This window comes from Canis lupus, chromosome 25 (assembly GCF_003254725.2).
Source record: "Canis lupus dingo isolate Sandy chromosome 25, ASM325472v2, whole genome shotgun sequence".
In the NCBI taxonomy this organism is placed as follows: domain Eukaryota; kingdom Metazoa; phylum Chordata; class Mammalia; order Carnivora; family Canidae; genus Canis; species Canis lupus.
This window is the reverse complement of record NC_064267.1, coordinates 9967136-11091154: the sequence shown is the minus strand read 5'-3', so window position 1 is coordinate 11091154 and position 1124019 is coordinate 9967136. Positions and strand designations below refer to the sequence as shown.

At 40.5% G+C, this 1124019-nt stretch overlaps 6 protein-coding genes, 4 long non-coding RNA genes and 3 pseudogenes across 44 annotated transcripts; 7 read left to right on the top strand and 6 right to left on the bottom strand.

The window, feature by feature from the left end:
* The first annotated feature begins 34873 nt into the window (after positions 1 to 34873).
* Positions 34874 to 51739, top strand: LOC112669482 (proteasome maturation protein). Of its 2 annotated transcripts, none has more exons than XM_049101466.1 (6): positions 34874 to 35857; positions 38731 to 38828; positions 40817 to 40877; positions 44198 to 44299; positions 47807 to 47894; positions 51569 to 51739. In XM_049101466.1, exons 1-6 carry the CDS (start codon positions 35855 to 35857, stop codon positions 51634 to 51636), a joined length of 420 nt encoding a protein of 139 aa, XP_048957423.1. In that variant the 5' UTR covers positions 34874 to 35854; the 3' UTR covers positions 51637 to 51739. The 2 variants fall into 2 exon arrangements, with proteins under 2 accessions (XP_048957423.1, XP_025318401.1); XM_025462616.3 differs by having other exon boundaries at positions 47801 to 47894.
* A 14443-nt stretch (positions 51740 to 66182) lies between these two features.
* On the bottom strand, positions 66183 to 85443 carry SLC46A3 (solute carrier family 46 member 3). The gene is made up of 6 exons (XM_025462608.3): positions 85099 to 85443; positions 84305 to 84658; positions 77108 to 77978; positions 75449 to 75532; positions 70013 to 70169; positions 66183 to 67426 (listed from the first exon to the last, which is right to left on the bottom strand). Exons 2-6 carry the CDS (start codon positions 84491 to 84493, stop codon positions 67342 to 67344), a joined length of 1386 nt encoding a protein of 461 aa, XP_025318393.1. The 5' UTR covers positions 84494 to 84658; positions 85099 to 85443; the 3' UTR covers positions 66183 to 67341.
* A 38309-nt stretch (positions 85444 to 123752) lies between these two features.
* LOC112669478 (uncharacterized) lies at positions 123753 to 150160 on the top strand. Of its 5 annotated transcripts, XR_003142291.3 has the most exons (6): positions 123753 to 123891; positions 124906 to 125011; positions 142591 to 142921; positions 143006 to 143086; positions 144621 to 144761; positions 149996 to 150160. It is a non-coding gene; the product is annotated as an uncharacterized LOC112669478 (long non-coding RNA). The 5 variants fall into 5 exon arrangements; XR_003142292.3 differs by lacking the exon at positions 143006 to 143086; XR_007406052.1 differs by lacking the exon at positions 149996 to 150160 and having other exon boundaries at positions 144621 to 146781.
* Positions 150161 to 153875: 3715 nt separating this feature from the next.
* Positions 153876 to 742360, top strand: MTUS2 (microtubule associated scaffold protein 2). 11 transcript variants are annotated; one of them, XM_025462604.3, is made up of 18 exons: positions 153876 to 154142; positions 171667 to 171740; positions 250754 to 250836; positions 316283 to 316419; positions 344898 to 347376; positions 353495 to 353735; positions 408101 to 408295; positions 551933 to 552094; positions 583230 to 583331; positions 602441 to 602652; positions 686058 to 686124; positions 719644 to 719858; positions 727127 to 727232; positions 730523 to 730596; positions 734006 to 734104; positions 735176 to 735295; positions 737423 to 737520; positions 741789 to 742360. In XM_025462604.3, exons 5-18 carry the CDS (start codon positions 345139 to 345141, stop codon positions 742000 to 742002), a joined length of 4143 nt encoding a protein of 1380 aa, XP_025318389.3. In that variant the 5' UTR covers positions 153876 to 154142; positions 171667 to 171740; positions 250754 to 250836; positions 316283 to 316419; positions 344898 to 345138; the 3' UTR covers positions 742003 to 742360. The 11 variants fall into 11 exon arrangements, with proteins under 11 accessions (XP_025318389.3, XP_025318381.3, XP_025318385.3 ...); XM_025462596.3 differs by having other exon boundaries at positions 408098 to 408295; XM_025462600.3 differs by lacking the exon at positions 250754 to 250836 and having other exon boundaries at positions 408098 to 408295.
* LOC118355553 (uncharacterized) lies at positions 449197 to 464310 on the top strand. Its single transcript, XR_004818246.2, has 3 exons — positions 449197 to 449417; positions 461195 to 461310; positions 462040 to 464310. It is a non-coding gene; the product is annotated as an uncharacterized LOC118355553 (long non-coding RNA).
* Positions 683864 to 683964, top strand: LOC112670253 (U6 spliceosomal RNA; annotated as a pseudogene).
* Positions 731317 to 732604, bottom strand: LOC118355552 (uncharacterized). The gene is made up of 2 exons (XR_004818245.2): positions 731967 to 732604; positions 731317 to 731619 (listed from the first exon to the last, which is right to left on the bottom strand). It is a non-coding gene; the product is annotated as an uncharacterized LOC118355552 (long non-coding RNA).
* A 5581-nt stretch (positions 742361 to 747941) lies between the features above and the next one.
* On the bottom strand, positions 747942 to 887727 carry SLC7A1 (solute carrier family 7 member 1). Of its 7 annotated transcripts, none has more exons than XM_025462594.3 (14): positions 887640 to 887727; positions 838613 to 838796; positions 789929 to 790028; positions 773333 to 773719; positions 770234 to 770392; positions 768248 to 768422; positions 761846 to 761967; positions 760982 to 761204; positions 760067 to 760206; positions 757364 to 757466; positions 755587 to 755804; positions 755152 to 755318; positions 754550 to 754658; positions 747942 to 752945 (listed from the first exon to the last, which is right to left on the bottom strand). In XM_025462594.3, exons 4-14 carry the CDS (start codon positions 773700 to 773702, stop codon positions 752842 to 752844), a joined length of 1890 nt encoding a protein of 629 aa, XP_025318379.1. In that variant the 5' UTR covers positions 773703 to 773719; positions 789929 to 790028; positions 838613 to 838796; positions 887640 to 887727; the 3' UTR covers positions 747942 to 752841. The 7 variants fall into 7 exon arrangements, with proteins under 7 accessions (XP_025318379.1, XP_025318376.1, XP_048957421.1 ...); XM_025462591.3 differs by having other exon boundaries at positions 773333 to 773716; XM_049101464.1 differs by lacking the exons at positions 838613 to 838796; positions 887640 to 887727 and adding an exon at positions 827557 to 827763 and having other exon boundaries at positions 773333 to 773716.
* LOC112670185 (transmembrane protein 126A-like) lies at positions 835210 to 835806 on the top strand (annotated as a pseudogene).
* LOC112669476 (RNA-binding motif protein, X chromosome-like) lies at positions 852687 to 887686 on the bottom strand (annotated as a pseudogene).
* Positions 887728 to 913484: 25757 nt separating the features above from the next.
* Positions 913485 to 927830, bottom strand: LOC112669474 (uncharacterized). Of its 14 annotated transcripts, none has more exons than XR_004818183.2 (5): positions 927658 to 927830; positions 926085 to 926251; positions 920925 to 921031; positions 918906 to 920211; positions 913485 to 918403 (listed from the first exon to the last, which is right to left on the bottom strand). XR_004818183.2 is itself a non-coding variant. In XM_035720043.2 (4 exons), exons 1-4 carry the CDS (start codon positions 927775 to 927777, stop codon positions 918249 to 918251), a joined length of 549 nt encoding a protein of 182 aa, XP_035575936.2. In that variant the 5' UTR covers positions 927778 to 927830; the 3' UTR covers positions 913485 to 918248. The 14 variants fall into 14 exon arrangements, 9 of the variants coding, with proteins under 9 accessions (XP_035575936.2, XP_035575938.2, XP_035575932.2 ...); XR_004818210.2 differs by lacking the exon at positions 913485 to 918403 and adding an exon at positions 923886 to 924503 and having other exon boundaries at positions 918448 to 920237; positions 920925 to 921028; XR_004818208.2 differs by lacking the exon at positions 913485 to 918403 and adding an exon at positions 923886 to 924503 and having other exon boundaries at positions 918448 to 920211; positions 920925 to 921028.
* Positions 927831 to 942810: 14980 nt separating this feature from the next.
* Positions 942811 to 1012230, bottom strand: UBL3 (ubiquitin like 3). Its single transcript, XM_025462587.3, has 5 exons — positions 1011141 to 1012230; positions 956053 to 956161; positions 951999 to 952085; positions 946087 to 946164; positions 942811 to 945771 (listed from the first exon to the last, which is right to left on the bottom strand). Exons 1-5 carry the CDS (start codon positions 1011165 to 1011167, stop codon positions 945719 to 945721), a joined length of 354 nt encoding a protein of 117 aa, XP_025318372.1. The 5' UTR covers positions 1011168 to 1012230; the 3' UTR covers positions 942811 to 945718.
* Positions 1012231 to 1063153: 50923 nt separating this feature from the next.
* On the top strand, positions 1063154 to 1065688 carry LOC112670096 (uncharacterized). Its single transcript, XR_003142757.3, has 2 exons — positions 1063154 to 1063291; positions 1065398 to 1065688. It is a non-coding gene; the product is annotated as an uncharacterized LOC112670096 (long non-coding RNA).
* The last annotated feature ends 58331 nt before the right edge of the window (positions 1065689 to 1124019 follow it).

Below are 1124019 nucleotides of genomic sequence, written 5' to 3'. Positions count from 1 at the left end.
TTTTCTCATGAGGAAACCATGTTACCTTGTCAGCACCAAAAGTTAAAGAGAATTGCAAACCTCACCTTATACATAAAATGAAAGTGAAATGAGGTAATGACTACCTAGCTATTGTTCTTAGCTTTCCAAGCTCAGAGATGGAGGGACAGACGGCTCACAGGCCCTTGGCTGACACACTCCTTTCCAAGTGGAACCTCATCTTTCTCACCAGAGAGAGCCCCAGGTCTCCACTCCTCTGCCCACCTCGCACCATGCATTACTCCCACCACCCTCCTACCCACCACACACCCTGGCCTTTCCTCCTCTCTAAGTCACGTACCCAGGGCTCCAGGACATCTCCAGCTGAATGTAAACAACTCTGAGACCTCAAACTCCCCGCCCTTCCCCTGCCCGCCTTCCCTGTTGCCCAATGTGTCCCATGGGCTGTGTCAGTGTCCCTGGCTGCTCCTGCAAGCCGAGCACTTTAGTCATCTTGGTCTTGGCCACCTCTGCAGTCTCCACACTCACTGCAGCTGCCAAGGATAGCAGCTTCCTTGTCCGCAGCCCACCTCATGTCCCCTCGGATCTTTGCCTTCTCCACCATCCCATCCGAATCCCTGGACGGGGCCCTGCTAGCTCTGCAGTTGCCAACATCGCTCTTTGTATCTACTCCCAGCACAGTCCACCCCCCTCAACCCACCCCTTGGTTCCTCCCCCCTCCACTTCCCACCCTCACCTATCGATCTGGAACTACCTCCAGTCATTCCCCCCTCCCCCTGCTTGGCCATGTTGATAGACCGCACTGGCCTCCTCCATAGATTCTAGCCAAATCAGACTCAACACCATCCTGTCCTGCTCAAACATTTCCCCCACTGCTTGCCCACTTCCTCCATCTCCACCGAGGATCTCCTTGTTGGCTTTGTTTGGATCAAGAGTATTTTTTGCCCCCATCTCCACCCCAATCTGGGGTACTTCACATTTGCCTCCAACCTATGGATACTCACTGGAACCATCTCCAGATGTAGGGCTTCTTCTTCTTTTTTTTTTTTTTTTTAAAGAGTTTATTTATTTATTAATGAGAGACACAGAGAGAGACAGAGACACAGGCAGAAGGAGAAGCAGGCTCCATACAGGGAGCCCGGTGTGGGACTTGATTCCAGGACCCTGGGATCACACCCTGAGCCAAAGGTAGATGCTCAACCAGAGCCACCCAGGTGCCCCTCCTTTCTCTTCCATTGCTGAAGTGAACTCCTCCTCTCTTCTCTCTCCTTCTCTTTGGATTGCCATTTGCAATTCAGATGAATTCCACCCCATTGTGTCATTTGTCATTTCTGACCTTTCTTACACTTCAATCTATTTAATGTTTCTTCGTAAAAATCTTAAAAACCCTAAGTGGATATATATATATCTAAAACTATATAGGGATCTATATCTTTTCACAGAAGTTCCTTTGAGAATTAGCCAGGCCTGCCCTTCATAGACTCAAATCGGTTTCCTCACTCTCACAACATATATTATACCATAAATAAACTATGCCATAAACATCAGGAGGGTGATTCAAGATCACACAAAAGCTGTTTTTCCAGCCGAGATGAGTTTAATGGGGTCAGTGATGGAGAAGTGGAGGAAATGGGGCTTGGGCCCAGCAGTGGATAAGCTCCTAAGAAAGGGTCTACATTTTTTATTCTTTTAAAGATTTTTAATTTATTTATACATGAGAGACACAGATAGAGAGACAGAGACACAGGCAGAGGGAGGAGCAGGTTCCCTGCGGGAAGCCTGATATGGGACTTGATCCCAGGACTGAGCTGAAGGCAGATACTCAACCACTGAGCCATCCAGGCTTCCCTGGGACAGTATAGATTTAAATGAAAGGATTCAACAATCTCAAATATCATATTGTCCGTGTATATACTAGGCATGTGGAATTTGAGAGTGAAGAGATCCTGTTTTTCTCTTTTCTTTTTTTAGACCAGAATCAAGGCGGTGCAGAGTGGGGCTTTAGGGGTGGGACAGCTAAGGCAGCTTTCTGTCCTTGCCAGGCCCTGGGCCCCAGTGATTTGGGGTTGGAGGTGAGGTATGTAGAGCCACCATCCTGAGAGGCTCCCGGTGGCAGGTTGGCTTGCTGGGCATACCTGCAGCTTGGGAGTTAACTTCCCATCATTCCTCACTCAACACAATTTGTCTTAGCTTTTGTAGGGAGGGTGCTTTCCAAAAATGTATCCCCACTTTCACAATTATCTGGTACTTTTTCATAGTTAGAGAAGATGCGAACCCAACTTGTTCTTAACTTATGTGAGAGCACAGATCCATCCCAACTCCCTCTCAGCTTCTAAGCCAAGAATAGAATATGTGGTTAGTGTTGAAATTAAGGAGTCACGGATCATCATTTTCTGATGATTAAGAATTCATCTTCCATGTGCTAATGCTTCATTTCCCCCATGGAATCAGCTATGTGTAGCACAGAGGCAGAGAAATGTATTTAAAAGCTTATTATGAGTAATCTCATAAGCTTATTATGAGTACACTTATTCCAAGTTAGTGAAAGCAAATACATCTTTATATGGTGTCTAGATAGGCACGATGATGTTTTAAGAAACACTGGTTGAATGAAAAGTGTCTCAGTGATTACAGATAAATGTCATTATCAATTTCATTGGATAGAATAAGTCACGGCTTATTATGTTAATCACATCTGACATTTCTATCCAGTGTATTACTGTTCTTACATTATAAGGCAATTTTTCAAGTTTGTGAATCTCATTCACCCAGTCAAACTGTTTCTTGCTGACCTTTTAGGGGTAATGGTGGGGGTGGGGAGAAAAGAAGGAAGGAGATGGAGGCTTTTGGCTGTGGGGTGACTATTAGCCTATGCTTATGTTCATCTGCAATAAACAATTAAAAATGAAACTTGAACAGTGAGGCCCTGGGAGCATGGAAGGGGCACACCACTCAGTGGTACTATAGCCTCATGCATGAGGCTGAGGACAAAAGAGCCAAGGCGGAAGTTAGCTGTCCTTTATGCTTTCAACCATCACCCCCTTCCCCGCACCAGGTGATGTGACATTTAAGAAAATGAGGGTACCCAGAATCATATCCTTGCATTGCATGTTAAAGAATAGCTGATCATTCTCCAAGATTTTTCTGTGCATGAGTCAACGGTAACAGTAATGTAATGACCTTGTGAATGTCACAGCTGTGCTTAGCCCTTCACACACACTAATTCAATGCTTCTAAATACCATAGGAAGGAGGTATGATGGACCACTGCTGCAGACTGAATGTTGGTATCCCTCCCAAATTCAAATATTGAAACCCAATCCCCAGGATGATTGAGTTGAAGGTGGGGCCTTTGGGAGGGTAATTAAGTCATTGGGATAGAGCCCCCATAAATGAGATTGTTGCCCTGATAAAAAAAAACCCCAGAGAGCTCCTTCCCTTCTTCCATCATGTGAGGACACAGTAAGAAGGTACTGTCTATAAACTAGGAGACAGGCTCCCACCACACGCTGAATCTGTTGGTGCCTTGGACTCCTAGCCCCTAGAACTGTGAGAAATAAGTTTTTACTGCTTAAGCCACCAGTCCTGTGGCAATTTGCTACTCTAGCAGCCTGAATGGATAAGACAACCCCTTTTCACAGATGAGAGGCCTTTGCGTGTGTTGTACAAAAATGGAAATGGGGAGCTGAACTATTAAGGATATATACTTGCTTTGTTTTATTTATAATACCAACACAATACTTACTATGTACCAGGCACTTTTCTAAATGCTTGACTCAGGCTAACTTGTTTGCCCCTCATGACAATCCTGAGGCTGGTCACTTGCCCAGGGAGGTGGAGCTGGGATCATAGACCCTTGGTGGTTGGTGCCAGTCTGTGCTCCGTGCTCTGGGCCATGCTGCTTCTCCAAGGATCAGCAGTTTGAGGTCATATCTGACGCTGTGCTTCCTCCCCTTCCTAGCCCCGATCACCTTGACAACCATGTGATTCATTTTTAAAGATTTTATTTATTTATTTGACAGAGAGAGAGCACAAGGAAGGGGAGCAGCAGGAAGAGGGAGAGGGAGGAGCAGGTTCCCTGCTGAGCCCCCAATGGGGGGGTAGGGGGAGGTGAGGTGGGGGGGTGGGGTTTGATCCCAGGACCCTGGATCATGACCTGAGCCAAAGGCAGATGCTTATTTGACTAAGTCACCCAGGTGCCCTGACAACCATGTGATTATATGTTTTCTCCTTCACCACTCTGTGCACTCACAATGGCGAAGACTAGGTCTTCTATGCTCACCAGTCTTTAGGACCTGAAACAATACCTAGCACATTGTAAGCCCTGCAAAGAGAATGGCTGAATGCCAGCATCTGTTCTATTCCTCTGTGTTAGTCATGTAGAACTGAGCTGACAACACGGTGTTATAGTTAATCTTGTTTGTTTGACATTGATTTATGCTAAATACATGAGACATTTCTAAAGTCTGAAAGAATCTAAAAACTATGGTTTTGCAAAAGAGCAACTTGAGACATCTTCTACTAAAGATGCGCTAGTTTCTGGGCAATCCATTAAGCATTTGACATGCATTTTCTCATTTGCCTATCATAATAACCCTATGAAGTAGGTACTATTTTGTCAATTTTGCTTTTTTCAATTTCAGATGCACTGGCATAACATGGGGTTAAGGGTTAATCGTATGTAATCCTTAGTTCAGAACACACTGTCATTGCCCCAGGTATGCCCTCTTTTCATTCATCTTTTCTTCATTTATTCGTGTATTTTTTGAATAAGTTGACACACATACATTACTTTCAGGCGTACAACATGGTGATTCAATAAGTTTGAACATTATGCTGTGTCCACTGCAAGTGGAGCTCCCGTGTGTCACCAAACAACATACTTATGGAATCATTGACTCTATTCCCTGTGCTGTGCCTTTCATCCTCGTGACTTCCTTCCTTCTGTAACTGGAAGCTCCTGCTCCCCTTTGCCCATTTTGACCAGCTCCCCATGCCCTTCCCCTCTGGCAACCATCAGTTTGTTCTCTGTATTTTTGGATCTGATTCTGCTGTGCGTGCATGTGTTTTAGATTCCATTTATGAGTGAACTCAGATGGTATTTGTCTTTCTCAGTCTGACTTATTTTATTTAGCATAATACCCTCAAAGAACTTCCATGTTCTCTCAAGAGATTTTAGGTAATAAAATGAATTTGCTAATGAACTTCCCAGCTAGCCCAAGAATGAGAACATTAACAGTAACCTACATCCATCTCTGTGCTCTTCCCATCCCATTCTCTTGCTCTCTCCACACATAGCCATGATCCAGAATTCTGTATTTCTTCTTCTATTGTTTGCTTAATACTTTACTGCTGAGTTTTCATTATTTTTGGACTTTATCAAAAGAGTGGCACACTTTTGTTCACTCAGCATTGAATTCCTTACATTCATTGATGTTTTCATGAGGCGCAACCATTCTTTTGTTTTCTCTGCTGTGTCATTTTTCCGTACATTCTTCTATTGATGGGCATTGCAATTACTTTCTGGTTTTGTTATAATGAAAGGCTGTCTCTGTTGGGTGTAATGTAGTTTTTAAAGAGGAAAAGACCGAGGCACTGAGAAGTTAAGAAACTTGCCCAAGGTCTCCCAGTCAATAAGTGGCTGAATCAGGATTTGAACCTTTATCTCCCCAGCTCTAAAACATGTGGTCTTTCATCACTACCTTACACAGCCTTTATTGGTCTCCCCATGAGATAAAGATAATAAGAGGTAAAGAGCACATTTTCCTTCCTTATTTTACTGGTAGTAGGTTACCTCACCCTCTCTTTGTCTGTAGAAGAAAAACTTGTAAGTTGGGTTAATTAGCCATTCAAATAAAATCACTTACCCTCTTGGTTGCAGTAGCTATCCACTCCTTTCCATTTCAAAGTGATACTGTTGGGTACAATATTTTCTCAGAGACCATACGTCCAAATCTTTGGCTTTGCACCTGTAATCTGTTTAGCTCTTGGTTTGGGACCTAAATTCCCCTTGCAATAGAATCAATTGTGTGTGTGTGTGTGTGTGTGTGTGTGTGTGTGTGTGTATTTTTAAATCAAATGTTCTAAAGAAGAAAATGATGAAAAAAGTTAAGCAATATGTTAGTTTCTACAGTCTGTTTTAATCCTTGTAGAAGTAAGATAACTAAATTTACCTGTTCAGATTAAAAATAGGTTTTGCATGGAAAATAGCTCAGTAAAATGAAAGAAGCTCTGATCATATAAACTGTAGATTGCAATTTTTTATTATTTTTTTATTTTTATTATTTTTTAAATCTTTTTTTTTAAAGATTTTATTTATCTATTCATGACACACACACACACACACAAACACACAGAGAGAGAGAGAGAGAGGCAGAGACACAGGCAGAGGGAGAAGCAGGTCCCATGCAGGGAGCCTGATGTGGGACTCGATCCCCTGACTCCAGGATCACGCCCTGGGCCACAGGCAGGCGCTAAACTGCTGGGCCACCCAGGGATCCCCGCATTTTTTTTTTTAGATTGCAATTTTAAAACAAATGATTTCACTTATCTATGAATGATTTCCCCCCCCCCCCAAAAAAAAGCTTAGTTATTTAGAATTTAGAAAAAAATAGGAATGAATGCAATACATGTTTGTATTTATAGTTTATTCTTTGGAAAAAAAGAGACATTTCTGTACTTTGAGTGCTAAACAATGTAAACTCTGAGTTTATGTAGATGTTAAATGTGGACCAGATTGAGGTCTGGTTTCTCTAAGGTTATGTCCTTCCACCCTCGACCTTCTCTCAAAACTCCAGTGCCTCCTGTGCTCTCACCTGTTCTCCTTACAAGCAGACCATTCTGGGGCAGCCCACCTCTTCCATAGCTATATCTCACGTCTGTTTCCAGCCTTCTGGCCAAGCTGATTTGGAGCATACAGATGTTTTCATTGCTGCCTAAAAACAGAAAGCAAAAAAACATTTTAAAACTCAAACAACAACTTCACTGAAAGTTTAGAAAGTAGAGGGGGATAAATCTAATGTGCTCTGATCATCCCCATTCGATGTCCACCATGATATATTTCCTTTTCACCCTGGCCTGCCACACATCGACTATAGTGGCAGAGAGGGTTAAACTTCACTTCTCTTGGTTTGGATTTTCTCAGCAGCAGACCCTGAGAAACAGTAATTTCTGTGGGAAGTATAGGCAATGCTGATAGGGTAGTGGGGAAGTGATGCAGGGAAAGGAAACACCAATGAAAAGTGTACTTGTGAAGTGATAGAAGCTTATTCCCCAAGAAAATCTGGGGACATGATGCAAAACATATACCTCCAAATAATTCTACTCTAGAGTGAGGGAGTTGGCCCCTTTGTACATCAACTCCTCACAGGCATTATTTGAGGACTGCTGGGGTGGAGGGTGGAGAAGGAGAGCTAATTCCTCAGGTGTGTGTGCGTGTCCCCAGGTGGGGTAATCAGGAAGTCAGGAAAGAGCCCGCAGTTTTCAAAGATGCTCAGTCTGCAGTTGGAACTTGGCTGGAACAACCGAGAGCTCTAAGTAACATGGGTGGACCCAAAGTGTTTGCTATACTGCCTTGTTTACTTAACATTAATTACAACACCAATACTTCCTTGTTACTACAGTCTTTATATTGATGAGATGAATTTCCGCATAATATTTCATAATGGAATCAGAATTTTAACTATCCCCCTAATATTGGATATTTAAATTGCTTCAAAATGGAATGAATGGGTTGGCAAAAAATAACAAACTCATTTCTGTTTAACCTCTAAAAGCAGGGGGTATATGACCAGGAATGCAAGTGTCATATGTTCTTAAAGATATTGGAAGATCTCTCGGCAAATGAGGCAAGCAGAACATCTCAGATGAAGATGCCCTGAGAATCATGACTAAGTAGCCTCTGCAGGATATGCTCCAAATTGGATACACTATTATTTTGAATAACACTTAAGTCGCTGGTGTATGTTCATGTGATAGCTATACTTTGTTCTTCAGAATTTCTGAGATCTATACATGTGTATCTCAAAACTCCATACTAGGGCCATGATAGTTAGGAAGCATGTAGGTATCAAATAATTTTGTACCAAAAGGTAATAGTGAAACAAGAGATGGGGATTTTGCAATGGTTAACTTCCAAGTAGCTGTGCCATCTTGGGGAGGCTTCATGCTTCTCCATGCTTTACCTGTAAATCGAAGTGTGTAGCAAACACAGTCTGCAGCTCCTCCAACTACCATTACCACCTTCTTTCTTTTTCTTTGCTGACACAACTCAGATTTTATATAGCTGCCGGGGGGGGGGGGGAATCCCTGTTCTCAGAGAAATCACTCCTGTGACAACACCCAGGAAGAGTCATGATTTGGTATACATCACCTGCAGTAATTCCTTTTTCCTTAGCCACATATCCACTTTCCCAGCTTCCTTTACAGGGAAGGCCAAGGTAAAATAATAATTCTTACACATTTTAACAGTTTCCATGGGCTACTCTTTAAGTACTTCACATATACATTAACTCATTTCATTGTCTCAACAACCCTGTAAGCTAAGTATATTATTATCATCCTATTTTACCAAGGATCAAATGTGCAACAGAGAAGTTGAGTTAATTTGCTAAGGTCACAAGGCTAGTAATTGGTGGAGCAAGGACTCTTTTTTTTTTTTTTTTTTTTTTAAAGATTTTATTTATTTATTCATGATAGTCACACAGAGAGAGAGAGAGAGGCAGAGACATAGGCAGAGGGAGAAGCAGGCTCCATATAGGGAGCTTGACGTGGGATTCGATCCCGGGTCTCCAGGATCGCGCCCTGGGCCAAAGGCAGGCGCTAAACCGCTGTGCCACCCAGGGATCCCTGGAGCAAGGACTCTTATGCAGCCTTGTCCATCTTCACGATCTACACTCTTCTGTTACATGCAGAATACCCAGGCTTGTCTTTATGGAACCAGGAGTAATGTCCAAGCATAATACCTAAATTAACAAAGATTGGACTTGGGACACATTGGCTTTCTATACAGCCTTTCTCATCATCACTGATTCCAATAGGAGTTATCTCCTGTCTTTGAATGATCAAAATTTGTAGTTTCCTCCCAAAGATCCCATAATTAAGTACAAACATTAATCAAAATCACATTACTGAGAGGTAGCAGGTAAGAATGCTCTTTCTTTCTCCTATTAAGGTTAGTTTATATAGGTTAGACTGCTTGCAAAATCGCCTTCCCTCCAGCTCTGGTGTGTGTCACACACATGTGCAAACACACACATACCCTTCTTCCTATGGGCATCCATATATACGGTACTTTAGGATAGGCTCTCCTATGTGTTCATTCTTTAACTTCCCATTTGAGGAAAACTTTCCTCACACCTCACGCCAACCTGCTCTCAACTCTTGAGGTCACTGACTACTATTTTTTGTTTTTCTCTGTTGACTCTCTTTTTTGGCCTGAAACACATCATCATCTCTCATGCTAGAAGAAGAATGGATTCTTGTCATAGAGTCCTTATTTTGTTTTAGCAACCAGCTAACACCTCTCCCAATTCCACAGAACCTTTAGGTCCTGCCCCCCTTGACCCGAACCCCAAAGTCACAACTTCAACTAGATCTTCAAAGACTCCAGGCAGAGCTTCTTACCACTTTTAGTTGTCAGTGATGCAGTATTTTCCAGCGAGCTCTGCTCATCCTTTGTTCCAGGAAATTATAACTGCAGTAAGTGGGAAAAAGTAATGTGAGGTTTTGCTTGGAGAACCACTCCCAGTTCTCTTTGGGAAATCATATAGGATGAGAGTTTACAGAATACTGGTTATAGGAAAACATTGTCCCAGTTTAAAAATGGGAGAAGGCTGGGCAGGCCAGGTGGCTCAGCAGTTTAGCGCTGCCTTCAGCCCAGGGCATGATCCTGGAGACCCCGGATCGAGTCCCATGTCGGGCTCCTTGCATGGAGCCTGCTTCTGCCTCTCTCTCTCTCTTTCTCTCTCTCTCTCTCTCTCTCTGTGTCTCATGAATAAATAAATAAATAAATAAATAAATAAATAAATAAATAGAAATAAAAATGGTAGAAGGCTGTATTACAGAAACTAAAACCTCCAGTCTAATCCATCCTGAACATGACCATGAGCATTCAGAAAGGGAAGTGCCCCAAGAGTTGATATGAACTTATTTAGAACAAATCAGGCCAGGCTGAGCTTGTTTTCACTTTTGAGAGAGCTGATAAATGATAGAAGCAGATCTTAGCCTCAGCTCTAATAGCCTGGTGTTTGACAATCAGTGGAAAGGGGTGGAATAGTGGAATAACATGCCTTCCTGGAATGCTACATATATTCAATCTATACTAATCTGTTGCAGCCCCTTAAACTATAGAAGAGAAAGCTACAAACTGAGCAGTTGTTCCACTTAAATACTTAGAGGGCTGTGTGGAGGAAGCATTAGATTTCAGGGGGCAGAACCAGGATAAGTGTGTGCAGATCACAGGGAGGCAGCTCTGCACTCCATATAGGGAAAAACTCACGCTTAAAATAGGGTTTCTTAAACCTGAGTCATGTTTCTCTATCTTCTGATAGAGAAAAAGTACTCTTTCAAAGCCCCAAGATTTACAAATATTATTCTGTGATGTTTCTTAATTATGGGCATACAGCTAGGTATAAAGTCCTTATGCTTATAGTTAAACAAATTTACAAATTCAAGTTACAAACTACATCTGCCAGTGCATAAATTAAGCGCAAACAAAGCAATGGCAACAATATTTGAATAACTTTATTTTAACGTGACAGATTTTTTTTTTGTTTTGCTGAAACAAAATCACCATTCAGAACATGACTATGGTACCAGTGGCTTTTGTCTTGGGTAGGTGTAGAACACCACAAAAACACCACCGAAACCTAACATAATTCTTTTTCTGAACCACAGAGAAACCTTCATTTAGGAGGCATGCTGTCATGTCACTTTCTTTCACTAAAACTGACACCATTTGTGGCCTATAGAGTCCAATACTGTTCTTATTTATTCCAAGCAATTAAAGTAGAACTACTCTCATAATGCATAAACAAAGGTAAGTGCTGACGTCTATCCTGGTAATCCTCACTACATTTGTCAAAGCCCATAGAATGTACAACACAAAGAGTGAACCTTAATGGAAAGTATGAACTATAATTAATAGTAATATATAGAGGGGTGCCTGGTTGGCTCAGTCAGTAGAGGCCACAGCTCTTGATCTTGGGTTGTGAGTTCAAGCCCCTCACTGAATGTAGAGATTACTTAGATAGATGATAGATACATAAATAAATAAGCAAACAAACTTTTAAAATGTAGCAATAATTTATTGATTGTGGTTCCTCAATTGTTAACAAAAGCACTACAATAATAGAAGGCATTAATAATAGGGAAATTAGAGGCAGAGTAATCAGCTGTATATGGGAATTCTATTCTTTTCACTCAGTTTCTCTGTAAACCTGTAACTGCTCAAAAAACAAAAAAGTCTAATAAAAAATAGGGGGTCACCATAACGTGCTTACGTATTAGTTCTTTCTAGCTCATTGTCCCAATGAAAAGGCAAAATGTATTGGTCTTGTATACAACTCTTAGACCTCCAACAGTATGTCTGTGTGTTTTGGGTTCCCCACCTTCATTCAAGAAACACTGAAATCAGGGGTTCAACAATAGAATGGGGCATTTTGAAAAGTTGTTAGAGTTCTTTCCTCAAAATGTTCCAGAAAATGTCTGGAAGGTCATCTTTCAGAGCTGTTCTTCTGGAGACTTTTGCTTTTGGAAGGAGGTTGGAACACATACTCTCTAATCCCAAGATTCTGTAATTCCAGTTTTTATGAAGATTTTTCTACTACTTTTTAAAAGTTCCCACAACTCTGTCCAAAGAGTGACAATTTCATTTAGGCTAACCAATTGTCAATTTTTGGTCCTGGGAAAAAGTAACTAATAAATCCCACTCCATTCCAGGGAGCACAAATAGCATTCCTTCCCGATGGCCCATCACATTCCATTCTGAGCTAAGTACCATAGTTACAGTTCCATTTTTACATCTTTGGGCAGCCCATTTTCTAACTGTTCTCTTCGAGAAACCCTAGAAAATCTATTTCATTATTCCCTATGGAAAAGATTTCCTTCCAGGAACCTGAGGCTAGGATAGAATCTGTAAAGGGACACTTATAATTGTAAACTTAAAAAACAAAACAAAACAAAACAAAACAAAAAACCCTTTTTAATGCTTTATTGAATTCACATGTGTACATCTTTGCTCACTTTTAGCAAATAACACTGGCACATTAGATGCTGTAATATCATTGGCATGGAGTACATAAAATCCTTATGCAAAGTGTCAGTTAAGTCTAAAATACTGAATTTCTTCAACTGGGGTAGAATTCCTAAATTGGGGTAGAATCATTTTCCATTGAAGAGTAAGGAAGCTGGGTCCGATTCATAAACGTTGGTACCTGAGGCAGGAGGAGACAGTCATATGTTCTGGTTCCAGACTGTGCCCCCCTCTCTCCTGAGCAGCCTCTTCTCCTCATCCCAGTGCATCAGACTTTTCACACTTTGACTTAGGACTTCCAGAAATGAAGGCTGGCTGGGAGGCATGGCTTTTCAACTCCACCTACTGTCTGTTCCAAGAACTGCATTAGGTTTTTTGTTTTCGTTTTTTTAAGATTTATTTATTTATTGAGAGAGAGAGAGAGAAAGCAGGGGGAGGAGCAAGGGGCGAGGGGGAGAGAGAATCTCAAGCAGACTCCCCACTGGGCTCAATCCCACAACCCTGAGATCATGACCTGAGCTGAAATCAAGAGTGGGGTGCTCAACCCACTGAGCTACCCAGGAGGCCCTCTAAGAACTTCATCAGTACTTCAGACATCCCAGTCCCAAATTCAAGAGGGGAGACGGCTCTCCCAATGGCAGAAAGAAGAAATGTATTACAATAGAAAGAAAGGATAAAGTGGAAGAGCAAGTGAACGTTCACAGATTCTGATGAATAAGCCTGAAAAATAAGACACAAAAGGAAACCTGTTTCTAACTCTCTTTCGATATTTCCAAAACGGAACACTCATTTCTACAAGATTACAACCAAAATCGATAGGTTGAAGAGAGATGATATTTTCCATGTAGTAATATATGATCCACAGCTATTTGCAAGTTGAATTACTAGCAGTCATTTGCTAACATTTCTATTGAGAAATATGAATCTATTTCTTTTTGTAATAATTATACCAGTGTGTTCTCTGTTTGAAGGCTATGACAGAGTTAGCATCAATGCATTTTTGAACATGGTTAACAGTCTAAAAAGAGACAAAACATGCCTCTCTGGAGCCCCTGGGTGTCTCAGTAGGTTAAGTGTCTGCCTTCGACTCAGGTCATAGTCCTAGGCTCCTGGGATTGAGCCCCATGTCTGGCTCCCTGCTCAGTAGGAAGTCTGCTTCTCCCTCTCCCTCTGTTCTCCTCCCTTACCCTTGCCCATGCTTTCCCTCTTGCTCTCTCTCTCAAATAAATAAATAAAATCTTTTTTAAAAAACAACCCAACATGTGTCCCTGATGTGTTGAAATTCTGCTTTTTTTTTTCACTTCAGTGGTAATTTTTTTTTTTTTTTATACTTTCACCAGTTTCAGGAAAGGGTGGGTTGGAGTCAGGGGCTTCCTGAAGCTTTTCAGAACAAGAATTCTAATGAAGCACTGTGTTTAGAGGGGCCCCCTGAGAATCGTGTTTTGGAACATACCGACCCCACGTGGTATTATCTTTGTCACATTTTGCAGGTTTGTGTGAAATTTATTTTTAATCTTTAACAAAGCCTGCCCATGTTTATCTTAAGTTATGAAAAAGTGTAATGATTTAAAACAAAACTTTTTAAAATAATTAAGTATACAATGAATGCTGAAACATAAAAGTCAGACCGAATGTTACCTTAACAAGAAAGAGCTTCCTAAGAATCAAAGGATTGTTGTTTGTTTTATTTGCTAAAGACAAATAACAAGTACTTTCACTTTAAGGGATTCTGGTGGCTACGGAGAAACTTGTACGCCCTACCCCCACTGAGACAAAGGCTTCCTACCCCTCACATTCACAGAGCTGGATAATTTACCTATTGACACCAAAAAGATTTATTTTGCGTTTAGAATTCAATGCTGAGATTTGATTGAAGACAGCACATGAATCAAGCCAATAGCTTTCTTTCTTTTTTTTTTTTTAATTATTTGAGAGAGAGCGCAAACGAGAGCACAAGCAGGAGGGCAGGGCAGAGGGAGAAGGAAAAGGTTTCCTAGGAGGAGGAAGGGGAGGAGGAGGATGCAGAGCTCTATTCCAGGACCCTAGGATCAGGACCTGAGCCCAAGGCAGACTCCTAACTGACTGAGTCACCCAGGTGCTCCATGTCAGTGGCTTTCTTGAGCATGTTTTCAATCATATTTAAAAGTTTGTTTGCTTAAATCATATTTCTCCCATATTTAAAATTATGGAGAGAGAGACAATAGCTTTGGCTTGCCTTATTTGTGTATGGGAAGTAAATAATCAGTGCAGCACTGAGTGGGAACCAGTTGTATGGGCTGCTATCTCATCAAATCTAAGTGCTTCTGAGTTTATCCACTTTTCATGTTGAGCTCATTTCAGTGCTACTTTTCATAAAGAAGGGAAGAAATGGGATTTTCAAGAAGGAAAGCCTTTTTTCTCTAAGGAACTACAGATTTGGGATTTCTTTAAGTTGGTGATTAGTTAAGTCACTTATTGGCTAACATGTCAGAATAAGACAAGATGGAAATACATTCTCAGTTTAGTTTGTGGTGGTCTATAAGACTGAGTTTGAATGGTGGTGTCCGTTTCTTTATGGGATCATTGCAACCAGCCAAAGCACCTTTGGATGGCGTAGTATCTGGTCTCTTGCAATCTGCAATTATTTTAGGGACCCTATCAAATCCTGCAAAAATGTTGTTCAAGGAGAAACAGTGGTTCTTTTTCTTTATCTTGTGTATGTTGCCTGCAAACAGCTTCAAAATATGTTTGCTAATTTTCATGAAATCTCTTAACAAATAATTATTTTGCACGTGGCTAGATAATGATTTCTGTGTTTTTATGGAATTGTTGCTGAATTTCCTACCCAGTTAGCATAGCCAAATGGCTAAGAGCTTGAGCTCTAGAATTCAACAAACCGATTACAGAATCTGCCCAGATTGCAGGATCTGGGCAAGTCAGTGGAGACCAAACTTGCTCATTTGCAAAATGGCAAGTAGTAGTTGTATTTAACTTCAAAGGCTGTGAGGATTGAGCACATGTAATGAGCTCAGTACAGGACCTGGCATTAAGTGACAACTCTTCTTATGATAAGTGAGGATATATATCCAAGACCTTAAGTCAGTTACAAGAAACCTGGTAGATGTGAGGCAGTAGTTGAGGGAAGTCTAACACTACCTCTCTTTTGAACTCAGGTCCTTTCTGTGATAGTCTCATGGAATGATATGGAAGTTCCTAGCAGAAGGCTCATCTGTAGACAGTCCAGGCTCAAGCTGTGAGGAGGAAGATCACAAAGCAAGGAGTGACCCTGACAAATAGAGACATGACAGAAGTCATGCTTTAAAGGGTTTTATTCAACTAGTCATCCTTTAAAATTCCATGTGGGACTGGATTTAATTGCAGTGTATGATAAATGATAAACCGCGACTTCAGGATATCTTACAGAAAACAAAAACAAAATCTTTTGTGGTCAGGAGAACAGTAATCCAAATATTCCAAACGCCAGGTACAACCCAAATCATGGCTTTGGAATGCATTGAATCAGGAAATTTGCTCTGTTTTGCTTAGTTTATTTTCATGGGAGGCAGTAGGGCAGAGTGGTGAAATGAGGCATCCTTGACTGTTACTGCTATTTTACAAACTATTTCATAATACTGCTATCAATAATTGCTTGTGACTGTTGATTGACATTTTATAATTATGTACTGATTAGAAAGGCTGGAAAGGTACTTCCTATGTATTAGAGATAATAAAAGTAGTTTAAAAGTTTCAAAGACTGATAGGGGACTAGTTTTATAAGAAAGGATTCGAGATATAGGACTAATTATTTTGGGTAGACTAATTCTGCTATTTCAGGCATCTAAGAGAGTTGTTTTGATTTGCAGAAAGACTAGTGTTTGGATTATATATGTTTGATATATTTTACATATACCTTTAAATCTTTTAAAAAAGATTTTACTTATTTCTTTGAGAGAGAGAGCGTACACAATCGGGGAGGAGGAGGGGCAGAGGGAGAGGGAGAACAGACTCCCCACTGAGTGCAGAGCTGAATCTCTGGGCTCAATCCCAGGACTTTGAGATCATGACCTGAGCCAAAGTCAGACACTTAACCAACAGAGCCACCCAGGTGCCTCTCATCCACGGTTTTTTTTTTTTTTTTCTTCTTTTTTTTACTTTTCAGTTGACTGAATAAGTGAGTTAATATTAGTATTAGGACTGAGTCTACAATGCTTTTCCCAATGTTAATTTCATAGTTGTTTTCAGTACTGGATGTGAAGAAACTTAGACCTGACAATGGCTGATTCTGAATGAAAGTAGGTTGTAGTATAAGATGGCCCTACAATATCACTATTGGAAGGTTCTTTATGACAACATCCTGACCTGCAAAATTGTTAGTGAGTAGACAGTTGTAGCTTCAATCCCATAACTCTACCACAAAAATAGATTCTCAGATTCTTTTAATATGAACGTTATCTAGATAAGACTATATGTAGGTCCTCTTTGACAAGTTAACATGATTCACTGCTTTGTTTCTATAAACTAAAGTTAGAAGCTCAGAGTGACTCACTTTTCTTTTTTGTATGCATCTAAGTGTACAAGGAAATCAGACTGCTGCTTCTGCTGTTGCTTTCTTTAAAAGAAAAAAAAAAAAGACCTGCTCCTTCTTAAGTATCCTTTTTAGGCCAGCAATTTTGAAGTGCAAGACTTATTGGTATCCGAGCGGAAAGGGCTGATGCTCTGCTTTATCACGACTCCCTGTGAGTAGAGTTCTTCCATAGCTGGAGAAAGGAAAACATTTGTTGTACTAATACTGAATGTGCTTCCTGTGTAAAATAACCTTTAACTCTGTGGAGATCCCCCATTTTAATGATCAGGGACATAGTGGAAATAGAAGGAAATCCAAACACCCCACTGCAGCCATTCTCCTCACCAGCAGGTCAAGCTGCAATCTTCCTCATGACAGAAATGGCTGCTAGGGGAATGTTCAACTGGGCTCCTGTTTCTCCTATTTTAAGATATGACTACTTTAATTGTTTTAAAATGTGTGTGACATTTTGACCCTGTAAGAAGGCTGGGCTACATCAATCAAGGGTCAGGAGGTAGGTGGACCAGTGGAATCCTTACTCATGTGTCTGCTGCAGGGATTGCAGGAATCTGGTCAACTATTGAGTTGGCTTTTAAACCCCAAGCAAGACTGCATGTTTCTCTATCTCTGTATGACTGTTATTGAAACACTGCTGAGTTTACAGTGACTTCCCAGGCCATTAGCACATTTCTTTTTATGCAGAAACTTGAAGTGGGATTTCCTACACTGAACAAGGGAAAAATCCAGCAGTGTTCAACTAGAGAAACAAACTTCTCAAGTATATTTTGGCTTTAGAAACCTCCTACTCCTTAAGTTCTGTGAAAGTATGTCTATATGTTATGGAAAGAAGGAGCTTCCCTGGCACGTGGGCACTATGTGTCCCCCAGCAAGACACAGTCACATTCTGTCTCAGCAAACTCGCCTTTGGAACTGCATTTGGTATTCTCAGAATGCAGTTTGCATTTGGTGAACATGAGAGCTGCCTCCAAGCTCACTTGCAGATTGCTCCTTCTTAAAAAGATATGCCTACTTTCGAAAAGACATCAGAGCTGATTGGAAGAGAGAAGAAAAAGATAATGGGGCCTGATTATTTTAATCTCTTCCTCATTCTGTATTTTCTTTCTTTTTCTGTCTCTCTCTGTCTTTCTCTCTCTATCCCACTCTCTCCTTCTCCTTCCTACTTACATCTGCAACCCCCTTAAGCCAGAGCCTCTGATTAATCTTGATTTTAATCTGTTTTGTCTCCTTCCTTCTAAGAATGAGTGATTGGTCTTGGAGTACAGATCAAATCTAATGATGCAAGAGTCATGTATTTCACGTGCCTTAGACTGCATTGCCGGGTCCTAAAACTCTGGTGAAGTCTGACATGCTCATGGTGTACTGGAAAGACCACTACCTGGTATCTTAGTAGGTGTTTAATAACTATTTACATTTGTTTGACATTTGATGTTTGTAGATGGGTTGAGCACTTGTTAGGAATCATGAGATCCAGGCTCTGTCAGCATTCTGCTACTAATTTGATGCATAACTTTTGACAGGCTCCCATCCTTTCTGGGATTACAATTTCCTGGCTTTCTAAAAAGGAATTATACTTTCATGATTCTTGAAATGGGGCATCCATGCTCCTAGACAAAAAAGTTTAGGATTGTATCAGGGAGTGTACATAGCCAGAAGAGAAATACTTCTCTAGAGTTATCAATTTCACCTGAGGGTAAATCCCGAAAATTTGGTTTTCTGTTATATGAAATCAAATAGGGATATATTAGGTACTCCTGAAACATAAAGTGTGCCCAAATTTCATGCCTGCAGCCAACAGATTTGGCTCTTGACCACAGATTGCTTTTTATTCATATTCACTTTCCTCAGCTTTTAGAAGTTCTTTAGTGGTGAACTCTAAGAAGTACTCTCCTTTTTAGCACCTATTTTTTTTCCTAGTCTTAAAGTGCTGTCTTTGAAGGATTTACCCTGTGCCCTGGGCTTAGACTATCACTTACAGGCAGCTATCTCTTTCATTTAGATGTCTCTTCTGGGTACCAAAGCCTGCATATCCAGTTGCCTACTTGGGATTTCCTTCTGGATATCTCAAACCCAACATGTCTAATGCAGAACTCATGGCTTTCCCCCCAAACCTGGTATCCTTCCAATGTTCCATAACTGAGTAAATGCTATTATATCCATTTAATTGCGCAAGTTGGAAAGTTGTATCATCCTTGACATCTTCTGCAACCTTATTCCCTACAACCAATCCATCACCCAAACTTGTAATTATTGACTTCTAAATAGCTCTCAAATCCATTTCTCTCCATCTTCAAACTGCTCTCATTCCTCGTGTTAGCCTCCTTACTGTTCTATGCCACATCCTATAGTGGCCCCCCTATGTGTGAGACCCTGCATTTCCCCATCTGTACCGACCTGTACCAGCCTCATTTCCTGCACCAGCCACACTGTCCTTCTTCTGTTCCCTCATATACACCAGGCTACCTCTTATCACAGTACCTTGCCTATGTCTATTTTCACTTCTGCTTCCTTCACTCAGTTAACTTCTACTCACCAGGCCTGAAAAGCCTTTTCTGACCTAGCTGACTAGTTCAAATCTCTTTTATTAGGACCACTTATTTCTCTTTTGTGCTACTTGCTGGAGCCATAATTCTTTGTTTATTTATTTGATTGATAGGTGCTTCTCTCTGAGGCTGAAAGTCTATGAGGACAGGAATCATATCTGGCAGGCATTATGACCCCATAGCCAATAGTTACTTTAATAGTAGACACTTTAATAAATAAATATTTGGTGAATGAATGAATAAAATAGTTATTGTATAGCAAAGGAATGGGAAGTATTGATAAGTGCCATCAATAACAATGAGTTAGTACACACAGAAGAATTTTGGGATTCTAAATTGCTCAACTAGTCAATTCTGTTTGCAGTGATTAGTTGGGATGTTATTTTTCAAAAGTCAAGTACTAGGGTGTCTGGGTGGCTCATTCGGTTAGGCATCTGCCTTCGGCTCAGGTCATGATCCCAGGGTCCTGGGATCAAGTCCTGCATCAGGTTCCCTGCTCAGGGGGAGTCTGCTTCTCTCTCTGCCCCTCTTCCCTTCCCCTTCTCTCTGCTCATGCTCTTTTGTGCTTGCACTCTCTCTCTCAAATAAATAAAATCTTTTAAAAAAATCAAGTGCTGCTGATAACTTGAAATATATTGTGCAGCTTTATAGAGGCAAAATTCAAATAAGCATTTGGAGTCAGGCACTTAGATCTTTTAACAGGATTTCCAATCTTTTAATAGTTGCTATACCAGGGCATTCAAACAAAAGAACAGTTTTTATACATATCCATAAACCAGATTCTTCATTGCTCTTAACTAATAAAATTAATTATTTTCCTGCACTTGCTTGACTTTTGTCCTAATGAGACAAATACATTTTCACAGTGTTCTCCACTTAAAACAAATCTTCTTAAGAATTAATGGCATGACACAGAAGTCAAAAACAGAAATAACTTTAAAATGATACTCCTTTTACTTGTAAGACCTAAGACTTTTGTTTAAATGACAACATAACGGGTGTCTGGGTGGCTCAGTCAGTTAAATATCTGACTCCTACATGATCCCGGGGTCCTAGGATCGAGCCCCACATTGGGGTCCAGGGAAGCCTACTTCTCCCTCTCCCTCTGCCCCTGCTTGTGTGCTCTCTCTCACTAACCCTGTCTCTCTCTCTCTCTCTCTCTTTTTTAAAATACTTTATTTATTCATGACAGAGAGAGAGAGAGAGAGAGAGAGAGAGGCAGAGACACAGGCAGAGGGAGAAGCAGGCTCCATGCAGGGAGCCCGATGTGGTACTCGATCCCAGGTCTCCAGGATCAGGCCCTGGCTGAAGGTGGCGCTAAACCGCTGAGCCACCGGGGTGCCCCAACCCTGTCTCTCAAATAAATAAATAAATCTTTAAAAAAAAATGATAACATGAGTCATAACACTAAGTTTAAAAAGTAATCTCAATATATACAGATTTCCAAATAAATTTTCAATGGAAGGAGAAATTCTACTAATTGTCTTTAATAAGTGATTAATATTTTCTTACTAGTCATTAATTTAGGCATATGCATAAAAATAAAACAGATTTCTACATGTACATGATACAAAACGATTAGTAGTCATTTAAAAATCAATTTTTGAGCAGTGTTACAATGTTCTGTTGCATTTCACAGGAAAAAATAAAGTATTATGTTTTAAGATTATTTTGGAGTCACAGAATATCTGACAAAAGAGTATACATTAAGCAAAAAAGGCAATTATTTTTTTCCTATAGCATGAAGTCTAGAGGTAGACAATCTGTTTTCAGTGAGGTTATGAAGGATATGGGTTCCATTTCTCCATTCTTGTTTTTGTCACCTCTTGATCCCACAGTAGCCTTCAAAGGAGGTGGAAGTGTTAGGGGGTAAGGATAGGCAAGAGTAAAATTTGACTGTTTTGGAGTGGCTCCTGTTTTATCATGAAAGTTATCATGTGCCACAAAAATTCAAGTCAGGAGAAATAAAAGGGTATTCACATCAAGACATGTTGTGGTCAAATGCAGACAAAAAGAAAATCTTAAAGCAGTCAGGGAAAAAATACAGATTACCCACAAAGGAAAAACAGACTATGGTAATATTTATTAACAACAATGATGGATGCCAGAAGGCAGTAACAATATCTTCGAAATGAAGAGAGAAAATAATTGACAGCCTAGATTTCTATACCCAGCAAAACTATCTTTCAGGATGGAAAAATAACATTTTCTGACGAACATAAAAAATGAAAGTTTACTATTACTCACTAGAGGAATTTCTACAGGATATAGTCCCAGGATGAAGAAAACTCATCCTAGAAAGAAGGTCTCAGATCCAAAGCAGATAGCAAAGAAAATAATAAACACATGGGTAAATCTAGACAATCACTGTGGTAAACAACAGTTGTAATATCTTAATAATAAGGTTAAAAATGATATACAACTAGAATGCTGGTAAAAATGGCATATAAGTTGGGAGTTGATAATTAGGAATAAGGCATTTGAAAGTCTATACTTTGTTCAGGAAGGTAAAACACTAACTAACTTCAAGACTTACTAAACTACACACTTTATTAGTTATATATTTTATTAAATTACACAGACACATATATATGTTAAAATTATAGGACACCTAGTAAAATATTAAAAAATAAGGTATAAGCTCCAGAGATAAACAGATTAAGAAAAAAAAACCCACAAAACAATAAAAAAGTCAAGAAGGTAAAAAAAAGAATTTAAAAAAGCAGAACAAAAAAAAAATTTAAAAAAGCAGAACAATAGAATAAATAAAATAAAATAGTAGAAGTTAAATTCAAATAATTAAAATAACAATAAGGGTAAGTGAGTCAAACTTTTTATCAGATTAGATAGAAAGCAAAATCTTGTTACATGTTGTTTACATGAGACACGTGTAAAACAAGTTCACAGAAGAGTTACAAGCAAAAGCAAACAGCAATGAAAAGAAAAAAGCAAACAGCATTACTAGAGATAGAGGTTTATTACCTACTAAGGAAGGTCCAATTCATTAGAAAGATGTAAGCAATTGTAAACTTGCATACTTCTAATAAGATAGCTTCAAAAAATGTCAACCAAAAAAATGATAAAACAAGAAAAGGAAATTGACAATACACTATTATTGAGGTAGACTTTAATAAATCGTTGCCAGAAATTGACAAGATAATAGGGATGTAATAATAGGGATGATTATTATATTATATATATTATAATGATTATGATTATTATATTATATTATATTATAATAGTAATAATAGGGATGATTTGACCATCACAATAAATAAACCATGTCTAATAAGCATATATAGATGCCTATATCTAAGAACTAGAATACACTTTCTGTTCCCAGGAACAGTTATAAAAATTGACAATGTATCAGCCGATAAAGTAAGTCTTACCAGAGGCCAAAGAATCATTATCATGGAACACGTTCTCTGATCACAATACAATTAATAACAAAAACATAGCCCCCCTCCCCCCAAAAAAAAAAACCTTGGAAATTTAAAAGCATAATTCTAAATTGTTCATGGGTCAGAAAGAAAGCAAAAGCAAATAAGAAAATTAGAACCAACAATAACAATTCTATAGGAAAGTTTATGAAATACAGCTAAAGTGGTAGATGGAGGAAGTGATAGCCTTATAATATTTATATTAATAAAAAAAGAAAAGTTGAGATTACAAAAAGAACAAAAAATCTAAATAGAATAGAATAAAGGAAATAATTAAAAGAGCAAAAATTAATGAAATACATTCAGTAAAAAGGATTAACAATGAAAATGTTGATTCATTGAAAAGAAATTAATAAAATTGACAAACCCTTAGCAAATTGATGGAGAGAGCAGATACAATTTTAAGAATGGAAAAAGAAATCATAAATACAACAGCAACTACAAAGATAAAATATTACAAGAAACTTATCAATAACTTTAAAAACAAGTAAAATTGGCAAATTTCTGAAAATACAAATTTACAAAACTCACCTAAGAAATTTAAAATCATAAATAAGCCTTATATTTGGCTTATATGCAATTCTACATCTATACTGTTCATGTAGGGCCATGGTCAGTTTTGATTGATTAGTGTAACCATTCTAATAGATTGTTAAATAATTTGATTACCATCTAGCCTATAATCATTAGTAAAAATTTTCCCACAAAGAAAACACTAGGTCCAACAGTTTTATAAGCAAGTTTGCCAAGATACAAGGAAGAGATCATTCCAATTGTAAACTCTTTTAGGGAGTATAAAAGGAGGAACATCCCCTGACTTTATAAAGCTAGTATAACGTTATACATAAAACCAGACAAGAAAAAATTACAACTTCAATCTTCATCATGGAGGCAAAAATCTTTTTTTTTTTTTTTTAAATTTTTATTTATTTATGATAGTCACAGAGAGAGAGAGAGAGAGAGGCAGAGACATAGGCAGAGGGAGAAACAGGCTCCATGCACCGGGAGCCCGATGTGGGATTCGATCCCGGGTCTCCAGGATCGCGCCCTGGGCCAAAGGCAGGCGCCAAACCGCTGCGCCACCCAGGGATCCCCGGAGGCAAAAATCTTAAACAAAATAAAAGCAACTGTATCAAATGATATATATACAAAGATAATGACCAACTGAGTCTACAAGGAGTCGAGATTGTTGTACCATTAGAGATTTATTAATGCAATTTATCCCATTAACAGATTAAAAGAGAAAAATCATATGGTCATTTCAAAAGAGGTAGAAAAACATTCAAAAAAATTTCACAAGCCATTTATAATAAAAACAAACAAAAAATTGTAGCCAAAAAGAAATAGAAAAGAACATCCTTAGCCTACCTAATAAAGGATATCTGCAAAAATATCTCCAGCAAATGTAATACTCCATAGCTTCAAAGTTAAAAGCATTTCTTTTAAAAAAAAGACTAAGGCTAGGAGATAAACTGTTTTCATTCCTAATTACTTTATGCTGGAGTTTTAGCTATTGCAGGACATCGAAAAAAATAGTAAAGGAGTATACGGATTGGAAGGAAGAGACTAAATTGTCATTATTTATAAATTAAATAAATGTCTATATAAAAAAACTCAAAGATTCTACCACAAATTATAATAAAAAATTATCAAAAAATGATTGCTAGTCATAGGATCAATAAATCAGAGTTAATTGCATTTCCATATCCCATCAAAAAAACAGTTGCAAATTTTAATTTTAAAGGATACCAGTTACAATAGTACAAAAATAATATATCTAGTAATAAATCCAACAAAAATATTTAAGAAACTTCATGTAGAATGCTATAAATATTTACTGAATCAAGAAAAAGATGGACAGACCCACTATCATCATTATTTATCCAACATTATTTTGCAAGTGCAGTGAGATAAGGAAATAATTAATATAAATTTGTTAAAGAAGAAATTAAATTATCTGTTTGTTGATAATATGATTACATATTTATAACCCCCAAGATAATGCTTTCAAAAAGGGCCTACTAGAATTAGCATGATAATTGAATAATGTAACTGGACACAAGATAAATACAACAGAGACACATATACATATACCAATATACATACAGATGTATGTGTGTGTGCACATTGTTCTTTATATGGTAGAAGCTCTTTCAATTTACTTCTACATAAGTGCAAGATTTACACAAGTTCTCATTTTCATCTGCAGTACTTACAGACTATTACCTATGGCAGGATAGATGCCCTCACCTTGTGAGATAACAATCTATCCCACTTTCACTGGTTGTTCTATGCTTACTAATACCCAGTTGTGTTTTCTCTGAAACGTTTTTTTTCTCCAAAACTTTTTTATGACAGTTGTACTGCTATCAAAACTAAGTAATTTAAATAAATATTACTGAATTCAAAAAACAATAATGTGAAAAGAATGAATTGTTGTTTTTATGAAAACTAAGTTGTCTGCTTTAAAAAGATTCAAGGTGTACCTGGGTGGTATAGTCAGTTAAGCATCCAAATCTAGTTTTGGCTCTTGTCCTGATCTCAGGGTTGTGAGATCCAGGACCACATCAGGCTCTGCACTCAGCATCGCACTTACTTAAGACTCTCTCACTCTCAGTCTGCCCCTTCCTCTCTCCCCCACCCCTGCACTCTCTCTCTAATAAATCTTTTAAAAAATTGTTTGGAAAGATTCAGTGAAGGCAAGTTATAAGCAATGCTGTTGGTTTTGGTGTGACAATTATAGAACAGGAGGGGGAAGTTGTAAGATTCTGCATTTACATTTTACTGCTAGTATAGTTCTTGATCCATGGTAAAGAAATCTAAACTGCAAATTGTATAGTATGCATTATGAATGTGGTTTATGCAGGAAAAATATCATTGTACTCCAAATCATGGTACTCCAAATACTTAAAGAACTTTGTCCCAGATAGCAATATGCATAAGTGAATATATATATCTATATAAACATTCATACACACACATATATACACACACATTTATTAAAATATTTAAAATATGTAGGCTGTATTAAGATAGGCTAGGTTATACTGCAGTAAAACCAAAAAGAGGCCTCCAAACCCCTTAACTCTCAGTTATTTAAAACCACAAAGAGCCTCCACCTGGAAAGCATCCAGGGCAACTATCTTCTGCATTATGGCCCAGCATTGTAGCTGCTTTGGTCTTTTGGTACTTCCATATCAACATACACAACCATAATCACCAGGACAGCGAAGATATTATAAAGACACATGCTCTAACTCCTCAATGCTTACATGCAGAAGTGAAAAATATCACTTCCACTCATATTTTCATTTGCCAGGGTTAGTCACACAGCTATACCTAATTTTAAGAGATTAAAAATAATCTTGTTACATGCTTAGAAGTAGAGGAAATAGGTATTGTTGAACAGTGAGGTCTATTACATACATATTATTTTCTAGGATTTCTCAATCTTGCCAACTAAAAAACCAAACACTGTGATAGTTTGTACTACTGATCAGAATATTTGCTGTCCTTCATGTTGGAGTACTATTTCCATCCCATTGGCATTGTGACCTGAAGGGCCCCTTCCTGTAAAAGGATTGTGGATTTCTGACACTTCAATATCAGATATGAGCATATATCTTTCTTTGGCTTATGAAATGTGAGGGTATGGGACGAGGGACACTTCTTTATAGAAAGTTTTTTTTTTAAAAGATTTTATTTATTTATTCATGAGAGACACACAGAGAGAGGAGGAGAGACATAGGCAGAGGGAGATCCCAGGACCCTGGGATCATGCCCTGAGCCAAGGGTAGATGCTCAACCACTAAGCCACTCAGGCATCCTTCTTTGTAGAAACTTTATGAGCCAGGAGATGCAGTGCCTTGATTTCCTTCCCTCTACTACAAGGGTGCAACGTGCTTAGCAATTACTCTGTTAGCCTGGGTCTCAAAGTGAAGATAGTGTGAAGCTGAGCTGCTGGCAGCTTGTGATGGACACATAGTATGAAGAGATTGTCGTTACAAACCACTGAGAGCTTCAGGTTGCCACTGCAGCATAATTTACCCTAACCCAACTATTATTCACATCATACGGCAAGAATGCTGATAGGAATAGTCAGATAGAAATATGCCTGGGTGGCTCCGTCAGTTAAGCATCTGCCTTTGGCTCAGGTCATGATCCCCGGGTCCTGGGATGCAGTGCTGTGTTGGGCTCCCTGCTTACAGGGAGAATGCTTTTCATCTCCTCCCTGCTTGTGCTCTCTCTCACTATCTCTCTCTCTCAAATAAATAAATAAAGTCTTTAAAAAGAAATAAAAATGGAAAGACATTCCATTTGTAACAGTGATAAAAGTACAAAATATTTAAGGCTAAATTCAACAAGACAGCTTTAAGACATATGGAAAAAATTATAAAATATTATTGATGGATATATATAGCATGTAAATTTTCCCAAAATCAATGTATAAATTTTATGTAATTCCAACCATAATCCTAATGGATTCTTTTTAATTTGATAAAAGCATTTTAAAGTTCATGTGGAATAACAGAATTGACCTATAATGTTGCTGCCAGGATTAAATGGGCCAAAATATGTAAAATGCTTAGGACAGTATTTGGCACATACAGGCATAATAAATGTTAGCTAGTTTTGCTGTTCGGAAAACTATTTAGATCATTAGAATGGAGAGTCTCAAAATGTATCTTAGTGTAAATGGGATTTTAACATAGCCCCTAGAAGAAAATAAAACTAGACTCCTCTCTTAATCCATATTGAAAAATAAATTCCATATGAATTAAAAACAAAGTATTAAAAATAGCATTTTAGAATAAAATTTTAGAATAAATTCATATACTAGGGGCTAGGGAAACACTTTCAACTGAAATAGCCAGGGTGTTGTAAAGGAAAAGAGACATTTATTTAAAACTGTATGAAGCACCTGGGTGGAACAGTAGGTTAAGCATCCAACTCTTGGTGTCAGCTCAGGTCGTGATCTCAGGGTCATGAGATCAAGCCCCACATCAGGCTCCACACTCAGCAGGGAGTCTGCTTGAGATTCTCTCTCTCCCTCTGCCCTTCCTGCTCATGCTTGTGTGTATTCTCTCTCTCTCTCAAATAAATAATCTTTTTAAAAAATGTATAGCTTGAAGATACCAAAAGAAAAATATTACAGCAGATTATGAGAAACATTTGTAATGCATAAGACAAAGGTTAACATTTTTAGTACATGAGCACGTACAAATTTATAGGAAGAAGATGAAAAACTCCATAGAAAAATGAGCAAAGGATGTGTGAATAGGCATTTCCAGGAAAGCAAATCTAAACAATAAATAAATATGAAAACCTGCTTTATCTTACCAGCAATCAGGAAGAATTACACTGAAGTAACAATAAGCCATCACTTCTCACTCATCAGGTCAACAAAAATTTTAATTGTGGGCAGAAAGATGAATTTACACATTCTGAATCACTTTTTACATCTATTTTAAAAAAAGGATGTCTCAGAACAATCATTTAATGAATATAGTGGTAAAGGAAGAAATTATTTTGTATTGCAATTAGTCATACACAAACTATTTTAAAATTTTAGGTTCCCATGGAATGTATTTTGACCAGATTTTGACTTCTGTTGCTCTTTCTATCTTCCACACTGTAGGTCCTTCTCTGCTTTGAAGAATTTTTCAACTACTTTTGGACACTGGACAGTATTTTTTGTTTTTTTAAATTCCAGTTAGTTAACATACAGGGTTATATTCATTTTAGTTGTACAATATAGTAATACAACACTTCTATACATCACTCTGTGCTCATCACGACAAGTGCACTCCTTAATCCCCATACCTGACTTAACCCATCCCTCCACCCCTGGGACAGTGTTCTCTTGACTTCAGTACCACTCTGACCCAGGGCCACAGAGAAGCCCTAGTAACACACTCCTGAGTGCCTTACCCATGCAAGTTCTGGCCGCCCTGGTGGAATCCTGGCTAACTATACCCTTTTGTATCTGTGACTTGTATGATTCTTCATCTAGTTTCTCACAGCCCATTCATTTCCTAGTTAACTCCTCATTCTCCACCTTCCCACATTCTAGAATCTCTCAGCAGGGTGCTAGGGCCAAGGCAGTCTTAAATACTTACTGTAGGAAATAAATTAGACTCAGTGCTAATTGTGCCTTGGGGCTCATTTCATCCAGTCTGGACTACCAGACTTTTTCTTGAAAGATGCAGTCATTGTTTCTTGAGTCTACTGTGGTGAGAATGTGGAGAAGGATCAGGGAACAGGTGAGTGAGGAGAGGAGAAAGGCAGGCAGGCCAGCTGAAAGGCTATGACTATGTTCCTAATGAAGGGTGAGAGCTATAAAAGGACACAACTAGCTCCAAAACAGATGGGGAATATGGAGTTTACAGGCCAACAAGGAGAGGCATGTGAAAAAAACAAGAAGTGCAACAATGTGTTACAGACCCTGTGACACTTCCTGTATGCATATGCAGTGGGGCACAGATCTGTCCTCTCTGGAAGGGGGAAAGCACAACAGTAGAGCAAGTCAAGAAAGGCTGCATCAGAGGAGTGATGCTTGCCCCGAGACAGTGCAACAGAGCCTTCCAGGAAAAGGGGAGGACAGGAGTCAAAGTACAGGGGCATGAAACTTCATGACATTTTCAAAGAATTCCAAGTAATTTAACGTGACCAGAGTAAAGGATTTAAGAATGAGATGACATTCTTAAAAGTCAGGTGACAAAAGGCCTGTTTGCCATTCTAAAGAGTCTGGAATTAATCCTGTGGGGCAGGGAACAAGGAGCTGAAATAATAGATTTGAATTTGAGGGGACAAACGTCTTTGGCAGTACTATGGAAGATGGTTTGGAATAAGGCAGGGAGCTCTTCTAAAGACCCAGGCATGAGGCAATTATTCTGTTAACCATTGTCAGGCAATTTCACTGAGGTATTTGAGAAATAATGCTTTCTTTTCTTGCTGATGTAAAAACACCTAACTAAAACAATAAACAAACAGGTCTTCTTTTTTTTCTTCTATGCTCTATTGTAAACTTAGTTGTACACTCTAATTTAATAAATGGAGTGAGGCTGAATAGCCTTTGGCATCAATCCCAGATGCTAAAACAGTGAGAAAACAACAAAACATGGAACATAATATCTATCCATAGATCCAATTGTATGGTTAGGGTTATGGAGCACTTTAAGAGTTATGATTTCCCTGGCAAAGTATCAAAAAAACATACCTTTGAAAATTATTCAGAACAGCCATTTGGCATCCTACCATGCTGACAGAAATGAAAAATGCGAGTAAATAGCCTACGTGTAATTCGCCACTCCTGAAGTAAAGGAAGGATGTTTCCTAAGGCTTCAGCATGACATATTTTATGAAATAAAAACACGGTCATGAAAAAAGCCAAGAGAAAAATGTCCCAACTTACTTAGAAAACAGCGTCAATCTATTTTTTTAAAATAGATATATTTTGTCATATAAAAGAATACCTGCAAGGCAATTCATTTCCAGTGACTCTTTGTGCTCTGGATTCCATTCTTTTTGCCCTTTTGTGTTTTCTAATTTTCTATACTGCGCATGCATTGCTTCCATGAGGAAAAAACAAAAAAACTCAAACCGTACAATCAGAATGACTTAGGCTGTCTTTCTCAGCTTTTAGATTCTAAATCAGCCTCCTAGTTCTGAAGATGATTAGCATAAACTGCTTTTGCAGTAACCTCCTAGTAGTAGCTTTGAATAAAGGCAAATTTTCTCTCCTCCAGTTTTTTAAAAAAATTTTATTTATTTATTAGAGAGAGACAGAGAGAAAGAGAGACAGAGACACAGGCAGAGGGAGAAGCAGGGTCCATGCGGGGAGCCCGACATGGGACTTGATCCTGGGGCTGAAGGCGGTGCTAAACCGCTGGGCCACCAGGGCTGCCCTCTCCTCCAGTTTTTAATGGTCTTCAAGGAACAAATTTTTGAATTTTCAAAAATACAAAAGCTTCCCCTCAATTATTCTTGCCAGTGGAGGAAAATATTGACCCTACTATCCAAAAATGGCATCTGAATAAAAAATATCAGGTATATACATATATTATTTTAGGCTCTATATGCAACTATATGATGGTTTGGGTAGATCTGCCTTCTGAACTAAATTTCTCTTTAGCTAGTATTTTTTTTTTAATTAATTAATTTATTTATTTATGATAGTCACAGAGAGAGAGAGAGAGAGGCAGAGACACAGGCAGAGGGAGAAGCAGGCTCCATGCACCGGGAGCCCGACGTGGGATTCGATCCCGGGTCTCCAGGATCGCGCCCTGGGCCAAAGGCAGGCGCCAAACCACTGCACCACCCAGGGATCCCTCTTTAGCTAGTATTAACGTGACTCTATGCTTCTTACATGTTGGCTGGTAAATGAAGGGTAATAGAAATGGGGCTAGAATTTAAATTTTGTTGTGTGTAATCTACAATTGTATGCTCCACAAATATTCTTCATGATGAAAATATAAACCACTTTTTCAAATTTACAGACCTGGAATAGGACTATGAAAGCAGAAAAAACGGAATGCTAACCTCTGCTGTGTCTGATGCAACGCAGATGTAAAATACTAAAACAAAACACCTGGATTCAAGAGTCCACTTTAGTACTTACTCTCAAAATCCAGCTTGTCATATTCAGAGGACACTCTTTTAAAAGTAGCTCCATCTGAGATCATAGTCAGCAAGTATTTCAGAAGAAATATGAAACACTCATCTCATAGGGTTAAAGAAAAGTGTCTGTCAAATAAACTGGGTGTAAAGTATTTCTCCATCCCTTAACACTTAGGAAGGGACTTGCAAAGAGAGATGCGTAAATATGATTTATCTGAAATTAAGTACATTGAACCTTCCCCAACACGACAAGAATTTAGATCACTTAAAGAAGTGTTGGATGTACTATTTATAATTTATAGATTCTTTTCAGGTGTTCTGAGACATAGTAACTTCCTTATGTTGAGATTTGTACCATCCCCTCATAAAAGCTCCCTCCCCAACCTCACAGGGGAGCACAGTATCTGAAACTTACACAGCCATACAATGTTTTAGGTAATAGGTACTTAGATTATGTTTTACAAAATTTTTACACTAATTATTTCTCCCTCCCCTCTCTCAAAAAATGGAGCTCTCATGCTTCTCCTACCTTAAGCTCTGAGGGAAAACCATTGCCACCAACCCTTGTTGCCAGACCCTCTCCAAATTCCCCCATTCTGCTTTCAGAGCTCAAAAGAATCTATCTGGCTAAGAACTGTCAGAGACCAGGAGGAAAAAAAAAGACCAAGCAGGACTGGCCAGAATTTGTAGCTGGATGGGGGAGGAGGAAGGTTGGGCACATCACACACACACACACACACACACACACACACACACACACACATCTATGGCTCCTTACATTAGCGGATGTCAGAATTGTAGACTTTTTGGTGAGGTGCCAGTTTTTGTTGAGTCTAGCCCTGGGGGAAAGGGGATAATTGGAACCAGACGAGGATTTAGGGCCTCAGCTTATAGTGCTGAGTTGTAAGGTTGGGCTTCAGGCCCAGGAAGGTGCTTCCGGAAACTTCTTCAAGTAAGTTTTCTTGGATCACCCATATCCACCTCCACCTTTTTCCCAACCATATTAGCCTAGCCTTGCCGATTAGCCACAACTCTCCATTCATCTGTTCTTTCCCACACTCCTCATTCAATAAATACTTATTGGTGCTTTCTGTGTGCCAGGTACAGATACAATAACGTGTAAGGTAGAGCCCTGGAAGGTTGTTGAAAAGAAATAGATGTGGAAACAGATGAACACAACTAAGTACTAAAGGTTATGGTAGTGTATTGATTGCATCAGGTGCGTAAAGGAGAGAACCTTGACTTCTTTATCCCACACACTCCTCTGGTACCATTAAATGCCCCTGAACCTGCTACTCACTGGTCTGCCCATCACAAATCCTGCTACTAAGTCCCTCGGAACATTCAATTAGACTTCCCTAGCTTATTGCAGCTAGATTTCCCAGTATTTTTTTACTTTTCCACAAGCTCTCTTCCCTCATCTTAGCCCTTACTGAAACCCAACTTTCTCCTAAATGATGCCACTTTCCTCAAAAGCCTGTGCAATGGTGACTACTCTTTCTCCCACATTCCCTAACTCACAGGGTAAGAAAAATGTCAACACAACTTCTTGCTCCCAACTTTACTGCTGGATCATTTATCACTCAACTACCTCTTTGAAATGCATACATTTGCTTTATACCATACTTGCTTTACTTTTGAAAGGATGAGGACTCAACCAAAGCCGTGGGCATTTTTCAACTCATCAAGTTTTTACACCAACCTGGGCTGTAACCTCTCTGTATTCATTCATCCACTCTCACCCACGTTTCAATAGCAGCCTACATTCTAGATGGGTTTCTTCTGATGTTCAACAACATGCATTCAACAATTATTTCTGCCAGAGACGTTTAAGAGTAAAGTCAAGGAAGGCAACAAAAAATAAAGTAAAATAGAGTACTTGTGCTACAATGCACATGAGCCTGTTTCTCATGTGAAATGTGGATAATAGTAGTACCAACCTCATAGAATAATTGAGGATTAACTGAAACAAAAAATGGTAAGAACTAAGAATAGGGCATGACATACACAGATGTTAACAATTACTAGTAGTCTATCCTCTGAACTGTATTACATAAAGCCTAAGTAAACATATTAAACCATTCTAATATCAAATCTAACTTAAATCTTTAAACTACTTTAGCATATTCAACATGACTTGTTTTAGTTAATGCTGTAACAAATCTTTTTTAAAAGGATATAAATATGGGTGTGTGTATGGCTCAAAATAAGGCATTTTTTTCCTCCTTGCCGCTCTCCTGAAATTAAATCATGTCAGTCACCAAAGATCTATTTCCAAGACTTCATGATCTTTTTAAAGCTTTTAAAAAATTACTTTCTAACCTTTCTTTTGAATTATTTTCAATTTCTCAAAACTCTCTTTCCTTTTGGATTCTATGATAGCACTTTGATTGATTTTCCTTCTGCCTCTCTGATATCTCTTTGTCTCCACAGCAGGCTCTCCTTCCAATGGTTGCCTTGTGAATGGTTGCCTAGTATCCTAAGGTCCATCCCTACTTTTCACTGCTTCTCAGTCTCTCCAATATGCTATGCTACCTTTCTACCCTTGTCATCTCTACTGTGGACTACTGCAACACTCTAAATGGTGTGCTGGTTCCTAGTTTCTCCCAATTCCAGTAATATTCTTCATGCTGCCACCAGAATAAAAATTTTTTTAATGTCAAGTGTTTTTGAAAATAATTCCATTATTGCCTATTTTCTTAAAAAAAAAAAAAAAGCCTCAAACCTCAGTACACCTTACGGGCCCCCTTTGTTTTACCCCCAAGCAATTTCTCCAATCTCATTTCATCTCGTTCCACCTACCCCCCCAGAACTTCAACCACAAGGAAATATTCATTGTTCATATTACAACATGCCCTTTTTGCAAATCTCTGCCTTTCCACATTTCCTCTTCTTCAAAAGCCTCTTTTCCCCCCGTTCCCAACCATTTCCTGATCCAACTCCTTTCTCTAATAAGCATTTACCACGTCTATCCCCCCAGGAAAAGAAAAGCATCTCAAGCATAGGGAACCTGCCTTTTCTTCTCTTTAGCTCTAGAATCAAATGATCAACAAAAATTTAATGACTAAACTGTAAGGAATCAACATCAAAGTGATTTCTTTCTAAGAGTTGCAGTTTTAAAATTTCTCCTTAGGTGGAACTGAGTGAAAGGAAAAATGCAAATGAAGCATGCAAACTCAAATCTCAAGGTGAATATGGAAGAGCCAGAGAAGATAAGGATAGCAGTGCAAAATATTCAAAATTTGGACTCTCCTGAAACTTTAAGGTTGTAGGACCATGGCTGTAGATACACATAACATGTCTGACCTTATCACCTCCCTCCTTAGAAATCCTTCAATGACTTTTTAAGGTAAACCGTCATCCTTAATTGGGTAAGGGGCCTCCATAATAAACTTGCCTCCATCAACTTACAGCGTTATCTCCCACTCTCTATCTTACTTAACTTTAGCCACACAGACCTCCTTTCCCACTTTTTTTTTTTTACCTAAGCAAATTTGCCAGTAATCTTCTTTCATATATTCTATCTCAAATGACCTCAGTCTATGCTTTCACTATCAGCCCAAGGATTCCTTAAGTTACCTCCATTATATGGTGAAAACGAGTCCATTTTATCACATTTTATTTGGAAGGCAACACAGTATAATGTGGACAATGAATTATGGGGTCTTGGGCATATTTAACCTCTTTTGTCTTGCTGCCTGACCGTAAAATTGAGACAACAGTAGTACCTACTTCATAAGATGATCGAAGGGATTAAAGGATAGTTCAGGTAAAGCACTTAGGATTGTGTTGCTGTACACAAGAGCCCAATATGCGTGGGTAATTATCACCTGTCCTCCATTCCATGCCCCCCTCCTCCCCACCCCAACAGCTCCACTGCTCCTCCAGCCCAGGAACCACATCGGCCTGTCATTGCTGCATTCTTAGCCTGGGCACAGGGCTCTGGACATAGCAGGCCTTCGACATATTTATTTAAAAAAATAAACTGGCAGAGCTTCGTGCTCTACTTCTGCCTTACTAGCTGAGAGACTGTGAAGTATGCTTCGTTTACCCTCACGAAAAATGCAGTATCTACCTCAAGGAGGTTTTGTAGTAAATAACGGGATACACCCACCAAAGCACATGGCACACCTTCAAATACGGTACCAACGGCAGATGTTTGTTATTAATCAGGCGGAGGTCGGCGTCCTCCCTCCCCTCCGGCACGTCTCGTCCCGACCCCAACCTCCTTCCAGCCCACACCCTTACTGCGCCCTTGGCCCCCGGTCCCTCGGGACTCGAGGCGTGGGAGCTCCGGCCCCGCGCGGCTCCCTCCCCGCGCCCCGCGCCCTCCTTCCTTCCTCGCCCGGACGGACGCACTTCCGGCGGATGTGGGGGGGCAACCCCGGAAACGGAAGTGAGCGGCGGGGCCGGCTGACGGTAATAGGGCCGAGCGGCTGTTCACAGAGCAAGTGAAGATGGTGAGTGAGAGACCCTGGGCGACCCGTGTTCCGGGCGGGCTCGGGACCCTGGCCCGGGAGGAATGGACCGCCTACCCCTAGCTCGTCCCGGGGTAGCGGCGGCGGCGGGAGGATGAGGTCGGCCTCGGGCGCCATGATCTGTCGAGTCACGGGGTTAGGGGGTTTCGTGGCTTGTGGCCCGAGCAGGGCTGCCCGGCGCGGCTCCCGCGACTAGCGCTTGGGCTTCGTTCCCTTCACTTGTCTCTCTCGATTTGCGCCGTCTGATCCCCAAGCTCCGCAGCACGCCGCTACCCGCTTCCCCGTAGGTGGCACCGAGCTGGCCAGGACAAAGGGAAAGCGCAGCGTTGTTCTGAGGTGCGGCGCTGCTGGCTGTCCTTCGCAGGAGGTTGCGAACCTCGGGGGCCCAGAGCCCTCGAACCCTCGAACTCCTCACTCACCCCTGACCTCGGAACTGCTTTGCTAACAAATCCGACTGTAAAGCCGCCTTTTTAACTCCCACGTTTACACACATTTTGGGGGAACTTGTAGTATGCCAGAAGTTGGAGAGGGGGAAAATCAGATGCTACTCCCTGTTTGTCAGTGTTTTTAAGTGCATCCCTCCCTCCCCCTTTCTCTCTTTTTAACTTAAAAGTTGTGATGCTTGGGAAAGACTCCTGAACGGCCGTGGCCCCTGACTCTGATATGAGGCCATCTAACTCTAGAAAGCCTCTAGAGGTGGTAGTGCTGATTTTTGGGAAGAGGTTTTATAAGCACTGAGGTCTAACTAGTGAGACTTAAAACTTTTCAGAGATTTGTTTTCCTCTGCTGGTTTAATAGAAGCATCAGGTACCAATCCTGACATTTTACAGAAGGAAATTAGGAGAAATAACGGTGAAGCCCAGAAATCAGAATTCTCCTTTTCTTTGTGCATAGAAGAAACTTTTTTTCTGTTACTTTATAATAAAGCAGTCTGGGAGGAGGAGAATGTTGATGTGGGGAAGTACTAGGAGATGCATTTGGAAAGGTACAGCCCTGTAACTCTAGACCTGGAAAGAGTTCAGGTACCTGGAAGGATGAGTAAAGGGGGCCAGAGAGATTGTATGCCTTGATCATAGTCGCATGGTAGGTTAGAAGCAGGCCACCCTAGATTCCAGATTCTTTTCTGGATCAACCTTGACTTCTGTGTAGGGGAACCTGTTTTGTAGGTTCTTGAGTTTCAGGTTAATGACGTTGGACTTTATTTTTCAAGACATTGATGAGTCCGTAAATGGTTTTTTAACAGTTTGGTGAGGGAGATTATATGTTTTAGGAAAACCTTGATATGCAAAATTGTAAAATGGAAAAGTCTAGACACAGCAAGACCCAGTCAAGTGCTGTAAAAGTTATCTAGGTGTGAGATCCCGAAGTAGAGTGGTAGATTGAAGAAACCCTGAAAAGATTAAACCCTGAAAAGTCTAGACACAGCAAGACCGAGTCAAGTGCTGTAAAAGTTATCTAGGTGTGAGATCCTGAAGTAGTGGTAGATTGAAGAAACCCTGAAAAGATTAAAGATTAAAAGAAACCCTGAAAAGTACCTGACCTAATAAAATACAGATATATTAAGAAATCTATTTATTTATTTATTTATTTATTTATTTATTTATTTATTTATTTATTATTATTTATTTATTTATGATAGGCACACACACAGAGAGAGAGAGAGAGAGAGAGAGGCAGAGACACAGGCAGAGGGAGAAGCAGGCTCCATGTACCAGGAGCCCGACGTGGGATTCAATCCCAGGTCTCCAGGATTGCGCCCTGGGCCAAAGGCAGGCGCTAAACCGCTGCGCCACCCAGGGATCCCAAGAAATCAATTTAAGTGTTGGTTTCTCAGAATAGTTTCCTCTAGAGTAGTGTAAGGGTGGATACCAAACTACCAAACTTTATGTTTTTCTGCAGAATTAAGGGATATTGTACTTGAACAAATGATTAAAAATTAGCTTTTGTGTTTTAATCTGTTGTAACATTTATTGCATTTTATTTGCTTATTTATCTTCATTAGACTAAACCCTGAGAGGTAGATGTGTGTCTTCAGCATCTACCAGCATAGTAGATGTTTAATAAATATTTGGTAATTAAATGTTTTATAGTAGAGATGTGTAGGGTGATAATACACTAGTGTCAGATATACTGTGAGTCTTTGTTTTTGTTCTGCTATGATGATTAATCATCATAGGGAGTACCTTGTTATAGAAACCAAATACTTTCTGAATGTCCTTTTTTTTTTTTTTTTTTAAGCTTCTTTCCCATATTCTTCTAGCTGTTCTGTTCATTCTTAATCCCATTTCCTTATTCTTCCTTAAGGGATAGTATTCCCCAGGATTGTGTCTTCAACTTTTTTCATTTTGTGCTAATCATTACAACCTAAAGGGAGGGATCTTTCCAATGAAAGTAAATCTGATCATGCCATAACCTTCAGAGGCTCTCTATCAGTCTCAGAATAAAACCTGAATTTCTTTGCATTTTAAGCCTTTTTGTTTTTTTCATTTTGCCAACCTTTCCTTTGCCTCACTGAGACCTCTAGTTAGCTGGTCATGTCAAACTACTTGTAGCTTGTTCATTTATATCTTTGTACCTTTAACCGTGTTTTTTTTTCTTGGATTGCCTTTCAACATGACAATATTCAGCGATCAACTCAGGAATGCTTCCTACTCCCAAATTTGATATTATTTAGTGTACCATGTATAATTAGTCTATCATAATGCTAAGGCTCATCATAATTGTCTAGACTGTGGGCTCTTTGAGGGCAGAGACGGCTTTATTTTTTTGTCTAATGTTTAAACAGTGTTTTTTATATAGATGTTTAGTGTGTTTAGTGTGTTTAGTATTTAATAGTGTTTTTATTTGTGTTGTAGAATGCCAGAGGACTTGGATCTCAGCTGAAGGACAGTATTCCAGTTACTGAACTTTCAGCAAGTGGACCTTTTGAACAGCATGATCTTCTTCGAAAAGGGTATATGGGAGAATTGTGACTTTGAGTTGGTTATAATAAAATATTTCTGTGAATTCTTTTTCACAATATTTAAAAAATGTTTTGATAGGCCATAAATATATATTTAATTTGGGACATAGCAAGTAACATACCTTAGACTGAGGGAGGATGGGAGTGGATATTTTCTATAATGGAAGACATGTCTTAGCAGTAGTGGGGTTCCAGGAATAGGACATCCTTCTAGGAGGTGTTAGCTAGTAGCATGATTTGGTAGGCTTCTTTTTACTACTGCTAACTTGGAGAGCCATTTGTTTCCTTATCTTATTGACTACTGGAGTAACTCTCTGGGAGACAGTAGAACGCAGCAGTTAAGAGCACACTCAGGAGTAGGCTGCCTGGGTTTTGATCCTGGCTCTGCTTTTACTAGATATATGACTTTGGTCAGGTTACTTAATTCCTCTACGTCTCAATGTCTGTATCTGTGAAATGGAGCTGTTAATAGTGTAAATCTTATTTTGAGAAATAAGTGAGTTAATACACGAAAAATACTTACAATAAATAGTACCTGACATTGAAAAGCTCTCAGTAAGTGTTAGCTACTGTTACTTTACTTTTCTAGCTTCAGTACCAGTTGTACCCCTTCCTTGGTTTCCTCCATGTTTCTATATATTGAGGTCTCAATTTCTGGTACTTCTTCTTGGCAAGTGGCTTTTCTGCTTAATCAGATAAGGGTAGTGCCTACCCCTGTAAACATCTGTTTTGAATTTTTGAATTTTATATGTAACTTTAAGTACTTTGGTCTCACTTTAATAAAATGTCATTCTAATATTGGTGTCTAGGGACAGACATAATGCCTCATTATTGTCTTTCCATTTTCTGGTGAAAGATACAGTTTATAGTCTTTGGAATTGGAGATATAATTTGATTTATGGTATAGTATAATCAAATTTGTAAAGCTAGTCAGGTTCTGGTGATTTGTTATTTATTTATCTTTTTCTAAACAAAATGCTCCTTTTTCTTCTCAGGTAGACTTTTAGATTGCTGTAAACAGAACCATTTTCTTTTTTTTTTTTTTTTCAGAACCATTTTCAGATTCTGCTTTTCTGCTTTTAGGATAATATTCTGTACAAAGATAATATTCAATAAATGATTATTGCAGGATTTCTGTGGTTCCTCTCAGCTCTCCAATCTTATTTTGGCAATAAGGATAGTCCTCTTTATATATTTAGAGTGATAAAGATCAGTGGTCTGGTTCTAGCAATGTATGACCTTATATAGTAGCTGTTCAGTAAATGTCAAACCTGTTGTTCAGCATGTGTTTATTAAAGGTATATTGAATATGTATAGACCTGAACAGAAGAGGCATAGATTTTTTTTTTAAGATTTATTTATTTATTATTTATTTATTTTTATTTTATGAGAGCGAGAGGGTGGATGTGCGAGTAGGAGATTGGGGGGGGAGAGTATCCTCAAGTCAGCTCCTTACTGAGTGCAGAGCCTGATGTGGGGCTCGATACCCAGATGCAGAGGTCCATGGACCTGAGCCAGAACCAAGAGTTGGACATTTAATCGACTGAGCCATCCAGGTGCCCCTAGATTTTTTCTATATAATACAGGAAGCATGTCCTCAAATAATAGTAGTTTTAAACATACTTTTTAAAATTTTTTCTAGATATAGGGTATCATTTAATACTTTTTTTTGAAGGGTTCACCCTAATGAATTGACCACTAGTATCTATAATCGGTCCATTTTAAAAGTTAACCATATATAGTAAATTTGAACCTTTCTTTAGTGTTACATAATGCATTATGTTATAATTCATAGTTATATGAATTTTGATACATATGTCAATTGCTGCAACCATTTCCCCAATCAGGATACAGAAGTGTCATTGTTCCTAAAAGCTTCCTTGTGCCATTCCTTTATAGTTACACCTATTGATGGATGCAATTTTGAGCTTTAGGTATTGAGTGGTTTATAATCTCCCTTTTAAATTTTTTTTTTCCAGTCTGCCTTGTGTGAAAAATGAACTTTTGCCCAGTCATCCTCTTGAATTATCAGAAAAAAATGTAAGTACATTACCCATGTTTTTATTTTTATCCTCTCCTAGAAGTATACTTTTAGTAATACTTAATGTGATTTCATTTATTAAGATAATTTTGATGTTGAGCATTTGACTGTGAAGAATACAAGGACTTATTTTCAATATCCTTGTAGAGTAGGCTTTGAATTATCATTATAAGCTTCCCTAAAGCTCCTTTTCTACACTTTTCTTTTGTCTTTTTTATGGACTTTTTTTTCTTTTAATTTTAACTAGACTCCACTCCCAGCATAGGGCTTGAACTCAAAACCCTGAGATTAAGAGTCACATGCTCTAACAACTCTTAGCCAGGTCCCCCTTTATGGACATTTCTAAAGGCCAGTCTCCTTTTTCATTCCTCTCATAATACTTCCTCATTTGATGAGCCTGTTTTCTTTTATATCTGCCCTCTGCCGTGTTAGCTGTTGACCTCCAAGTCCATATCTCTAGCCTTGACCTCTTTCTCAAGCTCTGCATTTCCCAAGTTACTGAGGGACATATCTTCTTGGTAGGCACAGTAGGTACACAGATAAACGTGACATAATCCACAACCTGGAGGGGCTGAAAATTTAATGGGAGGACAAGCTGTGGATAGGTACTTATAAAATGCTATAGAGGACCTATGCAACCACCTGTGCATAGGGCTAGTGGAAGGCTTTGTAGAGGAACAGACATTTGAATTGTTTCAGATCAGTATTAACTAGATTGATAGGGAAGGGTCACCCCCAAAGAGAGTATATAGCCTATACGTAGGAGAAGATCCCTCCCAAAGAGGGTATAGCCTGTGTACATGCTATAAATACAACTTAAAGAGTTTCTAAATACATTCAGAGCAAGAAGAAAAAGGTATCTTACTGCTTCAGGAAGATGGTACAGTGTTGTTATTGATAAGTTGGGGCTCAAATTAAGGGAGATTATAGTCTCACTTTTCCAATTATTAGCCTGGCCATTAGATTTGGAATATTGGTTCAGTTCTGAGCAATACATGTTAAAGAGAAACTGACAAATCTGAGTGAGACTGACCCAAATGGTGAAGAGTTTAAAAATTGCATAAATCATTTGAGACTCCGTTTACATCAGCTGCTTCTCTGTAGTCTCCTTAATCACTTCACCAGCCAATGGCAGTCTCTCAAAATTCTGTGGCTTATTATCTATTGTAAGTCCTGTAGCGTGGGTTGTATAATTGAACTATATAGATTTAGATTCTTTTTTTTTTTTTTAAGATTTTATTTATTTATTCATGAGAGACACACACAGAATGAGAGAGAGACAGAGACAGAGACACAGGCAGAGGGAGAAGCAGGCTCCATGCAGGGAGCCCGATGTGGGACTTGATCCTGGGTCTCCAGGATCATGCCCTGGGCTGAAGGTGGCATTAAACCGCTGAGCCACCCGGGCTGCCCTAGATTTAGATTCTTGACACCATACTTAGTAGCTAAGTGAATTTGGGCAAGTTCCTTAATCTCTCTTTAAGTCTTAGTTTCCTCATTTGTGAAATGGAGTTAGTAATAGCCCATACCTTGCATATGCTGGCTTATAGTAGCTCTCCATGATTGGGAGCTGTAGTGGTGATGGTGATGGAAGATGACCATCATTATTTATACCAGTGGTTCTCAACTAGAGATGATTTTACCTCTTCCAGGGGACATTTGGCAATGTCTGATTGTCACAAGTGGTATTGGGAGAGAAGGGTCTTTGGTACTGGCATTAATTGGATGGAGGCCAGCGATGCTGCTAAATGTCCTACAATATATAGGACAGTACTCATCCACCACCACAATTATGTAGTCCAAGGTGTCAGTACTGCCAAGGGTTGAGAAGCCCTGGTCTAGTTGTAATATCTTCCCAACTAGATTATATAACCTCCTCCATAGTAGACTGCTTTCTGGTATATTACCACAGAGCTTAATTGTAATTTTGCATGTGGTCGTTAATAATTTATGTGTTGATTGATAATTCCAGTTTGACATCATATTATAAGGTAGATATATATATTCATCAAAGTTTATAAAATTGAATTTTTTATGTAACTTTATGAGGATAATTCAATATTTATTTATTATTATTTTTTAAGATTTTATTTATTTATTAATGAGAGACACACAGAGAGAGTGAGAGAGAGAGAGAGAGAGAGAGAGAAAAGCAGGCTCCATGCAGGGAGCCTGATGTGGGACTTGATCCTGGGACCCCAGGATCACACCCTGAGCCAAAGGCAGACGCACAACCGCTGAGCCACCTAGGCATCCCATAATTCAATATTTAAAGGAAACCCTTCAATAAGAATTTCAGATTATATATATCCATAATAAAATATTGCATATTTTCCCTAAGAACCGTTTGTTAAAATTTTATACTCAACCTAAGTAATTGAAAATCATATTGTTTCGTATCTTACCTCAGACTTAGTGTATATGGGCCCAGGTCATGTCTAAACTGAGCACTAATCTCTCATGTTTTTGATTGAACCCCCCCTCCCGCCCTGACCTAAAATCTTATCAAGAGATTGTAGTTTAATAAAAAATGATCACAAAAGTCACTTTACCTTACTATAATTAATGTTAACTCAGACAGACCTTTGTAGCAGTCTGCAAATCCTATCCACTACCCATTTTGGGAAACTGTATGATTAGAATTCATGAGTCAAATTGATTCATTGTGCCTGAATTACATTAAATTGCAGTAAAAGTTTTTTAGAAGTAATATTAGTGTTTAGTAAAAGTATGATTCTAGAAAAAACAGCTTATTAAGACCCACAAACTGGACAGGTATTAGAGTTTTGGGTCCCCCTGCCACCTGGTGAACCTCTTATCCCAAAAAGTGGAGTTTAAACATTGTAGCTTAATTAACAGGGTGGTATAATGAGTTTGACTATTTTTTTAATGAAGTCTTTTGAATTAATATACTTTCATATTTAGAAATTCACTATTTTTATCACTTGTATATAGCTTTCTGGATCTCATTTTATTTATGTCTTTTCTTTGTTTTATCAGTTTTGTGGTAATTTCAATCCAAAACACTAAAATATTTTGTAAATGTACTTTTGCAATGTGAAAAACATTCCTTAATTTAGCAGTTTTGTAAATCCAATTTTAGGTGTTAATTTCACGTTGGGGAAGTACAACTGTGTGCCTGATAAAACAAAGACATATATATTCTAAAATTTATTGAAATTAATAAAAGTACTTTGTTTTTATTTCAGTTATGTATACTAAAATTCTTTAAGTGTTGTTGTGTTACATATGTATCAGTGCTGTTTTGAAAGCAGAATGTTGAGTGTAACATTTGAAATTATATTGTTTGCCTTTGTAGTTCCAGCTCAACCAAGATAAAATGAATTTTTCTACACTAAGAAACATCCAGGGTCTGTTTGCTCCACTAAAATTACAAATGGAATTCAAGGCAGTGCAGCAGGTGAGCTTATGGATGTCAGTTATGATATGTTCCACATGTGGGTTGCTATGAGTTAGAAGGAGTCTTCTGCAGTACCTAAAGCCTTACCTTCTCTTCTCCTCCATAGCCTATTCTACTTTGTCCCTTTTCAGGGTATGACCTGGATTCCTACTTTAAAGAGAAAAAAGAAGGCCTTAAGTGGTAAACTTCAAATTATGAGCTTAGTGCCAAAGCTTATCTGTATCTACTTTCATGTTTTTCTGTCTTTAGGGGGTTACATTGAAATACCTCTAGGAATATTCAGGTTGTGGTATGTTTGTATATAGGCAGTTTGTATATAGCTATGTATACCTGTTGCTCAGGAAAAGATCTTCAGAAATGTCCTTGAAGGTGTTTAAGAACTGTCCTCGACCTGTGCTCTAGATTCTATCATGTCACACTATGTCAGGGAGTAAGATCTTTTCATGGATCCTTTCTATAACCGATATCTTCATCCTCTCTCTGCACTTGGACAGACTCAGCAGTGTTTACATACATTCTAACTTTTTTTGTCTTTTAAAACAAAAATTGTGTCAGTCTCTTTATTGTACCTTCTTTACAAGTGTGCTTTTGCAGGTTGAGTGTCTTAAAGTTGCCTCCATTTGCTATATGCCCCTTTACCTTCTATTCATTCAACCCACTGTTCTCTGGCTCTCATCACACCAGTGAAACTGCTCCTGTGGTTATCTGTATGTATGCCTTCCTTTTGTTTGATCTCCCTGTGGTGTGTAACACCAGTAACTCCTTTTTTCCTTGGCTTTTAGAATACCACACTTTCCTGTTATCCCTGTTTCTGAGACCTTATTCTCAAGTGTTTGTGTATAGGTTCCTTTTGCTTTTTTCATAACTTTGAAATAACAGTTTTGTAGGTCCCATTTCCAGTCCTCATCCTGTTATTTCCTGTTTATTCCTATAACTTTTGGTATCATTTGTATGTTGATGACTTCCAAGTTTTAATTGTCATGAGCTGTAAACCTGTAGACTTCTTCAGTTGGACACTGTGAAGTTCCACAGGCACTTCACATTTCACCTTTGTAAGTACAGGGTAACTCATTATTCCTCACATACTCCGCATCCTGTGTGAATAGGTTGCTTCCTAAGGGCAGAGATTGGAACATGCATGAGCCTTGGTTGTCTCACACCGCACCTCATCTGTACCTCCACCATCTAGTCAATTACATGTTTTCACCAGTGCTACTACATTGGTTTTGATCACCTACTATGCAACGTCCAGATCACTAATGCCGAGCTTTGTTGCCCTCTGATCCATTGTACGTGTTCTAGCCACAGGAACCTTTGTAAAATACAGATTTGATCATACCTCTCTCCTTACTTTGCCCTCAAATTAAAACTCAACTCTGTAACATGGCTGTTTATGAATTGACCTCTCCTTCTTCTCCACCATACTTCATAGCCTCCTAAAACTGCTTGCATATCCCGGCTGAGTTTTTTCTCACCTTTTGGCTTTTGCACGTGTTCTTCCTACTACTGTGTCTTTTTCAGTAAATTCTATTAATACCCTCAACTGTATTGTCTAAGTCCTCCTGGAATCTATGTCAGAACTTTTTCTAAGGATCAAGCTCTAAAAGAGCATGTGTGGCTCTTAAGTCAGAATAACCTGGATGTGAATCTTGGTTCCACCATCTACTAATCTTAAGAACTTACAAGTTAGAGACCTTTCTGAGCCTCAGATCATTTGTTTGTTTTTAATGTGAAATGGAGTTAACCATAACAACAGTGTAGGGTTATTAGGGTTATTCTGAAGATTAAATGAAATAATGTGTTTGGCACAGAATCGTTAGCTTCCCTTTTATTTTCCTCCCCACATTCCAGCTACATATGGCTCATATTTCAGGCCTAGTTTTAATCCCGTGTAATTCACACATCCTTGCCCGGGATTCTGCCTCCTCCCTTGTCCCTGTGCTGTCGCAGCTCTTGCTTTTGGGTGTGTAACAGCTGCCTGCTCATCACTGTTCATCACGGGTGCTTTCACAGTACCTACCAGGTACCTACCAGGTATCTACCAGGCCCCGTGCTCTCTGGTTTAACTTATAAGCTCTGTTTTTGTTTCTTCCACTCCTCCTTACTTTCTTTTTAAAGGAAAAAAATATATATATGTGTGTGTATAATACATATGTATATATTTTATATAATTTTTGACAACTTGGAGAAATTTTTTCATCCTAAACTCTATAGGCCATTACTAATTAAAAATATTATTAGTCTAGATATTTTTCTTGGTGGAAATTATTCTAACAGCATCCTTAGATTTCAAAGTTATGATAACTTTAAAATACTAGTATCCTGTAGTTATTGACTAGCTATTACTCTTAGCATTCTTTTGTCAGTATCCAAAATAACCTGCGTTGTTTCTGATTATCATTGCTAGACAACTAACAGAGAACACAGAAACTGAAAATTTGGTTTGGCTGTATGAAAGTTTATTGAATACTAAATATATGCCAACGACTATACTATATACATACTTCACACCACACCATCCTGTTTGTTTGAGAGGAAGGTGATACTCTCTTGTTTCACAGACAAGGAAAATGAGAGTGAGAAGATCAGGTAACTTAAACAGCCATAGTATTGTTAAGTAGTAAAACAGTTTGACTCCCGGTCTCTGACTCCACAACCCATGCTTGCTCCACTACATACTTATATACCAGTCTGCGGTATATATATTTAATACTTAAAAAAGGTAGATACTACTAGTTCAGAATGGTTTGTGTAGGAACACCTGGTTGGCTCAGCGGCTGAGTGTCTGCTTTCGGCTCAGAGCATGATCCCAAGGTTCTGGGATCGAGTCTCACGTTGGGCTCCCTGCACGGAGCCTGCTTCTCCCTCTGCCTGTGTCTCTGCCTCTCTCTCTGTCTCACACAAATAAATAAATGAAATATTAGAAAAAAAAAAGAATGGTATTGTGTATTTTGAAGGCCCTACAAGTGACTTTGGTCTTTCTTTCTGGTTACCAGTACTGTTTGAAATGGTCATAACTTAAGCATTTACGATGAGCAATACAAAACAACATAACAAAGTGAAGTAAACAGTTTACTAAGTAGAATAATGCTCTTATTGAGTTGGAATATCTTCAGGAATTTGATCATCCCACCTTTATTAGGAACTAGATATGACATTAGGCTCTGAGATTTTTGCATTTCATCATATGTATTGATGTGGTATGCCTGGGAGCAGAAGCAAAGCCCCCAAATATGTACAAAGCTGATGGGATTATTATGTGTTAATAAAAGCCATACTTTTCAGTGTCTTTATATATTTTGAATAAAGCTTCGAGGAATTTTAAAGTTTGGTTTGGGTCTAAAATAGGAACTGGTGTTTTTTTCCACTGGTTATTATCGTTTTATTTAGTTTTGTGAATTTTACAAATAAAGAATAAAGAGCATGAAATTAGATTATGTATTGGTTTCTTTTTTCCCCCTTGGTTTTCACTAATCTTACCCTTTCATATTTTTCCTGAAGGTTCAGCGTCTTCCATTTCTTCCAAGCTCAAACCTTTCATTGGATATTTTAAGGGGTAATGATGAGACTATTGGATTTGAAGATATTCTTAATGGTGAGTGTCATTCAGCACCTTTTTATGGAGACCTAATAATGAAAAGGCAACAGAAGCAAACAAAACCGACAGCATCCTCATCCTTATGGAGTTTATAGCTCATTGGGTTTACTTGTGTTTATTGCAATAAGACAAAATTTAATCATAACAACTGTTGTTTAACTGATTTTAAAGGTGGAAGTTAGTTATGGAATTCTGAGGTGATAGTCACTCAGTAAAGGATGGTCCTTCCCATTTCACGTCCTGTGGTTATAGTCTAAGATATGAATAAGTCTAAGGTGTGAATCTAATAGAGTATATAAGGGTAGCTTAAACAGCAGTTGTTGTTTCAGTATTCAAAATATTTGTGGGATATGACTAGTTTTTTTAAATGACTAGGAAAAAAAGTTTTCTTAAAAAAAAAAAAAAAAAAAGCTCCCACCCCTGAAGAAATTTTGTGATTCTATAGGTAGTGACTAGAAAAGAAGAATCTGTAATTTTTAATAAAATTCCTTGGATACTTTTATTATGTATGAGATAAATAACTTTTAAGTAAGAACAATACATGCAGCAGCCTCTATTTTTTCTGATCTGAGAAAGATAAACAAATAGAATTCTGTTTAGCATTGCTTCTGCTCATTATGCCCCAGCAGTTTAGGAGAAACAGAAAAACCCAACAGGATTAAATTCTATTAGTTTTGCTTGGCTGCTGATGTCTGGTAAGGAAATGCTATGGACACAACAGAAGTCTAGTGAGCCTCCCCTTTGAGAATCTTCCCTGAGGGAGTTTTTTCAATGCAAGAAAATCTGGAATTCTAAACTTTTTATGTTGCACTTATACCTCGTTGTAAATTAGCGAAGTGATAGTTCATGTGTCTTTATTTTTATCTTTATGTTAGTTACAAAAATACATTTATTTAAAAATCAACTCCTGCTTTTTTTTTTTTTTTTTTTTTTTTTTTTAACTCCTGCTTTTTTGTAAAGAAAATGAGTGGTGCTTGTTAAGCATTTACTCAGTCAAGTATTTATTATGTGTCCGGCACTGGGCAAGCTCTGAATATACAGCAGTGAAAAAGCTTTTCTACGTGGGGTGATAAACAGATAAAAGCAAACATAAAATTACAAATTGTGATAAATTCTAGGAATAAAAAGGGAGTGATACAGTTTGTTGTTGAGTGGGAGAGACAGGCACTTCTGGGAATATGACATAACTTGATTGCTAAAAGATGTGTGAATTAGTTAATCAAAAGTAGAGGGAAGGGATCCCTGGGTGGCGCAGCGGTTTGGCGCCTGCCTTTGGCCCAGGGCGCGATCCTGGAGACCTGGGATCGAATCCCACGTCGGGCTCCTGGTGCATGGAGCCTGCTTCTCCCTCTGCCTATGTCTCTGCCTCTCTCTCTCTCTCTCTCTCTCTCTCTGTGTGACTATCATAAAAAAAAACAAAAAAAAAAACAAAAAAAGGAGAGGGAAGAATATTTTAGGCAGAAGAAGCAATATGTTGGGGAGTTTAACCTGAGAGACAGCTGAAGAACTCTGAAGGGGTTTTAAGAGGTTTTCTTTACTTTTTTTTTTTTCTTTTAGAAGATTTTATTTATTTATTCATGAAAGACACACACACACACACACAGAGAGAGAGAGAGAGAGGCAGAGACATAGGCAGAGAGAGAAGCAGGCTCCATGCAGGGAAGCCCGATGTGGTACTTGATCCCGGGACTCCAGGATCACGCCCTGAGCTGAAGGCAGATGCTTAACTGTTGAGCCACCCAGGCATCCCTAAGAGGTTTTCTTAATCTATAAGCTAAGAGGTTAGCTTGCTGTGGTTTTATGGACCCCGGCAGAAGACACGACTCCAAGAGTCAAAGAACAGTTGATTACCCACAGCAGTAGAGGGGCTGGAGTATCAGCTTTCCTGTTGGTTTCCTGAACCCTAGCTCTCACAGAGCAGCAAGAAGAAGGTCAGATGATGCCACATATATAGTTTGAGGAACACCCCCTCCCCCCACCGCCCCGATCAGGACATCTGAATCTTCTATAATAGTAAAGAAGCCTTCCTGTTCTGTGCTCTAGAAGAGTCATGATCTTGGTCTTAGGCTGTTCACTTTAGAAACAGCTTTGGAAAGAGAGTCTAGAACAAAGGCAGGCAGTGTATCCAAGACTTACAGAATTGTAAAAGACTTATATAGAGAATTGTCTCCCAACACACATGAGTGTGTTAAGAAGGCCCATGTGGCTACAGGGTTTTGAGTTAAGAGTTGGAAGTGATACGGTTTTCCTTCTCATCAGGGAAGTACTTGGTCAAGAAAAATCTGTGCATTTTACAAGGAAGGGAAGGGACTGAGGAGGGCAATAGTAAAATCAAAACTAGACTTTCAGTGCTAAAAGAGATCTTCTGTTTACTCCAGTTACCTCACTCTAAGGTGGTTAAACAGACTGATGGAGAGAGAGGCTTAGTCCTCCCTCTTGGTCTCACAGGAAGGTAGCGGCAGAGCAGAATCATAAAGGCCATTGCCTTGCTGATGTGGTGTGTGTTTTTCTGGTATAAGTGACTTATTTAATAAGCATGTACTTTATTAAAGTTAGAGCTTAAAGCAGAGTTTAAAAGGTATATATAAAAGTTATATAAATTAATATATTCTTTGTTTAACAATTTAAAACATGACAGCTGAAACTCAAGCCCTCCATGATTATCCTCAAACCCATTTCTCTCCCTTATTCTTCAGTTACTTGCTTTTTACATTTATTGTATTTCCTTTCAAACTTTTTTTCTGTGTGTCTTTATACTGAGTCAGAAATTTGGCATTGCTTAGTGGTTTGTTTTTTTAAAAAACACAACTGGGATACTGTGTATATCTTACAGTATGTGTGATACATCAGTGCATTTATTGCTGGATGCTTTTTTCACTTTTTTAAAATTTAATTTTTGAGAATATCTGTGTACGTGTGGATGGCTATTTTTACAAACTGATTTTACGGTTCATTGTTTTTTTTATTTTTTTTAATTTTTTATTTTGGTTCATTGGTTTTTTAATCCTATTTGAGGAATAGAGGGCAGAAATGGAAAAAGGCTTTAGCTTACTATTAGCAGTAATTTTAAAAAGCTATTCTAAAAAAAAAGTTATTCTATGTGTATTGTACAGTTAAAATAAGACTTGTCTATTTGCTATCTAAAAATAAGATAGTAAAGATTTTAAAGATTTTCTTGGTCTCAAATTCTGATTTATGTTTGTGTATGTAACAGCACAAAGTAGAAATAAAATGTTTTTGTAAACTAGATTAAGAGACTGCTCAATCTTTTAATTAGAAATTGTTTCCTAGAGTCATCTGGGAAGCTTACTGGAAAACCTGAGTTTTGAAAAAGGAGAACTTTTTCAATCTGTTGTCTTTTTTTTTTTTTCCAGTCAACTGTATTGAGATATAGTTGACATACAATAGAATGTACTCATTTTAAGTGTACAGTTCTGTGAATGTTAGCAAATGTGTACTACTGTGTAATATCCCCCCAGTCAAGGTATTTATCACCCTATAAAGCTTCCTTGAACCCTTTGTAGTCAGTTCCCCACCTTTGGCCTCAGGCAGCCACCAGTCTGTTTTCTGTCACTTTTAGTTTTGCTTGTTCTAGATTTTTATGTTAGTGGAATAATTGATTTTATCTTTTTTTGAGAATCTTTAATATGTTTGTTTTTGTTTGTTTTCAGACCCGTCACAAAGTGAACTAATGGGAGAACCACACTTGATGGTGGAATATAAACTTGGTTTACTGTAATCTGTTGTGCTGTTCATGAAAATAGAGGGGCTGCATGTTGTTTATAGTCATCTTTTTACTATAATTTGATGTATACAACATTAAAAGTACTGACACATGAGAATTTTTGCCTAAATAGTATTTGTGATCATTTGAAATGATTTAGTCTTTGGTTTATGGCCATGTGACAGTTGAAGCACTAAAGGAAGATGATTTTAAAACTCCCAATTTATATGAAAACAATAGCCTTCTATATGTCTTTCAAAAATTGTTGTTAATGAGTATTTTAAAATTGTACAGGTTTCAATCCAGCCTGTTTTCTGGGTATCCCATAAATTTAATTTTGATTACCATTATCAGCATTTGAGTCTACAACCTTCATAGTAGCATCTCAGAATAAATATCTGTAATTGATTTCAGTGGTAACACTTCAAATTAAGTACAGAGTAGGGTATTTATATTTTACCTTGTTTCACTATAGCCTGTTGATACTTATAAGAAAAATACTGGGTTTATTGATGCTATTTTAGAATTGTAGCTATTTGATTCTTTCAATTTGAAAAGTATAAGTTCAAAGGTTTTGATTTTGGTCTTGTCTTTAAAATGAAAAATCAACCAGCATATGTTGATTACCTTGTTGTAATGGATAGATTTATATATCACAAGATGATTAAATAGAAATAAATTACAATATTCATGTACACACACTATGTATCCCTGAACAGATTCCATAATTATTTAAAAATAAATCTTCATTATAGTTGTTCTTTCTTATGTTCCTTATGAACTTGGTATACAAAAATTCATGAATTTTAGATTTAATCAGTAAATGGGTCATCTTTCACTAATTAAAAAATATTTTTTGATTATCAATTTTTCAGGAACATCTTAATTGGTTAGGTCACTGATTTGCAACTGAAGGCTTTATTGCTTCTCCCCTTTTAGGGGCCAGGGAGGAGGGCATCTAATAATATGTAGAGATGTTTTTGGTTTTCACAACTTTGAGGAAGGGCTGCTACTAGCATCTAGTAGAGGACAGAGATGCTGAAAAATTCCTACAACAGAAAAGACAGAGTAACAAAAATACTAAAGGAATATAATTTTTAAAACTCATAATTTATGTTGAAACAGCCTTCTATGTCAAAGTTATTACTGAATATTGTAAAACTGTTTACATTCAGAGTTTGCTCCCTGCAACCAAAAATCATTTGATTTAAAATCTCAATAGTGGAACGCTTGGGTGGCTCAGTGGTTGAATGTCTGCTTTTGGCTCAGGGCATGATCCCAGGGTCCTGGGATCAAGTCCCACATCGGGCTCCCCACATGGAGCCTGCTTCTCCCTCTGCCTGTGTCTCTGCCTCTCTCTCTGTGTCTCTCATGAATAAATAAATAAAATCTTTAATAAAATAAAAAGTAGTGTCAAGGATGACAAACTGAAATAAAACCATATGACACATTTTTAAAAATTACTGTTGAGATTAAGTTGAAAACATTTTTGCCATTATAGTATTTGCCAAATCGTTTTACACTTAGGTTATGAAAAAAAAACAGAGAAATAATGAAGGTTTGCTAATTGCTTCTAGATATAGTCTCTTTCAACTAATTAAGAAAACAGGAAATTTCTTGTGACCATAGTTCTAAGAATATTTCATACCCTTCCTGACCAGTAGAGGGTACTGTGAAATTAATAAGCATGATTTAATTGGAAAAGCAGATGCTTTAAACAGAAATTGGTAATTGTGATTAATACTTTCTGAAGGTCTTTGCTTCCTCTCTTCCTCTTTTAACTTCTTTGTATTTATACTAGTGATCCTCATTGCTAGATTCACAAATCACCTGGGAATCTTGTGAAAAAATTTTGGTATTGGATCTGAATCTCAGAAATTCCAAAAGGACTGGTCTGGGGTGGATCCCAGGAAGTGTACTTTTGAAAAGCTCTCCAGCTTTGAGAACCTTTGTTTTGTCTTTGCTTGCTTTTGCCCGAGTATTAGCAAAAGTCATTAGCATCACTTAGTTCTGGCCTGTATCTGTGCTGCATAGTTTGCTGTTTCTTAATCTCTGCAGTCTTTAGTGTGTGCTTGAAGTTGGCATTAGTTGGATTTCTTCATAAGACTCGGTTGCAGATATGTCTGAGTTGCTTGCCTAGGTGTCAAACTAGGCATTTTTCCTTCAGATGCTGTGGCCTTATTGAAGAATTAGTTTAGTATTTTCCTTGTTTCTGTTTGCTTTTGAAAATAGCTTTGGGTTCAAGAGGAACTTTGTAGGTTGGTGGCTGATTAAAATATATTTTATTAAAATTAAAATGATAAAATTCACAATAAAGGATAGAAACATCCTTGTGTAGAAACATACCAAATGAGGGTGCAGTCTAATTCTATATTAAGCCTTTTGGTAGGTATGAGAATAAAGGAATTTGTGGATTTTATTGTCTGGAAGTGCTGAGGGATTGGCAAAAAAGTAAGCACATATTTGACACACACACCATGGGGTGGCTTTTGCTATAAACAACACCGTTTCACTCTTACCCTCAATACAAAATATAACTGAAAGGTTTACCATTTTTCATAATTTTGTCCTTTGCAATGAGTGTTATCCCTCTTTCAGGAGTACATATAAATATAACCCAGAGCTCCTCTGTACTTTGTTATTCTTTTGAGTGTAGACATTCAAAAATATAAAAGATCTGAACAAGTAGATTATTTTTGAAAAACAGACTGTTTATGATCTTCCACTAAAATTTATAATTGGTTTAATTTTTTTAAATCAAATACATAGAATCTAAGTATATATTAACTAAGTTTGACTTGCTTTTCAGTAAAGCAAAACCAAAAGTGATGTGACACTTCATGGGATTTCTTATTTAGCTCATGATTTCAAAACAGATTTAGATTACTTCATGTACAATAAATGCTTACATAAGAACTTATACTTTTAGTTTGTTATATTGTAGACCCTTAAGTCATATTAAAGAATAAGAAATAAGCATTCATTGGTTTTTAAATCAAATTTCATCAGGGATTGTTTAGTTTCCTGATTGAAAAAGTAAAGGACTTTTTAACATGTTTTTTTCTTTTAAAAATAAATCAAGTCTTGAAAATTTAGTTTGCTTCCAGATCTCAGATTTATTTCTGGAGTCAGTAGACGTGCCTTGTCAGTTGTACTTTGTCTTTTTGCTTCTCTTCAGTGTCTTGACCTAGTGGAGACAGGAAGAAGCTATATTGTTCATCTCTGTGACCAAATAGAGGTCACAGAGGATATGGCTTTGGGTCAGTAAAAGACCAGGCTGAATGCTGCTGCAGTTTTGCCTGGGCTTTTTTACTTTTGGAGAGTGGATTGATTTTAACCCATGACCTAAACCACCATTTTTATTTGTTTTCTGTGTTATATAGAAATCATACAAAACGTAAGTTATGTTTTCACCAACTTTTTATTTTGAAAACGTTCAAACTTAGAGAAAAACTGAACAAACGATTTAGAAACACCCAACATAACATAACCTTCACGTAGATTCACCAATTATCAGATTGCTTCATATTCTCCTGGGTAGATTCAGGACGAATTTTGGCAAGAAGTCTACAAATATAGTGATATGTACTTAACTGCATCACATCAGGAGCCGTAAAATATTAGGTTGTCTCATTTATTGGTGTTGCTAAGTGTGATCTCTTGGTTAACAGGTGGCAGCTGCCAGAATTCTCCATTGTAAGAGTATAGCTTTCCTTTGTAATTAATCTGTGAAGTAGTAATTTGAGACCTCATGTATGTCTTGTTCCCCAAGAACCCTTCGTCCAGGGATTTTTTTTTTAAATGTATTTATTCATGAGAGACAGAGAGAGAGAGAGAGAATGGGGCAGAGACACAGGCAGAGGGAGAAGCAGGCTCCACACAGGGAGCCTGATGTGGGGACTCGATCCCGCGTCTCCAGGATCAGGCCCTGGACTGAAGGTAGTGCTAAACCGCTGAGCCACCTGGGCTGCCCAGCCTAATCTTTTTTGTTGTTGTTGTTTTGTTTTGTTTTTTTAAAGATTCTATTTATTTTAGAGAGAGAGGGTTAAAAAAACTTTAGCAGACTCCATGCTCAGCACGGGCCCCATGAGGGCTCGATCTCAGGACCCCAAGATCATAACCTGAGCTGAAACCAAGTTGGACACCTAACCAACTATGCCACCCAGGTGCCCCTAAACCTAACCATTTTAGTGAATAGATAGACCTTTAATTTGAAAAGAGAATTACATGGTGGTTAAAGTACTAGATTTAAATTTTAGCATTCCTAATGTTATTTCACAGAGTATTGAATATACTTACAGTACTTTAGTTGTCATAGTCACCATAAACAGTTATCAAAGAAGTTATGACCAAAGAAATATGTTAGTCATAGGCTGAACGCTGCTGAACTTAATACTAATGATGTCTTGCCTGATCATGTGAGAAAGTCACAAGATCCAGAAAGGTTAGGGCGGCCATGGCCTTGCTCTGTTATGTGCCTTGCCTTCCAAGTAGTATATTAGCAGTATATTAGAGAAATTGAGAAGATAAAAGGACCTGGTAAAGCACAAGAAATGGTGTATTCTTCTTTTTAAACTGTTTATTATGGAAATTTTCAAATATCCAAAGGTAGGTAGAAAAATACAGTATAATCTCATAGTCCTATCATCTAGCTTCCATAATATACTTATGCCCAGTCTAATTTCATCTAAGTTTTTCATTAATTTTCCCCCTCAATATTATCTTGAAAAACTTAAGACATCATTTCTGTGCTGAAATATTTCAGTTTATAATGCTGACCATAACCACAATATTACTATATCTAAGTGAATGATAATTCCTTGTAATTGAATGTCCAGTCAGTATTCAAATTCCTGATGGTTCAATGAATGTAAGAATTTTTTTTTTTTTGCAGCTGTTTTGTTTGAATCAGGATCCAAGTAACTCATATTATGATTGGTTTTTGTGCCATTTGTCTTTTTTTTTTTTTTTTTAAAGATTTTATTTATTTATTAGAGAGTGCACACAAGTGTAGGGTAGTGGGAGAAGGAGAAGCAGGCTCCTCGCTGAGCAGGGATTCCCATGCAGGACTTGATCCTAGGATCCTAAGATCATGACCTGAGCCAAAGACATTTAACCGACTGAGTTGCCCAGGTACCTGTACCATTTGTCTCTATTTATGGGTTCTATTTCCATCTCTTGTTTTTTCTTGCTATTTGTTAAAGAAACAAAGTTCTGTAGAATTTCTCACAGATTAGATTTTGCTGTTTGCATCTTTGTAATGTAGTTTCACATGTTCTCACCTACATTTTCTATAAATTGCTAGTTGAATCTACAAATTTGATCATGTTTAGGTTTATTATTTTTGAAAAGATCACTTCATAGCTGGTGTGTTGTCTCAAAAAGATACCTAATGCTTAATGGGCTCTCATTTTCTTTCCTTTTTTTTTTTTTTTAAAGATTTATTTATTTATGATAGACAGAGAGAGGCAGAGACACAGGAGGAGGGAGAAGCAGGCTCCATGCTGGGAGCCCGACGCGGGACTCGATCCCGGGACTCCAGGATCGCGCCCTGGACCAAAGGCAGGCGCTAAACCGCTGAGCCACCCAGGGATCCCCGATGGGCTCTCATTTTCTATTATAAGTGGCCACTGATGCATTAATACATATCTTTATTAGGGGTTGCAAAATGGCAATTCTAAATCTGTCATTCCCTCTTCACTTTTTTAGCTAAAATATTTCCTTAGAAGGAAACTTAATACAATCTACAATTTGGTTACATCCAGGAGTAGAGTTGATATAGGACAGACGAGGAAAATAACGGTTTGTTTTTAGCCATTTTGAAAATAAGGTGATTCTTCTGTTTGTTTCTTAAATATTCCATAACAGGGTTTAGCTTTGGGGAAAGATAGGCAAGGTTAGCTTTATTTCACATTCCATTGCCCTTTATTTCATCTTCCACTTTGTAGAATTCATTTGTCTGATTTTGGCTGTCTGGCATCCATTCACACTTTCTGATCTCTCTGAGTTCCTGAGGTGAATCACCTTTCCTCATTGTGTGTTGTCTTGGGGGAAGATCGTGCATGCCTCCCTCTCTAGACTTCTAAGAGGGCATGCCTCACTGCTCCTTGTTCCCTTGTGGGCCAGGTATGTGTCCTGAGTAAGCCAATCAGACTTCTTTCCTGGACCTGGACTCCATTTCACAAGGGCTTGATGAAGACAGGTGAGTCATCATCACTGGCAGAAGCAATGCCCTTTGTGCTGCATGATTATTGCTGCTTTATCTCTGTGGCTGCCTTTGGCTAACGATTGTCTTCTTACCTATTCTTTGGTTTTTATTGAAGCTGTGAGCCTCTACTAGCATCCCAGTAAATCCAGTGTGTTTAAGACAAGCAATACAGGGATCCCTGGGTGGCGCAGCGGTTTAGCGCCTGCCTTTGGAGTCATGGAGCCTGCTTCTCCCTCTGCCTGTGTCTCTGCCTCTCTCTCTCTCTCTGTGTGTGACTATCATAAATAAATAAAAAAAAAATGACAAGCAGTACATTTTGTTGCTTCCAGTCAGGATCTCTGAATGCTGCCATAATTGGCATCAGATAGTTGGTGTTATGGGGAACACATGGCCAGAAAATTGTGGAAGTAGAAATTAGTTATCTGATTGAGATAGATTAGGCAGTGGCTCTAGGTAGGAAATCTAGCTGTTTTCGGCTGGCAGTTGTGAAATAGCTATCCTGTCTGGTCACATGAAATCATATGCCCAATTTACAGCAAGGTTCTGGACAACACAATGTGAAAAAATCAGGATTGTGGAGTGGTTGCTTCTGGGTGTATTGGAGAGTTTAAAGTAAGTAAGTAACAATTTCAAATCCACAAACCAACCTACAGAATCCTGAAGAATGCCATTTCTTCCAGGTGTAATACTTAGCAAAAACAAATCTTGAGTCTCCAGAATTGGCACAGCTGTTGAATTCACTGCCTTACAGGATCTAATGTATGAAAATCGGAGCACTGATAGGACCCTGAGAATTAAGTGAGAATATGATTGAGGAAGGAAGCAACTTCTTCACTTAGAAGGAGGATGTTTCTTTCTTTCCTTTTTTTTTTTTTTTTTTTTAAGATTTTATTTATTTATTCATGAGAGAGAGAGGCAGAGACACAGGCAGAGGGAGAAGCAGGGTCCATGCAGGGAGCCCAACTTGGGATTCAATCCTGGGTCCCCAGGATCAGGCCCTGGGCTGAAGGCGGCGCTAAACCGCCGAGCCACCCAGGCTGCCCAGATGTTTCTTTCCTAAGACATTTTTCACTTGAGGGGGTCTGTTTACCAGAAAAAACTAATTACTCTTTTGCCACTGCACTCTATTCCCAAACCCATGGCTAGTGTTAAGACTCCAGCATGCCCTCTGGAGGCCAAATCCAAAGAAATCTAGCTTGTAGGAAGAATTTAGGGACTGCTAATTTATATCTTCAAGAATTTCAGGAACATGTGAAAGAATGGATTTTGAATGTGCTTTTCAAATATCAGTATGATCCCCTTATACAAGGTAATTCTAGATACATTTAATTCAAAAAGATGGATGTGTGTGTGTTTTTAAGATTTTATTTATTTATTTATTTATTTATTTATTTTTTTATTTTTTTAAGATTTTATTTATTTATTCATGAGAGACACACAGAGAGAGAGGCAGAGACATAGGCAGAGGGAGAAGCAGGCTCCCTGCAGGGATTCCAATGTGGGACTATCCCCAGACTCCAGAATCACGCCCTGAGCCAAAGGCAGACACTCAACCACTGAGCCACCCAGGCACCCCAGTGGATGTGGTTTTAATAGTTTGCAAAATTGGATTCAACACAGGCCCACACTAAATGAAGCTGAGATGCTAGAGGTCCTTAGTATTGTGTAAAGCCGTGATTCTCGGGGATCCCTGGGTGGCTCAGCGGTTTAGCGCCTGCCTTTGACCCAGGGTGTGATCCTGGAGTCCCGGCATCGAGTCCCGGCATCGAGTCCCGCATCAGGCTCCCTGCATGGAGCCTGCTTCTCCCTCTGCCTGTGTCTCTCCCTCTCTCTCTCTATGTCTATCATGAATAAATAAAAAATCTTAAAAAAAAAAAGGCCGTGATTCTCAAACTTTTTCTGTGCATCAGGATTATGAGAGGGCTTTTAAAAACACAGACTGCAGGGCCTCACCCCTAGAATTTGTGATTCAGGAGGTTGGAGTTTAAGTCTGAGAATTTGCATTTCTAATAAGTTCTTAGGTGATGGTGATGCTACTAATCCAGGGACCACACTGAGAACAGCTGGTATAAAAGGAGGAAGTCATACTATGAGAGACAGGAATTTTGGATTTTTTGGTTTCCTTATGTAAATCACCGGCCACCTAATTGGCCTTACCTACCTCAATAGGTTAGGTAATGATACTTTTACCAAGGGCCTCAAACATATATTAGTGCTGGCTTTAGAGCATCAGTTTAGGCTTTTGATTTAAGGTTATTGAGATCTAATTTACATAAAATGATGGATATCCTTGACTTATTCCCAATCTTACAGGCAAAGTGTCTAGTCTTTTACTGTTAATGCCTTTTATCAGCTTGATCCTAGTTTCTTGAGAATTTTTTTTTTAAGATTTTATTTATTTATTCATGAGAGAGACAGAGAGGCAGAGACATAGGCAGAGGGAGAAGCAGGCTCCATGCAGGGAGCCCAGCATGGGATTCGACCCCAGGACCCTGGGATCACACCCTGGACCGAAGGTGGTGCTAAACCGCTGAGCCACCCGGGCTGCCCCGAGAATTTTTATCATGGATGGGATTTTGAATTTTGTTAAATTTTTCTTTTGCGTCTATTGATATAGTCATGTGTTTAAAAAATTTTTTTAAATTTCCTTTAGTCTGTTAGTATGGTGGATTAAGTGATTTTCAAATGTTGAGCCAGCCTTGAATTCTCTGAATAAATTCCACTTGGACAGATGTGTTATCTTTTTCATATGTTGCTTGATCTGTTAACATTTTGTTGTGAATTTTTTGTTTATGTTTATGGGAGATGTTAGTCTGTAGTGTTGAAATGTACCTCTGTAAATGCTCTACTTATCCAGAAACTCAGTATATCCAGGCAGCCAATCTCTGAGCCAACCCTGGGCTCTTTATTTACTTCCTTCTTCCCTACTCTTTTTTCTATAGAAACTTTCTGCCTTCCACCCCATTTTGCCACTCTCCAGATATAGACCCATCTTCATGAGGTGTTAAGGGTGTGTCACCTAACTTTACCTCTTTGTTTTTTTAAGATTTCATTTATCTATTCATGAGAGACATACAGAGAAAGGCAGAGACACAGGCAGAGGGAGAAGCAGGCTCCATGCAGGGAGCCTGACACGGGACTCGATCCCAGGTCTCCAGGATCACACTGGGCGGAAGGCGGCACTAAACCACTAAGCCACCAGGGCTACCCTGACTTCTTTATTTATAAACAGTAGTTCACTTTTCATGTACAGACAGTCACCAGCTTAGGATGTTAGACTTAGGATTTTTTGACCTTATGATCACGTGAAAGGGATACACATCCAGTAGAAATTGCACTTGGAATTTTGGATTTTGAATTTTTATCTTTTCCCAGGCTAGCATTATACAGTATGATCCTGTTGATGCTGGGCAACAGCTCCCAGTCAGCCACATGACTATGAGAATAAACAACCAGCACACTGATAACCATTCTTGTTTTTCACTTTCAGTACAGTATTCAGTACATGATATATTCAGCACTTTATTATACAGTAGACTTTGTGTAAGATGATTTTGCCCAACTGTAGGCTTATAGAAGAGTTCTGAGGAACAGTTAAGTGGGTTAGGCTAAGCTATAAGGTTAGGTGTATTAAATGCATTTTTGACTTAGGGTATTTTCAACTTATGATGCTTTCTTGGGATATAACTCCATCATAAGTCGAGGAAGATCTGTAATTTCTTTGGCTTTGCATCAGGATGATGCTGACCTCATAAGATGGGTTGGGAAGTGTTCCGTGCATCTATTTTCTGGAAATTCTTGTGTAGAATTGCATTGTTTATTCCTTAAATGTTGGCAATGAAGCCACTTGGGCTAAGTCCCATCTGGATCATATTTTAGCTGTATATCATCCCCAAGAAAGCAGTCCCTAAGTAACAATTTGAGGCTATGTACATCCACAAACTTCTGTCCGCACAACCAGAATCCATCTGGTTCACAGGACTGTCTTGTGCTAATCAAATGAGACTGCTTTTCAAGCCCCCACTGAGTCAGGAATTGTACTAAGAATTATATATTTACATTATTTTATTCATTTTGTGATTTGAAATGCCAATATTTACAATGAAGGACATAGTTCTCCAGTTTCCAGTAACCAGAGTACGTGTGTTCTCCATCTAGAACTTGGATTCTGCAAACTACGGCCAAATTCAGCTGGCTGCTTGTTTTGTTTATTGGAGTACAGCTATGCACAACTCACTAATGTATGGCCTGTGGTTGCTTTGTGCTACAATGGCAGGAAGGTAACTGTGACAGACAGCACAGCCTAAAATACTTATTCTCTGGCCATTTACAGGAAAAGTTTGCTGACACTTCATCCAGGGCAGTGATTCTAAACCCTGTCCATGTCTTGGAATCATCTGGATAACATTTGAAAAAATACCGATGCCTTCCCAACCATCCTAGAAATTCCAGTTTAATTGCTCTGGACTGAGACCTGGGCACTGGCAGTATTAAAAGCTTCCTAGGTGATTCTCCATGGCAGCCAAGACTGAAAACCACTGGCCCATGAAGAGACTTGTTATTTGTGTTTATTTTACTGCCTATGCCACGATGATTATTCTAATGTGCAGGAGGGCTGAGAAGCACTCATCAAGGGCAGTAGTTTCCAAATCTAGATGTGTATCAGTCACCTGGGAAGTTTTAAAAAAGGATTCTAAGACCCCACTCTAGACTGACTGGATCAGAATTTCTAGGGATTAAAAAAAATTCCTTGGGTGATTCTGTTGTATAGGCATTTCATTAAAAGAGAACTGAACTTAGGATACCCTATTATCATCAGAGGATTTTTGGACATTGAATGAGTAATCAGAGGTTTATTTAGTGAGCATAGGAGTGGAGAAAAGGGATTTTTTAAAGAATTTAAATTCAGCTACAACACATAGTACATCATTAGTTTCAGATGTATAGTAAGTCATCCATTCCATGTAACAGCCAGTGCTCATCACCTCATGTGCCCTCCTTAATGCCAGTCACCCAGTTACCCCATCCCCCTACCCAACTCCCCTCCAACAACCTCCATTTTGTTTCTTCTGGTTAAGAGGCTCTCATGGTTTGTCTTCCTCTCTGATTTCTTTCTATTCAGTTTCCCCCCTCTTCCCCTTTGATTCTCTACACTATTTCTTATATTCCACGTAAGATAATGGTCTTTCTCTGACTTATTTCGCTCAGCATAATACCCTCCAGTTCCATCCTTTTTGATGACTAATATTCCATTGTGTGAATATTACTGGAATGTGTGTGTGTGTGTGTGTGTGTGTGTGTGTGTGTTATACACACACACACCCCAATCTTCTGTATCTATTCATCTTTCAATGGATATCTCAACTCTTTCCATAGTTTGGTTATTGTGGACATTTCTAATATAAACATTGGAGTGCAGGTGCCCCTTCAGATCACTGCGTTTGTATCTTTGGAGTAAATACTTAGTAGTGCAGTTGCTGGGTCGTAGGGTAGTTGTATTTTTAACTTATTGAGGAATCTCTATACTGTTTTCCAGGGTAGCTGTACCAGCTTGCATTCCTACCAATAGTGTAAGAGGGTTCTCCTTTCTCCACATTCTTGCCAACGTTTGTTGTTTCCTGACTTGTTAATTTTAGCCATTCTCACTAGTATAAAGTGGTGTCTCATTGTGGTTTTGATTTGTATTTCCCTGATGCCAGGTGATGTGGAGCATTTTTTATGTGTCTGTTGGCCAGTTGTATGTTGTCTTTGGAGAAATGTCTGTACATGTCTTCTGCCCATTTCTTGACTGGATTATTCATTTTTTGGGTGTTGAGTTTGATAAGTGCTTTATAGATCTTGGATACTAGCCCTTTATCTGATATGTCATTTGCAAATATCTTCTCCTATTCTGTAGGTTGCCTTTGAGTTTTGATTACTGTTTCCTTTGCTGTGCAGAAGCTTTTTATCTTGAAGTCCTAATAGTTCATTTTTTCTTTGGTTTCCCTTGCCTTTGGAGACATGTCTCGTGAGAAGTTGCTGCGACTGAGGTCGAAGAGCTTGCTGCCTGTGTTCTCATCTGGGATTTTATTGGATTCCTGTCTCACATTTAGGTCTTTCATCCATTTTGAGTTTATCTTTGTGTATGGTGTAAGAAAATGGTCCAGTTTCATTCTTCTACATGTGGCTGTCCAATCTTCCTAACACCATTTGTTGAAGCAACTGTCTTTTTTCCATTGGGTAGTCTTTCCTACCTTGTCGAAGATTAGTTGACCATAGAGTCAAGGGTCCATTTCTGGGTTCTCTGTTCTGTTCCATTGATCTATGTCTGTTTTTGTGCCAGTACCATACTGTATTGATGATCACAGCTTTGTAATACAGCTTGAAGTCAGGCATTATAATGCCACCTGCTTTGGTTTTCTTTTTCAACATTCCTCTGTCTCCTTGGGGTCTTTTGTGGTTCCATACAAATTTTAGGATTATTTGTTCCAGCTCTGTGAAAAATGTTGATGGTATTTTGATAGGGATTGCATTGAATGTGTACATTACTCTGGGTAGCACAGACATTTTCACAATATTTGTTCTTCCAATCCATGAGCATGGAATACTTTTTCATCTCTTTGTGTCTTCCTCAATTTCTTTCACAAGTATTCTGTAGTTTTTGGAGTACAGATCCTTTACGTTTTAGTTGGGTAAATTACTAGGTATCTTACAGTTTTTGGTACAATTGTAAATGAGATCGACTCCTAAAGAGAAAGGGAATTTCTTGAAGCTGTGCAATGCAGGCTATAAATGATCCTATTGAATAGTCCAGCTTCTTAGAAATATCCCCTCTGTAGTGATAAGAGTATTCATTACTATTCGATATGGTTATGTGTAACCCTTCTTGTACAGTGCTAGATAAAAAGGAACATGACTTTCCTCTTTGTTCTCTTTATATGGACTCCACGGAGACATCATTTCATTATTCTTCCTTCAGATAATCAGATAATTAGGTCACATTATGGGAAATTAGGTGGCATCGTTTCTTTCTTTTTCATTTCTGTAGACTATACCCCCATTGGCTTTGTTTCTCTAGTCTCATTACTTTCACTAATCATATCTTAGGCTAGGTACTTTGGAGATGGCTAAACTACTTCATGCTCTATTTTTACCCTGGACAGTCTCAATCCAGAGCCCTGATATACTGCATCTCAAATAGTTCTTCCTCAAATATGAAACCATCTATTTATCTCTTAGCTGTATGAAACAATATCATCTGTGCTATCTTCAGTTTAGATGAATAGTGTAAAATCATGGAAGGTGGAGGTGAAAGGTACTTTAGACCATCATATCTAACCTTAAAAAAGGCAATATTGTAGGCAGTCTGGTTGGGTACGGTAGTACTAATGTATACAAAACACACTAATGTGTTTTGCTGGGCAGGTCACTTCATACTCTTACCTTATACAATTATTATTATCAGATTTACAATCTGGGGATCCCTGGGTGGCGCAGCGGTTTGGCGCCTGCCTTTGGCCCAGGGCGTGATCCTGGAGACCCGGGATCGAATCCCACATCAGGCTCGCGGTGCATGGAGCCTGCTTCTCCCTCTGCCTGTGTCTCTGCCTCTCTCTCTCTCTCTGTGACTATCATAAATAAATAAAAATTTAAAAAAAACATTATTTCTTAAAAAAAAAAAGATTTACAATCTGTAATGTGTATACCTTACCTATGAAGAATCTCAGCAGTGCAAAGACCATCTCTGTGTAATGCTACTGCTTAGTGGTAATTGAATAACCATGGTGAGTGAGGTCTCTCTGATACTTGTCTGTAAAATGAGGAAAATAAATATCCACTTTGCCAGGATTATTAAGAGAGTATATGATAAATTGATATAGAGGAACACTTTGTAAACCATAAAGTACTTTTTTGGTGGAAAGAGCATTGAATAGGAAGAAAAATAAATAAATATAGAAATCACTCAGTTCTTACACAAGCTTCCAGCCCAGAAGACATTAGGTAGACTTAAAAGTAGTAGTCTTGGAAATAAAAATTTATAGTATTTTACATTGAGTGTTCTTGGCTAGTCCAGTGATCATTGATTACCCTACAGGAAAAAGTTGTAAGCAGTGTTGTCAAATGGAAAACTCTGCGTTTAAGAGATTACAAAGAATCATCTAGTTGTACTTAAAGACATTTGCGTTATTACATATGGTAACTTAGAAAATCGAAGATATTCAAAGACCGGTAAAAATACCATGAACCAATTTAAAAAGTGTATGAGCTAGCATATCTTTTAAAGCTGGCTGTGGCATGCTATCAGTGGTTATATTCATGACGCATGAAATATGTAGCTTTAAATTATTTTCACAAGTAAAAACAAATTTATATATTCAGTTCAACAAACATTTATTGAGGATAAAATGAATCAAAGACTGTCCCGTCCTCATTGTCAGGTAATATTAATAAAATAAATATTATGAGACAATGGAATCTGCTTGGATGGAAGTATACACAAAGTGCTGTGGGTGCCCTGCAGAAGTTGGGGGATTACAAGAGTAGGCAAGAAATGTCAAGAAGGCTATTCAGAGAAAGCAGTGTTTTGGCTGAGATTCTAAAGTTTCATGGTCCGAAGGGAGGAAGGGGAAATGGGACAATGTATAGAAAGATAGGAGGCATGAGAGAATGTGTTTTCAGGGACCAGGGTGGGTTTCAAGATAAGTTTAAGGCTGTAAGAAGTGGCTATCCCTTGATAAAAATAATGAATGAATATTGTACTGTCACTTCCTGACTGGCTGCTTACTCCGTTTTTGCATTGCTTTGTAAACAATTTCTTAATGATATTTTTTTCCAATCACTCCTGTGTTACCTATATAAATATTATCATGCTTATCACTGATGAAACATGTTAGAAATAGTGAAAATATGCATCCTTTAAAGTGATTCCATTTCAAAGTTTTTGCATCTATTAAAAGCTTTCCCTGTCATACCACCTTGATGGGATCTCTAAAACAAACTATTTTCTAAGCAGAGGTACGACTGCACTTTAAATATTTGAAAGTTTTATCATTGTTTTCCTATCAGTGAATAATTCATCATAATTTTGAATAGTTATGCCTTCAAAATCTTCCAGAGGTCAGAAACCCATTTGCAGATGAAAAAACTGAGGTATAGTGTTCTCCTTGGTCCCAAAAGGAAACTGAGTATGTCAGGGAAATTATTGCTTTTGATTGTGTCAGGTTTCTCAATCTCTTTATACTGTGAAGTTTCAGTTTCATTCCTAAATCCCAAGGTGAGAAGTGTTTTGAGATTTGTTTTTCTATCTATGGAAATCTATCACATGATGTTCATAAAGTGCTCAAAGTGCAAAATACTTTAAGAAGCTAGAACCAGGAGCTAGTTCTCTCCTGTTCAGTTTAGAAGAAAGAAACTATGACATTGATTATTGATGAAATATTGATTATGGAACTCATTTACAGTCCTCAGAAGTCAAAGCATAGGATACATGTGTTTAGCTGTTTGTTGTTTTTTTTTTTTAAAATCACAATTAATCATCTATCTGAAGTGTCTTCACTGGATTCCTCTTGTGTAAGAAGTGCATAGCTGCCTTCATTCCAGCTGGTGCACTTGACCACACTGCAAAAGCAAACAAGACATTTTAAAATTGCAAATAAGGCAACCCATAAATAAATAACCTGTCTTTCCCCTGGTACATGGCTTCTGATAAATTATGCAAATTATACATAGAAGGAACATAATAGCATTTTGAGTCCAACTGACTTATTCTGAAAATAATAAATCTACAGTTTTTTCCTCTTCCAGATACCTAAAATGTCCATCCATCCTACTGTTTATTCTGTAGTCCACAAAAAGTAGTATGACTGTGGATATGGCTGAAGTTCATGTTCAATATCTGTAACTGAAACTGGGACAAGAAGATATCTGGAATTAAAAAAGCATGTAATGGGAGGCACTTGGGGGGCTCAGTTGGTTAAGCAACCAACTCATCTCAGGGGTGTGAGATGGAGCCCCACACCTGGGGCTCAGAGCGGAGTCTGTTTAGGACTCTCTCTTCCTGTTCTGCCCCTCATCCCCCCCTCCCCCCCTCCAATAAATAAATAATCTTGGGGAGAAAAGCATATAATTTTATTTTAAAGATTTTATTTTTTCCAATCACCCCAGTGTTACCTATATAAATATCATGCCTGTCACTGATTAAACGTGTTAGGAAAAGTGAAAATATACATCCTTTAAAGTGATTCCATTTTAAGGTTTTTGCATCTATTAAAAGCTTTTCCTGTCAATATGACCTTGATGGGCTCTATGAAACAAAGCATTATCCAAGCAGAGGAACAATTTTATTTATTTGACAGAGAGAGAGCATGAGCAGGGGGTGAGAAGGATAAAAGGACAAGAAGACTTCCCACTGAGCAGGGAGCATAAGATGGGGCTTGATGTGGCACCTTGGGACCTGGAGATCATGGCCCAAGCTAAAGTCAGACACTCAATGGGCTGAGCCATCCACATACCCTGCGTATAATTTTATTTTTTAAAAGTATTGAACAGGGGCACTTGGGTGGCTCAGTCATTGAGCATTTGCCTTAAGCTAAGGTCATGATCCCAAGGTCCTGGGATTGAGTCCTGCATCAGGCTCCCTGCAGAGAGCCTGCTTCTCCCTCTGCCTGTGTCTCTGCCTCTCTGTGCTGCTCATGAATAAATAAATAAAATCTCAAAAAAAACTGAATATAGGGTTAAAAATGTCTTAGAAGACCATCTACATTACATTAGCAGCATTTCTTTTAAAGATTTTATTTATTTATTCATAAGAGACACACAGAGAGAGAGAGAAGCAGAGACACAGGCAGAGGGAGAAGCAGGCTCCACGCAGGGAGTCCAATGTGGAACTCAATCCCAGGACTCCAGGATTGTGCTCTGGGCCAAAGGCAGGTGCTAAATCACCACCCAGGGATCCCACATTAGCAGCATTTTTAAAAGGATAATTGTCCTAGCTAGCTGCATGTGTGTTCATAACAGGTATGTATAAATATATGAAGAATAAAATTAAAATTGCCCATTATCCTACTTCCCAATTCTAATTAATGTTATTTTTCATGATATGGATGCACCATCACTTATTTAGCCATTCTTCTAGTGACCATTTGGTCATTTAAAGATTTTTTTTGTCTTTATAAATTGCTTTCCAAAAATGATAGTGCCAAATAATACTATCAGCAATGTATACGACTGTCTCATCATGTACCCATTAGCGCAGCATGTATTTTTAATTTTGCCAGTTCAATAGTCTTTTTAAAAAAGATATCTAGTACAAATAACTTTTCATCAAAATTATAGAGGAACTGTCAATACTTGCATAGATCTAGGTATCAAAATTCCAAATTCCTCTTAGGAATTATCAATAGATGTTTTCATGTCTAAAAGTTATTGAGAAAAGTACATTCTGAGGCAAAACTTTGTTAACACAGAACCATAGGCCCAAAATGGCGTCAGGTAGGCCAAGTTGTCAAACCTGGACTGATGTAAGTTAACTGCAGTTCCAGCCTCCCTCAGAGACAGTCTTCACCAGTCAGGCAGGCGTTTTCTGATCAGCACCAGTGAGCCTACCAAATGGGTCCTCTCCATCCCCCAAAGGAAGATGGGGTCATCTACCTGATAAGACTCCCTGCCCTTCCCCTTAGGGGAAGGTGACTCTGCCTGAAATAATTATTTCTTCTCTTTTGCTAATAACTTCTTGACCCCACCCTCCATTCTGTGAAAACCTTTCACTCAGCACAGCTCCTCAGAGTTCCCCTCTACTTGTTAGATGGGATGCTGCCTGATTCATGAATCAATTAGTAGAGCCAATTAGATCTTTAAAAGTTATTCAGTTAAGGGGGGGCCTGGGTGGTTCAGTCGGTTAGGCATCCAATTCTTGATTCCAGCTCAGGTCATGATCTCACAGTTATGAGATCAAGCCCCACATCCGGCTCCTCGCTGAGCTCAGTCAGCATGGAGCCTACTTGAGATTCTCTTTCTCTTTGCCTCTCCCTCTGCCCCTCCCCACCATTCACTCTCTCTCTAGAAAAAATTAATTAATTAAAAAAATTACTCAGTTGCATTTTGGTTTTTAACTACTTTAACAGTCTATGTAATTTTACTGGTAAGATTAGGGAATTCATTTAATCCCGCTATCCTTTGATAAAATGCTTAAAAATAATGACATACCATAGACTGACGGCTGGAATTAGTAATAGAACAGCAGACAGCAGAAAGGTGAAGCCTGGGTACCAAGCAACGGTGGCTGAATAAATTCCGTTAAAAGTAGAAACTGCAGTGACTCCACCAAGTGTTTCCAAGAAAGCAATGCAAGCAAATAGGGTGCCTGTTTGGGGTCAAGGTATGGAGAGAGAAAATGAAATGGCTGTATAATAAAACAAAGGGAGAAAATCGTTCCTTATTATTAAAAGCAAACATAGGGCACTGCTTGGTGAATGAAAGCTATTCCCTCTAAATCCCTGAGAAGCCAGTAACCGATTTTGTAGGTGAAGAAACTCGGCCATTAATTCTTGACCTGATGTGAGGGAAGTTGAAAACACAATACTTTGTATGTCAGTAGGGCAAATGTAAGAGGCAACAGCAGCTGACACATTTGAAATCCAGTCTTCTCTCCTGCACAGACACACACATAGCCACAATTACTATTGTCCTTCAAGATTAAGAAAGAAAAGGCAAGCTTGAGGGTCACCTTTCATAGCTGGATTACGGTTTATGCGTCTACGTTCTAATTTTCCCCATGGTTTTGGTCTAGTAGACAGTGTTATATGTTCATTTTTATCTCTTTAAGCTTTTTACCCTAGTATACATACTCTCATATGTTGCTTCTAAGTCTTCACTGAATGACAGGTCACATGTTCATAAAACATAAACATATCTGAAAAATATTGTATTTTCACATGTGTCTTCTTTTAACTAAAATGAAAGCTCTGTTCATGCCAGGTGTACATCTACTTTGTTTACTGCTGTGTTCCAGAGCCTATCTGCCCTGGCACATGGTAGATATGTTTAATCTATACTTGTCAAACGAATAATTCAAGAGCCTAGTTATCAATCAGCAAGTAGCATAAAGACCTACTGCCTCCATGTTTTATGATAATTCTTGAAGTCAGTTTAATTGGGAAGTAGTACTCCTCCCTCCCTCCCTAAGCTACTATCTTCTTTTACTTCTGATCTCTTGCTACAGCTAGGCACAGTGCCGTGGAAGATAGACTGGATTGTTCTAGTTCTATTATGCAATGGCTTAAATCCATTCTTGATGGAAAGTTGGTCAGGCAGTATGTCTGTCTGGCATAAACAACCATACGGCTACAAAATAGGGTTCTCACAACAAATGTTGGAGAGGATGCGGAGAAAAGGGAACCCTCTTACACTGTTGGTGGGAATGTGAACTGGTGCAGCCACTCTGGAAAACTGTGTGGAGGTTCCTCAAACAGTTAAAAATATACCTGCCCTACGACCCAGCAATTGCACTGTTGGGGATTTACCCCAAAGATACAAATGCAATGAAACGCCGGGACACCTGCACCCCGATGTTTATAGCAGCAATGGCCACGATAGCCAAACTGTGGAAGGAGCCTCGGTGTCCAACGAAAGATGAATGGATAAAGAAGATGTGGTTTATGTATACAATGGAATATTACTCAGCTATTAGAAATGACAAATACCCACCATTTGCTTCAACGTGGATGGAACTGGAGGGTATTATGCTGAGTGAAGTAAGTCAGTCGGAGAAGGACAAACATTATATGTTCTCATTCATTTGGGGAATATAAATAATAGTGAAAGGGAATATAAGGGAAGGGAGAAGAAATGTGTGGGAAATATCAGAAAGGGAGACAGAACGTAAAGACTGCTAACTCTGGGAAACGAACTAGGGGTGGTAGAAGGGGAGGAGGGCGGGGGGTGGGAGTGAATGGGTGACGGGCACTGGGTGTTATTCTGTATGTTAGTAAATTGAACACCAATAAAAAATAAATTAAAAAAAATAGGGTTCTCCTGTTGTTTAACTTCCCCTAGCAGTTCAACTTGTTTAATAGTTACCAGAGAAAACTGGACTAAATAGTAAGTACAGTTTAGTTTCTTTTCTATACCTTTTTCCAATTCAATAGACCTCAAAAGTCAAGTCTGTCCTTATGATGTTCCAATTTGTAATCATAAGGAGTGTGCAGGTAGTGACAAGGTAAGAGGCAGTCCAGGGTGGCTTTAGCTGTGAGTTTCACAGCTGTACAAAGCACAGAAATTCCAAAATAATTACCCGAATTTATTTTCTCTCCTTTCACTGAGAGTCTAGTGGAAACCAATGCAGTATTTCCCCTTCTCTCATTACTTTAAAGTGCGTAACATTTTCATAAAAAGATTCCATTTTTAAAAAGTAATGAAGGGGGATCCCTGTGTGGTGCAGCGGTTTGGCGCCCACCTTTGGCCCGGGGCGTGATTCTGGAGACCCGGGATCGAATCCCACATCGGGCTCCCAGTGCATGGAGCCTGCTTCTCCCTCTGCCTGTGTCTCTGCCTCTCTCTCTCTCTCTCTGTGACTATCATAAATAAATAAAAATTAAAAAAAAATAAAAAAAATAAAAAGTAATGAAGGATGGGAATATATTCAGTATGGAAATTCTGACATCACCAAAAGGATTCCGTAGTTTGCAGTTAAAAACAAAGTAATTATACTATCCTAGAACAATAGAAAAACAATTCACGATGTTACAATTCAGAATATGAAATGCCAAAAGGTAAACAAAACATTTTGAAATGTCACTATATTTAACAGTATGAAATGACTTTAAAAAAGCCTTTATAAATAAACTAAACCAAATATAAACAGAAGCAAATTATATACTCTGAGAAGTCTATATTAGTTCCAAGTTAAAGCAGGTATAGATTTTTTTTTTTTTTTGCTGAACAGCTTTATTGAGATAAAATTTGTAGACCTTAAAAGCCACCTCCTTTAAATTGCACAGTTCACAGAGCTGTACAGTCATCACCTCAGAACTGTACCCATTCCCAGTCACCCACTAACTCCCCAGCCCTGGACAGTGCTTCTTTGATTTCTGTCTCTATGGGTTTGCCTTTTCTGAACATTTCTTCTAGATGGAACCATATTCATATATAGCCTTTTGTGTCTGGTTTTTTTTCATTTAGCATTATGTTTTTAAGGATCCCCCTCTGTGTAGCAGGTACCATCAGGACTTTATTTTTATTGCTAAATAACATTCCATTGGGCAGATACACCAAAATGTGTCTATCCGTTCATTAGTTCATGGACATTTCCATTTGTTTATACTTTTTGACTATTATAAATAATGCTGCTGTGAACATTTGTGTATGAGATCTTTGTGTGGGCATATGTTTTCATTTCTATTTTAATTTCAATTCCATTCTATTGCTACAAATGGAATTGCTGAGTCATAAGATAACTCTAACTTTCTGAGGAGCTACCAAACTGATTTTGCAAAATAGGTGGATCATTTTATGTTCTCACTTGCAGTGTAGGGGGGTTCCAGTTTCTCCACACCTTTTTCATTTTAGCCATCCTTAGTGGGTCCCATTATGGTTTTGATTCGTATTTCCCTGATGGCTAATGACATTGAACATTTCTTCATGTGCTTATTATTGGCCATCCATATACCTTTTTGGAGAGATGTCTCTTCAGATCCTTGGGTTGTCCTTTTGTTGTTGAGCTTTTTTTTTTTTTTTAATTCCAGTGCAGTTAACATACATATATTAGTTTCAGGTGTACACTATAGTAATTCAACACTTCCATATATTACTCAGTGCTCATCATGGTAAGTGTATTCTTGATGCCCTTCACTTACTTCATCCATCTCCCTGCTCACCTCCCAAGTTCCTTATTAAGCATATTATTTACAAATATATTCTGATATTCTTTCGGTTGTCTTTTCACTCTCTTGATGGTGTCCTTTGAAGCACAGAAGTTTTTAATTTGCATAAGATCTAATTTATCTATTTCTTCTTTTATGTTGTGCCTTTGGTGTCATATCTAAAAACCATTGCATAACCCAAGGAAGCAGGTAGGTTTTTACATACTATAGTTATACATTTTTATATTCCTAAGTCATTTTCCAGTTAATCATCATTTCATAATCTATAAACAGCTGTGTGAATATATAACTGCATCTAACGAGTGGAAGAGAACCAAGAAATACGTTTTTAAATGTATTGATTTGTGCAGTCTTCCCCAATGTTAACTAAGCTGCCATAAATAAAATAGCATAATTATGAATGATCCATCAACATATGAATATGTTAATATGAATATTGAATTAATATGAATGTTGGCACCGGGCTGAGACATGAAACAAAAGAAAGCTCCAAAGTCTAACAATATTTATATGATACAGAGAGGAAGGAGGACAATCCCATATGCCGGATATCTAACTGGTAACGAGTTCTAACCAGAAATTTAATTGTTTTGTCCTTCTGTGTTGCTCATTCTTTGCCTTCCCCTTCACTGTTTAATCTCCTGTGTTTGGCTCTGTGCTTGGGAGGCTGACCCTTCAGATCATATGACTTGGATTTCCTTGCTAACCTGACTTTCTATTGTGCTTGGTCAATGGGATGAAGGTGGAAAGAAAGGTTGTGGTGTTTCATCTCTGCTCCCTCCTTATTTGGGTCATCTTCTCCGGGTGCCTTTGCCACTGCCCACTCTGCCACATTGCTGCCCTTCATTAAAGTTTCTATTGAGCCAGCTGAGTGGGATCCTGTTTTTGCTAGGACTCTAATTTAAGCCCAGCTCTAACATTTGTGGGGGCCAGTGTAAGAATACAATTAAAGGCCTATATATATTATATTGTAAGTATTTAAATGTTACAGTTCTATGAACAAACTGTTCATAAAGATACATTCTCTCTCCCTGCTCTGAAAAAATATACCTTATATATCTTCATGATGTTTGGAAGGTCAGACAGAAACTTAGAATTTTCAGACTTTTTGGAGTTCTATGTAGGCACATGACAGCACTGGCAGAGCTAACTAGCTCTTGGCCCTCAGTTCCCAGCTGCAGGACATAGCCCACGCAAGTTCTGTTCTACCTCTTCCTCCATCCAGTTCAGAAAGAATCATTTACACATGGCTGTAGACACCCCACTCTGCAATGCCAAGGTTGGGCCACGTCTCCCATAAAGAGTCATGGCTTGGCTACTCCTTTGGTCTAGAGGGGAGCACACTTGGGTCACAGTACACTCTCAGGCCAAAGGGTCTAAGGAACAGGACCGACCAGGCGCTCATGGACATGAACCCAGGGCTGTTTGGCTAGGAATTATGGGGATCCAGGTACCCAGAGTGTAGTCTAGAAGAGGCAGGTGTGGTGGGCTCCCAGTGGGCATCTGCCTAACTCTGAGCATTCCCCTCCTCTTGGGGCTGGCCCTGGCTAGAGCAAGCCTTTGAAAGCAAGAGACCGTGGGCAGGGGCACCTCTATCTGAAGTAGGCCTCTTTCTAACACAGAACTTACCAATTAAATCAAAAGGAGTTCTGAGCAGAAAAAAGTTTGTAGAATATTCTGAAGAATGAAACATTGGTCATACATAGATTTGAGTTGGTATAGATTGTAGATTCATTATTTTCCTTAAGCAAATGAAACTCACCTTGTTCAGTGGAACGAACCGCTTTTGATATCATGGAGCGTAGAACAGAGAGTGGCACAATAGTGAAAAGGAAAGGCAGCCTGACTGTAAGAGAAATGGTGAGAAATCAGAAAACCAGTGGTCAATTTTAGATGTGAAATATGTTCTCTCTAAATATATTCATTTTCTATAAGTGCCCTAACTCATTGCATCAAAGGACTGAATTAATTGTAGACTTCTGTTTAAGGAATGAAGATGCACTGCAGACAGTTCAGTTCTAGGTTTGCTTACTCTTGAATTGCAGTGCTAAGAACAAGAGTTCAGGGAGGTGTTAGGGTCAGATCTGTATAATCTGCCAATTGGGACTCATCTGCTTTTTCCCAGATTATTATAGTAACCTCTCATTTAGCAAAGTTGGGACTTAGGTTTTTCATTTGTTTTTTGTGTTTACTTTTTTAGACTTAGCATTTTAGTGTCAGCATTCTTTTATTATACTGATACACTTATTGATAAATTGGTTCTTTATCTTTCTGCTTGTCCATCTTTGGAATAATTTCATGAACACCGATTGCCTCTCCTCTTAAATTATGACCCCTAATAGGCACTAGCATTTCCAATTATATGATAAAATAATAATATATTAATTTTGCAGAGGACTTTAAAGTTTTCAAGGTGCTTTCATGTATATCAACTTACTTGGCCCTGGCAACTCTAGGGGAAACTAACATTAACCCAGCGTGAGGCATTGTGCTAAGTGCTTTAGAGTGATCATTATAACCTGGTGAATTAGGTGCTACTGTGCCCATTTTACAGATGAGTAAATGAGGACCCAGAGTAGTTAAGTAACTTTCCCAAGATCATCTGGCACTATAGATGGACATTAAGCCCAATTCTCTTTGGTCACCCTACTTCCCTGCAAGGTAGCAACAGGCTGACAGTACCTTAAAAAAATGAAATTGGACCTTTCTCAAGGTCCCACTTTACAGATCCCTTAGCTTTTTCAAATGCAGCATCTCACTCAAGCCCTACAGAAACTACTTATGGGGTAGGTAGTTAAGGAAGCAGTCTGTTAGGCAAAAATTGATTTATCAAAAACCAATTCGTGAAATGACCAATTTGCAAAATCTTGTCTTAAAGAATTTTTTTCTTGAATATATTCAATAAATATGAATTTTATAAATCTTTTGAGTCTACTTTATATAATGCTGTTTAAAATGTTTATGCAAAGTAGTCTTCTTAGCAGCATTTTTTAGGGGGGCAGAGGGAAAAGAGGACACAGGCTCCATCTCACAACCCTGAGATCATGACCTGAGCCAAAATAAAGAGTTGGACACTCATCTGACTGAGCCACCCAAGCGCTCCAACCTTCTTAGCATTTTAAGAAATATTCAAGTTGGTGAAAGCTCTACTGAAGAACTGACTCACAAGAAGAATGTTCCTGAAATCAAATCTTTTGGCAAGTATGCAAATTTGGAAACTGTGATTATTCTGTGAATTACTGTTTTAAAGCAACTTGGCTTTCAGTTTCTGGCAAACTAGCTTTTAACAAAGTGCCTTAATTGAACTCGAATGCATTAAATAGAGAATATTATATTAAAAGTTTCTCAACCAACAGACTAAATTCATTTGCTTATAAACATCAAATACATGGTTAGTTCTAAGGCTACATTTGTAATTTACCTAAAAACATCATCGGTGTTGTTCTGGCAAAAGCAGTCATAACCATCCCTGCCATGGTGGTAACGATTCCAATGAAGGCCATGTGAATGTCTTCCATACAGTAAGAAAAAAGCCATATTCCTAGGAAACTACTAAAAAAAGTGACGCTACCCAGAGCTGATCCATAACCTATAAAAACTTCATTCCAGCAGAGTGGTGAATCCAATTCATAAAGGATAAAAATGGGGGAAACACCAATTATCACAAAAAAGTAAGCGATCATTGTAAAAAGTAACAAACAGAGAAAATACCGTTGCCTACCAGAAGCATTTTTAAAAAGCATGTAAGTTCGGTAAAATAGGTTTTTAAAGCCTTCACTGCAGGATATGGAAACATTCTGAGATGAAGTTTCTTTCAATGAATCACCAAGAAAAAATGAAATATAAATCAAGTTAATAGCATGAGCCATAGCAATAATAAAAAATGACCACATGAAACCTAATCCTCTGATAAAATAGCCAGAAGACAGTCCCGTGAGTCCAGTGACAAGTCCAAGTATGAAGTCGATTATAGCTATTCGAATTGTTCTTTGTTTCTGTTCTGTACATTGATCAACTATGTAGGCAAAACAAGCTCCTAAGAAAGTGGTGGAATTGCCACAAAGTGCACCAATGAAGGTAGATGCAATCAAAAGCTGGAATGGAAAAGCAAAATAGGAAAGCAAACAGAGCCAAACACTGGTTGCAAGAGAACCAACAGAAGACAAAATCAAAGGGAATTTTCGTCCTCGATGATCACTATGAGACAGAAGTATGAAAGTAGACACTAGACCAGGAATTAAACCACTTATGTCCATCTGCAGATTGAAAAGAGATACTTTCTTCTGAACTTCCTGCAAATAAACAAAAAGAAGATAATGTGTTTACAGAGATATAGGCAACATGCACAGAAATATCACAGAGCATACTTTTCTTTACATTTCTAGTAGGTCACCAATAAGGAATCTCTGGTGCATGGATTTGATACAGCCTGAATCTTCCGCCGGTTCACAAAGCAAACATCAAGAGGCGATATAGTAATGAAAGCTCATGCATGATATGCAAGCACTGTGGTGGGGACTTGAACACACCACTGTGTATTGGTGTGTGTCTGTTTTATATAGAAGATCCACAGACTCCAAGATATCTGGGACTGGTCATGTAATAATTTTGCTTTCTTCTCTCAACAGCTTAGCACTGAGCTCATGACCACTGTTGTAAAGCAAGAGTAATATCTTTTCCTGTGATAGATCTTTCTGTCTACTTAAAGGGGAATGAGTATCACATGTAAATGACATATTTGATAGTCCCCCAAGGATCAAAACCAGCAGGTACACACACAAACTGGAAGATGTTACAATCCTTATGCTAGTTATTTGATGGGAAGGATTTTGGGTGATTTAAAAGCATTTTCTATTTGCTACTTCTCTCTGTATTTTCCAAATTTTATATAAAGAGTGTAATTTTTATAATAAGGATTGCCAAACTAATTTTTAAAAATAGATTTATTCATGTGATATTTAGAAAGCATCCTAAAACAAGTGATGAACCACAAAAATATCAACTACTGAAATTGATGAATTTTTTAGAGTGAGCCTATGTTTATTTTTATATATTCAAATAATGCAAGCACTTTCATCAGAAAATGTTCTAGTCACTCAGACTCAAAACTCAAGCCATCTTTGTTTCTGGACTTTCCCTTCACCCATGCCCACCAACACCCAGTGCTTCTCATGTCTTTTAGCTCTTTTCTGTCCCAGAGCTGCCACTGGAAGGATAAGGCTCATAGTTTTCACCTGGGCTGGCCTGGCATCTACTTAGCTCTGTCCTCAATGCCGTCTGTGATGCCAGCCTCCTCGCTTTGCAGATCATAGACACTAATGGTGGCAGTGTCTTACAAAACACACTAGTGGCATGTCTTTCACCTGCTCAGCCCATTGCTTGTTAGAGAAAGTTCACACTCCTCATCTGTTACATAAGGACACCAAGATGCGATCCAACCCAACTCTTTAGCATTAGCTCAACTCACTCCCCTAATACTCTATGTTACATTCACAGCCCACAGTCAAGCCCAACTTGGATTTCCCTGAAATGCCCAAACAGATGTAATCTCTCCTTCTGCTGAACCTTCTCATATGGCAAGTATCATTCCCCAGGTGTGCTCTTTGGTATAATGATTAAGAGCTCTGGAGTTAGGTCAATCTAGATTCAGATGTAGTCAGTTCTTTACACAGCAATTAGAGTGATTTTTTTTTTTTTAAAGATTTTATTTATTTGAAAGAGAGAGAGGAACACAATTGGGGGTGGGGCGGTTCAGAGGGAGAAGGACAAGCAGACTCCCCGCTAAGCAGGGAGCCCCATGTGGGACTCAATCCTAGGACCCTGGGATCATGACCTGAGCTGAAGGCAGACACTTAACTCACTGAGCCACACAGGCGCTCCTAGAGTGATCTTAAAAGCATTTGGCTCATGTCATGTTACCCCGCTGCTCAAAATCCCCCTGTGGTTTTCCTTATAGGGAAATAAATCCAAATTCCTTGCCATAGTGTGGGTGGCCAGACACCATGACTTCTCGGATTTCATCTCCACTTCCTTGTTCCCCTCAGCCGCATGCCATTCCTCAAACACTCCATGCTCATTCGCTTTTGTATTTGCTGTTCCCTCTGCCTGACAGTCACAGAGCTCACTTCCTCAATTCAGATGTCACCTCCTCAGAAGCCTTCTGTGACTAATCACACAATCACTAATCACACAATCCAAAGCAACCCCACTAATCCTCACCCAGTGCTCTATGACTGTAGCTGAGTATACTTTCTTTAGAGACTTGTCACTCCTCGACAGGATGAGTTACTTTAATTGAGCTGCTTATTGTGTGCCCTCTCCACTACAACCTAACCTTCAGGAAAGCTGGAACCCTGTTTTCTTCCCTACAGTGTCACCAGTTCCAACAACAGTGCTTCACAGGGCATGTCATAGATAGTGGTTACATGAATGAATAAGAAAGTAAAATAGGCCCTGTAACTGGCTAGCTGTGTGTGACCCTGACCAAATTATGTATCCCTGTGGTTTCATCTGACAGGAGGTGGGTAACAAGAGTCCCTGTCTTGCAAGCTTTTGTAAGAGTTACATTTAAAGTCCCTATGTCCATTTAAGGTATATGGCACAGATCCTATTATGTATTAGCGCTTCATCAACTTTGGCTGTTTTCATTTTTACTAGGTTAGGCTTCTTGAGCACATCTTTGTATCTCTACAGATAAAAAAGCCATCAAGTAAATACTTATTCAGTCTGGGATTCCTCCTCCTAATCCCCCCTCCCCTCCACATCCTGTCTTTTATCTAGTGTCATTCCTAATTCAACCTTTTACACAGACTCCTCTCCTCATATGTAACCTATACCTTTAACTCTGGAAAATTACAATTATATACTAGATAAGGGTTGATGGGAGAAATCAGAGTAAAGTGTGCTATTTCCTACACAAGATTGACAGAATAACAGTATACTGAGACAGGAATAAATTAAGGAAAGGAATATCAATTTTTAAAAAGTCACAATTTCATAGGCTAAAATGTATAATTACAATTGGGTAGAAATATTCCCTTATTAAAAGGTTTATAAATAAATTATTGAACAACAACAACTTCATGATCTGGTTAATGCCAACTTGTTTCCCCAAATAGCAGTGATGTGGGAAACAAAAGCAGAAGAAAAATTATTAAATTAAAACTTATTAAATTTCCTTACTATCTACAGCCTATTGACAAGTCCTTGCAAAAGGCAGAGTGACATTCCCTTAGGGACTCAGCTGCCTCGATGTTAATACTTTGCTAAGGTCAAAAAGCAATCTTAACTTAGCCCAACCCCCAGCTTTAACGTATAAAAATGCTTTGGAAATTTCTTCTATCTCTAAACCGCCAAGATACATGTTGGCAATCTTCCCCCAAGCATATGGTCCACTATTACACATTTGAGGAGCCTCATGACTAAGGTTTTATTAGACGGTAATAAATGACCTTTTCCCAACAATAGCTGAAACTTTGCTTCCAAAATCCCTTAGAGACTTTCATTATCCCTAACCCCCTCCCAACTTGAAAGTATATAATGGGCCACTCCACATGACCCCAGGGAAGCTCTTCTGCCCATGGGTCCTGTCCTTGGTGCTTTAATAAAACCACCTTTTTGCACCAAAGACAGGTCGAGAATTCTTTCTGGGCCTTCAGCTTCAAACCCTAACATCTTTTCTTACATCAGCAGGGTCCTATCTTGAAAGTACCTGAAGAGAACAGACCACAGGGGCCAGTGTAATACTTCAAAACAAGTCCTTTAACCTGGGAAGGGGGATGGGGTGGGAAAGAGAGGGTGGCAAGGGGTTTAAAAAGCCCTTCCTCTGCAGAAGCCAACAGACATGCCTAGAATTCCCTACCTCTTCTCCCTCACCCAATAATTTCCTGCCCACAGGCTTGCCATTTTGTTAAGACATCCTTTAGAGACTAATTTTGCTGGAGAGAAGTATGTAAGTATATCTTAAGAGTCACAAGACTCAGAAAACTCAAAAGGTTTGAAAATCAGGTTAGATGGATATTTATTTATATGGACATATGTATTAACCCCAATGGGTTGAAAAATAAGACTTTCAAAATGTCAAGTATAAGTGAAATAGCTCAGTTAATTCTTATACCTGAACCCTGAAATTCATATTATGATCTTGCATTGCAATGCAGCTGTCCATGTATTTGTTTTATAAAAGGATAAATAATATAGTATAATAGCAAGAAGTTTAATACACTATTTTGTTATGCACTCTTATATAAATAATTGGTCTTTTGGGGGAGTGGCAAAGAAAAATCTGAACTGAAAAAAAATTATTTATTTTATTAGGGACTGACCCTGTGCTCTGACATTTATTTTTAGGGTTATAAAAACAGTTCTCAAACTCCTAAATTTTTAGTGAGCAAGTAGTCAGCACCCACCAACAGCTGGGAATTGAGAAGGAAGCTCATAAAACAGGGAATATTTATTTGTCCTTGGATTGAAAGGTAAGAGAATGTTCTTTCCTCTTTCTCTTTCTCTCTCTTTCTTTTCTTTTCTTTCTTTCTTACATTTTATTTATTTGAGAGAGCAAGAGCATGAGCACAGGTTAGGGGCAGAGGCAGAGGGAAAGGGAGAAACAGGCTCCCCTCTGAGCATGGAGCCCAGTGCAGGGCTGGATCCCAAGACTTTGAGATCACAATGTGAGCCAAAGGCAGACACTTAAGTGACTGAGCATGGCACCCCAGGTAAGAGAGTATTTTTATACTGAGCGGGAACACTGTCCAGAAAAGCGGACAGATGGAAGTACTGAAGGTGATGCTGGTGCATCCAGGGAAGCAAAAGTGTTCCTCTTTCCTAAGGAGCAAAAGGTGAGTGGCCCACCTGACCTGTCCCAGTTGTGGGTGGTGACAGTGGTGCTTTCTAGCTTCCCAGTCCGAGAAAAAGCACCTGTAGCTCTAGAGCACCACCTTTAAGGGAAGGGATTGAATATTAATCTAATTAATCTTGAATATTAATCTAATAAAAAACAATTAATGAAACAATAATCAACTTAGACATTTGGCAAAAATCTTCAAAATGAGACCACTGCTCTGGGCAGTGAAGGGCTCTCAGCAACTACATAAGACCAGAGGGGGCCAATACTCATCACCTGCACAGTCACAGAGGCTACCACAGTGACTGAACCCCAGCCTATCTCCTCTCAGGGAGGTCAAGGGCAGCCAACTTTTCCAGACATTCCATTGTCTCCCCCTCTGTCCCTCCCATTGCTCCCAGGTGTCTGGTGAGGGAAAGCAGAGAATCCAATATAGAAACTAATGAGCCTATTGAACCTTGTCACTCACTGGGAATGACATTATATATCATAGGAAACATTCTTGTAGTCAGGAGACACAACCACGAGGTGAATCCCTTGGCCCTTCTATTTTTATGACCTCACCTGAGGCCAGAACCTGGATGCCTGCATAGCTTGCCAGTAATTATGAGTTCCAAGGAAATTTCTCCCATGGAAATGAGGAACAGCAGAAACTGTGCCAAACAGCCAGGCCTCAGCCCAGCAAGGTTATACCTGACACCTCAGGAAACACCTCCGGAAATGCTAGAGCTTTCCTTCTGGGCCCTTTGCCATTTCTTCCAGGCCTCAGACTCATCTCCCCAGTGATACCTGAATTCTCTTCCACTGAGGAGAAAATTTTAGAACCAGCTGGCAGGTGATTCGAATTCCCTTAAGCTCTTCTTGTCCTTTGACTATGGTGGCAGTGCCACTCTTTTGCCATCACTAAATATCCTCTAGGGGAATAGTTCAAAGTTTATAAGTGTGGTCTGTTTTTAAGGCTTTTTTTGGAGCGGGGGGGATTGCAAATCTGAATGCATCTCCTTTGCATCTGGACATTGGCAGATTTTGATACAAACTGAGGGAGCAGGGGAATGGCGATGTATCACCAGTTTTAAACAAAAAATTGGGGGAGGAGGCCGGAGAGGCAGAAGGAAAGGTCCTGTAATATCTGGCTAAACATTCTCAGTGTCCTCAGCGCCAAAATAGATCTCCTCCTCAGATAATCTCACATAGCTCCTCAACATTTGGGAGTCAAAGCTGACCTGATAACAGCAAATGAGGAACGCCAAATGCTGCCCCCTAGCAGCCCATGATGGACACTGGCCCCAGGGCCCATAGTGTTCAGTAATGGGCTCCTTTGGGGAGGGGGGGGGTGTCCATGAAAACTGGGTCATGTATGTGAAGCAGAAGGGGGGTTGGGAGGAAGCAAGCAAGGGAAGGGCAGAAACACCCTGTTTCACCCCCATTGAGGCCACCCAGTACTCATTCCAGCTAGCCTCGGTCCAACCTTCAGGTTTTTGGGGGGAAGCAGGAAGGGGACAGCCATTGGGGAGATGAGACTAGGCTGAAACTTTCTGAGAAAAGAGAACAACCAGTGTCACAGAAAAAGAAGGGGGTTTTACTTAGAAGAAGCAGATTAAAGGTGTCAGGAAACTTCAAACAAGAGAACTGAATAAAGGCTCTTGTCTTGGGATTTAAGAGTTTTCAGGTGACCCTTGAGAGACCAAAGTACAATGAGTGCAATGCCCTGTTTCATTGAAAACCTCATGACACATTCTCCTTCTATTACCTTTTAGGGATATGTTAATTTCTTACCTCCTGGAATGCAAAAATCGGACTGCTTTTGTTTTTTCCACACTCAGAAATATTGCTATCAGATACAAAACTGTAGTTGCTGGTTTCTTCCCATATTCTCCTGTACACATACTGTGTGGTCAGTGGAGAAGTCAAAGTCATAGCAAATGCACTAAGGCAAATGGCAGGTTCTACAAAGAAGATCTTCATACTGCCTGGGTAGGTAGCTGACTTCTATTAAAAAGGACGAGGGGGAATCCCTGGGTGCCTCGGCGGTTTAGCGCCGCCTTCGGCCCAGGGCGCAATCCTGGAGTCCCGGGGTCGAGTCCCGCGTCGGGCTCCCGGCGTGGAGCCTGCCTCTCCTTCTGCCTGTGTCTATCGTGAATAAATAAATAAAATTAAAAAAAAAAAAAAAGAACGAGGAAGTGAGAGGGCTTCGGTGGAGAAAACAGGCACACTGGGGAGGAGAAGGCAGCAAGCACTTCCCAAGAGATTGTTTTTTTACTTTGGGTTGGGGTATGCAGTAAGCCGGAGACTGTCCTACTTTCTATTTTTAAGAAACAGAAAGGGCTCAAGCCGCCTTAAAATAGCTCTAATAAGTTGTCACCCATTTTCGTCGGGAATAATCGCACTAGAGTCCCCACACTGTGCCGCCAGCCGGTTTCAGAAGGGAAACCGAGAGGCTCCCCGCGGGGACGCGGCGGTTACGCAACTGTTTGTCATGGTTATTTTGCTGCTTGTTAACGGGACAGGAAGGAGGACGTTCACAAGCGGCTCCCAGTCGGAGGGATTTGTTTCTTCTCGTTTAGACTCACCCCGCGGTTACAGTCCTCCTGCCGGGCTAGGCGCGGGTCCGAGCATTTTCGGGGCCCCGAGTCCCTGGGGGCGCCTGCGCTCCCGGGCACCTGCCCGGCGAGTGTCCCCGAGGCCGGGCGGCCGCGGCGGTCGGGCCGGGAGGGAATTTCCGTTGAATCCGACCGATGCACCTGTCGGGGAACCTCAAGGTCTCCTCCCACAGCAAACCCCTGAAAGCTCACTCCTGCGTCCGAGTGACGACGGCGACGTCCCCGCGCAGCCCTCGCTCGGCGCCCGGTGGCCCTGCGGACGCGGCCCGGGGAGCTGCGGCGGGCCCGGCGCGGGCCGCGGTCTGTCCGCCGGGCGGGGGGCGCGTCCGTGGGTCCTCGGCGCTCGCGGCCCCCGTCGCCGGGGGGGCGGGGCCGCTGGGGGCGGGGGGGGGCCGCGGCGCTGTCGCCCGCCCGCGCGGCTCTCCTGCCATTGGGCCCCGTGGCTGGCGCCCGCGCGGGGATTGGTCCGCTCGGCGCCACTCTCGTGAGCCCGCCCCCGAGGCCCGGGCACCCCGCGGCGCCCCGGCTGCGGGTGCTCGGCGGCCGGCTCCTGGCTCTGCAGCAGGGAAGCGTGTCCGAGTCTTGCGTCCCCGTTCACGGAAGCACACCGAGATCACTGGCAGAAGTAACGTGCGTGGGACGCAGCTCCCCGTAGCATCCGGGTCGCAGGGCAAGAGCCCTAAGAAACGCAGACTTGGGGGAACAGGGTAGGGACCTCCCCAGGAGGGTGCGGGAAAGAGGGTGCCCCTGACGGAAGGTCTGAAATGCGGTCCCTGGCTCTTCCTGGCGGTGTGACCTGGGGCAAATGATTTCGTCTCTCTGAACCTCCATTTGTTTGTCAAGTGGACCTAACAGTCACACCAAATTTCATTAGAAACCCTCAACATGTGCATATACAGAATAGCCCTGGAGCAAAGGAGACCCTGTACATGCCTAGCAACAAGCCCATCAGGAACACACCTGAAGTGGGGTTTATTCATTCTGGTAAGGAGGAGGGATGCATAAATGGGGAACAATGGGGTATCTCAGTAGAAGTGCTAGAATTTATTATGGGATTTGGGCTTATGCGCTTGTGGGGAGAGTTCAAAAAGGCAAGGCCTGGCACTGTACTGGATGCTTTCAGGAAGTAGGGGTAATCCTATGATTGGGTATCTTAATTCTTAGTAAGAAGAAATGAACACTAGATGGAGGGTAAAGTCATAACTGATAAGGAAGCAGCTTATAGCAGACATTTTTTTTTGGTCATTTTTGTGGTTTAAACAATGTTCCTGATCTGTCTGTGTTTAGACAAGATTGTGGAGTGGTCTTGTTTTTGTCTTGACCATGATTATAGAATGGCTTTGTCTGATATTATTCGGTGAAATTGCTTTTAGTCCCCAGAATATGGTCCAGACAAGCTTATAGCAACGTCAAGGTCAGTACCTAGATGTCAGAGCTGCTTTCTCTTCCTTGGTATTCAGTAAATAATAGTTAAATCACTGAAATGTTGAGTTGGAAGGCTTAGATTTCAATCCTGATTGCTACTTGTAACTTTGGACTTGCCACTTAACATCTCAGTTTCTTCAAATGAGTGTTTATGAAGCACTTGTTTTGAGTCTGAAACAGTGGGGCATGGATGTTGGTTGGAAAGAAGGTATACAAAAATGAGGAGGACACAGTTTCCTAGGAAGACAGATCATATTTTAAAACTGCAGTACACTGCACTAAGTGCTAATTTAGGGGCACATTAGAAGTGGGCTGGGCAGTGAGAGCAGTGCACTGACCAGGGAATGTTGGTCTGGAAGGGAGAGGTAGAGATCTGATGACTTCCCAAGAACACAAGGGAGAAGAGATGAAGTAAGCTATGCAAAAATGCTCTTGAGGATTGTAAAGCACTACATAATTTTATTCTCACAAAAAATACTTATTTTCTAACTGCATTCATTTTCTGTTTTAGCCAGCTTAGATCCTTTTGATGAGATAGGAGTAAAATGACCACTTCCAGTGCTTGGTCCCTGTAAAATCAAGCAGGCCGAGGTCATGCCCCAAATCTCAGTATCTTAAAACAGCAAAAGTTTATTTATCTCTCGGTCTACTTGCCCATCTGGGGTCACTGTAGAGCTTTACCCCCCAACATTTTTATTCACAGACACAAATGGATGGATTCATCATCCTAATATTATCACTAGCATCAAGGCAGAGAAAACAGAATATGGTGAATCTGATACCAGCTTTGAAAGGTTTCTCCCTAGAAATGATATATATCACTTCTGCTCACATTTTGATTGGTCCAAACAAGCCACAGGGCCATGTGAAAAAGTGAAATCCTGTCACGCGCTCAGAAAAAAGAAGTAATGTTAGCAAATAGCTCTAATGACATCCTTGTCCCCAGTGCTGTGATTTCTCATGAAAATCAAGAGAAAGGAAAAGGCGTTTAAGAGATGTTCTGTCTTGTGGGAGGAACAACTAGTGGCCAATTAGTTCCATGCATTGCTGTCCCTTCCCTTCCACATGGAGAGAGCCAGGCCTTCTTAATTTACTCTCTGATGCGTATCTTTATGTGATAATAATTGCTATGCAAACTTTTTCTTTTTTTTGGAATAATATTAAGTGCTTGCGTATATATTAAGCTAAAGAAGCTTTAACCAACTGTTAACTGGAATCTGTCACTCTCTACTAGGCACTGTGGATGAAACAAAAAGTTAACATACCACAGTTAATTATTAAAGACATGCCTATTTATTTTTTAGGAAAACATGAAAACATGAAAGGAGTAAAATGATTCTAGAACGAAGTCTATGAATATAATCACAGGCCAGTAATTGTGATTCACCTTCTGCTGTTGTTGTTCCTCACGGAACTCAAGCCCACTTGCCTTAAAGACAGAAATCAAAACTAAAGTCTAGGCACAAAAGGAGGGGTGCCTGTCCATTGAACATAATCTCCCTGGCACGTTTCTGAAACATGAATCACCAGATCTCTGGAGGGTTTTGGTTTTTTATATTTTCAGTTCAGTGAACCTAGAAATTTTATTTTATTTATTTTATTTTATTTTATTTTAAAGATTTATTTATGATAGACAGAGAGAGAGAGAGAGAGAGAGAGTAGAGACACAGGCAGAGGAGAAGCAGGCTCCATGCCGGGAGCCCGACGCGGGACTCGATCCCGGGACTCCAGGATGGCGCCAAACCGTTGAGCCACCCGGGGATCCCCGAACCTAGAAATTTTAATATAAACATATTCTGAAATTGTATTGATGCTTGATTATCACCTGTATTTTTGTTTCTGCTTATGATCATACTGGTTCCAAGTAGAAGTACTTCAATAATGTCACACTAAAGAGAAAAGATGTGAACTAAATATATAAATGATACACTCAAGCTAAATGGAGACCAGACGATGTCCTATCAATGTTTTCATAGTATTCCAGGAAAAAGTGTGGGAGAATTGAGTCATCACCCAAATATCATGTGAGGAGATACACTGAACTCAGAAGAACCCATGTTTTACAGGGAAGTGCCATAGTCCAGTGGCAAAGCCAAAACAGAATATAGTAGTTATTAGATTTTGTTGATTTCAAGATCAAAGTGGCTTTTTCACTTCTGATAAAATTAGCAGAGTAAGAAGATGTGATGAAATGACCTTCCTTATACCAGTTACCACTTAGCAAGTGATTATAAGTACTTGCTGATGAGTCTAATTTTATAACTTTGAGCACAAATTGTTGAAAGGAACTGTAATCCGATGATATGACTTGATCAATAATACACCAAAACAGACCCGAATTAGTTTTATCTATCCAAGAGAGTCATAACCTGACTTCAATCAGTGGCTTTCTCTTCCTCTGTTACTTTGGATGCTGTTGAACAAATTCCTTCTTGAAATATTTTCTCCCTTCAGGGTCTATGACATGACTGTATCTTTCTACTACCCTAAGAGCTCCTTCTCAGCTTCCTTGGAGGGCTTACTTCTGAACTGTACTATTTCCCTGGTTCCATTTCAGCTGTCTTCTCTGCAATCACATCCTCACTTGTCACTCAACTACCAATACAGCCATCACTCCCAAATCTCAAGCTCCCTGCTACTTTTGAACTTGACACCCAGAGCTTCCACTTGAGTATTTTTAAAAACTACTGCATAGTTATAAATGTCCAAAACAGGTACTCTCTTTTTGTAAATCTTGCAAAGGGACTAAAGATTTCCCTAGTAAATCAGAAATCCTGGCTTTTCCGCTTTGGAGTTTCAAGTTACTGTAACCCTTCTGTTGTGCTGCGATGGTCCTAAATAAACTAAGTGGTCTGAAGTGTCCAATAATAGCCCTCAAGAAGAAATCCACCATAATGGTGGTGGTGGTGGTGGTGGTGGATGTGGAGGTGGAGGGAAAAGGCTGGGCTGGTAAGCCAGGTCAATGCCAGAGCCTGTCTGGTCTTAGGGGAAGGTCAGTTGGGAACCAAGTAATGATGTTGCATCCTGTCCTGACCACTATCTTGGACCTTGGGGTTCCAAGGCCCAGAAGCGGTTGATTTTCTGTACGTGAAAATACTTGTCACTGGAGTTGTAACTGGGTCTGCGCAGTGGTTAGGCCTCTAACCCTTAGACATGAGAGCTGGATGTACTGTTTTCTGTACCAGTCTCACAAAAGCAGAAGTAAGAAACTTAGGCAGTCAGATCAGACTTCTCAATTTTTTTTTGCCTGCATAACAGAAGTAAACAGGACTGACTCGTTTGGACAAAGTACACCTGAGGGGTCTTACTTTCCAAGGAAGAGCTCAGGGAATGATGAATAGACTTTTCAAAAATCAAATTTGCTTTATTTATGTAGTAACTTAAGTATGGTTTTATTTTCAACCACGGCAAGTGAAATAGGATATATGTGAAAGCTTCTAGAACAAGTCTGACACTTGGTGTGTACTCAATGATATTTGGATTTGAATCTAAATCTTCTTTATTTATTTTAAAAAATGTTTTATTTATTTATTCATGCGAGACACAGTGACAGGGACAGAGACATAGGCAGAGGGAGAAGCAGGCTCCATGCCGGGAGCTGGATGTGGGACTCAATCCCAGGACCCTGGGATCACACCCTGAGCCAAAGGCAGATGCTCAACCACTGAGCCACCCAGGCATCCATCCTCTAAATCTTGTTTAATAAGACATACATACTACTGTGTTTGAGAAATTGTAGGGCCTGGCTTCAAGTTGGCATTTCCTTCTGTGACCCCAGAGAGCAACTGTCCTCTTTCTCTCTTAAGAGGAATCAATCCCATTTTAAATAGGATTGGATTTGGGAAGGATTTGGAGTCAGCAGAGCCCGTGAAATTCATGCACGTGTGATTCCACAATATAGACCATGTTTATAGGATTAGTTCTTCTTCTGTGTCTATCTCCTTACCCCAGGCCTCCATAGTCTCTCATCTGCATTGCTGCGATAGTTTACTTGGGCACTCCACCTCTACTCTTTATTCTACACGCAGCAACAAAGCATGATCGTCTTTACATAGGCGTAGGATCACATCATTCTCTTGCCTGATACCCATCAATGGCTTCCCCCATTGAATTCTGAATAAAACTCATCATTCTTGCTGTGGCTTGAAAGGCCCCAAATGATCTGGCCACTATCCATCCCTGCACCCCTTCCCTTTATCCTACCATCAAGGTTATCACACTTCTTTCGGTGTTAACTTGAATGTCACCTGCGAAGTCTTCTCTGAACATCCTGTCAAACTAGCAAAGTGTGTTCTCTTCTGCTATTCTGTAGCTCAACAGCCTCTTGTTTAAGACTTCATATTCTATATTATTTTATCAATTTGTATGTTTCCCTTTTTTGTTCATCTATTCCTTGCACTAGAATTGTAAGCACAGAATCACGACTGACCCATGCAAAACTATCCATATCTACAGCAGCCATTGGAACTCAGTAAGTCTTTGTCAAATGAAGGAAATGAGATGATTTTGTTGAGTGCTCCCAAGTTATGGAATTGTACATAAAATCTGCCCCCATGAACCACAGAGAATAACTATCTGATATATTTATTTTTCCAAGGGACTGAGTTTCTGACTATATACATTCATGCTGAATACTTAAATACATACCAGAGTATTCAGCAAACTGTGGTTACAAACAATATCCAAATATATTATGTAATAATGACATAAATGAAGAGGTTCTATTCATAAAACCAGGCTAATATGTGTAACTTCAAAACTAATTGTAATTCGATCTGAAATGCTATTCTTTACCAAAAAAAGAGGGGGAAAATGTTCACTCTCACTAGTAATCAAATGAACTCACCTTAGGAAAACAAAGTGTCATCTTCCACATTCAAAATAGGCAGTCTTTATTTTTAAGGTAAACTTTATTTGGCCTGTCTGAGGCAAAATGAACAGATTATCCTACACTGCTGGTGAAAAGTCAATTGGTAAATGTTTTTTTCAGAAAAATAATTTAATAGTATGCACTAAAATAATTAATGTTTTGGATCTACATTGTCTGCCTGGCAAGTCCTTATTGGTAAAATACTAATGAATTGATAGAGAAATTTAGCTACCTGGATTTTTACAAGGTTGCTTGTAATTTGAAAAGTCCTAAATATATAACGCTATGTAACTATAACTATGTTGTATGAATAAAATAATAGAGGAATAGTGCATATATATAATGGTGTATTTAGAAAGATTATTATACTATATATATTAATTACATGGAAAAATTTTCCAACTATGGCATTGAGACAAAAAGGAAATTAAAAGTAGTAATTTTAAAATTAAAAGTTGTAATTTTGTTTATTTTTAAAAAAGATTTTATTTATTTATTCATGAGAGACACAGAGAGAGAGAGAGGCAAAGACACAGGCAGAGTGAGAAGCAGGCTCCATGAAGGGAGCCTCAAGTGGGACTCGATCTGGGAGCTCCAGGACCACACCCTGGGCCGAAGGCAGGCACTAAACCACTAAGCCATCCAGGGATTCCCTGTAATTTTGTTTAAAAAGCACAAGTGTTTTTTTTTTTTTTTTAAAGCACAAGTGTTAATAGCAATTATTTCTGAGTAATGGGATTACTTACAATTTTTATTGTATACTAAAATTATATAGACAGCATAATTTTCTGTATTCTCCACATTTTCAACAATGAACATTTATTAATTTACAATCAAAAAAGGAGCTTATTTTTATTTTTTAAAGAGTTTACTTAAAAAGAAAAGAAAAAAACAACCATGCAAAGTCACTTACATTTGTTACAAAGCTTTAGAAAAAGAAAACCCTCAGGACTTTTCAAAGTTTGATTCTTTTCCAAGCGGTGCTACATGCTTCAGAGTTGAATCAGTGACCACATGGCCAGCTGACATCCTTGGCCTGTCACAGGTATAAGACAGGATGCCCAAGATAAGACAGGATGGAAGCCAATTCCTAACAATTAAGAGTTCTTTCTCCAGAAAAATTCCTTGAGAATGAGATATAAGTGTTCTGAAATGAATGGAGGAGCCAGGGTGAACTTCTGGGTTGCCTGGGCCCACCTCTTGAAATCCCGACTCACTCAACAGTGGAGAATCAAAGAACATAGAGACCCTCCAGTCCAAGCTGTTAACCCTACCCATAAGACAACTGAAGCCAAAGTGAATGACTGTGTTATTCTTCCCACACTGATTTCCAGTTTGATAGTACAGTGTTCATAGAGGGATGGAAAGGATCTTCCTGGGATTTCCCACACCGCTGCTGCCAGTCCTTCCTCCATTATTTTTTTAAACAGAAAATGAACAGAGTTTTAAAGAAAGAGTATAAGAAGGCAGTTAAGAGGTTTAAGAAGGAGCTCTCAGCAGGAGAGGGTCCTGCCCATGCTTGTGCCCCAGGAAGGTCAAGTGTACTGTCTTATCTTTCCACTCCGAGGCCACTCCCATGTCTTTCAGTTTCACTACTGTGACCACCAGGCCACTGCACTCCCTGAAGTTACGAAAACAGCAGTCACACCACCTTGGCTGACACTGATGGGGAACCACCCCCATGAGTATCTTCAAGCAAAAGGAGAGATAACTTGTCTTGCCAGCCTTCACACCTGTCCTAAACCACTGGATTATAGTTTATGTTATTTCTTCCCTCCTATGACTCTGATAATAGATTTGTAAAATGCAGAAAACCTTCAGGTAATCAGAGCAAAATTTGCAAGTATGCAGAACATAACTAAGCACAAGTCTCTGTTAAGGTTTTTTTGGTTTTGTTTTATTTTTAAATTTTCTTTCCCTAAATATCTGCTATCCCACTGTATTCCCTAGTTTTCCACTTCTCACCCCAGCCAGACCTTGGCTTAATCCTTGCCTCCTTCACTCCACAAGTGTTCATTCAGACCTATTTACTATGCCTTATTCATTCAGCAGAAATGTACTGAGGGAGTTTGGGTTTCAGCTCCAATATGTAAAGAGTTTGCAAGGCATTGCTCACATCCTTAGAGCAAAAACTGCTGAACAAGCTGAAAATCAAAACCTTCTCTTGAACCTATCAGAGACTGAGGTCACAGGGCAGAGCTACATTCCACGCTCTGGAGAGACAGGCCAACCCAGAGTCACAGTCAGGATTTCTGCTCCTGTATAGAAGACACTAGAGCCATACACTGATGGGAGCACTTAGATGACAGTTTTCATAAATTGCTGGAGGCCCACTGTGGATTAGCCTGAGAGTAAGAAATTCCTGGTGTCTGCCATCTTTTTTACAGGGTGGGTGGTTATTTCTAGGAACCTCACCAGGTTCAGGATGAAGAGCCAAGAGTGATCCCTATATGGTTCTGGCAAAGGAAGGGGAATATTTACCATTTAAAAATATGTGTAGCCACAGCATCTTCTTGCAAGATACATCTATGAAGGCAAGGGAAACAAAAGCAAAAATGAATTATTGGGACTTCATCAAGATAAAACGCTTCTGCACAGCAAAAGAAACAGTCAACAAAACTACAAGACAACCTACAGAATGGGAGAAGATATTTGCAAATGACCTATCAGATAAAGGGCAAGTATCCAAGATCTATAAAGAACTTATTAAACTCAACAGCAAAGAAACAAACAATCCCATCATGAAATGGGCAAAAGACATGAACAGAAATTTCACCAAAGAAGACATACACATGGCCAACAAGCACATGAGAAAATGCTTCGCATCACTGGCCATCAGGGAAATACAAATCAAAACCACAATGAGATACCACCTCACACCAGTGAGAATGGGGAAAATTAACAAGGCAGGAAACAACAAATGTTGGAGAGGATGTGGAGAAGGGGAACCCTCTTGCTCTGTTGGTGGGAATGTGAACTGGTGCAGCCACTCTGGAAAACTGTGTGGAGGTTCCTCAAAGAGTTAAAAATAGACCTGCCCTATGACCAGGCAATTGCACTGCTGGGAATTTACCCCAAAGATACAGATGCAGTGAAAGACCGAGACACCTGCATCCCAATGTTTTTATTTAATTAATTAATTAAAAATTTTATTTATTTATTCATGAGAGACACAGAGGCAGAGACACAGGCAGAGGGAGAAGCAGGCTCCCTGCAGGGAGCCCAACACGGGACTAGATCCCAGGTCTCCAGGATCAGGCCCTGGGCAGAAGGCGGCACTAAACCGCTGAGCCACCGGGGCTGCCCCATCCCAATGTTTCTAGCAGCAATGTCCACAATAGCCAAACTGTGGAAGGAGCCTCGGTGTCCATCGAAAGATGAATGGATAAAGAAGATGTGGTTTATGTATACAATGGAATATTCCTCAGCCATTAGAAATGACAAATACCCACCATTTGCTTCAATGTGGATGGAACTGGAGGGTATTGTGCTGAGTGAAGTAAGTCAATCGGAGAAGGACAAACATTATATGGTCTCATTCATTTGGGGAATATAAATAATAGTGAAAGGGAATAAAAGGGAAAGGAGAGAAAATGAGTGGGAAATATCGGAGAGGGGGACAGAACATGAGAGACTCCTAACTCTGGGAAAGGAACAAGGGGTGGTGGAAAGGGAGGTGGGCGGGGGGATGGGGTGACTAGGTGACGGGCACTGAGGGGGGCACTTGATGGGATGAGCACTGGGTGATATGCTGTATGTTGGCAAATCGAACTCCAATAAAAAAAATACCAAAATAAACAAACAAACAAATAAATAATTTAATTAATTAAAAAAATATATATGCATAGGGACACCTGGGTGGCTCAGTCGTGTTAAACGTCTGACTTCTGCTCAGGTCATGATCTCTGGGTCCTGGGATGGAGTCCGAGTCTGGAACCCTGCACGGTGGGGAATCTGCTTCTTCCTCTCCATCTGTCCCTCCCCCAACTCATTTGCACAAGTGCTCACTTTCTCTCTCTCTCTCTCAAATAAATAAAAAATAAAATAAAATATGCCTAGAGCATTCAAATAACAAAAGCCACCTTTATAAGGGAAAGGACTATCCTATCTGGGAGGGCATTTCCCTGCCTCCAGCCCCCTCTAGCCTTCCTGTCTCACCTGAAGGAAGGAAAAAAAAAAAGGTAATAAATGCTAGTGAGGGTCACATCTCAGGAACACAGGTCCACTGGAAGACTGATATTTAATTATAAGATTACATATGAACACTTACCCTTGCCCACACTTTATCAGCACCAACAGAGCTCCAGTAAAATAGCAGTGGATTATTACTAGAAGAGCTTTAAGACACAGACTCTATTTACTTTGAAAACTCTGGCATTCGCAACTACAACAGAGATTAAGACAGCCTAAAAAAAAAAAAAAAAAAAAGACAGCCTAAAACCTGAGCTAGATTAACAGAAAAGCACATACTAAAGGCATGTTCACATCAGTTCCCTATTACCTGACCCATCATGTATGATTTTCAGAAAGCAAAAAAAGCATGCTAAAACACAAGCAAAAAACACATGCTAAAGAGCATCAGAACCAAATGAAAATATGGTAGAGATTTTGGAATGACTGGGTGGGCCATTTAAAAGAGCTATGATAAATATTTTAAGAGCTGTTTTGGGAAAACTTGCAAGAATAGTTGAGACTGGTAAGCGGCAAGATGGAAGCTCTAACAAAGCTTATTAAAAGGAAATCCTAGTGCAGCCCAGGTGGCTCAGTGGTTTAGCGCCGCCTTCAGCCCAGGGCCTGATCCTGGAGTCAGGCTCCCTGCAGGGACTACCTCTGCCTGTGTCTCTGCCTGTGTCTCTGCCTGTGTCTCTGCCTCTCTCTCTCTCTCTCTCTCTCTCTGAGTGAGTCTATCATGAATAAATAAATAAAATCTTAAAAAAAAAAAAAAGGAAATCCTAGAAATCAAAAACACTGTAACAGAAATGAAGAGTGCCTTTGATGAGCTCCACAATGGATTGGACATGGCCAGGAGAAGAACTATTGCACTTGAAGACAGACCAAAATGTACTGAGTGCCTCTGTATGCCAGACACAAGGGGCAGTGGTGAACCAGACAAGGGGCCTGTGTCTTTCTAGAGGTGCCTCACTTACTGCAAACAGAGAATTCAGAATACATCCATTCATCTCAAGTCTACCCTATCCTTCCCATTTTTGCCTTCTACTACCATCTCCGTCCTGGCCTTTGCCTTTTTGAAATGTCCCAGATGACTCTCATACTTTTACATCTGGTCCTCTTACCTTTAGTTCTGCCCCATTCCAATTAATTATTGGCCCTGCTGCTGGGAAAATCAATCTCAAATATAAAACTGGCACTTTCTCTCTACTCTAGTGGCTATAGGTTGCTGTTGGGGTAAAGTCCAAATATAGCTTCAACTTTTACCACACCATTCCTAGAATTTTATGTACAGACACACTGAAGTGATTTAATGTTCTGATCTGCTAACTTCCCTCCACTTGATGAAACGTCCCTCTTCTTCCCTTATCTGCCTTCCCTTATCTGCCTGATTTACCCTTCAAGTCACAGTTCTGGAATTAGTGGCCACAGAAAGCTTTCCTTCCTCTCCCAACATATCAGTTAGAACCCTTTTCTGTTTATCAAAAAATAACCACTCTGTATCATAATCATCTGTTTTCTTGACTGTTCTGCCCTGGATGAGGCTGTGTTTTTTAAGGGTAGGGGTCATGTCTTAATAGACCATGTTTTCCAATCACCTAGTACTTTGGGATATAAAAGCAACCAGTAAATGTTTGATGAATGATGAATGAATGAATGATGAATGAATGAACAGACGAATGCAGAAGGTTTACAGCAGGGAAGAAATAGGTAAATATAAAAAACCAAACTACAGTAGGCATGTGGCTTAAAAACCAACTTCCAGGGTGCGTCAGTCAGGATTCATGATTACAAAGAACACAAGTCGACTTTGATTTACTTAAGCAGAGATGGAATTTTCCAGAGCGGTATTAGTTTACAGAGTTAATAGGAAGGCCAGAAAGTCATGGAAAAGACGTAGCCATGAATGTGGCGCAGGAATGATCCACTGAGGACTGAGGCTGGCGTAGCTGACCTGGCATATTTGCTGTGGTGCTTCTGCCAAGGCCACTGCTGAGAATCACAAATTGGTGACTTAGTTCTCTTTCAAGATTCAAAATCTCAGAGAGAGAACCTGTCTTGCCACACTTGGGTGAGGTGTCCATGATGTAGTTGTTACGGGTGGGAAAATGGAATAGCTTCTCTTCAGTTTCATAGGAATAGTGTCCACGTGCTAAGTAGCCAAAATGGTGACCTTGCAGATTTTCCTGGAGAGCTACGTGTGATAACAAAGCTACAGCTGTCATAACAAAGGACTACAACTGGATGACTTACAACAACAGAAATTTACTTCCTCACAATTTTAGAGTCTAGAAGTCTGAAATCAAGGTGTTGTCAGGTTTGGTTCCTTCCAGAGAATGCCCTTCTCTTAGCTTCTGGTGGTTACTGGCAATTCTTGACATCTTTTGGCCTCCAGATGCATCACTGCAAGAACATCAAGTAGTGTTCTCCCAGTGTGTCTGTGTTTCTGTGTCTCTTCTTCTTCTTCCTTCTCCTTCTCCTCCTTCTCCTCCTTCTCCTCCTTCTCCTCCTCCTCCTTCTCCTTCCTTCTCCTTCTCCTTCTCCTTCTCCTTCTCCTTCTTCTTCTTCTTCTTCTTCTTCTTCTTCTTCTTCTTCTTTTCTTCTTCTTCTTCTTCTTCCTTTTTTAAAGATTTGATTTACTTATTCATGAGTCTGTGTCTCCTCTTCTTAAAAGGACTCTAGTCATTTTGGATTAGGGGGCCACCTACTGCAACATGACCTCATCTTAACTAATTACCTCTACAATGACCCTATTTCCAAATAAGGTTACACTCTGAGGTACTGCGCATTAGGAATTCAACATGTCCTTTTGGAGGACACAGTTCAACCCATAACATCCTACGTCTTCTACATTGATGTTTCCCTTCTATATTCCATGGTTTACAAGATCATTGAAGGGGGAGTCTTCTGCCCCAAGTATAGACAAGGGGTACATTGTGAAGGATGTGAAGACATTAAAAATAACTAAAGGATGGTTGCCTTTTGTTGTCAACTTGGGTCAGCAACAGCTCTAAACAACATCAGTGGCAAAATCATTCTCTCCCCGAAATCTGTGCATGGGCTCTAAATAATTTCCATATGTGGCAAAGATATGTCCACGAATTCTTCAATATTCCTCCCTTCGATACGTGGAGCCCACTTTCTTTTTCTTGAATGTGGGCTGGACTTAATGTTCTTGTTTGGTTCATACGTGATGTATTTATAGAGTTTGAATTCTATCTTTAAATGGAAATTTCTTCTTTTTTTTTTTTGGTTAGTTGTTTTAAAACTAAAGAAGGAATCAAGCAGACAAACACAAAATTGAGTATTAACATAAAATTAGTTTTGGTAATTATCGAAAATAATTTTGTTTACAGTTAAGGGAACATAATAAAAATGACTCCTCTTAGTTGTCAAATAAGCTAGGTATTATGGCACTGCTTTTATGGCATTTGACCTTGAGACTCAGAATTTTCTGAGGCAGCATAAGGTTTGCACTGTGTAAAGGAGACAACATTTTCTTCATCATGGCTTTTTCTGATATGTTAGGGAGTTAGATCTTATGAAGAGTGAAGTCCTATCCATACTTTAGCTGATGAGAAACTTATCAGACAAATTCAACAGAGGTTTATTGTGTACCCACTGTGTGCTTGGCACACATCTGTGAACAAAACAGACTCTTGCCTTGCTAGTGGAGGGAGACAGCAAACATGAAAAGTATAGTGTAGGTTAGAAGTGGGTGTTTTTTTGGGAAGACAATAGGGTGGGAAGGAGAGCCAAGTGCATTGGGGCGAAGTAGAGCGGGGCAGGTTGTAGGATCATGTAAGTGGATGGGGCCAGGTCTCACTGAGAAGAGAGATAGGAGCCGAGACTTGGAGAAAGGGAGGAATTTTGCTATGCAGGGAGCTGGAGAACATTCCCAGAAAGGGACCAGCTAAGGTGAGGTCCTGCATGGATGTGTCCCTAGCCTGTTGCAGGGGAGATGTGAAGGCTGTGGGAGCAGAAGGAGAAGACAGCAGAGGCTGTCCCTGGGGATGGGGTATACTTCGAGTGAGGCAGCTCTCTTCTGAAGGAGAAAGCCAGAACTGCCAATTTGCCAGCAGCTGGGGAACCAAGGCTTCAGGCCTGCAAGTGGTCTGGGCAGGACTCTCGGCAGCCCCCACAGAGTGGGGTTTACGGAGCTTGAGTGGTTTCCTGTGGAGAGGGAATTAAAGGGGAATCCTAGGTTAGCGCACTGGGACCTGTCCATGTAATCCCAAGGCCCTTAGTTGACCAATCTCAACAGTTGCAAAGACACAAAATTGACATACAACAGTTTTGCATATGTCAGACCAAGATAGGGACTAAAGATGACTTTAAAGAGGGTGGAGGGGATCCCTGGGTGGCGCAGCGGTTTGGCGCCTGCCTTTGGCCCAGGGCGCGATCCTGGAGACCCGGGATCGGATCCCACATCAGGCTCCCGGTGCATGGAGCCTGCTTCTCCCTCTGCCTGTGTCTCTGCCTCTCTCTCTCTCTCTGTGACTATCATAAATAAATAAAAATTTATAAAAAAAAAAAAAATAAACTGGAAAGAAGAACTTAAATCAGTTAGAAAGTACAGGACAGAGTCAAAATGGAGATAGTTGAAGTCCTCTTCCAGTTTTGTAATGAATATGTTTTTTTAAATTGGAATATATATATATATTTTTTAATTAAGTAAGCTCCAAGCCCAAAGTGGGGCTTGAACTCATGACTCTGAGTTGCATGTTCTACCATCTGAGCCAGCCAGGTGCCCCATGGAGCATAATTGACATACAACATCCTATTAATTTCAGGTGAATATCATAGTGATTTGATATTTTTATACATTATAAAATGATCCCCACAATAAGTCTAGTCTTATTAGTCTATCTAACAAAGTTATTATAATATTCTTGAGTATGTTCTCCATACTTATTTTGTAACTGGAAGTTTCTATTTCTTTATCTGTTTCATTTATTTTGCCTGTCCCCAACCACTACCCCTTCTGTAATCAATAGTTTTTTTTCTGTAGCTATGAATCTGCTTCTGTTTTTTGTTTATTCTTTTGTTTTGTTTTTTAGACTCTATATAAGCAAAATCATATGGTATTTGTCTTTATTGAACTTAGCATAATGCCATCTAGGTCCATCCATGTTGTTGCAAATGACAAGATTTCATTTATTTTAATGGCTGAGTAATATTCCATTATATATATATATCATATGTAGACATATTAAATAAGTAAGTAAGTAAATAAATAAATAAATAAATATCACATTTTCTTTATCCATTAGCCTATTGATAGACACTTAGATTGCTTCCAAATCTTGGCTATAAATCTTGTAAATAATGCTGTAACAAACATAGATGTGCATAGATGTCTTCAAAATGGCATTTTTGTTTTCTTTGTATAATTACCCAGAAGTGAAATTGCTGATCATTCTATTTTTTTATTTTATTTTTTTAATATATATATATATATATATATATATTATGATAGGCACACAGTGAGAGAGAGAGGCAAAGACACAGGCAGAAGGAGAAGCAGGCTCCATGCACTGGGAGCCTGACATGGGATTCGATCCCGGGTCCCCAGGATCGCGCCCTGGGCCAAAGGCAGGCGCCAAACCGCTGCGCCACCCAGGGATCCCCTATTTTTTTATTTTTATTTTTTTTAAAGATTTTATTTATTTATTCATGATAGACACAGAGAGAGAGAGGCAGAGCACAGGCAGAGGGAGAAGCAGGCTCCATGCAGGGAGCCCGACATGGGACTCGATCCTGGGACTCCAGGATCACGCCCTGGGCAGAAGGCAGGGGCTAAACTGCTGAGCCACCCAGGGATCCCCTATTTTTTTATTTTTTGAGGAACCTTCATACTCTTTTCCACAGTGGCTGCGCCAATTTCCTTTTCCACCAATAGTGCACAACAGTTTCCTTTTCTCTTCATACTTACCAACACTTGCTTTTTTTTTTTTTTTTTTTTTTTTTTTTAATACTAGCCAACCTGAAGGGTGTGAGGTGATACCTCATTGTGGTTTTGATGTACTCTTCTATGAGTGATGTTGAGCATCTTTTCACTTGCCTGTTGCTGATCTGTATGCCTTCTTTGGAAAAACATTTCTATTCAGATTTGCTGCCCATTTTATAATCAGCTTGTTTGCTTTTTTGATGTTAGGTTGTATACGTTTTTTTGGTCAGAATTATTTTTGCTTGTTTTGTGTCAATTTGAAAATCCCAGATATATTTGCCTTAGTTTTGTTTGATTTTACAAATTGATAGCATTTTTAGTCAGTTGGTATAATTTAATTCTAATATGGTAGCGTGGCTATATTAGAATTTAGAATTCTTTCCATCTAGGTGCTCATTCATTCTCTTAGTCACCTGGTTAGTTGGCTTAAAAGAAATGTCACAAAAATTGGCCATGGATTTCTTAGCTTACTGGGATTTTTTTCAAGTTTTTTTTTTTAATTTTTTAAATTTATTTATGATAGTCAGAGAGAGAGAGAGAGAGAGAGAGAGGCAGAGACATAGGCAGAGGGAGAAGCAGGCTCCATGCACTGGGAGCACGACGTGGGATTCGATCCCGGGTCTCCAGGATCGCACCCTGGGCCAAAGGCAGGCGCCAAACCGCTGCACCACCCAGGGATCCCTTTTTTCAAGTTTTCAACTTTAATTCCAGTATGATTAATATACAGTGTTATATTTGTTTCAGGTGTACGATAGAATGATTCAACAACTCTACATTACTCAATGTTCATTATGATAAGAGTTGTTTAGGTTTTTTAATATATTCTCAACATTAACCTTTATCAGATGCGTAATTTGCAAATACCTTCTCCCATTTAGTAGTGTGATTTTCACTTTGTTGATAGTTTCCTCTACTGTGCAAAACTTTTTAGTTTGATGTAATGTTATTCATTTATTTTGCTTTTGTTGCCCTTGCCCAAGGAGAGATTGGTTCAAGAAAATATTTCTAAGCTGATGTCAAAGAGCTTATGTTTTCTTCTACGAGTTCTATGGTTTCAGGTCTTACATCAAGTCTTTAATCCATTTTGAATTTATTTTTATATATTGTGTGAGATGTTGGTTCCGTTTCATTCTTTTGCATTTAACTGTCCAGTTTTCCCCCACACCATTTACTGAAAAGACTGTCTTTTCTCCATTGTATATTCTTGCCTTTTGTTATAGATTAATTGCCCATATGTATGTAGGCTCTCTATTCTGTTCCATTGATCTATATGTCTATTTTCATGCCAGGAACATATAGTCTTTACTACTATGACTCTGTAGTATAGTTTGAAATCAGGGAATGTGATACCTCCAGCTTTGTTCTTCTTTTTCAAGATTGTTTTGACTATTTGGAGTCTTTTGTTTCCATACAAATTTTAGGATTCTTTGTTCTAGTTCTGTAAAAAATGCCACTGAAAAAAATTTTGATTGGGGATTGCATTGAATCTGTACATTTCTTAGGGTAGTATGGACACTTTAACAATCTTAATTCTTCCAATCCATGAGTATGGAATATCTTTCCATTTATTTATGTTGTCTTTAATTTCTTTCATCAATGTGTTATAGTTTTCAGAGCACAGGTCTTTCATCTTGGCTAACTTTATTCCTAGGTATTTTATTCTTTTGATGTAATTATGAATGTGATTATTGCTTTGATTTTTCTTCCTAACAGCTCATTTTAAGTTTAGAAAAATGAATATTTCTGTATGTTAATTTTGTATCTTGTGACTTCATTGAATTCATTTATTAGCTCTAGCAGTTTTTTAGTGAAGTTCCAAAGGTTTTCTCTATATAATATTATGCTATCTGCAACCAGTGACTTCTTCCTTTCCAATTCGAATGACTTTTTTTTCTTGCCTAATTGCTGTGGCTAGGACTTCCAATACTATGTTAAATAAAAATGCTGCTGATCTTAGAGGAAAGGAATTCAGCTTTTTACTACTGAGTATGATGTTAGCTGTGGGTTTGTCACATATGGCCTTAATTATGTTGAGGTATGTTTCTTCTATACCTACTTTGTTGAGAGTTTTTATCATAAATCGATGTTGAATTTTGTCAGAAGCTTTTTCTGCATCTATTGAGGTGATCATATTATTTTTATCTTTCCTTTTGTTATTGTGGTTTATCATGTTGATTGATTTGCAGATGTTGAACCATTTTTGCTTCCCTAGAACAAATCCTATTTTATCATGGTGTATGATCCTTTAAATGTATTGTTGGATTTGGTTCACAAATATTTTTGTGAGAACTTTTGCATCTCTGTTTATCAACAATATCGGCCTATAATTTTTTTCTTTGTGATGTATGTCTAGTTTTGGTATCAGGGTAATGCTGGCCATTTTATAAGATGTGTTTTCTCCAGTTTTCTTCTTATAATTAATTTCTAGTTTCATACTATTGTGGTCAGAAAAGATACTTGATATGATTTTAATCTTCTTGAATTTATTGACTTGTTTTGTGGCCTAATATGTGATCTTTAGTAAAATTTTCTCAAAATGCATAGATTGCTACAATTAACAGTGACTAATACTGGAGGGGATTCAGTGGAGGTAAATGGTCTCACTAGATGGTCTCTATGGTCCCTTTTGTAGACTTGCCTGTTCTAATTCATTGTCACCTGACAGCTCTTCCTTAAATAGTCAAAGGGTGCAGGACTCAAATAAAAGTGAAAGTTAGACATCATGTGCCTGATCTTGCTGTTCCTAGGCCAAAGTTAGTTTCTTTCCCTAGCTCCCAGAGACCCAAAACAGTTTCACTTTCTCTCTGCCTACCCTTCTTGTACAGACTAAGAAAGGATTTCAGGTCATCAAAATAAGAGAAATGAAAAATTACAGGGGAGTGAATTTAACTGAGAATTTACTCTTTATAGAGCATCTATTCTAAGCAAAGCACCTCATCCCAGGGAATAGGAAAGAAGTAAAGGGGAAAAAATCTGGCTCTAAAGTCATCACAAAGCAGATGGAGAGGTGAGTTACATTCAGACTGAAACTTATCATTATCATGGCAGTTGTGTCTAGAAAAGAGGCAATTGGTTAAATGAGGGAGGACCTGATGATGGAGGCCTTGCTTCTGGAAATCAAAGCAAAATCTAAGCCCTACTACCAAGGGTGACCCCAGCAATGGGAATCGATTTATCTCTCTTTATCTTGTCATTAAATGCAGCATGCCCTCCAAGAGGCACCAATTAAAGACTTAACGCTTAATTGCCCTGATTTTGCAAGTCAGTAACTTTGGAGGAAGATGTAGGGGAAGAAAAAATCTCCAGCTGCCCTAGACCAAGGTTTCCCAAACTGATCTTGGTACAACCAGTGGGTTGAGAACTCCTTACAAATTATCTGAAGTCTTTTGAACTCTTTGGAAACAGATACAGAGTAGACATAACGATTATGTTTGTAATATTAATACAAAAAGAGTAACATTTGTCAGTTGTTCTGTTCATACTGGTAGTTGCTATTGTTCACAGAACCTATAGCCTCAACAAGAAGTTAGTATATTTATGTCTGTCCTGTTTCCTCTAGGATCCTACATATGTGCCTAAGAAAAAAATATCACATTGAGCCAAAAACGTAACCTACGAAACAGGCACAGGAAACTCTCAAAGATTTAGAAGAAAACCTTTTCAGAATTAAGGAGAAAGCCGCAGGATTTCACTATTAGATCCATCCCCTGCCTTCTGTCGCCTCACAGTGGAGCCCCAGAAGAACAGTGTGCATTTTCCCCACCCTCCCTGGGAGTCTTATCTGCAGTAAGATGTCATGGAAGAATGAAGCAACCTGCAGAGCTTGGTACTAAGTCCAGCGAAAGACCACAGGGAGCCTGAATAGCACATGAATAGCTCTGAAGCTAATGCTTTGGAACTCTCACTAGGCAAGACCAGGCTGCCTAACATATTCTCTGGTCAAGGCTCAAGGCTCAGTGGCAGGGAGGGTTCTAGAAGTCCAGTGGGGGCTTCTTAAGGGGACCAAAGCAGATTTGGGCTGAGTTTGGATTTATGCTCAGAAGTGAGTTTAAAAACTTAAAAAGATTACACAGAAACTAAATTACCCTCTCTCGAGGATTCTCTAAAGCAACTCCAATCCTGGGTTAGGATTCAAAGTCTGAACTAGATTTGTCCTGCAAATCTAAGACTGGCTGATTTGTCAGATATTACCAGGTTCAGAATCCTCCTTGCACATGTAGAACGTACCTAGAGCCTTTTGATCCATGTACACTACTAGAGCATTCCCTAGGTGGTCACTATGTAGTGTTTGGATCTTTACTTGAACTGTACTTACCCCAGACCTTTGACAATTTAATACTCAGTTGAAGATGACGTCCAATGTCAAAATACATTCAGTTCTTTTTCATGACTTACATTTGTCTCTAAGTCTTCTGTTATTAGGAATTATTTTCTTTCACTTTTTTTTTTGTAAAGTAAACCTTTTTTTTTTTAACCTCTAGGGGGAAGTGGACCCTTTTCTGCATTTTCCAGTAAGTTCTGTGAGGAAGAATGAGTGCAAACTATTTACCTAATGATGTGTAATGATAATATATTGTGTTCCTATGTCAGATTTTCTTCCAAAGACTACCCCCAACCATCATCTGCTTGATTTTGTAGACATAAATAGACACGTGTGTAGATACACATGAGACCAGATTAATATGCACATATAAAGATATAGTTATTAAATATGTGTTCATTAATATGTGAATATGTAATATTAATATTGTGTATGTGGATGTATATATGTACATCAGTGGGTATACATAAGGGTGTTTGTATGTGTGTTATATGTAATCATAAAGTTTAAGCAAAGTGTAGTATAGGAACATAAATGTCAATTTTGTCCAAGACCAAAAAAAATGTGTTTGTGACAGACTATGGAAATCTTCTAGTGATGAATTTAAAATGCTCAGTTACTATTTTAAGCTATATTTGAGGAAATGGACTGCTATTTGTGTGAGCTTCCTGGGACAAATGCTTCCCTGGGATCCACTTCTCCCCCTAGTCCTTGAGATTATTTTTAACCATCCTGGAATATGGATCTCTGGCCTGTTTGAGAGGAGAAGCTATTTTGCACTTCTCAAAGCCTTCTACACTCTGTTCTTCAAGTAAAAGGGGGAGAAGTGACAGAGAAAACCTGGCATGCTAGGGGCAGATGCCTGGGATCCCTGGTAGCTATAGGCCCTCCTGCCTAGGGGTTGGGGAGGTCTCTGCAGGCTGCACAGAGGAGTAGAGGGGAAAAGGGTGGAGCGTGACAGTTGCCTCCACCTTTCGGTTCAACCAGACATCCGCCCGCCCCGCCCCTCAGGTCCTCAGGGCGTGGGCTCGGAGGTGGACAGCAGGGGAATGGGTAGGGTGGGAAAGCAGTGTTCCCATCTAGCTTGGGCAAGTGCAGCAGTGTAGACTATTTGACACCAACAGTGGTGTCCTCTACAAGACAAAACTTTCTACCACTCCTGGTCAGTCATTATTCTCTCTATTAAAAAGAATACATTTTTAATTTTAAAAATATGATCCAAATTTAGTGAGCTTTTCAGGTTATGAACTAAACTTTGTACATATCGGACAAAAATATTGCACTTCACTGCACAGCATAATTCTTACATTTCAAACACACATGTACAAAATTCTGTGTGCTTGTACAAAATAACAATATTGCAGTAACGCAGGTTCTGTTTTTTCATTTGTATGACCACTGGTCTATCATTGTTTATTGTGAATCTGTTGTTGAAACACAGGAACAGGGGCAGCACGGGTGGCTCAGCGGTTTAGCACCACCTTCGACCCAGGGCCTGATCCTGGAGAACCAGGATCAAGTCCCACGTCGGGCTCCCTGCTTCTCCTCTGCCTCTCTCTCTCTCTCTGTGACTATCATAAATAAATAAAAAAAAATCTTTAAAGATTTCATTTATTTATTCATGAGAGACACAGAGAGAGAGAGAGAGGCAGAGACATAGGCAGAGGGAGAAGCAGGCTCCATGCACCGGGAGCCCGATGTGGGATTCGATCCCGGGTCTCCAGGATCGCGCCCTGGGCCAAAGGCAGGCGCCAAACCGCTGCGCCACCCAGGGATCCCAAATGAAATCTTTAAAAAAAAAAAAAAAAAAAAGAAAAGAAAAAGAAACACAGGAACAAGCCATTTTATAGAGTTGAAGACAAAAAAAAAAAAAAAGGACCCAAAGCCAACCTAAGTGAGGCCACACTATTATCAATTTATTGTCAAAGGCTGCTTGTAGATGAGTCCATATAAGTCAGAATAATTGGGTATTCTCCAAATTAACCTCCATATAGAATACAGTGATTGTGGAAGGGTAAGTAATGCAAGTGTGCACATGCAAAGCTTACCTATATTAGTAAAATTCACCATTAACTGCAGCAGTTGTGTGGAGCCTATCACATGGGAAGATCTTTTATGGAGGTGCATCATGTGTAGAAATTTTGGTGCGTGTTGAGATAAAAAGCAGATTGACGTTAAGTTTGTTTTATTTATTAACATTTTTTGTTCCTACCAATGACACTTCCCTTTATTACCAGCACCTGGCTGTTGTTCACCCACCCCTTTGGTAATGGGAAGAAAGAGGGTGTCTGAACTTAGAAGATTTGGACTTGAGTATTCGTGTATGTCTTTGAGAAACTGGCCAATATTGTTGTGGTTCACTTTGCTTGTCTATAAAATGAAAACACCATTTCTCTACTTGACGTCACATTGTTTTTATGAAGATTCATACATGTGGAGCTGTGATATCTGTACAAATATAAATCTGCATGACTGGCCTCAGAAGCTGTGGTTTGCCATAGAAGGGCCTGGCTGTGAAGCTCCCCCTACCTTTTTTTCTCTCCCCATCACTGGACCTGCTTCCTTGTCTGCTTCCTAAACAGAGTAAGCATTTCCACAGGTTCTTTTTTTTTTTTTTAATTTTATTTATTTGTTCATGAGAGACACACAGAGAGAGGCAGAGACACAGGCAGAGGGAGAAGCAGGCTCCATGCAGGGAGCCCGATGTGGGACTCGATCCCAGGACTCCAGGTTCACGCCCTGAGCCAAAAGCAGACGCCCAACTGCTGAGCCACCCAGGTGTCCCAAACCCCGAGATTCCTAAGTAGAGTACTTGGAATCAAATTTTTCTTCATGTGGCAGAAACTCATGAGCACTATTGTTTTAATTTCAAAGTCAACCAACAATGGAGACCATCTATGATACAGTAATACCTTTGGGGGCTATTTGACATGTAGGTCTGTATGTTCCTAAAATAACTGGCATTGCAAACAATTCTATGAATACAAGTGTACAAATATCTCTCGGAGACCCTGCTTTCAATTCTTTGGGTGTATACCCAGAAGTGGGGCGGCTGGATCATATGGTGATTTTATTTCACTTTTTGAGGAACCATCATACTGTTTTCCATAGCAGTTGTACTATTTTGCATGTTCACCAGCAGTGAGCAAGGGTTCCAATTTTTCTACATTCTCATCAATAATTATTTTCTGTTTTTAAATATACATTGTTTTTTACAGCTGAGGAATTAGCTAGATTTTAGCCTGTGTTTCTCTGAACTTATGGGAGGATCACCTCAGAACCATCCAGAATGTTTGTATAAAAATTCAGACTCCTCACCCCACTCAAAGTGGGCCCTCTGAATGTGACTTTTTAAGTGAACTGCTGTGTATGCGCTACCACCTTCACTCATAGGAATGCTTCCTGCAAGTGAGGTCATAGGCCAGCTGACAAGCCTTTGAGGAGTTTTGAGAGGGAGATCACTCTCTACCCCCTGAAAAACCGCAGTGCGTGGGAGAACTCAAGCTACACTCGTCAAGATCATCTCATCATGAGGATTCAAATGGCAGCACAAGTTAAAGGATTACAGTCATTTGTACTTTTTTTTTTTTTTTTTCAAGTTTTCAGTCTTCTCAATCATGGTCCGCTAAAAAAAAAAAAAAAATCAAATTAAGGTCTGGAAACAGGACATTTTTAGCTAAGGAAATGGTCTTGATCAAAAACCAGATTTTGACTGGTGATCCTCGATGAAGTACCTATTATCAGCTTCCTACAGATCTCGTCAGAGCCATTCTCAGGCATTAGGGAAGCAATCTTCACAAGGGCCACTTCCCTGGCTGTAATGCCTACTGTGATATGAGTCATGCCTTTTGTCTTGTGCCTGGAATTTGGGGATGTTTACGAAAAGTTGTTGTAAATACGAGTCATAATTCCTCTTTTCACAAGATTCTTTATTTCAGAAAAATGAGTAGCTCATCACGTACAAACGTCATATCACTTCCAGTCCTATTGTCACCTGGAAGTAGTCTCTCAGTTTTACTAGTGATTATTTAAAGGCTTTTGAGAACAGTATGTCATGGAAATCCTCCAAAGAACATACCCTGGGTTGCCACCAATAATGTCGAAATACACATCTGCATCGACTGTACCAGCTTCATCTTTTGAAGGCAGAAATAGAGTCTTGCATTTAGAAGCAAATGCCAATGAAATGAAAACATCTTTTTAAGTGCAGGCTTCTTGAGTTTAAGTACAACATCTATTTACTTACTTCATTTAAATTCCCAAAGCAGGTGGAGTTGTAATTGATGCATCATGATAACATTTTCTGTAGCACAATAAAACCTTATTTTCAACTTAAACTGCTTGGACATGAGCATTAATATTTTAAGGTAAAGTGTGACAGTTCATAACTTTTTAGAAATGGAGAATAGATTACCTGAGCTTTCTTCCCCAGTGGCGTCTCTCAGTGTTCAGACATGGACATGAGACCAGACCAGATGGGCACAGTAAAGCAGGACATAGTCCAGACTGTCCAGCTAGTCTCAAGCAAAACAAACAAAGCAATAATAATAATAAAAAAAGACATTCCATTGAATCCTTGTCGAGAGAAATACATGTTATGTAAACTGTCACTTATCCTTGTTTGTACTTGGCAAATGTTGGTGGAGGGACAGAATAACGTTAGAAATAAGCCAGTCAGATGTGTGTGCCTCATGAATAGTCTGGGGCCAGTAAGTGTACTGGTAATGGAGGCAAATATTTAAGACTGATGTTTTTTTTGTAAGAAAAAAAAATTGTACTTTTAGTTTCCGCAGGGACATACTGAAATGGATTGTCTTTAGTGAGTATAATTCCATTCATGCAAATACAGACTTTAAAAAAAAAATTGAGGGATCCCTGGGTGGCTCAGTGGTTGAGCATCTGCCTTTGGCTCAGGGCGTGATCCTGGAGTCCCGGGATCAAGTCCCGCATCAGGCTCCCTGCATGGAGCCTGCTTCTCCCTCTGCCTGTGTCTCTGCCTCTCTCTCTCTCTGTGTCTTTCATGAATAAATAAGTAAAATCTTAAAAAAAAATTGATTATAGTTGGCACATAATGTTATATAGGTTTCAGGGGTACAATATAGGGATTCAACAACTGTGTACATTATGCTGTGTTCACAAGTATAGCTCCCGTCTGTCACCATGTAGTGCTGTTATTGTATCCTTAACTATATTCACTGTGCTGTACCTTTCATCTCCATGACTTATTCATTCCATAACTGGAAGCCTCTATCACTCCCTTTTGCCCATTTTGCCCATCCCCCTCTCCCTCTGGCAGCCATGTGTTTGTTCTCTGTATTTATAGGTCTGATTTTGCTTCTTGTTTATTTATTCATTTGTTTTGTTCTTTAGATTCCACATAGAAGCAAAATCATATGGTATTTGTCTTTCACTGTTTTTTAAAGGCTCTGAGGCAGGAGAATTATTCACTTGGGGTTTGGTGTTAATTTGACTGTTTGACAACAAGATGGGAAAGAAGTCAGGCCAAGAAAAGTTGGTCCCTCTTCTTTATTCTGTTCAACAGAGAATGGTAGCAAAGGCTTCCTTCAGGAGTGGCTTACAACTGGAGAAGACAGCTTCTCAAACTTCAGAGTGCTTACATATCACCTAGGGACTTTGTTAAAATGCAGATTGTGGTTTAGCTGGTCTGGGGTGGAGCTTGAGACTCTATTTTGAAGAAAGTCAGAGGTTATGCTAATCCTGCTAAAGTCAGAGGTGGAGGGGTGCAGAGATTAGAGCACGATATGCAAACAGGCTGCAGAGCAGAAAGCCCTGAAGACAGCCCAAGCTGATAACCTTCCCCTCTCAGCTGTCCATCTGTTTGGCTCCGTTATCAGACTGAATCCTTGTTTTGAGACTTAAAAGTGTGCTCTATACTTTCTGGTGTGGTTGTAGAAAGCAAATGAGATTGGCATAGATGGTGGATAGCTCAACAGCTTCATCTAAGACAGTAGCATTCCTGCTTTACTGAGAAATCCAGGCCTCACATCCTCCTTTTGGAGGGGATGGATGGTGCCATGAATATGTCCCTCTCATGACGAGCCCTCAGTTTTCTTTCCATATTCCTGGTCCTGCCAGGGATTTTGTATTTCACAGAAAGTGTTAGTTGAATTTTATCAGTAATGAAATTTCATTCTGGCCCAGTATTCTGGCATAGAAAGCATGAGTGATTTTGGAAATTCAGTGAGTGATCAAGTGATCAAGGCCAAAGTCATAAAGTCCTGGTTGTAGAGGTTTTAGCCAAATGCCAAATTCTGCCAGCACAGAGTTTTTGCCTTTTTACCGGATTGCTTTAAGAATCATGAGTTATTATTTATTTTTATTTTTAATTTTTTTAAAGAATCTTATTTTATTAAGTGTCATAGGGCTGTTTACAAGATAGATTCGAATGTCTCCTCTACCTAAAATCCGCATATGCTTTTCCCTCTGAGACCTGAGGCCCCACATGCATCTGGCAACATCAGGATTCTATTACAGATTCTTCAACAGTGGGTTTCTGTTGTTCTCACCTCTCTCTAGTCACTGGCAACTACCAGCTCCCTTGCGTCTGTTCCCTGTGTAGACATCAACCTACTAAAACATTGCCTATCATCATCTCAAATTACTCTAAATATGAGGCCTTTAGTTTGAGATCCACAAAGTTAAAGGGGCCCTTTTTGATAATCACAAGGTCCTGATTTTGACATCAAGTTGCCTTTACTCAATGTCCTAGACATTTGGGCTCTACTTAAATAAACAGTCCACACAGTCCACACAGTTCTGTTCTCATCCTTTTAGTATCATGGAAGTATTTCCCTAGAGGGATCCTCCAGCAGCCAGCAGCCTGGGCCCCTGGATGGTGACAGTAAGAGCATCCCCATCGCCACATCCTGTAAACCACATTGCACATGTAGTATGAGCTACAAATAAATCTTTGTTGTGTTAAGTCATTGAGGGATATGTGTGTGTGTGTGTGTGTGTGTGTACGTGTGTGTGTGTGTGTGTTGGTGGGGGTGGGGAGTGATTGCTTCAGCAGTCTAACCTATTCTATCTTGACTGGTCCCCTGGCATTCAGCTGCTGGTGTCATCCATCACCTGCAAGTACAGAACTGCTAGGAAACAACTTTTTTGGTATGGTCTTCGTTTTCTGTTATAAGGTAGGTGGTGGGTGGGAGGAGCAAGTTCTTTCAAGTTGAAGGAAACAGTTATTATAACCACCACCAGGAATCACTTCCTCATCTCAAACAGCTGGCTCATAGTTCAGTTAAGAGCTGAAATTAGTTCTTGTTGTTTTTTTTTTTAACATTTTATTTATTTATTTATGAGAAACACAGAGAGGAGAGAGAGAGGTGGAGACACAGGCAGAGGGAGAAGCAGGCTCCATGCAGGGAGCCTGACATGGGACTTGATCCCAGGTCTCCAGGATCATGCCCTGGGCTGAAGGTGGTGCTAAACTGCTGAGCCACCCGGGCTGCCCTGAAGTTAGTTCTTGTACATTGTAAGGACTTTATAAATATTTGTTTATTAAAAATTTATCTTTATTATTTTTTTAAGATTTTATTTATTTATTCATGAGAGACACACACAGAGAGAGGCAGAGACACAGGCAGAGGGAGAAGCAGGCTCCATGCAGGAGCCCGATGTGGGACTCGATCCTGGGTCTCCAGATCAGGCCCTGGGCCAAAGGCGGCGCTAAACCGCTGGGCCACCCGGGCTGCCCTAAAAATTTATCTTTAAATGTCTAAAATGCATTCCTATTCATACTTCCTCTCTCAAGGCCACATCCATAATGGATGCAGCTATTAAAAGATAAATACATGTAGTAAATCATAGGGTCAGATACACTCTTCCTTAGAAGGAGGATTAACTCAAGTGCACTGAAGTAAGCATTTTTTTTCTTTTGTGGTTGGAGGAATTAGTATTACAACAATTTGGTTAATTTATTGTTTCTGTCCCGCTTAGTGAATTTTGAAGCTGTGGTCTGCATAGAAGCTCAGGTTGTGCTTTGCTTCTTTCTTGTAGTGGCCTGCCACTTCTTTGACTCCATGACCAAACCCCCACTCCAAAATCTTCCACTCACCATGTCATTTCTGCTGACATCACCAGTAGCTGATAATGGAAAACCTGGCTATCTTGTGGGCATTCCCTGCCAAGTTTTCCTCCAGTCCTTCCTGGGTTTGAAATTAATGTGAATAAAGAAAACTTTCTTCTTGTTGCTTTTTCAATTGTTGACTTATTTCTGTAGGATACAGTTCAGAAACCAAATGGGTAACACTGAAAACAATTTCTTTTTCTACATGAGAGTTAGTATTAGGAAGTGATTAAGATTTTGGCTTCTGAGCTCAGGTTGCCTGGGTCTGAATTCCACTGTGGTGCTTAACTAGCAGGGTGGTCTTGGACAGCTTCCTGGGCCTCTCTGTGCCCTAATGTCCCCTCTGTAATACGAGGTTGCAACGCTTTGTCTTTCATTGGCTCTTGTGAGCATTCAGTGATTCAGTGAGTTAAACCTGGAAAATACTAGGAAGAGTGCTTCTTTGCAAGTGCTTAGAAGTGTCAGCATCCTCAACAGCCCAGAAAGGAGGCAGCATAGCCAGCAGACCTCCTCTGTGGTCTTCTTCACCTGTCATGTGGGGCTGACATTAGTACCTCCCGTATGAGACTTTTTGTGAAACAAACATGAAATAGTACATGTAAAGGTCTGAGCTGGTAGTGCTGGGACATCCAAAATGCTCAATAAATACTAATTTATTACTATTATGGTGGTTAATTAAAATCTCTTTTTAATTCTTAGCATTAGAAACAAATTTGCCACCTCCTTCCCAGACATCCTATGCTTGCCTCTTCTTTTGGTGGAATTTATCTAATCGCTTGAATGATTGAATTCCTGGTGTTGCCTAATTTTTCTTTGATGGGGTAATTGCTTTGATCCAGGGGGATGCAGTGTTTATGCTGGCTGTCAACAGGGTAACGCCCAGGGATTATTTTTTAGAATGATCTAATGCAGTTTCCCAGAAATTCTCCATAAAATAAACATTATTCGGGGCAAAAGAAATTTGAGGCTTGCATTAGTTCTTTAACACACCTCATAACCCAACTCTCAGATGCTAACATTTTCCTTTGCACCCTGACCTTCTGCCAGAAGTTGCATGGCTCTGATACCTAAAATGAAAATTGTTTGGGTTAATTCAGTATATTTTCTTTTGTCTTTTGGTTTGAGGTATATTTTACCCTGGATGTTTAAAAAGAATTACCTTGTATTTTATATTTAGACTTCAGTGACTTGTTTTTCTCTCCTATATATTTATTCAAGTCTGTTTCCTTCTTTCTTTTCCAATTACCAAAAGAACATCACAAAGCTTCTTTTGTGAGATCTCCAAATATTTCAGGATTCAGCAGACATTATTAACTGTTCCTTCACACTTTTGAGAAACTCCACATTTGTCTCAGTTCCTCTATGAAAAACGTCTCTAAAAATATCTATATGTATGGAAATAAAATTACTACAAGGAAGGTAGCATTCTCTTTTTATCTCTTAACCCTTACAAATGTAAAATCAAATTTTTTGGTTTAAGACAAGTACTAATTTTGCTTCTCTTAAAATACTAGTACTAAGTTTATTCAGGAATAATGCTGACTCTCACATGTATTCAGAAACAAACAGCCTACATGGGATCCTGTTTGCTCCATTATTCTCATTAGGTCCTTTCCACTTTTAGCAAAGGGGTGGTGGGTCATTGCTTGGCTGTAGGCATATGTCTCACTTATAAGCAAGCCATGTGCTACAAAAGATCATCTATTTATTCATGACCTCACTTGTGGCTGGCCAGGGCTCCTCTGCAATACCAGCAATGTATTTGAAGCTTTTGACCAATATAAAAATCACCGAGAAAGCTTGATGGGCTCCCCATGGGACAATGCCGCTGCATTAGGTCTGGCAGGAGTCATCAGCAGGGGGCCAGGGAAGAGGATGTACCTCGAGCTGGGTTTATATCCGGATCAGAATAGGAGAGCCATGCTGGGGATTCAAGAGAAAGATGAAGCTGGGGAAGGGGTATCTAAGGAGCATAAGAGTAAAATATAGAGAAAGAGAGACATCTGCGTCTAGGGGAAGGGTGGAGCCAGTTAAATGCCATGGGAAGTCCGCTTTAGCTGAACATGAGGGAGTGGGGGAAGTATTCTTTAAAAGGAAGCATAGTGTATATATAGTAGCAGCGAGCATATTTTAACTAAGTAATTTGTCATTTGGGAAGATGGAGAAATGGTACGTGTAGAGGAAGTCGCATCTCTTTGCAACCACCTTGGGCTTGTACGCCCCCTTGCCCGCCCACCAAAGGGTTGCCTTTCAAGCACACGTCCACCAGGGGACACTGTGGTCCACGCAAAAATCGCTGCACTCTGGCCGGGGTCTTTCCGGTGCAGCTAGGAGCTAGATGGGGTTATGAGAGAATGACTTAATTTCAAGGGCTCAGTCCCACAGTGCCCAGTGTCTTAACTGGATGTCCCGTCCCCTGCCCCGAATTGTCCTGTCCCTTTTCCTACAGTGTCTGCAGGGCCCAGGTAGGCTCTTCCCAGGAGAGTGGAGCCCAGCCCTGAATCCAGTGCACACATGCTTCAGTAAATACCCTAAAGCTACCTGCCCCATTTCTTCCATCTGCTTCTGTGGTCCCCGAAGGGCTGGCCTACACTCCCACCTTCCTCAGGTCGCCCTTCTCTCCCCATGTCCTTCCTTCAAAGTCGTCCATCCCCGTCCCCTTCCTTTGTGCTGATAACATCTAGGGGGACAAAAATCTCTTTCAGCTTTTTTACTGACTGGCTGATCCTCCACACTGTGGCAAGGAGAGGTTATTTATTTTTTCTCAGGAAACCTTAGCATCTAGGTGGGAAAGGACTGGTTTCCTGGAAGAGGGCTTCTAGAAAGACCACCCCCCTAGGAAATGTCACAAACTTTTTATCTAGGTACTTCCTGTTTCCTCAGTTTAAAATACTCCTTCCCCTGGCCACAGTCTTGTAAAAAGAACTTCAAAGGCTCTGGCCTTCCAGGTTAGGCTCATCAGCTTTTCTCTTTGAACTCTTTTTACTTTAGTTTGGGCATTTAGTTATCCTACAGAATGGTCTGTGGCTATTAAAGGAACATAATTATTAAATTCTGTTCAACCAATTTCTGTTAATACTCTCTTGAGTGTATCCAACCAAACATATATATTATGTTATTCTTGGGGTCTGGAGCTTCCGAGGAGGACACGTGCCTTGTTCAGATGTCATTGTAAGATGACAGGTACACAGTGGACGATATGTCACTTTTAAGTGTAAATATTTAGTGAATTATTTAAATTCGCAAAACTATACCCATGACACTTATCTTTGCAAATTTATGATCGTTTCTATTTCTTCATGGCTCAGCCTCAGTTGTCTTTGTAGTTATTCTCTTGGAGAGGCACAAAGTGCAAGAGTCTTAAGATTAGAGAGTTATTTCTTAGACACAAATGTTGGTTTTTTTAAAAACTCCCTTTTATAGGGCTAATGCATGTTCTTGGAAGGAATATGTAAAGGAGTTGTCCATCATCGAAAACTCCTTATAAATTAGTCTACTAGAGATTGGAAGGATCTTAAGGAAAGGAGACCCAAGAAAGATGAGCTATAAGAACTTGGGCAAATGACCACCTCAGAGTCTTATTTTCCTTGTGGAAAGTTGGAATGAGAAACTATTTCACCAAGTAGTCTGAAGATCAAAATCCAAAGGAGATGAAAAAAAAAAAAAGTTAACTCCCCTGGAATTCAAATAAAAACGCTTAATAAAATTTTAAAAAATTCAAAGGAGATGATAAATGAGAACGTGCTTTATAAAACTCACATGCAGTGAAATCCATGGCAGGCACTATTATGTTATTGATGGAGGCTGCAGGAGAGGAGAATGGAGATGGCGGAGGGATGGGGCAAATGTCTGGTTGGGGGAGCACCCCTGGTGTCAAGAAAGGTGGGAAAAGAACCGAAGAGGCCCTGAGACAGACTGGCTTACTTCGCAATCTTGCACCGTGTATGGCTCTGAGGGATAAGTGAGAGGTGGTGAGAGGTGGTGAGAGGTGATGTTTCCTAGGGAAAATGTGTGGGATTTTGTGTCAGAAGAGCTGGCACTACCAGTTGATAACCTTGAAGACTTTGGGGGCAGTTTCTCAAGCTCTATATCCCTGATCTGTTCATGATGAATAATGATAAGTATCATGGTCAGAATTAAATGGGAGTCATCGAAAAACTGACTTTGAAAAATGGCTATGGTTATGCCATTGTAGAACAAGAATAATTAACTAGCTCACTCTCTGAAGGAGGCAGTGGCACCTGGCACCAAACCATACTAGTAGCCATTGTAGTCTTTGCTACCATATACTCCTGGTACATAAAAACGCCTGTTTCACTTAAGAATGTCCTTGATGGAGAAGTAAAGATAAAGTTTACTAAAAACCAGCCCTTGACCCCCTGTGTTTTTAATAGTTTTGGTGCTGAAATGGAAGTATATTTAAAGCACTTCTGCTGTACACTGAAGCATGATGGTTAAGTGCTTCAGTTGTTCGAGATGTGAGTTCAACTAGCCACTTTTCTTTCCCCTGTGTAACACCAGTTTTATTTAAAGAATGCTTAAGAGCCAAATTGAATACCAGAATATTTCATATTCTTGAAAAGGAATGAAGTGAGCCTCTCATTTCAAAGCAAACAACTGACAGTATTTGTAGTGTGAATGGAGTTGCAATGAACATATACCTTTCAAAATCTTGTTTTCAATTCTTCTGGATATATACCTAGAAATGAAATGTTAGGTCACATGGTAATTTTATTTTTGACTTCTTGAGGGACTATTTTTAACAGTTAACTATTTTAGCAGTTGCACCATTTTGCATTCCTGTCAGAGTCCATGAGTGTACCAGTGTTTTTACTTTCTTGCCAACATTTACTTGTCATTTATTTTTTTGATAGTAGGGATCCTAATGGATATGAGACAACATCTCATTGTGGTTTTGATTTGCATCTCCCTAGTGATTAGTGATTTTGAGTATTTTTTCATATGCTTGTTGGCTATTTGTCTTTGGAGAAATGTCTACTCGAGTCCTTTGTGCATTTGAAAATTCAGTTTTTTGTTTTTCTGTTCCTTTTGTAGGCGTTCTTTATTCTGGATGTTAACCCCTTATCAGGTATATGGTTTGCAAATATTTTCTTCCCACTCAATAGGTTATTTCCACTCTTTTGATATTTTTTCAAGATTCCATTATTTATTCATGAGAGAGGCAGAGGGAGAAGCAGGCACCATGCAGGAATACCGATGTGGGACTTGATCCTGGAACTCCGGGATCACACCCTGAGCCAAAGGCAGATAGATGCTCAACCGCTGAGCCACCTAGGCATCCCAGCCTCTTTAATTATTGATTGTTACCTTGGACACAAAGAAGTTTTAAGGTTTGATGTAGTCCTGTTTACCTATTTTTTGCTTTTATTGCCTATGTCTATGCTTTTGTTTTCCGTTTCAAGTCCAATGTCATGAAGTTTTTCTCCTATGTTTTCTTCTAGGAGTTTTATAGTTTCAGTCTTATATTTAGCTCTAATCAATCTTGAGTTAATTTTTGTGGATGGTATAAGGTAAGGATCCAACTTCCTTTTTTTTTTTTTTTTTGCATGTGGCTGTCCAGTTTTCTCAATACCTCTTGCTGAAGAAACTACTCTTTCCCTATTGTTGAAGACCAGATAGGTGAGGGTTTGTTTTTGGGCTCTCTATTTTATTCTGTTGGCCTATATGTCTGTCTTTATGTCAATACCATATTCGTTTGATTATCATATCTTTGTAATATTTTGAAATCAGGAAGTGTGAGGCCTCCTGCTCTTTTTTCCTCTCAAGATTGTTTTTACTATTTGGGGTCCCTTGAGATTCCATATGAATTTTAGGATTTTTCCTATTTCTGCAAAAAATACTCTTTAGATTTTGATAAGGATTGCAGTGAACTATAGATTGCTTTGAATAGCAGAGGCATTTTAACAATATTAAGTTGTCCAATTCAGGAACATGGACTGTCCTTCCATTTATTTATGTTTTTAAAAATTTCTTCTTAAATTTAAATTTCAGTATTTTGTTTTCAGTTTTTAGTGTGCAAGTCTTTTACTTCCTTGGTTAAATTTACTCCTAAATATTTAATTTTTTTGATGCAACTATAAATGGGATGTTTTCTTAATTTCCTTTTGAGCTGTTTAATAGTGTATACAAATATATAGAAATGCAACTGATTTTTGCATGTTGATTTTGTATGCTGCAACTTTGCTGAATCTGTTTTATTAGTTTTAACAGGTGTGTGTGTATGTGTGTGTGTGTGTGTGTGTGTGTGAGAGATCTTTTTTTTTATTTTTTTATTTTTTTTTATTTATGATAGTCACAGAGAGAGAGAGGCAGAGACACAGGCAGAGGGAGAAGCAGGCTCCATCCACCGGGAGCCCGACGTGGGATTCGATCCCGGGTCTCCAGGATCGCGCCCTGGGCCAAAGGCAGGCGCCAAACCGCTGCGTCACCCAGGGATCCCTGTGTGTGAGATCTTTAGGGTTTCCTAAGATCATGTTATCTGCAAAGACAGATTTCTTTTTTTTTTTTTAATTTTTTTATTTATTTATGATAGTCACAGAGAGAGAGAGAGGCAGAGACACAGGCAGAGGGAGAAGCAGGCCCCATGCACCGGGAGCCCGACATGGGATTCGATCCTGGGTCTCCAGGATCATGCCCTGGGCCAAAGGCAGGCGCCAAACCTCTGCGCCACCCAGGGATCCCAAAGACAGATTTCTAATTTAGATTACTTTACTTCTTTTTCTTGTCTAATTGCTCTGGAAAGGACATCTAGTATTGTGTTGAATAGAAGAGGCAAGAGTGGGCATCCTTGCTTTGTTTCTGATCTTCGAGAGAAAGATTTCAGTTTTTCACTATTGAGTATGACATTACCTATGGGATTTTATACATGGACTTCATTATGTTGGAGTAGTTTCCTCTCTTCCTAGTTTGTTGAGTGTTTTTATAATAAAAGGCTGTTGAATTTTGCATATGCTTTTTCTGCATCAATTGAGATGATTATGTGGTTTTGTCCTTCATCCTGTTAATGTGGTATGTGATAGTGATTGATTTTACTATTTTTTGCATTCCAGGAATAAATACCATTTGGTCATGGTGTATGATTTTTTGAATGTGTGTTGAATTTGCTTTGCTGTATTTTGTTGAGGATTTTTGCATCAATATTCATCATAGATATTGATCTGTAGTTTCCTTTTATTATAGTATCTTTGTTAGATCTTGTTATCATGGTGATAGCTGGCCTCATAAAATTAATTTCAGAAGTATTCTCTCCTGTTGCATTTTTTTTCTGGAAGAGTTTGAGAAGGATTGGTGTTAATTTTTCTTTAAATGTTTGATAGAGGGCGGCCTGAGTGGCTCAGTGGTTTAGCGCCACCTTCGGCCCAGGGCCTGATCCTGGAGCCCTGGGATCGAGTCCCACGTTGGGCTCCCTGCATGAAGCCTGCTTCTCTCTCTGCCTGTGTCTCTGCCTCTCTCTCTCATGAATAAATAAATGGGATCTTAAAAAAATAAAAATAAATGCTTGATAGAATTCTCCGTGAAGCCATCTCTTCTTGGGCCAATGTGATTTTTAAATTATATATGTCTATGTATATTGAAGAATCTCTTATTACTAGTGAACCAAATTTTCCAACTGACATATGCATAATGTTACAAAATCATGCTTGAGTAAAAGTGCCAAAGTGCATGACAGACCAATTAATTTTAATGTAACAGAGTATGAAAATTTCACTGATATAATTTCAAACTCTACATTGCACCTAATCATTTGTCATGATTTGGTGTAGTATCAAAGAAAACACCAACAATTGAGTGAAAAGATGATTAAAATACTTATATTTTTATAACTACATATTTGTGTGAGTTTAGATTTTCTTCAATATATTTCAATCAATCACAATAGATTGTGACAACAAAAAATTGTAATGAAAAAGGCATCTTTGCATTCTCTGGAGAGCTGGTCTAAATGACCTTTTAAAAATCTTCAATTCCAATCCTTAAATTCTAAGACCTCAATTTTTTTTTTTAAGTAGTCTCCATACCCAACATGGAGCTCAGCACAGGGCTTGAACCCACAACCCTGAGATCAAGACCTGAACTGAGATCAAGATTTGGAAGCTCAATTGAGTGAGCCACCCAGGCACTCCTAAGGCCTCAACTTTTTAATTATTTTATTAAAATTTTTTATTTAAATTAAATTTAGTTAATAGTATATTGCTAGTTTCAGTATATTATATACTATATAGTATATTACTTGTTTCAGAGGTAGAATTTAATGATTCATCAGTTGCATATAACATTCATTTCTCATTACATCATGTGCCCTCCTTAATGCCCATCATCCAGTTACACCATTTCCCCATTCACTTACCATCCAGCAGCCCTCAATTTGTTTCCTATAGTTAAGAGTCTCATGGTTTTCCTCCCTCTCTGTTTTTATCTTATTTTATTTTTCCTTTCCTTCTCTTAGGTTAATCTGTTTTGTTTCTTAAATTCTTGTAAATTTCAAATACAAGTGAAATCATCTTTCCCTGACTGACTTATTTCGTATAGTATAATACCCTCTAGTTCTACCCAGGTTGTTACAAATGGTCTATTCTATAGACCTGGATTTTGCAATTAATGAGAATTACACGTCACTTGTAATTTGTGATTTCAGTGGTGATTATATATAGAAAAATCTTTCTGGTTCTGGTAAGAAAATGCAAAGGTTTAAGTTATTTTTTCCCGTTAAATCACTGACAGAAGCACAAAGTTTTCCATATGGTTTGGTCTCATAATTGGCAAAATTAATACTTGTTCAAGATGTAAATTAATTTTCAGAGGCATAAAACTTCCTTTCCTCTTAGCACATAATTATATCCTTTGGGGTTAGAGAGAAATCAAGCTGAACCTATACCCCCAGCTCTATATTCTCTATATCCCCATCTCACAGCCACTGTTTTCTTTCTTTCTTTCTTTCTTTCTTTCTTTCTTTCTTTCTTTCTTTCTTTCTCTTTCTTTCTTTCTTTCTTTCTTTCTTTCTTTTTCTTTCTTTCTTTCTTCTTTCTGATTTTTTTCATTTATTTGAGAGAGAATGAGCAAGAGAGAGAGCCTGAGCAGGAGGAGAAGCAGAGGGAGAGGGAGAAGCAGACTCCTGGCTGACCAGGGATCCCAATGTGGAACTCGATTCCAGGATCCTAAGATCATGATCCGAGCCAAAGGCAGACGCTTAACTGACTGAGCCACCCAGGCACCCCTCACAGCCACTGTTTTCTTTTTCTTTTTTTTTTTTTTTTGCCACTGTTTTCAAATGCCATTTTCCTTGAAACTCTGTGTCTATTATTACACAAGATAGCTCAAACCAAGGGAAAAAAATCTTTCAGTTAGAAATTTGGACTCTCTCCAAAATGCTGATTAATCCCAAATCATGATATTTGGAGGAAGCAGTTTCAAGTTTTCTGGCTCCAGGGAACACTGGTCAGACACCTGAAATACAGGTACCGCAGAGAGGGTGAGGGCAAGAGGAGGTGGAGCCTGGATGTAATGAGTCACCAACACCCCTGTGAAGTCCTTGGCATATTGGGGTGCCCCCTTCAGGACTGGCAGCACCAGCTAATGGGGACCTCCCAGGGGTGTGGTATTGTAACTCACTGGGAAGGGCTGTGATGCAAGCAGGTCAGCAGGGGGCCAGGCTGTCAGAAGCAAACTGACAAGTCCGAGAGCTGATCTCAGTGCCCAGCACTCACAAACTCTTCATGCCATCACAGATACCTAGGCCTTCTATGGGGCAATGTCTCTGGTTCTAGAACCTGGAACTCTGCAGCCTGGGGTTCAAAGCTTCTGCTCAAAGAGCTGGAGGGGGCTGATCTGTGTGTGTCAGATGTGGTGCTCCTGGGCACAAGGAACCCAGTGAGGAGGCCAAGCACTGGCTGAGAGAAGTTCCAGAGTGGACACAGCAGGTACATCCTGCCGGGGCTGGGTAGAGGTTTGCAGCAGGTTGAGCAGCAGCCTGAAAGCCTGGCAATAAAGTCCCAACAGGGGACATAGAGCCAGATGCAGCACCCAGATGAGATGAGCTCTGGGACAGAGGGGGAGGGCAGCTTCTCTGTCAAGGCGGTTCAAATAAATTACATGTCCTAGAGGGGTGTCTGGGTTGACTCAGTCGTTTGAGCACCCAACTTTTGATTTTGGCTCAGGTCATGATCTCAGGGTCCTCGGATGGAGCCCCATGCTGGGCTCCATGTTCAGTGCTGAGTCTGCTTGAGATTTTCTCTCTCCCTCTCCCTCTGGCCCTCCCTTTGCATATGCTCTCTCTCTCTCTAAAATAAATAAATAAAATCTTAAAAAAAAATTCCAAGTCCAAGAGACTGACCCACATAATTCCAGCTGCAGTGTCCAAGCATGTCTCCTGAAGATATGTAAGGCAGTGTTCCTCAAAGGATAGGTCCCAGATGCAAATATCAGAGGCACCATCAGGTGACATCCTTGGTAAAAATGTAGACTTAGATTTGGAGATGGGCTGGGGCTTGGAGTTGTGTTTTTTTATTTTTTTAAGATTTAATTTGTTTATTCATGAGAGACACAGAGAGATAGAGAGGCAGAGACACAGGCAGAGGGAGAAGCAGGCTCCATGCAGGAAGCCCGATGCAGGACTTGATCCCAGGATCCTGGGATCAGGCCCTGAGCCAAAGGCAAACGCTTTAACTGCTGAGCCACTCAGGAGTCCTGAGGCTTGTGCATTTAAATAAGGACTCCAAATGCTTCCGACTTCATAAAGACTCCCTCCCTTTGAGGATGCGTATCTTAGATGTCAGGATAGGTAGGTAGGGGCAAAAATATTTAGACTGAGAGCTTAGTTGTGTTCCTCAAATTATCCTATTCTGGCTATTTACCACATTAAACCTTGAGAGGAAAGCATATTTTGGGGTGGTAGGGAGTTGCATTATGCATCTCATTCCCCTTCCTCCTCTCAGGCTCGACTCGATCCCTGAATTTCCAATGAACACCCCTAGCATGGAGTCATATGGCTATCACCTGCTCCCCATCTCCCCTACCAGGAAATGGAAATCTCATCATCAGGTACCTATTCTTTTTCTATGCTGCATAATAAATTACCACAAACTTAGCAACTTAAAGTAACACATATTTATTTCTTTTTAAAAATTATTTATTTATTTGGGAGAATGAGTGTGTGTGAGCAAAGGGAAGGGCAGCGGGAGGGGATAGAGAGAATCTCTAGCAGACTCCCTACTGATTGTGGAACCTCATGGGGGGTTCGATCTCACGACCCTGAGATCATGACCTGAGCTGAAATCAAGAGTTGGACGCTTAGCCAACTGAGCCACCCAGGTGCCCCCTAAGTAACACTCATTTATCATCTTACCTTCTTCATAGGTCAGGAGTCCAGGCATGGCTTAGCAGAGTCTTCTGTTCCCCAAGGCTGTAATCAAGGAATCAGCCCGGCATTGTCCTCATCTGGAGCTCAAAATTCTATTCCAGGCTTTCTGGTGGTAGAATTTACTTCCTTGTGGTAATAGAGCTGAGGCGCCCGGCTCCTTACTTGCTTTTGGTTGAAGGCCACCTGCTGCTCCTAGAGCCGCTCGTCGTCCCCTGCCTCATTGTTTTCTCCATAGGCAGTCCACACCATGGCTGTCTGTGTCTTAGAGGCCAGGAGACTCTCTCTGTGTGGTTCAGATTGAGTCTTACTAACATAACCTAATCAAGGCAGTGATGTCCCATCACTTTGGCCATATTGGCCAGTGTATTAGTTTACTAGGGTAGCCATAATGAAGTATCATAGACTGGGTGGTTTATACAACAAAAATTAATTTCCTCCCCATTCTGGATTTTGAAGTCCAAGATCAAGGTGTCAGCAGGGTTGATTTCTTCTGCAGCCTTTTCCTTGGCTTGTAGCTCACCAGTTTCTTAAGGCATTTCACCACCTCCTTTCTCTTTTCTGTGTCTGTGTCCACATTTTTCCATCTTTAAGGATATCATAAGTCATATCAGATCAGGGCCTAGCCACACGGTTTCACATGATATTGGATCAGGGCCCATCCACATGATTTTACTTAATTACATTTTTAAAGGCTCCATCTCCAAGTACAGTCACATTCCAAGGCCTTAAGAGTTAGGATTTCAACATAAGATTTTGGGGTGGGGGAAAGACAAAATTCAGGCCATAACAAAGTGGGATGTGGGATTCACTAAAAAAAGAAAAAAATATGATAAATGCTAAAGCAAGGGAAATACAAGATGTTGTGGGGGAAGTTCCTGGAACTGTGATTAGGTGTTGGCTCAGACAGTCAGGGAAGCTTCCCTGAAGGAGCTTAGACCTAGGCTTGGACAGGAAGCATCCAGAGGACACAGAGGGGAGGGGCAGAGTGTCCAGGCAGAAGGAATCACATGGTGTCTGTTAAGAGATGATTTTGGTTTCAAGGAAGAGGTGCTGATTAAGGCTGACTTGAAGCAGCAGGAGTTTATTTCTTGTCACATCACACAAGGAGTTGGAGTAGGCAGCTGCTGGCATTGGTTCTGCAACTTGAGGATCTCTGGGAGTCTCTGCCGTTCTCTTGGCATTTCCTCACAGTCACAAGATCACTGTTGCCACCCTAGCATCATTTCTGTGTTGAAGGCACAACAAATGAGAAAGTGTTGTTAGCAATGTCTATCCTTTCAGTCAGGAAAGCAAAAGCTTTCCTAGAAGCTCCCTGCAGACTACGGCTCATCTTCCATGAGTCAGACAAGGTCACAAACAACCACCTCTGGCTGCAAAGAAGGCTGGGTGAAGGTGTTTTCTACTCTGGCTTCTGTAGTGGAAGACGAAGATAGATGGAGGCTGCAAGGGGATGTGTCAGCCAAACAGGGTGGCCATAAGCATACAAAGCTCAGAAGTTGGGGAATGTGGCTTGTTCAGAGAATTCGGGTAGCCAGTAGAGTTGGAGGGTGCACCGCAGTGAGGAAATGGCAAGACCTGGAGCTGGAGCAGGATGGGAGTCATTAAGGACAGATTAATAAGTTTGGATTTTACCTTGGAGACATTGGAAGATGTCCCCAGTTATCTATTGCTATGTAATAAAGCACTCTAAATTTAGTTGCTTAAAACAATGACCATTTTGTTATGTGCACAGAGTCTGTGAGTCAGGAGTTCTGACAGGCACAATGGTTGCAAGTTCCTTCTACCCTAACTTTGGGGCATCACTTCTGCCGCATTCTATGGGTTACAAGCAAGTCACTCAGACCAGCCCAGTTCCAAGTGGAGGGGAGCTAGCCTCTGCCTCTTGATGAGGAAGAGGCAAGGTGACATTACTAATGACCATGCGGTATGGAACATATTGTTGTAGCCATCTTTGAAAGATACAGTCTGCCCTGGGGGATCACTGAAAGCTTTTAAGCAAGGGGAGTAATAGGATCAGACTATTGGTTTAGAAAGATCATTGTGGCTGTAGTGAGAGAATTGGTTGGAACAGGCTAAGACTAGAACCAGAGAGATTGGTAGGAGTTTGTCTGTAGTGAAGATGGTAGTGTGGAATCTAGACAGACTAGAAAGATATTTTATAGGTGCAATTACCAAGAGTTAGGACTGATTGTTTGACAGTGAGGGGACATCAAGGTTCAGGCTTAAATAATTGGTAACTGGTTCCATTAACTGACAGGCACACAGGAGCAGGATAGATTTGGGGGAAGACAATGGGCTCATTTTTGGATGTTTGCATTTGGGGTTTCTGAAAAGCATTCAAGATCAAAGCAGAATTTTCTAATTGGTGACATGGGCTTATTTTCAGGAAAAAGAGATACTGATTTAAAAATCATCAATGTGAAGTTGGTAATAGAGATTTTTTTTTGGGGGGGATGAGATTTACGAGAAAGAATACATGGAATGAGAAAAAATGGGGCTCAACAGAATTCTGGGGAGAATCAGAATTTTAGGTTCAGAGAAAGGAGCTTATAAACAAGGCTGAGGAATGGCCAAAGAGGTAGGAGGGTGTTAGGGATTTTGAGCTGAGGAGATTATAATGGACTTTCTATATGAGTGCAAAATGCCATTGCAAGTGTCCTTACAAGAAAGAGGCAGAAGGAGATTACATGCATGTAGAGAAGATGATGTGAAGATGGGGACAGAGAAGAGAGTGATGTGGCCACAAACCAAGAAGTGCCTGGAGCCACCAGAAGCTGGAAGAAGCCAGAAATAGATTCTTCCTTAGAGCCCAGAGGGAGCATGGCCCTGCTGATATCTTTATTTCAGATTTCTGGCTTCCAGACTGTGAGAGAATAAATTTCTGTTGTTTAAAGTCAGCTAGTTTGTGGTAATTTGTTACATCAGTCTCAGGAGACTCACAGGGAAAAGTCAGGAAAGCATGATATCATGGAAGCCAAGGGAGAAAGGCTTTCAAGAGGATGAGGGTCAACACTTAACAAATTGTTATTAAGTGCATTCTATATAGTAAGTCCTTTCCAAGATACTGGAGATACTTTCCTATAGAGCTCACATTCGAATTTCCTAAACACAACACGCACTATTCACTACTGCAAAGATGTTAATTTAAAAAGCTTAAAAATAGTTGTAGTGGACATTTGTTTTTTGTTTTTGCCATCCAGTATCCTTTCACCTTTATTTTTATTATAGCACCTTCATTTCTTTTTAGAGAACTTCCTCCACCATTATGTGCATTCTGGGTAGTCTCCTGGGACTTGGATCTTAAGCAGAGGTACAAGAATGGGAAATTCGGCCAAAGTTTGTTCACTTCAAAAGTGGAGCTGTGACCAGGCTGTTGAATTGTTGCTACTCTCAAATCCCTAGGGCTTTCCTGGTGTCTGCATTTCTTTTGGTCCTGGTCATCCAGGTTCCTGATGATTCCTGCTCTATTTCTTTTTTAATGATTCCTTGCCTGCCTAAGTCAGTTAGGTTTCTCTTACTTGAACATAAAGACTTGTAATTGATATAGACATCTGTTGGCTTTAAGCCAGATTATGATTTATTGAAGAGTATAGTATAAAGGAGGAGAAGGAGTACAGACAAGTGACAAAGAAAAAGATGGTATAATGGCTGGAGGAGGATGTGGCTTAGGAAAGTTTCCTTTCTCTTTATTTTCAGATACTGAGGAGATTTATGTGTTGGTGGAGGTAGAAGTTGAAGATACAGCACAGAGAGGGGGTGACTGATGGAGATGTGTCTGTGAGGAAAGAAGAGATGGGATTTCAAACAATAGAAGATCTTCTCTAACCGAGGGAAGGAGGTGGATATGATTGAAACTAAGTCTGTGGGAGAGGTGCAGAAAATTTATGAGAATCCTTTCTAGTATCTCTTATCTTCTCTGAAAAGTGAGAGGCCAGGTCATCATCCAGGAGTGAAGAGGACACTGGTGGAGTTAGTGGTTTAAGGAAAGTGGAGGGGACTTAAATTAACCAGTGTGGAAGATAAGAAGGAGAATCGACTAAAGCAACTTGGCAGAAAAGGCTAGAAAGGCTGTGAGCCCTGTTTGGGTCAGACACCATGAATTTATCTAATACAATCTGTAAAGTTGTGTGGTTTTCTTCCTCAGCACTTAAGAGCATCAAGAAAGCCAATAGTTGGACTAATCCTGGGTTTGGGTTTTATCAGGTGGGTGTGATGGAAAGACGATGAGGTGAGCTTATTGAGAATGCCAAGAGAAGTTTGACAGGGTGAAACGTTGAATCTAAGCTAGGAAGGGTGTGTTGACAGGAGAGATAGAGAGGGGTGAGGGAGAAGTGTGAAGGGGCTAGAAGTCTGGACAAGGGGAAAAAACTGATGCAGAGGAAGTAACTGGGTGATCCAATTGGGAGAATGAGGGTGTGGTCATAACATGGATGCTGGAGCTAGGATTCCAGGGGATGGGTAGGTCCGGGTGACAGGAAGGTCCAGGTCATGGCTGAGGGAAGGAGTGGAAGGGCCACTGAGGAGAAAGTTGATACAGAGACGGGGTCAAGGCAATAGAAGACTTAGGTTTTTGTACCCATGGTGCCCAGTGGGCCTCTCCACTGATGGCTGTTCAACCACAGCAGACCCTCACTGGTGATCCTGAGCCTTGTGGATTTAGACTCCAGCCTCCACAGACATCCACTCATCCTGATGTGGGTCCAGCCATATCCAGGACATGTGGAAGCAGGGTTCAGGCTTCTAAAACTCCTGGAATTCACCACATGTGCTTTACAGGTTATTGAGCACTCCAAAGAGCTTTTGTGTGTGAAGATTATAGTGATCAGTATTCACTATACCAGAAATTAAAACTGAGAAATGTTCAAAATCTTTAGTAATTTATTAAAAATATTAATAAGCCCATTATACATTGAACCAAATAACATTTTTTGCGTAAAATTAATATTTTCCAAACCAAAATAGCTTAAAAGAAGAATGCTTTTTTTTTCACATTTTTGTAAATCACTTTAAAATCTAGATTCTCATATCTGCCTCTGTATTTGATCTGTTGTGATATCACACATGAGGTAGCCTCTGGACAACTCCATGAATGTTGTTGAGAGCATGAAAGTGAAAAAGTCAAAGAATGTCATATAATTATGAAAATTGTTTTGACCTCCTATGAAAGTGTCTTGGGGACTTCCAGGGGACAGCATTTTGAGACCCTCTCTTTAGAGGATCCGGCTCTTCCTGGGGCTGGAGGGGTCATGCCCCCTCTTCCTCAAAATTAGGGTTCCCCCAAAGACCTGTTGTTGACTCTGGGTCAAGAGTAAGTCAAGTTTCCAAGACTCAAAGGCATCATTGCTTACTGAGAACAGGTTGAAGTAAACACTTTTTGTTCTTTTTTAGGAGACACCTGCAGAAATCATGGCAGTGAGTTTCTTAGAGTAATCCACTAAAGAGGGATGGCAGGTGTTATTGGTGAGGGTGGATGGAGGAATCGTTTGGAGGCAACCAACAGAGAGGGTGTGGAGTGGTAAATGAGCAGCAGCCCCTTACGAGGGCCCAGGACACATCCATGTCCCCACTAAACCTAGGCAGTTTGAATCCTGTTAAGCTGTACTCTGGTTTTCTCCTTGCCTAATCTTCTCCAAAAATTTCTCCTTCGTACTCATGATGTGGGCTGATACATGGATTTACTAGCCTCTCCCCTTTATCTCTTGCTCCAGACTAACCTCTCTTGCTATCTAGTTGAAATCTTGCTAGCTGTGTGGTCTTGAGCATCACTCTAAACCCCACTTTCCCAACTTGTAAAATGGGAGATTGTGGTGGTATCCATCCCAGAAGATTGTGCAGTCACGTAAGAAAATGCACACAAATTACCCAGAGCAGTCCAAGTCTGGTACATGACAGACATTCACTTCCCATTGGCCATTATCAATGGGCATCTCTGATAAGGCCTCTGTGAGGTGTAAGAGACCATTGACCCTCCTTCTTTGATATAGGGCTTTAACTCTATATCCTCTCTATGGTTCTTTAAAGGCCTCCAACTGCACTACTAATTCCCATTTTGTGTGTATCAGGGGGTGGAAGTTTGTAAGCAGGTCCTTACTGTGCCTGTGCCTTCTGTATTTATCTAATTATCTTTGCAAACACCGGCCACAATAATCCTGTCAGCATATCTCTTTCCTTTCTTACTGTTTCTCCTCATTTGTCTTAAGCTAAAACTGGCTCTAGGCCCACAGTAAATTCACTGTGGCTTACAAAGGAAGTTCAGAAATGCAAAGCCATTTCTATATGGATCATTTCTGCTGAGCCACTTTCACCCTCACTTGCCAGGCTGGGGTGGGGGTGCTTGTGGCCACAACAGCTGCAGCCCACCTCAGGGCTCAGTTCCTCCATGGCACAGTGAGCTGAACCATTCACTTGGTCCTAAGGTCTGTTTCACCTTTGCCCAACTGCTCAATTCTGAGGCTAATTTGGCAGAAAACAGGACTTGGATTAAGACCAGGTCTTAAATACTCTTTTAAAGACTCTTAAATACTCTTTCCCCCCCTTTATTTTATGAGTTCATGTTTGTAAAGAAATAGACTATCTAAAAAATCCTGTTTCTTTAGTTTCTTATCCCATACTTGGATTTGACAACCAGATTATTTAGGGAATTGTATACCAATCCATGCATCCAATCTATTTCTTGAGAGCTTCCCATGTTATGGACTCAATTCTTGGTTCTGGAGATCCAGCAGTGAGCAAGGCGGACACAGTCCCTTCTCTGATAGAAGAGGATCAGGGGCAGAAAACGCATGAGGAAATAAAGCAGAAAGTAGTCCAGAGGCCCGGTGTACCAGGTAGAAATTTTGGGTCATTGCAATAGAAACTGACTTTGTTTTAACCAAAGGCAAAAGAAATATTCTACTGGGAACACATGGGAGTACGCATAGCATAGAAGGAAAGCCTGAAGAACCAAGGTTTGGGAGCTCCCAAACCAGAGTCACTTGGAGGATCTAGGAAACTAGAAGTGTCTTTTCAGGATCCCTACTCAACTTTGTCAGCTCCTGCTGGTGTCTCCTTCTGGGTCAAAATACCAGAGACAAGGTGGATGGCTGGTCCAGCTTGAATCATATGCCCACATCTTGGCCAGGCAAGGACGGGCCATCTGGATTGACAGTCCCCTCAAGGTTCTGTCCAATGAAGAGAGCGGTAATTCCCCAAAGGAAAGCACTGAGGTGCTGTTGCAGAAGTAGGAGAGATGGATACTGAGCAGACAAGAAGAATAGATGCTTCTGGTTGTAAAGCAGTTTACCTAGGCAAGGCCTGGGATGTTAGCTTATGCAGGTGTTCCAAAAATGGATGTACTTTTGTTTTACATTAATTAGATCCACCTAGGTTTCAAGGGTTTGCAAACCCCACAATCTCTATAGTGGTGAAAATGGGACTGAGGATATTGGATTTTGAGAAGGATACTGACAGTCAAAAATTTATTAGGGGCAATCAGGATGGCAAAGGATCTGGAAAGCCAGATCTATGAAAAATCTATGCTGTAATAGCCTGGAGCTCCTAAAAAAGATGTTAGTTGTCTTACCCTGTGATGTGCTCTAAATGAGTTAAATAGCAAGTTTCATTCTCTCTTTAATGATAATTTATTATAAAATCTTAGTCTATTTGGAATGCAAACTGGTGCAGCCACTATGGAAAACAGTACAGAGGGTCCTCAAAAGGTTAGAAATATAAGTAGTCTATGACCTAGCAATTGCACTACTATCTATTTATCCAAAGGATACAAAAATATTGATCCAAAGGGACATATGCACTCTGAAGTTTATGGTGATACTATCAACAATAGCCAAACTATGGAAAGAGCCCAACTGTCCATCGACTGATGAATGGATAAAGAAGTTGTGGAATACATACATAATAAGCATTTAGGGAGGGCACTTGTTGGGATGAGCACTGAGGGTTGTGTGTAAGTGATGAATTGCTAAATCCTATACCTGAAACTAATATTACACTATACATTGACTAACTAGAATTTAAATAAAACTTGAAACACAAAAAAGCAACAAAACCAAAAATCTTAGTCTATCAAAGGAAAACTTTAAAATAAGTGTAATCTCTATTCTTGCACTTTTGCTTATCCCTCTATTAAATGAATTTGAGTCAGATCACCTTTGGGGTCTTCTTAACTTTTAAAATTCTACATTCTACAAATGTCATCATCTTTATTGATCCATTATAAGACAGCTCCATTGTAAATAATAATATTATTAATATAATTCCTTTACTTTCCAATATTTTTCTTACAATACTTTTGCTTATTCCAGGAGTGTTAAATTAACTTTCATCATCTTCCTTTAAGTAGAGAAGAGTAGATGAAATTTCTTCCATTTTAAGGATTAGGAAACAAGAAACAGCAGTTCATAGATAAGGGTATGGTACATTTCATTTTGTCTACTTATGCTGAAGTGTCTTGTCCCTTTTATAATAATCAAACATCAAACACTATTAGACAACCATGTTGTGAGGATTATTGTCAAACAGGAAATTTTATGTTTATCTAAAGTATGTCTATGGTGTAAGGTCTATTTGGTTACTTAGTTGTGCCAAAGTTTTAAAAATATTTAAGATAAAGTGTGAGCATAGGAACTCAATAATGAAATCTAAGATGTGTTCAAGAGTGAGAAGCAATTACTATTTGCAATTTAATTAGGAAAACACAATTAAAGGAATAAAGAGTGTCTATTCTCCTGCTAAATATTAAAGTTTGCCTCAAAGGAAACCCCCATGTGAAATGTAGTTGTGGCTAATTAGCTGGAGTACCTGGGTCTGGGACAAGTGCACTGCTCAGGGCTAGACAATGAACTCCTCAGAGACCAGAGACCAGTGATCATTTAAAAAGCAAACACTTAGAATCACAAAACTGAGACTGTGCCTGTCTATTTCACAACATGTAATGCCCTCCCCTGTATTTTCTCTTGACATCCGATTTGTAATTGCTTAGAAACATCACACACTTGGGCTTATTAATAAAGGATTGTTGATATGTTGACCCTGAACTGAATCCAAGGCAAAGATGACCACTCTCCGCAAATAAGCTAAGTAAGCTCCCAAGGTGCTGTGGGCCATAAGTTGAGTCCTTGGGGGCAGAAGGTCTAGCCTCCTGACCCTGGGATAGGATGACAAGCTCAGGTTGAGGATCACATGTTCAGAACAGCTTGATGTTGGGAAAGAGCCCAAGGATAAAAGTCAAGTGTCTTGGGTTCTAGTCTTCTAGATTTGGCTCTGCCACTTTGAACTGTGTGACTGTAAGATTCTTTACTTCTCTGGGCCATGTTTATTTCATCTGTAAATAGAATGAAGCAGTCACTCTCCAAGGGTGTTGTAGAGATGTCACAGATTTGGCATTGGGAGAATATAAAGGTACAACGTAAAGTTGGCATTCTTCATTCAGAGCAAATCTGCATCCAGGGAAAGGGATTTTCTTTCCCATTCCATCTGCCGATCTGACAAGTACGTTCTATAGGATCTGCCTGGGTTGCTGTTTGGTCTTTACTTGGTCTTTTTGGTGGGCATTGCTACCATCAGAGAGTGGGTTGTCAAATCATTTATTCTCATTTTAGTATTGAGTGTTTACATGTGCTAGGCAATGTGCTGGGAGCTGGAGATACAGTCATGGACCAAAACCCCCACAAAAATCCTGCCTCTGTGGACATTCTAGTCAGACAATATATAATACATCAGGTGTTGGTAATAGTGGTCTGAAGAAAAATAAATATGGTTAAAAGATTGGACCCACGTGGGGAGGGGTGGTTGCTCTTCTAGTTGGGGAAGGCTTCCTTGATAAAGTGACATCTGATCTGAGTTCTAAATGAAGAGTAGAGGGTATCCCCAGTCTGGGGCAAAAGCAGTCCAGAGGGGTGGAAGTGAAAGACAAAGGTCCTGAGGGGAGAGTAAGCTTGGGTGTTTAAGAAACATTAGGAGTCCAATGTGGCTGGAATGAGGAGGCAAAGAGATTGGGCAGTGGAGGTGGTTTCTGTTCTGATGGTGGAAGGATCATGGGGGAGTTGTTGCCCCTTTACTGGAGAGCACACAGGTAATGGCACAGTCTGGATTTAGGGGTCCCTATGTTAGCACTGGCTGGACTCAGAGAGTAGGACTCCAGAATAGCCCTGGACAGGTATGTGACTAGCACAGTCCCACAGGGCCGCACACTCCAAAGGGGTCCCCACTTGGCTTTAAGGCTCCGTTGTAGTCATTTTGAAATGCTACTTTTATCTTTGCATTTGTGGTCTTCGAGTAAAGTTCTGTAGGCCAGTGGTACCTGTACCAGGGGCTTGGAGCCTCTGTTCATGCAGAGTTCTGCCCCTTGCTGCCTCTTGCCACCCTAGGTTGGGTGCTGGGTAATCCAGCTATCCTCCCCGAGGCTGGAGCTTGGTTGTGGGAGGGCCAGCAGGGGCCAGGCTGCACCCTCTGCCTGTCACAGGTTGGGGCAAGGATGGTCTACACCCACCCCACAGTATTACTTGGCCTGAGGGAGCTGATCCTAAATAACAAAACATAAGGTGACAGAGAGACTGCAGAAGAATGAAAAAGCTTTCTTCTTGGTCTTTGAACAAAGAATCCCTATTTCTATTTTGCAACGGCCCCTGTTAGGCTTCTTGGTCAGGACTAGTGTCATCCCTCTGGGCTAGGACCTTGTTCTAAAACTCAGTAAACATCTTGGTGCAGTCCTGTGGGTTCTATTGCCCTCTGCTGGGCAAACTGGGCATTAGCTCTCCCTCAATTTGTGTGAAGAAAATGCTTCCAAATAAATTCAAAACCCTTTTGAGAAAATAGTTTATTTTTATTTTTATTTTTTTTAGAGAAAATAGTTTAAATAATCATTGATGTTCTCCCTCTGGGCTTTTGAAGGCTGTTGCAGGTTTGAACAGCCAATTCCCAAGTGAATTGCCTTGTAGGTAGGTAAGTCTTGTTTTAAAATGAGCTGTTGTGGCAGCCTGGGTGGCTCAGCAGTTTAGTGCCGTCTTCGGCCCAGGGCAGGATCCTGGAGACCCAGGATTGAGTCCCACCTCGGGCTCCCCGCATGGAGCCTGCTTCTCCCTCTGTGTCTCTGCCTCTCTCCTCTCTCTCTCTCTCTGTGTGTGTGTCATGAATAAATAGATAAAATCTTTAAAAAAAAAATAAAACAAGCTATCATAAAACCTTAGTATCCAGGTGTAAGATGTGAAATGCAGCAGAGACCACATTTTGAACAGTGGGTGATTCTGTTTTATTGGGGCATCATGTAATATTAATATGTATGAAATATTCCTTACAATAAAAAATTATTGTAATGGACCTATATGTTAATAGTAACTTTGTTCAGAATTTAAAGAACCCTAATTACTCCCATTTCCAAGTTCTGCATTCTGCATATCTGGAAATTTCTCATTTCATTGGACATAGGGAGACTATTTCCTTAGTGTTTGTAATACATCAATAATTTAATATTTAGCCATTAAGTTAGTGCTTCTAAGATAGACTCTCTTTTTGGCAAAGATGGTACCAAAACCATAAGAAAGAACACAGTTAAAATTGGTGGACCTCTGTTGTCTTTAGCTATTTCACTGTGTGTGTGTGTGTGTGTGTGTGTGTGTGTGTGTGTGTGAGAGAGAGAGAGAGAGAGAGAAAGAGAGATGTATGTGGAGCATAAGTGAAAGGTGATCATCCTCTGTGTCCTATTGTGTAAGGCCAGGTGTCATTAACACAATTAAAGGCCCCGTCTACATGGTACCATGTGTGGATTATGGCACAAACGTCATCTGACTCATCTCATTCAAATTTCACAGCAACTTTGCAAGAGAGGTATTATACTTCCCACAGAAAACCGAGCCTCACTAAGTTAAATAACTTACCCACGATCGTTAACCTAGTAACTGACAATTTGGACTCAGTGCCAGAGCTGTCTGACTCCAAAGCCCCATATCCTTCACTGTGCAATGTGACTGCCTCAGAAATGACTCTAATCCTGACTATATTTGCAGAGAATTACTAGTAGGGACATAGCAGATTGTGCAGTGGGAGGACAGGTTACAAGTTACAAATGGCAAAATTCCAGCCCCAAGGAATGAAGTGACCTGGCCCAAGGCTGGATATTAAGGAGGAGAGCTGGACTTAGACCCCAGATCCCCTTAGCTCTAGTTCAGCACACTTTCTGATATGTTGCATTGCCAGAATAGCTTAGTTTAGAAACTGGAGATAATGTATTTTATTTTCACTTTCCTATCTCTTAGGTGGCGGCATTTGGGTCCTCTAGTAACTACCTAGAGATATAGGTAGATATAGTGAGATATATAAAAGAATGACCTATACAAGATTTTGAATGAATGAAATATTGGTCAGGTCTAACTGAGAAAAGAAAGAGAAAAGAAGTTGACAAGATAGGCAACCCATTGTCATGTTAGTGTCACTCAATGCAACCTTCCAGTCAGTTGATCAATCAATCAACATTTACTGAGCATCTATGAGCCAAATACCAAAGGAGGTGCTAGAAAAACTAGAAGTAACTGCCAATGGGGGATTCACATTCAAATGGGATGAACAAACATGTAAAGAAAGTACATAGCAGTGCAAGTCCTCCAGGCATGCTGCCATGGGATTAGAGAGAGAAGAGCACCAAATCCCACGTGGGAGAATCAGAATCATTAAGGGACAGGCATCCACTCACACCAGGGTACCTTCAATATAGCAATGCTATTCACACAACATTTTTCTGGTTTTTTGAACAATGAAATGAGCATCCTTCAATTCCAACTTGGGCAAACAAGAGGATCTAAAATAATCCAGGAACTGGAAGGAGCAAGAACTTTTTGGAAGACATTAAATTATTTTGGTTAATAAGATACAGAAATGTGGATTATTAGGAAAATTGTGGTGAATTTAAATTGTCTAGCGGGATTGAACAGCAAACGAAAGCTCAATTTCAGCTTGGTTAAACACAGAGTAATTGGAGTCGTTAAATTGGTATGCTAATTTAATTAAAAATTTAAAGCAAAAACAAACATGTTAGCTAAAAGTGTGACTATTATGTAATCTTAATAAGTTTTCGGTTTAAACATTTTTTCCAATTAGAAATAGGATTAATTTTAGGGCTCTCAGATACATTACACTGAACTCAGGAAAAAAAGCAAGAAGATCTAGGAATGATTAATATATCTCACTCATTCCAGATTGATTACAGAATTACCTATCTTTTAAGTCTTAGGAAAACAGAAAATGAAATTGATTATTAAATCTCAGAATTGGGAAAGATTGTTTAGATTCAAAAGTAGTATACGTTAACAGAGGAAAAAAATGTACACATTTAATAAAAAATGAGAGTTTCCTTATGTAAAGTAAACACTATCAAAATACCAGACAAACATGGGGGGGAAATAGTCACAGCAATACACTAATAATTATATAAAATTAATTATAATTGTATATAAAGATTATATAAGTTAGTAATTACAAGAAATTGATCAGAAATTCTCTAACACCCTGATAAATAGATGTGTCAGTCAGCAGATACTACAATAACACTGCAAAACAAATCTCCTTAAAACTCAGTGGCTAACGATAGCATTTATTCTCTCGTAAGTCTGCTAGCCAACTCTGGTTTGATGGGTTTAGGTTGGACTGGGCTAGGTGACCCAGTTTCAGGGTGCAAGTTCATGGGGCTTGGCTCCAGGATGCAAATTGGGTACAGGTCTATTCCAAGTGTCTGTCATCACTCTATGACCAATATGATTTCTCAGGCTGGTTCTGATGGTGATGACAAAAGTGCAAAATATAAGCCAATCTGAGCAAGCACAGTTAAAAGCCTTTTGAAATCGAGTCCCTTCTTAAAAAAATGTCTTTATTAACACCAAACCCCTTTTTAGTTTTATGTTTCTCTGTCTTTACTTTTTATTTTTTGAAAGTTTATTTAATTATTTTAGTAATCTCTACACCCAGCATAGGGCTCATGATCCTGAGATCAAGAATTGCATACTCTTTCAACTGAGCCGTAAAGCCTTTTGCTTTATGTCATTGTCCGCTAAGACTCTGTTGGGCAAAGCAAGTCAATGTGGCCAAGTGTAATACCATTGGGGAGGGAATGGTATTCTATCCACAGTGAGAGGGAAAGTAAAATTAATCTAAGTGATTACAATGGGCAAAGGAAATAAACTGGTGAATCAAAAAATAGGAAACCCACAATTAAGATCTGGAAAGATGATCAACTTCTTCAGGAACATAAAAAATGGAAATTAAAATTGCAATGGAATAGCACTCATTACTTATTAACAAGAAAAATATTAAAGAAATCCAATTGCTCAATAGTAAAAATTCTTCCCAACAAGAATAACATGAGATCCAGATCGTTTTGCAGATGAGTTCAACTAAATTTCCCAGAAACCAGATCATTCTATCTGATGTAAATTCTTCCAGAGGATGGGAAGAGTGGAAATATTCTTAATGCATGTTATGGCATCAAAACAAGAAAAGAACACTAGAAGGGAAGTTACAGTTCATTGTCATTTTTAAACATGGATGTAAGAATCCTAAACAAAGTGTTCTAAACAGAATCTAACAGTGTATAAGAAAGATAGCACACCATAATAAATACCTCCAAGTAGCATGGCTTAAATAAGAAAGGTTTTAAAGTGTGGCTCATCTAGGCTGGTGGGACAGCTCTGCTTCTGTAGGTCACCTAGAGATCTAGGGTCCTCCCAGTTTGTTGCCAGGTGTCATTCCAGAGAGCCCTGTGGATCAATGTTGGGCCACTCCCACATCAATGTTATAGTCAATACAATGTGAGGAAAAGTTGAGTCCAGGGTAAGCAGCGTTTCCTTAAGTAGGAGCTACCTGGAAGCTGCACCATTACTCCTGGGGTGAATAGAATCATTGGACAGCTCTATGCCCAGGAAGAGGAGGATGCAATATTTGGGAGGCAATTGGCAACCTGTCACATGAGGAATAACTCTAACAAAAGGTGTTTGAGATCCATATTCAGAATATCATAAGATATTTTTGGAGGATATTAACACCCAAGAAAATGAAATGATGTTCATTGATGTTTTTAGGAGTACTCAATATCATGAAGTTGCTTATTCCCTCCAAATTCTCAAGAGACTCATATGCATTAAAAATTCAAATAGCATTAAGAGGATTGCAGCCATTTTCATTTTATTGCTGTTTTAGCTGTTCCTAATATAATTGCCTGGGGGAATTTATCTTGGGTCTAGCGACAGAAATTATTATTTTTGTGCCATTTATGTCATTTAAACAGTTCCATTTGAGGACAAACAGACTTTCAGGGAAAACACAAGAAGAGAAGGTACAACACTGGGGCAAAACCCAGGCAATCCAGGGGTGCCAGGGTCTTTTAGGGTATTAACTGCGGGAGTGTGTGGTTTAGTCAAATTATAGAAGATAGAAGTCTTTAAACTCTTGGATGTTACAGCCAAGTGCCAGTCATAGCAAGTTTCAAGAACAGCAGTCCACTAGGTAATCTGTCCTGAAGGGAGGTGGTGTTGATAGTGCTTAAAAACTGTGCATAGTGTTCAATGAACCATGCTGAGAGAGAGAAAGATGGATAATAAGGGCCAATTCCAGGAGATTCTGTCAGAAGACAGAGAAGTCTGCTTCTAGTCTCTAGCTCTGCTTTCCCTGCTCCGGATGAAAGCCTTTCCATTCTTCCCAGAGCCAGGTTGGAATTGCAAAGCACGTGGCAGAGGGATGAGGAGCAACTGGGAGGTCCAATCTTGTGTGAGGAGTAGGAGTAGTGTGAGGACCTCCTGGCCTGGGAAGGAGGCAGGGAGGATCCCACTGATCCTTGATGCAGTGGGTGCTTTTGTTATGAAACCATCCCTTTGCTTCTATTATTATTTTGATCATTGGTTACATTTAAAAAATTGTAGTGAAATATACATAATGTAAAATTTACCATCTTAACCATTTTTAAGTGTACAGTTTTATGGCATTAAGTACATTCATATTGTTATGCAACCATCACTACCATCCACCCCCAGAATTCTTTTCATCTTGCAAAACTGAAACTCTGTCCCCATTAAATAACAACGTCTCATTTCCCCTTCCTCCAGCCCCTGGCCACCACCATTCTAATGAATTTGATTCCTCTAGGTCCCTCCTATAAGTGGAACCATACAGTATTTGTCTTTTGTGACTGGCTGATTTCACTTATAATGCTTTCCAGACTTTTCCATGTTATAGCTTGTGTCAGAATTTCCTCCCTTTTAAAGTCCTGAATAATATTCTATTATATATATGTAGTACATTTGGTTTATCTATTCATCTATCAATTCATACTTACTGTTTTTTCTATCTTTTTGCTATTTGAATATTGTTGCTATGAACAGGGATGTACAAATATCTCTGAGTCCTTGCTTTCAATTCTTTGGGTCTACACCTGGAAATAGAATTGCTAAATCATATGGTAATTCTGGTTTTTGTTTGTTTGTTTGTTTTTAGGAACTGCTATACTGTTTTCTATAGCAACTACCCCATTTTACATTCCCACCAACAGTGCACAGGCTTCCAATTTTTCCACATCCTTGCCTCTGGTTACATTTTATGTGACAAAGTATACCACTGCAACATATCTGCTTCATTTTAAAGACCATCATAGCTGGTTTATTATTTTTTCTTTCCTTCTCTCAAGCATTTATCCTATGTCACGTTTTTCGTATCAAAAACCCAGGACTCAGCAGAGTTATGGTTTTGGGGGATGGGTGCAGAGATCAGCCAGCCAGGCCACCAAGAATAAGCCTTAATATTTATTCTCATCATGAATTATATTGTTATGGCATTTTGCAAAGTATAAAATGCTTTTTATATTCATAATCTCTTTGATTCCTGTCCTACAAGGGGGATTATGCATTTGTTATTATTCCCCTTTATAGATAGAAAAACAGGGCTCCCAGAAGCTAAGTAAATAAGTGGGAAATATCAGAAAGGGAGACAGAACATGGAAGACTGGAAGACTCCTAATTCTGGGAAACGAACTAGGGGTGGTGGAAGGGGAGGTGGGTGGGGGGTGGGGGTGACTGGGTGGCCAGCACTGAGGTGGGCACTTGACAGGATGAGCACTGGGTGTTATTCTGTATGTTGGCAAATTGAACACCAATAAAAAATAAATTTATTATTAAAAAAAACCTGCTTAGGTTGTATAGCCAATGTCGAACTGGAAACAATACCTTCTGATTTTTGAGACTTTCAGTGCTTTTCCTATTACACTATGAGAATCCTCTGGTTTCCTCCACAGACACATGTACAGGGACCAATGTCATTGTTCTCCTTCCAGATATGTGGGAGGACTGGCCCAAACACTTAAAACTGCTGTGAAATATAGAATTAACATCTGTTTGTGGACCTCCGTCGATCCTCTTGGTCTCACCATTTGCTTCAGCTGCTGTTGCAGCCACCAATTTCACAAGGCTTAGACCAGCTTTACTTCAATTTAACCAGAAACCAACTCATCTTTATTCTTCCCTGAGCATCTCTTGTTTTCCTCCCTGAAGGAACTTCTTGCATTATGGCCTGAGGTACCTGTAAGGACATTGCATCTCTCACACATGCACACTCTGGAAGAGCAGGTGAGTTAAAACTCATAGGATCAACTTTGGCCAAAAAGGAAATGGAAGCCAGCAAATAAAGAGAATCTCTGTTTCTTTTTCCAGGAGGACATATCTGAGATGCATTCCATAAAAGGTTGTTCTGGCAAGATCTAGTACCACTGACCCTTAGCAGTGGCCAACCCAGTAATGCATTCATTATTAGTTTTCTTTCCTTTCTTGTTCTATAATTCTTTTCCATATAATTGCTTCTGAGGATCACTTGCCCAATAAACTCTCAGGACACAGGCTCCCCACCGCCCCCCGCCCCCCGCCACTGGCTCTGGTTTCAGGGGATTCCATGCAATTCTGGAAGTGAGCAGATCCTCAGGATGGGATTGGGCTGGGTCACTTTTTTTCATCAGACAGCGATAAGGACACCATTGCTAGTCTAAATTGAGAATGACAATCTTGACATGCAGTCAGTAGTCTGACTTGCAGTAGAAACAAGCATGGGAAATGTGGTATATTTAGTGCTTACCAGTTTGGAGCAAAAATAATTATGAATATTGTGGCAGAAAAACAGGAGAGATTGAGGGGCACCTGGTGGCTCAGTGGTTGAGCTTCTGCCTTTGACTCAGGTAGTGATCCCAGGGCCCTGGGATCGAGTCCCGCATCAGGCTTCTCGTGGGGAGCCTGCTTCTTCCTCTGCCTATGTCTCTGCCTCTCTCTTTCTGTCTCTCATGAATAAATAAGTAAAATCTTAAAAAAAAAATCCCACAAAAAACAAAGGAGATTTAAAGCACAGCTTCACCTGATTTCTTATGTCAGACCCTAGTGAGAAACAGGTGGGGTCTGGGATTTGAGATAGAGATATTTGCATGGGCAAGAGGGAATCTTTTGAACCTCCAGACTTTCTGGAACTATCTGGACTGCTAGGAGGAGCCCCCTCCTTCTTGCTAGAGGGCAGAAGTTTCTGCTTGCTTGATTGCCAGTAAAAATTTCACCTAAGGCAAATGGCTCACAGAATTCTGCTATACTCCTTAAGATCCACTGACACCATCTCTGCAGTGCCCCCAAGCTGGTTTCCAAAGTCAACCCTCAGTTTAACCTGAGCAGAAAAATAGCACACAAACACATGTTGTTTTTCACAGTGGTATATGTGCTAAATGATTGGTTTATGTGTGATCAATAGCCAGAGTGTATTGGTCCAGGAACCATGTGGTAGAACCAGATCCTCTTACCAACACTCCTAGTGACCCACTCGTAATTTGTGCTTCCTGTGAAACCTTGATCTTTGCAGGATTAGAGGCCCTTATTCACTGTAATAGTTCTATTGACCTTGAAGCTACAACTATTATATGGTCACTTTGAGATGCCCTTGGCAATAGGCCAGCAGGGGAAGGAGTTACTGTTCTGGCAGGAGGTCCTAATAATCATGGTTATCACCAGGAGCTGGCACTGTTGCTGTGAGTGCAAAAGGGATTATGTCTGGGATGTGGGAGAATCACTGGGCATCTTTTGGTGCATCCATGCCCAGCAATAGCAACAAGTGGGCAAGTCTAGCAGTCATGGCTTCACACAGGCAAAAGCAACAAAGGGGCAGGCCCCTTAGGGAGGAGGAAGGTCGGGGTTACCTCATTGTGTAACCAACCTAGCCCAGTCAAAGTCCCAGCAAAGGTAAAGAAAATCTGGAATGGTAATTAGAGGAAGAAGATGCTAATTATCAGTGACCTTCTAGGAAATGCGTGCAACCAAAGAGACCGTACTTTGTTCCACTAATCGACTTGTCTGAAGTCTTCCTAGAGATTGCTGCTGGCCACCACTGTGAAGGGAAAGGGAATGCTGTGATCGACTGGACTTCATGGAAAGCATAAGAGATGTGAGTGGTGCCATGAGACATAGCTCAGATGCATTTTATAAGAACCCAGAAAGATTGAGCATAAGTCCTCTGGAGTCGTGACTAACTCTATAATGAGTCTAAAATTCAATATTGGTATATATTGTGAAATCACCACAATAAGTCTAGTTAACATCCATCACCACACACAGAGTTACAAAACTCATTTTTCTTGTGATAAGAACTTTTCAGATCTAGTCTCTTAGCAGCTTTCAGATATGCAATACAGCATGATTGACTGTAGTCACCATGCTGTACATGATATGCCCAGGACTTATTTATTTTATGACTGGAAGTTTGTACCTCTTGATTCCCTTTCCCCAATTCCCCTACCCTTGGCAACCACAATCTGTTCTATGAGCAATTTTGTTGTTGTTGATGTTGTTCAACAATGGGCTTTAATGTTGGTTTTCTTCCTTCCTTGGTCTCTTTGTTGCTGTCCCTTGGGATCACCTCCCGAATAAACTACCTGTGCATAAGACTCTCATGTCTTGCATTTAGGAGAACCTGGGCCATTATAACATAACTTAGTGCATAGTTAATCTCAAAAAAAAAAATAAGAGAAATAGACCAGGGACTAAAGGAAAAAGACCACCAGAGCCAGAATGGTAAGCAAGTACTCAATGATAAGCAAATGAGTAGGCTGCCCACAAACTAGGGTTTACACTCTTTTGGAAGTGGTAGGTTAGGTTTGTGGTAAGTAGGTAGGTTAGGTTAGTGGTAGGCAGTAGGTAGGTTTGTTTAGACAGGAAGAGATATTGTAACTAAGACCTCTGCATAAGGCCTCTAAGGTCTACCTCGTTGTTAAAAGGCCCACCCATCCATAAAAGAAATCCAGAAGGAAACCAAATACAATTTCTAAATGAAAAATTATCAAATGTAGGAGGAAATCACTAACAGTCAGAGTAAGCAGAAAAAGCAAATAATATTATTAGATCCCTGAGGAGCTTCAGGTATTAGAATATAGTCAAATATATAAAACATTGAAGTATCCTTGACAGGTTTACCAAAAATAGGCAGATAATTGAAAATATGAGATAAGATTATAAAATAAACATACATTTGAAAAGGATCTGACTAGAATTTGAAGAAATGAAAATAGAAACATTAAGAAATGAAAAAGAATCAAAAAGAACATTAAGAAAAGTTTAAAGAATGAAACTGATGAACAGATGCTACTGATGAGAGTGGGTCAGCTGGAGTAGAGGTGTGAAGAAATGTAAAGGATCAGGACAGAGAGGAGAGAGCAAAGAGGAAAAGAAATGGTTAGTCAGAAAAACAGACTAAGAGACACCAGAAAAAGAAAGCATAACATGCATTCAATTGGAATTCCATAAGGATAGAATAGGGAAAATCAATATTAGAATATAGTATTGCAGAATATTCCAAAATTAGTAAAGGACAAGAATTCTTACATGCAGGAGATACAATAAATCACAAGCAAGAGGAATAAAACAAAAGCCACACCTAGACATAAAGAAGCAAACTGCAAAACAACAAAGATGATGGGAAGATGTTAATGGGATGAGCACTGGGTGTTATTCTATATGTTGGCAAATTGAACACCAATAAAAAATAAATTTATATATATATATAAAAAAGTAGATGGAGAGGAGATAGGTCATGTTCAAAGGAGTAACAACTGGAGTGGTAGCTGGCTTCACCGTAGCAGCAATGGAAGCCTAGAGAGAAAGTAACTGATAACCTAGAATCATAGGTGTGAATAACAACTGTGCAAGGATGGGAATGAAATAAAGAGTCTTTAGGAGGGGTGCCTGGGTGGCTCAATCTGTTAAGCATCTGCTTTCAGCTCAGGTCATGATCCCAGGGTCCTGGGATAGAGCCCCGCATAGGGCTCCCTGCTCAGCGGGAGCCTGCTTCTCCCTCTCCCTTTGTTGCTCCCCCTGCTTGTACTTGTTCTCTCTCTGTCAAATAAATAAATAAATAAATAAATAAATAAATAAATAAATAAATAAAATCTAAAAAAAAAAAAAAAAAAAAAGATGTCTTTAGGAAACCAGACTGCGAAGTGTTTATTGCCAATAAGCATTCACAAAGGAATTTGTGGTGATGTACTCCAGAAAGACGGAAATTGATCCCAGAAGGAAGATCTCAGATTCAAGAAGGACTGGTAAGCAAACATTGACTATAAAATAATAATAACACTGTCTAATTTGCATTGTAAAAACTCCACTGAAATATTGCAGGGTATCATATGGGTAGGGAATAGAGTTGAAGTACTCAAAAGTCCTTTATTATTCAGGAGAAGCATGGAGACATAAAAAATTAGAATTTCTAGTTACCTGTACATAATAAGGTTTAAGGATAACTACTGGAAGAGAAAAAAATAGAGTGTACTACTTCTGTAGCAGGAATAATAATAAACAAGGAAAAATTTCCCTCCATCAATCTAAGGGAGACAGAAAAAAGAAGATGCCAAAAAAAAAAAAAGAAAAAAGAAAAAAGGCCAAGACAGATAGAAAGCACAAATTTTTGGCAGAAATATGTTCGACTCTATAAATAATGATAAAATTACATAATAATTGAGGATGCCTGGGTGGCTCAGCGGTTGAGTGTCTGCCTTTGGCTCAGGGCATGATCCTGGGGGCCTGGGATTGAGTCCCACATTGGGGTCCCCATGGGGAGTCTGCCTCTCCCTCTGCCTATGTTTCTGCCTCTCTCTCTGTGTCTCTCTGAATGAATAAGTAAAATCTTTAAAAAAATAATTACATAATAATTAAGTAAGTACTTAAATGAGGTGTATTTACAAATGAAAAGATAAATGTCAGAATGACTAGAAATAATCAGAAATTGCAAATTTATAGGGAACATATCCAAGACAACACAGAAAGGTTAACAGACAGAAAAAAGATACATGATTGTTATTAACCCAGAGGAAGTTTCTATAGCAATATTTATATCAGAAGAAAATATATTTTAAGGTAAAAAGTATTAGTGAGAAAGATAGCCACTATTTACTTAAAATATATGATTTAGTAGGGCTATCTAATGTTTTGAAACTTGTTTGCACCTAATAACATAGCTTCAGAATATATAAAGCAGTAACTGATGGGATTGTAAAGGGAAATGGACAAATTCAGTATCATAGCAGGGAATTTTAATGCTCCCCTTCAATAATTGAGAGCTCTTTGGAGACACAATATTGGAAAAGATGCAAAACATTTGGACTCAAAATTTAAAAGCTTGACCTAGTGAACACACATAGAACCCTGAACCTACAGAAGATCGGCATTCTTCTGAAGAACATTGTGTATTTATGGAAAGGTTACAAACCAGATCTACATCAGTTTCAGAGTTGGTATCAAACAGACCGTGTTTTCTGGCCACAATGTAAGTAAATTAGAAATGAACAACAAAAAGGTATCTAGGAAAGCTTCATCTATCTGGAAAGTAAAAAGACATACCTCAATAACTCATGGGTCAAGAAAGTGATCCAAACGGAAATTAAGAACTTATGCGATTTAATGGTCTCAAAAGTACTGCATATGAGAATGTGTGGGGAATTTATTCGAAGAAAGAAAGACTGAAAATATCAATGAGCTAAGCGTTGAACTTGAGAAGTTAGGGAAAGGGCAAGAGAATAAACCCAAGGAACACAGAGGAGAGGAAATAATAATCAGAGCAGAAATTAATATAATTTTAAAATAAAATACAATAGAATCAACAAAGTGAAAGACAAAAGGGAGACAGATCTTAGGCAGGCTGAACTATAGAAAAAAAGGCACATCTACCCAATATTGGAAACAAAACAGATAAGACTACAGAAGTAGCAAGTGTTTAAAATTAATAAGAAAATACGTTAACTGACCTATGCTAGTTGTGGAGGACACAGAGATGGGTGGCCCTGGCTCCCCTTCAATGAAGGGTCTGGTGCCCCAGCTGCTGGGGATGCTGTGAGCGGCTGCCTCCAGCTGGCTCCTTCAGTGCCAGCAGAGAGCCCTCTGACCCAAGAGCACACCTTCTTCTGTGAGTGATATGGGTGCAGACATGGAGATCTGGCCACTTAGCCTACTCTGGGACAACAGTGACCATGTCATATACACATTGGTTGCTCTTAAATAATTAACACCAGGTTACTTGGGTGGGAGGTAGGAAACCCTGGTTTGCAGTGTTTGCCGATTTCTGTGGTGTGAACATCACCCTCGATGATTGCAAACTTCCAAAGGCATACATGTGGAGTTGGAGAGAGATCTCCGGTAGCCCACTATCATATATATATATATCATATAGCATTGCCACCCTGCAGATATGCTAGCTGCAAATACATACATACATACATACATGCATACAGGTGGCAAAGTAATGAGCATTTATTAACTTTATTTTTAATATCATGTATATAGAATTGTAAGTTTATACAAATTTTTTAGACTTTTTTTTTTAAAGATTTTATTTATTTGCTTTAGAGATAGAGAGAGAGTGAGTAAGCAGGGTGGGAGGGAGCAGAGGGAGAAGGATAAGCAGACTTCCCCCTGAGTACAGAGGCTGGTGTGGGACTCAATCTCATAACCCTGAGATCATGACCTGAGCTGAAATCAAGAGGTGGACACTTAACTGATTCAGCCACTCAGGTGCCCCTGTAAGTTTATATAATTTAATCTTTTTTCTTTTTGAGAGAGACAGGGAGAAGGAGAGAGAGAGAGAGAGAGAGTGTGAGTGGGGTAGGGAGGGGGAGGGGGAGATTTTTAAGCAGGCTCCACGCTCAGGCTCCATGCCCCAGTGTGGGGCCTGATCTCAGGACCCTGAAATCATGACCCTATAATTAAATCTTTCATAATAGCCGTGTTTAAAAACTGGTTCACAGAATTCCTAGAAATGGAACAATTCATGCTTGCAAGCTGGTACGAGCAGGCTCCAGTGCATCTCTGTAGGTGCTCCAGAGCTCTGCCAGGGTTTGGCTGAGGTATTGGGCTTGAGTTACAATCTGATTATTCTCTCAGTCCAATCCTGGTTCCTTTCCTTTTTCACAGGCACTGACCCCTTGTAATGCCCTGCTATATGGTGAACTGGTTACTGTGCTCTGAATGTTTACAGCCCCCCACATTCAAGTGTTGAAAGCTACCACCCCAATATCGTATTTGGAGGTGGGCCCTTGGGAGATGATTAGGTCACGAGGGTGGAGCTCTGGAGCACATACAGAGGTGTGCTGGAGCCTGCTTGTGCCACCTCACAAGTGCAAATTGTTCCATTTTTAGGAATTGTGTGAGACCTTAGGAAAGAGACTCCAGAGCGCTCCCTTACCTTTCCCATCCTGCGAGGTGACAGCAAAAGGACAGCTATCTAGGAAACAGGTCCTTACCAGACATCAAATCTGTACCCTGATCTTGAGCTTTCTAGCCTCCAGAATTGTGCGAAATAAATGTGTGTTGTATATAAGCTGCTCGGCATACGGTATTTTTGTTATAGCAGCCTGAATAGACGAAGACACTAGTCTCCTGCCAAGCATCCCTGTGACTTCATCCTTCAAACATCACTCTACCCTTTCGTCCTCTGTCTTTTTCCACTGGCATTTCAGCAATTTGGACTTGTACAAGGCAGATGCCTTTGGCCTATCTACATGCTCCCCAGTCTGGTCAGGTAATGGGAAAACACTCCTGAAACCCACTACAGCAGACACTTATGATGCCCTGCACTGCATCTCCCTGCCCCATAGCTCTGATGGACTGGGACTCAGTGTCCCACCTCAAAGATGTTGCAGTGAGTCACTCTGTGTTTCTGCCTCAAAGCCTCTTCTAAGGTCCTGGGTGCCTGGTAGTGTGTGCGAGTTAAAGCCCCTAAAACAGTTCAGTTCACAGAGAACAGGAGCCAGATGGTAAATGCTCAGCCCCATGCCCTTGCAGTAGACAATTCTGGGAGACCTTTGTGAGCTTTTCAGGGATCTCACTGGTGTTGAGGGCTATTGCGTAGAGCAGTAACCTTGATGACACACCTCTACATCGACTCTTCATACTTCCCTATCTCAGTATTTCAATATCAACACTGCTGCTTCCCGACTCACCTACTGGAATAATCTCCCTGCATCCAAGTCCTTCTATCAGGTTCTTCTTTGGGGGAGGGATGGAGGAAACCTATACAAAGATACATGCTGATAATTTTTTTCCTCAAAAGAACTCTCTACTCTTCTGTTCACAATTTTTAAAAAAGATTTATTATTTATTTATTTGATAGAGGGAGAGAGAAGAGCAGGCAGAGGGAGAGGGAGAAGCAGGCTCCCCACTTAGCAGGGAGCCCCTTGCAGGACCCCATCCCAAAACCCAGAGCTGAAACCAAAAGTCAGCTGCCCAACTGACTGAGCCACCCAGGTGCCCCTTCACAATTTCTAAATCTAAGCATAACTAAATGTTAAAATGGGATTTGTTCGGAATAGACTGTTGGGAACTGTCCCAGCTTGGGACCTCTGAGGGGCAGATGCCAAGAAGGATTAGATGTGCAAAGGGATGTTGAGGAGACACCTGTGTAAGGTGGTGCAGAAGGGAGGAGGATGTTGGCATGTAAGTGAGGACAGTCTTTAGACTGTGATGCAGGGCTGATGCCTGTGAAAAGATAGAAGGGGGAAGATTAGGTGGGAAAAGCTTTAGGAGTGTAGCAGTATCCTGAGAGAGCCTTGGCAGGGTGATGGGGACTTCTGGAACAGAGGCGGAGCATTAAGATCATTCTCCATTAGGCAGAAATGGCTCAGTGCTAGAGCTCCCACTGTGCTCGGCCATGCAGGGGGACGGATGTATGACCTTGGTGCGAGTGCTGTGGTAGATCAGAAGGTGTAATAGCCAGAGGCTGTCAGCTATACTCTGGAGATATGAATGTCATGCCTCCATGGCTGACACAGAGATACCGCCACATTTTAAAGATTTAACAAAAATTTTATTTGAGAGAGACAATGCTCACAAATGGGGGGGGGAGGGGCAGAGAGAGAGGGAGAGGGAGAAGCCAGCTCTCTGCTGAGATCATGAGTTGATGTGGGACTCCATCCCAGGACCCTGGGATCATGACCTGAGCCAAAGGCAGATGCTCAACTGACTGAGCCACCCAGGCACTCTCCACATTTTAAATAGGGGCATTGCATCATCCTCATGGGATTTACTGAGTAAAGGATCTGCTGTTTAAAGAAAGGGGACAGTGATCCAGAGAGAAAGTTGGCAATGAGAATTATAGGGAGCTGTGAGGGAGCGTGGTGGGGGGAGTAGTCAGCTACTCTATGCAAAGAAAGGCAGCTTCTGGAGAACTGCGGGGAGAACTTGGCAGGTTGGGGACGTGCTTGAACCCAGAGATGGCTGCTTGAACCCTACATTAGAAGCTTCAAGGAGAGAGACTCATCAGAGCCTACGACCAGCGAAAGGCGGGGAGGTGTGTACTACATGGCAAGCGACCTGTGCTTGTAGTTCGACGGCGAAGTTGTCAAGTGATTTCTGTGGATCAGCACGGAAGCTAGCTAGGTCAGCCTGCCAGAGCACAGTGACCCCACAGGAGGTCTGGGTAAGACCATCAGAGAAGAGGCTGAGCTGGAAGCCAGGGCCAGCGCGTGGTTCGGGAGAGCTTCCCGGCCTTGCTGTCCTGGCGGAACCAGCCTGCACAGAGCTGCCTGGGAGGACGCAGAACCAAGGAGGCGAAGAGGTTTCCCTCTCCCATGCAGACTTCTCGGTTTGGGTGGTACCCAGCTGGCAGGTGCTGGGCGGGGAATGGGGAAGGTTTCAGTGGAATGAGACTAAAGTTTTGATTTGGGTTGGGCTGGACTTTTTAACACTGGAGAATCAGCCTGTTTACTAACACTCTTAACAGCGGCAAGGCAAAGCTGTGAAAACTGTCCTAGATTCTTCCAAAGGGGAAGGGAGAGCTGACAGAATGATTTCAAAAGACAGTGTGGAAAAAAGGTGCTACTTCGCGATCCCCGGTCACCAAGTCGTTCAGCTTGTTTAAAAAGCTAACTTGTATAGAACACTATAGGTAACATGGTAGTTTGGAAAAAGACACCCTTAGAAAGAAAAGAAAAGAAAAGAAAAGAAAAGAAAAGAAAAGAAAAGAAAAGAAAAGAAAAGAAAAGAAAAGAAAAGAAAAACAAGCCCTAAATGGCACAAGGGGCAACATCACGGTTTCATTTTTTTTAATAGTAAACATTTGTTCCACTGCGGCTGAGCCAGAGGAGGAAGTTCTCTGATCTCAGTTGCCTTTTCAAACCTTCCAGGTGCGTTCCTAGGGAAGCCGGGGGCAGTTCGGGTAGGGCTGGAAAGGTCTTGGAGAAGTCCATGCGTCTATTTATGAGAGTGGCCAAGCTCTCTGCAGGCCCGCAGTATCAGGCACAGAAGCACCGGCTTCTAGGACACGCCTGCCTTTTCTGCAGCCATTACCAGAGATTAGCTTTGGGTCCTTGTGAATCAGGAATCCTACTGCCCCCCCCCCCCGACCCCCCAAGTTTTTCCCACTTCGGATCCCAGATTCCTCCTGCTGCCCGGAATTCGAATCTTGTCTCTCTCTTCCGTCCCAAGAGGAAAAACAGCGGATCCCGTTCTCGGACGCCGCCTCGGTCCTACTCCGTCCTTCCCCGGGGCCGCGGGGACCCTCGCGGCCCCGCGCCCCCGCCCGCCCCCGCCGCCGCCGGCCCGGAGCCCAACGCGGCGCGCACGGAGGCCCCGCGGCCCGCAGAGGGCGCTGCGGCTCCCCGGCGGCGCGGCTGCGGTCGGCGGGGCCGGGGCCGGGAGGAGGCGCCCGGGCCCCGGCGTGTGCGTCTCGGGGCGGCCGGGAGGGGGTGCGCGCCTCTGCCGCCCCGCGCCGCCCTCCCGCGCCCGCCCGCTCGCCGCCCCGCGCTGTCCCCCCGCCCGCCCCCGCCCCCGCCAGCGCCGCGCGCTCCGAGCCTCGGGCTTCGCCGCCGCCCGCCCCGCCGCCCGTCTTTGTCCGGGAGAGGCGGCCGGAGCAGCGGTGGCCGCGGCGGCCGAGCCGGGCGTGCTGTCGGCGGGCGCCGGCCGCGGGCCCCGGGGGCCGGGAAGCGCCCGCCGCGGGGGCGGAGGCGGAGGCCTGGGCGGTGCCCGCGCGAGGTGCGTGCGGGGGCGGGGGCGGGGCGCGGGCGGGGGCGGGGCCGGGGCGACGGTGCGGGCGAGCGCGCTGCAGGTGCGGGGGCGTCCCCGGCCGCGCCGCCTCCGCGGGCCTCTGGGGCAAGTTTGCCGCGCCCCTCCCCGCGGCCGACCTCCGTGGCCCGCCCGCCGCGTCCGGACCTGTCGCTAAATAGAAAACTCGAGCTGGAAGAGGCGGCGGAGGGAGCGGAGGAGGCAGCGCGTCGGCCGCGGGCCGGGACGGAGCCCCGTTGAGGGCAGCGGCGGCCTCTTGGACGGCTGCCCCCGCTCTTCCCACCAGGTGAGCGAGTCGGGCCGGGGCCACGCCCGCCGGCAGGTGGCCGAGTCGGGGTGACGGCAGCCGGGCTCGGAGCCGCGCCGCGCCGCGTTTACCTGGCTTTTCTGTGCTCGCGGCACTTCTTCCTTCCTGCCCGCACCACCTGCTCGGGCTGAGGTCTGGCAGCTCATTTGGCGCCTTCGCTGCTGCCAGGTCAAGCGTCCTGTTTCGGGAGGGGGTAGGTGAGCGGACCCGAGTCCTTCCCTCCGCCTCCAGCTTCGGGTAATTTGTTCTGTGCCTTCGTCTTAATTTAGTATGAATGTGTTATTTCCTTTGAGCTTTAGGATGATAAAGCAGTGAAGCGGTTTGCTACATCCATTTTTTTCCCCTTCTCATTCTGAGCCTGTGCACAGAGGAATTTCAGGCACAGAAGTGATGTTACTACCGTTCTATTTTAAATACAAACATGGAAAGAAGTACTCTTGGCAGGGTACCAAAGGCGCCTGTACTCTCTGTTATATAAGTACTTCAAAAAATAGTTGCTCATTGGTAAAGTTATAATAGTGATTACCAGAGCACCTGAGGAGAAGGGTTGAAGAGAAGTCAAAACTATTTTCAACCCCAACTTTACTTGAAGAGAAGCATGGTCTTAGCTTGAGGGATCCTTTAAGATGATCTAGGGAGGGCGCGTCCTTTGAACTCATTAGACAGATTTGCAAAACATTAAAAAGTAAAAGAGGTTCTGTAAAGGCTATTGAGAAACTTCGTGAAAAATTTTGACTACTTATTGATAGAAATAAAAACAGAAGATCCCACAGATCTCTCTTATGGCTTTCAAACTACTGAATGATTTTCTTTTTATATCTGGTAGAGACTTAGTAATTTTGAGCTATCGGTTATTAAAGATCCCTCCTCACTAAAACTTCTTGTATCCATGGTTATTTTCTTTTCAGGTAAGAAGAAGACAAAAATAGAAAACGTCGGAAATTCTGATGTCTAGGCACCCCCTCTTGTGCCCCCACCTTAGTATTCCTATCTGTTTTTAATTTATATTATCATGGTTTGGGGCGATGCTGAGGCATTTGAAATGTTAAAAGCTCTCTTGCTGATTCTTGTGCAGCCAGGGCTGAGACCCATTGGGGAGCACTGCTCCTTTTAGTTTTATCACCTTTTAGCCCAACATGTGGCTTCAGTGGTGTAAGGTAAATAAAAAAAAAAAGTGGTTAAAATTTGGGGGAGGTTATGCCTAGATGGCTCAGTTAGTTAAGCATCTGCCTTTTCTCAGGTCATGATCTCGGGGTGTTGGAATTGAGGCCCACATCAGGTTCCCTGCCCAGCGGGGATTCTGCTTCTCCCTCTTTCTGCTCCTGCTCTCTCTCTCCATCTCCCTCAAATAAATAAAATCTTTTAAAAAATGGGAAAGAAAAACAGTATTGGGAAGATGTGTCGAAGAATTATAGTATGTGCACTTTTGTATTGTATCCAGAGGTCTTCCTTGATTATTTTTTAAGCCTGCAGAAGTCCTTGTTGTTTCTCAGAGACCCATAATTCCAAGTAAAATATGTAGAGGAGTCCTAAGTGGGACATTTCTTTGTGCCGAGGTAATAGTGAAGTTGAGTATAGTGTCAGGGTTTTGCTTCTGGGTGCACGAAAAGATAATCCAGCCTTATTAAAAAAATCTAATTAAAAACTTAATGTAGACTAGTAAATTAAGTGTGAAAAGCTTTTTATTATTTTTAAGGTTGGAAATAGACCTGGCTGCTGACTCAGGGTTTTCTGTCTACCTTATGTAATTTCAAATATTCAGCTCTTATGGGTGGTTTATGAAGGCTTATGTAAGAACTATGCTTTTTCATACTCTGTTCAACTCTGTGTTTTGGCTATTACATAATTGACACAGTACTAGATTGTTAGAGCCCAAATAGGGGAAGGATGCACAACCCCAGGCCGGCACATGGACTTTTATAATGAATTGTGGCTGCCAAATTAGAGGGAACGGCAGGGATGGAGGTTTGTGAAAGAGAGATAAGAATAGCATCTAGAGGATTGATGTAATAGAATGCTGTTAAGCTTAGCGGTTTTCTAGAGATTTTAATGCTGCGGTATAAACCGCTCTAGTCTTTTATTTCTCCCAGCAGAGGCGGATTTACTGGGAAGCTAATGAATCTTAAACTTCAGGGCCCCTCACACAGGTTTCTTCTGAGCCCCTGGAAAGCCACTAGCAATGAGTTCACATGGTCATACCTAATTTTGTGTTTGCATTTTAGATTTTTTAAAAATAAGGATGACACTCTCTCCACCCCCCTGCCTCCCATCATATAAATGTAATGCTCTGCAAACTTGGAATCTCTTCTGGCTCTCAATTATTTTTGAATGTTAAGTTAACTTGTAAAAATGCTTTTTCTCCTTTTAACATCCCCAGTCTTCTGAAAAGACAAAATTTGAAATCTGGCCAATGGTGTAGTTGACCTACTGAAAAAGAGCAAAGTGCTATAACCTAGGGCTGTGTGGAGCTACTGAGATCAGGTGGTTACCTGGAGAACCAACTCTTTGCCTTGTGATTTTGCACAAATGGGGCTTTTTTTGGACCTGGGTGTAAGTCGGAGGTGGAGAAAAGCCAGGGGGAGGGGAAGGGAGGAAAGTGGGTTAAAGCCCTTCCACATCTCAGAGGCGGGCTGCTGAGGGGGAGAGAAGAAAAAATTAACTACCAAAGGAGGCTTCGTTAATAAAAAGTTAATAAGAACAGATAACATCAGCTCCATTAGGAGATCTTTTTGTAAACTCGTTAGGATCTGTCTCTAATATGAATTTTAAACAGAGGGCAAACTTAGGGCTGGAAAATATTCTGTGACAAACAAGTGCATGTCAGGAGGGACTCTGTTATGAACTGTTGACTTGACCTGTTAGCCTGATTGTGTCCACTGCAGGAATGTTCGAAAGGGGCTTGTTGAGAGGAGGGGAGGATTGTCCCTTTTCCTTCGACACGATTTCTACTTCCTATCTGAATTCAGATGCCTTCAGATCTTATCATCTTCATCCCTTTCTCACCAACCCTTATACCCATCCATCCAACCATCCCTCACTCCCCCAAACGGACTCTCTCTCCTTGACCAAACCTTAGTGGTTTGGGAGGACTGGGAGGACTCCTCTTGACCTCAGCCTCAGCCTGTAAGAACTGCAACTTTTACTACACTTTTCCCTACCACACCCCCCCACCCCCAATACATACACTAAGACACTTGACAAAGTCTAAAATGGCTTCTAGCAGCCTCAGGCATGTTTCTGGGATGACCCAGCCCTCCTTGAGTTCCTGTCTGGAAAAGCCCAAGGCTGCCAAAAGGATTTACCCTTTGTATCGGGCAACACTTGATTGTGGGCCCCTGACTTCCCTTTCATTGAGTGGTTATTAGAAAAACTTAAAATCATCCTTTCTCTGTCCCTCTGAGATGGGGATGTATCTCCTACAGGTCAGGAGTGTCTTTCCCAAAGATCTGAAAGCCTTTCCTTTGAATCGATCGTAATCATTAGGGGAGGATAGGGCCTTGGTCTCCCAGTCTCTGGGGGAGCCTGACTTTGGCAGTGCCAGTTAGCAGGCTCAGATGGCCTAATTGTCCTGACATTGAGCAGCCACCCTACCCACCTCCTTGACTTGTTCCCCCTCCTTTTTCCCCCATTCTTTTTTTAAGACACCAGTTACCTCTACATGGATTGAAGGTAAGTTCTATACTGAAGTCTCTTTCCTCTTTTGCAGGGTGTACTGAATAAATTCTGTCTCTACTACTCTTAGTGTCCAGCTTTGTTTTTCTTTAAGCCTCCACTACATGCTCTAGAGTCTAGTCTATTTGTGCCAGAAGCTGTTCTAGGCATTAGGTATTACAGAGCAGTGAACAAAACAGGAAAACTGTGCCCCTGAGGAACTCAGAGTACAATGGATAAATTTAAATAAATATTCAGTATATCAGGTAGGGATAGTGCTGCAGAGAAAAGTAGATCCTAGAAGGAATATATGGCAAGAAATTGCTGTGTCAAGAAGGGTGGTCAGGAAAAAAAGAAAAAAAAAAAAAAAGGAAGGGTGGTCAGGGAAGGTGTTTCTGAGAGGGGACATTGAGTGGAACCCTAAAGGAGATGGAAGAATGAGCCATATGGATGGATATCTGGGGAGGAGCATTTTGCTCATTGGGGAACAGGTAGCGTAGGGCCCTTAGACCAAAGCTCTACTGGCACATGGGAGGAGCAGCAGGGAGTCTGGTGGTGCAGGCAGTTGTGAGGGATGCTAATCCTGATGGCCAGCGCTTCCCCACGACAGCAGCCTACCTCTGTAATTATGCAGTGGTGGTTTCTTGGGCCTACCCTAGGTCATTCCTCTGTAGCAACCTGAGGCTGTGTCAGGCAAGTGATGGTGTTGCTCTTGGGACTCTGGGTGGTGTGGTGGCTTGGGACTGGTTGCAGCTGAGCCTCTTAGGGACATGGAATCCAGTCTACACCATTACATGAACTGGGAGTTGGAGGGACATTGTTTGTCTTCATTGATGGTTCCTATTGCTTTTGTTATAAGAAAGGGGCCAGTAGGAAAGTTGCTTTTCTGCCTAGGTTCCCTGCAGTCCCCTAGGAACAAATAGAACTGCGCTAAGGATATTGACAATGGGAACCATACTACTGTTTCTTAGGGAATGTGGAAATGTTGAGAATCTAGAGCAACTTCTGAGGTGAAACTGAGCTGGAGAGAACCCTGTGGCTTAAAGGCATCTGGATTTAGTTAGGTTTTGAGGAGGGAGAATTGCTCTTTGGCTGATGAGGCTCCCATATGCCCAGAAGCTGCCCTATAGCTAGTAACCAAAACATACACTGTTTACATACGGCCATTAAAGGTAAGTCAGTGGTGTATGTGGTTAGGGCTAAGCCAGCATTAATGACAAGTGGATATTGACTTTGGGAACTTTGACTCACCAGCAGAAATGAAAAGCCAACATGGTGTATTAGCTTCTATAAAGACTATAATAAGGGAAATAAATTTGTGCAGAAACAGGCTAATATTGGTACAGTGATTTTAAATGCGTTACAGAAGTGCAGTGGTAAAAGCATGGAGTATAGAGCTGTGGATTACAAAAAATGACAATAAAACAGCAGAAGCAAATAATGAACACTTAATAGGGAAGTTAAATTTCCACACTTCACCAGACAATTACTGTAGAGTACTAATCCAAAAACCTAATATGAATACTATCTTTGTTTGATCCCAGTATAGGAGAAGTAATTTCAAATCATCTAGAATTATCTTTGTATTAAGCTCTTTGAAACTACTCACTCAAAATAGCTTCTCAAGACAGGTAGTCTTTCTCCACAACAGTTGTCTTAGGTTGGAAATGTTGCCACGTACTAAACCAAACACATTTTTTTTTTTGGTACCTAATTCTTATATTTCTATCAATTCTTTTCTGGAGATGACAATTTAAGAACTGAAATCATGTAAAAGAATACTTCGGTTGAAATTAATATTTGTAAGCCTGATGCTTTTCTGTTAGTGTTGCATTAATATCTTAGGAAATTTGTATGGCAGACATACCAAACTTTACATATAAATTCTACAGACTCCAACAAGTATTTCTTTTTAAAAAATCCACGTTGTTTTAGTTTAACTGGCAACTACTAATGAGCTTTATGCTGAGAGCTAATATGCCTCTACTAGAAGACTTAAGTTAGTTTAAAATAACTACTTTGTGCTCTACCCCTAAACTTCACACTGAAATTTTTCTGCGGATTTTGGGATTATCATTTTGACAACAGACCAAGATATTGTAATGAAATATAAAAGTGAATTAGAGCTAATATCTCAGTTTGGACAATGTGATCTGGAAATGACCTTTCTTTATGGTTGAGATTAGAGAGAGGCTAGTCAGACACTTGCCTCAGGTGTGGAATGTAAAGGAGTATCAGAAAACTGAGCAATAAAAATAAATGATATTTTAATGAAATTTAAAAAATAATAAGTGCAAAAATTCATGAGCAAAATACCAAATTTTTAAAAAGACAGGATCGGTGTTATTGATTTTTCCTTTGGTGACAGTCTCTAGTATGGCATGGCACAGCATTGTTACTGATCATGTCTTACTTTAAAATTTTGACATTCATATATTTTTTTAAAAAAATATTTATCTTAGAACCACATCTGGAATGTTAGAGTAAGGACTTTCTATAAATCTTCTCCAAAATAACAGTGAGTACAAAATTTCACTGAGGCAAATACTGTCAAAATAAACTATTTTAGAACTTCGGAATTGAATCCAAGAGTTTTGGCAATTCAAGAAGCATTTATTCAAGAAAAAACACTGACTTTCAGAATAGTGAACTTTGTGGCATTTACTTTTGTCACTCTTTTTTTTAAGTTCAATTAGCCAACATATAGTACATCATGGGTTTCAGATGTAGCATTCAATAATTTATCAGTTGCGTATAACACCCAGTGCTCGTCACATCATGTGCCCTCTTTAACACTCATCACCCAATTACCCCATCCCCCCACCAACTTCCCCTCCGGCAACCCTTAGTTTGTTTCCCAGAGTTAAGAGGCTCTCATGGTTTGTCTCCCTCTCTAATTTCTTGCCATTCTGTTTTCCCTCCCTTCCCCTATGATTCTCTGTGCTGTTTTTTTATACTCCACATATGAGTGAAACCATATGATAATTGTCTTTCTCTGATTGACTTATTTCACTCAGCGTAATACTCTTCAGTTCCACCCATGTCAATGTAAATGGTAAGTACTCATCCTTTCTGATGGTTGAGTAATATTCCATTATGTATATGTACTACATCTTCTTTATCCATTCATCTGTTGATGGATATCTTGAGTCTTTCCACAGTTTGGTTATTATGGACATTGCTGCTATGAACATTGGGGTGCAGGTGCCCCTTTGGATCACTACATTTGTGTCTTTTGGATAAATACCTAATAGTGCAATTGCTGGGTTGTAGGGTAGCTCTATTTTTAACTTCTTAAGGAACCTCCACACTGTTTTCCAGAGTGGCTGTACCAGCTTGCATTTCCATGAATAGTGTAAGAGGGTTCCCCTTTCTCCTCATCCTTGCCAACAATTGTGGTTTTCTGACTTGTTAATTTTAGCCATTCTCACTGGTGTAGTGGTATCTCATTGTGGTTTTGATTTGTATTTCCCTGATGGCAGGTGATGTGGAGCATTTTTTATGTGTCTGTTGGCCAGTTGTATGTTGTCTTTGGAGAAATGTCTGTTTATGTCTTCTGCCCATTTCTTGACTGAATTATTCATTTTTTGGGTGTTGAGTTTGATAAGTGCTTTATAGATCTTGGATACTAGCCCTTTATCTGATATGTCATTTGCAAATATCTTCTCCCATTCTGTAGGTTGCCTTTCAGTTTTGTTGACTTTTCTAAAAGCTTTTCATCTTGATGAAGTTGCAAGTTCATTTTTGCTTTTGTTTCCCTTGCCTTTAGAGATATGTCTAACAAGAAGTTGCTTCTCTCCTCTAGGATTTTGATGGATTCCTGTCTCACATTTAGGTTTTTTGTCCATTTTGAGTTTATCTTTGTGTATGGTGTAAAAAAAATAGCCCAGTTTCTTCTGCATGTGGCTGTCTGATTTTCCCAACACCATTTATTGAAGAGGCTGTCCTTTTTGCATTGGATATTCTTTCCTGCTTTGTCAAAAATTAGTTGGCTATAGAGTTGAGGGTCCATTTCTAGGTTCTCTATCCTGTTCCAGTGATCTGTGTGTCTCTTTTTGTGCCAGTACCATACTATCTTGATGATTACAGCTTTGTAATATAGCTTGAAATCTGGCATTGTAATGCCACCAGCTTTTGTTTTCTTTTTCAACATTCCTCTATTTGGGGTCTTTTGTGGTTCCATACAAATTTTAGGATTATTTGTTTCAGCTCTATGAAAAGTGTCAATGGTATTTGATAAGGATTGCATTGAATGTGTAGAATGCTCTGGGTAGCATAGACATTTTCACAATATTTATTCTTCCAATCCATGAGCATGGAATGGTTTTCCTTTTTCTTTGTGTCTTCCTCAATTTCCTTCATAAGTATTCTGTAGTTTTTAGATTATAGATCCTTTACCTTTTTGGTTATGTTTATTCCTAGGCATCTAATGGTTTCGGGTGCAATTGTAAATGGGATCCATTCCTTAACTTTTCTTTCTTTCTTTTTTTTTAAATTTTTATTTATTTATGATAGTCACACACACAGAGAGAGAGAGAGAGAGAGGCAGAGACATAGGCAGAGGGAGAAGCAGGCTCCATGCACCGGGAGCCCGACGTGGGATTCGATCCCGGGTCTCCAGGATCGCGCCCTGGGCCAAAGGCAGGCGCTAAACCGCTGCGCCACCCAGGGATCCCTTAACTTTTCTTTGTTAAGTCTCATTGTTAGTGTATAGAAATTCACATGATTTCTGTGCATTGATTTTGGTATCCTGCCAATTTGCTGAATTCCTGTATGAGTTCTAACAATTTTGGGGTGGAATCTTTTGAATTTTCCACATAAAGTATCATGTCATCTGTGAAGAGTGAAAGTTTGACTTCTCCTTTGTCAATTTAAATGCTTTTTATTTCTTTTTGTTGTCTGATTGCTGAGGCTAGGACTTCTAGTATTGTGTTGAACAACAGTGGTGAGAGTGGGCATCCCTGTCGTGTTCCTGACCTTAGCGGGAAAAACTCTCAATTTTTCCCACTGAGAATGATATTCACTGTGGGCTTTTCACAGATAGCTTTTATGATGTTCAGGTATGTTCCCTCTATCCCTACACTGTGGAGGGTTTTAATCAAGTAAAGATGCTACATTTTGTCAAAGGCTTTTACTGTATCAATTGAAAGGATCATATGGTTCTTATCCTTTCTTTTATTGATATGATGTATGATGCTGATTGATTTGCGAATGTTGAACCATTCTTGCAGTCCAGCAATAAATCCCACTTGGCCATGGTGAATAATCCTTTTAATATACCGTTGGATCCTATTGGCTAGCATCTTGGTGAGAATTTTGGCATCATGTTCATAAGGGATATTGGTTTGTAATTCTCTTTTTTGATGAGGTCTTTGTCTGGTTTTGGAACTTTGTGGCAGTAACTTTTTGTGGCATTTTGTGGCATTTAAACTTACTCTCATTACCTCTTTCTAGGCATAAGCCTTGAAAACTAAAAGCTAGTGGAAGGGTCAGAATGGAATCTGAAGTTTTCAAAATACCCATTTTCAGAAAACTGTCATTTTAGGACCTGTCTGGCAGCTACTGAAAACCTCCATTCTCAGAGCTTGTTTTTATTTTACCTGACTCAGAACTCATTCTGTGTGAACAGCCTTAGGCTATTTGTTAAAAAACAATCAGCAGCAGTTGTTTAACATTGCAGGTGCCTGAGGTGACTAAACCAGTTAGGATTAACAAGGGCTTGACCAAAAAACTTAAAGGAATAATTGGGATAGGAGATATCCATGGGATTTGAAAAGCTTTGATGTATCTTTTGGAATGTGTACATGTGCAGTTTTATACATGTGGCCAAGAAAGACTTGAAAAAGCCAAATATATCCCTCTGGATGACACTGAAGCTCTACAAAAACAGGAAGAAAAGGCTAAGGCAGAGTTGTAAACTGCATATCAGAGCATAGAAAGCATGTGTGAACACACACAAACAGCTCCTCAGCAAAAGTTGTGAAACATACTGGTTCAAAGCATTTAAGAACATTTCTGTTTTATCATCAGCTGACCGCTAAAGCAAACTGAGCAGAGACTTAAGCAGCTATATATGATAAACAGACTTTATAGAATTATTCCAAGGAATAGTCAAAGAGCATTATCATTAACAAAAACAACAAACAGTAACAACCTTTATGGAGAGTAGAATATGATTTTCATAGTTGCCATGTTATTTGAAATCTAGTTTTCAACACACAATGCAACAAAACAGGAAAATGTAGTCCATACACAGGGAAAAAAGCAAAATGTGTCCCTGAGAAAGTCCACATATTGGATTTATTAGATAAACATTTTAAATCAGTGATTTTCAATGTGTTTAAGGAGTGAAAGGAATTCATACCTAAAGAATTAAAGGAAAGAATGAAAATGATGTCTTACCTAATAGGGAATATCAATAAAGAGAGAGAAATTACAACAAAGGAAAAAACAGAAATTCTAGAGTTGGAAAGTACAATGATTGAAATGAATAAAAAATGACTAGATGGGTTCAACAATAGACTTAAACTGGCAGAACAAAGAATTAGTGAGCTTGGAAGTTAATCAATTGAAATTCTAGAATTTTTTTTTTTTTTTTTGCATAATGGAAGTCCCAGAAGGAAGAGAGAGAAAGAAACAGAATACTTGAAGAAACAATGTCCCAAAACTTGCCAAATTTCATTTAAAACATTACCCTGCATATCCATGAATGTCAGTGCATTCCAAATAGGATAGACACAGAGATCTACACTCAGTCAAGCTGTCAGAAAAAATAAAGTAGCTAGAGAGAAGTGAATAATGGCGTATAAGGGATCCTCAATAAGATTAACAACTAGCTTTTCTTCTGAAATCATGGAAGCAGAAGGTAGTAGGATGACATCTTCAAAGTGCTGAAAAAAAAAAGACCAATCAAGAATTCTATATACAGCAAAACTATCCATCAAAGAAAAATTAAGACCTCTCAGTAAAAACAGATAATTTGTCACTAGCAGACTTCCTTACCCAAAAAAAAAAGCAAAGGGAATCTTTTTAGTTGTAACAAAAAGAAATGTAAACAATAGCTCAACTACATAGAAGAAATAAAAAGTATCATTAAAGGTAATTACATAGGTAAATATAAAAGATAGCATAAACCACTAAGAAAATAACTTAAAAAATATATAGTGAAAGAGACAATAGGGGGAGTAAGATGTTATAATAAAATATTTAACATAAAAGAAGGCAGTAATGGAGGAATATAGGAACAAAAAGGTATAAGATATTTAGAAAACATAATCAAATGGCAGATTTAAATTTTACCAGTAATTAGGTATAAATGGACTAAACACTCCAATAAAAAGGCAGAGATTTGCAGAATGAATAATCATGATTACAGACCCACTTTATATTTAAACACAAATAGTTTGAAAGTAAAAGGATAATAAGCCTGAAAGAACTGGAGTGGCTATCCCAATGTTGGAGAAATTGACTTGAGGTAAAACATTATTATAAAGGATAAAGAAAGTCATTATGTATGGATAGAAAGGTCAGTTTACCAGGAAGACATTACAATTACAGATATATACACACATAACATCTGATTCCAAAATATATGAAGCAAAAACTGACAGAATTGAAGGGAGAAATAGAAAATTCAATAATAACAGTTGGAAATTTTAATATCCCACTTTGAATAATGGATTGAAACCAGGCAGAAGTTCAGCAAGGAAGTAGAAGATTTGAACAACACTAAAAACAAACTAGAACTAACAGACGTTCAGAGAACTCTGTACTTAACCAGAGCAGAATACACATTTTTCTTTTTTTTTTTTTTTAGAATACACATTTTTCTTAATTGCATTTAGAAATTCTTCAGAACAGACTATATTAGACCATAAATGTATAATAGGCCATGGAATAAGTTTCAGTGGTTTTATTTATTTTAATTTTAAGTTTTTAAAAGATTTTATTTATTCATGAGAGACACAAGAGGCAGAGACATAGGCAGAGGGAGAAGCAGGCTCCCTGATGTGGGGACTCGATTGCAGGACCCCAGGATCACTAGTTGAGCCAAAGGCAGACACTCAACCACTGAACCAGCCAGGCACCCCAATGATTTTAAAAGTATAGAAATCATACAAAGTAGAATGATCACAGTGGAATGATATAGAAATCAATAGTAGAAGGAAATTCAGAAATTCACAAAATGTGGAAATTAACACACTTTTAAATAGCCAGTGAGTCAAAGAAGAAACAAGGAAAATTAGAACATATTTTGAGGTGAATGAAAGCAAAAACATAACATACTAAAACTTATGTGATGAACGAAATTGGTACTTAGAAATTTATGTGCATGCCTGTATTAACCAAAGAAAAAAGCCAGTAAAATGAAAAGACAACCCATGGAATGGAAAAAATATATTTACAAACCATATATCTGAGAAGAGGTTAATATCCAAAATATATAGAGAACTCATACAACTCAATAGGAAAAGCAAACAATCCAATTTTAAAAATAGGCAAAGGATCTGAATAAACATTTTGCCAAAGAAGATGTGAGTGGCCAACAGACACATGAAAAGGTGCTTAGCATAACAAATCATTAGGGAAGTGCAAATCAAATATCACAAAAGTCTGTTAGAATGGCTGACATTAAAAAAAAAGATAAATGCAAGAATGTGGAGAAAAGGAAATGTACACTGTTGGTGAGAATGTATATTGGTACAGTCATTATGGAAAACAGTTTGGAGATTCCCCCAAAATTAAAATAGAACTACCATATGATCCAGCAATTCCACTTCTGTGAATATATCCAAAGGAAACAATTCCAAAGAAAATAAAACACTATATTGAAGGAATAGGATGTTCATAGCATCATTATATGCAATATCTAAGACATGGAAACAACCTAAGTGCCTGTGAGTCAGGATAAATGGATAAAGAAGTTATGATACATAGGAAAATTATTCAGCCATAAAAAGAAAGATGTTCTGCCATTTGCAACAACATGGATGGACCTTGAGGGGTTAAGCTGCATGAAATAAATCAGAGAAAGACAAATACTGTATGCTCTCACTTATATGTGGAACCTAGGAAAAAAACAATAAACCAAACCCAAACACCCAAGCTCATAGAAACAGAGATTAAGTTTGTGATTATTGGAGGTGGGGAGGTGGGAAGGGGTTAGGGAATTGGATGAAGGTGGTCAAAATGTACAAAATATACAAACTTCCAGTTATAAGTATTGCAGGTACATTGTACACTATGACCATAGTTAACACTGCTGTATGGTATATGAAAATTGTTAAGAGTAAATATTAAGAGTCTTATCAGAAGGAAAAAATCCTTTTTCTATATCTATCTGAGATGATGGAAGTTAACATAATCAATTCACAATATGTGTAGGTTAAATCATTATGTTGTACACCTTAAACTAACACAATGCTATATGTCAGTTGTAACACAAACTGGGAAAGATCCCCCAAAACAAAGGAGAGATCACAAATCAATAACTTAACCCTCCACTTTAAGGAAATAGAAAAAGAAGAGCAAATAAAACCCAAAACAAGTAGAAGGAGGAAATATAAAGATTAGAGCAGAAGGAAATAAAACAGAGAATAGAAAACAGAGAATATCAATGAACCCCAAATTAGTCCCTTGAAAAAAGTCAACTAAATTGACAAACCATTAGCTGTCTGACCAGTAGAAAAAGAGAAAAGACTCAGTTACTGAAATCAGGAATTAAACGAGCATCACTAGCCACCTTGGAGAAATAAAAAGGATCATATTATGAATAATTTTATGTCAACAAATTATGATAACCTAGATGAAATGCACAAATTCCTATGAAGACATAGAGTACCAAACTACTCAAGAAGAAATAGAAACTTTGAAGTGACCCATTATTTAAAAAATTCCCACGAGGCAAAGCCCAGACACAGATGGCTCCACTGGCAAATTCCACCAAATGTATAAAGAAGCCTTAACAATCTCTTAAGAAAATGGAAAAGGAAGGACATTTCCCAACTCATTCTTTGAGGCCAGTATTGCTTTGTTTGTGTAACACTTGGTTACATCAGTTATAAATTGGACAAAATAGGTTTTTCTAAGTATACTGTTCTCATGCTAAAACAAATTTGTAGGTACCTGTCTGCTAATAGAGATGCACATTGACTCTCTGACTTTATGTCCTCTTGTTTAAAAATACTATCTGTACCTCAAAAATCAAGATCAGATTGATGTAATTTCTAAATTTGAAAATTTTCTAAATTTGAAAATTATGCTTTAGGGTTTTTTGCTCACTCCAAAACTGAACCATTCTGTGTGGGGAAGATGGTTGCTTGCAACTTCTCTGTTCATTTTGTCCTTTTATAGGAATTCAAAAAATATTTCTCTATTAATTTTATGACTATTCTAACTAAATTTCACTTTCTCTCTAAAAAATTATTATTCAAATATAGTTAGCACATAGTGTTATATTAGTTTCAGGTATACAATATATTGATTCAACAATTCTATACATTTCTCAGTACTAATCAAGATGAATGTCCTCTTACTCTCCTTCACCTGTTTCACCTATCTCTCTACCTGCTTCCCCTCTAGTAACTACCAGTTTCTTCTCTGTATTTAATAGTCTGGGTTTTTTTTTTTTTTTGTCTCTTTCTAATTGTTCATTTGTTTTGTTTCTTAAATGCCACATTTGAGTGAAATCATGTGGTATTTCTTTATCTGAGTGACTTACGTCACTTAACATTATACCCTCTAGTTCCATCCATGTTATTGCAAATGGCAAGATTTTATTCCTTTTTTTATGGCTGAGTAATAATCCACTCTGTGTGTGTGTGTGTGTGTATACACACCACATTTTCTTTACCTATTCATCTATCAGTGGATCCTTGGATTGCTTCCATATCTTGGCCATTGTAAATAATGAGCAGTAAATATAGGGGTGCACATATCTTTTCAAATTGGTGTTCCCATTTACTGGATCATATGGTAATTCTTTTTAAAATTTTTTTTGGGGAGCCTCCATACTGTTATCCACAGTGGCTACACCAATTTGTATTCCCACCAACAGTGCACAAGGGTTCTTTTTTCTCCACATCCTCACCAACACTCATTGTGTTTTGTGTTTTTGACTTTAGCCATTCTGACATGTATGGTGGTGATATCTCATTGTGGCTTTGATTTGCATTTCCCTGATGATTAAGCATCTTTACATATCTGTTAGCCAACTGTATGTCTTCTTTGGGAAAATGTCTGTTCATATCTTCTGCCCATTTTTTAATTGGATTATTTATTTTTTGGTGTTGAGTTGTAAATACAGTCTTTTTATATAGGACTCTAAGGCATTAGGTAACACCTGCTCCCTTTGTCTTTTATGTCAACTTCCCTGTTTTGTTGCTTGCTGATGTTCTGCAGACCCTGCTCTGATCTCAGTGATAATTACCAGTGGCCTGGGGCTCTTCTGTGTGAGGTTGACCAGTTGGTTCTTAGGCAGCCTCTGGCTCTTCATAGAGTGACTTTGCTTAGTTATTTATTACCTAGTAGCTTCCACACATGTATGTATGTATAATATTCACATACCTTAGGTAGCACTCCTTAACTATGTTCACACTCTTATTTGATCACTGTATTAACATAATGTCATTTTCTAACTCCCTTTCACAATGAGTGGTGTAATTCCAACTGGTCTGTTAATTCCAGGCTGCTATATTTTCAGTAGCTCTTTATCTTTGGCTGTACCTATTATTATAATAATGATTTCCTTTCTTCGTTGCTATTAGCACTATCATTTAGCTATTGCCGTCATTAACACATGTATCTTCAACATTATGGTGGTCCACATTAGATCCTATTATCTTTGTTTTAAAAGGAAAGTCCATACTAGAACAGTGAAGAGTGCCTCTGATGGTAAGGTTTACTCTCCATGCATTTCCTCTCCTAGTCTTACATGTTTTGAAATTCTGATTGGATATGAACAAAACAGTAGCTTCTGCCTCATATGTCAACTGGGACTTTGCAAACAGATGCAGCTTTTGACCTTACATCTTTTCTTCAGATAATTAATTTTCAAAAATAGGGAATGTGTAATAGATAAATGGTCCTAACAGGAGATCAAAAAGTTTATTTTGCAGCTGGCTACTTGTTCTTGCAACAAGATAAAACAAAGCTTAAGGTAGGTTGCTCATTTAATGAGTCTCTCAGTATGAAGTAAAATCATTTAAACAATTTCCACTCCACCTCAGAAGAAAATATGTTGTGTAAACAGGTAAATTTTTGTACTTAGGGTATTCACCACGGCTCTATTCTATTAGTTTTAGTTCTAGTACTGTTGTGCATGTCTGCATTACATCCATAGTGTTGGGGGTGGTCATAGCAATGGTGGGATGGGGTGGGAGTGCTGGTTGTGGTAGCTCCTAAGATAGATGGGTTACTGAATATGTTAGAAGTAAACTTTTCTGTCTTTCCATCTGGGCTTGGACCTGTTTAATTTTCTCAGTATGGTGTGATACTCAGCACTAAGTACTGGGTTAGTGAGTAGGCAGCCCTTCTGCTTTCCTCCTCCTGCCTCTTGTTCCTCTCTTACTCTGACATGCTTTCCCTTTGGCTGTCCCCTCTTAGAGATTTGTATTCTTACTATCACCTTTTGCCTTCCAGCCCTCAGCTGTTCTCTCTGCCACATTTGTATTCTTGGAAAAGGCTCTTAATTCTGCAAGGAGGAAGCTGAGAGGGAATTGGCAGTAAATATACTGGGTTGGAAAAAAGAATTGAGGAGATACAGTCAGGCCCTTCCAAATGTTGGAGACAATTCACTTGTCATCTTTTAGGTACCATGAAGATGTTAAGTTGTAATGGAAACCGTTAATGCCCAATCCAGTGGTGCTGCTTCAGAAAATGACACGTGCTGAGCAATAGATTATTTTGAAGATTTCGTTGTTTTCCAATTCTATCATTTTTTCTTTTTGCTTGGGAAAATGATGAAATTTTCAGGTTTTGAGGTAAATGATGGTTGGATATCACCAATTTTATATGACTCAGCCTGATAATAGCAGGCATTCTAGGGCATCTATTGCAGTAGATCTGGGAGGAAAATTTGTATTTTTTCTGTCACCTAAAACTAATCTTGCTGGACAAGTTGGAGAGGAAAGTAATTTTTGCTGTTTTTTTTTTGAAATACAGCTTTATTACAGATTTAATTAATGTTACTATTGTTAATATTGTGAGACTCGTGGGACACCTGGATGGCTCAGTCCATTGGGCTTCTGACTCTTGGTTGCGGCTTGGGTCTTGATCTCAGGGTCATGAGCTTGCGTCCTATACTGGGCTTTGTACTGGGCATGGAGCCACTTAAAAAAATACTGTGGGACTCATAGTTCCTCTAGTTCTTTATTTTTTTTTTCTGAATAAGAAGAAAAGCATAACAAAGTATAAGTTTGGTGCCATTTAAGAAAATTAGGAATTACCAAACAGACATAATTATTTATGTATCAGAGGTATTCTTCCCCTGATAAGAGCCAAGTCTTAAGTTCTTAAGATATTTCATTTATATGGTGTATTTAAGAATCAGTTTTAAAATCATTAACTACTTGAGGGATTAAGAAATAAAGAAATTAGAAGTCATGTATTCACTGAGGATTAATCTGAAAATAAGATGAAGTATCTCTGAAATCCCAGACACAACCAATGGAAAAATGGCAAGTTCGTGAAACAGATCCACCTAAGAGTTTGATTGTGGTACAATTACTGCATAGATTCGAGCACTCCTGAACTAACTTCATTTTTCAGGGGGAAGCAGTATTACCATGAAGTAACTGGTTTCCTAAATATGGCTTCTTTCTTCTAACTTTTCCTCTGTCTTTTGCTTTCTAAGGTTTCTACACCTGGACCATCAACTAGGGCAAAGTTATCACCAATGGCAGTAAAACTCATTTTCTGGGGGTCAAGGTGAGTTTATGTGGCTCTTTATTATTATTTCATTTGAATTGGGTTCCTGTCATTCAAAGGAAATCACTCATGGTAAAGTTTTGGTAAATATAATCAATGAAAAAAGTCAATTAAAATGAATTCTGATATGGAAACTTACTTTAATTCTGCTTTTTAAAAAAATGTGAGGAATCTGGGTGTGAGCCAGGGTGGCTCATCAGTTAAGTGCCCAACTCTTAATTTTGACTCAGGTCACGATCTCCAGGTTGTGAGATCAAGCCCCATGTCAGGCTCGGGGCTCACTGTGGTGTCTATTTGAGATTCTCTCTCTTCTTCTCCCTCTGCCCCTCCCCCTGCTCACACACACACGCACACTCCCTCTCAATAAATAAATAAAATATTTTAAAAAATGTGAGTAATCTAATCAGATATTGATGAAATTGAAGTTCAGAGCAAAATATTTGTTAATGATGTTAAATTTGTGGAATGTGTCTATATGGATATCTCTTTTCTAGTGGTAATTGATCTGGGACAGAAGGTTATCATTTTATTTTTAACATGTGTTTAGTAATATCAGTTGACAGAAATAGGACAAGAGGATGCAGTTAGTACTTAGGGGCTTGCTTTGAGGAGAGGATGTGCTTAATAGCTGAAGTTATTGAGAGAGAAAGCCCAGATTGGTGGGGTGGGGGTAGTTAATGCAGTACAAACAGAGTTTATGAAACCAAGAGCAGATGCTTTAGTGAACAGGCAAGACCACAGAAAGTTTCAAATGTTTGAGAGAAGCTTTTCCGAGGGCCGCTGCTGGCCCATATGGCATTTTGTGCAAATTAGACAAAGGCATCCCTTCCACAGACACTTTACTTCCATCTGATGGAAAATTATTGAACTATACTGATTTTTAGAACAAGACACTTTCTTGCCATATGTTGGAAAATTATAATGTAAATAATCAAATTACCCATCTTTAAACCATCAATGTTGCAACAAAAATACACAGTTTTTGAAAGTAGAGATGCTAATGATGCGATTTGTGCCCCCTTAAATGTGGTGGACTTGCATAGTGTACAGCTTGACCAACTGCCAGGCTGGCTTTGCTTCATTGGGATTAAAATCAGGATAGACTCTAGGGAAGGGAAGCTTGTTATTAAGTCTGGTCATTGAGAAACAACAGCATGGGGTATGCCTTTCACCGGACACTTGGGTGACATGGAATAAATTTATCAGAGGGACAGTAGCTTCTGTAGGTTTGTAGGCCAGAAGGGATAGCCTGAGCTTTCTAGGGATAAAACTAGGAAAGGAAACCTAAACTTTCATGTTTTAAATCAAATTTATGACTGAGTTCCTGTGTATTAGTGTTATAGAGTGTCTACTTTCCGAGTCACAACATTACTCAAGTGGGCTTTGTTCTGTAGATTACCACTTCTGAGATGGTCTTGTTCTCAAAGATTATTTAAACTTGAGTGTTTTTTTTCCTCCAGTAAAGGGGAGTTGCTTTCACCATGGTGAGAGTGTTCAAAACGGATGGTTCTTCCCTACTTTACAGATTTTTAAATCTTCTGATGAGACAAAGATGTTAAGTTGATGTTAATGGGTAGATACCAATTGTTAAATATAGGGTAAGAAGGATGCAGCAGTATTTTAGGCTGAGGGATAGGGCTGCAGGTGGAGAAGGTGGCTGATAATTTATGTGTTATTGAGGAAGAGAAGAACAGATATGGGAAAAAACTTAATGCAGTGCAGATAGGTGATAATGTTTGTAGGAGTGGTCAGGATGGTGGTGGCAGCTGCGGGGGCTCTGGTGGAGAGATGTTGACTCCTATGAGGGAGGGAATGGAAGATGGAAAAGATGCGAGGCCATGGAAGCAAAATACACGACCCGAGAAAAAGCTTTTGCTTCTTTGGTGATGATGATGTTTATTTCCCATACCCCTGCTTATGGCTCCCATTTCTTTTATGTGTTTGTCTGTGTGTGTGTGTGTATGTGTATGTGTGTGTGGTGAGGCTTAAATACTGTGACTACAGAAGTAGAAGAACACGTGATCCGTGATCCATTCAGAGAATGATTTAGGTAATTCAGGGGAAGAGGCCCTGGTATTATTTACATATGAAACCCTTCTTCCCCACCCCTGTCACATATAAATGATCTATGTTTTGAAGAAAGATATTATGTGGATTTCTTTTCTTAATGAGTGGAGGGAGCATAAGGAAAACAGGGAGTGGATAAAGGAGGCTTTTATCAATCAGTACCCACTCCCAATCCCAGGTAATTGCTTAGATATCTGTTTCACTTTGTGGACATTATGTTGGATTTTTTTCTTTGCCTTTGGAATACCAAGGAAAGAGTGAGAGTAGGAAGATGTTTTGGGGTCTAATATTTGGCACCTGTGATATTAAGCTAATACTTTTGTGTTCCATTTTCCTTACCTTTCAGTAGGGAGAATGGTATTTGCTGTTATAAAATGCTGAGGAAGTCTTTGTGAAAACTCTAGCTTAAGAAATGTTAAAATGACACAGAATAATGTATTTAACAACAGTGTAGCATTCTCATTGTCACTAATCTCCATAATTTTTGGATTAAAACATTTTATCACTACATGATCCAAATAATTGCCTTGATTATTTTAAACATAGAGATATTTATGTTGATTATGTAAAAATGTACACACTCTGCTGTAAGATTTAGACATAAAGAGTAGCTTTTCAAAAAGGAATATTAGCAGGTTATCATGTGATGAAGGTTGTTTTATTAGGTATACAGTGCCATGTACTTAATGCATGCTTAATGGAGTGGAATGACTTTACAGTGTTTAAATGCTAATATGTGACACATAGTGCTGTGTTGAGCCCACCACACTTATTTTTCTCATTTCTCCTTAACACCCCGTGAAGTAGGTAGAGGTAGGTGGTGCCATCACTCTCATTCTCCAAATGGGGCTTGCAGCCAGCCATGCCCTTCACCATGAGGTTTCCTGCCCTGATTGAGATTCAGTAGACTCCTAGAAGGGTTTTTCCTTTCTCAGATTCTGTGTATTTCAGACTAGCCTTCTCATCCCTCATAATATGAAGCCTGATAGCTTCAGACACAGAATTGCTATAAAATTGAGCAAACAATTCTATCATTAGAGGGCAACAGCTGAACAAGGCCAGAGGAATCCTAAAAATAAATTTGCACCACATAATGAGATGTGAGGGGCTTGTTGGTTACAATTTGTTTCCCATAGACCTTAGAGATTTTTAAAGAATATGTTGAATCCCCCTTCAGCACTGCCAAAGAAGGTCCTGTGATTCTAAAATATTGAAATGTTAATAGGACTGAAATATCCTCAGATTTTTGAGGATATGAAGAAACTCAGCAATGTATGTGTCTTATTTTCTGCTTTAGCATTATTTTGAGGAATAGATTAGAGGCCCCAGGGTCTTAGAGTCCATTATTTCAGGGAAGACGAGGTTAATACTTTTCCATATCCATCTTTTCCTTAGATAGAAAACACAGGAGAAGAGGAGACTGGAAGCATTTTAATATTTAAATCCATAGATCCAGAGCCCAGAATTTTAGGAAATTGGTTGTGGAGGTGAAGGGAGGCAGAGTCAGTAAATGTCACATAGTTGATCTTGTTAAGATTATAGAAACCACATAGGTTTCTTTGTTGTCTGTTTTTACATGTGCACAGCCTGCACAATTTTCTATGCACTGCTCACTCTACTGTTAGATACGTACTATTATCTGGCCTCTCTAGCTAGGATTTAAACCTGTGTTCTGTGTGAGGCGAGGCCAGATTTTATTAAAGTAGGTCATCAGGGCACACACACAGAGGCCTGGATCTCACTGGCACTGTGTCATCTTGGTTAATTAAATGAGTAAGCACGCCAGTAGGCAAACGAAATGGCTTCACTCCTGCTATTAGAGGCAGATAGCAGGGAGCCGTGTAATACTTGAACACGCGTCCAGTTAATGATGAATTACAATGGGAATCCTGGAAGAGTTCCTGTGATACTCACATTATGTCAGATGAGTTCATTGTATTTAAAATTATCACAGAAATTACAGAAGAATTAAAAATGGATAGGTTATTCAAATGTTTTATGAGTTACTTTTAGTACATTTTAGTAAATGTGGGTTCCTTCCACCCCTCTCCTCTGGGAAGCACTGCGAACCCAAGCTGACATCAGCCATTTGGCAGAGATTCCCTGGGGCAGCAGCTTGCTTGGGACGTTGTGTAGAGAGATCAGTTGGAGATCCATTTCTTGTTCTTTTGAAGGTTGTATTTGGTTCTGTCTAATGCTAGGAGAATGAATTAAATTATGAGTTAAAAAATGGCTTTTGCAGATTTGCCTTTGCCTGAAAAGGATTTTGTATTTAAATTTGCATCATGTTTTTATGGTTATTATTCATTGTACTTATCATCTTGATCTTTTAAAATGCCGTGTGTGTGTGTGTGTGTGTGTGTGTGTGTGTGTGTTATATTCAACTGCTAGCATGAGGATATTCCCCTTAAATGCCAAGATGGGCAGAATGGCCTTTTCAGAAGTGGTTGTTGAGCTGCATAGACTGGGATGCAACTTAGGCCTGTGGGTGTGTGTGGGGGAAGCAAGGGTCTGCAGCATTTTCTGATCTTGCTCCAGGAAGACCAGCTCATTACTGGAATATAAGCTCTATAAGGGCTGATGTTTGTTTATTCACTGCTATTTTCCTGGTACCTTGATCACTGAATGCCTGACACACGCTGGGCATTCAGTAAATGTTTGTATGATGAATAAGGCAGCCTGGAAGCTGGTTACTCTGGGCAGTGGAATCCTTTTTCTTCCATCTCAGTTGGAGGAAAACAGGAAGATGCACGTAGTCCTTCTCTTATTCTTTCCACAGCAGAGACATAGTGAGAGATTAAGGCAAGACTTAGGTTTCATTTAAGAAACTGGAGAGAAGCAATCCTTTATTCATGGGATAGCACTTAACTGGTGCAAGTACTGGCTTTGCAAGAGGGTCCCTGATAAATTGGATTCCTCTTTATGCTTTTATGTATATAGACAGTTGTTATATTTGTTGTGTGGAACCACACAGGTCATGGGCAAGCCATGACAATGGATGCTGTGAAGTTTGGTGATATTCTGGGTTATATCGTAGCAGTTTGGAGTATGTGACCTGACTTGCATTACAGTTTCTCCCTGTAAAATGGGGTAGCACCTGTCCTGTAGTTCTGGAAGGATCCAATGAGGAATAAGGGAGAGCACCCAATAATGTTACAGTGCTGGCACAAAGGAAATGTTGCATTCCCTTGCAAGTAAGACCATGTTTAAAAGTCTCCTTTGAGAAGCTGACATTTCTAGACTTGCTAAACTTTAAAAAAAAAAAAACATACGTAGATTTTTCCCTGCTCCTTTCTCAAAATAGGGCATATTAAACAGTCCTGTACAGGAGTAGGGCTGCTCAAGTTATAGATTTGGCACCAAGGAGATTGTTTATGCATTTAATGACTATGCCAATCTGAACTAGTTTGTTAATGAACCAACATTCTTAAATGTGGAAGCCACAAGAGAGCAGACCATGGGGAAATCTAAACTAAGTTTTGAGGTCTACCAATCCAGGGCATCTTTCTCCTCAGAGTTTAATTTGTGGAATAGTGATTTTCTGTAATAACTAAAATGCATGAAAGAATTAGATTGGAAATGCTTGGCCAATTTTAAATTCTAAGATGTATTCAGTTCACTGGAGCATTTTAACATCAACCAAAATGTATGGATATACTTCTGAGCCCATCAAGTCAAAAGCTGTAGTGTCCTTTCAATATTCTGTTCTTTTTTTTCTCTTTAAGAGAAATTAAATTATCTGGGCAGGTTCATCCCCACAGATGATTATAAATGTGAAAATAATATGCCACTTACGGTGGATTTTTAATAGACTGCTTGTCAGAAGAACTCATGTTTTCTTCCGCTTCATGTAGAAGCAGTTCTTGTTATGCATTCAGAAAACAAAGCAGTCTTTCATTTATTAAGAAAATGCACACTTAACCAATGAATTTAGTAGGAGAAGGGTATTAGGTCTTCTCCTCTTTCTAAAAGGCAGACATAACAGAAATGATAGTCTGTGAAGCTTCTAGCTTTGCAGCACCTCAACTGTGCCTTGTGTGGGATGTGTCCTTCTATATCATGCTGTAGTTATTTACAAATATGTTATTTCCTTACTGGAACTATGCTCCTTCACTGGCATGATCCATATCTCATTCACTTCAGTCTTATTTGACAAAATGCCTTGCACGTAATGGGCTTTAGTAAATATTTGGTGAATGAAAACGTTGTCTGAGCAAAGCAGAGGGCTGGATTCATTGTTTGTGGTTCTCATCATTTAAGATGGGAATGGTGTGGGAGAGTTTATATCCTTAGATCCTGGGTGAGCTACTGCAGTGGACTGTATTTAGAATGGCAAGAGAAGTCTGCCAGGAACTCACCTAAGGTGACTTTCTTGGTAAAGTAGGAATATGTTGAAATAGACATGAATAGTTTGGATTTTCTGTAAATAGAGTCAATAGTTTTTGAATTTTTTGGTGGCACTTTCATTCTCCTTGTTGGATCTAGTACAAAGGAGAAGGTGGGGATGAGGGTGGAATCTACAGTTTTGCCTCTCAGAGGGAAGAGACAGGGAATATGGGAGCCCTGAGAGGGAAGAAGGACAGTGACTGGTCTGAAAGAGAAGGGAAAAGGACCCACTGCCAGGAAGGAGTCAGGAGAGTAACTCCGTAAGATATAGGCCTAGGTTAGATTCTAGAAGACATTAAAGGTAACTTTAGAGATTTTTAAGATGACTTTTGATTCTGTCACCATCTTCCTTATTATTTGCACTGTGTCTTCTGTCTTGTTATTGTTCTGGCAAATGGTTGGGAATTGGTAAGGAGTTGGTAGGATGGTTTTGCTGGGAAGCCTAGTTTCTTTCCCTACATGGCCTAATTTGTCCATTTGCACTGTCTGAGGAAACCAGGCAGCTGCTCTGAAGATCGATGCCACTTAGAAGTTACACTTTCTAATGCCAGCGGGGTCCCATATCGTTCCAGCATCTGGGTGTCCACTATCTGCAAAGCTCAGCCTTGGGAGGAGAGCAGGAGTGAGAAGTAAAGCTAGGCTTTTTCCCATGGCAGACACTGGCATTTACTTCCCTGGGCCGCCTTCTGCCTTGGCAGGGCTCAGCCCTCATATATTTGACCACTCTGTATATAAGCCTACAGGGTAATGCTCTGAATCCTTAGCAGAAATGCAGGACTCTTTGCAACCTCCATGTTTTATCTGCAGTTTCTGCTACCTACTCTTTTTTGTAGTTCAGGTGTATAAGTATTCATCAAATGTTTGCTTGCTCTGTGATATTTACTATGTTAGATACTAAAAACGTAAATAAAATTCGGTTTCCATTTTCTAAGAATTTATGATCTGATGGGATAAGACCAATATGTAAACAATGGTTTAAAGTAATGTTACAGGGGAAGCATGGAGGTGAGACTCACAGGTCACCTCTTCTCCCTTCTTCCTAAGCCTCTTACATTTAGTATGTTTGGGCCAATCAGTATTGATTTGATATTGGTGTTTTATATCTGTAGTACTCTTTGACAACAGTTGCTGAACTGAAAAATAATTTTAGCTACTCCAAGAGCTGTAAGAGTCAAAAGAAATAAGTTATACACAGTGGTATCTAGTCTCGCAGGACAAGAGACTACTACAGTTGACCCTTGAACAACGTGGGGGTTAGGGATGCTGATCCCTCTAAGCAGTTCAAAATCCACAAGTTTAACTTTTGATTTCCCCAAACTTAGCTACTAATAGTCTGCTGTTGATCAGAAGCTTTATCAATAACATAGACAGTTGATTAATTTATGTTTTGTGTGTTATATGTGTTTTATGCTGTATTCTTACAATAAATAAGCTAGAGAAAAGAAAATGTTATTGAGGAAATCATAAGGAAAATGCATTTCTAGTACAGTGCTATGAAAAATCCACATATATTCTACCTGTTTTGACCTATATTGTTCAAGGGTCAACTATATTTTGGAAATATTTTCAATAATAGGGGGTGTGATTGTTGAGTTTAAAGAAAATTAAATTAGAAGAATCTTCTAGTAAGCTTTGCATTAATTATCACTTGACAGTATTCTTACCTTTTCCCCCCATCAATCTCTCTGCTATTGACAAAAGAATATTTTTGGCTTGAATGGTCTAGATCTCAATGAGGATACTTTTGCTCTCTCTCTCTCAGTGGACATATGGCAATGTTTTGAGACATGTTTGGTTGTCACAACTGGAAGTGCTATTGGCATCTAATGGGTAGAAGCCAGGGATGCTGCTTGTCATTCTGTAATGCAAGGAAGAGTCTCCCACAAAGGATTTTCTGTCCCAAAATACCAGTTGTGCTAAAAGTGGCAAAATTCTGGTCTGAATGAATAGCCTATATTCCTCATATTCACTAGAGAAATTTTTAGGATTCCATATCAAGTGTTCCCATCAAGATATTTAAAAAGATAATTTTGAACAAAAGAGGGTTAGAGGGCTACATTGCATGTGGGATGATTAGTAGTGATTTTTCACTGGTGACTTCTTTTATTTTATTTGGGCTTTTGCTGCATTTTTAAAAAATAAACTTCCTTAAAAATTGAGGCATTATTGACATATATTTTGTGAGTTTCAGGTGTACAACTTGGTGAGTTGATGTCTGTATACATTGCACGATGATCGCCTTGATAAGTCTAGTTATCACCTGTCACCCTACAAAGTTAACACATTTATTAACTATATTCTCCATGCTGTACATTAATTTCCATGACTTATTTATTTTATGACTGGAAATTTGTACTTCTTGTTCCTTTTCACTTATTTTGTATCCCCCCACCAACCTCTCTCCCCTCCAGCAACCACTAGTCTGTTCCCTGTATGTATGAGTCTGTATTTTGTTTCATTTTTTTTTTAGATTCCATATATAAATGAAATCATATGGTATTTGTCTTTCCCTAACTTATTTCACTTAGTATAATATCCTCAAGGTCCATCCATGTTGTTGCAAATGGCCAAGATTTCATTCTTTTTATGGCTGAGTAATATTCCATTGTGTGTGTGTATACATATACATATACACACCATTAATATAAATATACCAGTAATATTCCATTTTATTTATATATATATATATATGAGCATATATATGCCACATCTTTTTTATCTATTCATCTATTGACGGACATTACAAATCTTGGCTTTAGTAAATAATATTGCAATGAACATAGGGAAGCACATATCTTTTTGAATTAGTGTTTTCATCTTCCTTGGATAGCTACCCAGTAGCTATATGGATCATATGGCAATTATATTTTTAATTTTTAAAGTAGCCTCCACACTGTTTTCCATAGTAACTGTATTCATTTACATTTTTGTAAATATTAAATATTTAATACGTAACTATTAACACACTACTGCACAAGCAGTGGACCAAAAAGGAATTAAACAGCAAACCAAAATATATCTCAAAACAAAAGAGAAAGCAAAAATACAATATTCCAAAAACTATGGGATGCAGCAAAAGCAGATGTTAGAGTGAAATTTATGCTATAAATGCTTGTATTAAGAAAAAAGCTCAAATAAACAACATTACACCACAAGGAAGAGAAGAAGACAAAACTTAGCTGAAATTTGGTAGAGGATGGAAATAACAAAGAAAAATCAAACATATATAGAACAGAGATCAGAATAAAGAATAATATAACATTAAAAGTAATGACCAGGGCAGCCTGGGTAGTTCATCGGTTTGGTGCCTCCTTTGGCCCGGGGTGTGATCCTGGAGACCTGGGATTGAGTCCCGTGTTGGGCTCCCTGTGTGGAGCCTGCTTCTGTCTCTGTCTCTCTCTCTGTGTCTCTCATAATAAATAAATAAAATATAAAAAAAAGTAATGACCAGTTTAAAGCAAACAACAAAATTGGCAATGCTTTAACTACTTTAAGAGAAAAAGAAGACTCTTTTGTTTCTTTTGCCTTCTTGGATGTATCTTGCAAGAAGTTACTGTGGCCAAGTTCAAAAAGGGTGTTGCCTGTGTTCCCCTCTAGGATTTTGATGGAATCTTGTCTCACATTTAGATCTTTTATCCATTTTGAGTTTATCTTTGTGTATGGTGCAAGAGAGTGGTCTAGTTTCATTCTTCTGCATGTGGATGTCCAATTTTCCCAGCACCATTTATTGAAGAGACTGTCTTTCTTCCAGTGGATAGTTGTTCCTCCTTTGTCAAATATTAGTTCACCATAAAGTTGAGGGTCCACTTCTGGATTCTCTCTTCTGTTCCATTGATCTATGTGTCTGTTTTTGTGCCAGTACCACACTGTCTTGATGACCACAGCTTTGTAGTACAACCTGAAATCTGGCATTGCGATGCCCCCAGCTATGGTTTTCTTTTTTAAAATTCCCCTGGCTACTCGGGGTCTTTTCTGATTCCACACAAATCTTAAAATAATTTGTTCTAAAACTCTGAAGAAAGTCCATGGTATTTTGATACGGATTGCATTAAACGTGTAAATTGCCCTGGGTAACATTGACATTTTCACAATATTAATTCTGCCAATCCATGAGCATGGGATATTTTTCCATCTCTTTGTGTCTTCCTCAATTTCTTTCAGAAGTGTTCTATAGTTTTTAGGGTATAGATCCTTTACCTCTTTGGTTAGGTTTATTCCTAGGTATCTTATGCTTTTGGGTGCAATTGTAAATGGGATTGACTCCTTAATTTCTCTTTCTTCAGTCTTATTGTTAGTATATAGAAATGCCACTGACTTCTGGGCATTGATTTTGTATCTTGCCACGCTGCCAAATTGCTGTGTGAGTTCTAGCAATCTTGGGGTGGAGGCTTTTGGGTTTTCTGGGTAGAGTATCATGTCATCGGCGAAGAGGGAGAGTTTGACTTCTTCTTTGCCAATGTGAATGCCTTTAATGTCTTTTTGTTGTCTGATTGCTGAGGCTAGGACTTCCAGTACTGTGTTGAACAGCAGTGGTGAGAGTGGACATCCCTGTCTTATTCCTGATCTTAGGGGAAAGGCTCCCAGTGCTTCCCCATTGAGAATGATATTTGCTGTGGGCTTTTCGTAGATGGCTTTTAAGATGTTGAGGAATGTTCCCTCTATCCCTACACTCTGAAGAGTTTTGATCAGGAATGGATGTTGTATTTTGTCAAATGCTATTGGGACTTCATCAAGATAAGAAGCTTTTGCACAGCAAAGGATACAGTCAACAAAACTAAAAGACAACCTACAGAATGGGAGAAGTATTTGCAAATGACATATCAGATAAAGGGCTAGTTTCCAAGATCTATAAAGAACTTATTAAACTCAACACCAAAGAAACAAACAATCCAATCATGAAATGGGCAAAAGACATGAACAGAAATCTCACAGAGGAAGACCTAGACATGGCCAACAAGCACATGAGAAAATGCTCTGCATCACTTGCCATCAGGGAAATACAAATCAAAACCACAATGAGATACCAACTCACACCAGTGAGAATGGGGAAAATTAACAAGACAGGAAACCACAAATGTTGGAGAGGCTGCGGAGAAAAGGGAACCCTCTTACACTGTTGGTGGGAATGTGAACTGGTGCAGCCACTCTGGAAAACTGTGTGGAGGTTCCTCAAAGGGTTAAAAATAGACCTGCCCTACGACCGAGCAATTGCACTGTTGGGGATCTACCCCCAAAGATACAGATGCAATGAAATGCCAGGACACCTGCACCCCGATGTTTCTAGCAGCAATGTCCACAATAGCCAAACTGTGGAAGGAGCCTTGGTGTCCATCGAAAGATGAGTGGATAAAGAAGATGTGGTTTATGTATACAGTGGAATATTACTCAGCCATTACAAATGACAAATACCCACCATTTGCTTCAACGTGGATGGAACTGGAGGGTATTATGCTGAGTGAAGTAAGTCAGTTGGAGAAGGACAAACATTATATGTTCTCATTCATTTGGGGAATATAAATAATAGTGAAAGGGAATAGAAGGGAAGGGAGAAGAAATGGGTAGGAAATGTCAGAAAGGGAGACAGAACATAAAGACTCCTAACTCTGGGAAACGAACTAGGGGTGGTGGAAGGGGAGGAGGGCAGGTGGTGGGGGTAACTGGGTGATGGGCACTGAGGGGGACACTTGATGGGATGAGCACTGGGTGGGTGTTATTCTGTATGTTGGTAAATTGAACACCAATAAAAAATAAATTTATTAAAAAAAAAAGAACATAAAGACTCCTAACTCTGGGAAACGAACTGGGGGTGGTGGAAGGGGAGGAGGGCGGGGGGTGGGGGTGAATGTGTGGCGGGCACTGAGGGGGGCACTTGACGGGATGAGCACTGGGTGTTATTCTGTATGTTGGCAAATTGAACACCAATGAAAAATAAATTTATTATTAAAAAAAAGAAAGAAAAAAAATTAAAAAAAGAAAAAGAAAAAGAAGACTCAAAAACCAAAATGAGAAATGGAAGAGAAAACAATATAGCAGATAACCACAGAAATACATAGTGTGATAGCAGAGTTTCTATAAACAATTATATAGTAACAAATCAGATGACTTAGAAAAAACTCATTTCCTAAAAATGTTCAAGTTACCATGATTGCATCATGAATTTTGAATCCAAGAAATAGGAAATCTTCTTAGACCAATAATAAAAATGAAAGTTGAATTAGGAATAAAAAACCTCTCAGCACAGAAAAGTGCAAGACCACATAGTTTCATTGGGGAATTCTACCAGACATTAAAAAAATAATTAGCAACAGTCTTTATCAAAATCTTACAAATAATGGAATAGAAGGAACACATTCAGAATCATTCTATGAGTCCAATACTATGATGTCAAAGCAGGGTAAAAATAATACAAGAACAATAAAGTCTAGTTTGTATAAGTAATGCTACTCTCTCTTTTGACATCCATTTGCATGATAAATGTTTCTTCACCCCCCCACTTTCTTTTTTTTTTTAAATGTTTATTTATTTATTTTTTATGATAGTCACAGAGAGAGAGAGAGAGAGGCGCAGAGACACAGGCAGAGGGAGAAGCAGGCTCCATGCACGGGGAGCCTGATGTGGGATTCGATCCCGGGTCTCCGGGATCACGCCCTGGGCCAAAGGCAGGCGCCAAACCACTGCGCCACCCAGGGATCCCCACCCCCCCACTTTCAATCTGCAGATGTCTTTAGGTCTAAAATGAGTCTCTTGTAGGCAACATATAGATGGTTCTCATTTTGTCTTTATCCATTGTGATATTCTATGTCTTTTGGTTGGAGCGTTTAGTTTATTTACATTCAAAGTAATTATTGATAGAATGTATTTATTGCCATTTTATTACTTGTTTTGTTGTTTCTGGTGATTTTCTGTGATCCTTTCTTGTTTTTGTCACTTTTGGTCTCTCTTGCACTCAAAGAGTCCCCATTAAATATTTCTTGCAGGGCTAGTTTAGTAATCATGAACTCTTTTAGTTTTTGTTTGTCTAGGAAACTTTATCTCTCCTATTTTGAATAGGAGATAGATTGCTGGATAGAGTATTCTTGGTTGCAAATTTTTCTGATTCAGCATGTTGAATACATCATACCACTCCCTTCTGGCTTGCCAGGTTTCTGTTGAGAAATCCTCAGCTAACCTTATGGATTTTTCCTTGTAACTTAAGGACTTCTTTTGTTTTGCAGCTTTTAAGATTTTATTTTCATTACTATATTTTGCAAATTTAATAACACTGTGTCTTGGTATTGGCTTGCTTTTGTTGATTTTGATGTGAGTTCTCTGTGCCTTCTGGATCTCGATATCTGTTTCCTTCTCTAGATTAGGAAAGTTTTCTGCTATTATTTCTTGAAATACATTTTCTGCCCCATTTTCTCTCTTTTTCCTGGGATTCCTATGAGATGAATGTTATTACAGTTGATGGAGTCACTGAATTCCCTAAGTCTATTCTCAAGTTCCACAATTCCATTTTCACTCTTTTGTTCAGCTTCTTTATTTTCCATTATTTTATCTTCTAGGTCACTAATTCATTCCTCTGCTGCCTTTCCTTGCCTTCTAGAAGCCTACTATTCATTGCATCAAGCCTGTTTTGGATCTCATTTATTGCATTCTTCATCTCAGATTGATTCTTTTATCTCTATTATAAGGGTTTCACTGATGTCTTCTATTTTTTTTTCTCTAGCCCAGTGAATATCCTTATGATTGTTGCTTTAAATTCTCCATCAGGCATGTTACTCATATCCATTTCACTTAAATTTACAGACATAGCCATATCTTGTTCTTTCATTTGGGATAAATTCCTCTGTCTTGATATTTTGTCTAAGTCTCTCCCTCTTTCTCTGTGTTAGAAAAACCAGTTATCTCTCCTGGTCCTGAAAGTAAGGCCTTATGAAGAAGAGGTTATGTAGTGCCCAGGGCCTAGTACTTTAGGAAGTATCTTTGGTGTGTGCTGCAAATGCTTTGCTATTGTGTTTTGGTTACTCTATCCTTCAGAACAGTTGTCTGCAGAGGCTTTCCTTGTCTTCTATGGGCCGTGTTTGGTCCCAGGCCTGAATGTGGCAACTTTTAACTAGGTGTGCTCTGGTCTGCTTGTAAAATGAGACCTGACACCAGCTCCACCAGAGCTGAGACCCTGCAGAACTCTCTGGTCCTGGCAGAGGCCTGGGCTGGTCTTCTGGGGAAGGAACTTGCCACACTGGGACAAAGTTAAGCTTGATTGAAACAGCAGTCACACTAGAGTTCCAGGGAGCAGGGCTCAGTGTAAGCAGGTTAGGCAGCCAGTGTTGGCACTGTGCTCTTTACTGCATGTGGCTCTGTGTTTATGCTGAGGAGCAGGAGAAATAAATGGTGCCAGCCAGCAATACTGTTCCTGGAGAGATGTCTCTGTGACTGTTGTCTCCCAGGAATACTCTCCAAGATGAGTAAATAATCTCCCCATTGTGTGTCCCTGGTGTTCTTCACATCACTGTTTCCATGCTGTCTGCCCCCTGCTCCTGGGTTGTTTGCCTGCCTTCTCTCCAAGAGTAAGGCAGTGTCCTCAGGGTTCTATCCTAGCCAAGTCTGCGGACCTTCAAAACTCCAGGCTTTAAGTTTTGCTGGTTGCAAGGACTCATGAAAATCAGCTCCTCTCATTTTCCCAGCCACTGGCTTTGGGGAAATGTTCTTGTGTGTTCCTCTATGTATTCTTCTCTCTCACACCCTTCTCCATGACCACAGCTCCCTCCCCTTGGTAGCACCTGTAATCTGATTCTCCCCTAAACAACATCTCTGCACTTCTTATCTTCTTTGATGTGGCCTCTTCTCTCCCATTAGTTGTGGAGTTTGTCCTGTCAGTTTTCAGGCCAATTTCTGGGTATTTAGATGATTTGATAGTTATCTAGTTGTTTTTCATGGGATCAGACAAGCCTAGGGTCCTCCTACTCCACTGCCATCTTCTCCTTTCCCACCTATTTACATTTTTTTACCAGCAATGCACAAGGGTTCACTTTCTCCACATTCTCACCAACACTGGTAGTTTCTTGTTATTTTGGTAATAGCCATTCTGAGTAGCGTGAGTTCATACCTCATGGTTTTGATTTGCATTTCTCTAATGATTAATGGTGTTGAGCATCTTTTCATGTACCTTGTTGACCTTTTTTTGAAAAATATCCATTCAGATCTTTGGCCGATTTTTTAATGGAATTGTTTGCTTTTTTGTTATTGAGTTGTGACTTTGTATATTTTGAATATTAACTCCTTATTGGATATATGACTTACAAATGTCTTCTGTTTAGTGGGCTTTCTCTTTGTTTTGTTGACCATGCAGATGCTTTTAATTAGATACAATCCTATTTTTTTTTTTCCTTTGTTTCCCTTGCCTTTGGAATCAGATTGGGAAAAAAATGACTAAGATCAATGTCAAGGAGCTGATCACCTATGTTTTCTTCTAGGAGTTCTGTGGTTTCAGGTCTTATATTCAAGTCTTTAATCCATTTTGAGTTAATTTTTACATATGATATAAGATAATGATCCAGTCTTTCTTTTGCATGTAACTGTCTAGTTTTCCTCATACCATTTATTTTTTATTTTTTAACTTTTCAAATATTTTATTTGAGAGAGAGAGAGGGAGCACACACACACACATAAACAGGGAGGGGGAAGGACAAAGGGAGAGGGAGAAGCAGACTCCCTGCTGAGCAGGGAGTCTGATGTGAGGCTTGATCCCACAATCCCAATATCATGATCCAAATTGAAGGTAGATGCTTAACCTACTGAGCCATTCAGGCACACCTTCCTTATACCATTTATTCAAGAGATTGCCTTTTCTCCATTGTGTATTCTTTCTTTCCTTTGTTAAAAATTAATTGACCTATATATATATGGGTTTATTTCTGAGCTGTCTATTCTGTTCCATTGATCTATGTATCTATTTTCATGGCAGTTTTGATTACTATAGTTTTATGGTATAGTTTGAAATCATGATAGCATGATTTCTTTGGGTTTGTTTTTCTTTCTCAAGATTGTTTTGGCTATTTGTGGTCTTTTTGTGGTTCTGTACAAATTTTATAATTATGCATTCAGTTTTCGTAAAAACTTATATTGGAATTTTGATAGGGGTTACATTAAATATGTAGATTGCTTTGGGTAGTATGGACATTTGAGTAATACTCATTCTCCCAGTCCACGAACACAAAATATCTTTCCACTTATTTGTATCTTTTACAATTTCTTTCATCAGTGTTTTGTAGTTTTCATTATATAAATCTTTTACATTCTTGGTTAAATTTATTCTTAAATATTTTTTCTGCAATTGTAAATGGGATTATTTTCTATATTTCCTTTTCTGGTAGTTTGTTATTGTATAGAAATACAGATTTTTGTATATTAATTTTGTATCTTGCAATTTTACTGAATTCATTAATTCTAACAGTTTTTTTTGGTAGAGTCTTTAGATATTCTCTGTATAGTTTTATATCTGCAAATAGTGACAGTTTTATTTCTTCCTTTCCAATTTGGATGCCTTTCATTTCTTATTCTTCCTACTTGCTTGTGACTAAGGCTTCTGATGCTATGTTGAAGAAAAGTGAGGAGAGTGGGCATCCTTGTCTTGTTTCTGATCTTAGCTGAAAAGTTTTCAGCTTTTCACTCTATATTAGCTCTGGGCTTTTCATATATGACCTTTATTATGTTTAGGTACATTTCCTCTACACCTACTTTGTTGAGAGTTTTTATCATGAAAGGATGTTGAATTTTGTCATCTATTGAGGTGATATTACTTTTATCTTTTATTTTGTAATGTGGTGTATCATATTGGTTGATATGCAGATGTTGAACCATCCTTCCCTCTCTGGAATAAATCTCATTCAATCATGGTGTCCTTTTAATGTATTTTTGAGTTTGATTTGCTAGTATTTTGTTGAGGATTTTGCATCTATGTTCATCAGGGTTATTGGTCTGAAATTTTATTTTTTTGTGGTGTCCTTGTCTGGTTTTAGTATTGTGGGAATGCTGGCTTCAAAAGAGTTTGATTGCTTTCTTTTTTCTTCCATTTTATGGAAGAGTTTGAGAAGGATATGTATTAAATTTTCTTTGAATGCTTGAATTCACCAGTGAAGTCATCTGGTCCTGGACTTTATTTGTTGGGAGGTTTTTTTTTTTAAAGATTTATTTATTTATTATTTACGATAGAGAGAGAGAGAGCGAGAGAGAGAGAGAAAGAGGCAGAGACACAGGAGTAGGGAGAAGCAGGCTCCGTGCTGGGAGCCCGATGCGGAACTCGATCCCGGGGCTCCAGAATCGCGCTCCGAGCCAAAGGCAGGCGCCAAACCGCTGAGCTACCCCAGGGATCCCAGGTTTCCTTTTATTTTCTTTTCTTTTCTTTTCTTTTCTTTTCTTTTCTTTTCTTTTCTTTTCTTTTCTTTCTTTTCTTTTCTTTTCTTTTTTTTTTAAAGATTTTTATTTATTTATTCATGAGAGACACAGAGAGAGGCAGAGACATAGGCAGAGGGAGAAGAAGGCTCCCTGTGAGAAGCCTAATGGGGGACTGGATCCCAGGATCTCAGGATCACAGCCTGAACCAAAGGCAGATGCTCAACCACTGAGTTACCTAGTGCCCCATGTTGGGAGGTTTTTATTGATTAAATCTCCTTATGAGTAATTGGTCTATTCAGGTTTTCTATTTCTTCATGATTCATCTTGGAAGATTGTAAGTTTCTAGGAATTTATCCATGTCTTATAGGTTGTCCAGTTTGTTGATGTATAATTTTCATAGCAGTCTCCTATAATTCTTCGTATTTCTGTATTATCAGTTGTAACTTCTCTTTAAGTCTGATTTTATTTATATGAGCCTTCTCTCTTTTCTGCTTGTTGAAGCTACTTGAAGGTCTGCTTATTTTATGTATATTTTCAGTGAATCAGTTCTTAGTTTTGTTGATCTTTTATATATATATTTTTAGTCTTTATTTCATTTATTTCTTCTCTAATCTTTATTATTTTCTTCCTTATACTAACTTTAGGTTTTGTTTTTCCTTTTTTAATTCCTTTAGGTATACAGTTAAATTGTTTGAGATTTCTTTTGTTTCTTGAGGTAGGCCTCTATTGCTATGAACTTCCTTCTTAGAACCACTCTTGCTGCATCCCACAGATTTTGGTCCTTTGTGTTTCCATATTCATTAGTCTCTAAGTGTTTTGTGAGTTCTCCTTTTGTTTGTTCTATGATCCAGTAGTTGTTCTGTAACATATTGCTTAATCTCCATGTATTTGTAGTTTTTCCAGTTTTTCTTGTAACCGATTTCTAGTTTCTTATCATGTGGTAGGAAAAGATGCTTTATATGAATTTGTCTAAACTTCTTTAGTGGCCTAATGTGATCTAGCCTGAGAAATATCCCATATGCACTTGAGAAGAGTGTGTATTTTGCTGCTTTAGGATGGGATGTTATGTTATCTATTATGTCCATCTGTTCTGATGAGCCATTTAAGGCCTTAACAAGCTTGCTTTTATTAATTAATTGGTAAGATAAATTGTTTGATTATTGATTAGCAAATATTTTGGAGAATGTTACAAATGTATCTCTGGAGTCTAACACAGACCCTGTAATACTACACATTTAAATGCATTTGTTGGGTGAATGTGTGAATGCATAAATGTATATATTCCTGGAGATAATAGCATTCTATTTGGCTTCCAAATACTTTTTGTACTTTCACAGTTAGCTACATGGAAAATGTGTTGCCAAAGTTGACAAAAGTCATTTCAAAGATTCAAAGACAGTGTTAAGTCAGTAAAATAAGACACCTGGTTCTCCCACAGGGAGAAGCTAGAGAGTCATTGACTCTAAAATCAGCTTGTTTGGAAAGCTGAACAGGCAGAAAGCAGAGCAGAAGTTCATAAAAGACCACTTGGTCTACAGCCACAGAGGAATATAGTACAAGAAAACAGCTGTACCAAAAAACCAACTCAACATAGACCTACAGTAGGAAAACAAGTGGGCATAATCCAGAATCCCTAGAGGAAACAAACTCAGCTTAATGATAGTGCTACCATCAGCCAGGGACACAGACTGAGGGAATGAGAGCAAGTTCAGAAAGCCCCTGCCCTGCCTCGTGGATGCCATCTGTGCTGGTTCTGCTGGGGAAGGCTCTTTCCAGTTTCTCTCTCACTTGCTTTCCTATATGAGCCCTTTGCCCTAGTCCAGATTTCCCTGCTTATTCTCTAAACATGCCTCCTGCCGCCTCTACTTGGTTTTGTTTACCATGTTGTTCTGTCCAGAATCCAATTTTCATTCCCCTCTCCTACGTTTTTTTTTTTTTAAGACTCAGCCCAAGTTCTGTGCCTTTTGTGAAACCCTAAGTTTGTCTCCATTAGAAATTTTTAACCATTTGAGTTCAAGTAAGTCCTGCATCCCCTTCATTCTTCCAAATTCAGGAAACAACTTGCAGTCATGGTTTAGGATCAGGATTTAAAGTGGACAGCCTTCAGCTTGTTACATGTGGAATGTGAATCCCAGAGTGAAGAGGTGGACAGAGATAAGGAGAGCATCCTGGAGGACTCCATTCTGTAGAAAACTCAGGTGTTTAAAAAAGCATTAATTTCAGAGAAATTCATCTTGTTAAGGTCATCAAAGTAGGCAGTAAGAACAGGAAGACATCCCTTTCTGTCCAGCAGAGACCCATTGGATGAATGCCCACTGGGCAAGGGACTTTTGGCCAGAGTCTGTGCACAGCATCCTGCCTACTGGCTTAAGATCTGCGTGAAGGTTGTGACAACAGTCCCTACCTGGACAAAGAAAGGGTGCCAAGTACTTTTAACTTGTCTTGTCAACTCCAGACTAAAATGTGAATGTTATCCTAACATTAGGCAGAGGTAATTTCTCCTATAGACAGGAACCCATTCTAATTTTTGGATACAGGTGGAAATCAGCCAGTCTTTGTTTCCTCAGAGTCCAGGTACGACTTGAAGGCATGTGTAGCTCTTGGCTGTGCCCTGGTTTTGGCTGTAAGCTCAGGGAGCGAGGCCACGTTTTGCTAATTGGCCAGAGCCAACCCCGCTGGGCTATGTACTCCTGTCAGGATTACCAGGGACCCTTTCCCCAGCCAGTTTAGCTGGGAGTTTAGCAACATTGGATAGAATTCCCAACAGCAGTGGGTTTGATCACCTCTATATAGAAGAGCAATATTAAAAACATAAATTGCCCAGAGGGTATGCTTAACATTAAAATTTGAAGCAGTAGTAGGGAGAAGAGACTTATAAAAATGAAGTTTAATTTTGCTATAGAGAACTTTTATTCTTTGTGCAGCATTTCTTAGGGATGTCTAAACCATCCCTGAGGTTGGTCTTTAGACAGTTGATTCATTTTACAGCAAAATCTCAGCCAGATACATTAAAATTAAACCTCATGCTGGGTGTTAAAATTTCATTATCAAACCTGTCCTTATTACAAGTACTTGTTTTCTGTTCATATGAGAGCATTGGATAGAACAAATTTACCTTGATTTTTATATTCAGAATATTCAGTTGCCTATTTACCATGGTTCCATTTATTTCTGGATGTAAATTTCCCCTTTTTGTGTGCAGCTGAGTGTATCTCTCAGTTGCCAAAGAGGAGAGAAATATCGCTATTAAATGCAATGATCACTTATTTGCAAGTTAAAACATATTCTGAAAAGGATGAAAGCTTATTCTTGCCTGAAGGTTGTTTGTTCTGCAAGAGCTGTGAGGTGTCTCTGAGGGTTGTTTCTATGCTGTATTTCTTCCTGTATCTTAGCAATAAGATGATTCCTGTTCCAGCAAAAGCCTTTATTTACTTCTGTTGGTATAGAAAGTAGAGAAAGGTGAGGAAGTGTATCTGGAGGAGACCTATGAACAATAAGAAACCCATAACACTTGTGTAATTTACATGCAGGCCTAGTGATTCTGAAAGATTCTAAATTGTATTTTTAAATACCATCATGCAAGCTCAAGCATTTGGATATTGATATGGATGGAATTCATCTTAGATGACCAAGTGTAAGTGAAGCCCTTGGGTTGATTCTGATCTACAAGGAAATCAGACTACTTGTTTCAAAAACATTTTCAACTCCCCCCACATTTGTGTGTATGTGTGCGTGTGTGTGTGTGTGCGCATGTGTGCATGTGTTAAGTAATTTGGAAAATATTTATTGAGTGATTATTATGTATTGGATACTATGCCTATGTCATGGATACAAATGTAAATATGATATGTATGATACTGTCCTTGCCTTCCAGGAGCTTAGAGTCTAGGAGGAGATGTACAGAGCACTAGCTGTGGTACAGGTGAAAAAAGGGCTCTAACCAGAGTCCTGGAGTATATTTAATTCTGGGGATGCCTCTTAAAATTTTACCATACAGAAAGAGAATTTGGTAGAGAAATGAGTATTTACTTGGAAGGGGCTCGTGCAGATGGGGAGCCCTGATGGTTCCACCCCTGACCACAGGAGTTATCTGCAGGGTATGGCAGCTCTTGAGGAGGACCTAGTGCCCTGCTACCCCAAGGAGCCAGACTGGGGGTGTACATTGTTTGTACTCTGCTTCTCTAAGTGTCTTCTCCACAAAGAAGCCAGAGTGAACCCTCACAACTTTATTCAGTCAACATCACTGCTCTGCTCACCATTCTCTACTGGTTTGCCCTCGCCTCAGTGCCTTACCCCCTTGCTCCTGATGTGCCAATTGCTGGCCTCCTTGCTCTTCTTCAAGCATATCATTCATTTTCCTGCCTCATTTTGCACATATTGTCATCTCTGCTTGCAGGATTCCTCCCCTGTGTTTAGTATACAGCTTGCTTCAGGGAGACCCTCAGAAGGGCCCCGCCTCAACCTGCCATCTGCAGCATGACCACATTCTTTGTCCTCTTTATTCTGACTTCTTTTCCTTTGCACATTGTCACCCTATTCCATAGTCCTTTGTTTGACTGTCTTAACTGCAGTGTAAGCTCTAGGAGGAAGTCTGGTTCTTTCTGTATTCCCAGCACCTGAGTGGGGTCTGGCTCATAAGAGACACTCAATAAATACCTGTTAGATGAAAAAGTGAATGTTGGTAATGGAGAAACATGGTTTGGGAATAGTAATTGGAAGGTTTGTCCTCATTGGCTCGTGAAAAAGGAAATGAAAATGTTGTCTTCTAAATATTTCAAAAGGCTATAAATAATATTTGTTTCTGAGCAACATAAATTTAGATTTCTAAATTCTTTGGAAAAAATTTCCCTGCCAGATTTCTATGGACAGGCAGTGGCAGATTATATGAAATAGGTCTGATTTAATGTTGTCGTTAACACCTATATTAAATATTTTGTTGTTTCAAATACCTCATTTGGGTTTACTTGGAAGTTGGAAAAATAGGAGAGGGAGGGAGAAGTGCAAAGTGTATGTGTGTGTGTGTGTGCGCACACACAGTATAATTTTAAAGGGTTAGAAAATCCCACACAAAGTATTTTCTTTTACTAATTATGCATTTATTAAACTATTGAACATGCATTTGATGATGAAGGCAGCAGCATGTTGACTGTGAAAATGATCGCATTTTTTATGTTCTTGCAGGAATACACAGAGCCTCTTTTCTCACAGGCTGTGTCCAGAGTGGATGCCATGGGAAGGTCCATAAAATTCCTTTGGGGATGGAAGTTGGGACAGAAACTTAGCTTCTTTATATTTTGCTTTAAGGGTGGACGCACGCAGCTTCACTTGGTCACCTGTAATGTACTGAACTGAGATATGCAGGGGGAGCAGAGGGAGGTCACATCTGGAAGGAAAAGGGAGACACTTCACACCCTTGTCCCTTTTGCAGGCTGCATGTGCAGGGTTAACTAGATTTACAAATTACGTTATCTAGTTTTAACTAAATTAACCTTCACAGAATAGATAAGTGGCTTAAAAAACAAACCATCCATGATACCAACAAGTGAAAGTAGAAATGAACATCAAGAAAATGGCAGAATTGATATTGTTTGTATTACTTGCATGAACATTTTCATAACCAACTAAAAAGTAGTGATAACCTAATCCTATTGGATAAGACTTTGGCCAAAAATTCAAAATCATCAAGAAGATTATTCAAATGAGGATTTATAGCTGTTATTGCAGCAGTGTAGCTTGTCCTAACTGGATAGGATGTCATGTTAGTTACTGGTCAGAATACATGTATCCAATTTATAACTGTATGTAATTACATATGTATGTGCGTGTACATGTAATTTATAGATAAGTATATAGTATTGAGGGATGCATGCTCAAAGTGTCTTTCTGTTAGGGGTGTCTACCCAAGAAAATTTCCTGCCTACAGTTCAAGTGGGCATTTAAAGTGTGGTCCCCAAACATGGGAACATTTTAGAAATGCAGAATCTTAGTTCTCCACATCAGACCTCCAGAATCTGAATGTGCATTTCAACAAGATTCTTAGTTGACTTTTATATAGTTTGGGATATGCTGGTTTAGGGCATTTCTATTCTATTCTATTCTATTCTATTCTATTCTATTCTATTCTATTCTATTCTATTCTATTCTAGTCATTCATGAGAGATACAAAGAGAGGGGCAGAGACACAGGCAGAGGGAGAAGCAGGCTCCATGCAGGGAGCCCGATGTGGCACTTGATCCCGGGACTCTAGAATCACGCCCTGAGCTGGAGGCAGACACTTAACCACTGAGCCACCCAGGTGTCCCTAACAGGCCAAGATCTAATCATTAGACTGTAAAATGCTTAACCAACTGAGCCACCCAGGTGGCCCTGTGCCACATCTTCTTTCTCCATTCCTCCATAAGTGGACACTTTGGTCGCTTCCATGTTTTGGCTATTGTAAATAATGGTGCGATGAGCATGGGAGTGCATTAAACTTTTTGAGTTTAGTGTTTTTTGTTTCTTCTGTTTAGGCACCTAGAAATGGAATTGCTGGATCATGTAGTAGTTCTAATTTTAATTTCTCTTTTTCTTAAATGAAGTATATAGTTGACTCTATTTTTAACTTTTTGAAAACTTCCGTACTATTTTTGTAGTGGCTACGCCAGTTTACATCCCCATCAGCAGTACATGAGGGTTCCCTTTTCTCCAATCTTCGCCAATACTTGCTAATTTTTGTCTTTTTTTTTAAATTTTTATTTATTTATGATAGTCACACAGAGAGAGAGAGAGAGAGGCAGAGACACAGGCAGAGGGAGAAGCAGGCTCCATGCACCAGGAGCCCGATGTGGGATTCGATCCCGGGTCTCCAGGATCACGCCCTGGGCCAAAGGCAGGCGCCAAACCGCTGCGCCACCCAGGGATCCCTAATTTTTGTCTTTTTGATAACAGCTGTTGTAACAGAAGTGAGAGGCTATCTCATTGTGGTTTTGATGAGCATGTCCTTGATGATGAGTGATATTCAGCACTATAGTCTGGTTTTATTTTTTTATAATAAATTTATTTTTTATTGGTGTTCAATTTGCCAACATACAGAATAACACCCAGTGCTCATCCTGTCAAGTGCCCCCTTCAGTGCCCGTCACCCATTCACCCCCACCCCCCGTCCTCCTCCCCTTCTACCACCCCTAGTTCGTTTCCCAGAGTTAGGAGGTTTTAATATTTGTTCTGTCACTTACAAACTTGACTTTAGGCATCTTACTGAACCTCTGAGACCCTGAACCCATGTCTGTAAAGTGGATGTGGCCTCATAAATATTTGCAAGGATTGCATGTATATGAGGCATGAAGGGGAGGAGCCCAGTTATGGTTGCTTCAGTCCCTCCTTCCTCCCCTCTGCCTCCTTAGTCTGTGAACCCATTGAAGGAGGGAAAGCTTATCTTTATATTTCTATAAACTTTTTGCTTGTGTACCTCCTAAAAGAATTTGCATTTTAAATGTACATTTACATTTTTAAATGTAATAAACACTGACTCTTATAAGCAGTTGATAAATTACTGAACTTTACGTCTGAGACTGTATTCTGTATGTTGGCTAATTGAATTTAAATAAAAAACATTAAAAATGAACATAAGAAAGTTTGATCATAAGTTTCAAAAGTTGCAAATAATCCTAAGGTTCTTGCAAATATTGATATTTTAAAATAAAACCTGGTTACATCACTCTTTTCAGCCTAGCTGCTGGAATAAAATTACCAGGTGGGGTGGTAGATTCTCAATGGGGGTTGGCGAATGGGAAGAGCCAGAGTTCATTTCCTCTCCTTCCTTTCTTCCTTCCTTTGCTCCCTCCCTCCCTCCTCCAACTTCTTCTCTCTCTCTTTCCCCTTCTCCCTCTGGCTCTCTCCCGCACAGACTTAGGTGGCATCCCCTGGTGGTTCCAGCTCCCACTGAATGGGCTCATGGTTCTAGCCCCATGGTGCTGGTCCAAGGCTGTGGTCTGGCCAAGGCTCCTTTTGTTTCTTGGGTGCAGGCTGGTGATGGCTTCCAGCAGTGGCTTCTCTGTCCTGCTCCACAGTTCCCTTCATTGCTCATCTCCTCTTCTATTTGTGTGACCAGGTCCCTGACTTGCTTCCCTCTGCAGCAAATACTTAAAGTGGATTTTGTTTTCCTGGTGCTGACTGATACCAGTCTTTATTGATATACTGATATTTGGAATTGCTTTGTTCTCACTGGAAGATTTCAAAGCCCAAATCCATGCACTGTAGAAAGAGTCAGGCTGTGTGAAGGGTGTGCTTGTTTTTGAAAACAGAACAAGGGCATGGGTAAGGAGGAAAGATGTTCCCAAGCAGAACAATCTGGGCGAAAAGTACAGAGAGAAGATAAGGATGTATAAACCGACTCCTTCTAAATGAGTACCCTTGGAAAGTCATTGTGTGCCCCAGTTTGGAGAATGCTGCCTTGCAAAGTCAGACACCTTGCATATAGCTGGCATCAGAAATGGTGTTTCGTATGGGGGACTGTGTAGGTACCCCAAACACAGATGTCCAGAAAGCCCAGCTAAGTGGAATGTGAACCGAATCTGCTGCATCCCAAGGCTGCGCTCCTGGCTGCTGGAGCGGGCATCTCCCAGGCCGGCAGTTGGCATGGCAGGGAGAGCACAGGAAGGGTGGGCGGCGTGTAGGCGGCGCGAGTGGTAAGAGCCATCAGCTGCAGGCGGCTGCTCTCCTCGCTCTGCCAGCAGCAGAGGCACTGCTGATGTTTGCAGTTGTGTGCATCTGCTGCCTGCCTTTGGAACTCTGCCGCTTATCTGGGGAAATCTCTTTGACAAATTTGTTTACAGAATATCAAATTGTGCATTTATTGGCTAGCTGAGTAATCTGAAAATAGCCTAAGGAGGATTTATAAAAGGACTACTTTCATTACTCATAGAACAGAGCTCCTCCCTATAAAGAGTACCCGTTAGCATCTTGATTGCTTTCTGCTGTGGTTTTGTTAAGTTGCACACATATCCTGAACTTTACTCCATATCAGAGTGGGACGAGGGAGTTTAAAGTACCAAAATAAAACAAAACAAAGAGGTGAAGGGGATCAAAGCAGAAACAAACCCCAAATCCAAACAAGTGCTTGTGTAGAAGGAGACTCCTGTCATTTATAGAGAGCTAACTGGGCGGGATGGGCGCTGTGCCCAGTGACCACGTTCCCCAGCACACTTAGTTCTCACCTTGAACTTATCCTGTGGATGCTGTTATTGAGTCCATTTTACTGATGGAGAAGCTGAGACTCATGTAGAGTTGCTTAGCCACACAGCTGTAGGAGGCATGGCTGTCATTGAACCAGGCTCCAGAACATAACTTGTTGTTTTTGTTATTGTTGTTGTTGTGTTGTTTTCTTTCTTTCTTTCTTTCTTTCTTTCTTTCTTTCTTTCTTTCTTTCTTTCTTTCTTTCTTTCCTTTCTTTCCTTTCTTTCCTTCCTTCCTTCCTTCCTTCCTTCCTTCCTTCCTTCCTTCCTTCCTCCGTCCCTCCCTCCGTCCCTCCCTCTCTCTCTCTTTCTCTTTCTTTCTTTCTTTCTTTCTTTCTTTCTTTCTTTCTTTCTTTCTCTCTCTCTCTCTCTCTCTCTCTGTTTCAGAGATAGAATTTAGTGATTTGTTAGTAGAATTTAGTGATTTGTCAGTGATATATAACATCCAGTGCTCATGACATCAGGTGCCCTCCTTAATGCCCATCTCCCAGTTACCCCATCCCCCTACCTCCCTCCCCTCCAGTGACCCTCAGTGTGTTTCTTAGAGTTCTGTGTTTTTTTTTAATGGTTTGTTTCCCTTTCAACTTTTATCATATTTTATTTTCCTTCCCTTCCCTTGGTTCATCTGTTTTGTTTCTTAAATTCCCATATGAGTGAAATAATATGGTATTTGTCTTTCTCTGACTTATTTTGCTTAGCATAATATCCTCTAGTTCCATCCATGTTATTTCAAATGGCAAGATTTCATTCTTTTTGATGGCTGAGTAATATTCTGTTTTGTAGATATAACACATCTTTATTCATTCATCTGTGAATGGACATTTGGGCTCTTTCCATAGTTTGGCTATTGTAGACATTGCTGCTATAAATATTGGGGTGCAGGTGCCCCTTGGAATTACTGCATTTGTATCCTTTGGATAATTACTGAGTAGTGTAATTGCTGGACCATAGGGTAGCTCTATTTTTAATTTATTGAGGAACCTCCATACTCTTTTCCAGAGTGGCTGCACCAGCTTGCATTCCTACCAGCAATGTAAGAGGGCTCCTGTTTCTCTGCATCCATGCTAACATCTGTTGTTTCCTGAGTTGTTAATTTTAGCCACTCTGATGGGTAAGAATACAACTTCTTAGCCACTAAATCTAAACCTCTAAGCATCTGAGTACATCAGCCACTGAGTCTTATTTATTTATTAATTAGTAGGCTCCATGCCTAGTGTGGAGCCCCACATGGGGCTTGAACTCATGACCCTGAGATTAAGAACTGAGCTGAGATCAAGGGTCACATGCTTAACTGACTGAGCCACCTAGGCACCCCTAGCCACTGACTCTTTAAGGAGGTATTGATGTTGCCAACGGGGCTGGTCACCCATTTGCCTGGCTTAGCTGGAAGGGGAGGACCTTGGGGTTGAGTGTATTGAGGTAAGGTTAACTTTATAGCAATTAATACTGTGACAAGAGCCACCTTAAGTATAGAGTTTGTGCTTTCTCACAGGGAGTATTGAATCAATGTGAAAATTTGGGAAGATAACAGCTCTGAATGACAAAGACGAGCCTTATTCAACCTAGAAATTTCACTTTCCAACTAATGCTCCTTTTTAAAAAATCCAAACGATTAAAGTCATATAGTCTGGGAGCTTTCTGGTGGGATTAAAGATCAGAGATAAGTTTTCAGGAAGAGGATATATGGGACTTGGAGTCGTGATCAGATGAGAACAAAGTTGGCGTGAATGAGAAGGTGAAGATATCAAACAGGTGGAATAGGAGAAAGAGGAAGCAAGAGGGCTTTAAACTAACACCAGGAGGCAGCAAGTACCAGGGCTGTCTTTTAGGGAGAGGGAGAAATAGATATTAGTTTTGAAAGTCAAACTACAGAGCTGTTCTTTTCAAGTGCTGCTTTAAAAATAAATAAATAAATAAAAAGGAATGAAAATACATTTGATAGAGTGCCGTGGAAGCAATGAGTGAGGGACTTGTTAATGGAACTCTATGATCGATAGGTAAAGCAGTTAGGGAATGAGAGAACACAGACAAATGAAGGTTAAGGGAGATGCCTACTCAAGTTCAAGTTTGCGTCTGCACAGAATCTAGCCTCAGTGTTTCACTTTGGTACTTCTAATGTTAGTAGTCATCACCTGTCCATCCATTTTTTCCATAAATACCTTTGAGACCCTGCTGTATGCTAGGGCCTATGCAGTAAGCACAGTAGAACACAAAGCCACTCATGGTGCCTGCTGTGTTAATCCCATTACAAGCACCAGTCTGCATTACCACAGCTCTAAGTGGTGCTCTGGATGGGTGCTGGGAAGATCCAGTTAATTAGAATGAGAAGAAAGAAGCCAGTGGGTGAGGCTGTGCCATTTCTCTGGGAGGCAGAGTCCTCATTTGTTTAGGAATGTAAGGATGTGTACATCTGCCCTGAGGTTGTGATTCTTTTATAGGAAGGATTCTTGAATGAAGATGTGCAGGGATCCAAAGGTTTTTCTACCTTGTGTCATATTACCCCACTACGTTTATAACAGGTCAATTATACCACAGTTGTGACTTAAGGCAGGAACATTGAATTGCAAATTTGTTTTTTTCACTGACCGACTATATAAAATAATATGAACACTAACATTTACAGAGCAATTAATAGTTAGCCACGCCCTTTCATGTAGTTATTTCAACGTGTATCTCCATTTTATCCCCAGCCTTCTCTCCTTCCTCTCATTCACCTAGCTCCCAGGTACCTGCCTCCTAGGACAGGCAGGACAATATTATCATTATGCACTGTTTATCACAATACATTATCATTATGCCTTATTATTGTTATCCTCATCATTATGCATTATTATCAAAATGCATTTTGAGGATTCGCTGCATTGGACATTAGAAACCAAATTATAATATGTGCCCAGCATCTATGGAAAAGGGGACACCTGGGTGGCACAGCGATTTGGCGCCTGCCTTTGGCCCAGGGCTCAATCCTGGAGACCCCGGATCGAGTCCCATGTCGGGCTCCCGGTGCATGGAGCCTGCTTCTGCCTGTGTCTCTGCCTATCTCTCTCTGTGTGTATTTCTCATGAATGAATGAATGAATAAATAAATAAATAAATAAATAAATCTTAAAAAAAAAAAGTACACCACACCAATTATGAAGTAGTCTTTAAAAAAAAAGGAAAAGGAAAAGGGGACAGATATGTTCAAATATAGTATGTTGATATCTCTTGAGGCATGCACAAGGGTTACCAGAGGATGAGGCAGGGACCCCCAACTTGGAACGTGTGTGTGTGTGTGTGTGTCTGTGTATGTGAGCTTTCTGCAAAATTTTGAACAATGGATGAGATTTAGCTGGAAAAGGACAGGGTAGGGGGGCAAGCTCAGGGTAAGCTTTGCTGGACAAGTAGGTGGAAAAGCTAGAGTTGAGACCAGATCTTCTAATCTGTCTTCTGTGCTCATTTCCTGAACATAGCTGCATTCAGGTAGGTAGGGGGAGGGGAGAAGGTAGAGACCATGGCCTGTCAAGTAGGAAACCAGGTAGCAAGAGGGCTTTAAACTGATATCAAGAGGTTGCCCCTTCAGGCAAGAGGGAATGTAGATAGTACAAGATTTTTTTTAAGTCGCCATTTATGGAGCCTTTATGAAGCCTGGGTGCAGAGCTAAATCTTGTGCAATCATCGCATTTACTCTTCATACCGGTGTACCTGTGAAATCTCTTCCTGTGCACACACATTATTTCAGATGTTGCTGTTACACATGGGGAAAGATGTGACAGTGACACCAGCGCATGTGTCTCACTTTTAGCGTTGTGCACGTTATAGCTCTGCCCTCACTATACAGAGGGAGGAGCTGAGCCAAAGTGTTGGAATAGCACCCTGCGGTGCCCTGATTGGTTGTCAGTGCCTCAGGGTTGGGTATGGTGTGTGAGGACGGTGAGCTGCCGGTGGCATTGTCCTGGGTTGGACATCTGCAGACAATCCTCACAGTTTTCTAGCATGGCTGGATTCTTCACAGACATCATGAACAAATAGACTTCGGGGACTGCTTGGGGATCTCATCCCTCCGGTATAGTCATTTCTATGGAGAAACATGTTTACAGACCCATTTGTAAGCTGGGCCTGTCTGGATGGTATTTTGCTTTCTAGGACTTGGTGTTCATTAGGCATATGCTGGCTTCCGGAGGCCTGAAGCGTGTGGACGTCTGCCAGCTTTTTAAACTATAGTAATTAAAGCTTTTATGAGTTAGCAACACTCAAATGTAATGTGGAGCACAAGTAAGCTACTATTAAACGTAACTACTGAGGTAAAGCTTCATTTTTGTAAAACATACTGAACTTTTAAAGGCATGGGATAATCATCCTGTAACTGATTTAAGAAAGGCTACGTTTACTTAAGGAGTGTCACAGATAACCAGAACACTTAGAGAAAAGATACAGTGTGGACAATGTGTATGTTGCTTCAAGAAAATGTTTCTGTGGGATGATTAGACTCAGAGACCTGGCCTGATGATCAGGTGGGGAGGGGGGCACAAGCCTTTCTTGTAACATGTTTCCCCGGAAGCTGAGCTCCCTTGAAGCTTGGTAAGATACAGATTGTTGGGTTTTATTTCAGAATTAATCTTGCTGATCAATAAATTCCATTCTGCCTACTTGTGTTGCAAAACTGTGAGCTTGGGGGGAGGCGGAGTCAGGGAGAGGGGTTTAGCTTGCATTTAGCTGTGATCAGTTAGACAAAGTGGTAGATGTGTTTGACAAGATGGGTTTAGAATTTGCTTAATTGCTATTTGCTGTGATGGTCTGCCATCTGTAAGGAAATCTTCCTTTTGGAGAGATAATCAAAATAATATTTCTAGGTTTTATTAAGGGTTCTTCTCCCTTAAGCAAATACTGTTGCCTCTTCTTTCCAGATAATTATTTTCATTTTCTGTGAAAACAAGCAAACACTGCATTTATTGAAGGAGAACTGAATCAGCACTCCTGGCATTACCCCTGTGCCAGCTTTTCACAGGAATTGGGGGATTTGATTTTCTTCCTCCTAAAAAAGAGAGGGTCTGAAAAGATGAGAGCAGGGAACACCCGAAGATTTATGTATCATCACTGGAGCTGAGAGGCTAGAAGGAGAGATTGGAATAGGGACGTAGGTCTTGACATTTTCAGATGCACTGTGAAAATGGGAGAAACCAGGGTAATTGTAAGAGCATGGAAAACCTGACTAGAGATGGGCTATGTTGCCTTCAATCCTAAGGAGAAAGCAAGCAGTATTGAGCATCTTAGCACATTACTATGTGCTGCTCATTTTGGCATAAAATGGAGTGTGTGCTAGGCTGATCCTTTATTTTTATTTTTTTAAAGATTTTATTTCTTTCTTTTAGAGAGCATGAGCAAAGGTGGGGAGGAGGAGCTGAGAGAGAGAGAGAGAGAGAGAGAGAGAGAGAGAGAGAGACAAGCAGACTCTGCCCAGAGCCCGACATGGAGTTCGATCCCATGATCCTGAGACTGAAACCTAAGCTGAAATCAAGAGTCAGACACACTTAACTGACTGAGCCACCCAGGCAACCCTAGGCTGATCCCTGTAGCCCTAAGTTGCTGTTGGAGTCTGACTGCTCCCTGCCCCCCTACTCCGTGTTTCTCTATCTGTGTGGATACTGGAGGAATTGGGGGCAGGCCATTCTTGTACTGCTTTAAGAGAAACCTGCTCAATGTGCCTGTGAGGTTTCATCCTGTGCACAGTCTTTCCTGACATTATTGTTACCCATGGGGAGAGATGTGACAGTGATGCAGCTGTGCATCGCATGTAAGGTGTGGTGCCCATTCTAGCTCTGCTGGACAGCTGTAGCATGACCTGGTAGTAGGAATCCTCCCTCCAGTGGCAGGCAGATGGTTCCTTGCTAGTTCCATAAGTAACAAATGCTATTCTTATCAGGTAAGCAGTCTATGAAAGAATCTTATCAGTCTCAGAGCCCACAGACAGAGACATTTGAACCTCTGCTGCTCAGGTCTAGGGCCAGTCAAGGGCATGCTCCTTACCGGAGGGTATCTCTGTCAGCCCAGTCAGGGGGATGTTTTCTTAATGCCACAGCATAAACAGAGCAAGTAGTCCCCTGGCATTAGGATGACACATAAAATGGGAAATGATATGTGTCGGAGTGTAGTGCATTTGTACTTTTAAAATATGCATATAAGATTATGTAGATTAATTGCCTGTTTAATAAATGATTGCCAGAATTGTGTTAGAGAGTTAATTGCAGGTAGCTGCCCATCCACATGGAGCCCTATATGGTTAGCGTTCTACATGTATTTGGGAGGCCATGAGGCCAGGCAAGTCTGGTGTGGGTACAGATCAGTTGCTTACTAGTTCTTTGTAGGCATTTAGCTCTTTTAAGCCTCAGTTTCTTTACCTGAAATGGTGACACCAGCCAGCCCAAGGGTTGATTTCAAGATTAAATGAGATCATTGTGTATGTTATTAAATTTTTAAAATGCCTAGCACTTAGTAGGCAATCAGTAGGCAGTGTCTGCTATATTAAGGCCAAAATATGATCTTTGGGAGTACTCTTCACAAATAGGAATCTTGAATCTTCTCCTGCATTTTTTTTTTTTTTTTTTTGCTGAGCCTAGAACAGTGCCTGGCACATAGTGGACACTCAGCACATACTGGTGTATGGAAGGATCAGGGAAACTTAGAAGGCAAATATTCTCCTGGTTCAGTGACCTGAGGAACACGTGTTTGGAAGGGAATGGCTCTAGTGGTTTGAATGGAAGTATAACCACTTGGAATGCCTGTGTCTAGTTTTCCCTGGCCAAGTTCCCAGAGATTCCCAAAGAACTCCCCATCAGTTCTCTGGGCTTAGATTTTTGCTGTAACCCTCCTCCCTATACACACCCAGCCTCCAAAAGTGTGTGGAAAAGAAAACTCTTTTTATTTTTATTCTTAACATAGGAGAGAGAGGCTAACACTTACAAAAGAACTTCATCAGAAATAGACTCCCAACACACATACACACACACACACCCATCCACCCTCCTCACCCCACACAGGATTTTAATGTATGTGCATAAAAAGGGACTTCAAAATCAGTGGGACAAATCAATCTGAACAGAAGTCAATCTAAACTGGATTATTAACAATATTGGTGACATTGTTGGCTTGAAATTTGCAAAATATTTATTTACGGTGGCACCTGATAGAATGCCCAAATTTCATATGGTTAAATAATAAAGAACAACAATCCAACACTAGGAAAACTAGAAGAAAATATAATGTAATATTTATGAACTCCCTGGAGGATAGATTCTTTTAAGGACTAGTAGTGATCAAGGGTCTTGAGTACATAAAATAATCTCATGTGAAAACAGAACATAACCAGAGTAGAAAACATGTTTTCAGCCAGTATGATCAAGTATTAATATGTGTCTTATGCAAAGAGCTTATCCAAGTTGGTAAATAGTAGATAAATGGAAAAAGAAGAGAATAGCCAATTTGGAAGAAGTGGAGCTGGTACATGTATGGAAAGTCCATCTCAGTAGAATCAAATACATACAACTAGAAAGAAGCTATTTTTATGTACTAAACTCGAAAAAATCAATGAAAACAATACTTGTGTTGGCAAAGATAAACTCTTGTACATTTTTGGTTGCACTGTAAGTTAGTGTAAAACTTTTGGAAAGCAGTTTGACAGGCAATTCCCTGATCAATCAATGTGTGAATATCTAATGATTCGGTGTCCCACTTCTGGGAATTTATCTGAAGGAGCTAGTCCAGAAAGGAAACCCATCTACCCATGAGATGTTTGTTGTAGTTTTATTTGTAACAGTGGGAAATGGGAAATGTCTTAAAAGCTAAGGAGTGGGATACATCTCCTGGATGAATTCTCAAGTCATAAAGTGATTTTGAACATCACTGTAACATGGAAAAATTTGATATAATATGAACTGAAAAAGAGTTATAAAAATCTTATATACAAAAAAATAAAAACAAAACAAAACAAAAAAAATCTTATATACAAAATTACTTTAGCTAAATGTATATGAATTAAAAAAGAAATATATAACAGTAAATATTTCATGTTATGAGGGATTGTGCTAATAACATTTTATTATTTGTTTTATGATTTCAAGTGGCATATATTTGTGATTATCTTAACCATGGGTGATCAGAAAGAAGAAATTACAGAAAAGACAGACATATAAAAGGCCATCCTTCACATGCTGTCTCCTCTCTAAACAACTCAATACCATGTGGGAGAGGGCTCTGGTAACAAAGCTTCATCTTTATCCAGAGATAGGGCTGCCAATCCCTTTGAATTCAACTTTTTGCTCTTTTTTCCTCCTTCTCCAACCTTTTTCTGTCTCCTGAGCAATTCGCTTCCTTGACTCTCAGGAGCTGCTCTATTGGCTGTTTTGTCCTGCAGACAGGCAGATAATTTCTTATTAAAATTCACTCCTAAAAAAAAAAAAAAAATTCACTCCTTTCCCTGACTCACAAGGTTCTGGTCATCTGCAGCCCTCCCACTCATACAGTTTGTTGGTCTCAGGGACACACCCAGCCCACTGGGAAACTGGTAATATGGACACAAATTGTGATCTAGCCAAGATTCTCTGAGCCATCAGGAGTTTCAGAAACTACAGAGGCATTACTTACAAGTGTTCTCACTTCCAGCCTTGCAAGGATTCCAGCAGAGCTGTAAGTGGAGGGACTTTGACTTTAGATAGAAAAGATTGATACTAACAGGCAGCCATTTCTGCTCCTCAGCTGTGGGACCAGCATAACCTTTGTGCAGCTGCCTCTCTTTGCCTGGAATAGACTTTCCAGGGAGAGAAAGAGAACTCATTTTAGCAGAAGAATGTTTTGCAGGTGCCACAAGCATTTTTGGTTCTGCTCAAAACGGATGTGTTTTAACATAGTTGATTTTCAGCTTCCAGGCCCATACAATTCCTTCTCTGGAGTTCAGAAGTCATGGGTTAGAAATCACTAATTGTATCCCCATGACTCTGGTTTTCATCTTCTACCACTTTGTCCGTGTTTAAGAATCCATGAAAATTTATTTAGGTGAGTTTCTGACCATCTTCACCTCCCTGTGTATTCACAGATGCAAGAATCTCTCTTATGAACATAAAACAATTATGAGTTCACTACATAACAATTGCTAGCTACCTAGTAACCATAGAAAATATGTTAAAAGGGTCCCTGAAGGGGAAAGGGAAGTGGGATTGTTTTCTACAGTATTTTATGGGGAAGGCAAGGTTAACCTGGTTTCAGATTATCAGATTAATCCACATTGGTCAAAATTTGAGCTGTGATCATGTCTAGACAGGAGAGTTGGTGCCTTAAGGATGTATTATGTCATGGCAAATGTGTAGGACCTGTATCTGTTGGACTTCCCAGGCTTCCTGGCTCATGAAGCTGTTCAGGTGGTTGAGGCGAGGGCCATCTGCTGCAATTCACCAGATTTCTACTGTTGTCATTGCTAACTAGGTCCTACTCAGCACCTGGGTGGCTTAGTGGACCTGAAAAGCTGAGAGGATAGATGTGGGAACAGGTGGTAGCAGTAGGATACTCAGGTGTCTGAGACACTGAATTCCTTTATTCATTACATATTTATTGAGTTCCCATTTTTTGTCATCACTGACATTCTGTTTCTTTGTCAATATCCTGAACCCAGCTATAAGCAGGCCAACCTGATTAGGTAAAAAAGGGTATTGGTTAACTTGCAACTATATTCAGGCCTCATTTGGACCATTTCAAAGCCACTGGAAGTGTCATGCTCCCAGGCAGTACCTTTCACTCCAGCTAGCTGTCTTGCTAGTGGGTACTGTTGGTCACCAGGTGGCCCAAGTTAGATAGTGGGTGGCTTAGTTCAATTAATCATCATCTCTGGATAGTATATGTGATGTTTCTGTTGCCTTTTTTTCCTCCAAGAAGAGTAGCCACTTGATTTAGTATTCCATTTCAGAATAATATAATGGAATAAGGATTTTATGTTTCGTTGGGTTCATTTCTTTTTTTATATAATAAATTTATTTTTTATTGGTGTTCAATTTGCCAACATACAGAATAACACCCAGTGCTCATCCCATCAAGTGCCCCCCTCAGTGCCCGCCACCCAGTTACCCCCACACCCCCGCCCTCCTCCCCTTCCACCACCCCTAGTTCGTTTCCCAGAGTTAGCAGTCTTCCATGTTCTGTCTCTCTTTCTGATATTTCCTACCCATTTATTCTCCCTTCCCCTCTATTCCCTTTCACTATTATTTATATTCCCCAAATGAATGAGAACATATAATGTTTGTCCTTCTCCGATTGACTCATTTCACTCAGCATAATACCCTCCAGTTCCATCCACGTTGAAGCAAATGGTGGGTATTTGTCATTTCTAATGGCTGAGTAATATTCCATTGTATACATAAATCACATCTTCTTTATCCATTCATCTTTTGATGGACACCGAGGCTCCTTCCACAGTTTGACTATTGTGGACATTGCTGCTAGAAACATCGGGGTGCAGGTGTCCCGGCGTTTCATTGCATCTGTATCTTTGGGGTAAATCCCCAACAGTGCAATTGCTGGGTTGTAGGGCAGATCTATTTTCTTTTTTTCTTTTTTTTTATTGGTGTTCAATTTACCAACATACAGAATAACCCCCAATGCCCGTCACCCAATCACTCCCACCCCCCGCCCTCCTCCCCTTCTACCACCCCTAGTTCGTTTCCCAGAGTTAGCAGTCTTTACGTTCTGTCTCCCTTTCTGATATTTCCCACACATTTCTTCTCCCTTCCCTTATATTCCCTTTCACTATTATTTATATTCCTTTTTTTTTAAAATGCTTTTATTTTTTTTATTTTTTTTTAAATTTTTATTTATTTATGATAGTCACAGAGAGAGAAATAGAGAGAGGCAGAGACATAGGCAGAGGGAGAAGCAGGCTCCATGCACAGGGAGCCCGATGTGGGATTCGATCCCGGGTCTCCAGGATCGCGCCCTGGGCCAAAGGCAGGCGCCAAACCGCTGCGCCACCCAGGGATCCCTATTATTTATATTCCCCACATGAATGAGAACATATAATGTTTGTCCTTCTCCGACTGACTTACTTCACTCAGCATAATACCCTCCGGTTCCATCCACGTCGAAGCAAATGGTGGGTATTTGTCATTTCTAATGGCTGAGTAATATTCCATTGTATACATAAACCACATCTTCTTTATCCACTCATCTTTCGATGGACACCGAGGCTCCTTCCACAGTTTGGCCATCGTGGCCTTTGCTGCTATAAACATTGGGGTGCAGGTGTCCCGGCGTTTCATTGCATCTGTATCTTTGGGGTAAATCCCCAACAGTGCAATTGCTGGGTCGTAGGGCAGGTCTATTTTTAACTCTTTGAGGAACCTCCACACAGTTTTCCAGAGTGGCTGCACCAGTTCACATTCCCACCAACAGTGTAAGAGGGTTCCCTTTTCTCTGCATCCTCTCCAACATTTGTGGTTTCCTGCCTTGTTAATTTGCCCCATTCTCACCGGTGTGAGGTGGTATCTCACTGTGGTTTTGATTTGTATTTCCCTGATGGCAAGTGATGCAGAGCATTTTCTCATATGCATGTTGGCCATGTCTATGTCTTCCTCTGTGAGATTTCTGCTCATGTCTTTTGCCCATTTCATGATTGGGTTGTTTGTTTCTTTGCTGTTGAGTTTAATAAGCACCCAAAAGCATAAGATATGTAGGAATAAACCTAACCAAAGAGGTAAAGGATCTATACCCTAAAAACTATAGAACACTTCTGAAAGAAATTGAGGAAGACACAAAGAGATGGAAAAATATTCCATGTTCATGAATTGGCAGAATTAATCTTGTGAAAATGTCAATGTTACCCAGGGCAATTTACATGTTTAATGCAATCCCTATCAAAATACCATGGACTTTCTTCAGAGAGTTAGAACAAATTATTTTAAGATTTGTGAGGAATCGGAAAAGACCCCGAATAGCCAGGGGAATTTTAAAAAAGAAAACCATAGCTGGGGGCATCACAATGCCAGATTTCAGGCTGTACTACAAAGCTGTGGTCATCAAGACAGTGTGGTACTGGCACAAAAACAGACACATAGATCAATGGAACAGAAGAGAGAATCCAGAAGTGGACCCTCAACTTTATGGTGAACTAATATTCGACAAAGGAGGAAAGACTATCCACTGGAAGAAAGACAGTCTCTTCAATAAATGGTGCTGGGAAAATTGGACATCCACATGCAGAAGAATGAAACTAGACCACTCTCTTGCACCATACACAAAGATAAACTCAAAATGGGTGAAAGATCTAAATGTGAGACAAGATTCCATCAAAATCCTAGAGAAGAACACAGGCAACACCCTTTTTGAACTCGGCCACAGTAACTTCTTGCAAGATACATCCACGAAGGCAAAAGAAACAAAAGCAAAAATGAACTATTGGGACTTCATCAAGATAAGAAGCTTTTGCACAGCAAAGGATACAGTCAACAAAACTAAAAGACAACCTACAGAATGGGAGAAGATATTTGCAAATGACATATCAGATAAAGGGCTAGTTTCCAAGATCTATAAAGAACTTATTAAACTCAACACCAAAGAAACAAACAATCCAATCATGAAATGGGCAAAAGACATGAAGAGAAATCTCACAGAGGAAGACATAGACATGCCAACATGCACATGAGAAAATGCTCCGCATCACTTGCCATCAGGGAAATACAAATCAAAACCACAATGAGATACCACCTCACAGCGGTGAGAATGGGGCAAATTAACAAGGCAGGAAACAACAAATGTTGGAGGGGATGCGGAGAAAAGGGAACCCTCTTACACTGTTGGTGGGAATGTGAACTGGTGCAGCCACTCTGGAAAACTGTGTGGAGGTTCCTCAAAGAGTTAAAAATAGACCTGCCCTACGACCCAGCAATTGCACTGTTGGGGATTTACCCCAAAGATACAGATGCAATAAAACGCCAGGACACCTGCACCCCGATGTTTATAGCAGCAATGGCCATGATAGCCAAGCTGTGGAAGGAGCCTCGGTGTCCATCGAAAGATGAATGGATAAAGAAGATGTGTTTTATGTATACAATGGAATATTACTCAGCCATTAGAAATGACAAATACCCACCATTTGCTTCAACGTGGATGGAACTGGAGGGTATTATGCTGAGTGAAGTAAGTCAGTCGGAGAAGGACAAACAGTGTATGTTCTCATTCATTTGGGGAATATAAATAATAGTGAAAGGGAATATAAGGGAAGGGAGAAGAAATGTGTGGGAAATACAGAAAGGGAGACAGAACGTAAAGACTGCTAACTCTGGGAAACGAACTAGGGGTGGTAGAAGGGGAGGAGGGCGGGGGGTGGGAGTGAAGTGGGAGTGAATGGGTGACGGGCACTGGGGGTTATTCTGTATGTTAGTAAATTGAACACCAATAAAAAATAAATTAAAAAAAAAAGCCACAATGAGATACCACCTCACACCAGTGAGAATGGGGCAAATTAACAAGGCAAGAAACCACAAATGTTGGAGAGGATGCGGAGAAAAGGGAACCCTCCTGCACTGTTGGTGGGAATGTGAACTGGTGCAGCCTCTCTGGAAAACTGTGTGGAGGTTCCTCAAAGAGTTAAAAATAGACCTGCCCTATGACCCAGCAATTGCACTGTTGGGGATTTACCCCAAAGATACAGATGCAATAAAACGCCAGGACACCTGCACCCCGATGTTTATAGCAGTAATGTCCACAATAGCCAAACTGTGGAAGGATCCTCAGTGTCCATCGAAAGATGAATGGATAAAGAAGATGTGGTTTATGTATACAATGGAATATTCCTCAGCCATTAGAAATGACAAATATCCACCATTTGCTTTGACGTGGATGGAACTGGAGGGTATTATGCTGAGTGAAATAGTCGGAGAAGGACAAACATTATATGTTCTCATTCATTTGGGGAATATAAATAATAGTGAAAGGGAATAGAAGGGAAGGGAGAAGAAATGGGTGGGAAATATCAGAAAGGGAGACAGAACATAAAGACTGCTAACTCTGGGAAACGAACTAGGGGTGGTGGAAGGGGAGGAGGGCGGGGGGTGGGGGTAAATGGGTGACGGGCACTGAGGGGGGGGCGCTTGACGGGTTGAGCACTGGGTGTTATTCTGTATGTTGGCAAATTGAACACCAATAAAAAATAAATTTTTATTAAAAAAAATAAACAAGTCCTGATAAAACATAAATTAAGGCATGCCTGGGTGGCTCAGTGGTTGGGCTTTTGGCCTAGGGCGTGATCCTGGAGTGTTGGGATCGAGTCCCACATTAGGCTTCCTGCGTGAAGCCTGCTTCTCCCTCTGCCTGTGTCTCTGCCTCTCTTTCTCTCTCTGTGTCTCATGAATAAATAAATAAATAAAATCTTAAAACAACCATAAATTAATATTCATTAAATTAATAGCTAAAGACTATGAATTTCAAAATTTGATGATAGTAGTTGCAGTGACCAAATCGAGTGAAAAGAAGATTTGAAAGGTGTAGGTCTGAAATTGTGCTTGATTAAGAAGTTGTAGGGTTTAAACTCACTGAACAAAACCCCTGCACTTAGATTCCTATAGATTCTGAGCATCTGAGAGGCTCACCAGTTACTTCTGAATCAGGCATTTTCACTGCAGTTCTCCACTGAGGGAAGAAATTGATTGATTCCCCAAGGAGGGAGGAGTGTGAATTGGTGTTGGGTGAATATGAACCATGGTTCTAAGTCTGATCAACAGTGCCTTTTCATTGTATTCTCTTTTTATTATTATTACAAATTTTTTTTGCCCCTATGCACATAGTTTACAGCTGCCAGTAATTGAAATTTTTGGTCAGTATAGACACAGTAGCTCTTTAAGAATATGAAACCCTATTTGTGTACTTGACTTCAAGTTTGGAATAAAATATAAAATTCTTTCAAGTGAATATATCCACAGAGTTTGTGTGTGTGTGTGTTCAGCACTCTCTGAAGCAGTTGGTTGTTCATGGTGCAAATTAGAATGTGCATAAGAAATATAAATACAGGTTCCAGGGTCTGTGCACTAAGACTCTGGTTTAGTAGCTCTGGGTTGGGTTTCAGGAATCTACATTTCTACTGTTAAAGATTGGACTGCAGGTGATACAGAGGCCCATGATTTAAAGAGACATTACTTTAGAGTCTTGAACACAGAGCTCATGGAGTCCCTTTCATTTTCATTCTGGTTCTAACTCTTTCCCCAGTCCTCTGGGTCAGAACCTCACTTATGTGTCAGAATCAAATTAGAGTGATAAAACTCTCAAAATACGAAATCTTAATATTAAGTTGGCAACCTGTCATGCCATTCTCAGCCATTTGTGCTTCCAGGCGTGACTTTATGATTCCTCTGTAAGTGCTTAATAATGAGGGGACAAGCTTAGTTATGCAAATGGTTTTTAGTACCAAGTATCCATCATGGGCTGCACATTTTAAATGGAGAGAAAATGTAACCTGTATTATGTAACATTCAGGATTTTGGCTCATGATGAATCTCTATGCCTTGAGATGGATTGTGGTATTTCTAGGGTACTCTACTTAAAATGAGCCCATTGATTGGGCTGGAGCAGAAAAAGCAGTGTCAACAAGAACAGACCATCGGGTTTTCCCCATGGTGACATTATAGGGAGGATGGGGTGCACTAGAGTGATGATCTCTTGGACGCTCAGCTGCTGCAACTCTTTGTAATTATTTTTCTCTTGTGATTTCCTTGATGAATGAGCCAAACTGTTTTCTTGAAAACAATACTGGAAACAAACCATCTGAGGCTGTTGGAGAATTCTGCTTGGAGTTTCGATTCTTACTCTTCTTCATTTCAAAAGCTAATAAAATGTTTTTTGTTGTCGTCGTCGTCCTTGTGTCTTACAAGTGTAAATGCAGGAGGAGGGGCGTCCATTGATGGTGTGTTTAATTTTTCATGAAGAGTGCATTTTAGTGCTTCCCCAGCTAGGTGGTTCTGATGCTAATTAGCAAGAAGATGTTCACTATCTGCACAGGAGCACATGTGTGCACTGCATTTTGTGCTTGTGTATGAGAGGGTGACTGCTGTGACTGGTGCCATTTACTCCACTAGTTCCTGTTTTGATCTCATTTGAGCTTAAATGTTAATTTAACCACAGCTCATCTTAAGCCGAGTGACCTTTTTTTCCTTCTGCTGCTGAAATTCAGATGCTTGGAGCAACATCTTCCTGAACTTCCAACAGTCGGGAAGCACAAATGATTATAGCAGTTGCAGGTAAGGGCGTGATGGGAACAAAGAGGGGTGTGCTGCTTCCTGCCTCTTGGCACATGGCTTTTTATGGATTTTTATTATTGATCCCTATGGCATCTGTGCTTCTTGACTGCTAGAAACTATGGGTTAGAAATATTCTGTATTAAAATACTAAAATGACTGATTTTGGTTCTCAGCTCAGTTTTAAAATTTGTTTTTAAATGGTTTGAAGGAAATGCTTAAATTTATTATAAGCTCTCTTCACATGTTTTTCATTTTAAAGATAGTTTTATATAAGGTTCAGAGGATGGCTGCAAAGAATGGTTTTTAGACAAACTGCAATTTCATTTCAACGTGTAGTAGTTTTAAATTAGCCTTTATTTTTGGTTGAGTGCTGGACATGTTTTTCTGCATTATATTATTTGATACAAGGACTGGTAGAAGGATATTTGGCTATCCTTCTGTATATGACTTCCATGCCTGCATTTTAAAGTTTCTACGTCCTCCTTTTAAAACATATCTATAGTTAAGGCTTGATTGAAATTATAAAAGGTATTTTAAAAAGCAGCTAAAAGTTTTTAAGGACAGTAATAGGATTGTGTATGAATCAAAATGCAATATATTGTACTTGCTACCTGAGCAAATGTTTAAATTACATAAATTATCCCTAAATCCCTGCAAGCCCAGGAAAACATAGGTAAAAGTCTTAAATCATTCCTACTGTACTTCAGTGGTAGATGGCATATGTAGGAGGGCAGATGGGTAGTGAGATCATGTGTCATTCTGATCTTCTGTAAGACAGTTATCAAGAATGGCCAAATGTTAGCTTCTGAAAGACCTTTGCTCTTTATATTAATCAATTATGCCTATTTTTGTTATTACGAAATAAAACTTGCTTGGGTCTTTAATCCTTTAGGGTGTGTAACCAAAAGCTCTTCTTCTTTTCTTTCTCACCGCCCCCCCCCTTATATTTAATTTAACATAGATTTAAAAGTTTAAGAGAAAATTATAAGAAAAAAAAAAAGAGGAGGCACTATATTGACCAACAATACAAAGTGAAAGTTCTAGACCTGCTAAATGTAGCCAGGTGCTTCTGGAGGAGAAATGTCATTCAGAACTTCAATAAATCTCTTACACAAAGTTTTACCATTGATTTTTTTTCCTGCCAAATATCACTTTGTATTGCTTAGAAAAAAATCCAGTGGGAGGAAGGGCTAGTGTTTTTTGTACCAGAATGCTTGTATTTAAATTCTGTTATGTTTAAATTCTATTGTAACTCTTCCTCCATGTGTTGTGGGTTTTCTTCAATAAGGTGAAGAATGTTGGAAGTAACGTATCGGGCAGAGTGTGGTTTTCTCGTAAGCCAATCACTATGATTCCAGCAGGGCGGTTCTGTTCAGCTGTCATGAGGATGTAGGCCACCTTCGTGCCTGTGTCCTGTGCTTACTGTTTTTGGTTGAGTGCTAGACATGTTTTTCTGTCTTATATTATTTGATACAAGGACTGGTAGAAGGATTTTTGGCTATCCTTCTGTATATGACTTCCATATACAGAAGGAATTGTATATATTTGCTACTGCTTCTATTGCTCCTGGTGTAAGACTTCCCATTCCCTAGTAGGACTCAGACATCATAGAGGGAAGAATTGGAATAGATCAGTACCTCTTTAACTTTTTGGGTTTTAGGGACTAGATGGCACAGGGGTTATTTTGCCAACCAGGTAAGTTAAAAAAAAAGAAAAAAAAAGAGACTTGTCATCCACCACTTTCATGGTCATTGTCTCCTTGCTTTTGTTGCCTGTAGAGAGTTTGTATAAGAAAGGAGATTTTAACCTCAGAAAAGTAGGAAAGCTGTAATCTCAGGCTATCTGTCCTTTAGAGATGGATTAAATGGGCTGCTGCAGCATCTTTTCTTTTTCCTGAAATACTAGTAGAAAGACCCAGGGGAGCAATTGCAAGTGCCAGACCTTTTCTGCACGGCTGTCATCACCAAGATAGGTACTGTTTGCTCAGACTCCAGAGGCTTGGTGGTTTGAAGTCTTGGGGCAGTTATGATCCTTTGAAGGAAATCCCAAGAAGACCAACACAAATGAATAGTCAACTGCATAATTTTTATACCTACTTCTAAGAAATTCAAAGCACTTTCTGTTTATATTTTTCATCTTTGTAACAGGGATGAAGGGACCACAGGGCTACTTTAAGGAAAAAAAAGAGGAGGAAATGGATGTCAGAAAAACAGCATTTTATCCCAAATTAAGAACCTCCTAGGTTTTAGATGTTCATTTTAGTTTACTCAGATGGAAATTCACACTGCACTACAATAAAGGGTAACTTATTAGCTTTTTTTATGAATTTATTTTTTATTGGTGTTCAATTTGCCAACATATAGAATAACACCCAGTGCTCATCCCATCAAGTGCCCACCTCAGTGCTCGTCACCCGGTCACCCTCACCCCCCGCCCACCTCCCCTTCCACCACCCCTAGTTCGTTTCCCAGAGTTAGGAGTCTTTCATGTTCTGTCTCCCTTTCTGATATTTCCCACTCATTAAGTCAATCGGAGAAGGACAACATTATTTGGGGTCTCATTCATTTGGGGAATATAAAAAATAGTGAAAGGGAATAAAGGGGAAAGGAGAAAAACTTATTAGCTTATAGCCGTGTTATCATGTATGACAGATTCATCTGTTTCTTGCATTGGAATCTGCATTTCTGTGGTGTTTTAATGTTCACCCAGAGTCATCAAGATGTAATCAATGACAGCACTAATGCTTTCCTGTTCACTTAGGCTGGAAGCTCTTCTCTCATCTTCAGGGGTTGGAGCTGCAGGGGGAAGAACGGGGTGACTCAACCCCAATTGTTATGCTGTTGGTCCTGGGTTTCATCTGCCCAGAATGTTCCTTTTATCCTGTTTGCTACTGCTTCTATTGCTCTTGGTGTAAGACTTCCATTCCCTAGTAGGACTCAGACATCATAGAGGGAAGAATTGGAATAGATCAGTACCTCTTTAACTTTTTGGGTTTTAGGGACTAGGTGACTAAGGGGTTATTTTGCCAACCAGGTAAGTTAAAAAAAGAAAAAAAAAAGAGACTTGTCATCATCCACCACTATCATGGTCATTGTCTCCTTGCTTTTGTTGCCTGTAGAGAGTTTGTATAAGAAAGGAGATTTTAACCTCAGAAAAGTAGGAAAGCTGTAATCTCAGGCTATCTGTCCTTTAGAGATGGATTAAATTCAGCTTTAGAAGGAGGTCACTATATATCTTTATTTTTTTTTAATCACCATAGGCTCATCAATAGAAACTTTATTTCAGATCAGAGTTTGGGAAGCATTGGGCTGCATGATCTCTAGGACTCCTCTCAGTGTCCCTATTCCATGACTTGTGTGTGTGCAGGATGTTCTTGGTCCCCATTAGGTCTTGGGTGAAAAGAGAAGGTTGGTGAACATAAGTGCAGTACACAATTGCTAGAAACTTCTCTTTCAAAACCACGCGTCATGTTTACACAGGGTTGATTTGATTATCTACAAATCAGCTGCAAATCCTTCTCAAAGGGAAGACACATTTAGAGCTGTTGAAGAGCTCTTTAGAATCTTGACCCCGCCTCCAACTCCTACCCTGGTTGGACCTCTCACTCTCTTAACTTGCTCTGGGTTTCTCACTCCTCAAAGCTAAGTAATGAAAGCTGACTCCCCCAGCTTTCAGTGAGCTTAGCTGGATAGCTCATTTCTTCAGATGACTTCACATTGGCGTTGCTCGTAGGGCCCTTTCAAAGCTATTAAATTCCAGTTTATTTTAATTGGTCCTTAATATACAACTGCCAGACTTGCATTGGTCCATTTGTAAATCAGTTATTGTCATAAAGAAAGACTGTTTTCTCTTTCAGCAATAGTCACAGAGTTTTGTGAAAAAGCAGTAGTAAAACAAAAACTAATGGAGCAGAACCCTGTGTTTTATGTGACTGTTTTCTGTGCCATGTAGGAACTGTTTTGGTTATTATCAGGCATTTGAATTACTTTAAAATATTCGCTCTCAGGCTGATGTAGACTCTGATTTCTTCATACACACTTGTAAAAAGCTATGTGGAATTTTATTAGATTGAAGTTTTGACTTTAAAAAGAAACTTTGGTCTTAAGGTGGAATCCAAATCAAATACCTCTTATTGTTTGAGTAATAAAACAAAAACAGTCTTGATATTATTTCCATTATCTAAATGGCTGGACAAATGGCCTCACTGGGAGAAGCAGAGAGATGATGGATGTGGAAGGAGGAAGGAAGGCCCACTGGACCAGAGCTGCCTTCTTCTTCCATCAAGTTCCCTGTTGGGCTGTTCACCATCTTGTTCCATTGTTTATCCTCAGATATTGGTATCCCTGCCTCTGGTAGTGATTGAGCTTGTTGACTGGTTGGGATTTATCAAATTTGGTTTAATTTGCAACTGGTCAAGGACAGTGTCTAGAAAGACATAGGACTTTGTTAGAGCAGCACATAAGAGAAGTTGTAGGGGAATAAGGCATGGAGATTGTCTGGAAGGGAAGGAAGCATGTGACCTGATTCATAGTTTAAAAAGATGACCTTGGTTACGTGTGGACAGCAGACTATAGAAAGTCTAGTGAGGAGGCTCTTGAACAAGGAGTCTAATGTGAGATGGGTGATGGTGGGCAGCTGAGTAGGTTTAGAATATGTTTTGAGAGCTATATTGATGGATTCTAGGGGGGAATAGAGGATAGAGAGGAATTAAGGGGGCATTCTTAATTTTTTTTTTCCTGATCAGTTTTGTAGATGTGATGTTCCTAATGTAGTTGGGGAAGATTTGGAGAATAGTAGGTTTTGGAGAGAAAATCAAGAGTTTTGTTTTGGATATGTTAAGTTTGAGATCAATATTAGCCATACAGTGGGAGACCTGAGGAACTATATAAGCGATACTTGAAGAGTTAATAACTGAATTTTCCAAGTCTGAAGAAAGACATCATAAATTCAAGAGACTACACAAACTCCAAATACCTCTCCCTTTGACAAGTAGCAGTGAAACTGACAGGTGACTTTTTGAGAGAATCAATAAAAGCCAGAAAACAATGCACTATATGTTTAAAAAAACTAAAGGGAAATAAATACCAACCTACAATTCTAGATCTAGTGAGAACAACCTTCAAAGACAAAATAAAGACATTTTTCGACAAATGAAAACCTTGAAAAAAATGCATTGCCAGCAGACCAAAATGGAAGTATGGAGATATAGGGAGGAACAATGTATTTCAATGACACATCTTTGAGATTCTTGAACATGCCACAAGGGAACATTTACTCCCTTCAAAGAGTCTTTAAGGCACATCCTCTTTTCTCTGCCTGATGTTTTTCTCATCTTCATTAAGTTAACCCCTCTGTTCATCTAGATAGAAGCACAAAGGGCACTTCTCTAGAAGCCTTCTCTGACACCCTATCTAGTTTGGAACGAGGTCAAGTCCTTCTGTAAAGAGTATCATGAGTATCCAAGTATTAATTATTGAAGTGTTTTACAGTGTTAAATAGGGGAGTTGTCTTTGTAACATTAAAATATTTGTAAATTGATAGCATTTAAATTAGCTCACACTTAACCTCTTCCCTTAACACTGGCATCAAATTTACACGTTTATTGCAATCCCTATCAAAATACCATGGACTTTCTTCAGAGAGTTGGAACAAACTATTTTAAGATTTGTGTGGAATCAGAAAAGACCCTGAATAGCCAGGGGAATTTTAAAAAAGAAAACCATAGCTGGGGGCATCACAATGCCAGATTTCAGGTTGTACTACAAATATGTGGTCATCAAGACAGTGTGGTACTGGCACAAAAACAGACACATAGATCAATGGAACAGAAGAGAGAATCCAGAAGTGGACCCTCAACTTTATGGTGAACTAATATTCCACAAAGGAGGAAAGACTATTCACTGGAAGAAAGACAGTCTCTTCAATAAATGGTGCTGCATGGACATCCACATGCAGAAGAATGAAACTAGACCACTCTCTTGCACCATACACAAAGATAAACTCAAAATGGATGAAAGATCTAAATGTGAGACAAGATTCCATCAAACTCCTAGAGGAGAACACAGGCAACACACTTTTTGAACTCGGCCACAGTAACTTCTTGCAAGATACATCCATGAAGGCAAAAGAAACAAGAGCCAAAAATGAACTATTGGGACTTCATCAAGATAAGAAGCTTTTGCACAGCAAAGGATACAGTCAACAAAACTAAAAGACAACCTACAGAATGGGAGAAGATATTTGCAAATGACGTATCAGATAAAGGGCTAGTTTCCAAGATCTATAAAGAACTTATTAAACTCAACAGCAAAGAAACAAACAATCCAATCATGAAATGGGCAATGTTTATAGCAGCAATGTCCACAATAGCCAAACTGTGGAAGGAGCCTCGGTGTCCATCGAAAGATGGATAAAGAAGATGTGGTTTACGTATACAATGGAATATTCCTCAGCCATTAGAAACGACAAATACCCACCATTTGCTTCAATGTGGATGGAACTGGAGGGTATTATGCTGAGTGAAGTAAGTCGATTGGAGAAGGACAAACATTATATGTTCTATTCATTTGGGTAATATAAATAATAGTGAAAGGGAATATAAGGGAAGAGAGAAGAAATGTATGGGAAATATCAGAAAGAGAGACAGAACATAAAGACTCCTAACTCTGGGAAACGAACTAGGGGTGGTGGAAGGGGAGGAGGGCGGGGGGTGGTGGTGACTGCTTGGCGGGCACTGAGGGGGGCACTTGATGGGATGAGCACTGGGTGTTATTCTGTATGTTGGTAAATTGAACACCAATAAAAAATAAATTTATTAAAAAACAAAGAAAGTGGATGGAGAACCAGCAACATTCGTATTCAACTGAGAATACCTGGTATTCAATAAATAGGGGGTGATGACATGATTAGTATCTGTGTGGCACTCTTTGAATATGAGAATAAATTATATATACAGATTTAGTCAATGTTTAGGCCATATTGCCAGTCCTTATTCTTTTATGTTATCTTAAAATAAAGGCCATATGTTAAAATAAAGAAATAAATTCTAAATCAATGTAAAAAAAAAAGACATGAACAGAAATCTCATAGAGGAAGACATAGACATGGGCAACAAGCACATGAGAAAATGCTCTGCATCACTTGCCATCAGGGAAATACAAATCAAAACCACAATGAGATACCACCTACACTAGTGAGAATGGGGAAAATTAACAAGGCAGGAAACAACAAGTGTTGGAGAGGATGTGGAGAAAGGGGAACCCTCTTACACTGTTGGTGGGAATGTGACCTGGTGCAGCCACTCTGGAAAGCTGTGTGGAGGTTCCTCAAAGAGTTAAAAATAGACCTGCCCTATGACCCAGCAATTGCACTCCAAAGATACAGATGCAGTGAAACGCCGGGACAGCTGCACTCCGGTGTTTCTAGCAGCAATGTCCACAATAGCCAAACTGTGGAAGGAGCCTCGTTGTCCATCAAAAAATGAATGGATAAAGAAGATGTGGTTTATGTATACAATGGAATATTACTCAGCCATTAGAAATGACAAATACCCACCATTTGCTTTGACATGGATGGAACTGGAGGGTATTATGCTGAGTGAAATAAGTCCATCGGAGAAGGACAAACATTATATGGTCTCATTCATTTGGGGAATATAAATAATAGTGAAAGGGAATAAAGGGGAAAGGAGAAAAAATGAGTGGGAAATATCAGAAAGGGAGACAGAACATGAAAGACTCCTAACTCTGGGAAACGAACTAGGGGTGGTGGAAGGGGAGGAGGGTGGGGCATGGGGGTGACTGGGTGATGGGCACTGAGGTGGGCACTTGACAGGATGAGCACTGGGTGTTATTCTATATGTTGGCAAATTGAACACCAATAAAAAAAATAAATTTATTTAAAAAACCCACTGGCATTAATCCCCATTCATCCTGTCAGTATGTTGTATTAACCTCTGGTTGGTAGTTGGATGTTTACAAACAATGCAGTGCCAATCAGTTCCATAGTAAAATCACACATATCACCAGCTATGCAGAATTTTATGAACTTGATGATATATGTTGAATTACTAGAAATGTATGTGTTGGTAATGACCTATACCTAGAGTCATTTGAGTTCATAATTGAGGAAGGTACAATGGATAATGAATGACCTTCAATAGATGATAATTTGGAAATCAAAGAACTACAAAAGACTGTAAGACAATTTTTTTTTTTTACAAAACTCTCTTTATTATTACCCTATAAAAATTTGGAATGAAAATAGGCTTTTTTATTATGCTTTTATACAGTATTTAATCAACACTTGACTCATATTTTTATTTAAGAATGATTTTCTCAAATATTGGATGAAATAAACTTATTTTCCCTTACTATTTTTAAGGTAAGTCATTCAATTTATGTTGTATAATAAATCATACAAAACATAATGGCTTAAGACCAAGGACTCACTTATTATGTCTTATGGTGTCTATTAGGAGTTCAGGAAGGGTTTGGCTAGGTAGTTCTTTTTTGGAGTCTTTTAGATGGTGTGGTCATATCAGCTGAGGTTGCAATCATCTATAGCCATGACAATACTGGAATGGCTCACTCATATGCTTGGCTGTTTATCTGGAGCTTTAGTTGCTCTCCATATGGGTCTTTCTGTGAGGGTTTGAATGGCTTCATGGCATGGTGCCCAGCCTTCTAAAGAGTAAGTGTTCCAAGAAGCCAAGGTAGAAGCTACACTGTCTTTTATGAGCTAATATCAGGAGTCCCCATATTGTCACTTCCACTGACTGTTAGTCACAGGAGACCAACTCTGGTTCACTGTGGAATAGCATTATACAAGGACAAGAATACTAGGAGTCATAGATCATTGTAGGTAGTTTTGGGGGTTGGATACCACATAAATTATCCTTTCTTTTTTTTTTTTTTTTCAATTTACTGTGAAAACTTTGTTGTATGTTGATTAATTCTCAGGGGTCTTGGTTTAGTATCAATTATCCCGAGATAAGGAGGGTCTCCCAAACCATTCTTTTGTAGAAGTGCTTATCATAACTGTAATTTACATGTATTTATGAGGATTATTTTATTGTCTCCTCCCTAAGACAGTGTTTTATGAAGGAAAGATTCACCCCCACCAAACCAGTACAGTTGCACAATACCTAGCACATAATAGGTGCTCAGTAAAAATGTATTAAATAAATGAATACATGAATCCAGTTGAGTACTTGTTCTTTGTTGAAGAAACTCCAAACCTAGATTAAATACATACAATTTTTGTTTTGTTTTTATTATCCAGGGTATGCACTTAGATTGCTGCTTTACTATGCCTATGTGTTTAGTGTTCTCTATTCATGCTACTGTTTAATTTTTAAAGGATTAACTTAGTCTGTGCTACTGTGGAAGGAAAATATAACTCATAGGTAAATATGTGCTATTGGATTGATATGGATTTAGCATCTTCCCTGGGGAAAATTGTTCAGGTGAATTCTGTAATTGATCATTTGGTGTCACTCAAGAATATCAATGACCATTTCAACAACTTGGGGTTAGTAAGAAAGAGGAAACTGTATCTTTAAATGAAAAAAAAAAGGTTTCTGTTCACTGGGGTTCAGAATATAACAGTAAGGACTTATAGCAATTTTTAAAGTGATTATTTTGTAGGTTTGCTTATTGTAATGTTCTAGAATGTTTTATTCATCACTTCTTTTGCCCACTAAAACCTGTTTAAAATGTTTTTTAATTTAAAAATTGATGAGCCTCGGATGGGTGGCAGAATGCCAGCAAGGCACCAATTCCTACGGCTGCCTGTGTACTGTTATTCTGAGATACTGTGTTGAAATCTTTTAGCTAACAGCTGAAACATGACTCTCCCACAGGAAGATTTTAGCACTTCTAATCTTTTGCCCCACCTCCGCCTTCCGTCAGAATTAAGGAGCCCAATTTTGAACATTGGATCAGTGTGTAGATTCCCCCCTAGATTATACATTCTGAAGCAAAGAGATTATACATTCTGCTCTTCAAGAGTATGGGTACATAAGAACATCCAGTTCAGATGAGTTAAATAATGAGATTTATTAGCCCATATAAATGTGGAAGCCTAAAGGTAGGGTAGGATTGAGTATGACATCATCTAGAGGTTCCAGCCACATTTCCATGTGCATGTCTTGGCTCTACCCTCCTCTAGCCATCCTAGGGATGGCTACAGCAGTTCCCAACCTCTCATTCAACATACTGCCCAGATGAAAAGGGATCTACTTCTTGGACATCCCACAAGATCAAGGAAAGTCTTTTTTCAGAAATCCCCAGGAAAGCACTCTCTGTGTGTCTAGGTTGAGTCATAGGCTCATTCCTGAACCCATCTTTGGTGACAGGAGTGGGATTATCTTTGGGTCAGTCATACCATCCATGGAAGTAGGAGTAGGGCCAGCTTCTGTGGGGGCTGGATGGAGGAGAGGTGAATACCTGAACAAAATCAGTTTTGTTAGGAAAGAGGTGAATGCCCCCAAACAATATCCCTTATACTTCCTATTATATTCCCAGTACCTGGAACAATGCTTGTACATTATAGGTTTTCAATAAATATTTATTAAGTGAATTTGTTCTCTTATCTTCTGATTTCATTTTTCAAACTCTGTGTTTGCTTTTTATGATATGAAATTAATTATTTATTTCTTGAAGTATAGTTGACACATATATTTGCTTTTGTTTCCTGGGATAGACACTTATACATAGCTTGTTACTGTCTTACTTTTGTTTTTATTCTTACTTTTAAATGCTATTTTAAAAACATTTAAATAGCCTGTTGCTATTTTGTAATTAATAGAATCATTAAAAATACTTTATAATTAAAATAATTTGATAGGTATGTGCTTAGATAATTTTGTTAGCATATCCCAGGCTAAGAGCTCATTTTTAGTAAAACTAAGAAAGCAAACCTGATCTGTTATTTATATTTTGTAAGCTGGTGGAAGTATAACAGAGAATGTCATATAATGATGACATATGGTAGGAACCATAAAATCTCACATTACTTGTCGACACCTGCTCAGTTTAAAGAAGTGAATTTAGTGCGAGATTACTATAAATCCTATAACTAATGTAGTTATGATGTTGCTTTAGTAAATGAGTCTGTAAGAAGATACACAGAAGCTTCCTACTGATCTGTAGCAATATGGGTATGTACTTATTTTATCTCCCAATGTCATAAGCTATAATTAAATTCTTAAATTGCTAAGGCCATTGGTGGTTTACTTAAATTTAGTATCTAGGCAGCACAGGCCTTGGAGGTGCTGGCTCCTCTGTTTCACTGCATCTCAAAATGTGTTTCCTTTGCATTTGGAAATGAAGCTACTGGCCTCCTAAGTATAGACCATGGCCTCTGTGTGTTTTCAATTATGGTGCAAGATTTGCACTTGATCCTTTGAGTAATGACTGTTGGATAAGGGTGCATGCTTTGTGGCTCTGAAAGATATTAATTGATATATGTGAGGATCAAACCTACTTTCTGGTGGCCTTTAGCATAATGGCCCAGAACACTTTCAAACATTGAGGTTGTGACTTAATAATGTATTTCCCTATGTGCCTGGTGGTGGCTAGGAAAACTCAGGTAGAATGGCCTTTTCCCCAGATCACCTCTGGAACCCATAGGGAATAAGCTTTAATTACTATTTAAAACCTACTTTTTTCTCCCTCCCCCCTACTTCCATGTTCCTCTGTTGTTAATACCAACTAGCACATTCAAATTTTAGAACTTAAATGTAGAGTTGTACGTAGTGTTAAAGGTGGGGCAGGGTCTGTGGGGGTACCATTTTACTTCTTAGAATGCATGTTTTATTGATTGCCCATAGACTTTTCCTGGACTGTTACTTCATGTGCAAGTGATATGAAATGTTGATGTTGAAAACTTGACCTGGGGGGCTCCCCTTATTTGAATACATTCTTGAAACATCATTGCTGCAAATCCAAGAGAGTGGATATTTCCTAGACAGGGTAGTATTGCCCTGTGTGTGTTAAGAGAGAGTTTTCAATCATCTTCATTGAATAATGGAGTCCATTGATGATCTAGCAGAGGTTGAAAATTGATTGGAGTGAGAACTCTCTGAAGTGAAGTAAAAGAATTTCCTTTTAGTGTTGTGCCCAGTGGGCATGGACGGTAGGGAGGTATCTAAACACCATTGGCATTGTTATGTGGTTTTTCAGGGTCAGTGCTCAAAAACCTGTGATAGGAAGGCAGTGAAGGTAGAGGTGATGAATTGATTCAGGTCAGGGAGGCAAGGGGTCAAGAAGGTGAAGGTATTTGTATTAATATCTCAAGTGATAGGTCATGAGGTGGAGGCAAAAAAATGAAGCTAGGAGGGATACGATATATTGAAAGAACACAGAGATTTGGTTACTGAAAGACCACCATTTTCAGCAGACATTTAGGCATCTTTTGCTGAAATTGTATTTCACCAATATTTGGTCTTGACATTTCTGTTGAACACATTTTGGTTAATAATATGATTTAAGGAAGAAATCTGTATTCATTGTGTTTAATTCACACCAACTCTGAAAAACATGAAAAAAGCACTTACTGTTGATGAAATGGAAGTCTCATTTCCCCCCTTTCTGCTTGTTATTATTTCCATTTCCATATTACTCCGGGCTAATGATAAAACATAAAATATACTTTATCAAGATCAGAATAAATCTAGCAAGGTTGATCCCTGAATATTTATGAAACACAGCAGTAAATGAATAAAGTAGAGCATTAATAAAATTGGTTGTTCTATCTTAAATTTTGTGAAATGGAAAAGCAAAATCCAGGACTCATGGTAAACACTCTGACATATTCATGCTAACAACTCAGTTAGTAGCACTATATTTATCAACCAAAAAAGCAAAGGTTAGAAGAAAAGGAAAATTAAAGATTTATGTATTTTATAAGAGGAAAAATAAACTTTAATATAACATGCATATTTTGGAAACGTATATTAAAAGGAAAAGAGAAACTAGTTGCCATTGGTTATACTACTCAACAATAATCACAGATTATGAGTATTCTTTTCAGATTTTGTCTTTCTGTGCATAGGCTGATGGATTAGAAATAAGGTAGATGAGAATGAGAGGCATCAAAAAAAAGACTCCAAAAGGGAAAGAGATGGAGTTGTGGATGTCATTGGCTGAGATGGGGCAGAGTGTGGGAGGGGCAGAGGAGGGGAGCTCAGTTTGGGATGATCTTCCCAGGGAAATGAGTATTATCTGTGTGTAAATCCTCACTGTGGCCCTTTTGGCCCTTTTAAGTAACCAAAAAATATGGTCCTTACTCAGGGAACTTGCTGCTAAATTAGGGGAGGTAAAGCATGTGTGAACTTAAAAAGTATATGAAGTGTGTGAGTGATACAGACCTAAGCTGTTTTAGGACTTTAGAGGAATGATTACCATGGGCAGAACAGTTTAGGAGTAGGCTAGCTTGGGTGAGGAACTGGCATTTCCCATGGCTTCGAAGTCCTCGCAGGGTTTAGCATGTTAGAAAGCCGGGAACCTAGTCCAGTGGGGCCCAAGGTACAGAAATCGGAATGTCTGGGGCAGGGAATAAGTTGTGTTGGCCAACATGAGGGTTAGAGTTGGAGGTTGGTGGGTTGAGGAAGGCTTTGGGTTCCTGCTAGGGAGTTTGGCCTTCATTTTGTAGATAATAAACCATGATTGAAGGGATTTGATTTATGTAGTTGGCCTGGTTGGATTATTGCCTTGGGAAGTTTAATCATTCTCATTATGTTTCCTAGAAGTAGGCCTCTTTGTTGTTTTCACTGTGCTTATTCTCTTAGCCTCCTCATTATCGACTATATTCTTTCTGATAAACTGGCCCCTTTTGGCCCCCTGGACACAACTGATTGCTGATTTGCCTCCAGTCTCTCTGACCACAGCTCTTTTCTCATTTACTCAGCAGATATTTATTGAGAGCCATCTGTGTGGCAGACCTCATGCCGGACATAGAGGACAAAGCTAGGTGGGTCTAATGGGGAATAGACACGAAATAAATAATTACAATACCACTGCATAATTTCAATTTTGTTAGGCCCTGTGAAGGAAAGCTACAGAGCACTGAGGAAGGGGGTTCAGTATGGGGTCCTTGAGACCTGAGCAATGTTGGGCGAAAGGAAGGGGGAAGCATTCTAGACCAAGGGTGAGTGTACGGAGGCCCTGTGATGGGAATGCTTTTCATGCTCTAGGAGAGGAAGCAAAGTCTAGTGTGACCACAGAGGTGTAAGGGAGTGTCTTCTGAGGTCTGTCCATGACCTCTTCTCTCATGCCAGACCCTCTCAGGGCTGTCATCTGGGCAGTGATTTCCACCTCTTCCTTCTCTCAAAACCTCCAGACTTCCTTACCAGGCATCTCCACTTGCATATGCTAAAGGCACAATTAACCTAGCGTGTCCTAAGCTCTGTGAAATATCTACTCACTTGGGGCTCTGCTTATCTTCATGTTTTTCTCCTTGCCCTACATACCTTTCTATCCTCTCTTTCCTATCAAAACACAGTTCATGTATTCCTCTTTGCAAAACCTTCTCTACCCATTTATCCCTACCCCTGTCTTCTGTGGCAGAACAAACGAATTCTGTGTCCTACAAAACACTGTCCATTCCTCTGTTAACACCATTGGTTTGCACTATTGACCATTGTATGCTTATGCTCTGAGTGGATTGAGTCTTTCTAGAGCTTAATTCCCTGGTTCCTTGCATATTTGGACTTATAGTTGTACTAAATGACTTTTATGAGCAAAATAAAAATAGATATTGAAACACTGATGAAAATGCTCTAAATAGGACAATAAAAGCAGAGAGAAAGGCAAGAGTCATGTCTGGTACAGAATGAAAGCATAGCCAGTGAAGAAAATCCATCTATCTGATTTCTCCTTTGGCATCTTAATCAGAGATGCTGTCAGTTGTTATTCTGGTTACACGCCCTGCATAGATCTCATGAAATCTGAAAAGCAAGAGATATTTCAAGAGAGAATTGGTCCCTTGAGATAGTACAGTCAACCTTTGGGTCTCATCCTTTACATTTAAGATTGCATTGTCAATGTCTAGGGCAAAGGGTAAGGGATAAGCCACATCATTTGAAAAGAATCATTAAAGAAAAAGAAATAAAATTGCATGCTAAATTCACCATCTCCCAAGAAAAAAAAGCAATTGATCATGAAATCTGATAACCAAGAATCTACTTGGAAGTAATTAGTGTTTACCAAGGGTGCTTTATATAATCCATTTATTTTAATTTCTTTTTGATTCTTTGTGATGATGGAGGTGACAGGTTCATTGTTCACTTGTTCTGAGCTCTTCCCAGGGATGTAGCTTCTCATATGCTCCCCATTCGGTGACAGGCTTCAGAAAAAACAAAAAGGATCTCATGGTGGTGGTGTTCCATTCAAGGGAGGAAAAGAGGCATTTAGGGCTTCACTTGACTTGCAGAGATGATTGAATTAAGACATGCATTGCCTGCCCTGGAGAACTTAGACTCATTTGCACAGTGGTGTTTTCTCCTCTGTGCTAGGTTGGGCTTGCAGGTACATGCTCATTATTTCTGACTTTCTAATTATAGCTAAGTCATCACAGATTTGGGTGAGCTGCCTAGTTATTAGATAATTATTCTCACTCTGTTGTAGGGCGTATGAAGTTGTAATGAAGCCAGAATGTGCATTGATTATGGGTGTGTCTCGTTTTCAAGGCTTCCATGTTTTTCCTCAGTTTATGTATGTATTGCAGACCTATGGTAAATACAGAGCAGTGCTTTATGCTGTGCGCTGGGATTTGTATTTCAAAAGAAAGCGTGAGGGATTATTTTTTTCTCTTGAAGAGAAGGGTAGCCATGCCTGGTGAGACATGGGAAAAACCAGTATACTTGAAAATGTTCTAATTTGTCATTCTAAGTGTTTCCATAACCGGTAGCAAAATGGATCAGTCTAAAGAATAGCAAATGGAAACTTGGCATGAACTCATTAAAGTCCTCTCCCCTTTAGAATATGTTTGTGTTCTCTGCTCTTAAGTGGAATTTGAGCATGAGAGGGCATATATATTCCATATATAGTAGCGAGGGTGGGTGAGGTTGGGGTGAGGGGATGCAGGGTGCTAGGGATGCTCCAGTGATACTTGACTAGGATCTTGGCTAAATTTTTCCATACCTGCATTCCAGTGGAGGACTTAGTAGGATGGTTTCTGTACAATGTAGCAACTTTTTACTAGACTATAAAGCATATAAGTGTCCCTGGAACAGCATCTATTTTAGCCATGAAGCTTCACTTCTAATGATATGTACTCTGTAACTACAGAATGGCCTAAATTATAGGAGTTTTTGGTGGTTATATTGCAATTCTAGAAGCTGGACAGGAAGGGACCTTATCGAAACATCTAGACTTAATGATGAGACTATATTCATGATTTTTGTTATATTTGAGAACTAACATTATTAGTTATGTTATAGTATTTTCTCTAGATTATATCCTATGCTTGGCTTAGCTTCCTCCTAAGCATAATATCAGGATTTGATGATGTTGCTCCTTGGACTCTGGAGCCAAATTGCCTGGGTTCACATTCTTGCTCCACCTCTGTCTGGTCACAGTGACCTGGAGCAAATTATTCCACCTCTCAGTTTAATAGGGTTTTTATGAAGATTCATGGGGGTGGGGGGAAGAATGTAAAGCAGTTAAAGTAGTACCATGCACACATTAAGTGCACCCAAAAGCTAGCTATTATTGTCCTACGTTTTTGTAACAACCATGAAAATATTTATTTAAAAAATCACTTTATACCAGCTATGATTAGATCGCATTCTACTAATGGGATGTGTATTTTGCTTTGAGAAGCATTGATCTTGTCATCCAGTCGCATACATTTTTTGTGCTTGCTTCTCTACCCTGGACAGAGGCCACCCGGGGATTCCACCCCATGTTAGCCTCCGTGGGGCCCCACAGCTTCCTTTCATCACTTCCAGTTTACCCTTTGACATCACAGGGGCCAACTCTAACCTCTCTTCTCTGGTATAGTCTTTTACATATTTGAAGGGAGCTGTCTCATCTCTTGGAGTCCTCTTTTTCATTCCTAAAGTGTTGGCTTCTTTCTGAAGCGGCCCTGACTTGCTCTGCCTGTCTTCTGCTATCCCTTTACCGGGGAAGAAGCTGAGGGAAAAGAGGTTTGTCCTAGGACACCTGGCACACATTTCGCTGGTACTAATTAGTGTTCGTAAATTTTGTGAGCACCTGGAGCCTGGAAGCCTCCAGTGTCTTTTCAGATGCCAGAGTTGCAGGTAAAATGTGGAAGGAGCCCATATTTCCATTCAGAGCAGGGACATGAATTTAACGAAATCTTGGAAAACTGTACCTATGGTGCCTCTGTGAAGGGAAGGGCAGATCAACTTACTTTCTTTACTGTGTACCCTTTTATCTTTCAAGTGTTACAGAGTACAGTGTGTTACCTACTAAAACACATTGCATGCACATACAAAAGAGCAGAATCATAGACTACTGGCACCAGAAGGTATCTTTAAAAAATGACATAAATGAGTTTTGTAAATGCTTACCTCCTGGCTAAGGTAACAGAGGTGATATGGGCAGCCCTTTGAAAGGAGAAAACAAATAACAAAGGCTCACCTCTGGCAGGTACCCTCCTTCCACCACTCGCATATCCCATTGATTCTCATGGATTCTTGCTTTTTCTTTAAGACTCAGTTCAGGTATTATTTGCCCCTGGAAAGCGTTCCTTAACCACTCAGCCTCTCCACTGGGCTGGGCCCAAGGTCTCCCTTCCTGTTCCCTGAGCATCTTGAAGAAGTGGTACATGATTTTCAAGGACCACGTGTTTCTGGAGGACTATGAAATCCACAGTGGAATGAACCTGGAGCTTTATTACCACTAGAGCAGAATTCCTTTCCCCTGTCCTGCCCTGCCTTGCCCTCTTCTCTCCTCTTCTCCCCTCCTGTCCTCTCCTCTCCCTTCTTCTCCACCCTCTCCCCCACACTGATATGGATGCTTGTTTTTAAAAACTCATGTTAATAAAATCTTGAAGTTGAAAAAAAATGAGTGATTCCAGACTCATGAATCACAGCCTGTCATAATCACCTCTACCCTTCAAACTCTGTAACCCTGACTCTGAGGGAAGGGCTGTCTCATTAGTATTTATATTCCCAAAATCTACCTAATACCTACAATATTCCCTCTATGATGCCTGGCATGGAGAATGCATTGGATACACATTTATGAATGTGCACGCTCTGTGAGGTAGAGTTCAGGGCTGTTGCGTGAGGTGTTGTGAAGGCTTCATGGGGGGCAGCTGGTGCGTGAGCCATACTGAAGTCTCACTGGACATTTGCCAAGCTGAGAGGGGAGGGGCAGCCCTCCAGGCAAAGGGAACAGCAAGTTCAAGGGCACAGAGGCATGGTAGATATTACCTGTTTAGAACAACCACCAACTCTAAAAATATATCTTAACCCGAACATATCTTTTAGAGCAAAACATACCTAACGTTTTACTCTGAGTTTATTCTTGAGTTCATTTATTTGAGATTATGTTTTGAATCATTTGCTATGGTTGGATGAGAAGTTCACAGGGTTGGTCATATTCTCCTTCCCGACCAACCTCTTTCCCTCCTTCTCACCTTCCTTTTTTCCTTCTCTCCTTGTTTCTGTAAGAACCTACTCTGTAAAAGACATATTCCAGACATTTGAGGGACACTCTTGAGGAGCTCATGGTCCAGAAATGAACCTGATGTGCAGGACTGCAATAGAGAGTGCTGCAAGCCACAGGAGAACACTTGCTGGGTCCTAGGAGGATTCACAGGGAGGAGAACGTCAATGCAGAGAAAGGAGAGATGGCTTCATGGTGAGGCTCACACTTATGCTGAATTTGGGTGAGTGTGTGCTTGTGCTGATGGTTGTGAAAGAGGTGGGTGCAGGTGGTGGGCATTCCCAGGAGAGAAAACAGCGTAAGCAAATGTCTCAAGGCAGGACAGCCTGGAATGTTCCAAGGAACCAAAAGCATTCCATATGGCTGGAGAGGAGAATGAATAGCAGCAAGTAACCTTGGAGGGTGAATTTGTGGGTGGTTAGGGAGGTTCCCGAATGCCAGGTGACAAGTTTGCACTCTCTTCTTCAGGCTGTGGGGGGGCCACTGCAGACATTTAGCATTCCTTTGATATATCGGAGCTGTAGTCAGAGTCACGTATCCTAACTAGACAAAAAATCCCCCCAAAAACAAAAACAGAACCTACTTTGGAAAACTGCTGAGTAAGTGAGCTGGCAAGAGGTATTTATGTAGGGAGAAAGAACAGACAGAAGCAGGAAGTTATTCCTGGCCACATGATGCTTCCAGAAGGTCTTTCAGGATTCTTTCCGAACCCAGTTTAATGTAGAGAGTGGCATAGGGCAGATAAAAGGGGGAGGACCAAAACAACAGTAAGAATGGTAATCGTTTCCCATGATCTAAAGGCAGAGCCATTGTCAACTGATCTGATCTATGGTGAAAAGAGTCTTACTGCTGCCACGTGTAGGCTGAATCATTATATACATTTCTGTTAGCTTTGGTATGCCTTAATTTTTCTGTGGTTTTGATAACAAGTAATTCTGAAGCTCTTTCTGAAATATAGGACTAGAAGTATCTCATGAAGCACAGGGCTTCCCGAGACACTGAGTCCCCTGGAGGAGCTCGGATTTCAGATGCATCAGAGAGAGACTGCATGAGTATCATGATACCCTCCAAATGGTTTTTAAAGCTATACAGCTGGCCAAATGAGAAGACAGGTTAAACAGGCTTTCCATATGAATAGAACATGATTATAATTATTTATATCCTTGAGTTGTGAGGCTTAGTTTCTGCCATGTGCAGATTTGCAAATTTTTATGACTCAAAGAAATATATCGTAGAACTAGGATTCTAGAAACACATCATTTTGCCTTTGTTAAAGACTTGAGATTTTGCATGTACAGCAACTAAGTCACACTTTATTTTTTCAGAGATGGGCAGAAGGCACATAGAGTAAGATGTTGTTGAGAACATTTAGGATTGTATCATTTCCTTTTGGGGGGCCACTCCTTACTGTTAAACTTTTGTCCTCATTATTGTCCTTACTGTGGGCTGAATTATATCTCCCAATTCATATAGCGAATCCCCAACCTCCCAGGGGATGGTGTTTGGAGATGGAGCCTTGGGGGGTAATTAGGTTTAGTTGAGGTCAGGAGGATGGGGCCCTCATGATGGTATTAGTGCCCTTATAACAAGAGGCAGCAGAGAGCTTACTCTTTTTTATGCACCACATGAGGACATAGCGAGATGGAGGTCATCTGCAAGTCAGAATGAGAGTTCTTGCCAAAAACCAGATCGTCTGGCACCTTGGGCTTGGACTTCCAGCGTCCAGAATTGTGAGAAAATATACTTTTGGTGTTTAAGCTGCCCCATCTGTGGGTGTTTTGTTATGGCAGGCTTAGCTGACTAATATGGCTACCTCAAGTAAGACTTACAAAGGTACAGGGAAGGTTAGAAATCACGTGTTTATTACATAAGAAATGCTGTACTATTTCTTTTTGAGGCTGTATTGATGCATTTTTAGCATTATGAATGTGATATAGACAGACTGAGGGTGAATACTGGGGTCTGTTTGTGTGACAAATTCTAGTAAAAGGGAGAACATACTTTGCTTTAGAATCAAAAAATAACCTTGGAACCTGGGGTACTGTATGCTTTAGGTATGGAAACTCCCAGCCATTGGGTGATTTAACTAGCTTAACTTTTACTTAACTAGTGTAGCTAGCATAATGTTTTTTTTTCTTTTTTTTTTTATTGGTGTTCAATTTACCAACATACAGAATAACCCCCAGTGCCCGTCACCAAATCACTCCCACCCTCCGCCCTCCTCCCCTTCTACCACCCCTAGTTCGTTTCCCAGAGTTAGCAGTCTTTACGTTATGTCTCCCTTTCTGATATTTCCCACACATTTCTTCTCCCTTCCCTTATATTCCCTTTCACTATTATTTATATTCCCCACATGAATGAGAACATATAATGTTTGTCCTTCTCCGACTGACTTACTTCACTCAGCGTAATACCCTCCAGTTCCATCCATGTTGAAGCAAATGGTGGGTATTTGTCATTTCTAATAGCTGAGTAATATTCCATTGTATACATAAACCACATCTTCTTTATCCACTCATCTTTCAATGGACACCGAGGCTCCTTCCACAGTTTGGCTATCGTGGCCATTGCTGCTAGAAACATCGGGGTGCAGGTGTCCCGGCGTTCCATTGCATCTGTATCTTTGGGGTAAATCCCCAACAGTGCAATTGCTGGGTCGTAGGGCAGATCTATTTTTAACTCTTTGAGGAACCTCCACACAGTTTTCCAGAGTGGCTGCACCAGTTCACATTCCCACCAACAGTGTAAGAGGGTTCCCTTTTCTCCACATCCTCTCCAACATTTGTGGTTTCCTGCCTTGTTAATTTTCCCCATTCTCACTGGTGTGAGGTGGTATCTCATTGTGGTTTTGATTTGTATTTCCCTGATGGCAAGTGATACAGAGCATTTTCTCATGTGCGTGTTGGCCATGTCTGTCTTCCTCTCTGAGATTTCTGTTCATGTCTTTTGCCCATTTCATGATTGGATTGTTTGTTTCTTTGGTGTTGAGTTTAATAAGTTCTTTATAGATCTTGGAAACTAGCCCTTTATCTGATACGTCATTTGCAAATATCTTCTCCCATTCTGTAGGTTGTCCTTGAGTTTTGTTGACTGTATCCTTTGCTGTGCAAAAGCTTCTTATCTTGATGAAGTCCCAATAGTTCATTTTTGCTTTTGTTTCTTTTGCCTTCGTGGATGTATCTTGCAAGAAGTTACTGTGGCTGAGTTCAAAAAGGGTGTTGCCTGTGTTCTTCTCTAGGAGTTTGATGGAATCTTGTCTCACATTTAGATCTTTCATCCATTTTGAGTTTATCTTTGTGTATGGTGCAAGAGAGTGGTCTAGTTTCATTCTTCTGCATGTGGATGTCCAATTTTCCCAGCACCATTTATTGAAGAGACTGTCTTTCTTCCAATGGATAGTCTTTCCTCCTTTATCGAATATTAGTTGACCATAAAGTTTAGGGTCCACTTCTGGGTTCTCTCTTCTGTTCCATTGATCTATGTGTCTGTTTTTGTGCCAGTACTACACTGTCTTGATGACCACAGCTTTGTAGTACAACCTGAAATCTGGCATTGCGATGCCCCCAGCTATGGTTTTCTTTTTTAAAATTCCCCTGGCTATTCGGGGTCTTTTCTGATTCCACACAAATCTTAAAATAATTTGTTCCAACTCTCTGAAGAAAGTCCATGGTATTTTGATAGGGATTGCATTAAACGTGTAAATTGCCCTGGGTAACATTGACATTTTCACAATATTAATTCTGCCAATCCATGAGCATGGAATAGTTTTCCATCTCTTTGTGTCTTCCTCAATTTCTTTCAGAAGTGTTCTATAGTTTTGAGGGTATAGATCCTTTACCTCTTTGGTTAGGTTTATTCCTAGGTATCTTATGCTTTTGGGTGTAATTGTAAATGGGATTGACTCCTTAATTTCTCTTTCTTCAGTCTCATTGTTAGTGTATAGAAATGCCACTGATTTGAGGGCATTGATTTTGTATCCTGCCACGCTACGGAATTGCTGTATGAGTTCTAGCAATCTTGGGGTGGAGGCTTTTGGGTTTTCTGTGTAGAGTATCATGTCATCGGCGAAGAGGGAGAGTTTGACTTCTTCTTTGCCAGTTTGAATGCCTTTAATGTCTTTTTGTTGTCTGATTGCTGAGGCTAGGACTTCCAGTACTATGTTGAATAACAGTGGTGAGAGTTGACAGCCCTGTCTTGTTCCTGATCTTAGGGGAAAGGCTCCCAGTGCTTCTCCATTGAGAATGATATTTGCTGTGGGCTTTTCGTAGATGGCTTTTAAAATGTGGAGGAATGTTCCCTCTATCCTTACACTCTGAAGAGTTTTGATCAGAAATGGATGCTGTATTTTGTTAAATGCTTTCTCTGCATCTAATGAGAGGATCATATGGTTCTTGGTTTTTCTCTTGCTTATATGACGAATCACATTGATTGTTTTACGGGTGTTGAACCAGCCTTGTGTCCCGGGGATAAATCCTACTTGGTCATGGTGAATAATTTTCTTAATTTACTGTTGGATCCTATTGGCAGTATCTTGTGGAGAATTTTTGCATCCATGTTCATCAGGGATATTGGTCTGTGATTCTCCTTTTTGGTGGGGTCTTTGTCTGGTTTTGGAATTAAGGTGATGCTGGCCTCATAGAACGAATTTGGAAGTACTCCATCTCTTTCTATCTTTCCAAACAGCTTTAGGAGAATAGGTATGGTTTCTTCTTTAAACGTTTGATAGAATTCCCCTGGGAAGCCATCTGGCCCTCGACTCTTGTGTCTTGGGAGGTTTTTGATGACTGCTTCAATTTCCTCCCTGGTTATTGACCTGTTAAGGTTTTCTATTTCTTCCTGTTCCAGTTTTGGTAGTTTGTGGCTTTCCAGGAATGCGTCCATTTCTTCTAGATTGCCTAATTTATTGGTGTATGGCTGTTCATAATATGTTTTTAAAATCGTTTGTATTTCCTTGGTATTGGTAGTGATCTCTCCTTTCTCATTCATGATTTTATTAATTTGAGTCTTCTCTCTCTTCTTTTTAATAAGGCTGGCTAATGGTTTATCTATCTTATTAATTCTTTCAAAGAACCAACTCCTGGTTCTGTTGATCTGTTCCACAGTTCTTCTGGTCTCGATTTCGTTGAGTTCTGCTCGAATCTTTATTAACTCTTTTCTTCTGCTGGGTGTAGGATCTATTTGCTGTTTTTTCTCTAGCTCCTTTATGTGTAAGGTTAGCTTTTGTATTTGAGTTCTTTCCAGTTTTTGAATGGATGCTTGTATTGCGATGTATTCCCCCCTCAGGACTGCTTTTGCTGCATCCCAAGGATTTTGAACGGTTGTATCTTCATTCTCATTAGTTTCCATGAATCTTTTTAATTCTTCCTTAATTTCCTGGTTGACCCTTTCATCTTTTAGCAGGATGGTCCTTAACCTCCACGTGTTTGAGGTCCTTCCAAACTTCTTGTTGTGATTTAGTTCTAATTTCAAGGCATTATGGTCTGAGAATATGCAGGGGACGATCCCAATCTTTTGGTATCGGTTCAGACCCGATTTGTGACTCAGTATGTGGTCTATTCTGGAGAAAGTTCCATGTGCACTTGAGAAGAATGTGTATTCAGTTGAGTTTGGATGTAAAGTTCTGTAGATATCTGTGAAATCCATCTGGTCCAGTGTATCATTTAAAGCTCTCGTTTCTTTGGAGATGTTGTGCTTAGAAGACCTATCGAGGGTAGAAAGCGCTAGATTGAAGTCACCAAGTATAAGTGTATTATTATCTAAGTATTTCTTCACTTTGGTTAATAATTGATTTATATATTTGGCAGCTCCCACATTCGGGGCATATATATTGAGGATTGTTAAGTCCTCTTGTTGGATAGATCCTTTAAGTATGATATAGTGTCCCTCTTCATCTCTCACTACAGTCTTCGGGGTAAATTTTAGTTTATCTGATATAAGGATGGCTACCCCTGCTTTCTTTTGAGGACCACTCGAATGGTAAATGGTTCTTCAACCTTTTATTTTCAGGCTGTAGGTGTCCTTCTGTCTAAAATGAGTCTCTTGTAGACAGCAAATAGATGGGTCCTGCTTTTTTATCCAGTCTGAAACCCTGCGCCTTTTGATGGGGTCATTAAGCCCGTTCACATTCAGAGTTACTATTGAGAGATATGAGTTTAGTGTCATCATGATATCTATTCAGTCCTTGTTTTTGTGGACTGTTCCACTGAACTTCTTCTTAAAGGGGAATTTTAAGAGTCCCCCTTAAAATTTCTTGCAGAGCTGGTTTGGCGGTCACATATTCTTTCAGTTGCTGCCTGTCTTGGAAGCTCTTTATCTCTCCTTCCATTTTGAATGAGAGCCTTGCTGGATAAAGTATCCTTGGTTGCATGTTCTTTTCATTTAGGACCCTGAATATATCCCTGCCAGCCCTTTCTGGCCTGCCAGGTCTCTGTGGAGAGGTCTGCTGTTACCCTAATACTCCTCCCCATAAAAGTCAGGGATTTCTTGTCTCATGCTGCTTTAAGGATCTTCTCTTTATCTTTGGAATTTGCAAGCTTCACTATTAAATGTCCAGGTGTTGAACGGTTTTTATTGATTTTACGGGGGGGATCTCTCTATTTCCTGGATCTGAATGCCTGTTTCCCTTCCCAGATTAGGAAAGTTTTCAGCTAGAATTTGTTCAAATACATATTCTGGCCCTCTGTCCCTTTCGGCGCCCTTGGGAACACCAATTAAACGTAGGTTTTTCTTCCTCAGGCTGTTGTTTATTTCCCTTAATCTATCTTCATGGTCTTTTAATTGTTTGTCTCTTTTTTCCTCAGTTTCCCTCTTTGCTATCTACTTGTCTTCTATGTCACTCACTCGTTCTTCCACCTCTTTAACCCTCGTCCTTAGGACTTCTAGTTTGGATTGGATCTCATTCAATTGATTTTTAATTTCTGCTTGATTAGCTCTAAATTCTGCAGTCATGAAGTCTCTTGAGTCCTTTATGCTTTTTTCTAGAGCCACCAGTAGCTGTATAATAGTGCTTCTGAATTGGCTTTCTGACATTGAATTGTAATCCAGATTTTGTAACTCTGTGGGAGAGAGGACTGTTTCTGATTCTTTCTTTTGAGGTGAGGTTTTCCTTCTAGTCATTTTGCTCAGTGCAGAGTGGCCAAAAGCAAGTTGTATTGGGAAAAGGAGAAAAAGAGAGGAGAGAAAGAAGGAAAGAAAAGAGAAAGAGGAAAAAAAAGGAAGAAAAAACGAAAAAAAAAAAAAAGAAAAAGAGAAAGAAAAAGAAAGAAAGGAAAAAAAAGGGGGTGGGGGAAGGAAACAAATCAAAAAGCAAAACAAAACAAAACAACAACAACAACAAAAAAAAAGAAAGAAAAAGAACCACGGGGGAGTATCTTCTGATTCTGTGTACTTTAAGTCCCTTGGCTTCCCCTGGAACTTGTCAGTCTAGCTGGTCTTCTGCGGGAGGGGCCTGTTGTGCCGATTTTCAGGTGTTAGCAGTTGGGGGAGCTGCTCTGCCCCTGCCTGGTGCAGGGCTCAGTGGGGGTTGTTTACCCCGTGAGGCCCCAGGAGCAACAGCCCTAGTGGCGGGGCCAGCTCTGGAGCCCTGGATTCAGCCCCCGCAGGAACTCCGGAGCTCTCCGTCTGCAGGGCCTGGAGGCTCCGGGGCGGGGCCGCTGATCTGCTCAGCTCGGGGCAGGAGCGTCCTCGCTGTCCTGGCCTCTGCCTGTCCGGGGAGGCTGGATCCTGCGCTGTGTCCCGGCGCCCTGTGCTCCGGGGCCTGCGCTGTTGGATTCGCGCTCCTGCCCCGCAGCCCCCTCCGCGGAGCCGCCGCCCGAGGCCCCCCCAGCTGCTCCCGCCCCGCAGCCCCCTCCGCGGAGCCTCTTCCTCCGCCCGAGCCCCCCGAGCTGCTCCGGGTCCCGCCGTGCGCGCTGCAGCCCTTAGGGAGCTCGGCGCACTCTCCTGGGCGCGCAGTTGCTCTGTTACTGTCCCCGGGAGCTCGAGGGCATCCCCGCCCTCCTGGGTCCTGCTCCACCTCCCTGCGAGCCCCTTTCCGCCCGGGAAGGTCGGTGCAGCTCCTGCGTCTCCGGGACGGGGCTCTCCTGTCCTGGGGACACTCGCCCCGGCCTCAGCCCGGCTCCTCGCAGGCCCCTCCCCCTTGGAGGCCTTTTGTGTCTTTATTTCTTTTTTCCCGTCTTCCTACCTTGATAGAAGCGCGAACTCTTCTCACTGTTGCATTCCAGGTGTTCTCTCTTTAATTCTCAGGCCGAATTCATAGATTTTCAGGATAATTTGAAGGTTTTCTTGGTAATTTGGTGGAGACAGGTGATTTGGGGACCCTACTCTTCCACCGTCTTGCCCCTCCCCCTAGCATAATGTTTAAATACAAAAGTTCTTGCATGTACCATGAGGTTAACAAATTAGTTATTTTATGAAAATGATCAGTTTTGGAGGTCCTATAGCAATAAAAGAAGTGCTTAAGATAAAACAATTTGAAACAGAGAAAAGGTCAAGAGAGGTGTGAAAGCATTTCAAAGAGCTAGAAATCCACCTGTCAGTTTTAGCTCTCCTAAAAATCATCCATCCTCAGTGTCTGAAAACCAGTCTCATGTGTGCCAAGTTCTGTGTAGCAAAACAAAGGGGAAAGGAGGAAGCAGCTCATATCTGTATGTGGAGGTGATCCTAGCTATGTTCTTGTTCCTCTCAGATCTGAAATATGGTGGGAGTCCCTAGGAGGTGGTTTCAGGGGTCTTTGATGCTACAGACCTATTGGAAGAGAACATAGCATTAACCTTCACTGTCCTAGACTGATTTAGTACTAGGCAATATTTCATGGGTTTTATTTGACTTTTATTTTTTAATTTGTGCAGTAATGAGCTGTCCTTCTGTTGGAATTTTAGGGTATAGAAAGGTATTTTGAGGAATTCTATAATCAAAAGTAAAATATTTATAGGTATCTTAAATTTGAAGCCATACACTTCCCCAGTATTAATTTGAGCAGTTAGAGAGTTACCTTCATTTTTTAGATTAAATAATATTAATAGCTAGGATATAACTCCCAGGAATATTTAAAGCCATAGGCAGATTTAGATTTAGTAACTTACTGAAAACTGGTTTCCTTAAAAAATTTGATGTGCTTTCCAGGAAGGTAAGTGTTAAGTTCTTGAGAAATCAAATCAAAACAGCTGAGTTGTTCCCTGTGTGTATATCTCTGCACCAGGCCTTCTAGAAGCTACAGAGAAGTGTCAGCTTCTATGAATTCAAATTCTGACAGTGCTGTGTGAGACCATTTTCTCAGCCTTCACTGAATTTTAAACTATTTGAGATCCAGGACAAAAAAAAATGTGAAAAGGAGATGACAAAAGAAAATGTAATTAACATTTTATCAGCAGTGTCTCAGTGTAGTGTGATTGATTATTAGAGTAATTTTATAGGTAATGAATGATACAGGATGTGAGGCAGAGGTGGTCAGAGAAGAGTTGGGATTTTTATTAAATGTTAAAGGAACTGGTTAGATTCTGGCAAGCAGTGATGAAGTGGGAGGCATTCTAGGAGAATGGATTCAAAGTTTTGTGGGGAAGGGGGCCGAGGGGTGACACTCTAAGATGTGTTTGAGGCAGGAGCTGTTGTATAATTTGTAGGATTTGGGACAAAATGAAAATTTGGGGTGTCCTGTTAAAAAATTATTAAGAATTTCCAGGCTGTGACAGCGGAGCATGGAGCCAAACATGGAGCTCTGGAATAGGATGCTTGTCTGTGAAGCTGGCCCTGGTTTGAGGGATGGTGAATAAGCTAGATTAATTAGGTCCTAATGACTTCTAAAGATGAGTATTAAAAAATGTTACCAAAAGCTCTATCAGAACTTAAAACTTTTGTCTCAGCTTTACCATCCCATGGTGTGAAATATTTATCATGGGGTGCTGCTTAGAGCCAGAATCCTGCTCTTCACCCAGTGACTTCTCCTGTCCTGAACACAGCACTGAAGATATTTTTTTGGACACAAAGATGAAAAGCTTAGTTACGTGACCAACCCCTTCATCTCCATTGATTGCAAACATCATCTCTTCAAAGAAAATGAATGATCAAGTTTAGAAAGAACCAGCTTATTGCTGTGCTAGCTAGGGGCTTGGCAGTCATTAGTGAGTTAGTTAACAGTTGTACCAGAACTTCTTTCTTAGGTTTAAATGCTCCAAAGCAATTTATCACTTCAAATAAAAAAGCAAAATAGAAATCACTCTGGAGGCAATATATTTTTATTTTTGACATACTTAAAAAACAAACTGTATAGTCTATTGACTGGAAATTCTGGGCACTTGAGTCTGACTTCACATGAGCTGTGATGTATCATCTTTGGTTAAATGTCTCATCTATCAGTGATCACTTCCCTGTGCAGTAATGATGAGTTAGAATATTTGCCTAATATCTGGGTGGTTAAGGAGAATACTAGAATAATGCAGACTTGATGAAGTTGTAAGCTTTTTATTTAGCAAAGAATTCAAATTCTCTTTATTCCTATCTTTCCTTTAGTCCCTACTACAACCACCGTGGCCCAGCAAAGGCGGTGTCTCAGTTTTACTTCTTCAGGCAATAAACACATTTCTTCTTGGCATTTTTTTTTTCTTGGCATTGTTTTTATTTTGAGATCAATGTACATTTACATGCAGCCATAAGAAATAACAGACATATGGTATATTATCCTTTACCTAATCTTCCTCAATAATAATGTCTTGCAAAACTGGTGTACAGTGTCACAAATAGGGTATCAGCATTGATTCAATCCACTGATCTTGTTCAGAGGTCTCCAATTTTGCTTGTATTTATTTGTGTCTGTGTGTTTAATTCTGTCTGATTTTATCAGATGTATAGGTTCACGTATCACTGTTGTAGTCAAGATTCTGAAGTTCATCATCATGAGGATCCCTCTTGTTATAACCACCACACTCACTGGAACCCCCCCCCCCCCCATCATCCTTAACCCCTGGTAGCCTCTCATTGGTTCTTCATTTCCATAATTTTGTTATTTCAAGACAAAATAGTTCTAGTCATACAATATGTAACCTTTTAGGATTGTATTTTTTTCACTCAGCTTAATTCCCTGATTGTTAATCCAAATTGTTGTGTGCATTATTAATCTGTTCCTTGTACCACAGAGCAGTATTCCATGGTATGGATATACCGCAGTTATTTAAAAGTTATCTAGGGCATTTCCATTTTCAGGCTAGATTGCCAGGCTGCTGTATCAAAGTACCACAGACTGAATGGCTTAACTAACAGAAACGTGTTTTCTTACAATTCTGGCAGTTAGAAGTCTGAGATCAAGGTGTTAGTGGGGTGGTTTCTTCTGAGGTCTCTCTCCATGGCTCATAGATGGTCATTTGCCCTTTGTGTCATCATGTGGTCTTCCCTGTGTGTGCCTGTGTCCAAATTTCTCTTCTTTAAAAACATCAGTCATATTAGGAGTCCACCCCAATGACTTTAATGAATCTTAATTAGTTCTCTACAGTTACTGTCTCTAAATACAGTCACATACTAAGATACTAGAAGTTACAACCTCAACATACAAGTTTGGAGGTAGGCAGAACTCAGTTCAGCCCATAATAGTCATGTATGGTTTTTCTGTGAATGTCAGTTTTTATTTTGCTGAGAAAATGGCCAAGAGTACAATTGCTGGGTCCTATGGTAATTGTATGTTTAGTTTTGTTGTTGTCGATGCTGTTTTAAACTGCCAAGCAGTGAGACAGAGTGGCTAAAATGAGCAATGTTTCTCTGCATCCTCAGCACCATTTGATATTGTCACTAACTTTTAGTCATTCTGATAAATCCGTAGTGACATCTCATTGCAGTTTTAACTTGCATTTCTCTTTTGGTGAATGATGTTGAACTTCTTTTCATGTGCTTATTTGCCATCTGTATCCTCTGGAGAAAAGTCTGTTCATGTCTCCAATTCAAGATTGAGATTGTTTTCTTGCTCTTGGCTTTTGAGAGTTCTTTATATATATTCTAGATATGAATTCCTTTTCAAATGTGTGGTTTGCAGGTCATAGATGTGTAGCTTGTCTTTTCATCCTTTTAACAAGGGCTTTCCCAGAGCAGATACTTAAATTTTGATGAAGTTCAATTTATCAGTTTTTTTTCTTTTATGTGATTGTGCTTTTGGTTCAAGCCTAAGAGCTCTGCCTCGCCTTAGATCCCAAAGATTTTCTTCTATATTTTTAAAATTAAACTTTTACGGTTTTATTTTTTACAAAACAAAACAATATGGTCTGTGGTCCATATTGACTTAATCTTCGGTATAAGATGTGAGATTTAGGTTGAGGTTAAATCTGCCTATGGATGCCTATGGATGTCCAAGTGTTCCAGTACCATTTGTTGAAAAGGCTGTTCTTCCTCCATCAGATTGCTTTTACACCACTGTCAAGTATCTGTTGGACATATTTTCACGTCTGTTTCTGGGTTCTCAAGTCTGTTCCATTGCTCAATGTGTGTCTTCTTCTGCTAGTATGAAACCGTCTTGATTACTATAAGTCTTGATAATGGGTAGCATGACTCCTTCTATTATATTCTTGTTTTCCCCCCAAGAATGTTTTAACTATAATAGAGTCTCTGCCTTTTTGTATAAATTTTAGAGTAAGCTTTTTTATGTCTACAAAAAAATAAAACCCTCACAGAGACTTTTTTTTAAGATTTTATTTATTTATTAATGAAAGATACAGAGAAAGAGAGAGAGAGAGAGAGAGAGAGAAGCAGAGACACAGACAGAGGCAAAAGCAGGCTCCATACAGGGAGGCTGACATGGGACTCGATCCCGGGTCTCCCGGATCACGCCCTGGGCTGAAGGTGGCACTAAACCTCTGAGCCACCTGGGCTGCCCCCTCACAGATTTTGATAGTAATTGTGTCATATTAATTTGGGGGAAATTGACATCTTTACTATGTTGACTCTTCCAATCCATGAAAATAATGTCTCTCCATTTGCTTAGATCTTCTTTGATTTCGTTCATCAGCATTTATAGTTTTCAGCAAAAGATCCCATATATATTTTTTAAGTGCATACCTAAGTATTTCATTTATTCTGAAAAGATTATAAGTGGTATTGTATTTTTAAATTTTGGTTACTGCATGCTTTTTGTTAGTATAAAATTGATATTTATGTGTTGGTATAAAATTGATATTTATAAATTATAAATTGATATTTATGTGTAGATATAAAATTGATATTTATGTGTTGATCTTACACTTGCAATTTTGCTGAATTCATTTATTATTTCCAAGAGATTTTTTAAGTAGTTTCCTTGGGAATTTCTACATGGCATATCATGTCATATGCAAGTTTGGATAGTTTTAATTCTTCCTTTTTGATCCAAATTTATTTCCTTTTCCTGCAATACTGTGCCGGCTAGAACTTCAAGTATTGTGCAGAATAAAAGTTCTGAGAGTAGATCTTAGGATAAAAGCATCTAGACTTTCACTGTTAAGCATGTTATTTGCTGTAGGATTTTTATACATACTTATTATCAAATTGAGGAGTTTACCCCTTTACTCCTAACTTGTTGAGAATTTTTGTCATGAATGGGTATTGGACTTTGTCAAATGCCTCCCCCCCCTTTTTGTTTTACATCATTTGTTATGGTTTTTCTTCTTTAGTCTGTATATAGAAGTGGATTACACTGATTGGTTTTTCACATGTGGATCAGCTTTGCATACTTGGAATAAATCCAGCTTTGTCATGGTATGAATTCTTTAATACACTGTTGGACTAAATTTACCAGTATTTTGTTGAAGATTCTTATATTTATGAGAGCTATTGGTCTGTAGTTCTTGTGTTTGTTTTGTTTTTGTTTTTCCTTTTTTTTCTTTCTTTTTTTTCTTTTTGGTACTGTCTTTGTCTGGTTTTGGTATCAGGGTAAGACTGGTTTCTTATTTTTTTTTTAGATTATTTATTTATTTATTCATGAGAGAGACAGAGAGAGTCAGAGACATAGGCAGAGGGAGAAGCAGGCTCCATGCAGGAAGCCCCATGTGGGACTCCATCCTGGGACTCTAGGATCACACCCTGAGCCAAAGGCAGACGCTCAACTGTTGAGCCATCCAGGCATCCCAAGACTGGTTTCTTAAAATGAGCGAGGAAGTGTTCTCTTATTTTCTATTTTCTGAAAGAGATTGTATAAAATTGGTGTTAATTCTTTAAACATTTGATAGAATTCTCTAGTGAAACCATCTGGGCCTGGTGATTCTTTACATTATGAATTAAATTCTTATATAGTTATAGGGCTATTCAGATAATCTCTTTCATATTGGGTGAATTGTGGTGGTTTGTGGATTTTGAAGACTGGGTCCATTTCATCCAAGATTCCTCCTTTTATGATTTCATGACTTCCTTTGTATGAAGAATCTCCTTTAGCTATTCTTTAAGGATAGGTCTTTTAGCAATGAATTGTTTTACTTTTCCTTCATGTGAGAATGTCTGTTTATCTTTCAATCCTGAAGGAGAGTTTTTCTGGGTAAAGAATCTGCTATTGACAGTTCTTTTCTTTCAGTGCTTGAAAACATTGTGCCACTTTCTTGCCTCCACAGTTTCAGATGAATAAAACCGAATTGGCATTTCCCTATAGGTAATCTATTATTTCTCTCTGGCTGCTTTCAAGATTTTTCTTTGTATTTAGTTTGAGAAATTTATGATATGTTTTGGTGAGGATTTCTTTGTGTTTACCCTGTTTGGAATTCATCAGCTTCTTGATTCTGTAGATTCATGTTTTTTTTTTTTTTTTTTTTTTCCAAATGTGAGATGTTGTCAGTCATTATATGTTAAAATATTCTTTCTCCTTTCCTTCTGGGACTCCAAAAGATACGATTGTTGGATCTTTTCTTATTGTCCCACAGGTGCCTGGGGTGCTATTAATTTAGTTTTGTTCAGTTTACTTTCTCTATGTTACAATTGGGTAGATTTTAATGTTCTGTCCTCAAGTTCACTGTTTCTTTCCTGTCATCCCACTTTAGTATTGAGCCCATCCATTGAATTTTTTTATTTCTGTTATTACATTTTTCTATTTTTTTCATTTTTTTAAAGAAAATATGTAATTACTAGCTGAAGCATTTTTATCGTGGCTGCTTTATAATCCATGACGGATAATTCCAACATATTATTTATTTCAATGTTGATGCCAGTCGGTTTTATTTTCTCAAATCAAGTTGTAATTTTCCTGATTCTTGGAATGGTGAGTGATTTTCAATTGTATTTTGGATGTTTTGGCTATTTTGTTAGAATTTTCTGAGTTCTTTTTAAATATTTTATTTTGGAAGGCAGTAATGCTCTTTAGGTTTAGTACACAGATCCTGGCCTACTTTTTGGGGCTCTCTTTAAGTATGCTGAGTGTGTCTAGTGCCTCTCACTGGTCCCTACTGGTGCTGCCTGAGGGAATGGAAGTTGTTTACTCAGATCAGGACATTTTGTACCTCTAGATGTGGTAAGAGTGTCTCTGGTTCATGGGTATAGTGATGCTTCCTCTGCCTGGCTGTTTGTTGTGTTGAGATCCCCTTTATTGGTGCTTCCTAGATGTGCAGTATCTCTCAGTAGGGAAGCGAGTCTTCAGCCCATGGGAACAAAGTAGTTTTACATGCTAGATAAGTTGTGGTGGTAGGATCCCCTGCCTGTGGATATACAGAGTACTTCCCAGGCATGATATTGTTGTGGGAGGATCCCTCTTGCCTATGCTGCTTGGCTCCCCCACTAGGTGGAGAGGGGAATTTTGGCCCTTGGGGGACAAAGATGGTTCCCAGCCACCTTCTGCAGTAGAATCACCCTTGTTGGAAGTACTTCCCCTTCCCGCCATTTTTTAATTTTTCAGTGGAGGTTAGTATTCTTGCCTAACTGGGAGAAGAATGCTTCCCTGGCTATTTACTGTCAGCAGGGATCTCTATCATTCCCCCTTGCCTGGCTCACATGGTGTTGTCAACAGGACTCCCTTGTGATACAGGGGAGAAATGAACCTACATGGGCTGCCCTCTGTTGCTGGGTTGAGAATCAGGAAATACCAGGTCTGGGTTGCCTTCAGCTTTTGGGTGGGCGATCCTAAGGCCTCATACTGCTCTGCTGTTCCTTTAGTTTTAGGGTCCCTAACCATCTACCTTCCTTTGTACACCTTTTAGCAGTCTGCTTTGAGTAACCCTTGCTTTATTTCTGGGTTCACTACCAGTAACATATTGCAAAGCAGAACAGCTTGGAAAAGAGGATGGAAGGGAAGCGGAGGAGGGAGGGAAGATAAAGAAAGGGAATTAAGCTGATCAAATGGAATTTTTTCCTCTTTTTTTTTTAATTCTTGGGAATTATGAAGTCCAAGCTATTGCAAGCATAGCTCATATTTAGTGGGGAAGGGCAAGGAGAAGTGAGTCTATGCCATCTTGTTTAGACTTATATATTTTCTGTTTAACTTTCACTTCCTTTCTATTTTGTTTTTCCCTCTTTTTGCTTGAAAAGCTTTGAGAGTAATCCTGCAGTCAAGCAATATCCTCTTGTTCTTGGGTACAAATGTATGGAGGCCTGCTGTATCTGACCAAGGTGACAACTCCAATAGACTGAATATATTTTGCTGATATAGACTTATTTCTTTCTAAAAATATTAAAACAAAAGTTTAAGTACATGTGCATTGGGAGTAAAAGAGAGGGAGGTCTGCTGTGTAGGGATGATGGGATAAGTTGGCACTGCCTTTTCCTCTCTGGCACCATGCTTGTGGCCAGTGCTTGTCCTGGCTGAATGGGATGTTGTGGCCATCTGGTCCCCCAGTTTCAATCACTTGAAGTAGTGCCCAGTAGCTCTCTGTCAGGGGACTATCTTTAGATTATTTCAAGGTAATTCTTGTACTTTGGGCACTGAAAAGGAATGGAAAAGTATAGAAATCACTTTAAGATTAGTGGGAATTAGTATAGGAGCAGATGAGATCTCTTCCTGATCGCCTTTTTTTCCTGTAAAAAAGGGCACATATATTGCCTTTTGCTTTGAGAGATAAACCAGAATCAAATTTGTCTTGTTAGGCAAGATGTGCCCCATCAGTAAGAGTGATTTCATTATATATTTTATTGCAAAGGAAAAGATTTCATTTCTGCTCCTTATCTTAGGTCCTCTTTCTAATGTTGAGATGAGAAGGAGATGAGAGATGCCTTGGTTGCCTTTGGGTCATAGCAGGATTTGGTCAAACAAGGTAAGTTTGGATCAGTTTTGCTTTTTACCCAGAATCAGAATGTTGTGCTTAATTATTTTGACACAAGAAGCTGTTGCCCATCCCTAACTTTGCAAAAGTCAATGGGATTGAAGTTTCCTTAAGAAGAGAAATTGAAGTACATTGATTCTGGCTCTACTCATTTAATGATGAAACAGTTAATGAATTCTGAGCTAAGGTCCTGTATTTTCTGTTTTATGTAAGACTAATATTTTCATTGAATAAATGGAAATGAATTTCATGCTAATGTACATGAATATATACAATCATTTAAAATATTTTAAGAACTAACATTTGTCCTTCAGGAAGAAATACTAGTTGTAGGCCACTTTTAAGCTATTTAAACATTTATTAAATATTTAGTACTGTATTTTCTAAATCCTAACTGCCATCTGGGCAACTTGGTGGGACTCCGTTTCTCTGTGGTGGGTCTTGTTTGTCCCATACTGAGGACCTCTCACACTGGTGAGTGTGGTTGACTCAGATCTGAGTCCATGGCATGGCATTGAATCCTGGTTCCACTGTTTATAAATTTCAGGCCTTGGACAAGGTACATCACCCCCAGTTCCTCAGTTTCTCATGTATATACTGTAGAAATATAGCGATGTTATGAGCATAAATGGAACAATGTATGGAAAGCACTTAGAACAATATCTTGCTAATAGCAAACATATACTAGGTATTGTTCTTGTGATGCACGGTTACTGGTATTTTGAAACCAAAAGGAAGTATGTATGATTGTGGGAATTAAAGATAAAGCCATCTTGGCATTGTTATTCATCATCAAGATCTTGATACTCTGGATGAGTTATAAAAATGCTGTGTACTAATATTTAGCTTGATGCCATGTTGCCCTCCCTGAGTTGACAGTGTCTTACTTCTGTTGCTGTCTTTCCCACATCTGATACCCTGCCTTCCCCTTCCTTCCCATGGGTAGACAGTTTCAGATTCTTATTATTATGTTCTTCCTAACAGTCAAGTTGGAAACAAGTTACTGAAAACACAAATCCCTATCTGTTTCTAAAAGATATGGTGTAAACATAGTGGGCATTTATGACAGCTAATTTTGTTGTACTTTGTTATTTGGAGAAGATGATGTTAATGCCAAATGAGTAATAAAAAATTAATTAAATTCATTTAAGGAAATTAAAGTGCTGACAAGTTCATAATGGCTTTTCTGGTTGTTAAATGAGATTGACATGGATTAACAATTGGTAGTGGACAGAAATTTGCTGAATTTACTGAAGTATATTTCCATTAAAATGACAGCTGTGTAGAAGAGCCGTAACCAGGGCATTTAGTTATGGGACCCAAGAGTGTGAAGGAGAGAACTAATCAAATAAGACAAGTTGTACTTAATTTTAATTAGGTAAATTCCCCTTCACGTTTTAATCCCATAAACTCAGTCATGGATGGTGTAGAAGCTAGTGGGCTGCCATCTTATAGTGTAATGCTGGGTTCTTTTTCTAAGTTATTAAAAAAAAAAAGGAGAATTAACTTTTGTACTTAATTATGCATTCTGAGTTAACCAGTTTAATGAAAATAGTTTGTCTCAGTCACCTTTTCAATATTTGAAATTTTGTTAATAAACCCTCACAAATCATCTCTACAAAAATGTAATGAAAATTTTATATTTTCATTTTGCAATGCAAAATGAAACCTGATGTAAGGGATTTTATATCAGTGAAATTGTTTAGTTGCTGAAATAACAACAGTGTATTCTAGAATGTAATTTCTGTAGACCATTTAAGCTTTTTTAGTTTTATGTGTGCTTTTTGTTGTTCATTTCTTTGTTGTTGCAGTGTGGATGTAAAAGGGATTCTGATCTTTGTTGGTTCATTAGATTCTTGTTTTACTAGGATATTGGGGGCCAGGAGGTACCAGATAATCAAGATTTTATTATACTTGTGGGATATAACTAGGTGTTATAGTGTTGATACTCATGAAATTTTCTTTAACTTAAATGGGCAGCATGTATAGCATATGATTATTTTTTGGTTGGTGTACATAGAAGCATAATATATGAATTTTGCTGCAGCCTGAGATTTAATAAACATTTTGTATGTATTATTGTCTTTGAATTGCTTTGCTAAACACAAGATGGATATAAAGAGGTATTTTTTTTAAGGCACTGCTTTTAAGTTCTCTATAATGGAAGAGGCAGACATATAAACAGTAGTACAAAGTACTAGGAGATTAGTTCCAGACAGAGATAAAATGATTTCAGTGGAAAAATCTAAGAAGTCCTGAAACTTGATATATGAGCCTGGCCTGAAATAAGGATTTTTTTAAAAGATTTATTTATTTATTTATTCATGATAGAGAGAGAGAGAGGGGCAGAGGCAGAGACACAGGCAGAGGGAGAAGCAGGCTCCATGCAGGGAGCCTGACATGGGACTCAATCCCAGGTCTCCAGGATCACGCCCTGGGCTGAAAGCAGTACTAAACTTCTGAGCCACCTGGGCTGCCCTGAAATAAGGATTTTAAAAAGATTTTGTTTATTTATTCATGAGAGACACACAGAGAGAGGCTGAGACATAGTTAGAGGGAGAAGCAGACTTTCTGTGGGGAACCTGATATGGAACTCTATCCTAGGACCCCAGGATCATGACCTGAGCCAAAGGCAGATGCTCAACCACTGAGCCACCCAGATGCCTCTGAAATAAGGATTTTGATGCATAGAAAATAGGTGGAAATATCCTTCCAGGCTGAGAGCCCAGGGTGGGCAAAGGTGTGGGGGTTTGTTGTATTTAGGGAGCAGCCGAACTTTGATATGAGACAGGGTATAAGAGAGGGAGCTTTATTTAGTAGGAACCAAGTCTGAAAACCCAGGCTTGGTCACTGGAACACTTCTCAGAATGTACTGGATGCCAGGTGTGTGCTGGCTGCATGGGCCAAGGTGGTCGTCACCGTAGATACAGCCCCTGCTCTCTGAGGAGCTGAACCTCAGGAAGCACAGGGTCTGGAGGAGTGTGGGTGTAAGGATTAGCCATTGTGTGCTTTTGAGGATGAGAGCTTCATGACAAGGGTTTCATGAAGAAAGGTCTGGTGAGCTGGGCAGGGGACAGTTGGATGGAGGAGGAGGAAGTTGAGGCAAGAAGAATGGAATGAGAAGCCTGAGGTGAGGAGATTAGGGGACAGAGCAGGGTGTGGAGAGGACAGAGCATAATTTCAGATAGCACAGAGATTTGGAAGGCCTACATCAGTCATGAGCCATCTCCTTTTTATGTGAAAACCTTTCCAGGGAAAAAATGTGAACTGTGGCCTTCAATTTTCCCTTCTTCAGAATAACTTCTTTTTAGTTTGATGTAGTAAAAGTAGGTGCATTTGTAACCAATTATCCATTGAAGGGAAGATTGTCTTTGAGGAAACCAGTATTGTGTTTTATCCACTAAAATGTGGTGGGTGGTCTGGGCACGACTGACCGGCAGCAGCATTGATTTTCTTATCACTTATCCTGAGGGTAGACTGAGGGCCTTCCCTGGAAGCTGGTTGGGATCCTGGGTAAGAACCCAGGGTTCTTACCCAGGATCCCATCCAGGATAAGCAATGGGTTGCTTATCTGGGGGTTGGATTGGGAACATGGTGAATACTGTGTGGTGGAGTGGATCCCTGCATGCCTTGTTCTCTCCCTTTGGGGCTGGGAATGGAAGGCAGTCATGATCTTCCATAGCACTTCTGTTTCCTTATTGAGTAGATGTAGAGTTTCAGAGTCCTTCTGTTTTGGTATGAACCAAAGGTAAGTGGAAGTGTATGGAAGAAGTCAAGGTGCAGGGAAGTGGTTGCTGACTTGATCAGGAAGAAGGTAATACTTATCTAAAGGATTTTTATTTTTAAAAACTTCTTTGGGCATTGATGGATTTTAATAAGACCAGTGATCTTCAGTTCAGTCGTTAGTTTTTGACTACTTGCCTTTTTTCCTGGGTAAAATTCTACCTGGATCATAGACTGAAATAGAGTAGAATATGAACATTTTTAATTGATTGGGTATAGTTAATGGTGATTAGTATTAGTACCAGGACACCTGAGAGATGGCATGCTTACAAGGACCATAAGACACCTATGGGATTGTGGATGGAGGATGGCTGATGGACCACAGCTGGCTGAAGAAAGTACACAGCTAATTGCAACAGCTCCTGCTAGTGAGATTGAGAATCATGGGCTTTTTAGAGCCACTTGTCTTCGAAGAATTATAACCATCAGGTACGCAGACATGGAGTTTGGTGGACCAGGGTCCTGCTTTTAACTGCCTGCTTTATAACTTTGGACAAGGTAATTGTGGTAGATGGTATAATTGAGTCCACCATTTCACTCGCTGTTGCTATGTTATACTTTTGGGCCATGGCCGTGTGTTGTTGGAGCATAGTCCTCTGTAGTCCTTGACCTTGGACATGGCCACCATGACTTGCCTTGGCTAGTGAAATATTAGCAAATGGGATGCAGGTAGGGACTCGAACGTGCTTGTGTGCTTGGACTCATGTTCAGGTGATGTGTGTTTGGAAGATCATGGCATGGAGTGAGAAATGCAATGGACCGAGCCCACCTGAACCTGGAGCCCCACAGGCCCGGGGAGCCACTGCAACCATGGATGCATATGTGAGAAAATAAATGGGAGTCGTAAGCCACTGAGATCTGGGGACTTGTGCTGTAGTATCACTGTGGCAATTGAGCGCTAACACTCTATGCTTGTGCCCACATCTGTAAAACAGGAATAGAATTGCCTGCTTTTCACACTGTTGTTCTGTGCCTAAAATAAAAGTCTTGTCAGTATAGTGCTCACCTCCTAGGAAGCAGGCAATAAATACATTGCAGCTGTGTTTAATAATTAAAACATAAGATATACAGGCAAAATAAGGGCATACTTTCTGCACAGTGGGGAATTAACCTAGTGAAGAGGTAGAAAGGTAAGCCTCTAACATTGTATTGTTTTTGTACTGTAAACTTGCTTTGGATCTGGGTGCTTTATGTTCATTCAATGTGCATATTGGTCAGGGTCCTGCAGAGAAACAGAGCCAACAAGAGATACAGGTCTCCACCACTCCCCCCCCCCCCCCCCCCCGCTTTCTCATGACTGACTGGTTTACTTGTTTTAAAAACTGAGCTCTGGACCATGGGGACTGGCAAGTCTGTGGTCTGTAGGGCAGGGTTTCTATGGCAGCCTGGAGGTGGAAGACCTTCCTTGCTGGGAAACCTGTCTTTGCCTTTAAGGCCTTCAAATGATTGGATGAAACCCTCCCACATTATGGGTAAGCCTCTTTCTTTAAGTCAGCTGATTATAAATGTTAACCATACCTAAAAAAATCCTTCGCAGCCACATCTAGTGGTGTTTGACCAAACAACTGGGTGCCATAGCCTAGCCAGGTTGACACTCAAAATTAACCACCATGACATGCATTTATGGGCTTTCTGCTGTGTGACTGGGCTGGACACATAGAGATGGAGCCGAACAGCCCTGGTGCCTACTGGCCTGGAGTGTAGAGACCTGGGGTTCCTACTTTGTTTAATTTTTACGGCAACTCTGTAAAGATGTGTCTTATTTCCCACCATTTAGCAAAAGAGAAAAACCAAGGTTCAGAGTAGTAAGTTATTTCTCTGAGGCCACATATTTGTCTGATCCAGGGATCTTTCTTCTCTCTCTGTTCCCTGTGCTATGCCTCTGGGGAGATGTTTACCAGATAATAGTGACCACCCTTCTGTGAGAGGCAGCTTATGTGGGATTCTCTGGCAGAAATGGACTCATGATGCCTTGACTTCATGCCTGGATAGCTGTTAGTCAATTGGATTAATGAAATGGGAATTTATTGACATAAATTTTAAATGGAACAAATGCTGAAGGCTTTTATGTATGTGCATTTTATGTTATCAGATGGCATTTCCCAGGAGCAGAGTTAACAGAGCTAGACCTCGTTCTTCCACCATATACCATAATTAAGGTTCTTGCCAGAAAATGAAATAAATCTATTACACATGCCTGTAAACAATAAATTAATTGTGCGCTATAGTACAAAAGTCAGCCTAACGAACATAATGGAGATATATTGATTGTTAAAAGTTTATCCCCACCATTGCCTCCTGTTTTCACATGTTCTCTCCCTTTTGTGTACTCATTAACTGGTTTTATATGTTCATGTTCTTTTGTCTGTTTTTTTAGTTTACCTTTCTAGAGAGAAGGGCCCTTTCTGATTCACTCACCATTATGCTATAAGGACATGGGTACTGTTTAATGTTGTTGATAGCAGGCCATCTTTGTGGTGAATATGTTATGGGATTTGCTTTCTTAAAAGTTTACTTCTGAATTAGTCTTTAAAAACATACGGTTAGGGGGTCCCTGGGTGGCTCAGTGGTTTGGCGCCTGCCTTTGGCCCAGGGCACAATCCTGGAACCCCAGGATCCAGTCCCTTGTCAGGCTCCCGGCTTGGAGCCTGCTTCTCCCTCTGCCTGTGTCTCTGCCTCTCTTTCTCTCTCTGTGTCTATCATGAATAAATAAATAAATAAAATCTTAAAAAAAAGCTTTGCATTCAAATAAAAAACACATACGGTTAAAAAAAAGCATATGATAAAGGCACAGAACTTGAAGGAATGGCACAGTGAAATTTTACATATGCATAATCTGTGTAATTAGTATCCACATCAAGATATAGAATATTTCCATTACTCCAGCAGCTCCCTGGTGCCTCTGTCCATCCTTTCCCCACCTCAAGGTAACCACTATTCTATCGCCATAGAATTGTCTCCTCTGTGCTTGAACTTTATACAAATGGAATCATAGAGTATATGCTCTTAACACGTCTGGCTTTTTTTGCTGAGCATTGTGTCAGCGCATATGGCATTTGTTTTTACTTCATTACTTCAAGTCTGAATAGTTTGCACTTTATCCATTCTGCTGTTGAGGGACATTTGGATTGTTTCCAGGTTTTTTGGCTGTTTTGCATAATGCAATTATAAACGTTTTTGTACGTATTTTTTGGTGAACATAAGTACTAATATCTCTTTGTATACACTCAGGAGTGAGATTGGTTTGTCGTAGGGTGCACATATGTTTAGTTTTAGGAGATTCTGACAAACAGGTTTTGTAAGTGGTTATTCCAGTTTATACCCTTGTCAGCAGTGTATCATAGCTCTATAGCAGTTCTACATCCTCCCCAACACTTGTTTTGGATTTGGTTTAAAAATTTTGTAGACAAAAAATTTTTGTAGATAAGTTCTCTCAAAGACATTTATGGAGCTGTATAAGTTGCTCTACTGACAGCAATAATTATCACATGCTATCCCCTTATGATTAGGTTCTTGAATTTTATGCTCTTCCTGGCAAGCCCTTTCTTTAAGTTTCCACAGATTATTTTCTGACGATCTTCCCTTGTAATGTTCCAAATGTTTGGATGCTGAGGCAGAGTTAATGTGCTTGTAATTGCATTTGCTTGCTTTCTGGGAAATACCTCAAGACCAGACATGGATTTTTTAGGCTAGATTTTGTATTAGGGAAATAAAGAGAGCTACTCTGACTTGACATTACTTCCCACTGTGTTCCTTTACAGCCCCTAGGAAGATTTTGCTAGATGCAATGATGCTCACAGGATTCTGTGATGTTAGCAGGGTAGTAGGTGGAACACATCAGCATTCTGACACCTTTACCAGCTCCAGCTCCAGCCCCTCCAACAAGCTTGAAAATCAACTTGATTTGTAACTCTTTTTCCTTTTACAGTTGTAATGCAGGCCTCCCTTGGCTGCATATTTTACTTGGAGATAAAAATGATTTCTCTAACTTTTGTCCTGACCTAGTTTTTGCCTCCAGTTGTGCCTATTACCAGGAGTCTTTAGGGATGTTTGTGGCTCACAGCTATAAAGAGGTGATGCTGTGAACTTTTCCTTCCCTCATGCACCTGGGCCTTTTGGTGAACTCATTTGCTGAAGGCTTAGAGTGTCCAGCACGGCCTGTGGGAAGAGTGTAAAGCGCTTTCCTCAGGAACCAGGGTATCTACTCCTGCCTGGGTTCCCCTTTGACTCTCTCAGTGCAGACAACCTATCCTGTCTTGTAGCATTGATGGAAGGTGTGTGGGTATGGTAAGCTAGTCTCTTCCCCATAAGGTGTTCTCTTCTGTCACCTGAGGCTTTGTAAACCTGAGGGCTAAGAATCGACTAGGCTGTTTTCTTCTGTGATTTTGATCCTGGTTAGATGGTACAGAATGCCTGGATGCTTGAGTGGGACCTGGTGCTGGAGGAAGTGTGGCTGAGGGAGGGCAAGGGGAGCTTACCTGTTCATATTTTGTAATGTTATTTGATTTCACTTTCTTGGTAGTTCCACTCTGTTCCTATTCCTATGTGCTGTAAGAATATGACATGACTTTCTATGTACAATGCAGTTTTTTTTTCCTTAAGGAAGCTGTTATGAGAGTGGAAAGAATAGGTTGCATCAAAGAAGAATGGACAGGGAGCAGTTTCTTGTAATTTTAGATCAGGAAAACTAGATGGGTACCCAAGAGAAGAAAGCCACCGGATGGATTCCCTAGTTATCTATTGCTGACATCATCCTGGCACCAAGCCAAATTTTCCAGCTGTTTTGGGCCAGTGAAGGTGAACCACTGTGTGCCCTGGGAGCACGGCCTGGAGGGAGCATGGATGCAGGAGGCAATTGCTTTCCCTATGGCTGCAGAATATGGTTTCTGAGTCAGGGGCAGGGGAGGCTGCTGTATCCAGGGATGCCGGTGCTTGGAACTGCTGATCTCTTAAGACCAAAGGCAGGGTCTTATAATATGTTTTGGGGAGAAGACACTAAGTTGAGGTAGACCAGGGGCCTCAGACACCTGAATCCTTTCAAAAAAAGGGCAACTTTTGTAGATGGCCAACCACTGACCCAAATCTCCCTCTTTATCCAATGGTTCTGTATGCCCAGGAATAAAGATGTTTCTCTAATCTAACCCCTGGGGCACATAGGCCACTAAAAATAGGAAAATTAAAGTTTAATTTGTTGTTAAACGTGACTGAATTCATTAAAAATGTATTTGTGTTTTCCTAAAGGATTTAGCAAGAGAAGGATTTCTCTATTCTTTTGATTTTTATGATATGAGAACAGTGAGAATGTTTTCTTGCCCTCTTTATCACAAAAAGGGTTAGAGTTTCTAGGAGTTGTAGTCTGGAGGAAACAAAAACATTAAAAATTTTATATTAAAAATGTTTTTTCCTCATTTTGCTTTCTTACTAGCATATGTAGTATCAAACTGAGATTCTCTCCAACATCCCATATAGGGTCTCAGTTCTAGAAATAGAAAGGAGTTTATTATTGGGGAAGTAGAGGTGCAGAGAGTCACAGAAAGGCCAAGTGGTTTTGCTTAACTGTATCACTAGATACTAAATAAGCCAATGGGATAAGTGATTTGGGCTACTAGAACTTTCCATTTTGGACATTGAAAGGCATATAAAATAATTTAATTTATTTTAAAATGAGAATCCTAAAAGTGAACACATAGTTTAATGCTGTGCTTTTCAAATTAACTCTTTACTTATTTCAGTAGTGTAGGTATATGGTAATAAGAGAGAAAGCATGAAATCCAATTTCTACACTTGTGATTTTTTTCCTTCTATTACACGTTATAAAAAGTTAACCAAAGTAATCTGGTATACTTTACCGATCTCTATATTCTTTGTCTAGCGGGTCTGTTTCTGTATTTGCATTTTGTCTTCCTCTCAACCCCTATAGTGTTTCACACTATACATTTGGCTTTCACTGTCTTGAAGTCTATGCTTCTCAGCTGGGCTGAGAATCTGGGTTGCTTGTGTCCAGCTGCTGTCCTATGTGTTATCACATCATTTCTTTTCTGTCAAATGTTAATTTTTAAATGTCAGTATCTTGTAGCTACTGTTATACTTGTGGGAGCAATAGATAGCTGGAAACTGCTATTTTGTTTTGTTTTTACTTTCTTTTTGTTTATCTCAAGTTTTTTTTTAAATAATAAATTTATTTTTTATTGGTGTTCTCAAGTTTTTATTTAAATTCTAGTTAGTTAATATATAGTGTACTATTGGTTTCAGGGGTAGAATTTAGAGACTCATTACTTATATGTAACACCGAGTGCTCATCACAAGTGCCTTCCTTAAGGCCCATCACCTATTTAGCCCATCCCCCTGACTACCCCCTCCAGCAACCCTCAGTGTTTTCTGTAGTTATGAGTTTCTAATGGTTTGCATCCCTCTCTTTTTTCCCCCTTCCCCTATGGTCATCTGTTTTTAACTTGCAAAATAAAAGGAGATAGGCAGCCGGTGGCTCAGTGGTTTAGTGCCGCCTTCAGCCCAGGGTGTGATCCTGGAGACCTAGGATCAAGTCCCATGTCGGGCTCCCTGCATGGAGCCTGCTTCTCCCTCTGCCTCTCTCTCTCTGTTTCTCATGAATAAATAAATAAAATCTTAAAAAAAAAAATAAAAGGAGAAATACTCAATATATTTTTTCTGTGTGTAAAAGATTTTTCGTAATTTAATTCATGTAGCATATGTCTCTGGGACTGAGTTGCTTTTTACACTACTAATTATTTCTGTATTTCTCCTAAGGAAAGTTGAGATAGTCCTGAAAAAGCATCAATAAAGCAGTTTCCAGATGTTTATCAAATTATTTAAAATTGAATATTTGTTTTATATTCCAAAGAATGCCTTCCTCTTAATAACTTGTTGAAGATCAATTTTTTTATATTGTAACTATTCAAAATAAGACTTAAATTTGATTTAGACTTCTGCCAATGGCAAACTGATTTGCTACAAACTAGTATACCTGCTGAGAACTAGAAAAGCTAAAGAAAACAATAGGCTAAATTTAAACAAAACCTATATTTGTACATGCATCTTCATAGTGCTATTAACAATAGCCAAAAGGTGAATACAATTAAAATGTCCATCAGTTCATGAATGGGTAAACAAATTGTGACACACCCACACCCACCCACACACTATTGAATATTATTCAGCCATGATACATACCACAATGTGGATGAACTTCAAAAACATTTTGCTAAGTGAAAGAAGCCAGACATAGGAGGTCACATGTTGTGTGACTTCACTTATATGACTTAATAGTCAGAATGAGTAAATCCATAGAGACAGCCGATTGGTGGTTGAGAGTTGCTGAGGAGGAGTGGGCAATAAGGAGTAACTGCAAAAGCATTAGAGTTTTGTATTTTTTTTTTGTTTTGTTTTTTGCAGTGATAGAAATATTTTAGAACTCGGTAGAAGTGGTGGTTTTGCAGCATTATGAATGTACCTCATGTCACTAAATTGTTTACTTTGAAATAGTTCATTTTTATTGAATTTTACCTCAGTAATAATCGAAAGAAACAATGATTTTTGAAGTGCAGTAGAGGGCTAGCAGTGAAATAGCGAGTCAAGATCCCAGAGGAGTGAGCCTGACTACCAGCACCACGTTTCCGCTTGTGGCATATTCCTTTTAAACTCAGTAAAGTCTCTAGAAGTCTCATGGGTGGCAGAGCACAAAAATGCAGTTCAGAGCCCACCAAAAATGAGAGAGGTTCTGGTAAATACATGCTTTTATTTGGGACACCTAAAATATTATAATCTAAAAATATGGGCGAACAGGAAATAGACTAACTCTCACAAGAACAGAAGCCTAGCACAATCCCTTATTCAATCAAGCAATCTTCCCTATCTTAATTAACTGCTAGCAGCAAAAGCATGTTCCCCTCTGGTGAAAGAGAACAGTTCCTCAGAGTCTCAAACAGTTTTAACAGTTTTCTTTAACAGTTTTCATGCACAATTCCTAGCCTTCAATTAAAAAAAAAAAAAAGAAGTATGGGAAAACATAGAAATTGACTGAAAACTGAGAGATAAAACAGATAAAAGAAACAGACCCTATTTTGGGGATACACTGTTATAGGTGTTATCAGATCCAGGCTTTAACTCTAATTACCATACTCAGGTGATAGAAAATTGAACTAGAACTAGGACTATCAGAAAATAGTCCTGGAAATTGAAAGTATAAAAATCTGGCTCTAAAAGATGAAGTGAAATTAAGAAATCAGCAGTGGGCATAAGTACAGGTTAGATATGGATGAAGAGATAAATGGTACATTGGAAATAGATTAAAATAATATCCAGGCTAAAGTATGAAGATGAAAAGGAATTAAGAAAGAAAACACCAAACAGGAAAGAATATAAGAGACATATATAATATGTTAAAAAGATTTCTTGTAGGTGTATTATAGTCCCAGAAAATGAAGGGGAGAAAGAGGGATGGAGAGACCATATAGAAAAAAAAGAAAGCTAGTGTAACTAAATTACTATCATCTAAATAGACTTTGAGACAAGGATCATTGCTAGAGATAAAAAGAGAATGATAGTTATTGTAGATAACTAAGAGTTATAAAGAAAAAAACTAAAAGAAATTGATAAAAAAAGAAATTGATAAATCCATTTTCATAGTTGAAAATTTTAACACCCCTCTGTCAGTAATTGATAGAATAACTATACCAGCAGTTCCCCAATATTTTGGTCTTGGGTCCCTTTTAGACTCTTAAAAGTTATTGAGGACTCCAAAAAGGTTTTTTGTGGGTTATATTTTTGAATATTTACTGTATTGAACAGTATAATAATGTGTATGCTGATGTACTATAGAAATTAAAATTTAGACATTTAAAAATATTTAAAACATAAATATATTTAAAACAATAAACACAATGCGTGTTCATATAAATATCATATTTTTATGGAAAATAACTATATTTTCCAAATAAAACTTTAATAGCAAGAGTATCATTATTTTATATTTTTGCAAATTTTATTAATGTCTGGCTTCATAGAAGAATAGAAGATATAGAAACAGAAGACAACATCTCTGATGGTTTTGATATGTTGTTTCAGTTGAAATATCTAAAGAAAATCCAGTTTTACAAAGATATATAGTTGGAAAGGGAGAACTATTTTAATGGCCTTTTCCATAATTGTGAATATTATTTTATACACCACATTGACAAATGATAATTTCTTAAAGCTTAGTTGCAAAGTGGAATCTGAAACCATTTCAAATAACTTTTTGTAATATATTACACTAAAATTCATTCATCTTACATTTTGAATGATCTTTTATTCATGCATGATTTTTTAACACCATGCGTGGGTTACTAGAAAAATATTTATCCACTGGACCACATTAAAATGAGGAAATTCTACTTAACAGAAAAAGATCATTGAGTTTGAAGTGGCAAGCCACAAGGAATATGGGCGACCTGATATTTGTAATACATGCAATTGACAAAAATATATCTACAATATTTAAAAACTCCTTTCATAAAACCAACTTAAAAGAAATGTAGGCAAAATACTTGACACACACTTCACAAAATAGGATATCCAAATGGCCAATAAAGAAAAGAGGCTCAACTTCATTAGTCAGGGGGAAAATGCAACAAAACCACAATGAGATACTAACACACACATACACACACCCAAGAATTAGTAGAATTAAAAAGATGAAAATATCCATACTGACAGCAATACTACTACTTTGTTGGTAGGAGTGTAAATTGGTACGCCAATATATGAAACTGTTAGAAGCTGGATATTTGAATGCTCTATAGTCCAGCAATTCCATTCTTAGGAATATAGCCAACAGAAATGTGTCATATATAGCATTTCCCTCCCTTATCCATGGGGAATATATTCCAGATTCTCAGTGGATGCCTGAAATCGCAGATAGTACTGAACGCTATGTATGCTATGTTTTTCTTCTACATACATGTCTATGATAAAGTTTAATTCATAAATTAGGCATGGTAAGAGATTAACAATAATAAAATAGAATAATTTTAATAATATACTGTAATAAAAATTATGTGAATGTGGCCTTTCAAAATATCATACTATACTCATCCTTCTTGGGATGATGTGAGATGCCTGTGTGATGAAGTGAAATGAATGATGCAAGCATCATGATGTAACGTTAGGCTACTCCTGACCTTCTGAGCATATGCCAGAGGGAGGAACATCTTCTAGACAGTGATTGACTAAGGGAAACTGAAATTGTGGAAAGTGAAACTATGGGTAAGGATTGTGCATCAGACATCTACAAGAATGTTCATGGCATCATTATGCCTTACAGCTCTACACTGGAAACAACCCAGATGTCCTTTAGTAAGAGAATCAACCAGCAGTCTGTGGGATAGGCTTACAGTGGAATCTTGTACAGCAATCAGAATTACTTTTAGACAAAACAATATGGATATATCCCATGACCAGTGTTGAGTGAATAAAGCCAGGCACACAAGAGTACATAATGTATGATTTCACTGTTTATCAAGGTCAGAAATAGGCAAAACTAATAACGCTGTATAACACGCCAGAATAGTGGTTCCTTGTAGGGAAGATGATGTAAGAGTGGGGGAAGATGTGGAAGGGCACATAATGAGACTTCTAGAGTGCTGGTAATATTTGATTTTCTGATTTGGGTGGTATCTGCACTGGGATGTTCACTTTGGGTTGATTTAATTATTCATTTTTCTGTATGTATTCTATACTTTAATAAAATAGTTTACATAAAGATACATTAATAGGAAGAAGCATAAATTAGAAAGTTACCATATGCATATCACAAAACATTGTAAAGATAGTTGAACATGATACCCACAATCATTCTTTTGGCATCTTGGTTAGAATCCCTTCCCAAGCATTTACTAGCTGTATGATCTGGGCCAAGTTGCTTGTCTTAGCTTAGGCTGCTACAACAGAATACCATGACTGGGTGGCCTAAACAATAAACATTTATTTTCTCATAGTCTGGAAGTCGAGAAGTCTAAGATCAAGGTGGCAGTAGTTTCAGCTCCCTGGTGAGGGCTCTTTTCTTGGCTTGGAGGGCATGTGCCTGGCATTGGTCTTGTGATGGGGACACAGAGATAAATAAGATGAAGTTAGTGAATTCGTGAAAGCCTCAGTCTGGATGTATGTGCTGTCCAGTGTGGGAACCACTATTCACAGATGGCAAATCAAATTAAATGAAAAGTTCAATTTCTCACTTGTGCTAGCTACATTTCAAGTGCTTCACAGCCACATGTGGTTAGTGGCTGCCATATTAGCACGGATAGGAGCATTTCTACCATTGCAGAACGTTTTTCTGAATGGCATTGGATAGGGCAGGTTGGTGTATGGTGATAGAGGTGGGTATTAACAGGTGTTCTGATTGAGGTGAGATGAGCTGTTTTGTTTTATATTTTTTTAGAGAGGGAGGAGGAGGAGAGAGAATCTCAGTTGGGCTCTCCACTAAGTGTGGAGCTACGATCTCATGACCATGAGATCATGACCTAAGCTGAAATCAAGAGTCGGGCATTCAACCAACTGAGCCACCCAGGCACACCAAGATGAACTGTTTTGAAAGATGATTTTTAGATGCAAGAATGGGGAAATGGTCAGTCTATATGGTGAAGCACAAAGACTGGGCTTTGAGAAACCTTTGACTGACCTGGAGATCATAAGTAGTTCAGTGTAGTGTGTCAAGAACACAGAATGCAGGGGTTAGAGGCTAGACATGTGATAAGAAGGGAAGGGTAGGGTTTGAGTTCCGAAGGGTGGGAGATTGCCCAGATATGGACCTCTTCTCTTCTCTTCTCTTCTCTTCTCTTCTCTTCTCTTCTCTTCTCTTCTCTTCTCTTCTCTTCTCTTCTCTTCTCTTCTCTTCTCTCTCTCTTCTCTCCTCTTCTCCTTCTCCTCCTCCTCCTCCTCCTCCTCCTTCTCTTCTCTTCTCTTCTCTTCTCTTCTCTTCTCTTCTCTTCTCTTCTCTTCTCTCCTCTCCTCTCCTCTCCTCTCCTCTCCTCTCCTCTCCTCTCCTCTCCTCTCCTCTCCTCTCCTCTCCTCTCCTCTCCTCTCCTCTCCTCTCCTCTCCTCTCCTCTCCTCTTCTTTTCTTTTTTCTTTTCTTTCTTTTATGGAGCTTTTCTACCGGATGCTTAAGAGTGCTTTTTATCCATCACTTTGCTTACTTCTTGAGGCTAATGCATTTTTGTATTATTATCAATTTACCTAACAAAAATAAAAATGTCCTATTTAGTGAAGATATTTTTCCTAGTCTTTTTATGCTTCTTAAAAAAAACACAGTGGTGGTAAATTTTTTTAAAATTTATTTATTAATTAGAGACACACACAGAGAGAAGCAGAGACTTAGGCACAAGGAGAAGCAGGCTCCATGTAGAGAGTCTGATGTGGGACTTGATCCCGGGACTCCAGGATCACGCCCTGAGCTGAAGGCAAATGCTCAGCCACTGAGCCACCCAGGCATCCCAGTGGTGGTAAATTTTTATGTAGGCAAGTCTGTGCTGCTTTTTCTCTTTAGTTTCTAAGCAAAGAAAGTGTCACCTTTAGAGGCTGAGATATTTTTAATCGTGTTTTATTTTTATTTTCTGATGGTTTTATTTTATTGTTTTAAATATGAAATGTCAAATTAAATTTTGTATATCTGTAATGGGGTGCCTGAATTTATATATATATATATATTTATGTATATGTATATGTATATATGTATGTATATATATGTATATCATGAATTGCTAGCTAGTATTTCCTAAACCATCTATTAAACAATGTGTCCCTTCTTGGTGATGGATTCTTTGTTAGTATTTTTATACATAATGAGGTTTATTTTTGCGTTATTCTGTTCTCTTACTTTCTTCTGTCAATGTAACATTGTTTATGCCACAAAATTTATTAAGTATCTGTGTATATAAATGAAAAATCATGATTAGTTTCTATGTTTGAAAATTGAAACTTACCTCAAATGCATTAAAAACTTGAATGTAAGAACAGAAACCACAAAACTCTTAGAAGAAAATATAAATAGTAAGCTTTTTGACATTGGTTTTAGTGGTATTTTTTTGACCAGTATCTCAGGCAAAAGCAGCAAAAGCACACGTAAACAAATGGCACTACATCAAATTAAAAAACTTTTGCACAGTGAAGGAAACCATCAATAAAATGAAAAGGCAACCTACTGAATGTGAGAAAATATTTGCAAATCATACATCTGATAAGGGGCTAATATTCAAAATATATGAAGGTATCATACAACTCAATAGCAAAGCAACAGATAATCCAGTTAAAAATGGGTATAAGATCTGAATAGACATTTTTCCAAGGAAGACATACAGATGGCCAACAGACCCATGAAAAGATGTTCAGCATTACTGATCATCAGGGAAATACAAATCAAAGCTATGATGAGATAGTACCTCGCTCCTGTCAGGATGGCTAAAATAAAAAACACAAGAAATAAGTTTTGGCAAGTATGTGGAGAAAGGGAACAATTGTGCACTGTTGGTGGGGATGTAAATTGGTGCAGCTACTTTGGGAAACAATATGGAGGTTCCTCAAAAACTTAGAATGCATCATATGATCAGTAATTCTACTGGGTATTTATTTATCTGAAGAAAACAAAAACACTAACTTGAAAAGATAAATGTACCCCCATGTGTATGACAAGATTATTTACAATTATTTACAAGATATGGAAGTAGCTTCAGGGTTGTCCATGATAGATAAATGGATAAAATAGGTGGGGTATGTGTGTATATATACCACACATATACACACACTATGGAATATTACTCAGCCATAAAAAATGAACTCTTGCCATTTGTGACAACATAGATGGACCTTGAAGGTATTTTGCTAAGTGGAATAGATTATAGAAAGACAAATACCATATGATTTCTCTCATGTGGAACTGAAAAAGAAAAATAAAACCAGACTCTTAGACCCAGAGAACAGACTGATGATTGTCAGAGGAGAGGGAGGATGAAGGGGTGGGTGACATGGGTAAAGGGGATCAAGAGGTACAAACTTCCAGTTATATAAATAAGTCATGGGGATGTGATGCACAGCATGGAGAATATAGACAGCATATTAACTCCGTATGGTGACAGGTGGTGACTAGACATATGGTGCTCATTTCCCAATATATGTCGAATCACTATGTTGGACACCTGAACTAATATTGTATGTCAATTATACTTCAATAAAAAAGGAAAATTGAAATTCATGATTAGTGAGTGGCCTGAGCTGGCTAAATCCTACAGCTTGTCACTGAAATCCAGGCCAGCATGATATTTACTATAAACTACGTTCAGTTACGGTAGTTTTTTTTTTTTTTTTAAATGTATGTGCTGGTCTTGTAGTAAAAGCCAGCTGTACCTCATGGATGGTGATTCATTCATTCATAGCTACAGGTAGTGGAAAGGATCCTCTGTAGCACATCATCCTTTGAGATTCAGGTTTTTATAGTTTAATATTGCCATGTTAATCTTAAATATCTGCTACACAGAAAAAGTTCTATTATTGACATTTGATCAATTGGAAGACTCAGTTAAAAATAACTGGCAGGTGGAGGATGCTTTAAATTAACTTAGCTAGAATTGCCAGCAGTGCTTTGACTTTTCCTGGCATTTATGTGTGTGTGTGTGTGTGTGTGTGTGTGTGTATAGGTGCACACAAGCACATGCTAGGGAGTCAGGGTTGAAGGGTGTAGAGGAATAGGACTTTTGTGAGCTGTGAAATTCATGAATATAATTCTTCAGTAGATCAGAAGGATGTCAGGGCCTGGGTCTTGAGGGAGATAGCTGGATCAGCATTTTAAGCATACCTTAAATATGGAAAATAGCATCTGTGGTGTATCACGTGTTTCTGGTTTGCCTTTGGGCAGATTATTTATATAACCCGAAGATGTTTCAGTGTTTTGGAGGTTGCTATTAAGAATGATTAGTTATTTTTTCAATTAGAGATTCAGATATTATCACTTAGTTTAAATGGAATAGCATTTACGGAAATTAGTCAACCATTTTTAATTGTTGCCCTTCGTTCATTAGACGAGAACTATTCCCACATGGAAACTGCTCTCACTCGTAGAGAACTTTAGCATTCTCATCTCATATTCCATTTGATGCTTACAACATACCTGTGAGGTAGGTATTAAAATTAACTATGTTTTACAAATGAGGAAACCCGGGTTTACAGAGAGTATAAGAAGCATCCCCAAGCAAGAGTGATTTTTCCCTTTCTCACCTACCATGTGTCTCAGATTTGTCAGAGTTCTCCCAGAGCTATTCCTCAGGGTTTTCTATAAAATGAAAGCAAACAGAATCACTGTAATGATAATGACGATCCATTTGTCCATATTTTTCCTGTTTATAAAAATCGGTGATTTAACTATATTTAAAATTGCTCTTTTGAAGACCATGTTTATTTTAATTTATTATTATAAGTGCATCACAAGTACACAACTGTAGTGAAGACTCCTTGGGACATTTTATTCATAGAGATGATCTTTCCCTTAAGTTCTATGCTGGGGCCAGCTGTGAGTTTTGCTCTTTTTATTTTTCTTCTTGCTGTCCACCCATGGGTGAGGTGGTTTGCTACAGATGGCCCTGGAAAAGGAACCCCATGCGTATTTGAATCAGTTGCATGAAAGGGAATACATGATTTTATAGATCAGGCTGATCGGTTTTCCACTTTTAGAAAATTTCATGCTCTCACCACTTAATATTAGTACCTCTTACTGAATTTCTCCTTAGGTGGCATTCACCATGTGGCCTGTGCGACTGCTCTTCTTTGTGCTTGAATATTCGCTTTGATGGTCTTGTATTGTGTAATGCTGAGATTTGCTTTTGGACTTTGCAAAGTGGGTCTCAAATTGAGATCTCTCAAAGTCCATGAATGTGGACATGTCTCTTTCATATTTTTGGTAGATATTGACTTAAACGGGTTGGATAATGCTTAAAGTTAACATACATTACACATGCACACAAGTCTGAAGGAAAATGCATGGTGAAGGGAAAGATTTAAAACACCTGGTAAAGTCTCTCTTAAAAGGGAATCCTTATTTTTCTTACTAGTGTCCTCTGTTGGGCATAAGATAGTCTCTCTGTGATGAATGGGCAACAGAGCAAACCTAATGCATACACAGTATGCATTCCCCCCCTCGCTGCCCCCAGTGTGGCACAACTCTGTGTGCCTCAGTTAAATAGCTCTTTGGTGAAAATCCTGTTGATATTCAAGCCTGTTATTTTGCCCTTAGCTTAAACCTTTTTTCTTTCCTAGCAGGATGTAGGAGATACTTCTGCCCTCCCAAATTATGACTCCTCAACTAGCACCAGCTGGAATCAGTAATTCTGTGATCTTTTTGTCTTGACTTTTTGCTTTCTGTACATCACTGACATTTCCTTCCATCACTGCAGTCTGAGATGATGAAATGCCTCCATGGCTTCCATGCTGATTCAGAGCATTTGCCCGATGGAAATACCTGGATTGCTCACATTCAGTGTCTGTGCCTGGATGGTTGGGTTGAGTTGGTGTAATAGGTGAGCACTGGGTGAACTCAACATCTTAGAAGGATCTGTGGAACAAGATAGTCTCTAAAAGAAACTATATTGAAGTTATCTATCTGTATTTTTACTTAAAGACTGTGGCAAGATCTTGCAAGTTCAGTGTCCTTTCCTAAGTAAAAAGAAACACCTGAGTGGGAGTGTGGGCCTTGTGAGTTCATATTCCCAGCACCTTTTCAGCTGATGCTGCCGTTGCTCTGCTGGGGACACAGCCTTGAGAACTTCTGAACTGGGCAACCTCTGTCAGCTCTCAGTATCCCAGTGTCAATTCTTTCAGGTACACACAAAATTTCCCACCTGAAAAGGAAGTTTTATTACAATTTGGAGATAAAGTATTAGGCATGGGGATGCAATAAGAGTAACTGGTGCTATCATTTCTCTAATTGGTTTTAACATTTCCACTAAATATCAGTCATGTCAGAAAATATGTAAGTAACTGCTGTGTGCTTCTGCGAGGAGCCTAATGTGCTTCATGAAATGTAAAATGAATTAGTTATCCCTGCCCTCAAGGAGCTTATGATTTAATGAATACATAAAGCATACAAATGAAGGGATGCCTGGGTGGCTCAGTGGTTGAGCATCTGCCTTCAGCTCAGGGTGTGATCCCGGGGTCCTGGGAGTGAACCCCACATCAAGCTCCCTGCATGGGGCCTGCTTCTTCCTCTGCCTGTGTCTCTGCCTCTCTCTCTCTCTGTATTTCATGAATAGATAAATAAAATCTTTTTAAAAAAAGCATACAAATGAAGCCCAGGATATGGTAATCCAGATAATAGAGATACAAAACTATAGAGGGTTTATTCTTAGCAGGGGTTTGGGAGAGGTTTGTGGAGGAACTGTATTGATGCCAGACATTATGGAATGAGTAGGATTTGGACATGGGGCTGGGGGAGCAGGGCATTTCTAATGGAGACAGGCTGGAAAGATCCATGGGCCTCCTCAGACTGTGGTTTGGGTACAGTGGTTTACCTTCAGTCCTAGCATAGGACATAAAGATAAGATTAGAATGATGGGCTGGACTCAGATCATCTGAATCTGTTAGGTTCTTTCATTTGCTTTTTCAGCCCTGTGAACATTTATAATTAAGTTTTGAAAAGCTCACAAGTATTATTATACTTTCTCACTTATTTATTTATTTATTACACTCACTTTATTTCCTGAGCATTATTAGTATAGGAGATTGGGATAGCCTTCTCAGCAAGGTTTCTACAAAATTACAGAATGTGTTTTAAGTGTTAATGGTTTGTTGAGAGGTAAGGTTGCTTTACTGTTCTGATTTGCATTGACCCTGTGGATGACCTAAGGACTTTGGTCAGTGCGAACTAGGGACAGTCATCCCATGGTCTACATTAAAGGTAAGTGAACTAGAGCCCATAGGATAATCTGGCTTACCATGGGTCTTTGTGTGGCCTGTTAACTAAGAATGTTTTTACATTTCTAAGTGGTTGAAAAAAGAAACCAAAAACAGTATTTCATGGCAAGTGAAAATGATATACAATTCAAGTTCCAGTGTCCATAAGAAAAATTTTATTGGGACATAGCTGCAGTCATTTGTTTATGTATTGTCTATGCCTACTTTCGTGCTACAACCACATAATTCAGTACTTGAAACAGAGACCATAAGTATAGCCACAAAGCCTCAATTTACTATCTGGTGGATCACAGGAAAAGTTTGTCCCTTGTCTAAAGTAATGGCTCTCAGAAACTTGCCAGTACACCAAAGTTACCTGGAGGATTTGTCAAAACACCCACTGCTGAGCCCCACCCCCAGAGATTTTAATTCAGTAGGATGGGGCTCAATAATTTGCATTTCTAGCAATTCCTAGGTGATGCTCCTACTGCTTGTCCTGGGGCCACCCTCTGAGACCTACTGGTCCAAAGCAAGTGCTGTTTAACATGCTTGGGAACCACTTGATGATCTTATTAAAATGCATGTTTTAATTCATTGAGTCTGAGGTGGAGCCCAAGACCCTACATTTCTAATAGGCTCCCGGATCTAGTCTTGTATCAAACATGCATATTTGACCCTCTTGGGCAAGTGTGGCTCACTTGGTCCTTTTTGCCTGGGATTTTGGTGCAGCCAAAGGAGCAGACTTCTTTCAAGGGGGAGCAAAATTTATGTGAGTAGGTTGTGAGCAAGTATTTGAGGAGATAAAATTAATTAGAGGCTATAGGATGGTAAGTGAAGAAATATGCTGGAGCTGTTTTTTTGTTTATGGGAATTTTAATTGCCTCTGATGCCAGATATATATAAATCTCTGAAAAAACAATAATTAAAATACTTAACTAAATATGTTTATTGTGATTGAGTTCACTCTCATTACTGTGGCTTACATACAGCTTAACATTACTTTATATGAGCATCCTAATGTAAGCGTTGAATTTGTTAATTAAAATTTAATGTTTTGGGTATTAAGCCATGCAGCTAAAAGGAGGGTCTGCTTCTTGAAAGCAGGGGTGCTTTGAAGGCCTGGCGCTCTGCTCCTAGGTGCCAAGGGATGGATACACAACCTCAAAAGGAATTAAAGATCAGGGCTGGACTGTCACTTTGGGGCACACGAGCCAGTGGTGATATTATAGAAAGGTACTGTTGAGAAAAAAAATGTGATTTTATAATTTTATTTTGAAAAAGAACCAAAAAATGTATATCTAACATAGTTGTGAGTGATTAATTAATTTAAAAAAGGAATCTCCAAAGTATCTACCAAAGTTACACGAGATCTTTTGGGTTTTGTAAAAAAAAAAGTTTGTAACTATTAATGGAAACAAATGACAAGTGAGCTCTTGTGGCCCAAGGCAGTCCTCTAGTAAAAAGCATTTTTTGAAGTACACTTTTAGTTTGTAAAGACTCCAGCAGCATAGCTGGTGCCAGTTAATGGACATTTAAAATGTTATATATATACCTATATGTGTATGTGTATATATATATATATGTATATATACACACACATATATATGTATGTGTATATACACATATATATATTTTAAAGATTTTATTTTATGTATTTATTCATGAGAGACACACAGAGAGAGGCAGAGACACAGGCAGAGGGAGAAGCAGGTTCCATGCAGGGAGCCCGATATGTGGGACTCGATCCCAGAACCCCAGGATCACGTCCTGAGCGGAAGGCAGATGCTCAACCGCTGAGCCACCCAGGTGTCTCTAAAATGTTATATTTTAAGGAACACATGAGAACCCCGTTTTTGCCGTTAATTTTCCTTTTCATATCTTTCATCAGAAAGGAAAATAATAAATAATTGTATGCCACTCTTTCTTTGAGAAAGGATTGGATAGGGGGCTTTTGAAATCTTTTTTAAAAAATGGGAAGGAATTGGTTACATGGTTAAATTTTTACACAGACTTAAAAACACCTTCCTAATGTTAATTTGTTGGGGATGTGGGAGAAAGAAACAATTTATTATTCTTGACAGTTTTACATTTCAGTGAGTCGGTTGAAACTATAACTTGTTTTTAGAATATTGTTTATGCCTTGAGGGAAATTTTCTTTAGAAATTCAAACACAATTTACAGGCCATCTTCCTCTTGTTCAAAGATAACGGTTCATTTTCACAGCCTGTGAAAAAAGGCCATTGCAGTCAAAATGCAGTCAAAATTATTGAGCATGATGTTAACTCATTTTCATTAGCAAAATAATTGTACTGTACTCTGACTTCCTTCAGAGCAGGAACTCAGTGCTCATGAATTTCACTAAAAGACTGTTTACTGATTTGTGTGACTTACACATAACCTCCACTCAAATAATGTTACCTCATGATGGATAGGCATGTTTTCAAAGGATTCTAAATAACCTAGCTAATTTTATTTTTTTATTTTTTTAATAACCTAGCTAATTTTAAATTATCTATATTAAGAAGATAAGGCTCTGGTCAAGAGGTAGAAGTTAGAGGCAATTTTTGTTTCTATATAGGAGGGAACTTCATAATTCTTCAGGGCTGTTCAAAAATTAGAAAGGGCTGTCTTGTTAGTGACATCGCCTTTAATTAGAAGTGTCCAAGCCAATGGCAGGCACCTACCTGCCAGGATGCTGTGGGTGGGATTCACTATTAGGTAGGAAATCAGTCTTGTTGGCTTCTACAACTTTTTTTCTCATTTGAATATTGCCTGTTTCTATAAATCTCATAAAATTGCTGCTTCCAATCTGCTTAAATGTCAGAAGAGGCTTTATAACTTGGTTGGCAACATATTTTAGAGCATTGTGGTGGACATGTAACACATAGCTTTCATTATGATAATGTCAGCTGTTGCTCGTTTCACAGGTATTGGAGGAAGGGAAGGAACCAACTTTTCCTGGACCCACATACAGCTCTCTATTTTGTAACAGCTGTCCACTCTCCACTGCCCTACCTGGAGTTTTTGTATCATAAGCTCAGTGCAGATCCCAAGTTCAGGTTGGGGCTTCTCCTCACTATCCTGTTGGGGGACTAACAGGATAAATCTTAGAAGTTGCTTGAAGGGATGTGTGTGTGTGTGTGTGTGTGTGTGTGTGTGTGCGCATGTGTGCGTGTGGATTTTATAGGCTATAAAAGAGCACAGATATAGGTAGTAGGATATATATGTTTAAAAATGTTTTAATTATGAGATCATATACACATTAGGTGTTCTTTGGCATTTTTTTTGTTTGAACTTAATTTCCTTCCATCACCCTAGGTAACCTTGTTAATTACCTGGTATGTATCCTCCTGTGCTTTCCTCTATGCCCAGATAACCACATATGAACATATAAACACATAAACATATGAGGATTTGTGAATAATTATTTCCTTTATTAACTGGTTATCATATTTAACATACCTTTCTGTATCTTCATTTTCTTATTTAAAAAAAACCTCATAGAAGTACCTCCAATTTAACTAGTATAACTCTAATTCATTCTTTTATGGCTGTATGAATTCCATGGTATAGACCCAAAATTACTTACTTAACTGTTACCCTATTAATAAATATTCATTGTGTTTCCTTCTTTTGGCATTAGGAATAGTGGTGCAATAAACATTTTTTGTGTATCCTTTTGTACTTTTTAAAGAAAATGTTACAGTAGTTGGAATCTCATCAAAGTGTATTTTTAGCAATAGATGCTGCTAGAATGCTTTGAATATTTCTGTAACAATTTATACTGCCACCAGCAATTTAGAAGAGTGTCCTTTCTTTGACATTTCTGTTAGTGATAGGTGTTAATCTTCCATGTAATTTTTGCTAGTCTGGGTGGAAAGAGTCTGAGTAGTTTTCCACATATTTGGTCTTTTAGATCTTTGCTTCTCTGCAGATTGCCTATTCATATCTTTTTGCACATTTTTATATTGGATTATTTTTCTTTTTTTGTATCTGTTTCTAGGAGGACTTTATATATTATTGATATTAGTATTTTAAAATGTTGATTGCAAATAGATTTTCCTAAATCTATTGTTTGTATCTAGACCTTGCTTATGATAGCTTTTACTCTACAGTAGTTTTAAATTTTCATGTAGTAGAATATATCTTTTGTTTTATATTCCTTTATATTCTTGAGTAAAAAGATCTCCATGCATCTTTAGGTTATTCACACAGTCTCCTAGATTTTCTTTTAAAAGTTTATTGCTTCATTTTTGGCATCTAGCCTTTGCCTTATCTGTAATTTATTTTTACATATGATGTAAGAAATTTATTTTGTTCCATATAGGCAGTTGAAAGTGCCAGTGCCATTTGTTAAAGTCCAAAAAAAAATACTGAAGGGAAAGTTGAGACTTCTCTTATCAGACATTAAAACATACTATAAAGGCTATTATAATAAAATCAATATGATAGACAAATCTATCAATGGGACAGAATGTAGACTTCTAAGATATCCCAATATAAATAAAAATTTAATATATAACAAAGTGCTATTTAAATTCAATTGGTAAAAAGTATTATATTTTTTTTACCCATTTTCTTAAAATTTCAGGGAAAAAAGTTTTCAGAGCACATTCATTTTTACTAATTATGCAGATAAATGTTTATGTCATTTGTCAATGAGTTTCACAGAAAAATACAGAATCTTAACTCAAGAAATTGAGTGTAAGTGCATTTCCAGGAATTTGATAGTGAAAGTCAGCTTGTTTTCTGGCTTCACACCATGAGTGCTGACAAGTCTGAGTTAAGATCCCAGTGTGTCAATTCTTAATTTCAAAGCATTGCAGAGGATACAGACTGCTCAAGTTTTCTGTGCTAAAAACAAAGTTGTCAGCTCCTGTTAGTTCTCCACCTGTTACTGCATGCTCCCAAAGTCTTTGCTAGCATATTGTAAGTGAACAAAACTGTACTGAATTAGGAGAGAGGATTTGTTATTCCATTTAATGTACTCATGATGACACCTATGGAGGCTGTGGCCCCTTCTAAGAGTTTCTGGATTGTTAGGAAAGACTTTATCTTGTTAGCATTACACTATATTGGCCAGAACCAGCCAAATAGGTGAGCAATCTCCTTGCAGACTGCAGGTCTCATTTGAATGGGGCTATGAAGCATAGGTATGATTTTGAACAGGTAATTATTTGGGGCATGGAGGAAGGCAGCCTTCCAGGAACATGAATGATGGAAGCAGATGTGTCAGTGGGATCGTTTGGTGGATCAGATGTTTGAGGAGAGGGAAGAAATGATCCGGGTAGGCAGAAATGCCTAGAGTTGGGGACTCATCCATAAGGCTGAGTTTGATTCTGAAAGTTCACCATGACGGTGGTTGAGGTGGAATATATCCAGAAGTCTCTTCATAATCCTGACTTCATTTGTTCTGTGCTCTGCTGATTGTCTCTAAAAGAGCTATCTTTCACTGAGCAATGCCAGGTGCCAAAATTCGTTAGGCACTTTATATACAAAAGTGCTGGAAAATCAGTGAATAGGTCCCAGTTTTACATGTAAAGAAGCAGAGGTTTGAGAAATGATTTTCCCAATGTCATGTTTCTTTGCAGAGGTACATTTCAGACTCTGGTCTGCTCAGGTCCAAAGGCTGTGTCCTCTGTGCCCTACCACATCCTCTCCTACATGTGTGTTATATCTGCATACTGGCCACCTACCTGGCTTTGAACAGTTGTTGTGAAGTTTCCCATCATGTGGCTTACTTCTCGAATAATACATCCCATGAACAATTAAATTGACTTAAAGATATAAATACAGGGACACCTGGGTGGCTCAGTGGTTGAGCGTCTGCTTTTGGCTCAGGGTGTGATCCTGGAGTTCCAGGATTGAGTCCCACATCAGGCTTCATGCATGGAGCCTGATTCTCTCTCTGCCTATGTCTTTGCCTCTGTCTCTGTGTGTCTCTCATGAATAAATAAAATATTTTTAAAAAGATATAAACTAAAAGTAGATTTGTAAGTATCTAGAGCAGGCTTTTGTGTAGCACAGCATTTAAGGAAAGCCTTTATCTTGTTAGCATTACACTACACTGGCCAGAGCCAGCCAAATAGGAATGTGGTGGCCCACTTAGGCTATCTTTAATTGCTCACTATAAATAGTTTAATGATGCTGCCATAAAAAGACTCTGATGTCACTGAGGAGCTCAGAGTGACCCATATATATGATGTTTTTCTAGGTGTCTGTGTCTGGGAAAACTGATGCTCATGTAAGAGATGGTTTTCACTGCTGAAATGAAGGCTTAATTTCTAAGCCAATCATTTCTTACCCCCACCTCCCTTTAAATTCCACAGTCTCCATCATTCCTTTTTGCCCTATCTGTGGTGAGGTTGACACCCTCTCTCTCTCATATCTCAGCCACAATTCCAGCACCCACTTGACCTGACCCTGGTGGAGAAGTGCCTGCCAGAGCCCAGTCTGATGTCTGTAAGAGGATTCCTGCAGGCTGTTGTGACATGTTCCCTCTCTGCTCTGGCAGTCATGGGAACCTAGATGCCTTGCTTTGTTCTAGACATTGATGATTTTTTAAAAAAATTCAAGTATGATTAACAGTGTTATATTAGTTTCAGGTGTATAATATGATGATTCAATGATTATATACATTCCTCAGAGCTCATCAAGGTAAGTATACTCTTCATCCCCTTTATGTATTTTACCAATTCCCCCACCCACCTTTCCTTTGGTAACCACCAGTTCTTTGTACTTAAGAGTCTGTTTTGTTTTGTTTGTCTGTTTTTCCTTGTTTGCTTTGTTTCTTAAATTCCACACAAGAATGAAACCATATGGTATTTGTCTTTCTTTAATGGTCATATTTCACTCAGCTTTATACCCTCTAGGTCTATCCATGTTGTTGCAAATGGCAAGATCTCATTCTGTTGTTTTTTTTAATCTCATTCTTTTTTATGGCTGAGTAGTATTCCATTGTGTGTATATATCATACCTTCTTTATCTCTTCATCTATCAATGGCACTTGGGTTGTTTCCATACCTTGCCTATTGTAAATACTGCTACAATAGACATAGGGGTGCATATGTATCTTCAAATTAATGTTTTCATTTTTTTGGGTAAATGCTCAATAGAAGAATTACTAGGTCTTATGGTATTTCTATTTTTAATATTTCAAGGAACTTCCATACTGTTTTACACAGTGGCTGCACCAATTTATATTACCATTAACAGAGCACAAGGGTTCCTTTTACTCCATATCCTTGTCAGCACTTGTTATTTCTTGTGTTTTTGATTTTAGCTATTCTGATAAGAGTGATATGATATCTTACTGTGGTTTTAATTTGCATTTCTCGGATAATTAGTGATGTTGAACGTCTTTTCACTTGTCTGTTGGCCACCTGTATGTTTTGTGAAAAGTGCCTGTTCAGGTCTTCTGCCCATTTTTGATTAATTGACCATAAAAGTGTGGGTTTATTTCTGAACTCTCTGTTACGTTGATCTATGTGTTCATTTTTGTGCTAGTACCATACTGTTCTGATTACTATAGCTTTGAAATATGGGAATACGATGCCTCCAGGTTTGTTCTTTTTCAAGATTACTTTGGCTATTGGGGTCTTGTGTGGTTCCATAGAATTTTAAGAATTTTTTGTTTTAGTTTTGTGAAAAATGTTTTTGGTATTTCGATAGAGATTGCATTAAATCTGTAGATTGCTTTGAGTAGTACAGACATTTAAAAAATATTGGTTCTTCTAATCCATGAGCATGGAATATCTTTCCATTTGTTCGCTTTATCTTCAGTTTCTCCCATCAGTGTTTTATAGTTTTCAGAGAATAGGTCTTTTACCTCCTTGGTTGTTTATTCCTAGGTATTTTATTCTTTTTGGTGTAGTTATAAATAAGATTTCTTAATTTATTTTTCTCTGCTTTATTATTAGTGAATAGGAACTCAACAGATTTCTGTACATTGTTTTTGTATCTCTAATTATATTGAGTTTATATATCAGTTCTAGTAGCTTTTTGGTGGAGTCTGTAGGGTAGGGTATTCTATTAATAGAGTATCATGTCACCTGCAAATAGTGGAAGTTTTACTTCTTCCTTTCCAATTTGGATGCTTTTTATTTCTTTCCTGTCTGACTTCTGCAGCTGGGACTTCTAGTACTGTGTTGAATAAAAGTGGTGAGAGTGGACATCCTTTTCTTGTTTCTGATTTTAGAGGAAAAGCTCTCATTTTTTTTCACCATTGAATATGATGTTAGCTGTGTGTTTTTCATATATGGCCTTTATTATATTAAGGTATGTTCCCTCTATATCTACTTCTTTGAGAGTATTCATCCTGAATGGATGTTGTATTTGTCAAATACTTTTTCTACATATTTTGAGGTGATCATGCTTATTTCTTACTTGTTAATAGACATTGATGAATTTTCTTGATTTGATCACTAGATCATCTCTGCTGTAGTTCTTACCAGCCTTTGCCCACTCTTATCCCCAGCCCCTAGGCAATAATTTCCCTTGAGGTCCCTCTGTCTGCACAGGTTGTTGTTCCTTACATATGAGTTAGAATGGTTGTAGCAACCCAATGCTCCTTCTCGTTTTCTCCCTAACCCACCTCTGCTGTATGTTGGTTTCCCACCTTTGTGTGGAGCATCCTACCAGGATTTGGTAGGTCTTTCCATCAAAGTCTCTCCTTTCAGAGAAAATGGAATCTAGTAGGATTGGAGATTTGAAAGACAGGATGACTGCCCTGAAAGGGGAGGGACTACTGGGTAGAAAATGTATAAATAAAGACCCAAACTCTAGGAACAGTATATGACTAGGAAAAAAAAAAAAAACCAAAAAACAAACACCACCAACAAAGCAAACACCATAAGTTCGAAGATTAAAGAGAAAGAGAGGGAATGAGTGAGGGAGTGTGGGAGGCAATCATGGGATACTGGATAGATGAGCTGGTGGGAAGAAGGCCACCCTAGAGAAGATGTGATGATCTCCATGATCTGGAGCTTTTCATCTGCCTTTCCATGTGTGCCAAAAGATGGTACCACATTGCAAGAAGTTTGGATGTGGAGACACTGAGTTGATTCTAACTAGACCAAAAATCAACTCAATGCTTGGGTTCACAGATGATGGTAGCTTGAATATAGTATCTGGTATCTCTCCCTTCATAGAGTCTTCTCCTTATACATAAAAATCAATAACAGTAGTGGTATTTGCCATGGATTGAATATCCATGTCACTTGTGCGTGCAGGTTTTCTCTTTAAAAGGTTCACCAAAACTCAGTAAAACTGGGGTACTTTCCTTACATTAGGTAACTTGCTAAGGCTGCACAGGTGAATGTTGACCTCTGACTTTAACCCTCACACTCTTGCTTTGGGACCAGGTATTCTGTTTCAGGAGCATGGGTGTGCATGGACAGGCATGGGCCCTGCAGTGTGGTGTCAGGAACTGATTCCTTGTGTCATGGAACTCAGGAACATAGTGTTCTATATTTGGTATGTGCATGTGATATAAGGCATGAGGCTAAGCCCTAACATCAACCTTTAATCAATTATTTGCCTTGGTATACTGAAAAGACATGCCTCTGGGACATGTTTTCTGAGCACAGCACATTTCTGGAAACTTCTAACCCATTGTGCTAGAATTGTCAGCTTTGGCTATGCTCTGATAGTAATAAAGGAAGAACAAAAATGTTAAAGTGCTTATTAGGTATCCACATGCAACTCGATCCTCTTGCTTATTTAGCATAGTAGTTTAGAATCCTCAGTTTCCTGCTTCTCTATGCTCTCAGGCTGCCTGCCCTGGATGTTGGCACTAGGAGAGCATTTCTACAGCAGAGGCTGTGGTTGGCATGGGTCTTCTCTGTTTCCAAGGTTTACAGCTTGATGGTCTGGTCTCAATGAAGGTGACCTGAATCTACCCATACAGGAGCACTTTGTGTTATTTGAAATTATTTATTGTCTGACTTCAGTTACCTGGGATATTATAAGGTAACTGTAGATAAATCAGAAGAACATCAGAGTAGCCCAAATAGATGTTGGGAAATTTGTGGATGATAGGGGGGCGGGTGGGGGGAGAGTTTGTCATGCTTAGTCTGTTTACTATTGTTTAAAAATATCCCTAAAAGATTGGACTGCCTGGTTTCTCAGCCCGCACACTGTTAGAAGTAGCAGATTAGAAGGTGTGGGGATTCTCTGGAGGGAGTCACACTGCCAAGAGTGAGAAATGAAAAAAGAAACAGGCAGTCACAGGAACTTCCAAAATTGGGTCAGCAGGTACTATGTAATGTGACAGATAAGTGGCTTATTGCATAATAAACTTAAAGTGAGTCTGGGGGAATAAATATATAGCCATGGATGTTTGTGTTATGGAGCTTTGTCAAGAAGGTTAATTCATTTTAGTGGCCTATGTGCAGAAGGATGAGGGGAATGCATAGTCCACTTTAAAGCTATTTCTATATTTAAGATTTAACCAAAAAAATAAAAATTTTTAAAAATTTGGGTTTAAAAAGATAGACTGGAACTTTTAAAAGACTTTTGCCTCTAGACAGATGGCACAGCCATACTTTTCCACATTCTTCCCAAATACAACTAATAACTGTGTTTTATATAAAAAACAAACAGGAGAAGGGTGTCAAAGGTGGAGAGAAAGCGACAAGGCCCAATATGGGAATTGAGGAATGAGGCAGTGGTGAGTTTCCTGGGTTTTCTTAATTTACTCCTGTATCTTAGACTTGGGACGAAAAACCCAGCAACCCAGAATGGTCAGTGGACACAGATGAAAAAGGACCAACAAAAACCTGCTTTCTCTAGCCAAAAGGCCAAGAGAGGAGCACATAACCAAGGCAGAAAACCATTAGATAATAGCCACTGTTTTCAAGTCAAACACCACAGAGAAATGTGTGTCCTCAAACCCCCCCATACCAGCGAAAACTCGGTGGGGAGCCTAGACATTCACCATGTTTCTCAACACCTTTGCCAGGGTGGTATCAGAGAAGACTCAGCAAGGAGCCTGGGCTTCCACTTCACCTAGCAGTAATAAGTTCCCCCGTTTTGCTTCCCGATTATGATAGTGTCAGTGGAGGCCTAGTGGAAAGTCAGGACTTTCAGCACCTCCCAGTGGTAATGAGGCCATACATCCCTTCCATGGTCCAGTGGAGGCCACACGGGAAACCTGACTTGTAGCCCAGCCTGTCAGTAAAGTAATGAAGTATCCCCACCCCAACTTTGTTCTGCTGGAGCACAGACAGGAGGGTTAAATAAGAGGTTCTCATAACATAATACCCTGAATGTCCAGGTTTCAAGAAAAAGCTTTTGTCATATCAAGAACTAAGAAGATCTCAAGCTGAGAGAAAAAGAATCAATAGATGTCACTATCGAGATGTTAGAATTATCTGAGAAAGCCTTTAAAGCAGCCAACATAAAAATACCTCAACAACACAGGAAAAGATGTTCAATACTATTAGGGAAAGGTAAATCAAAATTGCAGTGAGATACTCCTTCATATCTATTCAGATGGCTGTAATCAAAAAGGCAGTAAGAACTCTTGGCAAGGATGTAAAGAAATTAGAACGCTCATGCATTGCTGGTAAGAATGGAAAATGATGCAGCCACTTTGGAAAGCAGTTTGGCAGTTCTTCAAAAAGTGAAACAGTGACCAAGTGACCCAATAATTTCATTTATAGGTATGTACTGAAGAGAATTGAGAACATAATAATCACATGTAAAATTGTACATGTACAGTCCTAGCAGCATTATTCATAATAGCCAAAATTGGAAACAGTATGAATGGATAGTGTCATATGTCCATATAATAGAATATTAATCAGTCATAAAAAGGTGAAAAGTACTGATACATACTACAACACGAATGAACTTTGAAAACATTAAGCTAAGTGAAAGAAACCAGTCACAAAAGGCACATTTTGTTTGATTTAATTTATATGAAATGTATGGAATAGGCAAATCTGTAGACAGTAAGTAAATTAGTTATTTCTGGATTCTAGAGAAAGGGGAATAAGGAATGATTGGTAATGGGTATGAAGTTTTATTTTGGAGTGATACATATGTTCTGGAATTAGGTAGTGGTGATGGTTGCACAACTTTGTGAACATAGTAAAACTTTGGATTTTTCTACCTTTTTAAGGGTGAATTTCATGGTATGTGAATTATATCTCAATAAACACAATATTTCAAAGAACAATTATAAACACACTTAAATGAAAAAAAAGAAAAAAAAACCTCCCAAAGAACAAGAAGATATAAAGAAAAACCAGATGGAAATTTTCAAACTGAAAAATATAACAAGTAAGCACAAAGGACAGGTTCAGCAGAAGAAAGGAGGTGAGAGGGAAAAAAATCAGTGAATTTGGAAGATAGAATAATAGGAATTATCCAGTCTAAATAAGAGACAGAAAGTAGATAAGTTAGAGTTTCAGGGACCTGTGGGACTCCTAACAAAAGATGCAATATTCATGTTACTGGAGTCCCAAAAAGAAAGGAGAAAAAAGAGTGGGCTGAAAAAACACTTAAAGAAATGATGACTGAAAACTTCCTAGATTTGTCAGAAGACAAAAAGGTATAGATTCAAGAAACTGAGCAAATTCTAAGTATGATCAACCCAGAGAATCCAGCATACAACCCAGCATTGTTTACTCTAGGTGCGATGTCCTACTCCACCTCCCTGGAATATATTCATCTTACATTAGTGAAACTTTTTCTCTTCATTTTTCAGCTTCTGATCTTACTGATTTAAGTGTTAAGCTCAGAGATCCTCTCCTTAGCCGTGTCCAGTCTACTAATGAGCTCATCAAAGGCATTCTTCATTTCTGTTCCAGTGGTTTTGATCTCTAGCACTTTTTTATGTGTTTTTTTTCTTCAGATTTCCATTTCTCTGCTTCACATTGCCCATCTGTTCCTGTATGCTGCAGCTTTATCCATCAGTGCCCTTAGCATATTAATCATAGTTGTTTCAAATGTGTGGTGTGATAATTCCAATATCCCTGCCATATCTGGTTCAGATGCTTGCTCTGTCTCTTCAGTCTCTTCAAATTGTGTTTTTTGCCTTTTGGTGTGCCTTGTGATTTTTTTCTTGATAGCCAGACATAATATACCAGGTCAGAAGAGCTGCTGTAAATAGGACTCTGGTGCTGTGGTGGTGACGTGTGGGGGGAGGGCAACATTCTGTCATCCTGTCGTCCTGTCATTGGGTCTTAGTCTCTTAGTGACCTGAGTCTCTGCACTGTGAGCTTCACAGTTTTTTTCAGTTATTTTTTATCTCCTTAGGTGGGGCAGGTTGACAGGGGTTGGGTATTTTCCTTCCCCCAGGTCAGCTCAACTCTCCAGAATGCCATAGCAGATTAGGCTCTGGTTAACTAGTTTCCCTGAAGGACAAGTCTTGTTTTTTTTTTTTTTTTAATTTATTTTATTTTTTATCTTTTATTTTTTTTTTTAAAAGACAAGTCTTGTTAAGAGCAGAGTGCTCAGGCTTTTCCTCTCCCCTTCCCAGAAACAAGAGGGAATTTTTCTGATATTTTCTATGGGAACCTGGTTGAGCTCCTGGAAGTAAATCTCACAGTATTTCAAGGGCCCCATAAGACTGGGTGTTCCTGTAGTCTTTAATTCTTAGAGTTTTCTCCAGTGCACCTCCAGCAGCCATCAACTACTGTTGAGGTCTTCCTACCCAAAGCACTAGTTCCTGAGGGGGTTTCTGCCCTTGAATCCCGGCTCCAGAAAGTGGTGTTTGCCTGGCTGTCTCTCCGAGCTTGATTTCTGCTCTTGAGTCCCTACTCAGGGAAGTGGTTTGCCTGACTGTCTCTCCATTCTTAGGGGCTGAGGTTTTCCCTGGGTCCTCTCCCAAGTCATGGATCCAAGAAGAGTTGTGGATGTTGTTAGTGTGTTCAGTTTTTATTTGTTGTTAGGATGGAGTGGGAACTTCCAAGGTCCTTCCTTACATGTAAAACCAGAAACTGAATTCCCTAGCTGAAATTTTATGCCCATTGATTAGAAACTCCCCTCTTTCCATTCCCCCTTGACCTTGGCTATCACAGTTCAACTCCCTGCTTCTATAAGTTTGTCTATTTTTAGATATCTTCTATAAATGGAATCATGTAGTATTTATCTTTCTGTGACTGGCTTATTTCACTTAGCAGTATGTCATTAAGGTTCATCTGTTTGTCACATATGAGAGGGTTTCCTTTCTTTTATAGGCTGAATTGTGTGTATATATACCACATGTTCTTTTTTTTAAAAATTTTTTTATTATTTATTTATGATAGGCACACAGTGAGAGAGAGAGGCAGAGACACAGAGGGAGAAGCAGGCTCCATGCACCGGGAGCCCGATGTGGGATTCGATCCCAGGTCTCCAGGATCGCGCCCTGGGCCAAAGGCAGGTGCTAAACCGCTGCGCCACCCAGGGATCCTATACCACATGTTCTTTATCCATTCATCTGTTGGTGGACATTTAGGTTGCTTCTACATCTTGGCTATTGTGAATAGTCATACAGTTAACGTTGGAGAACAGATATCTCTGTAGGATCCTCCCTTCAGTACATTTGGTAAATACCAAGAAGTAGGCTTGTTGGATCATATGGGAGTTCTATTTTTAATCTTTCGAGGAGCCTCCTTACTGTTTTCCATGGAGGTTGCATGATTTTACAATCTTACCAGTAGTGTACGGAGGTTCCTGTTTTGTCACATCCTTGCCAATACTTCTCCTTATATGTTTTTGATAATATCCATCTTAACAGGTGTGAGGTGATATCTCACTGTGGTTTTGATTTTCATTTCCCTGTTGGATTAGTAATGTTGAGCATCTCCATTGTTCTTTTGTCTGTCTTTGGAGAAATGTCCTCGAATGTCCCAGTCTTGTCTTGGTCACTGTTGAGGCCACTATACTTAAGCAGTTCTTGGCATCTAGGAGGTACTCAAATAGTTGTTAAGTGAATTATAAAGGACAGTGACTGCAGGTAGGTCTACAGGGTTACAGTTGATATTGAAGTTAAATAATTCTGTTGCCACTTTCTGTGCATTGCTTTGGGGGGGCCTCAAGTGAATGAGGGGGTTAGTATTCTGTCTGACCTTTGATCATGTACATGTGCTTTTAAGGCCTGCTTTGGGGTTTCAGAACCCAAATGCCCAAAGTCCCATACCTTATGGTAATGGCTGGCAGAATCACTATATCCCCAAGCTCAAGCCCACTTCATCTTGGCAGGGTCTCATGCTGTGCATGTATATCTGATAGTCCCATATGTTCTCTCATTTTTGATGTGGCTCTTATTTTAGAAACATGTGCTCTGTGTGTGATTGCTCCCTTTAGCTGATGAGCAGCACAGTAATTACAGTCACCCTATGGCATATGTGTGTCACTTTCCATTTTAGTAACAAAGTGGGAAGAGTCCCTTGTTATAACCACATTGTTGTAATGAGGTTCAAGGGGTGGTTGTGAATTGTCGTCTGTACTTTTCTAGTCCTTCCTGTCAACGTTATGCTTCTTTAAGGTTTACAAAGTTCTTTTAGTAAACTTAATCTTATTTAAAGCCTCTGGAAGTAGACAGGAGGGGTAGCAGATGCCCCATTCAGTGCATGAGGAAGCTGTGATGTGGCAGTGAGATCATTTGTTCAAGTTCTGTCATTAGTGATCAATGGGCTTATGTCTTGAGTCTCCATGTTTGGACTTTAAAGTGAGTGTCTTCTCCTGTCTACCTGTCTCGGGTGTGCAGTGATTCCCATCTGTGGTATGCAACACGTCATAACATTGGTTATGAAAGAAGATACTTGGAAACTTCTCTGCATTGAATGTCAAAAGTTCAGTGTCTCTGTCATTGCATATGTCTGTGATTGGTTGTATTAGTTGGGTTTTCCAGGAAAATAGAATCAATAGGATGTGTGTGTGAATCTGTATATGTGTTTATGTATCTGTGTGTATATGTGTGTGTGTGTACATATGTGTGTGTATATATATGTATGTATGCCTGTATGTATATATGTGTATGTATATATACATATATATACACACACACACACACACGCACACACACACACATACCTACATACATACAGGCAGTCAGTAAATGCAGCTTGTATAGGTTTCCCTCAATGAAGATTATCCCCCACATCAAGAAACACTGCGTAATTTGTAAACCTGTGTTTATATTTATATATACAGGCAGATGGGGGACAGAATTCTGTCTTCCTCAGGGAGCCTCAGTCTTTTCCCTGAAGGCCTTCCAACTGATTGGATAGGGTTCACCTCATTATAGAGGATAATCTGCTTTACTCAACGTCCACTGATTTCAGTATTAATCTCATCTAAAAATACCTTTATAGCAACATTTAGACTAGTATTTGACCAAATACTGGCACCATGACCCAGCCTAGTTGACACATAAAATTAACGATTATACTGGCTAACCAGACAGTGCTCAAAGATGGTATTATTACAAAGAGAATTCTAGTATGTTTGATAAAAACAAAATGGTTATACTTATCCTAGCATTGTTAATCAAATAATAATAATGAAAGAATAATAATTATAAGCAAGGGCCTTTATTCATAGTTATATGTATGATACCCTACAAATAGTACTTAATCAGTTAGAAAGATGACCTCACCCTTTTTGTATCAGCACCAAAATTAGCAAAAAATTATTAATTCCTGGAAAATTGTGCAGCTGCTTAGAAGAATGGATTCTAATGGTCATAACTTCTTATTTTAGAGACTTGCCTGAAGATGTTGTTTACTTGCACATCTTTGATTTGGAAATTGGATTAAAATATTTTTTAGATAATTTTCTTTTGGTGTTTTAATTAATTCTTAACTCAAGAATTGGTTTCTCTGTTTTGAACATTTCCCAAACTCAGAAGTTGCTTAGTGCTTGGAATAACAAACGTGGACTTATACCCTATGGAAAAACTATCAACTCTGAAATATTTCAGAGGTTTATAAATTACAATAGTGATAAATTATCAAGAGGTTTCTTGATGGGGATAATTTTCTTCAGAGGAAATCTATACAAGCTGAATTTATGGAGAACAGTGGTAAAATTCCCCTTGATGAGGTGTGATAAATGTGAGTAAATCCTGAACACTTACTATGGTGTGCTGGCAGCAGTAGCATTGAATAGCAGTTCCATATGCTAGAAATCATTAACTGTGTCATGAAGCTCCATGTAAGACATACAAGGCACTATATTTACAATGTGTGGATGATATAGTTCAAGTTGCTATTGCATTAATCCTATCATGGGCAGGAATCAGTAGTGTCATTGGTCATAAAGATGGTTGTTATATAAAGGCATTTAACTTGCTTTCAACATATAACACACCCTGAGCCTGATTACTGTATTAATTTTCACATCTTCAACAGCTTCTGTTTATAATGGGACAGGGAAGGCATTTGCTGAAATTGTCTTATTCATAATCAGGAACTTTCCAGGATGGTTAAAGTAACATATGGTGTAATAATGGTTTATTGAATAAATCATTATGTGTACTCTACCCCACTTTTATCTTTGTAATCTTGCTGGTCTATTAAGAAACTCTTGATTTTACCCAATAGAAAACATGTTAGAGGAATTAAAGCATCACTGTTTATGTCATCCTTGTCATCATCACCATCATTATCATGAAAAAGCATCTTTCATGTTTTGAGTGACATTCTAGCTGTTCTTCACAAAAAGTACTGCCAGGCTGGTTGGCTCATAGCATTGGAAATCAGTGAAAATGGAAGTGGGATCTTGAGTTAGAGCCCTGAGGCCATTTTCATTTCTCTTTGCCCAAGCTATCCACTTCACACACATTTTCCCTTGACATCCAAATGACATGGTCTGTGCAAGACTTTTAATCATCACTGGAAAGAGTATTTCAGTACATGTGCCAGGAGTCAAGAGTCTGTTTATATGGAGAGAGCAATTTGTTTCAAAGGAAGTACAGTTGATCATTGAACAACACAAGTTTGAACTGCTCAGGTCTGCTTGTATGAGGAAGCTTTTTGATAAATGCAGTACCGTACTGTAAATGTATTTTCTCATGATTTTCTTAATAACATTTTCTTTTCTCTAGCTTATTATAAGAATGCAGTGTATAATATATATAACATACAAAATATGCGTTGATCAGCTTTGTTATTGGTAAGGCTTCCACTTCACAATAGGCCATTATTAGTAAAGATTTTGGGAAGTCAAAAGTTATGCTTGGATTTTATATTCTGTGGGTAGCAGGACAGAACTCCTAACCTCCATGTTGTTTAAGGGTCAACTCTATTAAGTCATGGTTCCTGTATGTTATAAACATCATATTAAAAACATGTATGGAGGTGGGACAAGATGGTGGAAGAGTAGGGTCCCCAAGTCACCTGTCCCCACCAACTTACCTAGATAACTTTCAAATCATCCTGAAAACCTACAAATTTGGCCTGAGATTTAAAGAGAGAACAGCTGGAATGCTACAGTGAGAAGAGTTTGTGCTTCTATCAAGGTAGGAAGACGGAAAAAAAAGTAAAGAAATAAAAAAGCATCCAAAGGGGTGGGGCCTTTGGATGGAGGAGCCGGGCTAAGGCCACGCTGAGAACCCCCAGGACAGAAGAGCCCAGCCCCGGAGAAGCAGGAGCTTCACTAATCTTCCCGGGCGGAAAGGCACTCGCAGGGAGCTCGGGCAGGATCCCAGGAGGGGCGGGGATGCCCTCAGGCTCCCAGGGGCACTAACAGAGCACCTGCGCCCCAGGGGAAAGCGCACCACACACTGCGGCCAAGCTCCCTAAAGGGCTGCAGTGTGCACCCGGCGGGGCCCTGGAGCAGCTCGGACGCAGCTCGGGCGGCGGCTCCGCACAGAGGGGGCTGCGCGGCCCGGGAGCGTGATTCCAGCGGCGCAGGCCCTGGAGCCCAGGGCGCCAGGGGACACAGCCCAGGATCCAGGGCTCCCCACCCTGGACAGGCGGAGGCGGGGAGGACACAGGACAGCGAGGATGCCCCTGCCGCCGGGCGCCAACCCCCCCCCCCCCCCCGAGCTGTGCAGGTCAGTGCCCCCCACCGACCCCACCCCCACCCCGGGAGCATCAAGGCCAGTGCAGACTGGGAGCTGCAGTAGTTACTGCGAGAGCTGACTCTAGAGCTGGAGAGCTGGCCGCCGCCACTGTTGTTGTTCCTCCTGGTGTCACCTTGTACCTGGTACTGAGCAGGGGCCTCACAGGACAAACAGCTCCCACTGAGCCATGCACCTGGCAGGGGGCAAGGAAGCTCCCCCAGGTGCACGTACCTGAGAATCAGCACATCAGGCCCTTCCCGCAGAAGACCAGCTGGAAGGACAGGGGAAGAGCAAGTTCTTGACCACGCAGCACTGGAAAGTTCCAGGGGAAGCCTAGGGACTTACAGTATATAGAATCAGAGGATACTCCTCCTTGTTTTTTGTTTTCTGTTTGTCCCCCCCCACTTTTTTTCTTTCCTTCTCTCCTTTTTCCAGTGAAACTTGTTTTTAGGCAACCTGCACTAAGCAAAATGACTAGAAGGAAAACCTCACCAAAAAAGAAAGAATCAGAAACCATACTCTCTCCCACAGAGTTACAGAATTTGGATTACAATTTGATGTCAGAAAGACAATTCAGAAGGACAATTATAAAGCTACTGGTGGCTCTAGAAAAAAGCATAAAGGATTCAAGAGACTTCATGACTGCAGAATTTAGATCTAATCAGGCCAAAGTTAAAAATCAATTAAATGAGATGCAATCCAAACTGGAGGTCCTAATGACGAGGGTTAGTGAGATAGAAGAACGCCTGAGTGACATAGAAGACAAGTTGATGGCAAGGAAGGAAGCTGAGGAAAAAAGAGAAAAACAATTAAAAGATCATGGGAATAGGTTAAGGGAAGTAAATGACAGCCTCAGAAGGAAAAATCTATGTTTAATTGGGGTTCCAGAGGGCACCGAAAGGGACACAGGACCAGAAAGTATATTTGAACTAATCATAGCTGAGAACTTCCCTAACTTGGGGAGGGAAACAGGCATTCAGATCCAGGAGAGAGAGAGAGAGATTCCCCCTAAACTCAATAAAAACCATTCAACACCTTGACATTTAATAGTGAAACTTGCAAATTCCAAAGACTGTAAAGAGAAGATTCTTAAAACAGCAAGAGACAAGAGATCCCTAACTTATATGGGGAGAAGTATTAGGTTAACAGCAGACCTCTCCACAGAGACCTGTCAGGCCAGAAAGGGCTGGCAGGATATATTCAGGGTCCTAAATGAGAAGAACCTGCAGCCAAGAGTACTTTATCCAGCAAGTCTCTCATTCAGAATAGCAGGAGCGATAAAGAGCTTCCAAGATAGGCAGAAACTGAAAGAATATGTGACCACCAAACCAGCTCTGCAAGAAATGTTAAGGGGGACTCTGTAAAAGAAAGAGGAAGTCCAAGGAAATAATCCACAAAAACAGGGACTGAATAGGTATCATGATGGCACTAAATTCATATCTTTCAGTAGTAACTCTGAATGTGAATGGGCTTAATGACCCCATCAAAAGATGCAGGGTTTCAGACTGAATAAAAAAGCAAGACCCATCTATTTGCTGTCTACAAGAGACTCATTTTAGACCTAAGGACACCTACAGCCTGAAAATAAAAGGTTGGCGAACCATTTACCATTCAAATGGTCCTCAAAAGAAAGCAGGGGTAGCTCTCCTCATATCAGATTAATTAAAGTTTATCCCAAAGATTGTAGTAAGAGATGAAGAGGGACACTATATCATACTTAAAGGATCTATCCAATAAGAGGACCTAACAATCATGAATATTTATGCCCCTAATGAGGGAGTTGCCAAGTATATCAATCAATTAATAACCAAAGTTAAGACATACTTAGATAATAATACACTTATACTTGGAGACTTGAATATGGCGCTTTTTACAATAGATAGGTCTTCTAAGCACAGTATCTCCAAAGAAACAAGAGCATTAAAGGATACACTGGACCAGATGGATTTCACAGATATTTACAGAACTTTACATCCAAACGAAACTGAATACACATTCTTCTCAAGTGCACATGGAACTTTCTCCAAAATAGACCACATACTGGGTCACAAATCAGGTCTTAACCGATACCAAAAGATTAGGATAGTACCCTGCATATTTTCAGACCATAATGCTTTGAAACTAGAACTAAACCACAAGAAGAAGTTTGGAAGGATTTCAAACACATGGAGGTTAAAGACCATCCTGCTAAAAGATGAAAGGGTCAACCAGTAAATTAGAGAAGAATTAAAAAGATTCATGGAAGCTAATGAGAATGAAGATACATTCAAAATCTTTGGGATGCAGCAAAAGCAGTCCTGAGGGGGAAATACATCGCAATACAAGCATCCATCCAAAAACTGGAAAGGACTGAAATACAAAAGCTAACCTTGCACCTAAAGGAGCTGGTGAAAGAACAGCAAATGAAACCCTCACCCAGCAGAAGAAGACCGTTAATAAAGATTCGAGCAGAACTCCATGAAATAGAGACCAGACGAACTGTGGAACAGATCAACAAAACCAGGAGTTGGTTCTTTGAAAGAATTAATAAGATAGATAAACCATTAGCCAGCCTTATTAAAAAGAAGAGAGAAAAGACTCAAATTAATAAAATCACTAATGAGAAAGGAGAGATCACCAATACCAAGGAAATACAAACGATTTTTTTTTTACAAACGATTTTAAAAGCATATTATAAGCAGCTATCAGCCAATAAATTAGGCAATCTAGGAGAAATGGATGCATTCTGGAAAACCACAAACTACCAAAACTGAACAGGAAGAAATAGAAAACCTGAACAGGCCGATAACCAGGGAGGAGATTGAAGTAGTCATCAAAAACCTCCCAAGACACAAAAGTCCAGGGCCAGATAGCTTCCCCGGGGAATTCTATCAAACGTTTAAGGAAGAAACCATACCTATTCTACTAAAGCTGTTCGGAAAGATAGAAAGTGTTGGTGTACTTCCAAACTCGTTCTATGAGGCCAACATCACATTAATTCCAAAACCAGACAAAGACCCCACCAAAAAGGAGAATTATAGGCCAATATCCCTGATGAACACAGATGCAAAAATTCTCAACAAGATACTAGCCAATAGGATCCAACAGTACATTAAGAAGATTATTCATCATGACCAAGTAGGATTTATCCCCGTGATGCAAGGCTGGTTCAACACTTGTAAAGCAATCAATGTGATTGATCATATCAACAAGAGAAAAAACAAGAACCATATGATCCTCTCAATAGACTCAGAGAAAACATGTGACAAAATACAGTATCCATTCCTGATCAAAACTCTTGAGAGTGTAGGGATAGAGGGAACATTCCTCAGCATCTTAAAAGCCATCTACGAAAAGCCCACAGCAAATATCATTCTCAATGGGGAAGCACTGGGAGCCTTTCCCCTAAGATCAGGAGCAAGACAGGAAATGTCCACTCTCACCACTGCTATTCAACATAGCATTAGAAGTCCTAGCCTCAGCAATCGGGCAACAAAAAGAAATAAAAGACATTCAAATTGGCAGAGAAGAAGTCAAACTCTCCCTCTTCGCAGATGACATGATACTATACATAGAAAACCCAAAAGACTCCACCTCAAGATTGCTAGAACTCATACAGCAATTCGGCAGTGTGGCAGGATACAAAATCAATGCCCAGAAATCAGTGGCATATCTATACACTAACAATGAGAGTGAAGAAAGAGAAATTAAGGAGTCAATCCCATTTACAATTGCACCCAAAAGCATAAGATACCTTGGAATAAACCTAACCAAAGAGGTAAAGGATCTCTACCCTAAAAACTACAGAACACTTCTGAATGAAATTGAGGACGACACAAAGAGATGGAAAAACATTCCATGCTCATGGATTGGCAGAATTAATATTGTGAAAATGTCAATGTTACTCAGGGCAATTTACACGTTTAATGCAATCCCTATCAAAATACCATGGACTTTCTTCAAAGAGTTGGAACAAATCATGTTAAGATTTGTGTGGAATCAGAAAAAACCCCGAATAGCTAGGGGAATTCTAAAAAAGAAAACCGTAGCTGGGGGCATCACAATGCCAGATTTCAGGTTGTACTATAAAGCTGTGGTCATCAAGACAGTGTGGTACTGGCACAAAAACAGACACATAGATCAATGGAACAGAATAGAGAATCCAGAAATGGGCCCTTACCTCTATGTTCAACTAAAATTTGACAAAGCAAGGAAAGACTATCCACTGGAAGAAAGACAGTCTCTTCAATAAATGGTGCTGGGAAAATTGGACATCCACATGCAGAAGAATGAAACTAGACCATTCTCTTACACCATACACAAAGATAAACTCAAAATGGATGAAAGATCTAAATGTGAACCAGGATTTCATCAAAATCCTAGAGGAGAACACAGGCAACACCCTTTTTGAACTTGGCCACAGTAACTTCTTGCAAGATACATCCATGAAGGCAAGAGAAAAAAAACAAAAATGCATTATTAGAACTTCATCAAGGTAAGAAGCTTCCGCACAGCCAAAAAAACAGTCAACAAAACTAAAAGACAACCTACAGAATGGGAGAAGATATTTTCAAATGACATATCAGATAAAGGGCTAGTATCCAAGATCTATAAAGAACTTATTAAACTCAATAGCAAAGAAACAAACAATCCAATCATGAAATGGGCAAAAGACATGAACAGAAATCTCACAGAGGAAGACGTAGACATGGCCAACAACCACCTGAGAAAATGCTCCACATCACTTGCCATCAGGGAAATACAAATCAAAACCACAATGAGATACCACCTCACACCAGTGAGAATGGGGAAAATTAACAAGGCAGGAAACCAGAAATGTTGGAGAGGATGTGGTGAAAGGGGAACCCTTTTGCACTGTTGGTGGGAATGTGAACTGGTGCAGCCACTCTGGAAAACTGTGTGGAGGTTCCTCAAAGAGTTAAAAATAGATCTGCCCCATGACCCAGCACTTGTACTGCTGGGGATTTACCCCAAAGATATAGATGCAGTGAAATGCTGGAACACCTGCACCCCGATGTTTCTAGCAGCAATGTCCACAATAGCCAAACTGTGGAAGGAGCCTCGGTGTCCATCGAAAGATGAATGGATGAAGAAGATGTGGTTTATGTATACAATGGAATATTACTCAGCCATTATAAACGACAAATAGCCACCATTTGCTTCGACATGGATGGAACTGGAGGGTATTATGCCGAGTGGAATAAGTCAATCGGAAAAAGACAAACATTATATGGTCTCATCTATTTTGGGAATATAAAAATTAGTGAAAGGGAATAAAGGGGAAAGGAGAGAAAATGAGTAAAAATATCAGTGAGGGTGACAAAACATGAGAGACCCCTAACTCTGGGAAAGGAACAAAGGGTAGTGGAAAGGGGGGTGGGTTGGGGGTTGGGGTGAATGTGATGGGCACAGGGAGGGTACTTGGCGGGATGAGCACTGGGTGTTATGCTAAATGTTGGCAAATTGAATTCCAATAAAAAATTTAAAAAATATGTATGAACATGATAATGTTAAAGACATGGGAAGATCTAAACTTTACTCTGTTATTTAAAACATTTATTGCTTTTTGGGGGTTATCTAAATAATGCTTATTGTTTACACAACTAGAGTATGCAGTAAATAAAAATTAACTGTGGTGCCATCACCAAGAGTATCTCTGCTAATATTAAGGCATCATTCCTTCATGTCTCTTCAAGTATCTTCTTGTTGCATAGTTACATATAGAGTATCTACAGTGTGACTCTTAACATGTTTAGCTAACATAGCATCTCAAATATCTTTCTCCACATAAAATTAGTATTCAAAAATTAATTTTTAATGTTTATATATTTTTAATAATTTGGATGAACCAAAGTATTTTATACCATGAGGCTAGGGCAAAGTACAAGTGGAGACTTCATACCATATACTTAAGTATTTAAAAATTAAACTAACAACCTGTTAAAAAATATGTTTTATTCCCTTTGACAATATGCTGCGTGGCAAAATAAAAATGTGTAACATTATGATTTTTTATATGAATGAATATTAGAAAAATATAAAATTTGACTGAATTTATTATTTTATTTTATTTTTTTATTTTATTTTTTTAAAATTTTTATTTATTTATGATAGTCACAGAGAGAGAGAGAGAGAGAGGCAGAGACACAGGCAGAGGGAGAAGCAGGCTCCATGCACCGGGAGCCCGACGTGGGATTCGATCCCGGGTCTCCAGGATCGCGCCCTGGGCCAAAGGCAGGCGCCAAACCGCTGCGCCACCCAGGGATCCCTGAATTTATTATTTTATAGTGTTACTATGACATGCAGAATAATGGACCAGTGTTTGAATTAAATCTTGATTTAATAAAGAACATAAAGTTCTGAGATTTTGCCTTAACCAGTTTCAAATTCAGACTTTGTTTTCATTAGATAATTTGCAATGTTCTGTTCACAAATTTTACGTAATGCTCTCTAGAAGCCAGATAACTGTATTTTAACATTTAAAACATTTAAACAGAATGCTTTTTTGAAGATTTTTAATCTTTTTCTTCTCTGAATTCCACTTTCACAATTTGTTTCCAAAACAGCTTTCATTTTACCAATCATCTAAAAGATTAAAAAAATAAAAATTGTATTCAAAGCATGAGAAGTGTAAATATATTTCATCAAGAAATGTAAATATATTTCATCAAAAGGTAAATAAAACTAAATGCAAACAATTCTAAATTAAAAAATTTTTAATTACCCTCTCTTCTAAAAGAATCAAATTATGCAGTGAAATTAAAAATCAGAAGCAGCAAAAAGCAAAGAGACAATGGATTACATCAAACTAAAAACTTCTGCAGAGCAAGAGAATCTCAAGAATGAAAAGGCAGCCTCCAGAATGGGAGAAAATATTTGCAAACTATATATCTGAGAAGGGATTAATATCCAAAATATATCAGGGATTCCTAGAACTCAATAGCAAAATAATAATAATAATAATAATAATAATAATGATAATAATAATAATATAAAAACAGTACTTAAATTATAAATGGGCACACAATCTAAATAGACATTTTTCCAAAGAAGACATACAGAAGGCTAACAGGTACATGCACAAATGCTCAACATCATTGAAATACAAATCAAAACCACAGTGAGATATCACACATGTTGGAATGGCTCTTACCAAAAAAAGAATGAGAGAAAACAAGTGCTGAAGAAAGGATAAAGAAAAGAAATGCTCATGCACTGTTGGTGGCAATGTAAATTAGTGCAGCCCAATGGAAAATAATATGGAGGTTCCACAAAAGATTAAAAATAGAACTACCATGTGATCCAGCAGCCCCACTTCTGGGAATATATCTAAAGGAAATGAAATCACAGTGCACCTGGGTGGCTCAGTTGGTTAGGTGTCTGCCTTCAGCTCAGGTGATGATCCTAGGGTCCTGGGATTGAGCCCCACGTTGGGCTCTCCCTCTGTCTGCAGCTCCCCCTGCCTGTACTCTGTCTCTCTCTCTGTCAAATAAATAAATAAAATCTTTAAAAAAGAAATAAAGGAAATGAAAGAGATAACTGTCTCCTGTCTATCTCAAGGAGATAACTGCACTCCATGTTCATTGCAGCATTATTCACTATAGCGAAGACATGAAAGCTACCTGTTTTTCTCAGTGGATAAATAGATCAGGAAAGTGTGGAATGTATGAATATTATTCAGCCGTGAGGAGGAAGGAAATCTTGTGTTTGTGACAATGCGGATGGATGTTGAGAACATTATGCTAAGTGAAATAGGTGAGACAAAGACAAATACCATCTGACTTACTTAATGTGGGATCTAAAAAAGCCAAACTTATAAAACAGAGTTGAGTTGTGGCTGCCAGGAGCTGAGGGTTAGGCTGGGGGAAATGGGGGGATGTTGGTCAAAGGGTACAAACTTTCAGTTATAGGATGAGCAAGTTTTGGGAATCTAATGTACATCTAGATGATTATAGTTAATAATACTATATTATGTACTTGCAAGTTGCTGAGAGAGTAGCTCTTAAATGTTCTTAACTATACACACACGGGTAACTAGGAGGTAACAGCGAGATGGCATTCATGTTAACCTTATTGTATTTGAGGTGGTATTCATGTTGACCTTGTTGTAATTGTTTCACAGTATATTGGTGTTATCAAATCATCATGTTGTAGACCTTAAACTTATACAGTGTATGTGCCGATTATATTTCAGTAAAGCTGAGAGAGGAAGAAAAAGCACTGGAGAGTGCCAACAAAGCAAAAAAGGCAAAATAAAAATTACACTTCATGGTATCAAATTTGTAGATAAAATTATTCTTCAATAAGGCAGGAGAGTAGTAATGACAGAGACTATGTGGACTGCAAAGCCTACGATATTTACTCTAAGTAAATATATTCACTATAAAATATTACTATAATATACATACTTTGCCCACCTCTGCTTCAGAACAATGAGTTAGAGCATGAAGAGGTACAAGACAATGGAAGCTTGATCCCACCAGGAAATCTTTTCTTCATGGAATGATTTTATTTGCATTATCTGAGAGGAAGGTTTTGAAAACAGAGTCTTTTCTCTACCTCTCTGCAACACCCACCTCCCATATGGGCAATGTATCCCCCAAACCCGCACTGCATTCTGGTGCTTTTGAGGCCATGAGGCTAGAGGTGTGCACGTCCATTTCCCTGGGGCCTGACCAGTGTTAGGTGGCCAGAGGAGATGCTTATGCTGAGGGCTGAGGGCAGGAGCCAGACTGGCAGCACCTCTGTGGCATTTTATCATGCTTATCTGTGATTTGCAAGAGTAGCTAATGCCAATGTGTAAGAACAGTATTCAGTATATGCTTTGTTAAAGTGTTTTATTTTTTTTTAAAGATTTTATTTCTTTATTCATGAGAGACAGAGACAGAGGCAGAGACAGAGGCAGAGAGAGAAGCAGGCCTTCCTGCAGGAAGCCTGATGTGGGACTCAATCCCAGGACCGTGAGATCACACTCTGAGCCAAAGGCAGATGCTCAACCGCTGAGCCACCTAGGCACCCCTTGTTAAAGTGTTTTAATCTGGACTGTGCTCCCGAATCAGTATTGTATGTTTCTCACCACCCCCTACCCACCAGAAAATAGAGATTAGTGTTGGATTTGGAATTTAAAAAATACTTTTTGATGCCTGGGTGGCTCAGTGGTTGAGTGTCTGTCTTTGGCTCAGGGCGTGATCCTGGAGTCCTGGGATCGAGTCCCACATCGGGCTCCTTGCATGGAGCCTGCTTCTCCCTCTGCCTATGTCTCTCCCCCTCTCTCTCTTTCTCTGTTTCTCATGAATAAATAAATAAAATCTTTAAAAATAAATAAATAAATAATGCTTTGGGAGAGCTTTATTTCAATCATTTGAAAACATTTGAAAGATATTTGGATTTAGAGTTGGGTTTTTGTTCTTGTTTTTTTGTTTTTTGAATAAGAACATTATACTGACTCATTATCCATAGTCTTTTTTCTTTAATGTTGATAAATTGAGGTCAGACATATGGTCCAGGGCCAGTGAAAGGCACCAGAATGAGCTCCTTCTTGAGGAAGACAATCCCATGATTTTGGCATGGAATTCCATGCATATTCTTTGATGAACCAGGGACTTAGAAACATGCAAAGGAATCCTTAGGAATTTGTTTTAAGAAGTAAACTGAGTGTACATTTTCTCAAGCTGAAAAATAAATTTAATAAATTCAGATTAATAGTGGAGAGATATGTTAAACCCATTAGGATTTTAGCAAGAGGAACTTTAGAAAAACTGAATGAGCCATTATATACAAATATAGAAATAACAACCTCATATGTTTATTTGCATTATATAATGGGGGTACAGACATTATGTATATTGCTGTTACCACTAATAACAGCACCATCTTGTGTTTTTATAGTGCTTTCTATTTTCCACAGGACATCCCACATACTTGGACTCATTTAGTTCTCATTAAGCATACAAGAAAGTGTAGACAAAGATACTGAGATTCTAAACAGTGAAGGAACTGCCCAAGGTCAGAAAGCCTTCATGTGGCCAAAATGAGACATGCATATAGGTGTCCTTACCTCATTGGTCATATTTCTTTATGTGATACCGAAATTTCCTTTGTAAATAAAGTAATGGATGAAATTCATGTGCTGCATGTAAGTAGTTATGCTAGACAATTCATGCTAACACTGATCTCAAGTGTTGATAGCCAAGGTGAAGTCCAACATACAAATTGTGACTTTAATATTAATAAGAACTTCCAAATTTCACAGGATACAGATAGAGTTGAGTCTGGGGGTTGTAAAGATGTTATATAACAGACTGACTATTGAGGAAAAAGAAATATTTGCTTAAATCAAATTGATTTTGAATAATGTGTGGCATCTTAGATTGGCACAAACAAAGCTGTCTTTGGAGGGCATGAGAGTATTGTCTGCATATAGGGACATGTAGGGAGATGCCAGCCCTTGGGATCACAGCAAAACAGGTACAGTAATGAATGGCAGAAGCCAACTGGTGAAGTGACCTTCCATCCCAGGAAACAGTCAGCATTATTAATCTACAAAGTAATTGGTCCCCACAAAGTCCTTCTACATTATTTTAGCAGGTGGCCTTTCAAGAAGTCAGCTAAAATCATGCCTATTCGGCAACAGGCAGCATTTCAACCACCAGAGTTTCCAGTATAAATAGCATGAATTTGGGAATAGAACACTTTAATGTCCCAAACTCCCAGATTATCTTAGGTTTTCAGAGGGTCTAATTGTAAAGAATTCTAAAAGCACAACTACTTTGGTTGGTTTATGATGCAGTAAGACCTAAGTCTGAAAGTCAGAACCTTTTATTGATGCTCTAAATTTTGAGAACTGTGATGTGTTCGAGTGGGACCTTCTCATCCTTTGAGGTTTGCTTCCTGTCTTAAGGAAGAAATATGTACCTTGAAAGGGTAATTCTTTAAAAATTATTTTTAAATTTTATGATATTTTTTAAGCACAAAAATGCTGACAATAATTCCTCTCATATGCATACTCAGATTTAAGAGCTGCTGGATTTTTTAGGTGTAGTGGTTGCATCTACTGAAGGTTTTAAAATATTTCATATACAGTTATAGTCCCAAATTCTTATTTTAATCCCTTCCCTACACCCCTTTCCAACAAAAACTGCTTTTCAGAAGTAAGAATCCTTTCTAAGCACAGTTTTTTTTTTCTAAGCACAGTTTTATCCTTTTACTGATATGTATGTATCCAAAGAAATACATAGTTCTCCTTTTTTGTGTTTAAAGTCAGCCTGCACCCTGCATATGTAATATTCTTTTTGATTCTTTGGAAGAAAACCTAATACTAACTGGAAGCTTTATCAAAATAGATACCTGGATTAAGTTTATTCATTTCTACTGCTCTATGATATTAACATGATATGAATATGGAATTTTATTTTTCCTAACTGCTGTGCTGAACATTGAGATTGATTTTTCACTTTTAGCGAAAATGATGCAACAAGATTTCTGATAGACATAAGATTTCCATGGATACATATGATAGGTAGCCTCTAGGCCAGTCTTTTTCAAACTATCATATATTAAGGCATTATGAAATCAATGTAATGGATTGCAACCAACATTGACTAGTATTAACAGTAAAGGTCATAATGTAATGTATTATATAAAATAAAATTTCACTGTACATTATTATAAGGGTAAGTTTTCTAATCAAACTTTTAGCAGGTGCACTGGGTTATGATGTCAGTTGTCTTTCTTACCCAGGATGATACTGAGAGAAGTTTGGAACCCACCATTCCAGGGCATGTGTGACAAATCCCACTGCTCTGCTGAGTCATGGGATATATGTATTTTCAACTTTACTGATTGTTGCGAAATTACTCTTGAAAGTGTGCCTTGAAGGGTACTGAAGACAAGTAATTTCTGAGTGTTGGAAATGAGCAGGGAGCAGGTGTATAATTTTTACTGTAGCACAGTATTGGGTAGTCATGAGAAAAATAATCAAGGTAAGTGCAAAGCGGAGGTTGGGGTCCTTACTAATTTGGTAGGGAAAAAGGCAGGTGAGAAAAATCTAATACTTTATTTGCTGTTAAGGACTTTAGTCTTAGAAAGGGACTAGAATTGTGGTGCTCTCAGCTGTCTACACGTGATGGGACTGGTATTGTAACTACTGGTTACCATTGGTAAAAATAGATGTTCTCAGTAGCCTATAGTTTTGTATAACTGAGTAAAGTGTGCTGGGTGTATTTGCACACATAACATGTAGGACAATTCTTTGCTAATGGAAAGTGAAGTGATCCAGTTACCTTGAGTCAGACATACCATCTCAGTCTGTCTTTCATTTTCCACCTGTGACACCTCTATGAATGCAGAGAACTAATAATGGGGGTGGTAAATGGTGGCCAACAGGTTTCCAGATTGAGAGAGAATGGGCAGTGGTGGGTTCTAGAGAGGGCAGGGCTGACTTAAAGGGACAGTGGTGACTCCGCTGTAGGGGATTTTCATTTTGTGGCAATGTGAATCCAGTGTTGCTAAATCTTTTCATGTGTTTTCAAAGAGAAAGTAGAAATATTTTAAAAATTAATTTTGTGAAGCCTCTTGATTTTGTTTTTAAAATACTGACACCCACATTTTTTTGTTGTGTTTTATTTTTAGGAAGAGAGAAAGAGTATAAGCAGGGCGAGGGAAGGGGCAGAGGGAGAGGAGAGAATCTTAAGCAGACTCCATGCTGAGTGCAGAAATGGATGTGGGGCTCGATTTCAGGACCCCAAGATCATGACCTGAAGCAAAACCAAGAGTTGGACATTTAACTGAGCTACCCAGGCACCCCTACTGACTCATGTTTTAAAAAATTAGGCCAAGTAGATTATATCTGAATTTAGTCTGTGGGCTACTAATTTGCAATTTCTGTGTTAGGTGAACAGAATTGTGAATGGCTTAAAAATTTTAAAATCATGAGAAGTACGGTTGATTGCTTATGCTTCATTTGTCATTTTTCTTGTTTCTAAGTTGATAAATGAGTATTGAAGGATATGTGAAATGCTGAATTATATTAGTCTTTGTTCTTCAGCAGCTAATACAGTCTTGTTGTATAGTAGGTTCATAATAAAATGTTTGTTGGGTGAACGCATAAATGAATAATGAAAACTTACAGCCCCTATGTTCTTTTAGAACTGACGATCTTAAAGTTAAAAGAAGATGTAGTCACTGTTTGTCAGTTTTGTGTTATTTTCTAAGGCTAATAGCAAAAGGAAGTTTCTGCTATACAAGACTCTCCACATGTCACACCCTGACAGTTTTACTGTTCACCAAAATGCCACATAGCTAATTCATGATTTATAAAGAAAGCTCAGCACATTAATAGATTAGATAGTCAGGAGAATGAATAATAAATGGCAAAGCTATGTATACAAAGAAAATATGCATAGCTTTTGGAAAATCATATAACGGGGGTTGGCCCATCTGGAGCCTTTGCTTCCCTAGGGGAAATGAGAGGCCTGAGTGATAATCCTTCAGTCATAAAAGAAGAAAATGAAGTTCCATATGGGGCATTTGATCAAGCCCAGGAAATTGCAGTGCTGAGGAAATTCTAGAACAATTAACACTCTTCCGCACTTAACTCAGTAGGCAGCCCAACTGGATTGGTGGCAGCAGAATGTCACTGAAATTGTTAGTGTTGAGTTTGGAGTTATTGCCATAGCCCTTTCCAACCCTAGCAGTGAAAGCCACCAAAATAAAACATGTAAATGTCCTGATTTTGAAATGAATTCAGAGCCATTTTTAGGTCTTTTTCCTCCCCATTTCCCAGTCCCCTAGTCCCCCCTTCTCCCCCCACCCAACCCCAGGACCTGACCCTCTTCTGCAGCAGCCTCCACCTGCTCCTCTTGTTAACTGGTTTCCCTGCTGGCCCAGGTCACAGAGGCACCCATGTGGCCAGCGGGACCCTTGCCATCACTGTCCAGCTGTCCTGTCGGTCTCCTTCCCGATGCTCTAATGACTTCTTTAGGCTACCCATCAACAAAGGGTTTCCAGTCACATGCCCAGCACCACGGCCATCCCTGCAGGTTTGTCTTTAGGTTGGGAGCATTCTTCAGAGGACCATGGTCACAGCTTGGCCAACCAACCCCAGAGTCTTTTTCTTACCCTCCTTCTCCTTCTCAACACCATAATCTCTGTTGAGCGCCTTCAGTACACCAGAAGCTGTTCCAAGGAGTTGATACACATACTTTATTTAATCTTTATCACTACCATATGGGGAAAATGTCATTATCCCCAATTGTTGCAATGAGAAAACAGAGGCTCAGTCATATCTTGATCACCTTTGCCATTTTGAAACTCAACCTCTTTCTTGTTTCCATACCAGCTTGTTGCAGTGAACACTTCAGAGCATATTGGTGTTTTGTTATAAAATGCAGGGTTCCTTCCTTCCCACACTGACAGTGGAAGGAATGGTGGTTGGGTTGTGATTTCACTGTGACATCACACAGAAGACTGAGGGAGGTGCAGGCGGCTATGGAAGCTCATCATCCATTCTGAGTGTTTAGAGATATCTCCCTGGAGAGGTTGTGCTGGCGCTGTCTTGAATCGTGAATAAATAAAATCTTCAAAAAAAAGGAAACTCAGCTGTATTGTAGGAAAATATGTCCTGTGCAGTGTAATTACTCATAATAATATCCTTTTGTTGTAAGACAGCAGCACATCCTCTGGCACCAGTGACCTAATGGGCTCCTTCTTGGTTTTCCAGCCTTGTTTACCACCCCTCCTCCCCACACGTGACTGGCCACATGAACTCTACCACCTGCCAAGGTCTTTTCCAGGGACACTAGCAAAGGCTGTTAGGCTCTGACAGCTGAGATCACTGGAGGCCAGCCATGCAGGGTGGCACCGATCCTGGGACCTGCCACCTCATTTCACCCAGTATGACCTTTCCAATATGACCACTTTTTCTTTGGGCTTTGGAAAGCAACCTGCTCAGTAGTCCATGAATCATTTAGAAAGGTAGCAAGTCTCTTCTTCCCCTACTTTGAAGAGCTTCTGTAGATGCTGGATCAGACATTGCCAAGAGCACCAGTGGGCATTTAGGAGGACTCCAGATCCCAGGAACTGAGATTAGACAAAAGCTTAATTGAGAAAGACTTTTCTAGGTAGGCAGTATAACCAACCGTAGTTAAGGACTTAAAACCTTTGTTAAGCACTCTGAATTGAGAGGTATGACTTCCATGGCCAACTTGTTATTGGCTTATATTTATTTTTATAAATTCAGCCAGAATACTCTCAAATTAGAGCTGCTTTATCCTTTCCCGGAAATCACTCTTAGAAGCAAAAATTATCTTTGAAAATTAATAGTACCTTTTCATCCTGAAAACATTATCAGGCCCTTTCCATTTTAAAGAATAAATTAGAAAAATAAGCAATACTGTGGATTTTTAAAAAGTATACTGTTTTTCTAAGAAAACAATCCTTTTAATTTTTAAAAGAAAATTTAGTTTATTATTATATAATATAAATATGAACTTATAAATATAAATATTATATTATATGTAGTTTATGTCTTCTTTATCTTGAGGACAAGATTTAGAAATGAAGGGTTGGAAGTTAATAGAAGAGTTTAATGGTAAAACTTGTAGTCACCATCAATTTAGTTTTTTTGTTTGTTTGTTTGTTTGTTGTTTGTGGTGATTTTGGGGTCAGCCCTGTTGGGTCCCAAGTGATTCTTGGATTCAAAATGGAAAAGGAAAACAAAACAAAACAAAACAAAACAACAACAACAACAACAAACAAAATGGAAAAGGATTCTGGAGGAGTAGTGGGCTTGGATAAGACTCTGAATTTAGTGCCTTGGAAAATGCCCAATTTCTCAAGATCCCCTGTAGCATAACTGCCTGAAGGATGAGAGGCCTGGACACAATAATGGCTTCCACTGGCCTTGTCAGTAGGTGGGTTTTGAACTGGGGGCTTCAGTTACGTCCTCAGCTTTGGAATTCCTGTCTTTATTTCCTTGACCTTATTTTATTTGTAGATAGTTGCAGTGACTTATCCCTTGGCATTCATTTCTATCCCGTAACTACTATCTTGAGCGGTTGACTTGGTTTAGCTTGGTCTGTAAAGTTTCTTCCCCTTCTTGAATTCTCTTTGCTGAGCTGGGATCACCTGTAGAGTTGCCAGATGGTTTTAACAAAAATACCAGACACTTTAAAAAAGTATAAACTGTATTAAGTGTGCACCCGTATGTCTGTACCCATTTATGTATGGTTGGCGCATGTATATATATATATATATATATATATATATATATATATATATATATACCACACACTCATTTAGAGTACATTAGTGACAATCTGTGTCCCACTTTCATCACATTTGCATTTCAAAATATTCTTTGTGGGAAATGGAATGGCCCCTCAGAGAGGTACCGGTGAATACACTGTGTGGGGTAGCAAAAGGGACTTTGCAGATGTGATTCAGATTGTGGATGTTTAATTAAGGAGATTATCTAGAAGGTCCCAGGCCAATCACACAAGCCCTTAAAAGCAGAGAGCTTTCTGTGGGTGAGGTCAGAGGTGCAGAAGAAGGAGAAATCAGAAATTTAATACAAGCGAGGAACTGACCTGCCACATGGAAAGGATGAGGAGTATGAGCAGCCTATAGAAGCAAAAACCAACCCCCTACTGACAGACAGCAAAGAAACAGAACCTTAATCCTACAACTGCAAGGAATTTAATTTGGCCAATAATCAAGCAGATGAGCTTGGAAGCTGATTCTTCTCCAGGGTTTCCATTCGGGAATGTGGCCCTTTATTTAGGCTTTCTGGGAATCTAAGCAGAGGACCCCTTTGGGCCATGGTATCCCTAAATTTTAGCCAGTATGTACTCCTACAGATCTGTGAGATGATAAATGTGTGTGTGTTCTTAAGCTGCTAAGTATGTGGGGGGTTTTGTGGTGGTTGTTGTTAAAATAGCCAAAGATTAATATATTCATGTTTTGCACCCAGACACACTTAAAAATTAGTCTTATCAAATATTAAGAAATCTTACTGTGCTCATCACTTCATAGAACATTCATGATGATACAGTTGTTTTCATGATAACATTTAATGCACAAACTGAAACAAATTAATGTTTTTAAGTTTGGAACAACTTGTTGGGGAGCTTTATATTGATTCCACTTATCAAGAAACATTATTCCCTTAAAAGAATTGAACATGGCATCCAGAAGAAAATTAAATAGACACACTTTTTCTTTTGGGGGGACATATTTTAATTTCAGACATACCATCAGAAGGAACTTTAGTTGTGCTTAGCTAAACTACATGATGGATTTTGAAAAGGAAGTAATTTTTTAGATTACTTGAGGCCTTTGGGGGTATATTCAGTGTCTGACAGGTCAATTTATTGATTTTGTAAATATTGGAAATACATTGATTATAATAGACAGTCCAGACCTTCACACTTAGTTCTTTTCCCAAGGGACATTTTATCCTCTGTTTTTTTTTTTTTTTTCTTCTTCTTTTTTCCTTTTAATTATTTGAACCCAGCACTATGCTTACACCATTGAAAAAATTTAAAGAGATATTAGAAGACTTACTGCCACCCCCATTCTGCCCTTCCCCTCCATCCTGTTGATAGTTGGGTCAGTGTGTCTATCTGTGTATATGCCTAGTATATCTGGGGGGGGAATTCTTTCATATTTTTAAAAGATTTTATTTATTCATGAGAAACACAGAGAAGCAGAGACATAGAGGGAGAAGCACTCTCCATGTGGGGAACCCGATTCGGAACTCTATCCCAGGATCCCGGGATCACAACCTGAGCCAAAGGTAGACGCTCAACCACTGAGCCACCCAGGTGTCCCTGGGGGGATTTCTTTGTGTATGCAAACAAATGCAAACATATTTCCTCCCCTCCTCTTTACAGGAAAGTTAGCACAAGCTATACACACTGTTCTTCCTTGTTTTCCTCACTTAAGGGTGCGTCCTAGAGCTCTTCCAATATCAGAACACAGAGGGTTGTATAGTAATTCTTTTGGGGTTAGGGAGTAAATTTGCCCTCATTAATGTGACCAGCTTTCTTTAGATGGCTACTTGGATAGTTTCTGATGTTTTTCGTTTACAAACATTGCTATATATTGCATGTGCATCTGTGTGATAAAATCTTAGAAATGTGATTGTTGGGTTGAAGGTAAATGTATTTGTAATTTTGATAGTTGTAATTTGATAGACCATAATGTTGCTATTTAAATTTTTTTCTTTTAGTCTCTCACCAGGAATGTCTTAAGGAAATTATTTCCCTACAGCAAATGTGGCCATGTAGCTTATCTTTCAAACTTTGGAAAGTGAAAGTGACTCTATTAATAAGCACACTGGCGCAACTGGCATGAGCTAGGACTTTGCTGGCAACCTGGGACATATCTTGACTTAACTTGTAATGTTATCAACAGAATGTGCTGTGAAACTTTCACATTTTTCCCCAGGGACCTTGAATGGAATTAATGTTAAAAAATAATGAGTTAATGAGACCAGCCTTTTAAAGTAAAGTTACTGATGATGGCTGGGCAACAATGTGAATGTACTTAATGCCACTGAACTGTGCACTTAAATGTGGTTAAAATAGTAAGCTGTATGTTGTGTATATTTTATCACAATAAAACAACACTAATTAAGATACCAATACATGAAGCTATGTAGATCAATCTCAAGCAGTTACAAATAAGGAAAGAAGGCAATTTCAAAAGGCTACATGTCATATAATTTGATTCATAAGATATTCTTGGAAAATGTGAAACACTAGGAACAGAAAATAGATCAGTGGTTTCTAGGAGCTGGGAGCATTAGGAGAGTCGACTATAAAGGAGCAGAGGCAAGTCTTGGAGGGTGATGGAACTATTCTATATCTTGATTGTAGTAGTCATTACATGTATGCTGTGTAATGTGCTTGTCAAAACAGTTTAGCTATATACTCAAAGGGGTCTATTTTGCTATATGCAAATTATGCCTTGATCAAAATACATGAAAAAGAAATAGAATTTAAAAAGCAAAGCTACTCAGTATTGTGTCCCTTGCTTTGCTTTGGCAAAGATGTCCTGCCCAATTTGGTATTTTGTTCTGGGCAAGGGTAGCATGACCTGAGTGGCATTTGCCACTGGGCCTTTTGCCCAGTGGCCATTTGTGTCGCTTGCATTTTTCTAGTTGGTGGTGGTCCTGTTGTCTCAAGAAAGTCTGGCTCTGTGCCCAGGAATCTCACATATGCCAGTGTTGGGAGTCTAGGGCCAGCCTGGCTGGTAAGTTTGCCATTGCAAGGCTCACGTGGGTACTAATAGATCTCCTCCTCTGCTCTACCTAGAAGGAGTGAGGAAGTCAGTGTGTGTGTGTGTGTGTGTGTGTGTGTGTGTGTGTGTGTATGAGAGAGAGAGAGAGAGAGAGAGAGAGAGAGATCTGAGGATTCTATCTCATGTCTCTTGGGGTTGGGAAAGGATTCATGTGCTCTGAACCAGTTTAGGCTATGACCGAGGGTACCTGTTGATGGTCAGGGTAGAAGAAGGGGATGAGGAGATAGTATGTAAAGGAGACAGAATCAGTTTGGGAAGATGAGAAAGTTCTGGAGATGGATTGTGGTAAAGGTTGCATAACAATATGAGTGTACTCAATGCCACTGAATTTTACACTTAAAAATGCTTAAAATGGTAAGTTTTAAGTTATGTATGTTTTCCCATAAAAATAATCTTAAAAAATCAAGTCCTAGGAGAGTAAGGTGAAGCAGGTGTGCCTCAGCAGCAAAGCGCAGGCAGGGTAACCTGCAGCCTCCCTCAGGTGATCACAGGGAGGGCACCAGTGCTGCGATGAGGGCAGGTTCCACATCTGTGTATATCATCTCTCACTTCTTGTCCATAGAGGGTCATGGCTAGCAAAGGCAAATGCGCTATAGCTCTCTGAAGTTGGGTCGTCTTAGTATCATGCATGCTGTCCTGGGGGTGAAGGTAAAGCCAACGTACTGAGCACCCTGGAGCCTGAGAGCAGGCTCTGCAGGCAGTGTCTGCTGGTAGATCTGTCCTTTTCTGTTTCTCTAGAGAGCCGTAAGTTGTCACTTGGTCCTTCTTGAACCACCCCCCCCAAGTCTTGCCCCCCGCCCCCCCCCCCTCCGGGGAAGGTCTTATGAATTGCAGATAGTTCTGGGGGCTTTTCTGCTCCTGCTCAGTCAGGTCTTGGCTGGCTGCAGCATGGGTCCTGTCACTACCAACTCACTCTGGTCTGAGGTGGGAAATGTAGGTGAGAAGCCTCAGGCTCACTCCACAGTCATCTGGTGCAAGACATGCCCCTTAATTTTCTTGGCATTGGCACAGGAGGGAGGAGGCAGTGGTAAATGGGTTGGGTCTCTCTTGGCTACACGGATTACCTAGTGGGGCTTCATTGAGCTTCTGATGCTGTATTTAACAAAGCCCCTGTTTTAGGGTTTACTCATCTTACAGTATAATACTCTCATAATATTCTTAATACTGATAATACTCTTTCTACCTAGGACTTAAGCAAAGGCCATGGGCTGGGCTGGAGTCTACAACTCTGAGATTACACTCAACACTCTACACTCAACACTGTGAGTTCTAGACATCATGAGGGCCCATGGTGTCTTCTTCTGTCTCAGTGAAGTGTGAGGGCCTCCACTCTGCATCCTTTAGGATCCTGTCCACCTCTCCAGCCCTTCACAGATGTCTAACTTCTCTCATACATTGGGTGACTGTCACTTGGGCTCGAGCTAATCCCCCTGCAACATACATTGTTATTCACATACAGTGTCCATATTATATAATTGTGCTGTCCAATACCTACAGCCAGAAACTACATGTGGTTACTGAGTAGTTAAAACGAGATTCGCTGCAAATACAAAATGCATACCAGATTCTGAAGACTTAGTATGAAAAAAAATGTAAAATGCCTCCTTTATTGAAATGTTGAAATGATAACATTTGGGATATATCGGGTGAAATAAAATACATTATTAACATTCATTTCACTTGTTGGATTTCACTCTTCCAAATGTGGCTACTAGAAAATCTAAAATTACACATATGGCTCACATTATATTTCTGTTCGTCAGCACTTTTCTAGGGCAGCAGTGCCACCTGGAAGCTTGGGGGAAAGTCAGATTTTTACGCCCCATGCCAGGTCCAAGGACTCAGACTATGGGGTGGGGCCCAGGGAGCTGTACTTCACAGGTGATTTTGGTTCATGCTTAAGTTTGAGATCAATGGCTCTAAAGCCACACTGTTTCAGTGAGTTTCTAGGTCCCTGGTTATTTTATTGGAAGCATTTACAATGGAAGGAAATGAATAAGAGGGAAGAGCCAACCAGTATCAGTGAATGGATGCTGGGTTATTTGTGGAACTACTGTCAGGGAGTGACTTTTATCAGTGGGGCTATACACATTGACTTTGGATCACAGCTCACTCCAAAATGGGCTGTATGATGCCCCCTAGAACAGCAGCATTTGTTTGGACTCTTGCTTTGCTCTGGGTTCTCTTGGTCTCTCTCTGCTCTTTTACTCATCTGGCCTGTGACCCCCTTTATTTCTCTTCTGTGTCCAGTCCCATGTTCAGGGGGCTTGATGATGGAGTTTGGCTTTCCCTTTTCTTTGTTCCCTGAAACGAAGGCTTGCGCTCATCCTGGGTTTTTCCTACTACTTGATGCACTTGAATTGATGATTATTGAGGAATCCTGTGAATTCGCTGGATTCTGAATGGTTTCTTCATTCTGCTTAGACAGAAAGGAAAAGAAGATGTTCAGAAGACTATGTTAAGGGAAGAGTGTGAGTTTGCAGTGATTTTTGAAATTTTACATAGTTAAGTCTCTTAAGGGAAAATCAGACTCCCCAAGATGTCTTTCCCTCCCTTCATTCCTCATGGGAAAAATTTGACTTCTTCCTAATAAAAGGGGTCCTTATGAGAGTTCTGCATCTGGTTTTGATGAGACCACATGTATTTTGAGCAAATCACTTGCCTTTTCAGTGCTTCCAACTCACAGTCTGCAAAACAGACTTAATGGTTTCCAGTGCTGCATACAGCTGGCAGCTCACTCCTGGATTGTGTGTAGAAGTACATCGTACATATGGTACAGTGGTTAAGGTTGCCCGAATTGCCTTTGACATCTAATGAAGCTAGATGGGTTCTTTTTGAATCTTGGTGATCTCATTTGTAAAAGGTGATAATGTAGGACCTAGTACTTTCTATAAGCCCCATGTGGCCAGATATGTGTAGTAATTTGCACTTTTTCAGATTTCTGGGTTGTGTCTATACTACAAGAAAATGACATTCCAGGAGGGCCTTGGGCAACACCCTGCAATCACATGCATTAATAGTTCTGAAATAAAACATATGGGCATCTTCGCTAAAGTGAGATTGAAAAACGACTATATATAGCTTCATATCAGTTTAGGTAATGTTTTGCCATTAAATGATTTATAAAAACAGTCAGTTGTCAGATCTTTTGGTATTCAGGATTGTGGATAAGGGATTGTGGACTTTGGTAGTGACTGTGTTGTTTGAAATAACGGAATAAACTCAGATTAGCAAATGCACAGCTTTGGTTTATTTTGGAATGGTTGAGGAATGCCCTGGGTTGGGAGGGGATTCCAAAATGCTGAGACTTATGTCAACCTTTAATGGTTGATATTGATGCCAGCAACCTAAGAATACTGTATGTCAGTGTGCAGAAGGATATATGGATGTTCCCAGACATTGGTGACTAATGTTGTGGTTTCTATTTTTAGATAGGAAAAAAAATCATTTGAATACATCCTTGAATCTGTGTATACATACGTGCTCTACAGAGTTTTACTTCTATGAAAATATAACCCCAAGTTATTACAAAAACACACAATGATAGGTTTGCTGTGATGATTGAATATGATACTGTGTGTACAGTGGATACACAGCACAATGGATAGCACAGTGTGTGGTCCTTAGAAACTCAATAAATGTTAACTGTGTATTATTTTGTTATTATAATTATAGATACTCATAAGTTACATTGCTTATTCTTACACCAAATAAGATTATTCTTTATCAAAATCTGCTTCTTATGTTTTAAAATGCTTTCAGCGAGGAGGAAATTATATTCTTATATTTTTTAAAGCTTATCTTAGATTTTCCCGGGATTTTAACTTCATGACCTTGGTAATTTTATGTGTAAACATAAATGGTGGTTAATTTTGTGTGCCAATTTGGCTGGGCTATGGTGCCCAAATACTTGGCCAAACATTATTCTGGATGTTTCTGTGAGGGTGCTTTTTGGACAAGATTAACATTTAAATTAGTGGACTTTGAATGAAGCAGATTGCCTTCCCTAATATGGGTGGGCCTCATCCAATCAGTTGGAGGCCTAGATAGAACAAATGCTTGCCCTCTCTCATCACCTCCCCCCTAACCCCAAACCCCTGCCCCACCCTCCCAGCCCTGGCAAGAAGGAATTCTGTCAGCAGATGGCTTTTGGACTTATGTTGCAGCATTGGCTCTTCCCTGGGTCTCCAGCCTACTGGCCTACCCTGTAGATTTTGAACTTACCAGCCTCCATAAATGCATGAACCAATTCATTAAAATCAACTCATCAGTCTCTCTTGCTGTCCTTTTCCACCTATGTCCCCGTGCGTGAGCACACACCCTCACACACCTTTTTGTCCTACTGGTTCTGTTTCTCAAGAAAACCCTGATGAATGCACCTTCTCTTAACTTCATTTGGTTTCTTAACTTATACATAAGAGGATGGAGGATTATTTCCAAGGTTTCCTGTAACAGTGTGAGAAGACATTTGGATCTAAAGCAGTTGGATTTGATATTTGGAAGATGTCCAAGATGGCTCAGGCCATCCACTGGGAGGATGGGGCAGAAAAAGGAGTGGGGCCTTGGCCAGGGGGATGGAGACACTGAGCTTAGTTTAGAGCTGGTGATGGCCTGAGGGGAATCCATAGGGAGGTATCCAGAGGGCACTTGGGTTATTGTTATCACAGGATGATGGTGAGTTATAGAGAGATGTTCATTGACATAGGACATAGAACCTTACCCTGTTGCATAGAGCACAGTCCCTTGTGCAAACTCTGGGCAGGCGGAGCCAGCTTGCCTACATCAGGACCCACAGGGGAACCCAACAGCTGGGGCTTCTACTCAGTGCATCATAGTAAAGATGCATAGTAAAGATCCCAGTGTCCTGGAGACTGTGGCCACAGGCCTGCCTCCTTACCAGATAGGAATAACTGGGACATAAGAATCCCTGAATATTTACTCTGGCCCCTGAGGAATGTTGATCACTTTCCTGAGCATAGGATCCTCAAACAGAACCGGCCTCAAGTGGCCTGAAGTCTGTTCCTCCAGAGGCTGATGCTCCACTGGAAGGCCTGAACTGGAGAGGTTTATTGTCATTTTTCCCTTTGTTAATAGTGGCAATAATAATAGCTGGGTTTACTGATGATTGTTTAGTTTTAGTCACTTTAGAGCTGCACTGTTCCACTGAGAACCACTGGCCCCAGGGAACCATTAAATTTAAAATTAATAACATTACATAAAATTAAAATTTTAATTCTTCAGTCCCATTGTCCACATTCCAAGTGTTCTGTAGTCTGATGTAGCACATGGCTTCCACGATGGACAACACAGGTAGGGAACATTTCCATTATCACAGAAAGTTCTGTTGGACAGTGGTGTTCTAATCTAGAGCATTGTACAATTCTCTCATACATTTTAATGTGGAAATTATTATCTTCATTTTTTTTAAGATGGAGCTTGAGCTAAATAACTGGCCTGAAGTGACAGCTTATAAGTGACAGAGCGAGGAACTCAAACCTCATCTCTCAGACTCTCCTGGAGCCCCTGAAAACCCACTGTGTTTGGACTTGTCAGCCTATGGGTTGTGGTGAGTGATGAACATGCAGGGAGTCTTCCCTTGCTGTGGGCCAAGGATGGAAGCCCTGTAAAAAGGTAGAGAAGAGAGGAGAGAGAGGAGGACATGGGAGTTCCAGAAGGACTCAGCCTCTGATACTACCCAGTGCAGTACAGGGAATTAGGGTGTCTCTGGGATTTGGTGGCATGAGGTCATTGATCTTTGCCAGGGTGGACTCAGTGCAGTGAAAGGGAAATAAGTTGGATCTCAGGGCTCTAAGGGCTGAATGGGGGATAAGGGAGAGATGTGAAAGAGACAGGGGCATCTAGAGAGAGACTTGGGATCAAAGGACACAGGGTGTTTTTAGGGCCGAGGAGGCCTGACCCTATTGACAGACCGATATAAAGCCTGTCTGTAGAAGCCAGGCTAAGAGTAACTTCAAGGGGGCACAGTGAGGATGTTGGCAACCCTGGGGCCCATGCCCTATCTGAATGGGCAGCAATCAAACTACCCCAGGTGACTGTTACCAGGAGGCCATGTTAACTTTCCCTGCTGGATACCAGATATCTGGATTCATGTGTGAAGTGTCCGTAATTAATAAGCACGTAAAAATGTGATAACATTTTTTCTCTGATAAACACATATCCCATTGCTGAGAAATGTGAATGTACTTAATGATGTAATCTACCATATACCTAAAATGGTTAAAATGGTAAATTTTATTGTATTTTTAAAAAAGATTTTATTTATTTATTCATGAGAGACAGAGAGAGAGAGAAGCAGAGACATAGGCAGAGGGGAAAGCAGGCTCCCTGCGGGGATCCTGATGCAGGATTTGTTTCCAAGACCCCAGGATCACAACCTGAGCTGAAGGCAGACACTCAACCACTGAGCCACCCAGGTATCCCCAAGTGGTAAATTTTATGTTTCGTGTATTTTACACACCCCTCACCGCAATGTCCCTAGGCTGTTTTGACACACAGGTTGGAGTTTGTGCCTTTTGGTCTAGGGAGATAGGTCAGTGGAGAGCAGTGGCTCTGTATCTTGACTGAACAATAGAATCCTAAAGCCCAGGCCATGCCCTGGAACAGTTAAATCAGAACATCTGGGGGAGGGACCCAGGCATGTTTCAAATGAACACGTGGTTTCTGTGTTCAACCAGCATTGAGAGCCTCCAGCATAGAAGATGCAATAATTGTTGGATAAAGACCCTGAAGAGATAGGGATAGCCTAAGAGCCCAGGTAGAGGGGACTTCTCAGCTTCTAGGACTGTAGGCACAACAGTGAGGATGTGTGTGCACATTATGTGTAAGATTAGCAGCAATAGGCTCTTACTGTAAAAGGACGGAGATTTCTATTATGTCCAGAATGGGAGTTTAGCTCTTGCTTAACTTCTCCAGTTGCATAGTGGGATGAGAGATGAACCTGCCCAGCTACATTGTCCTGTGTCTTTATGTTCTTACAAGTCCCTCTGCCATCTTAGAAACTAGCTTTGTATAAATGTGTTGTAAAGCCTAAGTGTCACAGCTCTTCATGACAACCTTTTAGAAGTCCCTTTACCTTTCAGTGTCTATCCCAAGAAGCTACAAATTCATCTTGGAGAAAATGGAAAATCAGAGAAAATAATTTGTGAGCGAAGAGATGAATCAGGATAAAGATTGAAGTCTAAACATAGCCACTGACAGAGCTCTTAGTGAATGGAACAAATCCAAAGTATTTACTGAATTTGGACAGTTATTTCAAAAAAATATAATTACCGGGATCCCTGGGTGGCGCAGCGGTTTGGCGCCTGCCTTTGGCCCAGGGCGCGATCCTGGAGACCCGGGATCGAATCCCACATCGGGCTCCCGGTGCATGTAGCCTGCTTCTCCCTCTGCCTGTGTCTCTGCCTCTCTCTCTCTCTGTGACTATCATGAATAAATAAATAAAATCTTTAAAAAAAAAATATAATTATCACTTTATGTACAAGAACATTAAATGTCCATTAATTATTAAACATTCGAAGAGTGCATTTGGAGTAGACAAAGACCTGAGGTGTTCCTCAGAGAAAGCATTTTTATTAAAGGGGAGTATATTTATATATACTAAAAATTAGAGAAGGTTTTGGATAATTCGGGTGGGTGGAGTTGAATTTACCCCCTGAATGAAATGTGATTTGATGTAAGCTGATGCTTAAAATGCTAGTTTAGTATGAGAAGCTCCTTTACAGCATGAAGATGTTGCTCATTCAGCTTGCCTTGTAATCAAAAGCAATTGTTTGTGGAACAGCTTTGCCGTACTTTGATTCAATTGGTCTTGGACCAGATTCTAATCAAGGGATGCAAATGCTTTCTTGTCAACAGTTTCATCGGCTTAGATATGTCTGCGAGGGAGATTTATATTGATTCCCTGTAATTTAAGATGCTTTGTCAGGCACACGTTTCAAAATTCTCAAGGCCAGGAGAGCATGGGAAGCTGGGGTTCTGTGTGCTTGGGCTAGCTGCTGGTTTCAGAAGGAGTCAGGGAGACTCAGCAGCACAGGAAAATCCTTGCTTGATAGTTAAGGCCTCTGGGGATGAATTCTCATCTTGCCCCAGACCTAACCAGTGAAAAAAGCTTATGGAAATGAGACCAAGATAGTGACACCTTTTTAGAAAAGGGATAAAGGTAGGAGGAAATTTTAGGGAAGCACATACAATTCAGATATACAGCTAAAGCTAAGAAGTTTTTAAAAAATTTGAGGACACCTGGGCGGCTCAGTGGTTGAGCATCTGCCTTCAGCTCAGGGAGTGATCCCGGGGTCCTGGGATCGAGTCCCACATTGGGCTCCCCACAGGGAGCCTGCTTCTCCCTCTGCCTATGTCTCTGCCTCTCTAATGAGTAAATAAAATCTTAAAAAATTTTTTTTGGTCTCATTAATGGAGTCTGTCACTAGCTTCTCATTCCCAAGAAAATAACCCCCAGCAAACTCTTAAGATGTGGATGAGGCTTAGTGGTGTTAGTGTCGGGTGATGGGTGATGGGTGATGGGTATGGAGGAATCAGTGAATTGGGGTCATCACATGATAATGGTTGGGTTGTGTGTCCCAGAGGCCTCTGTTTGGGTGCCCACAGGGACCAGACGGTCACTGTGCAAGGGTCTTCCTGGGAGGATGAGGATGGGTGGTTGCCACCTTCCACCTTCTGTTGAGGGGACAGTATGAGGGTGAGGATGGATAGGCAGGGGAGCGGTACTACTCCCAAAGAGGGCTGCTATGCAAAGAGGGCCCCCCTCAGTGGGCCTTCTGTGTCCTGTTGCCTCATTTCCAATGTCAGTCAGAAATCTGGGTGATTTATGGAGAATTCCCAGATGGATGTTTGTTGATAAATGAGTTTATGTCATTACATTGTGAGAGTCAAATAAAACACCTCTGTAGGACAGAACTGGCCCCCTGCCCTGTTTCTTAACTAGGGGCTTGTGGAAGGAGGACACCAGGACCTTCTGCCCATGTGGCATTGTGAACCTATTGGGAGATGTCTGGTGGTTTGGGGCTTCACTGAGTGATTCATTCATTTGACACTTGTTGACTAACCATTCTGCAGGCACAAGGTGGGTTGGGAGCATGGGGATATCAGACAAGGAGATTATAGAGTTCTAGGGCTTTGGAAGGAACTGGTATGTTCGCAGAGTGATGTGTTTCTATGGGATTAGAGAAAGTCCATGTGGGAGAATGGAGGTATGGAGAAGGGGTATGATATTGGCAAGTAAAATAGTGGCTTGAGAGCAAGGGCTTTGTGGTTCAGGTTGTGCTGTGTGGGCAAAAGGGAACCCTCTGCAGAGAAATGACATGATCACATTCACATATTTCAAAGAAGCCTCTGGCTGGTGCTGGGCAGAGTTGCTGGATGAGACATGAGGCCTGGCCAGCAGTCAGCAGGTGAGCTGGTGCATGCTCAGTTTAAGGGATAAATTTAAAAATTGGATTTTGGTTCATTTAAGACTGCAACTATGTTAACATGTGCAGTTGGGTTTGGTGGGGCTGTTGGTCATATAGGAGAAGATGTAGTGAATGTGGCCAAGCCCCGTGTGTGAGCCAGACTTGCCTGTGCTATCTGGCACAAGCCAGGCAAGTGTTTTTACTTGACTTCTGAGTATATTTTCTCTGGTTTATATCTTTACAGGTCGTATAGCAGTTATGAAACTCAGCTGAGCCTCTTCATTTTCTGGCATTTTATCTTGACTCTTAGCCTTTCTCTTGCTTTGGTTGGTAGGAGATTCCATCTTAGCTAATTTTTTACATTTTCTTCCCTCCTTCCACTTTGTGCAAATGTCTCGGGGTTGGAGGTGGCACTCAGGCAGGAGGGACTTCCCTCTGGTCATGGGTCTTAAGTCCACAGCAGTCACCTCTGAGAAGCAGTAGAGTCTCTTTGGGTTAATCACTCTGTTCTCTGTCTTCTGCCCTGGGAACCTGTCAACCTAAGGGCTCAGCCCAGGTCCCACCAAGGGCTTCCTTCCCAGGGTCTGCTGGCTTTAGAGCAAGGCCAGACAGAGCCCACCCTCCTCCAGGAACCCAGCCCTCCCTCCTTCGCAGGCATGAGAAATTTACTTTGGGGAAGTCCTTTAGTCACCCATGCCCATTGGCTATAGTTCTCACTGGGGGCTTCTTCTTTGCCTGAAAACTCCTTCCGTCCCTGGGTTTAGGATTTGGAAACAGAAGCTAGGAAGGGAAGTGTCTTACAGGCAGCACTTGCTCTCCTCCTTCCAAGTTACAGACCTCTCCTGAGATAGGACAGCATGGAGCTGGTGACCTGCCCAGGGGAGGCAGGCAGAGAGGGAAAACCAAGGAAATAAATGATTATTTTGACAGATGTGTGTTCAGTGGCTTATGGATGTAACCATTTCCTTTTGGAACCTTTATTTTTTTTTTAAATTTTTTATTTATTTATGATAGGCACACAGTGAGAGAGAGAGAGGCAGAGACACAGGCAGAGGGAGAAGCAGGCTCTAGGCACCAGGAGTCCGACGTGGGATTCGATCCCAGGTCTCCAGGATCGTGCCCTGGGCCAAAGGCAGGCGCTAAACCGCTGCGCCACCCAGGGATCCCCTTTTGGAACCTTTAGATCCAAAAGGGAGCAGATATGAGGACTGGGGAGGAGGGAGAAGAAGAGGGGAATTCAGGACCTGCCTGGCTGAGCAGCCTTTGCCAGCAGATGGGAGGGGAGGGGAGTGGTCAGAGGGGAAAGGAGATGGTTTCCACCTGCTGCTCATGGACAGGAATGGGGAGATTTCACCTTGGGGATGGATGCTCATTAGGAGTGCTGGTGTCCTGGGCTGCCTGCCCTAGTAAAGAGATTTCCTCCCCTTACCTCCCCCAGGGCTCATAGGAGGGGAATGCCCAGCTCTGAAGGACAGTGTTCATAGCTGTGCATGCTGCCTTGCTCTTTCCTTAAGGGTGAGAACAGGTTGTGAGCTCCAGTGGGAGGCGGGAGAGGAAGGCAGGCCTTGGCACAGCCTCCTCCATATGCAGGGAATGAAGAAAACTGGATGTTAGCAGCACTGAAAACAGTAAACAGATTCCATGCCTGTCACATTTCCAGGAAGGTGCTAATGGATATTTCTTTCATATTTGTATTTTCAGTAGTTCATAGCCACTCCCATTGCTTGGCTTGAGCCTGGATGGTTCTAGGACTCTGTCTGGCTGTCAGCCCCCCACCAACCCACCCGTGCACCTCTGGGCCTTTGGAAGACTCTAGACCTGGCTGCTTTTATCACACTCCTGCTGCCCCAGCAGAGCACTTACCACACTGTGTGTGAAGCGTCAGCATTACTTGGTTAGTGGCCTCCATTCCCTTTAATGGCTGGAAGGTCCTTGAAAGTGGAGGTGGGGCATCTTGTTTTCTGTTTTATACCCAGTGCCTTGCACAGAGATGAGCAAGCTCTTTCACAGTGTTGGAGATTAGCTTTCTGACGAGGTGGCACTTGGCCTGAAGGTGACTTTGCCTACTTATGTTCTGGGTCCCATCTTCTCTTTCCTCCTCAGAGACCTCACACATCAGTGATCTCCTGTCTTTCTCTTTGATGGCTTCCTCCTGTCAGAATTTTTTTTTAAGATTTTATTTATTTATTCATGAGAGACACAGAGAGAGGCAGAGACATGGCAGAGGGAGAAGCAGGCTCCCTGTGGGGAGCCTGATGTGAGACTTGATCCCAGGACCCCGGGATCACGTCCTGAGCTGAAGGCAGACACTCAACCACTGAGCTACCCAGGTACCCTCTAACAATGTACTTGATGCTAAACCCAATGGAACATTTTCAGGACTTATTTACTTAGCTTATGGGAAGTATCTGACACTGGTGCATGCTCTTCTTACAAATGCTGACTTCATTCTCCTGTGTTCCCCACAGCCCTCCAGCTGTTCTTTCTCAGTCTCCTTTGCGGACTTCTCTTCCCCTTCAAGAGTTCAGTTCTGAGCCTTCTTCTCTTTTCCTACTCCAGGCTCATCCTGGGTGGCTTTGCTGATTTCCATATTTAAATAACCTTCTGCAAACTGAAGACTTCCAAATACATGTTTCCAGTCAGTATTTCCTATCACCAGATTCCATACGACCACTCAACTTCCAGCACGTTGACTTGAGGATCTCCCACACTTGGCCTCCTCATGTCATACCCAGCCAGTCCTGCTGCTGAGTTTCCTATCAGGCTGATGGGCACTGCCCTCTTGGATACCCATTCAGTCATGTCAAGACCCACAGCTCATCCCTGACCTCAGATCCGAGCATCACCAATTTTTGATGTTTGACCTCCTAAATGGCCACGAATCTGCCCTCTCCTCCTTTTCTCAGCTATCACTGTCCTCTTCCATGCTCTTCCAAAATGTCTCTCCTCCTTGCCATGCTCATTCAATCCAGTCTCAGGCTGCAGCTGGAGCTGCCTTCCCAAAATGCACCCTGGGGTGTGCCCCGGCTCTGCTGAACACCCATCACCAGCTTTCCGTGGCCCTTAGGGTAGGATCAGGCCGCTTAATATGGGGACCAGACCCTTGCCCAAATGCACATATTCATCTCTCATTTCCTTTCATAGTCTTTGCTTGGGACACTGAACGGTGTTCAATTCCTGAAAAACTGCTTTCTTACCTCTGAGCCTTTGCCCATGCTTTAATTTCTTTCTGGATACTCGTCATGAGGCCTTTGGCTTTTACTCTGAGTGGGATGAAAAGCCGTTGGAGAGGTTTGAGGGAAGGGGTGACACAATCTAATTTGTATTTTAAGTCTCTCTCTGGGGTGCCTGGGTGGCTCAGGTGGTTGGGTGTCTGCCTTCAGCTCAGGTTATGATCCTGGGGTCCTGGGGTCAAGTCCCACATGGGGCTCCCTGCTCAGCGGGGAGCCTACTACTTCCTTTCTCTCTGCCTACTGCTTCCCCTGCTTGTGCTCTCTCTCTCTCTCTGTAAAATAAATAAAATCTTAAAAAGTCTACCTTTGTTTGCAGGGTTGAGATTAGACTGTAGGGCATGATTTGGGAGACCTTGTACGAGGCTGTTCCAGAGATCTCATTGACAGAAGACAGTGGTTCAGGTTGAGGGTGGCTGTGGAGGTGGGGTGAGGTGATCAGATGCTGGAACTGTTTTTGAAGGGATTCTTGACAGAACTGGATGACAGAGGTGTCTGCATGTTACCTGTCCTAAGTCAACTGGATGGATGCACTTGCTGTCAATGAATGTGCAGGCAGATGGTGAGTGGAGCAGATATGGACAGAGTGGTGGGGTTGGATGGGAAGAGAAGCAGCTTAGTTTTGGGTGTGCTGAACTTGAGATGTGTTGGATGCCTCTGTGGGTGTGGCAGGCAGAATAATGGACCCAAGGATGCTTATGTCAGAAGGTACTCTGCAGATGTGATTAAGTCAAGAATGCTGAGGTGGGGAGGCTATCCTGGGTTATGCAGGTAGGCCCTGTGTCATCACAAGGGTCCATGTAGGAGGGAGGTGGGCATGCCAGTCAAGGAGAGAGCTGTGATGACCAAAGCAGAGGTTGGGCGAATTGCTCAGAAGGTGGAAGAAGGTGACACAAGTCAAGCAATGCAGGTGGCCTTGTACATTTTCTGAAATCCATTTTCCAGCTTCTAGCTGGAGAAGCCAAGATAAATAGATTCTGTCTTGGAGTTTCTGGAAGGAGCACAGCTCTTGCTGACACTTTGATTCTATCCTGCAAGACTCTGACCTCTAGAACTGCAAGATAATAAATTTGTGTGTTGTTTTAAGCCACTAAGTTATACTTTGCTTCAGAAGCAGTATGAAACTAGTACAGTGCAGATGTGGAGGAGATATCCTTTCTGTCTTTCTCCTTTCCTTTCCTTTCCTTTCCTTTCCTTTCCTTTCCTTTCCTTTCCTTTCCTTTCCTTTCCTTCCTTTCCTCTCTCTCTCTCCTAAGATTTTATTTATTCATGAGAGAGAGAGAGAGAGAGAGAGCGCAAAGGAAAGCTAGAGGGAGCCCAAGCAAGAGGCAAGGAGAGGGAGAAGCGGCACCCCGGCCAAGCAGGGAATCTGATGCAGGATCATGACCTGAGCTGAAGGCAACTGCCTAAATGACTGAGCCACCCAGGTGCCCCTGAGTAGATAGCCTTCTATAAAATTTGAGGCTTAAGGATTCTTGCCTTTCCGACCTTTAGCTGTCACTCATTGCTAGTCAAACCCTAGCCTAACTTGGATGCCCATTTGGCATCCTCAGCTGTCCTGAACAGTAAAAATCCAAGAATAATTTTTTTAGCAAGTAAGCTGAATAGATTCCACAAAATCTACAGGGTAAGTTTCCTGCCTATCATTGGAAGATAGGCATGCCTACAGCATAGTCAATAGGTAGTGTACCCATTTTGCTTTATACAGAACTTTAATATCTACTACAACATGGCTGCAGATTGTAGAAAACTAGGAAAAAAGTCATATTCTGAAGAAGGAATGGTGAAAGCTGCAAGACATTTTTAAGTTGTAGTAGGGAAGGGTGCAGAAAAAAATAAAGAGACAGTTGTATTGGAGATGATAGTTTAGGGACAAACAAATCTTTAAACCACAGTGGTTAACACGATGACATTACCCCAATGACTGATGTTCATTTAAAATGACCAAGTCTACATGGAAATACTAAATTATTTTTGATGCACTTTAAGAAACTTTAAGAAAGTAGGAAATTTTACACTATATTTTATAAGCCATTAACATAATTCAAACTTTCATGTGCATTGGCTCTTAGATGTGCCTCAATTGCTAGAAAATTAACTTATGTGGAAAACCTAGTTCCCCAGTGATGGCGAGTAATAAGTGTCACTGAATTTTGGCTCTGGATAAATTCACAAACAGTAAGGCAAGTAAGCAAGATATTTAAAGATTAGGTTCTAATTGTGCGTGGACCCTGCTGTAAAAGCCTTTCCCTACATAATTGCAAATACTTAAAAGCAGAGTGATGGTAGCTCAAGAAGAACAACATACTAGAGGTTCACTCCCCTTATCAGACCCAGAGCAACAGCTTTGCTATAGCAATTGGGATGGAGAGGATTTTTTTTTCTTTAAATTTCTTCAAACAATCATACTCTGCTCCCTGAGTACCTGGCATTTTTTTTTAAAGTCCTTTTCATATACTTGCTAATTTAATTCTCATAACAGCAACTCTGAGTTAGGTACTGTCATTGTTTCCATTTTACAGATGACAGACTGAGGCACAGAGAGATTAAGTAACTCAGGTTCACCCAGCTGGTCAACCTAGATTCAGATCCAGAGAGTCTGGGTCCAGAGTTGATGCTCTTAACCTTGCTCTGAGCTGGCCTTCCTGGATCTTTTTCAGCTAGCTTTTGGTTTGCCTGTCTCACGTGCTTCTGCCCCTCTTCCATGAAGTTCATGCAGAAGGAGTTCATAGGATTTGTCTTTAATGCTTTCTGTCCAGTTCAAGTCCCCATCGTTTGCCTAGCCTGGGCCACCTGTTGACTCTGCCCCTGTTGTTTCTGGGGTGCAATCCAGTTTCTGCAGGACTGCCTAACTTGGTTTCATTCTTCTTGTTCAAAATTATGCCAGAGTTTCTCCTCCCCTATAGCCTAGTATGGTATTTGTATCATTCTAGACTCCTGGATGTAAGCAAGATACATCCACTGTGGTGGCTTTGAGCAGCAAAGGAAGGGTACAGGTGAAGTCTGGGCAGGGCGGGCAGGGGCAGGGAGAGCAAGCCAGGCAGGCTGCTTTTGCTCCCCCTGCCATTGCCCAGGCACCACCTCTGCTCCTGCAGCTGCTACTCACAGGGCTATCACACACACACACACACACACACACACACACACACACACAGTCTTAATTGAAAAAGTATCCATGAAACAATACTTACTTACCCATGGCTATAATAACTCATTTTTTTCTATTACATTCTCATTTTTTAAAATGTGGGTCATGACTTTGTCAATTGATTCCACTTAAAAAATCTCACCCTATGGTGTTTTCTCTGCAGTGTATTCAAAATACAGCTGTTGAATAGATTTATGCACAAAATGCTTATTTATATACTAGACCTTTTTTTTACAGTTCTTTAAATGACAGTCACGTAGATCCTGGAAAAATAGCATGTATTACCTTGACACCAAAATAGGCAAAAAAAAAAAAAAAAAAAAAAAAGAAGAAGAAGAAGAAGAAGAAGAAGAAGAAGAAGAAGAAGAAGAAGAAGAAGAATGAATCTGCTGTATAGTTTCCAAACAATATCCAATTGTATCATCAGAAACTACCCAATATAATAGTTCAGAATGTTTGTGTATACAGCTTTCCAGGAAAGTTTAAATCTAGGACAGTTGCTAGAAAGTAACAGGGTTTTAATTTCTCATGCCTATTAATAAACAGGAATGTTCATTTCAGCAGGTATAACTGGGAACCTGCCCTGGATGAGGCCATTTGCTGGGGGTTTGAAGTATATAGAGATGACCTGTGCAAGGCTTGTGGTCTCAAGGAGATGAAACCATAGTAGAGAAGAAAAGAGAAGTGATGTAGAAAATAGTTATACCAAGTAGAAAGAGATCTAGGTCCTGAGAAAGGAATACAGAAAATGCATAGGGGACTCAGAGGAATGTCTGGTTCCTGCTAGAGATTCTGAGAATAGAGGAATTGGAGTTCAGAGGGTAAGAGAGGAATCTCCCTGTCACCTGGTAGGTGCCCTGGTACAGTTGATGAAGTCATGGGGATGGTACAGGCTCGCAAACCAGAAAGGGGAAGGGCCTCCCTGCAGTGAAGATTCCCAGCTTTGCCTGTTCCTAGCACCTGTGTGGGCCTAGAGGGATGTGGGAGTTCGGAGGGTAGGGGGGAGTGCCAAGCCCAGCATCCAGAGTGGGGTTACAGTTCACAGACATGGCCTGGAGGGCAGTGCTTGCCCATTCCCCCCATCAGAAATCACGGATTTTATCTATGATTCACGAAAGTTTGTTTGAGTACCTATTACTCGAAAAGTCTGATAAAGGGATCTACAAATGCTGAAAGGCAAGAATCCTGCTCTCCAGAGCACCCAGGTCTTGTGAACAAAGTGGGGTGGGGAGGTGTGGGAGGTGGAGCACATACAGAAATAACTATTCACAATAAGGGATAGGTTCTGTGAGCAGGGCACAGTCAGAAAATGTAGGCCCATCGCCTCTAGCCACAACCAAGTAGGGAACTCAGCTTTGACAGGTGCACACAGGACATATTATGGTCTAAATGTTACAGTTACCACCCTGCTTCTTCCTAACCAAACTTAACCTAGTGCTTAGTACATAGTATTCATCAGAGTACTCCCAGGTACTTTGAGACTCTTGGTAAGCACAGAATCTGCTCTCTAGGAATGTGCACCATGGAGACAAGTGTTGAAAAAGAATGATATTATGTCATCTTTTCTTTCAAAATGAAATTATTTCTGTGTCCTGGCAGATGGCCCATAGTGCCAGTTCTTGTCTTATCTGATCATAGCCAATTATTTCAGAAATTAGAGTCTGTCTAAAGGACACTTCCATGTGCCTTACTATACAGGGAGCTAGTCTCTGGGAATGGAAACTTAATGTTCATTCTGTGTGGATGGGCTATGTAAGTTCTAGAGCAGGGAACAGAATGACAGCATAGCCAGAGGGTAGGTGGAGGTGGGAGCAGCTCTAGAACTGATTTAGAATGGGCAGAGAGAGGGGAGAGCAAGGGAAATGGGGAGAATGCTCAGAGCTGCTGCAAAAGTTAGGTGTGAACCCGGGGCATTCTGCCCAGGTGCTGATAGGAATAAGCAAGAGCAAACCAGACCTAAACAACTTCTTGTACCTATGGGCATTACCTTTTCTGTTGCCTAGTCAACCGTATAGTAATGAGGTTGTACGTATTTTTTTTAATGCAGTGTAGTAATAGTATCATTTATTTAATATCTACCACATGTGTTACATATCATACTTCCAGCCTCCCAAGAACCTGCTACTACAAGCTGCTATTTTAGGCTACACTGAAATGCAGTTGAGGAAACAGGCTGGAATTGGTGAGTAATGACATAGCCAGAGGATGGCAGGTGCCGATTCAAAGCACAGCATGCATACTCCAGAGGACCTATTACTTGTTCCAGAGGACCTGAGTTCGGTTTGTGGTGGTCACATGGCAATCTGACAATAGGCAGATATTATCTTTGTAAATAATGATTCTAGGTAGCATGATGTCTGATAGAACATCCTGGTAATTTGGAGACATTCTGAGTTGCCACTTTACAGGCAGCTGGAAAATCTTAAAACTTGATTTAGCTGTATCAGAATCTATTACTCTCATCTCTAATTGAGACTTCCTTAAATAAGCTGAACATTCCTTCAAAATCTGCCTGTTGAGCTCAGACGCAGAAGGAATGCCCTCTCAATTCACCTGTTCAGGTCACTAGTGAATCTGGGGTATGCTGTTCTCTGAACAAGCCAGAATTATGAATGTTTTTCCTCCTGCTGACTCAGCTCCAGCTTTAGCTGTCTTGTCATTTCAGTAAGAACAGCCAATCTGTTGGTTTCTGGGCTCCAGTGGAGTGAGATCGCCTTAGATCACTTAATTTTAAATTTAGATTAAAACTGAAAAGTCACTCTGTGGATCTTTTTAATGAGTATATAACTTTAGCTCTTTATTAAAATGTTCCAAATCTTCACACTTGGCTTCAATTTTGTTTAAATATTCCATAAGGAATCTGTGGTTTAATTTTTTTTAAACTTTCATTATAGTGATAAAAAGCTTATAACAAGAAACTGCATTCCTCTGCCCACCTTCTCTATTTCAAACCCTACTCCATAGAGGCAACAGATTTCAAATCATTTTGTGGTTTCTTCTGATCCCTGGCCCCACCATTGTCTGAATATTCTCTACTTTTGGGTCTTTTTTGGGTATCATCCATTGAGTTCTCCACATGGCAGTGGGGAGTTCAGACTCCCATGCTTTTCCTTTTCCCAGCCTTCTGAAATTTGGGTAAATCAGTAGTAACTCTGTACATGAATACCAGTAATTTACTGATGATCCCATTCATGTACTATGACTAATCATTTATTTCCTCATGTAGCCCCCTCAGATTAATACCTGTCATATGGGGGCATTGCCAGTTATTGTCCAACAACCATGTCCTCTTCCTTCTTGCTGGCTAGAGCCTGATTTTGTTTTGATGTCTGCACCTTTGCACTTGACTCAATAATTTCTGATATGGCCAACCCAGTCACCATGGCCCACTGCCCCTGCCCTGCAAGAGATAGCCTGTAGGGATTATTTCTGGGGAAAGTTTCTTTGTTCTTAGACAAAGAAGAAACAGCCTCCTCCGTCAGTTGGAGAAAATAATTCTAAGCTGCAGAATGCTTAGTAAACATAAATATCCAACACAACAGGGACACCAGTTGTGTTTTTCTTCCATGATCTGCCTCCTATACCCATGTATTCTTCTGCTCCAGTCCAAACCAGTTTATCTCTGGGCCCTGGGTACCCTTCTCTTCTTGGGGCTTTCTTTTGGTCTCCCTCTCCTAGACCCCTGTCATCTTCACTTAAATATTCATTTTTCAGAAACATATTCCTTAGAGGCTTGAGAAATATATGTATTTGAATTATTGCACATTTGAAAATTAATTTTTTCTGTACTCACAATTGATTTGATAGTTTAGCAGGATATAGAATTCTAAGTAAAATCGTGATTGCTTGGAGTGTTAACATTGCTCCCCTGACTTTAGATATTTGTTATTGCTGTTTGGAAATCCATTGCCAGTATGATTCCTTTTATCCACAATCTAGTTTATCTTTCTGGAACTGCTCTTTATTTCTGGGGCACTAAAATTACATGATACTGTGCCTTGCCACATGACAACTTTTATTTTCTAGGCTGCTATTGAGCCCTTCTAAACTTGTGCTTTTAGTGCTGAGAATTTTCTTGTTCTGTTTTTTTTTTTTTTTGATAATTTACACCTTTGTTGGCTTTTCCTTTTTGTGTTCTAATTTCTGAGAGATTTCTGAGATTTTATCTTTAAAGCCTTATATTAATTTTTACATTTTAATTTTAATTGTCATATTTTTCATTTCTGTGAGCTCTTGTTCTCTGTCCCTTTCTTGTTTTATAGGGACTCATATCTGAGAGGGAATTAATTAGAACTTTGAGATGTTTTCTTCTGTGCTCCATTTGGTGAATGGATAAAGAAATTGTGGTACAGCTCATACAGTGGACTACCACTCAGCAATGAAAAAGTACAGACTATTGATACATGTAATAATGTGGACACATCTAGAATGCAATATGCATTCTACATGAATAACCATATTTGTATAATCACAACAAATTATATTAATAAAATACTATTATTAATAATACAGCAATGATGCTGTTGTCTACATTCATCCATATTAAAAGTGAAGGAACCCAGACTTCAAAGCTACAGGCTTTGTGACTACATTGTATAAGATTTTGGAAAAGGCAAAACTATGGGGATGGAGAATAGATCAGTATTGGTGGTGGAGGAGCTGAATACAAAGGGGTGACATGAGAGAATTTTGGGTCATACAACTGTTCTGTATTCTGATTGTGTTGGTGACTACTCTTGTGCATTTGTCAAAACTCAGAACTATGCACCCAGAAGTGGATTTTATTTATGTAAATTAAAACAAATTTTTAAAGGCTTTTATTCTCTTTTTGGTATTTTTTAAATGCTTTGTCTTTTTTATTGTATGCTTTCTTATATATTTGTTAATTCTTAGCTGCTTCTTCATATTAGGAATGGGATTGGCATCTGGAGCCGTGCATTATGTGTTATATGCCTTTGCTGTAGCTGAGGTGTTGAGTTCATGGGGATGAAAACCTATAAAATGTTTCCAAATTTGGATGCGAGCACACACATGCATGGGATGCCAAGCAAAGAAGTAGTAAATCACTGCTTCCTAAATTTGCTACTTCAGTGTCCTTTAGGTTTTCCTTTTCTTTCTCTTGTCTTTTCTCCTCTAGCATCCTTGGACTCAAAATCTGGCTCTTGTTAGGGAATAGAGAATTTGTATCAATTGTCCATATTACTTTATTCTTTTCTCATTAACCAGATGACCTATCATAGAGGGGTACCACTGTCCTTCCCTCTTTCCTGACAGGTTCTCAGGCTGCAGAGCTTCCCCTCTTTGGGCTAGTGCCATCTAACTTCTTTCCCTTGGAATTAGGCAGGTCACGACCATCAGCTTTCAGGAACTCTGTGTCCAGCATGTCTTCGTGGTCAGGAAGCTGCTGGGGAGAGGTAGAGGTTTTCTTCTGATTTGCTCATGGCATCACAACTCCTATTGAGGTCAGAGAGTGTTCCCATAGAGAGTAGTGTCAAACAGATTTTTTGTTTCTCCTCCCCTTTAGAGCTCTCTCCACACTTTAGTTAGGAAGGGTCCCTACCAGTAAACCTGGAGCAAATTTCTGTGTTCAGGGGGAGACTAGTCTGTGTGTAAACTTTCTAGTCCCAGAAATTGGATGGAGGACTGTTTGAGTCACTCCTGCAGCCTTGGAGAGCTGCCTGGGTCAGAGGAAAAGTCCCCAGGGACACAAAGTTCAGGAGCCTTCCTGGAAGCTGTCAGAACCATGCATCAGGGAGGGCAAATTAACACATCACTCCTTGGGGATCCCTGGGTGGCTGGCTCAGTGGTTTAGCACCTGCCTTTGGCCCAGGGCATGATCCTGGAGTCCCAGGATCGAGTCCCACATCGGGCTCCTTGCATGGAGCCTGCTTCTCCCTCTGCCTGTGTCTCTACCTGTCTCTCTTTCTCTGTGTCTCCCATGAATAAATAAATAAAATCTTTAAAAAAGTAACACGTCACTCCCTTTTCCCTTGCCACACAGATCAAACATATAAGAGGATGTAATTGTGAATCAATAAGTAGTTTCTTGGCAGTTTTATTTGAAAGATAAACATGAAACTTAACAGCATTTCTTTGAGAGTCTTTGATTAAAATAGATTTGGGGGTATATTGTGTTATTTAACAGTGCATTTCTAAATTGTGACTTTAGATCTTTAAAACATGCCCATTAAAATTCTGCTTATTCAAGTTTGTTCTTTCTGGGAATGTTTGATTTTTGTTGCTTATGAAATTTGTCTGTTTTGATCATTAGGATGCATGAAGCCTGTGCCTTATCCCAGAAATGCTAGCAAGTCAGTTTTCCAGCCTGGGATTATAGGTTGGGTGCTATTCAAATACATACTGACATGGTACTCTTTAAGAAAGAAATCTCGAATTTTGGGGGGAATAGAAGTATCTTCTTTTTTATTCTTCAAGTTCTAAGGAAATGGGAGATTCCTATAAGTCAACTAAAGCAATATTATTCCTTTATCTCAATTGTATAGGAAAAACTACTCCTTTTCCCCTGTGTATATTCATTTATTTCTCTTGCATGTTTTTGGGCTAAATTGGTTCAAAACTAAGTGATATATTCTTTCCTTTTCTGTTTATGTTCATGTCTCTATCTCTTCTTTAAAGATAAAGACATTCCAAGCATGGTGATCCAAAATGCCTTGCTCATTAACATAGTATAATTAATGAAAATGCAGAGACATCAAACAAAAAGCCCTGGGCATGAAAGTAAATATACCTTCTTGTTCAGTTGGAGGCTTTTGCAGTCACCATACAGTTGATTTATTTGCTTTCTGGTTGTTTGCAAACTTTTTTTTGCTTGGGCTGCACCAGGGTGTTAAATTTTTAGCTTCATCATTCTAGCTAACTAGTTTATATGACAGAAGATAGGTTATGTGCTTCTGATGAAAGAAAAAATCACATTCCAGAAAGAAAACAATTTGAAAGAGTCCATTTTTAGTGACCTGGTACAGGGTTTTGAGTTGGAGGTGAGTCTCACTTTATCCCTGATGATGGTAGAAAGAATTCCTGCTTCCTTTCAGATAGCAGACAATCCAAGGTTTACAGCCTGTAGTCCTGCAGATAAATGAGGGTCATGTGCCATACCCATCATGAATGCTGATGTCCATTCTCAGGGCCTAAACACACACAGAACAGAAGAGAGTCAAGGATGTACAGCTCAAGTGTGCTTACTGTGTTGAAATAAACTCATTTGGAGAAGCTGGGTTGAGTGGAGCCTAACAGAGGAGTTTGAGGAAGTATTTGTACTGCCTTCTCAGCTTGAGTGAAGTCAGACCCTCCGAACCTCCCTACATGAGTCAGCCTCCAGTGTACCTGCTCAGGTAGATTTAAGGATTCTTCTGTAACTGCTTGGCCCATCATCCACATTATAGAAGCCATAAGACTAGTGGTAGGAAAGAAAGGAGGAAGTGGGTTTGTCAAGAATATTCACACGTAAGGTATTTGGTTAGAAATGGAGCACGAAATACATGAGGAATATCCCAGTGTTGCATCAGTATTTGGGCAGGTAAATAAGAAAAGATGCTCTAAGAGTAGGTCCTCAGGTGCCAGACAGGTGGCATAGGCAGTGAATCAACCAGGTGTGAGTTAAAAGGCCACATAGCCACTGGAGAAGGAGAAAGCACATGCCTTGCAAGCATACAGTTGAACTCAGTTTTTAAAATACCCCTCCAACAAGGCTGACTGGGCCCTTGTGATGCCAGTGGAAATGCCCATATGTAAATACATTCCATTTTCTTAAATCAAAAAGTATTTTATTTCATCTAGATTTAATGTCCGTGTCTCTCTTTTTAGTCTCCTATTAATAAATACAAGCACGTAATAATGTTGGAAGAGTTTGGATCTTGTTTAGTATTTTGTAGATAGAATATTAGTCTTCAATATATCAGTTTTTCTCAGTGGCCTCAAAGAATGGCAGAGAATTTATCACCAACTCTTGACAGATTCAGTTGCTCTTCCTACCTTTTGAAATTGTCAGTCTTTTAAACTAAATGACAACATTTTCTTCTTTCACCAGAACAGATAAGTCCCAGTTTTTCTGGTAAGTAGATATGAGATCCATCGATAATCCCCATGCCTCATTTCAGCTGTTTGTCCCTTTTCCCCACAAAATCCTTTTTGGAACAAGCAGTTTTGAATTTCATAGAAGCGTTTTTTCCTACCTTTTTTTTTTTAGACTTGGAATTCTTTTCTTTTATTTTATCTAAATTCAATTAATTGACATATAGTGTATTACTAGTTTCAGAGGTAGAGTTCAGTGATTCATCAGTTGCATATAACACCCAGTGTTCATTACATCATGTGCTGTCCTTAATGCCCATAACCCAGTTACCCCATCCTCCCACCCTGACCCCTCTAGCAACCCTCAGTTTGTTTCCTCTGGTTAAGAGTCTCTTATGGTTTGTCTCCCTCTTTGATTTCATCTTATTTTATTTTTCCCTCCCCTCCCCTATGATCCTTTGTTTTGTTTCTTAAATTCTACATATGAGTGAAATCATATGATAATTGTCTTTCTCTGATTGACTTATGTCACTTAGCATAATACCCTGTAGTTCCGTCTATGTTGTTGCAAATGGCAAGATTTCATTTTTTTGATGGCTGAGTAATATTCCATTTTATATATAGACCTCATCTTCTTTTTCCATTTATCTATTGATGGACATTTGGGCTCTTTCCATAGTGGAAGGGCTATTGTGAACATTGTTGCTATAAACATTGGGATGCAGTGTCCTTTCAAATCACTATGTTTGTATCTTTCGGATAAATATTTAGTAGCGCAATTGCTAAGAGGCTTCTTTTTCTTAGCCTTTCACCACTGGGGGGAAAACAGGTAAAGACATGGTAAGGAACTGGGTCATTGGGGAAAAATGGGGGGGGGAACATGTGACCCCAGCAACACCTACAAATCCTAAACCAGGCCTTGAATGCTGCAACAATTTCTGGTGCATGTGAGTGTCTAGTGGCCGGCTGGAGTCTACACATGGACACACATACACACACACACACACACACACACACAACATACATGGACACATTCATAAATTGCAACAAGGGGCAAAGATCTAATTTTCCCAGCCCCTCATTATAATTTCCTTCTTGCTGTTATGTGGTGATTAGAATTTGTTTTTAACAGCATATTTTATTGCACCCTGCCTTGCTTTTATTACTACAGTTATTAGCTGTGTATACAGTATATCTCCTTTCCCTCAGGAGATGGCAGTTTCTTTGAGGATTAGGACCTTTCTTTTACTTATCTTTTATTTTTTTTTTTTTTTTTTTTTTTTTTTTTTCTTTTATATCTTTTATTTTCTATTGTTTATTCTCTTTTTTTTTTTTAAATCAGTTGATGTTCAGTCAGTTGGCTGTGTCTCAGAGCCCTTTGAATCCTGTGTCCACATTACCTTTCTTCTCTCACCTTCCTAATGTGAGAGGCTGTTTCTGGGAGGCTGTAGAAGGTGGCTGAGTGCTAGTCTGGCCATGGGGAGCCAGGCCCCTATGCTGTGACAGCTCTCTGCTGGTGGACTTGGACCACGTCTCTCTGGATTGCAGCTTCCTCATGTAAAATGAGAGGCTTGAACTAATTAATGTCTCTATTTCTTTCCATCTTGAATACTTAGCGATATTCTGTGATGGATATATGCTCAACAAGGCATTACCCAGAGAGCTAAGTATGTTGGGAAGAATTCCATTTAGCCACCATATATTAATTAACTCAACGGTACTTATTGAATGCCTACAGTGTGTTGACACTGTCATGGTCAATGGAGATTAGTGGCTAGTAGGGCAGATATGGTCCTTAGTCTCATAGAGCTTATGTCCCATTGGGAGAGGAAGACAATGAACAAATGAACACAGAGAATAACTAATAAAGGCTGTGGAAGAATCAAGGACTATGGCTGGGGGCAGAGGATGAACCTCAAAGAAAGCCTGTCTGGTCAGGGCTCATTTAAGACCAACCAGATATGTAAGAAGGGTCCAGCCATGTGGAGAGCCAGGAATGGAGTGTGCAAGCAGTGAAGAGCAATGCAGAGCCTGTGGACAGGCTGCCAGGGGAGGAGTTTGGGGGCTGGGAGAGGTTTCTCAGGGCTACACAGGTCTAAGTGAGGAGGTCATGGGAGGGTTTGTGGCAGTGAAATGACTATTCATATGCCAACACGTCACTCTGGATGCTTTGTGAAGGGGAAACGGCTCATTAGAGAAGCAAGATTGGAAGCCAGGAGATCTGATAGGAGATTTGTAAGTGGCTTATGTGGGAGATGATGTGGTAGCAGAGAGGGAGAAAAGTGGATGGGCTGGTGATGGCTTTGGGAAGTCCATCTGATAGCCCTCGCTGATGGATAGGGTGTGAGTCAAAGGAAAGGACCAAGGAAGCTTTTAGGTTTCTAGCTTTGGTGATGAGATAGATGATGGCACTAATAATTATGAAAGGGAAAGCTTGGGGTGGCTGGGAATGGACATTGTGAGGCCATTGGTAGTCTAGAGGTCTTCTGTCTGGCCCCCGTTCCCTGGGACAGGTCCTTAAACACAAATATCTCATTCTCTCTTGATAAAATCTGAGTTCTGGAAATAGCTTGTCTCTCATGTTTGCCATTAAAAATAGGGTGTCTGGGTGATTCAGTCTGTGAAGCTTGGACTCTTGTCAGTCAGCTCAGGTCTTGATCTCAGGGTCATGAATTCAGGCCCCATGTTGGGCTCCACATTGGGTGTGGAGCCTGCTTGAAAAAATAACAATAACTTCACTCCAGAGATATGTAGATATCTCAAATATGAGATATGAGAGAATAAGTGCAAATGGCATATGAAATGCAACCTTACCAAAGGTAAAGTAGTAACAAAATAACAAGACTTTTTTTAGCCTTTCAATTTAAAAAAATGATGATTCCATGGAAGAGTGGCATGATAGCTGGGGCTTCAGATTCCAAGTCTTCCATTTACTCTTAGAAGTTATTTCACTTCTTTCTGCCTCCTTTTCTTCTTTGATAAAACAAGGTGGTGATATCTAGCTGGAGGGTTGTTATGAATTAAAGGCAGCAAAGTGCTGAGAACAGCGCCTGGTAACAGTAAATGTTATTCAGGTGTTGAAAATGAATTCCTAGTGTTGAGTGAACATAGAGTGGAGAACAGAGGAGGAGATGCTTGCTCTCCCAAAGCTTATATAGGATGAGAGGAGGCAAGTAATAAACAGGTAGATAAACATAGGGATCAGGTAATCTTGGGTGGTGAGAAGTCAGTTCTAAACAGGGTGACTGTGTGTCCAGTTAATAGTTGGTGTGATGGTATTCTGCTGATTTAGCATTTTTGAACTCCCCCCCCCCCCCCCCACCAAGTACTCCAGTTTCATACAAACACTTGTATGTGAATGTTCTCATATCTTCATTTGTAGTTGCCAAAACTTGGAAATAGCCCAGATGTCCCTCAGCATGAGAATGGGTAAACTGTGGTACATAGCCTGGAAACTTATTTAGCCATAAAAAAGAACAGACTACTGAGACACGCAACACCATGATGAGTCTCAGATGCATGGTGCTGAAAGAAGTCTGCACACTGTGTTAGTTACATTTTTTTTTTTGTTAGTTACATTTAAATAACATTCTGGAAAAGGCGAAATCATAGGAACAGGAACCAGATCATTGGTTGCCAGGGACTGGGGATCAGGCAGGGAATGATTGATGTACAAAAGGGCTTTGGGGATTTTTGGAGCTCATGCATCTTCTGTGTTTTGATTGTGCTGGTGGTGGTCACAGGATGGTATACATGTGCCAAAATTGCAGAACTTTGTAAGAGGAGTGAATTTTACTGTATATAAATTATACTTTAATTTAAAAATTGGGAAAAATCCTAAGCAAGAAAAAAGTGTCCCCATTTGAATGATAAATGGTTGGGTCATGGTAGTTACAAAGTTTTGAGAGAGAGGAGATGGAGCAAGAAATAGGGAGAGGGATAGAATGAAGACTGAGACTTTTTTTCCTTGAGAGCAATATGTATTCATTTAATTACAGGACATCCAATATGTGCCAGACCCTAGCATATAGTCTAGGCATAGGAAACAAAATAAAACCTCTCAGAGTTGTGTATTAAAGTACACATATGCATACCTGTTTACACGGTAGTTCTGTTTTTAGGAATAAATCCTAAGAAAATAAGGGGTTCAATAAAGATAACCATTCAGCAATTTTCCATGAAAAATTATTTTAAAAGGCAAAAACTGAAAATGACTTAAAATCTAAATGATAGCGAGATTGGTGGGTAAATTATTGCAAAAGTGACCATTTTAAAAAATTATAAAGAATATTAATCCATGTATTTATGTGTGGAGATGTCCATGACATGCAAAGTGGAAAAATTGGAGTTATACTCATTCTCTGAGTATATATATAAAAAAAATCTAGGGTTCTAAATGCCAAACTCAGTTCTTAGGGTGAGAGTAAGGGACTTTGGTATGTTTGACCCCTTTTTAAGTATGAGATCCATTTTTTTTTTTTTATAATTGGCAATGTAAGTATTTCCATTTTGGAAAAAAAATCATGCAGGACAAAAACAAAGCAAAATAATTATTAAGCATAATAGGTAAGAAATTAACACCCTATATTTTCTGGGTAAAATTCTGTGCTGGAGGGGAAGGATTCATTTTTCAAAGGAGAAAACAAATACTTTTTGTTGGTAGATGCAAATAAGGTTTATTGTAGAGAAACATGCAGCATTTTATTGGAGAAACTTTAGGTATCAATTTAATATTTTGCTTAAATGTAAGATTGATGTAACCTATGAAAAGTGAAGTTGCTCCTTTTCTTGGCTCTCTGTAATAGGGCATATATCAGCATTTTATTTATATGTATATTCTTCTTTGCTCTTTTTATTGAAGTAAAAATAAAATAGTCTCTATTGTTGAGAAAAACACACATATATTCTTTCTGAGCACAATCTTGTTTATATATTAGAATAATATGTGATGTACTACTCAAGTCATGTACGTAGATAAGGAGAGTAAAGCAGGCTCCGGAGAGTTGTTATATTTTTACATGATTTTGCATACTTTTGCCAAATTCAGCACCACAGATAGCTACAGCATCCCTGAACACGTATTTACCATTCCTCAACCAGAATTCAACTTTTAACCATTTTGTAGTGAAACAACTTATAACACATTTGATCTCTTGTGCATTAAGTTTTAGGATACCTATACTTGTGCCTGTTGAGAATAAACATAGCGTTATGATAGGACCAAGAACCTGGCTATTATTAAGTAATTACAATTGCAGAAAATACAGAGGTATGATTACCATGGACCTTTCTAAAGCAGATGAGTACATCGACTTGTATGTAACTATTTGCAAGTGATGTCGTATAAAATTAGCCTATTAAATGTAGTGAAATATTATAGACCTAAATATATGGTCCATAAAAATGTCAACTGAAATTTGAAATTTGGCATTTTGACTTTTCTGCTTTGTTGTATTTACTGTTAAATATTGGGCTCATAACTTATACAGTTCTCTGTATCCTAAAGTTTCTGAAGGATAATTTATCGCATGGTAGGAGTTGCAGCTGGAGCTTCTTTGGCAGATACATTTTATTAAGTTGGATGGAATTGCATTTATATTCAAAGGCATAGTGCTTGAACATTTATATGAAAATTCACACACTGATAAAGCATTCCACAGAAGACCTGGCAGCTAAAGAAGGCTGTACAACACTGTTTTGCAATCTTTTAAAACCCAGCCCCCTTTTTAATAACATGAAAATCCCATGCATTTTATTTATTTTCAAATTAAATATTATAGCAAATATAAACCAAATAGTGATGATGAGAATGTATTTTTCTACATACTCTCCCTTGAACATTCTGGTACAACCCTCCTGTAGTGAAGGCGCCTAATCAGTTACTCAGCTGGGAAGGGTGGCTTTAGAATCTCCATCTTAAAAGACTGAAAAGAAAAAAAAATAGAGCCTGTGCTGTCCTGAAAGTGACTTGCCATTTTGAGCACCAGTTGAGAATAGATTGCTTCATTCCAAGGGTCTACTATTAGTGTGCAAAGTCCTGTCCCAGGCACTGCCTGGGAAACAGAAGTGTCTGAGCTGTTAGCTGATAGTTTAATAAAGAAATTAGACCAACATATGTGACCATAATAAAAATAAGACACATGTAACTGTAATAAAAAGGCATACTTAACTATAATAAAATAGGATGTACAAAAGCATAGTTTGGGCAACCTGGGTGGCTCAGTGGTTTAGCACCTGCCTTCAGCCCAGGGTGTGATTCTGTAGACCCGGGATCGAGTCCCACGTTGGGCTCCCTGCATGGAGCCTGCTTCTCCCTTTGCCTGTATCTCTGCCTCTTTCTCTTTCTGTGTCTCTTATGAATAAATAAATAAAATACTAAAAAAAATTAAAAAGCATAGTTTGATAGTGTTAAAAGGAAATATCTGGGGATTCAGGGCAAGGAAAGACAGTATCTAGCCTCTTCACCTTTTTGGTAGGGGGAAGGGAGAGAGAATTTAGGAAAGTCTTCACAGAGCAGATGGCCTTTGAGCTCAGAAGGTGGAGTTGTTGGGTAGGTGTACAATTTTAAGTAGAAGAGTAAGGAGGATTAAATCTGGAAGCATAAATGGGCCTAGCATTCATCAGCCTTTGGATGTCAAGCTGAGAATTTTGTCAGTTAGCCAGGTTCGCTCATGATTGTGTTAGTGGTTGGTGCAGAGATGGTGGATCTCCTGAGTTTCTCTGAGAATGCCTTTCATGCTTTACTGACAGAACAAACATGCTAACAGGAAATTGAAGTGGCAAATGGATGAAGAGATTGCATATGAGCACAGAGATGTTATCAGTCCACTTAATGATTCAGAAATGTATATGCATTCAACTGAAAGAGTTCTAGATGAGATGGTCAAACCCATCATCAGAGACTGTGAGCTGGGGAGAGCTAAAGCCATGCCTGATTAACAAAGATGGGCAAAGACATTTTGTTTGTTGGCAAAGGGACGATGTAGTGCTCAAACTACATGCTAGTGAGTCTGATGCTGATCCCATGTTGGATTTTAAAAATCATTGGTAATTGTTGAGTTATGAATACTGAGAAAAATAAACAGCAGTCCTTAGAAGAACATTAGGTACTGTGTAGAACAGGCTGAGGCAGATTTCTTCACTTTAATTTACTCTCTTTTCTCTGTTTGAGGGAAGGTAATATTATAATTATTTCAGCAACATGATTGACAAGAGTTTCTCCTCTTAGAACATTCTCGTGGATGACGTGGGAACATGTAACTACAGGGCCCAGTGGGTAGAGGGTTGCATGTGTGAGTGTGCTCATGGAATGCTGAGGAGCAAGTGAGGACCATTGTGGAGAGACTTCTTCCTGGTGCCAGGTGCTGCTGCTTTGTCCCCTGACCTGTTTTCCTGACATTGGTATCAGTGAAATGAATGATAATAAGGAAGGCACACTTACCTCTTTGGAGATGGTATGAAAACAGAATGGAATGCAAATATTTTGTATGAAAAATTAAGAATGGGCCCAAAAAGTTTTAAATAGGATAGAACAATGGACCTAGACCAAAAAGATGAAGTTCCAGAGGTAGGTTTTTATGGTCCTACCCATGGATGCTAAAAACCAGCTATAGATTTTTAGGATTGAATCCCTCTAGATTAGCAGTGACTCCTATAGTACTTTGGCATTTCAACTGATAAAGAATTAACAGGATGATTTGTGCGGCCATGGAAAGGGCATTCTTAGATCATGTAGTTAGAGGTGTAACTAAGTGAATGGAGGTCTTGGTTTCACAGGACCCTGGATGATGCACCTAAAGCTGGAGTATTGTGTGCACCTGTGAGTAGCCTGTTTAGGAGAGACTTCAGGTTCCCCAGAGCATGGATTTAGATGGTGGGAGTTTTCTAAACATACTCCAACAGTTGGGAGAATATGAGTTCTTTAACAAGGAAAATAGGTTTGGAGGAGGAAGGGAGTATAGTAGCTCTTTACAGATACCTGAAGGGTTGTTTCTGGTGGAAGAAGGATTGTAATGCACTGCTCTAGAGAGGCAAATCTCCACTCTGGGCTAGTTTGGTGGTAGCCCTGCATGGAGGGCTGTTGGGTTGCCAAGAAAGTTGATGGATCTCCGGACACAGGGAGATACTGTGTAGATACTCCTACTCTAGCAGTAGGAGCAATACTTGGAAGACTATTAAGCATCATAGAGACTACAAGCCTATAAAATCTTTAAACTCCTTTTGGACCTAGAAGTTAATTAATGGATTTTTTCTAAGATAAAATACCATTTACTTCTAAGGTCATCAGTCTTAATTTTTTATAGTAACAGATGTGAAGCACATGAAAATTGCATGCCTCACTCTGGGAAAATGCACCTCACGTGGGTGCAGTTAGCACAGTTTGTTAACATATTTATATGTATTGTTTAATCATACAGTCCTGTATTATGAGTCTGAATTTGTATGATCATGTCGGGAGAAGAGTCCACATTCTGTGCAGATGGAAGAGTATAAAGGCCCCAAAGCAGGGAAGGAGGTGACCAGTAATGTGAAGGATGAGGACAGTGTGCCTGCAGTCTGGAGAGTAAGAGGATAAGTAGTAGGAGGTGAGGCTGGAAAGGTGTGTAGGGGCTGGATCATGCAGGCCCTGAAGGCTGGGATATGATTTCCTCCAACTTCTTATTTTGAAAGTGTTCAAAACTATAGAATAATTCTAGGTGTTGTAGAGTGGGTCACCTAAATTTGCCAATTATTATCCTTTGGTATAGTTCCATTTTCTCTTTCTCTCTCTCTCATACACACACACACCACACACACTTCTCTTTGTTGAACCATTGGAGAATAAGTTAGCACATGCCATGTCTAAAGCATGTCATGTTTAAAAGCACATATCTTCCAAGAGCAAAGCATATCTCGGATATATTCACAATACTAAGAAAGTTAACATGGATAAAATACCTTGACCTAATATACAATCCATATTGAATCCTTAATTGTTCCAATAATGTCCTTTGCTAACTTTTTTTTTTTTTTTTGAGAGAGAGAGGGAGGGAGAGGAAGAGAGAAAATCGTAAGCAGATTCTACGTGGAACTTGAGGCAGGGCTTGATCTCACCACGCCTGAGATCATGACCTGAGCCAAAATCAAGAATTCTATGCTTAACTGACTGAGCCACCCAGGTGCCGCTAGCTTTTTTTTTTTTTTTTTTTTTTTCAATCTAAGATCCAGTCAAGGAGCATGCATTGTATACAGATTATACACTGGCATTTTGGGGGTAAAGGCCAGTTATTTTGTAAAATGTCCATCAGTTTAAATTTGCTTGGTTACTTCCTCATGATTAAATTCAGGTTGAACATTTATAGCAAAAATACTACATAGGTGATGTAAGCACTGAGAACTACCTAACATCAGGAGCACATGGTATCAGCTTCTGTTATTGGTTTTAAAAATTGATCACTTGGTTAAGGTGATATCTACCAGATTTCTTCATAGTAAAAGTAAAAATTTTCCTTTTATAATAAAGTTATCTTGGGCTGCCTGGCTGGCTCAGTTGGTTGAGCATCCAGCTCTTGATTTCGGCTCAGGTCATGATTTCAGGGTTGTGAGATTGAGCCCTGCATCAGGCTGCCTGCTGAACATGGAGCCTGCTCAAGATTCTCTTTCTCCCTCTCCCTCTACCCGTCCCCCACTCCCAGCTCATGTGCACCTGCTTTCTCTCTCTCTTTCTCTCTGAAAAATAATAAATAATCTGGAGAATGGTACCTTAGGATTCTGTGAATATCCTGTTCCCCAACAATCATTCACCTGATGTTTTTCACAGCCATTGGTTGCAAGATAATTATTACTTTGGTGATTACAAAATGGTGACTTTTTTTCTAACGGTATGATTTTTCTTATGTTAGTTGGTATTATTCTGTGAAGAAGAACTTTTCCTTCTCCTCCAGCCTTTTATATCAGTATAAGTATGAACCTGTGGATTTTTTAAATTTGAATTTAAGATTCAATATGTTTTATAATCCATTTCTAACATTAATCATTTTATGTTTTAATTTCTCCATAGTTGGCCAGCAGGCACACTATCAGAAAGGTTTCGGAGAAATTTATGGACTGAGTGAATGAAATAATAATATGAAAATTATGAATAAATCTGTATTTTCCATGCTTTTTTCTCCTGAGAACCTCTATTTGTCAGTGCCAATAACATGATTTTATTTTTATTTTTCTCTAGGTCTTATGGACTAATTGGCTCTCATTCAGCAGGAACCTAACAGATAAGTCATCCTGCTGTATGTCAAGACAATGCTTGGTTTTAAGACTGCTCTGAAAATGATTAAAGTGGTATTGCAATGTGACATTGTCAGGGGGCAAGAAGCAGCTTGAGAATTTCCCATTAATCAAATAGCCTTGAAGGAAACTTCTTTCCATTAGGTAGGACTGCATGGCCAGCAGCCCCCACTGAAGGGTTGAAAATGAGTGTCCCAGTGGCTCCGAAGAAATCATGTTACGCTCAGTTGCGGGACAACAGAAATGGAGTGAAAAATAATAATGAGAGTATCCTAAGTCTGGGGGATACAAATGCCAATCAAATCATGTTGGAGGTCAGTTCCTCTCATGATGAGTCCGAGACATGTGACCTGACAGATGAAATTGGAAATGCAAATTCAAGCGAGCCAGAGAATAGTACCCATTTCAATAAGGAATTTCACCAATTTCAGGGCTTTGGGAAAGGATCGCAGGCTGGCCCTACCAGTCTGAAAGATTTTAAATTTTCCCTGACCGTCCACGGAGGACTACATGACGAGCACACAACGGAGAGAGGCACAGATATCCTCCAGACCCCTCGCAGTGTTCAGGGACCAAGTCTGTCAACTTGGAGGAATGTTATGGCTGAGGCCAGTCCAGAGGTTTTGGCTAAAAGGGATGCTGAACTTCCCCGGCATGCTCCTAAGGATAAGTTGGCAAAGACCCTTGACAATGAGGAATTGCGAAGGCATTCTTTGGAAAGAGCGAGCAGCTCTGCCGTTGTAGCAGATGTTCCCATGAAGGAGCACGGTGGGAGCCTTGGTGGGAGCCTGACCTGGCAGCGTCTGCAGCCTGCGCCACTGGACTCCCCTGAAGCCCTGCATCCTGAGCCCAGTGGCAGGGAGGGGCCACAGAAGATGTTGACAGCCCCCTCTCGAGGAGCAGCTTCTCCTCCAGCTGACAGTACCTCAGAAGGAAAGAGCGTGTGTCATCCTAAACCATCTACCTCAGCAACCAAGGAGACCACCCCTGTAGAGACCCAGAGGGAGAGGGCACAGGGCCCAGACTTGAGCAATGAGAGCACATCACATTCTGCCCATCCAGAGCCTGGTCTGGATTCAGCCTCAGCACTGAAGGGGGTCCTGAGGAAGCCAGAAGCACAATTAGGTCAGGGGAAGGGAGAGCTCAAGCCGGAGCTGAAATTTGTCCAAGCCAGGGCTGTGCAGGAGTTCAAGGCAATCCAGGCCGAGTGTCTGGGGTGCCCAAAGGAAGGTGGCATGTTACCCCTCGAAAGAAAGGATCCAGGTGGGAAAGCACAGCAGGAGGCTGCCACCGGGGCACGTAGCCTGTCACACAGCAGTGTGCACCCCATTGGTGTGGGAAGAGGCAGGAGTGAGCAAGACAAGAGAGCAGGCCACCTGGGTGAGGAGGATTCTCTCCAGACCACCCCCACGCAAGGCCCTGCTTCCTTGGCAGCTGCTGATAAGCAGCCCTCTGGCAGCATTTCAGCAAGCACAGCTAGGAAGTTGGATGAAGTGGCGTCTGGCAGCATTTCGTCAGGTGATGGGCATGTATCTTTTATTCCCTATGACCTACCTGACAGCAGGCCCTCAGATGTCAGTGAGGAGAGAGTACTGGACAGTGGGAACGTAGTCAGTGCTGCGGCTTGTGCTTCAGACCCTTCTGTTGGAGAGAACAGCCCGGGGGTCCCTGAGCCCCTTGGCCCTCAAAGCAGCAGCCCAGAAGTAGGTGACCACAAAGAGAGCACGACATCTGTCGCAGAAGATAGGAACATTCTAGAAAAGGCAACTGAGACTGAAAGCACCCTGGGGAGAGCAGGGGCTCTTCTCAGTGGCCCGGCACCCTTCCATCCAGAGACAACTGTGAATGTGACCCACCAGCCTCCACCACCTAGTGGCGGTGTTCAGGACCTAGACACATTGGGTGCAGATGCCAGGTCACCCTCAGCCACTGCACCCCCCAATGACAGTGCATGGTTGTTGAACACCCCCCTGAAAGTGCCTGACAAGAGCACCTGCCCCAGTGGGATCCCTGAGCCTGTCTTCCTGCATCCTGAGGACACCCCTTCCTCACAGGAGGGAGTGGAGAACCACCAGGTTGAAAAAGTAGAAGAGAGGACAGAACCCAAGCCCATCATTCTGCCCAAGCCCAAGCATGTGAGGCCCAAGATCATCACCTACATCCGGAGGAGTCCTCAGGCCCTCGGCCAAGTGGACACTTCACTGCTTCCAGTGGGGCTTCCTTATGCTCCACCCACATGTGCCATGCCTCTTCCCAAAGAGGAGAAGGCAGCAAGTGGTGAGCTAAAGCCGCCTGCCAGTCTCTATGAGAAATACAAGCCGGACTTGCAAAAGCCACGAGTGTTCAGTTCTGGGTTGATGGTGTCTGGGATCAAGCCCCCAGGGCACCATTTCAGTCAGATGAGTGAAAAGTTTTTACAGGAGGTAAGAGATTGTCATTGTGATATGATCTTTAAGTTAAACACTGTAAAGTTTGTAGGTGTTTTCTTTGGGAACTGTGAACACAATGTCCTCCCTTAGCAAATTGCAGATTTTGATGAATCCACTGGCACAGAAATGGATGTTCTTAACTAGAGGGAGGAGCTTGTGGACAAATGGACATTTTTGATGAAGAGAGTGTGATGATCGTGGTGAGGTACAGCTGACATCTAAGGAGACTCATTTAAATTCCACTCAGTATAATACATGTGAGGTTAATTAAGTATGCACTTAAATTGGCTTCCATGTTTAAGTGAGCATAAGTCTTGTATAAACCAGATCAGTGAGGAGAGGAGGGTAAGTCCAAAATAAATATATTGTTCAAAGTGGTCTGACTTCATGTTCTCAGGGGAAATATTTTCTTTATGGAAAGATATTCATATTCATACATGGGAAAAACACAGTGGGTAGCAAATAATGTGTTAGGCATGGGCTCTTTGTTTTGAGTCAAAATAATAATTATAACTGACATTTAGTTGAGCACCTACTATGCTTCAAGCCCACACAACATAACATTTCATCTTTATCTATCTTCACTAGTCCTTGTAGTGATTTTCTGGAGGTCGAGATTATAGTTTTTATCATTGTCTAGATGAAGAAACAGCTTTGGAGGGATTTATGTAACTCAGTTAAAGCCACAGAACAAGGATAGTGTGGAGATGTTCTTCTATGTCCTCCCAATTTTGTGACTGGGCTGTCCTTTACATTACTGGGTGCTGTGGTAAGTTGTCCTCCCAGAGCTCAGAAAGTAGGTTTGTCTCCCAAAGCAACCTCCTCATGGCAGCTAGGCAAGTGTTCAGTTGGAAGGAAAGCCAGGTCAGATCACTCCTCTCCCTAACATCCTTCAGGTCAGCCAGGCCACTCAGAACATAAGCTTAAGCATGTAGGATGGCTCAGCTTTTAGAATGGACTCAGTCTGTCTCTCTAACCTCCCCAACCCCCTCTCCTTCCTTGGCTCACCTCCTCTCCCTCTTCTGCCTCAGGATCTTTGCACTTCCTTGTGATTAGAATTTTCTTCTTCCAGATATCTCAGTGGCTGTCACCTTTATTTTCTATTTCTGTTCAAGTGTCTCTTCATTGGAGAGACACCTCACCTTCTCTGAGACCCCTTTCCTTGTTGATTTTTTTCTTAGTGCTTATCTCCATCTGGTGTATATACTTTTTCTGTTTTTGGTGCATCAACTAGAATGTAAAATCCATGAGAACAGGGAATTTTTTTCTGTTTTTTTTGTTTTGTTTTGTTTTGTTTTGTTTTGTTTTGTTTTGTTGTTCTCTGCTGGGTCCCCAGAGTTTAGAACAGTGTTTGACATAAATACGTCGTCAGTAAATGTTGAATGACAGCAGAATTAAGAACTCGTGTATGTTGGCTCCAAACAAAAGGCAACTGAAGCTTCTGAGAGATAGAAAACCTAAGTCCAAAGTTGGACCTTAGGTTGATTGACTATACTGACATATTTACAGAGTGTACTGATTACAGTAGAAGTTGTCAGCTCTTACACAGCAAAAGAGGTGAATCTATTCTAAGCAGCAGATCTTGCCCAAGGCTAGCACTCACTTGCCCCAGCAGCTGATCATCTGTTTTGCCCTGGGGCAGTCTGTGAGCTCTAGATCACACAGCTCCCTCGCTGTCTCTGACTCCGGGCCTGCTGGAGAGAGGCTTCCCACCTCTCATCTCTGCAGAGAGAACACCAACTGGAGAGTCTGGGGACTCAGTCTTTTTGGCAGGGGCTCATTTCGCCATACAGGGCTGCATGCTGTCCTGTTTTATGTGGGCTTCTCACATAAGGGCCTGCAGCAAAAGGATGTTCTGGCCAAAGGACATGAAGGGTCTGGCTGTGTAGGCAGTGGCATGTCACACAGTGGACAGGTTGTCATTCTGGTCTTATACATCGGTCTCTGAGCTTGGTTAATGTGAGTTTTTCTCAAATTTCTAAAACCTTAACCACGACCTCCAAGGCTAAGGATCAGGCTCTCTTTAGGCTCTTTGCTAAGGCTGGGGTGCTCCTTGTGAGGCCTTTAAAAGGCAGACCTCTTATCCTCCCCAGGGCTGCTAGGACCAAAGCTGGTTAAATAACCAGACTCTCTTTCTTCTCATTGAATCACTGCAGAAGGAACCAATTTGTGCAAGATTAGGCCCTCAAATCTGGCATGATGGAATATCTCTCTGACAAGCACACCCAGGGAGACAGTGATGAGAGCTAACCCTCAGCTGGCTTCCCTATAGCCACTAGGATGACTCCCCTGGTTACCAAGCACATCGGAGTTATCTTTACCTTTTCTATAACTTGTACCAACATGCCCACCTAAGTTCTTTCATTTGTACCATTCCTTCAAATAAATTAATTTGGTTCCTTCCCCCACCCCCCCAAAAGATCCCCTAGATTTTTCTCTGCAATAATGCATTCACAAGAGAAATTTTATGTGGACATGTCGGCACACATCTTGTTACCATCTGCAGTTCTTTCTCTGTGACCCTTACTGATTTTGGTTTTGTGTATGTCTTTTCTGTATTGTTTCTGCTCCATCCATAAAATATAGAATAATTTTGGAGCACCAGGGTGGTTCAGTCAGTTGAGAGTCCTGGGATTGAGCCTATGGATTCCCTCTCCCTCTGCTGCTCCCCCTGTTTGTACTCACTCACTCTCTCTCTCTCTCTGTCTTTTAAAAATAAACAGAATAATTTCTAAGTTTTATGTATACTTTCCCCCCAAGTATTTCCTATTCTTAATCCTTTAGCAGCTACTTGAGTCTCAGAGAAACGGGACAGTGTGAATGCTTCTGTGGTGTTAGTAGTTCTGAGAGGTTTGGAGAGGCCCCATTGGTGGGGGCGACAGTGCCACTGTGCACCAGCCACTCTGTCTGGGAACTGTTTCCTTCACAATCGAAGTGTCCAAGGCCTAGGCCCTATCTACAGGCTACCAGACGGAGCAGAGAAGCCCCATGGGTCCTGGGCTAATTCCTGCCATAATCCTCTTTTTTTTTTTTTTTTTTCCATAATCCTCTTTTAATCGATAGGCTGGCCCTTGGCCTTTGCTCCTAGAGCTGCAACTAGATGTAAGCCTGTGAGTCCCCTTCCTGTGTTCAGGCTTGGTGCAGGGAGGTTCCAGTGCCCCTCCCCTGCCAGTGTGCCCTGCCTGGTTACAGGATGGATTCAGCCAGTCTCCAGGGAAAGAGCACATTTTTGACCAGTTGCAACAGAAGTATTTTTCCATTGTAGAAGTCCTGTATCTTTTTAATAATGGGAAAGTCTTAACAGTACAAACCCAAACCAGCTTCAGATTCTTTCATCATTATTGATAGATTCCTGCTGCTTAGCATTAGTAGAAAAGAATAAGTCAGAGTAAGGGCTCTTCTGAGAGAGGGCATCCCTTCTCTGTTGACAGGAACAGTACAGGCATTTAGAGCTTCCTGAAGTGTCTTTGAAGATCACCTTGGACTTGCCCACGCCAGGAAGATAAAATGTGCTTACTTCTTTAGACCGTTTTCTGCTTGCACCTATCCTGAGGACTTTGGGGCATTTCTTCCTACTGATGCCTTGGGGAATCCCTTTTCATTTTTGGTATAAGGTGGTGGGAAGAAGGGAGCAGGGGTGAGAAGTCAGGGATGAGGTAGTGTACTTGCAACATGATCAGGGCTGGTCTCCCTTCCTACTCCCAAAATACAGGTACATACAGGTATGTATTATGTGAGTATCTATCCAGACTTGGAGGAACTGGCCTATCCAATTGTGGAGGCTGGAAAGTCCAAAGTATGCAGAGTGGGCCGGCAGGCTGGAGACCTAGGGAAGAGGTGACACTGCAGTTCAAGTCCAAAGGCCACCTGCTGGCAGATTTCCCTCTTTAAGGGGGGTCAGTCTTTTTCTATTAAGGCATTCAACTGATTGGGTGAGGCCCACCCACATGATAAAGAATAATCTGCTTTATTCAAGGTTTACTGATTTAAATGTTGATTTCATCTTTAAAATATAAACATCTAGAATAATCTTTAACCAAATACCTGAATCCCATGCCCTAACCAGGTTGTCCAGATTAACCATCACAAGTCCACTCTCAGTAGCTATCTATATATGTGGCTTCTCGATGAAGCCTCCACATTTACCCTGTGTCTGCCCAGCCCAACCCACTGAAAGCAGGACAGGGAAAATGTGAAGGGGGCAATCTTGTAAGAATTTAACTTGTTTGTGTACCTTGATTAATTTTAGGAGTTTGAAATCACAAGGATTTTAGTTTGTTTTCAAAATTATTTCTCTAAAAATGTTCCATTAGAGAAGGAGGGGGAAAAAAACATTTGGAGTTAAGTGCTATGTGTTCATAACTGTGCAGGGCCACCTGTTGTATTTTGTCAATAGAGAAATGAGTGTGAAGTTTTTTTGTAGATTCCCTTGTCTTATCAAAAATAAACAAATTAGGCATACTTTTCACCTTCTTAAAGAATTTGTTACATCTTATCAGAGACCAAGCACCCAGCAAAGTGACAGGCGCTGAAGTGACTGAAATCATTAAGGTCACTTCTGAGCGACAGCATCATGAGTTTTTGACTCTCCAGTTTCAAAGAACTGAGTAATTACCAAAATCAGCATATTGCAATCCTGAAAATCTGACAGATGTAGGACAGAAATCATTTCTTTATGAGAGCACATGCTAGAAGCAACAAGCAGTGGCACCAGAATTTAAGAAACTACAATGAAAAAATAGAGGAACATAAATATAATAAAAAAACCAAAGGTCGATAGTAAAGAGGGTAAGCAAGGAATGCTAAAAATTCTATCAGAGAGCAGTAATAGAATGTTTCACAAAATGTAATTTGCTATGACCTGAATTCAGTCTATCCATTAAAGCAAGTATGCATATGTTACAATGCGATTATGATAAAGCTTTAAAGGCCTAATCTTTTTGTTTCAATAATGTCAGTTTAAGGAGAACTTTTGTATCTGTTTCAACATTAAAAGAGTATCAAATTAAGAGTTTTTCTCTTCAACAGCTTGGATCAAAGCCATGTAGCCCCTCTTACAGAATATTGTTAAATCCTTGTGATTCCTGAATAAATGTTTGACACATATAAATGTTTGACACACAAAATGCATTGTGATTTAGAGCAGAGTTAACAGATGTATCTTTTTGTAGATAGCCTCAAGCACTATTTTTTTAAACTTAGAGGAAATAAAGATTATTATCTTATTTTTTAATTTTTAATATGAGGAAATACTGATAATATGAACAGGCTTTGTCACCATAGAATTACAAATATAAAAGGTATATTGGTTGTGTCCTAGCCCAAACTGTTAACTATAGGAAAAGTAATGGGATTATTATGTTATTAACTTTAAGTAAGAATAAAAACATGAGTCCTTTAGTGAATAAATATTTATTGACTTTATGTTCTAGGCACCATTCTAGGTGCTAGGCATTTAGCAGTCAGTAAGATTCTGCCCTAGGATTTCCACTGTAGTGAAACTTGTCAAACATTCATGGACACCCCACTTACTGGGAAAGACAGATGAGGTGATTCACAGTCTCTGGTTTTAATGATGTAAACAGATTGTAGAGGTCTGAAAACATATTTTTCCATCAACTGGTCTGTTTTTCCAAACAAGCTTTTCTCCGCATTAGCAGTGCGTATTTTATTTCCCAAGTAGCCCAGTAAAGATTTAACATAAATTGGTAAAGTTCAACTGCTTCAGAGTAGGTTGCCATAAAAATCATGCCTTTTCTCATTAGGAATAATGAAACTTTCATAAGTCTTTGAACATTTGCTAAACTATTTCCTCACTTTATTGAGATTATGTATTTATAGATTGGCTACTTGAGCAGATTTCAGTGATTTTGTAATAATCAAATTTAAAAATCTTGTATAGTAAGTTTTTTCCCCAGACCTGAGAGGTCATCCAGTTGTGTTGTTAACTTAGAGATGAAGACCCTGGAGCCCAGAGAAGATAAGTACTCCATGATGGAGCAACTCCATGGTGCCAGAGTGGCCATTGCTGGAGCCCTGCTCTCCTAACCACATTCCATACTCATCTCACGATGTAGGCTTCTCTGATTAAGCTTCTGGTCATTTATCATAGGTTACAGAACGCCCTGGAAAAGAAGAATTTTGTTCTCCTTCCTATACTCATTATGAAGTTCCTCCAACTTTCTATCGATCGGCCATGCTCCTGAAGCCCCAGTTGGGATTGGGTGCAATGTCCCGTTTGCCATCTGCAAAGAGCAGGATCCTGATTGCGAGTCAGAGGTCCTCAGCAGGTGCCATCCACCCGCCAGGACCCATCACAGCAGCTGCCAGCCTCTACAGTTCTGATTCTGCGGGTAAGTGATCCAGTAGTTACTACCTTTTCCTGCTGCACTTTTATTTTTTTATTTTTTTAAAATATTTTATTTATTTATTCATGAGAGAAAGAGAGAGAAAGAGAGAGAGGCAGAGACACAGGCAGAGGGAGAAGCAAGCTCCATTCAGGGAGCCCGACGTGGGACTCCATCCTGGGTCTCCAGTGTCATGCCCTGGGCTAAAGGTGGCGCTAAACCGCCGAGTCACCTGGGCTGCCCTCCTGCTGCACTTTTAAATAGTAATTATCTAAAATGGCAGTAACTGGCTGATATAAGAATGCCTCCCCTCGAAAGTCTTTTTCTGCTATTCCATCTGCCTGTTGATACAGGTATTCATCAAGGCTCGATACAGGTATTCATCAAGGCTCCTCCGTCTGCATCAGTCATCCTCCACATTATCTCTGAAAGGGTGGCCTTTGCAACCACCTCCTCACTTCTTGTGGTTTCTCCTTTCTCTGTTTGTTACAGCCTGTAGATCAGAGGCCAGAGGAGTTTTTCTGTAAGGGGTCAGATAGTAAATATTTTAGGCTTTGTGGGCCATTATGGTCTGTGTTGTAACTATGTAGCATGCAAGCAGCCGCAGACAGCACATCAGTGAATGAGTGTGGCTGTGTTCCAAAACAGCTTAATTCACAAAAATAGAGAGGGGGCTGGATTTGGCCTGTGGGTTGTAGTTTGCCAAAGAGATTTTCCTACAGCCCAGCACTGACCATGATCACAAATCTGGGCCACTCCATAATGGCTTACAGATAGGCTACACCACCTCTCCCAGCCCTGTCCTCCTGCTCCACCATGGCTGGCCAGTGTCACCCCCTAAAGTTCTCTGCACTGCCTTATTTGCTGTCTCCATTCTTCTGCTCATTTGGTTTTCTCTAGTCTTTTTTTTTTAATTTTTATTTATTTATGATAGTCACACAGAGAGAGGGAGAGAGAGGCAGAGACACAGGCAGAGGGAGAAGCAGGCTCCATGCACCGGGAGCCCGACGTGGGATTCGATCCCGGGTCTCCAGGATCGTGCCCTGGGCCAAAGGCAGGCGCCAAACCACTGCGCCACCCAGGGATCCCTCCTCTAGTCTTTATGTATTATTTTACTATAGAAATAATACACTCCAGTATAAAACATTTTGAATATAGAAAAATATGGAAAAGGAAGTAATACTGTTTAACATATTTTTAGCACCCAGCCAGAATTACTAATATGGAGTTGTTGGGTTTTTTTTTCCTGGTGTGATCTTTTCTGTGCATTTTCCAATAGTTACAATGATACTGAATGTGAATTTCATTTTTTTCTACTAATAGCATATTATAGGCATTTCCTAGGTCATCTGTGTTTCAGAAATATTATGGCAGCATAATTCTGTTTTGTTCATTTATTTGACAAATTGGGGTACTTATTATGTGCCAGAAGTTGTAAATTAAGGACTGCAGTGGTGAAGAAACCAGAGAGCTCCTACCTTTATGCATCTTATAGTCAAATGTATGAAATGGACAGAGAAAGAAAAAAATAAATACATAATTATAAATATGAAAGCAGGGAATATATTGTTTTAAGAAATTGCAGCCAGAAGAATTCTATGGGTGAGATGGAGGTGCTACTGGGACAGCCTCTTGGAGGAAGTGGGAAGAACAGGAGAAGGTGGGGAATCGTGTCAGAATTGATTTAGTCATTGCCCTACTGGCAGTTGAATTCTGCTTATCCCATACTATTTCAATAATGTTGTGATTTGAATCTTATGTGTATACTTATTTGTCTTCTTTCCTATTATTTTCTTAAGCTAGATCATTTGAAGTGTAATGACTGGATAAAAGTATATCTAAACATTTTTTTAAGGCCAAGGATTTTTTCTATAAAACTTGTAACAATTATTTTCATACCAATGTCTCTTGAAAGTGTTTCTTCTTGCCATACCTTTGCCAGTATTATTACCACTCCTCCTCTTCCTATTATTATTATTATTATTGCATTTTTTATTATTAGTGGAAGGGAACTTCTTAAAACCTATTTTCCATTATATTATTTTATGAACTTTCATTTACTGAGGTATTTATGGATGAATAATAATTTTTAACTCATTTTTTAATAGTTTTTTTGTAAGGACTTCCATAAAAATCAAATTATTTTTTTAAAACTGCAGTGGAAGGTGACCCCCTGACTATGGAGATGCTACCTAGAGAAGAGGAGAAGCTGGTTTAGAAGAGGAGGATAGGAGCTAATTCAGGACATGTTATAGCTGAAATGCCTTTAGCCATTCTATAGGATAAAGCATTGCATCTAGGACACCACAGTTGAGAGGACAGGGCTGGCTGGAGATCTGAAAGTATTAGTTGTCAGCAGATGGCCAGTCTTTTTTTTTTTTTTTTTAGATGGCCAGTCTTTAAAGCTATGATACTCTCCTCCACTAGGCTGCCACTCTTTCCAGCATTATTTCACCACCACCTTCACCAGTAACTTACAAATTTGATGCAGACTTGAATTATGAGCTTTGAAATAGCAATGATGTAACAGATGTTGTTAGTTTTACTTTATGCGTAAAACTTGGAAAAACTTAAAATTACTAAAAAACTTAGTTGACATTTATTTAACAATAGTCAAGTTTTGGGTAATGAAAAGTCTTTAAGAATATACTACTTGCATAAAAATGCCATTATGCAGTATGGGCAGGCGGATTGAGCTCCTTTTGAGGATGACTTATTTGTGTTCACACATTTGTGATGAGGGTGACACTTTCCAGAGTTCAGCTTAGCACCCAGAAATATAAGGTACTCCTCCACCCCTGCTTCTTCAAGACTCCAACCCTTTTTCTAGGGTTCCTGGGTATCTTAATTTAGAGAGATGTGTGTCTACATGGATAATCATTAGGGACCTAGCAAAACCTTGTAATGATGATATGTGTCACTCCTACAGGACACTGAAAATGTGAAATTCTTTCTTAGTGCTGTTGGAAGAATCACCAGGCCTAGACTCAGAGACAGACAATGATAAGTTCTTACTCCAGAGACTGGGGAGCTTTGGTGGGATGACTGTGCTCTCACTAGCTCTTGGGCCCTGGAGCCAGGCCAGAGGCTCTTTGCTTGGCCTGCTTGAATTATTCCAGGTAGCAGGCCCTTTCTCTTCTTGAGCAACTTTGCTTGAGTCCCCCAGAGTACCAGGACCTGCACTAGCAATATACCTGACTCATTTATATCTTTTCTTCAGAAATCCTTCCATTTTTCTTCATGGGAAGAAAGAGATATTCCCTTTCTCCTCAAACACTATAATTTTTTTAAAAATTTCATGAAGGTCCATAAAATGCAGAGCCAAAGTCATTATATGCCCCCCACCAAAAAAAAACTATTAATAGTGTCTCTTATTTTGAGAAGTAGGAGGGCTTACCTTTCAGACTCTCCAAAGAAATGAAGGGAAATATCTACATACCATCCTTCTGGAGTAAAAAGGACAAAGAAAATCCAGACAGGTAGGATTCTGAATTACAGCAGTCTGAATCCTCACCTACTCTTATACCCTCCTGTTGACCACCTCTGTAATGGAGTCTCTTATTTTGTTCCTTCACTGCAAGACATATTCCAGCCAGGGGGAATGTGGTTCACTCAAGACTCAAATTCACAGAGCTATGGAAAAAGAGAAAAGCTCATTCCTTTGTTCTGTAATCCCTGATTGCACATTTACTGTGTTAGTCTAAATCACAGAAGTAAGCATGGACAGATATAGCTACATTAAAATGGACTTCTTTTTGTTTTGAAGCACTCAATTAAATCAAGAAGAAAAACATCAAGATTCCAAAAGATTGATCATAAAAGGACATAAGCAATGAATTTAGGGGAGCCTGGGTAGCTCAGTTGGTTAAGTGGCCAACTCTTGGTTTTGGCTCAGATCATGATCTCAGGGTCCTGAGAATGGAGCCCTGCATCAGGCTTCATGCTTACTAAGGAGACTGCTTCAGGATTTTCTCTCCTGTGCTCCTCCCCTGGCTTGTGTGCATGTGTGCACACTTTCTCTCTCTCTCAAATAAACAAATCAATCTTAAACAAAAACAAAATGGGCATCTAGATGGCTCAGTTGATTAAGCATCTGCCTTTGGCTTAAGTCATGATCTCGGGCCCTGGAATTGAGTCCTGCATCAGGCTCCTTGCTCATCGGGGAGTCTACTTGTCCCACTCCCTCTGTCCTTCCCCCGACTTGTGCCTTCTCTCTGTCAAGTAAATAAAAATATTTTTTTGAAAAAAAATCACAATGAGTTTAAAAATAAGAATATAGAATTGAGAAATATATACAAGTCTGAAGATCCCAAATACATAGTTCTGAAATTCAAAACCTATGAGAACAAAAGGTTTTCATTCATTCAGTGGCACTACCTGACCATAACCAGGGTGACTATTTGTTTGTTCATTCATATTGCTTTGAATATCTATGCATCTTGCTGAAGAAATCTTAATGGAGTTAAGGGATGCTGCTGGAGGGTTATACAACACCTCTTGTGCCTACCTTGAGTTAGGTATGATTGTTGTTTTGTGTTAGAAGAAAAGAGAGTGAAACAATTTATGTCATGCAGCTTGTAAACTGTGGAGCAGAGATTTGACTCAAGACTGTTTCCATATTCATGTTCTTAGCCCCCACACTAGACTATAAACTTGAACTGCCTTTTAAATCTTACTACGCTGCAGTATTTTTATTTTTTAAAACAAGGATAAGACCAATGTTTGTGGATTTTTTGGCAAACCATGGTCCTTGGGCTGCAAAACTGTTTTGGTATATAAATTTTAATGGAACACAGCCACACTCCTTTGCTCTCCTTTTGCTTATGGCTGCTTTCAGAGTTGAGTCATTGTAATAGAGATAAGATGTTACCCAGAAGCCTAAAATATTTACTGTGTGACCCTTTAAGAAAAAAGTTTGTTGATACCTGCCTTAGTATAATGCCAGTTATACCATTTAGGCTAAAGACTTTACAACAATCAGTCTGCAAGGTTGAGTGTATTGAGACTAAAATATAAGCAGCTTTACAGCTGCCAACCATTAAAACCAGGAGAGAAACCATTAAAACAGGGAGCCTGTGTTCACATGCACAACTTCAGAGAACTAGACAGGAAGAACTCACCTTATGAAAATATGAGGGCAAGTAAAAGCCCCACCTGCCTCCAAACTTCCTCCTCTCCTTATCACCACACACTGACTGTAGAACCTGGACCCCTAGAGAACACAGAAAGTATTTTCTTTCTCTGTTTACCTCCCTTCCTCTTATTATATTATTACCATTATTCCTCTTATTTCCACAATTAGGTGCCAAATGCTACCTGTTTAGTTCAATAGAAGTGCAGAGCCTGGGTATCTCCCAAGTGAGCCCTGGCCCCAGATGGGACCAGTCTTGGTACAATCATTTAAAGAAGCTCATTTCTGGGGCACCTGTGTGGCTCAGTTGGTTAAGTGTCTGCCTTCGGCTCAGATCATGTCCCAGGACCCTAGGATAGAGACCCATATCAGGTTCCCTGCTCAGCGGGGAGCCTGTTTCTCCCTCTGCCCCTCCGTTTGCTCATGCTTTCTCTCTCTCTCAAATAAATAAATAAATTCTTAAAAATAATAAAGAGGCTCATTTCCATTACCAAGAGAATAATAAGGCATTCTACTTTATATTTGTTTTGTATAAAGCAAGTGACTCAATTCCTAACCACTTGAACAAACTCACTTCCCTTTTTTCTCCTAGTCTCTCCTATTCTACAACTTTTCTGGAGCTCTTCTCTTTCTCCCCAACTCTCAACTCCCAGAAATGTTCCCAGTCTCCCCAGTGCCCACCCCAGTCATTGCTATCAGAATATTTTCAACTCCCCCTGCCATATAAGCAGCCTCAACACCGCTGGACCAGAGTAACAGTCAGTCTTCATTTCTGGCTCCACACATGTCTGGAGTCCCCTCAGGGGAAGAATGGGGAAACTCTAGACTTTCCAACATTTTTCTTGAGAATCTTTGAGTGTATAATATTTGTTTCTTTCTGGACTCTCTGGACTCATCCTCTCATGAGGTGATGGCTTCCTATCTAGCTGCTTGTGTTAGAAGTGTGTTCCAAGCAGTAGAAACAGCACATATGAAAGCCCTGAGGAAGGAATGAGCTTGACATGGTCAGAGAACAGGGATAAAGTCAGCATGGCTAGAGTAAGTGAGAGATGAATAGTAGAAGAGAAGTAGGGAGGTAGACAATGATCAGATCACATAGGATCTTAGAGGCCCTGGCAAGGAATTTGGGTTTGAACCCAAGTATGATGAGTAGCCCCCAAAAGCTTTAAACATGATCTGACTTATGGCCTACAAAGGTCATGTTGGGGGACTCAATAGAGCAGAAAAGGTAAAACTATAGTGGGTGACCAGCTAAGAGCTAGTATTCTTGTACAGATATAAGGTCCTGGTAGGTGGCAGTATAGAAGGAGAAAAGGATAGACTTGTTGGGATATATGTTGGAGATAGATCCAATATGATTGGACCTTGAGGGCGGGTGATGGGGAAAAAGTGGAGCCAGTGAGGACTTCTAGAATTTTGGCTGGATCAACTGAACTAGGTGGATGGTGATGCCATATATTAAGAGAGATTGACTAGCCAGGGAAGTAGTACAAAGAGTTCTGTTTTGGTGGAGCAGTCACAGAAGCAATTAGACATGTGAGTCAGAATCTCCAGGAGAAGTTAGCGCTGAAGGTTAAAACTTGGGGTTTAGCAGATGCTATTAAAGTCAAGAGAGTCAAGCCCATATTTGCAAGTAACTAGGAAGGTGGATCTTAAAAAGTTCTCATCATGAGAAAAAAAAGTTGTAACTATGTATAGTGACAGATGTTAACTGGACTTACTGTGGTGACCATCTTGCAACACATACACATTTCAAATCATTACTTCTATATTTGAAACTATTATAATGTTATGTCAATAATACCTCAATAAAAACAAAAGAAAAAGTCAAGGGAGTATAGCTAGAGAGCAAAAGACATCCCAGAATGAGCCCCTACATCCCAACATTTATAGAGTTCTAGCAAAGAAGAGCAGGAAGCAGCAACCAGGGTAGAAAGTAGAAATCCAGGAGAAGGTTGTGTCCTGAAAGCCAAGAGAAGATAGTACATCAAAGAAGGAAGGAGTGGTCAATGATTTTGATCGCCACTGAGGAACCAGTTAGTAAGAGGACAGAGAAGGGAATAGTGAATTTGACAACATAGAAGTCATTAGTTATCTTTACAAGAGCAATATAAATGTAATAATGGGGACAAAGGACTGATTAGCCAGATAGACAAAAGAAGTGACCCACAAGTGTAGCCAATTCGTGCTTATGAAATGTAAGAAGCAAATAGCAGAAATGCTGGATGACACTTGTTATTTCGTGATTTGAGGGAATGAGAGTGATTTTGTTTTATGCAGGGTTCCTATAACATACTTGTAACAATTTGGGATCACTGCACTAATGAGCAGAATTTCCCTTAAAACTGCCTCTCTATTGAATACTGATCCAAACAGAAACAACACTGTCAGCTGACCTCAGATGTGTTATGGGTCACACACACACACAAAAAAAAATTAACTTTGCAGGTAATTGTTACTTCTATCTTATTGCCGTCAATGTGCAAAATAAAAAATAGTATCTGGAATCATTTTCTGAGGTCTATTTCCTCAGTTTTAAGAAAATCAAAACAGCTAAAAGAGGAAGGCCTAGATAAGAAAGTTAAGTGAAAATGGTCCAGACAAATGAATAAAGTGTCTGGATGCCATACTGCCACATTTCAGAAGGGAAATAAAAGTTAAAGTTTTCTTTTCTTTTTCTTTTTAAGATTTTTATTTATTTATTCATGAGAGACACAGAGAGAGAGAGGCAGAGAGAAAAGCAGGCTCCCTGCGGGGAGCCCATTGTGAGACTCGAACCCAGGACCCTGGGATCACTCCCTGAGCCAAAGGTAGATGCTCAATCACTTAGCCACCCAGGTGCTCCAAGAAAGCTGTGTTCTGAACAGTGTGAGATGCCTATTGCAAGACTGGGGAGAAAAGCTACTGTGTAATGCCTTAGTGAAAGGGATGGCTTGTTTTAAAGCTGAGCTTGTATATAGAATTATTTTAACAACCTCAGTATAATGATGACAAAGATGAGAATTAACAACTGCAGAGTGATTTTTGTATAAAACAATATTTAATGTGCAAACAAACTTATGAGGTAGGTTTGTTGGTTTTTTTTTTTTTCATTTTCTTTTTGTGTTGTACAGATAAGGCTCAGGTGATTAGTAATATTCACAAGGTCGAAATCTAGTAATTCAGAGTAATAGCATCCAAAGTGAGATCTTTCTGGTAAACAATTCACATTATTAATCAGCAGGATGACAGAGCCTTGCCACTCACCTGCTGCTAGAGGGCCCAATTCACTCTTCCTCCGCCCCTCCCACCCCCACAGGAAAATGCCAGGATCCAGTTTTGGGGGGTTTGCATGTCAAAGTTAATATATCTTTGCATACTTGTTATATAATTTTGTAACCACAGTGATGACACTGAGTCTTCTATTCTCCCTGAAATTTCTCTTCAGCCCATTATCAGACAGTCTCCCTTCCTACTGCAAATACTGGTCTGCCTTCCGTCATTGTAGAAAATATTTTTAGACTTTCACATAAGTGGAATCACACAATATATACTCTTTTTTTAATAAATTTATTTTTTATTGGTGTTCAATTTGCAACATACAGAATAACACCCAGTGCTCATCCCATCAGGTGCCCCCCTCAGTGCCCGTCACCCATTCACCCCCACCCCCTGCCCACCTCCCCTTCAACCACCCCTAGTTCGTTTCCCAGAGTTAGGAGTCTCTCATGTTCTGTCTCCCTTTTTAATATTTCCCACTCATTTTTTCTCCTTTCCCCTTTATTCCCTTTCACTATTTTTTATATTCCCCAAATGAATGAGAACATATAATGTTTGTCCTTCTCCGATTAACTTATTTCACTCAGCATAATACCCTCCAGTTACATCCACGTTGAAGCAAATGGTGGGTATTTGTCGTTTCTAATGGCTGAGTAATATTCCATTGTATACATAAACCACATCTTCTTTATCCATTCATCTTTCGATGGACACCGAGGCTCCTTCCACAGTTTGGCTATTGTGGACATTGCTGCTAGAAACATCGGGGTGCAGGTGTCCTGGTGTTTCATTGCATCTGTATCTTTGGGGTATATACTCTTTTTGTATCTGTCACTCAACATATGTTTTTGAGATCCACCCATGATGTTGCCTTTATCCATATCTCATTCCTTTTATTGTTGAGTATTGAATAGATGGATGTTCCCCAGTTTGATTATTCAATCACTACTTGATGAACTTTGTCATGTATTGGCCTGTACAACAAATGAAAATACCATGAAAGTTCATATACAGATATTTTTGTGGACATATAGTTTCATTTCTCTTGAGCAACTACCTAGAAGTGGAACTGCTGGGTTTTATAGTATATCCAATTTTAAATGAAAATGTCAAACTATTTTCCAAAGTGGTTTTCCTATCTTACATTGCTATGAGGAATATGTAAGGATTCCAGTTGCTTCATATCCACAACAATATCTGGTATTGTTAGTCTTTTTAGTATTTGCCATTCTAATGGGTATGCAGTTATATAAAACTATTTAGTTTTAATTTGCATTCACTAATAACTAATGATATTGGCTATCATTTTACGTGTTTATTTGCATTCATATGTGTTCTTTAGTGAAGTATTTGTTCAAATCCTTTGACCATTTAAAAATATGTTTTATTATTCAGTTGTAAAAGGTCTTTTATATTCTGAATACAAGTTTCCTTTTACATGTATCTTTCAAAAATATTTTCTTCTGCTGTTTGTTTTGACTTTGAATTTTCTTCACACTGTCTTTCAAAATGTAGGCTTTTAATTTAGATAAATTCCAGTTTGTAGGACTTTTCTTTTATGATTTATCATTTTTTGTTTCCTATCTAGGAAACTTTGCCTAACCCAAGGTATCAAAGATTTTTTTCTATATTTTATGTAAGTTCCAATAGTTTTATTTTTTTTTATTTTCAGGCCTTTGATCCATTTTGAGTTAATTTTATATGTGGTTTGAAATATGAATTAAGGTTCATATTTTTGTCACACGGATGTCCAATTTTTCCAACACCATTTCTTAAAAATATTATCCTTTTTCATGGAAAATAAACTGTATAAATTTAGTCTATTCTAGACTCTACATTCTGTTCTGTTGATCTACATGTCTCACCTTATGCCAATAGCACACTCTTCTGGATACTGTGGACTTGTAGTAAGTCTTGAAATCAGTTTGTGTAAATCTTACAGGTTTTTATTGCTTTTCATAACTGTTTGACTCTTCTAAATTATCTACATTTCCGTTCATATTTTAGAGTCAGCTTGTCAGATTCTAAAAAATATGTATGTACTTACTGTGGTTTTGATTGAAATGTGTTGTATCTAAAGATTAATTTGGGAAAAAATTTGAGATTTTTAGCAACATTAGATTTCTAATCCATGAACTTAGTATATCTCTTAATTATTTGGACCTTCTTTAATGTCTCTCAGCATGACTTTTTAGTTTATTGTGGACATTTTGGACATTAAAATAATCTTATATATTCATAGCATTATTCACAATATCCAAGAAGTGGAAGCAACCCAAATGTCCCTGTATCCATGTATGAATGGATAAACAAAATATACATACAATAGAGTATTTTTCAACCTTAAAAAGGAAGACATTTTTGACACATGCTACAACATGGATGAACCTTGAAGGCATTATATTAAGTGAAATAAGGCAGTCATAAAAAGAAAATTAGTATATGATTCCACTTATATGAGGTACCTAGAATAGTCAAATCCATAGAGACAGGAAGTAGAATGGTAGTTGTCAGGGGTTGGAGAGGAAGAAATGGTTTTTTTTTTTGTTTTTTTTTGTTTTTTTTTTTTTTATTGGGTATAGAGTTTTAGTCTTGCAAGATGGAAAAGTTCTGGAGATTGGTTCCACAATAATGTGAATATACCTAATGCTACAAACTGTACATTTAAAAATGGTTAAGATGATAAATTTTATGTCGTGTGTATCTTACCACAAGTAAAAATCCTCAATGTTTTTTATTTTCTTTTATATTATTGCCAAGGTATTTTTTTATATTTTCAATTTCTAGCTATATCCTATAGATTTGGAGTATTTATATTTGTTATCACTCAGTTAAAAGGATTTTCTGATTTCTCTTGTGACTTTTTTTTGATTGTTGTGACATTTTAGTTTGTATTGTTAATTCTCCCATATTTGGGGATTTTTCAAAAACTCTTTTATTGATTATTGGTTTGATTCCATTGTGGCCACAGGACATACTTTGTCTAATTTGAGTTCTTATAAAGTCATTGATGTTAATTTGATGACCAAAAATAGGCTTATTGTTTGGTGTATTATTCTAGAAATGTTAAGAGAATAGTCATTTGATAGTGTTATTTAAGACCTTTATAGTTTTACTATAATTTATTCTATCAATTACTTAGGAATGGTGAAATCAATAAAGGTAATTGTGTCGTTTAAAAATTCTCCTTTCAGTTATGCTAAATTTTGCTTCATATTTTAAAGTGCTATTATTATTTGTATAAACTCATTTGGGATTTTCATGTCTTTCTATCAAACTTAACCCTTTTCATTATGAAATATACATCTTTATCCCTGATAATATTCCTTGTTCTGAGGTCTATTATGTCTAATAATAGTATAGAACTCTAGTTTTCTTTTGATTAGTATTTAACTGATAAATTTTTTCCCATTATATTACTTTTAATATAGTTATTTTGGTTTTTCTATTTATATTCATTTTTTAATTTTAATTTTAATTTTTAAATAATATTTATTTTTTATTGGTGTTCAATTTGCAACATACAGAATAACACCCAGTGCTCATCCCGTCAAGTGCCCCCCTCAGTGCCCGTCACCCATTCACCCCCACCCCCCGCCCTCCTCCCCTTCCACCACCCCTAGTTCGTTTCCCAGAGTTAGAAGTCTTTATGTTCTGTCTCCCTTTCTGATATTTCCCACACATTTCTTCTCCCTTACCTTCTATTCCCTTTCACTATTATTTATATTCCTCAAATGAATGAGAACATATAATGTTTGTCCTTCTCCGATTGATTCATTTCACTCAGCATAATACCTTCCAGTTCCATCCACGTCGAAGCAAAGCAAATGGTGGGTATTTGTCATTTCTAATGGCTGAGTAATATTCCATTGTATACATAAACCACATCTTCTTTATCCATTCATCTTTCGAGGGACACCGAGGCTCCTTCCACAGTTTGGCTATTGTGGACATTGTTGCTAGAAACATCGGGGTGCAGGTGTCCCGGCGTTTCATTGCATCTGTATCTTTGGGGTAAATCCCCAGCAGTGCAATTGCTGGGTCGTAGGGCAGGTCTATTTTTAACTCTTTGAGGAACTTCCACACAGTTTTCCAGAGTGGCTGCACCAGTTCACATTCCCACCAACAGTGTAAGAGGGTTCCCTTTTCTCCACATCCTCTCCAAAATTTGTGGTTTCCTGCCTTGTTAATTTTCCCCATTTTCACTGGTGTGAGGTGGTATCTCATTGTGGTTTTGATTTGTATTTCCCTGATGGCCAGTGATGCGGAGCATTTTCTCATGTGCATGTTGGCCATGTCTAGGTCTTCCTCTGTGAGATTTCTGCTCATGTCTTTTGCCCATTTCATGATTGGATTGTTTCTTTGGTGTTGAGTTTAATAAGTTCTTTATAGATCTTGGAAACTAGCCCTTTATCTGATACGTCATTTGCAAATATCTTCTCCCATTCTGTAGGTTTTTCTATTTATATTCAGTTAATTAACATATATATAGTATATTATTAGTTTCAGAGGTAGAGTTTAGTTATTCATCTGTTGCATATTACACCCATTGGTCATTACATCAAGTGCCCTTATTAATACCCATCACCCATTTACCCCACCCCCCTACTCCACACCCCTACAGCAACCCTCAGTTTGTCCTAGAGTTAAGAGTCTCTTATGGTTTGTCTCCCTCTCTGATTTCATCTTACTTTAGTTTTCCCTCCCTTCCCCTATGATCCTCTGTCTTGTTTCTTAAATTCCACATATGAGTGAAATCATATGGTAATTTCTTTCTCAGATTGACTTATTTCACTTAGCATAATACCCTCTAGTTCCATCCACATCACTGCAGATGGTAAGATTTCGTTTCTGATAGCTGAGTAACACATTGCCTTTATCCATTCATCTGTCAGTGGACATCTGGGCTCTTTCCATAGTTTATTGTGGACATTGCTGCTATATATATTGGGGTGCAGGTGCCCCTTTGAATCACTATGTTTGTATCTTTCAGATAAATACCTATAGTGCAATTGCTGAGTTATAGGGTAGCTCTATTTTTAACTTTTTGAGGAACCTCTATACTGTTTTCCACAGTGGCTGCACCAGCTTGCATTCCCACCAGCAATGTAAGAGGGCTCTCCTTTCTCTGCATCCATGCTAACATTGATTGTTTCCTGACATGTTAATTTTATCCATTCTAATTGGTACGAGGTGGTATCTCATTGTGGTTTTGATTTGTATTTCCCTAATGCCAAATAATGTTGAGCATTTTTTTGCGTCTGTTGGCCGTTTGTATGTCTTCTTTGGAGAAATGTCTGTCCATGTCTTCTCCCATTTCTTGACTATATTATTTGTTTTTTGGGGTGTGAGTTTGATAAGTTCTTTATAGATTTTGGATAGTAGTCCTTTATCTGATAAGACATATGCAAATATCTTCTCTCATTCTGTAGGTTGGCTTTTAGTTTTGTCAACTATTTCCTTTGCTGTACAGAAGCTTTTTATCTTGATGAGGTCCCAGTAGTTCCATTTTTACTTTTGTTTCCCTTGCCTTTGAAGATGTGTCTAGCAAGAAGTTGCTGTGGCTCAAGTCGAGGAGATGGTTGCCTGTGTTCTTCTCTAGGATTCTGATGGATTCCTGTCATATGTAGGTCTTTCATCCATTTTGAGTCTGTTTTCATGTATGGTGTAAGAAAATGGCCCAGTTTCATTCTTCTGCATGTGGCTGTCCAATTTTCCCAACACCATTTGTGGAAGAGACTATCTTGTTTTCCATTGGACATTCTTTCTTGCTTTGTTGAAGATTAGTTGGCCATAGGGTTGAGGGTCCATTTTTGGTTTCTCTATTCTGTTCCATTGATCTGTCTGTTTTTGTGCCAGTACCATACTGTCTTGATGATTACAGCTTTGTAATACAGCTTGGTGTCCAGAAGTGTGATGCCACCAGCTTTTGTTTTCTTTTTCAACATTCCTCTGGCTGTTTGGGATGTTGTCTGGTTCCATACAAATTTAAGGATTATTTGTTCCAGCTCTTTGAAAAATGTTGATGGTATTTTGATAGGGCTTGCATTGAATGTGTAGGCTGCTTTGGGTTGCACAGATATTTTAACAATACTTGTTCTTCTAATCCATGAACAAGAAATGTTTTTTCACTTCTTTGAAAGCAGTTGTCTTCCTCAATTTCTTTTATAAGTGTTGTATAGTTTTCAGAGTACAGATCCTTTACCTTTCTCGTTAGGTTTATTCTTACATATCTTAACGATTTTTGGTGCAATTGTAAATGGGATTGATTTTTTTTTTTTTGGGATTGATTTTTTAATCAATCTTTCTTTCGTCTCTTTCTTCTTTCTCTGTCTCTTGTTAATGTATAGAAATGCCACTGATTTCTGTGAATTGATTTCATATCCTTCCACATTGCTGAATTCCTGTATGAGTTCTGAAATTATGGGGTTGAGTCTTTTGGATTTCCAGCATAGAGTATCATATCATCTGCAAAGAGAAAACGTTTGATGACTACTTTGCCAATTCAGATGCCTTTTATTTCTTTTTGTTGTCTGATTGCGGGGGCTAGAACTTCCAATACTATGTTGAACAACAGTGGTGAGAAGCAAAAAGCTCTGTTTTTCCCCATTGAGAATGATAGTTGTTGGGCTTTTTGTATATGGCTCTATGATACTGAGAAATGTTCTCTCTATCCATTCACTGTGGAAACTTTTAATCTAGAAAGGATGCTGTACTTTGTCAAATGCTTTTTCTGCCTCTATCAAGAGGATCATATGGATCTTGTCCTTTCTTTTATTAATGAATCATACTGATTGATTTGTGAATGTTGAATCACTCTTGCACCCCAGGAATAAATCCCACTTGGTCAGGGTGAATAATCTTTTTAATGTACTATTGGATCCTATTGGCTAGTATCTTGATGAGAATTTTGACATCCATGTTCATCAGGGTTATTGGTCTGTAATTCTCCTTTTTGGTGGGGCCCTTGGTTTGGGGATCAAGGTAATGCTGGCTTCATAGAATGAGTTTGGAAGTCTTCCCTCCATGTTTTTTTTTTAAGTTTTATAAGAATAGGTATAAATTCTTTAAGTGTTTGGTAGGATTCTGCTAGGAGGCCATCTGGTGTTGGATTCTTGTTTTTTGGGAGATTTTTGATCACTGCTTCAATTTCTTTGCTGGTTATGGGTCTTTTCAGGTTTTCTATTTCTTCCTGGTTCAGTCTTCTAGGAGTGCATCCATTTCTTCCAGATTGGCTAATTTGTTTGTATATAGTTGCTTATAATATGTTCTTATAATTATTTGTATTTTTTCAGTGTTGGTTGTGGTCTCTCCTGTTTCATTTATGATTTAATTTATCTGAGTCCTTTCTCTTTTCTTACTGATAAGTCTGGCCTAGGGGTTTATAAATTTTATTAATTCTTTCAGTCAGCTCCTAGTTTTGTTGATCTGTTCTACTGTTCTTTTGATTTTTACCTCATTGATTTTTGCTCTAATATTTATTATTTCTCTTCTCCTGCTGGGTTTAGGCTTTATTTGCTATTCTTTCTCCAACTCCTTTAGGTATAAAGTTAGCTTGTATATTTGAGGCTTTTCCTGTGTCTTGAGAAAGGCTTGTATTGCTATATACTTCCCTTTCAGATCCACCTTTGTTGCATCCCAAAGGTTCTAAAGAGTTGTATTTTCATTTCCATTTGTTTCCACGAATTTTTAAAATTCTTTAATTTTCTGGTTGACGCATTCATTATTTAGTAGGATGCTCTTTAACCTTCATGACCCAGTCTTTTGATACTGGTTGAGACCTGATTTGTGACCCAGTGTGTGATCTATACTAGAGAATGTTCAATGTGCATGTGAGAAGACTGTGTATTCTGTTGCTTTAGGATGAAATGCTCTGAATATAACCGTGAAGTCCATCTGGTCCAGTGTGTCATTCAAAGCCTTTGTTTCCTTGTTAATCTTCTACTTAGATGATCTGTCCATTGCTGTGAGTGGGGCATTAAAGTCCCCTGCTATTGTATTATTATCAGTGTGTTTCTTTAATGTTGTTATTAATTGGTTTATATAATTGGCTGCTCCCAAGTTAGGGGCATAAATATTTAAAATTGTTATATCTTCTTGTTGGATAGACCTTTTATTATGATAGTGTCCTTCCTCATATCTTATTACAAGCTTCAGTTTAAAATATAGTTTGTCTGCTATGTAGGTTGCTACCCCAGCATTCTTTTGATGTCCATTAGCATGATAAATGGTTCCCCACCCCTTCACTTTCAATCTAGAGGTGTGTTTGGATCTTAAATGAGTCTCTTATAGACAGCATATGTATGGGTCTTTTTTTTTTTAATCCAATCTTATACCCTGTGTCTTCTAATTGGAGCATTTAGTCCATTTACATTAGAGTAATTATTGAAAGGTATATATTTAGTGCCTTTGTATTACCTGTTATAACCCTGTTTGTGTAGATTGTCTCTGTTCCTTTTTGTTCTTTATTATTTTGGGTTCTCTTTGCTCAAAGGATCCTTGCAGGGCTGATTTAGTGATCATAAACTCTTTTAGTTTCTTTTTGTCCTTGAAGTTCTTTATCTCTCCTTCTATTCTGAATGACAGCCTTGCTGGATAAAGTACCCATGGCTGCATATTTTTCTTAATTAATACTTTGAACATATCATGCCAGTCTTTTCTGGTCTGCCAGGTCTCTTTGGCCAGGTCTGCTTGCCAGCCTTATCTTTATACCTTTGTAGGCTAAGGACTCTTGTCATGAGTTGCTTTCAGGAATTGCTCCTTATCCATGAAATTTGCAAGCTTCACTATTATGTGTCGAGGTATTGACCTATTGTTACTGATTTTGAGAGGGATTCTCTGTGCCTCCTGCACTTCAATGCCTGTTTCCTTCCCCATATTAGGGAAGTTCTCACCTATAATTTGCTCATATAAATCTTCTACCCCTCTTTCCTCTTCCTCTGGGACCCCAATTATTTAATATTGTTTCGTTTTATGGTATCGCTGATCTCTCAAATCCTCCCTTCATAATCCAGTAGTTGTTTACTCTCTTTTTCTCAGCTTCCTTATTCTCCATCATTTTCTCTTACTTTTAAAAAGATTTTATTTATTCATAAGAGACAGAGAGAGACACACAGAGACACAGAGAGAGAGAGAGAGACAGAGAGAGAGAGGCAGAGACACAGCCAGAGGGAAAAGCAGGCTCCATGCAGGGAGCCCGATGTGGGACTCGATCCTGGGTCTCCAGGATCAGGCCCTGGGCTGAAGGCAGCGCTAAACTGCTGAGCCACCTGGACTGCCCCATCATTTTGTCTTCTATTTCAATGACTCTTAAACCTTGTTTATCCTAGCAGGTAGAACCTCCTTTTTTTTTTATTGCATCTTAGTAATAGCCTTTTTTAATTTAACCTGATTAGTTTTAATACTTTTATTTCTCTCATAAGGGATTCTCTGATGTCAACTATGCTTTTTTCAAGCCTAGCTAGTATCTTTATAGTCATTTTTTTAGATTTTATTTTTTTAAAGATTTTATTTATTCATGAGACACAGAGAGAGAGAGAGAAAGAGAGAGAGAGAGAGAGAGGCAGAGACACAGGCAGAGGGAGAAGCAGGATCCATGCAGGGAGCTTGATGTGGGACTTGATCTCGGGTCTCCAGGATCATGCCCCAGGCCGAAGGCAGGTGCTAAACCACCGAGCCACCCAGGCATCCCATAATCATTGTTTTGAATTCTAGTTCTGACATCTTACTTATATCCATATTTATTAAATCCCTGCCAATGGGTACTGCCTCCTGTTCTCTCTTTTGGACTGATTTTTTCCATCTTGTCATTATGTCCAGGAAAGAATAGATAAAAGAGAGAAAATACATAAATTGCAACAATGACACCAGAAAACATATAAGCTAAACAAATCAGAATAGAAACCAGAGAGAGAGAGAGAGAGAAATGGAAAGAAAATTGAAGAATAAGTAGAGCAGAACACAACAATAAACCAGATCTTGAGTGTATTTTGGTCTGGTTGTTAGAAAAAACTAGATCCTAAAATAGGAAAGAAACAAAAACTTATATACATACAAAAATAAAATTAAATACAATGGAAGGAAACAAAAAATGAAACTCAAATTTAAAAATGAAAATTTAAAAAGTTAAGAAAAAGAATTTATAAAATAAGAAAATAACTAGAAAGGAAAAAAATATAAAACTGAAATACTAAAGAATGATAAGAAAAAAACATTAATGCCATATACTGTGTTCCTCAAGAGCTGGAGTTTTGCAGTTCTCTATGATGGGTAAACTTGGTATTAGCCAGATGTTTCTGCTAGTCTTCTGGAGGAAGAGACTTGTGTTGATTCTTAGGTGTCTTCTGCAGCTGGAATTGCACTGCTCTTGCCAGAGGGCTGGGCTCATTGTAAGTGGCTTTGGATTAACTGCATGGCACTGTTTTGCTCCCTGAAGGCTTTCAGCACTGGTAGAGGGCATGAAGATGGTGGTGTCCCAATCTCTAGCCCTGGACCTGAAAGTTCACCCCCCTCTACTCTTCAGTGAGCCCTCACAGAAAAGCAGTCAATCACTCTTGTGATTGAGCATTTATATCTCAGGCACTTGACCCTGTTTGGAGTCTCCAAACCACAGACTCCTGCAGCAGGGCTGCACCATTCCTCCCTGGGGAGGGAAGGGGGCTTCTCACCATGATTCTGCCTCTTGCTGGGCCTCTACTCAGAAAGCAGTTTGCAGTTTATGGCAACACCAAACATAAAACCTGTGCCTAGCCTTACTATTTTCCTCTGGCTTTCCTGCTTCAGTGCTTGGGAACTCTGTTGCACTAAGTCATCCTCATTCTTTTTGTGAGCCCTGGGGATCCTGAGGCCATGCTGTCCCACCTGGGATTCTGCCCTGCTTCAGCCTGTGATCACCATTCAGGTAGACTTCTAAAACTTCTGGGCGATCCCTGGGTAGCTCAGTGGTTTAGTGCCTGCCTTTGACGTGGTCTTGGAGTCCTGGGATCGAGTCCTGTGTCAGGCTCCCTGCAATGGAGCCTGCTTCTCCCTCTGCCTGTGTCTCTGCCTCTCTCTCTCTCTCTCTCTCTGTCTGTCTCTCATGAATAAATAATAATAAAATAAAATAAAAGTTCTGATTTTGCACTCTATTGTTCATAACACTTTCCATTACCCAGTTTATGGAGGCTCCCTCCCTCCTTGGTTTATCTTTTGATATATTGCCTTGGATTCACTTCTCCACACCTCCTACCTTGCAAAAAGTGCTTGCTTTTCTATTTGTAGGATTTCAACGGTTCTTTTCTCATATCTATGGTTAATTTTACAGGTATTCAGAATGATTTGCTGACTATCTGGCTGAATTCCAGGAATCAGATGAAATTAGAGCCCCCTACTCCTCTGCCATCTTCTACTTTTAATATATTTATATTTTATATTTAAAATGGGCTTTTAATAATCGAATGTACTAATCTCTGCCCTTTAATTGAAGTCTTTAGATCAGTTATATTTAATGAAATTATTAATATAATGGGTTTAAAAATACCATATTACTTGTTTTTTATTTAACCCATATCTTCATCATTTATTTTTCTTCATTTGCTACCTTCATTTGGATTGAGTATTCTTTAAACCCCATTTTGTCTCTGTTGTTGGCTTATACATAGTTCTGTCTTTTAGTGACTGCCCTAGGCCATTGATTGACATATTGTTTGTTGGGTGAAATCAGTCCTGTTTATCTTTTACCTTGTTACTTGTTATTGGGCTTTATTTAGTCGTAAATAAAGATTTATTGGAACATAACCATGCTTTTTCCTTTATATATTATGTCCATGGCTGCTTGTATACAAAAATGATAGATTTATTTGTTGCTACATAGGTGATTAACTCAGAAAGCCTAAAATATTTACTGTCTTGCCATTTATAGAAAAAGCTTATCAATCCATACTCTGAGTTTGATATACATCTTTAACGTACCATAGTCTATCTTTGAATAATATTATGACTTTTCATGCATAGTGTAAGAATCTCAATGTAGTGTACTTCCATTTCCCCCTCCTATTCTTTGTATTACTATTTTTATACATTTTGTTTCTACATATATAATGATCTCCAACATAAATTGTCATTAATTTTGTTTAGAACAGCTATTATCTTCTTTAAAGATTTCAAAATGTGAAAAATATTGCTTATTTTTAACTACATATTTTACTATTTCTGTTACTCTTCATTTCTCTGCTTGATTCATATTTCTGTCTGGTATCATTTTTTATCTACCTTAGAGCTTCCTTTAACATTTCTTGTTGTGGACTTCTAGTGATTAGTTCTTTCATTGCTTTTATAAGTCTATAGAAGTCTACTAACTTCTTTTTAAAAACATTTTCAGTGGGTATTGAGGGGTGCTTGGTGGCTCAGTTGGTTAAGCATTTGCCTTTGGCTCAGATCATGATCCCAGGGTCCTGAGACTGAGTCCTTCATCTGGCTCCCTGATCAGTGGGGAGCCTGCTTCTCCTTCTGTGCCACCCCTGCTCATGCTGTCTTTTTCTTTCTCTCTCTCTCTCTCAAACACACACACAAATAAATAAAATCTTAAAAAACCATTTTCACTGGGTATTGAAATCTAGATTGAAAATTTTTTCTCAGCACTTTGAAGATTTTATTTATTTATTTATTTATTTATTTATTTATTTATTGGAGTTCAATCTGCCAACATATAGCATAACACCCAGTGCTCATCCCATCAAGTGCCCCCCTCAGTGCCATCACCCAGTCACCCCAAACCCCCACCCACCTTCCTTTCCACTACCCCTTGTTTGTTTCCCAGAGTTAGATGTCTCTCATGTTCTGTCACCCCGACTGATATTTCCCACTCATTTTTCTCTCCTTTTCCCTTTATTTCCTTTACTATTATTTATATTCCCCAAATGAATTAGACCATATAATGTTTGTCCTTCTCTGATTGACTGACTTTAGTCAGCATAATACCATCCAGTTCCATCCACGTTGAAGCAAATGGTGGGTACTTGTCATTTTTAATGGCTGAGTAATATTCCATTGTATACATAGACCACAACTTCTTTATCCACTCATCTTTTGATGGACACTGAGGCTCCTTCCACAGTTTGGCTATTGTGGACATTGCTGCTATAAGCATTGGGGTGCAGGTGTCCCAGTGTTTCACTGCATCTGTATCTTTGGGGTAAATCCCCAGCAGTGCAATTGCTGGGTCGTAGGGCAGATCTATTTTTGACTCTTTGAGGAACCTCCACACAGTTTTCCAGAGTGGCTGCACCATTTCACATTCCCACCAACAGTGCAAGGAGATTCCCCTTTCTCCACATCCTCTCCAACATTTGTGGTTTCCTGCCTTGTTAATTTTCCCCATTCTCACTGGTGTGAGGTGGTATCTCATTGTGGTTTTGATTTGTATTTCCCTGATGGCCAGTGATGCGGAGCATTTTCTCATCTGCTTCTTGGCCATGTCTTTGTCTTCCTCTGTGATATTCCTGTTCATGTCTTTTGCCCATTTCATGATTGGATTGTTTGTTTCTTTGCTGTTGAGTTTAATAAGTTCTTTATAGATCTTGGAAACTGGCCCTTTATCTGATAGGTCATTTGCAAATATCTTCTCCCATTCTGTAGGTTGTCTTTTAGTGTTGATTGTTTCTTTTGCTGTGCAGAAGCTTTTCATCTTGATGAAGTCCCAATAATTCATTTTTGCTTTTGTTTCCCTTGCCTTCATAAATGTAGCTTGCTTTACAAGTGTTGAACCAGCCTTGCACCACGGGGATAAATCCCACTTGGTCATGGTGAATAATCTTCTTAATGTACTGTTGGATCCTACTGGCTAGTATCATGTTGAGAATTTTTGCATCTGTGTTCATCCGGGATATTGGTATATAATTCTCCTTTTTGGTGGGGTCTTTGGTTGTAGAATTAAGGTGATCCTGGCCTCATAGAACGAGTTTGAAAGTATTCCATCCCTTTCTATCTTTTGGAACAGTTTAGTAGAATAGGTATTGTTTCTTCTTTAAGCATTTGATAGAATTCCCCTGGGAAGCCATCTGGCCCTGGACTTTTGTGTCTTGGGAGGTTTTTGATGACTGCTTCCATTTCCTCCCTGGTTATCGGCCTGCTCAGATTTTCTATTTCTTCCTGTTCCAGTTTTGGTAGTTTGTGATTTTCCAGAAATGCATCCATTTCTTCTAGATTGCCTAATTTATTAGCGTATAGCTGCTCATAATAAGTTTTTAAAATTGTTTGTATTTCCTTGGTATTGGTGGTGATCTCTCCTTTCTCATTCATGATTTTATTAATTTGAGTCCTTTCTCTCTTCTTTTTAATAAGACTGGCTAATGGTTTATCTATCTTATTAATTCTTTCAAAGAACCAACTCCTGGTTTTGTTGATCTGTTCCACAGTTCTTCTGGTCTCTATTTCATTGAGTTCTGTTCGGATCTTTATTAACTCTCTTCTGCTGGGTGAGGGTTTCTTTTGCTGTTCTTTTTCCAGCTCCTTTAGGTGCAAGGTTAGCCTTTGTATTTCAGTCCTTTCCAGTTTTTGGATGGATTCTTGTATTGCGATGTATTTCCCCCTCAGGACTGCTTTTGCTGCATCCCAAAGATTTTGAATGGTTGTATCTTCATTCTCATTAGCTTCCATGAATCTTTTTAATTCTTCTCTAATTTCCTGGTTGACCCTTTCATCTTTTAGCAGGATGGTCTTTAACCTCCACGTGTTTGAAATCCTTCCAAACTTCTTGTGGTTTATTTCTAGTTTCAAAGCATTATGGTCTGAAAATATGCAGGGTACTATCCCAATCTTTTGATATCAGTTAAGACCTGATTTGTGACCCTATATGTGGTCTATTCTGAAGAACGTTCCATGTGCACTTGAGAAGAATGTGTATTCAGTTGCGTTTGGATGTAAAGTTCTGTAAATATCTGTGAAATCCATCTGGTCCAGTGTATCATTTAATGCTCTTGTTTCTTTGGAGATACTGTGGTTAGAAGACCTATCTGTTGTAGGAAGCACCATATTCAAGTCTCCAAGTATAAGTGTATTATTATCTAAGTATGTCTTAACTTTGGTTATTAATTGATATATTTGGCAGCTCCCTCATTAGGGCATAAATATTCATGATTGTTAGGTCTTCTTATTGGATAGATCCTTTTAGTATGATATAGTGTCCCTCTTCATCTCTTACTACAGTCTTTGGGATAAACTTTAATTAATCTGATATGAGGATGGCTACCCCTGCTTTCTTTTGAGGACCATTTGAATGGTAAATAGTTCGCCAACCTTTCATTTTTAAGCTGTAAGTGTCCTTAGGTCTAAAATGAGTCTCTTGTAGACAGCAAATAGATGGGTCTTGCTTTTTCATCCAGTCTGAAACCTCGTGTCTTTTGATCGGGTCATTAAGCCCATTCACATTCAGAGTTATTATTGAAAGATATGAATTTCGTGTCATCATGATACCTATTCAGTCACTGTTTTTGTGGATTGTTTCTTTGGACTTCCTCTTTCTTTTACAGAGTCCCCCTTAACATTTCTTGCAGAGCTGGCTTGGTGGTCACATGTTCTTTCAGTTCCTGCCTGTCTTGGAAGCTCTTTATCTCTCCTTCTATTCTGAATGAGGGCCTTCCTGGATAAAGTATTCTTGGCTGCATGTTCTTCTCATTTAGGACCCTGACTATATCCTGCCAGGCCATTCTGGCCTGCCAGGTCTCTGTGGAGAGGACTGCTGTTAATCTAATATTTCTCCCCATATAAGTTAGGGATCTCTTGTCTCTGCTGCTTTAAGAATCTTTTCTTTATCTTTGGAATTTGCAAGTTTCACTGTTAGATGTTGAGGTGGTGAACGGTTTTATTGATTTTAGGGGGAATCTTGCTCTCTCCTGGATCTGAATGCCTGGTTCCCTTCTCAAATTAGGGAAGTTCTCAGCTATGATTTGTTCAAAGACACTTTCTGGTCTTCTGTCCCTTTCGGTGCCCCAGTTAAATGTAGATTTTTCCTTCTGAGGCAGTCATTTATTTCCCTTAACCTATCCCTATGATCTTTTAATTGTTTTTCTCTTTTTTCCTCAGCTTCCTTCCTTGCCATCAACTTGTCTTCTATGTCACTCACACGTTCTTCTACCTCGTTAACCCTTGGCCTTAGGACCTCCAGTTTGGATTGCATCTCATTTAATTGATTTTTAATTTCGGCCTGATTAGATTTAAATTCTGCAGTCATGAAGTCTCTTGAATCCTTTATGCTTTTTTCCAGAGCCACCAGTAGCTTTATAATTGTGCTTCTGAATTGTCTTTCTGACATCGAATTGTAATCCAAATTCTGTAACTCTGTGGGAGAGAGTATGGTTTCTGATTCTTTCTTTTGTGGTGAGTTCTTTCTAGTCATGTTGCTCAGTGCAGAGTGGCTAAAAATGAGTTGTATTGGAAAAAGGAAGAAAAAAAAACAAAAAAACAAAAAAACAAAAAACAAGGAAGGGTATCCTTTTGTTCTATATACTGTAAATCCCTTGACTTCCCCTGGAGCTTTCCAGTGCTGTGTGGTTAAGAACTTGCTTTACCCTGTCCTTCCAGCTGGTCTTCTGGGGGAGAGGCCTGCTGTGCTGGTTCTCAGGAGTGTGCACCCAGGGAACTGCCCCACCCCCTGCCAGGTGCACAGCTCAGTGAGAGCTGTTTATCCTTGAGGCCCCTGTTCCCTGGCGGCCTGGCTGGTTGTTCCAAGGAGGAACAACAAGACTGGCGGCAGCCAGCTCTCCAGCCCTGGAGTCAGCTCCTGCAGTAACTACAGCAGCTCCCAGTCCACACTGGCCTGGATGCTCTGGGGGCGGGTGTTGCTGATCAGCACAGCTTGGGGGTGCAGGGTGGCAGGAGAGTCCTAATTGTCCTGTGCTTTCCTCGCCTCTGTCTGTCCCGGGGAGAGGGTATGGTGCGCAGGATCTTGGGCTGTGTCCCCTGGCGCCCTGGGCTCCGGGGCCTGTGCCGCTGGAATCACACTCCCGGGGTCACACAGCCCCCTTCGCGGGAGCTGCCGCCTGAGCTGCTCCCCGGCCCCGCGCGGCCTCTTTCCAGCCCTTTACTGCTTTTGGCCCACCGGGTACGGTGTGCTTTCCCCAGGGGTGAACCTCCTCTGTTAGTGACCCTGGGAACCTCGGGGCTCCACTGCCCCTTCTGTGGTTCTGCCCGAGTTCCCTGCTCCCTGCGAGCGCCCTTCCCTCCGGGAAGAATCTGGTGCTGATTTTTAAAATTCCCACTTCTCCGGGGCGGGGCTCTCCTGTCTTGGAGGCTCTCGCCCCCGGCCTTAGCCCGGCTCCTAGCGGGGGTCCTCCCCCAACTGGATTCACTCTTTCTTTCTTTCCTTTCTTTCCTTTCTTTCCTTTCTTTCCTTTCTTTCCTTTCTTTCCTTCTTTCTTCCCTTTCTTCCCTTTCTTTCCTTCTTTCCTTCTTTCCTCTTTCTTCTTTCTTTCATCTATCTATCTATCTATCTATCTATCTATCTATCTATCTATCTATCTCTATTTAATTTCCATCTTCTTACCTTGTTATAAGCGCAAACCCTTCTCTCTGTAGTGTTCCAGCTGTTCTCTCGTTAAACCTTAGGCCAAATTCGTAGGTTTTAGGACAATTTGAAAGTTATCTAGATAAGTTGATGGGGACAGGTGACTTGGGGACCCTACTCCTCTGCCATCTTGTTGGTTTCCCCCTGAAGGTTTTATTCCATTGTCTATTGGTTTGCATAGTTTCAGACAAGAAGCCTTCTTTATGTTTTCTCTTTATCACTGATTTCCAGGAGTTTGCTTATCATATGGAATGGATTAGTTTCCTTTGTTTATTCTGTTTGGTACTTATCAAGTTTCTTTGATATGTGTATTTTTTTGTTATCATATGTTGAAAATATAAATTATTATAAATTATATATTAATATTATGTACAATATGTATAAAAGAAAAATATGTAAATATATTAAATATATGTTACATATCTTATACTGTTACAATATGTTGTATATTCTATATTGTTATATTATTTGAAATATTTAGTGTATAATATACAATATACTGTAAGTAGATATGTAGATACATAAATACGTGGTTTGGTAAATCACTGAGGCTCTGTTAATTTATTGTCATTCTGTTTTCTCTCTGTGCTTCATTTTTGATAGTTTTTATCTCTATGTCTTCAAGTTTACTTATATTTTCTTCTGCAGTATCTAATCTGCCTCTGATTTCTTCCAGTCTGTTTTTTCATTTCATATATTTTTTATTTCTCCCCGATACTCCATTTAGGTCTGAAAAAAATGGTCTTTGAAATATGATTCACTTCTCTTAATATTTAGGCTTATATTTACCTCTTTGATCATATGCAGCCTGTTTTTAATAACTTTACGTGTCTTTTTCTGATATCCCATAATCTTTGTCATTTTTTAGTATGTTTCTCTTAGGTTTTTCATTTGTTTGTGGGTAACATTTCCTTCTTATTATTTCTAGTAATTTTGATTTGATTCTGGACATTTGGATCTTACCTTATTTGATGCCGCATTTTGTGCTATTAAAGAATATTGGAGGATCCCTGGGTGGCTCAGCGGTTTAGCACCTGCCTTTGGCCCAGGGCGCGATCCTGGAGTCCCGCGATCGAGTCCCACGTCGGGCTCCTGGCATGGAGCCTGCTTCTCCCACTGCCTGTGTCTCTGCCTCTCTCTCTCTGTGTCTATCATGAATAAGTAAATCTTTCAAAAAATGAATATTGAACTTTTTCTGGCAGGCAGTTTGGTTAGTTATTGATTAATTTGATCCAGTAAGACTTGTTTTAGGTTCTTTTGAGTGGCTGTAAATCATCTTTATTCTAGAACTAATTTCTTGAGTCTCTGTTGAGTACTCATATGTTCAACAAGGTCTCTCCACTCTGCCTATAAGGAAGTGGAACAATTTCTATCCTGTATAAATTCTGGGAATTGTTTTTCTTACAACTGTCTTGTAATTGTTCTTTCCTCAAAACTTGTTCTCAGTCTTGTGGGAATTTTGTTTCATAAATGCACAGATTGTTGTTTATCCAAAATCTCAAGGGGAGAATCTAATTCAGATATTTGAAACATTTTGTTTGCTTATCTCCCTCTGCCCCTTAGAGTTTCCAAACTTTGATCTCTGTGTCTTCAGTCACTGTGGTGGATAGACTCTCTTGAGTTTCTCCTTCCTGTGCTATGGTATGGAAAGTGCTCCTAGGCAGCAAGGTCAGCAATGATAGGGCTCACCTCATTTGTTTTTCTTTTTTTGAGGGATCACAGTCTTGTGCCAACTGTTGTATGACTTCTGAAAACATTAGTTGCATATGTTTTGTTTTGTTTTCTAGTTATTTATGGCAATTACCATATCAATTAAAATTTCATGGGTGGAATTTTTTTACATATTCGTCAGAGATTTTTAACATCAGATAGTGTTTGTTGTATCTAATAAAAATTTTCTTTTCATTTTGTGTTTACTCTTTCAGTTCTACATTATTTGTGTAATGGTTCTTTGGTTATTATCTTTTGGTTATTATAGCAAAAAATGGCTTTTTTGGTTATTATTTCAAGAATCTTTAAAAATGTGTCTGTATATGGTTGCATTTTGTGCTTACCTGCTATCTCATTTTCAACAGGTCAGGATTCTCTGTCATTCTTACTGTGGTTATTGTCATATCTTTATTTCATCTGGTCGCTTACCATCTCACGGGCAAATGAGAACTAGAGATAGGAACAGCCCTAATACTGCACCCTGTAATTTAGCATTTGTACTTTTCCAACCTCAAGTGATTTTCCTTATTCTGAATTCTAAGATCTGGTTTGATACAGGAATCACATATATTACATTTATTCAGTTCTCAGATATGAAAACTCTTAGGTCTCTAACAGGCAAGTGAGCTGTGACTTAGACTTTGGGAAGAATTCCTGATGTTTCCACTCCTGTATTGGCTCTGTGGGTACCATCAGGTACATCATGGTTTTAAAGTGCCCCAAGAACTGAACATGGCATAAGTACATGCTATCTCATAGTATATATTCTTCCAGAGTTTCAGTGTCATAAGTTAATGCTATTTCCTAAGACTCTTAAGTCTTACAGATCTTGATGTGACTCTGTCTGCTGAAGGATAAATGAATCTAAGTACTTCCTACATCATTTCTGTGTTTTTATGTACAGCGTTTTCTGACTTCACAGTCATGCATACAACTGAAGTTTTACTGTCATCATGCCTGTGTACAAAACTCAAGATACTGTTTCAGTGCTCAAAGTACAGCTTAGATGAACATAAAATCTGAGTTGGTAAAACCTAAGATGATGTATAAAAACAATTTGTTATTAGGTCTCTCACTTCTAAGAACTAAAAAGAGAGTACTTTTCTGCACTCCTTTTTTAGTAGATCTCTATATATTTTATGTTCTTTCCTCAGAAAAATGTCTCTCATGACCTAAAACATTATGTAAAATACGTTAACCTATACAGTGTACAGCATGTTAGGATCTAATTTGTGCTCATGGAAATAAATATACCCAATTTTGCTGAGACCATGATATTTTTGTGTCAGCCAATGCAATCTTGAGAAAACTATGTTTTTTGAGAGGAATACTGTATCATAATAGTAGTTTTTGAGGCTAGTTGAGAATACTGCATTCTATAAATAACCAGAGGTGTTCAGTCATGTAAGAGAACATGGGACATGTTCTACTCTTTAAAATAGAGTATTTTACTCTTTAAATTCTACTCTTTAAAATAAATTTTATTGTGAAATTTAACATACTGTGGAAGGTTTCCTCTTTAATTTTTTAAAGGCAGGATGGACATTCCAAATTTTAAAATGCCCATAATGAAGTTAATGTAACATACCTTAAAGAGCAGCTAAACTTGATCAGAGCAATTTAAAACACAAGGACAGTTAGTATTTGTTGCAAAGTCTAAATGATCATATAATGTCAGTTATTTAGCAAAATTTAGGCATATGCTCATTATTTCTAAGATAAGAATTATAAGGTGGTGGCATTATTTTTCTCTTATGATTTTTTTTGCCTTTTTGATGCCAAAACTTATAATAATTCTTAATCTTCTTATTTGTGTTAGAAGACTAGTTTTAATTTTTAATGAATTTAGTGTCTAAAGGATTATTAGTGTGAAGTCTTTTGGATACTCCAGAGAGCAGCAGAACCTTCTGTGGCTCTTCTCATTCCAGCAGATTTCAGTAATAGAAAGAATGAGGCCTGGTGAAGCATGAATTCATTCCATAAACATTTCCAGTATTATTAGCACTATGGCACTAATGGAAGTAGAATGTTGATAGTAATATTTTAAGCTTTATAGGCTATATAGTCTCTGTTAGAACTACTGAATTCAGTTTCTGTACTGCAAAAGCAGCCACAAATATGTAATTTACATATTTAAGAATATGTAAATTAATGAGCATGGCTGTGTTCCAGTAAAACAATTTACAAAAACAAATGATAGTATAGTAGTAGGCTATTTTGCTGACCAATGGACAGCTGTTTTAGAGAACTGCCAGTCCTTAAGATGATCAGATTCATTCTTTTATTCACTATATTATTCATTCAATTATTCAACTACTCAAAAATTTTTCTTAGGACCTATTATGGACTGTGGATTGCTTGTCTGTGTATTCTGAATGCACAGATTAAATGTATAGTCCATGATTTTGTGGGGATACAGAGAGATGAATTTGTGATTGTAATAAGAGGTGAGGAATGCTTGATGGACATGTACACAACCACATGAGGGAGGAGTACCCAACTCTGCTCATGCAGATAGGGGCTCTGACGATATTTTCCAGATGAGGTGAATTGAGCTGAATTTTGAAGGAAAATAGTTTTCCAGGCTAAGGAGTAAAAGTAGAATGTATACTCATTCTCAATCATCAGTTTGGGTGATTCAGATACCTTACAGGGACCAGTTGCTCAGTAAGAATGAGGAGTATTGGTGGACAAGTTATCTGACATATGCAGAGTTTGAGGTTCCTAGGGGACATTTAGGTCAAAATTATAAAAGGCATAAATTGGGACTGGAGAGAAGTCTAAGCCAAAGATAAAATGTGGGGGTCATTAGCCATCGGTATAAGTTGAAGCTGTGAAAAAGGATGAGTAGATTTAAGGAAAGAGAGAGGGAGAGAAGAGTGAAGAAAAAATCAAGAGGGAACTTTCTACCCACCTTTTTTTTTTAAACCTTTAAAGAGTGACTGAAGAAAGAAAATAAGAGACAGAACTCTGTGGGGAGTGTGCAGGGGGCTCCAGGAAAAATGCAGCATTTGAATCTAAGGAAAAGGGAATTTCCAAAAGAGAAAAATGGCCAAAGCTGTCTCACATGAGAAGAATAAGTAGATATGCAGAGAGGCTGTTGGGATTGGATATTAGGAAGCAGTTGGTGACCTAGTTTTGAATGAACAATTTTAGTAAAATGTGGGGGTGGCAGTCACCTATTTGCAGGCTGAGAAGTGAATGAAAACGGAGGAAGTAGAAGCAATGAGAATAGACTCTGCTGTTTCTAAAAATGTGCTGATGGAGAACAGAACCATGGGTGTTAGCTGGAGGTGGAAGCAGGGAGGGTTTTTGTTTTGTTTTTTTAGAGTGTGGTGGAAGAGATTGGAACTAGTTTGAAATGCAAGAGAGTGGCCTATGGAAAGGCTATGGAAAGAAGCTGGACAGAGGTGGTGATAACTGTTAGAAATACCCAGAAATAGTGAGATCAAGGTCTCATGCCTATGAGTAAACCTTGGAAGAGAAGTAGGACATTGATTCTTCCAAGACAAAGGAGAGGAATAGGTGAAGAACAGAGTGGGCAAAGTGTTGATGCCCGTGTTAAGAATGCGAACAGTTTGTTGATATCACCTAAGTGCCACTTCAGTATTTTTATCATTGTTTTACTTAATTTCATGTGAATGATAGCATCTACCAAGGAAAGTTTATATCAAATGTGAAAATAACCCTCCAAGACATACTGATGAATTACTGAGATAATAAAAGAGAATGTGGCCTAAATATAGTTCCTTTCGTGTCTCGATGACACTGGATGACTCTGGGATTTATCTTGGAGGCTGGAGAAGAGCCATTTGTTTTGAACCATTCAAAACATTCTGCTGTTTATCTTCATATATCTTCAACATTACCATTTCTACCTACTATTGAAATGGACATTGACAATGGCTGTATTTTCATTGTTCATCTGGCAAATAAAGCTGTGCTAGCTTTGACTTTCATTGTAACTGAACATGCCTAATAATGCCCTGGAGACATTTATTTAAAATTCTAGTTTCTTCCACCCAGACCCAGAAAGTCAACTTCATTGGCTCTGGGTTGGTCACAGGCGTAATTGTTCTTTCTTTTTATTTGGACAAACACTGTTTGCATATTTAATAAACATTTATTGAGCACTTACTGTGTGTCAGTTTGTTTTAGGCACTGAGGATACAACCCTGAACAAGATAGAAGAGATCCCACAAGCAGTTACAATACAGTGTGAACAAATACTGTTGATGGCGGTCTCCTGAGCTCCGAACTCGGGAGGGGAATGTAATCCTGAGTCAGTCCAATAAAGTTTCTCAGATGTAGTAAGGTATAAAGAGGTAAAGAATTTGAGGTGTGGGGTGAGGGATGTGGCAGCAATAGTGGGAGTGGAAAAAAAGGATATCTGAGGCAGAGGGAATGGTGCATGTGAAGATAGGTGTGGCTGGAATGTAGAGTGTCAGGGAAAGATGAGAAAAAAGATGTTGGTGCAGACATGGCAAGCTGTGTTAAGGAACTTGCCTTTTTAAAATTTTTTATTTTTTTTATTTTACTAAAGATTTACTTATTAGAGAGGGAGGGATAGAAAGAGAGCACATAGGAGCAAGGGGAGGGAAGAGGGAGATAGAGAGAGGGAGAATCTCAAGCAGACTCCCTGCTGAGCGAAAAACCCATTGCAGGGCTGGATCCCATGACTCTAGATCATGACCTGAGCTGAAACCAAGAGTCAGATGCTTAACTGAATTAGCCACCCAGGAGCCCCTTTCATTTTTCATTTTTATTTTATTTTATTTTTAAGAGAGAGATGGGGTGGAGGGGCAAAGGGAGACAGAGAGTCTTAGGAAGATTCTACACTGGGTATAGAGCCAGATGCAGTGCTTGATCTCCCACCCCTGAGATCATGGAAGGAGTGGAAATCAAGAGTCAGCACTTAACAACTGAGCCACCTAGGTGGCCCAAGAAATTTGTTTTTTATCCTAAAAGCAAGATGGTGCCATAAAGAGTATTAACCAGTGCCTTGAATATGATCCTATTTCATTTTTTAAAATGTCCATTAGACTGAAATTTGAAAAATGTTTTGAGGGACAGGAAAAGAGTGGAGTGGGATAAGAGGAATAGAAACAGAGACTGTTTAAGGAGGCTTCTGTTCCAGAAATGGTAGCCCATGTCAGGTGGTGGTAGGTGGGGAAGGGAGAGAAGTAGATGGGTCTGAGGTGGACCTGTGAGTAATGTTCACACCAGAATAGACTAGGGGAGGGGAAATAATTAAAGAACAAAAAGCAAGGAGGAGTATGCCAGCCCTAGCTAAACCTCCACAGGCAAAAAATCCACTACTAATTCTAATGAGACTTAGCCGAAGGGTATGGTCCTTGTGATTACCTGATCTATCTGTTTGCTTTTTAAAATGATAGTGAAGATGAAGATGCATAATCTAGATTTTATTGTTCTGCTATCTTTGACCTTGGTTGACATGGAATCTCAAGGCATGTGTCTGATTTATCATTTTGTATGAGTTCCTAGCACAAACCTTGTCTTACTAGATTTTATATAGTATGGCAAGGGGTATGTCCTCATCTTTATACATTCTTCTCTTTAATCCAAAACTATATAAAAACATGACTTCAAAGTACAGGTTCAGAAGTTGGGGAGCACTGAGTGGTATGGGTAGGTAGAATCTTAAACTAGAGTGAGAGAAGGAATCATGCAATAAATATTTTCTGGATACCCACTGTGTCCTGAGGTTGTTATTTCAGAGTGTCTTTTTCTGTTTCTCCTGGTCTCCCGCTCTGGGATTTTCAATGCTGCAGCTCTATTGGCCTTCTCAGCTAGATGGTGTTCTTCTGGAACTTGGATAGATCCATGTGCCCCACCTCTTTGGTTTCCTTGCTTGTTTTGCTGGAATACATCCTCAGTAAATTCCTTACAGTTGAAAGAAAGCAAATTAGCAGAGTTTTTGCATTTCTGAAACCATCTTTAGTTTGCGTTCACTAGATTAAATAATATTTTCTAGGTTGAAAATGATTTTCCTTCAAAATATAAAGACTTCCAGAATTGCTCAAAAGAAACCTAATGCCAGTCTGAGAAATACTCTTTTGTAGGAGGCCTGATTTGTTTTTCCTCTCTGAAAGCTTTAGCATCTTCTCTTGCCCTTGGTGTTTTAGAAATTTCTGTGTGTGCACTCACATGTGCATGTGTGCGTGCATGTGTCTACCAGAGAGAGGGAGGGAGGGAGTGAGACAGACATATGAAGAGACTGGGACAGAGAAAGGAAGGGAAGGAAGGAGGGATTGATTGATTTATCTTGCAAAGCACTGTCAGTTTGGAGACCTGTGTCTCCCTTCAGCTTTGAGCAATCACCTTATGTTGTTGATTTCTCCTGCTGTTTTCTCTTTCGTGCTGCACTTTCTGCTATTTGGTTTGGGGACCTCCCAGAGGAATTATTCGTGTCTTCTTTTCCTTACCTGTTTTCTTTTATTTATTTATTTATTTTATTTATTTATTTATTTATTTATTTATTTATTTATTTATATTTATTATTATTATTTTTTTATTTATGATAGAGAGAGAGAGAGAGAGAGAGGCAGAGACACAGGCAGAGGGAGAAGCAGGCTCCATGCACCGGGAGCCCGACGTGGGATTTGATTCCGGGTCTCCAGGATCGCGCCCTGGGCCAAAGGCAGGCGCTAAACCGCTGCGCCACCCAGGGATCCCTCCAGTTCTGTTTATTTTATTTTTATTTTTTTATTTTTTTATTTTTTTATTTTTTTTATGATAATCACACAGAGAGAGAGAGAGGCAGAGACACAGGCAGAGGGAGAAGCAGGCTCCATGCACCAGGAGTCCGACGTGGGATTCGATCCCGGGTCTCCAGGATCGCGCTCTGGGCCAAAGGCAGGCGCCAAACCGCTGCGCCACCCAGGGATCCCTGTTTTCTTTTACCTTATATTCCTTTTTTTCATTTTGGGCAACCTTTCTGGATTTATTTTTTAACCCTGCTATTGGGTTGTTCTTGTATTTTTAATTTCCAAGAATGCTCTCATGGTTTCTGATTGCTCCTCTCGTAACATATTGTTCTTTGTTTTATTGTTGTAATATCTTCCCAAATTTCTCTGAGGATGCTAATTAGATCTTTCTTAAAAGATAGATTTTGTTGCTTGAATTCTCTCTGTATCCTTAGGGCCAATTTTTCCCTTTATAAAAAATTTGTGTTGTTTGCTTTATGCTGGATGATTTCCCGAAAATCTTTGTATCATTCTTACTGAGTTGGATGAACTGGAAGTTCATTTCCTCAAACTCTTTAGAAGGCATTTTCCTCTTCCTCTGGGGCTTGGCAGGTCGTGGAGGGGCTGAATACCTGGGTCCTGGCCACTGCATGCCCCCCCAACCCCTGCGGCAGCTCCCGCACTCTGTGTCCACTGTCCTCCTCCCGTCCTGGGATCTGCATCCCGTGCCCCTGGCAGTCCAGGCTGGGAGGCCAGCAGGCTGCTTCCTCCACTGCAGCGCTGCTCTCATATCTGCTGCAGGCTGTGCTTCTCCTCTTCTGCCCAGCAGCCAGGGGCCTCCATTTATGTTCTGTGTCCCAGAATTGTTGAAATATCTGACTCAGTAAGTACCTGTCTCTTTTCTGTCTCTCATGTAAAGTGCTTAGTAGCAAGAACTCAATAAATGTTGGCTGTTATTGTTCATTGTATGTCTTAAAATTGGATTACACTCGTTTTAAGACATCTTTGGTTAAAGGGAGGTCAACATATCTGTGTTCTCTCTGCCACCTTGAGCTGGCAGTCTCCTTAAATCTAGTCACTGTGGATTACCAGCACCTCTTAGGGTTCAGGGTCGTAAAATGAATCCGTTTTATCAGTATTGTAAAAGCATTATGAAAACTGTGTTTTTAAATGCACTCCATGGAAAAGACATGTTATGTCATCACCTTACAATTTTCTGAGTTTTTTTCCTTAGCAGATAGAGGAAGTGCTTTGATTTTTCCTCTATTTTGAAATGCTAAAGACTTTCATCAGGAGACAGATGATTCAACTGCATTTGATCATAAAAATATTGTTCCTTTCGATTAGCTTTGAGCCTCTGCTGATTTCCCTGAGAATCACTAATAGGAACAGGATCCAAGGACATTATCAATCCACATTTATAATCCAGCAGTTGAGTGGCATTAGATTTGGAGTCAGTTAAAAATAATTAACTCTTCTAAATCTGTAAGATGTGTTAGTACAAGGTCACCTGTATTTGACCTCTTTTTTTAAACAGCTTCTATGTGTAAGCAGATCTATCCAGCAACAAAAGTATGACATTCGTAGTATTTACAGTAGTTGTCCCTTCCACTAATTGGCTTTCTGTTTGTAGCACTCTTATGCCTGTTCCTGACCCTACCCCTTTCCAAATCCCTTTTCTTAATGCAGAGGCTCTGATTCATTTATACATCCACCAAGTGTGCACATAGGTTAACTCTCCCTAGTGGTTGTTTTAGGCTAGTACAGTAGAAAATACATCACTGGAGATCCTGGTTATCCTGACAATCCAAAAATGCTTAGTCCCAGTTTTTTAGATTATTATAAGAAATTAAATCTTAAGATTTGGGCCTCAATTAAAGACACACTGCATAACTAGGATGGATCGTTTGGTTTTGCAGATTATTTATTGCTCATTTAGCATGGTGTTCTGTAATACCACCAATTTCTTCATAACTCCAAACACAGTAACATACCCAGACCAAGCAACTTTGAGTAGTTGCACTTTCTGTCCTCTGTAACAAATAAAGCCAGTTGAGTCACCACTCACTACCAGTTAAATGAGCTGTCCAACCCATCTGTAGGAGAGCCTTCCATCAGACTCTTCTGGCCAAAGCTTGCTTATATTCTTTTTGAAGTGAGAAGGATTTTCCTCAAATCCCTACAGATTATTGTATTTTCAGGTGTACATGATCTCAGTGGGGCATGGCTTCAGTCCTGTGGTTCCCTTTGAGATTTTGCAGGTATGTAGGTCTTGTCTTATTCCTGTAACAAAGGGGATTATTTTCCCTCACCCATGGCCCCCCAAAAATCTATCAGCAAGACCTGCTGGATTTTTAATGTGAATATATCCGTTCTACTACCTTCCTGCTCTCAGAATGTCAGGACTTCTCTCCTTACTTACTGCCTCCCAGTTGAGGGCCCTATATCCAGTTTTCCCATTTCCAACCCATCCTCTATACCACAAATGAAACCCATTCTCGAGACTTCCTTTAAAATTCTTTACTGGCTCTCCATTGCTCAGGATTGGTCAGGAGAAAAACCACGCACTAAGCACCTTAATGTCAATCAAGTTCTCCAGCCTCCCTCTCCACCATCAGACCTGGCTCTCCCTGCCTTGCTCAGAAGCTTCCTTCCTGAAACACCCTCTCTCCTTTTCCTGTACCTAACTCAACTTGCTCCCTTCATGATCTGGCTCAAGCTTACCTCTTCCAACAGCCCATTCTTGGTGAGCCCAGCCTGGGTTCAGGACTTTGTCCCCTTTGTGCTCCTACACAAAGCATATTTCATTGGGATTTTCTGCATATGAGTCTTGTGCCCATGTTAGTGGGGACTAGGCGTTACTTATTTTTATTTTGCGAGAGGTAGCCTGACACCTGGAGTATGTTCAGTGGATGTTTCTTGAGCTCAGCAGAACTGAATGAAGCTAGAGGCAGTGCAGCTCTCTTCTCTTTCTCTTCCTTCTCCTACTTCCTCAGTTTTACTCTCCTCAGGGCAGTTTTCATTCCTTGGCCTTTCATGGTCACGTCAGGTGGCTCTGCTACTTGCTGTTGCTAGAAATACCTCTACATTAGTCATCTCTCTTTTAGGTTGGTTGAGAAGGTCTGATCTAGTCATCCACCTTCTGCCTAATTTCTGTCTTTTGCCTCTTTATTTCCCTTTCCAGAAGCTAGTTAACTAGCTGGCTAGCTCTTATGCTCTCTCTCTTTCTCTGTGTTTCTCTTAATAACAACTTAAGTAACAGGTTTATTGCAATATAATTCACATACTATACAATTCACTCATTTAAATTGTAAATTCAGTGGTTTTAAGTCTATTGACAGAGTTGTGCAACCATCACTACAATCAGTTTTAGAACATTTTCATTACTAAAAAGAAACCTTATACTAGTTATCAAGTCCTCCTCAATTTTCCTAAACCCCAGCCCCCAGCAGCCATTAATCTTTCTTCTGTCCCCTATTTGTTTATTCTAGACATTTCACATAATGGAGTCCATAATATGTGGCCTTTTGTTGTCTGGTTTCTTTCACTTGCCTTAATGTTTTCAAGGTTCATCCAATTTGTAGTGTATATAAGTACTTCAGTCTTGTATGGGTTTGCTTCAACTGTCATAATAGAATATCTCAGACTGGGGGGCTTAACCAATAGAAATTTATTTTCTCACAGTTTTGGAGGCTGGAAGTCCAAGGTGTCAGCAGGATTAGTTTCTAGGAAGGCCTCTCTTCTTGGTTTGCAGATGGCTGCCTCCTCTGTCTGTCCTTAAATGGTCTTTTCTCTGTGCAATGGACACCAGTTCTATTGGATTAGGGCCCCATCCCTGTGATCTGTTTTAACTTTAAAGGCCTATCTCCAAATACAGTCACACTGAGCATTAGGATTTCAACATATGCATTTGGGGGGAAATAATTCAGTTCATAAAAATTCCTTTTTATTGCTGAATAATCTTTTATTGTATGGATATGTAACAATTTATTTGTAAATTCATCACTGATGGCTATTTGGATTCTTTTAGCCACTTCTGGCTATTATTAATAATGTCACTGTAAACATTTGTACATGAGTTTTTGTATAGATATTTGTCTTTACTTCTTTTGGAATGTACCTAAGAGTCGGATTGCTGAGATATTGTAGGTAACTCCATATTGAACATTGTGAGGAACTGCCAGACTGTTTTCCAAACTGGTTGTACTACTTTACATTCCCACCATTCTGTGCTTGATTCTGCTTTCTCTATAGTGTCTCCTACACTTGTTATTATTAGCTTTTTAAATTGTAACTCTCCTCTTGATGTGAAATATATCTCATTACGGTCTTGATTTATATTTCCCTAATGACAGGTGATGTTGAACATGTGATTATGTGATTGTTGGAAAATTCACATATTAGCTATTCGTGTATCTTCTTTGGAGAATTGTCTACTCAAATCCTTTGCTCATTTTTAAATTGGGTTGAGTTTCCAGAGTTCTTTGTATATTTTTAATATAAGTCCCTTATTATGTATATGATTTATAATATTTTCTTCCATTTTGTGGGTGTCTCTTGACTTTCTTGATTGAATCCTTTGAATCAAAAAAGGGTTAAACCTTGATAATGTCCAGTTTCTCAATTTTTTCTTTTGTTTATGTTTTTATATCTAAGGAGGCTCTGCCTAACTCAAGTTCATGAAGATTTATTTATGTCTGTATTTCCTTCTGAGAGTTTTATAGTTTTGTCTCTTAAATTTAGATTGGTCTTCCATTTTGAGTTAAGTTTTGCATATGGTGGGAGGTGAGGGTCCAGCTACAATCCTTTGTATGTGGCTAATAAGTAATAAGTTTCCTCAGCACTGGAACTTTTTTTCCCCAGTGTTAATGATTTGTTTTTGCTGAGATGATGAGATCAACATCAGAGAATTTACCCTCTCCTTTGGCTGGCAGCTCATTCCATATCATTACCATTGGCATATCTCCCTTGTTTTCATCATTCTTCACACTCTGGGATTCCACTTATATCCAGATTCACGGCTGTGCTATAAATGTTGAAGTTGCTACTTAAGCGTGGGAGTTATAAATCTATGGTGATCAGCCTTCCTGGTTTGCCTGGTGGTGCTCAGGGGTTTCCCAAGACGTGGGACTTTTATAGCTAAAACTTAGACTGTCCCTATGTAGAGCTGAGGCATCACTGAGCTGGTGGAAAGAATGCCCCACTGAACTGCCCCCCAAATCCAGAGAGTCAGATGTTAACTAATCTGCAATCATCTGAAAGCTGGAGGCCAGAGGACCCATTTCTAAGATGACTCACTCACAGAGCTGGAAAGTTGGTGCTAGCTGCTGGCAGGAAAGCCTCAGTTCCCCCCATGTGGGTCTCTATACAAGGCTTCTTGGGAGTTACCACGTGGTGCTGGGCTTCCCCCAAAGTGAGCAGCCCAAGAGACCAAGGAGCAAGCTGCAATGTCTTTGCAATGTCTTTCACACCCTCAGGGTTCTCGGAGTCACACAAGTCAGTGGGAGGGGACTCCATAACGGTAGGGACAAGAGGGAGGTGAAGATCATCACAGGGGAAGGCATCTTAGAGGCTCAAAAAGTTTAAGTCTGGCCTGAGATTATACCCTTGATGGGCAGTTGTATCAAACCCAGATCTTGAGTACAATCCTGAAACAGGTCAGTTCCCTTGCTTTGTTTAATTTTGTCCTTCTTTTCTCCTGTGGAGGAGTTGTGGCCCTCATACTAAAGAGTTTGCTCACAGTTTCCCCATGTGAAGGAAGCTTGGTAAAAACAGCTGCTGTTTGTTCATGGTCCTGAGAGCAAGGTGAGAGGAATTGTTTTTCAGCTAGCTGAGCAAAGCAGACCACCTCCCTACAGAAGATCTGCAAAAGAACAACCTGTTTATCAAAGCAACTAGGAAGATCTTAGAAAGGTTTAAAAAAAATAGTTCAGTTCAAAGAATACCTTTCCCTGGACATACAAATATGCCAGAAAAAAACCCCTATGTTTCCCACATAAAATTCTAAGGAAAAAGGCCTTGAAGAAAAACTCTGATTCATTTTACTTGATTTTACCTTAATTTAGTTCTTTTATTCCTATAACATTAGGTTCTGCCTCTGTTCTGGCCTTGCTCTCTCCTTTCTCTCAGGCTGTAGTGATTTCTAGTGAGTACCTCTGATTCAATAGGTTGTAAGCCCCACCTGGGGAAGCACTTTGTTTCTGAATTTCCCACAGCACCTCCTCCTGAAGTGCTTGCCAGTGGTATGCATCTGTGAATGCATATTGAATTGGATTAATATACATTTACTTTTTTTTTTTTTTTTTTACATTTACTTTTTTAAAGTCTGTTTTACTGCCTGGGATATCAAGTATGTTGGACAATGAAGAATGGACCTTTATCAATATAATATTGCACCCTTAAAAGCACGATAATATGGTTCTAGTTGATTGAGATATTGCAAGCAGAGATATTTATTTAAATATATACTCAAAGGAGAATCAATGCAAAAAGGAAAAAGGTAAGAACAAATCTAGTTCTTCAGTTTTCATTGAAATGTGAAGATTTGCATTCTCAAAAGACTTACCTTTCAAAAGAAAAACAGTATTACTTTGAAAGAGCAGCACATCATTTCAACATTCAGTAGCAGCAAAATATCTTTTGTTGCTCAAACAGGAATTTTTATCTTTTTTAAAAAAAATGTTGCAAGAATATGAACCCTTGATAAACGTGAGTGAGTATCCTTCAGCTTCTATGGATAGGATTTGGATATTGAATCCTAGAGGGGATTTTTTTTAGATGTTTATTAATTTTGAAGTTATTTTAATTAATTTGTCCATTACTGTTACATCCATTTGGAAGGGTCTTTGATCTGCTCTGCCAAGTGTGTCATTCACTTGTCTGTTTTTTGGGGGGAGGACTCAAAATGATAGACCAAATTCTGTATCTGATACAGGCCTTTTGACAGTGAAGAGATTGGAATAATAGCCATTTCTCTACCGTAGTGTAAGCCTATTTCTGAACCAAAGACAAGAATTTTCTATTTTTTAAACTTTTGTTTTGATATAACAGCTTTATTGATATATACTCACATACTACATAGAATTCACCCTTTTAAAGAATACAGTTCACTAGTTTTTAGTATATCCACAGAATTATGAACCATCACCACAATCAATTTTAGAACATCTGCATGGGGACACCTGGGTGGCTCAAGTGGTTTAGTGCCTGCCTTTAGCCCAGGGTGTGTTCCTGGAGTCCCAGGATCAAGTCCCACATCAGGTTGCCTGCATGGAGCCTGCTTCTCCCTCTGCCTGTGTCTGCCTCTCTCTCTGTGTCTCTCATGAATAAATAAATACAATCTTTTAAATAAGTAAGTAAGTAAATAAATAAATAATAGAACATCTGCATGACCCCCAAAAGAAAGAAACCCTATACCCAGTATCAAATACCCCTCATTTTCCCAAATCCCAGCCTCTGGCAACCACTAATCTTCCTGTTTCCATGGATCTGCCTATTCTGGACATTTCAGATAATAGAATCATATAATATGTGGCCTTCTGAGTCTGGCTACTTTCACTTGCATTAATGTTTTCAGGGTTCATCTGTATTGCAGCATGTATCAGTACATCATTCCTTTTAATGGCTAAAAAATATTCTAGTGTATTGGCATTGGCATTTCACATTTTGGCTATCCATTCATTTGTCGATGTATATTTGCATTTTTCTACCTTTTGTCTGTATGCAGAATGCCACTATGAATATTCACATGCAAGTTTTTGTAGGGATATACCTAGAAGCAGAATTATTCTGTCATATGGTATCTGTATGTTTAACTTTTTGAGGAACTGCTAGATTGTTTTTCAAAGTGGCTACGCCATTTTACATTCCTATAATTGGTATACAAGGTCCCACTCTCCATACTCTGGCCAACACTTGTTAATGTCTGTCTGTTTTTTTTTTAAGATTTTATTCATTTTTTTATTAGAGACACAGAGAGAGGCAGAAAGCTAGACAGAGGGAGAAACAGGGTCCTTGTGGGAGCCCAATGTGGGACTTAATCCCAGGACCCTGGGATCATGCCCTGAGCCAAGGCAAGACGCTCAACCACTGAGCTACCCAGGTGTCCTGTCTGTCTTTTTGATTATAGTTATTCTCGTGGGTGTGAGGTGGTTTCTCATTATGGCTTTGATGTGCATTTTCCTGATGGCTAAGGAGATTATGCTTCTTGCCATAGGCTTATTGGCACTCTGCATATTTTCTTTGGAGAAATATCTACTTAAATCCTGGCTCATTTTAAAATTTGATTATTTTTCTTTTCATTGTCAAGTTATATAGTTATTCATATATTTTGGATACTAGAAAGCCATCAGATATATATTTTATAACTATTTCCTCCCATTCTTGCATTGCCTCCCCTTTCTTGATAGTGTCTTTTGAATATAAAAGCTTTCACATTTTTTTCTCAGTTTTACTGAGAATTGACATATATCACTGTATAACTTTGAGGCATACAACATGATGGTTTGATTTACATATGTTATGAAATATTTGCCACAGAAGTTCAGCTAACATGCATCTTCTCACATAGACACAATAAAAACAAAAGAAAGAAGAATAAAGGAAAATATTATCTCCTTGTGATGAGAACTCTTAGGATTTACTTCCTTGACAACTTCCCTTGTATATCACACAGCAGTGTTAGCTGTAGTCGTCATGGTGTACATTACACCCTGAATACTTATTTATGGTATAATTGGAAGTTTGTATCTTTTGACCATCTTTCTCCAGTTTCCCCTCCCCCAGTCTCCTGCTTCTGGTAACTACAAGTCTGATCTCTTTTTTCCTGTGTTCATTTTGGGTTTTATTGTATTTTTATTTTAAGATTCTCCATGTACGTGAGATCATACGATATTTGTCTTTCTCTAGCTTATTTCACTTGGCATAATGCCTTCAAATTCCACCCATGTTGTTGCAGATTTTCTCATTTTTCTCGAGTGAATAATATTCCAATTTGTGTGTGTGTGTGTGTGTGTGTGTGTGTAAAATAACTTCTTTATCCATTCATCTATTGATAGGCACTTAGGTTGTTTCCATGTCTTGTCCATTGTAAATAATGCTGCTATAAACATGAGAATGCAGATATCTTTATGTTCTTTGCCTTTGGATATATTCCCAGAAGTGGAATTGTTAGATCATTTTAATTTTTTGAGAGTTCTCCATAGTGTTTTCCAGAGTTGCTGTACCAAATTCCAAGCCCACCAGCAGTGTGCAATGGTTCCTTTTTCTTCACTTCCAGACCAGTATTTATCTCTTATCTTTCTGATGATGGCCATTCTAACAGTCATGAGGTGATAGCTCATGGTGCTTTTAATTTTGAAAGCTTTTACTTTGATCAAAATTCATTTTGTTTTCCTTTTCTTTTGTTGCTTATGCTTATTGTGCCATATATAAGAAATTATTGCCTAAGTTGAGGTCATGAGGTATATCCTTTCTTCTAAGAGTTTCATAGTTTAGCATCTGTATTGAATTCTCTAATCCATTTTTGAGATGTTTTTAGTATGACAAGAGGTCATACTCTAACATCCTTCTTACATATCTGTATACTCAGTTTTCCTAGGACCATTTATTGACAAACCATTTCTTTCTCCCACTGAATGGACTTGGCAGCCTTATTGAAATCAGTTGACCATAAACTGAATTTCTGGAAACTCAAGTTTCTTGTATTAGGCTGTTTCTGTCCTTATGCTAGTACCAAGTCTTGATTACTGTAGCTTTGTACTGAATTTTGAAAATTAGAAGTATGAGCTCTCTAACTTTGTGTTTCAGGATTATTTGGACTACTCTGTGTTTTTTCTTTTTTTGAATTTCCGTATGAATTTTAGGATCAGCTTGTCAGTTCCTGCAAAGAAGCCAGCTAGAATTTTGATAGGGATTGCAGTGATTCGTAGATCAATTCGGGGAGTAGTGTCATTTTAACAACAGTGAGTATTCTAATCCATGAACATAGAATGTTTTTCACTTGTTTGTATATTCTCTAATTTCTTTTAATAATGTTTTGTAGTTTTTATAGAAAAAGTTGTACACTTCGTTAAATTTATTCCTGGTGTAGCTGCTTGAAAATATAGATGAACTCCCAAATTTGTTCAAATTTCCATTTAGTATTAGGAAGATATTCAAGTAATTTGGATTTATGGTAAAGCAAAATGAAATATTACAGAGTAGCTTTTTCATGAAATAGCTTTATAGTCTAGAAGCTGTGCATGTTATACTTTCAAGCACTCTGGTATAAGTAAAACTCCTACGAAGCAAAACCCAAAAATCTCTACCTTCGTTCTCACATATAGTTGACTCTTGAACAATGTGGGGGTTAGGAACACCAATCTCCCTGTGCAGTCTAAAATCTGCCTGTAACTTTTTTCTTCTTAAATCCTTTACTACTGATAGCTGTTAACTTGAAGCCTTACTCGTGACCATAAGCAAACATATAGTTCTTAACACCTATTTTGTGTATGTCTTTATGTACTATGTTATAACAGCAGAATAAGCTAGAGAAAAAGAAAATGTTAAAAAAATCATAAGAAATAGAAAATACTTTTAAAATACTGTTCTGTATTTATTAAAAAAAGAAAACATGTATAAGTGGACCCACACAGTTCAAACCTCTATTGTTTAAAGGTCAACTGTAATGAAAACTTTATCAGTAGAAGTGATTGCATAGGTACCTTAGACAATGAAATGAAAAGCCCTCATTTGCTTTTCTTTCCTAGCAGAGATTGATAATGCCACAAACATACCTCAAGAGGATATAAAGAGCTTTATTACCTAGATATTTCGTATTTCTGGGGAGAGCAGAGCACATCTTCCAAGGAGGTCCAAATGGCTTGAAAGAGAGCAAGGAAAGATTCATTTGGGAGTTTTTTTGTGGTTAGGGAATGGGGCACGGTGAGTGTACCATACTCAGGGAGATGTTTGAGTGGTTTGACTTTCCCACGGGTGCCAAGAGGGGAGCACCATACTTACGAACTTTCTCAGATGGGAGGAGCCAGAGAGCTCTGATATTTGATGACTAAAATGTACTATATTTAATTGAATTTGAACTTGTATAATAAGCCATTATAGTGCTCTATGAGGCTTGCAGCCTAAGTCTGTTAAGGAAGGTAGAAGTTCCATTGAATGCCTTGTTCAAGAGCATTACGTATTCTGAGAAGCAAAATGATTGCCTTGTTCACTATCAGTAATGTTTGGAAGTCCAAAACTCTGTCATGGTGAGAGCTTGTATTGTGGCTATAGGGAGTATAGAAACATGTGTGACCTTAATTTTATTTTTTGGGTCTCTGTAGCATTAAAAGATTCTTGAACTTTTAAAAAAAAATTTTAAACGTTAAAGAAGGCAACCATGAATATGGAATTGTTGCTGCCACTGGCTGGACCAGACTGCCAGGCCAATGACAATGGCCCAAGATTGTAAAAACGTGCAGATGGGACTGACTTTGAGGAAAACATCCAGTGTTAGATAACTATTTGAAATTTGTCTGATTGTGCTGACCCTTGGGTTGCATCCTTTTCAGGAACATCTTCATTAAGGGATGAAAAACAGCAGCTCTTGACAAGCTCTATCATATGTGATGGCTATGGTCCCACTTGTAAAGTGCACAAACTCCTGCTTTTGCTCATCAGTTGATTCTAAGGGCTCTACAGGTAGCCAGTGGGTCTAGGAGAAGAGTGATCTCCTCTAGCACTGCCACATCAGGCAAGGGATGAGGACAGAGAGGCCACCCCCTTCTGCAGGTAGGCTGTGCCATAGAGCCCAGGTTTGGTTCCATTCTGTGGCAAGAAGGCCAGGCTATTTATGCTGAGTTTGTGGGATGCTACTTTTCATTGGGGATCTTGGTGTAAAGGGTCACAGGTTCAGAGCAGATGAGAGTTTTACTTTTCAGGAGAGATCAGTATGTTGCCCAGTAAGTGCAACCTTACTGGTTAAGTGCAAATATAATATTGTATATTGCAGGGTCTAGGAGGACAGTTTCTTAGACCAGAAACCCATGAGCAACCTGTAACCATTATTGGTGGTCTAGAAACTCCAGAAGGTGTGAGAGAGGTTGCTAAAGCCTCTACAGTGAAATCAGCTCTGAGAGCACTAATGGAAGTATGTGTTGATTGCAGTTGGGACAGATTCTAGAGCCTTTGTTGGAGGGGATCCTACCAAAGGTGAGCCAGTTTGCAAGTAACAGCATAAATGGGTTAAAGCAAAATTTGATAATGAAGAATATTTTGCCTCCCAAGCCCAATGGAGTCTAAAAGATCTTGGGCTTCTTTTAAGATATTGAATGTAGATAGAATTGCTAGCTATTTCTTGACAGTATCAAGGGTAGAGTACCCTACAGTTTACCAAATAATTTGTAGGACTTTGGGCAGCCTGGGTGGCTCAGTGGTTTAGCGCCTGCCTTCAGCCCAGGGTCTGATCCTGGAGACCGGGGATCGAGTCCCACGTCGGGCTCCCTGCATGGAGCCTGCTTCTCCCTCTGCCTGTGTCTCTGTCTCTGTCTCTCTCTGTATGTCTCTCATGAATAAATAAATAAAATCTTAAAATAATTTGTAGGAATCTCTTAAGGTGGCAGGATTTTGCACAGAGTGCTAGTCAGTTGACCTATCCCTTTTTTTAAATGATTTTCTTTGTATTTATATGTCCTGAATGAATGTGCCATATAAATGTTCTCAAAGAAAGATATTATAATGTCAGACCTGTGCCTGGAGAAAGGTGGATCCAGGTAAGATCTAGCCTACAAAGATTGTTTGGGATGGGAAGACTGTTCAGGTACTCCGTGGGTAGCTGCTGTATAGAGGTGTGTTGTGTCCCTTCAGAAACCAAGGAAAAACCGTGACTGAGGGACAAAGAATGGTCCAGATTTCGTGTTAAATGACCAGCAGGGGTCTTGTATAATGGGTTTCAATTCTTGCAGGCCTCACTTTAATTTATAGCAAGTTATATTAGCTGCTTTAACTGGAGGTATGGTCTATAGGGTCCCATTTTGTCAAGCTAAATTTTTTATGTGTCAAAACTTTAATTTTCTTTAAATTTATTAATCACAGAGTGTTTATGTCCACTATGGGATATTTTAAGGCAATGGATGCTCTGAGTCTGGAAGTTGAGGCAAGATGGTACTTCTTGTGGTTAAGACGAGGCTTATTTATGTTTTATTTCTCGTTCAGTAATTCCCTTAAAATTATAGAGTATTATAGCAGAGATATTATCTCAATTTAATGAGATTCCCCAGGTATAACTATGGTTTGAGCCACAGTATTGATTAAAATCGTAAAGATTTGCCAATTAATACATTTAAGGGAATGTTAAGATGAATTCAGAAGCTATGTTATAGAGGTACAAAGTCCATGCCCTTTTATCTTTTGGGTATAAGTTCCTTTAGTAAATTTCGATTTCCAATGGAGTCCAGCTGTAGACCTTGGTTTCAGTTTTTTGTTTATTTTGCCAAATACAGGCTTCTTTCCTTCTCCTTCCTCCACCCCATATTCCTTTTATTTCCCTGTTGTTTATACTAGGGGTTCTCTCTCCTCTACTTATAGTTGCAGATTCCCTCCAGAGAGCTTCAGATCAGTATCACCAAGGTTGGAAGCCTCTCCCATGACACTGTTACTTTATAGGATTTAAGAACTCCAGGCTTAAGGAAGATTTGAATGAACCCCTTTCACTGTGCTACAGAGATGCCATGGGTGTTTTTCTCTATAACCCTAAGGATCAGGATTTTTTTTTGGGACAGAGGCATAGGCAGCAGCAACAACAGAGGTGTTTATGGGGCCTGCAGAGCCATTTGTTTTTAAGAGTGCAGACCTCACCACTTCACATAACTGCTTTTTCTCTTTTTGTGTGTGTGTTGTTTCTTCCTTTAATGACTACTTTTTCATGAGTGATCACCCAGGGGACCTGTATACAGCAAAAGGTGATCTTTCCCCTGAGCCTGGCATTAGTTACAATGGCATTCTAAGACATGCAGATAGGTACAGGCTAAGAACCATGACCCAAGGCCACACTAAGGGCCCTAGCCAATCACATTCCTGTCTCCAAAAAACGATTAGTGATTGAAACTGCCAATGTGGGACAGATTAACCTACGACAGGGGCTTTCTGTAGGACTCACTAATGCAGAGCAGAGCAGCATAGCTCAAAGCATGAGCTAGCTATTAAGCAGTAGCTCCAAGTGCATGCTTTCTTTCTCTCCTTAAAAAAAAAAAAATTTATTTGAGAGAGCATGTGAGTGGGAGGGGCAGAGAGAGAGAAACTCAAGCAGATTCTGCACTCAGCACGGAGCCCAGCATAGGGCTCAATCTCACGACCCTGATATCATGACCTGAGCCAAGAATCAAACGCTTAACCAACTGAGCCACCCAGTGCACCCAGGTGCCCCAGTGTGTGCTTATTAGGCAGCAGAGTCAGCTAGCAAGCAAAACACGAAGAAAGGCTCCTGGTGATGGTCACTGTCTCAGCATCCTGGTCATACTACCTATTGTTGTGGTCACCCTGAAGAGTTAGGAAGACCTCCACCAAAATTTGGTTTGGATGTCAAGACTGATGATGCCATACACAAAGCAGTTTGTGAGGAGTTTATTACTTACATAACTGAGGTGACTGGGAGAGCAGTGCAGGCCTCTCAAACGTGTGAAATGACTTGAGAGAGCAAGGGAAGGATACTAACTCAATTTATTTTATTGTTGTCAGGGAGTGGGAAGGGGCTTGTGTAGTTTGACGTTCCTGCCAGCTCTAAAGGAGGCAGTACTGGGCTTTCTAATCTGCTTTCCCAGATATGGGGCAGTAGGGGGCTGGGCAGTGTAAAATGGGGCATGCGGTTTGAAACTTGATAGCTGTTAGCCATCAAACATTAAAAAAAAAAAAAAAAAAAAAAGGGAGTCCAGCCCTTTACTACAGTTGCTAAATATTTTATCTTGTTGGTGCTATTGTAAATTAAATCTTAATTTTATTTTTGGATTAGCTATTGCAAGTATATAGAAATACAATAGATTTTTGTATATTGAACTCATTCATTGTAATAGTTTTTAGTAGATTTCATAGGGTTTTCTATATACAAGATTGTGTGATCTACAGATTGTTTTGCTTCTTGTTTCCAATCATCATATCTTTTAATTTTCTTGCTCAACTGTCCTGACTAGGACCTTCCATAAAATACTGAGTAGAAGTGATGAGAGCAGACATTCTTGTCTGGTTCCCAATCTATGGGGGAAGCATTCAGTCTTTTTCCACTGAGTCTGATGTTAGCTATGGATTTTTTTTTCCATCCTCTTATCAGGTTGAGGATATTTTTCTATTATTCCTAGTTTGTTTAGTGTTTTATCATTAAATACCTTTGGAAGTTGTCAAGTGATTTTTCTGCATCTATTGAGATGATCATGTGGTTGTTCTTTGTTCTATTCATATGGCATCAGTCATTGATTTTTATGTTAAACCAATCTTTCATTCCTGGGGTAAATCTCACTTGTTTATAGTATATAATGCTTTTTATATGTTTCTGGTTTCTGTTTGCTGTATTTTGGTGAAAATTTTGTACTGTAAGAGTTTTCTTTTTTCATGATATTTTTGTCTGGTTTGGTTATCAAATGAACACCTCATAGCATGAGTTTGAAAATATTTCTGTGTCTCCCTCTCTCCTCCTTCCCTGGAATAATTTGTGAAGAACTGGCATAAATTCTTTAAATGCTTGATAGGATTCTCTGTTGAAGACATTTGAGTCTGGGCTTTTCTTTGTGGGAACTTTTTGGATGTCTAATTCAATTTCCTAGTTGTAAATATATTCAAATTTTCTATTTCTTTTTTTTTCTTTTTGTGTTTTTCTGGAATGTGTTCATTTCACTAGATTGTTCATAATATTCCTTTATAATTATTTTTATTTTTGCAAGATTAGTCATGATGTCCCTGTTGCATTCCTCACTTAACAAATTGAGTCTTCTCTCTTTTTTCTTGGTCAATGTAACAAAAGGTTTGTTGACTTTGTTGATCTTTCTAAAAACCAAATTTGATTTTGCTGACTCTCTCTTTTGCTTTTCCATTTTATTTATTATGATTCTAGTATTTATTATTTCCTTCCTTCTGCTTACATTTAGTTTGCTCTTCTTTCTTCAGTGTCATTAGATGGAAGATTACTTTATTGATGTAATATCTTTCTTCTTTTTTTAACATGGGCATTGTAGAGTGCTTCAGAGATTTTCATTCTTACGGCCTACCTCTACCCTTGGGCAGATCTCTTAGTTATGACTCTAGTAGGGGGTGTGGTGGACAGTGATCTGTTCCTCGAGGAGTGACAATCCTGATTTACAGGTGGGTACTAGGCAGGGGCAGTAGCTTCTGTTCGTCTCCCTTTGCCTCTCCTGATATTGAACCGCTAGGGACACAGGGCAACAATGATTAGGGCCCCAGGATTTTTGGCTTGCTATGGTTGGAGTAGTTACTGCCTCTGCCCTCTTCCTTGGAGCTGCGTAAGAAGGGTTCCCTCAACTCTTGGCCTCTTGCTTGCATGTAATTCAGTCTCTGCAACGTGGACCTAGGAGGAGGGCATAGGGATGGGAAATGGTGGTGGCCTGCCTCTCCCAGTGAGAGATGGTAGTTCTTGACCAGAGGGAGAGAAATCCTGTTGCCTTGGTCATAACCACCCAGAGTAGAGCTTTTATCATGCTGAGATGGACAAGGTTGCAGAGTAGGAAAGGAATGAGTCAGGCTCAAGTGCCATCCAGTTTGACTATTCTTACAGAGATTTAGTATATTTTCATATATAAATGTTTCTTTATCCCCTATATGCCCTTAAAACAGTTTCTAGAAACTTTTAGTGATTATTGTGTTTTAAAAATAATTTTTGCTAATTATGGTTGTTTCACGGGAGAAAGTGTCCATGAAGCTCTTCATGCGACCATCACAGAAGATGTCTCTCTTATGTGTCTGCTCAGTTTTATTTAACATTGCTATCATTTGTTTAGGGAGGACTTCCTGTACACCTTGATATGCTATTTCCATCAATATACATATATATATATATATATATATATATTTAAAGATTTTATTTATTTATGCATGAGAGACATAGAGAGAGAGAGAGGCAGAGACACAGGCAGAGGGAGAAGCAGGCTCCATGCAGGGAGCCCCAACGCAGGACTCGATCCCAGTGTCTCCAGGATCTCACCCTGGGCCGAAGGTGGCGCTAAACCGCTGAGTCACCAGGGCTGCCCAAAATCTGTATTTTTGAATAGCCCAAGGACACTACGTACTTGAAAAAAAAATATTCTTCTGATATGTTGCACTTGAGAAGTCGTAGAGTGCACATTTTAATAATTAGATTCCTTTTATGAGAAATTAAGATTAAATTGAGGCACATTCAGTCAGAGCAGCTGAATGTAATGCTGAAGAGTACCTTTCCAAGGATGATATGGCATCTCCTGTTGATGTTTTTACCCCAAAGATATGTAAACTATTTGTGAGATATATCTCATAGAAAGAGACCATTGGATAATAACTTGATGTATAGATTAAATTTAGAAGAATTATGTACACAGAGAATTGGGGTAAGACTCCCACAAGTAGCCTACACACACACACACACACACATACATACACACAATGTGTGAGTTTATGAAAAGGGAAAGCTGGAATAAGGGAAGGTGAAAGCGCAGAAGTCAGAGACTGACTTCATGTATACTTGGGGTCCTGTGTTGTTGAGTTCCCTCTCCACGTGTTCCATGCTACCTTTCTGCCAATGACACCAGCAATCATTAAATATAGGTAAGGGTGGAATAGGATAATTTCCTCTTTGAACATTTTCAGTGCCTTTGTTGTCTTATGTAATGATTTAATAAATTTAGTTTTCATTTTTAAAGGAGTTTATTTGTTTGTTTGTTTAAGATAGAGCACACATACATGAGTTCCAAAGCAGGAGGAAGAGTAGAGGGAGAGGGAAAGAATCTTAAGCAGATTCTGTATTAAGTGTAGAGCCCAATATGAAGCTCGATACCACTACCCTGAGATCATGACATGAGCCAATATCAAGAATTGAATGTTCAACTGACTGAGCCACCCAGGAGCATCTAATTTTCATTCTTCAATAAATATTAAATGAATGTTTACTACATGTCAAGGTGTTCTTTAGGAATTCTGATCTTCTTGTCATTCTGAAATATGGGGTTTCTTTCTAGAAAAAAATGTATTCATATTCTTCTCACTTGTTTTTCTGTAATCTTAAGTCAGTTATTGATTAACTGGTTTGGGAAAGAAGTTATACATAACTGAAATTAGTATTAAAATGTGATGGATTTAGTGTATACTTATTGAAATAACATCTGATTTTTTAGCAACTTTCACTGTTTTACAGGCACTATCCAAAATTGAGTTGGTGTAGACTTATTTTGAAAATGTATCTGAAAAAAAAAAGAAAATGTATCTGATATATGGGGATACTTCCATTGTTCTGGGGATATTATCTAAAAGTAAGTGAAATGATAGAACAACATTTGAAGGCATTGACCTGACATTTAATTGCTGATATAGAAGGGCCATTACTACTTATTAAACAGTGATCATTTCTCATCATATTTGAGCATTTTTTCCCAAGCATAAGGACAGAACTGAATTGGGAATATTACAGTCCAGATCCCTGTTCCCTCCTTCCTCTTCCCTCTGCCTCACTTGATTCCTCCTCCTCCTAGTCTTGACCCAGAAATCAAGAAACCATAGTTGTGCATATTCTACTTTCATCTGGATGTACAACCGGCTACAGCTTCACTCTTAGGGAGAACTCCTAGTAGAGAAAGAGGCACCATTGGATCAGTTTGGATCTATTCGTTCTTCACAGATTTCCAGACATAGATTTATTTCTGATGTAGATTCTTCATTGATTTCTAGGCATCAATTTTTTTAAAAAAAAATGAATGGCTTTTTTTTTAGTTATTAGTCTACAACTTGTTTAATCTTTCAGTAGATAATAAAGAGTGAGGAACACTGCTGAAGGATCTGTATATATGCACTCACAGTAAATATAGCAGGTGAAAGTTGCTAAATGGCTTGACTAGGACAATTATACAGATTATTAAGAAACCTAGACCTTTTTCCTTTTAAGGAATATTAAAGAGCATTTGTGTGTGATAACATTATGTATTGAAAGACTTCTTAGGGTGTGGAGATTACCATGAATAGAGCCTGGTTCAGACAGCATAGTGTGATGTTTTATTATTTCAAAATTAGCTGGCTTTGCACATATCAGGGAACTAATTCTGAAGTTTGGTTTACTTTTGAATTTTAGTTCAACATAAAACCAAATCATGGAGAAAGGAGAAAAAAATCTTAGTGTTAATTGGAGCATCTATAAAGTTCTGTTACAAGCAGTAATACTTATATTAAATCTTTGAGGCCAGTTTTATCATCACCAGTCCTTTTATGAGACAAAACTGTAGTTCTAAAGTATTGGGTCAGGTGCCCAAGGTTATACAGCTAGTAAATAACAGAGACTGGATTTCAGCCTGGCCAGCTCCTCAGCTTGTCCTCACCTTTTTCCTACAACCAACAGAATGTTAGCAAAATGATTCCTTGTACATGCTTCCATGAATTATCACATATTGTTTATAATTGTTGATGAATATTTGCCACAAGGGCTCTTTGCCCATTATTGTATGTCAGATTTTAAGGATGTGTGTCAATTTCACAATTCTAGGGTAAGTTACAACGGTAAGTGTTCATTCCATCCAGCTTCCTAATCACTGCATACCTTTATTTATGGTCACATAATAATAGGGCTAGTTGTCTGTTCTTGTGTCATCTGCCTGCTGCTTCTCCTCATACTTGAGTTCTCTGAAGCTCCCAGCCCACAACGAGGAGTCTTTCTTACAAAATTGTATTGTGAATGTGCTGAAGCACACCCTGCAAGATTAACTGTGGTCTGTTTATGATAGAGCTAGATTAATATTTATAGTCCATGTATTTCATATCTTGTTGTCAACCTTTTTTTTTTTTTTTTTGGTTTGGTTTGGATTCATTATAGCAGATTTAAAGAAAGCCTCTGGTTCAAATGCTGCAAAATCCAATCTGCCAAAATCTGGACTTCGTCCTCCCGGATACTCGCGCCTCCCAGCAGCCAAGCTGGCAGCCTTTGGCTTCGTGCGGAGCTCCAGTGTGTCCTCGGTCTCCAGCACCCAGTCTGTGGACAGCGCGCAGCCAGAGCAGAGCCGGCCGGCCAACCGTAAGTGGGCGGCGCCGGTGTGCTGTGCCCTTGCGGGGATTTGCCCCTTGGGCCACACTGGGTGGATCAGCATGTGGGTGTACTAATTTGATTTCTTTGTGTAGGAAAGATTTGATTTGACTACCCTCATCTACCATTGTTAAGACTTTAGAAAAGCATCTACTGAAGGAAAAAAAAAAAAAGCCTGTTTGGCCCTATCATTTTTTTCAGTTATGAGAAGTTTAAATGTTAGAAAAAAGACTTTTAAATCTAGAAAATGACTTATCCAGGGACTGAGACCAGGAGCCCTTTGCTCCATGGATTCTATGCAAGAAGTCAAAGAAAGATCCAAAACAGGTGTTGCATGAAACAAACTATGTATTAAATAGTGGTGGTGAGAATCCTTTTAAATTACCTGGGATTATCTGTAATGCCTTCATTTTGGTGGAGCACTTGGCTGGATTTCTAAAAGTCAACCAAATGATGCTAAAAATAGAAAAGGACAACTGAGCTTCTTCAACTCTGCCCAGAAAGGTCCCCATTAGCTGAATGGTGCTACTCTTAGCCTGGTTCCTGAGACTGATGTTGTAAGCTGTATTTCAAAGCATGAATTAATAGTCTCAGAGCAAGTCACAGCTGCTGTTCCTAAAGAAGATCTGGAGGCTGCCCCATTCAGCTGAGCCTTTAATGACCAAAGCCCATCTCAGCCTGTCAACTTCAAAGTCATTGTTATTGGATCTGAAGCCCTGGTACCTCAGATCTTGGTTAGTTTAGCAAGAACTTGCCGGAGGGCCAGGAAAGTCTTAGAGGTTTTCCTGTGGCAGGCTCTTTGGGAGGGATTACAGTAGTTGAATCAGGCTGAAGTAGTGAGTGAGTGAAAGAGAGAGAGAACAAGATGGAGTGTCGAGGGTAGAGTTTGAAAATGAGATTGATTTATATTATTTTTTTCAATTTCCTTTCCCTGAGCGTGCTCTTTCTCGATCCTTTCTTGGGTTTGGAGAGATGAGGTGCAGCACATTTGTACCTTTATAGTTCTAGATTTTGCTCTACCTAGTTATTCCTAATAATAATACATTACATTTTCCTTTGTCTTGATGTATTTGTAAGCAGTTTCTGAGAGGTTTTTTGCTCACGTGGTTTCCTGAAAGTACTGCATCTCTGAGCTGCTTTTACACTGGGTTCATTTTAGGAATATCATTGTCATTACAGATTACATTGTGTCACAGTAGATGTCTCAAAATCTGAAATGTGTATATAATAAAGAACTATTTGCAAATGTGTAACTCAGATCTGTGTGTACATATTGACAGTCTGAAGATTTTTAAATACAGGAGCAACTATTTGTCATCCTTTTTAGTAGTAAAATTCCCAGTGGCTTGTTTCTCTTTCAGAGGGAGCATGAGTGATTTAAAAAAAAAAATCTCATATGGGATGTATCTTTCTAAGGAAGATGTCAAAGCCTTGATTTCTTAAAAAAAAAAAAAAATAATGTCAAGATGAATTGAGCTTTGTTCCCACAGCATCAACTTTTGCTAAAGGAGATCTGACAGTTGTGGACAGAATAATTCCAGGTGTATTTAGGGCATTTCTTCTTTACCTCTGCTTCAAAGGACACTAGACAGGGACACTCTGAGCACCCAAAAGAGCCATAACATGCCGGGGAAAATAAGTCTTAAGTTAAAGACTTCATAGTAAGGGTAATATGTATTCACACCAAAAAGAATAAGATACCTAGGAATAAACCTAACCAAAGTGGTAAAAGATCTGTACTCTAAAACTATACAACACTTATGAAAGAAATTGAAGAGGACACAAACAAATGAAAAAAGCATTCCATACTCATGTATTGGAAGAACAAATGTTAACATGTATATACTACCCAGAATAATTTACACATTTAATGCAATTCCTGTCAACATACCATCAACATTTTTCACAGAGCTAGAACAATAATCCTAAAATTTGTATGAAACCACAAAAGATCCCGAATAGCCAAAGCAATTCTTGAAAAAGAAAAGCAGGAATGCCTGCACGGGTCAGTCAGTTAAGCATTGGATTCTTGATTTCAGCTCAGGTCGTCATCTCAGGCTTGTGGGATCTCACGTTTAAATAAATCTTTAAAAAAGAAAAAGAAAAGCAAGGCTGGAGGCATTATGGTTCCAACTTCAATCTTTATTACAAAGCTGTAATCAAAACAGTGTGGTACTGGCACAAAAACAGACATATATAGATCAATGGAGCAGAATAGAAGACTCAAAAATGGACCCACATCTATGAGGTCAACTAATTTTTGACAAAGCAGGAAAGAATATCTAATAGTCTCTTCAATAAATGGTGTTGGGAAAACTGGACAGCCACATGCAGAAGAATGAAACCGGACCACTTTCTTACATCATACACAAAAATAAATTCAAAATGGATGAGAAAAACCTAAATGTAAGACAGGAATCCATCAAAATCCTAGAGGAGAACATAGACAACAACTTCTTTGATCTTGGCCATAGCAGCTTTTTACTAGACACATCTCCAGAGGCAAGGGAAACAAAGGCAAAAAATGAACTATTGGGATTTCATTAAGATAAAAAGCTTCTGCACAACAAAGGAAATAATCAACAAACTAAAAGGCAACTTACAGAATGGGAGAAATTATTTTCAAATGACATATCTGATAAAGGGTTAGTATCCAAAATCTATGAAGAACTTATCAAACTCAACACCCAAAAAACAAATAATCCTGTCAAGAAATGGGCAGAAGACAGAATATACACTTTTCCAAAGAAAACATCTTGACGGCTAATAGACACATGAGAGGATGCTCAGCATCACTCATCATTAGGGAAACACAAATCAAAACCATGATGAGCTACTACCTTACACCTATCAGAATGGCTAAAATTAATAACACAAAAAACAACAGGGGTTGATGAAGATGCAGAGAAAGGAGAACCCTCTTACACTGTTGGTGGGAATGCAAACTGGTGCAGCTACTCTGGAGAACAGTATGGAGGTTCCTCAAAAATTTAAAAATAGAGCTACCCTGTGGTCCAGCAATTGCACTACTAGGGATCTACCCAAAGGATACAAAAACATACATTCGGAGGGGTACATGTACCCCAATGTTTATAGCAGCATTATCAAGAATAACTGAACTATGGAAATGTCCATCAACCAGTGAATGTATAAAGAAGATGTGGTACACACACAGACACACACACAGACACACACAGGAATATTACTCAGCCATCAAAAAGAATAAAATTTTGCCATTCTCAAGGACATGGATATAGCTAGAGTGTATTATGCTAAGTGAAGTCAGTCAGTCAGAGAAAGACAAATACCATGGGATTATATTTATATGTGAATTTAAGAAACAGAATAGATGAACATATGAAGTCAGGGAGAGAGGGAAGCAAACCATAAGAGACTCTTAACTATAGAGAACAAACTGAGGGTTGACGGAGGGAGGTGGGTGGGAGATGGGCTAGATGGGGGATGGGCACTCATTGTGATGAACATTGGGTGTTGTGTGTAAGTGATGAGTCACAGTTTTACTCCAGAAACCAATATTGCACTGTATGTTAATTAATTCACATTTAAAGAAAAATTTGAGTAACTAAATAAATAAAAACTTGACAAGAAAAAAATAAAAGTAATATATGTTTAGAATTTTTTTCTATTTAAAAAAACCACAGTACTTAGAATTGTTTTGTAATTATCCGCTACCTAACTGTATGTAAAATATGTACTTCACCAATGAACCACAGAAAACCTCCTCACATATTTGAGTTGATATCTTAGTACCATTAACCATTCTGGTTATACTTGTTATTAGATTTAATGTCAAGAATAATTTTGTTTCTGTTCTTTAGTGGAGAGATGATGCTTTGATGATAAGGAGTAAGTAAAATATGCAGTTCTTGAAAGAGCTGAAAGTCCATAGATCAAACCCTAGGAGGAAAGCTTTGTTGGTTTAGCTCATCGAAACAGCTAGCATGATTATCAGCATTGGTTCCTTTTTCCTTCTTGGAACATTGATCTTTCTTCAAACGGTATGTTCAAATAGGATTCATTTTAGGAATACTACAGTAATTAGGAATTATAATGTGGCACAATAGATGTCTCAAAATGTGAGATATGACTATAATAAGGAACTGTTTAGAAGTGTGCAGCTCATATTTTTAGATACTCGTGCCTATAAACAGTCTGAACAGTGTCCACAGTGAACAAAGCATGCTATATTTAGGGCACTTTTCAGAGATTCATTAAGAACTTGGTGTTTCCTGGGTGACTTTGGCTTACTTACAATTCTCTCCATGAAGTTTTCCTGGGTCCTCAGGGGCAGATAACAGTAAGCATGGAGAGGGGAGACCCCCAGCCCCCCCCCGGACATGGCTCTCACCTTTTGGATATAGAATCTGCCCTCTGCCCTGGGTGCAGGGAGGTAGTAGAGTGGTTGGGGAGTAGGAATGCAGCTGAGGAGGTGGACAGAGAGGTGACCTTGTATAAATAACCATGGCACAAGGATATATGTGCCCACAGCCTTAAAAACGATACAAAGCTGGAAAGATGTTCCTGGTTTGGGGTGGGGGGTTAATTTCTGATGCGGGTGATCAGGGAGTTTCTCAGTGGGGTTATATTTTGGGAAGCGGAGATGGGCTCTGGGAGATCGTTTGTAGGGGAGCTGTTGGTGCAGCCAGAAAACCTCCTGAATGTGAGGGGTTGCCATTTCTGGTACAGCCTGCCAGTTCATCATTGTATCATCTGTCTTCTGTACAGCTGGTGTGATTGAGCTCCCCAAGGTTTGTTCTCACAATGCATCTCTTCCAATTCTTTAAGCTTCCCCTTGCTCATCCTATCCATACTTTCATCTCTTAGCACTTTGGACATACTACCACCTCCATAGCTGCAGCCCCTTCCTCTCTCTGGAACTACTCACCCGTTTCACATGCCAGACATCCCCAGCAGACTGACCCCAAGTTGCCTCAAACTGAACATTTACCCCAAATGAATCTTTTATTATCTTTTACAAACCAACACTTCCTCTCACAGTTGCTCTACCTGTGAATGATGTCTGTGATCTGGCTAGTGAGGTTGGAACTTTTAGGATCAACATTGCCTCTCACCTTCTTTTTGCCTCCCTTTCTAGTCAGTGATCAAATCTGGTCGGTTCTCACTCTCTCATGTACTCTTTCTTCTCATCTTAGTTTAAATCTGTAGTACCTCTCACCTAAACCATTCCTAAGTATTCCGTAATTCCTTTTTTTTTTAATTTTTTAAAAAGATTTTATGTGTTTACTCATGAGGGACACAGAGAGAGAGAGGCAGAGACACAGGCAGAGGGAAAAGCAGGCTCCATGTGAGGAACCTGATGCAGGACTTGATCCGAGGACCCTGGATCACAACCTGAGCCAAAGGTTGTTTCAACCATGGAGACACCCAGGTGCTCTAGTACTCTGGTCCGAGATAATTTTCCCTTTTACCCTGTTTTAATTGTTTCATGGTGCCCCTGTGCTTGCTTCAGTTCCTTACTGGATATTCCAGGGCATGGTTTTAGGGTTCCCTTCTCACCACTCCCACATCCCATCCCCTCATGTACATACACCCTCAACTGGCCAACCAGAATTGTTTGCTTTTCTCTCTGAGGGCTTTGTGCTTTCCTGCCTTTGTGTTCTTTGTGTTAACCGTTCATCTCTGTAACACTGTCCTCCTATTCCCAACCAAATTTCTCTGTACATCCTGCCATTTCCAGGTACAATTCAAATGCCACTTCCTCTAAAAAACTTCCTTCATCTGTGAACCCAAAGCAGTCTTTTTTTGGGGGTAACTCCAGTGTTCCTTGCTCACATCACTTTTGTGGATTATCATATACTGTCTGATTGTCCTGGTTTGTTTCTATGCTCTATTTCCCCTACGGATTGTAAGCTCTTCAAGGAGAAGTGCTATGTCTTTTAATAATTTTAATATCCCTCATGCTATCTAGCATGTCCTTTACAGTAATAGAGTTTCAAGAGAAATCCTTTCCCAATAGAAATTTTTTTTACAGTTTCTCTTATGTAAGAGTATGAAACAAGAGAGACCCCTGAGAATTTATCTCATGAATAAATAAATAAAATCTTTAAAAAATAAAAAGAATTGGCCTAAAGCGCTACCATTGAGGCTTTTCATGGCTTTTCAAAGTTGTCAAAATCAGACCCCTCAATTAGAGAGAAAAAGATACATTCATTAAATTCTGGAGTTTTATTTCTTATTTTATTTTTTAATAAGATTTTATTATTTATGAGAGACACAGAGAGAGAGGCAGAGACATAGGTAGAGGGATAAGCAGGCTTCTCGCAGGGAGCCTGATGTGGGACTCGATCCCTGGACCCAGGATCACACCCTGAGCTGAAGGCAGATGCTCAACCGCTGAGCCACCCAGGCGTCCCTATATCTTATTTTAATACTTAAATAAGTAGATGTTCTTTTAATTATCGAATAGGATTTGGGTTTGGGGGATAATAATCTGAAATGGAAAATAACTAGCCTTTTTGGAAGGTTAATCAATGAAAATAAGGGTTAATGTGAAAGCTTTTTGTAATGTTAACTTCAGCATTCATGCTCATGAATACCATAAAATACATTTACATAAATAATACATTTGATTTTCTGTATCTGAGATGAATTCTAAGTAAGTTCAGAGTTGCCAAGAAGTATTATTAATAACTCTTACCAAAACAGCTGTTAATCTATCTCATGTTCCTTTGGCAAAGAGGGTGTCATTTTTTATTCATGGAAAAAGGAACCCAAACGGACCTGAGAGGTCAGATTTCAGAGAAGCTCTTGCCTGTTTGAGATTAAGCCTTATTGACATTGTAAATTCCTTTTCAGAACACTCAGATAATGATCATGTCCACCCAGAGATGGGATTAGAATGTGAATGTCTTTTGTTTTATTTTAAAATTGACCATTTTTGGTTGAAAGTAAGATAAACTGAAATTTGAGGGATGAAATGGTAGGATTATGGTAGGAGGATATGGTAGTTGAATGGTCTCATTTTTTTTGGCTGTCTGTTTTCATGACCATCAGATTGTCCATTTCCCTTCCTTAATCCAGCCCTCTTTTAGCATCTGTTGTTGGGTAAGCGCAGAGCTCAGTGCTGCAGCTATTGTGACCAGAACACCAAGATCTCATTCTTGCAAAGTTAGGACCCAATGGGGAGAATAAATCCATGTAGGGAACTGTGAGTCAGGCTATGGCTGAAGATTGCATGGCATTTGGTGGGTGGGGAGGGGAAGGAGGTATGTGAAAGAGGGAGGGCAGCCTGGGTGGCTCAGCATTTTAGTGCCGCCTTCAGCCCAGGGCTTGATCCAAGAGACCCAGAATTGAGTCCCACGTTGGGCTCCTGCATGGAGCCTGCTTCTCCCTCTGCCTTTCTCTCTCTCTCTCTCTCTCTCTCTCTCTCTCTCTCTTTCTGTGTGTCTCTCATGAATAAATAAATAAAATCTTAAAAAAAAAAAAAAAAAAAAAAACAGGGAACACCTAACCCTCCTGAGTTGGGAGTGAGGAAAACCCCTCATGCCCTTTACATTCTCTCCTGGCTATCTCAGCACTACTGCACCATTTCTTCAGAGCTAATTATTCCACATTTTAAGTAACGGTGGTGTTCTTCTGGATTTGCTGTAAAATAATCTGGCACTGCCCCCTCAAAAAAAAAGATGAAAAAAGATAAGTAAATTTTTTATAATCCTTGAAGCTGGTTGATGGAGCTATGAGAGTTTATTATACTACTTACTTTACTTTTATTTGTATGTTTGGACATTTCCAGAAAAGAAAATTAAAATAAAATCTCATTTTCTCTCTGTACTGGCTTTCATTTCTTAAGAGACTATATGGCATAGTGGTGAAGGATATGGTTGTCTGGACGAAGGCTGCCTGGGTTTGCATCCTGCCTTTGCCATTTACTAGCTAGGTGACTTTGCGCAAGTTACTTAATCTCTCTGTGCCTCTGTTTTCTTATTGTAAAATAAGAATAAATAAATAAAAATAAGTGTAAAACACTACTGTGAGATTGGGAATATTTAATGGAATTAATGAATGCAGAGTGCTCAGAAAAGGGTCAGGCACAGTCATAATGACAATGGTTCAACCCCATTTCCATTCATTGGCCATGTGTATAAAGTTTATATGGAGAAGGATTTGAAAGCTGAGTAGGAAAAATGAGCATGATGGATTAACTGTATCTGGCATGGGGTAAGGAAAGTGGTAATGATAATATATGTCAGGGCAATGATGTCTATTTCCATTTCTAAATTTTTATAATTCCCTCTGTCATATATATTGAATACTTCTCTGAACATTAAGAGGAAATATCTCATTTATGCAACATGAAGGTGCAGTTTGAGAAGTTGATTGGTAGATTTTCATGGAGTTCTCTTTTGGGCTATAAACTTCAAACTGTTTGGAAATTTATAAAATACATGCAAGCAAAGCCATGTTTTGTTTTCTTTATCTAAAACAGTTTTGCCATGCCCTCAGCATGTTATCATTTTAGGAAATACATTCAGTTGGGTTCCCTTTAAATGAAACATATTTCTGTGCAAGGTGACTAATACATAGCACATTAATCGAAGCTGATGGCATTTAAAACTTCTGCTCAAAATAGAAACTGAGAGTTGGATCTGATTTTATTTCTGTCCCTTTCTAATGTCTGTAGGAAAAAGTGGGAACATTTGATTTTGTAGTGTGTAAAGAGTTTCATGCAGCTACAGCTTCTCATTTTGCTAGTCTAATTTCCATTGTACTAGGGTTTTACTTTGTCAAATATCTCAGTCCAATTTAGGTGGGTGGGGAAAAGAGAAGAGTGAGAACAAAAACCAAAATAAGCTTTTGAGTTTTCTCTAGAAATGAGGAAGTCAAACACATGTCACCGATGGATTTAAATATCTATTTCCCTGTAATCTGTAATTATGTAATTTAAAGTATTCTGTATAAGGAAGAAATGAAATCATTTTCACTGAATCTTGCTGTTAATTTTTCAGATTCTTCCCACACATTCAGTTTTTTTTCTTCTTTCTTTGCTTCCTTCACACTCATTTACACAGAAGGACTTGATTCTTCTGAGTACTATGTTGCATTGCCTGTAAGTGAAAATATTTTCTTCATTGCCTTCGTAACACCTAGTTTATCCACCTAGACTCATATATGTGGGCTACACTGTTAGAAATCACATTGTCCCTCAAAGGTTTATAAGTGCCAGAGTCTAGCATATTCTAGCTTATTCAAGATATTTAATGAAAAATAGATACTTTGAACTATGGAAAAGGGATCAAGATAAGAAATATGCCACACTTGCATGTATAATATGCATCAAAATCAGCACTTATGGTAATAGAATAATATGGGGGAAAGTCAGTTAACCTCACTGGACTCAGATTTTTATTATAAAGTTGGAAGAGATTCAATTAAATGAATTGACCACTTTTGGCTCTCAATAGCTAGGATCCTGTGACTTCATTCTGTTAAAACTATGGAATCATTTATGATTCTTTAGTGATGCATAATCAGAAGTGTATTTGAGAACAATTACTATGATAATTGTGAGCCAAGTCATTTGGACAAGGGAGCCTGGAGACGAGTGATCTTAGCACTGCCAAAATTAGAGATGCTTTCCTTCTGGCCAGACCTTACTTTTGCTATTTTTTCCCTGTCATATGAGATAGAAATTTCAGAACACTAACAAACAGAGAGCAGCTCAAAGGTCTTACTGCCCTGCTTTTTAACTATAAAATGGAGGGCTATAAGTTTCTTGGAAGTCCCCTTCTTGCCCTTGCACTCTGCCTAATGCTGCGCATCTTGGATTACGAGTCAGGGGCTACAGGAGATGGGAAGTGTGGGTGCAGATGTTTTCATACCTTTTATTGCTTTTAGCTTTCACAAAAACGGTAGGTCAGAGGTAACATTCCAGCACGATTCTAATACCACTAGGGACAGTGACAGAGAAGAAACAGTAAAAAGCAACTGAGCATAACTTTTGGACTGATACTGACTTCTTACAGGAACTTTTCCAACGGTACACACTTTTTTGTATTGCCATAACACGCACAGACTGTCTTCTGGGAAGGTTCATAAAGATCCTTGTAATATCTTCCTTAAGGCAGCAGACAGGGGTCACAGATTGATAATTCCTTCTGCCTTCAGTGAGAAAGAGAATAAATTTCATGATGTCAGTGGGTTCTCTGGCTTCCATAACAGGCAGCAGTTGGGAGGAGGGGGTTAGTGGGAGCCTGTGGTAGGAGACAGTGGTAGGGATGGAAAGAAAGGGCATAATGTAAGAGAGTCAGAACTGACAGGTCAAGAATACCTGTGAGGGAGGGGCGACTGGAAGGATGAGGATGAGGGTATTCCTTGCAGAATTGTGAGCTCAAGAGCAGGGTCTGAGGGACTGTCCTCATGTCAGAGTCCCAGAAAAGCATTCATATAAATCCATCCAGCAGATTTACAGACATATTGCACTGACATTGAGGGGAGCAGCTGTGGAAAATAAGTGATATTGGGAGCCATGACTGGCCTCACTGGGGAGGGCAAGTAGCCCAAGATGGGAAGGGGGTTGCGACATGTGCAGAGTGTGCCTGTCTAGATCAGGAGCAGGGAATATAACCAGAGAAGACATGGTCAGCGAGGAAGGAGGAGCATCAGGAAAGCCCAGGGAGGAGAGACATTCATGGAAAGGAGATGGTCAGTCAATGCAGTCTGCACTACAGAGGAGTGGAGAGGACTGGGAACAAATTAGTGATTAGAAGGTCACTGGGAGCCTTGATGTTAGTTTGAACAAGATGTATGGAGGCAGGAATCAGGTTATAAGTGGGTAAGGCAGGTGAAGATGGAGAAAACAAATGAATGTGAGGATGTTTGGTAGAATAAAAAGACTCAGCAGAGAAAGTTGTTTTGTGTTTAGTTTTGCCCGCCTCTCCCCTTTTTAAAGCACAGATAAGAATGTTTATGATCCAAGAGGAAGGTTCCAGGGATGAAGAAGCCATTAAAGATAAAAGCAAGTGAGGATGATAGATGGAGCAATTCCTGGAGCAAGCAGGAGGGAATGCCATCAAATATAAGTTCAGAAGGGTAGCCATGAAGACAGACAGAAAGGGGTGAAAGGATGAGTGTAGAGAAATACTGGATAGGAGGAAGGAGATTCAGGGAGTTCACATCAGGTGGCTACATTTGTCCCAGGCAATTACAAAGTAGGGTTTTTGCAAAGATCAAACATGATGGAATTGGGATTTCATAAAGTAGAAAGGCATAGAGTGGTTACCTGGAGCCATACAGTATGAGTCAATAAGAAGTGAGGGGAGAATTGCAGGGCTGTGTAAAGGCCAATTGGAGACTGGAGAACACGATTTATCCTGGAAACAATCTACCAGACTTTAGGCCTGTCTCCAGTGATGTGGTGGATTACACTTATCTCCGGTGGGTTGTCCCTAGTATACTATAAGTTAGAGCAAACCAGATTCCAGAGAGAATATATGATGTTTCTCAGGAGCTTTGAGCCATAAACTGCTATTTAAATACAACTCCTTGGAAACGTAGGTGCCTCCAGCCCTTTCTCCCCTTTCCCATTTAGTCTTGCTGCACCAACCCCTAAGAGACTCTATGGAGGACAATGGAAATCACTGGCCTTATTGCAAATATGTCCAGTTGGCTTAAGAACTGGAGACAAAATTCACTACTGTGGTCAAAAGGGTAAAGTCATCTTCTAAAATTAAAAATCCTAATGATTATTGCCAAAAAAGGCATTTTCTTAGTTGCACATTTGTAATAGGGTCCTCCTATGTCTCTAGAACATTGTAGATCTTTCTATGATGATGAAATGCTCAGTATCTGTGTTCCTGGTACAGTAGCTGCTTGTAATATGGGATACTGAACCATTGAAATACAGCTAGTGTAACTGAGGAACTGACTTCTAAATTTTCTTTAATTTTAATGACTTTAAATAGCCACATGGTTAGTGGCTGTCCTATTGGACAGCACAATTCTAGATTATATTATCACTTTGGATTTTATAAAAGATATAATAACATTTCTGATCATAGCATCTTTAAAATTCGTAATGACTAATGAAGATCTCCTACTTAATCCCTTTAGTCTTATATAGAAGTTAGGGCTGAGGAGACTCTTCTAGAACCATAAATGCTGCCTGTACCCATGACTGGTTGTTTGGAGATGTATGTTCGTACCACTGATTGTAAGATGGGTCATAGAAGATGGAATAAATAATCCATAGTGATGAGGATCAGAGTCATTATCTTAATGTACAAAATAGAGTATGTATAATCTAACATTTTGTTTAAAATACTTTCATGGAATATAAATGGATTAATCTAATCCCACTGTATCTAGAAAGAGTTAGACAGTATCCAAACTAGAAGGAGAAAGGGGATGGGGAAGATAAACATATGAAGTCAAAGGGAAGTGGAAGAGGAGGGTAAGGAGGGAAGATGAGGGGAATGAGGCACAGATAGTAATGTATCTGTGGTGGGGATTCAGGACTGTCAGGGCTCCATCAGCCTTTTTCTGGCCTTCTTGAAGACTTCCTGTTCAATTGCTTTCCTGCCCTGCCTCCTCACAAGGTGGAGACACAGTGAGAGCTTTAAAAAAAAAAAAAAAAAAAAAAGCCCAAGGGTCGGGCGGCTTTTTGGATCTCTTGAGACGCAGACATTTGTATTTTCAAGTAAGGTTGATGCTGGGCTAGTGATGAAATACTGTTCAGCTGGTCAGAAAAAAATTCTTAAGTGGGTGCTTATAGATAAAGAGAGAACTTCATTTCTGTGAAATGCAGATCTCACCCTGTGGAATTTCCTATGCAGATAATAGAACAATTATATCATTTTAGGCACCTTGCATTGTATATTCTTGAACGAGAGCAGCCTGAATTGAAAATAAGACAAAATACAAGAGAAACATACAGTATAAATGAAGTATAGATTCTTATCTGCTAGCAAGTACCACCAGCTTAAATGAATATTGTAGATATTATTAAGAGTGTCTAGATCCCATTAAGGCTATTACTGATGTTATTATGTGTCTATTCAACCAATAGGTATCAAAATTTCTATCTGGTGACTGTGATAACTTTTAGGTGCTAAACTGACATATTTTGTTGAATGTTCTTACACAGTTGAATGTATGTAGGTTTTATGTGAGACAGTTCTGGTTCCTTTGGTGATTTCAGTAGAATAAATTTCCCAACGGGAATTTGAATGTCCTTGTGCAATGTATGCACTTGTGAATTTGACATTGGTATTGAACGTTTCTTTCTGACTGTGTTATGTAAGGATGATTTTGACCAGGCTGCATGCCTACCAGCCACATGCTTCAGGGTAACCAATAACCAGAGTCATAAGACCAAGTATTGTTCTTTATTTTCCTTTAAATTTAGTCAGTCGTGTAAAAAATCACACACACACACACACACACACACACAAAAGGAAAACTGGTTGAAATGTTGGAAAGATTGTTTACACTGAAAATAATGTATCTTTGGTAACTTTTTATCTTTTATAATTATATATGAACATTTATTTAATTGTGGTTTTCTTGTCCCCTTTAACTAGCAGGATAGTGACATGTACAGAGACCTGAACAGGTAGCTGGGGTTACGGCACCCTAGTCTCAGCTCTCTTACTAAATAACTGTGTGGTCTAATGCAAGCCACTTAACTGGTTTGGGCCTCACAGCAGTAAAATGAGGCATTTGTGCTTGGTGATATTCAACACTCGCTCAAATGACTCTAAAATAAAAGTCTCATAATGTTAAGCTGAACAACAGGGTGTGTGTATCTATTCTGTGGAACGGTTGTGGGGCTGTAACAGAATAGAGCATAAACCAGATCAAGCAGGCATTATAGGATTGTTACGGAGTCATTGCTGTCTTAATGTATAGGTATCTATGAATAATGTGTTATTTTGAACTGTATACCAAGGCATATATAAATGTGGGACAGACTCCCATAAGTCTGGCTATACACCTGGCTGGCTGACGCCCAGCATCTCTGCTGTGCTAAGGCTGTGTGGGGTTCGGTTCAGATATTCACTTTTTTAAGTAATTCAGAACTTTGTGAAGACAACAGGGATATGTTGTCATAGAATAATTAAACACATAAGATAGGATTAGATGAATTTACTATGTATTCTTTTTATCCTAAATATATACAATAAATTATACGTGGTTAGTTTTGATATAAAAGTCTAGTTCTTCCTCCCTAAGGAACTGGTGAGAACCCTTTCCCAGTATAGCTAAGACATAGCAATTTTGTTCCTCTATCAAGGCCCTTAGTGTATTGTTTATTTATGTACCTATTTAAAGTTGACTCAGAGCAAAGTATTTTGCCACAGTATTGCTAAGAAGTGTTACTTCTTCAATAAGTTCTGAAAAACTCACTCTTCTTTTCTACACAAAAGCATTTCTTTACTGTGTCCATGATGTTTTCTCTAATTTGAGTGCTTTTTCTCTTTCTGTGTATTGGAGTTTCTGTGGGCAAAGAATGAAATAGTTTATAATCTTTTGTTTATATAGCTTCTTAATATATGTCTGAGGTAAAGATGGATGGATTTCTCTGACAGACACGTGGATATTACGGCCACAGCATGTTTCATCTCCCTGCTGCCACTCAAAGGGACTTCCAGTTAAGCATGCTCTTCCTTGGCCTGAACAAGCACAGGGCCCCATCACTCTTACCACCTGTGTGTGGTAATGGAGGGCTACAAGCAACTGCAAGAGCAGGAAGGTTGCCCTGCTCGCATCTGTGGGTAACTGCCCTGGTGGTGTGCTGAAGAGACAGGGAGCTAAGTACTAGCACATGCTGCCTCTCCCCTAATACACATTCCTCAGTTTTTAGAATTAGCTATAAAAAATGTGATAGCAGTAATACAGGGATCCTCACTCGTATTCTTGTATGTGTATGTGTGTCTGTGTGTTTACAAACGGACATACACATGTATGCATACACCCTCTCTACGGGTTTGCTGGAAGACCCAGTAAAGTCTCCTCACCCCTACCTCTTGCCCTTGCCACATGTGTGACAGGAAAGCGACTACCCCAGCATCTCCTACCATGGCCACTCTGACAGAAATCTGAGGCTTGAATCCCTTTCCCAGTACTCTTTATTGGAAACTCTGCACCAGGGAGTTGACACCACAGACAGCCTCAGCTGTCAACTGCCAACACCTATTTACTTTGACGCCTTTGATTAGAAAATGAAAAATGCTAACACATCTTGGGTACTGTCAGCCCCAAGGTGGGCCTCTAAAGTTGGTGCTGACATAGGAGACTTCTGTTGCCACCAGTAAGGTTGCCACCAGTAAGGCAAATGAGCCTGGATGGAGCCTGTCAAAATGGTTTCACTGATAGATATGCTAATTAAGCCAGAGGTTAAGGAGCAGTGTTTCAAGCAGCTGCTATTAGTTTGTGTCTATCAGTGGCTCTGAAAGTACATGAGAAGTAATCCCGGTCTTTCCATTTTTTATTACAGTTGAGGAAAGATGTGCTCACTGGCTAGAGACTGGTTACTTTGCAGGGAATATATGTTCCTTTTGGAAAGTTTTTTATATCGCTTGGGTACCTTTGTGCACAGCATTGGCTCCCTTCTCCACATGTCCTTTGCAATCTGTTCCTTGTTTACCATCACAGAAGCCCAGAATGTCCACACTAGCACCTTAGGTATCATCCAGGTGATCATGATCACTCCTTAAAGGGAGAGGTTGATGTTGGGGGCGGTGTGGGGAGAGATGACTTTTATCACCATCCCAGGGTAGTTTAGTCATGTTCCCAGGGCTGGAACTTAACTCTGATGTCCTCATCCTATGATGCATACTAGGGCAGAAGGCACTAAATGTTGCTCTGGGGTCTTCTGGAGAAAGCTACACTTGGTCCAGGTGAAGCTCGAGTCTAAGGATCAGGAGAGTCTATCATTGAGGTCCTACAATAGGAACTGACAGTGACTAGAATCTACATTGTCTATGATGCTCCCTTTGCCAAATATCAACAGGAAGCTGAGTGCAGCTGCCTCCAGTGCATGGTAACCCATTGGAAGTATGTACTTACTAGTTGAGGTTCCCTGTGAGCAACTTCCAGAGGCCAGTGGGGGAATGGGTGTGTGAGTGGGTGTGTGCTGAACACAGAAATTGGGGGGACTCTGTGCTTCTCAAAGACTTCCAGGGAAGAAGCAAGGTGGAATGAAAGGTGACTAGGAGAACAGATCTAGGTTTGGACCTAGGCTGTCCCCTTGGACAAACCACATGATCCCTGTGGATGCCCAGTGTCCTGCCTGTAAAGTGAGAGGTGGGACCATGGTTCCTGAGATGCCTTATGGGTTCTGACCCAGAACAGAAGGTTCTTCATGAGTTTGTTCCTTTGCACATTTTCATTCAGGAACCAGAAGGGAAGACCTTAATGTTTCCCATGCTTTTTCCTTTCCACATTTGGAGTCCTCCACACAACTTGTATTGTCTCTATACAGTACTTTCAGTAAAAATTAATAATTGCAGAAATATATCCCTAAAACAGTAATGTTGCACTTTCCCTTGTAAGAAAATCTTGAGTTCTCTTGGTAATATTGCTAAGAGGATAAAGTCCTAAGTCTCAGTACATGAATATATTGTAGGCTAGGTTAATGGAAGAAAAAACAGCTCAAAAACTAACTTAAAAAAATCTTATATTCCCTGTATGAGTGAAACCATATGATGATTACACAGTGATAAAGATTATAAGGGAAAGGAGGGAAAATGAGTGGGAAAAATTAGAGAGGGAGACAAACCATGAGAGACTCCTAACCCTGGGAAATGAACAAAGGGTTGTGAAGGGGAGGTGGGGCGGGGATGGAGTAACCGGGTGATGGGCACTGAGGAGGGCACTTGATGGATAAGCACTGGGTGTTATACTATATGTTGGCAAATTGAACTTCAGTGAAAACAAAAACAAAATCCAAATAGTGGTAAGATTATATAGTTTTCTTTCTTGCTGTATCTTATATATATTTCATATAAAAAAAGGTGCAGGGGATAAATAGTATATACTAGAATGTAATTAGAGATCTAATGTTACAAGTTTTGAATTCCATAAACATATATGATAAAATATTTTCATCTATTCTTTTATGTGGTATTTTAAAAATACATCTTTTGAGATTATAACTTTAATACTTTATTAATTTTTATTAACTTACATATTGGACACATAGAAATTATATTGTGATCTTGTGAATACAAAAAGTTGAGTAAAATCTGTAGGAAAATCAGGAACAGAAAGAAATTTCCTTATTTCTGATTTAGTGTTCTCTGCTCTAGAGCCATACTTACTTGTGACTAATGATAGACCAGTGTCTGGTATTGTAAAGTACCCTCAGGCTTGCCACTGTGGTGTGTTGTCTAGTTTTTAAGCATATGGTTGTATAAAATTTATTCAAAAAATCTATAGTTACAGCTCCAAGAGATGAAACAAGTTCATAAAGATAGCAATTAGCAAATGTCAGAAGAGGATTAGATCATTCCTTTGAAGGTTAAGAATGAGGCAAAGAAATCTACCATTACCACTGTTAGTTTCTATTGTTTTAAAAATTTTGGTCAAAGCCAATTAGTCAAAGAAAAGGCACATGTTGTAAATACCACAAAGGAGGAAACAGTCATTTTGATGATAATAATCCTGTTCATGGAAAATCAAAGGAATTGAAAAATTTTCAGAACTAATTAGTAAAGAGGCCAGTTATAGCATTCATAGTTAAAAAATAGTAATAGCATTCCTCTGTAACTACCAAAAGTATAAGGTGGCAAAAAAGAGCCATGAATTATGGTAACAAAGAGACAAACATCCAAAAAGTAAGCTGAGCAATTGGCGGGACATGTGAAGGAAACTGTACGAGTGTGCTGAGGGGAGAAAAGAAAATTTGAATTGATGGAGGCACATGTCTTGTTCCTGGATGGGAAAACTTAATACTGTCAGGATGTTGTGGGACATTTTCACTTCTGTTAACCTAAAGGATGTATTAACCATAGTGGCTACCGTAATTCCCAGTAGAACTGAACAGTAGCATTCTAATATTCATCTCTAAGAAAAACTGTACCAACAGTACAAGACAATATTTTAAAATAAAAAGTAACAAAAAAGTGTCTCTCATGAATAAATAAATTTTAAAAAATGAAAAATAATGAAGATACACTTGCCTTTCCAGTTTAAAGTGTTTTGAAAGTGGGGCATGGCTCAGGTCATGATCTCAGGGTCATGAGATTGAACCTGCATTGAACTCTGTGCTCAGCCAGGGAGTCTGCTTGAGATTCTGTCCTTTCCCTCTGCCCCTCCCCTCCTCATGCTCTCATTCTCTCTCTCTCTCAAACAAATAAATAAATAAGACTTTTAAATGTTTTGAAAGATTTGAAATTATTAAAATATAAATAGACATCTCAGTAGAATGGAATAGCAATCTAGAAATAAGCCCAGGTCAGTCATTCAGTTAGTAAGTCTCTTCAGTTATATGAGGAGTAGATATACAGTATCTATACCAGTTTTATATGTTATATATTTAGTATGGAAAAGGCAGATTCTTAAATAAGTGAAATTGGGAAAAGAAGTTAGATCTCTATACCTATCATATAACAATAAATAACATCAAGATGAATTCATAAAAAAGTGAAACCAATAGCCAACAAACTTACAGTAACTTTTTAACCATCACTGTTGATAATAATAAAGGAAGTTAAACACAATACCATTTTCCTGTTATTAGACTGACGATGATTGAAAAGAATGACAAGAGTGGGAAACTGGGTGTCTTATACACTGATGTTGAATTCACAAGTTGGTATAATATTAAGGAGGATACTTTTTAAATATTTAATATAGTTAGTATCATGAATACCTTTTTTCAGGCAATTATACTTAAGGTATTATCTTAAGAAGTAATCCAACAGATATATCTAAAGTAATACACACTCTTTCTTGTTATGGCAGCAAAATATTATATAACAACTAAGAGAATATTTGGTTAAACAAAACATATGTATTCATATAGTTGAATACCATGAAAAATTTAAAAGTGGTGTTGTAGATACAGATTTATTTATAAATATCCAAAACTATTTAAGTGGAAAAAAATCAAATAAGTATGTATGCATGAACCTATTTGTTTTTATAAAACAAAGACAAGTATACAGCAGGATGATGATAATTAACAATACTGTGTTGTATATTAGCAAGGTGCTAAAAGAGTAAATCTTAAAAGCTCTCATCATAAGGAAAAAAAACTGTAATTACGTGAGGCAATGGATGTTAACTAGACTTATTGTGGTGATAATTTCATGATACATACATTTATAAAATTGGAATTTATACACCAAAAACAATGTTATATGTCAATTATATCTCAATAAAAAATTTAAATGCCTAAATTCATTTCAACTTTAATATTTTTTAATAATAATAAATTTATTTTTTATTGGTGTTCAATTTGCCAACATACAGAATAACACCCAGTGCTCATCCCGTCAAGTGCCCCCCTCAGTGCCCGTCACCCAGTCACCCCCACCCCCTGCCCTCCTCTTCCACCACCCCTAGTTCGTCAACTTTAATATTAATAGTTAGGATTATTGGAGATTTTTAAAAAATGTTTGTTCACTTATATTTTCTAAACATGGGGTGTGAAATGAGAAGAAAAGAAAAAAGAGAAGAAAAAGGAGAGAAATATACCACTTCCTTAGAAGAAGGACAAAAAGAAAGCCCCTCCCCCCAAATGGTTAGTTGACCCGTTATTACCAGGGACCTGAGAAGGAATTTATTTCAGTATGAAGTGAGGGGGTGTTTATCACCTAAAGATGGCCAGATGCCCCAGGGCTGTGATGTGCATTATAATTCCCTCTGTGATTGAATTCAGGAACTTCTGGCAGCAGAGATCAAAGTGGGGAAGAAGGAGTCCCTACCACATTCTGACAAAAATTAAAAGATGAAAGAAGGCTGTGTAAAATAATATAGTAAGAAAAAAGCAGAACCTGTGTATGTTCAGACAAGACTTTGATAAAAGCCTCTTTTACAAGTTATGTCATCCTATGGAATAGACAGTGCATGCAACAAAATGTAAGAGTATTTGAGATTCTCCCAACTTTCTCTATATCTCAAGGGAATGTTATTTCAGTGATGATAAAATTCGCCATAATTCCTTACTACTTTTCAAGAGGTAACAATATAGATATTTTATGAGACATCTATAAGAAATTGCTCTCACTTATCCCTAAGAAAGCTACAGGTTTCGTAGATATAGGCTTGACAGATTTTGTCAGGCATGGATCCCTGAAAATGTCTTTGGTTGCTCTCATATTAAAAAAAAATCTCTGGAAATATTAAGAGATATTAAATACTGCTTTTATCTAGTTCTGGGTGCTTGTGCAACAAGGCAGAAATCTATGTAGAAGTTATAGGTCTGGGTATTAAAGAGAGCATATTTATGTTGCATTTTTAAAAGACGTGCACATAAAATTTTATGTAAGGAATTATATATATTGATTTTGTATAAGCATTTCATATAGATAAATATGGGAAATTTTATAAAGAACTATAGTAATAATCTTAAGTTCTGTTCAAGGCATAGTTCACGCTAATGCAGCAGTGTGGAGGAACACAGAACTTCCATTGAGAAGACCTCTGCAAACCTGCTCTAAACTTCATTCCTCAGTGTGTTATGGGAATGAGAGTATGAACTAGGAGCTCTTTGGAGGCTAAAAGATATAAAATGTAGTGCAAATACAACTAAAGTATACAACCATGGTCTGAGCAAAAATTGCACTTCGTTTGATGCCGCAAATTGCCCCTGGATGAGTCCTTGCCCCTGAGTGTAGGGCAACTATCTAGGTAAGCAGAATTTTTGGAGGCAGAAGGCTCTGAGCTGCCCTGGATCTTAGAGAACGGTGGGCTTTGGGTGGATGGAATGTGTAGGGGGGTTAATGAGGAAGGCTATCTAGGTTGGCTCTCACCATTTTGAGTTGTCACTACCTACAGCTACCTTTCCTCTCACACTTGCTGATCACTAAACTGAGACTATGTTTTCCTACTATTTAGTGCAAGACACATTTCTTTTCTCGCCTATATTTGTAGCTACTTTGGAATGATCTAGGTTGCTTTTATTTCCCTTCTCAGCGACATCTGCTAAACAAAACAAGGTATTTGTTTCGTTTAGCAGATAGCAGTATAAAAACAAGGTATGTTTTTATAATGTCTAGAATCAACTTCATGTATTTCCACATGTATTAATCTCCGTGTCTAACTGAAGAAGGGAGATAGGTAGGTTAGTAAAGAATTGGGCCCCAAACACAGCTCTTTAATTACCTCTTAGAGGTGCTTATAGGAGTTGTAACTGCCACCTGCCTAACTTCAGAAACAGAAAAGAACTTAAATGATGACAATTTGTTTAGTTCACATCCCCATTCATATCACTGTTTCTTTTCTTTGGTCCCTTTAAGCTCTGAGAGATTGATCACACATGGCTTTTGTGGCCAATACTTGTCTTCCAGCTAGACTGTCAGTTTTTCATTCTCTGGATCGGCAGTGTCTCCAGTAGTCACTCCATCCCTGTTCTATTCTGGGTGCTAAGTAAATGGTTAAAAATTGGAAGTAGTTTTTAAAAACTATGGTAAGGATCAAAATTATAATTTCTAATCTATTTTCTTTATATTTGATTCTTACATGGCTCAGTTTCTTAAAGCCTCCTGCTTTATGTTAATATTTTATCAATATTTGAAGTATTTATATATTCAATACTATCTTCAAGTTTATAATCAGCATTCATTGCTTTTGTTTCTCTAATAAGTATCTCTTTAGCTTTTTTTCACTGTACTTAATATTGAATGATTGTTTCTTGTTTATATCATCTACTGATTTCATATTCTTATTTTTCAGGGATTATTTATTTATTTATTTTTCATAAATTTATTTTTTATTGGTGTTCAATTCGCCAACATACAGAATAACACCCAGTGCTCATCCTGTCAAGTGCCCACCTCAGTGCCCGTCACCCAGTCACCCCCACCCCTGCCCACCTCCCCTTCCACCACCCCTAGTTCGTGTCCCAGAGTTAGGAGTCTTTCATGTTCTGTCTCCCTTTCTGATATTTCCCACTCATTTTTTCTCCTTTCTTCCCCTTTATTCCCTTTCACTATTTTTTATATTTCAGGGATAATTTAATTACTCTGATACATCATATTCTTCATTTCAATTTCCATTTTTTCTTCTTTGAAGTTTCTCAGAAAACTGTCTAGGTCCTACCCTGGACCCTTCTACTTCATTCTCTAAGTTGCTGTCCACATCCAGACTCACATTGCCCCCACCATAGATATGACTGCGTTAGCCAGGTAATTGGACTTGTTGACTCCAGATACTCTGGTCACCACACCTCCACTAAATGGTTGATTATAATAACCTCTTGCAGAAATAACAAATAGTTGTTTGTGCTTATTGATAGGGTACACATCTTAGCCTGGAATTCAAGATCTTCCTCAATATCCTGTGAATTTATTACTAAAAACTGTGTCCCATTGGTAAATGGGGAAGATATTCAGGAAATTTATATTTCAGAACTAGTCATGTTGTTGGCTTTCTGTTTTGAGTGAGGGGTATTTAGGATAAAAAAAAATATTTGGTTCCTGTGATTGAGGAGGTCATAGATTAGTGGAAAAGCAGACATATATTCTATTTAATGTAAATTCTTATGATAGAGTACAATGCCTGCAGGGGTAGAGGTATGAAAAGATAAAGCAAATATAAAATCCAGTAGCCACCTTCCACCCATTGGGATGGATACTTTAAAAATAAATAAATAGAAAATAAGTGTTGGTGAGAATGCAGAAAGATTGGAACCCTCCTGCTTTGCTGGTGGGAAAGTAAAGTGGTACAGCTACTATGGAAAACAAAATGGCAGTTCCCCGCATAATAATAGAATTACCCTATGATCCAGTAATTCAAGTTCTGGTCATATATTCCAAAGAATTGAAAGAATGGTCTTGAAGAGAGATGTGTATATTTCTGCTCATAGTACCATTAATCACAATAGCCAAAAAATGGAATCAACCCAAATGTCCATCGATGGTTGAATGGATGCACAAAATGTTGCATATACATACAGTGAAATATTTTTCCGCCTTAAAAAGGAAGGAAATTCTGCAATATGCTACAACATGGATGAATCTTGAGGCCATTATACAAAATGAAATGAGTCAGAAAAAAAGGACACATATGATTCCACACATATGAAGTACTTAGAGTAATCAAATTCATAGAGACAGAAAGTGAAACGGTGGCGGCCAAGGGCTGAGAGTAGGGTAGACATGTGGTTTTCGAAGGGGTACAGAGCTTCAGTTTTGCAACATGAGAAGAGTCATGTGCGTGAATAATGGTGATGGTCGCACAACAATGTGCATAGACTTAATACCACTAAACTGAACACTTGAAAATGGTTAATATGGTACATTTTATGTACATTTTACCATGACTTAAAAAAAGAATCTGGTAAGAGCCAGTGATGTAGTACTAGGGAAATAGAAAATTAGATCAACTGGGCTAGTATGTAATTTTGATGACTTTGGGACGGCTTGTAAGGCCAATGGGGCATCATTGTTACATCTACTTAAAGGGAGCATTTTAATGTATAAATATTCTGTTTAATGTGAGATCTGGGTATGTGATAAGTATCATGTTCAGCTTCTTAAGCAGCTTCATTGGTTTAAAAATGAATAGCTGCTCCAGTAGTTTGCGTTTCAACCAAGAACACTTGGTGTTGCCAAGCAACGTATCACTGCTGTCAAGAGGAGCAAATCTGACATTAATTTTATATCTCTTAAGATGCTAGAAGAAATGTTGAATCTAAGTGTTTTCATTTCTACCTACTCTATTTAAAAATATAAACACTTGGATTGTCCAGAACAGTGCTGCACTGTTTCTACAAGGAGAATGTTTCATACAGCTGCCCGTGTTTTGTTTTCTTTGCTAAAGCACACTCATTCTTTCAGGAGACAAGGGGCAATATGTGGACTTACATTGTGAGGACTAATAGCTTTATATGAGAAGCTCTAAAATCACCCAGCAGAATAAAGCCACTAAATGGCAAACTTTTTCTTTAAGGATGGATTTTTTTTTTAATCCGGAGGACTTCTTTCTGCTTAAGCTTAGGGGGAGAAAAGACAATAGTTAGATTACTCATTGCACTTCCCGTGCAAAGCAACAGAATAGATTTAAATGAGTGAACATTACCTTACTAATTCTTTGATCCACAAAAATAGAGCCTGTGGGAAATGTACACGATTGATGTTACTCAACTGGATTGGCCAAGGGATAGCTAAATAAGAAAGGAGATTCTTTTCTTTCTAAAGCAAGAGCTGTATGTTTTGCTCCAATGACAGTCTTCGCTGTATTTAAATGACTGTATCTAGAGCAGAACAGTGAGGAATATAGTTAAGCATATGAAGAATTTTGACATTCACTTTTATTTCTCTAAATCCCCCAAATCAGGTTAGTGGGAAGTACTAGCACCAGACTTCTTCAACCTAATTCCTCCCTTTCCTGGGAGCCCACATGGTTGATCCATCCAGCCCCCAGTCTTCTTGGTTTCTTGTCTCTGTGATTCCAGTAAACTTCAATTCCATACAAACTGCTCCCACCCAGGGGCACACCAAAAAGGGGGCAAGCCTGTGAAATCTCTGCTCTCTATGCTAATCTGTATCATACTTCCCTTCCTTTCCTCCCTCACCCTATTTAGCCACATGGCTACTCCAAAGCTCTACCACTCTCTGGAATTCCTCTTAAATAATTCTTCTTTAAAAGATTCCACTATTCTCCACCTCTCTCTCTCTCTGAATCCATCCTTAGTTTTCTTTCCTGTTTCTGTCCAAAGCTAACGTACTTTCTCCATCTGTATCTTTGACTTTGGTTCCTTCTACAACCCATAGGCCCTTTCTTTAGTTAGAAGGCCTGGGTTAGGATCCTGCTTATACACTTAGGTGCTGTGTGACCTTGGGGAGTTAGTTGACCTCTCTGTATACCAGCTTCTTGTCAGCAAAAGGTGATTGGTTGTGTACCTACCTCCTATATTATGAGGAGTCAAAGAAATAATACATGTAGAGAATATTGAGCAGTGCCTGGCACATAGTTTTCAGTCACTGTTCAGTGTTGTGATGCTCAGCTTCCATGGCTTCATTTCTTTGCCTCTGGTGCTGGCTCTGTGCTCTTGGGTCCCAGTCACATGCCCTCATGCTTCCTGCTCACAACTGCAGCAGTTGGGCTTTCCCCACACCACTTCTTTACTTGCTTTCCAGCCTTTCAGTCTTCAGTAGCTCTTCCTCCAGAGCCTTAGCTGATTTTATACTCTACCCTACATACACCAGCCCAGGCGTGAGAGGTCACCCCCCCATCCTCCTCTAGCTCCCCAGACTTGCTCTCTGTGATTTTATGTGTCAACATGGTTAGACACCCTATTATTCCCTCAAACACTACTGGAGGTGTTGCCATGGAGGGATATTGTAGATGTGAGTTAACATCTATAATTAGTTGACTTTAAATAAAGGATATTATCCCGTATAACCTGGATGGGCCTCCTCGAATTGTTTCAGTAGCCATAAGAGCAAAACTGAGGGTTCCCCGAAGAAGAAAAAATTCTGCCCCAAGGGTACAACACGGACTCCCACCTCAGAGTTTCTACCCTACAGGTCTGCACTATGGATTTTGAACTTCGAGCTCCCATAATTGTGTCAGTCAGTTACTTGAAATAAATCTCTCTCTTTGTATGTGTATCTCTCTGTGTGTATGTGTACTTCTAGATAGACATATATGCATTCATATGAATACATATGTATGAATGCACACACATGTATACATGTGTTCATTTTCTACTGGCTCTGTTTCCTGGGATTCAGCCTCTCCTAGCAGGCACATGCTGCATTGAACCCTGTTTGCTTGCTGAATCTCCTCTGCTCTGACAGCTGCATGCAGACAGTAGCCATGTCCATCCATATGCCTGTTCCACAACTCAACCTGTATTGAATTAATGAATGCTGGAGAAAGTCAGAATGTATAATGTCATATCCTTGAGCATAATAAAAATGATTATGTAAAGAAAGTAACTCTTCCTAACTGGCAGATTTCTCAATCCCCCCTATAGATGGAGTCCACACAGAACAGTGTCTCATTCACTCCTTGTCTTGTCCATTATGGGTTGAAGTTGTTACCTTCACATTCCACTTTGCCCACTGGCCTCAGAGGTATTTGTGATCATGATTTATCCTTTTCACTTCTGTATGACTCATGGTGGGATTTAGCTCTTTAATTTTTTTACATATGCATCTTTTGGATGAGAACAGTTTATAAACAGCTGTTAAGAACCGGATGACTTTTTTTCCTACTTCATCCTTCATAAGAATTTTTCTCTTTTTATAATAAGGGTGCTTTGAAAATTTTGGCGAGAGGTTTGTTTTGAAACCCAAGCTGAGGCCAAATAACCTCATGAGGATGCTTGTGTAGATTTGCAATGTGTATTTACTTGAAGGTTCAGATTTCTTTTTAATGTTATTGTATGACACATTTATTTTCAGTTTGGAAGTCGTATTGCACTGATAATTGTTTCTGCTATGTCTTAGTTAGTGATCTGTCTAGTACAAACCCAAAACCCTATTGTTCTTCCCGATACTTATTGCTGAAGGGGCCACCAGTTCTTAGAAATCATCTTTAGACACTGCCAGCACTGATAAAGTTCCTATTTATGGGTTCACGAGACAATTAGGACTGGTTGGATCTCTTTCTGCATGATGTAATATATTTTGTCAAATTTGGAACACGTTGAAACTATGAACTTGGGCAGTTCCTTGAATTGTTTGGATTCAGAGACACTTGAGGAACTAAAAATAACTTCACAGGGAGAGAAATGTACTGGGTATTTCTCCTTTTGGAAGGAGCTCTATTCATTCTGTCTCCTGATTTTTGGGAAACAGTTTCTTTGGTTCTAGTCCCAGGGGAGCCCAGTGTTCTGTGTCTTCCAAGGATCCTGTCTAATCTTTGTGACTCTCTGGCCCTGAGAGAGGGGCTCAGCACCAAAAACGGCTATGGGGGAACCAAAGGGAATCATTAGAGCTTTAGAGTGATACCCTCAACTAAGGACTGAGAAAACAGGAGGTGGAGTTGTACCACACAGATGAGGGCAAAGAGAGGCTTAGGATATGGAGGTGATTTGAGTTTGAACTTAATGTCATATGATGGGACATTAAGAAATGTTATCCCCACTAGAATGTAAGCTTTGTGCACTAATCACTCAATGTGGATTGACAGGGCATAGATGTGATTGCCACACTAAGCTTGGAAGAGGGCCAGGATATTATGTTGAGTGTCCCCTTCCTTCCTAACAACAGCTTAGGCTGGCTTTGATCAAATAGAAAGAATGTGAACTTAGAGCTGAGCTCTAAGTGTGAACCCCAAATTTGTAAAACAAGAGTTATGAAATCAACATTGTACTTTAGTTTTCCATGTGGAAAATTGTAATAATGATTTCATCTTTCCTGTTATCCTGTGGTTTTAAAGATGAGCACTACAAAATCAAACCTTTGGGACTATTCCAAAATGAAAAGTTTTGCACAGTGGAGGAAACCATCAATAAAAAAGAGACAGAACATAAAGACTCCTAATTCTGGAAAACGAATTAGGGGTGGTGGAAGGGGAGGAGGGTGGGGGGTGGGGGAGAATGGGTGATGGGCACTGAGGGGGGCACTTGACGGGATGAGCACTGGGTGTTATTCTGTATGTTGGCAAATTGAAAACCAATAAAAAATAAATTTATTATTAAAAAAATAAAAAAGAGACAATCTTCTGAAGGGGAGAAGATATTTGCAAATGATATATTTGATAAGGGGTTAATACCCAGAATATGTAAAAAATGTATGCAACTCAACACCAAAAAATAAAATAAAAAATGGGCAAGGATCTGATTTGGCATTTTTCAAAGGAAGTTTTACAAGTAACCAACAGACACATGAAAAGATGCTCAGCATCACTAAACATCAGCAAATGCAAGCCAAAACCACAATGAGATATTACCTCACCCCTGTCAGAATGGCCAAAACCCAAAAGACAAGAAACAACAAGTGTTGGTGAGGATGTGGAGAAAAAGGAACTCTTGTACGCTGTTGGTGGGAATGCAAACTGGTGCAACCACTGGAAAACAGTATGGAGGTTCCTCAAAAAATAAAAGACATAATTACCAAATGATCCACTAATTCCAGTACTAGGTATTTACCCAAAGAAAACAAAAACACTAATTTAAAAAAGATAAATGCACCTCTATGTTTATTGCAGCATTATTTACAATAGTCAAGATATGGAAACAACCTAAGTGTCCATCAACAAATCGATGAATAAAGAAAATGTGATATGTACACACACACACAATATTATTCATTCATAAAAATAGATGGAAATTGTACCATTTTTGACAATCTGGATAAACCTGACTGGTGTTATGTTAAGTGAAATAAGCTGTACAGAGAATGACAAATATTGTATGATCTCACTTTTATGTGGAATTAAGGGCAGGTGGAAATGTCAACTTCATAAAAACAGAAAAGAGAATAGTAGTTGCTAGAGACTGGGGGTAGAGGGACATGGGAAGATATAGGTCAAAGGGTACAAATTATCAATCATAAGGATAAGTTTTGAGAAATGGTGACTATAGTTATTGATATTGTATATTTGAAAGTTGCTGAGACTAGGTCTTAGCATTCTCACCACAAAAAAAGAAAAAGAGTTAACTGTATGAGGTGACAGATATGCTAATGATCTTGATCTTGGTAATCATTCCACTATGTATATCAAATCATCATGGTGTACATTTTAAATATATATAGTTATACTTGTCAATTATTCCTCAATAAAATTGGGGGAAAAACATTATTCAACAATGCTATTTGCTGTATGGCACATGCTTAGTATAGCTAAACATAGCAACCTGATAAGACCTCAAATTCAGTTTCTGGGAGCTACAGTCTGACAGGGAGATCAATAATGAAGCAGACATTTATAAGATACTATAATGGTGGTATGTACTGAGAAAGTGAACTTACTGGAAAAGTGTGTTGTTTGTTTGGAACATTGGAAAGATGGTGGAAGAAGAGGAGACAGGCTTGAAAGAATAGCAGAATTTGTCATTTGGAACAGAGAGAAGAGCAGTGTGAATTCACAGAGGCCTGATGTGTGGGAAGCAAGAAGGACTAGAACCTAATGGTCCCACTGCCATGCAAGGCATTCAGTACTAGAGACAATGCAAGAATCCACTGGAGACCAAGAAGGAAGGTTCAACAAGGAATGACTCAAATTTGTAAATTAAAGGAGACCACATGAATGGCAGTATAGAGAGTGGATTAGGGAAGGTGAAACTAAAGAAGGGAAACTAGAGAGTAGCCCAGAGATAGGTGGCAGGTGCCATAATTGGACAGTGGCTGGATGGGAAAGGAGTGCTGGATATAAGAGATATTTGGAATTATCACATTTTCTAAATTGTAGAATAGAGTACCCTAGAATGTAGGGATAAAAACAAATATCATTGCATGTAAATTAAATCTCAATACTGTCCATTTTTTTTTGAGAGAACTACTTTATGGTATGTGAATTATATCTCAATTAAAAGGAAAAAAACTATTAATGTCTGCATGAGCTAAGATGAAGAAAACTATTACTTCTCCAGATCATCAGTGAATATCTCTTCATCTGAGGCAATTTTAGTTTTTTCTTCTTTTTCTTCCTATTACTTAAAACTTTTGATGACAACTATGTAGTACTTGTGCAGTTAGTGTATATATAAAAGAATGGCATGTTGCCTTCATCTGAGTTTATCAAAAAGGACCATCTTACAGCTTTATTCTTCTATGTCTCAATGTTTTGCTCACATATAAAGATGAACAAGTACTAAATACACTCAGTGATTAAATGGGAAATAAAAAGAAGAAACCCTTCATCTTTGGTGCCCTTATATTCTAATTCAAAAGATGACTCCAGTTTGAAAGGAAATTGGAAATAATAAAGGCTTTGTTCAAGGCACTGCCCTAAACATGGGCCTTGTAGAGCATTTCTTTAAACTATTCTAAATGTTGTGGCAAGCACAATTTCACAGAATGATGGACACTGTATGCTTTCTCTGGTTTGTAAATATTTAGTACTGTGGTTACTCATAAATCCTGGGATTGCCATGGAAATATTTTTCCCTGAGAGTCTGTTTTTTTCATCTGGAATGACATTAAGATTCAGAAAGGACTAGCTGTCACCTAGCTCTGTTAGTGGGAAAAACTGTTTTTGGCATTGGACCAGGCCCAGACTTTGGGGGATAGTACCCTGTGATTCTTTTCACAATTGGAGTTATAAACCAAAAATTTTGGTTCACATTGGCAACATTGTTCTGAAGAGTGACTTACCTATGCTACAGAATGCAGGTGATCATCTTTTTAGAATGCATTTTCCCTATCTTCCCCCATACTGTTATTGTTTAAACAATGAGACTCCCCCTGTTTGGGAAAGGATGTTCTTTCAGGAGCAGGTGGAAGGTGACTGTTAGTGACAGGATGAAATGAGCCCTGGCTAGTAAATGAAGGTGTATTGTGCCTAGGATGATGGTCCTGGCAGCTCCTTTTGCTTCTGTATGGTGTGGACTGCTAATTTTGTGAAGCAGAAAATACTCTCTTCAGAACATAATGGCATGATATGTGGTCATTTAAATTGTGATGAAGGAGCCAAGAATATACAATGGGGAAAGGATAATCTCTTCAATAAATGATGTTTGGGAAACTGGATAGCCACATGCAAAAGAATGCTGTCTTGCACTGTATAGAAAAATCAACTCAAAATGGATTAAAAGACTTGAAGAGTCTACTTCTAGCAGAAGACACAGGAGGTAAACTCCTTGACATTGGTCTTGGCAATGATTTTTTTTTTAATTTGACACTAAATGCAAAGGCAACAAAAGAAAAGAGAGTACCTCAAACTAAAAAGCTTCTGTGCAGCAGAGTAAGCCATCAACAAAATGAAAAGGCAACTACAGAATGGGAGAAAACATTTGCAAATCATATATCTGATGAGATTGACATCCAGAATATGTAAAGAAGACATACAACTCAATAGAAAACAACAGTTTGATAAAAATGGTAGAGGGATTGAATAGACATTTTCCCAAATAAGACCTACAAATAGCCAACAGGTAGGAAACTTTAAATCAAAACCACAATGAGATTATCACCTCATACTTGTTGAATGGTTTTCATCAAAAAGATAAGAGATAACCTGTGTTGGTGAGGATGCGGAGAAAAGAGAAGCCTTGTACACTCTTGATGGGACTGTAAATTGGTGCAGCCACTATGGAACATAGTATGGAGGATCCTCAAAAAATGTGAAATAAGACCACCATATGATCCAGCAATTCCATTTTTGAATATGAATCTGAAGGAAGTGAAATCATTGTCTCAGAAAGATATCTACATTCCCCTATTCATTTCTACATCATTTAAATAGCCAAGACATGCAAGCAACCTAAGTGTTCATTGATAGGTGAATGGATAAAGAAAATGTAAAAAAAAAAAAAAAGAAAAAAGAAAAGAAAAAAAGTGAGATATACACAATGGAATATTATTCAGCCATTAAAAAGAAGGAAATTCTGCCATTTATGACAAGGTAGATGAACATCATTTTAAGTGAAGTAAGTCATACAAGAAAGACAAATATTATATGATCTCATTTATATGTGGAATCTTGAAAAACAACTAAACAGAGAACAGGTTGCTGTGATTGTCAGAGGCAGAGCATGTGGGATGGAGGAATGGGTGAAAGTGATCAAAGGGTATAAACTTCCAGTTATAAGATAAATAATTTCTGGCCATGTGATTTTTAGAAAAGGAAAGAAAATGGAGATTAGGAATAGGGGAAGTCATGGGCCATTACAGTAAAAACAAGGAGGGCTAGTTTTATTTTACATTTAAATGAAACTGCAGGACCCCTCCCAATACTGGGGTAAGCCTTTCTGCTGGTTGGTTAATTAGCACTATCAGGGGACCTTTGCTGTTCATGTTTTCAGAGGTGCTCTGTGACCTTGAGTTTTGCTTAGCCACGGTGAGAGGATCAGGATAGTCTTGCTCCTGTTATAAGGTGGGCAAAATGAAGTCCAAGAAGAGAGCAGGATTTGAGCATTCCCTGGAAGCCCCTATTGAAGAGAGTAGGAGCATGCTTAGATTTTGAATACAGGCATACCTTGGAGATATTGCAGGTTTTGTTTTTCAACAAGCTAATATCACAATAGTCAGTGGATATTTTTTGGTTTCCTATTGTATATGAAAGTTATGTTTACATGCTACTGTAGTCTATTAAGTGTGCAATAAATACCATTGTGTCTAAAAGATGTACATACCTTGATTAAAAATACTTTATTGCTAAAAATACTACCATTGTCTGAGCTTTCAGTGAGTCAGAATCCTTTTGCTAGTGGGAGGGTCCCACCTTGATGTTGATGGCTGCTGCCTGAGCAGGGTGGTGGTTGCTGAAGGATGGGGCAACTGTGCTAGTTTCTCAAAATAAGACAACACTGAAGTTTGCCACATCAATTGACTCTTGCTTTCATGAATGATTTCTCTATAGTGTCTGATACTGTTTGATAGCATTGCACTCATAGTAGAACTTCTTTCAAAACCGTAGTCAATTCTCTCAAATCCTGCAGCCACTTTATCTACTAAGTTCATGTACTGTTCTAAATCCTTTGTTGTCATTGTAACAGTCTTCATGGCATCTTTACCAGAAGGGGATTCCATCTCCAGAAACCACATTCTTTGCTCAGCCACAAGAAGCAACTACTCATCTATTCAAGTTTGATCATGAGATGGCAGCAATGCGGTCCCATATTCAGGCCCCACTTCTAATTCCAGTTCTCTTGCTGTTTCCACCACCTCTGCAGTGACTGCCTCCACTGATGTCCCAAACCCCTCCAAGTTCTCCATGAAGGGGGGAACCAACTTCTTCCAAATTCCTGTGGGTGTGGATAATTTGACCTCTCCCCATGAATCATGAATGTTCTTAATGGCACCTAGAATGGTGAATCCTTTCTAAAAAGTTTTCAATTGCCCAGATCCATCAGAGGAATCACTATTCATGGCAGCTATAGCCTTTCAAAATGTGTTTCTTAAAGAATGAGATTTGGAACTTGAAATTAGTTCCTGATCCATAGGCTGCAGAATGATGTTGTGTCACAAGGCATGAAAACCACATTCATCTTATAGGTCTCCATCAGAGCTCCTGGGTCACCAGGTGAATTGTCAGTGGACAGTAATATTTTGATAGGAATCATTTTTCTGAGCAGGTCTCAACAATGGGCTTCCAGTATTTAGTAAACCATGTTTTAAGCAGATATGTTGTTATTCACACCTTGTTTCATTTGTAGAGCACAGATAGAGTAGATTGAACATTATTCTTAAAATCCCTAAGATTTTTGGAATGGTCAATGACCTTAGGCTTCAATTCATCAGTTACATTAATGAGAGAGTCAGTTTGTCCTTTTGAATCTTTGAAGCCATGTACTGACTCCTCTTCTAGCTGTGAAAACCCTTGATGGCATCTTCTTCCAATAGAAGGCTGTTTAGTCTACATAGAAAATCTGTTTAGCCCCCTTCATTAATCACCTTATCCAAATGGGTACCTTGATGCAGCTTCTATACCAGTCCTTGTTGCTTCATCTTGCACTTTATGTTTTCTGGAGCTGGATTCTTTCCTTAAACCTCATGAACCGACCTCTGCCAGCTTCTGCTTTCTTCTGCAGTGTCCTCACCTCTCTCTCATCCCTCACAGAATTACAGAGTTAGGGCCTTGCTCTGGATTAGGCTTTGCCTCGAGGGAATGTTGTGGCTAGTTTGATCTTCTGTACAGACCCCCTCAAAATTTCTCCACATCAGCAGGAAGGGTACTCCACTTTTTAACTTATGTGTTCACTGGAGGAGCACTTTTCCTTCAATAACTTTTTCTTCCATTCACAACTTGGCTACCTGTTTGGTGCAAAAGGCTTAGCTTTTGGCCTGTCTGGGCTTTCAACATGCTTTCCTCACTAAGCTTAATTATTTTGAGCTTTTCATTTAAAGTGAGAAACGTGCAGCTTTTTTTTCACTTGAGCACTTAGAGGTCATTGTAGGGTTATTTTTTTGGCCTAATTTCAATATCATGTCTCAGGAAACAAGAGGCCTGAGGAGAGGGAGAGAAATGGGAGAATAGCCAGTCTATAGTGCAGTCAAAACACACACAACATTTATTGCTTGATTTCACCATCTTATATCAGGGCTTTTGTGGTATACCAACACAGTCACAGAAGTGACATCAAAGATCACTAATCACAGAAGGCCATTAGAAATAATAGTGGAAAAGTCTGAAATATTGCCATAATTGCCAAAATGTGACATTGAGACACAAAGTGAGCAAATGCTTTTGGAAAAATGGCACCAGTGGGCTTGCTCGACAGAGAGTTGTCACACACATTCCATTTGCAAACATTTATCTGTAAAGTACAATTTTTTTTAAAGCGCAATGAAATGCAACATGTCTGTATGTAGTTAATTTCTCCATGGTCTCTCATCCAAGAATAGCTAAGGTTAGCAGACAGATCATAAACTACTTCTGGAGAAGAAGCTGCAATTTTATTTTTCAGTAAGAAGGCAGATCTTAGACAAGGAATATAGTGGCCAGAGTGATCATTTTTAATACATTTGAATCAAATCAAATTCTACTGCACTCTAAGATACCTAGAGTTTTTTCAGTCAAGCTGGAGTCCTTATTTTTTTTTTATCTTTTTGGTTTTTAAAAGTTATATAATTTTGTAAAGTATGACCCTGAGATCAAGAGTTGCATGCTTTTACTGATTGAGCCAGCCACCTACACCCCAGCTGCATAGTTTTGTGTTTTTTTAAAAAAAATTTTTAAAGATTTTATTTATTCATGAGAGACAGAGAGAGAGGCAGAGACACAGGCAGAGGGAGAAGCAGGCTCCATATGTGGAGCCCAGTGAGGGACTCAGTTCCAGGACCCGGGGATCATGACCTGAGCCAAAGGTAGATGCTCAACCACTAAGCCACACAGGTGCCCCCTTTTAAATTTTTTTTTATTTAAATTCAATTTAAGTAACATATGCTGTATTAGTTTCAGAGGTAAAATTTAGTGATTCATCAGTTGCATATAACACCAAGTGCTCATTACATCACATGTCCTCCTTAATGCCCATCACCTCATTACCCCATTCTCCCACCCCCCTTCCCTCCAGCAGCCTGAGACCTTATTGAAATGGCCGCCATATTATGGGGCCCTCCCCCTCCTCCCTGAGTGTCTCCCTTGTGCACTCTGCTCTGGCCACTGTAGTCTCCTTGATGTTTGCTCCAGTCACACATCAGGCTCACTTCTGCTTGAAGTCTCCTGAGCTTATCACCCAGACCTTCAATTCCTCTTACCAGCCCTTGTCAAGTTGCCCCTTCCCAATGAGGCCTACTCCCATTAACCCACATTAATGACAGCCTTCACCCCCCTAGCACACCCAGACCTCCTGTTATTGCTCAGCTCTACATTTTTCACCATCTAGCATACTTATTCATAATTTGTATTTAATTTATACCTGTAATTTAGTTATTCTTATCTGCACTGATTGTCCTTGTCTCTTTCATTTGCTGATGTATCTAAGTGCCTGGAACAATGGATGGCCCACATTAGGCCCTCAAGTAGATGGTAAATGGAGCTCACTAAGAACTCAGTGTGTTAGTTATCCCATCTACTTTCATGATATTCCTTGTATGTGTCATGGGAGTGCCATGAACAGAAAAACATGGTGATACTTAGGAGTTCTTGAGGCCCCAGGTTATAATTTTATAGAACAAATAATAGTAACAATAACAGCATAATGAATAGTAACATTGGCTTCTTATTACATGCCAGGCATTGAGGTAAGCACTTTCCGGTCATGGAGGTAGCTGTCATTATCCCTATTCTATAGATAAGGGAAGCTGAAGCTTATGCAGTTTGGGAAATACAGAGTATTGTTTTAAACCCAAGTCATATGGGTTTTTGAAGCCCAGTTTTGACCAGTATGGTGTATGCCTCCTACCCTGGGTTGATGTTACACCTGAGTCAACAGGCAGTGCTGCTGGCAGAGCTCAAACAGCAGGGTAGGAGCACCAATGCTCAGATCAAGACAACCTGATGCGGTTGGACTAACTCTTCCATGGCTATGGCAACAGCAAGGCAGAGCGGTATCTTTCAGAGGGACACAAGCCAGCCTCAAGTATCTGTAGCACACACAGCATCAGGGGCTGGAGCCCAGCTCACTGGGAGCTCCCGAGGGCAAGTACTCTGAAAGATGCCTGACTCTACACCTTAGCTAGAGACACTTGATTCCCCACTCACTCCCCACTCACTTGACCATCCCTCTAGATGATTTTTAAACAAAGTTTATTTTTCTTATTTTACCACAAAAGTAATACATGTTCACTGGAGAGAATTCAGAAAATACCAGTGTGCATCTAACTTAAAATCCTCCATAATTCAATCATCCAGAGATATTGATGAAGAACAGAATGATTACAGCTAATATATTGAGTGCTTGCTGTGTTCTAAATGCTGCACTGAGCACTTACTGCAGATTTTCTCATTTTAAAGACCCTCACCATAAGCCTGTGAGGTAGGGCATCATTTTCTCCACTTTACTGATGAGAAATTGAGGCATGGAGCAGTTATATGGCCTCCCAAGACTACACCACTGGTAAGTCACATATGCAGGTTTCAACCTGAACATTAAAGTGACTCAAAATAAATAAATAAATAAATAAATAAAAATAAAGTGACTCTAGAACATGTAACTTATATGTGCCTGTGCTTATATGTACCTGTGCATGCATACTTTTATTTTTAATTTTTATTTTTTTATTAAGATGGAATCATACAGTATTTGGCCTTTTTAAAAAAATTATTTATTTATTCATGAGAGACACAGAGAGAACGAAAGGCAGAGACACCGGCAGAGGGAGAAGCAAGCTCCATGCAGGGAGCCTGACTTGGGACTCGATTCCTGGTCTCCAGGATCACGCCCTAGGCTGAAGGTGGCACTAAACCTCTGAGCCACCCGGACTGCCATACTTTTAAAATTCAAATCTATAAATGTATACTTTGTAATCCAAACAAACATAAAACAAGACTAGAAAGACTAAAAAAATTAATTGTGGGTGGCTGGGCAGTGAGGAATGAACACAGGGTTTCTTTTAGAGACCATGAATTATTCTAAAATTAGATTATGGTGATAGCCCACCCAACTCTGTAAGTATACTAAAAACCATTGACTTTTACTATATAAGTAGGTGAAGTTTATGGCATATAAATTGTATCTCAATAAAGGTATTTAAAAAACTCAGCCAAGGAGTGCCTCAGTGGTACAGTTGGTTAAGCCTCCAACTCTTGGTTTCAGCTCAGGTTATGGTCTCAGGGTGGTGAGATCAAGCCCCACACAGGGGTCCTCACTCAGCACAGAGTCTACATGAGTTTCTGTCTCCCTCTGCCCCTCCCCTTGTACACTGTCTCTCTCTCTCAGTGAATAAATCTTTTTAAAAAAAATCCCAAAAATTCAACCAAAGTCAATACAAATCCCTTAAAAATGAAATGCACAAATCCCTTAAAAACTAAATGCATAAGCAGTTTTGCTAGAAATGAGCCAAAAGTGTGGGAATAGTATTTTGGAATAAGAATGAAAATTATCAAAGTTACATAAAAGGTAAAGATTAAGGTGGTATTAAGATGATAATGTGTCATAATCATTTAATTTTTTAAAATAGGCTAAAGATCACCCAGCTATTTTGGAAACTGATTTTCTCCTTCTACCCAACCCCCTGTGATATAGAGTAATTATTTGTCCATATTAATAAATATATGTCTGCCGCACAACTTTTCACAGATGCATAATGTTTACCAAATAGATGGAGCCAAATTCTAGCTGTTGTAGATATTTAGACCATATCCAACTTCTTCCTGTCACTTTTTTGCTAATATCTATTGAGCAATTCTTATGTGCCTGGTCTTATGCTGGTACTTCCCATATATTGTCTCATGTAAGCTGCATCCACATGTGTCCTCACACACAGACAACCCTAATGAGAGAGATTCTTTTTATTATACTCCATCTTGCAAGTGAGAAAACCCAAGCACAAAACCTATGACCACACATTAATATTTTTTCTTTCTTGGATTTCATGGTAGAGTAATGCTCAGAAAGCTCTTTTCTACATCATTCACTTATTGTTTTCTTCTAGCATTTTGCATGGTTTATATTTACAAATTTTTAAGTTCTCCAGAATTATAGGGCACAAATAGGCAAGATTCCAATTTTATTTTATAACAAATGAGGCCAGGGGTTCTAAAACAGTATGTAAAATGATCCGTTTCCTCCTCTCCTGATTTGAGATGTTTATTATCATCATTACAACTATATTCTCTTTTTTTAAAGATTTTATTTATTTATTCATGAGAGACACAGAGAGAGGCAGAGACATAGGCAGAGGGAGAAGCAGGCTCCATGCAGGGAGCCTGATGCGGGACTCAATCCCAAAACCCCGGGATCACAACCTGAGTCAAAGGCAGACGCTCAACCCCTGAGCCACCTAGGGATCTCATGACTATATTCTTATATCAATTAATATATATTTATTGACTATGGTGTTCTTTTTTATTAACACATGATTTTATTTCATAAAAACAAGAAAATGTTGGTAATTTTATTAATATTTCACATTACTCCCAATTGTGTTTATTTTAGTTTAAATTTTACTACCAGATAAAGTGGCAGTGTTTTTTTTTTTATTTTAATGCCAGATAGTTAACATACGGTGTAATATTAGTTTCAGGTATACAATATAGTGATTCAACACTGCCATACATCAGTGGATGTTCATCACTGACAAGTGTATTCCTTAATCCTCATCACCTATTTCCCCCATCCCCCATTTTCCTCCCCTCTGACTGTGGCGTTCTCACTGAATTAGTCCTACTTGAGACACAGAGTTTGGTATACCCCTCTCTTTTCTCCTCTTAGTTTCTTGGTCTCTAGGGTTTCAGGTCTAGGTAATAATTACATTTTAAGAAAAACTCTGCCCCATGTTGAAAATACATAAGACAATTATTTAGATTCGTATCTGTTTCCATTGGTTTCAACACTTAGCTCTAGTGTTTTATGTATCACGACTTCCTCATTCTTATGCGCCTTATTCTGTGACTACTGCAGGTCCTGGGTGTCTGAGACAGTGATGGGGATGGAGGCAGAAGAATAACTCTCCTCCCCTTACTTTGGGCCCTCTCACCATCATCAGCATTTCCTAGGCTGGATTTTCTCTATCAAGCATCACCTGCTCTGTAATTAGCAACTCTTCTCCCAAACACCCTGTTGAAATGTTAGGTTGTCTGCAGTCATGGTTTGCCAGTGTAGAGAGTTTTCTTCTTTCTCTGAGTTTTCACGGATGAGAGACAGCACTGGAGCTGCTAACCAAATGCCATTTTAGAAACTCATTTTAACTTTTCTCTGTCAAAATAGAGATTGAATTTATTTATGAATATCTGCATCCTATCTTTCCTGATTTCATCAAAATGAGCAGTTTCCTAAATGAGGAAGATATCCTCACTTAAGAAGAAATGAGGGAAAATGTTACATTTGGAATCTTCAGACTTGTAGGAATAAGCTAAGGAGAGACCAGTGCCCACAGATTGTGAAGGTAACCTTCTCACAGGGACACCAGCTCCTAAAGACTCTGGGCTGTTCTGAGCACCACTGTATTTTCTGGCACTGCTCACAATCTGTTGTGAGCCAAGGAAAACATGACTGCTGTGAGGTTGACCTCTCTGCAGTCCCATGTCCTGTCAGACAGCGTGCCAGAGATAGTGAAGGAGAACAGGAATTAGTTCTAAATGCTGCAGCTAATTTTGGAATGGCTTCCTTTTGTAGGAAACCACTTGCTAGTGCTTGGTGGTGCTCTGAACAAATTGTTCTCTGTCCTAAGTGATGGAATGAGGGTTTACTGGCATGGGAGGTGATCACCCAAAGGTGGATTTTGTTTTTTCGTTCACCTCTGCCTGCCAGTGTGCCCTATTAGATGATTAGAAATCACTAACCAATAGCAAATGCCCTGCTGAGTGTGATAACCCATCATTTGCACAATTTTAAGTAGAGCCCATGTGGTGGATAGTCAAGGACACTTCCCTCGTGGGAACCAGCCATATACAAACATTCCCACGGTTGGCTGCAGGTCATACATGAAAGTACAGCAAAGTCTATGGTCCTACTTATTCCAAGTCTGACATTATGCTTCTGGATTACTGGTATACCTGCTGGAGCAAGTTGGTGTCAGTATGCACTAGGTATCAGGAGGGGACCAGAAACAGCCACAGAGCTCCCTGACCCCTTCAGGGACCTGAAGAAATGAATTCTGTTCTAATTCTGAACTAAATTTATTGCTAGAATAAAATATATTAATGTTTGGTCCTTGAGAACATTTTAAGGCAGAGCAAATTTAATTACACCTAATGCCAGATCTTAACTAGTTATTTTTTTTTCTCAGTCATCAACTGTTGAGCACCAATTACATGACAAATACTAGAATACAACTAAGAGAACCCTGGCTTCAATATGCTTACCGTACAATGTAGTAGAACAAATCAATAGGTAGAAATGTTTTCATAATAGAATATGGTTAGTGACTGAATAGGAATAAATAGAGGGTACCCCAGAAGCATAAGGGAGGATGACTCACTTGTAGGAGTGACACATGTGACTCCTACACACATCCAGAATGAATGAGGAGCAGAGAAGCTTCCTGACATGGGCCTTGATGGGTACAGAGGAATTATCCAGGCAGACAGGGAACAACAGAGAGGAACATTCCAGGTAGAAGTCATAGCTAGAGATGTTGTTGGGGGAGGTACCAAACAGCTCAGTATGACTAGAGCCTTGGAAAGAAGATATAATTATACAAGTATGTAGAAACCCCATGACAAGAGCTTTACAAGAGCTTTGTGTGCAGAACCAATTTTGGTCTTCCCAGCCTTAATCAGAGCTGCAGACACATACTTAATAAAGGTAATGTGTTTCATTTATTTTCTTTCCTTTGTACCGTTTTGGTTAAAGATGCTTAAATGTTCATGAACCAAGATAAAGAGTCAGGTGGTATTTAGCCAAATAGGTAGTGAGTATTGAATTTGTGCAAGAAACTGTTCTAGAATCTGTGGATATTCAAAAAACAATCATAATAGTTAAATTTTATTATATATTTCCTGCCATCTGAAACAGTCCAACATGAGTATCTGGGTTTGTTTTTTTTTTTAAGTTGACATACCATTTAAGAAATTGTGTGCATGTGTGCATATGTATTTTTTTGTCATATATTTACACACACGTATCAATAAGTGGTTCTCAAACCTTAAAGTACATCAAAATCATGTGGAGGGCTTGTAAAAACAATTTTCTGGGACCTCCCCCTAGTGTTTCTTATTCTGTATATTTGAGGTGGAGCCCAAGATTCTGTGCTTCCAGTAATAAGTTCCTAAGTGATGCTAAGGCTGCCGGCCCAGGGACCACTGATAAAAATTTGAGCAAGTTTTAAAAGTTCAGAATACTTCTGGAGTGTTACGCCACACTGTATGAGAGAAAAAGGGTTAAGGCCAAATCAGAGTAGGATAAGGTGAATCACAGGTGAATATTGTACTGACTTTTTTTTAGAGGAGAGAAAAAGATCGTTAAGCTAGAGCCATTGGCCACGTTAGCTTGAAGAGATGGCACAAAATGCAAATAGACAAGTGTTTTGCTTCAATGGGGCAGTAAGCTAGTTATCTTGGTTGATCTAGAGAATTCTTGGTGATGAAATAAGGAAAAAATTAACAGAGAATATTAGATTGGGAAGGAATGGTGAATGAAGTGTCCAAAGGGTCTTTAACAAAACCAAAACGTTTGTGTCTTGAATAATAGGCATAAAAGCGTCACTGTAGGGTTCTCAGAAGCATTACAATTGAGCTTAGCAAGATATTCTCTAAGGCCTGAATTAGATAAACAAAGGTCAGATAAACCAGAAGCCCCAAGACAAATAGAAAGCCTTTGTATTTTTCTAGGTCTAAGGTGATGAAAGCTTATGTCTAGCTTTTGTGTGTAAAAATATTAATAGAAAAAAATAAAATTGAAAAAACAGGTAAAACTATGGAGAGCTTATAATTTAAGAAGGCAGATAAGACAGACCTGTCAGCCCTCTTTTCTTTCTTTCATTTTTTTCTAAGTATGGTGCTCCATATATTGTCAAGGCTTAAATTGTTTGCTGAACAATACATGACTTACAGGTTAACTGCAAAAACATTTCCTGCCTCTCTTTTCTTATCCAAAAAAATAGGGATAATATAGCAAGTCTATCTTTGGGTATAACACAAACAAACAAAATAATTGGTATAAGTTATTTTCATCATCCAAAATCTGAGTATGATTATTACTGCTAATGACAGAATGAGAAATCAAGCTCTCGTGTGGATTTAAATTGGTTCAGAGAAAGAAAATTTGTGCACATTCCCCGCATAGAAAGAAGTTAATGGGGTGCCTCAGGAATTGGTGCCTACATTTGAAATAATTAGTTGGAGAAAAGTAGCTAGCTCATTGAAGTAGCCGATGACACAAAATTATGTAGGCTGGTAAAAACCACAGAGAGTTCTACAAAATATTCCAGAAGGATCTAATCAAACAGTATGACTAGAAAATAGGACAGTAGCTCCATTTTAATGAAGACAAATGACTTGCTTAGAAAAGGAAATAGGTTCAGTTTCCTTGGCATGTTGATTAACCCGGAGATATTAGAGGGAAAAGCACTGTGTCATGGTGGCTACTGCATGCCCTGGAATGCCAAAGCGCCACATCTCTTTGTTCATTCATTCGATCTTTCGTCTGTTCACTGGATTATTCATTCAGCATGCTCTTACTGTCTGCATGGGGGAATAAAGAATAAAAGTAAATCAAGACACAGGCCCTATTTTTAAACTAGCTCAGGCCTGTGAGAGAGAGTGAAGGGTAAACAGATGTGGCTATAAAACCACCAAATGAGTAATTGTATTCGTTTTCTATTACTGTGTAACACATTATACAGACTTAGCAGCTTCAAACAACACACCTTATTTCTCAATTTCCATGGGCCAGGAGTGTGTCAGGACAGCTCAGCAAGATTCCCCGCTCAGGATGGCGGAGGGCTGTAGTCAAGGTGCTGGCTGGCTATTTCCTCACCTGACACTCAACTGCAGAATTCATTTCCGTGCTGACCTAGGCTGTTGGCAGGATTTACTTTCCTGAGGCTGTATAACTGAGGGTCTTGGCTTTTTGTTTGCTGGTGTCTAGAGGCCACCTTCCGCTCCTAGAGGCCATCTGCAATCTTAGAGGTCGCCTGCAGTTCCTAAAAGTTACCTGCCATTCTTTGCCCCATGGACTTGCTCAACATGACCACTTACTTCCTCACATTAGGGAGGAGAATCTCTTGCTCTAGTCGCTTCGGCAGCACATATACCGAGATGGATACTTATGTAGCATGTCACCTAAAGGCAACGTTCCCTCACCTTGCCGTATTTTATTTGTTATAAGCGAGTCACAGGTCCCACCTGCACTCAAGTTAAAGAGAGTACACAGGCATAAATAATAGGAGGTAGAATTATGGGGTATAGTCACACTGTAGGTTCTGTCTGTCACCATAATATACTAGAGGCTTCCTTGCCATGAGTACATTAGAAACAAATAAATTCAGGAGGTTATCAGATATGTTACACCCCACCTCTCGTGGCACTTTTAGTTATACCTTCATATCCAAGGTATTTGGCTGGCTTTATTGTTGGTCCTAGAACTGTCTTCCTTGCATTGCGCTTTATTGTCATGCTGTTAACTTGTACCAGAGTTCACAAATAAAAGCAATAAGAGTGACAATACTAATTACAATAGTAATTATTCTTATTGCTTTTATTTGATACAAGTTAATTTTCAGTTTAGTTTTCTTCTCAACTGACCAAGCTCCTAAAAACAGGTATGAAGTAAACTGAGTGAAGAATACTTCTGGAGTGTTACACCACACTGTCCCCCACCCCTGCCATTTCATGGCCTTCTAAGAGTCCTTTAAAATTTTTAGGCAACTCACCTCTGTAATATTTGCCAAAGCATTCAATAGAAATCTCTCTCTTTGTATGCTTCCGCTATAATAGCAAATATGGCCAGCCTAAATAGTTTTAGAAGGAAAAATAACCGATTCACAGTAGCACAAATGATATACGTTTACATGATTGATTCAGACACCAGGGTAAAAAGTCTGTCTCTAATGGCAACCTGGTCCCCCTGCCCTGAGGGGGTAATTCTCTTACCCACTATGTCTCCTACTGTCATATGTAATATTGCCTCTGCATTTGTTGTAAAACATCATTGTTACTGTTGGTCTTCAGTTCTCTCAGTTCATTACATAATGTGCTTCATCAAAATTTATGGGTGCCTGGGTGGCTCAGTCAATTAAGCGTCTGCCTTTGGCTCAGGTCATGATCCGTAGGGTCCTGGGATTGAGTCCCGCATCAGGCTCGCTGCTCTGTGGGGAGTCTGCTTCTCCCTCTCCCTCTGCTGCTCTGCCCACATGTGGTCTCTGGCTGTCACCATCTCTCTGTTGAATGAATGAATGAATGAATGAATGAATGAATGAAATCTTCAAAAAAATTTACATTAAAGTGTCAGATAATACCAATGCCTTTGTAATAAAGAGAGCATCGTAACTTCTGAGAGTGTCTCCTTTGCCCTGGCTGCAGTGTGCAGCCACACATGAGATGCAAATATTCTTGACATATCACTATTATAGAAACTGGGGTATCAGGCATTTGATTTTTAATACTGATATCAATACATGGTTTGCTTATTCCATTTAAAACAATATAAATTTTACGAATACATTTGAGAATTAAATCTTTGAGAAGCAGTTATTATAATTTAAAACAGATTGACACTCCCATTTCTTGATCCAAAGATGTCAGCTCTTTACACAGATGTTTTAAAAAAAATTACCAGACAATTCGTATTCTAGGTCATCATGCAACCAAATTAGCAGCTGCTATCATTATGTTAGACTTGCACGGTATTTGGCATTCTGAACTCCAAATCAGACCTCCTTATTAATGTTTGGTAAACAGGCTAGGAGTAAAATGTTTGCTTGGCAGCTGAGATAAATAAATTATCCAACAAGCAATGCTACTTACTACATATGCAAGTATGACTAAGTGCCAGTGTGAAGACTAATGACGTTAGGTTTATAATCTTCATATTTCTTGCTGAAGTGGATGGGATGCACTGTTGTACACAGATCTGAGTTCATTGGCCTTCCATCTGTAACATGGGAAGCACAATAGAACCTGTGTTGCAGGATTGTTTTGAGGATGAGAGATAATTTGTGCAGCATGCCTAGTGCAATATAAGATATATTAAGTATGCAATACATGTTTATTGAATGAATGAACAAAATATTATTTTGAAGTATTATTGTGTGGCAGTTTCTTTTTTTTTTTAATTTTTATTTATTTATGATAGTCACACAGAGAGAAAGAGAGAGAGGCAGAGACACAGGCAGAGGGAGAAGCAGGCTCCACGCACCAGGAGCCCAATGTGGGATTCGATCCCGGGTCTCCAGGATCGCGCCCTGGGCCAAAGGCAGGCGCCAAACCGCTGCGCCACCCAGGGATCCCTGTGTGGCAGTTTCTAATGAGGGTGGACTCATCAATGAGATATCAAACCGAGGACAAACAAGTAACAAACAGTGGTTATAGATATACTGGTTAACTTTAACAAGGTGGCTATAATTATATCCATTGTAAAAGAAATTCAGATAAAGCCTATATGTCATGAAGTCAAAGCTGAATCTGCTACTCAGTTGATTCTAAGCCACACTCATTAACCATCAGTGAAGTACATTCAGGAAGAAGTAGTGTTCATCTGACAACCCTGTGACATCCTTTAGATTAAATTCATGGTTGGCACCTTATAATAGCCACACACCAATCCTCTCCTTGGAAAACTCCTTTAGCTGATAAAATGGGAACCACCATCTAGCTAATCATGTATGATTTCTGCAATTACAAATGTCTACCGGAGCCACAATCTGCAACCAAATTCTTCCTGTATTCTAGCACATAAAGCATGTGAAAGAAGGATTTTATATGCACAATACTAATATTCACTTTGACCCACTTAACTGTTTTCAATGAATTTTTTTAAGAATAGGACTAAATAATCACCATAATAAATATTTAAGAGGCGTTAGGATAGAGAGGGGTTTCCTAAAAGTATGATCTAGATGCTTTCATTTTTCTTATATGGGAGGCTTAAAGTGAGAAAGGAAAGTGCTTGATGGGCTTAGGAGTCTGATCTTTTGTGTGACATTGGAAGAATCCCCTAATCCTCTGACTTTCAAGTTTACATATACAACATTTGAGTTATACCAGATGAATTCCATAATGCTTTCCACTTAAGCAATCCAAAGTTGTTTGTAAATTGGCTGATCTGGATAAAGCCACAGTTCTGGTAGATCTGGATACTACAGTGAACTGTAGTGGTGCATTCCAAAACCGAAGCTAGGGATCCCTGGGTGGCTCAGCGGTTTAGCACCTGCCTTCAGCCAGGGCATGATCTTGGAGTCCCGGGATCGAGTCCCACATCAGGTTTCCTGCATGGAGCCTGCTTCTCCTTCTGCCTGTGTGTCGGCCTCTCTCTCTGTGTCTCTCATGAATAAATAAATAAAAATCTTAAAAAAAGTAAAACCGAAGCTAAATTGTCCGGTTAGACAAGACAGGTCAGTTGTCATGCCATTACTCTTAACCTATGAACAGCCTAAAGATACCTCAGTAACTGATTAAAAAACTTAGGTTTTCCAGTTCTGCATGGTAGAATTTAACTGATAAATTTTAACTAATCACCCTCAAACACACAATATTTTATTTCCCTTGGGAACAAATGAGCTAATCCCACTCCAACTCCCTCCCCGCCCCTCCACACACACATTCTGGCTGCCACTCTGCCAACATCTTTCCACCATCCTGGGAGCCTCTCCTCATACGGTGTTACAACTGAAAATGGTTTAAAAGGGTATCAGGAGACTCAGGCCATGATACTTTCCCCCTGTGTGCTTCCATCTCCTGGGGAGAAGGGTGCCTGTCACCTGGTGGATCCCCCCTTCACAGCATCACCTCCAGCCCAGGACAACCCCGCTCAGCTTCTGGCTATGCACGTGCCATGGACTTGATCCCATTCTGCCCATTCTCTGGCTTGGCTCTTACTGAATGAGCGCGGTATCCCCCTGCCTCTACTCCTCAGTTCTCCTCCTCTTAAGTTTTATTTAACACTGTTTCACTTGGGTTGAAAAAAGATTAGGTGATATTGTATCCTTGTAGCATTTTAGAGTCTCTGAGTTTTATTCGTTTGGATGGAAAAGAGACAGAGCCGTATTACTGATTCTGACCTGTATTTTCTGTTGCTCAGTCAAGAAGTTTCTTAGGAGTCAAAAGTATAGCCAGGTGGCTGGAAGGAAAACCAGCCTCAGGCATCTAAAAGATCCTAATCTTCCTCATTCAAAAGGTCTTAACAGGTATTTGGCAAATTATGACTGTGTTGTTTCAACAGTGGGTTTGCTGTCACATTACTCACTGGTTCTAACTACAAAAATTATACACACTAAAATACTATGTTTTGTAGACCAATTTAGTAGATAATAAATTCTTAGTTGAAAACATTTAAGATTTGTGGGAAAACGAGTTTTAAGCTATAGATTTTCATCGTGAACTATATCATTATTTAACATCTGTATTCATTTGGTTACTCTTCAATTTGCAGATGCTTTTCAAATATTTAAAAGCAACACGAACTAATCTATACAATCATTTTACATATCTTTCTTATGATATTGCAGAAGTCTATAGTCTGACTAGAAATATAAATGAATTAAAAGGCCATCATCTCATGCATTATTAAACATAGCAAATCCTACCACTGGCTAAATCAATTAACCATTGACCTTCTCCCAACACAATGTGCCAGGAATCAATTTCATAAATAATATACTTTTGCAGGGATAATGTAGAATGGGATTTCTGCACGGCTAATATTAGGATGCCAGATAAAAGGCCAAGTGTCGGGACGTTCCTAGATACTTCTGCAGGAAGAGCAATGCATGAAATGAATTCAAATTACCTCTCATCATGCCCATATGCTAGAGCTTTTGCTTATATAGTTAATTGTCTGACAGATTTATACCACTTGAAGTTATTTAATATGGCTCAGCTGGATTGGATTTTATGTATTACCTATTAACAATTCATAACCATATAGCTTCCCCTTATATATTGAGTCTATAATTTTTACAAAACTGATTATTTCAAAAAGAAGAAAAATTATTGGTATGAAGATTAAGTCACATTAAAATAGCCCCTATCAAAACAGTAAGTGGAAAAGAATATAAGTTTAACTGTTGCCAGCTTCTGCTGATGGAATCAAATGCCATGAGAGAGGCATCCTGAACACATACAGATCTGTAACAAGAAACCCAGACCTATATTTTAAAGTTCCAATTTCCTTTCTTTGAATTGGAAGGATGAATTCTCATGGTTAGGAAGGTTGATAAAGATAAAACATAATACCATCATAAGGGTTTAGAAAATTTGAAAGGTTTACCTATATTTGATGAAACTATTTTCTCCGATAGCGTAACATACGTTTTTTCAGCCTTGAGATGTGTGGGTTTCTCTCACACCCCAACAAGGAAAATAAGACTCGAGTGAACTGGGTGGTTTAAGAGGATCAGAATTTCATTAAAAGGGGCTGATAGCATTTGGTCTTTCCATATCGCTGTATAATTTGTAGTGCCCTTAGCAAAATAGAAACACATAAAGTAAGTCCAGTGCATTTGATCTTATCGCTGGAAACAAAGTAGACCTATTTATTGTCTGCCCGCTTCCAGTGATGCATCACGCATCACCGCCTTGGCACACAAACTGTGCCCTCATGGGACGGAGCAGAATAGAGTGAAAAGTGATGGACGGGATCATAAAGCAGCAGACTCAGGATAGACATCAGCCAAAAAAAAAAAGATTCCAATATTTAATCTTCAAATTACAAAATCAGTATAATATTGTGGAAATTTTGCATAGTCGAGGGAAAACCCCCAGGAATCCTAACACCTCAACTCAATTATGCATGTGTACATATTTTTCTTTCAGAACATTACTCTTTTTTGTTATTGAAGTATAGTTGACATACAGTGTTATATGTTTCAGGTATGCAACATAGTGATTGAAGAATTCTACACTCAGTGCTCATCACAACAAGTGTAGTCACCGTCTGTCAGCAATCAGCATTATGACAACATTGTGAACTGTATTCCCTATGCTGCACTTTTCATCTCTGTGACTTACGTATTTTATAATTTTGGACCTCTTAATCCCCTTCACCTATTGCACCAATCCCCCACAGTCTGGCAACTACCCAGTTTGTTCTCTGTATTTAGGAGTCTGTTTATTTGTTTTATTTTTTTAGTATTACATATAAGCGAAATCATATGGTATTTGTCTTTTCCTGTTTCACTTAACATAATGTCCTCTAGCTCCATCCATGTAATTGCAAATGGCAAGATCTCATTCATATTATGGCTGAATAATATTCCTTATATATATATATATATATATACATACACATATACATATTTCTTTATTTATGTTTATAAACATAAATGTAAATATCACATCCTCTTTATCTATTCCTCTGTTGATGGACACTTTGGTTGCTTCTGTATCTTGGCCATTGTAAATAATGCTGCAGTAAGCATAGGGGTGCATATGTCTTTTTTGAATTTGTGTTTGGGGTTTTTTTGAGGTAAATAGTGTAATTACTGGATCATATGGTATTTCTGTATTCAACTTTTTTGAGGAACCTCCATACTGTTTTCAACAGTGGCTGCACCAGTTTGCAGCCACCAGTAATGCACAAGAATTCCCCTTTCTCCATGTCCTTGCCAACACTTGTTTTTTCCTGTCTTTTTGATACTAGCCATTCTGACAGGTATAAGGTGATATAAGGTGATACCTCAGTGTGCTTATGATTTGCATTTCCTTGATGATCAGTGATGTTGACTGTTTTTTCATGTTTCTGTGAACGTTTTATATGTCTTCTTTGGGGAATTTATTCAGGTTTTCTATTTTTTAATCAGATAATTTCTTTTTTTGTTTTTTTGTAGGTGCTTTTTTGGGTGTTGAGTTGTATAAGTTTTTTATTTACTTGGATATTAACTTATCAGATATGTCACTTGCCAGCATCTTCTCATATTCAGTAGATTTACCTTTACCTTTGCTGCACAAAAGCTTTATATTTTAGTGTAGTCCCAATAGTTTGTTTACTTTTTTTTCCTTTGCCTGAGGAGACATACCTATAAATATGTTGTAAGAGATCACTGCCTGTACTTTCTTTTAGGAGTTTTATGGTTTCAGGGCTCATGTTTAGGCCTTTCATCCATTTTGAGTTTATTTTTGTGTGTGGTGTAAGAAAGTGGCCCAGTTTCATTCTTCTCATGTGTCTGTCCAGTTTTCCCAACATCTAACTCAATTATGTATGTGTACATACATTTTTATATGTATACATATCTCTTCTGACTGTACTCATAGTGTAATAAAATTTAACTTCTGTTTTTTTCCCACTTAATGTTTCATCATAAGTATGGTGATATTAAAGATATTTAACAACTGGTAGAGTACAGATACCAACTCAGGAGGCATGGGCAGGAACTAATCAGAATGGACACTAGCCATAATAGTGTGCAGGCACACTGGCTACATACTGTTCTTACCCATTCCTTCAGTTCCCATGACTAAAATATTAATGATGGACTTAGCCACAATTAACCTAATCCTTGCCCTGCTGTTAATTAATCTAGGCTGCTATCATTTTTAGGATCATAAATAATCATGTAACAAACAAATTATGTTGAAGCATTTTTAAGGATTGGATTAGAAATGATTATAAACTTGGTTTTTAGTTCTAAAAACTGAAAGGTTGACAGTGGTCAAAAATAATAAATCACGAATGAATCAAGTGCCCATGTGTGGCAGTTACAGGTCCAAATATGATCCTGAATATATCACTTGAATATATCAAATGAAAATCCTACCTGCCATTGACAGAAGGCTCTCAAGTTACACAATACAAGGCACTGAAGTGCTCGTTACAAATGAAGAGTTCTAGAAGGGTTTTGGATGAAAGGGGAGAAGATGGTGGGTTTGGAACCCAGGTCTGAATCCTGGCTTTACCTCTTGCTGGCTCTGTGATTTGAAGTGAGTCACTAGCTGCTCTGAGTTTCAAAGGGAGACATTTCCCATGGTTACTTTAGGGTTACTCTGAGGATTCAAGTGGAGAGTCTCATAAATCTGATAGCACTTTGGAATCGGAAGGATTATTACTTAGTGCAAAATAGTTGTATTGCAGAATAGCTGTATTGGTCACTTTTAAAAATTATTCAAAAGTTTTCCAAACATAGGAAACTGGAGAATAGCAAAGCAAACAGCCATCTACTCAGCACTCACAATGAGTAAATCTTAACTTTTGCCAGATTTATTTCAGATCTCCTTTGAAATAAATAAAGCAGTGCAGACAGGGTAAAAGCTCCTTGTATTCTCCTAGTCACACAAAGGCACCCTGAAGTCTGACACTGCTGTATATACTTCCTATGGACATCATGGCAATAACATGTATTAGCACATAACATAGTATCATATCCTTAAATGCCAGATAAAGATATCAGAGTGTTCTGTATTCTGTTACTTGTTCATTTGTGAGATTCATTCATGTTCATCATACAGCTCTAATTCACTCATTTTTATTACTGCAGTGACATTCGACAAACTCCATTGTCTATGTTTCATCTCATTCTTGTGAGCATTTACGTTTATTCTTGGTGCAGGGCTATTACAAACTGTGCTGAATGGGCATACCTGCACATGTCTCCTTGTGCGTGCATGTGACTGTTTCTGTGGGTCTAGAAGTGGAATTGTTTGGTCATATGTGCATCTCCACATCTCCACTGTTCCTTAATTTAGCAAAATGTTCTCTAAGTAGCTCTGGCAATTTACCTCCATCAGGGTATACAAGTTCTGGTTTCTCCACATACTCACCCATACTTGGTATTTTCGACTTTTTAGTATCTTTAAGTGAAAAATGGACCCTACAAAGAAGTACTCAGATTTTATGTAATTTAGAGATGGTAATATTCTTGTTTCAACATTGAACCATGGTAACCAAACTCAGTACTTGCCCTGAAGGAGTAGAGAGTACCCATGACATTGAATTCTGAGGCTGATTGTAGTCTCAGCCCTGTGTCTCCTGACCATGACCACCACTCCAGGCTTCAGACGTCTCTCTCTGTCCTAGAGAGGTTGACTTCCCCAAATCAGAAGGAATACATGAAATACCCTGTGTGTGGCCACTAGTCAGAATCGCCAAAGCTAAAGCCAGGAATCTGTGTCTCCGACACACACTCCCAGGGTGAATTTTCACACCTAGGTTACCATAGATAAATCATAGCTCACCAAATGAAGTAGAAAAGATCAGTGTTGGGCATAATGCCAATTAATATTAATTCAAAAAGTTTGTTAAAAAGGTTCTGAGAGGGGTGCCTGGGTGGCTCAGTGGTTGAGCATCTGGCTTTGGCTCAGGTAGTGATCCTAGGATCCTGGGATTGAGTCCCACATCGGGTTCCCCACAGGGGAGTCTCTGCCTGTCTCTCTGTGTCTCTCATAAATAAATAAGTAAAATCTGTTTTTTTATTTTTTTTATTTTTTTTAAAGGTTCTGAGTGACAAAATAAAAACAGAGGAAGAAGTTCTAAGGAAACTTGAAAGCCGGATTAAATGTCTGACTTTTTAAAATTGAACCCTGACTCGTGGTGTGAGCGCCTCCTCATGGTGGGTTTTAACATCACAGTTGTAGTGACTAAACCAAATACTGTCCCAGAGGCACAGTCAAAATGCTTCACTCCGGGGGGCCTGGCCCTCCTGGTCTCCCCCAAGTGTCTCTGCTCCCAGGAGGTTGAACACTTTGATCCTGGTAGGAATCCCATACAGGATCCCTCAAAACATTACTAATTCTAGAAGGCCTGCTAAACACTAGGCATTGGGTTCTTTTCACCTATTTTCTTATTTAGCTCTCAGGATGATTCCATGAGGTGAGTTATTATTTCATTTTTTCCAATTAAAAAATAGGAAATGGAAGGACCAGGGCTCAGCCCAGGTTAGTCTACAAAGCTGGAAATCGCTGCTATCTTGTCAGATCCTGGCAGCGTGAGGAGCACAGAGGGGGCTGGGCTAGGGGAGGAAAACCTGGCAATTCAGAAGAGTTATTTTCTGTCAAGCAAGGAAGGCACAGGAGAAAGAAACACCTCCTTGGCTTTTGTCACACTCAAGGAGTCTGAAAGAGATAAGGAGTACACGTGTTTCTGTCTCTTCTGCCTTGGTCCACTGGTTCACCCACACACTGCACCCACCTCTCCAGAAGGGACACTGTGTGGGGAGAAAAGAAAAACATGTCCTTCCAGGCAGTTAGCTCCCAAATCTGCATGGTGTCCTTGCCCCCAGCCTTGTTAATTTTTCCCCATGGTTCTTTACCAAAGGAGTCCTGAATTCTTTAAATTTCAGATGCTCAGGGAACCCATTGTCCAAGGACATCAGTCATGAGAAAGGATAGAGACCAGCATCTATTCTTTAGCACACCTGGCTCATCATACAAGCTCCCATCTCCAGAGTAGGCATACCACCAGAGGACCCCAGCAGAAATCAGCAGAGCTCAGAAAATGTGGAAGCTCAGTTTGGTGGAACAGCACTTTGGAAACAACCTCAATGACAGATCATGGAATATATATTAAACAGATTGGAACAGCTGTTCCAACAGCTGTATGGTGAGGCACTGTGTAGCTTTGAAAATGTTGATACAGAGAGTGTTCATGATTGTTATTGAAAAAGTCAGGCGAGGGGCACCTGGGTGGCTCAGTTCGTTAAGTGGCCAACTCTTGGTTTTGGTTCAAGTCTCAGTTGCCAGGTCATGAAATTGAGCCTTGTGTGGGGGTTCACACTCAGCGTAGGGTCTACTTAAGATTCTCTCTCTCTCTTCCTCTCCCTCTCCTTCTCCCCCTTCTTGTACTACAGATAGATGATAGATAGATAGATAGATAGATAGATAGATAGATAGATAGATAAAATATTTTTTAAAAATATCAGATGAGAGCTTATGTGCCTCAATCATTTAAGTGTCTGCCTTTGGCTCAGGTCATGATTCCAGGGTCCTGGGATCGAGTCCCGCATCCAGCTCCCTGCTCCTCAGGGAGCATGCTTCTCCCTCTCCCTCTACCTGCCGCTCCCTTTGCTTGTGCTCTCTCTTTCTCTCTGTCAAATAAATAAATAAAATATTTTTTAAAAAGTTAGGTGATATAATCTTAATTTTGTGTTTTTAAAGTTGACATATACATATGTTTGTGTATGTGGGTGTGTAAACTTCTAAAAAACACACAGGAATGCAAGTTTTATAACACAAATACAACATTGGAAGGACATATACGAAAAATAATGGGTAGTTTTATAATAAATTTTGGAGTAATTTTAATGATGTATATATACTTATGTATGTGTGTATACATACATGTACATGCATGTACACATACATACTCCAGACTTAAAACATAAAACTATTAAACTTCTAAGAAAAAAATGGGGAAAAATCTCTAGGCCTAGGACTAAGCAAAGAACTCTGGACATCAAATTCATGATCCATAAAAGGAAAAATTGATAAATTGGGCCTTATCAAAATGTAAAATTTTTACTTCGCAAAGACCCTGTTAAGAGGATGAAAAGATAGGCTACAGGGACTGCTATACATAAAGAGGTCTTAAAACTCAATAGTGAAAAAACCCAAACAGTTAGAACCAGGCAAAGAACACAAATAGCCATTTTATGGAAGATGATATACAGATGGTGTATGAGCATATGAATAAATACTCAAATTCATTAGCCATTAGAGAAATGCAAATTAAAACAACAATGTGATGATATCACTTTACATACCTATCAGGACAACTACAATAAAAGCTTATGACAATACCACGTGCTGGTGAATGCAGAAAATCTGTGTAACTCATACACTGCTGGAGGGAATTTAAAGTGGTATAGCCACTCTGGAGAATAATTTGGTGGTTTCCTATGGGACTATGCATTCAATTTCCATATAACCCAGCAATTATACCCCTGGGCATTTATCCAGCAGTGAAGATTTGTGTTCACACAAAAAAACCTGCACATAAATATTAATGGCAGCTTTATTTGTAATAGTCCCCAACCAGAAACAACCCAGAAGTCAGTCCTTCAGTAGGTACATGATTAAACCACTGTGGTGCACCCATACAATGGAATACTACTCAGCAATCAAAAGGGACGTGCTGTTGATACACACATCAACCTGGGTGAATCTCAGAGATTATTTTGAATGACAAATGTCAATACCAAAATGTTACATACTGTATGATTCCACTTATATAACCTTCTTGAAATGACAAAATTATAAAAATGGAAAATAGATTAGTTAGCAGTTAAGGGGTTACAGATGGGAGATGGGATGGTGGGAAGAAGGTGGGTATGGTTATAACAATGAGGGTGGGTCCTTGTGGTAATGGAATTCTTTTGTATCTTGATTGTGATGGCAATAAAATTGTGTACGAACACACGCACAGGGGATCCCTGGGTGGCTCAGTGGTTTGGCGCCTGCCTTTGGCCCAGGGCGTGATCCTGGAGTCCCGGGATCGAGTCCCACGTCGGGCTCCTGGCATGGAGCCTGCTTCTCCCTCTGCCTGTGTCTCTGCCTCTCTCTCTCCCCCCCTCTATGTCTATCATAAATAAATAAATAAATAATCTTTAAAAAAACACACGCACAAACATGAATGATTATTGGTAAAACTAGGGAAATCGGAATAAGGTTGGCAATTTGTATCAGTGGTGAGATTCTGGTTGTGATATTGTACTACAGTTTTCCCAGACATTATTGCCATAGGGAGAAACTGTGTATATAACATACAGGAGCTCTCTATTCTTTCTTATGACAGCATATGAGTCTATAATGATCTCAAAATAAGTTTGATTTAAAAAGTTACATAATTTTATTATGTTTGTATAAATGATGTAGCTTATATTTATATAATTAAATAGTATCTATTATTTATATATAACATTATTAGGTACTTGGTATTTATAAGAAATAGACTAATTACTAATATGGTCACTGAAGAACTTGACCAACTTGAGATATTACAGTACTTTGTTGCAAGATAACATTAATAAGTTGTTCCTGTTTTCAGCAAAACTTTATGATACTGTTGTCTGTACTTGTACCAAATTCTTCCATTTTCTTTCAAAGTCTCTTTAATTAGGATTTTACTAATAGATACTGAAACCATCAGTGAGCTACATGATGTTAACACAGTCCCCACTTCCTTTGACCCAGCAGCATCATTTGTCTTCCCTCTGTGTGTCTCTCCATGTACAAATTTCCCTCTTCTTATATGTACATCAATCTTATTGGACTTAGGGTCCACACTAAGCCGGTATGACCTCAGCATAACTTGATTACATCTGCCAAGACCCTATTCCAAATAAGGTCACATTCACAGGTTCCTGTTGGCCATAAATTTTGGGAGAACACTATGCAACCAATACACATAGCACATAACTATATAATTGATTTATTTTGTTATTATGTGGAACAGAATTTAATTTCCTTAGAGGCAGGAATTTGTCTACTTGGTCCTAAATGCATCCCACATTCAGTGGGTGTGTATGTTGCCTAGCAAAGGGTAGAATCACAATCTATTAAACAGTACACTTAAATATATAATGAATTGACACCCTTCAGTGGTTTTCTTCTTGTCAGCAGTCCATTCCTTTGACAATGTTTACTGAACAAACAAATACAAACTACTGAGTGATCAAATTAAAAGAGACTTCATTTGTCCATTAAAATAAATGCTATATTTTCTAAACCATGTTATTTTGGCTCTTTTTAAGCGAAAATTTCACTGTTACTTGATAAGATTCTTGGTGATAAGGCTTGGTGTGAGTCTAAATTCAGAGTGTACAGGTATTGTCAACAAAGGGTTTTAAGTGATAGCTTCTTCATATACTATTTTTTGGTGGACTGTTAAGTTACTGGAACCCATCAAACCCATAAGGGTCTAAATAAAACTCAGTGTTCCTGAGGCTGGCTGCTGGTTCTTAATGCAGCTGAAGGGTTTGATTCTTGTCTGCTGGGGACTGTAAAGGAACACAGAGAGCCAAATGGATTCTGAAGGCTATGAAACAGGTATTTTGTGTCTTATATCTCCTACTCCCTAAAAATTAGATCTTGTCCAGTCCAGCCTTTGTGTATGTAGGGTATGTGTGTGTTTATGCATGTGGATGTGTTCATGATAATGTATGTGTATGGGGTGCATGTCACAGGGCCAGGATTAGGGTGCTATGAGTGAAGGCTTCATCTTGGGCACCAAAGATAATGAAGTAAATAATATTTTAATGCAATATTTTAGAAATAAAAATAATGTAAAAAATTTCATTACAAACAATATGAAAAATTTTAAATTAAAGCAAGTTGTAGGAGTGCCTGGGTGGCTCGGTCAGTTAAGCATCTGGCTTTGGCTCAGGTCATGATCTCAGTGTCCTGGTATCAAGCCCTACACTGGGCTCCCTGCTCAGCAGGGAATCTACTTCTCTCTCTCTTCCTCTGATCCTCCTCCCTGCTCTCTCTCTCCCTGCCTCAAATAAATAAATAAAATCTTAAAAAAATAGTCATAAGTTAATTTGGCTTATGACCCTGTATTGTTTTACATGTGGAACAGCCAGCTGTTCCTCGTCCATGTGGCCAGGCACTCCATCCCCTGTTGGGTAGGTTCATGAGGGTTGACAATTGTGCAGGAACAGATTGAGCAAAGCAGGTATTGTATGCAGTTATTTTTTGTTTAGAGTTTTTATTAACTTTTTCTACTTGGTTCAAAATATGGGAGGATATTTTAGTATGTGTCTAAAGGAGCACACATTTTTCCTTTTGCCTCATACTCTATATGGGTCAGCACACCAGTGTACATGTATGTTTTTGTGTGTATGCACATGTATGCATTTGTGTGTTCACTTCCCATTCTGGGTTTGGCTCTGGTGCATCTTCAGAGGTAATGTGGTGATTGGTCAGATTAAGTTAAGAGGACCCCAGGATTTGACTTCGTTTCACTGCCTGTGAAAAGCCAGCCCATCCTGACCCCATGGTGGCCCAGGGTGTTCCAGAGCAGTCCCATGTAGGGATGTGCTGCCCATTCTCTCCAGCTTGTTATAGCCACTATTGCAATCCACATGTGTGACTTTTTTGGACTTCCCAATGAATTCAGTCATATATATATTAGGGTAAGAGTTTGAGAATAATCTCCATGATCTTTCCTCCCTCACCAGGAATCATGAGTCCTGAATCCTTACATGGATGAGGACACGTCTGTGCTCAGACCTTGTGTGCCCAGAGCTCAAGCACCTTTTCATTGAATGTTGCTGGTTACTCTAATTCTCGCCCTTTCTTAACTGCCCTGGAAGCAACTCTGAGAAGCCAGAGCAAGTCTGTAGTGCAGATCGCCTCATCCCCAAGAAAATAAGGGAAGAAGAAAGAGTTGTTATACAGTGTTTCTCCTTCCCACCACAAAATCTACCCAAGTCTGCTTATGGGTAGTTAGACAACATGACTGGAGGGTGAAATGGGAGGGCAGGATTTAAGAGGACGCAGGACGCACTGCCCTGTGAATCCCAACCAGAAGGGACCCTGTGCCCGTGATGAAACGAGGGTCCTTTCTTCCTTTGCCTTCCAGGCTTTATTCAGCACTGTTTTACTTGGGGGCATTGTTTCTGTTTGCTCATATTGTTTGCATCATTATTTCTGTCCTAAATTTAGCAGTACTGTGCACTCAGCATACATTTTTGATGCAATTTTGGCTAATGTGCCCTGTGGTAGGAAGACAGATATTTTACATAAATCTTAATGATTTCAGTGATTATAATTGGTACTCAAGGATGTTGGCTCTAAAATTGGTTATTGACAGTGTTTTGGGACAAAAGCCTTTCTACTGTCAATCTATCATATAAATCTGGTTTGAGGAATTCCCATCCTTCATCTAGGGATAACATGCATGTGGATTTAATTCACATTTTTGTGACCTAATCACAAAGAGAAAATAACTAATGATAAGATTCTTTTACAAGATATTTAAAATAACGAGTACTTTCATGAAAAAAAATCTCTGAGGAAATCCTGACACCACAAATATTTATGTATTAGTCTTATGAATTAATTTCAAGTAGGAAATAGTTCTTGTCCACTTTACATAAATATAATTTAAAATTAGGGTGCTCTACTAGTAATGATAAAGAAAAGATTAAAATATATAGATTTTTTCTGTATAATCCTTGAAATTATAGAAAACAAGATTTGTTTGAGGTAGAAATGTATCATTGCAAAGTATTGAAAAATTTCTTCAAGGTTTACCATTAAGAACAGGGGTGACTATTTCTCCATAGTTAGGAAAATATGGAAAAGCTTGAACCTAGATGGCTTGCCGTGCTCTTAGAATAAAAAACTACCTACAGGAAATCTGAGGTACCATGAGCTCTGCTTCCTCTCTGCCCTCTAGTGCCATTTCCCACTAGGTTGCCCTCACTCTCTCCACCAACACAGTCCTCACCATCCTTCAGGTGCTTGCATGCCTCCTCCTGACCCAAGGTCTTTGCATATTCTACTTTCCGCTCCCAGGTTTATGTTTCTTTTCACGCTTCAAACAAATTAACAGCTCAGCTAAAGCATCTCATCTTCAGGGAAGCCTGTCCTGACCTCTCCACTAGATTAACCCTCATGCCCCCAACCCCAGCCACACACATAATATCCCCCTTTGCATTCTTTCCTTCATAGCTTTTTTCAGAGCTGCATTTTTAGAACATTTGAGATTGTTTCATTATCCCTCTCACCTGTATATAGTCCAAGAGCCACTTAAGAGCTGGAACTTTGCCTGGTTTTGCTTATCATGATATTCTCTTTTGTGTATCCTGATGCCTTAATAAAAAAAAATTTAGGAGGAAGTGAAGATAATCAACGTGAGACCAGTCCGTTTTTTAGTGGCTAATTTATTGGTATAAAAAAATTTCTTTTAAAACCCTTGCTATATTTCAGACAAAGGGTTTGCGTTTTGATGAGTAGACTCTGTTGCAGAAGCAGTTTTTTGAGATATAATTAATAGATAACGTGTATGTGTAAGGTGTACAATATAGCTAATACCTCTAGCAATCATAGAATTATCTTTTTTGTGGTAAGAACATTTAAAACCTAGTCTCTAACCAATTTTAAATATGTAACATGGTATTATTGGGTATAATCACTGTGCTGTGCATTAGATCTCTCATCCTCTCACTGTAGAATCATTTCTTCTATATTTATTTGACTACCATTACATTTCCGCTATTCATGCAACATTAACAACACTGTTCTGGGTGAAAGCAAAATTTTTGAGAAACTATTCCTACTGCTCTGATGCATTTTTTCTTCTACTAAGGACAGTGATCTATTAAGACTGTTGTGATCAATAGTGATCACTATTAAGTGATCTATCAATAGACTAAGTTCTATTAATCAATAAACTCTAAGGAAGAGTTAAATACCATGAGAAGTTGAATTTCCACAAAGTTGATGCAGTGAGAAAGCATGTTTTTTACCAAAACACGTATCAAGGTAAAGCTATTGAGGAAAACAGAATGCTGCTTTGTCAAAAGAATAACCTAGCCATTCATCCTAATAAGAACAAAGACATGGAGTTTTAAGTTTCTTGCAATATCTATTTCTCTAGGACTAAGATTTTATGTGTAAATAATGATACGTCTAGATTAGAAACTTATAGGGGCTTTGAAATTTTATTGATCCATAGAATTGAAAAGGAAAACAGGCTGACATGCAGGACTGGCAGAAAGTTGGAATTAGAATCCTATATAGTAATCTTACAGCCAATGAACCCTTCAACAAACCTTCTGAGATGTCATTTCTTACTAAATATATTGTGGGCTTCTTTGCTCTTGCAGTTCTAGACATGGAACAACTTGTGAGTCTTCCTGCTGTTATTAATTAGTGTTAGCCCATTATCCACTTCTACCATCCTGAAGTTTTCTTCATCTACCACCAAGTCTCAACAATAAATGTCCAGGATTTAAATGTATACAATTTATTTTTTCCTGTGTTTACACCATACTTGCATAGCTAGGTTTTTATTGGGGAAGTCAGAATAGTAGCTGTTTACAGCAGTGGTTTTTGATATGTACCTACATATAGACTTCCAAAACAGATAGGCTTTATGTAGAGATATTTTTATATTTCACTTATATAAAAAGTTGTTTGACAACTTGACATTCAAATATTCACCAGATCAATAGCCTGACATTATTAACCTTTAAATTTAATTTCGCTTAAAATAAACCGGCTCAATTGATGATAAAAAGTAAATGAATTTCAGTTGCTTTTCAGTATGCCTCTTTGTAGTTAATTCAGTTTTTCCAACAAGGTAATGTGTGTGACTTTATGGAAAAACAAGATGATCTATCAAGCCATATATCTTGCATTTAATATCACAGATGGTTTCTTGTGTTCTTAAGATTTAATTCTCCAGTAATCTCTAGAACCAATTATTAGACTTTTTAAAAATAAAGTACTTCTTTTAAAAAATAAAGTTTTTCTTTCTCTTTTTGTTTTTAAGAAACTACTTTCTAAATGAAATTAGCTTAGTGCTTTTTTGTAAGTTGAATTGTATTGTGTTCTCTCCCAATGTTGATAACTAAGAACATCTACACGGCTTCTAAATTTGACCATTAGAAAAGAATTAAATCTTTTGAATTGCTTAATTTCAACCAGATTAAGTTAAAATTAGAGTATATTTTAGAAATAAACCACAATAAAGGACCTAATCAAGTAATATTACATTTACTCTCTGAAATCCATGCATGTATAAAACTGAAAGAAATAGAAAGGATATATGAACAGAGAGACAAGAGGGAAGCAAAACCATTGTTTTTGTGTCCTTTTTTTACCAAAGTACAAAAGGGGCATGGTGATATATGGTCTATTAATCTATGACAAAGGAGGCAAGAATGTATGATAGGGAAAAGACAGTTTCTTCAATAAATGGTGCTGGGACACTGGACAGCCACATGCAAAAGAATGAAATGGGGCCACTTTCTTACACCATACACATAAATAAACTCAAATGGATTAAAGATCTAAATGTGAGACCTGAAACCGTAAAACTCCTAGAAGAAAACATAGGCAGTAATTTCTTTGACACCAGCCATAGAAACATTTTTCTAGATATGTTCCCTCAGGCAAGGGAAACAAAAGCAAAATTAAACTGTTGGGACTGTACTGAAATAAAAAGCTTTTGCACAGGGAAGGAAACTATCAACAAAACAAAAAGGCAACCTACTGAATGGGAGAAGATATTTGCAAATGATATATCTGATAAGGGGTCAATATCCAAAATATATAATGAACTTATACAATTAAACACACAAAAAAATAATACAATTAAAAATGGGTAGAGGACTTGAATAGGCTCTTTTCAAAAGAAGACATATAGATAGCTAAACAGACATGTGAAAAGATGTTCAACATCATTAATTATCAGGGAAATGCAAATTAAAACCAATAAGATATCATTTCACCCCTATCAGAATGGCTAAAATCGAAAATACAAGAAATAACAAGTATTGGCAAGGAGGTGGAGAAAAAGGAACCCTCGTGCATTGTTGATAGGAATGCAAATTGGTACAGCCATTATGGAAAACAGTATGGAGGTTTCTCAAAAAATTAAAAATAGAATTACCATATGATGCAGTAATTCTACTACTAAGTCTTTATCCAAAGAAAATGAAAATATTAATTCAAAAAGATACATACACCTCCTATGTTTATTGCAACACTATTTACAATAGTTAAGATACGGAGGCAACCCAAGGGTCCATTGATAGATAAATGGATAAAGAAGGTGTAGTATATATATGCAATGGAATATTAGTCATAAAAAGAATGAAATCTAGCCATTTGCAACAACATAGATGAATCTAGAAAGTATAATGCTAAGTGAAATAAGTCAGAGAAAAACAAATATATGATTTCACTCATGTGTAGAATTTAAGAAACAATACAAATCAAAGAAAAAGAGACCAAATAAAAAAACAACCCAGACTCCTAAATACAGAGAACAAACTGGCGGTGACTAGAGAGAGGAGGTAGATGAGGGATGAGTGAAATAGGTAAACAGGATTAAGAACACACTTATCATGATGAGTCCTGAGAGATGTATAGAATTGTTGAATCATTACATTACATTATACCGCTGAAACTAATACAACAATGTATGTTAATTATACTTTAATGGAAGCAAAGGGACAGGGGCACCTGGGTGGCTCAGTGGTTAAGCCTCTGCCTCAGTTCAGGGTGTGATCCTGGGGTCCTGGTATCAAGTCCCGCATCGGGCTCCTGGGAGGAGCTTCTCTCTCTGCCTATGTCTCTGCCTCTCTCTGTGTGTCTCTCATGAATAAATAAACCAAATCTTAAAAAAAAGAGGGGGGGGACATGGTAAAAAATATTATTTTGTTGAGCTAATGTCATTTTCAATTATATCAGCTAACACTTGGTGCATCTATTATGACAAATTTGATGTTTATATTACAGAACAAACTTTGGAACAATCCAAAACAACTTACTAAATCCCAGAAAATGAAGAGGAGTGTTTATTCAGGACATTATCTGAATATTTTTGTTATGCAAATGACTGCCCTTGACTCTAGGCCCCTAAACAAGAAAATGCTGACTTCCCAAAACTCAGAGCCCTTGACTGTGACTTGTGCTTATTATGGACGTTGATGACATTTTAGACTTTAGCTGAGAACTGCATATGTGGACGCTTCGAAAATCACGTTGTTCCGCAGCCCCTCAATAAATAATATGAGATGATGCTCTGTTCTTATCAAAAGCTTTGGCTTTGACAGTCCAACAGCCAGTGTTCTTTTGTGAATTCTCTCCCTCAGCACTCTTTGAAGAAATGTAATTGCTCTTCCCTTTTCATCTTACATTTGAAGAGATTAAATAACCTATCAATACATAGACAGTGCCAGAGCAAGGGTCAGAATTCACAATTCAGAAATCTCTGCCTGTGCCTTTGCTTACTTAATTTTACCCGCGTTTATGCATTAATTTCCAGAACAAACATGGAAGCCCTCATTTTCAGGCAGGGGAATGGGCTAGGCATTCAAATGTGACAGGACTGACAGCCAAAATATTTTATTTTTTTACAAATTACCCCTTCTTCATTCCTCCCTAAATCTTCATTACAGTTATTCCTGGATCACTACATTACAGTTCAAAGCAGGAGGAAGAATTCAAGCTGGGAAATCCTGATTCTTCAATTGAAGCTTTGCCTTGGGGGAGAATGCTAATGCTTTGCATACACCATCACATTTGGCTCCTCTCACTTGATTAATCCATGTGTGTATGTGAAAAGAATATGTAGTATCGTCAGTATCATTTTTAGGTCATGTGCATGTCAATCCTGCCCTGATACTAGCAGCTCGATCATATGTATGGAGTACTCACCAATGAGGTCACTTTCCTGTTAGGCTTGTGACCTGTGGGCCCAAAGCTTTTGACAGGACAGCTGCCTCAGTTCTGATTTCTGTGCCCTGGGCTCGTTGGGGGAAAAACAGCAAATGAAATCCAAAGTAGACCTCACTAATGCTCCTGAAACCACATAGACAGTGAAGACAAGGAAATAGATCGCTTGAGGGATCCCTGGGTGGTGCAGCGGTTTAGTGCCTGCCTTTGGCCCAGGGCGCGATCCTGGAGACCCGGGATCGAATCCCACATCGGGCTCTTGGTGCATGGAGCCTGCTTCTCCCTCTGCCTATGTCTCTGCCTCTCTCTCTCTGTGACTATCATAAATAAATAAAAATTTTTAAAAAATGTTAAAAAAAAATAGATCGCTTGACATTTTAAAAAAGTGAGCTTTGATAGTAAAGTGGAGTGTTAGCCCCAGGATGGCTGTGCTCCATAGGTCCTCTAGTAAAAGGTCCTGCTGTTTCACAGGGGGAAAAAAAGTGAAGCATGTGGAAAGGTTATCTCTAGGTAACAGTTTCTTAGCATTTAAAAAGTACAATAAAAGTAGTTGTGTTGGGCAGCCCGGGTGGCTCAGCGGTGTAGCTCCGCCTTCAGCCCAGGGCCTGATCCTGGAGACCCAGGATCGAGTCCCATGTCAAGCTCCCTGCATGGAGCCTGCTTCTCCCTCTGCCTGTGTCTCTGCCTCTCTCTTTCTCTGTGTGCCTCTCATGAATAAATAAATACAATCTTTAAAAAAATAAAAACAAATAAAAAATAAATAGTTGTGTAGAAATGAAATGGTCCTGAGTATGTGATTCATCCTTTTATATTGGATATTAACTAGAAGAGGCAGTACCTCACAGCAGTGAGCTTCTAGCAGAAAGATAAGATAGGCTTTTAATTTGTACATATGTCAGAAGTGTTAATATAATATGTACATTGTATACAGGGGATTTTGCTGGGGCTGGGGTAAATGATAGACATAGAAAGAAAGATAAATTGATAGATAATTATATACATGTGTATATTTTATACATGTGAATATGATTGCATGTTCCACTCAGTTTAGAAATATTCCTCATTTTATCTACTTCTTTGCTGTAATATATTTAATTTTCTGTTGTTCTACTATATTTTAGTAAGCAAGTGAGGACATTTCCATTCACTTCTCATGTGCTGCCCTTAAGGGTCACTGTCATCCATTACAAGTACTATCAGCCAAATCTATAGAAAGTAAAGGTGATGCTAAGGAAGGTGCAGACATGCCCAGAACAAAGACTGAGCATTTTGTATATGCCTTTCATATTGCCTCACCTTTAATTTGTAGCTAATTGCTCCAAGCCAGTCAATTCTGAGTGCTTTCCTCTTAAGAGACCCCTGGATCCTACATTGCAAAGAAACATGTCGATATATTAGAAAAGGTTCAAAAAAGAACCACAGCAGTGATTAGTGAGAGCATGAGAAATATAGATTGCCTGTAGAAATGAGAACTTTGAAATAGAGACAGACAACCTTGGAAAGAAAGATGCTCAAGTAAGAGGAGACCAACTAATTTAGAAGTGGAGGAAAACATACCAGAATGTAATTAATCTGAGAAGAGAAAAATGTAGGGTAATGAGAGTTTCCAAAAGGCAAGGGAGCTTGCACGATGCCCTTATTACTATTATCACTGTCACTCTATTTATTAACTTTGGCCCCATGAGACTGACATCCTCTTGCAAAATTAACCACTTACCATTAGAGCTGAATTTCTAGTCAAATTTCACCCTGTGCTCTTAGTAATCATTCCAGAAAGAAACTCTGGGGCTGAATTTTTTTAATCAAGTGACAGGATGTATGTAGAAATGCCTTGTCTGTAAAACTGAGGACAAATATTAGTAATTTTAAGTTCATTTCTAACAGAGTTCACCTATCTGGTTTCCTTACTGCCCATCACCCCAAGCTTTTCAGAATAGGGCTGGGGATTTGGTCTCAGGTCCTGGTGTGACTAATGAGGCTCTCTGCTCACGTGACAGCTAACAGGCAGCTTGGAGAAATGCTAAGGACACATTTTACCTCTAGCCCTGGATGATGATGGATGTTCTTCTTCTCATTAAGCGTGTGTCTCTTGTTGTTGCAGCAAAGTAGTTCTTTGAAACAGCTTTCCTCTTCTTCATCTGTAAACTGTAGATCATTGTACAATTTGGAAACATGGGATTTTCATTTTGCTGGAAGGCTTGGTGAGTGGGGATGGGGGAAGTTCTAGTCAATTAGATTTTCTAGTTAATGTAGAGCTAATAAGAATCTTTTTTTTTGTTTTGTTTTTTGTTCAGGTTTTAGTCAAAAGACTTTCTGTAGTGTTTCATTGTACTCTGTCCTAAAAATATAGAACATTGAGTACAATTAAATCCTGATTTAGTGAATAAGAATCTTGCAGGACCTGAGGGTACTCATTCTCAACACCAGTAGACTTTGTGTGCTGTTGGCACAGAAGGCACGAGGAATTAGGCTGAAAGAGGATCTGTATGAGAACTTCGTCTTTTGAGTGAGCATTGATAGACTTATGTGGTGAGAGGGGCAGATATGGAGTTTTTCCGAATCATGAAGATAACATGGACCTAATAGTAGTGGTGAAGGTGAGATCTACAGGTAGAGGAAGTGAATTGAGGAAAATATAGGGCATATGGGTTAAATCAGTTAGGATTAGGTATGTCTGCATGTGACACAAAATCCATAATAATTAGGGCTTAAACAAGATAGAATTAATTCTTCTCTAATATAAAAGGAATCTAGAGAAATCGGGAAGGCTTGACTGGCTTGGCATTAGTGGTCTCAGGTCCTGGTCCTCAAGTCCTATTATATTTTTCTGCCAACTTTAGTTCAGTGCTTCTGCCTCATGGTCCAGGATGGCTGTCTGAACTCTAATCATGGCAGCATTCCAGTGAGTAGGATGGAAGAGAAGTCAGACATGCTCAAGTCCCTTTCTTTTCACAGAAGTTTCCAAAAGATGCACAGTATGGTTCCACTTAACATTGCATGGGTTGCATGGATCAGAATTTAACTACTTACTTGGTCCTACCTAACTGCAAAGGAGGCTGAGAAATGTCCTCTTTCTTCTAGGTGGCCATGTGCCACACTAAAATTCTAAAATTATGGGTTATGTTACTAAGTGGAAGACGAAAATGCTAAGAGCCAGCAGTCTCGGCAATGAGGCTTAGAGACAAAGGGATGATTTAAGGGTCATGGTACAACACATATTAGTAGGAATCTATGTCTGGAATCTCATGACTACTTTGCTACTGACTCCCTGTGACATTGACAGGTCATTTCACTTTACTGAACCTCAGTCCTATCATTTTTCAAGTATAGTTGCAGAATTCAATGATCTCTGAGGTCACTAAATGCCTCAAACATGCTGTCTTCTATCTTCCTGAAAGTGGTTTGTCAAAACAAGAGAGAACTGATTTGTGATTTTAGTTATTTAGGGTCTAGTACACTGAGGACTCACCATTGTCCATGTCGATGTACTTTGGCCTGTGAAGAGAAAAAGTTACCCAGTAAATTGAAGCATTTAATAAACTGAATAAAATGGTGTAATGAATTAAAGGATTAGTCAGACCTGATATTTCATGGGGAATTAAATGTTGGCAATGTCCAGTTCAATGTCTTCTTCAATTTAGGTTTCTTGGCTCTGACTGCAATTAGCATTATAATTTATTATAATAAGATTCAACTGCACACTCAAGCTTGAAATCGTTTGAGGAGATAAAATTACAAAAAGGGCCCTAGGCCAGTGGGATTGTTTATCTCAACAAAAATTGGAGCATCTACCAAATACCAGTCACTGTATTAGGGACAAGGAGACATTCTCAGGCTACTGTGGGGGTTGCAGACCAACATACAAAGTCACATTAAGATGTAATCCATGCAGTAGATCTCTTCTACAATGAAAAGGAAAATTAAACTCAAACAAATGAGTTCAGATCAGGACAGGCTATGTTTGGAACGCATGTGGGCCATCTAAATGAAAATAGGCAGCAGGCAAGTGGATAGGCAGAGAACTAGGTCAAGTTCAGTAAATGTGTAGACATAGAAACCATCACTGTATAAGTGGTAGAAATGTCAGAGCCCCAGAAAGAGGTCCTATACTGGGGAATCGGGATGATAGCAACATTCAGGGTAGAGAAGAATTAGAGTTGAGGAGGGTTGCCAGGGAGGAGGGAATTCAGGAGATGAATGCTTCACAGACGTCAGGGTTAAGCAATCTGTGTGTGTCTGCACACGTGCACACTATTGTTTTTTTTTTAACACTATTGTTTTTGACCACTGTCAACACTGTCAAGAGTCTAGCATAATATCTGAGTCATAGCAGCCCTTACTGAGAATATGTTGAATAAATGAATGAATATGTGATAAATGAATGGATATAAATGTGAGTAAGGAATAAATGGTATCCCTTGGATTTAGAAATTGCAAGGTGCTGATATTTGGAGGGGACAGAAGCCATATGGGGGTAGGTGAGAAGTGGCTGGGTATAGGAGTGGAAATAGCATAATCATACTATTCTGGGATGAGAAAAGAAGGCAGGAGATTTGAGGAAGCATGAGAATCCCATGAGGCAGTTTAGGTGATGCAGGTAGATGCAGGACTGGTGGTGGGGGAACACCCCAGGCAGCCACACTGCATTCAGAAGGGCCCCCTGCTTGGTTCAGTGTTCTGCTTTCACCATCCTGAAAGTTTTAATAACATTTAATAAGGGGGCTTGCAAATTACATCATAGTCACAGAGCGTAGGAATCATTAAATGACATTCTCGCATTCGTCCTATCCAGTCTATATCTAGTATGTGCCAGGTGCCCTTCTAGGCAGTTAATTGTTTTCCTGGGACTTACTTGTTTTGATTGCAAAATGATTGCATCTGTTCATTTTTTATTATAATTTTTTTCAGTAGCTTACTTTGTTGATATTTGGTATAATATATTAAAGTCATTATCTCTGTATCCTCAATCTCTTCTTCCTGGAATGAGATATTCTACTGTAAGGATTTATCAGTTTACAAATAGAAAATGAGGAAGAATGCAGATACTTGGCCATTTCATGCCCCGGGTTATGTAAGTAACTAAGCCTAAAGGGCTTGTTGGCTTCAATTCCCCAGCTACTTGCTTCAGTTTTAGAGTTTATTTTGTTGTTGTTGTTGTTGTTGCTGTTGTTGTTTTTTTATAATAAATTTATTTTTTATTGGTGTTCAATTTGCCAACATACAGAATAACACCCAGTGCTCATCCCGTCAAGTGCTCCCCTCAGTGCCCGTCACCCAGTCACCCCCACCCCCCGCCCACCTCCCCTTCCACCACCCCTAGTTCGTTTATTTTGTTGTCTCTTTAGGCCTCTATGTTAATGGTCTTAAGGAAACAAACTAAACTTCAGAAATATATATGACTCTAAATATTTGAGTTTGGGTTCTGCCTCACAATATAATATATATATAAGCTTATAAAGCTCCAGTTTTTGGTCTATCACCTAACTATATTTTTCATATGTGAGTGGAAAGGCAGCTTAGTTGTCTGAGATATTGGGGCCTTAGGTACTGTGTTTAACATCTTCCATTTCTTTAGGAAAAAAAATATATAGCTCAGGGTGAATGATTAGGATGGAAATAGCATATCGATTCTTTCCCAAGGAAGGTCAAGATGATGAATTATTCAAAACCTTATGAGAAAATTATGAGTGCGTTGGTACTGCATTCAAAGAGATTATATTGCTCTTCTGACTTTTATTTTGTGCCTCACATAAACTTATGTCTTAAAAAGAGCACACTTTATGTCCTGAAATTAACATTGTGAAAACATATATCTTTTGTATGTATTACCTTCTGATATCCTCTTAGACCTAAACTTAGATTTTAATTGAGATATTTTTAATCTCGGCTTCCTATGTGAATATTTAGATGATAGTTCCTTGTTTTCTTCAGGGAGTACAGATTTCTCTTTTCCTTTTCCTCTGAGACATATTGTAACTTGACATCGTACTGGCAAAGGTGGTTTGATTTCATTTGATTTCATATTAACTTGAAACAACACTCCTACGAGTTAATAGTTATTTCGTGCTCATTCCCCCTTAAATCGGGTTTTCTTTATTTTATGGGAAAGTGTGATTCATTGATCCCAGATGTTTCTGTGCTACCTGGACATGCAACGATATGTCTATCCCATTTATTTTGTATAATGTGACATATTGCATGTTTGGGTGCACTTTTAATGTATGCTGTTTACCTCTGAGATGATCAAGAAACCAATTTTTTGATGACAAAAGAAGGAGGGTCCCATGGCAGTTGGCACATTTCTATCTACTGTTTTACCCTTGAGAAATCCTTCACACTGTTTAAGCCTCGACATTTAAAAAAGCCAGTGAACCATCAGAACCAGAACAGTAGCTTGCATGCTCTATTCATTAGTGTTTGTCATGGTTGTCCATATTGAATTATGGAATTTGGGAGTACTTTATTCCATAGAAACAGGGTTGGATTTGAAGTGTAAAAATGCGTGATCCATGAATCAAAGATTAGCCAAACTTCATTCTGTTTTTTGTTCTAAGATTACCTTGTATTTCCCTAATAAATATATTGCCCTCCATTGATTAGGGATTTTGTTGCCTAATTTGGCTTGTAGCAAATTATAGTTTCCTCCTAATACCCAGTGGTCATGTGGACGAGAATTTCCCTGTGCCTAGAATTGCAGAACTTGGGTGGAATAAATTTAAGGGCTTGTTCCTTTGTCTCAGTGGGGCAAATGGTGATTATTTATGGTAGGTGTTTCATGAAAATTAAATTCCCTAAGATTTATGTTTTATAAGGATTAACTATTTGCAGAGTAGATGTAAAATGCCAAACTGGGACTGACTAGCATCTTTCCAGCCTTTAAATTAGAGCAGCCCACTATTCCTTTTGCTGACAATCATTCAGCCTTTTTATGCCTCCATTATATTTTCAGCCAATAACATGTTCATAAATCAAATGGATAGCTTGAATCCCAGTGGAATATGTAAGTCTTCTGCATATCCAGGACCTGAGAATCATATAGATTCTTAACATATCCTTGTTTAATTCTGTTTTTAGAAAATTTACCTTCTTGCATTGCAAGCTGAAAATAATTTAAAACAGAAAAGTTAACACTGACGTCCAATATTATTTGTACATTACAAGCATGGAGCTTAATTTTTGTCTTTGAATAATGAAAGACATATTATAAGGTTATGCAGCTTATTTTGCAATGTAAAGATTAATGGGCAGTAAAACATAAATATTTATGGATAATTATAAAGGAAAGAGGTTTGATTCCTCTCTTCCCCAGGGAGGTGGATTTGCTGTCCCTCCCTTCATGATTATAGTCATTTCTATTTGAAACTTGCAGAGGTAGTAACAGAAGAGAAAATGGCAATACTCCATTGCAATAGCCATTAGACAATGTATGTTCTCCACTTGATATGTATGCTGGGGGAAAAAAACTGCTTTAGGATGGTGACAAAGAAAACAGCCTGTGTAGGTATCTGTCACTGCTTTGTGCAGACATCGATGACTTTGGGAGGCATTGTGGCATGAGAGGGTTACAATATTTCCAGTGTTTTGTGAGATTGCTGGATGTATTGAACTCACTAATGATTGCCTTTGAGCAAGACAATAGGGTGTTGCTAACAGAGATAGACCTTTGGCTTTACATGCACGTGACCAACAAATGTCTTCTAGAAGTACAAAGCTCGATTATGCAGGCTCTCAGTAATATGCTTTATGTATTTTTTTTTTCCTTGAAACTTACAACAGAGACTTGGTTGCATCCTGTGGTGGCTAATGAGCATTTATTTAAATATCACACATATTTTCAATTTATAACTTAGTAAATATAAAAGTCTAACTGTAACAGAGACAGATTAGCCTTTTCACCCAAAGGTAGGTGTATTTGTATGTTCTCTTCATATATTTAATGGATTTGAAATTTACAGTCCCAACTTAGTCATAAAGAGGGTTATATTTTTCTTCATTTCTTTATAGCTGAACTCAACTCAGTCATGAGCCACCACTTCTGCTGATAACAGAGAATATGATTTTGCTGCTTCAGGTAGCTCTTTTTGCAGGGTTGAAAATGTTGTCTTTTGGATAATATTCAATTCATTCAGTCCCCTCCCTTTTTTTTCTGCAATGCAGATTTAAAAGTCTCTAACTATACTGCTTTTTCCTCAAAAAGGTTTTCCTCCAGCTGTCCCCTACCCCATTGGTACTTGGTTACAGAGAGCAGCTTATGTGGCATCATGCTAGAGGGCAAACATGTCTGGTTCAAACAGTGAGTAGTCTCATCCTGCTTGGTGTTTCATATCAGCATTTATCATCACAGCATCCCCCACTGTGGCCTCCATTGTCTATTCTCTTAGTGCAGGTGGCACATAGTACTGCTCCCTGGGCTTGACCAGCTGTCTGTGTTGGTTGGGCCATCTCCATATCATGGCTTTCATTAGCACCACTGTTGCCCTGAGACCCTTCTTTCCCGTGCCCTCCATCATGGCTGTTAGCGGGCATGGTGGCTTTTTACTCTCAACTGTCTTCTGTTTACCTTAGAGAGAGACTGTGGAAAGAGTTTCAGATCTCTTCATGCCCCAATACATGGGCATTTGGCTGTGCATCATCTCAACCCCATGATTTGCCCAGATGCCATCCTTACTGTCCTTATAACCACCACATTGGGGAAGGGGTAAGGTTTGAGAGGAAAATCAGAAGTTCACTTTTAAACATCTTACATTTGGGATGCTTAATAGGGTGGAGCAGGCAATTGAATACACAAGTCTAGAGTTTAGAGGAGAGGTTTGGGCTGTAGATAAGAGTTCGGAAGTCATTAGCCTTTAAGTCATCTTTCCAGACAGGAGAGTGGATAGAATCTCAAGGAGTCTAAGTATAGATAGAAAAGGGAAGAGACAAAATGGACTCATTTAAAGAAGGAAAAAAACTGAGAAGAGGCTACTGTAAATAATAGTCATAATTTGAAAAAAATCCTCATAGGCTATGGGGCTGGGTGGGATGTTAAATTTTTTCATGAAAGTTAAAGGAAATAGATCTAAAAAGGCCGCCATTTCTCCTTATCCAACCTTCACTGACTGATCTCAGAACTCTTTCCCATGGGGCCTGGAATCTTATTCTACTCTATACAATGCTTTCAACAGATTGAAATTGGCACTTATAATGAAACTTATTTGCCAACTCTGAAATAGATTTTAGAGTGGGAAGAACAGCAACTGGTTTAAATTAAAAAGTAAACCTATTTCCTTCCTGGAGATTTCCCATCCTAAAACACTTAAAAATACTCAACCATGACCCACAGACTGAAATGGGTCCTTGTTAGTCTGAGACCGCATCAGTAGAGCTCTGTTCACAAGACTGCCTGCGGCATCATAGAGAACCCCTAAGGTGTGCTCAGAAGACCCTTGGATACATATATGGAGGAATCTAGATACAAGGTGACTTTCAAACATTATCTCCCAGAATCTTTTAAGTCCTCTTATACACTGCTTTCTTTCCATTCTTTCTGAAAATAAAAAAGATCCAAAGCCTTGAATATGATGGCAGTGAATCCTCTAGGATCCAGGAGTCTTGGCAACACATAAAAGGTATGAGTCTTAGGGCTATATTCTTATCTGGAGAATCCAGATGCTGGCCTGTGATCCTTCATGACAACTCATTCTAATCACCAGTTTGCTTTATATTTATTGCTTTATTATTTATAGAACTTTACAATGAACTATTGGACATTTGGTTTATGGGTCAAACCACATTGAATGCTGAGCAACATAAATCCTATACAATTTTTAATTGTTTAATTTGGCTAAAACATTTATATCCATGAAATTCAAACTTTGTTAAATTTTGTTGCCTTGCCAACTTTGTTTAGTGACCCCTACCCAGATGATCATATTCCTTATATTCCAAATTAAAATTCCAAATTAAAAAATTAAAAACTCCTGAATGCTTAAGAGATCCTCTAAGAATTACAAAACTAGAGTTAAGAATTATTGTGTAGGGCACTTGGGTGGCTCAATCGGTTAAGTGTCTGCCTTCGGCTCAGGTCATGATCCCAGGGTGCTGAGATCAAGCCCTGCATTGGGCTCCCTGCTCTATGGGGAGTCTGCTTCTCCCTCTGCCCATCACTTCACTTGTGTTCTCTCACTCACACTCTCAAATAAATAAATAAAAATCTTTAAAAAAATTATTGTATAAAAGCAAGGTTTCTGAAGCTCAGACCAATCAATATATTCCTGTGGGGTGTTTTCCTGAGTATTATAGGATGGTTAGCAGCATCCCTGGACTGCACCCTCTAGGTGCCAGTATTACCCTCAGGCCAGATGTGACAATAGAAAATTTCTCCAGATACTACCCTACAAGGCAAAAGCATTTCTGGCTGAGAACCACTGGTTTAATGGAACAAAAGGACTTCTTATCCCTATAGGAGATATATTTAAGACATTCTAATTTATATGTATAGAATTTAAGTCTCTCAAATGCTTTATCTTCTTTCCTGCTATGTGGGAAGTACCATGGACTGGGGAGCTTAATTGACCAAATCATATTTGACATGATAATATAGGAAACTCTGGTGGCCTCTAAGGACTACGTGGCAGGGGGTTGTATTCATGGAGTAAGATTTAATGAGGTTAGGTTAATCAGGCAGGAGCACCAGAATTTAAATAAATTGGGTATCAGTCACAGGAGTGGACTCTGAGGTGGATGTGATACACCCAGAGATATGTGAGCTCTCCCAAGTAGACACATCCACCGTAGCTTCCTACATCACTGTTTATTTACAAAACCGTGCTGTTGATGGAGAATCTTTACTCACACATTCTGAAATTTCTGTAGTGTACTATATTTGCCTTCATTGGTTTAATACAACATAATCCAAAGCTCAAAATAGAAAATAGCACACGGGTATTGATGAACCCCAAAAGAAAGACTCAAGAAGTTAGAAAGAACGAATAAGCCTCTTATTACTATCCAAAAATTATTCCTACATTAACCACATGCAAGGAATTGATGAACACAGGCTAGTGTGGTATGATGCAAAGTAGCTGTATGGGACTGAAAGGAAATGAGAAAACTAAAATTTATGAAGGGAGTTAAGATTCTAACAGATCAATTACTGAACTACATTTTGTCAAAAAAAAATGTCATTTGGGGCAGTGACATTGGAAAGTTTTAGCAGCAGCTATGGTAATAACAATGGAGAAATTCCTCCTTAGAGTAGAGAGGGAAAGCATCCATCTGGATGACTGAGGAGGGGTTTTGAGTCAGGTATTCTGAAATTCCTATCCCAACTCTCAGCAAACTAAATATTGCACAATGACGCTATACATTCTTGACGCCTGGGATTTTTCTAGGGAGAAAAAAAGCACAGGAGGTAAATATCTTTCTTAATCAATTAAAAACACCCTGAAAAATTGGTGATTTTAAAGTTATTTGGAAAATCTGAAAATACTTTTGATTTGCTCTCTGATTCCACTGTGTACGATGTTGCTTAAAATTTGTGCCTATGATTTTTAACCAGATCATTTAGGTTTCCAGATTTTCCAGTTTATATCACTTAGTATATAAAAAACAGCCAGGTTCTTTCTTTTAAAAATATTGGTAAGATTTTTTTCCCCTCAGACTGAGGAGAAATTTTATGGATGGGCTAAAAATAACTCTTTAAAAACTAGTAACAGTTGCTGTGTTCATAGGCATCAATACCACGTAGACGTTTGAGGTGAACAAACTTTATCCAGAAATCAGAACATAAAATGCATTAAGGACAAGAAAGCTTTTTCAGTCCTAAGTTTGGTTGATTAAGTATTTTGTCTTTGGTTGGTTTCCAGATGAAGATGCTCTTTAAAAAGGAAAAGTGATCTTTAAAAAGCAAAAGTGATTTGTAATAACTTTGAATATTTCTCTGTAAAACCTTCTTCTATGAGGTTGAATAATTTATGCATCTTTAATATTGGAGAGAGAAGTTATTCCTCAAAGGCTGGCTTTTCATAACCACTTTGCCATGGCTGATTGATCTTTCCACTCAAAATGATTTGTCTCCAGGAAGCGCACACTCAGTTGGCCCCTGAACCCTGGGACCTCCAAGCACATAAGAAGTAGGCCACAGAACACATATATACAATATTGGTTTTAATTGCCAAACACAAGTATTATAAAGAAACAAACATCCATAAAACAAAGAAAGAAAAGTGGGATATAGGGCAAAGATAGAAGCAGTGTTTCACTAAAAGGGAATTAAGTTGCAGATGTACAATAGCAAATTTTAAGTTGTTAAGGTCACTCATTTTGGAAACTGAGTCCTTGTACTTTTTCCTGAGACTTTCCTGGACTTTCATGGGCATCCATTGATATGTTTATATCTTTAGACAAATCTGTAGCATTTGACCCAAGCTTCTTCAGGCTTCCAAGTTTCTCACCCCATTAATTGGTTCCAGGTCATAGGGCACTGGCCAGCCTATGGGCTAGCTTTCCTTGAGTACTGCAGCCGCTGCTGGTCCAGTCCATTATGAACAGGGAGGCAGGGTTGGTCACATGATATCAGATTTGGCTACTGCTGGTAGGACAGTGCCTGGTGAGAGGGATGTCTCAGGGTAGGCCTTCTGACCTCATTAGTACATTCACGCTCTGTCTTCTCATGACAGTATAATTTCCCATGAATCATGTTCTCCCCTATTACATAGATGTTCATAACTAGACTTAGGAACCTGATTGAAAAGTGATTTTTATGTATGTTCACTTGATTTTAAGTCTACTCATTTGAATATCTCTTCAAAAAACCCTTACCTCACCTGTGACTGCATTCTCTCCTCTCTTTTAGGGGCCATACCTGGAAGGTGTTAAAATCATCCAGAAATAAAACTATAGGGCAATTCTATCCCTTTTCACTGTTTCAAAAACTTTGGAGACCTAGTGTCAGAGTTTGAGGCATGGATGCCATGACAACCACAGCCTCATTGTCCTGACAAGCCCAAGTAGTTACAGTGCTATATTAGCACTTTGGTCCTCCCTACTATCTGTGTACCCCTATCAGCCACAGGTGGCAGAGAGTGCCCCAATGATGGGTCCATCATCTCCATGAGCAACAAGTATAATTTTCTTAAGGAATCCACTAACGTGACAACATGGCTGGATGATGTGATGGTCAGGGAGGCCAGCTGCTGCATGTGCCATATGACATTTGAGTTCCTAGGGACCCCTGAGTCTGCTCATTGTCAATAAACCCCCAGCCTGGGTGTGTACAGACCAGAATTGCAGGAAGGTGGGGTTTTAATGTAAATGCTCCATAGCTCTTCTAGGCAAAGTGTTGCTATTTTTAATCCCCAAACAAATGACTTTGGGGCAAGAAGTCCTTAGTATGCTTGCTTTGGGCATTAGAATTTAGTGGTTTTAAGGATGTTTAATATGTATTATTAATGCCTTTTCATAGACATTTGCTTTCATCTCTTTTGAGCAAATCCACGAGAGTCAAATTGCTAAATAGGTGTGTATTTGGTTTTAATGTTTTGTTTTGTTTTTTTAATTTTTTATTTATTTACTTATGATAGTCACAGAGAGAGAGAGAGAGGCACAGAGACACAGGCAGAGGGAGAAGCAGGCTCCATGCATCAGGAGCCTGATATGGGATTCGATCCCGGGTCTCCAGGATCGCGCCCTGGGCCAAAGGCAGGCGCCAAACCGCTGCGCCATCATCTTATACTCACAGTTACAATGTATGAGAGTTCTAGTAGCTCTAGATCCTGGCCAGCATTTGTTGTTTTCAGTCTTTTTAGTGCTGGCCATTTTGGTGAGTTTATATTATTATGTTGTGGCTTTCATTTGCATTTCCATGGTGGCTAATGTTGAGCCTTTTTCTTGTATTTTGACTTTTCATATATCTTCTTTGTGAAATATCTGTTCAGAACACTTTTCCATTGTTATTTGGTTTTGCTTGTCTTTATTACTGAATTGTAAGAGTTATTTATATATTCTAGATAGAAATTCTTCATCAGATAAATGTTTTACAGATATTTTCTCCTGAGCTGTGGTTTGCCTCTTCACTTTCTGCCCAGTGTCTTTTGATGACAGAATTTTAAAATTTTGAGTGAAATATGTTTTTTTCTTTTATGATTGTTTTGTGTGTGTGTGTGTGTGTGTATCAAGTTGAAGAAATCTGTGCTATTTCCAGTCGCAAAGGTATTCTCTAATGTCTTCTTTTATAAAATTTAGACTTTAAACTTTTCAGTTACTTTTGTCTATGTTAAATATCAAGGGTTAAAAAAAAAGAAATAAAAATAAATATCAAAGGCTAAGGTTTATTTTTTTAAAAGAAATATCCAGTTGACTGATTTAGCATTATATTTGGAAATGCTTTCTTTTTCCCATTGAATTGCTTTGGTAATTTGTGAAAAATTGGGCAATGGGCAATGTCAGCAAAAAGAATGTAGGAGAGATCACTGAAAATATTCCTCTTCATTAAAGTAATAAGAACACTGGCAAAAATGATCCCAGTCAACATTTTAGGAATTCTGTAAATTGACCAAAGTCTTACAACAATCTTGGGAGTATTTACTCAAGAAAAACAGCCAAATCTTAGTAAGAATAGTGAGTTTTATGCCATTTTTTACTTGCCCTGTTTCCATCTCCTCCTCCCCAGCTGTGGCAGACTTGAAATTGATGGTATGTAGTCTTGGTAAAACCCAGTAGCCTGGTAGCCATTGTGGGGAGCAAAACAAGATCGCAAGTCCCTAAAAGCCACATTGTCAGGGAATTGTCATTATTTAACCCTTCGGGTAGTTCTCTGGAAGACCCCACTCATATAGCTATGTTAATTGGACCAGCTCAGAGCTTGTCAGTGCAGCTTTTTCCCTCTTGGAGACCTTCATTGAAAGCAGTCAAAGAGAATCATTAAACATGTGATTCTTTGAGGCAGGGAATAACAATTGGGCAAACAGTGCACTAACCAAATTCTTAAAAAGGAAAAGTTGGGAAAGGCCATTTCCATAAGGGTCTCTGAAACTCTGATATGTTTCTGGGAATCTCAAAGGCTATGCTCATACATAGGTCTGTGCATTTTACCAGGTAGTGTGCATGTTTGGGAGGACCAAGGAGGCCCTAAGTGCTCACTTCTAGCTGTGCTTGAGGCATTGAACAAGCAGGAAATAGAGGCTTAGATGGAGCTGTGTAAATTGCCTGACCAAGTAATGAAGGTATGCACCAATAGCACATGGAGGCCACTCAGCAAAGACTGGGAGACTTATTTCCAGGCATTTAAGGCAATCCCTGTTCAGTCATTCGGTGTCTGCTAAGTGGATAGATCAGAGACTTTAGTGGCTACACATGACAATGAATACAGACTTTACAGCGTTTGTTCAGAAAAGTCACTAAACAAACAACAAAAATAAGCTTTGGGGAAAGAGGAAAGTCTGATTTCCAAAATTGCCAAATTACATCACTTAAGATGTTCCATTTTCAACAAAAAATGATATGCACAAAGAATAAAGAAAGTATGGCCAATCACCAAGTGAGGAGATTGCATGGGAGAGGAGGCAATCAATAGAAACTATCCTCAGGGAGGCACTTGGGTGGCTCAGGTTGTGATCCCGGGGTCCTGGGATTGAGTCCTGCATCAGGCTCCCTGTAGGGAACCTGCTTCTCCCTCTGCCTATGTCTCTGCCTCTCTCTCTCTCTCTCTCTCTCTCTCTCTCTCTGTCTCTCCTGAATAAATAAATAAAATCTTAAAAGAAAAAAGAAACTATCCCTGAGGAAGCTCACACATTGGATGCAATAGACAAAAATTTAAAGCAGATGTTTTAAATATGTATAAAGAGTAAAAAGAAATCATATACAAATAAATAAAGTATGAGAAAAAATGCCTTGATCAAAATATAAAGTATTAAGAGATAGCAATTATTTCTTAAAAATTAAATAGAAATTCAGGCAGCCCCGGTGGCGCAGCGGTTTGGCGCCACCTGCAGCCTGGGGTGTGATCCTGGAGACCCGGGATCGAGTCCCACATCGTGTTCCCTGCATGGAGCCTGCTTCTCCCTCTGCCTGTGTCTCTGCCTCTCTCTCTGTGTCTATGAATAAATAAATAAAATCTTTAAAAAAATTAAATAGAAATTCTAGAGCTGAAAAGTACAGTAATTAAAATGAAAAAAAGTCACTCAAGGGGCTCAATGGCAGATTTGAGCAAATAGAATCACTAACTTGAAGATAGATCAATTGAGATTATGCAGTTGGAGGAACACAAAATAAAAAGAATGAAAAAACGTGAAGAGTCTCAGAGACCTGTAGAATTTTATTAAGCACAACAACATGTACATAATAGAAGCCCATAAAGAGAGGAAGAAAAAGGACAGAAAGAATGCTTAATAAAATAATGGCTAGGGACTCTGGGTGACTAAGCAGTTGAGCATCTGCCTCTGGCCCAGGGTGTGATCCCAGGGTCTGGGATTGAGTCCCATGTTGGGCTCCCTGCATGGAGCCTGCTTCTCCCTCTGCCTGTGTCTCTGCCTCTCTCTCTCTCTCTCTCTCTCTCTCATAAATAAATAAAATCTTAAAAAATAATAAAATAAAATAATGGCTAATAACTTCCCAAATTTGATTAAAAGCATTAATCTACACATCAGAGAAACTCAACAAACTCCAAATACTATAAGCTCAGAGAATTATCCTGGGAACATCATGAATAAACTGTCAAAACCCAAAGAGAAAGCACCTGGGTGACCCAGTCAATTGAGAGTCTGACTCCTGGTTTTGACTCAAGTATGATCTCAGGGTGGTGAGATCAAGCCCCATGTCAGGCTCCAAGCTCAGTGATTCAGTTATAAAGAAGAAATTAAATGTTCCCCCATTGACAAAAAATGAATTTGTCACTCTTATACCTTCCCTATATTACTAAAAAAGAGTCCTTTAGTGAAAGAAAATGGAATTAATATGGTAAACTAGAAAATACCTATGTAACACAAAAGAAAATAGTCAATAACGGAGAGAGGAATAAAAAGGACATAATTTTATAGAAAACAAATAGCAACAGCAAACATAAATTCTGCCTTATCAATAATCATGTTAAATGTAAATTAAAAGGCAGAGAAATAACGGTGGATTCATACTCCAACTATATGCCATCTACAAAAGACGCACTTTAGATTTAATTTGGGGACAAATATATGAAAATAAAAGGATGGGAAAAGATATACTATACAAACAGTATCTAAAAGAGAACTGGAGAAGCTGTGGTCTGTATACACAATGGAATATTACTCAGCCGTCAGAAAGGATGAACACCCACCATTTGCTTGGACGTGGATGGAACTGGAGGGTATTATGCTGAGTGAAGTAAGTCAATCAGAGAAGAACAATCATCATATGGTTTCACTCATATGGAGAATATAAGAAATAGTGAAAGATATTATAAGGGAAAGGAGGGGAACTCAGTGGGAAAAATTAGAGAGAGAGACAAACCATGAGAGACTACTAACTCTGGGAAATGAACAAAGGGTTACAGAAGGGGAGATGGGTGGGGGGTTGGGGTAACTGAGTGATGGGCACTGAGGGGGGCACTTGATGGGATGAGCACTGGATGTTACATGTTGGCAAATCAAACTTCAATAAAAAAGTAAAAATTAAAAAAATTTAAAAATAAAAGAGAACTGGATGGGATGCCTGGGTGGTTGAACATCTGCCTTCAGCTTAGGGCGTGATCCTGGGATCCAGGATTGAGTCCTGCATCAGGCGCCCTGCAGGGAGCCTGCTTCTCCCTCTGTGTCTCTGTCTCTGTGTCTCTCATGAATAAATAAATAAATGTTTAAAAATAATAATAAAAAAATAAAATAGGACTGGAGTGTCTATACTAATATAAGAGAAAATAGAGTATAGGATAAAAATTTTTAGTAGAAAGAAAGAAGAATAAAATTATAAAAAGGTCAATCTATTGAGAATACATAGCAATTATAAAGATATGCGCACCAAATTATGTAAGCCCTGAAATACATGAAACCAAATTGACAGAATTGAAGAGATAAATAGTGAATTTAAGAATAAGAGTTGAAATATCAGAAAGGAAGACAGAACGTAAAGACTGCTAACTCTGGGAAACGAACTAGGGGTGGTAGAAGGGGAGGAGGGCGGGGGGGTGGGAGTGAATGGGTGACGGGCACTGGGGGTTATTCTGTATGTTGGTAAATTGAACACCAATAAAAAATAAATTAAAAAAAAAGAATAAGAGTTGAAAACTTCAATACTCCACGTACAGTAATGATGGAGCACCTAGAGAACAGATCAACATGGAAATGGAAAACTTTTATCAACACTGTACATCAAGTAGACCTAATAGACTTCTGCAAGACACTCTCCTAAGCAATAGAGAACACATATTTTTCTCAAGTGCATATTGAACATTCTTCAGGGTAGACCATGTGTTTGGCTATAAAACAAATCTCAATGAATTTAAGATTATATTTTTAATTATAAAATTAAACTTACTTCATAAATTAATTTAGCCTCAATTAAAAATTTGAAATTGTGCAAAGCATGTTATTCGATCGAATAAAGAACTGAATAATTTAAGGCATAAAAAAAAAAACCCTGAATAACCAATGAGTTAAAAAAGAATCACAAGGGAAAATTAGAAAATACTTTAAGATGAATAGAAATAAAACACACCAAGATTTATGGTATATAGCCAAAGCAGTGCTTAGAGGGAAATTTGTAACTATGGATTCATATATTAAAATATGAGAAAAATCTCAAATGTATAGCCTTCTATGCTTAGAAGTTAGAAAAAGAAGAATAGACAAAAACACAAAGCAAGCATAAGGAGGGAAATAATTATTTCTCAATTACAAAGTAAATGAAACAAAACAGAAAAAGCAATAGAGATAATCCATGAAACCAAAAGTGGATTCTTAGGGAAAAAATCAACAAAATTGACAAACAGGAAAAAAAGAGTCAGGTTATTAAAATCAGTTATGGGGATCCCTGGGTGGCGCAGCGGTTTGGCGCCTGCCTTTGGCCCAGGGCGCGATCCTGGAGATCCAGGATCGAATCCCACATCAGGCTCCCGGTGCATGGAGCCTGCTTCTCCCTCTGCCTATGTCTCTGCCTCTCTCTCTCTCTCTCTCTGTGACTATCATAAATAAATAAAAAAAAAAAAAAAATTTAAAAAAAAAAAAAAAAAAAAAAAAAAAAAAAAAAAAAAAAAAAAAAAAAAAAAAAAAAATCAGTTATGGAAGAGGGGAGGAACATTACTACCAACTTCAGAGAAATAAAAAGGATTATAAGGGCATAGTATAACCAGTTATATACTAAGAATTAGATAATGTAGGTAAAATGGACAAATTCTTAGAAAGAAAACTGCTTTGAGCACTAATGAGATGTTTATAAAACTATTATTATAGGCACTGGCCCATGCTTATTGCTTAATGAATGTTAGCTAGTATTATACTCGGGCTTATTCCTGACCATGCTCATGTCACAACTTCAGAAACACATTTCCATGAAGGTACTTTGGTTCCCATTGCAGATTGCTTTACCTGTTACCAAAATTAATTTAATTAGTTTAATTCCTGAACCTGGTTGTACAAAGATTAAAAATCTATGTTGACATTCTTTTGCCCTAAAATCTTCAATGACAGGTGCACTAATAATCAGAAGAAACAAGAATTTATGCCTCCTTTTACCCCATTTCAAGATTGCACTAGACTTCTTCACCTTGATGGCATAATTCCCCTTTGGGTTAGAACAAACTGGAACAGAAATGGTCCCCATTTCTATATGCCCTATTCTGAATCCATTGACATTCCTCCAAGGTTTTAGTAGGCATTTTTCTTCTCGAAGCTCTCCCCATCTGCCACATCTGTTTCTCTTTTTTTTCCCCTTATCATTTTATTCCTTTAGTAACCATTGAGTCACAGAATGAATACTCTTACTGCTATCCCTCAACAAAGGTTTTAAAAACCTCAATATGCATATAGAGATTCATTTCCATATTGGTTCATTTCTGTCTTCTAGTTTTGATTACTTTCCTTTTCATAGTAGTTTCATTGGACTTGAAAGAGTTAATATAATTCTTGTATGTGTTCAGTTTCACTGCATTGGAAATAGCACTGGATTTGGAACAAAGCAAACAGAGTTGATAGCTGTAATTTCATCCTCACTATTATGTGGCTGTTAACAAGTTCCTTAGCCATCTGAGATTCTGTATTGTCAACTAGAAATTGGCAATTTCACCTGTTTCAAAGCTGTTAGAATTAGATATGATTAAACAAAATAATTTTATGAAAGTGCTTAATCCATATTCTCATACAGAGTTTCAAGACGTGTTTATTTTCCTCCTTTCCTTGAGCAAGTCATTAATGCTTCGCCAATAACAATAGATTACAAACTGCACAGGGTTTGAAAAGACAAAATATTAGAAATAATGATGCACCCTGCCAAGGTAAGATATGATTGTTCCCTTTTTTGTTGTTAAAATGTCTTATTTGTTGATACTTTGTGTAATATTGTTTTGTTCAGAGAGATTTAGATATTCATTGTAGGTAGGTGTCAGTAATAATGCAATTCTTTGTTCCACTGGGCACAGGGCAGGTGGTATAAAATCATATAAAGAAAGGGATTTCAGAGTGCCTGTCCTCCAGACATTGTAATGCTTCTATTTAAACCTCCCTTTCAACATTTGACTAGAACTAGAAGCCTTGAGTATAGTATGGGAAGTTGGAATTAAGTGCTTTGTCTTTAAAAGTAATATCCTCAACTAAACAAAGCATTGAAAGGTAAAAAAGCTGATTTTGCCACTCTGAGAAAGTGAGAGAACTTTTCATTCACTCAGTGTGATTTTTAAAAAATCTTTTGCAGCAAGGATGAAAAAGCAGAATAATGTAGTCAAGCAAACAATAATTTGTTAAGATGTAAACTGGTAAGTTTCACAGATCTTTGTTTTAAAGGGAAAACACTTTCCAGTTGGCTGCTAGATGTTAAAAGATAAATATTCTTACTTGCAAATAGCAGTAATGGACATTTTAAAATGGTGTATGTTTTGGGACACCTGAGTGGTTCAGTGGTTGAGCATCTACCTTTGGCTCAGGTTGTTATCCTGGAGTCTTGGGATCGAGTCCTGCTTTGGGCTCCTCATAAAATAAATAAAATAAAATAAATAAAATAAAATAAAAATAAATAAAATAAAATAAAATAAAATAAAATAAAATAAAATAAAATAAAATATTGTGTGTGTTTTGAATACTGTCCATGTAGGGACGGTATAATTATACGAGCTCCTGGGAACATAGGAGGCTTATGCACTGTGTGTCCCTTATCCCATTTCCTTAATTATTCCAAATGCATCACTCATTCAGAAATGATGTGACTGGGGACAAGTGGAGCGCCAGTGCCTAAAGTTTCTTAAATATCCAGAGGTAGGACTAAATGAGCCAAAATTGCCACCACTACACTGTATTACGGCTTTACAGTCTTAGCATCAAAAAGATATTTCAGGAGAAAATTTTCAGTGTACTCAGGAGTGTAATGGAATCAAGACAGAGGATTTCTGAGACAGCCCTTCCCAGTAGAAATAAGTGTGCCACATAGATAATTTTTAATTTTCTGGCAGTCATGTTGAAAAAGTAAAAAGGAGCAGATGAAGTTAATTTGATAATACATTTTACTTAAGTCAGTAGATCTAAAATATTATCATTGTGACATGTAAGCAATATAAAATTATTAATATGACATTCTTTTTTCCATACTGCATATTTTATAATTATATATAATTATATATATAATATATATAATATTATAATAATTTTATTATTACATTCTTTTTTCCATACTGCATATTTTCCCTTCATAGCACATCTCAATTTGGAGTAGCCACATTTCAAGTACTGAACGTTTGCTTATTACACATGTAATTCTGATATTTCAGATATAGTTTATATTCTAATCATATACATAGTACATTGGTTCATTTTTAAAGATTTTATTTATTTATTCATGAGAGACACAGAGAAAGGGACAGAGACATAGGCAAAGGGAGAAGCAGACTCCTGCAGGGAACCCGATTTGGGACTCGATTCCAGGACCTGATCACGACCTGAGCCAAAGGCAGATGCTCAACCAGTGAGTCACCCAGGTGCCCCCATAGTACATTGGTTCTGTCGATTGTACAATATCTTAAAATTATGTATTTCCCAATAAAAGGAAACTTCTCCTGATAGCAAAATTTCAACAAGTCTTTCATCTCATTTCTGTGCATCTGTTAGTCATGCCGAGAGGCTTTATATCCAGATTGGCAGTTTGTTGATGTTACCGTCCTGTCTTTTGTGTCTTCTTATTCATGCCACACTTGGTGAGTATTTTCTATTCTGACTGACTCTATATAGTATGACTCCAGCCCAACTACTTATTCAACCAGAATGTCTCACTGCCCCCCTACCATCCCCCCAACCACCAGTACACACCTCTGATAGAGGTTATGGCACTTTCCTCATTGGCCCATAGACATTCTGTGCTGACTTCTCTGGCTTCATTCATGATTTTCTGTTGGCCTGAACCTCTCTTTTATGTTCCTGAAGTGCATCTGTCTTGTTTTAACAAAACAACAAGAAAATTACTTCAGGGCAGAGATCACATCTTGCATTTCTCCATGGAAACTTTTTAGAATCTTGGCTTACGACTTGGCTTCCCATCACCTGGAGAACTTTAAACAATTTTGAGATTACTGATTTTTCACCTCCCAGAGGGCAGTTGGGATTCAAGAATCTCAATTTTTATCAAGCAATTCAGGTGCTTCTCCTGTGTCTTCTCTAGGACTTGATTCAATGTCAAGGCATCAAGGAGAAGTGGAATAAACATGAATAGGTAATATATTTTTCCGATATGGGAACTGTGGCTTTATTCAGAGGAATGAAGTGATGAAGTACCAAAAGAATCAGAAATTACCAATAAGTCCCTAGGTTCAATGACTTAGCCATTCAGTGTAAATTATACTAGTCAGGAAGATCTATGTCTTGTAGTTCATTTGGCCTGTTAGGCATGCTCTACGAATGAGCCACAAATGGCCTTAGTATATTGGCTGCCAAACTCTTTATTTCTTCACAGCAGGCTGAGGCTTGTTAGCTCAAAGCTCACCAGCACCAAACTTAAATTTTTACACATCTCATTGTTTTGAACATAACCCAGATATGCAGATTTTTAGCCATTTAGAGCCTGCCTGCTTTGCATACCCTGCAAAACTGTACCCAACATTGACAAGCCACAGATAGCTGTGGGCTAGGAGGACCCCAGGCTGCTGTTGCCCTGCCGAGCTCTCTGACCCTGAGGCTCCTTCTGGCCACTGAGCACCATCACACAAGGGCCCTCTCCCATCCCTCTCTTCCCAGGGAGTTCCCTTGCCTTCTCTCCCTTCTAAGTAGCAACCTGCATGGTAGCCTCTGGCCTCTGGCCTCTGACATTCTGCTGTGAGAGGCCTCTCCTGCATGCAAGGCTGTCAGGGCATCATCCAGGAATGCATGTGCATGCTACACCCACCTTGCGGTCCCATCTTTCTCCTTGCCTAGCCCTGAAATCCCTCAAATTTCCTACAAAGGCACCATAGGGGTCAATAGACCATGCGCAGATTCTGGAAGTCAGAAAACATTAGAATGAGAAGCACCAGTGGCCATATAAGATGCAGATCAGCTCTGATCCTGGGGAAGCATCTCTGCATCCAGCAGGCTGAAACTCAGGATCTCACTAGGAATTGGGTAGTCACTTCACAAGGTTCCCCAGGAGCTCCTATAAGAGCCTGGGCAGCTGAGCTACATCTATAAATTACATGTTTGTCTCCTCTCTAGAAGGTGTGGCACATAAGGCAATGAGAAAGAATGTTTAGGACTTTCACAAACATTAGGTTCCAGAATTCATTGTTGGGAACTTTTAGAAATGTCTCAAGAGGAGAGAAAACCAAAAGTAAATATTTTGTTACGGAGATCTTTTTTCCCCAGGAAAGAGATAATTATGATTTTTAATATTTATGCCACTCCTTGGAGATACATAGTCCCGTGTGTCAAACTGTCATAACAGCTCTTCATGTTCTCATCATAATATGAAGGCTATAAAGCTATAAAGCTATCTTTGTTCTAGTTAAGCCATTAAAGCTGGTAATATCCACCTTGCATGAAAATAATTTTCTCTAGGCCAGGCAAGGGAGTAGTTAAAAAGGAATTCACTGAAGAAAAAGATATTTTGCCTCTAATTATTTAACCTGGCAAACTACTTCACTAATCTTTTGTTCTTTCATGTAGCTCAACAACTTGTCTTTCTGTTTGTTTTACTCTGTTTTACATAAACCATAATTTATTGCCCTTTGAATTAGGTTAGGAAGCTCCAATTCACAGCTGAGCTGAACCCTAGGCAGTCAGGAGAAAGTTTTTTCAGTGAGAAGCCCTCAGAAACTCCACCTATTTGCTCTGCTCTGATATGCTATAGTCATAAGAAAAATAACATAGTGATACCTGACATTTACATGGCACTTATACTACCAAGTGCTTTTCACATATTAACTCAATCCCTCTGCCACTCATAGGTTTCATACTATTTTAACCCCATTAATCAGATGGAAAAACTGAGGTAAAGAAAGCTTAAGTGACCTGTTAGATTTATCAGGCTAGCAAGTAGTGGAGCTGGGATTCAAACCTAGGTCACCGGCTCCAGATCCATGGTCCACATGCTCTGCTGCCTTTGCTGGGCCCCATGACAAATAGTTGATAGGGGAACTTGCCTGTCTTGGCATTGGTTTGGCCTCCCTATGACCATGGCAGTGACTCCCAGGAGAGCCCAGGGACCTGTGGGTGGTAGGCATGTGTGAGCACAGGGAGGTGCACTACTTAGGTTCTCATGCAGAGTTCAGTGCTTCCTGGGGAGAGATGGATTTGCTTGGTGTGGGGTTTTTTCCTCCCCTAATTACAACACTGGCATTCTTAGGCCAGAGATTTTCACGTATATAACTTAATATATTGTCATCCCAGGATGACGGTGTTGTGGTAGTCTGACAGCAAATTGCTGCTTTCCAGCCATTCCTGGACTGTGAAACCTTGACTACTGGCTGGCTTGGGGACATTTACTGTGACCTGCATCATCACCATTGTGGACTTTGGTCTTTCCACATTTTTCCCTTTTAACACAGACAACCAAATTCAAGTGATTTACCCTGAGAAAATACCATGCTGTTGTCTTGCTAACATAGGTGTGCTCACTCAGGAAGAGCTGTCAGGAATCCTGTGCCAAAGCAGGCAGCACCACTGTACAGCTGCCACATAGCTGCATGTTGGTAAGCCCAGAAGGTTGTGGGCATAGGTGTTCTCGAACATACCTTCCACCATCTCATAATGCTTCAGCTTGCCCAAGTTGTATTCATTATTAGTCATGCCTTTGTTGGGAGTTCAAAAATCCAGTTGGAGTTTGAGGGCATCTCTTTAGACAACTATAAGCTTAAAAAAATGGGAAAATGTCAGAAAAATCTCAGTGTCTTGGTGGCCTCACCATAGCTGCCACTAACATCTCCAATATACAAATGTGTCTGTATTTTTTCTTTTCTTATCTTTTCTTATATTTTTCTTTCTTTCTTTCTTTCTTTCTTTCTTTCTTTCTTTCTTTCTTTCTTTCTTATCTTTTTTACATAGTTGGCTCACAGGGAATCTGATTTAGGAAGATAATTATAGGTATAAAAACAGTGATGAGCAGTAGTTGTTAAGGTGGAAAGGTGATAATTAAAGCCTATCTCCCTGGGTACCAGCATAACTGAGATTTTGATATCTTGGCAGCTGTGATATATGTCTGTGTTCTGCATGCTTCTAGAAACTCTTTCACAGTGCTTGTGAAGGCAGTCTACCTAAAGTGTGAGTGATGGACTGGGGCTATGGTGGTGACTGGGCCTTTATGCCCAAGAGACCACAACTGGACCAATCCAGTGCTGAACTCCCAAATTTCTCACTGGATAATGAGCCTGAGAAATTCTGGAGGTGGGGCTAATTGTCAACCCACCTTTCCCTGCTCACAAGAGCCTTCCTATTCAGGCCTAGAAAGAAAGATAAATACCCTGGGGTATATTTTCCCTGAGCATCCTCTTTTTTTTCCCCCCTAAATGTCTATGGTTGTGTAGTAGTTGGTTATGACTATGAAATTGCATTATTGTCAATTTCTATACCTTCCTCTTAACCATAGTGAAGTCTCCAGTACAATGAGACTAAGACTTTGTGTGCCCTCTGTAAAAACATATTTGCCAGTGAGGCGGTGAGTGTAATGTAGTGAGTTATTTCCCAAGTGGTAAATAAGCTGGGAAGAGATGTTAATAGCATAGAAGTCCATAACGATGACCATAAATCTCAAATTTTACTTTGTGCCAAAATATTTTATTATAGCATTGATGGCACTTGGGCAAAGTTTATTTAGTAAATCAGTCAAATTAATTACAGTTTGTGTGTATGCTCATAAACTTCATTTGGTCCTAAATATTTTGGTCAATGTTTCTCAGACATATGAGATTTAGTGAGACATTTGTTCTGGGTTAGTAAGTAGTCAGAATACTAGGTGTGTGATTCTATTCAGGGCATGAAACCTGCCTGGTAAAAATGCTAAGCATGTCACATTTCCCATATAGCACTTGAGATTTCGGTCATTTCTTTTAAAACCCAAACTGGTGCATTATCTCCGTGGCCATAGTCAAGGTGTCTACAGTATATCTGAGAATAGCACTCTACAATTTAAATTTATTATGTAAAGACTAGAGTATATGAAAAGCAGGGGTGGTCAATTAAAAGGTAAGAGAATGGCAGTAGGGCACAGTGGGTGTGAAGGGAAGGGGTAAGAGGAGGATACCATGGAAAAGTGCTGGAAGAGAGGATATAATCAAATAACACATTCCATATTTTCTTCCAGGATTAAATCTTTGGGAGTGTATAGCAAATGTTTACATTTTAAGCCATTGAGTAGAACATTGGAAAGATCTTCTCCAGCTTTCTAACTGTAGAGAGCCTATCAAAGTATATTTGACAGTCAATCTATGGTTGCTAACGAATGTAAAGGCTGACAGGAGAGGGACCACTCCAATCCCTGTGTGTATTTTTTGTTTTCTTATATAGTGCGATGAAATACTGAATCAGGGAGAACCAGAAAAGAGAAAAGCTGCAGTAAGTATAGAACATGCTATTCAATTCAGTTAAGTACTTCTGGGCTGTGTAAGTCTGAAAGAGCTAAAATAACAAATAAGTCAGAATCCTTCAGCTTGATGTTGAAAGAAACACAAAATGTCAAATTCCAAACCACAGGAATGTCAAAGGCTCCCTGAAGGCTGGAGGAAGGTACCCAACCTAGTCTGAACCCATCAAGCAGTTCATCCAGGTCAACACAAAGTCTGAATGAAACAAAAGGACAATAAGGAAACAGTGTGATGTGTTCAAAGGAATTAAAAGAAATTGATATTTTAGAAGCATCAGATAAGGGGGAAATGGGAGATGAGGCTGGACATGGCGTTCTGGGTGGCATCAAAGGCTGCATGCTTGCTGAGGGGCCTGAAGGTGGTGCCTCCACAGGCTGACCTGTGTGATGCGATCAGATTCAAGTTTTAAAGAGATCACTCTGGCAAAGAGGGAAGGGAAGAAGATGAATTTGAGGAGGTACAAGCCAAGAATCACAGAGGCTGTCAGAATTATCAAAGTGAGAGAACACAAACCAAGCTATTGCAGCTGTTATAGGTCAGAAAATGTGACGACCTATGTTTTGTGGATTTTAGTCTATGTTTTTTAATAAATTAATTTTTTATTGGTGTTCAATTTACCAATATACAGAATAACACCCAGTGCTCATCCCGTCAAGTGTCCCCCTCAGTGCCCGTCACCCATTCACCCCCACCCCCCACCCTCCTCCCCTCCCACCACCCCTAGTTCGTTTCCCAGAGTTAGGAGTCTTTATGTTCTGTCTCCCTTTCTGATATTTCCCACACATTTCTTCTCCCTTCCCTTATATTTCCTTTCACTATTATTTATATTCCCCAAATGAATGAGAACATACAATGTTTGTCCTTCTCCGATTGACTTACTTCACTCAGCATAATACCCTCCAGTTCCATCCACGTTGAAGCAAATGGTGGGTATTTGTTGTTTCTAATGGCTGAGGAATATTCCATTGTATACGTAAACCACATCTTCTTTATCCATTCATCTTTTGATGGACACCGAGGCTCCTTCCACAGTTTGGCTATCGTGGACATTGCTGCTAGAAACATCGGGGTGTAGGTGTCCCGGCGTTTCATTGCATCTGAATCTTTGGGGTAAATCCCCAACAGTGCAAAGGCTGGGTCATAGGGCAGGTCTATTTTTAACTCTTTGAGGAACCTCCACACAGTTTTCCAGAGTGGCTGCACCAGTTCACATTCCCACCAAGAGTGTAAGAGGGTTCCCTTTTCTCCACATCCTCTCCAACATTTGTGGTTTCCTGCCTTGTTAATTTTCCCCATTCTCACTGGTGTGAGGTGGTATCTCATTGTGGTTTTGATTTGTATTTCCCTGATGGCAAGTGATGCAGAGCATTTTCTCATGTGCTTGTTGGCCATGTCTAGGTCTTCCTCTGTGAGATTTCTGTTCATGTCTTTTGCCCATTTCATGATTGGATTGTTTGTTTCTTTGCTGTTGAGTTTAATAAGTTCTTTATAGATTTTGGAAACTAGCCCTTTATCTGATACATCATTTGCAATTATCTTCTCCCATTCTGTAGGTTGTCTTTTAGTTTTGTTGACTGTATCCTTTGCTGTGCAAAAGCTTCTTATCTTGATGAAGTCCCAATAGTTCATTTTTGCTTTTGTTTCTTTTGCCTTCGTGGATGTATCTTGCAAGAAGTTACTGTGGCTGAGTTCAAAAAGGGTGTTGCCTGTGTTCTCCTCTAGGATTTTGATGGAATCTTGTCTCACATTTAGATCTTTCATCCATTTTGAGTTTATCTTTGTGTATGGTGAAAGAGAGTGCTCTAGTTTCATTCTTCTGCATGTGGATGTCCAATTTTCCCAGCACCATTTATTGAAGAGACTGTCTTTCTTCCAGTGGATAGTCTTTCCTCCTTTATCGAATATTAGTTCACCATAAAGTTCAGGGTCCACTTCTGGGTTCTCTCTTCTGTTCCACTGATCTATGTGTCTGTTTTTGTGCCAGTACCACACTGTCTTGATGATCACAGCTTTGTAGTACAACCTGAAATCTGGCATTGTGATGCCCCCAGATATGGTTTTCTTTTTTAAAATTCCCCTGGCTATTCGGGGTCTTTTCTGATTCCACACAAATCTTAAAATAATTTGTTCTAACTCTCTGAAGAAAGTCCATGGTATTTTGATAGGGATTGCATTAAACGTGTAAATTGCCCTGGGTAACATTGACATTTTCACAATATTAATTCTGCCAATCCATGAGCATGGAATATTTTTCCATCTCTTTGTGTCTTCCTCAATTTCTTTCAGAAGTGTTCTATAGTTTTGAGGGTATAGATCCTTTACCTCTTTGGTTAGGTTTATTCCTAGGTATCTTATGCTTTTGGGTACAATTGTAAATGGGATTGACTCCTTAATTTCTCTTTCTTCAGTCTCATTGTTAGTGTATAGAAATGCCATTGATTTCTGGGCATTGATTCTGTATCCTGCCACGCTACCAAATTGCTGTATGAGTTCTAGCAATCTTGGGGTGGAGGCTTTTGGGTTTTCTATGTAGAGTATCCTGTCATCGGCGAAGAGGGAGAGTTTGACTTCTTCTTTGCCAATTTGAATGCCTTTAATGTCTTTTTGTTGTCTGATTGCTGAGGCTAGGACTTCTAGTACTATGTTGAATAGCAGTGGTGAGAGTGGACATCCCTGTCTTGTTCCTGATCTTAGGGGAAAGGCTCCCAGTGCTTCCCCATTGAGAATGATATTTGCTGTGGGCTTTTCGTAGATGGCTTTTAAGATGTCGAGGAAAGTTCCCTCTATCCCTACACCCTGAAGAGTTTTGATCAGGAATGGATGCTGTATTTTGTCAAATGCTTTCTCTGCATCTAATGAGAGGATCAAATGGTTCTTGGTTTTTCTCTTGCTGATATGATGAATCACATTGATTGTTTTACGAGTGTTGAACCAGCCTTGTGTCCCGGGGATAAATCCTACTTGGTCTTGGTGAATAATTTTCTTAATGTACTGTTGGATCCTATTGGCAGTATCTTGTGGAGAATTTTTGCATCCATGTTCATCAGGGATATTGGTCTGTGATTCTCCTTTTTGGTGGGGTCTTTGTCTGGTTTTGGAATTAAGGTGATGCTGGCCTCATAGAACGAATTTGGAAGTACTCCATCTCTTTCTATCTTTCCAAACAGCTTTAGGAGAATAGGTATGGTTTCTTCTTTAAACGTTTGATAGAATTCCCCTGGGAAGCCATCTGGCCCTCGACTCTTGTGTCTTGGGAGGTTTTTGATGACTGCTTCAATTTCCTCCCTGGTTATTGACCTGTTAAGGTTTTCTATTTCTTCCTGTTCCAGTTTTGGTAGTTTGTGGCTTTCCAGGAATGCGTCCATTTCTTCTAGATTGCCTAATTTATTGGCCTATAGCTGTTCATAATATGTGTTTAAAATAGTTTGTATTTCCTTGGTGTTGGTAGTGATCTCTCCTTTCTCATTCATGATTTTATTGATTTGAGTCTTCTCTCTCTTCTCTTCTCTTTTTAATAAGGCTGGCTAATGGTTTATCTATCTTATTAATTCTTTCAAAGAACCAACTCCTGGTTCTGTTGATCTGTTCCACAGTTCTTCTGGTCTCGATTTCGTTGAGTTCTGCTCGAATCTTTATTAAATCTCTTCTTCTGCTGGGTGTAGGATCTATTTGCTGTTTTTTCTCTAGCTCCTTTATGTGTAAGGTTAGCTTTTGTATTTCAGTTCTTTCCAGTTTTTGAATGGATGCTTGTATTGCGATGTATTTCCCCTTTAGGACTGCTTTTGCTGCATCCCAAAGATTTTGAACAGTTGTATCTTCATTCTCATTAGTTTCCATGAATCTTTTTAATTCTTCCTTAATTTCCTGGTTGACCCTTTCATCTTTTAGCAGGATGGTCCTTAACCTCCACGTGTTTGAGGTCCTTCCAAACTTCTTGTTGTGATTTAGTTCTAATTCCAAGGCATTATGGTCTGAGAATATGCAGGGGACGATCCCAATCTTTTGGTATTGGTTCAGACCCGATTTGTGACCCAGTATGTGGTCTATTCTGGAGAAAGTTCCATGTGCACTTGATAAGAATGTGTATTCAATTGAGTTTGGATGTAAAGTTCTGTAGATATCTGGATTTTAGTCTATTTTTTAAAGTAAGAGCTATTTTAAACATGTGGAAGAGTATACTGAATAATACAAACACCTGTGTTCCAGCCTCAGAGGTTTAACAGATACTAATATTGACCATAATTTGATTTTTAAGGAGAGAATACATTTTAGTTCAGTTGAATTTTCCTGTGAATGTCTCTTCAATCCCAGTCTCCTCTCCTATCATGAATTTGCTGCTTATCATCCCCTTGCATGTTTCATACTTTGCTACATGTATTTGTACCTGTACTAATAAAATATATTTATTTTACATATCTTAAAATTTTATACCAATGGTATCAGACCAAATGTTATATTCACAACTTTTTAGGAATTCTCCATTATTTGTGAAATATATCCATGTTTATATATAGCTTGAGTTTTTCCTGATGACCATTAATGCAGTTTCTGGTATATACTACAATATGTATATCTGTTCTCCTGCTGATGGATACATAGTCTATTTAACTTAGACTATTTCTGTCAAGGGGACTGTGAGGGATACTCACCGAGGCTTTCCTGGAGAGTTAGCCCTAATGCCCCATGTGACCCATCATACATATGAATTAGTTTCTCACTTTTGCAAGAATGGGATTTGTTATGCACCATCCTTGGGAGATTTGAGAAAATAATCCTGCACATAATTTTCTGTATCATGGTCAGATGAGAACCACTTGTTAAGAAAGTTTCTGCATAGAATTGCTGGATCATGTATACTTCTTTCTACCAGCAATAGCCAGATGCCATTCAAAAGGATATTCTAGTCAGTTCACATTTCCTAGCACTATAAACTGTTCTCCATTTTTGCTGATAGTTACTATTAGATTTTTCTGTTTTTCTCAACTGTGGGTAAGTAGTATCTTATTGTTTTCATTTTCATTTTCCTGATGATTAGTCTGTGTGAGCATCTTTTTCATGTATACTTTTTGTTATTAGGATTTCTTCTACAAACTGACAATGTATGCACTTCCATTTTTCTATCCAGATTTTGTCCTTTTCTTTCTTATTTTAAGCTGCTTTGTATATTAATCTTTGCTAATCCTATGTTGGTTATCTGGATATAAAATATATTTTAAATGTCCTTAGGGTGTCTTTTTTGGATAGAAGTTTTTCATTTTATTTCTAATCAAATTTATCAGTCTTTTCCTTCATGGCCTGTGCCTTTTGTGTTTCTTTAGAAATTCTTCTCCAGCCATGTTTTTTCCCCTAAATATGTTTTTCTATAAAGCTTCAAGTTTCAATTTTTATGTTACAGGGTTTTTTCCTAAAACTAATAGATTGGTGAGACAGAGATCTCATTCGCTTTTCTCTTTAGAAATAGCCTGTGATCCAGGAACTACTTATTAAGTGGTCTGTCTTTTCACACACCCATGGCTCACTGCCATGTCATTGCTTTTTACATGTGTGTAGGATTGTTTCTGAGCCCTCTACTCGGCTGCACTCTGTTTATCTATGTGCCAACACCACACTGTCTTAATTACTATAGTTTTATGCTATGCTTTTAGATCTGGCAAGGAAATTTCTTTTTTTTAAATTTTTTAGACTTTATTGATTTATTTGACAAAGAGAGAGAGAAAGCACAGGCAAAGGGAACATCAGAGGGAGAGGGAGAAGCAGGGAGCTGGATGTAGGACTTGATCCCAGGACCCTGGGATCACCTGAGCCAAAGGCAGATGCTTAATTGACTGAGCCACTCCTGGTGCCTCAGAAATTTCTTTCATTCTGTTTTCTTATCATCTTGCCTATGCTTGGACCTTTGTTCTTACATATGAATTCCAGCATTAACTTGTTCAGCTAAAAACTGTTAGGGTTTTTATCCAATTATTCTTTGAGCTAATAGAATGATTTGGGGGAACTGATAGTTATGATACTAGGTTTTCTTTTCCCTGAATATGGTATATCTTTGCCTATATTCAAATGCACTTTTATGTCTCTTGGTTACATTTTATAATTTACTTCAAAAAGGTCCTTCACATCCTTAGTATGACTGTCTTGAGTGACTTATAATTTCCCAACTGCTATATCTTCAAATATTTCCCCTACCCGGGACTGAGTCCCACATCGGGCTCCCTGCATGGAGCCTGCTTCTCCCTCCGCCTGTGTCTCTGCCTCTCTTCGCTCTCTCTGAATGAATGAATAAATAAATCTTTAAAAAAATATTTCTCCTATGTTTCATCTCTTTTGGGTTGCTTAACTATTCTCTTTGCCTCTTTGTCTTTTTGTGGTGTGATGGATTCCTCAGAACTCTTCTGATTCACCAGATCTCACTTCCACTGTCCAGACTAGAGTTAATCCCACATGGACTGGTTTTATTTATTTAAATGGCTAAGTTTTCCATTTCCAAAAATTCCAATCAATTCTCTTCTGTATCCATATATTGTTTCCTTTTTGCCTCTTTTCACCCCCATAATGTCTTATTGTTACTGTTTTTTTGTTTTTTTTGCTGGGTATGTTTTAATGTATTTCTCGGAACATATCTTTGTCAGACTAGTCCATAAAATGAATTAATTCACAGTAAATTCATATAGATTTTGTTGGCTGTCTTTCTTAGCAGTAACATGTGTTACTGTGTTTTGCAGTTTTTGTTTATAGGCTCATTTAGTTGTTACAGTGGTTTTTCTTTTTCTCACCATGTTTGCCTTCCCTATTTATGGTTGTGTCTGCCTGCCAAACTCTAGATTCTCTTAATCCAGAATGAGGTCTTTTCAGGGGATTTGAGCCCTTCTGCCATGATGATATTATCTCTGATCCAATCACTATACCGGGACATAGTAGGAGATGAGGGGGCTACTGTGGTTCCTGGTCATCAGGCTGTGTCTGCTTCTTCCAGCTTCTTTAGATCTGCAGTGAGCAGCAGGTTTGTTCAGTGTTCTTTACAAGGCTAGCTTCATCTCTGATGGACACCTCAGACAGTGGAACACAGTGTGTCCCTTTCCCCATAGGAGCCTTCTTCCAGACTGGGAGCTTTATGGGTCCTTCCCACAGCTTCCTGTTCAAATTCTGATTCACAATTCTGTCTTCATTTGGAAGATGACCATGGTTACTTCTATTTATATTTTAAATCTGTTGTTGGCATATGTTTGGAGCAGAGGATATACATCAAAGTGTGATTATATTTTGCCTTCTCGACTTGTCCCCAAACCTGATTTTTAAAAAATAATAATTTTCAAAGTTGTGTGGTGTTATCCTAACATTTGTCTATCACAACAGTGCAATTCTGTATCCTTTCAATCCCTGCTCCCATCTGTCTTTATAATCATAGAATTGGAGGTGGCATTCTTTCTGTGAATCATATCATGATCCACCAGCTGAAAGATTAATTCAGGAAACATGATTAGAAAGAGACATCTGAATAGTTTATCTGGGCCATAAGGCATGGACATCAGTGACAGGATTTAAATAACTGAAATGAATTCTCTTTAGTTCCCTTGTCTTACCAAATTAGCATCAAAGTGTTTTTACCAGTTTAGGTAAGGTGATGTCAGAAAGTCTAACTGCTTTGCTGGTGATAAATTATCACTAGGTTCATTTGCTGATGGAAAGAATACTTTCTGTTACTAAAATACCTGGTTTGCCTTTTGGAACAAAAATGATAATATGACATTTATAATTAATAATATCTGGGATGTACTAAATTCTGTGTAATTATTTTTTAACAAATTGTCAACAGTCTAAGTAAATAAGAAATTGTGCTTCTCTTTAATAAGCTGTCTATATTTATTACTCTATGATTCTAGTGTAACAATAGAATCAACCTGAAAATGGTATGTCCATTAGAATTAAGGCTGTGTCTCCCAAAATGCCATATTAAATTTAGGTTAGTGCTGGCTGTACTTTCCTGATATTTTGTGAAGTTAATATTAGCCTATGTCTCATCATTATCATGTCATCCTATCTTAGAACATGCTAGTGAAACAACCCCTCTCAAATTAAAAAGATAACATTACAGATTCTCTGTAGATCTTTCAGATTTATGTTCATTTTTAGCGAAATAAAAAGTTAACATGTTTAAAAGATGAAAATGGTTATAACGTACTTGGGAATAATTCATTGTGGGTTCTGTCAAATAATATCTGACATTATGGCCAAATTTAACCAGTAAACTCCTAAGTTGCTTTTCATGTTCTCATTTATAACATGGAGAGGAGAAGATAACAGCATTAGATTTTAAATATTAAAATATCTAAGCTTTTCATATGAAGAATTCAGAGAGCTAGACACTGTCAAAGGCCACTGCCACTTGATAGTTCAAGGAAACTGTTTGTTTGAATTCCCAAAATAGGGTCTCGATTCCTTTAACAAAAAAAAGTTTTTAAATTTTAAACATGAAATAAGCTTTTTTTTTTTTTTTCTCCAAAGCTTTCAAGACTACAGAATTCAGTAAGGATCATCAGGATTCATAGAATGTGGGAGTAAATTCTTAAAAACTTGAATTGTTTTTATTTACACCTGAAGCCTCTTTAATATTAAAATCTTTGCTGAGGAAAAGGGATCTCTATACCTTTGAATAGCCAAAGAAAGTCCTTTGAATATATAGAGATAATCAACAATCACACAGATAAGCTTTGTGCCTTGTAAAGCTTTACTTCAATGCTGAAACTAAGCCATTGTAATGATGATATTTGACCTTAGAATCCTTTCAAGAAGACCAGTTACAGGTTTTAGAATGATAGGAGAATTCCTTGAGTCCTCCTTTCTCCCCACTTGGGCCTGGGACCCTAATCTGGAGGTAATAGAGGTGGCTCCATCCCAAAGAGAAAAGTTCCTGTTCTGTCACAAGAGACATTGAGAAAAATTTGCCTGTGATTGGGGGTGTCAGCCATCTGTTGAATATTGCCTTTTCACAGTGGATTTATCTGTAATGTTAAGCCAGATAACCTGAGGCCCTGTTTCTTGTTACTGCAGCAAGAGAACTGAGCCTTTTGGCTTCTCTTCCAGCCAAGAAGGAGCTAAATATTCAGTCTTGAAGTTGTTCCTTGACAACTTCCTTTCCATCATGCTGAGAAAAATTTGAGGACTCTTGTGCTACTTGAGCTGTGATTCTTTCCTTCTGTGAAAGACAGGAGGATAAAATTACAGGCAGGGCTGATACTACTTTAATCTCTAAGAGAGAAGTTATTTTATCCTTGGAATGGAATGGTGTCAGGCTTTGCTGTTGCACACTCCACCAAACAAGAGTTACATACTGTTCCTACACCAGGTTAATGTGTTGTTTCTGTCATGTAATCTGGGACTTCTCAGACTGTGTTGGAGAAGAGAAAACCCACCCCCTATAGAATATTATGGTGCAGATGGCTCAGTCTCATGGTTCATTGAAGGTTTTTCCAAAAATAATGTTTGTTTTCCAAAAAATAATGTAAAATTTGCATTTTATTCCAAAATATATCCAGTTTTATATTAATAGAATTATATAGTTACATTTGTGAATTGTTATAGTTTTTTCTAGTAAGCAACTTGGCAGTATCTGTTAACATTAAAAATATACGTACCCTTTCACCCAGCAATCTTACTCCTGGGAATTTGTCTCATAGAAATAAAAGCATTACTACATATGATATATGTATAATGATCTTTATGACCATATCATGGCAAAAATTGAACTAATGAATGACATTCAACAGGGAAGTGATAGAATACAGTATTAATCATGGAGCCACCTCACCATCCATTGTGCAGTCATTAAAGAGAGTGAATTGGGGTACCTCAGTGCCTCAGTTGATTGAGCTTCCAACTCTTGATTTTGACTCAGGTCATGAGTCTGAGTCTGTGGATGGTGAGATGGAGTCCTGTGTCAGGCTCTGTGCTCATTGGGTAGTCTGCTTAAAATTCTTTCTCCCTCTCTCTTTGACCTTCCTATCACTCACACTCTTTCTCTAAAATAAATAGATCTCTTTTTTTTTAAAGATTTTATTTATTTATTCATGAGAGACAGAGAAAGAGGCAGAGACACAGGCAGAGGGAGAAGCAGGCTCCATGCAGGGAGCCCGATGTGGGACTTGATCCTAGGACTCTGGGATCAAGCCCTGAGCCAAAAGCAGACACTCAACCGCTGAGCCACTCAGGCATCCCAATAAATAAACCTTTAAAGAAGAGGGAGAGAGAGAGAGAGAATGAATTGGAACTCTACCAGATGACTTGAAGTACTATCTATGAGTAATGCAAAATGCAAAAAAGTGCCCGTTTTTATAAAATGACCAATGACAGAATAGCCCTATATGTTTCTGTAAGTTTTATAAACAATCATGTTTGCATGAGAAATTAGGTACCTCAACAGGTTGCCTGTGGTAGAAGAGATGCAGGGAGAATAGAGGTGAAGGGAAGCAAAAAAGAGAGAAAGACATAGAAACAGAAAGAGGAAAAAAGGAAGAAAATATTACATTTATATAATTACATGGAATTAGAAATGTAGATGTGGTACATATCATACAAATTTTAAATAAACACCATGCCTTTCTTCTTGTAGATTTGGAAAATGCACAGGCCCATGCTAAGTGGCTTTATATTTTCACTGTCCCATTACAACATGGTCTTGTGAGCTGTTGTCCATTGCCTTGTACATGGGCATGACAGCATCTGTACTGTGAAGATAGGAGGGCTGAGAGCCACCACACTGCCTCCAGTTGCTATAGTACATGCACTCTTGGTTCTCCATTGATGTAAACATAAAGGGGCTTCTTGACGGAGATAGGCTGTGGTCATTTTTAAGGTTCCTTAGACTTTGGTACCTTCTGAGGCTCAGTTTCTGCTGGTTTTCCTCCCTTTGATACATCACTTGATTTGACCTCTAGCTTTTGGCATTGAATCCTGGTTCTTTCTGCAGTTCCATCTTGGTTATTAGCTTTAATCTTGTCTTGGTTATTGGCTTTTTTTTTTTTTAATTTATGATAGTCACAGAGAGAGAGAGAGAGAGAGAGAGACAGGCAGAGACACAGGCAAAGGGAGAAGCAGGCTCCATGCACCGGGAGCCCGACGTGGGACTTGATCCCAGGTCTCCAGGATCGCGCCCTGGGCCAAAGGCAGGCGCCAAACCGCTGCGCCACCCAGGGATCCCGGTTATTGGCTTTAATCTTGTCTCTAACTTTCATATAATTTCTGCATCTGAGCCACTCTTTTTTTGTTGAAAAGTACTTTGGTCTCAATTTTTTTTTTCATTCTCTTCTTGGCCATTATTAAGAACAGCCTGTAAAAAAAAAAAAAAAAAAAGAACAGCCTGTCTTCTTCTTCTTCTTCTTTTTTTTTTTTTTGATTGAATTAAAAAAGTGTATTGGATTTCCAATACTAAATAAAAACATGAAAAATTTTTTAAAAAGCCATAGAGTTTACAGCATCAACTACAGAAAAGGCCAAACAAGTGTGTACAGAAACTAGTCCCAGGCAGCCCTCCAGGCCCCCCTCCAGCAGGCAACAAGGCAACAGACACATTTGTTCCAAATCCTCCTGAAGGAAGCTGCTGAGCAGCAGCTCAACTAGGACATTACAAGACACACAATGGTTTAATTTCAAAGATCACAGGAAAATGTAAGAAAATGTATTAAATTGTGAAAAGGTGCAATACAGAATAGCTTTCCTTTTTCTTAATTTTAAAAAATCCCCCAACTTTGAACAGTTAATTTATTTAAAAATGGGCCCCTCCCCCCCGCCCCAGCTCTGCAGCAGTATCCAGGCACCAAGGCCCTGAGGTAACACAAGTGTCAGGGTTCATGGGAGGGAATGCCCTGAATACTGAGCACATTTCTTTGGGCAAAAGGTAAGACAGTTTCTGGGGAATCTAGCCCTCCTGGTGTCCAGAGTGCTCTGAGTGCTCTCTTCAGGATCAGTTTAAGTGCACTGGTTTTCCAGAATCCTGCCTGGCACTATCCTGTGTGACCGGCTAGCGTGGCAGCAGGAGATCCAGCATTGCACTTCTCATTGCCCCTAAATAATAAATACAAAGAGTTCATCTTCTACAAAAGCAAATATGTGTTAAGACCTAAAAAAGGGGAAATAACGAATGTACAAAGGCAAGTGGGGTGCCTGTGGGGCCAGGGCAGCGCCCGGAGCCCTCAGCCTGGTGGAACAGCCTGTCTTCTTGATCTGCTTTACCATGGTTCACAATCAAGGATACTTTTAATATGTAGTATATTAAATGCAGTTTCCTTTCCCCTTGACTTTTCTGCAACAGCTATATAACTGCTAACAACAGAGATTTAGATGGATCTGTTCCAGGTTTTATGTTGCTTTAGAAAGATGAAATCTAGTTGAATTTGGATATTTGGGTTGCAGTCTCATTTTAGCATATTAGTTTATTTGCCCTCAAAACCCACAGAATCTTTTTTGTAAGAGAATCTCAATGGTTATTTAATCCAACCAATACTTCACATACCATAATCCTTTATGAAACACTTCCACAGAAGGCTTGTCCAAATTTCTGGACATTTTTCTATCACTGTAAGAAACTTATCTCCAGTGGTGGCTCATTTTCATCTGTGTTTATTACTTTTTTATTTATATTGTCTACATCTGATGGTTTATCTGCCTATACTCATACTGGCAGCCAGGTAAAAATTCAATCCTTTCTTCATGAAGATAACAATATCTAGAGCCTTTCAGATGTTTCATACACAAAAAGTCACATTATGTTTAAAAATTACCAGTTATTCCACAAGAGAGGACCAAATAACTGAAAACTGTGAGGAAACAAAACAAAACAAAACAAAACAAAAGACTATCACTTTGTGAGACTGCTGCTCTGTACTCTGTCTCAGTGCCCTGTGCTACAGATCAGCAAAAGCTCCCAGAGGGAAAGGCAGCAGGAAAAGCAGCTGCTTTCCCCCCTTGGGAGTCTAGCTCACATCTTAGTATGTTTTTCTTCATGTGGTATGTTGGCTGCTCAAATCCTTACTGCTTTAGTTGCTCTCTGATGCTTACAAGAAGCTAAATAAGTAAAATCTTAAAAGTATATAATTGTTGAATGTTATATGACATAATATGACTATGTTATATATAATAACGTATGAAATTACCACCCACAGATAGACTATCTTTAGACATGCTTACTACACTAAATCTCTAAAAAAACAAACACCACAAATCATAAAAACTATTTTCAACCCACCAAAATAAATAATTTCCTGCTGCTGTTTCATGAACACCACATCCAATAGTTCAATCACATCAAAGTTCTCTTTACCCTACAAATAAATGTGGCTTATGACACTCTTATCAGTTGTACTGGAAAATATCACAAGTGATTTATCTTTTTTTTTGATGTAACTTGTCCTATAAGTTTTCCATTAATTCTTCAATATTCTAAACAACTGTCTCAGATTACACTTATATTTGCACAAGGTTATTCCTGCCTGTTCAGGATGCATAACAATAACTACACTCAATACACATTTTCATAAACTTACCACTCCTAAGAGGCTGAATGCCCAGCCACTTTTTCACTCCATCCACTCCTACACAGTTGCCGCAGCCATTTCCTTCACTTTCAGAAACAGATCTCTTTGGTTTCTAATAGAAAGAAATAAAATAGTTCTCTTTCTCATTTTATTAAGTTTTCATGGTAAATCTTTCCTTATGCCAGCATTTATTGTGGCTTATTTCAAAGTGGCAGCTTATGTTGTGTTTTTTCTGTGCAGACATGCTTATTTGCATATTAAACACCTACCATATTTTTATGTGAAAGTGAAGAGTATTACTTTCTCACATTTTTTATGGCACATTCAGCTCTTCTAATCTGTCACTTTTTTTTGCTTTTGATATGGATACAAGAAATATTTCACTTTCTTTTCATTCAAGTGTAAGAGAAGCATCACAGCCTGATGACTGATGGCAACGGACTTTCATCTTTGAGTTGTGTGGACAGTAGAAAGCAGGGGGGCTGTGACAACCTGAAGAGGAAGTGCCTCATTTAAGGATGGAAGCCACCACCCAACTCCAGCCAGGAGTCATTATTTCCAGATCTTATGATTTTTTTTAAAAGCCAGAAATTCAGATTTGGGGTGAAATCCCTCAATCTTGAATATTGTTAATTAATCCCATGATTTTCAAAAACAATGTGTAGGCCAAACAGAATGTGTCTGTTGGGATGATTTGGCTTGCAGGTGTCATCAGTTTGGAACCTTAGTATTGTATGATCATAGACTCCAAAAATGTTGAAGATGGGAGGAACCCTAGGGCTTACCAAAAATAAGCAGTTGATGAGGGAAATAATTTAGACCAGAAATTAAACTCCTAGCTCTCACTTCAGGACGCTACTGTTATCTAATCTGCTTAGTAGAAAAATTTTTGATCTGTACCATTACTGCAAAACCCTGCTATATAACCGGATAGTGAAAGCAGGAAAGTCCAAGACCTGGTGGTTGGTGGTTGTAAGTGCCCTGCTTTTTACCTGAATTAACTGAGCAGTTCTAGCCACATTTGCTCACTTTTACCTCAAGAGGTACAACTGTGGGAGACAAGAGGAAGTTATTACCCTCTGGGTTTCCCCCACATTACCAGGACTAGAATTAAGCAGAATAATTACCGCCTGCTTTCTGCTTTCCTTCAAGTAGCTAGATTTTGTTTGTTTGTTTTTATTTTTGTTTTACAACATGGGGCATTAACTATTCCAAGAGAAATGTCCACATTACATGTTCTGGGAGTACAGCATTCCTCACAAGACTCAAAGCATTTGAATTTAGAATTGCCTTTTGTTCCGAAGGGATTTGACTATAAATGTCCCTAAACATTCAGTCTCCTTTCCAGAGGGATGTGAAGGCATTGGACTGGACAGACTCAGAGGTTGTTTCACAGCAGTGCTAACAAATCTCCAGTGAAATGTATGCATAGTCATGTTGGTCTTGCTATTACTTTTTTAGAAATTAGGTAAACAAGATGTAACCTTTCTTTCCACTCTATTTCTTCCAGTTGGGATATGGTTCAACTATTGCCCACTGTCATTTATCGAGGGTTTTGGTTTTTGTGTTCTTTAAAAAAGCTGTTGGTGTTGTGGAAGCATCCTGAGCCTGGCATGCTGGGGAGTAAGTGAGTAAAAAGTGGACTTGGCCCAGGCAGAGTCCTGAGAGGAGAACAGTCATGATGCCCCCAGCAGAGACGGTGACACTGACCCCACTGGCTTTTTTGGCACTGAGTCAGTAAATGTGCCCAACGTAAATTTTCCCAGAAGTAAAATAGGTAGTAGTGTAGTCCAAGTTGATGTCATTATAGTTTTTTTATATAAATTTGGTAATCTGAAGCACAAATCTGAACAATTTTATTACTGCTAATAATGAACAGTAGTCTGCTGGAGATGCCATGACAAGCTGTAATTCAAAGCATGTGCTGGGAGAAATGTGACTCTATATTTTCACTGGCCTACAGACATTTTGTATTTGTGGTGATCCAATCTCAGCTTTTTAATTCTAAGAAGTTGCTATTTCCGGGGGAGCATTTCTGCCATCATTTGGAAAGGGAGAGGTAAATCTACCATATTGCTGGGAGGTTGACAGGAAAAGAAGGAAAACAACTCCTTTGAATGCTTTGGGAGAAAAAAAAAATGAGCCATTTTAGTCATTCCCATTTCAGAAGGTTATTCTCTGAAAAAAGACATTTGAAAGGTTGAAATGGAATATTGCCACTGCTGTACCTCACATGGTGAAGTGAAATAATAGGCAATTATTTCTGTAAGGTGCTTCTCGAAAGAAAAGCTACATAGGACTGGACCTACACTTGTACGATAAAACAGGAAATTGAGCAGTTATTCAATGAATTTCAAATACTGTCAAGAGCCAATCATGAGTTTTGCCCTGAAGTATGTAGATTGACTTTTCTAGAGTGAAAATAGCTTCCAGTCCCTGTTCCACTATAATGATAATATGGCTTCATGTTTTTTTTAAAAAAAGTCAAATATAGAAAGCTATACAAAAGAATTTCAGTTTTTTCCTTCAGATGTATCTATTGAGTACCTACTGTGTGCAGGTTGGGTATTGGGGATTCAGTGGTGTACAGACAAGCATGGTTCTTGCCCTGACTACTGCATGGTTCTTCCATACATTGCTTTATATTGACATATGCACATAAACTAGTGGATATTAATTTTGTAAAAGATTGTGTCACAATACATGATCAGTTTTGCAACATAATATGATCTGATAGGAGATTCTTTAGTTAGTTATTTTATTTATTTATTTATTTATTTTTTAATTTTTTATTGGTGTTCAATTTGCCAACATATAGAATAACACCCAGTTCTCATCCTATCAAGTGCCCCCCCTCAGTGCCCGTCACCCAGTCACCCCATCCCCCACCCACCTCCCTTGCTACCACCCCTTGTTTGTTTCCCAGAGTTAGGAGTCTCTCATGTTCTGTCTCCCTTTCTGATATTTCCCACTCATTTTTTTCTCCTTTCCTGATAGGAGATTCTTTACTGCTGAATGTAACCACACACCACAGTCTTTAATGACTACAGAGTGTTCAGTTGTGTGATTCCACCATTGTTTACGTAGTATACTTTCCTACTGAAAAACATTTAGAGTGCTTCTAGAGTTATTTTTTACTTATTCTTTTTGCTATTTTTTTAGACTAATAGACTTCTCCTCAGATGGTTCATTTGCCCCACAAATTGCATACCTACTCCCCTTAGCCAGTGATTGTCTAGCTACCATTTTGGTGTTCTCTCTGGCCCATGCTTTCTCATTGTTTGCAGTACAGATAGTTTGAGAATTTTCCAAATCTTCAAGTTCAGGTTCCTTTTTTGTGACACTTCTTTCTTAAATATAACTCTCTCCTCTTGTAGTTTGCTATAAGCAGCAAAGAGAAAAAGAGATACCAGCCCTCCTGTTCAACACTGCTTAGAAATCATCTTAGCTGAACATCCAAATGCATCACTTATGACTTCTACTTTCCACGATATAGCAGAACACAATTAAGCCAAGTCCTTTGCCACTTTATAACAAGGATCACTTTTCCCCCAATTTCCAGTAACATGTTCCTCATTTCTATTGGAGACCTATCAGTTGCACCTGGAACATCCATGTATCTAGCAACAGTTGGTTAGTCTCTGCTAAAATAGTTCCCTTGAGGGCCTCATTAAGAATAAAATGCCCTGGAGTTATTTCAGAAATGCCTACTTTTCCTCTCCCTCTTGGCGGACAATGGGATTTTCCCTCTGATCTTCAGTGTGAAAACTCACCAGGCTCCTGGAAATAAAACTCACAGAAGTGTAGCAGTCCCCTAAAACTGAAGATCCCTGGAGTTTTTAACTCTCAAAAATGTCCCCCACTAGGCTCCCTGTAACACCGCAATTAAATTATAGGTCTTCATACCATAGTATTGGTTTCTACAAAAGTATCAGCTTGTGGGGTTCTGCTCCAGGATATTGTGATTCTCTGTATCTACCTGTCATCTCTTCAATTTGGGGTGGAGGAGGAGGAATTGTTTGCCTTGTGACTTGACCAATCTAAGAAGAGTTGCTGATCTAAATTTTGTTCAGCAGGGATGCCTGGGTGGTTCAGAGGTTGGGCATCTGCCTTTGGCTCAGGGCGTGATCCCGGAGTTCTGGGATCAAGTCCCACATTGGGCTCCCTGCATGGAGCCTGCTTCTCCCTCTGCCTGTGTCTCTGTCCCTCTCTCTCTGAGTTAATAAATAAAATCTTTGAAAAAAATAGTTTTTTCAGCATTTTCTTGCTATATGGGTGGGAGTAATGACTTCCAAGTTCCTCACATTCTGAATTGGAAACTGAAATCTCTGTTTAATGGGTGTCTTTGATTTTGTGTAGGGGTGGAGTTTGTTGGGGTTATTTTGCACTATTATTAACAATACTGCAACTTTGTATATATGACCAGTTGCCTTCTGCAAATTGATTCTTCTAAGTGGATCAAGGATTATGCAAAAATGTTAATTGATGTAATTAGCCAAATTTCCTTATAGTCAGGTCACTATATACCAGCATGGATGAGTTTGCCTTTTCCACACACCCTCACCAACACTCACTATTGTTAGACTTTTGTATCTTTGCCAGTAGGATAAAAAGAAAGTGATATCACATAATTTCACCTGCATGTTTTTGATTAATCATGAATCTATCTTTTCACATTTATTGCCATTTATATTTGTTCTTCTATAAATTACCTATATTTCAGCTATTTCTCTGGATGTTCATCTTTTCCTATTAATTTATAGAAAGTTTATTTTAGGGTTAGTAAAACGGTGTGTCTTATATTTTGTAAATGTTTTTCCCATGGGTATGTTGTTTATATTTTTAATTTCATTCATAGTAGATTTTTAAGTTTTTAATTTTTTTGTAGTAAAATGTATACACCTTTTTTAAAGTTTTTATTTATTCATGAGAGAAACCAGAGAGAAGCCGAGACATAGGCAGCAGGAGAAGCAGGTTCCTTGTGAGGAACCCCATGTGGGACTCAATCCCAGGACCTCCGGACCACAACCTGAGAAGATGCTTAACCACTGAGCCACCCAGGTGCCCCAAATGCATACACCTTTACCAATTCCGTTTTTGCTTTTTGTTTTGTTTTGTTTTTTAAATACTGCTAACAATGATTTTCCCCTTTTTGGCATATTCAGTTATTTATTTTGATTCAGATCTTGGTTTTTTGCTCAGCCGTATTTTCTTCTAGTCTTTAAAATAGAACTCTTTGGTTCCACTGGAATTTGTTTAGGTGGAAAGCCTGAGAATGGGATCAAGTTTGATCTGGAGCCAAACAACCAGCCAATTGCACATTTAGGGAATAGGTCCTTATTTCACCAGTTTGTAATGCCTCTGTTATCACCTGCTGGGATGTCCTTCTGGGCTCTCTATGGATTTGCCTGTTTCACACTGTATAACACTGTAGCATTTATCTCTGGTGGTGGTACACCCCCCTCTACTCTTCTTCTATTCCTCATTCCTCAGGCTATTCTCACAAATTTATTTTTCAAGATGGACTGTCACAAGCACTTTTTCAAAGTCACTTCCCCCCAAAATAGTATTAGTATTTCTTTTTATTATTAATCTCACTCTTTCCCTTTCTTTCTTTCTTTTTCTTTCTTTCTCCTTCCTTCCTTCCTTCCTTCCTTCCTTCCTTCCTTCCTTCCTTCCTTCCTTCCTTTCCTAATAGTTTGAGGGAGAGCTCTTACATTCTTTCCCCAAAGAAGAAAACTATGTTATTTGAATTTGCAGCTGGTCATTTAATTGAATGCTTACTGATTATACAGTATTTTCAGTTGGTTATTTTTGGACTCTTTAGGTATGTTAGTATATCATCTACAAATAAGAATTAGTTTTCATTCCTAATATTAAAAACTTTACTTTTATTCTCACTTTACCTGCAGTTTTTAAAATAATATTAAATAATAATGATGTTAATGAATATTTTTATCTCACTTTGGGCCTTGTTGGGAATGCTTGTAATATGAATTTAGTGCTAATCTCAACAGTTCACACTAATGGTGTGAAATACATGCTTTTGTCATGTTAAGGAATTATCCTTATTCCATTTTTATTCAGTCTTTTTTTAAAAATTAGGAATAAAAGTTGAATTTTTCAAGTATTTGCTTAAATCAATAATCGACAGACTCCTATAATTTTTCTCCTTGATTTGTTAACTTTTTAGATTTTCTAATATTGAGTTATTTTTCTCCATATTCTGATAACTAATTGGCATACTGATTCTTTGTAATTCACTCATGAAACTCTCTTGGCCTGGAGCTTATTATAAATCAGTAATTTCTAGCCTCTTCAATGTTTCCTTTGTTTTTTGGCCTATTTAAGTGTTCCAGTTAATTTCTGTAACATATTGTCCTACAAAATTACACACATTACTCAAATTCCCTAACCCAGGAGCACACAGTTTATTCGAATTATCTTTATCTGTCTTCCCTTCTTATAGCCAATATTATATACCTGCATTTTTTTTCTCGCTAACTAGAGGTTTATAGGGTAAATTGAGGTTGTTTTCTCAAAAAAGTCTTTATTAATCTATCTTTTTTTTCTTTTTCCTAGTTTATTACTTTTAAAAATATCTTTAAATTAGCCTTTTGGCTTTCCATAGGCACATTTCCTTGCACTTTTTATAGTCGCTTCTGTTGATTGTTTATTTCATATATTTTATTCTTTTTAGCACAGAAGGTATATTTTATCCTGAATATATCTTTGAATGTATTCTGTAGGTTTTATTCAACAATTAGGGTGTGATTGGTGCTATTTAAACATATTATTGTCTAAAACTACAATGATACAGAATCCTGACCTCAGCCAATCACCTTTTCCCATAAGTTTCCTGAGGACTCAAGTCCCAGTATAAAGAACCTTGAAAGCTGGGATGAACCTTGTAGAACACCAATTTTTCTGGCTAGATTAGATTTAAATAGCTTCTACTAAGTGGCAGTAGTGAAGCCTATTCTGTGTTACTTGTTTCAAAATGCAAACCCCAATCCCATACAATATTAGAAAAGTGTAGCAGTATGAGAAATAGAAACAAAGAAAGGTGTTGTCAAGCAAGAAAGTTGCCAATTCTTATTCTGCTTTGGGAAGAGCAGGAACCTGGTAGAAAAATGAAAAGAGAAAAAAAAAAAAACCATAAATAGCTTATTCCTAGAGGTTGGCTGTCTTCATATGGTTTTGATGATTTCTTAATCTAAGAGCTGTTTAGAAAATCATTTAAAAACTTTCCAGTGAATCTAGTTCACTTTGTTTTAGGTATTTATGTCCAGTTATATAAAACTGTGAACACTGGAGATAATTTAAAAGATTTTTAATGGTTTTTAATTTATCGACTGTGAGCTCATGTTCTGTGTAGTGACTTTCCAGAATGATCCTGTGTGCTCTGGGTCATAGAAACACCCTTAGAGATGATCTGTGTCTCCAATAGGGCCCCAGTGGCAAATTAGTTTTGAACCTGTTTTTATGATCATTTCTTAGTGCAAGTTACCTGTGCCTCAATATCCATCCCATCCCAGGCCACAGGGGCTCTTATTTCTTTGGGGGACCCTGCTACCCAGGCTCCATGTGCATGGCAGGCTTCTTTGCTGCTTCTCTAAGCTGAAGGTAGAATTATCTGGTCCTTACATGTCCTGTTTTAGGCAAGTAGCTCAGTCCAGTCTCCTGGGGTCTGTGGTCTGTGGTCTGGACTCAGCTGCTACAGAGCTGTCAGGACCCCAGATAATAAGAGTGAGTAATTTGTTTGGTTTGGCCTGCCTTTGGCCCAGGGCATGATCCTGGAGTCCCAGGATTGAGTCCCGCATTGGCCTCCCAGCATGGAGCCTGCTTCTCCTTCCTCCTGTGTCTCTGCCTCTCTCCTTCTCTCTATATATATATCATAAATAAATAAATAAATAAATCCTAAAAAAAAAAAAAAAAGAGTGAGTAATTTGGCTTCGATTCCTGCTCACTTCTGGGTTATTGATTCCTTCTTGACATTTTATAGCTGGAAATTTCCCTTTCTTGGTTTCAGCTCAAATATGTAGCCTAAGAATTATTTTGCTCTATTTTATCCACATTTTTCACGTGTGAGAAACAAAGGGGAAGAGAAGGAAGAGCATCCGTACATGCCAGGCCTGTACACACCATTGCCTGGGAGCATGGATTAATGATCACACTCATTCCACAGTTAGTGGTTCAGTTTGAGGCTTCAATTTATATAAGCTGTATGACCTATACATGACATAGCTCCTTCTTCTATTAATTCACTTCAGTTAAATTGAACAAATAGTTATTGAGAACCCATTATAGGGCAGTTACTGCATTGGTTGCTCTACAGAAATGGTTTGATCACCGGTGATTCATGATCTAGAGGAAGAGACAGAGCTTAGAATAGCTAGCGTATGCATTTCCTTTCTGTGCTACTTGGGGTAATGGGGGGTCATGCCATTTGTTGGATTTTTGGGGTTGAACTCACCAGACTAAAGAGATGTGGGTGCGTTCCCAGGGGTTCTTAAAACTTGGGAAGCTCCCAGATTCCTTTGAAAATCTGAAAAAAAAAAAAAAAAAAAACCTATGGACCTAATTCTCAGAAAAATACTCCTTCATTTTGCACATGACTTCTGGATTTCTGAAGCCCCTCGGTAGACCTCCCATGGTTAGGAATGTCTGAAGTAGAGATAAGATAAACCTGTCAGGTTTGGATTGCAAGTCCTTCTGGAAAGAGAAGTAATTTTGTTTTAGCAGCACAGTCAATGAAAAGACACCACAAGTGCCATGAGAATTGCCTTAGTCAACAAGACCAGTGTTTCATCAGGACAGTTTTTATTATTCCCAGTGCTGTCTAAATCCGGTCACCAGCATTACTAACTGCAGAGGTGTTTGTAAACCCAGTCCCCCCACAGGCAGAGTATGCTGACAGCTGTGGCCTAATTAGCACTCTTGTCAACTGTAAGAATTCTAGCATATTAAATTCCAACTACCTGATGTGACGCTGTAGAAGCCATCTGCAAATTTAATGCCATGGTAATGATGATGGAAGGAATCTTAGCATGATAGTGAATATCTGATCTTTGTTTACAGTGTTGAGTATGCTTTCTTCCACTTTTGCTGTGTTTTAATTGCCTTTGCACGGCATGAATCACAATTGTAATGCTAAGAAGTAAGCTTTTGTCAGCATAAGGTAAAAATAAAAGATTAATTTTTTTTCTTTAATTGGATTCTCAATGCACTGTAAAACTTTCAGTGTAGTGTCATCAGTAGGTGATTTGGTACTGAGTGATCTTGTATGATTAAAATTCCCAACTGGTTGGGACACCTGGGTGGCTCAGCGGTTGAGTGTCTGCCTTCAGCTCAGGTTGTGGTCCCGGGATCCGGGATCAAGTCCTGCATCAGGCTCCCTGTGAGGAGCCTGCTTCTCCCTCTGCCTATGTCTCTGCCTCTCTCTCTCTCTCTCTCTCTCAGTCTGTGTCTCTCATGAATGAATAAATAAAATCTTAAAAAAAAAATTCCGAACTGGTGAGGTTCTGATTGTGGGATGAATATTCTCAGCAAACAAATACAATTTTTATTTTTCTTAGGATTTTATTTTATGAAAAGTATCTTCCAAGAACTGCATGTCCCTTTATCTTTGATTTGCTTTTTTTTTTTTAGTTAACAGTCAGTAAGTGTGTGACAGTTTTATGAGAACTTTTATACACATAATCAAACTTTCCAGAAAAGAAAGATTATAATTCTTTTAAATGACAGGAGATGCCTCATAACTCCATTCTCTCTCTTACTAGCTTTTTAAAAGGCATTAACATACTTGTTTTTAAATTACAATTATTGGCAAAAGAGAGAGAAAAGGTTCATATAATTTTAAACTTAACATAAATCAAATGCAGTTGTCCTAATCTGAAATTATGAAAAGGAGAAGACCTTGCATCAAGAGCCCCAGATCTGGATTAGGATATCCAGAGACTGTTTCCAGCTCTGAGCTGTGCCACCTTCTGTGTGACCATGAGCAAACCACTTCCCTCTGTCAGTTTCTCTTTTCTTACCTCTGGAATTGATATATTTCTATAGCAACTTTAAGTGAAAATCAGATGCATCACCCAGCACCTTACTCTTCTCTTTTCCCAGCAATCAGCTCATTTGTAAAGATATATTACTTTGTTGTTTGCTTGCATATTGCCTTTTCACTTCAAAGGGACAGGGCTTTCCATACCCAGTGCCTAACAAGCACCTGCCATATGCTAGCCTGCCCCCTCATCCCTTCTAGGGTCATATCCCGTTGGAAGCCTTCTAATCTGCCTCCCTCCTGATAGGTAGAATTGACATTTTGGTCTACCTCCTCAGTGTATATTTCTAAGAAAGCACATCTTGCATTTGATTGCATTTGTTTTAAGTCTCTTTTGTCCTGCAAGGCATCAAATATCTGTAGGGCAAGGACCCTTTCTTACTCACCTTTATATCCCTAGCATCTAGGATGGTGCCTAAGATACAACAGATACTTAATTTTTAAGAGAAGGAAAAACTGTGGGTGTTGGGCTAGCCTAGTCGGTGAATTGACCTATTCTCTGGTGCTCTGTTCTGTTAATCCCAGAGACCAGCCCATTTCCGGGGTGGCAGGGAGTTGTTGGTCTGCAAGATGCTCTGCCATTCGTGTCTGTTCACCTCACTGTCCCATTCAGCTTAGTGGTCATCTCAGATATATGTTATTTTGAAACTTAAATAGTTTTATTTTGGAAGTAGTTTTTAATAAAACTGGATTATATTTTTTATCAACATAAACAATTTTATATTTGCCTAATTTTACCAGCTTTATTAGGATATATTTTACATATCATAAAATTAACACTAGTTCAAATGCACAGTTCAGTGATTTTTTAGTAAATTTACTGAGTGTTTCAGTCATCACCGTATCCACTTTTAGCACATTTTCATTTATACCCATTTATATGGCCAGCCAGGTATCTACTTTTTGTCTCTATACATTTTTTTTCCTGTAAATTTTAGCTAAATGAAACCATGCCATATATCATATCATGTATTGTGTCTGGCTTCTTTACCGAGGATAATGTTTTTGAGGTCTGTGTCATACATAGCATGTGTTGGTAGTTCGTCCCTCCCCCCCCCCTTTTTTTTTTGCTGAGTGGTATTCAAATTTATGGGTATATCACATATATCCAGTTAATAGGACTGTGTTGGAATCTAAAACTATTTGGTAATAAATATTTCAAAAACATTGAATAATTATTTTAGTGTCCCTTTCTCTTTCTAAATTATCTGTTTGATTGATATCACTACCTTGGTTATCATCTAACCTGTCCCTGGGTGGTTTCCAGTGTAGAAAACCCTTAGGAAGCCATGCTGGTTCTATTTATGTTCATATCAACATTTATTGAACATCTTTGTGCTAGACCGTAAAGATGCAAAAAAGAATAGGTCATCATCCCTGCCTTTGAAGAATTATTTTTCTGCCCTACAGAATGGAGCCACAGAAGCTCTTGGGCAGACTGTCAAGCAAGATGGGTGACAGCAGCAAATGCAGCATAGAGAGCCAGGAGGATGAGGTAAAGCATGTCTCCTGACTATGGGAATGTGGAGGCTATTGATTACTTATGTTTTCAGAGCTTTGGAGATGTTAGAAACCAGTTTGTAGTGGCCTTATAAATTACTGAGCTATGATTGATAGGACTCCCAAGTAGGGTCTACTCTTTCAAGAGATTTAAGGACTAAAGCCTTGAATTCTCTGAATATCAGGAGAAAGATTTTCTTTTCAATATTACCTACTTGAGAATATTTTTAAGCTTCAGGCAGAAAGCCAGGGAAGGAAGAGGGCTGAAGATACAGAAGTGAGGGACTAATCAGAAGTTCTCAGCCCCAGTGGCACATTGGAATCACTTGGGCTAGAGGGGGGACTAAAGCACTTGCTGCTTAAAAAAACAGAAACTCACATGCAGCTGGTCTAGTAGTAGGGCTCAGACGTCCATAAAATTTGTATAGCTCCCTAGGTGATTCTAATTTACAGCAGCATTGAAAAGCACTGGGATAATTGATGGAATGATATTCTAAAGGAGATGATAGCAGATGGGATTAATAACAATGTGGAGGAGTTGGCCTCGATTCAAAGGAAGGTGTCTGAATCTCTGAGACCATATGTGAGGATGGGTGTATGCATAGACAGGTTTACAGCTGCAGAAGTAGGAAAGCAAAGTAGTATGTGCCTATTTACCTTAACTTTCTCTAAGGGTGAGACTTATAGCACAGTGAGGGATGTTGAAGTTAGATAGCTTGAGAAAAGTCATCTTGATTCCTGTGTCAGTTCTCCTTCCATCCCTATCGTTAATCAAGGAGACAGTCCTCATTTCTGCTCCATTCTTTAAAGACCCCTCCAACACTTGCTAATCTTTCTTTTCAGCAGAGAAGGGGTGCCTCAGGGCTTAGAGCTAGATTTTAATATGGTGTTGTTAGCATTGCATTGAATTTATGGAAAATGAGAGTAGTGTGTTTATGCTGTGATATAAGATCCATTATAAAAATGTATTTAAGTTTTGGGGTACCTGGGTGGCTCAGTTGGTTAAGTGTCCACCTTCAGCTCAGGTTGTGATCCCATATCCATCTCCCTGCTCAGTGGGGAGCCTGCTTCTCCCTCTTCCTCTGCCTGCCACTCTCCCTGCTGGTGCTCTCTCTCTCTCCCTCTCTCCATGTAAAAAAAATGTAAGTTATTACAACATGAGTTTATTTTTTTAGTATTTTGTGAATAATAGAGCAGCAAAAAGAGGTGGCAAAAATAGCATAGATGGTACAGGAATGACTGATTTGGGGAATATTGATCCATTGGCTGATTTACAAAGGACAAGATGCAGGGAACATTCTGGCAGGCAGGGGCCTAGGGGCAGGGCAAGAGACTGAGGATGGAAACCATGAGGAGAGAAAGGACTAACCTGGGAGTGCCCCAAGACTAGGCTTCCTTGGCCCTAGATCATCCAGATCCTCCAGCATCCCAGATCCTTCCAGAACAAGAAGCTCCCAGAGCTCCTTCAGTTTAGATCTTACGTTGCACTCTCCTTGGCACCCAGGGACAAGGGAAGAACCGCCTAATCTAAGACTTCTCCAGGCTGTGCTGCCAAGCAGTGAGTGAACATCTCTTGTGTCCACTAACGAAAGTTCCTAAGAGAGTGACAACCACAGACATGACTACACTGAACCCACCCAGCACCTGGCTATGGCTTTCTTCCCTCCTAACACTCATTTCATCAGGAATAAGTTTCTGAGTCAGTGTGGCCGAAGGGCCCTTGGGTTTGTAAGCAATGAAATGGGGCAAGAGCAGTATTGAGGTTTTATAGAAATGGATAGGGGGAAACAGGTGGCAAAAATAGTCCTCTAAATAATGAAGGAGGAAAAAATATTTACCTTGGAATGTTTGGATTATGCTGTGCTGAAGTTGGCTCATACAGTTCTGCTCTGCCCAAGGAGCATTTTACTCCCTTACCAAAATCCCAGAGAGTTTGGTGGTATGATTTCGAACAGGAAAATCAATGAGCTTCACCTCCAGCACACTTCCCTAATGGCCTCAGAACAGGGCTATTGATTACAGCTGTTCAGAACAATATGCTTCTCATTTACTTGAGAAATGAAGAGTTGCCCCATTATCTTCATCCGTCTTTGGAAATAACAGTCATTTTCTCTCTCCCGCATGGCTGAATTTTGCATCTAGATCATCTGTGAGCCTCTCACTGAGTCCCACTCCCCAGGGAGGCACTGCACCTAGCTAGAGGGAGGGCCTGACAACACTGGTGTCCACGAAATGCGGGGGTTCTCACTATTCCCTCCTCACCTTTGTTTTCTGAGGGCAGGAATGATGTTGATTTCAGGCTTTCAGAAATTTTAAATTTCATCTAAATATATCTTCTCCATTTGAAAGAAATGTTGATCAGCACTGTCATCTCTAGTCTCTTCTTTAGATAGACTACAAGTTGAATACACAATGGAAAACTTCTTAGTTGAGTACCAAGAAATTCTAATTTTTTCATTGTCCATGAATTCCAGTTTAACACCTACCTACCTGCCTGTGAAAAAAAATAATGATCAGTGCTGAGAAGATGTGAGATTCCCGTAGACCTGAGCAGACCATCTGTGTCGATGGAGCTTTAGTCCCCAGGGCAGCACTGGTAATATCAGCTTGTGTGTCAGGGTGTGTGTTCACCAGACATTCAGTTACGGGTTCTTTCAGATTTCGTGAGACGCTTCCTCTTTTCACTGACAATTCAAAGCGAAGGAAAAGAAGGTGACTAGAGGGTGATTTATAGTTTAAAGGTGTGTGAGGCCAGGTTGGAAATTGAAGAGGGAACACCAGATCTTTTGGCCAAGTTAGTAGGAACAACACCGTTTGGCATGAAGTTGACACCCAAGCGCTGCACTTAACTCAGGTGAGTCTCTTACTATCACTCAGCCTTGGCTTGCTCACCTGTGAAACAGAGCTAGTCATGCCCACCATCTGGAGTGTTATGAGGCTTTTTTGCTGTTTGCCTGCTTGTATGTTTTCAATTGTGGTAAAATATGCATAACTTAAAACTTGCCACTTTAGTCCCCCATCCCTTTTAAACTATTTATTTATTTATTTATTTGAGAGAGAGAAAGCTGGAGAAAAAGCATGAGCAGAGGGGGAGGGGCAGAGGAAGAGGGACAAGCAGACTCTGAGCTGAGCAGGGAGCCAGCTGAGGGACCCCATACAGGACCCTGGAATTAGGACCTGAGCTGAAGGCAGACGCTTAACCAACTGAGCCACCCAGGGGCCCCCCATTTTTAGCTATTTTTAGATGTCCACTTCAGTACAAGTAAATACATTTGCACTGTTCTACAGCTATCCCCACCATTCATCTCCAGAACTTTTAAATCTTCCCAAGTGGAAACTCTGTCCCCTTGAAACACTAAGTGCTCCATTCTACTCCCCCCTGCCCCTGGCAGCCACCAGGGTTTCTACTTTCAGTCTCAGGAAATTTGACTGTTCTTGGTACCTTCTATAAGTGGAGTCATAGAGTGTGCTTTTATGACTGACTTATTTCACTTAACACGTCTTCAAGATTTATCCATGTTGTAGCATATATCAGAATTTCATTCCTTTTTAAGGCTGAATAATATTCCATTGTATGTAAGTATCACATTTTGTCCACTCATCCATCCTGAACATGTGGATTGGTCCCACATTTGGGCTATCATGGATACCCTGCTATGAACTTGGATTTCCACATGTCTGTCTTTTTTTTTTTAGTTAATTTTAATTTAATTTCAATTATTAAATACATTTTAATATTTGATTACATAAGTTCCAATGTATCGTTCTACCTTTTCAGAATCTTTTCCTATCTTTTCCTACTTGTCTTTCAAATCTATTTATTTATTTATTTATTTATTTATTTATTTATTTATTTATTTATATAAATTTATTTTTATTGGTATTCAATTTGCCAACATATAGAATAACACCTATTCAGGTCCCTACTCTCAATTCTTTTGGGTAATTCAGTGGAATGCTGGATCATATGGCAGTTCTATGTTTAATTTTTTGAGGAGCCACCCTACTATTTTGAGGCTAATGCGAAATTAGAACAAAACATTTAGAATCCTTCTGAACTTGGCAGTCCAAACTTGAAATGGAAATAAATCATATTTGTTCTCCAGGCTCTAGGATCTTATCTCTTGTCTAAATTAATTTTACAGTTGTAATAATTCCCTTTTTCCAAATTGATGAAGAAGTAATTCCAAGGCATGGCTCTAGTTGGAGCATGAAATCCTGGTTTGTAGGAGTGCTGAGGTGGCTCAGTTGGCTAAGCATCTGATTTTGGTTCAGGTCACGATTTTGGGGCACTGGGATCCAGAGCCCCACATTGGGGCTATGCTCAGCAGGGAGTCTACTTCTTCCTCTCCCTCTGCCCCTCCTCCTGCTATCACATGTGCACTTTCTCTTTGTCATATAAATAAATAAAATCTTTTTAAAAATACTTATTTACATGAACATATTATATTTTCTTTTTTCATATTATATTTTCTAATTGAGTTTTTAAACTAGGTCTAGTTAAAACATAATCAAATAATAATAATAAACCTTTGGGACTCACCCCAGTAATTAGTCTTTTCTGGGAGTGGGGCTGAATGTCCTGGCTGCACTGAGTGAGAGACACTGCAGAGATTGCATGCTGAGAAAAGGGGAGTGACCAGAGAGGACACATTGTTTTGAAATAGAAGTAAGATGTTAGGTGTTGCAAGAAAATTTCTTGATGAGCTAACACAGGAAGAACATTCTGCCAGAAGGGTAATCTGGATACTTATACTAAATGTGCCTCCTTGGGACTTTCTGTTGTTAACACCTCATTTTACATTTTGGGTCTTTCCTCCCATTTCTTCTGGGGGGTTTGCCCTAGATCCTCTTCTCTCTTCCAACAGTCTTATCCATCCAGTGGCTTCACATAGTGTCTCACTGCCCACTCCCACTTTCTACTTCCAGCCCAGTGTTTGTCCTGAGCTTCTTTATTCATTTGATGCATTTTATTGAGCCCTCACTCTGTGCCAGGCACACTTCTAGATGCTGGGATATGCCAGCTACCAAATGTGGCCCTTGCCCTGAGGAGCTGCCATTGTACTAGAGGCTATAGACAGGAGGGGATGCTTCAGGAGGATGGTTCAAGGAGGCTTCCCTGAGTTTGGAAAGTCTAAGCAGACATGGAATATTTCTCTTAGCATGTCTATCTGAATGACACCATCTATCTCCTAACCACAACCAGAGTGATCTTTGAAAAATATAAGTTAGACCAAGTCACTCCTCTGCAAGAACCTTTTAGTGGCTTCCCAGAGCTCTTTGGTGAAAAGCCAGATATGTTACCATAATCTACAGGCCTGTGTGGTCCAGGACAGGCATCACCAGACTCAGGGTCACCCAGCATCACCCACCCCATGTCCCTTGTGCCACCATTTCCTGGTATTGCCCTCCTTCCTTCCCATCGCAAGGCCTTTGCGTGTGCCACCTCACCTCCCTGAACACTTCCCACCCTATTCCCTTAGCTAACCTCACCTTTCAGGTTTCAGTCTAAATGTGATTTTTGAAGAATCTTTCCAGGTCTTCTCCACCCTAGATTAGGTTAGAATTTATAGTTACTCTTTTCTAAAATCTCTTGTACTTTTCTTCCATAGGCTTTACCACATTCATTCATCCATTGAAGAGCTATTTAACAGATGTCTTCTATTAGCCAGACAAGGTTATAGGTGCTTGAGATGTGTCAGTGAACAAAACAGACAACATCCCTGAGACTTTCATTCTAACAGGGATGAGACTCCCTCCAAAATAAATAAATAATCATAATAAACCCAGAAATGCTGTCATCTCATAGAAGGTGATCAATCTCTGGAAAATAAATAGAGCAAGTAGGGAATTTGGGTAGAGACAAAGTTGGGGGGTCGGTTGCAATTATGTCTCCCTGGGAATAATTTCAAGCATTGTTAAATGTGTAATGTCTTCCTTGTGATAGGTCAAGGTCCACTGGGGCTTGCATTCTGTGGTCTTCCCCAGGCACAGAGGAGTGTCTCTTGAATGAGATAAATGAGTGAGTGGAAGGAATGAGTGATCAAACAAGCAACAGACATGAAGACAGAGAGAGAATGGCCTGGACCCAGACTATGGGACAGAATGGAAGAATGGATTTGAGAACTATTTCAGACAGGAACAGGCAGCAGTATTTGGCAGTCCGGTTGACTTGCCATACTGTGGTATAGTGCAGGTAAGGCTTCATAGCACCGAGGTCTCTTATCTGGGAGATGGGGGCCACATGTCCATTGGCTGCTGCTTTGTGGAGGCTAGCTATGTCAAGAGCCCTTAAGCCTTCTCTGTGTTTTGCATGGGCAGTAGGATTTCCCTCCTGAGAAGAATTTCCCAGTCCCACTTCAGTTTAAAAGTAAGTGCCTCTTACCTCCTCTAAACCTCCAATCCATTTAGCCTCCCGTGTTTGCACCAGTGATTCCTTCCTTGTGACAAGAAAATAGAGTAGTGTTCACAGAATATGAAAACACTGCCAGCTCAGATTACCTCCACCTCACCTCATTCCGCATGTTTTCAACTCTTTGTGCTGTTGATCTCTAAAACCGCAGCTGAGCCAGGAGTCAAACCATGTAATCTTAGGCCTCTTGCTTCTTTCTTTCTCCCTCTCTCTCCTCTGCTCAATAGTTTTAAAGTTATAATTCCCATGCCACCACTTTAAGAGATTTTTTTCCCCTCACAAAATTGCGTACTTGAATTAAATATGTTCTTTGAGATTTTTTTTTCTGAGAGATGCCAAATTCTGAGCACCCTAGCTTACCAGCAAAAACGATTATTGTACCTTAGTGCACCCTTGCATCAGCATGAAGCTGTTCCCGGGTGAGTGTTCTCTGAATGCAGCCACTGTAATTGCACCCCACATAGCTGGAAGCACTTGGAAGCAGAACTGGCCAGAGGAGCTGCATCTCTAGAGCAGAGGGGAGATGGAAGAGAGGGGCAGGGCAAGGATGGAGGATAAGCCTTGGCCCTTGTTTTGGGATTAATCCTGAGGCTTTTTCATTTCAGACAAGCTTAAGTAAGGATTTCCTCCTCTGTTAGATGAGTTTTTGTTAGGATTGCTTGCTCGCAGCCCCTTCTGTTCCATCTGTCAAACTGTCAACCCAGAATTGAAACTGAGACTATTTGCACACAAAGGTAAAAGAACTCACCAATATTCAGTGTTGGTTCTAAATTTCTTTTGGTTCATTTGATGGCATGGTTCTGCAATGATGATACATCAGTCTCGAAGATCAAATCAAAGACTAAGTAACAATGAAGAAATTAAAGACATCTCTAAGGACCACATTTTTAAAATCCTAGGATTTACCCTTTGGTATTTGGAGAAGACAAGAGAGCACCGTTATTCAGTTTGTGGAATCACAAGTCCTGTCTGCAAGGCAAAGCTGTCTGTTAGCTGTCTGCCAGAGCCTGGGAGCAGGGCAGGAGGGTGATAGCTACATGGTGAATCCATAGCTGCCAGGGCCAGCCACCTTCAATTCCTGAGCAGGCTGGGTTAAATCATTGAAAGAATTGGGACTTTGTAGTCTGACTTGAATTGCACTGTTGGGGATTTACCCCAAAGATACAAATGCAATGAAACACCGGGACACCTGCACCCCGATGTTTATGGCAGCAATGGCCACGATAGCCAAACTGTGGAAGGAGCCTCGGTGTCCAACGAAAGATGAATGGATAAAGAAGATGTGGTTTATGTATACAATGGAATATTACTCAGCTATTAGAAATGACAAATACCCACCATTTGCTTCAACGTGGATGGAACTGGAGGGTATTATGCTGAGTGAAGTAAGTCAGTCGGAGAAGGACAAACATTATATGTTCTCATTCATTTGGGGAATATAAATAATAGTGAAAGGGAATATAAGGGAAGGGAGAAGAAATGTGTGGGAAATATCAGAAAGGGAGACAGAACGTAAAGACTGCTAACTCTGGGAAACGAACTAGGGGTGGTAGAAGGGGAGGAGGGCGGGGGTGGGAGTGAATGGGTGACGGGCACTGGGGGTTATTCTGTATGTTAGAATTTGAATGCTAACTCTGCATTTCCTAACTTTGTAATCTGGCATGGTTCAAATTCCTCAGCCTTAGTTCCTATCTTTGCAGAATGAGCAGAAGATTACAGATTGAGTTTATCTATGTGGGTGCTTAATAAAAGTATTTGACCAGCATTAGCCCTTTGGTCAATACTGGCTCCTGTTTTTTCCAGGCCCTGGTAGCAGGGTAGTGACAGGCCTTCTCTTAGAAGGGGGAGGGCAGCCCGGGTGGCTCAGCGGTTTAGCGCTGCCTTCAGCCCAGGGTGTGATCCTGGAGACCCGGGATCGAGTCCCACATTGGGCTCCCTTCATGGAGCCTGCTTCTCCCTCTGCCTATGTCTCTCTCTCTCTCTCTCTCTCTCTCTCTCTCGCTCTCGCTCTCGCTCTCGCTCTGTGTGTGTGTGTGTGTGTGTGTGTGTGCGCGCGTGTGCCTCTCATGGATAAATAAATAAAATCTTTAAAAAAAAAAGGGAACTGGAGTATTAGCATAGCATCAAGCAGTAAATCAGAAATGAAAAGTACTTGTTAGGTTTCCCAGCTGTGTGCAGAGTTTATCAAAATAACCATCAGTGGCAGCAAACAAGGGAGAGCCCGGTGCTAGCAGGAGTGTGTCTTTGTATCTGCCAGACAGCGACTGGGGAGCAGGAATCTGGTGGCCAACACTGGGACATTTGGTCCTGAACCAGCTTCCCAAGGAGGGCAGTGGTCCGTACTGAGGCATTGGAATGGGTTTTGGTGCCAGCTCCTATAGATGAGGATTGGTCAGCCTGAGCCCCAGTGCTGACAACTCAGGGCAGAAGGGGCCCCAGCAGCAAGGGGCACAGGTAGGGCTCGGGCAGGGAGGTGAAAAGGCAGTGCCTTTCATGGTCATTATTATATTTTCATTACCAAGGTCTTTTTCAGATCTGTACATGTATATGGCTCTGAGACTATTTTTTAAAAAGATTTTATTTATGTATTCATGAGAGACACAGAGAGAGGCAGAGACACAAGCAGAGGAAGAAGCAGGCTCCCTGTGGGGAGCCCAATGTGGGACTCAATCCCAGGACCCTGGGATCATGCCCCGAGCCAAAGGCAGATGCTCAACCACTGAGCCACCCAGGTGCCCCAAGACTATTTTGAATGGAATAGACTGGTATTTATTTGCTGAAGCCAGAGAAGGAAAGAGAGAAGGTTTAATTTCAGTGTTTCAAAATATATGACACTTTGCAAAAAGCAAAGAGCATCTCCACGACTGAGGGACAAGTAAGTCATTTGTAATTGCCACCATTTGCTCCAATCCTAATTGATCTTGAACCAGCTTTCTCTACAAGGAAATCAACTCTCCTCACACCTCATTCGGGATCCTGTCATAACTTGGAGTTGGTCCAAATTGGGGCTCATGAACACATCTTTGCCTCTCAAAGACTTAGCCCAGCTGGTCCTCTCAAGCCACTGATGTCCCAGGGGCAGTACTATGGGCTCCTCTCACCTGCTCCTAAATGTTTCCTCACTGAGGTTGCCTTCCTCTGGTCAGGCTTTCCTGTCATTATCCCAAAACAGTTGATGAACCCCAGCCCTGTCTGCAATGGGGATTATTGCATGTGGACCCTGGCTTTGTCTCATTGATGTACTGAAACAGCTTAGATTATTTCCTTGCCTCTGGTCTCATCCTCACCAAATCCTTGTTCCCACTCCACTCCTGTGGTGACTTTTCCAAGATGCGCACACCACCATGTCATTCCTTTGATGAAACCCTTCAGTGGCTTTCTGTTTCCTTTCAGGATTGAGCCCAAACTCCTTAACACTACCCTGTGGCAAGTCTATGCATAGATTGGGTGTGCAGAGGACTTCAGCATGTCAGAACGAGGTGGTGAGAGCATTGTCTGCAATTTTCCCACAATGGTTTAGTACGTCGTCATGCCTGAGCTGGGTCTTAAAGAATGAAACAGAGTTCACTTGGTGGGCAGGGAGTGGGAAAGGCATTCCAGATAGAAAGAAGCACTTGTTTAAAGACAACAAAGCCACAAAACCGCAACATGGCATATTCACACCATGGTAATTAGTCCAATGTTGTTGGACCATAAGATGCAAGGAGGGGATGGCCTTTGAGCTCCTGATGAGCTTGGATTCTACTTTGTAGTAGGTGAAGAATCATTGAGTGGTTGGCAACTAGAACAGGATTAGTTTGTGCTTTAAAATGAGGAACGAGTGCGAAGAGACTGGAAGGCAGAGAGAAGGTAGCCTTCACTGAATATCTACTATGTGTCAGGAACTCTCTCTCCTGGAAACTTGATCTAGATTATTTCTTTAAGTTTGTACCAGAACCTGTTTTTACAAATGAGGAAACCTAGCTTTGAGAAGATTGAGAGGGTTCTCTGAGACTGTCTTGCATAGGTGTGCTTTCTACTCAGGTCGCCAGCTTCAGGGGATCAGCGTTGCCTCCACAAGTCCATGTGGGGCACTGTGGCTGCCCATGCAGCTCCTGTGGTTGTTGACAGAATTTACTCCTTTGCAGGTGTAGGACTTAGGTCCCCTCTTCTTGCCAGCCGTGGGTCAGGAACTACCCTCAGCAACCAGAGGTTGCCCTCCTTCCTTGCTACTGAAGCCATCAGCAGTGTATTGAGTCCTTGTCATGCTTTCAATCTCTGACTTTCTCTTCTGCCTCCTGCTGGAGGAAACACTGCTTTTACGGGGGCACATGTGATTAGGTCAGGCCCAGCCTGATCATCTCCATTTCCCAATGGCAAATGGGCCATGTAACATGACCTAGTCATGGGAGTAGAATCCATCATATTCACCCTGCTGGGGATTATGCAGGGGGTGTGCTCCAGGGACCAGGAGTCTCAAGACATATCTTAGATTCCTGTTTACCACACATGCCTTGATTACATTTAGGGGCAGAATTTGTCACTACTTAAAATAAGAAGTTTCCTCCTTGGAGTAACCCCACGTTTGGTTCCTATCTGATGTCTACCACATCATCAGAAGCCTTTAGGGAAGGAGATTTTGACAGATGCTGCATTTCATACATATTTTAGGAAATGATTTATTCTGTGTCTGCTTAAGCCTCAAAGCTGCAGACTGTCCCATTCTTTCCTTTGGGATGTTAGTGTATAGAGTGGAGAACAAAGAAGGTTCCAGTTGTCATTCCCCATACCTCCCTGGCCCACAGCTAGCACCCCTTAATTAAAGTGAAGCTTTCTCAGATCTGTTTTCTTCAGCCATATGTTATGACTACTGAAGAATCTAGGTTTTACTGTGAATTAAAATGCCTCCTCTAATAAATCTTGATTTATGAATCTTGAGCTCTGTAAATAATAGATATTCATACTTGTTTTCTGTTTACAAACATTCTCCAGTTATAGATTTTTTTTTAACAGCAAAAACAAAAAATTAAGGGAACTCATTAGCTGGTCCTTGCTTGGGTTGGGGCCTGACATGGAGAGAAGACATGATTGTCTACTGTCTGCGGGGCACAGCACAGATGGTGAGACGCCTTGCCCTTCAGAGATGTGGGGAGACCCTGGGTGCTTGCCTGTGCCTGGTGTGCCCCCTCACCATTATCCGGCATGAAACTGGTTCTGCTGCAGGCTCCAAAGAGGGGAAGGAGCATGCACAAGAGTTGAAGCTTATGGGCACATGAGCTTGGTATCAGAGGTTCGTAAAATCCAGAAGGCAAGAGACAGGCCTGGCTTTACTGCCTTGGGCTTAGCATGGAGGCCTCTGGCAACTTTCTGAGGGAATTTCCCTGCAAGAAGTGGCCAACTGGAGCTTTTGCTTGTATCTCACAAAACTGAAAGACTATAGAGGGGTTGTAAAGTCCATTTATTAGGCTGTTTATGATAATTTGCAAAAATAGGTTGAATGTAGCAGACATAGCTTAAGCCATGAAAATGAATGGAAATAGGACTTCTAATTTTTGAAATTTTATATTAGAAAAGACTTTCTAAAAAAGGATTGTGTTCGTAAATTAAGAATGAGCATAATGTTTTTTAGAACCCTGGAGTGGGGAGCCTACCATTTATTTAGTGCTGGCCACGCATGAGATACAATGAGATACAATGATCTATTAATCCCATTTATGCAAGTTGCTCCTCTGATGTTACAAATGAGGACACGGGTGACACGGGTGGACACGGGTGTAAAAAAGGTAATGACTGTCTCAAGGCTGCCATGTGCTCAGTGCTGCAGCAGTACCTCTAATGGGGTTCAGTGACCATGGTCCCCTTTCATCTGAGCCAATAGCCAGAAATACATAGACAGCCAAAGGAAAGAAAAGGAGAACTCACTTTCTTTTGTTCTGATTTGTAAATCCAGCAATTTTAGTGCTTTAAAAACTTTATTTCTTGGTGAGATTCTTCCAAGGAATGATGCATTCGCTGTTAAACCATGATTTAAACCCCTCAAAGAGCATCACCATTTGTCTCTTATTGGGGTTTCCCCCATGCAATTTCAATTTAAATCAGTTGCTATATATGTTCTATTTTATTTTATTTTTATTTATTTTATTTATTAGAGAGAGTGAGGGAGAGAGAGAAGTAGGGAGACAGGAAAAGGGAGAGAGAGAGAGAGAGAGAGAGAAGCAGGCTCCCCGCTGATCAGGGAACCTGATGATGTGGGGCTCGATCCCAGGACCCCAGGATCATGACCTGAGCCAAAGGTAGACATTTAACCAACTGAGTCACCCAGGCACCCCTGCTCTGTGTATTCCCAAGATATTTTTAACTGGACTTTAGTCAGTTAAATCTGGCTCAAGATTTTGGACCAAGGCCATCAGAATCAGGAAGATTTCATTCCAGCTTCCCAGTCTTGACTAAGATTGAGCAGAGTAATACATATGAAAAGCAGGGGAGCTTTATTAAAGCATTGTTAAATATCAAAGACAGCATATTCATACGGTCCTCATTTATCCAAAGGGTCAAACAAAAATTCACTATCAAGAATCATTAAAGAATTAGCTATCAAGGTAACCCAGCAAGACTTTAGATATTACTAGCCCCATTTTCCACTAAGACAAGTACTATATTTTGCCTACATATTTTAGTCTTTCAGCTGGAGCAGTGGCTCTCACCTGCAGGGTGACTTTTGTCCCTAGAGCATAATTGGCAATGTCTAGAGACATTTTATGATATTCACAACTTGGGGATGGGAAGGGAGACAGTGTCATTGGCATCCAATGGGTAGAGACCAGGAATGCTGCTAAGCATCTGACAACGCACAGGAAAGCCCCCATTGCAAAGATTCACCTGGTCCAAGATACTCTGTTGCAAACTCTGGGCTAAAGGGAAAGAGTCCTGAAGCTGTTGTTGAGAAATACACTGACATATTGAAGAAGAAGAAAACAAAGGAAGATGGCTATCCTTGTGGAGCATGAAGGAAGAGAGGGAGTTTTCCTTTTTTTTTTTTTTTTTTTTTTTTTTTTGAGAGGGAGTTTTCTATCTCCAAGGAGGAGGGAGCAGATTCTTAGAGTCCAACTGATGAATATTATTATTTGCAAGCTGACACGCCTCCTTAAGGCCAATATGTTGTTCATTTCCTAAGAGGCTCTTCAGTTTCTTCTTCCTTAAAGGTTCCATATTCCCCAGAAGCTACAGAGTAGAAATGGTTCTTTTTCAGAGTAAAAATTTCTAGCTAGATGGAACAATCTGACTGCTTCTGGCAGTCCCTATTGGGTTTATAAATATATGGGAAAGGAGGTTGGGACTCAGTTGCCATGAGCTACTTTTTGACATTTGACTTGGTTTCTCAGGGTTTGAACTTGGTTTGCTGCCATCATATGGCTCACTAAAGTTGTGTTTGACATGGAATAATCCACAAGTCCCTCAGGTGCCTGGAAACAGCTAATTAAATCTGTGACACACAAAAGGAGACTATAATAGAGCACAAAATCCAAGCTGTAGAAATGGAACACCTAAACTTTCTTATTGCTCTATTAATAAAGCTGATATAGAAGCCCTTGATCATTTCTATAATTTCTTATACTGTATTAATAACTTTAGCAGAATTTAAATTGGCTTCACATAAGATGCTCTTATCTTTCAACAACTCCCATATTAAGTGTATAATTAAAATGCTCCAGTTTAAATATTTTCCCCAAGGTATTAGCTACTAAAAGATTCACACAGTGATGAACCAGGGTGTTCGTGGACGATGGCTCAAGCTTTTAAGCAGTTCAGATAGGGAAAAGGAATTTGTTACAACTGGTCTAATTGATATAAAATAGGAATGGTAAAAAGTTGCTTTTAATTACCCCAAAGTCCCTTGATACATCATATTAGCCCTTGGTCTTTTAAGTAGAGACCTCCATCAATATTTGACTATGTCCACTCCTTTGCGAATTTGACTTGGTCAATATTAAAGAGAACTTCTCAAATTAAAAGTGAGACTTAAATGATTTATGTGCTAGGAGTTCAGAAGTCTGGGCTGGGTGATGCTGGCTTTCATCTTCTGTGGTTACCTCTGTGATTTTAAGAGAGGTGGTCTTATTACCCTTGGCCTTGGCTTTCTTTGTTAACCAGCTGCGTCTGTCTTAGAGTAGCTCTGTTACCTAGCAGAGAATTGAGAGAAGATGCTATACAGAAGGTGGCATTTAACCAGGCCCTGAAGGACTGATGGACTTGCCCCTGTGACAGAATGTCACAGATCTCTCATATGGGGGATCCAGGGGTTCCATTTCCCAGGCCTGCTTTCCCTTTTACATTTGCATCCCTGCACTATGAATCTCACTTTATCAGTTCACCTGCACCCATGTTTCCCCAATTTCCTGAAAAGAAATAGGGAAGAGGACCCTCTTTGCTATGTTATTAGTATGGACTCTGGAGGGAGAAGTGGAAGCTTTTCTGGAGTGCCTGGAGGCAGTGGGAGGATAGAGAATTGAAGAGACAAAGATATTTTTCTCCTCTGTGATGATTTAGTTGTGATCATTGTCCAAAAAATTCAATATGGGGGATTATACCTTGCCAGGGGGCCCTGGGAAGACTGCTTATGGGGAGCAGTGGGAACCTCTGGAGGTGGAGGTGGCTGTTAATGTTGGTTTTTGCTACTCCCAGGAACCATCTGCTTCTGCTATTGATATGGTGGGGTTAGGGATGTCTTGAGGGTACTTCCATAGGGCTTACATGAGACAGGATCTCATAAAATGTGGTGCCCTTTGGTGTGGGGGCTAGATGCAGAGCGAGAAGAAACCAGCTGATAAGAGAGTTGTATCTGCAGGTGCTGATGCTCTACTGTTGATGACAGCTACCATATGTTGAATACAAGATGCTGTGCAAAAGTACTTAATGTGCACTTTCTCATTTTATTCTTAGATTAACCTAAAGACAGAGGGTAAATAAATAAGCCATTTCATAAAAGAGGCTTAATTAACTTTTTAAAGATAATATTACCAATAAGTTTCTAATCTAGCATTGAATTTGGGCAGAGCCTCTGGTGTTCATGACTATGCTATATGGTACTTTTATCATTATTACTGTTATATTACTGTCAAAGCCCAGCTAGAAGAGCTTAGGAGCTGAGGCTTTGCCTTAGGAATCTAGTAAGTCCCTTTGGACCTAGAAGAATCCTCTCCCCACTGGCCCCGGACCTGTAGAAGTATAAGGATGCTGAGTGTATAAGGATATATTCCACCTAGTAAGGGTGGTGAGTATATGAGAATATGTTCTCTGGTCCAGGGCTGGCCATTAACTGGCCTCTTGGAGTGCCATGTTGAGAAAGACTCTGAGGTCACCCGTCCTGGCTTAGTGAGAAGTAAACATTTGCTCTAGGCCAAGAGGAAGTAGTAAAATGTATGCTGTATGTTTCTCTTTCTTTCATTAGGACCTAGGCTACTGAGGAAAGACAGATATCAAAAGAACCACAGTTCTCTAGAGCTGCCTCGGCAGAGCCAGATCCCCAGAAGTGATCCCAGTTAATGCTTGGGAAAGATACGAAACCGTGAGAGATGGGTGGCTGGAAGAAGAGGGTGGGAAGGCTAGGCTGAACAGGCCAATGGGCTTCAGATGAGACTGAGTTGGGTTAGTGAGCCAATGTCAATGTCACCATTTACTGAGTGCTTATGTGTGCCACATGCTATTCTGAACACTTTATTCTAAACATCTAGTAACTCTTATAACACAACAACTCTAATTAGTAGGTATCACTATTATCCTCCCTTTATTTTTTATTTATTTATTTTTTATTTATTTATTTTTTTAATAATAAATTTATTTTTTATTGGTGTTCAATTTGCCAACATACAGAATAACACCCAGTGCTCATCCCGGCAAGTGCCCCCCTCAGTGCCCGTCACCCATTCACCCCCACCCCCCACCCTCCTCCCCTTCTACCACCCCTAGTTTGTTTCCCAGAGTTAGGAGTCTCTCATGTTCTGTCCTCCTTTCTGATATTTCCTACCCATTTCTTCTCCCTTCCCTTCTATTCCCTTTCACTATTATTTATATTCCTCAAATGAATGAGAACATATAATGTTTGTCTTTCTTCGATTGACTCATTTCACTCAGCACAATACCCTCCAGTTCCATCCACGTTGAAGCAAATGGTGGGTATTTGTCGTTTCTAATGGCTGAGTAATATTCCATTGTATACATAAACCACATCTTCTTTATCCATTCATCTTTCGATGGACACCGAGGCTCCTTCCACAGCTTGGCTATTGTGGACATTGCTGCTATAAACATCAGGGTGCAGGTGTCCCGGCGCTTCATTGCATCTGTGTCTTTGAGGTAAATCCCCAACAGTGCAATTGCTGGGTCGTAGGGCAGATCTATTTTTAACTCTTTGAGGAACCCACACACAGTTTTCCAGAGTGGCTGCACCAGTTCACATTCCCACCAACAGTGTAAGAGGGTTCCTTTTTTCTCCGCATCCTCTCCAACATTTGTGGTTTCCTGTCTTGTTAATTTTCCCCATTCTCCCTGATGTGAAGTGGTATCCCATTGTGGTTTTGATATGTATTTTTCCCTGATGGCAAGTGATGTGGAGCATTTTCTCATGTGCTTGGTGGCATGTCTATGTCTTCTTCTGTGAGATTTCTCTTCATGTCTTTTGCCCATTTCATGATTGGATTGTTTGTTTCTTTGCTGTTGAGTTTAATAAGTTCTTTATAGATCTTGGAACCTAGCCCTTTATCTGATATGTCATTTGCAAATATCTTCTCCCTTCTGTAGGTTGTCTTTTAGTTTTGTTGACTGTATCCTTTGCTGTGCAAAAGCTTCTTATCTTGATGAAGTCCCAATAGTTCATTTTTGCTTTTGTTTCTTTTGCCTTCGTGGATGTATCTTGCAAGAAGTTACTGTGACCGAGTTCAAAAAGGGTGTTGCCTGTGTTCTCCTCTAGGATTTTGATGGAATCTTGTCTCACATTTAGATCTTTCATCCATTTTGAGTTTATCTTTGTGTATGGTGAATATTATCCTCCCTTTAAAGATAAATAAATGAGGCACAGAAAGATTTAACAACTCATCCAAGTCAGACAACTAGTAAGAAATGGCCCAGGGTTTGAACCCTCAGGTGATCTTAACCACTTAACTATTAGCTTCTCAAACTTTATCAAACCCAGAGATTCATGCTTAAGGTGAGACTGAAACAAAATTTGAAATGTGATATAGAGGAAAAGTGTTAAGTAAATGGTACCCTCTTGGGGAGAAGGGTAGTGGTGCTTGGGCAAAAAGACAAAAAAAACATTAAAGAAAATTTTTTATTTGAATATAGTCGACACACAACGTCACCTCAAGTGGAATGCTCATCTGTCACCAGACCACGTCATTACAATACCATTGGCTTATTCTCTGTGCCATGCCTTTCATCCTCATAACTTACTCCTTCCACCACTGGAAGCCTCTACCCCCACTCCTCTTCACCCATTTTGCCTCAGCTCTGATTTTTGTCTTTTTCTTTATTGTTTTCAGAAGTGCTCAAAACCCACCTGCTATGCCATAGACAATCCTCATCTTTTAAACAACAAATGCCCACCTTGGCCATGCTTGCTCAATGTGACTACTTTCACAGGGGCAGTTGGGGAAAGTGTGAAGCTTTATGAGAGCCTCTGGGTGCAGAAGTTGAAAAAAGAAGTGTCTGCGACAGGAACCACTGGCCACCAGACACATTGCCACTGGGTACTTTCTTCATTCATACAGCATTTCTCAAGTACAGCCTTGGTGATAGCATAGCAATAAGTCCCCCTGCAATAAGTCCCTGCCTGCAGTTTATACTGCTTTTGGTGTGGGAGCAGGAAGTAAGGCAGGAAAGACAAGACAGTTGAGACCAAATAGCAGAAGAACTTGAATGCCAGAAAGCAGAGTTTGTAAGTTACTTGGAAGACTAGATTGAGCCATTTGTGCTTTGGGAAGAACAACAGAGCAGGAGGGCACAGTGAAGACGGTGAACTTAATGTGGGGGGTGAGAGGAGGAAGAGCCAACACCACTGTCTCCAAGAGGTGCCAAGGGACTGACAGGGGCCAGCCACAGGAACAGAGAGCGGGTATTAATCTCAAGTCCAGAATGGAAATGGAAGCATGCTGGCTTGCATTGTTTGATAAAAGGGAAAGAGAGAGTCAAGGATGATTGTGACATTCTAATCCTAAATTTCTAGAAGAATGATTATATCAATAATAAAGAATAAAAAAGGTCAGGTGCTAGTATGAAGCTGAGAGAAATATTTCCTTTAGATGTCACCTCCTCCAGGAAGCCTTCCCCAAGCACCCATTCTTCACCCTTGAGTTTCCCTCTAGCTCTGCCGTCTTGTGTTTCTTTACATCTGTGTACTTGTTTGGGGTTTGGGTGCTCCTCTATTGAAAAAGGTATATTGTGTGAGGTTAGGACCATGTCTGCCCTGAGCCCCCCTGCCTAGTGTAGAGCCTGACACCTAGAAGGCTTAGTCTACTTCACTTTGACAAGGAAATAACTTTGCTGAAATGCTAAGATAGCAGGTTTCCTTTAGTTCTTTAACGTGAGAAATAAAATATACACCTGGATTAAAATATACACAAGGTGGGAAATAAGACATTCAGTTGATACTTTAATAATTAAACTAAATTTTGCCACCAAGTGATTACTGCTAAATCAATGAAATATGCATCAATTAGGCAATCATGCAGCCAGAACATTATACAATTTGATTACCTAGAATTGTTTAAAATGAAAATCAGTGAAGAGAGTAGTTTAATCATTATAATATGTATAAATATTCAAAATCAGTGAAACATGTTTCTTAAAATTTAGCTGTAATGCCCTCATATTATTAATAACTGTTTTGCTTTTCTTCTACAGCCTTCCCCTTAACCTCATTCTGATCTGGTTAGTGTCTGTACCTCATTGCTATTCTTTCTTCTTTTTAAGAATCAGGCTAACTTCTTGGGATTCCAATACATGAAGCAGTGAAAGAGCACATTGGAATATGGATCAGAAAGTCCAGCTTTCTGACCTCAGCCATAGCCGTACCCTTCTGAGCAGGTTGAGTAGGTGCCACTCCTTACTTCACAGGGGAATATCAGGTACCCTGTGCTTTCACACTTCCTCCTCCCAGTGCCTGCCTCTAGGGCCACCTCTTCTGGCCTTAATTTGCATGTGTCTTCCTCTATCTGCGTAGGACCAGAGCATCTCAGACTTACACCTAATTTTGTGAGAGTGGACAAGAAGGGTGAAGGGGTTCAGGGAAGAATTGAGTATCATCCTCCTCATGTGGGAATTTGTTCTGTTATAGTGGATGGGATGCAATAATGGGACTGAGGAGTACTCCTTTCTGTGTTGTACAAGAGTATGTTATTCAAAGCACCTACACCACATTGCAATCCCACCAACAGTGTATGGAAGGTTCCAACTTCTCCACATCTCCACAGACACTTGCTGTTGTCTGTATTTATAATAGCCATCCTAGTGGGTTTCCTTTGGTTTCTTTGATTTGCATTTCCCTAATGCCTAAAGGCATTTACCATTTTTCATGTGCTTATTGGCTATTTGTATGTATTCTTTGGAGAAATGTCTATACAAATTCTGTTCATTTTTAATTGAATTCTTTAGACCCTTATATGATTTAAAAATATTTTCTTCAATTTTGTGGGCTGTCTTTTCACTTTAATAATAGTGTCCTTGGAAGCACAAAGGCTTTTATTTTGATGAGGTCTAATTTATCTATTTTTTCTTTAATTATGCCTCAGATGTCATATGTAAAAAACGGTTATCTAGTCTCCAGGTCATTAAGATTTACATTTGTGTTTTCTTCTAAGTGTTTTATAATTTTAGTGCTTACATTAGGTATTTGATCCATTTTAAATTAGTTTCACATATGGTGTGAGGTAGGGTTTCAGCTCCATGAGATTTTGATAGACTTGATCCCTCAGTTCAAGATGTAAACACTGTGGGGAAGGAACTTGAGGGTCCATCCTGAAGGGAGAAAAAAAGGGATCACTGTATCCTAGGATTTAATGCTGAAGGAGCCTGTTTGTCCTGGTGGTATAATGAGAAAAAGTACAGCACAATTAGGTTTATATATTCAACTGGACCCAGCTGGATTCTGTAACCATGCAGAACATATACGTTGAAAATTCTCACACTCTATTGAAGGGGATCTTACCTTCCAAGCAGTAAGTGGATGATTTACAAAAGGTGGCCAGTGTCCAGCAGTAAAACAGGATGCTATTGTCCTTTAGTTATATGATCAGAAGAATACCTTCATCCTTCAGTGGTGATGGTGTGACAAGTCCAGTATGCACCACTAGCATTGAAAAAGGAAGGAATTAAGGAGACTAAGCTGGCAACTCACAGAGTTAAGAATGGTGCAGAGAAATTCCTTTTATGACATGTGATTGTTTAATTAAAATATTATCTTTTCTCCCTGCCTCGTACCCCTGAGGTAACACTATTAGCCTTTGTTCTCCATGGTTTCTTACATTCCTACATGTCTTCTGAACAGAGGTATTGACAGCCCTACCCACTAAATGCCAATATTGCTTCAACCCAATATATCCCAAATTTTGATCCCTTAACGAGTAGTACTGTCTCTTTTAATTTTTATTTTATCATTATTATTTTTAAAAATGTGTTTGTTTTAGAGAGCATGCACATACTGGAGAGAGGGGCAGAAGCAGCAGGAGAGAAAGAGAAAAGATTCCTGACTGACCACAGAATTCAATGCAGGGCTTGTTCTCACAGCCCTGAGATCATGATCCAAGTTGAAATCAAGAGTCAGATGCTTAACTGACTGAGCTACCAGATACCCCATTTTATTATTTTTAAATTTTTATTTATTATTATTATTATTAGTGCTGCCTCTTTTTAGAACCACTTATTTGTTGTTTGCTTTTTCATGGAACTCTGCCTTCTTTGTATCTCTGTCATCTGACATGGCACCTAAAGTATAATTGGTGTTCAGCATTATGTTTGCTGGCTAACATTTATTAGCCCTTGTTCTCTGTGGTCTCTTACATGAAATCTGCACTTGCTCTTCCTTCAATTATGTTGCAGTTCAGAAAGAAGATTTAACTGTCTCTAATTGGAAATTCTAACCACTTTTCTTGGAACTTGACAAGTAGATTCTAGAATTTATATGTAAGAGAAAGGTCAAGAATACTTGAGTCAAGACAATTGTAAAGTAAAAAACAGAGTTGGAGGTACTTGTCTTATACTGGTTCAGTATACCAGTACTGATCTTATACAATAGTAAGTAAATATGATATGGTATTGGTATAGTGACAGAGGAAGAGATCAGTGAAACAGATTATAGAGTTCAAAAGTGGAGCTTCATGTAGCAAAGTTCATAGGTATTTATGAAATGATTTCTTTTTTCTCCTGGGCATAAACTAAACTACATGTCCTAGCTGTTGGATTCATGGCAGAAGTGATACACTCCACTTCTAAGCCTGACCCAGTAAATCCTTCCACAAATAATTCATTTTTCCCCATATACCAGCTGCATATTAATGTCTTTTGAGAAACCCAGATTAGGGCAAAAACACAAGATAGAAGGAGCCTGAGTCCCTGAGCTCCTGCCTGGAGTAGAGCTCCCCAGGATAGCAGATCATTCAGATTACCTGTGTGAGATGATTCATGATTGAGCAATAAACTTTAGTTATGTTAAGTTATTAAAATCTGGGAGTTGCTAGCTTGTTCTAATAATCAGGCCTATATGGAAACTTGATGCACAACAGCTGGCAGTGCAGATATCGCAGAGAAGATGGACTGTTCAATATATAGGCCTGGGATAATTGGCCATCAGTATAGAAAACAGCAACAACAAATACAGTCCCACTCCATGCTCCATTCCAGGTGAATTAGTGATCTAATATGAAAAACAAAGTTTTGGGGTTTTTTTAAAGATTTTTTATTTATTTATTCATTCATTCATAAGAAACACAGAGAGAGAGAGAGGCAGAGACACAGGCAGAGGGAGGAGAAACAGGCTCCATGCAGGGAGCCCAACGTGGGACTCGATCCTGGGTCTCCAGGATCAGGCCCTGGGCTGAAGGTGACGCTAAACCGCTGAGCCACCTGGGCTGCCTGAAAAACAAAGTTTTAAACTTTTTAGAAGAATACATAGGAGAACATCTTTATTATCTCAGGTAGCGAATGAAAAGCTAAGACACATAAGGTGCAAATCAAGTGGGGGAAAAACTGAGAAAAATCAGCTACGGTAAAAGGAAAGACTTCTAAATAAAGGCACCATCACTGTGGAGGTTAGTCAAAGACTGGGAGAATGTTTGAGATATATACCAATAAAGAATCAATATCCAGAATTTTTTTTTAAAAAAACTCCTATATGTCAATTAGAAAAGCAGAATACTTGAGTAGAAAAGTGTGCGGAGGTATGAGTGGGTATCTTATGGAAGAAAAAACTTAAATATGAAAAAAGTGTTCCATCTCACTGCTTGTCAGAGACTCATAAATTAAAACCAATTTCATTAATTAAAGTCAGACAGTCACTACCTGTGGTGGGTGTGAATTTCAACAAGCAATACCCTGAGTCCCGGCAGATTCCCCTGTAGCGGAACCAGCAGTGTTCAGTATTCTCATGCGCAGTGGTCCCTTATGTCCTTATTCTCACCTTTTCCTGTGTCTCAAGTAGTTCATCATATGTTTTAAGGACATCAGACTGTATCTCTTTATTCTTAACATCCTGCAGTTACTGTCAGATTTATCTCAATAATCCTTTCCTTTCTTCTCAGAGCAGCGCATCTGATATTACTCCCTGGACACTTCGCAGGTTCCTATGAAAAACTGACTTGCTGTAATGACCAACAGCTGAACCTAAAACCAAGCTGTGTGTATTCATAACTAACACAGAAGAGCACGCTATGCACCAGACACCATTCTGTTTTCTTTCTTTTTTAAAAAAAGATTTTATTTATCTGAGAGAGATAGAGCATGAGCAGGGGAAGGCGCAGAAGGAGAAGCAGAGAATAGCTGCTAGCAGGGAGCTGAACACAGGGCTCAAGCTCAGGACTGCGATCATGACCTGAGCCGAAGGCAGAAACTCAGTCTGCCACCCAGCTGCCCCAGTCACTCTGTTTTCTTGTACTGACTCTTGCATTAACATTGTAAAATTCACCTTTATTAGTTCTTTCATGTCCCACCACAGCTCTTTGAGTTCCATGCCCAGTATCCCCACTTGCAGACAAAGAAACTGAGAGGTGGACAGGTGGGAGGTGGAGGAGGTGGTATGCACACCCTACTTGTTCAGTCTGCACCATTTATCCAGATAATAACCTGGATCATTTGGGTCAGATTTGGGGACTGGATTAGACTCATGAAACACCTCCAAGGACTGAATCCTCCAGAACATTTTTCTGGCTCCCACAAGCAGTTTGTTTATTGCCAGTTGTTTTCTTCCTCTTATCAAGCAATGGTTTAATGTTGTCTGCATTGTTGTGAAGTACTTGGAGCATTTATAGACTTCAGCAGCCATTTCCAAATTCTGAGTACTTTTCACTTACTAAATAATGAGTCTTTAATTACTGGCTGACTTAAGCTAGTTTTCAAAGAGTGATGCTGTTAACTGCCAGCTGTATCCCACAATGATGGACAAGAATAGAGTTCTATTTTATTTTGTTTTACTTTCTTTTCTTTTTTGTTAATTCAAGACCTCTCTCAGAGGAGAGTCCATCACCCACATAGCTTCCTTGACACTCTGTACTTCAGACAGATGAATTACTTCCCAGTCTGAAAAGCCGCCAGATCTCTAAATTGACACGTTCTCTGAATAAATGTGGAAGAGGATGATGCCAGGTGCAAGAGGATTTGATAAAAAGGCATTTGAACTTTATAAATGATACAAAACATTTCTCTTCTTAAGAAACTTTAATAAATTAAGTAAAAGACTCTATGTGAAACTTTTTATGTTCAATTCAGTTTCCACTACACAGTTTAGTGAATAGATTACTCTGGCAGTATATCAGCAGTAGGCTAAGCGGTAGATAATTCCATGTGAAATATATTCAGTGGCCGAGCCACCTCCTTCCATCTGAAATGTCCTACAAATCTCCAGAGATCCTCTAACTTCTAGGATTGGACTGGTGAGCTTATTGGATGATTAAGAAGCTAAGACATACTGTTTTCAGGTGCATGGCATCCCTTTTCTTGATGAAGTTTTTTTTTTAAGATTTTATTTATTTATGAGAGAGAGAGAGAGAGAGAGGCAGAGACACAGGCAGAGGGAGAAGCAGGCTCCATGCAGGGAGCCTGACACGGGACTCGATCCTGGGACTCCAGGATCAAGCCCTGGGCTGAAGGCAGGCACCAAACCGCTGAGCCACCCAGGGATCCCCCCTTTTCTTGATGAAGTTTTTGGATCGAACATGTGGTTCTTTATCTGACATTCAAGATACAGTACAGATCCTTTTGGTGAAGTTTGGATGCATTTTGTTCTGTTTGCATATATTAAATGCATCCTCCTAGCCTTGTTTCAAACCATGTAAAACCTTGCACAGACCTGAAAAGAACTATAGGACCAGGGTTATTTGCTGGGAAATAGCACATCCTTTCTTTTTCCTTCCTAAATACACTTTTCTTTAGAAACAAAGCAAATCTCACCAATTTTAAACAGATTTTTCAGGTCATCCGAGGGAGGAAAGCTGCAATCTCCGACTCTAAGTGGTTGAATAAAATTCCTGGATGTTTTAAATATTAAAGCTTCTTGAATAATGTTATCATTTTTATGCAGGCTCTATCTAAATAGAATGTTGCCTATCCTTTTAAAATGATGAAAACAAAAAATTTAATCTTTTGCTAAAATTCTGTATAACTTCTTCCAGCTGTCATTGCATATTTTCCATGGTAGATGGTCACGTTTCTAACTGGATAGTTTAATTCCAAACAAGCCATAGTTCTGATACATTCAGGCTCTATTTATTATTTATTTTTTTATTTTTATTTTTTTTAAAGATTTATTTATTCAGAGAGAGAGAGAGAGAGAGGCAGAGACACAGGCAGAGGGAGAAGCAGGCTCCATGCAGGGAGCCCGACGTGGGACTCGATCCTGGGTCTCCAGGATCACACCCCGGGCTGCAGGTGGCGCTAAACCACTGCACCACCGGGGCTGCCCCAGGCTCTATTTAATTTAGTGGATTAGGCCTTGCAGCTGTAATCAGAGGTGTATTTAAAAGACTGATTCTTTAACAGGGAATAGATGATGGTGTCATTGTCTGTAAGACATGACAAATGTATAAACCACAGTGGGTTTGGAAAGCTCTAGAAGAAAACTTGGGATTCATGCATTTTATTTTTATTTTATTTTATTTTATTTTATTTTATTTTATTTTATTTTATTTTATTTTATTTTATTTTATTTTATGCCTTGTGCATTTAAAGCTGACACAGATCCCCATATCCCATAAGTTCAGAGCGTCAGAGCAGTCATTTATAAATGAACTGTCCTGTAGACAAAGAGTCTTTCTATATTGAATGGTTAACTGAAATTATTGATAAGCATCTTCTGCCTTTGCAATAAGCTCGCTCTAATTCAGGAGCTTTGTAGTTTGGTGGGGTCTTAGCTTTCCGGACAAAAAGCTTCATGAGTTTCAGAGAGATTCTCTGTCCCCATGGTCCTCACAACTGTACTTTCATGCCAAACCTCTTATTTTGAAGGCAAAATAACTTGGGTATCAGGGAGTTCTCCATCAGCTTCGTGGACTGGCAGTGCATGTACACATGCACTCTTATTCTCAACTCTCCTAGGTCACTCACACTGGTTTTCAAAAAAGGATTGCTCATCTCCTGTGTGTTACACATCCACATAAGCAAATTCTGTGTGTCTGTGTATGTGCGCGCACACGTGCACAGGTATAAAATCCTCAGAGATTGCCCTTGTCTTTTGTGTAGCCCCTTGCACAGAGCATTTGAGTGACAGACTTTGCTGTAAGACTAAAGGGAGCACTTTTCTGCTTCTGGTCCCAGAGAAATGCTTTTCAAGGCCACTTGCTAAGAGTCAGTTCGAGTTCTAAAGCAGATGACGGTATTGGCATTGGTTGGCGATTGCAAATGGCAAGGAGAGTCCATCCATTTTTCATGAAGTTATAATTAACACACTGTCTGCCTCCCACAGGGTCAACCTTTGGGAATGAAGACCAGCCGGCTCTGAAGGCAGCTTTGCCTTCCAAAGACACACCCAAGGGGGCCAGCCGGGCAGCCCCTCCAGCATCTTCCAGTGTGACAACACCCCGCAGGAGTTTGCTTCCAGCGCCAAAATCCACATCTACACCTGCTGGTAAGACCATGTGCCTTGGAGAAGCTGTACAGTGGAGTGCCTTTTCTGTATTAAGAAGTCTTTTCAAAGCCCCCCTGTACATCAGTTATTTAGATGGGATGATAGATGAGTTTGAAATGGCATTTAAAATTAATAATAACAATAATATCACTATTTTCAAAGTACTTTCATATATTCATATGTCTAAATTCTCACAACTGTCTCTCACTCCTCCTCCAACTGGTAACCCATTGAATCATACATTTTGATTGTAAGAAAAAAAAGAATCAAGCTATTTTAGGGAGATTGGCATTTGGCTCTGGATTCCTGTGTTGATGAAATCACTGGAAGAACTGTAGGACCAAGCTTCTGACTGCACCTTCAGGAATGACTCATGGAACCCCACAGAAGTTACCACCTCTATAAGGATCTGGGAGCTCTGTTCCCTGCCTTTAGTTCTGGGCTCACACCACCAAAGCTGAGATCCAGGGAGGAGCAGCTACCTCAGAAGGGCTCCAGACCAAGCTGTGTCTGCTAGATGCTGGCCCACAGAAGGGATGCCCTGCCCCTCCATACCCATGAAGCTGGTGACCAGAGGCAGGGCAGTCGGCTAATGCAAAAGTGTAACAAGTGAACGTTCTTGTCAAGGCGGCCTACACGTGGCCCCCTCATCTCACTCAGGTACCTCTGTCTGTCTGTGGGGTGCCCAGGCATGCAATTGTGAGCTGCCCATCTTCTGCACTATAGGAAAGGGCACAAAGAGGAGGGGAGGATGCATGTTATTTTATTTTATTTTAATCCATTATACAAGGCTTATCCATCTGGCATCTATTCTTTCATATCTTTCTTCTATGCTCAAATGATCACATACCAACATACATATATGGGTTTATGTGAGTTTCTAAAACTGAGAATTTATTTTATTTTAAATATTTTATTTACTTATTTATTTGGGAGAAAGAGAGGAAGGGAAAGAGAGTGAGTAAAGAAAAGGGCAGAGGGAGAAGGAGAAGCAGGCTTCCTGCCGAGCAGGGAGCCTGACACGAGTCTTGATCCCAGGACCCTGGGATCATGACCTGAGCTGAAGGCAGAGACTCAACCAACTGAGCCACCCAGGTGCCTCTAAAATTGAGACTCTATACCTATTTTTCTACATGTTGCTTTCCTTATTCCAAGAGCACATCATAGAAATACCTTCAAATCACAGTATGGCTCACTCTTTCCAGTGGCTGCCCAATATAGATATACCAGGATGTATTCAATCTTTCCGCACTGTGGGTACTTTGTAGCTAGCGTTGCCCCTATGAACAGTGCTGCAGCAAATGGCCTTGAATGAGTGGCGCTCTTTCTACAGGATTGATTCCTGGGAATGGATTGCTGTGTTTGATGCATTCATAGGTCTCACTAGATTCCTTCTAAAGATGCTGCAGTGCTTCATGTGTCCACCTATATGCCTGCTAGGAATAAGTATGATCCCTTTTTAAGACTTTAGTCCATCTGATGGGAGTAAAATACTTTCTCAATGTTCATTTTATTTGCATTTCCCTAACCACTAGACTAGCTGGATCCCCTTGCTCTACGTTGCAGTATCACCTTGTAACCCTCTTGGGTAAGACTTAAATTACTTGTTTACGTTTTGTTCTTCCTCAGCAGAAGGAAAGCTTCTGGAGTCAGTGACTATGTCTGTTTTGCTTTAGCACAGTATCCCCACTGTCTGCCACAGTGATATGAAATTATCCTTAACGTCTATTTGTTAACGGTTGGGTGAATCAACCAATAAATGCATGGATGCTGCATGGCATTTGAATCTTTCAGTTCCACTTTACTAATAGCTTGGCCTTAGTTTTTTGTTTTTTTTTAAGATTTTATTTATTTATTCATGAGAGACAGAGAGAGGCAGGCAGAGGCATAGGCAGAGGGAGAAGCAGACTCCATGCAGGGAGCCCGACGTGGGACACGATCCTGGGTCTCCAGGATCACGCCTTGGGCTGAAGGCAGATGCTCAACTGCTGAGCCACCCAGGCGTCCCTTGGCCTTAGTTTAAATAGAAAACAATTAGACAAGTTTAAGGGAAGTTAATATAGATGTTGAATCAACCATATAGGTGAATGTTTCTCAAATTTTAGTGCATTACAATCACCTGTATAGCTTGTTAAAACACAGATTAATGGGCCTTATCCCCCGTGTATCTCATTCAGTAATTGATAATTATTACATGTTATATATATTATATGTCTCTAATGTTTAGGAAAAAGGTAATCTATTATACATATTTTTCTCTACCTGGCTTTTATCATGTAATGCTATCCCCTAAAAATCACCTTCTATGGGGTATACCCTCAAGACGAGGAAAAATAACTCCTCATTCTTTAAGTGTAGACTGTGCACAGCAACTTACTTCTGAAGAGGACAATTTGGAAAGGGAGACAAAGAGTAACTTTCTGGAGTAGAAATCTGACAAACATTACCTTGGATGATCCAAGTTAGCATCAACATTATTATAAGTCATGCTGATAATAGTGTACCTTTGATATTATGCAATGACAATGGTATTCTACCTCTGTGGTCTTCCTCCCCAAAACCCAGAGCCCCAGTATAATCATGAGGAAAGGTTCAGACAAATCCCAATTGAGGGACACTCTACTTAATACCTGAGTGGTATTCCTCAGAACTGTCAAAGACAAAGTCTGAGAAGCTCATACCCAAGCGGAGCCTAAAGAGGTATAGCAACTAAATGTAAATGTAGGATCCTAGATAGGGTCCTAGAACATAAAAGGGACAATAGGGAAAAAACTGTGGAAATCTGAATAAGGTATGCACTTCAGTTAAAAAAATTAAAAAAGGGATGCCTGGGTGGCTCAGTGGTTGAGTGTCTGCCTTTGGGATCCCAGTCCCGGGATCGAGTTCCGCATCGGGTTCCCTGCATGGAGCATGCTTCACCCTCTGCCTGTGTCTCTGCCTCTCTGTCTGTCTCTCTCAGGAATAAATAAATATAATCTTTAAAAAAAATTTTAAAAATCACCTTCTAGGGATCCCTGGGTGGCGCAGCGGTTTGGCGCCTGCCTTTGGCCCAGGGCACAATCCTGAAGACCTGGGATCGAATCCCACATCGGGCTCCCGGTGCATGGAGCCTGCTTCTCCCTCTGCCTGTGTCTCTGCCTCTCTCTCTCTCTGTGTGACTATCATAAATAAATAAAAATTTTAAAAAAATCACCTTCTAGTAGAACATATTTCCCCATTCAGTAGGTCTGGGGTGGTGCCTAAGAATTTGCATTTCTAACGATTTCCCAGATGCTGCTGCTGCTGCAGACCTAGGAGTCATATTTTGTGAACCACTCTTGTAGAAAAACAGCCTAGGAATTTGGACAGTTGTTCTCAGAAAAAGCCACATGAAAAAATAATCTACCTCATTTATAATAAGAAAAATGTAAAGTAGAACTACAATGGGCTACAATATCTCACCTAGTCAGTTGGCAAAATTCCAATAGGTTGAAAACATCCACTGCTGTGAAGCTGCAGTAAAAAGGTATCCTCATGCACTACTGGTGGTATAGAACAGAGTACACATCTTCTGCAGGAGAATTTGGCATTATCTAATAAAATCACATGAGCATTTGTTCTTTGACCTAGCAGTTCCACCTCTAGGAATCTTCCAAAGGTAGACTAGCGAAAATAAAGTACACAAAGTATTTAAAATCACAATCTGGGCACCGGGGGTGCCCAGCACTGTTTGAAATAGCAAAATACTGAAAACAACTCACATATCCGTTAATGGGGACCAGATGAATGGATCGTGATACATCCAAGATGCAGTGCTATATAGCTGTTAAATGAATGGGAAAACACATATTACTAGAAGGTGATTCTGAAGGGACATCATTACCTGATAAAAGCAAGGTAGAGAAAAGTATGTATAGAAACCTACTTTCTTCCTAAACAATAGGGACATTTATATATATAATATATTAAATATAATAATTCTATATTATAAATTATTATAAATTGTATATATAACATACATAATTATACAAATTTATGTAAATAACATATATAATTAACTATATATTTGCTTCTATTAAGAAACAAGCAATTGAAGAACAAACTTTCAAATTTTAAAAAATGATTACCTGCAGGGGAAAAGAAGGAATAGGATAGAGGTCATAGGGATAGAACATAGACTTTAAGTATACCTTATTTTGTAGATTTGACTTTGAAGTCAGATAAATATTTTACACAATTGTAAATTAACATTGACTTTTAAAAGGTGATATCTAAAAATCAAAAGTTCAATTAAAGGAATGTAACTGAATGGCCTGTTGGTGACATAAACATACAGAGAACTATTTCAAGTGACTTTATAACAGCAAATTGATTATACAGCTCTAATAGTATATATCATATGTTCAGAAAGAAAGTCAAAAACATCTTAAACTTTTTTCAGTAATTATATCATTGGTAGTGTTGGTATTATGATTCTGAATCTACTGTTATTCTGAATTTGTGTATTATGAGATAAATGGGATATAGCACTTAGGTATCAAGGAGATTATTGAGTATAACAGAAGAAAGTATGAACTCATCTGAAATTTACCTTTGAAAAAGGTATTTAAAAAAATATTCCTATCTCTAACTTTCATTAGAAATGCTGACTAAACCAGTAATAAGGAGCACCCCCAGTACCCAGATTGTGATCTCTAAATACATTGACCATTAGAGGGAGATAGGAGTCCTTGGAGAAATGGCTAGTTCCAGGTCCAAGGTAGGAATTGTAGATCTTAGAACATCTTACCTTGCCAGAAAGCCAAGAAGAACTACAAGACTTATATCAAAAGGACTGTAGAGTCAAACTGAATAAGCTCATACTAGTTAAAAGAAAAAGTTTGAATATCACTAAGATTCATAACAGCTGTGGTGGACTAATACTCACCACAATATATGTATATCCACAAGGGCATAATGATACAAAAGATAGACAGCAACTAATCACTTTGGGGGATGCTAAGAAACCACCTATTATTTTGGAAGCTGGTAAAAAAGAAAAATAATAAAACATTCGGCTTCTGTTCAGTCTGTACCTCAAGTCAACCGAATAGTTGATGAAGGGAAGTTTCTCTTATAAAAAATATTCTAGCTAACAGGATAGGATAGCATATCTCCTTTTCACAGCTCTAATGAACCAGAGGTGAAGGCAGTGACCATCAATTGAAAGATACAACTGGGCATTATAAACTGTCCTGATGAAAATGTATACATTATCTGTGAATTAGTTTTTTTTAAAGATTTTATTTTTATTTATTTATTTGAGAGTGAGAGAGAGCATGGAGTAATGAGAAGGAGCAGAGGGAGAAGCAGGCTCCTGGCTGAGCAGGGAGCCTGATGTGGAACTCAATCCCAGGACTCTGGGATTATGGCCTGAGCAGAAGGCAGACACATAACTGAATGAGCCACCAATGTGCCCCTGTGAATTAGTTTTGAGGTGAAAATGAATCTGAATTAGCTTCTAGATCTAACTACTAATTTACTGGAAATACAAGGACAGAGAAACATTTTAAATAGCAGCATGGAAATAGAATTAGCGGAACTCGACTTTGAGAAATGCTATAGGACAAAAACTGATTTATACAACAAAAGTTGTAAAAAACAAGAAAAAGTCAAAAAATTGGGAGGAAGAAAGGGTTGGAGGGAGAGTGTGTAGATTACAAAAAATTTAGACATACCAACCAATTGCAAAGTATGGATCTTATTTTGGATCCCAATTTAAATACACTCCAAAAATTTTGTCAAAGATAACTGAGGAAATGTGAATGTATTGCTAATATTTTAAGCATGATGTAGTGATTGTGGTTATGGTCTTAAAAAGTCATATTTTAAGCATACATGATATGACATGCTTTCTAGGATTTGCTTCAAAATAACTCAGGATGATGGCAGGTGGAATCGGTACGTTTATAGAATATGAAACAACATTGACCATACATTGCTCATGGTTAAAGGTGATTAATAGAATACATTAAACTAACTAGTCTCTCTACTTGAATGTTTATTTAAAGTGTTATATAATAATATAATAAAATGTATTGAAAGAGTTGTTGCATTAGTTGAAATACAGTTAAATGGAAATCAGGTATATCAGGTGTGTAGGAAAGAGAAGTTAGCAACAGTATTTAAGCCCATAAAATTTTATTATTTTTTTCAAATATTTCAGCTACATAAGAGATTTCTGAAAGCCATGTGATCTTGATAACAGGAATTCTCTTCCACTTTGTATTACTTTATAAAACATTTGAATTTACTGAATCTAATTTTGTCCTCACAAAAACCCTAGGAGGTATGGGGAAAACTATTCTTTTACAAATTACAGAGAGGCAAACCAAGACTCAGGATGTAAAGTAATATATTGTTAAAAAATGAATTTTATCACTGAATTTTAGCTTTGCCTTTATTCCATTCATTTGAATTTCTAAGTTAAATAAAATCTAGTTTTAAAAATAAAATCAGTTTTCACATTGCCTTGTGCCATCAAGGTACTTAAAAACTAAAAGATAGGCATGCAGATTATAATTAAATCCCAAATAATTGGATTTCTTGGGACCGTAAGGTGTTTTGGTTATCTTAATTACTTAGATAACACCCATCCTTGCTTTAACCCATGTTATTGGAAATATTTATAAACTGCAATGCTTTGCTTCTTTCCCTTGGTGATTCCAGGCTAATGATGGCAGAGCTCTTTTATCTTTGGGTTCTCTGCTCAATTATTGTCATCCACAATTGTAGATACAACATATACCCACAATAGGACATATCTGGGGAGTACTTCGGCTATTGCCTTTAACCTAGATTTCTGATGTGAGCTTTTATTGTGGGTGACTTTTTTCTGGTTCATTCATTCAGGAGACATCAGGGTGCTTATTCTAAGCTGTAGGATGAGTTGGATTCAAGGATATTTAGAACAGTTCTACTTTTAAGAAGCTCACAATAAGGTAAACAGTTATAAACTAATAAATAGAGTAGGAACAAGAGATCTATAATCTTAGCAGCAGGATTCCAGTTAATTGTAGCAGATCAAGAATTCATTGTAAAGTGGATTAACAACTATGACCTGAAAAAGTTTAAATTAAATATAATAGGTTTTTATTATTTATTTATGTTATCACTTGCCTTTTTGTCATTTTTCTAGCTTATTTATTAATTCCTCTCTGACTTCAGAAAAGATCCAAAGTAGCATTCAGTAAAGGGTACAGAATAGCCCAAATTCAAAGGATAAAACTCCAACTAATAAAAAAAGAAAATCCTAATAAAACTAGATCCAGAGTTTCCTGGCTACAAGAGCAAAGGAAGAAATACAACCAGGGGGGGAGAAAAGAGCATGTCACTTCTTCAGAAGAAATAAGCTTATTTCCTAGCAAATTTTTAAGATTTTAAGATTTAATTCTGTGAATTAAAAAATATTATGTTGAACAACATAGTGGACAACAACTTTGTTTTAAGCATATCTATTCTAATAATAAAATGATTCGAAAATAGTTTAAAATTTTGGATTACGGAAAGCCTTTCTAAACATGATATGAAACCTGGAAATGTTTTAAAACTGGTAGCTGTTTACGCTTACATAAAAGCATAATTTTCTACAGTGAAAGGCATCGTAGAATTAAGGAGATAAACTGAATGAAAATGCTACAGCAAAGTGTTATATGAAAACAAATAAGAAAAATACAACTCATTTGGAAAAATAGGTAGAAGATATGAATGGGTAATTCACATAGTAGAAGTATAAAATAGTCAATGGCCATAACATGAAAAGATGTTCAAAAGCGCTATTAACGAAATACATTTAGTTTTTTTTTAAATGAGATATCATCTTTTTCATTTGGATTAGAAAAAATTAAAAAGGTTTATTATAGCCAGCTTTAGGAAGAATATGGCAAATGAACACTATAGTGGAATTAATGGGAATATAAGTTTGTACAAGCTTTTTTTTTTTTTTTTGTACAAGCTTTTGGAGGGCAGTTTGTCATCTATGAAAATTTAAGTGTATATAATGTATAATCCAGTGTTTCTACTTCTGGGAATCTCGCAGGAAAATTCTTGCTTAGGCAGCAATGATGTAAGTACAGGCACTTTTTTTTTTTTTTTGCAACATTGATCATAATAGTAAAAAATTGGAAACAATCTAAATATTTGTCAATATATAAATATTTAAATAAGCTATGATACATCTATTCACTAGATTGTTATGTAGTCTTTCAAAAGAATATGACAGATCTATATGAATTATTTGGAAAGATGTCCATAATACATTGTTAAGAAAACTGTAGGAAATCACATTTTTGCCAAACCCCAAATAAAAATAAATATTTTTATGAATGCATTTTTGTATATTTATAGAAAAGGAGTAGAAGTATCATTTAAGTAGTTAACAGCTACTATTTGTGTGGTGTCCAATTGAAGGAGAAGTTGTGATGAGAAGAAAATATTCATTTTTCAGTTTTATCTTCTGTGTCAGAATTTTTCCATGCATGTTTTAATTTGGCACTGAAATATATTAACTCAATAAAAATAGGATAATAATTTTCTCTAGGAAAAAGCATGAAGAATATAGAAAAAATGAACAATAAACTATTTCATAACTTCACAGTCCATGGGGAGCTACTAATATATATTGGCATAGTCCCATCCAGTCTTTTTTCTGTACAGGTAGGGAACTTTTTTCATACTTGGGTTGAAGCTTTATACACAGTTCTGGATCTTGCTTTTTCAGGTAACATTATATTCCAAGCATTTTCCAATGTTCTGATAAATACATGAAAAATGTTACTTTTAATGATATTATAAAAACTTTATGTTGATGTACCCTAATTTGTAGAACTGTTTATCTCCTGTTCATTTAAATTGTTTTCAGTGTTTTAATATCATGAAACAATTCATTGCAGTAAACTTATTTTGCAAAAACATATTTTGTTGGGGGGTTGCCCTCAGGCTTGATGATTTCCCCAGAAGTACTCACAGGACTTAGACATTGCTTTATTCATTGTTACAATTTCTAACAGTGAAAGGATCCAGAATAATTTTTTCTTTTAATTTTAAAAAAGCAAAAAGAGAAAGCTCATGGTACAAAGTTCAGAGGAAACCAGGCACAAGCTTCCAAGAATCACCTCAGTGGAATGTCACAGATGTATTTAATTCCTTCCACACTGATGTATAATGGCATATCACCTGAGCCTGGTTGTCCAGGGTTTTAATTATGTCACAGAGACCAACTGCTGAATTTGTAAACCATCTAGACAAATTGGTAGATTGTGGTCCAAGGCTTCAGGCATGGAGAACACGTTGTCAGTCAGAACATTCCAAAAGCTCAGCTTCCAGGAACTGGCCAAGGGCCAGTCTATTAAAAAACAGGCCCTTCTTGAGGATGCGCAGAGTTTGAGCAATCCAAGCCTGCTGCATTAATCCTTTCCCACACACATGTGTTCTTATGATAGGTCCTAAAAGTGGAAATACTGAGTCACATTGGAATATGGCTTTACACATGGCAGATATTTTGACTTGTAGCTATTTCTTATAGCTATAAGTCAATTAAATCAATGATACAATATTAAGTAGGAGTTGTTTGAAGAGATTTTGAAAAAGATTTTATTTATTCATGAGAGACACAGAGAGGAGAGGCAGAGACATAGGCAGAGGGAGAGGCAGGCTCCCTGCAGGGAGCCCATGCAGGACTGTATCCTGGCATTCCGGGATCATGCCCTGAACTGAGGGCAGATGCTCAACCACTGACCCACCCAGGTGTCCCTGAAGAAATTTTTAAATTGAAACTACAGTAATATAATCTAGCAGTGTGCCTTTATGAAACCTAACTCAGTAAGCAAGAGTTTAGAGAAGCCATAGAAGTAAATGGTTAACATATGCATAATCTGTCTCTCCAAAGTGAGTTGTCTCAGTTTAATTTATGATGGCAGATAAGTTGACATTAATTTGTTTTAAGTGCAGTATTCTGTTGCCAATTGGAAGGATGCATAAGTGTTTCAGATACCAGGCATATAAATAACACAGTTGTTTTTTAAAGTCCTTTTTTTCTGTTCTTCCTTTTTAAAGATATATTTATTGATCATTCTCTATGTACCATGCAGTATGCTTAAGGATTTATATACTCTGTCTCATTTAATTCTAGAGGAAACTGAGGTTTGAAAAATTAAGTAACCACCTCCCACCCAGGGTCACGCGGTTTCGTGTAATAGAGTAGGAAATCAGGATGGGTCTGTCTGACTTTGAAACTTGCATATTTAACCTCTGTCCCATGCTACTTAAATATTCTTACTCCAACGGAGGCCAATTAATTAATTTTAATTGAAATAACTACCATTGAAAATTACATTTTAGGGATGCCTGGATGGCTCAGTTAATAATCTGCCTTTGGCTCAGATCATGATCCTGGGGTCCTGGAATTAAGCCCTCATCAGCTCCCTGCTCAGCAGGGAGTCTGCTTCTCCTTCTCCCTCTGCCCCTCCCCGTGCTTGTGCTCACTCGCTCTCTATCACATAAATAAAAATCTTAAAAAAAAGAAAAATAAAAGAAAATTACATCTTAGAGACCGAGTTCTTTATAGCACTAGTGACTTCCCATAGAGTTTCTCAGATCCCCTACAATAATTCTGTAGTCTACCCATGACCTTCCTTTCCTGGGGTTTCAGACCCAGGCTGAGAGCTAGTACATTATACTAAACATGGTTGGAGGTCTCAAATTTGATCTACTCCCATAATATTGTCCTCCTATTAAGTTAATAATAATCATTACATCCTAGACATCAGTGTGATGACAACAGAACGATGTAGGTTTAGTGCTAATGATTAAAAAGAAAAATACTGAACATCCTGTTGATGGGTGTGCAAAAGGAAGATTCCCAAGAATTTTTGAAACTTAGCCTTGGTCTTTCAATAGTCCTTTTATCAAAATTTTCATGAAAAGTCTCTGTGTTGTTCATGTCAAATACAAAACCTCTGCAGTGCTGTGATCCCTATAATTTTACATCAATAGCTCTACCCATTGCCTCTTCAAACTGTTTGCAATTGTTGTAACAAATAGGAAAATACTTTCAGTTGAAAAGATCAATCTGAAGATAGATGACTTTTTGATCAATTTGCCCTCTGATTCCATGTTGTTGACATGGTATATTATAAAAAATAAAATTACTTTATTCAGCCTAAGGTATGGAAGGATATCCTATGGCTATATAGAAAATGAACAGTTGGTGTCTTGTTACCTGGGGGTAAAAAGTCTGGGAATAGTGAGGCTATTGCTCCAAGAGCTACAGAAACTCCACTTTTATTATAAATATTCCATTTTACTACTTGAGACATAGATTATTATTTCTGAATTAAATTCCACAAATTTAGGTATTTCTGGGCATACTATGATTTAAAATACAAATATTTCATCAGCATTATTAAAGTATGTGTTTACAGACCCCTTCAATGTACATGTGTGCCGGATGCCATACACTGCCATCATCCCTCCAGTCTGGCCAAATGTCATCTTCCCTTTCCGAGCACATCTTAAATGAAGAAATTGAGGAAGAGCTTGCTGAAATAAAATAGTCTGCTTTAGGAAAATACAGGGCAGGTGAAAGGATCACTTTAGCTGCTACTGGAATCTTGGTTCTAGAAGATTTGAGGGTTGTTCTTAACCATAACCTGCGATATATGCTCTTTTAACATAAATAGCTCCCAGATCATGTTATTTTTCTGATGATGAAAAAGTCACAGCACCTCACAATGTGGAAGCCCATGTTGATTCAGGAGTGTCCAGAAACCTCCTGAGGTGGCACCGAAAGAAAGTAAGTTCAGAGTAATTAGTCTGCGCTGGACTGTTCAGGATAGTGTTATTGCTTTGTATTGACTGTGTTCTCCCTGAGGCTGAGTCTTCGTCGCAGGCACAGCTTCAACTTATTTGTCATTGTGAAGCCAACGGGGGAGCCAGAAATAGGTTGGGGATAGAGGAGTTTATAGCAAAGTAGAAGTGTTTAGAAAGAATTTTTGTTGGAGAAAAATAGAAGCAATAAATTTGAAACTGTTCCTTTTCATGAGGTCACGGAGACAGAAAAATATCTTGAGGATGATGTATGGAATGTCTGGAAAGAGGAGCTGTCCACTTCATCATTCCTGGGTGTCTTAGAAGATCTATTTGCTGTTCTTTCTGGCCAGCAGTGGACAGGTTCCTAGGCCCTCACAGCAGACCAGGAGGTGCTGTGAAGCACAAACTGTGACATCAGAGTCAACTCTTAGTCATCCGAGGGAGTGAGGGCAAGTGGAATTTGGTTGTGTGAGCATTCACTCTTTCAACAAATATTTACTGAGCCCCTTTTTTGAGTGGAGTGCTGTGCTGGATACTTGGGAAAATCATGATGTATGAGACAGTCTCTGTCCCTATGGATCAGAGGGTATAGCAGGAGAGGAAAGCATAGAACCTGTACTTACATGCTTAATTATTGAATTATAGATATGCTAAGTGCTGGGGAAGGGAAATGAGTGTACAATGAAGGCATATTATATAGACATAACACAGTGTGCAGAAAACACGCAGGCACAGACCTAAGGGATCAGCGGAAATTGCTGGACAGCAGTGGTGGCTGCTGTGGTTCCATGCAGGTGAACCACAGCAATTTCCTCTTTGTAAATGTTAGAGGTTGCCAAGGCTCCCTCCTCTTAAAATCTCAGCATAGGACTGCTAACAATTAGATATGAACTTAAAAATATATACACTCATCTTTCCCCTTCCACCCCTTTTATGGAGGAATTTGCTAGCTGTAAAATAATCAAAAGACAGCATGAAAAAGAAATGGCACAGAAAATTGGCAAGCTGTTTCATCAGTCTCTGATTTTATGGCAGAGGCCACCTTGGCTTTAATCATTACACAAAAATTGTTCCTTAATTCATTGGGACAGTGTCATCTTTTTTTGTTTTGGTTTTAGGACACTTGACTTTAAAAGTCTTAAAAACCTCATCCTCTATTGCTAGTTTAGTGGTCTAGAGTGCTATTTAACAATTTTAATTACATTAAATGCCATAGAATGATCCAAGTAAGGAGAAAGAGACATTTATCTTCTTTTACTATGTCTTTCAAATTCTTTCATTAAAACAACAAGAAGAATATTTTAGGTGATTTGGGAAGCATTATGGGACAACCCATAGTACCAGAGGAGAATTTATAAAATGCCGTGACTCACCTTGCTATTAAGACACCTGCAGGCTGGTCTGAAACCTTTTGTTTTGTGGAAGATCTTCAAAAGTAGGGCACAAAAACCCAACTTTCATTTAAGAGTATATACACGTATCTAAAAGGTTACCCACCTAGTATTTTGCCCACACTGCTTGTCAGCCTTGAAGAGCTATGGGAGCTGGTCCAGCAGTAATTAATGCAAATGGTCTTTTGGAGCTGTGTTTTCCATTGTGATTTCTGACATTTATGTGTTTCAGAACTCTGCCTACTGTGCTATAAATGCATTGTTATGCAAATTGCTACCATGATGTAGTGTAATCTCTTAGCATGATGAACATGGAACTTTTAATTACAAGTCAGTGTTTAAAACTTTTCATCTTTTCCCAGATTTGTATATTCTACTAGCTAACTTACATTGATGAAATGCCTAATACTAATTATGATCTTCATGGGGAGTAGGAAAAAAATGCAAATATAAGAAAGAGACAAATGCCGGTCATCCATTTTCTAAGCTAACTGAAGAAAAAATAGCGCACTTCTTGGACATTGCAAAATCTTCATATCTTTCATTTTTAATCCCTTAATCAAATCATATTAGTATTGAGATCTACTTTGGGCCACACACTCTACTAGTCAATACACCTAAACAATCTAAACCAGAGGCTTCTCAATCCTTCCCTCTGACCCTTCCCCACTGCTAGCAAGCAAACTTTCACTTTTCTAAACGCAAATCCAGTCCTGTTACTCCCCCTGCTTGAGACTTTTTTAGTGGCTCCCCATTACCTACAGGCACAGATCCAGACACTGCGTGTAACTATCTAATATGACTTTGTTCCTCAGTAAGTTATAAGCAGAGACTACACCAGGTAGAGTTGTGGCACAAAGTAAACTTTTTTTGCAGCAAATAAGGAGTTGAGAGGAATAACTCACAAAGCCATGACTTCCCAACCGGGATTAGTGGGTTTCTTTTATTTAGGTTTAGGATAAATATTTAGAAAGGGGAATTTTGTAATTGCATGTAGAGGTAGCCATAAAGTCATGCATTGCATACTTAGGAAACATGCTTATATATGCATCATGTTATGTTAGTGAGGTTTGTACTCTTCCTTGGGTGGAGTTTTTAATATTAAAATGAGGTAGAGGTAAATGTTAGACACTCAAAGGTCCATCTGCACAGGTGTGAGTCGGTGGTTGAGGCCAGCGAGAGCACTTCCCTTCGTTTGCTTCTAAAATATAGGGTTAACATTCCTATGAAGAAGAAAGGGGTTAGTGGAGGTCTTGCTGGTGACAGTTTTAACCTCCTTAGCCCTGTGGGGCCTGGTTTCACCTGGCCTGGCATAATAGGCCCTTTCTGAGTTGTGCCTGCCTACCACATCTTTCTTCTATGCTGCCACGTTGCACCTCTGGTTCCCTGAAGAAGCCAAGGCCCTTCATGGCCCTGTGCCTTTCCTTATTCAAGCTGTTCTCTCTAGTATGCTTTTCTCCTTGCCCTGACACTCCCAACCACTTGCCAGACATCTGATTCTCATTCAAGATGGTAATGAGTTGATCGCATAGCTGTAATGAGTCCTTCATTAACCTAGGTCTTGACCATCTTGATGACCATCACCATCATCATGAACATGATCTCTAGGGTTTATTGCCTGGTATTGTGTGCTTGACTCTGCCCTAAGTGCTTTAGACTCATGCTCTTCCTAAACACCAGAACACCACTATGGAGTACCTCTTTCCTCATTTCTAAATGTGATGAAATGTGACTTTCCCAGTGTCAGAGTTACTATGTAGTCAACTCAAGATTCTAGTTGAGATCTTCCTCCAAAGCCTCTTTTTTTTCTAGTATCCTACATTCATTTATCTGTTGGAAGATTGGCTGGTTAAATATGGTATTGATTAAGATTACCTGCAACCATATGTCATCTCATTTACTTATGGCTTCCCTGCAGTTACTTGAGCCCCATACTGAACACGAGAAGCTAGCATATGGCCACCAGAGACAGGACCTTGGAATACAGAGTCCTCTGGCCTAGAAAAAGCTCTGACTCTTGAACAGTATACATGGCAGGAGATTGCTGGGGAATAAGAGTAGAATGCCTGATTATTCGTATATGCAACTTAAACCAATGTGATGATGTCATGCTGAGAATCCGACCTTGGACAATGAATTAAATATTATACAGGCCAAACTAAGGTGTGGCTCCTTGATGAGCCGCTATGATAATAATAGTCAGCACGTGTTGAGTACTTACTCCACGCTTAGCCATACCCATCATCTCATTTTGTTCTCACTTATAACATGTGATACACAGGTGCTATTCTTAACCCTATTTTCTAGATTAGGAAGCTGGATTAGAGAAATCAAGTTAGTTGCCCAAAGTAATAAAACCAAATGTCAGGGTTGAATTCAAGCCCTGGCCATAGACTATAAAGTTCCCACTTATACCCAGTGCCCATTTTGTAGCCCTAGGTAATTCTGGCAGTGATAGGCCTCATCACATGGCAGCTGTGACTACCACCACCCAGCAGAGGACCAGCCAGCATGCAGCACTCTTGTGCCCATCCATGACTTGGGAAAAAATGACAAGTTATAAGACCTTTAAAAATTTTAGAAAAAGGGATCCTTTTTTTTTTAATTGGCTACACCTATTTTGGTTTTAAAAAACAAAAACCACCTTGGACATATTTCTTTCTCCATGTGATTTTTGTTACAGTGAATGGAACAACTTTATTAATAAGCTACAATGAATTTCTATTATGTAGAATTTGGATGGCTGGGTACCTGGGTGGCTCAGTCCATTAAGTGTCTGCCTTTGGCTCAGGTCATGATCTCAGGATCCTTGGAGCCACATCCGGCTCCTTGCCCCATGGGGAGCCTCCTTCTCCCTCTGCTTCTGCCTTTGCCTCTTTCTCTCTCTGTCTGTCACAAATAAATAAATAAAATCTTTTTTAAAAAAAGAAAAAAATGAATGGATGGTAAAGGAACTAGCGAATGACTTTGAAGTCAGACGCTGATGCCGAACCTTTCTGACCTCAGATAACTCATTGGAAAAAGGAGAACAATAGCAACCTCATTCACTAATGATTTCATATACTAGTACAGAGCTTATAATCTATAGGTTCTGATAAATAATTATAATTATTAAGTATTAATTATTAGTACTGCTAATAAGTACTATTTTTGCATGTTTAATAAGTGCCTGGCATTAGGTTGCGCACTTTTAATGCCCTATACCATTGTATTCTTCCCTAGTGTTGGAGCCTACAGTTATATTGCCCATTGTATGCCTAAGGAAACAAAGTTCAGAGAGTTTAAGAAACTGTGCCTGAGGTCACACAGCTAAGCAAACAATAGAGCTGAGTGTCTGGGCCCTAAACAGATATGCTAATGTATGCTAAACCTCCCCATTATTTCTTTTACCTATTTCCAACTCCCAACTTCAAAATAATTGGTATTTATAATCACAGCTCCTAGTTTATAATGTCTACTCTCTCAACTAGGAGTTAAACTACCAAATTAGTAATCAGTTTACATTTGAAAAATATTGTAGATAAATATTATCCTGAGAGATGATCATAGCATATTAAGTTCTTCAAAAGGTTACAAAGCTATATTATAACACAAGTCAGTGCAAAAAAAAAAAAAAAAAAAACCACACACAGGCACAAAAGGAACGGCCAACATTCCATGAAAGAAAAAAGGTAAATGTTCCATACATATATGAAAACAGTGTTGAACTGCTCGGTAACCAGGAGAATGCAGTTCAAATCACAGTGGGATGTACATGCATCCGAATGGCAGCCTTTTAAAATCTGACCTTCCCTAGTTTCAGTGAAGATGTAGTACATGAAGAACTCCTGTACAGTCCTGCCAGGAAACAGGGAAATGGATGTAGCCACTTTGGTTTTTTTAAAGATTTTATTTATTTATTCATGAGAGAGAGACACACACACACACACACACACACACACACACACACACACACGGCAGGGTGGGGGCAGGGGGCAGAGACACAGGCAGAGAGAGAAGCAGGCTCCATGCAGGGAGCCCAACACGGGACTTGATTCCAGGACTCGATCCCGGGACTCCAAGATCACGCCCTGGGCTGAAGGCAGGCACCAAACCACTGAGCCACCCAGGGATCCCCAAGGATGTAGCCACTTTGGAAAACAGCATGGCATTGTCTCAGTAATGTTTGCACCTGCCTTAAGTTAAGAACTCTGCATGTACATATATGAGAGATGTACACACACGTATGAGGAGACTCATACAAGTATGTTCAAAGGAGCATTGCTTATAATTGCTAAAAACGAGAAGTAGTAGACCTCGAACTCCCATCAAAACAACTACACTGTGATATATGCACACCACTGATCACTATTTGGCAGTGACTATGGACTAGGGCTACATTAATGTTACAATGTTTTTTTTTGTTACAATGTTTAGTACAGATTGCAGGACAGCAAAATATTCACCCAGAGTTTCACTGATATAAACTTTATAAACAGGCTTAAGGATATTGCTTAAGGGTGCATGTGGAGCAGTGACACTATGAAGAAAAAGCAAGGAATCATGACAGTGGCTTCCTTGAGAGAGAAGGAAGAAGCTTGAGACATGATGAGTTTTGGGTGATGATAATGTCTGAATGTTCCAGTTCTTGACCTGGGTAACAACTTCATGAGTGTTTGCTTTTAATTACTTGTTAAACTATACAACTAAATTTGAAGTTTTATATTTCACAATGAAAAGGGTTTAAAACTGTATTATAATAAGAAAAAATAGACATACACACAGATAATGTGGTCTGAAATAATGCATTTCATTGAGTTCATAGTGGTTATTGCTAGGTGAGGAAATGGCAAAAATGAAGAAAAAGTGTATTTTCTCATTTTTCTATAAGAAACATGTAACATTTTATAAAAATGTAAGCAACATATTTAAATATTTATTTACATGTGAGGACTGAGTCTTGAGCTGTTACCTTAGCCAGAAAACTGCAACCAATAGCAGTTTAACTTCCTTAGCCAGATAACTGCAACCATGGCAGTTTAACTTCCTGTTTACTTTCTATTTTTTTCAATAATCATCATTCCATTCATTGGCAATTTTTATCTCATTTATAATTTCACATTTATAAAAAAGAAAACAGGAAGTATCTATGTCACACAGTAAGTATCTAACTGAACAGTAGTAGTTTTTAGCCTTCCATTAGATTTATAGGGGAACTCAGGAATACTGGAGGGAAACAGTGAGGATATCCATTCTTGCTAGTGGGAGATGCTGGAAGGGTCAGAGACAAGGTAGGCTGGACCCAAGAAACAAACCTTCCAGTCCATACCCCACCCTGCTGGCCCTGAATGGGCTGACCCTGTACCTCTTTCTTTGCACATGATCCCCCACCTGGTTGTACCCTTTCTTTCTTGGCAATTCTTTTGCGTATTTCACATCTCAGCTCAAGAGTAACTTTCTTTGGGGAAGTCCTACCTAGCTTCTCCTTGGAGCTTGCAGAGAGAAATCTTTACTCAGGCCTCCAGGCTGGCACTTGCTACATTATCTTGTCATTACTTATTTTCATGCCCCACTAATTGGTGACTTTCAGGAGAAGGATTTTGTTTTTTCACCTTGGAATCTGCAAGAGCTAATACCATTTAAAGTACAATGGAGCCACCCAATAAATATATGATGAATGAAAGAATAAAGGAAAGTGAAGGACCTTTTAAGAAATAAATAGTTCAGAAAATAAGAAAGGGCTGATGCAGCCTGTGGAGTAAAACTACAGAATACTAACCTGAAGGTACTTATTTAATACCAGGTAGACCATGCTAGGGATTTTTATTTATATGTGGAAAATGTTTGCTCTGAAAAGCACAATAAAATTGTGCTTAACGTGAAAGTAAGTCATTAGGTTGAATGAGACAAATAAATCCAGACCATCTCTTTCATTTAGGCTTACCTTACTAAAACTGCTACAATGAATAAAACCCTAATATCTGTTTGTATAATTTCAAAAATACAAAGTATTTTTCCCACCACGACTTACTTATTCACATTTTCTCAGTACTAATAGATCATGCAGTGTCTTGATTCCCCAGGAGAGCTGGTTATTTTCTTCCCACAAATCCATCATATTCAGAGCTTTACTCATTTTGTTTCTAACAGTGTATACAGTGATTTCTCATTACTCACTTAGGACATGCCTGTTTATTATGTAGGGAGAGAGAGAGAGGTACTGGAGAAGAAGTAAGAAGAAGAAAATAAGAAGAGATTTCAAAATGTCAGGAATTCATCTAATCTGAAGGTTGATTTCATTTCCCACAGAGAAAGAACATAATTAGTTAGTAACAATAACCAACTCGCTTGTTTATAAATATTTACTGAGTGGGCAATTCTCCTGTAATGTATTATTTAATGGTAAATATAAATAGATGGGAATTCTATAATATAATAGTTATAGCCACAGAGCATGATTAGCAGTATCTAGAGACCCCTAGGTTGAGATCTGAAGGGTAAGTTGGAGCAGAGCTAACTGGAGACCAGAGGATGAAGAAGGCTGCTTCAGAATTTCACAGTGACACTGGTCTGAACGAAGTTGCAGTAACTATGAAAAAAGAAGTGGACTAAATTTAAGAGAGATACATGATTATATTTCACAGGATTTGGCATTTTATTACAAGTGAAGAAGTGATAAAAAGGAAGGAAATGAGGATGAAATCAACATTTCTGGTTTAGCCCTAAAACACATTTACTTAGAGAAGATAGGACTGAGAAGTGTTGTTAGGTGACAAGGTCAATATTGGGTATATTTAGTGTCATGTGCATGGGAGATATCCAAAAAGAGATGGATATTTCCATCCTACATGGATATATGTGTGTGTGCATATATATACCTATCAATTAATTGATTGATAGATAAATATAGAATACAAATAATAGGAGTTCCATAAGAAATGAAACAGAAAATTCAGAGGGGAAGAAAAGAGACAAAGGAATTTCCCAGAATGATGATTAAGGGAGGTTTTAGGATGAGAGCCCTGCAACAGTCATAGAAATTACCAGTCCAGAAAAAAATGGAGAATTGAGGGTTCCAGGAAAATGAAATGGAACCTTTTACATAATTGTGAGAAGTATACTGTGATAGAGTATTTTGGTGGAGAATTAGCAAAATATATATAGAAATCTAAGCAAACAAAAACCAAGGCAGCTATTAAATCCAGGGAAAACAAAAAGTCATACACGTAAGGAAATTGCTCAGTTAATATTTATGTAAGTGTAACGAGATGAACAGTGAACTTTGGCTTAATCAAAAATTATGGTACAATTGTATTGATGAAGGAGTTAGTGTAGAAGCAAGCCTATGGAGATCAAAACTGTTATTTTCTGTAGTAGGAACATACTAAAATATATCTAAAATGTATATATCAAGAAATAGCAGTATAAACATATTACTTAGATACATGGAGATAAATATTGGAAAAAATAGCCACAAAAATTTGGAAGTGATGAGTATTAACTGAGCTTATAGAGGGTAAGATACTGTTAGATTTTGTTTAAAGCCTGTGGAATGATCTTTTAGAAAGTTTCTGATGTCAAACTTTGTTTTGTTTTATTTTTTTATTTATTTATTTTTTAATTTTTATTTATTTATTTATGATAGTCACAGAGAGAGAGAGAGAGAGGCAGAGACACAGGCAGAGGGAGAAGCAGGCTCCATGCACCGGGAGCCTGATGTGGGATTCGATCCCGGGTCTCCAGGATCGCGCCCTGGGCCAAAGGCAGGCGCCAAACCGCTGCGCCACCCAGGGATCCCATGTTTTATTTTTTAATAGGTTAAAAAGAGGAATGCAAAATGAGAAAAAGTAAAATTACTGGCCTGTGTTGTGGTTGCAGTTATAACTGGTGACTAAATTTGATGGCCCTATCTGTGTCATTGTGTCTTCTAGCTGAACTCATGGAAGGTGATGACTAGGTTGGGCTAGAATTGAGTTTTGCAGACCGTTGTGATTGTGACTATAGTGGTTTCCAATATTGGGACAAGAGTGTGGAGAGGAGGATAGTAGAGGTGAAGGACATTGGGATCAACTTTAGGTTGGATAGGAAAGGAGGTGAGAATAGAAAGAGCCTATTAGTTTGGGGGTAAAGGGATTCATAGTCTAGATTAGAGAAATGAACTGATGGAGTGGCAATAGCATAGTGAGATCGTTGGAGGATAGAAGTTGTGTTCCAAAAGTGGAGTATGTGAATTTCCGAGGTGAAGTTCTAGTTGATGACAAGGTTCAGGTGATATATGCAGGAGCCCCAAATGCCTGGGCAGGAGTAGCAGCAGATGCCAAAGGATAGAAAGTCTGGGATGTCAGATGAGTTATGCATGAGATCTCGGGTGATGGCAGGACCTGGGGTAAACAGGAAGTCCATACCTGGAGGTAAGTGAGGAACAGTAACCTTGCTGTAGGTGACAGCAGGGAACGCTGTTAGCCCAGACCAGCCAGAACATTAGAACATCAGAGAAAAAGAGGTTTCATATGAGCATGGAGGCTTCAAGTTCTGGTCGGGTATTAGATAGTTTGAAGGAGACTTCCTGACTCAAAGATAAATTGGCTGAAGAGTCTAAGGACAAGTGGCAACCATTTGAGAAGTTTGCTCTGTGGGAGATTGAGGATGAAAGTGCAAGGAGGGGGGATTATTTACCAAAGGGTAAGGAGTTCCATGCAGTGTGGATGGAAGGTCAGAAAGAAGACTGGGTCACAAGGTGGAAAGGAGATTAGGGACTTATTGGCCTTCAGCTTTAGTCTTGAGCTGTTCTCTGGTCTCTTAGTCTCCACCCAAAGTAGAAGACCTTCAGCATCTATGTTCTCCTGCCCTCGCCCCAGACTCCACTCAGAACATTCTCACCCCGGCCCCATCCAACTTCCCTTTAGATTCTCCTACAGGGTCAGACTCACCTGGATTCATTGTGCTTCTGAGTACAGGTGGGTGGGCAGGCCATAGGATTCATTACATTTCAGAACTCTCTGGAGCCATTGCAGTACAATGAAATGCAGGCTAAAATGAGGGCAGAATCAGGGAAATACAAATCAAAACCACAATGAGATACCACCTCACACCAGTGAGAATGGGGAAAATTAACAAGGCAGGAAACCACAAATGTTGGAGAGGATGTGGAGAAAAGGGAACCCTCTTACACTGTTGGTGGGGATGTGAACTGGTGCAGCCACTCTGGAAAACTGTGTGGAGGTTCCTCAAAGAGTTAAAAATAGATCTGCCCTATGATCCAGCAATTGCACTTTTGGGGATTTACCCCAAAGATACAGATGCAATGAAATGCCGGGACACCTGCACCCCGATGTTTCTAGCAGCAATGTCCACAATAGCCAAACTGTGGAAGGAGCCTCGGTGTCCCTCGAAAGATGAGTGGATAAAGAAGATGTGGTTTATGTATACAATGGAGTATTTCTCAGCCATTAAAAACGACAAATACCCACCATTTGCTTTGACGTGGATGGAACTGGAGGGTATTATGCTGAGTGAAATAAGTCAATAGGAGAAGGACAAACATTATATGGTCTCATTCATTTGGGGAATATAAATAATAGTGAAAGGGAATAGAGGGGAAGGGAGAAGAAATGGGTAGGAAATATCAGAAAGGGAGACAGAACATGAGAGACTCCTAACCTCCTAACTCTGGGAAACGAACTAGGGGTGGTGGAAGGGGAAGAGGGCGGGGAGTGGGGGTGACTGGTTGGCGGGCACTGAGGGGGGCACTTGACGGGATGAGCACCGGGTGTTATTCTGTATGTTGGCAAATTGAACACCAATAAAAAATAAATTTATTATTAAAAATAAATAAATAAAATGAGGGCAGAAAGCCACAGGTTCAGAGCTTGGCTCAGCCACATACTGGTAAATGCAGATACATTACAACCGCCATACCTTTAGTTTCTTCATTTGCAAAGTAATGATACCAGTAGCAATAGCAACAGAGTTTAGGAGTGGGGTAAAGTGAGATAATATACACAGAGGCAGCTGCAAACTAATTCCTGGCATTTATACATGCTAGTAAACAGGGGGTAAAACTGTTTACATGCAGTAAAACAATAACCTCCATGACAGCTCATACCACTCTTTCACTGGAACAGTGCCTGACACATACATGGTACTTAATGAATAAGAGTATACTGGGACGTGGGAATATATTATTTGATACATTCCTATCTAGATAATGTTTCTATGCTTCATTTTATTCAAACTCTAAAATCTTCCCTTGAAATCTTCCCACAGTCCATTTGTCTTTTAAGTGACATCAGAATTTCTATATTCTGATTACATCATTCCTTTTTCCCTATTTACCTCTTTTCAGCCACACTAGCACAATAATAATTACTTGCATTGTTGCCATGTTCGCATTTCATTTTTCTTCTGGCTCCTCTCCATCTTCCTTCCATGATTTTTCATGTTCCCTATCTGGGAGTGGGTCTATAGGGCTAGGAAAGAATCAGCCCTGTTACCACAGCTTTGACAGGTGCATAGTGTGAGAATATTAGATGGACAGAGGTTAAAGTCTATTGATGTGTATATTTCTTTATCCTCTTCTGTTTACTATCTTTCCTTACTTATGCTGAGATTGAGTTGCATGCACATGTGGCCTATTGTTAGTGAGGTTCAGAGCCTGTATAACTTCCTTTTTTTTAAATAATAAATTTATTTTTTATTGGTGTTCAATTTGCCAACATACAGAATAGCACCCAGTGCTCATCCCGTCAAGTGCCCACCTCAGTGCCCGCACCCAGTAAAACTTCCTTTTGATTTCTTTTGACATGCTTATTTATTTTTATGAAACAAGTATATAGCATTCTTGTAACCATTATTTTAAATCTATTTTTCCCCATTTTGAGGTGCTCAGTCAGGACCCTGAGTGACCCACTGTCATTTGCCATTACATTTTGTTTTTAAAATGACAGTCTTATCCTTAGAGCAAACCCATCATTCTTGACTGGGCAGCTTTCCTCATAACCTCACAGCTCCCAGGCAGGTGGCCTCTGCCTTAAGCACCAATGATGAACGGGGTGTTAGTCACTTTTATGATGTCCAGTTTAGGAATAAAACACAAAATGGGTCTTCTCCCAGCAGCTGCCATAGTCACTCATATCACTGTGGAAGGCCTTGACCACATGAGAAACTGGGCTTTTACACTACTTTTTCTGAACAACCCTATATGGATTGCCAGACAGAACCCTTCAGCTTAGACCTTTGGGAGGCTTTTTGCTGCTTTATTTATAGCAAAGCATTTTGGGGCCATTTAAATGTATAGTAATTGTCTGTTCTGGAGTGGGTATGATCAGTAACAGGGTTTCAGATTAAAACTATGAACTTATCCTTTGATACCAGTGAGGCTGGCATTTCTTGGATTATTTACCAAGAAATACTCCTGGCTTCTCCTCCCTTCCATCCCAAAAGCTCGACTGAAAGGGCTCTGGGTTTTGTATACACACATTCATTTGTATAGCGCTGAGTTTGCATGTGCAGAAGGTACTCTGAGGTACACAGGAGTAGTTTTGACCAATGATGAACCCAGAAGAGATAAACATATATATATAAGGACCTGTTTTCTCTAGCTGACATTTTCAGGCCTTATCTGGCTGCAAGTCACAAAAACCTAATCAAACTGCCTTAGGCCAAAAAGAATGCAAAAGGTCAGAAGGATTTTGGCTCACATAACTGAAAAGCTCAGGTGATATTGCTAATGTGAGGTAGGGCTGTACCCAGGTCCTTAAACAATTAAATCCTGAATTTTTTTTTTTTTTTTTTTTTTTTTTTTTTTTTTTTTTTGGTCTCCTGTCCCTACTTTCCCCCTCTCCTGACTGCTTCTTCACAAAGGCTCTCCCCACTCCGAGGAGGCAGAGGTTGTCAATGGCAGCTCAGGCCTATATCCCACGAGTTTAAGCATCTATCAGAAAAAGAATTATTTTCTAGTAATTCCAGAAAAACTTGTAAGATAAAGGCTCTCATGATCCCAACCTGGATTTTGTTTTCATTCTCAAACCTGGTGCTCTGTCACTCCGGCGTGATGCAGAGCTCTGATCGGGCAGGCCAGAGTCACAGGCCCACCTCCAGAACCAGGTGTATCAGCACCCCTCTACCCCCCAACACACACCAGTCACATGGCCCATGAGGAGGGAAAGGTTAGTTCCCCCAGGTGAGCATGAATGCTGTTAAAAGAAACTGACCAGGCCAAACAAGAGACGTCTACTAGAGGTATAGTCTGCACTAGGGGAAAGAGAACAGCTAAGGCTGAATAGGGTTTAAGGAGAGACAAGTATTCAAGAAGAGCTGGGGAAAATCAGAAAAGCTTCATAAGTAAGTGATGGGGACTCAGAAGACTAATACAGACCAAGAAAAGAAATCAGTGCTTTTTTGGTGAATAAAAAGAGTTTCCTCATTTATTCGTTCAGTTAGACATAGAAGATATAATAGCTACTAATGCCCTAATCACTGGAACCACTGTTTGTTACCTTCCACTGCCACGGGAGCTTTGCACTGCGCCTAAGTTGAGGGTCTTGAGATGGGGAGATCATCCTTAATTAGCTGGAGAGACCCAGTGTAATCCAAAGCTTTGGAAAGGCTTTAAAAGAAAAATCATGTGATCTGGTTAATGATTAAAGAAGATCATCCTGGCACTGGTAAGAAGGATGAGTTAGGTAGACATGAAGAAGGTAAGACACAGGATGGGAGAAATCACTTAGGAGATTTTTCTAGCTGTCCCAGTGAGAATTAATGAGAACTGAGCTAGGGTAAATAGTGGGAATGGGTACAGGGTCAGATTCAGAAGCTGCTTCATAAGGCAGACAGGTAGTGGCTGATCAGATGTGGGAGTATAAAGAAGAGGGCTCCCTGGCATCTGGCTTCAGTGACCAGGGAAACCACCAATCAGGAAAGAAAATCTAGGAAGAGAAATTATTTGAGAAGAAGAGAATTCATTCCAGTTGGAGCATGGTGATCTGGTCATTTCATAGGCTACGGTAATGTCTAGTTGGCAGCTAAAAACAGGTCTGGATATCAAGAAAGTTGTCTGGACCCATCTGGATTGGAAAGGATAGAGCTGATGTTCATCAGCATGTGCAACTTGGTGATGCAAGCGTGCTGAGTGGTCAGGAGCATCCAGAAGAGTGGACAGGCGAACTCTTGGACAGCTTTACTCAGATGCAGGCAAAGGAGGAACCACAGTGAAGGAAAGAGAGTCCAGAGGGACAGGAGGAAAACCGTAAGACCACAACCCACTCTGGCATTCCTAGGTACTCAGAGGTCTTAACAGAGTTAGGTGAAAGCTTATGGGACATTTAAAAATCATAAGTCTGAGTCTTGATTCTAAGAAAACTGCAAAAAGCACTGAAAGTCTTGACTGATTTTCATAATTTTCTGTGCCATTAAGAATTCCCAGAACCACACTGGAGTTTTCTAGGCAATGCTGTGTTCCTGGGGGAGGGACCATGAAACTTTCCATCAAAGTTCTTGTAGAGTTGGTTGCACTGGGCTGATTTCTCTCCTTCTCCTTTCATGGATCAGACAAATTATTTTCATTTTTGTTTTGGTTTCACTCCTTTTAACTGTTTATTTCTTTATAAAAGTAATATGTGATCATCATAAAAAATAAAATAATGCAGAAGTGCAGTAAAATAAAAAAAATTCCCTCAATCCTACTGCTCAGAAGTAACCATTATTAACAATTTGGTACCTACCTTTCAAATCTTATATAGTTAAAAGTATAATACAGGTAACATTTTGTGTTACAAACATGGGATAATAGCATGCACAGTATTCAACAACAGCTCTTTTATTTATCACAGACATCTTCTGTGCCAGGACAATATAGAGCTACTTCATTCTTTTTAATAGCTACATAAAAGTACATAGTATGGATATACCACACTTTATTTAACCATTTCCCAGTGTGCATTTTGATTATTTACTCTTCTTTATTATTATGAATAATGTATGAAGTCTCTTTGCACGTAATCTTTTTGAGCTTGTGGTCATTGTGTTTAAGACAAACTTTTAGGCTTTTAACATTTTTCTTCTCAGCTCCCACAAGTCTCAGTACCTTTCCATAGTTATTGATACCAAAAAGCTGAGCAGAAGGAGGAATGAGAAGAATGAAGTGAGCCATAGATTTGATACTCTGAGGGATGGGGTGGAGTAATGCAGTGGCTTTGAGGATTCCAGGTTACAGCTTTCTGTAAGCCCTGGAATGCCTGGGCAAGACATCTTGAAAGAAGCCCGGTGGGAGGGAGTAGACAGGAGGGGACAGTGACTGAATGACCACATCAGGCAGGGAAGGTATGGCCCTACAATTGAGCCTTATGATCTAGTGGGGAAGGTAGACCATAAACAGAGGTGGATAGCATATATTCGGGGTATAATAAATGCTGTGGAGAAGAATGAAGCAAGAAAGCAAAGGGAGAGTGGCACATGGCAGGAGGGCTGTTTCACCTATGGTGTCGGGGGGCCTCTTTGAAGATGATGGAGACCTGAATGAAGGGATGAGTGAACCATGCTCAAGGCCTCAGGGAAATGTGTTCTGTGCAGAAGGAACTCAAGCTTAAAGGGCCCAGAATGGGAGGAGCTGTGGCTTGTTTGAGCACCAGCATGGCTGGCAGTGTAGTATGGCTAGAGTGTGTGAGCAGGTGCTAACAGTGGTGCCATCTCTGTATTAGGGTTCTCCGGAGACACAGAACCAATAGGATATAATACATGAACATGTAATACATTTGAGAGAGAGAGAGAGAGAATATATATAGAAAAAAATATATGCTCTATATACAAATTATATATACATTTGTATATTATATAATATATATTATAAGTAAATACACACACACCTCATAAGATTTTTTTATGAGGAATCGGCTCACATGTTTATGGAGGCTAAGAAGTCCCCAGGTCTACAGTTGGCAAGCCAGAGACCCAGAGACAGCTGATGGTTTAAGTTCCAGTCTCAGGGCAGAAGACCGATATCCCAGCTCACTCAACTAATCGGACATGTGAACTTCCTTCATAGTCAGCCTTTTGTTCCACTCTGGCATTCAGCAGATCATATAAGACCTACTCACATTGGAGAGGGCAGTCTGCTTTATTCAGTCTACCAATTTAAATTTAATCTTATCTGGAAACACCCAGAATGTTCGACCAAATGTCTGGGCACCCTGTGACCCAGTCAAGTTGACACATAAAGTTACCTATCACAATGTGTCTATGAAGTAGCCAGAAGAGGAGATCATCTGGGGCTGTGCTGCTCAGTATGAGGGCCGGTGACCCATGAGCCATTACTGAGAGCTCAAAATGTGGTCAGTGCCAGATGTTGAAGTGATACTGAGTATGTTGGGTTAAATAAAAAATGTTATTTACTTATTAGTTTTTAAATGTTACTAGGAAATTTTAAATGACACAAGTGGCTCATGTTTATATTTCTGTTAGCTAGTGCTGGTCTATAGGGCCTCACTAATGGGGCAAGGAGTTTACAGTTCATTCTATCTTGGGAGGTGATCAGAGGGTTTCAAGATCGGGAATAACTTGCTCTAACTTAGATTTGAAGCAATTCATCTGCTGTGGGAGAATAAGCTGTAGAGGAGCAGGAATGGGAACAGCAGATTAGGTAGGAGGCTATAGCAAAGAAGGAAGAGGAAGTGGTGGTGTTGGGCTCTGCAGAGGCAGCGGAGGGGAGAGAAGCGGTCAGACCTGGGATGTACTCAGAGGCGAACAAACAAGCTTTGCTAATGGGCCAAATGTGGGCAGGGAGTAAAGACACAAACCAAGATGATGCCTAGTGTTGGGGCCTGAGCACAATGAGTGAAAGAGGGTGCCACTTACTGAGATGTGAAAGACTAGGGGTATGTTAACTAAATGCCATGAAACATAGGAAGGAGGAGGAAGAAAAAAGCAATGGGGGAGAGATACAAAAGAGAATTCAAGCTTCAGAAGAGCTCAATCAACGAGACTAAAAGAGTTTGTCGAAAAGCAGTAAAGCAGAGATGGTGACAGGTATGTGGGTGGAATAATAGAAGGCTTGTAAGCAAGGCTGGAGAGGCGGTGAGGCAGGTCCAATGGTCAGGGTATGTGGGAACCAGTCACGCCAGAAAAGAATGAAAGATGGGGAAGATGGTTCCAAATACCTGCCTCTCTCTCCAAACTCCTGGAATGATCTTTCCCCACCATCTTATATACACACGCATGCATACGAATGCATGCACCAAATGTATAAATAATCTATAATAGTGCTTTTATATAAAAGAAAAATTGATATATTTGAACATATTAAAATCTAAAATCACAATGGAATTAAATATACTATAAATTTTAAAAAGTCAAAGGCTGGAAAATATAATTTAAATAGCCTTCAAATAAAGAATTAATATCCAGAATATATGAAGAGTTCTTAATACATCAGTAAGAAAAATAGGCAAGGGATTTTAATTAGGCAATTTCCAAACAAAGAAATGCACACAACCAGTGTAAAAAGACTTTAAGGGTCTGGCAAAAATTAAAATGATTGAGACTTCAATGTCAATAGAGGATGGGGCATGTAGAGAGTTGCCCTTATGCACTGTTAGATGCGAGTGTAAATTAGTAGCTTGTCCTGGAAGACAATTGGACTGTGTCTAACAATACAGCAAATGAGCAGACTCTTAATCCAGCAAAAGCACTTCTATGTATTTTTCCTGTAAAGATACCAGTGCCTATATGCAAAGAAACAAGTAGAAGAATGCGTTTTGTAGCACATTTAGCTATTTTAATAGCTAAAATTTGAAAACATTCTAAATTTTCATCAATAGGAGGATGGGTTGATGAATTATGGTACTTTTTTGCCTGTTACTATGTGACATCTTTAAAAGATCTATGCCTACACTAATATAAAAAAGATCTTTAAAAATGTGGGTAGGTAAAGGAATTGCAATATATGATTCATTTAGCTAGCCAACAGCTGTATTGACATAGGTGTCAATAATATGTATAAATACCTAGAAAGAGGTCTAGAAGAATAACCACCAAATCACCTCCAGCAGATACCTCTGGAAGAGGAGTGAAGTTGCAGGCTTTGGGGAGTGGGAACTGGGACGTGTTCTGTATCTGAGGAATCATCTCCAAACTTTACTTTAAAAATGACATAATAAACTGTGCTGAGGTGGAGGCGAGTCTAGGTACATCCAGGTCTGTGTTCTTCCTCTAATCCTTCCTCCATTGTTCTTTGACTTTCTGTCGAAGGTCATATGAAGGTGAGTGTCTGTGACCAGCACACATGGGGACACGGCCCTGTGCTCCTGGACATAATTGGAGGAGCGTCCACATGCTGTTCTTTGTTATTGCTTATGCTCAGGTTATCCCATTCTGCTGGGGCCAGCTCTGACAGCAGTTCCACGAAGGCTCAGCTGCAGCTGCCAGAGCGAAAAGGCTCTCCAGGTCACCTCTGTGGACCAGCTGCATGGAAATGAATTAGAGGCAGACCACGTCCCCTGTGGCTTGTGTCTCAGTGATGCCGAAGTCATTAGCAGTTGTGTTTGGCTTACAGCTTCCATCTCCATCTTCTGAACATTTGTTTGGGCAGGAAGAGGCGGGCAGGCTGAGTTGGTGGCTGAGGACAGTCTATCTTTAATTTCCGGGTCATTTGTCAGGGTCACTGGAGTGCAGTGACCTCCAGAGACAGGGGAATTTTTCATCAAATCAGAGACAGCAGTGTGCCTGCCGATTCACCTGACCACTACAACGAAATTCCCTTTGCTCTAAATGAGTGTGTCATCCCTGAAGCACAGGGAGTGATGTCCATAGCAATAAATCACCCAAATATTGTTTGCTGCCATTTATTTGCCTTGCGTTAAGCCTCCCTTTCCACAAACAACTTGTGTTACTGTTTCATTTGTAACCAACTCTCTTTCCTTCTTTTTCTCTTTTTAAATTCTGTATAGGGTCAAAGAAAGAAGTACAAAAAGATCAAGATGCTAATAAACCTGCTGTATCATCTCCTAAGAGAACCGTGGCTTCAGCCACCAAGCTTCATTCTTCACCAGGTATTTAAGAAATGTGATCGGAGTTATTTGGGGAGAAGGCTAGAACTTGTCATTTATTTTGTTCGCGTGTCATTAATGGAGCAGTGCCAGCCCATGTGGTAGGTGTAATTGTTCCAGGGCTTGACATACGTACACTGATGTGTTCTGACACAAGATGAAATGAACCAGCTGTTGGCATCATTTTGTGTTAAAAAAAAAAAAAAAGGAACGTTACCATGCTGCTTTTCAGTGGTAGACTCTTCCCTGTGTAGGAGTATCTGCTCTCTCCGTGGCATGCAGAAATAATTTATAATTGAAAAACAGACTTTGAAGATCTAACCTCAAGAGAGAGTAATACTTTCTAAAAAGAAGAAAAATAGAAAAGCAACCGATATCAAATACTTGCGATTTTGTCAGTGAGGAAACCATATGTTTACCTTCAGATATGAATAAACTAGGTAACATCACTTGAGAGTTGAAAATCATTTATATCTTGAAAATTCATTTTGTAAGGCATTTGTAGAACAGAATGCAATATCACCTCAGAACATTTTCTTTAAGCATGAAAATTGTAGCAATAATAGCATCCAGGATACCAGGGACTGTCCTAAGCTCTTTAAATGTATTACTTTATTTAATGCTTGCAAGGACTGTGAGACAGGCACTATTATTGCCTCGCCCTTTTCATGTGAGGAAATTGAGGTACAGAGATTTTCAATAATTTGCCCAAAGTCACAGGAAATAAGTAGTAGAATCACGATTTGATCCCAGCCACTCTGAATCTCAAAACTGCATTCTTAGTCACCACTCTATTAACCAGAAAGCTTAGAGAATAAGGAACTTATTAATACTTATTTAATTAAAAATGTACAAGAAAGAAGCCCAAGCCACATGTGAGTGGGTCAGGAGACAAAGCTGCATGTCTACATAGGGTGAGAGGTCAGATGGTAGGACCCTGCACTAATCTATAATTTCTAGGAAGATAAAGGAAACTCGCCCTGTAGGATGAGTCTAACCTCACATCTTTAGCTCTGAGAGAAGGTAGGGAAAGGAGACAGGTTCTCCCTAGGGAGTCCTCACCCCCAATCTGCCCTGCCTTGATTTAACAGCCAGAATCCATGCTACCACTATGGTCTGAAAATTCAGTTTAACATACTGTAGCCCTTTCATGAACGTAGCAGAATGAAATGTAGCATCATTACACACTCAAGGAAATAAACCACCATGAGTATGATCCTCCTATTCCAGGGAAAGAGAGTAAAGGTTCTGCGTCATGTTAGACTTTGCTAAGTTAAAATATATGTGTTGAAACTTCTAGGGTAATCCGTAAAATAGAGCATGTAGATCTGAACCAATGGAGGGGGAAAAGACTGGAATGAGAGGCAAAAAAAAAATGTTTCAGCCAATGAAAGTGAAGACAAGAAGGGGAGAAAGGAAAAAGAAAAAAAAAAAGAGAGAGAAAAAAAAGGAAGACAAAGGAGGGAGAGAGGAGAAATTGAGGGAGTAGAATAAGATATTACAAATGAGTTTAAATATGTCACAATGAATGTGCAGGAACTAAATTCTCTAGACTAAATCAATGATTTAGATCACCAGCTGAGATTCACTTATTGAACAGTCAGAAAGTATTAAGTGTATGTTAGATGCTGGGAAATCGAGCTTTAGACTGCTTACACAGTACACACCTAAAATAAAGACTACTAAAAGGTTGAATGTGAAAGGAAATATATAATCCATGCAAATTCCAAAGAAAAGGATGTTTGCAGTGTTACAGCTTTGAAGCTTCTTTCTTAGGGAATAATTACTAAATATGAAATCACACATTTGTAAAGCATACAATTTGATGCATCTTGACATGTATACACATGAGAAACTGTCACCACATCCAGACAGCAAACATATCTGTTATCCTGGAAAGTATCCTGGTGCCACTTTGTGATCCTACCCTCCTACCCCTCTGCACCCAACCCAATCCATACACCCCTCTCTGTTACATCTCTATAGATTAGTTTACATTTTCTAAAATCTTCTATAAATGGAATCATACAGTATGTACTCTACTTTTCTTTGGATGATTTCTTTGAGTAGTCCATTCCTTTTTATTGATGAATAAAATTTCAGTGTGTGGATACCACAGTTTATCCATTTACTTGTCAATATACCTTTGGGCTTCTACACCAAGGATTTGGCTATTTTAAATAAAGCTGCTTTGCATATTTGTAGGAGTCTTGATATGGATATCTGGTTTCATTTCTCTTGGTAAATATCTAGGACTGGCATGCCTTAGTCATATGGAATTATTTGTTTAACATTTTAAAAATGTTAAAAGGTTTTCCAAGGTGGTTGTACCATTTTATGTTCCCAACGGTAGTGTGTAAGAGATATAGCTCCTCTACCATTTTGCCCAGTACTTGAGATGGCCAGTTTTTTTAAGTAGGTATGGAGTGGTATCTTGCATGGCTTTTGCATTTTCCTAATAACTAATGATGTTATGATGTTGAACATCTTTTTATGTTTGTTTGACATCTGTATATGTTCTTTGATAAAATATCTATTCAAGGGGCTCTCAGTGGCTCAGTCAGTGAAGTGTCCAACTTGATTTTGGCCCAGGTCAGAATCTCAGGGTTGTGAGAATGAGCCCTGTGTCAGGCTCTGTGCCAGGCATAGATCCTGCTTAGGATTCTCTCTCTCCCTCTCCCTCAGCCCCTTTCCACCTCCTCTCTTAAAAAAAAAAAAAAAAAAGCTATTCAAATATTTTGCCATTTTTAATTGTTTTTTCCCCATGTTACTGAATTTTAGGATTTCTTGTGTGTTTTAGATACAATTTTTTCATCTATATGATTTGCAATCCCTCCCTACCCTGCATCTGTGGCTTGTTTTGCATTCTCTTAGGAGTGCTTTTGAAGAATACATGTTCTTAAATTTCCTGAAGTCCAATTCATAATTTTTTTCTTTTGTAGACCTTGTTTTTTTGGTGCTATCTAAAAATATCTTTATTATCACCCTAGATCATAAAGATTTTCTTCTACATTTCTTTCTATAAGATTTAGCATTCGACGCTTTATATTTAAGTCTGTGATTCATTTCAGTTAATTTTTGCATACAGTGTGACATGTGGCTTGAATTTGTTTTTATTACAGAGTACCATGCAACTAATTTCTACTCTGATCTTTATTTCTTTTATTCTGCTTATGTTGGGTCTAACTAAATGATATCATTACTTTGAAATCTTTCTTCTTTTCTAATGTGTTTATTTAGTACAATAAATTTCCCTTTAGTCACTGTAGTCCACAAATTTTAGCTATAGTCCACAAATTTTGATGTATTGGGTTTCATCTCCATTGGATTCAAACTATTTTCAAATTTCCTTTTATGATTTTTTTTCTTTACTCATGATTATTTCGAATTGTGTTTGCAGAGATCTGGGACTTTGCAGAGACCTTTCTCATTTTATTTCTAATTCTATTGTAGTTAGAGAACATACTTTGGATGAACTGAATCCTTTTAAATTTATTGAGACATGTTTTATGACTCACAACAAGATCTGTCTTGGTAAATGATTCATACATACTGAAGCAAAATGTCTATTCTACTGTATCTGTGTGAAGCATTTTACAAATGTCATGGGTCAAGTTGGCTGATGGCATAGTTCAAGTATTCTATATCCTTACTGATTTTCTGTCTACATGTTCTATTCATAATTGAGAGAAGGTTGTTGAAATCTCAGAGTGTAATTGTGAACTTGTCTCTTTCTCCTTCTGGTTCTGTCATTATCTGCTTCCTATGTTCTGAAGCTCTGCTATTAGGTACATAGACGTTTAGGATTGTTTATTGTTTTGCTGAAGTGTCCACTTTATCATTAGGAAATGGCCCTCTTTATTCTTGGTAATATTCTTTTCCCTGAAATCTACTTCTCAGTATTAGTTGTGCACTTCTGGCACTTCTGTATTCCATTAGTTTAGCATGGCATACTTCTTTCCATACTTCTCCTTTTCACCTGTTTGCTTCTTTATATTTAAGTTGGTTTCTTATGGGCAGCTGGTAATTGGATCTTGCATTTTTCTCCAGTTTGAAAACTCTGCCTTTGATGTCATGTTATTGATTTGATTGGGATTAAGTCTACCATATTCCTGTTATTTTCTATACATCTCATATGTCCTTTTTTCTTTTGTCTCTACTTTACTGCCTTCTTTTATATTAATTGAATATTTATTATGATTCCGTTTGTTCTCTTTATTTTTTTTCTAATTTTATTTATTTTGAGAGAGAGAGAAAGCATGAGCAAGGGGAGGCAGAGAGAGAGAACCAGCTTCCCTACTGAGTAGGAAGCCCAATGTGGATCCCAGGACCCTGAGATCGTGACCTGAGCTGAAGGCAGATGCTTAACCGACTGAGCCACCCAGGTGCCCCCATTTACTCCCTTTATTAATGTGTTATCTATCTTTATGTTACTGAATTATTTTAGTGACTACTTTAGGATTCATAATTTCTATCTTTAACTTTTCATATTCTAATTAAAGCAATATTGTATTACTCCACATGTAATACAGTGAACCCTTGAACAGCATGGACTTGAACTGTGTGGGTCCCCTCACATATGCAGACTTTTTGCCAGTAAATACCGTACTGTACTATAAATATATTTTCTCTTTCTTACAACTTTTTAATTACATTTTCTCTATCTCACTTTATTGTAAGAATACAGTATCTAATATATGTAACATACAAAATACGTGTTAATCAATTGACTATGTTACCAGAAAGGCTTCTAGTCAACAGTAGGCTATTAGTAGTTAAGTTTTGGGGGAGTCAAAAGTTATATGCGGATTTTTTACTATTGTGGAGTTGTTGTCCCTAATCCCTGTGTTGTTCAAGGGTCAACTATGTAAGAATCTTCCAACTGTGTGCTCCCATCTCTCTCTTTCTAGCATTTGTGCTGTTATCAAACACTTTCCTTCCACATATATCATAAACCTACACTACATTGTTGATTATCAATGATGTTTTCTTTCAAGGAGATTTAAATAAGAAAAAAGGCCTTTTGCCAATATCCCTGATGAACATGGGTGTAAAAATTCTCAACAAGATACTAGCTAATTGGATCCAACAGTACATTAAAAAGATTATTCATCATGAGAAGGTGCAATTTATTTTTGGGCTGCAGAGGTGAGGCAACATCCACAAATCAATTAACATGATACAGTACGTTAATAAAAGACAGCATAAGAACCATATAATCCTCTCAATAGATGCAGAAAAAGCATTTGACAAAATACAAAATCTCTTCCTGATAAAAGCCCACAACAAAGTAGAGATAGAGGGAACATACCTCAACATCATAAAGGCCATATACAAAAGTCCCACAGCTAATATCATTCTCAGTGAGGAAAAATTGAAAGCTTTTCCCAGAAGGTCAGGAATATGATGTCCACTCTTACCACTCCCTTCAACATAGTACTGGAAGTCATAGCCTCGGCATTCAGACAACAAAAGAAATAAAAGGCATCTGAATCAGCAAAGAAGTCAAGCTTTCACTCTTTGTAGATGACATGATACTCTATGTTGAAAACCCAAAAACTACACCAAAAAATTTGCTAAAACTCATACAGGAATTTATCAAAGTCACAGATATAAAGCCAACACACAAAAGTCTATTGCATTTCTATACACCAACAGTGAAATAGAAAGAGAAATCAAGGATTTGATTCCATTTACAATTGCACCCAAACCATAGGATTCCTGGGAATAAACCTAACCAAAGAGTTAAAGGATCTTTACTCTGAAAACTATAGAACACTTATGAAAGAAATTGAGGAAGACACAAAGAAATGGAAAAACATTCCATGCTCATGGACTGGAAAAACAAATATTGTGCAAATGTCTATGCTACCCAAAGCAGTCTACATATTCAGTACAATCCCTATCAAAATAACACCAACATTTTTCACACAGCTGCAACAAACAATTCTAAAATTTGTATGGAACCAGAAAAGACCCTGAATAGCCAAAGTAGTGTTGAAAAAGAAAACCAAAGCTGGAGGTATCACAATTCCAGACTTCAAACTCTATTACAAAGCTGTAATCATCAAGGCATTATGGTACTGGCATAAAAACAGACACATATATCAGTGGAACAGAATAGATAACCCAGAAATGGACCCTCAACTCTATGGTCAATTAATCTTAGACAAATCAGGAAAGAATATCCAATGGAAAAAAGACAGTCCCTTTAATAAATGGTGTTGGAAAATTGGACGGCAACATATAGAAGAATGAAACTAGACTAGTATGTTACACTATACACAAAAATAAATTCAAAATGGATGAAAGACCTAAATGTGAGATAGGAATCCATCAAAACCCTAAAGGAAACACAGGCAGCAACCTCTTTAACCTTGGCTGCAGCAACTTCCTACTACACTTGTCTCCAGAGGCAAGGGAAACAAAAGCAAAAATGAACTATGGGACTTCATAGGTAAAAAGCTTCTGCACAGGAAAGGAAACAACCAACAAAACTAAAAGGCAACCTATGGAATGGGAGAAGATATTTGCAAATGACATATCACAAAAAAGGACTAATATCCAAAAATCTATAAATAACTCATAAACTTAATACCCAAAAAATAAACAATTCAGTCAAGAAAGGAGTAGAAGACATGAACAGACATTTCTCCAAAGAAGACATACAAATTACCAATACACACACATTAAAAATGTTCAACGTCACTCAGCAGCAGGGAAATACAAATCAAAACCACAATGAAAAACCACCTCAATTTGGCTATTGTGGACATGAGAAGGACAAACATTATATGGTCTCATTCATTTGGGGAATATAAATAATAGGGAAAGGGAATAGAAGGGAAGGGAGAAGAAATGGGTAGGAAATACCAGAAAGGGAGACAGAACATGAAGACTCCTAACTCTGGGAAACGAACTAGGGGTGGTGGAAGGGGAGGAGGGCGGGGGGGTGGGGGTGAATGGGTGACAGGCACTGAGGAGGGCACTTGACAGGATGAGCACTGGGTGTTATTCTGTATGTTGGCAAATTGAACACCAATAAAAAATAAATTTATTATTAAAAAATACCACCTCAAACTGGTTAGAATGGCTAAAATTAACAACTCAGGAAATAACAGATGTTGGCAAGGATGTGTAGAAAGGGAAGCCCTCTTATACTATTGTTAGGAATGCAAACTGGTACAGCCAGTCTGGAAAACAGTATGGAGATTCCTCAAAAAATTCAAAATAGAGCTATCCTATGACCCAGCAATTGCACTGCTAGGTATTTATCCAAGGGTGCAAGCATAGTGATTCGAAGGGGCATCCCAATGTTGATAGCAGCAATGTCCACAGCAGCCAAACAATGGAAAGAGACCACATGTCCATCAACAGATGAATAGATAAAGAAGATGTGGTATAGATATATACAATGGAATATCACTAAGCCATCAAAAAGAATGAAACCTTGCCATTTACAATGGTGTGGATGGAACTAGAGGATATTATGCTAAGCAAAATAAGTCAGAGAAAGACAAATACCATATTATTTCATCGTATGCAGAATTTAAGAAACAAAACAGGTGAACATAGGGGAAGGAAAGGAAAAACAAAAAAAGCAGAGACAGAGGCAAACTATAAGAGACTCCTTTTTTAAGATTTTATTTATTTGCAAGAGAGAGCATGAGTGGGGGAAGAGGGAGAGGGACAAGCAAACTTCCCACTGATTGGGGAGCCCAGTGCAGGGCTGGATCTCAGGACCCTGAGATCATGACCTGAGCCAAAGTCAGAACTTAACTGACTGAGCCACCCAGGTATGCAAGAGACTTTTAACTATAGGAACAAACTGAGTGTTTCTGGAGGGGTGGTGGATGGAGACATGGAGTAATTGCTGATAGACATTAAGAAGGGTACTTGCTTCATCCTTCTACATGTGGCTGTCCAATTTTCTCAACACCATTTATTAAAGAGACTGTCTTTTTTCCATTGGATATTCTTTCCTGCTTTGTCAAAGGTGAATTAACCATAGAGTTGAGGGTCTATTTCTTGGTTCTCTATTCTGTTCCATTGATCTATGTGTCTGTTTTTGTGCCAGTACCATACCATATTGATGATCACAGCTTTGTAATACAGCTTGAAGTCCGGCATTTTGATGTCCCCAGCTTTGGTTTTCTTTTTCAACATTCTTCTGGCTATTTGGGGTTTTTCCTGGCTCTGTATGAATCTGAGGATTATTTGTTCCAATTCTGTGAAGAAAGTCCATGGTATTTTGATAGGGATTGGATTGAATGTGTAGATTTCTCTGGGTAAGCATAGACGTTTTCACAATATTTATTCTTCCAGTCTATGAGTATGGAATGTTTTTCCATCTATTTGTGTCTTCCTCAATTTCTTTCCTACGTGTTCTGTAGTTTTTAGAGTACAGATGCTTTACCTCTTTGGCTAGGTTTATTACCAGGCATCTTATGGTTTGGGTGCAATCATAAATGGAATTGATTCCTTAATTTCTCTTTCTTCAGTCTCATTGTTAATGTATAGAAATGTAACTGATTTCTGTGCATTGATTTTATATCCTGCCACATTGCTAAATTGCTGTATGAGTTCTAGCAACTTTGGGGTGGAGTCTTTTGGGTTTTATGTACAGTATCATGTCATCTGCAAAGAGTGAGAGGCCAACAAGCACATGAAAAAATGCTCCACATCTCTTGCTATTAGGGAAATACAAATCAAAACCACAATGGGATACCACCTTACACTAGAGAGAATGGCTAAAAATAAGAAGATGGGAAACAAAAAATGTTGGCAAGGATGTGGAGAAAGAGGAATTCTCTTGCACTGTTGGTGGTAATGCAAACTGGTGCAGCCACTCTGGAAAACAGAGTGGAGGTTCCTCAAGAAGTCTAAAACAGATCTATCCTACCACCCAGCAGCTGTACTACTGGATATTTACCCCAAAGATACAGATGTAGTGAAATGACAGGACACTTACACCCCAATGTTCATAGCAGCAGTGTCCACAATAGCCTAACTGTGGAAGAAGCCGCAATGTCCTTCAACAGATGACTGGATAAAGAAATGTGGTACAATGGAATATTACTTAGCTAGACATCAGAAAGGATGAATACCTACCATTTACATCAACATGGATGGAACTGGAGGGTATTATGCTGAGTGAAATAAGTCAGTTGGAGAAAAACAGTTATAATATGGTTTCATTCATATGTAGATTATAAGAAATAGTGAAAAGGACTGCAAGGGAAAGTGGGTAATTGAGTGGCAAAAAATTAGAGAGGAGGACAATCCATGAGAGACTCCTAACTTTGGGAAACAAAGGGTTGCAGAAGGGAAAATGGGTGGGGGGATAGGGTAACTGGGTGACGAGCATTAAGGAGGGCACAAGATGAGATGAGCATTAGGTGTTATACTATATGCTAGTAAATTGAATTTAAATACTTTTTTTTTTTTTAAAAGGAGGGCACTTGCTGTAATGAACACTGGGTGTTATATGCAACTGATGAATCACTAGATTCTACCTCTGAAGCTAGTAATATGCTATATGTTAACTAACTTGAATTTAAATAAAATAAAATAAAAGAATCATAACTACATTTCAAAAGTACAAAAAATTGTGTATGAGTTAACCAGTAACTTTAGTAAACCACAGATATTTTGAAAAAATAAGACAAATTAGCTAGTTATCAAGCCAGAAAAGAGTATTTATCAAAAACAGAAATAGAAGAGATAAGTACACTACTTGTAGTAATCAACAGCTGAAATATTAAAATACATATTCTGGAAAAAAACAGTTTTAAGATGTGTTAAGCAACACTTGGGTCAAATTAAAAGCAAATAAAAAATATCAGAATATCTGTAAAAAATAAAGAATGAAATTGGATATGGCTAAATCAAATTTATCCGTAAAAGAGTAACCACAAATTTTAAATATAAAAACAGAACCACAATACCAACAAAACAAGACAAAAGTATCTCAAAGGGAAACAGATTAACATACACATTAAGTTTTTATTACTACTTTACTTATTCACTTAAATTTGTTTTATTTAATAAATTTGCATTGGAGGAGGTTCAAAAAAAAAAAGAAAAAGAATAAAGGTCTTTTAGAATCACTCATTTAATTCTCATTTCTAGTGCTTTTTGTTCCTTTATGGAGATCCAGATTTCCATCTGCTATCATTTTTCTTTTACCTGAAGGATTTTCTTTGACTTTTTTGGTGGTGGAGGTTTCCTGGTGGCTGAATCTTTCTGGTTTTGTTTACCTTTATTTTTCATGAATACTTGTACTTTGTTCAGAATTCAAGTTGGCCCTTTTTTCCCCCCTGAGTTATTTAAAGATGTTGTTCCACTGTCTTGATTTGAATGGTTTCTAGTGAAAGCAGACTACTATCCTTGTCTTTGTTTCTCTGCACATAATGGGTCTCCTTCAGGGGCACCTGGGTGCTGAGTCAGTTAAGTGTCTGCCTTCAGCTCAGGTCATGATCCCAGAATTCTGAGATCAAGTCCCATGTCAGGCTTCCTGCTCAGTGGGGCATCTACTTCTCCCTTTCCCTCTGCCCTTATCCCCGTGCTTGTGTGCGCTCTCTCTCTCTCTAACAAAAAAATAAAATCTTTTAGAAAAATGTGTCTTTTTATCCTCTGGCTGTTTTAAAGCTGTTCTGTTTCTCACTGTTTTTTTTTTTTTTTTCTCACTGGTTTTGAGCAATGTGATTACACTATACCTTGTTATCCTTTTCTTTGTGAGTTTATGCTTGAGGTTTGTTGTGATTCTTACATCTGTGGATATACAGTTCTCGTAAAATTCCAAAAATTTTGGCCATCACTTCTTCAGAAATGTTCAGTCCTACCCTCTCCTCTTCAGGGACTCCAATTGTATGTCTATTAGGCCACTTGAAGTTGACCACAGCTCCTGTCCAAACTGATGGCACTGTTCATTTTCTTTCAGTCACTTACCTCTGTTTGTCTCATTTTGGATAGTTTCTCTTGTAGTATGTGTGCTAATTTTCCTTTCTCTTTTTGAAAAAGAATAACACTTATTTGTTTGTCCTCCTAGTCACAGTTCTGTGGGTTAGACATCCAGGTGTGGCTTAAGTGGGTTCTCTGTTCAGAGTATCACAAGGCTGAAATCATCATGTCAGCTGAGCTAAGTTCTTGACTGGAGGCTCTGGAGAAAAAATCCACTTCCAAATGCATTTGGGTTATTGGTAGAACCAGTTCATTGTATTGTAGGACTGAAGTGTCTGTTTACTTGCTGGCTGTCGCTTAGGGACTACTTTCAGCCCCTAGGGCCCTTGACAGCCACTATTCTATTTTCTGTTTTATGGATATGTTTATTCTGGACATTTCATATACATGGTATCATATGATATGTAGCCTTTTATATTGGTTTCTTTGACTTTGCATAATGTTTTTGAGGTTCGTTCATGTCAAAGTATGAATCAATATTGTATTCCTGGTTTGGGCTAAATAATATTCCATTATATAGATATATCACATTTGGTTTACATTCATCAACTGATGACATTTAGGTTGTATCCAGTTTTGGGCTCCTATGAGTAATGCTGCTTTGAACATTCATGTTACAGTCTTTCCTTAGGTCATGCCTAAATCTAATCTTAATCCCATTCTGTGTATTTTCCATTTTAGACATTTGATTTTTCAATCTCTAGAATTTTCATACAGGCTTTTTAAAAATAATCTGTTTTGTTTCTATTTGACATATTTAATTGTTCCACTACCTTCTTGAACATATGGAATATAGTTACAAATAACTGTTAGTCATCTGTGTCATTTCTTGTGGGCTTCAATTGATTTCATCTCTCCATCTTATGGGTTATATATCCCTGTTTATTTGTGTGCCTGAGAAATTTTTAGATGCCAGACACTCTAAATTTTTCCTTGTTGGCTAGTGGATTTTTTTATTCTTGTGAATATTCTTATATTCTTAAGCTTTGTTCTTTTTTTTTTATCTATCTATGATAGTCACAGAGAGAGAGAGAGAGAGAGAGAGAGAGAGAGGCAGAGACACAGGCAAAGGGAGAAGCAGGCTCCATGCACCGGGAGCCCGACGTGGGATTCGATCCCAGGTCTCCAGGATTGTGCCCTGGGCCAAAAGCAGGCGCCAAACCGCTGCGCCACCCAGGGATCCCTTAAGCTTTGTTCTTAAATAAAACTATGTTACTTGGAAAGAGTTTGGTTATTTTGGGTTTCAACTGTCAACTTTGTTAGGCAGGTCACAACTAGTGATCAGTCCAGAGCTAATTTTACCATACTACCAAGTCAAGATCCTACTGGATATTCTACCCATTGCCCCATGAATTATGAGGTTTTACACTCTGGCTGATGGGAACAGGAACACATTCTGAATCTCTGTGAGCTCTCAGGAATTACTCCCTGTGGCCCTTTGTGGAATTCCTTCCCTGGCCTTGGATACTCTCCTCCCAGACATGCACCTGGCCCAAAACCTTGAGGGGACCCTCCCTGCACATGTCCAGAGTGCTCTTTCTGTGGAGTGACATTCTCCCTGCTAATCTGAGCCCTGAGCTCCCTGAGCCCTCAGTTCCCTTTTCTCAACTTGGGGAAAACACAGATCTCAGCTGAGTTCACCAACTCATGCCATGGCCTGAAAGGTCACTCCAGGAAGCTGGCTTACCCTTACTTGGCAGCTTAGGGATCCCTGTGCTTCATTGCCTAATGTTGCTATCATGAAAACCATTATCTTATATATTTTGACTGAGTATTTTGGGTTTGTTTCAGATCAGAAGGTAAGTCTGATAATTCTCACTCCATCTTGGCCAAAAGTAGTTACATTTTTTAACATAAAAATTTAGGGCAGCCTGGGTGGCTCAGCAGTTTAGCACCGCCTTCAGTCCAGGGCATGATCCTGGAGACCCTGGATCAAGTCTCACGTCAGGCGCCCTGCATGGAGCCTACTTCTCCCTCTGCCTGTGTCTCTGCCTCTGTGTGTGTGTGTGTGTGTGTCTCATGAATAAATAAATAAAATCTTTTAAAAAAATTTTTTTTAATTTAGCAATTGCTATAATACTATTAAACCATGATTTTTCAACCCTGGAGGAAAGTTCAGATTTACCCTGATACCTATTACTTCTTATAAATAATAATAAATTTCCTGAAGATGAGAATATTTTTATGTTAATCTTTATTTTTCCTAGAGAATGGATTATAGTAACAAACTTTTAATAGTTGGCTTTGGAAAACCCTGATTATAACTTCCTGGGGCTTTTTTGTTCATTTATAAATCAATAAAGAAGAGACAAGAATCTACTCCTTTGGAATGGGAAATGTAAAGCTCTCCCTTTTAGAGAGTAGATTGGTACCCAGTTTATTTAATTCCTGCCCTCATGCATGCTCAGGACTGGCTAGAAGGAAATTTCCTACCCTCATACAATTTTCTGTTCACCTTCCCCACCACTAGCCTACCTCAGACAAACAAGTACCAGGACTAAATAGGGAAATAGTGTCATACTCAGCAAAATTTTCTGGAATAAATTTAGATCCATTTAAGAGAAATAAAACCTGGGGCCCCTGGGTAGCTTAGTGAGTTAAACATCTGCCTTTGGCTCAGGTTATGGTCCCAGGGCCCTGCGATCAAGCCCCACACTGGGATCCCTACTCAGTAGGGAGTCTCCCTTTTCCCCTCCCCTCTACTTGTGATATCTCACTCTCTCAAATAAATTAATAAAATCTTTTAAAAATTTTTAAAAAGAAAAAGCCTATATAAGACCATGAAGAATTGGGCACATGTGCTACCCAGAGGGTCCTGCTGGTGCCAGTCTGCAAGAATCAGATTTCCTTTCTGCTAGGATGTTGGCCAAACTCATGAAGTGCTTCTCCTTAAGCCAGAAGGCTATCTAAGTTATGTCCTATCATTCTTATTTACAAAGGTAAGGTCATGGGCCTTCTCAGATCTTGTAAATACACAGATTCCAATGCTTCCTTGTTTATTTATCATGTCAGTTAAGCTTCCAGCTTTAAAATTAAACCAAGCTTTTCCATCCATTAGAATCCTCTAGATAGCCTGTGGCTGCAGATGAATTTTTAATATTCTCTTTCCATTTTCAAGGGCTGTGTTCTCCCCAGTGCTCTGCCTTTGCACGCAAACAGCTTGTATTCACCTTTGTGAGAATATAAGGTTACTGGCTTTTTCTTCTGAGCTGCCAGTTGTCACCAGTATCACCACAGATTCTATCTGCCCCTCATCAGAGTTATCCAGTCAATAGGATGGCTGAAGAGAAGTTGTGATTGGAGAGAGATTGAGATAATGGGAGGATGTTCTGAACTTAATGTATGCCCCGAACCTGTGAGATCTGTCAGAGATGCTGTAGAGTGGGCCAGCAGTGTGCTGAAGTCAGAACTCAGGGCAAGGAATTAGAAATGTGAGATCCAGACCTGGCTGGGCCTCCACTGACCATCGATTGCTTCAGATCAAAGATGAGGCCTCATTCCTGTGCACTCCCCACTGCAGCTTGTGCAGACCATTCACAGAGTAGGTGCTCAATAAAAGCTGTCAAATATATTGGTTCCCCACAAAGCATGACAGGAAGTGTATATATTAAATCAGATCTTGTCTGTAGGTCATGGTAAGACACTGGTCTAGGTGTTTCTGTTCATATATTTCAGATTGAAGAGTCGCTGTGGGGATAACCCTAATTAACAGTTGGGAAGTTTACAAGGATCAGTCAATAAAAAACTGGTTGTCAGGGAAATTCTCATTTTCATTTTGTTCAAAGACTCCAAAACCATCAATAAGCCTAATTCAGAAAGTTTTTATTCATTAAATCAGCTTCCTAGTGCACCTGAATGGAAATCAGGAGGCAATTGTAGGAGACCAATTTTTTGGAAAGAGACCAAACACGTCTAAGTAAGCTCTGTCTGCCTGTGGACAGAGGTCAGTGGCATGCATGCCTCGACCACCCCAGAAGTAATACAAATACTGCAAGGAATACGAAGGAGATGATAACAGAACCTTCCAGCACTTGAAAGTATCCTCAGGTGACATGGTATGCCTCTCACTTAAAACATCTCTCTGGCTCTTCCAAAGAAACATGGGTGTAGGTCAGAAGTGAGTCACTGTCAGCACATTTCATCTCACATGCCAGCCATGTGTTCTCTGAGCTTCATGTGATCACTGCCCTCTGCCACTTTTCTACCCTGTTCCCTTACTTCCTAAGCTGATTGGCATTTTGCTGGCTTTTAGGAGAAGACAGTAGAAACAAACAAAATTCTCCTTAATTTTTAGTGAAACAGGTGAAGCTGGCTGTATGTCAGTCATTTTTTTTTTTTCAACATAAGGTCTCTGTCTCCAAGATGGTAGATGAGCTTGTGTAGCTATACCATCCTGGGAATGGTGTGACATGTGGGTGGACAGGAAAGTAAGTGACAGAACAGTACTTCAGCAAGTTAAGTATAGAAGTACTTCACACAAATTGACAGCACAAGAAAGAATACTGGTTTTAGTGAGGGCCAAAAATATGCTGCTGACTTTAGGTAAAGTGATTATTGGTCACAGGCAGAGTCCTAGATAATATATTTAGAAAATGGCAGGACCTTTTCCAGCTAAAGCAACAGGCAGCTCCACAGCCCACCTTGTGTCTCTGCATTTCCTTCCAATAAGCCTTAGCCCTGGGGCCTAACTCTTAGTCTGTGTTATGACAGTGGTTGGATGCCAAATGTGCAGCTGCCCAGGAGTCCCTAACAAAGATTGGTTTCATAAGTTAGTTTGATGTCAGAAAGCCACAGATCTTACATTTGGTGTGTTGATACCAAAAGCTGATGTTCTCAGGGGAACCTCTCTCTTGGCTCAGAACATCAGTTTGGTGGCCCCATGAGTAGAATGTAGACAGAGTGTACTGGTGTTCATGTTCTACTGAACATGTTCATGTTCTACTGTTCAGTAGAACACTGGAATTTTGAGTGTGTGAATTAAAACTATATCATAATGTTGGTATCAGAGTGAACACCAAGAATAGGATTTCACCAAATCCTTATTTTATGTTGTCCATTTACCGCTGAGTATCATTGCTGATATAATAATAATGATAATGATGAAAATAATTTTAATAATAATAATAGGGGAAAAATCTGACAGCCCAAAATACACAATAACATGAGTACTTATAGTATGCACAAATACAAATTCAGAAATGATTCTGTATGCCATAGATTGCAATTAGTTATAATTCACTGAGCTAGAAGTATCTTTTATTATTTCCTTTAGATTTCTAAAAGAACTGCCTTCTAATATATATATTATACAGAAGCGCCTTCTAGTATCTATCCTTCTAGTATCTATCAATCTATCTATATATATATGTATATGTATATATAAATAAATATATATAGATAGAGGGAGAGAGAGACAGAGAGACAGACAGAGAGAGAGAGAGACAGAGAGAGAGGTGTAGGGCACTTGGTACCTCAAAACATTAATTAAAACACTAGGGTGGTTTTCTTTATCTTTTTTTTTTTTATGATAGTCACACACAGAGAGAGAGAGAAAGAGAGGCAGAGACATAGGCAGAGGGAGAAGCAGGCTCCATGCACCGGGAGCCCGACGTGGGATTCGATTCCGGGTCTCCAGGATCGTGTCCTGGGCCAAAGTCAGGCGCTAAACTGCTGCGCCACCCAGGGATCCCTCTTTATCTTTTTTTTAAAGATTTTATTTATTTATTCATGAGAGCCACAGAGAGAGAGGCAGAGACATAGGCAGAGGGAGAAGCAGGCTGCAGGGAGCCTGATGCGGACTTGATCCCAGGACACCAGGATCACAACCGGAACTGAAGGCAGATGGTCAACCACTCAGCCACCCAGGCACCTCCACTGGAGTGTTTTATAAAATCTCCAGCCACACCAATAAAATGGAAAACAGTAATCATGAAAAAAAATCTACCTTAGGTCTTAGGCTGTGTCTTAGAGTTTAATGCAGGCAGCAGTAAAATCTCTCACATTTTGTTGATAATTATTTACCTTTTGTTATCAGTATTGAGAATATTGTGATTGAGTATGTATTAAAATTAATTTGCTTATGACATGCAAGTGAACTTTCTGGATTATTATGTATTCTACTGTCAAAGACCGTTTTAAAGAAGCATTAATTTCACATTCTCCTACTTCATTAAGCCATAATAGTTTGATATGTCATATGTGAGGTTGCTTTTTGCAATCTCTGATGATTTCTTAAGAAGGAGATTTAATTAAAATTAACACGGTTACCACTAAATTAACAATCAGAAGTATTTAGATCAGTTAACCATCTCTTCCCCTTAAAAGTTGAGGCCACTTGTTTAGTAGAATAAGCCTGTTACCCTGCTATGTCTCAGTGTATTGGGTACTAAAGAGACCATTTTATGATTTGTTTTCTGTGTTACTCCCTGGTATTTTGGAGAGGGTAGGGGAGACAAAAGAATTTCTAAAATATTAAAGTTTATTTATGATTGTGTGCACAGTGTCCATGTCATGTTCTCTACTTGAGCAAAGGAGAGAATGTTCTTGGGGAATAGAGGTCCACTGTCCACCACTGAGGTTTTCTGTGGGTGCCAGGGTGCTCTGAGCCTCACACTGGAAGCACAGGGGTTCTGAAGAAGACTCTCACTCACCCCTGGGTCTTTGACAGTGATGCACTGCTTATCTGTGAGCTCTTCCTGGCTGCCTTGCCTTTATCCACCGCCCGCCTCCCCAAGCTTCAACCTAGTCATCATTCTTAAAGCCTCCCCACCCTGTCCGCAGCCTTAGGCGGAGTTTCTGGTTCCTTCCACTGTGGCCTCCCCACACCTACCATTTGCCTAGCAGGAGCCAGACCTCAGAGAGCTTGTGGGCTGTGGGATGGGATGAGTACTTTGTTTTTACTGCAATGGAGGACAACTGCATGGATGGATAGGTCCACGCAGGTTAGGAGCTGTTTTATATTCATAAAGATCATTCCAGCTGCTGTGCAGTGAAAGAGAAGAAGCAGGGCTTCCCATTAGAAGGTGGAGGTTATAGTGGCTTGGATTGGATCTTTAGCTCTGGAGGTGATATGAGTGGTCACACAGAGGGACAGTTTTGGAGAACACTGATGCTGTAGGAATTTCAAAGCCAGAAATCCAGGGCACCTGGGTGGCTCAGTTGGTTAAGTGTCTGCCATCAGCTCAGGTCATGATCTCAGAGTCCTGGGATCGAGTCTCACATCTGGCTCCCTGCTCAGTGGGGAGTTTGCTTCTCCCTCTGTCTCTGCCTCCCTCTCTTTCTCTCTCTCATGAATAAATAAATAAAATCTTTAAAAATAAATAAAGCCAGAAATCCCTGGAGCAGAGGTCATGAGAGGTGTGACCTGACCCTGACATTGAAGAGAGGGTCTGTAGGGCAACCCTAGTAAGGGAAGGAAGGGGCATCTGGACATTACTCCTGGATGCCCAGTTAAAAGGTTGCGAGGTTATAACTCTAACTTCAACCTGGATAGACTTATTTATTGCCCATTAAACATTTTCACAGAGTAATCCCCTTGAAGGAAAAAAAAAAAAAAAAACAGAAAAAAGCAAAAAACGTGCATCAAGTTCTCTAAGTAGACCTAGAAGAATTTCAGGGAGAGATGCCTGGGTGGCTCAGTGGTTGAGCATCTGCCTTCAGCTCAGGTTGTGATCCCAGGGTCCTGGGATTGAGTTCTGCATCAGGCTTCTCACAAGGAGCCTGCTTCTCCCTCTGCCTATGTCTCTGCATCTCTCTGTGTGTGTCTCATGAATAAGTAAATCTTGAAAAGAAAAAGAAAAGAAAAGAAAAGAAAAGAAAAGAAAAGAAAAGAAAAGAAAAGAAAAGAAAAAAGAAAAGAAAAGAAGAAAAGAAAAGAAAAAAGAAAAAAGAAATGCAGGGAGCTGGAAGGAACATGGCAATTTTGTGTGTTCTTCTTTTGCTAAGCATGAAACTCTGCACTGAGAAACTGAGAACCATATACACAGAGCACACATCAAGTCCCTGTCTGGTTTTCCTTTTTAATACCTAAGATGACAAACCATGAGCCATGTCTTCTTGGCCCCTGGCTCTTAATGAAATCTTTCTATCGCCAAAGAGCTGCTGTCACCTTTGTGGTGAATGTTCATGAGTGACTGTTGATTCTCTTACAGGATACCCCAAACAGAGGACTGCAACTCCCCGAAATGGATTTTCACCCAAGCCTGACCTGCAGGCCCGAGAAGCAGAACGGCAGCTGGTCCAGCGGCTGAAGGAGAGGTGCCAGCAGCAGGCCAGGCAGCTGGGCCTCATGCAGGGAGAGCTGCGGAGGGCCCTATGCGGCTTCCAAGCTCTCGCCGTGTCCACTCAGTATTTCTCCAGAAAGGTGAGGCCACGTTTGGTGACTACCAAGGGGCTTTTGGCTGCAGAAGAGGGTGGTGATGATGATAGGGGTGTGTGTGTGTATGTGTGTGTGTGTGAGTGTGTGTGTGTGTGTGTGTGTATCTTAGGCTGAGTTTGAGGTTAGAGATTGATTTGATTTTCAGAAGGTCCTGCAAAGTCTCCAGCAGCAGCAGCATTTAATGTGCTGGGAGTTTATACTTACATGTGAGAAAAATTAGTCTGGGAAGAATGATTTAGTACCCTTGATTTCAAAAGGGAAAGTTGTGTGAAAAAGAAAAGAAGAAAATATAAATGAACGTTTGGCAGGAGAGATCTCAGAAGAGAATGGAACGTGAGATTGTTTGCATTTTAGGGATTAATGGCCAAATTCTAAAATTTCTACACATTTCAAATGAAAGGAAGGTGGAGTCACAGTGCTGTGACACTTTGGCTGTTGGTGGGAAATTGAATGTGCCCGGTCTGGGGGCACCATGCCCAAGAAGTTGGGGCCACGCTCACAGTGTTCACAGAGCAGCGTGGGGTGGATGGCATCCTCTCTGCTCCCTTGATTTCTCTGAAAATGCAAAAAGAGGTGGTTTCATCTTAGCAAACAAGTTGTCTGGAGGCTCCTGGAGCCATCCAGACATGAAGTCTGGTATTAGCGGTGATGTAGCTAAGTTTCCCCATCTCTTGACGTGGAACAGAGGTTCATGGGAGCCTGGTGTCTGATTGAATGCATTTGTGTTTCAGCAAGAAGTAGCCAAGGCATGTTTGTGGGGGGAAATGAACATTTACCTTTGAGGTTTAAACATTACGAATCAGCATGTTAAAAACTCATAGGGCATTTTGAGTTTCATATATGGACCTTCTGGCAACTATAAATGGGAAGAAGTAAAGATATGCTTTTATGTAAGAAAACAAACTAACTCATTTAAAGAAGAAAAGCAGAAGAATGTTAAATAGCACCATGTCCCTGGTTTTGTTTTATCACCTGAACGTGAAAGCATGGAGGACTCTGGCTTTATATGACATCCTCCAGCCTCTCCCCTGCCCCCAGTACGGAAGCCTGAGCTGCCTTTTTTTGTTGTTGTTTTCTGTTTTGCTTAAAGCTTTCAGCAGAAAACCCCAGTTACCAATTTGTTGGTGTAATGAAAGACCAGAAGAATGGATTTCAGTTTCATCAATAGTTTTAGCCTCTTTCCCAACCAAAATATTAACAATGAATACCAACTTGAATTGTATACCTTCTTTTCTGGTCTAATACCATGGTTATCAACCTTGAACAGCTGAAGTAGCTCTACACCCACTCCTATAAGAATGAAAATCATACACATTTTTGAGGTGTCAAAGAGGCCTGACTTGCTGTGGTAAATATTGAGCAATTTTCTTTTCTTTTTTTTAAGATTTTATTTATTCATGGGAGACAAAGAAAGAGGCCGAGACATAGGCAGAGGGAGAAGCAGGGTTCCTCCTGGGAGCCTGATATGAAACTTGATCCCAGGACCCTGGGATCACGACCTGAGCCAAAAGCAGATGCTCAACCACTGAGCCCACCCAGGTGCTCCCAAGCAGTTTTCTTTTTTTAAAATCTTTTTTTTTTTTTAATTTATTTATGATAGTCACAGAGAGAGAGAGAGAGAGAGGCAGAGACACTGGCAGAGGGAGAAGCAGGCTCCATGCACCGAGAGCCCGACATGGGATTCGATCCCGGGTCTCCAGAATCGCGCCCTGGGCCAAAGGCAGGCGCCAAACCACTGCACCACCCAGGGATCCCCCAAGCAGTTTTCTTATAAGAGAAAGGTTTTTGTCCTTTGGCCTGATATGATTTTTTCACTGTCAAGTTTTTAATAAAGAGGAAAACAAGGTTGTTCATTGAGGTTCAATGATGGCATTTATGTTGTTACTCTGCCCTTCTGGAGTTACCCTTCCCACGGATCATCCAGTGTCTTAACAAATCCTTTTTTAAAATTTTAATTTCACTACAGTTAACATACCGTGTTACATAAATTTCAGGTGTACAGTATAGTGATTCAGCTATTCTATGCATCACTTGGTGCTCATCATGTAACAAATCCTTGATAAAAGTTTCTATGCATAGACGTACCAACAGACATTGACATAACGTATTGGCAATATGTGCTGTTTCCAAGCTGGAACTCTTGGACTCCGTTTATGACATGATGGCAGAGAAGGGAGTTCCTGTGCCAAAGTTAAGGGTTGGTTCCCCATAGTTATATATTTCTATGCCCCCCAAATATTCCTCTTTGGAGCATGGACCAAGAGTTTTATTTCTCTGCAGCATGCACCTAGCTCTTAAATCAGAGACCAAAAAAGTCTAGCAGGTGATTTGTAGGCATCACCTTCAGACCTCCCTACTACTTGAGTTGAACTCAGCATGACATTTTAGCAAGATGGATGGCAGACATGAATTTCATTTTCTTTTCAGTAAATCACAACCGGCAGCTCCAGACAGACCTCCCAAACGACCATGACATTTCACCTCCTACACAGTGTGTGCTTTTCTGTCTTTCTGAGCTCAACTCTCTCCAGATAAACCCCAGAACTAAAAATGGGCATGTTAAAAAAAAAGTCTGTAATTGAACATACGTGGCTTCCACACAGGCTGCCATGTGTCCTATGTGGTTAAGATGGTTGATTTGAGAGTTTGCCAGTACTACCAGATTAGACCAGGAGGTGTGAGGTGGGGTGGAGGGCCTAGGAAATAGACGCACAGCAAACCAGGAGACCTCCAATAGTGGAGCCCTCTATTATGAGGTCCTGTGATCCTCATGATTCGATGAGCACTGGTGTTCTATAGAGCTGATGAATTACTAGACTCTACCTCTAAAACTAATGATGGACTGCTGATTAATTGAATTCAAATTAAAAAAAAAATAATTGGTCATCTTGGAAAAAAAAAATCTCATGATCCTGTATCATCCTCGTGGGAAGCCAAAGAATCATTTTTATTTGTGGTAATGTCCAAAGTGGATCATGCCAGCTATGAAGAGTGTGACCTCTACAGCCAGCCTGAAAAGGCAGTATCTCTTTTCTTTTCTAGTTAGAAGACTCTACCATGTATCTTGGAAGTCTACACTATGTATTGTTTCTATACTGTAGCAGATTTGTCTGCAAAGCATGGCATAGTAGAGAGGGCACAGGACCATCAAGGAGTCAGCCCCATCTTCACCTCCATCTATGTATGCAACCTTGGGCAAGTCACTGTCCCTCTCTGAGCCTCATCACATTACCAAAAGTAGTAAGATCCTTGCCCTTGCCCTGGCTCCACCAGCCCGAGTCCCCTCTGACCAGTCATCCTTGAGTCTCTATTTCCTTAATTTCAAAAAGGGTTAATAATAATAACACTTCACAAGGTTATTGTGAGAATGTAAATTAAAGAGTGAAGTTACTTCAAACAGTTATTGAGTAAAACTTTCTTTTTGAGTACAAGGAAATCTGACAAAACCCTGCCCTCAGGTATTTACTCTCAGATGAATAAGACACAGATGAGACGAAGTTAAAACATTGTACAGACCATTCTTGTTTTGCTATATATGTACATGAAGAGTTTGGCCTGGGGTGTGTTTTAAGGATAGAAATAATTTTCTAGTCTATCCAGCTGCTGCTGCTATTTTTTTTTTTTTCTAGAATGTGCTGAGACCATTAAAGATATATTGGAAGTAAGTCTCAGTGTATGGGAAGTCACCAGAAAAAAGAAATTAAAAGCCTAGATAAGAATCTTCCATTCTGGCCCCATGCTTTCCAGCTCCTGGCAGAGTAGCTGTGAAAATTGTCAGCTGTGACACAGCCTGAGCTCAATGTCCAGGGATTCCAAGATGCCACATTTAGGTGCTAACATCAGCCTCACACTTGCACTGATTCCAGGCAGCTCCACCCTTGTGGCAAGACACAGTCCTCACCAAAGGCCAGAGACATCTGCTGAAATCTGTGGTGTGAGACCTCCGGGTGGTATAGTAATGAGCATGACTCTCAGACTCTGCACTTCTTCGGGTCAAGCTGAAGGATTTTTCTTTTCTTCTTGTTGCCTGGTTCCCAGGAATGCTACTCTGTAGCAGCCCCTGGTGGTCAATCTAGGAAACAATCCAGACAAGGGTTATGTATTAAGTGGTGGTGTCCCTTGCCTTGCATGAAGTTTTATACAAGTTACATCTGAGGGTGTATTCATTTTCATTTTATTTTTGTAAGATTGATTATGGTTATTCAATATTTTTCATATTGATTTGTGTCATTTTTATCTTTGGCTTTATAAATGTGATAGTAGATGATGGATTTTAATTGTTTATTTCTTAGTAAATAGGTATAAAAGACTTGAAAACTAATGTCAAACATTTGTGTACTATATAAGCATAAGAAAAATTTATAATTCATCAGCCCCTCCTTTTCCCCCATATATATATATATATATATATATATATATATATATATCTTTTACTATTTGACCTTATATCTCACAGCAATTTTTTAAACAATTTTATTTATTTATTTATTTGAGAGAGAGAGAGAGATGATGATGATGAGAGAGAACATAAGTGGAGCCAGGGAGAGGGAGAAGCAGACTCCCCTCTTATCAGGGAGCCCAATTTGGTGCTTGTTCCCAGGACCCCAGGATCATTACCTGAGCTGAAGGCAGACACTTAACTGACTGACCACCCAGGTGCCCCTCACTTAATAATTTTAAATACAGAAGAGTAGAAAGAACAACATCCAAACACCCATCATCTACATTTAATACTTATTAACATTTTACTATGTTCACTTCATCTATGTTTTTGTTGTTAGTTAAGGGTATATATTTTAAAATATAGTTTATATATTTCAACTTCAACTTTTCAATTCATTTATGTTAGTAGATTTTTATCAATGCTGCCTCTACCCTATGAAAGTTTCTGTGGAGTATTCAAAAAAGTAAAAGGCAGAACTCCTTAAAACAGTATCACTCCTGTTTATTGACCATCTCCTATGTCCTACACACTTTAGATAAAATTATATATGTGTATGTGTATATAATAGTATATATCACAATATAGTAATATATATAATATACATAAGATACATAGGATGTCATTATATATAATATATATTTATAGTATTTGTATTATTGTAACCCTCACAACAACTCTACTTGGCATAAGTATTGTTTTCATATGATAGGTGAGGAAACTGAACCTAGGGAGATTATGTAGCATTCTAAAGACAACACAATTAGAAAGAGATGGGGGCCACGATACAAAAACAAGTTAGTCCATATTCAACACCTGTGTTTTTCCACAAGATTATGTGCTCCCTCTCCCTCTGCCCTTCTAGCCTTCAAGGTGCTTTCAATGTAATTAAGGAGAAAAAAGCAAAACAGTTATCAAAAAAGTTAACACTGTACAGGATGTTAACAGGAAATGGTCTAAGGTAATATTTAACCTGTTGCCATAATAAAAGTAGTATGTGTGCAGGTGCAAGCCCAGTTATTATGAATGGGAGGACCACTGTGAATGGTCTAAGGAGACTTGGAGGAGCAATGGATGCAGGTGGGATTCTAGATGAGTAAAAATGAAGGAAGAGCATTGTTTATCAGGGAAAGGGACACTCAAAGTCTGTTATCTTCAAAGCGGCGTCTATCTTTAAGCTATCTTTTACCTATCTTTAAGCTCCTGCTATATTAATGATTTATGACTAGACACCTAGGCACTCAGGAATTGTTTATAAAATGCAGTGATTGCTTTGTAATGGATTGAAACCTCTTAATAGTGAAGATCACCCAGATTCATCTTCATGTTCCAGAGCACTTGGCTTTGTTGTTTGGTCAGAGTAGGGTGTGTGGTAAAGGGGAGGATAGAAAAGACAGGTGTAGAATCCCTTTGTAAAATAAATGCTCGCTGGCTTTATCCATTTATTACATTCATATTTTAAACTCAGGGATTTATCAGGATAAATGTCTGCCCCAGAGCTCCAAAAGCAGTAGAGAAGCCATTATATCCACCAGCCAAAGGATTTTTGTATTTCAGAGACTTTGCCATTGAGTGAAGCTCTCAGAGCTGATAAAAATTGAAAACAGTAAGCTCTTTGTTGCTCCTTAAATTCTAAAAAATGCCCATCTAAATATAGTGTTTTGTATCCCCCTCCCTGATAAACAATGCCCTGGGATTATTTTGTCTTCCCTTAATTTTACCTTGAATAACTAAAGTCTTAGAGAAAATGTGAGCACTTCTGATGATTCTTCAGCATATAACCTAGTGGGAAGTGCTACTGAAGTAGTAAATTGACCATTTGGTAATTACTCTTCTGGAAGAATGTTATATGTCACAAAAGTAAATGCAGCCACAGTACCTTGCTGGGACAACAGTGAGTGTTTGCTTTTACTTTTATGGTTCTAGCTTAAGGAAATTCTTTTTTTTTTATTTTTATTTATTTATTTATTTTTAGCTTAAGGAAATTCTTAGCATATCCCCAAAATATCAAAATACTCCCAATATCAAAGGCTAGAAATCCCCCAACTATGCCAAGCAGCTCTCTGAAGTAGTAAGAACCCTTGGCATAGGGTGTCAATAATGGAAAGCATCATGGTAGGTAGAAAATAAAACTTAAAATTGTAAAGTCTTCTCAACTTTTATGGAAGATCTCCAGTACTGGTCCCTGATAAGAGCTAACTTCACTGATAATAATATAACTCTCATAATAAGGAAATAAGAATAGATATTTGACTCAGGTAGAAATTGCCCCTATGCAGCTCATGTCTTTTATACTTTGTCATAAATAGTTTCCTTTTTAAAATTAAATGAAAGCTCTTTGAATACAGATGGATGCCAAGGGAGAAGAAAGATGAGTTTCACTTGTTGCTTTTGAAAGGAAGCCCTCAGGCTTTCCCCAGTTCCTGGTTGGCAGTTGGTTAAACGTGTTCTGCAGTAAAAATGCATGACTTTAAAATATGCTGAGATGCAGAATTTAGTGTAGTTTTCCTACAGGCCAGGGAGGCAGCTGAGCAGAGTGAAAGTGGCACGTCGCAAGGCTATGCCACTCAACCTATCTAGACCCATGCCCTTTAACAAAAAACACAGTCAATCTGGAGATTTATTTTAAAGTAAATGAATTGCTGTAAACTCCCCTCCAAGCAAAAGCAAGTAGAAGGAATGGTAACTCTAAAGAAGAAATACTGGCTGGAGAGATGGGAGTTATAGTTGCCTCAGCTCCAAAACCTCTTTCCTGTGAGAAAGGAGTTTCTTAACTTTTCTAGATCTCAGGGTTTTTTTTTTTTTAAGATTTATTTATTTATTTTAGAGAGAGAAAGCATGAGCAGGGGTAGGGACAGAGGGAGAGAGAGAATATCAAGCAGACTCCCCACTGAGTGTGGAACCTGACTCTGGGCTCAATCCCAAGACCCTGACATCATGACCTGAGCCAAAACCAAGAGTCAGACCCTTAGCCAACCAAGCTACCCAGGTACTCCATCTAGACCTCAATTTTTCTACAAAATGGGATAACTAGAGGTCCAACTTTGCAGACCAGATTGGAGTGAAGTGGCTCTCATGCTCTGAAGTCCGTGATTTCATTTATTTCCTCTAACTCTGTGAGGTAATGCCATAATTTAAATACCAGAACATGCTCAGCCCTTCATAGGGTGGTGGAGTATGCCTGTGCATTGGGTGGCCCACTTGAAGTGTACCTGCTGCGTGATGATCACATTCTAGGAAATATGTTAAATTTTTCTCTTTGGGGAAATCATTTTTAAATAAAAAACGTCTGTAAACATTTAAAGCATGAGTTAATGTCTAAGGATAGCACTGTCTTCTGTAACTTCTCAAGGACAGGACAGGCCAGGGAGATGAGGAGAGAAAGTTGTCTAATGAGCCTACCATTTTGGCATCTGCTTCCTGAAAGGGGAAAGTGCCATGGTGGATTGTTCTATGTCTTTCTGCGTGGGACAAGAGTGGGGAGCATGGACTTGTGTAAGGTACCTGTTGTCTGGAGAGAGTTATGCGGAGAGCCTCCCTCCACGGCTCCCACCCCGCATCCTCCTCAACACATGTGCAGTCTGAATTATGCCTGGTTCCAAGGACACATCACTGTCTACCCTGGCCGTTCTGTTTAATGCAACACCTATTTGTTAAATGGAACATTTAAAAACTAAGTTTCAGGCCCTGCCTTCTAATTCCTGAGGAGAAACACTTGTTCAAATCATGATGTGCAGGAGGTCTTATGGTGCTAAGGGAGCTGCAAGAAGGAGCTATTCCTCCAGCCAGGGTTACCAGGGCCTTCAGAAAGGACAGATGCTTGTGAAGTGGCCTCCAATAGCAATAAGGTTTCAGCAGACAGAGGTGGAGGAATCCCATGCTGCAAGGGATACAGTCCTGGGCAAGCTCTGTGGACAGTTCTGTGGAAGGGGGGAGGGTCTTTTGCCTAAAGTTTGGAGTGTGAGACTGATGACAGCCAGGAATTAGGCAAAAGGGTTTGGGGACTTGAATAGCAAAGTAAAGAAAAGGGACTCTCTTTGAGGCAGTCAGGAGGCAAAGAGTAAGGTACTAAAGTGTTTGAATCTGAACTTTAGGAAGATATGGTAGCAGTATATGGGATGGATGGTAGAAAGAAAATTCCAGGGAGAGAAAACAATTAGGAGGCTCTGCTAGGCAAGAGGTGAGAAGGGGCAGAAGGAGGATCAGGGGTCTTGGTGGGAAGGAGAGGGTAGATAGAGGACCGAGGACCAAGGTGGTGAGATAATTGGGGAGCTTGTTGAGGTTTTAACTAGGACAAGATGCTCTAGAAGATGAGTGATAAAACCTCCCCACTCCAACCTGGACAACACCCAAGCAAAAATCATAAAACTATGAAATGTTAAGTGATAAGAACATAAGATGTATGTGTGTTTATAGCTCAGAAATGTTTAAAGGGGTCATGGGTTATCTTTTTAGGTATCTTTGGAACTGCACACTTTGTGTATCAGTGAACTCTTAAGGTCCAGGTCCAATGGACCTGTAGAAATGGACATTTTTCCTCCAAAATACATTTTTAACTCAAATATCACATGTCCCTTTGAGATTCAGAAAAACTAGTCTAGAATCCCACTCCTCATTTCCAGAACATCCTAGGTCTTTCCCATTGTCTCAGGAATTTCAGGTGGAGGAGCTTCTGTTTTTTTTAATATAGTTACTTATGGCTCAGAATTTCTGCTTCTCCTAAATTAATTCAATTTATGGGTTCCTACCATTCTGTCTGTGCTGATTATGTTTCCTGCAGCATCCCTCCACACCTAGTATAGCCCCCTCTTTGGTTGATTTTCAAGACTGCTTTCTGATGCTGGGGTTTTCCGAGGGAAGTAAACATGGGTTTAGATATCAGGAGAGAAAAAAGAAGCTCTAGAAAACTTGGGAGCCATTTATATAGAAGTGACATAGAAACGGATGAGAGTGACGAGAGTATATACAGAGGGACAAAGAAGGCAGCGCTCTGGTGGGGGCCAGAGGAAAAGAAAGAGAAGTGGTGGAAACAGGAGAATCCCACCTCACAGGCTTATGAGAGAGAAATTTCTGAAAGGGGAGAGTGATTTATAATACCAGGTACCAGACAGTCAATGAAAGTGATACAGAATGAGTTTGGCAGTTTTAGAGGAGTATCTGTAAACAGGTAAAGGCAACCAGAATGTTCCGGTTTCTCCACAATCAAATGGTTTAGCAGTTTGGTCGTTCTTCCTTCTACCTTGGAGTAGCCACTTTACCCTGTGAGAAGTGGCAATGGTGACATCTACAGGGCATTGTCTGAAAGTGAAAATCTGTGCCTAGAGAAAAGAGCACATGTCAAATACCACCTTAAATTCTAGGGAATCTAACAGAAAGCAAGTGCTACTCTCCTCCTGTTCATGTGAACTACATGTGAACTACAGACCTGCTTTATTCCACAAACTTAATTGAAACTAGGTTTGAACACAACCACTTTTATTTTTCATTTTATTCTTGACAATTGAATTACTGAGACAGCAAAAAAAAGATTTATGTTGTATACCGCAAGTAGTTTGCCTATGAGATAATTCACAAAAGCAATTACGTATCACAACCTAAGAGTCAAACACTTTTTATCTGTAGTTCAGTCCCTGAAGAGAGTGAAAGCCCATCACTTCTGCTCTACCAAGAACAAAAAGGGACACATTTAAAATTCAAAAGTATTGAGACTTTATTACATTACAGTGTTCTCTTGGAAACAAAGACTTATCATAAGTACTGTCTATGCTAACACAATAGACAGGAGGTAATATAACTGCTCAAAGGATGTCCCTAATTTTTGTTTCAATTTTAATTAATTAATTATTATTATTATTATTATTATTATTATTATTTATTTTTGGAGAGAGAGAGAGAATAGGGGGAGGGCAGAGAGGGAGAGAAAGAATCTCAAGCAGGCTTCACACTCAGTGAGAGCCCAATGTGGGGCTCAATCTCAGGGTCCTGATATCATGACCTGAATTGAAATCAAGAGTCAGATGCTTAACTGACCAGGCCACCCAGGTGCTCCTTGTTTCAGTTTAAAAGAAACATAGAGACAGAATGTACATTTATGCTCTAAGCATAAAGAGGTCAAAGAAAAGGAGAGAGGGAGAAAGAACAATGCAATTAATAGAAAAGTTACTAGAAAAGATGGTAGATATTAATCCAAGTCTATTAGTAATCACATTAAATGTAAGTGGTTTAAACATGCCAATTAAAAGAGATAGTGGGGCACCTGGTTGGCTCAGTCAGTTAAGTGTCCAACTCTTAATTTCAGCTCAGGTCATGATCTCAGGGTCATGAAATTGAGCCCCTCATAGCACTCTGTGCTGGTATGGTGCTGGTATGGTATGATTGAGATTCTCTCTTCCTCTCCCTCTGCCTCTCCTGACCCCTCTTGTGCTCTCTCTCCCTCTCTCTCTCAAAAGTGTGTGTGTGTGTGTGTGTGAGAGAGAGAGAGAGAGAGAGAGAGAAAATGATGTTTATAAACTTAATTAAATGTCCACAAGAAACCTAATTTATTTTTATTGTTTGTTTTGTTTGTTTGTTTGTGGATTTAATGGCAGGGGAGCTAAGATAGGGTGTGATGCTTGCTGTTTCTGCTTTTCCAGTGGTGAGGGGGCCCTTTGTAGGTATGTTGAGGTAGGTGGGCCATGGAGTGCAGAGTTGGGGTAATCGGGAGAGCTAGTAGAGCAGAAGGACTTTCAGGGGGCCCAAGACACAAGGGACTGCTGGGCAGCATGGTGGCTCCTTCCAGTAGGTGACCAGGAATGTCAAGTGGCACTGAGGCTGGTATGAAAGCACCTGACCCCTTCCCCCTACTTCTGAGGAGCTTTCCCATAGCCAGCAGGAGTTGGGAGGGGGAGCCACTGGCCCACTGATGTCACCCACTTACAAGAAACCTAATTTACTTATAAAGACCCAGATTATAGGTAAAGGAATAGAGAAAGATATACGATGCTAACACTAATCAAAAGAAATAGGAAATATCTCTATTAATTTGAGATGGAGACTTCAGAACAAGGAAGTTTATTGGAGATAAAGAGGGGCACTACATAATGATAAAGGGGTTGATTCTTAAAAGACGAAATGAAAAGCTTTAATGTAGTTGTTGGTATTTTAGGCTGTCTTTGTTTGGGTCCAGTGGCTTTAACATTTAGGTAATGTTCAGTTGTTGCAGTCCTGTTCTGTAAAGCCTCCAGGATTTAGCGGGGGGAAAAGAATTGTAAACATCAAATGTGTCCTGCTATAGACACTGCCATGCCCTTTATATTTCTTACATATAATTCATTTAATTCTCATATTAATCTTTTGATGCAGGTGTTTTGATGCCCACTTTATTGATAACTCAGGTTGCTTTGATCACATAATATTTTTTTGTTATTTCATTCTTGAAATATTTAACAAGCACTTGGTAAGTCTCAGAATAATAAAGTGGATGACACAGGGTTTTCCCTCAAGAAAATCCCAGTCAGATACCCCATGGTATAGTTGCAGAGCACTTCATTTCATCTTTTTAGCAGGAAGACAGGCAGGAGAGCCTAGGAGAGTATCCCCATTTTCCAGGTAGAGAAACAGAGAAAGAGAAGTTATTTCTGGCCTAAGGTCTGTTGGCTAGCAAAAGTAGAATTAAGTTCTCCTGCTCCATGCACGTGTCCTGATTCCAATTCCAGTGCTCCATCCACTATTTTAACCATGCTACTTTATTGACAAAAACATCACAAAACGGGACAGTTCTTCCAAATACCACTGGGGTGTTAACACATACCCTTTGCTCAGGCAGTGGTGAGAACTTTTCTGCTTTGATTTTCCTTATCCCTGTATGTCTAGCAATGCCAACAGAACAAAATCTCAGTGCAAAATATCATCTTGATTTCATGCTGCGTTGTCACACTTCTGACAGTCAATAGACAACAGTGTTTGGTGGCTGCAGTGATAAGGCCTGCTTTATTCAACAATTTGGCACTATGGATGAAGGAGCATTAGTACCTTACTGGTTTCTTATTGCCCTAAATTAAGTAGCTATGCTGGGATTAACTATGAAGTTGGCCAGAGGGTCAGTACTCTGCTCCGCTCCTAGAGACAAATACCTATTCATGGAAGACATTCCACCATGCCCAGGGCAAGCCATGAAATAGACTCAGGTGGCTGTTAAGTGAGATCCACAAGATGCTAGATTTCCCCTCCAAAAGTAAAGGCCTGAGCAATTTTTCAGACTTGAGGTGTTCATAATTATTTTCTTCTATGGTCAGAATTTTTTTCTTCTTCAGATCTTTATTTATACTTTTAACAATGAACAGCCCTTAGAATGACCACTGCTTATATGAAAGCCCTATGCAAAAACTAAGCAGGTGATCCAAAGGATCCAAACTTGAGTTCTGGTTCCAGGCAAGATGGAGAAAGCGCACTCCACCCTGTCTCTCCCACTACATGCAACTGTACAACCTAAGCAGAATGCATGGAGTAGTCATTTGAGAACTTTGAGGCAGATTGGCAAAAAGACCAGAATTTGAAGTACCACAGAACTGGTTATGAGTTTACAAGTTTTCCTCTCTGGTACTTCCTGGCCTACATTAAGGGCAGCTTGAAACCTATAAATAGACCTGGACATAAACAGAGAGGGTCCATGAGAAAGTGAGAAACAAAATCCTAGCACTCAGAGAGAGCTAAGTAAATCTTCTTCTTTTTTTCTTCATTTTCTCTTACCCTCAACCTATGTATGTATGGCCTATGGTCATGACTGACAGTGCTGGTGGCAGGAGCCCACCGAAGCCAGACCCTGAGGGAGCGGACTTTTCCTCTCTGCTTGGAGGAGCTATATTCCAAGAGACTGAGGCAAACCCCATTGCTTTTATTCCCTCTTTATGGATCTGTCATTTAGCCACAGATAGGAGAACAGTGTGAGAATAACACAGCAGAGTGGAATAGCTAAAGTCCCAGCTTTTTAGCTGGAGGATGAAAAGGGGCAGCACCAGGGAACTAGGAAGAATTGTAGGCATTGGGAAGAGGAAGGAACTTGAGAAAATGACCGTTTAACATTGGTTTATAAAATCCTGGGCTCACTGATGAGCTATATATGTGTGAATCTCACCCTAACAGCATATATAGACTTTGAAAATTGGATTCCAAGATAGGCTACCACCAATGTTCCATACTGGCCACTGTTTGTGCACATGTGAGGCAGATCCTAATAGCATTTCAAAGGCTTTGAAGACTAAACTAATACTAGAAGCACAACCTATACAAGGCTGGATAGAAGTAGAAGCCTCAACTGTAGTTGTTCAGTTGCCTGCCACCAAGGCTCCATAGGATTCAAACAGGATCCAGAGTCATAAATTATAATATTCAAAGTGCCTGGGACACCCAGGACACACATCTAAAATTAATCAGCATATAAAAACCAGGAAAATGTCAACTTATATGAGAAAAAGCAGTAAATAGGCTGTAGAGTCAGGATGACACAAATATTGGATTTATTTGACAAAGACATTAAATTCAACCATTTTTAGAGCCAGGCACTCATAAAATGGATGGAAAGACAGAAAGTCTTGTCAAAGAAGTAGAAGATATAAAGAAGAATCAAATGGAAATTTTAGAACTGAAAAATACAGGAACAAAAATAAGAAACTCATTGATAGAGAAGACAGAGGAAAGAGCCAGTGAAAATGAGCATGAACAATAGAAATCATCTAGTATGAATAATGGAAAATAGATATTAAAAAATGGACTCAAGGACCTGTGAGATAAAGGCCTAATATTACTGTCATAGGAGTCCCAGAAGAAGAAACAGTGTATATGCAGAAAAAATATTTGAAGAAATAATGGCCCAAAACTTCTCAAATTGGTGAAAGACATAAACCTACAGATTCAAAAAGCTCAGCAAACCTCAAACATGTTCTAAGAAATCCATGCCCAGACATACCATAATCAAACTGCTGAAAACTAAAGACAAAGAAAAAAATACTAAATCAGCCAGAGAAAAATTCACATTACCTGGAAAGAACAACAATTCAGATGGCTGCAGACTTGTCATCATAAACCATGGAGGCCAGAAGACAGTGGAACACTTTCAGAATTCTGGAAGAAACAGCCATCTGAGCCAGCGAGACTCTTCTTTAGAAATAAAAGCGAAAGACAGTCTCAGATGAAGGAAAACTAAAAGAATCCTTTGTCTTTAGGCACAATCTAAAAGAATTGTTTAAAGAAGTTCTCCAGATAGATGGAAAATGACACCCATCCAAGTTCCAGAAGGAATTAAAGCAATAGAAATGAGGAGCAACAGAAATAATAAATAGCTAGGTATATAATGAACTACACTTTTCCTATTGAGTTCTTTAAAATACAATAAAAGCTGGAAGCCAAAATTGTAACATCATCTAGTTCTTGACATATGTATATGTGATTCACGAGATTACTACACAGAGAAGATTGGGCAGAGGGAGCTATGTGGCAGTAAGGTTTCTTCATTCCACTCATAGTAGTAAAATATTGATTTTAATCTGTCTTGAGAAGTTAAATTTGTGTATTGTAGTTCTCAAATCAACAACTAAAAATTATGCAAAGATACATGGTAAAAAATGCAATAAACAAATTAAATTAAAATGGAGTACAAAAAAAAATGTTCAAGTAACCCTAAAGAAGGCAGGAAGGTAGAAAAAGAAGAACAAAACCAGAAGGTATAAATAAAAACAATAAAATGATAGCTCTAAATTTAAACATACCAATAATTACATTAAATATAATGTAATGATTTCAACAAACTATGGCCCATGGGCCAAATCAATTTTTGTAAATAAGGTTTTCTTGGAACATGGCCACACTCATTCCTTTCTATACTCCCTATTGCTGCTTTCTCATTTCCACAGCAGAGCTGAGTAGTGCAATAGACTGTATAGGCCACAAAGTCCAAAATATTTATTATCTGGATTTTTATAAGTAAGCTTGCTGACCTTGGGTCTAAACACACCAATTAAAAGATCAAGATTATCAGAGTACATATGGAAACATGACGCCCTTATGCATTGTCAGTAAGAAACTCACTTAAAATATAGATATATATAGGTTAAAAGTAAAAGGATATAACAAGGAACCACAGATCAAAAGTAAACTGGAGTGGCTGAACTGATATCAGACACTGATATCAAGTAGACTATAGAGCCGAGAAAATTGCCAGGGATGAAAGGCATATTACATAATGATAAAATCATCAACTCACCAAGAAGACATAACAATCCTAAATGTGTGTGCACCTAACCATAGACCTTTAAAATACATCAAGCAAAAACTGGGCAAACTGAAAGGAGAAAAAAGAGAAAACTAAAATTGTGCTTGGAGATTTTAACATCCCTCTCTTGGTGATAAACAGAAGCAGTAGAGAGAAAATTAGGAAGGATATGGAAGAACTGAATAACACCACCAACCAACAGAAACTTAATTGAAGTTTATAGAATACTCCACTCAACAATAGCAGAATACACATTCTTTTCAAGTGGATAAGAATGGAACATTTGCCAAGATAGACCATATTCTGTGTCATAAAGTGAATGAATTAAAAATAATTGTAATGATATGAAGTATGTAGTCTGATCTTGATGAAATTAAACAAAAATCAGTAAGAGAGAGATAACAGGAGAATCCTAAAACATTTTGAAATTAAATAACATACTTCTAAATAACCCATGGGTCAAAAAGAAGTCTCAAGGGAAATTAGAAAATATTTTAAATTGAAGGAAAATAAAAATACAACATTCAGAAACTTGTGGAACATGGTTAACATAGTGCTTAGAAGGATCTTTCTAAACATCAAATTCTTAGAAAAGAAGAAAGGTTTCAAATCAATAGCCTAAGCTTCCATCTCAGGACACTGAATGAAAATAACGTATAGCATAATTACAGCACAAAAATATTTTTAAAGCAAGTAAATGAAAGAAAATAACCCTATAATAAATAGGTTATTTATTGAATATTATTAAATAAATAATAAAGGTAGGAAGAGAAATCAATGAGGTTGAAAACTGAAAAATAATAGAGAATCAATGAAATAAAAATCTGGTTCTTTGAGAAAGTCAATAAAGTTGATAAACCTATCATAAGGCTAACAAAGAAAGAAACTTTCCCTCATCAGGAATAAAAGAGGGGATATTCCCATAAACCCTACAAATATTAAAAAGGAATAAGTTATTCATGCATTGGGACAACTTGGGTGATCTGAGAGACATTCTGCTGAGTCAACTAAACTAGTCTCAAAAAAATACATACTCTTTGATTCCATATATATGACATTTTCCAAAAGATAAAGCTATAGTGATAGAAGTTAGATCAGTAGTTGCCAAGAGTCACTTGAGGAGGAGATTGCAAAGATAATTTTTTTGACTGATAAACCCTCTATGTGCTGGTTGTGGGAGTGGTTACATAAATCTAGAAATGTTTTAAAATGTATAGAACCATACACAAAAATGTATAGAACCATACACAAAAATGTCACACAGGTACACATGACACAGTGTTACTCTGTATTTATTTTTAAAAGAAAATTTTTTAAAAGAAAAATGGTGACAATTCATGTGATCATTTTCTTAAGATTTGTGTGGAATCAGAAAAGACCCCGAATAGCCAGGGGAATATTAAAAAAGAAGACCATAGCTGGGGGCATCACAATGCCAGATTTCAGGTTGTACTACAAAGCTGTGGTCATCAAGACAGTGTGGTACTGGCACAAAAACAGACACATAGATCCATGGAACAGAAGAGAGAATCCAGAAGTGGACCCTCAACTTTATGGTCAACTAATATTTGACAAAGGAGGAAAGACTATCTACTGGAAAAAAGACAGTCTCTTCAATAAATGGTGCTGGGAAAATTGGACATCCCCATGCAGAAGAATGAAACTGGACCATTCTCTTACACCAGACACAAAGATAAACTAAAAATGGGTGAAAGATCTAAATGTGAGACAAGATTCCATCAAAATCCTAGAGGAGAACACAGGCAACACCCTTTTTGAACTTGGCCACAGTAACTTCTTGCAAGATACATCCATGAAGGCGAGAAACAAAAGCAAAAATGAACTATTGGGACTTCATCAAGATAAGAAGCTTCTGCACAGCAAAAGAAACAGTCAACAAAACTAAAAGACAACCTACAGAATGGGAGAAGATATTTGCAAATGATGTATCAGATAAAGGGCTAGGTTCCAAAATCTATAAAGAACTTATTAAACTCAACAGCAAAGAAACAAAAAATCCAATCATGAAATGGGCAAAAGACATGAACAGAAATCTCACAGAGGAAGACCTAGACATGGCCAACACGCACATGAGAAAATGCTCTGCATCACTTGCCATCAGGGAAATACAAATCAAAACCACAATGAGATACCACCTCACACCAGTGAGAATGGGGAAAAATAACAAGGCAGAAAACAACAAATGTTGGAGAGGATGCGGAGAAAGGGGAACCCTCTTGCACTGTTGGTGGGAATGTGAACTGGTGCAGCCACTCTGGAAAAATGTGTGGAGTTCCTCAAAGAGCTAAAAATAGACCTGCCCTATGACCTGGCAATTGCACTGCTGGGGATCTACCCCAAAGATACAGATGCAATGAAATGCCGGGACACCTGCACCCCGATGTTTCTAGCAGCAATGTCCACAATAGCCAAACTGTGGAAGGAGCCTCGGTGTCCATCGAAAGATGAATGGATAAAAAAGATGTGGTTTATGTATACAATGGAATATTACTCAGCTATTAGAAATGACAAATACCCACCATTTGCTTCGACGTGGGTGGAACTGGAGGGTATTATGCTGAGTGAAATAAGTCAATCGGAGAAGGACAAACATTATATGGTCTCATTCATTTGGGGAATATAAAAAATAGCGAAAGGGAATAAAGGGGAAAGGAGAAAAAATGAGTGGGAAATATCAAAAAGGGAGACAGAACATGAGAGACTCCCAACTCTGGGAAATGAACAAGGGGTGGTGGAAAGGGAGGTGGGCAGGGGGTGGGGGTGACTGGGTGACAGGCACTGATGGGGGCACTTGATGGGATGAGCACTGGGTGTTATGCTATATGTTGGCAAATTGAACTCCAATTTAAAAAAATATGTTAAAAATGTAATTCTAAAGTAAGGTGCAAATATAAACATCTTAATGAGTAAAAAAAAAAAGTGGCTGATTTATGTAAAGCTTAATTGAGAAATGATGGGATTAGCTCTCACCCAAAAACAACTAGATTACGTTTCCCAATACTGAGGGAAAATGGAGGTTCAAGGATGGAGATAAAGGGCAGAGAGTAAGAAATTTTTTAATACTTTTGAATTTTTGAAGTTCATACCTAAACATCCCTTTAAAAAAAAAACTATTATGACTGAAAACCAGGATAGAATGGTGGTATCAGTGGGTTTTGCCCTGGCAATAGGTTCTAGCCTCCAGATAGGGTCCCAGAACTATAACAATAGCCTTGTACATGAGGTAGTCTATTTTCACAGTTGGAAAACCAGAGCTCAGAGAGGTTAGTTAAGTTGTCCAAGGCTGTATAGCAGAGCCAGGATTTGAAGGCATATAGCTCTCAGCCTGTGTTCTTCCCCTCTATTCCACACTAACTCTCACAGCAAGAAGAAACTCAAGGATAACTGGTTACCCAGTTCTCATGATAACCCTATCCCATGGCAGGGAGGTAGGGAACCCTAGAAGGACACAATCATGCTGAGATCAGAGTGGCCAGCTGATCCTGCTACTGAGCAACTATAAATCTCAGCTGACACTAAAGAATAGTCTCTGACCTCGACCTCACTGGTACTCCAGTGAGCCATATTATTATTTGAAGTGACATATATTAACATTTGCTTTAACTTTAAAAGCAAGAGTTTAAAGAGAGAAGTTCCCAAGGGAAGGGGGGATTCCCTCATCCTACTCATTTCTTTGTGGATTAGATTTGGTGAAACCAGTGGGGTACTGTGTTGGTAATGCCATAAACCTCTACTGTAATAGTTTAAATTGTTCTGCTAGAAAGTAAGCATCCATGATGGGTGTATGCGATGCTCTGCCTTTATCAGCAAACTAAAAACAGAAGTCAGCTTAGGAGGCTACAGAATAAATCCCATGCTGGGGATAGCTGTGATTGCCTGCTTTCACATTCCCTTCTAGGAAAATCTACCTTGACTTTAGGAGGATTGAGCATGGTGAGGAAAGAAAGAGATGAAACAGCCCAAATTAGAATCTGCAGCTGGCTAGAATCCTTTCTGCTGCTGCTGCTGCTGCTGCTGCTGCTGCTGCTGCTAGTAATCTATAGCGAAAGTCCTAGAGAGGCAGGTTTCTGGGCTTCTGCCCAGATGCAGGTGGTGCTGGAGTCGAAGGACAGAGTAGAAGCTCTCTGCCAGGAAAAAAATCTGAAGCACATAAAATAAACTAGACAAGGGAGGGGAACATTTGCAACTGTGGCCAGCAAAGAAGAATGGCTAAAATTTCTAGTGCAATGAAATAAAGGGGTTTGCTACTATGTAAGCAGAAGCTACAGTGCTTATAGCTTATAGCATAGTTAAGGATAGAAAATAACCTGCCAGAACATGGGACCCACTTATAGGCATCAGAACTAAGAGGGGTTCCTGTACTATTCCCCCTTCCTTATTGTTAGCTAACATTTATGTGTGCTTACCATGTGCCACGCACTTGGGTATGGGCTCCCTGAACCTAGTCCTGTTTAATGGTGGCCATTGTCATTAGTTAGAGATGAATTGCTTTGCCTGAAGCCACACAGGTAAATCAGAGCAGCCCTGAGAGCTGAAGCAAGGTGGATCTCACGGTAAAGCCTGTGCTCATCACTGCCATCTGCTGCCTCCTAGCATTTTACATTTAGAATGATACTTAGGACAATAAAAGTGAGGAAACACAGTAGAGAAAGCACAGAATTGGGGATCAGAAAACCTGACTCAGTCCCAATCCTTATCAGCACTGTGACCTGGAAGATTCAGAGAACCTTTCTCTGTTTCCTTATCTGTAAAATGAGATTCTTATGAGGGTGAATTGAGACAGTATATGTGAAAGTGGCTTGAATACGCTACTGCTTCATGACAATGACTGTTTTTTCAAAAAATAATCATCAAGTACCTGCTCTGGACGAGAATTGTACTTAGTACTGGAAGTGTAGTAGCACACAAAACAGACATGATCTGTGTACTTATAGAGCTCAGATTCTGGTAGGATTGATTAATCAAGTTGCCACAAAATAAACATAAAAAGCAGTAGTAGAGTCTATGACTTAGTCTGGGAGGTCAGGGATGTGAGCTTTGAGATTGAAGGAGGAGGTCAGGGAAAAATATTACCAACATATTAGGAGTGGGGTGGGAGGGGAGTATGGCTGCATGCAAAATCACCTCAGAGGGGAGGGGATATGGCAGCTCTACAGAGTGGAAGGAGGCCAGGGGATGCCAATAGAGCCTAAGGCTGCCAATGCCTACGTGGTTGACAGGCCACACCATCCAGAGCCTAACCAGTGATGAAGATCCTGGTCCCTACCTAAGACTAAAAAGATGTCTCTGCATAGTGATCTGAGAAGACTCACATGAACAGATGGGTAAGGAGACCAAACAGAAGGTTACAGGAGTAGTCCAAATGGGAAAGGCTGGTGATGGCTGGGACCAACATGGTAGACATGGTGAAAGAAGTCTATGGATGGTTGGAGAGATGTTTAGGAGGGAATTTGAGTAGGGAGTGGTGATAAGTTGGAAGAGGGGTAGGGGTGCCTAGGTGGATTAGTGGGTTAAGCATCCAACTCTCAATTTCAGTTCAGGTCATGAGCTCAGGTTTGTGAGATCGAGCCTTGCATCAGGTTCTGCATTGGGTGTGGAGCCAGCTTGAGATTCTCTTTCTCCCTCTCCCTCTGCCCTTTCCTCCCCTGCACCCTCTCTAAAATAAATTAGATAGATAGATAGATAGATAGATAGATAGATAGATAGATAGATATGGGGTGAAGAAAAGATACCTGCCAGGGATGAGGTCTAGGTGTCTGGCTGGGCAGCCAGGTGAATGGGGATACCACTCACTGAGGTAGAAATGAAGAGACAAGTCGTCTCCACAGAGTTTTATGAATTGGGCTTTCAGACATAGAGTTTGAGGTGCCTCTGAGACATTGGGTGAAGATGTCGAGTAGGCCAAATAGAACCGACACTCTTAAAATCATTGGCTAGGACATTCTGTTTGACATTTACTTTGCAAAGAAGCAACACAGCACCCATTGTGGGCCTTCATAGTCTGAGTCCATACAGATTCTTCCTTCGTGTAAGTCACAGAACCTTCCATCAGAGAGCCAGCCTCATTCATGACATTACATCAACACATGATGATGAGGAAGTGTAAGTCAATGTGTGATGAATTATCAAGTACTGGTGTATGCTGGAAATGAGTAGAGCAACTTCCTAGAAAGAGTGAGGCCCACATGGGAGACACCTGGCAGGCTGAAGGACAGGTGGCAGAGAAGATAGTGATACAGCAATGTGAGCAAGAGGAGAGAGAATAAATACAGTGCTGAGATGGGAGGCAGTAAGGCAAAGGGCTGGCCGTAGTGCACAATGTGTACATTAGATGCTACTGGGTCACAGGGTCCAGCCACTTAACACAGAGATGTATCTGAAGATGAGATATGTATTCTTTGGATTGGTGTTCCATTTCATTGGCTTCCAGTCCTGTGAAAGGACAGATCACTCACTGCAAATGGCAAACACAAGTTCAAATGACATGAAAATTAAGTGTGTGTATATATTTATATATTCTTTCTTCATACAAGGCTTTAGGCAGTTAGCAAAAATGATACTTTGAAATAGACATGAGGGCCTAAAGGAGATGAAGTCTGTTTCCACGCAGTCCCAGCTCTCAGGAGCCACTGGGGGTGACTCTGTAATCTAACCTGCAGTGGAAGGGAATGGACAACTCTGCAGAACCAAGGCAGAAATGGGTTTCTAAGGAAAGATGGGTTTCTAAGTGGCCCTTCTCAAATTTTCAGACACATAGAAAAATGTCTTCTGATTTGAATAAAACTATGTCAGTATAAAGATTTCTCCTTCTGGGACTTTCCTCTTCGTACTCCTGCCATGTCAGGCCTCCTGTCTTTGTCCCCTCTTTCAGGGGTCAAAAGCAGCATGGCTCCTGTGGTTTTAGAGCTCCTCAGAAGGTGTGTATATAGGAACAGAGTGGGAGGGCAACTGGGGGCACGGTCTGTGCTGAAGGATAGCTTGCCTTTCCAGTCTGCTGGGAAAGGACACAGCACCCAGTGTATCAGCACTTCTAGTTCAATCAGCTTAACACTGTCCTGGAAAATCATCTGCAGGCCACTTGCAGAGAGGAAGCATATGCCTTTAATTTCTAACTGTCCACTCTTTCTCAGGAATAGGGAAATATGTGCAAAACACACAAAGTAGTTCAGGGACAGCCACTTTGGGGCCCATTTAAAATAAGTTGACCTATATTGGATATAATTAAACCTCAAGTATGGATTGCATTTTGAAAACTGCTTTTAAGCTGAGGAATACTTTTTTAGTATACCACAGCAAAATTCCCAAAGAAAAAAAATCTGTGTGTATTTGTAAAATATCTCTGCATGAATATATTTTGTGAGAGGTAGACAGCAAGGGAAAATATGACAGCTAGAAGAATAATCATCTATTCCACTGGAAAAGCCTTTTTTTAAATAATAATAATAAAGCAAAGTAATTATGGGTTCCATTTACTTATCCAAGCTCAGTGGAAATCCTGTGTCCATCAGACTCCTGATATTACCTGCACTTTCTGATATAACCATGACTTATGTCCCCACTCAATAAAAGTACCATATTTTTGTAACTCAAGTTCTCCTTGGGATGCAGAACTTTGCATGTGCATTCACACTCTGGGTACTGTTTCAATCCAGAGGGAGGGAATCCAAACAGTCAATGAGAAGAGCTCAGCCCCAACTGTATTGTGAATTCTCATGTCCATTAATAGTCTGGGTCCCTTGAGAACTGCAGCGTTAAAATTGAGGCCTCTACTATTTGTGATTGCTGAGCATCATGTTCTCTATGGCTTCTCTCTTATCTCAGTCCTGACAACAGCTTGGGTACATGAGGCCTGTCCAGCCATAGCTGCTGACATCACCCCAGGGACACGTACTACAGACAGCCAACGCCTCCACAAGACACAGCCTCCTCTACTCAGTCTGCAAATCAGTCAAACATGGCAGCCCCAGCCCAGCCAGCAATGCTCCTGGCCCTGCTCCTGTGTCCAACCTATCTTAATTGAAGCCATCTAGCCTTAGTTATTTCCAGCTAAAAACAGATTTCAACTCTTGCTCAAGTAGTGCTAGTGGCCTGAAAGTGTCTAGCTGTAGTTTTTAAAATACAATTCAGGGGGAACACTATGTCAATTTTTTTTTGGGGGGGGGTTGTTTTTTGTTTTGTTTTTAAAGATTTTATTTATTTATTCATGAGAGACAGAGAGAGAGAGAGGCAGAGATATATGCAGAGGGAAAAACAGGCTCCATGCAGGAAGCCCGATGTGGGACTTGATCCAGGGATTCCAGGATCACACCCTGAGCTGAAGGTAGACGCTTAACCACTGAGTCACCCAGGCATCCCATATATCAGTTTGTAACACTAGTGTGGGGACCATATTTTAATCCCAATCCCAGGTAGAGTAATCCATTTCTTACTTTTTTCTTCTGTGTCAAAGACATGCTGTTGGAGCCCCAGTGCCCAACAGGGAACAAGACCAACACTGGCTTCCAAATCAGATTTGGAAGGTGATAAGATATCAGGGTAGGGGAGATTCTCAGGAAACTGATAAAGCAGGATCCTTGCTGGCCAAAGGGTGCTAAGCAGGCTGAAGAGAGGGCCCACAGATGTCTAGTCATAAAAAAAAGTCTCAGAAGAGCTGGACTAAAGTTTGGTCAACCAGCATTTTTGTCATTGTCAGCAAATTTTAATGAGGAGTTAAACTTTTTCTACATTTTTTTTATATTCAAGTATAATTAACATACAGTGTTGTATTAATTTCTGATGTATGTACGTATAAACATATCCTTGAATCCAGTTGCCCAATTACTACCCTAAAAGACAGTAACTCTGGTAAGTCTGCATTCTTGTGTGGCAGAGTTTAGAGCTATAGGAAGAGCAGTCTCATTGTCCCTGATAAGACTATTCCCTCCATACACCAAGGGAAGGGGCTCTGGACTAGCTCCTTTTGCTAATAAGTCTTGCCACTTGTGTCTTGGTAGATCTACTCCAAGGATTTAAAGATTTAAATCCCTAGAATCTTGAAGTTTTCATATCTCCATTCCACAAATATTTATTGAGAGCCTACAGTGTGCTATGCAGGACAGTAGGCACTGAAGATGGAGCTGACGGGGAGAATTCACAGATACGTGTAAGATCAGAACTATAATGGGTGTGCCAGTGGAGTGGCACATGGTACAGTGAAGGCCCATAAGAGCAGAGCTGACCTCTCATAGGAGGATGAGGGAGGGAATTACTTCTAAGGAGGTAACGATTGAACTGAGAACTGAAGGATCCTTTTAGTAGGTGAGGAGGAAAAAAGGATGAATATCCCAAGTAGCAGGAGTTTCAGCACAAAGCCCCTGTGATGGGAGAAGGCTGGTAGGACTGCAAGCATGAAGAATGGATGGAGAAGAGACCACGAGGCTCTGGAGAGAGGAGTATGGTGGGAATGTCACATGTAGAGCAGGTTAATAAATGGTGTACTATCCCAAGAACAGTAGAAAGCAGGTTAAGCTTTGGAGAGGATGTATAACAATCAGTTTTGTGTGCCCATGAAGATTACTCTTACAGAGGGTGAGCAGAGGATGGAAGGGACAGAGTGAATTCAGGAATGTCAGTGGAGAGCTGTTAGAGTGAAGAGCCAGGAGGTGACAGCATCCTGGATGACAGTGGGGCAGGGAGAAGCAGATAACATGAGGAGACACTTGGGTAGAAGCAGTCAATAGGACTGGGTGTAGTATTGGCATTGGGGCTGCTTAGGGAGGTGTTTAGGGAGAGCTTGGCTTCAGATTGCTTAGCCCAGGGGGTTGATGATGCCATTTACTGAGACTAATATGGTACATTTCACAATATAGGAAACTGAGATCATATCAATGGCAATTAGTATTTTTAAATCCTGTTAGTGATATTTACAACTATTAATATAAAAATTAGAAACTCCCTTTGCCTGTCACATGTAGAAACATAGCACACATAAGTCACATCCGTATGATGGTGTCAGTGCTTCACTCTGAGAAGGCACGTACTAGGGCACAGAACTTTGTCATAATGCCCTATGAAATTGCATCCATATGGCTCTGAGGCCCCAAAGCCCAATATGGGTTGTCTCCCAACTCCACCAGACTATGTAAAATTAACCCACTGGTTAGACAGACAGCCAAGATGGGGAGGTTTTTGCTCTGTCCAGGTCTATTCTCAACCTCAGTGTATTTCTCTTAGTTCACCTTCAGTTTAGCACTGTGACAGGCTACAGTGAATTTGCTAATATCATGAGTAGAAAAATTAAGATGAGGAAGGTTGGTTTTGTTCTCATTATTTTTTATAATTTACTTTATTAATTTTGTGGGTAAAATGAAGGACCATTTGGCAAAATGAAGCATGTCTACAGATAGGAGTCCAGCAAAATGGGATCTAGTTGTCTTCCTTGGTAATACACCCAGGTGAATAGATTACTGAGAGTCATCTTTGTTCTCTAGGATCTAAAATCTGCCTCTATCTACATGTACAGAGCTTGAATTTAATTCTTATTTTATTTTGGCTTCTTAGTTATCAAAACAGCTAAAAACTGAGGATGTTATTTATTTTTTTAAGTATTTATTTAAATTCCAGTTAGTTAACATACAGCATAATATTAGTTTCAGGTATACAATTTAGTGATTCAACACTTCCATAAAACATTGCTAGACCTGATAAACAAATTCAATAAAGTCACAGGAAACAAAACAAATGTACAAAAATCTTGCATTTCTATACACCAATAATGAGAGAAAGAGAAATTAAGGAATCAATCCCATTTACAATGCCCCCCCAAGCCATAGATAACCTAGGAATAAACCTAACCAAAGAGGTGAAAGACCTGTACTCTGAAAAACTATAAAACACTGGTGAAAGAAATTGAAGAACACACAAACAAATGGAAAGATATTCCATGCTCATGGATTAGAAGAACAAATATTGTTAAAATGTCTATTCTACCTAAAGCAATCTACACATTTAATGCAATCCCCATCAAAATACCAACAGCATTTTTCACAGAGCCAGAACAAACAGTCCTGAAATTTGTATGGAGCCACAAAAGACCCTGAATAGCCAAAGAACCTTGAAAAAGAAAAGAAAAGCTGGAGCCATTCAAGACTTCAAGTTATATTACAAAGCTGTAGTGATCAAAACAATATAGTACTGCACAAAAATAGATGCATAGATCAATAGAACAGAATAGAAAACTCAGAAATGAACCCATAGCTATGTAGTCAATTAATCTTTGACAAAGCAGGAAAGAATTTCCAATGGCAAAATGACAGTCTCTTTAGCAAATGGTACTGGAAAAACTGGACAGCAACGTGTGAAAGAATGAAACTGGACCACTTTTTACACTATCACAAAAATAAATTCAAAATTGATTAAAGACCTAAATGTGAAACACAAAACCATTAAAAATCCTAGGGGAGAACACAGGCAATAACCTCTTTGACATCTGCTTACTAGCAACTAGCAACTTCTTACTAGATCTGTCTCCTGAGGCAAAGGAAACAAAAGCAAAAATAAACTGTTAGGACTTCATCAAGATAAAGTTTTTGCACAGTGAAGGAAACAATCAACAAAACTAAAAGGCAGTCCATGGAATGGAAGAAGCTATTTGCAAATGACATCTGATGAAGGGTTAGTATGCAAAATACATAAAGAACTTATGAAATTTGACACCCAAAAAATAACTAATCCAATTTAAAAATGGGCAAAAGACATGTATAGACATTTTTCCAAAGGTTGTTTATGATCATCAAAGTCAATTTTGACCTTCCCATTACAGATAGTTTTATTTTAAAACCAAAAATAATTAAGTCACCTCTGCTGGCATTGCAAATAGGGGAAATGTTTTAGGACACATGGTTTATGAATGACTTATATTGGATTATCACCTCTGAGTACATTTTGAGTTTGGCCCTACTGGTGTATGATTTTTTGATGGGCACATTCTCAGCTCTTGTATCCATTTGAGCTGAAAAAGACCATGTTCATATTTTATGTCTTATTGTATATCACTTGACCAAGGCTGTTGTCTTGCTCCCAGCAGTATTTCCTTGTGGAACTGCCATTACAAAGGACCACCTGCATCTATCCACCTCCTTTTTCTCAGAACAATGACAACCTGTAAATTATGCTTATTAAGATTTCACAGATATGGTTACATACCAGATGCCTCTTTTCTCATTGAAATTAAACTAAGTTTTAATCATAACTTCCTTTTACTGATAGGAAGGAGAAACCAAAGGTTGTTTTGATAATAATCTTTTTTTAATAGAGAAATTACTAGAAGGAAGAAAGTGTAAGGAATCATGAGGCCCAAAGTATGTATAGGCTTTGGGCTTTATGAGAGGGTCAAGAGTAGTTTATGAGTGTTAGACCAACAGTGGATTTGTGAGATACATTTATATTGAACCTGAAAAGATCTTTTGGGATCCCTGTTGGGCTGAAATAGGTGTTGGCTAGGAGTAGAACCACTGAAGATGGTTCTACCATATTACTTTTAAGAAATTACTGAAGAGTTACAGTTGGTTACAGGCTCAGTGGAACCCCAAGGGCTTTGATTACACCTGAAACAAGTGTCACAATACCAGTGCTACCTCCCTCCCTAGCTCTCTGCTGTGGTGACAGTGTGACAAGAACTCTACTGTGGCAACATATGTGTGTAGTATGTAGAGCTGTTAAGTTAGATAGGTCTGATTCCTTACTTCAGGCAGCTTTGGGGGGAAATATCCTAGAATGGGGATACCATTAAGAGGTTTAGGGACCTTCTTCACACTCTCCCATCAGTTTTTAATTAATTTTTGTATTCTTTTATTGTAAAATATAAATATAGTAAATAATAAAATATAGTAAATGACAAAATAAAATATAAAACAAAATTTACCATCTGGCTATTTTTAAGTGTTGTATGAAGTTGTGTGAAGGACATTCATATTGTGCAACCTTCACTACCATCCATCTCCAGAACTTTTCCATTTTACCCGACTGAAACTCTGTCCCCATTGAACACTGCCTCCCCATTTCCCCTCCCTTACCACTGGGACCACCATTCTGTCCCTGTGAATTTGAACTACAAGGGCCTCATACGAGTAGAATCACACTCTATTTGAACTTTCCTGTCCAGCTCTTTTCACTCAACATGATGGTGTACTCCATCTGTATTGCCACATGGGCACTTTTGGTCTTCAAAATCTGTACAGAGCACTGGGAAAACAGAACTGAGTCCCAACACCATAGGGACATCCAGCTGAGACAAGAGTCCTCAACTCCCTTCACATCCTCTCTGGACTACCCTGGTCCTGGGGAAATTAACCAATCATTTCCATTAAGTCATATATCTATTGGGGAGTCCTTTACATACAGTAAAATTCACACTTTTGGTGTACATTTCTGTGAATTTTGATGCAGTGACATTTTAAAATGTTCCTAGCTCAGCAATTGATAAAACAGAAATGGATATGTGAGGTAGCTGGAGTAGCCCAATTCATAGAGACAGAAATAGAATGGTGATTGCCAGGGGTTAGGGAGTTAGCGTTTAATAGGGACAGAGTTTCCTTTCAGGAGGATGAAAAAGTTCTGGAGACAATAGTGGGGGTTGTACAACAGTATGAATGTGCTTAGTGCCACTGAACTCTACACTTAAACATGGTTTTAAGTGTGTCATCTGTGTAGTGATACCTGACACTTGGGAATCAAGAATGGTTTTAATCAAAAAAAGAAAAAAAAAGTCTATTACTTTTCATGGACTTGAACTAGAGAAATCCATACATAAGATAATCACAGGATTCCTCAAGGTAGCATGAATGAAGCTAACGTAACTGCCCTCGCTTCTTTCCGGGGCCAGCTGTAAGCAAAGCCGTAAAGGAGGCCGAATAACAAGCTTGCAGTCAACCACAACTTCCAGATATCTTTATTATTATTTTGATATGTTGCAGTCTCTAGTGCTCCCTGGGACTACCTAGAATACTGCCGAGCTTGGAAAACTTCAATCTGGAAAATAGCATAGAGTCCAAAGGCTATATAGCCTTTTGTTTTTCCTTTTCTGACAGTAATCCCTAGAATGACCTTGAGCAAATCTTACTGCTCTGTTTCCTAGAGATCAAATGGAACTATCACCTTTGAAAACTTTTACCTTAGCCTTCTCTTTCAAAGTGGATACTCCGGCAACTCGTAACTTCCTAATTATACTGGTGGGCCTGCCATTCTCCCTTGTTAGTTATATTCAGAATCTCAGTGAGATTTGAGTTCTTCCCTCCCTTGTCGTGTAGCCAACCAGTCACCCAGACCAGGCTCTACCTGGGGTAAGGGCACAATTCTTGGATGACACTGAAGGTGGGACTCAGGCTATGTTCCCATTAGATTTTGTCCACAAGGTCAATACTATCATGAGAACATGTAACTGCAATCAATCCTTCCTAAATTTAATTGCATTTAAAAAATAGATCTCTGTGAAGCACTGTGAGTCACAGTCTTATTTTTAATGTTACTTTTTTTTAAGTATACTATAAATTGTAGAATACTTTGTAATTATTTTTTTCATATCATTAATTCACTCGTATCATTAATTCACTCAACAAATATTACTGAATGCCTATAATATACCAGGCACTATTCTAGACTCTAGAGATCCAAAATAGAGTTTCTGTCCTTATGACCTTGTATTCTAGTGAGAAAGACATAAACACATGTACAATATGATGTAATTTCATATAACATAATTTCATATAAATGTTACAAAAACAGTAAAGCAAAGGTAATAGTATAAGGAGTATCTGAGGGTGGAGTGGGTTACTTTGCAGTAATCAAAGAAGAGGTGACTTGAATGCTATGAAGGAGCCAACCTTGTGAAAATGTGGAGGGAAGAATGTTCCAGCCAGAGGAAGTGTGAAATGCACAGGTCCTGAGACCATAATGAGTTGGAGGTATTTAAGAAACAGCAAGAAGGTGTGGCTGGAATTCCAGGAATAAGAGAGCAGATAGAAGGAAATAAAGCTCAAGCATTAAGCAAGCAGGACTCAGATCATCCATCAAGTGGCTTATTTGCTGTGGTAAGTGCTGTTGGGAGGTTTTAACATAGACAATGCAGCCCTGATTTATGTGTTTGAAAGAACGCCCTGGCTGTTCTGTGGAGAATGATTGGGGAGAGGCCAGAGGGGAGGCAGGGAGGTCATTTTAGAGACGAGAACATTACCCAAGTAGGAGGTCTGGTGGTTTGGGCCAGGATGACAGTGGAGGTGGTAAAAAGTGAACTTGGATATGTTTTGAAGGTGGAGCAAATAGTGTGGGTGGATTGGATTTCAGGGAGGCAGTGAAAGGAAAGAGAAAAATCAGAGCTGTCTTCATGGTTCTTGGTCTGGCTGGTAAGTGATTTGTGATGCTATTAGATGAGAAAACCGGGGGATAAGGCCAGTTGAGAAGGCGGGGTGTCCTCACTCTAAAGGTACCTATGGAGTCCCAGTTGAGTTTTGCTTTATTAAGAAAATCCATAGCATTTATGCATGGCTGGGCCAGGATTATTAATCAGAATGCCCAAAATCCATATTTATCACTTCACCAGGCTATGCTGTATTGCAACTTAACAAACCCTTCAGGGGGTGCTACTTGTTTTGCTTAAATGGCTGTCTTAAGAAGACAGGAACATAGCTCTTTTTGTCAGAATTCATCAATATATTCATTATGTAGGGGAAACACTGTTGTGTCATGCTTTCAAAATATGGTGTCTTTCAGATCTTTTTAAAGTTGGTGCCCAGCAAAATTCATCGGCAGAAAGCTGAGAAGAGGAGAAAAAAGTCCTTGTCTGTCTGTCATGCTGGCAGATTTGAAATGAAATAAATGGCACCCAGCTGCACTGAGACAGTCTTGGGGTCTTGTTTCTACAAGCTTCATGGAACTAATCACAATTGTTTGTGGACTCGTGAACTTGTATTTGTGTGTGTTTGTGCTCAGTTGTGGTTAAGACGTCACTGAGTCACCCACTGGGGACAGAACCCTGCCAGACATGATGAAAGACTTTTTAAAAGAATAGTCACATGGTTTACATCATCTAGAGGCATATAATCCAAAGAAGGAAAGAGTGTCACTTCCCCAAACACTCAAAAACACGAACACAGAGAACGTACGATCAATAGAGAATAACTCCTGGTGTATATGTTTCAGCTCTCTCTTATTTAAATCTGTATAGGAAAATGCTGTGAGGAAAAAAAAATCCCAGTCACTATTAGCTTAGCCTTGAATATGCCTGATGTATAGAAAGCATAGAATAATATTTGCTGAATGAATTAATGACATGAAAAGAATGATTACAAAGTGCCATACATTTTTTGACATACATTTTAAAAATGTAATGTTAGGAATGAGGATTGTGACTATCACAGTGCTTGGTATTAGATATACTTTTTAAATTAAATTAAAATTTTTTAAAGATTTTATTCATTTATTGATGAGAGACACAGAGAGAGGCAGAGACACAGGCAGAGGGAGAAGCAGGCTCCATGCAGGGAGCCTGATGTGGGACTCGATCCCGGGTCTCCAGGATCACACCCTGGATTGAAAGCAGTGTTAAACCGCTGAGCCACCAGGGCTGCCCAAATTAAATTAAATTAAATTCAGGAAAGATTTACTGTCTAGCTACCATCATGCCTGCATGGAATCCAAGGAAAGACTACAAGTCAGCCACATGACTGGAGGAGGGACTGCAGCACCTCTGTTCAGAAATATTTTCTCCAAATACATGTACAGCATGTCTGCAATTCCCAAAAACAAACACTACTGGGGAAATGACTAGCCAGTGCCCAGGAAATGTATGTAGGTTTTCATCCTATTCACTCACTGTGAGGGAGCCCTCACCCAGGCCCATGAGGGCAGCCTCTGTCCAGGATCTACATCCAGTTAGGATATTTGAGGCCATCACATGGAACCATGGTTTGTCTTCATCCCTATAATCCTCGGCCATCAAATAAAACCCAGCCCTCTGCCTTTACCTGTAACCTCCTCATACCTTCTATGAATTTGTCTTAGGTTGAGTCCTCTAAAAGCAGTCTGAGGCACAGATCTGGGAACCCATGAATTATTGGGGAATTGTGTGCCAAGAAAACCTGTAAGAGGACAAAGGAAGCCAGATAGGAAAATGGTGGAGCTGCTGAGACCAACTCCAGAACTCTGGGAATGTCACCTGATAAATAGGTCACAGCAGTATTTTTAAGTGAGGAATATGCTGCCTCCAAAATGCAAAGCAGCCTAGCAAGGGTTACATTTCTTTCCCAGTGTTAGGGAGTACAAGGTATGATAACTTGTCCTTTACTTTGGAGGAAATGTCCTGCCTTGCCACAGGCCAGTAGGCCCCTAAAAACACGGTCAGCATGTTGATCACCTGCATATTTAAAGAGCTGATCACTTCCTTCTGGAGCACGTGTCTTAACCAAGACCTTCACTGTACTTGCCACTTCTTGGTCATCCAATTGGATTAACATGATTTCATTAACTTTGTGAACCCATTCTGCAGATGTTCACATGGCTTAAGTTCCTTTCAGACCTTACTGTGTCAGTGAGCAGAAGACTTAACATGGCCCTGGGGCACAGTTTCACTGACTAATGTTCATTCCATAGGAGATTAACTGCTTCAGATCCTTACTCTGATTGGCATGAAGACTGCCTTTACCAATTTAACAGCTGCATACCATACACCAGAGTCTGTGTTCATTCGCTCTAGTGAATATTACCATACCAGGCACATTCAGCCTATTTAGCTAGGTTTGCGGTGGGGCAATGTCTTTCACCATGATCCTTCTGTTTTTTTCTCTAGGGGACAGACTGGTGAATTAAATGGAGGATATGATGAGGAACACTAGCCTTACATCCTTGAGTCTCTGAGAGTGGCACTAACCTCTGCCATTCCTTCTAGGATACAATACTGTTTGTAATTTACTATTTTACCTGGGGTGAGACCATTTCATGGACTACTACTTCAATAGTTCTTACTCTACATGCAAAGGAAGCAATGTGAGTGGTCTACTAATTGCTAAGTACATCCATTCTGATCATACATGTGTGAATTTCAGAAATAATCACTGAGATCCATGGACTCAGGGGACCCACTTTTATTTGAACCTGGTTCACAATTCCACTAATTATCTGACTCCCATATGCTCCTAATCTAACAGGGGGTATGTGCTAGGGCTTATTAGCACCTGGACAGGAGTATCAGTGTCTACTATGGCCTTGTGTCCAAAATCCCTTGGAAAGTCTGGGTATTTACCTTTTTACAAAGTATAGTTATATGAGTCAAAGCCATAGGTGCTCATCCATTCCAGATTCCTTTGGGATATACATATTAAGTAATACCTCTGTTGGACACCCATATGTCTTGTCTCTAGGAGAACCATGATCTCCTCCATAGATCCCCACAGATCACCCATCATGCTGTCATCCCAATCTGGCTGATGGTTAAGTGCTGCCGCATGGCCTTAGGAATTCTGGGATCCTCTTGTTCCCATCGATACTGGAAAGTCCTGTTTTATAAGAGTGTCTCCTGCTATCAACCCTGGTTTATAGAGCAGAGCCTCTGCTGATGTAACCCTTATCACCTTAGGAGAAGGTGTGTCCCTGGGCCCTCCTGAGGAACACGGTCAGCTGGGTGGGTCTTCCAGTCTTACATAAAAGGTCCGTTCTAGCGTGCCCACTTGTCTAGCTCCTTGTCTCTTTCTCTATAGTGTGCCATACAATTTTGACATCCCTACATCATTTATTGTGGACCATCACTTTTTCCAAGCTTCCGTGAGCCCATAGCATTTTATAACCATCCATTTTCAGGCATGTTCTCCCTTTCCTACCATGAAAGGTTAGCCCACTCCTTCAAGTCCTTTGGCTTTTAACTGCTCTCCTCCCTTAACAGATCCAACACTTTCTGATTGGGTCACACCAAGATTTGACCCTAATGATTGGTCTGGTGGATAATAAGGGAGGTAAGTGTTAGATCCTAAAGAACACACATGTGGTCATGTAAGGTACCTGCTTTATGTGAGAAGAAATGGAGGCCGTAGTATTCACAACAAAGGAGTGATAATCACTTCCGCAGGCCATAGGCCATTCCGCTCACATTAGGGAATGTGAGCATTTAGATTCTCAAGCACTTCCATCCAGATATCTGTATCTTTAGTCTCAAGATCCCAATCTTTCTGGCTCAGAGATTTGACTATGGTATAGGAGACTTGCCAGAACTGAGCATCTTTCTTTGCTGAAAGGACATACCTACTACTCTTTGATTAGGACCTGAGCCTGGTTAATGTACTCTTATTCTTAATGTTCTGCCAAGGAGATCCTCTGGCTTTCACACCTTGATTGATGTCTGATTGCCTTGATCTGTCATTTTCCCTTCAAAGCATCCATGCTGCTCAGCAGTGGCCACCCAATTCTATAGTCCTTAAAATTCCTATTTCCCTTCATACGTCACAAAGGACTGAGACAGTGCACAAGCCTTTGTATTCCTTTCCACAAGCTGTAGCATTCCATTGCTACTCTTTCTGTCATTGCCAGTGCCTGGTGGATGATTCAGTTCCAGGATCTGTCCTTGGAGTCTGCTTCCCAGGACTACTTCTGGACTATCTGCCTTATATCAGGTTCCCTGGAAGCAGAGCTGAGACAGATACACGGGCACATGTGATTTGCTGAAGGAGTGCTCTTTAGGAAGAACCCACTAGGGAAACAGGACAAGGAGAGGGAAGCTGTTGAGCAAAGGTGTGATCGCAATGGAGTCTTGTCATTGGTCTCATTTACAAAGAGTCTCTACAATATAAATCACCCCACAGAGTCATCCTGTACAGAGGTAGAGAGCTTTTGTATTCCCATATCAGTCAGTTACTGGCTACGTCTGGGGATAGGAGTTTACCTCCCATGCATACCTGGAGGTCACAGGCATGAGTTCTCCCAGCAGCTGCGGGTAGGCAAGGCACCCAGAGCATCTCCTCCAGACTCATCCCCTCACAGTTAACCCTCAGATTTATCCCACTAATGACATCATTCCACTTCAAACAAACTCTCTTACTAATCAACCTTTTCCAAAGATGTTCACTACCTCCTTTCCTGTACTGATGCTCCAACTGTGCACATACCAACAATTCATTGTGTTTCTGTACAAACCTCAAAGTTCATCCTATTTTGAAGTTAGAGTCTGCCCTCTGCTCCTCCTTGCCAGGGTCAGCTTCTCAAACACTCTCACAGCCATCCCATCCAGCCCCATTTATTGAAGACCTGCTAGCAGCCTCCCCTCTTCCCACCCCAGTTCCATTCATAATTACTGGAGGTTTTGCTAGACTGACAGCTCAATCAAGAAGTAAAAAGCAAACTTCCAACTTCTTGACCTTCTTAACTCAGAGACCTTTACTCTTCAACTACCTGTGTCCTGGATTCTGTCTTAAACCAGAACTGCTCTACAACATGAGCTCTCAGTTCTAATCACATTCTGACTAGCCCCCTCACCTTGTGCAATGCTCACCTCCCTCCTGCTGTAGCTCTTTTTCAGCATAGAGACCTCCCATCAGTTCCTTAGGCCCTCTCATTTCTTCCACTGGTTCAAGACCCTTTTCATCTCCATTCCCTCCATAACTGGGCCCACTTGCTGACTGAAAGAGTAGACCTGGACCAGCAGCATTGGCAGTGCCTGGAAACTTTCAGCACTGTGTAGTCTCAGGTCCCATACCAGACCCACTGAATCAGAACCTTCATTTTAACAAGATAGCAGGGTTTGTATGCACATTAAATCTGAAAAGCACTTCTGTAAAATACTCTACCTGTGGGTTCCCTAGCTCTTTATCCTTTTGCCAGACCCACCAAGCAGAACTCCAGTCATACGTGGACACTACAACATAGGTGCTCATGGTTGTGGGCCTCCAACCACAGTGGAGCTCTCAGGGCTGTTGCTTATCAACCCTTTTGTTTGTTTTCATCATCTTGTCCAATTTCTCTCAACAGCTACCCCAAATGCATACCATTCCCTTCAAGCCCTGATTCAAACCACTAATCATACTCATAAATTAAACTAGTTTTGGTTCATATATATTAGGATAAGATCGTTATATTTGCTCATGTATTCAATCTTTTTGAACGTAATTGTACTTTGTTAATACAAATTGACACATTTTTCCCAGAAAGAAAGAGAATTGTGGAACAATTTTAAATTAGAAAGAAAAAAAACCAAGTGAAATAAATAAAACAAAAACCATTAATTTGATTTTGGTGTCATATGTCCACATACCTGTTGTATGGTTACCATACTCCTCTGCATGTTTGATATGTTATATACTTTTAAAATGAAATTTAAAGATCATTCTGGTACAAAGAAAAATTCTAAAGTTTTCCCTGATAATTTGTGACCATGGCCAATGCACATGTTTCTCATTATACTCTTTGCCTAATCTTAAAAAAACTGTAAGCCAAGAATTTAAATTTGAAATAACCTGGGGTCTGGATAAAAGCAAAATCTCCCAAGAGGAATGCATTTTCAAACTAGGCCTCAAAGAATTCATGCAGATAGAGTTCCAAAAAGAGGAACACACAATATTTTTAAAAATCACAAAACACATCCATACAAAGTCTCATGTTAGAGTCAGCAGAAATAACAAACAACAGAGCCCCATCCAGAAGATTTTCAATATTAAAATTTTCATAAACAGTATTCAAAAAAAGTATGCATGTTATGTGGTTTTAGAAGAGACAGAACTCAAAATTTGATTCAGAGCCTATCAAAAACTATCAAAGAATCAAGTAGAAATTCTCAAACTTGAAAACATAATAATTGAAACTAAGTAGAGGAGTTCTACAGAATAGATAATTCATGAACTGCAGATTTGAAGAAATTACACAGGACTTAGCGCAAAAGGACAGAGACATGGAAAATATTGAAGAGGTTAAGAGCCACAGAGAATAGAATGGAATATGCAAACATAGGAGAATTCCAGAAGGAAGGAATAGAGGGAATTAGGAGAGGCATTATGGAAAATGATATTGACCAAGAATATTTTGGAATTAATTAGTGACATGGATCCTCAGACCAAAAAAAAAGTATCAAAGTAAATAAATTCACTCTCTAAATACCGTGTGGTGTAATTGCTGAATACAAAAAACAAACAGAAGATTTTTATAGCAATCATAGGGTGAGGGGAAAAGAGTATCTACTAAAAGAGCAACACAGCCTGAGAGTTAACTCTTTAGGAATGATGGAGAGCAGAGGACAGTGAAATAAAAAGTGCTGGGAAAAATTACCTGCCAGCCTACTATAGAACTCCCAAGTGAAACTGACTTTCAAAAATTAGGGGGGAAAAAGACATTTTTGGGTAAACATTGAAAGATTTACCCACCTATTGGATCTCAGTAAAGGGTCTTCCAGATGAGAAAAATAATCTCAGAAAGAAGGTCTGACTTGGGGATCCCTGGGTGGCGCAGCGGTTTGGCGCCTGCCTTTGGCCCAGGGCGCGATCCTGGAGACCCAGGATCGAATCCCACATCAGGCTCCCGGTGCATGGAGCCTGCTTCTCCCTCTGCCTATGTCTCTGCCTCTCTCTCTCTCTCTCTCTCTCTCTCTGTGACTATCATAAATAAATTAAAAAAAAATTAAAAAAATTAAAAAAAAGAAGGTCTGACTTGGAAGAAGGAATGTTAAATCTGGAAATGGATGTGTATATAAGCAAATGGTCAGCATGTATGAAGTATGAATGAGGAACTCCAATAAAACTGTGGGAGACAATAAAGAAGAAATAAAGCTGTGAACTTTGCATATGAAGGACTTATGAATGTGTTTGAGACCTTAAGAATATCTCTGGACAGCACAGAAGTTATGAAAAGGTAAAAGCCCAAGGTTCTGGGAAAGAGTGTGATATTATTACCGTGACATTTGTTCAATCAACTAAAAAGACTTAATATGTAATCAGAGCAGATTATAATCTCTTCTAGAATCTGAAATCTGGCCTTTTTTTCTTTTGTATACTGAATGAAGGGTCATAGGATGTCCCTTTATACCCAGGATTAAGGCTAAACTGCATTCATTCCTATGAAGAGAGTATTAAGCATACTCTCTCCAGAAAATAGCATGTTTAATAATTGAGGTACACATGGTATATTGGCAGTATATATACTTTTTTAAAATTTCAAATTTTATACTCTTTACTATTATTCATAGGAGATAAAGCATGTCTACATCCTCTGTTCCTCTTTTTTTCCCCCTCTGGCTGTCTTTTGCTTCTTGATTTATGATAAATAACATATTAGAGATATTAGCATTTTACCTATCATGTGAGTTGGAAATAATTTCTTCAATCAATACATTTCTTTTCACTTTGCTATGCTGTTTTTTAAAATAAATGATTGTGCTTTTATTTTTTTATTTTTATTTATTTTTTTAATAATAAATTTATTTTTTATTGGTGTTCAATTTGCCAACATACAGAATAACACCCAGTGCTCATCCCGTCAAGTGTCACCCATTCACCCCCACCCCCCACCCTCCTCCCCTTCCACCACCCCTAGTTCATTTCCCAGAGTTGGGAGTCTTTATGTTCTATCTCCCTTTCTGATATTTCCTACCCATTTCTTCTCCCTTCCCTTCTATTCCCTTTTGCTATTTTTATATTCCCCAAATGAATGAGACCATATAATGTTTGTCTTTCTCCGATTGACTTATTTCACTCAGCATAATACCCTCCAGTTCCATCCATGTTGAAGCAAATGGTGGGTATTTGTCATTTCTAATGGCTGAATAACATTCCATTGAATACATAAACCACATCTTCTTTATCCATTCATCTTTCGATGGACACCGAGGCTCCTTCCACAGTTTGGCTATTGTGGACATTGCTGCTATAAACAAATCGGGGTGCAGGTGTCCCGGTGTTTCATTGCATCTGTGTCTTTGGGGTAAATCCCCAACAGTGCAATTGCTGGGTCGTAGGGCAGGTCTATTTTTAACTCTTTGAGGAACCTCCACACAGTTTTCCAGAGTGGCTGCACCAGTTCACATTCCCACCAACAGTGCAAGAGGGCTCTCTTTTCTCCGCATCCTCTCCAACATTTGTTGTTTCCTGCCTTGTTGTTAATTTTCCCCATTCTCACTGGTGTGAGGCGGTATCTCATTGTGGTTTTGATTTGTATTTCCCTGATGGCAAGTGATGCAGAGCATTTTCTCATGTGCATATTGGCCATGTCTATGTCTTCCTCTGTGAGATTTCTGTTCATGTCTATTGCCCATTTCATGATTGGATTGTTTGTTTCATTGGTGTTGAGTTTAATAAGTTCTTTATAGATCTTGGAAACTAGCCCTTTATCTGATACGTCATTTGCAAATATCTTCTCCCATTCTGTAGGTTGTCTTTTAGTTTTGTTTTAGAGAGAGATAGAGAGTGCATGCCGACACCAGAGAGAGGGGATTGGGGAGGGGCAAAGGAAGAGGGAGGGAGAGAATGTTAAGCAGGCTTCATGCTCAGTGTGAAGATGGAAGTAGGCTCTAGCTCACAACCCTGAAATCATGACCTGAGCCGAAATCAAGAATCAGATGCTTAAGTGATCAAGCCACTCAGGTACCCCAAGACTGTGCTTTTTGTGTAGTCAAATCTAAGATTCCCTTTATGTCTTACAAGTCTGGTTTCATGCTTAGGAAGATTCTCCTTCCCCAAGTTATAATGATACTATTATATATTTGCCCTCTGATACCTTGGTAGTTTTAAATTTAATGTTTAGATTTCAAATCCATATGAAGTTTATTTTGATACATGATTTATGGTAGAGGGTTCACTTTTTTGTTTTTCTACCTAGGTATCCTATTGATTCAACACCAATGATAGAAAACTCTTATCATTTACCATGGATTTGACATGCTACCTATATTATTGAGTTCTAAAACATACCTAGTTCTGTTTCTGGCTCTCTTTTTGTTCCATTAATTGACTTATCTATATTTGGGCCAGCACCACACACACACATACAAAAACACATGTATGTATACATACATTTGCACACACACATACACAGAGATCTCAAACGTTTTCTCATCATTATTATTCTTGAAAATTTTTTCATGGCTATTCTCATTTTCTCTACCGGCTGAATTATTAAAATAACCTGTCAAGTTTGAAAAAAAACATTGGGATTTAAATTTTCTTTGCATTGGATTTATAGATTAATTTGTTTTTTGTTTTTTGGTTTTTTTTAGATTTTATTTATTTATTCATAGAGACAGAGAGAGAGAGAGAGAGGCAGAGGGAGAAGCAGGCATCATACAGAGAGCCTGATGTGGGACTCGATCCAGGTTCTCCAGGATCACGCCCTGGGCTGCAGACTGCGCTAAACCACTGCGCCACCGGGGCTGCCCCTATAGATTAATTTGAAAGACACTGACATCTTTACAATATAGGGTCATTTACTCAAGAACAAGAAATAGTCTTGAACTCATTTATTCAGGACTTAAGTAATCTTGTGTATGTGTAAATATCCATATATTTTTCATTTAGTCCTGCACATTTCTGAATATGAAATCCATGCATGGAGTTGTCACTCTTTTCAACTTTTGCCCACAACTACCTATGTAAGAGTTACCTACGATATTTGAGTGTCTTATGAATAGGTCACTATGCTTGGTACCCAAACCACAAAAACCCCAACAAATTTGACCATCACCTGAGACAAGAACTCTATCCAGTAGCATGTACTGTAGTAGAGAACTCCAAGAGGAGCCTCCTTCATAAGGACTTTATTTTTGAGATATAATAATAAAGTCAAAGGATGAGAGTAGAATCCGAAGCTGAAAAAGAGAAACCAGCAAGCAAAACTTAAGCAGTACGATTCATGAGTAAGTATAAAACATGAAAGAGAAAGAAAATATAGATACTTATGGGTAGCAGTTGCAGAAAAACAAGTAGAAAGTGTAGGAAAATGCTGAATTGTGTATATGGCACAGTTGCAAGAGGAGGAAGCAAGAACACCTGTTACTGAGGGATGATAAGATCACCAGGACAACTTTTTGAATAATTTATATTATTGAGCCATTCAGAGCTGTTTAGTCTTCTGTATATTCCAGTCCTCTGGGAAGTTGGCCTGTGAAATGGATTTTTCATTCCTCTGTATTTCCTTCCAATAAATACTTACAAACTCAAACCTGAATTTCTGAGGAAGGGAGAGGAGTTAGAGGCATATCCTCCACCCACTCTTAAAATTCTAAGCCCCGCCTCTCTCTCAGCAGAAAACTTTGCTTTCTACTTCATTATGAAGAATAAGACTACTAATACTAAAGCAGGATCTCCCCCAATTTCTCACAATTCTGCTTCCCTACAAAATCATATACATCTCTATGAATTCTTGTTTCCCACAAGAATGAGTAGCACCCTCCTTTGATTCTAATTAAATTCCTCTCCCTCTGCCTCTTAGCTCTACAGGCATGCCTGTTGTCTTGATCAGAGTCCCTGGTCACTGCTTTGTGGCCTTGCACCATTCATTATCCCACTCACTAATTTCTTTAGCTTCTCCTTCCTTCTCAACTGCTCTTGTGCCCCAAACATGCTCACCTCCCTAAAACACAGTGCCCACACTCCACATCCCCCCTCTGCCTTCCATCCATTGCCAGCTTCTGTTCCCACTTCCCTATGGGCACTGCTTTCACTGAGGGAGGGCGTCCCCAGTGAGGACCTGATTGCCAGAACTGAAGGATATTTTCTTTTTTTGTAAGATTTTATTTATTTATTTATTTATTTATTTATTTATTTATTTATTTACTTATTGATTTATTTGTCATAGGAGATAGAGACAGAGCATGAACAGGCAGGAGGGGCAGAGAGAGAGAGAGAGAGAGAGAGAGAAACAGGCTCCCCGCCGAGCAGGGAGTCCAATGTAGAACTCCATCTTAGGACCCTGGGATCATCACGACCTCCGCCAGCAGATGCTTACCCAACTGAGCCAACCAGGCGCCCCTGAAGGATATTTTTCAATCCCTCACTTGAGTCTCTTTGATAACAGTTGTAGCCACCTGTTAACTGTGGAAACTCTACTTCCTTAGCTTCTGATCCAACACTTTTCTGATTTTCCTTGTTTTCTACCATTTCTCTCACTCTCTTTTTTAACTGTTCCCCTCTTTCTCAACCCATCCCTGGATAATCCTGTTCTGGTTACTACATGTGTGTGCTAAAGGATCCCCAGACTCTAGCCCTGAGCATCACAATTTTTACATCCACCTTCTTGCGTATTGTTTCCACCTGTTGCCAGGACATCAGTTTAGCAGATCCCAGACAGTACTTGTCAGTTTCCAGCCCCCCCCACCTTCTCCTAACCTTGTTTATTCCGTTTCATTTTGGCACTATTGTCATCAAAATCCTCTGTGATGGTTCATTTTATGTGTCAACCTGACTAGGCCATGGAGTGCCCAGATATTTGCTCAAACATTATTCTTATGTATGTCTGAGGATGTTTCTGGATGAGGTTAACATTTGGAAGAGTTGACTGTGTAAAGCAGATTGCCCTTTCCAATATAGGTGGGACTTGTCCAGTTGCTGATCCAAAATAGACTTTTACTCAGAAAACTCTGAGTATGAGAGGATTCCTTCTGCCTAACTGCCTTCAACCTGGGGCAGTTTTTTTTTTTTTTTTTTCCCTACCCTTAGACTCAGGGGAAACGCTGGCCCTAGTTCTACAGCCTTCAGGCTCAGATGGGAACAGCATCAGCTCTCCGGAGTCTCCAGCTAGCAGACAGTTGATCACAGGATGTTTAAGCCTCTATACTTACATTAACCAATTCCTCATAATAAATCTCTTTACAGGGAACCCTGGGTGGCGCAGCGGTTTAGCGCCTGCCTTTGGCCCAGGGCGCGATCTTGGAGACCCAGGATCGAATCCCACGTCGGGCTCCCGGTGCATGGAGCCTGCTTCTCCCTCTGCCTGTGTCTCTGCCTCTCTCTCTCTCTCTCTCTCTCTGTGACTATCATAAATAAATTAAAAAAAAATAAATCTCTTTACATAAAACAGTATTTATAACCATATAAAATTATATATTATACAATATATATATAATTGAACTAATTATACAATATAATTATACAATATATATAATTATATAATATATATAATATACTGTATATAATTATACTATATATATATAATTGGACTAATACACTCTCCTTGCCTTATTCCTCTCCCAATTTTTTCTCATAAATATATGTTCTTACATCTATATTTATGTTTCCAGGACATTCCATCTATGTTCTATCTAGTATATCAACTTTCTCAAGTTTTGATTGCTTCACAGAGGGAGCTACTTAAAACGCTAGTCTTATGTCCCTTCCCTATTAAAAATCTTCTAGCAGCTCTCTGGGGTCACAAGTCAACAAAATAAAGGTCAAGCTCCTTGATTTGAGATTCAAGCTTCATTTCTCTACACCAAGATACCATTTTACCATTGCCCTTAGAGCCACAGGCAGTTTTCAAGGCTTATTTTCCCCAGACTGGGGCCATTTAACTGGGAGATTCAGCTCTTCACTAACTCCTGTGCCAGCCCATGTCATTTCAACCTTCCAGAACTGCTTCTAGAATGTAGACCTAGTTGTGAACGGAACGAAGAAAGGATAGATTGGGTAGAGACAAGATGTTCTTTCTCCTCTTCACCTTAGTGCTTGTCCTCATGACAAAACAGAAGGCAAGGAAATTTAGCTGGGAAACCACCAAAAAGCAGATATGCTCAAAATCGTGTTTTAAGCTAAACTTCTGATAAACAGGAAAGCAGGGTTTTCTTCTGCCTTCCTGAAAGCTCGTTCTCCTGGAATCCTTACTTAACCCCAGATGGGGGGCAATTGGAGACAAGCTGAGAAATGACAGAGCATTTTTTTTCTTTTTAAAAAGATTTTACATATAGTTATTAAGCCTCAAGAAGCCTTTCTTATTATTCACCATTCCTATATTGGTTGTGGAATTACAGGTTTTCTGATCTTTTTGTGTAAGTTGACCAGTAAATATTCTATTGCTTTCCATATTTCCAGGAAAAGAAAATAATCCAGCATATATTTCTTTCATATATGAAAGAGTAACAGTGCCAGTTTTTCTGCCACTGGGGAGTAGTTAAATGTTCTTGGGGGGAATTTGTGACTAATTAATTTAATTTGAATAATCAGCACTTTATAATCATGTTAAGTTGCTATGGCTTAACCGTTTTGATTTGCTTCTTAATTAAATAATTTCACCAGAACCCATATAAATTTTTTCAGCTTTAAATCATATTGACAACCTGTTCTTGATGTATATATTGTCCAAATATGGGGGCTTTTAGAAAGTTTATAAGCATCATAATTTTTTTAAAGATTTTATTTATTTTCGAGAGACAGAGAGTGGGGCAAAGGAGCAAAGGGGGAGGGAGAAGGACGAGCAGACTCCACACTCAGCCTGGAGCCCAACGCGAGGCTTCATCCTACAATGCTAAGATCAGGACCTGAGCCTAAACCAAGAGTCTGATGCCCAACTGACTATGTCACCCAGGCACCCCCAGCATCATAATTTCTTTTTTTTTTTCTTAAAGATTCATTTATTTATTCATGAAAGACACAGACTGAGAGAGAGAGAGAGGCAGAGACAGAGGCAGAGGGAGAAGCAGGCTCCCCATAGGGAGCCCAATGTGAGACTTGGTCCCGGATCCTGGGATCATGACCTAAGCCAACAATAGGTGCCCAACCGCTGAGCCATCCAGGTGTCCCAGCACCATCATTTCTTAAATAAAAATGTCCAGTTGAACACTGTCTCTCATATGTCATAACAGAAACCCAAAATACATAGCACAACTCACCCAAAAAATGTTAGCTTCTGAAGTTCTGCATTTTAATCCTGCAAAATGTAAGTGACCTGGCAAAACTTTCAAAGACAGTTGGCACATTTAGTGACAGGAGAGAAGAATGAACACCCAATTCAGGTTTGCACAGCAGTGGAGGATATCTCCTGCCAGTAAGGGGCAACCCTGGAAGGCACTGTTTTTCTGCATGTGAAATATTCCAAACATTCAGGTAAGTGTAAAGAATTAACTAATGACAACTACTTGCTAGGTATCTAAGTTTGATAAATCTTAACATCTTGCCAAATTTGCTTTTGATTTTTTATTTTAAAAATAAAATATTTCAACAGGGACGCCTGGGTGGCTCAGCAGTTAAGCATCTGCCTTCAGCTCAGAGCATGATCCTGGGGTCCCAGGATCAAGTCCCACATTGGGCTCCCTGAATGGAGCCTGCTTCTCCCTCTGCCTGTGTCTCTACCTCTCTCTGTGTGTCTCTTATGAGTAAATAAATAAATAATCTAAAATAAATAAAATAAAATATTTCAGATAAAGCTGAAGACTGCTTTGTACCGCTCCATGATCTTCTGATGATCCCTCACAAGAAATAACCAACTCTGTATTAGCTCCTGTCGCATGAAAATTACAACAAACATTTATTACTTCACACAGTTCCTGTGAGTCAGGTGTCTGGGAGACACTTAGCTGGTTGAGGCTGGTGGTTCTGGCTCAGGCTCTCTCATGAGGTTGCTGTCAAGCTGTTGTCTGAAACTTTTCATTATTGAGTGGAGGCTAAGAATACTCCTCACACTCACTCACGTGTTGACAGACGCCAGTTCCACATGAGTGGGAGACTCCAGTCCTCACTATGTGGGCCTTTACTAGGGCTGCTCACAACATGGCAACTTACTTCCCCCTCCAGCAACAAATCCAAGAGAAATTAAAAATGGGATGCTAAAGATGGAAGCCACAGTTTTTTACTACCTAATTTGGAGATGACTTACCATCATATCTGCCATATGCTATGAATGACAGAGACCAATCCTAATCCAATGTGGGACAGGACTCCACATTGCTGTGAACACCAGAAGGGGGAATCATCAGGTGCCATCTTGAAGACTGGCACTACAACTCCAAATAGGGTTTTATATTCTTACCACATAAATATTTATAACATAAACAATATGTAACATTGCTTTTTGCATATTTTTAATCATATAAACATCGTACTGTGTATACCATCCTACACACAAACTTAAGTTTTTGAGACATTTCCATGTTGATCCATGTTATCTTATTCATCTGTTTCCTCTGCTGTATGGAATTCCACTGTATGACTATACCATGATTTAGAGATCCAGCATTTAGTTAAAAGATTATTTTCATTTTTCACTCTTAAGGATGAACTGAACATTCTTAAACATGCCAACTTGTGTACCTGTGCAAAAATTTCCCTCTAAGGTATATATTTAGAAGTAAAATGACTGAGTCAAAGTGTGTATATATCTTCAACTTTCTTATATGACCACAATGTTCCTCAAAGTGGTTGTACTAACATTCTACCAGCTATGATAAGTGGTACCCTTTTCTCCACATCCTGACCCAGAGAAATATATCATATTCAAATTTCTGTCAGTCTATTTGTATGAATTGTTATCTTATGGTAGTTTTTACTTGCATTCACTAATTATTTAAGGATTGAGTATATTTTTTATGTTTAGCGATCATTTGAGTTTCCTTTTCTGAGTATTGCTTCCCCAGATTCTTTGTTCTGTATTTTATTGTGTGGTCTTATTCTTACTGATTAGATATAATTTTTATATATTCTGGATTCTAATCAGTCATGATTTATATATATTACAATAATTTTCTTTAAGTTTCTGACATCACTTTGTTTTTAGTGTCTTTTATTCCATCAAATTTCTAGTTTTAGTGGGAGTCAAATTTATCGTTTTTTATTGCTTATACCTTGTCTTTTTTTTTTTTAATTTTTATTTATTTATGATAGTCACAGAGAGAGAGAGAGAGGCAGAGACACAGGCAGAGGGAGAAGCAGGCTCCATGCACCGGGAGCCTGACGTGGGATTCGATCCTGGGTCTCCAGGATCGCGCCCTGGGCCAAAGGCAGGCGCTAAACCGCTGCGCCACCCAGGGATCCCGCTTATACCTTGTCTTGGTTAAAAAAAAAAATCATCTCCAAAATTCCATCCTTTTCTCACTTGTGTATAATGAAATCAATGTCATTTATCAAGTTTCTTCACATGTACATACACACACATTATATACATTAAAGACATGAGTTTGTTCTGAGACCTCCAATTCCAACCCAACACTCTAGAGTTTATTCTAGCCTGTTCCCAACAGTGAGAAACATGGCTCTCATTGTCTACAATATGCTTACTTTTTTTGTTCTTTCTTAGCATATAATACAAAGTAGTTTCAGTTGTTCACCTACTTGTGTATAGTACTGTCTTTAGCCTTATAACATATAGTCAACATACTGTGTTCCACAGTTACTGTATTTTCTTTCTGCCCCCTTTGCTTCAGTATGAGTATGTTATTCATTTATAAAACTAAAACAAAACCGTATTCCATTTTCAGTTGCCCAGTTGATTTTCCTTATTTCTTTGTTTTAAGGAGTGTGTGACATGTTGACATGGCAAGAACCATGATAATACATAAGACAGTGTACTTAGAGAAGTGTCACTCTCTCTTCATCCCTTCTATCCCACTCCCTTTCCTTGTTCATTCTATTTCATTCCCATCAAGGCCCTGGGAGTGCTCCATTATCCTTGTTACAAAGGAACAGAAACATGTTTATTTCCTTTTGTTCTTTCTTACCTGGAAGATACCATACTACCAGTATAGACATTCTTTTGCTCCTTGTTTTTTTTTTTTCCACTTAGCAATGTATTTTAGAACTCATTTCAAATAAGTTGATATAGATCTTCATTCCATGTTTTAAAAAACTGTATAAAACACCATTGCATTAATGTATGATAATTTATGAAACCACTCTCCCATAATGGGCATTTAGGTTGTTATTTAATATTTTTCAACTATAAACAATGCCGTAATGAACAACATTGTGTTGTTAGAAATGTATCTTCAAAATAAAATCATTACAGCATTTCTCTATGAGAAATTTTGAACAATTTTTATTTAAGAGCTATTTTTTGTAAATTGTTGACTTCCATCTTTCTGTTGGGTTTTTGATCCTTGGTTCTGCATTTTCAAAGACTTCTTTACATACTAGGGATATTATCCTTTATCTGTGACACATGCACCGGTGTTTTCTGCTGGTTTTTTTTTTTTTAATTTTTATTTATTTATGATAGTCACAGAGAGAGAAAGAGAGAGAGGCAGAGACATAGGCAGAGGGAGAAGCAGGCTTCATGCACTGGAAGCCCGATGTGGGATTCGATCCCGGGTCTCCAGGATTGCGCCCTGGGCCAAAGGCAGGCGCCAAACCTCTGCGCCACCCAGGGATCCCTCTGCTGGTTTGATAGTTGTTTTTTGACTACGTCTATGGTAGCTTTACTATTCAAACTTAAAAAAAATAAAAATAAAAATAAAAAAAACCTTATACAGTCAAACAGTATTTTATTCCCTCTGTATTTTTTTAAATTTTTATTTATTTATGATAGAGAGAGAGAGAGAGAGAGAGAGAGAGGCAGAGACACAGGCAGAGGGAGAAGCAGGCTCCATGCACCGGGAGCCCGACGTGGGACTCGATCCCAGGTCCCCAGGATCGCTCCCTGGGCCAAAGGCAGGCGCCAAACCGCTGCGCCACCCAGGGATCCCTCCCTCTGTATTTTTAGTCATAGTTAGACACTTTCCCACACTACTGTTATGAGAAATCCACTCACTTTTTTTTCAGAACTTGTATGGTTTTTCTTTTAAATGTAGACTCCTGATTCACTTGAAGTTTATTCTTAAGTATGAAATGAGTTATATATCTAATTGTATCTTTTTCCAAATGGCTACCCAGCCTCCTTTATTAAAAGTCTGTCTCTGTCCTAATGATTTCAGATGCCATTTTATTATATACCAAATTTTCATACATCCTTAGTTCTATTTCTAGACTTCCTATTCTGTTCCACTGCTCTATGATCTATGTATGATCTATTCATATGCCAGTACCATACTGTTTAATTATAGAAGCTTTGTAGCATGTTTTAATGTCTAATAGGCCTAGTCCCTTGGCATAGATTTCCTTTTTTACTGTTTTTCTGGATATTCTTGTATGTTTGTTTTGCCAAATAATCTTTATTATCAATGTGTCTAACTCCAGAAAAACAAAAGTTTGTTGGTATTTTAATGGGATTGCATCAATTAACCAAGTTATGGGAACTGATGTCTTTAGGATGATGAGCACCCTTTCAATCACGTGAGTTGTTTTCCATTTGTCTATTTTTATGTCTTTCCAGAATAATTTTAAGTTTTCCTCATATATGTTTTACCTATTTTTTGTTAACTTTATTCCTAAATATTCAGTCTTCTTCGTTGCTGATGTACATTGGATCTCTCTTCCATAGTTTCTCAGATATTGTTTTGCGTATGTGAAAGTTACATTGACTTGTCTGTTAATTTTATATTTTGCTACCTTACTGAATTCTTGTAGTTTGAATCAACTTTATCATTGACCATTGATTTTCTAGAGCCTTCCAGTTATACTGTTGTATCCTATAAAGATACAGTTTTACTTCTTTACCAAATATTTACCTCTGATAATTTCTCTTCTCTATTTTTTTTTTAATTTTTTTTTTGGAGTTCGATTTGCCAGCATATAGCATAACACCCAGTGCTCATCCCATCAAGTGCCCCACTCAGTGCCCGTCACCCAGTACCCCATCCTCCCACCCACCTCCCCTTCCACCACCCCTAGTTCATTTCCCAGAGTTAGGAGTCTCTCATGTTCCATCTCCCTTTCTGATATTTCCCACTCATTTTTTCTCCTTTCCCCTTTATTCCCTTTCACTATTTTTTATATTCCCCAAATGAATGAGACCATATAATGTTTGTCCTTCTCCAACTGACTTATTTCACTCAGCATAATACCCTCCAGTTCCATCCGCGTCGAAGCAAATGGTGGGTATTTGTCATTTCTAATGGCTGAGTAATATTCCATTGTATACATAGACCATATCTTCTTTTTCTAATAATAAATATATTTTTATTGGTGTTCAATTTGCCAACATACAGAATAACACCCAGTGCTCATCCGGTCAAGTGCCCCCCTCAGTGCCCGTCACCCATTCACCCCCACCCCCCGCCCTCCTCCCCTTCCACCACCCCTAGTTCATTTCCCAGAGTTAGGAGTCTTCATGTTCTGTCTCCCACATCTTCTTTATCCATTCATCTTTCGATGGACACCGAGGCTCCTTCCACAGTTTGGCTAATATGGACATTGCTGCTAGAAACATTGGGGTGCAAGTGTCCCAGTGTTTCACTGCATCTGTATCTTTGGGGTAGATCCCCAGCAGTGCAATTGCTGGGTCGTAGGGCAGATCTATTTTTAACTCTTTGAGGAACCTCCACACAGTTTTCCAGAGTGGCTGCACCAGTTCACATTCCCACCAACAGTGCAAGAGGGTTCCCCTTTCTCCACATCCTCTCCGACATTTGTGGTTTCCTGTCTTGTTATTTTTCCCCATTCTCACTGGTGTGAGGTGGTATCTCATTGTGGTTTTGATTTGTATTTTTCCCAGATGGCAAGTGATACAGAGCATTTTCTCATGTGCGTGTTGGCCATGTCTGTCTTCCTCTCTGAGATTTCTGTTCATGTCTTTTGCCCATTTCATGATTGGATTGTTTGTTTCTCTGGTGTTGAGTTTAATAAGTTCTTTATAGATGTTGGATACTCGCCCTTTATCTGATAGGTCATTTGCAAATATCTTCTCCCATTCTGTATGTTGTCTTTTAGTTTTGTTGACTGTTTCTTTTGCTGTGCAAAAGCTTCTTATCTTGATGAAGTCCCAATAGTTCATTTTTGCTTTTGTTTCCCTTGCCTTCATGGATGTATCTTGCAAGAAGTTACTGTGGCCAAGTTCAAAAAGGGTGTTGCCTGTGTTCTCCTCTAGGAGTTTGATGGAATCTTGTCTCACATTTAGATCTTTCACCCATTTTGAGTTTATCTTTGTGTCTGGTGCAAGAGAGTGGTCTAGTTTCATTCTTCTGCATGTGGATGTCCAATTTTCCCCGCACCATTTATTGAAGAGGCTTTTTTTCCAGTGGATAATCTTTCCTCCTTTGTCGAATATTAGTTGACCATAAAGTTGAGGGTCCACTTCTGGATTCTCTCTTCTGTTCCATGGATCTATGTGTCTGTTTTTGTGCCAGTACCACCCTGTCTTGATGACCACAGCTTTGTAGTACAACCTGAAATTTGGCATTGTGATGCCCCCAGCTATGGTGTACTTTTTAAATATTTCCCTGGCTATTCGGGGTCTTTTCTGATTCCACACAAATCTTAAGATTATTTGTTCCAACTCTCTGAAGAAAGTCCATGGTATTTTGATAGGGATTGCAATAAATGTGTAAATTGCCCTGGGTAGCATTGACATTCTCACAATATTAATTGTTCCAATCCATGAGCATGGAATGTTTTTCCATCTCTTTGTGTCTTCCTCAATTTCTTTCAGAAGTGTTCTGTAGTTTTTAGGGTAGAGATCCTTTACCTCTTTGGTTAGGTTTATTCCGAGGTATCTTATGCTTTTGGGTGTAATTGTACATGGGATTGACTCCTTAATTTTTCTTTCTTCAGTCTCATTGTTAGTGTATAGAAATGCCACTGACTTCTGGACATTGATTTTGTATCCTGCCACACTGCCAAATTGCTGTATGAATTCTAGCAATCTTGGGGTGGAGGCTTTTGGGTTTTCTATGTAGAGTATCATGTCATCTGCGAAGAGGGAGAGTTTGACTTCTTCTTTGCCAATTTAAATGCCTTTTATTTCTCTTTGTTGCCTGATTGCTGAGGCTAGGACTTCTAGTACTATGTTGAATAGCAGTGGTGAGAGTGGACATCCCTGTCTTGTTCCTGATCTTAGGGGAGAGGCTCCCAGTGTTTCCCCATTGAGTATGATATTTGCTGTGGGCTTTTCGTAGATGGCTTTTAAGATGCTGAGGAATGTTCCCTCCATCCCTACACTCTGAAGAGTTTTGATCAGGAATGGATGCTGTATTTTGTCAAATGCTTTCTGTGTCTATTGAGAGGATCCTATGGTTCTTGCTTTTTCTCTTGTTAATATGATCTAGCACATTGATTGCTTTATGAGTGTTGAACCAGCCTTGCATCACGGGGATAAATCCCACTTGGTCATGATGGATAATCATCTTAATGTATTGTTGGATCCTATTGGCTAGTACCTTGTTGAGAATTTTTGCATCTGTGTTCATCAGGGATATTGGTCTATAATTCTCCTTTTTGGTGGGGTCTTTGTCTGGTTTTGGAATTAACGTGATGCTGGCCTCATAGAACGAGTTTGGAAGTATTCCAACCCTTTCTATCATTCGGAACAGTTTAGTAGAATAGGTATTGTTTCTTCTTTAAACGTTTGATAGAATTCCCCTGGGAAGCCATCTGGCCCAGGACTTTTGTGTCTTGGGAGGTTTTTGATGACTGCTTCGATTCCTCCCTAGATTGCCTAATTTATTGGCATATAGATGCTTATAATGTGTTTTTTAAATCGTTTTGTACTTCCTTGGTATTGGTTGTGATCTCTCCTTTTTCATTTGTGATTTTATTAATTAGAGTATTTTCTCTTTTGTTTTCAATAAGGCTGGCTAATGGTTTATCTACCTTATTAATTCTTTCAAAGAACTAACTCCTGATTTTGTTGATCTGTTCTACAGTTCTTCTGGTCTCTATTTCATTGAGTTCTGCTCGGATCTTTATTAACTCTCTTCTTCTGCTGGGTGTAGGTTTTATTTGCTGTTCTTTCTCCAGTTCCTTTAGGTGCAAGGTTAGCTTTTGTATTTGAGTTTTTTCCAGTTTTTTGAGGGATGCTTGTATTGCGATGTATTTCCCTCTCAGGACTGCTTGTGCTGTATCCCAAAGATTTTGCATGGTTGTATCTTCATTCTCATTAGTTTCCATGAATCTTTTTAATTCTCTTCTATTTTCCTGGTTGACCCTTTCATCTTTTAGCAGGATGGTCTTTAACCTCCACATGTTTGAATTTCTTCCAAATTTCTTCTTGTGATTGAGTTCAAGTTTCAAAGCATTGTGGTCTGAAAATTTGCGGGGGACAATCCCAATTTTTTGGTATTGGTTAAGACCTGATTTGTGACCCAATATGTGGTCTATTCCGGAGAAAGTTCCATGTGCACTTGAGAAGAATGTGTATTCAGTTGCCTTTGGATGTACAGTTCTGTAAATATCTGTGAAATCCATCTGGTCTAGTGTATCATTTAAAGCTCTTGTTTCTTTGGAGATATTGTGCTTAGATCTGTCATTTATAGAAAGCACCATGTTGAAGTCTCCCAGTATCAGTGTATTATTATCTAAGTATGTCTTAACTTTGGTTATTGATTGATATACTTGACAGCTCCCACATTAGGGGCATAAATATTCATGATTGTTAGGTCGTCTTGCTGGATAAACCCTTTAAATATGATATAGTGTCCCTCTTCATCTCTTACTACAGTCTTTGGGATAAACTTTAATTTATCTGATATGAGGATAGCTACCCCTGCTTTCTTTGAGGACCATTTGAATGGTAAATGGTTCTCCAACCTTTTATTTTCAGGCTGTAAGTGTCCTTAGGTCTAAAATGAGTCCCTTGTAGACGGCAAATAGGTGGGTCTTGTGTTTTTATCCAGTCTGAAACCCTGTGTCTTTTGATGGGATCATTAAGCCCATTCACATTCAGAGTTACTATTGAAAGATATGAATCTAGTGTCATCATAATACCTATTCAGTCCCTGTTTTTGTGGATTATTTCTTTGGATTTTCTCTTTCTTTTACAGAGTCCCCCTTAACATTTCTTGCAGAGCTGGTTTGGTGGTCACATATTCTTTCAGTTTCTGCCTATCTTGGAAGCCTTTATCTCTCCTTCGATTCTGAATGAGAGCCTTGCTGGATAAAGTACTCTTGGCTGCATGTTCTTCTCATTTAGGATCCTGAATATATCCTGCCAGCCCTTTCTGGCCTGCCAGGTCTCTGTGGAGAGGTCTGCTGTTAATCTAGTATTTCTCCCCATATAAGTTAGGGATCTCTTGTCTCTTGCTGCTTTAAGGATTTTCTCTTTATCTTTGGAATTTGCAAGTTTCAGTATTAGATGTCGAGGTGTTGAATGGTTTTTATTGATTTTAGGGGGGGATCTCTCTATCTCCTGGATCTGAATGCCTGTTTCCCTCCCCAAGTTAGGGAAGTTCTCAGCTATGATTTGTTCAAATACACTTTCTGGCCCTCTGGCCCTTTCTTTTGGTGCCCTCTGGAACCCCAATTAAACATAGATTTTTCCTTCTGAGGCTGTCATTTATTTCCCTTAATCTTTCCTCATGGCCTTTTAATTGTTTTTCTCTTTTTAACTCAGCTTCCTTCTTTGCCATCAACTTGTCTTGTATGTCACTCACTCTTTCTTCTAACTCATTAACCCTCATCGTTAGGACCTCCAGTTTGGATTGCATCTCATTTAATTGATTTTTAATTTCGGCCTGATTAGATCTAAATTCTGCAGTCATGAAGTCTCTTGAATCCTTTATGCTTTTTTCTAGAGTAGCTTTATAATTGTGCATCTGAATTGTCTTTCTGACATCGAATTGTAATCCAAATTCTGTAACTCTGTGGGAGAGAATATGGTTTCTGATTCTTTCTTTTGTGGTGAGTTCTTTCTAGTCATTTTGCTCAGTGCAGAGTGGCTAAAAACGAGTTGCACTGGGAAAAGGAAGAAAAAAAAAAAGAGAAAACAAAAATACAAACCAAAAAAAAAAAAAAAAAACAACAACAACAAGGAGAGGTATCCTCTGGTTCTATATACTGTAAATCCCTCGACTTCCCCTGGAACTTTCCAGTGCTGCATGGTCAAGAACTTGCTTTTCCCCTGTCCTTCTAGGGGATCTTCTAGGGGAGGGGCCTGATGTGCTGATTCTTAGGTGTGTGCACCTGGGGGAGCTGTCCCGCCCCCTGCCAGGTGCACAGCTCAGTGGAAGCTGTTTATCCTGTGAGGCCCCTGTTCCCTGGTGGCCCCATTCCATCCCAGGCACCAGAAGGAACACCACCACTGGCGTTGGCCAGGTCCCCAGCCCTGGAGTCAGCTCCCGCAGTAACTACCGCAGCTCCCAGTCTGTACTGGCCTTGATGCTCTAGGGGCGGGGGGCGCTGATCTGCACAGCTCCAGGGGTGACAGGTGACAGGAGCGTCCTTGCTGTCCTGTGCCCTCCCCACCTCCGCCTGTCCTGGGGGGAGCGCAGGATCCTGGGCTGTGTCCCTTGGCGCCCTGGGCTCCGGGGCCTGCCGCTGGAATCGCGCTCCCGGGGCCGCGCAGCCCCCTCCGCGGGAGCCGCCGCCCGAGCTGCTCCCGGGGCCCCGCAGGCCGCGCTCCAGCCCTTTCCCGCGCTCGGCCCGCGGGGTGTGGGGCGCTCTCTGTTAGTGACCCCGGAACCTGGGGGCTCCACTGCCCCTCCTGCCCGAGTTCCCTGCTCCCTGCGAGCGCCCTTCCCGCCGGGAAGAATCTGGTGCGGATTTTTAAAATTCCCGCTTCTCCGGGGCGGGGCTCTCCTGTCCTGGAGGCTCTTGCCCCCGGCCTTAGCCCGGCTCCTCGCGCCACGCCCCCCCGCCCCAGATTGTTTTCCTTTCTTTCTTTCTTTTTTTCTTTCTTTCTTCTCCCTTTTCTTTTCCATCTTCCTACCTTGTTAGAAGCACAAACTCTTCTCTCTGTAGTGTTCCAGCTGTTCTGTCCTTATTTTTTTTTATTTATTTTATTTATTTATGATAGTCACACACAGAGAGAGAGAGAGAGAGAGAGAGAGAGAGAGAGAGAGAGAGAGAGAGGCAGAGACACAGGCAGAGGGAGAAGCAGGCTCCATGCACCGGGAGCCCGACGTGGGACTCGATCCCGGGTCTCCAGGATCGCGCCCTGGGCCAAAGGCAGGCGCCAAACCGCTGCGCCACCCAGGGATCCCTGTTCTCTCTTTAAATCTCAGGCCGAATTCGTAGTTTTTCAGAATGATTTGAAAGTTATCTAGGTAAGTTGGTGGGGACAGGTGACCCTACTCTTCCGCCGTCTTGCCCGCCCCCCTCAATTTCTCTTCTCTAATTGCACTGCCTAATACCACTAGTACAGTGTTGAACAGTAATGGAAGTAGTGCATATTCTTGCCTTTTTCCTGATTTATATGGAAATTCTTCTAGCATTTCCACATTAAGTAAAATAATGACTTTAGGACTAATATTTTTATCATGTTAAGGTGTTATATCATGTTATGAATGTGTCCTTCAATTCTTATTTTCTTGAATGTTATTACCTGAAATGGGTATTAAATTTTTGTCAAAGGCTTTTTAAATTTTTTTTATTTATTTCAAGAGAAAGAGAGAGAGCAGAGGAAGAGAGAGAATCTCAAGCAGACTACATGCTAAGCATGGAGCCCAATGAGGGGCTCAGTCTCACAACTCTGAGATCATGACTGACCTAAGACAATATCAAGAGTTGGGACACTTAACCAGCTGAGCCACCCAGATGCCTCTTTTAAGCAGGCTCTTTGAGCATCTGTGGAGATAATTATATCTCCCTTAGATCAATCAATATAGGTTTACTTATATTGAAACAACTTTGAATTGTTAGAATAAATACCAATAAGTCATGGTATATTATTTTCTTTATGTGATATTGGATCTTGTTTGTTAATATTTTAGCTAATCCTTTTATATCAATATTTATGACAATGGTCTGCAGTTTTCTTTTTCTTCTGCTTTTTTGAGAGAGTCTCATAGGTTTAGGTATCAAGATTAGGTTATACTCAATTTATTAAAATAATGAAGTTTTCCTTTATTTATATATTAGTGATTTGTACAAGTTTACTTGCTGCTATAACAAATCATCACAAACTTCATAGCTTAAAACAATAGACTTATTATCTAACACTTCTGGAGGTCAGAAGTCCAAAGTGGGTCTCATTGACCTAAAACCAAGATATTAGCAGGCTGCATTAGTTTCTGGAGACTCTCAGGGAAAATGCATTTTGTTTGCCTGCTTCTGGAGACCACTCATGTTCCTTGGTTCATAGCTTCCCACCATTTTCAAAGCCAGAGGGATCTAGTTTTTCTCTCATCACATCTCTCTCATGCTGACTATCCTGCCTCCCTCTTCTACATTTAAGGACACCTGTAAATACATTGGCCCTTCTGAATAATCCAGGATAATCTCCCTACTTCAAGGTCAACTAATTAGCAATCTTAATTCTGCCTGCAACCTTAATTCCTCTTTGCCAGGTATATGATACAGTCATAGGTCCAGGGATTTTAATGCAGACATCTTTCGTGGGAGAGAGGCAATATTCTGCCTGCCATAATCTCCAATGCTCTAGAGCAGTATATAGAACAGTAGAATTATCTGATTGTTGAAGGTTTGGTAGAAGAACAGGGGCCTGATGCTTTTTTTTTTTTTTTTTTTTTTTTTTTTTTGGTGGTACTTAATAATTGTCTCTGTATTCTCTGTGGAAATTTGGTCCATTTAAATCTTTCCTCTTTGTGAAAGGCTCAATTTCAGTAATCTATATTTCTTTAGAAAATTATAGATTTAATGTAGGATTGTAGATGTATTCATATAGAGGTCTGCAACAAAGTCTCTTATGACTTTCAATTATTTTTTTCCATTCACTCTTTATTTCTTATTTTATTTGTGCTTTCTCTCTCTCTTTTTTTTTGTTGTTCAAATTAGCTTGTGGTTTGCTATTTTGTTCACTGTATTCAATTAAATATATTGGTTACCTATTTTCTATTTCATTAATTTCATTTTTTAAGATTTTATTTATTTATTCATGAGAGACACAGAGAGAGAGGCAGAGACATAGGCAGAGGGAGAAGCAGGCTCCATGCAGGAAGCCCAATGTGGGACTCAGTCTCGGCACTCCAGGATCACGCTCTGGGCTGAAGGCAGACACTTAACTGCTGAGCCACCCAGGTGTCCCAATTTCATTAACTTCTTTTGTCTTTAATATTTCCGTCTTAGTTCTTTCTTTGGTCTACTTTGTTGTTGTTTGCTATTTTTTGCAGCTAAGTATTTACATCCTTTTATTTATATCCTTTTATTTTTTACTTATGGAAGCATTTCGTCCTATGAGTTTTTCTACAAAAACTGCTTCAAATGTATCCCATATGTTAGTGTTTTTGTTTTTTATTTTTATTGGTAGAAAAAAGACTCTTTGACTTCATTTTGTGTTTTCACTGTTATTGAGGAGTTGTCAAATAGGCTTTATAAATTTTTCAGATGGATGTACTTTTTGTTTTGAGTTTTGGTTAATGATTCTATTTTTATTTTATTTATTAATAATTCCTACTTTTACTGCATTGTGATCAGAGTTTTGTTCATAATGTTTTTAATTCATGAAACCTACTGACATTTTCTTTGTGTTCAGTTTTTATGAATGGTTCAAAAGCCCTTGACAAAAAGGTATGTTTACTAACATCATCAAAATATAAAGTGTAATATATGTCTATAAGACATACCTACTTAATTATGTTTTGTTTTGTTTATCCACTTAATCTGTCTTAAGCTAAAAGTGGTAAATCTTGTACAAAAATTTTGTTGCTGTGTTTTTGGAGTATAGATATTCATAAATATTATATATTCATTTTATATTTGGCTCTCAGCAATAAAGGATGCCCTTCTCTGTCATGTTTAACACTTTTATGAGACTGATGCGCTGCCTACTGCACTAATGACACCCTTAGGCTTGAATTTTTATTTGTTGAACATCAGAATTGCTACTATTATTGCTTTCTTAGTGTGTCTATTTTCCTAGAATACCTTTATCCATCCACTTATATTTTGTTTTTCTGAATCATTTTGTTTTATATATTTGATGTATAAGTCATATAATTGGGTCTTACATTTTAAGCAAAATTGAGGTTCTTTTGCTTTTAATTGGTAAATTAGTCTGCACAGTTACTTTTATAAATGACATGTTAGATCTCATTTCTATCATAATGTTTTATAATTGCATGTATTATGTTATATTTTCTGTGTTTTTTTCCCTAAAGATGTGTGTTCTTTTCTTTTTCACTTATGGCCCCCAAAATTAGTTTAGTTGCCATTTATAACTATATAAAGTTACTGGCTATATCCCATATGCCGAACATTGCATACCCATGACTTATTTATTTTATAAGTTGAAGTTTGTACTTCTTAATCTCTTTCACTGATTTGCCCACACCCAACCCCTCTACCCTCTGGTAACCACCATTCTGCTTCCTTTACCTCTGAGTCTGTTTCTGTTTTGTTTTGTTTTACAGATTCCATATATAAGTGAAATCATACAATATTTGTCCTTTTCTGTCTGACTTATCTCACTTAGCATAATACCTTCAAGGTCCATTCATGTTATTGGTTCTTTCATTTTTTAAATATATATACATATATATTTATATTATATATATATTTGAGAGAATATATATAAATATATATATTTGAGAGAATATATATAAATATATATAATATATATATATATTTGAGAGAGAGAAATGCATGCAAACACATGAGCAGGGGGAGGGGCAGAGGGAGGGAGAGGGAGAGAGAATCTTGAGCAAACTCGATGTAGAGCATGGAGGGGGATGTGGGGCCCCAAGATCATGACCTGAGCTGAAACCAAGAGTCTGATCCTTAACTAAGCCACTCAGGTGCCCCTACAGTTCTTTAATTTTAAAGAATAGAATTTAGGAGCATTTTATTTTTGTTCTAGTTGTTACCTTTGTACTTACATCTTTTTGAATGTCCATAGTCCCTTGTCTTCTTAGTTATAACTACCTTTGGCCATCTGGTTTGCCAGTTTAAAGGTAAACCCTTCATTTCCAACTATTGTCTATGTGACAACTGATGAGTTTATTTTACTTTCTTTATTCTGTCTTCCACCCCTTACCAGGTTTTAGTTGCATTATTTCTATTTGTTAGAAATTTGCATTTGTACATCAGTCTTCCATTCTTGTTCTCACGTTTACTTTTGGCTTAGACCTACAACCCTCTTTATAAACACTCAGATCAGTCCTCCTGCTGAAAGTTTTCAAGTCACCTCTTCATCCAATGAAGCTCATACTCTAGGCTGTTTCTAAAGAAAGACTCATGTCCTGTGTGTTTCCAACTTTTCCTATAGCCTTGATACTTGGATAGCTTGACTTTGTAGAAAAATCTTTGTTTCACGTTTTAAAAAATTAAGTTGTTTTTATTTATTCCTTATTTACTTACATTTTCTTAGAGAGAGAACACAGGGAGGAAGGGGCAGAGGGAAGGGGAGAGAGAGAGTCATAAGCAGGCTCCATGCCCAGTGGGGAGCCCTACATGGGTCTCCATCTCCCAACTCTGAGACCATGACCTGAAACAAAATCAAGAGTCTGGAACTTAACTGACTAATCCACCCAAGTGCCCCTGTTTGTTCATTTCTAAATGCTGTTCCTTTGTTGTCTGGCTTTTAATATCTAATATATTGAATATCTAATATCTAATTTTTCCCCTTTTTGCCTAGAGATCTTGATTTTTTTAAAATGTCTAAATTCTAGCTGGTTTAATAGGATACATCTTAGAATTACTAAATCAGGGTTAGTTTTCCAGCAGGCCCTTTCAATATGAAGATTCAATTCTCTGGAAACTTTTCTCGTACTATAGTGTTTAAGTATTAGACTTGTTCCATTGTTTTGTTTTTCCTTGTTTTTCCTTGAGTCTTTTCCTTGAGTCTTAACTCTGTATATCTGTTTTCCATTTCAGTATTTTCTCTATGACCCATTTTACTTTTTTTTTCCTCCTTTTTATTTTCTTAGTTGTTTTTCTACTTTTCAAAACTGTCTTATTAAATTTTCATCTTAATTTATCTCATCTTGGGCACCTTGTAATTTCATCCTCATTTCTGAGATAATTATCGTTTCTTCCATTTTGAAATTCACTATTATTTCCTGTTCCTTATCCATTTCTATCATTAGTGCATGTATTTCACATTCAAAATCTTTTCCTTCATATCTCTAAATGCTTTTTTTTGCATATTGAGTTCAGTTTTGAGTGTTCTTCTATAATTTTCTTATACTTCATTATTATTTCCTTGGAGGCAATTTTATCAGTCTTGTTGGCTCTTACCATGGTTATTTGTAAAAACTCTGTATTTGCTTATTCATTGCATTCTGTTCATTTTTGTAGTATTGGACTGCTCTTTAAGATGCCTATTTTAGTATCCTCTTCCATCAGTGTAGCAAAGTATGGATTCTTGAATAGTTTTGATTGAGTGGAGCCAGGGATTTGTGTTCTCTGATTTTCGAATGCACTTTATCTTGCAGAGCCCTAAATTTCCCCCTACATTTCTTTTCCCCTTTACTACCTCATCGCCATAGGGAAATTCTTCTTTCCTTTATGCCTTTCTTCTTCCCCAGCAGCTCTTCATTGCAAAGACTGCCACTTCAGATCACACGTACCTTCAAGTTTCTTCTTGTTAGACCACTTGGATATAGGCATTCTATATTCTTAAATTATGCTGAGAATATGTATTCTATTTTTTTCTTTCTTGTTATGCCTTGTTCATTTTGAAGAAATTTTTGGAGATAAGGACATAGGTAGATTCTGTTGTCTTTCTCTTTTTTATATCTATACTCTGTATAGGTAGTATATGCCTCCTCCCTTTTCCTAAAGACATTTATCGTGCCTATTATCTTTCCTCTCTTTGACTTGAGTGAGTTTTTGGCCTTCATTCACTTATTCATTAGCCCAATAAATATTTATTTGATAGTACCCCTAGTAGTCACTGTTCAAAGTGGTGCATGTAACAGTGACAGAATGTCAAAATCCCAACCTAACTGGCGGTGTACTGTGGTAGGAGGAGATAAACAACAAACAAATAAACATGTTGCAGTAAGTGCCTCAAAGAAGAAAAAATCAGGAAATAAAGGTGTAGAGAGTACTGGAGTAGTTGAGAGTGTGTTGTAAATGTTCATAGATAGTTAGGAAAGGGCTTACCGACAAGGAGACCGTGATTAGGAAACAAGGTATGGGCATCTGGGAAAAGCGTTTTGCAGGCATAAGGATCAATGGGAACAAAATGCCCAGCATGGGAAAATACTTGACATGTTGCTGGTACAACTGAAAGGCCAACATGGCTGGAATGTGCTAACTGATGAGGAAAGGGTTAGATAATGAGATCAGAGAGGTAAGAGAAGTCCAATTCATGAAGGGCCATTGAAAAAACTGGCTTTCATTCTGAGTAAGAAGAGAAGTCACTGGAGGATAGAGGATAGGAAAGAGATATACTCTGACTTTCCCTTCTAATATTTCTTTTAGTCTAGCTTATTGAAAATAGCCTGGAAGTAGGGGTAGCAGTAGGTACAAGAACACCAGTTGGGAGGCTGTTGACATGATCCAAGTGAAATATGATGACAACTTGGACCAGAATACTTACAGCAGAGGAGTAGGAGGTGGTCAAATTATTGATCTGTTTTTAAGGTAGAGCAAACAAGATTTGCTGCTGGATTTTATGTGAGATTATGGTTCATTACATCATTTGCAAAGAACTGTGGCCACCTTCACTCTAAGTGTAGGGTCTTTGTAAACATCAGATGTAATTAGTAATTGTGGGACACCTACCATTTCTTTCCCTGAAGTGTTAGTGTGTTTGGGAATCTGGTTATGCTGTACAGAATAAAAACTATGTGGAATCATTAGGCTTGAGGCTGTGGGAAAATCAAGAGTGAGCAATGCTAATAATTTATTTAGTGACAGACTCATGCAGATAAATAGCCAGGGTCTTATCATCAATGGGGAAAAGAGAGGAAAAATGGTAAAGTGGTTGTGACATTCGGCTTTCTTCCACTCTTACATTGTCAAGATAGTGATGGAAAGCAGCACCCTTAAAATCTTGTACTTCTTCAGAGCTCCTAAGCGAAAGAAAAGTTCAAGTATATGACAGAGTAGTTTCCCCATGTTTGTTTGACAATGTCTGTGCAAGGGCCCAAGGATTACAGTTCTTTAAAGGTTTTAAATATCCTCCAGATGTTACAGCAACAGCTGTGTTATTGCTTATTAGCAGGGTCTCTGTATCCTGAAGTTCATCAGCGTAACTAGGGTAAATCCACTCAATCTTTACTGTATGTATTCAACATTTAGTGGCACATTACTGTGTCTCTGGCACTGTGCTAAGTGATAAGGATACAGTTGTATCTTTATAGGCAGATGCAGTCACTGCTTTGGTAAAGCTGGTGACCTACTAGGAAGACAGACATTTAACAGATGGGATAATTATCTAATTGTCATGGTGAGAAATGCTCCAAAGGAAGAACAGAGATTTCCCTGAGAAACTTACCTTGAGGGATGGGAGACCAGTCTTAATCAATGGGAGGAAGCCATATGCTGAAATCTGTAACACATTACTCCCTTTTCTGTAGTGATCCCAGTCTGTTCTTGGGGAGATTGCTGCTTCTCCACAGGATAGTAAGGAGGATTAGGGCACTGGAATGGATACTAGACCAGACACAGACACCACTCCACGGTCCATATTCTTTCATCCGTTTTTTTCTTTTCTATTTTATAATGGCAGCTACATTGATGGTTCCACTCCGTGTCCATTAATCAGCCTTCTCATCTAATAAGGGTCAGATAAACAGATGCACGTTGGGGCTTTGCCAACTACTTCCCATCTCTGTATCAGATTCTACCCATCAGTTATCCAATCATGTCCAACCTATTTATTCAGCTAGTAAAGATAATTTTGAATTCCACAGCTCTTAGCAGAGTTGTCACTTCTGAATATAATGCAGAAACTTAAGGAGGATGCCTGTCTTGTAGTCATCCTACTCACTGATTTAACGGGAAAAAAAATAACAAAGTTACTGTCAAGGACTAATGGACTAGGAAAAAAAGATTGTCCGGCATAAGTAGCAACCTTCCTACTTGGGTATTACAGAGAAATGCCATTTTTATGACTCTTTTAACTAGTCGCTAAGAACAGAAGAGTACATATGCCATTTGTTTATTTTTTATTACTATTCTTTAATATCCTAAGTCCTTGGTATTACAGCAAAGGTGTTTCAGAGCAGCTATTGTCTATATGCTGATGATCGTAACCACCTGTCATTTCCAGTTTAAAGGTTTCTGTTTTGTGTTTTTCCCTTTCCAGTCCAGTCTCACTGCATTCAAATCTCTAGATGGACTGTGTTTGGTAAAAGCTACGCATATTTTCCTGGCGATCCCCTTTGCTATAATCCAGTGCAAGAGCTCCAGCTCATATTTTAGATGCATGGGAAAAGGAGGGGCATAGACGGCGGAACCAAAATAAACAGATGGTTGCCTTGACAATCTGTAAGAGGCTCTTTCATAAGCATTTTTCATGGTTTTCTTTTGAAATAAACAGTGAGACAGTGAGACATTTTTATCTCGTCAACCTCCTGCAAATGGCCCCATGACTTACCAACTGCACAAAATACCAAAATGCCTCTGCCAGGGAGCCACCTTTATCTGTCTTGACTCCTTCAATGATCCCATCCCGCATCACCCAGGAAATGTCTCTGGGACCTGTTGTCCAGGTAGATTGCTAGTACTGCAAGTGTTAACGTGAGTGAGGCATGGCAAGGGGACCGTGATATATTTTTTTTTAATATTTATTTATTTATTTATTTATTTATTTATTTATTTATTTATTTATGATAGACAGAGAGAGAGAGAGAGGCAGAGACACAGGAGGAGGGAGAAGCAGGCTCCACGCTGGGAGCCTGACGTGGGACTCGATCCTGGGACTCCAGGATCGCGCCCTGGGCCAAAGGCAGGCGCCAAACCGCTGAGCCACCCAGGGATCCCCGGGACCGTGATATTTGGGGCAAGACAGATAGGAACAATTATTATCACATGAAGCAGAACGTCATTAGCAAGAGCAAGTATATAGAATGACATGATGTCACATAGAAGGAGGAAATTCCCTCTAAATGGGAGGACTAGGCAGAAAAGGGAGGTGGCCTGATGGGGACAGGGGAGTCAAGTCTGAGCAGGAGACTTGAGTCTGACAGGGGTAATTGTGGTTAGGAGTTGGGTAAAGAAGTCCAACAACATTAAGGAAAACAAACAGAAATAACAAAATTGAATATTTTAACAGACTTAGGCCCGTGGTTTCTGCTATGTCAGTCCAAACTTATCTGCACATTGGTTTGTAAATATACGTAAAAAAAACAAAAAACAAAAAACAACCTACAGTAGAGGCTCTTGTTCCAAGTTCTGAAAATACTTATTTCATATATATGTTTGAATTTCCTCTTATATTTTCATACGCTCAGATCCTTTATCTAGATTAAAACACGACACAAACTGGCAATTGTGTAGGGTTTACAGATAAACAATTGCATTGCACTCAACAAGTGCAATGCAGTTAGTAAAATACAGTGCCTGAGGACATAAGCTTTGGAGTCAGATCTGAGCTGAAGACCCCACTCTATCATTTTCTAGCTTTATGTTCACCTGACAGGTAGGGTTGTACAATCTTTGAGTCAACATTTCCTTGTCTGCAAAATGAAGATGATAAGAAAACTTTTCTCACGTTGTTTTTTGAGAGTTATAGGAGAAGTTGCAGTTGAATGCAAGCCCTTAAGCACAGTGCCTGTCATCTCTTAATGATCAGTGAAGATTCATTATTAATTTTTGCTCCAGAACATATTTATAAGGTTTTCTCTGAAGACATATGCCAACAGGCCTTCTAACTTTTCTCAATGCTCATTTTTGTTCCAGTGCAAGAAAATACGCAAGGAATTAAAACCATTTCAAACTTTTTAAAATATTGAGAATCAAAATGTCCCAGATTTCATCAGCCTATGAGGTCACAGCTTCCTTTTATGCCAAATGACAATAATCTAAACTCCCATTCTGTATGCCTTCAAAAAGTTCAGTCTTTTTTCAGATGTTCAAACACTTTGAAGACTCCTTAGAAAATTTTATGGCAGAGGGTGCCTCTCTCACTAGCCCTGGGCTTGCCACCATATGATATGTCCAGTTTATCTCCCTCAAAGTGAGTTTTACTGAGCATTTTGCCACTTTTAAAGGCCCCTACAGAAGGAGCTGTCAATTCCTGGTCCTAATCTGATTTCCTCAGTAATCCCTTCCCAGGTCTGTAGGAGGGATCATTTCCTGCAAGGGAAATCTCATTCCTTCCAGGTGGCCCTCAAAACACAGCAAACAGGCCCTTAATTTTGGTATCTAATTCTCATTCCCAACTAGAAAGAAGTAGGGCTCCTGGAGGTGATGGCTGGTCCCAGATCTGAAGCAGGACATGTCCAAGATGAGCCCAGGATACAGAAAGCAAGGAAGGTAGAGTTATGTCAAAAGGACACAGGTGCTAACAAGAAGGTGCTCTCATTGGCCAGGGATGAAGTAAACTGAGCATCTAAAAAGGATAATAAATGCAGTTGATTAAGATACATTGTATACATTAACATGAAAACATGTTTATAATGATATTTTGAAAAAAATGAGAGAAAGCAAACAACCTCATTGGGTACCATTGCAACACCAAGTCTTCATTCAGAAAATTAGCACTGGAAAGGATTAAGCATTGATCTATCTTTCCTGTATAAACTGTATTGCAGGGAACTGAAGTCATCCTGTGTCTGATGAAAAAATTTTTCTTATGTAAAATTTCCAGCTAGGAAGGATGATGGAACCGGAATATCCTATTGTAAGTCCCAGTGAAATAATCAACTCAGGTAATAAGCATTAACAGATGAAACCATCAGATGAAAGGTTGATGGGGAACTTTACATAGGAGGAGGTGAGGCTATTATGTCTTGATCTACTAGAGCTGCACTAAAAATGGGTCAGCCAAACATTATGTACTTCTCGGTGGGATGTAATAGTATGCACACAACATGACAGCTGAGGCAGTGTTGCCCAAATAAATTAAACCTGAATCTCATCCAGCTGCAGGAACATTTCATTCACAGGGATATAGGAACAAGTGAAATAGCATTGTGCGGAAGCAAAGAGGCAAAACCAGAATGTGGGACATTCCATAAGCCAGTTTCTAAGCAAGTCAATGGCAGAGGGGAGAAAGGAAGGGTAATGTTGATAAACGAGGGCTAAGATGCCAAGGATACATGGTCAGTTTTGTCTGGTGTTTTAATGGCATTGTGATTATATAAAAATGTTCATAATTTTTAGCAATGCATAATAAGGTGTGTAGGGTTTTGCTTCAAAATACTTTAACAAAGAAAAGCAAAGGGACATATGAAAATAAAATGACAAAATCTCCATAACTGCTGAATCTGGGTGATGGATGCAGGGGGGGGGGGGGAGAAAAGGAAAAAAAAAAGGGCAAAGAGGAAATGTGCCAAAATCTCGACAACCATTGAAACTAGAAATGGGTATATAAAGGTCCTCTGTATTTATCCTTCTATTTCTGAATAGGTTTAAAGCTTTTTAACTTATAAGGAAAGAGACATGGCACAACTCTAGGACATTGGTGCATCTTTCAAAAGCTGGGTTATTTGCACTGAGATTTTACCACGTGTGCCATCATGGCAACACTGTAGAGGATGAATGGGCTGGGCCACCCCCAGTCTCTTGCGCCTAGCTCCTTCTGCACAAGAAGGGAAGCTGGAGGGCACTTGATGTAATGCGTGTTATATGCAACTGATGAATCACTAAATTCTACCTCTGAAACTAATTTAAAAAAAAAAATTTCAGGCAGTTTACAGAAATAATTTAAAAAGCCCTAGGATACCAACAGGCAAAGACTACAGATACATAATTCACAAAAGAGAAAATGCAAATTGCTAATAAACAAGTTACTCTTGCAAAGAAATGCAAATTAAAAAGCACAGTGGTTTTAAATATCTCCTGTTAGTAACTATTAAAAGTAATAGGTGGGCGAGGGGTTGGGGTGACTGGGTGACGGGCACTGAGGGGGGCGCTTGACAGGGTGAGCACTGGATGATATGCTATATGTTGGCAAATTGAACTCCAATAAAAATAAATTAAAAAATATAATACTGCAATGACAAATGAAAAAGAAATAAATAAAAGTAATATGCTGTTGAATTAAGAAGAAGAAAAGGAGAAGGAGAAGAAGAAGAAAAGGTGAATCTTGGCTTTCTTGTGCAACCTCCAGAGTCCCACCCTAATCTCCTGTGGGTCACTATGTGAGCAAGCACTCCCATGAATCATCCAAGAACAAGAAGTAATTTTCTAGCACGGTACAATCTACATTCTAATTGAGAAAGAAACAGTTTCCTAAGATGCAGAAAGTCAATTGTGCCAAAGAGATCATGCTTTCCGTTACTGCAGGGAGAAGTACATTGCTATGGTTCTTAGCACCTCCCCAGTCCTACTGGCTCCGTCTATAGTAGGGGCTTTGCTCTACCTTGACTTGATCACATACCTCTTGTGCGAGGTCTGTTTCCAGGTAGAATGCAAGCCACCCCCCCTTTTTTTTTTAAATTTATAATTGTGGTTAAAATTCACATGACATAAAATTTACCATTTCAACCAGTTAAGTGGACAGTTCAGGCGCATTCTGTACATTCACGTTATGTGTAACCAATCTCTAGAATCTTTTTTTAATCTTGCAAAACCCAAACTGTACCCATTAAACAATTCCCCATTTCCACCTACCACCCCCAATCCCCAGTCCCTAGCAATGACCATTCTACTTTCTGTCTCTCTGCTCTGGGTGCCTCACATAAGTGGAATCATAGGGGTGCCTGGGTGGCTCAGTGGTTGAGCATTTGCCTTTGGCTCAGGTCATTATCCCAGGGTCCTGGGATCGAGTCTCACATCAGGCTCCCTGCAGGGAGCTTGCTTCTCCCTCTGCCTGTGTCTCTGCCTCTTTCTCTGTGTCTCTCATGAATAAATAAAAAATATTTTTTAAAAAACTAAGTGGAAAAAAATTAGGTGGAATTATACAATCTCTTTGTCCTTTTGTGACTGGCTTGTTCCATGTAATGTCCTCAGGGTTCATCCATGTAGTAGCATGTGTCAGAATTTCCTTCCTTTTTAAGGCTGAATAATATTCCATTGTATGGATAGGCCACATTTTGTCCATCCATCAGTCAATGGACACTTGGGCTGTTTCCACGTTTGGGCTACTGTGATCAATGCTCCTGTGAACATGAGTGCACCAAGGCACAGCTTTTTGTAAAATAAATGTTTTCTCCTAAGGTTTCCAAAGTTCCAGGAACAGCTCTGAGTCCAGATTTAAGCTCAAGATGGCATGAGCTTCTCTTCCTCTGACAAGTGTACCCAGGCTCCCTGCTATGGGGAGCAAGCCTGTGTGAGAGGGAGGTAGTAGCATGTGCCTCAGACATGATGGAGCCTGGGCAGTGCTCACTGCCTTCCACCAGTACACTTTGTTTTCAAACAATAAAAATAAAACAAAACCAAAACCAAAAATCACATGCTGGCAAGAGGTAAAAAAAAAAAAAAAAAAAAAAAAGTGGAAATCTGCTCCCTTATTCCTTTTTCCCATTCCCCAAGGGTAGGATGTTTTAGAAGAACAGTGTGCATTTTCCCAAAAGCCTTCTTCTAGACATAACCAAATGTGTCTATGTGTGTAGTTTTACTCTGTGTTGTATAAAAGTTTATTTCCTTGCTCATCAATGTTTCCATACAATGGAAAGCTATTGGATATCTAGGATGTTTCCCATTTTTATACTGTTACAAATAGTGCTAAATTGAATATCCTTATGCATATACCCTTGCATATTTATATGAGATGTATTATAGGATAGATGTACCTTTAAAATTTTGATAGGAATTTCATTTAAATACATACATACATACATACATACAATTTTGGTAGGTACAGCCATGTTGTCTTCCTAAAGAATTGTGCTAAGTTACCTGTTAGCTTTTTTAAAAATTCTTTTATTTGAGTAGAGTTGATTCACAAGTGTTTGTTTGCCTGTTAACTTTGAAGAAAGGTTTGAGCTTATTTTTTCAAGTTCAGAGCACACATTTCAGTCTGTTCATATTTGATCACCAAATACCCTTGTCCTCTCTCCAAGCAAACTGAAGTAGCCTTGTGCTCCTTCATGAAAACCTCTTTGGAGGATCTCAAGTTAATAAAATTACCTCATTTTTACAACTATTGTCTGCTTATAGTCTTAGGCAAATTTAGTGAGCAGAGATGTGATTGTATATTCCTGCGGGTGGTCCGTTGCAGGATTTCTCCTTTGAGTTACCAGGAAAGAGAAAGGTAACCTCGTAAGCATTTGCATCTTTTACTTTCAAGATTACATAAATACATTTTTAAATACCACATCTCTTTTGAGAAAAAAAAAAAAAAAAACACTTTAGCCTCCATCCCCTTCTCTTTCTGATTTTTGACTGACTGAAAAATTCGTAACTCCCTAGAAAGATCAAGTCCTCTAAGGCTCTTATGCTAATGCGCCCAGGAGAAAGATCGGCCCCACGCCCCAATTTTAATTACTTAAGCCACCTGAATGGTTTGTGCCTGTCGGCTTCGGCAAAGCGACTCCACAGTGGTAGCTCAATGACAAAGATATCCTCAAATCAGGCAGATTTGTCGAGGGCGGCCGCCGAGCTGCAGAAGAGCCATTGGTGGTCCCCGCAGCAGCGCCCAGAGGAGGCGGAGCCAGAGGAGGCAGGAGGAAGGGCCGTGCGCTCGGCGCCCGCGGAGAGCTGCGCCCTCGGGGACGGGGACGGGGACCCGGCGTCCGCGCCGAGCCAGGCGCCTCGGGGCCCGGCGGGGTGCTCGGCGCGGGGACCCCTGGAGGCCCGGGCTCTGCTTTTGTGTGTCCTGCGTCCGCTGCCGGCGCCTGCGGCGTGAGGGGCGCATCCGCGCTGGCGCCCCGGGAGGCGGGGAGCGGCCGCGGCCCCCGGGAAGGGCGGGCGCCTGGCCGCCGAGGGAGCTGGCCCTGGGACATGCTCGATTGTTCTGCGACTATCGATCGGCCTCCCTCGGAGGCTCCCAAGGGCCAGGTGACCCTCCCCGCCGCCAGGCCCTCCCTCCCCGGCTCCCGCCCGCCCCTCCCCGCAGCGGGATCCTCGGGCGGCCGCGCCGCGCTCCTCCTCCCGGTCCTGCGGCCGCTGCGGATTCCGCAAGTTATTAGGAGAAATAAGGTAGCCGAGGGGACCACATGGAAGTTGTGACAGCTCCCGGCGGCGCACCCCTTTCTCCTGAGCCGTTTCCTCGCCTTAGGAACCCGCTGACACGTTGAATGAAGGAGGGCCCCTTGCCAGCCAGCCTGCCGGGATGGGCCACTGCTGCTGCAAGCCTTATAACTGCCTTCAGTGCCTGGACAAGACGGTACTTTGCCTTCCCTCCCCCTACTCTCCCCCTCCTTTGAGAGAGCACAGGGAGAGCCCGAGCCAGCCACCTCTGTGTCTCTCCCCTCGCATGCGTGTGCGCTTTGTTGGTGAGCGCGAGGCTGCCTCACCGGTTCCAGTGTGCTGAATTGGGAGTGCCCCGGTCTCACCTACTCTGCGGTGCCTTACATAATTCTCTGTGCCTACAGCCTCAAATGCAGCTGTTGCATTTTCCCCAAACAGCAGGGCTCCGCTCAAACATCTTGAAATCCAGACTGCCAAGAAACGCTTGGAAATTCCTAATGCATTTTAATGTACCTGTGAAATCTAAGACGTTCCAGTGGGGAATTTAGATTAGCTAGACATGCTTCTCTTGGCCAGCTGCTAACTTTGAAAGTTTACCACTCTTTTTTTTTTTTTTAAACAAACAGCATCCATCCTTGTATTTATATTCTTAAGGTCAGAGAAGAAAACACCAGTACAGTTGTCCTCGCTGTACGTCTTTGCATCACGTAGGGATGAATAACAAACAGAGGCGAAGCGTTAAGGAGCTCCAGAATCAGAGGGTGTGTTCAAGTCCTCACTGGAAGGAAAATTCACAGGCAGGGACCTGAGAATAGAGCGGGAGCAAGTGAGAACTGTAGGACAATTCCAACACAAAGCCTTTTTTTGCTTTGGACATTCGCCTGTGAGCTGACAGAGAGGGTGGGGGATGCTGCTAATTTCACTACTAGAAATATGTTGGCAAGAAATCTCATCTCTGTAATGTTTTTTTCTCACATACATTTGGATTTCTCCGAGATGCATGAAATGGAATTTAATAAGGGGTTGAGATTGCCTCTTCTCTACCCATGTGGGCATCGGCTGTGTAGATAGCTTGAGGTCTAGTGTGTGACCAGGTGAAGGAAAACAAATAGCTTAATATAAAACTCATTACAAGGAGGTCACTTGGGAACATCTTTGTTATCATTTCTGTTTATGAACTTTGACCTAGGAAAATTAGACTGATATTTTAAAAGTTAGCTGGTACTTTTGTTCCCATAGGAGTAACTATTTCAGTGAGTTTTGCTTTTACTACCATGAGGATGAACTAAAATATTTATATACACATGTATGAGCTATGAGCTCTTAACAAATAGAAGTAAAGGACATTTGCAGTTGTCAGCAAAGCCAAAACTGAAGTGATTAAGCCCCTTTTCCAGAGAAGTGGCCACAAAAAAGTGTTGAAGGAAGCTTTGTCATGATAGTTTTAATAAAAGGAAAGCATGTGCTGCATGTCCCACAGTATCATAATGTTCATATTCCTAAGTCATGGTACAAAAGTTTCAGAAATAGAAGCTATAATCTGCAAGCCTTCTTTGAGAAAATGTAGTTTACAGTGAACCTGTCCTCCTTTTTTTGTTTCAAATCAAGTTCTTGAAAATAATTATCCCTGTATTATTCTTTACCTTGGAGATTTGGGTAGACAATTAAATAGTATGTCTTCTCTTCAGCAGTGTGATATTTCAGTAACTTTTGTTTGTTTGTTTGTTTTTTGTTTCAGTAACTTTTAAATGTGTTAGCTTTGAAACTTCAAACTTAATACAAATGATCCTCCTCTGATGAAAACTAAAAAACTGCATCTGTCAACTTTCTCATTATGTGTACACCACATTTCTTGACTTTCCTTTGCCGTAGTTCAGAGTGATATCCCCACGGGAGGTTTTGGAACTATATATGCATAGGTGCTCATTTTAGGAATTGAGGGTTTTCTTTTTAAAAAAATTTTTTTAAACTTATTTATTTATGATAGACATAGAGAGAGAGAGAGGCAGAGACACAGGCAGAGGAGAGGGAGAAGCAGGCTCCATGCCAGGAGCCTGACGCGGGACTCGATCCCGGGAGATCGCGCCCTGGGCCAAAGGCAGGCGCGAAACCACTGAGCCACCCAGGGATCCCCTCTTTTTTAAAATTAAAAAAGTCATTATTTTATTTAGTCGACTGCTAGTAAGGATACCTTCACAGGCAGTATGCTAAAATCATTTGTTTATTCAGTGGTTACCTATTGGGCCTGGAGTTGGATGCTGAGGCTATTATGGGATTCCACTCCAGTATCTAGCTCCTTTAAATCCCACAATAAAATCCATAGATCTGTTAATTAGCTCTAACAATCCCAGCATCACATTTGAAAGAGGCCTGAAAAAATTGTTGATAAAGTTGTTCTTGCTTACTTTGGACCAGGCTTAATAAACCTTAAGAAAGCAGAGAGAGAGAGAGAGAGAGAGAGAGAGAGAGAGACAGGGAGAGAGGAGAAAGAAGAAAGAAAGAAAGAAAGAAAGAAAGAAAGAAAGAAAGAAAGAAAGAAAGAAAGAAAGAAAGAAAGATTTCCTCCAAACTTTATATGAATACAAAATAAATTATTTTGAGAACTCAATTTTGAAATGTTAAAACATGTTTGATTATAGTGCAGCTTAAAGATGTCCTGAAAAGAGTCGTGGGGCAACTGAAGATACTTTTAAGAAATAGTTTCAGAGATGGGGCTAAGAAATATAAATCTGAAGATGCTTCTTTAGCATTCATTTACTGGGAGAAACCATAGAATCTTGCCTAAAGTATAAAATAAATAAAAATGGGGCAGCCCCGGTGGCGCTGCCTGCAGCCCAGGGCATGATCCTGGAGACCCGGGATGGAGTCCCACGTGGGGCTCTCTGCATAGAGCCTGCTTCTCCCTCTGCTTGTGTCTCTGCCTCTCTCTCTCTCTCTCTCTCTCTCTCTCTGTCGCTCATGAATAAATAAATAAAATCTTTAAAAAAATAAAAAATAAAATAAATAAAAATGTTTTAAATGAACAAGTGGTTTTTTAAAGCTGATTGTGCTTTATATATTTTCAGCTTTTCAAAAAAACCTATTCATTGACAATATTTATTGCTGGTTTACAGTATTTACAATATTTATTCTAAATAAATATTGTAAATATTTATTATGGGGGCTACCAAAGAATTGTCAGAAGGGCACAATGTGCCCTGTGGATTTTACCAGTTATTTGGTGGATTGTACTTCCATCTCACAGAGAAATTAAAAGTGAGGTAGGCAACAATAACACAGATAGAGCAATTAACACATTACTACAAGACTGAAGTATAATGAAGCAGAAGTCATGTGGTACTGGCCATACCTGTTCCTGGAATCTAGTGAAAGGAGAAATCCGTGCTGGAATCTTAGGCAAGGTTTCTTGGAAAGAATGGAACATGCACTGCACTTTGAGGAATGGGGTGGAGCACATGAGGAGCAGGAATGTAATTCTGAGCAAGGAGTGCATGAGTAAAGGTACTCTAGCCAGTTTGATGAAAGATGAGAATAAACACGGGGGGAAATCCAGGCACAAGGGAGTGTGGAGAAATATTTTCCAGGCTGAAAGCCAGACCCAAGTTTTTTTTAACTTGAATTAGAAGACATAGAAATCCATCTTGGGATTTTGAACAGAGAGGCAATCTATAGAAAGACTCATTCTATAGGTATTTTGAAAGGAAAGGTGTGGCCCAGGAAGGCCCTTGGGACATCCAGATGGATTTCAAAGTCTATTTGTTCACTCAGCTGGTCCAAAATCAAGCCAGAAGATCTGCACATCTAGAAACTCCTTCCTCTTAACCTTCCAGAGCTGATCATTCTTAGGAGCGCTGAGTTATTGAGAGAAATCAAGTAGATGTAAACTAGAGTGCCAACTTGTTTTTTAACAAGCAGAAATGTAACTTACAAGCAACAAATGATAACAAGCCTCATAAACGTGTATTTCTTTTTAGAATCAAGTCCAGCTTCATAAGAAGCTTTGATGAGAATGGGATCTGAGCCAACAAGTTATGGTCTTTAGGCATTCAGTGGCCTCAGAGCCTACATGTCCATGTTCCATCAGAACAGAAATGTACTTGAGAAGGCTACCTGATTGTCACTGGCCTTGGTGACTGCCTCTTCTAAGCTCTTTTTTGCTCCCTCTACTACTAGTTACCCTGTCTTACTGGCGTAGGTACTATCCTGTCCCTTTAGGAATTACTTTGCAATCTCCGCTCTAACCTTATATGTGTTGATTATGATCTCAAGGGCTGGTCTTATTTATCTTTTCTTTAAATTCTTTCTAGGGGTGGGGTTTGGGAGAAGACACCTCACTGTTCCTTCCAGGCATCTGGCATCTGACAATAATAAATTTGGGAAGGTGTAAGATAAAATCCAGGAAGCTCAAGATACTTCCATGGTGATACATAAATGGATTAAAAATCATGATGCTGGCTAATTTTCCCTTCTTTTGCTTACTCTGAGATCCAACATTTCCCAACATTACTTTTTTAGATTCACATTCCTTCACTTTGGGCCCCCAAAGACTGCCCTTTCTAAGTTGCTCATAGTAATTCAGATGGGGTATGGCATTGCCTTATTAAGTACAGCGTCTTAGGAAGCTAGATGTTTTGTAATCACTGATGCACAGGAAAAAGGCTAGAATTATGCACTATAAATTTAGCCTTTCTGATTTCTTTTAAAACAAGATATGGTTTTGCTCATTTTTCACACAAGTAGACACTGACATGTATTTAAGAATATTAAATGTGAATGATACTTTCCCTTGACTAGTCTATATTAAATTTTATTGCAGAGTAGAAAAGCAGATACAAAAACACAGTGCCCTGTGTTAATTATATGTGAAAGAAATAATACTTATCGAAGAAGTCAAAGCATGGCATCAGTGCTGCCTTAGAGCCATAATAACTGAAATGAAAAACAAAAGGTCAGTCCACCTCCCAAAGGAAATTTCCACAAAGCTATATTATGAATCTGGCCAATCTTCACAGTATTAATATTGAAAATGAATGCAGCGTTCACAAAACGTGGTATGAAAACAACACCGAAGACTTAAATGTTCTGTTGATGCCACCTTGTACTGGTTCACTTTGAAATATGAAAGAAAATATTTCCCTATTAAAACAAAGTTATGCCATATGAAGTTATAGAGACATGGGTGAAAAGCAGTATTATTTCTTGGAAGAACGAAAAAATCCTTAACCTCTTTGTAATTTCACGTGTATGTATATCACTTTGCATTTCAGAAATTGACAATACAAAGGATCTGGAAGTTTCTCCAAATAGTAGAATTCTCTGGTTTTCTTATTTAATTCCCTCTACAGTTCTTTTGTCTATCCTATGAAAAGGTGGTCCAGCTTGCATGGTTCATTTTTTTTTTATCTGCATTGATGCCAGGGCAGACTAAAAAGATAGGAAAAGTTAGAAATTAGTTGGGAGTCTGTGGGCTTACATGTATATACTTGTGGGTGCATGTGTGTATGTGTGTGTATGTCCCTCTTTTTAAAGAAAAATCTGGTGAGGAAGAAAGAGCTAATCAAAACACTTAGAATGCAGTGAATTTTATGAAGTTGTCATCAATCTCCTTGTCATGAGCTACAAGTCAAGAACTCCTTCCTGGTGAATCACAGACCAGAGGCAGGAACATGGCGGGGAAAAAGAGAAGGACCCATATGATAGGGTTGACACAGGTTCCCAGAAATAGCCTCTGGTGCTGTTCTGTGTCATAGTTCTCCTGGCTTTTGCCCGGGGTGCTCCCACATTCCTCCTGCTTGTTCGCCCTCAGTCTCAGGAATTGTTTGGAGCCAGCCCCACTTGTTTGAGTTCTGTCACAGTGTTTTATAATTACGTACTCACTTACTGACTCTCTGGGAGACTGTAAACTCTTAGAAGGCAGAAATATCCTGCCTGCTATGTCTGTCTGGCACATAGTAGGCACTAAGTATGTGCTGTTTTGTGTGAATTCCCCATTTCTGGATTAGTTGGGGTAAAGGCACCTCAGATTCCCCCCAACATTCAGCATTAGTAATAAGCAGAATGTTCTATTGGTTTCTGATTCAAGGAAGAGCTTAGCTGGTGGATGCCCAAGTATAGAATCACATAGGTAATGCTAACAAGGAGTGGCATTTTCACTTCCTATTACCACCAAGTTCACATGGGTAACATCAGCCACCTGAACAGATAACCTCTGTTGACCAAGCATGTTAAAATAACAGAGTGTGGCAGGCTGCCTTGGGGCTTTGACTGCCCATCCAATTACTTGAAGCCAATGGAATGATTAGCAGGTGGTATGCTTTGCCAGGTAGCTAGGAAAGATTGCAGGTAGCATTCCCCCAGAGTCTGTGAGCACCTTAGCATGAAGAGCCATATGGGAAAAGTCGCTGTAGCAGACTTGCAATGGTATGTTTAGGGCTAGAGGTAGAGGGGGAGAGTTGGATGTTTTATGGGGGTAGCTCATCTTGGATTCCATCTGTGAATACAGCGTACCAGGCTAAAGAGAACTGAGAACTCAGTGTGCGAAAGAGAGGTACGTGACCAAATAAAAGAGGTGGCTAAGAAGACACAGCTGTTAGTATGGGGCTTAGATGAATGTTCCCCAAGGGTCCATTTCAGTTAAGCCCGTCGTAGAGTAAACAGTAATTGTAGAGGAATGGCCTTTTACACTTTGCAATTTCTGGACTGTATCACTAGGATAGTTTGGATGGTTAATACTGAGTTCTATTTTTAGGCCTTTGGAGTGAAAGCAGGAGCTCGTGTGCTTGGCACCAGTCAGAAATTTTCCACTCATTCCCCTTGTAGGGAAGCACTGATCTCACACTGGGCCGTCGGAGGAGGCCTTGCTCATATTTCAGTCATCCCACCATGTCATCACACTGGACTGGCTGAGGTTGGGGAGCGAGGGGGAATAGTGCCATCACATCCTTTCACAGGGAGTCTCTGGGACGCCCTTTCTCCTGGGTGTTCAACAGAACCTGGGCCGTGCAGGATCACTGCTGGAATCTGTTGAGCCATAGTGGATGGAAGGGTAACCTTGAGGCAGGTGGAGAGGGTGGGAGGTTTATTGAGATTCACTTCTTGCCCTAAGGAAGAGAGTTCCTGCAGTCCCCTTTATTGACTCACTCCATCACACAGCATTAATACGTCATTCTGGGTTAGCTTGCAGGAAACAAAAAGTAACTTTGTTGATGCAGAAAATTCATAAATTAGAAGAGTTGATATCATTTCAAAAACAAGCACTTAAGAAGGAAGGACTGTCGCCAACCCGCAGAGGCTGACCTTAGTGAGCAGTGCTGGGCTGAGCCAGCATCTTCTGGAGGAATGTATTTGCAGGCCACAAGAAGGGGTTAGGGGATAGCTGATGGGGAAAGCTGAACAGCTACCCTAGCAGAAATTACAGCCCCAGGTAGGTTACCCTGGAAATATACTGGCATGCAACCAACAAAGCAACACCATGGAGATAGTTCCAGTGGTGGGAGGGGGTGTGAAAGCAGCCAAAGACATTTTTTATAATTGAAAAAGTAGTCAGGAGCTGACACTGCCTCTCTCAAAGTTAGATGTGAAAACTCTGTGCTCATATCCCATCTGAGGATCTGTGCAATTTGGATCTTGATGCTGTGTCTGCATAAACATGGGTAGGAGGGGGACCCTCTCAGTGTGTTAGTGCTTGGTGGTAAAGAGCATGGGCTCTGGCTTGCCATTTCCCAGCCAGTCGTGCAGGGACTGGTTGCCTAGCCATGGAGCCCCAGTCTCATCCTCCACACAGGGAAATAGAACCCAGGACCCACTGGATGGCATTAGAACTAAGTGAGGTAAAGAGCTCACCCAGCACTGTGCCTAGCATAGGTAAATTGTTTGGAAAGGTTCACGTTAATATTAATGTAGTAATTAGCCAGACCTCACTAGAGTTTAGGTGTTCACCTTGATATTTACATCTTCAGGTTTGTAGCTAATCTTTGGCAGCTAATCCTTCCTTAGTATGTCACTTGATGACTCCAGTTTGAAACTGGTTGGTATTAAAGGCTATGGTTACAAAAGGTTGATGATGAGGGTGGGGTTGGGTTATCTTCCTTTAGCCTTCCCCATCACTACCTCCTAAAATGGAAAGGGTACAGGATCTATAGTCTCCCCTGTCCCTTTCCTATTTCCTCTTTCACCTCTCTTCTCTTCCCATCTGCTCCCTTTCTGCTCTTGGTTCTTTTATTCTGTCCTTGTATTTCTCCTAAAGCGAAGATGGGAGGGGCAGGCCTGGCTGTCAGTATCTGTGTTAGCTTTTTCACCAGAGTGATTCAAGTGTGAAGGTGGACCACAATCTCAACCATTGTCTCCAGCTGAGGCCTGTCCTTACTAGAGCTCCAAGCCACTCCTTCCTGCAAGGTCTTATTCTCCTGTGGCTGCAAAGTGTAGGATGATCTATTGTAATTTGGGAGATCGCTGGCCAGGACACTTTAACATCCTCCCAGGGCTTTCCTGGTGGGGTAGTGTGGGGGGTGGCTACTGTTGGGAACTGAGGGAAGCATTGGTTCATGTTAGAAATTAGAATTGGAAAAAAAAAAAAAAAGAAATTAGGGTTGGTTTGTTGCATTTTGTTGAATTCTGGTTGTTCACTGCTGAACCTCATCTAAGTCTTTGTATCTATCAGCACTCTCACTGTGAATACTTTAATAATGCTATCAGGGAACTGATAAATACAGTACAGTTAACCCTTGAAGAATGCAGGGATTAGGGGTATTGACTCCTGCACAGCCAAAAATCCATGTATAACTTTTGACTTCCCAAAAACTTAGCTAGTAATAACCCACTGTTGACCAGAAGCCTTACCAGGAACAGTTAATTAACACATATTTTGCTTGTTATATGTATTCTGACTCTATTCTTATAATAAACTAGGGAAAAGAAAATATTATTTAAAAACTCACAAGGAATGGGCACATAGGTGGTTCAGTTGGTTGAGTGTCCATCTCTTGATTTCTGCTCAGGTCAGGGTCTCAGGATCATGAGATGGAGCCCTGCCTCAGGATCCACGCTATGTGGAAAGTTAGCTTGAGGATTCTCTCCCTCTCTCTTTGCCCTTCCTACCCCCTTATACACGTGTCCATGTTCTCTCTCTCTCTTTCAATAAATAATTTTTTAATTAAAATAAATTAAAAATCACAAGGAAGAGAAAATACATGTACAGTACTGTACTGAATTTATTGGAAAAAAATTGAGTAGAAATGGACTCACGCAGTTCAAACCTGTGTTGTTTCAAGTGTCAGCTTTATTTCAGTTCTCTGGCTGTACTTAGGGACTGAGGATTAAAAACATTTCTTTTCTTTAAAGATTTTATTTTTTTAAGTAATCTCTACACCCAGCATAGGGCTCGAACTCACAACCTCAGGATCAAGAGTTGCATGCTGTACTGACTGAGGCATTTAGGCATCCCCAAAAATTATTCTTGGTAGTAGAAACAAGTTAATTTTTTCACTAGTTTATTTCAGGTATAAAGAGTATCATGGCCCCTGAGCAAGGATGACACACAAATCTGTGATGCATTCCACATTTTTTAGAAAAAAGATTATTTCAAGGTAAATACTGAAATTTACCCTCTATGGAATACCAGATTTTCTTAATTTGTAGTAACAAGTTGAATGTCAGCTGGCCACATTATGCCATGTTTAGAACAAGCATAGAAAATCCTTGTGATCTGTCTGATTAGAACTCTTTCCCTGTTAACCAGACTTCAAACTATTCTAGAATCAGGGCAGAGCCAAGAAGGTTTTTGTTTGTTTGTTTGTTTGTTTTTTAATTTGAGAGCGAGAGCATGAGTTGGGGGAGGACCAGAGGGAGAGAGACAAGCAGACTCTCCACTGAGCACAGAGCCCCACACAGGGCTTAATCCCGGGACCCCGAGATCATGACCTAAGCCAAAATCAATAGTCAGATGCTTAACCAACTGAGCCACCCAGGCACCCCAGGAATGTATTTTAAAAAGCAAAACAAAACAAAAAACAAAAACAAAAAAAATGGAACATAAGAATACGCCAGTTCTAAACACATTTAGATCCTTTATATGGAGAAGCCCTTAGGATCTATAGGATGTTATCTAGTTGCAAATTAAATGAAAGGAAAACAACAGAGTTATAATAACAACTAATATTTATACAGAACTTCTAAGTGCCAGGCACTGTTGTAACTACTTTGCATATATTAATTTTCTCAGCCCTCATTATGACCCTGTGCAGCGGGCGTGGCCTAGAGACAGCATTGCTTAGTGATTAGGAAAATATCTACTCTCAGGTGTGATTCTAGCCTTCAAATTCAAGGAAGGCAAAGATACTATGGGATGGAAGGAGTAAGCTTCATGAATAAAAGGGGGGGCCACTGTCCCTCAAAGGATATATTATTACTACATTATTCTTAAAAGAACCATGAGCTAAGAATTACTGATGCCTGTGACTATAAGAGCTCTCAGTTTATTATGCAAATAGAGATTTACTTAGGTAGTATGAAATTATGACATTGAATACATAGCAAATACCCTCTGGATGACTTGAGACTGTCCATCCCATCAACCCAAAGTAGTACATGTGTTACCCAGATCTATACATAGCAGGCACAAGCACAAGATTGTACCAGCTGCCTATTTTCATTTGGCACGGGTTCTTTGGAGGTGCTGAAATCAGAGTCAAAAGAGGTTAAGAAAGAACTTTCACAAGACCCTGGTGATATTCACACTAGATATCTGGTTCACATTTTAGCTTCATTCCCTTTTCGGAAATGTTTGCTCTGGGACTACATTCTGCAGAGGGAAGAGACCTTCTGTGAAGGCCTACATTTTTGGTATCTCTAATGTGAAGAGGATTTATATAGCACACCTTTCCTCGTTATAATTAGTAACAATGAAAGCATAACAAATGTCACTATTTCTGGTGACTCTGTAACCCAGATTACAAATTCAGCATGTCTTTGGTACTCCTGTTTTATGTCAGAGAAGACATATGATTTGAAAACAACTTAGCAATCATTTAATTACAGATGGTATCCTTTGTACTTTATAGCACTTCCAGTGGGACTTCTCTCTTGTTTCTTCTGGTGATGTAGACAGTGGACAAAAAACCTTGGAAACCTTAAGGTTTGGTGTTGGTCTCCTCCAGAGAAAAATGTTTCGTGTTAAGTCTTCTGCTCATTATTTGTTAGGCAGCCAACCATGTATGTACTGAAGAAAGGGTAAGTGTAAGGGACAGTTGGTAAAATAAGCATTTGCCCCTTAGGAGAAATATGGCATGGAGGTTTTCATGATCAAAAATCTCAAAATAGCAATAATGATTAACAGTGTATGATAATACATACCAGGTGTGCATGGCAGAGGCGTGCAAAGAAGTTTTGTAGGACGAGGTATACAAGAATACAATCAGAGAAAAGCACAACCATGGATAACACTATTATTACATTGCAAAATTTGTGATTTGAATGTGATACAAATGAATGAGTCATACATTGTTTTGCAATTTTTTTCTGTTTTTCTATAATGAAAAAATTACCTTCTTAAAGGCTAGACTTATAAATATTTGTTTAATATGATTCATTAACTAAACATGTGAAAGTGCTTATCTAGCATAAAACTAGGGGACTCTTGGTATCCGTTTTGTTTTTTCAGAGTGAAAGTGCCCTTGTGAAAGAAAAAGAGCTGTCAATCGAACTTGCAAACATCAGGGATGAAGTTGGTAAGTAGGGCATTGAAAATGAGGGACATAAAGAATGTCTTTTCCTGATACTTATGAATGTGTAACAAAAGCAATTATGTCTCATGTAATCAGCCAGGACAAAGCTTCCTGGACAAATGAAGTATGTTACCCTGCACAGTGGTGGGTTGTTGTAGTCTTACAGGGAGCCATAATTTTTATATCTCTGGTATTGTAAAGACAGCTTCCAAACAGTTCACAGTGGAAATAATTTGGCCTCGACTCCGCTCTTCACAGGTGGGAGCACACATATCCGGCTACGTGGTGTGCTGTGACAAGCAGCCCTCCATCTAGGTACCCCTGGGGCAGACAGAGCTCCAAAAGGAAGCAGTACAGCTTTGCTGGGTAACGTGAGGTGCTCTCTGCAGTATATCTCTGCAGATATCCCAAGGCTTCCTGCTCCTGTATACTTTGCCATGAAACACTCTGTGATACAGAATGAGATCAGAAACATAAGCCTGGATGAATTAAACATGCTAGGGTTCATGTCGAAACTCCTAGACTTTGGTGGTATAGCTCAGTCTGAACCATCAGAGACCTTGTAGATGATAGGATGACACCCCCAGACAGGGGGTGTCCTAGAGATGGATGGGCTTTTACCTCTAGGCCAAAGATCAGACCACGTATTTTCCATGTTCCAACTTCTTGATCCCATTTGCCTCTTGAGGATCTGTTCCTCTGTTTCCCCCAGGAATTGATCAGCAAAGGTGAAATTAGCATGGCCTATCCCCTGCTGGCCTGCTCTCTTCTCTTTACAGAGAACATTTCTCCTCCATCCACTGTGGTCCCATGGGCAGCCCATCAAGTGTGGGTGTGGCTCCCTTCATGAGTGAAGGGACTTGAACAGACCCAGCCATCCTTGACAGGTGGCCCAGCACCTTTTGCTTCAGGCCAGCCATGAAAATAGGCCTTGAATCTGAAGACCAGACTTCCTGGGGCACATGTGCAGTGGCTTGCATAGTGATTTCCAAATACTGTGTCCCCTCTGCTCCCCCACCTCTATTTTTTTCCCTTCTTTAAAATTGAGGGTTGTTCTTCTCTGTGAGTTTTGCGACTTCTTTTGTCATTGAGGTGGGTCCACAGTGGGCTTCTCTCCCCTTAGGAAGACCAGGCCCTGGTGGGAAAGCAGTAAAGAACAGTTCCTCCTTCCCAGCCTCACCTGTGTGGGATCCTGGGTAGGGAGACCATCCAGCTGCAGAGGCTTCTGCCCATAGCCGTTCCCTGAGGAGGAGCCGCCGTGTGTGAGCACATATGTAGGTTTCCTGAGGGAGGCTTTCCAGGAGCAGCAATGGAAAAGTTTGTGAGAGGAGCTCACAATGGGCATGTTTCTCGAAACCCATGAGTTTTTAGATTGTTCTGAGACTTAACGGCTCTGAGCATGAGCTTTGCAGGCTAATGACGCAAGTTCAGGTAGAGCGGGTTGGCTAACCTCTCTGTCCCTCAGGTTCCCCTTCATAACAAGGAAAGTCGATTACAGAGGATAATGCTGACAAAGCAGCCTATAAAGGAGAGTCTCATAACTATTTGGTGTGTAGCACCTTGAATCCGAAAATAGAGGACAAAGGCTTCCATTGTCACCTGAATTCCTCCCCAGAGAGATGTCTGCACCCCCATGGATAAGCTTTGGATCTGGAGTGTGCACCCTGATCCAACTAGATAGGCTGTGCCCTATACAGTGCCACCTCCCTTCATCTGTTCCTGAAGCTTCTGAATGCAGCAGGAACCACACAAGGATTACACTGAGTTTTTGTATTTAAGTCTTATTCGATGTCTTCCCTAGTGCTAAGAATAGAACCAAGAATCATCTGCCAAGTGAATAAACTGTGGGGTGAAGTGGGGGGCAGGGGCAGAAGGCATTGGCAATAGCAGGGCCCGGGCCATTCCACTGAATACTCAGCCCAGTGGATGCTTTAGCAGTAAGTTCCTGAGCCTGCAGAGACTGCAGAGACTGCATCTGTGGAAGAAGATGGACCTTGCACTGTGAGGATCTACTATGAACTGTAAAGTCCACAAATTCTCCTATCTTGGCCAGCAAGGACCACCCCTGAAGGGAAAAGAGAATTAAGCTTATAAAGATGACTTTGAAATGATCATTTAGAGAGATTGGCAATCCTATCTCTTTACCAGCAGCCCTCCCTTACTTACACCCTGTCTGCAGAATTAGATGCGGGTCACTGGAGCCGGGGGCCCTGGGGGGCCATGAGGGGCAGCAGAGCAGAGGGGCGTCAGCTGGAATTTCTACATGTTGTGAATTCAGACATGGAAGAGGAAGAAGCTGCAAACAATCAGAATGGTTTAGGAGCACTTACTGCAGATCCCAGAAAGGGCTGGCCTGCGCCCCAATCTAAAAATTCCTGCTCAAGCTTTTCATTCTCAAACTCTGAATTCTATCAGTATCTCCTCCTGAGTACACATCAGTTGTTTACATCCCTGGTGGGAATAAATGCAATCAAAGGCTTTTAAGCATCTAGCCAGAAATTTGAGAACCAATGAACTACATTGAAGGAATGGGGATTTTGATTTGGGTCACGGACAAGGGAAGGGGGACACTAGGGAATTTGGGGTAGTCCTGGGAGGGTGGGGTCCCCCAGTGGAGGTCTTTGGGCAGCAGGAGAGCCTTGGGAGAGAAGCCCAGGTAGGAAGGGAAAGGGGACAAAAAGGAAAGATGCAGAGGACAAATTCCACCAGCTCTGAAATTACACCTAGAGTTGGCCTGACTCCCAGATAAAGGAAGGGAATACCCTCCTCCTTTCTTCACCTTGGCCAGTCAGCCTAGAGCTGTCTGACTCTGTGTCTGCTCCCAGCTGGTTAGATGGGCTTTCGGGAGCCAACCACAGAAACTAATCCCCTGATGTGTTTGCTGACACATTTCATATTTACAATACATTCCCAATTGTGACATGTCTCATGGAGCTACAACAGAATCTTCTAGAAGCTGTATAAACTGAATAGTACCTCGATCAGAGATTTTGACATGTGTTATCCCACACTGATGGAGAATCCTGATTATAATAGTTTTTAAGTAGAACTTGCTGGCGGTTGATTTACAAGTAAACTTTGAGACCATCCCCTAATGAGTGATGTTTTCTGACATCAGGTATGTGGGAGATTTTTCAATGGTAATGACCAAGTCTCCAATACCAGTAGTTCTGAACAACTGGCCTCAAATCCAGGGGTTCCCACAACCCCTTCCTCAGGTCCAGTCATTCATCAGAATGACAGATAGAACTCAGAAAAACACTTGACTTACGTGTATTAGAAAGGATGCAACTCAAGAACAGCCACATGTAAGACTTGCATAGCATGAGTATGGGCAGCAGGAGTATGGGAAGCAGGAGCTTCCATGTCCCCTCCAGATGTGTTACCTTGCCAGCTCCTTGAGTGATTACCAACCTGGAAGCTCTCGAGATCCTTTGTTTATAACCCAGGCTCCAGCTTCCCTTTTCCCTGGAGATCAGTGAGTGGAGCTGAAAGTTCTAAGCCTCAAGCCACCTTGTGTTTCCAGGGGCCAGCCCCATCCTGAGGGGCTCCTGTGTAGGAGCCCTAACCTTAATCACCTTATTAGCATAAGCTCAGGTGTGATTAGGACTTCTGATGGATAACAAAAGATACTCCTCTCTGGAAATTCAAAGGCTTTTAGGAGCTCTGCCAGGAACCAAGGACAAAGACCAATGTATTATTACAGCACACCTAGCCAAGGTACTAAGCAGTTGTGGAGAATGATTCATTCATTTAACAGGGTCCTAGGCGCTTTGTATATAGCAGCACAGAGTCATAATGTTTTGCAGCTGGTGCTGGTCCAGATCTTAATGACTCTGGCCTATTCACCCCATTTTAAAGATCAGTAAACTGGGACTTTGTGAAAGAGTTTGGTTAAAACTGGAACATCTACAAGAAAAACCAAGAAGGACTTTTTTCCCCCTTAATCTCAGTCCATTCATTCATTCAACAAATATTGAACACCTCATATGTATGAAGCACAGGCTAGGCAGTAACCGTGGATGGTAGGATCCTGTAATGGGGCATCCCTCTTAGTGGAGATTGACACGCATCCACCATGCAGCCACTCACCAAGCCCTGTGCCCCAGCATGTGGCTGCTGCCACTCAGAGGAAGGAGCACTTTTTTCTGATTTTCACAAAGGCATCATGTGAGTAGCTTGACCTAGTGCTATATACTGATCAGTGATAACTAGGACTTACTTGTGTCCTCCAGGAGCTTATCATCAAAGCTCCATGGAGGAGGGGCTGTCTGAGATGGACTCTGTAGGATGACTAAGATTTAGATAGATGCGTATAGGAAGGGAAAGAGCACAGTTACTGAGCACCTGTTGTCCCAGTGAATGTGCTCTGGACCAACAGGTGCCATAACCATTTTCAATCATTGCCCATTCTGCACATCTATGGAAAGAAAAAGTCTACTTCTTTCCTCTTTCCATATATCAAAAAAAAAAAACTTTCCACAATTTTCATGTAACAGTTTTAAAACATTTAATCATACTGATAAACTAGAATAAGCTACTCCTCTCCTTTGAGCACTTAGATTTTCACCATTTTTTGCTATTATTTGCAGTGTTATACAAATTACCTTTTTCCTCATGTCATTTTCTTGGGAATATATTCTCAAGGTGTGGATCAGTCATTCTGATAGAATTTCATGTTTGCTTTAAACTCATCTGTATGTGAAAGATCCTTGATATTTATCCTATAAATCAAGATAAAAGATTATGGTGGATTTTATCTCAGTGTAGCTAGGGTTGCCTTATAAAGAAAAAATTCCATCAATATTTTTCTCTCCCTTCTTCCTTCCTTCCGCCCTCTCTCTTTCTCTCTGTCTCTGTCTCTGTCTCTCTCTCTCACAGACTCATACACACATACCTGAGAAGAAACACGTAAAACTCAATTGTGTACCAGGGTGCAGTTTGGGATGGAGCATTTTGTGATCTAGGAGTGAAGTCCCTGTGAAGAAGCTAAAATTGCCATCATCTGTGTGTTATGTCATATCTCTTGTGGATGTGGAGACAAGGATCTCAGGTCATCCTTCTTGAAAGCTTCTCATCCTCAAGTCACCCTTCAGGGACGATGGCTCTTACCCTGTGTTTGGAGTTGACCTTAATTGGGTCTGTCCTTGGAAAAACCAAGCTATAGTGATTGTGGGATGAAGGGCATGTTAGAGCTCCAGGGGATCAGAATCCATCACCATATCCTGGGGAGGAGGAGCAAAGAGGCTAGAAATAGAATATTTGATTTTTTAATCACTTTTTTTGGAATTCCCAGAAAATATAGTTCTTAAAATATAAGCATCAATTTTTAGATAAGTGGTATTCTCCAAATTTGGAAGTAGAATAATGAATAATTGAAGGGTCATGCTTATATTTGTAAATGCTGAAATAGATTTATAAAATGTTCTTCCTAGACGTAGATTATTTTCTTTCAAGATTTTATGCTTCAAGTTGTTGACCACCATCACAAGGATATTTATGGTCCTCCCTCTAGCAGAGCTGTCTTATTAGGAAGCCTGAACCTTAGAAAAGTATGAATTATTTAAATATATATATATGAATTAGATGAGCTCTGCGCATAGGCAATGCATAGCTGGATTTAAACTGAGCCTTCTGGTTCACACTCCCAGGTACACTGCTGCTCTTGCAGCCAGTTCAGAAGTCCTGCAGATTTGAGATGGAACAACACTAACCCCACTGCACACGTTCTTCCAGATTCCTGTCTCCAGTCCACTCAAAGCTGTGACTATCTGATTTGGTATGAAATTCCGTCTCATCTTCAAAGTTCTCAATCACCCCAGCTGCCCTCCTTCTGGCTTTATTTACCTGCCACTGCCCCCAGCCCCTAATGCTGATGGACAAAGCTGCCTTCTGTCTCTGGCGTGTCTTCCATCACCTTCTCTTAGAGCTTCCTCTCTTGACCTTGTTACAATGTGTGTTCTAGCTGTCCCCATCCCGAGCCAGGCACAGGGCTTCTATCTTTCTGCCAGCTTCAGACTTAAGATGGACTTTGCTTTTTTCTCTCTCAAACACTTTAAAAATACTTTAACATGAAATATAGTTTTAAAACAGTAAGCAGTGCTTATAACAAAGCAATAATCTAAGTTTTTAAGATATTATACACAAAGCTAAATTATTAAATCCACATTTTGATTGAAGTTAATTTATTGAAACAAAGCAATTGAGTTCATGACAATATACTCCTCCCAGATGGTAGCTTAATCAAGGTAGATTTTTATTTCTCTCATGTAAAAGTCAGGAGAGAAGCACTATGGGCAGGTATGGTTTTGCTCTACAAAGTCCCCAGAGGACCCAAGCTTCTTGCAGGTCACTGTTCTACTACCCCAAGACTGTGGCCATTTTCATCATGGCCCGGTGTGGCAGTTGGTGCTACTATCATCGTATCTATATTCCAGGTAGTAGGACGGAGGAAGAAGTGAACAAAGAAACAGAATGAGTCAGCTGTATTTGGGAGAAAGTTTTCAGGATTTATACTTCAGTGTATATCTCATTAGCCAGAACTAAGTTCCAAGGCAAACCTTGCCACAACAGACTGGGAAATGTGGCTTTTTTTTTCTTGGTGACCTTGGTGAATTATTTTATTACTAGGAGGAAGGGGAGAATGTATATTGGGGGCTGTTAGCAGCCTGTGCCATGGGGCCCCAATTGCCTCCATCAGTGAGATGGGGATTGAGAGCAAAGGATCTAGCAGAGTGTTTGGAGGAATAGTGGAGGCTCAGTGTGTTATAATTCCTTTATTTTTTTTTATTATTTACGATAGTCACACACAGAGAGAGAGGGAGAGAGAGAGGCAGAGACATAGGCAGAGGGAGAAGCAGGCTCCATGTACCGGGAGCCCGACGTGGGATTCGATCCCGGGTCTCCAGGATCACGCCCTGGGCCAAAGGCAGGCGCTAAACCACTGCGCCACCCAGGGATCCCTTATAATTCCTTTAAATGTCAGATTGGATTCTGTCTTCTTTCCTCTCACAGCTTTAAAAAACCTGAGTCAAAAATGCAAAACCAAACAGATATCTCAGAAAAAAAATCACTAATCTTGGGATCACAAAAATATAATGCACATTTTCCGATTTATAAAAATATATTTTCTAAGCACACCAATTAAAAGACAGTTTTGTCAGATTAGATTTTTTTTTAAAAAAGTAAAGCTCCACTATATGCTGCTTAAAAGAAACCCACTTTAATTATAAAGACATAAATAACTTAAAAGTAAAAGGATGGGGAAAAGATATGCTGTGCTAACACCAATCAAGAATTGGAGTGTCATGTTGATATCACACAAAATAACCTTCAGACCAATAATATTACCAGGAGATAGTGATAAAGGAGTCAGCTCACCAGGGAAGACTATAACAATACTAAGTAACTATGTACCTAACAATAGAGCTTCAAATAACATGCAACAAAAATGGATAGAATTGAAAGGAGAAATAGACAAATATAGAATTAAGTTGGGAGACTTCCCTCTTCTTTCAGTATCAATAGAACAAGCAGACAGAAACTCAGTAAGGATACAGAAGACCTGAACAACACTATCAACCAACTTGACCTAATTATCCTTAATAGAACATTATATCCAACAAGAAGAACATGCATTCCTTTCAAATACACATGGGACATTGAACAACACAACATATTTTGGGCCATAAAAGAAACCTCAACAAATATAAAAGAATTGAAACCATACTAGATATTTTGGACTATAACAGAATTAGACTATAAATCAATAACATTAAAATATCTGGGAAGGACTCCAAACATTTAGAAATTAAACAGCATACTTCTAAATAGCCAACAGGTCAAAGAGGAAACCACAAAGTCAATTAGAAAATATATTGAATTGAATGAAAATAAAAATACAATATATCAAAATCTTTGGGTTGCAAAATTCTCTCTGAATTGCAGAGTTCACATCTTATTAAATTTGTTGGACCACTTGGGAGAGACCCAGTATGTACTGTCACTGTCCTGGGCTGTCTGGTGGGGAGGTGTGAGTAGTGTTACTTGAAAGAAGGTTTGATCTAGTAGATTTGGTAGATCTAGTAGATCTAGTTAGATCTAGTAGATTTAGAAATTTGAGCATGACAGTATGGCTTCAAGTATACTGCCTTCTTTGCGATATGGACTACACAGCATGGCTGGCTTCTGCAATTACATGCCTCTTCTGTAGAGAAATGATATTAGTTCTGAGCTGGGAAAAATTCAAACCAGTGATGTCAACTACAATGATTAGATTTTATTCCAGTGAATGCAATTTTATAAAATCCTTTTAGTTTCTATCCCAAACAGGTGCTTACAAATGCATAGTAATACCAAAACTGCAGGCTCCTTTAAATGTACCAAAGACTGGGTTTGGTTGCCATGGAAAATACATTATCAGCTACAATTTTACCAAACTGCTACTTTCTCTGAGACAATTTATTATTCTCTGAGACGATTTATTCCAATTGGCAGCAACATGTTTTTTTGATATTTATAAAAGACTTTTAAGTCAATACACATAGCACATTCTAGTTATTTTATATGGAGATGTCTGTTTTGTGGTTCCCTAAAATATATACTATTCTATGAGCAAAGATAATTTTCTTTCCTGATATGTGCAATATTTTTAAATCTGCCAGTTTAATCCTTAACTAACCTGAATTGACTGACTAGAATAAATCAGGATACCAAGGACTGCCCCTAAACTACCCTGAGGATAAGGAGCTTCTTGAAACTCAGAACCAGCTGCTGCCACAAAGCTGTGACTTTATAAATCTGATACTTGAAGTGATGTATGGTTTTCAAAGCCCTTTCATATATTATTTCATTTGATCCTAACAGTAACCCTAATAGATAAGGTAGATAATATCACCACTGTTTTAACAGTGAATAAACGTTGCCTAGAAAAAGTAAAAGCAAACCCTAAATCACATAACCGTAAGGAATAACAGAGCTGGGTCCTTATCTTGTTCCACCATGACTATAGCATGCTGCCTTTGTGTTCTAAGATCCAACTGATAGCGGAGGGAGATAATAAAAAACAAGAGAAAGACATGATACGCTGTCAATTTAACCTGAAAATTGCTGAAGAGCATTTTGCAAAATATGTGTTTTAAGTGACAGTCACATACAAGTTATGCAAGTGTAATTGCTTCCCACTTGTGAATTTTTCATACAGGGATCCCCCTCTTATTTTTCTTTGTATCTGGTACTCAGGTTCAGGGCTTAGCACAGTGAATGTGGACCAGTCACTGCTTCACCTTATAAACTTGACTGAACCCAGGAGAGGTACCCATTAGTGTGCCAGGAGTAGAAGAGGAATGTGGCATGGTCTCTGATTTTGGGTAATACTTATGCATTGCAGAGACACACATAAGCAGATCATTAAAATTCAGTGTAGTAAGTAAGGCACTAGAAGTCTGCAGCTCAGAGCAAGGGTTGTAACCTTGGCAGGGATCCAGGAAAGGCTTTTAGGGGTTAAAACAGCTGAGCTTTAAGGAAATGAAGGAATGAAGAAGTGATTCTCCCACATACCAGATCAATTACAGAACCAGCATTAATGACATCATTTACTTGGTCTCTCCATTGGAAAATGGGAAAAACAGTAAAGACAGATTTTCCGTGTGACTATCCCTAAGAAGAGGAATGAGTTTGGGTTTATGAAATGAGTTGGTGTTTATGAAACTCTTTATTTGCGTAAAAAGCAAGAGCAGCATTTGGGATTTAAGACTCCAGTGATTTGCTTTTCATAGACTTTTTTAACATTTGATTTTTCTTGTCTAATGACATGATGAATTATTCTCATGCATCCAATTATCTACAAAAATCACCAGGGCCATCCATATTCAGGTATTCAAGAGTACTATCAATCTATTTGCTTAATTTGGCAGTTGATTTGAACAAAGTACCATAAATGACAGTATATTATATGCTTGTGATTCAGGTCACTCTGAAGTTCTTCAACCAGGTTTTCGAGGTGTTAATTCTGGTGAAAAAGATGAAAACCAGACCATTTCTGTGTGCAAGTAACCATGTAAGAACTTAGTAGGTTTCAGTAATAATGAATCTGATCATGAGCTCAGGGTTCCTTAACACAACGGTCTTCTTAAAAATCAAAAACAAAACAAAAATAAAAAATAAAATAGCTCAACGGCTCATGATGATGACTGTGGTCAGAGTTGGGCTAATCAGAATGATGGTTCCAGGTGGAGAGACCAGGCTGGCAGCTGAGTCTGGGCATTTACCTTGGTGGATCTACTGTTTTCCAGCTTTTTTTGGTTTTCTTTGTTAGTATACCAGGAAGGGCTCTGACTTTCAAGGAAGCACCTTTTAACTAAGTTCACTAGATCTTGATGTGAAATCAAAAAATACCAATTTATTAGTTTACAATTGCAAATATATCCCCCTCATAGGCAGAAAACTCTAGAAAACTAAAATTATGATCAAAAGACTGCTAAGTGGACCAAACTCAAGAATGTCCTGGAGATATTAATGGCATTGCTAAGATAGCCTTGGGCAGCCATCTCCATGACCTGTTCTTTTCTAGGGATTCTCCATGACTTCAGTTCTTAGCCAGGGATTCCATGGGAGGAGATGGAAGCCTATATTGGCATCACTTGAGTGTCCAGACTTCTGCTTCCAGCCACAATACAGTACTGGACTTAACTTCCCACTGTATATAGCCATAAAACAGACAAAATGTATGAGGTATCTGTTCCCAAGCACTGGTATACCACAGATCTGTGGTCCTTGGGAAAAGGGAAATGCACTAAGGGAGTCCAATGCTAACCCCAGCTAGTGGCCTGGGGCCACTTACCAGACCACAGCACAGAGAGGTGCTCCAGGTTGTGACCACCATCCTGCTAAGCTGAAGAAACAGATGGCAAGAGTTCAAGCCAATTGAAATAGCTAGAAATTGTGAGACTGAGACTAGTGAGGAATAAGCAGAGTAGACAAGGGCCCCAGGAATTTGCACAGGGGTTTCCCATATGTTCTTAGATGAAGGGTAGATTGTGCCCTGGGAGGCCTGGCAGAGGGCAGCTATTGCAGGCTTGGGAGCTGAATGGAGGTACCAGAGGCTGTGTTATGGTGGAGGACATTGGAATTCCAGCCCAACCAGGATAGAGAATCTCTTGAGCAATCCATGAAGCCCTGAGAAAGGCCAGGCTTTAGGAATAAGGGCCATGACCTAGGTGGAATAAGGGTCTCTCTAGGACTAAAGACATACTGAAATTGACCCACTATAATAAGAATGAAACCAAGCGTGGTAGAATCAAAGGATTCTAGTGATTTACCTGCCTGCAAGCAGAACTCAACACTCATTAAGGAAACTCCTTATGATATATCACCCATAATGCTGAACATACAATTTTTTTTAAATTTGACATACAAAGAAGCAGGACCCATAATCAAGGAAAAAAATTGTCAATAGAAATGGGTGTTGAAATAACACAGATGTTGAAAATAGCAGATAAGAAATTGTAAGAGCTACTATAAACGTATTCAAGCACTTCTAGAAGAAGAACACAATAAGTAAACTGGTAAGGAAGCACAAGAGAGAAAGAAAACTATAAAAAAAGAACCAAATAGAAACATTAAAACCCCAAAGTAGAAACTCTGAAATGAAAAATCCACTGGTTAAGCCTTAGAGCACATGGTAGACTGCAGGACAAAGGGTAAGCAAATTGAAGAGAAGCAGCAGACACTATCCAGTCAGAACAGAGAGACAGCTTGGGTCATGATCTTGGTGTCGTAAGATTGAGCCCCATGTCAGGCTGCACTCTCACCACAGAGTGGGTTTCTCTCTACCTCTCCTCCTGCCCCTCCCCACATGAGTGCTCACGTTCCCTCTCCCCCTCTCTCTCTAAAATAGATAAATCTTCTTTAAAATTTAAGAAAATAATTAAAAGAGCAACCCACAGACCCAAAAAGCTCAATGAACCTCAAACGGGGTAAATGCAAATATATAAATCACATCTAAGCACGTTCCAGTCAATAACTGAAAATCAGAGATAAAAAGGAATTTTTTATCTAGATAAAACTTTTAATTAGATAAAGACAAACATTCATACAGGGGAACAAATATGTGAATAACAAGTAACCTCGTTAGAAACAAATAGGCTGGAAGGCATTGGAATGACATTCTTAAAGTGCCAGAAAAAGGCAGGGGGTAAAAACACCATCAACCCAGAATTCTATATCAAGAGAAAATATCCTTTAAAAATGATATAAATTTGGATGTAGTGAACTGAATTTAGATTATCAAAAGCATAAATATGTGGATAAATGTAAAGGACTATTCATTTTTTTGTTCTTAACTTTTTTACTTTTAAATGTGCAGTTTGATGATCTCTTGCCATGAATACATTCATGTAATCTGCCCAAAACAAGATTTATGGCATTTACCTCACTCCAGAAGGTTTCTTCATACCCCTTCCAGTCAGTCCCGTCCACTTCCTCACTCTAAAGCAACCACTTTCTCATTTCTGTCAGCATAGATTAGTTTTGCCTGTTCTGGTAACTTATATCAATGGGATCAGACATTTTATACTCTTCTGTGTCTGGATGCCTTTGTTCCACATGAGAGAGTCATCCACATCGCTGAGTAAATCAGTAGTGTGTTCCTTTTTATTGTTTAGTCTGTTCCATTGGCATGAGCATGCCAGAATTAATTTGTCCATTTGTCTGCTCATGGACATTTGTGTTGTTACTTTTTTGCTCTTATAAGTAAGGCTGTCAGGAGTATCCTTGCACAACCTTGTGTTTTCATTCTCTCAGCTGAATTCCTACATTATAAATTACTGGGTCTTAGGGTAGATGTGCATGTAACTTAAGGAAAAAGTGCCAAACAGTTCTCGAAATGTTTGTATCATTTTGCACTACGCTCAGCAATGCTTGGGAGGTCCAGTTCCTCCCGCGTCCTGTCAACATTTGGTATTGTTAGTGATTTTGTTGCTGTTTTAGCCATTCTAGTGGGTGAGAAGACTATTTCATCATGGTCTTAATTTGCATTTCCCTGATCACTAATGATGTTGAGCACCTTTTATGTGCTAATTGGCCATTTGAATACCTTTTTGTAAAGTGTTGGCTGCCCATTTTTTAGGGAGTTCTTTGTCTTTTTGTGAACACCTGCCACCCCCTTCACCTGGGTACGCAGGCCCCTTCAAGGTTGTTGAGGGCCTCCTGGCATACCACTCATTTGTGTTTGTGACCTGTCTTCTAAATTGCAGCACTGAAAGACTGACTCAGAGTGGTCTATAGTCATGAATAGGAAACATAAAAAGCAAATCTATTGCTAAGATATAAAGCATTTTAAAATACTGTTCTTAAGATATTTTTGAATGCCTACTCTGTGTAAAAGTATGTAGGTGTTTCATGCAGAGATCAGTAAGTTATAATCAATTAATCCAAAGAGTTGATAGTCAGTTGGGAAAATGGGCATGGCAGCAGATGATTGTAACACAAAATGAAGGGAGTGACTTTCTCCTTACAGTATCTGTTTGTCACAGATGCTGTCCCAGGTCCTCTGTCCTTTTCACTCTCTGAGAACTCTGGAGTGAGCTCTGGAGTGATCTCATCCACCCCCATCACTTCATCACCTAAGCTATTCCTTCCCAGGTCTGGGTCCCCAGCCCAGGTCTCTCTTGAGGTCACCTCTTGATGAACTGCAGGCAATATCATTCTTCATAGTCAAACACTTTTATCTCCATTCACTCCATACTTCCTACTTCAAAGCAAAACAAAATGAGATCTCTACTTCTCCTTCTATATTCTTGATTTCATTCAAGTACTAACTAGCTAAGGAGGCACCCAAATGAATGGAATAAATCAGACTGAGGGATATTCTTCTCTCATATAACATTCCAAAGACAGAGAGACCCAGTGGTGGCCATGCATCTGGACGGTCTGTTCCACTGTTCCCAAAGCCATGGTCCCTGAATATTTGGAGCTGATGCATGAAGGAGAACATTTTAGTCTGAGGGAAAATGAAGGAGTGAACATAGAAGGCAAACAGCTCCCTTATAAAAATATGATCTAGACATTGCTGTATCACTTCTTCACATCCTTTTGGCCTAAGCAGTCACGTAGCCACACAGAGCTGCCAGGGCAGACATTTCAGTTAAAGAAAAAAAAAATTGGAAAGTACCATGAATAAGAGAAAGAAAAGGAGACGAGGGACACTAAGGCTCAATCATAACTTTTTAGCTCAGTTTCTTGACAGCATATTCGTGAGTAAACTAAGACAGAAGGTGGGGAGTCCTCACCATCTCCTCATACTTGATATTCAAGGTCACCAGCTCCTCTTTTTTATTTTTATTTTATTTTATTTTTTCACCAGCTCCTCTTGATTGTATTTTAAAGTATATCCTCATTTGAATTCTTGTAGTGATGTAGTCTCTACTTTTACAAAAACCCCCTCACTAGTCCTCTTGCCTCCCTTCCTGCCCCGAGAGTCCATCCTCTGTTTCTTCCCTGATTAAAATCCATCAGTAACCAGGCCCACATTTGCTTGTGAGAAGAACAGTGGTTGCCTCTAGCTAGACAGTCTAGGTGGGAAGAAAAATGACTCTTAACCATATTCCTTTCATATTATTTAAATTTTCTTGTCTCACCCAGAGAATCAAAACAGTATGATAAAGAAAGATTATATCTAATATAAAGCTATTATATCATCAATAGAATAAATAGAACTCAGACTTTTTAGCATGCATACCAGGACTGCTGTCCTCCCACACACAACTCCTGCTGCCCCCGTCTCATCTCTGCAAGCTTCTGTTGCTTCTTCCTGAACTGGTCTCTCCTCCTCACCCACCAACTTGCTAGAAAACCATCACCTCCACAGCGCCCTATCAGGCAGGGCCTTCCTCCTCATTGGCACTTCTCTGCTGCTAAAGCATACAGCACTGCTGTCACATTGCTGTGGTTGATCCTTCATCCGTCTGATTCTCACTTCCTGTCACTAGACCCAGGCCCCCCAAGGGGAGAGTCTGTGTTTAGCAGTCAAGGTTAGTTTCTGAATACTTTGTGCAAGAAATTTGGTATTCCACGAGCTTAAGGTCATAGGGGGATAATTATTTGGGGAGACAGACTTTAAAAGAAAAGCCCTTAAAAATATTTTATAGTCACTAAATAAAATAGTACACTGGATTAAATAAAATAATGTTTATGCCATTTACATTATTAAAAATAATGTAAAAGCGATTCTGTGCATTTATATTTATTCCTATTTCCATCTCTTTCTAGAGGCACTCCAGGCTCTCCCTCCCTATGATTTGCAGCAGATGCTTGCAGATTATGCATGTCTCTTTCATAATCAAACCTGCCATTTATTGAATGCCTGTGAAATGTCTGGGAGTGTAAATACATGATTTCTAATTCTCAAAATAGTCCTGTGAGATAGGTCATGTTATGCCTATTTTACACATGAGAATATCGAAGGGAATATGTTTTACTGTCTGCTTATCCTCTCAAATGATATTGGTTTTCCAGGTTAGGACTGGACTTGTTGGTCATCCCCTCACTCCAGGACAGTCCAAACACACACACACACCAGCTTCTAGGGTTTGCCGCCCAGCTCCCTGTCCCTAACAGGCTGGACATTCAGTGTTTAGGTCTGACTTGACTTTTCTTCCCATCAAAGCTTCGGTGCACAGCCTCTGTTTCTGCTCTGCCATCCACTTCATTTCCCTTTTCCACCCAAACCCTGTTTCTTCTTCTTCAGCTGTTCCCAGCAGGGGTGACTTCACAAAGGGCTTCCCCTATCACACTGATGTGACATCATGCTGGACTTGAGTGAGGAGAGGGAGCAGAAGGGGCCACACGTGCTTCCCCTGGAAAGGCTAAAAGTGTGGGGCTCCTTCTTGACATTTATTCAATGTCCAGTCAGATCAAGGGATAAACTGATTTTTTTTCTTAATAAAAAGTGTTCACAAAACATTCATCATACTTAATGTAATTCCACTGCCTTTTCTTCAAGTCAACAATCTGAAAGAAAAATCAGCAAAGGTATTTCCTACTTTTCCGTAAGATTATCCTCTTCAGTGATGTTATAAGTCAGACAGCTTCTTAGGGAAATTTTTAAAGCACTTTACTTTAGCTAATAAATCATTTAAGTAAGCAACCCCACAGTGTACATACATATACCCACTTACGCGCATGTGCGCGCACACACACACACACACACACACATACACACACACCATGTATCCAGACATAAAGAAAATGTGCATCAAAACGCACTCAGCAGAGACCTGTTGGAATGACAAGGACTTTCCTTTTGTTCACTTTGGGGAGAGCAGGACAATTGCATTTGGCCACATTAGTAAGGAGTTGTGTGTAAATCCCTGAGTTCACCAGATTGCCAGTCAGGACACAGCCAGCAGGTCGAAGCCATGCCAGTTATTTCACTAGTGAAAATTTAAACTTAAAGGATTGTTTAAGAGATGACCGAAAAGGCAAAACAAGAACTCTGAGGTGTCGCAAAGGTAGCAGCTGTAGGAAGAAGCTGCAGATACTCAGAAAGAAGTTAAAATGATTAAAACTTAGAAGCTTATAAGGCACTTCACAGAGCTGAGCCTTAGACCTCTGCTGGGGGGCACTGGTCTCTGAGTTGCAGGTGGAGCTCCTGGGCGGAGATCCAGACTAAAGAGAGACAACCAGGTGTCTGGGGAGGACCTGGAAAACAAGGTTTCCATGTAAAGGAAACTGCCAGTGCAAAGGCCCTGGGGTGGGAATGTGCCTGGACCAGCAATCCTCACTCTTGCATCTGAACCACCAAGAGGGCATGGGAAGCAGATTGCAGGGCCCCACGCCCCAGAGTTTATGACTCAACAAGCAGGGGCTGGTGCCTAAGAATTTGCATTTCAACAAATGTTCAGATGCTACTGAAGCTGCTGGTCTGGGGTCATATTTTGAGAACCACAGTCCTCAAAGTGTTCAAGGAATGTCAAAGAGGCAAATGTGGCAGAGTGAATAGGGAGAGAGGAGTGAGAGCAGAGATCAGGAGACCACAGGGCCCAGATGCTACCAGACCTGGTGAGCCAACATGGTGATGTGGCCTGTACTCTGAGCAAGATGAGGGCTTTGAGCAAGTGCTGACATACAGTCTTCAACGATTCTCTCTGGCTGCCAAATGGAGACTAAATGGTATGAGGCAGGCACTGGAGCAGCAAGTCTGAGGATTTTTCCAGTAGCCCAAATGAGAGATGATGGTGGCTGCAGCCAGGTCAGTGGCTGTAGGAAGAGCAGACTGGCCAAATTCCAGACATATTCAGGAGGTGGAGCCCCCATTGCCCAATTGCAGGGATTTGAAAAGCAAATGGGGGGAAAAATGAATTGGAGGCAGGAACAGGAGATTTTTACCTGTATTGTGAGGAGCTAGACTCTGAAGAGTGAGAAATGGAGGATAAGTAGCTAGAGGATGGCAGAGGAAGGAAGATTGTGCTTTTGTTCTGCTTGTTTAAGATAAGAGACACTCAAACATTTGTAGAGGCTGTTCACGTGGAGCCAGAGAGTGAAAACCCTAGGGAGAGAGGGAACAGCAGGAACGAGGCTCAAGAGAAGCCAGGAGGATGTGGCAGCCTGAATGATGCCCCCAAAGATGTTCCCACCCAAATTCCCAGAATTTGTATGTCCCCTCATGTGGTAAAGGGACTTTGCTAGTGTGATTAAGTTAAGGACTTTGAGGTGGGACATTGTCCTTTGGGACCCAATGTGATCATAAGGGTCCTTCAAAGAGGACGAAGAGAAGATGCATCCCAGGAGCAGGAGTCAGAGAATATTTGAAGATACTGTGCCATTGATCTTGAAGACGGAGGACAGGGCCATGAGCCAAGGAATGCAGGCAGCTTCTAGAAGCTGGGAAAGGCAAGGACATGGATTCTCCCCTGGAGTCTCCAAAAGAAACACAGCCCTACCAACACCTTGGTTTTTAGCCCATTAAGACCCATTTTGGATTCACAAACTGTAAGATAATACATTTGAGCTACTAAGTTTTGTAGTGATTTGTTACAGCAGCCACAGGAAGTGAATGGAGGGGGTAGAGACAGAAGAGTGAGGGGACTAGTCATCAAGGAGCATTACCTCCAACAGGACATAATCTTCCAGAGTAAAGATTTGTTTTCTAAGTTTCAGGATGAGAAATAGTAGGGCTCCATGACTGTTGAGTTAAGTTTTCTCAGCAAAGTATAAGTCAAGGCCACAACTCAGTTAGGGCCTTTTATGGATGAGGACCTTGAAGGCCAGAGAGGTAACTTGCCTTAGATCACAGCCAAAGCAGAGGCTGGATTCAAACCTAGGCAGTCTGCCCCTAGAGCCCACCCTCTTGACCACTTCATCACATAGCTTCTTTTGAGAAAGAAATGAGAACATTTGAAGGGATCAGCACTGGGCGGTGGTGAAGGCTAAGTTGGAGCCATTTCTGGGACTCCAAAGCCCAGTGAAGCACATGGCAGTGACCACCAGTGTGGAGTCTGTGGCTGGCAGAGTCTGTGGCTGTGGGCTCTTAGAAAGATCTGAAAGCATGGTATTGGACAGGCCATTCATGGGTGTGTCACAGGTATGTGATGGGAGGCTGAGAACAGGTGTGGAGAGGAAGCTCTTAAGCAGATCCCAGCCTCCATACTGCCAGGGTGCATGATGGTGGGGGATATAGGGTGTCACTGTATGATTCCAACTACGAGAGGAGCAAGATGGAAAGCCATAGGCAGGAACTTTGAAGAAAAGTCAGGATCCTCAGACTCAGACTAGCTAGTTGGAACACACGGGTTCAGGGTCAGCAAGGGGAGCTCAGGCCAGGTAAGAGAGAACAGGTGTGGGACGAGACAGGCAGATGGCTCAGAACCGCAGCAATGGGCAGAACAGCCCCCCCAGAGCCAGGGATAGATACCAGATAGGCAGTAAAGGCTGTGGGTCTTCTACACATCAGCAGAGGCAGCGCTCTGTGGACCTGAGTACTGAGCACTGGGCCCAGGGCCTTGCTACTCAAGGATAGTCCCTAGACCAGCAGCATCCTAGACCGGCTGGTGGCGTGTTTAAAATACAGACTCTCAAGCTTCACCCCAACTACTGAGTCAGTATCTGCATTTTTAAAAGATCCTCAGATGAGCCTCAGATGGTTTGTATTAAAGTTTAATACTGAAGCAACATCTGTTTATAGCAGTGGTTCTCAGTGTGAAGTGCTTAAGCCAGCAGCATCTGGTATGTCACCTGGGACCGTGTTAGAGATGCAGATTCTCAGGCCCCACCCCAGACCCACTAAATCATAAGCCATGCCTGTGATTCTGATGCCCACTCAAGTCTGACAACCACTGGCTTCAGGCAGCAGGATCACATAGCAGCATGGCCTTGAGATTGCCACAAATTTGGACTGACTTGGTGCTGCTGTTCAGGTTCCTCTTCTATAAAACAGGATCATGAAGTAGGAATCTTGCCCTCTTTGTAGAGATTTTGTGCAGTTCAGTAACCATGTAGAGTGCTCAGTGGCTCCTCCAGCCCATGGAGGGTGTTCAGTATCTGTTAGCTGGGATGCCATCAACAGTGAATGTCTCAGAGGCCTTCTGATCAGGTGTGCTTTTCCTTCCTTTCTGCCTGAGACGTTTTTCTGGAAAACTGAAAGAGAAAAAATGTTTGCATCTTCTGGTACCTAGTGTGATGAGAAGCCCCTTTTGCTTCTCTGTGATTATATATATTTTTTTGAAACAGACATGCCATATTTTAACCAGCCAGTAACAAAAGGGAGAACTTGTCTTCTTGGGGGATTCTAATGAAGATCGTTATCACGCAGGCCTTTGCTAGTGAGGACTACCTTTGCCCACTCTCGTGTCCTTTATATAAGGTGGACATGGTCATCTCAGGCTTTGGTTTTGAAACATGGAGTCACTCCCCAGCCTCTCCAGAGACACAGGACCGAGGCCTCAGGTCCTTATCTGATAACTGTGTCCTCAAACAATATGTACTTATGAATGTGCAGCAAACCAAAGCAGTAATGACAAATACCATGAAAATAATTTTTATATAGGGCAGCAGTTACCTTCTCCACCCTCACTGAATACCCAAGTCAAATTGGGCCTACTCCATCTAGATATATGCATGTAATGTGTATTCTTTATGCTTTGTCCCAGCCTAACATTCACACAATTTGGAAAATATTCCCATTTATAATATCACAATGATTCTGTGACCCCCTCAAAAACAGTAAACAGCTAATATTTATCACTAATCATTTATCCAGTGATGAATAGAGACCAGGCACTATGCTGAGCACCTACTCTGAATTATCCCATTTAAACCTCACACTAACCCTAAGAGGTAATCTCGATGTGATCCCCGTGTTACAGAGGAGGAAACTGAGGCTCAGTGGGCTTAATCCCCTGTGCACAAGCATCAACTGATAAGCTCAAGCCCAAGTCTTTTGGAAACTACTGCCCGTGCTCCTGCTGCAACCCTTGGAGGAGGTCTTTAACTCATCACTCTGTAAAGACAGTAACAGGATCAACCAAGAATGACTGAATCTCTTCTATAAAGTAACTGAGGAGCTTCCTTAATGGCAAATATGTTATTGCTTATCTTAAGAGCTGCAAGGTGGAATCTGATAGGAATCTCCAGATGTCCTCTACTGATGACACCTGTAGTCTTATTGAGGCCAGCTGGGTGGCTTATCCAGCCTAGCTGGGATCCAGCTGGCCTAGTGCTAAGCCCCATGCTGTCCATCCCAGGCCAAAAACTCTTCAAACTCTCTGAGTTTGAATTTGTTTAAAGTCACTTTAAGAACCACCTACATCTAGCAGATGCATCCCACTGAGGCCTGTCATGTATAGTAGGCACTGCACGGGCTGCTACCACCTGACTTGCTCCTTATTTATTGCCAGAGATAGTAACCCCTTCGTATCTCCATCATCAAGGAATCTTCTGTCTTTCTCTAACAGGAGGGACTTGCTCATGCACAAAGGTTCTCCACAATCTCTGAGCAGCAGAAGGAGGCAGGGCAAGAAGACAAAATAAAAGTACCCCCTGCCCCCTTCACATCACATTGTCCAGCAACACTGCTGTCTTGGTATTTTCTGCATTGTACTATGAAATGCCACAGGTGCAGGTGTCTCTGTTCACTTTATACCTGGCAATCCAGTAGGCTACCCTGAAAATTGTACTCTTTTATAGTATTGTTGGGTTCTATCGGGAATTGCACACCCAGCCCCTATTTCCTGCCCTGGAAAGAGGTCACTGTGATTCATCATCTGGTCTCAATGAGATTTTATTTCATTTTCTCTAACTTGCTGTTCTTTCCATCCCCATGTTCTAAAGCTCATCAGTCACTCCTCCTTTCACTTGACCAGCTCATGAAGCCAGCTCCACCCCCACCCTCCATGCTGCTCCAAGCCCCCCTCATAGCCTTCAGCCCAGGTGTAGGCATCTTGGTCTAGACTGGCTGCCTCTGTGCCACACATCCTCACTGAATGCTAACTGTGGACAAAGGATATACTTGCAGGTTTTCGGTACTGAAAATTTCAGCTTTATTAATAGTCTTGAAGCTGGTTCCTTAACCACCTAGCAGTTGTGTGCTCAGAGAGAGGAGCGCCTCTAAGGATGACATATCACCTCCCGCATGCTGTCACATACCCCGTGGACTTCAGACAGTACTTCTCATAGGAATCTCTTGGTATCTTGTTAACATACAGGTTCTGATTCAGTCAGTCTGAGCTGTCCTGGGCTTCTGCATTTCTGACAAGCCCTCAGGCGAGTGGACCACACTCTGAGCAGGAAGGCCTCAGCACACCACACTGTGAGGGCTGGCCTTGAGCCAACCAGACACCACGCTGGGGGCCACACATAAACCGTATTTAGTTCTGGCTCTGCTCTGTGATATAGAGCTATCTTCATTTTTTTTTTTTAGTTGAAGGTCACTTTTCTGGATGTTCCCTCAGTTTTGGTGACTGTATAAATTAGAACAGTCTGCATATTGGCAGGAAGCCACCACCATGGATGTAATGATTCCCTTAGATGTGGCAAGGTGGCTGTTCTATTCAAGACATGTCCCAGGGGGACACTGTTACCAGTGAAATGGGGTTTGCCCCTGCAGTGAAAACACAAACCCAGAAGCCAGGATAACCTGGAGTCTGAAGGCAGAAATGCTCCAGGTATTCTGAAAGAGGAGTGGTTTCCCATGCTGCCTTCTCCTTGGCTGATAACTCTGCAGGAAATAATCCCTCAGCCTTGTTCGAGAAAGCACTGTTTGTGGAAAGCTGCCTGGCATAGTGTAAGTGGTGTGGGATTCCACTGATAAAGGCATGGGTGTTTCCATTAAACCTAAACACACTCTTTGGCTCTTGAAAATTACCTAAAAACTTTGCTTCTTCTGAGTCGGTGCCTAAAAATTAGTGGGAAGCAAGAATTTGGGGTGGTCTGTTTTGTTTATTGGAATTGATCTGATGTATTTGGTAGTAATGAAGAGAGTCTGGGATGAGTTAATGGGGAAATGCACATCTTTTTTTAAAAAAATCCTGAAGATTTAGAACATTAATCCTATATCCCTGTGAAAAATTAAAGGCAGTATAGCCTTGGACAGAAAATAGAGATAATCATAGGTCTGGGAAAACCTCAGGTATCTCAGAATACCCAAGGCCAGACCATGCATACATTTGACAGCCTGAAGGAAGGAAGGAATATATTTAAGCTGACTACCACCAAATGCATTAAAATGTATTATCTAGTAGCTTGTTGATCTCCATACCCACCCAGGAGCATATAAGGGGGACAAGGCCACCCAAACTCCAGGACAGAAGATTGAAGTTAACAACTTGTTATAGAATAGGGTCACTCCAAGCTGTGGAGCTTCTTAAATGAGAGGGTCCTAGGAGTTCATTTTTTAAAACTCTCTGGAGGGCAAAGTTTTCCACAGTGAACAGCAGTCTAGAACTTCAGCTTATGTTCTGTTTAAGCATTTTTTAGGACATTATTAAAAGCTCCTTCTAAAAGGGATGTTTAACATGAGAAGGATGTTACATGCACAATTTATGTAACAAGTACTAATTTAAGATAAAATTAAAGGGTTATCTTTTCAATGCCATTTTTCAATGAGAAAAAAAAGGATGATTTATGGAGGCAAAAGAGGAAATGGAATTAAGAGGGTGGTTATGATCCTATGTTCTGAAAAGCAAAACAATGTTGTCTACATGAGAACTAATAACATTACTGCCCATAAGGAGGAAATGGCTTGATGGGAAAATGGTTTTGCAGAGTCAGTTCTCTCTTTCTACCAGGTTAATTTGGGCTTGCAGAGTATTAAAGGCATCTCCAGGGCACACGCTCATCTAACACACTCCACAGGGACCATCCTGAAGGCCCAGCTATGGACAGGACAGGTAATAGCTTTGTGTGGTTGCAGGGAGTATTTACTACTTTTAATTTTTTTTCCTTATTTTTATTATTACTGAAAAGAGCACTACTGAGATTCACATGGATCCAATCTCGGCTGTCCCTTTCTAGCCGTGTCAGCTTGGACACGTGACTTAACCCCTGTGAGCCTCTGCTTCCTCTTCTATAAAATCAGAGCAAAAATGCCTGTTTTGCCCAGCTTTGAGATTTGCTGGGAAGATTAAACAAAGTATTATAGTGTGTTAAAGAACTTTGTAGTGAAAACACATACAAATGCCAAGCATTGATATTACTCTTAACGTCTCATGTCATGGGGATGAGGGATTATGTATGTTTTCTCTGCAGATGAAGCTTATCTTCTTTAGGGAACCATTTTGGGGAGGAAATCACAGCCAAAAAATGATATATTCTCTCCTGTCTTCTTCAAGGGAAGACTCTTCTTGATGACCTGGGCCGCCATTACAATATCTATAGAATTATAGAAAACCAGGACAGGAAGTGCCAGTGATAACCAGTCTTGTAGTAAAACACCACAGACTGGGGCGGGGAAGGGGGGAGGTGGGAGGAGGGCAGGGGAAGGAGCTTAAACAACAGAAATTTATTTTCCCACAGTTCTAGAGACTGCAAGTCCAGAGCAGGGTGCCACAGGGTTGCTTTCTGTTGAGGCTCCACTCCTTGGCTTGCAGGTGGATGTCTTCCCCCTGTGTCCTCACATGGCCTCTGAACATGGGCATCCCTCGTATTTCTTTCTAAGGACAACAGTCCCACTGCTCCACCCTAATGGTCTTATTTGGACTTAACCACTTCTTCAATGCCCTATCTCCAAAAACAGTTACATCCTGAGATAGTAGGGGGTTAGGATTTCAACATATGATTTGGGGGTCAGGGACACAATTCACCCCAGAACCTCATTTTACAGCCCTCCTCATTTTATCGATGAGAATGTTGAGGCCCAGGGAGGTTGAGTAAGATGCTAAAACTCCCACAGCTGGTGTCAGCAGGGCCCAGAGCAGAGCCCCATCTGGAGACTAGTGCTCCTCCAACCGCGTTGCCTCACCTCGGGGGATGCTTGCCTCCCCTATCCCCTCTCCTTCCCAGGTGTCACCTGGACTTGCACTTCTCCCTGATGTCCCAGGCCCTTGCCATATTCTGATCTTCTATTGGGTAGGAACTCTGCTATTCAGGACCTGGGTACAGGAAGATTATCCAAATACAGTCCTGGGTGAAAGTGTCACCAGTAAGGAGTGGGCTTTAGTGCAGCACATCAGCACATCAGCACATCATGACATGTGTTTGGGAATCTTGAGGTCTCTTATATAGAGTCATCCAGTTTGGGTCTGTGTTGCCAAAGTGTGACCCAGGTAAGTAAAATGTTCATGAGCTTTCTTTTTTTTTTTTTTTTCTTTTAAGATTTTATTTCTGTATTCATGAGAGACACACAGAGAGAGGCAGAAACACAGGCAGAGGGAGAAGCAGGCTCCCTGAGGGGAGCCCGATGCAGAACTCGATCCCAGGACCCCAGGACCACAACCTGAGCCAAAGGCAGACACCCAACCACTGAGCCACCCAGGTGCCCCTCATTGCTACTCTTGTCTGCATCCTTGCCTCCTACGATCTGTTTTCCATGCAGCCACCAGAGGGATCTTATAAAAGCTTACTTAGCTCTTGTTACCCTGTGTTTGAGACTGTCTGGGCTTCCCACTGTGCCAGAGTAGAGCCCTAACTCCTCCCCAGAGACCAGAGGTTCTGCATGACCTCACCCTGCCTGTCTCTTGAACTTCGCCTCGCTCCATCCTCCCCATCATGGACACTCGAGCCCTGTAGCATCTTTCTCTTCCTTATGTACTTCGAAATGTTCTGGACTCAGGACCTTTGCACTTTCCATTCCTTCCACAGGAGACTCCCTCCCTCCAGTCTCTGCACACACACTACCTCTTTCTCATCATTCACAGCTAACTGGATGCTATCTTCCCAGATGGACCTCCCTTGTGCATCCCAGCTCAGCCTCACCTTCCCTTTCCCTGATCCTTTGCTAGCATTGCCGTTCTTTTACTTCTCTGCAGTTATTGAAAGCTTTAGCTCTCTAAAATTTTGCTATTTAAAATTTTGCTATTAAGAAGTTCTCATTTGCTTATTTCCATGACAGTGTGTCTTGTTCACACTGTGTCAAGGAGTGGGGGTGGCACATGGCAGGTGCTCAGTAAGTTCAGTTACTGTCTATTGACCATCAGCCCACGTATGGATAGGACCCTGTCCCACTGGTAGGGACATAGGTCAAGAGATGCACTGCAATTCAAAACAGTGAGTGCTCAAAGGGTCCAATGCCAGGGGCTTGCCTTACCTCGGAGATACTGCAACCCTGGCGCACAGTGGCAGCCCCTACCAGAGGGCCAGAGGGCAGGGAGAGGCATCGGCCAGGGCTCCAACACCTGCTCTCTTGGGCCTAGCCCACTCACATGGTGGCCTTGGCTCAGGTAGTTGCCCTTTCTCAGCACCCACCTGCTCCAGTCAAATGGAGGTCAGGCTCCTAACAGGCACCTGGCAGGGTCTCTGTGTTATAGTGGGTAACAGGACCCATCTAGGTGGGGCAAGATGTGCCAGGTGCTTGGCACCTGGGAGGCACTCCATAACTGCAAGCTGTGACTTTTATAGCGCAAGTGCCCACTCTGTCCCCAGGCCCTGGAGATGCTGCCCGGACCTGCAAAGATGACAGGAGACCCAGGACTCTCCCCCTGACTCCTGTCTCATTTCTGCTCAGTACCTGAACTTTTCATGTTCCATTTCCTTCCTCCTTTTATCTCTCCTTGACATTTTCATCAAATGGAAAGTCTTAAAGAGAAACTGAAGATAGGGCTGTGAAGGACAGTGTGGCCAGAACCCAGGCAGCATGTTTGCCACGACCCAGTTTGCCTCCCTAATGTTGCTGTGATCTGACAAGTGTAGACAAAGGCATTCTCCACCAGAGGGCACTTTTTCAGGCATTACAGCCCCCTCTAGTGGGCACTGGTTTGTCACTGCCATCAAAAACAAGACAAAACAAAACTTCACAGCATAAAGACGCTCATAATTTTTAACCCTATGTAATTCCACCCCTGAGGATTTATCCTAATGAAAAAGCAAAATAATATGAGTAATACGGACCAAATTTCCAGCACTGCGGGTGTATAAATTCTGGTATATCAACATGAGCATCCAAGGTAGCCATGAAAACGTTAATAAGCATCAAGACATGGAAAATTCCTAATAGAATATTAAGAATTCACACCGCTGAAACAGCTATGAAAGGGATTGTGCAATTGAGAATTTCATCTTTTTTGTGTAGTGAGCTTATGGGTAATTTTTAATATTTTTCCTTGAAGGTTATTGTCTGTTTAACTACCCACCCCCCTACCTCCCAAAGAAACAACTTAATCCTCTATGTAACTGTGGGATCTCCCTCCATCTGTATGTAAGGATGGTGGCTACGTTAGTTTCCTAGGGCTGCAGTTACCAAGCACTGAGGACGGTGGGGTGAGTGAGGGTGGGGTGGGGGGTGGCTCAAATAACAAAAATCCATTTTCTCACAGTTCTGGAGGCTGGAAGGTATTAGCAGAGTTGGTTTCTTCTGAGGCCCCTCTCCTCTGGACTTTTACACGTGGGCACCTTCTCCCTGTCACATCATCTGAAGTGCTAAAGCACTCCCTATGATGCAAAAGGCAATATAATATTATTTTGTCATGAGCTACAGAGCTAGTGCTGTAATTACCCATCTTTGCTACCTCTTTGGCAAACCAATACGAAGTTGTAATTATCCAAAAGACATTTGAGGGCAATTGTTTAAGGAAAATTGATCTTACTCACTGAATTCTCCCCCTCTCCACTGATTTGTGAACTGTGGTTAAAACGGTTCCTGTTTTACAAAGGGTGCCATGGTAGTTTTACTCTGCCAGTGTCCCAAGGATCACTACATCTTCATAAGCCATCACACTCATAAGCTGATAGATTATTATCCTTGTATTATGTATATCTGAGGATGTGCTAAATGCAGCTTTAATAATATTATATAGTATTATAGTGTATATGTACACACACACCACTGTATATGTTCTTAGATACGTACACACATACGTTCAGTTATTCAAAACTGCACAACAGATTCTGATCCTGCTTTTGCTTTTTGAATTTGTGCTTATGCATTACAAATGTTATATATTCTTGTTTGATTTTCTTTCAGTCAAAATCTTGTTATTTTTGAAATTATTTTCTCAGCTTCCTAGGTTCTAAGGATTTATTACTATGGTGTTTGCCTCTTGTTATAAAGTACCAAATGCTTTCACACGAATAGAAATAAAGAATGAATGAAAGGAAGACTGCAGATGTATAAGGCTACTGTATTAGCCTGTGTTAATCTCTGTCTGCAAAATGCCCAAATAGATACATTTTTGAAGATTTACCAGGAGAAAGAGGATATTTACTTCTTACCAACTCTGTTATTGGAGTTGCGCTCTTTGGGGCCCCAGCTTCTCTTCCTATCTAATATCTTCTGCAGGCACAGGGCTTACGGTGTACAGGCATGCAAAGAATGTAAGTGTCACCTTGCTTGTACCTAATAGCAACTGGAAATTTGGGGATTGGAGCTGTATGTGAAAAACAATTATTACTGTGCCACTTTATAGACAGCAAAACTGAGTCCTTCACAGCTCATGATTTATTTAAGATAATGGTGCAGTTTAGGGACAGCTGTGGGATGAAACCAATTGTGTCTGAGCCCCCCAGATAGATCACCAGGCCCACGAATCATCCTGCCACTAAAATAAAGTGAAAAGATAGCCTTGTTAATTCTGACGGGGATACCATAATCTTTTCAAACCCTCCTCCAATTATCCTCCTTAATTATAATAGTAATTGTTTAATGTACTTTTAAACTTTTAAAATATGCAAACAATTAATAGGTTTTTTAAATTAAATGCATACTGTTACAGGTATTCATTGGGCAGTGAGTCCTGTAATTAAGCACACAACCTCCTGAGGGGCAAGAAGTGGAAATACAGATACATTTTCATGACAAGCAGGATTACACCATCACACTGTGTCTGCATCGAGCCTTTTTTTGTTTACTGATATGTTACAGGTATCATTCCACGATGGCACGAAAAGGTTTTCCTTATTTTTTACTGGTTACCTATACTGCAATGTATATAGGACTTGTCCTGTAAGTATATTGGATTTATCATTTATTTAGCTAGCCGACACTACTTTTTCAAGGTAAATCATGCTGTAGTAGTCGCCTGAGATCCACTTTGTGTGCTTGTGAAATTGTTGGCTCAAAGACATGCATCATGTCATTTTTTTGTCCATTGTAACTGAGTTGTTTCCATTCGTTTCTTTACCTTTTTACCTGTTTCATTCCATCTACATGCTCTGTAGAGTCAACTTACTTCCTTGATTTTCTGGAACTAACGACACTGATAAGACTATATAATAAATAAAAATCTCCCCATACAAAATAGCATGTATCAAAACTTAAATACATGATTAGCATGCTTTATTCTTTTCATTTGAGCTTTTTATACTCCATCTACCTCTAGGCAAGAGGAAGTAAGAATGGTTACACCCTGTCATATTTCACGTATATCCGTGTGTGTGTGTGCGTGTAAGACAGCGTAGTGTGGGCTTTGCATTTCTGTTTTATTTTACTAGCATATATCCTCATCATTGTTATACAGAGTTTTCAAATCAGAGTATGACCTTTCCTTCTAAAAAAAAAACACCTACATTTATCCTCTGAGGCCTTTTTCCTGTAATGTTTTTTTTTTAAGTTTCCTTTTTTTGTCAAAATTTTATTGAGATAGAATTCACATACCTTACAGTTCATCATTTAAAATTTCAATTCAGTGGTTTTTAATATATCCAGAGCTGTGCAACTGTCACCACAATCAATTTAGAACATTTTCCTCACCCCCCCTAAAAAAAACCCATGCTCTTTTGCTGTTGCCCTAAATGCTCCCATCCTTCTCATGTCAGTGTTGAAAGATATTCTTGCCTTCCAAAGCAGCTTATCTATCATAGTCCAGTGAATGGTCCATCGGATGCCACTTTCCTCATACCTTTCCTGTGTAATCAGACTATTTGATCTCTATCAGCCTTATAGATGAAAATCTGTTTCTTACTTCGGTGTGCATGTTACTTAATCATGAATGGTGCTGACCATTACGATTTTTTGGCCCTTTGTGTCGCCTGCCTGTGCACTGCTTTATAGACCCACTTTAAAGAAAAGTAAATATATTGTCACTGCTTTGACCCCATCCACTGGGGCAAAGACCACTATCAAGTTAGCCTGCCCAAATTTCAGAAACAAAAACATCCTCCGAAGAGGCCTCAAGCACCCAGTAACCCAGCTGGGGCTCATTACCTGCATATCCCCATCAGCTAGTTGTGCCCAAGTTGTTTCTGTAGGATGACTCCTGTCCTTCTCCCTGTGGGTAAAATCATTGCTCTTCTATTTTGCCTCAATTTTTTAAAAAGATTCATTCATGTATTTATTTTAGAGAGAGAGTGCACAAGGCAAAGGAAGGGCAGAGGGAGAGAAACTCAAGCAGACTCTGGGCTGAGCACAGAGCATGATGAGCATGATGAGCATGATGTGGGGCTCAATCTCACAACTCTGAGATCATGACCTTGGCTAAATCAAGAGCCGGTTGCTGAACCAACTGAGCCACCCAGGCCCCCTCTGTTTGCCCCGCTTTGTCTCAATCCTTCAACCACTATTTTTTAAATGGACATTCCATGGTCTCTGTTCTGTGCTATTAAAATCCAGTCACACCAGGGGGCACATGGGTGGCTCAGCCACTTCTACCTTTGGCTCAGGTCATGATCCCTGGGTGCTGGGATCGAGCCCCTGCATCAGGCTTCCTGCTGAGTGAGGAGTCTGCTTCTCCTTCTCCCTCTGCCCCTCCCCTCCACTTGTGCTCTTTCTTTCTCAAATAAATAAATAAAATCTTTTAAAAATTAAATGTAATCCAGTCACCCCAGGATAAACCTGTCTTTATAAATACACCTCTTACCTGGCTTATGGATCCTAATAGCTTTCCTCACCAGCTAAATCCCCTGGTAAAACCCCTAATAACTTTCCCTGGCTGCAGAGTCTTTGGGAAAAGCCAGAGCTATGCTAAAGCCAGTGAGCCAGAACTTCTGGGAGCAAGCGTTTCCCCACTGCTGCTACCAGGCCTAAGCCCCTTTGGCCATTAGGTACCATCAGGTCTTTTTTATAGGAACTCTGGCCTCCAGTGACCAGAGGTAAGAGAGGACTCAATCTTTTCCACTACAACCTCACTACCAGGCACCAGAAAGCTTCAGACTGAGTGCTAGCAAGCAAGCAAAAGCCATCTTCCTACCTGTGGTGGTCAGCCCAGTCCACCCCCAGCAATCTGTCCCTTAGGTAAACCTCACCTGAAAGATTTACTCACAGCAGATGTGACAATATTTAAGGGTATACCTGGCACATCGGACACCCTAGATGGACCATTTGTAGTACTGCCTCCTCTGTACCAAGAAATCACTTCCCATATAACCTTGAGATAATCAGTAATAAGCATTATTTTCCTGACTCACTACATAAACAATTTAAAAAGAAATTTCATTTTTATTCATTAATATTCAAATGAGAGTGCAGTGCCGCTTCTGTGATATTTCTGCAAACACGCGTGACCTGAATCTAGTAACGAGAAATCACCAGACAAACCAGATTGAGAGACATTGTACAAAATAACTGGCCCTTCATCTTTAAAAGTGTCAATGTCCAAAAGTCAAGAATAGACCATGGACTGTCCCAGGCTGAGGGAGAGTAAGGAGACTATAGAGCTAAATGCAACTCGTGATTCAGAACGGGGCCCTTCTTCTAGAAAGGATATTACTGGAACAGTTGGTGAGATTTAAATGGGTCTGAGCATTGGGTGGCACTATTGGATCAGTGTTGATGTCCTGATTTTAATATTGTGGTTATGTAGGAGAATGTCCTTGTTTGTAGGAAATATACACTAAGGAATTCAGGGTTAGTGGGACAACAGGTCAACGTCTTATTCTCAAATGGTTCAGGAGGAAAATGTCATTCGTACAGTAATTTGTACTGTGCTTCCAAGTTTTACCTGTGATTTTTTTTTAAAATACAAAAATTATGTGTTAAAACCTCAACAGTAATTGTAGCAATTGCCTAGAACTTAGGCCAACAAAAGACTTTTTGGAGGAGGATTATTTTTCACTAACATTTTTCAGAGTTGCTAGTACAAGGTAACAGTAAAAAGCAGAAGGCTTTAGAAGTTTGTTGCTTTTAAAAACAATAATAATAAATTCTCTAAGACGGTACATCCTCTTATTGCCCGCACCTGGAGAGGACAGCGCCCACCGTCCCACCAGGTGCACACCCTGATTACCTGGGCAGATCCTGCAAACAGCTTCCCCAGATTGGGCATCAGAATCCTCCATCAGATAGTGGGGACACGGGAAAGTTAAAGCCCTGGAACAGGAAGGCCACTGGGGTCGCTATGAGGCTGCTGGGCTGGCCGGATTCTTACACACTCCTCACGCCTGTGTGGTATCCAGCCAGTCCACCACTCATTTTACCAGGGGAAAGATGTTCTTAAACATTCTGATGCTAATTACAGAACTTTTTTTTACAGCTGAATGTGACAAAGAAGCCCCCAAATTAGCTGCCTGTTTCAGGTGGGACTTCTGGTTACAGGGTGTTTCAGATGCCATCTAACTTACCTTGGGTGTGTATTTCTGATCATGGCCAACCCTCTGCTAAGGTGTGGATCTCACTTAATCAGCACTTGTACCTGCTCACTCAAGTATAAAGCACATGACAACGTGTCCCCGGCTTGTAGCGCAGAGCGGAGGGCGCAGTGGCACCCAGTCTTTGTGGAATGGACAAGGTGTGTGGGTGCCCCTTTCTGCATGTGTGCTGGGTATACGCAATCCCCTTGACCTAGACATAGTCCGTTGTCAAGGTGTTCTTCTCCTTCTTATGGCAGTTTGCCGTGGAGGCAGCGATCTTTAAAATGGAAGCATCACTCCCACCTGCAGCCCAAGGGAGGCATAAATGCTAAGTGGAGCAGCAGCGGGGGCAGCAGGCTGTGCCATGGCCTCCATCCCCTGCCGGGGCCACAGGAAACACACCAGTGCTGTGAAGGTGGCACACCTGTGGCAAAGGGGGATTGAGTGGTCAGCCCTTCTGGTGGACAAGAATGGTTGTTAGTGAAGTTCCATCACCCCTGCACTTTCTCTGAGATAGTTCATCCGGCATTTCAGCCCCGAGGGAACAACCTTCAGTGTCCTTGCCCTCCCTCCCCCACGCCCATCCCCACCCCTTCCCATCCTGTCTCCAGCCTCCAGGTACGCCCAGGTCCCAAACCTTGACGGGCATAGGAGTCACTGTGGAACTTTCTTCTTCTTCTTCTTCTTCTTCTTCTTCTTCTTCTTCTTCTTCTTCTTCTTCTTCTTCTTCTTCTTCTTCTTCTTCTTTTTTAAGATTTCATTTATTTTAGAGAGAGAGCACATAGGAGCAGAGGGAGCATTAGGGAGCGGGGAAGGGAGAAGCTGACTCCCTGCTGATCCCAGGATGCTGGGACCATGACCTGAGCCAAAGGCAGGCACTTAACTGACTGAGCCATCCGGGTGCCCATCACTGTGGACTTGTGAAAAGTACATCCTGAGTTCCTGCCCCAGGGCCTCTAACCCATTCAAGGTGTCCCTAAGATCATGCATGTTTAACAAATGCGCAATATTTTGATGGCTGTGGCCTGTGGACTCTGAGAAACCCTGTCCTGGTATGGGAACACAGGGCTTGCGGTCGGAAAGCCCATATTTGCCTTCATAGCTTTCTCCATGCACCGAAGGACCTTGGGCAAGTCACGGGCGCTCCCTGGGGCTCAGGTTCGACCTCGACACCCAGGGTCTGTTGTAAGGATCAAATGCTGTAGAAAGCAAAGTGCTTTGCAAACTGCGAAGCTCCGCAGAAGTAAGAATAAGAGAATCTTGCCCTGGTTATCACATTAACCTCGGTGAACTACCGGTGGGAATTAAAGACACTCGGGTTCAAAGCTTTCAGTGCCTCAACTTTTACAGAGATGTTATTCTCCCCCTCCCCTCCAGCCTTCAATACGGCCAAGTGTGAGAAACTACAAAAGGAGAAGGAGGACGTGGAGAGGCGGTTTGAGGAGGAGGTGCGGAAGCTGGCCTGGCAGCAGCAGGTGGAGCTCCAGGACCTGGAGGAGAGGCTGCAGCTGCAGTTTGAGGCCGAGATAGTGCGCCTGCAGGAGGAGCATCACGCCCAGCTGCTGCGGATCAGGTGTCAGCACCAGGAGCAGGTCAGTCTCCGGCTCTGGGCTCTGTGTCTGCTGTTGGGACACACAGGTGCAAGGTGGAGGGGAGCCGGCGCTGCTTTAGCAAGAAGCCCCGCTGCGTAGGTGAGCTTCTGTAAAGTTCACTCTCCGACCTCATTTCTTCCTGCTGTCCCCTCTCTTCGTCCCCCCCACCCCCCAGCCACCCTGGCCTCCCTCTCACTTCTTCCCAGGCACGCTGCCACCTGGGGACTTTTGCATTTGCTGTGCCTCTGCCTGGAATGCTCTCCCTCTAGACATCCCATGGCTCCTTCTTTCCCTCTAATCCAGACTTTTCTCCAAAGTCACTTTCTCAGTGAAGCCTTTCTTTATCTAAAATTACACGCCCCCCACCACATACACTCATCCTGTCCCCTCCCTGCTCTAGTCACTTATCACTGTTGAACAAACTACAAATTCTACTCGGGTCCCCTGTTGATCATCTGCAAACCCCACAAGGGCAGTGATGCTAATAAGCAAACGCTCCTAGCACTTGTGATGCACCGGGGACTGCTCTTAACTCTCTACATATACTAACTCGTCTAATCTTCTCAACAGCCCTACGAGGTGAGTATCGTTATTGCCCCCATCTTACGGGTAAGAAAACCAAGACCCAGAGGTTAAATAACCTGCCAGGACTCACAGAGCTGGGCATGGAAAAACCAGGGTGGAACCCGGTCTGGCTCGAGTCTGTGCTGCCCGGCACGAAGTTAGAACGGTCTGCCAGGTCTGAGTGTCTGGTTCCTGACCGTGCCTGCTCTCGGCATGCATCTGCTGAAGGAGGAAGCAATTTCACTGGTTCACCTCCGCCCAGCAGCCTTAGTAGAGGGCAGTGCACCCTGGCATGACTGGAGACGTTCCCCGGCCCTGCTGCCCCCAAGCCGGCTGCCCCTCCTGTCCTGTGCACGGAGACAGCCGGCCAGCTGCGCTGCCGCTGCTGTGAGAGCTAGCTTTGCTCCTGTCTCTGCTCCTCTTTGGAAGCCCCTAAGGCTCTGATGCCCTAATGCCCACCTTCTAACAGGTATGTTATTTCACGTTCTCCACTTGTGACAGCCCTAAAATAAACTGGCATTTGGGAAGAGCGCTCTTAAACTCTCAGGCGCGGGCCCAGTGGCCCTTCATTATCATGAGTTTTTGAGCTACTCTCCTCAGACTGCTTCCAGAGAAATGTCCTGGATGGCAGTCCCCAGAGGTTTGGGAACACAGGAGGCACAAGAGTCATTTCAGAGCAATAATAAGTACTATTGTTGTCGTTTACAATCTCCCATTTGACAGCACTTTATTCAGTTTCTTGGGGCAGCGTTCTCCTTTTCTAGAGGCCTACAGAAACCAGACACACCTGCCTGCTTGAGGTACTTTAGACCTCGAGACCAGGAAACAGAATAGCTGGCAGCTAGAGTTACCTGCTGCTACTAAGATTAGAAACTGAGCCCCAGCATCTCGCCTCCTAAGCTTGCAGAGCAGAGCTCCCACGAGTAGGCACTTGCGCTTGCTGCAAGGGCGTGCAGGGACTAGTTTGTTCTGTGCCTTTGTATCCCTGGGCCGTTCATTCCCAGTCTTTCACAGAATGTGTTTCCCCCCCCATATTCACTAACAGATTTCTGGTCTGAAGTTCTGAGTTGATTGAGATGCCAAGAAGCAGGGAGTTGGTCACCAGCAGGAGAAGGTACTTTAAGGGAGCCCTCTGAGCAAAGGCTCATGTCAGGGTTCAGTGTATGGAAACCTGAGAGCTGAAGCCACAGCAGAGTGGAGCCCATCTACTAGTGGAGCACAACCTGGGGTCTCACTGAGCTTTGCTGGTGCAGGCACATGTGCTGAGAGATGTGCTCTCACCTGGACTCTGAGCAGGGACACAGCCTTGTAGAAATTTTATACTGGGAGGGATTGGAAAGAAAGAAGGCCCTGACCTTTCCACTTGAGACTAAGTTAAATAAACCACTCATGTATATTTAAGAAGTGCTCTGTCTTAGGAAGGCTCTGAATTCTGTTCTTCTCAATCCTTCATAATAGCTAGTGATTCATTTATTCATTCATCTATGTGAAGAATATTTAACAAATGCCACTGCACACAAGGCATTATGGCAGGCTTCTGGGAGAGATACCAATATATATAATGTGTGGACTTGCTTGTGTCCTTGCCTCGGGTTAGAGATCAGGGTAAATTCTGAGACAAGTACCCAAGAAACTGTAATACTGGGTGAGAAGTATAGAGAACATGTTTAGGAATTTAGATTACTTCCAGCTATAAGGAAAAGGGAAAGCTTTATGATGAAAATAGCTTCTGAAGACTTTTTGTGTGGGTAAGCCTTACCTATGGAAACCCATTGGTTTGGGGAGGTGGTGATTCAAATCTATGAATTGTTTGGGTCCCCAATTCTGCTGCTATCCTGACCCTCCTCTTCTCCAGCAGAGAGCATGCAGGCAGAGGGGAAGAAGATGAAATGCACATCAGTCCAGTATTCCAATTTCCAGACAGAATAAATGCCCATTGGTTTAGTGCAGGAGACGACTCAAATGCATGACCGCCAGGGAGATTTGGATGGTCTGTGGTGTCTGTTACTCATGCGGGGTAATCTCCACACTCAGTGGGTCTTTATTACCAGGGACAATTGCACTTGGCAATGCTAACTCCACAGATAGCAGCATTTCTGTGCTCCTGGAGCCTTAAAAATCAAGTTAACCAGTCTGGCTTATCTTCATGCCCCATGGCTGGCAATGGAGAGGTGGCAACAGTTTTGATGTGCAAGATTTGGGGGGCAGGAAGGGGTACTTTACTCAACTTGGGAACTCCTTGCTAAGGCAGGCTGACCTGTGAGTTCACTGCAGGATCTCCCGGAGGACAAATCTAGCCATACGCTCATGTGGAGGGGAAAACACCTCTCTCTGCCTACACATGGGAATCACTTGGGAGAACTTCTGACAAAGCACCCCTCCTAGTCTTTACCCCCACATGAATTAAATCAGAGTTGCTGATTGGGGGCCTGGCACCAGTGGTCTGTACTGGTTCCCCAGGACCCGGTACTGCAGGTGTCATGGATGGCCAGGGCCCTGTCCTGCAGTCTGTGGTTAGGGGCATGAGCCAGGGGGCATGGTCTTGCCCCTTGGCTTTCTCTCAGTGACCTCTAAGATACGGTAGGACTTTTATTTGAGAAATATGACTAAAAAGGTGTTTCGTTAAAATCAGCTCTCATTCTATGGCTAGCTGCACATTCCCAGAAGCCAGATTCCCAGAGATTCCCTTTCTTGAAGCACACAAGACAGATTTGCACTGTAAACACACATGCTTTTCCCTGTTAGCCCCAAGCCTGGTCCCTTCTCTGTCCAGCTTGCAGCCCTCCCTTCTGGGCTGCCTTGGCTGTTCCCCAAGGAAAGCTAGCCACACAGCCTCATATTCAATGGTCAGACTCCTGACCTTTGACCCAGGTGCTCCAAGATGCTTTGGCAGTTGGTCTTACTCCCTGACCTGGCCCTGAAGTCACTGGTTCCTAGATGCTTTGTGGATTCCGCTCAATAAAGTCTGAATGGAGCCCTTCTCGAGGAGCAGCCGTGTTGGTCCTTTGGAATTTCCACCAGCTTTGTCTCATATCCAGGACATACTTTCTACCCTTTCCTGAAGACATCATCCTTTTAGACCAGCTGGTAGTCTCAAAATCCCCACGCTTAATCAGAATGTACAGAGGCCACTTTGTCCATCATCTTGCATTAGGCCTCTTTGGTCCCACGTGGCAGGCATTCAGCCGCCAGCAGCAGAAACTCCACTCTCGCTAATCAAATAGAATGAGGTCCCCAGGAGCCCGCAGTCTTCCAGCACCAGAGCCCCCACACGCTGGGGGGAGGCGGTACAGGGAAGATGGGGCTTTCTGTGAACAGCTGCCACGTGCTGGGCTGTGGAGGGGACAGAGGCACACCCCGGGGACTCGATGAAGTTGGACTGGGGACTCTGGCACTGCTCACTGCCTGCTCGGAATCATCGCCCAGGGTATTGTACCAGGGAGGGAAGGGAAGGGGGGGGGGGGTCTCCTCCTTATCTAGAAAGGAACATTAAGAGAGCCCTGGAGAGAGTAAACATGGGCGGGCTCCCTCTGTCTTATCAGATCTGAATACAGTGTCTGGAGTGGTGGTAAATGGGAGTTTAATTTGGTTTGGGTTTAATGAGTGAAACGAGACAATACAAAGCTCAGGCTTTTTCGTTCTAAAGGTCAGCTTTCTCTAAGTGAATTGCCAAAGCCTCAGACAACTGCATTTTGCAAATGGCTAAATGAGGGAGGCCCCACTACTGTATTTCTTACCCATCGGAGAGTGGTTTTTCCAAGGCTTTGCTCTGCTGTAATTCAGCACAGCTGTACAGCAAGCAGCCATGGGAGTGGAGCCTGCCACAGGGAATAGCTGCCTCTGCTTGACCAGGACTAGTCCATGAGTTGATAGACTCCTCTGTGGCACAGCCCACAGCTCCCTCTGCCTGGAGGAGGGACAAGAGTGGGCCAACAGTGATTTAAGGGGGCTCTACCCAGGCTTCTCAAAGGAAAAGAAGGATGCTTCACCCAGCATAAGTCTGCTGTGGCCTAATATAGTTTAGTGCCTTTTGCCTCTGTTTGCGTGATCTGTGCATAAAATGACCTTGTGTTTTTCCTAGCTCAACTTATCTGAATCCCCTCACATGCCTTCTGAAGGTGGAGAGCCCTTACTGGCTGCTTCGGAGTGTGAGCCCATGCTCCAGAAGGAAGCCAGGAGCCATGGAAAGTGTTGCGGGGATTAATACCATGACAAGAAAGAGGATGCCAAGAGTGGACAGACCCAACAATGTATTCTTTAAAAACCACAAAGGTGTATAGAAATTACTGAAATTACTGAAGAGTAAGGATTATTGTACCCAAATTTGGATTCATTGGCTCTTATTGCTTGTCTTCAAAACATACTGGGCATTCCACTCTTGGCATATGGCCTTTCAGAGTGAGGGACTTAGTATTTCATTCATAAAAGCACCTCTGAGAGACTGTAACAGATAAATCGTGCCTGTACATCGCCCTTAACATATTGGAGGCAGCATTTTATCACTACCAAGTCAAAAACCCACCTTCCATCAAACCAGAAGGGCATATATTTAGCCACAAACATAATGTAGCATTGCCAACCACCTCCAGGAACATGCAGGACTCTTCTGGAACCTAGCCCTTCCATTCATCTCTCTTTCCTGAAACCACTCATGGCAATTTATGTCAGAACCCAATAAATTAGAATCATACCGAGGACTGATGAAAGATTTTTCTTTATTAAACTGAACTGGGTAACATAACTCCAAATAATGTGTGGGCACTTGTTTCTACACCGTGCTGTGGGCTCAAATGACATCAGTAATAAAGCAGAAAGAAAATATATTTCCATTTTTTTAAAGTCAGTGATTTATTTTTCCAAGAGACTAACAGGCTCTGGACGAAGATGCCATAAAAACCTCATATGAACAGGAATTGGACAATTAAATACTGTGGTAATCAGCCTTTCTGCTGAGTGCATTCATAGCTCTGAGCCTTAAATAAAATACTGTTTAATCAAGAATGCCCAGTAAATAAAAGTGAATCATTGCATACCATGTCCATTTGCATATTATCATGCAGCTTTCCTACCACTGTGGAGCTCATTGTTGGTTTTGCCAGTGATATTTCTTTTTTTAGTGTATGAAGTTCTCATTTTCCATAAGACAGACAGATTCTCCTATGCAATTATAGTATCCAGGATGGGAATCCATCCCATTTTAAAATAAAAATACTCTGATGCATCCACTTTACAAGTGGGCTTCCTCTCTTGTGGAGAACCATTCCTCCCCTCGAATCAAAAGTCAGCCTGTGAATTATCCTCAGAAAAGGGAGGGACTCTAGTAAGAGACAGCTGAATATTACCTGCTAGAAGCAAAATGTTTTTACCTGGTCCATCAAAGAGCTCCAGGACCCGGGCCAATTTCCTGGTTCAGTGTTTTTCAAATGCCAGATTTTGACACACTAGTAGGTTATGAAATAAATTTAGTGGTTTGTAACTGGCATTTTGAAAAACAAAGTAAGATGAAATTTTAAAACCAGATTATTGCAAGGAGGAAGGGAAAGTGTAGCTTTGTGGAACTGGGTTCTGTGTGTGCACATGCGCCCACACACAACACAAGGTACCGTGGCATTTTTTAACAATGGTTCATTGACAAAGAATTTGGAAAAACACTGTTCTTGTTGGTTATGATGGGGAGAGGTGGGTTTTTGAAATTACTCCCAAATACATTTGAAGGTGAAGCAGCAGCCACAACAATAACAAAAACGGGAAACATATTGGGGGGTGGGGCAGTTTGCAGAGACCAGGAAGGGTGACAAAATCCTGGACTAGCTGTACTACCTGTGATTACATTCTGAAAATGTGCCTTCAGCCAGAGAAACACAAGTAGCTCTATGTTGCCTGGGCAGGAAGTCCAAATTGCAACCTGGAGGTCAAGGTTATGCTGAAGCAGGTGGTCCGAGCACACACATTTCTGCTGACCTGCCCTGGCGCTGGTGAGAGCATCCTGAGGCATCGGTTGCCATCTCACTGCAACAGACAACAATGGTGTGTTTGAGAGAGTTCCACCTGTAGGGTTAGACCTAGGCCGACCGCCAGCTTTGCCATTTACAAGCCCTTGCCAAACATTCCAAACTTCTTTGATCCTCAGTCTCCTTGTCTGTAAAATGGGCATAAAGTACTTTGTGATGTTCCTGTGAGAGTTAAGTACAGGAACCAATAGCAGGTGGCTTAATAAAGGTGAGTTCCTTCCATTTATCTTGTGTACTGATACTCCCACCTGCTACTGGGCAACAGAGAACGGACAGTACAGTAGAGGGCCGTCTTCTTTTCCTTATCCACCATTGTCTCAGTGATTGGTGCAGGGGAAAGAATGGAAGTGGGAAGGGGACCTTGCCAGAAGCCAGGCCCTGGGCAGTGAAGAGGTGGCTCAGGCAGCTGACCCCCGTGGGGAACCGCCATTCTCCTACTGACAGTGGGGCTGAGGCAGTGACTTCCCTGTGACCTCCCCCCACTCGGGGGCTGCCAATCACCACCAAATCCTGGCTTTCCTGCCTTGGTGCAAGGCCGAGATGGCTGTCATCTCAGCAGAATGACTTGTCCTTGACATTTGGGCCACAGACCTTTCTACTGGTTGAATTCCACCCATGCTCTACAAGCAACGAAGACACTACTGCAACCCATTCCCCCGCTCTGTGTGTAACCATAGCTGTGGCCTCCTTCAGGTAGAAGATCTCACAGCCAGCCATGAGGCTACTCTCCTAGAGATGGAAAATAACCACACGGTAGCCATCGCAATCCTGCAGGATGACCACCACCACAAAGTCCAAGGTAGCTACCAGCCTCAATGTGTATGGCCATGCGGGGTGGGCTGTGTGAGCCAAACCTTTGCGGCCGTCCTTCCTCTCTTGCCCCTTTTCCTGTTTTCCCTTCCTCTCCTTCCTGGTGTGTCTTTTTTGTTGCTTCCTATGGAAAGATCTAAAAATCCAGGATCCATCCAGGTAACTGCTCCTTCCCTCGGAAGCATTTACCCTCACACTTGCCCAGAGATGAGAATGCCGGGGAGCTGTGCCAGGGGATTGGGGCCAGATCCCACGTGGCATTCCCATGTAGCTGCTCTGGGGTTCCTTCTGTGCATCACAATTGTTCAGAGTTCCTGAGGTCATTCCGATGGGTCTCAAAGCTGGAGAACCATTACTCCAAAGTAGGCCTGGAAATCCTGGATTTTACCTTGTCTTCTAGCATTTTAAAATAAATGGTGACCCCCATGTAGATGTACTTTCCCCACATCTGTGGTGTGCTCAGGGCCACAGCAGCGTCCAGTTGGACCTGGGTCTCCACACCTCATACTCAGCACATTCCCCGTGGGCTAAGCGGAGCTCCAAATCTTTCTTTTTACATATTTTTGTAACTTTAGATTATCTTTCAATACATAGAGTTGTTTGTGGGTCATAATAAAAGTAACAACAGTTACTATTACTAAGATTTTTACCTTGTGAAAAAAGCTTTTTTACACTTTTGACATGCAAATGCATTACATTGGTATATATATTTTAGTTTTCAATTTCCCCACCTCACTTTTTTCCCTAGTTAACTGGTTGTTAAAGTGTATTTAAAGCAATTAAATTTAATAGATTAATAAATTTTAATAATTTGAAAGATACCATCAGAAGTTTTTTTAAAAAGATGTATTTATTTTAGAGAGAGCATGAGTGGGAGGCAGAGGGGGAGGGAGAGAGAATCTCAAGCAGACGCCATGCGGAGCACAAGGCATGACATGGGGATCTATCTCATGGCACTGGGATCTATGACCCGAGCTGAAATCAAGAGTCAGATGCTTAACCGACTATGCCACCCAGGTTCCCCAACTTCAGAGGTTTTTTAAGTTATTTCTAAAATTTTCTTTGTAAACAATATAGTCCACTGTGTGACAATCAATACTCATGTTTTGCTTTCCTCAAGCACCAGCGCCATCACCTCTGGAACCCATTAGTACATGAAAAGTCCAAGCTGGAGACAAGGGACAGTACTTCCCTGAGAACTACTTAAATGTATTACCTGTGTCCTAAGACCATGTCTCCCACTTAGAGTACCAATTCCTACCCTTGGCTGCATACTGGAACCACCTGGGGACTTTTAAAAAATATTTATGTGTAGATCCTATTGCAAAGATCCTACTTTAATTGCTTTGGGGTGCAGCCTAGGCATCAGAATTTTTTAAAGCTCCCCAGGTGATTTTAACATGCAGCAAAATTTGAGAACCATTGTTTGTGAGCACAGTATTAAACATGGGACAAGGTGTTATGACCTTAAAATAATGAAAATCATTATGAGTATATGGATACTAGCAATGATTTATACCATCTCCAGAATAGATTCTAACTTTTCTTTTTCTCTTGGGTTTTTGTGGCCCTCTGAAAATGTCCTAAGTCCATCACTGCACTGTAGGAAAATGGTCTCTAGAAAGGGAATTTGAAAAAATAAAAAAAATATTAAAAAAAAAGAAAGGGAATTTGAATGGAAATAGTGCAATGAGCCATAGTGTTGCCTTTTGTTTCTATATTTTCGTAAAAATAGACCTGGTAGATTTTTCTGATGAATGAAATCTCACTTAGACACCACATCCAAGGCACTTGAATTATATATAAATGTCAAGACAATGTAGGTGTATTTAATGATAGGTAAAAAATTTATTACCATGGTCAGGGCGATGCTTTCAATGACTATTAAAACTAATCATGTACACAGAGCCAGGTAGACCAGAAGCCTGCATGGCTTTATATCATTGAAATCTGCACAAATTTTCCCCCCAAATGTAAATTTCAGCTACAAACAACTGGATTTCTTAGAGACTTCCACCATCATTACTTAAAAGATTTGGGTCAATGGAAACCACAAAGTCTTTCCTAATTGCAGCTCATGCCAGCCAGGATAATTGCTGGCCTCCAGTGCTCTCCTGTTCTAAGCATGTGACCCCGGCTGATTAATGGGACCTTTCCTCCCTGCGGTTATAACATGAAAACAAATTGCTTGTGTAGCCAGAATGAGATGTGCTTCACCCAGCTAATAAGACTCTTTCCATCTGGAGGAATATAGAATCCATTCACTAATAACTCTTACATGACATCTCTTTCTGCCTAACTTGCAAATTATTACTGGAATGACACTTTTCACAGAATAGAATTGTTCCAAACTCTCCAAGAGGAACCAGTCCAATTAGTCCTTCCTTCTGTCTGAATGTCTTAATATTGAATCTTTGCTCAAGCAAATCTTTGACATCTGTGGTTTCCAGAGTGTGGCCAAGAGGCTACCAAGGTGTTCTTGCAGACACAACCCTGGCCCCTTTCATACATCCATTCCCCAGCAAGCCCAGGCTGGCATGATGGCGCTCACAGCAACACTCTCCTTGGAAGGCCACCTTCTTCAGCATCCAGATTGCTGCTTCGTGGTGGAAAGGAGAATGATTTAACACTGCTTATCCAGCTGCTCTACCATGAGAAAAACTTGGAGAATAATGGGTACTGTGGAGAATCCAACTAGGGCAGAGTGATGGTAGAGCAGGTTGTAAGAATGAGATTGTGTATATGTGCATGTGTGCGTGACGTGCTCCCGAGTACAATTGTGGTTTATTTTTATATTTATTTATTTATTTATTTATTTATTTATTTATTTATTTATTTTATTTTATTTTATTTTTTTTTTGAGAAAGAGAGGGAGTGGGGAATGAGGCAGGAGAGAGAGAATCTTAAGCAGGCTCCATGCTCAGCACAGAGCCCAACACAGAGCTCGATCTCACCTGACATCATGACCCTAGCAGAAATCAAGAGGGACACTCAACCAATTGAGCCAGCCAGGCGCCCCTACATGATTGTAGTTCTGTTTGCTTCCGTCCCTCATTCTTCCCCTCTTTCCCTCTTTTTCCTTCTTTGTCCTATTCCCTTTCTCTTTCTTTCACTGTCTTCTAAAGAACACTACATATAATTTCAAAGTATGGAGAAGTCTCTGTAGGCTTTAGTCTTCTATCTACCAGTGTCCCTTATTTACCTACATCCTAAATCTGACAAAGTCTTGTTTGATCCTTTTCAAAAGACCAACTTAACTATTTGATCTCTTATCTCCAGAATTGATGTCTACCCATGAACTTGAAAAGAAAGAATTGGAAGAAAATTTTGAAAAGCTGCGGCTGTCATTACAGGTTAATATGCATTCTCTTAACTCTGGTATCAAGATAATGGCAGCATCATTATGCCTGTCTGCAGACTTTCATCCAGCACCTACTGTGTACTGGATCCTGTACTAAGCATTGGAAAATAGAGGTAAATGAGACATACTCCTTGCCCTTTGGGTAGTTACTGTCCGCTCAGACAGCTGTGACCTAAACAGTGACAGACAACACAAAAGGTAACACATACTTACACCCAATGAATAACACCATCAGTGAGCACCACAGGAGTTCTGAGACACTGCTCCCTACTTGCCATGGTCAGAGGAGTTGTGTCTGAAGAAAAGGGAGGACTTGGGGAGGAGAACAATCTAGGCAGGGGGAATGGGGTAACGGGGTTGTAAAGGACAAATGTCATAGGATATGTTCTGGGAATTATAAAAGGGGCTTTAATCACCTGGAGGTAGGTAAGATGAAAAGAACCTTCTTCGTCTTCCACTGCTAACCTGTGGAAAACATGGGTCTCAGAGTCTGGGGGCTGCCTGGCTTCCTTCTGACCTCCATGGGGAGAATGAAAGGTCTCCCAGATCACCCGCGTCTCCCTCCCGCCTTCTAGAGACCCAGGCCACCCCCAGCCCTAGGTTGGAGCTGCCTGGGAAGCAAGGGTGAGGTCGGTGGCCCTGCTTCCATTTCCAACTATGGCTGCCTCTGTTATAATAAGATTATTTGTTAAATATTAGGAACACGCACATCTGAAAGTTGTGGAAGGTGTTTATTAAAACTGTAATACAAAGGCGAGAATTTTCCTTCTTTGCTGGCATACTTTCCCCTGGCAATATTCATTGTACAGAGCCTGCGCACCAAGACAAGAATCCAGGATTGTGGAGATAGCCAGTGTCACAGCTGTTGAATGTACTATTCAGAAGTTTTAAAATGGGAAACCGCCTGCTGCAAGCCCTCCACTGCCCCGATCCGTTGATCCATGGATGGTCCTGCAGTAAGCCGGTGCAGTCCTCACATGGCTTATCCTTGGCCCATTAACCCCAAACTGCCTTCCTGTGCGTCCAGTCCAAAACCAAAAGAAGGGAGAGTTTTGTTTCATATGAGTCTTCACTCTGCCGCTAACATTAAACTGTCATGAATTGTATATATTTCAGTTGTAACTCTCCATGGAAAGAGTTTATTTGGGCTGGAGAATATTTGGTACAAAGAGGACAGCATTGCTTAGGCCAAAACTTCTAAGCTCCTGGTGGCTAGAGAAACAGATCTGGGGCAAGAGATGTGAGCTTGGAGTTTTTAACTCCCCACTATACCTCCTCTTTCTAGCTTGGAAATCATGAACAGTTACATAAGCTCTATAAACCTTACTTTACTCATCTGTAAAATAGGGGCGATAACAATACCTTCCTCTCGATGTGAGCAGATTAAGGGCCTAGCACTAGGTTGGCTCACGGTAGATGCTAGTAAGGAGTGGCTATTGCTATGAAATCGTTTCTAACATTGTTACGTTTCCTACTACTATTGTTACGTCATTGGTTAACCCTTGAGTGACCCATGCTGGGCTGCATCACCAGCGGGGCCTTTCTGCCTCTTAGTTTGACTCAAATTGAAAAACAGTCTGTTTGGTCTGATGGCTGTGGCACCATTGTCTGCCTATGGATCTGTTTTGAGTAATGGTGAATAAGGCAGATAAAAACACAGTTGGACATTTTAGATCTGTCCCAGGTGGCATTGCCTGATGCATCTTTCATGGTTTTGCTTTTCAATGAAGGAGGAGAGACCTGAAAGAAATGCTTCCTCTGTGAGCACGGAGTTGGGTGTAGGAGCTGTGTAGCATTTTTATAGTCATTTTTATAGTCATGTTCTAGAAGGTGACTGCAGCTATGGAGTGACCATGTGCTGGGGCCCAGCTGGTGTTGCCCTGGGCTGGAATTTACATTCATCAGCTCCTGTGCATACAAATTCCCACTGACAACTATAATGCCCTAATGCACCAGCACTTGGATTTAATGGCATGGCGGTGGGGGAGGGGGGCTTTTTGTTGTTGTTGTTTAAAAATAAAATTGGAAGTAACCGGAAACAAAAAAAAAAAAAAAAAAGAGGAAAAGGAACCTGCCAAGGATGGTTTGCAAAACAAGGCCCTCTGATGAGAGGGAGAAAGCAGGCAAGCCAGCACTTCATACATGACAGTGTTTTTATGTGGGATTACATGATTTACAGCACCTAGGCCTTTATACGAGGGGGATGAAGCTGTTTCTTTGGCCAGAAGAGCTCTTGGGGAGACCTTAGTCCCTCCATTTTAATGTCACAGAAGTGGTGTCATTGGATGGAGACCTTTGGGATATTCTGCATGAATGAGGCATCATCTCTCACTGTGCTTGAGCATCAAGAGAAAGCCCCCTGCCCGGCATCCTTTGCTCACCTGCAGTGATCGGGCATTGCTGGGGTTGCAAGGGAGGTTGAGTGTAGATGCATCTGCCCTGGCAGCCAGGGAAGGAGCAAGAAATGGTTCCTCCTTGGACATACCGTCATCTGGTCAGTGAGGACACAGAGAGCTGCTAGGGGTCTAGCCGGGCGGAGAGTCTAGATGGGAGAAAAGACTCCGCTCACATGGCAGCTCCTGCCAGAGATATGCAGTCCAGCCCTGAGGCCCAGAAAGGCTGAGGGGAGGCCAGAAGTGAGCAGGGAGGGGGGAGCTGGAAGGTAAGGTGGGGTGGGGAGGGGAGCAGTGAGAGCGGAGCTGGGAGACCAGAGGGGCTGAGCAGGAGGCATGTCAACACTGTGTCAAGTGGGCACTTCATCTTCATGCCAATGGGGTTTAACATGGTGGGGGTGATGGGTTCGGTTCCGCTTTAGAAAGCTCCCCCTGCCTCCAGCGTGAGGGCAGAAGGCTTAGAAGCCCGGCGTCAGGTCCAGCAAGGAGCAGCAGCGTGCCTCAACTTTAGCTGGAGGGACAGGGACCAGGGAGCTCGCGGACGCCAGGGACGTTAGGCAGGTGGAATTGGCAGCACTTGATGACTGACCCCAAATTAGTGTGTGTGGTGGTCACAGGAGGGGTCTCAGGCAGAGAGGGGAGTCAGGGATGGTTCAACGGTTTATTCACCAAGGCAGTTCTCTGAAATGGGTATCTGTCCTTCGTCAGGTCAGGGACTCGAGGCCTCCCCGAGGTGGGACACGGCAGCATTGCCTCCCGCCTCCACGGCAGCTGGGGGGGGACGAGGCCAGCGGCCTCCTGCTGGGGGGACCCGAGCTCGCCCGCTCCCGCCAGGGCACTGCCTGCGGAGCCCGGGGGCCGGCGGGGCCTGGCGACCTCAGCAGCCTCCGCCGCCCCGTGGAGAGCGGCCACCTGTGGGGTGGGCGGCGGTCCCTTGCCGGCTGCCCGGGCCACAGTGTCTGCAGGCGCCGAGCTGGGCCGAGCCGGGCCTCTTGTCCTTCCCTCCAGGACCAGGTGGACACGCTGACCTTCCAGAGCCAGTCTCTGCGGGACCGCGCCAGGCGCTTTGAGGAGGCTCTGAGGAAGAACACCGAGGAGCAGCTGGAGGTAGTCCTGCTCCCCAGGCCCCCCCAGGCCCCCCCAGGCCTCCGGGCTCCCACAGGGGCCCCACCCCGGGAGTCACCTCAGCAGTCTCCCCCAGAGACGGGACCTCTGTGTGGATCCGCTGCCGCAGTGACGGCCGGCCAGGACATGTCCCTGTCAGCACCTCTCTCCTGACACAAGGACAGCTGTGGGTTCTCCACCGATGTGTTCTCGCCAGATTCCACGGCGCCCCAGCCACGGCCCCCGAGCCCCCGCGACCCGCACGCCCTCCCCTCCATCCCCCCCCAGCTTGGGGGTCGGCTGGTGCAAGAGTCACCACCCATGCCTGTCTTAATAGGTTGAGGGGAGTGTTTTCCAGAAAAGCTGGCAAAGTTCCTTCCCTCTCAGGGAGGATTGCCAGATAAAATGCAAGACACCCAGGTCAGTTTGAATTATAAATAAGTGAATTTTTTATATAAGTGTATCCCATCTAATACTTATACTTAAAAAAGAAAAGGTGCTTTATCTGGAATTCATACTTAATGTCCTATGTTTTGTTGTTGTTGCTGTTGTTACATTTGGCAACCTTACTGTAGCATTTCTTTCCCTAAAATGCCTTTTCTGCTTTTTAAACCACTTTGCTCATTTCCTACACAAGGATACACCCCACCCCTACCCCACCCCTTGCCCAGCTCTGCCTGGGTACGAGGGAGACCTGTAAATCTCAATGTGTCTGTTGAACCAAGTAGTCTGGGTCAATGTTAAAAGCCAATGTTGAATTTACTCTTTTTTACCCCAAGAGCTCCCTTTTGGGGATGGGCTGGTGGCATCCTGCCACCCCAGCATCCAGACTCTTCAGTGGGTGATGGCTTTACCTCTCTTGTTCCCCAGAGAGCTGGATTTCTTATAGCATTTCCAGTGGGAAACCAATGCGTATCTTTATCAGAGAAGGCTGTGAGTGCGCTCACACTCACGCCCCCGTGCCTACTGGGAAACTTGTTACAGGAGGCTAGATTTAGCTGAACTCATGGCACTGGTGGATCCTGGACTTTGCTGGGACCCCTGGTAAATAGCTCTTGTTCTCTGCTGTTGTAGATTGCATTGGCTCCCTATCAGCACTTGGAAGAAGACATGAAGAGTCTGAAGCAGGTATTAGAGATGAAGAATCAGCAAATACACCAGCAGGAAAAGAAGATCATTGAGCTGGAAAAACTGGTGAGTCAGCCTGTGTGCTTGGGAGAGCCCCAGGAACCTGAATGATATGCCGTACTGTCAGCAAGATGCTGTTCACAGCATCCGGAAGGTGGACCCTTCCCTGTCCACTGCCTACACCTGAAAATGCCATGGCTGAGTCTCAAGATCTTTCTTAGGAAGCCAGGAATTCTGATAAGGAATCTGAGGTGGCCTCATTTTGTACAACTGGGGAGCCCTCCTGATTCCCGCCTCCATTCTCCATCTGCCACTCCTCCCCTGGGGGAGTGCTCCTTCCTCCCTCCTCCCTGCAGGCGATAGGTGGTAAGCCAGTATGAATGGAGCATCACTGAGGTGTGCCAGGCTTGGTGCAAAGCACTTTACATGTGTTTGTTCTTTAACTCTGACAGCCATCCCCTGGAGCAAGTACTGTCGGGAGGCTCCTTTCATAGTCGCAGATGCACATGGAGGCCTAGGCAGAGGCGTAAGGAGAGCCAGTAAGTGGCTGGGCCCAGGTAGGAGTGCTGGCCCAGTGCTCCACGTTCCGGCTCTCACAGCCCTCTGCCTCCTGTTCAGCCCAGCCAGCAGATCTTTAACTTGCCGTCTTAGTAATTAATCATCTTGGCTAACTTCTAAAGTCCCTTGCTTGTTTCTGAAATATCCCTCGAAGCTGGTTTTCCTAAGCCAGGGGCTGATCTAGGCCTACCTGCTGGATCTGGCACCTCCACTTCTTGCAGACATCTCATACTGTACAGGTGCTTATCAGGTGGGGTGGGGGCAGCCTGCCGTGTGTCTGTCAGTAACCAGCATCCAGGCAATGGTGACCATGTGGCACCTCCCAATGGCCCAGAGCTTCCCAGCAGTGTCAGAGTCCTGCCACGCTGCCTGGCCCACATGGAGACCGACGATCCTCCTCCTCCTCCAGGCCGGACAATCCGCATTCAGCTGTCTGATCACCCACAAATCTTAGGGTTTACTCAGATGTTTTTAGCCACGTTCCAGACATTCTGCAGGCCTGCATGCTTTCTCCTTCCAGAAACCTTTCCTGGCATACAGAAAGAACCAATTTAATCACTTCCCATTTCCTGGGAGCAAAGATGAAGGCTGTAGGGAAGTGCCCTGCTGGAAAGCTGGGACAGAGTCCAGCCCTTTGGCTCTGACTCCTGGTCCTCTTCGTGGAAGGGCAACAGTTTTCCTCAAAGATTGACGACCCAATAGTGAATTTGTCATTTGTTCTTCAAAAAATAATTTATTTCTGAATTTATCTTAGAGTAGAACTGTGCTTCTGCAAGTCCCTAGGGGCCACACAGAGAGAAAAGCATAAATTGTAGGGGAATAACAACCAGGGGAAATGTTATTTTCTGATCATGTTCCAAGCCCATCTCAGGCTTTGGCTTCCTGGCTGGTCATACTCTCAGAAGGAAAAAATGTGTCCACATTATTTGTATTTCTATCCCTCCATTAATTCAGAATGTCCTATTGTGCATACATGCCGGGCAGGGATGCTGATGCAGCTCAGTTGACCGTCAGGGAGAACCAGGGGACCCATCAGCCAAACTAGGACCCAGGGGTGTTCACTGATCTCTGACAGCTCATCTTTGACTGCCTGGGCATGCCCTGGAAGAAATGTATTCTACACAGAAACCGGACATATACATACACACACATTGTATAATATACGTAAAAAATATTTATATCTAAAATATGTATAACAATAATACTTTTACTACATACAGTGCACTCTGGTATTTTCTGTTTTATTTCGTTTTTAAAAATACTACTCACATCTAACTTGATTTTACAACCCATTGTAATTTGCAATGCACTATTGTTTTTTTTTAAGATTTTATTTATTTATTTGAGAGAGAGAGAGAGCATATGTGCACATGAACAGAGGGAAGGGCAGAGGGGGAAGGGGAGGGACAAGAAGACTCTACATGGAACACAGAGCCCCGTGTGGGGTGCACTTCAGGACCCTGAGATCATGACCTGAGCCAGAATCAAAAGTTGGATACCCAACCCACCAAGCCACCCAGGCACCCCACAAAGCAATGTTCTTGATAATCCTCCAAAGCCCAGAAGCCAAGGGCACTGGCCTTCTATATTTGTCATGGCCTTGCTGAGAACCTCTTAACACTGCGTCCTTTGTAGGCGGAAAAGAATATTATCCTAGAAGAAAAGATCCAAGTTCTCCAGCAGCAAAATGAAGACCTCAAAGCAAGGATTGACCAGAACACCGTTGTCACAAGGTAGGTGGGCCTGGGTGTCTGAGCCTAACAAATCAGGTGTCACCTACAAAGTGGCTTTGCTCTTGAGTTTCTTTGGGGACTCTGTTCTTGTCCAGCATCCAATTTATCTAATTCCTCTGTGCTGTGAGGCTTTCCCACATAGGCTCTTGGCATTTCACATATGAAAAAAAGAATAAAACACACCACTGGGACCTCCCGGCCTGTGCCTGGCTCTGCATATCAGTGGTCCCCACTTGGGGACAAATGAGTGAAATTGGCTCATGTGTGCAGGAGAGGTCTCCAGTGCAGCTGGGAGATGGAGGGCTTTATTTCTGGGGGGTTTGGAGGAGTGCCAGCTAGATATTCCCAGGCAAAAGACAAAAACGCCATGAGCTGAGCCTGTGCTCTGTTAGCTCACAGCACAGACCTGTGTAGGGCCCTCAGCTGCTGAGCTGTCATCCTGGGCCAGCCTGCCCAAGGCCATGAAGAGCTGGCCCTGGCCAGGGGATGGCAGGGAGTGAACAATCCAGTGAAGCTGTGTAGTCGAATGCAGATCTTCTGAGTAACACTGTTCCCATCTCCATCCCCTGCTCTGATGTGCTCCAACTTACAAGGAAGGATGTGGGGGTCCCCCCTTCTGCTGTCAGAGTAGAGTGAAGCAGTGTTTAGGCTTGATCAGCCAACTGGAGCTCGTAGGCAGACCTTGGGTTCAGTTCCAGACTGCCGCAGTTAAGCAAGTATCGCAATGAAGCAATCACATGAATTTTTCCCAAATGAATGGTTTCCCGGTACATATAAAAGTTAGGTTTACACTATCCTATAGTTTACTAAGTGTGAAATACCATCATGTCTAAAAAAGCAATGTGCATACCTTAATTTAAAAATGCTTTATTGCTGAAAAATGCAAACCACCATCCAAAGTTTCAGCGAGTCATAAATCTTTTTACTGATGGAGGGTCTTGGCTCACTATCAGTGGCTACTGACTGGTGGGGGTCAAGCTGCTGAAGGCTGGGGTGTCTGTGCCAATTTCTTAAAACAACAATGAAGTTTGCTACATCGATGGACTTTCACAAAATATTTCTCTGTAGTGTGCAATGCTGTTTGATAGCATTTCACCCACAAGTAGAACTTCTTTCAAAACTGGAGTCAATCCTCTCAATCCCTGCTGCTGCTTTTTTAGCTAAGTTGATGTACTACTCTAAATCCTTTGTGGTCAATGCAACAGTCTTCATGGCATCTCCGCCAAGAGTGATTTCCATCTCAAGAAACCACTTTCTTGACTCATCCATGAGAACCAGCCCCTCATCCGTTCAAGTTTGATCATGAGATGGCAGCAATGTGGTCCCATCTTCAGGTCCCACTTTGATTTCCAGGTCTCTTGCTGTTTTCACTACATCTGTAGTTACTGCCTCCACTGACATCCTGAACCTCTCGCCTCCAAGTCCTCCATGGGGTGGGGGTGGGGGGGAGGACACCAACTTCTTCCAAACTCCTGTGAATGTGCATAATTTGACTTCTTCCCATGAATCATGAATGTTCTTACCGGCATCTTATAATGGCGAATCCTTTCCAGAAGGTTTTCAATTGACTTTGCCCAGATGCATCAGAGGAATCACTCTCCATGGCAGCTGTAGGCTTACAAAAATGTATTTCTTAAAGAATAAGACTTGAAAAAAAAAAAAAAAAGAGAATAAGACTTGAAAGGCAAAATTATTCCTTGATCCATGGACTGTAGAATGGATGTTGTGTCAGCAGGCATGAAGACCACATTCATCTTGCCAGTCTCCATCAGAGCTCTTGGGCGACCAGGTGCATTGTTGGTCAGCAGTAGTATTTTGATAGGAATCATTTTTCTCTGCAGCAGATCTTTACAGTGGGCTTCAAATATTCAGTAAACCATACTGTAAACAGATGTGCTGTCATCCAGGCTTTGTGGTTCCACTGATAGAGGATAGAGTAGATTTTGCATCATTCTGAAGGGCCCTAGGATTTTCCAAATGGTCAATTTGCACTGGCTTCAACTGAAGTCATCAGCTGCTTTAGCTCCTAACGAGAGTCAGCCTGTCCTTTGAAGACTTCTCTAGCTATGAAAGTCTTGATGGCATCATCTTCCAACAGAAGGCTGTTTTGTCTACATTGAAAAATCTATTGTTTAGTGTAGCCGCCTTCATGAATCACCTTAGCTAGACCTTTTGGGTACCTCACTGCAGCTTCTACACCAGCATTTGTTGCTTCACCTTATACCTTATGTTCTGGAGTTGGCTTCTTTCCTTAAACCTCAGGAACCAACCTCTGCCAGCTTCAGACCTTTCTTCTGCAGCTTCCTCACCTCTATCATCCCTCACAGATTGAGAGATTTAGGGCCTTGCTCTGGATTAGTCTTGGGCTTAAGGGAATGTTGTGGCTGGTTTGCTCTTCTCTCCAGACCACTCAAAGTTTCTCCATATCAATAGTAAGGCTGTTCCACTTTCTACTCCACATGTTCACTGGAGCAGCACTTTTAATATCCTTCAAGAATCTTTCCTTTGCACCACAACTTAGCTGATGTTTGGCACAAGAAGCCCCAGCTCTCAGCCTACCGAGGCTTTCCACATGCCTTCCTCACTAAGCTTTTGGTTTAAAGTGAGAAAGTGCAACTCTTCCTTTCACCTGAGCACTTAAGAGGCCATTGTAGGGTTATTCTTTGGTCTAACTTCAATATTGTTGTGTCTCTGGAAATAGGGAGACACCCAAAGAGAGGGAGAGAGACCGGGAAAGTCTGGTCGATGGAGCAGTCAGAGCACACACAACATTAATTGATTAAGTTTGCGATCTTATACGGATGTAGTTTGTGGACCCCCAAAACGATTATAGTAGTAACATCAAAGATCACTGATCACAGACCAGCATAACAAACATAATAATAATGAAAAAGTTGGAAATATTGCAAAAATTACCAAAACGTGACGTGAAGATGTGAAGTAAGCAAATGCTGTTGGAAAATTGGCACCAGTAACCGTACTCTACTGAGGGCTGGCACAAACCTTCAGCCTATAAAAAATATCTGCAAAGTGCAGTAAAATGAAGCACAGTAAAATGAGGTGTGCCTGCACTTTGTCCATGAGGATAGAGCTCTCTCTGTGGGACCCTTGCCTGTCCCCTGACCCCTTACTGAACTGAACTCCTTCTTGGATCCATATATGTCACCCTGTGATGCACACGCACACTCACATACGTACTTGTGCTTCCTGTCACCCACAGGTGTACACAAGTGTGCATGCTCCCAGACTTGCACGATCATGCTCACTGGCATGCACACTCTTGTGTGCCCACCCCCTCACAGGTCACACACATATAGTTGCACACACTCACACATATACACACATACACACATTACCTCCGCAACTGAACTCGTGGTGCTGGCATTCATTCCCACCCCAGAGGCTCACAGGAGAGACTGTGCCAGGGCAGCAGGTCTGTCACCCACCCTGCTCAACCTGAGCCACCCCAGCCCATGCCTCCCCTGGAAATCACAAAGGCACCTGGCCCAAAGAGCAAGTCCAGGCTTTATCCAAGTGAGCTGGCTTCCTGGGCTGAGTCCGTGCAGCTACAAAATGCCTGTGTACTCATCCCTGTCAGTTCCTCATTTATACAAAATGCAACAAAGCAAGCAACTCACACTTGATGACAGCGCAGGATGCATCGATCCCTTTTTCATTTAGCATCCCTTATCAACAACCATTAATTGAGCATCTGTTGTGTGCCAGACGCCAGGCTGGATGCTGGGGATTCAAGGAAAGCGGCTCTGGCCCCTGTCCTCAAGGGCTCTCGGTCCAGCAGGCAGGCAGATGCACAGATCAGCATGTGCAGCAGGGGAAGACGCTTGCTCTCACGGGGACCCGAGCCAGGGCCAGGGAGGCCAGGAGGCATCCTGGGGCTGACGGCACTGTCCCTGTGCTGTCCTTATGGTTGATGGCCACTATCTCTGAGCCTCCTGTGCGGCACACGCACACTAGCTCCCCACTTCCCTCCTTTCCTCTTTTGCCTTCAGCATTTGCTCTGTCCGGGGGACAGCTAGGGCCTCCCCTGATGGGGCAGAGGGACTGTGAGGGAACGGATGTGTCGGCGTGAAGCATGGAAATCACACTTCAGCCCATGGGGCTTGGTCTCTGTGGTCCCGTTGGTCCCCGTGCTCCCGCAGGCGGCTGCAGCCTCCTCCCTTGCCCCGACCCCCCTGGCCCAGTGAATCTCAAATTCATTGCCTTCCAGCAGAATCGCTGCTTGATTGTTTCCTGTTCTCCCCATGCAGACAACTGTCGGAGGAAAATGCCAACCTGCAGGAATATGTGGAGAAAGAAACCCAGGAGAAGAAGAGATTGAGCCGAACCAACGAAGAGCTGCTTTGGAAGCTCCAAACTGGGGACCCAACCAGCCCGGTTAAACTCTCGCCCACGTCCCCCGTCTACCGTGGCTCCTCCTCGGGGCCCTCCTCGCCCGCCAGAGTCAGCGCGACGCCCAGATGACCCACCCAGCGCTTCCACCCGGACGGACGGACGGACGGAGTCTTGACCGGGCTGGCCCTGCGCGCATGCTCAGTAGCTGCATAGCTGCATCCTAAGCAAAGTCCTCTTCTGATCCTCATATAAGACTGTCCTGGTGTTGGCACTTAGGAAAGTGTAAACGGTAGTGTCTGATGTGCAAACGTTTGACCGTAGTTAGAGCCAAAAGAAAGGAAGAAACTCCAGTTGTTCTTGAGCAATGAACTTTCACTGCAGAATTTCAGGTTCGTTACAAATAGCTCAGTTTTGAATATACATTGAATAATCCTTGTGTACTGCACCGATATGTGTGTATATTTAGATATACGTATATACACATGCAGCGGTTCTGAATTGCATTTTTTATAACATGAAGTGCTGACATATTTTGGTGAAGGTCAGCAGTTTTCTAACTTGTGCCTAAGAATTATTGGGATATGAAAATGCATTTCTATCTAGCTTCCCAGGAATATTTCTACCCAAAATAGAAAAAGGAAAAAAAAAAAAAAGATAGAGAAGAAGCGCCTTTCAACCTACCACCAAGTGGTACTCTAACACAAACACCAGCGATTTGTGAACAGTAACTGCCTTTGGAACAGTCAGCTTCTTAGTCAACATGATGTGAGGTCACTATTATTCCATTCGCAAGTTTTACTTATTAATACTCCTGTCGTGAGTGCCTAAGGGATAGCAGTGGGAAATCCTGAGGGGTTTAGCGGTTTGCAGATGCTTCTCACGACAGTGAATCATCTACAGTCTTGTAAACACAAGATTTGCTTTTTTCCTAAGTGACATCTTAGAATCCATCATTAAGCTACTACACCCTTGGGAAAATATGGAAGAACATAACCTTCTGGAGTGAGGGTGAGGATGACCTTGGAGCTGGCCAAGACCATCCGCGCTCTGTCCTCCAGAAGGAAAACTGCTGGTAGGATCTGTATCTTGATTGAGCACAGAGTAGGAAGGCATCCTCTGGCATCCCATGTGGTGTGCTCCAATGTGATTCTATAAATTCTATAAATCAAAATATGACCCTCAGGCCCCCACTTCATAGACAACCATCCCCCCTCATCAGTTTGGTCCTATAACTCAACCCCATAACTGTACATTGAGATGGCTCAGGGGTTCTTGCAGGGGCTTCCAGAAAACTGACCCTTCCATCCGGGGGATCACTTTGCAGCTGTGCTCGATCATCACATGACCTCCCACAAAGCCAGGTGTATTTTCTGCCCCATGACCAAGCAGTACCACAGCTGACAGTGGTCCCTTCTCAGGCCCAGGAGGTTCTTCCAAACAGAGGAGCCCAATGAAACGGTCAGCCAGCAGTCCCTGGCCCCTGGACTGGCATTTGTCTCGGAAATAGTAGTTAGAATGTGAAAGCTCTCCCTATAGTGCTGTGGAAGAGTAGGAGCATGACACACAAAGAAAGACACAGTTTTTTAACAGTTGACATGATAATGATGGTGACGATAATGATGCCTTTGTTTCCTGTTTGTGACAAAGACCCTGCACCTTTTCCTGATGGCCTCTCGTGATAGTCCTGAGTCCAGGGCTGCCTCTGAGCATGCCCCAGGCGAGCAGACTCATGCAGGGATGCTCCTTGTGCCAGGAGCCATGGAACCAGGAAGAAACGACCCACGGGAGGGGCCACCTTGCCCGCGGCCCTGCCTGCTGGGCACCTGTGCAGCCAGTCTGAAGACAGGCCTGGTCTGCATTCTTGGCATGAGTCAAGCTTGGGCTTGCTGGCCTCAGGTACATCTCATTTCTAGCAAACCTCCCAGGGTCTTTGCCCATCCTCGGGACATACACGATAGATACTCATTGAAGAGACATGTCTTTTTTCCTTTAGTGGCTCTGCATGATGTTGTGATATTGAGTTGGGCGTTCCATTAGAGTAGATCGTGCCACGTTGACTAAATACACAAGTATTTATTCTATTAGCAGGCACCACCTGCCAACAGTCATTTGGCAGTAGCTCGGCTCTGCCCCTTAGGAACTGCTTCCATAAGGACACCTGCTAAATGCAGTTACACAGCAATACAGATTTCAGTGTTAATGTTAGAACATGCTACAGTGTGTTAGCCTATTGCAGTCAAAGTCGTAGTGATGTTAGAACTAAGTAACCCCTCACTAGGTGGACTAAAGCTTTGCCCTAACCAGCCCTGCCCTTGGGTACTTGAGCTAATTCCCACATTGCCCTGGCTTCATCCCTTCATCATCATGGGTTGCTCCTATCCTGAAACCTGAGGGCTGGCAGCCGCTGAGCCCCCTCTTCACCACCCTACCCACCCCCCGCCACACACACACCATTAGAACTGGGACCTCTTAACATGGAAGTCTCCCTCCATCCACCCCTCGGGCTGGAGTGGTTTCCACATCCAGATGCTGCAGCCTCCCCACCTGCCTCAGACCCACCAAACCTCACCAGCCTCTTCCTGGTGTTTGAGACCTGACTGTGCCCTGCACCCACCCTTGCCTGCCCAGCACAAGCTGAATGAGGTTGTGAGTGGGGCGGGTTTCAGGGGAGGGGAGGGGGCTGACGGGCTGGCACACATGGTGATTATTTGAATGGGGTCACACATTATTTATCTGGCCCCTACAGTTTCTGTGTTACATATTTGTGTTTGAAGCATATTAAAATTAACTTGAGGGACTTGCTGTGATATGCACTTGATGTAACTGTCAGCCTGGCCCTCCCAGGCTTCAGGAAATCCCCTGCTGGGGATCCAAGGCAGGGAAGCAGGGAGGTGTTTTGCAGGCTGCGTTCCCTTTCTGCAGGTACCAGTGTCAGCTGATTGTCACTCACCAAGACCCACTCTCCCCAGACCCAGCAGGTCCAGGGGTCCCGCAGCTGTCTTCCAGCCCAGATCCCAGCAGCTCTGCCCTGAACCTCAGAGAGCATCAAGGCTCCACTCTGCTAGGCCATCTTCCGGAGGCTGGGCGGGCTAGACTCAGTTCCAAAGGACACGACACATGGACTACAGTCCTTTCCCCATCGATTTCACATTCAGGCCTAAACAGGTGTATGTTTCTACTGCAAAGAGAGCTTGGTGTGCCCTAAATCCCATCAGGATCATCACAGACAATGCCCACAGTCGAAGCAGGTCCTTATCATGAGCTTTTTCCTCCAACGGGGCAGGGGAAATGGGGTACAGGGAACACAGGACCCTGGAAAGCTCTGTAGGCCTCCCTAGAATACCCCAAAGTGCAGCCAGGACACTCACTTCTACCTGAAAGCACTTGCCCCCATCTCACCCGCCTCAGGTTGTCCAGCCTGACACTGCAATGTCCACATGGGCCTGCCCCTTCTTCGGGTTACAAGGGAGACCCAGTGTGGCCAGCTTTCCATGCTGGTTTCGCAGGGCATATAGGAGTGGAAACAACTTGAGACTTAGGCAAGCCTGCCCCACAAACAGTAGCTGAACAAAGAGACTTTTGTGGATGACAAATCACTTCGAGTCACCTCAGGACCTGAGAGGAACACTACAGATCCCCTCTGAATCACCCACACCTCCAGATTGTTGACAATGACTATGTGTTTACTAAATGATTTCCTTGTCAACCTGTCCCAACCTATTAGTGTCATTTGGGGTGTCTTGTGCCCTCCACTTGTATAATAACCACTTTCCATTGTCCTTCCCCCTACACATGAGGTAAACAAGGTACAGGTCAGCACCTCCACTTAACCCAAGAGCAGACTGGTGACTCGCCCCTTGGCATGTGCAGGAAAAGGGGTTAAGCGCCGGCTTCCTCCTGTCTGCAGAGAACTGCGTCCCCTCCCACAGGGTAACTTGCAGCAGACCGAGATCTTTGGTGGAGACTCTGTCACCTCCAGTGTGCCCAGGACCCTGGTACAGCCCACCACCCCCGCATGGGAGAGGTGGATCATCTCATCAAGAAGGGAGCGATGGAGGAGTTAAGCTCAGGTAGAAACAAAGCTGAAACCACCCGCCTGCTATTGGAGCTGAATGCTCTTCTCGTGGCTGATGCGGCACATGCAGCATCGCTGTCCTGCACGCTGTCACAGCTTCCGTGATCAAGAGTCAGGGTCCTGCGCCCTGGAGAGTTTGGGCCCAATACTTAAAAAAAAAAAAAAAAAAAAAAAAACCACGGAAGGCTGGTATGCTGTATGCTGTCCTGGTTGTTAAAGGGAGTTCATTCACTTAAATTTGCTAAATCTCTTTAAAAAAAAAAACAAAAAAAAACCAGGTTGCTTCTCTTAAACGTCTGGAAACAAAAACAGGACACTTGGGGTTTCTGAGCACCAAGTATAATTCTCCCCTGTCGGCGTGGAGGGAAGAGGCGCTCAGGAGGTGCAGGCCTGTTCGCCGCCCTCACCCCGCCGAGTTTCGCCAGGGCCGCCAGCCAGCGGGGGTGGGGCGGTGTGCAGCTCTCAGCTGGGCCCCCTGGTGCACGTGACCTGGGCACAGGCCGGGGCACCCACTCCTGGCCCCCCGAGCAAGCTGTTCTGGCACTGCTGCTGCCTGCAGAGCGGTTTCTCGCTTTAACCGCGCCCAAACTGATGTGGCAGGGCTGTTCCCGTCCCCGCCGCGCCACCACCGGCCTCGAGGCGCAGAGGAGCATCCACGGGAGGGGCCGGCCCGCAGGACGTCTCGCTTCCCGACTCGGGATCGGGCGGAGACCAAGTTGGCCCAAGAGCGGCCTCAGGAGCAACAGCGGCGCCTGTTGGCGTCACGTTCTATTCAGTAGCCGCATTCCCGGCCCGCTGGGCAGCCAGAGTTTGGGGAGACCAAAGGATTCCCTCTGGAAGGGGGGCGGACAGGGCCATCCTCCGGCCGGGCTGGAGTGGGCAGGCCCAGGCGCGGAGGGGCCCCGGAGGGTCCTCGGGGCTGCCGGCGCCGCTGTGTGAAACCCCCAGAAGGGTTTCGGGACCAAGCCGGGGGAAAGCTTGCTCCCGCGGCTCCATCGCGCCCCCGCGCTCGGGGCTCGGCTCCGAGGAGCGGCTGACACGGGGCCGCGGGGCTCTGCCGGCCGCTGGGCGGCGCTGTGGGACCGGGGCTCCGCCGCGGCTCCCGGGGGTGGGGCTCTAAGCGCGCCGCGCCCCAGCCCGCCGCCACCTGCCCTCCTGCAGCGCCCCCGCCCCCGCCGGCTGTCAGCAGAACCTCTACGGGAGAGCTCGCTCTGGGGAGGGGGGCCTGGGGGCGACGGAGAGGCCTCCTGCCCGCCTGCGGCCCGGCCGCACCGCACACGGTCCGCGCTCTGCGGCCTGGGGCGCCGCGGGCGCAGACACGAGACCCGGCTGGGGAGGACTTGCTGACGGATTCTGCTGTTGCAAACTCGGGGTGAAGCCGGCCGCAGCGTGTCCCCCCACCCCGAGAACACGCTAAGGTTAGACCCTGTCGGGGTGGGGGGGCGGTGGCAACACCCTTCCCAATGCGATCACAAAATCACAGCAGGGTAGTGGCCGAGAGTTGAGGCCACTGGACTGAATCTGCCTCCTGTGCAAGAGGACGCTCCCCTCCTCAAGCGGGGTGTGGGGTGGGGTGAGCAGCTTCAGTCCTTCCCCAGCCCCACCCTGACAATCGGTGCCTGTGGAGGAAGTGCGGGGCTGAGGTGTGCGTGGCACGAGGGATGAGCAGCCTGAGTCCTTGGCTGGCTGCGACTTTGGTGGGAAGACGTCCGGGCTCTAACCCAAGCCAAGTCTGGAAAAAAGAGGTCCTCGGAGATAGCATGAGAGGATCCTAAATGAGGGCTGGGGGACTCCCCGGTTGAGATGCTAGTCCTTGGAATGAGGATTTGCACCTAGTGGCCAAGGGAAAATGAGGCACTGCAACATCTGGCTGTGGGGAAACAGGAAGAAACTAAAGAAGCAAAGGGCAGGATGTGGAAGTCTCTGTGGGGGCAATGACAAGCTTGAGGACCCTGGCCGAGAGCTGCTACAATTCTTGAGATCACACTGTACATGCTGAAGCCATATACAGAATTTATTAGAGTTTGCGGAAGCATGAGATAATGTACCACAAAATAATTTGATTTTACAACATATAGTAGGGAGTTGTCAACATACTGTATTGTCAGCAAGAATGGGATACAGAGCAGAGTTTCACATTTTTTAAAAGGCGATGGACATCTATGCTTGTCCTTAAAATAAAAACTAGGAGGGGCCAGCAGAGATAGCCTGGTTTGCAGTGGGTGTCAAAATCTAAATCTAGTATCACAATTATAAGAAACTATAAGAAAACTATTAGAAAAATAGAACATCAAACGAGCAAAAAAATATTGTACAATTTTACATAATAAACACAATTCTCTTATTAATGGCTCCATGATCAGTAGAAGGAAAAGTTTACTGGAGAAACCACAGCTTTTCAGGTTTGATAATAAACCAGCCCTCATTGCCGTCATCACCTTCTGTGCTTCTTAGACCCATCGACACTGAAAGGCACAACTTAAGCAGGAAACTCACTTTAAATATATATTACAACTTTTCAAGTGGGAAAATAAGTCCCAACCTTAAAAAAGTCTGTCCTCGAGAAACACAAAATCATATACCTTGTTAATTACTTAACAAAGTCAAGTGCATCTTCCTAGCCCTGCTTCCTGACCCTGCTGGACACGCTCATACCCTGAGATTGGTCAATTGGTTGGACTTCACAGCCGAGATCTTTAGCTCACGTGGGTTTTTCAGCCGGCGGTTCAGCACGCTTACAGGGTCATCCAGGAGGGTTCCTTGAAACCTGTGCCCGGAGACCTTTGGCCAGTCCCTGTCCCTCTTGAAAGAGCACTGCCACTCAGTGAAGCAACGGGCACAAAAAGACTCTATCAAAGTCAGTTAACATTTTTTCTTTTTTGCCTTAAAAACCCATTAAGAATCGTGATGAAATGTGGCTTCTTGCACACTGGATCGATAAAGCATTTCATTACAAAAAAAAAAAGGGGTCCACAAAATGTGTATCTCACTCTCCCTAAGGAGCCTTACATACAATACTCTCATTATGATGTCAAATGTATACCTTAAATTATACATAACAGTCATACGTAACACATTTAGCTCCATCTGCTGGCAACTCTGTAACAGTCCCACACAGAAGCACACAAGTGTCCCACACCTGTGCCCAGCAGACACACCTCTCCATCCGTGCTAGAGCACGTCGGTAATGGGGCCTGGCACCAACATCCCCTACTCCCGTCTTCATGGTGATGACTCCTGGGCGCCAGCAGAACAATCAGCTTTTATGAGATGTGTGGAAGTGGGACATGCAAATCGGAGGAGCTGGGTCCTGGCACAGAGCGAGCCAGCAGGTATTCCATTTGGCAAGGCCCCTCAAATGCCCATAAGCCTGCCTACGCTCTGGCCGGGGCCTTTACAAGGCATGTCCACACTCACCCAAGGAACTCAGCCTCTGACCCTGTGCTCATAGCTGCAAGTGTGGTGTTAAGCCAGAGGCCATCCTGTGCAGACTACAGAACTCCGTTCAGAACACCTGCTCAGTTGTGGGAAGAGAGCGTACGGCCCAGTTGGCACCTGCTGCCATGCGTGAAGCCCAACAAACAAGGGCCAGGTGCCTCATCCAGGTATGGGCACAGGCTGCACCAAAGGTGCAGAAGGGGGCGCGCCAGAGCCGCAGGAACCCAGGTTGGGTGAAGCCCCCAGAACGCTGCAGTCACCTGAGGACACAGGAGAGGCAGGACGCCTGTGATACCCCAAGCCCAGTATCAGCACGTGGGGCCAGGAGGCTGATCTCTTGACAGAAATGACGCAGTGGAACAAAACCACAAGTAGGGGAGCTGCGGGGGGGAGGGTTCTGACAATATCGATTTAGCAGTCTTTCCAAAACACCCTAGGAAAGATGGCACTACCCACATCTCCCTATTGGTTTGGAAAAACAAATAAGGCCCAAAGTTAGGCTGAAAGGAGGTGAGCTGAGGGGTGTGCAGAGGCCCACTATCCCCCCGAAGGCCCCCTCCTAGAAGCAGGCTCAGCCTCACTGGCCCACGGGGTCTGACTGCTTCCCTGGAGACCCCCTCACACCCTTCACTCTTCAGCAGAGCTCCTGGGGCTCCACAGTTCAGTTGAGTCTTTGTGAGTCTTCAAGGGGTCACAAAAACATGCAGAGTGGGGACACTGCAGGAGGCGGGGAGGGGTGCTTACTTGACACAAATGGGTCTTTTCCAATGTGGGTATTTGGGGCTGGACCACAGATAAAACAGACACATTTCCAAAGGGTGTGTGTGTCTCTAGAAGTGTGGAATTTCTGATGATGTAGGAAAATACTGGCCAAGCCATGAAACAGAGAATCATATTCTTGCTTGAGGGCTACGGATGCCAACTGTTGGGTGCTTCTGGTGGTTATTTCTTGCCTGCACACATGCGTGTATGTGCCTGTGTGTGTGTATGTGAGTTTATTTGGGGGGAAGGAATAAAGAATGGGATAAGAAAAAGCTTATCAACCGTGGGGAGACTTGCTCCAGACACCACTCTTTACATCACCGCCCTCACACACAGAGAACTTTTCCCTGGCAACTGCACAAAAGCTTCTCACTAAAAGCACAGTGACCATGAGAACTATTTCTCTGTGGCACCTTCAGGTGTCTTTTTCCAAATGGGCGGCTCCTGCCCATAATGGGGGCAGTGGCAGGGCAGGGGCTTCTCACTACTAAGCTGGCGAGCCTACTGGAGGCACTTCCCACTTTGGGGTAAGGGGGGAATCCTGATGCACCAGGAGCTTCTCATTCTGTGGGATGTTATCAAGAAAACATACCTTGTCAGTTGGTATAAAGATACATGTTGCCAGCTGAAATGTCAACTGTATGCACAGTCTATTGTGTGCTGTCTTGCACAGAAATTTCAGCCAGAAAAAAGGAATTAAAGTAAAAAAGAAAAAAATTCTCTCCTGCACTTTTTCTCAAATACTCTCTTACCCTCAAGTTCTTTTTGCCTATGTGGAAAAATAACAGACTAATCAAGCAAACAAATAGCTAACAAACCCTAAGACAGCAGACAACCAAAACCCCAACAAAATAAGTTAATATTTATCAAAATATTGTACAGCACCAATCTACATAAATTTAAATACCTTTCTTTGGAAACCCGCACTTGGGGCTCTTATGCGCTTCCCTCTGTAACATTCACAAATGACAGAATAAAGCTTCCAGCAAACAAGGTGTTCAGGGCCTTGGCCACCCGCCCACCGGCCCTCCACCCACCACTGCCATTTGGCCATTTCACAAATTCTTGCAATTCTCTCCAGACTTACTGAGGGAGATCAGATAAGTGCCATCAACTTACCAGGCTTCTTTCTACCAGATTTGTGTCAAAGACCAGGGAAGAAATGGGAGTCTGAGCTTCAAAAGCAGCATTTGCATTTTCTGGGGTGTCCACAGGCCTTCCCCCACCCTCACCTCCCATCAGCATGGGGCCCTTCTGTCTCTGGAGCCGCAGTCTAATTGGAAGGAAGACTCTGTCAGCATTCTTGCTTTCTCGGGCCCCATCCTCAAAGTTGTGTGTGAGCCACAGAGTACGCCAGCATATGGGAGGGAGCACACTGTGTACAGGGCCCCAAGCTGGCTCCTCGACTTACAAAAGCAGGAGGTCCGGGGCAGGGTGATGAACCCAGATACAAACCCCAACATTTGGACAACAGATAACGGCAGGGACAGCAACACGACCCCAAATTCTCGTGTGCAGACCCCATGCTCAGAGCAACACACTGAGCAATACTTGGCCATTTTTCAAGTTAACACTAAGTGCCAGTTGAACTTGGAGTGATTCACAGACGCTAACAGGAGGACTCAGTGTGATGATACGTGAGAGGGGGGCCACACAGATGATGTCAGGGCCAGCCACCATCACCTCAGAATGAGTGGATACCTGCCTCCAGAACCTCATAAGACTCAAGAAACTGACCTGCAAGCATCAGAGGGCAGGATTTAGTGATTGGCAAAGACCCACAGAAAACAGTGCTCTAAGCTCTGCTAATCTAAGGCCAGTCCCACATGCACACAGGGCCACATTCCAGTGACTCGGAACCCCGGGGTGTGGGTGAGAGATCCCAGAAGCGGCAAGTGGAGGGAGTATGGCTGAAGGACATCCCCTGGCGCCCAGGGCCCTCGGCCCTCCTGCCCTGTTCCCACAGCAGTGCCCCCTTCTTCCTCACCTTCCCCTAGTACTAAGCATCCCCAGTCCTGTCAGAGAGTCAGAGCAACGCCCCTGCCTGGGAGCAGGCGTAGGGGAGGGCTTACAGTCCTAATGACTTCTGGAAGCGATTTGGAGAACAGGAGTGGGAGAAGGAAACCAGTCTTACTCTTCCTTTTTAAAGTATACTGCTGTCCTTTGGCTCTGGGGAACTGCTGGGGACAGACTGTTCTAGAGTACTTGTCTTGCATCTACGGTTGGCCTCTGGGGCTGAGTGGGGAGATGGCTACTGAAAGTCTGGAGTTTGGATGTTTTTAATACCAGAATGGTCCCTGGGGAGGGAGGCCTGGCTTTTCAAAGTAACAAGAGAAGGTGACCTCCATTCTGCCTGAGGACACAGCAGCACAGGCACGGAGCTGGTGAGGACGGGAGCCGCTTGCTTTGTTCAGAGGGATGTCAGGAGCCACAGTGGCCAGCTGCAGCCAAGTGGCCCCCACCAGGGAGCTGTCAGAGGTGACTGGGATGTGGTGCACCTGACGTGGAGCAAGTCTAGGCAGGACACACGGGTTGTGGGCCGAGGCTGCATTTCAAGTAGCTGCACCTTCTGCTGCATTGGGGCTCTGTAGATGTGGGTGGGTCCTGATGCACTGGTGGGGGGAGCGAGGTGCTCCCAGGACCTCTGCGGGCATCCCTCGGGCTGCTGCCACCCCTGGGAGTAGGGCTGCGTGTCACTTGCAATGGTCCAAATTGCCATCAGGAGTCCTTGCTTGGTCAGTGGCCAGGGACGCCTCCTCACTGTGCCACAAACCATAGCCAAAGTAGATGATGAAGCCTGTAGGCCAAGAGCAGAGACCGGGTGTGAACAGAGCAGGCTGAGAAGCCCTGGGTCCGTCATGTGGCCCCACAGGAAAGCCTCTCCCTGCTGCCCGTCCCAGGCCTGAACCCAGAGAAAGCACCCCTCATGGCCCAACCTTGTGTCTGGAGAAACGAAAGGGCTCTTGGACTATGATCGACAAAAGTCACTATCTCACCTCCATATGCAGGAAAGGCACACTGCCTTCTGGAAAGCCTCACGCTGGGGCAGTTCTGGAGCGGGGAGAGGCTAGGCCGGGTACCAGAGAGGGGCACTGGTCCTGCAGCTTCATCTACTGCCCACCTGGTTGGGGCTGTGTGGTCACTGGTGGGGACGGGACGGGACAGACACTCCAGCAATTGGACTAGGCCCTGCCAGGGTGGGATTCCCAGGGGACACCAGGGCTCCCCAGGCTATTCGAGTGGCTTCCATAGTCCTGACTGTCTGTTTTCTCTACCTATGTGACTGTCAGATGGGAGGAGGCATTCAAGTGGCCCACAAATGTGTGTAACACAAGGGTTCAATCCATTCCAGTGTTGGAGACACTGAAGGTCTGCGGTGGAGCAGAGATCTGAGCTTTAGACACCCACCCAAGGAGTATAGCCCATGTGGCCCTGAGGCCACCCTTGTGCCAGAGACACAAGGAGAGCAGGCCTTACAGCCTTTAAAAGAAGGGTTCAGCCATTGAAAGCCCTGGAAATAATCTAATGGCTTGGAGCCCAGGAGCTCATGTCCGGGATGCCTAGAAGCAGGTGTCCTCCAGCCCTGCCAGGAAATGAGCACCTTACCCCAGTCTGGAGGAATGCGTGCCAATCACACACCATCACACACTGAGCCAACCCTCTCACAGAACGGCTCTGCAGGGGGTGTCTGTCTAAGCAGCTTCAGGCCACACTTTGCAGACAATGTGGGGCGGGCAGAGAAGGATTTTGAGGCAGCAGCTATCTGCCCCCAAGCGTGGTGACCCAGGGCTGAGGGTTTTGGCAGAAACACAGTCCTGGGGTTACTGCTCTTGTCAGTGATAGTGAGAGGTGAGGGCAAGGCCTGCTCCTGTTTCCTGCATTCAGGAAGGAGCCTGGGTTCATTTCCTGCAGTCCCAGGTGTTGAATACCCAGCGAGGGGATGGGCCACCATCAGCCTACAACAGGTGACCTCCAAGCATCCTGCAGGCCCTGGCAGCACCCTCAGCCCACATGGGCCAGCGGGCAGATGCAGGCTGGGCTGAGGGAGGCACGGTCTAGACCTTCCCGTGTGTGGGAAGATGGACTGGTGCTTCGTCAACAGCAGACTCCTAGCCTCACTCTTGTTACCTTCAACTCTTGCCCAATGACATAACTAGCTCAGGCAAGAGCTACTAAAATGAAAAGTATCTAAAAGAGAAGGTAGGACCCGCAACCTACTAGGAGCTCCTTATTGAGAAAGAAACCGCTGACTACATGTGTTTTCATTTTGTTTTGAAATCTGAAACCAGAGAGGCATCCGGCCAAGCTGCAGGAAAGAAAAATAAGCAGCACAGCACAGGCTCCGGGGACTGGGGGTGGAGTGAGAGAAGTCATCACAGTAAAACCTGTGATCTCACATACCTATCAGCATCCACACTGCAAACCGGACCCACGTGCCTTTGTCCAGCTGCATCATGAGATAGACGTTCACAAAGATACTTAGGACGGGAAGTAGAGGCAAGAAGGGCACCTGCAAAGACAGTGGGTGGCAGTGTCAAGTCTGCAGGGAGTTGGAGTGCAGGGGGATGGCACTTTTTTGAGTCATTTAGCAAAGCAACCTAGGAGAAGATCCCACCCCTGAAATTCAGATGCACTGAGCTATTTATATGGGGAGGATGAAGCGAGTGCACCCCAATCCACATATATACACACAGCCAGACCCCCAACAGGCAAATCCTAATAGGTGAGAGTTTGGTTCTAAGCTACTAAGCGTCAAAGTGAGCTCTATTCTCATTTTCCTCCCTTGCTATTTGCCTGTTAAAGAAGGGACTAGAAGAGGGACTTCCACTTTATCTCCAACACTGAACTGCTGTATTATTGGCGTAATCTAAAGTGCAAATGCCCAAGTCACCTCCAAGGCTTGGCAGTGCGATGTGACCCCCATGTGGGGTGCAGGAGTGCCAGGATCTGTGGCACCTACCACAGGAACCTACCAGGAGGTCCCTGCAGGCAGAGCTGCTCACCTTAAACGAAAGCTTGGTCTTGCTCTCAGGCTGCCTCCAGATGATGACTGTGACCAGGAAGCAGAGAAGTGCAGATATGGTAAGCACAAAGATTGCCCACAACTCCCCTTTTATCAGAGCCTCCTTTCCAAGCACAGCCAAAATGCAGAAGGTGATGATAAGAATTGCTAAGAAGGAGAGAGAGAGAGAGAGGTGCAATTCAATCTTATTTCAAATCCCCACAGATATCCTCAGTCTCCCCAAAACCAATGGAGAGGGAGGCTCTGTTTCTGCAACCATCAACAACCATGAGGCAGAGTAAGTGACATCACAGTCCAGTAGCAAGACAGACGCTTATTCCTTCCAGACTTGCCTCCACCACCATTGACAAGAAACCCTGAAATGCTAACATCTAGCAGGACCCCAAACACCTAAAAGGGAAGGGCGGGCTCTTACCTATGAGGCTGGTTGAAATGTTCACAATCAGCCCGGAGAATTTGGAAGGCTCCATATTTTTGGGTGAGAGTATGGTTTTCAAAGAAAACCGTTCTGCTTCTGGTAAAAAGCCTGTCTGGGAATCACTGGTGCTCACCAATTCATTCTGGTCCACTTGATCGAGCTCATCGGTAGTTCTAGCCATCTGGTATACCATGTTAGGTTGCTCTGGCTGATATCTGTAAAGAAATGTATTGTGCAACGATCATAATGTGCTTTAATTAGGTAAAGGGACACGACTAACTCAAGTTCTTAGTAAGCTTTCAAAGGTAAGTTGTCCAGGACACCAGGCATAACATGGGAAGAAAATGGTCAGAATGATGCATTCCCTGGCAAAATAGATACAGAGGAGGAGACCTGAATCCTCTCCTTCCTGCTTCTGGGCAACATCCTCCTTGGGGTCTCTGATTTGAGACAACGCCAAGAGGAATGTACGGAGATGGTTTCTCTTGCTTTGAAAAGTAGCACTGGCCTCTGGATGCTTAAGATATTAGGCCACTTCCAACAAAACTATGGCTGAAGGGTGCTAGAAGTACAAACAGAAATAGAAGGCAGTAACATTAGGATCCTGTCTGGTGCAGAGAGCCAGAGAAATGTGTCTGCAGGCGGACAGATTTGAGAAATTATATTTGTGAGACTTAATTGGATCAATTTATTTTAAAACTCCAAAAATGCCTTAGAATAAATAAACTTTATAGAGCTGGCTAAAGGACTGAGCCTGTGGCATGATTTCCAAGACATAAGCTTCCTGCAAGTAAAGCATTCATTTTAAACGAGGTTCCTTATCTTCCCACCCAAAATGAACAGAGCTCAAATCTTTTCTACCAGCTATGAAAAACACAGTGCTTTCTGAATTATTTTGCATATAATCTAAGAGTGAGCATAAAGATATTTAACCTTTTTTTTTTTTTTTTACTGATTCACTTATGTTAACACCATTTGGTCAATAAGAATTTGAGGGGAACCTCAGAAAAGATTCCAGTGTTGAGCCCTTAGGAATAAGTGGTCAGAAAGCTAGCAAACAAATTTTAGCTTATTGTACACAGCCACTACTGAGCTCAATCCAAGTTTGACATAAATTAGGTGCTAAAGCACATAAGAAATGGAATAAATGACCTTGTTAGTATAAATACTTGCAAAGAAATAGGGAGGCTCTTCCCAGGTGACCACCACTGAGAGTCTCCACGACTCCATATTCTCATGATAAATGCCCCCTTGAGCCTTTCCTGATAGTGAAGAAGCAGAGCCCTGTCCTTCTAGAGCAAAGGAAAACTGGAACCCAGGGGTATGCTTGGGGAGAGAGGTGTTGGGGCAGCTGAGAACACCAGGAAACCAAGGTTCACACAACTTGGATTCACCCAGTTCCCACCAGGACTAGTTCCCAGTCTCCTCCTACCTAAGAACTGGGCCAAACTGAAATCATTCCCTTAAGCCTTCAAAAATTCTGTTCCCTGGCCCAGACCTGACAGTTGGGCTGAGAATCTGTCTCTATCCTCCTGACATCCCACCAGAAAAATGAGGGCACATGACAGTGAGAGGTGAGCCCCCTGACTCTTTTCAGTGATGTTCTCTCTAGCTAGGCACTCAAACCACCAAATCCCACCCTCTCCAGAGCAGTTTCCAAAGGAGTTATCAACAAACTAAAATTTACACTGTATAAGCCATTAACTTGAACTTTTAAAAGGCTAACAGGATACATCTCCATTTCTATCATGGAACCCTGAAGAGCCATACATACCGTAAGACCAGCACACAGGTAGCCACCAGAGAGTAAGCCAGAAGAGTGCCAATCGACATGAGGTCCACCAAGTCTTTCAGGTCAAAGAGAAAGGCCATCACAGCTGGGGAGGAGACAAACATCAGGATCCATGGGTGGCCCTCCACAGACTCTAACAGTCAGAACCACCTCCCACTGATGATCCAGGGCACACAGGGTGCTGCTTTTACTTGCTTCCTCTCCCCAGCCCTTTCCATGGAAACACACTGTGACATTGCTTAAAGGGAAGAAAAGCTCAGGATAAAATCACATGCACAGTGCTCAGCAGACAGTAATAATGATTAACATTTATATAGAGAGCACTTTCATCATCATGACCTTTACTGATCCTCATGGCAACTTTGCAAGCTACCGCTACACTACAGATGGAGAAACTAAAGTCAGACATGTTGGAAGGCTTATCTAAAGTCACACAGCTAGGAAGTGGAAAAGTCAGGATCTCAATTAGGTTCTTGTGGCTCTGAGTGCAATGTCTTTCTCTATATTATGCAAACTCACAGACAGTTATGTGTATCTATCCATCTACCCTCACACCAGTCACCCATCATCCATCCATCCATCCAGCAATCCTCTGTCCATCCATCACCCATGATCTATCCATCTATTTGGCCATCCAACCATCCATCCATCCATCATCTAACCACTCATTCATCATCTACCTAGCACTCATTGAGAGTATGCCAGTAAGTGTATACCATCAAAAATGTACATCATCAAAAAGGGCAAACCAGAGAGTCTCCGGCTTCCCTGAGTGTATCATCCAAGACAGGCATCAGTAGGCAACAGTGATGAGCAGGTCAAGTCTAGTGCTCTGGGAGGACTCACAGGGGCTCCTAACCCAGGCAGCTGAGCCTGGAAAGCAGGGTTATTTCCAAACAATATCAGTACCTTTACCATGACCCCACTTAAAAAAAAAATACAACATTCATGCTTATTTGAAAAATCTCTGTAATTCTTCTGAGTATACATTCTATTTATATGGGTATGTGTTAAATTTCCCATTTAAAAAATTACTTGGATAGATCTACTTTGGGATATTTTCAAATCACATACAATCAACATAAGTTAAAACATAAACATAAAACCATTACTTTTCCACAAATATTTCTCAAGCCCCTATAGATTACTTCAACCAAAACAAATTTAAATTAAGGATAAATCACAGGATCAAAGAGCAATACTGGGCCTTCTAGATAATTAGAATAGTATCCAACTGTGCATGCCACAGATGCCTATGTTCCCACTCACACAGAAACTTAGGCCAAACTCTTTGCATGTGGGGAGATTTTAGAAAACCGAATACTTATTTACTAGTCCTGCCAAATGAAAAGAAAGAGTAAAATCCCTGGTTTGGTGAATGCTTGTACTTTATAGTCACTTTAAAGATTATAGTTTGATCTCTCCTGATCAACACAGGAAGGAAATTAATGGCCAGTCTTTAATATGATCAAATTACATTTAAATCCTGGAAAAAACATTACTATTTCGAATTCCTTAATCTTTTAAATATATTGATCATATTCTGACATATGGTGTCTATTAACCTGACCACTGAGATCACAGCCAAGAATGCACAATTACATAACAAATTTGTTAAATAATAAAAAACTAGCTTTCTTTCCTTATATAACATTAATCCACAAAACTAAGCACACTTTACTAAGGGCATAAACACCATTAACAATAATTCATTTAAGATGGTCAAATGTCTTACTGGGGCTGAGTAGTCCCTGTGGTACAGGCTGAATTGGTATCATGTGTCCTAATACACTAAGATCCACAGTACTACTCACAACCCGAAAGAAGCCAGTCACTTGGCATAAAAACAAACTGGGAACCAAGAACCAGATCCCCTGGATGTGGGTGTACATCCTCACTTCATCTCTCTGTACAATGTGATGAATAATGCCGGTCTCTTGAGAGCTAAGAGGGGCAATTATTAAAGGAGAAAATACAAAAAAACAGTAACAGTACATTAGGCATGTAAGTTTCCTTTGACGGTCCCCTTTTCTTAATTAGGGGCCCTCAGAATATCATATGGCTCCAAGGGTTCTTTGGGCACTAGTTTCAAAACCATCCTCTTGGTGAGGAACTGTATATTTGATAAGATAAACCTCCTCTGAGCCTGCCACTACTTACAAACTTACAGCAATTGACACCCTAGCAACACCCCCAACATCTCCTGGAGAATAGATAGCACATTTCATAAAACGTCAATCCTAAGGGATTCTCACTCCCCTGAGAATCCATGGGCTAAAAGACATGGACAATGAATTTCCAGCATGAACAAAAAGTCTCTTGGCTGGTGCCATGCAAGAAGAGGTCATCCTGCCAAAGTCTACTCAGAAACATTCAGAAAAGGGTAAATACAAATGGCTCTGAAAGGATAGTGTGTGTTCCAAGCTCTGTCCAATGAGAGGGTAATCATAATAAAAGGATTCAAAAGTTTTTGAGAATGCTATCACATCCTCTATAAAACTGGTCTCTGCCTTTAGTCAAAAGGGCAGCTATCTTGCAGGAAACCCAGGTTTCAAGGGCAAAAACCAAATGTTAAAAAAACCAGTTCCAACTTCTCACAGACCAACATAATTCAAGCTATTTCCCTAGGGACTAGTGGCTCAACTGTTAAGATACTGGTTATATGGGATTAGTTGCAGTTCTTACCAGCAATGGCACCTGAGGTCAACGTGGCGATTATTGGTGTTTTGGTCCTATTGTTGATTTTGGCCAAAAATTTAAATAGCAGTCCGTCTTCAGCCATGGCATAGATAACTCGAGGCATGGGAAACATGGAACCTAAAAGACTATACGGGAGGAAAAGGCAAAACGCATCTGTAACACTAGCTCATCAGGAAGAAGGGCACTGTAATGTGACCATTATTGGTACCCTGTAATGCAGATCACCAAGAGGGAGCCCTGAACTTATCACCGAGAATTGCTGTCCTCCAAACTAGGTGAAGCCCATGGCTGAAAGACAAAATTCAATGCGTCAACCCAGGAAAAAGCACTTACTGTTACGTATTCACTGAAAGAATGGCCTAACATAACATAAACATGCATGGGATCTAGTCATCACTTTTATGAAAAGGAAATCTTGTATTTATTCCCACAAATTTCTAGGTGAATCAAACAGAAAATAAAGGCATCACTGTGTTCATGAGGATTTCTCGTGGTAAATCAATGTTCAACAAATATTTCCTGTACATACAGGCTACCACCAAACATTGGGGGCAAAATATTTTTAAAAGACATTTAATGTCTTTTAAACATTAATGTCTACAAATTAAAAGACATTTACTTTCTTGGGCCAAACTAAGAGCCAAGAGACAGTGTACCAAGAGGTGGCCTGGTCCAGGGGCCAAAGTTGGGGATAGCACGCTAGACCCTTGCTGAAAAGATGATGTCCGAAAGTGGGCCTCAGAGTCTTCAGGATGAAAGTATTAATGACAACTCGTGGGATGGTTGCAAACAACAAGAGGAGAAGCCATATCACCAGGATTGGGGTGCTGGTTCAATTTCAAGGGAAGAGTGAGATTGGGAAAAGAGAGTTTCCCTTCCCAAGAGCTTCAGAGGCCTCACCTGGTAGAAAGAGCACAGAGGGAGCCGACGGCCACTGCATACTTGGCACCTTCCCAGCCCACGTGCTTGAAGGCGTCAGGCAGGGGGCTGTTCTTGTCCAGGCAGAAGTATGGCATCATGAGTGTGAGGGCAGCAGACACTCCAAAGTAAGCAATGAAGCAGATCAGGAGAGATGCAACAATCCCCACAGGGATCGCCTTCTGAGGGTTCTTGACTTCTTCACCTAGAAGCAGCAAGGGGTCAGGCCCAGGAGGGCAAGACAGTGAGGGGCATCCAGAAGATGCCTGTGCCACCCATAAATGACTCCCCCGCAGTGCTCAGCCCTATGGGAACCAGGATCTTCTGGGCTTCTGGGAATCACAGGTGGCCCTCCTAACACAGACCAGAAGACTCATAAAGCCCAGGGATGGTGTTTTCCGCCTTTATTCCCTGGTTCAGCCAAGGAAAAGACTTATTTCCTTTGGCAGAGAAAATTCAGGAGGCCCGACAGAGCCCAGCCTATTCAGTCACTCGGATAACAATATTTTTAATGGCTTCATTTCTCCCAGATGACGCACAGATATGAAATCGGGCTGTAGCCACGCTATCATTACCCCGTCCTAGCAGCACAATAGTTAGTCACATTCATGATGCAGACTTTCCTGTCAGGCACTGCCACTTGGGGAAGTGATAAAAGGGCGGCGGGGGGGGGGGGGAGATCAGCAGGAAGCTACAAATCTACACGTTGCTCATGTGTGAAAGAGCGGCAGCCGGCACATGCCCACAGGAAGGAAAACAGCAACCCATGGGTAAAATTAGCCCAGCCTGTCTGATGGGAGAGGAGGACCTACAGGCTGGGCCCCAGACGGTGGGCAGGAGCCATACCTGTGGTGGCGATGCAATCAAAGCCCACGAAGGCATAGAAGCAGGTTGCTGCCCCTGATAGGACGCCGGAGAATCCAAAAGGCATGAATCCACCAACACCAAATATCCCTTGTTTTGTGTCACTAGGAAAAAAGAACCAAAGATCATAATACCCACTTCACAGTCCTGAAGAGAAGCCACTCCGAACAGAGAAGCCACTCCGAACGGTCATGCCCCCTACCCCACTGCCAGCCTGGGGTGCTCCAGACCCCTTGTAAATGATTCCTGAGGCAGCTGTCACCAGACCCCGGGGGCACAGGCTTCCCTGCTTTGCATGGCCCAGAACCACAAGGGCACTCACTGAGCCCTTTCCAGAAGCACCCCTGAATATTGGCTTTGGGGGAAGGGAGAGGGTATGTGAGACGGAGTGTCCAACAGGAAAGGGGGAAGAAACCAACAAGTGAGGCCTTTCCCCCAGGACCTTCAAACAAAGTACATATACTTTTTTTTTAAGATTATATTTATTTATTCGGCATAAGAGGGAGGGGGGTGGGGTGGGGTTGGCACAACAGCAGGCAGAAGGAAAGGGAGAAGGAGACTCCCAACTGAGCAGGAAGCCCGATGTGGGACTCGATCCCAGGACCCTGAGACCATGACCTGAGCTGAAGGCAGATGCTTAACTGACTAAACCACTCAGGCCCTCCAGAACATACTCTTTAGAACTGAGAGCTGCCAACTGGGTGCATGGCCCCCACCCCAGGAACATAATGCAAAAATCTCCTATATTTACCAGTAACTCAAGTCCCAAAATAAGCATTTCCAGAGATACTGAGGTTGAAGAAAGCAAACTGCTCTAGTCAACAAAAGCATTTCCTCAGCATTCACAGGCACATGATAAACAGGGATGCCTACATGGGTGGGGACCAATGCCCAGCATGGCTTGGGCGCATCGGTAGGGCTCAGTACATATTTGCTGAAGTAATGAATACACAGCCAAACACATGTTGTCAACCCCAGAAATCCTTTAAGGTTCAGAAAATAGGTCCAACGAAGTGGAACCTGTGACTCTGAACAGTGTGTCCAGGCCTAGAATAGCTGCACAGAGCCTGGGGGCCAGCCACCACTCACACCCTAGATGGCCACTGTCACAAGTGATTCTACACCACAGACACCCTGGTCCTCTACTACCACATAAAAAACAGCTGAGCTACCAGTCCAAGAAGGACAGTTTGGTTCCTCCCTCACCAGCCATGACTTTTGCTGGCTGCCAGGCTGCAGGCTTCCTGTCACAGTTTCCAGAGGACAGTCACCACCTCCCCATCAGCCTTCCTAACTCAGCAGGCTGACAACTGCCCAGCTCTGCGGGGCAACCTGCCCCAGACCACTTGACTTCCTAACATAAGAGCCAAATAGGGTATTCTAGTCCTATAGAGATGTTAATTGGGTTAGCAACTCATTGGCCAAATTTGCTTTCAGAGGGATTTATCAATAGATGGCCACTTTGGACCTAATTATTTTGTAATGGGGATTGAGCCTTGCACGGATGTTTAGAGGATCCTTGGTTCCAGAATCTGGAAATCAGAGCGTGAAGGAGGTTCTCAATCTGGGACTCACTGTGGTTCAGTAAGTAGCAACGTGGGGGAAGCCCCAAGAAACAGGCAAGTGATAGATGTAGGAAAAATCATTGCCAGACTCAAAGGGAAGTTTGTTGATTTAAGGTATGACTAAAATAAACTCACCACCCAAAGACAAAAATGGCAGCCCAGGACAAGGGAGTCAGCAAGACACAGGACGCACCCACCGCATCCATAAATCACCAAGAACATAGACTGTCCTGGTGAGCTGACTCCTATTATGAAAAGTTTTAGGCCGAAGTCTGAAACAAAATAGTTGACAGCCGAATAGCTCAAGACAGCGGGATGAGAAGATGAAAGCAGGAGACTCAAGCGAGATGCCTTCTGAGGGGCTCCTGGCAGACCCTTTCAACTTCTGAACACAACTAGAACATGAGGGGCCCGGCTCCCCGTCACTGGCAGGACAGACAGGTGTGGAAGGCCTCTAGATACCCACCTGCCTCCACAAGCCCTCTAACCTCAAGGGCTATGGAACAGGTGTGTGGAAAAATAAACAAGCATCAGAACTGACAGGCTGGCTTTAAACAACCATGAGGCAGAGGCACCCAGAAAGTTTTTGAGAATTCCATTTGAAGGGCAGAGGAAAGCGTACAACATTATGTACATTAAACCCCAGGAAGATGGGCAGCCCCGGTGGTGCAGCAGTTTAGCGCCGACTGCAGCCTAGGGCGTGATCCTGGAGACCCTGGATTGAGTCCCAAGTCAGGCTCTCTGCATGGCGCCTGCTTCTCCCTCTGCCTGTGTCTCTGCTTCTCTCTGTGTGTCTCTATGAATAAATAAATAAAATCTTAAAATAAACAAACAAACAAACAAACCCCAGGAAGAGACAGGCCTTGTAGAAGAGGATGAGGGCTGGAACATGCGTCCATTACATTGCCAGGTGAAGCAGGAGCATCAAGAAAAGCATGGAGCTACGGAGAGTTAGCAGAGCAAAACAAAGCCATTCTCCCTTGCTCCTCAGGGGAAGGAATCAGATGGAAGGGGAGTCAGCAGACTGTGATTCTAACTGTATGTACTCCTCCAGCTGGGTCACCATCGTGACGTGGATGCCCAGACACCACATGTCACAACAAAGGACAAGGTCCTGGCATGAAAAGCCTTAACAGAATATGGTAGTAGGGGAAACATGCAAGGTGCAGAAAAGTGGAGAGAGAATGTTACCTTTTTTTATGTACTAAGAGAGAAACTATACACTTAAGTTATGTATATAAGTTATATACATAATACACAAAACAAACAGAACTACATCCTTGTAACTGCTTGTATCTAGACAAATAAAACCTGGAAGCTTACACACACAAAATAGTAAAAATGATTACCCATGGTCGGGGGTGCGGGGGTGGGCGGAGAATGCGGTAGATGAAGAAAGGAATGGGAACAAATTCTCAGTGTATACCTTCTTATGACATTATGACATGGGAACCATGAGAAAACATTATCTACTCAAAAAATTAAATTCAACATTGAAGAAGAGTTTAGGCATTCCGCTTTCAGTGGCGGGCCTCGCTATCAAACCTATTCTATGTGGCCTCAAACCAAAACAAAAAGATTTTGTTAAAAAATAAAAAGAAAAAGAAAAAAAAGAAAGATTTTGTAAAGGCTCTGTATATAAATTTGCTATTGCACGTGGTGCCCACTTGGCATCTAGCAGCTGATACACAAAGAAATGAGGAAGTAGGTTCAAGGGACTGCCAAGGCCACCACCTGGCTAATGTCGCCTGGTGACAGGGCGGGCTGAAGCAGATCCTAGCTCAGTGCCCCTTCACCAGAGCTGGGGTTGACCAGCTCTTCTGCATGCCCCTCAGCCAGTTACCCAGAAGCTAGCAGAGAGGATAACTGGCAGAGGAAGAAGGAAAATCTGTCACGTGTTCATAAACATCCCCGAGCCTGGGCTGAGGACTTGACAGAAACTTCCATGGTGGTGAGGGGGGTCCTCTCCCCTCCGTATGGTCTCCTCCAACTGCATCAGTGGAGAGCATCCTTCACCAAGACTCTGCTCTTGCTAACTTCCATCTGCCACCCTGACATAAACTGCAGGTTGTCCCCAAAAGCCATACCCCCTTCTTCTACACAGGAAGAAAATATAATTATTTTAGCTAGACATAGGAACACTAGGAATAAAGATGATATGTTTCTCAGACTCTCTAGCTATGAGGGATAGTCACCTGACTTAAGCAGACATGGTGTATACATCTCCTGAGAAACATCAGGGGAATTTAGTGGAGTGGGAAGGTACTCTTCTACTTTTCTCATTTCCTTCCTGTTGGTGGGAGCCATCTTGGACCTTGGGGTAACCTTGGGAATGTGGGCCATGGACAAAGCCATTAGATGGAAGAACTGGATTCCTCATCCACCAAAGCAATATGCTGGACCAACCACCTAGAGATGCTGACTTAAGAGGACTAAACTTTTAACTTGTGGAAGCCAGTGTTATTTTTGGGTTTCCACCCTACCTGACAAGAAACTACCTGACACAACCTTCTCAGCAGGTTTCCATGTAGTGCTGTAGCTCTACACTCACTACATCTATTACAAATCCACAGGACTCTGGATAAGAAAGCCAGAGGTAGCATAAGTTGAAGGCCAGAGGGAACCAGCCAAACTGTCAGATAACATTTCTATTCCAGACCAAGACACCAACTCAGTCACAGGTTCATGGAGGTGTTTACAGCCAGTCTTGGAGAGAGTATCATAAAATCACAATCCAAAGTGCTCAGAACTGCCACCAAAGCCATGCAGGCTGAAGCTCCTCCATGCTGTGTGGTTTGGTTGGGAAATACTCTATTATTTCAGAGAGACAAGCAATTTCACGCAAGACTACATGGCCGTGGTTGGAAACACAAATCTATGGCTGAGGGGTTAAAAAAAAAAAAAACGAGAGAAAGCAGTTTATAGGCTTTAATAAAATGAAAGAGCAAGCTATGCTCCAGACTTGCAGCATTCTACCTCGGAGGCAGTGCTCCTGGGGCTGAAGGCAGTACAGTTCATCTCACCAGGACACAAAGTATGAGGACAACCAATGACAGTAAATACCATTGGCTAACATAAACAATATCTTCATAAAAACAATAAAATTCAATCTTGATCGACAACTAAGAAACAAGACATGCCATTTATATTTAATTCCTGATCTATAAACAGCCACCAGCAAGACAGTCACCCCAGGTTTTCAAAATCTAATGTTATTTCCAAGCTTATTTTGAACTGGCTTTACTCTACCCTGAGATAATGAGCATCAATAAATTTGGCATAAATATGACCCAGGAATGCTTAGGAATGCTACATTAAAAATCTTCTTTTCTCAGGGGCACCTGGCTGGCTCAGTCAGTAGAGCATGCAACTCTTGATGTTGGGGTCACGAGTTCAAGCCCCACTCTATTGGGCATAGAGTTTACTTAAAAAAAAATTAAAAGCCCTCATTTCCCTGTAATAGTTTAGTCTCCAAAAGGCAGGCTCTTTTTATTTGAACTGTTAACCACATAATATTTCATGCATTCAACAGCTTCCTGCTTGTGTTCTAGTAGTGAACTAGTCACACATCAATGCCTGCCCAATGACCAAGTTCACGTGTGACCAGTGGGATCCCCAGTGTGGGACCTTGTTTCTCAGTCTCCTTTGCGGCTAGATATGGCCACCTACTGGATTTTCACCAGTGGGATGTTGGCAGAAGGGAAAGGCATCTTCTGGATCTGCCCTTGAAAGGACTGGGCACACTCTTTCCCATACCCTCTTTTCCTCTCCGGGAGGGCTGGATCTTGCCCACGCCCACAGCCCAGCTCTGACCATGCAGAAGAGGACACCATCTTAGGGCAGGATGGAGCAACCAGGTGGACGGTCAGGGTCCCTGAAAGCCTGTGTGCAGCCATGCTGGCCAGTCAACTTGGTCTGCTCATGTCAAGACATCGTTTTAAAATCACTGCATTTCAGGAGGGTCTCCTTATCAGAGCTGTTTAACCTTTGGTCATAATCAAAATAGAACCATAGACAAAAATCTCACTCCCCCTTCTCCATCCTAAGACCCTAAGATTCCCCTGAAAAATTACAAAAGATCAAAAAGATACATTTTAATTGTTTGGCTCTTGTTTCCTAGATAATCTCAGCTTGTTGACGAGGCTTCACTGGAGGTCCTAAAACAGCACAGGTCCAAGGGCTGGCCTGTCACCTGCCTCCAATCCCAAGAGTCTTGAGTCAGAGAACATAAGGGAAATTGGGCTGCTGGTTTTCAGGGCTGATGTACCCCAAGTCGAAGGTAGGAGAAAGAAACTATTACAATCACATTCTGATACTTCACTAATTGTGAAAACCTTTAATAAAAGCCTGTGATAAAAGTTCCATGTATTTCTTCTTCCCTCTATGTTACTAATAGGAAGGCATTTCAAAATCAAGTGATATCACCATAGTTTTGCAGACATAATCTTTTCTGAATATAAAATTCAGAGGTGGGTCATGAAACAATTATGAGGAAAAACAGATTAGTGAGTCTGACAATGATCTTCAACTACATACAGTTTTGGAATTAGAATGAAGATTCTGTTTTCCTGAATATCTTCCTTTATCATACAATGTTCTGTCGAGTTCAGGGAAATTAAACTTAACACAAATTTCAAACCAAAAAAACACCCTCACCACCCTCACCTATTTTACCACAAAAGAATTCAAATTCAAATTTTATTTTTTAAAAAGGCACGTACTATTCTGGCCAATTACAGGCCCCCAATACAGGTGTATGTCATTAAGTACCAAATACGCATCAGCTGTTATAGGCCGAGAGGAAGAAAAAACAACTCACTTGTTCAAGCAGAGATTACTGGATGAGTTCTGGAAATCCTCCTCTGTGAGTTGCCAGTTTTTAATTGATCCTTTCACAAATCCTGACACCATAATGAAGCCCAAGACCAGAACATTGACACAAGTAAATATTTTGTTGACCATGGCCGATTCTTTCACACCGAGAGTTAAAAGTCCTGAAAAAGCACACAAACAGGAAAATTTTGCCTGAGAGTGTGAACTTTGTGCCAGGTAAGTCCTTCCTGGGACAGGGACAGGGATCCCAGGAGAGGGTGACTTAGGAAGAATCCAAGTGGCACCAAACCTCCTAAGATTTCTGTGAGCCTCTGGGAATGGGACTGAATTAATACTCTTTCTAGCCCGGATCAAAATAACTGAAGTTCAGGCGGTAGTTCACAAAGCTACCAACGTTGGCCTTGCAGGTCCCTCTGGAGTTCAGGGTGCCACCCAGGGGGCACCAAAGGACAGCAGAGATGGGGGATACCACTGCCAACCACCCGGAGGGCAAGCCCCTCCCAAGGACAGAGAGGAGGCCCCTCCTAGCACCCTCTCCTCCTCATTAACATACTTTCCTGGACTCCTCTGAGGAGGCAGGAATTTTTTTCTCCAAAAAGGAGACATTTTACTCAGTTTCTTGACAGAATGAGGGTTTTTCAGATGAGAAAATTATTCAGATTCACTCTGCAATGTTTATGGTATTAGCAACAACAACTTCCTGTGATTATGGAAGAACCACGAACCGTGTGGTTCATCTCGGACTTGGCGCACTTAAAACAATGTCTAAGTTAGACTAGTTATAGATCATAAACTCACATGAAAAAAATCAAAAAGACCCAAGTGATAAAAACACATGGAAGCCACATGACAACACTGTCACTGAGGCTTAGCCACATGACCACAATGGGATAAACATGCCATTTGGGGACATGTGTGGCCAAACCCCAGGCTGGGGAGGAAAAGAGGCTTGGACTCCAGGTGACAGGTAGACTACCACTTATGACTTAAGACTGCTGCCCTGCCAGGTACACCTTTCATACACTCAAAATAAAAAAAAATGCATTTCACAATAGAGTCAATTCTGAAATGAAGGCACAAGAAGGGAATTGAGCAATTTATCACAGGGATCACCTCATCATGCTGTGCTCGGGTTTCTCTCTGGCATCCCTCCCTCTCATGTTTATGAAAATCTCACTGGTGCAAACTTCATTTCTGATACACGTTCCTGCCAACTGGACCAGAAATACTGCTGAGACTGGCCTGTGCTAGATGATTTCAATTACGGTGCGGAAAATAAGGCATATTGTTTTTAAAACCCATCCAAGATCTTCTAATCTCAAAGGGGAATTTATCTGTGTTCAGCTTAATGCTTATACAGTAAGTGCCACATGGAACAAAACACACAACCTTGAGGCTGAGACCCAGAAAAACATCACTAGGAAATAGCTGCCTTCAGCCGTGTTTAAGCAATATCTGGAATTTTAAAAGTCTGTGCCCACGACTGTCATGAAACTTACTTCTTTTTAAAGAAGCATTTTGATGGCTATTAGATGTAAAATCATTCAAGACTTCTCCAACCCCCAGGCACAAACTGGTGCCATGGACTGACTTCATCCCCCACCTCTTACCCGCTGAGGAATGCCACTTTCTTTTCCAGACAGTCTTCCACTGAGTCAAGGGAATTCGTATTCCTGGGTCACTTGTACAAAAAGCCTGCAGTATTAGCAAATTCCCACTCCACAAAAAGCTACACAAGTACCTGAGACTCTTTCTTAAATAACTGGCACACGGCTTTGACAGCTAACCAACGCGCCAACGCTGTGTGTATGAGAAGCCGTTAAGACAAACAAGATGTCTGCATTCGTTACAGAAAGAAAGAAAAGGAGGGGAAAGCAGAACAAGGAAAGGAAGAAACAGGCCTCATGGAAACCTGTCCCACACACCTCAGGCCTCTCACTCCAACTGGATGTGTCCCACTGTGTAGCTTTACCTGTTAAGATGAGAATGATGATCACAGCAAATATGTCTGGGTTTTCGGCCAGCACTCCAGGGGCATTCAGAGCCATGTGCGTCCGCGAGAACTCCGCAATGGGTTTGCCAATCAGCTCATCAAATGTCGCACTCCAGGCTCTTGCTACACTTGAAGTACCTGCCACGAGACAGACGCACCAGAGGAAACTGAAGGGAAACCATGAACAGTATTTGGTAGTGAGTGTGCGAGGGTCATGGATGATGCACTGGGGCATGGTGGACTCTGGTGTGTGCTAGCTCAGAAGTGATGCTCCATTAGGTCCTTCAGGGTGGTGACAAGGATGCGGAGGTCTCATGGACCCAGACAGAAACACACTTTCCATCATGACCCAATAAGGACACGTGTACTGTGTTCCAAATATACAACTGAATAGTAAACAGTTTACAAAACAGTGCCATTACCCTTGTCACCTGAGAAGTACTCTGATGGTATTTATTCAACTCCACCTATTTTATTTCGTTATTAAAAGAAATGTTGGCGGCAAACCACGAAGTTGATATTGTAATCTGCTCACGGCTGCAGTCGGCAGATTGAAACACCTGGCTCAGGAAGCTTCTTTTCCAAGATCCCTCCGACCGACAACAGAGCTGATGGTCCCCACCCACCAGAGGAACACTGTTCTTCGAGTAAGATGAGACCAAGGAGATTCACACGTGTAACCCTCACCTCAGCAACAAAGTCACCTGCTCATCCCAGAGCTGGTGTCACCTGACTCAGAGGCCACAGGTGCCCGGGTATCTGACCACGGACACAGCCCAGCTCTCCTCCTCTCCATACCCTGCATCCCCCGGCATAAGGATCACAAACAAATGCAGCACCTCAAATGCCAGTAACTGTTAACTACACACATTCTTTCTTTTAACCTGAATAAAGCCACTGCTTTTCAATGAAATGTCACTAAAATTCCAATATTCACATACAGCATTCTCCTTTATTTTCAAAGGGGGCCTTGTTGGTGACTGTGGTCTGGATCACCCACAAAATTTGGCCAGAGGGAATTACAGAGATTAAATGTTGCTAGTTGGTCTTGTGCTGAGTATTTGTCAAAAAACTCAAAAATGTAACCATGCTTCTTCATCCTCAGAATCTATCTAGCCTATTATGGATTCTGTCCATCAAGGCCCCAACAGAAACCAGCTCACGGCTGCTCAGGCTCTGAAAACCATCGTGTGGGGTGAGACAGGCTGCCTCGCCTTCCTTTCTGGTTTCCTTCCCTCCCCATCTGTGAAACACAGCTTTAAAGGAACCCCATGTTTGCTGAGAAAAACTGCCCTTCCCCAAAAGCTAAGGCTAAGAATCACCCATGGTAACACATGCACAAGTCAGTCTCACACGAGCAAAGAACATTCTGGCAAAGAACCTTTCTTTCATTTGTTGGTCTGGAAGCAGCGGGCAATTCCAACTCAGGTTTTGTTTTATGCCCAGGTAAGTCCTCTGGGAATGTAACAGCTCATTTAAAACAGCTAAGTTCCCACTGAGTGACTTGAGCTTATAGGAGCATTTGTGGCTCTAAGTTTTAGTGTCATACTGAAACAAAGAAACGTTATTATGAGTTTGATTTTCAAACTTAGAAGCATAAGCTATGCTGGTTGTCATTAGGTACCACGGGCACCTGAGAAGAAAGGCAGGTGCTGCTCAGAGAGCCTGGCAGGAGCCCTCAACCAGCTGGCGTGGGCAAGTGGCAGCAGGTGCTCCACAGGGTGCCCGGGGCCCGCATCCCAGCGGGCAGCTCACAGCCCCCTATGACATTCCCAGTGTGGGGTACACAGGAGCGAGCTGGGACCCACTCACCACATCTCTGTGTTTTGATGTTATTACAAAAAGCTTTCTGAAATATAAACAGAATGTTTAGTGGCCACTTATAGTTCTACTTTTAGGAATTGGCCATTCATAGTCTTTGGATATTCTTATATTCAGGTGCCTGTCTCTTTTAAGTTGATGCATTCTACTTTGGTTGTAATCAAAATACAAATAACATAAGGAGAGACAATGCTTTCTCACCTACCAAACTAAGAAAACTTTGTATTTTGAGTGTTTTTGTTTGTTGGCTGATTGTTTTTAACACGGGTGCCCAGGGTCAGCAAGTATGTGTGGAAGGGAACCTGTGGCCACCCAAAGGATCGAAGGCAACACAAGCCTTAAAAATACGTAAGCCCACTGACCGAGACATTCTGCTTCTCAGACCATTTTAAAGGGAAAAAACCATGGCAGTGCCCAAAGACATTAAACGATTAACCATTTGTAACAATAACAACACAACTGGAAACAGTCTAAATACCCACAAGAACATCTAAAAAAGTATGCTATGTATATAAACCTAGGTAACAATATGCAATTATTTGGAATATTACTATGGAAACACCATAAATACTATGAAAAATGTTTACTATATTTTGTTTCATAAATAAAAAGACATCCTGGACAAAAAAATATACATTTGACAAAGATATTAACAATAGTTACACGATCCCTAAACTCTTATGCACAGAGACGGTCTTACTCTTCTACTGCGTTCCTACTATCTAGCATAATGTCTGGCACGGAAGAGGGGCTCAATAAATATCTGCTGAAAGAATGAATGAATAAATAACGATTTCTCTGGGTTGCCAGACTGGGCAATGTCTACTTTCTGTGCTGCGCTTTTCTGTATTTCCCAAAGTTTTCTGTATCGGTGGTATGTCTACTCTAGTGATCAGTAATCGAAAATACTAAAAGGGACTACACTCCTTTTAAGTAATAAGAACATCCCATTGAATCTACATCTCCTGTGTTAACAGGACTGACCTCCTTGTTCAAGGCCTGGCTCATTCCCACTAACAGTCCAATGCACCTAATCATTAAAAACTGGGGCACAAACCAGAAGGAGCAGCGATATCCATAAGCCCACCACCCTACCCTTCATTACAGGGAAAGGGAACATGTACAACAATCTAGGGAGGAGGCTAATCCTAGGGAGGAGTTAGTCCACATGGGGAGCAAAGGATAGTGTCACCCGTGGTTTGGAGGTGAGAACAGCAGAGAGGGAAGGAAATGGGCTCCAGGCCTCCTGGGACATACCAATGATATAGGAGAGGATTAAGTTCCAACCAGTGATGAAGGCCCAGAGCTCCCCAACAGTGACATAGCTGTAGAGGTAGGCCGAGCCTGTCTTGGGGACCCGAGCACCAAACTCGCCGTAGCAGAGGCCAGCCAGCACCGAGGCCAGCGCTGCGATCAGGAAGGAGATGACAATGGCAGGGCCGGCATTCTCACGGGCCACAGCTCCAGCCAGGACATACACGCCGGCACCCAGCGTGCTGCCCACCCCCAGCGCCACCAGGTCAAAAGTGTTCAAGCAGCGAGATAGCTGGCTCTCCTCCCGGCTGCAATCCACAACCTTCCGCCGCAGTATCTGATGGCCAATGTTGAGCAGAACTTTGCACCCCATCGTGCTGTTCAAATCTGCTAGAAAAAAAGAATGAAAGTGTTTATTATTGCCTTTCATTCTACCCAAGAACTTTCTCTTATCCCAACACAGAAAGTCACGATGTCCTTTGCCATCACTGATGGCTAAAACATTTTAAATCTCAGAATTCCACAAATTGTTGTCAGAATATCCTCCTATGACTTGTACCAGTCTTAGGCCTAACCAGTATGGACAGAGAAGCCTGGGAGGCCCATACACCCAGCAGCCTTGACTTTAAGTTCTCCAAGCCTCTACATTTATTTCAGCTCTTAATTTTCAGCTCTAAGTGCCCTTCTATGGGCAAAAGTTACATAATATGAGAAACACAAATTAATGACATTGCTTTTGCCCTCAATAATCATGCAATTCTCAGGAAAAATCAGATGTTATTCCAAGTAAAATGCTATGGAAGGCAAACCAAACCATATTTTAATTATTAAAACTCAGAGGCCTTGAATAGCAATGACAACGTTTTTTTAGACCTTTCCAGGATTCTCTGAGGAAAAGAATCAAGCTGCTTCCACTTTTAAGTTAACACAGAGTTAGGTCCAGAGCAGAAAAAATGTTGAATTATTTTAAGTTAGGGTTTTTTTTTTTTTTTTTTTTAAATAACTCTTAACTACTCCAGGAAGTCCTTCTCTTCTGGATGAAGATGTTAGCAGATTGTGCTCCAGGATTCACTTCTGAGTACGAATCATGAGAAGGCACACATTCACCAATGGCTTACATCGGCCAACCTGCTTCACCCCCCCCAGAACAAGACAGCGTGGGCCCCAGGATGAGCACACATCACGGACCACATCCCAGTCCAGAGTTCCAATCTCTCTCCTCTAACACATGGGCCAATCCTCCCTGGGCAGTTAGTTTATCCTAAGGGGGTGAGGAGGGCCGGTGAGCCCTTGGCCAGGACACCAGTGCCTACCCTCAAAGATGTGGCACATGGCTCTCCAGCCTTACATGGGCTGCCCACATGACTTCCACAGAGGCCAGTCTAGAAAGGGCAGAAAAGGGTGGAGAAACCTAACCAACACTACCTGGACCAGGGGACACGGTCAACAATTACAAATCTTTGAATATGTGATGTGACAAGGAGGGCACCTGACTTCTGTGACCTTCCTCCCCAAACCCATAACCCCCGTCTGATCATGAGGAAAAAAATCAGACAGATCTCAGATGGGGAACATTCTACAAAACACCTGACCAGTGCTCCTCAAAACCGTCAGGACCTTAGGAGCAAGGAAAGTCCAAGAAATTGTCACAAGCAAGAAGAGCCTGAGGAGACAAAACTACATGTCATGTGGGATCCGGAATGGGGTCCTGGAATGGAAAAGGTACCCAGGGAAAACTATGGCAATCCAAATAAAGCATGGGCAGTATCAGGGCCAGGTCACTCGTGGTGACCGTCCACATGAACTAGCAGGTGCTGGCAACAGAAGAAGCTGCTGTGGAGTGTATGGGAGCTCTGTACAATTTTTCTATAAATCTAAAAACTGTGCTAACCCAAGGAGTTTATTTTTTTAAAAAACAGCCTGTGTGCGGAGAGAAGCTATCATGATTTTTAGCCATTGAGGTACAAAAAAATATCATTGCCTTTTCATCTTTATCATCAATTGAAGTTTATTGACCTACAATGAGGTCAGTCACTAGAAAACATAATATAAATGGAAAAATGGCATATCTCACAAAGTCCATACTTAACCACCGAGAACACCAGACTGCCAGCTCACACTCCGTGGCCCCAGCCACTGGGCACAGTGTGGTCTTGTGCCCCTCCCAGGGCCTGGCCAGGACCTTCTGTGTGGTCACACGGAGTGGGAGCAGGCCTCTCTGTACTTCATCTGACCGGCCGAGAGCAGACCAAAAGAAAGCTTCTCAAGACTCAAAAGTTTTCAGCTAGGAATACAATCATGTGTCCTGATCTCCTCATTATAAAGATGAGGACAAATAACTCTGAAAGCCAAGGGTCAGACCAGGTCACAGAGCTTGGAAGGCACGGGGCCCAAGTGCTCATCTAGAGCTCTGGCATTCCAGGTGGGAAGGAAATGGTATCATTGTGCTGTAAGGTGGGGAGGAAGTGGGGAGGAAATGAGGACAGACGACATTATTTGTGGAGCCATCATGGAGCAGGAAGACCCCAGACACGAGGGTGTGATAGGAGCAGGAAAAGGCAGGCATTGCTAACAAGGCCAGTGGCTCCCCAGTCTACCTCAGGCCACACACTAGCCTGCTTCTGAGGCACCCCAGAGAGAGCAGCGAGCAACACTTGGGGAAAGCAGGTTTCCTAGTCACGATGAGGTTCGGAAGTACAGAAGGGGAGGTGGGAGGGTGGATGGGGTGACTGGGTGATGGGCACTAAGGAGGGCACTTGATGTTATACTATATGCGGGTAAATTGAATTAAAAAAAAAAAAAAACACATGAGGTTTGGAGTGACCTAGGGAAGGTCCCAGCATTGGTGAGAGCCCAGGGTGTAATCCCTCCTGGAACCTCCTTTTCTTTTCTTCCTTACAGGATTTAACTGGTATTATTCAAGTCCGATTGCAAATCACAACAAAGCTTTTAGAAAACAACTGCTTGGATAACGAGTTAAAGATGCAACATTTCAACACAACCCTTGGCAGAGAAGGCCGTGCCAGGGGAGGTGCAGAATCCCTGTAAAGTCACTCCTCGACATCATTTTTGGCAGGGAGGGGATTATTTTAAGTAGATAGGAATCTTTTAGGGAAGCGGAGTGTGAAAGCTTCTTGTGATGTGCACTGTTTTCAACCAGATTGGTAAATGCAGCTGACATTTAGAGAGTGCCTACCTGCTCCCACCCCTCCTAGATGTAGTCTGGTTAATAAGTGCATTCCCTCCCACAAACAATAAAAGCCAGGGGCAAGGCAAAGCCAGTGCAATTAAATAGCAACTTCTTTCCTTGGCTTCACAGAGTAAAGTAACCAAGGACCCAGGAGGCTTATGCCAAGGGACCAGGAAGGTCTCTTCTTCTAAAAGACAAGACACATCCTATGCTGGGCTCTGTGAAGGGACTGGTCCATGATTTACACTCCTTTCTCAAAAGTTCACTGTTGTCTGGAGCAGAAGTAAAAGCTGCTGGAGCCCAGACATAGGCCGGGAACATATTTCTGTGCCTCCTTGGAATGGAAGGTGAACAAGGGCCCAGTAATCACGTCAGGATGTGACGGGCCACCAGTGGGTGCAGAGCTACAGAGGAGATGCCACAAGTGCCCTGTATCACCAGCACCCGCCAGCCAGAAACCCACTCCAAGAACTCCCTTCCTAACACGGGGGCTCAGCACCATCTTCAAGTTAAGGGGGCAGATTACTGGATTCTATAAATTTAGATAGAGATACTGGTCTTCAAACATAATGTGAAAAGGTAAGTCTTTGTTGAGTACAACATGTGACTAGACAGATGTAGTTCATGTCTTTTAAACAGGCACACGGTGGCTCTTGTCTCTGGGGACAGTTCTCGGCCTCTTCACCCCCAGCAGCCTGGGGGAAGTGCTCTGTGAACCACTGCCCTAGGAGGCAGCATAAATGGACCCTGAAATGAGACCAACTTCCCACTATTCACCTTGGTTACTTTTTTCTTTTCTCTTCTTTTTTAGTTTTCATTAGTGAAGTACGGTGGATATACAATGTGACATTAGTATGACATTAGTGTCTTGTTTATGCTGAACTCACATGCTTGTTATCAGGGGATAGGGGAGGCTCAGTTCCTTTGGAAGACGCTAGAACAATGCAGGCAAATGCTGCTGGAAGGCCCAGAGCTGACAGCCCAAAGAAGGCATGTGTCTCTGTAGTTTGTTTCTACTTTCCAGGGTAGCTGAAAAGGAGAGCCTCACCATGTCCTGGGTTTAATTTTAAGAAATATCCTTTCTGTCTCCTTAGATATAGCATAAAACTATTCTCCAAGCAGGATCAACTGTCAGGATTTTGTACACATTATGCCACCATTCCCATTCATGCCAAAATCCCAAAGTTGGTCATTCAACCAATAGTGAGACTAAAGAATATTCGTCTCTGCAAAACTAATCTAACCATTTGAATCCCTGCAATGGTGGGTTGTTATGGACTTTTGACTGTTGGGGTTTACACAGAAAATTGTCACAACGCTTTTGAAAGCATTAAACGAAAATCAGGTTATCCTTTTTCGTGGAGAGGAATCTATACAATGGTTAACACCTACACTTTCGTTTGGGGTTTTGACAGAAATCTTGCAACAGTGAGGGTCTCAGATCTGTCTTATCCTCTTACCCCTACTCATTTATCATTATTAAAGAACACTTACCTTAGGTGTTATCCCCTAATAAAAGCAAAGGAAAGTCCCTTTCCCACAGAAATTCTCACTCCAAGGTGTACTCTACTAATCACTATGTAGCAATAGGAGTAAAATGATCCAGTGGGTCAGGATTGCAGAGATAAAATTTTTCCATGCTGTTTTGAAGAGGTCTGACAAAGATGGGCAGGTGTGAATAGATGCCTTTCTTTCAGTTTCAAATTTAATGATAGTTCCATCATTGAAAAAGTCAAGCTCAATGGCTTAAGGGAGAGAGAAGGGGTCAGGTGAGGCTTTTATGCAAAGCTCATAAATGCCCTTCTTTGAAGAAAATATTAATATTGACGTCTTTCCTAAGTTAATATTCTTGCTTTTCCTGTAAGTGGTCTTCAGAATGGCCCCAGCCCCAAATGGCCTGCTTTCACTCAGCCCTTGGTAGGAGCCATCTAGAATAAAATCTATCCTCCAACAGGAGATACACCATGCTCTCAGTCTGTCCAAAGCTAGGGAAAGCAGATCTTTTCCAGATGCAGCCTTACGGGGCATCACTAATGAATGGGATGGCACACAGAGTCGATTAAGCCGCTTGGGCTTCCCTAGAGCATGAGCAGCTGGCCAGCCATATGTCCACATCCATGGTACCTGGAGGGCCACAGAGTGCCTTTAACGCCAACATGGAAGGGGCATTGAGGCAGTAGAAGAGGTCCAGGAAAAGAGTATTCTAGGGCACGGGCTGTGGTGGGAGAGGAAGAGACTCATAGAGAAGGAAACAACCTGCGCTGGAGGAAGCGCTCTTGTTCTCAATGTCAGATCTACTTTCCCCAGATGGTAGAAGGCCCAGGAGAAAGAACGTAAATTAAAACAACAACAACAACAAAAACACAACAAAATCAGAGTGTAGACAGGACTGGTGGACCACTAAAGATGAAGACCTAAGGAGGTGTGTGTGGCACCATGAAAGGAGGTAAGAAAATGACAGAGCTGAACCAAACATATGGGTCCAGGTGGTGAGTTAAAAGTGATGCAGCATGCCAACACTGTCAGAGTCTGCAATAATGGCCAGCTTAGAGACACGTCTTCCCCGGGCAGCAGGAGTCCATCTGCCATGCAGTGAAAGGTGACATCTTCTGGAGCCCTCAGGATCTACATGCATCTGACCCCAGGCACCACAGGACATGTTTGGGATTTAACCAAATCCCACCAGAATTCATTGATCTCACCACCCCTGTTTTGATGCCCTGTGCTCAACACAGCCAATGTTTCTAGAAATACATAAATCCACAGTCCTACCCCAGGAAGCAAGAGTGTCAGGGTGGGAAGAGGTAAGCACTCATGACAGCTCCAGGAGCTGGGCCCACCAGGTGATGGGAGCTCCAAAAGAGAAGGTCTAACTGTCCATCTCAAAGGCCACTTCAGGTTTCCCCTACTATCAGAAAGTGCAGCGTTCCTATGGAACCCTTCATAAGTCAAACAGTGTAAAGCAAAGAAATAATCATTAATTTACATGTGAAATTTGTTGAGCATTCTCAGACCAAAAAAAAACAAAAAACAAAAAACACCTCTATTAGACTTTTCTGACACCTTAGGACATGTCTTGCTAACAGATGCACAAAATAAATTGAGATAAAGCAGAGACGTTCACAGATGCAGTTCAAAGCTCTAGTGGCTTGATGCTGAGATGCTGAGTACAGTCCCTGGGGAAGGAGCAAGGCTCGGGACACTCTGGATTTGAGCAGCCTCTGTAACAGTTCACTGCAAAACAAATGCTGAATGCTGCTTTCTTTCACTTTTTGCCTTTTTTTGGTAAAAGTGAAAATCTTCCAATTTCTTTTAGTTAACAAAAAATAGGTATGTCTTCGTAATAGCAAAATGGCATAATGTGGGACACACCTGTACTTTCATAGGGAAAAGAGGCATGATTTCATCATGCAAGGATGGAGGCATAAAGTCCTAAGTCCACCTGTGCATGTCCTTGCTTCCATCAGAAGCCTCAGATATAAAGATGCTGTATGCTTTTCTATCACAACCCACAGGTAATGTGGCTTCTCACTGGAATGGGCAGATCCAATGTGATCACTGAACCTCAGAGTGTCCACCCATCCCCCAAACCTAGGGGACTTTAACACCTTGGCCATATCAGAAAAAACCCAGCAGCCCTGCAGTCCATGGCATGCCCCTTCTACTGATTCAACAGGATTAAATGCAGAAGTTGCCCAAGGCCCCTGAGGTCCCATCAACAGCAGTGTATGCAGCCTGACACGAGGCCATAAGCTCTAAGTCTGTACAGCAGAACAGAGTTGCTAGACACAGGGGTGCAGGAGGAGGCAGGAAAGCAGAGGTTCTGCTTCTCAATCTTGACTTCCAGGCAACAGAAGGACAGGCCCAGGAGGCCATGGAGACCCACGACAGGTACATGCCCACTAGGGCAGGACAACTTCCAGGCACAGTTCAGGAAGTCAGCCAGGGAACCACAAACTACTCAGAGAGCTTCTAGTGCAGAAATGGCAAAGAGCAGGGCAAACGGAATGGAAATACTGACCATGAGCACAGCAATGGCTTCTCAGCCAGGCAGGAAGCAGCAAGGAGCCACCTCCACGGTGGCTGTGAGTGGTGCTACCACCCCATAAGCTCACGCCTCACAGAGGCCCAAGTAAATAACTCACAGCGCTGAGAGCTGACAATACCATACTAATAAAAAACTAGAAAAAGATCTGTCAAGCCCAAATCTGTTGCTGAAATGGTATGCAGGCAGAAAAGTGTTTCCGACAGCTTTAATGTCCTGGGAAAATATCAAATAAAAAGGTACATTATATTATCCCAATGAGCATGTCGGTGGGAGGAGGGATGTACCAAAATACCGAGATTATCTTTCAGATTAGGCGTTGTTTTCTTTTTCTCTATATTTGTCATATTATCTGTAATGAGAGGTGTTACTTTTTAAAGCAGAAAACAATAGTAATCATTAATAACAACTAACGCTTTGGGACATCAGCCAAATGAAAGATTCCTTAGATAAATTATTTTATTTAATCTTCACAGCACCTTCTCTAGCCAGTAATACTCTGCATTCTAGAACTCCATAATTCTCAACCCTGGGTACACAAGAGAACCACGTGGGAAGATTTTTTTCAATGAAGGACACCCAGCCCACCACAGATCACGTCACTTCTCCCAGGTATCTTGCCCAAGAACATGTAGCTGGTGAACAATGGAGTCGGGGCTTGAACCCAAGTCTTTCTGCCCCAAAGCCTTGTGCTGCCCTCTGAAGCGGGATGTCCGGGTTTGAGGAACAGGCATGGAGAGCTGGTACAGGAGAGAAGCAGAGACAGATGGCATGGCTGACTGGCAGAGGGAAGGGTCTATGTGTGTCCCACCTGGAGAACGGCATCCTAACCCTCCTCCGTCTACCAGCAGGAGGAGGCACCAGGCAGCATTCATAGGACCAGACATATGTAGCACCCACGGCAGACGCATGGTCACCCCCAGCTGACTTAAATTGAGGAAGCTGACAGGAAACTGACCTTCATCTTAGGTAGTCCCCAACACTACCATCAACTTCTGAGAGTCTGTCTAACAAAGGACTTTTTGTTAGCTGAACAGTTAATGGTCTGAGTTGCTAAAGAATACTTTTGTTTCTCTAAACACATATAAATGTAAAAAGTTGTCAAATGGGTTAAAATCCAACATAGGTAACACAGTCTTGCCTACTAAGCCTTGAAACAGTTCTCATCTTCCTCACAGATACCTCCTGTTATGGGGTGGGCTCCATCCCCACCTCCTGTCCAGCCCTATCTGAGGGACAACTTTCCGGCTCCACCATGGGAGAGTCTAAGGACCTGTCATACCCTCTGACTAGGGTTTTGTAAGGTCCAAATTCATTATCTTTAAGTCAGTATTTGGAGTCTCAGTTTCCACACCTAAAGACAAGACCGTTGCTGTCCTCACCATTGCAGGATGCATGTGAGGGACAAATGAGATAGTGCATAGGAAACATGCTGAAAAGCCAAATTTGTTATTTTTCAAATGCAAAGAGCTGCTATTATTGCCACACTATTAGGCATAGTTCCTCAATCGAATTTCTTTCTTCAAAAATCTCAATTTGCAATCTGTCAGTTCTCGGCTTCCTGGAAGGCAGGCAATCCCCATCATCCAAGGGCTCCTGTCAGCAGGGCTATCTTTAACAGAGGCTTTGCCATAGATACTGTTGTCTACTTAGCTATACTTAAATCTTTTCAATATTGTTTACTCAATTTGAAGAATCATATAAAAAACAAGAAGCCAGTGGAAGAACTACTAAGTATGTTTTCACAAAAACCAGATACCCAGATCTAGAAATGCTCCTCCTTAAGCCAGCAGGATATGATTAGACAGTAGTTATGTCTCTGGATGGCATTTCATTACTAGGGAAGGCTATGCTTTATCAGGAGAGATGCCCTGGCCCTGTATATAGAAATGCGTTACAACAAAAACATGTATTCTATCAGGAGCTCAGAGCTCCTTTGACACATGTCGTTAATCATACTCACTTTTGCAGTATGTAACAAAAATGTTTTATATCTAGAATCTGAAGCCAAGTGATCTACAAACTCCATGAGCAGGTCCAGGAGGAGACGTGCCATTGCCTCTCGAGTGTTGATTAACCAGAACCAAACAGCAGCCTGGTCCTTACCAGTGGGAGATTTCACAAAGTCTGCTTTGTATGAGCTGTGAAGTACACTTCATTTGGGCCTTAAAAACTGTCATACATTTGGCTCTCAAACAGAAAAGAAATGTCTTAAATAATGTTCCCCTCAGGTTAGAATTCAGACTTACTACAACTCTCTAGGCCTCTAAGGTATCCTGAAAGACAGAGCTTTCCATGGCTCTTCCCAGAACCATCCTCTTTCAAAAAGCACAACGAGAACTGGCATCTGGACCTAGAGCAAGGCAAAGGATTCTATGTAAAACTGGTCTAACTTTCACTGCACACTCACAGACCAATATTTTTCCAGTTACTAATGCATTCACTCAACAAACCCAAGCAATTCTCGAATTTAGCCCCCAAGCTCCTGTAAATTTCCACCCTTCCCCCACTTCCCACAGTCACAAGCAACAGTGTAAAAAAACCTGAAATTTCTAGAAAATGTACTGGTTCCAAAGTAGATAAAGAAGCTGTGAAAATTCAGGTCCAGCTCCCTGAACAGACTCCCAGGGGGCTGGGGTCCACTGCAATCAACCAACATTCTACACCAGCTCCTTGCCGCCGCCCCCCCCCCCCCAAAACACACATTCATTTAATCCCCATCAGAGATCTACAACAAAAATTGTTACTCCTCTCAGGAGAGTTAAGACTGGAGTTTAGACAGCAGGTTACATCTATCTATCTATCTATCTATCTATCTATCTATCTATCTATCTATCTATCTCTACTCTGGTGGAGCCAGGATTTGAACATAGGCCATGAGATTCCAGAATCCCTACTCTATGCCAGGTGCCAAATGGACTGGACTCAACTTTGACCAAGGTTCTCCCTCCCTGCTGCCAACAATTCTTAATGTGTCACCTGCTTCTACAAATAAAGATTCACAAGGGTTAAGTGACACCCTTTTCTTGAATGACAATTCCTCTGTAAAAATTAAGTCAATTATATATTGACATGGTAGAGTAAATGAACATAATCCACCCACTTCCCTCCAGCTGCTGGCCAAGATGAGCTTTATTTGGGACTGAGGAAAGGTGGGTAGTTTGGGCTGCAGGGCCCAACCAAGGCTTCAGGGAAAGTTCTGGAAAGCATACAGACAGCAAGATTTAGAAAAGTATGTGGAAAAAAGAGTGGGCCAAAGCAGATGGATTAAACATTATGCTGGAGATATTACAACCCTGATAAAAGTGGGGAGAAAGTATCCAAAAAAAGCATTTATAGCATCCCTGAGAAATAATAATAATATATTGAATATGAGTTTTTACAAAGAATGGCCTGGAAGGGAAATCCACATAGTTGTCTCTGAACAGGTGACTATGGACATTTTTTTATTTTCTGCATTTTGACAATTTTTTCTATGAGTATGGACTGCTTCTGAGTTAAGGGGAAGGAAGTATTCTAACAAAACTAACAAACAAATAAGAAGGAAAAGAAGAAGGCATAAGGATCCAAAGACAAATTAAATCCACGTCAAGAGTCCATCTGGGAGATGTGGGTAACTAAGTACATGGGATTTCATTATGCTTCATCCCTACATTTGTGCACATTTGGAAATCTCCAAAAGTGAATGTGAAAGAAAGGAACTCACTAAGGCTGACCCAGAGAACAAAGAAGAAATTCTTCCACAATCTATACCAATCCTACCTCTAGGACCAGAAGAACTCCCCAGTGCTGTAAGCCATGGCCACATATTAAATAGTCTTTTATGCAGGATTAGGTTGAGCCGTATGAAACTGTCAATATTCAGCTACTTTTTACCTAGAAAAACAGCCGTGAGTAAAAGATTTGAGATAGGCAGACCTGGTCTTACCTCTTACCCAACTTGTTCCTACATATTTCTCTGAGCCTAAGTCTGGATCACATTTGGGAAATTAGACTGAAATCAGAAAAGGCAGCGTGAGTTCCAAAGAAGAGATTTAAGAAAAAAAAAAGTGATTCCTAGGTTATGCAGAAGCTGGCAGCTGCTGAGAGACACCTGTAGGACCAGCATGATTTTGTGCTGTACACCCCAGGAGACACGAGTGTGTCTTGTGGTTCATTGCCCCAGCAGGGAGGGAAGGCACAGGTCCATTGGACCACCCATGACACATGTCAGACGACAGTAGGGAAGCTGGAGTGGTCAGTGGAGCAGGAAGGCAGGGCCAGACAGTCCATTTACAAGAGTCTTGAATGGCCAGCGGTGGGAGGGGGGGATTTACACTCGGATATAAAATTCTTAAGCAAAAGGAAGGCCATCAAAAAAATATTATCTTGGGAGGATTGATCTGGTCTTGTTGTGAACGACAGATTGGAGGGGGAAACAGCACAGCTGACTGCTCATGGCTCAGCCCTTTTTCTTTGTGGAGCAAATCAATTACATTTGCCTTTGAGCACAATATTTTAATCTGACTAATAAAGCACTTTTGAGCAAGCAAATGCTATAATCTTTCACATTTACCTGCCATTTGCTCCTCATCTCAGCTTTCTCCTCAAAGAGTCCTGAGATACACATACTCCAGATACTCATAGTTACCATGGGAATTATCTGTGTGGTATATGTCATGCACAAATAATCCCTAAGCAGGAAATGCTGCATTTTATGGTAGGTCTTCCTGTAATCATACTTCACAGGTAGCCAAAATTTCAAGCCCTCACTCCAAAGGAAAAGCATGTCAAAGTTGAAAGAAACATCACAGGGCAGCCCAGGTGCCTCAGCGGTTTGGTGCTGCCTTCAGCTCAGGGCCTGATCCTAGAGACCCAGGATCAAGTCCCACGTCGGGCTCCCTGCATGGAGCCTGCTTCTCCCTCTGCCCTGTCTCTGCTTCTCTCTCTCTCTCATGAATAAATGAATAAAATCATAAAAAAAAAAAAAAAAGAAAAAGAAAGAAAGAAACATCACAGCCTCCTGTGTGGTTTACCACTTTACTTGTTTAAATCCAACAACTGGGCAGCCCGGGTGGCTCAGCGGTTTAGCACCGCCTTCAGCCCAGGGCCTGATCCTGGAGACCTGGGATCAAGTCCCACATCAGGCTCCGTGCATGGTGCCTGCTTCTCCCCCTGCCTGTGTCTCTGCCTCTCTCTCTCTCTCTTTCTGTGTGTCTCTCATGAAAAAATAAATAAAATCTTAAAAAAAAAAAAAATCCAACAACTACCTGTTGTACTCATCTACCAATGAGGTGTTTTTTTTTTTTAATGTAATATAGTTGGAGGAAATCATCTAGTATGTGGTAATAGAACAGTCTCTATTATAGCAGAGAATGTACTTCCATGGACCTGAAATGACTGAGGCTCTAGAAGAAAATGGCCAATTCCAAAGAGGTCTGTGCATCGCAGAATGCTGGAGGGAACCAACAAAGACCAGGAGAGGACTGCCAGAGGTGGATGAAGCAGCCCAGAAAGTTGGACAAATAATTACTTGCACTACACAATTAGGTATGCAGGGGCTCTTTTCGCATGCAGGATGGACCATAGGCGCATCCTGTGTCACAGGCAGTGCCACCTGCTGTGCTTTAATGGAAGACCCCTGTGCAATCCTGTAACCACATTCTGTCCCTACAGAATGCTACCTGAATTTGACCCCAAAGCATCTCAGTATTATACCAGTCAATTTACCCAGACTGCCGTTCACTGAAATTCTTCCTTCCTTGTTTACTGCTTTATGACAATTAGGTACCACATCTTCAGAGAATGAGGAGATAGAGCACAGATTTCTGTTGTTTTTAAGGAATTTTTAAAGGCTAACAAGAGACATCCAACTTATGCCCCCGAATAATGCTCTCCACATACCCAATGCCACAGAAAAAACTACTGGTAGGGCAGCTTGCCTTTTAGAAGTTCACAGCCAAGTCAGGCATTTGAGACTCAGGACCAAATTTTCCTACCCAAACAATGTGTCGAAACTGCAGCTGGGTTCTAAAGCAGCTAACAATCAGCAACTTAACCCAATGTTCCTGAGATAGAACTGCACGCTCTGGGGGCATCCACCCAGCAGGGCCAGGGAAGGCACGGAGGGTGTCCATATTGGTTATTAAGAATCAACGGACCCTGCAGAGATATGATCCTTTAAAAGATTTAAAATCATGGTTAGGGCAGCCCGGGTGGCTCAGCGGTTTAGCGCCATCTTCAGCCCAGGGCCTGATCCTGGAGACCCAGAATCGAGTCTCACGGCAGGCTCCCTGCATGGAGCCTGCTTCTCCCCCTGCCTGTGTCTCTGCCTCTCTTTCTCTCTCTGTGCCTCTCATTAATAAATACATAAAATCTTTAATAATAAATAATTAATTAATAATTAATTTAATTAAATCATGGATCGTTGTGGAAAAAAGCAAAGGAGCAAAATAATTTTCCACAAAAATGGATAGCAAATGGGAACCACTTTTCAAGGAGTAGGGAAAGGCAATCTGTGGTGGGCAGTCTCTAAGGTGGCCCCATGATCCACGCCTGGTGTGCCCGTGAGTGTGTGTGGGAACTGGGACTTGCTTCCAGTCAACAAAACATGGCAAAGGTGCTGGATGTCACTCCATGGTTGTTATGTCACACATGACCCCATCTTGTTAGCAGCCTCTCCTTGACAGTTTCATGAACCAAGCAGCCACACTGGGAAAACCCATGTGGCAAAGAATGTGGCCTCCAGGTCAGCCAGCAAGAGGCCGGGGCCCCCAGTCTTACAGTTATGAGAAAGTGGCAACCTGAGAGAGCTTAGAAGCAGATTCTTCCCCAGCTATGCCTCCATATAAAAGCCAAAACCTAGTCAACACCTTGTCTGAAGCCTCGTGAGCCAAGCTGTGCTCTGACTTCTGACCATGGAACATTGAAACAATAGATGTGTGTTGTTTTGGTCTCAAGGTTTGTGGTGATTTGTTATGCAGTGACACCACACTCCCCCATGGTCCAAACAGTCACGAGATAGTGAGTGAGTCTGCATTCATTCTCTCTTTAAACCTTCAAGGAGCTAAAACCCGGAGCTCAACATTTCTTTAGCTGTCTCTGTTTTAATAGTGGAGTTAACCTCTTCTTGACCTGAAACTATTTTTTCTTGATTAAGTCTGAATGACCTGAAAGCAATTTCCTCCTCTGTTAGAATGGCATGCATTAAATGACTATTATTTGATTTTTCACAAAACTGCATGTCGGCCCTGTGCCACTCTCCTGGGAGTTATGGGAGCTGCAAAGATAAGCAATGTACTGACCCTGCGCTCAGCGTGCACACAGCCTGGGAAGGAAGACGAAAGCAACCATCCATCCATTCAACAAATATTTGCCTTAAGCCTACCTTATTCCTCCCCACCCTTCTAGGTGCTGATGAAACAGCAGGGAAGGGAACCAAGCTGCCTGCCCTGTGGGCAGGAAGACGATGACTTGATAAACCAAAGAGCACAAACAAGTGTGGGGGAGACCAAAAGGCCTCAAGAGGGTGCACCACTCTGTCACCATCTGGCACCTGGTCCGAATACCCTCTTCACTAGAGAAGGGACAACCTCATGGTGGTTTCCAACAGGCTGTGAATTCTCCTGACATGTGCCCAAGGGCCTAAGAACCATCAATGGCTTCCCACACATTTTGTCACAGCATCCTGATCGCGAGAAACAGATTTGATATAGACTTTTTACTTGGAGATGAACACTCAGCACCGCCCCCCCCACCACCACCAACGCAACAAGCTCTGGTATTAGGTAACAGGAAACAGTTCTAAAATAGTCTGTTAAGACAGCAGAGACACATCTGACCATTGCAGGAAGAGGAGGAAGAATGCAGAATGAACTCACTCTGCATTTAGCATTTATTTATTTTACTAAATAAACTCTGAAGGGAGAAGGAAAGAAAAGAACGTTGGAGGTTCACAATGGCTTCTGGCACCGCACGGGATATCCTCCCACGTCCCTGCCAGCAAGGATCCGGTTTGACCGTCTTTGGGAAAGTGCACCTGGTAACCCTGCACCTCTGTTTCTGACCTTGACAAGGTCATAACAGCCTCATAAACAAGAGGCAAGCCTCTCCATGAAGTGGGAGCCATGGGGAGCCCACCCCCTCCTTCTTATTTCAAGGCCACCTGCCCAGATGCTTTCCTGTGGCAAAGATCATGGACCACATCCCGCACAAAGTCCCTCTGATGAAGGAGGACCCTGATTATGTGTGCATTCTTAATATAGTTATATTTGGAACTAAGAAGTTGAATGGCCCCAAAGGACCGTAAGAATGTGAGATGGAGAGAGAAAAGTCAGGTGAGGTTATCTTATAAACATGCATGCCTGAAAAAACTTTACCTTTTTTTTCTTTGTGATGCATAAAATAGTGACAATAACAGTGAACTACCTACACTCACTGAACTTGTTACTTTAATAAAAATAAATAAATAACTGGAGCAATAGTTTTCAACTATTTTGATGGTGGAACCCTTCTTTCCCAAACCACTATCTTATGCCAAACCCAAATATAAGAATCAGATAAAACTGGAGCCACCCAGTTATCACAGAGAGATGGGAGACAGCACACCCCTGCTAGCGAGCCTGGCCCTTCCTGCCTTCCCTGCCTGGTTCCTCGCTCCCCTCAGGCCCCTGGGGCTCCAAGGACCGGCTGGGAAAACACAGACCTACAGTGGATCACTACGACATCCAAACCCAAATCCAAATAAGCTATGGGAGAATCCTGAAGTAAAAAAGAGAAAAGCCGAGGAATGAGGGGATAGGAGGAGGAGGAAAAGCTTGAGAGCAGCAAGGAAACTGGAGCCCACCCTTGACAGTGGGAAGTGCAAAGGCTCCAAAAGTCAAAGGCAGAACCGCAGCACAATGCACCAGTGCTACTGTGTGGCCCTCCAGCACAGACAGGCCAGGGGCCATGGCTCAGAGCGGAGCTCCCCCAAGCACTGCACACTGTGCTGCATCCTGGCATCTATGCTAGGAGCGAGGGGCAGGCTTCGACAGATCCTCCCTCCACGGTGGGCCCTGTGGCCTCTGTTTGGAAGCCTTGCCATCTGGAGGATTTCAAGTTCTCTGTGTAGGAAATGTAGAAATTCAATAAAATCACCAAAGTGAAGAGGCACACCTGTTTTCTGTTGAGTGGATGGGCCCGAAGAGCTAGGTAACTCTGAAAAGGCAGAGTGGTTATAATCTTTAAAAGATGATGACGTTAAAAAAAAAAAAAAAAGATGATGACATAAGGTGTAGTTAGTTGTCAGTTAAACTACAGAATCAACAGCCAACAGAAGGAGTAAATGGACAATACATTCTAGCGCCCAAGAGATCCTGCTGAGGTGCAGATGGGCAGGCTGTACCTGGAATGGGACGTGAGAACTCGTCACCTTGTCACCTGAGGATCACCTGGGTCCTGGAGCAAAGATGTCTCAGGAGGGGCGAGATGACAGCTTCTGGCCCCTGGAAAGCAAAGAAATGATATTAGGCCCCATCCATTTGGTTTCCAGAAACTCCACACCTGTAGCTGCAACAACATGGAGGGAGGATTCCATCCAGCTCAGCATCAGGAAGGACACCCCCACCTTCCGAAGATGAATGGCATAAGTGGCTGGGAAGGTGAGGGTACCACCACAGGGACTGAGCGGGCATGCAGCAAAGTACCAGGCAGGGAATAAGACAGGAAGCTGGATGAGGTAGCCTCTTAAATCAGAGAGCCTACCACATTACCTTCACCAATGGTGATCACATCTCAAACAAGAATAGTATCAAAGCATCACCCAGGCAGGCAACCACCATAGATCTAGGGCACAGAGATGGGTGAGTAAAAGCTCTGAGGCCCTCACCAGGAGCCAAGAGGGGAGTGAATCCCTCCCTGACAATGGCATTGAGAACTGAGACCAGCAGGGGGCAGAAAGCTTTAGCTGGGTCCTTTGGGAAACAGTCGGACATCATCTGTGAATGGCCATTTTGCAACAGTCTCTCCTGGACCAGCTGCTAGGTGGACACAAGTGTCCACCTGTCCTGTCGACATCAGGATGGGCCAAGGTGTTCTAAATTCAGGAGGTGTGCTGTCCTGACGAGCCTGGTGGAGTAGCCTGCAGTCCCCAGAAGGAATGGGATCTAGTAACTAGAGTCGCCACTATCTGAAAGCGGAACAGTCACCTTCACTGAGTCCATCCTAGGAAGAAGCTCCTTGATGAGCAACATATAAAGTTCTTCATTTCCTTGATCTTACCATTTCTACTTCGCACATGCTCACGTGCTCACCCAGGAGCTGGAGAGGTTTAATTAAGCCTCCTGAATATAATCTGCACTAATGTGAACCCAGAGAGGATTATCATTATGCCAAAGACGCACATGAAGATGCTAATCAGAGTTTTATAACTTCAATAGCAGCAAACCAGATTCCCAACAACTGAAATCCTACTCTATCCTGGCCTGTAGCTTTCATACATTCATTTTACATCAATACTTCGTTCTTCTCCAATTTCTATTTCAAAAACATCCAAACCTACAGAAAAGTTCAGTGAACATTTACAAAGTTTTCATCTACGTATACCAATATTCAACATTTGCCATATTTGCTTTATCTTTATATAAATATAAGCTTTTCTCACAAGCCATTTGGTAGTGAGCTCTAATTGCTATCACAACACTTGACCTCTAAGTATTTTGGTAACTCCTAATAGTGACACTCTCCTACAGAATTTTTTTTTTTAAAGATTTTATTTATTTATTCATAGAGACACAGAGAGAGAGCCAGAGGCAGAGACATAGGCAGAGGGAGAAGCAGGCTCCATGCAGGGAGCCTGATGTGGGACTTGATCCCAGGTCTCCAGGATCACACCCTGGACTGAAGGTGGCACTAAACCGCTGAGCCACCTGAGCTGCCCTCTCCTACAGAACTGTAATGCCATTATCATACCAAAGAAACTGAACATTCATTCAATAGCATCAAAACATAGCCCGTAACCAAATGTCCAAAATTAACATCATATTGCTCATTCTCTATCATGTGCCAAGCACCACAGGGCACTGAGAGGGCCACAGTCCAATATGGAAGACCAACATACAAATGCATTACTGTGCTAAGGTGGTGTAGCTCATATGTGAGTCTGTCTCTGTAGAAGAGAAAGTAGCTGGCTCCACCTGGAGACTTGAGAAAAGCCTTATGCAATTAAGTGGTATTTAGAGAACAAACCTAGCCAATATAAACAGAGTAGGAAGTGAATGTGAAAACGGAGAGGCTTGAATGTGACAGCCAGAATAATACTGCCACCCTTCAAAAAACGTCCAAATCCCAATCCCAATCTCAGGAACTTGTGAATATGTTAGGTTACATGGCAAAGAGGAATTAAGGTTGCAAAAGGAATAAAGGTGCTAATCAGCTGAACTTGAGATAGGAAGATTTTCCTGTGGTGAGTCTGATGGAATCACTAAAGTCCATACAAGATGGAAGAGGGTGCAGGAGAGTCAGTGTCAGAGAGATGCAATATAAGAGAGACCCCCATCAGCCATCGCTGGCTTTGAATATGTCAGGGGACCAAGAGCCAAGGAAGGCAGGCAGCCTCTAGAAGCTGGGAAGGACAAGGAACGAGATTCTTTCTCAAGAGTCTTAAGAATGGCAAGCACATCCTTGCCAACACCTTGACTTGAGCCTGGTGAGACCTATTTTGGACTTCTGACCTCTATCCAGAACTGTAAGACAATAAATGTGTGTGGTTTTAAGCCAATGATAAAACAAAAATAAAACTGTAGAGGCTGGAAACAAGGCTGGAAACTGTCAAAGTGCTGGGAGATGGGGGCAAAGTCATCCAAGTCCTGTGGCCAAGCCAAGAAAACCTGCTTTATCCTTTGGGGAAGGGAGAGACAGCCAAGAGCCATGATTGAATCAGTATCTTAGGATGAAAACTCTGGAATAAAAGGAGCAGAATCTAGAAGGAAAACAACTGACAATGTTTGCTGCCAATGAAAAAATTTGAACTTTCAAACAAACAAACAAAACATTAGAATTTTGGAAAATTTACATCCATCACTCAGAACTAGGAAGTTTCCCAAAACTTAAAAAGTTTTCTGATAACACTGGTGGTGATAATAACAAATTTTTAGAAAACAGTTACATGATAAAATCTGTCAACATTTAGAAGATCTCATAATTACTATCGTAAGATAGTAATTCACTGAAACAGAATCATACATGGACAAATGATTGATTCAAAGTACAAAGTGGAATTTTTTTAAAAGTACAAAACAAACTTATTTTCAAATACAAAAAGCCCATGGATATGGCTTCACATTCTACTGTGGCACCAACTACCTCCTTTCAAGTTTTTGTGCAGTATCAAAGAAGACCCATAATTATCCAAAAAGGCTACTAAAGGACTTCTCCTTTTCCAAGCACCCATTTGAGGCTGCATTTTCTTTACATATTTCAACTAACACAATACATAAACCAACTGATGCATAATCAGACTAAGAATCAAGTTGCCTCCGATCAAGCTAAACATTAAAGAGATTTATAAATATGTAAAACAATACTAGTCATTAACTTTTTGTTGTTTTGGAAACTAGTTATTTTCCATAAAAATGTTACATTAACATGAAATGGTTTATTGTTGTTATTTTTAGATGGATTAGTACATAAATATTTGAAGTTCTAAATTTTAATTTGTAATATAATAAACATTGATTAGCAAACTCCTTCACGTCCTCAATAGGCTGTAATCACCAAGTACAAGGGGGTTCTGAGACCAAGCAGTTTGAGAAACGCTGCTTTACGGACTTGTCCAGTCCAATGAACACGGCCAAGCTGGATGTGTACTCACATCACAAAAGCTGTTCTCCTGCTTCTTTGGGCATGAAAGCCTACCCTGCTCACATTTTCCTGTCACGGTATACAAGCAGTTAATGCTCAACTTAGAAGTCCTGAAGAAAAGCATACCATACATTAATCCAGCCTGAACTCATCAGGATTAATGGGATTGGAATGCATAGCGAATAAATTCATGAGTACTGCTTTTCTTTAATCCAAGAATGTTCCAGCCGATTTATTCTATTTCTACAGATTTGACAATTCACTTTTTAAAAAGAGTCATGAGAATGCTACATACACTTCATACTTTAAGAATTCAATTTCATTTATTTTGTAAATACAGCAAGCAGCATTTCAATACCACATCTGACAAGCTGGACTGTAAAGGTGCGGCGAGGATGCCAGGTGGCTCTGTGTAATGAGGGACTCCCGGCCCACTGGCAAGAAGATATATGCAAAATAACGTGAAAATATCAGCAGACGTATTTCCACTGGACAATTTAGACATGAAAAGGAATCAGATGTTTTCATTAAGTATATTGATGAGCCACTAAAATGTTTTCCCAGTAATTAAACGTAAAGCCCCACTTTTTGGCAACTTAAACAGCGGCTTTGCCTGTAAAATGTGTTTTTATTCTGTTCCTCATTTCACAAATGTTTTGGGTGCCAGATATGGTTCCAGAAGTCAGGGATGCAGCAGTGACCTTATTAGACCAAAACCCCTGACTGCCTGGAGTTTATGTTCTATGACTGGAAACGCCTCTTTGAAAAATAAAAATGTTGGAAATATTAACTGGAGGAAGCACTCTTCTGATCTCCTAAAGCAATTCCATGAGATTATCCCTACATTAAGATGAGCTGCAACTATATAAGTATGTGTTCCATCCCACTAGGAGGCCAGATGCTACAGTTATGGTAAGGAACAAAGCTCCAGGAAGCACAGTCTAAGGCAGCTAGGGGATTTCTGTTAGGTCTACTCACCCCAATCAAGAGCTCTGGCAAGAACAGAGCTCCTTTGGGATGGCCGAGCACCTGTGGAACTGCCAAGGGCACATGAAGATGTCAGAACCCTGGAAGGAGAGCATTTGTAGTTTAAAAAAGGAAATCATAATTAATTTTTTTCCTTGGCGTGAATAGTTTTCGAATTTCAATGTAAGATTTTTGTTGGTTAAAAGGCAGCACAGGCTAAGAGGTTGCCAAGTAGTTACACGGAAATCACTTTTCTGTTCAGGGGAAGAAATGGAGGATGGTATTAAAGCCTGAAGTACAGAAAAGAGACTGCAGTGTCCCTGGCACCAGTAGGGCAGGCCTCCAGGCATCATCGAAGGATCCAGCACTGTGCACACAGATTCTCAGACCTTCATCGCGTTTGGTGAGGGGCCTGCCGCGTGGGCACCATAGGAATTGCATCATGAATACGATATCCCAGTGGCTGTGCTAAGAGGACCACAGGAATATGGGAGCCATTCCTTCTCTCCTTCAGCCTCCCAGACTTAAAACTGCATTTTAGATCTACCCAGAAACGACCGGACCCTTATTAACTGAAGTAATGCATTTCTACAGGGCAGATCTAGAGGGTACCAAGAACCAAAATACTATGTTCCCCTACGCTCCCATCAGACCCACATTTTCTGACTTCCACAGCTCCATGACAGACAGCACAACACATTTGATGTGAGCATGTGTTGCTCACTTACCAGCTTTTCTCAATGATAACGTGGTGTCTTTTACCCGCTGACTGTGGGCTTTACAGCTGCTACTCAGTGGTTTCCCAGGAAAACTCACAGACTGGATACCAGTGTCCACGTGAGGATGTGAATACCTCACCTCTTCTAACAATTTCCAATGTCCACCCTAACCCCATCTGTATCAGGGACCTACACCAGTTTCTGTCCCCTCTCTGAGACAGCAGTAACATTTAAGTATAAATGCTGTTTGAAAGACCACAGACTCCATATAGCCATTTGTGATTCTATAAAACTTATTAGGGGAAAAAAATGACAAACTCTAAAGGAAATCTGGTCTAGGAAATTACAGCAAGGTATTTATCCTCCCCCCAACCCTTCAAAAATTAAAATTACTCCAGCCATACTGCACCAAGGAAAAGACCACTGGGCTCACAATTTGATGATTCAACCTTCCTCAAAGATGCAAAATACTCTAGGAAAAGGCCACAGAATCCTTCTCTGCTGTGTCCTGCAAGAGACCAGTAAAGGCCATTTGTCCCATTAGCCTACATCTCCTGGCAATGCCAACGGCAGAAGAAACCCAGAAAGGCCAAGTCTGAGGTTATGGGGCAATGGTTCTCAAGGATGCCTTTGCTCCCACCAAGGGGCACCTGGCAATGCCTGGAGACATCTGTGGCCACTACAGTTGAGGGATGCTGGTGTTGCCATCTAGTGCTCAGAGGCCAGGAATGCTGCTGAACATCCCACAATGCCTGGGACGGTGTGCACAACAAAGAGGTACTGACACAGCACCAAGGTAGAGAAAGCCTGCCACACTGTGAGAAACTGTAGACTGTAGAGCGTTCTACAGACTTTAAGTGAACTTGGTTTAAGAATTCTATTAGTTTTTAAAAAGCTACAAATAACATCTGCAAACAAACATGTATTCATGCTTAGAAAGCCAAACCTCGTCACCACATCCCTGGAAAACCCTCTAGTGTCCCCAAACCAGGATTGAGAATAACGAAGAGGCAAGCAGAAGATGGGAAAAAGTAAACAATTAAAAAACGTAGTATAGGCTAAGACATGCTTCACTTATTAATCTGAGTCCTCATTTCTGAGAGTGAGTCTTGTAGAAGGTCTGAAACCCAGGTGCTCTGTGTGACTCTGCAAAAGAGTGAAGGTGACCTTGGAAGGTGAAGGTCAAACATGGAAGAGCCAGGATGGCCAGGCAGGGCCCCTGAGAGAGAAAGGAAGCAACAGGCTGAGCCCTCCTGAGCTCACAAGAGCCCCAGGGGATTGTCTTATCCCCATTTTACAGCTCCAGGAGGCGAGGCGCAGAAGATCAGAACAGGACTCCGCTGTGACAGAAAGATCCCATTGCCACTTCATTAAATGGTCCTCTTGCTCTGCAAAACACACTGTTGCAGCGTTTGAATGGAAGGACCCTCGGAGAAAGCACAGAGATGAAGCAGTGTTCAGCACAAGGATGACCACTTCTCTCCCAGAAATGTTCTGCCCACCAAGGAGCCATGAACCTCTATTTTGTAATGCCTGAGATCTGGAAAACAAAATCGTAAATTCTAAGAGTTGGAAGGGACCAACTCACCACTGAATGCAGAAATCCTCCCAGGCCATCATGGGAAACACTGATTAGGGCAGGACAGAGAGGGGAGACATGGAGGGAGGGAGGGCACGTGTTCGGGAGGGCAGGTACAAAGAAGCGACTCTCCGACTCTCCGTGTTGCCACTTTCCTCCCTCCCCCTTCAGAGCCCTCACCAACCAGCCTCTGACTTCTGCCTCCTGATAGGAGTAATAAATACGCATCTAAAGCCAACCATACCCACCCACCCCACCCCCCATGGCAGTAACAATAAGAAGAATGGCTCACATTCCTATTAAATAGCCACTAGGTGCCAGCCCCTTGTAAGGCACTGTCTGTGCATGACTTCATCTAAACCTCAAACCAGGCCTTGGAGTTTATGCAGCTGTTATACCCATTTTACTTAAGCCAAGCCAGCTTTGTAAAGTAGTCATAAAGCTGAGGCGTGGTTCAAACCTTGGCGCATCCAACTCTGAAGCCACTCGGATGCTCCATTATTTTTAATACTACTGAAACTCTACATGAGAGTATAATAGGTCCCCTAGGGCAATGGGCCATCACATAATTACAGTAACACTTTAATCAGACACAAAGGAGGATTCTCCCACTTAGCAAACACAGAGATGCGAGGGAACGAGGATGCAGAAGATAGGTCTTCAAGGCGACTTTGGTTTCAGTCTCTGCTCAACCACTGACCAGTTCAATGAGCTGGGGCAAATTATTCTGAATCTTAGTTTCCTTACTTCTCCAAAAAGGAAACTACTACTAAGCTCATGGAATTGTTTAAAAATAGTAATAAATTGAGATTATGCATATAAACAGATCCCATACATTGTAAAGTAAATACATTCCTGGGAGACTGTCCCTGAATAAGTGACATCATTTCAGAAACACTCTGTCTTCATTTCATCCTATTCTGCAAATGCACTGGCTCCTGGTCGGCATTTTGAAACTTTTCCGCCAAATAGCTAATGAGCTATACAAATAGATAAATGCAGCCAGGGGGAGCTGCTATTTTAGGAAATTCTCCAGTTGAAGTGAACAACTGTTTGACGTGTGAATAATCAGCTCTTAATTATGTGGTTTGTCAATATTTTAAAAGAATTATCGCACTAACAAGCTACAGGGAGTAGACTGCAGCACCTACCAACTTTGGACATTTGCATTTCTCTCTGCCAGTAACTGAACCCAAAGAATTTAATAAAATACAGTCCTCGCCAGTGAGGAAGTGATGTATGATCGAAAACAGAGGGGCGCCTGGGTGGCTCAGTTGGTGAAGCATCCACCTTCAGCTCAGGTCATAATCCCGATCATGGTCCTGGGACTGAGCCCTGCATCTGGCTCCCTGCTCTGTGGGAGTCTGATTCTCCCTCTGCCCCTCCCCCTGAGCATGCTCTCTAATAAATAAATTCTATAAAAATAAATATTTAGAAAGAAAAAAGAGGTACTTGTGAAATACATGAATACAATACAGAAACTCCAGGCTGTTCTCCAAAATGAGCAGCAGAGAAAGGAGACATGGGGGCATTTCAGAGCAACAGACCCAAGATGGAATGGTCAGAGGAGGCAGTGGCCAAGGTCAAGGCCTGACGAGGCTAAGGGAGGAAGGCAGGCACTCCCCAGACAGGGCTGAGTGACATGGAATCTGAAGGTGTGGAACAGTACAAAGGGGTCCCAACAGCACAAGGTCCATCAATGGTCTACGCAAACCTTCTTCATGATCCCTTCTAGCTCTGGGATGGTTCCTCCTAAAAATATGCACACCAATTTTGGCCCTATACTGGAGAGTGTGCCAACACTCTCCTGATATCAATAAATATAAAACATGATCCCTTATATTCATGATTCTCTTTTTTGTTAATCAGTTCCTTTGCCAAGTCAAAGTTGAAGTTACTTCTCTTTTCTGGGAGCCAAGAGATGGTGCTGATTGTTTCATAAAAACTTATGAGGAGGAATGTAGTGACGGCTGCACAACAATGTGAATGTACTTAATGCTGCTGAAATGTACACCTAAAAAATGTATACTAAAAAAATACTTAATTTTTTTTAATTAAGAAAATTCCTCAAAAAACTGAACATACTTACCATATGACCCAGCAACTCACTCCTAGATATATAATCAAGATAAATGAAAGCATGTATCCACACAAAAACTTGTACACAAATGTTCACAGCAGCATGATGAGAATGGCCAAAAAACGGTTAAACAACCCTAATGTCCATCAAATGATAAATAAATAAAACACAAAACATCTATACAACAGACTATCACTCAGCCACACGAAGGAGTGAAACAGTGACACATGCTACCATGTGGATGAACCTTGAGAATGCCAGGCTGAGTGAAAGACATCAGTCACAAGAGGCCACATACCGTGTTATTCTATTTATATGAAATCTCTCAAAGACAGAAAGTGGATCAATGGCTGCCTAGGGCTGGAGTGGGGATGGAGAAGGGAATGGGGAGTGACCGTTAATGCATACAGCTTCCCTTTTAGGAGTGACGAAAACGTTCTGAAATTGTACTAACGGTTGCCTTACTGTGGATATAATAAAAACCACTGAATTTATACTTTAAATGGATTAACTTTATGGTATTAAATTGTATTTAATAAAGCTGTTACAAAAAAATAAATAAATAAAAGCTAAGAGGAGCCCAAAATCCACCAGAGACTACTACAGCACGGTTTTCTATGAACGGCACCTGGGCAGATTCCAGGACTTCTACGCACACTGTGTGCAGCAGCAGCACTTTTTCCATGTACTTTAATTCCATTTCAAATCAAAATTCTAACACTTCCCCCTAGAAATCAATAATTATAGAGCTAGTTGCAGTTGGTATGAGAAGCTCCACCTCCCTGCACAAGCCATTTATTATATGCAACAGTCCTTTTGCTTTGAGCATTTAACCAACGTGAAATTAGCTCCTATTTATTAATACACTCTCCCTGCAAGCACTGGGCCTTTTCTTATTCAGTTGGGCTACAAACATAAGCTCCAGGTTTAACACGCAGCACAGATACTTCATCGTGAACAATAAAACTAAGGAAGAGTGGCATTGGTTAAATATACTTGGTTAAGCTTTTAGGTTAACTTTTAGGTATTCAACAGGATACAGGGGAAACACCTTTCACTCTGTGCCTATGTGGCCCAGGATCTCAGAGAAAATGGGAAGACTTTAATAGGTAATCAGAAGTAAAAGACCAACAGGCAGTAAAAACATCAGTAAGGTCTCTTAGCACTGGCACAGAATTTCCAAAGATCATCAAGGTGCACTACCAGCACACATAAATCACCGTGAGGCAGGGAAAAGACATGCCCAACTTGGGGAGCGAGGAGGAAAAACATACGGGATGCAAATTTTGGAATACTTTCTGCACTGAATGTTCAGAATGCTCATGAGGCTTGGTGGCAGCCTTTTGTCTGCCCAGGCACCCCTGACAAGTGAGTTCATACTCCTCTCCTGGGCATTTATGAGCCCTGGGTACAACTCACTGCAGGCAGGTGTCAGCCCGCCCCTCTCCTCCCACGGACATGTCCCCAACCCTGCGGCAGCTCTGAAGAAGCCTATAAAGACATGAGCCTTGCATGTGGCCAGGAAGGTGGCCCAGGTCCAGGAAAGAGGAGCCTGCCTGCACCAGCCTAGTGATTACCAAAGGGAATTAAGCAAGCACTTGCAAGCCCTGGCCTCTGAATTTCTGTACTTTGATAGACTTAATTTGTTCTCCTGGGGCTAAATAAATAGCTGGCTATGCTGGTACAATTCTATACAGGAACAGTTAGGGAAACCTAATGTGCAGGGAGTGATTTAGGACTCTGAAGGGTTCCCACCCAGGGAACCACACTCCCCAGGAGAGGGGAGCAAGGCGGGCAAGGCACCAGACACATCTGCCATGTGTACCAGTTGGGACTCAATTTAAAAATGGCTCTGTCCTCTTGTTTTCTCCCATTAACTCACACAAAATTTCTTGAGCCACTTCTTGACCACGTTTTCATCTGTGTACAACAGTTCCCAAATAAGAAATTATCAGGAAATGCCAGTGGTAGGAAAGAGTCAGGACGATCTACTACTTTCCAAACCAGTCTATTCTCACACCTCCTTCATGAGTTTTGGCTGTATCTTTGTAGCATGCATATTGTTATTTACAACATTCTTCCTTAAAGGAATCTACCTCTTCCATAATTTAAGTATTTTTGTAGAAACCCTTGTATTATGCTCAAATGGAATACCACCAAAATGATCTGGACTCAAATATTAAACTCCGCTCCATTATCCAATGAAATGCCATCCATTTCCTGCAGAAACCTGATGGCTACAGCCAAGTATGGGCAGTGAGCTCCAAACGTGTCATCTCTTATTTTTTTCTAATACATGTTAAGAAAAAAATGTTTGTGCACTCCCTAAAATTGCACACAGGGCACACACACTGCTCTTAGGGAAACAGAGACCTAGTCCACAAGTTGGCAAACTATGGCCCTTGGCCTACTTTTGTATCAATCACAAGTTAAAAGTGTTTTTCACAGGTTTTTTTTTATTTTTTTTATTTTTTGAGGAGGAGGAAAAAGGAAGAGAAAGATTATTATTCAAAATACCACATCTGGGGCAGCCCTGGTGGCTCAGCAGTTTAGCGCTGCCTTCAGCCTAGGGCATGATCCTAGAGTCGTGGGATCGAGTCCCACACCAGGCTCCCTGCATGGAGCCTGCTTCTCCCTCTGTCTGTGTCTCTGCCTCTATCTCTCTGTGTCTCTCATGAATAAAAAAATAAAATCTTAAAAAAAAAAACCACAAATACCACATCTGGCCCCAAAAGCCTAACCCACTTGCCACCTGCCCTCTATAAACCAGTTTGCTAAGCCCTGATCTAATCTATACCTTTATTTACTAATGAGGCAACCCAAATCCAAACACACTGAATGATTTGAAAGCTTGCAAGCAAGTCTCCAGAATTCTAAGTAACTGAAGGAATTTTACCAAAGAAGCCATCAGTTTAAATCCTTTCAAAATGGGCCTCTGTCTAATCATTTCAACATTTTAAGAATTGTGTCTTACTGAAAGCAAATCAAAATGTGAGGATGCACAACACACCTAAATGGTCTTTGTCCTCGAAAGCCTGACATCAGCTTCTCTTCTGTTTGCCCCAGAGCCACCCTTCACCCTCCTCCACTACATACCGGGGGCCAACCTGAATGCCCTCTGAGCTCTCTGGGGCCAGCAGGAGGATGGAGGCTCTGTGACAGAAGGTCTTTCCCCTACCCCACACCAACAAAGCCAGTCGTGGTCACGAAACCCTCCCTTGTTCCTCCAGGTCTAGGGTGCTGGGCCACTCAGGGCCCCCTGGCCACCCCAGACCACTAACACAGTAGGACCACCCCTAACCCTGGCCCTGCTTTTGTAAACAGTTGCTTTACTAAATTCACCACTAATCACCCAGCTTGAGAGTCCCATCTGTTCCCTGCAAGGGCTCTGATGACGCTGGCCTTAGGGGGAGTGAGCTCTGGATGTCTGCAGCTGCTTCTGCCACCTCAGGAATGTGGGCAGGCCAGGCCTCCCCCAAACACAATGCCTCTATTATAGAACTGCACAGCTGGATGGGGCCTTGGACCACCTGATGATTCACCCTCCTCCTCCAATGTGAGCTGCCCAAGACCTAGCATGGTCTCAAAAATGCCTAGAGAGATTCTAGTGATTAGTTAGAACAACAGCATTGCATTATAAAAAGGCTTTTCTTTTTCAGTCTTCAACGTAATTTAATAAAATCTAAGCAGCTGGTATGTCACAGACACTGTGCCCAGTGTTTCAGATGCATAGATCATCAATCAATCCTCATGTTATAAATGAAAAAACTGAGCCTCAGAATCTGTGGGTGCTTGTCAGAGCTTGAAGTGGTTGATGTGGGAGTCATCCCCGCCCTCTTCATTCAGCCAGGTCCCCGCCTGAAGCCACCTCTGCCACCTCCCTAGCTGGCCAGCAACACCTCCTGCCCCCATGACGCCCCCACCAAGGAACACAGCAAAGTTGCCTTCTAGTCTATGCACAGCAGGCCCAGTCACATTAAACAAATCAGGTAACAAGGACAAGGTCAGGACCCCAGGGCAGAAAGTTTCCTGACATAACAGGTAAGCTCCCACACAGCCTCATGCACATAATCACATTACCTGGACCGGCCAACAAAGAAAAAAAAAATCTAGTACCTCCTACCTGAGTGCGAGTCCCTAAGCAGATGCATTCACCTTGTCTTTTTTTTTTTTTTTTTTTAAGATTTTTTTTATTTATTCATGAGAGACACAGAGAGAGAGGCAGAGACACAGGCAGAGGGAGAAGCCGGCTCCATGCAGGGAGCCCGATGTGAGACTCGATCCCAGGACCCCAGGATCACACCCTGGGACGAAGGCAGGTTCTAAACCACTGAGCCACCCAGGAGTCCCTCACCCTGTCTTTATGGCATAAGATGAAATAGTTTCCGTGTGCAGTGGTCCCTCTTCTGAACATTCTCTGCACCTGGGTAGGAAGGCCTGGAAATTCCTATTAAGCTACATTATTGATTTTAAGTCACGCTGAGTGGGAAAAAATTTTCCTATGTGCCATTTTACACCTGCTCACTGACCTGAGGAATTAGAAGCCCTACCTGGCCCTGGCTGTGCAATCATGAACAACTCACTCAACCCTCCTGTTTCATCTGAAAACTGGAATAAGGATACTACTTAACTCATCTACAACTCACCCAATCCCTGCCTTTTCCTTACTGTGAAAATCAAGGAGCAGAGAGGCAAGATAGAAATTAAATTCTCAGATAAAACTGGGTTCCTTTTATTCCCTCTGCAAGACAAGGATAATAGTAGCAACAGCTACTTCAGAGTTTGGGAGAGGCTCAAATGAATTAACATGTGCAATGCACTGAAGAGCACCTGGCACGTAGTAAGTGCTATATGTTTGCTATTACTTTTATTAGCATCTTAATTTACAAGAGATCTTATTAAAAGTCAGCTTGTGAAGTGATGTGAAGATTAAGTACTCAAAATAACTGTGCTTTTATAAAATGAAGGTATTCAGTAATTGACAAGGCATTATGCAAATATATAGCTTAAAACATAAAATTAAGTTGATTGTCTGGTTTATTTCTATCTACCCTAATTCAGATGGTAAAAGACTTCAGGGCTGTTGCATAGAGATCTTTAAACTGGCTTAGAACTATTAAAAAAAATAAACATGGCCAATGTATGTAAAATACATGATTTTATATAAACACTGTAATCAATAATGACTGAGTTTTTAGCCACTAATTTTTATTTTAAAATACTTAAGTATCCTGGTTTCTGCAGCACGAAGACGGATGTCCTCTGCAGCATGCATGTCGGGAGCTGGCGGCGACCACAGCCATCCTAATCTCGGGGTGTCACTCAGGTGCCGGCAAGGCTCAATGGGTGCTTATTTTATTTTATTTTATTTTATTTTATTTTATTTTTTTGAGGAGTGCTACCCCTGCTTTTTTTTTTTTTTTAAGATTTATTTATTTATTATAGACAGAGAGAGATAGAGAGAGAGGCAGAGACACAGGAGGAGGGAGAAGCAGGCTCCATGTCAGGAGCCCGACGTGGGACTCGATCCCGGGACTCCAGGATCGCGCCCTGGGCCAAAGGCAGGCACCAAACCACTGAGCCACCCAGGGATCCCCTGGGTGCTCCTTTTAAAGTGTGCAGTCAAGTGGTGCCAGCTGAGGGTCCATCCCCGGGATGACACCATGCCACCCCAGGGACCTTTTCATCCATCTGGCTCATGGGCCAAATGTGGAAGTTTTTGCTTTCATTGAGAAAAAGAAAATGCTCTGCTCTATCTGCTCTACCACAGGGGCAGCTCCTCTGATTCTTCCACTCTGACCTCGGGGGTGGGGGGAAGCACGCCCAGTCAAGGGGCCGCTTTCCTCCTCCCAGGAGGTCTGGACACTCACAAAGCCCAGTTATTTGTTTTGCCGAACTGTGTATACATTGAATGGAAATGTTTGTTTTCCATGTCCCACTTTACGTCTCTCAAGACAAATGATTAAAGAATTACTTCATGGGCATTTTTTTCGGCTCATCCCCTCAACCTGGTTGTATCGAGCAGCCTCACTTCCTGCCTTTTAACTCACATTCTGTCAGCATATCATCCACGCTTCTTTGTTGACCTCTACATGCACAATGTTGCTTCAAAACCCTTCTTCAAAGGAAAGGTCAAAGAGAAATGTCACTGGGAAGGATGCCAGATGGCCAGCAGCCAGGCAGGCACTGTCTCCCAGTGCTGGGGTTACCTGTGTGTGAGGGGGACAAGGTGCCACACGCAGGTGAGGAGGTGCCACAGCTGGACCACCTGATGCCCTACTGGGTCACACCCCTGCCCTGAGAAGCCCCATTCTGCAGCCCTCCAGCCTGGCCCTGGGCCCTGCGGGCAGAGCACCATCCTTCATCCAAAGTGGCACTTCCTGAATGTTCCACTGCTTGCACCCTGTTAGGAACTGCAGGGCACGGAGAAAGCCTCAAGGTCCCTGGCCTAGAAGGGCCTGTGATTTAACAGGGGAGAAATGAAATATGAAAGAACGTACAGAGAGAACATGCTTGAGGGCTTTAGAAGGATGGAGGGCAGGGAACTGAAAGCCACCACCACAGAGGTCACGGCTGGAGTGGGGCTAGAGAGGAAGATGCCTGTGCCAGAGGGAAAAAAAGGGTCAACAGGATGCAATAAATGGTTGACTATTAGAGGAGGGGATAACAAGTCAAAGCAAACTCTTAACACCTCAAGTCCGCTTGATGGGGAGATGGAGGGCTCCTCAAGTAGTGAGGTCAAGAAAAACAAATTTGGGAGACCAATCCTGAGTCTGGGTTTGGAAGCACCAGGGCTGAGGAGGGCAAGGCCTTTGTTGAGTTGCCATGGCCCTGACCAGTTGGGCCCACTGGTCTCTCTCTGCTCCCATCCGTAATATACCGAGGGGCCAGAAGCACAAGAGAGAAGAGAATTAGCCACACACGGTAGACCAAACATACCATCAAGAGACAATAACACATACACATAGCTGACAGAGGCCAAATCGTGCATGAAGAATTCAACTGCAAAATGGGATCTAGGCAAAAACCAGGCTTGGAAGAAGTGACCCAGAACACACAGTGGCAGAACTACACTGAGTAAAGTCGGCTATATTAGATAAGGGCTAACAGATGCAGGAAATCTTTCTTGAAAACATAAATGGAAAATAATTACCCTAATGAGAATGCTTTCAGAAAAAAAAAAATGCAAAATTTAAGCGGTTTATCTGTGCCCAAAAAAACTTAACTGAGTTAAACTGAAGCTCACTCGGAAATATTTTCATCTAAAATTTATCTGTGATTGCTAAGAAAATTGTCTATTTGGAATGTCTGGGTGGCCCAGTAGCTGAGCATCTGCCTTCAGCTCAGGGCATAATCCCGGGGTCCTGGCCTCTCCCTCTGCCTGTGTCTCTGCCTCTGTGTCTCTCGTGAATAAATAAAATCTTAAAAAAAGGAAATGTGTACATTCACAAACAGAGTCAAAATATCCTCAGGTCACTGGTGTGTCCAGCAAGCAGCTGAGCGAATCAGAATCTGACGAGGAGGCTCTGGATGGGGCCTCCCAGGGAAAGGTGCATGTTGACAGGGACAGAGCACCCTGGGAGACAAGGAGACGAGCAAGAGACTGTGGAGAACAAGCACATTCTGCAAAGCTGAGGAGGGAATAAAGAGGAAAGAGCAACTCTAAAAAGAGTCCACAAGCAGATGGGCTCCCTAAAGAAAGAAGTTTCTCTACCGGCCACACCCTCACCTTTCAAAGGTGCCAGGAGCCACGACACAGAGGGTCTTCATGTTAGCTTGGCAGAGAATTACCAGATCACATACAGGACACTCAGTTAAATCTGAATTTCATGCAAACAAAGACTAATGCTTCAGTGTAAATATGTTCCAAGTGTATCATAATTGTGTCCCAAATGCGCCAACAAATACTTATTTTAGCAAAAAGGAGTCATGCTAGAAGAGCATCCACTGCTTATCTATAATTCAAATTTAACTGGGCATGCAGTATTTTTAGTTGGTAAATCCAATAACCCTAGCTTGGTGCTGAGGGCTCAGGCCTGAACACCTCAACCCCACCCCACCCCCCCACTCCTTGCCCAGGGCTATCAGCCCCATCTCTGCAGACTGCCTCTGGGCAAAGGCTTTTCCACAGCCCTCGCAGTGAGCGGTGACTCCCACACACACATGTGCATGTGAATTCCTGCAGCAGACCCAGAAAAGGAGAGTCTGCAGGAAATGGGAACGACCAACCATATTAGCTATTTCAGAGAGACGAGGGTGAGGAATGATGACAGATCACTGAATCTAATTAGAAAAAGAAGCAACTGTGAGCAGTTTTAGTATAGTAGTAAGAGCTCAGTCTTCAGAAAGTAGGTGGTGAGAGCATGGCATTCACTCTAGTTGGATTCATTGTTAAAAACAAAAAAACAAAAAACAGGGTCCTCAGCCAATTGCTTGCAACTACACAGTATCTGCTGAGAACCCCAAGGAATTATGCCCCGTAAGGGCAAACACTTTGGTAATTCGGTACTAGCACACAGAGGCACACAAGCAATATTTGCCAAATGAATGAATGAATGAATGAATGAATGAATTCTATACTTCTCAAAGAGCTTCTTTTAAAAACTTGAACTCTTACATGATTATCGAAAATGCAAGTCTACGGTAAATCTTAAGACTTGGGGGATCCCTGGATGGCGCAGCGGTTTAGTGCCTGCCTTTGGCCCAGGGCGTGATCCTGGAGACCCAGGATCGAATCCCAAGTCGGGCTCCCAGTGCATGGAGCCTGCTTCTCCCTCTACCTATGCCTCTGCCTCTCTCTCTCTCTCTCTCTCTCTGTGTGGCTATCATAAATAATAAATAAAAATTAAAAAAAAAAAAAAAGAAAGACTTGGTGGCAGTCACCACAGTAGCTAGTAGTCTTTGCTCTCCAGTTTGTCAGCTGAGGATTATTTGTAGTACGAATCACAAGTATCTGTGCTGGGCCTAAACCAAACAAATGAGCAAAAACACCTGCTACTGTACCCAATGAAGCACATGTTGAGAGTCACATAAATAAAGGAGAGAAGAAAGGCTACCACCTCCCAAACTAAAGCGAATCTAGTTCAGAATGCATTTTTTTCTATGCCCCTTTATGTAACTGCTGTAACTGTTCTTTAGTTATGGGAGCGCTTAATCAAACAAACATCTAAGAACAACACCATTTTCTTATTTAAACATAAAAGTATTTTCAACCCTGCACCAATTTTCCTTGATCTGTGCTGGAAGAAATCCCAGGGACGCCTTACTAAAACAATAAACTTCAAAAAAGGGGGGACATATATTTTTATAGAGTATTGTATACCGCTTCTAACTTCGGATAAGTCCACAGTATATTTTGAATTTTTAAAGAGCCAGCCCCTTATTTGCTTTGCTTCTGTGGAACTTTCCACTCTGCTACAAGGCCCCAAATTTAGAAATTACAAACAACTCGTGCCTGGACAAAGTGAAAGCTGTATTTAGCTTATGGATATGCTAATTCTTGGCACAAAACAAACACTCTATGCCTCTGCCACCAGACTTTGAGGTATTTTATGACGAAGTTAAAAGACTTAAGCTGAAAAAAAAAAAAAAAAGACTTAAGCTGAAAGTGAGTTTATATACAAATTAAATCAAAGGCTTTTCGCAGCAACGCCTGAAAGGTTTAAATTCCAAACGGAGTCTATGTTCTTAGTACTAATTTTTTCAAAGTTGGTCCAAAGGAATAGATCTCCATCTTGATGTGGAGGACACTGGTGCCAGCTCTGGCCATCGGCCACTGCCTAGCAACTTCCAAAGAAGGACCCCACAGCTCCTCATGCAGAGCTGAAGATATGCTTTTTACTATTAATCTTCAGCAAACATCAGTAATGCTCAATGCTGCCTTCTGCTCCCATGAATAAGAACACAAACTCGTGAGACTGGCAGGGACAAGAAATAAAATGCATTCTGCAGGTATAAAGAACTACCAGCTACCTCATAGAGATAAGACTGACCAATTTTCTCACAGCTAGGAAGTAGTTAATGCAACCGACATGTTTCTTGGGGTCCCAAATTCTCCCTACTTTCCAAAGGCTGACACCAACAATACCACCTTCAAGTCAAATGTGTACTTTGTGGAGCTGCCGAGTGTCCCGAGTTGGAAGGGAGCTGAGCTTTTCAGGGCTGTCTGCACCTGCTCTGAAGGTCTCCCCTAGCTGTTCATTTGCTGAGGAACCTTGTTAGAGGGGTGTATATCGTGGTGTGCATTTCTGACAACAAATGCACCATCTCTACCACCATTAGAAGGTACACAGAAAAATGGGGAGTGACATACACAGGGAACAAACATCTGCCTAACTACTACACATGGAGCTGCGAGCCGGGAACACTGGTCGGCCACTCCCTGGATTCTCAGACGCCCTAGAAGCTGGTGTTTGCCTGAATGATGAGCAGAGTGAGGCCTGGAGCAGGTCCATATCCCGAGGCAGCACTGCAGCCAAAACCAAAAAACCCAGGTCTTCCTGGCACCAAAGCCTATGCAGGTAGATCTAAGTTAGAGGAGCCTTTGCCCTGTCTTGTGATGTCCACTGCTGATCTATTACTGACCTCAATTTTAATGCCAATGTGAAACTTTATAAATTATCAACAGTGAAACACAAGGTCAGTTCTAGAATTCAAATAAAAGTCCACACATAATGTCTGGGTCTGCTCTGGTTAAAGGGGCAGTGACCGTGACAGTCGGATGGGGCTGGAGGCTTCCCTTTCCTGTGCCTCTCCTCCGAGGCCACCTTCCAATCCAGGGCAGACTGCTCCTGATGGCATCCCAGGCCTTCTCCACACCTCTGGCCAGTGACCTGGCTAGATTCCAGCTCTTAACTCCACACCCCGACCCAACTCAGGCAGGGCTAGCCGGAGCAGGGCAACTCACTCATGGGCTCCCACAGTTGGAGCCAAATGCACGAGCCAGCCACAAGCCCCTTGTGTGGAGGGCATAGCACAGCTGGAGAAGTGAGGCCCCAGGTAAGGGGAAGAAAACACCCAGGAGAGAGCAGGGAAATCTTCTGGAATTTGGTTCAAAGACGGGGTTTTGTCCATCTTGGGGCTGCATCTCACTTTACAAGGACCACAGAATGTGAATAAGACAACTCAGATGGGCACCCTAGGCACTGAGTTTGTCCTGCCTCTCTCCAAAATGCCACGCAGCCCAGATCTGGAGAGCCAAGAACATAAGAAATAACATCTTGGTCAAACTTGGTGTATTCTGGCCAAGAGTCCTGTCTTTGGCCACAAAGTGTGCTTTGTAAACAGGCATGTCCATGATAGCATTTGCAAAAGACTGGTAATAAACTCCAAACACCCCTGGCTCCATCCAACTATCAGTAACAACATTCTTCTTGAGCCCACTTCCCTTTTCCGCTTCTACTCCCTCTGCTTCTGTCAATTTGTTACCAGCTGCAGAAAGCACTATCTGCCTCGCATTCTAAGACATTTGAAAGTCCCGACAAGGGGCAAACTCTGACTTCCAGAGCTGGCTGATAAATCTGCGGCTCACCTTGCCATGGCCTGGAGGGAGTTTCAAACTCTGATCACACCTCTTCCCCTTGGCACTGCCACACTGGACAGTCCCAAATCTTCCAGTCAACCCTCTTACAAACTCTCCTCCACTCCCAAACATAAGCAAAGGCTTCTTTGGGGCTTACAGACTAGAAATTTTCCCTCTTCTGTAATACAACCCTTATCGGATTTCTGTCCAGAGAGCAGATATTTAAGACATCTGAACTTCAGCTGTACAAGTGAAGTCTTTTTTTTTTTTTTTTGCAAATTTGACTATCTGCCATCCTTTGTCCTCCTTTGAACCTTATGTGAACTCAATGGCACGGCTGAGTGTGCACTGTTCAACACACCGGTGTTATTTTTATATGAATCCATCTCCACATCAAAGCACCTTGGTCATCAGCTGGGTCATGTCCACTAAGACAAATCTAAAGGACCTTGGGCAGAATGCCCTTAAGAAGGGGACCCTTGAAGTTGAAGCCCATGAAAGGTGCTAGGTGTCCCATGGTCTGCACCCAGGCTAGTCTATTGCAGAATGCAGCAAGGGTTGAGGAGCAGCGGCAAAGGGAAGGTTGCTCCCAAGCAGAGAGAAATGCAAGTACAGGACCATCAGCTCTCAACTGCTATCTCCTCCTAGAAATCAGGTGCTCTGTGCACCCTGAAGATTCACCAACGCTGGAAAAGCAGTGGCCTTTCAAGACCCCTGAACTGGTTCCCTGTCACAGCCCATCAAAAGCAGCGGACTTTAAAAAAAGTCATGTGTGGGGCCCCTGGGTGGCTCAGCGGTTGAGCGTCTGCCTTTAGCTCAGGGTGTGATCCCGAGTCCTGGGATCGAGTCCCACATTGGGCTCTCCCTTTGCCTGTGTCTCTGCCTCTCTCTGTGTGTCTCTCAGGAATAAATAAATAAAATCTTTAAAAAAAAAAAAAGTCATGTGTGCTCTTTTCTCTGTATATGGTACCTGGTAGCAGGGAAGAACCTGCTGCCCCTTCTCTGTCAGACCTCTTTCTTTATTCCACTATGGAGACATATGAGGAGGTGGAAGAGAGGCAGAAGCAAGAATACTGGGAAGGATTTTTCCAGAAGCACCGTTTCCAAGAGAAGACCGCTCTCACTGCTGCTGCTGCTGCTGCTGCTGCTGCTGAGAGTGCATTCTGAACTCAAGCTTGCTGGATTAACACCAGCAAGCCTGCAGTTTTTCTCCTTTGATGGGGCCTGTGTATGTTTTGATGTGCATGGCTGGCTAGTCCTTTGGAAAATCATCTCTCTCAAGCTTCTTCCCTAGAGAGGTAGTTTGGGACTAAAGCTTCTCATGGCCTGTCCCAACATTCCAAAACCTCTGTAGGAGATGCCTCACACAACAGGATGCTGCTGCCAAGCACCTGACACCAGCAACTGGCTGCCCCTGCTAGGAAGGTCTTGTTCTTGTCTATGGGTAAACATCCACGAGCCCTGCATGGGACCATGGAACACTTGGTCCAAGACTGCTCACTCTTTCCAGAGATGCACTTAGGAAACACAAAATTCTGACCAGCATGGGTTCTTCTGAAGTATTCCTAAGAGGGAGTGAGAGTCTGGTAGACTATGTGGATGCTGGTTACTGGGTACTTTTACACTGTGCTCCCCCACTGGCTGCACTAGTAGCCTGGCTCATTATTTCTGAGCTAATACAGGCAAAGTGATACTTCTTAGTCAAGATCTTTGCACCAACCTGACAGCAGACCTTCTGTTTCCCACTACATCTGATTACAACTATTCCCACTCTACACCTACTTTTACAGTATGGACACCAAGCTGCATGGAGCTCTTCAGCAGCTCCATAATCATGGAATGTCACCAGCTTCCTGCTTAGGACTGGACATCCCAAAGAGAATATCCTGATCCAATCTCTTCTGAATCCAAAAGGAGAAAATGTGGCCCTGAGTGCTTATTAACCTTGCCCAGAATCACATTAGTCCACGGCTAGGCCAGTGGCATGGAGGTCTCTGGACTTCCAGGCCATGTCTAACTGACAGGGGGCGAGCAGGTACTTGGGGGTACTTGGAGAGGAAAATGCGATGAGTCCCCAGGAGGACTTTGTGGCTAGGAAGCAAAGGACAAAGGGCTCCAGGCGCAAATAAACTTTCATCGAGCCATGTTTAGAGCTCATCCTGCCCCTCTACCATATTGGACTTCCTTGCACAATCATAAAAACATCCCCTATTGTACAAATTACCTTTTATCGTGTTCAGACAATATACAGACATGCATGGAGAGCAGAACTTGCACTGGATGGCATAACCTTCTCCTTTAAAAGGCATTTTTCACACAAACGCCTTGTGAGACAAAGAATGTGCAGGTTTCTAGAGCCTGAAGAGTATAAATAGGGTCATTAGAAACCACCCTCTGCATTCCTGTATGAAACACCATTAAATTTTTTTTTTAATTTTTTTTTAAATCTTTTTATTTATTTATGATAGTCACAGAGAGAGAGAGAGAGAGGCAGAGACACAGGCAGAGGGAGAAGCAGGCTCCATGCACCGGGAGCCTGATGTGGGATTTGAACCTGGGTCTCCAGGATCGCGCCCTGGGCCAAAGGCAGGCGCCAAACCGCTGCGCCACCCAGGGATCCTGAAACAACATTAAATTAAACCTGACTGTCCCAAAGACATGATGCCATCATGGGATTTCATAAAGGCAACACATGTGGAAGGCAAAATTCAGGAGCTACAAAAGGGTACAGAGTATAGGGCATGGGCCAGTCCCCACCCAGCCATGACCCCACTGTCACCACCGCCTTCCTCGGACCTCCCAAGAAAGTCCAGTCTTGGCTCACAAGTGTTTACAGAAGCAATCTCAAGCTCCACGTTTAAAGAGAAATGTAGGGGATCCCTGGGTGGCTCAGCGGTTTAGCGCCTGCCTTTGGGCCAGGGCGTGGTCCTGGAGTCCCAGGATTGAATCCCACGTTGGGCTCCTAGCATGGAGCCTGCTTCTCCCAATGCCTGTGTCTCTGCCTCTCTCTCTGTCTATCATGAATATATAAATTTAAAAAATATTTTTTAAAAAAAGAAATGTAAATATTGTTTCTCTATACCATTTGACAGAAAGACTTCTAATAAGCATATGAATCAAGGAACCAGACAACATAGCAAAAATTAAAATCATACACACTGAACTTACTAACACTCCCTTCCCGTGGCTTCTCACCACCCCCTTCTGTCCCTATGAATAGGTGCAAGAATACCATTCAGATCAAGGAACTCCGGAGGACTCCTGGGTATTTTCACAGCATATGAGGTGAAATGTGGGGGAAGAGAACCACAAAGCTTTCTGAGAAACCATTCTGCCTTGCCTTCTTTCTAACTCTAAAGGCCTCAACACCAATACGTGTATGGGGCACAAGGCCTCTAGCTGAATGTCTATCAAAAGTAGCTAAGTTCTTCCCCGACTATTCAGAGGCAAGTCTCTCCCCTTGGCCAAGCCCAGCACCTCTGGGAGGCAGATGGGATTTGTGCCTGAGCACCCCTCACCTTTGGCCATCCATTTCTACAACTGCTCAGAACCAAACACAAGGAAATGCAAGGGGCCTTAAACACATGAGCATCTGCCAAAAAATGTGCCCTCCTTTGTAAAGTGACAGCCTAGTTTCAGGTCTTCTGAGCAAGGGACATGGAACCTCGCATCCTGTACCCGCCCTGGCACTACCATGCCCTGTCCCTTGGCGCATCTCCCCCTGCCCCTAAGTAGAAGGCTCCTGACATTCACTTCTTGCATTAAGAAATTCCTGACCAAGAGAGAACAAGTAGCAACCTCTCCTGAGCACTCCCCAGTCTTTCTGGAGGAATTGCTTTACGTGTTAATTTACACCTACTCCTTTACCAGCGAAGCAATAATGCATGTATGTGGCCTCTGGAACTGGATTTCTCACTTGGTAGAAACCTTCCTGACGGCTGAAGCTTAACCATTTACATACGAACCCTGATATAAAATATATAGCTCACATTTACTGAATACCAGGCAATATTCTCAACTCATCACTTGATATACTTAATCCTCAACACAGCCTACGGGGGGGGGGGGAGACACGACTGAGGCACAGAGCTACAGATGGTCATGCACACAGATCTCCCAAAATGGAGAGTAAAGTATCCCAAACCACAGTGGTTATTTGCTTCTTGCTTCTCCTTGTATGTTGTTGTGCCGCGTTCCTATGGCCAGGGCCCCAGCTATCACTTCTCCCCATGGTTAAGAGCCCCACCTCTGCAGTCTGACTTACCACTTCCTATCTGCAGTTGGCTATAAAGAGATAATCAGGCTGGTCAGAAATGAGTACACCAATGGGCCCCCACACCCCTCCCATCCCAGGGGCTGGGAAGCATATGGGCTCTCAGACAATAATTGCTTTAGCTCTCAAAAAGGTACCTTTTGAGCACCTAAGCAGCACCAGGGACTGCCCCAGGGATTGGAGCCACAAAGACACATGTGCCCAGGCCCTGTCCTCGGGAGCTCAGGTCTCCTTGATTAGTTCGAGGTTCCAGCAATTTTGTAGACACCGTTTATCCCAAAGATCCCAAGAGCTGGTTAGAAATGCCCCCCAGACCTGCTACATCAGATCTGCTCTTCAGGGAGATCCCTTGGGAAGGATCTGGTCTAGGTAGCTTAAAGCCACCTCAAGTTTAACCTTACACTATGAAAGGCATTATCACATCATGCAAGTTACTTATCTTACGTACTTACTGAAATGTGTTCCTATTCTCTCTCCTCAATGCCGGCCCTATTACATCTGCCCAATCCATGTATATGTGCCTACCTCCATGCTTTCTAGACAGTGGCCGATGAGTAAAATAAAGAAGAGGCATATCATTGGGATGCCTGGGTTGGCTCAGGGTGTGATCCTGGGGTCTGGGACCAAGTCCCGCATCAGGCCTCTTGTGGGGAGCCTGCTTCTCCCTCTGCCTGTGTCTCTGCCTCTCTCTCTCTCTCTGTGTCTCTCATGAATACATAAATAAAATCTTAAGAAGAAAAAAAAAGGAAGAAGCATATCACAAAACCCATCCAACATACACAACATGGTCAAAGTCTCTCGCTTTGAATGCTACATTTCCAGAAACAAAATATGACATGCTTGGTCTCAACCGTACGTTTAAATTTTTACTTATTCATTATTATTTTTATTAGTGTACAACTGTAGGTGCGGGCCTCTTATGATGTCTAGACCTAGCAGGGGTCTATTAGGTGACAGAATTTTAAAGGAGCCTATATCCACGCCCACACACACAGTCCTGTTAGCTCAAGAGCAGCTCTTGTCTACTGGCAAGAGCAATTCTAGCAGAAGGGGAGAGAACCACAATTGGAGTCATTACTCATCTGAAATTGGGGCCATGCTGCTTGCTCCTGCAAAGCATCCGGATGGAGAGATCGGTCCCTTCCCTCTATCCTTGCTCATACTGTCTCTCCAGGGCAAATGGTTCCCTTCTTGTTCACAGTCATACACCTAGCTGGAAAGAGACCCCTAAGGGGAGCCAACACCCCTACAAAGCTCCAAACCTCCCACCAGCTCCTTGAGGTGATTCAGCAAGAAGTCCCTTGCAGATCCTCAAGGCAAAACAGCCAGAAACACAGGATTGTGATGGCACTTTGTGCAGAGTATGCTGTTCTCCCCAGCCTCTGCCCTTGCTCAAAATCACCCAGGATATCTAGGGTGGCAATTCCCTTGCCTTGACTCTTCAGACCACAGACCTGAGAGTCAGTAATTAGGCCTGAATCCTGCCACAAACTACAGCCGATAATTTCCAAAATTCCAATTGTATCCAACTCTAAGACTAGTGAGACATTCTTCACAGTTCCATTCAGATTACTCAAAGAACCAATGAATGTTCTTGCCTGATATCACCCAAGATTGCCCTCTAGAAAGAACGTCTTCCAACAAAAGTAGTTTTTTAAAACAAAACTAGCTGTACAAATTTGAGGTTATAGATTTTTGTAGGAATGTGTTATGCAATTACAATTACAGACTATCCCCTATGTCACATAATATTAACATATATCAGAGCAAAATATCAAGCTCATGAGGAGTCTTCTCAAATAGTATCAGTAGTGGTGGTAATATTTGTATCTTGCAGATGAATTTTTAAAAGACTGTAAACTAAGTACTCTGAATCCTTACAATAAATTTATTATTATTGAGAAGCATAAGAAATAAAAGAAGTTTACCAGAAACAAGGACAGATATTTAGACAATGTTTCAACAAAGTAGGCAACTTATCTTGTTCTGATTCTATTCTGTTACTAAGCTCTTGTTCATAGAATCAATTCCCTTGATTTACAATTGTTTTAAGAATTATATACACAGGAGTTCAGTTGGTTAAGGGTCCAACTCTTGGTTTCAGCTCAAGTCATGATCTCATGGGTCCTGGGATTGAGCCCTACATGGGGCTCCACCATCAACAGGTAGTCTGCCCATCCTCCCACTCGCTCACACAGGTCTTGCCTTGTGTTCCTATATACCTTCTTGGGAATCATCACAAACAAGAATGTCCACTTCAGTTAGAAACCCTCAAAGCACCACAAAAAGAAACCTCTACCCCCTGACTGCCTTTGTCCAAACCAGTCTGGACAGAGAATTCCTCCCACGTGCCAGCCCAGTGAACGTGAAATTCAGGCCACCAAGGTGGGAGCAGCAGGTGGGTTTGCAGAGTAGCATGCCCAAGCCTAACAGTGTTTGCAAACTGCAAGTCATCACTAGGACTTTTTTCTAACATGCAATAGAAAAGAATAAAAATTATCAGAATGCACCACAAGTACAATAATGTGTGCTGTTTCATGAAAACTTTCATTTTAATCTATATATATGTATGTCTCTGTGTACATACTTGATCACAGTGTAAAATGATTTGTTATTGTGGACTGCAGCCACAGGAGTCTGAAAGCTGCCACACTCAGGAGAACCAGTGTGCGGGCACCACCAGCCTTATCCCAAATGGCCTGAAGAAAGCCTTCCCAAAGCCCAGGCTTCCAGAATCCTGTGTGGATGGCATGGTGGAAAGGCTACCGATACACCTCTGAAAACTAAGTGCCTGTGTCCTTCTGAGAGTAATGAAATGATCTCACCTGGGAGATCTATGGGTGAGTGGCTGTAACATTCACCATCCCTGCAAAGAACCACCAAGACCAAGGCCATTTTCAAAGCTAATCTACACTGCAGGTAAGGATGAGATGCTGTGTTTTCAAAGAACTTAGAAATCAGAATAATGTATAGCCAGTGTTTCATGGCAGTATTAATGCTCAAAGATGAGACATCCTGGACAAATCAGGCAAAATTCTCAATAGGACAGAACAAGCTGCTCCAATGGTATATCAGCTACAGAGTATGTGAAGAGACATAATTTTACCCCATCTGTGAAAGTGCTTAATAGGCAACCCAGGAAAAATTTAACATTCTGATACTCTAATTTCAACAGGACAGAATTATTCTAAAACTAGAAATGTCAAATCACTCATTCATACCATGATTTGTACCAAAGTACAAAATGTGGTACATATTTGTACCAAAAAACAAAGTAAGCCCCAAACTGAGATGCCAGGGCAGGAATACAATAGAAATTTAAAATAATTTGTTGTTCTTTCTACCTGTCAAAATGTTACTATTTGATTCAAAGACTTTCCCCCTTTAAAATACTACTGTTTTACTGTGGTGCTTAGGTGGCTCAGTCAGTTTAAGTGTCTGACTCTTGATTTTGGCCTAGGTCACGACCTCAGGGTTGTGAGATCAAGCCCTGCATTGGGCTTCAAATTAAACATGGAACCTGCCTAAAATTCTCTCTCTCTCTCCCTCTCCTCACCCCCAATTCTAGTGCTCTCTCTAAAAAAAATAAAAATTAAAAATACTATTTTACTAATTATGAAAATATTCATTCAACAAATATTTGTTGAGCACTATCTTAGGTTCTACTACATACAGGTCAGTGAATAAACCAAAGTTCAGTTTTAATAGTGTTTCCTTTCTGTGCAAATATATATATCTCAGATAAGATAATACCGAATATGGAAAACTCCATCCAGACTTTACTTTCACTTTTAACAGCAAAGTTTTTCCCATAGGATCAAGTGTTCTTTGAAAATGCCATTTTCTGGGGACCTGGGTGGCTCAGTCAGTTGAACATCCAACTCTGGATTTCGGCTCGGGTCATGATCTCAGAGTCATGGGTTGGAGTCCCACCTCGGGCTCCACACTCAGCAGGGAGTCTGCTTGAGATTCCCTTCCTCTCCCTCTCTCTCTGCCCCCCTACCCCCCTAAACTAAATAAATGAATCTTCAAAACAAAAAAGAAATAAAATGTCATTATCATTGGCTACGTAATATTCCATCCCGGATGGTGTCATAATTTACCAAAAGATGTTTCTAAATGCTTACCACAAGACAAAAACACAAATAAGAAATACAGTTAAAATACAGCATGAAAAACCTGATTCAGGACCTTAGGTTGGGGAGAAAAATACAATCTTACCGACTCAAGAGAGCCCGGGCAGTGCACACCAGCAGGATCACACCTTCTTCACCATGCACCACATTAAGGTCTAATTTGTGAATCTCCCTTTATAAGCCTCACTCCTTCTTTGATCCAAGAGAACATTGTCTGCACAGAACAATAGGTTTTCATTTCAATTTCCCTTCTTTTCAGGAAAGGAAATGTTTGCACTTCAAAGGGTTTCTTTGAAGAGCAGCCCTCCGGACCTGGGCAGGTTAGGAGTTCTGTGGCCTCAGCAGGGTGTCCACAGTCTGGGCGGCTGCCCACCCTGTCACTCTCAAGGCCAGCTCCTTCAAGGAGAGGGTCTGGTGCAAGAGAAGAAAAAATAAACACATGGAAAAATTCTTGAGGCTTTTGATCACACCCTTCAGAAGCCCTTTTTCACACATAATGCAGGTTTATAGCTCACAGAAACTGAGGTAACAAAGGATTGGGAACCAGCCGTGGACAAGGCAACAGCAGCTTCTTGGAACAAAACCACTCCAGACCCCAGATTCACTCAGTAAATGAATAAAACGGGAAAATGGGAGCCCCTTTCAGCTATCACTGGCGATGACGAAGAGAGCAGCTTGGATAAATGGAATCCAAGAGCAAGATCCACACTTCATACACAAGTTCTGAAACCTTCCCCTGGGAACTTTTGGGCAGCACAATCACCGACAAAGAGCAAAATTCACAATTTAGAACTTCACCTCCTATTTCTCCACTGGCTGGCTGGCTAGTAGGGGCCCAAGAGGCTCAATAGCAGGCAACCATGTTAAATAACCACACATATTTGCCAGGAGGCCCATGCCATTTCTCTGGATTGAGGCCCAGGCCCCTCCTCCCTGTTCTGCTAAGTCAAGGAAGTCCGGGGTATATATTGGACAAGAGAGGACCTACAACATTTCTTTTCAAGTCTTGAACAAGTTCTAGGTATTTTTTTTTTAATTTTTATTTATTTATGATAGTCACAGAGAGAGAGAGAGAGAGAGAGAGGCAGAGACAGAGGCAGAGGGAGAAGCAGGCTCCATGCACCGGGAGCCCGATGTGGATTTGATCCCGGGTCTCCAGGATCACGCCCTGGGCCAAAGGCAGGCGCCAAACCGCTGCGCCACCCAGGGATCCCAAGTTCTGGGTATTTACTAATGATCTCCACCCTCCCCTACTCCGAGATGGTTAAGTTCACCTGCTAAGGTGGGCAACCGCCCAAGAGGTGGGCAGGGGCAGGAAAAACACTCCACTCTGCTTTGCTCCAGACAGGGAACCTGCTCCTCCCCACAGCCCAAGGATACCATGGGCTCCTGACCTGGGTGTCTGGGGCATAGGTCTGGGGTGCCCAGGTCCCCCTGAGCCAAAGCCTTCCACCCACCTTTCGCTAAGCCCTTAACCCAGCCTGGTGCTAAGCCTCTATGATAGAATTAGAAATGATTTTTATTTTCCCCTTCTCTTATTTTTCTGTAGTTTCCAAATTCTTCACAATGGCCATTCTAACTTTCAGAAACGTTTTTCTCAACAAGACTTAAAAGACAGAAAATCAGACCATAGTTCCTTTGAAAGTTCCCCTCCCATACACATAAAAATTTTATATATATAGGCACTTGGGTGGCTCAGTGGTTGAGCATCTGCCTTCAGCTCAGGGCATGATCCCAGAGTCCTGGGATCAAGTCCTGCATCGGGCTCCCCACAGGGAGCCTGCTTCTCTCTCTCTGCCTATGTCTCTGCCTCTCTGTGTCTCTAATGAGTAAATTAAAAAAAAAAAACACACAAACTCATATATATGGGTATAAAGGACATTATTTGGACAACTGATAGTTGAACATGGACTGTGGACTAGAGAACATTGATAATGTTCAATTTCCTGATTTGAGTATCAGGAAATGCAAGAGAGTATCAGGTTATGCAAGAGAACATCCTTATTCTTAGGAAATACATACTTCAGTACACAGAGGTAAATAAAAGGGCATGATATCTTCAGCTTATTCTCAAATCATTCAGGAAAAAAATGCATACAGGTGTGTGCCAATAGATCGATGGACCCACAGATACCTAAATAGAAAGGATAGAAGGAGCAAAATATAAACACTGAGTTGAATTTGAGAAAAAGATACACACAGGAGCTCCTTGTACTGCTGCTGTAACTTTTGTTTGAGTTTGAAATGTTATACAAACCAGACAGGAACAGCACCGGAGAAAAGGAGGAGAAAGGCAGGAGGGGTGAGAAAGTCTTCCCCACTCCACCTGCCAGCTTCGTGGCCCTGGCTGCTACCCTGGCTGGGCCAGCCAGCCCTGAGCCCACTGGGGAAATGAGCAGTCAACACCTGGGTCCCCAGAGGGTGGCTGGGTGACTGCCGCCATGTAAAGTTCCTGGTTCCCATAAGATGCCCTGAAGAGGGCTCTCTGGGGGCCCAGATGGCTAGACACACAAAAGTCAAACAAGGTTCCCCCATGGCCTGGACAGCAAGTTCCACTTCCATTTCTGCCCTGGTGAGCAGGATGCCAAACCGCGACCCAGGAAGCTGGCAGCCTCACGGATGTCCGTCATACACATGCCAGCTCCCGGTCCAGCCACCTCCCTGCACAGCTGTCCAGGGGCACCGGGGCTCCACTGCGGGCTTGGATGGAGGAAAGCGCTGTGTTCCAGGCCAGGAGTGGAGGAAAAGCAGGGTACTGTCCAGAAGCACAGCTCCAGAGCTCATTCAGAAACCAAGGGGAGTGTGGGGCCGAGTGGCTGCAGGTGCACGGGCTGAGGTCTCAGGCCTGGGACTGCCCATAGCGGGGGGCAGGCCAGAACGCAGTCCCAGGAGAAGCCAGCACCTTGCACAGGCTGCCACCCATAGCCCTAAGGAACACTGATGGCCAGGACTCAGAGCCAGGCCCCTGGGTTTCAAATCCTCATTCGCCACTTACTATCCAATTGCGTGCCTGGGGGCAACTTGCATCACTTCTCAGGTCTTCCTCTTCCCATCACTCAAAATAGAGAAGTATCAACCTCACTGGGCGGCTATAAGGATTACATGGAGACATTAAGTGCCAAGCACACAGTATGTGCTGGTGATTCTTGATCTTTCCCAACCCCAGACGTCTTCCTTCCTTCCTATTTGATAAAACAGACTCTGGTTAATGGTACTTGATAGACAAATAAGAAGATACAGAAGAAAAGAACACTTCCCAGCCTTAAGATAGGAAGATAACAGTTATAACAATGATGAAGCAACAGTAAGAGTGGGGAAGAGTGGGTCTGCTCCCTTGCCTTCCCACTTCTGCCCCAGGTCAGGTACCCACCACCCCTACCCCCATTGCCATCTCCAGGAAGGGATGAAATAAAGTGGAAAACAACACAGAGGTGGCCTAAGTGTTTGCTTGGCTTTGGTTTCTAAAGCCAAAGCCCTCAAGGTAATTTAGACAAAATGTGTGGGGGTCAGGATGACTATGACGAGGGTAAATAAACTCCCCCCAAAAACACACACATACAATTTTCTTATTCATATACGTGCACGCACACAGATACATACCAGCAAGTGCTAAGAATGGAGTAAGCTATCAGCTCAGCTTTCCAGAGGATAAGTGGATAAACCCAAAGTGTATAGGTCTGAGATCTAAAGGAACCTGATCCCCTACATACCCAAGGAGGTCCCTGGTCCCAAAGAGTTTCCAACTTCAAGGTCACCAAGGCAGTCAGGATCAATATGGCCCCAGAGACTGTGGTTCCTCCCCCATGCCTCCCTTCCCCATTGTGGCACAAAGGCCACAGAATGACCTCCATGACCTCAACTGTAAAAGGTCAGTGGTAAAGAGGTCTAAAGGGGACAATGGTACAGGAACCATTGTACAAATCCACAGACCCTGGACCTGGGTCAGCAGATGCCTCAGAGGCTCACTGTCCCAACACCTTGGCACTACATCCACCCACCACAATCCAGACACAATTCCATTTTAAGCCCTTGGCTTAAAGTTAAGAAAACTTGTTATGAGAATTATTTTTCTCCACACTTCACTGAGTTTTCTTTCCAGTATAATAGTCAACATTTCTTCTAAGCACTTAGTATGTGCCAGAAGCTGTGTCAAGTACATAACATAGACTACCCCACTTAAATCCTCTCAATCCCGTAAGGTAAGAGAAGCCGATTATTATGCAAACAATATGGAAAGGGATTTAAATGTGAGAAATACGTGAGGAAAGGCACTTATCCTGTCAGCAGACCCCACTTGGAGACCTACCCCTTTCTGCATGAGGCACTCATGGCATCTCTTATGACCCCACAGTGCATATGCAAGGAGAACTGAGGCTGGCCACACAGCAGAGGCCACTCCTCTGCAGCCCAGAGTCAGCACTGCCAGCTGGTCACTACAATGAAGATTCTGCAATACACGGAGCACAGGATGTAGGACCCACTCCCAAACAAACGGGAAAATAGATGGTTGTTCTCACAGTCAAGAACGTTATCTGAACATTCTGGAGAAAATACTATAGCAGAAATACAGGACGTTAAAGAAACAAAACTGCCCGTTTCTTCTGTGCTTCTAGAAAAGAGAAGAAAAAGCAGATGATCTACTCCGGAGAGAGGAAGAGAAGATACAGAAATACGCACAGCCCGGGACACCACGTGGGTGGCTCAGTGGTTGAGCATCTGCCTTTGGCTCAGGTTGTGATCCCAGGGTCCTGGGATCAAGTCCCACATCAGGGTCCCTACAGGGAGCCTGCTTCTCTGCCTGTGTCTCTGCCCCTGTGTGTCTCTCATGAATAAATAAATAAAATCTGAAAGAAAGAAGAAGGAAGGAAGGAAGGAAGGAAGGAAGGAAGGAAGGAAGGAAGGAAGGAAGGAAGGAAGGAAGGAAGGAAAAAAAGAGAAGAAAAAAAGAAAAGAAAAGAAAGAAAAAAAAGAAAAGAAAAGGAAAGGAAAAGAAAAATAAAGGTGCACAGCCCAAGCAAGCCGTGGGACATTCTTTCTTCCAGCTTCAGATAGGTCCACCTGGCAACAGCCTTTGAAAGCTTCCCTGAACTTGATTTCGGTTGCCATAATCAGGATAGTAGACTGCTAACAGAAAGAACTTACTTCATGAAAGAAACCTAAATGTATTGATTTGGTACCTTTATTCATCCACAGAATACTATGGAATTCATAGTTCGTGAGCTTCATTATTGTGAGGCCAAGAGGGAAGGCTTCCTCCACCTATGGATGGAGCAAGTCTATGGAGTTGAGAAAGTCTAAATGCCTTTCTGGGAGCTACACACAGAGTAGGAAAGCCAGGACTCCAGAACCCTTCCGTGGTGCTGTTCCCAGCATTCATACTACTTGTTGTCAGCTCCCCTGAGCCACCTCCTTCATCTCCGGGCACATCAGTTCAGGCTGTACTGACGTTGTAAATGCCTTTAACCACACACAGCTCTAACTCGTTTATGCCGTTTGTTCACCAAACGTACCATCTGGCAGTCCGAAACTTTACCAACAATCAAGAGAGGGAAAAAGCCAAATGAAAGACATTGGGCATGGCAGGATGGGTCAATGCTATACCAGAATCTATCCCAATGTTCAGAAATGTCTTTCCTACAACCTGTGCTCCCCTAGAAGGGACAAATCCTGACCAGTGGGTAAGGTAAACCCAGCTTCACCCAGAGTACTGCCAATGCCACGTATCTGAAGGCATGACTTTAGAGTGGAATGAACATACTTAGCAGTCCACCAGATTGTTTTGCCATTTTGTTGCCCATTCTTCTAACTCACAGGCAGTAAATGCACTAAACCTCCTATGGAAAACTCAGGTGCAGTTTAAACAATTGCAGGGGAGTTCTTTTCAAAGCTGCTTTGCTGCTTTGGAGTTGGTGGGAGTGAATTATGGAAAAAGAGGAAAAAGAAGCCTCTCAAGTTTACTACAAGATTGTTCATCTCAAGTTTACTACAAGACTGTAAATCTGCCATGAGAGATGGTACTCCTCTATTCTGTGGATGGAAGAGAACTAAAATCCTTGTGGTAGGTAGAACCTTGGCGTGGGATCCAATGCCAGTGACCTAAGGCACAAGAAACACCTGGAAGGCAGGTGCCCTGAAGGCCCAAGGATGAAAAAGAAGGCACACTCCAGGTGGCAGAGGGTCCTCCTTCTGGCACTAGGACAAACCCACAGCCAAGTTACCCATTGGAGAGTGGCAGGGGAGCACAGGGAGGCTAGGCTGCAAGCACCAAGAGATCCCCATGTTAGGTGTGAGGAAGCAAGAAGGCTAGGTGAAAAGGAAGGAAGCCACCACCCTGGGGCAGGTGGCTACAAAGCAGTCATGTACCTGAGAAGGGCCCCTGAGAACAGATCTAGTTCAGCCCTGTCCCTTGAGGATGGAAATACCTAAAAAAAAAAAAAAAAGTCAGTTGTGACTTTTTAAAAAGTTCTTCACGCTCATTCCTCTACTTTCCCCATCTCGTTAATATAATATGGCAGCTCTATTCCTCGGAATCATATTTGACCTCCTTCATATCTCACATAGACTCCACTGGCCAAGCCTGTTGAGTCTCCCTTTAAAATCTACAGATGGAATAAGTAGATAAGGTGGAGCAGAACTCTACCACCTCACATTTCTATCATTTCCATCCCAGTCTAAGCTGCCATCACCTCTGAAGGAAATGACATATGGTCACTCTCTCTTGTGCACAAATTACCTGAAGCCGGATTTTATTCCAAACTTAAGTTACAAGTCTGAACTGGTCTCCCTGCTTCTATTACTACCCACTCCCCCTACCCTCCATCTCTTCTCCATGGAGCATTTAAAGTAATCCTGTGATGGTTCCCCACCGCATCCAAAGTAAAAGCCAAGTCCTCATGGTCCATCCACAGCATCTGCCCTCAAGTGGAACAGGGCAGTAGTAGAGAGTCCCCAGGTCTGACGAGACCAATCATACAGAAAAACACTAGGGTCCCATCCACAGGTCCTGCTTGAAATGAGGACCAAGAACCAGGTGGAATGATAAACACCTACAAGATGCCTCTGCATTAGAGGAAAATGTTTCTCTCCAGTACTTATCCCTGTTTCAAATTCCTCCCTAGGATTAATAAACCAATACCTCCAAACACATAGTTAATAATGAAAAGGGATCAATCCAATTAGACATAATGCTGGGCCCTCCAAGTCTCCGTAGAAAAGAAACTCCAGAGTGGAACAACCAATAAACACGTATTTATACCAAATATAATTAACATGTCTTAGAATTCAAGCTCCCCGAGGTCAGCAATCTTGTCTTCCAAGCCTTTTCCTCTAAAGCAAATAATTCTATGCATAAGAGCACTCATGTGACTCAAATCCAGATTCAAACAACTGCGTACATTTCTGATCTCTATTAAGTCTTGCCCCGTTTGTTTAGTCAGAACTCCTCTGACTCTCTTTAAATTCATCTGTAATGATTAAACATGACCGTAATATGCTAAACCTTTCAAAACTATTTAAACCATTGTTGACTTCGTCCCCTCACTTCTATTCTGATTGTGTGACTTAAGTTAAGACCTTTTGTTTTAATGACAGAAGGGTGTGTTCATATAAAAATAAGAATAATTTCCACTGAGACCAACTAAAAATATCAAGGGAATAAATGTATCATGGTTTCCTATTATCTGAAGCAAGCATAAAGGGCAAGACATGTTACTGTACCTCCCAAGTTATAATCCAAATTGAAGACAATTAGAAAATCCAGCCATACCCCAACACACACACAGTTCTGCTGGTCAAATTTTAAAGGGCACACGTGTAGGAAACTACACCAGGGAATGAAATCCCAACCCTCTCCCCCTAGAACTAAATCTGGAGTAAAACACAACCCTGGGTTTCTTCTGTAGGGCGAGCCCCACCACGTGTATTGGGAGGTTTAGTTTCCCTCCTGAAGGCGCATGTCTCTCTACTACCCTAATCGTGAAGCCAAACACCACTGACTGGTATCTGGTTCCCACACCCACGGAAAAGGGGAAGGAGCTAAAACGGCACCCTGTAGCAGCACTACAACACCAGGCTGCTCTGCGCACACAGGTGCAGAACGCCTGCCAGACCTGCCCGGTCTAGAGTTCTGTGCTACGCAGCACGGAGCACGCGGGGATCGGTTGTCTTTATTTAAGCCGGAAGAACTTCCTCTCGCTCCAAGCCATCTGGAAAGCTTGAAGAGCTCGGCCTTCCCAGGTCAAATCGGGTCACAAGGAAGCCCACCCGCGGGGGGAACTTCCCCGAAATACCCCTGGAAACTCAGACAAGAGGCGTGGGCGGGCCGGGGCGCGACGCCAGCCCAGGAGGAGAGGTGGGCGCCGCGGTCCCCGGGCCGGCCACCTGCCGCGGGACCACCCCCGCGGGCGCAGGGCGGGCTCCCGCCGCGGCGATGACACATCGCGGACCTCGTGGCGGGGCGGGGTGCCGCGCTCCGCGCCATGTAAGGGCAGGCCTCCGGATGCCGCCCGGCCTGGCCCGCGGGCCCGGGCCGCTCGCGCCCCCGGCCCGCCCCGACCGCTCCGGGGGGCCCGGCGGGGGTCGCCTGCAGGCGCGCGCGGCCGGCATCCCGGCGGCGCCGGGTCGTCCACGTTCCCTGTCGGTGTTGCATCATGCACCACGCCGCGCCTCCAGGGAACCAAAATGGACTCCGGTGGCGGAGGCGGCCGCATGGGCACCGGCCCCGCGCGCACAGCCCCGCGCCCGCCCTGCCCTCGCCCACCCCGGGGAGGCCAGCGCCCCGCCGCCCGCCCCTCGCCGCCGCCCGCGCCGCCCTCCCGCGGCCGCCCGCGCCGCCGGGGCCCCTCCAAGGTGACCCGGACCCGGGCGGCTGCCCTGGCGCGGGCGGCGGCCGGGCACTCACCGAGCCGGCGGGCGGGCGGGCGGGCGGTGGCAGGGTGCGGGCTCGTCCGCCGAGGGACTCAGGCGCGCGCGGCCGCAGGGACGGCCGCCGGGCGGAGGCGCGGCGCGCAGGGAGCGGGGGCTGCGGTCCGGGCTGCCTGCTGGCCTCGCGCCCGCCCCGCCCCGCCGCGGACCTGCGGCTCACACCTGCCCGCGCCGACTGAATGGAGCGTGGAGGGCGCGCGGGCTCCGGCGCCGGGTTTCATCAGCCGCGCGCCCGCCCCCGGCCCGGCCCCGGCGCCCGCTCGCGCACGTCACCGCCCCCGCACCAATGGGAGCGCGGCGCGGCGGCGGCGGCAGGCCCGGGGCGAGGCCGGGGCGGGGCCCCGCGCGGGGACTCGGGGTTCCCCAGGCGGGCGGGCCCGCGGTGCCTCCCGCCGCCGTCGCTGCCGCCCCGCCCGCTTGTTGCCATTTTTCCGCCAATCGGAGGCGGCGGCGCGACCGCCTCCTCGGGTCCCCGGGCCGCGGAACAGCGCGCGCGGGGCGAGAGCAACGGGCTGGGCGCTGCTCCCCGGGCGGCGGGCCCCGACCAGCCGACTGCCCGCTCGCCGCCCGCGTCCCGTCGCCAGAAACAAAACACCCGCGAGGCACTTCAAGGGTCGGGTTTTGTTTTGGTTTTTTTCTTTTTTTTTTTTTCGTTTTTAAGTAAATCTTCCCTTTTTTGCCATTGAATGATTTTTATTATTGCCATTCCTTAGTTTTTAATAAATCACTTACTCTTGCGCCTTGTCAGGAAGGGCCCTGAAGCCGGATCCTGCCTGTGTGGCGAGCACACCTTGGGGCTGTGCTCACAGCGGCGTCCAGAGTCGCCCTCCCTACACGGCTGGAACTTTAGGACCGAACCCCGCAGCGCTCACCTCGCGAGCCCCTCCGGAATGTCTCTCTTTGCTGCAAAAACCCACACAGAGAACCACAACCTAAAGAGATCCAGGAATCTGCGGCCCGGGCGACACGGAGACGTGAGCGGGTCGTACATTAGTCCTGTCAGCCTCCTCCTAACTTTGCTCACACACACACACACACACACACACACACACGCTAAAATCATAGTACAGTGTTCGTGGCCTTCGAATCCTTTCCACACCTTCAAAACTCCCCCCACTCCCCAGTCAGTAATGGGGGCTCATAGTCACCCACTGGATAGGAAACCGTCTTGGAATTACACTAGCAGTTTATAAGGTATATAACTGCATGGTGTTAGCTTCAGAAAGGTTTTAACAAACACAGAAATGGGCTAATATTGGCGAAGCACTTTTGAACAGTGTTAGGTGTCATTATGAGCAACTAGGTATGTGCCTTTTTTTTTTTTTTTTAAATCAGTTTCAATTGTACAGTGGTGATATGATGCACTCCAGTTGCATTGTGGAGGTCTCTTGTGCTGGAGCTCTTCCTGAATCCCACCCCACCTCCTTCGATTGCTGACAATGGCATCAAAAGGATGTCCCCCCTTCCCACAGAAGGATGATTGAAGGACCACCCTCTTTGCCTTTGCACCAGATCTGGATTAGAATCTGAATTCGACCATTTCATTTGCTGTGTGGTCTTCTGCAAGCTATTTCATCTCTGTTTGGAGGGTCTAAACTTTAATATTCTTTTTTTTAAAGACCTTGTATTCTTATCAGAAAATCTATCCCTTAGTGTTTGAAATACGATTGTGGCATTTTTAAAAAGATTCTTAGCAGGAAAATAGAATTTAGTAGGTTGTAGAGATGCCCTGTTTGGGCAACACAGAAAGGGAACATAGAGTTAATGTGTAAATTCTGAGAGTTCCAGCCCCTGATGGGTGTATGGGGAGAACTTAACCAAGAGGATTTTAAGTACTGTGCTCTGTTTAGCAATCCAACCCATCAGAAAGACATTAGGAGACCCTCAGTGACAAGGTCCATAAGCAAGCAACTCCCTGGCAAAAAGGATTCAGTGTGAGCCAGTGAAAAAATAGTGCCCAATGTCTTAGCAAAAAGTTAAGAAAAAAGCTTAAAAAAAACCCCACCCCAAACTGGCTGAATGTTTTAGGTAAAGCTAAATTTCAGGCAGATTAAGGATTGGCAGGTCCAGAGGGACCATGAGTGACAAGCAACCTTGATCAGAATCAAGGAGCAAACGAGCCATTATTTCAGAGATCAGTAAGGAAAGGAGATGCTAACATTCAGGCCCTGGAAGGCATCTTCTAAAGTTAATTGTGACAGACCAGGTTCCAGCCTAGCACCATCAGGTAGCATAGGGGCACAGAAAGTGCAGAGAATGAGAGTCAGACAGATGTGGTTTTCAATACTGCTTTTTCTTCTGGCTAGCTGCTGGCCTAGGGAAATTGCATTTGTCCTCTCAGCCTGTTTCCCCATCTGCAAAACAAGGAATTAATTACCTGCTAGATAGGCATAACTTCCTGGTGACAATGAAAAATATGTAGTCAGTAAAGCTGGGAAGAAAACAAAAAAAAATATGTGTAAACGTGGAACAGAAAAAGAGACCCTAGAAATACCACAAGATAGTCAACTGATCGTTGACAAAGGAGGAAAAGCAATTCATTGGAGAAAGGATGTCTTTTTAACAAATGGTGCTCAAACGACTGGGCATCCACATGCAAAAAAAAACAAAAACAAAAAACAAACTCTAGACACAGATCTTATACCTTTCACAAAAATTAACTCAAAATAAATCATAGACCTAAATATAAAATCCAAAATGAAATGAAAAATATGCTAGAAGATAAGAGAAGAAAATCTAAGTAGTTTTGAGGTTTAGTGATGACTTTTTTTTTAAGATTTATTTATTTATGATAGACACAGAGAGAGAGAGAGGCAGAGACACAGGAGGAGGGAGTAGCAGGCTCCATGCGGGGTGCCCAACGAGGGACTCCATCCTGGGACTCCAGGATCGCGTCCTGGGCCAAAGGCTAAACCGCTGAAACACCCAGGGATCCCCCAGTGATGACTTTTTAAATATAATGCCAAAAGCACAATCCACAAAAGAAAAAATTGATTAAGTTGCACTTCATAAAAATTAAAACCCTCTACTCTATAAAAGACACTGTTGGGCAGCCCAGGTGGCACAGCGGTTTGGTGCTGCGGCCTAGGGTGTGATCCTGGAGACCCAGGATCAAGTCCCACGTCGGGATCCCTACGTGGATCCTGCTTCTTCCTCTGTCTGTGTCTCTGCCTCTCTCTCTCTCTCTCTCTCTCTCTCGTCTCTATGAATAAATAAATAAAATCTAAAAAAAAAAAGACACTGTTAAAGAGAATGAAGAGATAAATCATGGACTAGGAGAAAATCTTTGCAAAACACATACCTAATAAAATACTGGCACTCCAGATATATGAAGAACTCTTAAAACCCAGCAATGAGAAAACAACCCAATTTTTTAAATGGGCAAAAGACCTGAATAGACACCTCATTGAGGAAGATACACAGATGGCAAATAAGCATATGAAAAGATACTTAACATCATATGTTGTTAGGGAACAGCAAATTAAAATAATGAGATCCCACTGTACACCCATTGAATAGCTAAAACCCCAATCACCCATACCACCAAATGCTGGCCAGGATATGAAGCAATTGGAACTCTCATTCATTAGTGGTGGGAATGCAAAATGGTACAGCTAATCTGGAAAACACTTTGGCAATTTCTCACAAAACAAAACGTAGTCCTACCATATAGACCAGTAATTACATTCCTTGGTATTTACCCAAATTAGTTGTGTCCACACAAAAACTTATATACGAATGTTTCTGCCAGCTTTAATCATAATTGCCAAAACTTGGAAGCAACTAAGATATCTTTCAATAAGTGACTGGACAAATAAACTATGATACATCTAGTCAAAGGAATACTGCTTCTTAATGAAAAGAAATGAGCTATCAAGCCATGAAAAGACATGAAGGAGTGTTACATGAATATTGCTAAGTGAAAGAAGCCAGTTTGAAGAAGCAACACACTATATGATTTGAACTTCTAGAAAAAGCAAAATTACAGAGAAATAAAAAGATCAGTAGTTTCCAAGGGCTTATATAGGGAAGAAGAGGGAGGGATGAAGAGATGGAGTACAGGGTATTTTTAGGGCAACGAAACTACTTTAAGTGATACTGTAATGGTGGTTACATGTCATTATACACATTTGTCAAAACCCATAGAGTGTACAACACAAAAAGTAAACCTTAATATAAACTATAGAATTCAGATAATAATAAAAGTTCAATATTGGCTCTTCAACTATAGCAAATGTACTACACTAATTCAAGATGTTAATAATAGGGGAAACTGAGTGTGGGGAAAGGGAGTATATAGAAACTCTCCGTATATTCCCCTCAATTTTTTTGTAAAACTAAAACTGTGGTTTTTATGGTATTTATACAGAAATAATATATATAGTGTGTATATAAAGATACATTTAAATAAATACTGTATGTTTTATATAGTATTATGCTATGTAATATGGTTATATATAAAGCTATGTATTATATGTATAATCAGACTCTACAGTTGAACAAAATAGGGGCTAGGGCATCAAATTCCCTCCTCCCTCACTCCACCCCACTCAACCCCCATGCAGTCAAAAATTTGTATATAGCTTTTGGCTCCCATAAAACTTAACTACTAATAGCATACAACTGACTGGAATTCTTATGGATAACATAAACAGTCAATTAGCATATGTTTTCTATGTTATATATATTATATACTACATTCTCACAATAAAGTAACCTAGAGAAAAAACGTTAAGAAAATCATAAGGAAGAGGACATACATGACAATGCTGTACTGTAAAAAATTCACTCGTATGTGGACCTGTACTCTTCAAACCTGTGTTGTTGAAGGATCAACTGTATATTATCTACATTTATATATAATATAATGAAGTATATGCATATACACACATATATATGTAAAGCACCTGGTATAGGTCTACATATAGAAAGTATTCATTTAATAATAGTTATTATTAAGCAGATCAAGGAAACTGAGCTGCTTCATTTTCTAGTATTTCAGGATTGTATCCTGAATGGGTTAGGCATATAGGCTTTGGAGTCAGAGAACATGGCTTCAATCCTGGCTTTGCAACTGCTAAAATACATAGTGTTAGGCAAATTACTTCATTTGCTCCAAGTTTTACTTTCCACATTTCTAAAACAAGGATTATGGTGTCGGTGATGAATGAATGAGGATATTCATATAATGAGTTTAGTACTCTAGGTGGCAGGCACATAACGAATGCCCAGAGAACATTATTATTAACTTCAACGACTAGACTGATTTGTGGGCTTGTGCAAAATGCTAAATTGGAGCATTTCATCTTCCATAACAAAGGAGTATTCTCACAACCAGAAACTTTGCAGGAAAAGACTGTCAGTAGTTGGCCCTGTAAGGACTAAGTGGTAAACCATCACTGTCCTGGTTCCCTGGGGGTCCAGATGGGGAGGGAAAGAACATAGCTACCACTGCATTCTTCAGAAGACCTCTACTGTCACCTGGCCAGCTCCTTTCTGTTCTCCCAGAACCAGCACTATCCCCTTTTCTGGGACATTCTGCTCTTGTCCCTCCAAACTTCCGCGACTATTGCATCTTCAACAGGAATGACCATGTCACAGAACCCCATCACTGTCAGCATAGAAATTGTGTTGTGGGTGGGAGTCCCCTGCTCCAAGTCTATTATTCCCTGACCACAGTGAAGTAGATGACATGAGCTGAGATCACCTCAGAAGCCATCCCAATTCCATTGGAAATTGGAAGAAAGAGAAATCTTTTTCCTCCCTGTCAGCAGAACTGGACAGGTGTCAGTCAGGTGCCACCAGCAGCCACAGTTGCAGCTGTGTAGAATTAGCCAGCCTGAGAGAGTGAGGTAGACTCAGAGGAGTCTAAGGTGAGGGATGAGGTGAGTGCTAATACTGCCCAAGTCCCCATTCCAGCGCTTACTGAAGCTGCCCATTTGGCTAAGAGCCAGAGAGATGTTCCTTTTGGCCAAAGCCATTTATGTTGGGTCTCTGTTACTTATATTCAAAAGAGTCCTGATTAATACAGTTTTTCTATCCTAGGGACATTCTCCCCAGGGCCAGATGGGAAGAAATATAAATACCTTCACAAAACATTGCCCCTCCAGAAGAGATAGTCACAAGCCTGATGCCCAATAGCATTGAAAAATACAGCCCTGGGGTTTAGAGGATATAACTATTGGTTAGCTGATAGAGAATAAAATCAGATCTCTGCCAAATTTCAGGAGACCTTTGAAGCCAGCTGTATGCATGACTCTGTTATGGTACAAAGTGCTTTTTCTTTACGACAAAGACAGTGTGCCTACCCTCAAGTAGGAGAGACTTTCTTACAATGTGAATCTTTGTAAGAATGCAGAGCTGTAAGAAAATGCGAGAGATAACCACAAAGATTTATGTCCACGTATATTTATCACACGGTTGTTTATAAAAGCAAAAGAAAAAAGTCCATAAATGTCCAAATATGAAGAGTTGGTTAAATACATTCAGATCCATTCACAAAATGGAATAGAATATTAAGCTGCCATTAAATATCATGTTTTTGAATAATATTTAATGCTAAAGGAAGTACTCAGATAGTAAGAATGGGATACGATATTGCTGTCCTCAAAATTTTATATATACACACATACACTTATTTCCATATATTTAAGTGTATATTCTGTACACTCATATTATATATAATCAAGATGGAAACATAAAAATATTGTCCCTAGGTGTTTTAATTGTTCTGTATACTTAATTACCTCAATATTCTACATTGAAAATTTATAACAAACCCAATAGATGTTATTAAAAATCAAGATTGAAAAAAATCAAGATTGTAGCAAAACATAAGATAAAAATCTGCCTCCAGCCCCATCCTCCCCCTAAAATCTGTATAGTCAAAGAACACTCATGCCTTCATCCTCAACTCTCACTGCCCTTTGTGATCTATCAAGAAACCAGCCCAGGCCTGCCATTTAACTGTTGACAAGCTTTTCAGGCATTTAGTGCCAGGTAACCAGGTAACTAGAGCATGAGCTCTGAAAAGTTGGTGATACAATAGCTTCTCCATAAATGTTCAAAATAAAAATATTAAAATAGTGGGGCATCTGGGTAGCTCAGGCACTCCCATGAAAGAGTTTTTAACTTATTTTCCATACTTTTTCTCTGTCCTTTAACATACATATGCTATGTCCATCGACATATAAATTTAGGAAACGCATGAAAATATTCTGAATTTTACAGTGTGTTATGGACTGAATTGACCCCCCTTAAAATTCTAATGTTGAAGACCTAACCCTCAGAACCTCAGAATGTGACTGTATTTGGAGATAGGGCCTTTAAAGGGGGGATGAAATGAAATAAGGACCTAATCCATCATGACTGACATCTGTATAAGAAAGGGAGATTAGAGCACCCAGAGAGACTCTAGGGGTGTGTGAGCCTGGAGGAGGGGCCACCTAAGGACATCGTGAGAAGATGGCCATCTACAAGCTTCAAAAGAAACTAAACTTGGGCCTCAGTCATGTGTCAGCCAAAGATGGCCACACTCAGGCTAGTTGAACAAAGGTTGGAGTGAGCCCCAGTGTCACTGAGGAAAACTCTGGAGGTACCAACTGCTGTGAGGAGAGCATAAGGTTTTTAGATGGAAAATCATGAACCAGATGATACTGTCAAGGAAAACTTAATTTTCAATACTATAACCAGAAAAGTTAGCTAATTCCCAAAGGCCAAAAGGAATCTACTTGAGCATGAATCAACATATATTGGACTTAATGCTCCTTTCTGTGGTCTCACAGCAAATAGTCTTTTTCGACTCATCTTAAATATGACACAAGTTCATATGGCTCATCATAGCAGCTGGCTTACCAATGGCAGTGATCCCAGTTTTGACTGTGCACACATCCTACAAAGGTTTGGTGAGATTACCTTTGAATATAAGTGATTTGAATTATAAAACCGGTACCATAACACAGGGTGAATTGGTTGGTCTTGTTTTTAGTGGTCTGCACCCTGTTTTCTTGGCTATACCTGTGAAGGGTGGCCTCACAGCCAGGTAGAGTTAGCCTTGATTCCAGAGAAACATCTTAATTTACTGGATTAGAATTTCTAAGCCTGTCTTTAGAAAGATGTTATTTCCCATTCCACTCCAGACTGTGTTTCAGCATACCTTGGATCCAGACAATATAAGCTAATTATAAAGGCTATTCAATTACCTGAACCTAGCCTAGAAATTCAGTGACTGTTAAACAAATGTGTACATAAAGATGAAGTTCTAATGTGTGGGGAAAAAAAAAGAACCTAAATCTGCCAGCACCATGATCTTAGACTCCCAGTGAGAAAATAAATCTCTGTTGTTTAAGCCACTCCAGTCTGTGGTATTTCATTATGGCAGCCCTAGCAAATTAATATATGGTGGAAATTGTATTTTTAAAGGACTGCCAGAGCTGAAAATGTCATGACCTAAGCACCCCCAGAGCAAACCTCCGCTTTTACAGAAGCAGAGAGACACTGTATGGTCTTCATGGTCACGGGACCCAATAGAGGCCCCCAGAGCCTCAAACTGGCAGTGCAGGGCTTTTGGATACCTAAGAATGATGTCTCCATTTGCTTATTGATTAATTTGTGGCCATAAGGTGTCTCCAACAATTGCTTTCTCCTCCCAATGAGGATGATAGGAAAAGCTTCAAGTTTCTCCATGTCCTCGTCTACATCATTTGCAGTCTAGTAGCTGTGCTGCTTACACAAGCAGCCCACTGACTCTCAGCTGACGTGAGCAATCTGCTATGAGCTTCGGAAAGCTGTTACTTCCCCCTGTGAGCAGAGTGGCAGAGTGGGGAAAACGGGGCTTTGGCATCAAATGGGCATGGGCATGGGCATGAATCTGGACTCCATTGCTAACCAACTTGTGACTTTGATCAAGTTATGTAATATCTCACAGTCTCCTTAAATGAGGACAACGCTATCCACCCTTGACTGCTGAGAGTATTAAATGAAATAATGTGTGAAAGTGGGTGGGAGGGGAATGGGTGGTCAAGAAATGCTAGCTCCATCCTACCCTGTGTTCTTTTCTCTATCCTCCTAATATTCCTTCTCCTCTTCTGGCCGGAAGAAGAGGAATCAAAGAAAAGATCTTGGACCCTAGTACCTAGACTCCTTACCCTCTTCTACTGTCCTTTCCACCTGTTTGACTCAAACAAGGAAGGTCTGCCTACAGACCTTAGGGTTCTGCGTGGCACCTGGAAGCGGCTCACCAGATCATGACCTTTTGTAAGGCTAAGCTAATTTCTGCAGGAGTTTGCTCTCTGACAGAAGCCATCGCTTTCTTTGGATTTCTAAAAAGTCATGCCACTTTGGTGATATGCCAGCTTCAGCCAAGCCTACATGGTGGTTCTTGCCTTCTGGGAATGCTCATTGCTGATAAAACTTTCTTGCTGCATTAAGATAAAAAAAAAAGTATGAGATCTCAGCTCACTCAAACACCCTAGAAGTTTCTACTTGGTAAAGCAAAAATAGGACCTTTATGCAAAGACATTTGGGATTTCTCAAAAGTGTGCCATATCTCTAGTTATCCCATTCCTTCCTTGAGCTATGCTCACCTCACAGTCTGGGGATTAAGTCCCTATGTTTGCATCTTACAGTGAACATTTGTCCTATGAGAGTGGACAATCAGGGCCACATGCCCAATGCAGTGGCTAAGAACACAAGTAGTAGAGACAGAGTTCCTTGTTGGACTTTCAGTAGGTAATTGACCTCTTCAGGCCTTTTTTCCCTCATCTAAAAAAAAAAAAATAGGAAAGCTAATGAGCTGCTTTAAGAGTTGAGAGAAAGCCTGAAAGGCCCCTATGCAGTGCCTGGCACATAATAATAATGACTCCATAAAGGCTACCGATCATTATTATTATCATCATCAGTATTTTTTCACCCAACACATGCTTTGCATAAAAGGAAATAGCAGTGGAATACATTCATTAGTGCCTCATCATTTTGTTCTCTGACTACTAAGAGGCCTAGTGGAGAAAAAGTCACAGGGACATAGTATTAATGAAGGGTTTCTCAGTAAGAACCATTGGCACACCCCCCAAGTTGATAACTAAAATGAACTGCCAACAAGACTGTCTGCAGAAGGTTGGTCATAATTCAGAGCATGGGCAGCTGCTGGTCAGCTGAGGATACAACCTAAAGCAGGGTTCCCCATTCTCTCCACTATTGACATTTGGGACCAGAGAACTCTTTGTTGTCTTGCGTATTGTTCAAAAGTCAGCAGGATCCCTGGCCTCTATCCACTAGATGACAGTTGCACTCTCCCAGAACCAAAAATGTTTCCACGCATTGCCAAATGGCCTCTGGAAGGTAAAAATCACCCCCTCTTTGAGAGCCACAAGAATAGAGGAACATCTGATTGTCTTGTATTGGGTATTGAATTCTGTCTCATAGGTAAAAAGAGAACAAATGATCACAGGGCTGAGATTCAGCTGGATAGCACCAGTTCATGAACCACTGTTTATAGTCCAGCACCTGTTCTGATTGATTGGTGCCTGTGCCATACTGGTTGGTAAATATGCTTAATATAATTCTTGCATCATAGTGAAACTTAGGTTGAGGTTTCTTTTTTTTTTTAATTTTTTATTGGTGTTCAATTTACTAACATACAGAATAACCCCCAGTGCCCGTCACCCATTCACTCCCACCCCCCGCCCTCCTCCCCTTTTACCACCCCTAGTTCATTTCCCAGAGTTAGCAGTCTTTACGTTCTGTCTCCCTTTCTGATATTTCCCACTCATTTCTTCTCCCTTCCCTTATATTCCCTTTCTCTAAAGAAGTAAAGGTTAAAGCAGATTTTATCTGTTCCCATACTGAAGATGTTCATTCAAAGAATATCATGGTGGCTAAACATAGTCAGATGGTTATCATTCTACCTCAAAGGCTTCCAACAATGCCTCACTGGTTTTTTCACTCACTGTTACCTTCTTCCTCATCTTTCCGAACCACAGTATGGAATGGTATTTCAGACTGTCTGCTCTTAATAATAACCACAAGCTACTTACCTGGTTCTGGACTTTTGTAGAGCTGGTATTATGAGCTGACTGTCCTCCAAATGTCTCTGTAAATAGAAATATAACACTTCTGATGATGTATCCTTAGTCTCTAGGGTGAGGCATGTATACCATGTTTCTCCATAGGATGGTTTCAGACTTTGGATTCCAGAGTACTTGCAGTGGAGATGGTGACCTGTTATAAAATAGGAAAACATTCAGATATGTGGCCACTAGTTTTGAGCTATGTCCAGAACAGTTCTCCAGTATAGGGAAAAGGAGAGAGGGAACAACCAGGGAATGGTAGTACCAATGAATTCAGGACCCAGGGAAAAATGAAAGATTAATTAGGTTGGGTTACTCCCTAAGACTAGCCCATCTGCCAAATAGAATCATACAACTGCCGTAGGCAACCACATAGTTGTTGCAATGCTTACTAAAACCATTGGAATAACGGGCCACCCATGGTAAGCCTTCTCAAAAAGATTTAGATAGAGGCATGGTTTTTGATAAGAGTTCTGGATATGAGTAGGGAATTCGTTGTCATTTATCATCCAGATCCTCAGTCACTAAATGGGCTTATCAGTCTCTGGAAACAAAGCTCTGAAAGGATGTTAAGGGCAGTGGAAAGACAAGGATGCTAAAGTCCCCAATTTGCCCACATCTATCACCAAGTAGGCTTCTCAGAGGTGCTTCTGGGTCTGCCCACAGGCAGTTCCCCACCTGGACCATCTCCCCTCCTAATTCACTTACCTAATACTCTATTCATTTACAACCTGCGGGGCTTTGAGGATGTTACTTAACTTCTCTGTGCCTCAATTTCATTTTCTCTGAAATGGACAAAATAATTGTTCCTACTTTAGAAGTTGTGGTGAATATTAATGTGAACAGATGGTTAAAGGACTCATCATAGTGCCTGGCACATAGCAAGGCGATAAGTGTTAGCTATTACTATGAAAACTGTTATACACCCTTCCCATGTCAGCTTCCTCCAGGAAAATTGTCTTGATGCTCTTAATGAGGTACACGTGTTATCTTCAGGGATTGCCAAAAAGTGTTCAAAAGTACCCCTCACAGATCCTTAGTGCAGCCTCAGTTTAGGCCCACAAACAGGGCCTGCCAGGAATAAAACCTCAAAGTTCTGGGTGCGATTATGGATACAGTGGTAGGCATAGACCAAAAAAGCTTTTTGAATAATTGAGGAGATCACTATGGGGACTGGAAGAAAAAGGAGCTCTCTTTTTATGAGATCCCATGTACTAAGGATGATGTTTTTCAGGAGTTAACAAGGGCTATCTTTGCTAGCAAGAAAGCCTGCCTGTGAATGAAGATGATACAGAAGAAAGCAAAGGTTAGAGAGAGATAGAGGTAGGGGAGTGAGGATGATGGGGACAGAGAGACTGGATTACATTGTTGAGACCCTGGATCCAGCCAAGACTGAAGACAGAGGTACCCAAGGTTGTTAAGCTGTCAATAAATAGCCTCTTTTTACCTAAGCTAGCTTGAATTTGGTTTCTCTTACTTGTTATTGAGAGTCTTGATTAACACACCATACTTCCCCATCCATAACACATATTATGTTTCATTTTAATCAATTGTTTAATTATCTATCTTCCCCCAGCTAGGCTGAAATTCCATAAAGTCAAGGCCCTGTCCTATGGTCGACTGTTGTGTGCTAAGCAGAGTGTCTGCCCAGAGGAGGCCTGCAAACATTTAAGTGATGAATGATGAATATTCTGGAGGGATTTCAGATGTAAATCAAAGATTCTACATGAAGTAATGATGGAAAGGATAAAGCCCCACTGTCTTTTCTCAACTCCTCTCCAGCTAAATACAAATTAGAATTCTTATTTCCCCCAAAAGACATCTCTCCACTTCTTTATCTCCCCTTTCCCTCATTTTTTAGAGAAAGAGAGGCAATGAGAACTTTGCAGTCTGAGATTCGGGTCCCCAGTATCATGATATGAGGCTCTTTTAAGGAGAGCAGAGATGTGGACACTTCAGAAGTGTCTTGAACACATCATATTTAGCAATTATCTCATTAAACCTTCAAATTTTTGAAAATATATTGCTGTTCTTATTAATGATTTCCATAGGAGATATTGGGCACAAAACTGAGGAAAGGACAATCTGTCCCTGACTTCTTTCTTTGAGATTTGTGTTTCTTCAGGCCACAGCTGACCATAGTTTGAAATAGTCAAAACCAGAAACAAATGATCACTACTTTGTGTTGGTCAAGAATCACTCAATTGCAAGTAATCCACACCTGATGTAAACAATTGCAGGGAAATTCTGAAACTTTATTGTGAGGTAAATGAAAAGCTTAGGATTTGCCAGATATACATAACACTGAAGCCAAGTCCTCAAAATCTGTCTTATTCTCTCCATCTTACAGTTTTTCTGATGGCTATATTTACTGCCAAATTTCTCCAAGGATAGAAACAATGGTCTTTGAAGTGCAGCATAGAATCCATTTCAACCCCACAAAAACACTCTAATAGGCTCTGCTTGGGTCATATGCCCAAGCATATGCACCTTTCACTGATTCCAGCAGAATGGCATTCTCTTGTGGGCTAGCCTGGGTCACGTATATCTCTGTGGGACATGCGGGCAATGTGGGGAGGAGGCTGAGTGGTGGTTCCACTAGTATCATGGAAGTAGAAGAAGAGGTCATTCCAAAAGGAAAGGAATGTGAGCAGATGCAAAAGAAACTGGCACCCACTATCTATTCCCAATTCCCCTACTTGCTCAGATGTGTCCCAACCTATTCCCAGAGTGCCCAGAGGGATCTATACCATGCATTCTTAGTTACCACATCTCCTATCTGGCCCAGGAGTCTCCCTTGGAGATTGATGTGCTCCAAGCTTATCCCAGGTGGAGAAAATATGCCTGATGTTCAGTTGTTCTAGTTCCTTTTTTTTTTAGTTGTTCTAGTTCTGATACACAGCTGCACACACCACACACCAGTGACCCTGTGCTCCCACTGCCTGGGGAGACTTGTCATGTCTTACCCCTTCTTTTAATTAGCCTCCTCTCCCATGAAATCCTGGGAACGAGGCTGAAGGGTGCAATATGAATGGCCTGGCTATAATGAGAAATGTCCTTTCTTTCATACTGGCTTTGAACCAAACTTGTGGACGTGAATGTTCTCTCCTTAGGCTGAGTTCCATCCCAGAAGCTTCCTTTGTCTCTCATGCCAGTAAGCTTCAGGCAAGCCAACCCCACACTCCCACCAGATCAAACTGGGTAACTCAGCATACCATAATGCTTGGATCACTGCTGTACTTTTGGGTTTTCTTTTTGTTTGTTTATTTTGCTTTGTTTTAAAGATTTATGTATTTATTTGAGAGAGAGAGAGAGAGCCTGTGAGAGTGCACACATGTGTGTGTGTGTATGGGGGGGAAGGGGCATAGAGAGGGGCAGAGGGAGAGGAAAAGAGAGAATGTCCAGCAGATTCCCCACTGAGTGCAGTGGGGACTTGATCCCATGACCTTGAGATCATGACTTGAGATGAAATCAAGAGTTAGAGGCTCAACCAACTGACCAGCACAGATGCCCTGATTTTTTTGCTGTTGTTACTTTTTAAAAGAATTTTCAGAAGAATATTTTATTCTTACTAGATTTCCTACTTAAGTGTTACCAGACAGATTTATTTGTGAGTTGTCCTCAACAGTTTATTAATCCCATCACTGATCATCTATCAGGTTGGCTGGGTGGTATTCTAATTGGTTATCAAAGGACCAAAAAGTACAAAGGTGTCCTCTCAGAATTTTCTTTCTTTGGGGGGCAGAGATGCTTTGATTTGTGTGTCTTTTTCTCAAGTAATAATCTTAAGTTTTTAAAGCCCTGTACGTAAAACATTGATGTTACAGTCAATATAACTGTCGACTTTACTAATTAACTATGAGTAGAATTTTTTCAAGTGAAGGAGAAATACCTTAATTGACTTTACAGTGACCTAAGTATATTTGCAATGGTGCCCGGCCTTCTGTCTGTACCAAAACTTTCTTCGCATTCACGGGACATATTGCCAATTAAGGGAACAATAATATGCAAATAGATGTTGGCAGATACCATGGGCAGCATTTCAATACATTTTTACATTCATTCTCCCGTAATGAGCAAATGAGCATGAAGACTCATGCTGTGGCCAGGTTCCCATTCCCTCTCTCACCTAACATGCATTCTCTTTCCTTGCCTTCCAACACATGTCATCACAACTCCTTAATCTGCACATCTTTCCTCCCGGTAGACCTCATTCAGTTCCACTCATCTCCAGCGTTGATCTCTACCTGCCCATCACAAATAATCACTCAGGAAACAGCAATTCAGGAGCCCTCCCCTCCAACATACATACACATTCCCTCACAATGAGCCAACCTTTCCAAACTGACATTAGCATTCTAAACAACATGGTGAAATGAAACAGGTAATTTAGAAACCTCATTTATCTCTTGCAGTTACAACCCTATTGTTTTTCTGGTGCCGTAAATTACCCACAGACAAAGCATCAAGGTCTAAAGCAAACACTTGTCAGATTAAACCAATGATAATTGAGAGAACTGGAAGACATTAATTCTGACAGTCAATCTGCCCTCCTGTTTGTTTTGCGGTAGCAGAGAATATAACAATATGGACATCTCCAGTGTTGCACATTCTGTCACCTGAAGTACACATTTTATTTTTGTTTTTGTTTTTATTGAAGTTCGATTTGGCAACATATAGTATAACACCCAGTGCTCATTCCATCAAATGCTCCCCTCAGTGCCCATCACCCAATCACCCCATCCCCCACCCCCACCCCCTTCTGTAACCCTTTGTTCATTTCTCAGATTTAGGAGTCTTTCATGGTTTGTCTCCCTCTCTAATTTTTCCCTCTCAGTTTCCCTCCTTTCCCTTATAATCCCTTTCACTCTTTCTTATATTCCCCGTATGAGTGAAACCATATGATGATTGTCCTCCTCTGATTGACTTACTTCACTCAGCATAATACCCTCCAGTTCCATCCATGTTGAAGCAAATGGTGGGTGTTTGTCCTTTCTGATGGCTGAGTAATATTCATTGTATATATAGACCACATCTTCTTATCCATTCATCTGTCGAAGGACATCGTGGCTCCTTCCACAGTTTGACTATTGTGGATATTGCTGCTATGAACATTGGAGTGCAGGTGTCCTGGCATTTCACTACATATGTATCTCTGGGGTAAATACCCAGTAGTGCGATTGCTGGGTCGTAGGGTAGCTCTATTTTTAACTCGTTGAGGAACCACACTATTTTCCAGAATGACTGCACCAGTTTGCGTTCCCACCAACAATGCAAGACGGTTCCCCCTTCTCCACATCCTCTCCAACATTTGTTGTTTCCTGTCTTGTTAGTTTTCGCTGTTCTCACTGGTGTGAGGTGGTATCTCATTGTGGTTTTGCACGCAGTACACATTTTATAACAAGGATGAATGGAACAGTTCTCCTGGCTAGGAAAGGCAGGTTGTTGATCAAGCTGGAATATATGTGTCCATTTGCCTTTGCAGAACCCTAGCACCCATGCTGGAAACTTTTCCTGTTTCCCCAGTCCAAGCACAGCAAAAGAATATATATATGTGCCTTGCTGTTTGCCAAATTATTCAACAAATGAGTCTTTTAGGATATTCATAGAAGATAATTGATTATATGTGCACTTTAGATGGGGCTTCCTAGAGAAATGCTTTAAACAGAATAAGGCTTACCATTTACTTACATCAGCTAAGCACCATTTATGCAAGCACCATTCTATTTAAGCATCAAAGAAATCCCGCAAGGTGAAGATTATAATTTTCTCTCCCGTAGAAGAGGAAACTAAATGTTTAAATGATTTGTTCAAAGGTTCTCACAGCCTAACCTCAGCCCCTTCACCACACTCTGTGGCCCTAAGATAAAGTTGCTGCTGCCTGAAATCACACACTTAGCAAAAAAAGGTATTTGAAAATATAATGACCAAAAAAATATAAATTTCATGAAAAATATTTATTTATAGATCCAAGAAGCTCAGCAAACCAGAAGCAGGACAAATACAAAGAAAAAACACCCTACTTAGTCAAACTGCTGAAGTCCAAAGCGATATTCTTTAAAGCAGCCAGAGTGGGGAAGAAAAACATATCATAAACAGGGGAAAAAAACATGGATTCTCACTGGAAACAATGGAGGCCAGAACACACTGGGTGACATTTTAGAAAACAAATAAATAACAGTCAACTCCGAATTTTGTAGTCAGCAAAAAATATCCCAAGGTTGAAATAAAGACATTTTCAAATAAATGCGAATTGAAAGAACTTGTTGCCAGCAGACTTGCACTAGTATTTCTTAATACTAAAGACATTCTTCAGGCTAAAGAGAAATTATAATGGATTGAGACTTGAATTTATAGGAAGTGAAGGAAAGTATCATGTCATAATGCTTTTACTAAGTTAGTAGACACACTTCTGATACCTGGGGGCAGCATTTTGAATGGGGAATAAATGAGTTTGGGAAAAAAAGCAGAAACTAAACTATTTTAGAATAAGAAAGTAATGTCGTACATCACAAGGACAGAGGAATTGTTTTCTTTTTTTTACACTGTTGAGTATTTTTACCTAGGTCATAGCTTTTTAATTCTATGACTTTTACTGTACAAACTTTCTATTTTTATCTAGTTATTTTTCCTTATGATATGTGTCTAGTTGCTTTTGTTTTCAGAAGTCTTCTCTTGACCAGAGATTGTGAGTTACTCATACAATATATGATTTTACAGCTGTTTTTTTTTAAGATTTTATTTATTTATTCATGAGACACAGAGAGAAAGGTAGAGACATAGGCAGAGGGAGAAGCAGGCTCCCTGCAGGGAGCCTGATGTGGGACTCGATCCTAGGACCCGAGGATCATGACCTGAGCCAAAGGCAGGCACTCAACCACTGTGCCACCCAGGTGTCCCTACAGCTACTTTTATTTTCAGCTGCTTTTATAGTCAGTTATTTACCTTATCCCAAACTTACCTAATGTGTACATAAAGTGAGAATATAGGCCTCCCCCACCCCAATATGTTGACCAACACCATTTGTTAAATAATCCATCCCTTTCTCATTGACTTATGATATGTTCTCCATTATATATTAATCTTATGTTTTATAAGGTCTACTTCTGAGCTATTTAGGCTGATTTGTTATTAATTATGTATTAGACTATTTCCTTTGGACAGCTTTATGCTATAGTTCAATATCAAGCAGGTAAATTCTTCCCTCTTCTCATTTCTCTTTCTCCATTTCTTCTCCATGTGAATTTATTCTTAGAATTCTTTTACCATATTTCTTTCCTGCCACACACATAACTCTGGAATGTTGAATGGAATTTCCTTCAAATTACAAATTAATTTGAGAAGAATTTGTACCTTTGCTGTGTTCCATCTTACCACTAGGAATGTAAAATATCTTTCATCTTAATTAAGGTTCAGGCAAGGAAAAAATGCTGAGGATCTTCTAAAATTAGCAAATATAATAGGAGACACTTCCTCCTGCCTTTAAATGGGACCCAAGAGTGACAGTCTGGGTTAAGGTGAAAAAGAAATAAAAATCAACAAGCAGAAAGAGACAATGGAGAAACCTTGACCTTGCTGTTCATTGAAGAGGTAAAAGTCTCTCTTGAGAATTCATAATCCCAGTCTGCTCCTCACATAAATTTTCACACAAGTTTATACTACTTATGAAGCTAAACAACCTCAGGCCAGAATTTAATTTAAAGTAGCCCTAAACTAGCAAGGCCTTCCAGGTGCTGGTAAAAATAAACACAAATCCTTTCTGGAAGAACTCACCTTCAACTGCAAACTCAAAGAAATCCTGCAGATAAATGTATAAGGAAATGAGAAATTCATAATAATAATTTACAAACTAAACAGAGAAGAAATAGACACTATTAGTGAAATGAGTAGTAAAAGGGACAATTGAAACTGACATATTAAAACTTCCAATAGAGAAATTCCACATTCAGAATTATATTTTGTGATATTAAATAAAATAAAATAGAAGTTTGAAAAACATGGAGACTCTAAAAATGAAAAATATAATCACTAAAACTAAAATCTCAATTGATTGCACCCCATTAGGATAACTATTATGAAAAACAAACAAGCAGCAAATAACAAGTGTTGGCAAAGATAGAGAAATTGAAACCCTTGTCTACTGTTGGTAGGAATGTAAAATGGTGCAACTGCTCCAGAAAACAGATTGACAGTTCTTCAAAATATGATACATAGAATTACTGCATGATCCAGCAATTCCATTTCTGGGTATCTACCCCAAAAAATAAAAATCAGGAACTCAGACAAATATTTGTTGACAAATATTCATAGCAGCGTTATTAACAGTAGCCAAAAGCTGGAAACAACCCAAGTGTCCATTGATGGATAAATGGATAAATAAAATGCAGTATACCCATATAATAGAATATTAATCAGCCATAAAACAGAAGGAAAGTTTGATACTAGACAATCAGTAAGTTAATGAAGGAATCAAAGAAGAAACCTGAAAATACCTTTAGACAAATGAAAATGAAAACAGTTCAAAGGTTATGGGGCCTGGCAAAATCAGTTCTAAGAAGGAAGTTTATAGTGATACAGACCCCCCCCCCAAGAAACAAGAAAAATCTCAAATGATTTAACCTTATCCCTAAAGGAACTAGAAAAAGAAAAACAAAGCCTTGAATTCATCTTGAATAAGCACTCATAAGATTGCTGAAGATCTTACTTTCCAGAGTTTTTGGGAAAAGTTGATGTTGACAGTTTTTGCCAGTGTTCTCATTGCTTTCCTGGAGAGGTAAATTTTCAGAGGTCCTTACTTCCCTGTTCTGGATTTTGAACTCTTGGTAAGGAAGAGCACCTGGATAGGATAAAGCTGGTAAAGCTTTAGCAGTGTGTCCTGACTGATGATATTACTAAACTAAAAGACTTCTGTCTATTAAAGACAGAGGATGCAAATGGAAGCCAAAAAGTGAGAGATAGGGGACACCTGGGTGGCTCAGTGGTTGAGCATCTGTCTGCCTTTGGCTCAGGTTGTGATCCCAGGTCTGGAGATTGAGTCCCACTTTGGGCTCCCTGCGAGGAGCCTGCTTCTACCTCTGTCTACGTCTCTGCCTCTCTCTGTGTCTCTCTTGAATAAATAAATAAAATCTTTTTTTAAAAAGTGGGAGATGGTATTTGCAATACATATGACTGACAAAAATGTGTCACAAATCAGTGAGATTTAAGAGCAGGTTAGACATAGCTAAAGAATTAGTGAACTGAAGGAATTACTTGGAACACCATCCAAAAGACATATAGAATATAAAACTATACCAAACAACAAGGAAGTGACAGCAATAAGGTCTAGCATATACAAAGAGACCATTTTTCAAAGATGTATGACTGAGATTCTTTTCAAAACTATTGCTCTATCTAAATTCTCAAATACAAGAAGCCAAATGATAAAAAAAAAAAAGAAGCCAAATGAACCCCAAGTAAAAAAATTCCACAGCTAGATAAAACATAGAGCTACTGTAGGTCATAAAATATAAAAAGATCTTGAAAACAACCACAAAAAACCTCCAGATTGCCTACAAAGAAATGTCAATAAGAGTAAAATCTTATATTTCAGTGACAGTAACACAGTGAATTATTTTCTTTTTTTAAAAGATATTTATTTATTTATTTATTTATTTATTTATTTATTTATTTATTTATTTATGATAGACAGAGAGAGAGAGAGAGAGAGGCAGAGACACAGGCAGAGGGACAAGAAGGCTCCATGCCGGGAGCCCAACGCGGGACTCGATTCCGGGACCCCAGAATCGCGCCCTGGGCCAAAGGCAGGCACTAAACCGCTGAGCCACCCAGGGATCCCCAGCGAATTATTTTCAATGTAGTAAGAGATAATAAAGAAGTATCCACAAAGGAAACTTTTAAAGAAATATGGGAAAAATACTCTAGATGGAATTGGAATGTTTGAGTCAAGAAATTGTGAGCAGAGATATTGCTAAATACAAACAAATATAGATGGCATACAATAAAAGAAAGTAATGTCTAATCTGGAAATGAAGGTAACAGACTAGAACTAAAATACTGAACAAGGATGGATGGTCACATTAGAGTGAGGCTTAGGGAGTTAGAGAACAGAAACTAGAGCCAGATTGCTTTGGTTGCAATCTTGAAGCTGGTACTTATTATCTAGTACTTATTAATTTGCTTTGAACAAGCTAATCAACATCTCTGTATGTCTCTATTCTTCTCCTAATATGAAGAGAAGCATCGAGCTCATAGGGTTATCATGATAATCAGCTAATGTATACATTGATCTCTTAGAGCAGTGCTTGATACAGAGCAAGTGCTATGTGTATGTTAGCTATTGTTCTCAATAAAGTGTTCTGAGGTCCTAGGATGCCAGGTAGAAAACACAATCATGATGAAAGAATAACACATCCCTTCTTTTTTTAAAGGATTTTATTTATTTATTCATGAGAGACACACAGAGAGAGGCAGAGACATAGGCAGAGGGAGAAGCAGGCTCCCTGTGGGGAGCCTGATGCAGGACCCAATCCCGGCATGACCTGATCCAAAGGCGGACACTCAACCACTTAGCCACCCAGGCGCCCCCTCTGCCTTTTTGTTTTTAAAGGTTTGTTTATTTATTTATTTATTTATTTATTTATTTATTTATTTATTTATTTGAAAGAGAGAGAGCATGAATACAAGCTTGGGGGAGGGAGACGAAGACGCCTCAGTGAGCAGGTAGCTTGATATCGGCTCAATCCCAGGACTCTGGGATCGTGACCAGAGCCAAATGCAGACGTTTAACCAACTGAACCACCCAGGCGCTCCAACACACCTCTTCTGACAATAATAAAGAACCTAGAAATTCTATCGACAAGCTTGTTTTAACTGACTCACTAAAAAACTCTGTACCCATCTAACTTATGCCACATAGACTTTTTAAAAATCTGTTTATTAGTTTACAAGATAATTCCAAGAAGTAGAAATTGAACACATTGTGGAGGGTACTGCTAGTTGCCTTATCAATGATCAGCCTGCCATTCTTACACATTGAACACTGATTTCCTGAATAGTAGCAATGTGCGGAGCTAAGACACTTTCTAAAGGTGCCTTTAGAGTTAACCGTGGGCAATAGACCTAGGCAGATCATTGGGATTTAAGTGGAAGTCACTGGGCTGGATTTCTAGAAAGGCTATCTTAAACTTTATGCCTTTAAAGCTAATACGCCTTGAACCAACATGTTTCTCATCCTTTGGTTGTGTGTATTTGTGTGTGGCCACATATCTTCAAAGCTCCTGCAAGAACTCTGCCTTAGTTCTCACTTCCTGTTTCTGCAGAGCTTGAAGGTAAGCCAGAGGTGAGAACATTGGCCTCAGGTGTTCCTGGGAATGTGCACACCCCAGGCATGCACACAGCTTTTCACATGCATATAGCCTTATTGGTTCCCAGGAACATGTAGGAGATTTTCAATGCCCCTCTATGGACTTTACTGTAAATAATCTTTATTCAAGGAGATTTCACTAAAAATTTCTGGGACTTTAAAAATGGATTTTGACAAGTAGCTTCCTGAAATTGTCCAAGAAGAACAATAAAGTGGAATTTTTCTGTCAAACATCAAAACAGACTATAAAACTATAGTAACTATAATAGGGTGGCATTATTGATGAAATACATAGCATGATGGGGAAAAAAGTCCAGAAATACATACACACATACACAAACACAACATGTGTGCACATTTTGCACATTCAAATTTATATAAAACTATAAAGTTATTTAATAAGTTTAGCCTGGGGAAGGAATTTTTTTAGGACAAAAGGAAAACAAGAAAACATAAAGGCAAATCTTGATAAATTTGACTATATAAAAATACTTCCTTATAGTGAAGGGCATCACGAATGAAATTAAAGGCAAACAATATGCTGATTGACAATTCTTGTCAACATGCAACAGAAACAAAATTCAAATTAAATAACTGGATCCTACTTTTAATGTATTAGATTGGCAAAAGAAAAAAGTTCAGAGATTGGTAGCACCATGTTAATGTGGTTCTGAAGATACCCTCCTTCACTGCTAGTGAGAGAGCAAATTGTTTTGGGAGGCAACTTTGCAGGACCTAATAATATTTTAAATGTATATCACTTAAATGCTAATACAGCATTTTCACTTCTGGAAATCTGTGCTGCAGAATATTCACATGTGGGGCGCCTGGGTGGCTCAGTGGTTGAGTGTCTGCCTTTGGCCCAGGTGGTGATCCCAGGGTCCTGGGATCAAGTCCCACATCTGGCTCCCCACAGGGAGCCTGCTTCTCCCTCTGCCTGTGTCTCTGCCTCTCCCTGTCTCTCATGAATAAATAAATAAAATCTTTAAAAAAAAAAGAATATTGACATGTGCACAAAGATGGATATTCATGAAGTTGTTTATTGCAGTGTTGCTTGTGATAGTCAACCAGCTAGGAACCTGAATGTCCATCAGTACTCTGTGTGTGTGTGTGTGTGTGTGTGTGTGCACGCGCGCTTGCACACACATAAAGGGGGAGGGAGTTACCGAGAGAAAAAGAAAGAGACTTCAATAAAGATTCGAACAGCTTTACGGTTTTTTTGATGATGCTTTTATGTTGTATACCATATACTTCTCTATTATTTACATTTTTCAAGTGATTTGAAAACAATAAAAGAGAAAAAAAAGCAAGCCACAGACCTGTGTAGAATTCCCAAAGAACTCTACAGAAGCAGATACACATTTGTTAATGTATATTATTACTGTCTGATAAAAATGCACAACGGCTCCCAGTGGCTCCTGGGGGTGACAGCGCGGCCGTGGGAGATGGAGCGGAGGGCTTCCCACCCCCACGCCGCGGGTCCACGGACGCTTCACAAGCTAGTCCACTGCTGAAATTAAAAAGCAGCCCCGGTGGCTCAGCGGGTTAGCGCCGCCTTCGGTCCAGGGCGTGATCCCGGGGTCCTGCGTCCAGTCCCACGTCGGGCTCCCTGCGTGGAGCCTGCCTCTCCCTCTGCCTGTGTCTCTGCCTCTCTCTCTGTGTCTCTCATGAATAAATAAATAGAATCTTAAAAAAAAAAAAGAATAAAGAAGTAAACACATGCCAGTAAAGGGGAGGGGAGGGAATGGCAGCCGCTCTCAAGCTCAAGAGGAAGACGAAGAGGTGATTTCAAGGTCAGGAACAGGGAAGCCGGGGATCCCGGGGTGGCGCTGCGGTTTGGCTCCTGCCTTTGGCCCAGGGCGCGATCCTGGAGTCCCGGGATCGAGTCCCACGTCGGGCTGCTTCTCCCTCCTCCTGTGTCTCTGCCTCTCTCTCTCTGTCTATCATAAGTAAATAAATAGATATTTAAAAAAAAAAAAAAAGAACAGGGAAGCATGAGCAGGCAGCAGAGACCTCCAAGGCGACAGAGAGCGTGGGAACCTGGATGACGTGGGGATGACGTGGGCACGCGGATGATGACGTGGGCACGCGGGGTGTGGGTGACGGCTGAGCAGCGTCGACAGAGAGCGTGGGAACCTGGATGACGTGGGGATGACGTGGGCACGGGGATGATGACGTGGGCACGCGGGGTGTGGGTGACGGCTGAGCAGCGTCGACAGAGAGCGTGGGAACCTGGATGACGTGGGGATGACGTGGGCACGCGGGGTGTGGGTGACAGCTGAGCAGCGTCGACAGAGAGCGTGGGAACCTGGATGACGTGGGGATGACGTGGGCACGCGGGGTGTGGGTGACGGCTGAGCAGCGTCGACAGAGAGCGTGGGAACCTGGATGACGTGGGGATGACGTGGGCACGCGGGGTGTGGGTGACGGCTGAGCAGCGTCGGCGAGCACTGGTGGGGACGCCCTCAAGGGGCAGCACAGCGTGGGAAGACAGAAGTGAGGGAAGGGACGTGATCGAAGAGCCAGTGTGAGACCGGCTGTGGGAAGAGAGACAGAGGTTGGCTTCCAACTGGAAGAACCCGGGGCAAGCATTAAATAAAATCAGTGATTGTGTTTCTGTGAAAACCAAAACAGTTTTCTTGAGTTAGAAAAGTTCCTTAAACCATGATCATGGGCTGCCCATGCCTCAGCTAATGTGATTCATAACGATTGACCCTTTGGAGCAATTGGATCTCTTTATCTCTATTATTTTGGTTTTTTTGGTTGTTGTTGTTTTTTTGGTTTTGGCCAAACTTTTTAATTCAGTATTCTGTAGTTGCTCAACACACACTTAAATGGTCTTATTGGGGGAAGGGAAAGGGGAGGTTCTTGTAGATTCCCAAGGAAATGTCAGAAAGGCAAAATATGGCCAGCATTATCCATTTGCTTTTTTTGGATTTACGGGGTGAATAGCACTTTCTTTATATAAGCATCTGATCTCAGGTTTTTCATTACGAGAACATTGAGATTTCAGTTTGAAGACACTCTGAAATCCAAAGAGTAGCATACCCCAACCACCCTCTAAGCTACCGACCTGTAGCTTGTTTGTACAGGCAGAAGGATTCACTTCTCCACTTTAGAAGGCTAGATGTTTGTGGAAGGTCTTAGAATTGCTTTGCCTCATTTACTGGGAAAAATCAGATATAGGAAGTGGCCTTTAGGGACACTTTTAACGTGAAAAATTACAACACTAGTACACAAGTCAAGTCTTAACACATTTAACATTTGCTTATTGAAAGCAATGTCATAAAGTCAAATAAGATTAAACAAGGTTTACTCCTTTCCCTCACAAGAACATAATAATTATGGAAGGGAAATTTAATAAGAAATTTTAAAAAGGTAACACAATTTTTCCTTTTAGTAGTCCTTGGGTAGTTATGACAGAAAAGGTTCCACTTTTTTGTTTGTTTCTTTGAACAGGGATTTTGGTCCAAAGTTTTGTTTTGTTTTTAATATCTGTTTCTGCCTCCCCCTCTCTCAGATCGGCTTCCTCCATGGCCACCACCTCTTGGTGCTCTGCAGCTTGAACTGCTGTAGGAATCACGTGGAGGAGGGTACCGCCTTTCCATAGAAGGGGGAAGCCCTCTTTCTTGTCTGCCAACCTGATCAGGACCACTTGAGTAGAGATCACTTCGGCTGCTTGAGTGTCTTGACTGCCACCATATCCATCACGTGAGCTTCTATAATCATCGTAGTAACTACTTCCACCATAAGATGGTGGGGGCCCTCGTGTAGGTGGAGCACTACGTGAGATACCATAACTCTCATATGAATCTCTGTAGGAACCTCCACTTGCATGATCTGAGTAGTCACGATCAGGACCATAGCCATCTCTAACACTATAGCCTCTTGACAGGTAGACATCATGTGACCTGGAATGACCATAATCACGGTAAGTATAATCTCTTGGTGGCGGTGCATAATCTCTTGTATCACGAGAATCTGGGTAGTCTCTGCTTGAATAGCTGTCTTTAGTAGAATATCCATCGTCTCTTGGGGACAAATACACATCTCTACGAGAGGGCAGGAGTTCTCTTCGAGGTGGGCCTCCATAACTATCTCTTCTGCATGACACAGGAGCTCTTCCTCCCATTCCACTGCTGCTGCGAACTGGTCCTAAAGCGGCAGATCTTTTAGGAGGAGTACTACCACAAAGTCTTCTTTTTACTGGAAGTGGTCCCCTGGAAGAACTCATGTTAAAATTCATGGATTAGCCACAATCATCCATGTGCCCTCCACGTGAGGGAGGTCTCCTGGTTCCACCACTTCCTCCTCTTCCGCCTCTAAGACCTCTCGGAAGGCCTCTGCTTCTTAGAGGTGGAGGTGGTTCATGTCTACTACTTTCAAATGATGGTTTAGTGGCTTGTTCTACCTTGATGGCTTTTCCATCTAAGGACTTTCCATTAGTGTCTCTGGCTGTATCCTTAGCATCTGCTGGGCTCTCAAAGATGACAAAAGCAAATCCTTTTGATTTGTTGGTTTCGCGATCTTTCATCTATAGAACTTCCACTATTAGTCAATATTTGCCAAATACTGCTTCAAGGGCTTTTTCATTTGTTTCTGTATTGAGGCCACTAATAAAAAGCTTTCCTGGAAGATCTACTTCAACCATTTTTCCCCCTGGTGAGAGTCGGAGGAGTGACCGTTCCAAGTTCCTATGACCCACTGGCAGGGGCTTCGTAGCAGCTCAGCACGAGGGAGGGCCGCTGGTTCTGAGAATGGAAGAGGGAAGCCGCTAGCACTACTGCACAACTATTTTGTATTTCTGCAGCAGGACTTGGGATTTAACTTTTGCCATAGGACAGAATGGATAATATTAGAGAAGAGGAATGTGTATGCAACAAACTCACCTGTGATATTAATAGGAAGGAGACTGACCTGAGAAAATTGCATAGTAAACATGCTATTTGTGTAAAATATCCTTAAAATCCATATAAAATCTATACAGTCTCCCTGGATGTGATACATAAAGATATAGTAAGAATGCATGCCGAGTTGAAACCAGCTAAACTGGAATGAATTTGTGTTTGGAGGAGAGAGACATAATATACCATGGACTTAAGAAGAGCCAGGCTCGTGGCGCAGCAGTTTGGTGCCTGCCTTTGGCCCAGGGCGCGATCCTGGAGACCCAGGATCGAGTCCCACGTCGGGCTCCCGGTGCATGGAGCCTGCTTCTCCCTCTGCCTGTGTCTCTGCCTCTCTCTCTCTCTCTCTGTGACTATCATAAATAAATAAAAAAAATTAAAAAAAAAAAGTTTAAAAGAAGAGCCAGGCTCTTGCTGAAGGAGACACATATGGTATCTATTGTATGTGTCACTTCTTATTTCCCCTGAGTAAGATTAAATAATTGTATGTTTTGCTCTTCAAAAATCTTCTCTGGCTGTTCTTTTTTTCCTGGTGCAATTGGCCAGCGTATTCTGATCCACAGAAAGAGGAAGGCATGGCAGGGGGCCAGGAGAGTGGGCATTTCTTCCTCTCCTCTGCCTTCTAGGCACAGGTGAATGGCTTTGAAATCATGCACCATGAAGTCATAACACTCACTAAGCTAGATATGTTTTTCAGGAAATATGTATGTAATGGCAGCTTCTTATGCTGCCGGTTTTTATACAAAGCTGTGCACTTTGGGAACCATTTTGCTCTCACACTTGTCATGTGTTCAGCTACAAACAGTCCACCTTAATTTTCAAAGTGAACAATTTGAAGTTTTAAAATAGGGAAAGTTAGGGGCATCTAGGTAAGTCAGTTGGTTAAGCATCTGCCTTTGGCTCAGGTCACCATCTCAGGGTCCTAGATAGAGTCCTGCATGGGGCTCCCTCTCAGCGGGGAGTCTGCTTCTCCCTCTTCCTCCACCCCTCCCCCCACTTGTGTTCTCTCTTGCTAGCTCTGCTTTCTTCCATAAATACTTTAATAATCTTAAAAGGGAGCCCTGGGTGGCTCAGCGGTTAACTGCATCTGCCTTTGGCTCAGGTCGAGATCCTGGGGTCCCGGGATCAAGTCCCACATTGGGTTCCCTGCATGGTGCCTGCTTCTCCCTCTACATATGTCTCTGCCTCTCTTTCTGTGTCTCTCGTGAATAAATAAAATCTTTAAAAAAAAACCTTATTTTTTTTAAATAAGGGAAACTAAAAAATAAAACTGAAATGAGAAGTCAGTGAGATTTCATTAAATATATTTGGACATTATTGTATATCACAGCACCAAATATTTGAGTTGCATCCTGTGGGAACCAGTAAATATAATCAGTGATCTTGATATGATGACATCATATTGCCAAAAATTTTAGGATCATAGCAAATTATCTTACCTTTTAAAATGTGAATTTTCAGGAAGAATTTTGAGTCTAGTGAATGGCACGGATCTGAGAATTCTTCTACTAAATGGTAGTGACAATTCACCTTGAGGTTTTGATATGCCCTCTAGGTTTCGTGAGTTCTAGCATCCAGTCAACCTTCCAAATGCTATCCTTTTGTGATGAACTTGATCTTGTCTGTGAGCCGGGGGCAGCAAATTAACACAACAGAATTTTATTCGGCTTGGTTGCAATAATGGAAATAAGTACCCCTGGCAAAAGGTTCAGAGAAGGGAGCATTCTCACATATTGCCACTAGATGTGTGGATTGCCACAACTTCTTCTGCACAGCAGTGTGGTAGTATCTCGTACACTAACATAACTCATATGCCCCTGATGGTGAAGAAGCAGGCCACCAAAGGAAGCAAGCAGAAAGCAACTTGTTTCTCTCCCTTCAGTGGCCTTTCAAGCCTCTGGTAGGATTTTTTTTTTTCCTTCTCCCTAACTAAAATTTCAGGCAGTTTACATAACTTTTTCTGCCATTAAAAAAAAAAGTTTCTGGTCACTTTTATTCACAACGTTTAAAATGTTCAGTCCTGTGTAAAAGTTAAAACTGGATTTTATGCAAAGCTTCTCCCTTCATGGGGCAGATGCTATAGAGGGAAAGGAGGGGCTGGCTGGCTTCTCCTCTGCTTCCTTCATGCCTCTACTCCTGGCCCAGGCAGGAGGTAGGGAAGAAGAGGCAAGGATGAGGAGGCCGGGAGAGGTAGTGCTTGTCTAGTACTTGCTGTTAAAAAGTGAGGATGGATGTGCTTTCGACTTGGTAGATCCTCAGAGCTAACATTTCTTTTCCCATAGAACACTTTCCTCAAGGTTTGACCACCCGGAACCTCCAGCTGTGACTCTGCAATGTGCAGAGTGCCACTTGCAAGGGCTACTTTTAATGTCTCCCCCTGCCCGGGTAGTCCACATTTTTTCCCTGTTTGTAGATTCCCATTGCTCCACAGGCACCTCTTGAGCAGAATTCAGAATTGCTCAAGGCTGCCTCTGTCCTATGCACCATATCTGGTCCACGAGCCACACCTCACACTTTCTTGTCCCTGCTGTCAGTGGAAACGAAGTGCAGGGCAGAGGCAGCTTTTTACTTTGCTATTTCAGGTGACTGCAGTCACCCTTTTGACTCCAGAATTATTTGGGGGCAAGAGTCATAAACCAGTTCATCATGACCTTAAACTCCAGGGGACACACATAGAGTTCTCACAGTGGTCTCCTGAAACCCCTCACTACCTTGGGATGAGGAGGACACATCCTGCACTGCTGCATTGGGGTGACATGAAGGATGGTGCCACAGCTGTCCAAGAACCCTCTCCAGAGAAAGTGTCTCTCAGCCCCTGCCTCTCCTACCCATGTTCCTGGCTCTTAAGTAGGTGTTGGCCAAAAGGCTTCCAAACCAGCTTTGACCCCGCCCTTGCAAGCCCCACCCATATGTTGGTATGTGGAATGTGAAATCTTTTTCTCAGATTCTTGGGACCGCTGGTTAAAACTGAGTTATGTTTTACATTTTGTTAATTCACATTCCCTTTGACTTAGCCCTTTTTGGAAATCTATTCTATAGATGTGGAAGTACTGGCATTCAAAGATATTTATAGGAGTAGTGTTTGTGGTGGAAGAAAAAAAGAGGGAGAAAGAGAGGGTGGAAGGATGAAGGAAAGAGAACCTAACTCTCCATCTGTAAAGGAATGGAATGCTTGAATAAATCACATATGTATGCACAATGGACTATTATGTATCCATTAAAAATAATGAGTTATACCTTATCTGTTAACTGAAGGGAAGTATATTCTATAATATTTGTGGGGTATAAAGGAGATTGCAAAGTGATTGCAAAGCGTTTAGTGTGTTCTATTTTTTTAAAGATTTTATTTATTTATTCAAGACAGAGAGAGAGAGAGAGAGAGAGAGAGAGGCAGAGACATAGGCAGAGGGAGAGGCAGGCTCCCTGCAGGAAGCCCGATGCGGGACTCGATCCCAGTACCCCAGGATCACGACTTGAGCCAAAGGCAGACACTCAACCACTGAGTGTGTTCTATTTTTGAAGAAACCCTACTTGTTTGTGTATGTCTGTAAGTGTAGAGGAGGGTGGGAAAGGGCAAGCCCACATTATTAATAATGAGCATCTCAGTGGGTGATGATGACAGCAAGAGTCAGGGGAGCTTCATCATTTCGAAAATATATTGTGAAATTGTTGTGCATATTATAGCAAGCATATGTATTCTGGCAATTAAAGAATAATATTATAATATTATAAAGAAAAATAAAGGAACTAAAATGAAATAGGAAGAACAAACTGATACAACTATAAAAAGAAAACACCCAGAAAATGTTACGAGTTCTAAAAAATCTTCAAGGAACAGATCATTCCCATGTTATAAAAGCTATTTGCAGAGCCTAGGAAAAATGGAAACCTTCCAACTTAATTTTCAGAGGCTAGATTTACCAAGATAACAGAACCGAAAAAGAAAAGTAGGCTGATTATTCATGCAAAAATCTAAAACATTAGCAAATTGAATCAGCATATTTAAAGGATAAGGCAAGATGGTCAGTTCAGGTCAAATTATCCTAGTAACACACGTAGCTTAACATTAGTAAATGTGTTAGTATAACTTACAACCTTAACAGAGTAAAGGAAGAAACCATAGATGCTAAAAAATAATTTGATAAAATTCAGCAGTAATTTCTAATTTTTTAAAAAGCTCATTAGCAAAGAATATACAGATCTTGCCTTCAATTGATACATCATGCTGCTATATTTCCATGTCCTAATGTCCAGTCCTCACTCATCTGCATAGATAGGACAAGCACTTGCCCTCTCCTGCTCACCCCCTACTTTCCTGCTGAAATTGACTCACAAGAACCTCAGTAAGAAGTTTGAGGGGTTATAGCAGCAATGTCCACAATAGCCAAACTGTGGAAGGAGCCCTGGTGTCCATCGAAAGATGAATGGATAAAGAAGATGTGGTCTATGTATACAATGGAATATTACTCAGCCATTAGAAACGACAAATACCCACCATTTGCTTCGATGTGGATGGAACTGGAGGGTATTATGCTGAGTGAAGTAAGTCAATCGGAGAAGGACAAACATTGTATGTTCTCATTCATTTGGGGAATATAAATAATAGTGAAAGGGAATAGAGGGGAAGGGAGAAGAAATGTGTAGGAAATATCAGAAAGGGAGACAGAACATGGAAGACTCTTAACTCTGGGAAACGAACTAGGGGTGGTGGAAGGGGAGGAGGGCAGGGGGTGGGGGTGAATGGGTGACGGGCACTGAGGAGGGCACTTGACGGGATGAGCACTGGGTGTTATTCTGTATGTTGGCAAATTGAACACCAATAAAAAATAAATTTATTGTTAAAAAAAAAAAAAGACAGACATACAAATCCAAGCCGAAGGGCTTCACTTCCCAAAACGTCTGAGGAAGAAATGGTACAGATTCTACGAACTCTTCCAGAAACCCGCAAAGGAAGGAACAGGTCCCCACTGGTGAGGCCTGCTTCACTCTGACCTCAAAGCCTTGTCTGGCCTAGAAAATGAGAGAACAACTTATATATGTTGGCAAATTGAACACCAATAAAAAATAAATTTACAAAAATAAATACATACATACATACATAAATTTAAAAAAAAAAAAGAAGTTTGAGGGGAGGAGGGGAGTGAGTTTGAGGTACGTATTCCTCTGTTTCTATCCCTGCAAGGTCACCTGAGCTGTCACTGGACCTTTCAGGGCCTGACTCCCCAGGACTCTTTCTCTCAGGGTTCTGATAACCACTCCCTCCATCGTTTCTTTGACTTATACTTGACAGAAATGTCTCTGCTCCTAAGCCCTGGGCTGTTGCACCAGCCTTTGTGGTGCTCTGCACCGAGATCTTTGTACAGATTCTCTTTATTCGCAGTAGCCTCATTCTATGAAGTTGCTGAGAACACGAATTCAGGGATTACTAAACCACTGCTCCCCAGGGAAATACAGGGTTAGGGTTCTGCAAGACTTTGGTCACAACATTTTTGTCAACTGATCAATGCAGAACCATGTTTTACATTTGTTTTCTGTTTAAAGGGACCTTATTTAATATTTGCCATTAATTTATGAACATTGAGCTCGTAGCCAACAACACTGTAACTTATGCCTGAATAAAGCTTATGGAACACACAGATTCGCTCTATAAGGCACACTGCAGCTGTTCTGTGGTTAGGGATACTAGGCAGTACTTCAGTGGTATGCTTGGTGGCCATTTTAAACAGCAAAATTGTCCACGAAAGTACAAAAATCCAAAAAAGATGTCACCAAGTCGACTGTGAAGACACTTGAGAGCTGAAACAAGAATACAGAGTGTTGCCTTGTTCAGCTTCAGCGAGAGGGTGCATGTCAGTTACAAGTTGTTTTTGCCACTCTACATGTGTCTGAATAACTGTGGAAGCACCACACCTATTGATTTTAGGGTTACAAATAAATTTTAACAAGCAGACGAATTTGCAAATATGGAATCATGGACAATGAGGATTAACTCTATTCCTTTTATAAACAAATTCTTCTCAGATTATATTATTTCAAAATGCCATTGGTTTCTTACTGGAAGTCTGATTTTATAGCCGTGTGTCCCTGAGATCTACTGCAAATGCCATATCAAATGGTAAAAAATTAGAAGTATTAAAAGGATTTTTTTAAAAGGCTGCTATACCATTCATTGTGCTGGAAAACTTTAGCCAAAGTGATAAGAAATAAAAATAAAATATAAAGATCGAGAAGGGAAGACAAAAATGTCTTTAACATAAGACAACATGATTATCCACCCATAAAATCCAAAAGAATACATTAAAACGTATTTAGCCAATAAAAATGCAGCAGTGTGTATGGGGATAAAATCAACATATCAAAAGTAATAGCTTCCCTGTTTGCTAACCAAAAGCAATTGGAAAATGTAATTGAAAAAAAATCTACTCACAATACCAACAAAGTCTCTACAACAATTCCTAGGAATAAATTCAACAAGCAAAATGTAACACTTGTAAGAACAAAAAATAAAATTTATTAAAGGACAAAAAAGAGCATTTGAATAAACGGAGAACTAAATCATGTTCCTAGTTTGGATAACTCAATATACTTAAAATGTCAATTGCCCTTAAATTAATCCATAAATTCATGGCAATACAAGCCAGAAATCCCTTCCCAAGCCCAAATCTTCCAACCCAACTCATGTTTTCAAAAATTCATCTGGAAGAGAATATGCACCAGACCAGCAAAGATTCCTTTGATAAAGAGACTAATGAGGGTATCAAAGTACATTCTAAGTTATAGTAATTTTCAAAATGTGACATAAAGGTGAGGGATAAACAGATCCTTAAATATAGACTCCAGAAGATAGAGTCCAGAATCAGACCTATGTATACAGACCTATGTATATGCAAGAATTTAGTAAATGAAGAAAGTAATACTTTGAACCATGAAGTAAAAAATTCAGTAAATAATATTGGCAAAAAATGGTGCAAAAGGTATTTGCAAAACATATCACAAAAGACAAGGGATGAATATACAGAAGATATAATATATAATTCCTACAAATCGGTATGAGAAAGCCCAAAGGAAAAATAGGCAGTGGGCAAAGAATGTGAAAAGACATACAAATGACCAACAACTAAATGAAAAATAATCCTCATTTCAATAGCAGCCAGGCAAATGAAAATCAGACAGGAATGAGATACAATTTCCAACCATCAGTTTGGCAAAAATTGAGGAGACTGATAACACAGCAAGTGTTAATGAGGAAGTGGGGAAATGGTATTTTCCTGCACTGTGGATGGTTCAGCTGTTTTGGAAAGCAACATGGCGGTATACATTAAAATGTTAAATACACATACCCTATGATCCAAAAATGCATTTCCAGCTATCTAATATGGAGAAATATCCTCACATAACCTCAAAGAGATATTGTTACAGTACAAAATTTAGAAACCATTGATGTCCATTAAAAGTAGTATGGTTAAGTATATTGTTATACATCTGTACTACAGATCAGTGTAGCATTTTTTTCAAAAAAGCTGGATCAATACACACCAGCATTAAAATATCTCTGATGATTGCCCAATGAAAAAAAGCATGTTGATGGAAATATATACTGTGCTATGTAATATATGTTAAATAAAAAATCCACATAAATTGTTTATTTCTATTTTCATCTATATAAGCATGTCTGTAAACATGTAGAAAAGTAGTTGTAAGCATACACATCAAATTAATAAGCAGATGACACTTGTAGGGAGGTGAATGAGACTGGAAAGTGGTCATTCAAGAGACTTTTTGCTTTATTTTTGATTTTTAAAGTTTAATTGTAACAAAAATAACAAAATCTATCACCCTAACCATTTTCAAGTGTACAGCTGAGTGATGTGGAGTATGTTCACCCTGCTGTGCAACAGATCCCCGGAAGTGCTTCATCTTCAAAGCTGAAACTCTGTCCCCATTAAACACCAACCCCCCACTTCCCCTCCCCCTAATCCCTGGCAACCACATTCTACTTTCTGTTGCTATGAATTGGACTACATTAGATACCTTATGTAAGAGAAATCATAGAGTATTTGTCTTTTTGTGATTGGCTTATTTCACTTAGTATAGTTTCTTCAAGATTCATCCATATTATAGCACATGTCAGAATTTCCTCCTTAAAGGCTGAATAATATTCTATTGTATGTACATATCACATTTCATTTATTTCTTTGTTCACAGATGGACACTTGGGGTGCTTCTGTCTTTTGACTGTTGTGAATAGTACTCCTATGAACATGGATGTACAAATATCTCTGTGAGACCCTGCTTTCATTTCTTCTGAATGTATACCCAGAAGTAGAATTGCTGAGCCAGCCATTTGGTAGTTCTATTTTTAATTTTTTTGAGGAACCACCATACTGTGTTTATTTTATGTTTATCACCTAAATATTTCACAAGAACATATTTATGTATTGTTTATATGATTAAAGGTAAAAGAAAAAATAATTTAGATAAGCAGCGTTCAAAAGACATTAAGCACCATGTAAATAGTGGTTTTGATGATAGCTAAGAATGGTCAGGCTTGACATCTCTGGCCTACCAAAAGGCCTGTGAATGGAAGATGCTGAAAACTATGAATCTAGCATTTAATTAGCATTACAGATTGTTTTATTGTTCATAAAAAATCCACTAGCTTGCCTTGGGGAGGCTTATGCTGGCATCGCCATCTGGCTTGCTTTGGCCAATGAAACATGAACAGAAGTACAGAGGGTCAATGTGTGGTTTTCTGTGTCCTCTTGCCCTCTGCTGTGATAACCAGCAATGTCCCAAGAAGAAGCTGCCATGGCAGCTGGCATCCCAAAGGAGGATGAGTGCAGCAGAGTGGCATCCAACCCTTGATGCACATGAAGCATGAGAGAGAGTTATCTCTTGGGGGTTGAGAATAACTGAATTTGTTTTTGATGCCACAGGACAGTGTGGTCTTTCAGTCTCATGCAAGATGTCTATTTCAACCCCTTCATATATACATGAAGGCACTTCAGGTGGGAATCTGAAAACTTGAGGCCTCTTTTCTAGCAGCCCTTGGTCCTCTTCTGAAGATTCGTAGGCACTACTTCAGTGCCATGGAAAAGGCCCACACTCTGCATCCACATTGTAGCTCAGGGACCCAGCCATGCAGCCCAGGATGTGACCCCTCACAAATCATCCAAAGCCCTGTTAGCCTGCAAGGGACACGAGGTGTAGCCCCGATCACTCCCTGGAGTCTAGATATAATTAGGACTAGCTTTAGATGCAGTAGGAATAAACCCAAAGACAGTACACCCAAGCTGTCCTTTTGAAAACCTTATTATGTGAAAGTATAGGAGTAGTATCTCCATCTCATAAATTATCTTGCAAAGTGCAGCTTTGAGAGAATTTACCAAAGTGTGCTCTATGGATCTGGTTATGGGATCAATCAACCCATTGCCTCTGGAGCAGTGGCAAGCGCAGCATATTGTAACTGCTTCCAAAGTGCCATCTCTCAACTGGAAAAGAACAATCAGCTTCGTTCTGACAGGATCGTACTTCTCTGCTTTGCTTGCAGAGTTGTACCTTGTTGGGAATAGTCCAATTCAAGGTGAAGGTGAAACCAAGTTCCGAGCTTAACTTCATTCTGTGGAGAGGACTGAAAAATTTTCTTTGTATTTGTTAGTTGTCTCAGCGTTTTTTTTTTTTTTTTTTTGGTTTTTTTTTTTTTTACCAGTAAAGTTCTGACAAGTGATTATGCAGGAAAAGCATTTTAGACAAGCCATGGCAAAAGAGAACTGAATCACTATACGAATTAGTCATTACTGGCCAAAAAAACCCCTGATGTTAACTCCATGAAAGCAGATGTTAAATCAAGGGCATTGCATCCTTCTAGCTAATTTTTTCATTTTCTGGCCTATCCCCAGCTGGCTTGAAATGCTAACACAATCGCTGAGAAATTGATGGCAAATTCAAACATGGTACAAAATCCATAGGACTTCAGGGTTTCTGAAATTCCTTGAAACAGTCATTTTAAGCAAGTGTCAGTCCTCCATAAAAACATTGTAAGAGTATGGTCTTACTGTCTCAAAGAAGATACATGATGTCAAAGATGAGGCCTACTCAAGGGTATGTTTTCTCTGGACATTCCTCATGTCCTGTTGGGACTTCCCCACAGTGCAGTATTAATTAGCATTTTCTTTTTTTTTTTTTAAAGATTTTATTTATTTATTCATGAGAGACAGAGAGAGAGAGGCAGAGACATAGGCAGAGGGAGAAGCAGGAAGCATGATGTGGGACTCGATCCCAGGACTCTGAGATCACGCCCTGAATCAAGGCAGATGCTCAACTGCTGAGCCACCCAGGCATCCCTAATTAGCGTTTTCTTAATTAGCATCTTTCAATCTTACAAGACAAGAGCATTCCAGGGTGAAGCATGGTGCCTGGGAGCTAGGAATTTGGAATTCTACCTCTGACTTCAACACTGACTAATAAGATCTTAGGCAAGTCAGAGCATCTCTGGCCTCATTTTTTGTCTATAAAATGAGGGTAAAATAATTATGGCTCATTAATACTATCTGATTTGTTAGGACAAATGTCATGACCACATCAGCATAAAATTTGGATGAGATTGAGACTGAAAAGTGGATCAGACACACTTAATTAGGATGGTGAAGGAAAAGGATGATGGCAGCCAGACCCATTGCCGCCCCACCAACATGCCGGGGATAGGGGCAGAGGCTGGGGACAGGACCATTCTTCATAACTGTTATTTGAAATGGTGGTATGTTTCACTAGTTAGGTATATTTAAGTTAACTTTTTGTAGGTAACATAACACATTATGATGTATATGACTATATATGTCATGTATTATTATTCTAGATAAAGAGGTACATACATACATACATAGAAAGAAAGGAAGAATGGTGTTTCTGTTGTTCAGTTGATTTTTTTGTCTTTTTAATTTTCCAAGTTAGAGGAATTCTTGGGTTGGTGTTAAGGAAAGAGCTCTTAATCAGATGGATCTAATTCTGATATTTTTATCAATGACCCACTTCCATCCCCCATTCTGGCTCCATGATGGGTGGATAAGGCAGACACCGTGAACACCTGTCTCTAATTATGGGAATGTAATGGGAATCCCTCTGGTATGGGTATGTCATCCCTTCACATCTAAACCTTTTCAAATTGACATGTGAAGCTGATGCTGCCAATTGGCAGAGCACTAGGTACTCTTTTAGACAACTTATGTGTTATATCATAGATACAATTATAAAACTGGGGGGAACTACAAGCCTTATCACCAGGCACTAACAAACAGTAAATGAATATACTTAGCGTTATTTAAACTATGTTTCTTTTAGGAAAACAAACAACAACAAAAAATGGAAACAGTAACTGGCCAAAAAAAGGGCGGTGGTTAGAATGATCAAAAACAGAATCTTTACCATTAGGAGAAGTTCAGTTTGTGGTTCCTATTTATATCCAATCTTTGTGAGCATTCTTTATGTTTTTTTTTTTTTTTTTTTTTTTTACATAAAATCAGCTTGGACTTCAAAAACTCTTCTGAAAGAAAAAGATGAAAAAAACCTATAGCCACCAGCAAGTGATCCAGAGGGGACAAATTAATTCCAAAGGCATATCCATCACACTTGAGCTTGCAGAACATAAAAAGGTATTGGGAAAACCCAACCTCAAGTGCTAATAAAAAAGAACACAAAAGGTTTCATTCAGCAGCAATCTATTTCCTTTGATTTGCAGCTTTCAGAAAGTAACAGTGTCATTCAACGGCAGGGTCACAGAGCCGCCTTCCGGTGGAATGCTGATTAGGTGGCCTGCCGTGACGTACACGCAAAATGAGTGGATGACAGCCAACTCCTCATTACTACGGGCACAGTGGGCACAGCAATCACAGAGAGCATGTTCACAGGGAGTGGGGCCAGCCATTGTGCAGGGGCTGCTGCATGCAGTGCTTGTTGCTCCCTTTGATTCAGACATCCTCTCAGCTAATACCTTCTTGCCAAAGGAAGAGAGCATTATGCAGATAACACAAAATGGAAAAAAAAATCAGCTCAAGGGGCTGCTCAAACTCCCTCTCTCTGCTTCCTGAGAGGCGCTTTCTGGAATTCCCATCTGGAAAACTTGGGCCAGCTCCTACATCAGTTACTGTGTTGGTCATGACATGACAAGTAGTGCTCACTTCTCTTGGAGTTGTTGAGTAGAAGGGACAAGGGGTTGTTGGGGGACCACTTTCATTGTATTGACAATGTTTCTTAGGTGAGGCAGACATGGATATCATCACATTTTTCTTTATTCTGTTTTTATTTTTGCGTTTCCTATTGCACAGTATATTATTTTTAAGAAAAGTAGACTCAAATACAAAGGCTTAGGGAACTAATTTGTTCCTCTTAAGTTATTTATGTCTGTGTACCTTTTTTTTTTTTTGCTCCAGGCAAGAATTATTTCATGCAATTAAAATTTTCTCCCCTCATCAAACATTTCTTGCTATTTTAAAAATTATAAAGATATACATAGAAACAAATAGCAAAAACAAAGCACTAGCTCCTCTTGGGCTCCTGTTCTAGCTTTACTCCCCTCCCCAAAGATACCCACTCACTCTGGCTCAATGTATCTCCTTCCAGACCACTTTCTATATCCATATATGCATATATTTACATATGTGTAAATATAACTTCAGTTTTCACCTATGCATCCTGGGCATTGATCACTTAAGATCAGCAAGAAGAAAGGACCAATGCTCTGGGTTGGAAGAGACAGGAATGCCTGAAAGGAAATGTTGAATGAAACAGAGAGACAGCTATAATCTTAGTGGGAAAATATTAGAAGAGAACCATGGCTAGTTAAATCTGCCCTAGACTACGAGCCCAGAGACTTGTCCAGGACACTCAAAGTAAGGGGACAAAGTGGGCAATGTTCCAAGCTGGGATCCTTAGAACCTTCTGGTCAATTGTGCCTGGAGTACCAGCATGGCCACAAGGGTCTGAATGACCCAGGCATGCATAGGACAAAGCTGAACAAAGAAGCTGGTTTTATGACCGAAGCTGACTCCAAAGATGCTGTGCATGTGAATAGTTTATAACTGAGGTGAAGTAGCTTTTCGTAAGGGTCATAAGATGGGTAAAGCATGGGTCACAGAGGAAGAGAACAAGGCAATGGCCCCATGGTCCAACCCCAAAGAGGGGTCCCTGTGTATCCCATGGCTTGAAATGGCAGATACAAGTCAAATAACTGATAAATATAAGTCAATTAAATAAGTAAATAATACAAGTCACATCTTGGGCACCTGCCATTTTGTAGATGTCTTTGGAACAAAATGAGAATGAGAATCTCCTGACATAAAGTGAGACTTGCCACCCAGGACAGGAGATCTATAAACACATACTATATGCAAACAGGGAGCAGAGGATCAGGTGCCCTGCCTCCTGGCATTTCTAGCTTCTTTGTGTGTGTGTGTGTGTGTGTGTGTGCGCGTGTGTGTGCATGTGTTCCCTCACACCTCTTTCTCCTTTGTGTATGTAAAACAGAATCCTTTGGTGTATTTTTTTCCTGGTACAGCCCTTTTTTTTAAACTGGGTATAATAATCTACATACTACAACACTCCACTTTTTAAGGTACACAATTCAGTGGCCTTAGCATAGATTCCTGTAGCACAGCCCGTTTTTCTTTCAGGTGCTACAGGCTATTCTCTGTGGAGGCTCTTTTGAGGAGCAGCATTCTCCCTGTACTTATTTCCCCCTGGCAAAGAAGAGCTGCAAGAAAGTGGGGAGTCTGCTCTCCTTTCTGGCTGCCTCTGCCCCGAGCCAGCATAGCCTGCCACCTGCGGTTGCTTGGCACCCCGAGTGCCCACTGGCTTCCCCCACACCGAGAGTGTACTTTGCTCAGGTTCATGGTGTCTGACGGAGGGAAAGAGCTAATTCACGCAGACTCTATTGATTTTTGCCATCTCCTCAGTTCTTCTTACTCCCTTTTTCCCTAGAGGGACAGTTAGGAAATAGCTAACAATCCTTGAAGCCAAACCGAATTTCTGAATTCACTGCATTCTTAAAATAGTGGAAACGAATTTTTTAAAATGCAGGCCTCAGAAATATCACATAGAAGCAAATTACGTTCCTTTCTGATTGTGAGGCAGCCCGGCAAATCCATAGCTTCGGGGATGACATATGCTGAGAAAGGATATTTCTTGATGTTAAGAAAATAATGGGCTGGCTTGTACAAGTGAGTATCTTTCTCCTTGAAACTAATTAGACAGTTCAGGAAACCTTGTCAGGGAAGGAATATCTGGTATTTTCCTGGTTCCCTGCACAAAATAATAACCCAGTGGCCAGAAATAACTATGGGTGCACATAATTTTATGAGAATACAATAAACAGAATTCCAGATTCACAAAACATTAAGAATTAAGGATTGTTATTAGCTTTCTAAACAATTTGGCACTTTTGTCCTGCTGCAACTTTGTTACATGGGACGTGGCTGGCAGCAGCAAATAGAGAACACAGAAATTGCCATGCTAAAAATTCTGAGTCATAACATGAATATCCCAGGGACGCCTGGGTGGCTCAGGGGTTGAGCATCTGCCTTTGGGTCAGGATGTGGTTGGTCGTGGAGTCCTGGGATCAAGTCCCACATTAGGCTCCCTGCATGGAGCCTGCTTCTCCCTCTGCCTGTGTCTGCCTCTCTCTCTCTCTCTCTCTCTCTCATGAATAAATAAATAAAATCTTTTAAAAAATAACATGAATAGCCCAGACTGCAGAGTGAGACAGAACCTCAGCAAACCAAGGACCATCAGTATTAGGTGATTACTCAAGATCATGTTCCAATTTAGAGCGGATTTTTGTATTTTAAATTGACTTTGCTGGAAACTCCCTTCCCCATAAAAGCTCATGAAAATTATAGCTTCTGGAGTTCCTATGAAGTTAAGAGGTTGAGAAAGATGCTAAATTAGCTTTACTGGTCTTAGACAGCTGCTTGTCTCCCCATGCAGCATTGAAAAACCACCAGACAGCAAACTTTTCCTCACATAGCCTCATGAACTAGGCAGGGCTGTGAATCAGCATCCCCTAGGGAGCTTATTAAAAATACAGAGGCCTGGGTCCCCTGCCTCTAGCTCATTCAGTAGATCTTGGGTGGGATAGAGGCCTCTGAAATTTTAACAAGCTCCCTAGATGATTTTGAAGCATACCACTATTTGAGAACCTCTAATACAATGAAAACAATTTGAGCTTTGAAATCAGATAGAGATGAGTTCTGATCGAGAGTCCACCATTCTGTGACTTTGAGCAAGCTACTACTACTGCCTTCAGAGCAACTTTTACCTGGCTTGCAGGGCCATTGGGAGGATTAAGTTAATGCCACGTGTTGAGTGTTTATCTCTGAGCTTGCCACCAAGTACGTGATTAATAAGTGTTACTTTCTATATTAGTCAGCTCTGGCTGCCATAGCAAACTATCACATACTGAGGGGTTTGAACAACAGGCATTTATTTTCTACTATCTCTGAGGTTGGAAGTCCAAGATCAGGGTTTCGGTAGGTTTGATTCTCCTGAGGCCTCTCTTCTTGGCTCACAGGTGATGCTTTTCCACTGTGTCCTCATCCTTCTTCTCTGAGTGGGTGTCCTGGTGTCTTATCTTCTTATAAGTTCATCAGCTCTATTGAGTTAGGGGGCCACCCTTATAACCTCATTTAATCTTAATTGCCTCTTTAAAGTCCCCATCTCCAAATACAGTCACATTGGGGCTTAGGGTGTCACAAATGCATTTGGGGGGCATAATCAGTCCATAATATTTCTCTTCACCCAATCCTTTTTACCTACACTCCTTCCCTTTCCTGTCAGCATTGGCCACAGCTTATGTTTGGATGATCTGTAACTCAAAGGAATAATTTTATAATATTTATTTGATAAAAGCACTGGTTGAAGGTGAGGGGGAGGATGGGGTGTGGGTATTTTGCTGTGAAGGCAGTGGCTTCATAGGAATCCAGTTCCTAGAAACTTGGTCCAAGAATATAACAGAGACTCTACTCTTAACTCAAGGATCTGAAAACTCTCACCACTTAACATTTCATTACAAAAATTTTTAAAAAGTAACTTAGATGAAGAGGGTATAGAATGCTCAGTGTCCAGATTCTGAGTTCTCTTCCTGAAAGACACTTTTTTTCCCCATTAAGACAGAACACAGCAGAGAAAAAGAAAAGTCCTTTCAAAATTCCTAAGTGGAAAGCTTAACTTTGTGATATATTATTTCCTGACAGGGTGGTTACTTAGCACCTATTTTTAGAGTCCATAATATTCCATTTCAGACATGTGAGGCTTCATTCTAAGCAAGCTGCCTCTCCCTTCCCCGCTGCCCTAATGTCTCCTCCGTGGTTGCATACAAAGCTCCACAGAGGCCAGCAGCCTCATAGTAGAATCTGTGATGTGAATTTTATTCATTCTGATGTTACGGAGCAGCACCTTGCCGCCTCAGAATCCATCCCTGATGTAACTGGCAACACACTGAAATGAGACAGTCTATGAATCACTGAGGATGCAGTTAGAAATCTCTAGCCACCCCATTGCCCTCTGATGCATATTAGAATGAATAAAATTTTCTGGCCTAGATTATGAATTATATTTCTTTTCCAATTATGTCCTTGGCTATATGGTTTTTTTTCATGAAACTCAAGCAGGCTTCTAAAAATATATGCATTTATTATGTATCTTCCTCTGCTTTATTTAAAATACTCCACTATGATTACTCTGAATTGTAAATGACAAACCAAATGAAGAAGGCTGGGAACAGTTATGTATTTATAAAACATAATTAATATTTTTTCTTTGATAAATTAGGTGGGGTTAAGGCTCCAGTTAGGGGCACTTCTGATGTGTTATCGACAGGACCATTCTGTCAACCCCGGGAACTGAAGCAATCAAAATACTCATACTCTTTGCCCATCTTCTTATTGTTTGCCCCATTCCTGGGAAAAGAGCTGGATGGTTTAATTCTAAAATGTCAGATCCAAAGAGATCTCAGCATCTCTGAATTCAATCCCCTCTATTTTCCTCAACTTTTAATTAAACCAAAGTCAAACATAATTTTCCAGCACCATCCCACTGAGATGCAAGGTGTAATTAAATTCCTGCTCCTAGGCTCAGCCATGTGACTTTCTCTGGCCAGTGAGATGTTAACAGATATGACACAAGAACTTCAAAAGTGCTAATGCAGTTGGGCTTGCTCTCTTAAACATCTACTGTTGCTATGAGAAGAATATGTCTGGACCAGGCTTCTGGGTTCAGGAGGAGGAAAAGACACATGTGATCAGAATTGCTTCAGCCAAGCCTAGAGCAGAGCTCCCCATCCACTCTGTGGATAATTGAATGAGCTCAGCCAAGATCGGTAGAACCACCTCCCCAAGCCCAGCCTACATCAGCCAAAAGCCAGTCAACTCACAGATACATTGAGTTATAAAAGTAAATCACTGTCATTTATAAATAGTTGAGTTTGGGGATGGTGCACGATACAATATTTTGGAAGCAATGGCTGATAAATTTGGTCCCTAGTTTTGTATTATCTGCTAGATCTCTCCATTGTAAAAATTCTTTTTAACCTTTGTAGTTTATAAGTAATCTGTGGGATGATACCCAAGACCATGTGAATATCCAGTATCCAAGAACACTTTACTCAATTATTTCAGCAGTCATCCATGACCCTGCCTGAAGCAGTCATTACATTGAGAATTGCTGTGATTCCACCTACACTGACTGGCTAGCACGCTTTTGTAAAGAAGCCGTTTTCCTCCCTTACTTTTGTTTTAGTATCAGCATAAACTCATGAGTTTTCTCTTATTCAGCACACTATAAAACACTACGTCATTATTTTTTTTGACGTTCAAACCTGTCCCAAGTTTGGCCACTGGGAGCTCCTTCAAGGCACCTCCCATGTCCTTTTCAAATGTCCCCCATAGTCTTAAAGCACTTCCTTGTCTGTAGCACTGTAAGACCTTCTCTCTTGTTGGATTTCATTTGCTGGTATTTTGTTAAAGATTTTTGCATTGATATTGGTCTGCAGTTTCCTTGAAATGTTCTTGTCATGTTTTGGTATCAGAATAGTGTCTTTGTCAAATGAATTGCGAAGTGATCCCTCTTCCTCTATCTTTATAAAAGAATTTGTGTGGAGTTGATATTATTTCTTCCTTAAAAATTTGATGGAAGTCATCAGGGAAGTCATCCAGGACTGGAATGGCTTTTGTAAGAAGGATGTGAACTATAAATTTAGTTTAGATATAGGGCTGTTCAATGATATATTTTTTTTCTTGAGTTTTGAGAGCTTATGTCTTTCAGGGAATTTGTTCATTCCATGTAAGTCATGAAATGTATTGGAATAACATTGTTCCTAATTTTGTTATTATCCCTTTAATCTCTGTAAGATACAGTGATGTCACCTCTTTCATTCCTGATATCAATAATTTATGTATTTCTTTTTTTTCCTTACTCAGTGTGCCTAGGAGTTTATCAACTTTATTGATATTTTCAAAGAATCTATTTTTTTGCTTCACTGATTTTCTCTAGTTTTTTCTGTTTTCAATTTCATTGATTTCTGCATTTTATTATTTCCTTTATTATGTTTGGATTGGATTTAATCTTATATTTATTTCCCAATTTCTTAAGGTGGAAGCTTATACCATGAATTTAAGACTTTTTTTAATGTACACATTTAAATACTATACATTTCTCTTTAAACTTGTTTGGTGGCATCCCACAAATTTTGATATGTTGTATTTTAAGTCTCATTTGGTTCAAAATGTGTTGAAATTCTCTTGACATGTATACCTCGTTCCATGTAATCTTTTTTTAGAAGTCTGTTGTTTAATTTCAAAATCTGGGGATTTTACAACTATTAATTTTTAGTTTTATTACATTATGGTCAGAGAGCACACTTTATATGATTTCTGCTTTTAAATTTCTTTAAATTTAAGGTATGTTTTGGAGCACAGAATGTGGTCTATCTCAGTGAATGTTCCATGTGAATTTGCACAGCACATGGGTCTTGATGATACAGTATTTTGGAAGGTGTTTGATGGATTGTTCTGGAAATGCCAATTAAATCAGGTGGATTGTTCAGGTCTATAATAATGATGATCTATTTGTTCTATCAAATAGAACAAAAGGAAGTACTGAATCCAACTGTAATGGTGGACCTTGAGGTGTCTTCTTTTAGTTTCATTTATTTTGGAACATAGTTTAGAACTACGGTTCATACTCATTTAGAATGGTTATGTCATCTCAGGGAACTGACTTTTATCATTACATAATGCCCCTCTTTATCTCAGGTAATTTTCACTGTTCTGAGTCTACTGTGTCTAATATTAATACAGTCACTTTGACATTTCACAATTGCTATTTACATGGAGTGACTTTTCCCATCTTTCTACTTTTAATCTGTCATTATCATTATATTCACAGTGTATTTCTTATAGATGGCATGTAGTTGTTTTTAATCCAGGCTGACACTACTTTTTAATGGCATGTTCAGATCATGTATCTTTAATATTTTAAAGTATTAACATAATGGATTTACATATGCCATTTTATTGTTTATCCCTTCCAATTTTTGTTCCTCTATTCCCTTTTCCTGTCTTTTTCTGTATTACCTAAACTTTTTTTAGTATTCTGTTTTAATTTATTTATTGTCTTCTTGTCTATATCTCTTTATATTCTTAATTATTGCTATAAGATTTATATGTACCTTTTTAGTTTAGAGTTAATATTTTAGCACATAAACTGTGGAAGGCTTTCAAAAATTGATTCCTTCATTCTCTCCCCTTTATTTTATAGTTGTCATATGAATTATATCTATATATACTGAACTTCCCCTTCTTCATAATGTATAATTTTTTGTTTTCAATAGTCATAAATGTTTTAAAGAACTTTAGTGGAAAAAAGTCACCTATTGTATTTTTTTGCCCAGACATTTATGACTTCTGTTGTTTTTCCTTCATTCCTGGATTCCTTTTTCTTGCTGCTATTATTTCTCCTCAGCCTGAAGGACTTTAGCATTTCTTTTAGAGAATATCTGTTGACAATTATCTGACTTTTCCTTCATCTGAGAATGTGTTTATTTTACCTCCATTCCTTTTTTTCTTTTTTTTTTTAAAGATTTTATTTATTTAATCATGACACACACACACACACACACACACACAGAGAGAGAAAGAGAGGCAGAGGCACAGGCAGAGGGAGAAGCAGGCCCCATGCAGGGAACCCGATGCGGGACTTGATCCCGGGTCTCCAGGATCACACCTGGGCTGAAGGTGGCACTAAATTGCTGAGCCACTCGAGCTTCCTGATTTTACTTCCATTCCTAAAAGATATTTTCCCTGGATATAAAAGTCTTGGTTGACAGTTCTTCCACTACTTTAAAAATATTATTTTGTTGTTACTGTAGTTAACTACAATGCTATATGTGTTTCAAAGTACCCAAATGAGAGCACCTATATTTTGTTTGGGTACTGGGCTGCTGGGGTGTTTGTTCTCAGTGTTTTGCATACTTGAGCCACAGAGGGAGTGTCTCTCTGTCCTCTTTCCCCTCCCTTAGGGATACATGGCTGCCACTTGTTACTCAGTGAGATTAATGGTAGGCAAAGGGGCAAGTCCTTGGATCACCTGGCAGCCTCAGTCTTAGGCAGCCCCTATGCACTTGGACCTTGGAGGTGAGGTTTTCTCAGTGGTCCTGTCCCTTTACCCCAAGGGCAGACAATTCTACAGTGTATTTGTGAGTGGTCTTGTGTGGGAGAGAGTTCCTTGCCCCTCTTCCAGTGGTAGCAAACCTCTGCTTTGTATAGTACAAGACCGTTGGCATGAATGGTTTTCCAATCCTTTGCCTGGGCAGTTAGCTCTTACTTCCACTCAGGCCTCAGCACCTTTGCCTGGGATGGGCTTGGAGGGTTTCCTACCCCTTTTCCAACAGTAGTCAGTTTCTCTTTCTGTCCCTCTCTCCAGGATCAACTGTTTCTCTGTTGGGACAGGGAGTTTTCTACCCCACCTGCAGCATCAGACAGATTTTTGTTTCTATCTCTTCCCCAGAATCCCTGGGTCTTCTCCTGGGTCCTTGGGGCATGACAGAAGGGTCAGAGAAATTTGGGCAGGATTTTGTGCTTGCCTGTCAATGAGGGGAGCATTCTCAGGTCCCCTCCTTGCCCCAGTCTTTCTTGTGAACATCTGATGGAGGCCTATGGAAAACATTATGAGTAAGTTTGAATGTCCCTTGCTTTAGGGCTCCCCGCTGGGACTCTAAACTGTCATGTCAAGTCTACATTTAGTCTTTAAGAATGCATTATATTTGAGCTGTTTTCTTCTTCCTGCACTCTGACAAAGGTGAAATAGTCCATGTGTCCTGTTTTCCTTGGAGAGCTTATCACCCACTGGAATTTAGTCCAGTTTTCCACCTTCCAACCTTAACTCTCAAATGGGCCCAGAGAGAGTTATGATTTAATAGATTGTCAAGCCTTTCTGTCATTGTTAGGGTGGAAGCAACATTCCTTTGTGGCTTGCTACATCCTAAGCAGAATGGGAATCTTCATCCCTTGGGTGTTGGTCTGTAGCTTCTCTTTATGATTATATTCTTTTTTAAAAAAGATTTATTTATTTATTAGAGAGAGAGAGAGCATGGTGGGGAGGGTAGAGGGAGAGAGTGACTCTTCAGTAGACTCCCCATTGAGTGAGGAGTCCCATGGAGGGCTCCATTCCATAACCCTGAGAGCATGATCTGAGCTGAAATCAAGAGTCAGAAGCTTAACCAACTGAGCCACCCAGGTACCACTTTTTATGATTATATTATTAATATTACATTGATGCAAATTTAGCTTCCTCTTTAGCCCCAGAAATATGTACAGTGTATATGTGGGTACATATGTGTGTGTGCGCTTGCACATGTGCATTTATGTATGTGTGTGTGTGTGTGTTTTATTTAAGAGAACTAGAGATTTTTTGTGGTAGTGATTTCTAGTTTTATAATATAGTGATTAGATTGTTACTTGTACCTGTTTCTTTAAAGTTTGAAAATATTCAAAATATATGCTTTTTAAAAATTAAAAAATTTTTTACAGCGGTTTTACATTCACAGCAAAATTGAGGGAAAGGTACAGCTATTTCGCATATGCCCTCTACCCCTTCACATACATAGTACATGGTTGGTTAAAAAAAGTTTTAATATCTGTTTTATGGTATAGAGTTTGCATTGAGCTTTTTAAAAAATAAAGTGTTCACATCTATTATATCCAAAATTATTTATTATCACCTAATCTTTGGAGGGCTAAATAAGAGAGTATTATCATTTTCTCAGTAGTATTATTTTTCTAAATTTTATACATATAATTCTAATAGTTTTGGGCTTATGTATTTTGGTGTAGGTAATCTGACACATAATTGCTTATGACGGCATTTTCTTTGTCTTTTGTATTCTCCTTTACCAAGAAAAAGTCACTCACTGTGTCCGTTTAATACTTTCCTTTAGAAGTCTTCATTTGACATTGATAACTCAGTTCCTGCTCTGTTTTTGCTTCTATTTGCATAACATATTTTGTTCCTTATTTTCCTTTCTTAGTCATTTGGTCTAGTAATATACATTTGGGGCAGTATATGGTTGAATTTTATTTATTTTTATTTTATTTATTTTTATATGGTTGTAACTTCTTGTGTTTTCTGAGACTTTGTGTTCTATGTCATCATCTGTGTCCTGTTTTGAAATCTTGTCTGTGCTCTTCCAAGTCTTTATTTGTTCTCCCAAGAATACTCTATCTCTGACCACTTCAAACTACCACTATTTCCATCTGCATGGATGGCTCCATTGCCACCTGCTTATTCAAAATTGCATCTCCAAGAGTCTAGAGCAGTGCTCAGGACCCAGGAGGTTCTCAATAAACATTTATTTAGTGAATGATGATAGATATAGCATTAGTTAGGATCAGATTCATTGGTAAGAAAACCCAAATATCAGTGGCTTAAAAAGAGTTTATCTCTTCCTTATGTAAAACCTTTAGGCATTTAATCCAAAGCTGGTAGGAAGGCTTTGTTCCCCAAAATTTTCCAGTCCCTTCTAAATCCTTATATGCTGCCACTCCTAAGGTATGTTCCCTATTCTCATAGTCCAAAATAGCCCACATTTCAGGGCCTCAAGATGGAGGAAAGAACATAGAAAAACCAGCCCAGGAGAGTGTTCCAGGACACTGTTAGGGAAGTTCCCTGAAATCTGCCACATACACAAGCACTTCTACTTACATGGCATTCACCAGAATTTAGTCACATGGCCACATTTACTACAAGAGAAGCTGAGGCATATTGTCTTAATCTGGGTAGCTATGTGTCCAGCCAAAATTTTATTCTATGGAAGAACACTAAAGATCTGAGAAAACATAGCATGCTTAAGAAACCATGAGAAGATTGGAGCTTGGTCATAGTTTGAATGAAGTAGCACGGCACATCAGCTACAAGATAAGGAGGGACTACATCATGCAGTTTTAGTAATGCCAACATGGCAGATAAAATCCTGTAGACTGTCAGTGAAGGTCCTGAGAGGAAACAGATAACGCTCTTGAAAGAGGTGAAGTGAGTTTAATGAAGGAACTTTGTACAGGGTGGGCAGGGCTAAAGAGAACTATCATGGGATGCGCAAGCACCCCAGGGCCAGCAGCTGCAGGAAGCTACCATCACTTGTAGGACTGCTGAGGCAAGTGGGAAAGTAGGTACTAGAACCCAACAGTTGTAGTTGTAGGAAAGGGGTCTCAGACAGCAGCTGTGCCTTTGGCAGAGGGACATTGTCATTGCAACATGTGACCTAAAAGCAGAACTCGTGATATAATTTGCAGGGCCCAGTGCAAAATTTTTTTTTAAAAAAGCCACTTGTTAAAAAATTACTAAGAATTCCAAGATTTAATGCTATGTCAGCATAGCATTAAATCAAACATGGGACCCTTCTGAGCACAGGGCTCTGTGCGGTGTACAGGTCCCGTGAAACTGGCCTTGCCCAGGAGAGAAGCAGCTGAGGACGAGTGCCCAAAACTTCTCTCCTCCAGTGCTCTGACCTTTTCCACTGTCTCCCACTGTCCACACCCAATTGGAAGTCAAATCAAAGGTGTTGGGTGAGGCAGTCTAGGATGGTCAGCCCTGGGGTAGAAAGTGGATAGTGTGGATCTGGAGCAAGCAGAGAATATGTAACTTGGCTATGGAGAGCCATTAGAGATTTTTCAGTAGAGTGACATGTCCAATTAGTTTTTAGGAACAACTTTTTGGCAGCAGTGTGGAGGATGGATTGGAGAGCCTGGAGGCAGAAAGACCAATTAGAAGACTATTATGTAAGTTCCAGAGTTGCTTTCCTTCTTTTTTTTTTTATTATAAAAATTCCCAGTAAGAAAGAGGTTTTATATTTATAACACTAACCAAGTAACACACACACAAATGTATACATATGCATATGTGTGTGTGTGTGTGTGTATGCGCACACACACACAGGAAAGCCGAAATCCATGAAACAATACAAAACAATACAAAAGTCAGTGAAACAATACTTCACCTTACTTAGAAGCAAAGTACTCTGTTTGTAAAAAAATGCTGGTTCCATATTGCAATGATTATTTCACAATAGATGTAAATCAAACCATCATACTGTGTGCCTTTAATTTTTATGTGATATATGTCAGTTATTTTTCAGTGAAACTGGAAAAAAACACTGCTTCCAAACCACTATATTGATTAGGAGTCACAACTTTTAATTTAAGAAGCATAGGCCTAAAAATATATAGGTAAAATAATGGCCCCCAAAGATATTTGTATCCTAATCCCTGGGCCCTGGAAATATGTGTCCTCACATAGCAAGAAGGATTTAGCAGAATTGATTATACTGAAGACCTTGAAATGGGAGGTTATCCTGGATTATCCAGGTGGGCCCAAGATAATCACAAGGTTCTCATAAGGAAAAAAAAGGGAGGAGAAGGAAGCAGCGTCAGGGTGGTACAGCTGGCCATTGCTGGCTTTTTTTTTTTAAGATTTTATTTATTCATGAGAGACAGAGAGAGGCAGAGACATAAGCAGAGGAAGAAGCAGGCTCCCAGTGGGGACCCTGATGAGGAACTCGATCCCAGGACCCTGGGATCACAACCTGAGCCAAAGGCAGACGCTCAACCACTGAGCCACCCAGGCTCACCTCCATTTCTGGCTTTGAAGATGCAGGAAGGGGGCCATGAGCCAAGGAATGTAATCCTCTACAAGGTAGAAAGGTAAGGAGTAGGATTCTTCCCTGGAGACTTCAAAGAATGCAGTTTTGTTGATGTGTTAATTTTCTAAAGTGAGACCCATAGGACTTCTGACCTCCAGAACTGGGAGATAATAACTATGTGGTATTTTAAGCCATAGAGTTTGTGGCAATTCATTATAGCAGCAATAAGAAACTAGTACATGGTGGCAGATAGGGAGAGTCAGAATGAGGCAGCATCAGTGTGAGGATGGATGGAGAGAAGGGGACTTGATATTTCAGTAAGACCTTTCCTTTTGAGAGATGTGAGGTCCAGGCTATCTCTTAGCGTGGAGGGCCACAAGGCAAATCATAATTTTCCTTCCTCTAGTGTTTTACATTTGCAAGAGAGTTAAAATGAATGTTGAAGACTTAGAGGGGCAAAAAAAAAAATCTGTTTTAAAATTCTTTGTTACAGTGACATGACTCTAGGGATTCAGGCCAGTTTAATAGAATGTGCTATGCTGTGAGCTGATCTGGAAGGTGGAAAGAGCCACCTGGATGTTTCTTTAATCCTAGCTGCTTGAAGAGTTAACTGAACTAACATTGCTCTTACAGATGACATTTCACTTCGCTAGTCACTGAGGAAATGAAAACAAAAATGAGATATACCATCCCACTGTCATCAAAGTGGCAAAAATTTTAAAATGTGACAATATCAGGTGTTGGAGAGGACATAGGGAAAAAGGTACCTTCCTGCTTTGCTGTTGAGAGTGTAAACTGGTACAAGCATTTTAGAGAACAATCTGCTGGTCTCTAGTGAAGTTGAAGATATGACCTTGCAACCCCATTCCTAGAAAACTCATTCCTAGAGAAACTCAGGCATGTGTACTAGGAGGCCGGTAACACCTTCATTCAAGCATTGTGTATAGTGGAAACAAAAAATATTGTGCCCAAGATTGCGCATCCAAGAAACCACCAAGGAGCCGACACCGATGCAAGCGCACGAGGGTTTATTTACAAGCTCGAGCTAGGGTCCAAGTATACCCGACACAGTGGAGCAGGGACTTGGACCCCAAAGTGGGTTACAGCTGGGTTTTTTTTATGGGCTGGTCTAGGGGATTTCCAGAAGGGATGGAGGGATTTCTCAAGTTCTGTTTACATTCTGATGTGGGGCTTTCAAGGGCACTGAGCTCAGTTCTCATTCTAATATGGGACTTTCTGCCACTGGTTTGGGCTGTTGTCTTTCTGATATGGGATTCCCTGTCATGGACATTCTGCAGTTTTTCCTGTAAAGTTCAGCTCTTATTCCCAGGGGCCTAAGATGGCTGTACTTGTGCTAATGCTAAACTTGAGGTGGAATGGCCTTAATTTTTCTCGGCCTCCACATATTCACATTAGGAGACTAGACAAAGAAATAGTGACATAACCATCCAAAGAAGTACCAGATGATAATTAACGGTGAATTAACCAGAGCCAGGTGTTCACCGCAGATAAATCTCAACAACATAAAGTTGCTTCAGCAAAAAATGAAGTTGTGGTAAAATACGTATGGTAACAGCATGCAAAACATTATTTTTGCATATACAAACATATGTATGAAAATTATAAAAGCACATATGACAATGCTAAGCACCAAACTCAGAAGTAGTTAGGTCTAGGCAGGAGAGAGGTGAATAGAATGGAAGAAGGTGGGAATGCACAGGAGGCGGTATCTGTAATGTTTTGTTTATACCTTCCACTCATTATTTTATTTTATACTTTGTATTTACACAGCTTTACATGCTTGGGAAACCATATTTAAAAACTGAAGCCCTTCACCATGGCCACATAGCCACCCGTGATCTTTCTCCCTCTGAGGTGGTTTGCCATCCTTCCAGTCGCTCCGTCCTTCACCCCCATGTACTACTGAGCTCTAGAAAAACCACAGTTTTCTGGTTGTCCTGAATATATTCCTTTCCACAGCTGTAGGCTTTTGCTTATGCCGTTCCCTCCCTCCAAGGCCTTCCCTTCTAGAACCCATCTGAAAAACTCTTTGTCCTTCCAGATTCATTTCATGTATCCATCCATCTCTGGTGTCCTCCAAGGGCATGCTTCTCAAACTTCTGCGAGCTCGGGAGTCAGCCTTGAATCTTGCAGGTTGAGTCTGTAGGTTTGGGTGGGGCCCTCGGCCTGCCTGCTAAGGAGCTCTCAGGTAATGCCGATGGTGGCACAGGTCTGAGGATCACACTGTGAGCAGCCTGGTCCTCGGGATCCCACCTTCTTCTTGGCCGAAGTTCGAAACTCCCGGCTCTGGATTTCCACTGCCTCCTCTACATTCCCTTATTACAATATATGGAAGAAGGTGGGATGCCTCTGCATTGTGCTGAGTCTGTTTTTTGTATCTTTTTCATGAAACTCTGAAAGGTAGTTTTGTCTTCAGGGTAGTAAGCCTGCCCCGACCTCACTGTGTTGCCAGCACCTAGCATTCACTTACTGAGTATTTGAAACATCCTAATGTTGAAAGTCCAATGGTCTATTGCACATCGGGTGAAACCTTATTAAATCTGTTCAAACGCTTCTATGTTTTATATCCCAGGCCAGTAGCAACAGGTAGGTAGAGCAGTAAATGCATATTGTGTGCAGATCCGGTCTGAATAAGTTCCTAATTATGGTGCTTAACTGGAGAGTGGAACTGGAAACCCTTAAAAAGGTTCAGAACCCTTAAGGCAGAGAGTGCTTTGGAGATCCAGGGGATTTTAGTTACTTAGTCACAGGGCATGGATTTTGCTCCAAGCATTAAGATGGTTTATAGGAGGTTTGTAGACCTGTTCTAAGAAAATAGACGCTCTGGGGAAGATTTGAAAGGGCACACAGAGGGCTGCCTGATGACTAACAGCCTGGCCAAGGTTCCTATCCTCCGGGAGTCCTCTCTGTGGCCCTACAGCACCCTGCTGCATCTACCTGCGGGGACGGCGGGGCGAGGAGGGTGCAGCCCAGCCGCTCTCCCATCTGCCCACCCCATTCCAGCTCTGGCACTGCCCCTTGGCAGCTGTGACTCCTTGAGCAACTTACTTCACCTTTCTGGACTTAAGAGGGCCAGCTTTAACAAACCAGATATTGCCTGGACATGGTCATACTGAAGAAGCATTCTTTGCTTATCTGAAATTCAATTATAATTGGGCATCCAATATTTTATCTGGCAAAGTTATCCGGGCCTCACTTTCTTTATTTCTAAATTGAGGTGAGAATGGTACCAACCTCATCAGGTTATAAGGCTGAAATGATGTAATAGATGGAGAGTACTTGGAATAGGACCGGAGCTCAGAGTAAGTGCTCACTCAGGAAGGTGGCTTTATTATCTCTCCCTCACCGTCCATCCATGTAGTCTGCAGCTCTTGTCAGAACCATTACCCGAAGTTTTAACTGGTCACTCTAATTCCAGTTCCATCTCCTCCCACTGTCCTGAAGTGTGGCTGCCCAAGATATCACTCAAAATTAGAAATCTGGTCATGTACTTAAAAACCCTACTTAAAGTCTTCTAATGGCTCCCTGTTACCCATAGAATAAAATCCACATTCCTCAGTCTGAGGGAACTTTCAAGATTTGCACCTGCCTTGTCTTTCCAGTCTCCATTACCACTGTCCCTCCCTCCACAACCCCATGCCTACACCAAACATTGTCCTGCCTCTGCGCCCTTTCTTGGTGGCCCCCTCTATCCCTTTCTCCCGGGGGCCCTGAGGAAAAACCATTTGTCCCAAGCAGCTCTGCTTAAGACCACCCCATCTGTAGACTTTCCTGCACCATTACTGTAAGCCTTCCTAGGACCCCTCCAGATCCCTGCTTGGACTTCACAGCACTTTATACAGACCTTTATCTGTTCCTTTCACACTATAGTAAACTTGTTTCAATTTTGTTATATTTTTAACTGTATAATATATGCCTATCAATTAATTTTCATCCACAACTTGGTGCTTTTAGTTAGTATTTGGAGTATCTAATCAGGAACACATACATCAAGGATGGTAGGTGAACATTTAAAAAGCTGCCCAACTTCAAATATTCTTATTTAAGTCTGCACCAGAGGATTGACCCTTTGAATGAGGGATGCAGAAATAACTTTTAACTCATAGAATGAGTGGTGTTCAGGATATACAGTGGACCAGAAGGACTTGTATCTCTTGTGCTCTCGTGAGCAGAACAGAGAACCTGAGTCCAAACACCACTCAGCCCTGGGCCTTGCACTTACTGGAGGCTTCTGCCCTCTGATATTAAGGAGTCTATCTATTGTCAGGATACAGTTGCATTTATGTCTAGTGAAACTTTCATGCAAGGCGTTGGAGGGTCTGAAAGAACAGAGCAAGGACTTCACCAAAATTACAGAATAGGTTGAGAGATGGTTTTTTACTTGCTTGCTAATAAAAGTTGGTTCACCTCGTAAAAAGTAGCCTAATATGTGCCCTCATTGTAACATAATACCTGGTAGGGAGGTGGTGGGATGAGGGAATAACTGTAGCCCTCCCTCCATGTATCCTAATTGTTAGAAGCTACTGTCATCCTGCAAAAGGAACTTGATCATGAAACTAAATTGGTTTATATCAGTTTGTAACACTTTGTCTCTCCAATTAAAGGAGAGCTCGAGAGTAGGGACCTATGTTAGTCATGGGTCCCTCACCCTGCAGGTGGTGCAACAAAAGGCACCCAGTATAGAAGGAGCTCCAAAACCCTTGAAAGACCCTCATTGCTGAGCCAGCTTCAAAACATTGAGGACAAACTCAGACATCTGACTAACAAATATGATTGGAGTGAAAACATACAGGAAAACAAAGGATGCAAGAGAAAGTTACCCTTTGATACACTTTCTTTGAAATTTGTTCTCTAAGAAATAGCTTTCCTTCCTGAGAATTAATGATACATAACATCACATTAGCTTTGAAGGCTTTGAAGAATCTTTAAGAAATAAAGTCACTTTACCTCTGGGTATGCTTCCTCTAACCTATGACCTTAGTCTAATCAAGAGAAAACATCACTCAACCCCAAATTAAGCAAATTTGACAGGGTGTCTGGGTGGCTCAGTTGGTTAAGCAGCTGACTCTTGGTTTAGGTTCAGGTCATGATCTTGGTTGGGGTCCTGGGATCGAGCCCTGTGTCAGGCTCCGGGTTCAGTAGGGAGAGATTCCCTCTTTCCCTCTGCCCTGCTCCCCTTCCCCCATTCACCTGAATACAGGCACACACACTCTCTCTCCTTCAAATATAAATGAATAAATTTTTTTTAAGCACCATTTTACACAATATCTGACCAGCATTCTTTAAAACTGTCAAGTTCATGAATAAGACTTGAGGAAAGACTGAGAAACTGTCAAGATCAAAGGAGCCTAAAGAGACATGTTAAGTGCAGTGCGAGATCCTGAGTGAGATCTTGGCACAGAAAAAGGACATTAATGAAAAGAATGGATAAAATCCAGATATGTCTGGAGTTTAATTAATGGTACTGTACCAATGTTAATTTCTTAGTTTTGACAAATGTACCATGGTAATGACAGATGTTAACACTGGTGGAAAGTGCATGAAGGATATCTGAAAACTTTGTATTTGTCACTTGTCTGTACAACTGTCATTATTCTAAAATTAAAAAGTTTATTTAAAAAAGAAATACATTTTAAAATAAGGTAAATATTTTACTGACTGGATTTGTTGTAGAAATAAAGAGGAATCTTGTTTTGATAATAATAAAGTCAAAATTTTAAAGGTAGGTCCTGTGTGCCAAGGAGAACCACCTGCATCTAGAGGCCTGTTTCTAGGCTGGGCCTGATCCTGACTACTTGGACCACATGGTTCCTACTTGCTTTTCAGCTAAAATCTTGTTTAAACTTGGTTAATATACCTGGATTTGTTAAAGGATAGATGGCTAGCTATGGTGTAAAATCAGCATTGGGAGGAAGTGCAATAACCTCTTTGGGGCTGAGCCTGCAAAGCTCGAGGCATAGAGAATCACAAACACCAAGCATTAAATTCCTTTCTTCTAATAAACATTAAAACAAATACAAAGACCTATTCCCTTCAAGCTCCTACCACAGTTCTTGGTACATATCATAAGTATTTGCTGAGTTTCATGTTACTATAACCTAGTTCAGAGTTGCCCACTTACTTTGATGAGGGAAAAAAAGTACATCCAAAGTGGATATGAAACTCAGCTTTTTACTGATGTTGGCTTTGGGGCCTTTATTTTTAAGTCCAGGTTGAGGGAAATTAGTGCTTTTTAACTAGATCATTTCCAGTGTAGCTATTCCACATGTTTGTTGATATAAACAAATAAAATAGCTGGATGAACATTTAATGTTACACAATGAATGTTTACAAAATAGTTTATTGTTTTTATCATTATAAAATTAATAACACCCTCAACAGAAAACTCAGATACCAGGGCATCTGGGCAGCTCAGTTGTTAAGCATCTGCTTTTGGATCAGTCATGATCCTGGGGTCCTGGGATCGAGTCCCACATCAGGCTCCCCACAGAGACCCTGCTTCTCCCTCTGCCTATGTCTCTGCCTCTCTCTGTGTGTTTCTCATGAATAAATAAATAAAATCTTAAAAAAAAAAAAGAAAACTCGGATACCATTTATGTGGAAAGAAAAAAGTAAAAGTCACATCTCATAATCCCACAACCCAGAGATAAGTAACATTAACATAATGGTGAACTTCCTTTTTATGCATATATAGATTTTTTACATGATTGGGATCATGCTATACAACCTTTAAATGATTGTTCCATTAATCAGTTTTCTGATTTTATTTTATTTTTTAATTTTTATTTATTTATGATAGTCACAGAGAGAGAGAGAGAGGCAGAGACACAGGCAGAGGGAGAAGCAGGCTCCATGCACCGGGAGCCCGATGCGGGACTCGATCCCGGGTCTCCAGGATCGCAGGTGCCAAAGGCAGGCGCCAAACCACTGCACCACCCAGGGATCCCCAGTTTTCTGATTTTAAAAGTAATAAATGACAATAGCCAGGGGGCACCTGGATGGTTCATTCCATTCAGTGGCCAGCTCTTGATGTTGGCTCAGGTCATGATCTCAGGGTCCTGGGATTGAGTTCCCCATGGGGCTCCACGTTCAGTGGGGTGTCTGTTTCAGGATTCTCTCTCTCCTTCTGTCCTTCCCCCACTCACTTTCTTTCTTTCAAACAAATGAGTCTTTTAAAAATAATAATAATAATAACCAGCACTTATGTAACACTTACTATGGGCCAGGTGGTCTTCTAGGGCTTTACATATATTAACTCATTAAATCCTCACAACAATCCTGTAAACTGGTTATTATATTCATTCTTGTTTTATAGATGAAGAGAGTGAGGCACATATTGGCCAAGTATCTTGCTCAGGATTATGTACATTTTTATATTTGATAAAACCATTTTACATGGATGAACCAGGATTTGAACTATGCAATGTGGCTCTAGAACCCACACTTCTAATCATGACACTCTACTTGTTTCCCATTAGTTCACTTACAAAGTCTGAAGTTGTGATAGCCAGCCTCCAAAATGATACTCACCTTCTGGAATTCATTCCCTTGTGTAGTCTCCCTTTGCATGAATCAGGATCAGTCTGTGTGTCTAATAGAATATTGTGGAAGTGACTATGTGTGACATCTAAGGCTAGGTCATAAAAGACATTGCAGCTATTCCCCTGGGTCTCAAGGGTAGCACTAACTCTGTGGAAAGTCAGCTACTATATTGTAAAGACACCCAAGGATAATTGTGGAGAGGAATCTACTCGTCAACCATGTAGGCATATTGGAAGCAAATCCGCCAAACCCAGTGAAGCTTTAAGTGACTGTAGCCTCTGCTGACATATGACTGATCCTAATGAGAAATGGCAAGCCAAAACCATCCAATTAAGCTGCTCACAAATTCTTGACCCCTAGAAACTTTGAGAGAAAATACATATTCATTGTGTATTACTAAGTTACTAAGTAACTAAGTTACTAAGTAACTAGTACTAAGTTACTAAGTAACTAAGTAAGTGTGTTACTAAGTTTGGGGATAATTTGTTACACAGCAATTGAATAACTAATACAAAAAATACTAGGAAAAGTATGAAAAGAAATCACTTCAAATCTTACAAGTCCAAAATAACTGCCTTATAACTTGGATAGGATCCCATCTTTTTGTGCTCAAACTTACTTGAACTAAATCTGTCTAAAATATGTAACTTGGTTCATAATGCAAATTCGTTTTGGTGTACTGCCATTTCCCCACTTAATGTGTAAATAAATATCCGTGTCATTAGAAAATTCTTTAGAAACATAAGTTTAATGGATTTGTAAACTCATACTAAAAGGATGGTTCACAATTGAGCTGTCTTGTGGACATAAATTGTTTCCATATTTCTGCTATTAGGAACATTATCACTACAGATACCATGGAAAGAGACACTATAGTGAGTTGTCAAGACCACTGCCTTTGAACTTACTCTGTGTATGCAAATTCTAGTTTTGCCCTTTCCTAGTGCAACTTTAAGTTCTTTGATATCTGTTCTTTGTTTCCTTTATCTAGAAAATAAAGAATACAATGTGTTTTCTGGCACTTCCGTTTTTTTATTGAAATAAGTTATACATTACATGTTACCATTTTAGCCATTTTTAAGTATACTGTTCAGTGGCATTAAGTACCTTCACACTGTTGTGCAGCCATCACCACCATCCATCTCCAGAACTTGTTCATTATCCTAAATTGACTCTGCATCCACTCAGCACGAACCCCTCACTCTGTCCTACACTTAACCTCTGGTCCACTGTTCTACTTTCTGTCTCTGTGGATTTGGCTCTTCTAGGTACAATATTTGTCCTTTTGTGTCCAGCTTATTTTACTTAGCACGTTGTCAAGGTTCATCTTTGTCGTAACAGGTATCCAAATCTCATTCCTTTTTAAGGCTGAATAATATTCTTTTGTATGTATGTAAACAAAACCACATTTTATTTATTCAGTCTTCTGACAATGGGTTTTGAGTTGTTTCCACCTTCTGACTATTGTGAATAATGCTACTATGAACACTGGTGTATAAATACTTGTTTTAGTCCATGCTTTCAGTACTTTGGGGGCATATACCTGGAAGTGGAATTGTTGGATCACATGGTATTGTGTTTAATTTTGGGGTGGGGGGACAGTCATACTGTCTTCCAGAGTGGTTGAACCATTTTATATTCCCATCAACAATGCACAAGGATTCCTCACATGATCTTCACTCAATCCGAGTCCAGATTTCCTCTTTTTCTAGGGACACCAGCTATTGACTTAGGGTACACTCCAATGGTCTCATTTTAGCTTTATCACCTCTGTAAATATCCTGTCTCCAGATACAGTCCCATCCTAGGGACAGGGGATTACTGCAACATGTGCATTGAGGAGATACAACACTGTCCATCTCATAACAACCTAATAAAATACATCTGTGAAAACTTACAACTAATATCAATTTATGCAAAATTGAGTGTTTCCCCTTAAAATAGGCAATAAGGATTTTCATTATTACCACTTCTTTCCAACATAGTACTAAAGAGCTTAAACAGGGCAATAAAGATAAAGATAAAGAGTATAAACAAAAAAGTAAAAAATGTCTTTATTCACAGTTGATATGGTTGCATATGTAAAAAATCCCAAAGAATCTACCCCCCACTTCACAAAAGATGTTAGGAATAATAAGCAGATTTGGTAAGGTTGCAGGATACAAAGTTACTATATGAAAATTAGATGTATTTCTGTATATTAACAATGAACAGTTGAAAATGAAATTTAATAAGGCAACACAACAACTGTACCAAAAACATAAAATATTTAGAGATGAATTTGACAAATATGTTCAAGGCCTATACATTGAAAAATACAAACACTTCTGAGAGAAATTAAAGAGGATCCAAATAAATAGAAAGGTATGTCATATCCATAGTCTGAAAAGCTATTTTGTTACGATGTCATTTTTCTCCATAGTGATCTATGGATTCAGTGCAATTTCAATCAAATCCAAGAAGGCTTTTACCACAGAAATTTGCAAACTGATGCTAAAATTTATAAAGAAGTACATAGGACTTAGAATACTTAATTTTGAACAAGATTAAAAAGTTACCTAAAATAACTATAAATGATAAAATAACAATTTTTGACAAAATTTCAAGGTTACTATAAAGGTATATTAATCAAGAAATATACTCATAGTATATTTCAAATCTACTAAGATTTGAGAGTGGCATGAGGACATACCTATACATCAATGGAGTCCAGAAACAGACCTACAATTAAATTGCCAGTTTGTATTTGATACAACTGCCAAAGCAATTCAATGGAGAAAAGGAAAATCTTTTCAACAAATGGTGCTGGAATAATTGGATGCCCTTATAGGACAAAATCAATGTTGACTCTACCTTAACCCTACCCCTAAATTAATTATGGATAGATTATAAACCTAAATGTAACAACCAAAACTATAAAGCTCCTAGAAGTATGCACAGGAGATTATTTTTACAAGCTTGGAGGAGGCAGAAATGACTTAGCTGAGATGCAGAGAACACTAAACATAAAAGAAGACATGAATAAATTTGACTTCATAATATTTAAATGTTCTTCCCATGAAAAAAACACTTGAGAAAATTAATGGATACATCATAGATTTGAGGGGGAAATTGCTATATCTAGACTATATATGTACATACTATATTTATATTTGATAAAGGATTTATATTTAAAACAGCAAAAACTGTTACAACTCAATTTATTAACAAAGGCTAGTAATTATTAAAAGGCTAACAATCCAACAAGTGATTGAATAAAGTGCTTCTGATTAAGATCCTGAAGACACAATTCACCTTATATGTCTCTGGAGGTGAAGAAATGGAGGTTGAACCATACTGTAAGAAAATCCACTCCATCACAATAAGGCATCCAAAGTTTTCAGAAGAAAATGGCCACATAAGTTCAAAATACAGTATCACTATTCCAGAAATCTTTGGTACATTCCATATAAAGGGTCTACAAAGAGCTTTGAAAAGATTAACCAGATAATCCTCACAGTTTCCTTAAGAGACGGGTGGGGAGTGAACAGTTGAGCTTAATCCCACAAAGAGAGAGAGAACTATGGACAACTTGTTGCTGAGCTGTGGCAAACTTGGCTCCTGGCAGAGGGACAGATGCACTCCAAGGTGAGCCAGGGATCAGCACTGCAAGAGCTTGCCTTTCCCACCCTTTCTGATTGACTCACCCACCACTCACTCAGCAGATAGCTATTAAAGAATGCCTCCCTCTCAGTGAGAGTCAGGGCTTGTAGCTTGACTATAGACTTTCACTTCAGAGGTGCGCCTTGCCTCTGCCCTGGGGGCCTCTGGTGACTCATTTCCTGCTCCCAGGCTTGCTCCAGCACACAGTGAGGATCCCAGGGTCCCATGTCTCATGTTCTGTTCTTCAGCTACTACTGATCCCTGGCCTCTCCCCTGGCTTCTGGGGCTCCACCAAAACCCTCCTGAGTGCATTCCTCTCCATTCTTCCCATCCAGGCCCTGGGGAGCACTTGATGTTGCTAGAGTAATAGTAGTTGATGTCATTTGCTAAACCTCAATGTGAACCCACTGTGCTTACAAAACTTTCACTGTCATCCTGGACTCACTAGCCTTTCTGCTAGTGCCCTCATTTGAAGTGCTGTCCCATTCTTCAACTCTCCAAACAATATTCACTGCTCAGTAGCTACCACACCCATGAAATCTTCCCCATATTCCCCCTCTCCTTTACCCTCAGCACTCAGGAAACTTGCCAGTTGGTACATACCACTTGCCAGGATGTATATCCTTGCCCTCCATGGAGAAGACAGATGATAAACCTGCAAACATATAAAAAGAAGTTAAAATACAGAGCACTGTGAACTGTACAGACCAAGGGCAGGATGCTCTAAGATGGGTCGGTTTGTCATGAAGATTATGTTGGGTTAAAAAGCAATCAAAATGCAGCAGATCCAGGACCCTTTCCAGGAAGTACCTAAAAAGAATTTGGACAGAGGACTTGCTCCACGAAGAGAGCTGCCTCCCCAGATAACTACATTATACTATGAACTAGGTATGGTGGACAGGGAGGAACATAGAAAGGCCTGTTTGATCAAAGTCCTCTTTGTCCCATTGTTTCTGAGTGACCCAAACACTCATTGACCAAATATTTATTCTTTTTCATCTCCCTGTGAATTGCATTCCTTCCCTTTGAACTCTCCTACAGCCTTCTCCTTTGTTCAGGATGACATACATACCTCATTTTGCCTGTCTTTGGAATTCCCATGTCTGTGTACAAAATTTTTGTAGGTCCAAAATTAAATTTTATTTTCTCCTGTTAATCTATCTCATGTCAACCTGACACTTAATCCTGCTGGAAGAACCTTCAAAGGGACAGTAAAATCCTGCTCCCCAACAGAAGAAAAGAAATCAAGCTACTCAGCTTGTGAATGAAGGGTGGGAGGTGTCTAGGTGGCATCACCCCTGAGGAGGTGACATCTTAATTGAGACCTAAGTGACACAGCAGGGCCAGCCTTACAAAGATCCTGGGAAGAATACATCTGGCAGGAGGCACAACCCAAGCAAAGGTCCTGAGATGAGAACAGCTTAGGCATTTGAGGAAAAGAAAGAAAAGCAGCATGATTCAGGGGTGCTGAGTGAGGGGTGAGTGGGCCAGGTCAATTCCTGCAGGATTGTGTGGGAAGTGAGGAGAGGCAGGTCTCGCCTTGACTTCTTACTTGGGGAGCAGGAACAGACCAAAAGCTGTGTGTCTCGGGCACTGTTGTGCTGTGTAGTAGGGACTCCGCATGTGGGAGTCATTTGGTCCTTTCTTTCACAGACTCTAGAGCTGAGTTCTACTTGCCAGGTGTTCTGTCAAATGTTCCACATGCCACGCTGGGCTCTTTTGTTGGAGTGAAGTCAGTTCCTATCAGAGAACACAACGAGAGAGCTGCAGGTTGAGAAGGCAATGGAAATTCTTCCAGGTCTCCAGGACGAGTGGTCAGGGACAAGGCAGGGCATTTTCTGAGAACTTACTCCCTTCTGGCTCCGTGGATCTAGAACCAGCCCTGCATTTTACATACAGTAGATCATGAAGAGAAAGTCTCGTGGTCTGAGTGATTGAAAAAACATTTGTAAGGACAATTAGGCTGGAAAGTGGAGGAATTTGTGGGGTGGAGGGCACTGGTTCCTGGTTCTGTTTCCAACCCATTAGCTCTGAGCTTTGGCGGGGGGGTGGTCAGATAAAGGGGTGTGACCAGTTTCCTTCCTCTGAGTAATAATAACCATAACAACAGGCACTTACTGAACACACACACACACACACACACACACACTGAGAGCCAGGCACATGTTAAGCAGTCTACCTGGAAAATGAACAATTTTCTCAGCCACCCATTGTTCAGATGAAGCTTGGGAGCACTGAGGAATTGGCCTAGGATCACATAGTTAATCAGTGGCAGATTGAGGATTCAAACCCAGGCTGATTCTGGAATCTAGGGATTTATCCACAGCCTGTAAGTAAAGACTGTGGCCCTTCAGTGTCTGTCCCACGCACTCGGAGCCCCACGAGTCCTCTCAGGGCTGCTCCCTGTGCCTGGCAGCTGCTCTCAGGCTGGGGCCTGTCCAAGCAGGAGCTGCCATCCCTGAGGTGCTGGGCTACATTGTCAGGGCTGAAAGCCAAAGCAGAAGGACAATCTAGGATTGGCAGAGCCGGCCAAAATCTCTTTATGACCCCCTTAGGGGAAAAGATGAGGAAATGGTGTGTTTTACAAACGAGTTTCATCTGGCTTCTTGTTGATGCCACACCCAGCCTTCTCTAGAAGCTTCTTTCTAGGTAGTTGCTGAGCTATTAACTGCAGAGAAAAGAATTCCCCACACTTTTTGTTAAAGTAGGTCCTGTCTCTTAGGGGATATGATCCTCAAAGCTGAGCATTTAGTCCAACGAGAGGCCCTGGGCCAGCCAGGCCCTCATAGGTACTTTTTCAGATCCAGTGGCAAAATTAGTTTAACATAAGGGTGAGATACAACAGGGAGGGGTATACTCAGTGAAAGTGGTTCACCCCAAGAGAACCCCAAGGGTTGGCTCTTCCTGAGAAAGTCTGTACCCAGAGGCTGTTTCCACATGACAGACTCAGAGCCTTGGTGTGTGCATCAGTGTGGTTGTTGGTTCGACTGTGCCTCCCCCAAAGGATATGCCCACATCCTTACTCCCAGAACTTGTGGGTATGACCTTACTTGGGAACAGTGCCTTTGCAGATATAATTAGTGTTAGGATCTCAAGATGAAATCACCTTGAATTTCAGGTGGGTCCTAAATCCAATGACAGATGTCCTTAGAAGAGAAAAGCAGAGGAAGGGTTGAGACACGGGGGAGACAGACAGACACAGAAGAGAAAGCCACATGAAGACAGACGCGGAGATGGGGTGATACAGCCACAAGTCAAGGAACACCTGGAGCCACCAGGAGCTGGAGGAAGAAGACAAGGATTTTCCACTCCAGCCTTCAGATGGTGTGTTGGCCCTACTGGCACCTTGCTTTCAGACTTTTGACCTACAGAAGTGTGAGAGGATAAATTTCTGTTGTCTTAAACCACCAAGTTTGTGTTAATTTGTTAAGGCATCCCTAGGAAACTAGCACTGGGGACTACCATGCCTTGCCTTGGGGTCTGATTCATCAGCAACACACCATCTCCACCCACCCCCGGAATAAGGAGTTACCTACTTGCAGTGAGGAATACATCAGAGGAAAGGAGGCCACCATCTATCCAGTGCCTTCTCCCTCTGTAGGTCAAGCCACAGGGCAGAAAATCAAAGGCTAGCTGTGATCCATCTTTAGAAAGAAAGACCTTCTGGCTCAGATCCTAGGAGAGACCCCTTCTCCCAGACCAGCTCTGGGGACAACCTTACCTTAGTGCACCGAGGTCTAGCCAGCACACATCCTCCTTGCTGGGGTCGTACAACAAGTTTGGCTTCACTGACCTCTCTTTGTGCTGCCTTTAGGCCCACAGAGTCACCCCAGGAATTCCCAATGGGATCCTCTGAACTGAGCATGAGCATCACCCCACTCACTACATTATGACTACAGTCCAGTTTTCCTCCTTGGTCACCTTGAATTTTGGATGATTCCAATGTCTTTGGTCATGTTTACCGACAATCTCTGCAGATGGCTAATCCCATCCTTCATGTGTGGATTTGTCCGTTTTCACTTAAGAACAGTTTCCAAGTTCTTGAGGAGTAGGAGAGGCACCATGTGGTTGGGACTCCACACTCACTGGTAAGATGGTCAACGGCTCCACTGGCATCCACAACAAAGAGATGCGACTGGTCCCCCCATGTGAGCTGGAGAGCCATCAGCAAGGAGCAAAAGTGATGATCTTTAGTTGGCTTAACATATGGCAGAGTCATTCTTATTATTCTTTTCTCCCCTTCTGAGAGAGAGAGAGGGAGAGAGAGAGAGAAAGTGAATGTGTGTGCACTGAGGTATGAATTGATCACTGGCCACCAAAGTTTTTGGCTTTTTCTAACTGTAAATAAAGGGAGAGACTTTGAAAGTTTAACTCTTTTTCCTCTTCAGGTTAAGAGTCTTAACATCTAACATCTTAAGATTTGGTGGATCTCATTCCAGAAGAATTTAAGAGAAGAAACAATGAGTTCACAGGAGCTTTCAACAACTCAAGCTTGAACTCCAAACCCGTAAGAAAAAAGAAGCCATTCAGATCCTCTCACTGTCTGCAGTAACCAACCTTTTCAGGTAGAATGTACTGGTCATGAGGGACTCACTGGTTTTGTTTTCATGAACTTTGTCCTTGAATGACCTTGCCAGAGATAAGACCACCACCCAGAGGGAAGGCCTGGGGATGGATGTGCTTTGCCGCTGGCCCAGGATGGGGAAGAATGGCCTGCTGTAGTGCCTCTGTTTCCTCCTTTTGCACTCCCCTTCCCATCCGTGCCTGACTGTATTCCTCTTTGCAGATTTCCTTGACCATGATAAAGACAAATAGGAAAAGCAAGGACTTGCAATGAAGGAAGAAATGGGCAGGGATGTGAAAAAAGGAGGAATCAATATGCTCCAATATGCAAGGAGCAAGGAGGTGCTCCTTGCAGGATATTCAGCAACCCCTCCTTTATTCCTGGATTCTCCTCTGGGCCCAACAGCTGCATCTCAGACTCCCAAACGTCAGATGGACACTCTCACCTGAAGATGTTGTCACCCCAGTGGAAGGGCTTTGTTCTGGTTTTGTAGCTGTCCCTTCTCGGTCTGTCCACACTGTGTTTTTGCACGTGGTTTGGGGAGTGGAGAGGGTAGACAAGTAGGAATTGATCTTCCAGAAATTTCCCTCCATCCAAAGCTAATTAGGTTCACCATTGGTCTTTTCGGCACTCAGCTCTATGCAGTGGAAAGCCCTGCCCAGGTACAGCCTCTACTAGTTGTTACGGGAATTTATAGGTCACTCTGGTTTCTGCAATAGAAGAGGCAAAGGCCAGAGGTATAGCCTAAGGATATATGTATTTAGATCTAGTCCAAGAATAATATGGTCCAGCTGGGATTCGTTTCCCTAGACTCATGTGTTCATTCATTCCATTTTGGAAATATGTACTGTTTTTTCTCTGTACCAGGCACCATGCTGGGCACTTGTGCGTTGACTAATGAACAAAACTGACACAGATCCTATCCTCTGTGCAAAGGGTTGGTTTTCCTTCCCTAATGCTGAGGCAATGCCCAGGCAGGAGAACAGGTCTGTCTCCTCCCTGCCTCGAGTGTGTGGCCATTGAGTTCACCGGCATCTCCTAGGCTCAACACCCCATCTTCGCCCCAGGAGCCAAGAGCTCCATCACCCGTACAGGCCAACCAGGCTTCTGATGCTGGACCCAGGCTTGCTCTTTCAGGCATATAGCACCCTCTGTTGGAGGCCTAGCCCCAACACCCTGGCCTTAGACTAGGACACCAGGCTGCATCAGTAGCCTTTTTTGCTCACATAACCCTGTGTGCATGGTCCACCCACCCACCTAACAGCCACTGCTCAGTGCCAGGCTCTGTTCCAGGGGGGTTGAGGATATAAAAATGTACAAGGTAAATGTTCAGTCTTCTTACAGTTTCAAGTTCAACTCCCTTCCCTTGAATGAGGATCCCAATAATGGTAGATGGATTGGGAATGGGGTGTGTTCTAGATCCCTAGGTCTAGGTAATCTCTTCAAAGGGCTAAGGGATCCTCCTGTCATGTGGATTCCTCAGGATTGTCCTTTGCTTTCTAGAATTCCTGACCAAAGTGGCAGATCCGTCCCCACTATGACTCTGTGCTACATGTGAAATAATGGGCTTAATTCCTCTAGGCAGAAAAACTCTTATCCCCATACCTACCTCTACCATCACTGGTGACTCTTCCCTCTCCCTTCCTCAATGGGAGCACTCTAGTAAGGGGCATGACTGAAGAAAGGCAAGTCCCAGTCAGAATCTTCTTTTACCTTCCCTCCAGCCACCTCTTGTTACCAGGCTCTTAATATAGCCGTTAATCTCTGCCTTCAGGACGCTGGTCCCCCACTGACATCTTCCACCATTTAAAGGCCAATCCGGGATCCCTGGGTGGCGCAGCGGTTTAGCGCCTGCCTTTGGCCCAGGGCGCGATCCTGGAGACCCGGGATCGAATCCCACGTCGGGCTCCCGGTGCATGGAGCCTGCTTCTCCCTCTGCCTGTGTCTCTGCCTCTCTCTCTCTCTCTCTCTCTCTCTCTCTCTCTGTGACTATCATAAAAAAAAAGAAAAAGAAGGGAAAAAAAAAAGGCCAATCCACCCCTGATGCTCAGGAATGACCACATAGGGAACCTCCAGCTCCTTCTCTGGTTCCTAGAAGCCTCACAGAAATGCAGGAGTTGTGTGCAGGGGGCCCTCCAGAGGCCCGCAAGAGTTACCACATCCTCTCAGAATGAATCCTCGGCCTCTCTCCTGGAGGCACAGTCCTTGAAGGACAGAGTGCTCGCTGGCAGAAAGCCAGAGCACAAGCTTTTTTGTTTTGCCCTTCTAGCATTTCTGTGGGTTAACTCTTTATTAACTTTTGTTTTAATGGGGCAGCTTTGCTGAGCTACGTAATTCATATAGGATACAATTCATCCATTTAAAGTGTACAGTTCAGTGGTTTTGAATATATCCCCAGAGCTTTGCGACAACCATCACCACGATCGGCCTAAGAACATTTTCCTCACCCCAAAAAGAAATCCCTTGCCCATCAGCAGTCATGCCCCATGTTCCCCCCAGGCCCCCCCAGTCCCTGGTCAGCATTAATCTCCTTTTTAAATGAAGATTTTATTTATTTATTCATGAGAGATACAGAAAGAGAAGCAGAGACATAGGTAGAGGGAGAAGTGGGCTCCCTTTGGGGAGGGACCCCGGGATCATGACCTGAGCTGAAGGCAGACACTCAACCACTGAGCCACCCAGGCATCTCTAATCTCCTTTCTCTCTGTATGGATTTGCTTATTCTAATAACTCATGAATAATGGAATGTATAAATGCATACATGAAATCATGTGACATGGGTTTTTTTGTGTCTGGCTTCTTGCACAAAACAAGCTTTTATTCTTTATTTCATCTGTGCTTTGACTAGAATGACAAAATAATTTATCAACCAAACTGGGACACTTTTATAAGGGGGGTACTCTTAATCCCAGCACTGCAGCAACAGGCATACACTGGGGCCACCTCAGCAGAGGTGTGGCACCCGCCTTCCAGGGAAATAACCTCGCCTCATCCCTTCCCTAAATCAGAACTATCAGATCCGTCCAGAACCTTGGGTCTCCCCGGGAACCGAAGTTAATTTACCTCTAGATTTGCTAATGCTGTTTATAGCTGAAGCATGCTTATGATTTATGGGAGAAATAAGACTGATTTCCCCTAAAGAAATGAGAACAGGCAGTTTTATTTTTCATTTTGGAAGCATGAAATTTGCCTGTGTGGGGTGGAAACTGCAAAAGAAGCAGCCGCAGAAAACAAGGGTCTTATGACAAGTGTGAAGGGGCTGTCGTGAACTATGGGCCATCGGAATGGGGCTGGTGGGAGCTCGTGGGGTGAGTCATGGTCATGCGCTTGGCTCAGTGTCCCCCCTTGCTTCCACCATCACTCCCAGGCTCTTCCTAATCCTCTTGGAAAGGATTTTCAGTGTGCGTAAGCAAAGGAAAAATGTATTAATTTTTAGTGACACGTATCTGTTGGGTAGTGCTAGAAGTTGTGGCTGTCTGACGGGACGCTCTCACTGCGCTCCTGACAAATGCGCAGGGGATACAGGTCAGCAACAGATGTCTGTAACTATCGACTCCCTCCTTGCTGCAGCAAGGCTTTATCAAACAAGGACATCTTTTTATTACGAGACAGGAGCATCGCTGTCTTCGAATATGCATTGATTGCCCAACACACGCAAGACGTGCTGCTACATGCTGCCTCGGAATGTCACCATGTAAAAGAGAAAAGTACATAAAGTCACCACAAAATCATCTCCCCCCATCTTGGGCTCTGATCATACCCCTGCCTCTGCCTTAGCCTCTTCCTAAATTCTCTAAGGAACTGAAAGGTTCATCTATGGTTGGTTTGTGTTCTGAATTCACCAACAAGGCCAATTTGGGACCACCTGTCATGGCAAGGTCAGGGGTGGTCCCAAATGGAAGTGGACTTTGAGTCCTACTATTCAGATGCAGGCTCTGCCCTGGGAGCCAGACACTGGGTCTGGATGCTTCCAAGCCAGGGAGGCCCCTCGTGCCAGTCCAGTGCTGAACCCCAGATGCAAATGTGCTCCTCTGGTCTCTTGGGCAGCTTTTTGTTTGTATGTGTTTTTTTGCCTAAGCTCATCCATCTGGCTACCCTTCTGCCACCTTTTCTCCTATTTTCCATCCACCAGTCTCAGTTTGTCTTCCAGCTCTTTCCGAACCAATTATGCTATAGACAGATTTAGTCGATTTCTGGGCCAGATGTTCAAATACATCCCCTTCTGCATTAAAAATAATCAAAGTAGGCTCCCAGCCAGCTGTAGGATTTACAGACCCTTCTAGGAGAAATCCACAGAAAGTATTCTGATTCTGACACAATCTCCAAATTCATTCACAGGAGGAAAAAATGGCATTGATTTCATACAAGTGTGGAAAACATCCTAAATGTTAGTTGGTCAGGGCACCCAGTCTCTCACAGAGCTGGGAGATCTGGCCTAGATCAAGTGGAGGACTTCTTCCCTTACAAGTGAGGCCACCATGACCACCTGATCCCTCAAGCCTGGGATGCTGGGGTTTTCTTGTTAGCGCTAGGCTCCCCACTTTGCTGCTTATTTGGGTGCTGTTTATACAGAATCCTCCATATCCTCAGGGCATGTTGCATGTGTAAGATAAGACCAACATCCCTAGCCTCTTTGCAAAGCTCCAGGAAAGGGTTTGCCCTTGAAATGGGGATGGTATTCCAAGGAGAAAAAGGAGAAAAAGGACTTATCACCTTGGCTGGGCCCAGGGGACTGCTTGCAGACCAGGTGTTCATGTCCCTGGGGAAAACATAAAGATGTTCCAGAATTCTTTGCTCCAAGAAGAGCCACCCACAGCTCTCACACTCACACAAATGCTCCCTGCACCCTACCCCATTCCCAGCTGCTGGCAGAGAAGCAAGTTTCAAAACCCAGCATGTGAAAGGACTCCAGTCTACTCCCAGGGACCTTATTTAGGTGCGTCTGAGGTGAGACCCAGGAATCTGCATTTTAAATGAGCATCTAGATGAACTTGATGCAGGAAGTCACCATCTGCAAAATATGTGGCCTAGGGACACCTGGGTAGCTCAATGGTTGAGTGCCTACCTTTGGCTCAGATTGTGATCCCAGGGTCCTGGGATTGAGTCCCCCATCAGGCTCCCCAGAGGGAGCCTGCTTCTACCTCTGCCTATGTCTCTACCTCTCTCTCTGTATCTCTCTTAAATAAATAAATAAAATCTTAAAAAAAAATATGTGGCCTTGCTTTATCTCCCAGAATTCTTAGCTTTGAGCACAAGTGCTCCTCATGCCACCCTGCAAATTGTATGTAGAATGCCCCACCTGGCACCCAGGTATGATGGATCCAATAAGAATCCAGGGGATTGGAGCAGAAGGAGGATTCATTATACCTAGGAGCCAGATAGAGCATTCTGGATGCAGCATACAGGCTGCCTGAAAAACCCCTGGTGAAATCTGAAGGCAGAGAAACACAGGCTCACCCTGACCCAAATAACCAGAGGAGCCTATGGGTTTAAGAAAAAAAGAAGGATCAAATATTACCAGCAACTGTCCCAATGCTATCAGTTAAATAAAACTAGTTCTCATTTATCAATCAACATTACTATAAGCTACATTATAGTTCATATATGTATATATATTATATCCAATCAATATTATTTAGTGAACATTGACACTGTGCCACAAGGTGAGGATCCTTCCTGTGGGAGGTCCAGCATTTGTGAAGACTCTGCACAAGACCTGCTCTGATCACTGGCTCCTCAACGTGTGGTCCACAGACCGGAAGCAGCAGCAGCAGCGTCACTTGAGAGTGTATTAGAAGCCTCTTGGGCCCCCCAGGCCTCCTGAAACAGAATCTGTGCTCTAACCAGATCTCCAGGTGATTTGTAAGTGCATTAAAAATTGAGGGGCACTGTTCTGCTACAATCAAGCCCCTCTAAGTTAAGATTCACAAGAGGCTCCAATGAGTTAAATAACTGGCCCGCATCTCACCATTGGTAATACCTTTATGGTTTTTGTCTTAATAAAAATAATGTGCCCCAGCCCATGATTTTTTTTTCTTTTAAAGGTATGTATGCAGATTCCTATTAATAAATGGATTCCAAATGAGTGATTTCTGAAGGCAGAGCTGACCACGCATCACTGTGCCCTAATGGGAAACAGCAGCTATTGCAGGTGAGACCTACTCTCCCAGAAAATCAGAAGGGATTCCACAGGTGTCCTGCTAGCCAACCCACCCTGCCGCCTCAAGGGGAAGCTTTAGAAATCATGGCCACACTGCTCACACCTCTCACCCCTTAATACTCAGTCTGGGTCTATGTTAATAAAACGGCTTTAAGACCTCAGCTACTCACTGATCTGCCTAGACTAGGTCAATAGTCATGGCCATTGCTTCCTAACACAGTCTTGGGCCACACACATTGGGCTTCCTCTGAGTTCCACTACCTGTGAGAGTGTGTGTGTCTTAGGTAGTTCAGCCTTCGCCACAGAGGTTTCTTTGTTTCATAGCAAGAGCCACTTGAGAGTGGCCACTGTATTTTCAAGCTTTGGCCACAGTGGAGAAACCAGAGACCAAAGAAAGCTCAGTTGCCCGGACTTGGCTGAAATGAGAACAAGGGCTCAGGAAGTTCAAGGGCAATCTGTGAGGCTCTTTCTCAGGGACTGGAGTTCCTATACTGACCCTGGGGCGTCCTGCCACCTCCCTGATCTGCTCAGCTGGAGGCAGCCTCTCCAGTTCTCTGTGCCTAGAACTTTTTGTTCTCAGCTCCTTGCATCCCCCAGAATCACCGTGGGAGAAGGCCGTGATTGCTCTGGCTTTCTGTCCTCCCCTAGGAAGTAAGCCCATTGAGAGCAGACACTAGACTTTGCTCATTTATCCCCTGGTGGCAGGAATCCAATGAAATATAGTCTTAGAGATCTGTTTTCTAAATGGCCAAGTCTGTCCCCTTATTAAACTGATGCCTCATAATCCCCAGCCATAAAACCATAAGGCCTGCATTTGCTGACATTACGGGTGGGGCCTTGTCTATAAGGAGAGCCAGAGACAACAGGAGTGCTCAGTGCTGTGTGCACTGCTCTAAATGTCTGCTTCTTTCTGCTGGAGTATTCAAGGCTGGCACGGGATGGGGACCCAGGATGGAGCCATCAGCTGAGCCGTGACATGATTACAGTCTCCCAGACTTCTGGTCCAACATTTCATCCAGAATAAAGCATGCATGAGTTTTTACCACCTCCCTGAATAGCAATCAAATTAAGTGTGACTAATCAGTGAAGTGCTAGTCGAGAGCTGGCTGGGAGAAGGCTTCCATGTTGGCCTCGGAGCTGGTGCTATTGTGCCTTAACCATCTGTCCACACTGGTTGACATCCTCTATGACCTCCCAGCTGTTCTCCCAAAGAATACAGAACGCGATGGACTGGGTTTCAAACAATTTCCCATGGCTTGGGCCAAATTTATAAGTTTGAAGGAATGCAGTATGGGTTTCCTTTGGTTGCTAGACAAATCAGTATTATAAGTCATTGCTCAGGGGTGACAGGGAGGGAGGAAGCTTATCGACAAATGGGCATCAGATACAGAAGTTGCTGCAAAGAGAGATTCTTTATTCAGTCCTCTGTTTCCTCGGCTACGAACACATAAGAAAAAAAGAAGTCTCTCACAAGACTTTTTTGGGGAAAAATGAGAAACCATAAATGAAATTGCTTTACACATATTAGGTATTTGGTAAATGTTCTTAGGATCTGGACTCTTGCTATTTACTACTGATTAGGATATGGAAAAAGGAAAATCCATTTTGAAGTCAGTCCCCAAGAGCTGGTTTCCTGGAGCACTGTAATGGGTACCATTTGTGGGCAATTTGACCCAACAGGCATTTGTATTCACGGTGGAGTTCTGCTGTATTTACAGAAGACTGGATTAAAAGACTGAGCCTCAGCTGCCTCACAGAGATACATTATGACTCTTGTGGAAACTCAAGAGGAATAATATGAATTCTTTCCTTTTTTAAAAAAGATTTTATTAATTTTTTTTGGTGGGGGTTGGGGAGGAAAGAAAGTGCATGTGCATAAGCAGGGGGAGCGACAGAAAGAAAGGGAGAAGCAGACTCCTCACTGAGTAGGGAGCCCTGTGACACAGGGTACAATCCCAGGACCCTGGGATCTTGAACTGAGCCAAAGGCAGATGCTTAACTGACTGAGCCACCCAGCTGCCTCAATATGAATTCTTTCCTGCCAAGCTGTTTTTTGAACACAGAACCCCCTTTATCGGTCTGATCCTCCCACCAGTGGGCTCACAGAAACAATAGAGGACAACCTATTGGCCATGCACAGGCCCAGCTCTTAGGGCCTTTTAGGTAGATGTTGATGGGATAGAGTTAGCACCCCCCACAACCTTCGTACTGACTTGTAATTAAAAGAGGTCATATTCATTAAAAAAAAAAAACACAAAACACATTTATTAACAGTAAGGTACAAAATTGTACCAATCCAATCTCTTTTGTAAGTTTACAGGTGTCCCAGGGGATCCCCATATTTTAGGTGTTATGACTCCCCCATCCCATGTGAAAGGATCCCAAGACTCACACAAGAGCAATCTCATGCAGCCTCTGTCACTTTCATGGTCAGCATCAGGCATAGGAATGCTCCTAACACCGTTGCTGGACACGGGGCTGCTCACAGATCAAGGCTTGAATGTTGTCCTAAACTGTAAAGGCCACAGATACCACTAGACTTATACTCTGTGTTGAGGGTGGGAGTGTGTCCTTCAAATATTGCAGCCAACTCGTATTTTTGAACACCTCTATTTTTATCAGAGGTCCATTCTAATATTCATTATATGGATTTATTAGTGACTAATTTTGCTCATCTTTTCAAACATTCACTCTACATGTTAATAAAGCCTTAGATATTGCCCAAGATTTGAGTTTTAGAGCTTTGGGTATCAGTGGTTGGGTATCAATCCAGTATTTCTGGAGTGTGAATTCTCAAAAATGGCAACTGGCTTCTTTAGAATTGAAGCTTGAACTAACCAACAACTGCATAGTATTATACAGTTTATACTGAACTGTTTCATTTATCTATCTATCTATCTATCTATCTATCTATCTATCTATCTATCTATCATCTTTTATATTGAACTGTTTTAAAGTGAATTACAGACACCCTACCAAAGGGTTACCATGGGGCCCATCAGTTGATGAGTGTGCATTGAGTACTGCTTCTTCCATGTGGCTAGCTCTGTGATAAGCACCATGAAGCTTTAAAAAATGGTGAGAATTACTTTAAGAACTGTGTGAATTCATGACAAGATATTTACATTTGGACTATTTAGAGCAGAGTATAAGAGAGACTACACAAACCAAAGTTCAGAGATGGAGCCATTCCTGGAGACCTGTGTAGTCAAGGACAGAAATCTTGAATATGTCTTGGGTGATGGGCAGAATCTGGACAGAGAGGGTGAGAGAGGGATGATGTTCTCAAATCTGGCATGTGGATCAGGCACGAGAAGACCATTCTACTCAGTCCTCCTGTTGGAAGGAGTGGCCTAAGGTACAACCAACTACAGGGACAACTTTAGATGCTCCCGTGGGCAGGTTTGTACCACATCCTTGGTCCTCCAGGTCAGTTCTGTTTTTTTGTGAGGAACAGCTATCTTCGTGGGCCTGTCCTCTCCTGAAAGTGGCTCGTGACAGGCCACTCCTAAGCTGCTAGGCTCTGTGGGGTCGTCCAAGGCAGCCATTGGCCCCTGTTGAAGAGAAGTTAGTTCTCGCTGTATGTATAAAAGTTGACTTATTCATTTTGCAAGCATTATTTAAATATTTGGGGAAGTTTTACTTGACAGCTAGGTGTTTTAAAAGAAAGTTAAACATATTTAGACTGTAAATGTACTCTGGGAATTTAATTAACTAAGTTCCATATTCTTCCTGTAAACAATGATATGACTTAAAATAGATTTATAAGTAAACCTAACAAATTTAAGTTCAACTTGAAAGCTCAAGAAAACTTGGGTTTTAGAATATGGTACCTTAAAAAAATTCAGTATTAATTTTCCACACCAAAGCTACCTTCTCTGTGCTTGGAGCCTCCTTCAGGACAACCAAACCTTCCAATAACAAAGGTAGATGAGGGTAACAGGCGATGTGCTTCCCCAGGGGAACATGATTTTTCTTACTTTGCTCTTATGAGTCATGTTCTCTTACTGGATCTGGCTTAGTCTTCTGTAGGAGGAAAAGGAAATTGTGATTTTGGTGGGTGGTTAGAGATGGCAGATTTTGTATGCTGAGTTCTGTTTTTCTGTTGGAGATTAATGCCTCCACCCTGTCTCCTCCTAATAATTAACCTGCCATCTTGATCCTGTCTCCCTGAGATGTCTCATCTACTTTTAGACCCCAAACCTCTGTGCCTTCACTTCCAAATGCAGGCTCCTAATTGGTGTCCTAGAGGTCCCCAGGAGGGCCTGCTGTCATCTAAAGTTCAACACACTTCTGTGACCTCCTGTGACTCCTTTCCCTTTCTTCTTGTCACCCAAAGCAGAACTTCAGACACCTTCTATGTCTTTGGTCCCTTCCTATTTAATAAGTTAATTCTTTCTTGGAGATTTTCTTACCACCACCATTCAAGTCAGCTTTTTTACTTCCAAACCATATGAACTTTTTTTGTTGGGGGTGTAGATTTTTAAAATTGAGAGACAATTCACATACCATGAAATTTACTCTTTTAATGTATACAATTTAATGTGTGGTCTTTTTAAAAGATTTTATTTATTTATTCATGAAAGACACACAGAGAGAAAGACAGAGACGTAGGCAGAGGGAGAAGCAGGTTCCAGGCAGGAAGCCTGATGTGGGACTCGATCCTGAGACCATAGATCACACCCTGAGCCAGGGGCAGGTGCTCAACCACTGAGCCACCCAGGCGTCCCTGTGTGTGGTCTTTAATGCATTCTCAGATAGGTACAACCATAACTGCTATCTAATCCAGAACATTGTCATCATCCCTCAAAGGAATCCTGGATCATAACCTTTGAATTAGTCTTCTCATTGCTGGTGATTCTTGCACTTAACTAAATATACCTAGAATAAGTTTGAGGATTAAGGCCTGCTTGGTTCAAATCCCGAATGTGCCATATGCCCTTATCAGAGGTGACCAGGGGGGCAGTGGCTCAGAGCTCCAAACCACAGCAATGTGATGTACTACTTTTATGGCCTTAATATTTCCAGTACCCAGTTTTACTACCTGTAAAATAGGCCAACAATGGTACATTGGACGAGTAAATGAGCTAAACAGATAAAGTAGCATGATGCAAGAAATCAATAAACACAGTTGCTATTTTATAAACTTTGGATCCAACTAAATAACTATAATGCATATTTTTAAATTAAAGTTTTAATTTTGAGATAATTATGGATTCACAAGCAGCTGCAAGAAATAATCTGGAGAGATGACTCAGTTTTCCCCAGTGATATTTCTAAAAATCCAAATGACAACCAGAATATTGACGTTGATACAGTCAAGACACAAAACACTTTATGCCCACGGGGGTCCCTGGGTTGTCCTTCCACAGCCCTCACTCTACCCTACAAACCTTAACCCCTGCAAACCACGACTCTGCTTTCTGTTTCGTCTTGTCAACAGTGCTAAATCAATGCAATCATGAGGAATTTGCCTTTTTTTACACAATGTAATTCCCTTGGGATTCATCCAGGTGATATGGCCCAAGTGTTTGTCTTCTTTCATCGCAGGGTGGTATCTGGGATATGGACATGTCACAGGCAGTGGAACCATTCACTCGCTAAAGGACATCAAAGTAATTTCTGGATTTTTACTATTACTATAACACACGTTTATGCAGACTTCACAGTTTAGGAAGAACTCTTATGGATCTCATCTGTTCCACACAATAGTGTGGGCAGATCAACAGGGCATCACGGTCTCATTTTATAGTTGAAAGAATGGACTTGCCCAATGTCACGTACATTGTTCATGCAGAGCTGGCACTCAGATCCTCTGAATAAATATCTTGTGCTCTTTCCCCATGTCATTCTGCTTCCTCTTATAAACTCATTGATTCAACAAAAATTTCCAGAGTAAGGTCTGGGGACCCAAAGATGATAAGGTGCTTCCTTATAGAACTTATGGTAAGGTGTGGAGTCGGAAATTCCAATAACGAACATCACACAGAAAGAATTGCTGTAATGTTCAAGGTGGGAGACAGAGAAGCTGTGTTTGAATATGCATTTTGGCAGCCAAGCAAAGTCCCTGTATGCAGTGGGCACAGGGAGGCAGAGACAGATGTTAGCACAGCTAAAGGCAATGGTGTGTGCACTACAGTTTAGAAAAGCTCTGCTGAAATTTTCTGCTTAGGAGTGACCATTTCCCTGAAGGTCACGGCTGGGGACAGATGCAGGCTGAGACCAGAAGTCTAATTTCTGTGACTGTTCAAGTCCCCCAAATAAGCAGAGCCTTGTGTGCAGAGACCCTGAGAAATATCACTTTCCTAAGGCGGCCTCTGCAGAAGGAGGAAGGAAAGTCACACCTGCCAAGGAGAGCCAGGCTCCAGACACTGGAGACACAGAGACCCTAAGGAAAGTTCTAGGCCATCAGAGGAGAGAAGCCTTGCCGTTTCTTGGATGCATGGGTGAGGAGCTGCCCCACACACACCCCAAACGAGTCCCATGGTGGGGCAGATGCAAGCCGCTGAGCCTCACCGGCATTCACCATGTGCCAGGCAGGGCGCAACGTGCATTCCATGCTTTCTGTCACTTGGTCTTTGCCACAGTCTTATGAAGGGAAGCTGTGGTTTTCATCCCTGTTTTCCAGATGAAGACATGGAGGCAGAACGATGCTGGGGGAACCTGTCCTTGACTACTTAGACGTGAGGTGTAGGCCTGCATGGTTTTGGGAACCTGTGATCTGTTTATTTCACCGTCACCCAGGGGGTATGAAGAAGTGAGTGCAGAAGCCGGGGGCACTGGGCTGGTCCAGGTGTGCAGTGTGTGTGACACTGGAGCCAGGTACTGAGTCACCCAGCTGGCCCCACCGAGGCCTCAGGAGCATAAGTCTCAGACCCACGGGGGTTTTGAGGATGAGGAGAACAAGGTGGATACAGGAGGGGAGACTTATCTGCTTCTATTTCTAGTCAGACTCTCCTCCCAGATTAGGGCACAGGGGGATATACGGATGTAGGCAAAGGCCTTCCCGTGGCCTTGGGCAGCCCCTTCCTCATGACTTGGTGCACAGCAGGGATGAGGCCCCCAAGGCCCATCATACCCAGCCTGGTCTCTGTGAACTGCCTGATGTCACGAGCACTGTGCTTCCAGGTGGACAAGAAAGTGGCCAAAACAATGTCTTGCACAGCTACACGAAGAGCCCGGTGACTGGCTCGGACACATTTCAGATGAGGTTTCCATGCAGCTGCCCTTGACAATGACCATGTGAGGGAAGGAGGAAGAGGTGGGGTTGCAAGGCCACAGTTCGTGCTGCCAGGGAACCCGGCTCCTTCCAGGACGGTGAGGCTCGAGCAGCACAGAGCAAGGCATTCTGAAGCTCTAAGGGCTGGAACCCTCTGCCCCAGTCCCAGGGGTCCGGGGCCTAGGGCCTTCCTGAGCCCCACTGTCCCCCATCCTGGCTTCCTGGCTTCAGTGATATCCCTGCTGCATTTGGGACACATGTCCAGCCCCCTTCTGAGAGAGGCATTTCCTCCACCAGACTGTGTCCACAGAGGGAAATGCAAGCAGTGCATTTGGGCAAATTGATTCCTTGCAAATAGTGTGCTCCAATGATCAGGAAAATGGGCTTCGGGGCAAGCTGGCCCGACTCTGATCTGGACCCCCTGCTTCTTTCCTGTGTGATTTCTGACAAGTTGCTTCACTTCCCCCAGACTCAACTTTCCACTTGTCAGATGGGAAATTCTCACATCACAGCCATTGTATTAAGTGCAACTAGGCTCTGTGCTTCACAGGGCCTAGTGCCGAGGAAGAGCCTAGTAATTATTATATGGAAATAAACCTCATTTCCCCTTCAGGTTAAGCTACCATATCCCCCTCCTCTTCCTACCTTTACCTGGTCCAGTCCAGGATCTCTGTGAATTGCACTTGCTGGGCTCCCGTTCAGCCTGTGTTGCTGGAGGATAGGGAGTAGGGCGGCCACCCCAGAGTGGGGAGGGGGCGGCTCTGGGTCTGCACCTCCTTCAAAGTCACATCACAGCTCCAGGACAGCACACATCAGCGTGGTCCCGGCCAGGTGAGCATGCAGTGGTCCTGGCCAGGTGAGTCCTGGCAGTGCTGCAGCAGACCCAGCGGCACCGAGGTAGATCACTGGCCAGGGCTCTCAGTTCAAAGCCTCCCTGGGGCAGTGGTGGCTTCCTGGCTTCGTGCAGGGGAGCTTGGGCGTTAGCTGGGTTAAAGCAAAGAGGCATCAGCGTTGTCCCGAAAACCCGATTCTGGGGCCGTTCAAAGGTGAGTGTGTGTCTAACAGAAACATCTCTGACACTGATCTGCCCATCAAACATCTGTTACGTGCTTTCCAGGCACTGGGTTCAGAAACGATCCCGAAAGTACATCTGTCCTCACAAAGCTGGGCAGGGTGTGGGAGAGACAGACCAAACACACGCAGCCTACCCAGTGTGACAGAAGGGGTGCCCGGGCTGCGAGACCGCTGGAGAGCCATCCCGCAGGGCGGAGGGCCCACCTGAAGGGAGGCGGGGCAAGTGAAGAGTCAGGCCCACGGCTCCACTCAGGAAAGGGTTGTCGCCCACCACCGCCCACAAGGCTCCTGTCGGGCCAGAACTAGAGGGAGAACAAGCATCCTGGGTTCTCGGCCGACGGGGTCCTAGCTCAGGTGCACGAGTGTGCAAGCCTGGGGCCGCCGCTTGGCAAAGAGGAGCAAGGAAGAGACCAGTCCACAGCGTTGACGACCCAGGGGATTGGGAGAGCCGACGCCTCTGCGCCTGCAGCACCCGGGGACCGCGGGTCACAGCCTTCCGCGGGCGGGGCGCCGAGCGGCTCCTGGGGTTGGGGCGCGCGGGCGAGCAGGGCCAAAGGCACGACGTGCGGGGCCGGGGTGAGGGTGCGGGACCGAAGGAGGGAGCGCAGTGTCCCGGGGGGAGGGGGCAGTACGTGCTCATTGTCCCCTGTCCCAGTCTCCGTGGAGATTTCCGGGCAGCACCGCCTCGAGCAGCACGCGCTGCCCGGTCGCCGCCGACAGGCTGGAGCCTTGGGTTTGCGCGGCCTTGGCCTGCGAGGCTGCGGGCGTTCAGGGCGCATGCGCGCCGCCTGCCACCTGCACCGCGCGGGCTGCGGCCTGGCGGCCTGGCGGCGTCCGCATCAGCACCCCACAGCCCTCCTTGCCCCTGGTGAACCAGGAAACGGCTCCCGGGGCCCAGCAGGGGGTCGCCCCTCCTCAAACACCAGGGCCTGTGGTTCAGCCCCGAGTGTGGTTCCGCAGGGCACGCGGGTCCCCAGGGTGAGCCCAGGCTGCTGAGCCCCCGGCCTCTCGGGGACACCGAGAGGTGACTTATCCTTAACTACCCTTTTTCTATTTTGTTCTTTCTCAGAACATGTATCCCTGCCTGATACGACATCACACACCTACTTTTACTTGTTTATTCTGTGCTCCACTCTCTAAAATGTAAACTCCACGAGGGCAGGGATCTCATGTGTCTCATTTATCTAGTACCTAATGCCTGGCACACAGTAGGCATTTAATAAATATTTATTTAATAAATGAATTAACTTAACTATCCAATAGCTAGACTCCTTGCTAAGAGAACCCCACCTTGCTCCTCTAACTGGGCAAAGCTTCGGATGGGGTGAAGCTTCAGTAGTCTGAGGTTAAGCCGACCGTAGCTCCTGGTTTACCAATAGATGTGAAATGCGCTTCTGGCCAATGAGGCCTGAAAGTGTGCTGAAAGACCTCTGGCAAGTTCTTGTAATTCTTTTTTTTTTTTTTTTTTTTAAGATTTTATTTATTTATTTATTCTTGAGAGACACACAGAGAGAGGCAGAGATGCAGGTAGGGGAAGAAGTAGGCTCCCTGCAGGGAGCCCGATGTGGGACTCGATCCTGGGACTCTGAGGGCAGATGCTCAACCGTTGAGCCACCCAGGGATCCCAGTTATTGTAATTCTTAAACAGGATGCAGAGAAGCCATCTTCTCTTCCCAATGGGGACGTCGGTGTTAGGACGAGATGCCTGGATTGGCAGCGGCCACCTCACCCCTGGGTGAGGGGACCAGCCTGAGAATTAAACCCACAAAATCGAGGATGACAGAGAAGAAAAGTGGAGAGAACCCACGTTTGTGCTTACATTGTTAATCCAGTTGAACTAACCACTCTCGATTCTTATGAAATAATAAATCCCTATTTTTAAAGGCAGGAGTCAGCAAATTATGGCCCATGGCCAGACCACCCTACTGCCTGTTTTCAGAAGTAAAATCTTTTTGGGCAACAGGCATGCTTCTTTGTTCACTTGCCAACCACAGCTGCCTTTGCTGCAATGGCAGAGTTGTGTAGTTGTGACAGAGGCAAAGCCTAAAATATCTTCTATCTAGCCCAGTACAAAAATGTTTGCCAACCCCTAATTTAAGCCATTTACAGGTGGGTTATCTATCACTGAAAGCCAAAAAAATGATAACCTTGCAAGTTGGCATGTGGTATAAATATTTATCCTTGTTCTCTATTTTATTACTTGCTTTAAAAATCTATAAAGAACTTATTAAACTCAACACCAAAGAAACAAACAATCCAATCATGAAATGGGCAAAAGACATGAAGAGAAATCTCACAGAGGAAGACATAGACATGGCCAACATGCACATGAGAAAATGCTCTGCATCACTTGCCATCAGGGAAATACAAATCAAAACCACAGTGAGATACCACCTCACACCAGTGAGAATGGGGAAAAATAACAAGGCAGGAAATAACAAATGTTGGAGAGGATGTGGAGAAAAGGGAACCCTCTTGCACTGTTGGTGGGAATGTGACCTGATGCAGCCACTCTGGAAAACTGTGTGGAGGTTCCTCAAAGGGTTAAAAATAGACCTGCCCTAGACCCAGCAATTGCACTGTTGGGGACTTACCCCAAAGATTCAGATGCAATGAAACGCCGGGACACCTGCACCCCGATGTTTCTAGCAGCAATGTCCACAATAGCCAAACTGTGGAAGGAGCCTCGGTGTCCATCGAAAGATGAATGGATAAAGAAGATGTGGTCTATGTATACAATGGAATATTCCTCAGCCATTAGAAACTGACAAATACCCACCATTTACTTCAACAGTAGAGGGACCTGGAGGGTATTATGCTGAGTGAAGTAAGTCAATCGGAGAAGGACAAACAGTGTATGTTCTCATTCATTTGGGGAATATAAATAATAGTGAAAGGGAATATAAGGGAAGGGAGAAGAAATGTGTGGGAAATATCAGAAAGGGAGACAGAACATAAAGACTCCTAACTCTGGGAAACGAACTAGGGATGGTGGGAGGGGAGGAGGGTGGGGGGTGGGGGTGAATGGGTGACGGGCACTGAGGGGGGACACTTAACGGGATGAGCACGGGGTGTTATTCTGTATGTTGGTAAATTGGACACCAATAAAAAATTAATTTATTAAAAAAAATTCTAAGCTGCAGTGAATTGTGTTGCAAATTCAATGAACAAGTATTGAAGACCTAACCACTTCAAAACTTTTTATTATTTCTATGGCTCTGGGAGTTGACTGGGCTCGGTGAGTAGTTCTCACTCAGAGTCCCTCACATGGTTTTGGTCAATGTTGGCTGGGGCTGCAGTCATTGGAGGGGTTGGTCAGCGCTGGACATCCAAGATGGTGCATTCATGTAGCTGACAACTTATGCAGTTGTTTGGGTTGTTGGCTGTGGCCCTTCTGTGTAGGTTGGGCCCCATTTCTGCCATATTCTATTGGTCAAAGCTGACACAAGACCTTCTTAGTAGAAGCAGGCAGAGAGAAATCATCTTCATCTCTTGCTGAAGCAGTGGTGAGTTCCCAATGCAGAAGAGTTTGTGGGATGGAGATATCATTGTGACTGTCTTTGGAAAATTCCATCTTCCCCCCAGGCACAATAATTCACATCTTTCCCACATGCAAAAATATTGTCACCCTTTTGCAGTGCTCCCAAAGCTTATGAGGATCAGATGGGAAGGCCTGTCATCTAAATACAGTGCAGGCACAACTGGCTCCCTCCTCAGGTGGGGTTCCTCAAATAGTTTCCTGTCAACAGGAATACCTGTGAACTAAAAAGACAGGCTATCTGCTCCCTACACATGTGCACCAAATATACAATGGGGTGTACAAGATACCTGTAGGAGACACTCTTGCTCAAAAAAGGCAGGGGGATTTTACATGCTTTTAGAAATTCAGGCTGACGTTAAAGTGCTTTTAATGAGAAAAAAAAAAAAAGCAGTGGGGAATGGGAGGCATATAGAAGTCACTGGTCTATAGCAATTCTGAAATACAGCCAGATATATGTGTCCTGTTCTATCTTGGGGCATAGCCCTGCCTTCGGGGATTTACTTTCCATGGTTCTATGCTCTGAATAGAACCTTTTCACCCTTTTCTTTGCTACTAGAAATGGTTCCTATTTGCCAGTGAATAGCTTCCCTTGCCTGCTTCCTGCCCATATAAATTTGAAGGTCTAGAGGCTTCTTTCCATTTTTTAATCATCTCTGCCCATTTTAGTACAGACTGGTGGTGCAGTCATCAGTTCAAACTCATAAGCACGTTATGGGTTTCCTAGGAATTGTGTGGAATTTACTAAAGCCACACTCACAAATATTTTGGAGACAGGACCCTGTCTGGTTCAGGCTTAAAGTTAGGACTCTCTGGGGCACCGTTAAAATTCTTAGAAATTGCTTGACTAGCTGAGAGGTCTAGGAGGCACACCCTTGAGTGTTTCTGAAGTCTGAAAATAGAGCCACATCCTTGAGAGAGTCTTCGGTCAACTTACTTTGTGAATAATTTGCTCTCTGGGGAGGGTGCGAACATCAGGCAGTTGGATTTGGAAACTAGAAAGTCCTGGATTCTCTTCATTTTCTCTAAATTATACCTGAAACCTAACAGTTTCCTCTTCCTGTTCATTTCTATCTGCCCCTTGTCATCCATGGCTAAGAGGATTCAGTTGACACTTCCAACAGCCTGCCTGAAATCTCCTTAGCCAGTTTCACTCTCCATCAGTTATATCTTTTATTTTCCACATTACTGCAGGTGGCAGCCTTGCCAACTTTCTACCGCCACATCTCTCCTGTCTTATCTCCAGCTTCCAACGACGATTTTCTCACTGTCAATAATTTTCTCACTGTTCTCATGGAGCCAAAAAACAATCTTCCTGAGACTCTGGAGGCCACGGCCCATTCCAAAGCCAGTATCATCTGGTTCAAGTTTTTAATGGCAACACCCCCACTCCCGTTACCCATTTCTGTCCTGGGTATCTACATCTTTGCAGCATACCATCCAAAAACTTCATGTCTTATAGCAGCAGTGTTTTATGTTTTTTTTGTTCTGACTGGTCACTGATGAGTGGTGCTCCCTGGAGGGTCTTCCACGTGCCTGCAGTTAGAGGTTGACTAGAGCTCATATTCTGATATGGCCGAGGCAGATGTACAGAGAGAGATGAAAGAGAAAAGTCAGAGTTGAATCTTGAAAGGTGAATATGCCTGATCAAGGAATTTAAACTCTAAAACATAGTCAGTGGAGAGTCCTGGAAGGATTTTGAGCAAGAAAGTGATGTTATCATGTCTTTCGTAAGAGAAGAAAATGAGAAGCAGTGTGAGCACAGGACAGGGGAACAGCCAGGTGGAAGCTTGTTAGAAGCTGAGCAGAAGGTATAGGTGGAAGCAAAGAAGAGGACTGGAGAGGAAAACCTGATGTGTCAGGATAAGAAGTCATGTTGAGGCTCACCTGTTTTTTCCATCACTTCTGCTTATCTTCTATCTGAAGGCTAGAATGGAGTCATTTTCCTCTTAACACATCCTGAACAGTAGTACTCTGGGCAGTTAGTGGTTTAAGAATATTTAGAATTATGTGGGTTTTTTTTAAGAATTATGTTTTAGTAGCCCTAAGAGAGTCTTATTTTATCCCTAAGTCCTTCAGAGGATACCATTTGCAGATCTAAGACCATGATGCCCTCATGTCCTGGTCATATTCTGAATTTGGGTCATACATACCCTCTGCCATTGACTTGTTGGCTGGATTCCCATTTTTGACCACTTCCGCCTCCTTAAAACACTCTCACCCTTCCATGTCCATGGCAACCCAGTCTCACTCTCCTACCTCTCAGCCTGTGTCTGTCTTTTTTTCTTTTAAGATTTTATTTATTCATTCATGAGAGACAGAGAGAGAGGCAGAGACACAGGCAGAGGGAGAAGCAGGCTCCATGCAGGGAGCCCGATGTGGGACTTGAACCCAGGACCCTGGAATCATACCTCAAGCTGGAGGCAGATGCTCACACTGAGCCACCCAGGCGTCCCTCAGCCTGTGTCTTTCTGTCATAGATGGTCCCCATCTCTACATGGCAGTGACACGCTGGAGCTGCCAGAAGCCCCATCCTAGGCTTTCCTCACTTCTCATTCCATACTCTTTTCTTGGAAACTTGATATTATATTCAGTGGCTTCCAGCATTTCCTTGCTCCCATGACTCTCGTGACTGTTAGGACGGGGTTTGACCAGAGTTGACAGTAATTCAAAATATTATAAAAATGCATTTCTTTTTAGGGACTTGTCTCCTGTCTTGTTGTTCTGCCATTCTCAACATCGGACCTTTACCTCATACTCCAAGATGGAGCCTTGGGTTTAAGCCACCACAACCACATGTCTGCCGGCAGGGAGACATAAATGTGTCTTTCCAGTTAGGATTCTTTATGGACGTCATGCTTGACACTTTCTATATTTCATTGGTTAATATTTAGCCAGGCGACTACCCCAGCTCCAGAAAGGTTTGGAATATATGGTGGCCAGGCAGAAATGAGATGTTCTAATACTGACAAAGAAGGGATGCGTGAATGGTAGTCTTTGCTATCATCTCCCAAATGTATATATACTCCCAGGTCAGCCTTCTCTACAGCTCCTGCCACTTTGGTATGCAAAGACATCTCAAACCAAATATCCAAGACTGAGCACATGGTCTCCCCCAGGCCTGTTCTATTTTTTGTGTTTCCTTTCTCAGGGAGGGGCACCACGCTATATCTAGCTGGGCAAGCGAGAAACCTAGGAGCCATCCTGGATTCTTAAGATAGATAGATAGCTGGTTCACAATTCATCCTTGCCATGGCTTCTTTGTGGCAGTTTAATTACCTGCCCCCACTGTCTTTGGGCTTTGTCAATTGGTATCCTTTGGCCAATGGTATACGAGTAGACAATTTCTGGGCCTTGTCCAGCTAGAGGCTTGAAATATACTTGCCTGTTTTCACTTGGCTCTTGCCCTTCTGCTGTCTGCCATGGAAAAGCTTGCCCCCATATAACTATTAGTCCTAAAAAAAGAGACATATGGACCAACTGTGACTGGAGGCAGAAATGCCTAACCTATCTAGAGACTTCTAACAAGGAAAAAATAAAGGGTTACTCTAAGCTACTGAGAATTGGGGGTTGTTATTCAACATTACAGTGGAAACCATTGTAACTGTTGTTCCATTGTGGCAGAAACCTAATTAATGCAGTTACCTTGTACATCCTTATCTGCTCCTTCAGTTACATCTCTGGAATCCAATCACTTCCCTCCAGTCCCAGTGTCACCATCTTAGCCCAAGCTATGGCCACTTTTTGTGTGCACCACTGCAATAAGCTCTGGTCTGGTCACACAAACCTTCAGCTCTGGCCCCTTGACATTCAGCTCCCCATCCAGCAGCCAGATTAACCTTTGAAAATAACCAATCTCATTTATAACAGGGCTAGGGTTCGCCACTATCTTGATCTGAGTGATTCTGTTACTCTCACCCCTGTACAGATAATGAGGGGGCTTTCCCATCCACAGTGTCTGTCACTGTGCCCCATTTGACTATATCCTGGTTGCTATTTTACTGCTCTGGGAAAGGGAACTCTGTGTGTTGTGAGCTCGGGGGATAGTTTGTGTGAGTTGAAAGGTGATTATCACTCCTGCTGGGCAACTGATGGGTGAAGTGCAGACAGTGAGAAGACAGCTCAGGCCAGGCCACCTTCAGACAGCACGGCTCTCCAACAGGTACAGTCTTCAGGTGTTGCTAGGTCCCCACCTGGCTCTCTGATGCTTGCTGGGACAGAGGTGTGGCAGTGTCTCCATGCTGATGCTGCCCTCTATGTGGTTGCTGCTGGCCAGGAAATGCCTTTGACCTCAGCACTCTTGCTTCTCATCACTTCCCTCCTCCCACGGGAGAGTCCAGTTTATTATCTACTCATTTAAGTGAACTTCAGTCCCCTGATCTCTTCAGGACGTTGCTTTTTTATTCACTAAGAGCTCTGCTTGTACAAATCAAAGCTTTGGCTTTTACAACTATTATCTCTGAAGTGAAAGTCAGTGGTTGAACCTTGACACAATCTTTGTCTTTACTTTTACTATCCAGGAAAGCACTCTTAATTCTCCCCAGGAATAGATGAGCTGGTTTAGAAATGCAAAAGAAGAAAAGCACAGAAAAACATGAATATATTTGAAAAACACTTCATTGCAGGATAATGCCCCTGCTCTTCACCCACTTAAAACTATTCAACAATTTCCTGTTGAACTTAAGATAAAGAATACAATCTTAAATATTGTCCCAAAGAGCTTGAATGGTCTAGCTTTTGCCTTTCCAGCTAATTGTCTACCTGGAGGTTTGAACGCCAGCCTCTCCAGCCTGCTCTAGATACCTTCAAAAAGCTTTCTCCCATTGGACCTTCCTTCCATCCACCTTTGACTCCCATTCCTCCTTCCTCTGGAAAGGACCTCTAGATTGCTCCCTGCCTCCCCACCCTCCTGCCTCCTTGTTTCCTCTGTATAAACTCCCCAAGCCTGACTCCTTTTATCCAAGGTGCTTCTTTCTGTTGCTGATTATATGGTTACTATCGCTTTCTCCCCGAATCTGTAAGTTGCTAGAGAACTGATGTGTCCCTGTCTTTCTCACCACTGGTCTTCAGTGAATGAACGAATGAATGGATGAGATAGATGGATGAATGGATGGCTGGACGCAGGGATGGTAGTTACTCATTCAAGATGATCTTGTGGGGTGCCTGGGTGGCACCGTCAGCTGGGCATCTGACCCTTGGTTTTGAATCAGGTCATGATCTCAGGGTCTTGAGATCAAGCCCCACATCGGGCACCATGCTCAGCATGGAGTCTGCTTGAGATTCTCTCTCTCTTTCTCTGGCCCTCCCACTTGCAACTCTGGGTCCTGATCCAATTTGGTCCATCAGAGTGAACAATGAGGAGAGCTGACCTTATGAATGGCCAGAATACATAAAGGCCTATTTGGAAAAATTTGAGGTGGGACAATTAAGTCCTTCTAAATCACCCTCTCCCACCCTTTGGAAGTTTTCACATTTGATGTTATTCCTTTGAGTTCCAGAATCTTCTACCAACATCAGATAATCTAAAAAGAGTTCAGTCTTCATGAACTATACATTAGGCAGCTGAATTCACAGCTGAGTCCCGGAGATCAGCTGAGTCCCGGAGATCAGGGCAAAGGTAGTTGGATGTCAATGAAATGGAGAGGTGGGAAGGGACACGGAGATTGTGACGAAGACCCTGGAAGAGAAGTCAACACATCAAAGCTGTCATCGGCCTCACAGACTTGCCAAGCTCTGACGCTTTTACTTTCATGCTTCGTGATCCAGCAAAAAGTCATTTCGTTGTTTTGATTTCTTGCTCCCAAGGAATAAAGATACAAAAACAAATAGGGGAAACTTCTTTAGCGACAAATGGAAGCACATGGACATAGAGACCAAGTGTTTAGCATTTGAATATATCACTTGGAAAGCTTCACTCATTGGCCTGTTTATTCATTAAAGAAACACTATTGTTGATCCTGGACCGGGCACTGTACTAGGCAGTGGAAATAGACAATGAACAAAGCAGACACTGTTCCTCCTCCCACAGAATAGTGGGGACTTTCCACAAGGGCTTTTAGAGAAAAAGACATATGTTCTTCTGGGTCTGCCCGGATGCCCATGGCTTATAACTGCCTGGAAGTGTTGGGACATAGAGATTTGGGGAAAGTTGGGGAATATATTCTATTCCTGGGAGGCCCAGGGAACTTTGAAGGGTAAAGGAAACAATATTCTTCTTTCCCATCTTTCTTCGTTTTGGTGACAGGACCAGGCACGATGAGGGGAGAGGGGGAAGAAGGCTGGATGCTGAACTCCAGGAAATGTCATCATTGTGGTTTGAGTGACTCTGATGGCCTGATGCCAGCCTGCAGCTTTGAAGCTTTGCTGCAAATAGAGAAGAGAGGCCCAATCTGCAAAAGAGAGTTTAACTGGCTGGTGATGAGAATCAGTTACATTTGTGGCATCTTATTTCACTTATTTCCTTTTGTTCCTGAAATGCAATTCCTACCCTTCTTCAGTTACATAAGAGCTGGAATCTTCATGCTCTAGCATCTTAGCTTTAATGAAATCGCTCCACTCCTTTTCTTACATGTAGTACACATCCTTTCCGCCAGGCCATCACAGAGGGCATGTACAAAGTAAAGCCACTCTGCAACTGCAGTAACAGCCACATAATCTGTTCCTATAGCTCTGCGTTGCTTTGAAAGATCAATATTACTTTATTGACAATTTCCTATAACATGGTTAGTTTAACAAAATACAATTTGAAAAATAAAAATGTGAGCATGACTGTATCCTTACAAGTTCTCCTTCATTTCCTGTCCTCTGATGTTTCGTAGGCTTTTTCATGTCCTACTTCATTGCTGGCTAAGCGAGAAAGCCAAGAAAAGCTGGCCTCGAGCCATGTGAGAAGAAAGGGTGTGGTAGTCAGGGTGTCTCAGTTGTGAGTGATAGAAACACAACTTGAGCTAGCCCATGTGAAAATGGTGTGGAGGGAGGGTTGGGGCTTGTTAACGGAAGAAGCAGGAGGTGTCTCTGGCCAAGAAATGAGCAGTTGTCTACCTTAGAGGTCAAAAGCAAGTGGTTCCATCTCTTACCTGCCCACACCAGTGCAATTATGAGGATAGTGGTGATGAAGTTGGAGAGGAAATGACTGTTCTGTCTTCTTGCCCAGTGATGTGGGGCTCTGTCCTGGACTCCCCTGCTTGGCAAATAAGACACAGAAAGGCTGTTTACACAGGCTGTACCTGCTTCCTCACTGCCCATACCTGCTTTTACTCTGAAACTGTGTGGCTAGATTACCGACAACCTCCGTATTGTTCAATCTAATGGACTTGTTGGTCTTTATGTCGACATTTCAGATACGCTTGACCACCTCTTTCTTCTTGAAGCACTATTCCTTTGGCGTCGAGGACACCCCACTGTCCTTGTTTTGCTTTTGCTGCTCTGACCCATTGGTCATTCTGTTCTGCTGGCTTCTCTCCTCCTTTTGTTCCCTCAATGTTGGACTCTGTCTAGGCTTGGTCTGGGCCCCCTCTTCCAGCCTCTTCCTGTGCTTTCTCCTTAAGTAGTTTCATTTACCAACATTTCAACTTAGGTGGCTCCTTGGCATCTCAAACTTAATATATAAAATAGGCCTACAGGACTCTTGATGTTTTTCTGCCTACCCCAGCCCCCTTGGTCCACATTTGGCTCTCTCTCATTTCTCAGTATGAAGCCCCTGCCATCTCCCACCTAATGCCCCCAAGTTACTGGGGACCATCCTTGATCCCTTGCATTTCCCTTCTTCTCTATCAAACCCAATAGCAAGTCCTGTTGGCTGACCTTCAAATTGATCTGCTGTGAGCCTGTTTCCCTGAGGTCTCCACCACACAATCTGGGTCAAAGCTACTACTCTCAGGTCTCCTGTGGTTAATCAAGTGGCCTTCTAACTGGTCTCACTACTTCTTCTTTTGCCTGTTCCAATGTATTTTCCACAGAGTATTCTTTGCAAGGCAAATTATGTCAGTTCGCTACTCAGAATCCTTCAATGATGTTCCACTGCCCTAACGATAAAGGTCAGCATCTCCAAATCCCCCAGGTGCTGCCTCTTCTAATTCCTCTTAACTTTATGACCTTATCCCTGCCTGTCTCTTACTCACTCACTCTGTCTCAGGCACACAGGCCATTCCTAATTCTTAGAATACACAAAGCTTTTTCCTGCCCCAGGGCCTTTGCACTCACTTTTCCTTCTGCCTGAACGACTTTCTTCTATTGCCTATTCATTGTCATCTTTGAGTTGTGACTCAGCCAAAATGTCACTTCCTCAAAAAGACCATTGTTGATCACCTTATTCTCTGCTCTAGCATTCTGTCATTTCCTTCCATGTACATATCATCATTTGCAATTATTTGTTCATTTAATTGTCTATTGACCTTCATATTAGACCATAAGCATCACAAAGACAGGAATAATAACATCTGTCACTTATCCTGAATGCCTAGCAGAACACCTGGCAGATAATATGTGCTCAAGGAATGGTTTTTGCATGAATAACATAAAAATAGCATCAAAGATCATGAATAGTATGTCACTGAAGGCTCTAGTTTTGACTACTGAACTATAGATACATTTGTGGGTGGAGGTTTTTTGGAAAATATTTAAATAATTTGGAATTGGGATCTTACATTTTCTTAAGATGTACTCAGAGAATTCCATGCTGGATTAATTTTCAAATAGAACAAAAGCTTGCATTTCTGTAGAGAAGAGCAGGAGAATGTCTATGGGAAGACTCTTACTCCAATTTCAAAAGTTTCTAGTAAGCAAGATATATGTGGAATATCCTTGAGATTAATATGGAAACTGAATTAGAATCTCTACAGGCAACAAAGCAAAAAGGGTAAGATAAAACTGAGATGCTCTTTGAGGGGATAAAACTATGACTTTGCTGTCAGCAAAAACTTTCAGCTCCTGACCACCATCCTCCCCGCAAGGCCCAACAAGTTATTTTAAAAGAATCCTTCGAGTTATCAAATAGGGGGCAAGATTATGTGAAGGACAGAATCTGGTTTATAGCCATCTTCTGACAATTTCTTAGATTAGCAGAAGATGAAAACAAGCTTTCCCGGTAGCTGTGTTCACCATCTTTTTTTTTAAGATTTATTTATTTCTTTATGATAGACACAGAGAGAGAGAGAGAGAGGAGAGAGAGAGAGGCAGAGACACAGGAGGAGGGAGAAGCAGGCTCCATGCCGGGAGCCCGACGTGGGACTCGATTCGGGGACTCCAGGATCACACCCTGGGCCAAAGGCAGGCGCTAAACCGCTGAGCCACCCAGGGATCCCCTGTGTTCACCATTTGACAGTGGTATCATGGGACCACTTTGTTTCTTAAGAAAGAGCTCTGAAAAAAAAAAGATCAATTATTGATAATTAGTGTGTTTCCTTTTACACAGTTTTTGCTTATTTTCCAAACACTTCAATTTTTAGTGAGGTTGCCTAATAATTTAATGTTTGAATAATAGAGAAAACAATTATAAGTGCTTTTCTTGCTACTTGCAATATGTCTATAATTTCTCTGATGTGTAAGGTATAAAATATTTGTTTTCACAATTTTTTTATTTAATACATTTTGCAGTCATAAAAATATCAGTGTTAATGCCAGGGTGCCTGAGTGGCTCATTGGTTAAGCAACTGCCTCAGCTCATGATCTCAGGGTCCTGGGATTGAGTCCTGGGTTGAGCTTCCTGCCCAACAGGGAGTCTGCTTCTCCCTCTGCAACCCCCCCCCCACTCATGCTCTCTCTCTCTCTCTTCCCTAATAATAAAATCTTTAAAACATTATCAGTGTTAATGTCAATACTTTATTATTAACAAATGTAAAGTGATATTGACAACATGCCCACTTTGTTGTTTGGTTTCAAGTCCTGTGATCACTATTCTTGCTTGGCCCCAGCAGCCAGCAGCAGTGAGAGGAGGAGACTGGCCAGCCATTAGGCACCCTGTTTATTACATGATGCTTCACACTGATTGGAAAGTTTGACTTTGATCAGGTTTGTTGATCAAGGTGTTCATAGCTCACCTGCTCCAATCTTGCCTGGGCTGGTATGCCTGATCCAAACTGAGGTCATGTGGCTTTTCATCCAGAGGAAAAGGATAGACCTTCGTGTCACATGTGGTCAATCACTACAAGGTCAATCACTACATTACCTATGGTGTGGGTGGCACTGGTACTCCATTTCAGTTGAGGGCACTAGGGCTTAGAGAGGTTAGGTAGTTTTCCCAAGGTCCGTCAGCTACTGTGTGTAGGGACCAGGAGCTGAGCCCATGCTAGTCTGACACCAAATCCTTTTTGGCTCTGTCTCCCTAGCTCAAGGCAGGAACCACCAAAAACACAGCCTCAGCCTTTCTAAGAGAAAAGGAGGAAGAATCAAAGTGGTTTTGTGTTGTACTAAAACTGTGATGAAACTTCAGAGTCCTGTTGTGGGCTGCAGACGGTGAAGAGTGATTTTGACAACAGACTTGGCTACCATTCAGAGGCACCCTCCCTTCTACAGCTTGCTCTTAGCCCAATATAAAATGGAGAAGGGTCTTCTCTTTCTCACTCTTGCCTTCAAGGATGGTTAATCCACTAGGAGGTGAGGTGAGGAGAACCTCATCTCTGGGAACATCTAGGGAGGCTTTCATCAAGCTCAAGTTCCTATAAAAAATTTAATTGCAGATATTCCAGTTATTAAGTTGTATAATAAGTACTCCTGCTCTTGCTGCTAACACTGCTACCACTGGTTAAGGTTCTCAGATACCTAACTCAACTCTCTGTCACTGCAGCTTTGTGGTGGATTCATGATCTGCTGAGAACATGGCAGAGCTTTGGAGAGAGCTCTGATACGGTTGTGTTGATGGCACCTGAAAATGAAAGTGTTTATTGCTTTCAGCGTCCGCCACCACAGAAGTCACATTTTAATCAGTATTCTAAATATTTAAAATACTTAAATTATCACTGTATTTAGTTAAAGTGGTGTATTCTAACGACAACCTAGTTGGAACTTACTATCAACTCGCATTAGGACATTCTGTACACGGCTTGCCTTAAATGGATTTTTAACTAAAACTCATAGATTTGTTTTAATCGGCACACATTCTTTCAGATTACTGTGTTTGCCTCTGTTGTAGGCTTCCAATAAAAGCTAGCCACTGCTAAATTGAATGGGTAAAATGTGCAAATAATAATTGACAAAACATTCATGCCTCGTTAAAGTAAATACCCTTTGGAAATAGAATAAAACAATAGTATGTATGGAAAGTATTGTAAAACACAGCTAAATCTCTCCAAGGTAATGGCAAATCAGAGGGGCTGTCACAGCTCGTATGTCACTCACTGTCAGAAGTAAATGGTATCAGCCTTTCTTAACCTAGGATTTGACTTTAATGCAAAACAATTTGGCCCCATACCAAGTTACAATAAAATGCAAATGGTGGCCAGGCCTTGTACCTTCCCAAGACTGGAACTAAAGAACAAAGAAGTGGATCCCCACCAGGCCTTACTGGCAACACTCAATTGACATTTTAGGGAATTAAGCACCAATAAATCAGAAATCAACTTGGGTTTGGGTGTAAGTTGTACATGTTGAAGAAAGCAGCATTGCTCTACTGGAGTTTTGGGTTTTGTTTCTTATCATTGAAACTATGACATGAAGGAATATGGCCCCACTGAATTCTTGAACCGAGGATTTTGGTTATTTTTGCATTGTCAAAGGCATGGCAGTTTATTCAAGCTGATAAAACTGTTCCTGTTCCCTCATGAATTTAAAGAAACTGGACTATATAAACTACTAACTAGACATTAAAGAGCTATTTTTTTTTAAGTAAAGGCTTTCCTAGCAAGCACTGTAAACAATTTAAAAATGTATCAATAAGGAAAATGTTAAAATACAGAATGTCTCAGAGACATACAATTAAGTTAAAAAGTGCATAATAATATATATGATACCACAAGATTTATAAGAAAGAATCCTCTTTATGCATATATTCACATACTCCAAATTATAACGAGGGCTCCATGGGAAGAGGAGATGACTGTGGGGCAGGAAGGGGAAGGATTTGTGTCTTATATTGAAGGTAGATATTAAGAAGCAAAACAAAACTAGGTGCAAATGGGCAAACAAACAAATAAGAACCTGGAGGATCCTAAACTATTAACACTATGTATTAGTTTCTGAGTGCTGCCACAACAAAAAAGCATAGACCCAGTGGCTTGAATAACAGAGATTTAGTTTCTCACCTGTTCCGGAGGCTGAGAGTCCGAGACCAGGGTGCGGGCGGGCTTGGTTTCTCTTGAGGCCTCTCTCCTGGGCTCGCAGGGGGCACTTCCTCCCTTTGTTTCCACGTGGCATCTTCTTCATGTGGCTCATTCCTGGGGGCTGTCCCTGTCTGTACCAATCTCCTCTTCTAAAAACACCACACACATCAGACTAGGTCATGCCCTAAAAGCTGCCTTGTAGCTTGAATCACCTCTCTGAAGATCCTCTCTGTACACAGTCCTGTCTTAGGGTACTAGGGCTTAGGACTTCAACAGATGAATTTGGGGGTCTCACAATTCAACCCGTGACACAGGATTTTCATTTTATTTTATTTATTTTATGGGAATTCAGGCTGCTTCTATCAAACACAACACAATTTTAATAAACCACATGAGGAAAACCATTCTTCAGGAACATTTGAACACTGATGATAGCCTTACTTCAATAAATTTCCTCAACCTTAAATTAAAGTTGTACTCTTACCATGACTGATTACTTGCAACTTAAAGTATTTTCATTTTAAATTCCTGACCAGACCGTGTGTGCTCCACAGCATATCAGCTTTAACAACAACTATCTGGTTTTACGCTAGAGAGAGGCTAACAGATACACCAAAGAGGACTTTAAAATGTGTTCTAGTGGGACACCTGGGTGGCTCAGTGGTTGAGCATCTGCCTTCAGCTCGGGTCATGATCCTGGAGTCCTGGGATTGAGTCCTGCATCGGGCTCCTGTCAGGGAGCCTGTTTCCCCCTCTGCCTATGTCTCTGCCTCTCTCTCTGTGTCTCTCATGAATAAATAAATAAAATATTTTAAAAAACGAAATAAAATGTGTTCTGGTAAACAAAAATCTCGGATACTCCAGTCTCCCTCAGCTTCACTAATAGTCCATATAGAGGGGCCCTAATTCAAAATGACCAGTGTCCTTATAAAAAGGGAAGCTTTAGACACACATGCAGCCAGGGAGAACACCATGTGATCATGAAGACCGTGGTCAGGGTGATGCTTCCACAAGCCAGAGAAGGTCAGAGTGCCAGCCAACTCCAGCAGCTAGGAGGGAGGAGTGGACTAGATCTTCCCTCATTGCCTCAGAAGGAACTGGCCCTGCCAGTGCCTTCATCTTGGACTTCTGGCGTCCGGAACCGTGAGACAAAATTTCTGTTTAAGGCATCCAGTTTGTGGTACTTTTTTGGCAGCGCTAAGAAATTGGTAACCGTGCATATCAATAAAAAGAGTGAAAAAAGAGCCCTCTGAAAACTGTCTTCAGACAGCAGACATCACTGGGACACGTGGCTCCCCTTCCTATAAGTATTTGTTGAATTTGATTCTCTTCAGTTACTTGTCCCCTCGTGGCTTTCTCTCTTCCTGAGAAGATCACATGGGCCCATAAGTGACAGGAAGACCTGTTTGTGGCACCACACAGAGTGCTTCAGTCTACCTCTGGTAAATCAGATGTTTGTTTCTGAGTGCTGTTGAAGTTGTCATTCGCTTAAAGTCATGCCTATCCCAGAGATGGGTTCAGATGAGAAGAAATTAGTTTTATAACTCAAACTTACCAGCACAAACTTATTTGCAGGCATAGATTTTGAAACAGCACAGCATGTGTTCCTGGGCCAGGCACAAGTGTGGTGACATTCCCTTCTGGCTCTCCACTTGTTTATCTTCTCAGAGACCATTCTCGACGTTTTGCAGCCTCAGCTACATTTCTCACTTGGGAGCTGGCCGTGGGGATCCCCGTAGCAGTTTTGGGGAACTGAGATAGAGAACCAATTTGCATTTGTGGCTCATGCACTCACCCCATCCTGTGGAGGGCTAGCTTCTGAGTATTCCACTGCTTGAAATTTGGGTGTCCCAGCAGCTATGGGTCAAGTACTACAAAGTCTCGATTTTAATGTTTATTGTTTTGTTCACAATGGATGCCTTGCCTACCTGCAAATGCACCCATAAGCAAAACACAGCTAGGATGGGTTCATTTAAAAAAGAAAAAAGAAAGGGAATTCACATCTTTTGAGCACATACCAGGTGTAGGTTTCTGTGCAGACGTTAGCTCATTGAGTCTCAACAAAGATAAAACCCACTTGGAGACAAGGTATTATATCTCTATTTTCACATGGAGAAATTGGTGTTTGGAGAAGTTAAATTGCGTGCCCATTGACTCGTTTATGGTAGGCCGGGATTCAAAAACCACATCTGTCTGACTGTCAGGCTTGTGCCTTTTCCACATTACCGACAGGGTTCTAGAAAGGCTGGGCTGCCATGCAGACAAGAAGCAGAAAAGCAGGCTGGAGATTGTTGCTGTGAATGGGTGTAAAACGGAGCTGAGAGTTTCTAGGCAACCAAGGAACAGATTGCTGGGCTCTCATTTGATAAATAGGCCAAAGCAAGTCATCAAGAAAAAGAGACTTTCTGAGAAAAATCACTCAAAGATCTTTTGTAATTATGGCACCGATATAATTATGTCCAACACCTCCCACAGCTCAGAAACTGTGTGATCTCCCTCCCTTGGAAAACGGGGGCCACGATGGAGTGGGTTCAGTTGTGGGAGATGACCAGGAAGTGTGGGCAGAGTGGGGAGGTGAGTGGCAATCACTGGAAGCAGGGTGCCAAGGAGATGCCAGGCCAGAGTCGGAATGAGGGGGCCCCAGCAGGGTCTCCAAGTCACGTGGGTTAGGGCCCCGGGGGGGGGGGGGGGGGCATGCCGGCAAATGGAACCAGTGCTTGGAAAGGTCAAAGCAGACGGAAATAGGTTAAGTCTGGAGTCATCCCTGACCCAAAGGCGATCTGATTATGTGCTTTGTTCATTTTAAGTAGCCGATCTGGGGTTCACATATAAGGACGTATAAATAAACAGGCATGAGCATTTTCCAACTGGTCATTTTGGCCATCATTTTACACAGGTCTAGTTTGAGGAAGCCTTTCCTGGGGGTGGTGGTGGGGGGCTCGGTGGGATGCCAATCTTGGGGGAAGAGCAGTCTAAGAATAGCTGGGCCAAGTGGGTGTAAAAGCAGCTGAGCGCGAGCGGGCTCCTGTGCCCTCGGAGCCTGCAGGGAGGCAGTGACGAGCCGTCCTCCTGGGGCCCGGGAGCCCTGCAGCGGCCCGGGGATCCGAGCAGTGTTTCTCTGAAGCACGAGGGCCCTCCATGGGGTCCCGTGGGCCTCGGGGCTCCCCAGGCCTGTCACCCCGGCTCAAGCGCGGGTCTTCACAGAGCCAGGGTGGCCGGAGCCCTGTGCCCTGGGCCCGGGGGCGCGGCTCCGTGGAAGGCGTACCCAGAGCTCGTCCGGGACCCCCGGGCCGCCCTTCGCTGCGCGCTTGGCCCGCAGGCAGGGGCCTTGCAGAAGCGCCTGCTCCCATGGGCAGTGCCCCGCTCGCCAGCCCAGCGCGGGAGTTCTTCCCCACCCACCGCGGGGAACCGGTGTCCGGAGAGCGAGGGGCTGCAGAATTTGAAATAAAATGTGTTTGAGAGCCGCTTGGCTCTCTGGACCCGGCAAGTGGCTTTTCTCAGAGGTTTGAGTCTTTACAACTTGGGAACTGGAAGAGAAGGCCCCGCTCCTGTGGCTCAGCCTCCGTGTTGTGGCAAAGACAGTGAGGACTAGTTTTTCTGGGATCACAACTGGAATAGAGGAGCCGAGACTGTGGCCTGCTCTGACTGTGGGTGTGGTGCTCCCCCATCCGATAAAGAGGACCAGCGGGGACCTCAGAGGGCGCAGGGGTGTAAAAGCTTCAGGGGAGACCCGGCTGGCTCTGGCTTTGGAATTGGAGGTGGGGGAGAGGGAGACCCACCAGGGGAAAGGGGAGGGGGAAAGCAGGCACCGGGCAGGGGCTCCTGGGGCCAGAGGGGAGACCAGCCTGGGGAGAAGGGAGACCTAAAGCTGAGTGGTGTTGGTTAGAGGTTTGGATTGCAGGGACACCTGGCTGGCTCAGTGCTTGAGCTTCTGCATTTGGCTCAGGGTGTGATCCCAGGGTCCTGGGATTGAGTCCTTCATCCAGCTCCTGGCAGGGAGGCTGCTTCTCCCTCTGCCTGTGTCTCTGCCTTTCTTTCTCTGTGTCTCTCATGGATAAATAAATACAATCTTTAAAAAAAATTTTTTTTAAAAGAAGTAAGGATTGCAGAACCCAGGGCCCTAGCTAGTTAGGTAAGTGGAGGGGACACAGCAGCACGTATTACTCAGAAAGGGGAAACAGCAAGCATGTTGTTTCCAAGCTGAGCCTCTGAGAATGACTCCCTCAGCCTCCCTGGAACCCTGGGCTCTAGGAGAGCTGAGGCCTCTGGCAGGATCAGAAAGCTGGAAGTCACACCAGGAAGTCACTGCTTCCAAACCAGAACCCATCACCCCTGCCGCAATCCGGGCTGGTAAAGTGGATGCTCCGTGCCCTGTTTCTCTTTCCACATACCTCAGTTTCGAATCCAAATACACTTGGGAGCACCCGACAGGAGGAAACACATCCAAGCTGGAACCTAACTGTGCGGGAGTCAAGAAAATGTGGTTTGGGCCTTCACTTGTGCAGCTTGTTGGAATGCTAGAGAGGTTTGGAATGGATGTTGGACAAGCCAGTCCACTGTATTCCTCCACTGTACAGATGGAGACCCTGGGGCCCCAAGATGGAGACCTGTGCCTGGGAGCTTAGGTTCATGTGGTCAGAAGTAAGGAGTCACTGATGAGTGCTTAGCCACAGGAGAGTCAGGAAGACAGTGTTTTCTTTATTTAAATTTTAGTTAGTGGACATACAGTGCAATATTGGTTTCTGGAGTAGAATTCAGTGATTCATCACTTACACACAACACCCAGTGCTCATCATAAGTGCCCTCTGTAGTACCGATCACCCATCTAGCCCATCCCCCACCCACCTCTCTCCATCAACCCTCAAATTATTTTCTATCATTAAGAGTCTCTTATGGTTTGTTTCCCTCTCTTCTTTTTTTATTTTTCCCCTTCCCATATTTTCATCTGTTTTCTTTCTTAAATTCCACATGGGTCATACAGCATATGCCTTTCCCTGACTGACTCATTACACTTAGCATAATACCTTCTAGCTCCTTCCACATTATTGCAAATGGCAAGAATTTCACTTTTTGGTGGCCAATAGTCCATTGTGTTTATATACATTTTCAACATCCATTCATCAGTCGATAGACAGTTGGACTCTTTCCATAGTTTGGCTATTGTTGATAATGCTGCTGTAAACATTGGGTGCATGTGTCCTTCTGAATCTGTATTTTAGGAAGCCAGTGATTTTTAAAAGACTTACTTAAAAACATTATTCAGCTAAATTTGTCTCCAAGAAGTCTTGGGTAAAAAGGACTATGCAGGAGATCATTGATTCACTATTCTAATAACAGAGATATTGATGGCACAGAGTGGGGCAGTGGGGGTCAAAAGGAAGAGAATAGCAACAGCAAGTTGGGAATATTTGACAACTGATGAGGTGAGTAACAAAATGAATCTTAAACTGTGCAGAAAGACTATATCACCAGTCCTTGAACTCTCAGTATCTCCTTCAGTGCATGGCATGTAGTAGGTGTCCATCCAATAAATGATAAGCAAGTGAACGAGAAAGATAAGTCAAAGACGGTGAGTGATTGTCAAAAGGCAGGTGAGCAAATAACTGCTTAAAACAGTGAGTCTGTCACTTCTGCTTTTATTCCATCTTTGTGACCAGTAGCCTGAGAAGTAAATAGAGCACTTTATAAAGAGTCAAGGAGGAGAGTAAGGAGCTTGCAGGGTAGAGAAAGGGGAGAAAGTAACCAATAGAGTTGAGCACTCCTAGCCAGGTGGAGAGAACCCTGACTTCAGACACTCAGTGACACACCAGCAGAGAGGGCAGGGTGGAGCTTCTCCACAAGGTCTGCATGCCTCTGCAGCTGACCTTTCTTCCTTTCCTCTCATTCCTCCCTGCCCCTGCCTCTGCCCCTTTCACAAACTCCATAGCAGCATAATTAGAAAACTAAGGTATACATTTAAAAACCAAAAGACCAGATGTAGCTGAAAATCGAAATGCTGACACAGAAGGAAGACTTGCAGTAATCTCAGCGAATGCAAAAGGAAAAGACACAAACATTAAGCAAACAGCGAAGACAATAGACACAGGATAGATATGAAGATAATCCAACATAAGAATAATTGGCATCCCTGAAATAGAGGATCGACAAGTGGAGCAGCAGATGTACTCAAAGATACATACAAAAAACTTCCCAGGATTGAATCTGCATATTAAAAGCACACTCCATGTTCCTGGAGATTTTCACACTATCAGCTCTGTTCCAAGGTGTATCCTGGAGAAGTGTTTGAACTTTAGGCATGTAAGAAGAAATCTCCAGGCTTCTAGAAGAACACCATCAACTCTAACAGAAACAAATGAGACTGACCTCAGAAGTCCTCATAGCAGTCAAAGCCTTACATAATAGATTAGTGTCTACCAAACTCTGAAAGAAGGCGTGACCTATGATTATTGTAACCTGTCCAGATGCCATTCAAATGTAAGGCAACAGACAGACATCTTTAGACAGTGTCACAAGTCTTTAAGAAAATTTACATTAAAACCTTACCAACCGATAGATAAATCATGGTTTCAAAACAAAGCCCATCAAGGGTAAGGAAGCTCTGATAAAAGACAAGTAAATATGGAATTCACTTAAATATAGAGTCAAAACTAAGTAATTATGAGAACATGTAATTATAGAGCACAGTGTATGTGTTAACAAATCTGGAAAATACTGAAATTATCACATAACCTACAAAATTCAGAGAGGGTCAAATGGAGGAAGCATGAACATTTTCATCTATTAGAGAGAAAGGAGTTGTATCGGTATTATCCGAAACTGATACATAAAGTTACAGAAATTAACAATAATCTAGTCTCTAGTCTCTGCCTCCTTCCTCCTTCATAATCACTTTCTTAAATCCTACAGTGATCTTTGGGAAACAGCCCTCTTGTGCTGAAAAACTTTATGTGACCTTAGTAATTCTTCCAGCTTCACTTCAGTTTATTTTGTTAAATGCAACCAAAATTAAGTGCCTAAAAATTAGAGACAGCTTCTATGATATGATCCCAAGTGTGTAAAAGTGATTTTGCTCATTAACTGTCTCTACCAACTATATAAATAGAAAATATTCAGATCATGTTCTTATTTATGAGTGATGGGCTCAAGGTCATGTCTCCTTCAAGACTTTGAATTCTTCATAATAAAACATATTTTGCTCTATTTTAAAAATTGTTAAGTTTGAATAGAGTTGGAATATAACAGTATTTTCAGGTGTAGACATAGTGATGCTACAACTCTATGCATTATGCCAGGCTCACCACAAGTGGAGCCCATCTGTCACTAGACAACGTTATTATAATGCCATTGACTGCATTCCCGGTTCTGTGCCTTTTGTCCCCAAGACTTATTCACTCCATAACTGGAAGCCTGTCTCTCCAACTCCTCTTCACCCATTTTGCCCATCCCCTGCCCCTAGCAACCATCAGCTTGTTCTCTGTATTCATGGGTCTGAGGTCTGATACTGTTTTTGAACAAAAACAATAATTTATAATTTATTACAATAGAAAGGCTGGTGGGAATTATGCCAAGATGATGACCAGAGGTCATTCCAGGTGATATAAATGTGGATGATACTTAATTGTGCAATCATCTCAGAAAAAGTCCAGTCATTGGCAGGGCCTCCCAGGTTCCTCATGTCACACTCCCTGCTTACCCTCATCCCCTCTGCTTTCTTAATTCCTCCATCAAAGTCATGTATTCCATGCTCTAGGCATATTGAGCCACTTGTAATTTCCTGCCAGGTGGTCCACTCTCACTTCTGGGTCTCTGCATTTCTGTATGCTCTGCTTGCACCACCCTTTTGCCCATACTCCTTTGCCTAGATTATGCCTTACTCCTATTCTTGAAAATTTTCTGTTACTATTTTTTATTGTGGTAAAATATATATAACCATGAAATTTATCTTTTAACCATTTTTAAGAATGCAATTAAGGGGCATTATATACTTTCACACTGTTGTGCAACTGTCATCACCATCCATTGCTGAGACTCTTTTCATCTTCCCAAACTGAATCTCTGTCCCCATGAAACACTAACTCCCCATTCCTCTCTCCTCTCAGGTCCTGGCAACCTTTATTCTACTTTTCATCTCTATGTATTTGCCTATTCAAGGTACTTCATGTAAGTGGACTCATGCAGTATTTGTCCTTCTGTGCCTGCTTATTTCACTGGGAATGGAGTCTTCAAGGATCATCCATGTTGCAACATGTGTCAGAATTTCCTTCCTTTTTCAAGGGTGAGTAGTATTCCATTGAGTGGAAAGACCACATTTTGCTTTTCTATTATTTACCTGTTGATGGACATCTGGATAGGGTCCACTTTGGCGGTATTGTGAATAATGCTGAACACTGATGTACAAATTCTACTCATTTGCAGATTCTACTTGGACATTATCTTCTCCCTGATTTCTTTATTTGGGAATGGTACCTGCCCATTGTGTTCTCATGATATTTTGTGTATATACCGTCATATCTGTTACGTTGTACCATAATTGCTGACATATAAGTTCTGCTTGTCATCTTCCACTAGACTATTGGTTTCTTTTTTTTTTTTTAAAGGTTTTATTTATTCATGAGAGATATACACACACACAGAGAGGCAGAGACACAGGCAGAGGGAGAAGCAGGCTCCATGCAGGGAGCCTGACGTGGGACTCGATTCCTGGTCTCCAGGATCACACCCTGGGCTGCAGGCGGCGCTAAACTGCTGCGCCACCAGGGCTGCCCTATTGGCTTCTTTAGAGCAGGAATCATTCTATTTCATCCAGGATTCCTGGTGGCTCACCTAATGCTTAGGACACAGGCAAAACTCAATTATATTTAGGAAAGGGACTTATTGGCCAGGGTTGTAGCATATTCTAGTAACACAGCTGGACCACTCATGTCAGAGAATATAGGAATCCCACAGACATTCTAATATGCAGGCCTACCAGGGTTCAAAGCTGGCAGGGAAAGGGGAAAACAAAAAAACTAAACAAAAAAGAAATAATGAGATAGGAATATCTGAAGATGTCATATCCCTGGGAACTATTATGGTAGCAGCCCACACCCATATTGCTGAGTCTTTAGCATTTTTAAGAATTATCAGTTGCATAGTATTTTGGGGTTCTCTAGAGAGACAGAACCAATAGGACATATATACATGTAGAGATAGGGATTTATTATAAGGAACTGACTCATGCAATTAGGGAGACTGGCAAGTCCTAAGATCTGCAGTTGGCAAGCTGGAGAGCCAGAAAAGCTGATGTACAGTTCCTGCCCAAAAACCAGCAGATTCAAAACCTAGGAAGAAGTGATGTTTCAGCGTTAGTCCAAAGGGAGGAAAAAAGCTGATGTCCCATTTTAAAGGCCATCAGGCAGGAAGAATTCTCTCTCACTCTAGGGAGGGGTAACTTTTTGATCTATTCAGGCCTTCAAGTGATTGAATAAGGCCCACCCATATCACAGAGCGCAATCAGCTTAGCTCAGTCAGTCTACTGGTCTAAATGTTAATCTCATCCAAAACTACCCTCACAAAAACAAACAACAACAACAAAACTACTCTCACAGAAATGCCCAGCACAACATCTGGTTACCCCATAGTCCAGTCAAGTTGACACACAAAATTAGCCATCACACATAGCTTCCTGAGCCATACACGTGCCCAATTTTCTGATCTAACATGGGGGTGAGACAGGGAAATAACATTTGGAAAAGGAATATGTTTGTACTTAAAATACATGTACAAGAATCCTCAGCGCTTCTTCATTCATAAACAAGAAACAACCCAAATGTGCATCAACAGTAGAATGGATTTTCAATTGCAGTATATTCATACAACACAGATGCTCTGCATCATGCTGCCAGGAGCCAGCGACGGGGAAATGATCTGGAAAAAAAAAACATGGATGAACCAGGCTCCGTACAGGAAGCTGGGCTCCTTATATTCCATGGCTTTACCTTCCTTTCACTTTTCTCCTGTTTTGCTTCACTCAGTTCTAGAATATAATGTTCCCAAAATAAGATTTCAAGGCAATGATAGTGTTGGAGGTGGTTTGTTTCCTATTTTGAGATGGGCTTTCCTAGTCAGCAGGGCTCACAGTCCCGGCACCTAAGTGTGATGGATGCCCAAGCAGCAGCCAGTTAAGTGTGGCCAGAGGACCTCTGAGCAGCTCTCTCCACTTCCAGAGGGCAGGAGTTCGGTTCCCTGCAGTGCAGTCGAGGACTACAAGAAAAAGGCTGATGGATACTCTTGCCTGATGGCAAGAGATTCCCAGCTGGGGTGGGAGAGTGCTCCCTCAGGAGCAAGGAGGACCAGGGTGCAGGAGGACAGGCTCCAAAGTCTCTTGAGAGGCTGCACAACAACTAGCCTGAACCCTTAGAAAATAGCAATGTTTTGAAAGACAAAACACCCCCCTTGGAGAAGGAAGACTAAGATGACATGATAAATGAGACGTGTGATACCCGAGTGGCCCCTAGACTGGGGGGGGGGCACAGTTTAAAGGGTGTTATTGGGATAGTTGTAGAAATTTCGATGTTGGCTGTATTTCAAATAATATACTTTAAGTAAGTTACACTGCCTGAATATGAAAGGAATTTCCTGAATGTTTCTTAGAAAATAGATGCTATAGGATTTCGGGGTAAAGAGACATGAGATTTGCACTTTCAAAAGACTCAGGACTCACCCCCAAATCTTTGTCTTTTTGTATTCCACCTGTCTATTTCTCTCTACATATATAGAGAAAGCAAATGTGGCAAATGGTAACAACTGATGGATATGTAGATAAAGGATATGGGGGTTTTCACTGGACCGGTTTTGCAACTTTTCTGTAGGTTTGGAATTTCTCAATACAAAGTTGGGAAATTTTTAAAATTTGCATTCTTCATATAGTCAAGTATTTGACATTTTCTTAATAATTTCTTTCTTTCTTTCTTTCTTTCTTTCTTTCTTTCTTTCTTTCTTTCTTTCTTTCTTTCTTTCTTTCTCTTTCTTTCGAGAGAATGCATGCACTGCAGGGAGGGACAGAAGGAAAAGGAGAGAGAGAGAATCCCAAGCAGACTCCATGCCAAGCGTGGAGCCCAACACGGGGCTGGATCCCAGGATCCTGAGGTCATGACCTGAGCTGAAATCAAGAGTAGGACGCTTAACTGACTGAGCCACCCAGGAGCCCCCTCTTAGTAGTTTCTCATATTGGTTTATGTATAGAAATGTTTGAAATTGGCTACAATGTCCAAAATTCCATGACTGAGTGAAATACAGGAATCTCAGAGGTGGCCTGGGTAACTGCCCCTACATCCCTACTGCCTTATGTGTGTTTCCTGGTGTAAGGTTAGTGTGTGTTAAATATTTTCTTCATCCTTAGTTTTTATAGAGTCTTACTTATATCCAGAAATTATATAAAGTACGTAAATCTTAAATGAATATCGTGATTTTTACCTGCGTATGTATGGCCCTGGAACCATTTCATGATACAGAATGTTTTCAGCACCACCAAAGACCCCTCTCATTTTCTCTCCTAGTTAATAGCACCCCTTCCTGGCAAAGGGTGACATTATTCTGACTCTGTCGCCATAGAGTAGCTTTGCCTGTTTGTGAACTTTTAAATGAACTCATATTGCGTGTGTTATTTTATGTCTGGCTTCTTCCTTAAATAATGTTGTTGCATAAGGCACAGCAGCGGTTTATTGTTTTATGCTGCTTAATGATATTTCATTGTATGGATATTCCACAATTTAAAAATCGATTGTACTGTTGATGGACACTCGGGTTGCTTCTTATGAGTAAAGTATCTAGAAAGATCCGTGTACATGTATTTTATGGACACAGTTCTTTTCTGTTGGATATTTATCCAGGAGAAGAATTTCTAGGTCACAATATGTATATATTTTTAGTTTTAATAGATACTACAAAATAGTTTTGTCAAGAGTTGTTCTCAATTATATTCTAAGATCATATGGCTATTGCTTCAAATCCTTGTCAACACTTGGTATCGCCATTTCTTATCATTTTAGCCATTCTGGTGAGGGCATAGTGCTATTCCTTTGTAATTTTATTTTATTATCTTTTTTAAACTTGTGTTTTTGTTTTTGTTTTTCTTTTAAGATTTTATTTATTGATTGATGAGAGACACAGAGAGAGAGAAAGAGGCAGAGACACAGGCAGAGGGAGAAGCAGGCTCCATGCAGGGAGCCCGATGTGGGACTCGATCCCGGGTCTCCAGTATCACGCCCCTGGCTGAAGGTGGCGCTAAACCTCTGAGCCACCGGGGCTGCCCCCTTTGTAATTTTAACATTAAACACTTATTAAATGCAGGCATGAAAATCATATGCCTATAAAATGGAGTATTACATAGCTATCAACAAAGGTGTTTTCAAAGAAGATTTAATATTCTAGGGATATACTTATGTTAAAGAAGAAAAATAATATACAAAACTGGTGTATAGGGTCTGTTGTTTTCACTTTCTTTCTTTTTTTTTTTTTTTTAATTTTTATTTATGATAGTCACACAGAGAGAGAGAGAGAGAGGCAGAGACACAGGCAGAGGGAGAAGCAGGCTCCATGCACCGGGAGCCCGATGTGGGATTCGATCCCGGGTCTCCAGGATCGTGCCCTGGGCCAAAGACAGGCGCTAAACCACTGCGCCACCCAGGGATCCCTGTTTTCACTTTCATATGTACATATTAATAAAGAGGACTAGATGAAATTTACCAAGATACTAGTAATTGGTTGTGGGTGATGGGATTAGTTTCTTACTCCTCATACTTTTCTATAGTCATGAGATGCTCTTACAATGAGCAAATGTTAATTTTAAAAACAAAAGAGAACCGCAAAGAGTATTTTCGGGAACAGCCTCTGCCGGGAAAGTGAACCTCTATGGTCAAAAATAAGCTACACTTCTTTGGGCCTGTTTTATCACCTGTAACACGAGTTCACATCATGACCATAGAATGGTGTTGGTCACCCAGCAAGCACTCAGGTCAGTGACCATTTTTGAAAACACAGTACTTCCAGGCCCGCAGGGGAGGTAGTACCCTCAATGGACAATTCAAGAATGAAAGAGAACTTCCAGGATGAGGCAATATGGCAGATTTCTGCCCAATCCTGAATTCTGCAGGCCGGATGACAGGGTTTCTGGAATGAGGGGAGGAAATGGGACCAGAAAACAGATGCCCTGGGGCACACGGGGATTGGGGGTCATGATGAAGATACTGACAGGGTTGTCTGGGCCTCCCTGTAGCCCCAGAATGGGTGTGGGGGTGAGCGTGTGCAAGGGCCAGCAGGAAGGAGGGGGTCTGGGGTTCCCCTCCACTGCTGACAGTAGGACAGGATTGCTCAGCGCACAGGTTCCCTTAGAATTTGGGAAGGTGAGTGTAGCCTGGGTCTGGGGGCTTGAGCCCACTGGTAGCTGGCCCCTGATTCCTGTCCCCACCATCTCACTTGGTTTCCAATCCCATTTGAACTGTGCTTATTCCCACCTCTCCACTGTGTTCCCTTGTATTCTTGGTATTTAAGTGGCTCTGGTTTTGGTCATGGGCCGAAATTCAGGACAAATGCTCCAAGCCACAAGTGTGCAGATTTAATTCAGCCCATGTGAGATGCCCAAGCATCAATATTAAAAAGCAAAATATTAAAAAACGAAAATCCCCTCGGTGATTCTAAGGCACAGCTAGGGTTGACAACCAGCGCTGTATCCCTGCTTTGTTCTTTTTTGTTTCAAACACAGCAAAAGTACTTTTTTATGATTTTCTGTCAACTCCAGCTCATTCAAGGCCTTTCAGACACTAAGCACAGGGGTGTTTGACACTGTCTCCCTCTTTGATTTTATGTCCAAACTCTCATTTTCTGCTCCTGCCTTTTAAAAAATCACAATTGGGGAGCTGGACTGTGGTCATGATGGTGTCTTTAGAAGTCCCTATTTTCCTTTACCATCAGGATAATTTGCGACCAGTGAAGCATTTATTTTTGAGAGATTCGAACACAGTATCATCTTCAATTTTTTAATCTTTTTGCAAGCTGATTTCATAAAGTTGGAGTAAATGTTGACATCTAGCATTTCCTTCTGTGGGTCATTAGGAATGTCTTTGGAAATAGAGACAAACTCCGATAAATATACTAGATGGCCTCTCAAGACGTCTGGAGCGTGGGCTTCACACTGGGCAGAAACCACAGCTCTGCAGTGTGCGCAGGGACCCGTCCCCCTCAGGGTTGCTGGGTGGCCATAGCGGTCTCAGAAATGACATCCAGACAGAATAATGTCCAGAGGCAGAAGTCTCTTGTAAGGTCGCAGGAGCCGGTGTGGCGCCCTCGGCAGCTCCTGCCTCAAGGACTCTGTCATCACAGCGATCTGAGGCACAACTGTGACATGGCATTCCCAGCAAGGCAGGCCCAACAGATGGTCTCAGTGAGTAACCCCCGGGCGGAGACGCCTGGGTGGTCAGCGAGCGGCTGCCTTTGGCTCAGGTCATGATCCCGGGGTCCTGGGATCGAGTCCCGCCTGGGGCTACCTACCTCTGCCTGTGTCTCTGCCTCTCTGTGTCTCTCATGAATAAATAAAATCTAAAAAAACAAAACTCCAGGGAAGTCCTGTCCATCCGCGCAGTGCCTTGCCTCAGTGATTCCCGAGGTAGATTCAGAAATCAGTAGCCCAAATTTGAAGTATCAGCCCATATTTTGTCTCTTCTCCCCATCACTCTTCACCTGCTTCACTTCTCACGTCAGTGAAGTTCCACGTGTCTTCTTGACATTGTGCTGCCTCCCACCCTTTTTAGACTCAGCTCTTTTGAACAATGTATATGTGTACTTTTACATTTACCCAGCAAAGCCCACCTCAAAGTTCGAGAGTTACGTCCTTGTGTTAATATGGTCGGTCCTGTGCCTACCGTCGAATCTCTGGAATCTAAGCCATGTCTCATTGATTACTGGGTCCTCTACATCTCCTCTAATGTCAGGCTTATTTTTAAGATCACCTCACTTCTTGTCTTTGTTTTAGAAGTCTCTTAACATAGAATCATCCACGAATTTTCTGACATTTTCGTAAGCTATTTTTGTAAAGTTTCGAGTACATGTTGATGCCTAGCACTTAATTTTTGACATAAAGACTTTTGACAGATTTGCCAGTTTGTCATAAAATATTTAATAAATCTATATAATCTGAAGCCCACAGATTAAATACATTGTTCGGTCACCAGCTTGAAGCCAGGCGTTACTCCAAAGTCCAGATATTCTCATGGCATTCTGAAACCTGAGGACTGAATATCAGTCAAAATGTACTCTTAAAATGATCAGCTTAAAAAGTGCTTCTGAGAAACATAAGGGGAAAGTGTCAAATTAGTGGAACTCATGAAGCAATGCCCCCAGAGAACATGGAGTTAAGGAAGTGGGGCCTGAGAGAGCCCGTCTCCAGTTTGATGGGGAAACTATCTTATGGACAACTGAGAACTGAATGAAACTACAAACTGTATTGTTATATATGAACATGTGGACAGTCTAAAAGCAGCACCAGCTGGAACCTTAAGGCTTCAGGACCACCTATGGGCAGTCACTCCTTCCCTCCTCGTGTTATTTGAATAGAGCAAAGTTTCTCTTAATACACTGTAGACTTCTTACACTGAAATACGGCTCAGGAAATATAAAAAACTTAGATAATGTTTGAACACGCAGTAACTATACTTTGAACCCAGGTAGATTCTCCCAACTCAAAAACAAATCACTTCAAAGACATTTTAAGAAACATAAGTGGGCGGGGGGGAGAAAAAAGAAACACAAGTGTGGGGGTGCCTGGGTGGCTCAGAGGGTTAAGCATCTGCCTTTGACTCAGGTCATGATCCCAGGGTCCTGGGATTGAGGCCCACATAGGACTCCGTGCTCAGTGGGGAGCCTGCTTCTCTCTCTCCGTCTCCTCCTCCCTGCTCATGCTATGTCTCCCTAATAAATAAATACATGTCTTAAAAAAAAATGTGTGTGTGTTTACCTCTCTCATTGGTTGAATCATAGAAGGCTGACATTCCCTTTTCTCCACTGCTGACTTCTTAGGTCTATGCTATATTTCTTGAAAGTCATGATTTTGAAAAAAGAGGCAGACCATACAAAATAATATTAAAGGGCAAACATTTGACATCGTTGTCAAAGACCACCAAATAAAAAGTGAAACGTTCTCATATTCTAGTGCTGGTTTAAACTTTACTCTCCAAGGATTACAGGTTTCTCACTTAATATTGCCGGGGAGCTCTTCCAGAAGCCATGCCCTTCCCACCAAGTCTGTAAAAGATCTTCATGGGTGTTACATATGGGCTTGGGAAGAAAGCCCCCTGGCCAGGGAGACCGTGCCTGGATAGGAGCCAGCAGCCTGCAGTTTGATTTCAGCCATAATCACAGGTTATGCACTCTTCTTTCAAGCCCTCCTCCCACACATTTGCTGTTCAGCTAACAGGAGACTGTATTACAAAATGGTAATGTGAAAAAATTGAAGACATGCCTGTGACAGTCAGTGGCCAATAAGGATGGTGTGAAGGCATGCTAAATTTTGATCATTTCTCTTTGATTTTGGTCAAAATAAAAGAAAGGTTGGTGCGGTGTGATTTTACTGAAGAATGTAATAAAATAAATGGAAGGGAATAAGAGAGAAAAGCAGTACAAATAACAGGAAGATACATCAAAATTACAAATAGAAGTCATTTAAAAGAAGAAAATATTCTACAACAGATGAAGAAAGTTTTAATTTCTTTTCACATTAAACATTGTTTACCACAATCAGCTAACAGAAATTACTGCAACATTGGTCAAGATGACACATAACTAAGGATAAATGTATGTTATGAGAAAACCTCATTTAATGTGACTGACGATGTTAGATACTCTATTTTTCATGATAGGATAAGATACAACCTATCTTGAACAGAAAGCAAATAATTCAGATCAAGGAGACATGCTGAGGTTTTAATAAAGAAGAAAAGCTTTGCCTTGTCCGGAACACTTAACAAAGTCTAGGATAATTTAGGTAAAAGAGGTGAGTTAGATAGCAAGCACTGGGCAGGTATCCCAGGCCCATAATTCAGGCTTTATTTACATGACTGGATCTATGCAGCCTTTACCTCTTGGTAAATGAGCTGTTATTTTTGGCAGAGGGATCTTCAGTGGTAGCCTTGGATATGATTAATCATATTTCAGACATCAGGCAGTCCAAGAAACTATTTCCAAAGGGACAGTTGAGTATTTTCATGGATATACTATTAAGGCATCTAAATTTTTGGTGTTTTCAGTATATAATTTTACTGCTATTTTAAATTTTTTTTCATTTTGCACAACAATGTTATCAGGAATTAAGTGACATAATTCTTTCTCTATGAATGAACCAGTTCACCCATTTTGCAAACTTTAGATTGTGGTCTTGTAAAAGGGAAATTTATAACATGGGAACACACAGAAAAATATATTGAAAACCAATAGAGAATTATTTTTTTAAACCATCATAAAAATTCAATCTAAATTAACTGATAGTCTTTAACTTTGGAAAAACAGAAGAGGAATTAGAATTAAAATAGGTATTAAAAATAATTACCAGTAGTTTTACAAAAGAAGAAGAGAGAAATAAATGGCATAATTGCCCAATTAAGTAACTATCAGATTCCTCTTTAGTCAACACTAACAGAATTCACATTTAAGCTAGTCAACAAAGCATATAAATATTTAACATCTGAATACAACATTTTAGTGATAACAGAGACTGCATAATGCTATCCATTGTTGCTCTGTGCACAAATTAACCAGGTTAAATATCAAAGATACATCGTGAATACTCCTGAAACTAACAACAGAATATTAAACAAATCTCTTAAAGATTCAGAAATAAAAGTAGAAAACAATTTTAACATGGCTGAGACGGTGCTTAAACAATAATCGACTTAATCAAGACCTTTAAAATTACCACTGAAATGCACTGATATTTTTTTCTCTTTAGTTTACAGAAAGAATCTATTAAGTACAGGTTGCAGAAAGAAAATGTTTAGTGCTATTTACATTCGTTTTAAAACTCTGCTCTATACAAATTTAAGTCTGATCAGTATGAACAATATTTTCGTAGATCTACTGCATATAAAGCCTTTTCATCAAAGCATCGACAATGAATAAAATAACCTGATTAACTTTAGACAAAGTTGACCATTTGAAACCATTTACACTTAGATGTTTTTAAGGGCCATGGACACTTATTTAAGTACAGAACATAATGTCAGCCTGCAACTTCATTTTTATAAAGGCTAAAGTTATTTATATGGAATATTGTTCTATATACTACACGCCAATCTATATTTAAGTTCTATAGTTAGGTATTTTATAAGTTTTTTATTAAATATATTCTACACATATTTGTAATTTCATCCAGGAAGAATTTCTTCCCAGCGAAAAAATATAAAATCTTTTATATTTGTACAGGTTTAGATGAAACTAGCTCATGCTTTAGTGCTGTGCAAATTGTTTTAGCATATCAATTTTTAAATTATTGGTAAAAAACAAAAGAATGGCATCCTTCATCATGTAGTATGCCCTAAAAGTCAGCTTTTGATTTTAATACAATTGCAAGCACTAATACCAAATGCAAACTACATAAAGAAACAAAATTAGTTACTGTGGAGAATTATTTTTAATTTAAAGAATTCACCTGAATGCTAATGTGTAAGTGTGACACTGGACACAGTTACAGATGAGCAATAATTATGGAAAAATTCAATTTGCTGATGTTCAAATACATAAAACTGATGAGTAAATGAGGTTTTCTATTATCTCTGCGCGGCAATGCAAGTCTATGAGTATGGAATTGAACCTCCCACATTAAGGCTAGGAAGCGCACTCGCACCCCTTTTGTGCTGTGTGGACAAGCACTCGGTGACCGCATGACTGAGGAGTGCGTGTGTGAAAGGAAAAGCAATTCGTTTCATCAGCTCTCCACTGAGTGCTTTAAACAACAGGCACATTTTGTTTTTTTCATTTGTTGCAGTGAAAAGAGTCACACTCAGTTTTGTATTCTGTGCCAGTGTGGCCGTCATGGCTGACTCTGATAGAATTCACCCAACAGCTCAGTTTCTTTTCCAGTTCTCCCTCTCCAGTCGGCCCACTAATTAACTTCATTAATTGCTGAGTGTGTTCCAGTATGGAATTGTATTTCTGAGCATTTCTAGGTGCCATAAACCAGGTTGTAAATTTTGCTGATGAAGAAAATCATGTCAATCTTTTTTAGTGCAAACTATATTTGGAACACTTGATTTGTTAGTTCTGGTGATGAAAATTTCTGTGGCAGCAAAATGGCTTCCGCTAGGAAAGAGAACTTGTTAACTTTGCCCCCGGAGATGGATAGCATTCAAAAACCAATATATTTTAAAACTGCTCAACATAAACAAAGATACTAGAAATAAAAAATCGTAGTGAAAAATGTTCTTGGTTCTTTTCACTTTGATGAGAGAAAATGACAGTGTTCATGAGATCATTCAGTTCCATGGATTTACAGGCAGACTCTTCCTAAGGGTTTCTGAAGCAATGTTGGGTCTCTTCTTTTCCAGCAGCATGAAAGACAAAGACTACATCACGGTACACGTAGTAGACAGTGTTTACAGGATTACACAACAATTACTCTCTCCAGTCTTTTCGCGATTCCTCTGACCTGAAGAAAATGCAGAAAAGCTTTGTTTATAAAAATGCTCAAATTAGGTGGTGGGGAGGGGTGGCATCCAAAAGTAATAAGACTTATTTTTAATATTTGCAATTTTTAAGTTAAAAAATTTTAATTAAAAAATTTTTTTTAATTTAAAAAATTATAATTATAGCCTGTTTTAATTATAGCCCATTTCCGGGATGTCTGGTTATTTGCTTAGCAAGCTCTGTTCATAAACAATGAAAACTTCCTTTCCCTCAGAAGGTCCAAAAACACGGAACCATTCTTGAGTGCCTATCTCTGTAGCTGGAGTGAGAAGCTTACCTTGAGAGTTTGGCTCTGGCAATGTCTCTCTGGCCACCAAATGCATCACCGTTGTTTTGCCAAAAGGAAGTTTTAATGCTATAGGAAAAGCAGAAGATATTCTGTTACATATTTACTGACCTACTGAAATCACTAATCAGAATTAAAACCATTTATTTTTTTAAAAGATTTTATTTATTTATTCATGAGAGACGAGAGAGAGAGAGAGAGAGAGAGGCAGAGACACAGGCAGAGGGAGAAGCAGGCTCCACGCAGGGAACCTGACCCGGGACTTGATCCCAGGTCTCCAGGATCAGGCCCTGGCCTGAAGGCGGCACTAAACCGCTGAGCCACCCGGGCTGCCCAGAATTGAAACCATTTAAAGAATTGATTGCTTTTTATAGAATCTCTTATACAGACTGAACTTCTTACAAGTTAGAGCACCTCTTACAAAATGAAATTAGGTTAATATTATCAGAAACAATTCAAAAATTATTCTACCCAGCTATGGCCATTAGTGTGACACTGATACCCCTACTGTTGAAGGAAAGGGACAAGAAAAAAATACAAAATTAATTAATATTGGAGATAACGTGCAGATAAGAAAAGGAACTAAAAAAGTCTCTGCGAATATCTTTCCTAGATTAGGGAAAAGTAAAGATATTTGTTTCTAAATCTAATTATCTAATATGCAGTCACTTAATAATATTCTTATACACCAAAGAGGTCACTATAATGTAGAACAAACAACAAACTTAATTTTACATATTTATTCTCAACCCTGTATTATTCAATGAGGAAGTAATTTTCTTTAAAAGGTTACTTTAAGAAAATCACTGTTTTGGCATTATTAATAATCACTGTTTTCTAGTTAAGTCTTAATTTAAAAGGCTTTTCTCATTCATAATAAAACATTTTATTATGAAATATTTCAGACATAGAATAATATAACACACAACCATGTATCCATGAACCATTTAAGCAAATACAAACATTAAGTTTCATGGTTAATCTCTTTGTTATTCTGTATAAAATTAGAAGCAGCCAGTATATCTAACTTATAAAGTTATTTCCATAATTGAGATGACTCAGTTCTGACATCTAGACCTACTTTCTCATCACTAACTATATAAACTTAAGGCATGCTTAAGATCATTACTTAGCAAGTATGATTCTCCTGCTACCTGCTTTTTAAATTGTGCTCTATAGGATGATGGTTAACATGTAGATTAAAAAAAGAGTCCTAATTATCTTCAATAATATTCATATTTCATTATCAAGATGAGTGTCCATCTTACTTAAAAAAGTTGGCCAGCCAGTATTTTGGTCTATTCTCTTAACTTTTCAAGTTCAAATGAAGTATGATGGCCCATAAATACACAATATGATGAAAGAAGAAGAGGGCCATTTTTGGATAATCTCCTAGGCTTGATTTAACATTAAAATGCAAATAAAACTTAGTATTATAAAATTTTTCATTAAATGTGCTGGGAAAGACTAACTGAATTTAAAACTACATATCACTCTCCTATCATCTCCTAGATTCTAGTAAGCCAGATCTGGCTTGAAAATCTCATCTCCACTACTTGCCAACCTGAGATGAGTCACAGGCGAGTCATTTACCTGTCCCCTGGCCTCAGTTTCCTCCACCCATAGGGAGAAAATAATTCTATCATCTGCCCTTTACAGCTGTATTGATTGAACAAAACAATCCAAGGAAAGTGCTTAGTTCAGGGCTTGGCACAGAGAAAACATGCAGTAAATATTACCCTCATCATAATCGTCATTTTGAGAAAGCAAAGAAGATGGATCTCAGAAAATAGTAAGTGAGCAGAGAAATGAAGTACACTTAGAGAAATGTGGACAGGCCCGAAAGCTGCTGAGTGGCTTACCATTTGAAGCTACAAATTTGACTGATGGGGATTATTATTTTTCTTCTCCATCAGAATTTTAACTGGAAATAGTAGATACTGATGCTAACAGTATCAAAGAAAGGAAAGGAAGAGGGATATAAGAATTTAAAGGCTTTCTCTTTCCTTCACTGTGGAAGCCTCTGCTTACTACACTATGTAGGATATCGAAAGCAGGAGTTATTTTTTTTTTTTTAAGATTTTATGTATTCATTTGAAAAAGCGAAGAAAGAGAAAGAGAGAGAAGAGAGTGTGTAGGCACATGAGTAGGGAGGAGGCAGAGGGAGAGGGAGAAGCAGATTCCCTGCTGAGAAGGGAGCCTAATGTGGGGCTCAATCCCAAGGACGCTGAGATCATTTCCTGAACCAAAGGCAGATGCTTAACTGACTGAGCCTCCCAGGCAACGCCAGGAGTTTTCAACACTGCATAAAAATCACTCAGGATTTCAATTCAATGGGGACAAGGGGAGGGAGAGGGAGAGGAAGAGAGGAAGACAGAGAGAGAGGAAGGGAAGAGGGGAGGAGAGAGGTAGTGAGAGCTTTCCTCCAACTAGCCAGGACACAGAAATCTTCATTTCAAAATAAGTATCCTAGATGATTCTTATGCCAGTCTCCACATTTTGAGAAAAGATGAGCTCCAATGTATTGAGTGTCAAATTTGTAGCTGATCTTCTTTATCCTTAGTAAGACTGTTACCATACCTTTTCTTTAGTAGATTGAAATTCTATGGAACTAAAAAGTTGTATCTCAAAAGGGATTCAGGGCTATGTTTTAAGAAACTTGCTAACAAAAAAAATTAAACCTAAGACTTACTAAAACCACAAAATCATAGAGTGACAAAGAATGCCCAGGACTCCTGGTTTAACCATCCACAAAATGACTGAACCCTACCCACGGCTGTACCTAACGCTTGTATGTAACCAATAACAAAGATTTTACTCTTTTCCCTCAGTGGTCTATTCCTTCTTTAGGCAGCTTGACACGTTCAAATAATTCTTTCTTGTATTGAATAGTAATCTGCCTGTTTTTGATTTATAGCCGTTAGTCCTAAGCCTAATTTAAGGTTATACAGAGCAAGTCTCAAACAGTGCAAAGCTAGCCTACATCTTCTCCTCACTAGCCATTTAAGTATTTATAGTTACCATGGCCCTGTGTACTGTCTCTTTTATTATCCAGATATGAGAACACGGGGAAACTAAAAAGCAAAACTGTGACCAAAAAAACCACATACTTGAATGTTATTCAACCTTTATCAAACATCCAGATAGACTAATTGTTCTGAAAGGTCTAGGTTATGCTTCTGTGCTATTTGTCTAAGTCACTAAAGCCAGAGGCAGTTTGTTTTGTTTTGGAAAATATTGAAAGCAATACAGAATGACAATATTAACAGTAAAACAATCTGTTAATTATTCAAAAAATAAGTTCCAAAAAAGTGCTAGTAAAAATTTATACTTTAATGGGAATGAATTAATGGTTTGATTTTAACATAAATCCCATGATATTTATTTAATATAAAGTTGAGAATCTGGGGCCACGACGGAAAGATAATTAAAGATATAAGTTGTTGGGAAATTTCTCACATGCATAAATATTGAAAGGGAAACAGTCTCAAGGTGTACTCATGTAGCTAAGATATTAAATTCAATTAATATTACAAGAGCTTCTGTGAAGCACAGACAACCAAAGACTAACAGACGGCCCATCCCTTATGAATGTACAACATAGCCAGGGAGCTGAGAGCTGGTCAATGTAACTTTATAAAAGAGCAACAAACCAAAACAGCTGTATTTTATTTATTTAGTTTTACTTCTTTAAAATTTGTTTCAAATGCGTAATATATACTTGGAAAAGAACAATCTACAGGAAAAAAAAAAAAGGTTTGAGGGTCATCTACCTGGAGATGAGTGAACCTGCTGAGAGATCAATAGTCTGTAATAACTAATTTATATCCCCCAATCTCAACAAATGTAGAGGAAAACAGCCCAGTGGAAAACACAGACTGCTCCTCTAGACCAGAATCCTCTGCCCATGTGTGGCAGGTCACAAATTTTTAGGCTTTTGCTCAGTTGTGCAAAGGAAATGTAGCTTCCTTATTTTATGTTAAATTAGTGTTATTTTATTTTAATGCTTAGTTTCTATCATTCATTCATTCTTCAATTTATTTAAGTAAAAACACACATACACACACAGTTCATTGATTTCTCCCACGTTCTACCTCTGGCAACCACTAATCTATTCTCTGTATCTATGAGCTTGGTTTGTTTTTCTCTATTGTCCTCATATAACAGAGTATATGGTATCTATCTTTCTCTTATTTCACTTAGCATAATGTTCGTTAGGTCCATCCATGTTGTTGTAAATGGCAAGATTTCATTCTTTTTTATGGATGGATAATATTCCTGTGTGTGTGTGTGTATGTGTGTGTGAGAGAGAGAGAGAGAGACATTTTTATCTATGCATACATCAACAAACAGTGGTTGCTTCCATATCTTATCTACTATAAATGATGTACAATGAACAAGAGGATGCAGATATCTTTCTGAGTTAGTGTTTTCATTTTCTTCAGATAAAAACCCAGACACAGAGTTGCTGGGTCATACAGTAGTTCTATTTTTAATTTTTTGAAAATTAAAAAAAAGGCTACATTTAAAATGTAGCTTAGTAGACAGCAGCACTTTTTAAACTAGTTTATATAATACTGCCACTGAAACGAAGTTATGAGTGAAATTATATCATTAAGTGTTCTACCTACCCGATACTGTCATATTAACCATTTGCATTCCTCTACTACAGCTCTTGTCACCTAGTATTTTGAGTGGGTTTTATCTGTTTCTACTACATAATACTAGAGCACCCTGAAGGAAGACATTCTGTCTTGTTCAACCCTGTATCTCCAATTGTTTAGCATAGTGTTGGCATGTAAGAAACAAATATTTGCTGAATGAATGAATGAAAATATCCTACCTTAAGGAAAAACAAATTAAACATTTCATTGTTAGGTGTAGAGAAAAAAAAAGTCAGACTATATTTAAACAAAAATATTAAAGTAGATCACTTCATTTGTCTACAAGTTTCTAATTATTAGAATATATTTGAAATACAGGTGCTAAAAACACAACAAACCCTGATGATGGTAGAGAATGTACCCCCATGAGGGGGTGCTATTGAGCTACATCTCTCCAATCACATATAAAGAGCAGTGATACCAAAGAAGTATTTATAGTGTGCCAAACACTATTCTAAGTGCCTTGAATACATAATTTAACCCTCTCAACCTAGGAGGTAGCCACTACTGTTACTCCATTTTATAGATAAGGAACATCAAGTGACTTCTCCGAGGTTAAACAGCAGAATGGAACCAGGATACATGGACAACCTGGTTCTAAATGTGCTCTTTTAATCCCCACACCACACACTAACTCATTAATGTGTTCTTACACCATGGTCAATTATATCAGAGTCAAACTGAAAATCAATGATCATATACTTTCCCTGCTCTGTGTGTCTGGTTTTAACTTAAAAATATCATACCTAATTTATAGTATCCAGAAGTACAATAAAATTACATTTACAAAATAATAGGTATGGACTCCTAATGAGATAGAGTTTATTTCATAAGAGACTAAACACTTATCAAAGTGCTAAAATGAAATTTAACAGAATGCAAAATACAGAGTTACCAAAATAGGCACAATTCATGAGTTTGAAATTATCATTTTTGGGGGGTAAAATCAGACAAATACATTTAAACAAATGAATGCTGCTGCCATGAGACAGACATTAAATCCCATTACAAAGGTGACTGTTACCTCCTTTTTTTTTTTTTTTTTTTTTTTATTGGTGTTCAATTTACTAACATACAGAATAACACCCAGTGCCCGTCACCCATTCACTCCCACCCCCCGCCCTCCTCCCCTTCTACCACCCCTAGTTCGTTTCCCAGAGTTAGCAGTCTTTATGTTCTGTCTCCCTTTCTGATATTTCCCACACATTTCTTCTCCCTTCCCTTATTTTCCCTTGTTACCTCCTAATGTGACATTTCCATGTAGAAATCGTCCTTGATAAATAAGTCGTAGAATATTTGGACTGCTGACCTGCTCTTCTTCCCAGTCTGAAAAGAATCAGTAAACTTGTTAGGTGTATTTCAAGACAGAGTTAAGATATTACTGCATTGCTCAAAAAATGCAGATGCAAATCAGAGAGAGAACACATCAAAGAAGACACGAGGAGCTTTGCAATAATTGAAATAGTCAAAATCAATCATTGTAGACCTGGTTCTTGGTAGTTCTTCTCATTAAATAGTAAGAGTCACAGAAAGACTAGGTTTGGCTTCTTGAAGAACACTAAAGGTGTCAAAACATAGTCCTGAAATTTAAGAATCAAAACAAATGAGTTGGGAAAAATCTAATTCTAGGTAAAGAGAAATGTCATTTGAAAATTAATTACTATTACCAGTAATTAACAGAGAATATTATAATGTTCCAATATTTTTACTGTCAAAATATGTATTTGAAGCTAGAGACAATAAGTTTAACAAAGGTTTTAATATACTGATACAGAGAATTAAAAAATTATACCTTAATAAAACTAGAGAACACAAATTTAAAAAATAAAAAAAAATAGCAATGTTTACTTTTGGATAATATTACTACTTTGTCTTCTGAAGCCAACTGATAAACATTATAGAAGATGTAACTTTAAGTTCACTTTACCCAAAATATTAAGAAGAAACTCGAAAACAACATATATTAGAAGATACTACACAAATATGCTAGGAAAGTACATAAAGAAAAATAAAAAAACAAACTGGTGAGTAGGATGGGTAACAGAATATTTCGTGTACAACTTATGCTATAGTGAAATATGGAATACTACTGTTAAAATAATGATTTAACATTATTTAACATATCCACTGATACTGTGATAGGGTAAAGGGTTAGTAATTTCACTAGCTGGGAGATATAATAATTTAAGCTCTGACTGTCACAAAGATTGAGAATTCCATTATCATCTTTTTCAAGAATTCTAGTATGATATGTTTGTTTCCTACAGAAGCTCCTATTGTCAGGAGCTGTCAACAGAAGGATGAGTTTAAATATCCTAAAGAGAAGTGGCAGAAAAGAAGTAGAGCACTTTTCCTTTTGAGTGTTCAAAATGATGAATATGAATGTGATAAAAGTATCTCTCCCACTGACTCAGCACAACAGAAATGGGAGAGGAGGCCAAATGAATCAGCCTGGCCATTCCTCCCCCTTCCAAGCCCCCTGCATGCCTCTGCTGCCTCAGACAATAAGCACTCCCAGGTCCCTTTTTACTGGAAGATCAACTAAGCCTGTAACAACACTTTACTATGGATTACTTTGAATTCACTGCACCCCAAATTATTATTTAACAGACTATTTCTGGTCAAGATGGAAGTGTCCATACATATAAGGACAAATGTCAGTGTCTAACTAACTGGAAAAAAATTATAAAAATATTTAAAGTATTTTTTCAAGAGGCAAAAACTTGGAGCTACCATACTTCATGATTTTATACAGAGTGTTGTAACTTCCACATATTTCATTTGGTTTAATATGCTATCTACTTTTACCTTTCAGAGGATCTGAGATTTAGAGAGACCTATAGAAGAACAAGGCTTTAAGGAGGAATTTCAACAACTAGTAACATATATTTAGAGTATATTTTTTTGGACCTCTGACCTGGTAAGAGCTATTCCACCTATTAACTATATTCCACTAAATTGCCTAAGAGTAGACCAAGAAAAACTAACTCTTTCCAAAAATATATTGTACATGTTTTCTCCTACTGGTTTAGTATTTACTATACTTTCATTATTAGCACCAACAAATATTAACATTTGCTGACCTATTATGAGATAAAATGTAGAACTAGATTTTTAATTTAAATATTTTATATAATATAAAACTTTATTTTTATTCCCTGCATTGTCTAAAATTGCTGGGTAGAAGTGGCAAACTTAGGAAAGGCTGGGCTCAAAAATTTGCAGGTGAAAATAAATAATGTGGGATTGATACAATTTCCAATGCTGATAGATGGCTGGTTCATTCATTTGGGACACTATTTATGGCATACACCTGCACTTGAGCCCTACCTTTATTTACTATTAATCAGGATTTTTAAGGAATTAAGAGGTATGTATTTTTTTAACCAGAAGTTATAAAGCTGCCCCCAAAAATAAATTTTTGAGAGGAACTGCCCTTTTATGTCTTGTGTATGTAATCTTTTCTACCATACTATAAATGTCAAAACCGATCTTTACCTTCTCCTCCCAAAATCACAAAAGTAATCTTCTAGATCATATTCTGTACAACATCACTATTAGGTATTTAAAAATGTTTTTCCTACTGACAGTCATCTATACTGCCTGCCTACAAGGAAAATTCCATATTCTAAGAGCCCCAAGTTTGGTCTACTTCAGCTTTTCTGAAATTCCTTCTTACCTCCAACATTTCGCTTTAGTCCCTCTCTGATTTAGGAACAAATATTGACTAGTCCCTGGTTACCAAAGGAAGAAAGATCCAGTCATCTGAAAATATTAGTCCAAATTAGTATTTCTTAAATGCAGGTCCACAAATCCTGAGTTCATGAACAACAAAGCCATGTTCTTAGGGTCTGAAAGTCCTTGAGAATTTTTAAATCATTTTTATATTTTAATGATAATCTGGAAGAGATTACCTAGATAACTCAAAAAATCAACTTATAATCAAGTACAGTCTTGGATTTATTGCCCACATATGCAGTTTATGATTGTACTGGCGCTAAGCAGTACTTCTTTAATTGTCAAGAGGTTAATAAGAAAAGAACAGAGGTTGAGTAAATATAAAAACAATGCATTCTTGCTAAGTGAAGGCTAAATGACAATTGGGTACACTGTGTGAATGAAGGTTTTGTGGTGAATCTGCAGATAACTGGGTCCTCATACAACAAGCAGGGGCACAGGCATGCCAAACTCAACAGTACTATATTCATGGTGAAAGAAGTGAGTGAGTTTTAGCAAAAATATATCATCTGGCACATTAATGTTGCTAATTTGAACATTACTGGTTTTAGAGTTGTATTTCCATTTTCTTTTTAGATCTGTTTTAGTTTTATGGATGTATATGAATTAATAAGGCTAAAGCATCTGAATAGGGGTTTATGTTTCTATCTTTAAAAAAATTGTAATAAAAATAATTTAAGTTGGCACTAGGAAATCTACAAGAATTTTCTTCCTCTAAAGAGTTCCATATATTATTTAAAGTTGAGAAACTGATCTGATGGATTCATTTTGAATACACTGTGTTCTTTGTTGAAATGAATCTTGTCCTTTAAAAGTACAAATTGCTTTGGCTAGTAAAATTAAGTTAAATCAGCTGAAACATTCATATTATTACTATGATACATGGGACCAAGATGACTTAGGGAAAGTTCAAAGGAAAAACACAAGATAAAGACTCACTTCAGGATGGCAAGACAAAGTCTTATTACATGGAGAAGAATCAGAGAAAGGAAGGAATATCACTTCCCTGCTCCCTCAAATTTTGTCATGGATACTGGCTTGAAAATGCAATGCATAAATGGATTTTATACTTTCTTGCCCTTGTAATTCAGAGGACACATAAAATTGACATGAATTAGAAATTAACTTTGTGTCAAACTCAATTTTAAATAGGTCATATATGGGATAGACCAATGAGAATGTATTATAATTTCTTAAAAATAGTTCTTTCCTTTTAATTCGTGTTTTGGTATAAATAAATTTACTGATATGAAAGTGTTTGGATGTGTTAGCTACTTTGTGTTTATCTTTTAAAAAACAATTTCATTTACATTAAAAGGGTTCTAAGGCAAAAACAAATTTTGCATACTGGCTCCTTCCCTATTTTGCAATGAGGTAACTGAAGAATAAAATCTAGAGACAGACACAGTGTTCCTTCCCCTTTAACTCTGAAGCCTAATATCCTCAATTATTTGTTTTTCTTTTGTATCTTTAAAATGTTTTCAAAATGTCTGTGAAACAAGGTAGGGTATAAAGAATTAACATTATTCATTCTCAAGAGAAAAACACCACTCACCCATTGGCCAATTGTCATACACATGCTTTGCAATGTCAGAAGCAGAATCATTAGGAGAAAACAGGAACTCTTTTGTTTTTCCGCTTACCAAGATGAGGCGCAAATTTATCTGAAAGAAGACAATGATCCTTTTAATATAAATCTTGAAATTTTTAAAGTAAAAAAATGACTCCTAGGCTTTTTATTTCAATCATATTCTAAATTATTACTAATGCCATTTTCTAGTTTTTATTTATTTGAACTCTGTAAAGACTTTTTTTTAAAGAAGAGAATTTGGCATATGATTTTATTTCCATTTTTTAATATATATGGGGAGCCCATTTTGCCTTAATAAATAAACAAAAGAAAACAGAAACTCATTATACTTTTATATTTAACTACTCCAACAATATTTTTACAGGTTATCACTATCACTGCAGTATACATATTTTCCATTGAAAATCTAATAAAAATGGTGACGCTGCAGATCACATCACTAAACAGAAAAAAAATTAGTTGATAATCTACTTCTTAGAAAAACAAAGGGAAACAATAAATTATATATAAATTTTTATCCTATAAAAATTATTCAAACCTAAACAAATTAACTAGAAACCATAAAGAATTTTACAATGGTTAAAGGAGGAATCAATAATAGTCGTTTTGTTAATCCCAAATGCACAATCATTTATTTTGAGAAGGCAGAGGAGGAGCTTATGTGTGACAAAAGACACACATTCATCCTCAGTGAATAATCTAAGGTAAATAATGGAATTAAAAATTTTGAGATCCAATAAATTTACATTTCTGAGTAAATATATTTGCCTATACCTTTTGTAAAACATTCTAAATGTTCACGTTTTAATTTTTTCTCTATCCATAATTAACTTGATGCTATTTCTAAAAACCGTATCACTCATTTCCCTATAAGTTACACAAATACAAGTGGGGTTTTCTATACTTCTGGGCCTCTAATTAAGAGAGCAAGTAACACCTTCCCAAAAGTTGGCTTTAGTCTAGAGCTGAGTCCTGGGACTAGCCCAGGTTCTTTATATATAAAGAACAGAGAATGTCATTGTATCAGTTTGAATTGTGCCTGGTCCCAGGTTAGCCAAGCTCTCTTCTTCAGTTACCAATACTTTTATCTTCTAAAAAAATACCAGAACATCTTCAGATGGCCAAGTCTACAAGGAATAAATTGATGGCCTAACACAGCACCATTTAGATACCAGGTCACTGATTTAGTATCTACTACCAACACGGCCAATGCCACTTCCATTGCCTCAGCACTTTGAAAATGTACTCATAGTTATAAAATATCTCCTCTAGAAAAATGCTATGCACAAACAATTCCTCATTCATTGGAATGTGACTGGATCCCATATTAGATGAAATAGAACCAGAAGCCAGACTAGACATTACATTCTAATTTTATGTGTATTATATCTCCATAAAAAAAAAAAAAGCTTTTTAGGGTGCCTGGGTGGCTTAGTTGGTTAAGTGTCTGCCTTTAGCTCAGGTCATGATCCCAGAGTCCTGGAATTGAGTCCCACATTGGGCCTTGCTCAGTAGAGTCTGCTTCTCCCTCTACCCCTTCCCCCTGCTTGTGCTTTCTCGCTCTCTCAAATAAATAAATAAAATATATATTTTTAAAAGTTTAGAAGATAAAAGAAATCTATATTCCAGGTGAAACGCTCTTTCAAGAATTTCTTGCTGCCCTTTCTGACTGGAATAAAATTTGAAATTAAACCAAAGAGCGTATTAATACAGGAAGAGATCTGATGAAATCATACTACTGTAAATAAGTAATAAAATCGAGAAATTTTTAAAGTCCTATCTGAACAAAATTGAAGTAATAGTAAGAATGATTAAATTTTAAGAAAGCACCATTTATTTATTTCCTAAAACAAATAAGTAATGGTGATTTTTAAAGCAAGGAACCCAATATCTATACAATATGGATTTTAGTTCTCAGAGATACAACAATATTTATATATATCTCTTTATATGTGAATACTGATAAATGTATACTACATACTCTGAACTTACATGCAATCTTTTAATGGCTACATACTATTGTATAAGGGTCCTTCAGTCATTAATGCCTAAGAAATTATTCCTCTCATAATGGTTCAGCCACATGTGTTTGATTAACCAGAAAGAAATATAATTAAATCCGGGGATCCCTGGGTGGCGCAGCGGTTTGGCGCCTGCCTTTGGCCCAGGGCGCGATCCTGGAGACCCGGGATCGAATCCCACATCGGGCTCCCGGTGCATATAGCCTGCTTCTCCCTCTGCCTGTGTCTCTGCCTCTCTCTCTCTCTCTGTGAGACTATCATAAATAAATAAAAGTTAAAAAAAAAAAAAGAAATATAATTAAATCCAAGCTTCCTAAGAGTTGTGTAAATGATACGAATCTCCTTTTTTCAGAATCATCTTTTAAGTTTAAAATTAATTTCTATTGGGCTTTTATTCAAATTATAATATTTAAAAATTTAAAAAAGGGGAAAAAAAAAGACTCAATCCTTGGAATCTACAAAGACCATACCAAAGCATACTTCAGACTTTCCTTAATATCCATCAATATGGAAACGGAAAAATATGACAAAAATATGGATATCTATAGTTATTAAACAATTTAAGGTATAGATCTATATGATTTGACATGGAAAGGTGTCCACAATATATTAAACTAAATAATACACACACCCCACCCCATAAATATGTAACACCAAATGGGTTCATGAAGCTGTAGTTCCCAGCATTTCTTATTTTAAAATTAATACACATCACTATCACCAGTAAACTATTTCACTTTTGTATTTCAGTATCAATGGTCTAAAGAATTTATGTGCATCTAAATTTTCAGAATGTTAAGAACTTTTTGGCTTCAAAAAGTTGTGTTTGACACAGGTTAAAAAAATTTTGAGTGTTTACAGGGGTCATACCCTTTTCAGTTTGACACAGACCCTACTGAACCCCACTTACTCACAGTGGCCGCTTTATACACTTACAATACCTGCTAGTCCCAGAAAACATTTCAGTTTGTAACTCATGGTAGAGTTTCAAAGCAGTTTTGGGCTACAAAATCAGAACAAAATGCAAAGTAAGATTTCAAAATCTACCTAGAACCTAATCACCCCTCTGGGTGGGAAGAGAGAATATGAAAACTCTAAGTCTATAAATACATAAATCTAAGAATTCATCAAATCTTAGTTACAATGATCTAAAACTGATAATAACAGTTAAAGTCTGCTTCCCCAGCAAGGAAATTTATGTCCCCAGTTAAAAATAACAGCAATGAACCCACAAAATTAAGTTGCTGAGTAAAGTAACACATTGCCTGATTCCAGTGCCTGGTACAATGGCTGGCATGTGGTAGGTGTTCAACATTTGTTGACTGACTAATATTGCAGTTTCTTTAGTTTCAGTATGCAAGTGGAAATATGACTGGAAAGGTCAGCACTAAGATTCAAATCCAGGCTTTCACATTCTGGGCATTTTATCAAATGGGAAAATGGTAATGGGGGGCGCGCCTGGGTAGTTAAGCATCTGTCTCTCAATTTCAGTCAGGTCATCTCAGGGTGGTGAGATTGAGCCCCACATCAGGCTCCATATTCAGAGGGGGTGGGTGGGGAGTCTACTTGTGATTCTCTCTCCTTCTGCCCTTGCCCCCCCTCTAAATAATAAATAAATCTTAAAAAAAAAAAAGAATGGGAATGGATAATAATCATTTTTTGGTAGTCATATGAACATGTAGATAGTTCCAACATGTAAACATCTTAGTGCTTAATTTGTCAGGCTCTGGATTGTCAGTAAAATGCCACAGTTTATATAAATGCTATCATTTAGTAAGGTATTTTCAAAAGTAAAATTAATTCTGATTCAACCTAATTTTCAAATGAAGCTAAAGATTAGGTTACTGGGATGCCTGAGTAGTTCAGTGGCTGAGCATCTGCCTTCGGCTTAGAGCATGATCCTGGGGTGCAGGATCGAGTCCTGCCATCAGGCTCCTTGCAGGGCGTCTGCTTCTCCCTCTGCCTGTGTGTGTCTTTGCCTCTCTCTGTCTCTCTCATGAATAAAGATTAGGTTACTGATATGGAAGATTACTGGATGAGTCTGGACTTGTTCCTATGTTTATCTCTATGTGACAACCTTGTTCTTAGACTAGATGTATACATCTGCCTTAGTATATAGGCAAGTGTATCCTAGGGTTGTAACACCAAAGGAGGAAAACACTAAATTTCCTTGCTTTCCTTAGAAAAAATCTTGAAAGCAATCACCCAGATAAACATCTGCATACACAGGCTGGCCAGTAGTTAATTACTCCTATATCATATTAAGAAATTTCTCAAGCTTATTCAGATAAATAATATTATAGTGCCTCTCAGTAAATATATATGGTGATTCCTATAAATGTGAGCTAGTTTCCCTTTAAAAGATTATGTTCCATTTATTTAAATATTTATAAATGAAAGATCTTTTTACTTCTTTGAAGCCATGCTAAGTCAATCTATAAAGTATCTTAAAAGAACTTTTGCTTGTGGGGTACTGGGATTCTTGACATATTGACAATGGATTAAAAACAACTCTTTATAGCTTAAAATGTGATATACTACATGCACATACTTGTCTAAAAATAAAACTGTTAATCAGGACTCCAAATGACTAAGATGAGATGGAGCTCCTATTATGTAATAAAATTCATAAGGTATGGTGTTCAGATTATGAGACATTTCATAGTCACTTTTGAGGCAAAACAAATCCAAGTAAGACTTTAACTGAGGTAGCTACCATAATCATTTCCTGTAAGGCCAATGGAAATGACAAGAACTCTTCCATGCACGTCATTTCAAGTTAAAAAAGTTTTTAGTCAAATTGACATTTCTACTTGTCAGAGTATAACAATTTAGAGAAATCTCATCTAGAACTTAATTCAGACACAATTTGTTTTCAATTGGTTACGATAAACTTAGAAGTAAACACGAGAATGGAAGACAGAATTTTTTTTTAAAGATTTTATTTAATTTTTTATGAGAGACAGAGAGAGAGAGAGAGAGAGAGAGAGAGAGGCAGAGACACAGGCGGAGAGAGAGGCAGGCTCCATGCAGGGAGCCCGATGTGGGACTCGATCCCAGGACTGGAGGATCAGAACCTGGCCTGAAGGCAGGTACTCAACCACTGAGCCACCCAGGTGTCCCGAAAGACAGAATTAATTGGAATAGTCTATGAAAATAAAACAGACAAGTATGGAAATGGACCATGTCCTTTAAAAAAAAAATATGACTGCTTTCTAACAAGAGATCAACAGGTTAATCAGAAAAGGAATTCCTGACTTCTCCTGTGAGTCTCATTAAGAATAAAAAGAGTACTGGGGTACTCTACTTCACATTCACACTCTACTTCACCTTTGCCCCTTGTAGTGCTCATTCCTGCCTTTTTTGCTAAAGGGCAAGCAAAGTGGCCAGTGCAAAGATGTTAGACTTTCTTTGCAAATCACTTTTTAAAAGCTTTCAATTTATCTCAAAGGGATTTTGCTAAATAAATAAAGCCAACCCCAAAAGATTACATGCTGTACAACTCCAAATATTCAGTATACTTGAAATGACAAAACTATGGAATGGAGAATGGATTAGTGGTAGCCAGGTTTTAGGCAGAGGTGAAGGGGGAAGGGTGGCTTATCTATAAAAAGGAAGCACAAGGGCAGCCTGGGTGGCTCAGCGGTTTAGCGCCGCCTTCAGCCCAGGAGACCAGGGATCCAGTCCCACGTCGGGCTCCCTGTATGGAGCCTGCTTCTCCCTCTGCCTGTGTCTTTGCCTCTTTCTGTGTCTCTCATGAATAAATAAATAAAATCTTAAAAAAAAGGGGGGGGGGAGCAGAAAGGATGCTTGTGATGAACTGTTCTGTATCTTACTGTGGTGAGTGGTCACATGAATCTGCAGATGTGATAAAACTGCATAGAATTAAATGCATACACACACGAACAAGTGCATGTAAGACTGCAGAAATCTGAATAAAGTCTGCAGATTTTACCAGAGTCTTATTTCCTGCTGTGATACTATACTACAGTTCTGTAAGATGTTTCCATTAGGGAAACCTAGGTGAAGGGTATATGGGATTTCTCTGTACTATTTCTTACAATAAGAGCATGTGAATCTATTAAAATCTCCAAATAAGATTTTTTAAAAAGCAAGCACTCAACTTGGTAAAAATGTATACGGTATTGTATGTCTGTCTCCATTTATTCTTATTTGCATTTGAAAATTAATAATGCTTTTTAAAAAATATTGTATTAATATAGCTACTTGATCTAGAGAAAAGGACATAAGCCTATCAGTGACTTATTTTAAAACAATGCATGAATTTTAAAATAGATAAGCTGCTTTCTTTTTCCTAGAGTTATGGATTTGTAAATGGCTATTTTGCATTTCTACTAAACATTACAGAAAAATGGAATGGAGAAATGTGCTCATTTTTTTAGACAGGACTGATTTAAAACAAATTATTCAAACATCTGCAGTGCTAAAATATGGTAGTCATACATTTCATAAACTTTCTTTTAGTTGTTCATTTATTCAAACATTTTCTGAAAAAAGACACTATGCTTGGTGCCTGGATTACAAAAGATTTAATATGAAATCCATTGACGATTTTGTAACCTTGAAGCTATGAGAGAGACATAAAACCATAATTATGGGGGAGGGGTAGCTAGGATACAAAATTTTACATGCTCATAAATATTAGCTGAATGAATTTTTAAAACAACAGAAAGGAGAATCTGTGAGTATGATATTCCAGAGTAGGGTCTATATGGCACAGTGAATAAAGAAGGAGAAATGCTAACACTTGCCATTTACTGTGTGCCTTTACCTGTATCTCCAAAATTGCCCCTAGTTACTACTGTCCTAGCTCATTTCGGAAGCAGGTATTATTACTCCCATTTTAGAGTTGTACGAATGAATTCAGAGACTTTAATACGTAGATAAGCTGAGATATGAACCTGGGTGTGCTAATAACAATGTTTGATGTTTACCACTTGGGTCAAGTGAACCAGGTGGTCCCAGCAAATTCCTTACCATGGTCTCTGTATTACCATCACATCATCATCATCTCAACCACTCTTTCCCTCACTATCGTCCAACCACAGGTATCTTTTCTCAGTTCCTCAAAACTGTCAAGTTCTTACTTGCCTTAAAGCCTTTACACAGGTTGTTTCTTGTGCATGGATGGGTTGGTGTCCCACACTCCCCCCACTCCAATCCATACACACTCTGGCTTACACATATTTGAGATGGGATGGCATAAATAAATCCTATTGAGCCTCATCCTCCTGGATGAAATAATAAGACTAAATTTTTGAAGAAATAGTAGAAAAGAATTTCAAAATAGAATTTGAGAAGCCAAGAAGGCATTCCTATTCCCCAATGGAATGAAGCAGCAGTCCTATTTGTGAAGAAGTTAATATAAGGCATTCTTGGAAACAGATTTTTAACTTCTAAGAAAATACACCTGAATTCTTGTCTACGAATTTACTTGTATTATGGAGTCATAAACTAAGGGACATTGATATTTGCTAAATGGGTTGAAACTATGGGATCTTTTTCTATATTCTTTTTAGCACTCAGAATATTTATTCTAATATACGAAATATGAACTCTTTATAGGTAAAAACTTGGTGGAATTCTTTATTTGTTAAAAACACTTACCTACCCTGAACAACAGGCAAAGGGGAGACTAGAGAATTCTCCAGTTTAAGTTTCCAAGTAAAACTTTTATGACATCTCATTTTAGTTGGAATGTGAATTTCCAGAACATTGAACTCATTTTAAAATGTAGTTGGAGAATATTCCAAAGCAACATTTAATGTTTTTTAAATTATATGAACCGTCAACTATTTATTCATTAAATTAGTTTTTGATCACTCAACACAAACAAGAAACTATTGAGTTATACAAGTGAATTAACAATAATATTAAATTAGCCTATTTGCTTTCTAGAAAATGTAGATTGATTTTTTTTCTCTCATCAATGAAGAAACAAAGAAACCAGTGGGTTTCTTATAAGTACAGTTCAGAATCAAATAATGTAGCTCAAAATTTATAAGGCATTTAGTGCCTGGCACACAGTCAGTGCCTAAATAGCTGTTATCACAAATTATCTTCCATTGTCATCATCATAACCACAATTAGTTTAGTAGATCACATTATATTAACTATACAATGATCTCTCTTTAAATACTTTATAACATACACTTACTTTAAAATAAGTTTGGGAGACTTTGGTAAAATTAAAATTCCATGAGAAGACTGAATATATATTCTTGAGAAACTTTGCAAATTATTCTTAAAATTATTAATTTTTCAAGTTCCAAATCCTGTAAACTTAGAAAACATGTTGGTTCTGAAACTGAATTATGGTTCTGGATCACTTTAAAACCAGACTGTAGGATACAAACCAGCTGCTTTAACCAGATTTCATATGTGAGTGTAGCAGTCTAATTTCCTACGTATACAATCAACTAAATAGCATATCTGAATGAAACCAAAGTAGTCTCTCTGGGACACTGGATCTGTATCTAGGGAAACCTTTGTTTTGAGAAAGACTTTCAGGTCTTATGATTCACTTAATTAAGAACAACAGTTCAGTACAACTGTCTCTGTCAACCAAGCACTGAAAATACTAAATTATAGATAGGAGAAAGGGAACTGGCAAAGGCAAAGCAATAAAGAGGGCACTGGGGAAGGGAAAGAGTAGCTTTTCCTATTTTTTTAAGGTTTTATTTATTTATTCATGAGAGACAGAGAGAGAGAGAGAGAGAGAGAGAGAGAGAGAGACACACACACACACACACACAGGCAGCCTGAGAGGACTCGATCCCAGGTCTCCAGAATCAGGCCCTGGGCTGAAGGTGGTGCTAAACCGCTGAGCCACCCAGGCTGCCCGAGAGTAGCTTTTCCTATATTCATAATATTATGTCCATGTATTTCAGAAGGATGACAATTTTCTTTGCTCATCTTCCATTAGTAAAAATATGATGGTATATGGTTTTTTTTGGCTAAAAGCCTGAAATCATGGGGAAGGAAATTAATATTTATTGAATATCAACTATGTACCAGAAGTTTTCCTTATATATAGTGTATTTCATTTGAGTAGTACTAGTATATATACTATTCTATTATATAGTACTTCCTCTTGTCTCTAATCACCTAGCTACTCTGAAAAAGCCAGGTAGGACACAGCTAGGATAAAGCTTCTAGAGGTCTATACTTATATCTTATATTTGTGTTGGCTGGCCATTATTTGAGCCTTGCATCAGATTCTCCTTGAGGTGAGTGCTTGCCTTTTTGCTGGGGCTATCAATTCTCAGATTCTTTCCCTCCAACTTCTCCTATGTGATTATTAAATTCTCAGTACTACTTTAAATCCCATGCCTTTTACAATTTTCCTCAATCATTCAACTTTTAAGATTGGAAGGAGTTTCAAAATTCATCCAGTTCACAGACAGGGAACAGACAAGGGAAAAAAGAGGCCCCAGGCAGGCAGCTAGCTAGTTAGCTGCGGAAGCAAAATAGCAGAGCCCAGGTTTCCTTTCTGAGATCAGGGTTTGTTCTAGAGCACTTCAGTGTCTCCTCAAACACCCTCCCAACCTCCCTTTACATCCTTCTAAATATTGGCCTTATGTCTTATTCAAATAGCCACTCCAGAAGGCTTGCTTTTCTCTTAGGATTCATGCAACTTTTAAGACAAAATACTCCTAATCTACTACACACTACCTGAAAACGAATCCTATTTCTCTGAGTGATAGAACTTCTAGGGAATATAAATCAATGTTATGAGAAAAAAAGAGTTCTTACATACCATAAATTTGGAAATACCAGGTTAAAAAATTCAAACAGTGTTGCTAAGAACTAGAGGGAGGGGAAATGGAGAGTTAATGTTTAATGATTACAGATTTTCAGTTGTGCAAGATGAAAAGAGTTCTGGAAATGGGATGATGGTGATGGCTGTGCATTATGAATGTACAATGAACTGTACAAAAAGGGTTAAGATCACAAAGACAATGGTTAGTTAAAAAAATAACTTCCCATTAATAATTCATCTTGATCCTCTAATGTTTTAAATTATTGAAAGGTAATAAAACAGTTGGAGAGTAATCTCATCTAGGTAATTCTGTTATAATAAAGTGTTTAATTTTATACAAGTATAAAAATGGGTAAGATGGTAAATATGTGTATTTTACTACAATCCGAAAGCCAAAAAAATTTTCAAAAAAATTTCCAAATTTCTTCACTGCAAAACTTCTCAGAATCTTTCATATGCCAAAATGAATTTGTGAATCTCTAAGGGGAAGAGGACCTATTATTCTACTTTTAGATGACACTTCAAACGACTGAACACACAAATGTCTGGTAAACAGGGTACCAGGCTAAGATGCTGTAGAAGATACAAAGATGAACAAAATATAATCAGTACTCAGAATTTGCTATAACATTCAACTGCCTCAGGAGGCAGTAGGGTTAATGTAGGCAAGTCACTAAAAAAAAAAATCTGTTTACTGAATTTCAAATTTGTTAGGCATAATATGTTGATGTGGAACCTCATTTGAATGTAATAAAAAATCAGCCATCAGTCTTATGGGCATGATATTTTATCATAAAAATGCTGAAATTATTGTAATTAAAATAACTTATTTATACCTATTGTTAGAAGATATCAAAGTGACTTTCTTTTTTTCAGTATAACTATGAATTAAATATTTGCATCACTGCTGTATGAAAGGACAGGATATTCTCAGAGATGGTCTTCAACATTACACTAAAACTAATGTCCATTAAGATGGACATCTTAAAAACACACAATTGAAAAGGCTTATTTTTCCATAAACTTTTTTTTTTTTTTAATGAGGAAAATGGCTTAGACTTGATGCCATGGCTGTGGCTAGGAAACAAAATAATTTTAATGTGTGCCTTTGCCCTATGAAAGTGAAACTAATGGTTCTCTGAGGGACTGTCCTGGATGACTGTTAAAAGTCCCTTCCAGCTCTAATATCGTATGATTAGCACTAAGCAAAAAGGGCATGTTATTTAGAAATATAACAATTTTATTATGTATAATTAAAAAATATACGTGGGATACATAAATATTTAGTAATAACCAAGTTATTCCGATCAGTCGCTTTTTATTTGAAGTAATAGATGTGGAATGATGCAAACCCACTGCCTTCATTTCCTCATCCCGAACTCTAATCTTTAAACCCCTACAAATATGCCTATTGAAGCCACAGTACTGAACCATATTCTTGCAGGTCACTTACAACCATCTAATAAAAAACCTCAAATAACTTCTTCTCATTTTCCATCTTCCTTAGTCTCTGTAACAATTTGACACAGTTTTCCTTCCTTCTTGAAAATCTTTCCTTGTCAGGTTTCTGTAATTCCCCAGACGTGTTGTCTGAAACACATGCCTCCATGGAATTTTCTGAAAGTGAAAACAGTTCAGCAACCAAGTGAATCTGCAAAACACTGCTTCATAGATTCCTGTCTTGGCAATTTGCCATGTATGTTAACATATTAAAAGCCCAGAGAATTCTTGCAGTGAACAAATTCATCTAACTTTAACAGAATTGCAGTATTTAATCATAGAACCAATTTTTCTTCCCATATTACCTGTTAACCACCCCCATAGATCTATATTTGGTAACACTTGTTTTGGGGAATACTATTCCTGCTTCTCTGACCCTCTCCTTTGTTCTTTTTCCCCTTGTACTCCAAATACGAGCCTTCTAAGATTCCCTCATCAATCTTTTCTTTCTTCAACACCCCCGAGGCTTCAATTGCCACCTATATGGAACATTCCCCAACTAATTCTTCATAGGGCACCAATTTCATTTCTCCAACTGCCAGCTGACTCTTTGGATAGTCTGCTGTCCCTTCAAAATCGATCTGTTTAAAACTTATTTCTTCCTAATTAAGAGGTATCCGCTTCCTGACTTATTTATTTCTGCTAAATTCTCCTGGTCTCCTAGTTACTCAGGCTTGAAGGCTCAGTGTCACCATTCACTCTGCTTTTTTTTTCGTTTACTGGGTTACTAAATTCTTTCAAATTCTCTCTGCTGCCTCTCTAATCACTAAACCATCTTGCACATTGCCAAACAATTTCAACAGTTTAAAATTTGGTCATTGTGCTGGAGGTAGCTAATATTTACTGATCACTTACAAGAAGTATATGGTACTTTGCATGAGGTATATAGTTAATTGTTGTACAACCCTAGGAGACAGGTACGTACCACCATGCTGTAGTGAGAACATCAAGGTTAAGTAACTTAAGATCACAAAGTTCATAGTCCAAACTCAGTCCAATCCAACTACTACTATTTCCCTACCCAAATTTCTGTTTCAGCCAAGAGTCACAAGAATGGATTGCTGATTCTGTTCGTTCAGTTTTAATGCATCCTGTGAAGCTCTATGTGACCACTTGGGCCTCCACCACCCCTTCCTCCCTTAGAGTTTCTATCCCATCACGGGCCATGCTGGAGCAGTCATGTCCATGACTGCCTGAGACAATTATGATTTACATCTGTGATACCACTATAATGACGAACAGTACTCCCTTTTAATCTCAAAAGTATGTCAATCTACCTAATAAATTATAAGGTCATCCTACATATAGCATATCATTTATCGTAGCAAGATACATTTTATATATATGTCTTAACTCCCCAATTAAATCATGGTCTTTGAGGATGGAAAATCTTAAAACTTCTTAATAGCTCTTTCAGAAGTTGCAAACTTATATCAACAAGCACAGTTGTGGAGATGAGGTGCCTTTGGCTGTTTTTTGTTTCACATTTAAATCCTCATTTTAGATCAAAAGAAGAAGAAAATGCATATTAAGTTAACTCATATAGTTAACCTCATATGATTCACCGTGCCTGAAAAACAGTAGGAACTATGCTGGAAGATGAATGAATAATGTGCCAGAATATGCCAGACTACAGACAACATTCCTAAAATATTTCATTAATGTACACGTAACATAACTAGGACGAAGATCTACCAATAATTACCCAAAAAAGTATATTTTAGTATTTTTTCCTGTTATAGTTAGCTGATGACAGACTATTTTCCACATACAACTATCATGGAAGATAAGCCCTGAAACAGACCACAGTGATAATGAAAAACAGTTGCCCTGAAGAGGGAAAAAAGAAAAAGACATGTAAAAAATTATTCTATTCTTTACAGTATGTCAGTCAACTCATTATTCAAAAGTGATAGCAAGCTCTCCTATGTAAGAAGAATACATTTTGTCTGCCCATGAAGAAAACAATTGTTCCACGCTGCCTGTGCTTTGCAGTCCTATTCAGCTTGCACAGACAATTTGCATCAACCTGTGACTAGTGATACTGTCACTTAGTGGTGCCCCAGATAAGTATGACCTCATGTGCTCTTAATATGGAGGTTCTCATTTATAAATTAATGTCTCCACAATACTTACAGATTCTTACTTGAATACAAGTGTGCTTTAATTATTATTTATTAAATTTTGAAACTTTCATAAATAATTTATCAGTTTACTTAGGAGTAAGCTGACGAATTATTCAGCAGTGGAGCTCTACATAACAAGCAGGGAATGAAACAGGCAAGTGTGATAAAAGCATCCACGTCAGCAGATATTATTAAATACAGTTATCAGTAAAATACAGCATAAAATCTATGCAGGATATACTAAGAATGTTAATTAACACAATCATCAAGTGCTAGTCTTCATTAAAAAACTGTTCCTAAAAAGTTGTTAGAGAATATAAAGCCAGCAACATCAAAACATTTAGTATTACAATATAGAGAGCAAGACAAATGACAGCAGATGGTTTCCAAAGTGGGGGAATAGAGAACTGCAAAGTAATAAAGTACAAATTACAACTAAAAGTGAAACATTGATAAACAGTTTAGGAAAAGGTCAGTTGAACTCCTGGGAAAAAGTAAATGACTAACAGCAAAAGAAGAAATATTCATACATGGGAAAGATTGTTATGAGATTAGATAATTATCTGAAGACATGGACAAGAAAAGAGCAGGATGTATGGTTGCCAGAGAAATAATTCAAGAAGTAAAGGACCTCTGGCACTGGGCTGAAAATACATTATACTTTTTACAAATTTAGAAACTTAGATTCAGAGATAAAGAAAATTCGTGTAAGGTTATGATGAAACCAGAAGATAGTAATCTTCATGATGCAGTTAAGTATGACAACCCTTGGACTTGGATTACATGTTGAACATGTTTTTGGTTTTTTTAACCATTTTAACCAGTGAAATAGTCTATATTTATGTCTATTAAACACCACCTGCAATAATATGTGAGAAATTTCAGAAGCTGTTAACTTATATCAACAATAACTCAGAGTAACTAATACCATAAAACAGATATAAAAGTCAGGGAAAGATATTTAATGAGTCTCTGGACCTCTTATTATAAGAACTAATGACAGTGTTCCTATCACCTTCATTTCCTAAATTAGATTTTCTTTTATTTTCAGAATATTCATGACAAATGTTTGAATAATTATCAATCCCTAAGGTACTGTCTTTACTTTATCTTCAAAACTTTATTAATTATGACTATGGCATAAAAGCTGCTATCTTAGGTAACATAATAAAATTACTTTTTCCAAGTTTTCTGCAGAAGCAATTCAACAATGCTAAGAGGCACTCCTTATTAACATCACTCCTACCACTCCCCATTCCACATACGTACGTACGTACACACACACACACACACACACACACGCCCTTATGGATGCTGACCTTTTCTGGTCTAGCTTAATTCTGTTTGTTAGGTGAAAAGTAAGTACCCAGGTAGAGGTTAATGTAGCGAATACTAAATAATGATTCTAAACATTAGAAGAAGATATGAAGAACGTGAATTCCTCAACAAGGGAGGCTGCTAGTGGATATATGATTTTAAATGTTATTTTGATCACATTATTTTTTTCTGGGCAGCCCGGGTGGCTCAGTGGTTTAGCGCCACCTTCAGCCCAGGGCCTGATCCTGGAGACCCGGGATTGAGTCTCACGTCAGGCTCCCTGCATGGAGCCTGCTTCTCCCACTGCCTGTGTCTCTGCCTCTCTCTCTCTCTGTCTCTCATGAATAAATAAATAAAATCTTTTAAAAAAACACAATTATTTTTTTCCATAGCTACTCAGTTACCAGGTTTTATTAATTTTCCTTACTTCTGCAATGTTTACTGCATCTATTCTTTTCCCACTCCTCACCCCCATCCCTTTGTCAACATCCTAGTTTAGATTATTATCACTAGTTATCTACTAACTGGTCTTCCTGAGTATTCCCTGCCCCCTTCTCCCATGCTGTGTATAACTCATCCATGCAAATATTTATTGGGCACTTATCATCAGCCTACTATGTGAACCCTTAAATATTCAAGATCTACAAAAGCAAGAGAAATTAGCAGGTATACTTTAGTATGTGCTTCTAAGATCATGAAATTGGCTATGCATTTGATTATGTTTTCTGACAGCAGTTTTGGGGAGGAACTAAATGCATCAGGCCTATAAAATAACAAAGGTAGAATTCTACTCAAAGTTACTGTTAGGGTTCTTATCTATTGAAGCCAAAATAGTTTTATCTTGGCACTCTTTAAACTCTCACTGCAAACATTCATTTCACATTCAATTATTCAGGCTATTCACTCATGAATGGAGTTAGTGATTTTGATCACATATGCTTATAGGTATATAAGCATTTATATATAGGACCTCACGCCTTCAGGAAGCAACCACTATTAATGGCTTTAATTTAGCAAATACTAAATAATTTGGATTCTAACCAGTTTTAATTTATAAACTTTTATGTCCCAAAGTTCATTTGTAAATCCACTGTTTGTAACCTGGATTACATTTCTATAGAAAAAAAAAATCCATAAATGGCTTGTCAGTTTCTCAGAGAATTCCTAAGAGTCTAATTGATATGACTAAAATATACCTAATATGTCATGAAAAGTAGTAATACTATTAATAATCACAAACACATATAACTTTCTATGTGCAAGCTCCTCATTTAAGTGTCTTACATATATCAACTCATTTACTCTTTATAACAATCCTATAGGAAAGTTACCCTCATTATGCTCATATTTACAGGAGGAAGAAACTGACGCAGAGACTGAAGAACCTGCCCAAGGTCCAACAGCTTTGAAATATCAGAACTGGGTATCAATCTAACCCTGCTTTTAGCCACTATGTTAAATTGCCTATAACTATTAAAGTTTTAGTTAGTTTAATCTGCAAAGCATTCAAATTTTTTCAGTATATCATGGTTTTACTTCAAATGATTCATCTGGTATTTCAGGATCTTCTGAAGTTGAATGCTTTTATCACTTTACTCATTGTTACTTACTGAATTGTTCACATACATATATACAGAATTTACTTCAGGATTATTATATGGTCAAAGCCTCTGGGTAAGCTTAAGCTTTTGGACTGTCCTATTCATCTCCAAAACATGTTTCCTAAATAAACAAATCTGACTTGTTCTGGCATTCAAAACAAACAAACAAAAAATCTGTTAGGAAGTTAACAATAAGAGCAAATATTGCCATGACTTCTATAAATCACTCTATTATAAATATATTGAATCAACTTTTGATTCCAGGTCTTAGTGTCTTATATGTTATACTTACTGGAGGCAGGGTTATACCTTGATATTTTTGTCTGTTCATTTTCTGTAAATTTCCCTCCTCCACTGACTGCTCCTGGTAATACCAATCTTGGCAGCACCATCCCCTTACCCCAAAAAACAAAGATTCAAAGAAATTACTAACATAGGTTCAAATCAGGAGGATTTATTACTATGCATATGGGATGGTTTTGGACTAGTTTTTCAATGAAGACAAGAAGACTGGGGCAGGGGTGAAGGGCTGCAAGATGAAGAGAAAACTCGGTGATGATTCAAACTAGAGAGAAAGAAATGAAGAGACAGAGTTCCCAAAACAGAGGGAAAAGAAATAGCAGATTCAAAGGCCAGGAATGTAGTGTGGACTATTTGTTTACTTTATAACTCGTGGACAATTGAAATCAACAATCCTGGATACCTGGGCCACCGTGTGTGGGGACAGGAGGGCGAAATAAAAATCTTGTTCTCAACCCAGGTGTAAGTTAACAGACAGGTCAGTGAGAAATTTCCCTCCAAGTGGAACAGTGGACACATGACAGATCACACTATATGAATCCTCAAATTAGGGACAATGCCTCTTTCTCCCTTGACTTGTGACTTGACTTCAGAGTAACCAAATTTATTTTTATACTAAAAATAGTATGTAATTCCTTGGGAATTATACTGGGAATTATTTTTGAAATTACACTTCTTTTAAGTAAATACTGTTGATTCTGGAACAATGCGGAGGGGTTAGGGACACCAAACCCCTCACCCTAACACAGTAAGAAATCCACATATAACTTTTGACTCCCCCAAAACTTTATTAATAGTCTGCTGTTGACCAGGAGCCTTACCAATAACATAAACAGTTAATTAACACATATTTTGTAGGTTATATGTATTATTGTATTCTTACAATAAAGTAGAGAAAATGTTAAGGAAATCATAAGAGAAAATAGACTTCTAGCACTGTATTATATTTGTCAATACTGCAAGTTTATGTCATCTATTTACAACATCAATCATCTGTCAGTACCTACATCATTAATGTCTTATATGATACAAAACATTGTAGATGTTATATCTATTACTAACACTAGCTATCAAAAATGGAAAGATAATGTGAAACAGGAGATGGCTACAAGATTATTACAGTAGCACAGTATATACTATAGTTAAATCTATGCAGTTAAGATTTAATACTGCATTTTTATGTTTGTTTATCTTTCTTTCAACCTTGAATGGCACCAGGTATGGTCTGTGTTTATGTGCATTAAGTTTTGATAAATTTTAACTTTTTGTAATTGATTTGTGTATATTTTATAGCAGTAGGTGATAAAACATAGTAACTATATATATACACACACACACACACACACACACACACACACACATACATATGTATATTCTATGCATTTATGGCATATCTCTTTTTCTTTTGATTGCTCATCTGAGAGTTTTTTCAAATTGTCAAAAAAAGTCACAATTGTCTCCAAAAAGTTTTCCAAATTACTTTTTTTGATGATTTTATTTATTTATTTATTTAAGAGTAAGAGAGAGCAAACAAGCATGTGAGCAGGGGAAAGGGTAGTAGAGGGGGAAGGAGAAGCAGACTCCCTGCTGAGCAGAGCGCCTGACTCAGGGCTTCTTCCCAGGACCTTGAGATCATGACTTGAGCAGAAGGCAGAGGCTTAACCTTAAGACCCCTAGGCATCCCTTAATATATTTATTTTTCAAAAATCTGCATATAAGTGGACTCATGCAGTTCAAGCCTGTGTTGTTCAAGGGTCAACTGTAATTTATCCAGTATTGCTCCACGCCACATAATTGGGTCAAGCACAAGTTCAACTAAAACTCCAAACTTTCTACCAAGTAAAAGCTTCCAATTAGCTATAAAACTAATACTGAGAACCATTTTTTTAAAGTGTAGTAGTAGTGATAGATGTTTTGTAATTTTTTTTAGGCTTTATTTTCAATGACATCAAAAATAATTTAGTTTTTTTTTTTTTTAAGATTTTATTTGAGAGAGAGCACAAGTGAGCACACAAACTGAGGAAGAGGAAGAGGGAGAAGTAGACTCCTCTCTGCTGTTCAATTCTTAAGACAGAAAAAAAAACCACAGAAAACAAAACAGAAGATAAAGCTTAGGGGTGCCTGTGTGGCTCCCTTGGTTGAGCATTTGCCTTCTGGTCAAGTCAAGATCTCTGGGTCCTGGGATCAAGCCCCGCCTCCAGCTTCCTGCTCTGCAAGGAGTCGGCTTCCCTCTCTCTCTCTCTGTCCCTCCTCATCACTTGTTCTGACAAGTAAATAAAATCTTTTTTTTAAAAAAAGACAAAGCTTTAAAGATCTATTGCAAAGGAAGAGGCACACTAGAGCTGGCATAATTGAAATAAACAGATGATAAAAATTAAGGCATGTGCTAAAAGGCTAAAGATCTGAGTTACTTTTGGAGCCCCTGGAGGTAGGTTCTGTGGCAGAACCACCTCACTGTGTATGCCCTCTCTTTCAAATAAACAAATAAATATTAAAAAAAAAAAAAGACTTTATGAGAAAAACCTTAAGGGTAGGAAGAATATAGTTTGTTAAGTGTCTCTTTTCTTTAACCACTGACATTTCAATTTTAAGGCCATGGAAGGGCAGCCCGGGTGGCTCAGCGGTTTAGTGCCACCTTCAGTCCAGGGTGTGATCCTGGGGTCCTGGGATCGAGTCCTGCGTCGGGCTTCCTGCATGGAGCCTGTTTCTCCCTCTGTCTGTGTCTCTGCCTCTGTCTCTCTCTCTCTGTCTCTCATGAATAAATAATAAAAATAAAAAATCTTTAAAAAGTACACTTAAAAAATAAATAAAAATAAGGCCATGGAATAGGCAGTTAGTGTATTTATACATTAATTATTTACAAATTACTTGGTAGATATAACTTATAAAGACACATTATCAAATAGGCTCCTAAAAAAAAAGCTTACTGTATTTATCTTATTCCTCATATTTTAGCACCTGTATTCTGTTGGTTGCTTGTCTCTGTTTTTGTCTCCCCATTAAAACTGTGTATTTCTTCAGGTCAAAAAAAGGGAAAGGGGGGGGAAAGTATGTGCTAGATGCTTTGCTACCTTCTGAAAGAGACATAACGCTCACAGTCAGGAAAATAGGCTTAGCTGGTAAGTAAAATATGGTTGAGGAGTACAGACAGAATTTTAGAATTAAAGGAGTGTAATATCCTCATAGGGTGTTTTCATCAACACCCTATGGTTATCTGGGGGTGGCACCTGGGTGGCTCAGTTGGTTAAGTGTCTAACTCTTGGTTACGGCTCAGGCCATGATCTCAGGGTTATGGGATTGATCCCCACATTGGGCTTCCACTCAGGGGAAGTCTGTTTGAGATTCTCTTTCTGCCCCTCCACCCACATGCACTGCACATGCACGCTCGCAAGCTCTCCCTCTCTCAAATAAATAAAAAATCTTAAAAAAAAATACTTATTTGGTGAACATTGCTAATCTTCTTTAAGATCTCCTAACACATTTATGTCCACTGGCCAGGGCAATGCTGGAGACAAACTATTACTCTTCTAATTCCACACAGACATTCCCCAATACATGTTCAAATCTGCAATTTAACTCACATTACATACATTACCCATATGCATTAGGGAGGCACCTGAACTGTTACTTTACCTTTTATGGCTACTGCCAACATCAAATAAATATGAACATTTGCTGTAAATTCTAAGACCTTACAGTGCTGAGTCTCATATTTATATGAATGAAATAATTAGCTTCAATCAAATAAAATGGCAGTCCTCGATTTATCCTTTTTCTAAGCTTTCTCAGTTATTTCCCACCTTATATGTGAAGTCTGACATACATTTAGACCTATAAATCCTTTGAATATTAATTAAACATGTAAGTAAGTCCTATCCCCTCAATTAGATTATAAACTCCTCAAGGGCAAGAATCACAATACCTCCTATTCCTTTTGTGTCTTTACTCCCTTCTACTTCCTCTCACCATTAGATAGTTTTTCAGAGTGGGTATTTGTGGTAGCACTATTAAATATCCTTAATGAAGGCATGATACAAGTACTGAACCAGCTGATTATCTTCCCCAATGTGCGTCAATAAAATCATCAGGGGACCATTAGGGAGGAAAAGAAAAATACCATGATTACCATGATCACCAATGCAATCTCTCTTGCAACCACTAAAGAGGTAGCTCTAAAAAGAAGCAGCTGCAGACCATATGCTTACTAACAATCCTTATTCCAGAGACTCAAGGTCCTCTAAACATCTATAGTCATTCTATAAATTTAAATCCGAATATGGCACATATAATAAGAAAACACATGGAAAATAAAAACTAAGTATGCTATAGCACAACCATTACACAGAAAATAAATATATAAATGAATTACTTTTCAAATGTGGGAAATTAGCAAAGAAATTGAACTGTATGATCTTCATTACTCATCAAACTTTACCATTTTAGTAACTTTTGACATGTTTGATATTACTGTTGGTGATGTTCATAATAACAATAGTAAGATTTACTGATTGCTTACCATGTGTCAGAAATTATACTAATTACAATTACATAAAACAGTATTATTTTTATTTTCCAGATGAGGAAACTAAGGTTAAACACCTTGCCAAGGTGAAGGAGAAGACTGAATACAGTTCTGACTACCTCTGTACCCAAGATATTCTAAGACAGGATTTCTTAACCTCAGCACGACTGGCATTTTAGAATGGACAATTCTTTGTTGTGAAGGGCTGTTTTGGGCATTGGAGGCTATATGGTATCACTGCCTAGTCTCTCCCTACTAGATGCCCTGGCACCTTGCCTTCCCAGAAATAACAGCAATATAAAAAAAGTCCCCACACATTGCCAAATGTCTCCCAGGGGGCAATATCACCTTGGTTGAGGAACACTTGACTAAGCACTCTAACCTGTTGAATCATCAAGACCACATACTTCAAGAAATCCAGAGCAATAGAGTGACTTCATGGTTTAAACTACATAGCAAAAAAAGGATATTTCAAATAATTTGAAATAAGAGTACCTGAAAAAAAAAATACTAACTGAAGATATTCTATGGTTAAGTAAAAATGTTTTAATGGTATTTAAACTCAATAAATTACATTACTGTATTTTATATTCTTTGCTTCCATATAAAAAGACCATAAAAATATAAGTCCGTAACAAAATAAATAAATAAAACTTTTTACATGCAGATGAGTGAGTGTCAAGTAGTCCTTTTAATTGAATATCCACAATTTTTACCATGGGGGGGGGGAATCAAAATTTACATTTTGGAAGTATTTTCAGACCCTGTTAAGGACTACTTTTTTTCTCTTTTGTTCTTTATCACCTTCTTTCCATATCATATACATATACAAATTTTGCCCTATTATTTTACCTATCATGTTTGGCTTTTTCGTTTAAGCCTAGAGAAGTATTAGACAGTTAATACTCATTTTAGTTCAGACTTTGTTTTGCATGACTTTGCTTGCTTTTAAAATAAGCCCAAATCTTAATGGGCAAGGTTTGCCACAACTATGGATACTGAAAGAAAAAGTCCAAAGGACTGAAAGTATTTTATACAATGGCAGAATAAATGGACTGAGGATAAAATTTCCTAAAATGATACTGGGATGAGGGGGAAAGGGATGGAATGACTATACTAATATCCAAATGTTTAAAGGGTTTATTTCAAATTCCAGTTGCTGAATGACTACTCATTCCTTGTCATGTTTATATTTATGATCATATGAGGGCTTTACTTCTCCAAATACCCTATAGTCAATTCAAACAGATAAATCATTGAATTTCATAATTTTAAAATGTCTTCTGAAATACTAATTTTGACATTTTCCTCTATTATATATATAAGAGATACCAAAAAAGTAATATGACTAACAGGTTTAAATTACAGCTTATTTCCCCTTCTGACCCTCACTGAATGAATTGAGGAGAGGTTTAAATTTCAGCTTATTTCTGCTTCTGACCCTAGATAAATGAGTGAATGAGCTTTGATGGCCAATGTTTGGGTAGATTTCAGGATAGAAAGGAGCTCAGACAATGTAAACCCTTTTGGAAAGTCACTTGGTGATTAATATCATAATCTATAAAATAGTTCTCTTTTAATGATCAATTCTAATCCTATAAATTCATTTGATATCAGGTATTAGAAAACAGAAGAAGCAGAAGAAACAAAACTATGATATATAAAAATCTTTACTTCTAAAAACCCTAATAATGAAAAGGAAAGTGTAGGTTTAATAAATCAAAAAAAAAAAAAAAGATGAAAGAAAAATATGGCAGACCAACTGAATGGAACATTATTCAGCCATAAAAATTTATAAAATATGCGAAGATATGGACAGAAAAAGTCAAGCCAATCTTCTGGTATGTTAGTACATGCCAGTGTGTCAAATTACTGAAGTAACAGTGCTCTACAGACACTAGTCATTCAAATAAATGATGTTCTTTCAATAAGCACACTGAGAGGTGAGGGAAAAGGCTCACACACCAATCTCTAGGCTGTCACCAAAGAACCACTACCATAAACAGATTATATTTTTGGTATTATAATACTAAGTTTCTTTTTAGTTTTTTGCTTTAGCTTATGACTATAGTTAACTGGCATTTAGCTATCTGGGTAATTAACATGTGTTAGAAATTACAACAGATGAGCAGTCAGAAATCAACCTCACCTGTGACCAAATGCAGCCTGAAATGGATGGTTGCACTGTGTATGTTTAGGTGGCACGATTTTAAAAATCTGAACATAAAAATCCAGTGATTAGCTTATTCCTTATTATGAGTTACTCTCATATAGGGTGAAAAAGAGCTAAATATATATATTTTTTAACTTTCCATGAATTAAAAGGCTAGAACTGTTTCAGATTCATCTGGTACTAAAAAGGAAAAGTGCTAGAACTGCAAAATTTGTATTAAAAACTGAATTTTGGCATGTTTCAATTAAATCCTTCAAAGTAAAAACTAATAAACAGCTATAGACATTAAGCACTTTAGATCTTTTAAAGTAAAAGTTAATTACGATTTTTAAAAAATATGTCTTCTACAAAGGAAGAAGAGTAGAACAGAAGAATACAACTTACCAGAACTGGGATCAAGCAGAATATTAAATTTTAAGCTATGATTAAAACCTATAAAAGAAAAGATCTGTGGTGGAATAGGGCAGACTGTAGGTTAACTGACCTTATTCTGATTTTTTTAAATTATGTTTATAAGTAAAATAAAAGCTAAAAGATAGGGAAACAGAGATGCAAAAATGGGAAAGCAGACATTAGAGCTACTTTCATACTGAGTCGAACATCTGTCACTTTGAGACATTACTATATGGACTAAATCTTGGTAGTTCTCAGAGCATTCCTGGGACCAATGGGAGGCAATTATAGGAAAACAAACAGGCTAGCTTATGAAGAAATACGCTTGCTTCCTGACAATCATGTTTGCAGAGGGCCAGATCAAAACTACTTCTTTGATATACTGGGTAGAATACTGAATCAGACTCAAGATATCCTGTAGGACCTTTCCAACCCTAAGGGAACTTATAGTTTTTGGATGTTTATTAATGTGTCAGACACTATGCTAAACATTTTATATATATTTTCTATGAAAACAAAGCTTGATAATTGTATTTTTAAAGAATAGTTTTCTGAGAAGATGAACATTCCAAAATGCTAATTTTAAAAAGCAAAACATGAAACTGTATTTATAGCATGACAGACAAATGAGGGATATTATGAATACCTGTGTACTATAGATAACTGTGATAGGATGAGTGACTTTGAATTTCTACTTTATCCTTTTCTGTATTTTCCCAAACTTCTACAATGAGCATGGATATACTTTTATGAACAACAAAGCTTATGAAAACAGAGTTTATGATATATTCAATCATTCTACATTGCACTGATCTGACATACAAAATATAAGTGTATGTGGCCTCACAAATAATATGCAGGTACACACTAACAACTTGATTACATATAATCTTGTATTGCAGGCATCAGAATTAACTCAAAAGAAACAGAAAATTAAAAAGCAAAACTGTCATCTTATTCAGAAGCACAGGACCATTTCAATTAAGCTAAACTAACAACTAAAAAAAAAACCTCTGTAGAGACTACACAATGATTAAAAGATATTTAAAATCTCAGAAATACTAGTATTTATATAAAATGTACCTTATATGTCAAACTAAGCAGTGTTATTTTATGTCAATATAACAATTAAATGGCCCAGTAGTTTTCCACAATAATTCTCGCCTTAAAATTTTGCCTGAAAAACAAACTCAAATTTTAATATTCCAGCTAGATTTTTAAAGTTCCCAAATCTCAGGAGTCCTTCAGGCAGCAGAGATTTAAAATCATCTGGGGAGCTTTTTCAAATTATATTCATAGGCTGGACACGCTCTTAAGAAATTCTTATGTATCCCCCTGGATGAAATCCTGGCCATTTCTACTTAAATACTGCCTTCTTTTTAAGAAACATGACTACATACGCTATGCATCTTTTCATAAAAATTAGTCTCCCTTAATTTGAGAAAGAAAATCACTCCTTTAGTACAAGGGAAAGAAATATTATGAATTCCATTGCTCTTATATTTCCAGATAATTTGTCCTGCCATATTTTTTATCTTATGAATGGCTAAAATCTCACAACATTCAAGAAGTTAAAATGGTAAGAGCATGATTTTAAATACTCATTGTATACCATTTTCATGCAATTAATCAACATTAAATTATAAACAGGCTAAATTTAAAAATAAATTATTAACAAGCAATTCTACTTTTTTAAGAAAACTACTAAAGGTTTACAAAAACTAGGGACATTAAAAATCCCATTCTAGAATAAACTAGTTGAATCCTAAGAAGCATCTTGCATCCTATGTTAGTAAATTACATACAAGTCATCAATTAGATAAAACTGTGTCATGAAGGGGAAAAAAAGTCTTTTTACTCAGTGGGCAGTTAGTTCCTCTTTTCATAGTTATTGACTGACATACGAACCTTTACATTAGTCTACTTCAGAAAAGAAAATAACCAGAAAATATCTAATACCAGGCTGGAAAATGGGGTTTATTACTCTTGCCAATTCCTATCGGTTTATTGCAGATGCCAAAACTGCTCCATTAGGAAGGATTCTGAAGCCATCTCTGGGTCCAGTATAACATGAGTTGTACTTCATTATCCACATCTGTCATGGTCAAAGAGTAAGCTGGGGGACTTGGGTGTGGGCAAAGCTAAAATGCAAGGGTGCTATATATTTACTGATCTCAGTCTAATGCCTTTTTTAATTGTACAAAAATCTTTGCTTCATTATAAATACTAAGTGTTTCTTTAAGCTGAAATACAGATTGTATTTAAAAACACTTTCTTCATTAGAAAATTTGCTTCTGTATATAACATGGCCATTGCTTGAAAAGATATACAGTCTTTGGCTTTGTTATCTCTCCTGACCCAATGATACATGTGCATACTCATAATTCATTTTTTGGTTTTATGATTGGTAATGCTTTATTCAGTAGTTTCTGTGCCCATGAAGCAGTTTTAAGCTTTATAATAATAACCTCTATCTTTTTTTTCCTACTATGGGGCTGCTTTTCTCAATAATATTTAATATATACCATATTACTTTAACTATAATTATCAATGTAAATTTTAGGACATCTAAACACAGACTGAGTTATTTCTGATGAAAATTTAACATCTGAGATATGCTATAAATAGATTTCAAAGACTTGGTATAAAAAATGTAAAATACCATTAATAATTTTAATTTTTTAAAAGATTTTTTATTTATTTATTCATGAGAGACACAGAGAGAGCAGCAGAGATATAGGCAGAAGGAGAAGCAGGCCCCATGCAGAGAGCCGGATGCAGGACTCGATCCCACGACCTGATCACGACCTGAGCCAGGTGTCCCCTAATAATCTTATTTTAATTATCTGCTGAAATAATAATATTTTTATAAACTGGGTTAAAAATTATTAAAATTAATTTCACCCATTTCTTCTACTTTTTAAATATGAAAATTTTAAATTATATATGTTGTTGCATTATATTTTTACTGACAATGTTGTTCTTTAAATAATCATTTTTACCAAATTGTGAATAAGATTTATGACATTCAAAACTTCCTATAATATTACTTAGAGAGAGCTACTTACTATATTACTTGATGTCTCTTTTATAAAGGCCTATGTAAGAAATTTCACACTTACTGCCAGGAAAGACGATTTCCTTTTCCTAAACAACTGGGAAAACTTTGCTTTACAAAGTTAACCTTACTATAAATGAGGTATCTCTTTTTGCCTTGCCCATAGGAAGCTCAAAGCCAAATAATGGCCAAACTTTAATAATTGTAAAGAATCTACAGGAACACATCTCCACCTAACCTTCCTTCGTGTTCTACCTTTTTCTTTGCTCACATTTGTTTTCTTTTTGAAAGACATACATCCCCCCCCTTTTTTTTGGTAATGAATTAAGAAGTAACCTTGAGTAAGAATCAAAACCTGGATAAATACTAAAAACAATTTAAGGCAAAGGCAAACTTAGTTAAGGAAAATATAAAAAATTGTATTCAAAGCCTCAAAATGCTATTTCTCATTTTTTAATTCACTATGCATAATTCATTCAATGAAAATAAAACTTCACTCAACATACCACAATACTCCCATATATTTTAGAAAAGGAAAATCAAAATCACTTTTGAAATAAGATGAAAATCCTTAGAGGAAAAGGGGTTACTAGTGAATATTAATGAAATCGTTCTGCTTATCTAATGAAATAATGCTTATGGTACAAAAAAGAAATCCAAATCAGGCTCCTCAAATTTATTCATGGGAATTCATTCCTATTCTGAGTGAATATGTCCAACCTAAGAGGAAACAGCAGTTCTGGGTCTAACTTAGAAGCTTAAGGGAAAAAAAATTATGTATTGTTATTTGGATATAGATTTTGTGAAATTATCTTGCTTATTCTACAGCCAATATGAATATAGATTGATTTAATTACCTCCAATATCATACGTAGCAACAAAATCTTTACATATTCACATATTTTACTCTCCCATCCTTTTTTTTTTTTTTTTTTTTTTTTTTAATGATAGTCACACAGAGAGAGAGAGAGGCAGAGACACAGGCAGAGGGAGAAGCAGGCTCCATGCACCGGGAACCCGACGTGGGATTCGATCCCGGGTCTCCAGGATCGCGCCTGGGCCAAAGGCAGGCGCTAAACCGCTGCGCCACCCAGGGATCCCTACTCTCCCGTCCTTAACTAAAACTGAGCCCACCTGCGGGCTTACAGATGTCACCAAAAAAAAAAAAATTTCTATTCTACCAAAAAGAAAAACTTAATCTAGAAAAGAAACTCTTGGTAGCAACCTGACAGTCCGCTAAAAGTTTTCTATTCTTCACATAAATAGATCATTTAATACACAGAGATACACACTAACATGTAATGAGAAACAACTATAAAAATTTTATTTCTAAAATTCCAAGACAAATTTTGCACATGGGTAATGGGGAGAAAAACTAATACTCTTTCAACAATTCATCAAATATTTACTGAACACCCACTCTTTTCTGAGATGCACCTGTCCCATATTTTCATTGGAGAGACCAGAATCTGATGAAAGCATGGCTCAGGTAGGCTGTTATCTAGGAATTCAGATTTAGGGGGACAGTAAAGCACCACTGGAATACACTGGCCATATCTGGCTACAGTCAGCTCAAGTTCCACAACTGAACAATATAGATTTTTCTCAATTTTATTTTATTTTTTTTTATTTTTCTAAATTTTAAATGCCCTTTAGAAAATTGTCTGGTTCAGAAAAATCATAAAACTACCAAAATTTGGGAAATGTTTTATCTAAGTATTTTTATACAATTGACCTTGCTTCACAGCCAGTAGAAATGAATAAGGCATTTGTTCCTATATAAAAATTTTACAAAAAGAAAATCAGTTTATCCTTTTCCATTAAATATGTATTGAACAAATATTTAAAGCATATTATTAGTTCCTAATCCACATAAACTGGCCTAACTCTGAGCAAAATAAAGTAGCAACTGAAATGTGACTCAATACTGCAACAAAAATCTTGTGTCATCAGGCACACAGGAAAGCACCAACACAGACTGAAAAAGGTCTAGAACAGTGCCCCAGAGAAAGAAACTCCTAAACTGACACCTCAAATAGGAGTTAGTCTAGTAGGAAGTGGAAGGGGGTGAGAGTGGGGGGTGGAGGAAAGATGGGATGGTATACCTTTTAAAATAAACCTGCTTCAAACTTTTGAGATCCTCTAAGTCTGAATGCTATAAAATTATAAACACACATTTGCCATGATTTACCAACCTGCCATGGATCAAAGGGATCAAGATACTAACATTAAAATTACTTTACCAAGTTAGAAATTCCTGAACAAATAAATGTTGGGAGGTCCAGAAGCCAAGGAATATATATAACCCATAGCAAAACTAAAAACATCCTTATTTTATTCTCAGTCTTCTGAATGCCATTTAATCCCCCAAATATGAACCATCTTCTCAACTCAGAGCCATTAAAAAAAAAAAAAAATCAGTTTGGAGCCCCTGGGTGTTTCAATTGGTTATATGTCCAACTTTCCATTTCAGCTCAAGCCATGAGCTCAGGGTCCTGAGATCTCGGGATCCATGCTGGGCATGGAGCCTGCTTAAGATTCTCTCTCTCCCTCTCCCTCTGCCCCCTCCCCTACCCCCTTGTGTGCAAGCGCATGCTTGCAATCTCCCCCCTGCCTCCTTCTCTCTGTCAGGGGAAAAAAAAATTCAAGCAATGTTACTGGCATTTTGTGAAAATTCTCAGTTGTGCTTTCCCAAATCACATTCAGATCTATACCTCTAAGTAATAAGATGAGTTCCATGCATGGGCAAATAATTGACTTAATCATTCACAGGTTGATCAAATGGATTACAACCAAAACAGAAAAGCATGCGATGGAAGATGTCAGAAGAACTCCTTTAATGCAATGGAGAAAACAACTCATACAAACCTGTATCTGTTTTATCTTCTGGAGCCAACTCAAGTTGTGAACAGTTGCATATCTATACATTATAATACAGATAAGCTTAGTATCCTTCAATATCAAGTAATCAGTCTGCATAGAGCCATCATAAATATTTATCATACAATGATGCCGTTAGGACCAATTAGGTAGGTGCTCATGGATATTTTTCCTAAACTTCCAGGGATACTATGCTAGGAATTCTGCCACTTTCTAGGATTTCTTTTTTCAGTCAAACTTTGAAGAAATAACCTATTTTTAAATAAGACAATATGAAAGTATTTTGTTAATTGTAAAGCACTCTGTAAATATACTGCAATTTTATTGGTATTATTTAATAATATTAATGTTACTGTCATTATGTTATTTTGTATAAGGTCCCTTCTTCCCCTCAGTTAAAGCAATGTGGTACTGAAGAAACTACTAGATTATGGAATATAAACAACGAATTTAGGGAATTTACTTTTGGAATTAATGAATAAAAGTAAGGAGTTTTTATCTGAGAAGCTGCCATTCCAGTTCTACCTAGAGAGCATATCTCTTGCTATGGGCTGCGATAATCAGTTTTAAACTGTATCTAAAATGAGAGCAATTATGCCATCAATGTTGAACTCTGAAATCTTCTAGTAACAAACTCTTTCAACCTGGTTACAAGAATTGGTGTGACTTTTTTTGCTGTTTGGAGAACTTTGCTCTATTTTCTTGGTCTTCACTAAACTGCAGGTAGCAAACATTGCTGGGGAGATAACCACTAGGCAAATTAGGGATTATCTATCCTTTGTTGCATCATTTCTTGATTCAAGATATGGAACACAAGTTACCTATGCAGGATGCAACATCCTCAAGAGCAAGACAAAGCCTGTGGTAATGCCGTTATGCTGTGTCCTCTTTATCCCTGGATGTTTGGTGCTGAGGACTGTTCAATTCCAAGCAACGGTGCCAAATGTTAAACTAAACCACTTCCATCTTTGAAATCATGAATAGAAGGCGAACACATAAATTTAATCTGTCTGCTACACTGTATGCATTCTGGAATAAAGGAACAAAAGTATGTTCTAGCTTAGATTTTGAAGGTCAATATGGGGAAAGACTACCAGTTACTATAGCAGTATGCTAAGTGTTTAGAATGAAAATATAAATCGTAGTAATTAAATTTCAGTATCTGTTTGCTTTGCCTCCTGTGTGGCAGACATGTAGAGGGAGCAGAAACCTTGAATTTTTAAAAATATGATTTAAGTTATTTTAGGCTTGTTCTTATATTTTAGTCACCGCGTTAGTCCCTTGCCCACCCTTGTGGGTGGAGGGTATAAGGCCAGTTGCAGTGTTGGGTCAAGGGAGGCACAAGAAGGGGCCACGAACAAGAGTTTAAATGTATTAGAAAGGATGAGGTTTCTAGAAGTTTTTAATTTTTAAAATGTCAATCTGTGATTCGACTCTAAAAGTGGAATATAATCATAGAAAAAAATAATCTCCAGTCAACAAAAGATCAATTCTGTTAAATTCACATGTACATGTGGCCAATCCCTATTCCAGTCCAGAAATGAATGGGTCAAGGTTTTGAGAGATAGGAAAGCAGTAAATGGCCAATTGGTAAATGGCAACCAGATATAAAGAACTGCTTTCTCTATAAGCCAAGAATTCCAAATTAAATTTGATTCAGAGAATTGTTTTAAACACTTGCTTTTATTCAGTTTAAAGTTGTATTAAAAAAAATAACTTCTAGCTTGAGCTGTTTGCAAATGTTTATATTTAGCTTTCCATTCACCCTTAACTGCATTAAGGATTGAAAAAAGGAAGTTAAGCAGGAAAGGGAAATAAGAATACAGCCATATTTTAACTCTAGTTTACATACACACAATCTTTTTAATTCATGATCAAGAACTCTAAATTTAGACTGACTAAAAGTAAAAAAGATACTATCACGCACATCCTCTTTGGTCAGGAAGAGAAAGTTAATAGTATCTGGAAAACCTTCAAACCACAGGAATTCAGGGACACTTAACATCAATTATTTAAATAAATACTAATCTATTATAGAGCAAAGGAAAATGAGAATAAACTATTTAGGTCACTTGACTAGAGGTAAAAATACTATTTATTTTCTTCCTTTTCCTCTCAATAAAAAAGGAAGACAGCAACCTAATGATTTCCCAAATTAAAGCCAATCAATCAGCAGGAAGAAATTTATCTGTTCAAGAACTATTTCTGAATCTTGAGGCAATTTTTTTTAGCCTTTCAAAAAATTTGTTACTTTTTAAAAAAATCCTACTTTACATAATATGTATGTCACAAGTTTGTATGTATTTGACATTAGTGGCCAATGTATATGTTGTGGCAGCAAAGTCAAAATACTTTTTTTTTTTTTTTTTTACTTCTTTTTGATGTAAGGAAAACTGAGTGAGAACTGAAAAATACTATCTAAAAAATGGGATTAAAAGAGAACTTTCCTATGTATTTTCTACTTCTCAATGTTCGTAAGACAAAAAACAAAGTAACGCTAAACACATTTTGAAATGTTAATTTCTTAGTGTTTTTAGCTCAAATTGCTAAAAGGTAGCATAAAAATTTGTCTTTATATCCATATGTTTGGTAATATTAGGAAATTATTGCTAATTCTGAAGCTGTGATGAGTATTGTAATAGTTTTTTTAAGAAGCTGTTATCCCATGTCTCATACATATATATCAAATATCACACATAATATTTGGGATTTGTTTCCAAATAATCCAGGAGGATCAAGTAGAGCACGTTTCCAGATAAAATAGATTGACCATGAGTTGCTAACTGCTGAAGATGGGACATGGATACATATGTTTTCATCACAGTATTCTCTCCATTTCTGTGTCTGAAATTTTTCATAAAACTTAAAATAAGCATTTGCAAATTCCCACCTAAGTGACTATCAACATTATAATCTTAAAGGGTTGGGCCAAACCATATGGCTGATCATTTAGCTTTGGGACAGAAAATGAGAAATGCACAGTCAGTTTAAGATTGAAAAGAAAGGCCAAACAAGGCCAACTATTTTGTTGCAGTATGTACCCATACAGAAATCCTGGAATAAACAAGGTTATAGAGCTCAAAAGAAATACAGTCACCTGTGAACACAAGATTCTGCCAAGTCCATAAACTAAAGAAATGGTTTTAACAGGACGACAAATTTGGAAAAAAGTAGCCCACCTATTCATGGAATTGGAAGACCTGATATAATACAGCAGTTACATTTTCTGTAAACAATCTTGGATAACTACTGCTTATTTATAATAATAAATTAAAATACTATAGAGCACTGCAAATTAAGTAGATTTCTTTTTTTAGAACAGTTTTCTAAAGTAAAATGTGCTCTTCTTTCCACCAGGACATCATTTTTAAAAGGGAGAAGAAAAAAAATCATATTAGCAATTTAGAAATAAACAGTTTAGAAAGAATCAGAACTCCTCAAAAGAATGAGCAACATTCATTAACGTCAAAGGCTAATTAAAAGACCAGAGACTTTCCATCACAGGGAAGGACAATGATCCTTTTCCTTTACCCCTTCCCCCAAGATATTTCTACAGACAACTGCAAGGATGAAATATCAACCACTTCAGAAATGTAAAAGATTTGACAAATAAGCTTAATAGAATGATTTATAGTGTTTGGACAAGCCTAACAATATCTCTTAACTTACACTACTTCTAACACATGGCATTTTATTTTTTTTTCTGGAAAGAAGCTTCTCTAATGAAGACCCTAGTGATAGGTATGTTAGGGACTCTGGTAAAAAACAAAAACAAAAAAACAACAACAAAAAAAAATGTACCAGAGACAGCAGCATCTCACTGAGAAGTTCTCTGACTTTTTATAGTAACATAAAATGAATTCTAGATTAGGCTACTCCCAGATTCTTTGCAGTCCTGGAGTTTATTTTACATTCACAGTTCCTATATTTGAAATGGTATTAGACACTTTAAAACATTATATTGAAGGGTTTCTTTTTTTTTTCTTGAATTATCTTCCACCCTACTTTTGTTCTTCCAATCTAAAAGATCAACTAAGGACATTGCTCAAATCAACATGTTAGGTTCCAACCATAATAGTAGTAAACGGCATCCTAAAGATAAAAAAGTCAGCCCTTTAGCTTTGTATATTTAACTGCATACTAAAGATATTAAAGTCAACTCTTTAGTTTTTTCACTATCATTTGTTAAATGAATGCTGCTATATTGCTCTGTAATATGACCACATGTGTACATAAAATGAACTGCTTTATTTCTAATATATGTAGTATTTAATAATACAGTACAACTTTCCAGAAATCGAGAGATGTTACACTGTCACATAATAGGCTCTGGAAACAGGTCTAGGTTTGAATCCTGACTTCACCAGATACAAGCAAATTGCTTAATTTCTCCATGTTTCAGTTTTGTTATCTGTAAAATGAGGATAACAGCAATACCTAGCTCATAGCACTGTAGGGAAATTTTATTGAATTAATATGTGTGATGCACTTAAAACAGTGCCCACTTGGCCACTCAAAACAAGTGGCCAAGTGGGCACTGTTTTAAGTGCATCACACATATTAATTCATAAAACAATTTTTATCTAAATTGTACTTAGACATTGAAAATAACACAAAGAGGGGATGCCTGGGTGGCTCAGCGGTTTAGTGCCTGCCTTCGGCCCAGGGCATGATCCTGGAGTCCGGGGATCAAGTCCCACATCGCACTCCCTGCATGGAGCCTGCTTCTCCCTCTGCCTGCGTCTCTGCTTCTCTCTGTGTGTCTCTCATGAATAAATAAATAAAATCTTAAAAAAAAAAAAAAAAAAAAGGAAAGAAAAGAACACAACCAGACAAGAAGGTATACTGACTTAGGCTCCAAAAGAATCTTCTTATAGAAGGCTGAAATCAGAGCAATGTTTCAATATATCTGAAATCTGTGTGTTTTTAAGTGTATTATTTGTGGATTACATATCTGATTTATTACACTAAATTCATGACAGAGAAAATTAAAATACTTTCCTTGTGACACACATAGCAAAGCTGTACCCATATCAGGACTGATCTTATGCTTACTATTTACAGGTTGTACTGTCATTTCATAGTAATCACAGTTCTTGGGTAATTAATCAAATCGCTTAGAAAGTCTTTCGGCAAAAGTTATTGGAAAGTCTAACTTAAAAACCTTTCAAATGAATATTGTGCTACCTCTGCTTTGCAGATCTTAAATTTTACCTGGAACTTGAAGACCATGTCCTTTCCAAAAGAACATGCTAACTTCTTCGGTTGAATTTTCTACCATTTTTCTTATTCATACTTTAAGCACTGAATGTATTCTTTATTCACTGAATATGCACTCCACAGATAGCAAGATTTAGTATGCCAGTTTTATTTGCTTAATGTACAAGGCCATATAAAAACTTTGACTAACTTTCTTTAAATTTGCTTTTGGTTTATGGTATTGTACTGACGTGGTAAAGAAATACAAAATCTGAATTACCTGATTGCACATAAATTCCTAAAACAGAATCATTAACAAACATGGCTCTTAAAGATTTTAGATGTAACTAAAAGTATTTTATAAGTAGTCATCAGGTGATTGCAACTGGTCTTTTTAAAGCTCTCTGTTAAATTATTTCAATTAGAAGATGTAGAAATCTCTCATTTCAGGACTGTTGAGAACAGTGCTGATGCTATTAATTTTGGTATCATTAATAATACCACCACTGGAATACACTGCCCTGGTGGACTATATCTGGCAGGTAAAGTAGCTCATAAACTGGCAGAGGCTAAACTCAGTAAATCAATGAGCTTTATACAAATGTGATTTCTAAAAAGTAAACACAATGTATAAATTTTGTAAATCATACATTTAGAGATTTGTTTTTATTTTATTTGACAAGTGGACAAGGGGAATAAATAAATTATAAACAAAATTCAAAAGTAAGATTCTTTAAAAAAAATCTTGTGTACTACAAAGATGTAGTATATAGATGCTATTATTATACATCATATATGTATTTCCAAACTAGAAAACTAAATATAGGATGAAGCAAAGTACTAATTGGAGGAGGTAAAAGCTTAAAAACAAAACAGTTGTCTTTTGGTTAGATCAGAAGCATTTCTGCAAATCTCAAATATAAATAAACTACTTTTTTAATTCTACTAAAATAAAGTACTCTGGTTTAGGTGAATTTTTGCTTTGCTTTGACTTTAGGGTAATTACTGAATTAAAATTAGCAAAATGTTTCTAGGCATATCCATATTAAACTCTACAGAATGCCCAGAAACATGGTATCTTAAAAAAAAAGTAATGGTACAGATATGATGTGTTAAAAAGAAGCCTACTTTATTCTTTGGACAAACTCAAAGACTTAAAGGTTTTTTTATGACTCAAAGTACACTGCCTACACATAGTTAAATTTGATCCTTAAGACCTCCCCAAATCAGAATATTCCAAAGTAAATCATCAACTGTACACATACACACACAAACCATACACAAAGTCTAGAGGATAGAAAGCAAAATTATAAGTAGCATTTGTACTAACAGTTTATAAATGGTATTATTTTCTCTAAAATGTTTTCTATTTTATAAGTTTTACAATAATTCTATTGCTTTTCTAATCACTCACAAAATTAAAATAAAGCAATAATAAAACAATGAAATTCATGTTTGTAAAATGCAAATACATAAAATAGACATATCGTGGATAAAAAATGGCAAAATAAGACAAGCCAGATAACATTTCCCTTTAGAAAACATGGTCAAGTATATCGAGAGATCACAGAAACAGGAAGCCTGAGTAGCTCAGTTGGTTATGTGTCAGACTCGACTGCAGCTCAGGTCATGATCTCAGGATCTTAGGATCGAAACCCAGCCCCTAGTTGGGCTCCAAGCTGCACTCTGCCCTCTTGGCAGGGAGTCTGCTTGGGTTTCTCTCTTTCTCTGCCCTTAACCACATGAGCATTTACTTATTTTCTCTCTCTAAAATAAATAAATCTTTTAAAAAAAGAGAGAGATCACAGAAAAGGTATCATTTCATTTTACTATGTAAGATAAACTACATTCATTTATTTCTGAGTGATAATCTCATTAATCTACTTGATAATGCATTTATGATTAACTTTCCTTCTAAATAGTTTATTTTAAAAAATTAATAGATGCTAAGACTAACAAAGCAAGGATGATAAATTAGGAAAGTTATCCTTTAGCTAAAATTAGTATACATGCTAACTATGTTTTCAAATAAAAGTGGTGGGCACTACTCTTCTTGCCATTTTATTATCTGATGTACCTATTCTCAGATATCTCCCTTTTGCACTTATGACTACTCTGGTGCATTTCCAGGTAACTCTAACTTAACATAAGTTATTCAAGTCACCTGGGGGGAAAAAAAAAGGTTTTATAATTTCAGGGTAGACTGCTCTCCCTTGGGTCCAACTGGGATGGCCACCTGAACTATTCTAGGAAGACTTCAGCTTTATATACACTGGTTCTAACTGAGAAACAAAGACTTCAAAAATGGCTCATGTGTTGGCATAATTTGAGAATAAAAACACAGTAAGCTTACATCTGCACTATGCACTATACACAAAATAAGAATAAACCCATTTGCTTTAGAATAAAGATACTTAGGGAACATTTTCCCCCATTTTTTATTTTTCTTGGCTGCCTGTCACAAGTCTCAAACGAGTAAGGTAGACAACAATTTGGGAAATGAAAGAGCCATTTGCTTGCTTCCTATGCCAGCTGGAATCCGACAGCACCCCTAAGAGGCAAGATGCCCCAATTTTTAGCAAAATTGTCTTTCTCTGGATATGGAGAGTTTATTTATTTATTTTTTGATATGGAGAGTTTAACAACAATATCGCTTAGTAAACCCTGCATCAAAGCATGAACTGTGAAACAACAGCCCTAGTATTAGGTAATAAGAGAAATTCACTTGTATAGGATTTAAAAGAATCGATTTCAAAGCAAAAGGTACTATTAATGCCTGTCCAGATTATACAGCAGCAAAGCAAAACATTTTGAAAGATAGAAAGGGTTGAGAAAAGGTAGATGTGAACATAGAAACTAAAAATTAGTTATGACTTCAAAAAAGTGACCATATTGAATCCTTCTATGTCTAGCACTTCAATATGGAAGAATTATAAGGAAAACACTGTTTTGACTCCATTGAAATACTTGACAATGTGTTAAGATCCATTTAGCCTTCACCACATTACCCAAAAGGACATTAGTTTGTCCTTATTCTTCACCTCCCTGCAATATCTGTTGTTGCCCACCACTATTCCTCTTTGAGTTTCTCCTTGCATGGCTTTCACGATAGCCAAACAAAAAATTTTTTTCCTATAGCTCTGTTCTTTTTCTCACTTTTTAAATTCTCCTATCTCAAAACAGAGGCATTGTGCTTTAGGGCTGTCTCCCCACTCCTTTGGTGAATTCGTGTAATCTCATATCAATACATTTTTTTTCTTCAATTGAATGTGCACACTAATCTATATTTTTAGCCCTCTCTTCTTTCCTGAGGGCTAATTTTGCATTCTTATTGGGGTTAAAGAGAAGTCAAAGATGACTCCTAGGTTCCTACACTATTTGCTCTTTTTTAAGAGAATGCTCTAAGCTTGATTACATATCTTTCTATGCTACTTAGACTAAAATCCAAAAAGTTAAAAGAAAGGCTGATGACTGTATACATAATGATAATAGCAAAAAATGAATGCTGACACTGAGAGAACAGAAAAATCACAAAAAATAAAACCAAAAGATTAGCAACTTGGGACCACTTGGAAGATAAGCCAAAATAAAAAGAAGGGGGGGGAACACCAGAGATCTTTTTAACCCGCTAAGAGAATTAATTATGCAAACTGTATATAACCGCGTACCTGTATTGTCCAGTATAGTAGCTATTAGCCACACATAGCTATTTACATTTAAGTTAATTTAAAAATTTAGTTCCTCAGTCACACTAACCACCTTACAAGTGCTCAAAGCCATATGAAGCCAGTGGCTACCTTACTGGACATCACAGATAAGAACATTTTGATCAATGCAGAAAGTTCTATTGGACAAAGCTGCAGTGCTAAATCGACATTCACTAAGTGTTCTCTACATAATAGGCACTGTGCTAGGTACAGGAGTATAGAAAGATGAGTAAGATAAGGCTTCTCTCTGTCCTCAAAGAGTAGATTGTCTAGTGAAGGAAATAATTTTTCCTGAAAATATTTACAAGTACTAGAGTAGAGGTAATAACATTTATTCCAGCCCAATTAGCTAGGGTTCAATCCTTTTACCTAGCTTTTCTGTAGACTTGGCCTTGTTCATCTGGTGTTATGATGGCACAGCAAGAAATGCTGAGACTCACCACTACCTAGAAATCTCTGGACTCAGAACCAAAGGCACTAAGACCTAAACAGGATTTAAGCCCCATCTCTCTGGACTTGGTGCTTTACACTGCTGCCAACCCTTGACGGAAAAAATTCTGGCTATTTTCCCTTGGTCCCTCCTAGAAGGCAGCTTTGCCTCAATTGTCACTTGTTTTGGGACCTCCAGTAGGTGCTATACTTATGGTGACTGAGTGCCTGACAAAGTTACAAAATATTACCAAAGAATTAGCATTGCAATTCAGAACAAGTCTCAGGTACAATGGAGCAAGAAGGGGAAAAACAATGCATTCTAGGAAGGAAGAGAAGCCTAAAAAGGGTTGAAAGACAGAAGCATAAAAGTTAACAGAAAAATGTATGGCAAGCAAGGGGTTCATCACAACTCAAACACAGGATACATACAAGGGGGTAAAAACAAGAGATGAGGATGGATTGAAGCCAACTGCTAAGAGCCTTAATGCCACCACCTTAAGAAGCTTGGCCTGGATTGGTCTGTAAGTGATAGCCAGCCATTATTAAACAGAATAGTCAAAATAGATGAGATCTGTGTTTTCAAAAGACAAACCTGAGTGAAAGGCAGATAGTGGTGATAAAGGGGACCAATGTCTGGATGAAGACCTGGTTGAAAGTAGTGGAAATAAAGAAGAAAAAAGTGATTTGAGAGACACTAGAGAAAAGTGATCGGCTCTATTGACAGGATCTATCTGGCACAATGGAATCCAATAAATGTTTGTTGCAAAAAAATTGTGAGGGAGGTAATCATTTAGTTCCCACAGAAGGAAAGAAAACAAAAACCATGAGAAACACAACAATGTAAGGTAAGGACTGGCAGAAGAAAACAGTGGAGACAAACGGGAAAATGACAAAGAAATCAAAAGAGGCAGTACTCCCACAGCCTGGAATGTGATTCCTTAAGATATCTGGATGGCTTGTTCCCCATCTCCTTCAGATCCATATAATCATCCTAGTGAGCTCTTCCCTGAACACAATCCTTAAAACTGGACAACACAGGCATACTCAGCACTCTGTAACCCCCTTTCTTGCTTTATTTGTACTTAGAACATCTAAAATACTCTACATTTTACTTATTTATTTAACGCCTATCTCCCTACTACTTAAATGTAAGCTCCATTAGGGAAGGAACTTTGTTTCATTCACCACTGTACACCAAAGATTAAAACAGTGCCTGGCACATAGCATATGCTCAACAGATACTTGCTGATTAACTGAATGAATAATGCAAGGAAATAAAAAAGGCAGGGTTATTACAACAGACTGATAAGTATAGATATAAAATGAGATCTAACGTGGAAATTTTATTATTATTTGGAGTGTTAAAAAAAAACCTATATAACTAAATAGTCCTTCAAGTATAAAAGACTCAAAATTTTTCCTCAAATGTGTATTTAATATATATAATATATTCAAATATGTGTAATTGTAAGTTTATTTACAGTCACAAAATAAGAGATTTCATAGCTTGAAAAATCACTCACCATACTTGATAGCCACACTGAAAATCCACCACTTCAAGCATTTAAGTCCTCTTAACACTTTCTCAAATTCCATTATAAATTTCTTATTTATCTTCTGATATTTTAGCTATTATTAAATGTTAAGCAAAGGCAAAAAGCTTAAGTTAAAATACCAGAATATTAGTTTAATCACAGCAATTAGCTTTAAGATATAGTGAAGAAGATGTGACAGTAAGCAAGGTAGAAATGGTCCAAAAGTTAAAAAAGTAAAAAACAACCCAAGAAGACAAAAAAGCCCATCTAACTGGTAGCTTCAGGAAAATTACGAAACATCTTAAATCTCACTTTCCTTATCAATAAAATACAGCTAACACAAGAACCTACCTACATGACAGGCTTGTTCTGAGAGTTTTCTTGGAGGATTAAATCTCTCAAGTAATAAGCTTGGTACAGTGTTATAATAGTCATTTATACCTTTAATCCACAATAATTAACAAAGAACTTGCTATACAAAAAGCACCATACATACTAGATACTATTTATCGTGACAAATGAAAGACATATATCTACTTTCATAGACTCTATCTATGGTCTACTGGGAAAGACAAACAAATGAATCACATAATGTGACAAGTTTTATGGAGGAAGCTAGTAAGTCCAGAGGCATAAACCAAGAGAGCAAGGGAATTCAACTTAGATATGGTCAGGAAGTATCTTCCCCGGACAGAAAAAAATAAGAAGGTATTAGCCATATACAGAGAGCACAGAAGTATACTACTAACTGTTTTAGGATTAAATTGTGCAAAAGGATTATTGTGCAATAATAGAATAAATTGTGCAAAATCCTAAAAGGATTTAGGATTAAATTGGGATTAAAATGTGCAAAGACTTAGCCTAGCTGTAGAAAAGAGCTTGTGGCTTATTTGAGGAACTGAGGAACTCAGTATCACTGAAGCGTCATTAAGCCAAATGAGAGAAGATCTGAGGGACAGGCAAGAGCCAGATGATGACTCTAAAGGTCCATGGTAAGGCTTTGTGACTTTATTCTATGGGACTTTATTCTTCAGTGGAAAGCTGCTTAAGTTTTCTCTTTTTCAGACAGGAAAGATAATGCAATTTATGCCTTTTAAACATCACTCAAGCTATTTTTAGAAAATGTATTTAAGGGAATGTGAATGGAAGGAAGGAGAAGAATGAATTTCAAGACTAATGCAGTAGTCCAGGAGAGAGAGATGATACTTGCTCTAGAGTGGTGGTATGGAGATGAAGAGCAGTTGATAGATTTCAGATATATTTTGCAATGGACTGGATCTGGGGGGGAGGGACAAAGAGGATTCAAAGATGACTCCTACATGTCTGACTTAAGTGACATCTAGGAGTTGGCTGATGGCGGCATGGTAAATACCATACTTTAATTGTAGCTATACTTAGCTACTATTAGAATATGAAGGAGAGAACCGGTGAGTGTATAGCCAAAATTGCATAAAAAAAAAAAAAAAACAACCAAAAAACAAAAACAATTAGCCACACTATGAAAGAATAGCAGTATCAACAAAATTTCCCACTGAAAACAATTATAAAAGTGAGATAAAACACAAAGCAAACAAACCCAGCTATTTGAAGGCATAGAGAGAGAAACCAAGAAAGTCAGGACATCAGGGGCTAAAAGCCCACAGAGAAGGGAAACACACTGAGATCTCCACTTTTTTCCCTTGGGTTATTTGCCAACTACCAGTACAAAGCCTAAAGGCCAAGTAGAAAGCAGTATCCTGGAGTTTATATCAGTCACACTGGATTGGGAAGACAAAAATTGGATTCTATTACTACCAAGGCAGCCAGGAATTGAGGATCTCAGATAAAATTTCAAAGAACAAACCCAACATTCTGCTCAGTTTTTGCTCTCCAGAAATGTGCTGAATCATATACAACATGGACTGAAGTGCAGGAAAAAACAGTAAAAAAGATGTTGCAAAGAGACTAAATAAAAAGTTAAGCAGGGCTTTCAACAACCTCACAATACAGGTGACCCTGAACAATGTGGAGGTTGGGGTGCCAATCCCTGTGCAGTCAAAAATCCGTATATAACTTTTGATTACCTCAAAATTTTACTAATAGCCCACTGTTGGCCAGAAGCCTTACCAGTAATATGAACAGTCAATGTTACACATAATTTATAAATTACACATAATTTGTAAATTATTTGTATTCTATGTATATTCTTAAAATAAAAAGAAAATCACAAGGAAGAAGAAAATGTATTTACAGTACTATACTACAAAAATCTGTATGTGGACCTGTGCAGCTCAAATCTGTGTTGTTCAAAGGTCAACTGTACTTAAAATTGCCATAGCTTGCCAAAAAAGAAGCGTCTTGATAATTACTCCAAACTTTCAAGTGAGACCATAGAGGGGCCATACACTAGGAGTAAGACTATTTAAATTTCCTGATAGCCCCCAGAATTTAGCCCGATGTTATATCAATCACTGATGAATCAAAGTGACCAATGTTTTTCTAACTGCCTGCCAGAAAATAATAAGCCTACCTGGAGAAAGATAACGTCATTCAGATTCTCTATAATTTTTCATCACAATGTTAATAAAACATTACCAGGTGTTCCAGAGAAACGGATCAAATGATCAAAAACCAGACAACATAAATAGGCTCACAGGTAATCTAGGTATCAGAGTCATCAGATAGGAACATTGCAACAATAATTAATATACTCAAGAAAATTGATGAAAACATTTATGAGAATTTGAACCTGTATAAACTTTGGGCCTGAAAACAAAAACTGAAATTAAGAACTCAATAACTGGGTATAACTGGACACTGGACAGAGAAGATATGGTAAGTGAACTTGAAATCAGAAAAAAATATCCAAACGAATACAGAGTGGGGTGGGGTAGAAACTATAAAATGATCTAACATACATATAACTGGGGTCTCAGAAGGAAAAAAGAGAACTGGATAGAAACAATATTTAAAGAAAACCACTAAGAAAATTCCCGAAGTGACAAAAGATAACAAGCCATAGACTCAAGATGCTCTACAAACTCTACACAGGACAACTATAATAAAAGCCATACCTAAGCACATAATAGTAAAACTGCTGAAAATCAAAGACAGAGAAAATCTTAAACACAGTCCAAGGAAAACACATTAACTTCAAAGAAGCAACAGTAAAACCAAAGGCTGACTTAACAGAAACAGTGGGACAGAAAGAAAAGACCCCTTAAAAATGAAGGTAAAACAAATACATTTTTAAGGCATATGAAGACAGAGAATTTATGACCAGAAAACCTGCACTGAAAGTAATACTAAAGGGAGTTCCTTATATCAAAGGAAAATGACCCAGAGGTAAATACAGTAAAACAAAACAAACATGAAGAAATGAGGGACGCCTGGGTGCCTTAGCGGTTGAGCATCTGTCTTGGGCCCAGGGCGTGATCCTGGAGTTCCAGGATGAGTCCCACATCAGGCTCCCTGCGTGGAGCCTGCTTCTCCCTCTGCCTGTGTCTCTGCCTCTCTCTGTCTCTCATGAATAAATAAATAAAATTTAAAAAAAGAAAAGAAAAGAAAAAATGAAGGGTAAATGTGAGGACAATGTGAAATGATTAATGGCTATTTTAATAACAACACTATTATGATTACTACTACTACTGTTACTATTATCTCAACAGCAATTATAATGATATCTTTGGAGATTTAAAATAAAACAAAACATATAAGAAAGCAATGTGATTTAAGGCCTTTCCATTCTTCTGGAAGTAGTAAGGGAAGTAGTTATGGTAGGTTCAAGTCAAAGATTTATACTGTAATTTATACTGAGATAATAAAAGAATTTACAACAAACAAGCTAAGAGAAAATATTGTGGGGGGGAGGGAAGGGAGTTTGATCAATCCAAAAGAAAGTAAGAAATGAGGGAAGATGTTATGAAGGGCTGAAGTAGAAGTAGAAAACAAATTGCAAAATGGTCAATTTAAGCCCCAAAAATGTACTAAAGCAATTAAATATAAAACAACACAGATTATCAAGTTTAATTAAAAACAAAACCCAACTATATGATATTTGAAGAGATTCATCTTATCTCTAAGAACAAAGAAAGGTTTTAAAGAAAAAAAGATGGAAAGAGAAGTCAAAAGAAAAGTATACTACATCCAAAAAGAAAAAAAAAGAAAAAAAGCTTTAAGGAAAAGATTACTACTAGAGACAATGACAATAGAATGATTGATCCAATAGGAAGATACACTTGTACATTTATTTGTAGTCAATAATTTAGCCTCAAGAAATATAAGGCAAATTTGAGAGGACTAAAAGAATACAGTTGGAGAAATTTTATACACTTCTCTCAATTGAGTGAAAAAAGAGACAAAAAAGTCAGCAATATAATGAATTTGAACATGATTAATAAATTTGACTTAAGTGACATTAAGCACAGCACACTCAATTTTCTAAAAACTGACCATAAAGCAAGTGTCAGTGAATTGCTCACAAATAAAATCACAGAATAATTCTAGACCACAGTTGTATTAAGCTAGATATCAATAACAAAAAAAGTAGTGACAAAATCCCCAAATGTCTAGATATTATATTATTTCTAAATAACCCACAGATCCAAAAACCCACAATGGAAACTCTAAGATATTTTGAATTGAGTGATAAATAAAAATATGATACATGAGACCTGTGAGATCCAGCTAAAGTTGCATTTACAGGGGAATTGCATAAACTTAAATGCATACCTTAAAAAAAAGAAGTAGATAAGTAGATAATAAAGATAGTCAATGATTTATCTATCTCAAGAAACATGAAAAAGAACAGCAAATTAAATTTTAAAGAAAACTAGAAGGAAAGAAATAAAGCTAAAACCAGAACCAATTAATAAAGAATGTTTTAAATATGAAAACTGGCTCTCTGAAAACTGATCAAGACAAAGAAGAGCACAAAATACCAATAAAATTTAAAAAGCAGATATCAAGGGATCCCTGGGTGGCTTAGTGGTTTGGCACCTGCCTTCGGCCCAGGGCGTGGTCCTGGAGTCCTGGGATCGAGTCCCGCATCGGGCTCCCTGCATGGAGCCTGCTTCTCTCTCTGCCTGTGTCTCTGCCTCTCTCTCTCTCTCTCTCTCTCTCTCTCTCTATCTCTCATGAATAAATAAATAAAATCTTAAAAACAAAAAAAAGCAATATCACTAGATACTATGAACATCAAAATAAAAAAGATAATGTGTAAAAACTGTAAACCAAATTAGAAAATTTAGATAAAATAGACAAATCTACTTAAAAAAAAATAAAAGCTTGTCAAAATTGACACAAAAGTAACAGGAAATGTGAATAGTCATATATATAGACATAGATATATATGAAATAGATTTAACAATCCCCACAAAAAAACTCCAGATGGCTTCACCAGTGATTCTTCCAAATATTTATGAGTAAGATAACTCTTCACAATCTTTTATTCCAAATAATAAAAAAACCGTTTCCCAGCTCATTTTATGAAGACATCATAAGCTTGATAACTAAATATTTACTAGTCGATCTTTTTCATGAACAAAAATGCAAACATCATAAATGAAATATAATGTAGCATATTGACAAGACAATGCATAAAAAAGATTATCCAGAAATTCAAAGATGCTTTGAAGTTAGTTAAAATGTATTCCTCCTCCTCCCCAAATTTTAACACATATCTAACACACAGCAACTACACTGTTAAGAATTTTATCCTAAGAAAATAATCAGACAGGGTGCCTAGGTAGCTTAGTCAGTTAAGCATCAGACACTTGATTTCTGCTCATGATTTCAGGATCCCAATATTCAGCAGAGCTGCTAGCTTCATGCTCAGTGGAAAATCTGTTTGAGATTCTCTCCCTCTGCCTCACCCCTCTCCCCGCTGGGCACATATGCTCTCTCTCTTGCTCAAATAAATAAATCTTAAAAAAAAAAAAGAAAAGAAAAAGAATCAGGCAAGGCATAGAGATGTGTTTTAAAATATGTATTATATCACTGTTTACAATAGGTTTTCAATGTCCATGGGTATGGAAATTAGCTAAGCAACTTATGTATATCTATCAGAATCAGTTCAAATTTGTAATATGGTTCCACACTTATTTGTACGAATAGTTGTTCATGAATATACAACTAAATGAAAAAAAGCATATAAAAGCAATATTTCTAAGGTAAAAACACTAAGTTTAAATGAAGGTAAGGAAAACCGAACATAGATCATGAGAACATTTTGTCTAGACACAATGAATTGCCATCTTAATTTAAGTTCATAAACAAAAGATAAAATGTCTAACAATTTTCATCAGCAAAAAGAACATTTTCTTCTCAAAATCTAGTTATAGAAAATTGCCCACATATATATTTTATTTAGATCATAAAAAAATGCTACTGGATTTAAATCAATGGAAATTTTGCAGCATACATAAGTAGCTAGAGAATTAAAACAAAAACAAAATACTCTGAAAGCACGGAATTCATTTAAAATCTGTGTTAGATATATAAAACAATAATAGTTTCTACATTTAAAGTGGTTAAGTTTATAGGAAAAAATTCTACTGTACTATTATATACATGTATACATCCTATAAAGACTCAAAGTTCCAACAAGTTTAAAGAAAACTCCCTTTAATTCTAGCAATTAATAAGACAATTCATGCTCATTAAAATCATTCCGACTCAGAGGTTACATAGTATTTTGCAAAGATGTATAATATAGGCATCATGTCTACTTTACCAGCAGGATAGCTCAGATCAATCGGTGGTGGAGCAGCCTGGAGCAAGGAATCTAAGGTATTCTACCTGATGGATTTAGCCATGTTTGCTCAGGTATGGTAGGGGGAAAGGGCCTTAGCATGTTTATCACTATTACCATTTGACCCAAATTCCTACCTGGCTCTACTTTTTACTAGCTCTGTGATCTCCTTTATCCTCTCTAAACCTAGACTGTGAGGAGGTAAAACTCAGTTCTGCTGATAATCACACTGTGGTGTCTCTAAAAGACCCAAACAAGGCCAAAAGACCAACAGGCAACAAAATTTCTCCCACAGCCACACTAGAGTTCCAAAATTATGAATATCTACCCCAGGCCCCTTCATCTGTCCTGCCTCCTAAACAAAGACTGCTGACAGATTCAATTACTAAACTCACCTCCACCTCATGGTCAATGGGTTACAATCTGAATGAAGCCAGTCTCCATAACCTCCCCCTGCGCCCCCCCCCCCCCCCCCCCCCGTTTCTCATTAGAATCATTCAGCACAACCCAAATCTACCCCAAACTTCTCGCATTTCCTGTTACTGAGGCTCCCCCCCTTGGTTCCTCAGGCATGGGTTCTTCCTTGCTACAGAAAGTCATTAACCTAATTTGTTTCACTACAGATGCTTTCCTGGTGGTCTTCTGGTAGGCAGTAACAACTTCTTTATCTATATACCAACTATATTTACCCAGGGTCACTGTGAGGATTAAATGAAGTGTTCTCATGGAAAATGCCAAGGCAGCTGCCTGGTATAGCAAGTACACAATAAATATTACCTTCTCTCTCCTATGCGCTCAAAAGAAAGCTATACAGGAAATTTTATTTTTTAAATCATCTGTCTAGTTCTTCACTATTAAAAATCTGTATCTCTGAAAAACACAGTTAAGAGCTAGAAAATAAGTGCTTCAAGTAAACAGAACTCTAAGCAACCAAAAAGACATGATGAAGTCCATGCAACAAAGATCATGCACTTTACTATAGGGTAACTCCTGAAAATCCTATTTGGACACCATCTGATATTTTTAACATACTTCAATAATTTTTAAAAATCTAGTTTCCATACCCATAGAAGATTAGAATCAGTAACTGTAAATAAATGCCTAGAGAGGGATAGGTAGGCATACTGACCACAGAAAAATGTAACTATTCAATAAGGCAGGAGACATTAAAACTAAATATCAAACACAAGAACTTAAAATGCTCAGAAATCTGACGTCACCTTATGCAATGGCTTCTGAATTTTAAAAAAAAGTTTTTTTTTAAAGATTTGTTTATTTTAGAGAGAGAAGCACGAACACAGGGAGGGGAATTGGGGGGTTGGGCAGCAGGAGAGAGAGAATCTCAAGCAGGCTCTTGGCTGAATGGGGAGCTTGACAAGGGGCTTGATCTCAGAACCCTGAGATCATGACCTGAGCTGAAATCAAGAGTCAGATGCTTAACTGACTGAGCCACCCAGGCATACCTAGATTTTTTTTGATTGAACATCCCAACTATCAAATACTTGAGCATATACCTTCAATTTATGTATATTCATTTGTAAATCCTATTTTATGTATATTATAAAACAAATACTAAAATAAAAATTAAAAGATTACAATATTGTTTAAATTTTAACTATTAATTATGTTAAATATTAATTTGTTTTAATCTTGTAATCTCTAAAAATGCTATTACTATTAACATTTTAGTGAGAGCACTGGTATTCAATAGGTCTCTATTTTTTTAAAATCTTGCTTTCCTAATTTGTGAAGTTCAGTGAATTGTGACACTTTGTTTTAAGAACTGCTTAAGTCATAACTGAAAAACTTAGTTCACAAGGATGCACAGACATTTATATAAGAATATGTCACTTACTGGCTTACTAAGTCATATCACTTTTCTATTCTATCACCAAATATTCACAAGTTTTTGTTAAAAGTCAGTTGCCAGATGTCAATGTTATAAACATTTTATTTTTCCTGATGTCAGTCAGATATTTTTTGCAAGCTCAGTAAAATGGGTTTTTAGGTTTCTAACAAATGGGTCCAAAGTCCACTGAAATTCAGTGTAAGATTTTTCAACAGACTGGAAGTGTCTAAACATGTTTCAAAATGTTCTCTCCATAACATTTGTTGCTTCTGAAAAGCAAATACTTTCTCACTTATTGATTAAAATGTCGACTTTGCCATGTAGAGACAACCTCGTGTTTGTTTTCTCAAAAATATCTCCTAGGTAGCATGATATTTTTTTTTTTTTTTTTTGGTAGCATGATATTGATAGCTTCTTGTCATCAGGTAAAATATCAGCATCTATAATATTCATCTTTTGTGAAACAGAAATGTGTAATTCAGCTTTGAGTTCTACAACTCCTTTTATTTTTATTGCTCCTTTAAATACTTTGAGTGAACCTCTGCTCCCCATCTGAATTCAAGGTATCACAGATTTTTTTTAAAAGCCTTTTTTTTTAAAGCCTTTTTTAAAGTTACTAAATAATACACTGTAACAGAAAGACCACAAAAACTTTGAGAAAGTCATGGTGCTGCTGTTAGCCTCCACATTACAGAACTCCCACATGGTCCCTCAGCAAACCACACTCATTGTGATCATCTGGATGTGGACCTAGAAAAGGCTCAGAACCAATCCATATAGTAATACGAAAGCTTAATTCCTCCCCCTTTATGGAGTACTAAATAAATAAATAGAAATTATAATATTTGTATTCTCACATCTCAATTGACTTGCCTCACGTCACTTTATAAATTACTGACCTAGTGAAGAGGCATAAACCTTCACAGTCTATATTAGGTGCTCAGGGTTTGAAGTTGTAGCTTATGGAACATTACACAGAGAAATACTCAGCAAAGAATGCACACTGAACTGAATCAATATTATCCAAATGATGGCTTTAGGTCATCAAAAAGAAGTTAAAGTATGTGCAGTATATTACGTTCCAATAGGACAGCGGTCCAACTTATTAGATAGGGATATTTCCAAAATAACCTTCATGTATTCAGAAAATTTACTGTTTCAGAATGACATTCCTCAGGGACTCCAGTTACCATGAATTCTATAGTCACCTTCAGTTTTTTTCCCCTAGAATGAGAGGAATTCTTAAAGAATATATTTAAGAAGGATATACTTCATTTGCTAAAATACATTTGCTGTTCCGTGTTCTAATTTAGAAAATTAGAGCCATCACTGACCACTAATTTAAAAGAATTTCAAGCTTTACTATTAAAAATACATTTTTTCATATTCAAAGTAATAACAGAAGCAGACATCATACACTTCATATTTAACGCTATAATTAGTAGCAGTAGTAGTATGGGACAATATTTACTTTTTCTCTAAGTAACAGAATAATAATACTGCTCCATGAGTCAAGAAAATCACTCATTGGCTTTTAAACGTCTATTCTGTTTTAAAAAATCACGAGAGGGATCCCTGGGTGGCACAGCGGTTTAGCGCCTGCCTTTGGCCCAGGGCGCGATACTGGAGACCCGGGATCGAATCCCATGTCGGGCTCCCGGTGCATGGAGCCTGCTTCTCCCTCTGCCTAGGTCTCTGCCTCTCTCTCTCTCTCTCTCTCTCTCTCTGTGTGACTATCGTAAATAAATAAATAATCACGAGAGATGTAATATAAGACACAAATCCATATAAATCTGACATTGTATAAGAAGAACTGCAAGCACACTGACAGAAAACGGTTCACACTTGAGGGCTAGAAATGAACTAAAAGCAGTTTTCACAGGAGAGAGACATGAGCTAGAGGAGGACTTAGAGCCAGAAAGGAAAAGGCATTCAAAGCTGAGGTAAACTGTCTTTTGTTTTCTTAATGAAAAATGTCTAACTCAGAACACCAAATGTAAGACATATTCAAGTAACACAATTTAGAAGAATGTGCCATTTGAGATAAAATATTTATTAAACTATTCATCATCACATACGTATATATGTAAACGTACTTATTCTACTCTTTAGCTTCATAAAACCTCCCCTCTTATACTTCAAATAAGAGCTTCAGCAAGAGAAAGAAAAATTAAAAGAAGCTGTAAGAGAACATTTGGGGCACTAGAACATACTCTTTCTTCAAAATTAAAAATTTTCTCTCCTCTGGACCTTTTTCTAGTACGACATCTTCCCCTGGTATACTCTACATTTGTCATTTTACTTAAGTTGGAAAAGTGATAAAAGTTCACTTTGAAAGGAAATTCATTTTAGTAATTTCCTGTCCACCAGAGGGCTCCCATATTTCTCCACAAATAAAAGAGATAAAACATTACAGTAAAAATAATCATTAAGCACAGAAAAAAACTCAAATTATCATTATCTTATTTAACCCCAGACTAAAAATTGTTGTATCTATTACAGTTTCTATATTAATAGCTTAAAAAGATAGAGGGCTTTTAACTGTTTTATGAACTAAAATGTTTTAAATACCAAACTGCTTTGCTATTATTCTCACCCTGTCAATTTTTTTCTTAGGTAGGACTTTCAATTCAATAGATAACATAAAATATAACTTTAGTCCAAAGCTCTAAATAGTAACTCAAATGTTTTCTGTAATACTTTTATAAATTATTTACTTGATAATTTTCCTGGTCCAGAAAACAAAATTATCACCTTATCTACCCAACCTGACGACTTACTATTAACAGAAAGAGTAAACATTTTATTACAGAAAATCTACAATCATTAACATAATTCATCCTACAATTATTAACAATAAATAGTGCCCCATCATGAATTATGATTTGGGCTGGGAAAAAAAATATAAAGGAAATGAATCATTTAAATACAATGTATTACAATGACATTCTGTTCAGATATTTTTAGATTTTTTTTCACAAATAAGTTATTACACTGGAATGTTAGTATACCTCCTAGTTCAAACTCCATCAGTTTTAGCAAAAGAGAAAACAGTATTTTATGTAAATACACTTAGTTATAGGACATATTTACAGAATGTTAACTGCTAAAGTACCAACTACATTTTTTTTCAAGGGTATAGCAAATCCATTCACTAGGGGTGCCACTCCCCCTCCAAAAAGATCAACTTGCTAAATTTGGATTATAAAAAAAGAGATTCCTTATGGTAAACACAAAAATTTACTGAATGTTTACAAATAAACTTGAAATGTGAGTTATATTGACAAAACAAAAAAGATGCTAAAAAATCTATTTCAAAGTCAGTCAAAATAATTGCCATATGAAGACTTTACCAAAAACATCAGTTGATTTAGCAGTTACTATAGCTCAAGAATGACTTCTCTCTGATGAAAAAATAACAGAGGTTATAATTTCACTGCCCTACCCCATCTCCCAACTAGGATTTTCCTACACAAGGACAAGCACCATTAACATGTAAAAGAGCGTAACATTGGTTTCTACATAAGACAGATTAGCTGTCACCACTTAGAAACTTGAACATTTTACCACACTTTGCAAAAATGTATGTATTCATACTTGCAAGAGTACTGTATCCTGATCAATTTGGAGTTCCGTTGCAAAAGAAATGTCAGCTTGTGGAAGGAGGTGGGGGTAGGGAGGCTAAGGCTGTTAAAGATTCAAAGTGGTGAAACTGTTCTCACTTTAAGTCATTAATGTAAATGCAAACTGTCAATTATTGATATGAAGAGTTTAAGAAATACAAAGCATTCAGCAGCTAACCAATACTTACCATGTTATATCTCAAAAAGTTGAGAACTGTAGGCACTTATCAAATAAAGGCACTTTTTAAACAAAAATGCAATGTAAGTAATAGCAAATGTAGGTTTAAGAGGTTGTGACATAGGGGAAAAAAAGCCTCAAGACTTCCAACAAGTTGAGCAGTTAGAAAATGAGACATAAAAAAAATACTCAGAACAATCTAATCTGAGCTGTAGATTAGATACATTCTGAAACAGCATCATCAGGGCATTATATGTTTATTACATAATAGTGCTTTGCCCTTGCATATCACCTTTAATCAAGGGATCTCAAAGCACCACTGAATCAAGCAAGGCCTTAAAATACAGTCTAAAACAGAAATAGTCATATTTTATAATTATGCCTATTGATAAAAACTTGCCACCACTTCCTGTTCCCCTGATCCGAACATTAGCTTCAGAACCTTCCCTCTGACTTGGAAGCCGTATTCCCCAAATCATTTCAATTTGTAACTGATGCTACGCACATTCCAGCTTTTCTTTCAGCACTGGGCCTAAAGAAAGTAGTGGCACTGTTTTAAAATGACACAAATCCATTTCATTACAATTTCTATGACGGAATAAATAGTACTTAGAGTGAACATATCCTGTATGGAGCATGATGATATAAAATGGAGACTTTAGAGAATAAATCTTTGCTGGAAGCGATGAGCCCAAAAAACACTCATTAGACAGAGGAAATAGCATTTTCCAGCTCAGTCCAAACACCTTTCCAGACAACTTCAAGAGTGGGGTAGAGGAAACCTTGTCCGGCTATCCTTAATCGGGCAGGAGACTGACTATTCTCCTGTGTGTACACCAGAAGGGAAGGGAAAACTAAAGGGACAATGCAAGAGTTTTAAGACTCAGGAAGGAGGGTGTTAAGTTGCTGCGTGGCCACACAACAGACAAAAAACACTGTGGTTCCTATACATTAAAATAGTACATCAAATGGTAAATCAAACACACATTTAGCAAAATGGCATTAAACCAAGGTCAATATATGCCTTTTACAGCCATTTAGCTTTGTTTTTAGGTCTGTAAATGAGGTTCGCTCCTAAAGAAAGAGCTGACATTTTAAAATTTAATCAGCGAAGTTCGATTTTGTTTTTTCACTGGAATACCAGAACACTCAAATGCTAATGTTATGTTAACTTCAATTGTTTCATAAACAAAGTCATCAACCTTGATGTTTAATTGCATTATGTTTGTCCCTAGGACTGCAAAGTGTCATTTCAACTCACACAAACCCACCACCTCCCAGCCCTGTAAGCCTACACAGCTCCAGTTAGTCAACAGACTCACAGCATTAACAAACATTAACCTTTAGAAACAGAAAGAAAAGCACCAATAAACACGAGTACTTTTTGTTTCAAGTTCTCAACATTCAGAGATCAAGGCTCACTAACGTATTTTATTAGCTTTTAAAGGGCCAATGATGCAATACTATTAAATATCTGGTACTAAAAGTCCTGGCAATTCAGAAGTAGCACCCCATATACGACGATCAGTCTGGATTTGTGAAAATTCCAAAAAACCTTAATATTTCAGTTGCCATAGTCGCCCACCCAGACATTTCAAAAAGCTCACAGCAAATTCTAGTAGACTTTTTCTTGAGGACAGACACGTCCCTTCCCTCCAAAATATCAAGTTTGTATCCGCTGCGTTAATGGTCTCGTCAGTGCCCAGGAACGAGACTCCGATTTCTCTACCTGTGTGTGTAGTAGGGACGCCCGTCCTCAGCTCTGCCCACTGTCACTCACGTTTTCAGAAGCTTTAAGATACAAATGTTCAAAGGCTCCTGGCAAAGGGGGAGATGTTTCCTCCACTTCGAGCTGCACTGCCACATTTCCCCTAATTCTTCATTCTTTAGTGATTTAGAAAACACCACCGAACGAGAAAGGCCATATTAAAACCGGTACTTCCTAAGACGGGGGTGGGGGGGAAACCAGAACCTCCAACTTCTCCAAATCTCCCAGTACCGTGGCTTCTCAACAGTCCCCCCCCCCCCCCGCAAACCTTCTTCACCCCACGCCTGCATCCTTTCTGATTAAATAAGATTGGAAACCACAATTAAATCAGAGTGTCATAACTTATCCTTCACTTACCATATCTGCCGGGACATTACTGGACATCTTGCCGTCTGATGTACACCCAGATGTTTACCACGGGAAAAACAACAACAAACAAAAACAGAGCAGAAGTCTTCAAGCTACAGCAATCGAGCTTGACGATCTTGATGTGCTTTCCAAAAAAGAAAAAAATAATAATAATAAGTGATTTCAGAGCCCAAGCGGCGGCCTGGCCGAGGTTCCGAGCGAAGAGGAACAAGCCCCCGGAGCTGGCTGGCCGGGGCCGGGGCCGGGGCCGGGGCCGGAGAGGACTCCCGGGATGGCAGCGGCAGCCCCGTCGTCGTCAGTGGCAGCAGCAGCGGCGGCGGCGGCGGCAGCAGCAGCAGCCCCAGGACCGGCCGCGCCAGGTAGACCCAGCCGAGTGACACACGGACATGGAGCGGGGTGGGAGGGGGTTAAATCCGCCTTCCTCCTCTCCCAGCCCGGCAGTGATTCACACTTGCTCCCCAGTCAAGTCCTCATTAAGCAGGAAGAAAATGCCCCGGCGTGGATGCACGCAGATAACTATGTGGCTACACATGGACGCGCGAGCGGCGAGCGGCGGCCGCGCCGGGGAAACAGCTCAACTCGCGCTGGCCGGGGCCGGGGCCGGGGCCGGGGCCGGGAGCCGGGAGCCGGGCCGCGGAAACCCGCGCTCAAGGGCATTTAACTCGTTGGGAGCCGAGGCGGAAGCCCGGGGCGGCACGCGGGAGGCACGGGGCGCTCGGGCCGCGCGGGACACCCCACGGCCCCTCGGGGCTCAGGCCGCGGGCGCCTCGGGGCAGCAGCGGGGCTCGCGGCGCATCGCCTCCGGCTCCTCGGCGCTCCTCTCCGGCCTCCGCCTCCCCCCCGTCGCCACCTTCCCCTCCCCTCCGACGCCGACTTCGGCGCTCCCCGGAAGAGGCCGGGTCCTCCCTCTCCTCAGTCCAGGAATGGTTTCCTCTCGGAGCTTTGTCTCTCCTCCTCCTCCACTTTTCAGTCCCAAACGCCGCAGCCGCCTCCGGTCATCGCCTCTCACGCCAACATGGCGGCGGCGGCCGCAGCTGCCTGAGCGCAAGCCGGGGACACGGGGAGAGCGCTGCCCCTCCTCGCAGCCGCCGCCACCGCCACCGCCACCGCCCCCGCCTCCCCTCCACTCTCCCCCCTCCCCCCTCCGTGGACACCTACTGCGTCACTACGGAGACCACCCTCGTGCATCATGGGAAATGTAGTTTACGCGAAGGCGGGGGGGGCGGCTTAACGCGTCCTCTCCGGACTCCGAAGCCACGCCCCTCTTAGCAACAGTTGCTAGGAAAGGAAAGCTCGCTTTAGCAGAGCTGCCGCCCAGGAGTTAGGTGTCACCTGCTTCCAGGAGTGCTGTGAGCGTGCGAATTATTTGGAGAAAATGATTCTGCACAGAGAAATTCCCTCATGCACAATACACATACAGACTGAAAATATGGTTTACCTCCAAGCAGAATCATTCATTTTAATGACAGCACGCTCTCCACATCCTGCAATCTCAAAGCATTTTGTATAGTGATTTCATCTAGGTCTTTTCAACATTACATTTGGAAGATCAGAAGCAATCATTGATTTCCAATAAGGTCGTAGAAGTTCAACAGGAACAAGGATCTCATTAAGCAAGGAGAATGTTTGAACATGTGTTTCTTGAAGAACTAGGGCCATAAAGCTACAATCTAGTTAATTGAAATTACCAAAAACTGTATTAGGTACAATAGTATATCATCCCAAATCTATATCAGGAAATAGTTGCTACAAACTACTTGGGGATTCACCAGTTTACTAGGTTAGCCCCTAAATTATGTTTAAGTTAAAATGTAATAAAAACCTACACACCCACAGTGATTAGCAAACAGCACAAAATCATACCATTAGTGAGAGACCTAGACGAAGAATATGTCTATTTCAAATTTAGGATCAAAATTCAGAAACCACCAATGTCTCTCTGAATCCATATAGATCTCTTAGGGCTTTGACAGAATATTTTAGCAAGGGCAGTCTCAGTAAGACAGGTATGTAAGAATGCCAACGGATTGAGAGTCTGAAAGCCAACCTACAGCTATGTGACCTCATCTGTAAAACAGTCTTGCCTACCTTCCAGGGGTAACGTAGGAGTAGTTGCAAGGATGAGCTAATGCATGGAAAATAAATCACTTTGAAAATACTAATGCATCACTTAATATGAAATGTTACCACTCATCCATTCAGCAAACACATAATCCAGGCACTCTGCTAGGCACCAATAGTTTAAAAATGAATAATCCAGCCACTGTCCTAAGGGAACTCATTGTCTAGAAACCTATGTCATTCCCCACAGCAGTCTCTCCAGTTAGGTTTGTCTCATTAGGATGGAAACTCACAGGGCGTTTAGAGTATTTGCCTCTTGAGTAGCCTGGCTGGAGAGATTCCAAGCACTCCTAGCGATCTACATCAGCCTGTGGTGAATTGGGGTGGTAACCAGGAAGGAGGAGGATAACTCAAATTCACAGAGAAACCAGAAGATTAAATAAATAAATAAATAAATAAATAAGGCCCAAATCTCACAATTAGACTTCAGGACTTGGTCTAGAAATTTCTGATTCTACAGCTACATGATTTTCCAAGCTGGTACTTGGTTGCTCATTCACCATCACTGCTAAAGATGGGCTGGGTCCCCACCAGCCCTCCTTGGAAGTAAGGGCAGTTGAAAATGTTCAATTGACCAATGAGTTCAGAAGGAATATCGGAACACATTTTGAAGATTTCCACTTGCAAAGTTCATTATCCACCATCCCCTTGACTCCAACTTTTATCCAATGACTGCCCTGGCCAAGACCGTGCTGGGCCTAAATGCTATTAGAAGCAGACAACAGCAGGACTTACAGAAGCTCCAGCTCTCACTCCCTGTGCAGCTCTCCAATAGCCATAGAGCCATACAGTAACTCCAATAGCCATACAACCACCACTGCCAGCCCACGACCTTGCATTTCTGACACATGATGTTGCTGTTGCCGGTTACCCTTGCCACCACTATAAAAGGCCACATCTTTCAAAAGTAAAATCACTGCACTGAGCTATTTACAATCACTCTTCTAAGACAGGCTGAGGCATTATTCTCAATAAAACTCATTATAACTCTTCCCTAACAGAATTAAGGCATGAGAAGCATTATTGAACACAGTTTCAAATTTTTCCACAAAACCTTTTACTCTCTGCTTCCTAACTCAGACTGATGTGAAGGGAGGCTGGAGAAAGAGCCCGGTTGTCCTCGGTGGGGAACAGTAATATCTCCTAATACTATTCATCTACTGTAAGCATCAATTTGGAGAAAGTGAGAGACAGCATTTTTGCAGCAGGACAAAGAACTTCCCAGAAAATCAAAAGACCTGGCTCTGTCATGGATTAGCTATGTGACTTCTGCCAGGACACTTTGCCTACCTGACCCTCAATTTCTTCATCTGAGGAGGTAGGACTAAATCTCTCAGGTCCCTTCTAAGAGTGTATGAGTGTTGGGTGACACCTGTGGCTTGTTAAAAATAATTTCCCCAAGTGATTGCTCATGGGTATGAGGAGGGTTCATTGGGGGAAGGGAATGATGAAAATGTTTTAAAATTAGATTATTGTGATGGTGGCACAACTCTGTATACTAAAAACCATTAAGTTGTTCACTTTAAATTGGTGAATTTATTTTTTATTTTGTAATTGTGGTAAAATACACATAATATTTACTATCTTAACCTTTTCTAGGTACACAATTCAGTGGCATTCTATACATTTACTTTGTTATATTACCATCACCACCATCCGTGTACAGAACTCTTTCATCTTGCAAAATTGAAGCTCCATTCTTACTGAACAACTCCTCATTCCCTCCTCTCTCCAGCCCCCGGCAACCACCATTCTACTTCTTGTGTCTGTGAATTTAACTACTCTTGGTACTTTATATAAGCAGAATCATACAGTAATTGTCCTTTTGTGACTGGCTTATTTCACTTAACATAATGGCTTCAAGGCTCATCCATGTTATAGCATGTGTCAGAATTTCCTTCCTTTTAAAAACTGCATAAATATTCCACTGTATGTATGCACCACATTTTGTTTATCCATTCATCCATTGATGGACATGTGAGTTGCTTCCACCTTTTGGCTATTGCAGAATGGATAAATTTTATGTTATGTAAATTGTATCTCAGTGAAGCCATTCAAAATTATTCTCCCACATCTGGAAGTAAGAGATCTGAAATGATTCCCATCTTAGGATCCTTCCTTAAGGGCCTTCTCAAGGAAACTCATGAATTTTAACTAGACAGAAGTATTACTTTCTGGGAGACCAGTAACCTTTAATCAACTATTACTTTGGTTGATTATCTCATTATTCTGTCCATTCTCAGTTATTAAAGACCTGGGACTAGGAAAATGTCACAAGAGACAGAGAAAGGTCTGCAACCATGCCTGGGGGGCAGGGGGTGGGGGTAGGAGCGGCACAGACACAGCAGCACTGCTGAAAGTGGAATCGAGAACAGGGAGATAACCTTTGCCACTTCTGTGCAATATTGCTCAAGGCTGGCCTGGTCCTCTTTAGTTCCAGTGGAAGAATCATCTCAAAGGTTTTTTGTAAGATTATACATTTCCTGGGACACCTGGGTGGCTCAGCGGTTGAGCATCTGCCTTCAGCTCAGGTCATGATCCTGGGGTCCTGGGATCGAGTCCCACATCAGCCTCCCCGTGGGGAGCCTGCTTCTCCTTCTGCCTATGTCTCTGCCTCTCTCTTGTGAATAAATAAATAAAAGCTTAAAAAAAATTATACATTTCTTTCTCTTGATAAACTATACAGGGAGCCCCCTAATACCAACATAAAGACCCCTCACAGAGAAGACTTCTCAAGAAATGTTCATTCCCTGCTACAAGGTCTTTTCTCCAAAAGTAGAGATAATTTGCTTACTGATTTAGTAATGGGCTTTCCCCCTTTAGTCTTGACTCTTCCCAGAGCAGAATAAATGTATGTATGCCTCTGGTTTGAGAATTGAGATCCGAAGATGGCACTCAGGCTGTCTTAATTTTACTCCCAGGAGCCCCATACTCACAACACTGCAAATATGGCCTGCCCTTTTAACCCTATGCTTTCCTTTTTTTTTTTTTTTTTTTACCCTATGCTTTCCTAACCAGGGATTCTCAATATAGTCCTCATGAGAGTCACAAGAAGCCTTAAAAAGATAAAGGTCTGAGCTCCACCCCAGAACAACCAAATTAGACTTTCCAGGGCTAGACCTGGACCTGGTATTTTTCAACCCTCCCCCACCCAAGGAATTCTCATGTGTAGCCATGGTAGAGACACTGTGTAAGTCAAATGCTTTCAAGTTCAGCTTCCTTCCTTTTCACCCATCAAATTTCCTTTACAAGCCTGACAACCTGAAGGTACTGTGATTTGTCTGGGTGGCCTTTGGCCACAGCCATAGTGGTTTAAAGAATAATTTTTCACACCTCTTTCTCCTGCTCCCCACCCTCACCCTCATCGTACTCATTTAGCAACCAGGACATTGACCTCACGTCTGATAGAGCCCAAGTCTCTCTATCTCAAGACACTTCTCTCCTTTGCTCAGAGTCTAGTAAGAGATAGAGACAGATAATGTGAAATTAAAATTCCATGTGATGAGTTGAGAAATGCTACCATAGCAATAAGCACTGGGGCACTTTGTAAGCATGTAGGAATTAAAGCAAATTCAGCATTGAGGTGTCTAGAGTTGAACCAGGAGAAGGCCAGTTGAGCAGGCAGGGTGGTCAGGGAGAGAACACCTGGGGCAAGACCTGGACTAGAACCTGAGGGGTACAGGCAGGGGAGGTGATCAAAGTTCAGGTTGCTAAACTTCAGAGGAGGAATGGGATAAGAAAAGAGGCAATAGAGAGAAATCGGAGGCCAATCCCCAAGGGATTTGCAATTTAGGCTAAATAGTTTGGATTTCACTATGAGAGCAAGCGGAGCCAAAGAGAAGTGTCATGATAAGATTTATTTTCATAGAAAAAAGGAAAAAGAAAAAAAAAAGAGAGAAAAGGAAAAAGGCCTCAAACTCTAATTGTAACTTTTATCTGTATGTTTTGGGGTAGTTGTCCTGTTGTGTGACCTCTTAGATCCATAGAATTTAAAGACTCTTAAGGGGTCTTGGAGCTTGTCAAATCCCGAGCTCTTCATTTTACAGGTCAGAAAATCACCAGTTTCACAGGAGACCAGGACCAACAACTTCATAACGGTGCTCGTTCTAATATTCCCTGTCCTGCCAACAAAGTTCCACAAAATCAAATTATTTTAGTCATTCTACTAAATGACATATATTCAGCCATTTAGGCTGTATTTTCTCTCTGCTTTTATTTTTTTTTTAATTCCATGAATGTGAGATCATACAGAATTTGTCTTTCTCTTGACATTTTCTTTTATTCCATTGCAGGTATTCTAGAAATAAGTCCTTTGCAAATATCTTCCCCAGCCTGTAGCTTGCCTCATCATTTTCTTAACAATATTTTTTGATAAGCATAACTGTTTCAGTTTGATGAAGTCTTAGTTACCAATATTTTTCTTCAGTGATATTCTGTCTCCTTGCCTACCTCCAGGTCAGGAAGATATTATCTGGTGTTTTCTATTTTGTTTCATCTCTTATATTTCTATTATTATATATTTTTACAGTTTATATATTTTACAGTTTCTCTTTTTCCATTGAATTTATTTGGCATCTTTGTTTAAAATCAACTGACTCTATGAGAATAGGTCCATTCCTGGACTCAGTTCCATTGGTCTATCCCATTGATCTCTTTGTCTATCCAAGTCTTGAAGTCAGGAAGTGTATGTCCTTTAGATCTGTTCTTCTGTTCTAAGATTGTTTCGGCATTCTAGTTGCCTAGCATTTCCATATAAATTTCAGAGTAGTCTTGTCAATTTCTATTTGTAAAAAGCAGCCTGCTGGTATTGAGGTTCCATTGGTTCTAAAAGTCAATATAGGAAGAAGTAACATCTTAACACTATTGGGTTTCTGCTTCTGGAACATGATATGCCTCTCTGTTTGTTTAGGTCTTCTTTAATTCCTCTCAGTTATGTTTGTTAGTTCTCAACATAGACATTCTATACATCTTTTATGAAACTTATTCTTGATAATTTTATTTTTTATTGACACTATTGGAAATGAATTAAAAATTTTCCCAATTATTTACTGCCAGTATATAGAAATGCAATTAATTTTTATATGTTGACCTTACATTTTGAGACCTTGCTAAACTTATTTAATTCTAGTCATGTTTGTTTGTTTGTTTTAATTCCTTAGGAATTTCTACATCAACCATTAGGTTGTCTACTATTTCTAAAATAAAAAGTAATATCAGTATTATAGAAATTCAGGAAATTAGAAGAACTATTCTCACTTTTTGCATATTTCCTTCCAGGTTTTTTGTGTATGCAACTTTATATATTTAGGCATATGTAAATTTTTCTTGTAAATATTAAATGAAAATTCATTTTTTAAACTTTAAAGAAATGTGCATATTTCAAATGGCTACATAACCCTCCCATTCCTCACTTTTATTTTTTTTAATATTTTATTTATTTATTCATGATAGACAGAGAGAGAGAGAGGCAGAGACACAGGCAGAGGGAGAAGCAGGCTCCATGCCGGGAGCCTGATGTGGGACTCGATCCCGGGACTCCAGGATTGTGCCCTGGGCCAAAGGCAGGTACTAAACCGCTGAGCCACCCAGGGATCCCCCATTCCTCATTTTTAAATGCTGATTGCTATTCTATTGCATCAATGTGCTACAATTTAGGAAATCATTTTCTTTTTGGAGGACATAAAAATTTGCTCCTAATTGTTTGGTTTTTGTGCATATAAACCTTTGTGCATTTTTAATTACTTGTTTAGGCGACAGTCCAGAAAGTGTTATCACAAAGTCAAAATCTGTGAGTATTCCTGTGGTTCTTGAACTGCACAGCCAAGTTATTTTCCTGCTTAGAATGCTACTTACAAATAAGAATACTGACAACCTTGGCACCACTACCTTCAGCCCTTATATGTATTTCCTTATTTACAAAAATTTACTGACATAATATAGCCTCTGGACCACCACATCAGGGATGAAGGAGGCAGTACCTTTTGCTATAGATGAGCAGCTTTGCTGTTGATCTTATAGGCTACATCCACCTTTCCATCTATTTGTACCATGGGTCTCCACCTACTCTAGTTATCAACTCTCGAAGGGCCGGAGCTTGGTTCTACTCCATCTTGGTATCCCCAGAGCCTCACAGTGACAAAGAGCATTCCAAAAAACTTGTCCATGAGGACATTGAAGAGATGAACTTTCAGAAATCCTTCCCTACTTCTATGATTTCTGTAAAATCAGGGATTACTTTATCATATTATCTTCAAACCTAGAAGTTTGTCTCATTCACATAGAAATGATACTCAAGGCTTAGCTCAGTTGCTCTTTCATGACTAGGAGAATATGCCCACAGAAAAGAAGATAATTTCTGTGTGAAGGCTGGAGTTCACTTTTGAAAAAACCAAAAGTTGTATTTTTTAAAAGTAATATGTTTTTAGCTGTTTCTTTTCTTTTCTTGCAAACATACAACAATATGAATTGGGCAGTCTAAGAATTCATAAGCCACCAGAAAAGTCATACTTGTGTTTTGCCTCCTACTGATGTCCCACGATGTCTTCCTTCCTGACCTGACCCTACTTTTGCTCTTGCTATTGAAGCATCCAGTGATAAAGCTGGAAGGGACCTAAAGATGATATTATCTCCATCTTTTTTAATAAGGAAAGAAATAGAACCTTCTTGAGAAGCAGCCACATTCTCTTTATATTTTTCAAATACACTTAAAAATGAGTTTCCTCTAAGATGTTCCATGAAACAAAGAGATGAAACGGTGCCTAGTAATTGCAATTACATAATTACAATTATGTAATTGTTGAATTATTTTATAATTGTGTGTTAGGTTGTGACAAATGCACTAAATAAATATAAGATGTATTATCAAATTGATATCACAAAACACAACATGATTCTTGGTTTTCATTATCATAGAAATCAGCCCACCATCATAGGGTTATTCAATGAAAAAAAAATGTTTTTAATGCCAAAAGTAGTAAAACTGTATCCAATTTTTAAAAAACCCTAAATCAGCATTATATTCCCATCAATGTAGGCAAGAGAACTCTCATCACTAATCTTGTGGCACGAATGGTAAATTCGATTTTTCTTTTACCCCAATAACCTCTACCATAGCCATTTTTTGACACTAGTCTTCTGAGTGATTGATCCATAATTATCTCACACTGTTCAAATTGTTTTTCTATTCACTGAAGGAAAGAGTGGCACTATCAACAAACATATTGCATATTATATTGATATTTAGGAGAGCAACTAGAGAATCAAGATATTTCTCCAAAGCCTTGGTTTGCTCATGAATGCTTCCAGTGCATCACATCGACAGGGAGGTCACCACAAATGGAGAATGACTGGAACCAGAGAGTGGCCTCAGTAGTCACTGATTTAGTCCGTGAGTCAAGCCTTATTGGGCAACTGCCTACATGGCTGAATTTCATGACTGTGCTTCCTAAACTGAACAATCCAGCTAGCACATGCCTCTTCCAGTTTGCCTATTAGAGTCTTCACAGAGCAGCCAGGGCCTAACTGGATCAAAGCTCTATCAACAATCAACAGGGGGTCTAGTCCCATGTGCCAGCAGCCTTCACATGAGATTACTATCTTATCTCTTTTGGGGGGACTCAGTGGTCATTTTTATCATAATGACAACATTTGGTTAATGCCACAGATAAAGGAGAAGACCTGAAATGAACTTAAATCAACAGATCATAGTGAAAGAGAGTGGGAGAAGATAACATGGTTATGAGTGTGAGCCCTGAATTTAAATATTGGTCCTGCCTTTTACTATGTGTGTCAACTTGGGTGAGTTACTGGATTTTCACATCAATTAAAAAAAGAGGGGAGGATCATAAAAATAGTAAAGTGCACACATTTATAATATTACATTAAAACATAGATTTAAAATGGAACTCTTCAGCCAGCACATAGTAAGCTCTCAATAATAAGCTGCTATTAAAATTACAATGAAATAGAATAGATGCTTCAAGCATTAGTGGTATAGAATTGTCTCACACTATTATTCTGCTGTGCTAACATTTTCACAGGTGATAGTAACACAACTAAATCATCTTCTCTTAGGGCACGTGTTTTCAGCTAGTTGTTCATGCTCACCTCGGATCTATCCACACTGTCTGCCTTTTTTTTTTTTTTCCTTTTGTTATAGAGACCAATGGAAACACATGGGAGAAAAGATTGGCCTCATAGCTAACAAACTGAGAAGTGAATTGAACATGAATGTGAACCCTAAACTGTGACCCTCCCCGCCATGGCCACTCACTTCACAGAGTATGGGGATCAAGCAAGAAAACTCGCAAACTTACATCCAGCCTGCGACCCATGAGCATCCACACTTACTCTTACTTCATTGTTCTCCTGTGTCAGGGGAAGCTCTATGGCCCTCCATCCAAGACAGCCTTCTGCCTGCCCAGGAGCCACTCCCTCTGTCTTTAGAACCTTGTTCTAACAAACAACACTTCTATCTTCTGCTTCTCCCTCTGCCAAGGTTCTTCTACCTAGGATGATTATATAATACATTGTCCTAACCAGGAAAAGCTAGATGGAAAGGAGCATTGTCGACAATTTTACAGGGGGGGCTGGGACTATCCCAGGAAAACTCTTCTTCACCATGGTGATATGTTGACATCTCTCCCACCTAAAAAAAAACAAAACAAACAAACAAAAAAAAACACACAAAAAAAACCTCTCTTGTTCCTCAGTATTCTTTCTAACTCCTACCCTGTCTTTTTTTTCCCTTAACATCAGCTTCTTTAAAATATATGGGAGTGTGTCTCTTGTACTCCATCTCACCCTCCCTCAGGGCTACTGCATGAGGCTGGCACAACCCCAAGAGGAGTGACCCCTCTTGTAATGGAGGTGACACACATTTTTCAAGACCACATATGGCAGCCCTATTCACTTTAGTATGGCATTCACCCTTTTGGCTTTTCCTCACACTTCACCCAGGCTCTCAAGCAAAGATTTTGAACGGCCAAATACCATGGACACATTTCAGGCCTGGTCATCCTTGACCAGTTCTTTTGAGTCCTTGATAACTGACTGCTTCCTTGCTTTTGGATGAGTCTGGTGTCAGACTTTGCAGGGTTGGATTCCAACTCTACCAGTCACAGCATTGTGAACAAGTTTACTTAATCTGAGTCAAATGTGAGCATCTCAACCGTGAATATGGTTAATAATAGTATCTTCTTCAAAGGGTTGTTCTGAAGGCCAAATGAAATAGTTTATAAAGCGCTTAGCACAATGTCCGAAAGATAAAAGGCATTCTAGAAATGTTCACTATCATTATCTTTTAAAAACTGACACACAATTTGCTACAATACCACCCTTTCTAGGTTTTCTAACTACTTTGCTCCTTTTGCATCTTCCTCTCCAATTTCTGTGCAATATCTGATCCTTAAATATTGATTTTGGTCTATATTTCCTTACCTGGCTGTGCGTACTTCTTACCTCAGAGTATAATGGCAAAAATTCAACAAGATAAAATATACAAAAGAATTCCATAAACTTTAAAGCCCTCTACAAATATGAAGTGTTCCCATCAAAGTTTAATATCTCACCTGCTTCCTTTTAAGGTGTGTTTCTCTTCTGACTGCTCATTAAATTCCCTGGGTGAAGGGGAACTTAAGAAAATACACTGGCTCTTCTTCCCCTGTTCTTTCCTGCCCCTTCTGCACACTCTCCATTCCAGTGGTTTCAAATACCTCACTGAACCTGATGGTATTCAATTTTGTTTCTCAAATATGGACTGCTCTGTTGGGCTCCAGATCTATGTGTCCCAACTGCCCATTAGACCTTGCTACTAGGATGTCCCACAGAAACCCCAAAGTTATAAACCAAAGCATCACATGCTTCTCCACCAAACCTCTTCCTCCTCCTGAGTTGGACCTCCATCTTACCATACTCCATCCTTGACTTTTTTCCATCATTCACCTCCAACATCCAACTCCTACTGATTCTGTCTTCTTAATATTTTTTGAATCTATCACTGCCATCGCTGTACCCATTCCCATAACCTTGGTCCATTCCTTCACAAGTTCTTCATGGGACCAACTGCCACCCAGATTGTCTCCCTGCATTCAGGCTCACACCCTCTGATAAAGTCTGAATGTCAGAGGTTGCAAACACCAATGCAGGACAGAGTTTTCATTGATCTGTGGGAAAATGTTCAAAATAATTCATTATTTTAAAAAATATTTAAAAAATTGAATATATATTCAATTAGAAAGTAATATATTCCAATGTAGACACTCTCTGTTTATTTTTTTTATTTTTTTTAATTTATGATAGTCACACAGAGAGAGAGAGAGAGAGAGAGAGAGAGGCAGAGACATAGGCAGAGGGAGAAGCAGGCTCCATGCACCAGGAGCCCGACGTGGGATTCGATCCTGGGTCTCCAGGATCGCGCCCTGGGCCAAAGGCAGGCGCTAAACCACTGCGCCACCCAGGGATCCCTCACTCTCTGTTTATAGAGACTATCCTACCTACTTTTCTTTGGCATTCAATATATATATATATTTGTGTGTGTATACACACACACACACACACACACACACAAATTAACTTTCCTGTTTGGTCTCCAAATACTCTTAAAATGTTTTGTCAAATAATATGCTTAAAATGTGCAGTTCATTGGGCATCACCTATACTTCAATAGAGTTTTAAGCAAACAAACAAATGAACTGTTTTTCAGGTCATGAGATCTGAAAGCTTATTGCATCTATTCTGCACTGATTCCAGAGGGCTCTTTCTAAAATGTACAAATAATTTTGTTGTCCCCAATAATCATCATCCAAGCGTAAAGTGATGGCACACTTTAACATGCCTAGCGCAAGGCAAATGCATTAACCTTCAAAGCAAGCATGTGAGGTGAGTTCTACTCTTACTCCATGTTAGAGATGGCACAGACAGTCACATGGCTTGTAAGCAGTGCAATAGGGGCTTGGACCCAGGTTTGACTCAATCAAAAGCCACTGATTAGTCTTCACTATACTTCTTGCTTCCTTGCTTAAAAATGTTTCAGTCACATCCCAAATCCTCTAGCTTGTCTCCTCCAGTGTCTGGCCTCTGCTTTCTTGATTTTCCTCCCTCTCCCTCAATTAATTTTTTACTTGTCTTCACCCTTCATTGCCTACTACGGCTACACAAAAAAAAACCTTTCAAATCTGAGAGTCTGTAAAGTTCTTTCAGGGGTCCATTCCCTTGGGTGAGCTGTTCCTTTGAAGTATCTTTCCCCTGGCTAACTCCCATTCATCCTCTGAAACTCAGTGTCTTCCAGAAGTCATCCACGACACTTCCCAAACCTTAGTCATAGTTTCAGCCTCAGAAGAAACAAGAGGGAAGACACTGGGGACCACCTTGTCTGAGTGGCATTCCTTGAATGATATTGCCTCAGTAGGTCTGTATTCTGCTTTTGCCCTCATTTGCCTACTAGTGTCAGTAGTCCCCTGGGGAGTAATGGACAGGACAGAAAAGGCCCAGCTCTTATGTAGCTTTGTATTTTAGTTGGGGAGACAGCTAATATATCCAAAAAAGCAAAGCACATGAGTATACAAGATAATTTTAAGTAGTCATACATGTTTAAAGAAAATAAAAAACAAAATGAAGTCATGAAATGAAGAGTGACAGGTAGAGGAGACTAGAGGCAGCTCTAGGGCAGATGGTCAGAGGCCTTAGAAAAGATGACATTCTCAGAAAAGATCTAATAACTAAATGAAGAGAAGGGTCAGCCAAGTGGAGATCTGGGGGTGGGGGTGGGGCAGAAGGTGGCAGGTATTCCTCACTTAAAGGAAACATCATAAACATCTAAATTCCTAACTTTACCTAATATGCTGTCACAATATTGGCACATAGTAGTTGCTCAATAAACTCTATGATTTGGATTGTGAAACTGAAGAAACTAAAAAGTCCAGGAAGCTGGGTTCTACATTTCTTAAGACTCTTCTAGCATCCCCCAATTGGGAAAATAATGCTTTGCGAGATTCATTGGATTGTCTTGGTTAGGCAAAGAAAATGGAATAGGGAATTTGTATATTTCTGGCTTGTAATCAAAGTTGCCTCTGGCTCCTAGGTATGGCCAGTTCTGACAGTTTCAAAATTCTATGGAGATTTGAGGATGAATTTTCTATTTTGTCTTTGTGGGTTGGTTTTTCATGAAATGTTTCTCTGTATGTTTCCCACTGTTATTTTCTCCTTTGTCACTTTTCCATCTCTGATCTTAAACCCAAGTGATATTAAAGTAGGAGTATAAGTACTTCTATGAGATCAAGATCCCATGGGAGAGAAACATAGTAATTCTGTCCATTTGTTAGAGCCCCAGAAAAGCATTTCATAAATCTACTTAGTGGAATTTGTGTCTTGCCATCTTTAAACAGAAGTGAAATCATAAACACTCAGATTGAGCTTGAAAATGAAAATATGCACGGGTTTTAAATCACCTCCAAGGTTGAGGAAAAAGGTTATATAGCCTATTGATAGAAAATCTGACATGGGATTTCCCTACAATACTTTATTTTGTAAGTACTTCAAAACACTGCTGCAATTTGAACAAAGATGTACTTGGTGCTTTTCATGTTATACATAACAGTCTGAAGATCTGAAGAGTGAACTCTCATTACTGAGAATCTCCATTATTCGTTATCTTTTAACAAAGTCATCTTTTCCTTAAATCATAAGGAGCTCAGAGCACATTTCACCCCAAATACTTCTATGTGCAACATAAAAAAGTCAAATATAGTGCTGCCTGGGTGATTCTGTCAGTTAAGCGACCAACTCTTAATTTCGGCCCAGGTTGTGATCTCAGGGTCATGGGATCAGGGGTCGGCGCTCACAGAACAGCCTGCTTGTCTCCCTCTCCCCCTTCCCTCCCCCCTCATATTCTCTCCTTCTCTCTCTATCTCTCTCTCTCTAAAATAAAAAAATAAATATTTTAAAAAATAGTTAAATATAAACTTAAGAGAAATAGGAGAAACACAGCTGTACAGCTGGACGTGAAATCTGCAAAAGAGTGAGTTAACAGAAACACAGGAGTGACAAGCACAGATTCCCCGGGCAGGAGGCCACCCCCTGTGGCGGTTCTGCTTCTCCCCTGAGGAGCCAGGCCACATGTCCTTGACCCTCTCCATCTCCTCCAAGCTCTCAGCACTTATGTTTGTAAATTATGCCTGGACTGTTTCCTTAGCTTGCCCAAGGGGATTCACACCAATCACAAAGTCATGACATGAATGAATTCGTGAAGCTCTCTTACTTGCAATTCTTCATACTGCATGAAGCTTTAATCAAGTAGCAGAATGGGCAAAGCATATGGAATAGCCACCCCCCCACCACCTCTAAACTCTCCTGGATTCTCCACATATCTGCCTGTCTTCAGGAGACTGAAGGCAAGGACGGGAGAAGGAAAAGACGAGGAGAATACAGAGAAAAAGGAACAGTGGCCAAAGGGCAGCTGGACAACACTAGCCTTCCAGAGATGACCTCTGTATGCCAGGCATCATTTAGGACTTTAAGAACCTTTTTGGAGGGGGACACCTGGCTGGCTCAGTAGTTGAGTGTCTGCCTTTGGCTCAGGCTGTGACCCCGGGGTCTTGGGATTGAGTCCTGCATTGGGCTCCCACACAGGGAGACTGTTTCTCCCTCTGCCTATGCCTCTGGTTCTCTCATGAATAAATAAATAAAATCTTTTTTTTTAAGAACCTCATTCTTTTGTACTCTTTATGACAAATCTGTGAAGTCACATCACTATGCCCATTTTTACAGATATAGAAAAGAGCTCAGAACTTAGATAACTTTATCAAGATCACTGGAATTCATGAATAGGTCTAGGTCTATTTCATTCTGAGCAGGATTAAGAGAGCAGGTAACAATTAGAAAAGATCCCATGTGACAGTCTGCACTCAGCAGTGCCGAGTGAAGCTAAAATCTTAGAACATAAGCTTCACTCTCCTTAGTTCATGCATGAATACTTTTCTTCCATAAACAAAAAACAAAACAAAACAGAAAAGTAGCTTTAGGGACCAAAAATAAGTTATTGGTTTAACAAAATGCTGGACTTTGAGTTTACTTTCTCTTAAGGATATAATTTATCCATCAAATCTACTCTAGGATTTGTCTTATTCCTGGAAGGGTGTTTCTACAAATAGGATGATAGGTAGCTCTACATTATGAAGCAATAAAAGGGAACAGAATAAAAATTTACCATTTATTTAAAACTGAATCACACCACTAGCATTTATTAGTAGAAAGCGATGCCAAGCTTAAACACATCTGCTGACAGTGTAAAATGCTTGAATGCCTGGACAGATCTTGTAACTTTTTGCCTTTCTTTTTCTTGTAAACGCTATCCTACTAGGATGTAAGCAAGTGGCCGAAAGCTCATTTTTTTAGAGTATCTAAAGAAATGCTTGTCAAATTTCAAAATTCAAGTTTTCTTCCAGGCTGTGCATTGAACAAAGTGAAGGATGATTCTGTTGGAAGCCTGAGTTGTGCTTTACTCCTCATCCAGTTACAATAATACATTTTTGTTGTTGTTATTGTTGAGAGAGTTTTGTTGCTGGAGGATTTTTTTTTTTGCCAAAAATGTAAACTCCAATTATATTCAAGTATGTGTATGTTCTTTTCACGTGGGTGTGTGCTATTTTGTCCTAGTTCCTGTGGCAATCAAATGTGTGAAGGCTCAAGTTTACAAACAAGTTGCAGTAGCAATGATTATTGTGAGGCTAAGTATAAAATTAAAATCTTTAATTATAAACCATCGGTACCTCCATTGTCAGGGGTGTGCTGTGGTTCTCAGAACAGCTGCCTGGTAGATCCCCTGTGCTTTAGTGGGTTGGTATGCCTTTGAGCTGGCTCCCAACTCACCCTTTATTTATAGCACCATGGGTGTGTTTATTTTCATTCTTGTAAAAACTTTTTGCTGACTGGGAAATGTGACAAAGCATTCAAAGAATAGGGACCTACCGTTTTTGAAGTGGATCATTTTTTATAGGATGATTCCCCATGGATTCTTAAGCTAAGTGAATGATTTCCTTTCAGCCTTTGTTTTTAGCTCAGCTAACCTGACTGGCTGAGGTTCTGGAATGCGCTTTAACCACCATAAACACAGGGAAACATTTTTTTTTTTTTTTTGAAACATGGTTCTGATAAAGGGTGACATTTCCTGGTTTTGGTCAGTCGATGTCTCATAATCAGAGAAATTTAGAGTGGCGAAACCCAGGAGGGTTAATCCATGGGTTTCCAGCTTGGATTTCTTCATGCCAGGGATCTGAAAAGATGGTGATTAGGAAGAGAGAAGGGAGAAGTCCATGAGATACTTTCAACACTTTAAAAAGGTTAATAGAAATTGTATATTTATGACTGATAAGGCTGCTCAAAGGACTCAAATGTCAGATTTCTTGAATCTAGGTTGGAACGTGATGGCGATAATTATCTCATGGGAAAATCTATTAATAAAAACTTCATGTATGCATTTTAGGAGATAAAAAGCTTTCAGAAAAATGGGGTACATTGGGGAAAGGTAATAAAAAATTATGCAAAACCACTGACTGTTCACCGCTTTAGTAGACGCTTAGCACTTCCCATGAAATGACATGGTGTTAACATTATGGCTGCAGCTGCGAACGAAAGATAAATCGCTGCCCTTGCGATGTTGAAACTCTAGTATGGGGAGATAAAAGTAAACAGGTAAGCCAAAAAGTAAATACATAATTGTTAAGGGCTGAATTGTGTTCCTCTTAAAATTCCTATGTTGAAATCCTTACCCGTACCTCAGAATTTGACTGGATTTGACAACAGGGCCTTTAAAGAGGTGATTAAATTGAAATGAAGTCATTAGCATGGGGCCCTATTGCAATCTGACTTGTGACCTTGTGAGATTAGGGGACACAGAAAGACACAGAAAGGGGAGGGATGCGTACATGGTGTGGTGACCATGTGAACAAGGCAGCCAACTCCAAGTCAAAGAGATATACATAAATCAAATTATTATGCAGTATCCTTTAAAAAAAAAGATTTTATTTATTCATGAGAGACACACAGAGAGAGACAGAGACATAGGGAGAGGGAGAAGCAGGCTTCCTGAGGGGAGCCTGATGCGGGACTCTATCCAGGTCCCCCAGGTCACGACCTGAGCCAAAGGCAGATGCTCAACCACTGAGCCAAGCAGGTGTCCCTATTATGCTATATCCTTAACCTCGTACAATGCCATATGTCATTTATATCTCAATAAAACTGAAAAAACATTTCTGTTGTTTAAGCCACCCTGGCTGTGGTGGATTATTATGCCAACCCTTAAAAATGAATATGGTAACTAAACAAGTATGGCCACTTCAGACTGTAAGTGCTATGAATAAAATGACACTAGGGAGACAGGACAAAGAGATAGGAAGAGGTTAACTTGAACTGGGTGGCTAAGAAGGCCTTTTTTTTCTGAGAGGAGGGACAGTTGTCATAGCTAGAAGAAAAGCCATATAAAGACCTAGAGGATAAAGGGAAGTCCAGAACCTGGGTTTTGGCAAAGTTACCAAGGAGATGTCACCACAGAGGCCCCCAGAGGGCCAGCCAGGTGTGTTCCTCCCCACTGAAGATCCCTGAGCCTCCCTCCCCATCTACCTCACTGTGCACTCCAGCCGACTTTGATGTGCTTGCAAAGTACTGTGGTCACATAGCAAAATGTTATGATTTTACACAGTATTTCCGAATGATAGTTGTATTTGAAAATATAGTTTCAAAAAAAAAAAATCTGTGATAGGAGTGCCCGGCTGGCTCAGTTGGTAGAGAGTGGGACTCTTGCTCTTGGGGTGTGAATTTGAGCCTCACGTTGGGTATAGAGATTACTTAAAAAAAATAAAATCTTAAAAAAATATATCAATGATAAAATCAAATTAAAAAAAGAGAGAAAGAAAGTAGAGACAAGAGTTTTCTAAGCAAAGGCATTAGGAAGTGGCAAGACCCTAGGATGGGGACAGGTTTGGTGAGTTCAAGAAATAGGGAGACACTGGAGCTTGATAGAGGGTGGGAGAGATTGCAGAGGATGACATCACAAGTAGTTCATGCAGCAGAGTGTGGCTTGAGGTTAATGCACAGGGAAACCACAGGACAGCGTCAACGCTTGGCTAGGGTTTTATATAAATCGCTCTGACTGCTATATCGAGAATGGATTACAGAGGGGCATCAGAAGAAGCAGAGACATCCATCTGGAGATTTTTTTTTTTTTTTTGCCATAATCTGGATAACAAAAGCTAATGACTTGAACTATCTTGGTGGGAAGGATTAGAGGAGGACCAGTGGTTGGATACTGGATATGTTTTAAGGTAGAGTCAAACTGCTTCTCTTTAGTGGCCATGGCAGGTGGTCATGTAAGGAAAGGATTATTATTTTTTTAAAGATTTCATTTATTTATTCATGAGACACATGAGAGACAGGCAGGGACATAGACAGAAGAAGAAGCAGGCTACTTGCAGGGATCCCAATGTGAGATTGGATCCCCAGACCAGTATCACACCCTGAGCCAAAGGCAGATGCTCAACCACGAGCCATCCAGACATGCTGGAAAAAGATTATTTTAAAAGACGGTGATAGTATTACATAGACAAGCTCGTATGTCAAAATATGAATGTTCCCAAGAAACTATGGCAGTGGCTATAAGGAATGCCAATTAAATTAGCGTTGCTGCTTGTGGCAGGAACATCCAAGAGCATGGTGCAATAACAAAGACCTCTGGGTCCTTGCTTTTATCTCCTGAAGAGCTTAAAGTTCTTCCTTCTGCCTCTGGCCTGAAGTCTATCAACCTGCCTGTGCTTCTTTCCTGGGGAGCTCATCCTCATGCCAGCAACATACAGGCAGGCCAGTCTTTGTGAGCATGGCGATGAAAACGGCTTCCTCCAGATGGTAATTGACAAGAGTGCAATCTGTCTGAGGGTGGGTGGTTTTAGTAATAAAATAGAGCTGACTTTGGTTCAGGTGACTCAGAAATCATGATGTGGAGAGCTCTGTCCAGCCTCATAAGTCAGGTCTGTCTTCATCCACCATCATCCTGATTTCTCCTGACTCTGGCAAAGTCCTGCTCTTCTTTATCCCCTCCTACACTAGGCCAGGCTGTTCTTCCTGAATGTCAAAGCAGGATTTCTGCTGGGCCCCCAATTCTAGTCCCAGTTTTGGATGAGCTCCCACTTAAACTTCTCTGACCCCCCAAAAGAGGTCTCTCTTCTGATTCTCAGCTTCCATTGAAATACACGCCAAGTCTCTCTTTTGCAACTGTCTTCTGTTCTCTGCCTGTATTGCCTTGAAGCTGTTGCTCACTAGACTCTAAGCCATCTGGTTTTTCCTAGAGGAATAAAAACAGTATCTTTTGTTTACCCATTAAAAGGTAGTCCTTAACAATCATGACAGCCACTTAACAGATCAGTACACGGTACCACGTACTGCTAGATGGACTCTGCCTAAGTTAGCCTTCTGATTCACAATCTGTGAAACTGGGTCAGGCCTACAATGGTCCTTTGGAATCTCTATTTGTATCAATACCTAAAGGCTTTCTTTAACCTTTGCAAAAAATGACAAAACAATTAATTAAGAATGACTGAGTCCAGAACAGGCACAGATGTGAATTTGTCCTTTACAACTTTGTTAAGTATCACATATACAAGCATCATATATCCTTATTAAAAACATTTGAAAAGACATAAAGCCAGAAAAACAAATTCCACTACAACCCTAAGCCTAACCTCTACCTTACTCCTCCCCCTCCATTAATATTGTTTTCTACATTTCTTTTAAATGTTTGGACTTGTACTTTATATGAAACTTGGACTCTGGCCTCTGTTTTCACTCCCATAAACACTTTGTCAGAATCATAACTCTTTGTAAGTATTACAGTGAAGGACTGCATATTGTTCTATCATAAGGCCATTTCACTACATATGTACATTTTTATATTTATATTGCCCTTTAACATTTTTATCTGAGCTGGAATGGTTACCTGAATGTGAACTTTCATATCCCCTCTCTTGCCAAACCCAGCATCTTGGGGAGGTTTTAAGAAACAATGGCCTATGCCGTAGGCATAATCAGGAAAAAAAGTAAAAGGTCCAGAAATTGCATAATTAACTCTTAAATAGTCAACTTTGAATGCATTTCAGTCTTCATTTATTTTCTTACTTTTTGATTATTAAAGCTCAATCTAGCATACTTTAGATGCCAGGCCTTTGCGCTCTTAGCAATTGACAGATTTATATTTTGACTATGTTCACAGTAGAACAAATACATTCACATCATGGATAATTGATGCTTCTTCCTCCAAAAATCCTTCATGCTACCTGCCTATCTTTTCAATATGTATTCACCTTTAGTTTTTTTCTTTCCTTTTTTTTTAAGGGATTTCACAATAACTTGCAAGTAGTTGGAGTTGCCGTGGAATACTACATAACCAGGCTCTCCAAGCTCTAATGAAAGTTATGAAAGTTATGTTAATAGCACGTCTTTTATGACAGGAACAACATTCCTCTTGTGCTTTGATGGAGCAACAGTTTTGAGGAGCCAACAGGAAAAAAAAATGCCATTGTTTGCCTGAATAATTTTAAAGTCTCATTTCAGGGAATGAAATTCATTTAAATTTCATTATAAGGTAGTTTTTAGTTATTACATTCTAGTAATGGAGGAGTTTGTAATATATTCATAGAAATAATTAAATGCTCATAATAGTGCTCTTGTTCACGATTTCTGAAAACAGCATTTTTTAAACTATCAAAGCTCAGAACACTTCTATTATCTTTGATTGATCCCCTGAAATCCCTCTCACTCAATTTCAAGCAGTAAAGTATGCTGAGGATTTAGAGAACCCAAAAGGGAAGTTCAAAGAGGTTGAGCAGTCAGAATTAGAGGTTTCCTTTTGAAAATGCATCACCTTGAAGAACATTCAGCTAAAAATCTTGAGAAAAACTTAGACAGCTAGAGGAAGTGGCAGCATTTAGGTAGAAGATATTTTTTTTTTCTAATTCCTTTATTGCTTGACATAGTGTCCGAGAAAGGAATCCTTAAAGCATATAGGATCTGGGCCATCAATACATCAGTATTTATCCTGGAAGAGAGGCCTTTAAATGTATCCTGTCTTGGTGGCAGGAAGGAAAATTCTTTTTTCTGCAAAACCTACCCCAACTCCTACCATCAGATTTCCTCTGATTTGTAGAAACTTTATCAGCATTTTGTGAAGGTGAAAGAGCTCTGAAACAAAGGGCTCCGTTAGCTTTGAAGGTCTGGCGGGGACAAAGCAAGATTCTTTTTCTCCCTGGAGGATTGCATGGCGGTAACAGAAGACAGAAGCATGTGAGTGAGGGGCACAAAGGAGAAATGTAAAGGACACGACCCAGCCTTTCTTGATAGGTGGAAGCTCTTTCTTTTTGGTTTTCTACTCTCCAGGTTAGAAAAACATACTTCTGCAACTAATTTTGGCCTTTTCCATCTCCCCAGTTTTGTTTTACAACATCAACTTACAGATTTCTTTTCTTTACACATCTTTCTGTACTGGATTCATCCACTCTTGTTGCTACCACTCTGTGAACAGAATCAGTTGTAGATTTACTTCTAATTTCTTAGCTATGTGGAACATTGGGGTTTGTGTTGATTTGTTTGTTTTTGTAAGAAGTACTTTCCCAAACTGTCTGATAAATTTAAAAGGAATTTAAAGGTACTCAAACTTTGGCTGTGCCAGGACCCTGACCTCACTGTTCTGTGGCATAGTCCCCACTTGCTCACCAGCCCACTTCTATACCTTATGTTCCCTTCCACTTACACCAAATTACTACTCTTTGCACATGAATAATCAACCCTGCCAAAGCTGGAGCATGATTGGAGCTATCTGGTCTTGAATCTTTTATTCCTTAAATTACAATTAAGCCAAAAGACCAACTCTCCGAGTAGCAAAGGAAGAAGGGTCTACCTGTTTTAAGTAAATCTGATGGATTAAATTCCAGATTTGCAAAACCCGTGCATTAGGAAGTGATTATTGGCTTTGTAAAAGAATCCTTCACTTTGCAAGGCACAACCAGAGGATTTGTTTGAAAGCTCTATTGCATTTAAAGTAGTTTGGCTTACCTACACTTAATTTATACCAAGAGTCCTTCTGTTGAGTAAAGCCAACAATGTCTGCAAATGGCCAAAGATGCTAACCACTCGCTAAAGAAAATCTGAAAGGTAACAGCTGTTAACTACTACAGAGATCTACTGGCAGTTTCTTTAAATGTGAATGGCCCACAGACATCCACTGCATGCATATGCACAAAAACGTCTCTACTTTGGAGAAGCAGAATGGTTTTGTCAGTCAGTGAAGACCTGTCTGACGCGGTGAGATAATTTTAAGTTGCTGCTTTAAATTCTTGGCTGAGAGAGCATGGTTACAAAAGTACACAAAGAATAATTAGTTCTAATGCAGAATCTCTAGCTAATGGTTTCCGGGAGGGTCCCGTATAATCTAAGAACTATGAACATTTTCAAACATTTTCCATTGTGCACTTCAAACTTATCTAGACGGAAAAACACAATGTGAGTTAATGAGAAATTTGGAATGCTCAATAAATCTATATTATTGCAGATTATAGTTTATACAGTTTTGTTAAAAATAATAAATTTAACATTTATTGAGCACCACACACCACCGTCAGCCTTTTCTCAAGGCATTTTTTTTCTCTATCTCACGTAACACAAAGTCACAAACAGATGAATTCAATAATTTAAACCATGTTTAAAGGAAATCTTGATTTCAATCTAGAATTAAAAGCAAAATCTTATTCACTTTAGACTGGATTACTGGATTTTTCTTCATAATGGCAAGACTTTACATTTGCAAAGGGATAAATTACTTTGAACTCATGGATAATTAAATATTGACTTCAGTGCATCAAATGATCCCTCATTTACAAAAAAATTAGAATGAAACATTATATATGCATAATATGGCTTAGAAGTGAAATTAAAACCTCATTTCATTTTCACTGATTTTCCACTAATAGCTTTTTAGTGGAAGTGTTTCTCTTTCCTTCCTTTCCTTGCGTCCCAAAGAATTTTGCTGAAGAGGAAAAGTAAGCTTTCCTGCAGGTAGGTACAAAAGAGAGTGAAAGGTCATTCCCACGAAGTAACCTGAGTGGCTTTTCCACTAGTAGGGAAACAAGAAGGGGCATACATGAGAATCCTTTTCCTTTTAGCCAGTGCCGAGTGCCTCACAACTGAAAATTCTCTTTAGACTTACTGAAAAAGAAAGAAAGTAAACAGAAAATGCACAAAGACCTTCACAGGATCAAGTTCTGGCCAAGACAATCGCCTTCAGCAGTGCTGAAAAACTCTCTCTGAAGCTGGCGTGGCTCACATTGCCCTCACTGGACCTTTCCCGTTCCTTCTAAGTCTCCACCTACCTAGTTCCTGACTCACCTGAGCTCTATTTTTAGGCATGTACATGTACATTGTTTCAAGGACTGAGTTATCGCATGACATCATTGTTCATTATCTTCAGTTGCTTGTTTTCTAATTGTTCCATCCGTTCTGTCTTGTCTCTCACAAGACGACCAGCTAATGGTAGCATTCGGGTCGCAGATGATTTGTACGCCCCCACATGCCCAAGAGTGCCAGTCACTCGAAAGGTGTGCTTCCGGTGGGGTACTCTGTGCCAGGGTCCTAGGAATAAGGGCCTAAAAAATGACAATAATTATGTAGAAGGGGACATTTCTTAAAGTGAAAATAATGAGACAGTAACTAAAAAACATTTTTATTGAGGGTAACAGGAAATTTTGATGGATTTTCTTTTAAACTCATTTCCTGCCGGGGGTCCTCTGCCATAAACAGTAGGGGGAGGGGGGTAAAAGAGGGGAAGAAGGAAGAGGATTGCAAGATAAGGGGTGCTGAAAGGAAAGATAAAAGGTCACCAGGAGGTTACTTGCTTCCCTACTTTCCAAGAGCCGGCCTCACATTTCACCGCTATCTTGAAGGAAGTTGGTTTACAATTACATGTTGGTCATTAGCTGTTGCTGTGGGGTCTCAGACATAGGCTCAAATTACTGTATTTCTAGTGGAAGTGATGCCAATGGAGTCTAAGTAAGATTGTATGTTTACTCAGGCAGCATTCGATGATTCAGGAGGTCTCCTGCATTTCCTTAGTATATATTTCCTTGTTAGTTAGCTCGAGTTATAAGAAGCTAGAGAAAAGCCCATGAATATCGGTACCCAAATAATTGCAAATCACTACTGTGTCACATATAATTAGTAGACTTGGCTTTGCTGGTTTGGTGAAGTAAAAAAATGATATTGTATTGATTGGTGGTAGCCCCATCTCTTCCAAATGGGAGGGTGTTGTGGAAGCACAGTTTTCTTGGAAGGCCTGTATTTGTCTAGAAGCAATGCTTCCATAGGGCACATGTTTTCACTTAGATTGTATGCTTATTTGAGTGGTTGAGTGCTAGCTGAGGAAGATTATGGGAGGAGCCTGAGACTTCCCAACACACACTGTTGTGTTGGATATGGGAGTTTTTTCAAACTGTTTCTAATTTCCAAGGTAGGAAAATCAAAAGAATGTCATTTCTGAAAACTTGAAAAGTTTTCCAACTGTTAGCTTCCACAATTCATTGTGCCTAGGCTCCATGTATCTTATTTTGAATGCCATCGGTGTGGTTTTTTATATGGTTAAGCAGTATAAGGAGAAAGGTGAGATAAGTATCTGAGAACCCTAATTGAATCTGACATGGTATGTAAACTTGTAGCTGCCTGACAGTTTGCAGAACTGTATTTCTTATATCAAACGTCAAAAAGCCTGCCTGCCTGAAAATATCTACCATAATTACCTGCTAGGGTATCCACATTAGTCATTCCTCTAGGCTCGTCATCCAGTCCTCTGTTAGAATGCTATATTAGAATTAAAGCACTTATTATTTCACATGAATAACTTAGTATAAGTTTAATTATCACATTACCTAGTCAGTCACCTGCCAGATCCCCAAAGAATGGAATGTAAGATTGGTAAATCTGGATAGAAAAAGAATGATTGGGAAAATTGCAGAGAGTGAGCACTTCGTTGGAGGGCATTCGTACAGAGGCAGACAAAGGCATCAGAGAGCAGTGGGCTCTGGGACAAAAATAATCAAGTCCAGAAGATGAAAAGCCAATCCACCTAGTGGGATAGCTCATGAGCTATTTTGAGTATGGCTAGCTCTTATTCGTAGCCTGTAGTTAGAATTAAATTTGACTGCAAGTAATAGGTAACAGTGACTTCAGCAAAATAGAGTGCTTTTCTTTTATGTTCTGCAAGTCCAGAGATAGTTACTTCTGAGATAGACTTTACTTTAGAGTGTCAGGAGAACCTAATTTCCATTTTTTGTTTGGTTGTTTTTGCATATACAGTTGCCAGTCTCCTGATTATCTCACAGCTCGATTGTTGCTAAAGCTCCAGCTGTTGCACTTATACATTCTCACCCACAGAAAGGAAAAAGGGTAAAAAGGGGGCATGACTCCTTTCTTTCATGTTCACTTATATTTCTTTTGGCCAGCCAAGTGCCCCCCATCATCCATTGTGCTCTTATATTTAACTGCAGAAGATGCTAGAAAGTACGGTCTTTATTTTGTCCAGTGAAAATTATCGGTTCTGTTACTATGGAAAAAGGGGGAAAAGGATACTGGGAGACAAGAGTCTCTGCCACAGGATTACAGCTCCTGTGTATGCTTGTCCCACTGTTGGGTTTCAGTCATGAGATAGCTTTCTACTGATTTTGTAGGTAGTACTGGCTGGGGATCTGTGATTTATGTCAGTGAGGTGGGAGGCTGGCAAGCCTGTGAATGACCAGCAGAGCTGGCAGGGTGCCAGGGGAGCCACTGTGCTCATGGACATGACCACCATTCACTGGCCTATAGGTGTGGCACCCCTTTGGGAGAGAGGAGAGTCAGGATACTGGAGAGCCTGAAAAAAACAAACACTGCCTCTTGAAATTCAATTAGGCTTTGCCACAAGCACAGGGAGTCATGAACTCCTAGAAACATTTGGAGATAGAGAAGGGGATTTTGCTTTGGTTGGGAATCTGACATTAACCATTGGGGCTGCAGCAAGTGAAGCCTGGGCTACAGGTAAAACCTTCAATAAATCACAATTTATTTTATTTTTCTTTTTTAGATTTTATTTATTTATTTGAGAGAGAGAGTGAGCAAATGAACAAGAGAGAGCGAGCACAAGCAGAGGGAATAGCAGAGAAAGAGGGAGAAGCAGACTCCCTGTTGGGCAGGGAGCCCATGTGGGCCCAGGACCCTGGGATCATGACCTGAGCTGAAGGTAGATGCTTAACTGAGTCACCCAGATGCCCAATAAATCACAATTTAAAAATAATTTCTTTCAGTGTACTTAGGGTATGATTTGAGGAGAACTTAGAGGAACACCATTCTTCTCATGAGAAAATGTGTTTCTTTTCTGCTTGGGAAACCTGGCGGTGGTTTAATTATCCTCAATTGAATAAAAGCAGCAGATGAGGTCTGATCTGGTTCCCCACCACCACCTTTTTTAAAAGACTGTCATATATTCACATGAAAGCCTCCATGGACTTTGTCATCGTATTACACAGGCTAGTGTTTTCCACTGTGCTCCGTTTCTTCCTTTTACACAAAAAAACTAAAGGCACAGAGTTATTTCAAAGTTGTTGTCTGAAAAATTAGGGTTCTCTTGGTAACATTAATTTACTTCCCCATTTTCCATGTCCTACTCTAAGATATTGCAATTAGCAAGATAATTGGAAATTGAAAATACCATAGTCAATTTAACTTTTTTTAATTTAATTTTTTTAATAAAAAACTTAGATGTTCTAATTTTATAGCTTTTAGTGTTTTATCACTTTGTTATTGCCTCTGCAAGGGTTTTGTCTTGATATATATGTAAGTTTTTAGTAGTTGTGTCCATTGACATCTATTTTACAGTAACAAGAAAGTATGCAAAAGATGAGATTAGAATTTTGGAATATATGCAATTGAAAGAATATTGGTGGTGTGAATAATATATTTCAAGGTTAATCACTTTTGTTTCTGTCACCAGAGGGCATAGATTATTACCTTTACATCTAAAGGTAGTGGGCTTAGGCTGGGAAGGTACCTTAGGCACAGTGTGTCAGGTGGCAGAGATTGTTAGGTGCCTACTCTACCACCTATTCTATTTCTTATATTTTTTAAAGTAAACTCTACAACCAGTGTGGGGCTTGTATTTATGATTCTGAGATCAAGATCGCATGCTCCGCCGAATGACTGAGCCAGCCAGGTGCCCCCCATCATCCTTTGTAAATGTTCTCTTTTGGAACAGAAGCCTGATGGGGAAAAGATGAAATTTTCCATTCCCTTTTGTCTCAAGGTACAGCCATGGAATTAAATTCTGCCCAATGAGATTAAGAAGAAGCCTCCCTAAAAAGAAGGCTGTTACCTGGAATGCAGATCTTAGATCATTAAAAGGTGGAATAAGGTTGGTGAGACAAGCAGACAGGAGCCTGAATTCTAGAAGAGGCGCCGTGTTAGTCTTGAAATCTAACTCTGGTTTTTTTACGTGAAAGAAAAATAAAGTCCCATCTAGTGTAAGCCACTACTATTTAGAGTTTCCTCAATTAGGCACCCAAAACGAATTCCAACTTACAGACTGGGATTCGGGAGGTGGGGATGGAGTTTACAAAACAGAGATAGCAAAGCCGGGAATCTTCTATTCTAGAAGTTTCAGGTCCAAATTGGGATTGTATAGGGACCTGTCAAGCTTCTAGACCAAGTGGTACTATTCAACTTTGTATCCTCTGCAGAAACTGGATGGTGTTTGAGTAGGTGCACAGAATGAATAAATAAACAAATGAGTGAATAAAATGAAGTTTTGTGGGGTAGGGGATTGTGGAAGAGATGATTTTTGCTCATTAGACTAAAAACGCATTGAGAAAACTTGCTTTGGGTTCTTAAGAAATTAGTTTAAAATTTATGGTAGATGAAAGTGCTTCAGAATGATTCTAATGCTAAGATCATCTTAAAACTATTATTAAAATTGAATATTTATCAGGTATGTGTTGAATACCTATGGGCCCAATACTAGGCAGAGTATATAATAGGTAACATTAAAGCATAATTTCTTACTTATCATATATGTTATACAATGAGGCACTCTTGGCCTTCATTCTTGCTCTCTGTCACCTGTAGGGTTGTTTCTAGGTGGCAGTGAGTCAAGAGAACATCAACAACTGCCCTATTGCCCTACAGTTCTGTCCCTTTCTCTCCTGCCCACCAGTGTAGTCCATGTGTCCTGTCCCAGTCTAGAGACTAAAGAAGATACCCGTAAAACCCAAAGGAATAAAACTCTAATGGTGGAATGCAGGCACCTTTCCAAATAAATAGACAAGTAGGCAATAAATTAATATAGTCTGGCTCTGCCTATATATGTTGTAAAAAATGTGGTATTCTGCTGTTCTTCGAATCATGTTTTCCATGCTGCTCTGAGTTCCTTAACCTAAGTCTTCTTCACTGACAATCTAGCTACCTGGTGTTTGAAATTTTTAGGTATCTAGATGGTCAAAATGGTGCTGTGGGCATTCTGGAGTCATCTGAATGAACTCTGAACTACTACTGGAACTATCTCAGGAGGATACCAACAAGATTATTCCAGACTCCAGTGATTCCAGTTTCATATTACTTGGATTGGGGGACTGTGGGGAAGATGCTAACTAAAGTCAAGTGGGTGGGGATCCCTGGGTGGCTCAGTGGTTTAGCACCTGCCTTCGTCCCAGGGCGTGATCCTGGAGTCCCGGGATTGAGTCCCACATTGCGCTCCCTGCATGGAGCCTGCTTCTCCCTCTGCCTGTGTCTCTGCCGCTCTCTCTGTGCGTCTCTCATGAATAAATAAATAAAATCTTAAAAAAAAAGAATAATTATGAATAAATAAATAAATAAATAAATAAATAAAGTCAAGTTGGTCAGTCCCCTACGGTTGGGATGAAAGTAGGAATATCTGTAAATCCACATGGTTCAACAGAACTTCTGCAGAGAAGGGAATGTGGCTACTGAGCACTTGAAATGTGCCTGGTCTGACTGAGGAACTGGATGTTTACATTTTATTTAATTTTAAGTTATTTAAATAGACACATATGGCTAGTGACTACCATCTTAGATAGGAAGGCTCTAGAAGTTTTTATTCCTAGTCATTATAGATGTTTCTGGAGAGCAAGGATTTAAAATTGTATCCAAAAGAGAACCCTGAGGTCAGCCAAGAAAACACTGCCAAAATGCGTGGTCATGCACGAGAGGGCATGGCAAGGATTCAAAGCTGAGTGCAGGGGACCAACTGGAGCCAGAAAGGGAAGGCCAGACTGAGATGCTGGGGGCAGTGTCCAAGGGGTTGCAGTGGTGCTTTCCTGCCCAGGGCTCAGGGCCCCTTGGCCTACAGCTGTATTTTAAGAGCTCCTCACTTACATCAGGTTGTTTCAGCCTTCCTGGAAGGTCCAAGCCTGATGTCCAGAGCCAAGTGAAGTCATTTGGCAATAGATAGAGATTTTAAGACCACACCTCAGAACACCAACAGGTTATATGATATTGCCATATTTAAATATGAAAATAGATTTTTAAGTAAAAAAAAAGGAGGTTGGGTTTTGGGGTGATTTTTTTGTTTTGTTTGTTTTGCTACTGTGTTGCTTTTGTATCTTCCATGGGGTCTTTTCTTTATGAGAAATTTTATTTTGCCACAGATCATCAACAAAGTGCCAAAAAGGAAAATTTGGGATTAAAGCAAAGATATATTTTTGGTTCAAAGTATGTGTAATTTTATCTAAATACTTATGAGTTAGCTTTCCCGTACTTAAAATAACAAAGTATGTGGAAGTCCATTTTAAAAGATTCATCAGAAAGCCCACCTGACTGTGACTGGCATTTTCAGTTGCCCTGGAGACAGGCTCAAGTCTCTGCTCCATTGTTTCAACTTAATGGGACAATACAATAGTCTAGTGTCTTTGGGATCCCCCTGCTTCGTGTGTCTTTAAATTTATCACTATAGATACTGGGCACAATTAACAAAGACTTTGGAAGGAGGAATCCTGAGAGCATTTGACATCACTGAATCATGCCTTTCTAGTTTTCCTCAATGTGGGGCTTTCTTTGGAATTGTAGAAAAAAAAGTCAGGGGAAAACATAATCACATAAGGAGTTGGTCTTTGAAAAATTCTTAAAGAGAAAGGACTCTTCTTGAAAAGTTCTTATTTATTAGGCCAAGTTTCAGAACAGCTGGATTATTGGGCTCAGGGCTTAAAGGCCGAGAGGAAAAACCATCCATGCTCCTTCAGTCTTACACTCATTAGGTCAGAAGTGATTTTGATCCTTTCCAGAAAGACTCAGCTTCATGCCTATTGGCTCAGCTGACATGTTGGCAGGTGGATGAAGTCTGTGGTTTGGAAGTTTTGTCACTAGGGGTGGTGTGGAGGCAGGAGAGCCAATCTCCTGCAGGTACACTGTGTGATTGGCAGAGAAGTGGACCTATCCCTGGCGGCGGGGAATACCGAGCTTTCAGGATGAGTACTCCTCACCCACCAGAATTCTGATTTTGTTTCCTGGGTGTTGTGAGGTAGTGGGTGAAGTGAAAAGATGGATTGATTTATACTAGAAACAGCAAAAAAATCACTCAGTGCTTAGCCCCAGCCCCACTCCTGATATACTGGATCAGACTGTAGTCGAGACACGAGTGGTTTTGTGTTGAAAGAGCTCTCCAAATGATTATTCTATTCATTTTTGGTGAAGAGCCCTTGTCTTCATGAATGCAACCACAAAATAGGTCAGATTTGAACAGAAAGGTACATTTAGGAGTAGGCACAGCAGTAGTGTGCATGGGAGGGGGACAAGGGATTTGGGCAGTGGGAGGTAAATAAGTGGAATTTGGCAGACCGATAAAAACAAAATATTATCACTGCCCCAGCTGTCTGTGGGCCTTTAGCATCAACTCATCTGAGAGCTTGTTTTAAAAAAAAGGAAGAACTGTGTATTCCTTAGATCTGTGGGATCACAGTCTGCATTCGACCAGATCCCCAGGGCACTGTGGTCTAGGACACACACTCCAACGAAGAGCCTGACTGGCTAGTCCACCTAATACCAACATCCCACGAATAGGTTAACAGGTACATAAGTGTTCTCCAGATGTTAGGGTGCTGTTTGTCAACAGCCTGTCAGAGGAAGGACAGGTATGAAGGCAAGGCTTCCAGCCACTCCTGGCAAGAAGGCAAGGCCTCCTCCTGACAGCAAGGGGACCATGGTGGTCTCTCTGAGGCTCAATGAGAACCAGACCACCCTCAGACACATGATAAGATGAAAGGGCAGTGGGGTCCAGTTATATTGTCTTTGTCTTATTCTCTCTACCTCCACCTGTGGCCTGATATGACCACCCATGAAGGGACATTTGCTCAGTGCTGGTGGGTAAACATCTTTGTACAATGCTGACTGGTACGAAGCAAGGAGCAGCAGGGGTTTACCCCTCTGGAGCTCTGTCCTACACTGCTCCTCACCCCCAAATTCTCTCTTTTTTGTCCTAGACAATCCTTGAGCAAGCTGACAACTCAGACTTCTCACTCCTCTCTTCTGACACGTTGGTCCCTTTTGTAATCCTGATTTTCCTCTGGGGTTGCAGCGAAGCATACCGAGCATACCAGGATACACATCATTATGTGCAGGGCCAAGCGCCAGCTAAAATCTTCTGCACTCACTTCCTGTGGCTTGCTTAATGCCGAAGGGGCAGAAAAGCAGACCCCAGATTTACTGCCACTGCTGGGAGATGTTGAAGGTTTCTGCAAGAAACATCATTTTTTTTTTTTTCGCCACCACATCTCTGTTGGATGGAAGCATAGTGGGTCTCAGCCCAAGTGCCTTGAGACGTTGTCAGGGCGACATGGTAATGCAGTCATTGCTGGGGCCCCTGGGAATCTCCAAAAAGTTCCAACTGGGACTTTCCCCAACTGGGAAGGAAAAGAATCCATGCCTAGTTATACCCCATTAACCGATTTATTCCTTGCACTCTACCCCATGAGTTACCATCTGCCTTCAGTGTTGAGGACTGAGTCCCTAGCAGTTCTTTCCTTATCTTCCTACATCTAAGGTAACTTCTGGGAATGTCCCACACTATTGAAAATTACAATCACAAAAATCTTTTTTTTCTTTTTGAAGATTTTATTTATTTATTTGACAGAGAAAGAGAGCACAAGCAGGAGGACCAGCAGGCAGAGCCTGGATATGGGTCTCGATCCCAGAACCCTGGGACCGTAACCTGAGCTGAAGGCAGACGCTTGACTGACTGAGCCACCCAGGTGCCCTCCACAGTTGCACAAATATAAAACCCAGGTCAACACTTGAGAAGTGTCAGCCCTGCCCAGCAAGTCTTTGCTTTTCCCTTTGCTAATCTGTGGCCACAGCTAGAACAAACTGTGAAACCTTTGACAGCAGAAGGGCCCCTCACAGAGACAGCATACACTTGGAGTTTAAGCAGAGTGGAGATCCAATCCTGACCCTCTTCAATCTTCCAACCTCCTGAAGGAAACCTCCACCCCGCCCTGCCAAGCAGTCCCTATTGTGTCTTTGGAGTTGGGCAAAGGACTTTCTGTCTCAGGAACAATGTTAGTTACTGTTCCAAATAATGCACATTTGTGATGCTCCAAGATATTAAATAATAATGCCCTGTATCTCCTGATACCCTGGGAAGGCAGAGTTCTGAAGATTGACTCAACTATTTACTACTCACAGTGCAGAGGACGGATGGTTTGGCAGAGAGAAGGAGCACCTGGCTTGGCTCACCCAGTGGATCTCAGTGGTGCCTCCCTGCTAAGCACCTGCACAACCTCTTACTTTTCAGAAAGCATACGGCACGTTAGAAGAGTAAGTTCTGCAGCAGGACATTCATCTGTGTGGGTGAGCCCATCTCTCTAAGGCGTCTGCTAAGAGGATTCCTCGTCAGGAGGTGAGGTCTCAGAAGGAAGGAGGTACCGGTGACCCAACCCAGAGCAACTGGTTGGCCTCCACTTTCCAGCAGGGTGCAGTTTCAGGATCCTTCCAGGGGATGGGGAACCTTGACCCTGCCCAGTGCTGGGGACCCTGAGGAGCCCATCAGAGCAAAGCAGGAGGCTGGGTCTCTTTCCCAGTGCAGCAGAAGCTCAGGCCGGTCTGAGACAGTTGAATCCTTCAAAACGAGTGTCCCTTGACTTAAAAGAAAATGCTGCTCCCAGCCTCTTAGTTTACTCCTTGCAGGTCACAGGCTTCCCATTCACTTTCCAGAGGGTCTTTTTCCTCAGAGAAGGCCTCATTGTTAGGAGACTGGGAATGGGAAATGTACCACACTGAGATCCCGTGCTGTGAGCTCTATGTGGCACTTTGAATCCCTGGGAACAGACCCCTCCCTTTCCTTTCAGACAGAGCCCAGTCCAGGTTGGAGGTTTAGAAACTTTCTCTTCTGTGATGTAGACTCTTTTGATCTACTAGCAGTGTCATTAGCTTTTTGTCAGACCAGGTGAAAAATGACCACAATAAAAGCAGCCTTGGTTCTCCTTATTTATGATACATCCTGTCACCTGGACACAAACAATTAAGTCTTCAAACCCCCAAGACATTGCTATATAAAGACTACGGGAATCATTTGAAGGCTGATTCCTCAAAATGGAAAAGAATGTGTTATTTGAATAAGAGTGAAGCTTCCACTCATCCTTTTCTTCTGAGGGGAAAAAGGGTCCGGTTTAAGGTCTCTTTAAATCACTAAAACTGACAACCAGAAACATTGGTACAAAAAAAGAAACCAATTCTGGAAAGGAATAAAAGCGCTGACTTTGAACTATACCTTCAGAGTCCCATTCTTTCAACTATCATCTCTCTGTAGGGGAATCTAATACCTGTGTCCGGATACATCTTTCTGGAGCTCTAGATCTATCTTTACAGTGGCCAGTTGGATTTGATCCCCTTATGTGTACTCTGCGGTGTCCCAGGCTGGACTCCAACTCCTCTTCAGAATGGCACCTTCTCTTGACTTCCCTATTTCTGCTGATGGGATCAACTATCATTGCTAAATGTCATTGAAACTATCACTGCTATCATTCTGGAATCTTCCCCCTCTCTTATGCTCCTACCACTAACTGTAGTAAGAGATCATATCAATGCTTCCTTTGACAATTGCCAGCAGGATCCTAACTTATCTTCATGCCCAGCCATTGCCCATTCCAATCCTTCTACACAAATCATGCCGAATTAATTTTTCTAAAGCACAGCTATGGTCTTCTCATTGCTGTAGTGGACAATTGTCATTAGTGACTGTCATTAGTCTAACTGAACATCCTCCCACCATTTGGGGCAATGGCTTCCTAATGTAGGAACTGCATATCCCAGACTCCCTTGCAGCTAATGTTCAGGTTTATGATTTCAGTTCTGTGAATCTCAAGTGCCTCAGGTTCCTGAGAAAGAAATGGAACCAAAAGTGAGTAACATGAGGAAGTGGCTACATACTGAGATCCGCTCTTCTGTCAAACGCAGTGTGGGAGATTTCTGGATCTTCATGAGTGTTGGTGCTGTTTTTTTTTTATGACAGTCACTCTTGTTGGCTAGTTTCAGAGCCAGGCTGCTCAGCTCACTTAAAGATTCTATATGCTACCTAACATTGTTTGATAAATTCTCTTTCAGCTTGGATGAGGTGAGGGCATTTTATTATTGACAACTAATAAACAGCAAATTAAAAATAAATATTGAATGGCTCCCCAGAGCTCCTGAGCCTGACATCCAAATTTCTCTATGATAAGCCCTCAGGCCAATGGACTGAGGGTTGTGTGTCATAGTGAAGTGTCTCTATTTTTCTGCTTCTGTTGCCTTTGCTACACACATTGCCTTCAACTTTGGAATTCCTCCCCCACCTTAATCTTTATTTTCCTGCATTCACCTCTACTTTGGTTTAATGGCTTATTGTCTAAAACAACCACCAGGAGCAAGCTTTTTATGATGAGGGCATACCAAAATTCAGTCTGTGGCTCTCTCCTCTTCGATTTTTAGACATTGAAATCAACAGTTCCTAAAGGCCAAAAAACATGCTAATATATTTCATATATAAACATCAAATCCATCAAATCTTTGAAAGAAAACTCTAAAATATTAAAGGGGAACTTTATTATCATCAAAAAGCATTTTTTATTATGTATTTCTGCACACCTTTCATTTTCTTCTCATATTCTCCTATCTGTGACTTTGTCTATAGAACATCAAACACATGAATGAAAGTGAAAAATTCAAAGAAGTTTTTCATGTTATGCAGATAAAACATCTGGAAGACATAATTTCTTCTTTTTCCACCATATGGTTGGTCTTGTATAGACAAAGTCTATGTCGTTTACCGAGATGATAAGTGCTTTCTTGTCTCACTCCATCCTTCACCTTCACATGAATTTTTAAAAATCTTTAATTTTTGAAAAGCTCTTTTCCACCCTTGAAAGACCAAGGCCTCACCAAACCTTTGAGGAAGCCAATAGAAAAAGTTGCAATATTAATTGCTAACCTGCCTCTTCCCAATGTTGCTTTAATAATATTGGAAATCATAAATCAAGGAAAAGGATGGTTGTTGGATCGGGACAGGCTGCTCCTGACTTGGTTAAGCCCCATAAATATGGAAGCAATTGTTCAAAATAAGTCCTGGACCCTCTGCTGAATGTGATTTATGTGAAGCCTCTATAGGTATCATTGTCCATTATATGCCTAATTGGCCTAATGCTCCCTGTGACCATGGCCTCAGCGCTGGCGGATGGCATATTGCTCTCAGTGACTCTGAACCATGCTTTTTTGGCTGGTAGCAGCTCCTCTGGTCCCAAGTGCTTGTAGTTGCACTGCCCACTTAAGATTTTCAACACTCTCTATGAGACCTATTCACACTTTAATAGCTTCCCTTTTCTTGGCAAAGGAAACATTTTTCTAAGATCTATAGCCATCATTGATGCCAACGTCATTTAAGCTCATTACGCTTATTTGTCTCTCATTCTCATTCCCCACATATGCCACAAACATCACTGTGAACTGGCAGCATCCACAACACGACTGAAAATGTAAGTGTACCAAAGGATGTTTGATGAAAACCAGGAACTTTTTATATGCTCAGGTGACAGATTTCTGGATTACATTTTTTAAAAATTTTAACTGTATCAGCCTTGCTAAAGAAATGGCAAACACCACAAAATTCTATGGCCAACATTTTGTATGTTATCTTTATTGATTGAATTTTAAAGACGGAATAAAAACCATTTTTTGTTTGTTTTATCTAAATAAGTTCAACTTTTTTTTGTTCTGCATTGATTAACTGCCATTACCACAAAGAGATCATTGGTTTTGTCTCCACGAAACTTCACTGAGAATATTAAGGGGCTGGTATTTTATGTAATTATGTAATAAATTATATATATATTACATATGTAAGAGCATTCATATATTTAAATACTTATAAGTATATGTTATAGATAAATTATATTAATTATATATAAAATACATATCTTATATGCATTTAAATAGAAAAACCACTTAAAGCTCCCTTCCCAGTCTGGTAAATGAAATTTTTGTCAGCAAGCTTTATAGAAAATTTACTTATTGAGTAGAAGGGAATAATACTTGCATCCCATTCCAAACTTCATCAATTATCTGTCTCATGATCACCTATGAGCTGAGCATGATAATTTAAGGTCTACTAGAGTCAATGCTATTTTACAAAGGAAGTGTTCACCATCTTTGAACATGTTTCAGGGATGGTTAGGCTTGGCCACACAACCTTAACCATGTTGCTGGGGCAGATTTAATTTGTTATGTGGTTAATAATCTACCTCATACATACTTGAACAAAACTGGAAAATCTTGTCATCTGGTTGCCAGATGCTCTAGAGAAAATTGAGATGAAACCACTGAGGTTCAGATAATGCTTTACTGTTTTTATAAGCTTTCTCAGGGAGATATATATATATATGTATTATATATATACATATTATATATATATATAATATCCACTGAGAAAGTTTGTAAAATAATAGATATATTATTTGTGTGTGGGTATATATATATATATATATATTCTGACTACCTCTTCAAAAATATATGAGTACATCTGGTACCTAGTAGGTCTTAGTAACTATTAATTGAACGTGAATCTAGACTTAAAATCACCAAAAACTGGATCAATGTCACTGCTGCCAACACTCTACCAAAGGAGCAGGCCTGTATCCTGGACAACCCAGGGAACCTTTTGATTCCTGGTTTACGTTGGAAATTCCAGTGGCAAGCCCTGAGATATCAAATTTTAAGGCAACACAGTTTGGTTTGGAGTCTCTGGGAAGGCTTAGAAGAGGAACTTTATCTGTCTTCTAGAATACCCTTCAGAGTGGACTGGAAATACCTCATACTGCCCTTCCAGAGGTCCTTCTGGATTAGGCAGGACTTTTAAGACTCTTTACAGAGAACTAGAATCCCTTGGGATGTCTTTGGACTAGGATGAACTTCCAAGGGATGAGAAATCTTCGGCTTTAAATTGCTGGAATAGCATGCATTGAATCACACAAGATCACTTCTCATTGCCAAACATCAGGGAGCATGCTTCTTACTCCTTAGTAAGTCACTACATCCCTAGTCCAAAGGCCCCCTTGAGATCTGGGAAGGCGGGGCTGGAAGTGGAGGGTCTGGGTGAAGATTGCTACTGCTTTGACAGAAGGTCACTCACCTAATTGAGTGGAAGGAGTAAGCAAGTTCTTGCATTGCTGTGCACCTTGACCAAGTTCTTCAACATGAATATGCCTCAACTTCTTCATCTGTATAGGGATCAGAATGCCACTTATCTCACAAGACTATTATGAAAACCAAATGAGATTATAAGAATTAAAGAATCTACACATAACAGGCATTTAATACATCTCAGTTCTCCTCACTGTTCCCTCAAATAGCTCCCTCATTTTTTCCCTTGGTGGTCTCACACTGTGTGCATACACCCAAACTCCCTTCTCATTCACCGTTCACTTCCATTTTCCCTGGGCTCCATGCTGACAAGGTTTGCATCTCCCACCTCATTTCTATTCCGTTTCTTGCCCTTTGATTCTTGAGGTGCTCCTCTGCTAGTTTCTCTCTCCTCCTGGGTACTTCTCTCAGTCCAGTGTTTTTATGCGCAACCGTTCTGTGATGTTTCTGCTCTTTCCTTCAGGGGGCCATGCGCCTTTTGTAGTGCTGGGACACCTGGCCATTTGGTCCTTGGGAAGCAGGTAGACAGTGCTGGCAGAATGTCAGCTATCAGGTAAGCATTGTAGGGATGCACTGCCCTTCTGGCCAGGCAGGGAGGACAGCACTGTTGCTTGGCTGTCCGTGCCTGCAGGAGTGTAGATGAATCTGCTACCTGTCTGTCTGTAAGTGGTCTTGTGGCAGCAGGAGGAGGCAAAGGTGAAGTCAAGTGCTAGCTCCTGCCTACAGAGTACCTTCATACTGTGACCACACATATCAGGCAGAGGTAGGAGAAGCAGAACAGAGAGAACCATATAATATAAAGAAAAAAACCTGAGGGTAATGAGTGAGTTGATCTGATATGCATTTATATCAGCTCTTCTACCCAAAGGCATTCAGGTATCAGAATGTGGTAGCACGGAGAGCAAGGTAGCAAATTTAAAGAAATGCAGGCTGGAATAAGAAAACACCAGGTAATACTCTGTGCCCTTCCTTTCCATGAGGTAATTATGCTCTTGGGAGAGATGCTGAGCTATATCGGTTTTAGCACTGTTCTTCAAACTGCAGTTCCCAACCCATTAGAGGATCATGCAATCAATTTAGAGGCTGAGAACCAACATTCTCTAAAACTTTTTTACTGAAGTATAATATATATGATAAAGTAAACAGATCATACATGTATACCTCAGTAAGTCATTTACATATGTATATATCCACAAAATCAATACCTCAATCAAGATATACAACATTTCCAGCATCCCAGGAATTTCTTCCATGTGACTGCCCAGTCAATACTCACCCCCTCCAGAGACAACCACTGTTTGACTTTGATAACCAGAGGCTAGCCTTGACTATTCTTAATCATCATGTACGCAGAGTCACACATACAGCTCTACTCTTCTGTCTGGCTTCTTTACCCAGACATTATACCCATATGGTAGCGGTTCTTTTTCTTTCTCTTTCTTTCTTTCTTTCTTTCTTTCTTTCTTTCTTTCTTTCTTTCTTTTTTTTGTAGCTATGCAGTATTGTGTTGTACCAGTATACTACACTTAAAATTTTTAATTTTATTGGTGATGTTCATTGGGCTTATTTCTGATTTTGTGTTATTATTTTACATGTTTATTATAAGTCCTCTGGTGGACATATGCACTCATCTTCTTGGCTTTGTTCCTAGGACTGGAATTGCTTTAGTAAATGTTTAGCTTTAGTAAATGCTACCAAACATGGAATACCATAGCCACTGGGCATAGACCATCCTCACGGCTATTTAAATTTAAATGTGGCTTGTTTAAATTTTACTTTGAAATAAAATTTAAAATTCAATGCTTCAGTGACATTGAGCTCAATAGCCATGTGTGGCTAGTGGCCACCATATGGACAGTGTAGATATAGAACATTTCTATCATGTTTCAAAAAATGAAACCAAATAGAAAGTATCAGAGTACATTCTATAGAGTAAAGATAACCACTCTTTCATGGGTCTTATGTTTCCATAATATATACGTGGATATCTGTACTTGGTCATAGTGTAAAAAGTATTTTTTCATATGTATCATGGTAAAGACTGAAAAAGATAGAAATTCTTTTCTTTGGCTAGCAATGTGGGGAGCAGAAGGGGGAAGGGGAGACTGCTAGAAAAAGGATAAATAAGGCCTTTTGTGGACCAAATGGGATCTTTGTAAACCTAATGTTTCTTAGTATTTTGTACAAAACTGTAGAGAGCACATATTAGTTTCTATAGGTGTATACAGCTGTCCTATAGTTCCATCCTTCTCAGTGAATAAGAGAGACGAGCACTGTACAGCTGTAGACATTCTCAGGTATCCATAACCATTCCAGCCCCATGTATCTACTCTCTCAGTGAGAATTTCCTGGCCTTGCATGGGTCTGGTTCAAAGGATTACTTCAGTGATCCACTGGGTACATCCAGGATATTCTGTAAGACCAGCTACCTAGAAGAGAACTGCCTCTGGAAAGTCAATATCAATGATCAGTGAAATGTCAAATTAGTTTGCAGGCTTTCAAACTCCAATTGAGTGCCATTTGGTCACTCCTTCTTCTGGTAGTAGAGTACATTGCAGATGGACTTTGAAAGCTCATTAAATATAAACTGTACCCTCCAATTATTTTGAATGTACAAGTTGTTCTCAATATGAAATTATTTCTTTAGTCAGTGAGCAGTAAGCCTTACATAGTTGTAACAGTTGAAAGTATTCAATAGATACAGAAACAGAAAATCAAGCAATTTCTCACAGTATTCTGAGTAAAGTTAGATAAAACTCTTGTAAATTCCAGCACACTTACACAGATAGCATCCAATTCTAATCTGGTCCCTTGGAGCCTATCTCTGGCCCTAAATGGGTTGGGCAAGCCTTCCACCATGGGTCACCTGCCATCCCAAAGCCCATGGGGCTCTAATTTGATTCCAGAGGCAGGTTTGCTGAACATGTGTCAAAGTTTCCTGGAGATGCTAGATTACACCAAAGACAGCATCATCTTTTCTGAATGCGTATTGTGTAGATCAGCCTAACTGAACAGACTGTGAGGATTTGGTATCGAGATCTTCCCTTATCCACTGACATTTTCCTTCTCTTCAAGAATATTGATAGCTAAGCCTTTCTTTGACAGCTGTGTTCTCGAAAAGTCATGTACATCAAATTTTGATACACTGAACCATGGTTCCCCTTCTCTAACACTCTAGTCTCAGTTTTATAAATGCTCATTTTCAACTGCTGTCCAATAAGGAATGACTTCCAACAGTTAAGCTTACCTCCCTCCCTCCCCTGTCACAGAGAGGATTATAAATAACCCCTTTCAAGTGTTGGGATGATGGCAGGATGCTATTTAGAATCCTTTTGTAAAGTTGAGAACCTTATCATTTACCATTTTGTGAGTTCAGGTCTTCAAGATTAGGTTTCCTTGAAATGAGGTATGCCTTTATCACTAATTCCAATCTGATCTACTATATGGCTTCATTGTCCCCAAATCACACAGAACTGGTGACCACCACATTTTATGGAGCTCATCTTCATAGTACCAAATCATGAATTATTATTGACTTAATCAGAATTAGTGAGATGAAACTTATTTGTCAGCTCTGTAATCTATTGTTCATTGGCGAATTCCCCTTTAATTAATCTTAGGCTGATAAGAAATCTCAGAGATGTAGTCACTGGTTTAGACTGCTTTGTCTGAGCCCTAGCCAGAGCACATTTATAGAAGATAGAATCATGTGTTCTTCAGCCAAATGACTTGTCATGTTCTACCCCTTCACTGTAGGCATATCAGAGAGGTGCCATAGCACAAGAATCAGACAAGAATTCAAATCCCAGTTATGCAGCTTCCTTGTTGTATAACCTTGAACAAATCATTTAACCTCTCTGAACTTCAGTTTCTATAACTGCAAGATGGGATGATAAAACCCACCTCGGAAAGTTGTTGTGAGGTTCTATCAGAAAATATTATCATTGTGCCTCACACGTTGCAAGCACTCAAAAAGTGGTCGTGATTATATTATTTTCAACTGCTGTAACTAGTTGTAGATATTAAGTTCTGTGATGGAATTTAAATAAAGACATGCAATAGGACTGGAAACATAACCTCAACCCTCCAGTTGAAAGCTACAAGGAGGACGTCCTCTATATAGGCAATGGAAGTGACTTCAGTTGGATTATTATACACTTTCTATCCAAAACATGGCTATTTGGACAGGAACCAAAATGAAGGCCTTAGGAGGTGATGAACTAAGCAACCAGCTGCCATTGCATAGCTGTGTTAACCTCATAGCCATACCCTTTCAGGCCGAGAAGGAGAGAACATGGGAGACACAACAGATTCTGCAGCAGGACAAGTCCTTTTGACCGGAGAGATCAATGTGGCTCATATCCCTACTTCCTACACAGCTGTGCACAGGCCTGTTTAATCTGATAGGAGGGCTAGTTTGTAGAATTACTACTTTCCCAACAAAGGATGGTGCCGTAAGGAAGAAACAAGACGAAAAGACAAAATAAGTGGATGTCATTGTAAGTGGAAAGTGTTTGTTCTAATGAGTCATGTGGCTCTAGCCACTTATCAGGTGACATCTCTAAGAGCCATTTAGAGTTCCCAGAAAACCTTTTGGCACACTTCTGCTGGGACATGAGGGCTGGACTGTAGCCATTCCATAAAAGCACAAAGACATTCTGATCAGAGAACATCAGCAAGAAAGAGTAGAGATATTTTTAATTTGGGTCCTTAGACTTCATTCTAGAAGTAAATTGAAAAAAAAATACTTTAAATCAATACCATATTGGATTGAGAAGATCGCATATTGTCTGACATTTTAAGAGAGTAATATTACAGAATCTCACAGAAATAAACACTGCAGCTGCCACCGAATCAGGCATTCAGTACAACAAGACAACTTTTGGAAAGTCCTGTCCATTGGGCAAAGGACTGCCCCACACACTGTGCTTTTCTAGAACAGTGAGCTCCCTCCATGTCCTATTTGTGTCTCTTTTGCTTGAAATACTTGTTATTAATTCCTCTCCACCTTACTGTAACACAGCCATACACAAGACCAGTGGTCCTCAAACTTTAGTGTCCATGGGGATCATGTGAAAGGCTTGTTACAGCACAGATTGCTGGGCCCCATCCCCATGACTGTACTTCAGTAGTTCTGGGGTTGAGTCTGAGAATTTGCATTTCTAACAAGTTCTCAAGTGATGCTGATGCTGCTGGTTCTGGGTTCACACTTTGAAAATCTCTGCTTTAAGGACAAGTGCACACAGCTTGTGTTAATGATTGGTTGCATGAATGAATCAGTGAGTGAGTGATGAATGAGTGAATGAAAGTCTTCTTTGCAGCATCTTTGTTTTTTCCATTTTTAAAAGATTTATTTATTTATTTCAGAGAGAGAGAGAGAGAGCAGGGATAAGGAGGAGCAGAGGGAGACGGAGACAAGCAAACTCCCCACTGAATGGCGAGCCTGACATAGGGCTCAAACAAGGAGCCTGAAATCATGACCTGAGCTGAAATCAGGAGTCAGATGCTTAACCAACTGAGCCACCCAAGTGCCCCTAGCAGCATCTTTAATATCCTTAGGACTAATGTTTCTGCCTATAGGTATATCCTCTGCAAAACACACTTCCTACAGTAAAGGAAGGTTATTATTTTTTTATTTGAAGACGATTTTTTTCATCCTGCCAGACCAAATACCCTATGATAAATAATAGTTTAGTCTCTCTTGCTAATACCAGGGCACATGAAGTTCTCAACTGTGAAGGTGCCAGAAGTTCTCTGGATTCAAAGTGTGTATATCCAGATGGACAGACTGGGGAGCCAGACTCTTCGTTGCTTTCTCTGCTCTAAAAATTCTTAGCATTTCATCTGAACACATCAAAGCAGGCTGGGATTAAAGACGAAATGAGCTCGACGCTACAAAAATGGTGCCAGTTGGACACCATGACACTCCAGCCTGGAGAAGGCTGGTCTTGGGCCATTGGCCAGCTGGGACTTCACCTGGAGAGCCTGCTGCTGCTGTCCTGTCTGTTGGCCTTGGTGTGAACATTTTTCACCCAAATTGGGCCACTCCTCATTCTTGAAAACAGTGGAACAGCAGGTTCTGTCAACTGTGGTTGTTTCCCGGCTGTCTATAGACATGTTTCATAGCATCAGGTTTGCTCTTAGATCATTTTAACAATTAATTATATTTTGCCATTGTAATAGAATGACATATTTCTATAGAAAATACAGAAGAGTAGATAAAAGGGAGAGATCACTCATATTCCCACCACCCTAAAATAGCCCAGTTTACATTTACATTATATCTATATATTCTGGTTCACTTTCTATGCTCAGGATTATTTATTTTCTATATAGATATATAATGAATATTTGTTATTTCTTCTGCAAAACACACTTTCTACAGAAAAAGAAAGCTATTTTGTTTTTATTTTTTTTAATTTTTATTTATTTATGATAGTCACACAGAGATAGAGAGAGAGGTAGAGACACAGGCAGAGGGAGAAGCAGGCTCCATGCCGGGAGCCTGACGTGGGATTCAATCCCGGGTCTCCAGGATCGCGCCCTGGGCCAAAGGCAGGCGCTAAACCGCTGCGCCACCCAGGGATCCTATGTGCCACCCAGGGATCCCCAGCTATTTTGTTTTTAAAGACTATCTTTTTCACTCTGCCAGACCAACTGACCTGCAAAGAGTAGTTAGTCTCTCTCGTTAATTCCAGGGTACATAAAATTCTCAACTGTGAAAATGCCCAAAGTTCTCTCTTTGTAGTTCAAGAATGATTTTGAAAGGTATATTTGACATTTTCCCATTTAAAAAAGTTGATTTTAAAATGTGTTTATTTAGAATCATAAACTGATTTGTATTCGACTTGTTTCATGTAAAGGAATATTGCATATATTTCCCAATGATAATATAAACTCTTGTTGAATTACTTTTAAAAGTTCCCTGTTATTCTTCTTATTTAGATCAGTGATAGCCAGAAAAATAAACAAAAAAACTCCCAAATCCAAAAATAAAATAATGGTAAGACAGAAAGTAGGGAAAGCAGGATTGAATTCTGAGCACACGACTCTATGGCTGTTTCAACGATGCAGTGAAAAATGACATCGTGACTATGAAAATCAGACCAATCAGTTAAAAAATTAATCCTTAAGCCCAATAATAAAGTTTTTAAAAAAGTTAACTTTGAGGCCCTAGTGATCAACTTGAGTAAGAGCTCATTTCTACAAATCACCAAATCATCATCAGATATCTACATCTTTTTGGGGAGTAGATACCAAGATGGGTGGCCTCTGGTCTGGGTGATATCCACTTTATTAGTCTGCTAAGGCTGCTGGAACATGGTGCCGCAGGTTGAGCGGCTTACACAACAAGAATCTATTCTCTCATAGTTCTGGAGACCAGAAGTCTGAAATCAAGGTGTTGCTTCTGGGATGACACAGCGTTCCCTTCAAGAAGAATAGAAGGTTTGGTTCCTTCTGGAAGCTCTGATGAGGAATTCATTCAATGTCTCTCTTTTAGCGTCTGGCAGTTGCCAACAATCTTTGGTCTTCTCAGCTTGTAGACCTATCACTCTGATCTCTGCCTCATCTGCCTCCACATTTACCTAGCCTTCCTCTGCCTGTGTCTGTTCCAGATTTCCCTTGTCTTATAAGGTTGCCTGCAATCAGCTGAAGGCCCACCTTAATGCAGTATGACCTCATGTTAACTTTATTTTACCTGCAAAGATCCTGGTTCCAAAAAATGTCACAGGTACCTAGGGTTAGAACTTGAGCATATCTTTTTGGCAGATACAATTCAACCCCAAATGACTGCTTATTATACTCTGCCATCAAAGCTTATAGCAAATGGATTGGAGCAAGCTCATCTGCAAAGCTGAGTTCTTTTTTTAAAAAAGATTTTATTTTATTTATTTTAGAGAGAGACAGCATGAGAAGAGGGAAGGGCAGAGGGAGACCAAGAGAGAGTTTCAAGCAAACTCCCACCTAGTGCAGAGCCCGATGTGGGATCAATCCTCCCCGCCCCCCGCCAAGATTATGACCTGAGCCTAAATCGAGTCAGACACAACCAACTGTGCTACCCAGGTGCCCTTGCAAAGCTGATTTTTAAACATGTGATGGATGATCACTTAGAATCATAAACTAACAGACCCTTGCAAGAGAGCCAGTCCCGTGAGAGGGAAGAGACCAGGATAAGCCCCCATAGTGCTCACTCTTCACCCAGAGCATTCCCAGTGCCTTCCCCATTCTTTAAGACAAAGCAGGAGCTATGCTATTAGCACTCTGAGAATGAAGAAGAAAACCAAAAATATACCTATTTAAAGCTCTAAGTAAGTGATATGTTACCAGACTCACCCATCTGTCCTTATTTGGATCTCTCCTTAACTACAACTGGTTACTCCTTCAAATTTAGACCTTAACCCCCATCGGACTGGTTACTGTTTCCAAACACTGGTTACTGTTCCCAAACACATTTCACACATATTGCAGCTTCCCTGGGAATGGCACAACCCAAAGCAAACCATTTGACAAATATGAGGCAAAATCCCCATAGCAGTCCAAATGAAACAGATTTACATTAATCCTACACGTTGACTTTCTCCTAGACCAAAAGCTAAAAGGCTCTAGAAGCTGAATCTAGTAGACTGAATCTACTTTACATCTGGATTTCTTTAAATTTTTTTGAATATTTTATGATATTTTCCTGATTATTTGTGGAGTGTAGAATGAAGAGTATATCTTGATCTGACTCTCCTCTAACTACCTACATGTTATCTAATGTAAGTATGTATACCTTGCAGGTGATGGGTTGATGCTTAGTAATTAATTGCTGATTAAAATTTATCTGAAGAATAATAGTGTGATCCTTTAAAAATGGCCCCTGAAGACAGAACCCTTTCCATAAAGCTGTGTGACATAAGATTGAATTATCTACCTTTCTGCGAACTGGTAAAGATATCTTCCTGGGACGCCTGGGTGGCTCAGCGGTTGGGTGTCTGCCTTTGGCCCAGGGCTTGATACTGGGATCCAGGATCGAGTCCCACATCAGACTCCCTGCAGGGAGCCTGCTTCTTCCCCAGCCTGTGTCTCTGCTTCTCTCTGTGTGCATATCTCTCATGAATAAATAAATAAAATCTTAAAAAAAAATCTTCCTGACTTCTTGAATCTGAATTATGGACAAGAAGAGCCCTTGGCAGCTGCCATCTTTTGCTTCCAGAGATGTTGTCAAAGATAGTGGAAAAAGCATATCCATTCTTATGACAAAAGGACTGAGGACCTTTACATTCAAGTGTAAAGAGTGGGGGGGAAATTTGCTCAAGCTAATACAATAAACGCTCTGAAATGTCAGAGTAAAACAAACAAACAAAAAATGTCTTCGGGTGAAAAAAATAAATTCTTGGAATCTGCATATGCCTACCAGCTTCAATCTCAGAACGCACGATCAGAAGAAAATTTCCCCTGGGAAATCAATATCTTATTGGTACTACCTCTGAACCAGTCAGAGTTGTCAAATGAAAAAAAAAAAAAAAAAAACTGGCAACCTTGTCCAAATGCTTCCTGCTATGGGGATGCATGTGATTGAATTATGTAGAGAGACTGTCAATCATATATTTATTTGGCTTATCATGCTCAAGTCTAGAGTTTGGTGAGAAGTCAAAGTGACCTCATGACCCCCCAGAGTTCCCTGACTGAGTGATGTCACCCCTCTCCTTGGGGGATTTCTGAATCCCCTCCATGAGATGAGGGCTCCTCTTTGTCATTCAGAACAACACATGCTCCCCTGGACCAACGCTGGGAACATACAGACATTTAAATGGTTGGCCTGGCATTCAAAAGTTGAGCAAGAGCTCAACTCTTTGTTCAAGAGCACAAAGCAAAGAATGAGTGGGGAGGAGCAGGGTGAAAATGTTCACTTGCCCCAGCGTGGGGAAGTGAGGTCCTGTGAAGGGAGGGGGGGGCTGTGCTGGTTCCAGACTCAGGGCCATGTCTCTCACCACGTGCCAGGGGAGCAGGGGCTCCCCTTCCCCACTGTGTCTGCTGCTTCCCTCCAGGTCGCCATATGGCTGGCTTCTCCTGTCCCATGTGGAGGAGATGCATTTGTGGGGGTGAGTCCCTGCTCCAGCACAGCATCCTGACGGAGGACAGAGGCAGATAGATGGCTTTTCAAATTAGATTCTGTGGCTTGATGAATGACCACTTCCATAGACTCCTATTCATGTGTCCCTGGAACTTCATTCTTCTGACCACAGATTTGCTCTCAGGGGACCCCTGGGATACTCTCCTGACTGGGAGAATTCCCGGGCTAGCAGGTCAAAGAGGAGCAAGGGAGAAAGTTGAGTTTCCTATCCTGTTGGTGTGGGGCGGGCAAGGAAGATGAGCTTTGTCTTCAACGGGAACATCACATCTGTTGTAGCTTTAGGGCTCGATATTGGGTGTAGGGCTAGTTATTGGCCAAGGCGTGAGACCAGATTTATTTGTAATGCCCTCATTTCTTCCTAGCTCCCCTACTCTGTCTTAGCAAGCCCCTTCACTACAACCATTGCCCTTGGGCTACCCCCAGTTTGATTCTCTCCAAACTGCAGCATAAATCCCTGCAGTGTTCCACATTCCAGACTTTTTCTGATTTCCTGTCCCTATTAAAATGTGCTCCCTCCGCTGTCTGATAATAGGGTTTTGTGTTGTCCCCCACCTAAAACACAGGAATGCTTTGTAAGGCTCTTTATTCTTGGGACGTGGGCATGGGGAAAGAAGGGCATTCTGCCTTCTGTGTGCTTTGTGAGATCTTTATATATAATAGATGACTGAGTAGTTTTGAGCTGCCTGGGAGGCAGAAGATACTATCTCCATTTTCTAGAAAAGACCCACAGAGGTCAAGAAACACATTGAAAATCTCACCGCCAGTCCAGAGTGGAACCCGGATGCTAGCTCAGTTGGTTCAGAAGACGTCTATCTGTGTTCTTTTCCAACTTCCAGTCATCTCTGATGGTGAGAACCTTAGGCTGGCGGGGTCATGGTGGGCTAGCCCTGAGTCTTCACCTGCTTCCTTCAAGTGATTGCTGGGAGCTGCCTTTTCTCCCTCTAAGGAGCCTTCAAGTATCATGAGTGTGGGATGCATGTCCCTAGTGCCTGGCACATGCTTGAGGAATCAATAAATTAAATCTAATGGGTATGATGCATTTCTCTGAAATGCACTGCATGTGGGCTTGTTCTGAGTAGAGGACCTGGATCAGTGGCCTTGTCACTGGAAGAAGATTGGGCTCCATTCCATCATGACAATGGACACTGTGGACAGAGCCTGTCTAAACAGCACAACCAGATCAGGAACACCAGGTTGACTTTAGGGGCTATTCGCTTCCTCCTTTCCATAGACTACACAGCCTTTGAGAGTTAAAAGAGAAAGTGAAAACACATCTGTGAGGTTGGTGATGCAAGAGCTGCAAATTTAAAAAGAAACATCACTTCAAATGTGAAAAGTCTGGAAAATATTCTCTTTTTTTTTTTTTTTCGAAAATAGTCTTAATCTTCTGATCCATGATAAGAATTTTTTAAAATTTCATTTACAGAGAAAAACAAAATAATGAACTTACTCTTAAAATCAATTCTCAATTGTTCCCATAAGAAGAAATAGAGTTAGCATCCATGCCATATTCTCCAATAGCATAATACTAATACCATAAGGAGTAAATTATTTCTGTCTCTGTTCTGGAATATGATCTACAGGCAGTGGCCATTCCAAACTGAGGTCTGAGAAAGATGTAGGCAGGTAGTTTCAATAATCTATGCTTGTCAATCATGAATTATTGAATCTCTTTATTTAACAGATATTTATTTAGCGTTCACCACGTGGCCCTTACTCTGTTATTATTTCTCTTTAATAATGTATGTGCTTGCAAAATGACCCAGGGCACTGGTTATGCCCCCGGCCTTCAAGGAGCTCCCGTTGAGGGACTAATAAAAGATTTAATAAAGCATGGAAGGAAAGAGAAATGTAAGAATGTGAAGCTCTTGCTTCTAGGTCACAATTCTAAGATCAGAGTGTGGGATTGTGGATTTCCCCAGGGTCTTCTAAGAAGGGTAAAACAGAGAACGATAGTGAAAAATAGTAATTCACACGGCTGCTTGTCATGCCTTGTTCCCTCCAATTCAGGCTAGTATTAGAGCAAGCAAAGGATCCTCTGAACAGGTGTGACTGTGTGTGTGTGTGTGTGTGTTTGCCAAGGAGAGGTGGATATTGGGGGTGGGTGTAGGAGAGGGCAAAGGTTAGCTATTTCTGAGGACCCCACTCCCCCTAGCATCCTGGTTTTCTCTGCCTCCACCAGGCTAATAATTGTTCATTATTGCCTGGATGAGTATGGTTTGAACCCTCTGGGCTGCCCCTAGCTTGCCTGACCTGGAGTCCCAGAGGTGCCCTGCAACAGGAAGTATCCTGGGTGGTGACTAGACTACCTAGTCGAGAGCCACAGCTGTCAGGTGGGGCCTCCTGGGGCTGGCTCAGGAGTGACGGGTGCTGAGCAGTCAGCTAGTTGCTGATTACCTCACCACATGCATTCTGCTCCCTGTCAGTCACCTGGAAGGAAGGGCTGGGCCAAATTTACCTCTCCTCTAGGTTTCTGCTTAGGACTATCTTGCTGCTGGCTGCTTCTATCCCTGCCTGGAGCCTCCCACTTATTCTCCAAACAAAAGAGACCACACTGGGATTGTTTCTACTAGAAACAGTTTAGAACATCATGTTCTCATTCATTTCACCAACCAGCACAGGGCCCTACCAAGGACCCCACACTGCTCTTGGGAAAGATGAATCGTAGGAGCTCAAGGGACAGATATATAAATAAAAAATAATCACAACAGGCCATAATACCTACTCTATGGTTTCATTTATATGACATTCTGGAAAAGACCAAACTAGGGAGACCCAGAACATGATAGTGGTTGTTAGGGGCTGGGGGAGAAGCATGGTATGGGGAGTGGGGAGTAATATAACTATGCTAGTATTGGTTATGCTACTAACTGCATTGATTAAGACTTGCAGAAATATCCACTAAAAAAGGGTGAATTTTCCTGTATGTATTATAACTCGATATTTAGAAGAAGAAAATAAACCACAATAGAATGCAGCAGTGTGCTGCAATAGCACAATGCACAAAACGACACAAAAGAGGAAGTAACCAGCACTTCCTGGAAGGGAAGGGGGAAGGGGTCAGAGAAGCCTGGCTGGAGAAAGGAGCAGCTGACCTGTGATTTGGAAAGATGATGCCAGTTTGCGAGAAAGACAGAAGGTGTAGATGTTCCAGGTAGAGGGAACAGCTTGTGCGAAGGTGTGTGGTCTGGGCAGCAAGCATCTTGGGTCCTGTGGGCTGCTTGTCATTTGGTGCCACTGGTGCATCGGTGGGAGTCCAAGCAGTTCTATACGTGGGGCTAGGAGTGGGGACACAGCTGTTTCTTTTGCCTTTCAACATTTTCTTATTGTGCTAAAATACGTAGAGCATAGTATTTGTCTTTTTAACCACTTTCCAGTGTACAGTTCAGTGACATTAATTTCATTCACAGTGATGTGCTGCCAGCACCGGTATCTGTTTTCAAAGCCCTTCTGGTCACATGACCCTGAGCAGAACCCCCTGCCCATTAAGCACTAACTCTCCATGCCTTCCTCCCTCACCCCCTGCCCAGTCCCTGGGAACCTCTAACCTATATTCTGTCTCTGCGCATTTGTTTCTTCTAGATATTTCATGTAAGTGAAATCATATAATATTTGTACATTTGTGTCTGGCTTACTTCACTTAGCATATTTTTGCTTTGTTTTTAATGAGGCCTTTGGATTAAGAAGTGGGCCCTGAGAAAATGCTCTCATTTGAGAGTCAGAGGAGAGGGCAGAAGGAAGCCTGGTCTGAACCAGAAGAACTCAGCGCTGGGCCGGGGTGATTTTCTGTAGGTGTCCCGTGCATGGCTCCCCTCTTCATTAGGGTCAGACTTGAGCAGGGACACCTCTGCATACCTGCAACTCACCTGCACCTCCGTAGACCCCTGGTGTCAGAGACTCTCACCCACAAATCTGTTGCACATGGCACCCTCACCTCCTACAAAACTGCAAAAGGAATTTTTAAAAAGACATAAGAAAATAAGTGACCAAGAATTGCAAATGAGGCAACCCGAGAAGCAGGATTTGGAGTTAATTAGCCCTTGAACTGTCAAGCCCAATTGCTTCCAGTGAGTTCTGACATTTCTAAGAATAATTAAGAACTTGGCTGTCACATTTCACAAAGGCCCAACCACGACGCGAGCAAGTTCTACCTGCTTTCCCCGCATAATGTCCAGAAACACATAGAGGAGGATTATACCCACTGCTAATTGTAAGTCCTTGGGTAGAAGTGCCATGTTTTTCAAGAACTTTTTGTATTTATATACCAAAATATAATGATCTTCATTTAAGGAGTGGATGTGAGTGACAGTGGGGGTGGCACTTTATTATCACTGATGATAATAGCTAACATTTACAAGTGTTTACTACATGCCAGACGCTATTCCAAGTGCCACAGGAGCCTATGAGGTGGAGATGTAGGTATATAATAATAATAATTATATATTGCATATTGTATATAATAAATATATTCATTAATATCTATTAAACAAATATGTATATCTATATATAATCTTCAATTAATAGGTGAAGACACGGAGGCACAGAGAGTTTCTACAAGCTTTTCAGGGTCACAGAGTCAAGGTCAAAGCCAGGCAAGCTAGCTCCAGAACTGGTGCTCTCAACAACTGTACTTACATGTCTTGTCTCTAAGCTATGCTGAGTTACCCTGCCATTGGGAACAGTCAGCTTTTCTGGTGTGCTTCGTTAGTCTTGTCAGAAGCATTTATTAATCACAAACTTATACGTAATTCTGGTTCCTTGCCCTCTAAGAACTATTTTTCAGGCAAGAAATAAATTCTTCTATAATATATTTAACTCATCTCATACTCAAGTGATTACCTCATGGTTATCTTCCACTGTCTTCATTCATTCATCAGATATTTATTGGGCATCTACTATGTTCAAGGCACTGTATAAAGCCATGGGAGGGAAACACAGATTAATTCGAAATAGAGTCTGTCCAGGAGAAGCTTCCATTCCAGGTGAGGAAGTAACCCAGAATACTATAGTAAGACAAAGTAGTATAATACAAGATAAAATATGATACAAGGTGATATAACTCAAGGTAAAAAGTGGTAAGTACCTAAGAAAGATATTTATTACTATGGCTGTTCAGAAGAGAAATTACTTTAAAACATCTGTGTGTGGGTGTGTTGTACAAGGTGGGGAAAGTTGGTGGAGAGAAGATGAAAGGAGGAAGAGAAAAAGGAGATTTATGAAGAAAATGATGAAACTGGCCTTTGATATGGACTGAATTTTGTCCCCCCAAATTCATATGTTTCAGTCTCAACCTCCAGTACCTCACGATGTGGCAATGTTTGGAGATACGGCCCTGAAAGAGGTAATCAAGCTACCATGAGGCCCCTCCGGTGGGCCCTGATATGATATGGCTGGTGAACTTGTAAGAGCAAATCCGGACACAAACACAGAGAGATGACCATGTGAGAACTCAGGCGGAAGACAGCCATCTGTAAGCCAGGAGAGGACCCAGGAGAAACCGCTCCTGCTGACACCTCCATGTCCAATTTCCAGCCTCCAGAACTGTTGAGAAAATAAATTGCTATTGTTGAAGCTACCCGGTCTGTGGTACTTTGTTATGGCCACCCTACCAAATGAATACAAACTAAACTTTTTAATGAGAGGATTTGGACATGGAGAGATAGAGACTAAAGGGTGGGAATTGGGGAAGGGAAGGACTATATAGAACAACCAGATTTTATTCGGTGGATAATGGGGAGACATGGCAGGCTTTGTGAGCAGGAATGACCTGGACAGCAGTCATTCAATTTATTCAATTCATTCAGCAAACATTTCCTGAGGACCTGCCTCATCCCAGGCATTGTCAGGAGCCACCTGGGAGCTGCTTTATGAATAAGATGCCTTAGCACAGGGCTCCTTCATAGGACTACACATCTGGGCGGGGACAAAATGGAAAATGAGCTAGACTGAGGAAAGCATGGAGGTGGAGAGACTAGTGGGAAGCCTTTTATTGTGGCCTGATTTAGTGCTTTTCAATCTTCTGAAAGAGGTTAATATGACCCCCAGGGAAGTGTCCACCCCACCCCTCCTGGCTCTGCTCCTAATCATGGATAACAGAGGCTGTGCCTTGCCTCTGAACATCTCTAACTGGCCAAGAAAATGTGGTTGGTTCTGTACTTTGTATTATGGGTATATGACTTTTAAAAACGTCTTTCAAATATGAATTCTAAAACTGAGTTATCTTTTCCAAACCACACATTACACCAGGAGACTTTGAAACAACCCTTCCCTTGACTTCAGCCAGCCTATCCCTGAATCTAAACCACAGAAATGGTCTTTTGATAACAAACAGCATCTCCAAGGGATAATGCTTGGAAAAAACAAACAATCAAAAAGCAATTCAAAACAAAATAAATACATTTATTTTGGGAGTTATATGGTGACAACTCTTCCCTCAGGGTAATAGGTAGACAAATGGTCCCCCAAAGATGTGCAAGTCCTAATCCTTAGAACCTATGAATATATTACTTTATGTCGCAGAGGTGATTAAGTTCATGGCCTTGAGATGGTGGGATTAGCCTGGATTATCCATGTGGGTTTAATCTAATCCCATAGGTTCTTCAAAAGACACAACCTTGCCTCGCTATGGTCAGAGAGAGATGTGACTATGGAAGAGACATGCAATGTTGCTGACTTTGAAGATGGCAGAAAGGGGCCACAAGCCAAGGAATGTGGTCAGAAGTTGGAAAGATAAGGACATGAATTCTCTTCTGAGCCCCCAGAAAAGGAATACAGCGCTGCCAACACTTTTATTTTGCCCGTTGAGACCCATTATGGAATTCTAATGTACAAAGCTGTAAGATAATAAATTTGTATTGTTTTAAGCCACTAATGTGGTAATTTGTTATAATGGCCATAGGACACCAAGATACTCCAGTTACTATAACTCAAGTCAGGCCTGCTTCTTTAAACAGTGTAGCTTTTCAAGGTTGGCCTTTGCAGTGACTTCCAATTCAGGATTCCCTTACCTGTATTGTAGGTTGTATGATCTCACTTTCCTACCAGATTTTAAACTCCCTAAGGGCAGGAACTGAGCTTTTCATTTCAGTGTCTTTAGTGCAAGCATAGTATCTGCCACATAGCAGATGTCAAAAACTATGAATTAAATGCTTATATGAAAGCCCAAAGCAGGCTAGTGCTTCATAATGCCTTAATGGGACCTCCAACAGGAGGCATCTGTGCCTTTCAGACATAAAGGGGTCAAGTCTGATGTCACCATTGATGTATATATATGTCATTAAGTTGAAATGAATTACTGTTAGCTGTAACCAAGACAACAAATCCCATTCACATATAGAGAATGGTGAGTCATTCAGACCAGCGTCAGTGAAGGCCTGGCTTTCCAAGACAATCTTTGTACAATGTCACTCCAGGCCCCTTTTCATGAAGAGCATTTATCAACGGGGCCTGTTCTAAATGGCTCTCCTTATGCGATTCATTTAGCTGGTCCATCCCGCAAAGGCATGGGACTCAGATACAAAGCTTCGTTAGTTTGGATACTTTCCTCGTGAAATTACACTTATTTTTGGAAAGAAATGACCATTCACAATTTTTCATTGTTGGATGGAAAGCTTTGAAGTACTTTCTAGAAAAGCTGACTGTGGGCAGTTTTAGTATAAATAGCACAGCCTCCTCCCCATCATATCTTTGGTAACTATTTTCAACTGTCATTAGCAGAAACTCAGAGCTGGTGGGGGAAAGGAGTCTACAGAAAGCCCTACTAGCCAGGACCTGCTCTGTTGCTTCTCTCTCCTCAGTGAGACCACCCTGATATCCCTACTGTTGTCATCATGGGTGCTCTGCAAACTCCCTGCTGTTGTTTGAGCTTGAAGCTTGGGCCGGTGGTGAGGCTTCCCCCTTCTTGCAGGAAATCCAAGGGTTTGGCCAGAATACAGTGCCGTGCCAGACCTCAATCCACCCAAGACTCGGACTTTGAGTTGACCTAGAGAGTTTGTTTTTCCTTCCCTTCTCCCCATAACCTGAGCTCCTCTCACTGGACACCAGTGTTTTTCTTCTTGCTTCTGGATCCTCTCCTCAACCATTTCCTATCCCAACCCTGACTTTAGGCAAGAGATCCAGCTATGGTTTCAGTGGTCTCCCACGTGGCCCCTGAAGGTGTCCCCTTCAGGACAGTTTACTATGCTTAGGAAATTCCAACAGATGGCAGTTCTCATCAGCAACACTTCCTTTGCCGTAAACTTTTGTGTTCAGACACTGCTTGTGTTTGCCTCCTCCTTGCCAGTTCCCAACTCCCTCAGGCAGGACAGAACTCTGGCAGGTGAGGGTTCTAAATTGGTCTCCAAAGTCTGAGAGGAATAATGCTGCTTCTCTGTATCAGAGTACCCAACCAGCAGGGGGCTGTGCCCTGGGCAGCAGCACAGACAAGTTCATCAAGTCTTCAGGAGTAAACAGGAAGTAGATGACAGGATATTAAAGTTGGGTGCTCGCCACACAATTTTTTCCTCTTGGCTCATGTTTGAGTGTTTCTGGGACTGCCATGCTCCCACAGAGGCATATCAAAATCAAGAAATATTTAACAAGTGACTAACATACTTTATCTGCTGTGACTTAGGCTGACCAGGAAAGAAAATGGAGGGAAAGGCAATTAGAACATGAGGAACGAACCATTACCATCACCAAAGCCATTCCAAATCTGAAACCAGTACCAGCCGTGGTGGTCCTGTGCTCTTCGGTCATGGGAAGAGCAGTGCTGGGATCAGAGCAGGTTCTGAGGCAGGAAGGGTCTTGCAGATTGGGGAGTGCTCTCCAGCTGGAGGGCTGTGGGGGAGAGGAGCCTCCCTGCCCCCCAGATAAGGTTAGCCCTGGCAAACACAACCTTGCTATGGAGAGGTGAGCCAGCTGTCAAGGGCTGGAGAGGAGAAAGACACCTCAGTCAGTCCAAGTGAGCAAAGAGTTGGGACTTCCAGGAAAACCTGACATGGGCACTCCATCAAAGAGGCAATGTCTCTGGAGAAAACCAGGAAGTGACAGATGGGATGGGAAGACGGAATCTGGTAACCCCTTCATCCAGAGGAGCTGAAAAGAATGTGTTAGAGACCATAAGCTGAAGATTAGAGAGGAAGCCAGGCCCTTGGGAAGGAGGAGAGCAATTCAGAGTATACCTGGAGGTCAATCCAACCTTGGGAGCTAGAGGTGGTATTGTGTGGAAGGGAATGCTCTAAAAGCAAAACCCCATTTTCCATGAAGATAGTCAGCCAAGGGTAGTTTCCTGCTGTCAACCTGTAACAGTCAAATAACCAGGCCCTCTTTCTGACTTCCCTTCCCTCCTCAGAGGCCCCCTGAGTAGGTTTCACTCTATGGAGAAGTTGCCGATTACACTTTAGTATCGATTTATCTCTATGGAACTTACTGTAAACAAAAGAATCTTTAATTAAAGAGCCTTTTCCCACAAAGTGGTTACCATGACATATGTTAAAATCTGCCAACTGCTACCTATGCAGGAAAAAAAAAAAAATTAAAGCAAGGAAGATTTACAAGCCGTTTTCTTTGATCCTAGTGAAATAGATAGCTTAAGCTGTCTTTCAAGTGACTCATGTCTAAATCAATAACCCAGTCCCAGACAGAACAATCACGATGGCCTCTTATAGAAGGGAGGCCCATGGTGTTGAGCCAGAGGTCTGCAAAGCCACAGGATAAACCTGGTACATCATAACGGGAAAGGATGGATGTGTCATGGGAATGCACAATTTACATGAGATTTTAAGATGAAACACAAAACTGCAAAGAAATGTGTTTTTAGTTGGCTACTACTGATCACACTCCAAAATCCTAAGTCCCAACAGAAGTTCTCCAGTGGAAAATCTGAAAAGTTCTGCCTTCTGGAAATATAAGGAAGTCACACCCAGCCCAGCATCCCGTGTGCTCATTTTCCTCACTTCTTCCTTAATAGGAAGATCAAATATTATATGTCATCATAGGTACTAAGAAAGCATACAGTATCTAAATAAATACATGAGCAACAATCCAAAATATGTAGAGAAGATACTGCAGTCCCTCTCTTTCATATTAAACACCTATAACAACAACCATAGCTAACAAAGCTCCATCCCCTGATGTGGTCTGACCTGGCCAGGGATGTGGGTCCGGACATTAAGGTAGGGTTTGTGGCAGAGTATGGAGCAGCTCAATGCTGGAAGATTAAATGGGGCTCTATGCCAAAGCATCCAAGTACTTCCCTAGGAGATAGTTGACTTTTGTAACTTTAAGTCCTCTTGTCCTGAACTTAAATAAACAAACAAACAAGCAAAAAAACCCAGAGGGTTGTATGTTAACTATCTTCCCGGGTGCCCTTGGCATTCTTTCTTGGGTCCACTGAGAGCCCACCAGCTCAAGCCTGCTCCCCCATTCTGTATGGGGCCTCTCCAAGGCTCCTGAGGGCTCCCTGGCTGCCTGGCTCCTTGTAGCACACTATGCTCTCACACACGTCTATCAGGAGCCCTACCTCTGAGGGTGCCCTACTGCCCTCTGGATCCTATGAAAGATCCCACAGTGTAGAGCAACTCACCTTCTTAGCCTTCCACTGCTTCTTTTTAAAATCGTAAATCAGTCCCAGATACCTGACAGTACTGATCTACTTTCCTGGATTTCTGTACACTGTGCCTTCTCCCTGGGATTTCCTCTCCCTGCTGTGGCTCCCCAGCCAGCACTGTCAATCAGCACCCAGGGTTCCTTCTTCAGAGCTCAGTGTAACTCCCCTATGAAGCCTTTTCAAATCCCCTCATTCCCATGGTTCCATCACACATCATAGCTCTAGGACAGCTGACACCTGCTCCAGACTCTTAGATATTTGTGTACATGGCTCTGTTCCTCCAGTAGAAGGTAGCAACTTGGAGATCAGACCCACATCCTTACCCATCTTTGCATTTTCCATGCTAGCTTTTTACCACGTGCTTTTCACGTACTAGGTCTCACTATGCTGGCCTTGGGCAAGCTATAGCATCTCCCTAAGCCTTGGCACTTTATCTATAAAATGGGACTAATAATAGTGTGTCCTTCATAGTGATTAATATCGGAGTGAAGTGAGCCTATGCAAGGAAAGAGCTTAGCCCATGGCTTGGCATACAGTGTGTGAGCTGTTGCTACTGTCAATAGTCTACCAGTTGTACCTTATTCATTTAATACAAAAATGATCACTTTTCAGTGTTTGGCGTCTCTCCCAACTTCCTTAATGTAGTGAATAAAACAGTATTTACTCTATTTTGGTGTTGTTAGCCCTCCCCATGTATCAAAATCACCTGAATATCTTTTAACAGATATTGATGCCTGGACTCTACCTTCCAGAAATTCTACCCTAGTCATCAACTAATTTATATTTCCCAAACGTTTCTTATAGAGCCAGAGTTGAGAACCCCTGGAGATCATTTGAGAGCTTACCATTTCTGTCACATGTCGTTTCAGCCCTAATTTCCAGAGCAAAGAGCTGTGATCTTGGGGGGACCAGTCTCCAGAATATCCCACTCTTGCACCCAGAGACGTATGTTTCCCCTTGTTGTCCGAATCCACCACCCGCCATGCCCTCCAAGATCCCGTGATGACTCAGCATTTTAACACCTCTTGGTGTTTCTTCTTTATTCCTCTAATAGTAAAGTGCTTGTTCAAGGGAACTTACTGCATAAAATGCTAAGTGATAAAAATACAAAATAGTGATGAGTGGCAGGGGATAACGAACACATGAAATCCTTCCGATCCTCCATTTCTCATTTTTCCTCTTAAACCCATTGGGAGAGGTAGGCTTGGTCGCATCAGCAGTGGGTGGGCAGAGCCCAAGAGAGGGCAAGGGAGGGAACGGCCTGCCTGCCTGTGCCAGCGTGTGCAGAGGACACAAGGACAATTGGGCTATTATTGTAAGAAGCAGAGGGTGATTGCTGATACAGGGATGCAGATTCCTATTTCTTGCCCTCTAGCCTTTTAAAATACTTTGTTCATAATTATATGTATAAAGCTTGTCGTTCTTACTGGGCATTGAATTTCCACGGGAATTAGGCCAAACTACGGACTGGAGAATCGACCCCACTGTGGCCAAGCTGGGAATGCTTAGTCAGTCCTGGCCTGCTGACTCAATTTGCTTTGAACTGCAGGGCTTATGTAACTTTAGCAGAAGAGTCAAGCCCAGTGGTTGTATTGCCAAGATGGAGGGGGAAAAAAAAAGCTGATTAAATTCGAGACGTGGCAGATAATGCCAAAAGGCAGAGGAAACGTGATCTCTGAAGAGGGAGAGAGAATGCGTGTGTTTGGAGATACGGGTATTAGGAAAATGGAAGCCTCGCAGTAAGGTAAGGGCTGCAGAGCAATTGCTCTGAAGAGTTCCCACTCTCTCCCTGTCCCCTTGGATGCTAGGTCTGGATGGTCTCTGGTGGCGGCTGTTACTTTTCCAACAGACCCCGGAATATGACTTAAAACCTGCATGAAAGGCCCATGAAATGTTGAGGCGATCCTGAGGACTGGGTCCATGTAGCCAGAGCCCGAGTACTGGCTTAGGTAGAGGACCCAGCACACCTACTCCCCAGGCACCGCATACCCCAGATCAGACTCGGAGCTGTTCCCACAACGAAAAATGCCCTGAATCGAGTCCAGACACATTCAAGCCTGCACGTTCCGTCGGATGAGATCTCGGATGTAAGTTTTACAAGTAGGGAAACTGATGCCCAGAGAGGTTAGGTAAGTTACCCAGGTCACACAGCATGCCTGTCTGCGGCGGAGACTGGACGAGCAGCCGAAACTTGCAATGGCCTGGCATTTGCTTACTCGCATCTCGGAGCTAGAGAACACCAGGCTAGCCCTGGAATGGCCTGCGGCTGGAGAAGGAGATTGTTCCGGAGCCACAAACCCCCTGGCCCTTTGATTTTCAGAGGCACACTTGAAAATTTTGTCTAGGCACTAAATTGTACAAACAAAACAGAAGAGCAAGTGGAACCGGAGCGAGCGAGACAGCGAGGGAGGACATTCTTAATGTATGAGGTCACTGGCACTCAGTGCAAACTACCTATGGGAACAAAGCTCTTGCGTTGACTGCCACGAATAAGGCTTTCCAAGGCCTGTAGTTGCAGCAGAGAATATGTAAAGAATCTACAAAACATTCTGCAGCTCTCCTCAGCTCTTCAAACTCAAATATTTGTTTTAGATCAGGAAATGGCTCAGGGCACAGGCGCAATCTCACTAAGTGCATGATTATGGCACCACGTGGCCGGCTAATGCCCGGGGCTAAGTGACCCTCTGTGAGTCAGATTTCTCCCGTCCTAGCCACTCCTCCAGTCAACACCTTTCAACAGGATGCCCCTGAGTGGGAACTGGGCTACCGTCCTTGCAGGAACCCAGGCCTCCCATTTACTCCGGGCCTCTGGTCTCCGGGGCTGGGAGTGGTCAGTCCACCGCCCCCTGCTGGTGACCACAGCTCGCTCCTCCTCTGCTGGCTTATGAGGAGCCTGCCGGGTCACATCCCAAAGTGATTCAAAGGCTTCTTGCACAAGAGGCCTCTGTGTGCGTACCATGCCCAGTGCCCGGTGATGTCACGTCTTCGTCGCTCCTCTTTACCTTCCTCCCAAGGGAGAAAGGAATTCACTTGGGAGTGGTTGGAGGCGGATTCTGAAATCCTTCCCTCATATCCTGGGTGTCACGAGACAGAGGAATCTCTGGCTGGAGGCAGGTGACGCTCCCATGCGCTCCCTGCCATCATCTCCGAGCACTCCTGAGCCCATAGCATCATGCTGGCCAGGCGGCCGGCACGTTGGAGAGGTTTGCCAGCTGTCTCATCAGATGGAATGTAAACAAACAGGCACGGGAGAGCCTGGCTTGCTCAGAATGTTCTCTGCTATTCCAGCCCCTCAGGCTCTAGGGCTCCTCGGGAGAGCTGGGGGCAGGAGGGCAGCCCTCTCTACCCAGCAGAGCTCTCTGAGGCTTGTTGTCAGAGCCTTCCTCAGAAGGGGTCTTCCAGCTGAGCGGCTTGGGGCGTCCGGGTTACCAGTTCTACTCAGCAAGATAAGGCTTCGGAAAGTGTGAATGTGCTTCCTGAGGAAAAGTGTAGGCTCTCAACATAGAACATAGATAGCAAATCAGCAATTAAACAAAGGGAGGGATGGGGGGTGGGGAGAGGAAATAGGTCCCTAGGAGCCACAAAGCCGCAGCACCAGAAATAAGGAAATCAGGTTTGAGAACCTCGAGGCTACTGCTGCACACACACACTTCCCCAGGCCCTGCACTCATGCCTGCAATTCCTGCTGGGGCCTGGGCGTTGGGAGGGGGGCTTCACTCCACGACTGAAAATAAGACTTAAATGCCCATACCCCTCTGATCCAAAAAGCCAGTGACTCTCAGACCCATCTAAATTAGAAATCACTGATTTTAAATCCTTTAGTCAGACTGATAGGGAAAAAGGATTATGCGGGAGCTGGCCATAAACTCTGGCTGCTTCATAATTTTGCCTAAAGCTTGGCCTTCTTGCATTAAAAACAATCTTTGTTTTCCACTGACACGGCCGATTTTTTCCCCCTCCTTCCTGGAGTTTCTATTATCTTCCTTAGCTTTGCCATGAGGCCTTCTCAATACTAAGCCTCCAAGCTGGCTATTGACCCAGATTTCCAGTGGGGACTTCCTGATACTGACCAAACTCCGGTCAACTTCAGAGAGTCATCCCATCTGTGAGTCTGTGAAGATCTAGAACCCACGTCTAACACCCTGGTTTTTTTTTTGGTTTTTTTTTTTTTAATTTTTATTTATTTATGATAGTCACAGAGAGAGAGAGAGAGGCAGAGACACAGGCAGAGGGAGAAGCAGGCTCCATGCACCGGGAGCCCGATGTGGGATTCGATCCCAGGTCTCCAGGATCGTGCCCTGGGCCAAAGGCAGGCGCCAAACCGCTGCGTCACCCAGGGATCCCTAACACCCTGGTTTTACAGTAAATGAAGTGGTGCTGCTGGTCTAAGTGAGAAGCTGGCGGAGGTGAGACCACAGTGGTTTCTGCCCACGTTTCACATCTCTCTGGTTCTTTTAATGACCAGCAACATAGTGACACCTCCATATTCTACTTCATCTCAGACTTCTGGCTTCTGACACCAGAATAGCCAAACCGCTTCCTTTCAAGATGATCTGTGTAACACAGATCCCAGTTGACTAAATCAGAACTGTCTCTCTGGAATCCCCAAATCTCTGGCATTAAGTAAACATAGAGAAGCATTTTCTCCCCAGAGAGTGGGACAACGGGAATAATAGAGGAGTCACACACAGAAGGCGGAGGTATGATACTCAATAAAGGTGACCTCTCTTTCTCAAGTAACGAAGACCTAGGAAGGCAGATTTAAATCTAGAACTAATGCCTCTTCTTGGGCTCTGACTGTGGAGACAGAACTTGGCGTGAGGGTTTGTTTATTCCCCACTTCCTTGTCCTGGTGCAGAGATGTGGGTTCTGTTTTAGGAAGTGTGCATTGCGTTGGCCGATAGTTCTGGAGGAGGAGGCTAGAGAGAAAACGCACGCACATACACGCACACACGCTGGTGGTTGCCATGGCCCCTGTGTCTGTTCCTACTGGCTGGCTCAGCAGAAAAGTTGGCTGAGTTGCAAGACTCTTTTGAGGGTGGGTGTTACAAAGAGCAAATACATTTTTCACGTTCAGGAAAACACCAGTAAAGGGGAGCCAAGGGGGAAAGAGAGAAAATACTTTTTTCTAGTAATAATTTTGGAAGTCGGAGCTGAATTTCACCTATTAACCTTAATGATGTTGCTTTACCCTGCTCTTTCTCAATGCCTGATGCCTGAAGTGAGCCCTATGAGGCACACCTTCAGCTGGCAGCTGTGATGTCATTTTTTGTTTACAGCTCATGTTCTGAATAGCCACGACTGAACAAGCATGATTGGGTAGACAGCGAAAATCTCTAACCTGGCAGTCCCCATGATATTGAGAATGTTTAGGGAAGCCATGATGAAGTTTTCTTGGTCTGGTTCATAACTTCTTGGAATAACCATGCTTGCTTCAAATGATACATAATCAGTAGATGGCAAGCTCCAGCTGATGGGAATAATTCAGAAACTGTTTAGGGGTCCCTAGATCTAGGAGAAGGAAGAAGAAAAGTAATGCTTTTTTTTTTTAAGATTTTATTTATTTATTTATTTATTTGAGAAAGAGAGTGAGGGCAAGGAAGTTGAGAGGGGTAAAGGGAGAGGAAGATGGAGAAGAAGACAGCGCTGAGTGTGAAGCCCAACCCAGGACACGATCCCAGGACACGATCCCAGGACCCTGAGATCATGACCTGAGCCAAAGTCCGATGCTTAACTGACTGTGCCACCCAGCCTCCCCAAGTTAATGCTTTCTTCAAAGGTTTCAAAATTTCCTTAGATTTTACTGCAGCTTAAATCGAAAAAGCATAGCCAGGGCCATGGTCATAGAAAATAGCTTGTTAAATTCATGCTATGTTGGCCAGTTTAAGTGGAATGACAGAATGAACCTCCAAGCTGTAGAACTACAGATGGCCTAAGACTCGATTATTATGACTTAAGAAAACACATTTCAAGAGAAAAAGTTGTATTTACTTAGTTTCATTGTGAAATTAGAGTTAAGTAAATCAGACTCATAATGAAAGATTTAGGGGAAGATGGTACCTTCCAAAAACAGAGTTCCATGGTCCCCAGTCCATATTTACAAGCCCCCAGGGTTGTTTCAATTTTACCGGTGAGTTTAAATAACTTATTTTAGATAGAAAGTCTTAGAATGACATTAAATCCTTTAAACTTTTTTTAGTAAGATGCCATGGTGCCCTGGTAGAAAAGAGAGAAGGAGTGATTACGTCAAACCAATGGTGGGCATTATAAGTCCCAAAGGTATAGTCACTGCTGGATCGGATTTTGAGCTTAAGACAGATCTGGATTTGCTAGACCACTTCAGCTGCTCCAATAGCGGGGGTCATAAAGATTAGAGATATTTGGCTCCTCAAGTCCCATTAGGTTGAACTACTCTTTGGACAATAAAACAATACATTTAGTGTAATTCCTGCAAAATAACACCATTTGGTTATTAAAATCATTTTCTTTTAGCCAGATGTCCCTCAAATGCTTTAAAATCACAAGGAGGTTGATGAATCAAAATGGGGGAAGGAGGCAGTGCTTGATATTTCTCAATGCTTATGGATTTTCCCCTTCAAGAAATAAGAATATTATCTACCTTCCTGAGAATTGAAGTTGTCTTGAGAGTCAGCGCACAATGAAAAGTGCTAAGCTATCACTATGAGCCCTGTTTCACAGGTGAGGAAGCCCAGATGCAACTGGGGGGCCCATGAGGAGCCCAGCAAAGGACAAACCCTAGGTGCTTGGGTGGAGGGAGGGACAGGGAAACTGGAATGAAGTTTTTGGGAAAACTAGATGTTTTCCCTATATTTCTTCATGTTTTCAAGTCAGTCTATTTAGGAGCTCTGCAAATGAATTTTCTTTATAAAGAAGCTGATTAGAGACAACCAATTTTTAATTTTCAAAGTGTATTCTTTTTCTTTGAACCTGATATAACCAGAAGCCTTGTTAAGCTGGGGATGCTGAGTTTGGGATGAAAAGCAGTAGACAGAGCAGGGTTTCCTTCACTCGAACCTGCTAGAAGACTGATTTCTGTTCTGTAATAGTTTCTTTTGTATTCCTAAGAGATGCATTCAGGCTTGGCTGGCCATGTGGAAATGGGGAAGAGAAGGGGAGGGTGTCCAGATGGAGGGGAGAGACCCACTGGAGGGCTAGATTTTCCTTAACCTGACTTCCTTAGAAAGCAGAGCGTGGGTGCTACGATTCCATTAGGGAGTGCCATCCCCAGGAGAGAAGGGAGAGGGAATTGGAGAAAGAGGCAGGAAAGAGGTAGAGCCAATAAGAGGGCGCCTAACTGAGCTGGCCCCTGCTTGTGGTCAAGCTCAACTGGTTATTGGATCTTGAAGGCCATCTTTTGATATGCCCTTCAAAAGACGGCATCTCAGGACAGCACTTCCATGAGGAGGAGAGATGGAGAGTTTATCCATTGATTCCCACCTCCCATTGGTCAAAAGTTTGCACCAGGCAGTAACCATCCCCTGACTAGTAGTGGTACACATCTGGTAGACACTATGTGATTCCGAGGTATCTCAGGACAGAGCCCAGTAGAGAAGCTCCAGGCTGGAGGTGAGGCACTATGAAATTGTCCATGCATGTCTAAGGATGGGAAGTATGCTCAAGCTCCTGAGAGATTGGTCACAGCTCTGCAGAATTGGTCAGAACAGCAGTATCTGGAATGGAAAAAGTGGCCAGAGATCTCAGAGACATGAAAAAGAGAGAATCCGATTAATACAAATCTCTACCTAGATTTCCTTTGGTAATGTGGCATTTCAGTCATTGAGATACATGTATCTATGTATCTAGATTCATAGATACACAATGATACATTGATAGACAGAGGGCCAACTGCTTATTGTTTCCCCAATCTCCATCTTCCCCTTCTTAGTAACAGAACCCCCAGTTTTTAACTGTGCACATGGCTGCACAGGATAAAGACTGCATACATCTCTGGGCCTCCCTTGCAGGTAGTGACAGTTCAGTCACATTCCTGAACCCAGGAACCTGATTAGCCACTCAGTGTCATGAGAGAGATTGACTGCAGACTAGTCTCTTTCCACAAAGTTCTGCAGCACTTTCCCATCCCCAACCCCCATAGCCCAGGGTGTGGATTCGGGTGGAAACGTCTCTCCTAAGCATTGAGGTACCAAGGTGATGCAAATGGTGGCCACAGAACAGCCTACATTTCTGGGTTTCTACTGAGATAGCTGTGTGGGTCTTAAAGCCAAGTTTCCAGCTTGCCTAGGCACAGGGACATCTGGGTAAACACAGGAACGTTTCTGGACCGGGGAGGAAGGACCAGCTCTGGGAAGCTGCAGGCTCTGACAGCTCAGAAAGGGGCAAGTCTGATGCAAACCCCAGGGGAGCTGTCCATGATGGTCCCTTTCTGGCTCTGACTCATTAGGAGACTTTGGCCACATGCCACCTCCCTGGACCTCAATCTCTCCAGCTAAAAGCTTGAGATCATAATACTTGGCAACATCCCTTCCACCCCAGAGGTGCTATGCTGAGGAATATCTGCAGAGTGCATGGAATTCCTCTGATAAAAGGTGTACCCTGAGTACAAAGTATCATTGTCACATATTATACAATGCGGCTATATATAGGAGCGCGCCATTCGGCCGAGAGCCCAACGTCCCTTCAGCATTTGCCTGGGAGGGCAAGTGACCCGGAGGCAGGGGAGGACGCAGAAGGAAGTTGCTGGTGTGCTGCAGCAGCCTGCCCAGGGGAGGAAGGGAGGGAGAGCAGGGTCCTCAGTGGGGCAGCTCCCTGTGCCTGGGTGACGCAAGAAGCATGAGCCTGCCGGCCTGGGGTCTAGCTGTGAAGCCCACACACCCCCAGTCCCCGCAGGCCCGGCCAGACATGCAGCAAGATCAAATACCGCAGAGCACGTTGCATCTGCTGAGCTCGGCATCATGGAAAAGAGTAGGGTGGCAGAAGGACGCTGGGGGTGTCACTCCAGGTGAGGGGGCAGGAGTTTCCCCTTGGAGGGTTTCACAAAACCCCGGAATGGGCTTTGTGCCACAGCTCCTCTTCAGGTGGAGACAGCAGTGGGAGCCGAACACTCTCCGCATCCTGTGCTGTTTGTCCTCAAACCACACCCCCCCGCACCCATGGCCTGTTTTCCCACTAGATGTGAGTGCGTGGCCCCACACCCCGTGGCCCTGCCCGGTCCCTCTCCTGGCCCGCAGCTGACTGTCGAGGTGTTTGGAGGGGTCGCCTCTGAAGCATTCAAAATAAAACCAAGCTCTCCAAACTGGGATATCTCATTATTGTGCTTACAAATGAGTCCTGCTGCAGTTTCTCAACAATTGGCTAACAAGCTCTAATTTGAGCATTTCAGCTGGACCTTTGCACAGCGGGAGCAGACAGGGAGCAGATGCCTTCTCGCAACTGCCTGTTTGGGGAGCCGATCACGTTTCCATTCAACACAGCCTCCCTGAATAGGGGAGCCACAGGTAGGACTGACAAAGGCACGGCCACATCCAGAGAGCCCCCTGGTAGATAGCTACTGTGCTGGTGGGCAGTGGGCACAGAGAAAGGTTGGGGAGACTGGGGCAGGTGCAGGCAGCCTCCCCAGCCAGACAGGGAGCACTTGCCAAGGGGAGGGGAGGGCTGGGATCCTCTGTCGGCGGCTTCCTGGCCCCTGTGATGTGTTACCAGAATGTACGTAGCTCTGATCCATGCTCAACTCAATACGCCTTGCATGCTGGTGCCCTTTCCTCCAATACTTTGCTTATGATGTCATTAGTTCTGGGCCATGAACTGGGTTTGGCCAGTTCCTTTAGGGCAGGTGGAGTGGGTTGGCTGTGATGAACCTTTAAAGAAGAAGGGAGAGAAAGACCAGATTCTCAGTAGAAGCTAGATGATGTTGGTGGCTGATACTTGGTTCCTCACTTCTGTTGGAACTGCCTGGTCCACTGGTGGCATTTGAAGAGAAGGATCAAGACGTGACCAGAAGCAGCAAGAGGGGCTGAGTTAAGAAGCTGGGGTTCCCCAGGCCCAGCCCAGAGGCTCAAGGGAATGTTCAGGGAATCCTGCTCCCCACTTTTCACTGGGCCCCTTCCCAGAATGCCTGTTTGGGTCTTGCTGTATGCTCTGCCCAAAAGTGCTTAACAAATGTTTGCTCAAAGAAGGAATGATTCTGGCATCCTTCTAGCGGTTTCTTTCATGTCTGTTCATGGGACCTCAAGGCCACCCAACTATATACTCGAGAATCTCCTCTGCTCATGGTGATTTGCTCTCCTTCTTAGACATTTTTTGCTACCTTCCTGTCCCATTTCTACTTAATTATTGGTCCCTAACCAGTAGAGTCAGCCCTTCCCTAATCTGTTTAAGATAATACTACTAACAAGGTCAAAATTTCTCGAATAAAATATGTAAGTGTAGCTTTTCTTCTCTTTCCTCTGCTCTTCCCATCATTTTAAAACATTGACCAGGGATATTTCCAAACATACAAGAAACTGGAAGGACTACAATAATGACTCTCCTCCCCACCATATACTCCTCACCCAATTTCCAACAATTATTAGCATTTTTGTCAATCTTTTTTCGTTTCTCCTCTGACCTTTTTTTCCTTGGGTGGGTGGGGGGTATTTTAATCCTCTGGCTTTCTGAGTGCAGTTAAAAAGCCTTTCTTACCTCTGTTACCACATTCTCTTGTTAGCCCTGTCTGGACAGTGGCACACCTTAGCTCAATTATGTTCTGCTTTGAATGTCATACATTTTTACTCCTGTGTTGAGAGCTGTTTGAATTATACAATTCTTACTGCTTTAAGTGCTGTTATTTAGAATCCAATTTGGCTCACTTTAGATGAGCTATAGAGTCTATATATTTTTTTCTCCTTTCCCTTTCTTCTTCTGAGGCTAAACATCAAAGCTGCCAACCTTCCCCACCCCTCCTCACCCCCATCCCATAGTGTGTTTCTTTTTCTCCCTTTCTCTCTTCCAACAATATCCCGAAGCATTTCACCAACAACCTTTGTTACCAGCTCAGGAGACATTCTGAAAATTGACAGCAATGATGAAATAGCCTAGATCCAGGCTACTTCTACAAGAGCCTATGTGCTAAGACAGATCTTCTAGGCTGTGTCAGGGAAGTTCTCCATCTCCTTCACATCTGAAGGGACAGAGATTGACAGAGGGGCATATCTGGGGATGGAGAACTCTCCTGGGTACATCTGGTAGATCTGTCTACCAGGCCTTCCTAGTGAAAATTACTCCTTGTGTCAGAAGTTTAACATTTGTTATATATATATATGCATTTTTAATTTCCATTTTTATTTCTAACATTGTATACAAACTCAATCCCGGCGTGGTTTGTTTGGACCCTTTTGTTCTTAGGCAGAGAACGAAGAAGATTGGTTGCTTCCTCACCAGTATCCTGAACGTGCCTGTGGCTCTATTTGGGGGTTCCATGTATGATCTTTCCTAGAGCTAACCAGACAGATGTGTAGGGCCCTGAGGAGTTTGATACTCCTCCTTTTTAGGTGAGGACTGCATCATGCAAATAGTCATCTCTCAATGCAGACGGTACCCGATGTTCTGTGAATTTCTCTCAGCACAACAAGCACATCTGCCAGGTGGGTTCCAGAGTTGCTTTCTTCCTTAATTACTCAGCCCAGCTCAGCCAGGAAAATTTCCCAGTCTCATTCTGACTGTGCCCAGACCTTCCCCATTCTTTCAAATCCCCCTAAATGTGATTAGAAATAGGAATGGGGGCCAGCTGTTGGGGCCAATGAACAGAGAGGTGCCTAGTGGGCTGAGCCAGCACCTCTATGTAGCCTGGTCCTTTTTCATGATCCCTGCTTCCTTTATTTTCCTCTTTCCCCACCATCTCTCCTTCCCACTCACTGCCTAGAAGCTTCTTGCAGAGAGACATCCCAGCTAGGCCCCGACCCTGGCTCCCCACTCCCAAATCCTCCTTTCTCCCGGCCTTCCTCACCAATGCCCCGGGTCCACGGGGCAATGCTCAGCCAGGGGCTGCTTGCAAGCAGTGGTTACTGTGTAGATAAATGACAGAAATCTCTGTGTTTTGAGCTGCTGCATTCATTTGTCAACCTTGCCCAGGCATCCTTCCTTTCTTTGTCATAATAGCTGACATTTTTTTTTAATAGCTGACATTTTTTGAGTGCTCACCATGTGCCAGCTATGGATTAACTCATCATCCATAGTAACTCCTTTAATCCTCACAACCACCCTATGAGGCAGGCATTACTGTTACTTTCATTTTACAGATGAAGCAACTGAAGAACAGAGAGGTTCAGTCACTTGCCCTAAGTCACACAGCAAATAATTAGCAGAGAAGAAATTCGAATCTGACGTGTTGACTCAGAATCTGACTCGAGAACATGCAGGTCCTTAAAAGTAAACCTGAAACTATGTAAAATTAAATACGACATGAAAATAATTGTACAAGGCTCAGGTGGCAGAATTCTGATTGTGATGTTTTCCTTTTCCCTTTTAATTTTCTCATTTCCACTACCAAAAATTTTTTTTATTATAGGATTTCTCATGCAGTGACTGTCGAAAGTGAACCTGACAGTAGAAATGTGGACAATGCAGAAAGCCAATGGAGGAGACACTTTGGGTTGGATTACTTTACTGTGTCCTACTAACCTCAAGTAGGCAGGCACCCTTAAGTCTGGTTTATGAGCTTGCTTAGTCCTGTAATGGAAGACCAAAACTGGAATTATCCAGTGTTATTGTACTCATTAGGGAAATACTAAAGGTAAAGTCTCCAGAAAGAAAGAATCCATCTTCAGGGATTTGAGGGTCAATTAAAATTGTAGGGGAAAGTAATTAAAAGCAAGATAGATCTGTGACTGTGAGTTGGCTTGGGGCAAAAATTAAACTATCTGCAAACTCCTCCACAATGGAAGAAGCATCATTCCTGTCCTTATGAGGTCTCGGGAAGATATTCTATCACAAAAGAAATTCATTAAAAGCTGAATCACAAGGGAGCATGCGCTGCAGGGCATGATACCGTGGGGGTTTTGAGGGACAACAACCAAATCTATGAGGGATGAGGGCAGAAGAATGACATGATGACTTTAAGAGAGGGCTCAGAATGGAAGAGCTAGGATGTCACTAGGACAGACTTAGCCTAAACCCACGTCTTCACTCTCCTTCCAAGATGCTGTGGGCATAATCTGAGAGCAAGACTATGCCTATCCCCCTTGGTGCCTGGCACACAACTGGCGCTTAGTATACTTTGGTTGGGGGAAAAAATCAATGAATGAACACGGTGATGAGTCAATCAGGTATGTGAGACCTGAACAGCCATTTACCTGTCTGTCATCTAGTTCTCCCATTGGTCTTGCAGATTTCTCCATTGTCCTTTATCGCATTGCTCAGAGCTCTGGGCATGGCCTCACTCCTGGCATCACTAACATTGGCGTACTTGAGGCCTCGCTCACCGCATTCTTCCATGTGTCACCAACTGCTTCAGCTCCAGAGGAGAAGGACCCTCCAAAGAGCGGCTTCCCTATTCGTAGGCATTGTAAGGTGTCCTTGTTGCACCCTCATGCATCTCTCGGCCTCCAGCTTGGATTCTGCTGAGATAACCTCTTGGGGGAGGGAGGCTCGGGAAAGGTGGGAGAAGTAGGGCAATGCACCAAGTGAAGGCAGTACGGATAATGTCTTACTCTGGACCCTTAGACAAGCCTTCCCCGGCCAGCTCGGCTCTAGTCCTGCCGTGATAGAGCCGAGCAGCTATGCCACCTGATGTCACCTGCCAGGATGCTCATGAAAGAGACAGATGGAGAGAGTCTTTGAAAATTGTAATATTCTATTTAAATGTACTCTGTAGACAATGAAATTTTCCTAGGGGCACATCTTTTAGCTTTTCCTGTAACCCTCTGTCACTCCTTAAGCCTTTTCCTCCCTAAATATGAGGGAAAAAAAGAAATCCTGCATGCTATTTCCTCCTCCACCTTTAAAAAAAAAAAAAAAAAAAAAGGCAACATTATTTTCCAAGTTCCTCAGCAACTGAACTTTACAAGATAGGAAATTCGTAATTCAGAGTTAAAATTCACATGTAAACCAATTTTCTTAACCTAAAGGCTGCTTGTACATTAAAAAAATCTTCAGTCTTCACATCACTGTTAGTTAACTCTCCATTTCTCCTGAGCTTGTTCATCAGTCTCTGGAAAAATCTCCTGGCAACTCCACCCCATAGTAAGCGCCTCCATATCAGTGTGAAACCCTTAATTTAATAACACCGTTACAGTTTCCCAACATGGGTAAATGAAATAAACTAAATATACACCAGGAAGGAAGGAAATTAATTTTTCTCAATTGAAAAAAGGAGAAAGACTTGCAAAAGCAGCAATTTAACAGTTGTTGCAGAAAGGATCATGGAAAATCCTCAATCAAGAGGTTGGGAGGTCACGTGTCTGTAACAGGTTTCAAAATAACTCCAGAAATCCCAACAGCAACAAATCAGAAAAGATTCAAGAGGCAAGATATTCCTTAAGAGATGAAAAGTGTTGGATGGGAGCCTGAAAAGAGAGAATTCTATCATAATCAGAAATCAGGTTTGACACTGGCAATTCACATTAAATCAAGAATCCCCAGAACTTGTCTTTTAGCCATTTCAAAGACTTTTTAGTCAATGTGTTTTTCAAGTCATGAGCAGAAGACATCCAGCACCTTGTTTTCTAGAATGAGATTTTGGGGGGAGTGGAAGGGAAGGGATTCATAACTTATGAGAGACTTAAAATATAAAAAAAGATGATTAAGACAAAGTGGATCAGGTGTAATACTGATTGCAAGTCAATGCAACTGGGTACACTGTGACCAAAATGTGCTGATTCATATGAAGGCTGGTAAAATAGAGGGGAAAGAGGCCTGGAACTCATTACTGATTCCAAGCTGGGAAATACGCCGACTTTATTGCATTATTGTTGAGGGGTGGAGGGGGAGACACGACACACAACCCCCCATGATTCTAGAATGCATTAAAAAGAAAATCGCATGCAAGGGAAGGAGAAATAGTCATTTTGTTATGCTTCCCAGTAGACTCTTAGAAAACCGCATGCCATCTTGATTATTGTACTTCTCAAACGGTATGAAAATCTTGAGATAATCCAGAAAGAAGGACACAAATGAAAAGAGAGAATGCATGATGAATAGGAGGTCCCAAGAGGAAAGGTTAAAGCATCAGGATTATTTAATCTGAAAGGGAAAAATCAAGTGGTAAAATATCATTGTTTTCAAATATATGACAGATTTTTGGCAGAAGGATGCTGATCATATGTTTCCTGAGTATACAGAAGCCAGGACAAACAATATAGATGGAAATAAGAACAATAAATAAGTCTTCTGGTGGCTTTCTTTTCCCTACAGACCAAGGCAAAGCTCTTTTGCGGTGCTTGCCCGTTTCTTATCACTGCCACCACTTGGCTGCAAAGCCGTGCCAGCTGCTGCCCCTCTGCCTCCGTTCCTATGTGCTTCCCACATGTCCTCTTGTCTCTACTGGCCTGGCTGGCAACTTTGCATCTCTTCCGGGCTGTACTCACTCATGTATCTGGCTTCCCCCAATACCAGGAGCTCTTGGCAATAGTGCTAGACCCGAGTTTAAACCCAATGGAAGGTTGTTAAATCAATGAACGATTTAAGGAGGAAATACTTAATACCAAGAACAAAGACTAAGAGAGAGATATCTAATAAGGAATTTTGGGGTGAAATGCTGTGCTCTAGGGTTAACCTGTGCTTCAGGGTTATTGGGGGTGTCAATCTGTGGATATCCAACACCTATGTAATGATCGAAAATTTATTTTGTCTCTGAGGAAATTTTACTGATCCTCCTGTTTATATCTAGATTCTAATCCCTCAATAGAATTTTTCTTGGTCCCATTTTCTTACTGATCCTAAAAAGAGTGCATATAACTAGCTGTGTAGCTTTTTTCATATTGTTGGTTTACAGTAAATTCTTGGGATCTTATGGTAATTAAACACTATGCCCGTTCCGGGGCAGTAGCAATTCAATTATTCTGTTATTTTGACCATCCATGTGTTAGTCCACCAAGGCCCATCTGTGCAGTATTGTTATTTAGAACACATTGTCCTGGGAACCACACAGCTTCCTGGGAAGATGTGGATGGAGAATCTTCTAGAGTTACTCAGCATCTCCTCTGGTGTTAGGCAGGCTGCCTAGTGAACTTCGCAAAGAAGTAGAGGGAACACAGAAGTAGCAAGTGGCCCCTCTGCCACTGGACAACTCTTTCAGCAAACTCTGCTATTTCCTTGAAGCCATCATATGAGACCATTTCTGCATTATATGAGGCCGGAAGGGATGGCAAGAATTCATCTGAGTCGTCCCTGTCTGTCTGGGCAGAACAGAACTCACCCATTGCAGAAACCTGGCTGGTTTTCTCCCTCTATTAAATCTCCACATGCCCCTATTGCATTTTATCTTTTTATTTGTTTCCAAACCACGTTTCCTCTCCAAAACAAGCCTTTGCTGTGTTTACTTAAAGATACATTAGAACGCCAGTTTCCCACTGTGCCTCTTACTCCTTTGCCAAAATTATGCAAATTAAGAATAACCCCAATCTGGTTGGGGTTGCTCCTGATTGAGAAGTAATTGGATTGTAAAATGCTAATCCATGTGCTAATATTTGTCCCTGAAGGTATAGGGACCTTAAAATGCTAATGTGAGAGCCCCTCCATGAAAGAGGACTATGAGGTGAGAGGTTGAGAGAGGAGCAGAGAGGCAGGGAGTCCAGTGGGACTGAGAAAATGGGTCTTTTGGAAACAGTGAGGGCTTTTGTTTGTTTCATTGTATTTTCCCTTATTTTCCAAACTTCCAATGGTGACTGTGTATAACTATTATGAGCAGAAAAAATAAAGTGAATTGTGAGAAGGAAAGATGATAAGGAGCACAGAAGCAGATGAGAGGAAGGTAGAGGCTAGTTGTCAAAGCATGTCCAGGGAAAAGTTGGATACAAGGAAGTTCTGAGGCCAGGGTCCAGGGACGCTGCGGGGTCCATCAGCAATTAGGTAGTTAAGGGAACAGTGGTCCACCATGGCCTCTGGAGGCCTGCTGGGTCTGAGAGAAAACAAAAACATCTTCAAACCCATAGAAGAGGTAAATGTGAGTCACCACTTGGAAACTATAAATGCCGTACCCAGTCCACGTTTCTTCATTCACTTCTTCAACAAAATGTATTCTACAAATACATATTAATTACACTCTGCACAGCATACTCTCCTCCTCTCTGTGGGAAAAGGGAAGATAAATAGAGTTGAATAAAACACCTTTTCCCTGTTAAGGAGCAGAAGGCTTTCTGAATGAACCTCTGGTAGTGAGCTTGCGAGGGTAGTCTGTGCCCAGGGCCTTCATGTGCCTTTTGGCAGCAGGGAGTTCTGGTCCCCCTGAGCTGGCTGAGTGCAGCCATGGGGAATGGAGAGAAGGCTGTTGGGGATGGATGGATGACAGACTTGCTTGGGGAGGTGCTGAAGAAGGGCTGAGACCTCGCATTGAAAGTCTTAAGAAAGAAATAAGATGGTGATAATGCAAAGTGCCTTGCAACATGGCCCTTTGTTTGGGGGCTGCCTCTGTCCATGTTCTATCCCACACCTTCATCAAATCCTTCCTACACGTGATCCCTCCAGTGGGAAGCTCTGAACTTTGGTGGTAAGTCATTAGCTGTCCTTTCCTGGTCACCCAGGTCTTTTTCTCCCACACTCTTAAAACCCTTTAATGTCTTCTCAGAGATTAAGGATTTCTTTAGCTAATTCTTCCCCCTACCTTCACCAGGAAGTCATATATCATTATTGTCAGCAGTTGGATCCCATATGTACCATAGAGGTCAAAGATTCCAGCTAGTGAGTTACGAGCACCATGAATGAAAAGCAACCCATTAGAGAATAATGTAATAATCTGGAGCAGAGGGAGCCATATTCAAGGCATGCCTTGGTGATGTCTCAGCTTCTGGCATCCAGGCTCTGGTTTCAAACAATCTCAGGCAAAGTACATTAAGGCCGATGTCATTGACTTTTACCAATGTACAGAAAATGTGGCAGAAATGTTGGAAGACCTCTGAAGTCCCATTAGTTGGGTTGAGACTAGGACCTCACTTTCTACTCTAGAAGTTGGGTCTAAAACCAGGAAAGTAAAATCTCCCAATATCTCAAATAATGTGCCATGTGGGTGCAAGTGATCGATGCTCAGTTCACCTCCCAGGGGAAAGGTTTCCAGGATACCTTTTGTTTTTTAAAGATTTATTTTAGAGAGAGAGTGCATGAGTGGGGGGAGGGGCAAAGAGAGACTCTCAAGCAGACTCTCTGCTGAGCATGGAAGTGGACACAAGGCTCATGAACTTGAGATCATGACCTGAGTGGAAACCAAGCCTCTGCCACTTGACTGACTGAACCACCCAGGCACCTCTCCAGGATACCTTTTAAGAAAAGTAAGGGGCTGTTCTTTTTTGTAGAAAAGGAGGGTGTTTATTGACACTTTTTAAAAATTAGTTATAGACTCAAAAGTTTTCCCATTTTTTTTCTGACACAACTTACTTCTCTAATCAAAGGTACTCAGCATAAAAATTCAGGAGAAATATTTCTTTAGCCACCAGAATATCTTCTCTTTATTTTCTGTATTGTTGGTTCCAAGTTAGTTACCATGAAAATGACCACCTCCAAAGCTCTGAAAGTTCTGCTTCCAACAGGTTCTCTTATTTCATACAAATACAGTAGCAGGTGCGATGCTATTTGACGAGGGCTTTGTATGATTTCATACCTCTCTCCATCAATAACAGTCTGTCCTTAAAAATTCATCAACTTTCTCTGGGCTTCAGCTGGCTTGCCTGTGAAAAGATGGCTGAACCAAGTGTGTTCCCAAGTGCCTAGTGGTCTAAGTAAGCTCCCATATTGAAAATGTGTCCCCAAGCAGGACCACTATGTAGTCACAGCGAGGCAACCTCATTCCTCCTGACAACCCTGCCAGGTGCTTTCAGCTTCAGAACATGCTTCCATCTCCTCTCTTTTATGACTGGGAAAGCCTGAACTTTGCTTCAAGATGTAGCTCCAAAACCTTCTCTGGGAGACCCTTCCAACCTCTATTCTTCTGCGCACACGTGTCTGAGCAGGCACACATACATTTCAGGATCAAGTCAGTTCTAGAGGTGTGCCCAGAGCACTTTCTACACATCTGGACTATGTGAGTCTTTTCTACCATGAAGGCTAGGTTTAAGATTCAGTGAAGGGGGCAAAGGTGTCACAGACAGAATTACCTTTGAAAAGCACTTAAGCTAGCCCATTTGTGATGATGCTTTGAGGGACCGCATTTACAAAAACTACTCATATCTTTTCCCCCCAGTTTTATTGAGCTATAATGGACATACAAGATTGTATAAGTTTAAGGTGTACAATGTAACAATTTGATACATCATATATTGTAAAATGGTCACCACAACAAGCTTAGTTAACTCCATCTCTACACATAGTTTTAATTTTTTTCTTGTAATGAGAACTATTAGGATCTTTCTTAGCAATTTCCAAATAGGCACTATGGTATTATTAATTGTAGTCACCAGGCTGTAAATCACATTTATTTTATTTTTATAACTAGAAATTTGTAACTTTTGATCCCCTTCACCCATTTCCCCCACCCCAAACACCTGCCTTTGGCAACCCACCAATTATTCTGTTTCTATGAGATTATTTTTTTCAGATTCCACATAAAAGTGGCATCTATCTCTCTCAGAGAGAGTGTCTTTCTTTCTCTGACTTATCTCACTTAGCATAAAGCCCTCAAGGCCCATCCATGTTGCTGCAAGTGGCAGGATTCCTTCTTTTTTATGACTGAGTAATACTCCATTGTATATATATGCATACCATATTTTCTTTATCCATTTATATATATTCTATCAGTCTATCTATCTATCCATCTATCTATCTATCATCTATCCGTGTATCTATCTATACATACCACATTTTCTTTATCCATTCATCTGGTGATGGACACTTAAATTGTTTCCACATCTTGGCTTCAGTGAATAATGCTGCAGTGAACAAAGGAGTGCAGTTATCCTTTCTTTTGGATGAATACCCAGAGGTGGGATTGCTGGATCATATGGCAATTCTATTTCTAATTTTTTGAGGAAGCTCCACACCGTTTTCCATGGTGGCTACATCAATAGTGCACAAGCATTCCCCTTTTCCACATATTCATCAATGCTTGTTACATCTTGTTGTCTGATACTAGCCATTCTGATGGGCTTGAAGGGATATCTCATTGTGGGGAAACTACTGGTATCTTTGTCACCAGTGGCATGCTGGCTCAGGAGGCACCTGTGCAAGGAGAGTCAGGAGAGTGAACCTGGCCAAAACCCTGCCACTCAGGCTCCTGAAGTAGCTGTGCCCTTCTCCCTCACCTTGGAAAGTCCAGTGCTCAGGAGTGGAACACACTGGACATGTCTCCTATTTAGTCTGGGTTAATGTTTTTCCACAGCCATCTCCTGGGCACAGTCACTTCCTGAGTGGTGTCAAGTCTAAGGCCAGTCCTCTTCATCTTTGGTGCTCAACAGAGCTCAGGCTTTCTCTGGAAGCACCTGGTGAATTGTCGACAGACCATTTGCCTTATATTAAAATCACGTTCCTGCACAGGAAGTCAGTGAACTCACTTCAAAGAGACCTTTGTAACAAGCCATCCTCATCGAGTGGAGAAAGGGTCCGGGGTCTAGAGAATAGTGTTGGTGGCACCCACTGGACTTGACAGAACGTGTGCTTGGGTCTGAGACTTGTTTTTCCCACCCCCAGGGAACCAGGACAGGTCAGCCATTTCAGAAACCAGTCAAGGGTTTGTTTATATATTAAATGACCCATTGTATTAATGGTGGAGACTCAGGCATACTCTGGATAGGTCACTCTGGTGTGGTGACCAAGGACATTAGTAGAAGCAACTGGGTATCCTAGAGTGGGAAGCAGCCAATGTGAGCCTACCCTGGGGCCTGTCATAGGACTAAGGACAGACAAAGGATTTCATCAAAATTATTCAGGGGTGTCTCTGTCCCCTGAAGGTTAGTTTGATAGTTACTTTTTTTTTTTTTTCTGTGGCCGGGACCCTTGAGTGTGCTCTGGCTACCACATTTGTCATTCTACCTGCGTCCTGTTTCTCCAAGTATTCAGCTTCAATCTGGGGAACAGTGGGGAAGGGTTTTCTCTACCTCAGTATATTCAGAAGCACTGTGTTTGCTCTCTGCGGACCTCCTAATCCAGCTTGTAAACTAAGTACTCAATAATGATCGGTCAGTGTGGAAAGCAAAGTGGTTAGACTCAGAGTACCTCTCCTCTCCACCCTCCCAGCCATAATTGTGGTCAGCTCCCAGTTGGAGAGAAAGCTGGCAAGCCACATCCTCCTTCTCAGGCCCACGGCTTCTACTACATCTTCCCACCTCCACGGTCTTGAGGGCGGAGACCTGACACCTCTAAATCTAGACTTGATGGTTAGTCCAAGTGAAGCTTGCCTTGAAAAGAAACAGGCATCACCGTCAATAAGGCACCTTCCTTTACATTTCTGTAGGTTGGACTGTCTGCCAAATCCCATGCAGCAACTGGAGGCAGCTGTTGGGGGAAAGCAGGGCATGCATGTACTCACCTCTCCTGGCCCTGTCAGGAGGAGAGCTCAGAGGGAAGACTCACAGGCAGGAAGGAGTAAAACACTGAGACTGTAGTGTTCAGAAATTCCCTGAGGCTCTAGAGACTGTTTTGAGAGCTAAGGGAAGTCTGGGAGCTGGGAGTAAATTATGGGTGTTATTTTCAGTTGCTGGGTTAAATTATTAGTGTTCTCTGCTTAGCTGTTATCCTGAGCACTGAAGTTATAGCCTTGGTCTCACAAAGATCTGTGTCCCTGCCCAACTGACTAGGCACAGGCGAGAAGGGTCCCATGCTCTCTGAGGGTTCCAAACATTCCCTTGGGGCAATAAGCCGCTGAATTGTCCACCAGGCTGACAGACCCACGATGGCAAAGGGAGTGTGTCCACCCTACCTCACTCTGCAATCCTCATGGTTAGTGGTTTATGACCACAAAAAACAGGGATATCTACGACTCAAGATGAACCCATTTCAGTGTATTCTAGATCTAGCAAAAAAAGGTTTTAAGTATTAAAGAAAGTGAAATCCTGGATTGCCACCCCCTGTTCTCTTGTCTCTCCTGTAACTACTTTGGCCTGAAGTCCTAAAGGGCTCAGGTTCCTTGCAGGGGTCTCTCCATCTCTCTCTGTCTCTGTCTCTGTCTCTGTCTTTCTCTCTCTCTTCTACCCTGCATGGATGCACTTCCACTCCCCTCCACACTCATGCATAATTCTCCTCTCAGTTCCTCTTAATAATTTACTCAGCAACCGAAAATAACACCCACAATTTGCTGCAAGTTCCCAGACTTCTTTAGCTCTCAAATAGATACAAGAGCCTTCGGGAATCTGTACACCATGGTCCTGTTGGTTCTTACAGCCTCACACTCTCCATCCTCCCAGAGGGGAACATATGTCATGTGGAAGATTTAGGGCCGTTCTTCTCCTTTTAGTCATTGCTGCGCCACAGCATGTCATTGTACTAGGCAGTTTAGTATCTCTCCAGAAAGTGGACAAGATCAGGGAAAGAAAGGAATTCTCAAAGTCAGATCCTTTTTTGCCACAGCATTTCATATATATATATTTATATATATATGAAAATTGATACTGGAGGATTTTGAAATTAATAATACAAATAGGATGTTGTAAGTTCATGTTTGATTTCAATTCCCCATGCTAAGAATGTTTCATCATGGTCCAGAAAAGGAGCATCTGTTTATACCTTCTATTTCCTAATGATTGGAACACTGCAAACACAGAAAATCCAGAGAAAACTGTCAATGCTGAGAAGCTTCTTTCCTTTATATATTACATGATGCACAGTGCAGGGTTAGGCACATAATAGTATCTCAGGAAATGCATTCAGGTCTTTTGGGTATAGCCTTACACTGTCAAAAGTTTATTTTATCTCTGGCCCTACCTTGAAAATGATAGTTAACTCTTTAAAAAAATTTTTTTTATTGTGTGCCAGGCTCTGCAATAAGTAATTAACAGCTATCAAGTGATTTAGTCCACATAGCAGACTTGGGAAATATCATTATTATTACCATTTTACTATAAGAAAAAAAACAAGGCTTAGAAGGCTTAAGCATCTTGTTCACTATTTCATTGCTAGTAAGTGGCACAGCTGAGATCTGATCCCATACCTAACTGACTCCAAGTGTATACTTTTAACTTTTATGAGCTTTGTCTTGCCAGAACAACTCTTGAGTTGGCAGAGTGGGAACCCAATGCATGGAGGTCTGCTTAGTTGTTTCAAAGCACAGGGGTCCAAATACCTTCCCTCAGCTTCCGTTTCTAGAAACTTACCTCTGTACACCCCAATCACTTCTATACTTAGGAGCACTGAAGGACAGGAGGTTGAGTTACATTTTTACAAAACTGATTGCTTTCTTCTTAAAAAGATAGGGTGAGCCACATCCAGTGTAAGCCTTATTCCACATTAGTGATTTAATATCTCATGATGTTATAAATGTCTTCTTTGCTCTAAGGTTTAGGAAAATTTCAGAGATGAGGAAATTAAGCTCCCTTTGTCTATCCCAAGTGGCCAAGATGTTGAAAATTCCCATTCCATGGTTTAAAATAGCCTGGATAGCTAAAGGAAAGTAAAATTAAAACTCATTTCCTGTTTACCATTTTGATTTCTTCTGAGAGCTGAATATATCCATTTTCTTGCTCTCTGAAGGTTTCCTCTCTGTTTATTTAAGAGAATACCCTTATATTTTAATAAATAATAAAATACTTTTTATTTTGTTGGGGAAGAAAACTTTTTCTCTACCCTTCAAGGTTCTTCTGGCTGGCCTAAGAATGAAATTGACATGAGACAGATGAACAGGAGGGAATCAGATTTAATTTTGTACATATGGGGAACCCACATAAATATGATATATTCCATAGACAACCAGGCAAAATGAAATATATATGTCATTCTGGACTAAGGAGAAAGGGGTAGGTGTCTGGGGCTACAAAAGGAAGGAAGGCAATTTCCAGGAAAAATAGAAAGAATACATGTTTGGTAAACAAATGTTTTCTGGGACATTCAGAAACAAAGGGACATTAAAGGACTATATTAAACAGGCTGTGCTAAATTACCTGCTGTCTATCATACTCAGTTCATATTATGCAATAGTCATCTATGATGATATCTCCCTTCTCAGATCAGGCCCCTATCTAAATTCTTTAAGGCAGTTAGGGGAGAGGCAAAAAAGAAAAAGTTCCTCAAGTCTTCTTTTCTTAAAAATAATCAGCCTAAAATAACTGTATGCCAAAGAGACACATTTTTGGTGGCAAATTTTGCTCTGCTACAGTTACTAGATAAGGCACAGCCCTATCAGTCTTCTAAAGACAAGTGGCCTCATTGTATAAACCATTGTTAGTTGCAGACATTTAAGGGGAATAACAGGCAGCCCAATTCTAACCTGGCAAGGATCATAGCAGCCCAAACATTACTCCACCCAGCAATTACCATTATTTCCTTGAAAACTCTTTGGGTTCAGAGTCACCAATGGCTGGAGCAGACTCCAGGACTCACTAAAGAATCAATAATAGCAGCTCACTCCGTGGTGCTGGCATGAGGTGATGAAGTTAGAAACTACATGACCTTCAAAACAAGTGATTTAACAATTACGGATATAGAATGGACAGTAAAATCTGCCCCTCCTCTCTTCTTTTGGAGCAGATATTTGCTGGTTTAGGTAATGTGCAAGTGTTTTCCCAAGGCCCATTTGGTCTCAAGCAGGACAAAAGCACTCAAAGAAATGGCTCTTGCCATGCTGATATAAATGGCTGGAGCCATGGGCTACCATTATACTCAGTAGGGTTTTTCTCTACATTCTTTTTTTTAGAATGATAATATTCTACTTTCATGCTAGAGAATCGTTTTAGCAACTAAATTATAATGATAAGCATTGTCACTCAGCCCCTTTCTTTATAAAGAGAAAATTCCTCAAAGTCCTCTGGAAACTATGGGGATTTTCCATGACTGGAATGAATTCATCTAAAGAAATAGAACATAAAACATACAAGGAGTTTATGGATTAAATGATAACCTTGAATTATTCTGGGAAGAAACTGTTGATACGAAAGCCTTATAAAATGCATTCATTCAGCCACCCAACAAATATTAATTGGGAATAGACTTCCCCCACAGTCTGTGCTTGTACTTGGTAGAACTTTAAAAGAACAGAGATGTTGTTTAGGTCCAAGTGGGACCACTGAGGCTGGAACCTTGCTTTCCAGTCAGTAGATAAGGGTGGCAAGCAGGGCCTGGGATCAAGAAACAAGTCATAAACAAGCTTGGGACACATTTGAAATAAAGGATACTCTTATATTAACATAGTGGTGTTGTATCAACATAATAGGTCCAGAAACTGATTGCACAATAGCATAATGGAGGGACCTGGCTTAATCGCAGTTCCTTTTTTCAAAATACCTAGTTTTTCTTTGGTCTAAAGCTTAATGTGCTATAATAGAGTGATGTGGTTGCTTTAAACAGCTAATATAATAGCTCTATTAAAAGAAATAGAGTGTCCAGAGGGGTGCCTGTGTTGGCTCAGCTGGTTAAGTGTCCAACTCTTGATTTTGGCTCAGGTGATAATCTCAGGGTTGTGACATCAAGCCTCAGGTAGAGCTCTGAACTCAGCATGGAATCTGCTTGAGATTCTCTCTCTCTCCCTCTCCCTTTGCCCTTCCCTGCCCCACTCATGCTCTCTCTCTTTTTCAAATAAATGAATAAATAAAATCTTTAAAAATATATATAGTGTCCAGATAATAAGTAACAGTAACAAAGTATGTTGATCCAAAGACAATTAAAAGATATATTCAGGGATCCCTGGGTGGCGCAGTGGTTTGGCGCCTGCCTTTGGCCCAGGGTGCGATCCTGGAGACCCAGGATCAAATCCCACATCGGGCTCCTGGTGCATGGAGCCTGCTTCTCCCTCTGCCTGTGTCTCTGCCTCTCTCTCTCTCTCTCTCTCTCTCTGTATGACTACCATAAATAAATTTAAAAATATTAAAAAATATTTAAAAAAAATAAATAAAAGATACATTCAATTCAAGGCATGGCAATTTAAGATGTATCCTGACATACAATAATGTATCTCGAGAAGGAAGGTGTAGGGGCTGAGGATTCTATAACAATGCTAGATATAAAATGGTTAGGGCTCTGAGTGTTTAGCTTGGAAAGGAGAAAACTAAGAAACATAACTGTCTTCAAATATAAGAGGAGCTGTTGTGAGGAAGGAGAAATGAGTAGGTTTTATTTCAGGAAAGAGAATATAAGCAAAGAGCAAGTAAATGTCTATAAGAGACCAGAGGAAGTAAATAAGAAAGGAAGTGGCAAGGAGATGATTTCTAGCTCAATTTAAGGGATCAACTTTCTAAAAACAGCTTTCTCACAAACCAAAGTGCTCAGTAGTGGAAATAGCACTCTCCAGGGATAGAGAGCTCTTTGTTGTCCACCAGAACATAAACTCTGTGGCCATTTGTCAGGACTTTGAGGAAAGTGTTCCGGCATCAGGCAGGATGTTAGCTGTCTAAGGTCTTATTCATCTCCGAGATTCTGGGTTTCTGTGATGGGCCAGACCTGAAATGGTCCCACTAAGAACCATTGGTAGTCAGGGCGGGAAATAGAGCACAAATGCATGAGCTCATTGATCAAAGTGCTTTTAAACAGATGGTGTGTGAACCAGACTAGCCATCTTGGACAAATCTGCCATGATGACCTTCCTGTGACCTCTGCTCCCACATTCCTTCCTTTTGTTTAACCACACCCTTAACTATACCTTCAGGCCATAACCTCCTTGATTTGCCCTGGAGATATGACTATGACACACACCTATTAAACTTTCTCCTCCTAGGTGTCCCCTAAGCTGTACTCCCAGCCTCTAAGATAATAAAAGCAGGCCTTAAGCGATGTGGAGTTGAGGAGATCTAATGGTCTTAAGGGTCTGCAAGACATGCTTCTGGCCCTAAGTCCCCTAATAAACTATTTCTCATCAAGTTGACCTTGTCAGTTTTTTCTCTGGTCTTATGGCTCCTTTGGCCTTTGGAGGTCATTTTGCATATCTCTTTCACAAAGCAGACGGACTCCTCTAGATACATTAGTTAAAGCCCCAGCTTGTTTCTCAAGGATATTTCTAGAGAAGGGACCTTTCCATAGAGTAATAACAGAGTCAAGGAGTATGACTGGCAAGGTCCTCATGGGATGTGCTCCTTCTGTGACAAATATAAATGAGAAGAGTCATTTGGTCACTGGTGACAGCTCCCATTAAAAATTCTAGGTATAGATCTGGGAGAAAGGATGCCGAGATATGCGAAGGGCAAAGAACAATCAAAGAAAAGAAGGAAATATGGACTCAATCCAAATAGAGTGCTCCCTTCGGGTGCTGTTTGAGAGAAATAGTCTGCTTTTCTTGTGCTATTTCGATGCAAAGACTTAGGGAATACAGACACACAAAATGGTAGTTCAAATTGAATGCTTCATCAGATTTATTTATTTTTAAAATTTTTTTATTGTTTTAAAGATTTTATTTATTTACTCATGAGAGACACAGAGAGAGGTGGAGATGTAGGCAGAGGGAGAAATAGGCTCACTGTGGTGAGCCTGATTTGGGACTCGATCCCAGGATCCCAGGATCAACCACTGAGCCATTCAGGCACCCCCATCATATTTTTTTTTCATTAAATAAAGCATTTATTTGGTTCAGTCTAAATTTTAATACATGAGGGTATAGCATTTGTTTTGAAAATTTATTCTTTCCTTACCATTCCAAGAATTCTTTGGGGTAGAGACAATATTTTTTTTTTTTTTTGGTATCCCTGGGTTTTGCATATGATCTAACACATAGTAAATATTGCAATAAATATTTAGTATACTAAACAGAAATATGTTTTTTGGATGGTAGATAGGTTGAAGTATCTGGGCAAAACCAATGATTCCAACTTCCTCTGGTCTTCTGTTTTAGCAAAACACTCCTCTGCTCCAGGTACAGAACTATGCTCTGAAGCACTTGATTCCAATATATAGTCCTCTAGCACCTTCCATGCAAACCTCAGTTGTCTTGCTCACTCGTTCACTCAACAAATGTTTATTGAGCCCTGACTTTGTGCCAGGTACCAGGCTAGGGCTGGGTTACAGATAAATGATATCTACAGAAAAAGATATCTGCTTCCTGAAATTCTCCTCCTGAGTCTGTGGTTGGGGGAAGTAATAATAGCACCAAGGATCAAGTACCTAGTAACAAAACAAAAGAAAAAAGTTTCTTTTTTAAATGACTAAATGAGATGTATTGATAGACCAAATGAAAGCAACTTTTTAAAAAACTCCATTCTAGAATCTCTGTGATTTAGCATTTCTTTGATCCAAAAATATATACAGATAACAAGAATAAATACAAACACCTTGTCCAGGAAGACTGAGTAATCCAAAGAGAATTTGATGCAAGCTTTAGTTACCTTTGTTAAGTCAGAAAAGTAAAATGATTACAATCAAACACCATTCACATTCGACTTGACCAAAGCCATTGTTATAAATAGAAATTGTTCTGACTATCAGATGTCTAGAGAATCACTTTCTCTCTACCTGCCACCTGCTTGCTCATCAGCAATTTCTAATGGGTCAGCAAATAAAAGAAAGATTTGAAAGGGCCACTGCAACCACGCTATTGAGAATCTGAATGTGAATTGGGTCATCTTGTTACTAAAGGAGTTGGTTCTCCTCTCATATCCTCAGACAAGAATGGCAAAAAGATGATAGAAAAATGGAAAAAGAAGAGACAACATGTGAAGGAGGGCAGATCCAGCCAAGCTTGAAGGCCAATTAAAACACAAAGATCTAGGGGGGAAAAAAGGACACCAGACAAGAAAGAAAAGGAGGAAGTGGGAAATAAAGTAAAAGAGGAACTAACATTTTTCAGAATCACTAAGGTCTAGTTTGAACTTGCTAGAAAACAGGCATTCCCTCGCCGTTGATCTGGAGGGGCCACTGTAGTCGGATGCCTGCCTTCCCAGGAAGTGTCCCTAATGTTGGAGGCCAGTGATGTAGTGACTGTCACCAGCTGGATTCTGCTCAGGACATGGCAGACATTGATGCCAGGGTAGCCTGAGTGCAAAGGAGACCCACACACAGGAGCAGATGGTGGAGACGCACTTGATGTCTGTTAACTATTCAATCCCTCTGAGTTGTGTCCCTGGGAAACATTTTGTTTCCTCATTCTAAATTGGTAAAGCAAGACATTTTAATATTACCTAATTGTCCCTACCTACATAGGGTATTTGTCACACAGGCAGCATTAACAATGAACTGGGCAAGGTCAGCCGAGTGCTGCTGACACAGGAGAGCTGAGGAGCAGAGCAACTCACCCACCTGCTCTCACTGCAGGTGCTGGAGAAGCCCAGGAGGGATGCCGGGGCCTTGTGCCTGCCTCCCACAAATATTGTTAAGATTGACATGATCATGTTGGCAAACTGCTCCATGCTCCTGAGAGAAAGAGTGTTACAAGGATATGATTTTATTATTCATCACACGGCATGTGCTTCCCGTTGGAGAAGTCAGATGCAAACTGCCTGCGGGTTGTAATTTCACTCTGCTCCTCCCAGCTCCTTCTGAGTTGGGGACTGGCAGCTTAGGTTACTCTATCTGAAAAATGAGCGCCTTAATTACCAACTACAATACATCAGAGGAGAATGACAGAGCAGAGAAAGTTCGATTAGAGCAGCTATATTGCCCTGGTGATATTTGCCCAGATGGGTCAGTCCAGCCAGTGAGGAGGAAATCAAACCAATGATGAGCTTTGCCTCCATTGAGTTGGGATTCTCTCTAAGCAAGACACCACATGGCAAAAAATAATCAATAGCAGGAGAAACAAGACCAAACCATGCCTGGGTTTCAATGCCTTGGGGAAATAAGAGGAGAAGGAAACTTTATTAAAACTATTCCGTCAACCCTACCAATTCCTTTGAGGTATCTCTGCTTTAAATATTCCAGTCCATTTTGGAGAGTGGAGACAGATTGATCTTGCACTAAATGGACATTTAGTTGGATATAGGATGTATAACAAGAGATGGATTTTCCCGGGGAAGCATGTGAGAGGGTAGGGAGCCCCTCCAACTCCCATCCTATGGACAGACCCAAAATTCACTGGCTACTTCCATGACTGAGAAGAAACTAGAATATTGTTTGCAGTGCAATAAGGACACATCAAAAGACAGGAAGAATAGTCATCTATGACTCGGACAAATGATACAAGATGGGGCTCCCTCCCCCTGCCCCGTATATTGTCTTTAAATAAATCACAAACAAATGACATTATAACTTGTCAGTACTAAAAAAATAAATAAATAAATAAAATAACTTGTCAGTACTAACTCCAAAGTGAGAAAAACAACAACAACTTTTTTTTCTTCTGGTCTTCCTCCTGTTTGTTTCACTCTTTACAAACTTTGGACAGCTGTGAGTCCCTCCCCGCCTTGCTTTGACACTTCACTGCAGAGCTCTAAAATTGTCAGAGGTGTATTGAATTCAAGGTGATCCAATCCAGTAATTTTCTAATCATTGGATTGTGTGCCTGCAACAGGCTCCATGCTTTCCTGAGCACTGTGGAGTTCAGAAAAAACAAAAACAAAAACAAAAGCAAAAGAAAAAAAAAACTCTCTTTGCCCTTGTCCTGAAGGAGCTTATAGACTTGCCAACATAAATGAAGTTGTTATAGACTATATAGCACTGGGGAATAGTAACCCAGTGCCCAAAGGTACAGGACATAGACTAACTACTGTTTCTCTGGTCTTGAAAAACAGACTTGACACTGATAAGTCTCCCTACCTGCCCTCTCCCTTCCCTCGTCATTGTCCCAGGAATCCTACTGGGACCAGTGCCCACTCAATTGCTGGGATGATTCCACACTCATTCTTGGCACCTGGACTTGAGATAGGAAGTGTGTACACAGCCTGCAAACCTTTGCCCATCCCCCCACCCCCTGCAGCTCCCAATCCTGTCCTATCCCCCATCTTCTATGAGGGGTTGTGTGCTGACCTCTTCTCTTCCTTGGGGGCAAAGCTTCAGAAGGCTGACCTGTCTCAGGTTCTGCTCCCAGGGATAAGAATTTGGCTCATGATTTCATTTCCACAAGACAGATCATTTACTACAGTGATGAAATGGGCATGAGACATAAGGTCAGATTCAACCGTCTAGGAGATTCAAGCTACAAAACGTATGAGCTATAGACCCAAAATAGGGAGGAAGAAACTAATGTGTTTGAGTTAAGAGGGCCTTCCAATGCATGTCTAATGTAAAGAGAAGGTCGAAGGAAAATTTGGAGGAGCAAAATGAGGCCTTTAAAGATTTGCTTTGGAAAAAAAATAAAAATAAAAAAAAATAAAGATTTCCTTTGGGATAACCATGGCCTCCTGAGCTTTGGAGACGGGTTTCTTTATCCTCAGCCTGGCCAGAGCCAATACAACCCAGCAGCTGCTCTGCCCATGAGAGTCAGATCTGAGACAATTTCCAGTGATCCAGGCTGCTAAGCTGTCTCCTAAAAGTCCACCTCATCCCCTAGCCTGCAGTGTGTCCTTGCAACATGTTAGGGACCTGGGCCAACTCTTCCTTTCCCTATGGTGCACCTGAGTGCCAGCATTTGAGTGGAGCCAGAGAAGTCAAAAGAAGGTTCTTTGGTAGCAGCAAAAGCCTGTGACAACTATCATCCTTGAAAGTCACTTTCTAGGTAAAAAGACAGAAACCTCTTATGCCAGTTCTTCCAGTTGGTCCAAGAGATTTGGTCCAGGTATCCTTCGTAAAGTCTGGAGCTTTTCTTCTACAACAGTTGAAATCCTGCTCTGCTATTGCAGCCAAATCCAAGTGCCACCTCCTCTGAGAGGCCATCTAAGATGGAAAGCACCCCTTCTCCCACCATACCTCATTTAATCCTGGCCCATTCCCAGCTAAGTGCTCCACAGTTCTTGGTAATTATCTCCCCAGTCCTATGTGAGCACCCTATTGTTCAATTTGTCTCTGCATTCCTCACAGCGCCGCCACACCTTGCCTTGCTGGAGGTGGTGCAGGGCACCTTTGGTGGTTGCTTGATCTGTGAGGGTCCTGTGCTCTGCCTCACGTTGTTTGGATCCATTCATTCCTAGTGCCATTTTGCCCACCCCAACCTGACTTCTGCTCTGCTCCTGAGTCTCCCCTGACCTCTCTATTCTCTCCTGATATCTGGTGGACGGGTGGTCACTGCTCCCCCCTCAGGTTTGCTCTGCTCCCAATATAGCTTTTTTTTTTTAAGATTTTATTTATTTATTCACAATAGACATAGAGAGAGAGAGAGAGGCAGAGACACAGGCAGAGGAAGAAGCAGGCTCCATGCTGGGAGCCCGACATGGACTCCATCTGGGGACTCCAGGACCGCGCCCTGGGCCAAAGGCCAAACTGCTGAGCCACCCAGGAATCCCCCCAATTTAGCTTATTACTGGTACCCTATTTTGCGGAAGGGAGATGTGTACAAAAATGAAACAGAAACTGGGCCTCCCCCACCCTCTAGGATCCCGACCTGCCACCTGTCCTAGAACCTGCTTCAGGATATACAGCAGAGTCGGTCCTATAAAGATCAATGCCTTCCAGGCTGCTTTCGCACACAAATCAAATCATGCAAATACAGCATTGAGAAGACAAGGAAGACACATGGCCAACAAAGATCTGGCAGCTCTTAGTGGACCACACAGGGAACGTGAGTCAGCTACGGCTTGTAGCCGTGATCTTAAGAGCCTAAGAGGCAGAGGCGTTAATGAATGAGCTCCAGGTGAGCCTCCTCCGAGGGCTCCTAATGGTGCCCGGAGGAAGGCTCTATTACGCAGCCCCAGACTGCCCTTCTCACCTCACAAATGCATGTCACCGGTCTCCAGAGACAGGTGGAAGGCAGTGATGGATAGACTAGACACCGCTGCACTTGTGATAATTGAAAGCGGAAAGGACAAGTCAGCTCTCCGATAAAGTGCGCTTGGAGCGTGGGTCCCCCTGGGGTTTCTTCTCAAGTCACCACCTGAGCTCAGTCTCCTGTCCCCCCAACTCATTCTCAACTGTTGTCTGGGAGGAGAGAGGCAGATCCCTTCCTACCCTTGCACTTCCCCTCCCCCAGCCTGCAGGCCCCACCCACTAATGTCACAAGGGTTAAATAATCACTGGGCCCTCTGGTAGCCGCTTTCCAGCAAACAGGCCACCTCTGATGAAAGCAGCCCAAACAGCTGCGCAGTTAGAAAGTGGCAGCGGTCACACACTGTGTCAGCCCTGCAGGGAACGAGAGGGTAATACATATTCAGCAGCCACACCTGCCCACCCCCAATGCGGCAAGGTCTCTAATGAGCATGCTTACTTCCAAATGGTCCCTTTCTGTAGGTCCCGAGCTACCTTGAGCTAAAACACTGATTGGCCCGGGTTAAGGACAGGTTCCTCTCACCCTGAGCCCAGGCACTTGTGGGGGGGCGGGGTGGGTGGGGGCACCTCTCAGCCACCCTGCCGCGGGGCACTGTGGAGTCACCCTGGGACTTTAAAAAAACCCTGACTACCAGTTACACCAGAACTTCTGGGGTGAGGGGGTGGAGTGAACTGGGGAATTAAGATTATCCAAAAAATGTTTTTAGACTTTTATTTGGAAATAATTTCAAAATTATTGACAAGTTGCAAGAGTAAGACTCATACAAATGTTCACATCTATTGTGAACATTTTAACCTATTTGCTTTGTCATTTCTCTCTCTCTCTCTACACACACACACACACACACACACAACATTAACATTTTTTTCTAGCCCTTTGCACCTAAATACCTTGATAAGTACTTCCTAAGAATGGGGACATTCTTCTGTATAATTACAGTACTGTTAACTTTGATAAATTTAATATTGTTACAATACTTTCGGAATCAGTCTGTTTTTTCACAATCCAGATGAGTTCCATTTGCAGCCAAGTGGGTCTGGTGTCACTAACCCCCCCCACCACCACCAAACCCCCCAGGACCTTGGTTCCTGATGAAGGAAGCTGAAAGGAGGTTGACAGCCTAGATTAGGTTTTTCAGCTCACTGGCATGTACTGGCAGAGCAAAACAGGCCCAGGCACAAGTGAGATGCAGAGGAAGTCTGAGTCTGGAGTGTCCTCTTGAAAGCCATGTTTCTGTCCCCTGTCCCTTTTTTTCTTCCATCCCACAGCTCCATTTCCACCTGAGGGACCTCTCCTGTGACTCAGACTTATTTGATAAGCAGCAAATGATTTGTCAACAATGCAATGTGGTGCAACAGCCCATTGAGAAATGACCATGAGCTTGGTTCAAACTGCTTTAGACTTTGGTAACCAAAATGAATATTTCCCCTTCATCCTAATTAACCCCTCACAGTCTTTGAAGAGGAGTGTGATGCTTATAACTGTGTTAACTTGACTGGATCCCAGGGGGCCTAAATATTTGATTATTCAGGGTGTGTCTGTGAGGGTGTTTCTGGAACCATTTGAATTGGTAGTCTGAGGAAAGCAGATTGCCTTCCCCAATCATTCAGCCCAAGGAAGGCCTCAGTAGAACAAAAAGCTGGGTAAGGGAGAATTCACTCTCTGCCTAAATCTCCTGAACTAGGACATCAACCTTCTCCTGCCTTCAGGCTTGAAGTTAGCCTGGAACTAACCTTAGCTCTCCTGGGCCTCCAGCTGCAGGCTGCAGATCTTTAGGCTTATCAGCCTCCATAACCACAGAGACCAATTCCTTAAAATAAATATATATGTGATATATTTGGTTTTCTTTCTCTAGAGAAACCAGATTGATACAAAGAGTGAGCTGGATTTTTCCAGAAGGGAAAGGAATGGGATAGAGAAAGTTGAAGAAGAAATTTCCCATCTGGAAGGTAGTAGTTGGATATTCGGAGATGGGATGATGGGCTATAGATTCTTCAGGGACCTGACCCCCTCAAAGGTAACCCCTTTGAGGGGACACATCCTCAGGTGAAGATGGCAGTAAAAAACTAGGCAGAGAGAGCCAGGGTCCATGGGTCCAGGTGAGGATCCCCTAGGGCTGAGCTTGGCCCTGGGTGTATGAGCTTCCTGACAAGTGAATAGACTTTGAGGAACCATTCTGGCTGGCTGGAAGTCAAGCAGGTGCGTATCTCCAGCTAGAGCCAGAGGGTCAGGCAGGTAGTGTAGGACCAGCTCCATGGGCAGCCTAGATGACTTCCAAGAGATATGGCAGGATGAAGGATCCTAAAACCCCAGGACTCTTGTACGTCCTTGGAAAAGAAGGAGGCCCAATTTCCAGCTTTTCCTAAGTATCATGGAGCAATTGACATCTGAACATGCACACAGGGGCCAAATCATCTCCTTGTCTCAGTGTTTCCCTGGGGGAGGGTTAGGAAAAGTCCTTCTTCCCCATAACATTCCTTTAGAAACTTGAAGATGATTGGAAGTGTTTCATAGTCTATTGTTCCCTGGGGGTGAAGGAAAGCTTTGAATCCTCTGAAATTGATTGTATTTGCAAATGGGCATTTTTTCTGAGGAGAGAAACCTATAAACTTGATTAGATCCTCAAAAGGGCTTGGATGTAAAAGAAATCACATGCCATGATAGTGGAGTAACAAGGTCCTTTAGCACAAATTGCCTACTTTCCAGTCTAACTGCCTGGAATTGGTCACTATTCCTTCACTCAACCAGTATTCATGGCAGTCCTCCCACACCTCAGCTGCTTATCTCTAAATAAAATACTCTGTGCAAAGTGGTTCATACCCCTAGCCCTTGTTCCAACTGCATGTAGATTGAACTGTTTCATCACAACTGGCCCGTTACTCTCTTTCCACCCTAGAGTCTCAATGCTTCTCACTGCCAAGGCTGTGGAGCAAGTGCCGGCTCTGGAAGATTAAAATTTCCTACTCTCATCCTGGCTTCGCCTCTACCCAAGAATGCCTTGAGGCTTCTGTCAGAAAATATCCCTAGTGAGATATTAGCAGTGTTTCTTCTGCAAGGACTGTTTTCAGTCTTACTGGGATATTGGGAAGAACGGAGAATCCTCACTGGGTAAGAAGCACATCTCCACTGGTCTCAGGTAACCCTGAGACCAGGTGAAATGTGGGTGGAAGAACCTAGGGCAAGATCAGGCCTCTCCAGAGCCCCACGTCAGGTCTGCCAGGTGGTGTCCTTCTCCTGCAGTGGCCCCTGTGTCTCTGTCTATCCACACCTTCTGCTATCACAGCCCCTCACTGCCCACTCACCATTCTTCCTCCACACCTTCACCATGCCGTCAACCCTTGCTCAGATGTATTCCTTCCATTGTCAGCCCACACAAAGATTACTGCCCTTTCTTCAAATCCTCACTCAGGCTCCAACTCCTCTGAGTCTGTATAACTGCAAGGTCTCTGGCAATAGGACCTGTGTCTCTCTCTCACTTCCAGACTTCCCAAATCTCCTTTCATGTACACACTGACTTGTATAGCTTCTCTTATTTTCTATAGCCTACATTTTGTACTTATTTTTCTTAAATTCTTTAATTGCTTCCAAAGGGAAGGTCTTACCTCCCCTAATGAAATGATTAAGTTATAGGAGCATTTTCTTCTTTTGTAATTAAAATGGGTTTTTTTGTTTGCCGATTAGTATAAAGACCTTGTGAACAATATGCACGTAATTCATACTGCCAGTACTAGAATCCCAAAAGCCATGGGGTTGGAATACTTTTCCAAACAACTACTTCCTTTACTTTCCAGATTAAATTTGGAGGAAAATATTCCTTAAAAAGAGGCCATTAACAACCAGCATTTTCAAATGTTGACAAACTGTTTACTCTAAGGTCCTACTTATTCACAATTTCACATGATGCACATCACATACTTACAAATCTCCCATTTGTTACATCGAACTAATAAAGTTGTCAAAGAAACATTACAGTATTCTACAAAAGATATCACAGATAGTCCTAGATTCTGACTGGGAGAGCCAAAATGAGGGAGCAGTCTTCTTCAGAAAGCAATTGTACTAAAAAATAGCTTGGAAAGAGAAAATACATAATTTGAAATGCTTGAGACATGTCAAATGCAAGATTGAGATTCCAAATTACCATTCAGTTATGCTTCACATTATAGGTTTTAACATTTGCACCCATCCCATCAGTTTAAGGAATATTAATTAGGTTGACACGTCAAAGATTGCCATGATTCAGTAGCCTACTATGTTTTAGTAGAACAGAGAAACAACCAGCCAGAATGTAGTTTCACCTCTTAAAAAGCTTTCACACTTAGCTAAATAGAAAAAAAGGGAGTGTGGTGGGGAACAAAGTATGTGATGGTTCTCTTTATGTATCAACTTGACTAGTCTATAGCATCCAGTTATTTAATCAAACACTAATCCAAGTGTTGGCTGCAAAGGTATTTTGTAGATATGGTTAGTATCTATAGTTAGTTCTCTTTAAGTGAAGTTGATTACCCTTTATAATGTGAGTGGTACCTCATCTACTCAGTTGAAGGCTTAGAGAGCAAAGCCTGACATTTCCTGAAGAAAAAGAAATCTCTCAAGAGCATTAATTTCTGCCTGAGTTTCCAATATGCTGTTCTGAATTACAGATTTTAGACTTGTCAGTCCCCATAATCATATGAACCAATTCCTTAAAATAAATTTCCTAGCCATAAGAAATATTCCTAGAACTCTGATACAAGGTAGAATTTATCCCTTCATAGAACTACAAAAATATCTGCATTTACAAAAGAGCTAATAAAAATATTCCTTTAGAAGAGATTATAACTGGTAGATTTAAGCTCTAACAAATCAATGATTACATTAAATGTAAATGGTTTAAATATACCAATTAAAAGACAGATATTGGCTGAGAGGATTAAAACACATGACTTCAACCATATTCTGTACTCAATTTACTTCAAATATAACAACATAGGCAAATTAGAGTAAACAGAGAAAAAAGATACATTATGCAAACAATCAAAAGAAAGCAGGAATGGCTATACTAAAATACAAAGTAGACTTCAGAGCCAAAAAATATATTCAGAAACAGAGAAGAATATTATATAATGACAAAAATGGTCAATCCATCAAGAAAATATAGCAATCTTTAATGTGTTTGCATTAAACAACAGAGCTGCAAAGCATATGATGTAGTAACTGACAGAACGGAATGGTACAATAGACAAATCTACAATTACAGTTGGAGACTTCAGCACCTGTCTTGCAACAATTGATAAAGCAACTTGGCAGAAAATCAACAGGAATGTCTAACAACATCATCAACCAATAGGTGATGACTTTAATAAAACATTCCACCCAACATCAGCACAACATGCATTTGTTATAAATGCTTACAAAATATATACCAAGATAGGCAATACTTTAGGTCATAATACAAATCTCAACAAATTTAAAAGAACTGCAATCATACAGAGTGTGTTCTTTGACCTCAATAGACTCAACTATAAGTGAATAACAGAAAGATAGAAAAACCACTAAACACTTGAAACTACGCCACATACTTCTAAATAATCAATGAGTCAAAGTGGAAGTCTCAAACAAAATTTAAAAATATGTTGAACTAAAATGAAATGAAAATATAACTTATAAAAATTTGTGGAACACAGATAAAGTAATGTTGAGAGGGAAACAGTACTAAATACATACTTCAGAAAAGAAAAATGTCTCAAATTAGTTATCTAAACCTTTATCCCAAGAATCTAGATAAAGAAGAGTAAGATAAACCTAAAGCATGAAGAAGGAAGAAAACAATAAGAAGTAGAAATCAATGAAATTATAAAAGAGAATAGAAAAAATCAATAAAACAAAGAGTTGGCTCTTTGAAAAGATCAATAAAATTGGTGAAATTATAGCAAGACTAACAAAGAAAACCAAGAGAATATGCAAATTAACAATAGCAGGAATAAATAGGGGATAATGGTATAAACCTTGCAGATATAAAAAAAGATAAGGGAATACTACTAACAATTCTAAAGACACCAAAATTTTACAGCTTAGATGAAATGGACCAATTCCTTGAAAAAGACGAAATTCCAAAACTCATTCAATATAAAATAATTTGAATATCTCTGTAACTGTTAAGAAAATTGAATTCATAAGTTAAATATTCCCCTCAAAAGGCCCAGATGCTTTCACTGGAGAATTCTACTGAGCATTTAAAGAACTAAGCCCAATTCTACAGAATATTTCTGATAAATAGAACAAGATGAAGGACTTCTCAATTAACTTTTTCAAGCTAGTATTTCTCTGATACCAAAACCAGATGAAAACAGTACAAAAAAGAAAACAATAGATCAACAACCTTAGTGAATATCGATGCAAAAACCCTTAACAAAATATTGACAAATAGAATTCACTAATACAGGGTGCCTGGGCAGCGCAATTGATTAAGTGTCTGACTCTTGATTTCAGCTCAGGTCATTATCTCAGGATTGTAAGCTCAGACCCCACATTGGGCTCCATTGGACATGGAACCTGCTTAAGGTTCTCTCTCCCTCTGTTCCCTGTCCCCATTGCTCCAACATGCATTTTTTCCCCTCTCTCTCTCTCTAAAAAAAAAGAAAAAAAATTAGTAATACATAAAAAGAATTATACCCCACGACTGAGGAAGAGTGTACCTGACTGGTTCAATATTAAAAAATAAGTGTAATCTACCATAATAACAGATTAAGAAAGAAAAATCACATGATACTATCAATCATTACAGATAAAGCATTTGATAAAATTCAGTACTCATTCATTATTTAAAAAGAACAACTTAGAAAAATAGTAATAGAGAGGAACTTCCTCAACTTGCTAAAGAGCATCTGAAGAAAACCTACAGCTAACATTATGCTTGATGATGAGAGACTTATTACAGAAACTGAATATTTTCACCCTAAGATTGGTAACAAGGCAAGGAAAGGATGTCTGCTTTCATCTCTCTTATTCAAGATGTATTCGATGTAATATCAAAAGTACTAGTTCATACAATAAGACTAAAAAAAGGAAATAAAGGATGTAGATAGAAGCAAAAGTGTCTCTATTTGCAGATAGCATAAATGTCTACTAGAAAATTCTAAGAAATATATTTTAAAACTTCCTAGAACTCATAGCTGAGTTCAGTAAGGTTGGAAGATAGAAGATAAACTTAAGAGAATCAACTATATTTCTATATACTAGCAATGAATATATACACACCAAATTTAGAAATATAATACCATTTACAACTACTGAAAATATTAACTAATTACATAATCTAACAAAATATCTATATAGCTTGTATCCTGAACCCTACACAGCACTGATAAAAGAAGTCAAAGTAGAGCTAAACAAACCAAGAGATATATTATACTCATGGATTGGAAGACTCAACATAGTAAAGACACCAATTATCTTCAAATTTATTATATACAGGTTTAATGACATTCCTTTCAAAATCCAGGCAAAAGTTTTTATAGATATAAATAAGGTTTCTCTAAGATTTACATAGACATGCAAAGGAACTAGAATAGCTGAGACAATTTTGAAAAGGAAGAATACAGTAGAAAGAATCAGTCTACCCAAATTAAAGACTTATTATAAACTTATAAGATTCAAGACTGTGTATATTTAGCAGAAAGATAATCATGGAGATCAACAAAGCAGAATCGACAACCCATAAGTAGACTCACAAAAATATGTCCAACTGATTTTTCACAAGGGTGCACAAGCAACTCAATGTAAAAAGATAGCATTTTCAACTAATGTTACTGAAGCAATTGGATATCCATTGGTAACTAAGTAACTAACTTGAATGAATGAATGAATGAATGAATGAACGAATAAGACAGTAACCCACATCTTACACCTTATACAAAGATTATACAAAGATTAATTCAAAATAGGCAAGTAAAAAAAAAAAAGGGCAAGTAAGATGATGTATTTGCACTTGTTGATCTTTGCATTAAAAAACCTGGAGGGGAGGGATCCCTGGGTGGCGCAGCGGTTTGGCGCCTGCCTTTGGCCCAGGATGCGATCCTGGAGACCCATTGTTCGAAATAAGAACAGCGTTTTCTGGGATATGGACATTGTTTTTATTAAATTGTAATTTCATTTTCACAGAGTTGGTTATCTCCCTAAGATGTCCATATTTTAGTTTTATTCATAGCATCTTTAAGAGGGCCTAATTGGTGAGTCTTCAATGCCATGAGATAGGAGATAAATATTGGGGATGCCATTTAAAAATATATGCGGCAGCAGCAAGACTCCTTAGGGAATGAGCACTGAGAATGGACATTTCCAGTAGGATTTTCCAAAAGATCTCATGAGGTCTATAAATTAGAAGAACACAGGCAAGAATACTTTCCTGTGACACACATAAGCCATATTCATACATTTTTATTTCTAACATCAGTTTTCTAAAATGATTTTCTTTCCAGCTTCTTTATCTTCTAACCCTGAGGGCTACGACCTGGAATGGTCAGGAGGTGAGTGACCCAGCAAACCAAAAGAAGTTCGTTTGGCAGAAAGAAAAGTCAACAGTCTTCGAGGACATTAATCAAGTCACGTCATTTCTGTGAGATATATATATAGGACTTGCTTTCCCATGGTGTGTCCTAACTGTTCACTATTTGATATTACATTGTGTTTGAAGCCCCACTATTCAACTGTATCAAGGGTGGGACATTTTCCCTTCCATGTAACCTATGAATTCTTGTATTTGAAGCTGGTCAGTCTGCCAGTTAGCATGTTGCCTAGACACCCACTCCTGTTCGATCATTAACCAGTGGCTGGAGTGAACTCGATCTTGACACTATATAGAATAGATGACTTCCTCTTTGATGTGATTTTTAGAAATCTGATAAAGATTCTACTTTAAAAAAAAAAAAAAGATCTTTCTTTTCTCAACTCACAAAGGCTTCACACACCCAATGTAAAGAAAATGTAGTTAAGGCATAATAGGAAACATATGGGCTTAAATCTAGGTCTTTTGATCCCAAGATTGTCTGACTCTCCCTTTAGGTAACTTTCAGAATTATTCTGCTTAGGGCAACTTCCTTTGTTTTCTCATCTGGGTATATTTCTTACCTCGGAGAATGATTACAAAAATTTAATAAGATAACATATGCAAAAAACTTTGTAAACTCTAAATCACTCTACAAATGTGAAGTGTTTCTATTGAAATTTAATATCTTACCTGTTCTCTCCTACTTTGCTTCTCTGCCCTGATGACTCATTAGCATCAGTTGGGACATTTTCATGACTACCAGTGGTACTTCTTTCTTCCCCTCTGCCCTGCCCCCTCCCCTCCCTTTCCCTTACCTTTCTTCCCTTGAAGACAAAGGCATAGCCAGGGCCAAAGAGGCAGGGGCTGAAGAACAAATGTCAGGGCTTGGGGTTGAGGAGACTAAGAAGGTGGCCAATGTGGTCAGGAGGTAGGTTATATAGAGAGGGTTTGGGCAAATATTGAATAGATTGAGGATTACAGAAGCCAAGTTTACCATTCTCACCATTGGAAAAAAGACTCATAAATATGGAGAGAAGGAAGTCTAGAAAGAACCTTGAGGTTTGAATGGAAATTAGAGGTATTGGCACGAATGCAAGGTTTTAAAGTATGTATCCATGGACGTGTGTATGTGTGTGTGTGTGTGTGTGTGTGTGTGTGTGTTTTCTAACTCTGAACAGTGAGAGCCTAGAAACAATGACTCAATGACATCTTAGTAGCAATGAGCACAATAAGCCACCTAGATTTGGGTTTCTAAATACTAAAAGGAACCCAAGATCTTTGGAAAAATGGTTGATTACAGGGCTGGGGCATACAAAGAATAGGAGAGTCTGAAACATTTGTCTAGAAAGTAAAGAGAGGGTCCTTGCATAGCTCAGTGGTTTAGCACCTGCCTTTGGCCCAGGGCGTGATCCTGGAGACCCGGGATCGAATCCCACATCGGGCTCCCGGTGCATGGAGCCTGCTTCTCCCTCTGCCTGTGTCTCTGCTTCTCTCTCTTTCTCTCTCTCTCATAAATAAATAAAAGTATTTAAAAAATAGAAAGTAAAGAGATATTATGAGGACATGTGAAGAGAATCTAAGAGCCAACTTGAAGGGGCTCTCACTGGCCACACCTAGAAAAATCTGACCATCAAAATGTATGATGAAAGAAATGAATTAGAACCCTTTAAAAAGTAGAATACATGAGTCCATATGGTTATAAATAAACAAATAAATAATACAGTAAAGGGAAAATTCTCTCTTGTAGTAGAATGCTAACCAAAGAATGTAGAATAAATGGTAGAATTAGAAAATCACCATTTAGGGGACACCTGGGTGGCTCAGTGTTTGAGTGTCTGTTTTTGGCTAGGTCATGATCCCGGGTCCTGGGATCCCGGGGTCCTTGCACATCTTTAAAAAAAAAGAAACGAAAATCACCCTTTGGCAACACCAGTGCCCACACACATTCCTCTCAGATATCCTACTTCAGAGAACATAACTGACCTATGGCCCCAGATACTGTGCTCTGATACTCATTGCTGAGTTTGCCCAAGGCCTGTGTTTTTGGTCAATGGCTGTGAGAAGTGGGGATACTAAGGCAGGCTACTTCCTGGGACACATGGGAGTCTTCTGAGGGGTAATTTCAACTCAAGGAGTCCCATGGCTTTACCAAAATTGTTTTAGAACTGTACCACAGGCTATTTTCCTCTCCAGCTTTCCTTCATCCCCACTCTGCCCCACTATGATTAAACCATTCAGATCTCCATTCAGCCTCCTCTGCCTCTGGCATTCCCCCACTCACCCTCACAGGAGCATCCCCAGTACAACTCTTGAACATCTAACTATGTCTTGATGTCTGCTTCTAAAACAGCCCTAACTAATCCAGAAATCATCACTGGTGGTGTCAATTCAGATAAGAAGCATCAATGGGTAGGTGGGTGGAGGTTTAAGCTTTGATGAGAAACATGATATTGGCATAAGCTTCAGATTAACTCCAGCAAGTTACTTATTAAGCATAAAGGGAAAATGGTGCCTTTATAATGGAGGAGGCTAACAAACCTCAACTTGACCATGTGATCAAGGTTAACGTTACCAGTTGTGGGATGGGTTGACTTCGTGTGTCCTCTGATGTGCAAGAGGTGTGAAGTGTCACTTCTGTGATATTCCCATCAAGCATGTATAGTCTGAGTCTGGTAATGAGGAAATGTTACCAGGACCCAGTTTGGGTCCACTGAATAAAATAATGAAGCTCACGAAAGATAAGGAAAGACTGAGGAAATGTTTCAGATTGAAGGAGATTAAAGAGACATGACCGTCAAACATAACATATGATTCTGAATTGGATTCTTGACCAGAAAGGAAAAAGAAACACTGTGACACCCATTGGGAAGATTCAAATAGGCCTGTGGAATGGATAGTAGTTTTGAGCCAATGTTGACGCTTCACTATTGGGAAATTGTATACATAGTAGAGAGGCATCTGTGTTTTGTAAAATACACATGGAAAGACTTTCAAATAGCTCAGGAAAGGCATGATAATAAAGTGTACAGAAAGGTTGCCTGGATGGCTCAGTGGGTTAAGTATCCAACTCAGTTTTAGCTCAGGTCATGATCTTATAGTTGTGGGATCAAGGCCCTCTTTGGGCTCTGTGCTGGTGAGGAGTCTGCTTCAGATTCTCTCTCCCTCTCCCTCTGCCCCTCCCCGCTCACTTGTATGTTCATTCTTTCTCTCTCAAATGAATTAATAAAATCTTTAAGAAAGAAAGATGCTCACATAAGAGCAAATAAAGTGAATGTTAATAACCGAGGGGGTCTGGGTGAAGAGGATGAGGCAGTTCTTTATGCCATTCTTGCGTCTTTTCTGTAAACTTGAAATGGTTTCAGAATAAATTATAAAAAATACATTAAGAAAATATCAGTGCCCAGGCCCTGACCCAAGCCAGTTCAATCAGGATCTGCCAGATCTGGCATTCTTTTTTAAGCTCCCCCACCACCCGGGGTCTCCAGCATGTGTGCAGGGGTGTGAACTAGAGCCTCTCTGCCTCAGCCACCATCCACACCCGATGTAACAGTTGTTTTCCATCAGCAAACTTAGCCAGGCCCAGGCTCTGTGACCAATTCAGTCTCTGCCAGGGATGGTTTTAGGAGTTCTAGGCCAGAAGCTCAGTTTAGCATTAAGTCAGCCTTGCTACCATCAGCCTTGCTCCTCCCTTGTTCTTTGATACTGGGCTCTGCCTTGGCCTTATGATGACCTCTTGCCTTGTGTCCCAGTGATGAGAGCTTTACGTTGGCTCCCTTGGGCCCCATTCTCTGGTTCTCCTAGGGACTAAAGGCCCAGCCCTATTCTCTCTGGAGCGAGAGGGGCTGTATCACCAGCTGTCAAGCCCCTTGGATGCCAATTGTCTTCCTGCCCATCCACTCCCATACTTAGCAGTCCATCTGTTGCTATTCTCCATCCTGTTCTGGAGGCACCCTTGCTTTCTCCTGCTAGCCCTCTGCATACTAAGGTCTAAGCTCCTCCATACCACCTATCACAGCTTCCCCCAACATGCTCTGTGCCTGCCATTGGCAAAGATACTGCCCACCACCTGCCACTGAGATTCCCTCCAGAACATCTGCCTCACAGAATTAGTTAATGCTCTGCACACAGTCCAGCAGCATTCTACATGTTCATTGCCAGATGCACCCCACATTTCAGTGTTTAATTGTCTGTTTTATGCAGGAGATTAGATTCCATGAGGGGAAGAGCTATGTCCTGCAGTTGCTACATGCCCAGTACCTATTTAGCATATGGCTTCAAGTCCATAGTAGGTACTTGGTAAATATTTGAGGAATGAATGAATGAATGAATGAATGAATGAATGTTTGGTATCCACATCCTGCCTGACCCTCTTTAACATGATCAGTCTCATCACCAAATATCATCATTTGCATAGGCTGGGACACAAAGCATGATAGGGCCACAGCAAGGCCAGCAGTTGGGGAAGCCTGCTGTTTAGTTCCTCAAAAGATAAGGATCTGCTGACTTTTCAGGCAGGAGTGGTGAGCCAGTCTTTCAGGAGGAACATAGCAAGGGGCTTTCAAAATCTCTCTTCTTGAAACCAAGGAGAGAGTAATACCACTCCAGTGAGGAGGCATCCCACCACAACAGAACATCTTCAGCAGCTTTAGCCATCCACAAAGGGTGTCTCAGGGATCTTAATTAAAATGTAGATTAGAGAGTTCTCCCAAGACCTGTTGAATCAGAATGTCTGGCCTTAGGGTCCAGGGCTCTATATTTTGGGGGTGTTTTTGTTTTGTTTTGTTTTAAAGATTTTATTTGAGAAAGAGAAAGGAAAGAGGGAGAGGGTGAGGGTGAAGCAGACTCCCCACTAAGCAGAGGGCCTGACCTGAGTCAAAGAAGCCACTTAAGCTGAGCCACCTAGGCACCCCCAGGAATCTATATTTTTAACAAGATTTATGCAGACTGCATTTGGAGAACCTCTGAGTAGGATGGAAACAGGACCCACCTTCCTCAAGATAGGATTCTGGCATGAGATAGGTTGGATAGCCAGACTCCAGCCATGAAAGTGGGATTTGAGATTGTGGAGAACAAGACTAAGAATTTGAAAGCTGGAAGACTTCTTTTTGGGTATGTGTAAGTGTATTTTGATTTTCTTGAATTCTTTTATTATTTATTTTCACATGGATTTTCTTTTACTTTAAAAAAATTAATAGATCTTGTTTTTTTAATAGATTTTATTTTTAAGAACATTTTTAGATTTATAGAGCAACTGAGCAGGTACATAGCAGTTTGCATGTACCCCTCCTCCCCCATACTAATAGTTTCCACTATTATTAACAACACGCATTACAGTGGTACACTAATTGTAACTAATACTTATAATTAATAAACCAATATTAATTCATTATTATTAACTAAACTCCATAGTTTACATTAAGGTTCACTCTTGGTGTTATACATTCTTTTTTTTTAAGATTTTATTTATTTACTCATGAGGGACAGAGAGAAAGAGGCAGAGACATAGGCAGAGGGAGAAGCAGGCTCCATGCAAGGAGCTCGACATAGGACTTGATCCCGGGTCTCTAGGATCAGGCCCTGGGCTGAAGGCAGTGCTAAACCGCTGAGCTGCCTGGTGCTGCCCAGTGTTATACATTCTGTAGGTTTTGACAAATGCATAATTTTGTGTACCCATCAATATAGTATCAGTGCAGAATAGTTTCACAGCCCTAAACATCCTCTATACTTCATCTACTCACCCCTCGTGTCTTCCCACCAATCCCTGGCAACCACTGATCTTTTTACTATCTCTACAGTTTGGCCTTTTCCAAAATGCTGTATATAGTTGGAATCACACAGGATACAGCCACTCTAGATGGGCTTCTTTCACTTAGCAATATACATACAGGTTTCCTCCATGTCTTTTCATGACTTGATAACTCATGTCTTTTTGTGGTTGAATACTGTTCCATCATAAGTGTGTGGCAGTTTGCTTATCCATTCATTTACTGAAGGACACTATGGTTGCCTCTAACTTTTGGTAATTATGAATAAAGCTTACCATAAGCACTTGTGTGTAGGCTTTTGTACAGTTATATATTCAATCAAATTGGGTAAATACCAAGGGGAGTGATTGCTGGGTTGTATAGTAAAACTACATTTAGCTTTGTAAAAAGACTGCTTTCCAAAGTGGCTGCACCATTTTGAATTCCCACCAGCACCAAATGACAATTTCTGTTGCTTCATATCTTCGCCAGCAATAGGTATTGTCAAATTTTGGAATTTTCACCATTCTAAGTTGTCCATGGATCAGTAGTGAAGACCTCTATTTCATTTCTGATATTAGTACTTTTACTGATTTTTCAAAGAACCAGATTTTATTTTCATTGATTTCTGCTCTAATTTTTTTCTCTTCTTCTGCTTTAAATATATATTCCTCTTCTTTCTCTAGTTTTCTAAGATGGAAATTCAGACTTAATTTAGAGCTTTCTTCCTTTCCAGTATAGGCATTCAATACTATAAGTTTCCTTATAAGCACTGTTCTCATTGCATCCTACATGTTCTGATAAATTGTATTTTCATTCAGGTCAAAATATTTTTAAATTGCTCCTTAGAGTTCTTCTTTTATCCCTGTGATATTTAGATGCATGTTGTTTAATCACTAACTATTTGGGAATTTTCCAGCTATTTTTATGTTATTGATTTCTAGTTTAATTCCACAGTGGTCTAAGAGCATGCTTTGTATGATTTACATTCTTTTAAATTTGTTAAGATGTGGTTTATGGCCCTGAAGTTAGTCTATCTTGATAAATGTTCCACACGAGCTGAAGAAGAATGTATATTCTGAGGCTGTTAGATAGAGTATTCTATAGATGTCAGTGAGATCCAGTCTGATGGGCCTTGGAAACCAACCCAGAAGACAAAGTCCCTGGTTCGTATGTGGAAGTCATTCATGTCTTTCCCAGATCTATGAAAACTTCATTAAAGTGGAAGGAGATGATAAAGGCCCAAAGTGACACCAGAATTGATAGTACTTCTTGGAATCCAGGCATCTTGGAATTGTCCCAGTCGGTTGCCAGGCCCACTAGTAGACCCCAGACATTTTCTTTAGCTTCTCTTACGTATGCGTGTATCTAAAACAGTCTCACAAAATAAAGATCTTATGAGGGCAGAAGTCAGAGTACTGCACCACAGGCTCAGAGTTGGCTTCAGTGAGGGCTGCAGCTCCATGTCCAACAATGTGCTAATGCAGCCTACCTTGGAGATCCGGGGAGCCCTGCCTGAAGCTTCTTGCCAGGCATACCTCAGCTCCCATCCCTAGAATGTAAAGTCCCAGAAGCTGATGGCTGCTACTCTAAGGGGAACAACCCTACTAGTCCTCTCCAAAGGCAATAGCTGAGTATCTTTGCATACGGAGAGGAATTACATTCCTTGTGGATGCGAAGAAAAAGATGAAATACAAATGTAGACATTTTTACATTTTCAGCATAAGAGTCAATTTACCTTAAATTTACCTGTCTTAAAGATATATTCTGAGGGGCACCTGGGTGGCTCGGTTGGTTAAGCATCAGATTCTCACTTGTGGCTCAGGTCATGATCTCAGGGTTGTAAGATTGAGCCCTGCTCAGCCTCTGTGTTGGGCATGAAGCCTGTTTGAGGTACTGTTTCTCCCTCTGCCTCTCCCTCCCATTACCCCCTCAACCCTTTTGGCTCACACACTCTCTAAAAAAAAAACCAAAAAAAAAAAAAACCAAAAAAACCCCCACACACACAAAAACCAAAAACACAAAAAAAACCAAACCAAAAAAAACCCATGTATTCTGAAAAATGCTCAAATAGACTCTGGGCCAAGATAGAATAACGGGAACCAGATTTATCTTACCACCTAAAATAACTAAAGCCATGTGACACAGCTAAGCCACTCTATGTGTGCAAAAGGAATGAAATTATATGCCCATACACATTCTGGAACATGAATTTTTATATTAGCTTTATTAGTAACAACCAAAAAAATGAATACAACTCAAATGTTCATCAGGAGATAAATAGATAAACAAATTGTGGTGATCTATGCAATGGAGTACTACTCAGCACTAAAAAAGAATAGAATTATTGATCTATGCAAAATGGATGAATTTCAAAACATTTCTGTGTACTGAAGGAAAAAGAAAGAAGTTTTTTATTTATTTTTAAAAGATTTTATTTATTTATTCATGAGAGACAGAGAGAGAGAGAGGTAGAGACATAGGGAGAAGGAGAAGCGGCATCTTGCAGGGGCCCTGATGTGGGACTCAATCCCAGAACTCCAGGGTCACGCTCCAAGCCAAAGATAGACGCTCAACCGCTGAGCCACCCAGGAGTCCCAAGAATACAGTTAATACTATATTTCTTTTATATAAAATACATGAGAATGAAAACTAGTCTCCAGTGACAGAAAGCAGATTGGTGGTTACCTGGGGAGTGGTGAGTAGGGTGAGAGTAAGGAAATGAGACGGGCTGGGTAAACTTCAGTGGGTCATAGATATGTTTATTACCTCGATTATGGTGGTGATTTCACAGGTGTATCCATATGTCAAAATTCAGCTAATTTTGCACTTTAAATACCTACAGTTTATAGTAAGTCAACAGAACTGTTTAAAAATCTGTTCTTATTCCACATTATCTTTTGCTGTCCTTCTCCTTTAAAAAAAAAAAAAAAACGTTGCGGGGTGCCTGGCTGGCTCAGTTAGCTGAGCTTGCAACTCTTGCATCTCAAGGTCATGAGATCAAGCCCCACGTTGGGTGTAGAGATTACATAAATAAATAAATAAATAAATAAATAAATAAATAAATAAATAAATATTCAGTTTCCTAAGTAATCAAAGAAACAAAAATTAAAACAAAAATAATATAACCATTCTTATATATATGGAAAAAACGTTTACAAACATAAAACATGGACTCAGAAACGGACTATCTCCTATACCCTTATAAAGGAAAACTATTACTTGCTACTCACTGAATACTTCATTACTGGTTCACCTAATGTGGGAATTCTACTCCAAGCAATTCTGTGACAGTAGCTGGATGTCCTATGGTCTAAGTTGATTCTGAAGCTATTTACCTGTACACACCACAGGTTAAGGCTCAGTCCCCTGCAACTGTTCATCCCCTACTTCAGGCTCTAATCTCAAGTCCAGGCTGTCACTTGGGCTTCTGACCAATTGACTATAAACTGGAAGTTCCCATGACACCTCCTTAGGTTCAATTAATGTGTCAGAACAGCTCACAGAACTCATGAAACAGTTTACTTACTAGATTACCAGTTTATTATAAAAGGATGTGATAAAGTTAATTTGTATATCAGGACCCACCAAATGAGGTTGCCCCAGTGGCCCAGGCCACATCACACAACTAATCCTAAGTCAGTCTGTACTTATGGGAAATACCTGTCAAGGAGTCCTGATGTACACCCATCACAAGCCTCCAACTCAGCTAGTTTACCTTACCCTAGGAAATAGAACTTGCTGGTCTTCTAGGAAATCCCCAACCTCCTAACCAGTCATACCCTGTTTCTGCAAGGCCTCCTCTAATTCCATATAAAACTCACACTTGCCTCAAATCTCTCAGGAATAGTGTTTGTGAGGCATTTATTCCTCCAGTCTATGGATTTTTTCCCTAAAATAAAAGACATCAAACTCAGTACTAAGTTGTATTATTTTTCTAATTTGACAGATATATCTCAGGCATAGTCAGATGGAATAGATGCATAGGGCAAAGTATGTGGGAAGAGATGGGGAGCTTCCACACCTTATGTGGGTGCACCACTGTCAACACTTCCATGTGTTTACCAATCTGAAAGCTCTCTAAACCCATAGTTCAGGGATTTTTATGGAGGCTACATTACTTAGGCATGATTAATGACATCATTGTCCATTGGTGATTGATTCATCCTCCAACTCCTCCTCTTCTCTCCCAAGGTCAAGGGGTAAGGCTGAAAGTTCCAACCCTTTAATCACAAGGTTGGTTTCTTTTGCAACCAGTCCCATCCCTTGGTCTTTCCAAAAGCCACCTCATTACCATAAACTCAGGTATTGTTGAAATTTGTTATGAATAACAAAAGCCACTTATTTCATCTTCATCTGTTTGAAGCCATTTCAGGAACTGGGAACAAACTTAAATATTATAACAAAAGATATTACCATAGCTCTTGTATAGAAAATTATAAGGGTTTTTAGATGCTATGTGTCAGAAACTATGGATGAAGACCAAAATAAATATTTATTACACCACAATATCACAACCCTCATATGCTTTTGGTGGGAGCAGCACTTGGCTCAACATTTCTGAGGGCAATTTGACAATAAGTATTTAAAGTCTTAAAATGTGCCTAATGTGCCTTTTAAAATGTGCCAGTCCTTTTTAGGGATTAACTCTGAAGATACTTTCTGTCTTTGAATATGAGAAAAACACAGTTTCAAGGGTGTTAATTTCAGCTCTGCTTATATTTGCAAAAGATAGATAGATAGATAGATAGATAGATAGATAGATAGATAACCATATGTCAAACAACTTGAGATTGGCCAAGTAGTTAATAAAATGGTCACACAAAAATAGATTCTCTAGAAACAGACATGGAAATGAATGGGGGTATATATATGAGAGGGAGCTAGAGACGGTAGGATTAGTCAAAAGAGCAGTGATACAAGCCCAGCAAAGCTTTGACTGAACCAAGGGAGCTCAGGCTGAAACAGCCAGGCTGTGAGAACCTGCCCTCACTCAGTCACTGGTTGTGAGCAAGATGGCGGAGGCCTCCTTGGAGGAACTGAGGACTGAAGAGGTCTGCTGACTGCACACAGCGGGACAGGACGTCCTTTCCCCAGGGACATCTGGACAGCAAGGATCTCCCTCTCCATCACTATCATTTTCTTCCCTAGCTTCTTTTATTCCTTATGCTCTGCTTCCATATCTTTTTTTTCTGCTGACTTTCAGAGTTGACCTCTCTATGAAGTATTTATTTATTTTAAAAGTTATTTGTAAAGCCCTCTGTAGCAAAAATGCTATTGAAATTAAGTTAATGGGAAAGAGTAAAAGTAAACGAGAATCTAGAGAGAATTCCATGCAAAAGAATTACAATTACATTCACTGTAACTTCAATCTGATGGACCGGACAAAGGACAATGATGAGTAACTATAGGAAAGCAAACCTGAGAGTTCCCTCCTTTCTCAGCATTCACAGGATGAGCTTTGCAAATGAAGAGCTGGGTTTCCCTCTTTTGTTTAGAAGTCATCAAATTGGCTTCCTGCACTGTCATCTTCCCATCTGGATGTAGCCAGGGGCCCAGGTGTGAATTTATTTGGGGGGGGCAGGGTGAGAAGGTGTTTATTACCAGGACCAAAGACACAGGACAGCTTGTGTCTGCTCTCTGCAAGGGGAGAGGTAGAGTGGGACTCTGGGACCAGCCAGTAGATGGATCATAGAGCCCATCTGGAAAGGAAGAACATTAGTATCAACAATAACATCAGTATTCTGGGTCAGATATCATACTTAAAGGATCTATCCAACAAGAGGACTTAACAATCCTCAATATATATGCCCCGAATGTGGGAGCTGCCAAATATATCAATCAATTAATAACCAAAGTTAAGACGTACCGAGATAATAATACACTTATACTTGGTGACTTCAATCTAGCGCTTTCTACACTCAATAGGTCTTCTAAACACAACATCTTCAAAGAAACGAGAGCTTTAAATGATACACTGGACCAGATGGATTTCACAGATATCTACAGAACTTTACATCCAAACTCAACTGAA

Bases quoted from the DNA above. Each gene is read 5' to 3' on its own strand.
- UBL3 (XM_025462587.3), bottom strand. From the start codon at position 1,011,167: ATGTCCAGTAATGTCCCGGCAGATATG. The intron at 952,086-956,052 runs GTGAGTGGTGTT...GATTCTTTTCAG, and splicing joins GTATGACAATTGGCCAATGG to ACTGGGAAGAAGAGCAGGTC. The intron at 945,772-946,086 runs GTAAGCTTCTCA...CATTTTCTTCAG, and splicing joins GCCAGAGCCAAACTCTCAAG to GTCAGAGGAATCGCGAAAAG.
- MTUS2 (XM_025462603.3), top strand. From the start codon at position 345,139: ATGAGTGTCCCAGTGGCTCCGAAGAAATCATGTTACGCTCAGTTGCGG. The intron at 719,859-727,126 runs GTCAGTCTCCGG...GGCCTCCTTCAG, and splicing joins GGTGTCAGCACCAGGAGCAG to GTAGAAGATCTCACAGCCAG. The intron at 735,296-737,422 runs GTGAGTCAGCCT...CGTCCTTTGTAG, and splicing joins TCATTGAGCTGGAAAAACTG to GCGGAAAAGAATATTATCCT.
- LOC112669474 (XM_035720032.2), bottom strand. From the start codon at position 927,777: ATGGTCTCTGAGAAGATAAACAAGTGGAGAGCCAGAAGGGAATGTCAC. The intron at 926,252-927,657 runs GTAAGTTTGAGT...TGGTGTTTTTAG, and splicing joins CTGCAAATAAGTTTGTGCTG to AAGAGGAGATTGGTACAGAC. The intron at 920,212-920,924 runs GTAAGAGATGGA...CTCTATTTGCAG, and splicing joins AATTGCACTGGTGTGGGCAG to CAAAGCTTCAAAGCTGCAGG.
- LOC112669482 (XM_025462616.3), top strand. The intron at 40,878-44,197 runs GTAAGTACATTA...TTGCCTTTGTAG, and splicing joins TTGAATTATCAGAAAAAAAT to TTCCAGCTCAACCAAGATAA. The intron at 44,300-47,800 runs GTGAGCTTATGG...TTTTTCCTGAAG, and splicing joins AATTCAAGGCAGTGCAGCAG to GTTCAGCGTCTTCCATTTCT.
- SLC46A3 (XM_025462608.3), bottom strand. From the start codon at position 84,493: ATGAAGATCTTCTTTGTAGAACCTGCCATTTGCCTTAGTGCATTTGCT. The intron at 77,979-84,304 runs GTAAGAAATTAA...GTTTATTTGCAG, and splicing joins CGATTTTTGCATTCCAGGAG to GAAGTTCAGAAGAAAGTATC. The intron at 67,427-70,012 runs GTATGTCATTAT...TTGCTTTTGCAG, and splicing joins ATTCCAGCCGTCAGTCTATG to TGTGGTCAAGTGCACCAGCT.
- SLC7A1 (XM_025462594.3), bottom strand. From the start codon at position 773,702: ATGGGGTGCAAAGTTCTGCTCAACATTGGCCATCAGATACTGCGGCGG. The intron at 770,393-773,332 runs GTATGTCCCAGG...GTCTCGTGGCAG, and splicing joins AATCCTCTCCTATATCATTG to GTACTTCAAGTGTAGCAAGA. The intron at 754,659-755,151 runs GTGAGCAGCTCT...CTGTCTTTGCAG, and splicing joins AGACCAAGCTTTCGTTTAAG to GTGCCCTTCTTGCCTCTACT.